The sequence below is a fragment of the Peromyscus leucopus genome, chromosome 8b, assembly GCF_004664715.2.
Source record: "Peromyscus leucopus breed LL Stock chromosome 8b, UCI_PerLeu_2.1, whole genome shotgun sequence".
Classification (NCBI taxonomy): Eukaryota; Metazoa; Chordata; class Mammalia; order Rodentia; family Cricetidae; genus Peromyscus; species Peromyscus leucopus.
The window spans coordinates 66,841,196-67,842,027 of record NC_051086.1 but is presented as its reverse complement, the minus strand read 5'-3'; the positions used below and the strand labels follow the sequence as shown (position 1 = coordinate 67,842,027).

The following is a 1,000,832-nucleotide window of genomic DNA, read 5'->3' as shown; positions in this document are numbered from 1 at the left end:
GAATCACTAAACCAGGCTACAATGCTACTTACAGATTACCTGGGCACCTTTACAACATAATTTTCTCTTGATCATTATAATTATATTTATAACCTGCATGAAGACAAATCTGTGCTTTTGAAAGTCTTTTTTCCTTCCTTCCTTCCCTCCCTTCCTCCCTCCCTCCCTCCCTCCCTCTCTTTCTTTCTCTTCCTTCCTTCCTTTTCTTTCTTCCTTCCTTTTCTTTCTTTCTTTCTTTCTTTCTTTCTTTCTTTCTTTCTTTCTTTCTTTCTTTCTTTCTTTCTTTCTTTCTTTTTCTTTCTTTCTCTTTCTTCCTTCCTTCCCTCCTTCCTTCCCTCCCTCGCACCCTTCTTCACTTCCTTTCTTTCTTCCTTTTTTTTTTTTTTGAAACAGGGTTTCTATTTAACCCTGGCTGTCCTGGAACTCACTCTATAGGCCAAGCTGACCTGAAACTCAGAGATCCTCCTGCCTCTGCCTTCTGACTGCTAGGATTAAAGGCATGTGCCACCACCACCTGGCTTTCTTTTCTTTTCTGTTATTTTGAGACAGCCTCCTTGCATCCCAGGTTGACCTCAGACTTGCTTTATAGCTGTGGAAGACCTTGGCATTCTGATCTTTCTACCTCCACCATGCTGGCTTATGCAGTTCTGGGGATCGAACCCAGGGATCTGTGCATACTAGGTAAGCACTCTACCAACTATTGTAGGCACGTTGAAAGTTATAGTTGGAGTTGCCTTGACTTTAGTGTGTTTGTTCCTTCCTTCCTTTTTGAGACAAGTTCTGACTATATAGCCAAACTAGCCTAGAACTCTTCCTGCCTCTGCCACCCCAGTGCTGGGATTATTGTTGTGTGTCACCATGCATGGCCCTTTGTCAATTTTTAACTGTCTTTCATGTCACCAGGCATAGTGGTGCATGCCTTTAATCTCAGCACTCTGGAGGCAGAGGCAGACAGATCTCTGAGTTTGAGGCTAGCATAGTCTACAGATCGAGTTCCGGGACAGCCAGGACTACACAGAGAAACCCTGTCTGGAAATGTCTTTCATGTCATATTGTATTGCTTGGTATTCTCAAATCTACCACTTTCTGCTGTGTCCCTCACCCCCAACAATTGAGTAAATTTACATCTCAAAAAATGCAATCTGCTTCTAGTTTGAGAAGAGTTCTTTCCAACCCCTTATCCTGTTTAACAGAAGCAAAAGCTTTACAGGTAGAAATGCTTTTCATATGGTCTTAGACTTCTGTATATGAAAATGTCACAAAAGTACTGCATACGCGTCAGCTATTGTGAGGCCTTAGACAGTGGCCTAAGACAGACATTCTAACTCAGAAATCCTCTATTGTTTTCAGTAAGACATAAAATATAACACCACTACATTAAAAAATCATAAACCAACTCTCCTTGTTTTAGTGTAGTCTGCTATAATGGGGAAAGCATGTACAGTCTCATTTAAGTTCTTACAGCAGCCTGGGAAGTAGATGCTGAGAACTCTGTAAAGATGAGGAAATCAGGTTGTGGGTAATAAAGTCACCTCACTAATTAGACGTAAAACCAGAAGCTGCTTTTCTTTTTTTTGTTTTTTTGAGACAGGGTTTCTCTGTGTAACTTTGCATCTTTCCTGGATCTCACTCTGTAGACCAAGCTAGCCTCGAACTCACAAAGATCCACCTGCCTCTCTCTGCCTCCCAAGTGCTGGGATTAAAGGCGTGCGCCACCACTGCCCGGCCCAGAAGCTGCTTTTCTTTATTCACTTCATTCAGTCTTTATTCTTGGCCACATTGTCCAATCACTGTGTGTATAGCTAGCTTTCTAAGCTGAAGGTTTTCCCTCCCTGTCCAAAGAAAGTCTGAGGAAATACACAGAAATAAGTGCCAAAGCTTAAATAAATGAAGACAGAAAGGAGAAACTTGGAGATGAATGTATTATTAAGATAGGTTTGGAGCACTCATGTTTTTAGAACTAGAGCTAGGACATGAGCTGATGTAGTCTGTCCTATAGGCAGGTCTTTCTTTCTTAGGTGGTAAATGAGTATATTTTTTCTTCTTTAGATTTATTTGTTTTATGTGTATGAGTGTTTTGCCTGCCTGCATTTGTGTATGTATGCATGTATGTATGCCACATGTGTGCCTGGTACCCCTAGAGGCCAGAAGAAGGAGTTGAATCCCCTAGAACTGGAGTTAAAGATAGTTGTGAGCTACCATGTGAATTTTGAGGATCAAACTCAGGTCTCTGCAAGAGCAACAAGTGCTCTAAACTGCTGAGGCATCTCTCCAGCCCCATGTTTTTTCTTATAAATATATATATTCATTATATGAAATTTGGAAAAATCTAAGCAAAATTAGGCAATAATTTTCTGATTCTAGCAGTTAAGAGCCAGGTGCTTTAAAGTTAGGCATGGTGGCTCAAACATGTAATTCTAGCCCTCAAGAGTTAAAGGCAGGAGGACCGTGTGTGTGTGTGTGTGTGTGTGTGTGTGTGTGTGTGTGTGTGTGTGTGTGTGTGTGTATGCGAGTGTGTGAAGTATTTTCAATATTTTGTTATGTGGTTTTATCTTTTCTAGATGTTTCTTCTTTTTGTATATAGTTAGAAAATAGGACCATATTCTAAATTGTTCTGTAATCTGACTTTTCTATGTAACAGAGATCATGACTTTTTCCATGCCATTAAAGGTTCTGCAACATTATTTCTAATGACAGCACAGAATTTCATCATATGGGTAGTAGTTTAACCAGTTCTTTATTGTTGGACATTTGGATTGTTTCCAGGTTTTCATTTTCCTAAATTATGAACAAACATCTTCATTACTGAATCTTACATCGAGGGTCATCTGGATACAGAAAATAAATCTAGGTGTAGAATCTGTGCATTTCCTAGGATAGTTAACACTTTAAGGCTTTTGATCCCTATCACCAAACTGCCCTCCAGAAAAGTTGTATCAATTTACATTCTTGCCTTATTTATATGAACATCAGTTTCCTATCCTTGTCAACACTGTGTATTGTAATTTTGTTTCATCTTTGCTGCTTTGATAGGTGGAAAATGGTGTGTTTATTTTAATTTACATTTCTTTTAATTTATATTTCACAGTATTAATGAGGACAAGAATTTTCTACCTTATAGTTATTGGCCCTTGTTATTTCTTTTGTGAATCAAATAGGAAGAAATTTAAACTGGTTCTAGGGATGGATGCTCTCCTTGTCAGTCAGTCTGAAAACTTCTTCTTACTCCTCCTAGTTATCCTTCTCTTCCCTCTCCTCTCCTCCCCTCCCCTCCACCCCTCTCTCCTTCCTCCCCTCCTCTCACCTCCCTTCCCTCCCCCCTCCCCTCCCCTCCCTCTGGGAGACAATCTCTCACTCTGAGGCCCAGGCTGACTTTGAATTCAGGACTCTCCCACATTGGCCCTCCCAAGGACTAAAACTGATAAGTGTACTACCACACAGGTTCCTAGTTTGACATTTGACTTTAAACTGTTTCTTCTTTTTGCTAGATTTTATTTATTTATTCATTCATTTATTTATTTTTAATTGATATAGAGAAGTAAATTTGCCTTAGAAGAAGACTCCACCCCACAAAAGACAGACAGACAGACAGACAGACAGACCGGCCTACGTTTTTTTGAGACAGGGTTTCTCTATGTAGCTCTAGCTGTGAACTCACTGTGTAGACCAGGCTAGCCTTGAACTTACAGAGATCTACCTATTCCTGTCTCCCAAGTGCTGGGATTAAAGTCTTGCACCACCACATCTGGCCTATTATTCTTTTATTTTAATTAAATTTTATTTTATGTGTATGAGAGTTTTGCTTCCACGTATGTCTGTGCATCACATGTGTGCCTGGTGCCCACAGAGGCCAGAAGAGGGTGTCGGATCCCCTAGAACTGAAGTCACAGACAATTGTGAACCACTGTGTAGGTGTTGGGAATTGGACTTAGATCTTCTGGAAGAACAGCCAGTGCTCTTGATCATTTAGCCATATTTTCAACCCTGTGTCTTTATATTCTTTGAGATGTTTGTTCGTTTGTTTTGAGTCTTGCTAACTTGGTACCTGTTATATAGCTTATGCTGGCCTCAAATTTGTGATTGCCCTAAAGCTTCTTGAGTTCTTGGATTGCAGGTATGCTCTGCTCTGCCAAATTTTTCTTCATTTGATCTTAATTGCCCTTTTAAAAAGTCAGAGGCTGCTGGGCGGTGGTGGTGCAGACCTTTAAACCCAGCACTCTGGAGGCAGAGCAGGTGAATCTCTGTGAGTTCAAGGCCAGCCTGGTTTACAGGGTAAGTTCCAGGACAGCCAGGACTCTTTTTGAAATAGTTTATTAATAACAATCATGTTGCCTGTAAATATTTAAATACATGACTCTAAAAATGAGGATTTTTATGCAGTCATCATCTCACCTAAGCAAGTTAATAGTCCCAGTAATTTTGTAACATGCCCATTCCATAGATTGCTTCATTTTTTTTTAATGGTTTATTTTATTTAAACCAAGCTCCAGTTATACTTACCTTTTTAAACAGTTGCACAAGAACTTTTCTGATTAAAGTAAAATTAATCTAAGCAGTTCCTTATAAATGGGCAACAAAGATATTTGTAGGTTTTTTTAAACCTATTATAAACAATGCTGAAAATACTTTTTGTATCTATCTCTTTGCTTTGAAATCTGTTTCTTTGTGATTAATTTCTAGCTGTGGAAGAAAACATACATGTAGGTAATTCTGATGCATTTTGCCTGACTGCTTTCTGGATGTGCAGAGCTAATTAAACTCTTTCTTATCTGTTGTGAATGGAGACCTTTCCTTAAATTCTTGAAATCATCAAGAAGTGTCAGAAAAATATTGTATTTTATTAATATATATGTATGTTTTTGCAGTATTAGGAATTTAACCCAGGGTCTTACACATTCTAGGCAGGTACTATACCTCTGAGCTTCATCTCCAAACCAAGAAATTGGTTAAAGGGAACAGGATGTTAGGTATCATTTATCACATAGCTTTAAATTTTTTATGTCTTGTAATAGGTTTTTTTTTTTTTTTTTTTTTTTGAAGTGTAAATTTAAGCATCTTAAATGTCTGTGTTTGGCCATTTGAATTTTTGAGACTTATTAATCCATTCTTTAACACTGTCTTTTCAGAATAGATGTGCTCCTTTATCTCCTCCTAGTGGGACTTGGTTTTTGTTAAGATTTGGGCTTCCTTTAATTTTCCTATATTATTTTTCAATTGTGGGAACCAAATTTGGGTATTTTTCTTATCGAATAGTAGAATTGAAAAGGAAGATTTTTACCATTTTTTAGTAATTGAAGAGAGAATTTGGCAGTTAGGAAGGTGGCTCAGTGTTTAAGAATGCTTTCCGTTTTTCCAGAGGACCCAAGTCGGGTTTACAGCACTGATGCTGACTTACAAATCGCCTGTCACTCCAACTCAAGGTTTGCTGATGCCCTCTTTTGGCCCCAGAGGGTACTCACACTCATGTGCAATTCCCCCACCTACACATAATTAAATTAATTTTAAAGTATTTTTGAAATTATTATTATTTTAAATTTTATTATAAAAATGCTGCTGAAAAGAAATCACACAATGAAATTAATTAGACCCAAAGACTTTTTAATTCAGCGAACTTCTGTGTAGCTAGGATAACTATTCAGAATGGAAGCTGTGGAACTTCACGTTGGATTTTATATTTTTATATAAAATGAAATACTAACCAACTTTAAAGAAGAATTTGCAGGGAAATGGATGGACTTAGAATGTCTAATATTAAGTGAAGTCACACAGTCTCAGAAAATAATTAAGATAATTGTTTATTTATTTAATCTGTGCTAGAGATTAAATTTGGGGCCTTGTGTATGTGAAGCAAGTGCTGTACAGCTGAGCCATGCCTCCAGCAATTTAGTAACTAAAAATTTGATTGCACTTGGTTCTCTATGTAGGTTTACTACATAATCCACAAGGATGCATTAATATAGAAAACGAAAACTACACTTTTTTTTTAAGCTCATAGTAATGTTTTCTTCATCTATAAAATGGAAATAGAATAGAGGATTACTGGGGAGATTTAAATGAGTTAGTCTTAGGATATACAGGCCTCTGGCCACAGTATTTGTTTCTTCTTGAAAAGACTATGTGAATAAATATTAGACTATATGTAAAGTTTTTTAAAGTCTTGAAATTAACATAAAATTATGTGTCAAGAAGATTAGGGAGCTGGGGTATGTGGTGCCTGCCTGTGATCACAGCACTTAGTTAGAAAGATCAGGAGTTCAAGATCGTTCTGGCTACATCCAGAATTTGAGGCCAACCTGGGCTACATGAAACCCTATGTCCAAACATAAAAAAAATTAAATAAAATAAAACATACATAAAACAAAAATAGATTAGAATGTCACTCAAATACACCTGTGTTTAAATGTATTCAGTAACACAAACTTCACCATTTACCTCTCCTAAGCACAGCAAGGGAGTATAGCCCTTGATTTCAAAGTGCTCATAGGAAAACATGGGTTTTAGTAACCTGCTTTAAATGCAGGAAACATTTATATGGTTTTATTATGAATACAACTTCTCAAAAGGATTCATTTTGACTTGGTTGTTTATACAATCTTTGGTCTTACTAGTAGTAAAAGAAACACAACTGAGACATTCTTTGAATGTTTAAGGCTCAGTTTAGTAAGCACTAGCAACTAAGTCTTCACAAGAATGTGCCTATTTTATGAATTTAAAATCCTAAGCCTGGAGCTGGGGATGTAGCCCAGTTGGTGCAGTGTTTGCCTAGCATGCCAAAAAGCCCTAGGCCAGTCCCCAAGCACAGTTTGGCTATGCTACTGCAGACTTGTAATCCCAGTACTCTGGGGGTTGAAACAGGAGGATCAGAAGTTCATGGTCATTCTCAAGAGTTCATCTTTTGTTTGCATCTAGATTTAGAGATAATGGTGTGGTCAGATATTTTGCCATTAACTTTCCAAAATGAAAACAATAATAGGAATTCATTCTGGTCAAGGTGATGTGTAAGATGCTGGAGTGACAGGATGAGTGGTGTCTCTGAAGCAGCTTGAATGTATTGAAATCAGATCATAAGCCTGGTATAGTGGCTCACACCTTGAATCTTAGCACTGGGGAGGCACAGGCATTTGGATCTCTGAGTTCAAGGCCAGCCTGACCTACAGAGTGAGTTCCAGGACAGCCAGAGCTATACAGAAAAACTCTGTCTAGGAGAACCAGGGCAGCAGAGCTGGCGAGGAGGGGGATAGAAAGAAAAAAGAATTTCCCATAAAGGAAATTTCATTTCCCCTTCTTTATATAGTAAGAGTAAATATTCAGAATATAAGGTACTTAAAATCCAAGTTTTAGTGCAATGTGGTGATTTTTACCAATGATAGGCTTGACCCTGAGAGAAGAGTGACTAATTCTGCATGAAATCCAGATATTTCAAAAAGGTACTTCCCAAATCCTCCTTTTCATTGGATTTATTTGTATACGCATAAGATTTTGAGAATTTAGTCAGGCTCAGTTTTATAATAGGAAAGAATCATCTCTTTTTTAGTAAAAGTCCCAGTGTCCACTAGGCTTGTGGACTTCTCAGACTGTTTTACATGAACCGAGAGAGGCTTGCTTAGGTTTGCTTCTAATTTTATTTTTAATAACTTTCCTTACTTCACAGTTTACTTTAAATTTTAATAAAATTTTAAATTATGAAAGTAATATATGCTTATAAAATATTCAAACAGTTCAAAAGTATATTCAGTACAAATGATAGTATCCCCCACTCTTCCTGGGTAACTGCTGCTAGGCAGTTTAAATAATCACTTGTAAATAAACTCGGATTTTAAGTACCTTGTATTCTGAATATTTACTCTTTCTATTTAAGGGGGACAGAATGAATTTTCCTTTTTGGGAAAGTACTAAAGAGCAGCGTAGGCTGTCTAGGACCTGTGCAGGAAGGTAACTGTTGCAGATTTCTGGAAGTACATTGATCAGTTAGATTGCTGTGTCCTATAGGGCTTTTTAAGGATTTATTGACACTTCATCAAGGTATTTGAGAGAGTATTCAGGGAAACCTAAGAAATTCTGCAGTTCCTTTCTCTTCCTTATAAATTCATGCCTGGCCAGAAATTACAGCTTGAGTGGGATGTCCCTCCACAGAACTCAAATGCACTCTATTTATCATGTTACTTAGTGTGGCAGTAATGTAAAATGTTGAGAATTTTTTTCTTTTTTGTTTCTTTCTGCACAGGGGCTTACCCAGCATATATTTCACCATGTCTCTTCATCTTTCCCTTATTTCAACTTCTACTCACTTCCCCAATTCCCCATATCATTCTCTTAAACAGAAAAAAAAAATAAGTTTTGTCCGCTGAGTCCTCTTTCTTATTATATTTAATATATCTTGAGTTGAATGCTTCTCACAAAAACACTTTGCATTCTGAATTAGCCCATCAAGTTGTTTTCTCCATAGACCCTTCCATAGGCTGCACGTCTTCTACAGCCATGTCCTCTGAGGTGTGAAAACCCAAGTCTGCTTATGGCTTAGCCTTCACGATTTTAGAATATAAGTCCCCATACTCTGCTTGGAAAAGTTATTCTTGTTGTTATTCTTATACCATTAAGAAAATTGTTCTTTGGGTCCACAGAAATAGCCAGCACTGGAGTGCCCATCTCCCTGCATTGTCCAGCTAGAGCCACAGCCCCTGCCACAGCAGCCCATTTTTGTCCAAGTCTATGCATGTAAGACTGCACACACCTGAATATCTGCATCCTTACATGGGGATACAAATCCTATTTGGATGGACATTGGAAGTGATAGCCATTCATCCAAATGGTGGTTGTTGAGGGATTGTAACCCGCAGCCCTCTTTCTTACTGGTAACGCCATTCTGCTTGGGGAATATAGAACAAGCCCAAACAGTAATACTGACAGAATTCAGAATTATGATACAGTGGAGCCTTCACGTAATTCTTTGTTGAAGAAGTTAGGGCCTAAATGTTAAGGCTTATTGTTATTCTGAGTTGATAATCTCTGCCTTGCTTTAATAATTTTTCCTCATGCCTGGGTAGCCCGCGAGTTGCACAATAATCACTCACACAGCTTTGTAATCAATGCCCAAAGTAATAGGATTCCTCTGGCCACCGGCAATTAATAAATTTGTGTCTTTTTTAAAACACTAGCAAGTCGGGCCTGAAATACGACTGACTGGCTCTCCTCATTTGCATATTTATTGCAGTGGAAAAATTCTTACCAGATGATTGATGCTGAGCCTGCCTCTTGAATTCCAAGCAGCACATTATTATGAAATGAAAAATGCTGGCCATACAGTTGATTAAAGTTGAAGACAGTGGAATCGGTGTTTTTTAAGATTGTGGGAGAATTAAAGGCATATTTTAATAGATGTTGACAAGAAGTGAACTAACAAAAGCAAAGCAAAGGATTTGCTTGAAAAGATTTAATCAAACGTCTTTCTTGGGGGATTAATTGCTGGGGATGACTAGTGCAAGTGGCAGGCTTGTGTGGATTTGAATGAAAAGTATTGTTCTCGGCCTGTCTTTCCTGTGTCATTTTGACCTGTACTTTAGCTCTAGTTCTGGAGTTACTTTTGATGGAGGGGGTGGAAAAAAAAGACACTCATAATCTGTAAATTCCAGTTCAGTGCATCTGCCTAGGGTGACGAGGGAGAGCTTGTGTGTATTTGTATGTAAATAATTGTTTGTTTGCATATTTTTTTACAATAACTGTACAGGCATTTTAAAAGTGGAAAGGTAAGCTTCATTTTACTTTACACATTCATACTGTTCTCGTTTCCTTCCTTCCACTGCCAGAAATGTACTTATTAGTTTATAATCTAATTAGCACACGTCCAAACTGATTCTATGTCTACAATTTTGTTAGTGTTGGACAATCTAGATGAATTGGGAAAAGTAAATTTGTTGGGTGAAGAGGATACTAGACTGGTGACATTTTATATTTAGAAATGCTTGCAGATGAGTAGCTTGTAAATGAATGTCAGGATCAGTGAATACTAGTCCAGGCAGCTCTGAAAAGATTTTGAGCATGTGGGAGATGATGGTTTCACTGTAACAGACCTTCTATTCTAAAGCTTTTAGAAAAATATCCAAAATATGTCAGTAGACAATAACACATTTATTGTTTTTACCTCATTTTTATAAGATCAACATGGAAAGAATTGCCTACATTTTATAGGTAAGAAAGTGAGGCTCAAAGAGATTAAATTGGTCCACTCAGTATAATATGACTAATTAGTAACAGAATTCAGACCCCAGACTCTCAGTAAAGTGCTCTTTCCCTTGTTTTCTACTCAGAATCATTTCTAACACTGGTAGACACATGCTTATATTGAGTCTTGCTAGTGCTGGGAAACAGTGTCTTTCTTAATCTCCTCTTAAGGGAAAGGCTTCTGGAAATGGACCATGTAGGGCAAACTAAACACAAATATCCTTGACAGTCTCCATCAGTTTTGTGGCCATATGCCAAGATGATTTGAGCATTGAGTCTTCACTGCTTCTCTTAACTTTTTAACTCTGTAATCATTGGCAGAAAAATTAGAGGTGAATTAGAAACTGTTGATTTCAGTCTATCTATTATTCATAGTGTTGGACAAATAGAATTCAGTCCTATATGAATAATAAAGAGAGTATTTGTTTTGCCTGGGAAGAATTTGAAGAATTCACTGTTGGATTTGAGTTTCCAGATTCTTTACTCTTGTCAACACTGGCTTTTGCTCCATTGTGTCTGTAGGTTTTACACACCATCTATTTATTTACAAGTAGGGGAGTATATTGGTCATTAGGCTCAGTAGTAAGTACTTTAATGGATGAGCCATCTTACCAACCCAGCTTTTGCATACCAGACAGAAGTGTGGCCTTTATATTTGTAAAGAAGTGAAAATTGAGTTCTGTCTTCTAAATCTGTTTATGGGAAGTTATCTGTGTAGTGGCCACTGTGATAATTGCTTTGATTAACTGTGAGGGGGCGGGTAGGAGGTTTAAAAATGTAATTATAGAGTTCATTTCTGACCAGTCTCTTGACACTTTGAATGGAACTTATACTTAAGAGCTACTTTCTGAGTGGGTGTAAAAAATGGGAACATGTGAGAATGTTAACAGAAAGGCGCTTCAAAAAAAAATACCAACTGGGCCGGGCGGTGGTGGCGCACGCCTTTAATCCCAGCACTCGGGAGGCAAAGCCAGGCGGATCTCTGTGAGTTCGAGGCCAGCCTGGGCTACCAAGTGAGCTCCAGGAAAGGCGCAAAGCTACACAGAGAAACCCTGTCTCGAAAAACCAAAAAAAAAAAAAAAAAAAAAAAAAAAATACCAACTGGAACAAAATAAAAAGTGCTTGAGAAGGCTGGAAAGATGGCTCAGTGGTTAAGAGCACTGACTGCTCTTCCAGAGGACCCAGGTTCAATTCCAAGCACCTACATGGCAGCTCACAACTGTCTGTAATTCTAGGATCCAACACCCTCACACAGATATACATGTGGGCAAAACACCAATGCACATAAAAATGAGTAATTTTTAAAAAGTGCTCGAGAGTGGCCCTTAAAAGTTGTAGAGTTTTGCTGGGCGATAGTGGTGCACCTCTTTAATCCCAACATTTGGGAGGCAAAGGGAGGCGGATCTCTGAGTTTGAAGACAGCCAAGGCTAAACAGAGAAACTCTGTCTTGAAAAAACAAAAAGAAAAAAAAAAGGATCCCTTCACAGTTCTTGGTTATGCCGAATGTTGGAGCTGGACTGTGACTTGCCAGTTGGCAAGCAACTATAGCATACTTGTCTTGTAGATTCTTTCTTTTAAAGAAAATTTTAAATTATTTTTAAAGATTTTTTTTAAAGATTTATTTATTTATTATATATACAGTGTTCTGTTTGTATGTCTGCACACCAGAAGAGGGCACCAGATCTCATTACAGATGGTTGTGAGCCACCATGTGGTTGCTGGGAATTGAACTCGGGACCTCTGGAAGAGCAGTCGGTGCTCTTAACCTCTGAGCCATCTCTCCAGCCCCCTTAAATTATTTTATATTAACTAACTTCTTATGCATACGAGTGTTTGACCTGCATGTATGCATGTGCACCACATATGTGCCTGGTGCCATTGAGATCAGAAAAAGGCATTGGATCTCTTGGAACTGGAATTATTGATAGTTATGAGCTATCATGTGTGTGCTGGGAACTGAACTCTGTAAGGGTAACGAGTGCTCTTAACTGCTGGGCCATCTCTCCAGCCCCAGTATCTTCTTCCTTCACTCATGTTTTAGGTCATGGCACATGTTACTTAGAGGAAGTGGGGAAGCTTCCTCTTTTTTTTTTTTCAACTTTCATTATGTTAAATAAAGAACATGCAACATAGCAGCAAATTTACCATTTTCCTCCATAAAGACAAGGCTGGCCTCAAATCCCTTGTACAACTGAGGATGGTCTTGACCTTCTGATCCTCCTGTGGCTACCTCCCAAGTGCAGGACTACAGGCATATGCCACCATGCCCAGTTGATGTGGTACCAGGTATCAAACATAGGGCTTCATGTGTGGTAGGTAAGCATGCTACCAACTGAGCTACATTCCACTCCTCTTCTTTTTCTATTTACTTACTTACTTACTTACTTTTTATTTGTTTATTTATAAGCCATTTTTAACCATGTATAGCATTTGATATAGTTCTCTAGAATTTTGATTGTGGTGGCCCATGCTAACTAATAATTCTAGCATTTGGGAGGCAGAGGCAGGAGGATCACACGTTTGGGGCCAGCCTGGGTTGCATAGTAATAAGCTGTCTCAATGCAAAACAACCAATCTCTAGAACTTTTTCATCTGTGCCCACTAAATAAGTCTTCATTTCCTCCTTCTACTGAAACTCCTGACAATAGCCATTCTCTTCTCGCTCAGTGATTTTATTTTTATTTACTTATTTTTTTGGGGGGTGGGTGAGACAGGATCTCTCTACATAGCACTGGATACCCTGGAACTCACCTTGTAGCCCAGACTGACCTCAAACTCACAGAGATCCACCTGTCCCTGCCTCTTGACTGCTAGGATTAGAGGTGTGTGCCACCACCATGCCCGGCTTTTCTCACTGATTTTTCTTTCTTTCCTTCTTTTCTTTTTTGGCTTTTCATATTTGTTTTTTGTTTTTTTTTTTTTTTTTGTTATGTTTTTGTTTTTGTTTTGTTTTTTTTTTTTTTTTTTTTTTTTTTTTTTTTTGAGACAGGGTTTCTCTGTGTAGCCCTGGCTGTCCGGGAACTTACTCTGTAGTCTAGACTGACCTCGAACTCAGAAATCTGCCTGCCTCTGCCTCCCGAGTGCTGGGATTAAAGGTGTGCACCACCACCACCACCACCACCACCACCACCACCACCACCACCACTACCACCACCACCACCACCACCACCACCACCACCTGGTGTCTCACTGATTTTAATGTTAAGTGGATCGTACTTTTTGTTTGTTTCTGATTGGGTCATCTGTGTTAAAACATCTGCCATACTTTGCTTCCTTTATAATTTTCCATTTTTCCTGATCTTTTTGAATAAACTGTTTGAAATATTATAACTGATTTTCCCTACAAAGATGAACTAGAATGATAAGATTATTTATGATACTTTGGTCTTGGGCTTTAAGTCATTGTTTTTTAGATTTTTTGTTTGGTTGGGTGGGTGGTTGGTTGTTTTGCATGGTGGTGCTAGTTTGAACCCAAGACTTTTTTTTATGCTAGATAACTATTCTTCTACTGAATTATATCGGTGTTTTTATTGTGGTGAACTATTTTTGACATAAACCTTTATTAAACCATTTTAAGTGTATAGTTCAGTGTCATTAAGTACATTTGCATTGTTGTACAAACCATTACCTACCACTGTCTGATTCCAGAACATATTCTCACCCCAATTGTACTATTAATTCTTCATTTCCTTCTCTATGAATTACAGTATTTGAGTTTCCTCATGTTAGTGGAGTTATGTTTCTTTTGTACAGCTGGCATTGCTACTTAACCTAATATTTTCAAGGTTTAGTCTAGTGATCTGTCCATCTGTCTTCATGACAACATCTGTGTAGCTGTTCTTAAACTGTGATCATCCTTCTTCAACCTCAGAAGTACTGTTATTACAAGCAGGCTCTACCACACCTGGCTTGTTTCTTCTTCAATTTTATTTTCTCAGTTGTAGATGTAACCAACCGTCTTATTAAATAAGAAACACAGAAACAATGTAAAAGAGAAAGCCGAGAGGTCAGAGCTCAGAGCTAAAATCTCACCCTGCCTCCTGCGGTCCCAGCTTCTCGAAAAAGAGAGCTATTTCCTGTCTGTAAGTCGCTTTTCCAGTCATTCTGCCTTCTCATTGGTTGTAAACCCAAACACGTGACTGCCTCATCACTGTCTGAATGTACAGCCCCCTAGGTCTTTAAGGCATATGTCTCCAATGCTGGCTGTATCCCTGAACACACAGAGATCTATAGGATTAAAGGCGTGTGCCACCGCCGCCACACTCTGTCTATGGCTCTAATAGCTCTGACCCCCGGGCAACTTTATTTATTAACATACAATCAAAATCACATTTCAGTACAATTAAAATACCACCACACTCAGTGCTGAGTTGGTCCCAGGAATTTTTTTCTTTAAGAACTACAACTACCAATTTACAATGTTATTACATCATTTCTCCCTTCCTTTTTCTCCCTCCAAACCCTCTCTTATACCTACCGCTCCTTGCTCTATTTCAAATTCATGACCTCTTTTTTCATTAATTGTTGTTACATGCATATATGTGTGTATATATGTATATATAACTAGATATTAGTTTCTCAGTCTGTATATTGTTACTTGTGTGTATGTATTTTTTCAGGGTTGGCCATTTGGGATTGGATAACCAATTGGTGTGATATTCCCTAGAGAAGACTTTCTTCTGCTCTCAGCATTCCATATTTGCCTGCAGTTCTTTGTATAGGGATGAGGCCTCATAGGCTTTCCCTGATCCTCTTTGACATATCTATCATTGAGCTTGTTCATCTCATGTTCAAGTAGCCATGTTGGTGAGACATTATGGGTGTAGTTTCTGACATTACTAGGAGACATAATCTCACAGCATACTCCCTGTTATTCTGACTCTTACAATCTTTCCACTCTCTCTCTTCCATAATGTTGATTCCTTGAGCCTTAGGTTTAGGAATTGTTTTGTAAATGCATCCTTTGAGACTGGGCTCCACAACTCTGCATTTTGATTGGTTGTGATTTTCTATAATGGTCTCTGTCTGTTGTAAAGAGACATTTCCTTGATGAGGGGTGAGGACTAAAGACAAGTATTTAGAATGTAGTAGGGGATTATGCTAGTTTGTAGGTTCTCCTCCAAGATCCACGACTTCACTGGCCATGGGTAGTTTTCTAGGTTTCCATTACCAGGCATGGTTTCCTTCATGTTGAACGGGTCTCAAGTCCACTTAGAGAGCTGTTGGTTACTGCTAAGGTATGCATGCCACTACTGCATCCTACGGTTATGTTCCATGCTGGGTAGTCCTGGACGTTGTAGCTGGGTAGGACTGTTGGTTGCTTTCCTTCTCTGGAAGCTTGTGTAGCACCTTTTGGTACCATGAAAGTTAGTCCCCAGGGAGGAGGCATTCAGGTTAGTTCCAGCTCTGGGGCCTTGAGTCCCCTGGGTCTGAAGTGCATGATGTCTTCAGCAGTAGGGACTTAACTTTCCACCTGGGGGTGGGGGGAGGTCAACCAAGGGCAGTAACAATAGCCTGTATGTTTTATGTTTTGGGTGTCTCCTGAACAATCCTGAGCAATTCAAAGGAAGGCTTCTCATGCCTGGTGTTTTTTAGGTGTTCTTTGGGTCTTGGAAGGGAGATTGGGAGCCCAGATGAGAAAATTTAATTCAAACTGTATATGTATGTTTATATTTGGATTTACGGATAATTAAAATTTTGGGGCTTTTTAAAGGTAAATAGTTAATAATAGGATTCCTTATGACTTTCTCAGACATCCTTACTATTATTTTGCCCTCTCCTTCCTTCCTTCTGTATTTATCTCCCTTCCCTCTCCTTTATTTGAGCCCCCTCTTTGTTCCCATTTCCCTGATTTGTACCCTGGTATTTTTCTTTCTATTGTTATCCCCCATCCCACCTGGCAATGGCCCCTTTTTACTTTCCTGACTTTGCAGTTACTCCAGGATGTGTACTCATATCTAAAGATTGGGAGCCTAAGAGTCTGATGAAAGAGAACATGCAGCTGTTGCACAGAACACCTGGAGCCAGATATTGGGGTAGATGCTGAAAGATCAGAGAGACAAAGGAACGAGCCTCTAGAGGAACTTCTCACTGCTACCAAATCCTCAGGCCAAATGGAAGGCAAGATCCTATCTCCACAATCCTCAGACTACAAGCCTCTGAGGCCTCAGCCAAAAAGGGGGTCCCTAGTTCCTGTCTCCTCACACCTTATATACCTTTCTCCACCCAGCCATTTCTCTTCCTTCCTAGTGCTGGGATTAATGGCCTGTGTGTTTCACAAATACTGGTAGCAAAGGCATGAGATCTCAAGTGCTGAGATTAAAAGTGTATAACTCCCAAGTACTGGGGTTAAAGGTGTGTGCCACCACTGCCTGGCTCTGTTTCTCTTCTAGACTGAATCAATCTCATGTAGTCCAGGGTGGCTTTGAACTCATAGAGATCCAGATGGATCTCTGCCTCCCAAGTGCTAGAATTAAAGGTGTGTGCTGCCACTGCCTCGCCTCTATGTTTAATCTAATGGTTTGTTCTGTCCTGTGATCCTCAGGCAAGCTTTATTTGATACACAATATATCACCACAAGCAACACTTGTCTTTCTAGGTCTGGCGTACCTCAATCAATATGATCTTTTCTAGTTCCACCTATTTACCTGCAAAATTCATGATTTCAACTGAATCAGTTTTTCAGAAACAAAATGGATTTGTGGTTTCACTTTGGAAAATAGGATTTCTCTCTTACAAACTAACTATTTGGGTTAAGGATGCAGCTCATTTGGTGGTATACTAGCCTAGCAGCATGTGAAGCCTTAGACTTAATCTTCAGCACAGGAAAAAACAAAACTAAACACACTTCCATGATTGCATGAGTGCTCACACATGTGCATTATCCTACAGAACAACAAAACCAAATACCTGTTTCTAGAAAATAAGGTAAAACAGTGACAAAGAGAGATAGATTTTCCCTGCCCCTCTCTGTTTTCATGGACTCCTTTCTGAGTATTTTCCTAGTAAGGTTTTTTTTGCCTTTAAAATTATTAATCCTTATCCTTTTTTTCATTCTACTGTTCATTTTGTCTCTATCCATTTCCCAAAAGCTGACTTGCAGAAAAAACGGCTCTGTCCATCTGCTTCTTTTTATGAACTAGCCTGCTGTGCTTGCAGGTCAGTCTTGACATGTGATCCCCCTGCCTCATCCTCCTGGGTTATCTGAGTATATGAGCTGTCATTTCTGGCTCCGATTTATTTTTGTTCTTCATCTTTATGGTGGAAAACTTTCATTTTTGTTTTATTTTGTTTCTAGAGATTGAGCATAACCAGTTTATAATCTTGGACCTAGGATACAAGACATTTGGGATTTTTTTTTTTTTTTAGGAAGTACTTAGGTATTTGTAAATCCTCTCAATTGGCATGAATATACACTGGTATGAAAGTATTATAGAATTTATAAAAGATATGAACATGAATCTCATTTAAATAAGGAAATTGTATTTATAAAGCTTCATATGCAGATAATTTAGAGGCATATAAAGTTGTTTTGGTCATGGAGTTTCTTCTGGGAAGACTTTGAGGTTGCTTGTCGTCTTAGCCTTATGTTAAAATAGAATGGCATGGCCGGAACTATTGTTTAACATGTGTTGGTGGTACCCCATTGATGAATTGGCTAGGATAGAGATTTTAAAAAGCTGCCCTTGCTGTGTGAGGAGAGGGGGACCAGAAAGAAACATAGAGTAAGACACCCCCCCCAAAAAAAAATCACTTAGTAAAAGTTTATGTATGTTGAAGTTAGTTTGGTGTAAATGCAAAGGTTGTTGGATGAAAAAATAGGAATGCTTGTGCAGTTGTAGCTTGAGAAAGAACAAAGAAGTGATTGAACTATGGCCAAAGATGAACAATTATTAGTGATAATATGAATGGGAAATATGAAAATTCATAGCCAGTTACATGTATAGAGTTATAGGCATCCAAATGTCAGTGATCTGTGAAAGCATTGTGTGGGGAAAAGTACAGTCAAAGGGGAAATAGTAGGTGGAAGAAAGTTCTGTTTTGAGATGGCAGATTTGAATTGTGATAGGGTATTAAGGCAGAGATTGTCTGGCAGTTAACTGAAGATGTGGGAATTTGATTATCAGAGAGAAATCTGAGTGTTCTCAACAAATAAACGTTGATTATTAGTCTCAACAAATGGTGTTGATTATTAGTTTTTGGTGAACTCTTTAGTAGGGTTATTCTAATGCAGAAGGCAAGAGTTCAGGTCTCAGTGGTCTGGAGTTGTTAGTTGAGACAGGATTTCTCTGTGTAGCTCTGACTATCCTGGGACTCACTGTGTAGATCAGGCTGACCTCAAACTCAAAGAGATTCACCTGCCTCTGCCTCCCAAATTCTGAGAATAAAGATGTCTGACACCAAGCCCAGCAAAGGTCCAGTTTTTAATGTTTTTTTGTTTTGTTTGAGACAAGGTCTTTAGCCCAGGCTCACTTCAAATTCCCTTTGTAGAGCAGGGGATGACTTTGAACTTCTGATCCTCCTGCTCCACCTCCTGAGTGCTGGGATTACGGATTTGCCATCATGCCTAGTTTATAATGGTGCTGAGTATCAAACCCAGGGCCTTTATGAATGCTAGGCAGTGAGTCTACCAATTGAGTCACATCCCCAGACTTTTTTTTTTAAAGTTCTTAGCCATAGATTGTATACCTAATCCTGACCAACTGTATTACAGATGCATCCTGTTAGATGTAAGAACCAAGAATATTGTCTGTATGAGTAAACACATTTTCCCGGCAGGATCTTTGCTCTATAGCTCGAAATGGCCTGGTGCCTGAGCCTCCCAAATTCTGTCCATGTATAAATTAATATACATCTTAATACTGCAAGTTGGAAATTATTAATTTGGGTTTTTTTGTTTGTTTGGTTGGTTGGTTTGGTTTTGGTTTTTGTCTGTGTGTGGTGTGCATTCATGTGTGTATACATGTTCTCATGTGTATGGGTGCACATGTATGCTTGTGCATGTGGAAACCAGAGGCCAACATCAGGTAGGTGTCTTCCTTGGTTGTTCTCCACCTTATTCATGAGAGTCACTCATTCAAGAAAGACTGGAGCTTGCTCTTTGGATAGTCTAGTTGGCCAGCTTGTCCTGGGGATGCCATCTCAGCTTTTCAAGAGCTAGGATTCCTAGTGGGCTACAATGCTTGCCTGGCATTTTCATAAGTCTGGAAATCTGAACCCTGGTCCTCATGCTTACAAAGCAAATGCTTTACCCACTGAGCCATGTCCCCAGCCCCCTAACTTGGCTTTTATATATGAACAGAGACTTGCAGCTCAGATCAGAGGCAGATGAGATCTGGTGGGGAGAGAGAGAACTAAATTGTATTCTTCAGGAGAAGATGACTTTTGGAAGGAATTGCTTGACAGAGGCATCACCCAGGAGATCTGTGGGTAGCCTCTAGGATATACCCAAGGAACTAAGTATTAAGGGAAAATTGTATTCGTTATGATAACAGGCAAGGAGTTTGTAAAACTTAATGACTTTAAAAAGTGGCCACTGGGCTGGAGAGATGGCTCAGTGGTTAAGAGCACTGGCTGTTCTTCCAGAGGACCTGAGTTCAATTCCAAGCACCTACATGGCAGCTCACAACTGTCTGTAACTCCAGTTCCAGGGGATCTGACACCTTCACACAATGTAAAATAAAATTAAAAAAAAAAAAAAAAAAGAACTGGACACTGAAGTCTTTCTATCTGCAGACACATTTCTAATCATCTTCCACATGGCTGTCTTGTTCCTTACTATCATGTGAGACAGGCACTGTGATGATTTCCATGGAGTTGATTTCAGAGAGTACTCACTGTCTCTTTACTCTGTCCCTGCATTCTCCCCAGTGAGAACAGCTCAGCAGACAGTGAATGACAGCCATCTGCAATTGTAGAGAGTTGTAAATGACTAATTATCCCCTTTCTGTGCTTTATTTCTATCCCAGGTCACAAAGCACTTAAAGCATTGTTAAGGTCATTGGTGGATCTTCAGGAAGAGCTGCTTTTCCAGTACCCGGACACTAGATATCTAGTAAATGGGATGAAACCCAAAACAGAGAGGTACGGAAGAAGCAGAACCGTCGGCTTGCTTACTTTCTTTTGGTCTGGACATATTCCTATCCTGTATGAAAAAGAAAGCCATGTCCTTCCCATACAGATACATATGAAATTTGATAATTAAAGCAGAGCTACTCTTGTATTTGACTGGTAGTCAGAACAGGATGATGGAGACTAAGCTGCTTGTTCTAACTTTTTGTACCTGCTTATCTTTGTGGCCTTAGGCAAAATACTTGCCTTCTCTTTTGTTCTATAATAATTAGACTAAAATCATATTTTGAATATTAATGCTTAATTAATGTTATGAAATATTTTGTGCTCATACTATGGACTCAGTCACAACCATCTCCTTGAGCACCAGCTGTGTGTTGGAACCAGTAGTCCAGTGAGTGCAGTTGGCAAAGTAGTTGGAGGCTATAGTATGTTTTCATAGTATTTTTCATCACGTGTGCAATTTTCCCTCTGTATCCAAGGGGAAATGGCTCAAACCTTTCATGGATACCCACATCTGCCCATGTTGAGTTTTGTGTGCATCCTTCTGTGAACTTTTTTATCATCCTTGAATTGCTTTTAATACCAATTACACAACATAACACTAGCTAGATAGTTGTTTGACAAGAGTGAAACCCTACACATGCTTGGAAGAGCTGTGAACTTCCTCTGCTGTTTTCTATCTGCTGTTTTCTATCTGCATTTCAGGTTAGTGCTAATTTTTTTTTTCACATTCAGCTTCTTTTCATTTGGTTCAATTAATATTATTCACCTCTTCTTAGCAGTTGATTATGGAAATATGTTTCTCTTATTGATTTTGGAATTTAAGGTCATAGAAATATGAGTATGTGTTTAATTTATAAAATTTTAAAGTTTCTCCTATAGCAGTATATGCCTGCTTCATATAAATTTCAAGTAATGTTTTTACAACCTCATTTCTTTTTATGGTGTGCTTACCATTAAAAAAAAATTTAAACCCAGGTGCTTTTGATACTTATTTGAAAATTTCCGTGAGACTTTGATTGTCCTTATGAACTATAAAAAAAATTTTAATCTTTATTTTTATTTTATGTGTATAGATGTTTTACCTGCATGTATGTCTGTGCACCATGTATAAGCAATGCCTGTGGAGGCTAGAAGAAGGTGTCAGATCCTCTGGGACTGGAATTACAGACAGTTGTGAGCCATTATGTGGGTGCTGGGACTCAAACTCAGGTTCTCTGGAAGGGCAACCAATGCTCTTAATCACTGAGCCATCTCTCTAGCACCGTGAACATTCTTTTCAAACATACAAAAAAGCTATCCTTATCTTTCTGATGTAATATAGTTATAATGGGTAGGGTCTAAATACTTGATGCGAACCTAATCTGTTACTTAAGTAATGTTTACATTGGATTTAATGTTCTTCCTGGTTTTCTAGTGAAGAGATTTCTAGTGAAGATGATGAACTTGTAAAAGAGAAGAAGAAGCAAAGAAAGGCCCCACCAAAGAGGAAGCTAGAGATGGAGAACTATCCCAGCTTCATGGCAAAGCGCTTTGCTGACTTTACAGTCTACAGGAACCGTACACTGCAGAAGTGGCATGATAAAACCAAGCTTGCTTCTGGAAAACTGGGCAAGGTGTATATGTGTGTGTGTGTGTGTGTGTGTGTGTGTGTGTGTGTGTGTGTGTGTGTGTGTGTGTGTGTGTGTGCGCGCGCGCCTGTGTGTCTGTCTTAGAGTTTCTATTGCTATGAACAGACACCATGACCACAGCAACTCTTACAAATGAAACATTTAATTGGGGCTGGCTTACAGTTTCAGAGATTCAGTCCTTTATCATCATGGTGAAAAGCATGGTGGCATGCAGGCAGACATGGTGCTGGATAAGAGCTGAGAGTTCGACATCTGGATCCACAGGCAGCAGAAGCAACTGTACCCACAGCGGGCATAGCTTGAGCATAGGAGACCTCAAAGCCCACCCCACCGTGACACACTTCCTCCAACAAGGCCACACCTCCTAATAGTGCCACTCCCTACGGGCCAAGCATTCAAACATAAGAATTTGTGGAGTCTATAACTATTCAAAGCACTCTAGTGTATGTCTTTGTGTGTGTCTGTGTCGTGTCTGTGTGTAAGATACATTGTGGTAACTGAAGCATTTGTAAGAAATGGGAAGTCTGATGTATTTACGTGGTGTAATAGTTAGCAATTATTTCTCAGATTCATTGAACTACTTCTACTCCTGAAGTTTGAACTGTTTGATTTTAACTTTATTAGAATGTTTTATTCTGGAAAGGAAGCCTGGTTCAGGTGCTGAAAGTATGAAATACTTTAAATAAGCAGATTTGAATACATTATTAAAGGAGCAGAAGAAAGTGATGACTGCGTAAGACTAAGATTTTTCTGCGAATAGTCATAGCTACTGACATAGCTTTTAACAGAAAACCCTCCTGAAAAGACAGTTTTCTTTCTCCTCTGACATAGGAAGAGAAGCCAGTGGAGCTGCTGCCTTTAGCACTGGCCTGCATTACCTGACACTGGTTAATGTTATTGCAGGGTTTCGGTGCCTTTGAACGCTCGATATTGACTCAGATTGATCACATTCTGATGGACAAAGAAAGATTGCTTCGAAGGACACAGACCAAGCGCTCTGTCTACAGAGTTCTTGGCAAACCTGAGCCAGTACCTGAGCCTGTAACAGAGAGTTTGCCAGGAGAACCGGTAAGAACTCTGGGACAATGAGCTTATGGGAACAGTCTCTGTCGGGCTAGTTACATGTGGAATCAACTCTTGTGAGAAGTTAGTGAGAAAGGAGACAGCACTGCTCTGCTGGATTATTAGCATGAGGCTTTGTAAATCTCCTGACTTTGCATTTGATGTAGGAGTTTGGCAGGAGAAATGTTTAAAATCCAATTTCTAAAATTTTTTGCTTTTTGGTAATTTTATTTTTTTCTAATTTTGTAATTTTAATTTCCTATAGCACCTTGGCAACGTTGAAAACAAATACAAATACAAAGATGTTCATTTTAACAGATTATGCATAAGTATGTGCCACACCATTTTTGGGAGGGGTGAGAGGATAGTTTTAACAGGGACAAGTCTAAGCTACGGACAAAACAGAAGCCAGATAACTGGTTCTGACACCTCACTCTCCCAACATTTAAGAGATGTCACTCAAGGGACACCTGAGTCAGCTGAAAAAACAAAAACAGAAGGTCAGTGTAGATGTCTCTTTACATTACTAATCAGTGTTCTGTGCTATAGAACTGAAAACAGAATGCTTGGCCCACAGCTCAAAAAACAACAACAACAAAACCCACAAGTATGTTCTTGTTTTTCTCCAAATACTGAGTATAGAAATTTTTTTTAAGCATATGATTTTTGATTTAATTTTCCTCAGTACTTCTAAATAGCTCCCATTTGATGGGGGTGTATGTGGGGTTGGGGTGTAATGAGAATGAATATGTAACATATATATATTCACAGTGTGAATTTGACAGTTACTTTATTGCAGCAGATTTAGGTTTTGTGTGTAAATGATTCCTGTGAGTTGTGTGGAACTGACTTTTGCCCATCATTACTATTCAAGCCAATTGGGTTGGTGTTCACTGTATTTCAGCTATTTATTGGTTCTTTAGATGGGGAAGTTTAAATATCAAAGTTTTCTCTTCACCCTATGACTTAATATTTCCTTGCATTGTGGAAGGCCAAAAGTAGACAAAAGTGATACTGAATGCATGCTACAATAGTACATTATGAACAGAGCAAAAGCCACACAGGTTCACACTTTGCGCTTCGGAGAGAAGGTAGGCAGAGGGGCATGGCAGAACCTTCTTGTCTTCTGTCTTGATAATATCAGATGTCTGTCTCTAATCTGAGGAATCTCAATTTTGCCAAATATAGTCAATGGCATTTAAAATAGAGATCCATCTAAATTTTTACCCCGCTGTATTTTGGAGACAGATGAGACCTTTCAATGATGAGGGGTTTGTTGTTGTCTTACCTGCATATTTATTATAATCTATGATATGCAGAATTTTAATTTATTTTTAGTTCCTAAAGTTAAGGTAGCTTCAATATTTCACACTCCTTTTTCTTTTTAAATAACCAGATTTGCTTTGCAAAGACCTAGGGTTGGAATTAAGTTAGTAGCTTTCCTTAGGATAAAGAGGACCAGAAAACCTTACTTAAGAGTTAGGAGCACTTTCTCTAGTTTTGTTAGTTATGTATGGCCTTAATAACCAGTCTCGTGGCTTACATGTTTGCTGGTTTTACTTTGACACAGTTGAACAGCACTGGGATTCAGTTCCTGATGTTTGTGTTGATAATATATATTAACCATATTTTTAAAAGTATCAATTCTGGCTTTTTATGGAAAAGATAAAAATCAAATAGTATATTCCTTTTGAGGGGTTTTTTAATATGTAAATATATATAAGTATAATATATGATGGATTTTTTTCTAATTTTTTTATATTTCCTTACAATTTGGTGGGTATTAATCTAACTTTAGACTCTTTGGCATATACTACGTAGCTAGTCTGGGCTTTCAAGATGCATGGACATTTCAGTTTTTATTAGCTGAATGAGGACATTTAGAATTCTCTTTTCACAGTTTTTAAAATTTAAGGGATTTGGTTGGTTGTGGTTGTGATCTGGTATCAACCTGGTCTACAGACCGAGATCCAGGATAGGCACCAAAACTACACAGAGAAACCCTGTCTCGAAAACAAAACCAAAACAAAACAAAAAAATTCTGCTGTTTAAAAAGGAAACATTCTGTTTTTTTGAGGGGGATATTTTTAAAATTTATTTATGTATTTTTTTAGGTATGAGTGCTGTGTCTGCATGTAAGCCAGAGAGGGCTTCAGATCCTATTATGGTTGTGAGCCACCATGTGGTTTCTGGGAATTGAACTCAGAACCTCTGGAAGAGCAGCCAGTCCTCATAATTGCTGAGCTATCTCTCCAGCCCCGTTGAGTGGACTATTTTTGAGATAGAATCTCTGTCCAGACTGTCCAGGAACTCACTATGTAGACCAGGCTGGCCTTCAACTCAAAAGAAATCTGCCTGCTTCTGTCTCCTTAATGCTGGGATTAAAGACATGCAGCACAACCCTTTTCTGTTTGTTTGTTTTTGTTTTGTTTTTATTTTACATGTACCTCCATGAATGTCTGTGTACACACTGTGAACATCCAGTGCCTGTGGAGGCCAGAAGAGGACATTGGAGTTCTTCTGGAATTAGAGTTAGCCAATGGCTGTTAGCCATTATATAGGTGTTAGGAATAGCAAGTGCTCCGAACTGCTGAGCCATTTCTTCAGCCCACCACATTTTAATTTTGTAGTTTATATTTTTATGTTTATGTTTATAGATCTCTTTAAAAATATTAGGGGGCTGGAGAGATGATTCAGCTGTTAAAAGAACTGGTTGCTCTTCCAGAGGACCCAGGTTCAATTCCCAGCACCTACATGGCAGCTCATAACTGCCTATAACTTCAGTTTCAGGGGATCCAACAACTTCATACAGACATACATACAGGTAAAACATGAACACATGAAATAAAAATTAAAATAAAAAATAAAAACACTAGAATTGCATTACTTTGCCCCTTCCAACCCTTCGCATACCCCCCCTTCTCAAATTGATAACCTCTTTTTCTTTGGTTATTATTTTTCCATGTATACACAGATATCTAAATACAACTTGCTGAGTCTTTTTTATTGTCTGTGTATATATGGTTTCAGGGCTGTCCACTTCATTCATATTGGATAACCAATAAGGGAGCTCATCCCTGGAGAGGCGAATTCTCCCTCTCCTTCCAGTCAATTGACTGAAATTTCTCCCCTTCCATGTTACACATTTTTATTTTTTAATTACAAAAAAATATACTCAATACTTTTTAATTTCATAAGAATTTAAAATGAAATGTAAAATTTTTCCTACTCTGAAAATTTTAACCATGATACTGTTTCTATAAGCTTTATGCATATGACATATATGTAACATATATAAATGTGATTTTAAAAATTTTTTAGTAGTATATGTGTGTGCATGTGGGTATGTGCATGTGAATTCAGATTAGAGGATCCTCTGGAACTGGAGTTATAGGTGGTTGTGAGCCACTTGATGTGGGTGCTGGGAATTGAACTCTAGTCCTCTGGAAGAGCAATACATGCACTTAACCACCATGCCATCTCTCTAGCCCCTCTTTTAAATCATTAGAAAAGTTTTTTTTTCATTGTTTCATCACACACACACACACACACACACACACACACACACACACACACGCGGTATGTACTTAAAGCATCTTCTCTCCCATTACCCCCTTCCCATTCCCACTAAATTCTTCCTTCCTAGTCTCCTCCTCCTTTCATTTTCTGTTTGTGTGTGGTTGACTGCTTTTAACTAGGAGTGCCTACATGAGAATGGGTGGAGGATTATTTACTTGGGCAAGGGCAACTTAGCAAATATGGCTCTCCTCCCCAGAACAGCCATTTACTGCCTATAACACCTCAGGGGTCCTTTTGTAAAATTAAGTCAAAGGTTATGTGTACGTTTAAACAAATAATCTAAAATGTCACTATATTTAAAAATACTATAATTTTAAAATATACTGTATTCTAGATACTTTATCATAGCATGAAAGTTTACCTTATATTTTTCTGTCTGTAAAGAATTCCATTGTATGCTGTGCTAGGAGGTGGTGGCTCCCACGGTTAGTCTGGTCTACAGAAGAATTTCAGGACAGCAGGGGTACACAGAGAAACCCTGTCCTGAGGTGGGGCAGGAATTCCGTTGTATGACTATAAGCTATAACTTTGTCAAACTTGATGTTTCTGTTGTCTCCAGTTTTAGAAACAACTATAGGAAACATTTCTAAATATTTCTGTTTGTTTGAATGTATGGATGAATTTTTAAAAGTGAAAATGTTAACGAAAATACATTAAATCCTGATAGATGTTGCCAAATTACCTCCCAAAAGGCTCCTATTAGTTCCAATCCCTCTAGCTGTTTTCCAAGTCCTGGGTATTGCCAGTCTGAAAGGTGAAAAATAGTATTTTCTTATTTGAATTTGTGTGGATTTCATTAGAATGAACGTAAACATTTTCATGATTATTTACACTTCTTTATTCTGTCAACTGCCTGTTAATCTCTTCTCCTCCTTTCCCACCCTTTTTTTTTTGAAACCTGGTCTTGCTATAGTGCTCAGGTTATTCTTGAACTTTTTTTTTTTTAATTAAAAAAAAAAACCATTTATTTATTTAAGAGTTTTTAGCGGGGCTTGGTGGCCCATACCTTTAATTACAGCACTCTCTGCATTCAAGTCCAACCTGGTCTACAGAAGGAGTCCCAGGACAGCCAGGACTACACTGAGAAACCTGTCTTAAAAAACTAAAAATAAATAAATAGATAGGAAGAGTTCTTATATCTTATAAAAACTTATATCTTAAGGAACATGTGCTTTGACCTTTAGACATAGTACTTTGAGTAGCTAGATTGATTTGACAGACTTCCTGGGATTCACACTCTCTTACTCCCTGTTCACATAGGAGATCCTTCCTCAAGTTCCTGCCAATGCTCACCTGAAGGACTTGGATGAAGAAATATTTGATGATGATGACTTTTACCACCAGGTATGAAGCTTACACATTCTTTTGTTAAAACAAGCCAGCTTTTGCGTTTTAAATCCACTGATAGCATTCTCCAGATAAAAGGTGCCTTATTTTGGAGTCAGCAAGGAGTTAGAACTCCTATATTCAGGATTGACATAAACAATGTCATTCTGGATTGTTAGTTTGCTTTGGTTTTGCATTTTCCTTTTGAGATGAAAAAAGTTGCAGCTATTTTGTGAACACTGCTCTGGTCTAAGTTATCTGTAAACAGATTAAGCTTCTTTGAGTCAATTATTAATTCTTTGGCTTCTGTTGGGTACTTTATGTTTATCTTTGTTTTCAATTTTTGAGACAGGGTCTCACTGTGAACCAGCCCAAGGCAGCCTCAGACTGGCAGCCCTGCCACACTGCTGTTCAGTCTGACCTTTCTTCTCCCACTCCAGGTACTAGCCATCAACCTGGGCCTTGGACATGCTAGGCAAGAACCGAGAGTCCAGAGTTCTTGAGTTGCATTTCTGGTTCTATAACCCAATTCAGTCTTTTTATTGTGATTCGTTATTTATTTATATTTATTTATTTATTTATTTATCTTTATTTTCCTTTTTGTATGTCTGTTTACCATGAATGTTTTTTGTGCCTGAGGAGGCCAGAAAGGAGAGTATCAGATCCCTTGGAACTGGAGTTATGAGCCTCTGTGTGGGTGCTGGGAATTTATCCCAGGTCCTTTGCAAGAACAGTGAATGCTGTTAACCACTGAGCCACCTCTCCAGCCCCTTCACTGTAATTTTTGTGTATATTTAAATCAGCTTCATGTGTATTAAAATGTAAGCTACTGTAGATTTTTTTCATTTGTCTATCTAATATTTTTAAAGAAATAATGGGTAAAAATTGACATTATAGTTCAGTTCTCAAGGTTTTATTTTCTTCTTGTTGTAATTGTTTATTTGTTTTGACTTTTGAGACAACATTTCACTGTGTTTGTAAGTGGAGGCTTTTCTGTCCTGCTCTGTCCTGTGGCCACTTGTAAACAATCATTCAGAGGCTTAATATTACTTATAAACACTTGGCCTATTGCTCAGACATATTAGTAACCAGCTCTTACAGTTTAAATTAACCCATTTCTATTAATCTATGTATTGCCCCGTGGCCGTGGTACTACCCTTCTGCTGGCATCTTGTTCCTTGGGCAGCTCGATGGTGTTTGCCCCTGACTCCACCCTTCTCCCTGTATCTCAGCTTGGATTTTCTGCCTGGCTCTATCTTGCCTTGCCATAGGCCAAAGCAACTTTATTAACCAATGGGAGCAACACATATTCACAGCATACAGAAAGACATCCCACAGCATGTTAGCTTTGAACTTGCAGTTCATCTGCTTCTGACTTCCATGGGCCGAGTAAGATACAGGGGTGTACCACCTATTCTCAGCCTAGTGCTTGTATCTTCAGGAGAGTTTCCTGAATTTTCCTGACGTTATTTGCTTTCATGCTACTCTTTTTTTAATAATCCTGGTGCTTGCTTAGATGAACTAAATGTTTAAGATACTCTAAAGGGCTCAGTAACTTTCTATATTTCTAAATCGCTTGATAAATTATATTATTAATGAATTGTGCTTTCTTGCCTAGTGGAAGGTTGAGGATGTTCCTCACCAGTGATGTCTGGTTTTTGTTGAGATGTTGCTTATCAAGATAAGACTTTACTCTATTGAATTTTTAGTTAGTTTTTGCCAGAGAATTTGCAACAGCATGTTGAAGGTTTAGTCATGATAGATTTACTTTGCATATGAATATGAAGTAAGAAACCTCTTAAGAAAATGACAGATAAAACAAGAAGAGGTGATCTGTATTGGGAATGCCTCTTACTTGGCATGTAAAAAGAGACTTATTTATTTATTTATTTATTTATTTATTTATTTATTTATTTATTTATTTATTTATTTTAAATGTTATTTGTGTATTTGTGCCCATGTCTGGAAAGAGGGTGTTGGATCCCATGGAACTAGAGTTACAGTTTTATTTATTTATTTATTTATTTATTTTAAATGTTATTTGTGTATTTGTGCCCATGTCTGGAAAGAGGGTGTTGGATCCCATGGAACTAGAGTTACAGGTGGTTGTGAGCTGCCTGATGTCGGTGTTAGGAAATGTGGTAATATTTGTAATCTAAGAAATAAAGCTTGCCTGAAGGTGGGAGGACAGAGCCAGTCAGAGAGTTAAACATAGAGGCCAAGCGGTGGTGGCACACACGTTTAATCCTAGCCCTCGGGAGGCAGAATCTCTGTGAGTTCAAGGCCACACACTGGACTACATGAGATTGATCCAGTCTAGGAGAGAAACAGAGCCAGGCAGTAGGGGCACACACCTTTAACCCCAGTACTTGGGAAGCACACACGCCATTAATCCCAGCACTAGGAAGGTTGAAATAGGAAGTGAAATGGCTGGGCGGAGAAAGGCATAAAAAGTGTGAGGAGACAGGAACTAGAGAGCCCTTTTGGTTGAGGACTTGCAGCATCAGTCTGAGGATTCGTGTAGTTGGTGAGGTAAGAAGTGGCTGTGGCTTGTTATTTTGTCTCTCTGATCTTTCAGTATTTACCCCAAATATCTGGCTCCGGGTTTTTATTAAGACCATTTAGGACACCTGCAACAAGGAATCAAACCCCAGTTTGCTGCAAAAGCAGCAGGTGCTTTTACCCTGCTGAGCCATCTCAGCCCCATAATTTTTAATATTTGATAAAATTATTGCCATAAGTGAGTGTGAAAAGAATATTGAGGATCGAGGAGAGTATTGGCCTCAGCTGCTCCAGTCAGGGGTCTTGATTCTTTTCCTTTTCTCCTCTTCTTAAACCCATTTGTCAGAAGGACAGGAAATGTTCTGGAGAGTCTAAAAATGGGCTTGATACAGGATATTAATGCTGTCTAATTGTGTGAGATCAGGAGAGACAGTCAGAAATGTTCTAGTCCTCATTAAAGTGTACATTGCTGAAATAAAGTGCATCGTGAGCTAAATAGCCTGAAGAAGGCAAACTGAAATTGCTGGGAAGAAGCCAATTCCACTGACAAAATCATGGAGTCTTGATTTTCCCCTGTATTTCTTTGTTTTCCCTTACATTTATTTACTTATTCATTCATCCATCTATTTATTTGTTTTAATTCTGAAGATCTGTTTAAGAAGTAACATTACTTGATTGGTCCTTCATCCTAATTAATAATTTTAACTTCAATAAATTCTGATTTCAGAGTTATGACTAGTCACATCTTAGCTTTTCCCCTTGCTGGTTAATTGGGGTGCTGAGGTTAATCTAAATTAAAACTTAAACTAATAGAGGTCAGTAAGGCAGCTGAAACACCTGAGTGAAACAAATGGGGCTGCCAGGCACAACTTTATCTTGGCTGTTTCCCAAGAGGGAAGTGGCAGCAAATTGGAGTTGTTTCAGCCTTCTGTAAAGGTGAATGATGGGTGACACTTGTTAATGTACAGAGTCTCCGGAAGCATTCCAGATTGCTTTGCTTCTGTTACCAACTGCTGCCATTCTTGCACACTCGGTAGGAACTGGTCCAGTTGCCAACATCTGGTGGCACAGCAAGGCACGGGTGCAAGTCTTGAAACCCCACAGATTCTAAATATGGTGCTTAGAACTGTGCGAGCTTTAATCACTTACCACTCTTTGGCAGCAGGCTACGACAGCTTATCCTAGCCTCGTACATCACATCCTGACATCTGCTGAGCTGCAAGGCAGCTGCACATTCATTTTCTTTTCTTGCCTTTTCTCATTTCTTCTTATTCCTCTTCTACTCACTGCCCCTTTACTCCCCCGATCTCCTCCCTTCAGTTTTCCTCCCCCTCCCCAATATGCTGCTTGGGAGAGATGATCTGTAAAGATTACTGCTTCATTGTGTGCAAGTAATTGTGGGGATGCCAGGCCCTTGACAGACACAGCGTAGCACCTGTTCTGCTGACCTGGTTAATTTCTTCTGTTGAGTGGGATTTGCCAGAGATTGGAACTGAAGCCAATTCAATGATAAGGCTAAAGAAAATGGCTGTATGTTTTCTGTCACCTCCCAATTAAATTGGCTTCATAAAGTGCTTTCCTTATTTGTCAGGGTAGTGAGCCTGAGCTAAGTGTTGCATTCAGAAGGGGGACAATGGGTTACAATAGGCCTGTGAGATTCTTTTATTTTTTTTCTCTCTTTTGTCTTTTTAAAATATGGTCATGTGGATGAGGTGGATGGTGAATATAACACATTTCTCACACATACACACACCCCTTTTTAACATACTTGAGGCTAAACTCTCTGGGTCCATGTTTTGTAAGGAAGAGATTATAGCCACATTGAATTTAAATGTTCCATTGTAAGGGTTTAAAGGCTTACTTGGTTAATTCAGGTATTATGAGGCTGTGTAAATGCCCTAACTACTGAGAATGACATATAGGTCAGCCCACCCACCCCCACCTGCTCACACATTCATTTTTACTCCCATTCTTTGTTTCTTAATGGTTCTTGAACTTTAAAAGCATGCCTACTATATTTAATAATAATGGTACAGGTATAAACACACACACACACTTATATACTCATGCGTATTTATATATACAAAAATGGGGTAATTAAAGGGAAGCATAAATCATTTATGTATTCATCTGTGTCTGTCTGTCTGTCCATCCATCCATCCATCCATCTGTCTGAGGCAGGGTCTTTTTATGTAGTCCTGGATGTCTTGAGCTCACTATGTAGGCCAGGCTGGCCTAGAACTCACAGAGATCCTCCTTTCTCTGCCTCCTGAGTTCTGGGATTGAAGGCATGCATCACCATGCCAGCTTAATTTTTATTTATTTTCCTTTTTAAAATGACTGGGTTTTTTTTTTTAATTATCATACTTACATTAATTATTTTTCTGTGTTGCTGTGATAGAACACTCTGACTGAAAGCAGCTTATAGAGGAAAATGTTTATTTGGGTTTCTGGTTCCAGAGGGGAAGTCCATTATGTAAAGGAGACATGTCAGCAGGCAGGTAGGTGGAGCAGGAAGCTGAGAGATCACATTCTTAATTTCAAGCATGGAGTAGAGCAAACTGAAAACACAGCAAGGCCATTGACTTTCAAAGACTACTCCCAGTGATGTACTTCCTCTAACAATACTATACCTCCTAAACCTCACCAAAGCAAGTGCTTACATTTCCAAGTCTATGGGGGAACTACCACAATACTTCTATTAGTGTATGTGTGTGCTTGTGCACTACAGCATGGATATGGACAACTTGCAGGAGGCAGTTAGTTCTCTCCACCTTGTGAGACCTGGGGCTAGAACCCAGGTAGTCAAGTTGGGCAGCAAGTGCCCTTACCTAACACTGAGCCATTTCACTGGCTCTAATTTTCTTTTCTTTTCTTTTCTTTTTCTTTTTTTTGAGACAGCCTCACTGTATAGCCAGCCCAGCCTGGAACTCTCAGTCCTCCTAGCTCAGCCTCACCAGTGTTTGGATTATAATTTAATCCCATCGTTTACATTTTATTGCAATTGTTCCTTATTTATTTTTTGTCTGCATGTGGGTATTATGTGAGTGTATATGCATGGTGTATATGTGGAGGTCAGAGGACAACTCACAGGAGTCAGTTTTTCTTCCTGCCATGTGGATCCCAGGAACCAAATTCAGATCATTAGATTTGACTTGGTGGCAAGTACCTTTACTTCCTGAGCCATCTTGCCAGCCTAATCCTACCATTTAAAAGATTCCTTTATTACATTTATTCATTTATTTATATGTATGTGTGAGTGAGTGTGCACATACATAGGTGTTTTGCCATGGGTTTGTACATGTGAACTCAGGTTGTTAGGCTTGGTAGCAAGCACCCTCACCACTCAACCATGTTGCCAGCTCCTAGTCTTAGCAGTTTTAGAGCTGAAAGACTTAAAAGAAATAGAATTTTAAAGTTAAGTAACCTTCTTTAAAAAAAAAAAAAAAGTCACACAGCAAATGGCAACATTAGCCTCACTCTCCAGGCTGCCTATACCAAATTTTGTTCTTTTGATGTACCTTTATTTCTTAAATATTTCATTCTTGTGCCATAAAAAAAATTATAGCTTTACGGTTTTCAGTTTGTAAATAAATAAGCTTCTTTTTTTTTTAGGCCTGGAAGAAATATTATGTTGTTAGAAAGTAATTTTTTTCTTTAGAAGGCAAATGATTTATTGAGCTTCTGTTACTTAATTCTAATGAAAAAATTAGCTTTATAGTTTTGATACTGGTTTGTGTGGAAGCTGGCTTACTGAAGGCTTGATGTAGCTGGCATGAGGGGTTTGTGAAAGGCTGAGTCCCTTCTGTAGGAAAACATTGTATATTTCATTTTGAATGAATTGGTCTCTTGTCAAAGCTCATCCTTTTTTTGTTTTGTTTTTTTGAGACAGGGTTTCTCCCTGTAGTTTTTGGTGCCAGGTCTGGATCTCGCTGTGTAGCCCAGGCTGGCCTCCAACTCACAGAGATCCGCCTGGCTCTGCCTCCCGAGTGCTGGGATTAAAGGCATGCGCCACCACTGCCTGGCGTGTCAAAGCTTATCCTTAAAGACAATTTCACAAAACATTAAGTGAGCATGAAAGGTGGTCATTCAGAAATGTTTTCATTACCTATTTTTCATTTTCATGATTCTGTCTGCTTGCTACTTTATGAAATTTTTTTTTCTTAAAGATGTGTTACCTGCATCATCACACCACTTAAGGTTTTTTCTTTTGTTTGCTTTTTTAAAAGCCTGGGTAGTTTTTTCTTGGTAAACCTGAATTCTTAATGATTTGGGAGCAAGTATTCTCTGAGCACTGTTTATGTGCCAGCCACCTGGTGTAGATGGGTGGTTGACATCTTTATTTAATCCTTGTAAGATTTGGTGTTGTGATGTGATTGCCCTAAACTATAGTAATATAAAGTGACTGCACTTTTCCTCTCCCAGACCTCAGACTAGTTTTTTGTCACCTCATCAGTTATTTTGTTCAGAAAGCCCTAATTGAACTTAGATGTTGACAGATCGAGATTTGGATTCCTAAGCGTTCATTAGGATTTTGTATGTTGCTTCCAGTTCTGTTTAGTTTTGATCTGGTTTGTCTTGTCACTTTGAATCTTGCCAGGAGTATCTAGAGAAAAGCATTATAGGCTTTGTGTTTTGGGTGGCCATTTTGGTGGGTTAAATTTTCCCTTTTATTTGCCATCAGGACATATCTAGATCTGACCTTGCTACATGCTAGACCTCTGTATCCAAGATATTTGATAATGCCATAAACAAGTAATTACTAATTTGGTGAACTATTAAAAGTTGATCGTGTTGAGAAGTAGAGAAGTGGCAGGCTGTCTGACAAGATGGTTTTCTTTAATTAACTCAGTGAGTGATTAATATGGACAGTTGATGTGGTGGCTTTAATTGTATGCATTTGAATGGAAGTGAGAGTAAGTGGCATCTCAAGCCATCGTTGAAGTTAATGGCAGTGCACTGTTCTCTGTTGGCATGTAACTTCACAGTGGCCCAGCTAATGGTTACTAACATGTTAGGAAGTCTGATATGAATCTCTTCTTGCTCTTGCTAATACATTACTGGAGAATAGATGCTTTTTACAAGAGCAGTCTTTCGTTTTTAATTTCATTTTTAAATGTTTGTATTTGGGATCTGGATAGTGTTTCTTTTTAAAAAATAATGTTTGTCTTTCTTTTTTTAATTCTATTTTCATTTTTATGTACATTGGTGTTTTGCCATGGGTTTTGGGTCCCCTGGCTCTGGAGTTACAGACGGTTGCAAGCTGCCATGTGGGTGCTGGGAATTGAACCTGGGTCCTTTGGAAGAGTAGTCAGTGCCCTTAACCACTGAACCATTTCTCCAGCCCTGGATAGTGTTTCTTAAAAGTCTAACAGATTTTATTGCACATTTACTTTAGTGATGATTTTAGAGAGAACATGCAAATAAATTTGAAAATTGACATTATGACTGAAGGTAGAGCAAGGAACTAACCATTTTGAGCTTGGGGGACATAGTAATAATGTTTAAAAAAACTAATTAGCAATGTCCAATTAACTACTAACGATCACAAGATTATTTTATGTCCCATGTGTAAGAATTTTATTTGCAATACATGGTAGCTTGTATACTGTCTCTTTAGGCACTTGACATTAATAATGTTGTCATTATTATTGTCATTATTGAGAGACAAGTATGGCCTCAGCACTAGCCTTTGGTCACTAGCTTGAGTTATGAAGCTGCTGGAGAACAGAAGGACATAAGGATAAAAGGCACTTTTTACTGACTTCAGTTTTGTTTCCTTAAGACCAAGTCTCATGTAGCCCAGGCTGGCCTTGAACAGGTGATCCTACTGCTTCTGCCTTCCAAGTTCAAGGATTATAGGCCTGCGGCACCATACCCAGCAAAGCCAGATTTTAAGTGCCAGGTCTAGAAGAGAAGGTCCATGGCAGAGCCTTGACCAGGGCTTTACTACATTGCCGTGGCGAGCCTGAATTCTCTATGTAGACCAGGCTGGTCTTGAGCTCATAGAGCTCCTTCTGCCTCAGCCTCCAAGGGCTGGAATTAAAGGAGTGTGCCACCATACCTAGCACCTTCATTTCTTTTGGTTCCTGTTTTCAAAAGATGCTGACTTACATTCCACTGCTTCACTCACTAAATGTAAAAACTGTAGACCAAACCTTTGAGCAATACAATTAATTGGACTAGGCAGGAAAGAAGGAGGATTAGCTTAGAACTATTGAAGAATCTTTCTTAAACATAATGGTACCATCAAAGTTTACTAGGCAAATGTGTGGCCAGAATTGCCTGATTTGTAGTAATAAGTTCAATATATTCTGGCTGAGTGTAAATTAAGCATAGGATCCCAGCAGTATTTTTGTAGCTGCAAGTGAAGAATTTGGTACTTCTCAAGGAATAAGAAACTACCTCTTCACTCAGATAGGCATATTGACTTGGTACTAAGTTCAATTTTATGTATTCTTCCTTCAAAGTAACTAACAAAGAAAAGGGTAAGTTAATAAGATCTTCCAAAACGTGTGTACATTATATATCTAAAATTGAACATAATTAACCCCAAGGAGTGACTAGGGGAGATCAGCCCTCACAGAATAAGAACATTGAAGTGCAATTGTTCTGAATTCCAGCTTGATTTTCTTCATAGTGCATTATGCCACCTTTTGATTAGATAAATTTGAAAATCCACTTGACCATTATGACAATTCACATATACCACTTTTATGCAATTATGACCATTCTATTGACATTTATTGTGCCAGATGATGGATTTATAGAGGCTAATCTGCTGAAATTCCCTTCTCGAGAATTTTCTAACAAGAGGGAATGTTCTCTAGTTTTGTGTAGTTGCATAGCTCCTCTTTAAAAATATGGCGGGAGCCAGGCCAGGTGGTAGTAGAAGTGGGTGGATCTGTAGGAGTTTGAGGGCAGCCTGGGGTACACAGTGAGACCCTGTCTAAAAAGAAAGTATGACCTGAAAATCGGTATACCTTTAATTTCACTGCTACTCAGGAGGCAGAGTCAGGCAGATCTATGACCTCAAGGCCAGCCTGCTTTACATAGCCAACTTCCAGGTTAGCCAGGGCGACATAGCAGGATTCTGTACTTAATTAATAACTAATTAATTCTTTATTTTCAAGAATGCAGTCATTGTTGGAAACCAGGTTATAAGAAAAGCCTTCAGGCCAGGCAGTAGTGGCGCACGCCTTTGATCCCAGCACTCGTGAGGCAGAGCCAGGAGGATCTCAGTGTGTTCAAGGCCAGCCTGGTCTACAGAGTGAGATCCAGGACAGGTACCAAAACTACACAGAGAAACCCTGTCTCGAAAAACAAAAAAACAAAAAACAAAAAACAAAAAACAACAACAACAACAAAAAAAAAAAACAGAAAGAAAAGAAAAGGAAAAAAAAAAAAGAAAAGCCTTCAGATTGATAATAGTTATTAGAGGCTCTGTTATGGTATTGTCTACCTTTCGGCTGTTTGGGGTTTTCTATAATTAACAAAAAAAAAAAAAAGAGAGAGAGGGAGAAGAAAACTTTACAAGCTTTGTATGGTGACATGTGCTTGTAATTTCAGCACTCTAGAGCTTAGGGTGGGGAAGATTGTGAGTCTGAGGCCAATCTGGACTGCCTGGCAAAGTCCTGTCTTTAAAAGAAAAAAAAATGCCTTCAAATTTCTTTTTCCCAGTCAGTCAGTCAGTCAGCCAGCCAGCCAGCCAGCCAGCCAGCCAGCCAGCCAGCAAGTATTTGAGTATGTGAATATTTATTGTATGTTTATTGAAAAATTTTTCTTTTAGCCTTTCTAGGCTGTTGTTCAATGTAGTAGCCATATCTTATGAAACTTAAGGGTTTTGTTGTTACTGTTTCAAAGCAATCTTACCATGTTGCCTAGGCTATCCTAGACTTTACTGTAGGTGGAGTTTTCCTGTCCTGCAGCTGATCTCAAATAATCACTCAAAGGCTTAATATTTATTACAAATGCTAGGCCAATAGCTCAGGTTTATTACTAACTAGGTCTTACATTTTAAGTTAACCCATATTCCTTATTTATGCTCTGACATGTGGTGGTGGTACCTTTATTAGCATGGCGTATTCATCTCCTGCTCCCTCTGTGTCTGGCTGGCAAACCCAGACTCCACCCTTCTTCCTCCTAGCATTCTCCTAGTCTGGCTCTCCTTCCTAACTGTATCCTGCTCAGCTATTGGCCAGTCAGCTTCTCTATTAAACCAATGAGAATAATACATATTCATAGTGTACAAAAAGCTTGTTCCACAGCAATTTACTGTGTAACCCTGACTGTTCTTGAACTCATGGTCTTCTTGCCTGAACCTTCTCAGTACTGGGATTGCAGACATATGCCACTATGCTCAGCATGTTTGTTTTGATTATTAAAATAAAACAAAATAAAAAATCCAGCTCCTCAGTCACACTAGCCACATTTCAAGGGTTGAGTAGTGGCCTGTGCTAGAGTCTACTGTGTTGGGTTCTGCAAATATGAACATTTCTATCCTCAGAACTTTTTCTCAGGGCTTTATTGGAGGCTAGAAGAAAACAAAGTTCCTGTTTTTATGATAGGACAAAGCAGGGAAACACTGATAAGCGCAGCAAGATGGACAGCCAGGTGGGAAATGGTGGTTGCTGCTTTTCTTGTGCATTCTAGGGGATAAGGTGGTGTCTGAGTGAAGCCATGCAGATGTCTGGATGAAGAGCATGGCAGGGAAAAGGGTGACAAGTGCAAAGGCTCTGGGCACAGAAGAAATTACCACAACATAGGAGCATCAAGGATACAGTAGACATGAAGAAGTGGAGCTAGGTCCTGCAGGCTCTTTAGACCACTTGTAGACCTTAGATGAGAGTGAGAGGGAAATCACAAGAGGAGCCTGAGATGAGTAGCATGGTAGACTGCTATTTTACAGGCTTACTCTGGGGGGCGTGCTGAAAATACGGACAGAAGTAGAAGGACGCAGGAGCAGTAGAGACTGTGTAGGAGCTGGTGACAATACACGCAAGAGACAGTTGTGTCTTGAGACTAGGAAGACTTTGTAGGGAAAGTATTTGGATTTTGGAGATAAGTTGAAGACTGAGCTGAGGATTTGCTGATGGAGTGATTTTATGTGGAATATGAAAGGATTAGTCAAAGGTGACTAAGATTTCTGGGCTTTGTGATTACAAGAATGTAGTGCTATTTGTTGAGATGGGAAAATAGTGGTGAGTTTGGAGAAGCAATCATACTTAGTTTGGGTTTTAAGAAGTCCACTCCTCCACTCTGTCTCCTCTTTCTGTAGACCTTTGTTCACATTTATTGTGTGTGTGTGTGTGTGTGTGTGTGTGTGTGTGTGTGTGTGTGTGAAAGATTTTATTTTATTTATTTATTGGTTTTTTAAGACAAGGTCTCTCTGTGTAGCAGTCCTAGTTGTCCTGGAACTCGCTCTGTAGACCAGGCTGGCCTTGAACTCACAGAGATCTGCCTGCCTCTGCCTCCCAAGTGCTGGGATTAAAGGTGTGTGCCATCACTGCCCAGCTAGATTTTATTATTTTTATTTTTGTGTATTTGTGTGTGGGTCTATACACATGGTACAGTTGCCATAAGAGGGCATTAGTTCCCTGGAGCTGGAATTACAGGTAGTTGTGAACTGGAATCTTCAGTCCTCTGTAAGAATAGTAGGTGCTCCTAACCACTAAGCAATCTCTCCAGCTCCTTGTTTTGATTTTTGAAATAAGATCTTCTATGTAGCTCTGGCTGACCTTGAACTCACTATATAGCTCCAGCTTGTCTTGATTACTAATTGATACAGAAAGACTCAGCCCAGTTTGGGTTGTACCATCCCTAGGCAAGTGGTTCTGAACTGTTTTAAAGTGATAGTTAAGCATGAGCTAGAGAGTGAGCCATCAAGCAGTGTTCCCTCATGGTTCCTGTGTTTAGTTCCTCTCTGACTTCCCTCAGTGATGAACTGTTAACTGGAAGTACAGGCCCCACAAACTCTTTCTTTTCTAACTTGATTTTGATCAGAGTGTTGATCACAGCAGCAGAGGAAACTAGAATACCACAAGAAGGTGGAAGGAGAGAACTGACTCCACATTGTCTTCTGACATCACCTGTGTGCCATGGCATGTGTGTGCATGAGTGCACATGCACACAAATTTAGGGCCAGTTAGATGTCTCCACAAGTAGAGGTGCTTGTTGCCAAGTCTGAAAACCTGGATTCAGTCCCTGGAACTCACGTGGTAGAAGGAGAGAACCAGTTCCTACATGTTTTCCTCTGACCTGCACCAGTGTATTGTGGCGTGCACGTGTCTCCCCTCCCACACACATGTGCAGACCTACACATAATAGGTAAAATGTCATAATTTTTTTCAAGTTAAAAGAGCCAATATTGATGCAGAAGACCTAGAGTTAGCGTCAGGGAGTTGGGGTGAACGAGTGCAGGGTACAGAGGCTTGTGTTTCTGACTGAGTTCAGACACTGGGATTTAATGTGGGTAGTGTTTTGCCAAGGAAATATAGACACAAGATCCCTTCTCTATAATTCTGGAATGAAAAAGTTCTCAATGGTTACTGTGTTTGTTTATATGGTAAGCTTGCTAGGGTGCAGCACCTTATCGGGATGGTTCTGAATTCATAATCTTACTTATCCCACTCCCTCATTCACTGTTGGTGATTGCAAATTGGTCCAGCCACTCTAGAAATCAGTATGGAGAATCTTCAGAAAATTAAAAATAAATCTACCTTACTGGGTGGTGGCAGCGGCGGCGGCAGCAGCGCACACCTTTAGTCCCAGTACTTAGGAGGCAGAGGCAACCAGATCTCTGAGTCAAGGCCAGCCTGGTCTACAAAAGGAGTTCCAGGACAGCCAGGAGAAACCCTGTCTAGGGGGCAGAGGGAAATCTACCATATGACCCAGCTATACCTCACTCCTTGGCGTCCTAGCCATGTCCATTGCTGCTCTCTTCACAATAGCCTAGGAAACAGAAACAACATAAATGTCTTTCAACTGATGAATGGATAATGAAAATGTGGTGCATGTATAGCCTGGAATACTATTCGGCTATAAAGAAAAATGAAATCATGAAAATTTCAGGTAAATGGAATTAGAAATCAGATTGAGTGCGGTAACTCAGACCTAGGAATGCACATGTGTTTGACTCTGGGGTGCTGCCCAGACTGCTGAGGTAGTTATGGTATATGCACTTTGCTTTGTTTCCTTCTAAAATTCTAAAACTTTTGGACTCCAAGATTGTATCCCTAATAAAAGGTTGTGGATCTGTATAACAAAGGCACAGCCTGTAGGAATGTAAAGGATGTATACCAGGAGAGGTTGTCCTGAGGAACCATGGGATCATTATCTGCCTGATAAAGAAGGTGAGCACTGGAGGAGAGGATGATGATGAGGGAGGCTGAAAAGATGGCAGAGTCAATAGAATATTGATTCTAGTGGAGCTGAAGAATTATTGGCATCTGAATGCTAGAGGGGGGCTGTGAAGAGAGTTTGTTTCTGCTAGGCTTTTAGTCCTTAGCGGATGTAATTACACAACACAAATTAGTTCTCTATCCAGATTCTTAACTGGGAATCCTCTAGCTTGGTGTGACTTCTCTATTCTTTCAACACAAATGATAGATTATATGATACTATTAAAAGAAATATTTCTAAAGTGCCCAGAAATAGTCAGCAATTGAGCTATAACCCAAAGGACACTCCCCCCGCTCCCCACACTCGACACACACACCTTTATAACAGATTTAAAAAAAATACTTACCAAAATATATGTCTGGGACCAAGAACCAGAATATTTGCAATGGAGCTTGTTATAAAACTTAACCAACAGCACCCTCACTCTGTTGTTACTTTTAGCAAAGATTCAAAAGAGTAGATTGATGCCATTGAATTGTTTTTATTTGTATAAGAAGAAGGAAAAGCAAATTGACAAGAAGTTTCCTAGCATTCAAATTACTGTATTCATATATCAGAGCCTGATGCTGATAGTGATTTTTTTACACTTGTAGTAAATTATTAGACATTAAGATACTATATATTATGTCTAAAGGAATTTCTGTTTTGACTAATAAATTTTAAGCCAAGTGGCCAAGCTTAGTGAAATATTATGGCCTTTGAAAACAGTGCCACTTCATTTGGTGTCTAAACTTGTCATCCTTCCCAATTCTAGTCCAGGTGCAACACAGCTGAGTCAAGAGTAGAAAAGGTAACTGAGTCCCTAAAGACCTAGACAGGGGGACTTGGGCGGACTCACCCCTGCCTCTAGCTATACATTCTCTGTCCTAGTAACGAAAGGTGAATCATTTTTAACTTCAGAAGTAAGATGTTTCTTAGAATTTATCCACTCATTTTGATTTCCTTCCATTCTATTCTTTATTAATTTTCTCCTAATGTATTTTTCCTATAAAAGCGAAATACTTTTTGTACTTGTTTCTAAGGTGACTACCTACTACTTGACTCAGGAAAATACATTGAATAATAATGTGTGGATGGTGTTCTTGCAGGGATATATGTAAGAATTTGAATAACTATATTCCCTGCCCTCTAGAAGCTGATGGCCAAGTAAAGAAGGGGAAGTAAACAACCGAAATGCTTGCTCTGAAGGCCTATTAAAGATCACAGGAGAGAGACTGAAGAAGGCTCTAGGAAGGAGATACCATTCCTTTTAGGAGGGTAGTGGAAGAGGAAACATTAGGCGGTAGAGTTCATTGAGGAGTAAGTGAACCCTGTGGCAAGAAGTTAGAGAAACATAAACCCTGTGGGAAGTGAATCATTTTATGTTGAACTTCCACTGCAGGTGCGTACAGAAATGCCTTCCCAAATATTTGAAGTTATAGTATATGCAAGTCTATTTTTTATGAGCCTCAAGATGTAAAAATCAAAGATGACAGGATCTGAGAGGCTCCAAGGGGAGACAAGGCGGCTTAGGAGGAGTCTGCAGACCCCACAGTATCTCTGGAATAACTAAACAGAGGTGGGTCTTATGGGAAGATGCTTTTGAAAAGTGGTCTCATGAAATTGGAAGGATGTCAGAAGAGAGAGGCATGGTGGGAACAGGTCAGTGATGGGAGCACAGCTACAGCAGACAGAGCCTGCTGTGGCAGAGCAGGGCCTGTTCTCAGCCCATGTGGCGGCGCAGGCCAGTAAGGCCTGCAGCAGGGAACCACCACTGCAGCCTCTGCTCCCCAGCCTGCTGGGGGAAGGAGAACCTGGGGCCGCACGGCTGCAAGCATAGTCGGTGTTGTTCAGAGAACCAGCGGGTCGGCCTGCACTGAGTTCAGAGAGGTGTGCAGCAGCCTGGAGCTCTCTTGGATCCTGCCCAGGGATGCACTGCTCAGCCACAAAATCACCCTGACTCTGGGCAACAACAGGATATGAGATGAGTCTCAGTAATAGGCCAGTATTGATGGTGCTTTGGAAACCAGAAACTTTGAACCAGACCAATGACGTGTTGTATGTAATAAGTATTTGCATGTAAAGCTGTTTGGGGGGGATACATACATACACACATATGTATATATATATACATACATACATACATACATACATACATACACACACTGTAATGAAGCTTGTAATGCAACTTTGAAAAAAATGTGTGATAGAGAGGTAGGAAAGATGTTGAAACAGAGCCTGGTAGAGAGAGGTGGCAGCGACAAGTATGGGAGCATGGCTGTGGTGACTGGAGAGTCTGTTGTTGCCAGGTAGGGCAGGGTGGTGGTGTGCAGCACCCTGAAGGTTGCACAGGTTCTGCCCCCAGAGCACTGCCCAGCCGCAGAATCGCCCTGGCTCTGAGCAATGGTAGGATGTCCGAGATGGAGAACAGTTGATTTTCTGGATTGGGCCTCCTTGAAAGACCTCCACAGTCCATGCTGTGACCACAGGCCCTGTTGATGTCTGTGGTCCATACTGTCACAGGAATCCATGTGAAAGTCCATGGTCCGTGCTCCTGCTGGCTGTTATGGGCAAGGAAACTTCATTTGAAGTATTCTGTGACAAACCTCCCCACCCCCCAAAAAAAGAAAGAAACAGTCTAGACAGGAAGCCATTGAAGAGAGTCCTTAAAAATTGTACTGAAGTGTAGCTCTTTACAGTTGATGGCTTCTGGCAGGGGCTGGGGAGTGGCAGTTGGAAAGGACTCAGTTATCTTTAAGGGGATGGCCCCTGGGAGTTTGACCATGCTCCAGTGAGTATATGGACAATACAAATTGGACTTGGTGTGTTTTTTTTTTGGGGGGGGGGCGGGGGGATACAAGGGTGGCAGGGTATGGACCTAGGAGGAATGGGAAGCAAGTGTGATTGAGATGCATTTTGTGAAAGTCCCAAATAACCAATAGAAATATTGTTGAAAAAAAATCTCATAGGTGGCTTCTTTTAGTGTTAATTAGATTTACTTGTTTGTTTGTCTGTTTTGAGACAGGGTCTCACTTTGTAGCCTTAGCTGTCCTGGAACTCCCTGTGTATATCCAAATTCAGAGAGATCCACCTGCCTCCATCTCCCAAGTGCTGGAACTAAAGGCATGCGCTGTTACCACACCTGGCTTTAGGGTTAATTTGAAAGACTAGGGAGCTAAAAGTAAAAATGGGGGTGGTAAAGTCGGAGACAGAGCAAGGAAAAGTTCTTGTGGGGAGGTGAACAAAAGGAAAGGTAAATGGACCCCCCCCTTTTTTTTTTTTTTGAGACAGGGTCTGTAGCTCAGGGTTCCCTTGAACTTGCTGTGTAAGGGAGGGTACCCTGAACTCTTCATTCTCCAGTTTTCACCTTACTGAATTACAGGCCGTGATTCTTCTTTTGTATCTCATTGGGGGAGGGTCTGAACACACAGAAATTAGGCTATGGCTATCTCTGTGTACTAAGGAGAGAGGTGTTAGGAATCCTACCCCTCAGATAGGCTAGCTGAGTTACAGAAAGGGTTGTCGTAACCTTTCCTTCTCCAGGGTCTGTGTGGACTTGAGAAGCCTGAGAAGGGGGCGTCAGTAACTCCCACAGTCACAGATGTAGAAAGCCTGGGAGTATGTGACCTTAAACCCCAATTCCTTAAAAAGTAGCTTGGCCTTTTGACAGATTGCCAAGACAGTTAAATGCAAAAGAAAAGCAAAGTCTTTTCAACAAGGGAAACAATTGGACATCTAGGTATGAAAGAATTAGGGTGGACCTTGACCTCTCCCTTTCTTCTACCACATACCATACACAGAGTTAACTCAGAATGGATCATATAAACTGGAGAACTCTTAGATTAACTTATAGGAGTAAATCTTCATGACCTTAAGCTACATGACAATTTCCTATATACAACATTAAAAGTACAAATAGCAGAGGAAAAATAGATTATATCAAATTTAACAACTTACCTGAGGCAAATGATACCATCAAGAAAGTAGAAAGACTCTTCCCCTTATAAGGGCCTGGTGCACAGAGTATAAGAACTCCTATGCCTTGAAAACAAAACGCAACCTGGCTTCCTTTATTTTAAGTAAGTGTGTGTGTGTGTGTGTGTGTGTGTGTGTGTGTGTGTGTGTGTGTGTGTGTTTTGCCCGCAGTTATGTCTGTGCACTGTGTGTGTACAGTGTCCTTGGAGGCCAAAAGAGAGCATTGGATTTCTCCGAGACTGGCGTTATAGATGGTTTTCAGCCACCAGTGGGTGCTGAGGACCAAACCTGGGTCCTCCTCAAGAGCAGTTAGTGCTCTTGACCACCAAACCATCTCTCCAGGTCCCCCAGGTCAACTTTAAAATGGATAAAGAATCTGAATAGACATTTTTTCCATGAAGATACACAGATAACCAGTAAATACAGGAAGAGGTCCCACATGGCTTGTCATCAGGGACATGCATATCCAGACAACAGGAAAATACAGCTTCTTACTCTTAGGGTGTCTGGAAGCTAGTGCTGCATTACCTTACTAAATAACTATCCATGGGTACTACGGTGATGACATTTCTTTATTTCTTCTGAAATTTTGGACCCAGTATGCTAGACAGACAGATGGATTGCATCTTCTCCATTAGGAGTGACAAAGAAGAGTTGTATGAAGCTCTTGAGTCATGAGGATGAATGAAGACCAGGATGTGTGTAGAACACAGAGTGCTTGAAGCAAACACAACACCAACTGGGTGCTTGAGTGGCGGCTCCTGCTGGTCCTCTGCATTGTATGGCTCCGGTTTCCAGCCTTGGTGGGTCATGTGGTGTTCCCTTCCAGGCGAGGCAGTGCCTGTTGTGCTGGAGCGGCCTTCCATGAGCACTTGTTCCCTAGTGGCCAAGACTGTCCAGGCTCAAGGGGTTAGGGGTGATTAAGAAAACCAGGAATGGTGGTTGTAATCTCTTGTGTGGCTGGAACAAGGTAAGGGCAGTAAAATGAAGTCATTTCATTCTTTTCTCTTCATTAAGAAAATTATTATTATTAACCTTTCCCCTCACCCATTCACCATCCTTGCTTCTCCCAGAACATTGACTAGGAAGCAGAGCCCATTTGCGCTGAGCCCTCGGGCAGCTGTTTACTCAGCAGCGGCGTTACACAGGTTTACCATGTCATGTGTCTGTGTAGCACTGGATTTGGATCTTGTACTTAGCTGCCAGAAGTGACTGTGATGAAGTAGTAGAGATAAACTGATAGATTGGCTGCCAGAAAGATGTTGGGAATCAATCAGATAAACGGGGTAGAGAAATAGCTTGCTGTTTTCTAGTGATAATAAACCAGTGGCCTCTGGTCCCAGCATTTTTAAACGTAATTGCTGTGGTAATAATGCCCAAAATAAGCAAATGAGAAAACTTCACAGGAGGATTTTTAATTGCGATTGAGATATCCTTTCCTTTGTGCGGTAAAGCTGCATCTTATGGAAGTGGATGCAGTTTTTATAAATTTTACTTCCTACTTACATGCACAAATGAAAATTAGAAAGTAAACTACTTTCATAGGAATTTATTTCTTTTCCATCCTAGCATAGGCTTCAGCTCTTTAATTTGGTGAATAATATCTGTATTACTACTATGCCTTACCTACAAAATACTTGCTTGTTTTTGTGAAGAAATGCATTTTAAAGCCAAACCTGTATTATTGATAGATGTTTAGCAGGAACTAGTTAATTTTAGATTTCTCTGAGATGTCTGGAAACTTAATTTCTGTTGTCATTTCTCTGCTTGTAGCACTTATATAGGAGAGGTGACACCAAATTTTATTATTGCAACTTAAAAATTTTCTCTTTTAATGTTTAAGTGCACTGAAGACTCAAGGTTCTATGCAGATTTCTAAGTGTGTGAAAGGTGTAGATTGAGATTTTTATTGGATGCAGTGGAGTACCAGGATTAAGAGGAGAATGGGAGAATAATGTTAGAACCCCAATGGAGTTAACCCGAGATGATGGAGACCCACTCTCTATTATACTTGAAATGAACACAAATGACTTCTTTTTGGTTCCTCAAAACTTTGGTGGCTGTTCAGATGTGTTTGTGTCATGTCTGGTTAAGTGAGTTGGTATCACCAGCTGGCATAGTACGATTGTATGAAGCAAGGGGATGAAGTCCACTCTCTTCATTATTGACAGTCAAGACTTTCACTCAGGGGAGACTTTCTGATTGCTGGGGCTATAGTTCTGAAGTTAACTTTGCACCATTATCTCACTGGTTGGAAACTGGTGCATTTCCCTTTCTGTCCACAGCCCTTCCCACCTAACCTTTTATCCCAGCACTCGGGAGGCAGAGCCAGGCGGATCTCTGTGAGTTCTAGGCCAGCCTGGACTACCAAGTGAGTTCCAGGAAAGGCGCAAAGTTACACAGAGAAATCCTGTCTCAAAAAACCAAAAAAAAAAAAAAAAAAAAAAATTACCCATTGTTGATCGGACAGGCACAACTGGTTTTAAAAGCAGTGAAAGGAATGTTGCACACTCATTGATTATTTTGAAACAAACTGTAGTACCATAAGTCATCCAAATGAACATCTGTTCTCAGCTATTGTGGTAGTTACCTTTGAAAACTATATAAATATAAAATGCTAACAGAAATTCGCCCTTACTGATTATAGCTTGAGAGTGGTCACTGTGCCTTTCAGAATTCCTTCTGTGCCAGTTGCTGTTGGGAGATGATAATAACTCAGTTGCTATCCTTTTTTCTTAGCTCCTTCGAGAACTCATAGAGCGGAAGACCAGCTCCTTGGATCCAAATGATCAGGTGGCCATGGGAAGGTAACTTAGATATGATTTTCTATTCATTCAAGCTGCCTGTGTAGTAGTTTCTCTCATTGAGTACTCTGTTTGTTTGTTTGTTTGTTTGTTTGTTTTTGTTTTTCGAGACAGGGTTTCTCCATGTAGCTTTGGTACCTGTCCTGGATCTCACTCTGTAGACCAGGCTAGCCTCGAACTCACAGATCTGGCTCTGCCTCCCAAGTGCTGGGATCAAAGGCGTGTGCCACCACTGCCCAGCCCATTGAGTACTCTTAATTCTGCCTAAGCCTGTGTTCTCAGCTGTCAGAATGGGTTACCGTGCACAGCAGGTTCCTTGCTCAGTTTAATTGGCTTTGTTAGTCTGTCCCAGTATGGACCTCCACCCCTTCGGTTGAAGCTTCAGCTCAGTTGGAAATGGAATGTGTCAGAATTACCCAGATGTCAGTGTAGAATGTAAAGTGGTGACGGAAGGCTCTTGTTCGTATACTTCATCCTGTGGTTTGAAAATAAGAAGAGCATTTAGAGTGCTGTGCATTTAAATAACCATGAGCCATAATTCACAAAAGCATGAAAAGAAACAAAAGCTGCAAATATCAGAATGAGATTCTGGGCAGAGCAGCATTTTGAGTAGGCAATGAAAAATTAGTGTTGATGGAGTAATTTTGAGTTGAATTTTATTTAAATTTTGGGATAGGGTATTGTTGATATTTCCTGTATCTTTGGAATGCTGTAGAGGTGTTCACCATATAGTTAATGTGATAGAGCAAATAGTATTTAAGTGGTGATTATATTGTACATTTATCTGACTTTACAATAAAATAGATTATGGTAATTAAGATTATATTAAGATTACAGTAATTGGATTTCCCTAGATTTCCCCCTCCCTCAGGTTGAATTTTCCGTGTGGAAGTCAGGTAAGATGACTAGCTGCTACTGCGATTTCCCGTTTGCATTTGTTTACAGGTACAATCTGTGGAGATTTTTCTAGCTTGTTTTCAAATCCCTTATTTGAAAAATTAAGTTCGCAAGGGACTCTTAAGATGACCACAGATAGGAAAGGCACAAAGCTACACAGAGAAACCCCATCTCTAAACCCCCCCCCAAAAAAAAATGACCACAGATGTGTGAATCCTCTGTGGACCCCGATCAACATTAAACCAGCTGTGAAACAGAAACAATCTAGGGAGCCTGAGACTGGTGAATATTTGAGAATAAATATTAGTTATTGTGTAAGGTTTCCTGGATTTTTTTTAAAGGTGTAGTAATGGTCTAAAATTACATTGAGGCCAGGTGGTGGCACACACCTTTAATCCCAGTACCCAGGAAACAGATGCATGTGGATTTTTGTGAGTTTGAGGTCAGCCTAGTCTGCCTGTCTTAAAAAGTAAAAATAAAAGAACTTATATTGAGGGAGGGGAAGAAGAGTCTTTACCTTTTATTAATACGTACTTAAATATTATAGATAGAATGTAAATATAATATATAATACAAATTAAACAACTATAAGCCTAGTGGATAATTATTAAAAGTTAGAGGGGGGGGCTAGTCAAGTGAATTAGCAGTTAAGAGCACTGGTAGTTCTTGCTTGTGAACAGGGTTTGATTCTCAGCACCCATGTAGTGGCTCACATCCATCTGTAACTGCAGTTCCAGGGACACCCTCTTCTGACCTCCATGGGCACAAGGTACACACATGGTCCACATACATACATACATACATACAGGCAAAACATTAATACATATAAAATAATTCTTTTTTTAAAAGATTTGTTTATTTACATATTTTATGCATATGAGTGTTCTATTTGCATGTATGTTTGCATGACAGTAGAGGGCATCAGATCCCATTGTAGATGGTTGTGAGCCACCATGTGTTTGCTGGGACTTGAACTCAGGACCTCTGGAAGAGCTGCCATTGCTCTTAACCACTGAGCCATCTCTCCAGCTCCATAAAATAATTCTTTAAAACATTAGGAGAATTGGTAAAATGACTCAGTAAGTAAAGGCACTTGCTGCCAAGTCTGATGATCAGAGTTACTGCTCTTGCAGATGACCTGGTTTGGTTCCCAGAATCCACAGAGTGGAAGGAGATGCCTATGAGTTCTCCTCTGACCTCTCTACACGTGTTCTAGTATGTGTGGGCATGCACAAATGAGTGCACACACACACCTAGATAAGTATGTGTAAATTTTTTAATTAGAAAGGAGAAGCAAAAGTACTGAGCATTACAAAAGGGAAATAAGAATTAGAGAATTGAGCCAAGCATGGTGGTGCCTGCCTTTAACCTCAGCAGTTGGAAGCTAGAGGCAAATTCGAGGAGAGCCAGGGCTGCATAGAGAGGCCCTATCTCACCCAAGAAACCAAGAGTGAGGAGGGTGATGAGAATATGAATAAGAATGAATTGATGCTTTCAGACCAAGCAACACTTGCAGTGTCAAGAGACTATGTACAAGCCAAAACATTAGAGGAAACCCAAACGGCTTATGCTCTATGGGCTTTCCTACAGACTGGCAGATTGAGTGCTTGTCAGAGCAACTCCAGATACTGAGGAGCATTGTTAGCCAGATTTGCTGTAGCATTTCCCAGTTGCCATTTGTTCTTACCATTGCACAAATCCTCTCTAATTGATTAGTCACTTTGGCCCAAGACTATCTTGAGGAATTTGATGTAGGTTGGTGATTTCTTTTTGCAGGGTTGTTAGTGAGAAAAATTCCAATTTGTCAATATTCATAACTGTTTCTGAGGGTGATGATGCATAACATGGCTTGTGAATTTCCTAGGCAGTGGCTTGCAATCCAGAAACTACGAAGCAAGATCCGAAAGAAGGTAGATAGAAAAGCCAGCAAAGGAAGGAAACTTCGGTAAGTTGGTGGGAAGCAAAAGAACAAAGTGTGCTCTGTGGCTTCTCTTTCATTTTGATTGTCCTGTCTTTCTTTCTCCTGACCATTTTAGTTCTAATTTTGTTTTTTTGAGACAGGTTGACCTTGAACTAAAAGTCCTCCTGCCTGAGCCTCTTGAGTGCTAATATTCTGGCATTTGCTGCCACACCCATTGCTCACAATTCTGTTCTCATGTATGATGAAAATAGCAAAATGGTGTGCAAATGTTTTTATGACCGTGTTTTTTCACTCTAAAAGGGAAATACAGTTTAGTGAATGTTTGTTCTATTGTTGTCAATGGATGTTTAAAATACAGTTAGTGTTTCCCTGAAAGAAATAATTAGAAAACAAAGGGAAGATGATTATTTTAGCTTTAAAAAGACAAAAGTGGAAGACTTCGGAAATGTTAGCAATGTACTTACATGAGATGAGGAATATGATTTTTATGGAAAACCAGAAGTATTTTTGATGTATTAGCTCTACTCTGAGCTAATAATGAGTCTAAGGAAGGTATAGACAGGGCTGGAGAGATGGTTCCGTGGTTAAGAGAACACACGGTTCTTGTTCAAGACAAGTTTGATTCCCAGCCCCATATCAGGCAGCTCCAGAGGATCTGATGCCCTCTAACCTCATATAGATGGACATAAATAAATAATACACAAATAAATAAATATATGGTTTTTTTGAGACAGGGTTTCTCTGTGTAGCTTTGGCACCTTTCCTGGAACTCACTCTGTAGCCCTGGCAGCCTTGAACTCACCGAGATTCACCTGCCTCTGCCTCCTAAGTGCTAGGATTAAAGGCGTGCGCCACCACTGCCGGGCCAGAAATATATTTTTAAAAAAGAAAGATACAGATAACAAACAGAGCAAGAGAGTAGGAACTGATATTAGTAGACTTTTAGGTTTGTATCCTGGGGCCAGAGTGGGGTAATGTCATCTGACAAAAACCTCAGTGTCAGAGAATCTGCCAAGAGTTCAGGTGCATACCAAAAGCATCTTTAGCTTGTTGTATTATATTATATATATTACATGTATATAATACATATATATATGGTTTTAGACAGATAGGTAATCCTACATCACTAGAGAGCCTCTCTTTTATTAGATTTTCTTTAGACAAATATGGATCTGTCTCACTTTTGAATGTCTTCAGACAATGCATGCCTGTAACCTCAGCACTCAGGAGGTGCAGTCAGGAGTATTGTAAGTTGGAAGCCAGCCTGGGCTACTAGCAAAACCCTGTTGAGACAGAGAGAAAACAAACTTCACAAAAGTTTATCTAATGGTGTTTCTCTTGGAAATAAATGTGTGTTCTTCCAAAGAATTGAGAGATGCCAGCTGTGATGATGTAACCTGTAAGCTCAGCACTGAGGAGGCTAAAGCAGAAAGACCAAAAGCTTGAGGCCAGCCTGGGCTACACATTGAGAGACTCTGCTTCCTAAAAAGTGAAAAAAGAGAGGGAGGAGAAAGGAAAAATTTCTATGATTTTGTATTACTGTGAGTTTTTAAATTGTTAGAGCCAAAAGCTGTATGTGCCCTTTGTGGTCAAGAGTGGTGTTCCTTGATCCTTTCAGATAGGTCCAACCTCACTACCAATTGTAGTGCCTTGTAGATAGTAGTCAGTCAGAAAATGTCTTGGTTAAAACAATGATAATACTACAATGTTTATGAAGAAATGAGGATTGGCTGTGACTGTAAACAAAGCATAGATTAAAAAATCTGGAGCTGGAAGTAGCGCTCACCAGTAGTGTGCTTGCTGAGAATTCATGGGCTCTTCTTTCAGGCCTTAGACCAAAAGGAAAAGTCAAGATTGATATTGGAAAGCAAGTACTCTTCTGTTGTAGTAACTGACTTAGAGCATGAGACTATTTATTGATCAGATCAAAAAATTTTGATCAGAATTTTTATTTATCAGGTTGAAAGCAAACCGTATTCTATTGTGCATGTGTATGAGCACATGTGTGTGGGGGCCCAAGGTTGACATTGGGTGTCTTCCTCAGTTGCTCTCTATCGTTTATATTGAGCCAGGGTTTCTCACCAGAGCTAGTCTAACTAACCAGTTTGCTATGGGAGCTTGCCTTTTTAACACAGGATTCTAGGCAGTAATCATCTATACCTGCTCAGCATTTACATGGGTAGTAAGTAGCCAAATTCTGTGTTTATGCTTCCTTGGGAAGCCATTTCCACAGATCAGGGGTTTGTTTTAATAAAAGTTCTTTTAGTAATTTATGAAATTAATTTCATTAAACTGTTAATTAGAGGTATGTGTCACTGCAGTCATATAACTTGGTGGTGGTTGAAATCCCCACCTGCCAAAATATTCAGAGACATTAAAATCCTATTCTGACAACACCCATTCTATAGACATGCTTGAAGCAAAACAAGACTAAATGCAAGTCCGGATAAGTAAGCAGACCTTGCAGAGCGTGGTACCTTGTTATTGGTGCTGCAGTATTTCATCTTGGCCCAGCATTGAGGCATACACTCTACACAGGAAGACTGCAAGATGTCACATCCACATGGAACCATGAGAGATTAGTTAGACCAGTTGAAAGAAAAAAAAAGTAATATTTGTACAAATATTTACCCGTTTGAGACAGTTGGGGGCCATCTTGGGAATTTCCGGCTTAAAGTGAACAATGAGTGGCAGGAGTGAGATTTGGTGTTTAGGTGAATGCTAGATCACGGCCACACTAGCAATTTGGGCTTTATTCTGTAGACTGCAGTAAGACATTTAAAGATTCCACGCAGAAGGCCGGGCGGTAGTGGCGCATGCCTTTAATCCCAGCACTTGGGAGGCAGAGGCAGGCGGATCTCTGTGAGTTCGAGGCCAGCCTGGACTACCAAGTGAGTTCCAGGAAAGGCGTAAAGCTACACAGAGAAACCCTGTCTCGGAAAAACCAAAAAAAAAAAAAAAAAAAAAAGATTCCACGCAGAGGAATATTGTCGTTACATTTGTGTTTTAGAAAGACAATTCTAGGGGTTTGTGAACTAGGAAATGGACTAGAAATGTCTGAGAGCAAGGGCTAGATGAAAGAGATGGTAGACTGAAACAGGAATTGAGGTGATGACTTAGTATTTCACAGTGACTTCATGGGAAGATTGTGAGGAGGATAGAATGGCTTCCAACACTCCAAAGAGAACAGGTAAGTATATGCTACAAGGAGAAAATCTATTTTGGTTTGGTTTTTGTTGTTGAGGGAGAAAATAGATTCTGTTTAGAATATGTTGAATTTAATACAACCTTGAAAGGTCTTTTTTTTATCAAGACAGTGGAGCTCTGGCTGTCCTGGAACTCACTCTAGACCAGGCTGACCACAAACTGAGAGATCCTCCTGCCTCTGCCTCCTGAAGGTAGTTCTAATTTTTTCAGAGACATTTTTAATTGGGAAGCATGTGGATATTTATTACTTGGTAGTTTAGAAGCAATTTAATTGCATTTCCCCAAAACTGTGTAATATGACAAGTCTTTAATGAGAAAAATAGAACCCCAAGAAATATCAGCATATATGAGGTTAACAGAGGGAGAGGAGTTCGTAAAGAATGCCAGGGAGGAGGAGAGACAAAGACAGCACAGTGGACACTGGGGTGTTGCCTGGGAAGCAGAAGGGCCTGGTGTGTCAGAAGTCACAGAGGTCTTCTCCCTTGTCGTCCCTTTCTCTACCCAAGGGTTGATCTGTCTTTCTCTCTGCCTCTCTCTCTCACTGGGTTTTTTCAAGACAGTTTCTCTGTATAGCCCTGACTGTACTGGAACTCACTCAGTAGACCAGGCTGACCTCGAACTCACAGAGATCCTCGTGTCTCTGCCTCCCGAGTGCTGAGATAAAAGGCATGCGCCACCACTACCTGGCTACTCAAGGATCTCTTGGCTTCTGTGTAAGACTAGAAGCAGAAGCCAAGGGGCTTTCAACACTAGAAAAGCTGTTTCTCCCTTTGTCGTTCCCCCCCCCCCACCTCCTTCCCCCTTCTTCCCTTTCTCTAGACAGGGTTTCACTATGTATCCCTGGCTGACCTGGACCTCTCAGTGTCCAGGCTGGCCTCAGACACAGAGATCCACCTGCCTCTGCCTCTGCCTCCTGAATGCAACTCTAACTGTCTGGGCTGTTTCATAAAAGCCTTTAGGATACCAGTTAATATGCTGTCCAAAGTCATGCATAATTCTGGGTAAAAGTAAATGTAGAGAGAATCAAAGAACACACAGCAAATATTTTATTTCAGATTTTTTAAAAAAATTATGTGTGTGTATTCATCTGTGGAGGCCAGCAGCTGACATCAGTTGCTTTCCCTGTTCTCTACAAACTTGAGTTTGCTGTCTTGACTAGGCTAGCTGGTCATCAGGCTTCCAGGATACTCTTCTTACCGCACTGCCCCAGCACTGTGGTTCCAGGTATATCATTGTACCTGGCTTTTAAGTGGGTTCTGGAGATCCCAACTCGGATCCTCTGTTTTTCACACCAAGCACTTTACCCCTTGTGCCGCCCCCCAGCTTCATATAGCAATGCATTTTTCAGTTCAGGCCCACAAATAGATATTGAACAAATGGACAGAAAAAATCTGAGCAGAGCCAGGATGGTCTCTGGGAGTTTGTCGGCCAACCTGGTCTACATAAGTGAGTTCCAGGCCAGTTAGAGCTACATAATGAGACCCTGTACCAAAAAGAAAAGAAAACCTCTGAGGGGAGACAAATATCCTCATGATCTCAAATTATTTTTAGTGTGTACAAGTCCCTGGACTCAATCCCAGCATCACTAAAACTCGGAAAGAAAAACAAAGCCCTTTTTGAGTCAGGTGTGGTGGTTCACACTTAAAATCCCAGCACCCTGGAAACCAGGACAAAAGGAATGTTTCAAGTTTGAGACTAGCTTGAGCTGCAATATGAATTCTGTCATAAACAAACAAAAACTTTTAATTGTATAAAATGTTTATAGAGGAAAGAAGCTGTATAGATGTCTTTTGGTATAACGTTAAATAAATTATATAGTCACAGGAGCACTCTGAAGGTGTGAAGACAATGCAGAATATTAAGTACAGTCATTTGTTGCTTACCTGTTAGGTGACCTACTTACACATTACACAAAGCTACACGTTATAGCCTATGACACAAAGGCTGTGTATTGTATGCCTTTGACTGTGTAGCCATCACTAACCAAAGCATGGTACATGGGGCATAACTGCAGTACAGTCTCATTTTTAAACTGCATTTTTGCATGCAGGTATGTATTTTTTCTGTTACTCTTGGATTGAAAGAAATGCTGTTATTTTTTTAAAACTCATTTGTTGGAAAAAGAATCAAATCTGGGAGGTTTAGATATGAGTGATTCAATAGGGAAATATTTGATATCTGTAAAATGTTCCTAAACCTGAAATAATTATGCATGAGAATATTCATTGGATTTTTTTTTTTTTTTTTTTTTTTTTGGTTTTTCGAGACAGGGTTTCTCTGTGTAGCTTTGCGCCTTTCCTGGAGCTCACTTGGTAGCCCAGGCTGGCCTCGAACTCACAGAGATCCGCCTGGCTCTGCCTCCCGAGTGCTGGGATTAAAGGCGTGTGCCACCACTGCCCGGCTAATATTCATTGGATTTTTATTTATAAATGTTTTGCTCAAATAGAAGTTTTATGTATATGTCTATGTTTTTGGTTATGTATAAAGTCATCCAAGCTTTTTCTAAAGAAAAAAAAAAAGGGTACATTGTGGAATTCTCTGGTGTAATTTGATTTGTATTAAGTGGTATATTTAGTTCATTTTACCTGGAAGTTTCAAAGGTCTGCACACAGAAATACCTTTTATATATTGGCAGGAAGTACAGGTGCAGTAGCTTAAATTTCATGTCATCTCAAACTAAAAATTGACCTCAGAGTTGTTCAGAACTTAGCTGTGCTCCCTCAGCTGAAGGTGAGACTGTGAAAGACCCAGCAGAGTTCCCGTGGAGATGGTAGAGTTGTGGGAGTCTTTCCTGGCTTGGGGACCCAGCACCAGTGAGTGATGGTGTTGGCACGGCCTGTTCTCTTGCCAGTCCTCTTGCTGGTAGGTGACTTTAAGGGCACTAAAAACTAAGATTGACACAGAAGAGGAAACTGAGGTAGTTGGGTCCTTGTTGGCGTTTATCTGGAATGATGTTTAAAGATTATGCATGCTCAAAGGCATAAATGTATCTTTTCCCTCACTTATTTGGCTGTGATCTAAATGTGTCTCTGTTGAACTGTCATTTTCACTATTCTATTACCAGATTGTTTCCTGTTGCATTCAGGGGAAAAGAGAGAATAGAGTTGCAAATGCCTGTGAACTTTCTCCTACTCTACCCTGAATCCAAGTCCATGGGATCATTCATGGGGTTCAACTGGTAGAATGTTTTCTTTGCTCAGTTAATGATTGCTAATGTTACTTCTGTTGTTTTCTTGCTTTATTTAGGTTTCATGTCCTTAGCAAACTCCTGAGTTTCATGGCACCTATTGACCACACTGCAATGAATGATGATGCCAGGTGAGCAGTAGATTACTTTTATGTCTCAAGTGGCTTCATGAGAGCTTGGTATTGACAGCCTGTTACCCTCCTGTTTCTTATCAGTCATTGGCATTGAAACAAAGTCCTTGTTACGTGTTTACTCCCATGATTACTATAAAGTCAAATCAAAATTTCTGTAAATCTCAACACTACCACTTAGAGTTTTTGTTTTTGTCTCAGCATTAGTCCACTTGCCTGGGTCATCTGAGCTCCTCTCCGTGGCAGAGTCATTGCTCTCTGTGTGCGCCTGGTGCGTGTGCTCTCCATGCAGCATTCATGAGGGGAGGTATAGCTTCTGTTGTGTTGGCTGAAGCTGCTGTTGGGATTGCAGGCTTTTTTTTTTTTTTTTTTAATAAAAGAAGTAGGTATTCATGAAGCTGTAGTGATAGGATACAGAGGGGAAGTGTGGATGCTCATTGTTATTCAGAGATAGCACTGTATTATTTGTTCTAAAGCAGGGTCTCACTATGTATCCCAGGCTGGCCTAGAACTCAGAGATCTGCCTGCCTCTGCTTCCCAAGTGCTGGGATTAAAAACATGTGCTGTAATGCCTTGCTTTACTTTATTTATTTATTTATTTATTTATTTATTTATTTATTTATTTATTTTGATTTCTTGAGATTCTTAGCTCAGGTCAGACTGGAATTCTGTGTAGTCTAGACTGGCTTGAAACTCAAGACAAACTCATCCTTCTGCCTTATTCACCCAAGTGAGGGGATTACAGGTCTTTGCCATCACACATAGCTAGGTTTTTTTGTTTGTTTGTTTGTTTGTTTGTTTTTTTAAGAATAATTTTTCTTCTGTGTATGATGGCATGCATCTTTACTCCTAGCATTTGGAAGGCAGAAGCAAGTGTATCTCTGTAAGTTCAAGGCTAGCCTGGTCTACATAGCAAGTTCTAGACCAGCCAGAGCTACATAATGAGTTCCTGTTGAAGAACGGGGAAGAAGAGGAGGATGAATTATCTCTTCTCTTTATTAATTTGCATTTTATTCTAATGAAGAGAGTCCCCTTCCTTGTATTTATTTACCATTGAGTGATTCATTTATAGCAACATGGACTCCTGCTTTCCTGTCTTACTCAATGAATCATTTATTTTGATATTAAAACTGTATAGGTTGGTGGAAGCTCCTCCATGCTGACGTGTATCTGTTTATTATGACCCCAACATTCTTTATTTCCTTATTCTTTGGCACTTTTTTGTTTGGTGGTTTGTTTTTAGGTAAGGGGTCTCACTACATATCCCTGGCTGGCTTTTAACTCTCTATAGACTGGCCTCCACCATGCTGGGCCTTTCATAGCTTTTCTAATACCTTCCTTGTACTTGCTCTGGAATTGTTTTTTCTTTTTTTGTTTGTTTTTGACTTTTGGTTTTTGTTTTGTTGTTGTTGTTGTTGTTTTTCAAGACAGGGTTTCTCTGTGTATCCCTGGCTATCCTGAACTTATTCTGTAGACGAGACTGGCCTCAAACTCATAGAGTTTGCCTGCCTCTGCCTCCCAAGTGCTGGGATTAAAGGCGTGCACCAGCACTGCCTGGCCTGTGAGCATTTTGTTGTCATTAAAATACTTTTTAAAATTCAAATGTCTATAATATTTTTATATCATTTAGCCATTGACTGACTAGTAGACACATTATTTTTATCACAAATAATGCTGCGGTAATCTTTTTAGTGTAAACATTTGCCAAATGAAGTCACTGGTTAACTGTAGGTTGACCTGGCTTTGCCAGATGTCTCTCAAGTCACATGTAGCCCTTAGACTTGCTACCAAACCTCATCAGATCATTTGCCTCTTGCCTGTGAAATCAGATCTATGGATATAGGCAAACATAGTTGCCTGTGGATAATCCTTGTGGATACACTTGTATCAGTTTTATGACCACATTTTCTCAAGTGCTTTAGAAGTGGCTGCCTAGTTATAGTTGCCTTTTTAGTGGTTTTTTGATCTAGTTATTTGAAAGTTCCAAAGTAAAAGCTGAGCGTTGTTATTCACACCTTTAATCCCAGCTCTTCAGAGGTAGTGGTGGAAGGATCAAGAATTCAGGGGGATGGGGAAACCAGTGAAGAGATGCTTAGTGGTTGGAAGTATGTACTGCTTTTCCAGAAGACTTGAGTTCAATTCCTGCTTGAAGGAGATCCAACTCGTCCAGCCTCTTCAGGCACCTGCATTCACATGCCCATACCTGCACACAAGACACACACACATACACATAATTTTAAAAAATGAAAGCAAGCCTAAAAAAAAAGAAAGAGAGAGAGAGAGAAAGAGAAAGGAAAGAAATGACTCAGTGCTTTAGAGGACCCAGTTAGATTCCCAGCACCCACATGGTGACTGACAACTGTTTGTTACTTCCAGGGATTTTGACACCCTCTTACTGCTTCTGTGAGCACAAGCACGTATGTGGTACACATACATATATGCAGACAAAACACTTGTACACGTAAAATCAAAATAATGGCTTAAAAAATTCATGGTGAGGTCTGAGTGATGACTCAGTGGTTCAGTATGTTTATTCTTCTTGCAGAGATCCTCAGCTTGGTCCCTAGCACCAGGTTGGATGGCTCTCCAACTGCCTGTAATTCTAGCTTCAGGGGATCCCGTGTTCTTTTCTGACCTCCATGGGCATCTATGTGCATAATACACACATGCACAAATAAAAATAGTAATTTTTTTTTTTAAAGGAGAGGGCTGGAGAGATGGCTCAGCAGGTAAGATCACATACTACTCTTGCAGGTGGTTCCTAGCACCTGCATCAGGTGGTTCACAACCATCCATAACGCTAACTCTAGCTCCAGTGGTTCTGATCCCTCTGGCCTTTAAGGGCATCTGCACTCAGATCTGTATATCCACGCACGCACGCACGCACAAAACTAAAATAACAAATCTTAAAAAAAAAAAAAACTATTCAAGGCCATTTTCAGCTACATAGTGAGTCAGCCTGAGTTACACGAGACCATGTCTCAAAAATTGAGAAGTAAATTGTGTTTTTGTTGTCCTGTCTGAATAACATGGAAAAATGTATTAATAAGAAAGCTAGGTGTTATTTTGGAATCAGGTTTCTTCTGAGTAGCCCAGACTAGCCATTAATTTAAAATTATCCTGCCTCTACCTCCTGAATACTAGGATTACAGGGATGTACCACTGTACCAGCTTGGGGTTATATTATTAACTCAGGCAGCAAATGAATAGTAATGAATTCTTTTGAATACATTACTGTGGAACCATTTAGAGTCCAGTTTTCCACTTCTTAGTTGGGAACTCTCTTTTCTTTCCCTCTCTCCTTCCTTTTGGAATTTCTCCCCCCTCCTTCTTCCATCCTCCCTCCTCTTTCCCTACCTGCCTGCCTGCTTGCCTCCCCTCCTTCCTCCTTGCTCTTCATTTCTTCCTTTTCCTTTCTTTTCTTTACAAGCTCTTATTCATCACACACTGACTTCAAACTTGCTATATGGCAGAGGATGACGTTGAACTTTAGATCCTCCTGCCTCCACTTCCTGAGTGCTGAGATTATAGGTATGCGCTACTGTGCATTTTTTGTTTGGTGCTGGAGATTGAACCCAAGGTTTCATGCGTGTTAGGTAACTACCATACCAACTGAACTGAATGTCTAGCTCTGGATCTTTTTTATATTATCTAGTACCCCAGAGGTTCTTTGTTTCTCAGAATCTTAGCTATACTTATCCTTTTTGATGATGTATTACATGCTACACTTACAAATTATTTGAAAAGCCAGGCATGGTGATACTTACCCATAATCCCAGCACTTGAAAAGCCGAGCCAAGAAGATCAAAAATTCAAGGCCAGTCCGTCCCATATAATGAGACCCTCATCTCAAACCAATTCCCACAAAAAAAGTGTTGAGAATAGTGCAACAGAATTACTTGATACTGGATGCCTAAGAAGCACAGGGACTGATTGCAGAACAAGTCAGTCTGGGTTCTTCCTGGAACCAGTGATGCTAGAGCGTCTTGGTCTCCCCCGATCCTTGTGATCCAAAGATGGATTCCAGCTTTAGTCACCAAACATCTACTTGAGACAGAAGGAGGAGGAAAGAATAGTGTCAACCATATCTGTAGGCTCTTGAGTAAAAGCTTCCCCAGAATCCCTTGCAGCAGCCTTTTCTTGTATTCCCTTGACCAGGTCTATGCTTCATTGCTACCTTAGATAGAGCAGCAAAGGAGAAGGGGGTTAGGATTATGTTGTTTGGGCAGCAGACCTGTAGCACTCTCTATTTATAGCAGGATAGAGCTGTGTAGGCAAAAGTTTCTGTTCCACCAACAACTCCCAAATACTTTCCTAATTACCACACAGAAGCTTATATTAATTATAACTTTTCGGCCATTAGCTCAGGCTTATTATTGACTAGCTCTTACACTTAAATTAACCCATAATTTTTATCTATGTTTAGCCTCGTGGCTTGGTACCTTTTCTCAGTTTGGCATTTTCATCTTCCTCTGCATCTGACTAGCGACTCCTGACTCTGCCCTTCCTCTTCTCAGCATTCTCCTAATCTGCTTGCCCCGCCTACACTTCCTGCCTGGCTACTGGCCAATCAGCATTTTATTAAACCAACTCGAGTGACAAATCTTTATTGCGTACAAGAGCATTCTCCCACAGCAAGGATGTTTTGTTGTTGTTGGATACTAATTAGCAGCATCCTTCTCCAGTTGATTAGCTTCATGATAAGGAAGTTGACAATGGTCTTGTGGCTGGCAAACTGAGCATTTGTGTTTTGCTGTTTTGTTATTTTTTGAGACAAGCTCTGTATTGTAGCCCAGCCTGTCCTGGAAAGGCTGCTGTGGGACTCACTATATAGACCAGGCTGGCCTTGAACTCAGCTCTGCCTGCTTCTGCCTCCTGAGTGCTGGGGTCAAAGGTCTTCACCATCATACCCCAAACTGAGCATGTGTGTTTTCTCACAGGGCAGTCATTCATATTGTGTTTCCTGAGGGTGAAGTGTTCATCCATCTCTCTGCTATGTCTTTGTCCTCTGAACGAACTAGATGAACTATGAGTGTTGTAAGTGGGTATTAGCCTTTTCTGCTTCTGGTATCAAAACTTCCAGGGCTGGTAGTTATTGGTACTTTATCTTAAGGAAGGAAAGAATAGTAACATGACCACATTTATGAGTTTTGTTTTGTTCATTTGAGACAGTGTTTTGCTATGTATCTCATGCTGGACTTGAACTCATACTCTTCCTCCATCAGCCTCCTGAGTGCTGGGATTGCAGGTGTATGCCACCATGATCGGCTCCTTTGTTTTTTTTCAGTGGGAAACTAAAGTGAAAGTAATATAGTACAGCCAGTACTCTGTCACCGTAGGTTTTGTATCTAGAGTCAGCCAACCCTCCATTGAAAAATATTTAGAAAGAGGGCACTGGGGAGATTATACAGAAAGCATGAGGACTTCAGTTGGAATCCCCAGAACCCAAGTAAATCCTGGTGCAGTAGTGTGCATCTTTGCATCCGTAGTCCAGTTCACTTTCAGTGAGTTAGGAGATGGGGACAACAGAATCCCTACAAGCGTAATGGGCCAGCTAGCCTGGAGTACACAGCAGTGAACAAGAGACCTTGTCTAATACAAGGTGGACAGAGCTAGCAAGATGGCTTAGTGGGTAAAGGCTCTTGCAACCAAGATTGATGATAGGAGTTTGACCCCTGGGTTCCACATGGTAGAAGAAGAGAATTGACTTCTGAACGTCTTCCTCTGACCTCACAAACATACCCACATACAATAAATAAGTATAAAAAGTTTGAAATAAAAATAGAACAAGGTGGAAGGCAAGGACTGACACACCCAAGGTTGTCCTCTGACTTCCACGTGGATGTTGTGGCATGCATGTGCCTGCACTCACAGACATGACTTTTGTGCTCACACATACACATACATGCACAAACATAAGAAAAGATTTAATGAAAGAAAAATTGTGTATGGGTTTGGAGATGTAGCTCAGCTGTGGAGCACTTGCCTAGTGTGCCTAAGTTTGTGGGTATGATCCCAGAACCACTGAAAAGGGATGGAAGGGGGCGGTGAGCGAGGGAGGACAGTTGTGTATGTATTGAACATGCTTTTCCATGGCATTACCTCTAAACGTTACAGTAAACGATGACTACATAGCTCATGTAATACATACTGAATTCCATAGTTGAGTAGAGATGCTTGAATCTAGTGGTTGGCAGGAGTTTATGCAAATGTTATACTGTTTGATACAGAACTGAAGCCTGTGCAGATGTTGGTATTGGTAGGGAGACAGTCGTCATTGTAATGCTGGGTTCTGGTGTCTTAGGGGAAGGGGAGGCATCTTGAAGCCAGTCTGCCATGTGTACTAAGGGGCCATGCAGTACTATGGCATTCATGCAGTAACATTCTGTGTCTCATTTTTATGCCACGATGGGAAATGTTCACGGTTGTTTAAATGCCACTGTCTCCTCAGACTGCCTTTCTTCAAGTGAACAGTTTGGGTTTTGCTAACTTACAGATAAATCATTCTTGCCATGAGTGTGAGAGAACAGAGATTTAAACAATGTTTTTGTTTGCTTGCTTGTTTGCTTGCTTGTTTGTTTCTGATTTTAAGTTAGAGAAGGACATTATAAGCATGATGCAGGGACCAAAATTCATATAGGTCCCACTGAGAAAGACATCAGAAACAAGGTTCATAGGCAGATGACAAACAGAAGAAGTCAGATATCCAGGGTATCTAACACTCTCACACAGACATACATACAGGCCAAACACCAGTGCACATAAATTAATTTTTTTTTTTTTTTTTTTTTTGGTTTTTCGAGACAGGGTTTCTCTGTGTAGCTTTGCGCCTTTCCTGGAGCTCATTTGGTAGCCCAGGCTGGCCTCGAACTCACAGAGATCCACCTGGCTCTGCCTCCCGAGTGCTGGGATTAAAGGCGTGCACCCCCAACGCCCGGCAATAAATTAATTTTTAAAAAGTGTGTGTGTGTGTGTGTGTGTAGCTTTTGATGAAATTATAAGCAATTATTGAGAAAGAAATGGAGTTGTATAACATAACACTCAGTGGGAAAGGCCTACAAAACACTTACCATATTATAATTCTATTTCTGAGTTAACAAGATAAACAAGTTGAGTCTCCATTATTCAAAATAATGAACCAGAAGATTCTGGTACTCAAAGTTTCAGATTTCAGGGGCTAGGATGCATCTTACTGGTACAGCCCTTGCCTAGCATCCCTGAAGGTTCAGTTCACAGCACTACGAAACCAGAACAAAGCAAAAGTTTAAGGCTTTCATATTGGTGGTGCCCAACATTTGTAAAGCAGCACCACCCACATGGTGGTTGATAACTATTTGAAACTCCATTTGCAGAATATCCAGTGCCTTCTTTTGAACTCCACCAGTGTTAGGCATGCAGTGTGAACTTTCACATAGTGTACATACATACATGCAGGCAAAACACACATAAAATAAAATGAAAAAATTAAAATGTAAAAGTTAAAAAGCACTAAGCAGGCATATGGTATCCTCCTGTGTCTGTATCTCAGTGTGTGAACGAATGGAGAGTGTCTCCGCAGTGATTAGCAGTGGGGAAGGGACAGGATGACAAGGAGTGAAGAGACCAGCAGTGCGGTAGTTCTCCTGCCTCTCGGCTATCCCTAACCTACTCCACAGAGAACTCATGCTGTCTCTTATTAGGAGGTGAGAAGCCTTTGATGTTTATCGATGGGGGCTGGAGGGGAATTAAGTGATACTTTTACTCTATTGTGTGTCTGTAGTATTTGAATTTTCTACAGCTTTGTATCAACAGCAAAAAAGCTATTTTCAATTTTGAAATTCCATATGTGAACTATGAAGGCAATAGGAAGGTTCTGATATTCCTCTGTTGGAGTATGCAAAGTGAAAGATAGTCTCTCCTTGGTGGTTTCTGCCCTAAACTGACTTTGTGGCACCTAGCTCCTTGTTTTCAAACTCCCTCCCTAACTGTGGTATAATGTAGGTAGGTAACACTGAACTCCCTGAGCTCTGGATGTTTTGTTCCTAGAAGCAGCTCCCCCACAGTTCTGAGTTGATCCAGGTCTGGGGGTTGCCTTCATCTCTCTGCAGGTGTTCCTTGGCTCCAGGTTATTGTTTGCAAATAAACCTAACTTGGATTCATACCCAGTGGATTTGGGGGCTCATCCTTGACTCCCATATCCCTGTCCAGTTTGAGCTCAATAAATTTGGATTGGATGGATTGGACTGAAATGGGAATGTAGTCGGTCATTAAGAGAAAGAGCTCTGGAACACAGGGAGGGCAGTGTGGCAGCCCCGTCTCCATCTTGTCTCCTGTGGAGTGTTCTTTAGTTAGTTAATTCTTGCTGATACAAATTCTTTTCTCATACTAGGGATTTTTGTCTTCAAGTGATCTATTTAAAAAAAGAAAAAAAAAAAACCTTTTTAAATGAAAAGTAGCCCAGCTGAGTTCTTGTGTCGCCCACCATACTTCCCTTTGGGCGAGGTTCCCTTTGGATCCTGGGTTAAGTGCTTTCAGGGCACTTTTGTGAGTGAAAGTCTCATGTGACCCTGATGCGGCCTACGTCCAGTAAATGTGCACTCCACCTCTGAGGGAGACACATGTGTCTGGCACACATTTCCAGAACTGAAAGAATTTTTGCATGTTTGCACAAGGGTTACCATGTGCCTGAAAACATTGGCTTTACCACACTCTGCACGGAGCAACTCTGGTTTGCCTGCCCAAGACAGGAAGTCCTGTGTGTCTGTAGAGATAAGCTAGCAGTGACCTGAGAACAGGCATGGGCTGCTAGTCTGCACAGTTCTCATTTTCCTTTCTGACTTATGGGCAGAGGTCTTTCTAAGCTGGTCAAGGATTTTGAGAAGCAGAGCTCTCACCTGGTCTGAGTACTGACCCAGGGAGTATATGGTGGTCAGTAAACTTCCATGACTTTCCTCTGCTGCTGCTGCTGCTGCTGCTGCTGCTGCTGCTGCTGCTGCTGCTGCTGCTGCTGCTGCTGGCAAGGCGATGGGAGATGGGGAGATCAGCTGCCTTTTGCTGTCTCTGTTGGCACTTGAGGCTGACTTGAAAGGTGTGAGGTCTTGTCATGTGTGGTACAGGTAGAAGTCAGTCCTGTGCCTTGGCAAGACCCTAAGACTTGCTGAGAAGGAGTCTGTGGCTGAGCTGCACTGACTGGTTTCTGCCTTTGGCAGGGACAGTGGGTCTCAGCATTACAGTCAGCTGGATACAGGCCAGAGAAAAGTGGTGTGACTGCATTTGTTGCCACTTTTAAGAGGGTTCTCCCGCCAGATTGATTCTAGCACTGACCCTTATAAATGAGGTGATAGCCTTGTTCTGTGTCACTTTCTTCCTCTTATTACAAACATAATGGCAACCTAAGCGTTGAGAATTGTTCCTTTGCAACAGAATAAACAAATAAACAAACAAAAAACAAGTTCTTAGTAGGAACCGCAGCCTCATCCTTTCCTCCTTAATAAAACATCACCTTTCTCACTTATATAAAGCTACTGGCCTTAAAAAGAACAAGGAGAGGAAGGACCCTTTAATGATAAGTACTGTGTACTGAACACATTATTGTTTTACATCCAGAGTTTAAGAAATGTACAAATGTAAGCCCCTCTTGTAAAGTGCTTTGTCAACATCATAGCCATGTTGCTCCTGAGGTGCCTTAGTATAATAGAATTCCTACAGGCAATTTGTCTTCAGCTTGCCGTTTTTGTGTATGGGTCTGCAGCCTACATGCAGGCATGTTCTACCACTCTCCTGTCTTGTCCCCAAGGCAGTCCTGTCCCCAGCCTGTACCAGCTTTCTTAAAGCTTCCCTGCCTGCTGTGCTGCTTGTATTCGCTAGAAGCGGGCACTGGTCTTGATGAGCTCGTGTGCTGTAGCTCGCATGGCATTGAGAGCTCATCTGCTCATGACCCCCAGGAAACACCTTACAGATTTTCTGTTGGGTAAGAATTTCAGGCAAGAATGGTTAAAATACAGATGTTTTCTCTGAGGCTGCTTATCTCCTAAGAAGACACAGGTTATTCTGACAGGTGAAGCAAGTCTGGGCAGATATGCAACACTGATCTAATCAGCAGAACAAGAGCCCTGCTCTAACTGGTGCTGCCTTTTCCCAGTGTCATTAAAGGCTCCCATTACTCTTTTATTAGTCGCTCCCTCTCTTCCTTATCAGATTGCAGAGCAAACATAACTCACGGCAGTGATTTGATCTCTGTTAAAGAGGATTACAGCTTTGCATTAACTCGGATTGACATAGTTTATAATTCACTTGTTGATACTCAGGGGGTGTTGCCACGTGCCTGACCTCCCTCAGCAGTGCTGGAGGGAAAGGACCCCCATATATCATCATTAAAGATGGCACCCAGCACAGACAGGAGATCCAGGCCTTCCTCCAGTAACAGCAGAAAGGACAAAAGGAACACTCAAGCTCAAGCCTGAGACTTGGTCCAGACTCTCAAAACTGGCTTGAAAAGAAAACATTACTGTTGGGCCTTTGCTTTTCCTGTTTGCTGCTGTTCAGCCTCCCACTCTAGAGAATTTGAACTGTCAAATTGAAGTTTGGTTCCAAGCAGGATAGAGAGTGATAAAAGTGCATCTTCTTAATCGCACTGTGGACACCAGCAGATAAATCCTTTGTTGCGGCAGTTCTTATTTCTGTAGCCACGTTTTCAGCATTTCCTCACAATTTTAAATTCCCTTTCCCCCCTCAGAGGGAATTGCATGTTCTTTAAAGTAGTTCTAGATGTTTTTCTTAAAGATTTGTTTTAAAATTATACGAGATTTTAAATGTAGTATCTTAACAGGTACTGCATTAACCATAGCTAGAGTGGCTTCCAGGTGTGTAGCTGAGTTTTCCACCTTTCTCTTGATTAGCTATTCATATATATTATTAATGTTTCTCACAGTGATCCCAGCTGACATCAGATTGCTAAGATGTGTAGACCATTTTTGTTTCTTTGTGATGTCCTTATTTGCTTTGGTTTTTCTACCCTGAGGGGTTACCCGGGTCTGATCAGCAGTGAATGGCAGTGAGGGACATCATCACATTCCACCCAGTTCTAATCAGCAGTGAATGGCAGTGAGGGACAGTGACATTCTACTCACTGAGCATCACTACTATGTCAGACCCTGAACCAGCCATCCCTCTACATTTCATTCAGCCCTTATCAGAAGGCAGTGGAATGGCTGACATTATCTACATTTTGTGATTAAAACATTAAAGCATAGAGTAATTAAATAACTTGCTCAAGTTAAAAGCAAGTTGTGAACTAGAGTGTCCCAGAGTACAGCTGCTACTGGAGAGTTTGTCTCTCACCCAAAGACAAAATTTTGACTTGCCTAGAGTAAATGTATTTGTTTTGTGTGTATTCATGCACACGCCTGGCACATATGGAGGTCAGAGGGCAACTTGTGGGAGTTGGTTCTTTCCTTTCAGCACCTGGATTCCAGGAACCAAACTCAGGTCATCAGGTCTGGAGCCTGGTGCCTTTACCAGCTGAACCACCTCAGCAGCTCCGCTTTCAGCTTTTACAAAGAATTACTTTTGTGTGTATTTTATTCAGATAAGTACATACATATCTGTATCTTTTTTCCACTTACTCTGTATTGTAAGCATTTGGTGGCCTTGTTTTTTAAAAGCGCACAGTAAGAAAATCCATTACAAGGCCTTTTTATTGTGGGGCATTATAGCTGCTTTTGCATATCTATAAGCGTACATACTATATTTGTGCTTGGCAGTCCTCCCTCCATCCCAGGAGCTGTCCTCACATCCTTTAGTTCCCTCTGACTTCTGTTAATGCACTTAGAGCTTTGTTTAATACAGAATGTTGCTCAGTGCTCTCTCCAGTTCTTGGCTCTCTGGCTTTTTTCAGTCCAAATGTCCCATCATGTAACTGTGACTGTCGGAGTGGTTACATCAGCTCTGCACAGCTCCACATTCAGCTTCTTTTATTCCCAGGAAGCAATATGTTCTTTACCTGTAGAATGAACCTAAGTTTGCCTTGTCTCCACTCCTGTGTCCTTGTCACGTATTGAAGTAGCATGCCCTCATGCCATCCTGTTTCAGGACTTTCTCTGTCCCCCTAGCCAGCTCCCAAATGACGACACCGAGACTTTTTAATTATGAAAGTTTGGCTGATAGCTTAGGCTTGTTTCTAACTAGCTCTTACAACTTAAATTAGCCCATTTCTATTAATCTCATGGGTGTTGCCTCCCCTACTGTATGTTTTGCTTGTTCTGGGTCTGGCTGGTGACTCCACTTTCTTCCCAGTTTCTCTCTGCCCTGAAAATCCTGCCCAGTGATTGGCCATTCAGCTTTTTATTAAACCAGCCCTAGTGACACATCTTCACAGTATACAAAAAGATTATCCCACAACATTCATTTCCCCCTTTTTGTCTAAATAAAAAGGAAAGGTTTTAACTCTATCATACTAAAACAATAAGAACAATTATCAGGTATTGTCTAAATAGAAAGGAAAGGTATTAACCTTAACAAATGAAACTATATACAGTAAGAATAATTATCAAGTAAGAATTATATTCACAATGTACAGTCTATTTGTATTTGGCAAATTCAGAGAAAATACTTCATTATTAATCATATCTTGGTGAGTCAAAGTTTTGTATCTAATTTATCTTCTATCATAACTAAGGAAAACAGTAACTATAACTATCTAGTCTTCAACTCCCTCGAAGACCCCAGAAGGATATAATATTAATATTGCCTGAGTAAACAGGAAGTGCAGTGCAAACCACTTCTAAAACTATAGAAATGACAGAGACATCTGGCTGCCTGAACAGTCACCCAAAGTTCCTCTGCAATGTTAGGGCATCCATCTTCAGCCTACAGGCCTAGAGTATCTGGCAGACCCTTCTGTGAAGCAGGAATTTTGAAGGACAGCCCCACCTTATCTTGGCAAAGTTCAACAGTCTTTTTCCTTTATGTCCTGTTTGTCCAGTTTGTCCAGCATAATGTCAGCAGTCAAGACAAGAACAGTTTCGTGCCCAAATGGCTAGTTGCCCATTGAAAACAAACTCCATAAAGAGTTTCTTCAATGCTCATCATCTTCTCTGAAGTAAATTGGTGCTGCCAGAAAGTATCTCCATTGTCATGAAAAGCCCTATGTTAACAAAACATTTTAAATGCCATATTGTGTGGGTCTTTGAAGTATTTGAAGACTATCTAAATATATCTGTTTAACCTTGAAAACATACTTAATATGACTACAAGTTTGGTTATTATAGATGACTACTAACCTGCATTTCTTAATTATACATTGCATTTTTAAATGAGCTGCATAAGTACAATACCCCAAACAAGAGTAGAAACATACATTCAGTATAACAAAAATAACTTTAAATTTGTATCAGCATACCAACATCCATACCAATGTTAAATATTTGAGGTTAATATTTATCTTTTTATCCTATATTCCTATATCTCGCCCCCCCCCAAATAATGACAAACATCCATAACCCATCCAATCACCAAAAACCACCCACCTTGTCTCTTGGGAATGTGGGCATTGTGTTCTGTAGACTGCTGCCTATTGTCCGAGGGGTGCTGTCATCTTTGAGGGACCCTGAGAAAATTAGGATAATGATCAAGTCCTGGCTAGAATAGTCTGTGAGGCTGGACCATCTCAGCTAGCTGTTCTGGATGCAGAACTCTGAGAAAACTGCAACAGAAGCACTCTGAGAGGCTGGGTCATTTGGGCACCTGCTTTCATTGGTGTCTGATCCCCTTGTTCTGAAAACACATAAACTTCCAAAGGTAACATACATATCTGCATTAACACAAGTATGGACTGTGCATTGTACACAAATCAGCCAAAGATGATTTTTGTGTTGATTTATCTTTGAGCAGGTAAAATATATGTCACCTGTCTTGTAGTTGTTTTAGGTTTATTTCTTTATGTCTGTAACCAAGATTTTCAGGAGGGGCAGTCTTCACTGATCAAATCTGATCTCTATCAACTTTGAACAAATCCATAGGCTTTCGTTTCCTGTGGAAACAAAAGCATAACCTTGTCCCCAAAGCAACACATTTTCTGAGTTCCATTTTAAAGTTAAGGCATTTTTAAAGTTTTTAGGCTGGTTTATTCCAGCAGTTCCTTTCACAATTCCCTGTCTCCCAGTAGCTGTTGTTTGCTTATCAGCAATCAAAAAAATTCAAAGACAACACAATAGCATACAGGATCCAGGCTCCTTGTGTATTTCCTATCTCTACGTGGTCTTATTCCTTTTTTACTACTTTACTATTTCTTTAAAGACTTTATTATTTTCAAACTATTTATTTATTCATGTGACTGTATATATCCTTTTTCTCAAGCCTGCATACATTGTTAAACATACTGTAACCTGTTTAGAGGGTTTTTTCTGTCTGAACCTGCTTTACTGCATATCTGTAATCTTTTCTGTCTACATGAGTGAAACCTTAGACTGCATAGCATGCCAGTGGCTCAAGCCTGCGGGCAGTGGCCAAGAGAGTGGCATGAGAGACTACAGAACTAAGAAGCCAAGGTTGGCTTTGTTTTTGTGTGTTTGGAACTTTTTTTTTTTTTTTTTTTTTTTTTTTTTTAAGATTTCTCAGGTCTTTGTGGAAATACATGCCCCCATGCTGGATGCCATTTGTAGCTGGTCTTTCTCTGTCCCCCAACCAGCTCTCAGATCATGACGTGGAGACATTTTTAATTATGAAAGCTTGGCTGGTGGCTTCCACTTGTTTCTAACTAGCTCTTATAACATATTTAACCCATTTCTATTAATCTATGTGCTACCACATGACTCATGACTGTTACCTCTCCTCCTGCATGTTTTGCTTGTTCTCCGTCTGACTGGAGACTCCGCTTTCTTCTTCCCAGCGTTCTCTCTGCCCTCAAAATCCTGCCTAGCTATTTGCCATTCACCTTTTTATTAAATCAATCTGAGTGACAAATCTTTGCAGTGTACAAAAAGATTATTTCACACAACCATCCAGTGTGGGACTGCATCCCAGAACACACTCCCACACTCTGCACTGTCCTTCCCTGTGGAAGTGTCCAGTTATCTGAGATCCAGGCTTTTGCCTTTCCTCTCTTACGGTATTTATTGCAGTTCGCAAAAGCACTTACTGGAGGGTTTTTCTTGCTAAAAACATTAACTCACAAGTACACAAGAGTGGCTGTTGTCAAGGTGTTAGCCCAGAATAGTATGTTTTAATCCTAATTGTATTCTGACTATTTAAAAGCATTTTTGTAGCACAGGTATTATGTGCAAGACAGTTTATTTAAGGCCTTCTGAGTTACTGTCAGCACTCTCAAAGCCAGAAGACTGACTGGAGGTGAGTATGTCCACTACAGTGCTCACGTGCGTTGTGGCCGAGATAGCTTCTCTGTGTGTCTTAGTGTTTTGTTAATGCACTCTTTATAGGTAATATTTAAACAAATGAAGTTTGTGTTTTCACACATTTGTGTGTGCCCTTGTCACTTTGCCTAGGCACAGACATTCCCATCTCTGTCTCAAATTAGCAGTGGCATGGGCTTCCTTTCCAGAATGCCTGTGAAGGCTGCTCTTAGAATTCTGTGCACAGGGGCCAGCAAGATCATTTTGAGAATAGTGCTGTAAGATGGACTCCATTATGGAAACCTCTCTGAACTGACTCCTCCTGTCCTACATGACTCTACAGGTCTGTATTCTGGATCCATTACCACCGTGTCTCCTTCTAGTTATGTCCATTCTAGAACATTGTCCTGCTGGTCCCCACCTGGTTACTTTAGTCATAGCTTACAGTCATGTTGGAAAAACCTCCTGAGATGAGAGGTCCAATATTGGGGATCTTTGACACTCAGCCTTTGTTTAGAGTGTGTTTGAGGTCATTTTTACTTGGGTCAACCTAGGGGAAAGATCCTCTAAAAATGCTCATTTTCCATCAAAAGTATTCTACTTTTTCTTGTGACTATTATGACTGGTGTTTATGCCAGGTTGGGTGTCTGGTGACCTACTACAAATTACTGGTTATTGTAGAAACATGGTGAGCTCCAGCAGGACTCTGGATGACTAGTGGAAGCTAGGCTGCTTTTAGAATTGTCCCATTTAAGAAGAAAACAGTAGTAGAACGGATTCCATTTGTGCATCAGGAAGGCATCATAAACCTCGTTACCTCCTGTTGGTATGAAAAGAAAGTCTTGCTGAGTGGTGGTGCATGCCTTTAATCCTAGCACTTGGGAGGCAGAAGCAGGCAAATCTCTGTGAGTTCAAGACCAGCCTGGTCTACAGATTGAGTTCCAGGACAGCCAAGGCTGTTACACAGAGAAACCCTGTCTCAAAAAAAAGAAGAAAAAGAAAAGAAAAGAAAGCAAGCCTAGAAAAATGGCTTCCACCGGGCAGTGGTGGCACACGCTTTTAATCCCAGCACTTGGGAGGCAGAGCCAGGTGGATCTCTGTGAGTTCGAGGCCATCCTGGGCTACAGAGTGAGTTCCAGGAAAGGCGCAAAGCTACACAGAGAAACTCTGTCTCAAACACACACACACACACACACACACAGAAAAAAAAAAGAAAAGAAAAAGGGCTTCTGAGTCCAGGCTGGTGTTGCTGACCACTCGTGGGGTGAGGTCTTTAAGGAGCAGCGGCCACACCTTGTATTCTGTTCACGCTCCCTCGGGAAGCAGTGCACTTTATAAACATTAACTCGTTTCACCCTCTGGGCACTTCTACTTAAAAGGTAAATAAGGCTGAAAGCTCTTTCTTCTCCAATACAGATGAGAAACACCAGTCAGGGAGGGAACTGGCTTGAGCAGAGGCTATGTTAGGTGGGGTTTAGATGGGGCTGTGGTGTTGTCCTGGGCAGTTCTCCTTGCTGCTTCTTAGGGCAGTGGGGGCTGGGCCTTTGTGTGGAGTGTGAAATGCTGCAAAGACGAGCAATTGTTCTTCAATGCTTTGTGCTCCTTTATAAGAAAGAAGAAATCAATACACATTTTCTCATACACACACATGGCAGCCCTCCACCTCTCCCGCAGCTCGATCCTGCAGGGGGAGGCCCAGCAATGCAAGCCAGCAGGATACACCAGCTTCCAGGGGAAGGCATGAAAACTCCTCATTCTGCACTTTGCAGTCAAGCTCCCCAAAGCCAGTCCTAACACTGGCTGAGGCCATCACTGCTGAGTGCAGGAGCTAGCTGGTCTAGCTGGAGGGAGACGATGCCATGCTTCGGGGGCTGAGGGTTCTTTGGGTGTGTTCTGACAAGAGGTGTACCTAGCACAGACTCTGTTCTGAACTCTCTCCTGGTTTATGGAGAAGTCCTTTGAAAGATACTGTTAGGAAATAAAAAGATAGAGGCAGCAATGTATCTTTTCAGTTATTGTACAGATAATCATAAAGCCGAGCACGGCAGCTCATGCCGTAATCCCCATAATGTAGAGGCTGAGACAGGTAGATCACTGTAAATTCAAGGCCAGCTTGGACTACACAGTGATGAGCCTATCTGAAGTTACAGTCTTCTTCCATTGTTATTTTAAAAGTCGACATTGATATCTGGAATTCAGTTACAGCTCCCTGCCGCCAGTAAACAGTTTACTGTAGGATATGAGTAACAGAATTTTTGCCACTGTAAACAGAGTGAGGGGTTCAGGTGACGGAATGGCCTTGCTGAGCAAGGGGGACGGACTGCAGTGGGCCCCATGCAGCTTAGCCGCTCTGGAGACTGTGAGTGTCCTTCACACAGAAGAGACCTGAGATTGAGAGCAGGTAAGTTGTCCCGATGCAGAGGAAGGTGAGAGTGGAGGCCGGAAGAGGGCTGAAAGACAAGCAGGGCACGGGGCTCAAGGAGCCTGGCCACGTGGGCCGGGTGTCCTGACGACAGGCAGCATGCTGGCTCTTCCCCAGGGAAGACAGTGTGCTGGCTGACATGACCTCCCTGGCCAGTCTCTGCATGTTCCCACTCCCGCGAGGCTGAGGTTCTGTGGAGTGATAACTGCGTCCTGTGCAGCTCCAGGCCCTGTATCCCTTGGGCCGCAGCCCTGGTGTGAATGACTGCCTCGGTACCAACTTCGCCTTCTCTGCCGCTGAGGAAGTAATTCGCATCTAAGCAGCCAACCATTCCCTGGCTTTTAACAGGAGCCATTGGAGGGGCTGCTGTGGGAACAGGGAGCTTCATCTTCCTGAAGCCAGCAGTCATGAAACCATAAACACACCAGCAGCCAACTCTATTGCCAGCACCGTGGTGGCCTGACGTTAATATTAAACATCTCCAGCAACGCAGAGTGCCCTGTGCTCCAGAATAAAAATAAATAAAAATAAGAGAAAACCTGGTTTAAAAAAAAAAAACAAAACAGTGAGGTGATTTGTCATCTTTCCTTTGTGAGGGCATTTGTCTTCTCTCACATCAAATCTGTTATAAAACAGTCAAACTGTGAAAGTAGAAATCATCCCAGGAATATGGAATAGTAATGTACAGGAGTAGCAAGGGGCAGGGCTCCTTTTGTCCAAACACGCCCCCCCCCCCACACACACACACAAGTCCAGTAAGGTAAGTTATTTTTCTCTAAAAGAACGTGAAAGACGTGAAGCTCCTGGGAGGAATGGTAGGAGTGTTGAGTAGTTCTCATCTTTGTTAATGTGCAGTGAATGTATAACTGATGTGAGGAGAACGCCTTTACAAATTCCCACCATTGTCCCTCTTCCCTCCTTCCTTCTCATCTTTTCAGGTCCTTTGTTTGGGGCCTGAACCTGTTTCTTTAAACATTTATAAATCTCGAGTCTGTCTGATCTCTAGGAGACAGGCCAGAGGCCACATGTCACCAGCTGTAATTTAGAGCTGTAGGACTAAAAGCATCTGACCTGACCGAAAGAGTGCATTGGAACAGCCTCCTCAAGTCCCCTCCAAGCTCAGGGAGGATGGTGATGAGAGCAGGCAGCCTGGGTAATTTATGGGCTCCTAGACGCCTGGGCTCCTGGTCCCCTCTGAACTGAGTCGTGTACTGCCACCTTGTGGTGGATTGGCACATATGCAGTTTGCTATCTGGAAAGCGGAACAGATTAAGAGATTACTTTGTATCCAGACTCTGGTGGTGAGTGACACTAGACAGATTCTCTGGGTTACTTACTACTTCGCTAGCTGTGATCCCATCGAATAGTTCCCAGGAAGATTTTTTTTTAAAGAAAAAAAAAAAAGACAGAAAAAAGTAGGTCTTCTGTGGGAAGTTGTGGCTTCCTTTTTCTGGTACTCGCTTCATTGTGTGGTGTGTTGTGTCTAGGGGTGCAGGGGGGTGAGTGTGTGGGAGTCTTGCTTCATTTCTGGTTTGGGCTGGGTTTTGGTGTGAACCCTGAGATCAGGAAAGAATCTGAGAGCCACCTTTGGTGGTGATAGGAGATTAAGGGAGTCTGCATTGACCTCCTTAGCTGTGCACAGGAGTCATAAGCTTTCTGCCCCATGACTTCATTGTGTTCCTGGAGCCAGCTGTGAGGTGTCAAGGCAGCCCGTCGCTGCTCACACGTGTGTGAAGGAGACACTGCTCTGTGCTCTAGAGTCTTTCTGCAGGAAGCTGCAGTTTACTCAGGCCGAGGTGAGGACCACCTATGACAGCAGGCTGCAGCCCTGGGCACCATTGCATCCTGTGCTGCAGGCCAGTGCTGTGCTCACTTTTCCTGTCTGGACTTTTAAGACCGCAAGCGGCCGTCCCTCGGTCTCATGTATCTCTGTAAAAAGCAGCAGCAGCAGCAATGCACAGCATTGCCCTCCGACCCACTCTTTCAGACAGTTAGAATGCAGACATTGCACTGGAAGAGGATCCTTTATTTGCTGCCATTGGCACAGGCCAAGGACTAATTGGAAGGCACCTTCCTGTAGGTGTTTAGAACACCTGAGCCTATTGGTTGACAGAGGAGAGGAGAGGAGAACTCTGAGGGCAGGGGATGGATGTGTTCAAAATGTGGGAGACTAGCCCAGGATGTGGCTCAGGGTTACAGCACTTGTCTGAGCTAGAGAAGGCCCTGGCTATGTTCCTAGTGTGCGTGCGCGCGCACGCACGCACGCACGCACGCACGCACGCACGCACGCGCATTGATGGAGTCCTGTTCCACTAACCTCTCTGGACTCCACCAGCAATGCTACGGTTGACACACTGCTGGGGTTGGCACAGAGGGTCTGAGAGCCTTACCTGGAAAGGCAAATTGGAGGCTTGGGGGGTTCAGACAGACTTCCAGGAGGATTTGCAGCGGCAGTGGAGAAAGCTGAGGGTCTGAAGCCGGGCAGCCTGCTGGGGGCACAGCCACCCACCTCGCTTTTGTCCTGGCTCTGGGGACAAGGGCCAGGTGCTTAGTCGTAAAATGGTAGAGTTTGATCTCCATGGTCCCTCTTAAGTGGAGTAGTTGCTGGGCGGGTGACTGGAATTGGCCACCTTTCTAATCTGACTTCTGCTGTTCCTTTGTGTCTTTTTGTTTATTTTGGTTTTTTGTTGTTGTTTTGTGGGGTTATTTCTTTTACATTTTAAAAAATGTGTTTGTATGTGTGTGAATCTGCATATTAGTGCAAGTGCCTACAGAGGTCAGAAGAGGGTTTCAGATCCCCTGAATCTGGATTTATAGGCAGTTGTGCACCACCCAAAGTGCTGGGAACCAAAGTTGGATCCTCTGCAAGAGCAATATGCACTCTTAACAGCTGAGCCATCCCTCTGGCCTCCTGTTGGGTCTTTGTGATCCTCCACAGTTAGTGAAGTTCAGGCTGGCATTCAGACATTTATTAATTTATCATACTATGTGTTAGATTTGAGGCCAAGGAATATGCATGTCTAGTATGTGCTTATAAGCTTCCAAAAGCACTAAGTAGCCGGGCGGTGGTGGTGCATGCCTTGGGTATAGGCCTGTGGATCTTGGGAGTTCAAGGCCAGCCTGGTCTACAGAAGGAGTTCCAGGACAGTCAGGGCTATACAGAGAAACCCTGTCTCAAACAAACAAAACAAAAATATGTGCAAAGTAAATTGTTGTCAGAGCACAAATATAAAAAAGTTCTGTCAGTCAGTGATCCTGTTTGGTCAGGGTACTGTAGGTACCAGTGCGCTTGTCTGTACAAATAGCTTCCACCTTGTCTATTGGAGCCTTCTTGCAAGGTTTTATTCTTGATCTGGACTTTGCTCAGCATGACACTGGTGGATTTACAGTCGTTAGTCTTATGCCTGTGTGTGCTAACACTGTCCCTGCTTCTCAGATGTATGTAGAGGGCCACGTTCAGGCCGCTGCCCTGTAGTGTGTAGTGTAGGCTCTGCAGTGCGCAGGGGAGGTAGAAAGCAGGAAGGGAAGGTTGTCCGGGGCTGTCTCTCATTGCCTGGCGCCTGAGAAGCAACAAATGAACAATTTCAAATGAATCAAAGACATGCAGATAGGTTTGGAGCTGTCTTTCTCTCTTTTTTTCCTCTCTCCTTCTGTCTCTCTCTCCCTCCCTCCTTCCCTCTCCATTTTAGACAGGTTCTTGTTATGTAGCCCAGGCCGGTCTTGAATTTGGGATCCGCTTGCCTGGGCCTCCCAAGGGCCGAGGTCACAGGCACATGCCACGATGCCTGGCTCAGATTATGCCCTTAATCAGAAAGGCAGGTGACTATGTTTCAGGGTGCGTTTGGAAGACATGACTCACTTAGAGACCATGATCTAGTTTAAAGGGTGGACAGGTTTTTCCAGGGAGCAGGGGTAGCTGCTTTCCTTGTGCTGCCCACAGGCAGCCAGGTACAGCATGGGAGGGGTGGGGTATCTTGGAGTTAGGGGTGCCCAGGCCAGAGTAGGAGGGGCATGGTCTTCCAGAAAGCAGAGAGTTCAGAGCCGGATGCTGCAAGCTACTGACCTAGCAAATTGAAAGCCCTGCACAGGCCATTTGCAGGTTTAATATGCTGCTTTCTACTGTTTGCCCAAATAGCATCATGAAAAACAGTAATCTGTGTTGAGACTGTGAGGAGTACACATGTAGAGCTGAGGGCTGTTGTGCACACACACTCATTTCACTAAGGGCCGTAAATCCTCACCCACCAGTGTTCTGCTTGCACTTCTCAGACGAAGCCAGACGCCACCACTCTCTTCCTTCAGAAGACACAGTAAGCCACGTCGTCGCTCACACATACACATACACTCTTTCTTTATGGAAAATGGCTGCTACCACATGATCATTTTTTTTCCAGAAACAGGTTTTATGATAATATAGTAAAAATATTAAATTAGAAAATGCCTCAGTAAGGGTTATAAAACCTTACTACACTAGAGATAGGTAATTATCCCCTCTGCAGCCTAAATGACAGTTTAAAAGAAATAAAAATGTTCATGCTCATTACTTGCTTTTGTAGGTTGTAATAAAGGGTGAGTTAAATTTTAATTCAAGGAAGAGCCCCTGCCATCGACCCTTCCACCCTGGGTCCAAGTCCCAGTAATTACTCTGTTGCCTGTTCTCCTGTGTAATTCCAGTGTTCGTGTGTGTTCCACAGTGGACATCGCCACCGGCCATCCAGAGCAGGGGTAGAGAGAAAGCAGGGAGGCGATCCCCATCAGAGAGTCTCCTCTTGACTCCTGGTGTGATCAGGAGCAGGCTGCTGGTTTTGAAACAATAGCTCACCAGGTACATTGTGCAGAGCTGACGGGGACCTCGGCGTCTGTTCCCCACGTACACTAGAAAACGAGAGGGAGACAGGGTTCATCTGGAGAGCTGATAGTGGATTTGTCTACGCAGACAGCTCTGGCTGGGGAGGACGCGGCAGGCAAGGCAGCAGAAGCTTCAGCGCCTCATTCTAGTGTTTTCCTGCGGTGGGTGAAAGATGTGGGTGTGTTGCCTCTTTTCAGGTATTTCTACCTCTCCCTCAGCTGACAGCAGGCTTCGCTGTCAGCGAGACTATTTGAATTTATGAGAAAACTTCACATAGGGTTGCCAAGGTGTCTCTTGGGGTATAGGCACTTGCTGCCAATCTTTAACAACCTGAATTCAATATTCTAAACCCACATGGTGGTGGGAGAGAACCAACTCCCACAAGTTGTCCTCTGAACTCCATGTGTGACCAGGCATGTGCACCCACACATCATACACACAAAAATAAAACAGAAATATCACCCACAAATATATTACATGGCAATTTAAAATGTGTGGTGGGATGTGCAAGGTCTTGTATTCTTTCTCCAGGGCTGGGCTCTGGCTTTGCCAGAGTCACTTACATGTTCAGAGTCCGGTATAACTGGAGCGGAGGTCGGGGGGGTGTCGAGGGAGAGTGTGGAAAGGGTAGGGCAGAGCCCAGCAGCTCTTGACCCTATGGTGCTCAGGGACTGCAGGGAGGCCTTGTACTGGGTGTCTAGTCTAGAGCTGGAGTGGGGGTGGGGTGGGAAGAGAGGGGGTTCAGCCTGTGTTCTCCGTAAGAGGTAGTTCCGGCTGAAGCCCCCAAGGGCAGGGTGAGGAAGATGCTGGGTTTGCTTGCAGATGTTGAGATTGGAATCATCCTTTCTTCACTCAGCCTGTTCCCCTCTACATATTTTTTAAGCTCAGGGGCCACTCAGTTTCCCAGGTTGCTTTGCCACAAGGAGCTGCACGTTGGTCAGTTTTGCGCACTGAGTGTGAAAAGATGTTCTCGTAAAACAGGTTCAACATCTCATGCTCTGCTCCTGACACAGGAGCCCTCGGTGGACAGTAACTGCTGCCTTTGGCCTGTGCACTGTGCTGCTGTTGTGGAGCAGTGGAAGCATGTGCTTAGGGGCAGTGACAGCTCTCAGTGTCGGCCACAGGGCGAGGCTGGGAGGGAGTAGAGTGGAGTAGCACTGCCTGGAAGTCAGTCCTTTGTGCCGTGAGCTCTCCTCCAGGTTCCGTTTGCTGGGCTGAAATGGCTAGAGAGCTTGTGTGTGCTGCAGATAGTCAGGCCACGGTGCAGGGGCTGAAGGGGGGCGGGCAGCTGGGCATCTGCAGGGCAGCACGCGGCTGCTCATTTGCATTTGGGGTGAGGCCTTCCACCTTTGTAGGGCTGGACTGGAGCTAGGGAACAGTGGGAATGTGTGGGGCTCAGGGCTGGTTGGAACTTTAGGATGAGGCTTCCAGCAAATTCTTGTGACTAAAATGCCGGTGATAAAGTTGGAGACCCTCTGTCACTTTCTGTCCACGGTTTCTCTGCCTGTGTAGTGGTCCCCTCGTGACAGGGCTGATCTATATCTGGCTCCTGCCATTCAGGGCTTTTCCCTCCCTCCCCTTTGATGTGGCCTTTCTGCTGGGGTTCCCCTGTAAGGTCTCTTGCTCCACAGCTACCACAGGATGAGAGCTGAAGAGCTGAGTTGGTGTCACACACAGACTGTAATCCCAGCACTGGGGGCAGAGAAGGGAGGCTACAAGTTAGAGCGCGTCAGGATCCTAGGACAAGACAATCCAGAACAGTGCAAAGATGGGGGTCCTCTCGCGTCAGGGTGGCTGCTGGGAGTTCTCGGGCAGCAAGAACACCTTCAGAAACTATTTTCATAACATGATGGCAGGCTGTTGAGAGCTAGATCTGAAGGTGTCAGTCTGGTGTGGCTTTCCCTAGGATGTGAACTCCCTGGCTCCTCAAGAGTCCTATCTTGTTCTATTTCTGGGCAGTCATAGTTCCTATGGACAGAAGTAGGTGTGGATCCTTGCCTGGGTCTCGGGGATTCACATCTTGTAGGTCTGGCCTGTTGGGGCTGTAAGCCTCCTCCTCCTTAGGGCAGCTCTGCTCACCATCCACAGAGGATGTGCTCCAGAGCCTGGTTCCCCTGGCAGGAAGGCTCCCCCGACCCATCTCATAGTCTTTACCATTTCCCAGGCTAATTCAGGTATGTTGCATATCACAGCAATGGAAGTTGTGGTCGTCATCTGCTCTAATTTTTTAAAAAGGTTTATTTTTAATTTACATGTATGTGAGATTGTGCATGTCTGAGGAGGGAATAGTTTGCCTGGAGCTAGAATTACAGATGATTGTGAACTGCCTGACGTGGGGGCAGGGAAACAAGCTGGTCTTTGAAGAGCAGCCAGTGCTCTTAACCCCTGAACCATCTCTTCAGTCCCTGTCACCGTATCTTTTATGTCCAAATTCAGCTTTAGAGTTCGACATAGTGGTGCATACCTGTAATGCCAGTATGCACAGGGCAGAGGCCGTAGGACCCAGAGTATGAATGGCGCCAGTGTCAAAAGTGTTGAGACCCTATCTCAAAACTAATGGGCTGGGGACGGCCCAGTTGATAAAGCACTTGCCATACAAATGAGGACCCAAGTTTGATCTCGGCACCCCCATAAAATCCAAGAAAGGGTGGTGCACACGTATAACCCCAGCACCAAGGAGGCAAAGACAGGAGGGTCCCTAGAGCTTATTGCCCAGACAGCCACAGGCCAGAGAAGCCCTGTCTTGGCACACAGCTGGACAGCTCCTAAGGAAAGTCCCCAACACACACACACACACACACACACACACACATGCACACACACAGGCAACTAGTTTTATTTTGTTGGTGTGTGTGTATCATATACTTGTTCACATGTATGTATTCAGGTCCCTACAGAGGTCACAGGAGGAGCCAGCCATCTTCCTCTTGCTGAACCTGGAGTGCAGTTTTTCTAGCTAGCCTGGCTGACCCGCAAGCATCAGTGACCTTCCTGTTTTCACTCTCGCCGCAAACACTGAGATTACTGAGTGCATGGCTCCGTGTAGCTTTTCACATGGGCGCTGGAGATCTGAACTCAGGCTTATACGGCAAGCATGACTTAGTGAGCCACCTCCTCAGCCCAATAATGTTAATTTTTAAAATCCAACTTTAAAAATAAACTAGCCAATTAAATTATTTCTTAGACTGAGATTAGAGAAAGGGGTATGGAAGGAAGGGAAGAACCCGGGTTCTGTTCTGGACCTCTGCACATATGATCATAATTGGAATCTTGTTGCTGGGTCATTTTCATTGTTTTTCAAGTACTGCCAAGTCCTAGAAAATGTATGAAAACTAAATTATATCCCCTACATCCCATGTCTGATTGAATCCTCTCGTTGCGTGCCAGTCTCATATATCCTATTAAAATATTCAATCTTGTTTTCTTACTTGAAGAGCCTGTCTGTAAAGGGCAAACTTATAGAAAACTCATTCCCTGGAGACAGGGTATCCAGCCACATTGGACTATTTACATATTTCACTATGCGACTGCCTGCTTCTGGGTTTCTTCTTCCCTTGTATTTGTGAATAAGTGCTCTGAGATGTGGTTCTTAATTACATGGCTCTGTTTTCAATTGAAGAAACAGATGAAGGTGTTTCCCAGCTTCTTGGTTTCTTTTTAACCTTGAAAAGTTAAGCAGCGTGTTAACCAGTTTGCTTTATTTCCTAGGACCGAGTTGTATCGATCTCTTTTCGGCCAGCTCAACCCTCCTGACATAGACCACGGAGACTGACTTCACCGTCCTCACCCCAGACTCCGACCGCCACACCAGGCCACCTGGCTGCTTCAAGGAAGACTTCACAGCACAGCACCGCCCCGGGGATCCTGGGGTGGCACTTCTCTGGGAGCAGGCACCTTATACACGGCAAAGCTCAGCCTGAGTCCTTCGACCATCACAGACACTGTCAGGGCTGGAGCCACGGCTCAGGGGTTAAGAGCACTTACTGCTCTTGCAGAGGACCCAAGTTCAGTTCCCAGAACCTACGTCCAGTGTCTCACAGCAGCCTCTAATTCCAGTTCAGGGGATGGGGACTCAGGGCCATCTTGTGGCCTCTAATCTCCAGCACTCAGATGTGTACACACCCCACACAGACATACAATTAAAATAAAGTCAATCTTTTTAAAGAAATCTGTTGTCACCATCATCACTGAGTTCTGGAGCCAGAGGGGTGGTTTAGAGTTCAATTGCACAATGACACACTTATTGGAAGGATCTGTATTCTAGTTAGATGGTCTGCTCATACACTATAAAACTCCCATTTCTTGCTGGGTGGTGGTGGTGCATGTTTTAATCAAAGGCAGGTGGATCTCTGTGAGTTTGAGGCTAGCTTGGTCTACAGAACTAGTTCCAGAACAGCCACGGCTACACAGTAAAACCCTGTCTCAAACAAAACAATAAAAATCTCCATTTCTTTCCATTCATCCCTGAATGGACACTCGGGTTGTTTCCACATCTGGACTGTTGTGAATGGTACTGATGTAACTGTTGGATCATCTGACCCTCACCCGCTGACCCTCACTGTGCTGACCCTCGCTGTGCTGACCCTCACCCGCTGACCCTCACCTGCTGGTTTCCATTCCCTTTGGTGCTTATGCAGAACAGACTGCTGAGGCAGATGGTGGTTCTGGTGTGTGTGTGTGTGTGTGTGTGTGTGTGTGCTCTGAGCATGTGTTCTGCTTCCAGCCCTTTTCAGTGTTTGGAGGAGCTTCCACCTGTGCCTCACTGTGGCCACTCTAACCCCCCCCCCCCGAAATAGTATTCAAAGACTGACTTCGCTGCTTTACCGACATTTGTCATGACTTATCTTTGGTGAAAGCCATTTTACCAGGTGGTACCTCGGTGTGGTTTTAGTGTGCACTTCCCTAATAGTCAGCTGTGCCCAGCACTCTCTAGTGAATCTCTTGGCCATTGGTTTATCTGCTTTTGAGAAGTCTAGTCTCAGTATGGATGTTTGTTCTCAATATGGATGGATGGAGAAAATGTGCACAGAGGAATTCTATTCAGCCTTAAGCCAAGAAGGGACTCTGTCCTCGGTGACAGTATGGATAAGCCTGGAGGGACAGAAAGACAAAGATCTCACCTGTAAGCAAAGTCTAAAACAGCTAACGCCCGGATGAAGAGGAGGATGGGGAGTTGTGTAGGCTGGAGGAGTGAGCTTTGAGAACCAGAATAACGTGGGGAATAAATTCCAGATGTCTCTCCACAGTGTAGCATTGGACCTGTTAAGGACTCAATTCGGCCACTTCATGCTGTGTACATCACAAATGTCACGCTTTAGACTATGGATATATAGTTAGGGTTTTTTCAACAAAAAATAACAATTGGGGGTAGAGGGTGCAGCTCATTGGTAGAGCACTTGCCCAGCATGCAGAGGTCCTCAGTTCCATCTGATTTATTTATTTTTTTGTGCATTGGTGTTTTGCCTGCATGTATGTCTGTGTGAAGACGCCAGATTCCCTGGAACTAGAGTTACAGACAGTTGTGAGCTGCCATGCAGGTGCTGGGGATTGAACCCAGGTCCTCTGGAAGAGCAACTAGTGCTCTTAACCACTGAACCATCTCTCCACCCAAAATGCTAATTATTAAATCCATAAAAGAAATACCTGTGCTGCTTTGGGCCGATGAGCACTGGCTTGGCAAGACCCTGAGAATATGGGCCCCGAAGCCCACAGCTGGCCCCTGAGGATTCCTACTTGACAGTTCACAGCTAGGGAGCCGGGAGCCGACCCTCACTTCTCTCGTTGCCTTTTCATCCCAGCACTTGGCAGGAAGAGGCAGGCAGATCTACAGAGCAAGTTCTAGGACAGCCAGGACTTTTTAGAGAGACCTCTCGAGAAAAAAGAAAAATTCCTCAGGCCTTCTCTCCCGTTCCTACATCACCATTGAGCTTAGCTGGTGTAATCCGGCAGGAGGAGGTGATTCACTTGGTTTCATTCACAGGTCAAAAGCTGCAAACTAAATCCTCATGAGGGGGATTTATTGGCCTACTGTGGTCAATATGCATCAGAGATTATCCTGCATGTGGAGTGTGGGCGTCTCAGGCCAGCACACACTGCTCCCTTGCCTCAGTTTTCTATTTGGAGCAATTGAATAAGAGAAGAGATAATGGCCACAGACCTGGGTGTGAGTTCAGTTAATAACCAGACATCTTGAAAGTCAGGTTTGGATAGCATAGCCCAATTCCAGTTTCTTGTACAGGAATCCCACGTGTGTTTTGGGACTGCTGCATGGTACTAATGGGGAAATGTGTGTACCACAGTTACTCTGTGGATGGGGATGCTGGAGGGTGGGGCTTTCCATCTCTCCCTCATTTTACCTCTGCACATTGATCCCAAGGTACCTTAGGCTTGACTGTCAAGGAAATGCATAAATTTAGGCTGTTCCCAGTCATTCAAAAGGTAAGTCAGCAGAAATCAGTGGGTCCCATGCACAGATGGTGGGTCCCAAATGGTCACTTTTTAAAATATGCAGTTATCACAGGCAGTCCCATCCTAGGACCACAGCCATTGCTCAAAGAGCTGTGGGGATGAGCTCGTGGGGGAACATCTGGAAGGCTGATAGAACCCAGAAAGACACAGGTCATTCCCTGATGAGGAAGAAGCCTTAAAACAGATAGATCAAAGTATCTGGAGCCCAGCAAGTTCAATAAAAATGAGTTACAGGCAGGAGAGATGCAAAAGGAAGGAAGAGAATTCTCACTAAAAGGGAGATGTGCATTTTAAAATGCAGAAGACCACCCTCCTTCCAGCCAGGAATAAATTGGAAACTATTTTAATTGACACGGATCCTGCAATTCAGCTGTTACTAGAAAGGCAGATTAGCTGATAGATTTGCATTTTAATAAAACTAATACTTTACATTTTGTAGCTAATGCCGATTTCCAAATGAGCTGGGGAGTTACTGAGAGTTCCTGTCGGAGCCCACTGCAGCGGTGACTGGAGTGTCCTTTTTGTGTGGGGTTTGTTGGTCTGGTTTGTGCCCAGCTTACTGTCTCACACATCACACTCATAAGCCATTGCCCCTCACTATCCATCAAGACCACCGGTGAGGCAGGAACTGCACACCAGAGCGGCTGCAGCATCTGCCGGCACAGGGCAGCCTGAGGATGGACAGAGTGGTAAGGCCGGCTTCTTGCTTCATTTTCCAGGTTTTTAAAAAAAAAGACTCATCTGTAATCCCAAAAGTAACAGCTCTAGCTTCTTAGGATGGCACAGGCCTGCGGCAGAAAAATTGCAAGTTTGAGGCTAGTCTGGTCTACACAGACTCAGTGATACTATTTGTTATTATAACTAAATAATGATTACTATTATTACATAAGTAAAGTGCTTGCCTAACCTTTCCATGGGTAGGTGCACACTCTTCCCCAACAGCCATGACCCTCAGTGGGAGTGATGCTAACGTGGAAGACTTGGACACCCCGCATCCCTCAGGACCGGGCTTGCTGGGCATGCATCCACCACGGAGCTGCTCCCTCTTGTCTAAGACTTGATTTTTCTTTTGGATTGTTTGAAATCTTTCAATTGCTATTTTAAAGACAATAAAAACCCAAATACTTGGGGTGGGGTACAGCTCACCAGTAGGGTGTGCTCAGCATGCCTGAGACTCATTCCCTAGCAATTAAAAAAAATCCATAAAAACAAAGCACCTATGTGGCTGTATGTACCACCTACACTACTCAACACCTCAAAACACACAGGTGCCCCAGTGAGAACCAGTGGGCACACATTCTCCCTTCCTGGAACACATTGAGGTGGACCTGCTCACGAGTGATTCCATTTAGAGCAGGTGTCAGCTTTAACCAGATCCTCCTTGGACACGTGTCTGGACGGCATGTGTCTACACTGAAGCAATGGAGTTGTGGCTTTATGTCTTGTCCCCAGGGAATCCTTGCGGTAGTCCTCCTCTGGGGATGGAATGGCTGCCTGTAAAGGACCTGGCCGTGGCAAGATGGTGAATAATCAGGAAGGTAGTTGTCCTCTCCCTGCTCAGCGCCTGCACTTCCAGATCCCCGGAATTGCTTCTGCGCCCACCTGACCTGCTCCAGCACTCTCGGCCCACAAGTCAGGTAGCTCTCACCTCACTGGTCCTCGGCCTGCTCTGCGCTTGGTCATGGTAGCAGGTGTTTCTTTAGAAGGTATCATCCAAGGCCCCCTCCTCAACACCACGTGCAAGCCAAGTGTCCGCAGACGCCACGGAGCCCGCCTGCTGACTGCATGCTGCCAGCTTAGGGAAACCCAGCTACCCTCCTCGTAGGACTCCGAGTGGGCAAGGGATCCGGAGACGAGACACCCGAGCGCAGGAAGACAAATGCAGCTATAGGGTGGGCACTTTGAGAGGTGGAGGCAGGAGGAGTAGAAGTTCAAGGCCAGCCTGGGCTGCAAGAGGCCCTGCCTCAAAAACCAAATAACAAACAACAAAGAGCTGGGCAGAGTGGTGCGCAGCACTCGAGAGGCAGAGGCAGGCCGATCTCTGTGAGTTCAAGGCCAGCCTGGTCTACAGAGTGAGTTCGGGACAGCCAGGGCTACATAGTGACACCCTGACTCAGACAAAAGTAACAAAATAGAAACTGTGCACCAAAGTAAACACTTTGCCGAGCAGGAAGTGACAGCACACGAAACAGGAAGATGCGCATCTGATGGGGGGATGATGATCAAAACGTACAAGGAACTCAACAGCGATAATAATTAACCAGGGAACTTTTAGTTTCCTCTCCCATCTGGGACCTGAGGCCAAACTGAGGTGGTCAGCCTAGGCAGCTGCTGTCCTAACCCACCGAGGCAACTCACCAGCCAGTGTGGAAGACGGGAAGCTCCCTTCTGTGACCCAACACTGGCGAGGCTGAAGCAGGGGAGGCGTGAGTTCCAGGCCATCCTGGGCTACATTAAGAGACTGTGTCTCACAGATGAATAAGTAGGGTCTGGAGAGATGGCTCAACAGTTAAGAGCACTGGCTGCTCTTCCAGAGGACTCAGGTTCGATTCCCAGCACCCACATGGAGGCTCGCTGTCTGTAACTCCAGTTCCAAAGAATCTTCTGGCCTCTTTGGAAAGCACCAGAAATGTATGTGGTGTGCAGATGTACATGGAGACAAAACACACAAAGTTTAAACAACAACAACAACAACAAAAAGAAAACATAGGGGACCAGAGGTTGGTTCCCAGCCTTCACATTGGGCAGCTCACAACTGCCTGTAACTCCAGAGGACCTGATGCCCCCTTCTTTTCTTTGTGGGCACCCATGTATATGTATACACACATACACACACACACACACACACACACACACACACACATACACACACACACACACACACACACACACACACGAATGCACGCATATACAATAAATAAAATCTAAAAAATAAAACATTACAAACAATAAATAATCAACAGGGCTGGTATATAACACAGTGGCAGGATTAGAGCTTAGCATGTCCAGGCCCTGGGTTCGAGTCCCAGTTCCAAGAAGGCATTATATCCTCTCATCCTGTGTGGACTGTCTATATCTAAGTACATTTCTCGAAAGAAGACACGTGAAAAATGTTCAATATGAATCACAAAGGACGTGCAAACCACAGCAAAAACTGTGGTCATGCATTTCTGTAATCCCAACACTCAGGAGGCAGAGGCAGGAGGATTACAGGGTGTTTGCAACCACCCTGGACTACACAGAAAGACTGTCCCAATCAATCAATCAAATCACATAACCAGAGATGGTGACTAAGGCCTAACCTCAGCGCAGAGGCAGAGGAGTCACCACAGATTGGAAGGTAGCTTGCTCTACAGAGTGAGTCCCAGGACAACCAGCAAGACCCTATCTTAAAAAATAAGAAAAGTAGCTGGGTGGTGGTGGCAACAGCACACACCTTTAAATCCAGCACTCGGGAGGCAGAGGCAGATCTCTGTGAGTTTGAGGCCAGCCTGGTCTACAGAATTCCAGGATAGCCAGGGCTACACAGAGAAACCCTATCTTAGGCAAGAAAAAAAAAGTGTTGGGAGATGCTCAGCAGTTGGAGGTGTGAGTTCAGGAACACACAGGAGATGGAACAGGAGAAGTTTCAGAAATTCCTGGGCCAGCTAGCCTGGCATAAATATACAGTGAGAAAATAACAGACACTCTTGTAGGCAGCGCATGAAGTTGTACCCGTCAGAGGCACACCATGTCATGCATGCACACCCATATTCACACACAGGAATGAGTGCAGTTACAAATATTAAAAATAAAAACAATAAAACCCACAAAACCAAAAGCCACGATGAGATACTGCCTGGCTCCGGTCAGAAGGTGCTATACGGAGGATGGAGGAAAGGGAATCCTCTGTTAGTGGGAATGGAGATGAGTTCGGCCGTCACGGGGAGCATAGCTGTTTCCCCAAGGTTTATCCAAAGATGAATCCATCAGCCAAAGAGGCATCTGCCCTCTATGTTACTGTAATACTATTCACAATTGCTAAGACAGAGTTCCATGTGATAGTGTGTGCCCGTAATCCCAGAACCTGGAAGACAGAGATAAATTCATCCTGCCACAAGTTTAAAGCCAGGGGTAGCAAGATCCACGCCCCCCCCCCAAAAAAAAAGAAAAGACTCAACCAAAGTGTTCATTAACTGATGAATAAAATGTGGTACATATGCCCGGTGGAATAGTATTCAACCATGAAAAGGCCAAGTCCTGTGTTTTGTGACTGTAGACAGTGATCACTAAGTCAGATGCAGAGCAGCCCACACCTGCAGAGTCAAAGGATGGTGACCTTACAGACGCTGATAGCGAAGCAGTGGTTACAGAGGCAGGAGAATTGCAGAGTTGGGGAGCAGGGATGGCGTTATTCGGATCTTAAATGGTCTTATAATAAAAAACCCTGGGCCAGATATTGGGGTAAAAGATGGAACATGAATTCTAAACAGCCTTTTAATAAGAAACTCAGACCAGAAATTTGGGGTAAATGCTGAAAGATCAGAGAGACAAAGGATCGAGCTGCCTCTTACCTCTAGGACTCCTCAGCCTGAAAACCTCAGCCGATAGGCCTCTAGCTGAATGAGCTTCCTCAGCCTAAAAAGCCTCTAGTTCCTGTCTCCTCAGGCCTTACATACCTTTCTCCTCCCTGCTGTCACTTCCTGGGATTAAAGGTGTGTGTGCTTCCCAGTACTGGGATTAGAGGGGTGTGTGTGCCACCACTGCCTGGCATCTATGTTTAATTTAGTGGCTTGTTATGTCCTCTGATCTTCAGGCAAGCTTCACATAATATACATCACCACAGGATGGGGAAAGGGTTCCGGTACACCCGGGAAGGAGACAGTGTGTGCTGGTGGTCTGCCATAGATGTTAAAGAAGTTAAAAGAGGACAGTGTTCTCAGCACAAAGCCACGCTAGATGTTGACCCTCTCTGTGCTCACCAACTTGAGTGCTCTACAGTATACACAGATATCAGACAAGGTGACGCCATACGCGTGCAATTTTCATGTGTTGATTTTTTCTGTTGTTGTTGTTGTTGTTGCATGGGAGTTTTCGAGATGGGATCTCTCTCTCTGTGTGTATCCCTGTCTGTCCTGGATCTCACTCCGTCGACCAGGCTGGCCTCAAACTCAGAGATCCACCTGCTTCTGCCTCCTGAGTGCTGGGATTAAAGGTGTGTGCCACCACTGCCCGGCTAAGTGTTTATTTAAAAAAAAAAAATTAATCACAATTGTTGGAAGTATGGAAGGAAGGAAAAGAAGAAAAGGAAGGAGGGAGGGAGGAGAGGGAGAGGGAGAGGGAGAGGGAGGGGAGGGGAGAGAGAGAGAGAGAGAGAGAGAGAGAGAGAGAGAGAGAGAGAGAGAAAGAGAGAGAGAGAGAGAAAGAGAGAGAGAGAGAGCCAGACAGCAATTTCATTTTAGACAGAGCAGTCACTCTGTGTGGAATGTGACTCGGATCTCCCCTGGGCCAGCCTCGGAGATGAGAGGACGCAAGGAGTGGGAAGGAGCCCCGGGCTGCGGGCTCTGCGGCTCATGTGCGGAGACACCGAGACGCCAGACGCCGCCTAGGCAGGGTCCCTGCGCTGCCTTTTCTGCTGTTTCTTAGTCCCGTCGGAAATCTGGCTGGCCGCACCCAGCGGCTGCTGTTCAGGTGGCCCCCGTGCCTGGGCTTTGGCGAGGGCCTGGGATCTGAGTGGCGCTTGCCTCCGTGAACAGGACCTTCTGTTTTTAAGTGTAGCAACCACATTTTCTCTTTTCTTCTTTTCTCCTTCATAACATAAAAAAACAAACAAACAAAAAAAAAAACCCTGCCTGTCATTTGGTAAGTTCATTAACTAATTCTCTTCAGTCAAGGGATCCATATCAGCCCGCGATTTGTGCATATTCAATTTGTCCGACAGCTCCATCGACGAAGCCCTCATTACCTGCGCGTTTTTGCAGGGACGCTCGGGTAAGCGGCCAGCTGCCTTATCTGACGCCTGTCTCCGTGTGTGGTTATAGATTTCCCGCTGCCCTGTGGGTCTCTGGAAGGGTCATTTTCGCAGCATTTACATTCCTGAGGAGTTCTGGCTTCATTTCCCCTGGTTCGGGGTGCTCGGAGTTCATTTGTTGAGGTCAAGGATGCTGACTTCCTTTCTTAAGAAGTCAGAATACGGAGAGGAAAGAAAAGCCAACCCACCATCACTCACAGGGTAGACTCCAGGAGACAGCCTGACTGTCACAGGGGCCCCCTGCCCACCCAGCTTCCCCTCCTTAGGGTGGCACAGAGAAGACCTTAGTCACCATGGTAGTCATCGCGCTTCTTCGCATCCAGCGGAGACCCGGGGTTATCAGGGCTTTAGACTTGGGGACACATATAGCACAACGCTGTGGGTGGAAACCAGACTCGGGGTCCCTGTCGGTGATGTGAGGGCGAACTGTAGTATGGGCTTCTCTGTGCTCTGGGTGGAGGACAGAGGGCTGGAGAGATGGCTCAGTGGTTAAGGGCATGTAGTGCTCTTGCAGAGGACCTGAGTTGGGTTCCCAGCACCTAGGTCAGGTTGACTCACAGCTGCCTGTCACTCCGGCTCCAGGGGACCTGAACCCCTCTCCTGGATGTCAAAGGCAGTCTCTCACACCTACAGACTCGCTACACACACACACACACCTCTCAAAAAACAAACAAACAAACAAAAACCTTGGAGCTGGAGATGGCTCAGTGCTTAAAAGCACTGGCTACTCTTCTAGAGACCCTGGGTTCAGTTCCCAGCCCCGACATGGGGACTCACACCCGTCTGTAACGCCACTCCTAGGGGATCAGATGCCTCTTCTGGCCTCTGTTGTCATCACATACACACGTGGTACGCAGACATATACGCAGGCCAAACACCTATACACATAAACAAAATTTAAAATAAAACATAAAGGTGGAGAAGAGAAGAAGACTAGGGTCCTTGCCAGTGGTGGGTCAGCCCACTCCATTTTTTAGGGTCTCTGGCGGGTGGTGGCTGCCTTAGGAACTTACAGGCTGGATTTAGGGGGCTGCTCCTGGCTCCACTCTCAGCTGATTACCTGCCTGCTGCGAGGCGGGCTCCAGCTGAGGCCTCGAGAGGTCTGTTTTGGCAGGTGGCCCCGCAAACCCATGGCATCCATGGAGTTGCCCCCGTCACACCTGCGCCTACTCCTGGAAGCCGGACTCTAAACCCACTCTCAGGTGTGGCCACTTTGCCAAGGATTTGGCTGTGGTGTTCTGGATGCTTCCTCCTGGGCCTTTCTGCCGCCGCCGCCGCCGCCGCCTGGCTCAGAGAGCCTGCTGGAGGGCCGGTGCATTAGCATGCAGGTGAGGGCTGGGAGCTCAGAGCAATTAACACAGTTCTGCAGTTTCTTTCCACAGAGAGCATCCAGGGCAGCTTCTGGCCAAGCTAGGGCAGCTCTTGGTGTGGGCCCCCTCTGTCCCATGGTGGTGTCCAGACCTGGGCCCCCCTCTGTCCCATGGTGGTGTCCAGACATGGGCCCTCCTCTGTCCCATGGTGGTGTCCAGACATGGACCCTCCTCTGTCCTGTGGTGGTGTCCAGACATGGACCCTGCTCTGTCCTGTGGCGGTGTCCAGACGTGGGCCCCCCTCTGTCCCGTGGTGGTGTCTAGACAAGGGCCTCCTCTGTCCCGTGGTGATGTCTGGGGAACCGAAGAAGAAGTGCTTCTTTCCGATCTAGGAGTGGTTTGAGGCACCCAGGCCCCAGCTGTCGGATGGAACTTTCTAGGCTGATGTTGATTCTGGTCCTGTCATCCTGTTGAAGTCACCAGTTGGGCGTAGCTTTTGAGCACTTACAGTGGGGCTGCCTAGGGTGAGGTGGACAGTCCAGCCCTGTATAACTGCTCCTCAACCTTGGGTGAGTCAACAAACCACCCAATTGGAAGTTGGATAAAGGGTCAATAGACGGGCAAGCCGGCGCGCCAGCTGGCCCAGGGCAGAAGGGCCTGCACTTGGGCAGGCAGAGCTTGCAGGCCTGGTGAGGCAGGCGGTGGGAGTGTGAGGTCTCTAGAGGTCTCAGCCCTGGGATCTGGGGTACGTGAAGGTGGAGAAGTGGGTGGTTTGACATCTAGTACCTGGAGTACTGGAGGGGGGGGGTGAGCCTCTCCCGAGGCGTCAGGCTGGGGACAGACTCCCCGATGCCACATACCGATCTTCCAGTTTGACTCCTGGGTCCTTTCGAGCTGCAGCGTGCTGCACTTGGCCTTAAGAGCCCGATGGAAGCCAAACGGGGAAGGCTTTCGAGTGTGATAACTCTGTTGTTGGAGACGGTAAGCGGAAGTGGGCAGGGGCGTCGGAATCCACTTACCGGTGCCCTAGCAGGCACAGGGGCCCTCTGCACCCCATCCACGAGCTGCAGTGTTCTCCTAGGATTCTGAATCGGAGGTTCCCGTGGGGTACCTGCTTTCCAAAGCTTTGCTTCCAGGGGGACCAGGCCAAGGGGTGTGTGTGTGTGTGTGTGTGTGTCCGTCCGTCCCCTGCAGGGTGGCTGCCCTGCGGTTGGCCCCTCCAGCCCCTGGAGCCCTGAGGGGACCATTTTAAGGTCACATCTCAATCCTGGAGGAGGAGGGTGAGAGGGGAAGGATGTAAGCCCTAGTTCCCGTTATATAATTAGACAGAACTCCTCCCGGACCAACAAAAAGAGGCCAAGGACAGCCTAAGCAAAGTTTTGAGATGGCTTCTCACAGTGGCCTGGGCAAGTAGGCCAGGGGAGATTTCTGCTGTGGCCATCAGGGCCTGCCTTGACTTGTGATGGTCCACAGGCCAGGAGGGTCTGTTCAGGGAGGAACAAGCCCTAGCTTCCATTCAGGGTCTTCTGTCACAAGCGGGAGCTCAGGGGTGTTAGCGCCACCGTGGGCTCTGTCACTGACGGCTACTGTGGTCCTGGTTGCCACAGCCCCTGTGGCCCCGGCTGTTGTGAGTACAATAAACGCTCGTGTCTCTTTATTTGCAAAGATGAGCGCCAGGCGGGCCCTTCTGAAGTTCATTAGGAAGTGATGGTGCAAAGGTGATGCTGTATTAGTCGCAGATAGGGCGGCTCAGTGGAACCTGGGCGTGCGTTCTGTGAACCTCTGTGTTCATCCGCTCCTTCCAGAGCCAGGACTTTCAGTCTCCCCTTCCTCTCCCCCATCCCCAGCAGAGAATTTCAACTTCAAGACAAACAACTTCATTTACAAGTGTGCCTCTAATTAGCTGCAGAATTAGGAAAGCTGAGTTTTCCCCCATAGATCGCCTAAACCCTCCAGGGAGACTGGTGGAATAGAGAGAATCGCATTTCCAATTATTTTGTTGAATTGCTAATTTAGTTATTGTGCCTGGTGTAATTGTGATGGGTATTGGGTGTGCAATTCAATTTGTTTTAAATATTTGTGGGAAGGCTGATCAGTAATGGAGCTGACCTATTTTATGGCCCAAATTGAGAAAAAAAGACTAAAACATAACAGCCACAAAGATATAGTTTGTTTCCATTTTTATTTGGATCTCTCTCATCCCTCTTAAGACCATCGATGCAACAAAAGGATCAAATTAAAAGATGACAGCATTTTGATCTTCTCCCTTTGAAGGCGGAACTGTCCCTGGCAGTTTAATATGCAGATGCTGTAGCGTTCAGTTGCTTTGACAGGGCTGAGAAGTCTCCTCCCCATTGCCTCTGTGCCTACAAGTGACCAGGGGAATAGACTTGGGAACAGCATAACCCTGGAAGGAGTGCTTGCTGTGGCGTCCACAGTCCTCATCGCAAAGGGGGATTCCTACTGGCAGATGTCCAGGGTGGAGCCTCTGAGCCTGCATGGAAGGAACCCTTGGTTCCCCATGCTTTGAGCACAGGGCTAGGCTAGGTGACCTGGGTCCCAGCCCAGGGGCTGTGCATGCGCTCATGTGGTTTGCGTCTGTGCGGTTGTGTTGAGGGCTATTGAGTGAGGTGTCTTCCCTTCCAACAGCAGTGACTTGCTGGAGCTCCTCGAGGCCAGTGTCTGCACAGTAGAGGTCACACCCTGAGGTGCTGCCGACCTTTCTGTTGGGTGTGGGGTCATAAGTCAGTCTGGGCCTGTGGGAAGGGCAAGGGTGGGACCTGGAAAGTCACAGAGAATGGCTGCTTACCTGGAGACCCCCACTGCTACGCTGAGCCAAACCCACAGTGGCCAGGCCTAGAAGATTTTGAGAAAGCAAACAGCAAAAATGGGTCATAGGGGCAGTTGTTGTATGCTTTGATCCTAAAAGCTTTCCTTTTTTAGTCCAGTTTGCTTATAAAAGAGCCAGGGCCTGGCGTTCCTCTTCTGGGTAGAGAGTAACAGTGCTGCAGCTGGGCCCCGCCCTCATCAAGCTTTTCTGGAGCGGTGCAGCCCCGATGCTGAGGAGGGGAGCCATGGGAGAGAAAAACAAACAAAACAAAACAGTGATTAGGGAGGGCAGCTGGGGCAGGTACACCAGGAGAGCCTGGGTGCTGGTCCATGGAGTCCCTTGTCACCTCTGCCCCTTCTAGTACACTTCATAGCTTTGTTACTGAGGTATTATTTATGCAGCTCAAAATCCACCTTTGGGGGGGGTAAGATTTTATCTTTTGTGTGAGGGGCTATTTTTGCTTTCTGTGTCTGGGTAGCAGGTGCATGCCTGGTGCCTGCGGAGGCAGAAGAGGGCATCACATCCCTGGGAACTGGAGTTACAGATGGCTGTGCGCCATCGTGTGAAGGCTGGGAATCGAGCCCTCGTCCTTGGGGAGAGCGGCTCTTAGCTGCTGAGCCATCTCTTCAGCCCCCAAATCCAACCGCTGCCAGCATGTAGTTCAGTGGTTCTCAGTAAGTCTGTACAGTTGTAATGCCAGCAAGGCTTCAGTTTTAGGGTGTTTTCGTCACCCTCTCCCCAGCTCCTCCACTCTGACTGGCAGTGATCTCTGGCCCTGGGTCCAGGAAGAGCTCTAACTTCCTGTAGCTGCAAGCGCCATTCCTGGATATTGTATATAAAAAGCTCAGACAAGAAGCAGCTTTAGTCAGGCTTCTTTTACTTAGCACAGAGACCATCTCTCATGCAGCGTGTATTGTAGCTCACTCTTTATTAGCTCAATGTCCCACACTGTATGGCTAATGCCGTGTTTTGTGTGTCCACTCAGTTCTGTAGAGATGGCGTATAAGGCTGATGAGCACAAGGCTTTGTGGGCCATGATTTCATTTCTCTCGGGGAGGCAGGGCATTCCCGGCTATGAAAGTTAGAGGTGACTTCATGGGTCACTTTTTACGAAGTGACTGAGCTTTTCCACAGCTGTATGTCTCTCCACAGCCAGCCAATGCTTCCTGGCAGTCTTCTGTCTGTGAGCATCCTAGTGAGGACTCTAAGCACGGCTTCCAAGCACTCTTCCCTAAGCCTGACGTGGGACCTATGCTCAGATCTTCACTAGCCATTCATCTACCCACCTATCTTCTGCAAAATGCCCAATCACGTCTTTTGCTCATTTTTAATGGATCCGTCTTCTTGTGTTGATTCCTTGTACATTTTGAATGTGAGTCTTTTAGTAGATAAAGGACTTGTCTTATTTATTCTTGGCTTGTCTTCCTTTTCTTAATATGGGATGTCTTTTGAAGCACAAAATTTTTGACAAACTCTGAGCTAGGTGTGTGGGGCAATCCTTTGACCCTAGACCTCAGGAGGCAGAGGCAGGGGGATCACTTGTTTGAAGCCAGCCAGGTCTACATAGTTCCAGGCAGCCAGGGCTACATAGTTTTGTTTTGTTTATCTGAATTCTTTTTTCTGTTTTGGTTTTGGTGTCGCATGTAAGAAGGCTTTCTCTAACCCAAAGTCACAAACATGTTGACTCTCAAGTCAGAGCTCTCACATTTATTATTTGTCCACCTGGTTTCTGAGACAGGGTCTTGCCATAGCTCAGACTGGCCATGAGCCCAGGATCCCTGTGCTTGAGTCCCCTGAGTGCCAGGCTAACCTGGCTAATTCTTCCCATGGATGTCTGCTCTCTGTCTTTGGTCCTAGTATGGAAGTCTGAGAATATCGTTTTTGTGTACAGTATTCAATCATCGCAGACTATCTGCTGCTATATTTTCTTGAGTCTGGCCATAAATGTAAGATTCATAGACTCTATGGCTGTTTTATACCATGTCTGTTTTTGAATCCTATAAATATCCATCAGAATTGTTTTGGCGGTCTGGTCCCTTGCATTTCCATAACATTTTAGGATAAATTTGTTAATTCTGTTTTGAGACGGGGTCTCTTACAGCCTAGGCTGACCTCAAACTCGTATGACTCCTGGTTTATGCTGGGGATCAAACCCAGGGCTTCATGCATACTAAGCAAATACTTGACCCACTGAGCTACATCCCCAAGCACCATTTCTACAAGGAAGCCTGCTGAGCTGGGCTTGGGTACACACACCTTTCTGGGGAGGTTGAGGCAGAAGACTGCTTGAGCCCCTGCATTGAAAATATAATGAAAACCAAATAAAATCCACTGCTGTTTTTTTTTGTTTGTTAGTTTGTTTTGGTTTTTCGAGACAGGGTTTCTCTGTGTAGCTTTGCGCCTTTCCTGGAACTCACTTGGTAGCCCAGGCTGGCCTCGAACTCACAGAGATCCACCTGGCTCTGCCTCCCGAGTGCTGGGATTAAAGGCGTGCGCCACCACCGCCCGGCTTCCACTGCTGTTTTATAGAAACTGAATTAGCCCTCCAGATCAGTCTGGGAGAACTGCCATCTTAACCCCAGGACTGGTTCACAAATGTAGATCCACTCTTGCTTCGTTTGTGTCTAGTTTCTACCAGCAGAGTTAGAACTGCTTGTGCACAAATCTCGGTCCTTTTGTGAAATTATTAAAATATCTGGTTTTGGTGCAGTCAATGAAACTTAATTTTATCCATTGGTTTCTCCTGGCTAGCATACAGAGACACAAGTAAGAATCTTACTTATTTTGTGATTGTTTGGTTTGAAACAAGGTCTCACTCACTATACAGCCCGACTGGTCTGGAAATAGGCAGTGTAGGCTGGTCCTGAACTCATGACTGTCCTCTAGTTTCAGCCTGCAAGTGCTGAGGTTATTGGTGTGAGCCAGCAAGCCTGGTACAACCTGAGTTTCTAAGTATTTTTCCTGATCTCTCAGCCTGTAATTTTTCTTTAGTCTCAAGCACCTTGATGTGGTAAGAGTGGGCACCCCAGCCTTGCTTCGTCTCTGGGAGCACTGTCAGGTCCTACCTCACAACTCACTTTCTCAGGATGAGGCCGTTCTCAGTTTGTCGAGAGTTGTGATGTGGATTGGTCTGGGTTTCCAAACACATCTGCTGACACTACTCTGTGACCAGTGGGTTCTTGCTCCCCTCTATTGATGCGTGTTACATTGGTTTTGGATGTTAAGCGCATCTTGTACTCCTGGGACCACTGACTATGGGGCACACCTTAAAACAATTAACATTACTGGACTTTTTGTTCATATTTGCCAAGATTTTTGTGCTGTTTGAGACTGGGTCTCACCATGTGGCCCTGGCTGGCCTGAAACGCACAGAGACTTGTCTGCCTCTGCCTCCTGAGTGCTAGGATGCGCCACCATGCCTGGACTGCCAACAATTTTGGCGTCAGTGTTCATGATGGATGGGTGCTTTCCTGTGCCTTTGGTATCAGGACACTGGCCTAATGGAATGAACCAGGAGTGCCCTCTTGTCCCTTGTCAAGGGAGGCAGATGCCTCTCTTTGGATCTGAACTCAGTGTGTGTTCCTAGAAAGCTGACTTACAATCCTTGCTGTGTGGACCCTGGGACCCTTCCTGCTCTCACTTTATTTATTTCTATATTATGTGTGTATGTGTGTGTGTGTGTGTGTGTGTGTGTGTTGTTTTGTTTTGTTTGCATGTCTGCACACCAGAGGAGGGTATTGGACTCATAGGACTACAGTTATACATAGCTGTGAGCTGCCATGTGGTTGCTGGGAATTGAACTCAGGACCTCTGGAAGAGCAGCCAGTGTTCTTAACTGCTGAACCATCTCTCCAGCCTCTCTAACTCTGGAAGTTTGTCTGGTGTGGCCATTTTAGAAAGCTGATTCTGGCTTTGCAGATTTGTCTGTATTTTCACCATTTTCTTCCATCCCCTTCTACTTTGCTCCTGCATTCCCTTTGCTTTGGGCTTTCTGTTATTTTTCCAGGGTTGGATGTCGGTCTTGAGCAGGAGTTTAAACTATTGCTCTAGGTCCAGACCTGCTGCTGTTAAATGACTTTCCCTTCCTCTTCTTCTTTTTTAAGTTACTTTTACTTTTTCTGTGTATGGATGTTTTGCCTGCATGTGTGTCTGTGTACCGTTGTGTGTGCAGTGCCCACAGGAGCCAGAAGAGGGCATCAGGTTGTTTGGGAACTGGAGTTACAGGCAGTTGTGAGCTACCTTGTGGGCACCGGGAATCAAGCCCTGGTCCTCTGAAAGAGCAACAAGTTCTCTTAATTGCTGAGCCATCTCTCCAGGCTGCCATTTCCTCTTTCACTTTTCTTTGAGACAGCATCTCACTTTGTAACAGCATCTCCGACTCTCTCCGTCCTTCCTCCCACCCCCCAGGTGCTTGGATTACAGGCATCTGCCCCCATGTCTCTTCCTGCACCACCTCTGTGTTGCTAGGAGTGATTACTATAGCTCCATGACAGACAGGTATGTTGATTATAAATATCTGTCTCTAGAGATAACTTTTTTATTTTTTGAGATGGAGTCTCTCTACATAGCCCTGGCTATCCTGGAACTCACTATGCAGACCAGGCTAGCCCTGAACTACACTGAGCTCCACCAGCCTCTGCCTCTGGAGTGCGGGGATTAAAGCCGTGTGTCATTATGCCTCTCCTAACGATATCTTTAATGGATACTTTTTCCAGCATTAATAGAAGTATACAACCCTTAAGACTTCTATTTGCATCCCCAGAATGTTTTCTGCACGTTTATTTCTAACCTGTCTTTGAATCTAGTTTTTCTTGTAGACAGCCATAGTTGGATTTTTTTTTTCCAGTCTATCTTTTGATTATAGTGTGGATTCCCTTGAAATTCAATATAACTTTTGTGGGAAGGAGGGCAATCTGGCTGAACACCATCACCCCACTGATTGCCAAGAGTCCATTTAGCTGATATGGTTGGCTAGGAGTATCCTTCTCCTTCCTCATGTTCCACGGGCATCCTTTCCAAAGCTGACAGGGGTCTGTTCTTTGCACAGTGAGGCTCCCATGCTAGGCCTTGTAATAAGGTCTCAAATTTGATATAACTTTTGTTGATTTGTTCGTTTCATACCTTATGTTGAATAGCATGCCATTTTTATAGCATGTATGTATATGTCCTATAGAGTGGTTAAATTATGAAATGTGATTCACTGAAGTATGATTTAAAAATGGTAAGTACATTTATGTTTCTATGTAACAGATCTTCAAACCTTTTCATCCCACCCCAGCCTTAGGCTGCTTCATTCCGTGTGTGTGTGTGTGTGTGTGTGTGTGTGTGTGTGTGTGTGTGTGTGTAACACTTTATCTGTTAACAGTCACCTGGGATGACTCCACTTCCTGCCTACCATGAAGAATGCTCCTGTGAACTCAGAGCACTGTCTCACTCTACTTTCAGTTCTTGGGGTGATGTATCTGGGAGTGGATCTCTGGATCATATGTAGTGCGGTTTAATGGGCTTTTTTTGTTTGTTTGTTTGTTTGTTTGTTTTTTGAGGGAAGGGGGAGGTGAAGAGATGGCTCAGTGGATAAGCATGCTTACTGCTCTTGCAGAGGACCAGAGTCTGTTCCCAGCACTCAAGTTGGACAGTTCACAACTGCTTGGGGCAGCAGCTTCAGGGGATCCAGTGCTCTTTTCTGGCCTCCACAGGCACCTGAATGTAAGTAGTATACATGTGGCAAGCACACACACATAAACGTAACAATGAGAAGGTTTTGTGGAACTCACCTAGCAGCAAACCGTTTCCACATCTTGGCACAGTGCGGGGAGTTCCATCTTCACATTCTTAGCGACACTCACCATCACTAAGTGACATCAGCCACCCTGGTGTGCTCAAGGTGGCCCCCCGCTGTGGCTCTCTCATTCCCTATCAGGGAGGCTGACCATCATCAGTATGCCTCTGGCCATCCGTGTGTCATCTTGGGAGAGGTGTCTAAGTACTTCGTTAATTTTAAAGTGGGCTTTGCTGCTGCTGAATTGGGCTCTTTGTATAGTTGATACCAACCCCTTCCCGGACATAAGATATGCATTTATGACTTGTGTTGTCATATCTGTGGTTGTCCTAAGGGAATCTAGCTGGCTAGAAACCAGCACAATCCTGGCAAGTCTGGAAGCCTGGTTCCAATGCAGTGGTCTACCTCTACCTCCTTCCTCTTCTGCGTGACTGTTGTGTATATGATGTTATAAGCTATACATTTAAAAAACCTGCTTTTACAGGTATAGGGTGGTAGTGGCATGTGCCAGTGTACACGTGTGATGGTCAGAAGAAACTCACTGGAATTGGTTCTTTCCGTCCCCCATGTGGGTTTTGGGGATCAAACTTGGGTTGTCAGACTTGGTGGTAAGTCAACTCGCTGAGCCATCTTTCTGGTCCACTCTTCGGTTTTTAGAGACAAGGTCTTATTGTGTAGCTCAGGTTGCTTTGCATTAATTTGGGATCTTCCTGGCCAAGCAACAACAACTGCACCTGGCCTAACTGTGGTTCCAGAAAAGAGAACACATATGATCTTTGTATGATCCATGGTCATTTCTCTTTCCTGGGGCCTCATCTCTTTGTAGATTTAACTGCTACTTGAAATCATCTTTTTACCTGAATGACTGACTGTAACAACTGAAGCTGCCCTGTACTTATTACCTTCTGTGGGGTATCTTTACTTTACCTTCACTTATTTTAGAGATAGTTTTGTTATCCTTATGGTCCTTTTTTCTTTTTCTTTTTTTCCACCAAGACAGGGTTTCTCTGTGTAGCCCTCGGTGTCCTGGAACTCACTCTGTCGACAAGACAGGCCTCAAACTCACAGAGATCTGCCTGCCTCCTCCTTCCAAGTGCTGGGATTAAATGTGTGTGCTACCACTGCCCAGCTTTTCTTCTTTAAAAATGATGTTTGTTATTTTAAAATTTTTATGTGTGTGTGCTACGTGTATGCACCAGGTGCCTGTGGAGGCCAGAAGAGTGTATCAGACCTCCTGGCCCTTGAATTACAGAGAGTTGTGAGCTGCCCAGTGTGGGTGCTGGGAAGTGAACTCGGGTCTTCTGGAAGACCAGCAAGTGCTCACAGCTGAGTCATCTCTCCAGTCCCGTCCTCAGGATTCTCAGTTGCTTTTTTTTTCTTTCTTTTTTCCATACAGTGTCAGTTCATTGCCTCCTGGTGACAGGGGGTGGGGCATGCTTTGCTGTCCCCTCTATGATTCTCTTATCCTTTAGTCATTTGACTGTGTTTACTCCTCTTGGTGTGGACGGAGCTTCCTGGCTATGGACGTTAATGTTTATCTGGTTGGGTAGTTTTCTTCAGCTCTCTTTCAGCCCCTTCCCTTCCTGTCTGGCTCTACTGGCAAGCTCAGGGTTGCTGCATTAGGACTTCAGGCTGTTTAGTCTTTTATTCTTGTTTTCCCAGTTTTTCACATTGGATGGTTCTACTGCTGTTTACAGTTTACACATCTGCTTTTCAGTGTCTGTCCACATTCTAGCACATTTTAGTCTTTTTGTTTGAAATAGGTTCTCTGTGAAGAGTCACAGAACAGTGATCCTCCTGACACTGCCTCCTGAGTGTTGGGACTGTAGGCATGTACCCAGCTATTAGGATGCCCTTTGAAAATAGAATTTGCTTCTTTATTGAGATTCTCCATTGGCTAACTCATTGCCACACACTTTAGGAGGTTTCCTTTCATTGATTCTGTGTGTGTGACCACGGACTGAACACAGCAGGGCCTTGAGTATGTTAAGCACACATTGAGCCATATTCTCAACCCTGATCACATTTGTAATAGATGACCTGAGGTCTCTAAGTTTATCATTTTTGGTTAAGACCAGTTCTTTTTATTATGTATACATCGTTCTCCCTGCATAGCAGAAGAGGGCACCAGATCTCGTTATAGATGGTTGTGAACCACCATATAGTTGCTGGGAATTGAACTCAGGACCTCTAGAAGAGCAGCCAGTGCTCTTAACTTCTGAGCCAGCTCTCCAGCCCTGAGGTCAGCTCTTACATAACTCAGGCTGGCCTTTAATTTCCTATGTAAGGAAGGTAGCCTTGAACTCCCGATCTTCCTGCTCCTACCTCCCAAGCTGTGTTTCTTTCTTAGCAGCTTGGCTTAATCTGTGGATTCTGTTTCCCATATGGCACAAAGGGAATGTTCCTAGCATCTTCCATTTTACAGAAAATTTGAAGCTGAGTTTCCTAAGTCACCTTGTGCCTAGCGGCCAGCCAATAATATGGGCAGATATTCCCCGAGCCAGGTCTTCCTCTGTTGTTTATTTGTGTGTTTCTATAAGGTGCATATTCAGTTTGCAAGTCAGGCCTGGCTTATACTTTTGGAGGAGTCCCCTTGCATTTCCTTATGTGCTCAATTAGTCTAGGCGGATGTATGGAGAGCAGAGCAAGATCTCCATGAGTGCCTCATTTCCCATTTTGACGATCTAGTTAGGCTGCTAGTCTGATGCCAGGATCATGATGCCAGGCTCGCTGGGCACTGGTCTTCCCCACACATTCACCAGTTACTACTGTTACTGCCAATGCCACTGGGCATGGAATGCTATTTAGACTTCAGCTTCTTCCAAGATCCCAGATCAGAATGTTTTTAGACTTTAATGAAATCACTGGGACCTCCTCGTTCCTTTTTCTTGCATCCCGAGGAAAGCAAGCCTTACTCCAGAAGGCCCTGAGCTCTTCTGTGAAGTAGCCAGGCTCAGTGGCCAGCCTTCTGGCCAGGCTGCATTGCTCCTCATTGCCACTTCTGCTTGGCATTCATGCCTACTTAATGCCCAGATGATCCCTGGACCAAAAGGGACAATTCCCTGACAATGTTCTGGGGGTTATAATGGGTCCTTAGTCTTCTAAGAAACGGACAGGTAGGGCTGGTAAGCTGGCTCAGTGGGTAAAAGTGCTTGCCACACAGCTCAATGACCTGTGTTTGGTCCCCCGAACCTACGCTGTCCTCTAACCTCCACACATGCACTATGGCACACTTGTGTCTCCACTCACACACAGCATAATAACTGAAACAATTGCCCTGAGAACCTGCTGGTGACACCCAGCAATGGAGTCATGACAACTGATGTGACTTCTCAGGAAGCTATTGTTATCCACACTGTGCAGGTGAGGTGTCGGGAGCTTTCCCACGGATGGGAATGAGAGCTCGACTCAGGCAGGGTCTTGCTATGGCCCTAGGCTGGCCTGGAACCTGCTGTGATCCTCTTGTTCCTGCCTCCAGAGTGCTGGGATTATAGGCATGCGCCACCGCGGCCAGCTCTATCTGCGCTCTGTGAAGTGCTATCAAAGGGCCTTGGTGGTACAGCAGAATACTCTACAGCCTCTTCCTCTATCCAAGCCTGAGTGGTGTCAATCTCTCCTCATCTCTAGCAACCTTCCTGCTTACTCTAGAATAATCACGTAATTCAGCCCCATTGACTATAGTCTAGCTCATCTCCTTTCGGTTCCCACCTGGTGGAGCCCACTCCGGTTTCATGTCCTCATACGGTACAAGTGCCATTACCCTCCTTTGTCACCATCTGCCGGCCACATACTTAGGGAGATGCTTACTAAAGTACTACATTTATGAAGCTGTCCTAATACCATTACTTGCTAACTGCCTACTAGGGTTTCCAGCCACAAGGCAGCCAGTTATGTCCAGGATTAGAGAGACTCCAGTAGACACAAAGACAACTCATGTCTGAGGCATTACTTGTCCAGGGTGACCCTGCAACTCATGGATAATACATACAACAAGGAGGTGAGCTTGGCTCCAGATTTCATGGCACCCAGGACAGGGCTCCTTCCCTTCAACCAGGCCCCAGTCTAAACGTTCCCACACACCGACCCGCACTCAGTTATGAGAGGCATCTAAGAGCAGGAGCACTGGCTTCATGACTGACACCTGCTCGCTTTGTCTACCATCCTCCAAATGACTACTTTGCTCCCATGCAGCACCCCAGTGGTGCTGAAAAACCCCAGACACCCACATTCCTTCTCTTTTCTGACAAGAGGCTTATTTGGGCCTCCCTGGGTAGATCAAGGGCAGCAGGAGCCTACCCCAGAAGCATCCGCCAGTGCTGGCTGAGAACAGGGACAGCTGAAAGCCCACACCCTGGCCCTGGCTCTTAGCTGCTGACTCAGGATTCCCCGATCACAGGTTACAGCTGCAGGCAGAGAAGTAGTTCTCACTGGATTCTGTCTCCTTCTCCTACTTCTTGTTTTGAGATAGTCTTATATGTAGATCAGGGTGGCGTAGATCTCAGTCACAGGTAACAATGCCCAGCTCTAGCCTCCCTTCTTGCTCCTCTTCCTAGAGGAAGATTTAGGGCAGTTCACGTTAGTACTATATCTTGATGTATCATTTCATAAAATATCACCCCCTGCTTTACAAACAAAACACCTCTCCCAACCCAGAATTGAGTTTGATAATCAGCTAACCCCCACCCCAAACCTTGCTTGCAATTCTTTCGGATGCTGCCTCCATTCCCCAGGGATACGGAGCGGAGCTCGTTCAGAGGAACTGGGTGGGGGAGGGTGTCAAGGGCACAATCATGTCTTTCCTGATCTTAGTGCTGGGAGTGCTCAGACTTCAGAACCCAGAAGGCCTAAACACTGGCCCCAAAATCTTCAAGGGTGGGGTGGTCCCAGAGCCCATGATGCCGAGGACACTGGAAATCCTGCATGCTGGCAGGGAGCTGAGTTTGGGATTTCAAGTATTTTCAGGCAGCTTTTTTTCTGGGCTGGGACTCTGGAGCCAGTACCCATTACCAGGTCAAGTCCCTTCTTCCTGATGTCTTTCTTGTCCCTGCCCTAAACCAATTCTCTTTCGGGGGAGTGCCTTACCAGGACTCCCATTCAGATCTCAGCAGTGAGAATTCTATAGTAGAACACTCTATGGGAAAATGCCATTAAAGAACTGGTATTTAGCTGGAGGGATCTGGAGTACTGGTAGTGTCCTAAGACAGGGCAGGCCAAGGCCAGCTTTGGACAGATAGCTCGTTCATTTTTAGCAACTTCAGGAGACAAAAGCTAGTTGGTACTGGAGAGCTGAGGAGGGGCTCATCCCTTCTCTCAGTCTCCGATGAAAGTGGGACAAGAAAGTGGGTGGCTGGGCAATGGATTGAAATGACAAACGGCGGCTCTTCTACAAATGTGGAGGTTTATTTCAACAAAATGTGGAAAGAGTGCATTGGACTGGAGCCCCCTGCTCGTTGGCGTGTGTGTCCATCGAATTCTCACTGACACGAGTGAAGGCTGCTTTGTGAAGGAAGTGAACAGATAATATGGCAATCTCAGTTCAAGCAAGTCTGGGTCAATCCATCATTCATGTCCTCCCTCAGTAACCTTGCATGTGTAATGGGCTGTGGGACCATCAGAGTGCTCATGTGTTGTGGCTCTGACTTCTCCATCTGAAAAGCCCCTGTCTTGGGAGAGGGGTTATAAGCACAGCCCATCGCACCTCTGAAGGCATGCCAGGACAGGCCTCCAGGAGGGTAAAAGCTTTCATACCACCAGTGGTGTGTGGGCCTGGGTGTGCTGTAGCAAAGTGGAGGCTGGAGACAAATCTCATCCTTACCTATCAGGTAAGCAAAGAAGCAGGGCCAGGGAAGCTTCCTTCTGGACTGAGGATGCGCTCCACCTGCTCCTGCCTGCCTATCCCTTCCACCAGGGCTTGTGCGGGTGGGATAGCTTGCATCTAGTCCCCTGGATGTCCACTTGCCATGTGGAGCTGATGAGAATGTCCTCTGGAATATCCGCACGAAGTGTTCCTGAAGAGGAGGCCAGCTCTTTTTGTGGAATCCAGGGTTAAGGCTCAGACTGAAGTATTCATGCCAATGGTTTCTGTGGCATCTTAGTGATTTCCTCCTTGATCTCCAGCAAAAGATGCATTAGCCATACTGTAGGAACTGGATGCTACAGTTCTGACCATCTCCATTCTTGCTTTAGGAACACCAAGGCTGCTTTCTTGGATAAATGGGTTGTTAAGCTCTTCGGGCTACCCCTGAGGAGGCCCTGTTGCTGGCCATGGAGAGCCCAGAAAGTATGGAAACACCAGCACCATGACTGAACTGTAAGGAATCTTAAGGGCAGGTGAATTCTTGTTCCCTGGAAGCCTCCTCACACCAGGAAGGCCAGTTTCTGGTGCTGAAAGCACAGCTGTCATCAAGGTGGGTGACCTGCCAGACTTCTTGCCAGGAATAGGGATGGGTAACTTTCTAGGCATGGCCCCACAGGACAACCTTTCCAGTCCTCAGAAGAGACTTCTCCTGTCGTGGACTGCTCTCCTTTTAGCTCACCACCTCAGGCTCCTACACTGCCTGCCTCCAGCCATCCACACACAGGCTAGGGCTCTTAAGCACTGGCCTTTAGCTCCTGGGTAGTCAACTAGCCATATAGTGAGGAGTAAGGTGGTGGCAGCTTGACCATCTCTCCGGGTGTACTGAGAAGCCACTCAAGGCTGAGAGTGTTTCACCAGCAATAATGGCTTGGTCTGTTTTTGAGCCCGCCTCTCAGATCATGGCTTTGCCCTCTTCTCTCATAAACAGGTATCTTGGTGTGGTTAGATGGGGACTGTTCCTCTCCTTGCCTGGTGTGTGCCAGGCTGCACATGGGGTAGTGATCGATGGACTTGAGTCTCCTTCCTCAGCCCTAGCCATCCCCTGCTGCCTGTGGCTGTGGCTCATGGGGCAGGGGCTGCAGACACTTGGACACTGTTCACACGGCCCTGTGCTGGGGCAGGCAGGACAGGAGGGTAGTCCTGCTTTAGTCTAGTAAGACCTCATGGTACAGCATGTACCCTTCATTGCCTTCTCAGTCCTGTGTATGGAAAGAGGACCGTCATCACAGCTGGGCTAATAAATACTGAACTGGGTATGTGTAACTGGGCTTTGTGATCCTAAGCCCAGGATGTCATGCAGAACCTGAAACACTCAAGGGGAAGCAAATGCCACTCTGACTCCAGTACCGGGCTTCTGATGCCTTCTCATTACAGTGGTTTCAGATGTAAGAGGCAGCCCTAGCTCTCTTCTCCAGAGACAGGGCAGGAATGGTTGGGAGGTTTCTCCTACGTGGAAGGGGAATCCATGGTAGAGAGGATCCGGACAACTTCTGCTCTCTGAGTGGGTGAGATGTGCTGGGTCATGTGGACGATGGAATCCATGGCAACTTCTGGATTGGCTTGTACCAAGCTGGAGAGGAGATTAGAGATGGTGAGGCCAAGACAGGGAAAGTGTCTCCACTGGGGTGCTTAGGAATTGCCTGACAGCGATGCTAACAAGGGCAGCTAAGCACACCGCACTCAGCACCTCATGAGTTTTCCTTTGCTCAAACGTCCCTAGCAGCTAAGGAGTAGTATAAAATGAACCAGAAAATATTTTGCTATGTTAGAGAATAAAGAGTAATTAAAAAATAAACCCCAGCCAGGCCTTTAATCCCAGTACTTGGGCAGCAGAGGCAGTTGGATCTCTGAGTATTTGAGGCCAGCCTGGTCTACACAGAGAAACCCTGTCTTGAAAAACCTAAATAAATAAACTCCCAAAGCAAAAACAATGGGGGCACATTGACAATGGCGCCTGAATGAAAGGCCCTTCCCAGACAGATATGTACTTATTTTGATACCAAATGTTCCAGAAATAAACTATAAAATAGCAGAAGTAGGAATTTCCTACTCTGCATCAATAATGTAGAAATGCACTGGGGAAGACAGGAACTCTTGCTTCCAGAGTTTAAGGGAGGACGTAATTGTGGAAGCAGAGTACAGATCACAGTCAAGACTTTTCAGGCAAGGGATCAGTGGATGTTCAGTCTAGACAGAAGTACTGATGGGGAGCAAGATAGTTCCCCTGGCCTGCACGTGTCTTCCCACAGACTGGTCAGTGAGTAGCAGGGCAGAGGGGCGATGACCAGTAATTATACAGTGGAGAAATCATCCAGGAACAGCTCAGCTAGGTGATAGAAATTAACATCCAGGGACAGATGAACTTCGGGTGACTTTCAGTGGGGTACTCTGTGATGGCCAGAATATCACATGTGTGATGATATGGTCATAATACAGAACTCAAATTGAACCACAAAGAAACATTAGACAACTTAAAAATGAGTGATGGTCTACCAATGGAAGACCGGGGCAAGGTGTGCTGGGAACACGAGAATGCTCTAGCACTGACCCACTCTCACAGGAAGAACTCTCCAGAGAAGCATTTAGTCAGGAACTTACTAAAGTTGATGGTTTTACTGTAACCACGTAACCACGTAGGAGAACTTCTGTCCTCAGAGCTGGCACACAGGTCAATAAGGCAAACATTTAAACGACAGGTGAATTACCAGCACCAGCTTCTACTCTGCAGCTTTTCCCTAAGTAGTCTATTTCCAAATAGTTCTATGGACGTCTCCCAAGGAGAGGTCAGCATTCCTTCCTTTCAGAATCATCCCCTTGCTCTAAATATCTGTACCTAGAGTATGAGTAAGAGTGTCCTGAGTCAGCGAGAGAGAGCTGGTGGTGGTCAACTACAGCAGTTCCAGACAGGAACCACAGGGGTCAGGGCAACATTATCTCATAGTTTCTTATAAACTTGTTATTGTAAAGAAATTAGCCTTCTAGCCTCACGGACCCTGCTGGTGGCCTTACCTGCGGATCTGCTTGAGGACGTAGTCCCTGCTGATGTATTTGATGTTCTCCTCGATCACCGAGCGGACACCATCTTCCTCGGTCAGTTGCTTCTCCAGCCACTCCACCAGGTCCTTATTATTGTCCCAAACGTAAGCCTGCAAACAATCAAGTCTTGGTCAAATGCCAGGGGCTAGCCGGGACACCTGATTGTACAGCATCTCAAAAGCTTTGGCATAAAAACATTGTTCACAATGTTCCTTTACTGTTCAGGGTGGAGGAGGAAGGGTTAGGTTCCCGGCCAGGAGCTGCCTTCCTCTCTCTCCCATCCTTTGATCTTCAGACACTCACCATGGGACTCTGTCCTATGAAGCTCTGGCATCTACTGTTCCACAACAGTAGGTCTTTGAGGAGCAGGGTATTTAAGAGTGTGACTGGGAGGGAAAGGTGTATGTGGCTGTTTCTTTTTGGAGGAGCTGAAACACTGATCCTGAAGTGCAATTCCAGTCCCAGCAAGATGTGGCAGACAAGGCTCTGCACTGTGCCTTGGCCCTCCAGCTGGGCAAGCCTCCTGTGGCTGGACCACTTCTTTTAAGAACACATGGGAGCAAGGCTTAGAGGACAACACACAATACAACATGGATACTGATATGAAGGATGTCTTGTTGCTACAGTATTACTACCAAGCCAGAAACCCACCCCACTTTATTAGTTATGAGAGCACTGCAGAGGGTCAAGAAGTCTGTAGCCCCGAGAGCCTCGACAGGCCACCTCTCGCCTCCTTTCTTTCAAGATCATTTAGCTGAGTATTTCTGAGGCAGCTGACTACATAATAATTCAGGAGTGTGTTAGAAGCCTAATAGCCTTCTCCTTGCTCTCTTCTCTCATTTCTTTACAAATCATTTAGGAATCGTTTTGTTAATGGTTTCCGGAAAACCAAGTACCACCATTAGGGCTCATTCATATTTATGTCATTTTGTTTGGGTAATTAAACACAAAGCTCGTCATTTAAAGGTGCGCTATCCTTTTCTGTTATCACTAACGAAGTCAAAGTCAGAATGACAATGAGTTTGGTGCTGTAATTTAATAGGTGGGCACTGTAGGGACTCTGAGGCTTGTGTTGTGGCTTCAGGAAATCCAGATACAAGCAATGGGACAAAAGCCACGGCTGTAACCTCAGGACCTGTGGAGTGAGTGTTCACCACAGCAGCATCCAGCATCCGGAGACCGGGCTGTCTGCTCACAGATTCCATGATTTTAAAAATACCATTTATTGCTAGGTGTGGTGGCTCCCACTTTTTATCCTAGCACCTGTAAGGCTGAGGCAGGAGGGTAGGGAATTCAAGGCCAGCCTGGGCTACACTAAGTTATGGACTAGGCAAGGGTACAGAGTGAGACCCTGTTTCACAAAAGCAACCAACCAAACCATGGTTCCCTCCCTCCTCCCTCCCTCCCTCCCTCCCTCCCTCCCTCCCTCCCTCCCTCCCTCCCTCCTCCCCTGACTTAGCTGGCTGGGCCTGGCTGTTTACTATGCTGGATCACAGGTTCCTAGGACTAAGGGTCAGCCGTCTGTGTACCTCCTTTCCTGGCTCCAGATTTGCCCACCTTGGGCATCTCTGAGAGAGATCAGCTCTCCCTCACGGAACAAGCTGGGAACTACCCACCTCCATGTTTCACTTGGGAGTAACTCCTCTCTGAGGGTCTGCAACAGAGAAGCGCTTTTGCTCCTTAGGAAAGCTGTAGTGGGCCCTGCTGACAATGAAGCGCCTAGTTCATGTGGTCCAGTTTATAGCTGGACCCCAGATGAATCAACACACCTGGACTCCAGCCACTGCCACCTTGATAAACTTGGCCATTTTCACTGTTGGTGATTAAGAGTTCTCTGTGGCTGGAGGACTTCACAGCTTCCCCAACTTAGGAGGATTTGGTGGAGAGAGGTGCAAAAATAAAACAATGGCAGCTTCTTGAGCTTCAGAAGGAAACCAAACAAAACCCAACCAGATTCACTCAGGAGTCCCAAAGCCTTTAGTTTAGGAGAATATTTAATACTCTTATTAATCATTTTTAATCCGTTTGCTTTTAATTAAGAAACAGCATGATGCTTTGCTATCAACATATGCCAGGGAGCAGATTAATTGTGGCTTAAGATAACTCTCCTTGATTGGTGTAATGTATTAGCTAACGAGATGCTGGCTTCTAACGATGCTCACACACTACACTGGAGAAAGGCAGCTACCCTCTAGAGTAAACACTCCTGCCTTCCCTCCTGCAGCCACAAACCACAGTAGGTGTTGAAACATTTAAAACAGTTCCCAGGCAGAATGACAGCAACACATCCCAAGTTTTTAGATGCTTAAAAACATGGACCCTGCATATGAAACATGCTGTTTATTCAGAACACAAATGGATGATGCCATCAAGCATGAAGCCCACAGTACATAAACACAGAGGACTCTTGAGTTCTAACCAACTAATTTTAGTAAAAAGAAACTTTTGTACACATAATGTTGTTTTCTCTCAATCTATCTGGGAGGGCTAACCATGCTCTGAGCTATTCTCTTCTACTTGGGAAAAGCAAGCTGCCTTCTAGAACAGCCATGAAACTCACCATTCCAGCCATGAAGAAGGGCATTCCAAGGGGAAAGCCATTATCACCTTCTTCCTTAGAATTATAAAAATGTAGCTATCTACCTTCCTAGGATTCCAGAGTGGATTTTAAACAAGTGTGGAATGCTGGGCTGCTAGTCCCATGACAGCCCTGGGCCCACGTCACCTGCCTGACATTCCAGCCAGAGCATCTTAATATCAATAAAATATCAACAATTAAACACCACAACACTGGCTTGTCTTATAATACACATTCACCAGACACACTCTCTTTCTGCATCAATGGATAAGTATCTCAGGCACCACTCAACCTCACTAATTATGTGTAATAATTAGTCTAGCTTACAAAATCTAAATGACCTGTTTGAAAGGTTCATTTCTAATGCACTGGACAGCTGTTAAGCTCTCCCTAAGCAATGGTAGTACAGGGCCAGGGAGTGACTAGGGCACAACCTGGTGGCTGTTAACCCCGACTACCACGCCTACAAATGACTTCACCTTGTGGGTTGCTTAGAGATGCTTAGGAGCCATCTGACCTGGTGTGTGTGGAGGGGTTCTAGGATGGTAAGGGTAGACATATACATCCTAGAAAGGAAGACTGCTTTCAATATATCTATGTTTCTAAGGTTATGACCTTCCAAAGCCTAAGATGCAATATGATTTCTTTCAGAGTCTTTGAAGCACAACACCAAAAGACCATGTGAACAGTGGCTTGCTACATTTCATGGCTGGGTCAGACAATTCTTGCCTATTTTCCCCTTACCTCATCCCTCCCTGATACACCCAGCCATCTGTGGGTAGCTTGAGGCAGTGGAGACCTCATCAACAGTGCTCCTTCTCTCTGATCCTCATTCCATTTGGAAATCCAGAACAAGGAGTGGGTAACTGGACAGTTAGGATGAATTAGGGCACCGAGCTCTGGGGACACTAGTGTGAGCCAGGCAGCCCATCCAGGATGAGTCAGCTCACCTGGTCTCTGACTTCAACTCTCTCACCTGTCCCCAGTGCCCCGTCCCCCTCCCGTCTCACCATTGTAGTGCTGGCTAACCTGCACTCATAGAGGTCACATCCTTGAGTTCTGGGATTAAAGCTATGCTCTACCATGCCTCGCTGCCATTTAACACATAACATGCTTTACCTTTGACATTTAAACCCACTGAAACCTGTGACACCATCAACACCCACATTTTATACATGAGGGAATGGAGGCTCAAATAATGTGTCCAAGCAAATGGATGCAAAGCTGGGAACTTCTTTTTGTGTGAGTTTGTGAGATCCCAAAAACCCACATTTTTTTTTCAGTGTTCCATATAAAGTCTTGTTTGTTTTTTGAAGCAGGGTTTCTCTGTGTAGCCCCGGTTGTCCTGGAACTCACTGCTCTGTAGACCAGGCTGGCCTCAAGTGCTGGGATTACAGGTGCATGGAACCACTGCTTGGCTCCACACAACGTCTTAATGTGATTTCTCCTGTCAGAGTCTGCAGGCAGAGAACCAATCAGCCTGTTGGGAAAACTGCATACTTCAAATTGTGGAGCTAGAGATCAAGATAAAAACCATCCCCATGAAAAGCAGGCATGTGCCATGTTTGCACAACCAAATTCAATCCACAGCTCTTGGAACTTTTTCTTCAGGGAGTTGTAGTGCTGCTGCTGCTTTTGCCCACAGTGAAACTCTGAGCCATAAGCCTACCTCCTTCCTACAACAGGACCGCCCAGTGGGGCTAAGTGCAATCCTAGAACTCACGGGATGGAGGCCTCTAAGGGGAACAGACAATTCGTATCGCTCAATTTTCCATCTTAAAATCTTTTTCCAGGATCAAGAAAGTGAAATCTCTGGGGACAAAACAATATAAAGCATGGCTAATAAATGCCTGTCACTACATGACTTCTTTACCAATAACTCAAGACGACTCTACTAGTCTTTGCATTTGAGAGAACCAGCACATTCTGAAATTTGTCACTATCTGTAGACTCCGCCGCCATACACAGAGTGTTTTCCACCGTTTCTTAACATCAGGCAGCTTCTCTAGCAGCCCTTCAGAGGCAACACTGCAGCGCTTTCTTGTCTCAAGGACGCTGCAGATTTTATCACCTATCCCACACTCGGGTCCTGCTGAGCCTGCAGAAAGAGGCAGGAGGTTTCAAAGCCACATGTCCTGACTTCACAGGATCACTTGTCCTTCCTTTCTCTTCTGCCCGTCCCCTGAGATGAGAGCTCATGGGAAAGGCAATCTTCTGTAAACACAGGCAAGGGAAATAGTATCAACTGTTAGAGATCACTGGTATTCAGTGTGCAGACAGCCTCTTCCTGAGCTGTGAGCCTCAAGTGTCTTCTGCACTCAATCCAGCCAGAAGCCTGTGCACATACAGCTCCCCACTGATGAGAGCTAGCAATGGCCTGTTTCTTTAGACACACTGCCCCCTGGGAGGATGCCACTAAGGAACAAGTGAGGGGACCTATCTATTCACTTCATGCTTGGAGGGAAGCTATTCCTTCTCCTCATCCTTGTGCTCACCGAGGCTGTTCACGTCCATTAGTGACTAATGTGGTAGGGAGACGTACGAGCCACACACACACACACACACACACACACACACACACACACACACACTCCATTTACCTAGCCGACCACTCTTAACTGAGAACAACCTCTTATTTTACACTTGCATGACTTTCAATGCCAACTTCCACTGGAAGCTGCCAGTAGCCACTGACAAAATTGTCTCACTCAATTATGATGCCACAGACTGACCTTAACCTGAACCAAATGTTGGAGAATGTCCACTTCCCTGCTGCACATCTGAAATATTTATCCAAGCAGCTTTCCAGTCATAAAGAAACAGGCAGACTTAACACAAAGGTGGATCTCAGAACACTCGGCATCACTGGCTTTAAAACTGATGTTGAGTCTTAAGCTCCTCGATGAGAAAAGTTGTTAGCAAAGACTCTAGGTAGCATTTTTGAGGAGACTGGAGTGACCCTCTGTAGGACAAGGCACTTCATGCCACTACCAACCAGCCACTCTGCATCAATATCCAACAATCAACAAAGATTTTGATCACAGGTGATATACTACAAAATATATTTGTTTACTATAGCCTGGTAAAATAGGACCAGCAAGATGGCTCAGCAGTTAAAAGCACTTGCTATCAAGTCTGAAGTCCTGAGTTTGATCCCAGGAACCCACTTGGTAGAAGAGAACCAATTCCTTCAAGTCGCCCTATGACTTTTACATGTGAACATGCCTGGGCTTACACACACAACAAATGTTTTTAAAAAATGTATATAGTAACTACTAAAAAAGACTAATCTTTCTCTTGGGGAACTAATTCAGGGGTGCACACATGCCATACAAGCGTTCTTTCCTAAGCTACCCACATCTGCCCCTAATTTTTCTTAGTGAAAAATGTATAGACACAAAGATTTTGGCTTTTCCTTTCCCTGTTTCCTGTAGACTGTTCTGTGAAATCCAGGGACGAATGCCGACCTCAGGCCTGCCCTGTCTGTAATTCCAAGGCAAGAGCACCAGGAACGCTGTCTTGATAGGGCCACTGCCGTAAGGCATGAGTCCCTTCCATGAGATCACCCTCAGACGATGCCAGGTGCATTCCCACACGCAGGCCAGGCATTTCCTTCCAGCTCAGATGTGAAACTAAAGTTATAGACTTAGCATCCCAAGCACACACATGCTTTGTGTGTGTGTGTGTGTGTGTGTGTAAACATCACATCTACTAGGCTTCCTGAGGAGTGTAACTCAGCTGCTTACAACCACTCAGTGTTTTTCAGACAGTGCAGACTCCTCTGCAGCGTATGCAGTTGGGTTTCTACCTGGGCACCCATTCTCTGAGCCATCCTGCTGTATTTATAGCTCTCTAGACATATGCTGCCTTTGCTAGCATACTTTGGAACAGACAGTTGCTTCAGCTTGGAGCATTCTTTCTACCCCTGCCCCACCAATCCAACTTTTTCTTCTGGTTTATTAAGTCTCTGTTGAGACATCCCTTCCTCTAGAAATCTCGCTCTTCCTTCCTCAAAATTGGGTGTCTACTCTGTGCAATATGACTCTGCTCTTTGTTGGGTTTAGTATCGGCCTTGCTGCTGTGTAGGAAAAAAAAAAAAAAACTCTCTGTGGGCAGGAATACTGTCTCTTACTGCTAAGCCCCCAGGGTCTAGCCCAGTGTCTGGCATGTTGTAAGTGTACAAAATGACTCTATGGGCTGCAGATAGGCCTTTCTAGCTTTTCTAACATGATATCATAGCATGTTATTTGGCTGTAATTTGACATAATAGGAGAGGGTTTGGGTTTTAGGTTCCTTGTACTCCTTGCCCCTAAAGGTCTGAAGACTCTTAACTGACAGCCCTTTGAACTCGCATGGGTGGCTGGACAGCATGAAGGTTTGTTGGGAGGTGCTTCACCTACCTTCACTGTGCCTTCCACTTCTACAAACCAGCGTCTCAACATGGCCTGGATCTGGCCGTCAGTCAGCTCAGGGTTGGCATTGTGGATTTTCTTCTTAACCAGGTCCTCCAGCAGGAGGCGCCTCAGCCGCCAGTAGAAGAAGGTACGGGATGTTTTCCAATCTAAGATGTCCTAGACTCACAGAAGAACATATAGGAATTAGTGTAGTCACTCCAGCACTAGCCCTCAGTCTGAAGGAACCCCACAGGCATAAAAAGCCACTCTCCAGAAAAGCCCCTTAGAGACCCCAAAGCTGGCCTAAACTCCCTGCACCTCCAATACGTCCCTACAAACCACAGAACACTGTACACAGCCAGCAGTCTGGCAAATGCTATCCCACACATGACCGTAGTTCTGAAGACGAGACTGAGTTCCCAGGTAACTAGAAAGGGAAGAATCTGTTCTGAGCAGACAGCTCAACTTTCATGCAGATCAAAGGTGAATTAGCTGTCACCATAACCCTGACATGGTTGTAATCCAGCCTGAGGAGCATCTGGATTGCTGTTCACCAACGAAGGCACACATGACTTAGTTTCCTACCAACAATACAGAGCTTGCCTAAGGATTTCATGGAAACCTGAATTATTTTGTTTTAGATGGCAGTGAATACAGAAAAGGGGAAAAATCTCTTAAATAAAAACTGGAAATTGTTTGATCTGCATAAGCTGTGCTGATCTGGCCCCAGCAGCTCCCTGCTTGTGGGCCTATGTTACTTGCAGGGCTCTGAGATGTATGTCAGAAATGGCAACTGTGGTACTTACATTAATAACACCCTTCTCCTGCATCCGGCCTGGGGTGTCATGCAAGTCAGCAAACTGCACAGCTACCTGATGGTAAATGGGAATTAGGAACTCCTCCCGTTCCTTCAACTTGTTCTCCAGCTCCTTCCGCTCAGTGGGGCTTAGCTCTGGGGTGCCTGCAATTACATAAACCTGCCTGTCACACCACAGGGATCAGGAATCTTGGCGTAGATGCAGCCACAGTCCTTCCCTTTAGGGCCTGGCTTTCCACTGTTGTCACTCTTGGCTACACAACAGCACTCGTGTCCTCCCTTCGTCACACACAGCCCACGTCTCTTCCCTGCAGAGGTCACAAGTATGAAAGCAAGGTGGCAATCCTGCTCTCCAGGTCTGTCTCAAACAGGTCAAGTGATGAAGGTCTGTACCTCTCTCATCAGGTCACTATCTAATAGCAAGGCTCCTCTATCTCCATGAGTCAAGACTGTGCATGGATACCATGCCCATCATTAGAGCAGCTAGACTAGCCCAAATTTAGGATTTTGTAGGAGAGCTTCCCTTGAGACCAGAGCACAGACTAGCAGCTCTGGTTTTTACCAAGTCCTCAACAGGTGCCTAGGAAACTGCTAAGCACTAGAATCACCCCTAAGTTTCAAGCTGCTGTATTCCTTAGCTTCCAATGCCAGATTTGGATATTCTTAAACTCAAAGTAGTACAATTCAGTCAGGTAGAGCCAGATCCATGTATCTCATATCAGTTTGATGGATTATCCCCTAGTCTCCCAATCCCTGACCAGGTGACAAAACTTCTAGGTCTTGGGATAAAAGAGAAGGAACAGGGAAAGAGAAAGCAGACTTTGGTGGATTGCTAAACACAGAACACACAGTACCTTCACCTAGTCAGAGATGATGCTCTTATAACAAGGGAGACCATGCCCAGCTACTGGGTTTTAGTAGAAGTGCTGCTATGTTGCGCTTCCCTTCCTCATTACTTTCAGAGTGGGGTCTGCAATCAATACTGAAAATTTATCTGCCTGCCCAGCAAGGACGAGTACATCTAACTGAAGGGACAATGGGTGACAGCCCTGGTGCTGGAGCTACCTGATGTGTTTTGTCTCCAATGCTGACAAATACATAAGCATAGGTGATAGGATGCAGCAGAGAAAGGTCTGTTTCAAGCATAGGCTTGTCTGGGACCAGGTCTTGTTTTTCATGCCACTACAAATCATATGCTATCAATGGCCTTGGGCTGCTGAGTGAGCCATAAGCATCATACATAAGCACATGTTAACTGAGCAGGGATGGGACGCTAGCACTTAGTTTCATTTTATGTGACTTTTGGATGCCCAGCTCCACCTCTCCGTTTTAAAACTGTGAGAAGTAGTCACTGACCTGTTGCCTCAGGCCCCATTTAGTCTCCACAATCTCCTGAGGCTGTATTCTTTTTAGCAAGAACTTTTTTTTACCAAGAACTTGTGTGACTCATCAAGGCCACAGAGCAAGAGAGTGACAGCCAGGACTCAGGGAAGCATTGTCCTGAAGCTTTTGGACAGTGTCACACTGCCTTTCTTACTTGCAGAAGACTGGCACTTCTGTAGTAGTGGACCGTTTCAGAAGGCTAAGACATATGGAAGTCATCTCAGTTCTATTGTGTAGCTAAGACCAGGACAATGTCTGCCATGTTCTCAGCAGTGCCAAGATTTAAAAGAGCTTCTCCTATTGCTGTGAGGTTGAGGATGTAAAAATGCTGGGGCCCAAGGCATGGCAGGACTTTTGTGAAGAGAGTTCAACAGGGAACTCCAAACCCTTCAAGATTCTTCTTTTAGGTAAACAGCTGACATTGTACTTGAACGCACGTGTGCATCTATGTGGGCCATATATAATACACCATTTATTGTGTGTCAAACACTGCACTGGAGTCTTTCAGGATCATATACCTCATAAGTCAACACACACACACACACACACACACACACACACACACACACACACACACACACGATTCAGACCTAGGGCTGGACAGCTGTTAACCCTGCTGCTAAGCTGAATACTTAGTGCTGCCAAGTGTTTTCCAGGTCGCTTCACATATATTATTTTTGATCCTTACACTCACCTTATGGACAAAGTATCCATTTTATAAACCAGAAAAAAAGAGGCTCTGAAATGTAAAGTGGCACTTAGCTGTTAAGAAACACAGTCAAGATTTACACCTGGGTCTGGCCACCCCCAAAGCCTGTGCTTGTCCTCATTAATGGTACTGAAAGCAGGCAGGTAGATCTCCTAACAGTAGCTGGAGTGTTGGTTCCTGGTGTTTGCAGAATTAAGAGCAGCTTTAACATTTGGATGCAGGAAGAGGAACTACAGGCCGAGGAGAGCCTTCAGGAGGAAAGGGGAGGTTGGGTCAAATGCTCTAGTCTAGAGTTTTGAAGGAATTAATGAAATAAATACGACTCTTGTCTTCTCGGGAGCTAGAAAATGAGGCAGTGTTCCCCAAAGGCCACCTCAGAAAAGAAACAGGGCAAGGAGAGGTGTTGACAAGTCTTAGGCATGTAAGAAGGCCCAGAGTCTGCGTGCTTTGTTTTGAGGAAAAGTGTCTCTAAATCTTTTATGTCTTAGGAGCAGAAGGCTGCTCTCAAGTGGGTGCTACCCTTGTGCTGTACACCGAGGGCCATGCTCCCCTGTACAGCACAGCAGCCAGCCCTGGTAATGATTTAGGGGAGATTAACAAATATGTCAATGTCTATTTTCTGCTTAATTTAAAAGTGGCGTCTATAAAGATTTTTGACTTCTGAACCCTGTTCTCCTGAAAGAAAGAAGGTAAGAATGAGGAGGGATAAGGAGTGATTATCCTATCATTGATCGTTTGTCAGGAGCATTTCTTATTCACTGGACTATTGTAAAAAGCTAAGCTCACGATCAATCCTGTAAGCTCCCTGTACAATTAAATATCTTGGAATGGTTTTCTTTCTTTTCTTGCCAGATTGCAGGGCCTCCGGGTTTTTAGGAAAGCAAGTGTGTGTGTGTGTGTGTGTGTGTGTGTGTGTGTGTGTGTGTGTGTGTGTTTAAAAATATGCTCTACAGAGGACAGCTACTCTTTTCTAGAGTCCTGTCTTAGGCAAAGGCTGAAATGAGAGAAAGGTATGTTGTTCCTGTCCCTTCACAAAATCAAAGTTCTCAAGAAATCCTAAAAAACCAAACCTTATCATTTAAGAATCAACATAGAAGAGTTAAACAGATGAGGCATCACTAGCCTAATAAAGTGTGAAGAGCTAATATCACTGAGATGCTATGATGCTTCCATTTCCTCTAACACATCAGAACTGAAAGGTCATGACCTCAAAGATAAGGAGACTAAGAGACAAGTGACTTGCCCAATGCTATAGAACCAGGAAACCAGATCTGGGGCTTGTGGCCTACAGAGTCTAGTCACAGTCCTGGATCTTATTCTCTTAGACTTATTTGTTTTATGTATATTAGTGTTTCATGTGTGCACCACATGTGGGCTTGGCACCTACAGAGGTCAGAGGTGACATCACATCCTCTAGAGCTGGAGTTATAGATGTTGTGAGCTGCCATGTGGGTGCGGGAATCCAACTCTGGTCCTCTGGAAGAGCAAGTGCTCCAACTGCTGCGCTCTCTCTCCAGTCACAAGTTCTGAGTCCCAAACAGCTTAAACTTCTCTACATGAGTCCCAGGCCAGCAGCCAGTCAGGCATACCCTGAAGCCAGGATAAACAGGACCACCAGAAGAGCAGCCGGCTTCCGGCTTCCAGCTTCCGCAGCAGTTGTTGAACACAGAAGGTGGCAGGAGAGGGCCAGCCCTACCCTAGGTTCTAGCAGACACAGCTCAGGGAGGAGGATTTGGGGGGCTGAGACTTTTAAAGTTGAGAATAATGATCCTCAGAAATTGCACCCCTCATCTAAGCTCAGCTTCTCCGTTACAATCCTAATCTGGGAAATGGGAATAGTTTTATTTTAAAAAGAAAGTAATATTAAAGTTTAAATTAAAAAAAAAAAAACACAATTTATATTTTATGTATGAGTGCTCTGCATGTATACCTGCAGGCCAGAAGAGGGCATTAGATCCTATTATAGACGGTTGTGAGCCACCACGTGGTTGCTGGGAATTGAACTTGGGACCTCCGGAAGAGTAGCCAGTGATCTTAACCTCTGAGCCACCTCTCCAGCCCAATATTAAAGTTTTTAAAAACAAAAACATTCTTAGCTTTTCTTATAAGGGAGCTATGTAAATTTAAACCTAACTTTTAACTTCTAATATTACTTTTTAATTTTAAATCTAAGCCTAATTTTAACTTTTATAGGCTTTTCTCCATTCTCTTAAAAAGCAATTTGCTTTGATTGGTTAAAATACAAAGTATACATGAGTTACGAGTTGGATTACCCTCCCTCCAACACCAGATATCAAACCTTGACACTGAGAAGTCACGACGACTGAACTCTTCTTTAGGTTCAAAGGTACCAACAAAAGTAGTAGTTAAAATAACTATACAATCATGTTTCCTATGTTGGGAAAAAAAATTCCTCAATGAATATAGTAAGAAAAATCACGTAAAGTATCTCTGTATTTCTATATCCATAACAGGAGTTTTTTAAAAAACAAAAACCCCAAAACCACAAAAAGCATTTTTGAGAACTGTAAATCAGATCTTGTTTTAAGTGCCCCAAGGGAGCTATTTAAAAGGAACTTTGCAGTGAGTCCTTTGATAAAGCAAATAATCCTTCCGAAATGGGAATAATTTCTCTCAATGCATCTAGGTTCCCCCGCCCACACTCCCATTTTTCATGTCTGCTTTTTTTTTTTTCAAAAGGGGCCACACCTACCTAAAAACAAATGCATTGTATACTGATTCTAAGTGCAGTCTTCTCAAGGAATGTCCTCGCAATAGTGTGAGTAATCTCTTGTTCACATTTAACTAATCATTACAGTTAACTCAGACTTCCAAATAAGAATAAAAATTGAACAATTCTCCCTTCAGCCCCTTTACCCCCCTACAGACATGGCCACATGAGAAAGTGAGGAAACAACACAAAATTTTCTGACTTCTGCTCTCCCTAAATCTGACGGGATCTGGACCAATTGAGAACAAGCCAGGAAAAGGGCCTTGGACATATTCTGACAATAGCCTTCAGGTAGAGAGAAGCCTGGGTTTAATTGAACAAAATCCCCACCAAGTCCTAATTGTGAATCTTATCTGAGGGAGGGGGAGCAAGGCAGGTGCTTCTTTAAATATAAGTGGATTGAGATCAAACAACCCCCCTCCCAATGTCATGGTCTCACTTAATTACATCAAGCCCAACAGGCTGTAAATTAAAGTGAGGAGGTTGGTTTTTAGCTACTACCACTTAAGAGCCTCACTTACCTCCACGATAGAAAACTGTTTCTTCTCAGCTTCTCACCACAAACACACTCCATGCATTACAGGTAAGACACCACTTTCAAGGCATATGTACTGGGACATCTTTATTTCCTTGTCTCAACTTCCTAGGCAGGTAACTCTGCCTCAGACAAGCAATACTGACTCTTTTTAGTTTATAACAGCTTGAAGAGATGGGAAAATGCACACTTTGATAGTAAACCCTGAATCTCCATCACCCAAGATAATCCTTTTTAGGTAATTCTTGCTGATAAAGAGGTAGCTTTTGAGAAAGGCATTCTAGAATTTTTTACATGCATATCTTCAACTGCCACAGATCTCCACAGGTACCTCAGGTCATCAGGCATGCTGGATGCTAGTTAGGCCTGAAAGATCAGGCGAGGGCCAGGAAGGTGCTGAACATGTGTCAGCCATCAGGGCAGTTCCGTATGCATAGAACTATGGAGCTACATGGCAGGATGCCCAGTCGTTTGGGAGCAGGACCATGATAGAGAACAAGGGTCCCCTACATGTCTCCTTTGCCCAGGTGCTTGTTGTATTGAGGGAGAGGGACAGTGGGGAACTAATAATTGCTTTGCGCTTGGGCTAGATAGTTCTTTCTCCGTCTAAATTGATTGTTATTTCTCTCTGCATGTAAAGAGTCTTCTATGGGAAGACCTCAGCTCATAGCACAGCAGCATTCCTGCTCCCCAGCCATTCTCCTGCTCTGGTTCTGAGAAGAAGCACAAGGATGATATTGAGACACAGAAAGGCCTTGGAGGGAAGGAATTTATTTCCTAAGCCCCAAATGGTGGGATGTAATCCTCCCTTGGACAACTCTACCAAGGCCTGCATTTGAGAACACAGGGTGAGAACTGGCTCAGCAATGGGACATTCTGCTATGTGAACTTAGTTCACTTATTTTTAAGGGCAATTATTTTGCTGTTATTACTGTAGATCTGCAAACTTCTTGTCCAAATCAGCCACAGAAAATGGTAAAAACTCATTTAAAAAAATGTAAACTCCTGATTTCAATCCTTAGCTCTCTTACTTCATGTATCTATCAAGTAAAGAGTTTGGAAGAGATGAAGTTAACTGTTTAGACAGTATTATTCATATCCTTAGGGAATGAACTGTAATTTTGTGCAGCCAATCAGTCTGTACTGGTTAGTCTAGGTGCTCTGTGAGTGTTCCCCAGTACAGAGGCTGACTTGGAAGGAGACTGGAAACACAAGATAACACCCACTCCCATAGGCTTTCTCCTAAATCACATTACCTCTGTGCAGTTGGTTTTAGCTCACAAAGGGAAAGAATCCCTGTTTGACTTAGACCAGGCTCAGTATTCAGCTTAGGGACTGAGAATTCTATTCTGTGCCCTCACATACGTTTATTGTATATCTTGGCAGACATGTTTAATCTTGATTTTTTGTTTCAATTTTCCAATCTGTAAAATGAGGTCACCGTTCACCTACTTTGTAAAAGGTATTTTCATAGTCTTTGGTTTTGGGGTTGTGAAAGAAGCCAGAAGCCAGTGTCAACTCTCCCCACATTGGGTTTATATTTTGTTGTAGTGCATCAAGCCAATCTGCTGTCATAACTATACTTGAGTAGTCTCTGAAAGGCTGCAAATACCTGTAAATAACATGTCTATGCTTAGGCAACTATTTCTAGTTTATACCTACTCATGTTCCCAAAGTGCCTGGAGTCAGAGCTTGCTTCATATTTAGCAGACTATAGATTCATCCATCCATCCATCCATCCATCCATCCATCCATCCATCCATCCATCCATCCATTTTTTCTTTTCTTTTTTTGGTTTTTCGAGACAGGGCTTCTCTGAGTGGCCCTGGCTGCCCTGGAACTCACTCTGGAGACCAGGCTGTCCTTGAACTCAGGGATCTGCCTGCCTCTGCCTCCTGAGTTCTGGGCATAGATTCTTCTTTGAGTGTCATTGTTTGGTCAAGGTTAAATAAATATGGTTTTCTTCAGCATGGATAGGAAATTGATAATGAGATGATTCGTAACAAATGATTAAATGGCCATCGCTTGGGAATCTCCTCCCTCTTTCCTACACATGCTTCTAAAGTTAAAGGTGCTAGAGATGGGAGCAACAACACTTTCTACGAGGAGAAGGAAGCTGTGGCCCCACACCCCTTACCACCCAGTCCTTCTGCAAACAGATGTGGAGAGGATCCTCTTACTACCATCCCGTTACTCACAGGGATGATAACAGCCATTGGGGGGTTAAAAAGAGGCAGTGAACCCCCAGTTAATGAGTAGGAATTCAGCAGGCAGTGCAAGATAAATGGGGCTCTCTCTGCTTCTGCTAGAGTCAGCATGAACTGCGGCCCCGCGGCTTGTTTGTGGCAAATGGAGTGCGCGAAATATCAAAGGGCAGTGATCCAGAAGAAGACCGACTTTGACAAATTTTAAATTGGCCAGAAAGAAAACCAGGGGGGGAAAAAAGGAAAAAAAAAAAAAAAAAAAGAGGAAAAAAATAAATGAAAGAAAATTAGGCAATTCTTTGTGTCCTACAATTGTGGCGTCGCTGCCTTTGTACAGAATTATTGGTAAAACAGCAGCGACGATCACTGGATGCTGGGAGCAATTATGAGCCACCTAAGTGAGATGCTTATCAGTGGCCGAAGCTTTTAGAGCTTCGCTGTGTACAGTTGTAAGTAACTCGCTCTTGGGCTGCAGTCACTTTAATTAAAGTGTATGGGGTTGGTCAGAAGTAATTATCTTGTTTGGAAAAGAAAGGAGAAAAAAAAGCACCTCCACAAATCTGGCGGCAGTAGATTTCAGAACAACTTCTGCCAGGCTCCTTTGTGTGTGCTTCCCCCAGAAAGGGTCAGGCTGCAGGGCGGCGGGGTTAGTGTTTGGTTGCTGTTACCTGACAGCAAACAATGGGGACACAAACGGATGATTGTAACTCAAGTCACCACTTTTGGCAAACAACCTGGGCCAGGCTTCAACTGCTTAGACACGCAGCCCCCATAGTATAGGCACTCAGGAGCTTTTCTGATCCTACATGGTAAAGATAATCGAATCCTCAAATAGTATTTCATTAAACTGTTCCTTGGAACATAAATGAGCCAGCGTCTTTCTGCCTTCCCATTTACTGGGCTGTACTACTTTTTAAACATAACCTCTCTATTCCTTTAGAGAAACAAAAACACAATAAAACAAATCAATCCTAAGCAATCTTTACTGACATAGTGGTTCAGTGAAAGAAAAACCAGTGTTATAAAAGTATCCACAAGTCATTATGGGGCTCCTACAGTCTTCTTCCAAGGCTCTGAAAACAAATGAGTGACAGAATACTGGCTGGATGCATGGTGTGCAAATGCTCTGAGGGCTATGACTGCTGAAGCCACTATTTGGAGGCCTATAGTGCACAATCTTTACTTCCATTTTCTGTAGCTCAGGTTGACCCCAGGACACTGTTTGGGTAGAGACTGGCTTTTCTATAATGTGACACTGACTCACAAGCCCCAGAAATAAAACAGCTGTCCAAAGAGACTACAGAAATAAGAAATATTTAAGTTGCAGATATTCTCCACCTGATTAGCTTGCCTCCCAAAGCAACCTCTAGCTAATGATACTCTACAAGAACATCCCATTAAGTGGGTTATCTGCACTTTAAGGAAATGTCCGAAGAAAAATCATGTGACTTTTCTTTTTCAATGCCCACCTTCCCTCCTATCACACTATTTCATTCTACCAGAGTTCTTACCATATAGAGGATAGTAAATAAAGATCATCATGAATTTGATCAAATGCTTCAGTGCCTCCTCCCCTGACCTATGAATGCACTCATTACAAATCAGCTGAATGGCTCATTGATTTGCCAGGAGGACAAGCAGACGTACCCAATCGCTCAGCCAAGTGGATGTAGACTGGGTCTACCCGACGCATGGTTTTCACCAGATCCTTTTTGCGGAATTTGATTTCTACTGTCCCTTCTGGTTCCAGAACAGATCCCCTGGATGAAAAAAAAAAAAGAAAAGAAAAGAAAAGAAAAGAAAACAGGACTTTAAAGGAAAGAAGACACAGAATGAAGCCAGTTATAATTTGTGGACCAGGAAATAGCTTCATTCCTGTTCTGGACACCCATGATTTCCAGAAGTTACCCTTGGGAAAAAAAAGCAGGTACCTAAGAAGTATCTAAGTGAGGTATGAGAAAGGCCTAGCATAAAGAAATTAAAATAATTCTCATTACCCCACCAGTAGATTTCCATCTCAAAGAGAGAACACAGATTCCACCACTGACAGCTGGTGAAGGTGGCAGGCATCACGTTTCTGTTTTTCAGAAAAGCAAACAAAACAAAAACCCAAAAGGGAGGCCCCTAGCAGAGGAACCACCTCCAGTTCTTGGGTTGTACTTGTGTGTCTAGGATGGGGGTTACTGTTGATGACTGTCCTGTACCACAGCGGTTAATCTGCTCCTGAAAGCAGACACACTAGGCCAGGCTGAGAGGCACTAGACATATATATATTTCTTAATGGACTTAAACTCTGAGGCCTTTATTTTGCTAACTTCCATAGCACCAGACAGGATGCTTTACCTATCTCTCTGATCTGGTATCAGGGGATAGCTTAGGACTTAAAAATAATAAATTTGGTGTAGAATGTCAGCCAAGGGATTCAACAGTGAAACTATTTTAGTTTCCTAACATTTGGGGAGAAAGAAAGTGAGTATTCCAATAAAATGATGGCATGTAGTAAAGTATATGGACAATGATGTTCATGGTCTCCGGAAAGGATCAGAAACATGTTATGAGAGGTGCTAGGCTTGATTTGTCTTATTTAGTTTCAAGAACTACCTTCTTACAGATATGGGCTTCTCTGCAGTTTTTTTTTTTTTTTTTTTTTTTTTTTTTTGGTGGTGGTGGGCGAGTTGCAAACATAGTTCTTTAGCATCTTAGAATACCAGAGTAAAGCTTTAGGCTCCAAGAGAAGGGAGCAGCTTTGGTCTGGAGTCACAGTGTGTGGGTTCTGTGATGCATATCAATGACAACTGAGCTCATTATCAGGAGACACAGTCCCAGAAGAGCAAAGGCCACTCCAAATTTATCTACAATTAGTGGGTTAAACATGGAACTGGGCTAGAGAGATGGCTCAGTGGTTAAGAGTACTTGCTGCTCTTCCAGAGGACCTGTATTTGATTCTTAGCATTCATGACGGCTTACAACTGTCTCATTCCAGCTCCAGGGATCTGACACCCTCTTCTGATCTTTATAGACAGCTCCCACACATGGTATATATTCATAGACACATGCACATACACGTAAATAAAAACAAATCTTTAACATACACAACATCAACCCCTAGAAAGTCCTGATTACATTTGAGTCTTTCCTTCCTTTAAGTTCCTTTTGCACCAAAAATAGATGTTAAGAGTCATATCCAAATAGCGAACAGGAAAAGAGAATCTTTCTGAGTTTGGAAGGGCATGGAAGAGAGAACTTTGTGGTAAAATGATGTAAATGTAGACTATGATGAAAAAAACAGATTCCAGCCTGGTTTCTTCCTCATGCCAGCAGACACTATTTAGATAGCCCATTTTTCTCATCTTGGAGTCCTTTGGTAATGGAAAGATTCAAATGAAGTTGTTTTGGCTATACTTTTCCCTGGGGGTAGGGAGACCAATAGCTAAAGGGTCCCCAGAGACCTTGAATGCAATAAAGAATGTACGATACCTGCTTTCTCGGTCAGCGTACATCTCCATGTGCCGAGGGTTGATGGTAGGGTCAATCACAACCCATGAACCACCCCGCAGCTCAGCCTGGGGAGGAATGTAAACCATAACAGGCTGGGAACATTCCCGCAAGCCATCCACAATGTAAGCGCCAAACTTGAGCACTTGGTCATACATATCTATGGAGAACAAGACAGATTAGAAACAATCAAATTTCTCCTCCTCAAAGCAGAGCTTTTTGTTATGAGATACACAGAACAGACTTTGATGGCCCACTGTTTCTCCATGTAAGAAGTGACAGGATTGGGAGTTCCAACCACCATGGGCCCTGTGCCATCCCAAAGGCTACCGAGATTGCTGCCTCCACCTGTACCCTACTCGAGACTTCAGAGGAGCTTCAAAAGCACAATACAGAAATGCAGTCATTCACAAGACACAGTATGCAAAGCCTACAATTAAATATCCATTTTATACCCTCCTTGCATTTCGGTATTCTGGTTTCACCACATTAATTCATACTTGCTCTACAAACGTTACGTATTTTTCATGTCAATATGTGATTGCTCTCACTACATTAAGTTTTCTGAAGGAAGAAACTATTCTAGCTTTTTTCAATTCCTTTCATGATCCTTAGTGTACAATGAGTTCTTAAAATATGCAGCTAATGGCAATGGGTATTAAAAAAAAGGTTCATCCCTATAAAGTGGAGCCAGGAGCCAGGAGTGTTAGGGCATACCTATAATCTCTGTACTTGGGAGGCCAAGGCAGGAGAATTGTGAGTTGTAAGGCCAGTCTGGACAACAGGGTTCCAGATCAGCTTGAGCAACTTAGTGAGACCTTGTTTCAAAAATAAGATAAAAACTGGACTTTTCATCAATGCATACACAAAAAGGCCTGCCAGTATCAAAACATAGTCAGTGCTTAAAGTTGGTACTGAATGAATGAATGAGCATATATACTTTTGAAAGAATATAAGAAAAATTATTTAATAATTGTAGTTTTATAGGATATCAGTGAGAAGAAAAATTATATATGCACACTCACATATGAAATCTCACATGGCCAATGAAGAGCCAACCTTTTCTTTCTGTTCAAGAATACTCTGCAGTTCCCCCAAAGGCCAGAACCAGCTTGCAAAGATCCTTGGGATCAGCCCTTTATTTCCCAGTGTTTTATGGCTGTTTCCCATTTCCCAGCTCCCTAAAGTTTAAACATTGCTAGTGTTAGAATTCTGATTCCAGACACTTAATGAGTGCTTCAGTGGAGCCACAAAGGATCCTTCCAAACAACAAATGACAGGTTCAATCAGGTTCCAAGTTTCCTATCCAGACAGGATCTCAATTCAGAATAAATTCTGAAAAATCCAAGGCAAAGAAGCATTTTTCAGGAAGTAAAGAGCAAACCAAATAGAAACTGCTTTCATTGTAGTTATGAGCAAATTAAACTGCCACCTTCTCCAGAGTGAAAATGGCTCTCTCTATATTCAGACCATCAGTGAGCACAGCTTACTTCGAGGCTCATGCCTTTGGCCATTGCTCTCCACAGATAAGCCAGGTTTAGGACTTCAGAAATTTCAGGTTGCCCCAGGATACATTTCCTAGTCTATGTGAAACGTGTATGGTCATATACTCTGTACATATGATCAGAGTGAAGACATTTATTTCTTTGGGTGGAAAGCAAAGACCAAAAAAAATTTACTGCTAATTGTACAACTGCTGTATGAAGAGCGGGAATAAAGGACTTTAAGCGCTTTACGCTAATTCCGTGCTTATGAAAATAATTGCTCAGTTCAAATTATTTTAACTAAATTAATTCTTTAGTGGATATTTCAACCAGTGCTACATAATAAAATAATTGTGTAATTAGCAGTACATTTTTCAGTACTGCCAAGAGAACAGTTTCAGAACAAGTAGCAGAAAGGAGCGGCCCTCTTGGTATGTGCACAAAGGATAAATGGAAAGTGTAGATAAAAGATGAAAATAAACAGAAGATAGAACAAAAGTCATTTGACTTGAAAAAAAAAAATGACGTTACAGGTAAACGAAGACAGTCTCCAGCCACTTTCTTCATTTTTGTTTAAAGTATACTTAGACACCACTTGACTTCACACTGTATGGAATTGGGATGAAGTTAAGTGAAGATTTTTCATTTTTATGAAAAGTACTTTGGCTTTTCCTTATCGTCTGGGTAGATTACTGTATACCAGGAGTCATGACTGCACACACACACACACACACACACACACACACACACACACACACACACACTCACTCATGTGCCCAGATATAGATACACAACATTAATAATCAGAATATTATCTTTTTCCTATACCCATGTTATAGCTAGTAAAAGGAAGTTTAGTTAAGCAAGAATAAGTGGCAGAGATGACATTCAAATGCAGTTTTTCTTCTCAGATAGGGTTTCACTCTGTAGCCAGGTTGGCCTTGAACTTATAATCCTCCTGTCTTTGCCTCCTGATTGCTGAGATTACAAGTATGCATTTCCATGCCCAGTTTCAAACTCCATCTTATGACTTTAAAGTTACCATTCCACTGCCTCACTTTACTCATCCTTACTGCTGGGAGAGTGAGGCTTTCGAGGAATCTCTAACATTTAATGGCTGACTACACTAAAACCAGAAGAGACTTGAGTGATTGAACCTATCTAAATGTGGCCTGGATTTCCTTTATGTTCAGAGATGTCAGGAACTGTATTGATGGTACTAGCAGTTATGTGATGGGCTTGGATCTGGCTGCCAAACAAATATCTTTAGGCACTAAAACTGATGTAGAAAAAGGATTTTAGGCTTCTTTAAAGCTGCCATGCTTAGAGCTAAAATAACACCTCCATCCTCCCCCAGAACACCAACAGACCCATAATGCAACTGTTAAAACACCCCCAAACAGACTATTCAAATATAAACACAAAGCAACTTCTACAATTAATATGCTAGTACTGAACTGCAAATTTCCCCAAACCAGGTATTGTGAAACAATGATCTCTGACATACAAATGTCTGAAATCCCTTCATATGTAAGAAATAGAGTAAAAACTTAGCAAAGGCTATCAGGGGTGGGGGGATCTCCAAGGGTTTATGCTGGATTCAGTTCAGGGACATTTAAAGCCATGCATGTGCTTGTCATTCCTGGTGCCTGAGAAAAGCAACTGGACTGGAAATAGAAATATTGATCCGTTCTTTACTGGAAAGGAAGGAGCTTTCTAGCATCCTGGGAAAATACATCTGCATGAATGGTGATCACACCCAGCACCCAGGTATCTTCTCTGCCTGGGGCTTTCATTGTTATACAACATGGATAAGCTGTGGCAGCCACATGCACAAAACAAGGGGTGGGGTGTGGAAGCATCTCCACAGTGCCCCACACCGGCAAACTGGAGGGGATCTTATTGGCTTAGGCAAGATTATGTTAGGCTCTGAGGTAAACATTAGGCATACACAAGCTGCATACGTGTAATGTCTCTAAGGAGTTCATTACGGCTGGCGGACATTGTATTTCAACATCCAAGTAATCAGAGACTTTAAAATAGACTTTCATTCCAGTTAAAGTTTTCAATAAATGTGGTTTTTTATTGTTATTTATAACCTGTCCTAGGAAAAAATAATAAGTATAACACGAAAAGCCAACTGAGAGTGACCCTGTAGCACCAGCAGTGAGGCGGCTTAATATCACTGGGATTTGCATCCTATCAAGCTATTCACGCTGAGGCTGGGACCCTGGTGCTAATTTCTAGTAAATTTCACGCTTGATGTCTCCCTGTTGTGGGTCATTGCCGGTTCGTCTAAATAAACTGCTTCCAAATGGCTCTTCCATCTAAATATTCAGCCAGTTTTTATAATTTAATTTTGCATTATGCTGAATAGCCTTCCGGCCAGATAGAACTCATTGGAAAAAAAGCACCAATACCATCTTGACAAGCTTTTATTTATTTATTTATATTTTTTACTGCTCGAATTAGACCTCCTAGGCCGACTAGTAAAGAGTTTTTTTTCCTCCTCCACTAATGTCAATTTTCAGCATAGCAAGAGCTGTCTCTAATCTTTTCCTACTCATTACACACAATTTTGGAGTCATTTTACCCACAGTGCAGTCGGCTCCTGGCTGTGTGTTTGTGTGCACTGAGGGATGGCATAATTGTTTATTTTCCCTCCCTGCATAATCCCCATCCAGTATTGAAACCAAAACTGCAAACATCTCCCCAAGGGATGTGAAGAATGACAAGAGGCTCTCAGTTTAGGTCCCTTTACATGAGATAATATGTGGGAGACAGCCTGACCTGTATGTACACAGGAGAGCCTGTTCTTCCCCTTCTTGCTTTCACACAGATCTCCACTTCCCCTGAAGTCTATTTGTATTACATGATGTGTAAATGGATGCATCACATCAAAATTCAGAAGAAAGAACTTTACTCTGGACTATATTGGGCCAATAACTCATTTCCAAACAGGGACAGGAAGGAGGGGGTAGCAGTTATTATTTAACGAGCAGGGTTTAGTTGAAAATGATAAAGTCTGGGATAGCAGTAATACTAGTTGTCAAAAAGCACTATGAAGGTAGCTACCAATAAATGCTACACTTAGAAATGGTTAAAATGGGGTTGGGCCTGGCTAGTGCTTGGATGGGAGAAATGGTTAAAATGAGGATCATGTGTATTTTACCACAATTAAGAAAATAACTTTTTTTGAGACAAGAAGTTACTATATAGAGCAAGCTAATTTTTAATTTGCTATTATGTTCAGAAAACAAACAAAAACCAAAAATCACTTGAGCTCTAGCTATTTCTTCCTGCAATAACCATGGACATTTCCAAAGGAGGGGAAATAAATAGACAAGTGATAACTTTCTCAGGATATCCAGGGATGCTCCAAGTTGACTGGTTCTGTTCCTGGACTCTGGTCAGCCGGAGGGGGAGAGAGAGAAGGGGGGAGGGGGAGAATGAGGAGAGGGAGAGAGAGAGGTCAGGCAGGATGGTTCAGTGGGTAAAGGCACTTGGTGAGCAAATCTGGCAACAGAGTTAGATCTTGAACTCATGCAAAGGACAGAATTGACTACATAAAAGCATTATGGTGTGCTTATATGCGTATGTACCCCATAACACACACATACACACATTTAAAAAAGAGAGATGGATCTACATTCTTCTATCAACTCTTGTCATTTTTTTAAAAAAGAGATTTACTTACTCCAAGCCTCAATTCATGTGAACTGCAAACAGCAGTTTGCTGCATCTCTTAGAGGTGCTTCCCGTGATTACAGAGGCCAACATGAAAGCAGTTAATACAGTTTCTAGTGCAAAGATTCATTAACCCTTCCACACCACACTGAGAACAGGGTCTTGCTATGTAGCCCAGGCTGGCCTCATGTCAATCCTCCTGCCTCAGCCTCCCAAGTGCCTTCAATGAATCTTAATTTTGTACTTAATGTTTCAGGGCTTAGCAACCAATAAGGGACCAATGCCCAAACAGGCAGCATAATTGAAGCTTTTAGTAGAGGTGGCAACTCTGACCTCTAGGTAAGATAGGATAGGCAGGGTGACTCCCTGTCAGTGTGTCAAGAAGAGTGCATTCTTAGTGTCCTGCAGTGAAGTCACTAAGGAACAAAAATCACTGAATTCTCAGGTGTCAGCATAAAATACACAGCCAAGGAAGTGGGAGCCAAGTGGAACTGACTGCTAACTGGATCTCACGTGTATGAACGAAAGAGTGTTAACACCCGCCTCGATTCCAGTGTCCATGTGGTATCCTCTCTTGAATTCCCTGGTATTTTGCTTATATATTACAGCCTTATCAGACTATTCAAAGAACGTCTTTCCTGACTTCTTGAGGCAATAACTGTTTGACATATCTTTGTTTCTTCAGAGGCGGCTAATAAAGTTGCATATAGGAATTCAATAAAAATGTGTAGGGGTGACACAATTAAACTATACACTCCTTTTCTCATGATGTTTTCATAGATGATTCACCTTTATAGTTAACAAAAAAAGTACATAAGGGGCTGGTAATATGATTCAGCAAGTAAAGGTGCTTTCCATCACACCTTAGTTGAATTGGAATTCCAGGACCCGTATGATGGAAGAAGAGAACCAATTCCTACAAGTTGTCCTCTGATACATCCTCCCCACAACCAAACATAATAAAAAAATTAAAGTACATACATGGGGCTGGAGGAATTGCTCAGTGGTTAGAGCATTTATTTCTCTTGCTTGAACATGGGTTTAGTTCCCAGAACCCACATGTTGGCTCATAAATATTTCCAACTCCAGTTTCAGGGGAATCTGAGTTCTTTTTCTGGCCTTTCCTGGGCTTTCCCCAGTACCAGGGGTACTTATGTTGTACATAAATACAAAATAGGCAAAACACCCAGACACATATAAACATGTTTTAAATATACATAAGCATTAAGCTGTATGTGTAGTCAAAGCCTTCTGTGGGAAAAGGGGCATCTCTCTAGTAAATATGGGCTTTTTGGTGAATGTAAAAACAGTAACAACAGCTCTTCATTTTCCCAATGAAGCCTGGCAAGTGTATGTCATTGGTAAAAATTGTAAGTACTTCTCACACATGGCTAGTAACCTACAAGGGGGAGCCCTCCCAGCCGGTTCCTCCCTCAGAAAGCAGAGGCACTCCTGCTGAAAGCTTTGTGTAGGCTCTCTATGGAGAACTCAGTACTTCTCATTTCTACACTCTCAACAACCTCAATCACTCTGGCATGTCAGCTCCATCCATTTCCTCAACCTATCTATTCCTTTAGAGTCCTGAGGTGAATGAGGAGCATGCCCACCCACATACCCTCACAGCCTGCAGAGGCTGGCCTTTGCACAGCTGTGGGTGCCTATCCTTCTAGGAGGTAATCCTTTTTGTCTCTCTGGACTGTCCACAGTGGCTCTGTTTATGGAGGATTTTTACTTCATGATGACACTGGCTGCCTAATCACTAAGAAATTCCCATAGCATGGACTAGAGCCTTTATACTAATGGTCTAATCTGCTGGAGCCACAGGCCTAGGGCTCTTGGTGGATAATAATAAAAGATATCACAAATTGCCACAAAGAACAGCCAGTCTCTGGTATAGAATTTCTTCATTTTCTTCCAGTTACTGCTCATTTCAGAATACATCTTGGTCACTGGAGAGTGTTAGAGAGTGATGTGAATAAGGAGCATGTGCAGAGAAGAGGGTGGGACCCTGTGAAATACCACTTCCCAGGACAACCAGAACAGTCTACCATCTACTGTGGAAGCCAAATCCTCAGCAGCAGCCCACCTACACAATAGCAGATTATTCTGTAATTTTTTTGTGAAATTAGAAGATATATCTCTTTTGGGGGATGGGGTGGGGGGATGTTTGAGACGGTTTCTCTGTGTAGTCCTAGCTGCCCTGGAACTCAATCTGTAGACCTGGTTGGCCTTGGAATTAAATATCCACCTGGGACTAAAGGCATGAACCATCATGCCCAGTTTAGAAGACATATCTTATTGTTCCAGTACCTCAGAGGGAACTGTCAGGTCACAGGTGATGAGCTCTTAGCACACTCACAGGATTTCTATTACTTACACAATGCCAACAACACCTCCCCACCCTGCCCCTGCCTAGTGATTACTGATTCCTTTTGATCAGGGCAGACCAGTCACTTTCTTCCCAGCCCACTAGTTACCTTTCATCCCACCAGAGAAGCCTCTCCAGTTGGCAAAGACCATTAGAGGTAGCCCTTCACGGTTGAAGTCCTTGATAGCCTGATAAGTCTTAAATGCAGAGTCTGGAAACCAAACCTGGCCAGCCTGCTGTATTATCTGTTGGGAAAAGTCAAGGAAGAGCTAGTTAACTGTAGCTGGAAGTTTTCCTGTATCCGGCCCAGTCCTACAGCCGTTTGGTCCCAAGTAAACACACAGAGGCTTAATTACAAACTCTATGGCCTATGGCTCAGGCTCAGGCTCATTATTAACTAGCTCTTATAACTTAATTCAACCCATTTCTATGTTTTGCCATGGCTTTGTGGAGTTATCTGTTCTCTCACATCTTGCTTCTCCTGGCAGTGGCTCACAGCATCTGCCCTGACCCCACCTTTCTCCTCTTTCTCTATCTCTTTTGGATTTCCTGCCTGGCTCCATTCTGCCCTGCCATAGGTCAATGCAGCTTTATTTATTAACCAATGGGAGCAATACATATTCACAGCATACAGAAAGACATCCTACAGCAAACAACAGTTTGAAGGAGAACCTCCCCCAGCTGATCAAGCTGTTATTTATTTAAAAAAAAAAAAAAGATCCTGGCTCTCTGACCTTGTTAAATACTCTTCTCTTGGGAGCCTGACTACACCATTATTCCTTAGACAAAAAGAGGACTTGAACTGCTTCTCTCAAGCAGTCATAGGAACTCTTTTCAAAGGCAACTCAATTACACTACTGTCTCTTTCTTTTTCTTTTGTGTATATATGTTCATGGGGGTGAACATGTGCGTGCCTAGTGTGCATGCATTCGAAGGCCAGGAATCAACAATGATGTCATTCTCATGTCCTATCTACTTTGCTTTTTTGAGACAGGGTCTCTCACTGGCCTAAACTTCACTTAAATAGGTGAGGCTGGCTGGTCAGTAAGCCCCAGAAATCCCATCTTTGCCTCCCCACTGTTGGGATTACAGACATGTACCACCACATATAATTTGTTTGTTTTTAAATGTGGGTTCTGGGGATCAAAGTGAGATCTTGTATACAAGCACTTTCCTGACTGAGCTCTCTCCCCAGCCCTACACTACTCTTTGAAGCATGCCAAATGCACAGTCTCCAAGTCCTTCCACCTTTCTAGTACTGTAACTTAGTTACCAGATACTCAGTGCGATACTGCTGAGGAGCCTTCTTATTGCTCTCCTTCACCCTTCCTTTTCTAAATAATGACGAAGCATGAAATGGAACCTGTCTTTAAGGAGAAAAAGTGGGGGTGGGCTCTGGAGACTATGTTATCATTCATAGGTGTGTAGCTCAGAGAATCTGGAACAGATGCGCATCAGTGCCTGTTGCCTCTCTGTTAGACTAGCTCCACAACAAAAGTAGACTTCGTTCTGGCATCACCGATACCACTGTAGAGGCCTATTTAATCCTTCACATAAAACCTGGCTTGCAGTGATCTAGAGGTATCTTGAAAGTGATCACAGTGTTCTGCAACCATTTAAGGTGGCTTCCACCCTTCCCTCTAAAATCTGGTGGCTTGCAATACTCCCAGTATATCTGTGGGCACTGTAGAAGGGAGACAAACTGCAGGCACAAAAGAACTCTAAGCACAGCACAAGGAGTACTTGATGTGACCAACCTTGGCTTCAGAATCCAGGTTTGCAGGATCAGCTGGGATACTGAGTTCCACAGTTCGAGTTTCTACAGCAACTACTCCCACAGGAATTCCCCCTAATCTGGGGCGGGGAAAAGAGGAGAGACAAGCCACATAGGAACATGATGCATGTGGATATTACAATTAGGCATTGATTTTCATTCACGTATAAACACTGAGGGAAAACTGGAAGCAAACAAACAGCAGGGAGACTCTGATGCTGCTAGGGGTTAAATGTGAGACTTCTGGGGTTTGGTATTCATTTCACAAATATGGAGGAAAGTCCCCTCACACCACTCATATTCTAAAAAGCCCAACAGGATAAATTCAAACTGAATGCCGCATTAGGGGAGCCTCAACAGCCTAGTGCACATGTCTACTTCTGTGGTTGCCAAATGAAACTTTCCAGTTTGCTGTCAATCAGCTCTTGATGGTGGAACACAGCCCGAAACCGCTGGCCTTATGGGGTAGAGCTGTGGTAGCTAAACAAGCCCCTGCCCTTCCTTCAGTGGAAAAGAACAAAGAGACAGAAATATTTTTTAGTAATAATCTTGATGAACTCTGTATCACAAGCAGATACTTAACTTTCAAACTATGTTAAGACTTAGATGTTTGAAGTTTCTGCCTATATATTGGGTAATAATCTCCCATATTGGTCCTCATTAAGATTTCCAAGAATGAATCTGAGCTGAAAGGAAGAAGGAAGAGAAACCAAGAGGGCGAAGTCAAGTGAAAGGTGAATCCTTTACTCTGGAAATAGGACCCCCCTTCATTCTGTCGGTTGCTTCCCTCTGGGCTGGGGCTGGGCTGGGTTATATTCTCATTCCCTATGACATGTCCATAACAAACTTTTCCATGAAGGATGGTCTTTAGCTGTTACATCAACTACTGGAAATGGATTCTTTTCATCACAAGAGACCTAACTGGAGCTGAGTGGAGACCACCCACCCACCACCCCCTTGTCACTTGCCTGCACTGAATCAGAATCAAAAGCCCTCTAGACAACCAGACAACGAGCAGGAGGTACACAGGAGGGTTCAGAAATATTTCTGTTCACAATGATTAACACTCCAACTGGAAACTTGTAATTGCAAAAGCCACCCTAAATCGGTAACTTATAACTTATATATTAGGGCCCATGTGACCTAATAAAGAACATCTTTATCCGAGTATTACAGTTATTTATTGAAGTTGAAAACAGCTCAGAACAACTTCTGTTTTCTATTATACTTCATATAAATTTTATCAGGCTAGCACATGAAGATGCTACATCTTGTTTTATAGTGTGTCCCTGGACAAGGTGCCATGGAATAATAAAAGACAATTTACAGCCAATAGCACACATATTCCAAACATACATACCAAAGATGAGTTTTGGCAGCACTTACAGTAACAATCCCAGAAGAATACATTTATATTTATTTCTTGAAATGCCACTGCCTTTGAAAGAAGCTAGCTCTATTTGTTTTATATACTTCTGAGCATGTGTATGTGTTTGGAGTAAGAAGCCCAGAACTCATCAGATGGAAAGAAAGGAAGAAATCAGAGTGAGTGTTGGAATAAATAATAGCTGAGCTAACCAAAGCCAAGCTTGACTGGTCTTGGTTGCAGAGTAATCCCTGTTCTAATGCTAAGGGTAAAATATTGTTCTCTCATATCTCACAGGAAGATCTTAAAGACTTTAGCAAAAGTTTGGCTTTGGAAAGCTTAAAGACTGTCCTGCATTTTATACACAGGAAAAGTAAAACAGAATAAACAATAACAAATCCTCAAAAATGTCGATTCTGATATAACATGAGACTCTGTAACTAGCTGTATGCCCCACTTCCACTTCCTCAGCAGGAATTTTACCAACACAAATAATTCTCACAGGGATGCTGTAGCTAGGGGTGAGGGAAAAGACCTGACACTTGAAAGAAAATGAGCAGCTAGTTTCTGAGTTCCTGTCTCAGATGACTCCTATTCAGTGTCACAGTGGAAGGCCCTGTCTGTGGGATTCACCATCTGATGGCTCCTTGTCACTGGCTGCATGAGGCATGCTGACCTGATGTACTGAGAGAACCACAAAGCCTAGAATTATTTTCAAGGCTAGCATCTAAATCTCAAGCCAATGTGGCATGTTGGAGAATCTTGAGCAGGTGCCTCTTTTCACCAAGATAAGAAAAACTGATTGCCCCCTGGAGGAAGGTGAGCCCTGATGCAGATCTCTCAGGCAGCGAGTCTGCAGCACAGGCCTAGATTAAGATCAGCCTTGGCAGGTGCTCGTTAGAGCAAGCACGACAGATTATTTTGCACAGAGCTTGCTGTTGAGTGAAGCACTTCTTAGAGTGGGTATTAAAATTTAATAGAAACTTCAATTTCCCACTTGAAAAATATGGGTATCCCAGCAACCTATGCCAGCTTATTTTACTCACTCCTGTTTCAGATTAAAAAAATTTTTTTTTTTCTCAACTCAAATCTGATTCTATTCCAATACAACGCAGTATTGTAAGTCACTTCAGTAGTCATGATGTCAGGAAGAGACTCCTCTTGGGGTACACAGAGAACCATGTGGTGCCTGCTCCTGAGAAAAAGTGGTCTTGTGGGGAGGGACCCGACTGGTGATAGCTATTGTAGTACAGCTTTGTGGTCCCCAAAGTTTTCTCTTGTGGAAGTATAAAAAGGAAATATTATCAAAATCAACCTTCAGATTAAGCATTACATTAGTACGACATACTGAACAGTTAGAGACCAGCAGGCTACCTTGGCTATGGCTACCATCTAATAGTCTTAGAAAACCCAGACAAAGCTTCACTGGTGAACGCTATGACCCTTCCTTCCCTATTTTTAGTTGGGAAGAAAAAGAGTTTCCAAAACAAAAGAGGTCTTACCTGGCTCTACCAACCACCACAGTCTGTGCCCAGGGCTGCATAATCTCTGAGAAAGATCCATAGTCAAAAAATCCACTCAACCACTGGCCTTTCTGGGCTGTGAAGGAAAAGGAAAAGGGGTGGGTGGAAAGGAAACGAAGAGCATATAAAGACAGTCCACCTGTTAACAACATATTGAGCTGATGAGTTTAAGGTGGGATTTGCGGACTGACTTTGAGGAGTTTGTGGTTTCTAACCGTATTATAATAGATGGAAGCATTAAACAACTGAGTGTTCATCTGCCTTCAGAAATCATCTCCTATTTCACTTGCTAGTCTGCATAGAATCATTTATCAGCAAAAGCATCATTTATTGTTAAACGATGGGGTTCAGCTAGCAGAGAGTTTGCATGCCTTTAAATAAATAGCTTGGCTTTTTCCAAGACACCACAAACATTTGTCAAGAGGCAGCCAAGTCATTAAAGATGTTTTTAAAATGTTTATTTCTATTTTAAAACTTGCCTGACAATTTTGTTTGATTCCACTGATTTTCTTTTAATGAGAAGATGAAAATGTAAGTATTAATGATAAGATGAAGACTCAAACTTGGAGGTAAGTAAGAGATTCAGTCTCTCTGCCAGAAATGCAACAATAGACTCACTTTACTTATGGCTGACAAAGTATAATCTTTCTATATGAAGGGCCATAACTACATGCCCTCGACAGAACAAAAACATAATGGTTAAGACATGTATACACACAAAAAGATGCACACAATAATACCACCTCCCTTCCTCATCCAGTTCATATACTGGCAAGGCATGTAACTTCCACCACCTTAGAAGACAAAACTTTTGTTTCATGGACATGAATGTTTGACCAAGTACCCATAAAAGCTTGTACAAACAACTGTTTCCTCGTTTGCCCTCTCAGCTCACAGTTTCTCAGTGATTCTTCTAATTTGAACATGGCCCTCCACCCCCTAAACCTCAAGTCCAAAACCAATTAAAAGTAGAGATCTGAGCAAGCTAACCTCTGCTGACTTAAACAGGACGGAGAGTGTTTTATCAAGACTAAACTTGTAATTACTGTGTTCTACATTCCTTGCCTCTATGGCCCTAGTGTAAAATGTGATCATCCATTTCAAAATTATCTCTCTATCGTGAGCCCAAAGCTGATCGTTTAGATTCTGGTCTCGTGTTGGGCGTCAGTTTGAAGAATATCGCGGCACTATCTCCTCTAATAAATGACTTTAACTTTTCACCTAGAAGATATCTGCTTTAACTTATCATAGGGAATCATCTGCTTTCTTTAACGCTTCCACTAAATTAAAATCTGAAGTCACTCGATTTGGGAGCCAGTGTTAGCTGCACCTAGACAGCAGGATGAATTACTAGAGAGTCAATGAAAAAATATTATCCAAAACACTAGAAAACTTAGTTTATCACAAATTTCATTTTATTCTGTAGGTCTTATTAATAATAACCTGGGTAATGCCCACCTACACATGTACTTCTGTTCACCCTATGAAACAAAGGTGTTTTGCTTTTTGAGACAATCTTACCCAGGCTAGATTTGAACTTGCAATCCTCCTGCCTTACCCTCTTAAGTGCTGAATTAAATGCATATACCACTGTGGTTTGCAAAGGGCCCAAATTCTGATGAAGGTTCTAAACCAAACTGGTTCTAGTTTCATCAAGATACTGAAATTTTAACTTTATATGCCTGGATCATTTTATGATAGTTACTTTGATAATAATGATTTGGAACTATAGAATTAATTTCAAAATCAGAATGTTTCCTTGTTTCAAAACCCTGGGGAGCTGGCTAGAAGTATAGCTAAAGGGGAGGATTCTTGCCTGGTATGCATAAGGCCCTGGGTTCAGTCTCCAGCACCCCACAACAAAATCGTCCTGCCTTACATGCTGACTAGGGAGGAAGGGGCCATTGGCTATGCTAGCTGGACTTGATGGTCCCACAAAGAAGGCCACTCTAGCTCAGATGTAGACTTGGATGCCACTGGGATGCATCCCTGTTTCTCCAGAAAACACTCAATGAGCTTTGTTCTGAATTTAGAGGAGACCCACTCAGTTCCCAGAAAAGTCCTGGGTTTTAAAGGCTAACCACTACGTCAGACTTATGGTTCTTAACATCATCATGTATAAAAATAAGGAGAAAAGATGACTATGGTGATTTTTCTGCCTATGTAAGAAAAATCAATTTTATTAAAGTTGGTAAGAAAAGACACAGGAAAAAAAAGGTATGGCTATAAATTAAAACTAACGGTTATAAATTAACACTAACAGAATTCTCTTGATTTTTCTGGAATATCTACAGTTAGAAATCAAGATGAAGCTCCAGCATCAAAGTAATAGCTGTGGGATCTTGCAAAAATAAGATATGTGTATAGAAGAGCTTTTACATCAGACTCTACCCTGAGCGGTTTCTATGAAGTCTTCTTTATGAATAAGGAATATTTCAGTAGAATCACAATAACCCTTAAATTTAACAAATTTTTAAACAGTTTTTAAAATTGCTTTATTTTATATGTATGGGTGTTTTACCTGAGTGTATATCTGTGCACCAGTGCATGCCTGGTACCCAGGGAGGTCAGAACAGGGAGTCTGATTCCCTTGGATTTGGAGTTACAGCCATTTGTAAGCCACCATGTGGGTGCTGGGGATTGAACCAGGGTCCTCTGGAAGAACAGCCAGTGCTCTTAACCACTGAATCATCTCTCCAACCCCTACAATTCATTTTTTATTTTAATATGTATAGTATTTTGATCACATGTGTGTCTGTATGCCAGGTGTGTATCTGGTACCCAGGGAGGCCAGAAGAGGACGCTGATTCCCCTGGAACTGGCTGGAGTTATAGATGGTTAGGGGCCACCATGTGGTTTCTGAGAATTGAACCCATCTAGAAAAGCAGTCAGTGATCTTAATTGTTGAACCATCTCTCCAGCCCCTGCAACCCATTTTTTTATGTATAGTATTTTATTAATGAATAGTAACAATAAACATGGGACAGAGAACAAACATTTCCTAACACCATTTGGAGAAAGTAAGGGTCAGGTGTGGTGAGTAGTTCATGCCTAAAATGACTGAAGCAAAAGAAGTTGAAAGTTAAAAGCCAACCTGGGCTACATAGCAAGTTAGAGGCTAACTGGGGCTATGACCTGAAACCCAATCTCAACAAAAACCAAAGTAAAACAGGCCACCTGGGACTTTACAAAAGGAGTTTTTCTGCAACTTCCAAGTAGATTAGCAAATAAAATTTAGATGCACAGTGCTATTCATTTTTTCTGCAGTGTGTGAGTGTGTGTGTGTGTATATATATATATATATATAGTGTATGTGGCATGTGAGGAAAGAGGACACCTTAGGTGTCATCATCACTCAGGTGCCATCTACTGGCCTGGAACTATAGTACACTATGCTGGATGGCCAGCAAGCCCCAGGACATCCTCCCCTCCCCCACATCCCCCCCATCCCCGTGCTGAGACTACAAGCACATGCTACCATGCCCAGCTTTTGAAAACAAGGTTCTAGGGATAGAACTCAGGACTTCTTAAAAGCATTTTACTATCAATACTGTTACCAGTATCAAAAGAAAACCGTGAGGGTGGTATTCAACAGTAGTCTGCTATGAAAGAGTGTAGCTGAATTCCACATTTAAGGTTTAGAGACATTTTCTCAAACTCTATTAATCTGTCTTCTCCCACCTTTTGTTTTGGAAACATGGTTTAGCTATGCATTTCAGGCTATTTGAATCACTATGTAGCCCAAGCTGGCTTTATACTGCTGGTGATCCTCACGCCTCAGCCTCCCCAGTGCTGAGACTGTAGGCATATACACCTATAGGTGGCTCAATGCTCTTTTTATAGACCCTAGTTGGCCAGAGTCTGATACTTGGCCATGGATGTAGCTCAGTGATAAAGTGCTTATCTACCATAAATGAGGCTCTGGGTTTGATGCCCCAGAATCCCCACCCCCACCCTAACAAAAAGGACTCTAATCCTGTAAGACCATGATTTTATAGCTCATATCAAATTGTTTAAAGCCTTTTAATCTACTAAGTTCCTTAGTAACAGAAGGAATGACTTAGTGGCTACACCAGTTATGACTAAATGAGTAATAAAGCTCACTTTTTTCCTGTTTGTTCACAAAGATTTTGGTGTTTTACATTTTCTTCATAGAGCTTCTTCTTACATCTTCCTTATTTCTAGGTATTTAGCTCTAATTTATTAATAATATGCTTTTGTGCTAGAGTTGGACAGTGACTAGATAGAGCTTGACAGCTAAAATACCACTGGGTCTTTAAACATACGTACTTGGGTGAGGCCGGCCGGCAAGCATCCACCGAGGATCATATGGGGCCTTTGTGGGAACAAATTCGATGATTCTATCTATAGGATCCTTGGAATTCAGGAGAGGAACTGAGCTTTGTACGCTCTAAAGAAAGATTGGGAGAGAAAGAGCACACCCATCAGTGATGTCAGTCTCATACCCCAGCTCAGCAGCGATAGCTACAGACAAAAGCAGCAAGGCCCACTACAGAACTACACCCTTTGGTCCCAACCATCAAGCAGAAGAAGCATTCCAGGTATGTGTCAAGGAACATAAGGAACACACACAGTTCCCAACTCTCATTTAGGAGTCTGACATATGGTGGTGCATTTTGACCTGATCCATTGTGCTCTTGCTCTTTGAGGAGCAAGCTCCTGGAGGACAAATGGTTACTACAGGGAGGAAACTCATGGAGATTTCTTAATATCTGGGGATGTGAGCATATATGCCATGAAAGCATCTGTGGCTAGAAAACAGTGGGGCTTAGTGAGACCCAAAGGTATTCTGCAGGTAGAAGGTAAAAGACAGCCTCAAGAAAAAGAAATCTATAGGTTGCAGAGAAATACTTCATGAAAAATTCTTCAAACAGTATACCTCAAACACAATAAACTGTGGCAGAGATGGTGGGTAGGAAGGGCTCACCTTAGGCATATATGACAGCCAGTGTAATACTGTGAAAACTCCCTCAAAGTCGTCACAAACAGTGCAATGGGTAACCCCGTTGTTGTGCATGATCTGGATGCCCCCAAGCTGATTGTTGGAGGTGTATACTTCCCGGCCAAGGACCTAGACAAATGAGCAAGTAAAAAGACATTTGTCTCTACAGATATAACAATGTATATCATTTCCTAATTCTCACTAACATTTTTTCCCCCTTTCCTCCATTAGACAAAGAGAATCCCATTTTCTGTGCCTTGTTCAGAGGAACTGCCAGGACTTTCTTAAAATTTAGAAAACAAAAAAAAAAGACCTTCAGCAGTTACATAGACTATTGCAGTTTTAAAACCATCAAGCTCCCCAATTTCTAGAAGCAACCACAGACATGTGCAAAGGACTTTAGCTCTGAGCTGAAATTGTGGTTGGTAGACTGGGACTCTGGGGCAGCAGCTACATTTTCAGATACACACAGAGTTTTATACACACACACACTCACTTACTCACTCACACATTAGTGATGAGTCTATATTGAAGACATACTATGGGGTTGGGTGCCTTATTTTTCTAAAGGATTAGCTTTTTCCTTGCTTTGATTTTTAAAGCTGGAACATCATCTCCCTCTCCCATTCCTAAACCAGGCAAAATCCTGAAGCATCTCATGACACACACAAAACCCCGTAGACTCCAGTCTCTTTGTGTGCTGGGTGTGAGGCTGTGATTCATTTCCCAAGTCCGTTTCCTGCTGAGGACTGGAAAGGATTCAGGCCTCACCCCAGTGTCTCTGGAGGACTACCTTGTCAGGTTGGGGGCACTTGAAAATGGAAACCACAAAGTTTCCTTTAAAGAAGAAAAAAGAAAGAAAAAATATTCTTGGACTTGGAAATTGTAGGGTTTCGTTTCTTCCTGAAGATTGGTTAATAATTTCTTCCAGGGAGGGAGGTTTTCTGACCCAGCAGATGGGAGTCAGGCAGCCTGATCACTGACTATTGCAAACTGCTGAGTGTGTAGTAATTGCTAGTCATCTAGGGTAGCCCTGGAGAGCGCTAAACAGTTGTGGAGTGCTCACTGCATGTTCTCTTTTCTGTTCCCTCTCCTCTCTTCTGAACAACAACATACAATTTTTTTTCTTACTAACTTTTATTCATTTTCAGCCTCTTGGGAGAACCTAAACAAATTAAAGGCCAACAAGCTCTGTCTATATATTTTCATTCGGCCCTTTCTTATTAAGGCTTGGAAAGGTTCCCCTGCATATTGGGTCAGCCCCCTACATCAAGACCTTCCAAAGACTGAGCAAGTTGGTGACCAAAGTAATAACCTCACTGTAATCCCGCTGGCCTTGGTTCCATTTAACTTCAGCTAGGAAAGGCATAGCGAGTTTTCTGAAAAGAATATGGAGAGCAAAATTGCTCTCCGATTACTGCTTTCCTTGATAAGGAAGCACAGAGAACAAGCCTTTCCAGGCAGCCCTAAGCCAAGCAACATGCTGGCAGCTCCTTTGAAGGAGCCGGTGAACAGGGGAGACCATATCTGACCAGTGGGCTGCCATCCTCTTCTCAGTCTGCTTTAATCTCAGCCCGGCGCTGAGGCTCTTTTCTCATTCTCCTGCTGTCTCTTTCCATTTGCCCTCTCTCTGACTGATACACTGATCTCTCGGTCACTCGGCTTTCTGCTCCACTGAGTCCATATTACTAATAACACCTCTGCCACGGCCAGTTTACCTCATGAAGGCAGGAGCACATCATTACAAAATAAACTCATAACTTTGACATTCTAGCAAATACATGCCGTTTGTTATTTTTATGGCTTTAGTCTTTCTAACAGGCAGAGGGCATTACATACCTGTTTCATTTATATCTTTAAGCGTGCGTCCACACACACTCTTGCACATGCACCAGGAAACAAAATAGAACAAAAAACCAAACCAATACAAATTTCTAAAGCAGTCAGTTGATGGGGGACTCTGGCAGAGGCAGAAGGTCCGTCATTCAGGGAGGCCACGCTCTGATCTGACTCTGGTTTTATGGCTGTCATAAACCTGATGGCCCACAACTGGTCCTTCTGGGACAGACTGCTTCTCTGCTAGAAGTCATTCAGTGTGATCAGCAGTATTTTTAATTATTAAAATAAAATTGGAAAGGAGAAATGAAATAAAAAGGAGTCACTGTGCTGACCCTGAATATCTGATATCCACAATTTATGTCAGGAGCCAGATACTCCCTGTTGCATAGGAAAGAGGTGTTTTCTGTTCAGAAACATTATTTTTGGTCCCACTTCTAATACTTGATGATGTTTAACCACGAGAACATCGAGCAGTTACAAAACCAGCAATGAACCAATGAAGGATCAAGCTCAGACAAAGAGACCTAAGACAACCAAGAACAGCTTAGGTATTTAACAGTTAAGTGTACCATCTTAAATGCTTCTTTTCAAAGATTTGAAAGGGGTATCCAGAACCAGGCAACTTCCACAGAGGTTTAGGTACTTTCCCATTCTCTTTCCCCTGTTATTTTGAACCCAGTGCACACTTCTTTGAACCCCAACTCTACATTTTCAAAGAAGGAGCAAGAGTCAGTCACTTAGCACTTCTTCTCACACAGGTTCTGATGCTTTGGACATGTTTGGGAAAGCAGCAGCATTTCTACATTTCTTTTCCTCTGAGTTCCAAAGAAACCCTAGGGCTCACTACAACTAAGAACATCCTATCTGTTCTAACAAATGCTTATCACCTGAGAAAACTCACTGAATTTATTAATGAAAGAGGAATCACAGGATACATTAGCAGAGCATCCAAAGAGCCCTTTCTGACCAACGTCAGCTTGGGAAATGGGGGTGGAGTAGAGATGGAAACACAGAAATGAAGCCCTTCCTTAACACAAACAAATAGCAACAACCACAGTTACTCAGCAATCAAGAGAAAACAGACCCTTGGTTATCTTCAGCTGCCTGGAGGTTTGGAGTATGCATCAGTGAGATGAGGGCTCTCACAATAGCTACTGATTTGTAGGAGTCATTGCTGACTCAAGTGGTTTTAATAATTTTAGAATACTTCACAATGAAAGTGCCAACCAAGGAAGCCAAATCTGGGCTAGGACAGATTTTATTCTGACCAACTCTGAAATGATTATGCAGAGATAGCCACACAAGTCCTAGCTGGCAACTCAAAGATAAAAAGCACCCACAAAGAATCCTGTTTTTCTCAATATATCTGCCTACCAACCCTTGAGAGAAAGCTGTGGGTCAACAGTCCTCCTTCTCATCATATTTTCATCAAGTAGGTGGGCTTCATTTGTCACCCATTTCAACTTTGACAGAGGCATTTCTGAATGAGTCAAATTCCTTGCAATGTTTTTGGTTCCTGAATCATTCCCCTCACATTTTCTACTACATGATACAAACTTCTCATTTATTTGCCTAACAAACATCTAACACCATTTAAACATAAGAGTCACTCAAAAGGGCACTTCTGAGGCCACCTTTGCCCTCTAGCTCTAAAAGTGGCCAAAGCAGCACTATGAGATAACAAGAAAAATATGATTCCAGGGTCCTTTGCTTAGGGGTGCCCAGGCCACAGAACTAAAGGGCTAAATCTGAGAGCAAAGAGAATCTTCATCCAGTCTTGCTATATACTTAAGCTTCATTGAACGCTCCACTTATTGTAGCTGGCAGACCTAAGAATTAAAGTATCTCATGAAAGCCAGTGATCAGTAGAGATGCAATTGTTAAAGGTTTCACCAAAGGTGCTATGGAGCCTGTGGAAATGCTGAGGTGCCTAAGAGCTATAAATGAATGCAGTCATACATTCTAAGGCCACTGTTGCTGCTGCTGTTGCTTATCCAGAGACACTGTAGACAGCTCAGGTTTACCACAGCTGACAGGCAATGAAAACAGTCTAATATACCGCCTGCTCTCACCCTTAAATCCCTTTTTGGAGATCAAGATAAACACATTCTGCCTTTCCCCAGTGCTCCAGACGTTTGACTGAAGTGGCAGAGCGCTGTGAGGGTTTGTGCAAATGAAATCACTATGTAATACTGAATGAGTACAGTATTTACTTGTCAGGATATTTGTCAGCGGAGGTATTGAGATTTCCAAGTTTCACAGATGCAACTTGTCTCAATTTTTAAAATATTGCTTTTATTCTGATACACATATTATTTTGGGGATCTTTAGAGTTATATGTAAATATCTGCAATCATGTGATAATATGGAAAATAATGATGGCGCATATAAATCATGAAATTAAAAAAAGGAAATCTGCATGTTTCTTCCCTTTCTAACAATTCTTGGAGTCAGGGCATTTACTATTTTAGAAAGCAGGGAGTACAAAATTCCTCCAAACCTGAGAATCAGGCTACACAAGCGGAGTCCTTGATGCAATCCTCTCATGGTATTTCCATTCTCCAGAAGGTAAATTTATTGAGCAATCATCATCACTGGATGTCATGCATGATTCTAGGTATTAAAGTCACTCTGGGATTCTATTGATAAAGGACTGGGGAGGGCAGAAAGACATGAGCAAAAGTAGATGGGAGTCAGAAAAAGTGGTAAAACAGGGACAAAAGAGGGATGAAAGAGAGGAAAGGGGCAGAGGAGAGAAAAAAAGAGGAAGAAAAAAAATGGTAACAGCACAGCTACTCAGTGCTGCAAGCATCCTCCTTGACCTGAGACAACTACATTTTTAAAAGCTGACAAGTAATTCAATCTCCAATTAACAATTCTTTTTTTTTGTTTTTTGTTTTGTTTTTTCGAGACAGGGTTTCTCTGTGTAGCTTTGCGCCTTTCCTGGAACTCACTTGGTAGCCCAGGCTGGCCTCGAACTCACAGAGATCCGCCTGGCTCTGCCTCCCGAGTGCTGGGATTAAAGGCGTGCGCCACCACCGCCCGGCTATCCAATTAACAATTCTAAGTGGTGCTGCACATTACTGTGTAAACGTTTCTCCAGAAATATATCCACAGGTGAATGGAATTAAATTTTTTGGGAGCCAGGGACGATACCTCTGTGACCAAAAATATTTGGATGTTACAAAATACATAGCTAAAGGGTTCTTCTCTTTCTACACCTTTGTGTCACTGCTAGCACTGGCAAACTGGAGAGCTAACTGGCAGCTGGTGGGTTAGGCTTGGGGGCAGAGAGGAAGCTCAATATACATACTGGTGGGTAGGGGGGCTGATTTGAGCCATAGTTTGAGGCAAGATAATTCCCTTGTAAGACTCAAAACTCTCTCAATAAGAAACAAATTCTGATGTGAGTTTGCTGAAGAGTTAACTTGGGCAAAGAGACTTGCTACCAGAGGCAGGAAAGACTTTGATTTTGTTTTAAATGTATTTTAAAACAAATGTCTTGTTATGTAGCTCAGGTTGGCCTCAAAGTGACCATCTTGTCCTGGCCTCCCTAGGGCAGGTGTGTGCTATCAATTCTCTGACGGGGAAGTATTTAGACACAAGGACACTGAGATACAGACCAGAAAAAGTACTGCAAGACCTCTGTTTATTGAGAACACATGCACAAATTCACCAGTGGGACAATAAGAATTTGAAGGTGGAGTGGGTAAGGGACAGAGATTTACTTATAATGAAAAGGGATAGAGAAGATCCATAGATAGTTTGCCTGTCAAATGTGAAAGGAAAGGCATAGGCTTCTAGATAGAAAGTTGACTGCCAAAAGAAATCACTCATTCCAGGAGTCCATCAACTAAGTACCCATTTAGCTAGAGACATGAGAATACTGACAATAAATCAATTCCAAATATGAAAATATCTAGTATTTTAAATAAAGTCTGGTTTAGAGCCAGGTGAGGTGACTCATGCCTGTGATCAAAGCACTTAGGAACTGGAAGCAGGAGAATCAGGAGTTCATGGCCAGTTTCAATACATTAGACCCTGTCTCAAAAGAAAACCAAGGGGGTAGGGAAAAGTCTGGCTAATCAAGGTATAATCACATGTAACAAAAATGTCCATTTATGGTATAGAATTCTATGACATTAACAAACACAAATATATAGTCACAACCAGTACCACAATAACATGGGATCACTTCTATCATCCTGCTCCCCAGTGCCCTCTGCCCACTCCTAATAAGCACTGACTTCATTTCTGCTCTGCCTGCTTTGCCATTTGTAAGGTGGCACCTAAATAGATTGAGAGTGTGCAGCATTCAGAACCTAACTTCTTTTGTTATCATAATGAATGCATCATATTCATTCGTACAGTCCAGTGTAGGTAGCTCCTTTTCACAGCTGGGGGCCACAACTCATTCATTCATTTGTCAGTTGGTAGACATCTAGGTTGTTGTCAGTTTGAGGAGATTATGAAGAAAGCTGCTATAAACATTTGGAGACAGGTAATTTCTGGATTGGACAGTAAGTGTGTAGCTAAGTTAATAAAAGAAACAAAACCCCAAAACAATTTCAAAGTAGCAATACCATTTTGCATTTCTTTCAATAGTGCACAGTTCTAGCTATCCCAATCCTCATCAGCATCTGGAATCTGTATATTTGGTTTTTTTTTTTTTTTTTTTTGGAGGGATGTAGTTCAGTGGTAGAACACTTACCAGGCTTAGGGTTTGATTCCTATCACCATAAACCAAAGAATGCTGATATCATTTATGGAAAAAAAATGCAATGCTGTGAAACTTGGTTTAATTTCCCGAATGAGTGGTGACAAACATAATTGCATGTACTTATTTTCCATCCTCAAACAACTTCTTTCAGGGAGAGTCTACTCAAATTTCTTGCCCATGTGTTTATTGGGCTGTTTTCTTATTGAGTTCTGAAAATTCTTTATGAATTCTGAATTATGTCTTTTATCAAATATATGTTTTCCATAGATTTTTGTTTTGTTTAATTTGAGACAGGGTGTCTCTATGTAGTTATGGCTGTCCTGGAACTAGCTCTGTAGACCAGACTAGCCTCGAACTCATAGAGATCCACCTGCCTCTGCCAGTGCTGGGTTTAAGGGCATGAGCCATCATGTCTGGCTACATGAATAGATTTTTTTAAAAATTTGTTCTTAGTCACTTCCTGACTTTTCTAAATATATGGGGACTTGAGGCAAATGGTGGAATGACCAAATGTCAGTGCCCATAGCAGCCAGATACCAGTTTGGTACTCAATAGAGCCTGGCTTCTTGGACAGTAACATTGACTCTTCCTCTACAGTTTTCTTTTGCATTTTCTTGTTTATATCTGGTGGGTAGCATTTTTACTTTTCTTAAATGCCTTACTAGCAAGCATGGAGCCCACAGGCTACACATATCCTGAGACAGGCATGAATGAGTCCCACATGTTTACAGATGATATTATGTTGCAATGTCAAAAGATTGGATATTTCTGCAAATGAGAAGTTTATTTTAAGTACTATGAAATCAGGAATCATGATATCTCCACAGAATAAGAGCAACGTTACAGAAAACAGAAATGCAATGAATGCATGTCACAATTCCAAGGATACTGTAGAAACTCAACACTGACATATTGAAACAAGTTGAGCTACTAGAAACAGAAGTCTTTTTTATTAGTGCTGTAATATGTAGTGTAAAAGGCAAACAAGTGATTCATTCCTTTTTGCTCTCCTTGGTGCAGATGCTAGGTGATGTTGTTTGTGAGTTGTTATTGGTTCCTACCATAACCCTTAACATTTATTTTTATTTATTTATTTATTTATTTATTTATTTTGTGTGTATGTATGAGTGCACATGGGCTTCTGCACTGTGGTGTACATATAAGTCAGAGGACAATATGTGGGAGTTGGTACTTTCCTTTCATCATGTGGGATCTGGGGATGGAAATCAGTTCCTTAGACTTGTGGTAAGCAAGTGCTCTTACCAGCTGAGTCATCCCTCTAGACCTCTTTAAAAAAAAAGATCTCTACTTGGGCTAGTATTAAATTAGTAACTCTAGTCATATGTTATCAGGGATGCTTTACTAAGTTATATAAACCTGCTTTATTGATTGAGAAAAGATATCTTATCAATGAGTCAGGCAGAAAATGAAGATATTCAAAAGTTGATTATCTGTTAAGATGGTCTAACTCATCATATTTGCATTTTTATGCTATTGATTAAACTGGAGTGAATTCTTTTCCTTAATAACACTGGTCTCTCACGTTTTCAGATATGCATGCTATTTTAAGGGACTTAAATCCTAGGCACTGAGACATTATTAAAATTAGGAATTGGTCAAGACTCAATCGTAAGAATGTGAAGCCCAGGCATGGTAATCTGGAGTTCAATCTAAAAAGCTCTTCAAGCTTCTCTCATGATTCAACACTCCTGTCTGTGTACATTAGCTGATTAGACTGTGTGGTGATGGCCACTCTGAAGGAGAGGGGACATAGATTTGGATTCATGCACAGGGGACATCTCCTAGAATGATGAACAGCTAGGAGTCAGATTTCTAAACAGTCTCGAGTCTCAAGTCTTTATCATAGTCACACAGCAGTCTGTGCACAGCAAGGGCTCAGGTCTGTCTTCCTCAGAAAAGACTGAAATCCTTGCATTTCTAATCTACCAACATGTGCAGTTCTTGCACTTTTAATTTATGGGTGTTGGGGGGCCCCTCTGACTTGGGAACATATTGGCTTGGTCTAATGCTTGGAGATTATTAAACTTGGAGCTGTGTTCCACTATCAGGTGTACAGATCTTTTATTTAGAAGATATGGTGCTCTAAATGCACAAAGAGCTCCCTGTCACCTTCACATTAAAGCCCCTAGTGCCTGGTAAATGGAATTATATAGCTGTCATCTCCTTTCCCCAAAGTTTTAAGAGTACAATGGGCTCATTTTTTCACACTCCATCCCAGCTTCAGAACTAAGAGACCTACTTTGTATTGATTTAAGGTCTCAGAAATAAATAAACCTGCTTCACCGCTGTGATTCACAACAAATTCATGATACACTATTGCATGATATATTTCAAGCTCTGGCTTCAGCTCTCTTTTTCCTCTGGTGAATGATGGGGGAGGTGGGAGGTAGCAGGGAGCTGCAAAGCTGACAGCCTGATGGTTATTGGAGATGGCTGAGGACTGCAAATCCAAGAGGAGACACTATTGGAGGAGTACAGGATTTTTAACTGGGAGGCAATGGTGAGGAGCTAATTTACTTGATTTCCAGGCTGGGGTTGGGGGAGAAGAAAGGTTGAAGAGAGGAGAGGGCTGACAGGGTAGTGAGCTTCAAGTGAAGAACAATCTGAAAAGGAGCTATGAACATGTATAGAAAGAGAAAAAGAAAACATATCAAACAATAGTGTAATGAATGGGTGACTAGAAAATGAAGGAGCTGAGGACAAGGTCTTGCCTAAGAGGACCATGTTCACAAACCTAAGTGGGCACTCAGCTTGAATTCAGAGGAAATGTTTTACTAGCAGCAGGAAGTGAAGAGATCCTTGTGAACCACATACTGTGTGGAGAAGTAGAGGCAAAAGATACCCCAGAATCTTGGAGGGTGAAATGGTTATTCTGGAGATAGGGTAGAGATACACCAAGGTCCGCATATATAAGGTGATCTAGAGACTGTAGTGGGATAATAGATTCTAGCAGGTTAACTTTTGTTTGTGTGCCTCACACTACGATGCCTTTACTGATTCTACTAAACCTTGAACTCAAAGATTTTAGCTATTACACCTGAAGGCCTATCCTCTAGCCTAAATGATGACCTTTGACAAGGCAGCCGATGACAAAGCAGAAGATAACTGGGCCCCAAAACTTCTGCATGACACCACAGGAGATCCCTAAGTCTCTGCAGCTCAATTAACTTTTAAATGTTCTCTCTCTCTCTCTCTCTCTCTCTCTGGTTTCACCATGTAGCTCTGGCTGTCCTGGAACTCACTATGTAGACCAAGATGGCCTCAAACTCAAGGAGATCCAGCTGCCTCTGCTGGGATTAAAGACACAAACCACTATGCCTTTCAAGATAATTTGAATTATGTAATTTCACAATTATATGCCATAATATATAATATCTTTTTAAAATCCCACCCTCATAACCCATTCTTTCTGTTTTAACCTAACATAGTTCCCTACTTTCAGACCAACACACATCTTAATAGCATCAGAATATTATGAATTAAAAGGCATTTAAGGGGTTGGGGATTTAGCTCAGTGGTAGAGCGCTGCAGCTCAAGGCCCTGGGTTTGGTCCTCAGCTCCGGGGGAACTTTTTTTTGATTTCCATTTTAAGGTAAACAATATATTATATGCTTCCCCTACCCCCTTCTTTTTGTTTGTTTGTAGCCCTGACTGTCCTGGAACTCAGAGATCCACCTGCCTTTGCCTCCCAAATACTGGGATTAAAGGTGTGCGCCACCACTGCCAGTTTATGCTTCTCATTTTACACAGAGGACTAGTCCAAAGCTGTTTGCAAGATGAGGACTGAGCAAAAACCTTTTTTGTTTGTTTTTGTTAAAGGTTCTGTGTGTTGGTTAGTTTTTGTCAACTTGACACAACTAGATTCTCCTGGGAAGAGATAACCTCAATTGAAGAACTGCCTCCATCAAATTGGCCTATGGGAATATATGTGTGTGTGTGTTGGGGGAAATTTTCTTTTTTTCTTTTTTCTGTTTTTTTAAAATTATTTATTTATTTTTATTTTATGTGCATTGGTGTTTTGCCTGTATGTATGTCTGTGTTAGGGTGTCAGATCCCCTAGAACTGGAGTTACAGTTAGGAGCTGCCACGTGGGGGCTAGAAATTGAACCTGGGTCCTCCAGAAGAGCGACTGCTAGTGCTCTTAACCGCTGAGCCATCTCTCTAGCCCAGGGATTTAATGATTGATGTGGGAGGGCCCAGCCAACTGTGGGCAGTGCCACCCCTGGACAGGTGGTACTACATTGTATAAGAGAGCAGACTGAACAACCCATGGAGAACAAGCCAGTCAGTAGCTTTCCTTCCATGGTTCTGCCTCTGCTTCAGCTGGAGTTCCTGCCTGACTTTCCTCAATGATGGACTGTGATTAGGATGCATAAGTCAATAAACCCTTTTCACCCCAAGTAGCATGGTGTTTCCCACAGAAACAGAAAACAAATGAGAACATTTCAGAACTCCAAAAACTTTTAGCACATTTCTTCTATGTTTGTCAGTGTGATCATTCCTGTATCTGTATTCAATGCCCCAAAGCAGAGACGAAGGCTTTTCCCTTATGTAGAAGCTCTGCACTTGAACTTGTCTGTTTTCCCAAGTCCTTAGTATTGAGGCCATTATGGACACACGTGGTGCTCTTAGACAGTTAGAGGCAACTTTTGTTAATAGAAATCTGAATGACAATTCTACTGTGTAATATCTCCAAGCCAGTACTCAGGGCTAGGCTGTTTATAGATCACTAAGGCTTGCTGACAGAGTCAGGAATATTTAGTATGGTTTTCCACAAATCCGAGGGGCATCAAAGGAAAACGGAAACAGCTTTCTAAAATGGGACCAGATTTACCAACATTTTGTCAGTGTGTAGAAGATGAGCTTGAGAATGAAGGAGATCTGGCCACTACAGTATTCTCTGAGAACTCACTCATAGTGCCAATGCAAATGCTTCCTTAGACAAGATGCTAAACAGCCTCTTCACAAAGGAGAGAGATTCCATTTGGAGCTATGAGAATATAAGGACTTTCTATTGCAAAAATAAGTAGTGAGGGACTTCTAAAAATGCTAATTGATGGACTGATGCTTTGAGTGATTAGGGCTATTGTATCAACAAGTCCTTGGGGACTTTTGGAGACAGATGACTGACACATATACTACCCTATCATGACCGAACATGGTGCCTCTCCTATTAATGGTGTTCCAAAGTGTGTTAATGGTCTTTAGATAACATCTACTGGGAATGTCAATATGTGAATGTACTACTACAGTGAGGAAAGCCATCTAACTTAAAAAAAAAAAAGAAAAAGAATTGTTGCCCTCAGAGAGCCAGAAAGTTTAAAGAATACTGTGTTTATATTTCTTTTCCAGGGTCTGGATAATGAACAGTGGTAAGTACAGACCTGGTATGCATTTTAGAGAGGACTACAACAGCACCAGGAGTTTTCCTGTATTAGCTCATCTAATCCCCACAAAAGCCTTGGTACATAGTATTATAATGGCCTCCTATTTTACAAATTAATAAAACTGAAACACATACTGGGGGATGGGGGTGTTAAGAAATTGCTCAAGGTGATAATTTGTATGTGGTAGAGCCAGAAATTAAACCTGAGGAGCCTGGCTCTAGAGTCTTATGTTGTTAGTCAATGTAACCTCTTTTTGTCAAAGTGACAATGCTGTCTACCCTACAGTGATAGCTAAGGAATATTTCCTTCCCTACTTGAATCTCCCTAGCTCTCTCACATTGTATGTGACAGCATCATGGGTGAGCATGAAAACTGTACAGTACAAGACCCTGGTCCCATAAACAAGTCTCCTTCATATAGCCCTAGTACTGTTCAAGAGTCAGATGTGACAACACACATTTCATAGTGCACACATTGCATAGTGCTACTTTTTTTGACTAAGTCTCAAAAGCAAGATTCGGACTAAAGAGATGGCTCAATGGATAAGAACACATACTGCTCTTCCAGAGGACCTGCGTTCAATTCCCAGTGTCCACACCAAGCACTACCTACCTATGACTCCAGCTATAGAGGAACCCAATGCCTCTGGTCTCCACAAGCACCTGCACTTACATGAGCATTCCCACCACACACATACACATAATTAAAAAATAAAAATGAATCTTAAAGAATAGTAAGATTAGCAGAAGTAGCCCCTACAGGACTTAAAGCTCTCAGCCACGTGTACTATACAATTACTTTTTTTCTTGGTAGAGTCAGTGGAAAGAGGGGCCTAACTTTACTAAAGGGAAAGAGATTATGGGATTTCTTTTCCCCTAAAAAAGTAGAAGCTTAAAAAAAATGTTTACCACAAGGGCGTCATATATAACCTTCAGAGTAATCTATCCCCCACACATCAGAGCCATTAGTAGAGGCCTTACCTCCACAGGCAACTGCTGTCCAGAGCATACCCATAAACCACAAATTCCAATTGCTGTCCAACGATCGGGCTTTCATCAAGTCTGGGGCTGAGAGATAGCAGGCTCTGGCCTCTATTAGTGTTCCCTTAAAACAGAGGTTCCTCTAGTCTGGCTGCCACTGGGCACTATGCTAACCATGTGAAACAGAAACTGAAAGGTGCTCAGGGAAGGGAAATATTTGTTACTGCAAATGTCCAAAAGGTACCCTAACTTGAGTTTTTTTTTTTTTAAATAATTTATTTATTTTTATTTTATGAGCATTGGTGTTTTGCCTGTATGTATGTCTGTGTGAGGGTGTTTGTGAGGGTGTCAGATCCCCTGGAACCAGAGACACAGATAGTTGAGAGCTGCCATGTGGGTGCTAGGAATCGAACCTGGGTCCTCTGTAAGAGCAAACTTAATTAAGAGTTTATAACTGCAAATCATCTCAGCTCCCCAAGGGTCTATGCTGCCAACACTTCAAGTACACAACTGCTGCCTTAGTCACACCAGCATGAATCCCTTCACACCAGGCAGTCAGTCACACCCAACAACAAGGAACTGGAAAGCAGTTCTTGATTTTGAGTTTCAAATGTCATTCGGGCTACTTCCAATCACCAGCTCACTGCCTTCAGTTTAAGTGTCAAATCTGTATCACAACAGTCAAATCCAGAAACCATCTCTCTCCTTGACTTGGCAATATTCTGAATACTTTACAATTAAGTGCAGGTAACAAAACAAGGCAGGTGTGGAAGGAACATAAATACTCTGATCATGAAGAGAAAAGGATAAAAATACAAATGTGGAAAGTATCTTCTCACTTTGAAACAAAATATACAGTGGCAGAAAACAGTGCTAAAGAATAAAATGGACAGAAAACTGGACAAAAATGGAAGAAGAAATAATACAGCGGCAATACTTTTCTTTATTAAGCAGGTTACTATGTAAGAAGAGGGAAGAAGAAGAAGAAGAGGAGGAGGAGGAGAAGGAGGAGGAGGAAAAGAAGAAATAATCTCTTAAGTAAGACTCTTTGGAAGTGAAAGGTAGGAAAGTGTACACCAAAACCAGGTCACCAACACCACGTGTGCAGAGATGGAATGTAGCCATAAAAGCCCAATGCACACACCAACGTAATAAGTTGGAAAATGTGTGTGCCACAGCTTATCTTTTCAAGGAACAAACAGTTTGCATGTTGCTGCACTATATGAGCAGGATACATGGCATGCCAACCCTTCCTCTCCCAATCTCCCATGTTAAGTTAAATTAGTGATGGGGCTAGAGGGGGTGGGAAGGGTTGGGGGAAAATCCAGGAGAAAGAAAGTTTTTTTTTTTTTTTTTTTTTTTTTTTTTTTTTAAATCTCTGTCTCAGCAAAAGTTTTCATTAAAATTTTAGACAAATGATCCCTGTGTCCTTCTCTCTTGCTGCCTGGGGCTCCATGCTATTTCTATGCAAATAACAACCTCGTGGTTTATATCTTATTATTTCCACCGGAGCTGCAGCGACATGACCTGAGACGTGTAAGAGGTGGGATGGGGGGAGGGTGGAAAGGAAAGAGAGAGAGAGAAAGGCAGAAAGGGAGAGAGAGATGGAGTGGGTGTTTGCTCAAGTGTGAAAAAATATTGTCAGGAGTGAGCGTCAAGAACAAAAAAAAATTGCAGGGATAACGTGTTTATTTCAGTCCCCCTACCCCCACCTCCACCCCCACCCCTTGCAAACCAGCACCTTTTAAAATTCATTGGGCATCAGGCGATCATGCACAATCCATCTGCTTTCACTTTATCATTTGCATTTCATGCCTCCTGGCTTTTGATGTGCTGATACTTTGATGCAGTCAGGAGACTCACATTATCATTATTTCAATTTTCAAAGGGGTCAACGGGATCAGCACTTGCACACACAAAATCTTTTTTCCCCTATAACCTCTGCACACCCCTTTCTTATTCTTCACCCCAATGTTTAACATAAAGGATAAAGACTCCAAAAGGTGAGTATCAGATGTTTACAGTCTAATACTGTATGTAAGCCTGCATATACTGCCTAGATTTCCACTCTATATACAGGTACATAAATACAGTGAGCAAATGGTCAAGGCTTAAAATGAAGCCGCACAGTACTTCAAAACAGACAAAGACTTTCTTCTCACACATGGACACTCAGAGAGAAGCACATTCAGAAAAAAAGAGGAATCTACAATCAAGACATAGAAACAAAGAGAGATCAACTCACATGAAAGACATACACCGAGTGACTAGCACAACCCTGGAGTAAGTGAGATCGAAAGAAATGTGCAGAGAGAATAGTGAGCAGAGACTAGAAAGAGTAAGGATATTAGAAGACAGTATTCAGGAGTGAGTCAGAGGCAGCAATCTGAGCGAGCGAGGGAGCTCTCTGATGCCTTCCCTTTTCATTCCTGATAAGCCAGGGGACCAAAAGGACATTCTTAATGAGTTTGCATGAAATTGGGTGTTTTCCAGCAACACAACTTTGTACTTAAGAGGTACAGACATGAAGATAGTGTACCAGGTGGAGTGGGATTAGGTAACCTCTACAAAGAACACTTCCTTCAACTAAAATGATCACCTTTTTTTTTTTTGGGGGGGGGGTTTCGAGACAGGGTTTCTCTGTGTAGCTTTGTACCTTTCCTGGATTACCTTCTTTTGGGAACGAGCATTGTTAAGCTACAACAGAATCTCCCCTCAGTAACCAGGCTTTTCTCTAACAAGCAGCTCTACAGGCTAGAGAAGAGGTGAATACTGAATATGATCAGAACAGAGTTTAAAGAAAGAAACCTCTAGTGTTTTCTTCTTGGCACAAATGGAACTAACTAACAAGATGTGCGCAACCCCCTCAAACAGAAAACCTTTGCTGTTCAACAGTCTCTCTGTAACATACTGGCGGGGGTGGGGGGGAGTACACTAATGTAAGCATATACACTTCAGAAATACACTCTGTCCACATATGAAAACATCACAGAAATACAGGGGTATGCATCATTTTAAAATTCTATCCTCATAGAAAATGGTGTCTAAAACTCTCTTCAATGTTCATCAAAATCTCATCCTTAGATAATATCCAAAGAGAAACTTAAAAAAAAATTAAGACTCTTAGCAATTTTTCTAAGTGTAATAATCTTCAGTAGTGGCAGTTCTTTACTTTCATTTCCAGACTGGTACTGTTTTGCCTTTCCTTAGAAAGAAAAGCAAATGCAAAGGACACAGTTCAGAGGAAGGCAGAACAAGCTCCCACATCAAACAATTCCTGTGATTTCTGATATCCCCTCAAGCTAATTAGACAATGAAATTACCAACTTTTTTTTAGAGTGGGAATGATAGGATTGGCCAGCTAGTCCCTATTCTTTCATTTAAAAGCCAAATCTTAAAAATAAATTAAAAAGCACTTCTGCTATACAAGTGTTCTTTTTCAGAGGTATATTTAGAGATTTCTCAAAACAGCAAAATTGCACATCCTCAACACTCTGACCAGCATTTAATCCATACTGTAAAAACAAGTGTCCTAAACACAGTTTCCAGTACAACTTGGCTTGTGTATAACTCTACAAGAGCAGTCACCAAGTCACATAAGGGAAATCTATGAAAACCTACACTTTGAGGTAGTTTCACTCTTATAAGCGGTAACCTCACCATCTTTGTTTCCCTTTTGAAGAGCCCTGTAAGCTTAGATGCATCACCATTCTCTGAAAGATAAGGTACATGGCCGAGTCATTCATTTCCCCAGCAATCCATCTCTGCACCCCAAATCATGTTACCACTCATTATTTGAGTACTTCCACTATAAAAGCATTCTTTTTCAGAGGTATATTTAGAAATTTCTCAAAACATTAAAATTGCACACCCTCAACACCTCGACCAGTGTTAGATCCATAGTGTAGAGTAAAATACCAGAAGCCAGTACACTTGGGACATGACAGCTCCCTATTTGAGACCAGATCTCTTCACATACCAAAGGCTGGGACAAAACAGGTGCACTCAATTCTCAGTCTTTCTAGAGAAAAACTAGAACATGACATCTTTGGAGCGGAGGTTATATAGTTTGTTCCCTAATATACATATAATATATATTATATATACACTACATATCACACACATATAATACATACATGTGTTAATATATGTATAATTATATATATTACACACACATATAATACACACAAGACTTAAAATCATGCCTGATCTACAAGTAGGTACTCAAAATATTTAATTGAATGAAATGAATGAATGAATGAATGAATGAATAAATGAGTGGGTAAGCAAGTCAATAAATGGGTAAACACTAGAGGAGAAGACGCACTGAGGAAGGCATGGGCTGAAGGCTGCCCTCTAGTTGGGATCTTGAATTAAAAAGTCACACTTTTTAATCATTAAACAATCTCATACACTTGTCCCAAACCCTGGCAACTTACTTTGTTGAGGGCACCAGCTCCTGTCAGAATTAAGTGAGAATTCTCAACCTGGATGGTTCTTTGTCCCAGCCGGACAAGGTAAGCTCCAATACCAATGGCCCGGCATGTAACCTTAAAAAAAATAAATTATGCATGTAACTTATTTGTGTCCTCTCTCAAGCTTGTAAAAACAAAGGCACAGACTAAATGTAAAAAATTCACGCGAACAAAAAAAATTGCTTTTTATGAAGTCTAATAACAATATAAAACCCCCCCATCCAATTTCCACGTCAAATAGGAGACAAAATTCATCGAATAATTTAAGTATTAGATGCTCCAGAAATCATGGTTCCTTTATTTGCCCATTTCACAGATGCCTGTCACCCTCATAACATGCACAAATAAGTAAAGTACTAAGAAATTCAAGCTGTTAAAAATCTGGTAGAATATTTAGAGAAATAAGAATGAAACTAAATGCTGAAATAAGCCTAGTTTTGTTTGGGAAATTCAGTAATTTATATCATCCCATGTTGCTGTTTATTGTGTATGATTATGATAAATTTGTAGATGTATCATTTTCAGGAAATAATGTCATTTAGGACTGAACAGCAGTGAGGAAGGGCAGTAATAAACCTAGTCATACACTCAGCTTTTCAATATATTTCATACCTTGTAGGGAATGGGGGATACAGATCAATGGTAGAGAGCACTTGTCTAGCTTATGTGAGGCCCTAGGTTCAATACCCAGCATTGAAGGGAAGCATTGTAGGAGTATTTACCAGGCTGATGGTGATGATCTCATCATAAGCCAATGAGGATTCTCCAGCAATCATTCCAGACCCCCGAAGGTTCTCTGCTCCAAGTCCTTCTTCTTTCCCAATAATATCTGTTATCTTGTACCTATTGGATACAACCATGCCAAATCACAAAGGTTAAACACAGTCATCATAACTCATAAACGAAACAACAACCATTACAAGATTATTTAATACAAATGCTTTAAGTCTATTTACATTCTTCCTACCTAAGCATCTCCATGTTAGCTTGGATAGTACTTACTTGAGAGTGACATTCTGTAAAGAAACAACAAACCCTGGAATTAGCAGTTAGGTTAAAGTTCATTGATACAAACAGTGGTATGGCTCAGGATAATTTCTGTAAAATGGGGATCATAGTATCTACTTCTAAGGTATGGAAGACACAACAGGTAAAGCAACAAGATGGCATCACACATCTCTGATTTTAAAAGCCTTTTCTTTCACCCTTGGACACATTTAAAAAAAGCAGGGCCAACATATGCCATAGCCACTAAATTATTTTGGACAACTTTATATAGGAATAAAAGTACAAATAGAGAAGAAATGGAAATTCTCATCTCTCTCCTTTTCAAAAATTAGAATAAAGAGGAAGGTCAAAACAATGTATTCCCCCCCTTACAAATAGCAAGTGTATTGGTAAGGAGTCCTGGCTATGGTTCTTTGAAGGGACTGGTGTGATGTATGCACACAAGTGAAATGCTGACCAATTTGCCCAGAAAACATCCAGTGGATCTAGTGGGAGTCACTCATCTACCTGTCTTCCCAGCAGGGGATTAGGAGGGGTAGCTGACAATGGTTAATGGAGATGGGGAACAGAGCTAATAAAAGGAAGGCTCCACCGCACCATACACACACATGGAAAGTACAAGGCCGGAAGCGGAGATGGACATGAATGATTTATTGTTCCTGGCACAGGGCAGGAATTATGTTCTATTTTAATTTTCATAAACTAAAATAATAAAATAACTGCTCCATAATGGCTCTTAAACTACCCATCCCTGTATTTTTATGCTCCTCTCTGTCCAGCCCTCCACTGATTCCATTTCTTTGTCTTAGCTGTGGTCTGTGACTGTATCTCTGCTTCTCAGATTGCACTAGCTTTCTATTTTTAGCCTCTCCCAATACCAAGTAATTCCCAATTCCTTTTCTTCTATACATCTGGACTTCAGATTCTAGAGTTATGTTACAAGAGACACGAAGAAGCTGGCAAAACTCCACTATGCCCGTACCATGTTCCAAGGCATCCCAAGGCACCACAGTGAACCCCTAGGGACATTGCAGTATATTTTTAGAAAAATACTATAACACGTGATATCTGTTAGACCCTGTGTGAATGATTAGCTTTAGGAAGTTCACAGCTTAACACAAGATAGAATATTGTCAAAAGAAATGCAGCACTATCTTTACAAAGCCAGGTGTTTGCAGTTTCTGTAGAACAAACACGAGCTTTGCACAAAAAACAAGGAATAATAAAAAATGAGGGTGGTTATATGCAAAGGTGACTTCAAGGTCTGAATAGTCTGCAAACAGTCATCACACTATTCCTAAGTTACTGTAATTACTTAAGAATTAGCTAGGTTCTAGTTTCAGAGGTATGAGAAATAGGAGTTCAAGACCATCCTAAGCTACATCGTGGGTTCAAGGCTAGTCTGGGGTACATGAAACCCTGTTTCAATACTCCCAAAGCCCCTACCCAGAAAAGCAAAACTCAGATATTTTTTTCCAATTCACATGCATTTCTTTATTGAAGTGATCATTAACCTCATAGGACAGAAACATTTAGATGCTGATTGCATTTAACTACTTAATTAAAAACAAAAATAACTATTAGGTCTCTGTTTAGTTCAGAGGTGCTGTGAAAAAAATTTAAAATACTAGAGGTACCATAAGCCGGGCAGTGGTGGTGCACGCCTTTAATCTCAGCATTCAGGAGGCAGAGGCAGGCAGATCTCTATGAGTTCGAGGCCAGCCTTGTCTACAGAAGAAGTTCCAGGACAGCTAAGGCTACAACAGAGAAACTCTTGTCTTGAAAAACATAACTAAAAACTAACCAACCAAACAAACCCAAAATATGCCATGAACTAAGGAAGTCTGAAAACCTATGGTATAATTCATACAAAGAAATACATAAACCATCAAAAAAATACACTTACATAAATAGAAAAACACACCATGTTTCTTTTTAGGGAAATTAAAGAGAAAGATGTCAGATCCTTATAAAAAATATATATATATATATGCACACACACACACACACACAAACAAATATAATCCAAATAAAAGTCATTATGGAAACTTTTTGGTGATCAAAACATGTGCTAGGCCATGGGTTTGTTCTGCAGCACCACAAAAACAAAAAACAAAAACCACACCAGCCAATTATAACTTGAAAAAAAGATGTGAGAAATATGTCATATAGCGATAGTTAAAAAAGTATGGGAATGACCCAAGAATGTATAAGAACTAGTCAATAAATAGTACAGTAATTAACATTCTAGAAAATACTTTCACAGAGATTATCAAAACGTTCATCCTCACTGGTAATAAAAAAATGCTGTTTTTAAAATAATACTCATTTTGTAATACAGTAATTATTGTTTTATTAACAATAAATAAAACACAGTAATGACAGAGCACAGTTAAAAGAAGTGCTATCCCATACTCACTGCTTGGGGATGCAGATCTTGGGAGGGCAATTTGAAAAATTTTAAAAACCTTTAAATATGCACTTTTGACCTGAAAACATTTAGAAAATAACCCAAAAGGTTCTATGACACCCTGTGCTTCAACATCTCCCACCCCTCCCTTGCAAAAGCCCTCAAGAATGAAAGTTCCTGCAATTCATCTGCTGCATTCTTTTATTCAAGTGATCAAGCTGTTAGGGCACAAACACTTAAAGCTGCTGCATTTAACTACTTAAACAGAAACACTAGTGTATGTTTTAGCACATGGATACAGTGGGAAAAATTTGGCATATTAAGGGTGCCATGAACAAAGAAAGCTTGAGAATCTAATTAGGAACAGTCCTAAAAGTATCTGTAAAGGAATATTCAGTTCAGAGATGTAATAATGAAAAGCTGGAAATGGCCTGCATGTTCAAAGAATTAATATTCATTATGATGAAATATTATGCAACTATTAAACTTCATGTTTATTTCTAAAGGAAGATTAGCTTTATTTGTAATGTAACTCTAATCTGAATAAGAAATTTCCCTAAAATAAATTTTAGTTCAAAGGATGAATTTAAAAGAAATTCTTATCTATTATAATCACAATTACACAGAAAGAAAAGATAACGAACATAGAAAAGACAGTAAGAACAGCATAAATTTATAATTGTGGCTTCAGGGAAGGCCTGTGGCTGGTGTTTTACTTTTTCTTTAGAATTATTTACACATTTCATTGTTTCTCAAATGAGTAAATAATATAAATATTACCTAAAAGCCTCCGTCAATAGCAGGATACTTCAGCTAATAAGTAGTAAAGCTAAGGCACAAATCGAAGATGTCTAGATTATGCAAGAGAACTTTTCAAGGTTGTAGGAGCACAAATGTAAGGAAATATTCTCTTTCCTTTAAGAATCATGGAAAAATCCATCTGAAATATAAATACCCACCTGGATTCTCCTTCATCCTCCACATGTTCACAGTGGACAGAATTGAGAGCACTGACTCTTTTATAATCCTGGGGTGTCAGATATAAATACTTGTATCCCTGTGAAGCACAAACAGTTTTTAATTCATTATCTGCCATTTTCACATTACCAAGACAGAGTCCAACATATAATGAAGCTTGTTCTAAACATAAAGCTAGTTTTAAAATGATAAATCTTTTGAGTTCTGTCTAACAGAACACTAGCATAAGCAGTTTGAAAAATGAAGTTCCTATATTTTAGTCACTGACTGTCTGCCCTTGAAACAAGATACCCTATAGTTACAATTTCAGTTATGAAAATGTTCCATTCATTTCATTTTTCACTAGGGTTAAAGGGTCATTTCTGGGTCTTTAGTGACACTTCTATTAAAGTTATCAACACGGGATTCAGGAATTGTATGAATTACTGCTCTTCACTCAAATTCATACCATCATCAAAATAGAGAGGGGTATGACTGAAAGGATCAAAAATCTGGGAAATTAATACTAAAACCAGAGGTCTAAGCAGTACAAACAGTCTGAGCACAGAATTTATATTTCTGCATTCTTCAATAAATAAGTTCTATTTATATTCAAAAACTGTATTAATATTTAATGGTTTATTTGCATGCATATACGTACAAACTTACAATTAAGGCAAAATACCATGTTATACATGTTTAACATGCTATATGTATTTACAAGCTAGTAAAAAAAAATTTTTTTTTTTTTGGTTTTTCGAGACAGGGTTTCTCTGTGTAGCTCTGTCCTGGAACTCATTCTGTAGACCAGGCTAGCCTCAAACTCACAGAGATCTGCCTTCCTTTGCCTCCCGAGTACTGGTATTAAAGGCGTGTGCCACCACCACCCAGGTAAATCAGCAAATTTTTGTACACTGAGATGTGGCACAACCATTATGACTAATTCTAGGTACTTATATTACCCAAAAGAAACACAAACTTGCTAGTAGTGATCATTACTGATTTCCATATACTTTACAGATGAAGTTTAATGAACTATAATTTATATTCACTAAAATCCATTGATTTTGTTATAAACTATATTTTTGAGGCATTGTCTGGCTATGATTCCCAGGCTGGCCTTAGCATCCAGAGGACTTAGGATCATAGATTTCAGCAACCATACATGGCTTTAATCATAATCTGATGAATTCTGATAAATGTGTATACTTGTGTAAGCAACACCACAATCAAAATAAGGAACATTTTTATTATACTTTGAAATAGTCTAAATATAAGGACCTGAAAGGTAGGAAAAGAAACTAAGAAAAAGGACCCATGAAGGTAGATAGAAAACCAAGAGAAGTGTTTTAAAAGATAAAGCAGGGAACAATGGTGTCAAATGCTGCTGAATCATCAAATAACTACTATGATAAGGACTGAGAATTCAATGTCGAATTTGCAACACACAATTTCTGGTGACCTTGACAAAAGCAACTCGATTATAATGGTTCAGGTGCAAGTTTCATAGAAAGGGGTTCAAAAAAATGAGAAGACAGCCTAGAGACAGCAAGGGCAGACAACTCTTTGAAGAAGTTTTGCTCTAAAGGAAAGAAGGATGGGAGTGAGTTACTCGAGGGATCTGTATCTGTATGTAAAGGGAGAAGATCCAGGGCATAAAGGGAGGGATGGGCTTTAGGAAGGGGTGGATATGGTTCAATTAAAGCTCAGGAGTGAGGTGGAGAGGAGTGGAGGCAGACGCAGAAGTGCTCATCTACACAACAAACTGGAGTGTTGTTTTTTTTGCTTCTTTTCATTGTCTTGCAGCATTGGGGATGAATCCAGGGTGGAAGCATCTTGGGAAGGACTGATACTGAGTAGGAAAGAAGGTAAGAGAAAAGGGTGGAGAGGTCCTGAGGAAAGAAATGTGAAACCATCATCCAAGAGTTTAGTAAGCTCAGATTTAAAAAGTAGGACCACTCAGAGAACATTTTCTCCATCTGTGTTCAGTTGCGCAGGTGCACATGTGGAAGAGGTGGACAAAGTTAGTTTTTAAAAAAGGTTTTTTTTCTAAAAGCATAGAGTAAACAGAATGAACAGAAACACAAAAACATGACAATTATAATGTTATTATGATGAACCTTGGAATTTAAAACAAGTTGAACGAACTGGGTACAGGCCTTTAATTCCAGCAAAGCCAGGCAGACCTCTGTAAATTCAAGGACAACTGCGTCTACACAGTGTGTCCCAAGCAAGCTAAAGCTACATACAGAGACCTGTCTCAAAACAAAACAAAACTAAGACAACAACAAACTGCTCCCCAAAACAACAACAGAAACAAACCAAACCAAACAATAAAAACCTACCAAACAATTTGAATGAAATGAGAGTGGGAAATGAAAAGAAAAAAAGTGGTAGAATCACAATATTTGTAGGCTTAAAGGATCGTTGGATTTTGAGTACTATAGAGAGACTGAGCATATGGAACCCATAGGATGACTTTCTGCCGTCCAGTCTTGCTCCACTGTCTGCTGCTATATAGGTGTGTAGGATACCCCTCTGATCTGGCAAGTTCAGAAGTGCTGAGGACAATAGGATGGAAGGGTAGCAAAGAAAGAGATGCTCGAAACATATTCTAGAGAAACTGAGTAAGGATGGGACCATTAGAGGAGAGAATCTTACCCAGTTATAGAAAGGATCATCTATGTGAACAGAGCATTCCCCAAGAATTATCACATGACTAAGCAGCACTGGAGAAAGTAACAATATATTAGAATTAAAAGATGCAAAGTGGGCAAGAGAGGTGTCCAGGGGTTAAAAGCACTTATTGTTACTGCTCTTGCAGAACCCAGGTTCAATTCCCACCATCTACACAGCAGCTCACAAGTGGCTGTGACTCCAGTTCCATTATTGTCTACAGGCGCATGTACATACATGGTATACATTCATATATACCACGTGCATATACATTTTATGTGTATGAAATAAATAAATTTGGGGACTGGGGAGGACTAGAGTTCAGTTCCCAAATCTATGTTGGGCAGCTCACAACTGCCTATAACTCCAGCTCCAACTCTAGGGGATCTGGCCTCCAAGGGTACCTGCACAGATGCACCCCCCCATCCCCACAGATACACACAATAAAAAAATAAAGTAAATTTTCCTTTTTTAAAGATGCAAAGAAAATGAGGCTATGATCGAAGGGTGGGGAATAAGAAGAAGTAGCATGATAACATGAGACTTTAAGATGGGATTTCCCCTACTGCACACCACCCCCCAAGGGAAAAAGGTCTGGAAGTGGCAATGAGAATTAAAAAATAGAGTGTTCCCCCTCCAGGCTAAATAGCACAAGGGAAGGAGAACACTGTCCCTACTTGGGAAGGAAACAAGGGAATTAGTGTTTCTAGAGACAGTTTCCAAGTAGAAAAGCAGGTTTGTGAAGAACTGATGATGTAAGAGATTTTGATGATGACTAGTAACTGCTCCTAAGTCCCAGAAGCCACAGTGGAATATTTTAAAGATAGATATTTTGGTTTACCATATGTCATGCTAAATGCATTGTTATTATTTCATCTACTGTTCAACCACAGAAACAGTCACCTGTGTAAAAGCTGGAGGAAAAAACCAGATGAACATACTGAAAACCTGTCTCTTAAATGCTGTCTTTAGTTTTGATGTTGTGTGTTTCTCAGTGTGAAGACTGAACTCAGAGCCTCAAGCATTTGAAGCAAGTGTTCTATCACTGGGCTATACTCGAGCTCTTAAGGAAAGTGTTTTTCTTGTTTTGTTTTAAATTACATTTATTTTGTGTATTATGTGTATGGGAGTGGGTGTGCACGTGGAGGTCAGAGAACTTATGATAATTGGCTCTTTCCTTCTACCATGTGGCTCCTAGGGACTGAACTCAGGTCTTCAGGGCTGGCAGCATGCACCTTACCTTCAGCCATCTCACTGGGCCCTAAGGAATTTTCTTAATAATTTTGTAAATGTGGCCTTTTAAACTTAAACCTCTTCCTTTCTTCCTTTCACACACATGAACACATCCCCATGCATAAACATACAGAGTCATGAAGTATTGTCTCCTTGTAGGCTGTACCTTGTAGGGATCCTCTGGATCTACCCAGGCCACGTGGAACATATGACGAATTTCTTCTGCTAGTCCAATTCTAGCTCCACTGTTGGCTGCCACATAGATGCGCGGGATGCCTTCTGCCCTGGCAAGCTCAGAAGCTCTGAGAAAGAGCAAATCCTCTTGAGGCCCAAAGGACCCAATCCGGTATGTAATGTCATTGCCAATGACAATGATATCTCGGCCATCAGGATATTCAGGGCTTTTAAGGCTCATTTTCCAAGCTACCATGCCAATCTACAAAGACAGAAACAAAATGAATACAGCTTCTTACATGCATTTGCTTTTCAGGTCCCTTGAAGGTAAGACCCTAGATTTAGCAACATCCTTCAGAAGGTATGCACTGTGAAAGGACCAAGCTCCTTCGTGGAAAACAGAAAAACATTCTAGGACACTACTTCACATTATTACAGTGTATTCCAAAGTTGTCTCGATTCTTCAATGGGTTTACTTAAAGAAAATGGAAAAACTCCACATCTAAATGCACTCAGTATTACATGTTGAAGAATGCTATGGCAGCAGACATAAGTCCAGAAGGTCCATTTTACCAAACTGCAAATTAAGACACTATTTTCAGCTTTAGTGAGATTTGTTTCAAGAATTTTTTAGTACATAAGAGATAGAAAGAGCATCACCTCTCACAGACAGTCTAACTTTTGTGATCTGGGGCCCTTTTATTTTCCTCTATGAAAGACAGAAAGATTCTTCCCTGGCTCAGTCCAGGTATTTTCCATTTCCGCAAGGATTTACTATCGCTCAGCACTGTATCTTTCAGAGCAACTCTTGCTGCTTTCTTCAGCTCTAGAAAACCAAAGGATGCACAGAGCTAATCTCTTGATGCATGATGATGTATGTAAATCTCTGTTCTCTGTTCAGTGGCATCTGACCAACCACACAAACAAATGATACAGACTTGAAAGACAGAGGTGACATGTCTCTTCTCAAACTCTCACAGCCCTCTCCTTTTTAATCCCCTTCTATATGAGAGCTAGTCAATCCTACTTGTTTATTTGCTAGTCCCATTTCTTTCCTATTCACTTACACCTCAGTTACAGCTGCAGTTTTTCATGTCTGCCTGTCTGTTTCCCATATACCTGGAGAAGTAATGCTTTCCATTCTTTTCCTCTCTTTTTTTCCTGTCTCCTGCTTCCCTCCCTACCCCCACCACTCATGCCCAAACACAAAGCCTACCAGATGAGCATTTCTGGTCCTGCCTAATGGAGCCCAGCCACATCTGCAGCCTTGGTCCCTCATCCCCAGGCTGCTGCATATCACCTCATTGGGGAACTGGCCATCAAGAAGGGCCATTAACAGATGTAAATAGCAGCATCCCTGGAAAGCCACATGCATCACCCAGATTCAACTCGGCCAGTGATCATAAGCTCTGAGTACACATTCCTCAATCCAATTGCACATCCACTGTAATCAGGCTGGTTGAAGCTTTCTACACAGCTATTTGTGATTCTCTGCATTAAGAAATATATATGAAACATCCACTGATAAATATAAGCTATTTAATATGTCATACCATTGGCCAAATACAAAATGGATGTAATATAGGAGAAAAATTCCAATCACTTTCTGAGATAAGGTATTACTCTCTCCGCTCACTAAAGACACATAAGGGAAAAGAAGCCTACCATCTGAATGCAGCACAGAAAAACCCCAAATATCAGGATAATTTTGGATTTAAAAACAAACAAAACAAAACAAACAAAAAACCAAGAAGGCTTTAATATAATGCATGTGTGGTGAGAAATATTTTTTTCTACATTGTCAAGTGTAGCTAAACCACTCATTTCTTTTTCAGAAAAGAAAAGCTATTCACTGTCTACTTTCTTGTAAGTGTATTTGTAGTTAGGAAGATTGGGTTTTACACCAAATTTTATGCTATATTAACCTTAGCCACCTAGGCCAGCTTATATACAAGCTCTGAAGAATCTAGTTCGGCATTTGTGTGTTAATGTAAACACTGTGACTGTGCGGCACTCGGCAGGCAGATAATACTCTTATCTTTCCTTATTATCTAGGGACTCCTGAGTCACTTGGGCAGTCAGTTCAGCAACTGGCCAGGTCATTATGCTTGCAAAATTGACTTCTAATTAGGTATCAACGCAACAGCACCAAGAATAGTTTTTTTTCCCCTCTTCAGTTTTTTAAGGCAGGTCAGCTTTGGATGACTTGGAACTTGTTATGGAGTCCAAGTTGGCCTGAACTCACAGTCCTCTCACCTTAGCCTCCTGTGTGTTGAGATTATAAACACATAACACTCAATCTGACTTTACATGTTACTCATTCTTTTATCAATGTCTTTCTTTCATTAATCAGTCCCCACTCCCTACCTCCTACATTAAATGTACCACAACAGAATGAAGAGTGTTAGGCCAGTCTCAGTACTGTAAGGGTCCTTACAAGAAAATATTCAGTTTGAGTTAGCACAATGAACACATGAGGAAGCATCTGTGGTTCAATTAACATTAAAATTTAGATTTCATTGCTAATCAAACAATAGGGCATATAAGGGTAAACATGGGCTTTGGAGTCAACCAAACTTAAGATCTAAATCGGGTATCTATCATTTATTAGCTTAGTGACCTTGGTATATATTTAACCTTATTGAACTTCAATGTCCCTACATGAAAGACAAAGAATACCCATGAGTTTGATGAACTACTGGAAGCAGGACTCTGTATCAAATCCAACATACAAAGCTTGCCCTTTTCTTTCCTTTCCCTCAATCTGAATCCTACCCATTTCAAAGTTTTATTCAAACTCCATTTCTTTATTATTAAAGCTTCTCCATCCTAAAGTATTCTCTGATCTCTTACAAAGATCTTCATGTAGAGAATTAATTTGGTAATAGATCAGATATCACCTATAACTAACTAATCTTTTTTTTTTTTCTTTTTTTGAGGTAGCATTTCACTTTGTAGCTCAGGGTTATCCTCAAACTCATGGTAATCCTCCCATCTCAGCCTCTTGAATGCTGAGATTGCAGACATGTGCCATCACCCACAGAACAGTCATTTCATTAAAACAAACAAACAAAACTAGTTGGAAATACTTGGTAAACAGTCAACACTGTGGGTTAAAACACTGGTCATGACCAATATTGAAAGATTACAGATTTACCATTAAGTGAACCTATAAGGTAAGAATAATAGCTTTTGTCAAATAATACCTATCACATGCTGCACTGCACTGTAAGTTGACAAACACTGACAGTGATTAAGAGATTAAGTGAATAAGTCAAGATGTCTTGGTCCAAACATCAGCTTCATACTAGTTGTAAAACCTTGTACACAACAACCTTTGACAGCCTCACTTTCCCCAACTATAAAATAGAACTTTTCTTAAGGGATTGTTGTGAAGAGCACATTAAAGTAGTATAGAGCCTCGTACATAAATGCTCTCAATGTAGCTGCTACCATAATACAAAGGTAGTTGTTACAAGGAAACTGGAGCACGAAGTAACTTTTTTGGGGGGGGCGATGTGCTGGGGAATCAACCCATAGCTCCACCCATACTAGGTACACACTCTACCACTGAGCTATATCCTCAGCCCAGTACCTTGTTTTTATAGCTAGTGTGAATTATTTATTTTTTAAGGTTCACAGAAAAAGAAATGCTGTTTATTTACTAGAGAAATTATAAAAGTATATTTCAGAATATTATTATTGTCTTTAGCTGAATAAATATGGATGATGAATATTAATTGCAGCACAAACATAAATGTCACTGACCCCTAACTGCAATGTGGCTTCTTGGATTAGATCCTAGAATAGAAAAAGGACATTATTAGAAAAAAAAATAGTGAAATTTACAACAAACCTGTTTACAATGATAATTTCTTCATTTTGATAGTTCTACTATGATTATATGATGTTAATACAAGGGGACGTAAAGACTATATAGTTCGGGGCTAAAGAGATGGCTCAGCAGTTAAGAGCACTGGCTCTTCTTCTAGAGTACCCAGGTTCAATTCCCAGCACCCACATGGCAGCTCACAACTGCCTGTAATTCTACCTCCAGGGGATCCAATAGACATACATGTAGGCAAAACACCAATGTACATAAAAAATAAATTTAAAAAAAGAATATATAGTTCAGTGGTAGAGTGCACATTACAGCACACACATGCATGCAAGTGTGTAGGGTAGCTGCATGAAAAAAAAGAACTCTCTACACTGTTTCTGTGACTTTTCTGAATCTACAATTATTTTAAAATAGTGTAAAGCTATAATTCTAGCATTCTAAGACAGAGGCAGGAGGATTACAAACTTGAAGTTCCACACTAACCTGGGCTTCTGCTATGCCTACTTCTCTCACTGTACTGTGCAGAATAACTGTTTTCTTACACACACACACACACACACACACACACCCTACCTTTTTTGAAGCAAAGTACATTGGATAGTTGGGCCACTGTTAGTATTCTGAATAGCATTACAATCATTAAACTGCTAAGTGCATGGTCCCGACAGTCCAAACATCTAAGATGTTCAAAGATGGAGCAAGAGGAGAATGGAGACAAAGTACAAAGAAGGACATGCTACTAGGATTTAGTGTGTGTAAGAATTATGGGTGAAGACGTGTCAAAAAGGGGAGAAATGTAGCGTCTCTGTCAGGGAAGAAATGTTTAGCCAATTTAAGAATTCTTGATTGTTTCTATATTTCAGCCTCAAAAACAAAGTGATGGCTTTGAAGATTATGTATAGCCTTTAAAACTATGATGTAGCACACAATTAGAAAAGAACACAAAAATCCATGCATATCATAACTGTAATAGGCAAAGCACCGTGGTAGTTATGTCAGATTCTTAGAAGCTGAGTGTGTTGGTATACGCCTGTAATCCCAGTACTTGGCAGGCAAGAAGACTGAGTTACACTGCAAGACACCTCCATAAGCCCAGCCTTTAGGAGGCAGAGGCAGGAGGATGGCTTAAGTTCCAGGCCAGTAAGGGTCATAAAGCAACAGCCTGTCTCAAGACAAACAGAAAGAACTATCTTAGGCTGTTGGGAATATCATTTTGTTTTTAAAAGAGACGTGCTCTCTGGTGCTGTGGTAGAATGTAAACATATGTATACACAGGTTTATACAATATTAATATCTCTACCTGAGAAGAAACTGCTTCTCAGTGTTTTTCTGGTCTGATGGTTAAATACATATTTATACTTTTAAAGTCAATATTTGTATAATAGACAAGAACAGTGCCTATCAGCTAAATACATATTTAGGACTGTACCACATGTATTACAAACATGTACTAAAATCGAAAGCTTATATTTATACAGAGCCTTTCATCTTGAAGGGGACTAAAGAGCTTACAAACATATGTACATAAAAGGGCGTTAGTACTGATAGGCAGGCAAGGTATCAGTTCCCCACTTCCCTATGTCTCTTAGCAGTCCTGGGTAGGAATATACACTGTGTCAACAGACCCAGGCCTGTAACAGCTGCGCAGACATTAACACAATAATCCAGTTGTGACACACAGGCACTGGGAGGATGGCAGCTGGAAAAGAGCAACTGCTTTCCTCTGTGCAGAAGCACCATGGCTATTTCCAGCTTTGTGTTTTTAAATTATTCGCTACCAAACTCAACTAATCACTTGACAAAATTGAATTTGATACCGAAAATGGTTTCTGAATGCAAAACACTTCGTCTGATGATTGAACACTAGGTTGAAAAACGCTTCCTCTTGCCCTTGATTTAAAGACGGGGGTGAGGGGCAGGGTTACAACAGTCAGGAGAAAAGACTCAACATATTCTAAGAATAGCTTTGTCTCAGAGGATTCAGAATTACATCAAAAGACAGTTATATCCTCCCTTCCCCATTTAATTAGGACACCATAAGTTTTTCAGTCCAGTTAATTTATATATGTGGGTACACATTATATACACAATGAAGATTGCATGTTAGTAACTGCAATTCTATAAGGACATACACAGCACGGCAATGTGATTAGGAATGTAGCACTCACTGACTTCACCTAAGCACAACCACCAGCCTTGTATATTAACAGAATAACCGCCAAGGGAAATTTCATCACCGAGTCTTCTTTTTCTCCAATTCTTTTTCCATCTCATATTTTAGGTAGATGAAGTCTGGTAAAAATGAAACTCCAGGACTGAAGCCTGAAGAGGACAGAAAGGCTGCAGAGGCAACCAAAGGGCAATGTGTGGCCTGTCTGCCTGAGAGGGCAGGCTTGTGTCTAATGAGTTTCTAAGTGGCTTCTCGGCACTGGCAGCACAAGCATTCTTTCCCTGGCCAAAGCCTGTTTACAGCACTGACTAACCAAGTAGTTCTATGTACTTACCACTTAAAAGTATGCTTCATTGATGTAGGTAGCCACAAGTCAAGTTTTAAGACTATATATATCTCCCCATAGCCAAACTTCCAATGAGCAGGTTTCTTAGGCTTAGGGTTATCAATTCAAGCTAATTATCTTAAGGTGAAAAGAGGAGGCGGACCAAAAGAACTACGATGAATCAGGTAAAGAGAAGCAGAAATAAGTGTTTATTTTCCTTATGCAAGTCCTGAGGAAGAAAAGAATTCTCTGGCCACATTCTGATTCTGGAATAAACATGCTCAAATGAGGGAGGAGGGACTAGGGAGGGGAAAGCAAGCAGAAGAGAACAGTCTTATTTAACTGTTTTTATGTGGGTAAAATGATTTGTGCCATGGTATTTCCATAAGAAGTGGAACCATTATTTTCCTGTAGAAACACATTTGGTTTGAAAAGTATCACTGGACAAGACGTGAAAATCAAACCAAATGAATTATTCACAACCTCCGATCAGAGGTGATCATTATTTCTGATGCTCCAAACAGTGATTAGGATTCTACCCTGAGATGTCATTTTCTCACTGAGTAACACCAGCAATAGAGAAAGGCATTATCTATCTACCCATATATGTATTTTTCCTCCGGGGAGGACCCTGGTTTAATGTTACTATAACAGATACTAAAAAAACATGATAATATTAACATTTATTCTGGTGGTACCCATAAACGCCATTAGTCTGACATACAGTGTCAACACTAATCACGACCCAAAATTAACACCAAAATTGACATCAACATTAATTGTACTATCAGTGTGACTAGAATGTACAAGTGCACAGAGGCATTTCCCAAAGCTGCTGTGTTGTCATAAAACTGTAACATTAAGTTCAACAGAAAAATGTGAAGGCAAAGCTAAGGGGCAAAACTTGACGGGGTTTTGCTTTTGAGGGTGTAAAGGGGCACCCATCAGCTCCTGCCAGGGTGTGGAAGCAGAAAGGGAAGCTTTGCCATAGTTGCCTTTCTTTTCTCCACACTTGAAGCTCAGCTATAGCAACACTTCCCACACAGATTCAGGCACAGGCTGGGGTGGCTGAGGTGGGTATGTTTTGTCATTTTCCATGTTGAAGTCTACAATAGCTACTGGTCTAACTCTGCTAATGCCAGGAAGACGACCGGCTGCAAGGCTCTAGAGTGGCAACACAAGAACCCTAGACTGTGACAGCTGAGATGAGTGGTGACACAGCATCACAAATGAGAAAAACAAGACCTAGAGAGAATGAACTTGAACCTGAACTTCTTTCGAGGTACTTATATCAAAATGTACCTTTTGTTCTTTTAAATATAGATATAGCAAATTAAAGCTATGCTTCAAGTTAGAAACTATCAAAAAGTACCATAATAAAAATAACAAAATACAGAAAATATTAAAAGATTTTAAAATATTTTTGTTTCTGGGTTTTTTTTTTTTTTTTTTTTTTTTTGAGACAGGATTTCTCTGTGTAGTTTTGGTGCCTGTCCTGGATCTCGCTCTGTAGACCAGAGTGCTGAGATTAAAGGCGTGCGCCACAAAACAATGTGGTATTTGACTTAATTTCTCCTGTTCGTGTAAACTATGCTGAAAATAGTTAATGCCTTTCCATGCTATGTGATCTACCAGATACAGCATGTTTCATTGCCTAATGTCATACAATCACATGAGCTCAAGACAACTTTCTTGACAGCTGAAAACTTAGTTTTTATGCTTAATTTAAAAATGTAAAGCTACCTCAATCCCTCTCATTAAAAGTTGACATGAGAGTAAGTATCATTGTTATAGGAAAAAAATTTCAACTATATGAAAATACAACTAAAGATTATAATAATAATCTTGCACTAGGGAATAATTTCTCCTTATGATATTTACAGACATGAAGCATAATAATTTTATCTATCTATACTCAGTATTTTAGTTTTGTTAAACATGCCATGAAATACACACACACCAATGGTTCTTGAGAAACAGGGCACAGGATTGACTGATACAGAAGTTAACCAAGTAGGCCACTGCAGTTCTAGAAGCATTGCCTGTTAACTGCATGATTCCCATCTACTGAAGATCTCAAGTACTTAAAGATGTTCTCCTGTCTTCAGGCATAGATCGGTGGCTGTGATTCCTCAGTAAGTTCAGAGTTCATGGTCTTCTACTTTTCTTATGTTTTTGTTTGTGAGACTGCCTGTAATGGCTGAGCCATATCTCCAGCCCTGGTCTTCTACTTGTCTAAGTGCTCTTCCAGAGCTCACCTGCAGTTCAGCACAATTCAAACAAGCTGCTTTTCTAACACACAACTAACAAGACAATACTGACTTTATTCAGGATTTAAAAAGGCAAGCTAATTTCAAAAGAATTAAACATAATACAATTTATCTAGATTAACTTCACCTTCTTGAAGCTATTTTGAGGTTGAGTTAAAAAACAATATATAAAAACATAGTGCCAAACCAAAAAAAAAAAAAAAAAAAAAAAAAAAAACAAAACTTGGGTCCGGTGTTCAGGAGAAATAAGCAATCATTTTTGTACTCAAGTCCACAAACATTCTCCAGGAAGTTTTTAGACAACAACGGGATCCATGAGAATGAGTTCATGATAAGCCAAGTTGTTTCGGTTACTTTTCTCATTATACTGACCAAATACTTAAGAGGAGTTTTTTTTTTTTTTTTTCAGCACAGGTTTAAGAGGGGATACACTAACTAGATAGGCATGGTGACAGAAAGATTTCTCTGAGAGAAAGCCCCTTGTCTGAAAAACAAAAACAAACAAAAAAAGAACAAAAAAGAAAGTTAACACTGTCTGTCTGTAGTCAGGAAGCAGATAGCACATCAATGGAAGTCCATATTCCATGGGAAATGGGTCACCACATTCAGGAAGGAATTCCCTCAGAAGATAAATCTCTCTGGAAACACCCCAAACATGTGTGAGTCTGAGACAGGGAGTGTCTCTTAGGTGATTCCAGCACCTGTTAGGCTGACAGTGAAGATTAATCGTCACATCCACCAACTCTTTGGTAAGGATGGAAAGGCCTGGGCCTGTCATCATCACCATCATCTTCTCCTTTTTCTTACTCTCTCTCCCTCTTCCTCTTGAGACAATCTCTCCACATAGTCCTAGCTGTCATAAACTCCTCACTATGTAGACCAAGGTGGGCTTGAACTCACAAGATATGCCTGCCTCTGCCTCCCAAATGCTGGGAAACAGTCTTTAATGCTCAAATTAAACTTTCTAAGAAGCTGGGTGGTGGTGGCGGTGGCGGCGGCGGTGGCGGCAGCGCACACCTTTAATCCCAGCACTAAGGAGGCAGAGGCAGGTGGGTCTCTGTGAGTTTGAGGCCAGCCTGGTCTACATAGTGAGTAAAGTGAGTTCCAGGACAGCCAGAACTGTTACACAAAGAAACCCTGTCTCAAAAAACCAAACCAACAACAAAAACTTTCAAAGAAATACAGCCTCAAATGGAGAAGCACAGTCACAATGGTAGGATCTTAGTGCTTGATATTTGATGTTTCCTCATATTTTTCTATATTGTTTAAAGAATTTTATTATTAAATTCAAGAAGGCTTGTCAAGAAGTTCAGTAGGTAAAGGCACTTGCTACTAAGATTGCTAACCTGAGTTTGAGACCTGGGACACACATGGTCAAAGGGAAGAAACAATTCCCACAGCTGTCGTCTGATATCCACCTGTGTGTCATCACACACACACACACACACACACACACACGCACGCACGCACGCACGCACGCACGCACGCACGCGCGCGCACACACACACACACACACACAAATTTAAATAAGTATAACAACGGATGATAGCACACTGTAAACAGTTAAATGATAATTAAATATGGAAATAGATATAGGTAGGCTAAGTAGTTTCAAAGCTGAATTCCTAAAATCCAGTATCCCCACCATTTCACCCCTGAGAATATAAAGCAGAAATGAAGATATCAGTCATGATGGCAGCTAGCCTCTAAATTTTAATTTATATTACTTTATTTCCTATTTGAGCATTCTCTTCTTTAAAAAAAAAAAGTGCCAGGTCATACTAATTCAACCAGAGTTAAAATGCCAACTGAATATTGCAGGAACATTAGGGAAAAATGTACTATACCAACAACAATAAAATAAATAAAAAAGGGGGGGGAGGGGAATGGAAACAAGTGGGTTGGCCTCACCAAACAGGGGAATTCAAAAAGCGTGTCTGAATGTTCAAAGTGCTGAAAGGAAAAACCCTGACACCTAGTGCCCATCTGGAACAACGAAGCCTCAGAGCCACTCAATTCCTTCCTGTGGCGGCTTACACAGAGGTGACTATTAAAACACATTAAATGTGGAATATACTTTTCTCCCGGAAAAAAAAAAAAAAAGAAAAACTGAAGAAAAAATTCTTACGCCACGATAGGATGGTAGTCTATCATTATCACTCCTGATTGGAGTGCCTCATTATTATAACTACTTCTAAACACAGTGTGTTTTCATCTCTAGTTATTCATGAAGTCAGGAGTGATGGGGAAGGAATGTTAAAAGCTCATGTTCTAGGAACTTGATCTTCATCACCAATAAAATTTCTAAAAGAGTTGCCTCTTTATCACATTTTCATCATTATAGATTCCTGATCGAGTTCAAATAACTGTAAAAAAGAAATAAAATAAAATGATAGTGGACTTACTTCAGAACAAATAAGGACATAACCACACAAAAGCCAGGCTTTTTTTTTCCTTTGTTCTACCAGGCAAAGTTAAGTTGTTCTCTGTCAAGTCCATTACAGCCTTTCTCTTGATCTTAGCCTGAGTTTTTTAATAACTGGGTTTAGTACAAAAAGCAGCTGTGCTGGATTGCAAAGTGTTAGTCAAAATGTTCCCACCTGCAATTACAGCTTGTACCAAATGATCGAAATAGGTTAGCAAACTGGCAAAAAAATGAAAACAATTCCTCCACACCAGAGAAGTAGTAAAGCAGACTGGATGGATAGCTGCATTTCTTCTGTAGCTCTGCAGCTTACATTCATCTAGCTATGTATTTACATACAGTGCTCATCACTGCGGCATCAGAGCAGCTAGAAAGGAAATCAGTTTAGTCTCTGTTGCAATCACATTTTCCTCAATTTTCATCTTTACTTGAAACTATTAAGAAAATCCCAGACAACTCATCTTTAGAGCTATTTGCAAGTAATGTAGTTCACAGATTTGCTCCACATCGTTCTTATTCCCATTCTAAATTCATATTAAATGCAATGCCATTCAAACCTGACAATGAGAAAAAAAGTGTCCTATACTTCTCACTAGGAATTAAGTAGCATTTCTTTAGTTACATCTTTCTTGATGGGGAAGGGACACTAGGAAAATAGGAAGAAGAATGTAAGCTAACACAGAACCAGCAAATCTTTCTTTTGCATGCTTTTAGCACAGGCACAAATGTTCAGAATGCAGGTCACATCTCTGCTGAAATAGCCAATATCTTCCTCAAATGGCAAACAGGTTACCTAAAACTAAATGGAACTGAATTGGTCCCAGTCCTGGTTCTATCACCATTTCACCTATTTGCCATCCCGGGAAAAAAGTAGAGAAGAAAGGTCGGCCAACAAGGTAACCAGTGGTCTGACGAGTGCACATCTTCTGCCTCTGTCTGTAAGGAGAAGTACCCCAATTCAGGGAAAAACTACACAGGAATCTCGTGTTTTACCCTCATTCCTAACATCCATGAGATAGCTTTTAAGCCCAGAAACTCCAATACTTAAAGATAATTCAGTGTCACCTACAATGACCACCTGGTAGTACCGTCACTCTGGAGAACACCACATTATGAGGATTTAGTGTCTATGGAGCATCAATGCATTTACATTGAGCCTGGGCTCTCAGAACACTAACAGGTCAATTTTTTATTCTTTTTTTAAATAAAACCATATCTCAAGGCTTTGTTCTGATGTCCATTCTCTTTGCCAAAGGAAGATTTGCTCCAAATCCCATCAGCATGAGCTCACTTTGTTCTCCTCACACCATTCTTCAGGAAATATGTAGAGTGCTGGGCTCATGACAAACTTGTCACTTTGGCCAAAGAAAATTAAATTGCAGTAGTGGAAAAACCAACGTGCCCTGATAAACCTGGTCTCAGGATGAGGAAATATATCCTACCGACACCTCGTCATCTCTTACGTAGAGCTGTCCCTCAGAGTCAAATGCTGATTCCATTCCTAGACTGGTGAGTCTCTCAATGGACACACTACATTGTATTTCCAAGCTATTGGTAGCAGAGCTTGATTCTAATACCATAACCTCATTCCTGTCATGCAGTATCCTATAATCTAGCTAAGGTCACTGACCTCACCAGTCATCCTGGGCTCAGTTATTGACTGTTCACAAAAGAACATCAGCCTCACTCTTCCTGAACTCTTAGGCTCAGACACAGCAAGCTAACATGCAGGCTCAATCCTAGTCAGTCATCTGAAGAAAAGGAAAAGAGAACAAAGAAAACATGTAACTTAGAAAGGGAAAGAGAGAATAATGTGAAAAGTGATACAAAGCAATGGCATTTCCATAAATGCTTTTAGCTTTCTAGTTTCACAACTATTAGGACATAGGGCAAATGAAAACTTGTGGTCACTACTGTATACTGTCACTCACTGTGGTAGCCACTCCTTTTATACTGAGGTTTGTTAGGTCTTAAAGGGGTTAAAAATAAAAAAAACCTTTAATTTTTTTGTTCGTGTGTGTGTGTGTGTGTGTGTGTGTGTGTGTGTGTGTGTGTGTGTGTGTGTGGTCTTTTGGTACAGAGTTCCGTATAATAAGACTATTTGTATTCATACTGGCAGAGTAAACACTACATGTTCATGCCCAGGCAGCTCTGTGCTTGTAATTTCAGCAAGAACAGAGCTTTGTCCCTCTGGGACTTCACTATTCCCCCAGTCTCCATTCGCTCAAACACAGAATGAGAACAGAGAGAAAGCAGGAGAAGAAAGATCGTGGCAAGAGGTTTCACACAGCATTGCAGCTAGCTTTCATGTGGCAAAAAAAAAACCAAACTCATTTTGTGTTTTAATTACACTAGTTAAAACCGTTTTACTCTCAACCTCATGTTCACAAGGCCGCTTTCTATTCCTCAACAGCTATTCAATGAATAAACATTGCAGACTAGCACAACGAAGCTTTTTTTTTCTGCTGAGGGGCGTGCAAGCAGAAGCCATACACACAGTAGGTACAGAGCTCTGCTTCAACTTTGTGTGTTGATGAATATGTGTTTATTCTCAGCAACACCTGCCACCTCCACCCCATTGTCTGGCCATTTGTTTAGGCACCAGATTGGAAGAACTACAACTCTAAGCCTCTTCATCTGGTCCAATGCTTGACTCCATCCTAATGCTAAATAACCTGCTCTTGAACCCTATACTGTGTTACTCAACAGTCATACATCTTGTACAACAGAACAAATATTTTTGAAAAGGATACTGGAGCTGGGCTTGGTGTCACATGCCTTTAGTTACAGAGGAGACAACAGAGTTCAAAGCCAGTGTGTTCATCATAGTGAGTTCTAGGACAGCCAGGGCTACAAAGAGAGACCCTATTTCCAAAGAACAAAAAAATAAGATACTCAACACAAGGGAAAAAATTCACATAGTATCTCCAGTGATCAGCCAGTTTGCTTATGTTAACACCCAAATAAAGATTATTATTTATTTATTTATTTTTGGTTTTTCAAGACAAAGTTTCTCTGTGTAACCTTGTCTATCCTGGAACTTTCTCTGTAGACCAGGCTGGCCTCAAACTCAGAGATCCACCAGCCTCTGCCTCCCAAATGCTGGGATTAAAGGCATGCACCACTATACCCTGGCTCAGATAAACATTATTTTAAGGAATGAGTTTAGCTAGGGCTTATACCTGAATCTGCAATAAAAACACCTCTGTATTTTTTTAGGTGTGTTAATATTTTTATCATTGCTATAATTGTACTTTAGAAGCATAGTCAAAATCTTAAGGATATGGAAAAGAATATGAGGGGACACAGGAGAATATGTCTTTATGTCATTATTAATATGGTACTACATGAGGAAGGTTATTAATCCCAGAAAATGCCTTCTGTTTGCTTTATTTCAAGATAGGGACACATGCTGCCCAGGTTAACCTTCAATTTTCCTGCCTCCGCTTCCAAATGTTGGCATGAGGCACAACACATGGCTAGCAAATGTGTTTATTTTTTTGAATTTTTTAAGTAGCTAATAATTTATTATTATATTCTTTTTTTTTTTTTTTTTTTTTTTTTTTTTTTTTTTTTTTTTTTTGGTTTTTCGAGACAGGATTTCTCTGTGTAGCTTTGCGCCTTTCCTGGAACTCACTTGGTAGCCCAGGCTGGCCTCGAACTCACAGAGATCCACCTGGCTCTGCCTCCTGAGTGCTGGGATTAAAGGCGTGCGCCACCACCGCCCGGCTATTATTATATTCTTTAAAACTATTTTTAAATTTAAATTATTTAGATCATACTCCCCTTCCCTAAGGATTTCATAATCTTTTTCCTGTCCCTCTCCACCCAAGTTTAAGTTTTTAATAAATATCAAAATGAAGCAGGTGTGGTGGCACACTTCTCTAATCCCAGCACTCAGAAGGCAGAGGCAGGAGGGTCTCTGTGAGTTTAAAGCCAGCCTTGTCTATGTAGTGAGTTCCAGGACACCCAGGCTTACGCAGTGACACCTATCTCAAAACAAACAAACAAATCAATGTTTTGTGTTTCTTTTTTTTAAACTGTTGGCTCTCAGCCCTTTAGAATGAATTTCTTTATCATATTCACAATATCACCAAATCCAATGAATCAAGGGTAAAAGAGGATACCTAAAAATCTCAAAATTCCATATCTATTCTCATGTATCTTCAATTATGAACTCACCAATCTTGCTCCACTTAAAATATGACCTTCATCTCTATTTTGAAGCAAATCCTAGACATTAGACCTTTGATCTGTAAAGACGTTGTATTAGTATGTCTGCCCATCAGAAAATAATACTCCTTTTCAAAAAGCAAAATTGTAATACCATTATTATACCTAAAAAATTCACAGTCATTTCTTGGTTTGGTCCACTGTCTCACTGAGGAAAGTGACCAAGAATGCTGTCCTGACTCTGCCGCTTGAGTCTTAGTTCCCACTGTGTAATGTCAGCTCTCGTGAAAGGCTGGTACTAGTGGACACGGAGACAGAAAGGGAGAAGGGCGTATCTACTTGCCTCATTTCCTCCTGGAAGCCTGTTCATATGGACCAGCTGCCCTTGATCATCCAACACCAGTTCAGTGTACGTCAGCATGTCAGAAGGCAGAGGGGGTGAGGGAAGGAATGCTTGAGTGGACATAGACTCCCAGAGTTTGATGAGCGACTAATGGAAGAAAGAAGTTTGACTCATCAGTGACAATTAACATTTCAACACGGATAAAAATCACAGTCAGATTCAGTCACTCTGACTCTGCTTTCTTTTCCAAGAGCTCTAGAGACTAATGCTCCAACCTTCACTCTCAGCAAACATACACTTGTAGCCATTTTTACAGCATTTTCAAGTATGTCAAAAGTCAGGTACTTCCCCAATACAGTCAAACTACTGAATGAGTCTGAAATAGCACTGGAGCATTAACACATACAAAAGCCCTAACACCATCCCAGCCAGAGTAAAATAAATAAAAAAAAAAAAACCTCAAACAGCATCAGCCAGGTGTGGTGGCTCATGTCTTTAATCTCTGCCTCAGCACTTGGGAGGCTAAGGCATGTTCATCTCTATGAGTTCTAGGCCAGCCAAGGCTACAGTGAGACCCTGTCTCAAACAAAACAAAACAAATAAAAACAAAACAAAACAAAACAAAACAAATAAAACCAAATAAATAACATCATCTCTTCTTAAAAGTATATTATCTGTGTGTTGGAGAGCAGGGATCCTAGGGAAACCTGGCAAAAGATTTTCAAAAAAAACAGATACGACATTCTGCTACTACAATCTAAGAGAGCCAGATTGGGTTTCTATTATAGGTTAAGGGAAGATCCCTTTACTACTTTTTACAGCAATAGCCCACACACGGGAATTAGTTAAGACGTGTATGACTGTTTATAAGTACAGATCAACTAAACTTCAAATTTGAGAATACAGATATACCTATCCAGTTACAAAAACATTCATAATTTCCATTTCTTACTTCTTATGTAAAAAAAACTTTTTATGAAGCTCTGTTCTTGCTTGTCTTAAACACCTAAAGCCCAAATGACTCACACACACTTATGTGCCTAGCTGTGTCCCTTGTCAATTACAATATGACTTAGAAGCACTGACACTGAGAATCAGAACCACACCGTTGTCAGGGTAATGACACCATAAAATGGAGGTAATGAGTGAACGTCAGTGTGTTCTGAGATAGGATGGTGCAAATAAATGATTACATAAAGGAAATTTGTCTTTGTGAATACTACAGAATCACAGACTACTAAACAAGTCCACAGATAAATATTACATTAAGATTCAAATGTGGTAATACTGATAGTACTGACTAAGAGACTTGAAAAATTCTACAACAAAGGTACTTTAAAAAAGAAATCCCGACTTTTTGATGCTCTATTCTTTATCTGTTGTATTCTCTGCTTGTGATATACTCCCCTACTTTGAAGGGAAAATCTGCAGCATAGAGAGGGACCATCATATGATCAAGGAGTTTATTTTCATATGGGGAAGAGCTTCATAATGCCATACTTTTCTCATGCTAGGTCTTTATTCAACTATAGTAAATCCACAAAAAAAAAGTTATACCTTAAACTAGATATAGTGATGATATCCATTTGTCTATGCTACCTATAATGACTCTCATCTTGGCGTAGGCTTAGGGACCATCCTGGAAAGTAGGGAAATGAAAACTCATTCCTCCTTTTTTCTATCTCTAATTTGAAGACTTAATACATGTATAACACTTCACACAGGTCCCTGAAAATATAACATGTGGTATGGATTTACTGTCTTCTACTTGAGACTCCTCACCATTCTTATGAAGCACCTGAGTTAGAAGACACTAAAGCCATCAATGAGACAGAAATCAGAATAGTGTCAAGACACCTCCTGGCCCTGTGAGTGCCCTTCTCTAGGGAAAGCTGCACCTGATGAAATTCAAGGAAACCTTGTTTCCGGAAAATTCCCACCCGTTAGCCACCTTTACCTGCCGAAACATCTCTGGGATGTCATAGATATACGTTGTTCCTAAGGACTGTGCCTGAAACCTCTTCGACTGAAGAAGGTCTTTGGTCACATATGGAGTATTGATTAACATTCCGTGCAGTGGTCCCTGCTTGTCTCCATATGCCTGAAACATGATCTGTGGGAAAAAACAGAATGCACAGACAGGTAAGAGACAGATAGGAAATGAAATAGCTGCCTATAGCACCGTTTTTCACAATGTCATTTCTTGAAAAACAGTTGGGGGGTTGCTTAATGGCAGAGACTTGTCTCTGGGTATTTGGTGTTGTCCCTTCTCTGTCGGTTAACCAACTCTAAAATAGTGATGTATAACCAGCCATATATACTAGGCTGTGCTTAGTGTGGGATTAGGTGAAATCAACAAGAAAGTCCAGTGTAAATTTTACATCTCAGAAAACACTTGCCTTCCAAAGTGACTAGAATCTCCGATACTAAAATATGAAGCATGTCAGCTAACTGGACAGAACAGTTCCAGTGTTTAAGTAAAGGAACAGTTATACACTATAGAGATAATTCTTATTCTTGGACCAGGCCAAGGTTCTATCACTTGATCATGCATTAGTCCCTTGACTATAAGGTGCTTTGTAATATTATTAGCCACACAAAAGCTTCAAATATTTTTACCAGAGTAAGTAAATTCCATCCACTCACCTAATTAATTCTTGTTACATCATAAGACACAATCTATAGTAAAAATCACTATATTTTATTAAATTACATATTCAACTATATATATTTCTCTCTAGTATACTGTCTATAACTAGTGAATTCCTGCAATTGCTGGATTGTCACATAATGAAAGCACCACACCAGTTTTTAATCATTTTTAACTCAAATATTTCTAGAAGAGCACTTCATACTCCATATATTTAGCTAGTTTTATTTGCTCATGAATATTTATAAGGGATGCCATTATTTCAATTCAATTAATATTTATTGAGTGCTCAGAGGTTGTATAACACCAAACTAGGCACTTTATCTATGAACACATAAAATATAGATTCCCAACACACTGAATACAAATGGAGATTGGAATGAATATATATATATATTCATTCACATATCTGTTTGGACCTAAAATATAAGCACAAGTGTACCATTAATGAAAAGATCCCTGGAATTGATATATATGCATAGAATGGAATTAAGTACTGTCCTAAACCTGAAGGTCATCCAGCTAAGTGAATCCTTATTATTTAGCTCAGAGGAATAAGAGTGTTCTGGTGACGTGTCAATTAGGTCTGATTCTGGGCAAAACATATCCTAGGCTGTTTAAAGGCCCCAGTGGAACCCCCAGCTCTCTTCTAAAGGACCAAGGGGGAAAGTTACTATGTGGGAGACAACAGCAGCAACACCTTGGGAGTAAAAGAACTAGTCATATTTTTAACAGATTTCAAGTGTTTTGACAAGGGTACAATATGAGAAAACTGTATTTGGGACAAAGACTGAATCAGAGTACGAAAAAGGAATAAAAGCAGGAGGTTCAAGACTCAGAGACAACTCAGCCAGTAAAGATACCTGCCACCAAGCCTGACAATCTGAGTTCAATGCCTGGGACTGAAAGACCTGATTCCTGCAAGCTGTCCTCATCTGATCTATATACGCGTGCACAGACACATAAAACTATAAAATTAAAAGCAGCAGGGTTTTGGAACGGTATTTCCTGCTAAGAGAGGCAAAAGCTGTGAGTACAGGGTTTGAAACTCAATTTTGCCAAGCTCTAGGATGAAGTCAGGTTAGCCATAGTAAAGCAATATAACTATGCAGTAAGGAAAGGAACTGAAGAAAGCTGCCTGGGTATTTACACTGCTGCTGGAATTTAAAATGGTAACCACTTAGTGGCTTGTCAGTTTCTTATGATGTTAAAAATAGTTATTATGAACCAGCAATTAGACTCCTATGTATTTACTTAGGAACAATAAAAAATTATCTATACAAAGATTTGCAAATAATAGCCAGGCATGGTGGCACATGCCTTTAATCCCAACACTTGGAAAGCAAATGCAGGAGAATCTTCCCTGAATTTAAGGCCAGCCTGGTCTATATAGTGAGACCAAGTCTCAAATAAAACAAAACAAAAAAGATCTGCAAATGAAGGCACATTACAGATTTATTCCAAACAACCCAAATTTGGAAATAAAACTCCAATAATTGAATGGATATAAACATTTTGGTAAATCTGCAAAATGGAATACTACTCGACAATGAAAAGGAACGTACTCATAGTCCTTGCAACATAGATGAACCCTCAAAACATTATGTTAAACAAAACAAGTAGAATATAGAATAGCATGAATTGTCTGATTTCATTTACATGCAACTATAGGACAGGCAAAACTATCTACAGTAACAGAAAGCAGATCAGTGGTTGCCTAAGTCTGCAATTGGTGCTCTGCCTTTCACTGAAAAGAATGAGAAACTTCGTGGGGTGACAAGAAGTTCTCTATCATGACTGTGATGACAGTGACATATACAATGGTCAGACTTCATCAAATCAAATACAACAAAGGAATCCATTTTGGTACATGCAAACTATAGAAACTATTTAAAAATGTAAACTCAAGCCAGTGGCAGTAGAGCACGCCTTTAATCCCAGCTCTTGGGAGGCAGAGCCAGGTGGACCTTTGTGAGTTTGAGGCCAGCCTGGTCTACAAAGCGAGATCTAGGACAGGCACCAAAACTACACACAGAAACCCTGTCTGGAAACCCCCACCCCCACCCCCAAAATTAAAATCAATAAAGGTGACTTTTAAAATGTTTACTTTCCTCACTGGAAGTGAATTCATTTAAATAATGGACTATCCAAACCTCTTCTCCCTACTCAGGACTGCCTGATGTGGTTCTTTACAGCCTATAGGACAAAGACTACACAAGAAACATGAAACTCAAGCCCATTAACTTTTTTTCTTATTGGCAATAAATAATGTCCTTGGGCAAGAGGCTGGTAGTAATGGATCCTAACTGGAACCCCAACTGACCGGTTGTTTAGCTCCATGTTCTCCTATGATGGACATAGTAATTAAAAGCTGGTAGAGGTCATGTTTTACAAGTTTGAAAACATGCACAGGTTTTTTGTTTTGTTTTGTTTTGTTTTTCCATTTCTCGAGACAGGGTTTCTCTGTGTAGCTTTGCGCTTTCATGGAACTCACTCTGTAGCCCAGGCTGGCCTCGAACTCGCAGAGATCTGCTTGCCTCTGCCTCCTGAGTGCACAGGTTTTATTATTATCTCCCACTGAAGGCTGCAGCAGGGCTTCTTTCAGAGAACTATCTCTGACCTACACAGTGGGTACCCTAGAGCCCTGGACATATTTTACTTTCTGATGTCTCTTATAGCATGGAAGCATCAATTACTCATCTGTCTTTTCCCACTGTGATATATACTTCTTAAAGAGGAACTGCTTTGTATCCATAGTCCCTGACACATTACTTGGTCAGAAAATAATAAATAAGCAAATGAACAGATGATAAACATGGTTTCGTATTATCTCAATTTCCTATGATTTACTAAGGAAAGAGGAAATGAAGTTCAGTGATAAGCACCAAGCAGGCACTGGTGCACAGGAACTGGCTGGAGGCTGCTTTGCGGTCAGTTCCCGCCTCTACCACTGCTTTTGACCTAGCTTCCATGCTGCAGCCAGGCTGGGCAACCTCCAGGGCTTTTCAAATATGCGGTCCCCTTCAGGTCGAGGGCAGCTTATTCACTCTCGCAGGCACCTATTAAGTGTTTATTTTGTGCCAGGCACAATACTAAATCTCTGCTGAAGGCACCTGTGCCTTTCATGGGCCTCTGTCACCACCAACCAGCATCAGAGAAATCTAAGAGCTATCTAATAAAAAGAAATGGAAAAAAAGAAGAAAGTTATGAAGAAAAAACATTTATCAAAAACATTAAAATCTCAAGTGGCCCTCTTCTTTTACAGAAGAATAGGCCTGCCTTGAAGCCATTGTAGGAGTTAATTAAAAGCATCCCGAACCATGGAAAGCCCTGACTGAAAATGTTCTTAAGGTTGTCCTGAAAAACATCACATAGAGCAAAAATTATTGAGCACTCTTTTTCTTGCTCACCCCTGTGCTCTGTGCATGCTGTTCTAACTGCTTGCTTCTTAAAGGATAGATTTCTTTGGTCATCTAACTGAGAATCAAAGAACAAAATGAAAGGTCAGTAAGAAAACTGCCTAAACTAGGACTTTTAAAAATTCATCTCCAAAACACAGACAGAAATATCTTTTCCTACTTGCATTCCTAGATTTAAGTGAACACATATAAAAGCAAGAGCCACATAATACTTCCCAGAGCCAAATGGATAAAACAGTCTAAACCCTTGTTTGTGTATTCTGGTACAAGTCTACCCTTTATCAGGTGTATACCTTTAAAGTACACACTGAGGCCCTAAAATAACATACTGTCCCTGAAGATGTGCCCATACCATTGAAAATGGTCTAATGTTTAGAAACTACGGTGGCAAGCCAATTAAAATAGAATGCTTTGTTATCATAGAATCAGCATGCTTATCCATTTTTCATTTCTGCATTCCTAAATTTTTTCCCTTGGAAAATGGGTTACAGTTTGTCACCTATTCATATATAGGCATTCCACACTCTGAACTCAGTGAAGGAAAGTGAGCCTGAGTGAATGGAATAAGCAATGTACACATATGAAGAAGACACTGCTTGGCCCTGCTCCTAATGTGATACTCTGGTAAGATTTCCCCTTTTTAAAGACAGAAGTTGGAGATATATTCCAGCAAGTCCTCTTTCCTCACCTGTCAGTGAAAGGCTGCACTGGGAACAGGAAAACAAATCAGACCAGGAAGTCTGGATTACTTAGCACAAGAGCCCCTAGAAGCAATAAACATCGGCACTGCACAATTACCTGTGGAGTTGTTTCACCTGGCCTGGTAGTGTTCCTCTATATTTGACAAAAGGTTAAGGTTTTGTAACATGCATGATCAAGAGGCACAAAGATGTTTCCAATGCAAAGGATAAACCAATAGGGTTTCTGGGTCATTTTATGTCTTGGACCAAATCAACCTTGGAGGAGTCTGCTTGACTACTGTACCTGTGCTGTCCTGGAGTCAGTCACTTCCTTATACAGGCTGATGTCCAAGTAATAGCCAGACTCATTTGTCAGGAAGAGGCGGATGGGAATTGCTTTTCCAGTTGTTGTCAGGCGAATGTTGATTTTCAGTTCTGCCTGGAGGACGCGCAATTTCCACAGCCGACTTCCATAGCGCATTACCATGCTCCGAACAGATTCTTCAATCTGACACAGATATAATACCAAGTGTAAAACCAAAATATTTTGTAACTAAAACTTGTTTTAAGTTTGTACATCTTTGCAAAAGAGCATTGGAAAAAGATGCTGGTTTATCTTTGTAAGCACATTTACAGCTTACAAAGAGAACTCATATGGTCTATTCTCCCAGTTCTAGTTAGTTTTTAGTCAATTTAACACAAACCAGAGTCATCTGGAAAGAAGGAAACCTCAATTGAAGGATTGTCTTGGTTAGACTGTCTTGATAGATTAAGAGGGCACAGGTTACTGTAGGCAGCACTTTCCCTAGATGGGTGGGTCAGGCTCTGTAATAAGAAAGCTGAGTATGAGACAGCGGGCAAGCCAGTAAGCAGCCTTCCTGCATGGTGTCTACTCTAGGTTCCTACCTTGAGTTCCTGTCCTGACTTTCTTCAATTATGAACTGTGATCTAGAAGTAGAAGCTGAAATAAACTCTTTAATTCCTTACATTGCTTTTGGCTGTAGTTTTATATATATATATATATATATATATATATATATATATATATATATATATATATATATATATATCACAGCAGCAGAAAGAAACTAAGACACTCTGCAACCTACTCTTGCTTGGAATAAGTTAGAAGCAATTTCATGCTGGGTTGGTATTTGAGTGGTTTTCTTTTACTCATAACCCCCAAATCTGTACAACTCCTTCCCATTTCCCAATTATATTCATAATCTATATCAAAGATCTGCAATATCTAAAATTAAAAGCCAGGGGATTTAAGAGAAAGCCCCCAAATAAGAATAAAATCCCTGGTTAAATAGCTATTAAGTAGCATTTCTATGCATGGTAACCATGTTTCATTGCACTTACAGGACCTTAAATCAACACAGCAATTACCACCATGAACTTTTTTTCCACAAAATTTTATTAAACTTGATAATGTATGTCTCTTAGTAAATTGCACAAATTAAAGAAAGGCAATTTGTAGGTTGTACCAGAACGTTCCCTCTTAACATTAACACTCTAAAGTTTGTTCACTGCCAAGTCCAACTGGGATTTACGGAGATAAGATATTCCTTTGCTTCCCTGAAGCTCTGTACTAAGACAGCTTGGTTTTCAGAGTTAGAAAACTTATTTTAACTGGATATCCCTAGAAGTGACTTTGTAGGTTGCCAAGGTATTTTAGTGGGTAGAGGCACTTGCCACCAAGCCTGAGAACTTAAAGATCCTTGGAACCCACATGGTATAAGGAGAGAACCAAGTCTCACCAAGTAAATAAATGCATAAATGGTTTTGTTACTAGCATGCATTAACTGTTCCCAATGGGGCTGCAAGTACCCAGAGCATTCTGAAGTGTCTTTCTAAAGTGATGTCTCAGCTTCTTAGAAAGCCTTAAGATTACTTTATATGCCCCAATTTATGGTTTTCCAGTAGTTGGTATGATCCTGCTTGCATTTTGTTTCTGTATCATGGAGTTTTAACTTAGAACAGGTTTCAAGTAGATAACTTCCCTGTTCCCACACTGTGCGTGCTAGCCAAGAAACATTTATTCATTCTTTTCTTGAGAGGATAAATGCTAACAATCTGTGTGTACAGGAAACAACAGTGATGTGTGACTAGCAAGGGAGAGTCTGAGTACTCATAGTAGGGACATAGAGGCTGATGTTTTAAATCAAATTATTCATAGAGAAAAAGTCAATCTAAAAACATACAGAGTCCTAGTCATGCTTTAAGACTTCTAGCTTTGTTGGTGCTAAAGGGAAATTTTGCTGTACAGATGATGCAAATTGAGACTCAAAGAACAGCTTTCCAAACAGACACAATTATCCCACCATTACCTTGGGGTTTTGAAGAAAAAAAAGTAGGAAACATTTTCAGATCTTGGGCACTAAGTTCAATGGGCAAAATCAGAACTGGGGATAGAGTTCAAATGGCAGAGTGATTGGGTAGTACGTACAAAGCCCTTTTTGATCCCTAGCACTGTATATAACCCAGCACTGTATGATCCAGTACTATATAACCCAGCACTACATAACCCAGCACTTGGAAGGTTGAGGGAGAAGGATCAGAAGCTCAAGATCATTCTCAGCTACACAGGAAGTTCGAGGCTAGCTTGAGGTACATGTGACAATGTCTTAAAAAAGAAGAAGCAAAAGCTCCTGTCTACAACTGATGTAGAGAAAGGCAGATATTGATTGACAGTCCTATCCAAACGCACAACACAGGAGAAAGGCAGAAAGATCAGGAACGAAGAGCCACTTGCCCTTATTCCACCATCATCTTAAATTGTACAGAACACAGTTTAGAATAGAGCCTCAGGGATGAAAACATACGTCACGTGAAATTCCATACAGTCAAATTCTCTCAGTATGAAGAAATAGGGTAGACATTTTCGGACAGTGTTGCACCTAACAAGGCCACTCATAAGTAGCATTTAATGCATAAAGGCAGTAATTTAGTCAAAATGTCTAATAATATCAAAATGAATTACTTGGGATGAGAAATCCTAGGGGATTATTTAAAATAGGACCACCACATGGAAAATTAGTAAAAATTGACAAGTTCTTTTGTTTGTTTGTTTGTTTTTGTTTTCTTTCGAGACAGGGTTTCTCTGTGTAGCTTTGGAGTTTGTCCTGGAACTTGCTCCATAGACCAGGCTGGTCTTGAACTTACAGAGATCTGGCTGCCTCTGCCTCCCAAGTGCTGGAATTAAAGGCGTGCGCCACCACCACCCGGCCAACAAATTCTTATTACAAGCAAATAAGTAACATATCACCCTCAGTTTTGAGAACTATTTTTAATGGTTAAATAAAACAATTTTGAGATTGTCCTATGAAAATCAGCCTTACAAGCAGCCTGTGACTTTAAAAAATTAAAAGGTCAACCTGCTGACATGAACACCTGTTTCCAAATCCACATGAGCCACATACAAATGAGTCTCTTTGTGGGGACTGGCAGAGAAACTGAGAAATTTACCTTTGATGGGTCCATGATGACTGTAGGCACAAAGTTGAGGAAGATGTGGTTACAGTCAGTGCGGACATTTGTATTATTAAAAGCAACTTCCAATTCATCCATGGCTTCCAGAAGCAGCCGCTCCCCTTCATTCTGAAGATATTCAAAAGAAGCTTCCTATATAGGAAGAAATCAACACCATTAGTGTGCTTTAGAAGCAATAGAGAGGGCTGGGAAAATGGTTTGGTGGGTACAGTGCTTGCTGGGAAAGCACAAGGACAAAGTTTGGATTTCCAGGGCTTGTGAAAAAGCTGGAGCAGTGCCCTGCATCTGTATCCTCAGCACCAGGGCAAAGTGGGGAATGGAATTAAGAGGGTTCACTGACCAGCCAGCTTAGCTGAAACTGTAAGCTCCAGGTTCAGTGAGAGATACTTTCTCAAAAACAAACAAACACAAACAAACAAACAAAAAAAGGTAGAGAGTAACAGAGGTGCACATGTAATAAAAAATAAAATGGACAGTAACAGAGGAAGATGTCTGCATGTCAACTTCTGGCCTCCACATGTGCTTGAATGGGTAAGTGTACATACAACCTACCCCCGCCCCAACGCAATAACTTAAGAAGCAATATGATAAAATAGTAAGGTTTCTGGTTATGCATTGTTTACCTTTCTCTAGGTTGTAAATCTATTGACTATAGGAGGCAAGGGCCGGCAAAGGCTAAATATAGAGTCTCTGTTAGCCCTTTCTCCAGCCTCTTAGGATCTAATTTCCTCTAAGAGGTAGAGATGCTAGGCATCTCTAGAGCTGAAACCCCAATATGATTATGTTTCACATATGCCAAACAGAGCTCTTTAGAAAGAAGACCCATTTAGAATGAAGAGCTAAAGGAAGAAGCTTATGGCAATAGGATGCAACCGTTAGCATTCGAGGAAGCCCACACGTTTAGACAGGTTTACAATGTGGTTACTGTAACTTTTTCCTTATTAGTTATCATTACTTAAGTCTTTGTGGTTTCTGTCTGCTAAGCATAGTTTTCTTTCTTCAAGTGAGTGTTCTCATGCTTCTGTTATCAAGAAAAATCAAATTAAAGAAAAATGAGCCTTTATTATTTGGAATATTGAAGAGTGACAAACAAAAGCTTTGATTCAAATAGTAAAGCTGAATTACTCTCTGCCCTTTCCCTCATGGGTAACTTCCCATTAAAATAAAGTACCCACCTTTGTGACCAGATCAGAATGCCTGATGATTGCACGAACAAAGAACCTGTAGTCAGTCACTTCTGTGCCCACTTCCACCTTAGCTGCCCCAAGATACAAGTGCATCTTGTGATTAGCGCATGGAATGGCAGTGAGGTCAAAATTTCTCATCCGGTTCAGCTCTAACTGGAAAGCCAGAGCAGGCTCCAGGTGGCGATAAATGCGGTCCTCCTCAAACTGAGCACAAGAGTCAGAAACAGACAGCTTACACGAGGCAGTTGCAAAATTATTTTTATGATTGTGTTGGTAAAACAGATTCTTAAGTGCTGGAGATGTTGAATCACATTTGTAATCCCAGCACCCAAGAGGCTGAGGCAGGAGGATTATCCAAAGTTTGAGGCTATCATGGGGATTTTGGATGTGGCTCAGAGGTAGAGTACTTGCCTAATGTGTGAACATGTGGGCTCAATCCCTAGCACCATAATAAATAACTAAAATAAAATAAAAATAAATCAAGGCTATGGGTTACATAGCGAGCTCGAGGATAGCTCAGGCTACAGAGTGAAACTCCATCTCAAAAAAAGGATGGGAGAGGTCTCAAAAATGGAAACATAAGCTATAATATGCTAACGAGTTACATACAGAACTACCACAATAGCTTACATAAGAATAGGCGCCCTAGCCCTGCAGCAGTGGCACACACCTTTAATCCCATCACTCGGGAGGCAGAGCCACATGGATCTCTGTGAGTTCCAGGCCAGCCTGGTCTACAGAGCGAGCTCCAGGACAGGCACCAAAACTACACAAAGAAACTCTGTCTCAAAAAACCAAAAAAAAAGAATAGGTGCCCTAGCTGAGCGATGGGGGCCCACATCTTTAATCCCAGCACTTGGGAGGCAGAGGCAGGTGGATCTCTGATTTGGAGGCCAGTCTGGTCCACAGAGTGAATTTCAGGACAGCCAGAGTTACACAGAGAACCCCCCCCTCTAAAAAAAGGTGCCCAAATATCTATCTGTTTCTCAAGTTTTCAACATTTCATGCTTCTACAAATGACAATGTTCATCAAAACAAACCAAAAAAAACAAAGACATAGGCAGGTGGATCTCTTTGAGTTTTAGGTCAGCCAGATCTACATAGAGTTCCAGGCCAGCTAGGGCTACATAGAAAAACTCTGTTCCCCCAACAAAATAACTAAATGAAAACAACACAAATAAAAACCTTTAATTCCCTCAGAATTTCTAAAGCATTTAATACTGTTACAATTTTTTAAAAACAACCAACTATACAGATTGCTTCACATTAATTAGTATCTATTTCACATACATGATAATGTTATGGGTTCACCCAAGTAGTATGAAATAATTGAGGGCAGGACTCATATCACTTAATAATAAATAAACAACATATTTTTGACAGTATTTGACTCTGGGGCATTCTATCTTGATAGTTATATCATCACTTATATATAAAAGGTTCTATTAATCCATTTTCTACATTGCTGATTATAAATTGTTTTACTAGAAAGCCTGTCAATTAAATCAATGGGAAAGATACCTAAAATATATGCTAGTAAGAGGGAGAAATCAACATGGTATGAAATGTTATACTTTAAAACTAAGAAACAAATGGACGGAAAGAAGAGCTGAATACAAATCAACTCTCTTGTAGGTGACAAGAGTGATCCTACTAAAAAACAGAGTAATCCTACTACATAAAGCATTCTTTTTTTTTTTTTTTTTTTTTTTTTTTTTTTTTTTTTTTTTTTGGCTTTTCGAGACAGGGTTTCTCTGTGTAGCTTTGCGCCTTTCCTGGAGCTCACTTGGTAGCCCAGGCTGGCCTCGAACTCACAGAGATCCGCCTGGCTCACAGAGATCCGCCTGGCTCTGCCTCCCGAGTGCTGGGATTAAAGGCGTGCGCCACCAACGCCCAGCTAAAGCATTCTTTAATAACACCTCAAAACTGTTCTGAAGGAAAGGGATGGTGTTGAAGTTATCGTCTTCTTTGGGTCAACACATTTGATCACTTCTTAAAGTAAACTCTTTCTGAAGAAGTGTGCTTTATAGAAAAGAGAATGGCAACAATGACCTACTCATAGCACAAAAAGGGGAGGGAAAGAGGGAAGGATGGGGCGGAGGAGAGAGAGAGAGGAAAGGGAAGAGGGAGGAGACAAGAAGGAGAAAGGGAGAGAAAAAGAGGCAATGGAGTGAATCAGCCTTACCTTATCCCTTGCTCGGAATGTGAAAAATTTGGGAAATTCTCTCTGTGTTAAAGAAGAAGGCAAAGTATGTTAGTCCTTCATGGAATGGCTCTTTGGGGACACAGCATACAGTATGGCCTCAGTCAAGTATCTAGAAGGTAGTTCCTAAAAAACACGCTCCTTATCTGAGCTTACTCCAGGCAAGAGGGACCCTCTGGATAATCATCGCTTTGATTCCTCTTGGAAATTACTACACTAGTAACCTACCTTTAGTGCCTATCATCTCCCAAGAAAAAGTTTTCAATTCATTTCTCAAATAGAAAAAAAGAGTCTTCCTGTGTGTTACTCTTGGCATAATCTGACAAATAAAATCAATATACCCTATATTACAACCACTGCAACAGGACTTACTAGACTGATTTCCCAAGCTTCTCCTTAAGAAAACTCTTCAAATGTAAACTAGCCAAGGCAAATTTCAGTCTGTGGTGTTTTGTCCCCGCCCCCACTCCAGCATTCATTCTGAAGCTGATCAAGGATTTAATAATAACATTTCAAGACAAAGGAAGTAGTGGATGCTACTTTGGTCACTACTGCTCTGCCTAGGAAAGAAAGGGGTGGGACCAGTGAACTTGAAATCATTAGGTCTTCCTGAACAGCATTACACAAGAAAGCAACCAATTTACTAGAACCCTATTAATTAACAAAGATGAATTCAATTAGCAGAGTTCATTAGTTTCTGAAATTTAACTTATTAACACCAAATACCCCTGTTTCTCGGATGGGAAGCTCTCCTGGCAGTGCTGCAATGAGTCATTACTATTTCCTCTCTAGGAGGTTCCATTAGGCACCTTCTTCATTAGGAGTGCAATATAATCAAGTGATAGTTGGCATAAAGCAGAGAGACCAGGACTAGCTAGCTACACATTCTTCAAGAGCCATGAAGGAAATGAGGACTCAAAATCTACTAGTTGGAGGGAATGATCACAGCCCCTGCTTTTACAGATGAGCAAGGCTTAGCTCAAGGGGAAAAATCAACCCAAGTCTCTCATAACAGAGCCTATGCCTTTTGCCACTAAAGCACAGGGCATTATCTTTTTATTCTTGTTATAATTAAAATTCGTTATTTAAATGTGTTTTTCTTTAGTGTGGAAAAAAAAGGGGAGGGGGAGAATTAAGACAAAGTAGGAAACAAGGCAAACTCATACTGCAACACTGTGGGTTTTTACTTTACAGAAAGTTTGTTTCTTTTCTTTCTTTTTCTGAGACAGAGTCTCATCATGCCATCCTGGCCTGGAGCTCAGGTTGGCTTTGACCTCCATCTGCCTCTGCCTCCCACTGCTGGGAAAGCAGAAATGCCTCACCATGACTGCCTGCCTACATTTTCATAGGATTTTAACTGTAAGATTTAACTTAACAGACTTCTAGGAGTTCATTTACCAATACCAGGAGAATCAAAAGGTCTTTAAAAGCCCTTCAAAAGTGAAAGTGGGTTTTACATATGACTGACATTTTACTAATAGGATTTTGTTCTCAACAATTCTCTGGCACACCTCCTTCCGGCAGGCCCAATGTCAGTGTAGCACGGGGGTAACTTCAAAATTAAGTAGGAAGTGGCAGCTGAACTGTCAGTAGATTCCATACTCTGAACTTTACATAGTCTAGTTCTGGTTTAATTCTCGAGAAATTTAGTTTCTAAATTATGACCTAAAAATAAAACATAACACAAAGAAAGAGAGACAAACCCTTCCATGGGGTTTTCTTGAAAGAAGACAGTAAAGTCTTAAGGTAACATGTAAGCACACACTTTTCTATCTGCCTGACCTGAGGAGGTACTGATAGGTCATTTCTGTGTACATATGTCCCATTTTTACTAAAAAACAAGACAGTAGTAACCAAAATTTTTTAACAGAAGCTTTCTTTCCACCAAATCAATTAATCAAAATTGTAGGCATGAAAAAAAAAATCAAACAGTTTGAATGGAAATATCTTCATTGCATAAAATGAAAGGGCTACCTTTTGGCAGAGGGCGAGTTAGTTGTAAGGTGACAAGACAGAGTTAAACTATCAATAAAAAAAAACAAAACAAAACACTTTCACTGTGGGTAGTAGCACACCTTTAATTCTAGGACTAAGGAATCAGAGGCAGGTGAATCTCTGTGAGTTCCAGGATAGTCAAGGCTACACAGTGAGAATAAAACAAAAACCAAAACAACAAGAAGCAGCAGCAGCTCCTCCCAAACAAGCAACAAATGCCCACTTTCATCACAGAGCTGAGAAGGTATCTGAGGTGATGGAAGTAAACTTCTTCCCCAACTTCTGAGGAGACTCTGATACACTGAAATTCAGAACATTTACAACAGGGGTTGACAAGAACTGTCTGCAATAGCAAGACAGGAATATCAATACATTCTTCAGGAGACCAGAAGTCTGCAGGCTTTCATAAATAGTCAACTTTTTGGCACTCATAAGATAAACAAATTACTCAAAAACATCAGGAAAACTAACAAACAAACAAAGCCAGGCATGGTGGTACAGGCCTTTAATCCCAGCACTTGGGAGGCAGAGGCAGGCAGATCTTTGTAAATTCAATCCAGCCTTGTCACAAAGCAACTTCCAGGACAGCTAGGGCTACAAAGAGAAACCTTGTCTCCAAAAAACATAAACAAAAAACAAAACAAAACAACCATTCTGATCCTATGGTTTTAGTAACTTCATGCATTTCCCCTCATCTTCATGCTGCCAATTTTTCCACTAACAGCATTCCTGCTTATTCCATCACTAATGTAATTGCTTTCCAGGCATGCTCTAGTGTTATGGGCAAATATCATAATTGAATGTACACAAAGAAAGCCCTCTTAGTGTTCTGATACCAAAAAAACAAAAGAATGCAACATTTCTCAGGAAGAAATTATACCCCTGCTGTGTTCTAATCAGCCAACCATCATCAAGACAATCAAAATAATTTGCCTAAATTAGCCAATCAAGACACCCTGCAAATCAGAGAATGTGAAAACCTGAAAGAGAAAGCATCATAGCTGATTATGATACTAATAATCGTGTTAAAAACCTAATGAGATGAAGAAATTGGGAGCTTGCTGGTGCAATTCTCTTTTACCTCAACATGCTGAGAACTAATTATATAGACTGTAATTAAAACAAAATCCTAACCAAACCTGGCTAGTTAGTCCACCAGTAAACAACTAACTACCTTGCAAAAAGAAAAGAAACAAATGCAAACTACTAAATATGAGCCATGATAACTGTTTATGATACCAAACTCCTCCCTCAAAGCCTAAATAATCCAAAATATTTCAACTTACTTGAGAGTCACTCACATGTAAATAATCATGAAAGGGCAACTAGCTCTTGGGAGATTTGTGACAATTTTTAAAATTCCATAAACCCTTGAACCAAAAAAAAAAAAAAAGGAAAGGAAAGGTTTAAATAAAATACAAACTATGTGACTTAGAATCCTGTCACAGCATTTGGACCTTAAGTTTTTATTTTAAAATACACATTTTAATATTCTTGAAAATATCTTTGCTAAAAAATAAAGAGAAATCAGAATTTAAAAAGTATAATATATACCAATTAGCTCTTTCTGATACAAGATCTAAAATATTAGTGTAACTAACCGCAACTTAACAAAGAAATTCAAGAAGCCAAAGCTGTAAGGTTGTGCAGAGTAATATGCCTATAGTTCCAGCACTTGGGAGGTTGAGACTCTGCCCCCTCTTACACACACACACACACACACACACACACACACACACACACACACACACACACACAAGAAAGAAAGAAAGAAAAACAAAACAACAACAATAAAAGACCCAAACAAAAAAAAAATGATTTAAGATAACTTTTCAGGGTTCTTTTCTTTTTAAAAAAATGCAGCAGACTTTTAAAAGGACAGGCTTGTTTTTCCTCTTACTTCCTATTATAGCATTAATTTCAAGCCATTCTTTGCTTCACATTAAGGAGACTTGACTTAATTAGATGGCTATGAAAACAGATTCCAAACCAGTGCTTTTACTGCTGGCGTAATAGCTGTCGCAGAGTGAGTCTGTGACTAGAGTTAAGCAAGCAGTCAAGGCAGCAGCAGACATCCCAGTGGCCAGCGTTCTGGGGACAATCATGACCGCACAATGGAGTACTGAGATGCTTATGGACTTCACTGGTATCAGAATAAACACCTGACAGTACACCTGTACTCTATGAATCCCTCTTTTTGTCTGGCCCTTATTTGTCTCATGGTTCTAGGGCAGTCCAAAAGATCCGTGACTTTGAAAGAGCAGTTTGTTTCACTCCACACCAACCAATGTTGTTCTTAACAAAACTTGGTTCCCTTTCTCCTCTCCTTGGTGCACATGAGCACATTCTCTGTTCATTCAGTAACACAGGGATTTGACAGTGTAGAACAGAGGGAGCTGCATACATCACTGTGGATTACCAAGAAGCCACAGAGATCAAGGGATTCACCGCTAACACTCCTGGAAAGCTTCCTCTTTTTCACACTACACTAACTAGGGGCCAAGCTCATATCAGACAACATGACAGAGGCTAAGGCTAAGCATTCCTCATGAATGGCAAGCTACCACTACCAGAAAAACTCAGATCAGCACCAGAACTGTAGTCCTAAACTTGTACAATTCCTGCCAAGGTTCCCTAGAGGTTCAGTAATAATTGCCCTTGTCCCTCCCAAACCCAATAATCATTTCTTTTTATCTTTCTTTCTTGCTTGATTGCTTGATTTTTTTTTTATTTGGTTTTTTTGAGGCAGGGTTTCTCTGTGTAGCTTTGGTGATCACACTATATGCATTATATGCACTCTTAGCAAAAAGTAAAATAATTTTACAAATTCATGTCAGTCTCTTTAATAATATGCTATTATTCCAATGTTGGTGATAAAAAGTGAGCTTAAACCAAATGTTTAGGACCCTATTCCAATTCTGATGCATATTCAGTGCCTGGCTTCTGGCATGTGTACCTTAGTTCTGAGTGCACCTACCAGCCACAGTGTTTATTCATGGGCACTCATATTCTATCCCCAAGTACCAATTTTATTCTCTAAGCTCCTGATTTTTCTTCCTAAAGCCCCAGGGTTCTCTCTAAGCTCCTCATACTTCTCCACTGACTCCAGTTTCCTGTCTGAAGTTATTGATTGATATATACCTGCACTCTGCTGGATTTCCTGACATCAATAACACAAGGGAGTTGTGTAGTCCACTACATTTCCTAAAGCATTTCAGAAAAACCTTAGCTGTTTAGCTTGCAGGGGAGGCTTCCTCGCTTCTCTATAGACTAGATAGATCAGCAAGGTGACTGCATGAGGGAGAACAAAATATCAAATGCCTTGAATTTAAAAAGCCCTTTCCAGAACCCAAATGGTACCTGCTAATTATTAAAAATGAGCAGTACTTGAATAATAGCTTAGTTGTTTAAATTGCTATAATAAACAAATAGCAACGATGAGAACAGTAAAAATTTCTTCAGGAAAACCAAGACTTCATAACACCCTTGGAATCTTGGCTACACAGAAGCAATGTGTGATGAAACATTTTGACTACAGTCATTTTGAGTGACATCATGAATACAGGCTATGTTTCTGGTCATACTGCTATCTCCACAGTGGTTACAATCCCAGTGTAAACTAAAGTTCAGATATCTACTATTAGCTTAACTTTCCTTCCAATAAAAACCTTAACCTCAAAAAATACCAATATTTAATTCAGTGAAATGGGAGAGCAAAGAGAATGCTTAATATTTATTCATTCCTGCTCTTGGAATTAACATAAAAAATTGCAACTTAAGCTCTAGAAAGACATTTTAAACTTATAATCACTGGCCTTCAGAATTGAGTTTTCTTGATATTAGAACTTATACTTAGTTTTAGTATAAACTAAGACCTCAAGTTCGACTGATACTGCTTTCTTACTGACTCACTGTGTGCACAGGGGAATTCCTACTTCTTATTCAACAGAGGCAATGAACACACTCATCCTTATTTATGGATTTATTTACACTGAGACTTCCAATGCAGAGGAGGAGAAGAAGAAAAGAAGAGGAAGAAGAAGGAAGAAGAAAGAAGAAGAAGAAGAAGAAGAAGAAGAAGAAGAAGAAGAAGAAGAAGAAGAAGAAGAGTCGTCATCTTATCTAGAATATTAGATAGACTTAAAAATTCATTCCCAAACTTTACTTACATGAAATCTCTGATCCACCTCACAGTTGACTTGTTTTCTGAAATCCTTTCAAATTAAAAAAAAAAAAAAATGGGACGAGAGTAAATGAGCAGAAACTGGAAATTAGTAAAAATACTAAAAACAAACTGAGTAACAGGTGATGAGTTCAGAAAATTCTTCCCAGGATCCCAAATATCATCAAAAGCCTTTTAAAAATTAAACTTATAGAGAAGTAGTTATTTCTTTACATAGAATCTTTAAACAACACAACATTGTAGCCCCATTTCTTATATTTAGAAATGTGGGGGCAGCAGCAAGGTGATGGCAGCACAGGCACTTGGGAGGCAACGGCAGGTTCAGAATGTGAAGCCAGCCTGGTCTACAGAGTGAGATCCAGGACAGCCAGGGTTGTCACACAGAGAAACCCTGTACGAATAACAAACAAAATAGAACCCCAAAGATATGGTGGCAACAGAAATACTAGACAGATATAATTCACATGTCAATACCTTTTGTGCAACCAGGAACGTAAGTCGCCGGATCCCATGCTCAACCAGAGTAGCTTTCTATGAACAAACATATAAAACGTAAGATAGATGACAACCAAATTTTACCTTACTTAAGTCTTCACAAGATTCTGACTGGAATAAGTACCCTTTCTGGAATACAGACCTCATCTCAGAACTTTGAAAATTAGAAACAAATTTGAACATTGCTCCTGGGATTATGTATTAAGGAACAGAGGTTCTATTGATCAGGAGAGAAGGGAGTGGAGAAGCAAGGGTTATATGAAGTCTTAGAGCTAGTTCACCTCCAGGTAAAACATACTGAGATGCTTAGTGTTAACTGTCTCTGTGACAATCTAGAATCATATAGAAAGAGAGTCTCAATGAGGGATTACCTAGATCAGGATGGTCTGTAGGCATGTCTGTTTGTTTTGGTTTACTTTTGGTTTTTCAAGACAGGGTTTCTCTGTGTAACAGCCTTGGCTGTCCTGGAACTCACTCTGTAGACCAGGCTGATCTCGAACTCAGAGATCCATCTACCTCTGCCTTCTGAGTGCTGGGATTAAAGGTGTGTACCACCACTGCCCTTGTGGGCACGTATGTACGAAGTAATTTTTAAAAAGTGTATTTTATTATTATTTTCTGTTTATGGGTGTTTTGCCTAAGTGTATATCTGTGAATCACATGTATGTAGTGCCCAAGGAGGCCAGAAAAGGGCATCAACTCTCCTAGAACTGGAGTTTAAAGATGGTTGTGAGCTGCCCTATGCATTCTGGGAATCAAATCTAAATCCTTTGGAAGAGCAGACAGTATTCTTAACTGGTGAGGCATCTCTCCAGCTCCTGTTTGGGTAATCTTGACTACATTAACTGAGGTGGGAAGACCTGTCTCTTGTGAGTCAGTTTTACTGATGTGAACCCTGGTAGCTTGAGTACACTTCTGGGCAGGCCTATTTCTAAGGCTAGTAGGAGGGCAATACAAACTGGACTTGATGAAGAAGAAAAAAAAAGAAAGAAAGAAAAAGAAAAGGAAAAAAAAGAAAACTCAAAGTTGAGTGGAAAGCAAGGGAAGGTTACAAATGAGATGAGTGTGTGTGTGGGGATGAATATGATCAAAACAGAGTGGTTGATATTCTCAAGGAATTAACATATTATGGCCAGGCGGTAGTGACGCATGCCTTTAATCCCAGCACTTGGGAGGCAGAGGCAGGCGGATCTCTGTGAGTTCAAGGCCAGCCTGGTCTCCAAAGTGAGTTCCAGGAAAGGCACAAAGCTACACAGAGAAACCCTGTCTCGAAAAACCAAAAAACAAACAAACAAACAAAAAAAACATATTATAGAGAAATGGCTCATCAGTTAAGATATATTTCTCTTCTAGAGAACTAAAGTTAAATTTCCAGGACCCACATCAGACATCTCACAACTATCTGTAAATTCAGCTTCAGGAGAATCCAACTCTACTTTTTATGGGCACCTTCACTTATGTGTGGTGGTATTGTGTATTCTAATAAATTTCTCTGGGGTCAGAGAACAGACAGCCACTAGATACAAAGGCTAGAAAATGGTGGCACTCACACCTTTAATCCTAGCATTCCAGAGATAGAAATCCCTCTGGATCTCTGTGAGTTCAAGGCCACATTGGAAATAGCCAAGCATGGTGACTCACGCCTTTAATCCCAGAAAGCCAGCCTTTAATCCCAGGGAGTGGTGGTAGAAAACAAAAAGATATATAAGGCATGAGGACCAGAAACTAGAGGCATTTGGGCTGGTTAAGCATGTGGCTGGTTAAGCATTCAGGCTTTTGAGCAGTAATTCAGCTGAAAGCCATTGGGATGAGGACTCAGAAGCCTCCAGTCTGAGGAGACAAGACCAGCTGAGGATCCGGTGAGGTGAGATAGCTGTGGCTTGTCCTGTCTCTCTGATCTACCAGCATGGACCCCAATAACTGACCTCGGGTTTGATTTTATTAATAAGAACTTTTAAGATTCCTGCTACACTTATGTGCATATCTCCACAGACAGAAAGACACACATACACACAATTTAAAAATATATATATATATATATATATATAATAAATAAAAAGCCACCAGGCTTGGTGGTACATGTCTGTAATCCCAGTACCCAGGAGGCTGTGGGAGAAGGATTATGACTTCAAAAACAATCTGGACTAAAGTAAGTTGCTGTCTTAAAAAAAAAAAAAAAAAAAAAAAAAAGGTGGATGTTAAAAACAATTTTTAAAAGACTTTTAATATTGGGATCTTTCATAGCTCCACTTGGTATAGGCAAACAAGATGCTAGAAGACAGCCTCTTATATGAGTCTTGAACTCCCAAACCTAAGCTTTCCTCAATTCTGTACTATTTGTTTACTTCAAAAGGTAAATAATAAGTTTTAAATGTCTTTAAAGATCCTTACAAAGGAGCTACATGGGTAATAAGCAGGAAAGCAATCCCACCCATTGAATGACTTGGGAGAATTCATGAATAATACAAAGAAAAAGATACCGAGACTTTTACAGCCCTCGGCAAGACTGCAGTTGGATTACATTCCCAGCTATAATACTTGAACTAACAGTTTATAAACAAATTCTTTTTTTTAACCATTCAAATTACATTTTGGGGGGTTAGAAAGAAGGGTCAGTGGTTAAAACCACTGGCTCTTCTTCCAGGTGGCATAGGTTTGATTCCCAGTGCCCACATAGCAGATCATAATCAGCTACAACTCTAGTCCTAGAAAATCCAATATTCTCATCTTGCTTCCATGGGCCCTAGATGTAGCATACAAACATACACATCAAATAAAACTGAAAATGACATTTATCTACTCGTGCGTTTGCGTCTACATGGATGTGGGTCCTGGGGACTGAAAGCAGGTCATCAGACCTGGTAGCAGGCTCTTTACCTATTGAGCCATCTTGCTGGCCTCCTATTCTTAACATTCAAGATAATATATAAGTTTTTTGTTGTTGTTTTATTTTTTGTTTTTTCAGGACAGGGTTTCTTTGTGTAGCCCCAACTGTCCTGAAACTTGATTTGTAGAACAGGCTGGCCTCAAACTCATAGAGATCCACCTGCCTGGGCCTCCTGAGTGCTGGGATTAAAGATGCGCACCATTATGCCTGGCAGGTTTTGTTTTGTTTTGTTTGTTTGTTTTTTAATTCAAAGTTTTTTTCTTATAAAGAAACATGTGTCTGGGCCATTTCCTCCTATTAAAAATTACATTTATGTACTCATGTGTTTGTGTCTATATGGGTGTGGGTCCTGGGGATTGAAAGCAGGTAATCAGGCTTGGTGCTATGATTCTTGGTGCTGGATTTCTGCTATGATATTACTGAATAATTAACATTGCTATTACTGATAATATAAGCAAAAATTAATAGGAAAAATATATTTTCTATAAACAAACTTCCACGATAAATTCCGAGGTCAAATAAAAGTAAACTTTAGTCTAACCACATTTAAAAATTATCCACACTGTCATCATACTCTTCAGTATAAGTAAACAAATACTGACATTACAATAAAAGTAAAATGTGCTACAAGAAAGGAGATGTGCAGATGCTCTCAGTATGCTGAGCAACAGAAACACTTCAGACACCAACAAAGAATTCCACTACAGCCGAGTCCTTCAAAGACAAGCATCAATAGCTATGTTCTGGCAAGGGAAGAAAATAACTTTAATAATGCCATGATTTAAAATCAAAATTGTTATTGCTTTTAAAATTCCACAAGTGGCTGACAATAACAGCAGAGCAACAGGATTCTGATTACATTGTAATAATGCGGGTCTCACAGCAAGTCCACAGCTATTACCCAGCGATTAGGCGTCATCACCTGGAGAAACTCCATTTACACAGACGGCTTCAATCTCCTCTACAAGTCATTTACAAATATATGATCCTAATTTCTATGAGAGAAAAAAAGACATGCTGGGACTAGAAGATTATTTGGACAATTTGGATCAACCTATTTGATAGTTTAATGTGTGCTTTAAAAAAAAACTTTTTCTAAACTGCTAGAAGTATGATTATGAAGTGAAAAACAAAATGAATTATTACTCTTTTTTTTTCAAAATTGTTTTTCCCTCCTCTTCTCACATCTATTTTAAAAATATGTAGATGAAAATAGCAAATATTCCAAGGTAAGCATCTTAACTGATGCTTTCTCTAGGCTCCTAGTGTTAGCATTTTGCCCTGACCCTTCTTAATGCCTTAGGCAAAGACAATGGATTTCCCTTTGCCTCAATGTGTGAAATGAAGGGACCTCTTTAGATCACTAAAAGAGTATGCAATCCTTAGGTCTTAGGAAAACAAAAAGCCTAAAGTTGTAAAAACACAATCAAATATAGGTTATTCGCACCTAAAGAATCTAGACAGAAACCTTCACTGACTTATTCTATAAAGCAGCTGCTGCCATGTACATCAGGACTCCTCCACTGAGGTAACCTTGGTCAGTGGCAGAAGGTTGATTTTAGGTAGTTACCGTGTACTTTTCTGGAAGAACAATCTCCTTGTGTTGGATGCTGAATCCCAACATCAGTTCACCTGCTCTGAGAGTGTCAGAGAAAATGCTGACTTGTGTTAACTACTACATCATTTTCTTCCTACCATTCGTATTACCTGACATGGATGCCAAGGGACTAACTTTTTAGAGTGCTGAATTAAGTTTTAAAATATCTACTGAGTTCTTTATAATAAGCACTAAGTGCTGTCCCTTCAAAAGTAACGCATGGGTATGACCATTAAAGGCAGTTTTAAGAGTACACTTTGGCATCTATCACCTATCAGGAGCACAACTCAATAGTAGAGCAATGCTTGGTACGCAGAGGCCAAGGATTTCTATCCCCAGTACCATCACCAGTATTCATTACTGTCTTAAACATGCCTATTCAGTTGCCCTAACTAGATTCTACGGGAATAAAAATGTATCATTTTCCAAATTTCCCAGATCTGACATGAAAGCCTTTGCTCCATTATCTTCCATTTGGCCATAAAACAGTATTAATTAACCTCTCAGAACATGAGCTTTTCCATGTGTACAACTAGAATAACTCCTCATTCATGTAAAACTTGTGTAATTATAGAAAAGTGCAAATAAATTGAGATAGAATTTCTTTATAAATAAACATTATTATTGTTGTTTAAAAAATGTTAGCTGCCACTTATCTCAAATACTTGGAAGGTAAAGGCAGGTATATGTCTTTGAGTTTGAAGCTAACCTGGTATACATAGTGAGTTCCAGGTAGTCAGGGCTACATAGTGACATCTTGTCTCAGAACAACAACAAAAGAACCCCACAACAACAAAAAGCCAAAAAAAAAAAAAAAAAAAAAACCAAAAAAAACAAAACTACCCAAACAAAGCAAAACTATACTTGGGCATGTGCACACACACACACACACTCAAGTATGCATGTATGTATATATGCATGTACGATGTATGTATGTATGCTGATCAAGTAGTAATTTAGAAGATGAAGTGAGGTTAGCGATTCAGTCCTATTAAGGAGGTGAAATTTGATATAATCCTACAGAACTGATCTCGGGAGAGAGGTGATGAAACAATGAGAATCTAAGTGTTGAGTATGGAGTTTGATAGCAATGTGATCACACTCAAGCAACACCAACAACAAAACCAAAAAGGAAGCTGGAAGTATTGCAAATATTTCAAGGGAGTGGGGGAGACAGAGCACAAAAAGAAGCTGCATGGAGTTGGGCACATATGGATCTTGTCACCAAAAGAATATATTCAGCAGTGACTTAAGACTGAACAATGAATGTACAAAACTGAAGCTCTAGGAGAGATTAGAAAACATATTCTCTTAAAACATTGGAATATCTAAGGTCTTGTCATAAAAAGATATTCATTATCGATAATTAAATTACTTTGGAATTTTCTTCCTGTAGTTAAAACATAGTCTTGAGAGTTATGATAAAAGAAAATCAATGAAAAGCCTTACAAAAGTAAGTCAGGTGTGGTGATGCACAACTTTAATCCTAGCACTTGGGAGGCAGAGGCAGGAGGATCTCTGTGAGTTTGAGGTCAGCCTGGTCTATAGAGTGAGTTCCAGGACAGCCAGGGCTACACAGAGAAACCCTGTATGGAAAAATCAAAACAAAGAAACAAAACAAAACAAAAACCTTACAAATAGAAACTGATGAAAGGAAGGCTATGATGCTAGCAGCAGGACAGAGCCACCACCAGCTTTTACCCAATCAGAGACTTACATTTTGCTGAGTGAACTCTCTGAACATAGCTGCAAGCCTGTCATCCTCAATATCACCATCAGTCTTGATAGCCACATTCAGAATGTGTATTGGTTCATCCCTGGGGACCTGTAACCCAAGAATACAACCCGAAGAAGATTATGAGGCTGCTACAGAAGCTGGAAGAAGTCACCTAGTAGAACAAAAACATATACCCATAGGATATTCTGGTTTGCTACTCAGTAGTAATAAACACACTCAAACTACTGCCCAGCTGTCACAGCAGAGCTAAATAAAGCATGTAAGACTTCAAAGGCAGTAGTTGGAGATGGCTTCAAATCTTGAAATAAACTTGAAGGTCACAGTGTCTCCAGCAAAATGAGAGTCAAACAATCTACATGAGAGAAAGAAAGCACTCTAACATAGACCTACTTACTATACTTTCTTACAGGTTATCAAATGATGGATTTATCAAACCATGGGAAAATAATAGAGGGAAAGAACAGAACATTCATTTACTGAGAAATTAGGAGGGGATTTAATAAAAGGACACCTTTAAAAACAAAATGTCAAAGTCCACCATTTCCTGAGGACTATAATAGTACCATATGAAAGATATAAGCTATCATTGCATGGGAACTCCAGAAACTAAAGAAATCTTTAAAGCAACATTAGGAGACCCAGAGGCAGCTCTAATGGATACACATATAATAGAACACATTCTCTACTACAGACTTCAAAGTTAATATAATATTTTATAAATGTAGAATTTATATCCATTTTTTATTTTAAAAAGTATTTTGAGGAAACATACAAAATCAAGTAATGTAGCACAGTATAAAAAGTACCATTCTGTAGACGAATTTCTAAACAGTCTTATTAAATAAGAAACACAGAGCCAAATACAAGGGTTCAAGCTGTAGAGATCAGAGTAATAGCCGCCAACTAACCTTAGCTCACCACGTTGCCATAGCTTCCCAAGATAGCCTCTTCCTGTCTAACCTGTGCCTTTATTGCCTTCCTGTTCTGCCTTCTCATTGGCTCTAAGCCCAGCCACTCTGAGCAGCTGTGGACCGTGCTGGACACAGGAAAAATTCAGCTACACAATCTCAAAGTCAGAAAGATATAGTATAGTACAAGTCCCATGTCTGGAGTTGGTGATGGTGCAAGCCTTTAATCCCAGCACTTAGGAAGCAGAGGTAGATGGATTTCCATGAATTCGAGGCTAGCCTGGTCTACAAAGTGAGTTCCAGGACAGCCAGGACTGTACAGAGAAACCTTGTCTTGAAAAACCAAAAAAAAAAAAAAAAAAAAAACCAAACAAACAAGTCCCATGTCTGAGAGAGCAAAGTAGTCTTCCAAAGGTAGTACCATACCTTGTCCTCATCATAGAGTGATGTATGACCAGATTCTGGGAATGTGGGGCTTTGGGGTGGGGAGTCACAGAAGCAGCCCATTATTTCATCAAAGATCCTAAAAAAAAACACCAGAGAAACATCCACAATAAAAACTCAAGTGACAGGAAACTAATGCTGCCATGGTAGCTCAGTCTAAAAGAATAATCTACCCTACAATGTGCTCAACAGTCAGCAGAATAGAAATACCAGTAGCTAGAGATGACATGCAAAATATCACCAAGTGGCAGAAATTAGGAGGATGGATTGTTTAAACTTTAATAAACCATATATATATTTTTCTTTTAAAAATGATGTAAAGCTTTTTTGGTTTTGTTTTGTTTTCATATGTAAGATATCTGCAGTGCTGTCATCATCGCTCTTAAAGTAACAGAAGGAGCCCGGGACTGGAGCAGTGACAGGCCAATGTAATTACCCCTCCCCCTAGGGTAATGCATCAGTATACATCAAGAGATAGATGCTGAATGCATTTAATCAAAAGATGTATCATCTCTAGTGGGGCTCACTCTAGTGTTGTGTTTAATTTCTCCTGACATTTCACTCATCACAGAGCAGACAGCTTCTTCTGTTAGCTCCCGAGGAAAAGATGATTTTGTTTGTTGCTTTTTTTTCCCTGACCAGGCTTTACACTGCAAGGAGAGGCTGAGAGAGTCTGAATGAGGAGTAGAAATCGAAAGATATCTATCTCTCTGAGGGCATATACAGTGAAGGCTGTATCTCTTTGGCTAGCTTGTGGCTCTTCAGGGGAAGCTTTATTTTTCAGAAAGGTGAGACCCTCCCCCAAACACTAGAGGTCCATGGTTTCCCTTGAACAGACACAGTTCGATAATGCCTTACCTGACAAAATCTTCAAAGGTCCGAAAAGAGACCATTCCGCCCATCCGCTGACAAGGTGGAGTGAAGGAGTTGTCCAGCAGAACATCACTGACACTAGCTACATGAGTCATGCCATAGTGGTTGAGGTTGGAGGCAAAGGACATTCTAAACAGTGATTCAATCATGTTCATTAGAAAAGGAGCAAGGACTGGGAGATTAACAAAAGGGAAAAGAAATGTGGAGAAAACTTTCATGTAGGGTCAGGTTGCAGAGCAGATGGTTTTTGTTATTGTTTATTTTTGTTTTTGTTTTTTTCCCCACCATGGGTAAGGCTGTAGCAAGATTTGTGTTTAATTTGAATTTTCAAGGACTATATTTTCATCACTTCAAAAGTTCTTCACATAGAAATCTAAGGACTACCAGGGCTTTCATGGTAGTTTTTAACACAATGATATATTGGGTGAATGAGCAGTACATAGGGGTTAAAAACCATCCTGCATCTTCCCCATCTCCTTTTCTCCTTTAAAAAAAAAAGCAGGCAAGCCAAATGAGTTGCAATTATTCAATATTTCAGACACTTTTTACTTAGGAATAGTAATAGGTTAAACATTCCCAGATATAGTCTTATAAATATCAAACAGTAATTCTAATTAAGAATGAAGTGGTATAGTAAATAATTATAGCGAGTTATTATTTATGGAACAGAGGTCCTCAAAAGTAACTTTATTGAGGTATTTACCCTTTCTATTGGTAGACTGACAGATATTTATTGATTATAGTTCTCCCTTTTTATAAAGAGTTTAAGCCCATATTGCAAAAATTCCTTTTTAAATTGAAACATTTTTGTACTAGAGCAAAAATATCTCCACTGAAAGCCTTATTAACTTCTAGCAAGATACAAAGGCAGAGCATTGGTCTCAAAGTATGTGTAAGCATGACAAGCAGTTGCTAAATGGAGATGCTTGAAGAGAACTGAATTGATTTGTTCAATCTAAGTCCATAATGAATATGAATATTCTTTGATGCATCTCAGCAGAATGTACTCATAAATAATATCATAAGGTATTAATGAATGACCAATCAGGACAGCCTGTTAGGAAGGACCAAGCTAAAGGATGCCTCCAAGATTTGTCTCACACATTACTGGCATATTGATCTGAAGTTCAGAGCGAGATGATGACACCTGCACTTTAGAAAACTATTTAAAAATCTCCCTGAAGAACACCACCTGCAATCTTGCAGGAGGAAGAGAGAGCAATGTGAGCTTGAGGTCTGGGCCCCACTGAAAATCATATTTATAAAAGGCAATGAGATACTTCATAGGATGGGGATGCTGCTCACACAGACTAAAGAGACTGACACTCCTGGTTTTTATTCTTTTGGTAAATGACGGCAATAGGAAAGGAACTTCATCTTTCAACAGTATTAAGAAATAGAAGGCAGACTGAAAGAGGAAACCCTTGATACCATGAGTGAAACAAACAAATGAAGTACATATCAAGCAAGTCTTACACATGGTGCTCACTAGAAACTGGGATTCTGAGCTGTATTAACTCAGAAATGCTAGTATCCTGATTTCTAGGATCACCAAGTACACTTATCAAAGGAGCAAGTTTGTGAGGCATCTTTTCTACTTGCCTATTATTAGACAGGAAAGAGACAAAGGGTTCCACATAACATTTAAAGGGAACCCCCTCTAAATAAGCTAACAGGCTGTGTTTGTGGCAAACATAGGGTTAAATATCTTTTTCACTTGATGGAACCCCATGGGAAAGAGATACACGATTCAGTTTCCTTCTACCACTGTGCCTATGGGCCAGAACAGCTAAGGTTGGCAGAACTGAACCAAGCTTTCTCTCTAAGGGAAGACCAAGGGCTTACAAAAGCACACTCTTTTTCACATTGAAATAGAGCTATAAGGCTATAATTTGTTTTAGTTACTTAGTATTTTAAAGGAAGAGAAAGAAATGTAAGATTATAAATATTTTCACATGTAGAATCTACAAAGAATTTGCCACCAACTTGTCACTACTGCTTTAGCATTTTGTGGATTTAATCCAATCAGAATTGCTATCCTCTCAAACTTGCATGTGATCTTGCTTGGCCGAGGAAGCCAGAGAAACGCAAAACACTAAAGTATCACTCAAATATATTGGCTTGGAAACTTCTTCACGTGGCTCAATGTAACAAAACTTAATATATTTTTCCAATGATAATCTTACAGGTATAAAATAAAATGACTTTTAAATCATAACACTTTCACACTTTAGAAAAATAGTTAACAAACTGATGAAACATGAGATCAGCTATTTCTGGATTTTCACTCCTCTAAAAAGAGAAGCAAATTAGAGAAACTAAAATTGAAAATACTGTGAACAATTTGCCAGGCTAGGAGTAACCTTAAGGGTTTCTCCTCTGAAAGTCTCAGCTGTAATGAGAACTCAGCAAGATGCTGCCAGCAATGCTGAACATCAGCCGACACACTCCCTCTCACACAGAGCTCAATGAGGTCTTTGCCTCACTGACACTTTTCAAGTACTTTTGGAACAGCTGAAGACATGTTTTCCGAACAGAAAGAGCAACTCAGTGTGTCCAAGGGGAAGGCAAGGATTCCCTAGCAGAAGATAACACATTAGCTTGTTGACTGTAGTATCATTTTTTTCCTTGTTTCACTATTTTAAGTTATTGGGGGGAGGGGCTTTTAATTGGAAAAGAAACTAAACATACGGTACCTGTTTAGCGTGGGGATGTTCCCTCTGTAATTAAACAACCACAGTTAGTTACTGATAGGTTAGTGAAAGCCATAATAAAAGAATTGTCAGAGTAGATACAGACCAGTCACCAGGAGCTCCAGTTTAGCAGCTCTGGCATCAGCAGACATAATTAAGTGCTCATTACCCTTCAACCCCCAGGGTGCCTCCAAAGAGACATCCTCCTGACCTACCTCACCACAGCAGCTGTTGAGGAAAGGGTCCAGATGTATTTACCATGGATTATTTTTTTTAATAACTCTCATTACAAAAAAAAAATGTGGAGTAGTGGTAAAACATGGACTGGTAAAAAAAAAAATCAAGCTATATTATATGGCACATTATCTTAAGCTGTAACATGAAATATGATCCCTGACAAAATTTCTAGACTATTCCATGCTCCTATTATAAAGGAGCAATAAGAAGTAGGTTCCATAGCTCCTCCTGCCTTGTTTTTCTGGAATATGTAATGGACCTATAGTTTCCTCTAAGGAAATAAATCTATTAATGCAGACACCCTGAAATTCAGCCACACCCTTCCTCTCTAAAAGCAGCAGTTATCTTAGGGCACAGGAGTTTACAAGTACTGAAAATCCTAAGGAATCTAAGTTATACTACTAGTGTGATATAACTTGCTAAAATTAATACTTTAATTAAATGAATATCAGATAATTATTTTTAATTGTTATTAGCTTGAAAACTCTAGGCCTTTCATAAATAAAACTGTACCTAACTTTGACTAGTTTTAACTTCCTTATTTATAAAAGATGTGCCAAACCCAAGAAAGAAAGACTGAGGCAGGCAGTGGTGGTACATGTCTCTAATCCCAGCACTAGAGGAAGCAGAGGCAGGAGGATTTCTGAGTTAGAGGCCAGCCTCTATAGAGTGAGTTCCAGGACAACCAGGGCTTTACAGAGAATCACTGTCTTCAAAAAAAAAAAAAAAAAAAAAAAAAAAACAGACTAAGCTACACAAAGGGAAATAAGACAAGACTCTTGAATTCTCTTTGGTATTTGAAAGTATTTCTCAGAATTTTGATGTCAGATATTTCCAAACAGAAAATGAATCAAATAAAAACTCTTACTTTCAATGTTAAATGGCAAGGGTTATCACCCATAATTTAGGGGTACTGTAAGGGGATTGACTGCTTGCTATCTTAACCTTCTTACATTCTTTTAACAGCACTGATTCCTTATTGGGGTTTTCTGGCACACAGAAATCTTAATGGGCAGAACATACCAGGTGCTGCTGCTGATGTATAGAGAGGAGGAAGGGGAAGGAAAATGATGCACTTTCCATGACAGTGAAAGGAACAGGATAGACTGAACTGGCCATATAAATAAAAGGCTGTGACATATCACCGCACACAAACTGTATACCTTGTGTGATTTGTGATCAGCGATGCTCTTTGCATCAAACCTGTTTCAGGGTGAGCTCATAAGACAACAAGAGCTACTCAGAGTGCAAAACTCGAGTGTCTGGATTCCTTGAGCTCTCACTTAGAGGAGAATGGGCTTTATTTATCAGAGTCTTAATTACAATGCACTTGGCCCACCCTCACTAATACACAAAATGCACAGATTCTACAGCAGAGCTGGGTGCAGCTGAACAGAAAACTTACTGCAGATGGTTAAACGAATACCAATGTGCTTTAACTCTTGTGATGTAGAAGACTCTAAACAATGAGGCCGCCTGCACAGTGGTTCTCTTAAGAGGAACCCAGTTCAAAGAGAAGAAACCTACAACCAAAGCAATCTCTGAATCCATTTATCTAAATTTGCAAAGTTTAAGAACCAGCACAATGTCAACTGTTAACCAATTTCTTTCTTTCTTTTTTTTTTTTTTTTTTTTTGGTTTTTCGAGACAGGGTTTCTCTGTGTAGCTTTTGCGCCTTTCCTGGAACTCACTTGGTAGCCCAGGCTGGCCTCGAACTCACAGAGATCCGCCTGGCTCTGCCTCCCGAGTGCTGGGATTAAAGGCATGCGCCACCACCGCCCGGCGAATTTCTTAAACTAACAAAATGGACTCACTTTTCTGTGGCTAACCTAGCCCCTCAGGACATCTTCATAGGATGAAGGTTAGTTTTCAGAAGGATAAGGTTTAAATTTAAAAAAAAAAAAAGAAAAGAAAAGGAAAAAAAAAGAAAGAAAGAAAAAAAGCACACCAACCAAAAGCTAATCTTTTCCACCAGCAATTATCAAGCTCTTATACGGAGCCCCCTGCTGCTCAGTCATAGGAATTACTTATTATATATACACAGTGGGGGTTAGGGAAAAAAAAAAAAGCAAAAACTCCCAATATCATCATTTAATTAAAAAGAACGGCTCCAAATCAATCGTGTGAGAGGTAGGTTTTGGCCAATTTATCCTCATTGGTAGAGTAAGAATTTGGTGGTCATAAATAAGAGGGAAGGCCAAACTGTCTTTTAACAGGCCAATGCTTAGCCATATCCTTAAGGATTATTTATACAGGAGCTATCATATCAGTTTAAAAATTTAATCAACACTCCCTACTACACAACATTTTAAGATACTAGATGTCTACATCTATGGCTTATGCAAAAATAAGAGATTGCCTATAGGTCAAATATTCCATTTCTTAGCTAAAAATAAAGTAAGATTTACCACATTCAACTGCATACACATCATCTCTGATAAGGCAATCAATGATATTACAGTTACATAAATGGGTTATTAATTAACTTCTAAAATCTGCTGTTTATACTATGCAAAGCATTTATTATGTTGAATTTCCATTTGTATGTTTTGGTAAGTACTGGACTCTCCCTTTAGTAATTTAAATTAGTTCCATTTTACAGATATGATAACTATGCAACAAGGTGGATCTTTTCCAAAGATACCGCTCTATATGGTGCCAAAAATAAGAATCTACATCTTGGGCTGGAGAGATGGCTCAGTGGTTAAGAGCACTGACTGCTCTTCTAGAGGTCCTGAGTTTAATTCCCAGCAACCACATGGTGGCTCACAACCACCTGTAATGAGATCTGGTGGCCTCTTCTGGCCTTCAGGGACACATACAAGCAGAATACTGTATACATAAAAAATCTTTAAAAAAAAAAAAGAATCTAGCCGGGCGTTGGTGGCGCACGCCTTTAATCCCAGCACTTGGGAGGCAGAGCCAGGTGAGGATCGCTGTGAGTTCGAGGCCAGCCTGGGCTACCAAGTGAGCTCCAGGAAAGGCGCAAAGCTACACAGAGAAACCCTGTCTCGAAAAACCAAAAAAAAAAAAAAAAAAAAAAAAAAAGAATCTACATCTTATATTTTCTCATCTCTGTACTTGAAGCTAGCACTCCACACTAATATAGACTTTAAAGGAGAAGAGAAGTCTTTCGACTCCTGAAGTTTCTGGCATTAAGTTCCCTCCAATTTTATTGACCCTCCAGCCCGGAATGGCTAGGGATCCTGTATGAATGCAAAGTCAGAGCTGTGCTGTACTAGCTGAGTCCTCTTTAATTTAACAAACACTGACTTCTCTGACAGTTTCAAGTTCTTTGAGCCATATACAACCCCTTACAGCTGAATTTCATTTTGCTTGATTTTAGATGGCCCTATATAGATTTTTTATCATATAAATATGTTCCTAGCTATTTTGCCTTCTAACTTAAGGAGAAAGAAAAAAGAGCCCTAATGAGAATGATGGGAATGCATGCCAACCAGCAGTGGTTACATCAAGCTGAGACTGAAAGCCAGTACAGGGCAAACCTTTTTAAATCAGGCAGCAAAGCAGAAGCAGAAGAGGTCGGCTGAGTAACCTACTAGCAGCCAGTAACAACAGTACCACAGGAGAAAGAGCAATTTGACTGGCTGTGACCAGTGGTGGTCTCCTTGTGTGACTGTATTTCAGCAGAAGAATCCAAATCAAGAGCTATAAAACATGTCTGAACCACAAATTTCCCTTGGTGTCCCTCCCCAATCTCCCCACAGTTCCAATACCCTGATTCCATTGCAAAGCTTGAATTTACAATAAAATGATCATTGCCTCATTCATTTGCAGCCTCTTCAAAGCCCCTTCTCTGCTCTGTTGGAAGATTGTGCTCTTCCTGAAACAGGAATGCCAACAGGGTTACAGTACATTACTGCTGCCTGCTGTATAATTAGCTACAACCCACAGCACAAAACTACAGGGATTTACAGGTGCCCTGGATTCTGCTTTTCCTTCCCCCGGGAATCAGCTAGTCTTCCCTGACAAGAAGAGACCTTGGGCTACCTTAATGATATATTGAGAGTTTTAAACTCAACTCTCCAATCTTACAAGTCCTGAGTGCCAAATAATACAGCGGAGGCTAGAAGCTGAGCCATGGACACAGGAAAGCACCTTGGTAAGCACTTAAACCTGCTGAGAATCTTCTCTTCTGCCAGATGCTTGCATCTTATCAGTAGACTACCCTGAATGAAGAAAGCAAGCACTGGAGGATTATATTTATTTATAATATATATATTATATATATTAAATATATATATATTATATATATTTATAGTTCATTCTGGCTTGCTAACTACAATCAAGTGTTCCCACCACTAAAAATGCTACAAGTTGGATGACTTTTGAGTGTCTCAGTACAATCCAAAACGGAGTTCTAATCTCTGGATATCAAAGATTGTCGGCATTCTCAAGAATGAAGGCAGGCTGATTAGTCACACGGAAAGCCTCTCATTTCTAATTTTCTTCACAAATAAAAAGAAGGTCTAGAGACCACTGACCAACAACTGAACACCTAAAGTGCCAAACCACTAAACCCAGCTATGAACAAAAACGTTATCAGGAAAGAAAACAGCCAACCTCTTCTGGACATAAGGCATGAGAAAAGCAAAGTACTTGAGCTAAAGCACTCTAACACAGAAGGGCAGATTTATAGGGAACAAACACCAAAAACTGTGCAGTGTAACCCAATTTAATTAAAGCATGGATTTCTATCTAAGAAATAGGGGGAAACACCAATAGGCCCCCACACATTATAAAATATGTATGGAAATACACAGCGAATATATATACCTTCATCTCCAGCATCAACTTTGATACTTATATGAATCATAAGTTTAAAAACTGCCTAAATTAACTACTATGTGTTACAAAGTTTGAGTTTTAAGTTTTGTACTCCCAGACTGTCAATAATATAGAACCATATGCAGTCACAGAATTTATAGCATAATGTGCATTAGAAAGATTTGTACAAAGTAGCTATATTTTAGAATTTTAACTACACAGAGTAACTGAAGAACTTGTTTCCACATTCTGAGACATTTAATATGTCCAAGGCTAATTGAAATCCTAATATCAAATAATCTAACAATCTGTCAAAAATAAAAGCATTAGGATAATGGTTCAGTATAATAAGGATTTGGCATTTTTAGCACCAGTGAACAATACCATGGTTTCAGAAATGGAAAGGGATGGAGAGGGGAGTGGGGAGGCAGAGGGGTGGGGGTAGGGGGAAGACAGATAGAAACACACCTCAGGCTCTAGACCCTAAGCTGCAAGAATGAGAAAAATGGCAAATGACACAGTCTCACTCTAGGATCAATCCATGTCAAAAACTAGTTGAACCCACTAAAGTGTTGGGCACATGGACTCTAAAAACTAAGAATTAGTTCCCTGAAGTAGACAAGCTGTCCCAACTATACCTGTATTAAGAAAATTAAACTGACACAAAGAAAATTATACACAATAGTAAATAAAATCTAAATTCTAAGATTTTTTGTTTTGTTTTGTTTTTTAAAGGAAACATACAAAAATAGACAGGTGTTACATACAGGCTTCTAAGTTTCCTTTAGTTACTGTTTAAGAGAAGGAAGTAAGAAGAAAAAGATAACTCCAGACCAGGGACATCTCTGAGTAAAGTTCTAACAACAGGATGCTCTAGTGAGAAACACAGAAGAAGCCAAGTAAGGTGAAACTACAGTTCCCAGAGAAAATCATGGAACTGTGACTAAGTTCAAGAAGAAAATGGCACACCGAATAAAGGATGCCTAGTAAGGATGAGGCAGGAAATCACAGGGATTAGCAAAGAACTAGCACTCTATTTAAAACAAAGAAAATCATCGAGGGAACCAGTGAGATGGCTCAGAGGTTGTTCCAGAAAAACTCAGCTTGATTCCCAGCATCCACATGGTGGCTCACAACCGTTCATAACTCCAGTTTCTGGGATCCAGTGACCTCTTCTGTTCTCTGAGGACACCAGGCATGGACATGATGCAGACATATATTCAGGCAAAAACCACACACACATAAAATAAAAATAAAGAGAATCTTAAAGAAAAAAGCCTTATGGAAACTTCCTAAGCTAATTAACCAAGTGTGCTAAAAAGGAATCTTTCCTTGTTTAGAGAGCTGCCCTATCATTTATAAATGTGCTTTTGCCTATGTTCCAACAATCTAAACAAGTCCTAACAAAATATAGACCTTCAATACAAAAGGCATCGGAAACATTTTCCTGAACAAACAACAACAAAATCTACTGCTGCTGTCAGGTTACAGAGATCCATGTTCTATTCCAACCTATGGGGGTCAAATCCACAGTCAGAAACTGAAGTGGGAATCCTAGCAGGTAACACCATGGCTCTGTTACCTATAACAGATTACAAAGACAATCCTAACAAAGTGCTGAACGGAAAGAAAATGCAAAAGTAACTGGTTAAATAAAATGTGCATTTTCAAGCCAGCATGCCTGTAACCCTTTCACTCAGGAAGTGAAGACAGGAGGATCTAGAGTTCAAAGTCATCCTTACATACACAGTAAGTTCCAGATCAGCCTAGGTTGTATTTTAAGGCCTTGTCTCAAAAAGATACCTGCCCCTCAAAAAAAGCATTTTCTTCCCAAATAATTTTTTATTTGTTAACCCCACTTGGGATAAAAGGTTATAATCTGCTTTGCATTGATATATGATTCTACATTCTCTATTTTAACAGAGTAATTACTGAAGCATGTGTAAAGTGTTATAATGTAAATCTGTATCTGGTATGGATAATTCATATAACTACTAAGAATAGCAACTTCAGAGGTGGTTCTGCTCCCCTCTCCTAGGAACAATACCATAAATGTAAAACAAAAGGAATCAATATTATTGTCCTAATTAAATTTTGGTCTAGATTTGAGCTGAGTAGTATGGCAGTAACTAGCTATGGATGGTCAGGGAGGCTAGACATGTAACTAGTCTGTATTGAAATATGCGATATTTAAAATTAAATATAAACTGTAAAATCAACTGAATTTCAAGGACTAAGTATGAATAAGAAAATAGAAAATATTACATTAATAATTTTTGTTATAGACTGAAAAGGCTTTTTATATATATATTGATTTTAATAACATATTATTACAATTGTTTCTTTTTGTACTTTCAAATGTAGCTAATGGGAAATTTAAAGTTACATATGTGACTTACATTAGATTCTACTACACTGTGTTGAAGTATTAGAGGAACTTTACAGTCACAACAGGACTCTAATCCAAAATCAATCAGGGATAGGATACCAATATGTGTTCTTTTAAAGGTACCCCTTAAATAATTTTGATAATCCTTAGAACATAATGGAAGAAAAAATAATGGAGTTAGAAAAATTAGCTAACCTTTTTTAAAAGGTGAACAGGTTTATTGTGAGTCTTCAGCCATTTTCTCAGTTCCCAGGAAAAAGACTCCAAATCCTTGGAGTTTCCCAAGCAATGAGAGTGTGTTTTGTTATTCATGCATCTCATGCATCCCATCTGAGCTTATGCTAAGCGGTGACATGACTCCAGATAGAAGCTAGAAACACCAACTACATGGTTAGAGGGTTAGGACTTTGTGCTAATTTGACCTCTGGGTAGGAAAGATTGAGTACATTCATGTGGCCTATGATTTGTTCCATCATGCCTATGAAATGAAACCCTGATAAGTCCCTGACACAAGCTTGTTGGAGTTTCCTGACTGGTGAGTACACTAATGTGCTGAGACGGGGAAGGTGCTGTGCCTTGATTTCGCAGAAAAAGAACAAAGACGCTGGCTGCACTTAAAGTCTTCCCAGACTTCCTCCATGTTCTTCATCTGCCTGGTCCCGACCTATATTCTTTATAATAAAACTAAAGTAAAGTACGAGGCACAACTATAACTCTTGCACTCAGGGGACTGAGGCAGGGGGACTGAATTGAGGGTGCAGCCTGGGTTACGTAGTAAGAGCTGTTTTAACAAACAAAACTTCAATAGAACTACAAATAAGATTGTGGTGCTTAAGTTCTGCAAAATTATTAAACTGAGGAGACTGTAGCGACTACCAACTTTGTAGTCCATTAGTCAGAAATGTAGGTGGCCTGGGGCTGCTCCATGGAAAGCCAAGTGCTTACTTGATAGCATTTGATCAAATTTGATATTGATAGAATCAAAACTGAATTGTAATACATCAATTGGTATCAGAATAAGGTTATAATTCTGAATATATTTAAAAGGAAATATAAAATCTTATCAAATATAAAATCAAATAGCAGATCTATAACTTTCTGAATAAGCTATTCTCTGAAACTGAATATATCATTCTGTGATCAAATGTAATCATTCGATCCTAAACTAACAAAAAGGCTTTAGAGATTAAAATAATTTACACATTTTATAGGGAGGCATGTGTGTGTGCGCGTACATGGTACATGCGCGCGCGCGCGCGCGCGCGTGTGTGTGTGTGTGTGTGTGTGTGTGTGTGTGTGTGACGCTCACGGGCATTCAGGTGTGAACACACACACATGCTTGCCTGTCTCTCTCTCCCCAGAATGGGGTTACAAATGCATGCCTTGTACCTGGTTTTTCTATGGGTGCTGGAGATCTAAACTTGGGTCCTCATCTTTGTGATAAGCGTTTTACTGACTAAGCTATCTCCTCAGCAGATATTTACAATTTTCACAAAGATTATTTATTTTTATTTTGCATTTATCTTCACTTGCACATCTACATAAATACTATTTCTACTAATAATGATAACATTCCAGCAGCTTTACATTTACACACATAATCAAAGAAAACTTTAGAACCTACAGATTATACTTCTTTTCAAACCTGGTTTTATCCATAGGGGTATATACATTATGGATGCTGGGAGGGACAAGACCATTTTAAAGCCATATCAGGACTAACCAAGATTTACTTCTGTAGCATAAATCTTAGAAGGTCTTATTAATAAAAACAAATCTGGAGCCAGGTATTGGGGTGAATGCTGGAAGATCAGTGAAGCAGAACAAGCCACAGCCACTTCACCTTACCAATTCCTCAGCTGATCCTGTTTCCTCAGACTGGAAGCCTCTGAATCCTTATCCAGAATGAATCTCAGCTGAACTGCTGCTAGAAGCCTAAAAGCTTAACCAACTATAGTTCCTCGTCCTCATGCCTTAAGTACCTTTCTGTCTCCTGCCATTACTTCCTGGGATTAAAGGCGTGAGTCATCATGCTTGGCTGTTTCCAGGGTGGCCTTGAACTCACAGAGATCCAGGTGGATCTCTGCCTCTGGAATACTAAGATTAAAGGCGTGTGCTACCACTGCCTAACCTCTATGTTTAATATTGTGGCTGTTCTGTTCTCTGACCCCAGATAAGTTTATTAGAGTGCACAATATTTTGGGGAACACAATACCACCACATACTTCCTTCATGTAGAAAGGTAAATAAGGCTTCTAACCAAAACAGTTCAGCATTACTTTCAATTTCTACTCAACTCTTTTTCACCTAACTGGACATATAGTCTCAAAATTTAAAAGACAGGGCCAATGTGATGACTCAGAGGGTAAAGGCATTTCCGACCTGATCTGAGTTCAATTCCCAGATCTAAGGTGGAAGGAGAGAACCAACTCCTGCAAGATGTCTTCACACAAATACACACACACACACACACACACACACACACACACACACACACACACACACACACGTAAAAAGAAAAGAGTAAGATAGGGCGAGAGCAATTTACAAAGACAAGGGAGCAATGTGGAAGGAAGTTAGAAGGAGCCCTGTAGGCTGACTACAAATCACTGCCCACAAGAAAGAGGCAAGAGAAAGCAGGAAGAAAGGGAGGTTGTCTTGAGAATTACAGAGCATTAAGTATAGCATGTAGTTCTCTACAATTATTCAAGGAATGCTGGAAAAGAAAGACCTAGTACTGAGCCCTATGTGCCACAAGTACTTCATTGCTCGATGAAGGACAACCATTTGTTTCTAGAAAATGAGATTCTGAAATCCATGGAGGCAAAAATGCACTGAGATGCTTGCTAAATCAAGTATATATGCTTTTCTCTGCCAGCCATAAGACATTTTTTGAGGTGGAAAAGTGAAAGGATCTTCTGAGACAAAGGAGAGACGTACTTTTCCTGAAGATGCCTCTGTTCATTGCCGACCTCTGCTGGATCAACAGTGGCATCCAGTGGCCAAAAGTCTCAGCACAGACTTCTTTGTCTCCAGAAAGGCTCTATTGCTTTGGGTGAAGTGGCAATTCAGAACAAAACCATTTCTGGTGTCTATAACTAAGGATCCCCAAAGACATAGTGGTTTGTAATACCAAGCGAAGAACCAAAGGCAATAAAGAAGAAATGGAGAGGAGCAGAGTACGATTGGCTGTGGTATTTATATTTCCTGTGGTGTTACTAAAAAGAATAAAAACACAGGAGGGAATGATCATATGTGTACTTGGAATTCTTAGAATTTCACTGCCACAGAACATTTTTTAATGGATATATAAATAAATTATTTTCATTTTAAACCCAAAGCAAAACAAATTTACATATGCACATTTTAAAGGACTTGGAAAGAGAAGACTAATGGAACTAGATGGCCAATTAAGTAACTAATCTATATTTAAGAAGTTTGGCTCTCAAGTGTGACTTAGGAAGAAAAAAAGCCCAACTGAATTACAACTGTTAAATTCAGGTGACAGTGTTAAGGGAGAAGGAAACTGGCTCAGGTGGATTAACCCAGAGTCAGCTCATGACAAAGCAGAACTTGTATACAGCGTTCTTATCTGTTTCAACTGCTGCCTTAATTTAGAGTATGTGTGTGGAGTGAGGGTGCAGGGTGGTCTGGCAAGTCAAATGCTCATGGGAGAAAGGAGAGAAGGAATCAAAAGGAGGGAAGAAAAAAAAAGGGGGAGAAGGGAGGAGAAAGGGTGTTCTTTAATTACATATATAAGCAAGAATGAACAGGATAACCCTAACCATCTATCTTAACTAGAACCAGGCTGCATCTCCCCAGATCAAGACACAAGCCCCAAGAAGCTCCTCTCTCTCAGTTCAAATCTGTTTATTTACATTTCTTGCTGCAAAGAACTGTCATTTAGTACCCCCCTTAACAGTGTCTTACTAGGCTACTGGTTAGCTCTGGTGTATGTACCAACTCAAACTCACCTGTTTGGATGAGATGTAGGCAGCATGAACTGAAATTCCACCACACAGGTATTGTCCTTAAGCTGGCGGTGTTGTACGCTGTTAAGTTCATAGGCAATATAAGCCCTTCGAACATACACCTGTTAAAAAAGTAATCCTCAGTAAATATATTTCAAAAACAGAAATGAAGAGGATGCCTGGACCAAGGAAAAGTCCTGAAGAGACACATCTGTTATAGAGATGGCAGTTTGCCATGAGAGGCCCAAGGCCTTGAACACAACACCTTGCTTTAATTGTTAAAGCTGGAGTTTTAATGCTTTTCCCATGATTGTAATATAGTGAAATAAAATGAGGCTGCTTCTGCTGGATACCCAGATACATGGTAAATCTTTCACACTAACCTAAACACTGGAGGTTTCCCCTTTTAGCAAAACAGAGCATACAGAACTATGACTACTAATTCATTAGTATAATAGAAGATAAATCATGCAGTGAGAAAAAATAAGAGATGATGATTCCAGGCTATTTTGGGGAATAACGAGGGAAAACAGAAAATCAAGGTCAAGTTCAACTTTTTAATCTATCTTGTACCACCACCACCACCACCACCACCACCACCACCACCAATCTTACTGCCCCAAATCAGTTCTGAAGGATTTCCATCCTGAACTACACAAAAAAGCAATGAGGCATAATGTAACATGTAATATCTCAAACCCACTAACTTGATTCAATAGTTAAAGAAACTGCAACAGAGTACATTTCAGCAAAACCCAGCAGTCTACATAGTCAATTTGCCATGCACAGAACATGCTACATGAGATTCTATCAGCATGTGAGGCATATAAGGAGGCACCTCATTTAAATGACATGAAAGCCTGGAAAAACACCAAGATATTTCAAATATTTGATATTTACTGAGTAGGAAACTTTATATTTTATCCACAGAATACAAATAAAAAATAACCCAAGAAAGCTTAACAGCAAACTGTGATGTGATGTTCTTTTACATGAATTCATTGAAAACACTTCTCGCTCCCATTTTCAAAATATGTTTACTTGGCAATGTTAAAGAAACATTCAGGGTCTGCAATTTTTGTGTTTAATGTGGTAGTGTGCTGTGGTGCAACACAAAAGTCTTTGGAGTCAGATTGCCCTGAGTTCAAACGCAAACTCCTCTGCTTAAATCTGTGTTTTCTGGTCAAGTCTCCTTACCTTGAAGTCTCATGTTTTTTAACTTTATGAAACTATAGGATCAGATGGAAAAGTAATGCACCTAAACCACAGTTCATTAGACATTATATAACTAAAATTTGGCTCAAGGTAAGGCAATATAAGTGGATCAACCAAATACTTTTCACTTATACTGTGAGTCTTAATTCATTATAAAATGTGAAAATTCAAAAATCTAGAAAGAAGAAACCATTGAAAAACCTGGCAGCTATTTCCCTGTTTTTAGACTGGAAGCAGGTGATTAATGCAGATAAAATGGCAGGTAAAGCACCCAACTAAGCATTTAGTGTTCCAGAAGAAAAGACCAAGGGGAAAGAAGGGACATGACATCAGACAGAAAACTCTGGCAAACCCATGGAGAAGGCTGTGTCACAGAACAGAACACTCACCTCCAGAGCTGCCATCCTCACCACCTGGTTGCTGTGGTAAAAAAAGTTTGGTAGGACATCAAAAATAGATGTTTCCGATAGGATGAGTTTCTGAAAGTCAAAAGGATATTGAAGTACTCAGTGAAACCTAAAACTTCTGTTGGCGAGTGCCATATATGAACGTAAAGTTCTGTTTCTTCTTCCTCAGCTACTGTGGAGAACATAGTAATACCTTGTCCCACAGGGTTGCCTTGAGGATTAGATGGGTTCAGACACATAAAATTCTCAGAATTGTTTATTAAAATGTATCAATAATATGCCAACACAAGTGCTTATTTATGACTATTATCATTTCAGACCTCTATTTGTACTTCCTCAATACGACCTAAAAATCCACTATGAGAAATCCCAGGTTTGAAAGCTAAGAGAAACCCTAGATTTCTACTATGAACCACATAATAAAAATCTACCTCTTTCTGCTTCTAGGTTCCCTAGGAGGAAATCCTACAGGAAGTATGAAGATTCCTTTGGCCAGTTTAACAACAATATGAAGAAAACACAAAGGCACCCCTGAGAAAATGATGTTATTTAAAAAATAGTTGAAGTCCTTCATTTGCAGCAAAATTATCCAATAATCTTATAAAATTGGCTTTTTATAAAGTGTAATAGTAAGCATTAAAATAAAATTAAAATTAAATGATATTTAAATAGCTTTGTCTCCAGAAGAGGAACAACCATCTATGTATGAATCTAATTCAAGCATCAGAAATCAAATAATGCTGCCAATTAATTCTGGTGTAGAATGCTTTCAAAAGACAGACTTCAATAAGACACTTCTATCAAAGAAGGTCCATTTGATTTTTAAAGCTAAGCTATAATCATGCAATATTTTTATGAAAAAAACATAAACATAAATCATTTTTAAAATTCAAGGAATAAAATTTCATTACATAGAAGTTAATTTCATTACATAGAAATTAATTTATGAAATCTTTAACTGAAATATGTTTATGGGAATGAAAGGAACAGGAATATGAAGTGGCAGGGAGGGGCTATTATAAATACCTGCAGGTTCTCAATGCAAAACTGGTGTCCATACATGTCAATGGCTGATAGGAAGATAGACTCTACTTGGTTATGGCGAAGCTCATATGATGGCAAATGGGAAGCAATAAGAACCTAGAGTGAAGGCAAAATAAGAGGCATAAGTTCCTGAGGGAGTGATTATTCTAGGCTCCTATTAGGCTGCCTGATACAAAAGCAATAAATATAAATCTGTAAGTGCAGGCATCAAAGATAAAACAGAGACCAAGTAAAACAACTTCTAGGTCCTGTAGCATAAAGTCAATGCCACCAAATACTGAATCTCAGTTACTTCTCACCATGATTTGCGTTGTGGACAATTTCCCACAGGGGTAGGGGGAAGGGAGAGCAAACAGCTTCAATCAAGTTCCATTAGTGCATGTGATTTACCTTTGCAAAGCTGCTAGTCTTGGGGACTGCATGACTAGCTGTTAATTGGGAATCAGGTCTGGCAGGGAGCAGCCGTGGGGAAGGTGAATGCAGTATAGCTAGCCTTTTGCAACTTTGCAGTAGAAAGAGAGGAAAAGCTGCTTTGACAGCCCCAGGTACTCAGCACCAAAGAGAAGGCATCAGGAGCTAACACCATGCATGTGAGGGGCACAATGTAAAAGCAGTGTCACAAACAAACAGAGAGTCAGTAGGACCTGAATATCCTCAGCAGGTCACTGAGAGGTTCAATAACTTTGAGGAGTTCAGTGACATGGATACAATTGTAGAGAAAGCAGAAGGTCACTGAGCAGCTTCAAATGCTGTGTCCTTGTCAATGCCCATGCAATGAAAACACAAAGGGAGTGCCAACTCTCAGCTTCCCTGCAGAAACCTTTTGGAATGGAAATGAGGACTACAGGGTGAAGCTAACTGGACTTCTCTGGGTTGTTCCGACTGCTAGTGCCTAAGATTCAAGTCATTATCTTTCTGCTTTCCACACTTGATTATTTTCTATATACTTATAACTTTTCATCTGTCTCTAAGCCCCCTCTGGGAAGTAAGAAAATACTGAGTTCATTTTCTTCTACCAGTTTACTTTTCTCCACCTGATCCTGGCTTACTACTACAGTGAGGTCTGGCAGAGAAGAGAGGAGACAATACCAGTATTTTATAATGTGAGAAACCCAACATTAATCATGTCCTTTGTCCATAAAAACATTGCAGGTGAAAACATTGCATTATCTTTGTAAAAGTGCACCGTGTCTAAAGCTGCCCAAATGATGAGAAATATCAGTCTTTCAAGCTAACCAATAACTGTTCTTACCTGACGGGCTCGCAGTGCCACTTTAGCATTGGTGGTCTTGCTGAGTTGAGTAAGCTCTGTGAGGATATTTAGCAGCTCATCAGTAAGTGTAGGGTCCCGTCCACACAACTGATCCTAGTGTTTATGTGGAAAGGAACACAGAAGCTTATATTACCAAAAAACCTCTGGTGGACAGAACCTAAAATAGGGAAAGGAAATACTTCTACTGCTGAGCTGTATAAGCACTGTTGCTGTTCTTCAGTCTCCTTCCCCCTCCTCTTGCCCATCAGCCGTTGCTGGAAGAATTTCTTTACCATACTTACCTTTTTTCATTTCAGGGATACTCTTTATCCCTGTTAGACCTTTATCACAGAAGTACAAGTGAAAGCATGGGACTGGAGCACGACTCAACACCTAAGTGCACTTTCTGCTCTTGCAGAGGACCCAGGTTTGGTTTCTAACAACCACATAGTGGCTCTCAACCATTTTAACTCTAGTTTCTAGGGATCTGACACCCTCTTCCAGACTCCAAAAATACCAGGCACGCATGCAGGCAAAAATATTCATAGAAAATAAAAATAAATCTAAAATACCTTAAAAAAGCATAGGACATTTGGCCTTTGGGATAAACATGCATTTCCCAAACACCTTTCCCAAAACCCATAATACTTTCCATGTCACAAGGTAAATACTTTTGGAATATTCAACACCATTATGCTAGGAAGAAGACATCTCAAACTTTCTTGACCTTCTAGTTAAAATTATATGAGAAAATGATTTCTAACACTAGATTCTCACTCCACAATCAATACGCAGTGGTTTATTCCCCACCTATCCTAGGCATAAGCAAAGAAGGGAAACTGAAAATCTCATCTTTTGAAGATAAGTAATAAGCAAAGCAGAACACATCAGGGGATATACACATCAGCTCAGACAAGACTATAAAATGATAAAAAGCAAAAAATAGTAAGAGCAGGTAGAGAGACCAAGGTAAGTTTCTCTATCCCAATCCTTCCTTTCCTAACACCCCTATAATGTTTAAACACATTGCTGTCTGAGTTATTTACTTCAATCATCAGAAGAGCCCACTAAAACATCTCAAATCATAGAAGCATTCTAGGTAAAATAATTTGCAAACTTTGCAAATGACTAGGCTAAAGTCCAACAACTGTAAAAGTTAATGTGATGAAATAAAGCCATTCACTTCTCCAACCTGAAGCATTTTTTTGGATAGGGAATAAGCCCTTTGAAAGCAACTGAGGCTTAACTTAGGTTGAAGAAAAATTAAGTCATCCTCTTGCTTAACTACAGACTGTGTTCCAAGTTAAAAACAAAACCAAGCAAAACACACAAACACCATTTTCTTTTCATGAGAGAAATGGAATGAGAAAGACAGTGGGGGAAAAAACAGCATCTGTTTAAAAACAGGAAGTAGGGTGGAAGAATATGGAAAGTTAGGGAAAAAACAAAATATGAAGTAATTTTTCATTCACAAATACAGGCTGACAATTTTCCTGGGCTCCCCATGACACAGTATAAAAACCATACCTCCTCTGAGGCCAAAATCAAATATAGCTTGATAGAACTCCATTTGTGTTAGTTTTTCTTAACTTAGAAGTTTTCCATTCAAGTATTTGTAATTATAGATGGTTGTGAGTTGACAAGTGGGTACTAGGAACTGAACCTAGGTCCTGTACAAGAGCAGCAAGTGCTCTTAACCACTGAGCATCCAGCCCCTGAAATATTATTTTCTCCACTATCATTGGGACTTCTTTTCAACACTCTTTTGGCCTTGATCCAGACATAGTGTTGAGATCCTGGAAGAAACAGTGTTCTTCAGAAGCACTCACGCTAAGTGACAACATTCAGCAGGATACTAATGGCCTGAGACATAGTCTCTCTAAGCTTCCTTTGGGCAACTGGACAACCCAAGATTACCACTCCATTCTGTCAAATTTTGTAACAATGCCCTCAGAGGGCAACCATGTCAACAGATGTGTTTCCAAAATAAAGCAGCACACAAAGAAACCCTAAAACCAACAACAAAGATGCTCATTTAAATAACCAGTTAACTTTAAGTCATTTGCTGAAATCTGCAGGACAAAGTGAAACTACTGACCATCTCTGGTCAAGACCATACGACACAGTTATTTCTTGCTTTTATTCTCCTCCTAGATGTTTGCTAAGAAATATTTTGGATTTCAGAAATACAATAAATATGCTTAAAGTAGCAATCCATGGCCAAAGTTACATAACTAATAAACAGAAAAGCCCAACAGAGTCAAATACAATCTTAGCATCTTAGGCATTAGGTGCCCCAAGAAAGGCAATTCAAAACAGAAGGAATAAGGCCTTAGATGTAATACCCTTGAAACATTAACTACTTACCATTTAGCTGAGTAAGGCTTCTTCCTGAGAAAATGCTATGAAATTTATCAATCAGTTGCTAATAATACCTTTTTTCAGTGTGATTGTTAGCTTAAAGTGTCAACTTTACACAACCTAGAATCACTTGGGAAGAGTGTTTCAATGAGGAGCTGTCCAAACAGGGTTTGCCTATGGGCATATCTATGAGGAGTTATCTGAATTCATGTGGGAAGAACCAGCCCATGATGGGTAGCATCATTCCCTAGGCAGGGTGTCCTGAACTGTGTAAAAGTGAAGAAATAAAGCTGAGCACAGGCAAGCAAGTAAACATGCGTGTATTTCTTTCTCTCTGCTCTCAACTATGGGTGTGATGTGACTAGCAAGTTCCTGCCTTGACTTCTCCACAAAAATGGAATTTAACCTGGACTTGAAAGCTAAAATAAACTCCTTTTACCCTAAGCTGCTTTTTGTTCAGGTATTTTATGGGAGCAACAGAAGTGAAACTGAACATTTATTAAATTTGAGATTTCTAAGATTTTTCTTTTAACCTATACAGCGGACCGATTACATGTTGTCATGATAAAAGAAAGAAGGAAAGGAACTACTTTGTATTTTATATGCTCTGTCTGAATCAAATTAGAGGTTTCCACACACAGCATGTCTCGTGAAAGCATGTTCATGTGAATGAAAGTACTGGAGAAGTCTATTCAACAGAAATTTGCTTAGCAGTCCTTGGGGCAAGTTACCACTATGCAACATATGGTAACAACTGCAGAGGAGCACAGCACCTCTCCATTGGTGCAACTTGATTTTCTTGATTCTTTCTTTTAGGTTCAAAGGCCCAGAAGTCATCATCTAGCTCAGCAAAGTACATTATCAACATTCCTACTTCTAGAAAGCAGAGATTGGAATGCTGGGCACATAACCATCAATCAGGAGACCAAAGTAAGCAAAGAAAGGTGACCAGAAGAGAACACAAGCTGGGGAAAGTGAAATTCTATCACATTCCAGTGACATCTGTAAAAGACAGTAAGACCTAGAGAAAGAGGAATCCCAACATCTAAAATGCCTCTTACAGGCTACTACCATGAATGCAGATGTGGGGGAGGGGAGCAGCTGGCCACTGTTAAAAATGAAAATATGCCTGGCATTCAGAAATATTGGAGTGGAAAGGGGCACCATCTGAGCCTTCCCCTTACCTATACATGTCACTGTTAACTGGCCGAGCTCAATCATAACAATTAACCCCTTGATTTCAAAATCTTTGTAAGGTAAAAATAATTAATATTTGAAAAGAAGTTAGTGATATGTAAGACTATAGCTTACTGAATCTTGCTTTGATTTTAGAGGAAAAAAAAGAAGTGAAGATGCTAACATATAGAAAGGGGTAAATCCAGCTGCCAGAGCTCAGCCTGCTATGAAGAAAGTTAGGGCACTATCCATGCAGGTAAGAAATAATCAGGATGACAAGGTGGGGGAAAACAGCAGCAAGTCAGGGTCCCCTTGGCTTCTGCCTGTCCTGACTGGGAAAAGCAGCAAGCAAAGCCTCAAACCGGTTCTCTGACAGGGCCCAACGCCTCTGCAGCACCCCCGTGTAATTACACACTTGAGTGACTGGACTCTGAAGAAAATTGAAGGCCTGAGCTCCGAACAGCTGCCATTTTCTCTCTCCATCACACCAGCGTGATTACTTGAGAAATGAACAGCCCCGGCTCAAAGCTACTCCAGAATTCTCAGAGGAAATATGGCTCCGTGTTCCAATAATGAGATTCTTAAGGCAAGCGTTACTTACAATCACTCCGCAAAAGGAGCGAGCCGAGCCCCTATATCTTACAAATTAGAATTTAAGAAACCCAGCGACAGTCCTGGACGATCATTACTCTTCTGCTGCTCCAAGGATTCTGAGCTTTGGTCTATTTTTAGTGCAGAAAACTGTTAAGTTCTTAAAAAGGTAATCATAATAAGATGAAAAATTTGCCATAATTAGCTCCCTATAAAGGCAAATTCCAGCCCCATTTTGGTCCACACTGACAGATCCTTCTACTTTCTAATCATTACCCTTTTCTTCCAGAAAGTCTTGACTTTCTCCAAGTGAGAATTAACAATCCTCGCATTAAAATTTGAAAAAGAAAGTAGGATTTCTTTTTCTTTTTTTTCTTTTTTTAAAGATTTATTTATTTATTATGTATACAGATCTCATTACAGATGGTTGTAAGCCACCATGTGGTTGCTGGGAATTGAACTCAGGACCTCTGGAAGAGCAGTCAGTGCTCTTAACCTCTGAGCCATCTCTCCAGCCCCAGAAAGTAGGATTTCTGAGGGAAAATAAACAGTAAGTTGCTATAGATCATAAACTTTTTGCAGAAAGCTATCTCATGGGAAAGTTAAAACAGTACTTAGTGCTAATATTTCCGCCCATCTCAAAGGCCTGGTTTCCTCACCAGGCAGCCATTCCAGGGTAACAGCAAAGGTAATGAACTCCCCCTATGACATGTTTTTTAAAGTGGCTACCTAAAAAATGCTGTATCTGATAGAACCAACCGGTGAGGCAGACAGCTGAGTGAGTGGCAATGCTGTCAACCAGTGACACGAGGAAGACCGTTTCCTGTCATTCTGAGGGATTACATCAAAAATGGCAGTGAAGATTTATAAGGGGTTTTCCCTTCCATGAAGAAATGATGGAATTAAAAGTATCAAGAATGTTCATCCCACAAAACGCCAGGAAAGGGAGCTCAGGGAGTGGACTGTACTTCAGTCCCTAGCAAGGCAAATGCAGCAGTGGGTCCCATCCTCACAGGCTGGCCGTGGAGAAGGGCCTCTCCACGCATCCCTATTGTTCTCAAACACTGCACACTAGCTCAGCCAGGAAGAACTAGGAGTGGGCAACTCGAAACCAACATAAAAACCCTGAGCTCTGCAAACTCCTCCAAGAGGCAAAGGCATCTCATCCCAACTCACAGTTGCCAGTTTGATTCCTCCTCCCATTTTCTACTAATTCTTGCATTAGTCAGATATGGGAACAAAAGAACTGAGTCGTTACAACCTAATACCCTGAGCACAGATTTTCATGCAAATCAAAGAAGAAAGACCAACAAAGATGCTGAATACATTTCATTGTTTTGTTGGAGGGGGAAGACCAGCACTACATTTCTCACATTTTATTAAGTTGCTGACTCGGGAACCAGTGCTTGTACTGCTGGACATAAACAAGAGTTAAAACGCAGCAGCACACTGGTTAGAGGAAACTGCATTAGAGAGCTGCCTCACGTTGACAAGAGAAACTGGAAAGGGCCAGGCATTCCTAAGTAGAGCTAAGAGAGCTCAGTTCCTGTACACATCCTATGCAGAACAGTCCCTTCCTAACTGTTACACACTACTTTCAGATCAAGCAACTGCTAACTTGCAGCCCAGGCTCTGATTACCATAATTAGAAAAGAAAGGAGCTTTTGTTCTGAGACAGACAGACAGACAGACAGACACACACACACACACACACACACACACACACTTTGTGTGTGCGCACACACACACACACACACACACACACACACACACACACTTTGCATAACATCAACCAACCTTACAAATTCTGGAAACAGCAAAAACAACAAACCTGATACTCACAATAAGCATTGTGACTAGAAGATTCTTTTTGGTGACCTGAGCATGGGAGAAGATGTAGTTCAGTACAGTGTTCATGTCACTTTTGTTCTCTTCCCGAAGAGCAAACACACATTTGTCGTAGTGGCCTGCAAGTGGTAAAGAAAACTGGTCCTCACCATGTATACATGAAGCTTCATCCTTACATGCTATTGATTGTTTCTTAATGCCTGTAATTTCTTTGATAAGCAGTGAGAAGAAACACCTTAAGGATTCTTTTGGATGGATTTAGACAGAGCTAGCATGTGGGCCTTAAAAGAAGCACTAGACCAAGAGTCATAAGAAACCAAGTATAAACCTGGGTTCAAGATCTAGCTCTACTACAATTCACTGTTCGAATCACTTGACCTCTCTGGGTCTTGATTTTATTTAAAAAATTAAAAGGGAAAGAGATATGTTTTTAAAATAAAGGTGGGAAGGGTGTGACTCAAATTCCACTTTTATCTCTTCATGATCTTATTTGTTTTCCTGGAATAATTTCCTTAAAAAAGAAGGTTCTGGTGCTTAAAAAATAAATGTCAAGGGTTGGGAAGATGCTCAACAGGTACAGTGCTTGCCTCACAAGCACCAGTTCCTGAGTATGAACCTAAGACCCAAATAAAAATGCCCAACATGGTGTTTGTATGTTTGTAACTCCAGAGCTAGAGAGGTGGACACAGAAAAAAAAAAATCTCTGGACTTGCTGGACAGCCAGTTTAATTTAATTGGTAAGCTCCAGGCCAACAAGAGACCTTGTAACAAAAGAAGTGAATGGCATTTCTGAACAGCAGGTGTCTTCACGTCTATATAGGTACACATACCCACACACAGGAACATGCATACATGTAGGTGCACATGCATATACAATGCATTAACAAAATAAATGTTGAAACCATTAATCCTAATGATCTTTGAAGTCGACTCCAGCTTGAGCTTCTGGCTTCACATCTGACTCACTGAGAATGTTTCACTAACTAATATTTCATCTAACTGCTAAGAACTGTTGTAGAAATAAAACTTAACAATATTCGTAAGTGTGTCTACTATATTGGGAATCAGTATTTCCACTGTAAGTCAAGGAAAAAAGCAAGCAATGTCCAGGAATTCCAAATCCAAACCACAGTGCACATGATGGGGAGCCTGACATGTGCCAAAAGGCTCTAGGGAGTACAGTTCTGCGTGCTTTGCTGGCCTTCTGTTAGGCACCACAAGCAGGGTAATGCTGGGCAGGAAAGCTGTGTTCTGCAACAGAAACAAGCCTCTGGCACATCTATGTATGCATCTATGATGGAGCATAAGTGAGTGATACATGTGTCTTGAGAAAATAGCTTAGCTCTAAATTAAATTTCCAAGTAAGAAAATGAAAGTTTGCATATTTGTGGGCCAGAATTTTATGAAATAAAAATAATATGAAAGGATCATCACCACATTTAGATTCTGTGTTAAACTACAACAGTGATGTTTAAAATGTATTACTGTGTTTTCCTAGAATAACATTTGATCAGGGAAACCCTAATTTATCTGTTTTAAATACCAGAAATTACTATAATTAGTATTTTTCAAAATGAAACTAGCATGTTGGAAAAAACTAGACTATACTAGCTAGAAGACAGCCAATCAAATAACAAATTCAATTTTGATAAAATGGAAAATGTTTAAAAATTGGTTGCCCTTAGGCTAGAGATGTAGTTAAATAGTAGAGCACTCATCTAGCATGTTCCATCTCCAGCACTGCCTTAAAAAAAAAACAAAAAACGGTTGTCCTGTATTTCCTCTACTGAGACACAGCTTTGCAGTGACAAAAGAAACACATCTGGGCAACAGCAATGATTAGAAGCAAGGGAAATAAAAAGAACATGTTTACCTGAGGTGAGGGGACACAGTAACAAAAACAAAACAATAACAAGTAATCACTTTAAAAATAACTCCTAGTTGTGATGGACAAAGGAAGCTGTAAGAAGATGCTTCAGTGGTTAAGAGCACTTACTGCTCTTGCAGAGGACCCTAGTTCAGTTCCCAGGACTCACATCTGGTGGCTAACAACCATCTATAATTCCAGCTCCCGGTGATCTAATACTCTCTTGTGGCTCCCATGGGGCACTACTCATGTGTACAACCTCCCCTCGCACATATACATATAATTAAAAATAAGTGCTTAAGAGAAAGAAGAGGAGGAGGAGTCCCAGTGAGGACCCAGTATCAGTCGTTTAGCAGAAGCCAGATGACTAACGACTCATTGCAATGAACACTTGCAAATGAAGTTGTATGGACTAAAGTGTACACTGTGTGACTCACTGTGTCGCACTACAGCATCCACGATGAGATTTTTTTTTTCTCTTTTAAATTTTATTTTATTTTGGGGAAGAGGTTGCAAGGGCAGAGGGTAGATATGAAGGAATGGGGAGATGAATGGGATTGGGATGCATGATGTGAAAGCAACAAAGAATCAATAAAATTTATCTTAAAAAAAAAAAAAAAAAAAAAAAGGAATACAGGAGTGAGAGATGGCTTGGTGGTTAAGCACACTGGCTACTACTCTTCCAAAGGTCTAAGGTTTGATTCCCAGCACCAACATGACAGGTCACAACCATGTGTAACTCCAGTTTCAGGGGGAATAGGATGCCCTCTTCTGGCCTCTTCAGGTATCAAGCATATATATGGTGCACAGATATACATTCAGACAAAACACCCATATACATAAAATAAAAAATCTTTTTAGAAAATTATTTTATTTTATGTGTAAGGGTGTTTTAACTACAAGTGTTTGTACACTACATGTATGCAGTGCCATCAGATTCCAGAAGAAGGAAATCATGTAAATACGGGGAATTGTACCCAGCATCTCTGGGAAAGCAGCCAGTGTGCTTAACCACTGGGTAGACTGTCTATATTGTATTCTTCCTTTTAAACAACTATTTTTTTATAAGTCATTCCTTCAGCCCAGAAAAACAAAACAAAACCCTCAGATATATAAAATATATACTAAAACTTGAAATGAATAAATACCCATGTACTATTTCAAATGAATAAATACCTACATGCTATTTCAATTTTGTTGTTGTTTTGTTTTGTTTTCAAGACAGGTTTCTCTGTATAGTCCTGGCTGTGTTGGAACTTGCTTTGTAGATGAGGCTAGCCTCAAACTCAGAGATTTTCCTGACTTTGCTTCCCAAGTGTTGGCATTAGAGGTGTGAGCCACCACTGCCCAGCTCTGAAATTTTTTTTTGTTTTTAAGCATATATTTAAAAAATTGAGCCTGTTTTGAAAAAAAAAAAAGTACTAACATTATTTTATGTGTATTTTACGTTTATTTTATTAACGTTTATTTCTTGTGTATATGTGTATCACATGTACACAAGAGCTCAGCATGGACAGAAGAGGTGTGGGATCCTCTGGAACTACACTTAGAGATGGTTATAAGTTCTGCAGTAAGTGCTCTTACTGATGAACCATCTCTCCAGCTGTAATGCCCTAACCCCACCACCCTTTTTTAATAGGTAAGTTCTCAGTATATGGTCCAATGTTGGCCTTGAGTTTGGCAATCTTCCTGCCTCAATTTCCCAAGTGCTGGAAGCACGAGACACTGTACTTACCTTCAAAGCTAACCATACATTTAGTACCTTTTAATACCTCTATCTGCTATGTGTTCTTCTGTGGTGATATTGTATCCTCCCAATATATCGTGCACCTTAATAAACTTATTTGGGGTCAGAGAACAGAACTGCAGTTAGACAGACAAAGAGGCCAGAAAATGGTGGCACACACACCTTTAATCCTAGCATTCTGGAGGCAGAGATCTACCTGGATCTCTGAGTTCAAAGCCACATTGGAAACAGTCAGGCATGCCTTTAATCCCAGGAAGTGATGGCAGGAAGCAGAAAGGTATATAAGGCATGGAAACCAGGAACTAGAGTCTGTTAAGCGTTTAGGCTTTTGAGCAGCAGTTCAGCTGAGATCCATTTAGATGAAGACATAGAGGCTTCCAGTTTGAGGAAACGAGATCAGCTGAGAAGTTGGTGAGGTGAGATTAGCTGTGACCTGTTCTTTTTCTCTGATCTTCCAGAGTTCACCCCAATACCTCTGGGTTTGTTTTTATTAACAAGACCTTCTAAAATTCGTGCTACGTTCTTCAAAAACAATTACTAAGCTGAATTTTATATTAATAATTCTTTTTCTTTCTTTACATTTGTCAACAATAAATCTAGCTTATTTTTTCCTGGTTTTGAACTTGATAATATAGAACCACACAATGTACTGATCATTTGTTTATACATATTCCTAGGAATCATCTATTTTCAGTGCTATAGAATACTGTACTATAGGAATATCCTAGAATTCAAAAAGCCATTCTATTTGTATATATGTAAAGGGTTTATTTTTATTTATTTATTTATTTATTGCTATTATGAATAGTGGTGACACAAAACAGTCCTTCTATCTTAGAGTAAGATTACTAGGCTAGAGAGCATAAATAAAAACTCAACTTTATGAAAAACTTCTTCGATATGGACATGCTGGCTGTTTTCGGAAACAATCATGCCATTTGCACTTCCACTCCCAAGGGCAGTATAAAATAACAATATGATTATAAAAATCTGTGATTTGGGCTCCTATTTCTGTAATTGGTAATCGGAGTGAGCATTTTCTTGAAGTTTATGGATTATTTGTGCTTCCTCTTCTGTGAAATATCTTTTTCTCTCTCTTGCCCATTTTTTCTGTTCGATTGCCTTTTACGTACTAATACTAATCCTGTCGTAGGTGTAAATTTTATGAATAGCTCCTCTCACTTTGCAACCTGTGTTCTTGATTTCTTAATAGTATATGGGATGAACAGAAGTTCTTGAGCAGACAGAATTAATCAGTTGTTTCCTTTATAGTATATACTGTTGGTAGTATGATAAACTCTTCTCTATCCGAGGTCATAAGGATATCCTAAAATTTCATAATTTTGCCTCTTTGATAGTGTTCAATCTTTAATTCACTTGAAATTGGTTTTGAGTGTATGAAATGAAGGTGGATGACTGGCTCATCATCTTGGTATTGTTGAATTGATGTTTTATCCTTTTCCTCATGATCACAATGCCTGCTCTATCAGGAAACGATCTACTTCTGGGTAATTATGTTTCTTTCATCTATAACTTTCACAAATGTCATAGCTGTTCAATTAATATAGCGTTATAGTAAATCTTGGTGTCTCATCCAGCAGATATTTTTTACCTTCTATTTCTTTAGAATTCATCTCTTTGTTTGAAACAGGGTCTCAACAGGTAACCCTAGAGCTTACTATGTAGACTGGGCTGGTCTGGAATGCACGGCAATCCTGCCTGTCTTCTGAGCACTGGTGTTACAGCTACACCTAATTTGAAAATACCTTGGCTGTTACCAGAAATTTTGTGTAAATTTTAGAATTAGCTTGACAAGTTTCACAAAGATATCTGGAAGGGTGCTTATTGGAATGTCAATAGATTGACAAAGTGAATTTCGGGAGAATCGATACCTTTGTAACAGTGTCATGATATTTACCTAGATATTCTTTACTATTGGTCCCTCATTAGAATTTCCTCCAGAAGAGGACTGTATGTTTTTATGCCTTTATATTTTATGGTTTTTAACTGCAATTTTAAATGGTATATTTTTCACAACTGTTTTTCTAAACAGTTGCTGTAAGGAGGTCTTTCCTGGCTGGGCCTGGTGGCGCATGCCTTGAATCCCAATTGGCACTTGGTAGACAGAGGCAGAGGGATCTCTATTAATTCAAGGCCAGCCTGGTCTACATAGCAAATGGCAGGCAGGCCAAGGCTACAGAATAAGACCGTGTCTCAAAAATAAATAATCAAAGTCTTTTCTGTAGTGTTGAGGACTGAACCCGGGATCTCATGCATGATAGTCAAGTGTTCTACTCTGGAGCTGCACCCCAGCTGCAACTGAATTTTATTTTTAAAATTTTTTTTACTCTTTTAGTTTTTCGAGACAGGGTTTCTCTGTGTAACAGCCCTAACTATCAAGTTATTTTTGTCCAATTTTTTTTCACAGTATCTTGAGATGATGACCCTGTTTATTCTTTCTTATTCTACTAGTACATGATAAACTACATCATTGACTGTCCCTGAATTCATCAAACTTGCTTTAATTGGCATAAAGCCAGCTTGCTTTAGCTTGATAATATCTACTTTGGGGATTTAACTGGTCATGAATGGTAGAGACATCTTTTAAATTATGCAAAAGTGAGCAGAGAAGAGGAAGAAATAATTTGGTGTTACACTGCCATCTTGTGGCAAGATGCCATAAACATCAGTATATAGCTTTAAAATCTTAATGGAGGTATTTCATTCTTAAAGACTATCCATCATTTAGTGAAGCTCTTCAGAGAAAGCTAGGGATAAATTCCACCTAAATGACACACTAAAAAGTAGTGGAGATTTTAAGCTCTTCCCATATGCCTGTGGTTCAACCCGTGGATTAGGGGCTGAGAGGCAAGCTCTTCAGACAGGGAATTTCAATTTCAGGCTGGTCATGACTCAACTGACTCTCAATACACAAGGTCAAGAAGATGTCAACAGGGAATGATAATCTCTCCAAGAACATCTCAACCCTTCCTCAGAAGCACCCCAGAACTCCGGTTTCACCAAGCTATGTTATGGCAGTGTTCTTTTTCATCCTGGAGAGGTATGGAGGTTTTAGTTTTGCAGGGAAGTAGTGAGAAGAAAAGTTTGTTAATGGGAAGTGTTAGTAACTGGGTGAACTGACTTAGATCTTACACAATACAGTCATCAGAACTGCAAACTTCCTGACAGAGTCCTCAGGATGAAGCTTACCATTCTGGAACTGTGTCTCTACACGCAGGTACTGTCGGAGCAGATCCATCACCACAGCCTTCATGTGGCCACGGATGCCACTTCGGTACCTATGAAGCAAGACAGACCAATACGGTATATTAAATAAACCCAGAGGCCAAATTTAATTTCTAGACTTTCCCCTGAACTGCTTTCCCTCTGAATATAGGACAGGCTTGTAGCTTATATTTTCAGGTTCAAAATTCAATCACCCTAACATATTAACTTAAATTCTAAGCTGAATTGTAACTTCAGTATATAAGAAAACTTTTATAAAGGAAAATAAAAAGCACCCCTCACCTCCCAGACTTCATATCCTTATCTAATGACACCCTGAATTAGCTTCTACAGCCAAGCAGAAGTCATCATCTAGCTTCAAATGGCTAAGGAACTTTGGAAAAGTTTAAGTATCTTAAAGTTGAAAATGCTCTGAATAGCTTTTTACTCCAATACCTGGATCCATAAGATACAAACAATAAACACATTGGCGTCTATACTAGAAGAAAAATTAGGATCTTCATCAAAACACAGCAAATGAAAAACAACAGAGCCAGGCGGCAGTGGTGCATGCCTTTAGTCCCAGTACTTGGGAGGCAGAGGCAGGCTGATCTCTGTGAGTTCAAGGCCAACCTGGGCTACAGAGTGAGTTCAAGGAAAGGTGCAAAGCTACAGAAAGAAACCCTGTCTCAAAAAGCCAAAAAGGGAAAAAAAAAAAAAAAAGGATTTGGAGGCCATAATAACTGAAAGAACATTATGAAAACAGCAGAAATATTGAATGAGTTAGGTCACAATTCTAAGACAGTAAAAAGACACAAGGCACTTTTTAAGAAATAAAGTTCTTTTTTCTCTCTTAAAGTCAGACTTGAAGCAAATCTTTATGCCCAAATGAAAGTAAAGAAGGCATGAGACTCTGGAGACCCACGTGACTACCTCTGCACCAGCTGGACAATGCTCTGGGTATTCATGAAGAAGACTTCCCGTTCAGATTTCCGGTTCAGTGTAGCTGCGTGACTATCTAGGATGTTGGCAATCTAAGGCAAAAGAAGTAAGAAAATGAAACTCCTCCTGCCAAAGGGACCCAACGCATGTTCCTCTGCATCATCACCACTACCAAAGAGTCTTCTTGATTATAACATGATAATCTCTGTCTTTGACATATTGTCAGCAGTGTAAAGTTACTAGAATAGAAATTTAGAAGCTTGCTAAATAAACAAGCAATTTCTAACTCTTTTCACCCTTTCCCAGATAGACTGATGACTACATCACAGAACTACACTTACCCAGAAATTGTGATGGGCAAAAGCTGTCTAAGGTTAAAATCTATACCTTACTCCTGATCTCCTGCTTGCCCAGCTTTACTCCTTATATAACCCTGCATTAGAGCAAAGAATAAGTAAGGATGCTGCTGAGGTAGTCAGAGAGTGTCAAACTGATTACCAATATCCTTCATGTCAGTCTTTCAGAAAACACCTCTAATTAGGGACTCTCCCAGAAAACAAAGTGATGGAGTACATAGCCAAAGCACACTTTCCTTACTGAGCATGAGATATTTCACATTTTACAGATAGTGCTTCCTTATTGGGCTCATATCCTGAGGCAGATTTGTGAAGGATTCAATGCTTACATTGGTAAAATCACAAACAGTAAGGAGAAGCCAAACAGAGAGACCTCCTAGAGCATGAATTCCAGTGGCGGTCAATGGAAAATAATGACAGTGTTGTCCCATAAATACCTGCTGGCTGGGAAACTGACAGAGGACTGATGTGATGTTGCTAGCATACTGAGCCATTTCCTTCTTAATAGACTTCTCCACATTGAGGGGGATACGACCAGAAACACTAGTCATGATATCCTGTAGCTCTAGAAGAGGCAGGGAGGGATCTCGGAGAGTCTTCATCAATCGCTCTACCCAGTCTTTTACCTAAGAAGAAAGAAATAATCAGATGGGATACAAGATCAACACAATTCCCCAAATAAAATGAGATATCTGAATCCACTGTACTACAGTGCTCATGCTTACTTTAGACTTATTTATATTGTGTGCATGAAAGTGCATCACATGAGTGCCTGGGAGTTACACATGGTTCTGAATCACCATGTGAATGCTGGGAATCCATCTTCTTCAAGAAGAACAAGTGCTGTTAACCCTGAGCCTTCTCTTCAGCCTCCAACTCTTACTTTAAAATGGCAGCATAAACATCAAACACTGTCCCAGTCTATAGTTAAAAAAGAAATAATCCCAAGCAAATGAAAAAATGAAGAAAGAAGGACTCAAACCTTCAAGTTCATTCAAGTATGGTGGTATATGCTTTTAATCCCAGCATTTGGGAGGCAGAAGCAGAGCAAGCAGATCTCTGTGAGTTCAAGTTTGAGCCTGGTCTACATAGTAGTGAATTCCAGGACAGCCAGGGCTACACAGACAAACCCTGTCTCAGAAAAAAAAAAAAAACAACTTCAAGTCCAATAACAAAAGGTAGGAAGGTTACAGGTCAAACAACTTTTCCTCCTAAAAAAATTTCTTCATGAGTTGAGGAAATACTTCAGAGGTACAGTGTTTGCATAGCATGCTTAAGGCCCTGGGTTTGATCCCCAGCACCAAAAAAAGAGGATGGGAGTGGGGGAAATGATCTTTAAAAAAAATCCTTCTGAGATGTTAAACTACTCTAGAGAATCAATACATTTCTGCATCCCTTCCCCAAGGGAGTGATTCATACCCTGCTGCTGAAGAAAGGATCTGGAAGGCAGTATCCACTCATCACATTGACCAGGTTATCCAAGACATAGTGGAACACTCGATGGAGCTTCTCACCTCTGAGAGCTGTGCTTTGGATCTGTGGCAGACTACCTGTGTGAAGCTCAGCCTGTGGAGCACAAGAGATCATCATTCATTATCTTCTACTCGGGGTACAAATAGCACTGCAATTCAGTCACCATCAAAGTGGAGACATCCTTTCATGGTACAGACCTATTTAGAGGGAAGTCAGTGGAAGAAAAACTATGAGAAAATGACAGAATCTCAGTTTTATACTGGCTAATGCAAACTCCAATTCCACCATACTACCGGCACAAATAAGAAGCACAAAATCAGGAGGAAAAAATGATTAAGAAAAATTGACAAGAAGTTAACTATGGTGGCATATACTTGTAATCCCAAAACTTGGGAGATAGAGGCAGGAAAGAACAGGAGTTCAAGATGAAAAGAAAGAGAGAACAGGGGCTCGAGAGATGGCTCAGTGGTAAGAGCACTTGCTGCACAAGCATTAGATAATGTGAGTTCAGATCCTCAGGACCTAAACAAAAAACCGGGTTTGGCCACCCACACCCAGCACTGTTGGGGGACAGAAACAGGACTGCTGGGGTTTACTGGCTGCCAACCTAGCTCAGGTTCCGTGATAAACCTCACCTCCAGGGAATGAGACAGAGAGCGATAAAGCAGGTTACCTAATGCTCTCCTCTGACACACATACATGTGGATAGCACATACACATTCTCACACACATGCAAAAAGGGAGGAGGAAGGAGGGAGGGAGAGAGAAAGAAAGGGAAGGAAGGTAAGGGAAAGGAAGGATGGGAGAGGAATGGGAACTGGTAAATCAAGCACCTCCAAGTTCCTGTCTTCCGCTCTTGAAGCGGTATCCTAGTGCCTTCCTCCTCACCTGTTGAACTTTACTGGGGTTGTCCAGCTGCATTTTGGCTATCACACAGCCGGGATCAAGAGCTGCTCCAGGTCGCTTGACATAATGAATGCAGCCAGATTCTACAGCTGTTAAAGTCATCACCATCTTCATTACCTATAACGAATATGTAATAGTTTAAAGGTCAGTTTTCCCCTTAACATCTAAGCTGGAATACACTTAATTTAACCTTCCAAAAATGGGAATCTATCAAAATCTCCAGTGAAGTATTAAGGCAGGCAACTGGTAAATTTCTCAGAACTATATCTGAGAGTTAGTAACAGAGACAAATGATTCCTGTTCTGCCTTTGGATTTTGGGGTTTGGGGCTGTTTTCATGGTTTGTTGAGGCCAAAGCTGTTGATGTAACTATGTCAGCTTGCTGTGTAGCTGAGGATGACCCTGAACTCCTGGTCCTTCTGTCTACCAAGTGCTGGTATGACACCACCACACTGGCATTTTTCTAACTTACATATATTTTGCTACTGTTTGTGAATTTACTTGTCTTATATTTAGAAGTGATGTACAATCTCTCCTTATCACAGCAGCATTTTCCCTATCTTTCTCCTTTACCTACCAGCCCAGTAAGTACAACTTCTAAATCTATCACAAACATGTTCTCTTGCAGTGTCTCTGTGCTAGGCCATCCCCATTTCAAGCATAGAATACTTTTCCCCCTTATTTACATGTTTGTTTGTTTGTTTGATTTGCACATTTGTCTGTGTGAGGGTGTCGGTTCCCCTGGAATTGGAGTTACTGACAGTTGTGGGCTGCCATGTGGGTGTTGGGAATTGAACTCAGGTCCTCTGGAAGAGCAGCCAGTGCTCTTAACCACTGAGCCATCTCTCCAGCTCCACTAGAGTACTTTTTTTAAAAAATCTACTATGAGATGTCTGTCCCTTCATGGCATTTACCTCTGAAATGGTCCACCCAAACCATCACTCTGGAGCCTAAATCTCATCATACCATTTTTCCACTTAAAATCCTTCAATGATTCCCTGTGGGCGTCAGGATAGTCACAGTCTCCTTCGTGACCTCAATTTCCTTCTAGAACATCTTTACCTGCCAATCTGCATCTAACCGTAATGTATTCTCAATCAATTCTACTATAACACACTGTCTTGTTTCTGTGTCTCAATGTCAAGCATTGTCTCCTGCCCAGCTTCTATCTTTTCAAAAGTAAAACTAGGCAATCATCTCTTCTTTTAGGATGTCTTTCCTTACCTAATACCCTATCTCAGTTAGGGTTAGGTGACCCTCTTGCTCTTAGAACTCATCATACTTCATTACTCATCTGCTTTGTGCTCCAACTCTACCTAGCATAGTCTTTGTGTAGCCAACAGTTAGCATAGCACCTATCACTTAGTATTGTTGCTACTATATTTTTAAAGCTCTAGCTTCTTCAACTATCAAAGAAAAATGGTGAGGATTTTGTTTTTAAATATTCAGGTTCACAATCCACACTAAATTAACTGATGTTCTTCTTTACTGTTCTTTTCAATCCTAGTCTATTTCTACCAACCTATGTTCCCTCCTATGATTCAATAGTCTATTCCCCACCCTGACCTCAATCTCAGCATAGCACTGGCCAGCAAACACATGGCCTCCGTCTTCCACGATATACTGGATTAACTTTCCAGCAGAAGGTGAACGCATTACAGATGGGTCATTTTCCTTCTCAAACACACAGGTTTTATTGCCAATTGTGATTCGATATCTAGGAGATAAATAGAACAGGGAAGTTAATAAAGCACTCAGGTTATAAAGCAAAATGAAAGAAAATGTGTCTTAAAAACAGTAACAAAGTAAAAAAACACAACAAAACAAACAAAAAAAAAAACCCACAGAAAATGTTATTATATACACAATGCAGACATACAAACAATGCATTCACCATATCTTCATTTATAATTTTTAAATTACATATATCTTTATTTAGTTGACATGTAATTGTACATGTGGGCATGTGCATTTATGGAGGTCAGAGGATAACTGGCAGGAGTGGGTTCTCTCCTTCTACCATGTGGGTCTCAGGAATAAACTTGGGTGTCAGGCTTGGCAGCAAGTGCCTTCATCTGTCTGTCTAGCTGTCTTCCTGGTCCTTATTACAATTTTAGTAATCTTCAGTTAAGAGTTGGATTGAATAAATTGTGAGATAGTCATATACAGGAATACAGCATGAACATTCAAAAAGAATAAATACTTACATAAAAATACAAAGATAGCCGGGCGGTGGTGGCGCACGCCTTTAATCCCAGCACTCGGGAGGCAGAGCCAGGTGGATCTCTGTGAGTTCGAGGCCAGCCTGGGCTACCAAGTGAGCTCCAGGAAAGGCGCAAAGCTACACAGAGAAACCCTGTCTCGAAAAACCAAAAAAAAAAAAAAAAAAAAAAAAAAAAAAAAAAATACAAAGATAATGATGATATAATAACTAATACCCCTTCCTTCCTCTTTCTCTCTCTCCTTCCTATTTCTTTCCCCCGAAAGGACCTCACAATGTAGCTGATTCTGGTCTCAGTCCTCTTCAGCTTCCTCAATGCTGGAGTTACAGGCACAAAATACCAAGCTCAGCTATAACTGACATTATGCAACAATAACTATGTTGTAGGCAATTTTTAAGCATTTCAAGTGGATTGATTCATTCAATTCTCACAACAATATGGCTGGTATGATATATTATCAAGAGAGAGAGAGAGAGAGAGACAGACAGACAGACAGACAGACAGACAGAGAGAGAATGTAGTTCAGTTGGTACAGTGCCTGCTCAATATGCATGAAGTTCTGGGTTCTATACCGATCACTACGTAGATCTGGTGTGGTGATGGATATTGCTAACCTCAGCTCTCAGGAGGTGGAAACAAAAAGATCATAAAGAAGTTCAAGATCATTCTCTACATAGCAAGACCTGAGCTATGAGGCTTGGGAGCGGGGGGGGGGGGGGGGGGGGGGGGGGGGGGGGGGGGGGGGGGGGGGGGGGGGGGGGGAGAACACTAGCTGTTCTTGCAAAGAATTGGAGATAAATTCCTATTCACATGGTGGTTGACAACTACCTGCAACTCCAGTTTCAGGAGACCCACCTCCCTCTTCTGACCTCTACTGGCTCCTGCACACACAGTACACATACATATACTCAGGTACATATAAACCACATAAAATAAATAAATATTTATTTAAAAAAGAAAGGAAAAGTGCAACTAGTATTTAACATATATTTATTTGTGGATATATTTAAAGGGAAATAGTATGTACTTTTAAGTAATTTTATATGTATTATATAATTTCTAATAAATATATAAGGAACTATCAACTATTATAGTTTATTTCAAGGGTAAATTACTTTCCATTGCCCACCACATTGGAGTGGTAGGGAAACATATTCTTTCATTAAGAGATAATATCTCACTAAGTTGCATATGCTTGCCTTAAACTCCTTCCCTCAATGAGGAAAGAACTCAGTCTCTTGAGTAGCTGAAACTATAAGTACAGAACACAACACCTAGCTTGAGACATGTTTACAATTATAAACACTTTTGCACTCATGGAAAAATCCCCAAGAGTTAATGAATAGTAAAAGGAAAAGTTAATACAATGGCAAGCAACTAGAACTCAGTCACTCACCTATCCACTTCCTCCTTCATGTAAGTGGTGTAACTGCTGCCATCATAGGATAAGAGCAGTCCACCATCACTCAGCCGATGGACGTCGACTTCCACACATGAGCCATTCATGATCACCACGTAGGAATTGGGAGACTGTCGAGTCACCTGCAGTAGACAAGAGCCAGAAAGACAAGCCAGTGATCCCTTCCGAGCACAGCCCGAGACACAACTGTAGCATTGCAAAGACACAGGGGAAGAAGTCTGTCAAGGAGAGTGCTGACCCTAGCGTGCTTACACCAGGGTCTCTGGCTGGTGACAGTCCTGCCACAAGCAAACAGGGGGACTTCAGCTGCTTTTCTCTGTTCCTGCTGTTCCCTGCCCTGTCATTATGAAAGATCTAGATTTTCACAGAATTGCCAAATACTGAGTCCTGCAACTGACACAAATAATGAATGCAATATTCCAATCTGTGAACAAAAGCAAACCTTCTCTGTCTCTCAACCTAAGAAAACTAGTATTATGAACAAAAGAGAAGACAGAAAATAAGGCGTAGACTTGGGTGGGGATTGCATACCTTAAGTACGTATTTGATTCCTTCATAGATAAGTTCAACATCTACTGTGTTCAGAAGTGTGTGAGCAGGAAGAACTTGACCCCTGAAAGAATGACAATATATGACACACTAACTTCTATAAAGTTCTAATAGGTTATAAAGAAATCTCAAAGATTATTGATTGTAATATTTCCTGAGACAGTACTAAGAGGAAAAAAACCTAAATGATTGTCTGTATAAGATTGATCACATACATTATGAAAAAAAAATAGTGAAATTTATTTACATTGAATTGTGTACATGTGTAATGATATACAAAACATAAAACTTACACCAGGCAGTGGTGGCAGACACCTTTGATCCCAGCACCCAGGAGGCAGAGGCAGGTGGGTCTCTGTGAGTTCGAGGCCAGCCTGGTCTACAGAGTGAGTTCCAGGACAGGCTCCAAAGCTACACAGAAAAACCCTGTCTCCAGAAAAAAAAAAAAAAAAAAAAAAAAAAAAATACTATCTATGAGGAATGGAGGAAGGCCCGAGTGAGTGATGTTCTGAGTGAATGGGTGCTGCTGACACGGACACAGGCATGCCAAGGACCCCAAAGCCTCAGACTCATGGAAAAGACCCCGGCAAAGCCTTCCCAGGACAAGGCTCAGAGAAATTGCAAAGCCTTCTCTTCTAGTCCTAGTGCAAATGTTGACAGTATATGCAGGTAATTTTCATCATAGCTCTCTTTCCCCAGACATTTATAGCCTGAAGACTGCTCCCTAAAGATACTGTGCCTACCAAGATTACCTAAGCCTGTATCTTTCCTTAATCCAGCTGCATACCATAAAGCCTGCTTCCCTGGTTATCTATGTGTAATAACCCTACCTCTTGGTTGAGCTGTATGCTATAATCCACCTCTTTGTTCACCTCTATATAATAAATATATAGATACACGGAGCTTCCTGGGTGCTGCAGTTTCATCATCAGAAAGCCCAGTCCACCCAATTCCAGCTTTACCTCTAACCATGTCTCTGTCTGCCTCCCAAGGGCTGGGATTAAAGGCACCACCACTCAGCCCCCTACTTCAGTTTCTTTTTTTTTTGTTTTTTATTTTGGTTTTTATTTGTTGAGACAGGGTTTTTCTGTGTAGCCCTGGCTGTCCTGAAACAAGCTCTGTAGACCAGGCTGGCCTTGAACTCAAGAGATCTGCCTGACTCTACCTCTCAAAAGGCTTGTGCTACCACCACCCAGCTTACTTCAGTTTTTTGTTTTGTTCTGTTCTGTTTTGTTTTGTTTTGTTTTCAAGACAGGGTTTCTCTGTGTAGCTTTGGCGCCTTTCCTGGAACTCTATAGCCCAGGCTGGCCCAAACTCACAGAGATCCGCCTGCCTCTGCTTCCCGAGTGCTGAGATTAAAGGCGTGCGCCACCACCGCCCGGCTTACTTCAGCTTCTTAAATGCTAAGATTATAGGTGTAAATGAACCACTACCTATCAATTTCATTTTAAAGGACAATTAATAGATGTTCTATAGTTCAAAAAGATGCATAGTGGAAAACAGCCTGATCTATACAGTGAGTTCCAAAATGACCAGAACTACACTGAGAAATCCTGTCTGGCAAAATGAAAAGTAAATAAGAAGCTGGAGTAGGATGACTGCTGTCACAAACAAACAAAATAAGTCATACTTTGAAAAAGTAATATTAAAAGGGGAGTACTAAAAAGAGGGTAGCTGAGTTACTGATAGCCAGTAGATATGGGTAAAGGGTAGGCACATTATCTGTACTGGTTACACAACTAATAAAAGGCAAGTTTTGGGGCAGGGTATGGTGGCATACACCTTTAGTCTTGGTGCTCTGGAGGCAGAAGCAGGCAGAGCTCTGTGAGCGCAAGGCTAGCCTGGCCTCCACAGTGAGTTCCAAGTCAACTAGGGCTACACAATGAGACCCTGTCTCAAAACATAAAAAAGTTTAAACCACATTATGCCATGTGTTGTGGCACATACCTGTAATCCAAGCACTTGGGAGGTACAGGCAGGAGGATTATGAGTTCAAGGCCAGCAACAGCTACATAGTGTGTTTGAGGCCAGCCTGGACAACTCCCCTCAAAAGGATTATTTCGAAATTCAAGTTTTTAAAATGAATTAAAAATAGAATGTTGGGGCTGGAGAGATGGCTTAACAGTTAAGAGTGAGTGCTTGCTGCTCTTCCAGAAGTCCTGGGTTCAGTTCCCAGAACTCACATGGAGTGGTTTACAACTGCCTTTTAACTCCAGCACCAGCTTCTGACCTCTACAGGTATCCACACATGTGTGCCATTTATGAACACATAAATTTTGTTTTGTTTTGTTTAAAGAACAGGCTCAACATGTTGATAGATCTATAATGCCACACTCTGGAGACTGAGGCAAGAGGACTGTGAATTAGAAGCCAGCCAAGGCTACTTAGGGATCAATGGCAACCTGTGATATACATACAATGAGACTGTCTCAAAACAACAAAACACAACAAACAAAAAGAACACTAAAAGATTTGTTAGTCAATTTTTACATGTGTAGGGAATCCATTTAACTAGGTTAGAAATGCATGCTGAGGAAGAAAAATAAGAAAGAATGGACTGGTGAGGGGGCCAAAGTGTTCAGGGAGTTAAAAGTCACACTGAGGGATTTAGTTTTGAGTCAGAAAGGAAATGCAAGCTGCTGAAGGCTTTAGTGTATGAGAATAACATAGTGAGATATTTATCACAGGGCTTGAAACCTCAGTTCAATTTTCAAAAATTTGTTTCTTTTCTTCCTTTCAGATACTTTGAAAGGGGGCCAATATAAGTCTAACAACACAGAAGGAAATAAAATGCCTGTACTTAAAGTGCTTGGATGTGATTAGTCCTTTGGACCAATCCCTTGGGACTTGGGCAGAGCTTAGTCTCTGGAATCAAGGTACAAAATTAGTTCAGCTTCACACATGTCTGACCCTCTGCTTTGAAGACTTGTGAGGGCATCTTGAATATCAGCCTCAATTATTAATTCCTGAAATGTGCTGTAGGTAATACAGGAAATATTTAGGGTTTGATGCTAGGGAGAAATGCTAGATTTTATCCCCAAGGTTTAAGTAGCTTTTCTCAGGAAACCATGTTTGCTGCAGGATTTCAGTGTTTAAAAAAAAAAAATAAATTAACCTTGGAGCTGGGGAGATGGTTCAGTGAGTAATGTTCCTGCCATAAAAGCGTGAGGATCTGAGTTCAGATTCCCAGTGTCTCTGGGAAACCAGAGCACAATGGCAAGTGTTTGTAACTCCAGCACTGTGGTGATGGTAGTGGGGGAGGCTGGAGTGGCGAAGATAGGCATTTCCCGGGAGTTCACTGGCCAGAAAAATTGCTGAAGTAGTAAGCTCCAGGTTCAGTGAAACACTATCTCTAAAAATGAGGTAGGACCAGACACAGTGCTGCACACCTTTAATCCCAGCACTCAGGAGGCAGAGGAAGGAGGATCTCTGTGAGTTTGAAGCCCATGTGGTCTATACAGTAAGTTCAAGGACATCCAGGGATACATAGACTCTGTCTCAAAAAAATAAAAAACAAAAACAGAAAACCAAATAAAACAAGAACAAGCCAAACAAACCAACCAAACAAAACCCATAAAAATAAAGTGCAATCAAAAAAGACACTTAATGTTAACCTTTGGCCTCCAATCACATGTTTACCCATGCAGGTACACATGTATATACCCATATGAACACATATTTAACACATACACACTTAAAACAAAGTGATCTGTTCTACTATGGCATGAACTAATTTCCAGTCATTCCCTCTCTCCCCCGCCACCAGTTCATGAATAACAACTAGCACTCATACGGTGCCAGGAAGTTGCACAAAAACAAGTGGGCCTTTGAGCTGTAGTCCTGTACTCGCAGACCATTGGTTGGCTGGCACACACTCAAAAACAAAGCCTACCTTTCTAAGGAGTGAAGGAAGTTAGAGATGCTATTCCTCAGGCTCACATCTGCCACATGGAGAGCCCCACACACAACTCCCAACATGGTGTCAGGACGTTCTGCCTAAAAAGAACAGAGGAAAAACCAAAAGCATGGTCACGTGACACCAAAGCAACTCAAATAAAATGAAAATCAAATTTGTTATGAAGAAATACCCTTATTTCCATACTGATTTTTGAGCCAAGAATGGTGGTATACACCTGTAATCCCACCACTTGGGTGATGGGAGGCAAGGAGAATCGGGGGCTCAAAGATCAGACTTGACTACACAGTCAGGTTGAAGCCAGCTAGGACTACAAGAGACCTTCCTTTTCTTTTTTTCGAGACAGGGTTTCTCTGTGTAGCTTTGCGCCTTTCCTGGGACTCACATGGTAGTCCAGGCTGGCCTCGAACTCACAGAGATCCACCTGGCTCTGCCTCCCGAGTGCTGGGATTAAAGGCATGCGCCACCACCACCCAGCCACGAGACCTTCCTTTTCATAAAAAAATTTATTTTTATTTTATGTATGTTGCTTGCCTGCATGTACGTAAGTGCACCATGCATGTGCCTGGTGCCTCTTTAGGTCAGAGGGCAGCATCAGGTCCCCTGGAACTGAAATTATAGGTAGCTGGCTCTGAGCCACCATGTGGATGCTGAGATCTAAACTAGGTTCATCTTTTTGGCCTCCAGGAGACCTTAAGAAACAATGAGGAAGGACTAATGCAGATGAGAGACAGAAGTTACTAAAGAGGACATAAAGCTAATTGTTATTCTAATTCTAACTCTTGTCATCGATCTTTCTTTTTTCTTTCTTTCCTTCTTTCTTGGTAGTAAACAAATGCATAAAAACATATGCATTAAAGAATAAAGCCCAATATGAAATCCCCACAACTTTAGAATGGCTATTCTAACTGTATAGAAGTTCATTGAGATGTAAAGACTTTGGGTCTGGTTAACTGTTGTCTGTCTGTGGTGATTTCTAGTTGCAAGTTTTTTAAAGATAAAGTTTATAAATATTTTTTAAATAAACAACAAAGAAGAAACAAACAAAAATCCCCATATTTACCTTTAGAATTTGAAAACAGATTTTAAAAAATAATTTGCCTTCTACTCTTTGTGAAATTTTCACTGAGCCAATCAAAGACTAGCTGAAAAACAGACAACTAGAGGCTATGTGTGCAAGAGGAGAATACACACCTGTACTTTTTCTGCAATCAGTCTGTCCAGCCAGCCAGTGTCGATTCTATTCAACTGAAAGCTTTCTGTCTCCAGCAGTTTGATCAAGTATTCAACTGTAGTTCGAAAGTCACCCCGAATAGACAGCTCCTTCAATGCCACCACCATATTTCTAGGGGAACAACAGAAAAAATTTGTTACAGCAACAAATATTTTAGTGTTTACCAATCATTTGAAAGAATTGTTTCATTGTTTTGTAGGCTTAACAGGAGGACAGACAGTCCCAAGAACAGATGAGGGTGTAGCTGTAAGCCTGGTCATTTTCATGTACTCCAGATAGGAGAGCTTCCAAGAAGTCAGTATACAGGAGTGTTGACTGATAGTACCAAAAAGCACCAGCAAATTGGAAACATTTCACCATAAAGAGTACAGCTAGAACCACTCTCAGCTTTTACTTTGGGATTTTCACCTTCTGGTCACTTACTGCTGACTAGTTAGAACTAGGGCACTAATTTTCCACATCCTTACATCTTATTTATATACTATCCTTACTGTACGTATCATTTCCACGCAACAAAACTACAAACTATAGTTTAGTAAATTTTGGCAAGGTTTCCCTACCAAAAAAAAAAGCAACAGACTGGAGTTGGCTGACATCTGTACACTGTGTAATGTCCTTCTATAATCCCAATGTCACCACACTATATTTTAATTGCTTGTCTTTCTTCCTGTGGATTATATAATAACATGAAGATACAGACTCTATTTAGTCTTTACTGTACTGTCAGGCCCAGCATGATGGTCACTGTTGAGTACAATGAATTTATGAATGACTGGAGAAAAGAAAGAACAAAATCAACAGGAGCAAGAAGCAAGCAGGTGCTGTGTTCAGCAAACAGTGTGGCTGAAACAGGGGCGTGAAGACAGTGACAGAGGCAAATCTACCATTTAGCAAACATTTCCTGAATGCTGATACAAAGGGAATATATAAACTATATGCTTATAGTTCAGGGGACATAGCAGTAACAATATAGGTATGTTTCTGTTTTCATGGTATTTACATTATGAGAAATGATATTGGATGTGTGGGCTAAGACTATCACAGAATAATATCTAAGGGCCAAGCAAAGAGCACAGATTAACTATAACAAAGAACGCAACACAGAAAGCTCTGAACTGAAAAAAGAAGTTTTGACACAGTATCAGAAAGCAAACACATTGCAGAGACTATTGCAATACGCTAACAGGTGACCTAGTCTGCTTTCTTCTGTAGAGAAATACACAGAGCAAAGCAGAAATAAGAAGTCAGACTTCTGACCAAGTCACTGGGCATTCCTGCAGAATAAACGCAGTGATCCGCTTAATCAAGACTGAAACAAAAATGCCAACAGAGACCAGTCTCGGGACATAAATGAGACAGGGAAAGTGAAGGGGGACTGTCTAAAATACTCAACTCGCGTCTCAGTTAAAAGAAGCAGTCACACAAAACTCCAACTACAGGCCAGCAAGCTAGCTTAACCTGCTGCCAAACCTGATTACCAAAGTTCAGTTCCCAGAACCCACACACTGGAAGAATTGACTGCTTCAGGTTGCCCTCCCCTACTGTTCTTTCCCACTCCCCTCAATCTTTTCTCCTCACCCCCCCACACAGACACCCACACAGACACACACCATCAGCTTACTGAAGCAGTATAAGGGAATGAAAGGCAACTTTATACATTTTTTTTCCAGTTGAACTGCTATAATTTTGAAATTTTTCACATACAGTTTTGAATGAATGTAACGAAGTACATTTTGTAAAGTACAAAAAAGAGAAGCAATGAGACTTCCTCACTTCTGAGACATTATTAAAAACTTAATAACTGGACTGGAGCTAAGCAGTTAAGAGCACTAGCTCCTTTTACAGAGTTACGGTTCATTTGTTAATACCTATATGGCAGCTCACAACAATCTGTAATTCCAGTTCCAGGGAATCTGACACTTCTGACCTCTGTAGACATCACCATGCATGTGGTTCACATACATACATGCAAGGAAAACACTCATACACCTAAAATTTAAAAAAAAAAAAAAAAATTGCTGGCGGTAGAGGCACACGCCTTTAATCCCAGCACTCTGGAGGCAGAGGCAGGCGGATCTCTGTGAGTTCAAGGCCAGCCTGGTCTACTGAAAGAGTTCCAGGACAGGCTACAAAGCTACACAGAGAAACCCTGTCTTGAAAAACAAACAAACAAAAAAAATCTAACAACAACAAACCTCTTAAGACTATTAACAAATACTAAGGGAATACCCACTCTGTGAACAGTTCAAAGGTTGAAAGGAATACTATTAAATCTGTGGCATAGGCAACACATTGTTAAAGCTTAAATTAAAAAAGAAAGAGAAGTTTAAAAGTAGCTCAGTGGCAGAACATGCATAAGGTCCTGGGTTCAATCTCGAGCACAACAAAGAAGAGAAGGAAGGTAGAGAGGCTGGGAGAGAGAAGAAGTGGCAAGAGAGATGGGGAGGGAAAGGGAAAGCAGGGAGGAAAGACAGAAAGAAGCAGATGAACTAATTTTTGATCTGGGACAGATATTTTAAAACTAAAAAAAAAAAAAAAAGAAGCTGACTGGCCAATAGCTGATCAGGATAAGGTTAGGCAGGAGGACCAAATTCAGAATGCTGGAGAAAGAAGGGCAGAGCTGGAGAGTCTCCAGAGATGCAGAGAAAAACTAGATGAACATGCCATACTGAGAAAAGATACCAAGCCACATGGCAAAGCATAGATAAGAAATATGGGTTAATTTAAACATAAGCGTTAGCTAGTAACAAGCCCGAGTTATTGGCCGAGCATTTATAATTAATGGTAAGAGTCTGTATGGTAATTTGGAAGTGGGCTGGTGGGACAGAAAAACTCCACCTACACTGTTGCATGCTTTATAATACAATGAAGTCTTACATGCAATTTTGATAATTATTTTATTCTCTTTTCATAAAAAAAACAAGCAAGATTTTAATATTTTAAATGTCAAGACATCAAGGTGATTGTGGCTAATAACACTGCACATCTGAAAATGCTAGTGTGGCATACTTTAAAGGATTATCACCAGAAAAAAAAAATGGTAAGAAAGTGAGGTGATGCAAATGCTAAAGAGCTTGATTCCACAAGGCATGCATATATCAAAACAGCATATGGTATACCAATGTATATAGACATACATATGCATATGTATGTATACATATATACATACATTTATGCACACACACACACACACACACAGTTTTACCTGTCAAATTAGAAAACTTAATGACTACGAGTTGTTCACAGCTATATTATGAGGCTCTGGTTGAAGTCATAGTACCTAATAAGCACTTTATTTCATTCTGATGACAGATACAGACCTTTATCTATAAATTATCTGATACCTAATTCATGGTCAAGAACCTACCTTTCCCCAGTAATACTATCATTACTGTAAAAACAAAAACAAAGCAAATGACTTCATGTGTTAAGAAAAAAAAAAACTTGTAAACACTCACAAGAAGCAGAGAAACATCTGCCAAGTACTACAGAATGTGACACAACATGCATTCAAGTACAAACTAAGATACATTTCTTCAAGTAAGCTCTCCACAGCAGCATTTTCACAGCAGATAAAGGAATGTCATACCTTCACCAAGGATTAGCCCAATTTTATTAAGCAAAATGCAATCAAATGCTATTATACTCACGAAATTGCTTCTTCTCTGTTTTCTCCCCAGGAAAAGCAGTGACCAAACTGAGAGTCAGCAAACTCATGAAGTCCCCCAGCAGCAGCAACACTGAAATAACCCCAGACGTTCTTATTGCTTCGAAAATTAAGTTCCTGAACTGTTCCCGAGCTGGGCTTAAACCCCTGTCAGAGAATGAAGAACATGAGAGACTACATTGTACTTCAAGGAAAAGAACATTGATATTCAGTGTTCAGACTCTGGGATTATCAAGCATAACTGACCCAAAAACCATGCAAGCTAAGGTCCAGTGCTATAGTCCCAGGGATGCTTCTTGAGAGACTTAATTGAAATTAAATGGTCAATGCAGCAACCATCATGTATCTGCTCCCAGAATCTTTTATAAATTTCCCTCTCAAAATGAAGTTCCAAGACATTTGAAAAGCATGACCTCAGACACTTGTCTTAACGCTAAGCCTTTTAAGTGAAAGGTTACCTCATCTGGGTTTTCACTGGTGATCCGCGCAGCAATTACATGGCCCCTTGGGCAAGGAACATGAGCAGAATTTTCAAAATCAATGGGAGCATCACCCCAAGGAGATACTCCATACATCATACGGATATCCTTGATCCTAAATAGAGGGATCCCCATGGCAATCTGAAAGGTAATAAAACACATGTTATTTTCTAGTCCCCTGTTCTTAATACATGGAAGCTATCAAAATACCTAAGACTCTTTGCATTTTTTTAAGTTACTACTAAAACATTCTACTTTTGTAATCTGTATTCTACAGTCAATCTAAATTACACAAAATTTAATACAGTGCTAAGAGTTCTTTGCTAGAATCATTCCCTTTCCTTCAATGTCCCCAAATTCCTAATGCAACAGACAGAGATTTTCTTTGGCTGTCATTTCTCAATGGATGGATGACAATAAATTATCCAAGACAATAGTCAGTGAACAAGTTCAGATAACTAAAAACCCTTAACATTACAGTTGTCTCTTGCGCATGCAAACTACTGAACAAAGTAAATGAACCTTTAGACCTTTACTTGGGAAGGGCCAGTGCCTATTCCAACAAAGAGAGGACAAGAAAAAGTAACTGGGGAGGGATATGATCAAAGTACACGATAAGTGTGTACAAAAATGTCATAATGAAACCTTTTTTGTTTGTTTTGAGGTAGGGTCTTACTATGTAGCCCTGGCTGGCCTAGAACTTGCTATGTAGCTGACCTCAAACTCACAGAGATCTGCCTGTCTCTGCTTCTGCCTCTCAAGTGCTAGGTTTAAAGGCATGTACCAGCACACCAAGAAAAATCTGTTATTCTGTAAAATTAATATACCCTAAGAGCCAGTGAGATAACTCAGTAAAGTAACTCACTGTCAAGGCCGATTATCTGAATTTAATACCCAAAACCCATTGTGGAAGAAGAGAACCAAGCTCCAACAGTTGTCCTCTATCTTCCAAATACTTGCTGTGGCACATGCACACCCATACACATAAAAAATGTTTAAAAAAAAATGTAAAGAAGCCCACAAAAACCCTTAAGTTTTTACAAGATGTTCTCAATATGAGCCAAAACTAGGTCATATGAGATTATCAGTTAGGTGCTTTGTCATGTACTCATAGCCCAAGCTGCTCCAGAGGCTGGGGAAAGAGGACTGCTTGGATTAGACGTGGATTGGTGTCCACACTAAGTGCAGCATCCTCCAGGGAGCAGAGACCACCAGGTTGCCTAAGAGGAGTGAACCAGCCCAAACTAGAAATGAAGCAGGTTAAAAATAAAACCTAATCTTATCATTTGCTTCTACTATTTACTATAGTATTTGTTTCCCAGGCTGAAATAAGACCATAGAATTAATAGCTATCACTTTAAATATTATTTTAAAAATATGTATTACTACAGTCTTTCAAGGAAAATATTGACCACCACCAAAGTTATGAGGTTTACTGTAATTAAATAATTAAACAAATCAGATTGTTTTTAAAAATATTATTAATTTTTTTAAATGTATGTGTATGGATGTTTTGCCTTCACATCTGTGTACCACATGCAGTGACTGCAGAAGCCAGAAGAGGGCATCAGACCCCCCTGAAACAGGAATTACAGACTGTTGGGCACCACCAACTGGGTATTGGGAATCAAATCTGGGTCTCTGGAAGAACCACCACCACTCTTAACCACGGAGTCATTTCTCCAGCCACAAAGCTGACTGACTTTAAAGCCTTTTTTAAGTCAGTCTTTCTTCTCAAAACAGTTCATTGGCTGTGTCTAGCTAGAAGATACAGTAGTATTTTTTATGTTTGAACAAATCACAAAACTAACCCATACTCACATAACCCATATTTATGAGAAATGAAGATAAGTGAGGCTACTACATCTTATTTATGCTTTTCTCTCATTAGTCTTTCAGGCATTTCTGAGATCCTAAATTCTCTAAGCTCTAACTTGAGTCCAAGTCAGGATGACTCACCTGGAGTTGTGCTGCAGGAAGATTAACATCAGCCACCATCTCTGTACAAGGATGTTCAACCTGTAGCCGAGGGTTCAGTTCCAAAAAGTAGAAGCTTCCATCCTGGCTGTATAAGTATTCCACAGTCCCAGCACTCACATAACCAACCATTTTGGCAAGTTTCACTGCACACTTAAAGGAAAATAAGAAACTGTAAGTCTCTCACTTTGTCCAGCCATTGTATCCCTAAAACTACGTATAGCGGTCAACTACCCAGTGCTTGTACAGGCCACCAAAGACTGTGAGCCACATTCAAGAAAATAATTCTGATTATTATACAATGCTCTGGGATATGCATGACAAAGTCAGTGAAAAAGTGGAAGAGAGAAGTGTTTTCAAATCAGATCACAAGCAACCTCCCATCAGACAAAAGGGCACAAAGGCAAAACAAAAAAAAAAGATAGTAGCAAACCCTTCATTATCTTCTAATTTCCAGTATTCCCAATATGCTCATTTTCTTAGAAACATTGCTGGGTTTTCTAATCTCTCATGTAGCCATTGACTACTCTCTTACAGGGACTGTGTTTTCACCAACAGGACTCAAGCATTGGTAAGTGGGATGCATAAACATACTTATCAGATTTCAACCATACAGTTAAGAATGGCAGATCAAAATATAAAGGACTTGAATCTCAAGATGGTCTCATGAAATTATAACTGTCCCAACAGCCCTGTAAAATTCACCTCAAACTATGATGATAAAGAAACTTTTATCATCTTAGGGTCACTGAATTTTTTTAGATCTTTATATTATAGCAACTTAACCTTTATTCTAACCAAAATGGTCACTAGGAAGTGCAGATGGAGTACTGCTATTTTAAAAATTAAAATATGTGATGCTAGTTTAGCAATTAGGTAGAAGTTAACAAGGAAACATACTACAGACTGGAAAGCTGGGAGATGAACTCCTCGCTACAGAATGACACACTTAGTACATTCTTTCCTACAAAAATAGAATGCTTGCTACATATCAACTAAGTCTAAAGAAAAAAGTTAAGGACTGGGGCTATAGCTTAGCGAATAGTGTTCTTGCCTAGCATGCACAAGGCTCTGGGTTTGATCCCTAGCACCTCATAAACAAGGTGTGGTGATACAGACCTTGAGAGGGGTGAAGGCAAGAGGATTTGATGTTCAAAATTATCATCAGCTATGTACAGAGTTTGAGGCGAGCCTCAGCTACACAAAACTGCACTGCCCCCAAGAAAGACAGAGAGAGACAAAGTTTAAGATTCAAGTGCATGCCCCTAATCCCAAACACTCAGAAAGCAAAGGCAGGGGAATCTCTGTGAGTCTAAGGTCAGCCTGGTTCTACTTGGTGAGTACCAGGCCAGGTAAAGGTACATGGTGAGACTCTGTCTCAAACAAACAAACAATTATGAAAGTTGAAAAAGCAAACTGCTTTTATAGTCCAAAGCCAAGAAATTAGATTCTTACACCAAAGCAACTCAATGTCAAACAGATTAAGGGAGCTGCTTTAGGTTCATCTAGCTTCAAAATAGTCAAGGAGAGGGAGGTAAGTTATGTGCAAAACCCAATAAGTAAGATAAGTTTTTACATCTAAAAGAATTCACTACATCTGATAATCCCAACTTGAAGCTGAGTATAAGTAAACAGCCTAGAAGGTTACTAAGTATTTGAGGGAATTACATTTCTGAACAGCCCACAAGCCTGGCCTTCAAAATATAGTGAGTAATGGGTGAAGAAGTGTTTGTACTTCTAATCCTGCACCAGTGGGAATCAGGCTATGAAATTTCCCCCCAAAGGAGGTACAGCCTGCAAAACCCATGTTACAGAAACTGAGTAAGGAAGAACTTCACACAGAGTCAATTCAGGTGTCTTACAGGACAATGGCAAAGGAGCTTACTTCCTAGGAGCAGAACCAGGGGCAGCCAGGTCTAACTGAGGAAGTACTCCACTATGTAACAGGGACAGCACAACTCCTGCACAGAAAGATTTGTTAGCTTCTGTGGGCCAATGATTGATGTATATATACTGTGCATGTTTCCAAACAGCAATTCTCTGGCTCCCATTCTACCACTGCATAATAGGTATATAGTGGGAAAAGATAAAAATCTTTTAGATCATTGGTCCTTGAACAGAAAGGAAAGTACCTCACTTAGAACTCTTCAATAACGTAAAGATTCTTGATCTGATATGCATATCTTATAGAGCTAAGTGACTGTGGTGATTTCAGTCTGTCTTCCTTAGAGAAAGAATACATGTATTCTAAGCCTGAACTAACAAATAGGAAATGGACAGACAGAACAGACAAAGGCACAGGTTACCCCAACAACTTTTCTTCATCTTTTTACAGAAGAATTTCTCAAATTTCAGCTGGCATGTGGTTATCTAGCTAGTGACTATGACTCCTAACAATGCTTGTGCTGGGTTGATGAAACTGTGTGCAGAGAAACATGAGAAGTGTCACGTGTGACCTGTGTATCATGTTATTATTTGCTTGCCCTCTAAGGGCCACTCAACCCTGGCTACAACTGGAATATAATCATGGAGTTTGCTTTATTATCAAAATTCTGACACCATACAAGAGCAAAGGTTAGCAAACCTTTTTGTTAAAGGACAAGATAGTAATTATTTTCAATTTTGTGGAACATAGACTCTGTCACAGCTAGTCAGTTCTCTCACTATAGCAATAAACAGTCAAATATATAAATCATTGAGCATAAAAAATTGAGCATAAAAACTAAAATTTTATTTATAAAAGCAAACAGCAGGTTGGATTTGGTTTGTGAGCTAAACTATAGTTTGCCATGCCCCATCTTAGGGAAGGGTAGAACAATAAACCTAGGTCTCTGGTAGAAGACCCATCTGAACTAGGATGGAAGAGATCACTAGGAAGTTATACCTCATTTAAATCACTGTATTTGAGGCATTCTTATCATAGAAGGTGAGAGAAAATAAGAAATAGGAAACAGACTTCTAAGACAAAATACAGTTCAATTTGTTTAGAACTCAGAATGATGGAAAATGAATCATTAATAACATCAAGAGTGGGCCATTCTTCCAGGGGAGGGAAAAAAAAACATGTTCACATCCCTAAGCTACAACTATTTCCAAGGGACACTTCATGACAAGGAAATCCTTCTTTATACAAAAGTATTAAATATGTAAGCTCACAGATACCTAGAGGATAATGAATTTGAATGAAATCATCTGAAGATACTTCTTTTTTAGATAAGGTCTCAGTATTTAGCACAGGGGAGCCTAGAACTCTCCAGCTTCCAACCTCAGCCTCCCAATGGCTGGAAACCTAAGTGTATCACCATATCTGACAGAAGATTTGGTACCAGTCAACCCAGTAAACTACACTTGCTCTTCATGAACTTGTTAAAAGTCCCAACTTGTTTCTTATTTATCTTATTCAAAATATCAGGGTTTTTTTTGTTTGTTTGTTTGTTTTTGTTTTGGGGTTGTTTTGTTTTGTTTTTTAGTATTAACTATTTTTAGACTTTGGTAATTTTCTTGACAATTTTTCTAGGAGAACAACATCAGAGTATGTTCCTTTAGGAAAAGGAAGAAATAGTATCCATTACTAGAATCATTGCTTACATTTCTTCCATTCCCATAATAGTGTATGAGCTGAGGGAGATATGTCTCTATATAGGAAAATAGCAATGAAAGTATTTAATATAGACACACCTGTTCCATGTGTTCAAATACTGCTGGGGTAGCAATAGCAGCAGGAGCTTCTTCAATGATCTTCTGATGCCTGCGCTGTACAGAGCAGTCACGGCCAAACAAAGAAATGGCATTGCCGTACTGATCTGCTAGAATCTGGACCTCCAAATGACGAGATTGCTTTGCTAGTCTCATTACAAATATAGGTGATCCAGGTACTTCAGCTTGAACCTGTGTTGGAAAAGGAAGCAACATTCTTAAGTAATACAGACTTTTTTCAATATTGAAAAGTTGATTTGCTTTCAATAAGCAGACGTCTAAAAGTTTCCAGGACTACATTAACAGTAGGCATACAGAACAGAAGAAATACAGTCCATGCCTTTGTCTATCTTTAACATGCTGCATTCTTAGTTATATCACCAGTATTAAGGAATGAATATGAAAACATAAAACATCCAATATGTTAAAAGGGCAAACAAAGTACTTGAAAATACACATATACACAAATCCCACAACAGGGCAAAAATATTGCCATCTACTCAAAAGACAGTCACATGTAGATTGTTCCTAAGTAGATGATTTCCTAATTTACACTATATCACATGATGGTGCTGAAGTCAAAAGTCTTCCACCTTGAGTTCTGAGAAACACTATCAGTGGGCACAAAAATCTTAAATTACCAATTAATTTTTGTCAGCACTTCAAAGATATCCCAATGTTTTCTGGTTTCTAGGATGTCTACTGAGATTTCAACTGTTGATCACCCTTCTTCTTCTTCTTCCTCCTCTTTTCTCCCCCTAGGATCTCACTATGTAGCCCTGGATGGTCTAAAATTCACAGAGATCCACCTGCTTCTGTGTCTCTAGCACTGGGATTAAAGCTGTGTGCCACCATGGCTGACTCAACTGTTAATCTTCTTAGCCTTTTTCAAGTAATCCTTTTGAGCCAACAGCTTTCAGATTGTGTATATGTCTTTTCTTCCTTCCTTTCTTTCTTTCTTCCTTCCTTCCTTTCTTTTCCTTTTGTGTGTGTTTGGGGTGGAGGCAGGTGGCAGATTTACTCATAAGCTTAGATGTGGTTTTCTTTGTATTCACCAATGTTTGAGACTCAGAGTTTTGTTATTTGTGCTTGGCAGCTTTTATTAGTTTGAGAAAATTCTTAGACATTATCTTTTCTGCTTTCTGCTCCATTTCTTCAACCATTGTTTTGCTTTATTCTCTTCCTCATATCTGAGTCTTAAAGTGCATAACACTAGAGAACTAGCTTTTCTACTTCAGTTTGCTAGCTGCAGAAGTTACTTCAAAACTCAGTGACCTGCTGAAAATGTCAACCATTTTCTTGCTCATGACGCTCAGCTGTACAGTTCTTCTGCTTCTTGCAATCATGTGAATATCATCTGGTGGCTCAAGTGGCCTCTTTCACAAATCTGCTGACCTGTGCTGATGGTTGGCTGTAAGTATAGACAGCTTCAACTGAATGTACTCGTTTCTGTTATATGTGGTCTCTCATCCTCCAATGGACTTCTCAGTACCATACACAGCACAGACCAAGCTTCTTCAGTATAATGTTCTTAGGGGGTGAGAGCAGAAGCTGCATGCCATCTTGAAGTCTAGGCTCCAATATATGTATGTCACTTTGGCCATCTAATATTTGTCTAAGCAAGCCACAAAAAATGGCTACAATTCAAGGACTGGGGAAAGATATACCACCTCTTCATGGGAAGAACAGCAAAAGTCACATTGCAAAGGGTATACATAAAGGAAAGGGAGGAGTTATTGTGGCCATCTCTGCAAACAATGTACTATGGCCCACCCTGTGGCCACAATAATTCACAGACCTGCCACATGCAAGGTAGACTCACCCCCTCCCAAGACCCCCAAAGTCTCATCCAATCATGTCATCAGGCTTGACCTTCATTGCTCTTATGACTCATGTCCAGAAACAAAAGAGTCCCCTTCAGTACAGCTCCTCAGTTACATTTTCTTCATCCAGAGACCTGAGAACTAAAAAGACAAGTTATCTGCTCTAAACCCCAACACTTAATGATGAGATTGGAGAAAGAACTACAAAGGATATTCTTGTTCAAATGGAAAGGATTGGAGATACTCAGTGGTCACTGGTTTCACAGCAGTCTTGATTTCCAAATGGGAATATATTGTTGGTTTCCCTTACTCAAACAGCAGAAACTTATTTATCTATTTATTTTTAGTGATTCTCTTTTATGTGAATGGATATTTTGCTTGCATTTGTGTCTATGGATCACACATGTGCCTGGGTCCCAAGTAGGCCAAATGACATCAGATACGCTGGGACTAGTTGTGAGCCACCATGGAAGTGCTGGGAATCAAACCTGGATCCTCTGAAAAAGCAGTCAGTGTTCTTAACCGCTGAGCCATTCTCCAGCCCCTTTTGCTTTTGAGACGGATCTCATGTTGCCAGGCTGGCTTCAAACTTGATATGTATCTAAGGATGACCTTGAAATTCTGATCCTCCTTCACTCCCCTTAGTGCTGAGATGGGAATCAAACCCAGGGCTTCATGCATACTAAACAAGCATGCTACCAATTGAAGTACACTCCCAACCCCTCATCTTTTACAGTAACTCAACATTAGTAGATACTTTCAGTATTTTACTTTGAGATCTTCTTAACCAGATTTATGATTTCATGAATTACATTATCTTTTTTAAGTTTTTTAATTATCATTATGTAATTATATGTATTTCTGTGTATGTCTGTGTGAGCGTATGTACACATGAGTCCAAGTGCCCTTAGAGGCCAAATGAAGGCATCAGATATCCTTGAGCTGGAATTACAGGCAGTTGTGAGTCACCTAATAGTGCTGGGAACTGAACAGCTAAGCCATCTATCTCTCCAGTGCTGAATAACATTGTCTTTTAAGTTATCTCAGATAATAATTTTTTGCCAAGCGTTCCACTATTTCAGAACATTGGTCATCTTTTTTCCAGATTCCACTAACAACTTTATTACTTTCTAGCTTCATTAACAGTTTGCTCACCATTCCTACAATGTCATTAATATCCTTCTCAGCATATTTAACCCATGAGCTAATCCTAAAGGTAGTGCCAAATGTTTTTCATGGTGGTAGCATATCTTTTGCTATCAATTTCTCTGTCAATGATGCATTGATAATAGTCTCCATTAATCATGTGTTTGTTTGTTTGGCAGTACTAGGGATTGAATCTAAGATGTAATGAATACTAGACAAGCATTCTACTACTGACCTACAGCTCTAGCTAACAAACTTAAAAATAACAAAGAGGAGGAAAAAACAACAACTAGTGACTTGAGACAGTATTTTGAGTTAGACTTAACTAGTAACTTGTCACTTGTGCACTGTTGCCATCTCAGAGTCAACTAGGGGTTGACAGTCTAACAAAGTCTCACTGACGTTCAAATGTGGTGTTACCAGTCACCTAGCAGGACTCAGAGGCCTCAGCTGGAAGGACTGTTTTCCACTTTGCTTCATACGGTCTCTCTTTTTCTAGTAGTGTAGAATGGGTTCTTCATGTGGCAGTTGAGGACTCATTCCAATAAGGAAAGGTATAAACTATACAATCACTTGAAACATAAACTTCAGAACTTGTACACCATTTCTACTACCTTCTGTTGGTCAAAAAAAGTCAAAAAGCCAGCTGGAATCCAAGAGTAAAAGAGAAGATTGCTCTACTTGATGGTAAGAGACACAATCTTACACTGTACAGTAAAAATATGCGAAGAGACAGGTGTTGTCATGGTCATCTTTGCAACTTAAATGTATTGCTCTTTTCTGTATTTTTTTAAAAAAAATTTTGTCTCTCTTTATGCATGAGTCTAAATTTTCTTCTATATTTCAATGATTGATTCTTCCTTCAATCTTTTTTTTTTTTTTTTTTTTTTTTTGGAGCTGAGGATTGAACCCAGGGCCTTGGGCTTGCTAGGCAAGCACTCTACCACCCAGCTAAATCCCCAATCCCTCTTCCTTCAATCTTAACATGTTATTTAATTCATATACTGATGTCTTCTTAATTTTAGTTATTGTATTTCCAGTTCTAGAATGTTTTTTGTTTATGATTTCTAATTCTCTGCCCAAATTCTCAGCCTTGCCTTTAGTACTAAACATAATTACTCCCAAACCCTTGTCTGATAGCTCTAGTATCTAAATAGTTGTTGGATCTGTTTTCACTGATGTTTGTTCTTGGTTTTGAATCATGCAATTTATATACCTACTTACTTTTAATTGGGTGTTTAATATACACATGGGGAAAATTAGTACTAACTTGAAGTTCTATATATAATCTTCTCTGGAGAGGATGGACATTTGCTTTACGGATGCAGATGGACAGGAGCATTGGCAATTGTAAACATAATATCTGAATCAACGTGAGTGCTTTGAATCTGAGATTTAGTTCTATCTATAAGGGTTGGTCTATTTCTGGTTTACTCTTTCTCCTGTGGTACAATCCTTCAGGATTCCAATATAAAATGTAAGAGTCCTTGAGGCCTCCAAAACTACTTGTTCAACCATCTCTAAAGTCTAAATTTTGTCTTCTTCGTCTTGTAAGACAAATGAAAATGCTGAACCAGTTTCATAGTTTTTTTCTTCTTCCTCCTTGAGGAAGGGGCTGGTTTTTTGTTTGTTTGTTTTTGTTTTTGTTTTTTGAGGCAGGTTCTTACCATGTAGACAAGGGGCTACCCTTAAATTTAATAAGCTTCACACTCCTGAGTGCTGGTGTTAGGTATGTGAGCTGCTGTGCCCAGTTAATTGTTTTACCTTAAACTAGAAGATATCTCTGTGAAGGAAGAAAAAAATAAAAAACAAAACAATGTCTTCAACTCCCAGGCTCACCTCTGAGTTTGTTTCTTTTAATTCTTTTTTGGTTTGTTTGTTTGTTTTTTGAGGAAAGGGTTTCTCTGTGCAGCTTTGGCTGTCCTGGAACTCCCTCTATAGACCAGGCTGGCCTCAAACTCACAGAGATCCATGCATCACCACCACCACTCAGCCTCTTATAATTCTTTACCATCTTGAAAAGCTTTCAATCTCTTAATAGGCTTTAAAGAAAAAAAAAAAATCTAACCCAGTTTTCCTTTTTTGTTCCCTACAATATATAGCTAAATTAAGAATGACCTTTATTTCTGATCCTCCTGCTCTCTATGGCCATACAATCCTGAGCATGTTTAATCTCATCTGCTTACACCTCCTATTTTTGTGTATACATATGTATGTATACATGATTGTATATGAGAACACAGGCATGCACCACCAAAATAGCTTATAACATCAGCTTAAAACTAAGGCATCCCGCATGGAAAAACAAGCATTCTACCAACTAAACTATGAAATCAGCACCATGACTCTGCATTTTTAGTTGCTTCTGAATGGAAAGATTAATTTAGCTATCCATTATTAGAAATTAAGGACTTTCACATTAAACAAATTCTTAGTGTTCTACAGTCTTCACATACTCAATTCCAAGCTAAGAAGTAGTTATGAAATATCTGTGTTATCTTTAATTAAAATGCTTTTACATTAGGAGAGCAAGCCTTTTTTCCCTTAACTCCATTAATCTACCTACAAAATTAAACTTTACAAAAGGAATATAATGAAAACAGGTGATATTAAACTTCTGGCGTTCAAAATAAAATGTAGTAAGACAATACTTTTATAATTTCATTTATCAAATTATAGCTTTTCCTCTTACCTCTTGACAACTAAGCAAGAAATTTGCCACTGAATGGTTTTTACAAAGGAAGTGGGGCATACACACAACAGGATGGTATAAGGTATAAGAAAAAGTGCTAGCAACATGACAAGGTAATACCTGTCTCTTAATTTTCTTTTTTCTGTCACCTCTTTTCTTGAGTTTTGGAAAAAAGAAAAGAGAAAAAAGTAACAAAGGAAACAAACATGTGAAGGGAACACTTAGGGTGGAACAAAAAAGAATTTTGTCTCCCTTTTACAACTTACCTAGAATATGGCCTCATCAAGCAAGGGTAAAGCCAAGAGAAACACTCCGAGGCACCCAGTCCACACATACTGAGGGCCTACCATGAGGGTCCCGTGCCAGGGTGTGATGGCCACACAGCACAGGCGAGGGTGTGGGCTACTGACAAACATGACAGACAATAGGAGAAACTCAAGGGCCTCAGCCAACTTCACATGAAGTAGGCAAAAGCCTATCTGAGAGCACAGCATTTGGCCAACATAAGGGCAAACAGATGCGTATCATCCCACTGTACCACACACTTACCTACAATGTCAAAACAAGAGCCAAGAATGTAGAATGACATTGTCTCTTACCATCATGAGATACTGTGAGCCACACACACACACACACACACCATGTGGAGAAGAGCTATCTTCTATATAATAGAAACTAGTGCTTGAAGTACATAATTGAATAGAATTTTCATTGAATTAGATAGTTCATTAATTCCCTCCACTTCTATGAATAATCAGATAAAGGCTATAGACAAAGCTTAGATTACATACACATAAAAATCAAAACTCAACATTTTCTGTATATCTAAATTACAGTGTAAGTTAAATCACTTATCTCTAATATACATGGTAAATCAAATAATAAAAACAAATTGTACTCTACCTGTCTGAATAGGTTAGGGAAGTCATCTGCATTGTTAACTTTTCTGATTCCCTTCCCTCCTCCTCCCTCCGATGCCTTGATCATTACTGGATAACCAACTTCCTCCGCTGCCTTCAAGAAAAAGGAGAAAAATGGAAGAGTCATGTTAATAGAGAAAGAGAATTGGTATTTTCTTCATTTAGGAATTCAGTCATTAAAGAGCTAGGCATAATGGTGCACGCCTTTAATCCCAGCACTCATGGGCAGAGGCAGGCGGATCTCTTTGAGTTCAAGGCTAGCCTGGTCTACACAGAGAATTCTGGGACAGCTAGGGCTACATAGAGAGACCTTGTCTCAAAACAAAACCAGAAAGAAAAAGAGAGAGGGAGGGAGGGGAGAGGGAAAGGAGAATATGGTCACTAGTCAGGCATGGTGGCAGATGCTTCTGATCCCAACACTCAGGGGGCAAAGCAAGACAGCCAGGGCTATGTAAAGAGACCCTGTCTCAAAAAAATAAAATATTTTTTAAAAAGGATATAGTCTTCAAAGATTAGAGAAATGGCTCAGTGATTAAGAGAGTTTGATGCTCTTCCAGAGGACCCAACTTCAGTTTCCTACACCCACACTAGGCAGCTCACAAGAGCCTGCAACTCCAGCTCCAGAAGATCTGACACCCTCTTCTGGCCTCCAAGGGTACCGGCACACATATACATGTAACTAAAGTTGTCTCCATGTATTATTGGAATCTTTAGCAGTAGTAGTCCTTGCCTCTACTTTATTTTAAAGAGGGTCTCTTCTCCACAGCTTCATACGCCACACTGGCTCACCCTCAAGGTTCTTCTGATAGTGTGCCCTGTCTCTGCATCTCCCTAGAGGGTGTGCTGCAACCACAGACGAATGTACTACTTCCTGGTTCAGGCTTTTACATGGGTTCTGGAAATTCTGGACTCAGGCTGTCAGGTGTTCATACCACTGAACCATCTTGACAGCCCCACTAACTTCTTGCTTTGTTTTGTTTTTCTAGGCAGAGTCTCTCTACAGAGCCCTGGTTGGCTTGTCCTGGAACTCTCTGTTCAGTTGGTCTCTAGCTCTTGAGTGCTGGGGTTAAAGGTATATGCCACCACCACCCAGCTCCCAATAACTTTTAAAGACTTAAGTACTTCACTTGATATAAGGTGACAGTTTTGGCATAGCTTCAAACCACACAGATGTAAGATTTGGTAAGTCAGAACTTCCAAGCATCCAGATTTTTTTTCTGACTCTGTCGTTTTTTTTTGTTTTTGTTTTTGTTTTGGGGGAGTGGGGGAACAGTTTGAGACAGGGTTTCTCTGTGTAGCTTTGGAGCCTTTCTTAGAACTCACTCTGTAGCCTGGGCTGGCTTCGAACTCAGAGATACACCTACCTTTGCCTCCCAAGTGCTGGGATTAAAGGTGTGCACCACCACTACCTGGTGATTAAGTTTTTAATTATTTTATGTGTATGATTATTTTTCCTGCTTGTACCTCTGTGTACCACATGCAAGGCTGGTGCCCAAGGAGGCAGTGAGCCCTCTATGTGGGTGTTGGTTATTGAACCCAGGTCCTTGGCAACAAGTGCTCTTAACCACTGAGCCAAATCTCCAGCCCTCTGATCCTATGATTTATAAAAAATAAAAGTAACAAAATCTCAAAATATTATCAAAATCAGTCAGACAACTAATTTTCAGCATGTGTTCCCAATGACTTCTCATAGTCTCAGCATTAAATAATGGCTAGGTGATGGTACTAAAGTTCTCATTACATTGGTTATAGACTCAAGTAGAGCCTTGGTTAAATCACAGGATGATTAACTTGAACTACAAACAACAGAGTGAACTCAACTGACTGTTCAACATCTTCCTGAATTAACAGTATTCAAGCCAGACTAAAATAGTGTATCTTCCTAAGATGCCTCTTGCTTCATCTACCAAGAGGCATAAATGAGGCTTCCAACTAGTTCACAAGTGAAAGAGAAACACAGGAGGGAACTGTGAGGCAATAAATGGCGATGATGGGGTCACATTTCTACAGAAATGAATAATAATTATGAGCGATCATACTATCAGCCTCTCTTGGCTCACTCCTTCACTCCTCCTCAAAGGGAAAAGTTAATTGACTGGCCAATTTGGAAAGAGAAACTGAGCATGCTTGTTCAACCTCTTCCTCTGAAATCAGCAAACAACACTGAACACATGTTCTTTGTGAGCTCTCAGCCATGTAATAAGCTGAATGATAAAAGCTGTCTCTATGGAGAAGTCTGGTTATTTAGCACTGCCAGTTAAGAGAATGAGGGAGGAGACTAGTTAATTCTCCATTCATCCCATAAAAATCTCCGGGCCACGAGTTTCATGCTTGGTTTTTACAACCGGAGAAGCAGGCACAGCCAGCTGAGAGCCGTGCATGAAGAGAATCCAGGTGTACCTTATCAGTTTAAAAGTTTGCTCGTGCAGTCAAAGAAGGCTAAAAGATACACAGTAAAAAATCCAGACGGAAAAACCTTTAAACAGGTTCCAGTGTGTTTTACAATGTACAGAGGCTTAAGAAAGAAAGAAAAAGGGGATGGACAGTTATAGAAAGAAATAGTTAAGAAATAATAATGTCTTTAAAGAGAATAAAAATAATATAAAAGAAAAAAGCCACATAAGATGGGAAATATACAGATCTTGTATATTATTGTGTTGATTTTGAATTTTTTGATTGTTGAAAAACAAAGGATAGCTGCAAAGAGATCTGGAGTTGAAAGAAGGACTGTTGAAATAAATCAGCCTATGTACTTTAGGAATGCCTTAACTTTTAAAAAGTCAAAAATATATTTGTCAAATGGAAATCAAAAATGCTTTAGAGTTTTGTTTCCACGGGAGATGAGAGGCTATGGATTTCTTCAGGGTTAATATGGATCAGGTTTGATCAAGCAAGACCTCTCAAACCTTGACAGGTGATAACTATCAGCAGTTTACTGCTGGTCTTCCCAGAACTTGGCCATTATCTCAAATTTTCTCTATGGGACACTAAAGGTACTTCTCCCACAGAGAGCAGACAGAAGCATAGAGAAACTATGTTCACATTCCCATGAATTTAGGAGTGTGGGTGGCTGTTGGTTATTTGGTGGGGTATGGATGTTTGCTATCATTAAGGGGAATATAGAATATTGATGCAAATTTAAAATGATTTTTGTTACACTGTATATAAGTTTCTACTCTTGTTTAGTTTGTTATCATTTGGGGGGATATAGAATGCTGATACAAATTTAAAGTTATTTTTGTTATACTGTATACATGTTTCTACTCTCATCTAAAGGATTTTGTATACTGATGCAAATTTAAGGTTGCTTTTGTTACCACATATTGTATATGTGTTTCTACTCTTTTTTAAAAAATTTATTTATTTATTATGTATACAGTATTCTGCTTGCATGTATACCTGCAAGTCAGAAGAGTGCATCAGATCTCATTATAGATAGTTGTGAGCCACCATGTGGTTGCTGGGAATTGAACTCAGGACCCCCATGTTTCTACTCTTGGTTAAGGTATTGTACCTATGCAGTTTATTTAAAAATGTAAGGTAAGGTTCTAAGTTTTTGAAAGCTATTATTATAATCTATATAGGACAATCAAGAAATATAGCTGGGCGGTGGTGGCACACGCCTTTAATCCCAGCACTCAGGAGGCAGAGCCAGGCGGATCTCTGTGAGTTCGAGGCCAGCCTGGGCTACCAAGTGAGTTCCAGGAAAAGGCGCAAAGCTACACAGAGAAACCCTGTCTCGAAAAACCAAAAAAAAAAAAAAAAAAGAAAGAAATATAGGTCAGTAGTTAGTCATTCATAACAATCCAATTTGTAGATATGTTAGGTATGTTTTCTAGGTTAAATAGATATATTTTAAACAGATAGATGGTCTTTAAAGCTTTCAAAGAAGTACAGAATATATTGCATTTAAAATGTTTTGTTGCCGCGCGGTGGTGGCACACGCCTTTAATCCCAGCACTCGGGACGCAGAGCCAGGAGGAACTCTGTGAGTTCGAGGCCAGCCTGGGCTACCAAGTGAGTCCCAGGAAAGGCGTAAAGCTACACAGAGAAACCCTGTCTTGAAAAACCAAAAAAAAAAAAAAATGTTTTGTTAACTTAGGCCTTTTCATGACAATGAGACACATCTGCTCCTGGCAGCATCAGTTTATTTCAGAGAAGATGATGGGCACTGAAGAAATTCCTTATGGAGTTTGGTTTCATTGTGGCAAGGTTAACCACTAGGCAAAGAAACTGTTCTTGCCTTTGACTGCCGACAATGTGCTATGCAGACTGGACATGCAGGACACACAAGGAAAAGAACTGTTGAACTTTGCCTAAACAAGGCAGGACAGTCTTCAAAATTTCTGCTTCACTTAAGAGTCTGCCAGACATTCTTCAGGACACAGAGGAAAATGACTGATGAACTTTGCCAAAACAAGGCAGGAAAGTCCAAAATTCCTACTCAATAAAAATGTCTGCCAGATACTCTAGGCCTGTAGGCTGAAGATAGAGGCCTCAATGTTGCAAAGGAACTTTGGGTGACTGTCCAGGGAGCCAAATGTCTTGTTTTTAGATAATATTACACCTTTCTGGGTCTTTGATGGTGTTAAAGACTAAATAGTTACAGTTGCAGTTTTCCTTAGTTATGATAGAAAATAAATTAGGTATAAAATTTTGGATTCACTAAGATAGGATAGATAATTCATTATTTTCCTTAAATATGCTAACTACAAATGGACTGAATATTGTAAATTAATTCTTACTTGATAACTGTTTTGGTTTTATGTAGTTATACTATGTTAAAGTTAAAACCTTTAGACAAAAAGGGGAACTGTATTAGAATATTTTAAGGTGTGTTATTTTTGTTTAACTCTGTGAAGCAGTGTTACTGTGCCTGTGTAAAACAACTGATTATAATAAAGAACTGGCCAATAGTGAGGCAGGAGAAAGGATAGGCAGGACTGGCAGGCAGAGAGTATAAATAGAAGGAGAAATCTGGGAAAAGAGATCTAAGATCTAGGAGTAAAAGAAGGAGGAGGAGACTCCAGGGGCCAGCCACCCAGCTACACAGCAAGCCACAGAGTAAAATTTACATAAGTTAGAGAATGGAAAAAGCCCAGAGGCAAAAGGTAGACAGGATAATTTAAGGTAAGGAAAACTGGCTAGAAACTAAGCCAAGCTAAGTAATAATAAGCCTCCATATGTGATTTATTTGGGAGCTGGGTGGCGCCCCCCCCAAAAAAAAGTAAAAAACAAACAACGGTATGTCATGAATCAGACTCCAAATCCCCATAGTTGTAACTAGAACTGACCACTCCTGGAGTCAGTAACTTACCTGCAGTCCATCATCCACATCCTTTACATAACCTTTCTCATACAGATCCTGTGGAACATTTAAGATGCGTTTCGAAAAATCATTTTCTTGCCAGTCCACACGAAGACCTAAAATAGATGATAATGACTCAAGATCATGAATGAGAGCTGGTGTCAATGTTCTGTCCACACTCAAAAACGATGGGCAGTCTACACGGGCCTGACACTTGACATGTACTGGAGATTGGTCTTGAACTTGCAATCCTTTCACCTTTGCATCCCAAGTGCAGGGATTACAAACATGTTCCACACACTTGGCTCTGTGATACCTTCTTTTAAAAGCTATTGTATTTACCAAAGACTGAAGGTAGATGGGAGGTGGAGGGATAGAAGAATACTGTAAAACTTTGATCAGTCATTGGAGATAATAGTATTCAGCTAGTACATGGGCTACCATTTGGGGTTGTTAGACCAGAAAAGTCAAGAGAGTGGGCAAAGAGCTAATTACAAAAACACAAGGATTGGGGGTGGGGTGGGAGGAGAGGAAAAGTGGAAAGGAGAGAGGGAAGGTAAGGGAGAAACATGGCAGATTCCTCACAGTAACACACAGGCAAAATACCTTCAATGTTTTCAGGCCTGCTCTGGGGCCAGAGGTCTGAGAAATAATTCAATCTTTATGAGCCTTTGGAAACGGAAATGGCGGTTTTATTGGTCTCAGCAGAGTCATGATTCCATGCTCCCTTAATGTCGCTGTATTCAGCTCCAAGGGGAACACTATAGCCTCTCCATTCAGACAGGAACAAATTCAACCTTTTAAACTATTTGACCCAGCAGGTCTGGAGAGGATATGGCAATCCCCCAGAGAGCCAGAGGAACAAGGGTTCAAATCTGTTCAGCCTTAGGACAATCATCATTCCTAGTTTTACAAGGTTTTAGTGTGTTTGTTCTCTGTGTGTGAGTGCATTAAAAAGGGAGGGGCAGTTATTATTATTTGTTTTAAAAAGTTCACATGACAATCTCAAGAATTGGCGAGGATAAATCAATTCTCAATTTTTATTTTTATTGCTCTGCATGTTTGGGAGAAAGGGGACTACTGACCTCATCTTCTGCATCTACAGAAAAAACAGCAGGCAGACATCTAAGGAAGTGAGGTCAAGGTTCTTCATAGCCATCCAGGTTACTCCCTAAGCACTGCTAATGTCTAATTTCACCTAATAAGCCTACCTCTGAGGATGCTCCCACCCTACCCTGAGATCTGAAACCTACCCCTACCCCTGCCAAATATGTGTCCCAGAGTTTCTCTAAATCAAGTCCCTGTATCATTCCAGATCTCAGTTTAGTATCTGTACCTAGTACTCAATATATATTGCTAAAATATGATAAAAATGACAAGGGTAAACAGAGAATGGTGAAGGAAGGCCTTTGACACTTGGGCCTCCACTCTGAACTCACACATATGCTCATATACATATGAAAACACTTATGTATCTACCCATACCACATACACATATAAAAATTTACAAAGCAACAAAAAACCAAGAAATAGTTTCTTACCACTGCCACTCCAGGGAAGAGTTGGGATGCCTGCAGTTTGAGCCACAATAGAAGATGCAATCTTATCCCCCAAAGCCCACATAGCCTGGCTTGGAGGGCCTAAAACAAAACAAGACAAGAAAGGAACCTGAGCAGCAGCACCTCTGCCTCTTTTCTGGTAGATGTATTTGGCCTTATAATTATTTTTGTATTAGTCTTGTCCCACTCATGACATATGTTTTGAATCATCTTTGCATTGTTTCTAGAATCCAATGTAGTAAACTTGTTGCATACAGCTCAAAATTCATAAATTTTATCATTAAATTTCTGAAAAAAAATCCAATTTTATAAATCATGATCTACATTAACCAAGTAACAAAGTCATTTCTCTAAATCTATATCCTAAAAAAAAGCTGGAAAAATTTTAAGGTTTACATCTGAAATATATAAACTATTTGATCTTAGGAAACCTAACACAGAGATTTTTTTTTTTTCCACCCTTAATAATGCTTACCAAGTATCATAAGAATTGTAGAGGGGCCATGTAGCCTCCATTTTTCCTTCTGCCATGATAAGAGTAGAAAAGCAAGAAGAAATAGCTCTCTCACGGGGAGAATATAAGTTATATACTCAAATACAAAGGTACTAATTCATATTTAAGGACACTGCTAGGGTATCCTAAGTAGCCAGTTACTTTTACTATCAAAAACCATGTCCTCCTTCTACATGTTTTCTTAAGGATAATGGCAAAACTTTTTAAACAGTCCATGTTTCAAAACCAGTTTGTTTTTTTTTGTTTTGTTTTGTTTTGTTTTTTATCTCAGATTAAAGGACTCAGGAGCAAAAAGCATCTTCAAGATGAAATGAAAGAACAACTTAAGAAATGAAGAAGTAAGCCAGGTACTGGTGACGCATGCCTTTAATCCTAGCACTCGGGAGGCAAGGGCAGGCGGATCTCTATGAGTTCGAGGCCAGCCTGGTCTACAAAGCGAGATCCAGGACAATACAGAGAAACCCGGTCTCAAAAAAAACAAAAAAACAAAAAACAAAACAAACAAACAAAAAAACAGAAAAGAAAGAAGTGAAAAAAAACATAAGAACTACAGGAACAGTGTACCTCACAAAGGCTTACCCATGAAAGCGATGCCATTTTTTAAGAGTAGCTCTGGAAGTTTGGGGTTCTCAGAGGCATGACCCCAGCCAGCCCACACTGCCTACAACAGAATAATGATATGAATCATTCTTAAAAGTCATACAAAGAAAACTACAGTATTACTGGATACAGTAAGTATCCAGGCTAGCCCTTCTAGGTGAGATAGAACATCTACAGCAGCCCAGTGGTTAATCTAACTTCTATGCTTGACTGCTGGCAAACCTTCCACAGAATAACAATAAGCAGCTGATTGTGGCAAAAGCCCTCAAGAGCATCAAACCAAGTGGAATCAGAAAGATTTACTCAGTCTTGCTCTTTAGGAAATGCAACTGACAGCACTTCAGGTAGGCTCTCTAGAGCTTTCTAAAGAAAGCCTGAAAGCGAGGCATGGCAGCGCATGCCTTTAATCCCAGCACTCAGGAGGCAGAGGCAGGTGATCTCAAGGTGGAGTTCAAGGACAGCCTGGTCTACAGAGTGAGTTCTGGACAGCCAGGGCTACACAGAGAAACCCTGTCTCAAAAAAAAAAAAAAAAAATGTAAGAAAGAAAAGGATGGAAAGGAAAGAGGGAGGTGGGAGGGAGGGTGGAAGGAAGGAAGGAAAAGAAATCTTTCACATTCTGGCCACCCAACACAGCCTTTGTATCTAGCGGTGACATGGTCACTTAAGTCTATCAGTGGTTCTCAACCTGTGGGTCATAACCCCTTTGGATCAAAAGACCCTTTCACAGGGGTCACCTAAGACCACTGGAAAACACTAATAAAATATTTACATTACAATTCATAACTGTAGCAAAATTAGAGTTATGAAGTAGCAACAAAAATAATTTTATGGTTGGGGATCACCATAACATGAGGGACTGTATTAAAGGGTCACAGCATTAAGAAGGTTGAGTACCACCGGTCTAGAGGATTTTTTTTTCTCCTCATTAGTTTTTAAGATATTCATTCACTAAAGGGGTTGGAGAGATGGCTCAGGGTTAAGAGTGCTGCCTGCTCTTCCAGAGGTCCTGAGTTCAATTCCTAGCTACCATGTCCATCTATAATAAGATTTGGTGCCCTCTTCTGGCATGCAGACATTCCTGCATACAGAACACTATATATGAGGTAAATGACAAGAAAGAGAAAGAAAGAAAGAGAGAGAGAGAGAGAGAGAAAGAAAGAAAGAGAGAGAGAGAGAGAGAGAGAGAGAGAGAAAGAAAGAAAGAAAGAAAGAAAGAAAGAAAGAAAGAAAGAAAGAAAGAAAGAAAAAGAAATTTACTATAAACTTCACAACACAATATGAAAGAAAGAAATAATCTAGAACAGCACCATATGAGTTAATATATTCTGCAGGAAATAGTCTCGTACTTACTTGGGATGGATTGGAAGTGAGATGCACAGAATAGGAAAAAAAAATCTCTGAAAGATCTTTCCAAACATTCTATTTTTATTATGTTTATTTTTAACTATGCCTTCCTTTCCATGTCTTCTTTTCTTATCTGTTTTAATTATTTCATATAAAGACATTTAAGAATTTTCAAGGGCTAGAGAGACGGCTCCCTAGTTAAACAGCACTGGCTGCTGTTCCAGAGGACCCGGGTTCAGTTCCCAGCACCCACATGACAGCTCACAACTGTCTGTAACTCCAGTTCCAGGAGACACAGACAAGCAAAACACCAGTGAAAATAAAATAAAAATATATCATTAAAAAAAAGGTTAAAAAAAAAAGAATTTTCCAAAAAGAGACTTTAAGTTCTCTGGGTATAAGTTCTACACTTTTGACTAAGTATAATGGGTGGATTTGTTCCTCAAAGACTCTTACTTGTACAGGGATCCTTTTAGCAATATCCAGAATTAATTCCACATTTGCATAATTGTTGTTGTTTGGTCCTCCAGGTACTGGAACATAGTGATCTGCCATTTTAATGTATTCTGAAAACAAACAAATTTATGAGGAAAACAATTTTTCTTCTAAATTTTTATAACATAACAAAACTACGGTAAAGACAGACGATCCTCAGTAACCACAGAATACATGGCATTAATGTGATCATTTCCACACCACTTCACTGGAGGTTCTGATTTTGAACCACATATTCAGGAATCACCTGAAGCAGTAGTTTTCACCATTTCACTATAAAGTTAGTTTTTGCTTGTTTTCTAAAGGAGGGAAGCATGGTACTTACAAAGAGTTAGACAACACGTTCAGGAAGTAATAACACTGTTTTTACAAAGTCGAGTGAGGGGGATATGGTGACACACAGCTGCAAGTCCAGCCTTCACAAAGTGGAGGAAAGGAAATGCCAAGTTCACCATCAGCCTGGGCTACAGAGTAAGACCTTGCCTCAAATGTTTAAACCGAGTCAAAATCATCCATTGTCCCTCTCAGAGATAACTAGCTCATGCTCTAGCACCTCTGTAACCTCATATAACAATAACCTGGTGGTCCTCAACCTTCCTAATGCTGTGACCCTCTAATATAGTTCCTCATGCTGTGGTGACCCCCAACCATAAAATTATTTCGTTATGCCGGGCGTTGGTGGCGCACGCCTTTAATCCCAGCACTCGGGAGGAAGAGCCAGGCGGATCTCTGTGAGTTCGAGGCCAGCCTGGGCTACCAAGTGAGCTCCAGGAAAGGCGCAAAGCTACACAGAGAAACCCTGTCTCGAAAAAAAAAAAAAAAAAAAAAAAAATTATTTCGTTGCTACTTCATAACTGTAATTTTGTTTTGTTTTGTTTTTTATTTTTTTTATTTTACAACACCATTCAGTTCAACATAATAGCCACAGATTCCCCTGTTCTCCTCCTCTCGCCCCCTCCCCCTCCCCCCAGCCCACCCCCCATTCCCACCTCCTCCAGATCAAGGTCTCCCCGAGGACCAGGATCGACCTGGTAGACTCAGTCCAGGCAGGTCCAGTCCCCCCCTCCCAGACCGAGCCAAGCGTCCCTGCATAAGTCCCAGGATTCAAACAGCCAACTCATGCAACGAGCCCAGGACCCGGCACCAACGCACAGCTGCCTCCCAAACAGATCAAGCCAAATGACTGTCTCACCCATTCAGGGGCCTGATCCAGTTGGGGGCCCCTCAGCCTTTGGTTCATAGATCCTGTGCTTCCATTCATTTGGTTATTTGTCCCTGTGCTTTATCCAACCTTGGTTTCAACAATTCTCGCTCATATAAACCCTCTTCTTTCTCACTAATTAGACTCCCAGTGCTCCACCAGGGGCCCAGCCGTGGATGTCTGCATCCAGATTCCTCAGTCCTTGGATGGGGTTTATGGCACAACTATCAGGGTGTCTGGCCATCCCATCACCAGAGTAGGTCAGCTCCTGCCGTCTCTCGACCATTGCCAGCAGTCTTTTGCGGGGGTATCTTTGTGGATCTCCGTGGGCCTCCCTAGCTCTCTGCTTCCTCCCCTTCTCATGTGGTCTTCATTTACCATGGTCTCCTATTCCTTGTTCTCCCTCTCTTTTCTTGATCCAGCTAGGATCTCCCACTCTCTTTCCCTCGACCGTCGCCCTTCATTGTTCCCACTCATGACCAGGCTGTTCATGTAGATCTCATCCATTTCTCCGTGTCTTTTTTGGGGTCCCGTTTTCCAGGTAGCCTCACTGGTGATGTGAGTAGCAGTCCAGTAATCCTTGTTCCACATCTAGCATCTTCCTATGAGTGAGTACATACCATATTTGTCTTTCTGAGTCTGGGTTACCTCACTCAGGATGATTTTTTCTAGATCCATCCATTTGCCTGCAAACCATATGATGTCATTGTTTTTCTCTGCTGAGTAGTGTATATGTGCCACAATTTATTTATCCATTCTTCAGTTGAAGGGCATCTAGGTTGTTTCCAGGTTTTGGCTATTACAAACACTGCTGATATGAATTGAACATAGCTGAGCAAGTGCTCTTGTGGTATGATTGAGCATTTCTTGGGTATATGCCCAGGAGTGGTATAGCTGGATCTTGGGGGAGATTGATTCCCAATTTTCTAAGAAAGCGCCATATTGATTTCCAAAGTGGTTGTACAAGCTTGCATTCCCACCAGCAGTGGAGGAGAATTCCCCTAGTTCCACATCCTCTCCAGCATAAAGTGTCTTCAGTGTTTTTCATCTTAGTCACTCTGACAGGCATAAGGTGGTATCTCAGAGTTGTTTTGATTTGCATTTCCCTGATGATTAGGGATGTTGAACAATTCCTTAAATGTCTTTCAGCCATTTGGGTTTCCTCTGTTGAGAATTCTCTGTTTAGTTCTAAAGCCCATTTCTCAATTGGACTGTTGGTCGTTTTGATGTCTAATTTCTTGAGTTCCTTATATATTCTGGATATCAGTCCTCTGTCACATGTGGGGTTGGTGAAGATCTTTTCCCATTCTGTAGGCTGTCGCTTTGCCTTGTTGACCGTATCCTTTGCTCTACAAAAGCTTCTCAGTTTCAAGAGGTCCCATTGATTGATTGTTTGTCTCAGTGTCTGCGCTACTGGTGTTATATTTAGGAAGTGATCTCCTATGCCGATGCGTTCAAGACTACTTCCTACTTTCTCTTCTAGCAGGTTCAGAGTAGCTGGATTTATGTTGAGGTCTTTGATCCACTTGGACTTAAGTTTTGTGCACGGTGACAGAAACCAACAAAAATAAAAAAACTAAACAAAACAAAACTCATTTTAACCTTATGACCTTTATTTTTCCATCAATTCCTACTACAACCAGTAGCACTATTCTAGAATATATTCTCTATTAATTAAGAAAACACTCATTGGGTGACAGTGGCTCATGCCTTTAACTCCAGCACTTGGGAGACAGAGGCAGGCAGATCTCTGAGTTCGAGGCCACCCTGGTCTACAGAGCGAGTTCCAGGACAGCCAGGGTCACAGAGAGGAACCCTGTCTGGAAAAAACAGAAAAAAGGAAGAAAAAGAAAATACTCCTCAAACTACAATAATTCTTAGCAGTTGGCCCATATATTAGACTAAACCAGTGACTAATTGTAAATACTGGGGAGGGGAGGGAACAAGACATTTGTTTCTGTATTATTTCTCCCCTAAGCAGCATGCATATAGATTGTTTACCCTGTATTAAGTACTAGAGATTTAAAGATACAGGAGGTTTGGATGTGGTGGCTCACCCTGTACTCTCAGCATTTGGAAGGGTAGGCCGGAGGAATGCTAAGAATTTGAAGTCAGCACACACACACACACACACACACACACACACACACACACACACACACACTTTACATTATGCAATGGACTAATTATTATCATCCTTCTTGACCTCTCAATATTGTCTGCTCCCCTACAGTCTTAGAGGATAAACCCCACTTTTCATGTTAATAACCAATGCTCCTATCTAAAATTTTTTTCACAATTGTTAATTTTTTAAAAATATTGTAAACTGAAATAATTATACTACTATGTAAATTCACTTAAAGTTACATAAGTGTAAACTTTAGAAAGGTGACTTTTATGTTAAATAAATTATACTGAATAAAACTACTAGACATAAATCAAAAGTAAAACTCACCCATAATACTAATTCATTAACTTGTATCATTGGTTTAGTAAGCCTTCCTATTGTTCTAGTTCTATCTGTGACCTGTTGCTTTCTAGAACAGCATACAGCACAGGTGATGAGATGTTCAAACCATCACAAGAATCAGGTAGTTGTTTGGGGGTGTCCATGTGACAAGGAATCAAAAGTAACCTCTGTTGAACAACCAGCCTTTTTGGTACTTATTCTGGGACATCACTGATTTTTTTCCCTCAGAACAAATACCAAGAATTAAGAATTTGGGGTCATAAGATATATGCACACTTTGACCATCTATGCTCCAGATGCCTGCCTCCTCCATCTCTGCACGTTCTCTAATGCACTTAAGGTTTCCCCTAGATTTAAAACCCTTTGACTCCTTCCCCTCAGACTGTTCACATTCCTAAAGTTGTTTCTTTCTGACAGCGTGATAAGTGTGGTGTTTCCTGGTAGTCACAGGAGGCTGAGGGAACAGAATTACTTGAGCTCAGGAGCTCAAAACCAACCCAGAAAACCACAAGACTGTCTCGTTTGAAAAAAATAGTTAAAGAATTAAAAATCCTCCTTCAAACTCTCTATAGCCACTGCTTTTTCTTCTTCCCTTGCCATAAAAGATTCTTAAATACTAGTCTACACTGGCTCCAAATCACTTCCCACACTCCTTAATACCTTATATTAATTTTCACACTCTTATATTATCCCACTGAAATTATTCTCCATAATTACCAATGGCCCAACAATTTCCTAATTGTTAGATGGGCTTCGGATCTTCCTGGTCTTGTGTATTTGTTAGACTGTTGACACACCTGATGTTTCCAGTTCTTTTTCTCATGGCACTAAAACTCAAATTCAAGGTCTCATGGATGCTACCAAGGCATAAACCTCATAGCCAAAATTTAACTTGTGTTAAATTTCCAGCTACTTACCTCAGACCACAGGGACTCTCTGGTCAGTACAGGCACTTTTGTGTGTCTAGTACTGATATATTTTATTATTTGTTTTTACTACTGACACCTTTTTAAAAGAGAAATCTTTGCATAGGATTTCACTGGCAATCTTGGGCTTGGGAATCTCCCTAAGGTAACATTCTCCTACTTACAGGCAGGTCTACTCAATGTTTTATACCTAAAGTGACATAAAGCTAGTAACTCACCTGCATTGGCTTTAAGGTCTTCAGGTGTAACCATGACAACAAATCGGATTGCACGTTCATTTCGAAACATTTCATAAGACCACCGACGGATAGATCTCATGCATTTCACTGCTGCAATACCATTATTGGCAATAAGAACCTGGGAGGAAGGGATATGATATGGGAAATGGAAGAAAAGGCAGCAAAAAAAGGCAGTGATAGAAAAACAAAGATTTTTACACATCTCCCTTTGTCTGAAAAAGAATTTCAAGCAAGAACTGTTGCTAGTCCAAGCTGCTAAGAAACAACTCTTACAAGATCAAGCAATTATTTTTAAATGTTTGCAAAGCAAATACTTCTACATGTACTAGCCAGAACTAATTCTTTTCTAACCTCATTTCTTGAAAAAAAAATTAAAAATCATAAATACTCATATTGCTTGTAAACTATTCTATCATATCTATTACTAAGAAACATGACATATATCCAATAAGGAATGAAGGAAGGTTACACTGTCTGGTGTTATACACTATTCTCTATTGTAATAAGACACTTGGTATCAATTGCTGTTCTCCCATATGCTGAATCCCAGTGCTTAAGAATGAAAGAAACTGGGGCTACAGAGATGGCTCAGGGGTTAAGAGCACTGGCTGCTCTTCCAGAGGTCCTGAGTTTAATTCCCAGCAACCACATAGTGGCTCACCACCATCTGTAATGAGATCTGGTGCCCTCATCTGGCCTGCAGGGATACATGCAGGCAGAACACTGTATATGTAATAAACAAATCTTTAAAAACAAAAAAAGACTGAAAGAAACTGGCTTCATGGTCACAAGATCAGAAGAATCAAATAATCCTGAGAAATTTCTGCATATAAGCCTTATATTTCCTTACATATAACTTGAAATCATAACCCTGAAAATAGATACATAATCTACCTTTATTGGGAGACAAATATAAGACACTGATAAAGCAATACTTTTACAAGAGGGAATACTGGTCCTTATTGTTTGATCTTTTAATTACTATAAATTTCAACCAAGATATCCTCCAAGCTCTGACAAGTTTTAGGTAACAATGACACAGGATTGAGTTGTGTCTTGAAACAAACAAACAAACAAACAAACCCACAAGATCTTTCAAAAAGAACATTAGAAGCAGAGTTCCAACTCCTTATCAACTATGACCAAATTGCCAGCATATAAACAGTGAAATTATGTGTTAATAGCATGCTAGGGAGACAGAAAAGACAACCTTGCATAAAAAGGCAAAGTCTGTAAAAACCTAACTACCATTCTGAACAAACCAAAACAACAAATCTAGGCATTAAACCTCACATACTTTAGGCAAAATTGTTTAGTAAGTTGCAACTTACCTTCTCAATCACTTTATTTCCCCCAAAACGAGTAACAAATTCTGCTGGAGAAGCCACAGTGAAATCTCTTTGTGAGTCTATTTTCTTTCTATCTCGACCTTGTTTTACTAGGTGCAAGCCAGACATGCTGGATCTATAAAAACAGAGAATACAAGAGAAACTTTACATACGATTTCCTCACAATACTCATATCTTCTGAAAACCTTCCTTCTCACTACCATGCCTCAACAGTACACCCCCAGGACCTTTGTGGAGTCTGCATGCTGGTAGATCACAGGAAAGGAAACAGTCCTCAGTGGATGTGATAGATCAAGCCTATCATCCCAGCATTGTGAGGCTGTGACAGGACTGCCTAGAGCTCCATGCTGATATGGGCTAAAGAGTGAGACTTTTGTCTCGAGAACATGAAAACAAGGGGCTGGAAAGGTGACTGATTACTCTAGCAGAGGACCTGAATTTAGTTCCCAGCACCTGCATGGTGGCTAAGGCAGTTCCAGGGGATTGGACACCTTCCTCTGACCTCGGTAGACACCAGACACACATGTGCTGCACAGACATGCATGCATTCATAACATTCATTTACATAAAATAAATAAACCTAAGGAGGGGGCAGAAATGCTGGAGATTTAGTTCAGTTGTAGACAGAACACTTGTCTAGAAAGCACAAGGCCCTGGGCTCAATCACTAGCATGAAAAGGGGTGGGAGATACTCTATAAAAAAAGAAAAAGGAAAAATTGGGGGGGGGGGGCAGTGGCGCAATACACACCTTTGGTCCCAGCACTCAGGAGGCAGAGCCAGGTGGATCTCTGTGAGTTCAAGGCCAGCCTGGTCTACAGAGGGAGATCCAGGACAGACACCAAAACTACACAGAGAAACCCTGTCTCTGGAAAAAAAGAAAAGAAAAAAAAGGAAAATAAATTAATCAATTTCCTAGGGTTAGCTGTCAGTAATTTACCATTTTTAGTGGAATATGTTGCCCAAATACAGCACCTAAAACTTACTTATTAATTACATAATGCCTCCTTTTTTGTCTGCAGAACCTTCCATATCAAAATGGCAAAGGATGGAAGATTTTTCTTCAGATTTTGGCCTTGTAAACATAAAACACAGTCCCCAAAGCCCAAGCTCCCTACAGCTGCTTCAAATCCAGGAAAGCAAGACAGATTATACCCTGTCTACTTATTTAGCTGCTTCTAGAATATTCCTGGTGGCTTCAAATTACAGGTGTTTTGTCTACTTTCATTGTTTCCCCACTCCATCTCTCTTCTTTTTTGCAATTTCTCCTTACATATGGTTCACACACAAATAAGTTGGTTTTCCAAAAAGACTCCGAGGAGAGAGAGAGAAATCTAAAGTATTATATAGTTAGAAACAAGCTCTCTCTGCTTTAGCTGCAGAAGATATGTTTCACCAACAGCCACTTTGTTCTGACAGTCACCAGAGAAAAGCTCTGATGGGGGAATGTCTTTCTGTGTGCTGTAAAAATATGTTGCTCTGATTGGTTGACAAATAAGGCCATTTGATCTATGGCAAGGCAGCTTAGAGGCAGGTGGAAAATCCAAACAGATAGAGAGAAAAAAAAAAAAAAAAAAAAAAAAAAGACAGAGCAGAGGAGACACTGCCAGCTGCTGCCATGAGAAGCAAGATGTAAAGATACCGATAAGCCACAAACCACATGGCAAAGTATGGATTTATAGAAATGGGTTAATTTAAGATGTAAGATCTAACTAATGAGAAGCCTGAGCCAGTAGGCCATTCAGTTCGTAATTAATATAAGCCTCTGTGTGTTCATTTGGGTCTGAGCAGCTGTGGGACCATAAGGCCGCAGGAGCCCTGTGAGCACAGAAAAACTTTCAGCTACAAATGGCAACAGATAAGGGGAAATGATGGATGATATCATACTGTGCACTGCAAATGTGTGTTGCTCTGATTAATTGATAAATAAAGCCGTTTGGCCTTTATGCTTAGAGGCAGATGGGAAATTCAAAGAGAGAGACAGGAAGAAGGCAGGTGGAGACACCAGTGAGCTGCCCAAAGAACAACATGTAATGGGACACAGGTAAAGCCATGGAACATGTGGAGATACATAGATTAATAGTTATGAGCTAATTTAAGATATAAGAGTTAGCTAGCAAAAGGCTTGAGCCATGGCCATATAGTTATAATTAATATAAGCCTCTGTGTGTTTAATTGGGGGACTCAAGTGGGAGAGATCTGTCCCAATTGCCCGTGACACAGGAAATCTTCTGGCTACAAAGCTCCATGGCCCTTCCTGGCTGCCAGGAACACCTGACAGGGAGGACCCTGGGTAAAAAGAAGCAAGGCTTACCACAACAACTAAGCCAAGAAAATAATGGGGCCGCAGAACACAGACAGACAGCACAACCAATCAAAACAAATTTAATACTGATTATTATTCTCCAAGAGGGGATATGTCAAGCAATGGGTAAGGGAAAATTCAAGCAGGAAGGAAATATGCCCTAACTAAGGAACTCTGAAAAAGTGAAAGGCATAATTCTAAATTTCAGGCCTAAATAGTAAAACCCAAAGACCATTCACCAAAATCTGATCATAAAGTATGGAGGTGGTACAAAAGAGACATAGAAAAGGCATGAGTAACTCTTAGAAGGAAAGAGGGCCCAGACAATATTCTGGACAAAGAGGTCCAACTCTTGTTAAGCAGAGAAGAAAAGCCAAGCCAAAAACCAAGTGGGATGCATATACACTTGAAAATTAAATTTGCCATAGAAATGTAAAGAAATAAGCAATAGTGTAATGTTGCACAGTAATAATTTCCTGATTTGGCTTTGATTAAGTAGATGTTCATGATATTGCACACTTGTGTGAGAGAAAAGGCAATCTATGAAACAACAGCCTCCTGAGACAAGTCCTCGGGATAGTCATAATACACTGAAGTCAGCCTGACTTAAATCCTGCACCACAGAAAAAGAAATTTCTTGCCAAAATGCTGAATAGTGACAGCCTAATAACCTTCCAGAGAACCCTCCAATTCAGAAGTATACAATGACCTGGAGCACATGAAGACACATGACCCATTCAGAAATATACAATGACTTGGAGCACACACAGAAGACACATGATCAGATACAAGGTAAGCAAATAAGACAAAGATACCTTAGTCTTTTTTGTTTTTTCAGACAGGGACTTTCTATGTAGTCCTAGCTGCCCAGGAGCTCCTCACATAGATCCATCTGCCTCTCTCTGCCCCATCAGTGCGGGGATTAAAAGTGTGCACATCTATGCCCAGCTTTCTTAATCTTAATATCCTGAGGTGACTATGGATGAAAAGCCTTCCAGGGCTACCTACCAGGACCACCAGCCATAATAAAAAATCCAAGTTCCAGGTTGTTCTCTATGTCATTGCATCATCCCTTCTCCACCACTTCAATGTTCAGTAAAGATGGTCAAGCATACCAATCCATTAGAGAATGAAACTGCCACAGAGAAGCCTGCTATCACAGTGCATCTTTGTGATCAAAGTGTCTCAGAGGCCGGGTGGTGGTGGCGCACGCCTTTAGTCCCAGCACTCGGAAGGCAGAGGCAGACAGATCTTTGTGAGTTCAAGGCCAGCCTGGTCTACAATGCCAGTTCCAGGACAGCCAGGGCTACACACAGAGAAACCCTGTCTTGAAAACCAAAAGTGTCTAAGAAAGGGTGTGGTGACAAGTCCCTTTAACTTCAGCAATCAGGAGTCAGGGACAGGCAGATTGTTGTATGAGGCTAGCCTGATCTATTAACAAGTTCTAAGCCAACCAGGGCTACAAAGTGAGAGCCTATCTAAAAAAAAAATAAGTGAAATGAAAGAACTCATGTGTTAAAGGCTTGTGACTCCACATTTAAGGTAAGGAGTGATTGGATCATTAAACTGTGCCTCAGTGAGTTTATCCTCTCATAGGTTCAAAGTTTTCTGGCATAATTGGAAGGTATAAAAACTTGGAGGTGAAGAGGAAATGAACTACTGGAAACACGTTCTTGAAGGCTGGATCTTATCCAAGGTCCCCACCCTTCCTTTGTCTCATTCTGTTTTACAGTTGCCATGAGTTGAGCAGCTCTGATCCATCAGCTCTCTGCCATGAAATCATTTGCCTCAGGCCTAAGTGACAACAAACTGAAACCCCTGTCAGTGTGAGCCACAACAAACCTCCCTCCACCCTCTCTTTTTGCTTTTTCAAGACAAGGTTTCAGGCTGGAGAGAGAACTCAGCAGTTAAGAACACCAACTGCTCTTCCAGAGGAGCCAGGTTCAATTCCCAGCACCCGCACAAAGCGCTTAACTATCTAATTCCAGGATCCAACATCTTCACACAGACAAACATATAGGCAGAACACCAATAAAATAAAAATTTAAAAAAAAAAAAAAGAGGGGGGGTTCTCCATGTAGCCCTGGCTGTCCAGGAATTCACTATGTAGAGCAGGCTGGCCTGAAATCACAGAGTGACTGCCTCTGCCTCCTGAGTGATGGGATTAAAGGTATGGGCCACCAATACCTAGCAATCTTTCTTCTCTTAAGCTGCTCTTCTCAAGTAGCTTGTCACAGCAATAAAAGGCCAACGTGTGTGTGTGTGTGTGTGTGTGTGTGTGTGTGTGTGTGTGTGTGTGTGAATGACACTGCCAAATAATTCACTATAAAGTAGTTTTATCAATTAATATTCCCACCAGTGGTATGACAATTTCCTGTGCTCTACATTTTTACTGACACTTAATACTGGTGTTTTAATTTTAGCCTTTGTGGTAGTATGAGTTTAACTCAGCTGGGCAGTGGTGGTGGTGCACACCTTTAATCCCAGCACTTAGTAGGCAGAGGCAGGTGGATCTCTATGAGTTCAAGGTCAGCCTGGTCTACAGAGTGACCAGCCAAGGCTACACAGGGAAACAAAAAACAAACAAGAGTTTAACTCAGTAGGGTGTGGTGGTACAGACCTTTTACCCAGCAAGGCAGGTAATTCTGAGTTTGAAGCTAGCCTGATCTACAGAAGGAGCTCCAGGACAGCCAGGGCTACACAGAGACCCTACCTCAGAAACCAAAAACCTAAAAAAATAATTAATTAATTAAAAGGCAGGTGTACCCGTCACATGCCTGTAACCCCAGTGCTGGTGGGGTGGGGGAGGACACATTGGGTCTTGCTGTTTGTCAGGTTCAAGAGACTTGTCTCAAAATAATAAGGCAGGGTAACAGAACGGGTTACTTCACATCTTCCTCTGGCTTCTACACATGCACAGAAAAATACATTATTACACAACCATGTACATATACCACAACCTTGTACTCATACACACACACAAATCACAATGAAAAAACTGAATAATAATAAAAAATATATTTTAGCCGGGCGGTGACGAGGCAGGTGGATCTCTGTAAGTTTGAGGCCAGCCTGGTCTACAAACCAAGTTCTAGGAAAGGTGCAAAGTTACACAGAGAAACCCTGTCTCAAAAAACAAACAAACAAACAATATATATACATTGGTATGTATATATCAAAACGAGGGATTTAAGAGGATCTAATGGCTGGATAGAGAAACAGATATATGATAAAACAAATATAGAAAAAAAATTAGTGGTAGAACCTAGGAACTGAGTATGTAAGTACTCTCTGAAGAATCCTCTCACTTTGCTGAGTGGCTTAATCTAATTAAATTTGCTAAATATGGCAATTCTAGAAATTCCTAACAAAGCTATGGAAAATTAGCATTAGGGGAAAGAAAATAAGTGAAAGATACCTAGGAATGCTATCTTTGTAACTTTTCTGTAAATACAAAATTTTTAAATGAAAGGACACTTAAAGTAAGGTTTTTTGTTTTGTTTTGTTTTGTTTTGTTTTTTTGAGACAGGGTTTCTCTGTGTAGCCCTGACTGTTCTGGAACTCACTCTGTAGGCCAGGCTGGCCTCGTAAAATTAAGTTTCAAAAATATTTTAATAACACAAGAAAGTGTTACATTATAAAAACTGAACTGTGTAATTACCAGGACATTATTTTTAATGAAATGTATTGTTAAGCAGTAAAAAACTGAAAGAAAACATTAAATAGTGATTATCACTGGATGAAATTATTTTAGATTTTTAGTTCCTTTTGATATTTGTCAGAATTCTAACTTTCCTACCATGAACATATTTTTTAATAATTGAAAAATAGAAAACAAGGGCTGGAGAGATGGCTCAGAAGTTAAGAGCACTGGCTACTCTTCCAGAGAATCTGGGTTCAATTCCCAGCACCCACATGGCAGCTCACAACTGTCTGAAACTCCAGTTCCAGGGGATCTGACAACCTCACACAGACATATATGCAGGCAAAACACCAATGAATAGAAAATAAAAATCAATTATTAATAAAACAAATTCAAACTTCACTTGAGAATTTATGCTAATAGAAAGAAGGCAGGGGAGAAACTCGTGAAATATAGGAGAAGTATAACATCGTGGAACAGAGCTTTACAACTGTATAGAATAGACTCCTGAGTCTGAAATACATACATGGTCACAGACAGCTCCTGTTTTCAGAAAGGAAAGGAGGAAAGGGTGTAAGCGACAGAGAAAGAGACTACTGCCCCCAGCAAGGGCACCAAGTTACAGATCTCATAATGACCTTCTCTGTCTACTCACTACTATGGTACCATGGCAACTGGGAACCACAGACTACTAAGGAAAGAGCACTGAAAGAAAATTTGGAAAGCTACTGGGGGAAGGAGGAAAACTTAGGCAAACCAAATGAGAAATGCTAAAAGAAACATAAAGCACCCTCACAGGCTGTCTATAAGTAAAGCCATGATAGGAACTGCAACAAGAGCCAGTTCCATACTTACCACATTAAAGCTTGACACAAACGAGCCAAGAGAGGGAAAGGGCATGTGACTTTAATAATGGTTATTCTCAATGTAAGAACTGTAACAATCATGGTACATGTTTTCTGTAACCAAGCCTTTCAACACTAAATATCTAAATTTTATGCAAAAGACTGAAGTTTCCCAGGCAAACCATTTTATCAAGCCAGGCACAGTGGCACAAACCTGTAAATCTAGCATTCAGGAGAGAAAGTCAGTATGATCTGGTGTTCAATGACAGCCTGGGCTACAAAGCAACTTCAAGGTTAGCCTGAGCTTCATGGTTTAAGACCCTGTTTCAAAACCAAAACAAGAAAATTACCTCGATTAAGGGTTACATGATAGTTGGAGGCTAAGGCAGGAGACTTTTGAGCTCAAGGCCAGCTTGGGCTACAAAACAAGGCCATGTCTCAAATTTTTAAGCAAACATTTAAACCACATTATATTGGGTGTGGCACATTTTATATTCCTTAAAGCTTTAGCAGCCATTATTTAATTTTATCTCTATCACCAGACTTTAATGAAGTCACTAAATTGATTAAAGCCATAAAACTCAAGAAGTTTAAGTGAAACTAAATAAAAATATTCCCATTTATATGCCAAACAAAAAGAGTTTAGCTATAAGTAAAAGCTCTATTCTTCATAGATTTTAACAAAAATGGCCATCTTCATCATGACTATGAAACTGACTACATTACTAGTGGTAAGTTAGTGCCGCCACTGCTCAACCACAGAGTGCAGATAGTAAGTCTGCCTTTCTTTTTCCTTGCACCAAATAATCACTAGCAATCATACACGCGTTTCCATGAATTATTAACTTCCTCTCAAACAAGTCTCTGGTCCCTATCACAAAAGGCAGGGGTGCAGGAGTGGGATGGTAATATAATTAAGAAATTTAAGAGGACCAGATGTGGTGGTGCATGCCTTAAATCCCAGCACTCAGGAGGGAGAGGCAGGAGGATCTCTGTGAGTTTGAGGCCAGCTGGGTCTAAACAGTGATTTCCAGGCCATCCAAAGCCAAAAAGAAAAAGAATCTTAAGTGAAGAAGGGCAGGGAGATGGCTCAGCAGGTAAAACCACTTACTGCCAAGCCAGATGAATCGAGTTTGACCCCAGAGCCCACACTGTGAAAGGAGAGTTGTCCCTCTGACCTCTGTATATGTAGCAGGACACCTTTGCCTACTCCCACATAATAAATCTAAAAAAAATTTCTTCAAAAGAAATTCAAGAGATGTAAAATATAATGTGTGGTGTTGCATATTTGTTTGATTGAATGTATTAGAATTTGGATGTATATTAAATGAGATGAAAAATTTAAGATTTATCTTTATTATTATTTTTTGTTGTTTTTTTGAGGCAGGGTTTCTCTGTGTAGCCTTGGCTGTCCTAGAACTCACTCTGTAGACCAGGCTGGCCTAAAACTCACAGAGATCCTCCTGCCTCTGCCTCCTGAGAGCTGGGAATAAAGCATGTGCTACCAACGCCTGGCTTATCTTTAACACTTTTAATTATTAGGGGCAGGGAGGTGTATATGCACCCTTAACCACTGAGCTATCTTTCAAGCCTGAAATTTTGAAATAGAAAGATGGAGAGTTGTGGCAGCTTAGGTCTGTAACATGTCAGGCCCGAGATTTCAATCTACAATAACCACACCACCAAAAAAGGCAGTTTATAAAAGTGTGCACAGTATAACCTCATTTCAGTAAAACGAAACGTATATGGGGTTAGAGAGGTGGCTCAGTGGTTAAGAGCACTGGCTGCTCTTCCAGAGGACCCAGACTCCATTCCCACACAACTGCCAACAGTCTAGTATAACTCCAGTTCCAAGACATCTGACACCCTGTTCTGCCTCTGCAGGCACTATGCAAGTGGTACTTAGCAAAACACCCAGACACATAAAATAGAAATTGTTAAAAAATTAAAACAAGAAGTGTGTGTGTAGTATGGCAAGATGGTCAAACACTTGGCAGGCAGAAGCAGGAGGACAGCAGAGAGCTCCAGGACAGAGAGGGATACATAAGAAGACCCTGTCTCAAAAAGAAAGAAGAAAAGAAAGATGAAGAGAAGGAAAAGAAACACACATGTGTAATATGGGTATATGCATAGAAGAAGGTTCAGAGGAGCTGAAGAAATGGCTCAGTGGTTAAAAGCACTTGCTGCTCTTTCAAGAGGACTTGAGTTTGGTTCCCAGCACCTACAGTAGTCAGGAAATTCATAACCACCTATCACTACAGTTCCATGGGATCTAATGCCCTTTTTGGATCTCTGAGAGTACTGCCCTTACGTAGCATACATATACCCAGACAGACACACATAGTAATAAATAAAAATTTAAGAAAAGAAAAGAATTCAGGAGACTGGAACTGGAGAGATGGCTCAGAGGTTAAGAGCACTGACTGCTCTTCCAGAGGTCCTGAGTTCAATCCCCAGCAACCACATGGTGGCTCACAACCATCTGTAATGAGATCTGGTGCCCTCTTCTGGCCTGTAGGCAGAACACTGTATCCCAAAAAAAAAAAAAAAGAAAAGAAAAAAGAAGACGACAACAACGACTAAGGAGAGTATTAACAGTAATCCCTGGTTGGTGGATATATAAGCCTTTATTAATTTTCTATACTGTTTCATTACTTTTCAAATATACTTTCCATCCCTTTGAAGTAAGGCTGACTGAATTAAAGACCTGCTCAAAGAAACCGTTAAGTCTGATAGAAGAGCTGACAGTTGGGACTCTGACTGGTTTCCACATTCAGTCATGTGACCTTACGCATGTTATGTCTTAGTTCCCCACTTATATACTCTGGGAATGACAACACCACACCTGCCTCACTGGCTGTGCTAAAGTGTGACACTACACACAAAACAGCAGTGTCTGGCTAAAGCATTGATGAATACTATCTATTATTAGTATTATTTTCTAATCAGTCACTGAGAAAACATGACTGAGTGTTATAAGGGACGGGCAGTACAGCTCAATAACAGAACTAAATAAACATGAAGCCCTGGGTTCAATCCCAAGCACTAATACATAAAAAAGTGAAAAACCGAATAGGCTGTATCAGCAAAAAATAGGCCCCATTACTCAAAGCCAATACCAGATTCTCTACAAACCTTACCTTAACATTATTATATCCTAGAGAGAAATATATGGACAGAACTCCGTGTGGTTTTTTAAAGTCTACAACAATGAAAAAAGTTATCTGGGATCCAATTCCAAACTTATTCATAAATAGTCTATTTGGTGTCACAGGAGAAACTACAAGTAATTTCTAATTACAAAAGAGCTTTGCTTGGGTCTGGAGGGATGGCTCAGAGGTTAAGAACACTGACTGCTCTTCCAGAGGTCCTCTGTTCAATTTCCAGCAACCACATGGTGGCTCACAACCATCTATAATGAGATCTGGTGCCCTCTTCTGGCCTGCAAGGACATATGCAGGCAGAACACTATATACATAATAAATAAATACATCTTTTAAGAAAAAAAAAAAAAAAGAGCTTTGCCGGGCAGTGGTGGGGCACATCTTAATTCCTAGCACTGGAGGCAGAAGTAGGCAGATCTCTGTGAGTTCCAGGCCAATCTAGTCTACAGAGCAAGTTCCAGGAAAGCTAGGGCTGTTATATAGAGGAAACCCTGTCTCGGAAAAAAAAAGAAAAAAGAAAAAACAAGCAAACAAACAAATAAGAGAGAGAGAGAGCTTCAAAATTCCCTAGGTTTTTCTGAAGAGTCCAACATCTTACAGGCAATCATATCTAAATTCTCAATTTTCAAAAGATGAATGGCAAGAACATAATTCACTTTCACAGAGCTCACTTTGACCTTGAACCCAGGCTATGGTACATCTTCCACCCAATTCATGTGCACTCAGATGATAACAATTAGAGATACTTCCACATAAAGTCCTGAACCTGACCAGTCAGTATTTTGACCATATTATTTCATGGTGTTTACGAGAAAACTGAGATGGAGTTTCAAATATAAACATGACGTAGGTTTAAGAATCACAGTGCCGGGGCTGGAGAGAGATGGCTTACAGGTTGAGAGCACTGACTGCTCTTCCAGAGGACCTGATTTCAATTCCCAGCACCCACATAGCAGCTTACAACTCTCTGTAACTCCAGTTTCAGGAGCACACAAGTGGTGTACAGATACACATGCAGGCAAAATGATCATATACATAAAGTAATATATATAATATAGTACTATATATATGTATATAATATATATAGTACATATAGTACGCGCGTGTGCGTGTGCGTGTGCGTGTGCGTGTGTGTGTGTGTGTGTGTGTGTGTGTGTGTAGTACCCGAAGAGGTTAAAGACCAAAATTTGGGGAATAATTTTGCTTCTACCTGGATTTTAACCAGGAATTCGGTATACCAGTCGGCAAAACTGTTTACATTCTTGTTTACATTCTTGTTTGACTGACAGCATGGGTTGAAATCATGCGGTGCATTTTAAGTATGCAGGACCATCTGACCTTAAGTAGCATCAAAGAAACTACCAAAACTAAAACAAATACGACAATTCTATTAGATGCCACCAAATCACATACTAGTTACCAAAATTAAGATGTATACATTTAGTCTTTTAACAGTCTTTCTTCTGAAATGTACAATTAATTAATGATTTTTCAGAGATATATCATCCTAACTATAGCTGATAAGCCCAGGTTGATCTTATCTAACAATTAAAAAGCCTTAGCAGTTTTTCAATGAGACTTACCTAACCCCACCAAGTTGTGACTATTTCCTAAGTCCTTATTTTCAAATACTTGGGTGATAAAGGAAGTAATTTAGCCAATCTTTCAGTGACTCTGGAAAAACATGATGCATGTCTTCTCCGTCCCTAGAAAAGTCTATTTTCTAATCCTGCTTATACATCAGACCACTAAAATGTTCACTTAGCACCCAACATGAAGATCACAGCAACTATTTCACTTTGTTTCAGATGGCCCTAGTTAACACTTGTGAGGAACAGGCCTGTCCCCTTAACCTCTATCACGCAGTGAAGGTCAGACTATTCATTCTAGGAGCTGCTAGTAAACTCAACCAGTTTAGACTCAGTATTCAAAGAGTGAAAGCAGTGCATGAATCATCATTATCTTCATTTTTCAGAGAGGAAATAAATTCAAGGAAAAATTATGGATTGCCAGTGGTCACATACAATTTAATTAGCTACAGATGTCATTAGAAGTATTCCTGTCAAAAGAAAGAATTTAAGTTACTCCCAAAGACATTGTTATGTCCACAGATGAATTAGATAAAGAAGTCTTGTTCTATTTGGAACATTAGCTGAGAAATCAGTGGAAACTGGCAACTGTCCTCTTCCCAGGCTGCTGATCACACTCCTACCCATGAGCAACAACCATGAGAGTTCTGGCAACAATGAGGCATCCAAGACATTGCAGCCACGCCACTGACCACACAGCCTCTGCCTGACAGCCACAGACCTTGGAAATGCTTGGCACCTACGTACTGCCTCAGAATATCATCAGCTGAGTTTCCTGTAATAGCACTTATTGCACCATTGCCAAACTCAATGTCCTAGTCCAACAACTAAATATTATATTTCACATAAAATTAAGTTAGATTTCTCAAAGCAGTGCAACTTCAAAGACTTAGCACTAATCAAGTCTTTCTCAATAGGGGAGGAATATGACATTTTGAGACAAATTCTTGTTGTGTGGGATGATATACTGCATTATAAAAGCAGTGATGGCAATGTTGAGAGAGGGTCTCTTTATATAGCGTTGGATGTCCTGGAACTCATTCTATAGACCAGGCTAGCCTCAAAGTCAGAGATCTGTCTGTCTCCGCCTCCTGAACACTGGGATTAAAGGCATGCGCCACCTCCTCCAGTCCTATTGCAAAAGTTTTAGTACCGCCAGTCCTCTGTCCTCAGCACTTCTCAACCCCACACACTTCCAAATGACTTTGAGGGGACAATACCACCAGTACTAACCTAAGGGTCAACCTAAGTGAACCATAAAGTAAACATGTTTGTATAAAGTCCTCTTTTCTAGTCCCTGATGCTAATTCTTCTTTCTGACCTGAAGTTAGGTGAATACTTTGTTACTAATGCCAGAAAATCAACTTTATCAGAAATACTTACAAAAATTGTAAAAAAAAAAAAAAAAAAGTTGTAAGGTCAGTAACCAGTAAAACAGTTACCAAAATGCACCCAGGACATTTGAGTTTGAACTCTCAACCTCAATCAAGTTATTTTCCCTCATCAGACCTTAGTTTTCTCATCTAGTAAAATAAAAGCATTCGGCTAGTCAGGCAAGGTAGTGTGTGCCTGTAATCAGAGCAATCAGGAGGCTAAGCCAGGACAAGCCCAAGTTTAAGGTTGGCCTAAGAAGTAAGAGATCCTGTCCTAGCCGGGCAGTGGTGGCCCATGCCTTTAATCCCAATACTTGGGAAGCAGAGGCAGGCAGATCTCAGTGAGTTCAAGGCCAGCCTGGTCTACAAAGTGAGATCCAGGACAGCTAGGACTGTTACACAGGGAAACCCTGTCTTGGGGAAAAACAAAACAAAACAAAAAACAACAAAAAGAGATCCTGTCTTGACAAATACATTTTTTAAAAAAGCACTAAAACTTATGTAAGTTATCTGTTGCATTACAAGTCCCAGGAATCATGAAGTAAACCATATCTAATTTGCTTTATCCTTCTGACCTCCATATTGCTTAAATGGGAGTGATTATTAATATACACTAACTGCTTCATCTTAGAGAAGCTAGGATTCCAAGCCCCATGGACAACAACAAAGAATTACCAGAACCAGTATAGAATTTTACTATAGAATCAATATCTTTTTTTGTCTTGTTTCATTTTTCTTTTTTTCTTCTTTCATTTTTCTTTATTAAGAAATTTTCGCCGGGCGGTGGTGGCACATGCCTTTAATTCCAGCACTCGGGAGGCAGAGGCAGGCGGATCTCTGTGAGTTCGAGGCCAGCCTGGTCTACAGAGCGAGATCCAGGAAAGGCGCAAAGCTACATACACAGAGAAACCCTGTCTCGAAAAACCAAAAAAAAAAAAAGAAATTTTCTACTCACTCCACATTGTTTTATTTTTCAAAACAGGGTTTCTCTGTGTAGTTTTGGTGGATGTCCTGGATCTCACTCTGTAGACCAGGCTGACCTCGAACTGAGATCTGCCTGGCTCTGCCTCCTGAATGATGAGATTAAAGGCATGCGCCACTACTGCCCGGCCTAGAATCAATATCTTGATATACAAAAAGGAGCCTAATTACTTTATGACCCATTAATAACAGACTATCAAGATAATAACAGTAGCAGCACCTACCCTAACTATGTTTATCTAGGTTAGAACTATAATATTTATTCTCAGTGTACATTAGAATCACCTGGATAGCATTTTGTTTGTTTGTTTGTTCTACTCTGTGTGTGTGTCTCTGTGTGTGTGTGTGTGTGTGTGTGTGTGTGTGTCTCTGTGTGTGTGTGTGTGAGAGAGAGAGAGAGAGAAGAGAAATTTCTAGGGATGAGGTTTATTTCCTAAGGTTTACTCACAAATAAATGATAAACACATGTGACCCAAACTCTTTAAACCTAAGAACTGAAAAGCAAATGACTAAACTAGTTATCTAATCAACCATCCGTCAAAGGGTATGGTCACTCATCCCAGTATCCCAGTACTCCAGTAACTCTAGCACTCTAAAGGCCAGGGCAGGAAAATTAGGAGGTTAATGTCTGCCTGGGCTACATAGTGAGTTTGAGGCCAGCCTGAGTTACATAAAGACCCTGTCCCAGAACAAAACAAAACAAAACAAAAAATGGTTACTTTAACATGAATGACCTGGCACACACCTGTAATACCTACACTTAGAAGCTGGAGTGACGAAGATCAAGAATTCAGGGCAATTTGGAGCTACATTAGACCTTGTTTCAAAAACACAAACAAAAAAGGCAAAATGTCCCTAGGCACTGTGTATGGTCCCAGCACACAGGAAGCAAAAGCAGGAAGCTCTCAACGAGCTCCAGGCCAGCACGCTCTGTATAAGAAGTTCCAGTCCAACCAAGGGTAATGGAACCCTATCTCAAAACACAATCAACAAAATCCACAAGGGCTAAGGATGTAGATCAGTGGTTGAGTGTTTGCCTACCATGTGTAAGGTCCTGGGTTTAATCTCTAGCACTGATGGAGTTGGGGGAGACTACAAATTTAGCCAAATCTGCAAAATTCCTATCAATCAATGAAAGTTACAACATTGTTAATCAAAGTACTACAGAAGCTGAAATTGCTCAACCTAACTTTCATTCACTGGGTCGTATTGAAGGACCTAGTATGTATAAAGAATGGTAAAAAGCTAGGAGGAATATATAGGAAAAGATAGTCCCCAAACCTGAAAAGTGCATAATTTCCTAGTCAGAAGATGGGCCCAGTGAATAGAGGTGACGTTAATATATTCTTCTTCCTTTCAGAACATGAGAGTGAAAATAACAAGAGAGTAAAGACATTACCCATGAAGCAACTCTTCTCACCTCATGTGAAAGGCCAAACCATCCTGTAAAGCAGAGATCCCCAAATCAGAGAGTGTATCTGAGCTGACAGAAGCTGGTGACAGGGAGCCCTCCTTCTCCTCTAGTAGATCCAGCTTGACCAGGTTACTGATCTCATCTTCCGAGTTGTCTTCGGACACAGACCCAATTATGAATCGGGAGTGCTGGTTCAGCTCCAGAGTTTTGGCCAATGGAGCTGGTTCATCCATTATTCTTTCAAAATAAGCTCTCAGTGCTATGGGAAAAAATGAAGAGAAAAGTAGGTTATAGGCAATAACGTACAGGTGAGGACACTCAAAAAGAGTAAGTCATAAACCATAAGCGGCCCTCGGAAATAAGACTGAGTCTGAGAACTGGTTTCCTTGGCTACTCTATTCCAGCACTTTTGTTTCCTCCAAGGGAGGAAAAGAAAGATCATGGTAACTATGCTTATAAAATAAAAGTTTTATTTTCCTCAGAAAATATTTCTCACAATCTATAAGCCATTCTCCATCTCTTACTCAGTGATACTGAATGGATAATTATGATCGATGGAAACCTTTCATTGTAAGCAAAAACTGTTATGAGACTGTATCTCCTCTGTAGCATTGCGGGTAGTGAGTGCTAAGAGTTTAGGGAGACTGGCTATTGCTTGAAACTCGGTGTTTACACTACATAATGATCTCCTGGTTCCAAACACCATGTAATGAAAAGTTATGAATTTTATTAAGCACACACATTTAAAGTAAAACAATAAACAAAAAAAACCTTGTGTTTCATGAGTTTATTTTTCTCAAACTGAATATTGTAAAAATCTACCCCAAATATTATTTTTGTTGTTCAATTATGTACACAGAATTGGTAGAGGAAGTGAATCTACCACCAAATTTTAAATCTGTATTCAAAGTAGTTTGTATCATCTCAAACACTATTTTTCTAGATATAGGACTTTACTAGTCAAGATTAGCTATTGTCAATAGCTAACAAACTTAACCAAAATAGTTATCAGTTCTTGGACCTATCTTAGACCAACTGTTTCAGAAGCTCTAGGCTGAGGTATAATAGTGTTTTAACAAAACCTAAAGCTGAGGAATCATTGTGCTGCAAGAGAAAGACAACAATAACAAATTGCCAGGAATACAAGAAAATATAATAGGGGAAATTAAGAAAAAAGAAAAAAGAAAATATCTGAACATTCTGGAAGGGAGCTGAATTACTTATTTTTGAAACTAGCATTAATAAATACAGAAGTGAGGCAATGAGGGAGGGGAGAAGAGGTATAAAGGAAGGGGCAGAGGAGAACAAGACAGGATACCATGGGGGAAGTAAGACAAAATACCACTTTTTATACTATGCAGAATCTAGATTTAAACGTATCTCTGTGTGTATATACATGCATATCTATGGCATGGAAATAGAAAATGAGTATTTGAGGTGAGAAAGGGAACCAGTAAGAGTGGAAAGAGGGACTGGAAAGGGCAGTGCAAGGGTGAACGTGAGTAATATACAATGATCTATATGTATGATAAATGTCTAAATGAAACCTATTGTTTGTACATTAAAATAACAAAACAAAAAACAAATACAAAAGTTCTAGGTCAGAGGAGTAACTCAGTGGTAAAGCACTTATCTAACATTTAGGAGGCCATTTCAAACCCCAGAAATGGGGGAAAAAATTGTCTGAATTTGCTATACAATTACATTGTAATATTATATTTCTATCTTTTTCTTTTTAAGTCTCCAAATTGTATGGAGTTCAGTCTAAAAGAAAACCAAATCATTAGAAGAAAAAAAGAGAGTTAGGGAATAACAGGCAAAGAAAAAGGGACATTCTAACATATTGACCACTTGGGAGAATATTAAGATACAGCAGTAGAAAATCAGTTTTTTGGGAGAGGGCAAGGAAGAGACAGCATCTCATAGTCTGGCTAACCCCAAACTTCTATAGCCTAGTTTGCCTTTCTTGCCTCTCCCTCCTAACAGCTGGGACTACAGGTGTACACCACCACATCTGGCTTACACCTGACTTTACAAAGGAACTAAGGCACAAAACATGAACACTCTAACTTATAATCTGACTGAAATGTGATGGTCACAAAAATAAACTTCAAAAGCTGGAAGAAGGCCATTGCTAATAAACTAGGGTCCCCAGGCCATTGAGTGAAGGGCTCAACACAGCCAGCTTCAAGCTGTCCTCTCCTTAGCTGCCAGTACCAGGCGGCCTTTCTAAGGCTGCATGGACTGGAAACAGCTCAGTGTTTACCAGCTCTGATGCCTGCCCAGCAGCCAGCACCTGTACTGCTCCCCAGCACAAGCATGCACACCACCAGAAAGGGAGGTCATGCCTGGAAAATCACTGAGTAGCCGCCCAGACACTCTAGAAGCCACCACAGCCTGTCCCATTTCCATTGATTCTAGTCCTAAATTAAGAGAGAAAGTAGTGGGTCATCACCATGGTCAGACTCCTCATTCACTTGCCAATATTCTTCATGAAAGACAACAGAAACCCCACAATTGAACATCTTGGCACATGAAAATTTGTATTACATTGTAAACATAAAAGAGTATTATTGAAACTGACCTCTTATAATTCTTATTGTCTCAGCAGATATCCACCTCCAAAAAGAACTAAACAAAGAGAAAAACAGAGATTTGAAGGTTGATTTTTCTGTTTAATACCAACTTTATGTCAACTCTAGTTTTATTCAGTGTAGTACAAAAATAGTAAAATTCAAAATATCATGTTTTCTTGTAAATATTACTTAACTTGAAGTATAATGTTCAGTAATTAATTATATAAAACAAAAGCATTTCATATTCAGAAACTTTTATTTCTAAGCATACTAAACAACAGTTCAAGCTTATTATTTCATAAAATAGCTTTTCTGAAAAAAAAACCTATATTCAAATGCATTACACTTATTACTTCTAATACTTCATTAAAAAATGAGGCAATAGGGAGAAAATAACTTGATTCTCTAAAACTCAGGTTGAGAATGTTTCCAAATGGTCATTAAGTATCCACAAAGACTAGAAACCAGGGAGAGAACATTCCCACCATACTAAATCCGGAAACTCTAAAAGACAAAAAGAGTCTCTACTTCCCAAATCCTAGGTTTACTTCTAAGCTAACAACATAAAAATATTCAGGAAAGAAACTCTCCATTTTAATTATGGATAAGAAACATCTAGAAGCTTTCAAAACTACTCATGTGCAGTCAAGACCTCTGGCCCATGCCTGCAATCCTAGCATTTGAAAGGTATTGGAAGGAGGATCAGGACTTCAGTTACCCTTGGCAACACAGAGAGATCTAGGCCCAGTCTGGGTTATAGGAAACCCTGAACCCTGTTGAAAAAAAAAAAAGAAAGAAAGAAAGAAAACAAAAAGAAACAAAACAAAACACAAAAAGAAATAAAAAATGAAAAACTTCTAAAATACCCATGTGAAATTCCACTCCAAATCTACTAAATCAGATCTGCAGTTGGAGGGGATCCAAGAATCTGAACTACCTTTATTTTTACTTTATGTATGTGGGTGTTTTGCCTGCATATACATACACCGCTTGCATGCCTGGTACCCATGGAGGCCGGAAAAGGGCATTGGATTCCTTGCAATTGGAGTTGCAAGACCGTTATGAGCCATCACATGGGTGCTAGAAATAGAACCAGGGTCCTCTGAAAGAGCAGCCATGCTCTTAATCACTGAGCCATTTCTCCAGCCCCAGGTTTTTTATTTTTCTTTTTTTTCTTTTTTCCGAGACAGGGTTTCTCTGTGTAGCTTTGCGCCTTTCCTGGGACTCACTTGGTAGCCCAGGCTGGCCTCGAACTCACAGAGATCCGCCTGGCTCTGCCTCCCGAGTGCTGGGATTAAAGGCGTATGCCACCACCGCCCAGCCAGGTTTTTTATTTTTAAAGATTTATTTATTACGTATGCAATGTTCTGCCTGCATGTATGCCTGCATGCCAGAAGAGAGTATCAGATCTCATTATAGATGGTTGTAAGCTTGCCTGGAACTAAACTGAAGTCCTCTGGAAGAGCAGCCAATGCTCTTAACCTCTGAGCCATCTCTCCAGCCTCCCAGGTTTTGTTTTAAAATTGGTTCATATGAGAGTTTCATACAACATGCTTTGATAATATTCACCCTACCCTTAATTTTATCTTAATTAATATCTTAATCTTAAATTCAGTAGATAATACTAGTGTCTGGAAGGCTGAGGTAGAAGAATGGTCCATTCCAGACCAGCCTGGGCTACACGAGACCTTTTCTAAAACATAAAAGGGATGGCTTAGCAAGTAAAAGCACTTGTACCAAGTCTGGCAATCTGAGTTCAATCCCAGAACCCACATAGCAAGTTGTCCTCTGACCTCCACAGGCATGCTATGGCTTGCACACACACACACTCTAACAATAAATTAATGTTTTAAAAAAAGGGGGGGGGGGGGGGGACAAGAGTTAGCTGTTGGTAGGAAGCTAACTAAATAGCTTAGTACAATGTACTTGCCAACAAGCCTGAAGACCCGAGTTTGATTCCTGGGACCCACGTAGTACAAGGACTCCTGAAAGTTTATTACCATACATGTGCTCACACACACACACACACACACACACACACACACACACACACACACAAACACTAACACACTAAATAAATACATATATAAAGAACTGCTGAATTTAGTTGTTAGTTAAGTGGCTATAGATACCCAGAAATTTTCTTGAAAAGCAAGAAAGTACTAAGTAACTAAATAAACCCACTAAACCAAAATCCTAACAGAATTTCAAAACATTTCACCTGTGCACACAAAAGAACTAAATAAAGAAAGAAGGACTGGTTGAGAGTCTGTCTCAGAATCTCCAGATTATTTGATTTCCCTGCAACTAGTTACCAGTCTGGTAAAAGGCTAATTTTCCAGAAAGGGTAAACAGTTTCTAGACTGGGGGATACCAACAAGAGTAAAAAGGTACTCTTACCGAACTGAAGCTGGTAAACATGTTAAGACCTCACAAGATGTTTTGCAGAGTCTGAAGAATTGGGGTGGGCTGGGGTGTTAGACAATTACTAGCAGAGACCTTACACCACTAACACTAGGGTACCTGGTTTCTCACCCAGATCATCCTGCAACGCAGCCAACAGTCAGTAGGGCCACTCACATTGTCCCAAGCTCTAATAACCTCTTCAATCACCTTATTAAATATATGCGGGTAATTAAGTTATTACCAGATGTCTGAGAAAGTACCCAAATGAAAGAACCAAGAACAAATTACTTGAAAAAAAAAAGTGACTAAAGATTATGAAAAAGAGAATAGAACTATAAGGAGGGAAGAATAAGGTAGAAGGGCTCAATTCCATTTCTGTTAGCCCTCCCATCCCCAGTCACATAACCCTAGTCTAACCCTGAGAAAATACTAGACAAATTTGAATTGAGGAAGAGTCTATAATATAAATACTGACCAGTCTTTGGAACTTGAAAGTCATTCGGAAAAGCAAAAAACCTACACAGATCAGAAGTTAAAGTACACTACCACCAAATGCAATGCAATGTCATGATCTAGTTACCTGACAAGAAGACGATATGGGAGCCGGGCAGAGGTGGTGCACGCCTTTAATCCCAGCACTCGGGAGGCAGAGGCAGGCGGATCTCTGTGAGTTCGAGGCCTGCCTGGACTACCAAGTGAGTTCCAGGAAAGGTGCAAAGCTACACAGAGAAACCCTGTCTCAAAAAAAAACCAAAAAAAAAAAAAGACGATATGGGAGTGGGGGGGTAAACTCTGGGAAATGTCTTCAACAAACAATACTTTAGGAACGGTAAGTTCTTCTGTTGTGTGTGTGTGTGTGTGTGTGTGTGTGTGTGTGTGTGTGTGTGTGTTGGGACTGAACAACCTAGGGCCCCCACATGCTGGGCAAGAGAGTTCTGGTCTATAATGTAAGTTCCAGGGCAGCGAAGGCTACCCAGAGAAACTCCGTCTCAAAAAGATTTTTAAAAAAGGATCAGAATGCTGCTGGGCCAGCTGTGGCAGACTTTTCATATCTGCTACTCAGGAGGCTGAGGCAAAACAAGTTTAAATTTAAGCCCTTCCCTGGACTACGGTGAGTTCAAAGCCTAAGAATAGTTAGACCCTATCTTACTTTTTAAAAAAGCTCAGGTGTAGAGGGGTCAGGGACATCCCATGAACACGGATCCACAGAACCAATTGATGGGGACTTATGGGGACTCACAGAGATCAGGGAGCCTGTAAGGGATGACCTCGGTCCTCTGTATTTTATGTTATGGCTGGTAGCTTGGTGTTCTTGTGGTATCCCTAAAAGTGGGAGGGGGCTGTCTCTGACTCTTTCGCTGGTTTATGAGACCCTTTTCCTCCTTCTGAGTTGCCTGTCCAGCCTTGATGTGATGGTATGTGCCTGGTCTTTTGTTGTTGTTATTTGTTTTGGTTTTGGTTTTTCCAGACAGGGTTTCTCTGTGTAGCTTTGCGCCTTCCTATAACTCACTTGGTAGCCCAGGCTGGCCTTGAACTCACAGAGATCTGCCTGGCTCTGCCTCCCAATGCTGGGATTAAAGGCGTGGGCCATCACCGCCCGGCTGCCTGGTCTTATTGCAACTTGTTATTCTGTGTTTGGTTTATGTCCCTGGGAGGCCTGCAGTCAGGGTGTCATATATGAGAGAATAACTTTATTAAGAAAAATTTTTATTCATTTTACATACCAATCACAGATCCCCCTCTTTCCTGAGAAGAATAATTTTAAAAAGCCCCTGCCTCTGCCTCCTGAGTGCTGGCACCTTTAATGCCAGCACTCAGGAGGCAGAGGCAGGCATGCATTTCTGTGAGTCTCATGCCAACTTAGTCTATAAAGTGAGTTTCAGGACAGCCAGGGCTTCACCGTGAGACACTGTCACAAAAAAAAAAAAAAAAAACCACAGCTATTACTAAGATGAGTAAGAAATCTTAAATGAGAATATGAATTACAATTTTTACAATGTTAAATGGGAGAGGGGGTATAATAAGTAATTAAAACAGAAAAATGTCCTAATTCTTAGAAGAAATAAGCAGAAGTATTTATGGGTTTTTCAGCTTAGTCTGAAATAACTCAGAAAAACACACAACAGAGAGCAGTAAAGCAGATGTGGCAAAATGTTAAAAATTGATGAATCTGGGCCAAGGGGACATTGGTGTCCATCGAACTGTCATTGGTAAGCTAAAAACTTTTAAGCAAAAAGTTAAAAAATATATACATCCCATGTGTTCTCTCTCATAATGACACGAAAAAATATTCTCGACCCAAATGAGGGAACAAACCAAGAGTGTGGAAGACGTGGGAGATGAATTCTCCAGCAGCAGAAGAGAGGGTAAAGAGAATCCCCAGGGTGATGAAGAGGAGGGAGTCCAGGATGGCCATTAAGTGCCAGATGCAAGAAGCAAACAACTTAGGCTGGAGCCAGCCTGAGAAGTCTGACAGAGATTTTATAGATGAAAATTTAATGGACTATCTGGCTCATATCAGTGTCCTGGAAGATTTAGAAAACTGGTCTAGTTAATATATGATAACTCACAGAAAGCTAACAACAGAAATAAAGACCATTATTACCTCAAAAGAAAAAGTTGTACAGGAAAGAAATCAGAGGATACAACTAAATCCTATACAACATTTACACATTCATAATATAAACTTCCTGATTAAAAATAAGGCTATAGCCGGGCGGTGGTGGCGCACGCCTTTAATCCCAGCACTCGGGAGGCAGAGGCAGGCGGATCTTTGTGAGTTCGAGGCCAGCCTGGGCTACCAAGTGAGTTCCAGGAAAGGCGCAAAGCTACACAGAGAAACCCTGTCTCGAAAAACCAAAAAAAATAAATAAATAAAATAAAAATAAAAATAAGGCTATAAAGTAACTCATCTGGGTGGTCAGCTGGTGGATATAGAAAAGATAAAGATGAATAGTGAGGATAAGGAGTAGATTGAAAGCCAAATCTTCAGTATCTATCGTAAGATATCAATAAACAATGTTTAACAGCTGCAACTAGACAAGTACGTTACTCACACACAAAAACACATAGCACAAATATATCTACCAAGAGAAACTGAAGTAGGAATGCTTAGGATTTTAATCAACTTTGTGGACCATGTAACTTTTTAAACTATAGGCAAGGAGTTAGAAATGTGGCAGAGCACAGGTCTAGGGTGTGTGATGCCCTGGATTCAATATAAGGGAGGGAGGGAGATAAGAAGTTGCCAGGTAAGGTGTGACCTATACCTCTAATTCCAGGACTTAGTGACCCCAGACCCCAACGATAATAAATTTCTGGACAAAAATAAGTTTCTGGACATTTAGAGATTCGTAACATTTACACAACTTTAATCCCATCACTTGCGAGGCAGAGGCTTGAGTTCTAGGCCAGCCAAAGCTACATAAAGAAACTTTATCTAAAGCAAACAAACAAACAAAAATTTATAACATTAAATGTAAATTATCTAACCAGGCATGGAGGTACAAACCTGTAACCTCACTACTTGGAGGAAGAGGCAGAAGGAGCAGATGTCACAGTCAGCCTTGGCTGTAATGGCTCCAATGTGAGTTGGAGTCCATCAGTAAACTGTGTAAAACCATGTCTGAAAACAAGCAAACAACCTGGGTGAAGTACCAGGAGCCTCTAATCCCAACACAAGAGCCAAGAGGATTGTTGAAATGAAGGTCAACCTGACCTACAAAGTGAATACTAGACCAGCTTGTAAGATGTCACAAAGGACAAATCCAGTAAAATATTTCATAACTAGTAAGAAATTAAAGGGGAGAGGGAACTGCACAACTTTAATATTAGCACTCAGAAGCCAGAGGTAGGCATATCTTTTTGAGTTCAAGGCCAGCATGATCTACAGAGTGAGCTCTATAGATCACAGAGAAACTCTGTCTCAGAAAAAAAAAAAAAAGGCAGGGGTGGGAGGGGGAAGAAATTAAAAACACTGTTTACTATTGGTGTGGGTAACAAGGTGGCTGTAAAGCAAAAAACAGGAGGGTAAATATTGTTTTACTCTTTTGTACTTTTTGAAATTAACTTGTATATGCATCATTAACTGAAGATTTTAAAATAAGCTTAGTAGCCAGCTTTCCTGTTAACCCAAGATGCTATGACCCCTTATCTTGAGCATTTAGACAACGAAAATATTATTCACATATTAGTACTGTATGTTTTGCTGTGGAATTGACTTTTTTTTCCTTTTGGAACTCGCTCTGTAGACCATACTGGCCTTGAACTCAGATCCTCTGCCTCTGCCTCCCAAGTGCTGGGATTAAATGCATAGGCCACCACTACCCGGCTAGGTCTATTTTCAAACTTAACAAGTTCATTCAAAAATTTCAAACTTTTGTTATCATGTAAAAAAAAAAATTATTCATACAGGCTAGTTATAAGATGACCTCTTCATAACTTGGACATACAGCCACGTGACTTCAATCCCCAGAGTTATAGAACAGTGACTATTTTTGCAGTTCCTCATGTAATGAAGAGTCAGAACAGAATGCTGAAAGGATGGAATGAAGTTGTCTTCTGGCATCATTTGAGGCCATCAACCTTTAGGTACAGTGATTAACATCCCTTTGGGGTTTCATTTTTTACTGTTTCTGAGAAAGCTTTCTTCTTAGGCAGGCCTTGGCTCACCTGGAACCTGCTATGTACACCACACTGGCCTCAAACTCATGGAAGTCCTCCCGTTTCTGCCTCCTAAATTCTGAGATTACAGACAAGGGCCACCACACCCAACAAAATCCCTAATTGTGAAACTACTTCTTACCTGTCTCCTTAGACGTCCCCAAGCCAGATGGCGTAATGGCAACTTGAATAACAAATTGGTAAGAGAACTCAATCATTAGGACACACTTAACGAAGATTAACTGGCTAACCTTGTAAGAGCTTATGCCAGATCAGATGCACTCTTCATGTAAGTGCAACATCCGTGTAAAACTACAACCAAGCTTTTTTTTTTTATTATTTAAATCCTGTCAAATGAACCACTACATTCAAGTAAAGCTGAGAATTCTCACTGAAGTTTCAGAAATTAAAAAACAAACAAACAGGAATAAACTACGTAAACAGGAATCTGTTAAAGTGGATGACCGATGAGGACTGCCTTCAAAGGGCAGTGAATAAGAATTTTCTTTCCAGCCAATGAGGCTTCAGTGTTTATTCACTTCTTCATAAGCCTATTGATTTAAATGTATAGAAAGGTACTTGATGTATAGCTTCTACAGTTACCAGTCTTTAGGAACAAGCTAATGGTGGTGAGATGGCTCAGCTAGCAGACAAGCTGAGAGCAAGCCTGGCCACTTGAGTTCAATCTTTGGTGATAAGAAGAGAGTGAGGGAACCAACTCCCCAAAACTGTCTTCTGACTTTGCTCCCTCCGGTGCCATATGCACATATAAATATTTTTTTAAGTTAGACAATGATGAAATAACTTTTTTCTAAAATGCTGAAAGAATAGCCAATATCTCCCAAGTAGAAACATTAAATTTAAGTGTATTATTATACAATTGTTTATTTTGTTTCCTCATCCAATAATTAAGGTATTAGCCAGCCTAGAAATGACAAAAACAAAAACAAATTTAAAAAAAGAATACCTAATTTTTTGATATTTCAAAATGATGTCATCTACAAATATCTTGGTCCTATTCATAGATACCCTGGGACTCATGTGACGGGGGGGGGGGGGGGGGGGGGGGGGGGGGGGGGGGGGGGGGCCGGGGGCGGCGCTGTAGGTTGGAAATGCCTTAATTTTAAAGAAAGGCGCAGTGGGGCTGAGGATGTTGAGCTGGTGAAGTGCCTACTTAGAATCCACAAAGCCCTGAGTTCAATCCCCAACACTGCATAAAAAAGGTGAGAAGGGCCAGGTGGTGGTGGTGCACATCTTCAATCCCAGCACTCGGGAGGCAGAGCCAGGAGGATCTCTTTGAGCTGGAGGCCAGCCTGGTTCCAGGACAGTCTCCAAAGCTACACAGAGAAACCCTGTCTCAAAACAAACAAACAAACAAAGGTGAGAAGGCCAAGGAGACAGCTCAACACATAAAGGTACTTGCCAGGAGCCCACATGGTAGAAGAGAACCAACTCTCGTAAATTGTCTTCTGACCACATATAAGTGCGAGCACACATGCACACGCACGATAAATGTAAAAAATAAAACAAGTATGGTGGTGCACACCTGTAATCCCTGGAGGTAGCTCAGCTGGTAAAGGGGATTGTTGTTGAGTTGGTGATCCGAGTTCAATCCCCAAGGCTCACAAGACACAGAAGGAGAAAACAGATTTCAGACTGTCTTATGATCTCCACATGACATGTTTATGCTCCCCACAAAGAATGAATAGATCCAAGTTATGGGGTTGTTTTTTAAAAGGGTAGGGAAAATGACTCTGCGGGCAAAAGCACTTGTGGAGCCTGACAACCTGAAGACCCACGCCTGACGGCTGTCCTCCCACCTCCACACACGGACCTCAGCACCTTCCTGACCACACGTGTGCACATACAAACACACAGGAAAACAAGCAGATCCAAAACAAGGAAGAAGAAAAATAAAGGAAAAGCCGAGTGTGGCTTTTAATCCCAGCACTTGAGAGGCAGAGGCAGGCAGATCTGAGTTTAAGGTCAGACGGGTCTACAAAATTCCAGGACAGCCAGGGCTACACACTACACAAAGAAATCCTACCTAAGGGGAGAGAGGGAGGGAAAAAGAGCAGAGAGAGGAGAGAAAAGAGCAGGGGGAAGAGGGAAGAGAAGAGGGATGAGAGAGAGAGAGAGAGAGAGAGAGAGAGAGAGAGAGAGAGAGAGAGAGAGAGAGAAAGAAAGAGGAAGAGAAGAAAAACACAGAGCAAAGTATGGTGGCACATGCCTAGTACTTGGGACACTGAGGAAGGAAGACTCCAAATTCAAGGCTGAACACATGGAGACCCTCCAAATAAAAACAAAACACTAGCTGCAGACCAGTTAAACCAGTCCGTGGGACAGGTAAAAATTTTCCTACTCACTAGCTGAAAAGTGCTCTACACATGAACCTGTTCACAGCACTTCAGAGTTCTCCAAGGCTAGCTTTCACAATGACACTTCTTGGATATTACCTAGTTATGGTCTGATGTATAAATTCATTAAGTGAAAGGCCCAGTATTTCCCAACTTTTCCTCCCATCTTAAAAACAATTTAATCTTACCTGTGACGTATTTCTATTCTACTTTGGTAAAAACATAAGCAAAACCTCTACAACAATAATAAACACAGGCAGCTTTAGAAATTAGTATTTTACTGTTGACGGCTTTCACAAACCCACAGGTTTTGTTAATTATTAATGGGGTCGCATCTATATTCCTGTTAAGGCTTAAGTAGTACTTAGAAATAAAGAAACGGAAGCCAAAGAAGTAGGAAGAGACTTGCTACTTTGCAGCAAGCAGGCATCTACTACCTACAATGCTAAAAGCGATCCTAGTTTTAAACAACACAATGCTTTCCCAACAAGTGCTTGTCAAGTGAGCACAGAAATCCCCAAGACAGACAGATGTCAAGGGCATCACCATTCATGAAGCAACAAATTAGGTATTCCTGTCCCCTAACAGAGAGGAAACTATGTAACCAAAGAAAGCATACTTCCCAGCCTGAATTGTATGATGAGAGAGGAAAATGAAACAGAAAAGTCAAAAGAAATCAACTTCTGAGAGTGAAGGCCAGGTCATTAGATTTATTCTGCACATTGGGAAGTTTCTGAAACACTTTATGTAGACATGGAATCAGGAAATCCTAGAGTCCTTTGATTTGTCTTAAATCTCCCAGCAAAACCATCTAAAATTATTTCCCCTGAGCAGTATGCATACTCCTGTATGCTTTTATAAAAACCCACAAGGCCTACATGAAGCCCCTGATCTTTAAATCTGATTGGAAGTGTCCACTTGCCGGATACTCAAATCCAAAAATAATACCGGCCCAGACGTGGGCAGAATCTCCACGCACATTTTCCTCTGAAATCTTTAGCTTCCCATCACGTTCTTAGGTCCTATTTTCAAGAGCTGCCCTAAACCATCAAGACTAACGCCAAAGGAGAGTTAAGAACTGGCGAGTACGCTTTTCCTACTTCCGTCCCTCATAGAAACCCTTAAATGCTCCGAGCAGGAACTGGCAGAGGGACAGCCCGCCTGGCCTGGGCTCTCCCCGCGATACAAAGGCACAGTGAGAGCCACAGCAGCCCGCGCCTCTGCGCCCCACACCTCTCTGGGCAAGAGAGGAACAAGACTTTCCATGCAACCAGACCCAGCCCTCAGCACCCGCCTCCCACGTGCTCGTCTCCTCTCGGAGCCCAGGGTCGGACGCAAAGATTCAGCCCGGCGAGTGGCAGCAAGCACCGGGCAGACACACCGGGTCCTCCCTAAGGGCCCTGGGCGGCACTCCTCCCAGGTTCCGGGGTTTCGGCCCGCGAGCCCGGGACCCCAGAGCCCTCCCCACGGAGCTCGGGGGAGGGGACCTGGAGGCCGCGGTGCTGAGGGGAGGACCCGGCTGCCCGGCCGGGGGGCTGCATGGGATGGAGCCCCACCGCGTGCGAGCGGGCGGGCGGAGGCTGTGAGGCCGCCCCCTGCCGGCTGCCCGGCCCCGGCCCGGGCCGCTCCGGGTTGGGCTGCGGCCCTTCCCTCACCTCAGGCTGGCGGCACGCACCGACCGGCGGTCGCGGAGCCCCTGCGCCGAGGCGTGCTGGACAGGAGGCGACGCGGACGGCTCCGCGACGGCTGACAGGCGCTCGGCAGGCCGGCTGGGCACCCGGGCCGAGGAGGGCGGGGCTTCGGCGGCCCGCCCCGCCCCCGGCCCGCCCCCGCCCGGCCGCCCACCTCAGTCACCCAGCCCCATGAGGTACGCGCGCGTCCGGGGTTACTCCAGGCCGTTCACCTCCGACCCCGCTCCGGGCAGCGGCGCGGACCGGGCGCCAGGGGGAGGGGGGCGAGGCGCGGGCTCGGGCCGGCGTCAGCCAATGGGCGCGCGGCGCGGGGCGGGGCGACGTGAGGCGATGCCGATGGTCCGAGCGCGGCTCTGCCATTCGGGGCCGAGCGGTGCGAGGGCGGGCGGGTCCGGGACGTGGTGGTTGTCCCTTCTGCCTGGGAGGGTTTGGGGCCAGCCCAACGGCTCCACCTCCCGGCGGAGTGGATGCAATGGTTCAGCTCGAAGCTCCCAGCCAGAACCTGCGGCGAGTAGCGCGGGAAAGGAACCCAGAACCCAGCGGTGTGGTGCGGTAGGCAATGTAGGGGCGCTGCCTGGATGGACCGTAGCATTCATTGCTAATGCTGACACTAATAAGGTCGGTATCGTGCCCATCCACTGCCTTCAGATTGATGCAGGCTAACCAATGCAACTAGTCCATCACCAGCCCCTTTGCTTAGCTCCCCAGCCTACCTCAAAGGAGCTGTTGATGATGGATTCTGGAGTACTGAAGAGAAGACTTAATAAAGAAAGTTTGGTGGGCAAGACCCGGTACAAAGGACAGCAGTCTCATGCCTGCCTAAAACAGTTAAGTGCCAGTGAGTCCTGACTTCTTAGGTTGCCTTCCATCCTGTACTGGGGGTTGCTCCAAGCCTATTGAGGGGAAGCCAACAAATTTCTCTAGTCTGCCACTTCACAGCAAGACTTTCATGGCAGTGTGTATTGTCGATTAATGGTGACTGGAAGAATTCCCAACACAACGCAGCCATTGGGCATAGGTGCAGTAACAATGAGAGGAGACCCATGTGAGTTCTAACCTATTGCAAAAATGCAGAGGAGTACCCAGAGTTCTTTTCCCAGTCCTTACACGAACCTGTGATGAAGGCCAGGAAAGGTGCAGAGAACACCATGGCCAGAAGAGTATTTCAATGCCAGAGGGCAAAAAGTGAAAAGGGTAGAAAGCCACACCCCAGGAAACAAATTCTTGGATGGAAGCTAAGACAGGAAGATACTAAGATTGGTCAACAGGAACAATGGGATCCCTCATTACCATTAGGTGGCAGCTTATCCAAGAATTTATCCACTCACTTTTGAAGTAATAAGGATTGGAAACAAATTGGAGAATTAGTGAATTTTACAAAACAGTGACCTATATTTTAACAGTAACTGTGTCATTGGGATAAATTTCAGCTGAACAAAGAAACTCAGAGCTTTAAAAAAGAAAAAAGATAATTGAGCAAGACTGTCTGGTTTAACAAGATGTTCGACTTACTAAGAATGATCTGGGAAGCTTTGCCTCTTCATAGGAGTACTCTCTGAAGCTGGCATGAAGAAGTGACCAAGGAAAAAAATTTTAAAAACCTTGGAGTTGCCTCTTGTTCTTTTACCTTTTATATGGTACAGTCTCTTTCTCTAGGATTCTTAATGGTGTTGCTGTTTGTCAGCTTTAGGGATACTGCAATAATGGTTTTACCCTCTAAACTTCAGGACAGTGGGATGTAACCATTCACCTCACACATGCAAGACCCTGGGGTCCATTCTCAAGTGAGGTATTCAAATAGTCCAGCTTTCGGGGAGTCCAGCCAGGGACATGGTTTAGCAGGTACAGGTGTTTACCATCCAGCCTGAGGATCTAAGTATTATCCTTAGAACCCACATGGTTGAAGAGGAAAACTGAACAAAGTTCACAAGTACACTGGGGCATGTACACACACACACACACAAAATGTCAAAAAAAAAATTTAATGAACTACTCAAGGAAAGGCCTAATGAAAGAGCTCTAAGAAAGAGTGCACTTAGGCAGAGGCAGGAGAATTGGGCCTTAGGAGACTGAAGAAAAACACAAAATAGCAAAAGGCTACAGGGAAGAAAATCAATAAGGATAGCCCAAGACCACTTCCAAAGAATCTGTTACCAAATGCTAGGACGCAGACAAGAACTGGCAAAGGACTATTTCTCTAAGACAGTGACTCCTGGAACCGGAACTAGTCCTGTGTGCTGTGCTGTGTGAGGCAAGCCAAGACCTGCCTATCCTACCCTAGGCTTTTTAGAGCTGGTCTCCACGAATCCTTGCCACACAAGCCGCATGTCTGTAAGAGGTGGAGGAAGAAAGCCAAAGGGTGGAGAAAACATACCATACAAGACTAACAGGTAGAAGAGAGGAAGTGAGTACACATTTTAGAAGCTGAAACTAGAGGTCTTTTTCTGGGCTGAAGTCCTAATCTACAGTACCTCAAGGTGTGTGTGTAGGTGGTGAGGGAGTTGGAGATAGGGTCTTTAAGGACCTTACTAAGTTAGAACAAGATCATTTAGGGTAGACCCTAGTAAAATAAGACTGGTACCATTAAACAAATGAATATTAAGATCCAGAGAAGATCCTTTGAAGACAGGGAGAAGACAATGATTGACAAGGCTAAAAGAAAATTTTCAGAAAAAAAAAAAAAAACAACACTGCCAACATTTTAATCATGGACTTTTAGCCTCCAAAAATGTGAAGAATTCTATATTGTTTCTGTGATGTGGTATTTTTGTTATAACCACCCTAAAAGACATAACACAAGGTCTCCACATTTTTTCAAGAAGTCGTATAGTGGCTGGAGAGATGGCTCAGCAGCATTGACCACTCTTCCAGAGGACCTGGGTTCAATTCCTAGTACCTATATGGGTGTCTCACAGTCTGTAACTATAGTTCCAGGGAATCTGACACCCTCTTTTGGCTTCCTCAAGCCCTAGACACACATATGGTACACAACAAACATCCAGGAAAAACACTCATACAATTAAAAAAAATTTTTTTAATTGTGTAACGAGGAAGTCAGATCTTCCTGTAAGTAGCCTGAGGTGACCTGTGAAAATGGTTCACTACTTTCTTGACCCAGAAAACCCTACAAAATCATGCAAATCAAGAGGTTCAAATCCTCATGTTCACTTTAAGAAAGCGATATTCCCCAGGCCATCAAGGCTATGCATATTCAAAAAGCCACCAAGTGTCTAAAACACGGCACTTTAAAGAAGCAATGTGTTCCCTTCTAGCAGTATAATGGTGGAGTCAGGTTGTCCAAGCCAAACAATGGCTCAGGATACAGGGTCTGTAGCTCCAAAAGAGTGCTGGGTTTTTGTGTCATGCTTAAAAATTCAGAGAGTATGAACTGAATGGTTGAGATGTGGGTTCTCTAGTCACTGAACATATCCAGGTGAACAAAGCACATAAGATGTGAAGACAGAGCTCATGGCTGAATTAGCCCATATATGTGCTCCTCTGCGACATCCAGATGATTGTCACTGAAATGAACACACTGTCCCAAAGCCAGAAGAGGAGGGTGCATAGAAGAAGGATACCCCAGAAGAAACTGAAGAGACAAAAACTTATAACACAGGAATAAATTCAGCATAAATAAATGCAAGTTTAAAAAATGAGGGGGGAACTGGGCAATGGTAGCACATACCTTTAATCCCATCACAAGGGAAGCAGATCTCTATAAGTTCGAGGCCAGCCTGGTCTAGAAAGCAAGTTCCAAGACAGCCAAGGCTACACAGAGAAACCTCCGTCTCGGAACACACACACAAATGAAGTTGTCTAGAGGTAACAGGAATTGATCATAAGCATCCCAGCTCCCCTCATTGATCTCTTTCCCTATTATGGGAAAAGTCTGAGAGATCCTTGTCTTTATAGTGATTACAAACTATTTGGGAAGACAAAACTAGCACTCTTAAACAGCACCTATATCTCATTCCTTAGATGATAGTCATGAAAATTTGTAAAAGGCATAGGTGAGAGATGATAAATTTTCAAAAGCAGATAAGCCCATATTTATCTAAATAGTATATTAGCATTTTCCATGTAGTTCCATTTGGCAGTCATTTCTGCTTTAGATAAGAGCAGTATTTCTCAAGGTATGTTGCACTGGCCACCTGTAATAGGAACACTGGAGTGCTTGTTTAAAATGTAGATTCCTGAGGCTGCAAGATGGCTCAACCTGTGATGGTATTTGGCACTAATCATGATGACCTAAGTTTGATCCCCAGGTCCCACATGTTGGAAAATAGAATTAGAACAGCCTCCTACAAATTACCTGACCTCCACAAGTCATGCTCATACCCACATGCGCCCCCCCCCACACACACAAAAACTGCAGATTCTCTCATACAACATATACTTGTATATATGAATATATGCAATCAATATATACAATACATTTTTAAAGAAAAGAGGAAAAGGGGCTGGCAAGATGACTCAATAAGACATTTGCCACTAAGCCTGATGACCTGAGTTCAATCCTGGAACCTACAAGATGGAAAATGAGAACAGATTCCCACTAATTGCCTCCTAATTTACACACACACACACACACACACACACACACACACACACACACACACGCATATATATTTATGTATCTATGTATGTATGTATGTATATGTAATTTTTAAAAGGGAAAATGTAGACTCTCTTAAAAAGGAAACCTAGTCATTGTCCACAATGAAGTTTGACAACACAAGTTTAGTATTTAGCATTATTGCCCCCCTGTTTGCTGCCAGAGTATCTTGTTGAATAGCAATGTCTCCAACATCTGTATTTCTAAGATAGCAATCTTCAGGTCAGACTTGAATTGAAATAGAGAAGGAAAGAGTATCTTTATAGTCCTGGAGCTGGAGCTCAGTGGTTGAGCATCTGCCTAGCATGCCTGAGGACCTAGGTTCAATGCCAATACCACAAAAGAGAGGGGGAGGAAATAAAGTGCCGTATAGAAATGGAGGCTGGGAGGTAAAATACCCAGATGTTAGCTGGGTGTGGTGACACAAACCGGTAATCCTCGTACTCAGAAGGCAGTAGCAGGAGGATCACCACAAGTTTGAAGGCAGGCTAGTCTGCATAAAGGGTTCTAGGTCAGCCAGGGCTACATAGTGAAACCCTCAATAAAACAAAATAAGACAAAATCAAGATGCCTTTGCCCAGTGACCCCCCAATATACATAGTCTGAACTGGCTTCTAGAACTTCCTATAATTGTTCTTAATTTTTATTATTTTTTACATGCATTGGTGTTTTGCTATGGATGTCAGGTCCCCTGAACTGGAATTACAGACAGTTGTGAGCTGTCCTGTGGGTGCTGGGAATTGAACCCGGTCCTCTGGAAGAGCAGCCAGTGCTCATAACCACTGAGCCATCTCTCCAGCCCCTCCAGAATTGTTTTCATACCTTTCCTTATGCTGTCAGACTTATCATTCCTGCTGTTTTTCTGAATCTTTTTAGTCCTTGAAAGTCTCATCTTCTCTTAGACACTAGCTCCTCCCTAGCTTCCACTCATCTCTCTCCTGTGCATCCCAGCAGCAGTATGGTTACCAGCACAAGATACAGTGTTTAAATCCCGCTGTAATTTTGTGTGCATGTTGAATACAGCATCCTACAGTTTAGCACCCCTCTTTGTAACTCTGAGAGTAAGGCCAGGGAAAGATATTAGTTAGTGTTTCATTGATTGAAATAAAGATTAGCACTGGGCAATGGTGGCACAAGCCTTTAATCCTAGCACTCAGAAGGCAGAGGCAGGTGGATCTGTGAGTTCAAGGCCAGCCTGATCTACAGACTGAGTTCTAGGACAGCCAAGACTATACAAAGAAACCTTGTCTCGAAAAAGAAAAAAGAAAAGAAAGATTAGCACTGTACCTGAGAGGCCACTGTGCTCCTGATCTCTGCTTATCAGTCTTCACCTTGCCTTTGGGAGGCAAAGCCTCCAGTAAGTTACTTAGCAGTTCTATTGATGATCAGAATTCAAGAGAGCCAGCCCCTTGCCAAAAAGCTGTGGCTCCAGTTGTAAGATAAAAGGCACAAAGGCCTTATCTGAACACCAGTCCCTTTGCTCTGGTCAACCATTCAGGTTTGTCCAGAGTTAAGAGCCTTACGGAACCTCACACCATAAGGTCAGAAAATCTCCTCATGGAGCCCTCTTTATAAGACTGGTCCTGGTGTCGAAAGGCAAGATTACATTGCATAATGAAGAACAGTGTTTATACTGGAGACTGCCCACGATATTTTCACATGGACACCAGGGTTTTCAGTGTACTTGGGTTTTCACATGTCATTTCAGCTCCCCCTCCCCCTTATGATCTAATCCCAAACACTTCCAGTCCCTACTACATTTTAGGAAGTCCCACACCTTAGTTTCTTCTTCCATGAGAACTACACACAGATGTGTGTGTGTGTGTGTGTGTGTGTTATAGTGTGTATACATATACGTGCATATACACCCATACCGCAAAACTAAACACCTGGAGAAATGTTAAAGACCTTTTTACTTAAAGGCAGAAAAACAGGATAATTTATTTACTTGTTGCTTAGTCCTGGGATTCTGACCTTGTGTTGTTCTGCTTTACAACCTACACACCTCATTCTCCTACAGCCATGAAAGACTCCTGGCTAATTATTTCCTTCCCCTGTCATTAACCTCTAAGTTTTTTCAGTATGTCCATTACGTCATATCAGACTTTAGTTTTTCCTGCTGCATGTTTAGGCATTTGTCTTCCTCAAAATACCCTCAACTTCCCCACTGCTGCTGTTATACATGAAGCACAATAAATACTAAAAATAACATAATATTTGCAGTCTTTACTATTAAGGAACACTGATCCATTAGTTAACTTCTTCTTATCCTTTCATTCCTATTTTCTTTTTCTTTTGAGACTCACAGCCTGAACTAGCCCAAATTCTTCCTGCTTCTCCCTTCAGGTTTGTGACAGCCACGCCTATCTCCCTTTATTGGATATTAAACCAGCTTTCACTGCTTCCGTCTTTAACAAGAAAAGTACTTCTGATAAATAACCTAGACATACAGGTAGGAAGCTATCGAACAAATCCTGTTCACCAGTGGACCTCCTGTTTTGATACAACTGATTTGCTTAATGAAAACAAAGGATGATGACAATGGAAAGGAAATGTAGCTTAAATCAACGAATGAAATGCCCATTATCTTTTGAATAGGAGTCAATACAAACTGAAAAGAATTGATTCTTGGTAATCTAAGGCAAAGATAAGGGAAGCGTCTTTTGTGCTATACACCATTTAAAAAACAAAACAAACAAACACAAAAAATCCACCCAACTTGAGCTGTTTAATCAGAGACCAGGCCTAAAATCCCAAACCTGTCACTAATTAGCTTTGTCACTAATTAGACTGTGAGCAAGTGGCTCCTTTTCTGTGTCTGTTTCCTTGACTATACAATTAACTCTATATGGTGATATTGTGGATGAAATATAACAAAAAAAAAACCTCTAATACAGAGCTGGAAACAAAGAAGTCACATAGAAAATATGACTTGCTCTTTTCTCTGTATGTCCCCTTCACTCATTTTCTATGAGTACTTAGAAAACATTCCTATGGATGTCCACTTGCTTCAGGAGTTCTATGGTATTAAATGCTATGTTATTAATTCAGGATAGCAGAGCATATACAAGGACTAAGCAGCATTTTACCCTTGCTTGCAGAGAGGGAGCAAATGTCCATGATCTTGGGTTTTGAGACCAACCAAAGGGATACACCTGGGTCTGCTCAGGCTCATTTCCTGTTATACTGGAACAGTTCTTTGGCCCCTCTGTCAAGAATATGGAACAGGGAGCTGGCTCAATGGTTTAGAGTACTTGCTGCTCTTGCAGAGGACCCAGGTTTGATTCCTAACACCCACGTGGTGTCTCACCATGATCCATAACTCTAGTTCCAGGAGATCTGATGCTCTCCTCTGACCTCTGAGGGCACCAAGCATGCATGTGGTGTATATACATACATGCAAGCAAAACACTTACATATAAATGAATAAGTATAATAAAAAATTTTAAAGAATATAGAACAAGTATATGTTACAAATGGAATTATTATTAAAAACATCTTCTTAGAAAGTAATTTACGGGGCTGGAAAGATGGCTCAGCGGTTAAGAACACTGCTTGTTCTTCCAAAGGTCCTGAGTTCAATTCCCAGCAACCACATGGTGGCTCACAACCATCTGTAATGAGATCTGGTGCCCTCTTCTGGCTTGCAAGGATATGTGCAGACAGAACACTGTATACATAATAAATAAATAAATCTTTAAAAAAAGAAAGAAAGAAAGAAAGAAAAGAAAAGAAAAGAAAAGAAAAGAAAAGAAAAGAAAAGAAAAGAAAAGAAAAGAAAAGAAAAGAAAAGAAAAGAAAAGAAAAGAAAAAGTAATTTACGTACCGGGTGGTGGTGGCACATGCCTTTAATCCCAGCACTCGGGAGGCAGAGGCAGGCAGATCTCTGTGAGTTCGAGGCCAGCCTGGGCCACCAAGTGAGTTTCAGGAAAGGCACAAAGCTACACAGAGAAACCCTGCCTCGAAAAACAAAAAAGAAAATAATTTACGGGACTGGAGAGATGGCTCAGAGGTTAAGAGCACTGGCTGCTCTTCCAGAAGTCCTGAGTTCAATTCCCAGCAGCCACATGGTAGCTCACAACTATCTCTAATGGAATCTGATACCCTCTTCTGGCATAAAGTCGCACATGCAGATAAAGCATTCATATACATAAAATAAATAAATATTTAAAGGAAAAAAATAATGTACTATAAATAGTCAAGCTGAACATAACTTACATATCCTCTAACCTAGCTTCAATTTATATTTATACCCTGGGAAACCTTCAAATAAGTTCCAAGAATATTGTAACAGTAGAGTATTAAATTGTGCTACATTCATAAAATGGGGTATTGTAAATCACTAAGTACAAACAAAAACTTGCTACATGAAACATTGTGAATCAATTTTAAAATTAGTACTGAGCAAAAAATTAAACAGAGCTGGGAGTAGTGATGCATGCCTTGCCTTTAATCCCAGCACTCAGGAGGCAGAAACAAGCAGATCTCTCTGAGTTCCAGCATAGTCAGAGCTGTGTAGAGAGACACTGTCTCAAAATAAATGAACAAACAAACAAACAAAAAAGAATATATAGGTTTCTAATTTTAAAAGACAAGGCAGTGGAGGGGGTGGTGGCACACACCTTTAATCCCAGCACTTGGGAGGCAGAGGCAGTCAGATCTCTGTGAGTTGGAGGCCAATCTGGTCTACATAGCGAGTTCCAGGACAGCCAGGGCTACACAGAGAAACCTTGTCTTGAGGGGGGAAAAAAAGACAAGGCCAGAGCGATGACATATCCCTTTAATTCCAGGACACAGAGGCAAGCAGACCTCTGTGAGCCTTGTCTGTATACCAAGTTGCAAGCCAGTCAGGACTACATAGGACCTTCTATAAATAAATAAATAAATAAATAAATAAATAAATAAATAAATAAATAAATAAATAAATAAATAAATGGCAAAGATCTGAATGAATGAGAACGAAGTATAATGATTCATATATATGAAGGTTGCCACAAAGGTTCCCATTGCTTTTTATTCCAGTCTAATTTTTTTTATCAATTATTTATCAATTCTTTGGGAATTTCACACCATGCACCCCAATCCCACTCACTTCCAAGTCCTTCCATATCAGCCCTCCACCCTTGTACCTCCCCCCAAAAGAATTTTTTTTAACCTATGAGTTGCTGGATCAAGTGAAGGGGAAGGCTCTCCAGGACTCAGGGCAACAGTAGGACACCAGAGGAGTCTCTGTGAGGGTCCGCTGTCAGTATCAATGGTGCAGCAGAAGCCGGAGGCTTTAACCAGGCCAACAACTCATTGCAACACTTGAAAGTAAATCTGTTTGGGCAAAAGGGTACACTTCATGAACAACCTAAAATTTTTAATAAGAAATTCTTTTTAAAAGAGGCAAAACTCACCAGGCAGTGGTGGCACATGCCTTTAATCCAGCATTCAGGAGGCAGAGGCAGGCGGAGCTCTGTGAATTTGAGGCCAACCTGATCTACAGATCAAGTTCTAGGACAGCCAGGGCTACACAGAGAAACCTTGTCTTGAAAAATGAAAAACAAACAAAAAATAAACAAAACAAAACAAAAAAAAACCCAAAACTCATTTGTAGTGATAAGAATTAGATAATAGTTATTCCTAAACTGGGCATGGTAAGTTTTCCCTATAATCCTAGCACTGGGCAGACTGAGGCAAGACTGTCACAAGTTTGAGTTTGACCCTGTCTCAAAACATTAATTAATTAAGAAGACTGGTGAGATGTCTCAGCAGGGCAAGGTGCTTACTGCTGAGCCTAGGAACCTCAGTTCAATTCCCAGAATCCACATGGTAGAGGGACTGAAATAATTAAGGGCCAAAGAGGTTAAGGAACTTCCTTAACAATTCAATCAGTGACGGGGCCTCAACTAGAACCTTAAAAGGCCTCCTGGCTTCTGGTCAAGGGTTCCTCTTCCAGACCCACTCTGACTGTTCCTTCCTTTTTTCCTACTCTCTTTCAGAGGTCACAACTGGACACAGCATCTCTACCACTAGATATTTTGTCTTAATTTTAGTTTTGTGTCTCTGCTCCACAGAGTGCAGATTTCAGCATTCCATTTGACTTTAGGGCAACCATGAGTAGGTTCAGTCCTTAGTATACAGAGAGAGAGAGAGAGAGAGAGAGAGAGAGAGAGAGAGAGAGAGAGAGGGAGGGAGGGAGGGAGGGAGGGAGGGAGGGAGGGAGGGAGGGAGGGAAAGAAAAGAAAACGTCTCTCAGAATTTATAAACGAGAATTGCAATATCATCTTTGGTCATGCATGAGATTGCTTTGGGAAAAATGAGATTTTCCTCTTCAATGACACAGGGTGAGAAGTGAGACTTCAGATCCATTCCTACCTTTGCTGCAAGGTGGCAGCACTGTCATGTGGCAGCGACTGAAAATTTTAAACAGAACAACAGAGAACCACAAGGGAGTAGAGAATCATGTGATCATAGGAAGGGAACAGTCAACAAAAATCATGAAACCCCAGGAAAGCGACGGAGCCCTTTAATCTGCTCTCCTGTGTTGAAAGAATCAAGCAACTGCAGCAGAGGAAGAGAAGCAGGCCTAGGGGAGATTTGCTGCTGGGCTGGATGCCCAGGGCTTCCTTTATCCCTTCCCCATTTTAGCCAGCAAACTGTCCTTCAGGGATCTCCCTTCCATTAATGTTTCCCACCAAGACTCTGATGCTTAGTTTGGCCAGATTTCAAGCTGTATAGAGGCGTCAGTAAACAGGGTGCTACTTAAATAGTAATTTGATTAAAATCGCACAAAGCCCCTATGTAAAGTCCTTTGAACCAACTCTTTATGTGATTATCAATCAAGAGTTTCGGCCTCCAGAATCTTCCCATGCATAGCTAAGCCCATGTGGGCTTCAAAGAAGCATATTTGCAGCAGGTAGGAAAGCTGTGGAGGCCCTGGACATCGACAAATATCTAATTAGATGTGTCCTTCTTTATGATCTCACCTAGCTATGCTATCAAGAAGTCTTTAGAGTCAGGCATAGTGGTACACAGCTGTAATCTCCGTTCTTGGGAGGCAAAAGCAAGAAGATCCTAGGTTCAAGGCCAGCCTAGACTACAGAATGAATTTCAAGAAAGTCTGGGCTATAAGGAAAGACCTCTTAGAAAAATCTTTAGAGCTTAATGCTGATTATATACTCTTTGCTAAAAGAAACAATTTTTTTTTTGGGGGGGGATGCAATAGCAGCGATTCCCAGCTGCAGACAGTATCACTCATGCACCATATACAGCTCTTTCTCACAACCTCTTGACCCAATTGCCGCAAGAAAGTTGTTTTAACTATTCTCATTCCATTATTCATAAGTGTGAAAAATACACAATTCCATAGATATTCCTATGCTCATATGAACTTTATGGTTATAACTGTAAATGAATTCCAAAGATCTTTTGGATGAGACTCAGTTTATACAAGGGAAAAACTGAGATCCTGAGTAGCCAAATAATTTCCCCAAGGTGGCCAAACAGACTTGAACTAGAACTTAGTTCTACTGATTCCTAAAGTCCAGTGTTCTCCCCAACATAAGGCACTGACTCATTCAGCCCTAGTTTCTTCCTCTCTCCTAGAAACTGTACCTCTAAATAGGCATCTCCGTATCGCTTAATGTTGGTGTGTATAGCTATGTGTCTCCATCAGAGAGCACGCCTGTGAATGAGTACGTGTCTATCTGCAAGTATTTATGGAGCATATCTTCGGGTGTTTATGCCCTTTCTGTTAGGGAAATCTCTAGATAATGACAGTTCTCAAGTTGGCAGCGGTGAAGCTGGGCCGGACCTTCAAAGTCAATCATTAATAAGTAGATTTGGATTTTTCTCCAATCAGCTATATTCCTGGGTCTTCAGGAAACAGGGCAAAATAGTCAGGGTAGAACCAGATAGTCAGTCAGAGTGCAACTTGGTTCCAGGACAGTAAAAGCAACACGAGGCAAGGCTATACGGGGCTATGACGGAGTAACAGTGGGCTATAGGCAGGAAGTGCTCATGAGCTCAGACTGGCATGGATACCATCTTAATCTTCAGTCTCATCGTTGCATCCTATGATTCCAACAAGAACGGTAAGTGCTCCTCTAGCCTAATATGCTAGAACATCCAAAAGGAAGCCCAGAGAGCTTTTGGAGCCTCTTCCATCAGACAGGAATATAGCCAATACCCAACAACTTGTACACTGCAGAAATTACCCCATACACCTGATTATTAAGCCCAAGGAGATATCTGTCTGTTTCATGAGAAGTCTTCAGGGAATGTGGTGCCTTCCTTTTTCTTGCTTACAGGGATAGCAATAAAAACAGGATAAGACAGCTTTCATTGTGAGATGGTGACACTGTTTTGTAAATAGCCTCACCTAGGGCTCTAAAGTTCATAACCCCTCATGAGATGTTGCCTTCATTTTTCAGGTAGTACACTCAAATAGTTGAAATAGAGATGTTAATGGGGAGGAGCTGAGGGAAAGTTGATATGGGGGCGGAATGGCACTGTTTGCTACGCTTTGGTAATGGTTGATTGATGAGGCTTTTTGTTTGTTTGGTGCTGAGGCTTGAACGCCAGCCTTAAGATGCTAGGCAAGTGCTCGACTAGTGAGCTCTGCCCCAGCTCTGGTAGTAAATGTTCATTTAAAATAGGGTTTTTTTTTCAGAGTTTCCTAAACATTTCTCTAAAATTAGCTGGCTGGAGGTTAAATCAAAATAGTATGGAAGGTGCAGCGGTAGTGTGCTTATGCCAATTAAGAAAAGTTACACCTGTGACCCAAGTACTTGAGAGATGGAGGCAGGAGGATTGCCATCAGAACAGAGCCAGCCTAGGCTACAGAGTGAGATACAACTTTCTTCTTCTTCCTCTTCCCCTTCTTCCTCTTCCTCCTCCTCTTCCTGCTCCTCTTCCTCCTCCTCTTCCTCCTCCTCCTCTTCTACTTCTTCTTCTTCCAAGCAGCTGAAGCTAGAAGTGGTTGGGAATGCCTTTTCAATTTTTTATTAGATTTATCCATTTTATTTTATGTGTGAATGTTTAGCCTGCATGGATGTCTGTGCATTGGTGCCAGTGGAGGGAGGGAGAGAGTGCCAGATCCCCTGGAAGTGGAGTTAGGAATAGTTGTGAACCACCATGTGGGAGCTGGGGATTAAACTCTTGTCCTCTGCAAGAGCAGCCAGTGCCCTTAACCACTGAGCCAGCCTCTAGCCACTGCAGCATGCTCTGAATCTCAGCACTTGAAGACAGAGGCAGGTAGCTCTCCAAATTCAAGGCCAGCCTAGTCCACAGAGCTAGTTCCAGGCCAGCCAGAGCTACATAGGGAGACCTTATCTCAAAAAGAAAATAAGAAAAGCTGAGGAAGAAAATTTCCACACCCTGTGAGTAATGTACCACAAAAGCAGAAATAGCTATGGTCTATAGCTCTGTGGAAATCTATAGGGAGCCTATATCCAAAGGAGTACATAATAAACCTTCAAGGTTCTCTCCTTAGTACAGGAAGCAGAAGCTGAACAGTGGTGTCACACAGATCTCTGAGTTCAAGGCTAGCCTGGTCTACAGAATGAGTTCCAGGACAGCTAGGACTACACAGAGAAACCCTGTGTTGATTTTAAAAAACATACAGCAGGCCGATAGAAGAGAAGACAAAGTAAACTGTTTGGGTGGGTTATTCTTTCATTAACTTAGTAATTACACCTCTCACTTTTATTTAAAAAAGAATACATTGGGGGCTGGAGAGATGGCTCAGAGGTTAAGAGCACTGCTTGCTCTTCCAAAGCTCCCGAGTTCAATTCCCAGCAACCACATGGTGGCTCACAACCATCTGTAATTAGATCTGGTGCCCTCTTCTGGCCTGCAGGCATATGTGCAGACAAAACAATGTATACATAATAAATAAATAAATCTTTAAAAAAAAAAAAAAGAATACATTGGTACTCAGTTTTCTTTATAATGGGGCAATTCCTACATAAATATATTTGGCCATGTGTTTGAAAATCACTTTTCGGGAGTATTTTGATCTCCCCAGTTCTAAGTTTTATAAGCAGGAACTTCATCTCTTCCCCTGTCTCGGAATTCTAAAAAGAGGGAGGACCCACTACATCCTGACCCCTTTTTTCCTTCCTAGATCCCAGAGAGAGCAGCTGCCAAATGGAACAGCTACCCAGCTTCTTCCCAAAGGATGTGAGAAGCCAAATGGATTTCGTAATAAGAGGTAGGGAATGGAGACCTTTCTGAAAAATACTTCTGCTATCCCAGGATTTTCTTTTTAACCTTAAAAAAAATGCCTTTTCAGGGCTGTAACAATGGCTAAGCAGTTAAGAGCATGCGCTGCTCCTCTAGGGGACCTGCGTTCGATTCCCAGCACCCACATGGTAGCTCACAACTGTCTGTAATTCCAGTTCCAGGGGATATGCATATGCATGCAGGCAAAATACCCATACACATAAAATAAAATAAAATAAACTTTAAAAATCCCTTTTCTCCACACTTCTTAGTCCAGATCTCAAATTTACTATTTTAGAGGTATATAGCTCCTCAGAAGAAGTGAATTGGTCTGGAAGTGAATTTCTATATTAACTTGGTTGCCTAGGTAGGACTGTATCCATCAGGTGGCGATGAAGAGGAGATGGCACTCAGCCCTCTCTGCATGTAAGAAAACAATCCATGGGCATTTCTCTGTGCTGAGTTACTGCAGTCTCGTATTGCAGGAAGAAAAGCAGACCCTGCACAGTTAGTACCATCAACGCGGACGGAGGGGGAGATAGATGAGCCAAAAGAGGGCAGAGTGTGGCTGGCAATGGAATTTAGCAGGAGTCGTGAATGAAAGTGGGTTGTCTACACACTGTGCAGTTAAGAACCAGCTTTGTTTTTCTGCTTAGTTCTTCCAGAAATTCACACAGATGTCAAAGGGGCCCCGTTCATCCAAAATCAGACTATAGCTACCCTGCAGTGCCTTGGCTTTGGGAAGAGAAAGAGAGTCCACCTTGTGTATTCAGAGGGAAGGCCAAAGGTCAAGTACACGCTGAAGAACCTGAGAGTCTACCATAGAAACAGCAAGGCCTCCCCAAGCTGTCACCTCATGCCCACTTCCCAGTTTCAGAATGGATCCCTTCTAACAGGTAAAGTGAGACCAAAGAGCCGAGAGAGGTAGGCTGGCACTAACTTACAGGTGACATCCTTGGTGGCCAGTGTTTATTAGCAGCCAAAGCCACAGTGAAACCTACCGTTCTCCCCTTGGGAAAAATCAGTGTCCTCTCTAATTTCTTTAACAATAATTTTAAATTATATTTATATGTTTACTTGTTTAGTGTGTGTGTGTGTGTGTGTGTGTGTGTGTGTGTGTGTGTGTGTGTGGACACCCCCGGGAGTCAGACCAAATAGGTTTTGTGGCAAATGCCCTTATCCACTGATCTACTTCACTGACCCCAGGCCCCACATTTCTAATTTCTAAGACTCCTTTTAGCCCTAGTGTCCTGTGGTATTTATAAGATCTAAAAAGTTTTTAGAAACATGTTCTTACTATATATCCCTGGCTGGCCTAGACTGCTTGTGTTGACCAGGCTAGCTTCAAGCTTACATCCATCTATTTGCTTCTGCCTCCTGAGTGCTGGAATTAAATGCCTAGCTGGTCTTCACTTCTGATGGGTGGGTCTTCTTTCTTCTGATTCTTCTTCTTCTTCTGATTCTTCTTCTGATTCTTCTTCTGATTCTGATTCTTTTTCTTCCTCCTCCTCCTCCTCCTTCTTATGTTTTTGTTTGCTTGTTTTTGAGACAGGGTTTCTCTGTGTAACAGCCCTGTCTGTCCTAGAATTCTATTTGTAGACCAGGCTAGCCTCAAACTCACAGAGATATGCCTGCCTCTGCCTCCCAAGTGCTGGATTAAAGGTCTGTGCCACCTTGCTGGTGGGTGTGTCTTCTTTTAAAAATAGTTGTGGGATAGGTGTGGAGCACATGTCTTTAATCCCAGCATTTGGGAGGCAGAGGCAGGAGGATGGATCTCTGTGAGTTTGAGGCCAGGCAGCTCTACATAGTGATTTCCAGGATAGCTAGAACTATAACTAAACAAAAATTTTAAAAACATCAATATTTTTGTGAAATGTGTTTATTTGTAGTGCACGCAGTGAAATATACAAACAGCACACATTTTATAGTGAAAAGTAATTCTCCCTCCTACTCCTGTCTCTCAGTCCTCCAGTTCTGTCTCTGAGGATAGAAGGAACCACTATTACCTCATGTATTTCCTTCTAAAGACCACACCAATAGGTGGGCATACATCCCCCCTTCAGACAAGGTCTCATAATGCTCAGGATGGGCTATAACTTGCTGTGTATCTAGGGCTAGCTTTGAACTCCTGAAACTCCTCCCTCTATTGGAATTATAGGCATGAGACACCAAACCCAGCTCATTTGCATATGTGAAAAGTATAGGTAGTACCACACTACGCACCCTCTTCTATACCTTGGCTTTCCTCATGCATGGGTTTGTCCCATGTCCATATCCATAAATTTGACTCCTGTATGGTTGGGTTGTGGAATATTGAATCCAAGGCCTTGAACATGCTAAGTACATGTCCTATTTCTGAGCATATTATGTCACCAGCCCTACCTCATTCTTTTTCATAGTATTCTACTAAATTGCAATTTATTTCCCTAGTTCTCCACTGGCGGAATTTTGGTTATTTCCATTCTTTTACTAATACAAACAATGACCTTGGACAGTCCTCTTATGTATCTGCTATCTATCAAGAAAATGAATTCCAAGAAGCAGAACTGCCACACTGGCAGCCAATAGCTGGTGCTCATTTAGCCCCCACATAGGTGGTTCCAATATCCATCCAGTCTCCACTGTGTGGAATGGCTTGTTCCCCAACAGCACCTCTTGACCCCCACTTCTGCCACCCTTTTCTTCTTTTTACATCTCTGTCAAGTAGTTTCTGATCAGTAGATGAGTATATGGCTCCCCCTTTGCAAAAGGCGGACATTTAGACTCTACTGCTATACTGTTGGGAAATAATACTCAGTGCTTAGAGAGACTGGGAAGTAGAAGGATCACAAGCAGAACAGTGTAGAAATAAACTTTGTCTGTTTGTTTGTTTTTCAAGACAAGTTTTCTGTATACAGCCCTGGCTGTCCTGGAACTCGCTCTGTAGACCAGGCTGGTGTCGAACTCAGAGAGAAGAAATAAACTTTTAAAACATACACTAGAAATGAAGAAATAAGGGGGCAGACATTTTCTTGGAATACTGCCCAAGAACAGTAAATTATTTATCCTTACATGACTTGAATGTTTCAGTTACTTTATTATAATTTACAAAATTCTACCACTAAAAGCCAGGCACACCTGTAATCCCATTATACAACATATTGATTTTGAAGCCAGCTTGGGCTCTATGAGGTCCTGGTGTGTGTGTGTGTGTGTGTGTGTGTGTGTGTGTGTGTGTGTGTGTGTGTGAGAGAGAGAGAGAGAGAGAGAGAGAGAGAGAGAGAGAGAGAGAGAGAGAGAGAGAGAAGGAAGAAAAATTAACTAGTTAATTAAACTCTACCACTGGGAGGGCCCTTAAAACCCCCAAACCACTCAATATCAATTCATTTGGACCTTGTCCTCTTACCGTGTGACACCCTTGAACTGACCACAGCACTGGCCTTCAGTCACTGTCCGTTCTGCCGTTCTCTGAGTGGCACTATACCATGCTATGCACTATGGGGCTGAGGTAATGAAGGGCATTAGCTGTTAAAAATGTGGAACCAGGAAAATTGAGGGGGTTAAACTGGTGAGAGGAAAGTTGCCAAAGATCAACCTGCCCTATTGAAACTGCTTGCCTTGGGTGACCTCTGGGCTTTGAGCTCTCTCCAAGACGAAGAGTCTTCCTCCTTCTCCTCGGTGCTTGCTCAAGGCAAGATCCAGAATCTGAGGCAGTACTCTATACAATGTGAGTCATGTAAAGAGACCAAATGGATATTTGTAGGTTAGTTTGGGTCCTCATCACCATTCACCATACATTCAACGTATATTTCTATGAAACCATGCTAACAAATCCCAAACAACCATCTTATAAATGGACTTTTGAAAGGAACTTTCTCTCACAGTCTGAAGATGCTTGTTCTGAATTTAAACCACACTAAATCACCAAGATGTGACAGATCTCAAATAGGTTAGAAATAAAAACTAGGAAAATGGTCAGACTTAGAAGGTCCCAGGAGAGATGCACTCTGAAGTTGCCACTCTGGCCGGTGTCAGTCTGCAGAGGAAGGGTCTAAAATACCATCAAATGACAATAATGAAAATACCCTCAAAGTAAGTAAGAATGTGGAATTGCAAGGACAAGAACTTTGCACAACACAGTTGGTCTTCACAAGATATGAACCAAACATAATATGTAGAAAAGAAACATAAAACAGTGGCTGAGGCTATAGCTCAGTTCATAGAGTGCATGCCTAAGTTGCTTTTCTCACAAAAACATAAAGGGAACCGGAGCAATCAGTTACAATACAGTCTCTGTTCCTATTGCTCAGATTTTATATTTAGAAGCTTTCCAGTTACCCATCAGGTTTCATAGAAACCTATCTGGCTTTTTGTTTGTTTGTTTGTTTGTTTGTTTGGTTTTTCAAGACAGGGTTTCCCTGTGTAGTTCTGGTGCCTGTCCTGGAGCTTGCTCTGTAGACCAGGCTGGCCTCAAACTCACAGAGATCTGCCTGACTCTGCCTCCCAAGTGCTGGGATTAAAGGCGTGTGCCGCCACCGCCCGGCTACAAAATAATTTTTAAATAACATTAAATATATTTAATTCATTTTCATATAAATTTAATATAAATTTTGGTTGGATTTTGAGATAGGATCTGGTTATGTAGCCCAAGTTAAACTTGAACTAGCTATGTATTATTATTATTATTACTATTATTATTATTATTATTATTATTTTACTGTTTCACTATGTAGCTAGACTGCCCTCAAGCTCCATGTCCTTCTGCCTTTGCTTCCCAAGTACTGGGATTGCAGACATATATCACCAAGTCTGGATAAATACATCATATTTAAAGAGAAGTGTCATTTCTTGGTCAACTTCTGTGAGTTTGAGGGCAGCCTGGTCTACATAGTGAGCTCCAGGACAGCCAAGGCTATGTAGTGAGATCCCATCTGAAACAAACAAAAAAATAATAAATAGAGGTGACTCTTAGAGATTATTGTACAATAACACTCACAGGTTGGAGGACCATTTGGGAGTCCTTACATGTTGCTGTTCAGTTTGTTCTCTACTGTCTAACCCTCTTATATCTGAAAACTAGACCGTATAGTCAGCCCTCCCAGTTGTAACTATAGGAGCTGAGCACTGGGGAAATACATGACTTGCCAAAGGTGATAGTTAACATCATAATAAACACCAGTTTGATGCCATTTATGACTTCCATAACCCACAGTTTCATATGAGGTAACCAGACCCTAGGAGTCAGTTAATACTAGTCAAATTATAAAGATCCTAATCCATCTACTAAAATGATACTTGAAAAAAAAGTCACACAGCCCATAATTGGTGGCGCACGCCTTTAATCCCAGCACTTGGGAGGCAGAGGCAGGCGAATCTCTATGAGTTCGAAGCCAGCCTGGTCTACAGAGCGAGTTCCAGGAAAGGCACAAAGCTACACAGAGAAACCCTGTCTCAAAAAACCAATATATATATATAAAAACTCATATAAACTATGAATTATTATTGTCTTAAAAAATTTCATAAAGTTGGATTTTTAAAAACAAAACTCCTTAAATTGGGGGTATTTCTATGCTAATAAAAAAAAAAACCAAAGTCTTACTATGCAGTCCTCACTTGCCTAGAATTCTGTATATAGGCCAGCAGAGTGGCCTTGAACTCATGATTCTCCTCTAGAACACTGAGATTAAAGGTGAGTACCACCATGCTCAGCAAACTGGGATGTTCTTGTGGGTTGTTTTTGAGGCAGGATCTCATTCTGTAACCCTAGGTAGCATGGAACTTCCAAGTAAACCAGGCTGCTCTCAACTTTCATTGACCTTCCTGCCTCTGCCTTCCTGATGCTGGAGTTAGAGGTATGTGCCAGCATGCCTGCCTTAAAATGGGGCATTCTTGTTCAAATAACTTTAGCTAGAGAAAAACTAATGGTGCAATTCAATCATCAATGGAAATAAAGTGATTTTTTTTTTCTTTTTTGAAGCAGGGTTGTTCTCTGTATAGCCCAGGCTGTCCTAGAACTCACTCTGTATTGCCTTGAATGCAGAGATTCGCCTGCCTCTGCCTCCCAAGTGCTGGGATTAAAGGTGTATAACACCACCACTCGGTGGAAATAAAATATATTTTCAAACCTGTTCTACCTTGATGCTCAGTTACTTCAGAGATAAGACCCGAAAGAGATGAGCTGCCAACAGAGATGGCCATTAACTCAGAGGACTGAAAGTACACTGTCAGATGAAGCCTATTCAGTAGACGCTGAAGTCACATTTCTCAGCAGGTGGAAATACAGGCCATATGTCTCTACGCCGTTATCTCTCTGGCTACCAGAGTTGTTCCGCTTAAGGAGACAATCTCTAGGCTTTCTCTTATCTTTCAATCCCAGTTCGCTCAGCTGCTTGCAAAGTGTTTTCACACCTGCTTTCTCATTTTTATTTGTTTCTGACCTTTACAGCACCTCTGAGAACTAGTTACAGCAATTATTTTTTATTATAACCATATTACAAACTGGGAAACCAAAACTCAGGAATCACGTAACTTGTCCAAAGTGAGTTTTGCTTATCTTCAAACGTGCATGTTACCACTTAAGAGAACTGACTGGGGCCAGGCTTGGGGGCCACCACTGTCTCCCAGTTAAAGTGCAGTCAGGGACCTCTAGTTCTCCTGTCATTTGCTGTATGACGACTGGTATTGAAAGCTGCCCAAGTCTGACTGTTGCCCTCCGTACAACTGCTAAAAGTGTCATTCGACTGTTTTACTTGCTGTGTTGTTCAATACCTCTGGTGATTAACAACAACAACACATGGCAATTCGAAAGGATTTAAGACGTGTAAGAGTAATGTGGAGCCAGGCAGTGGTGGTGCACATCTTTAATCCCAGCGCTTAGGAGGCAGAGGCAGGAGGATGTCTGTGAGTTCAAGAGATTCTCTGTGAGGCCAGCCTGGTCTACAGAGTGAGTTCCAGGACAGCCAGGGCTAGCTACAAAGAGAAACCTTGTCCTGAAAAACAAAACAAAAAGAGCACTTTAGAAAAGCTAAAGAAAAGTAATGATGGGGTTGGAGATTTAGCTCAGTGGTAGAATGCTTGCCTAGCAAGCGCAAGGCCCTGGGTTTGGTCCTCAGCTCTGGGAAAGAAAAGAAAAGAAAAGTAATGATAAGAAACCATGCATACTGGAACAGGGGCCCACAAGACGGCTCCCGGGGTGAAGATGCTTGCTGCCCAATGATCCAAGCCTGACTTCCTAAGTTTGAGCCCTAGCACCCAAATAAACATAGGAGAACCACCTTCACAAAGTTGTCCTCTGACCTCCACATGGAACCCTTGGCATGCACCACCTCCCAGTAAATAATACCACTGCAAATGGAATAGAAGACCAGGTTTGGTGGCACACCCATAACCTCAGTAGTTGGGAAGGCAGGAGTCTCACTTCATGCTTGAGGCCAGTCTGGCTATGAAGTGAAGTTGATGCTAGTATGGGCTACATAGTCATATCCTGTCTCTTAAGTAAAAAGGGGTGAGGGTTTGGAGAGGAAGAGCCACCACTGTCTGAATTGGGTTAGGCCCATTCTGTAAGCAGGTGGAATTGTGTGCAGACACAGCCAGAATTCAGCTGTTCTTCCTCACTTCTATCCCTAGCTGAATCCCGTCTTACCTGTTGTCTCCAAAATCTGCTACCGCCACCAGGTCATGCTGCCTCTACCCCTGCCCCACAAGGGTCCATTCCTGACACAGCAGTCCAGTGAGTAGTCAATTAAAATGAAGCTTAGCTGGCCATGGTGACTCACACTTGTAATCCTAGCACTTAAGAAGCTGAAGTAGTGGGGCGGTGGTGGTGCGCACCTTTAATCCCAGCACTCGGGAGGCCGAGGCAGGAGGATCTCTGTGAGTTCAAGAGCAGCTGGTCTACAGAGCTAGGTCTAAGACAGCTAGGGCTATTACACAGAGAAACCTGTCTAGAAAAACCGAAACAAACAAACAAATAGAAGAAGAAGAAGCTGAAGCAGGAATGCTGTGAGTTGGAGGCCAGGCTGGGCTACAGAATGAGACCCTGTCTCAAAAAACAAAAACAAGACAAAACAAACTAAAAAACCCCTCCCCACAAAAAAGGTCACTCTTGATCAAAACCTTGCAACAGATCCTTATTTCCAAAGCCCTGAACTTGGCACACAGAGCCTAGAACCCCTATATCCTCTCAACCCTCACCCCTCCCTTGCTCCTCCATGCTGGCTACTGGCTGCCTCACTGCTTCCCTGTATCTGTAACCTGTCAGGCACACTCTGCCTCGGGGCTCTATTCCCACTGTCCTCTCCACCTACATTACTTCCCTCAAGTCTTGGCTCAGTTCTACTCTCCGAGAGGCTTGGCCTACACTGCAGGCTGCCCAACTATTACCTATGAATACTACTCAAACTACTTTATCTTGCAGGGATTTTTTGTTTTTTGTTTGTTTGTTTGGTTTGCTGTTGTTGTTTGTTTGCTTTTGGTTTTTTGAGACAGGGTCTCTCTGTGTAACCTTGGCTGTCCTGGAACTCACTCTGTAGACCAGGCTGGCGTCAAACTCACAGAAATCTTCCTGCTTCTGCCTCCCCAGTGCTGGGATCAAAGGTGTGTGCCACCTGTTTGGTTTTTTTGAGACAGGGTTTCTCTGTGTAGCCATGGCTGTCCTGGAACTTGCTCTATAGACCAGGCTGGCCTCAAACTCAGAGATCTGCCTCTGTTGGGATTAAAGGCATACACCAACAACAACTGGCTGGTTTGGGCTTTTAAAGATTTATTTTTTAAATTATGTGTGTCTACCTACATGTATGTATGTGTATCACGTGTATATGGATGCCAACACAGGCTAGAAGAGAGCACTGGATCCCCTAGAACTGAAGTTATAGGCACTTGTGGGCGGCCTGATGCGGTGTTGGGAACCAAACCCAGGTCCTCTGCAAAAGCAGCAAGTGCTCTTAACCACCACGTCATCTCTCCCGTGCCTGATTTTGTAGCTCCGACTGGCTAGGAACTCACAAGGATGGCTTTTAATTCCTGGTAATGCTCCAACTCAGTCTTCACCAGTGCTGGGATTACAGGGATGAGCTACCATGACTGTCTTCTTGTTCTAGATAGATCGACTGATTGATGTTTTTGGGAGAGAGTCTCTCTGTGTGGCCCTGGCTGTTCTGGAACTTACTATGTAGACCAGGCTGACCTCTGCCTCCCAAGTGCTGGGATCAAAGACATGTGCCACTATGCCCAGCTCTAGTTTTAAGTTTTTAAGTAGCACTTATCCTAATATATAATAACAATTTTTTGTTTGTTTTTGAGGCAGGTCCTGCTATTTAACCGTGGCTGGCTTGGTACTCACTATGTAGCCCATGTGGGCCTTAAAACCAAGGTTATCCTCCTGCCTTAGTCTCCTGAGTGCTGGAACTGTAGGCAGGTGTCACTACACCCAGCCATAAAATATATGATAGTCATTGTTGTCTCTGCTTCCTCTGCCCTGACCCCTGACCTGTTTGTTTGTTCTCTTGTTGTTATGAATCCAACTGATAGAAAATACTGAAGCATTTCTGGCACATAGTAGACTCTGGTTTTTTAACATTAAATGAATGAAACTGAGGAGAATGTGAAGCTGGCTGCCGGTCCCTCTCCTAGCTGCTCTTGCTTTCCTCACTGACTTCTCAGAGTGGTTGACTGGACCCCACTAGCAGACCTGCCACAGTCATTCAGCAGATGCATTCCCTGTTCTTTCCTGGACTTTGGAACCACCTCTATTAATGAAGGAAACTCTCAACAGTGTTACACCCTCCACCTTTATTATTATGGTGACCTCGAGAATGATAGGCAAGCACGATATGGCTCATTCCTTCCCTCTGATTATAGTCAAAGGACTCCTGGGAATTTAATCCACATCTCTTCTTAGTACCTCTGGCCTCATTTATTCTTGGCATTATTCTGTGCCTACACCTAAAACCTATGAACATACAGGTCAATGGGGTCACAGGTAGAAATGTAGTATGAAGGGAGCAGAGCCCGAGTTTTGTGAGGTAAAACCAAAGCAGGATGATGCTGCCCTACAGGTGCCCATCTGCTGTTTCCATTTTGTTTTACAGCTTTCTTACCGGGGATCTATTGGTGCAAGGTCTACCCAGCAAAGGGTAGATCTGCTTCATCAGAGACGGTGCCCATCACTACCACCTCCACAGCTGCTAGAAGGAAAAGAGAGAAAACTACAAGCGCTGGGGACTTTTCCAGCCCTTTGTCACAAGGTACAAATCAAGTAGAGGTGGCAAAGCAAGACCAGGAAGAAAGGGAGACATTTTAGCTCCAATATTACTTAGGTCTCCTAGGACTTTCTTGGAGGTGGAGAAGTTATTTTATATTTAAAAATTTATATTAAAAATTATTCCATGTTTTAATAGGGGAAAAAAGGTTCTCCATAAGGAAGTTCCCAGAAACATCTGTAGTTTGGCATAGTCAATAATCCTTTTCTTTGAGAGATGGCTCGGTGGTTAAGCACCATCTTGCAGATACCTTGTAGAGGACCCAGCTTCAGATCTCAGCACCAACATCAGGTATCTTACACAACCACCTGTCATTCTAGTTTCAAAGGATCTGATGCTCGCTGGTCCCTGAGGGTACCCGCATGCACACAGTGCACTTCGAGTCACTCGGGCACAGACATAAATCAAATAGTAAGTCTTTTCTTTAAAATGGTAATCTCTTGCCTCCATGAAAGTAAATTCACTCTGTAGCCAGATTGGAAATGGACTAAATCCAACTGGTACATGATGCCAGCCACTTGCATGTATAGATATATATTTAAATACCAATCAATTATTAACAGAGATGACACCAACCAACCACATGTTTTCCTTTTCACTGTTTTTGAAAATAGCCCTTACTAAATTGGCCAAGACTCAAGTTCTATAAGAGTCGAGTTTGGGTTACATCCCAGGTTCATACCAGTGGAAAAGTAAATATGAGATCAGTAATAACGTAATAGGTATGAGCCTTCTGCCCTGGATTTGACTTACGATTCAAAAGCAAAGACAATTCACCTTTGTTCTTCCCATACTTTCCTAATACCAAAGAGGTAGTTTTTGTTTGTTTCTTTTTGAGACGTTATGTAGCCCTGGCTAGCCTGGAACTCATTAACTAGATCTGGCCTTGGGTTTAGAGACTTGCCTGCCTCTGCCTCCTGAGTGCTAGGATGACAGGTGTGTGCCACCAGATCTGAAATAAAGGTGATTGCTCTGTGCTTGTTTGTAGTTGGTTCGCTTTATTCGGTGCCAGAGATGGAAGGAGATAGGATTTTGGGTTTTAAGGTTGGGAACTTCAAGCGGACTGACTGGGAACAAAGGGTTAAGAACTCCTTATGCACCCAAGCCTTTTCCTCTCGAGAACAGTGCTAGAGTCAGCCTGCATGACTCTGGAGAACCCAAACTCTAGGAAGGTGGCTAATTCATAAGAGAGGCTAGTGAAAAGGCCATGCTGCCACCCGCCTGACTCTGAGCCCCAGGTGGAAAACCAGGCTCTGTCTCTGAGTCAGGTGTCCCTGGTTAGTCTGAGCAAGGAGAACTTGCAGTCAAGGTGAGCCTTGCTCATGCTCTCTTTTCTTCCCCTCCCTCCCTCTTTCCTTTCAGACATAGATGCGTCCTTAAAGGAGAGGCAGAAATGGAGTATTGTCACCAAAGCTCTGATTGCTGCTACTCTGCTGCTCAGTGGAGTCTTCATTATAGTGTTTGTAATCTTTGAAGTCCCATTTCCATGCCCAGTAAGTTTGCTGATGTATACTGATGAACTGGGTTCCGGGCTTGATCAATAAAGACTGCTTTCTGTTGGAAAGGCAGCAGAACATGAGGAAAGCAAACACTAGCTGAGTGGCTGGTGAAAAGTCACTTGACTTCTCCGTTCTACAGCTGCCATATCTGTAAACAGGACTCCTGATTATTGCCTTGCTCGCCAGCTGTGGAAGTTAACGGGGCTCCTGTTTGAAAGGCACCTGGTACATCGAAGGTGCTCTCTTCATGTGAGCTCCTTTCCCCCACCCTCTAGACAGTGGAGTTCTAGTGTCTTCCTTAGAGATGAGCATTTTTTCTAGCACTTGGAAGGTGGGGAGCCGACCAGGAATTCCAGGCTGGCCTCGCCTGTATTGCAAAATTGAGGCCAGCCAGGTTATATGAGAGAAGGAGGGTGAAAGGGGGGAGTGTAAGATAATAAAGTATTATTTCTTTTAAATGGCTTGGCATGAGGTTTGGAAGATAATCAAATGTGTATCAGCCACTGAGGATCAAGATCCACTTTGTTTTGTTTTGTTTTTCAGAGTCCCTGCCTCAGAGTCAGAAGACTGTGCCAATGGCAATGGTTATGGAGAAGGGAAAGGAAGGAAGACCAGCAACCTAGGACAACTGAGTCCCTGTTGGACTCTCAGCCTGAGAAGGGGAGTATTCTCTGCATCATTTATGCCATTTGTTTAGACAAAACAATGGTAGCCTCAAAGTGGTGAGATGTAGTTAACTGCTTCAGTTATAAGGTGCTATGAATTACTGTGCAGGGGGACCTCGAGAGTGTCCCGGATGTGCAGGGGGACCTCGGAGGGTATCCGGTGTGTGCAGGGAAACATGCTGGGCAGATGCATGCCATGTGGGCATGGCAGTGGCAGAAGCAGCCAGTAATTCACAACCCAGATGATGCATCCACGTGCAGAGTTTATTATAATAGAGAAATGAAGAGAAAGATGGGAAAGACAGAGCCAGAGAGAGAAAGAGGTAGAGGGCGCGCACCTCATGGAAAGAAAAGCAGAAGAGAGGAACAGGAGGAGTTTTGCCTTAGAATACGGCTTTTAGCTGTCCAGTGGTGGCATACGCCTTTAATCCCAACACTTGGGAGGCAGAGCCAGGCAGATATCTGTGAGTTCCAGGCCAGCCTGGTCTACAGAGTTAGTTCCAGGAAAGGTGCAAAGCTACACAGAAAAACCCTGTCTTGAAAAAACAAGAGAGAGAGAGAGAGAGAATGAATGATGAATGAATGAATGAATGAATGAATGAATGAATGAATGAATGAATAAAGCTTTTACATCAGGACGCAGGACGGTGCCAAGGGGTGGGATTTCAAGGGGCCCATCAGAATATTAACATAAAGCAAATGTGATAAATTATTCCGTGTCAAAAAACTGGCCAGATGTGGTGGCACACACCTTTAATCCCAACACTCAGGAAGCAGAGGCAGAGGCAGGCAGATCTCTATGAGTTCAGGCCAGCCTGGTATACATAGTGAATTCCAGGCTAGCCAAAAACCAAACAGGCAAACAAACAAAACAAAGCAAAAACCACATTGTTATTTGGCGGAGTTTGGTAGTCTACACCTACACTGCTAGCACGATGGAGGCAGAGGAGGAGTCAACAGTTGAAGGGCAGCCTCAGCTTCGGCTAGATAGGGTATCTGAGGCCACCCTGGGCTACAGGAGATACCATCTAAACAAAACCAAAAACAAGCAACTAAGAAGAAAGAGAGACAGAGACGTGGGGGTGGAGGAGGAACTTGTATTTCTGGGACCCAGATATACTGAATCAGAATGTCTAATGTCTAGAGCAGGACCAGAGATCTTTATTATCATTATTATTACTCAGATGGGTTCTTACTATGTTGCCCAGACTAGCTTTAATTTTTTTTTACCTCAAGTCATCCTTCTGTCTCAGCTTTCCAAGAAGCTTGGACTATATATAGGCTTATGTTAATACCATGCTCATCTTATTCTTAATTTTTTAAATAAGCTCCCTTAGGAGGCTGGAGAGATGGCTCAGAAGTTAAGCACCCACACAGGGTGCTCACAATTACATTGTAGCTTCAGTTCCATGGGTTACAATACCCTCTCTGGCCTCCTTGGTTACACATATGGTGTACACACAGACAAACAGCCACCTAAACGTAAAAATAAATTTAAAAACAAGCTTTATAAGCAGAGGTGGATTTATTGTGAAATTACTAATATTTCAGGTCCCATAGACCTTGACCAAGGTTTGTATCCAATGTTGTAAGGTTTATAGTTCTTGTTTTGTTGTTATTGTTTATTTTTGTTTTTGTTTTTTTCTGACAGGGTTTCTCTGTGTAGCCCTAGCTGTCCTGGAACTCACTTTGTAGACCAGACTGGCCTGGAACTCAGAGATCTACCTGCCTCTGCCTCCTGAGTGCTGGGATTAAAGGTGTGGGCTATCACCACCTGCCCTTTTTTTAGGAAGGTTCCTCCTAATTGTAAGATTTTTAGCATTATAACATGTGTTCACCCTGGTAACTCTCAGATACAGCAACCTTTAGGATCTGCTGCACTGGAACCCAGTTTAAAGACCTGGCAAAGCAACTTTCTTTTTCCTTACCTTTGCGTTTCCTGACAAGATTATAAATAGTGTCTTTTGGTGTCTGAGCCGTCACTACAGGGCTGATTCACCAGACTGCTTTTAATCTAGACTCCAAGCCAGGTTAGACTCTGCTTTGGGATAGTAGAAAGTGATACATGAGCACTTTCCCTTAGACATCCAGTCACTCACTAAGGTAAGCAGACAAGGTTTCCACTGGACCTAGTTCAAAGCCTCAGTCAGGCACCACAGTAAGATTGTCTCAAAAACAAACAAAAGAACCCATCAAACAAATAGCCACTCACCATGCACTAAACTAAATGAGGTGTCCATTTTTGTAGAATTATGGCATTGAGAATTGGTCTCAAAGATGATGTAGTAAATGGGTTTGATCCCCCAGTACCACCACCACCACCACCCCCCCACACACACAGAGTTTTACACAAGTACCTCTTTTCTGTTCCTCCCAAAGCTCTGGGAGAAAGACAGGACTGGACTCTACAAGTTACAGATGTTGAATTTGAAACTTGGAGAGGATGTGAGATTCTCCCAAGGTCATTCAGAGGAAGCAGAACTAGAATCTATATCTTTTACTTGCTACACTGACATTTTTATTTATTGATCATTTATCTATTCCATACAATTTTACTGAAAACCTATGTGCCAAGCCTTACTTTGGGAAGAAAAATCAAGCCTTCCCCCGAAAATACCTTGTAGAAGTAGGCATTCTGGCACATACCTGCAATCCTAGCACTTTGGATGTAGAAGCAGGAGGGTCAAGAATTGAAGGCCAGCCTGGGCTACAGGATGCCTTGAATTAAAAATAAATGAGGCAAAACAAAACAAAGGTTAGACATGGCGGTACCTGCCTGAAATCCAGCACTTGAAGGCTAAGGCTGGAGGCTGAGGCGGAAGGACTGACATACATTCAAGGCCAGCCTGGGCTATAAAGCAAATAGTAAGAAGCCAAGTTTCCATAGTGAAATCCCATCAAAAAGGGGTGGGATTGCCAGAGAGATGGCTCAGTGGTTAGGAGTGCTTGTTGCTCTTCCAAAGGAACTGGATTTCATACTTAGCGCCCATATGGTGGCCCACAACTGTAACTCCAGTTCCAAGGGTTCCAACACCCTCTTCTGGCCTCTTCAGACATCAGGCACACACATGGTGCACGTACACACGTGCAGGCAAAATACCTATAAACATATAAATTAAACAAAACTGTGTTATGTTCATAGTAGCTAGGCATTCAGAAAAGGAACACAAATTTTGATAGGAAATGAACTCAAACACAGTAAGGGTAGAACAGGGATATTTAAAATATTTAAGCCAAGTGTGTGCCACACTCTGCATGGCTTCAAGGATTGACCTAACTGGGTGATGAGGGAATGAAAAAAAGGACAGACACACAGACACATGTACAGAAAGACTGGGATCAGCTGGGCTCTGCTCACTCTGATGGAGAGCAGCAACTGCTGCCCAGAACCTCTGCTGAATTATTTTATACACCGGATGAAGGAGGCAGGTTCATTATATACAGTCAAATAAAGAGGTGGGTTCATGGTCAACAACTGAACAAGGAGGCAGGTTTAGCTCGTCTCAGTAGGAGGTCTCTGAGGGGAGCAGACCCAGGCTACAGTGATCCAGGAGGATGAAGCTGTGGTTTCTAGCTTTTGCACACACTGGGCAATCATTTGTAAACACTGGTACTTGGACCAGAGGAAGGCTTTGCCATTTCTCTAAGCCTCACCAAGGAAGGCTTCCCACTCCCATGGTTCTGAGGCACTGGGGTCCTCAACATGGCTGTGCCCGTTAACACTAAACATTCACTGGGGACTTCGTCCACTCCTACAGGTGCGGAGGCACACACCTAGATTCCCAGCACTTGGGCAATGGAGGCAGGAGGAGCAAGAGTTCAAGGCCTTCTCCACTACACAGTGAGGCAGCTTGATAGACAAGAGACCTTGTTTCAAAAATAAATATTCAGTCAGACCCTAAAATCTCTTTCTAAATCCCTGCCTCTTCAAAACATAATGAGATTCTTTTAGTTTGATTTCAAGGAATGAAGTGGAATTCCTGTGCATATGGGATCCAAAGTAGCGGCACACTCAGGGCCTTTTCCATTCCAGAAAACCTGGTCAAGACAAGGGCAATGGGCACTCGGATACAGGTTTATAGGTTCTTGGCTCCTGAGCATGGTGTTCATGAATCCTCAGAACAACTGTGAGGCAGCAAGGAGGCAAACTCAGGTGTACTTGATTTAACTGGGGCTTTCTCCTCGGCGACCCCTTGCTGATTCAGTTCACTGGCACACTTATTCACCTTTCACATGTCCTTTCCACCTCTAGGTTGGACAAGATGTTCCTAACTCTTCAGACGCAAAGAAAACTACAGGGATCACTATAATCCACCAGACATACTTCTGAGTTCTGCTTAGCCTCACTCTGAAAGCAAGTGCTGTATTCTACATCACTGTCTCCTTATTGCAAATCACTACAGGATGACTCTTGAAGCCCTTACACTCATATCTTCATGTGGACATTATAATCAAATGATATGCCACGACAGTGAAGGAAGATCCTGGGTTGACGGAGCCACACTCATGCCAGGGCAGCTGGCATAGACATAAGCCTCTGTGATTCACTTTGTACATCCACAAAAATGGGTTATCTTTCCATCTCAGCAAATGAAGATGAAGTCCCTGCCTCCGAGTGTTATGTATGGACCTCACTGCCTTCTCTGATGAAAGACAAAACACTGCCTCCAAAGACATGGACCGGACTGCGTGGCCCACATTCCAACTCCTCTGTTGCTCTCCCAGCTTTCTCATGCTCACTGGCTGTCAACTAGCTTACAGGGAGCATCTATTCTCCCAGGCTTATGACTTAATGATTTAGCCTCTGTCACTACACATAGTTATCAACAACCTGGCAAAGGGAACCCAGCCTTAAGCATCCCCAAAGCCCTTCTAATAAGTCATTCCTGAAGGGTTTCAAGACAGAATATATTCAGCAGAAATAGCATTGAAATGAAATTGAAAAATTCAGAATTCCTAAAGGAGATCTGGTATCATGCTTTTTTTTTCTTTTCTGATCCTGTGATTCGGACCAAAGTCCTCACACTGCAAGTGCTGTGTCACTGAGATATATACTAATCCCTTTCTGTAACTTTTATTTTGAGGTAGATTCTCACCAGGTTATCCAGAACCTGGAACTCCTTGCGTGGCCTTGAACTTTGAACTCTCTTGCTTCAACCTCCAAAAGGAGCTGGCAATACAAGTGTGAACCACCAGGCCTGGCTATGCCTTATTTAATTTTCAATTTTTTTTAAGATAGGTTTTTATGTATGTAGCCCAGGCTGTCCTACAACTTGTTGTGTAGCTGTGACTCACCTTGACCTTCCTTCCTCTACCTCCTGGCTAGGCATTATTTTATCAATGAGCTGCCTATGGTTTTTATTAGGACTCCAGAACAAAATGATTGTGATAATGATCCCACTCACAGGGGCACAGCTGTGAGCAGAGTCTGACCTGCTTAAATAAGATTTCAGTGAGAAAGAAGAACTAGGCATGGGAGCATCTGACATAGAGAATGGTGTTGTCCTGCTTTTTCCAAGAGTGTGAAGCCATTCCAACTGCCGAATGTTCCACATTCCTCGTGTACATATTATTCCAGATGTAAATATATATTACATTAAGCCCAGGCTAGTGTTGACTTCATACATATCCCAGGATGACCTTCAGCTCATGATCCTCCTGTCTCCCACTTCCCATGCACTGGAATCACAGGTGTGGGTCACCAGGCCTGGGAAGTAATTCAGTTTTCTTAGTTCTCTAGAAAAAACCATACACAAAGTCTAACCTTCCTCCTTTCACGTCAAGTACTGTTCCCACCAGGATTCTTGAAAGTGTGCTAACTAAGCAGGGGACGAGCTGAGCCAGGAGGAAAGGACAGACACAAAACAATGTGATTCAAAGTTTCCAGGAAGAGCTGAAGAACATCTCAAGTTCCACAGAACACACTTTCAGCACACAGCAGACAGGGGACAAAGAACTATGTGTGGTGTTAGATGTGAGAGTGGAACATCTGCACCCTACTAGTGACTCAAAGCATCACCTCAAGTTTATCCATACACCTGTTACTTTGCTTGACCATATACTTGAGCAAAACAACAACAACAACAACAACAACAACAAAAAAAAACTGTTCTTTCCCAGGTCTAGTAGGGGAGGTTATTAAAAAGATTCTATTTGATTCTAGGATTAATGCCAGCATCCATCGCTGCCTTCATCCACAACAGAATGTCCCATAACCCGGAAACAGATTTCCTAGAAGATGAAAGCCATGGCTGAGTCTGTGATCATCAGTTCTGCTCATCTTCAAAAGTGAAATTGGGGTAACATCTGTACTGGCTTTCTTCACGGAAACTGACATAGTCAGAATTATGCATTTTGTCTAGAGACAGTTGTTTCCCTGGCAAAAGTACGAATTTTCTATTTCCCCACTCCCTAATCAGTCCACAGCCTCGAATGTGGACTTCAGTGGACTTCAGTCTCGGCAGATTGCTCCAGAGTCAGACACAAATGCTCAGGTTATCGCTCTGGATGACACTCTTATTATAAAACACTTCAATGCAACTGCCAATGAGTCTTCCGCCAAGTGCCAAGTTTCTGCTGCAAATTCTTTCTCATTAAAGTATCATATTTGGTTTTCCTGATTACTAAAGTGTGTTTTCATTTTCATTATCAAAATTTATATCAAACAATGGAAAAGATAAAGGAATATAAGAATAAAAGTTATATTTAATCCCCCACAGGTAATGAATAACACTGAAACTTCTTTTATAGTCATAATAAATATATGTGCATGTGATAAGAGATATATATTTCATAGCATAACACTGTCCATACTCATTTTAACATGCTCTTTTTTTCCACTACTACATTACTGTCATATTTCCTATTGGCACATTAATTTCCTTGTGTTTACTTTCAGTTTTAAAGGGAACTAGAACTCTTTCTTTTTGAAGGATCTGTATGACCCTGCTACCTTTTGTTTTGCTGGACAAGGTCTCATGGAGCCCAGCTAGCCCTGAGTTCACAATGTAGCTAAGGATGATCTGAGCTCCTGACTTTTCTCTCTCTAGCTCCTAAGATGAGGATTATAAGTATGCACCACCCTACCTGGCTAATATTCCAATACAGTACTTTTTTGTCCTCTCTTTCACTCTGTAGCCCAGGCTGGTCTGAACTTACTATGTAACAGGCTAGACTGTCATGCTCCTCTTGCCTCAGTTTCCCAAGGGCTGAGATGGCAGGCGTGGGCCACCTGCTCAGCTTCCCAGTACTTTTGGAGAGGTCCAAAGATTAAGGCAGATAGCTGCTTGGTGCAAACAAGACAAGTTCACAAAAACCTCCACTTTGAACTTTTGAAGCTATTGCTTAATGACTGAGTAAACAGCGATATTTGTGGGGTGTTAAAAGGATTACTTGGAAGCCAGGCACAATGGGTCATACTATAATCCTAGCACTCAGACCGCTAAGGCAGGAAGACTGCCATGAATTCCTCTAGGCCAGGATGGACTACATAGTGAGTTCTCTATCAGCCTTGGCCACAGAGTGAGACCCTGTCTCAAAAAAAAAAAAATTACTTTAAGAGAGAGTAATGGAATATAAATAACCAAAAGCAGAAATGGGGACTACTTTGAAGAAGAGAGAGGTCAGTGGGGTAAAAGAAGATTCAAGTATGATGCCTACATATGAAAATGTCATAATGAAACCCATTTTTTGTATGCTAAGAAAAACAATAGAAAATAAAAAAGGCTACTAGGAAAGTTTCCCCCTAAAAACGCATTATTTATTAAATAATATAAATATAAACATATGAAGGGCTAGGGAGATTGCTACTCTTCCAGATGAACTGAGTTTGGGTCCTAGCACCCATGCCATCTGGAACTCTAGTTCCAAGGGACCTAACTCCCTCTTCCGGCTTCCACAGGTATACACACACATGTGGCATTTACTCACAAAGACCCCTGCCCCATGCAAATACACATAAATTAACAAAAATAAATATAAGAAATATTAATACTTAAAATATACATCAATTACACACACACACATATATATACATTTTGCCATTTCTCCAATTTTAGAGTTATTTAATGTGCACATGTCTTCAAGTATGCATATGCACCATGTGTATACCTAGTGCCTGTGGTGGTGAGCTGACATGGGGAACTGGGAACTGAACTCTGTAAGAGCAACAAGTGCTCTTTGCCACTGAGCATCTTGCCAGTCCCCACTTATTTATTTATTTGTTTGTTTATTTTAGCTATAACTGTGACCAAATCAGAACTGACCAAGCTGGTTGTGGTGGCACATGCTTGTAATCCCCTTACTTAGGCAACTGAAGTAGGAGACTTGCCACGAGTTTGAAGCCAATCTGGGCCACATAATGAGCTCAAGAATAGCCTGTGCTACAAAGAGAGAAAAAACAAAATATCAAACTGACATGGGACTCTCCATATCTGAAACTTCTGAGCAAGCATTAACATTCTTCCTTTCCTACACCCTGAAGCTATCTATGCAAGGGTGGGCTTAGGAGCAACAGCAGCCCTAACTGCTCTCTACCCCCACTTCTGACTTTGGATGCTCTTTAAACACTACCCAACAGATTCTGATCTAAAGTGTTTCCCCAGCGTTTATATTCAGCTATTTTCCAAGAAGAGTCACTTATGACAAGGAGCCACAAACCCTTTATATATTGACATAATTTGCCTAGGACAGGTTAAGAGTCTATGCTCCCCTTCTCTTCCCACTCTCAGTATTTCATTCCTGGGTTCACACAATGGCCCTTATAATGTCTTGAGGACTTGCTATTTCTCCTATCAAGTGTACTTCCTGGTTCTTGTCCTTGAAGTCTGTAATCCCCGTATGAATTTGTGTATTTTTTTTTTTTTTGAGACAGGGTTTCTCTGTGTACTGGAACTCTGCTGTCCTGGAACTCTCTTCGTAGACCAGGGTGTCCTTGAACTCAGAGATCCACTTGCCTCTGCTTCCCAAGTGCTGAGATTAAAGGCATGCACCACTCCCACACCCCTAGAATTGTGTATTTTTTTCTAATGGTTTTTCAAGACATTTTCTGTATAGCCCCGGATGTTTTGGAACTTGCTCTGTAGACCAGGCTGGCCTTGAACTCACAGAGGCCTGCCTGCCTCTGCCTTCCAAGTGCTGAGATTAAAAGCATAAACTAACACCATTGTGTATCTTGTATCTATTTATTGTATTAATAAAGCTCTATTTATTGTATTAATAAAGCATCACATTTGTAGTAAACACTCAAATTATGTGTTGATGTCTCATCACTGAACAGATGGTTACTGGAGGTAAAACTCAGTGTTTGTTTTTGTTTTTTTCCCAGTAAAAGAGATGGCTCCCAGGGCCTTGTATGGACCACACAAGTGCTATATTCCACTGCTCCACACCTTCACCCTTTTTGTTTTTACTTTCTGAGACACTGTCTAAATTGCCCAGGCTGGCTCTGAACTTGTGACCTTCCCGCCTCTTGTACCTGAGTACCTGTGGCACCAAGCCTGGATGCATGACTCCTTTTGTACAAAAGAATCAGGTAATCTTTATTTTCACATAACAGCTGCTATTGGATATTTTTATTTAAGATTTATTTTTTTTTCATTTTTAATTGTGTGTGAGCCCATGTGGGTACAGTGCCCAAAGAAGACAGGAGTATCCAGTGCTTCTGAAGCTGTAGTTACAGGTTTTAACCTGCCTGACATGGATGCTGGGAACCAAACTCAAGTCCTCTGCAGGAGCAGTACCCCCTGAAGCGTTGAGCTGTCTCCAGCCCCAACCTGCTATTGGTTTTCAGACAACATGAATCAAAGAGGACCCATAGTGTAATTGTTGGTGAAGCCTGAACTCATCTCTCTCTGTTTTATATTATTATTACTACTACTACTTTGAGACTGTGAGACAGGGTCTCACTATGTAGCTATGACTGGCCTAGAACAGGTTATCATTATGTAGATCAGGCTGGCCTCAAGTTCAAAGAGATCCACTTGCCTCTGCTTCCAAGTGCTGGGAATACATGCATGTGCCACCACACCCAGTAAATGCATCTCTCAGTTCATATTCATCTGTTGTTACTATTTAATGTCTGTGTGCACATGCATGTGTGTGCCTGTGTGTGGAGATGGGGGGAACCTGGGTATCATCATTGGAAAGGCTGTCCATCTCCTTTGAGACATGAGATTCCCATCAGCCTGAAACTTACTACTTGGGCCAAGCTTTCTGGCTGGAGAGCCTCAGGGATAGTCCTGGCTCTACCTCCCCAGCACTGTGATTACAAGCTTACACTACCACACCCACTTTTTACATGAGTACTGGGGATCAAGCTCATTCTCATGATCGCAACGTACTTTATGGACTAAGTCATCCCTCTCCCAAGATCTTACTTGTGGTTTTGAAAGACGGGATCTCCCTATGTTGCCCAGGCTGGCATGCAGTGGCTATTCACACTACTAATCAGCACAGGAGTTCTGACCTCCGTTTCTAACCTGGGCCAGTTCACACCTCCATAGACAACCTGGTGGTTCCCTGCTCCTGGGAGGTCACCATATTGATGCTGATCTTAGTGTGGGCACCCAATCGACATAGTCCCATGTAGTTGAGGCTGACCTTGAACTTCCCATCTTCTTGCCTCTACCTCCTGAGTGCTGACATCATAGATGTGGACTCTCACACCCAGTTTACACAGTGCTGAAGATGAAGTAGAGTTCTGCAATCACTCTATCAACTAAGCTTCAATCTAGTTTTGGATAGTTTTTGCTTTTCTACTGGTCTGTTTGTTTGTTTTTAGGATGTATGTGCCAAGCCTGGCCTAGAAGTCATAATTGGTATTCCTGCTTCAGGCTCCAAAGTGCTGTGATTATAGACAAGAGTTACCACACTTAGCTCATTTTACATTTTTCCTCTCAGATTCCTATATCTCTTGTTCCTTCTCTTCTTCCAATATGTATTTTTCTACTTTCTTTTTATTTATTATGTCTTTTATACCATGTATCTCAATCCCATTCATTTCCCCATCACTTTGTATCTGCCCTCTGGCCTTGCAACATCCCCTGAAAAATAGAATAAGATAAAATTTAAGTGGAAAAATGGGGGGAAATCACATAAAAGAAGCTGGAAGCTATAGTGTGACACAGTGAATCACGTAGCAAACCCTTTTATTCATATATCTTTACTTGCAAGTGTTCATTGCAAAGAGTCATGGGTCCGGCTCAAGTCCTCTGGTTTCTGCTACACTAATGATACTGGGCCCTCACTGCACTCCTCTTGGATATCCTGTGTTCTGTGTCGTGGAGATCCTGCAGCCTTGGATCTGCTGGTCCAGCCCCTTCACATGCTTCAGTAGATCATATACATGGGACAGATGTTGGGGTGGGCCAACTCATGGCTCTGGTTCTGGCCTGGGTAGTTGCAGGGTTGCTCAGCCCGCCAGCTCTGCCCTGACCTCACCACCAGGGTGAGCTCTCCAGCACTGCCCTGGCTAGTTCACCTCTTGTAGCAATGAGCAAAGGGCAGGGCCAGCACTTGCCTTCATGCCCTCAGGGTCAGCTCACCCACACCTACACCACGAGGGCCAGGTCCACTGTGTTGCCAAGGTGAGGTGCAGGGGCCACTCTTCTGACTGCTGCAGCTGGTGAAGGGCAGGGACAGCTCTCCCTCTCCTATCAAGGCATCTTCCCCTACCATCACCTTATCACAGACGAGAGGCGGGGCCAGATCTCCCACAATCACTTTCTCCAGCCAGTTCACCTGCATCCCATCAACAGGGTCAGCTCTACTGTGCTGCCCAGGCCAGGTGCAGGGCCCCCTTTCCCATGTGCTGCAGATAGTAAGGGGGAGGGGCAGCTGTGTCTCCCACCGCAGGTGGCAGGAGCAAGGGGAAGAGCAATATGTATTTGTTACAGATTTATTTGTGTCACTTTTTATTTGTGTGTATGTGTGTGTGTGTGTGTGTGTGTGTGTGTGTGTGTGTGTGACAGTATATTCATTTGTAATAGTCTCACGCTGTAGGCTCATGCTGGCATGGAACTTATTATGCAGATCATCAGGCTGGCCTGGAATTTGTGGCAATCCTCCTGCATCAGTTTCCCAAATGCTGGAAATTCCAACACTTTTTCATCTCTTTTTCTTTTCCTTATTCACTAATCTGACCTGGATTCCAGGAAATGTAGCCTCATGTGTACACTGGAATATGAGTTAAATAAATCTGTTCTCCCCCAACCTTCCTTCATTTGGTGCCACTTAACAACAAGTGCTCTTTGGGATGTAAGTTAGGGACTATCACTGGACTCCTGTGACTTTGTGCCACCCAGTGGCTAGAACTAATCACTGCATCCTGAAAAGCACAGGGCATTCATGAATAAATGCAACACAGGTAGGTAAGTCACAACAAAGGCCAAGTCTATATTACTGCCCAGTGGGAAAATAATTCCTAACAGGCAGACAGTTCCACTGTAAATCTCATTTTCTAAATGACTTTAATAGAAGGGGTGAGGGTATATTACATAGTAAGCCACGGAGTAAGAAAGAGTAAGATTTACAGAATTAAGAGAACAGGAAAAGCCCAGAGGCAAAGGTAGATAGGATAAGTTAAGTTAAGGAAAGCTGGCAAGAAATAAGCCAAGCCAAGGCTGGATGTTTATAAGTAAGAATAAACCTCTGTGTGTGATTTATTTCAGAGCTGGGTGGTGGGCCCCCAAAAAGAACAAAAAAGACCAAAAAACAAACAAAAACAGACTATGCTTTGATGAATGACATAGTAAGGTGGTCAGGTTTTCAGCATATTCCAACCCATATTTGCTTTGGGTGATTTTTGTGTGTTTTCAGCATATTCCAATCCATATTTGCTTTGTTTGGGTGATTTTTGTGTGTTGATGTTTTGTTTTGCTGTTTTTTGCCATCATTGTTGGGGTTTTTGTGTTTTGTTTTGTTTCGTTTTTTTGAGGGGGGGGGTCCCGTGTAGCCCAGGATAGCCTCAAACTCATTATGTAGCTAAGCCTGGCCTTGAAATCCTATTTACTTTTACCTCCTAAGTGCTAGAATTGCAGTTGTGTACCACCACATTTGAACCTGTTTAATTTTTTAAATTATATCTATTTTTATTTATTTGCATGTGTGTTCAAATACCCATGTGTGTGCCATGGCATACACCGAGGCCAGAGAACAAGTTGGAGGAGTCAATGTTCTCCTTATACCATGCAGGTCTCAGGAATCAAATTCAATCATCAGGCTTGACTGTAAGCTCCTTTACCCACTGAGCAATCTGGCTGGCCCTATTCATTCTTTATATTAAAATGAGAGGGGAAAAAAATCAAACCAAGTCGTCAATTTCTAGGACCTGTTATGGTCTTATTGTAAAATGAAACCAGTTAGGTAAAACCCAGGTTCAATTTCAGAATGATTTGGGTAGATACTATTCTTCTAGATGTCTATGAAGATACCACTGTGTTGAAAAAAAAAATGCAAAAGCACATGCCTTTAATCCCAGTCCACAGGAGGCAGAGGCAATCCAATAACTGTGTGTTCTAAGTCAGCTTGATCTACAGAGTGAGTTCCAATACAGTCAAGGCTACACAGAGAAACTCTGTCTCAAACAAACAAACAAACAAACAAACAAAACCCCACAAAATACAGCAAATTCTACATCTCGGGGATTATGTCTATTTAAAAAGCAAAGGGGCACAAGTCTTTATAATTCAAGCTCTGTGGTAGACAAAGGCATGGTGATCATGTGGACCCGAGTTCCAGGCCACCAGGGAACACCACAGTGAGATCTGTCTGAAAACACCACAAGCACCAACCACACCAGGGCATGCCAGAAAGCACCTTTGCCCAAATGTTTTTGTCTGAGTATACTGAAGATGAACTTTGGCAAAACCACTACCTACTGTGCCCCAGCGATGGCAGAGCAGAGAGTCTGTCTGGAAGCCTCTCCTTGCTACACTATTACTTTCCTCCCCCAGCACCTCTCTCCCCATCTACAGAGAATGAATCTGATTTCATCTATGCTTCAGGGAAATCCTTCCACTCCAATGGGTCCCCTCTTCCTGCTGGGTTAACTTTAACCTTTTATCTCTGCAGAAAGTGCCTAACATTTGATGCATACTCTGTAAGAACAAAGGGCTCTGCCTTCCTCTGAGGTAATGACAGGAAAACAAGCAGGTGGATGTGACCTGCAACAGCCTCTGCATTTGTCACCCACTACCTGCTGTTGCCTTTTCTACAAAGTTCTTGATGTCACAGACACAGTGAGCTTTTCAAAGTGCAAACTGTACAGCATCGCTTTCTAGCAGAGAGCTACTCAGTGGCTGTCTCTCACACACTGGCTCGACACTTTCCTCTAACATAAATTAGTCAGCTGTGGTGGACGACACCTGTCACCCCAGTACTTGAAAGTTCAAGGCCAGCCTGGACCATGTGAGAAGGTCTTTAAAAATGCCCCACACCTCACCAGGTTTCCCTATTATTCATGTTGGTTATTGCTGTTTTGCTGGGATTAGTTGTGGGAACCACCTTTTTTTCTTTTTAGAAGAATAAATATTTATTTGTAACAAAGGAGTTTGTGTACAGTGTTGAAAATCTGTAACTTTTTATTAAATTCCCATTTGCACTTCACCTTTTTAAACAAACTTTTATAGTCATTATTTTATATAGATATAGATAGGTAAATACAATATCGAGTTCAGTGGTCCTTCAGCATTTTCCACTTAAACGTTTTTGGGTTTTTTTAAACATAAAAACAGGTTATAATTCCAAATTCCAGAGTTTTTTGAACCTGGAAAATATTTTCTCTGTAGAAAATAGTAAAAATTATAACATTTCCCAATGAGCCCTTTTAAGCCAAATAATAGCTGAATTATACATATAAATACTGATTAGATTCTGGGATACAGAAGAAACCTATCTTCATCTGGTCAAAGAGCTATGTTTTATTTAAGTTGTGTAAGTGAAACTCCTATTCATCTTCCCCTTCACTGTTTGATTTACGTCTTAAAAGATTTTAGGCCAGGCGGTGGTGAGGCACGCCTTTAATCCCAGCAATCGGGAGGCAGAGCCAGGCGGATCTCTGTGAGTTCAAGGCCAGCCTGGGCTACAGAGTGAGTTCCAGGAAAGGTGCAAAGCTATACAGAGAAACTCTATCTTGAAAAAACAACAACAACAAAAAGATTTTAGCCTCCCCTCCTGAAAGTACAGCTAGCATATCTTTTCATCAGCTTGATACGGTACAAATTCTTATCCTAGTAGTGAAATGTTTCACTAAAGCATGCCCAGTGATTGGGCAAAACCAAGACTTATTATAAGCCACAGTCATCCTAGGGTTCTCCCTGCTAGGTAGCCTCCCTGGATCTGTGGGTTGCAGTCTGATTGTCCTTTGCTTTATATCTAGAATCCACTTATGAGTGAGTACATACCATGTTTGTCCTTCTGAGTGTGGGTTACCTCACTCAGGATGATATTTTCTAGTTCCACCCATTTGCCTGCAAGTCTCATGATGTCATTTTTTTTTTTTTTTTTTTTTTTTTTTTTGGCACAGAGTTTCTCTGTGTATAACCCTGGCTGTCCTAGAACTCACCTTGTAGATCTGGCTGGACTCAAACTCACAGAGATCTGCCTGCCTCTGCCTCCTGAGTGCTAGGATTAAAGGTGTGTGCCACTATGCTAGGCTCACAATTACTTCTTCCTTTGGTGGGGGTCAGTTTGAGACAGGATCTCATATGTAGCCCTGGATGTCCTGCAACTCATTATATAGACCAGGCTAAACTCAACTCACAGAGTTGCCTACCTCTGCCTCCCATGTGCTGGGACAGCCAGGGCTACACAGAGGAATATCCTCTCCCCCTCTCCCCACCATATCTCTCTTTGGATATGCTTTAAATATAGACTGGATTTCTCAGAGCCATTCTACTTTCTAAATGAATGTTTACCACCTCTGCTTGTTATACAAAGCATCTGGCCAAGAAGCTTGCCTCTCCACTATGCTGCTGGCTTACATTCTCCATGGGTCAGCCTCTGCATCACTGACATGGGAGTAATACCACCTCCTTGAAGGGATTTCCTAGGACCAAAATGGAAAAAAAAAAACCATATACAGAGAGCCTCAAACAATAGTTATTTGGTACTTTGCTATGTCATTTTGAAGACTGCATTTGTGAGTACTTGATTAAATAGTAGAAGTTGCAGAGAAAAACGTTCTTGCTGTGATTATAGATTCTAGAAAATTAATAAAATGAGCAGAGACACACTGGAAAAATGTGTTGGCTGTGTAAAAATACCCAATTAGAGTCATTTACATAAGCCACTTAACATTTAAGGCCTAATTATCATGTAGCACCATAACAATTACACATATCATTAAATATGCATCGGGTTAACCTTTTCTGGGCTCCTTCCATTTGCTTACAGTTGGAAAGTAATACTGCCCCCAAAAAACAGTCTTCAGCTAATTACTCCTAATACACACGTCTGTTCACTCCTTACATTCATGAACTGGGACAGATTCTCAACTCATCTCCACTTGACACTGCTGTACTCATCCTAGTGGGACTACATTTGTCCCATGACCTGGAGACCTGACTCTCCACTTTTTTAAGCAGTGACAAAGAAACTCTGTTTACATGCCCCTTGTTCTAGAAACCTATCGGTTTCAGGAAATAGAGTCACTGATTCAAATAATAGAAATATCCTAGTGCCCAGCACTAGAAAACCAAACCTAGAAAACTTTTGTTTTGTTTGTTGTGTATATCTCTGGCCATCCTGGAACTCATTCTGTAGAACAGGCTGGCCTCAAACTCAGAGATCTGCCTGCCTCTGCCTCTCGAGTGCTGGGATTAAGGGTGTGCACCACTACCATCCCCTAGAACCACTTTTTTTTTTTTTTTGGTTTTTCGAGACAGGGTTTCTCTGTGTAGCTTTGCGCCTTTTCCTGGAACTCACTTGGTAGCCCAGGCTGGCCTCAAACTCACAGAGATCCGCCTGGCTCTTCCTCCCGAGTGCTGGGATTAAAGGCGTGCACCACCACCACCACCACCACCACCACCACCACCACCACCACCACCACCACCACCACCACCACCACCGCCCAGCCTTCGTAGAACCACGTTTTAAAGGTTTATTTTTTTAATATTTTAAATTATGTGTATGAGTGCTTCTGAGTGTGTGCATATGCACTTGCAGCCTGCATGTGAGTGCAGTGCCTGCAGAGGCCAGAAGAGGGCACAGGAGTCCCTGGACCTGGACAGGGGTTGTGTACTGCCAGATAGATGCTAGGAACCAACCCCGGGACTCTGGAAGATGAGGCAGTGTTCTTTTTTGGGGGTGGGGGGTTTCTAGACAGGATTTCTCTGTGTAGTTTTGGTGCCTGTCCTGGATCTCGCTCTGTAGACCAGGCTGGCCTCAAACTCACAGAGATTCACCTAGCTCTGCCTCTTAAGTGCTGGGATTAAAGGCGTGCGCCGCCACCACCGCCTGCTGAGGCAGGGTTCTTAACCACTGAATTCTCTCTCCAGCCCCAGACTCCTGGTCTTATTCAATGCCAGGATAGAATTAAGAGCTTTGTATGCACTAGGCAAACATTCTATGATTGAGCTACATTCCCGCTTTAAGACTGTCTGAATTAGATATTATCATTTTTTATATAAGAAAAAGGTCATAGAAAGGTAATAACTTACTGAAATTCTTCTTCTTTTGCTTGTTGTTTTGAGACAGGTTCTCACTATTGCCTGGGCTCACTTAGCACTGGAAACACTCCTCCTGCTTCAGCTTCTAGGGGCTGCGATTGTCACTTTCAGCCACCATGCCCAGCTTTATCTTGGCTAAATTATTTTTTAAGTTATTTTGTAATTTTACATTTATTTATTAGTGTGTGTCTGTGAGGTGTGTGTGTGTGTGTGTGCATGTGGAAGTCAGAGGACAGCTTGAAGGGACCGGTTCTCCTTGCATCCTGTGAGTTCCAGAGCAGCAAGCACTTTTGTCTGCTCAACCATCTTGCTGGCCTGACTTACCTTTGTTGTTGTCATGTATGTGGGCATGCATGTGTCCTAGAACATGTGTGGAGGGTCGGAAGACTTTTAGGAGCTGATTCTCTTCTTCCACCATGGGATTTGGAGATCAAATTCAGATGTCAGGATTCCATGGCAAGTGATTTACCATGGAGTTACCCCACCAGCTCTTTTGAACTCAGCCCAACTCATAAAAGTGGTAAAGGGTAGAGAGATAGGATTCAAATTCAGGACTCCCCTGTCAAAGTCTGTTCTCTCAGAATTATATTAAACCAGGCCAACATCCTTACAGATATTTCAAACATTCACTGTGCATTCATTCACTGGTTGCAAAAGAGTACAGACTATTTGTCATCAGATGATGACAAATATTTGGGGAGCCTGTTCTGACAGTCAAGAGGTGGAGGGCCTGTTTATCAGGCTAAAAGGTATGCAGCCAAGCTGCTGAGTAGGCATATTTATTTTTTTCTGAATATCAGGTTCTAGAACACTTCCCACTTGACCCAACCTTTTAAATTCTATGCAAAGCCTAGTTGAGTCATGAAGCAGATATCCTGTACTTTGTGAGGAAGAGTAAGAAGTCAGTCGGGTAGAGAAGAGGCAAGAGTTAAGCACTCTACCAATTGAGCTACAGCCCTGTCCCCATAATTTTGGTGGATTTTTTTTATTGTTGTTGTTGTTGCTTGAGATGGGGGGGGGGGTCTCATGTAGCCCAGGATACCCTCAACTCACAATCTTCCTACCTCTGTGTCCCAGTTGTTACAGGTATATGCCACCATGTCTGATTACAGATCTGGTTTTACTTTTGGCTGTTACCTGAATGACTTGGGAACAAGCGAACCTTGTTTTCCCTTATTGTAAAGTGGGATACAGCATTTTAGTAGCATTTTCTTCTCCCTTCTTCACCCTTATTATCTTTGGGACTGATCTTCCCTACGGTGTAGACACGGATGTACAAGGGTGACTCAACCCTGCTCTGCAGGCTCGGTGCCGTAGGGGAGGACCAAATCATACAAGATCTCTAGGAACCTTCTGTGAGGAAAAGGGTTAATTCCCTAACCCTTCTTCTTCAATTTCCATTCTTTATTGCCTTAGGGCCCAAGCATGGCAGCACTTGGTCAGTGAAGAGAGGCACGCCATTGAAAACAATGCATCACAGTGCGGTCCCAGACACGGTATTTAAGAATGGAAGGGACAGTCTATGGATGACAGCATGACACCTGCTCCAGGTCTCTAACCCTTTGCAAGAAGGTAGCCTCACAGAGAAGACCATGGAGATGGGGAGAGAGGAGGAAGACAATGTTCTGAGTGTAAGAGACCAGTGGGCTCCTGAAGCCAGGACTTCTGTGAAAAACACCCTGATGCAGATGCCTCTAACGTTGTCCTACTTGAGGCTCGGGTCCTTTGTGAGCCAAGCCGCTCTTCCTCTCATGGATTCTATCACCGGAGGGCACGTTGAGGAGCCCCAGTGATTGGAAAAGTGGTCTAATGCAGGACCTACCCCATGCTTATCTCTACTGATGGGGTATTTCTCAGAGAATAGAAGGGAAGAAGGCAGAGCTGGACTTTGAGAGTTGCTTTAAAAAAACAACATTCATTTTTATTTTATGTGCATTGGTGTTTTGTCTGAGTGTATGACTGCATGAGCTATCTCTTGGAACTGAAGTTACAGACAGTTGTGAGCTGCCATGTGAGTGCTGGGAATTGAACCTGGGTCCTCTGGGAGAGCAACCAGCGCTCTTAACCACTAAGCCATCTCTCCAGTTCCAACACTTGCTTTTTAAAAATATACTTGCATGGTCATTAACGACAGACATCTCAGTCAGGTGGGAAATATGGAAAATTGCAGGAGAGTCAGTTTATGGGGTCGTTCGATACTTAAGATAACGAAAGTAAGTAAGAGAGACAAGCAGGGTGGCACATGGCTACAAGCTCAGGCTCGGGCAGAAAAGGTCACCAGACCGAGGATAGCCTAAGCTACACAGTGAGTTCCAGCTCATGTAACAACTCTGTCTCACTAGAAAAAAAGGAAAAGTAAGCAGACACAAGAGTATTATTTTCACAGGCAGGAGGCTCAGAACATGCACTTTCGACTCTAAACACAGCAGCTCCATGGATGAGGAGGAACTGAGGATTTTATTCTCAACCAATGCAGTCACGTTACAGAGCCTGACATCAGGAAACAATTTTCTTTGTTAGACTTTTGGTTCAAAACTAGACTCTTTGCTTAGTCGAGAATGAAGGCCTTAGAGAATGTGCTCTGCCTGTCTTGAAGGTCAAGGTTTAAAAACAGAGGTCAGCAAATTTGTAAAATTACTGTGTGTCTGTTTTGTTTCCAGATTTCTCTGTAGAGATGGTGAGAGGGGGAACAAGGCGTATCTTTGTTCTGAAGTTAAACACAGGGTATGCTGGGAACTCAGAGTGTTGAAGGGTCAGGAGAAGAGTTCTGGAGAAGTGACAGCCAAGCTGAAGTGAAGCTCTCCCTTGGCAAAGGAAGCCAGGCAGTAAGAGGGCAGATGAGAACGGGAGGTCCTTCCATGGCGCTTGGGAACTGACTACAAGACGATGAGCAAAGACATTTGTCACAGGTTAAGCGGAGCTTAGGGGCACAGTGCTTGCCTTGGTTTTGATCCCTGGCACCCAAACAGAACACCAAAAGAAAGAGAAAATGAGATAGATTTGGAAGGGCCTTCTACAAAGAACGATGTATAGATTTGTCGTACAAAGCAAGGCACATCTTAGTGAGTCAAGGCAATATTAATAACTAGGTAACAACAACAGGAATAAACCAGGAATCGCCTGATCAATTCAGGAATTATGGTCACTCTGCTTGTAAGTCATGTTCAGCTGCTTGAACATCCAGTATAAGTATAGAGTACTTTTCTTTTTCATTTTATTTTTTAAAACAGTTTTTAGATTTATTTTATGTGTGTAAGTGTTTTGCCCTTCATGTATGTATATCACTTGCATACCTGGTATCCATGGAGACCAAAGGCCTTGGTCCCTTAAAACTGGAGTCACATGTAGCTGTGAGCCAATCCTCTTAACCACTGAGCCTGAATCACTCCAGCCCCAGGTCTTCTTTGTAAATCTCACACATTTTATCTGAGTAACTTTATCTGTGCCTTTTGCCTTTTTTGTTTTGGTTTTTAAGACAGGCATTCCCTATGTAACCCTCGACTGGCCTGGAAGCTGTGATACGGACCAACCTGGCCTCAACTTGTAGCAATCCTCCTATGCTTGACTCCGAGTGCCCAGATTCAAGGTGTATTCCAGTATCTCTGGCCATACCTTTGTCTTTATTCATTTCACCAGTATCAGCTGGTCCTACCTTTCTGGGTGCCGAGGTTACAAAGAGAAAAGACAGTCTGTTCTCAAGTGGAGGAGAACACAAAGAAACAATTCTCCTTGGTACACAATTGGAGCCCTGAGCTGAGCCCTGAGCTCTCCACTGAGCAGCAGACTTCTACTGTCATTTCCAGTTAGGATGCCAAACACAGACCCCAAACAAAACTTCAGTTTCTCCTCCTAGTCAGTCTTCCTTCTATTAGACTCCCCCTTCTCTTCTGATGGTCTTGCAATGCCACTAACACTAAGCTGCTTAAGGAAGAAATCAAGGAGAACACTGCTTCCATCAGTGTTACAGTGTTATCCTTCCTTTCACTGGAAATTGTATTTTGGCAGCGAGGTTGGGAGGGGTGTTGGAGAGTTGGCGTGCGCAGGTGTGTGTGTGTGTGTGTGTGTGTGTGTGTGCGCGCGCGCGCGCGATCTGCCCATATGTGCCTCTACACATGAAGGCCAGAGGCTGGGTGTCTTCCTCAATTGCTCTCCACCTTATTTTTTGTTTTAAAATTTTTGTTTGTTTGTTTTTCTAGACAGGGCTTCTCTGTGTAGTTTTGGTGCCTGTCCCAGATCTCACTCTGTAGACCAGGCTGGCCTCGAACTCAGAGATCCGCCTGCCTCTGCCTCCCGAGTGCTGGGATTAAAGGCGTGCGCCACTGCCACCCGGCTCCATCTTAGTTTTTGAGGCAGGGTCTCTCCTGAAACTCATCAATTTGGCAAGGCTGGCTGGCCAATGAGCTCCAGGAATGTACCCGTCTCAACTGTCCCCAGTGCTGGGGTGACTAGTGAGTGGAGCACTGGTGATCTGAACTTAGGTCCACGTGTTTGTGCAGCAGGTGCTTCGTTGACTGAGCCGTCTCCCCAGCCCCTTCATTCTATTTTTTGAGAGTATGTCTCAATGAACCTGAAGTTCACTGATTTACCTAGACTGTCTGATCCTCCTGTCTCCTTCCCAGTGCTGGGGCTGCAGGCACGCATCACTTCATCTAGGGGTTTATATGGGTACTGAGGATCAAACTCAAACAGACTGAGCCATCCCACCAGTCCCTGAATACTTTAATTCTTTTTTTTAAAGATTTATTTATTTATTTTATGTATGAGTGCTCTATGTTCCTGTACGCCTTTATATGCCAGAAGGGGGCATCAGATTCCACTAGAGATGATTGTGAGCCACCATGTGGTTGCTGGGACTTGAACTCAGGATCTCTGAAAGAACAGCCAGTGCTCTTAACCTCTGAGCCATCTCTTCAAACTCGAACATTTTCATTCTTATTGCATTAATTCCCACTCCCCCCTCCTAACCCCCCAGACAGGATTTCTCTGTGTAGTTTTTGGTGCCAGGATCTTGCTCCATGGACCAGGCTGGCCTTGAACTCACAGAGATCTTCCTGGCTCTGCCTCCTGAGTGCTGGGATTAAAGACGTGCACCACCACTGCCCGGCTTTATTGCATTAATTTTTAAGTTAGCCTACACATAATGGGTTTCATTATGTCAATTTCTCACATACATGTCATCAATCTTTGTTGTATACCCTTGGACACATTTTAATTTATAATTTAATTTTCATCCCCCTTGGACATTTTAATTTATCCATTTTTTTTTTTTTTTTGAGCCAGGGTCTTATACACCAGACTGGACTGGAATTTTATATGTTGCCCAGGTTGGCCTCCTGTATGGTGCGGTTACAGGCATGAATCACTATGCTTTTCTTAGGAATATTGATCCCAACCCTTCATATAATTCTATCACATCCCAGTGAAATCCAAAATCCATCCAAAGTTTACCAAATGACACATGATCTGGGTCCTGGCCATGTTTCCATCATATTTCTTTAATCAGCTCTGTTCCAGCCAGTCTGGCCTCCCTGCTTCTTTTCCATGCCAATCAAATCTACATACCAGGGCCACTGTACTTGTCTCTCACCCACGGTTCTTTCTAGAAATCCACTTAGCTTCCGTTTCTCATTAAATAATCGGATGTCTGCTTGTGTGCCGTGTCTGCTAAGAGGCCTTTCTTCCCTATCCTGACTAAAAGAAAATCTCTGTATCACTGTTATCCCTTGATCTCAATTCATTTCCCATAAAACCACATTATGAGGCACCTTTTAATATTTATTATATATAATATATGTATCTTTTGTTATTTACATATATATAATACATGAACTTTATGAGCAGGAGAATATGTTTTGCTCACTATAAGTTCTCAGCACCTAGCACAGTGACTGCTCATTGTGTATTTGCCAAATGAATGAATAGATTTGAGGAATTCAGTAAATGTAAACATTGATACAATGCTCTAACACTGATACAATAAGTAGGAAAGTGTATGGAAGGGAATATATATAAAAAAATTAACTGTTTATTTAGCATGGTGGGGTGATTTTCACATGTGAATTTTAATTCATTCTCTCTCTGTCTCTCTCTCTCAGACAGCTCTCTCACTCTGTAGCCCACCCAGACTGACCTCAAACTCATGGCAATTGTCCCACACTCTCTCAAGTGTTGTGATCACAGATGTATGCCACTAACTACACCCAGCTGAGTTTTGTTGTTGTTGTTTTAACAATGGACTCATATTACTTGTGTACCAAAAAACGAATGAAGATGCCACATAGGCAGTGTAGAAATGAATTCCAACAGAAGTTGGGTAAATCTATGAGACAGATTATTAAATAGATATACAGCATTATAGTTCAGATCAACCAGGGGTGGAATCCCTTCCCCAACACTTGGCAGCAATGCGATCCTAAGTTATAGTATATATTCCAGTGCCTAAATTTCCTCAGCTGGACCTTGGGGGACAGCAACAGTGCCTTCCTCAGAAAGTTGTTTTAAGCGGGCCGGTATGTATAATCCGCTCTGTACAATGCCTGGCATGCAGTATGGAAGGACTCCACAAATGGAAGCTCTTATAACAATCTCTACTAGTAGTAATAAGAGATGTTGGGACATACCTAGCCCTCAAGATTGACATCAGAGTGGACCACCACATCATCACTGCACTTCCATGTGGGCATCTGAAGCCCAGGGAGGGGATGGGTCTTTCCAGAGAAGGCAATTTCGACGTCCCAGAAGCATCAGAATGAAAAGGACCCTCTTCACCCCTCCAGGCATTCAGTCTGGGTAATCCATAAGTGGCATGGCGGGGCGCGGGCTCGCCGTCCTCCGGCCCAGTGCCTGGGCAGCCTCAGTTTCCTCGCTTGCAACAGGACTGGAGTGGGATTGTTAGGAGCAAATCCAGACTGAGCCAGCCGAGGCACGGCACCGGGACGCCTGTGGCGACGGGAAAAGTGAGAGCAGGTGACACTCCAGAGCCTGTGGGCGAGCGGGTAGAACCAACCACTCTCCCCATCCCCGGGCAGCGCCACCGGGACCCGCCCGCGGCCCGGGTGGAGGCGGGGCAAGACGCGGCGTGCTCGCGACGGCGTGGTCCGGGGCCGCGCACGTGATTCGGGGCCGCGCACGCAGGCCCGGGGGCGCGCACGCAAGGACCTGGGAGGCTCTTGGGCGCGGAGGTGCGAGAAACTGGCGAGGTGAGGAGCGGGCCGGGCGGGGAGAGCGAGGGCACGCGGGGTCACGAGGGGCGGGCTGCCGCGGCGGGGCCACGCGGCGGGGGAGGCGGGTGCGGTCCGACCGGTCCCGAGCCCCGCTCCCCTGAGCGGCGGGCCGGGCGGCACCTCAGTGTTCCCGGCTGGGCGGTGGAGCGCCGCCCCGGCCCACCTGACCCGCTGGACCCCCACGTGGGTCTCCGCGAGCCTGTGGTTAGCATTTGCGAGCCGAGGCCCCGGTGCAGTGACTCGCCCAAGGCCATGCAGCTGTAAGGATGCTGTCTGCACAGCTGCTAAGCTCGCACCTCCCGGGGCCTGCCCCTCGGTTCCTTCCCTGCCCCCTTTAGTAATTAATTTGAATGTAGCCCGGCTCTCAAGGATGTTAGTGTCACCGAGTGGGCTTTTAAGAAAGGGAAGGAAGAAAGACTTTTGCTTTCTGCAGCATTGTTGCTTTGTGACGTGTTTGTCAGAGCGTATTCTAGCATCCTTTACCGTGTAAGCGTCTCTTGATAGGGCCCTGTTGTTCACCAGCCTGTAAAAGCATTGTGCAAATGCCCCAATCTTTAGCGCTTCCCTTTCCTTGGGGAAAAAAAAAACAGCCTGTTCCAGGAGATTGTTGGGATTCCAGGACATAGTCCATATAGTGATACTATTCAGATATTGGTTTATTATTTTATTCCTGGGTGTATACTATTCCTTTGTTAAATTCATTTTTCTACTGGGTGGTGGTAGTGCACGCCTTTAATACCCAGTACTCGGGAGGCAGAGGCAAGTGGATCTATGAGTTCAAGGCCAGCCTGATCTAGACAGGACAACCAGAGCTACACAGAGAAAACCTGTCTCAAAAAATTATATTATTATTATTATTATTATGTTTCTTTTTTCAAGACAGGGTTTCTCTGTGTAACAGCCCTGGCTGTCCTGGAACTGTTTTTGTAGACCAGGCTGGACTCCAACTCAGAGATCTTCCTGCCTCTGCCTCCCAAGTGCTGGGATTAAAGGCGTGCCCCACCACTGCCTGGCTTGGGTAGGATTTCTTGGTCTCCAGTAATACTCAGATTAGAATTTTTTTTTTTTTGAGACAGGGTCTCACTATGTAACACTGGTTGTCCTGGAACTCAATGTGTAGACCAGGCTGGCCTTGAACTTGAACTCACAGAGACCTGTTTTCTTCTGCCTCCTGGGTGCTGGGATGTATATAAAGATGTATACCGCCACACCAGCAAGTTCTAGATTTTGTAAGGAGGACAGATGTACTTTAAATTCTGTGGACATGGAGGTCTGAGCGTTGTGATTGGCCACCTCACCATTGTCGTGTCCGTTTACCAAAGTAAATCTGGCCAGAGAGAGTGGATACTTGGCAGAGAAAGCCAAAGGTTGGTTTTTAGAAATTGATAGCATTTGCTGATTGTGGTGGAGCACGCCTGTGATCCTTGACTCGGGGAGCTAAGGAAGTAGGAGCTCCAGGTGGATTCCAGCCTGGACTACCATAGTGAGTGCTTCAAAAGCAAAAACCAAAAGAGATAAGTAGACCCGTGTGCCAGGCTACACTGTATGGATATTTGAGTGGACATTTAATGGTTGCTACTTTGAAGAGCGGCCATTTGTTGCATCCTAGCCCTTTTACAGAGGAGAATCAGGTTCGTAGAGGAAGAGCAGGTCCCCCAGCATCACAAACCCCTGGTGTTGTGACAGGGTTCAAGGTGCTGCTTGTAATAGGCCTTTGAATGGTTTTCTGATCCGTGTGGCTCTTCTCTTTGTTCATAGGCGATCATTTGTTCCTTTTTGGCCGCTTCTGAAGTCTTAAAGAAGCTCCATATCAAGCAAGATCAAACAGCAGTCACTGTCAGCTACAGCATGGACCGTTTGGGTTCCTTGAGCAGTAAGTACCACGGGACAAGTCTCAGTGAAGATGGATAGCCAGCTAAAATAGAAGGTGATCGTGGGAGCAACACTTTCAAAGTTGAATGATAATGCCTGAAGAAAGTATGAATATCTCCTTAAAGGCAGATCAGCCAGTACCTATTGGTTGCCTACTGAACAGGACACAAATGTATCTATCACTCCAAGTCTTAGAATAAAGCCAAGCTGAGTGGACCAGCCACCATGTGATTGATCTGTAATTAAACATCTGTATTTCTGAGCTCAGGGTTTCATGTAGCTTAGACTGGGTGGGAACTGGCTTTGTAGCTAAGGAGGACCTTGAACTACTTATTTACCCAAGTGCTGAGAGTTCAGACATGCACTGTAATTGGATTTTGAAGAAATAAAAATCACAAAATTAGGCGATGCAAAGTAGATGTTCGTTAGTGTCCCGGTAAGAACCAGAAATGTATTCTTTGTTTCTTTGTCATTTTCTTAAAGGCATTCTGCATTTTCCCTACGTTTATTTAGAAAAGTAGACTCTGGACACATCTAGTTCTACATTTTCAGTTTAACAGTGCTCCAAGTATAGACTGAAACTACTCCCACCTTTTGGATTTATTTATTTATTGATTGATTGCTTTTTTGAGATGGAGTTTCTCTGTGTAACCTTGTTGGCTGTCTTGGAACTCACAGAGATCCTCCTGCCTCTGCCTTCCGAGTGCTGGGATTAAAGGCGTGTGCTACCACTGCCCGGCTACTTCCATCTTTGAAAACACAATTGTTAGAGTGTGTTGTAATGACACAGAGCAAGCTGCAGGACAGCCAGGGCTACACACAGAGAAACCCTGTCTCAAAAAAAAAAAAAAGAATTTCAGGTGCTGGAGAGATGGCTCCATAGTTAAGGTCATTGACTGGTCTTCCAGAACACCTGAGTTTGATCACCAGCAGCCACATGAGGGCTCACAACTGTCTGTAACTCCAGTCCCAGGGGATCTGACAGCTTCTGGCCTCTACAAGCACTACATCTACATGGTATACAGATGTTAATGCAGCTAAAACACCCATACACATAAAATAAAGGTTAAAAAAAAAAAGAATTTCAGACTTTTTCTCTCGTGAGTGTGCAAATACTTTCAGTTTACTTGCTTTTTCAACTCTGTTTATAGTTTTTGTTTTGTGTGTCTATGTGTTCACCTCTGTGAGTCTATGTGCACTATGTGTTTACAGGAGCCCATGAAAGCCAGAAAAGGGTTTGGGATCACTTGGAACTGGAATTACAGATGTGTGGGTACTGGGTACATAAACTAAATCTTCTGCAAGAGCAGTAAACACTCTTAAGCACCGAACCTTATATCTAGCTTTGTTTATATTTTTTTTAGACTTGTTTTTATTTTTATTTTATGTATATGGGTGTTTTGCCTGCATGTATGTCTGTGTACCACATGCATGCCTGATACCTCCAGAGGCCAAAAGAGGGAGTTACAGGTGGTTGTGAGTTGCCATATGGATGCTGGGAATTGACCCCTGGTCCTCTGGAATAGCAGCCAGTGCTATTAACTGCTGAGCCATTTCTCCAGCACAAAGATTTATTTAATGTTTAATTATGTGTGTGTATAGGAGTATATATATGTATATGTGAATGCAGGTACCCGAGGAGGCCAGAAGAAGGTGTCAAGATCCCCTGGCATTGATGTGACAGGCTGTTGTGAGCCATCCAGTGTGGGTAGTGGGAACCAAACCTCAGTCCTCTACAAGAGCGTGGTATGCTCTGAACTACAGAGCCTTCTCTTCAGCGCATTTACAGTGTTTTTGTTAATTTGGTCACATTGTAAAACTATTTCCTCAAAATTTTTTTATTTATTTTTTTTGTTTTTAATTATGTGTGTATTGGTATGTACACATGAGTGTGGGTATCCATGGAGGCCTGGCAGAGGAATTACAGGTGGTTGTGGATTATGTAACATAAATGTGCTCGTGTTATATAATTCATTCTTGCCCACACACATACACACAAAGTGGATAAATAAATGTAATAAAAATAAATAGACCTTCAAAATCTGGATCTATCTTCTGTGCACTCAATAATTTTAGAAAAATACATAGAGAGGGAGAAATGTGAAATGTTATACATATCAGAGATACTGATAAAGTAAAAAACTGGCCGGGCGGTGGTGGCGCATGCCTTTAATCCCAGCACTCGGGAGGCAGAGGCAGGCGGATCTCTGTGAGTTCGAGGCCAGCCTGGGCTACCAAGTGAGCTCCAGGAAAGGCGCAAAGCTACACAGAGAAACCCTGTCTCGAAAAACCAAAAAAAAAAAAAAAAAACAAAAAAAACTGTAAATGTTATCATTGCATACATGGCCACTATTCGGCCACTGGTTAGATTAGTTCTCAACCTTTTAGACCCAATTATTTCTTTTTATATTTCTCAAGTCTCTTATTAATTGAAAATGGAATACGTAGATACACATGTTTTCAAAAATGAAAATAATTCCATAGTAAAAGGAGTAATTTTTAATAAAATAATATAATTTATAGTAAAATAGCAAGTCTATCAGTATATTTTTAAGACATGATTACAGCCAGATGTGATGGCACATGTTTGTAATCCCAGCACTTGGGATGCTGAAGCAGGAGGATTATCTCTAGTTTAGAGAACAGCCTGAGTTACAGAGTACAACCTTGTCTCAAAAAAAGTGGGGGTGGAAAGAGGTGGGGGCAAGGACATAAAAGCAGCAAGAGACATGATGACTTCAGCAGTCAGCTGCTTAGACCCATAGGTTGAATCACTGCATCTTACCATTAGAAATGCGGGATGATTCAGACTGCTAGTGACGAAGAAATGCTACAAGTCTTAGTAATTCCTAGTCAAGTTCTGAACAAAACAGAATACAGCCTCCTCTTGAATTGTGTATACTTGTCATACTATAGTATTCAGATGTATTTAAACTGTCAAAATTTTTTCTTTGAGCCAGGCACTCACTAAGTAGCTCTAGCTGGTGTGGATCTCATAAAGATCTGCCTGCTTGTCTCCTGAATGCTGGGATTAAAGGCATGCACCACCACCACACCTAGCTGTCAAAAAATATTTCAGTTAGGGCTAGGACTAGCTCAGTGGTTCCTGCTGCACACCTGCTTAGCTAGCATGTACAAGGTCCTGGGTCAGATCCCCAACACGCTACCAAAAATATATAAATATTTTTTTACATGTGATATAGTAATTGGGAGGTATATTTTTCTATCTGCTTGAATTTTCAATGAGATAATCAAAAGTTGCTAAGGACTTGTTTCCCTGTATAGGAAGGAGTATCTTGAGTACTTCAGAATGTCTAGAATCCCAGTTGTTGTCTGCAAAACGTTACTAGTGCATCCTAGTCATTGTAGCAGCAAAAACCTGCCTTTTTTTTTTTTTTCAAGATGTCTTCCTAGGAGGTGGTGGAGAACCATCAGGTTAGTTAATTGATGCAGTGAACTGTTAAAAAGGATAGGAAAGAGTCAGCAGGATGGCTCAAGCCTGAGCACCTGAGTTCAATCTCTGGTTAACACATGGTGGAAGAAGAGAACTGACTCCCCAAAGTTTCCTCTGATCTGTGTATGCTGCTGCACACGTGCATGCACACAGATAATAAATAATAAAATGCAAGACAAAAAAATTAGAGCGGATCTCTGGCGATGACTTGGCCCTAGCAATCCAGGAACAGCCTTGACAATGGAGAGCCTGTCTCTTAAAAATCGAAACAAAGCCAGAGTTCAGGACATAGTGATTTGGTAAAGATTGGCCCTGGGGCTGGAGAGATGGCTGGTCACTTAAGGTGTTTTGTACTTGTAGGAGGCTGGAGTTTAGTTTCCAGCATGCACATCAGGTGGGCCACAGCTGCCTGTAACTCCAGCTCCGGGACCTGACACCTGGCCTACACGGGCACCTGCACTCACACGCACACATCACACATACATACAAACTCATGTAATTTATTTATTAATTAATTTATTTATTTTGGTTTTTCAAGACAGGGTTTCTCTGTGTAGCTTTGTGCCTTTCCTGGAACTCACTTGGCAGCCCAGGCTGGCCTCGTACTCACAGAGATCCACCTGCCTCTGCCTCCCGAGTGCTGGGATTAAAGGCGTGTGCCACCACCGCCTGGCCTCGTAATTTTTTTTTTAAGAATGACATCTAGCATCTTTTATTTTTTCACCAGAAGTGGTAGATGGTGAATGCTTGTAATCCCTCCACTTTGGAGGCAGAAGCAGGAAGATCAGCAGTTGAAGGTCATCAAAGTTGGAGACCAGCCTGGGCTACATGAGACCCTGTCTCAAAAGCATAACAAAAGGAAAAAGCTTCTGGAAATACTTTTTGTTTGTTTTTGATTTTTTGAGACAGGGTTTCTCTGTGTATCTCTGCCTGTCCTGGAACTCACTATGTCAACCAGGCTGACCTCAAACTCAATAGATCTGCCTGCCTCTACCTCCCAAGTGCTGGGATTAAAGGTGTGCGCCATCACGCCCGGCAGGAAAATACATTTCTTTATTCTGTCATTTTTCCTCTGTGTCTACATTTCAAAGCAAATCGCTGTTAGAGGAAGGAATGGTGCCTTGAAGGGTGTTTTTTAGCTTTAGGGAGGAAAATGCTGTTAGATAATATGAGAGCTTCTGCCCCAAACTAAACAAAGTAGGTTCCTCCATCTCCCTTCCAGGACCTTTGTCCCACATCCCTGTGGGTAAGCACAGAGAGTGGTCGGTGGCCCTGACTTCAGGGAGACTGGATTTGGGGCAACCTGGACCATACATACCTACAGTTTTAGAGCACTGGGAGGTTTATATTGTACCCTTTGCCTTCATAATTCAGAGGCCTGCTGTTTTTACCAGAACAAGAGCAGGTCTGCAATGTTTGTGTTTCCCTGGGGGAGAAGTCTCAACCTGGACACAAAGCTTAAGTCCCAAATCGGGATTCCCCCGACTTGAGGAAAATTCAAACTTGCAGAGAAGTTGGAAGAACAGGACAGGGACTGCTTGTGCGCTGGGGCAGTTGTTAGCATTTGGTCTGGTTTGCCTTGTATGTGTGGGCTGTGTAGGGCATGCGCCCGTTTTCCTTTTCCTTGTGGCAAAGTGGGCTTTGCAAAACCTTAGAAGTTCTGTTAAGTTTTCTGCAGGCGCCTTCTGCCCCCATCCATGTTTGGAGCAGTGGTGCCCTGGAGGAAGGCACGTTGTCGTGGAATAGAAAGGAGAGTGCTCTTGTGTGTGTGTAGAGTAAGCTTGTCCCACCCGCGTGTGTGCGTCAGCAGTCACCGTCTTCAGCCATTTGCAGAGCGTCACCTTTTGCACGTAGTGGTGTGCAGGAGTTTTCAACTTGTTTGTCTGCTCTGTTCTAGATGATCCATCTGATAAGCCCCCTTGCAGAGGCTGCTCCTCCTACCTCATGGAACCTTACATTAAGTGTGCGGAGTGTGGGCCTCCTCCTTTCTTCCTGTGTTTGCAGGTAACTCCCGAGGAGAGGGTGTCTCTCCTGGTCTGTTTTGTGGATGCAGTAACTTGAGGTAGCCTAGGACGACACTGCATGAACTCTCTCCTGCAAGTGGTCCTCCCTCTTACACTTTCCCAGGACGTTCGGAAGCAGCAGATGAATGAGACAGACAGTGTGAACTGTTCCACAGAGCATCTCAACTTCACGCTTACCACTTTTCCCAGTAAATTTAAAGTATTTAGATTACAGGAATCAGAACTGACAGGTTGTTCCTTTTGATCTCAGTTTATTAGCTTGTTAGAGTGGTCTTTGTAGAGATGACAAGGGAACAAACTATTTTGTGGGTTATATTAGGAGTAATACTGGTTATAAGTGTGCCAGGTAGTATTTGAATACTTCACTTGAATCATCCCCTAAGTCATCACTACCATGCTATGGAGTGAATAAATAAATATCTGCATTTTACGGATGAAACTCAGCCAAAGAAAGCCTAAATGGTTTGCTTGTTGGGAATATCAGGTCTTACCCAATCTAAGACACTTGGTTATAAGAAGTATTCGAGGATTGGCAGAGAAGGCTCAGCGGGTACAGTGTTTGCTGTGCTGTGCAAGCCTGAGGACCTGAGTTTGAATCCCTAGCATCCACCTAAAACCTGGGCATGGTAGCATTTGCCTGTGACCCCATACTGGGGAGGGAGTGGAGACAGGGGGAGCCTGGGGGCTTGTTAACCAGCCAGACTCGCTGAAATGACAAACTCTAGGTTCAGTGAGAGACCCTGTCTCGAAAAACAAAAGGGAGAGCAATAGAGGGAGACTCCCAGTGATGGCCTCCATAAGGACATGCATTGGCGAGTGACCTACAAACCCACGAGCGCACACATCCAGCATTTCCAGTTTTAGACGTGTTAAAATGTGAAAAGTGGCTGATGAAAGTTGTGATACACCTTGAGTTATAAGATTATATACTGGGCATGGGGTGCCTTTTGGGAGGATGAATAGCAGGAAGGAAGATGAAGACAGCCTGGGATACATAGCAAAATTCTTTTTGGAATACCCAAAACAAGAGACAACCCCAGCAACCTACAGCTCATAACACTAGAGCACCCTAGGCTGGGAGTGGTAGTGAATGCCTATAATTTCAGAACTTTAGAAGTGGGGAGACAGGAAGATCAAGAGTTCGAGGCCAGCCTGGACTACATAGGGAGATTAAGACTAACCTGAACTACATGAGACCCTGCCTCAAATTAAAAGGAAGGAAGGAAGGAGAGAGAGAGAGAGAGAGAGAGAGAGAGAGAGAGAGAGAGAGAGAGAAAGAGAAAGAAAGAGTAGAGCACCCTCAACCCCTCTTTGGTCTTGTTTTTTATTTCAGTTGATTATTTTTGGTATTTTGAGACAGGGTATCTCTACATAGCCTCAGTTCTCCTGCAACTAAGTAGACCAAACTGGCCTCGAACTTGCAGAGATTCACCTGCCTCTGCCTCATAAGTGCTGGGATCAAAGTTGTGCACCACCAAGCCTGGCTTTTATTTTGTTTTTTAAAGATGTGATCTCATGTAACCTAGCTTGCCTTGAACTGGCTGTGTAGCTGAGTGAGGATGACTCTTGATCCTCCTAGTTCCACCCCCCAGATGCTGGGGTTGAGTCCCCTGCTTTGTGTATGTGTGGCAAGCACTCTACCAACTGAGCCTCATCCCAAGCCCTAAGGGAAAAAAAATTTTTTTTTAATGTAGCTTTTGGTAATTTTAACTTTTTTTCTTCACAGTGTTTCACAAGAGGATTTGAGTACAAGAAACATCAGAGTGATCATACTTATGAAATAATGGTAATGATAACGTTGATAGAAACTTTCATTCCTTTTTCAAGTATTTAGACTGAGAACTAATTTTCTTTATTTCCATGTGTTTCTATCCTTTTTCTCTTCTGAATTTGATAATTATCTAGTAGGCTTTTTAGTTCTTTGTAACCTATTAAGATATTTAAATATAAAAATAGCTTAGCATGTGGGGCGGCGGTGGCGCTTGCCTTTAATCTCAGCACTTGGGAGGCAGAGCCAGGTGGGTCTCTGTGAGTTCGAAGCCAGCCTGGTCTGCACAGTGAGACCCAGGACAGGCACCAAAACTACATGGAGAAACCCTGTCTCAAAAAACAAAACAAAAATAGCTTAACATGTATATACATATGTGGTAGTTTGAATGTAATTAGTCCCCTAATCTCATAGGGAAGTGGCACTATTAGGCGTGGCTTTGTTGGAATGGGTATGGCCTTGTTAGAGGAAGTGTGTCACTGTGGGGGTGGGCTTTGAGGTTTCCTATGTTCAGGATACCACTGAGTGTCTCAGTTGACTTCCTGTTGCCTGCAAGATGCAGCTACAGCTCCACTTCTGCCTGCACACTGCCATAATGATGATGTTAATGGACTGAACCTCTGTAAGCAAGCCGCCCCTCAACTAGATGTTTCCTTTACAAGTGTTGCCATGGTGTCTCTTCACAGCAGTAGAAAGCCTAAGACACAAATACTGTGAAAATGACAACAGTGTGGTGGTTCATGCCTGTAATCCCACTTAGACAGGAGGGTTGCTGTGACTTGATGTAGTGTGAGACCCTGTGTGGTGGTTTACATGAGAATGGTCCTAGTCTCAGGCATTTGAATACTTCATCCCCATTCGGTGGCTGTTTGGGAAGTAACTTTACTTTTCTATTGCTGTGATGAAACACTATGACCAAGGCAACTTATACAAGGAAGGGTTTATTTGAGGCTTATAGTTCCAGAAGGATAGGAGTCCATCCATCATGGAGGGAACATAGCTGTAGGCAGGCAGGCATGGCACAGAGGTAGCAGCTGAGAGCTCACATCCTGATCCACAAACAGGAAACAGAGGTTAGGGTGACAGGAAGTGTCACACCTCTCCCAATAAAGACCATACCTCCTAGTCCTTCCCAAACAACCACCAAATGGGGACCAAGTATTCAGATATCTGAGACTTGCGGGGCCCATTTTCATTCAAACAACTATATCCTGTTTCAGAAAACAAACAATAGGGCTGGAAAGATGGCCTATCAACTGTTCTTGCAGAGGACTGGAATTCAGTTCCCAGCACTGATCTTGGGCAATGCACAACTCCCTATATCTGCAGCTCCGAGGAAACCGATGCCTTCTTCTGCACTCCATAGATACCTCTGTAGATAGACTTGCTTTTCCTACGCCAACCACAGATAACGACATGGAAACTTATTATTAATTATGAAAGCTAGGCCTTAGCTTAGGCTTGTCCCATTATCTCTTATAATTACATTAGTCTACGTTTTGCCTCATGTCTTTTTACCTTCCTTTTATCTTGCACCTATTTCTTCTCTGTCTGGCTAGCCACTCTGCCCCTTCTCTCTCTGCCTGGAAGTCCCACCTATACCTCCTGCCTAGCTGTTGGCCGTTTAGCTTTTTATTACACCAGTCACAGCAATACATTTCACACAGTGCACAAATATCCCACAACATACCTCACTCATATATGCACAGTCACACCCACACCCCATAATTAAAAATAAAATAAATATTTTTTTAAAAAAGACCAAACAAGATAAAGAGAATTTGAAGAGACAAACTAGTTAATAGGCCAGAAAAGATTTGGCTCTGATTTGAGTGATGGCATTACGACCTTTAAAGAGAAAGTGCGTCACTCTCCCAGCCGGGCCCGGAGTTCAGTAAGCCAATGTGAATAATCAGGTCTTTTGACAGGCATATGTATGTACCTTGTTAAAACAGTTTTGTCTGGAGGCTGGGGTTCTAGCTCAGTGGCAGAGGCCCCCCCACCCCCCAGTGTGTACCAAGCTTTGGATTTGATCCCTAGCACTTTGGGGGGGGAAGTTTTGTCTGTTTTCATAGTACTTAAAGCAAGTTTTCAACGGTTAGTACAGTTTTTCTTACAGTAATAATTCCACAGTGTAGATTAATCTTTTGGCACTGTATTAGTTTTCTACAGTTGCTATTACAAATGATCAAGAATTAAGTGGCTTAAGACAACACAGTTCAACGAGTCAGATCAGTGGGCTTCCTGGTTTATGGCAGGTCTTGAGAGGCTGACGTGGAGGTGTTTGACCAGCCGGAGCTTTTATCTTGACACCCTGGGGGAGAATCTGTTTCTGGGTTCATGCAGGTTATTGGCAGAATTGGCTGCCTGGAGATTGAAGGACTGGGTGCCTCTGTTTCCTGGCCGGCTGTTGGCTAGAGTTTGTTCTTTGCTTCTAGAGGCTGCCTTGGCTCCCGGCCACTTTTTGCCATCTCCAAAGCCAGTGACACTGGGAGTCCTTGAGGACAAGCTGATGAAAGTGCTTGAGCCTCTGACCTACTGCTTTGTCCTGCTTAGGCAGTTTCTCTCCTTCTGCCTTCCTCTAATACCCAACAGAGGTTTTTTTTTGTTTTTTAATTTATTTTATGTGTGTTTTGGCTGCATATATGTTTGTGTACCACGTGATGCCTGGTGCTCCCAGAAGAGGGTGTCAAATCCCCTGGACAGTTGTGAGCCACCCATATGGATTCTGGGATTTGAACCCAGGTCCTCTGGAAGATAATCAATCTCTTAACCACTAAACCATCTCTATAGCTCCCCTCTAATACTTTAAAGGACTTAATTGTATGACTTCATTGTACCCACCTGGATAAACCAGGCCTTTCCCCTACTTTGCTAGTTGTTAGTAATTTTAATTCTATCTGCAGAGTGTTTAATTTTAATTCTATCTGCAGTACTTAGTGCTTGATGGAATAGTAGACAGGAATCTTGGGAGAAATGTGGAATATGTTTAGAATTCTGCCAATCGTGTAATTCACAGCACATTTATGTGTGTTTCATAAAAGATTAGAAAGAAAGTGGGCCTGTTGGTGTATGCCTTTAATCCCAGCACTCAGGAGGCTGAGGCAGGTGGATCTGTGTGAGTTTGAGGCCATCATGGTCTACATATTGAGCTCCAACTCAGAAAAGGCTATATAGCCGGGTGTTGGTGGCGTACGCCTTTAATCCCAGCACTCGGGAGGCAGAGCCAGGTGGATCTCTGTGAGTTCGAGGTCAGCCTGGGCTACCAAGTGAGCCCCACGAAAGGCGCAAAGCTACACAGAGAAACCCTGTCTCGAAAAACCAAAAAAAAAAAAAAAAAGAAAAAAAAGAAAAGAAAAGACTATATAGTGAGATCCTGTATCAAAAAAAAAAAAAAAAGACTTCCAAGCTAGGGGTGTAATTCAGCTGGCAGAGTATTTGCCTAGCATACGTAGACCCTGCATTCTCTCCTCAGTTCCACATAAAACCCGGCACAGTGGCACAGGTAAATCTCTGGGAGTACTTGGGAAATGAAGCGGCAAAGGTCTTTCTCATTTTCTACATGGTAAGTGGGTAAGTTGGAGGCTACCCAGGGATACATAAGACCTTATTTCAAAAACAAAATAAAAACAAAAGCATTCAGAAAGAGTGAGTCAACATGAATTTGATCATTTATTGATTCCTGTTAGTATTCCTGCACCTATAATACTGGGAGTCATGTTCTAGACTACAATGAATTAGTCAAAGAAAAGCAATTTAATAAGAGCTGTGGGAGAATAACCAGCTGCCTTTCCTTATAGTTTTCAGTCTCTCCTTTAAAAAATAGTTATTATTTTTGTTTTATTTTGAGACAGGGTTTTTCTGTGTAGCCTTGGCTGCCCTGGAACACTCTTCTCAAAGGCCTCAAACTCACAGAAATCAGCCTGTCTTTGCCTCCCCAGAGCTGGGTTTAAAGATGTGTGTCACCATTGCTCAACTTTTTTGTTTGTTTTTAATTATGTGCCGATGTGTGTGCTTGCGTATGGATAGGTACATGTGAGTTCAGGTGTCAACTGAGGCCAGAGGCATCCAATCATTCAGAGCTGGAGTTACAGACAGTTTTAAGGTACTTGACATGGGTTCTGGTAACCAAACTCAGGTCTTCTAGGAGAGTAGCAACTGCTCTTAATCCCTGAGTCATTTCTCCAGCCTGCAGTCTCTTTTTTAATTTGAAGGTTTTTGGGTCTTTTGGGTTTTCTTTTTCTTTTTTTGAGTTTTTTGAGACAGAGTCTCCTGTAGCTCAGGCTGGCCTCAAATTTGCTTTGTAGCTAAGGATGGAAGTCTCATATTCACTAATTGGAACAATAACCAAAACATTCCCCCTTTTGCCAGTTGCAAGTGTTATACATGAGTCATGAGTCCCCCAAAGACCATCAGGGTTCCAAGTTCGTATGCAAAGCAAAGGGCCTTTATTGCAAGCTCGAGCTTGGGCTTCCTATCCATGCCTACACAGCTGTTGGATCAGGGAGAGCATCGAGCTCAGTTATGGCTGGGTTTTTAAGGAGTAAAGGATGTGGGGTAGGGGAATTCTGGATTCAGATGGGGGTTGAACTCCTGATTGAGCAGGAGTGGGGTAACGGAAGTCTTGTCAAACAGTGATTGGTACTGGCATTGATGCAAGGAAATTCCTAACCTATAGACGAGTTATGTAAGCTCTCCTTAATGTTCTGGAGCATCTAGTACTTGTTTTTCTCAATTTTGACTGGTCCCCTGAGGGGTACAGTTTGTGGGTTTTCCTGGTTATTGTAATGGTAAGGCCTAGTCCCGGTATTGTTAGTCTGTAGGCTGTCGAGGCTGCACTAAAGTTAGGCCTCTTCACGTGTTGAATGAAGGTTTGGAAAGTAGGGTCAGAACAGCTTTGTGTCTGAGTTCATTTCACCAAAGTTACTATATCTTCAGAAAATGGATTCACTTCTTCCAAAGCCACATAAGACTGTCTAGACTCAGATTTTGTAATTTGTCTTATTTTAATTATTTTTGTGGTGCAGGAGATTGGATCACATGCTGTATCCCCAGTATCCAAATTTATACATTTGAGATGGTAAAATAACCCTTACGAGATCATTATGTAGCTTGGGTAGTTTGTAGTCATGCTTAGCCACTGCAGGAAGGCTGACTGTGAGTCTTTGTAGCTATTCTGAGCACCACTTCGTCTTCTATATAATGCTAAAAAGTTTCACTTCATCCAGGTCCACTTAATTCTTACTACATCATCCTCTCTCACATGTTCCCCTCACATACCTTTCAGGGATATGAACTCAAGGGAGCCTCTGGGGGCCTGCTCATACTCTCCACCTTCTATTAGCCGAGTCCAGCAATTCTTTCCTTCTATAGACGTGATGACCAGCTTTTGGCTGGTCTACACCCCAAGCCTCTAAAATCTTGGGGTTTTTTTTTTTAAGCACGAAGCATCTGATAACTTTAAATGGTTTCAGTACTTTTCTCGTCTCGCAGTGCTGTATTTTGGGGAGTTACTCATGCTGTGGTGGGTGGTGCATTAATAGAGATTTCTGAATTCTGTAGCTATTTTTGTCTTGTGATTCTTAGGACCTTGAGCAAGAGAAGGCAGCTCCTCTACCACACCCTTTATGACATTAATTCTTAGACTTTATATTACCTGGAGCTTCTTAGAACTATAGATTTCTAGGTCCCACTGTTAGAAATTCTAACCCAAGTTTGGGTCAAGGATTGAATAACATTGAATTTCAAGAAGAAAGGGGGAGGGGCTTTTTTTCTTCTTGAAGTTCAATGTTATTTCATGAACCCTTGTGTTGTTCTTATGCAGTGCAGAAAGTTTAGGGTTTTCTCTGTGTAGCTTTGGGGCCTGTCTTGGAACTTGCTCTGTGGACCAGGCTGGCCTCGAACTCACAGAGATCCTCCTGCCTCTGCCTCCCAAGTGGCATGTGCTACCGCCGCCCGGCTGTAGGAAGTTTTTATTATAAATTGGTGAGGGATAATAATCACTATTCTGAAACAGTTTTAGAAATAACAGACCTGTTGTCTTAGTTTAGGTTTTTGTTGCTGTGAAGAGACACCTGTAGCAGGAATCTTCAAAGTTCTTATTAATAAAATCAAACCCGAGGCGAGTTATTGGGGTCCATGCTGGTAGATCAGAGAGACAGAACAAGCCACAGCTATCTCACCTCGACGGATCCTCAGCTGGTCTTGTCTCCTCAGACTGGAGGCCTCTGAGTCCTCATCCGGAATGGATCTCAGCTGAATTACTGCTCAAAAGCCTGAATGCTTAACCAGCCAAAATCTTAACCAGCCAAATGCCTAACCAGCCAAAAGCTTCTAGTTTCTGGTCCTCACGCCTTATATATCTTTTTGCTTTCTACCACCACTCCCTGGGATTAAAGGCTGGCTTTCTGGGATTAAAGGCGTGTCACCATGCTTGACTATTTCCAATGTGGCCTTGAACTCACAGAGATCCAGAGGGATTTCTATCTCTGGAATGCTAGGATTAAAGGTGTGAGTGCCACCATTTTCTAGCCTTTGTATCTAGTGGCTGTCTGTTCTCTGACCCCAGATAAATTTATTAGAGTACACAATATTTTGGGGAACACAATACCACCACAGACACCCTGGCCATGGCAACTCTTATAAAGAAAACATTTAATTGGGGTGGCTTACAGTTTCAGAGGTTCAGTCCATTATCATCATACAGGGAGCATGGTGTCCTGCAGGCCGATGAGGTGCTGGCTACATCTTGACCAGAAGGCAGCAGAAAGTCAACTAAAAGTCACACTGAGGGAAGTTTGAGCAAAAGAGACCTCAAAGCCCACCCCCACAGTAACACACTTCCTCCAACAAGGCTACACCTCCTAATAGTGCCACTCCCTTTGGGGGCCATTTTCTTTCAAACCTGTCAACCAATGTGTGACTTCATATTTGCATATCTTTATTGTGCTTGCCAGGTTAAATGTGATTGGTATGAGTTTAATATATGCATGGACTCTGAAATTTCACTCTCACCTCATAATAAGTTCATATGGTAGGCTTAGATCAAAATGTGTTGCCTGTTAGTACAGTGATTTTGCTAATAAGACAGATTCCCCCCCAGCTGAGGACCAAACCCAGGTCCTTGCACTTGCTAGGCAAGCGCTCTACCACTGAGCTAAATCCCCAACCCCAAGACAGACTTTTTTTAAGTCACCAACAAAAGCTATAAGAAGTTGTAAATGCCTGTGGAATCTGAAAAGCTTGTATTATTTTCTTGTTTTACTTTTATCATAGAAAATTTCAGACAAACGTGGAAGCAAATAGTGTTTAGCTCTTTATTTCATAGTTGCAGTTTGAAGTAGAGACTGCTTTATTACCTCCCACAGTTGCTGTGGCTTAGGAATTCCGATGAGACCCAGAGCAGTCGGTCCTCGGCACTCCATCCTGGGGCTCTGAATCCCAAGTGGCACCTCAGGAGGTTGAGGAGGTTTTCCTTTGACTCTTTCTAGCTGTCACTTCCCCAAGGGACTTGATTGTTCTGCATTGTCTCCAGGCCTCTCCCCTTCACAGAGTCTCTCCACACAGTCTTTACAGCTTGTTTACTTGGTGGCTTAATACAAACATAGACACTACCAAGCTTAAGTCACAGGTCCAGCCCATGATTCTGAGTTTGTCAGGAGGGACCATGGAAACCAGCTACCTCATAAACTAATTTCCATTATGCCATCACAAGTTTTTTTTCCCCCCTAATATTTATTTATATCTTATGTGTATGGGTATTTTGCCTGCATGTATGTCTGCGTACCACATATGTTCATTGCTCACAGAGGCCAGAAGAGGTCGTCTTAGAACTGAGTTACAGGTGGTTGTGAACTGCCATGTGCATGCTGGAAATCAAGCCTGGGTTCTGCAAGAGCAGCAGTCTCTCACTAAATCTCTCATTGAGATTACACTGTCATGTTTTGCCTAGTCTTTTTAAACCGTGTACCACAATTGGGGTTCCTGCATGTCATTCCTACCCCTTTTCTTAACCAAATCATTTTTTCCCTTAGACCTCGGACTTTCCTGTTCTTGACCCCAGCTGGACTGCTCAAGAAGAAATGGCCCTTTTAGAAGCTGTAATGGACTGTGGCTTTGGAAATTGGTAAGAGTTTAATATTGATTGCTCTGTCCTCATGGGTTCAGAAGAGAAGCCACCGTTGAACCATAACAGCAGAGAGCCTCAGAAAGTGTAAAGCTGTGCTGCTTTCCTGATGACCAGGGACTCGGAGACAGTTTCTTGTCCATGTACACATCTTCTAGGCCTGAAATACCTTGGAATGCTTAGTGGTTCATGCCTGAGCAGTTCTCAGAGGTTACATTATTACATTTCTTTGGATACAGCAACACCAAGATTGTTCTTCCTGAGTTGTGGAAAAGTATAGGTTACTAATTATTTCTCCCTTCTGGTTTTACAGATTTCTGGGCACACAATGCTAATTTAAAAATGTGTGTGCCTATGTAGGGGGTTATGTGTGTTGGGGGTGTGGCTGGCTGAAGATTCACACACACACACACACACACACACACACACACACATACACACACACACACACACACACACACACACACACACACACCCGCGAGTGCATGCATGCCTGTGTGTGTGGTGGCTGGAGATTATTATCAAATGTCTTCCTGTCTTTTACTTTCCATATTATTTTTGAGACAAAGTCTCTCAATCTGGAGGTTGTAGTTTCAGCTACTGTGGGCTGGCCAATTAGCCCCCAGGATCTGTCTATCTCTGCCTCTGAAGTGCTAGAGTTACAGATGCAAGGAACAGAGGGTATGAACTCAGGTCTCTTGTGCCTGCACAGAGAGCACTTTATCCACTAAACCATCTCTCCAGCTCCCCAGTGTTACATTTTAGGAACACTCATTCTGATAATTTTGTTTTGTGAACTAGACAACAGATATGTTATTAAACATATTTTGTTCATGAAGCATCTGAAGTGTAGAGAGTTAAACTCTTTCTCATTTTTCATAACTTCTTAGTGAAGGAACCTCCTGCATCTTCCCTAATTGCTAGTGCTCATAGTCAGTCCTTCCTTGTGTTATTAGGTGTGCTACCCTCTCTATGTCCAGGGTCCAGAGGGGGACCAGAGCTCAGCCCACATTTTGTTTCCATTCATTCATTTAGCACCTACGCATCATGAAATCTTGTGTGTTCTAGTGAATACCAAAGATGTAACAAATGGATCACTTGTGGGCAGCTTACTAGTCATCTTTGCCCGAGGCTTTATTCTTTTTCTCTAGTAGGCCAGTCCTCCTCATCTTCCTTCCCTCTTAGCACAGACTAGGAAAAAATCTGTTACTGTATGGTGGAGATAGCTCCGTGTGAGAGCTTTTGCTCAGCATATGTGAGGTGTTTAGGTTCAATCCCCATCACTACCCAGAAGATTCTAGCTGCTTCTATATCCAGTGTGGATAAGGGACTATGGTTGGTGGTAAGAGCACAAGAGTTTAGGTTCCTGCCTTCCTCTAGGCTCTCTGCCCAGTAAGAGAATCAAGCTGTCTACAGTTGACTGAAGTACACAGCAGCAGGTGATGTCCTGGGGAAGGGCTCTGAGAGTGAGCTTGAGGAGTGAGGAGGGGAACTAAGAGTTCACCTCCATCTGCATCACCTGAGCAGACTCAGCAGTCTCAGAAATTCTGGCTTTGTCTCTTGAGCAAGTATATTATTTCTTTGGGTATCTTTTTATTATTATTATTATTCTGTGAAATAGAAATAACAATACACTACAAGGCTAATACTAAGGTGATCTTAGATTAATGTCTGGGTGTATATAGCTCACTGCCTTGCCATATCCATGGGAATTCTAGTGAAGAAATATCTGTTTATGACATGTGTTTTGTATACTATAAAACATGCAAAAATAAAACTAGACTTAGGTATTTTTTTAGACAGGGTCTCACCAGGTAGCATTGGCTGGCCTGGAATTCTGTGTAAACCAGCTAGCCTTAAATTTACAGAAATCCACCTGCCTTTACCTTTCAAGTGCTAGGACTTAAGGTGTGTGCCACCATGCCTGGCACTTTTGTACATTTTGCACATTCCAAAATGATTTCTGTTGTTATTGATGATCTTTTAAGTTTTTTTAAGGGCTTATTTATTTTTTAAATTTATGTGCATGTGCGTGCGTGCGTGCGTGCGTGCGTGCGTGCGTGCGTTTGTGTATCTATGTGATTGTTGTCACTCACGTTCACATGCCAAGGAGGCCAGAAAGGGAGTGGAGTTACAGGCACTTGTTGAGCACTGAAGAAAATACTTTTAACTTCTGAGCCAGCTCTCAGCCCCCTTAAAAATTTTCAGTCACATTTATTATGGTGTATGTGTTTGGGCACACACATGTGATGGTCATTTAGTCACATTTATTATGGTGTATGTGTATGGGCACACACGTGTGACGGTCATTTAATCACATTTATTAGGGTGTATGTGTACGGGCACACACGTGTGACGGTCATTTAGTCACATTTATTAGGGTGTATGTGTATGGGCACACATGTGTGACGACCAAAGGACAACTGGCAAGAATTGCTTCTCTCCCTCCACCTTTTGGAGAAGGGGCTGTTTGTTTTCTTTTTTGTTTTGTTTATCAGACAGCGTTCTCTCTATGTGGTCCTGGCTGTCCTAGAACTTAGTATACAAGCTTGGCTGGCCTCAAACTCACAGAGATTCTCCAGCTTCTACCTCTCAAGTTCTAATATTAAAAACATAAGCAACCACACCTGGCTTTTTATAAGACATTGTCTCACCCGATAGCTCTGGCTAACCTAGAACATGAAGAAACTCACAGGGTACCTGCCTCTACCTTCCCAGTGTTGATATTATAGGCATTGCCACCATGCCTGGCTCCAAGGTGACTTCTTACTTATAACAATTCTTTCTCTGACCTACCTTGGGGAAATTTCTAGATGATGGTGATGATGATATTTGAAACAAGGTTTCATGTATCTATCTCAGACTGGTCTTTGAACACAATATGTAGCCAAAGATGACCTTGAATTCCTGACCCTTCTGCCTCTGCCTCTTTTGTATTATGATTACAGATGTGTACTGACTGCCATGTCTGGGCTTCATGCATTCTTGGTGAAAACACTTGACCAAACCGAGCCTCATACCCAACCTGAAAATTTATGGGTCAAAAAATAGTCATCTTTCCTAATGGGAAGGAAAGATCCCTTTATTGTTTCTATCTTGAAGTAGCAGGATTTGGATCACATGTCACAAATATCAGTAGTGTATCTGTCTCACTGTTTTGCTGACATCTACTTGAAGGTATCAGATTATTGGCTTTTTTTGTTTTTTTTTTTTTTTTTTTTTGGTTTTTCAAGACAGGGTTTCTCTCTGTAGCTTTGTGCCTTTCCTGGAACTCACTCTGTAGCCCAGGCTGGCCTCGAACTCACAGAGATCTGCCTGGCTCTGCCTCCCAAGTGCTGTGATTAAAGGCGAGCACCACCGCCACCACCCGGCCAGATTATTGATTTTATGTTGACTGCAATGTGCAATTTTTATTTGACTGCAAATATGGAATGAACTAACCAAGCTTTCAATGGTCTATATCAGTAAGAAAACTACTCTTCACTCTTTTTCCACATTTTTCTAGGCAGGATGTAGCTAATCAGATGTGCACCAAAACCAAGGAGGAATGTGAGAAGCACTACATGAAGCATTTTATCAATAACCCTCTGTTCGCATCCACCCTGCTAAACCTGAAGCAAGCTGAGGCAGCCAGAACTGCTGACACAGCCATTCCATTTCACTGTAAGTGCCTTCTTATTTGGGGAAGAGGTACTCAGTCCATGCTTGGGCTGTTTCCATAGCAGGTAAACCATGATATGATGACTTGGACAGATAAGAACTTCTGGAAGATAAGAGGAGTTTGGTATGATAGCTCTTGAGTCAGGGCCATGATACAGCAAGGAGGGAACACATCCCAGAGGTCAGAGTTGTAGCCTCCCACTCTGGATCTATTTGAATATATTAGTTAACTTAATGATTGCTTCTGTAAAATGTAATGTTCAAAAGGGCCCAAGCTCTCTATGCTGTCATTTGTTACAAGTCTTATCATCCCTTTGGATTGTTTATAATTCAGTAGGAGTTGCTTACCAGGATCCAGTATTGCCTCAGTGTTAAGTCCAAGGGGTAATTTGTTCTTTTTATTCATTTGGTTATGGCAGTGAAGGCAGTCTTTTTTAAAAATCTTACATGCCTGTGGGGATCAGTGAGTCTTTCACTATAGTATAACCAAAAGCTGAGGAATTACAAACAAGCATCTTCTGTGAATGGCCCCAGAGTACCAGTGATGTATGAATGCTCTCCCAGTGGCCTCCCTTTCCTCACTTCTGGAAGCAGCTTTGTGGCTGACTGCCTCCGAGGTTGCTGATGCCACCTGTTTGAATAGTACTTCGGATGTTAGCGCTTCCCTCAAGTCCATTAGGCCTGTTTGTTCCTAACAGCAACCCAGTGAAATCAATGGAACGGATGCTTTTGTGTTATACACAAGGAAACAGATTTTTTTAAAAGCTGAACAATTTGTACAGAGTTGTAGAACTGTTGTAGGCTAGCGCTGGGACTCAGCTGGATGAACTTCAAAATCCAGGATGTTTTGCTTCTGAGTTGGCTGAGATCTGTAAGTTGATAGTGGTCCTGCTACTCAAAGGACCGGGCGGACACTGACAGGATACTTGAGTCCTATAACAACAGTGGAGGAAAATGTCTTTGGTTTGTTTCCTTTTGTTTTTCATTCATTTTGGGAAAAATCAGAGGGCAAGGCTACAGGATGGCTCAGCAGGCGAAGGTACCTGCCACCAAGTCTGACTTAAATTCGGCCCCTGGGACCCATATGGTAGAGAGAGAACTGACTTCTGCAAGTTGTCCTCTGACCTGCACGTGCATGCCTGCACAAATACATGCAAATCAGAGAATGTTTCCTTCATCAGGAAATCAGTCTGGAATTTGGTGGGCATGGTGGCACATGACTGTGACCCCATAGTTGCCGCTTGGGAAGCTGAGGCAGGAGGATTGTGAGTTTGGGAGTAGTGTAAGATATATAATAATCTGTCTCAGCACAAAATAAAAACAACAACACTAGTACTTGGGAGGCAGAGGCAGATAGATCTCTGAGTTCAAAGCCAGCCTGGTCCATATAGCAAGTTCCATGGCAGCCAGTACATAGAGAGAAGACCCTATCTCCAAGAAAGAAAAAAGAATGAAGTTATGGTTTTCATAATTACCTTTTCACTCTTTATAAAACCTTTGAATTTATTCTCTTAGATCTTTTTTCTCAAAGAAATTTGTTTCAGAGTGGGATGTGGTACCTCACACCTGTAACCCAGCATTCAGCAGGCTGAGGCAAGAGAGTTAGAGTTTGAGCCTACCCTCAGCTACATAGTGATACCTTGCCTTCATATATTTTGGCCTTGAACTCATTGTGTAGCTGAGTGTGACCTTGATCTGACCCTCCTGCTTCTGCCTCTCAGGTGCTAGGATTGCAGGCGTGTACCATCATACCGTCCGCCGCCAGCTCACAAGTAACGACACAGAAACATCTTATTAATTATGGAAGCTTGGCCTTTAGCTTAGGCTTGTCTCAACTCACTGTTATAACTTAAATTAACCCATTTCTATTATCTGTTCTGCCACTTGGTGTTACCTCTCTTCCATTTGGCACCTCTTGCTTCCTCCCAGTGTGTGGCTGGCGACTCTGCCTTTCTTCTTCACGAAGTCCTATCTGTCCCCAGAACTCCTGCCTAACCTCTTCATGCCTAGGTATTGGCCATTCAGCTCTTTGCTAAACCAATCAGAAGGCACCTTGGCAAAGACACATCTTCACAGTGTAAACAAATATTCGGCAACACTTAGTTTTATTGTTTTTGAGTCCAGACTATAAATAAAGACATTTATTTGACGTTTCCATGTCAGTGTTTAATTGATTAAGAAAACCCATTGTTCGTTCCAGCTGCGGATGACCCTCCCCGGCCTGCCTTTGACTCATTGCTGTCTCGGGACATGGCAGGATACATGCCAGCTCGGGCAGATTTCATTGAGGTAACAAAATCCGTTTGTAGCATACAGTAAGGAAAAACTTACCTTGTTTCTGGTGAGGTTACTATCTCTGACTAAAGGGAGATTTTCAGACCCTTGGAGTCACAGTTTGCTCACTCCTTTCCCATTGTGAGCACCTGTGGAGCAGTGAGAGTTCTGAGGGGGACCCGGCCTCCCAGGGTGCAACACTGTGGGTGTGAAATTTCTGCAGTTGTCATTCCATAGCAAGGGGTTTTCAAGGCTGTGCTGTATCAGGGCCAGGTTACATTTAAGTTTCCTAGACTATTAAGTTTCTGTCACAACCAGACTTCGCTGTTATTGTGCAGAAATAGCATAGAAGCATTTTGAGTTTTAGATGAGCCTGGGTTGTGTAGTGAGAGCCTGTCTAAAAAAGGAAAAGGAGCATAGATAATATAAAAACAAATGGATATATCTATGTTCCAATAGAAGTTTATCTCCCAAGTAAGCAGTGGGCTGAGTAGTGGTTGCTGAGTCCTGCATTGTATGTATACATATGTCCATTAAAACTGTTTTCCTCGAGGGCTGGAGAGATGGCTCAGTGGCCAAGAGCACTGACTGCTCTTCCAGAGGACCTGGGTTCAATTCCAGCACCCACATGGCATCTCATAACTGTCTCTAACTCCAAGATCTGACACCCTCACACAGACATACATGGAGGCAAAACGCTGACACACATAAAATAAAAAATAAATAATTTTAAAAAAAAACACCTATCTTCCTCATTTAGCTACAGAATTTAAAAAAATATATAAATGTGGAAGTAGTCTTAAGAATTTAATTTGCAGTCAGGTAGTGGTGGCACACACCTTTGATCCCGCCACTCAGGAGGCAGAGGCAGGTGGATCTCAGTGAGTTCAAGACCAGCCTGGTCTATATGGAGTGAGTTCCTGGATAGCCAGGGCTACACATTGCAACTCTGTCTCAAAAAAAAAAAAAAAAAAAAAAAAAAAATCAAATTTGCTATCTGATGTCATCTGCAGTGCTCGTGGAGATAGGGGTGTTGAACTAGACCCCAGCTTGCCATAGTACCCAGTTAGGCATTTTGTTCATGGCAGGTGGCAGTGCAGAGCTACCCCATAGTCACCCTCTTCCCTGAACTGTCCTTGAATAGACTGTTCTAATCTTAGTGAATAAGCAGCATTAGAACTAAACAGATCCCAAAAAGGTGATAAAAAGAAAATGAATTAATGCAGGCAACTTTCTTGCCAGAATACTTAGAGACCTAATCAAAGATTCTCTTTGGAATGAGCAGGCTATTAAACATTTTTAAACAGTAGGCTTGGCTTTGTTTCTAATATTGTGCTGTCCCAGCTCTCTTTGTTTTCATGACTGCCTGAAAGTCTCTCAGATTTTTCCTATAATTTTTCCCTTAGAGCAGTTTCTTTGCCTTTTATTCAGTTTAGTGCTTAGCAAATATTGGCGCAAGAATTTTCTCTTTGCCTCTGAAGCATGGATTTTGTAAAGGCATTACTCAAAACTGATGGGTTTGGGTTTTTGGTTTTTTTTTTTTTTTTTCCCTCTAACAGGAGTTTGACAATTATGCAGAATGGGACTTAAGAGACATTGATTTTGTTGAAGACGACTCAGACATCTTACACGGTAATGTTTATCAGATGCTTCCTGAGTACAAGTATTGATAACACTGTTCCAGATGCTGGAGTATAAGGATTAATAAAATGTGTCCTCTGCCCTTAGTGACATGGCTCAGTGGTAGAGTGTGCCCTAGGCCCTGGGTTTGATTCAGACACTACAAAAAAGCCAAAATCTAGTAGCTTTGTTGCTGAACTTCCCCTCTTGTTAAGTTTTGGCCCGTTTGAATGACTTGTGATGATAGTAACAATATTGGTCACCTAATAGTCCTTGGGACTGTCCCGTCCCTTGGGCTGAGGAAAGCCCATGTTGAGGTAGTTGATGAAGTGGCCCTTGCTTCCTTAGATGGTAGGAAAATAGTTTACAGATCTTGGATTTCAGTTACAATTACAGATGCTGAATGTTCATCATTTGTTAACATGTAGTTAGGAAATGGTCATTCTTTTCTTCCTTTTTTAAATTTTTTTTTTTTTTTTTTTTTTTTTTAAAAAAAAAAAAAACAGAGTTTTTCTGTGTAGCCCTGGCTGTCCGGGAACTCACTCTGTAGACCAGGCTGGCCTCGAACTCAGATATCCCCCTGCCTCTGCCTCCGGAGTGCTGGGATTAAAGGAGTGAGCCATCAGGAGGAAATGGCCATTCTTCACGGGTGTACTTTAGATCAAAATTAGCAGCTCTCGTTTCTCAGAACTGTTGATTTTACAATTTATTATTATCGTTATTACTCAGATATACACTTGTATTTGTGTGTGTCTGTCTGTCTCTATATATTACGTATACCTGTACACACATACCTGGAGATCAGAGGGCAACTTCAGGTGTCATTCTTCAGGTGCTGTCTTTTTTTTGAGACAGTCTCTCACAGTAGCCAGAATCCGCCAGGTAGACTAGACTAGATAGCCAGCGGGCCCTGGGGATACGTTTGTCTTCATCCCCCAGGAGTATGTGCTCCCTAGCCCAGCTTTTTTTAAATGTAGGTTCAGATTAAGAGCTTTACCGCTGGACAGTGGTGGCACACACCTTTAATTCCAGCACTTGGGAGGCAGAGGCAGGTGGATCTCTGTGAGTTTGAGACCAGCCTGGTCTACAGAGCTAGTTCAGGACAGGCTCCAAAGCTACAGAGAAACCCTGTCTCGAAAAACCAAAAAAAAAAAAAAAAGGAGCTTTACCAACTGAACTATTTCCCCGGCTTCCCCTTCCCCTTTTAAAAATGGAGATGTATCTAATATAGTCTAGGCTCTCAAACTTGCCTTATAGCCAAAATGATCTTGATTCTTGTATGTCCACCTCCTGAGTGTTGCAGTCACTAGGTGCGCCCTTTCCCCCACACTGGAGATGGAGTGTTGTGAACTGTGTGGTAGGTACACTGTGGTTCTTCTTCCTCAGGATCATTGGTGCATTGATTCACGAGGGTGGAGAGAGCAGTAGCAGGGAACAGGGTTCAGATGGCTGTGAGAACGACGGATACAGCCCTCCAGGAGATGACTTCAGTGAATCAGCTCAGCTTTATTCCAGAGTATAGGAGATATATAGGACTGGGGAGCCTGGGGACAAACCCTAATTTGCATTAAGTGGCCCGGCCCTGACATAAGGCTTCATATGTGGCAACAGGGTCCTATGGCAAAGCTCCTAACACAAGGCTTAGTTACCATATGTGCAGCAAGGGAGGCTTCTAGCAGGGAACATGCCAGAGGTCAAGCTAAAGATAAATCAGGCAACTAGGCTTAGAGAGCTTTCAGAAAAGGTCAGTCCTCCTGGTCCAGGGACATTCTCCAGATAAAGGTGGGGTTAAATCAGGATGTCTCACTGGGGAGGGAGTTCCCATGTCAAGCTTTGGAAAAAGCTGCCAGGCGACAATAGAGTGTGACTTCTGGCCAACAAGCCCTTCCAACAATATACAAATAGGTGCTTTTTAGGAGAATATTCCAGAAGCACTGGAGATCAATGGGGGTGCCTTCTTGGCAGCACCATAAAGGTGACTTGTTTATGGCTCTGAGCTCTTAGAGTAGCTTCTCTGGCAGCATGACCTTGGCTGGCTCTTAGAACACTGAGTGAAGGGTTCTAGGAGTCCAAGAAGTCTCTGGAAGGAACAAGAAGGAGCTTTTAAGCATACCTGGCACACAGAGGGGCACGGATTGGTGAGAACTGGGACATTGATTCAAGCTTGGGCCTGCTTCTGAGTCACTGGAATCTTGGGCAAGTCCTTGGAGTCCTGCTCACTGTTTCTGTGTCTCCATTAGTAAAGAGTGAGTGACACTACTGAGTCAGGTGTGCATGTTTCCAGTTAACAATGGTATGCAATGCAGATGGATGGTGTTGTTCCATACCACTGGACTCCTAATATGACATATGGGCATTAGCAACATTCCTCTAGGCTCCCTCACTCATAACTACTGGAAGGAATGTGGGCTTATGCCAATAAGCTCTTCGTGTTACCCAGAGATTTGCATTGATTCATGGAATTTATACAATAAAATTGGCTTTGTGGTCCATTACAGAGGCATGGGATACAACAAGAGGGATAGTTAATTGCATTCCAAGTATACCAGAAAGTTCCCTGCATGGGCCCAGGAAAGGCATGTCCTGTGAAACAATGTCTGAGGAAAATAAGGAAGTTGTGCGGTCTCATCAGTGGTACCGTCTCCTCCTTTGTTGAATAAGCTATTACTGATTCAGAAAGAAGCACAGAAGACTCATAACCTCGGCACTCTGGTCTTGTGACGCTGTGAGATTTCCGGGCAGATGCTTAGTGAGCCCACTTGGCTCACCTCCATTCATCTGTGAAAATCTCTCTACATATGTGGACAACCTTTTCCCTAAGTGTCCCAGGGTCCAAAACTTATGGATGGGTCAGCTTTCTTGTTACTGTTCCATAACCCAGGCAGGTTAGAGGCATTTGGGCACTATGTGCTGAGATGGTATTTGTGATGCTTCTCAGGGCTACATGTTAGTACCATTTGTGTTCCCTCTGGCTGGTTGGTTTCAGACAGGGTCTAACTCTGTAGCCGTGGCTGGCTTAGAACTTGCTGTATAGACAAAGCAGTCTTGGGATCCTGTTGTGTCTGTCTGCTTTTCAAGTGCTGATACTTTATTTATGTGCCACCATGCCAAACTTTCATGCCTCCTCTGTGTAGAAAACTAATTTCATCAAGGTTTCTCTGCCAGCAATGGACCCTTTTTTTAAATTTTTTTCAGTGTATGTCTTTGGTTATATTTTCCAGCTTTCAGACCCTTAACTGTATACCAGAGGTCCAGTTGGTCGCTGCATTCACTTGTTACTGTTCTTTGTTTTATAGAGATCCAGCTGTTTATGTATAGGGCAGTTTAGATATAAATACTATAATAATTAATATAAACACATATTTCATTTACTGTTTGCCAGGTACCATTTTAAGCCCTTCACATGTATGAAGTCTTTTTTTTTTTTTTTTTTCTTTTGGGACGGTCTTGCTTTGTAACCCAGGCTAGTCTCCAACTCTTCATCTTTCTGCTTTAGCTCCTGAGTGCTGGGCTTACAGGTGTGCACCACTTCCCCAGCTCTGTGAGATCATCTCATACTTACAGAACCCTGTGTGTTGAAAGTTCCCATTATTTCTTCTCTACAGATGAAGGAATTGGAGCATGGAAAGGTTAAGTATTCACCTGCTATATATAGGCAGCAAATAGCAGAGCCATCCCCACGGTGTGTTCTTAGCATTGCATAATACTATCTAGTTTTTGTTGGTTTGGGTTTTATTTTTTGGTGGGAATTCATACTTATTTACTTACGTGTGTATGTATATGTGTGCATGCCATGACACTAATATGGAGGTCAGAGGACAGCTTGCAGGGGTTAGTTCTCTTTTTCCACCATGTAAGTTTCAGGGATCAAACTCAGATTGTTAGATTTGGTGCTGTGTGTCTGTATTCACTGTACCTTCTCATTGGCCCTTTTTTTTATTGTATTTATTTTTAAAGTAATTTATTTAACTTTATTTTATGTGCATTGGTATCAGATCCCCTGGAATTGGAGTTACAGACAATGTGAGCTGCCAGTGGATGTTGGGAATCGAAAACAGGTCCTCTGGAAGAGCATCCAGTGCTCCTAACCATTGAGCCATCTCTCCAGCCCTATTTTTTCTTTTTTTAAATTTTTTAAATTATTTTTATTTTTTTTTTATTAGGATATTACATTGTAGCCTAAGCTGGCCTCAAATTTATGGCCATCCTCCCAAGTTGGCCTTCCAAGTGCCAGGATTACAGGCAAGAGTCACCACACCTACCACATTCAGTCTTCACACCCTTAATATGTTTGTGGTCGTTTCTTTTCTGTGGTTCACATTTGTAGTCTTGTGTAGCTGCACCACACTTAGAGGTAGGAATAGATAACGTTCCCTTTTTACATTCAAATAAATATGCAAAGTTAAGTAATTTGCCTCTGGCTTCCTACTAACTGACTAAAGCTATTAGGTCAGTAGTCTTCCATTTGTGCATGTTGGCTAAAAGCTTGCAAGGACAGGATGACTGTTTGACTGTTTTTTTGTTTGTTTGTTTGTTTGTTTGTTTGGTTGGTTGGTTGGTTTTAGTTTTTCGAGACAGAATTTCTTTGTGTAGCCTTGTCTGTCCTGGAACTCACTCTGTAAACCAGGCTAGCCTCAAACTCAGAGCTCTGCCTGCCTCTGTCTCCCAAGTGCTGGGATTAAAGGTGTGCACCACCACACCTGGACCTATTTTATTATGTTTTTGAAGGAACAACACTTTGTGTGTGTGTGTGTGTGTGTGTGTGTGTGTGTGTGTGTGTGTGTGTGTATGTGTACATCAGTATATGTGGTGCACATACCCATGTGTGTTCATGAGGAGGCCAGAGGAAGATGTCAGGTGTCTTCCTCAGTCACTCTCCACCTTACTTTGTGTCTCTCATTGAACCTGAAACTCCCCATTTTAGCTAGGCTGGCTGGTCACCAAGCTCCCAGGGTCTGTCCTCTGCTCTTAGAGACACAAGCAGCCATGCCCAGCTTTTACATAAATTCTGTAGATTTGATCTCGGGTCCTTTTGCTTTCATAACAGTCACTCTTACCCATGGAGTCTTCTTCCTAGTCTGGTTTTGGTTTGGGTGGTTTTTTGTTTTTCTTTCTTTCTTTCTTTTTTTTTTTTTTTTTTTGAGACACGTTTCTCTGTGTAGCTTTGTGCCTTTCCAGGAACTTACTCTGTAGCCCAGGCTGGCCTCGAACTCACAGAGATGAGTCTACCTCTGCCTCCCGAGTGCTGGGATTAAAGGCGAGCGACACTACACCTGGCTGAGTTACAAGCCATTTTGAGCTACCAGACATGGGTGCTAGGAACTGAGCTGTAGTCCTCTGTAAGAGCTCTTGACCTCTGAGCCATCAGCCTCACCCCTTACTGTTTTGAGGCAGAGTCTCATGTAGCACAAGCTGACCTCAGACTCATACGGAGAATGACCTTGAACCTATTCTTCCTGCCTCAACCTCCCATGTCCTGGGATTACAGGTGTGATTTAGAGAGCTTTGCTTCTGGGATTACCTGAGTCACAGGTCTGTGAGGGCTTTGGTTGGTCTCTCTGCAGTTCAGTCTTCAGTTGATTTTCTTGCCAAGCAAGCAGTAAGTGCCTTCTGTCAAGAAAACAGAAACATGTTGCTAGCTATTTTGAACAATGTTAGAAATACATTGCAGTGGGAAGGAGCTGCCTCTGTCTTCTGCCCACTTCTTGAAATATTTTAAGGCCAGCCATTTGGAAACTATCAGTCCCCAGTGTAATCACAGGGCGACTATTCTTCCCCCAGAGCTGGGGTTTCAGGGCCTCGTGTCAGTGGGTAGGTTCTGGGTGGTTCTATTTAGTGGTCTCTGGCCAGTTTGTCTGGCAAACTCGTACTTGGAGCTCTGAATTTTCGGAGAGGGATGTGAACTAATGATTCTCAGTCTCCATGTGCCTGCCTTCTTATTTCCTCCCTGCTCTGTGCCTCCCTGGGTTGTTGGTGCTGTTAGGATCTTGCGGTCTTTGCTGCTGAGGGGTAGTTTCAGATGCTCATTTTCCTCTTGAAGAACCCCAGTTCTCCTCCACTGCTGCTGCTTCTTCCCTTGGCGCCTGGAGCCAGGGACACCAGAATGGTCGAGCAGTAGACGCGGTGGTCCGCAGGATCTATTTATAGATTATTTTTGTAGTACAGTCTCAAGGCCTTTTCCCTTTCAGTCATTCCTACACAAGTCCTGGGAAACAACATGGTAAAGTTAGTGTTTTACAAAATTACAAAAATATTTTCATCAAAACATCTCCAATTTGCACTGATCTCCAAGCTACTTCTTTTCTATAGAATTTATCTAAATGGATAGATAAGTGAAAGATGTAAAGAACTTAAATGTGAGTTCTCTGAGTATTCCACTATTAATAATTTCTTTCCTTTCCGTTTGGAATTGTTACTTCTCAACCTTCCGTTCTCATTAAAAAACAACTCCATTGTAAACTTTGTATGTGTTCATACTGCACCTTAGAGACACTTCCTCCCTCCTTTTTCGTATCCCTTTCTCCCTTCCACAGCCTGCCCACCGTCTGTCTGTTAAACAGAGGCAGGGTATGGATTGTCCTGTGGTTGCAGGACTGTTAACGTGGAACAAGCCCCAAATCAAGGAAGATTTCCTTCTTAAAAGTGTGTGCTGCTGAGTGTGGTGGCACACACTTTTATTCCCAGCACTGGGGAGACAGAAACAGGCAGATTCTGTGAATTTGAGGGCAGCCAGGGCCTGGTGAGTTCCAGGACAGCCAGGGCTACATAGTGAGAGTGTCGAGAGAGAGAGAGAGAGAGAGAGAGAGAGAGAGAGAGAGAGAGAGAGAGAGAGAGAGAGAGAGAGAGAGAGAGAGAGAGAGAGAGAGAGAGAGGAGAGAGAGATACTTTTTGAGACAGGTTTTCATACAGCATTGGCTGGACTGGAACACTAATACTTTTGTCGCCATCTTCCAAGTGTTAGGACGGTTACATGTATGTTCTACCAGGTCCAGCTAAAATTTATTATCTTGCCCCCAGCCTGCCAGGATTGTACATAGTTTGAGACTTTTGTCTGCCTTCATACAGTAAAAGAAATTGCCTTTTTTTTTTTTTCTGGAGTTGAAGACCGAACCCAGGGCCTTGCTCTTGCTAGGCAAACGCTCTACCACTGAGCTAAATCCCCAAACCCCTAGAAATTGCCAATTCTTATGAGTCTCCTCTTCTTCTTCTTCTTCTTCTTCTTCTTCTTCTTCTTCTTCTTCTTCTTCTTCTCCTTCTCCTTCTCCTTCTCCTTCTCCTTCTCCTTCTCCTTCTCCTTCGTCTTCGTCTTCTCTCTCTCTCTCTCTCTCTCTCTCTCTCTCTCTCTCGCTCTCTCGCTCTCTCTCTCTCTCTCTCCCCCCTCTCCCCCCCTCCTTCTACCATGTAGTCTGGTTTGAGTAGAAATGTGGGCTTCAAGCTGTCTCTGTGGAGGAACTTCAGGGACTGACTGCTACTGGGATGGGTAGCTGGACCTTGAGTAGGAGATTCAGCCAGATGAGATCTGACTTACTGTGCCTAATAAGATTTTTTGTGAAAAAACTAATAGAACATGGCTCATTGCTATCCTTGGCTAATCTTGAACTTGGACCTCTGTACCAGGGGTGAAGATGAGTTTGCATTGCTTTTGAATTAGCAGCATTCCAGGGGCTCTTGGGCTCTAATTTGGAATGAAGCTTACTTGTTGTAAGATAAATGTATATTCCCATACATAGTCAAATTCATTGCTAGGAAAGCTGGTGTGTTTTTAAAGATTATATTTCCTGACACTTGGATTATGCACTTTGGCTTTTCAAAAGACACATGGCAGGTTGTTTTGCAATGCTGGCCCTTCTTCCTCCCATGAATGTATTCAGTAATGAAAAAACCCGAACACACACTACATCACACAAAGCTTAAGGAGGTAACACGTTCTTAAGATAGTTCCAGAATGTACTGAAGCCAGTTAAATTAAGGTTCTTTGGGACTCTTAACAGAAGGGTGGTTGTTAAGCAGTGTAGTGCTGTTATATCTTACTCGTGATTTCTTCTAGAATTGCTAATAATTAGTCTTCATTTTGTAACCCTAGAGGTCTTCTAATTATAAACTGCCTGTGGGTTTTGTTTAAACTTTAAATTTTTATTAGTATGCTACTAATAAGCCAGATTTAGGATAGGCGCAACAGAGAAAGTAAAGCCACTAACAAATAGCCAACATGTGGAAGGTTATCTTGTTTTTCTGAGATGTAGTTTCTCTGTGTAGCCTGGTGGTTCTGGAACTCACTCTGTAGACCAGGCTGGCCTCAAATTCAGAGATCCAATTGCCTCTGCCTCCCAAATACAGAGAATTAAAGGCATGTGCCATCATGCCTGACTTCATTGTTTTTCTTACAGCTCTAGATGCAGGTCACCTGCATTTAGATCCCTGATCTGTTCTTAGTACTTGTGTGATCTGGGGCTGGTTGTTTTCTGACTGTGGTATAGAGTGCCTACGAGGAAATGGTAGGAAACAAGGCAGTGGAAGGCCGTGCATACTGTGTAGAGCTTGAGCTCCTCTAAGTGGTGGAGTGAACTGAAGAATTAGAAGCAGAGGAACTGTACCATCAAATTGTGCTGTGAAATAATACTCTCAGTCCCATTTGGAGGGAGGGAGTTGAAGAAGGCAGGGACCATAGTCAGTAAGTATGATAATGTTCTTCCATAAGGTGGCATCAGGATGGCAAGATGCCTGAGTTGAGTGATGGGATTAGACAGAAAGTGATGGTTTAGGAAACATTAGATGTTTAGATAAGACTCTAGCTGGCTACATAGGAAGAGGCGAAAGAGGTTCCAGGTTGGTTTCTGTCTTAGACTACTCGCTTTACTGTAACGCTGTTAAACAAAGATGGGGAACAGCAGAATATGTAAGTTTGCAGTGGAAGCCATGCAAATAGGGATATCCAACAGGATGTGATATTTACAATAGTTGTAGAGTTTTAGATAGTACAGTCTGACGGAACTTAGAACCCTGGAAGCCAGGCTTGTAGGAATGAGGTGAGGAATGAAAAGAGAGAGAAACAGAGTCCTTAAGAACTTGGAAGATGAAGAAGGAGCAGTACTGTGGTACTGATTCCAGCTCGCCCTCTTCATGTTTACCCTGAGACTAAAACTAGAAAGGATTAGGACAAGAGCGGGCAAGCAAGTCATGGCTTTTACTGTGGTTAAGCTGCTTAATGCACCTTTTCATCACAGAATGCAGAACTCAGCACTGTAAACAGTCATTGTTGCCCAGCTGAAAATGTTACTATAAGAACACACAGCACTGTCCATCAATGCTGGCCTGTCATTGGCTCTTGAGATTAATCCTGTGCAGTTACAGCAACACTCATTTTTGAACTGGAGGTGTAGCTCAGTGGGACAGAACTTGTCTGGTCTAGTTTGGTTGCCAGTGCTACCAAAATAATGATAACAATTATTGTTAGTTACTAATAGAGAAATTTAGTGTGCTAGGATATTTTTCATAGAATAGTTAAGGTTTGGGTAAGCCAGGCATGGTGGTGCATGCTTATAATCCCGGCTCTCAGGAGGCAGAGGCAAGAGGAGAGCTATAAGCTGTGAGTTCAAAACCAGCCCATATAGCAAAACTCTGTGTCAGCACCCTCCCTTAAAAATAATTGTTTGGGTTTTTTTTTGTCTTGACTTTTTCTGTTTTGTTCATTTGTTTGTTTGTTTTCCCATTGGTTTTTCAAGACAGGGTTTCTCTGTGTAGCCCTAGCTATCCTGGAATTCACCCTGTAGACCAGGCTGGCCTCAAACTCACAGAGATCCACCTGCCTCTGCCTCCCGAGTGCTGGGATTAAAGGTGCGCACCACCACCACCCAGCTTGACTTTTATTTTTATGTTTATATGTGTATTTGTATTTATAGCTCTGAAGATGGCTGTGGTGGATATCTATCATTCCAGGTTAAAAGAGAGGCAGAGACGAAAAAAGTAAGTATAGAAAGTCATCCTGTTGTCTCTGACCTTTGGACTGGTTGGTTGCCTGTTGTCTATAAGAACATTCCATTTGTGGCTTACCATGTGACCTTTCAGAACCCGGTTGTTGAGAGTTGCTGTTAAATCTTTTATTTTATAATGGTCTCCCATTTAAACATGGTCAATCTATATTTATTTCAAATGGCTTCAAAGTAGGTAAACGTATGGTTGTAAATACTTAATGTTGTAAATGATCATGGCTAGTAGTTTCCCTTAAATGACTGTCCTTAATTATCATTTCTACAAATTGTGTAGGTTAGTCTCATGATATGGACAGATTTCCTTCTCAACCATCTTGACAAACACATGTTTTTTCAGCATTTGTCACTGGTAACTAAGTCATCTGTGAGAGTCCCCTATGCCTCAAGAAGGACAGTGTGTGGGTCTCCATTAGAAGCTAATTCAGAAGTTTGTGGAGACTTGATTTCTCTGGACCCTGATATTCCACCTCTTAATATTTAGGATGTGTAATAAAAACTATAGCATATAGAAGACACCAAATAAGAAACTTACTTTTAATACATAGATTATTGTGGTTTTTCATTCTAGAATTATAAGAGATCATGGATTAGTCAACCTTAGAAAGTTTCGATGTGAGTATGAACTGATTTTTTTATTCTAAATTCTTCTAACACTGTTGAGAAGTTTCAGGTCATTGTAGGAGTGTTCATAGTCCACATTGCATGCTAGTTTACCTAGGAAGATTTGAAAATTCCAGGTGCAGGACTTGGGAGTAGGTAGCTCAGTAGTAGAGGGTTTATCTAGCACGTTTGGAGTGATGTTGATCCCTTGCACAGAAACCAAAACAAAACGAAACCAAAAGTGTTCAAGGCAGCTCTGATCCATAGTGACAGTGAAGAGCTAGCTATTCATTGATAGTCAACAACATTGCCTAAGAATTAATTGTTATAGTAATTACAGCATGAATATTAATAGGTCATTTTCTAGACAGTCATGTTTTGAAATTACATGTTAAATATAACCTTAGTCTCAGGTTATAAAAACATTTTTGTAGGGCTACAGAGATGGCTCAGTAGTTAAGAGCACTTGCTGCTCTTGCAGAGGGCCAGGGTTTGGGTCCCAGCACCCACATGTTGGCTCACAACTGTAACTAGAGTTTTCCTGCCTAGCCCACCGTCAGGACAAATCTCTGTCACCCGCCAGTCCCACAGCTGCTCAGACCCAACCAAGTAAACACAGAGACTTACATTGCTTACAAACTGTATGGCCGTGGCAGGCTTCTTGCTAACTGTTCTTATAGCTTAAATTAATGAATTTCCATAAATCTATACCTTGCCATGTGGCTCGTGGCTTACCGGCATCTTCACATGCTTCTTGTCATGGCGGCTGGCAGTCTCCCTCTGCCTTCCTGTTCTTTCTTTTCCCCTCTCTGTTAGTCCCGCCTATACTTCCTGCCTAGCCACTGGCCAATCAGTGTTTTATTTATTGACCAATCAGAGTAATTTGACATACAGACCATCCCACAGCACACAACCATCTATTTATTATCCAGTTCCAAGGGATTTGACACCCTCATTTTACCTCTATGGGCACACATGTGATGCACATACATATATGCAGGGAGAGCACTCGTGCATATTTAAAACTTTTTTTTTTTTTTTTTTTTTTTTTTTTTTTTTGTGGAAGAATCAGAGGAGTTGGGGATGTCTCACAGTTGGAAGAATGCCTTCCAGGGTGCTGCATAATCAGCTTGTCTGTCACACAGGGTATTCCAGATGAGATCTGCACATAGTTTTTCCAGGTTAATTGACCTTTTCTGGGTGTTCTTTGTTGTTTGTTTTTGGTTTTATTTTGTTTTGTTTTTATTTGGCTGACTTGGAAGTCGATATTCTGTAGAAGGGCTGGCCTCCAGCTTGTGATGGTCCTCCTGTCTGTACCTCAAGTACTGGGACTGTAGGCTCATGCTTCAAAGCCAGCCAGAAGATTTCTTATGTCTTTGCTTTCCTTGTTTTCCTGCAGTAATCTGTACCAGAAATTTTGCCAGAGTTGTGTCTGATAATTAAAGGTTTTTCCTTTAATTCCCTCTTCTCTTGTGACAGCAGTGCCTAGTCCACTGCCTTGTCCCGTGCAGATGAAAAGACATGAGCAGGGGCATCAGTAGTACTTAGTAGTAGAGATGGTCTCAGTGATAGCGGCATCCCTTTGTGAGGTGCTGGGATGCTGTAATTATGATTAGTGATTTGCATTCTCAGCTGCCTGTTTGCCTGCTGTCATGGGTGAGTTAGTCATGTGAGGTTAGGAAAATGTCCCTGCATTTCACTTGTTTTAAAAAATAATACCAGAGAGCTGGAGAGATGGCTCAGCAGTTAAGAACACTGGCTGTTCTTCCAGAGGTCCTGAGTTCAATTCCCAGCAACCACATGGTGGCTCACAACCATCTGTAATGAGATCTTGTGCCCTCTTCTGGCCTATAGCCATATGTGCAGGCAGAATACTGTATACATAATTAATAAATAAATAAATAAATAAATAAAACCAGAAACTTTGAAGTCCTTGTATTCTCTGTGACATATTGTGTTTCACTTTTTCTAGTAATGGAACGGCGGTATCCCAAGGAGGTCCAAGACCTTTATGAAACAATGAGGCGATTTGCAAGGATTGTGGGACCAGTGGAACATGACAAGTTTATTGAAAGCCATGCATGTAGGTGTTTTTTTTGAACTCTGTGTGTGTGTGTGTGTGTGTGTGTGTGTGTGTGTGTGTGTGTGTGAGAGAGAGAGGGCGGGGGGTCGGGGGAGAGGAGATTTAAAAGCTTAGTGAGGGGCAGGGGAACGGCTCAGTGGGTAAGCATGCTTGCTGCATAAACCTGAGGACCTAAGGTTAGATCCCAACACTTATATGAAAAGCTGGGTTGTCAACGCTAGTGCTTATAGGAGGTAGAAACGGGTGTTGATGGGGTTTGCTGGCCAGCACCTAGATCTAGGCTCAGTAAAACTATCTCAAAGGAATAAGGTAGAAAATGATGCAACAGGACATCCATGTCCTCCTCTGGCCTCTGTATGCATGCGTATACCACACACATGCACAACCTTACGTACTAAGGAAGGAAAAAAACTTAGTAACTTCCAAGTTAGTGGAGGGCTTTTGTTCATTTTTTGGGGGGATTTTTTTGTTGTTGTGTTCTATTTTTATTAGTTTTTTTGGTCTCTTTTGTTTGTTTTTATCTTTGTTTTAAGACAGGGTCTTGCTATGTATGTAGGCCAGGCTGCCCTGGAACTTTCTGAGCAGTCCATGCGGAACTCAGACTTGCAGCTTCCTGCCTTTGTCTTCCAGGAATTGAATTACAGATGTGTGCCGTGTGTAGCCTTTTTTACATCTTACAGGACTTGTCAAGCATATTGAGAAACAGAGAAAGGACACGATGAATCCCTGTGTCTGTGTGGCCAGCCTCAGCAGTTTTCAGTACAGTACCCATCCAGCTTCGTCTGAAGGGGAGTGGGAACTCCCCTTCCCTTTTGTCCATAATAAGCTGGTTATTTTGAAGCCAAAACCAAACATCATAGTTTTGCTTATAAATATTTAATGTTCAAACTAGTTTCAGTCATGAGAACAGGGTTGTTGGCTCATGGAAACAATACTTCCATCTTCCTCTGGTGTTCCTAAGAGCATTCATCCCAATTATAATTGGATTTTCCACTATAAAAAATTGAAGTTGTTAAGCAGGAAGGCCTGAGACTTTGAGGCAGCTTTCACTGGGGGCTTACTTCTAAACTCTCATGAGACCTATATGTTTATTTGGCTCCTCAGTTTAGTTCTGGAAAGTTTTTTGTTGTGTTGTTGTGACTTTCTAGAAAAGTGCTTTACCACTGCTCTCCTGTGCAGATATTTCTTAGGGAGAATCATAGGCATTTATCTGAACCAGGTAAATTGTCCCCAGGAAACACCTTGTTTGGTTGTCATTCTTTGTGTGGTTGGTATCGGGTGACTTATCCTTTACTTCCTGTCCTAGTTTATATCATTCCTGGCTTATGTGTCACTACAGAGAACTACACCCTGTGGATGGCTTTCCTTCATCACGTGTTTGAAAAGCACCCAGGTTGGACTGTTCTGTAGAATAACCCAACAGTGCAGTCTGAGCTGTGTGCTCAGCAGCCGTTTTTGGTTCACGGAAAATGCAGTGCTCCTTGGTCCCTATAGGAAAAAGCTAAAAAGAGACCAGGGCTCGAGCAAAGCTTTGTCCTTCCCCTGCAGCAGGGCCTCATTCAGAGTCGGACTACATCAAAGAATGTGATTGTGTCGGTACAAGTGCTAACACAGAGGTGGAGCAGGAACACTTACATTAAAAAAAAGTTTTTAACTTTTTTGGTTTTTCGAGACAGGGTTTCTCTGTGTAGTCTTGGTTGTCCTGGAACTCACTCTGTAGACAAGACTGGCCTCAAACTCCCAATCCACCCATCTCTGCCTCCCAAATGCTGGGCTTAAAGGCGTCTGCCGCCGCCGCCGCCGCCACCACCACCACCACCTGGATAAAAAGTATCCTAAGATGAAGTCACCCAGCCTGTTACATATGACAGAATCACCGAAACACACCCAACAGCTCTCTGACATTGACTTGTTTTTCCAATTTTTCTCCTTTGTTCTTCCAATTTTTCTCCTTTGTTCTCCTGGGGAAACAGTGGAATTTGAACTCCGGAGGGAAATCAAGAGGCTCCAGGAATATAGGACAGCAGGCATTACCAATTTTTGTAGTAAGTATGCTTCCCTACCTACAGTATCAAAGTGCCAGTGATTTGCAGATACAAAAGGGAACCTCTGAGGTCTTGAAAACTTTTAAAAAAAAAAAAAAAAAAAAAAAAAAAAAAAAAACCTCTTCAGATGAGTTTTCAGACTTCCTACTAAAGTTTCATCTGTTCAGTTCCTATAAATATCATTCGTTTATCACGACAAAATAAAAGTTACGGCACACAGCGAAAAGAAACACTGCTTTAGAATTGGGGGTCTGCTGTGGCTCTTTAAAAAAGTCTTAGCCAGGCATGGTAGCTCACATTTTTAGTCCCAGCACTGGGGAGGCAGAGGCAGGCAGATCACTGTGAGTTTGGGGCCAGCCTGGTCTGTATAATATACTCTAGGCCAGCCTGGACTACAGAGTGAGACCCTTTCTACACGTACACATACGTGGGAGTGAGGTGGGGTGGGATATGATTCTTATGTTTCAGGTTTTAACCTCAGCTCAGCCTTTTATTTAACAAAGAAATCACGAGCCAGTTTAGAGAGATTAAAGAACCAGTCGGTGGTGGCTCATGCCTTTAATTCCAGCACACAGGAGGCAGACAGTTATCTGAGTTCAAGGGCAGCCAGGGCTACACAGAGAAACCATGGTGGGGAGAGGGATGAGAAAAAAGAGATTAAAGAGCTAGTTAATAGAAGAGCCAGGTCGTAAGGAAAGGCTCTGACTAGGCAGCATAGGCCTGGGGGTGTCCTTCAGCATTAGAATCAGTGAAAGCCACTGGCGTGGTAGTCTAAAGTCTGTGTGCCTTTACTGATGTATAGAAGACACTAGGTAACTCTTCTGTTGCACAAGATGCATTGTGTGCACTTTGATAACTCAGTCTGGTTGCCTTGTATTGCTCTCTGTGCCTCCATAAAAGAGAGGAAAGCTGTAGTACAAAGAGGGCTTTTCTGTTTTTGGAATTGGTTTTGATGGAAGAATATATGTCCTCATATGTCTTCAGGTACCATATAGCTGATGTAGAGGTAGTAAGTAGTACAGCACTATCTTAGGATGTTCAGAGTCCTGGGTCAACTCCACACACAAATGAAAAAAGTAGAACAGGAACCAGATAGGACCTATTTCAGACTCCGACATACACTTGACTCCTGAGGAAAGAGATATGAGAGCAGTTTTGCAAAGAAAACCTGAAGTGGCCAATGTTGGCTGAGCTCAGTTAGCAGGCCCTCTGGCTCTGCTGTGTCGTCTTTGAAGTCAGGTGTCTTCTACCCCTCCAGGTGCCAGGACATACGATCACCTGAAGAAGACTAGAGAGGAGGAGCGCCTTAAACGCACCATGCTCTCAGAAGTTCTCCAGTACATCCAGGACAGCAGTGCGTGCCAGCAGTGGCTCCGCCGGCAGGCTGACATGTGCGCAGTTAGGGTGGGCCAAAGGAAGCACTCCTGGGATACTTGGGCCTTCACATGTATTTTTGGACACTTTTGTGGGTACTCTGGGTGTGTTAGAATAGTAAGGATTCTTACCAGTCCATCTAGAAACAATATAGAACTGGCAGACTTAAGAAACATAATTGGGCAGGTGGTGGCGCACGCCTTTAATCCCAGCACTCAGGAGTCAGAGGCAGGAGGATCTCTGTGAGTTCGAGGCCAGCCTGGTCTCCAAAGCGAGTTCCAGGACAGGCTCTAAAGTTACAGAGAAACCTTGTCTTAAACAAACAAACCCTTAGCAAAGCAGAGGGAAGTTTTTCTCTTTTCTTTCCTGTACAGTGAGGTGTCCTGTAAAATGTCATGCAGTCTCACTAAAGCTCTTCTTGGGTGACCTTCCTGATAAATGCCCCCAGTCCTATGAGGAGTTTTAGAAATTGCCTTCTTTGATCTGACCTAAGTTTAAATTCCTTTTCTTTGTTTTAGTGATTCTGGGCTGAGTCCTTCTGTTCTGATGGCTTCAAACTCAGGTAATGATTTCTCAGGCTATCGCCACGGGTTTAGTGGGTTTTTTGTCTTGGTTTTTTCGTTTTCAGCACTGGAGAGTGAAGCCAAGGCCTCTCATAGATACTGGACATGTGTATCCTCAGCACTGAGCTATTCCCCAGCCCAGAGCAAGTGTGGACTGTGACACTTACATCTCAAGGGGTGGTGGAGACACAGCGACCCTCCTTTTGTGGAGCATAGTTTTTGGTGGAGTGGCGGTAATCAGCTGTTGGATGGGTTGTGGACACCAGCATGCTTTCGGACTTGATGGTCAGATAGAGAAGGCCCATGTCTTGAGCCGGACTCAGAAGGATGCTCTTTGACTGATGTTTACAGTCAGGACTGGAGTTGTATTTAGGGCAGAGGTGCAGTGTGCTTTGGAGGTGCTGCATGAAGAGCTTTGACAAGAGCAGCAGGTCACCTGCCAAAAACTTGAGGATTTCTTGTAATTAGAGACTTAAGGAATCTCTGCTTCTGAGCTTTACTTCTTTGGAGTGTCCTGTTTTGAGATTAATTGACAGAAAAAGACTAAGCCGATGTGTCTGATGATTCTTGGTGACTGTTGTTTGTGACTAAGTACTTGGGGAGATAATAGTATGAAGTTCCTGAGCCAAAATTGTGGTGTTCTTTGCCAGTCGTCCTCATCACCATTCACCCCTGCCTCATACGACAGTGTTTCTCCTAATGTGAACATCCAGACCACTCACCATAAGGAGCATAGTGGTCTAATGTGACCAAGTTGCCAGTTTACCATTCTTTGTAACAACAAACCTTTGAAATTCTCTCAGTAACACTAGCTATGATGGCACACACCTGTAATCCCAGTACTGGGGAAGATGAGTCAGGAGGATAGAAAGTTCGGGTCCAACCTGGGCTACATAGTGAGACTTTGTCTCGAACAAAACGAAAGTCTCCATATATTCAGGATCTAATAGTGCTCAGATACGGGCACTTAGTGGATAATTGTTTTCCTTTGTTTCAAGTAATTCTTTTTTATTTAAAGATTTATTTTGGGACTGGAGAGATGGCTCAGAGGTTAAGAGCACTGGCTGCTCTTCAGAGGTCCTGAGTTCAATTCCCAGCAACCACATGGTAGCTCACAACCATCTATAATAATATCTGGTGCCCCTCTTCTGGCATACAGACATACATGCAGGCAGAACACTGTACATAATAAATAAATCTTTTAAAAAATATTTTTTTAATGTCTATGCGCCTGAGTTATATGTGTTTGTGCATCACATGCCAGAAGAGGGCATCAGATCCTCTGGAACTGGAGCTATAGACAGTTGTGAGCTGCCTAATTAAGTGCTAGAAGCTGAACCTGGATTCTTTGCAAAAGCAGCAAGTGTTTTTAACCACTGAGCTGTGTCTCCAGCCCCTCAAGTAAGTATTTGATGCCTGAGAGAAGAGAGAGCCTTTTAAAAAGGAGTCACCAAGACAGTGGCATCCAGATTTATTTTGTAAGCTGCTTATTCCAAACCTCCCCCCTTGTTAAACACAGAAATTAAAAAACTTAATACTGGCTATTTAAAACGAGTGTGCAGCTCACCATTTCCTCCCAGACTGGTGTTAGCCTTCCTTCTTTCTCTTTGTGTTAATGTTGAGATTCCTGGCTCCCCTCGATGCTCTTAACTTGCTCTTCAGGCAGTAAAAGATTGGGAGCCCAGCATCTGTGGTTGTAGCCTAGCCTTGGGAGACTTGTGAGGTCGCACATGATTTTATCTCCATTTCTTTCTTTCTTTTTTTTTTTTTTTAATTTATATTTTATGTATGAGTGCTCTGCTTTCTAGCAGAGTGCATCAGATCCTATTATGGATGGTTGTGAGCCACCATGTGGGTGCTGGAAATTGAACTCAGGACCTCTGGAAGAACAGTCAGTGCTCTTAACTGGTGAGCCATCTCTCCAGCCCCTTATCTCCATTTCTAAGCCTTCATTTCTTAGCCCTTTTCATGTCCCCAAGAATCAGGTTTTCCAGAACCACTTGAGTGGTCCCCTCTTCCTTCTGCCTCATTCCAGTGGCTATCCTCACAAAACTTAACCCAGTCTGTCCATCCCCAGCTGAGCACTCTTCCCCAGCATCTGTTCAGAATAAAACCAGGAGCAAGTGAGATGGTCCAGCAGATAAAGGTACTTGCTATGCAAGGCTGGCAACCTGGGTTCTATCCCTGGATCCCTGGAAAAGCTAGGTCAGGAGGGCACTGACACCACCCAGCTGTCATCTGACCTTCACATCTGGCCTGTGCACCACACACTTACATCATCATCATCCACTAAAGGAAAAAGCTCTTGTGCATTAGTCTTTATACACTGGTCTGGCCTGGCAAGTCCGGTGCTGCCTCCTGTTTGGGTTTCTTTCTCAGATAGGAAGTTGACACTGGTCCCTGCTTTGCCATAAAGCAAATATGGCATTTGGCTTGTTATTCCAGTGTGGGTCTTTCAGTTAAATGTCACTTCTTTTCAAAGCAAAATAAACAAACAAACAGAGCTTTGGTGGCCTGACTGCCTTTGATCTAAAGGTACATAGTACTTGGTTAATTACCATGTTTGCCTTGTCCTGCTGGAGAGTAGTGACAAGAGAGAATCTCTCTCCTGCAGGATTCCTGTTTCTATTCGTCAGCTGTCCAGGCACATAGAATATAACTTTTCTAAACTGTATGAACATCTAGGCTCCAGAGATTAGAGTCTCCTGTGTGGGAGGAACAGATAGGTTCCTCCACTGTGCTGAGTGGTCATTGATATAAAGGTGTGTATGATCATATTTGTATTTCAACAGAGCAAAGAGCACACAGATTGTTATTTTTATTTTCAAATGAATATTGGAATGACTATATTACTTACTTATCTATTGCTATAATAAGACACCTGGACCAAGGCAGCTTCTACAAAAAAGCATTTAACAGGGCAGAGAGTTAGAGTTCATGATCCAGAGCAAAGGCATGGCAATAGGAACAGCGGAGGGCTGTCATCTTGATCTGCCATCAGGGATTAGAGAGCACGCTGGTCATGGTGGGAGGCTCTTGAAACCTCAAAAGTCCATGCCCCGCCCCTATCTCTGTCAAGGCCACACCTCCTGATCCTTCCCAAATAATCCCACCAATTGGGGACCAAGCATTTAAATATCAGCCAAGCGGGCTGTTCTCAATCAAACCACCACAGTGACCAAGCTGCTAGCTAAACCAGCCTAAGGGAGTGGGCTAGGCTTTCTGTTTTACACTTGAGCAGTTACACCTCTGTGAAACTCTTGTTCTTTTGTGTCTGTGTCCATAGGAAGACGAAGTGCACCACCCTTGAACCTCACCGGCCTCCCTGGTACAGAGAAACTCAATGAAAAAGAGAAGGAGGTAATGAAAGGGAGGGACCTCAGGCAGGAGGGCTGATTAATTCATGGAGTTGTTATTACAGTCCATTGCAACATCAAACCTATTTTACCGCACTTGTCTGACATGCAGAGCTCTTGTCTGAGAAGTCTAGAAGCTAAAGAGCTAACTTTGGCGAGCACCAGAAAATTCCTTTTATCTCGAAGCTACCTTTCCCCTTTTAGAGAGAAGTGCATGCAACCGTGTCAATTAAATAATAGCAGTGGCTGTCATTTGTGGAGCATTTATGTGGCACACTCCACTTGATGCTTTATGTAAGTGAGACTTTCTGTAGGCCTAAAGTAGCTCTGACATGAAAATAGAAGTCTCCTGTAAGGGAAGTTCTGCACTCACCCCAGCAATGGAACCGTCACTTAAAATGGTTTGTGATTGTCTCCACAGCCTGTTGATCAGCATAAGGAACATAATTCAATGTCATACACAGTTGCACATTTTTTTTTATTTTTGAGACAGGGTCTCACTATGTAACACTGACTGGCCTGGAACTAAATCCCTGTGTAGTGCTACTTGCTTCAGACTGCCTCTCAGGTGCGCGCGTGCGCGCGCGCACACACACACACACACACACACACACACGCACACACACACACACAAACACACGATTGTAAAAAGGACTGTGACCTTCTTTACATTGTAACCACTGGACTGTCTGTTGCTTTTGTCTGTTTCTAACATCTCAATCTGCACATCTAGTTAGGTGGGGTAGAGACCTAATTCTAGCACTTGAGAGCCTGAGATGGGCGAGACTGTGAGATCGGCCTAGGCCACACAGTGAAGAGGCTATCTCAGAACAAATGAAAGTCTACTTGGGTGGTACTCCATGTAATCCCAATTCTTGGGAGGTGGAGGCAGGAGGATCAGGAGTTCAGGCACAGCCGCAGCTGTCAGCTATCTAGGGAGTTCAGAGGCAGCCTGGGTGAGCTACAAGAGACCCTGTCTCAAAAAACCAAATCAATCAAAACAACCAAGTGTAACAAAAGAGCTCATCGTGTTCTTTTGCAGTTCCCAGTGTCTGTCTCTCCCGTCTGTTGGTCCATAGCATCAGTTCACATCAGACAGTAAGAAGTCACAGTGCAGGGACCTGTATTAGCCTTTTATCCATCAGAAAAAAATAACATTTCTTTTAGGGTGTGTGTTGGAAGTGTGTGTTGAAGAAAGTCACAGACCAGTTTCTCAGTGTTGTGTGTTGAATGGTGTGGAATTCCAAACATTTTTTATTGCTTACCCATATGATGAGGACTCAGACTGCTCCTTGCTGATAATGGCAGGTGAGCTGAACTGAATCTACTTTCTGCATTAGCAGTAAAGGCAGCCTCCTCCCCATAGGAGGAGTTGAAAAAAGCAGAGGCTACTCTCTTCTGCCAGTACCAACACTGTGATCTACACTTGGGAATCCAGGCACCTGCAATGCCACCTCCCCTCAATGCCCAGATGTGCTCTGTGTCATTTCCCTGGCTAGTGTCAGAATGGCGCTGGGCATCAACCCCAGGTATTTAGCACTCAATTCCTGGGCAAGCATGGCAGCTCCTGGGGACAGGTATTTGTTCCCTAACTGAAGTAGACCCTTGAGCCAGCCTTCACTTGCTGAAGGCTCTCCTTGCTGATACCACACCTGCCTTTTTCTTCCTGAGTGTCTGTTTCCAGAGAGGAAGTGGAATGTGGTCCAGCCACTCAACAGCTTCCATAAATAGTTGGAGGTTGATGTCACTTTTTAAAAAAAATACACTTTATTTTGGGTATGTGGGCGAGGGGGGTGGGGGGCACGTGTATGCCACAGTATGATGTGGAGGTCAGAAGACAATTTCAAGAAGTTAGTTTTCTCTTTTAACCATGTGGGTCCCAGGGACCAAACTTGGCTTGTCAAGTCTTGGTGGCAAATGCCTTTACCTGCTGAACCATCTCTCCAGCCCCCCTTTTTTTCTTTGGGGTTGCTATACCTTCAGGATTAAACTGTGAGCATGACAGATGCTAATGCTCATTGAATTTGTTGTGTCTTCCAGCTCTGTCAGGTGGTGCGGTTGGTACCTGGAGCCTATTTAGAGTATAAGTCCGCTCTGTTGAATGAGTGTAACAAGCAAGGAGGCTTGAGACTGGCGCAGGCGAGAGCACTCATCAAGATAGACGTGAACAAGACCCGGAAGATCTATGACTTCCTCATCCGAGAAGGGTACATCACTAAAGCCTGAGGCTGCAGGCAGTGCAGACCACAAGTGTGGAACCTGGTGGGTCAGAGGACAGTGTCCACACTCTGGAGACTTGGGTTTGAGGTGGAGTCTTACTGTGAAAAGAAGGAAAGACACAGGGACTCTTGAGTGCATCGATTCCTTTCTTCTCTGCCTGCTGCAAAGTGCTCCTGTTGTGGGAATAGTGATGCAGAGTGTGTGCTCGCCAAGTTATTATTAAACATGAGTGGGCATTCATTCCTAGCACCTCTTGTAACTCAAACAAGAACCATAGTACCTCACATCATGGCTTTGATGAAAATAGAACCAAACTAAGCCACAGCATTTCATCCCAGGAGTCCAGCTCGGATCCCTGCACTTGAGAGTGAAGCTCGCTGACTCTCTCTCTGCCTTCCCATCTTGCAGACAGATTTTAAATGAAGAGGTGGGTTTTTAAAGCACAGGAAAGCCTTTTCTTTCAAGGGTTTTTTTTTTTTTTAAGCTGACATCTTAGTTTGTGAGATGAAGAGGTGGAAATCTCCCCCATGATGGTCTGTCTCAAGCTGCATTTTTAACTTTAATGTCTGGGTTTGTACTTTGCAGTCTGGCTGTCTGATCTGCAGTAGACTCTTGAGGAGGTGGCACCGGATATAAAATGTCTCTGTTATTTTTAGAATTAATGGATTAAAATGTTTTGCTATTTAATTTGTGGGTGTGTCAGATATTCTGGTAACTAAAGCACACTTGGGTTGTTGGATGCTCGCCTCAACACGCTGTACTGTCGCTGCTTACACGTGTGTCCTGCCTGTGTCCTGGTCTCACCTTGTCACCCTGGGTTTCCCAGAATACCAAGCCCATGAGGATGGAGATGATGCACCTAACCCAGCTTTGCTTCAATACAGACCTGAACCTAATCTCTCAGTGGTGAAAGGCTGGCCTGCTATAAAAGCTGCTTTTCAAACACAAGTAAAGCCGCTTCATATGGACTCACTGGCTGTGAGGATGAGTAGTTCCACCACATCTGAAACATGATCCTCAAGTCTTCAGCAAAATCAAAAGCCACACTCACAGTCATGGTTATCTCATGTCTGTGGTAAGCAGAGTTGCAGGTAGGAATAACTTTTAGAATCTGCACAAATCACCTCCAATAGCTAATTCTTTCATTCCTTTAACATTCAAGCACCCGGTTAGGATGTGCTTTGTTGGAACTACATATTCAGACTTGTAACTGACAGAAATGTGTTTGCAACGTGCTAATGGGTATGCAGAGAATGAGAAAATAATACAGTTTTTAAAATCCACACAGGCAGGGCAGGTAGCATGACTGTCACGTGTGCATGTGGGGTCAGAGGACCACTCTCTGGTGTCAGTCCTTTCCTTCCACCATGGGTTCTGAGGATCAAGCAGGTCATCAGGATGATGCATTGAGCACTTCTGGCTGAGCATCCTGCTGGACGAAAAAGAACACTGGGTCTGGGGTAGTCCAACAATGTCCCTGCTTCAAAAAGGACAACCTTTTGTCTTACTGGGCTTTTTGTTTGTTCTTTACTTTTTTTTTTTTTTTTTTTTTTTTTGAAGGAGGAAGAAAGAGAACATGAAATTGGGTAGGTAGGGAGGTAGACAGGATCTGGGGGTGTTTGGAGGAGGAGAAATAATGGTCAAAATATTTGAAAAATTTTTTGATTTTAAAAAGGGGGGCAACTTGTAGAAATGGTTTCCTTTCTTTAGTAGGCATTCTTAGAAAATGCATTTTTTTTTTTTTATCACCAACAACAACACTGGTTGGTCATAAACAGATTCCATCCCACCGTGAAAGGTAATCGCTGTTCTGAGACCGGTAGACTTCAGTGTTTGGTAGTATTTGTGGTGGTGTGAAGGGTTTTAATCTTGATTAAGGAAAGCTTCCTGGGGAGAAGAGGGCTTTTGAGGCAGAGATGAAAATCAAAAGGAGGTGGGGAAATGGCAGATGGAAGTGGGAACTGTTCTAGACAGGGAGGGTGGAGGATGCTGTGTGGGTAGCAGTGGGTGTAAGGAAAACGGCCAAGAGATCTGGCTAGGACACAAGGGGCAGCTGTGGCCGGCCCAGACTGGAGGATGGTAGGACAGACTGAGCTGGGAAGCAACCGAAGGCTGGAAAGCAATTGAGGATCAGTAGACATGGTGGGAAATAGTGAGGGGAAGAGAAAGCTATCGTGGCCCATCCCTAGACTTTAGGAAGTAGGGTTACTGTTGCTTTGATGAATCCGGCTTTGTCCAATTTTCAAAGGTCTAGCCTTATTTTGAGCAAGGAATTGTTTGCTTGCTTGCTTTGGAGGGGGTGGGATGGGGAGTTTGTTTTTGTTTTTTATCTTGAGACATGGTCTTACTATGTAGCCCAGGCTGGTCTCAAACCTGTAATCCTTTTGCGTCCTTTGCCTGGGTACTGGGATTACAGGTGTCTGCCTCCATGCCCATGTCGATGACTTTTTCCCCAGGGAACTGTAGTGGAACAGGCCATGCTCTTGCCTGGCAAGTGCTGCAACCCTGTCCAGGAGTCCGTTGAGAGGAGTCACTGCAGCATCTTTTTCATTTATTTTAGAACAGCACTTACCGAATTTGATATGGCTGTCTTTATTTCCATCTATATTCTTAACACCTAGACCAAGGCTACCTAGTACCAGCAAGAGGCTTTTCATGTACAATGCATGCTTCTCTGCAGCCACATAGGGTTGGCTGAAAGCCAGCTACACTGGTACAGAAAAGAGTTGACTCTCCCAAATTCCAACCCCCCTGCTTCTGCCACCCAAATACTGGGATCACAGTTGTGATCCACTGTGCCTGCTCATCCATCTGTTTTAAAGGACGCCATTGAAGAAAATACCTTCAAGATACATACTATGTTCACAAAATACACAAAAACCAGTTATACAACTTGTGATATGCATGGCTTTTTAGGTTTGAATTGCTAATCTGTATGTGTTGTTTTCCTGATGTTGTACTTAGCCACAGGTAGATAGCCTCTATCAGATCACCCCAAAAAGAACCATTTCTGGTATAACAGTACACTGTCATGTCTGTGGCCTAGCTAAGATAAAAGGTTTTTTGTTTTTTTTTTTTAACTGGGACATCAGCCCTTTGAAATGTTAAGGAAATTGAGCAGGATCTTAGTAAAGTAGGATCAGAGCAGCCTGGATAATCAGTCATTGGAACATAGAACTTAGTTGGGGAATGCCATACAAAAGTGAAGAGTAGCTGGGTGGTGGTGCACGACTTTAGTCCCAACACTCTGGAGGCAGAGGCAGGCAGATCTCTGAGTTCCAGGCCAGCCTGATCTACAGAGCGAATTCCAGAATAGCCAGAGCTACACAGAAAAACCCTGTCTTGAAAGACAAAATGAGAGAGACAGAGAGAGAGAGTGTAGTAATACCTATAATCCAGCACCCAGGAGACAGAGGCAGGAGGATTGCTGCAACTTTGAGGCCAACTTGGTTTTCATAGTTTCCCTGTGTAATGGCAGGGAAGTTCTTGTCTGTTGTCTCAGCTTCCAGTGTTAGATGTTCTGCGGTGGAAGTGTACTAACTGACTATTGATTTCATTGACCAAGCATCCCACTCAGTGACAGAGATATTTGCAGGAAAGATGAATGTTTTGCATCAGACATTAAAACATTAAAATTCCTTCCTTGAGTTTCTTGTTACACAAGCATCGTGTTTCTAGGCCCCTTTCCCTTTTGAGAATAGGAATGAACAATATACAGCTAAGAATACAGTGATTCCTAAAAGCTTTAAAATCCAATACAAAAACAAAAACAATCCAACAGATGTAGCCTTGAAAGTCACTGAACTGGGCTTGTATTTGATAACCCTGTGGTTTGCCAGCCCACACTTGTCCTGTGTCCTTTAGGGTCAGCTAATTGAGTCCAATGCACTTGATTTTCTACTTCAGAATACAGGTGGTAGATGTCTTTGGCATCAGACTCAGGTGTTCGGTTGAATTAATCTTGCATGCTTTACCAGACAAACCTTTTCAGTTTGTATTATTCAGGACCTTCCATGGTCTGAGGTCTTGGCTCACTGATATGCCTTGGTCCACAGTTAAAATCGGCATCTTAGGAAGTGTGAGAAGAAGATGCCGTGGGGCTGGAGATGGAGCTTAGTTGGTGGAATGTTTGCCTGGCACGCATCAGTCCGCTGAGTTCAGTTCCCAGCATAACTGGAGGAGTGGTGCACATGTGTAATTTTCAAGATTCAGGAGGTAGAGGTAGCATCAGAAGTTCAAGGTCAATCTTTCTTTTTTGTTTTGTTTTTCAAGACAGGGTTTCTCTGTGTAGCTTTGGAGCTTGTCCTGGAACACACTCTGTAGACAGGCTGGCCTAGAACACAGAGATTCGCCTGTTTCTGCCTCTGCCTCCCAAGTGCCGAGATTAAAGGCATATGCCACCACTGCCCGGCTTCAAGGTCAATCTTGAGCTACATATGCAGTTAAAGGCCAGCCTGAGCTACATAAAACCCCATCTCCAAAAAAAGAAAAACCAGCACATGAAGACTGGGGAGATGACTGATTTGGTAAAGTGCTTGCATGGATAAGGACCTGAATTTGGATCTCCAGCATCCACATAAAACGATAGGTGCAGCCACGTGAGCCTGTAATCTCGGTGTTGGGAAAGCAGAGGAGGATCCAGGGAGGCTTGCTGGCCAATGGATTTAGCCAGGTGGGTGAGCTCCAGCTTCATTGAGAGACTCTCAGAAATAGGGTAGGGAGCAAAAAACAAGGTGAAGGCACTCTGGTCTCTGCATGCTCCTGTGCACACATGTACACACATTTAAACCAATCCTTCCTTAAAACACTGGAACACCGTCATCTTTGGCAGGCTGACAGCCAAGTTCCAGCTCATGACTCGTCTAATGTTTCTCCTTGGAGGGTTGTGCTGAGTACGTTCCCCTCCCGTTTCTGAGTAATCAGTTTTCTCACTGAACAACAGAAAACTATTGATTTGCTTCCTGTTACCACCCTGTGTTTAGGAAATTCCTTTAAAACAAAAACAACAAAAAGTACTTTAAGAAGAAAAGCCGTGATGAATTGTAGGCAGTGGAAGTTAGTGTGTGCAATCATTATCACCTGTGTGTCAACTGACTGACCTGCTCGGAAGTCTGTTTTTGTGGTAGTCTTTTGTAATAATCTTAGAGAGTTGTCAGAGTGAAATGGGCAGTTTCCAGCCACAACCCTAAAAGCCGGGCGGTGGTGGCGCACGCCTTTGATCCCAGCACTCAGGAGGCAGAGGCAGGTGGATCTCTGTGAGTTCCAGGCCAGCCTGGGCTACAGAGTGAGTTCCAGGAAAGGCACAAAGGTACACAGAGAAACCCTGTCTTGAAAAACAAACAAACAAACAAACAAACACACACACACACACACACACAAAAAAAAAACCTATCAAAAGCAATTGAATTGAAACATTCAGAAAGGCCTTGATAAGCCCAGCTCCAGGGAACGAAGAGCCTTGGCAATGGACTAAGTTTCAACAACAAGATGGGATAGACAGCAAGATAATCATGAGGATCTGCTGCTTGTCCTGGAGAGGTGAGCATTAGCTTCTCCACCTGTTTCTACTTTTATCCCCGTTACAAGCCTTCTCTTCACCAAGGCAAGCTGCAGCAAATAAAGCCAGCCAGGCTGCCAGACCCAGTAGTCACTCATCTACCATCCAGCCACAGATAGCTAAGCAATGTCAGCTTCAGCTGGCTTCTCACCCCAACAAGAACATCTTTGCCAGGTTCTGGTCATGCAGAGCTTCAGATTGAGGATGCCTGCCAGCTCTAAGTCAAGGTATGGGTTTTAACTTCATGAACCAAAGCAAAAACAGCTTTTCAAAGTCTCCCAGGAGCGCCTCCGCCCCCAACAACTGCAGAAAGAAGGCGTTTGTGGGAGAGGAGGAGAGCTATAGACGTCATTGCATCATCCAGATCCCAGCTGTGACCTGGCTCAGAGTTTTCCAGTTAAAAATAACTATGGCTTAGACTTGGGAAGAAAAAAGTAAACTGTTGCATCTCCATGGAAACCGGTGGGGGGGGTGAAGCACTGGATTTCCTGCGCATGTAACAAGATGGGGTGGATGAAGAGGCCGGAAGCCCAGAGGCCCTGTGATGAAAGGTGATACCCCTAATTAGCATCCAGGGTGTAGTCAGACACATCCTCAGGGCTTTGCACGAAGGATCTGTTTACAAGGAAGTATGCATCTTGGGCCTGTTGAAGAAGTGCGTACTGGAGTCTTCCAGCCTTCCTGTAACAGATTTGCTAGTGTTTAGCAAAGCAAAGAGCAGATGAGCAGCACAGTAGGTGTGGTGGAACCATCCCAAAACCTCTGCTGCCCTGCCACTCACGTCCTTCATTTACATATTCAGCAGCTTGAGAGGATACAGATTGTATTTCATAACCGAAGGGGAGTCTCCAGAGCTGACGTGTGCATCTGCTTCTCTTGAGCAGAACCGGGTTTTTCCTCTTCTGGTGTTTTAGGAAATTGTGTAAAGCACCATTAATTATCTTAGATGTCTTTAAAAGGGTGTCTCTTGTGGGGCGTGGTGGTGCACACCTTTTCTCCCCAGTACTAGGGAGGCAGAGGTAGGCAGAAGGCCAGCCTGGTCTACATGACAAGTTCCAAGGTAGCCAGGAGTGCATAGTGAGACCTTCACCCCTCCCCCAGCCAAAAAAAAGAAGAAAAGGAAAACTGTCTCGTACCATTTCTGGTATTCTTACCATTGTAGGTAACTGTTCTTTGGGGCAATCATCTTAGTTTTTCATTCCCCTTTTTTAAAAAAATAATTAAAAATTTTAGATTTATCTATTTTATTATTTTTTGTGTATGATTGTTTTGCCTACATGTATGTATGTATGTGTGCACTTCATGCCTGGTACCAGTGGAATCAGAAGAGGATGTCAGATCTGGAACCGGTGTTATGGATGGTTCTGGGTGTGCTGGGAATTGAACCGGAGTCCTCTGCAAGAACATGTGCTCTTAACCACTCATCCATCTCTCCAGCCCCAACAGTGGTCTTTAAATAAAGAGTTTATACAGTAAATAACAGGAGGAGGGGAATACTGTATACTACTGGCCTTTGGTGAATGTTTTCTTCTTTATCTGGTGTATTGGAAAGATCTGAGCAATAATCTTTGCTTGCTATTGTTTCTTTTTGAGGTACATTCTTTGAGCCTCAAACTTGTTATACTGAAGCTGGCCTTGAACTCCTACCTCTATCTCTCAAGTTCTAGGTGTTAGTTAGGCTGGGATAGCTCAGGACAGAAAAGATTCCTGCTCTTGCTCGCTCGCTCGCTCACTACAGCCCTGCCCACATTGTAAAGCCCTCATTACCCGAATGGCACCAAAAATGCGTTCTGGGAAGAACCAGCTCCCCTCCTGAACTCAAACCAGGACCCTTCCTCTTGCCTGAGACTCTAAGAACCATCCATCTTGGGACACACACCAGACTTCTCTGGCCTGGAGCCCTGGGACTGGTGAACCTCTCCTAAGAGCTGCACCAATAAACCTGAGCTTGTTTGTTGCCAATCTGGTCTGATCTGGTCACTTGGAGTTGTACCTGAGCCTCTCACTAGGATTGCCAACCATTGCTACCATCCATCCCCAGATCCCTTGTTCACTGTCCAGTAATAATATAACCTGAGACCAGATTCTTCACTCTTCAAGTCTGAAGTGTGGCAGGTTTCACAAAGATTAAGTGGGAAAAAGCATATAAGACCACAGGTGAATTCCCTTCCCTTGGAACCTTCGATAGTTTAGCTGCAGTCAAGCAAGAACCGGGATATGATACACTTGTATGGCATAATTCAGATCATGTTAAAATCACTCAGGGTCACACAGGGCACACTGAGGTCTGAAAGATGGAGATACTGAAGCAAATGTGATGTTTTTTCAAGGATGCTGTTTATTTTGGAATCTTGCATTATCACTACAGCCCTAGCATTGGATTGAGGCCAGAGAGTCGGGACAGATTTTTAAATTACCTAGTTTTTCTAGGTAAGTTGTAACGTCCCTCATACTGCCCACAAGAAGCTTGAAAGTTATACAATGGTGTATAGCAGGATTGTAACTGTAAAATAACAGAAAAATCTTAAATAGGAAAAGGCAGAGTGAGCCAGTGGCCTAATGGATAAGGCCTGTGGAGCTGAGGATCCTGGGTTCAAGTCCCAGATTCACAGAGAGATTAGTTTGCTGAGTGTGATGAGGCATGCATTTAAACCCAGCACTTGGGAGACAGAGGCAGGAGAATCTCTGTGAGTTCCAGGACAGCCTGGGCTACATAGTGAGATCTGTCTCAAGAAAAACCAAAAAAGAAAGAAAAAAAAGATAAAGACATACACATATTAATCCTTGTGTTGTTAACTAATGATGGTTGATAATACTCCTTCTTATTTTCCTTTTTATCTTCAGTAATGTAATGTACCTTTATTACTAGAAAAGTGGATTTTGGAGACAATAAAACTCAAAGCCCTTTTATATGTAATAAAACCTATTTAATCTCTATGATAGGTGTGTACAGCTGCTGTCTTACATCTTATGGTATACCACAAGCCTTGGGCAAGCTTCTGTCTACAGGAAATGTGTCTTGAGACTTTGGCCCTGGTAATTCTCGTTTTTTCTACATTCACTAGACGTCTTTCCCAGATACCTGGTCATCACTGTCCTTTTGAAACTTGCCAAAGGCCATGGCTTAGCAAAGGGGATCTGCATCTTTTCAGTAATCAGTGCCATATAATCTGTGATCATAGTTGCCAACAAGCAGCCTTTGAGACACCTGTGAGGCAGGCAACCTCCTGGCACCCTCAAATCAAACTTTGTAGACTGAGAGCCCTGATCATTGCTGTCTCTGTCTCACAGATGACATCAAAGCTGTGCCAATTTGTCAACCAGAGGCAAGGCCATAGAAGATGCAAGCATTCTTTTTTAATTAAAAAATTAGTGTGCGTGTGCTTGAGCACGTGGGTGTTTAGGTGCTTGAGACATTCGGAAGAAGGCACTGAAATAGGGCGTTGACTCCCATGCAGCTGGAATTGCAGGCAGTTGTAAGCCACCCAACGTAGATACTAGGATCAAAGTAGGATTCTTTGGGAGAACAGTATGTATTCCTTTTTTGGGGGGGTGAGGGTGGGGTTCGAGACAGGGTTTCTCTGTGTAGTTTTGGTGCCTTTCCTGGAACTCACACTGTAGACCAGGCTGTCCTCAAACTCACAGAGATCTGCCTGGCTCTGCCTCCCGAGTGCTGGGATTAAAGGTGTGCGCCACCGCTGCTTGGCCATTTCTCCAGCCCGGCAAACATTCTTTTTAAGAGACACATAGAAATCAATCTAAAGAGAAGCCACTGCCCAAGCAACTAAGAATGATTTGGGGAGGGAAGACCTTGGCGTGGAATCAGAGTCAAGTTGTCAGCCTCTGCTCTGTGTCTAGCCAGGTCTCACTCTGAAGACACTGCACTGCTCCAAAGTACCACTTAAGTGGCTGTGGCCAGGAGGACCCAAACCATGGTTGGGCACCTACAACCTGTACTTTTGTAGCAGATGGCTCCTAAAGTAATTGACATCAATAAACACATATTTATAGTCTAGGAAGTGCCAATCCATTTGCTACAGGTAACTATTTAAATTTGAAGTGACCCAGGCTTTATGGCATAGGCCGTAAATCTTACGGGAAGGCAGAGGCAGGTGGATCTGTTCTTTGGGGGCTGGAGAGAAGGCAGCTAAGAGCACTCTTTCTCAAGAGGACCTGGGTTCAACATCCAGCACTCATATGGTGCCTCACAAACATCTGTAACTCCGGCTCTAGGGAATCAACTGCCCTTGTCTAGGTCCCCTGCAGGCACCAGGCCCATGTGGGGCACAGACGAACATGTAGGCAAAACAATCATACAAATTAAATAAGCAGGAAGTTACCAGGCTGGGAGAGAAAGTTCATCTGGTACAGTGCTTGCCTGCCATGCACAAGGACCTTAGGTCCAATCATCAGTGCTCTAAATAAATAAATTTACACTGATTTAAAGGGACTAACATTGAACCAGGCAGTAGTGGGGCACACCTCAGAGGCAGGAGGATCTCTGTGAGTTTGAGGCCAGCTTGGTCTACAGAGTGAGTTCCAGGACAGTCAGGACTGTTTCACAGAGAAATCCTGTCTGAACCCCCCCTCCCCAAAAAAAGAGTTCCTTGGTCACACAGGCTGTCTATCAAGGGTTCCTTGGTCACACAGACTGTCTATCAAGGGTTCCTTGGTCACACAGACTGTCTATCAAGGGTTCCTTGGTCACACAGACTGTCTATCAAGGGTTTAGTAGCCACTAGAAGATCTTGGGGCTTCTGTTCTACTGAGATGATGTTACAGCAATTCTTTCTAAACTCTAGATGACACCACACACTCAGTACACAAAGAAGGTTCTCTATTCACAGGTGCTTGCCTCGCTCCTCTTGGGTTAGGGCATGACTTTTCCTGGAAGGCTTATATCCCATTTCCACAGAAAATGTCCTGCTCCCTGTCACCACCTAGAGCTTACTCACACACGCGCGAATAATTACGACAGCAAAAACAAACCCAACAAACAAAACTGGCTGGAACTTAAAGAGGAATGTGTCTGCTGCTGAGTCATGAATTGACTGGAGGGCTGTGGAGCGGAGCATCTCAACCCGTGGCTCATGGCCCTCGGGAGGGGGTCGAATGACCTTTCACAGGGGTCACAGTTCAGATATTCTGCATATCAGATATTTACATTACAATTCATAACAGTAGCAAAATTACAGTTATGAAGTACCAACGAAAATAATTTTATGGTTGGGGGGTCACCACAACATGAAGATCTGTATTCAAGGGTCGCAGCGTTAGCAAGGTTGAGAAGCATTGCTGTGGGAGGGACAGGCACAAGTGAAAGCAGCATACAATCATTTCTGTGAGAGATTTTGCTATTTTTACACTGACATGTCAAAAAAAAGAGTCATTAGGCAAACTGCTGGAATATAGTGCCAGAAAGATCCCCAAGCATAGTTTGAACTCAGTGCATTAGCCTAATCTTAGTCTACTTTTGTTCTTATATGAAGAGGTAAATTTTGCCTAATTTTAAAGCGCTGATGCCTTTTTTTTTTTCCTGGCTTTCTCGAGACAGGGTTTCTCTGTGTAGCTTTGTGCCTTTCCTGGAACTCACTTTGGAGACCAGGCTGGCCTTGAACTCACAAAGATCTGCCTGACTCTGCCTCCCGAGTGCTGGGATTAAAGGCGTGCGCCACCACCGCCCGGCGCGCTGATGCTTTTTATGGCATCAAATTTCTTCAGTGAGGCTGTTTCAGCTCTCCCTGGATTATCACTAAAATGCCTTTGGTGTTATAGTTTCGTCTGGGAAGCAGACAAAACTTCTAGATATTCTAGTACCCACAAAATGACTCTGAATCCAATTGGCCAATGGTGATTAGGTATCTCATTAAAATAAAAGAAAACGAAAGAAAAAAAAAAAAAAAAAACAACTCCCAAGCTTTTCCTTGAGGATGTCATAAGCTGTAAACTCCAAGTGTAGTGTGCTCCTCCTCTGCCCCCTTCCCCCATATCCATGACTACTAGTTTGACTTCTGCAGTTCTGATGCCAACTATTTGCTACAATGAGGACATGGCTCAGGACCAGGCACCAAGTCAGGACTCTTGGAGTCTGACTCACTGCAGAGGCTGGAGGAAGTCTTTCCTACCTCCCCTGTGTCCCTGTTCAGTTCCACTGGCGGAGGGTAGAGCAGGGAGCACTAAAGAAAGTCAGTTTGCATTTACTCATTACAGGTGGGAAGACCTAAAAGAAAGGAAAAAAAAAAAAAAAAAAAAAAGAACCCTCCAGAATAAGCAAATAAATCTCAAGGGATCCATGACAGTACTTAGGAGCATGGGTAGGCACTGTCAGTGTGTCGGTGTGGTGTCTGTGGTTTGGGGGGGTCTCTACCTCCTTTGGAGTTTCCCAGTTACTGCAAACTGCCCGCACCTGTCCATCAAAATTCACCCAGCAGTTGACCCAAGAGTTAGTTAGAGGCATGCTGGCGCGGGCCTTTAATTTCAGCACTTGGGAGGTAGAAGCAATGGCAGAGGCAGGAGGATCTTTGTGAGTTCGAGGCCAGCCTAGTCTACATAGTGAGACCGGGTCTCAACAAACAACAAAGAGTGAGTTTGCCCTCACCCTTGGGTCCGCACCCGGGGCTGGCTGGCTCGCGCAGGGGAGGAGGCGGGGGTGGCTGAGAGGTGGTGATTAGTCACTGACGGAGACGCTCACACCTTTTACCCGGTGTTTTTTTCCTGCAGTTACCTCTCTGCATCTGGACAGAACCCTCGAACGCCAAGCCCAGAAGCCGGGCTGGAGGACAAAGCCGCGGCGGGGTCTGCGAGCGCGTCCAGGTAAGCAGGCACCCGGGCCGGGACGCCCCGCCCGCGACGCAGCGCGCACGCGCAGCGCCCGGAGCCCACGCGCGTCTCCGCCGCGGGCCCGCGCTCGGGAGAGGGCGGCGGCGCGCAGGGAGCGGGAGGCGCGCGAGGCGGGCGGCCAGAAGCCGCGAGCCGCGTAGCAGGACGGACCCGAGAGTGGCCACCGCAGCCGGGACGCTTGGTACGGGGTGTGGGGGACGCCAGAGGGAGCCGCGTCCGCGCGACCCTCGGTTCTGCAAACTTTGTGCGGATGCCCGGCGGCCTCGGGGCTCAGGGTGGGGAGAGGCTGGGGCTCCCGGACCTCAGCTGGCGGGGGGCAGCATGCACCCGCGACCAGCGCCGCCTGCCCCTGGAAACACTTGGCTTTCTGCGATGCCAAGTACTCAACTTGAGCGTCTCTCCGCGGTGGTAGATTGGTGTGCAGTGCTCACGTATGGCTCTTATTTCTCCTAAGTCTCCTTGCTCCGGAGCGAAGTTGAACTGTGCTGAGCTTGGGATTAGGGGAGGGAGCCGAGTGGTGTAGCTGCCTGACGTGGATTGTATAACTACCTTGTGTTGAAGTGGATGTTGCCAGTGGCACCGGCTAATGTTGTGGTAACTGGGCATCTTGGAGGCTAAGGGAAGGCGGGGTGGTTTACCAGTAGCCTCACTGTCTAGGGACACTTAAAAACAACACCTTGTACTTTCCACTCAGGAGAGCCCTACGGCGTTTGACTTATATTCGCTGGTTAGTTTTCTGTGGGGTTTATAAGAGGTAGGTGGCAGAGCTGTGCTTTTCCCCTTTTGCAGATGTAAAAACAGAGGCAAAGATTCTGATTCTTAACTGACTTTAATGAAATGGGGTCCAAGAGTTTTAACTCAGTTTCCTGCAATTCTTGCTCCTAAATAGCCACTTCGGAGTTTAATGGGATACCGGAACATCCTCCCTGAGGTCAATGAAAGGTCAGAGAGGCCAGGGTCAGTGGTCTGCAGCTGCAGGCTTACGCCACAAATCTAAGTGTCCCTTGGAGAAGATGCAACTTTTTTTTTTCTAATTGCTTGCTCTTTAAAAACGGGGGAACAAAGCTGCTGTATGTATTCTTTGCGAAGTTGCATGTGTTTAGGGCTGCAATTTTGCTATTGTCTTTTGTGGACTCATAAAGGGCACTTAGTCTCAGTTGCTTTGAGGAACGGAGGAATGAGGCTCCCCCGAATGAGTAACCACGTCAGAGACACCTTAAGAATTCACATCAGGTCAGATGAGGGCCGAGAATTCCCAGGAGGAGGGAGGAAGGAGCCCCGCACAGGCGGCTTGACACATGGGCCCCACTCCTGCCTCCAGCTCTGACTCACCTTCTGACGCTGGGGGAGGAGAAAAGCTGCTTGGTATTTTTGGCTTTCCCCCATAAAACGGGAGACAGTTGGCTTCATTCGAGTCTTCTCAGCATCCCTGTCGAGCGTGGCTGAGCCGAGTTCTCCTCGGAAATCTTTGCTACTGGCTGACTGCAGGTATGCATTCTGCGAGATCCCTTAATCGAATAGCATACAGACTGACTCCTATCCTAAGAAATGGCTAGAGGCTCTAAGTCTGGGAAAACCTTCAAGACTTTGGGATTAAAATCATCGTTAAGGGAGAACTCTTAGCCTTGGCATGTGGGGTTTTGTTTTAAAACAAGATGGATTCAAAATATTTTCTCAGCGTCACAGGAAAAGGCTTTGCTCATTCTGTATGAAAAGTTAAAAACTTTACAGATGAGGACCTTGTCTTCCTGTAATCACCCTCAAAAGAACAGCTGGGTGTCTTTCTGTTGATTTGTATCTTGTAGACTCTTCCCAGCATTTTCATAGATGTGAATTTGCATAAGTGATTTGTTAACAAAATTATTTTAAAGTTGACTGGTCCCGTTTGTAGGGATTTGATTTCTGGAACAGGTAGCATGCTTTTTAAGTACAATTAATTGTGAAATGATGTCAGCTCTGATAGCCCCTTAGTCTTCTCCCAACGACAGGCAAATGAGCCCTTCACAAACAACGTGAAAGTAATGGAATCTTTATGATGCCTGGCTTTACTCTCAGGTGCAAAATGGAAACTTTCCTATTAAAACCCAAACATGCACGACCGACCGACAGCCTCGGATTGTCTTTGCTGAGAGAAGACACAAGAGGGAGCGGAAGGCTGGGAGAGTTGCTAAAGCAACCAAGGCGGCCTGGGTATAAACTTACAGAGCTGGCATTTAAGGTGGTAGCTTCATTATTTATGATAGCTTCACCAGGGCGACACAATAGAGAAGAAGACGTTAATGGGGGTCACTGTCAAACCCGCAGCGGCAGGAAAAGGGTTCACGTTACACAATTCATGTCAGCAGTGCATGGGTTGACATAGCAAACATTTTATTGAGTAGTTTTGCTGTTCCAGAGGCACTGGGCTGAGTACTGAGGTAGAGGGCAGATGAGGGCTCTGACCTTAGACGCTGAGTAACAGTGACATTCAGAGAGGACGTGTTCTTTCCCTGGACTAGCCAGAGTGGAGAATGTCTGGTAGTCAATGATGTATTTACTTAACCTTTTAAATGTGACTTACAAAGATAAAGGAATGCGCTGAAAAGGTAACTTGATGAGTTATTTCAGAGAAAATGTAAGTGTAACTAATCTCGTAGGCTAAGAAGCAGACTCCATCTATTCCCCCCACCCCCCACCCTCACCCACCCACCCCCACCCACCACCACTACTTTTTCAGGACAGCCAATTACTATACCAGCTTTAATAGAAATAATCTCCTTTTTCTATGGCTTTAAACCTCCTAGGTACAAACCTCTGAACAGCTCAGCTGTTCATTCCTCTTTTACCTTTATTTATGCTTTATGCAACATTCTTGTAGGTCATCTTGTTTGTCTGTCTGTCTGTTTGTTTGTTTGAGACAGGGTTTCTCTAGGTAGTCCTAGCTATCCTGGAAAACTCACTCTGTAGACCAGGCTGGCTTTGAACTCACAGAGATTTGCCTGCCTCTGCCTTCCAGTGCTGGGATTATAGGCATGTGCCACAACACCAAGCTTAGATCTGTCTTTTGGTTGGTACTATATATGTGTGTGTGTGTGTGTATGTATATATATATAAATATGTATATATGTGTGTATATATCATATACACACATACACATCATATATACACACACAGTACTATATATACAGACACGGACATGTAAATTCACGTACTATAGTGTTTAAATTTTTATTTGTATATTTTTATGCATGTGGGTGTTTCAGTGACATGTTTGTCTATGTACTGTATGTGTGCCTGGTGCCCAGGGAGGTCAGAAGAGGGTGTCAGATCCCTAAGACTGAAGGTAAACAGTTGTGAGCTGTCTTGTGGGGGCTGGGAATTGAACCTGGGTCCTCTGTCATAGCAGCCAAGTGCTCTTATCCATTGAGCCATCTATGATTTTTAAAGCTTCATCAATATTGTTTGAGATTGTAGTTGATTCGTTTCGGGGTGAACATACCTCAAACTGTCAGTGTTGATGAACATCTGGATTGTTTGTGGCCTTGGGCAATTATGAATAGTGCTGGGTCAGATGTGATGCTCCTTTCCCAATTTACATTCCTCCAGTGCCATCCACCTTGAAGTCATCGGTCGCTGTGTTTGCTGTTAACCACAGTCGGCTTGGCTGTTTAAGTGAATAAGTGACATGGGGTGGTTCCTGCTGTGTCATACACCAGTGTGTTTATGTGCATGGTGGTTTACCTGCATATACACCGCATGCCTTCAGAGGCCAGAAGGCATTGGAACCTCTGGAACAGAAGTTAGAGACAGTTGTGAGCCACCAGGTGGGTGCCAGGAATTGAACCAGGGTCCTCTGGAAGAGCAGCGAGTGTTCTTTTTGTTTGTTTGTTTTGTTTTGTTTCTAGACAGGGTTTCTCTGTGTAGTTTTGGTGCCTGTCCTGGATCTCACAGAGATCCGCCTGTCTCTGCCTCCCGAGTGCTGGGATTAAAGGCGTGGGCCACCACCGCTCGGCATAGCAACTAGTGTTCTTAACCACTCAGCCATCTCTCCAGCCCCACTAATGTGTTTCTATTTATCCATGTTAAGTTCTATGGTTTTATCCATGTTAAATTCTATGGTTTTAGTCTGGCAGTGGTGCTGCACACCTTTAATCCCAGCATTTTGGAGGCGGAGAGGTAGGTGAATCTCTGAGTTCAAGGCCAGCCTGGTCTACAGAATGAGTTCCAGGACAGCCAGGGCTGCACAGAGAAACTCTGTCCCGAAAAATAAAAACAAAAAGTTCTGTTTTGGGTTGACATATCATTTAAACACAAAAGACAGTTTTTCCACTGTACTTAGTTGAAAAATACTCAACAGAATCTTTCTACTGATTTTATTTGACAGTTTATAGTTACAAAAAAATTACCTATGCAAAATGAGGTACTAAAAATAGAAGTCTTTTTTTAAATTTATTTTTATTTTTCATGCATTGGTGTTTTCCTTGCATGTATGTCTGTGTGAGGATGTCAGGTCCCCTAGAAATGGAGTTACAGATGGTTGTGAGCTGCCATGTGGGTGCTGGGAATCACCCAGGTCTTCTGGAAGAGCAGTCAGTGCTCTTAACCACTGAGCCATCTCTCCAGCTCCAAAATAGAAGTCTTTAAAGGTCTTAAGGGACTCCTACTCCTGGTGAATGCTTGCTTTGTGCCCAGCTCTAAAGGTGGAGTTCAAAGTGTGTGAAGTGGGCATGAACTCAGACCCATCCTTGGTCAGGGACCCTGAGGACAAGGACAGATACACTTGTGTGCGTGCATGTCACTAAGAGGCACAGAACACAGCGCCCGCAAGAATCAGTGGTACACACGGTTGTCAAAGTTTTTCTCTCACTCTTCCTTAGTATGTAAAAGCAACTTAGAATACACTGGCCACAGAGATGTCGGGCTTTCGGAGCACACTTCGGCCAGGCTTTGGTTTGCCTGTGTTTGGGTTTGCTGGCGGGAGATAAAGTTAGGGATGCGTGGGAGGAAGGAGCGAAATGAAGTCATCACAAGACATGTACTAAATTCTGGTCTGTACTGAGTGCCTGTTACAGCTCCTCTGTCCTGAGAGCACAGGTCCCGTGCCCTACCAGCTGGCCCAGGAGACTCCTTCTCACAGCCTGAGGGATGATGCAAGAATGAGTTCAGCGGTCCTTTCTAGATCTTCTGTAAGGCACCTTAAAAAAGAGGCTCTCTTACGGGTGCTTTCGGTTTTTATTTACATATGCCACAAAGACTTTTTTTTTTTTTTTGCTTATTAAAGTTTTCTTTTTTCAGACCTGGCTTTCAAGAAAAGATGGGTGGGAGGAAGGGAAACCCCCTTGGTGCGCTTTGATAACCTTTGGCCCTGCAGCTGCTGCCAGTGACTTGCCAGTGACTTGCCAGCGAGGCTGGCTCAGCCCTGTAGTGGTGACAATGCCATCCCATAGTCTCTGGAGGAAAGGGCCCTTTTGAAATCCATGCCCAGTCAGGTCCCAGACTGATGGCCTGTGGCAGGCTTTTTTTTTTTTTTTTTTTTTTTTTTTAAGATTATTTTCTTACTTATTTTTGATTTTGAGGTTTATTGTGAGATTATATCATTTTCCCTCTCCTTTTCCTCCCTTCAAGCCCTCCCGTATACCCCTCCCTGCTTTCCCTCAAATTAATGACCTTTTCATTGTTACATGTGTATATATGGATATGTATACACATATATGTTCCTAAGTATATTCTGCTCAGTCTGTACACCATTACTTGCATGTGTGATTTCAGGGCTGACCACTGGGCACTGGATAACCAGTTGGTGTGCTCTTCCCTTGGAAAGACGGTATCGCAGGCTTTTCTGACTCCTTGGTCTTGGAGTTTGTAGCTGTGCAGTGAGACAACTTTAACTAGAACATTCACTTGCATGGCAGAGAGGGCATGTGAAGCTCCAGCCTTCCTCTCCTTGGGGGCAGGGGCGGGGGTGTGTGTGTGTGGAGAAGGAGGTGGTGAGTGTGAGTTTGCCACAGGTGATTAGGACACACTGCACACTGATGAAAATAAGATTGGAGACGACACTGTCCTCATACAAATTACGTATAAACTTGAAGGGTTTTTTTGTTTTGTTTTTTCCAATGAAGAATTCAGCCAGGTGTGGTGTCCTATTTTTATAAATTGCTGGCACTTGGGTGGCGGAAGGCTGGAGGATCAGAAGTTCAAGATCATCCCCTGATAGCAAGTTTGAGGCTAGCCTGGGCTCAGGAGACCCTGTCTCAGAAAACAAAAGGCACTATCAAGTCGAAGCCCTCTTGGGCCCCTTCTCTTCCTCCTCCTTCACTGAAGCTGTGTCCGCTATGAATTCCATAGTTTCCATCCACCCTGTTTATTTTCTTATTCATGATACTGTGTGTGTGTGGCTCACAACAGTCTGTAACTCCAGGTAATCTGATAACCTCTTCTGGCCTCTTCACATCCCTGATGCACACACATGATCCACAAAGGCATGTAGGCAAAACACCCCTACACATAAAACAGTTTTTTTTTTTGTTTTTTTTTTAAGATTTATCTATTTATTATGTACACAGAAGAGGGCGCCAGGTCTCATTACAGATGGTTGTGAGCCACCATGTGGGTGCTGGGAATTGAACTCAGGACCTCTGGAAGAGCAGTCAGTGCTCTTAACCTCTGAGCCATCTCTCCAGCCCCCAGTTTTTAAAAATTAAGAAGGAAAAATGGAAATTAACTTGTCAGTACTCTTTTAATTTGGTATAAACTCCACACACACACACACACACACACACACACACACACACACACATTGGGTCAGGTATATGATAAATCCATTCAGGGAGAAGGGTGAAGCTTGCTGCTGGAGTTTTTAGGACTCTGATCTGGTCCAGTTGCACATCAAAGGGTAAGCTGGCCAAGGATGGTCACTAACTCTGAAGGGCTTTCTTCCTGAGTACTTAGTTCTAATTTCAGAACCCTTTTGTTTCCTTAAAGTGATAGTGTGAACTTTTAGGGACTGAGATATCGGGAGGACATCTTCATTTTCTGATCCTGCTTCTCAGGGACAGTCCCAACTTTGTCAGCTTTGAGGACTTCTGGCTTTTTCTCTTTTTAAAGTACCTCAGCTTTATGGGCTATTATTTAATCATGTTTACATTTCACCAGGCATCTGTGGTTCACTTTTTTTTTTTTTTTGTTATATCTATAAGGTCCTAAGGTATTATTTACATAAGCTGTTGCATAGGTTATTTCAAGTTGTCAACAAGCAGGCGTGGATGTCTTCGTGGGCTCTCGTCAGCACCTCAGTGGTTCAGTTTGTATGTCTTTTCACAAGGAAAAGACAGTTCTGGCAGTTTAGGACTTTGAGATGTTAAAATCTCGAGCTTCGAGGACATGAACACACCCTGACCTTATATTCCTTAATTCTTTCTCACTGGACCTTTTGGACATCTTTAGAATGGCTGGTCTGCTGTGGTAGGGGTTGAGTAGCAGTGCCCAGCTGGTGGCAGGAGGTCCTGGTCCCAGAGGGGTCACTGGTGTTCTCTGTAGAGGCTGGGAAAGCCTCTTCACCCTCCTGTTCCCCGCTGGCCCCTCATCTGGGAAGCACAGGAGAGTGGTAGCATCCTGCTGCTGCTCTGCTGGGGGACAGGAGCTCTTGTTTGGCTGGGCAGGAGAGTGAGCAGCACCTCCCGCCCTGGAATGTGGTTGTAGATCACCTTGTGACCTGCAGAATTTGATCTGTAGTTGTTGGGATATTGGCTGAAAGTCTGCATTTCTGTCAAGTGTGTGGAGAGGCAGTGCTGCTGGCGTTGGGAGTAGTTGGGAGTACACACAGGGAGTAGCGAGGGGCAGTAACAAAGGGCCTGTGGTCTGCATCTAGAATCTGGAAACAAGGGTCTTGAAAGGCAATAAGTGGGAGGGGGGGGCTGGTAAGATGGGTCCGCAGATAAAGGTGCTTGCTGCCAAGGTTGACGACCTGTGTTTCCACATGGTGGAAAGAGAACCACCTCTTGACCTCCACACATGTGCCATGGCATGTGTATACCCAGACACATGTAAAGTACACAAAATAAAATATAATTTTAAAAAGAGTAAGGCAATAATGACAATATACCCTTAATGGATTGGAGAAAGAAGCATGTTAGTCTAGCCTATGAGACTCCATCTGCCAAGATCTGGATGTGCTCCTGCGAGGCCCTTGTGCTGGAGGCTTGGTTTTCAGTGTGGCCATGTTGGGAGGGTGGAGCTTTGAAGATGTGGGGCCTACCACAAGGTAATTAGGTCACTGGGGCAGCACCCTCAGATTAGGGATTGGTGCTATTTTAGAGTAGGCTCTCTTGAGGGTGAGTTGTCCTGGGGAGTCAGTCTGGCCCCTTCCTGGTCTCTGGCTTTGTTGCATCATTCCATGTCTCCCACCTGATGCTACCACGTTGTGACGCAGCTAGAGGCAGTATGGATGAAGCCGGCCCCACATGTGAGCCACATAAACCCTGTTGAGGGGATTACTGAGAGGAAACCCAGGGCTTCGTGTCTATCAAGCATGTATTTCTACCCCTGAGGTGTATAGCCAGCTCTTGACACAGCACCCAGCCTCTGGCATTTTGTCATAGCAGTAGAAGACATACTGCTGTAGCTCCCTCAGGAACGACTGGGTCTTTGGCATTGCTGGTTGATTTGACTTGGCTTTAATCATGGGTTCCTCCTTCGCGTTGCTACAGGATCTGTTGTTTGCATCTGCCATCTGAGTCACTTAGTGTTTGTCTCTTCCCATTATTCAGTTGTTTTTAGAAGGGTGTCATGTCTTTCGTCATGGTGATAAGACTTTTGACAGCCCCCCCTTTTTTTTTTTTTAATTTTGGGACAGGGTCTAATGTAGCCCAGGCTGTCCTTAAACACACCATGTAGTCTAGGCCTTCAACTGCTGGCCCTCCTACTCACCTCCCAGATGCTGTGATTGTTCGTATGGCCACCACACTCTGCTTTCCAGCACCTAGGCCATGGACCTTGAATGATCTATTCACAGATTCCTATAGCCCAAGAACCTGGACCTTGTACAGTGGGGATAACTTGTATTTGTTTCATAATGGCTAGGTCCTCAGTGGGCAATTAAAGTCAGGAGTGACATGGGGCCTGGGGCTAGGCCCGTGCTCAGGTGTCTGACATATCTAGTCACTGATCAGCTGGGACCTCCCCTGGGCTGTTGGTTGGAACACCTACTTATAGCCTGTCACATGGTAGCTGTTGGACTAGTTTGGGCTTCCTCACAGCATAGCACCTGAGTTCTAAGAGCAAATCCTGGTTAGAACCTCACTTTGGAAGCCGCATGTCTGTTCTGTTGTTTTGGTTTTTTTGGTTGAGGCCTTCACAAACCTCTGGGTTTCTAGGGACATGAGCCCCACCCTGGGAGAAATGTCAACATTATACTTTTGGTAAATAACTCAGTAAACATTACCCTATGAATGAATGACAGTGAGGTAAGCACCGAGCTGGGTGAGAGTCACTGTTGTACAATGTTAAGTTGTGTTACTTTTGTTTATGTTGCATTTGTTTAACTCTGTGAAGCTGTGATACTGTGCCTGTCTAAAACACCTGATGGTTTAATAAAGAGCTGAACAGCCAATGGCAAGGCAGGAGAAAGAATAGGTGGGGCTGGCAGGCAGAGAGGATAAATAGAAGGAGAAATCTGGGAGGAAAAAAGTAGCCAGAGAAGGAGGAGGATTTCAGGGGCCAGTCACCCAGCTACCCAGCAAGTCATGGAGTAAGAAACAAAGAAAAGTGTACAGGAATAGAGAAAGGTAAAAGTTCAGAAGCAAAAGGTAAATGGGATAATTCAAAGTTAAAAGCTGGCAAGAAACAAGCCAAGCTAAGGCCGGACATTCATAATTCAGAATAAGCCTCCATGTGTGATTTATTTGGGAGCTAGGTGGCGGACCCACAAAAGAGTAAAAACAACCAACAACAAGTCACACTTGAAACCTCAGTTCCAGGTTAGGCTTGGTGGCGCCCATCTGTAATTTCAGCACCTGGGAGGGGGAGGCAAGATCAGGGGCTCAAGGCCAGTGTAGGCTACATGAGATCTTGTCTCAAAGTTAGAAAGATAAAAAAAAGATTCTGGCTGGGTCTGGTGATTTAGGTCTGTAATCCTGGCAACTGGGGAAACTGAGGCAGAATTGCCATTTCAAGGATTGTCTTGACTGCAAAGTGCATTCTAGGTCAGCTTGAAGAACTTAGACTCTGTCTGTCTCAGATAAACAAAGGGCTGGGAAATTAACTCAGTGGTAGAGTGCTTGTATGTATGATGTTTGGTTCCCTGTACTACAAGAAAAAAAAAATCCAGGTTACCCTACGCTCCTGCTGAATACAGCCCTCATCTCACATAGTTGCCTGAAGTTTTTCATTGTATCCCAGCTTGGATAGCCGTTGGATTTACCATACAGAACCAAAACCAGTTTTTGCTTTTTGAATCAGTCTCACACTCTAGCTCGTGCTGGCCTGGAACTCACAGCAGTCTTTCTGGCTCAGACTCCTGAGTCCTAGGATTACAGGAATGGGAGAGTATGCCTGGCCTAGAACCAGACGTCTTCGGATTTGTAGATCCTATCACTATTCTGGATTTTTGTCTCCCTGCTCCCATCAAATGCGGAGCCCATCTCCTGCTCTGGGCTGTGATGTGTTGTTCTGCAGTTGCATTTAGCTAGTATCATGCAGTGGGTTTCGCACCTGTGTCCACACAAGGTCAAGGAGATGCTCCGCTGGTCTCACCACACAGGCAGCTGCTGTCTCACACTTGGGGACCGTTGGTGGCTGAGCCGGGTGGAGCTGTCTAAAGTGTTCTGTTGGTTTTGATTTGGATTTTCTGAGATGGCATCTCACACTAGAGTCTGGTTCCTTGGTGCTCACTGTAGCCTAAGCTGGCCTCAAACCCACCGCGATCCTCCTGCCTCAGCTTCCCAAGTTCTGGGATTAAAGATGTCTTTAGTTTAGTTCCTATGTACTGTGTGCATTTGTCCTCATCCGAGAACACTGTTGTATCACTTCAGCAGTATGGAGGAAAGAACAAAATAGCCTTACCTCCTACCGTACATAGACTGTCAAGGTACCCCACTCAATCAGCTCACTTTTTACCGTTAAAAGCAACTTGTGGGTATTTTTATTTCATTTTACTTCAACATGAATATCACACCATAGTTATGAGAATTGTACTAATGTTCTGTCAAGCGTTTCCTTAGTGAAAGACTGTCAATCATGTTATGACTTTTAGGCTCAGTGTGGTGGCCCACGCCTGTAATCCAAGCCTTTGAGAGGTGGGGGTAAGATGATCCGGAGTTCCAGGTCAGCGTCAGCTACATAGTGAGGTCAGGGCTAGCCTGGACTACCCGAGACCCTGTCTCAAAAACAAAGTGACTCAACTTTTCCTTCAGTGGTGCACATTTGTGGTTTAATAGTGAAAATAAGTGAGAAAAGCTTACTTTTATCACTCTTACCACTGTGTTGGCTAAAATGCTTCTGTTTTAAAAGGAGTGACCTTAAGGTTTCATCATTTGTTTTTTACAGAACTAGATAGATGCTTAATAGGAGGATAAGATGTGACTGCACAGCTTTTTGAGTATAAAGTAACAGTGTTCTCGGGGCTGGAGAGATGGCTTAGGGCTCAGCATGCCTTTTGCTCTTGCAGAGAGAGGACCACCCTGCAGTTCCCAACCCCCACCCCTCTCTAGCTCCAAGGGCATCTAATGCTGTCTTCTGGCCTCTGTGGTCACTTGCATACACCTACACAGACAAATCTTGTGTGTGTGTGTGTGTGTGTGTGTGTGTGTGTGTGTGTGTGTGTATCCTTTTAATTTCTATAACATACATACATATAACACATCTATATATGTGTGTGTGTGTCCATATATATCCTCTTCCCACCCCGTATGTACTGACCCTCTGACATTCCTAAAGCTAGTAATTTTATTACTTTCTTCATTTAAATTTTAAATTAAAATATAATTACATCACTTCTCCCTTCTCTTTCCCTCCTCCAACCTCTCCTATGTCCCATCCCTACTCTCAAATTGATAGCCTCTTTTTCTTTTAATATATATATGAACGACTATATAAATACAACCTGCTGAGACTGCTTTTCTTTTGTGTGTGTATAGTTTCAGGGCTGACCACTTTGTACTGGATTACCAGTTATGGTGCTCATCCCTGGAAGAGATTATCCCCCTCTCTCAGCAGTCAGTCATTAGTTGCCTATAGGTCTTGGTCTAGGGGTGCGACCCTGTAAAAATTGCCCCCTCCTCATTAGCATACCTATTTAGTCATGGTTCACGTCTTGTTTATGCAGCCATTTTTTTTTTAAATGGTTTTTCAAGACAGTGTTTCTCTCTGTAGTTTTGGAGCCTGTCCTGGGTTCTCCCTCTGTATACCAGGCTGGCCTTGAACTCACAGAGATCTTCTTGAGTGCTGAGACTAAAAGTGTGCACCAACACTGCCCAGCTCTACAGCCATTTCTAAGAGAGGCAGTCACACAGCAGACCTCCTGGGCCTCTGGCTCTTAGAATTTTCCTGCCCTCTCTTCTTCAATGTTCTCAGAGCCATAGATGCAGGAGCTGTGGTACAGATGCATCCACTGGGGCCGGGCTCCCCACAATCCACTGATCTCTGCATCATGTCCAGTTGTGGTTTTCTGTCACGGTCTCCGTTTGCTGTAGAGAAGCGTCCTTGATGGAAGGTGGTAGTTACATTCATCTGGGGGTATAAGGATGAGATTTAGGATGTAGTAAGGAATTAAACTGGTCTTGCAAAGTGGTGGTAGAAGATTCTTTTCTAAGGTCCATGACTTCACCCGCCCTGGGCAGCTGGCTAGGTTTCCAGTGCCAGGCATGACTTGCTCCTGTCGAGTGGACCTTAAGTCCAACTAGACAGCTGTTGGTCGCCACCCACGTGTGAGTGAGCTCCACTTCCTGCACCTTTGTGGCTGTCTTGTCATGCTGGTCATTGTGTGGTTCACTGGTGTCACAGCTGGGTAGGACTGTTCACTGTTTCCCTCCCCGGGCAGCTTGCATAGGACTTTCTGGCATTATGGAAGCCAGGCTGCAGAAAGGAGGCTTCCGGGGCAGATCCAGCCCTGTAGTCTGAGTGCTGTGTTCGAAACGTGTGTTATCTTCGGCAACAGGGGCTTAACTTCAACCTCTGAGAGGCATCCAAAGGCAACAGCAGGAGTCTGTATTAGTTTCGGAGTCATTTGGACCCTGACCAATAACTTAAAAGATTTCTTGTGATTGGTACCCATTTTGTAGAATATGGTTCTTGTGGGGAGCATTGTCAGCCTAAGTGACAGAACTTCATATATAGTATAGTATATAATATATATGTATATGTACACACATATAACCTGTATATAATGTATATAACATGTATAGTATACACACGTATATGTGTACACACACACACACACATACCCCGACTCACCCCATGGTCCCAGCTAGGAGTATTTGAAACCATTTGGCAGGTCTCTAGCTCTCCTGCACCAGGGTGGTCACTTTTTTCAACATGAGGGAAAACAAACAGAGCCTAGGATCTTTACTCCTTTAACTGCTGAGTCTAGTGGCTGTCAGCATTAAGAAGGAAAGGCATGCTGGGCGGTGGTGGCGCATGCCTTTAATCCCAGCACTCGGGAGGCAGACCCAGGCAGATCTCTGTGAGTTCGAGGCCAGCCTGGGCTACCAAGTGAGTCCCAGGAAAGGCGCAAAGCTACACAGAGAAACCCTGTCTCGGAAAAAAAAAAAAAAAAAAAAAAAAAAAAAGAAGGAAAGGCAGCGTTGGTGACACTCGTGTGGATGCTGTGAACGGGCCGGGACTCCCAGCTGCTCTCAGCCACATTGGCACTGATCCGGGTGTGGATTACCAGTGTATAACCACAGGACAATTCTACATGCCCAGAGCTCTGTGTGCCAGGAGCAAGGGCAGCTGTTACTAGCTGGTGTGTTACTAAGATTACAGACAGGCCCCTGCGAGACGCTGACACTGAACTTGGTTGGTTCCTAGCGCTTGGTGCTTGTTATTCTGAGGCCAGGGCGTCAGTAGGTTGCCCTGGCTGTTTCTGAACTTGCTGCTGACCTTCTGTGGCTCCTCCTGAGTGCTGCATTATCGGCATGCACTGTGCCTGGCATCCCAGACACCTTTACACCTGATTTTTCTGTTTTGTTTTGAGATAGTATTCAGATGGCTGATCTGAACTTGCTACATAGACCAGGCTGGCCTTGAACTCAGAGACCTGTCTGCTCTGCTTCCAAGTGCTGGAATTGAAAGCCTGAGTCAAAGACACACCTTCTGTGTTCGTTTTTGGGACAGCTCTGCTTTCGCGCCTTTGGTGTGCTGTTACCGTTACCTTGGTCAGGAACCATTTTACCCTCTAAGAAGAAAATGCAGCTGCACCGCAGCTTGGGAAGGCTGAGGTGGATACCACAGTCAGCATCGTGGAGGCTCTCATAGGCCAGTGTACCACAGTGGAGGGTCCTGCTCACTCGGCCCTGGGGCGGTCTTCGATCCCGCACACACGGGCCAGACTTCCCGTCTGTCTCTCCCAGCACACGTCTGCTAAGTTGACTTTATGTGCCTAAGATGTAATACCTGTGGGCTTTTATATTCCTTATGGTTAGGTTCTGCCATTCTTAGAACTGGGTCAAAAGAGGCTGCTTATGCCCACCCAGGGACAGCTCCTTGTGTCCCTATGCCGTGAGGAGGGTTCTGTGCCCCGGGGGGTGTGCAGGCTGTGGCAGTCCTCTGTTCTGGACACTAGGTGACAAGCAGGAGGAGCTTAGCCCGTCTGGGCTCAGGCTTGTCTGTCAGTGTTTAAAGGGGTCCTCCCTGGCTGCTGCCGTCAGGACACTGTGACATGGGTGACGAGGACATAGCATCCCACACAGTCCCACAGAGTGGCAGTGTGTGGTGCAGAGCTCGAGGTTGCTTTTTTTTTATTTTTATTTATTTATTTATTTTTTTGAGCTTTCCTGGCTTTGCCTTCTCCAAGTCGCAATCACCCCGCCCGACACAAACTTATGTTTTCCAGCCTGTGAGGGGCAAGGGGACTTGTCAGAGACGTGTACCTGCCTTCTGAGCACTCCCTGGCAGAAGGTGTTTTTCTAAACCTTGTAGCCAGCTTTGGCGTTTTGGAGCAGGTTTGCTGGCACTGGCAGCGGCGGCGGCAGCAGCAGGAACAGAGCATCGTGTCTGCCTTGCTTGGATTCAGCCTGGAGGACGCACAATCTGTCCTCCCAGTCCACGCTGAGCGCGTGAGCAGTAACAGGTGAGGTTGGGCCTCCAGCCTGCCTCTGCACAGCCCGGGACCCCGGAAGACCATCCTACGGAAAAGGCCTCCAGCCTGGGCTCCCAGCTCAGGAGGGCCGGTAGCCTCCCGGATGGCAGGATTATTAGGGAGAACACAGGCTGCGTCCCTCCTAACTAGGCAATGAGACAGCTATGTGGAAATTTGGGTAGAGAGTCCTCAGTGCTTTGAGTTTGGCATTTTTTTTTTTTTTTTTTTTTTTTGCCACAGTGACTTTTGTTCTTTAGAATTCTGCTGGGGGGAAGACCTCACACGCTGCTGGCTTACACACCTTTTACACCCAACAGATACCTCTCCTTACTTCATCACTTCCCCTGCCTCCGCAGGATGCACTTGTACCTGTAGTCCTCTGCAGACCCCTGTGGCATGGGCCAGCTCTTGGTGTGGAGCTCCAAGGAGGGGCAGCACTCTGAGCACCTCAGCCTTCACGGGGTGTCCTGGGTGTAGTACCACGTGGCCCCCACTGCTTCAGCGGTTCTCAGACTGCCCGACCCACAGCAGCAGCACCTGGGAAATTCAAGTTCTCCAGTCCTACTCAGAACCACAGAAACTGGGGCCCAGTGGTCTGAGTCCTAACAAACCTCCCAGGGGATTCTGATAAGAAAGTCACTGCACTGTGACAAAACCGAACCTGGCTTTGGGATAGTAGAAGGTCTCATGGAACCTAGGCTGGCCCCTGGGTTGCTACAAAGCTGAGGATGATCTTGAACTCCTGGTCTTCCTGCCTCCACTTCCAAGTGCTGTGATTACAGGCATGAGACACTTACGTGTATGATTATCTGTACGATTGCCTGCCTGGATGGATAAATGTATGTACGTACATATGTATGAATACACTGTGTGTGTGCAGGCCTGGTTTCCACAGTGGTCAGAAGAGGGCATCAGATCCCTCTTAGAACTGGAGTCAGGTTTGTGAGCTGCCTTGTGGGTACTGGAACTGCACCCTAATCCCTTCTAAGAGCAGGGCGTGGAGCTCTTAACTGCTGAACCTTCTATCTAGTTTCCTGTGGTGTTTTTATGTTGTTAACTAACACCACAGCTCATGTGTGGAGGTCAGAGGACAACGACCTACCATGCGGGTTCTCGGGAAGGAACTCAGGTCCTCCGGCTCAGTAGAAAGCACCTTTACCTGCTAAGCCACCTTGCCAGCCACAGTACTAATTTTTAAAATAATTTATTTATTTTTATTTTATGTGCATTGGTGTTCTGCCTGCATGGATGTCTGTGTGAGGGTGTCAGATCTTGGAGTTATAGACATGTAGCTGCTACATGGTTGCTGGGAATTGAACCTGGATCCTCTAGAAGAGCAGTCAGTGCTCTTAACTGCTAAGACATCTCTCCAGCCCCTCAGAACTACTTTTTTTTTTTAATTGTTTTTTTCTTTTGCTGGGGTGGATCTGAGTACTCACACATGCCAAGCCATAGACCTAAATCCCAGCCCCTAATTTTTCTTTTAAATTACTTTATTATATTCTCTTTTCTTTTGTTGTTTGCCATAGAGACAAGGTCTCCCTCTGTAGCTCAGGCTGTCCTTGAATTTGTGATCCTTCTGCCCCAGCTTCCTAGTGCTGGGATTATGGGTTTGCCTCACCATGCCCAGCTTTCAAAACTGTCTGAAAGTGTTGAACCTCCATATCATGAAATAGTCTTCACTCCTAGGTACTTAACTAAGGGAGGGCACTTGTGCACACCGAGGTCTGGCCCTGAACCTTTGTAGTGCTTTACTCACAACAGCCTTAAGCTAGAAACAATCCAGTATTCATCAGTAGGTGAGCAGATAAAGAAGCCACATGGTGTATTTGCCCTGCAGAGTACCGCTCAGCAATAAAAATGGAGTTATGCCCAGCATTGCTGATGAATCTATGCTCAGAGAAGCCAGACACCCCCAAACTTACAGGATTCTTATAAACAACTTCAAAGGTAAGTGTGGTGGCACATGCATGTAATCTCAGTACTCAAGAGACCGAGGCAGAAGGATTGAGAGTTTGAGACCAGCCTAGGCTACATAGGTGGTTCAAGGCTAGGCTAGTAGTTTAGCTAAGGTTGCCTAGTAAGATATTCTCTCTCTCTCTCTCTCTCTCTCTCTCTCTCTCTCTCTCTCTCTCTCTCTCTCTCTGTCACACACATACCCACACTCAAAACCCAAAGAGGAATGGATTATAAAGGAGCATGAGGTGTTGAGTAGGATGAGTGGTATTTGGGCATTTATTATTTTGAAGGTCCGACGTCTGGAGTGTTCGTGTCAAAACTGTCAAGTGGCACATTAGGTGGTTATGTCAGTTTACGCATGATGTACATGTGAGCCAAGCCGTAACTGAGCATGTAAGTGTGACATTTATCTGGGTGAGGCGGGGGATCTGCGTGGGAGGGAAGTCCTTTCTGGAGACGGGCATGGTGCTTGTCAGGCTGCAGAATGGACAAAGGCTCGAATCGGGAAGAGGATGAACTTTCCAGCTTGCTCCCCTGGACAGCGGGGCCAGCTGTTGGTGCTGCTGGCCGTGGCCTTGCTGTGACGCTGTCCTGGACCCACGTATGAAGACAACGCTCACTCCACCCCACCCCACCTTGCACTTCTGTGCCCCGCGTCATAGCTTATCTTGCCACCTGTTCTTGCCTCTCTGTTCTTCCTGCTGTGACTTCAGGTCCTCATGCTCCTGGGGTGACAGCAGGTGACGAGAGGCTGTGGCTCCGTCTTACAGAGTCCAGGAGAGCACTCTGTGACGCCTTCAGTGGTATCGTGTGATGTGGTCCCCGAATTGCCTTTGTCCCTGTCATGGCCAAAACTGTAGCTAGTGCTTGCAGACTACGGGCTTATGTCTCTGAGACTTAGCTGGTATATTCCTTCAGTCACACCAGAAATGTTCAGCAGACCCCTGCTTTCAAGATTCACCCCAAATTTGATTTTAGCAGCAAGAACCCAGGAGGAATCGCAGGGAACATCCTGACTCGCTACATCCTTGCCTCTTTGTCTTCCTACAGATCTGATTTGTAGACGCTGTAACCACTGTTTACCTAAGACCATCTGGATCCAGACCAAGGGCTCCGGCTCTCTGGGCTCCTCAGCACGTGAGTACCATGGTGCTGCCACTACACAGGCTGGAATGTTTGTCTGGCTGAGCACCCGGTTTCCCATGGCACCAGGTTTCCCATGGCACCAGGCTGCTGTTACACACTTGTCAGGATGCACCAACTATGAGACATGTTGGTTTGGCAGTGAGAGAGTAGTATGTCTGCAATCTCAGGAAACCAAATTACAATAATTCTCTTTTCCTTCTTGAGACAGGTCTCCCTGAGTAGCACAGGCTGGCCTGGGACTCGCAGTCCCCTGCCTGGCATATGCTACCATGCCCAGCTCAATAATTTCTTCTTCTGTTGTTACAAATATACACCGATATTTTATACTAAACACTTTACTAATGAGAAAATACAGACTTCAGATACTGAACTAAATTTAATGTTAATTCCAGCACATCCCTGGACCCAGTAAAATTCACCTGGGAGCTTAGAATTGGCAGAGGAAGATAAGGTTATTATTTACATTATTCAGGGTCAGCTCAGATAAATTCCCATTTAGCTGATTGACAGTAATAAAATTTGAAGACCATGCATGACCTTTAAAGCTGAGGGTTCAACTCTCTTGGTACTTATTAGCATGTTTGAGGCAGGCCCTGGTTCTCTCCAGCACTGTACACATACAAACACACACACACACAATGACTGTGCCTTCAAATTGCCTGGGATTATTTTCATGGGAAGGCCACAGTAGTTTACCCAAATTTAATTGGACTTCCAGAGTATTCATGTATTATAAAAATTCTAAGAAACAGACGTCTTGGGGCTGGTGAGATGGCTTGGCAGGTAAAGGAGCTAGTTGCCAAGCCTGATAAACCTGAGTTCGATCCCTGAAGCCCCTGTGGTGGAAGGAGAGAACCAACCCCCCACAAGTTGTCCTCTGACCTCCTCATGGCCCCTCGTCTATACACACAGACACCCCACACAAGAAGTAAATATAAAACAAGGATTTTTAAACAGTAAAGAAGGTGGCTTTTTTGTTCTATTGTTTTGTTTGTTGTTTTTTATTGTTGCTAGTTTTGTTGTTCCACGAAGGCAGAATTGTAATTAATTATTGTAATCTACCTTGTCTGATGTGACATCTCTTTCCTACACCTTCTTCACAAGGTCTCCATGTCTAGAATGGTTTAGGAAAACATGGGGTGAGGAGCACACGATGCTGGGGCTCTGGAGTACCACATTTCCGATTTTTGGACAGGGACGGCAACTTAGTGATGAGGCGCTTGCCTCTAGCCAGCTTGAATCTGGGTTTGATCCCAACACTGAGAAATCAAGGAATGCCCCCTCCTTCAGCGGGATTCTGCCAGATGGCTCTTCAGGAACCAGTTAGGCATGTTTTCTGTCTTTAACTTTCCTAAAAATAGGGCGACTATTTAGGGCTTAAAAAAAAAAAAGCAGCTTAGTTTTATATTGATTTTTACATATTGGCATCGCAGGCTACATTTCCTAATAGTCAATAGAAAATGATTTATATATACTTCCTACAAAGAATGCACTCTGCCTTAGAAAATAACTTCCCCTTCCCCCAAGCACTGGAGGCAGCTGTGGTAAACGAATACCATGTAAAGTTCTGACAGAGACCTGTATCTTGCAGGAAGGAGGCTGCGGTCTTGAATTCTCTGGTGGAGGACGGACTCCACCATTCTCTGGTCTTGCCCCCTGATGACGAAAGTGTGACTACCGGCATCTTCATGAGCTCCAGAGGTCACAGCACGCTCCCACGGACTCTCATGGCTCCTCGGATGATTTCCGAGGGAGACATAGGAGGCATTGCTCAGATCACCTCCTCTCTCTTCTTGGGCAGAGGCAGTGTGGCCTCCAACAGGCACCTCCTCCAGGCCCGGGGCATCACCTGCATCGTTAATGCTACCATCGAGATCCCCAACTTCAACTGGCCCCAGTTTGAATATGTTAAAGTGCCTCTGGCTGACATTCCTCATGCCCCCATTAGGCTGTACTTTGACACCGTGGCTGACAAGATCCACAGCGTCAGCAAGAAGCATGGGGCTACCTTGGTGCACTGTGCTGCAGGGGTGAGCCGCTCGGCCACTCTATGTATTGCGTACCTGATGAAATTCCACAACGTGTGCCTGTTGGAGGCATACAACTGGGTGAAAGCCCGGAGGCCTGTCATCAGGCCCAACGTGGGCTTCTGGAGGCAGCTGATAGACTACGAGAGCCAGCTCTTCGGGAAGTCGACGGTTAAGATGGTACAGACACCCTATGGCGTCATTCCAGACGTTTATGAGAAGGAGTCCCGACACCTGATGCCTTACTGGGGGATTTAGTGCCGCCACAGCCGGCATCCACAGCCCCTCAGCAGTACCAGCATCTGCCCCAGTCTTCTCCCCTCTTCCTCTCTCTGGTTCTCCCGCGAGTGTTTCGACACTGGGTGTTCGGGGTTTTAAGAGACGCGGAGGGGAAAAAATACACGTTGCTAGTGACATTTTTTAAAACTAGCATTTTGAAATAGCAAACATGAACATCTTGAACTGGCCTTTAGTCCTTTATAACAGCTGGAACAGTATAGGATACTGTTCCGGCTTTCCTTCTGGCTCCCAAGCCTTCTGGAGCCTTGGCAGGTGCAGGAGGAGTCCATTGCAAAGATCACTTTGGGCCCCGATTAACCCTCTAGAGACCAGCTTTGCCCATGGCTGCCAGCTGGACAGATGTTTAGGGGATATCAAGGCCATCTCAGTCTCTACTGGATTAGCCTGGTCCTTTCTTTTCCTGTTATTTAGTGATTCTATAAGTTAAGTTAACCATTGTTATTTAGTTGATAAGTGATTATGATGAAAACCGTTGCAAAGACCCTCTTGAAATCAGTGTGCCCCGGGATTATATTAGCATTATTTTTAATAAACCTATCTGCTTAACATAAGCCCTTCACTAATTATTTCAGGTGTGTGTGTGCATGTGCGTCAATGGAAGAAATTCTCCAGACTGTTCAACTGTGGCCATTAGGACGGTCACAGTCAGTACTTAAATTAGAAACCCCAGCGGAATCACGTCAGCATTTCACACCCTTGCAGATGAGCAGAAATCAGTATCATCCGCATGTGGGAACCGTGTAGAGTAGGTGCATCCAACCTACAGCTCGTGAGCAGTAAGATCCCAGAATAGCTGTGAATGCGGTCCTGTCAAAAGGTCAGGCACCCCTGGTGGGAAGCACACATATGGATAAAAGGTGTTGGGTTCCATTTTGCTTGGTAAATCAAAGTGTACCCAAGTGTCAAGTCCACCATCAGAGAAACAGAAGACATGCCTCTGCTCACCTAAGAACATAAAACTGTCTACAGCTAACCTCAGCATAAGCAAAGAGCAATGGCTTCCCTGAGCTTTGTAACTGTTCACTGTTCACATAAACCTGCTGGCACAGCCCACCAGGGAAGCAGCAGAAGTTTAACAAGCTTTCCTAGGTGGCTGCTGGGAGGCCAGGCAGCCTCTGTTGGAGGGGGGAGCCGGTCAGTGCTTTTGCATTTGATTTGCCAGGTCGTGTGTTCAGGGGATGGTTTTTCTGGCTTTCTAATCTGTGTTAACAAAATACAGACATAGAATTCATCTATATATGTCACTGGCTATCTTACAAATTTTACCTGGTTAAGGGCAATGTTTTTCCATCAAAGTTTTACCTTTTCTTGTTTTATACTATTTATCCACCCTTATATGTACACATTATCTAAACAGGAAGTTTTAAAACAGTTTCTCTGGGAAAGCGGAGGTGCATACATGCAACATTAACACATGACCAAAAATAATTCAGGGAGACTGACTGGCTTTTTCAGCATGAAGCCAAGCTTTATGTCAGACGGTCTCTGTCTGAATAGGAGCCCCGAGCCCCATAATAATCATTGTACTGTAGAAGGAAAATACATGCTGACATTCTTTGTAATTAAGGAAAACTTTGCTGTGAAAACCCTGGCAAGGGCTGGGGAGATGGCTCAGTAAAATACTTGCTGGGCAAGCGTAAGGACCTGAGTTCATTCCCAGAACCCACATTAAAAAAATGGTAGGTATGCACTCCAGCCCCTCAGCTCCTCCAAACCCAATCTCCTAGTCTCATCCCTTCCCCCAACTCCAGTGGATCACACAGATCTTCCCCTCCTGGCCCCCTCCCCCTACTCAGTGCTTTATCCCACCTTCCCAGCGGGCACTCCCTGGGAACCCATATGCTACTCTAATGGAAGCAAGTAGTAGCTCAGGGCAGAGCTTCATCTCCCCCTCCATTCTTGCAAATCCAATCCCCCAATCTCATTCCCAGCTCTGTAGCAGACCTGTTGTGGCTTCTCCTCATTCTCTGTTGTAACACAAATTCTGAACAGTCTTTTAATAAAGATCGAAGAGCCTGATATTGGAGCGAATGCTGAAAGATCAGAGAGACAAAGGAACAAGCCAACTCTTACCTCGAGGACTCCTCAGCCTGAAAAGTTTTCCTCAGCTGAAAGACTGTCTCCTCATGCCTTATATACCTTTCTCTGCCCAGCCATGCCATTTCCTGTCTCAGTCTTCCTAGTGCTGGGATTAAAGACATGTGACTCTCAAGTACTGGGATTAAAGGTGTCTGCCACCACTGTCTAGCTGTTTCTCTCCTAGACTTGAGTCAATCTCATGTAGTCCAGGGTGGCTTTGAACTCACAGAGATCCGGATGGATCTCTGCCTCCCGAGTGCTAGGATTAAAGGTGTGTGCCACCACTGTCTGGCTTCTATGTTTAATCTAGTGGCTTGTTTTGTCGCTCTGATCTTCAGGTAAATTTTATTAGGGTATACAATATTATCACCACACTCTGTCCCCATTCCCAGGAGTCTAAATAGACCTTGGTGGGACACCCTGCTTTCCTCCCTGCTGTGGACTCCCTCACCCCACCCCGCCCCACCCCCATCTCCATTCCTAAGTGTCAGCTTCCAACACCCATAAACACATTTTACCTGGAACCACCAGTGGCCACACCTAATCAGGACCTGAGAAGAGGCCAACACTCTCCTAAGAACTAGAGAGGGCAACAGAAACCAAGAACAAATACCCACCCAAAGACAAGACCAGATATCAGCACCTAGAATGATAACCTTTCCAATCCCAAATGTCTAGACATCTGTGTAAAAACATAGTAACAGCCAGGACACATTTCCACGAGAGCCCAGCAACCCTACCACAGCAAGCCCTGAGTATTTCAACACAGCTGAAGCACAAGAAAAAGACCTTAAAATAGCTTCTGTGAATATGATAGAGGTCCTTGAAGAGGAAATTAATAAATCCCTAAATCTATGAAAATACAAACAATGGAAGAAAATGAGAAAACAAACAAAAATAGTTCAAGACCAGAAAATGGAAAAATAATAAATAAAGAAAACCCAAACTGAGGGAAATATGGCAATGAAAATTTTAGGAATTTGAACAGGAATCTCAGAGGCAAACCTTGCCAACAAAATACAAGAGTGGAAGAGAGAATCTCAGGTATTGAAGACATGACAGAAGACGTGAATACCTCAGTGAAAGAAAATGTTAAATCTAAAACAATCCTGATACAAAACATCCAGGAAATCTAGAAAATTATGAAAAGATCAAATCTACAAATAATAGGAATAGAGGAAGGAGAAGAAACCCATGTCACACAGACACATTTTTCAACAAAATCATAGAAGAAAATTTCCTTAACCTAAAGAAGGAGGTGCCTATCAAGATACAAGAAGCTTACAGAACACCAAATAGACTGGACCAGAAAAGAAAATCCCCTTGGCATATACTAATCAAAACACTAAGTACACAGAGAAGAGAATATTAAAAACTGCAAGAGAAAAAGACCAAATAACATATAAAGTACAACAGAGGACCACAGACAGTATACCCAGCAAAATTTTCCATCACAGTAGATGAAGAAAGCCATAAAACCAAGTTTAAGCAATTTTTCTGTCTATAAACCCAACCCTACAGAAGGCCCTAGCAGGAAAACTGCAACCCTAAGAGGTTAACTTTGCCAGGTGGTGATGACATACGTTTTTAATCCCAGCACTGTGGAGGCAGAGGCAGGCAGATCTCTGAGCTTGAGGCCATCTTGGTCTACAGAGTAAGTTCCAAGACAGCCAGGGCTACACAGAGAAATGCTGTAAATTGATTAATGTAATCCACCATGTAAACAAACTGAAAGACAAAAAACACATGATCATCTCACAGAAAAGGCCAGCACTCCTTCATGATAAAAGTCCTAGAGAGATTATGGATATAAGGGACACACCTCAACATAATAAGGGCAGTGTACAGCAAGCCCATAGCCAACATTAAATAAGTGGAGAGAAACTCAAAGCAGTTCCACTAAATCAGGAACAAAACAAGGTGGTCCATTCTCTCCATACCTATTCAACATGGTACTCCAAGATTTAACTAGAGCAATAAGACAAGTGAAGGAGATCAAGGGGAGACAAACTGGAAAGGAGGAAGTCAAAGTATCTTTATTTGAAGATGATATGATAGTGACCTTGAAAATTCCATTGGGGCCTGGTGGTGGTGGTGGTGGTGGTGGCGGCGGCGGCGGTGGCGGTGGCGGCGTATGCGTATGTCTTTAATCCTCCCAGCACTCAGGAGGCAGAACCAGGAGGATCTCTGTGAGTTCGAGGCTAGCCGGGTTTACAGAGAGAGATCTAGGACAGGCACTAAAACTACAACAAAAACAAAAACAAAAAAAACAAAAACAAAAATAAAACAAAACAAAATTTCCACTGGGAAACTCATAGCTGATAATTTTTTTTTTTTTTTTTAGCAAAGTAGCTTGATACAAAATTAACTCACAAAAATCAGCAGCTTTCCCATATACAATGACAAAGAGGCTGAGAAAGAAACCAAGGAAACAACATCTTTCACAATAGCTTCAAATGATATTACCAAGCAAGTGAAAAAAACTTGTATTCTGTGAGTTTGAGGCCAGCCTGATCTACAGAGCGAGTTCCATGACAGCCTACAAAGCTAAACAGAGAAACCCTGTTTCAAAAAACTGAAAACAAAACAAAACAAAACTTTAAGACACTGGAGAAAGGAAATGAAAATATCAGAAGATGAAATCCTATGTACATGAATCGATAAAGATTAATATGTAAAAATGGCCATCCTACCAAAAGTAATCTACTGATTCAATGCAATCCCCATCAAAATTCCAACACAATTCTTCACAGATCTTGAAAGGGCAATTTTCAGCTTCATGTGGAAACACAACTAAAACAATCCTGAATACTAAGAAAGCTGCAGGAAGTATCAACACCCTCAATTTCAAGTTATACTATAGAGCTATAGTAATAAAAACAGCATGGTATTGATACAAACACAGACATGTTTATCAATGGAATCAAACTGAAGGTCCAGACATAAACCCATATGGCTATGGACACCTGTGTTAGGGTCCACGAGAAGTCCCATAAAAGACCACCAGACATGACGCAATCAGCAAGAGCGTTTACTATCTTGAGAATAAAGGTACCAGCATGCTATGGCCGCACACATCCAACACAAACGCAAAGACCCCCAAGGAACGCTTGCAGGCTCTTTTATAGACAACTAAAGGAATTCTAAAAGCAGTGTGATCATTCTACCTAGAATTGGCTTATGCAAGTGCCAATCATATTAGTACACTTCTAATTGGTTAGGGCTAGCAGGGGTGGGCTAAGGCTATAGCTTTTCCATTCTTGGGCAAGTCTGGACAAGTCCCAGGCCTTGTTCTTATTTGGTTATTGCCTTGAGGTACCTGGGGAGGGGGAAAAGGAGTTGGCCCAGGCATATAAGCAATTCTCCTCGTCCACTGTCAGGGACATTGGAGTTGAGTTTTGTGCAAGGTGATAAGATAATGGATCTATTTGCATTCTTCTACATGCAGCCATTCAGTTTGACCAGCATCATTTGTTGAAGATGCTGTCTTTTATCTAGTGGTCCCGGCTTCTTTATAAAATATTGGGTTGAGAGAGCCAGGCAAGTATCACAACAGGCCCCTAATAACTCAGTTAAGAATGAGGCCTCAGTTCATAAGCAAAGGGGAATCAATCACCAATGTCCCAAGAATGGACAGCAGGGAGGACGGCAGCAGGCAACCATGGTACTGGAGAAATAGCTAAGAGCTACATCCTGATCTGTAGGCCAAGAGAGAGGGAGAAGCGAAGATCTACTGGGCCTGGCTTGGGTTTGTGAAATCTCAAAGCTCACCCTCAGTGACACACTTCCTCCAACAAGGCCACACCTCCTAATCCTTCCAATCCTGTCAAATAGTGGCATTTCCTGGCAACTAAGCATTCAAATATATGAGTCCATGTGGGTCTTCTTATTCAAACCACCACAACAGAGAAGTCCCAAGAGAGGAAACTTGAAAAAGGCTGAGAAACATGTAAAGAAATGTTCAACATCCTTAGCCATCAAGGAAATGAAAATCAAAACCACTTTGAGATTTTTATCTTACACCTGTCAGAATGGCTAAGATCAATAAAACAAGTGACAGCTCATGCTGGGGAGGATGTAGAGTAAAGGGAACGCTTATCTCTTGCTGGTGGGGGTGCAAAATTGTACAGCCACTATGGAAATCAGTGTGGTGGTTTCTCAGGAAGATGGGAATCATTCTACTCCAAGATCCGGCTCTTGGGTATATATATATACCCAGAAGACTCGTCAACCTACCACTGAACCATTTGTTCACCCATGTTCACTGCTGTTCTACTCATAACAGCCAGAAACTGGAAACAACCTAGATGACCTCAACAGAAGACTGGATAAAGAAAATGTGGTACATTTGCACAATGGAGTATTACTCAGTCATTAAAAAAAAAAATGGCCAGGCAGTGGTGGCACAGGCCTTTAATGCCAGCACTTGGGAGACAGAGGCAGGTGAAGCTCTGTGAGATTGAGGCCAGACAGGTCTACAAAGCGAGTTCCAGCACAGCTAGAGCTGTTATACAGAGAAACCTTGTCTCAGGGAAAAAAAGAAAAAGAAAAAGAAAAAAAAAAAGAAATTCACAGGTAATGGATGGAACTAGAAAAAGATCATCCTTAGTGAGGTAACCCAGACCCAGAAAGACAAATATGGTAAGTATTCATTTATATGTGGATATTAGTTGTTAAGTCAATGATAATCAAGCTACAGTCGATAGAACCAGAGGCTAGGTATAGAGTAAGGGACTAGTGGGTACAAACAGATCTAGTTAAGAAAGGGAAATACAATAGTTATGGATGGATGGGAGGGCTAGAACAGGAGAATCAAGTAGGGCAGGGGAATAGAGGGAGGAGATATGGGGAGAGACAGCTAAAATTAAGGGCCATTTGAGGGGTAGTATGGAAACCTAATACAGTAGAAACTTCCTAAAATAGACACATACATAAAAGCGATCTAAATGAAATCATCAAAAAAAAAGCGGGGGAGAAGAAGCCCCAACTGGACAGCTCTCGTCACCAGATCAAGTTTCCAGTACCAGGACTGGGTTAAATTTCATTGCTTGTTGACCGAAGAGTCCCATGGGAATCCCCAAACTACCCAGGCTGTTGCCAAGACTCTAAGTTGCTCTTCACAAACTGAAAGCAAGGCCCCATTGCTGAAGACACCACCTACACCACTCACTCAACGTGGAGAAGTCAGTTGTTGCCTATGTAGAGCCTTCATCCTTACGTTCTAGCATCTTCGGTACAGGAAGGCACCTGGTACATTATCAAAAGAAAAGTATAACACCAAGCCAGCCACAAACCCTTTGATCTACAATGGTGTCCTGCCTGCACGATATGCTAGGGCGATGGTAGCTCAAAGTTCATGGGAGTCACCAATATTGAATTAAGGCCCGCTGCACAAGATGGAACACATACCCAACACTATTTGGGTGACCAAGAAACTAGATAGCCCAGGGACCTAGGGAGGGCTCAGGGAACCCCATGGAAGAGGAGACAGAAAGAGTGTAAGAGCCAGAGGGGATGGAGGACACCAAGAAAACAAAGCCCTCTACATCAACATGAGCAAAGCTCATACGAACTCACAGAGAATGAGGCAGCATGCACAGCCTGCATATGTCTGCACCAGGTCCTCTGCATACATATTATGGTTTCCTGTTTAGTGTTTTTATGGATTCCTGAGTGTGCGAATGAGTGGGTCTCTGATTCTTGTGTCTTCTCTCGGGCTCTTTTCCTTCTGTTTGTCTTGTCCAACTCTGATGTGTTAGTTTTGCTTTATCTCATTATATTTTATTATTTTCCCTTAGAAACGTGTTTGTTTTTTAATGAGAGATAGAAAAGAAGTGGATCTGGATGGGGTGGGGGATGGGGAGGAACTGGGAGGAGTAGAGGGAGGGAAAACCATAATCAGGATATATTATGTAAGAGAAAAATTTTAATTTCAATAAAAGGGAAAAAAATAAAGAAGAAATAAGCCGGGCGGTGGTGGCGCACGCCTTTAATCCTAGCACTCAGGAGGCAGAGGCAGGCGGATCTCTGTGAGTTCGAGGCCAGACTGGGCTACCAAGTGAGTTCCAGGAAAGGCGCAAAGCTACACAGAGAAACCCTGTCTCGAAAAACCAAAAAATAAATAAATAAATAAATAAATAAATAAATAAATAAATAAATGAATGAATGAATGAATGAATGAATGAAAGAAAGAAAGAAAGAAAGAAAGAAAGGAAGGAAGGAAGGAAGAAAGAAAGAAAGAAAGAAAGGAAGGAAGGAAGAAAGAAAGAAAGAAAGAAAAGAAAGAAGAAATGCCCCCAGGGGTGGCGGCACACACTTGTAACCTCAGTGCTGGGGAGGGGACGCGGCAGGATCCCTGGAGCCTTCTAACCAGCCAGCCAGGCCTGCTTAAGTTCCAGGCCATCTCTCCCTCCCCACCTGCTACCCCTTTCCTAAAGTCTCTCCCTCTCCTCCTCGCTCTGCTCCTGGCTCCCTCCCCACCTGAGGAATGACACTCCAGGCCATCCTTCGGCAGGAACACACAGACACAGGAACACACTCCCCCCTCCCCCAAAGACATCCAGGTAAACATTAGCACTGGGATGTAACCAAGGTGTCCTGAGCACCTGGGAGTCTAGCGCCTCCCAGAGTGCTGTGTTCTGTGTTCGTTCTAGTGACCTCATCTATGGACTCTTAACCCAGCAAAGAGAAGGACCACAGTCTGGGCATTTCCTGTTAGAGAGGGGGCAGCTTCAGAACGAGCCTGAGTAGATTTAGACACCCAGTTCTACAGTGCATAAACACAGCAGTTAGAGTAGTTGTTTATTAAAATGTAGACAGAGGGAAAGGCTGCACACCGTCCTTTAACATACAGGACCACATTCCACATCACACACAAGACAGCTGTTTCATGGGCTTGCGACATTCATCAGGTTAGCTCAGCCACAGCTATAACATGAGAGGTCACAAGGGAATGCTCTTTAAGTCACTTACACTATATTCAATACAGAAAGAATGAAACTAAGTACAATTTTTCTAATGATACTTTGTTAGAAAGGTATTTGTAAAGTGGCTTTTAAAAAGCAAACAATGAGCTGTTTCACTTAAGCCCTGTTTCCCGGGCTTGACTTTGGGAAGAGGGAGCTTTTCAATATTATTTGGTGAATTATAAATAAATAAAACCGCAGGCTACATACATCTCGCCCGGCATTCTGGCATCTGCTAGAATGTCTACAGCAGGCTCCAGTGGCCCCTTGTTTATGACAAATGTCCGGAAATGTCACAGTCCATTCGTTAACTGTTAACAAAAGGTGTTTGACTTCGAAGGTACTTTAGGAGAATTCTCAGAGCACCCCTGGTGCAAAGCAAGCATTTCCAATTTCTTTTTTTTTTTTTTTTTTTTTTTTTTTTTTTTTTGGTTTTTTCGAGACAGGGTTTCTCTGCGTAGCTTTGCGCCTTTCCTGGAGCTCACTTGGTAGCCCAGGCTGGCCTCGAACTCACAGAGATCCGCCTGGCTCTGCCTCCCGAGTGCTGGGATTAAAGGCGTGCGCCACCACTGTCCGGCGCATTTCCAATTTCTGTTTTCAAGAAATCTTTTTGATGACACATAAATAGATAAACAGGCCGGGCGGCGGTGGTGCACGCCTTTAATCCCAGCACTCAGGAGGCAGAGCCAGGAGGATCTCTGTGAGTTCGAGGCCAGCCTGGTCTACAGAGTGAGATCCAGGACAGGCACCAAAACTACAGAGAAACCCTGTCTCGAAAAAACAAAAACAAAAACAAAACAACCCAGAAAAACAGGAAATATGACCAAAAATAAAAACAAGCAAAACTCAAACACTCAAAATATGTACACAGCAACACAAACTGTTAATTTAAAAATGTGTACCCCAGATGGAATGCTAACTAGCAGAGACAGAAAAGGAAGGCAGAGAGAATATCCGAGCATGTCTTGAGCCTCTTCTGTCTCCAACGTGTCCAGACACAGGTCACACACCAACCCACAGGAGCAGGAAGGCAAAGCACAGCTCCCAAACCGAGCAGTGCTTATTAACGGCCATTCAAGTGGTGGGAGAAGCCGCCTGACACAATGCACCGCATGGAGATAAGTAACCTTGGTTACTGTTTCCAAGGACACTGGGCTCTTGGCTAACAAGAGAAGAGCTGAGGTGAAGCTGAATGCAACGTGAGTCATTTTCACACATGCATGCGAGGCAAATCAGCGGGCTAATATTCTACACTCCCCCAAATCCCCGGTGGAGGCATCTAACTAAACAGCTGAAGTATTAAACAGCCAATACTTTTCACGGTCAAGGCTTTTTGACCATGTCTACTGAATTTTCCCCTGGCACTTCCTAAGGAGTAACGAACCCTAGGGTAAGGAATTGGTTTGTTTGGTTTTTATCAAGACAAGGTTTCACTGTGTGGCCCTGGCTGTCCTCAAACTCACAGAGATCCACCTGCCTCTGCTTCCCAAATGCTGGGATTAAAGGCGTGCGCCACCACTGCCCGGCTACAGTAAGGACTTTTAACTGAGGCATTCTTGAATAAATCTATGGGTGGAGACAATCTAGCTAAGATGTCATGGATACAGGCTACTGTGAAGACAATACCTCACATAGCATTTCCAAAAAATGTAGCAGTGTAAATGTAGCTAAACTGGGAACATTCTTTGGCTAAGGTCAATCCTGGTTTAATGAGGGAATAATCTAGAATACAGCCTGGAGAGCCTCATTGCTCCTCTGGGCCATGGTGAGATACCAGTGGGACCATCGTTGGGAAAGCCTGCTGAACACCAGCCCACCTGCGTGTGCGGAGCCTCTGCACTCCACCAACCCCCGGGAGGGGAAGGCCGTGTGGTCACAATGCAGAGGGCTGTCTGGATGTTCAGTAGTCAGATGATATCATCTGGAACTGATGAGTAAACGGGTTCATCAGCTCTTCTCCCCACACTCTGAGCTCCAGCAAGGCCAAGGAGAAGCCACAGCAACAGTTGAAAACGATCCACCTCTTGGAGAAAATATACAAGGTACAAGACGGAACAACACAGAATCCCAAGCTTTGTCCTGGAAGGGGGAATGGTGAATTATGTGGAAGCAGCAGCGAGATAGACTAAAGCCAGCATTTTAGATCTCCAAATGAAAACTAAATAAGGTCCGCAAAGCATGTAAGCCCTGAAGTCCTTCCCAATGCACAAAACCAGTGGAGAGGCGCTGACCCAGACTGCTTGGCTTTTCCTGGGAGTAACACCTTTTAACCACTGAAGCTTCAGGTCTCTTAGTTTTATGCATTTTTTTTTTAAAATATGGAACGCTTCACGAATTTGCGTGTCATCCTGGCGCAGGGGCCATGCTAATCTTCTCTGTATCGTTCCAGTTTTAGTCTATGTGCTGCCGAAGCGAGCACAGTTTTATGCATTTTTGTTTACATGACAAATTCCTACAGCAGAGTGAGGTTTTTCATTTGAAAATTGAGCGCTGTTGCTAACCGCTTTCCTCTGCTACATCTGAGGTACGTTTCTCTAACCCATGCACACACACGTGCATACACACACACCTTACTGTTCCTCTCACTAGGCCAGTGGTTCTCAACTGGTGGGTCACAACCCCCCCCCCCGGGGGGGGGGGGTGTTATCAAATGACACTTTCACGGGGGTCACATATCAGATATTTACATTATGTATGGCTGGGGGGTCACCACAGCATGAGGAGCTGTGTTAAAGGTCGGACCAAGCATTAGGAAGGTTGAGAACCGCTGCACTAGGCCTAGAACTCCACTCTCACCCTGGTTCATTCTCAGGTCTCTCCTGAAGTCCTGCAAAGTCCACACTGCTGGCCCCAATGCAGTCATCTTTGGGAATGTGGAGAGAGGTCACTATGAAGAGATTCCATTCCATGGCTGTTACAGATTTTGTCTGGAGGAAAAACACCATGCTTTGTGCCAGTCTTGATATAGAGGCAAAATGGCAGGATCTCGGTCAAGGCTCCAAGGAGAAGGCTCTGCATTGGACACAGGCTCTGGGCCCTGTCCAAGTGGGGAGGGTCTCTTGAGAGCTGAGTTTCAAGGAAGGGGAAGGGGAGGAGGGTGGGCCTGACATGAGTGGGGAGCTGTGCCCTCCCTCCCTGCCACTGTCCAGTGGAGACAGTACAGAGTGTCAGTTTAATCATAACCCCCTTTTATTCATTTCAAGTATTTACAAGCTAAATGCAGAGAACTGTGTCCTGCTTCATGGGACCCTCGTGTTGGAGACAGAAACGATCGTTGGCTGGAGACAAACTTGCAGATCCCAGTCCTAGGATAACTTTTTTTCCTTCTGTTGTTAATTTTTCACATTTCAGCAGCAGATTACTCTTTACAGAAAACTGTGGTCTACATTTTAAATTATCTTAAGAGAATAAGAGAAATAGGGTACGGGGGCACATGCCTGTGATCCAGCACTTGGGAGGCAGAGACAGGAGGATTGCTACAAATTCAAGGTCAGCTAGGGGCATGCATCAAGATCCTATCCTTAAAATCAAACCAACACCACCATCAACAAAAGCCAGAGGAGAGGAGCAAACAAGCGTCCGGTGCCGTGCGCAGTTTCGGTCCAGCAGTTTACCTCAAGTCTCAAAGGGCTGGGGAAGCGGTGGTCGAAGGCTGTCTGATGGGAACCTCCGACAGTTTTTCCACCCCACCTCTTGGGGAATGCTTCAAAGAGACGGATGGAAGGGACCTTTGCAGTTCCTGCATTCTGTTTATTGGTCCCAGTCACCCCACGGTATGCGACAGGAACAACCAGAACTCAGCTGGAGCTTCACTGAGCAGCTTCTCAGAGCAGATCCGGCAGGAGGAGGCCGGGAGGCTTGGGCTCAACACAGTTGATCCAGAAGTTGGCACAGCTGGCGTGGTACTGGTGTCCTCCATAGGCCAGCTTGAAACTGTCTGTTTCCGAGTTGAATGCCTGCCAGAAATAGATATGGGTCAAGTCAGGTTCTCCCTGCATCGAAGAGCTTGTCAGCAGCCACCACAGGCCATCCCCAGGTGTCCCAGAGGCTGAGGCCCGAAGGGCACACACAGACAAAAGCTGAGCAGGTGGCTATAGGATTCAAGTAGGAAAGTCTTATTTATTTTTTTTTTTTACTGCCAATTAAAGGTATAAAATCAGTACCATTCAACCTAGTTTCAGCAAAGGGCCCAATCTTCACAGAAAAGGCAGACAGAGGTTACAGGAGAGAGGAATGAGCAGGACACGGGAACTAAAATAGCCAAGGGCTGTGGGTAATTGGGTCCCTCACTGTAAGGGCCACCCTCCCTGGAGGCTGCCATTACTGTAACATGTGAACCCTTAGAGTTCCATGGCTGACTACGGTCCTATCAGGACTGAAAACATTGAAAAGAGCTAGAAATCAACGGACAGCAACTCTTACGGTCTAACGCCATGGTTCTCACCCTGCGGGCCATGACCCACTCTAGGGTCACATATCAAATATTTACGTTACGATTCATAACATTAGAAAAATTAGAGTTATGAAGTAGCAACAAAATAATTGTATGGTTGGGGATCACCACAACATGAGTAGCTGTATTAAAGGGTCACAGCATTAGGAAGGTTGAGAACACTGAGTTCTAATGCCACTGGGAGCTGACACCGGAGTGGACGTACAACAGCCCCCTCCTCTGCAGCTCCGGTTACCCACAGCAGGTGACATTCTGCAGCTGGTTGTCTTAAACACCACAGACAAAATCCTAAGACCCGAATGATCGGTTTTTGTCTGTCATCCTCTAAACCCGGTGTCTTCCAGAAGGTGCTGGTGCCTGGCAGAGAAGGATAATGACAGCACCGGAAGCCGGTTGGCAGCGACAGGCATGCAAACAGGACAGCGGCAGCTCCACACAGACACGTTAGTTGATTTGATCAAACGTTATGGGGACAAAAATGAGGCAGTGGAGGATTCACGATTGGCACAGTCCAGGACGACCAAAGAATTGCCTGTTGACCTCTCAACACACAAGACTGAGATGGAGACGCTAAGGTAACCTGTAACTGGCCCATACTTTTTTAGGCTGTTCTTCTGCGGGCTTCTCTTCTTTCTGAAATAATGTTGAAACCATAAGGTCAAAAAAAAAAAAAAAGTCCCTGGAACAGGCCTCTTGCCTCCCGGTAAAGCCACGTGGCTTGCCATTTTCTCCCCACCCCCCCTGTTCATGGAGTGCTGGGGAGACCCTGTGAACTGCATGCCCAAGAGGGAGGGAAGGACTCTGTCCACTCCCTCAGCACCTTCTCCACTGTCCTGTAGAAAAAACACATCTGCTTCTTCGGAACTTTCTAGACTTCAAAATCCCTACCTCTGGCCACAGAGCTTGTTGGAAAGTGGGCTCATATGGCTGTCCCCCAGGTCACGTTAGGGAGGAACCTTACCCTTGAAGGGGGAAGGCGAGGACTTACCCGGCTCCTGGAGTCCACATTTAAGAGACACACCCCACAAGCCAGCTCCTGAGCGTTTTTAATCCCAGGCCGTAACATACAGGAGGAAAAATCCAGGGAGTTTTCATCTGGCTGAGGATGAATGGGTAAAGATGGGTAAGAACATAGCAATTTCAAACGCTGTGTAGGTCAACTGTAAAATTAAGTCAGCTAATAACACAAGTGCTTAGTTTCCTGAATCTGCCAAGTAGCTGCTATGTTCTAGGTGCTAGCGATGCCAGGGGGAAGAAAAACCACCTCCTAGCCTCGGGGACCTCGTGGTCTAGGGTGGAGCCGGGGGTATCAAGTAATGCAAGGGCATTAGTGCTACAGTACTTACTTTGGGATAAGCACTGAGTGTCCAGAAACTCAGCAGGGGCACTTAGCCAGGAGAATGCTTCCTGGAGCTCAGATCATCCCGCCTGGGTATTGACGAGACTATTGAAGGTGATGGGTCATGGGGTGATGGGGTGGTGGGTCGGGAGTGGCAGGGGAGAGGAAGGATATCTCACAGACAAGCAGCACAAGGCAAAGACATCTAAGCAAATTCCAGCTAAGAGAAGAAATCGAGGGTGGGAGCCAAGCCAAGGAGAGGGGGAGGAGATGAGGCTAGAACACCCAAGAACCAGAAAGGAACGGAAGGAGTGAGGCAGGAGGGGAAGGGCTGAGAAGGGGGGAGAAGCTACAGGCACGAGCATGTGCAGGATGTAAAGGAGGGAGGCTTGGGCAGCTGAGAAGATTCACTTTAACCTCTCAACGACAGAAGAGAGCATAGCTTGGTTCAGGCTGAGTGGCAGCTGCCAAGGCCAGAAGTGCAGGTGTGTGGGGGGTCGTATAGCCCAGCTAATGCTAAGAGTGAGACCTGAAAGTCAGCAGCAAGAGCCAGGCTTATGCTGGTGCTAAGTGATATGCTTATATTATGATATGTTATAATATGAAAATTTTATATTATTATATGAAAATATATGTCAACAAATCTTGTTCCAAAAAAAGCATTCATAGCAACTGTATCCATATTAGCCAAGTCTGGCACCAACAATGTGTCTAGTAATAAGAAGATGGATAAACAAGTTGTGATGTATTAATACAACAGACGACTACTCAGCCAGGGAGCAAGGTGACATTTGATCACTATGACTGCATTTCAGTATTATGCTACTAAGCAAACCAGACACAAGAATGCTAACAGCTGATATCACTTCATGTTTATAAAGTATTAAAACAGAGGAATCTCTGGCTAGGGAAATCAGGTTGGTTCCTTTTGGAATCAGATCAGGGATTGACTCTGAAAGAGCTTCAGTGAACTTTAGGCAGGGACGAAAATATTCTGAATATTTTCCAGGCCTTAAAGTCCTTGTGGCACAGGGACCTTAATTACAGTATTCGGAGGGGCAGAGGCAGGCAGGTCTCAGAGACCTGGAGGCCAGCCTGGCTTATATAGTAAGTTCCAGGCAAGCCAGAGCTACATAGTGAGAACCTGTCTTAAAGAACCAAAACCAGGAGGTGAAGAGCTGGGTCAGTGGTTAAGAGCACTGACTGCTCTTCCAGTAGACCTGGGTTCAATTCCCAGCACCCACATGGCAGCTCACAACTCTCTGTAGCGCTAGTTTCAGAGGATCTGACACCCTTACACAGACATACATTCAGGCAAAACACACATGCACATAAAATAAACTAAAAAAACCAAACCAAACAACAAACAAAACTCCTTAAAAGCCAAAAACAGCAGCAGACATGTTCACCTCACTGTCAATTTCAAACTGCCAAACGATTTTCACAGAACATATTTTTTTCATTTTTGCCCATCCTTTGGATTCATAGTCAACTTTTGTTTTCACAAAAAAGTATAATACTGGCATGAATGTTGATGATTTAAATTTTTAATAATTTTTATGTGCATGGGTGTTTTGTTTGCCTGTATTTCTGTGCACCACATGCAGGCAGAGTCCATGGACACCAGAAGAGGGTATCAGATCCCCTGGAACTGGAGTTACAGATGGTTGTGAGTGGCCATGTGGGTGCTGGGAATTGAACCTGGGTCCTCTGCAAGAGCAGTCCATGCTCTTAAACACTGCGCCATCCCCCAGGTCCTGATCAGACTCATCACTAAACTGGAAACAACAAGAACATTCTGAAAACTTCACTGGTCGAAGACTTGAGTGACTGCGGGCCACAGGCTCATTTCCTCGGCTTTGGTGCTGCTCCCAGGCCACAGCTTGACACATCTGAGGTCGGCACCCTCAGCATCTTCTCAGGCCCTTGTAAACAGCCAGTAAAACAACAAGCCAAGCTCCGGGGGAACATTTGCTGAATTCCATATTATAAACACCCCATCCTGGCTGACTCTCAAGCTTGCTGTGTGACAGCACTGAACATGGAGCTGGGAAGAGCTGCCCAGCAGCAGAAGCAGAACTATCTGGTGATTATACCATCCAGAACCACTACTCTAGGCTGACCAAGACTAGGTTGACCAACCACCCTCTTGGCTGCATTTATCCAAGATTGTTCTGGCTTTAGCACCAAATAACTCCTTCAGTTCTGAGGAAAAAGGACAGTTTGACATCTTGTTACCACATCAGGGACTAATGGAGAAATAACAAGAAAATGAGAAAACTATGAGGCCTGAATTAATAAAAGCCCGTCAATATCTGTTTATGTGGCACACAGGAAAGCAAATGAAAAGGGTACACTGTAATCTGCCAGAACCGTAGGCTTTGCATAAACTAACCTGTGATTAAGTCAATCTTCCAAATGATAAAATTAGCTCTCCCAGGCAGGCAATGGTGGTACACACCTTTAATCCCAGCACTCAGGAGGTAGAGGCAGGTGGATCGCTGAGTTCAAGGCTAGCCTGGTCTACAGAGCAAGTTCCAGAACAGCTAGGGATTCACAGAGAAACGCTGTCTTTTTGGTTGTTGTTTTTTGAGACAGGGTTTCTCTGTGTAGCTTTGCGCCTTTCCTGGATCTCACTCTATAGACCAGGCTGGCCTCAAACTCGCAGAGATCCGCCTGGCTCTGTCTCCCAGAGTGCTGGGATTAAAGGCATGAGCCACCGCTGCCCTGCCCACCTCTGAAGTTCTAATTGCCATATAAGGTAAACTAGGTCCTAGGGTCACCTGGCATGTTTGAGAGTGCCATTTGTCAGCTGAGGACACGGCAAAGACGCTGTCTCTAAAGTATGGTGCTTACAGGATGGGCAGGGGCGGGGAGAGGCAGGCTATCAGCGAAGCACACTGTTCTCTTGATATTCTGCAGCATTAAGGAAGTAAGCACTCTGAAAGTCACCACGCTGGGAGGAATTACCAAGGGACAATGGAATCAAATGGCATGCGTGTATGGCTTCTAGTTGGCCACAAAGCTGGAGAAAAAGTCCTTTTTCCTTTATTAGGTTTTATATGCCAAAATTTTGTTCCCGGGGCTGAATTGTTCCTTTGATCCAACAGATCCACAAGATAAAAGTTTGGTTGACCTTCACTCAGGGCCATCAGAGCATCCACAAGTCACTGAAGTAGACGGCTTTTCCTGCTAGAGAAACACCTGCTTCTACCACAAGAGGGAGTTTCAGTCCACAGTCACCCAGAGCATTAAAGGTTTTGCTACGTAACATCCAGCTTTAAAAAAAAAAAAAAAATTACTTATTTATTAATTTTATGTGTATTGGTATTTTGCCTGCATGTATGCCTGTGGGAGGGTGTTAGACCCTCTGGAACTGGAGTTACAGACAGTTGTGAGCTGCCATGTGGGTGCTGGGATCTGAACCTGGGTCCTCTCTGAAAGAGCAGTCAGAGCTCTTAACCACTGAGCCATCTCTCCAGCCCTGTAATATTCAGCTTAATAAAATATTAAGTCCCATTTTAGAGTGGAGACTGTGCTTTGCCCAGGCACGCCCACTGTGATGTATACTACACACGGGGCATCTTTAGGTGGAAAGACAGAGCTGGCGGTTTATTGTTTGTTTGTGGAGAGCTGGGGAATATATCTAACCAAGGCTGCAAGCACACTAAGCACTCTCTCAAAAACAGAACAAGACACAAGAACAAACACACTGTCTACCACTGAGTGACCCCTGGCTCCAGTGCAGCCGGGTCTACTGAAAGTTAGAAATTACAAGACTCTAAAATGATGATATAGATTCAAAATCTAGATTTTTATAGTTTCAGTTAAATTTTGATGTGTCTCAGCCCTGATTTCTTCCCCCTATTATGGGCCAATGAGAAGGCTCCTCAGGTGCAAGTGTTCATTTTATGTAATGACTACTTGCATTTAACCCCTGGAACCCACGATGTAGTGGAGAGCGCCTTATTCCCAGCACTCCTGTAGTGAGGTGAGAGGCAGAGTCAGGAGACACTACTAGAAGCTTGCTGGCCAGCTGGCCTGGAGTGCAGTAGTAGAATAAGAGACCCTGCCTCAGCAAGGGAGAGGATGAAAACCGACACCTAAAACCGTCCCTGACTTCCATGTGCACACCATGGCATGCATGTCCCCCACACTCACACATCCATCCATCCACACATACATCCACACATACATACATACATACATACATACATACATACATACATATATACAGATATTTTTAAAAGAAATGGAGATGATACTGACCTCATATGGTTATTACCAGGACTAAGTGAGAATGAATGTGAAGAATGTGGAATAATGTGAAGCAGGTCTGTCTTAGTTAATGTTCTATTGCTGTGAAGAGACACCAGGACCATGGCAACTCTTATAAAGGAAACATTTAATGGGGCTGGCTTACAGGTTCAGAGGTTTAGTCCATTGTCACAGTGGGAAATATGGCAGCACACTGGCAGACTTGGTGCTGGAGAGGGAGCTCAGAGTTCTGTATTAGGATCAGCAGACAACAGCAAGAGAGAGACACAGCCTGGCTTGAGCATTTAAAATCTCAAAACCCAATCCCCAGTGACACATTTTCTCCAACAAGGCCACTCCTCCTAATAGTGCCACTCCCTATGAGCCTATGAGGCCATCTCCATTCAGACCACCATAGTGTCCTAGCTGCAAACATGAATGGTGGCCATCAGTATTGATAGTCATATTAACAACAATGAGCCTCTGAATGGTGATGTGGTCCCTTAAGGAGCTCATTTACTCCAAATCAAAGAGAGGTGCTAAGAGTTTAAGGCTTCAGTATCACCTCACGCCTGCCTCTCCCTGGCTCTGAGCATCTCATCCAGGGTCACCTAGTGTTCAGAGTTGTTACAGCTGGACTCAAGTATTCAGATGTTAGGTTTTATGTCATTGACATTATATGACTTTGTCAGTTCTGTTACAGGAAAGACTCATTCATGACAATTCCCATCTTACATTTCTGTGAGATATATGCTATTCCTCATGCAATGGGTAATTCAAGTTAAGGTTTATAAACTGAGTTTATAAACTCTCAAGAGGAAATGGTATGGTGTAACCTAGAAAAGTATCTGAACAGAGAACCATCATTGCTCTGTCACAGCTACCCTGGCAAAGAAAAGCAATTATAACTGAAGAACATGGCTAATTTGTAAGTGAAGACGCAGTATTCATCATGTACACTCTGCATGTATCCTAGCACGGCGGAGGTGAGATAAGAATCTCTGTGCCGCTTAGATGCAAGATTGTAAAATATCAGTAGCGAACTTCTGCCCTCCGGGGTTCTCCCATTGTGCAGTAAGCCTGTATTAAAGACCTCCTCCCTCCTTCAATAAACGGCATTCGGCATTAAAAAAAAAAAAAAAAAAAAAAAGAATCTCTGTGCCATTGTGTGTGCCTGAAAAGCCAGGCCAGTTACCCTCGTAAGTCTAGATATGGCTACTGGAAGAAGGCATGAATGTGAAGCCCCTTCTCCATTTACCTAACATCATGGCCCTGCTAAGTAAGTTAGAGCAGAACATTCTAGGTAAATAGGTGACGAACTTCCTTCAAAGTTACAAAACCAAATCCCATGGCTTCTTTGAAAAGGTCTGGACAAAAGCAATGCTTGGTGTGAAAACCTGCAGCGAGGCAGGGACTGGGAAGGTGCATAAGGAAGCTGTCTGGGAGGGTGAAATAGTCCACAGTTTACAGGGCACACGTGATACAGATGGGGAAAGTCACAAAATGCACTGAGGTTTTGGCATTTTGTTGTGTGTGAACTCAAAAGTGGCCTGGAGTGACAGACAGAGCTTAGAAGGCAAGTCCTTTTCATGAACAGTGGCAGAGCCCAGGAGCCTGGGAGCTGGGGCAGATGTACCCGAAGGAAAATGGCTTCTGCTGCCCCCAGTGACAGCTGCTACTTCACACAGTGACCACAGGTCAGCAACCGGGCCGGGCACGTCCTGGCTGTGCTTCACCCTAGTTGGACAAATACCTGACGAGCTTGGCCGATGTACCTGGGCTTCAGTGGCGTTTTCTAAGAGCTCAGGGCAAGGAAAGACGCTTTCTAGCCCTAATCCACTTTCTCCAGCAGCACCAGAAGAGGAGGACGGGACGCCGACTGGAGGAAAGCTGGAGATCTAGTTTTCAAAGCGTTCAGCACAGTGAGAACTGACTGCCACCAAAACAAGGGACCTTCAGATCTAAACACAAAGTGGGAGGCCTGTAATTGCTCTACCGTCCTGGGTGTAAACCGAGGGGGAAGTCAGAGAAAGTGACTTGACTTCAGGTTGACAGTCCGCCAGGACAAGCTCCTGTTGCTCTTCTCATTAACCTTAGGCTCTGCCAATCTACTCCCTAGCAACGGCCTTTGTACACCTTTGGTTTCCCCTAACTCACTTTCTCAGGGTAGAATGGAGCACAGAGCATGCCGGAAGATGCCTCTGGTCCTTGCCTGCTTCAGGACAGGACAGCGGCAGAGTGAAGCTGTCCAGTCGCTGTGTAGATTTAATGCAGCTAAAGACCCTACTACACAGTTCAGCCACCGGATAACCCATCAGAACGACTGAGACGTGGCCATGACACCAAAAAGGTTTTTGGGAAAGGGTTCAAGTGTGTGAAGGCAATGAGAATTCTCTACCAGAGGGAAAATGTATTTCCCATTACAAATGCAATAAATATTCATTAAAGATAGTTGAGAAGGGCAGTGGTGGTGGTGCATGCCTTTAATCCCAGCACTCAGGAGGCAGAGTCAGGCGGATCTCTGTGAGTTTGAGGCCAGCCTGGTCTACAGAGCGAGATCCAGGACAAGCACCAAAACTACACAGAGAAACCCTGTCTCAACCCCCCCCCCAAAAAAAAAATATAGTCAAGAAAGGCAGAGAATACTTATAGACACGGGATTTTATCACTACGCACAACCCAATCACCATGTTGGCAGCCTCCTCCCAGCCGTGTGGAGACGGTCCTGTTATCTGGAGAGTGCTCCCTGATAAAATGCCCACACCATCTCGAAAGAAGGCCACCACAGGTTACTTCACTCACTCTCTAGATTAGGGCTTTTAGGTGGTTTCCCATTTTTCTTTTTAAGGAACAATGCTCTGCACTTGCTGGCTTCCTTCTGTGGCTGTACATTTAGAACAACGGGAGAAGTTGGCTTAGAGGCAGCATCAGCAGAACAGTGGTTCTGAACGTGTGAGCCCTCTGATGCACTCGCTTTTACAGGGCTACACCTGAAGTGCTGGGCTTACAGGGAGCCCAGAAGGTGAACAGAAGCAATCCTTTCCGGTATTCTTGCTAGCAAACTCCTCCTGACTATCAAGTTTATTATGCTCTCAACACAGTGAACCATGGAACTCAGCTGGAACACAAGAGAGAGAAAAGGAGAGGACCAGTCTCCACAGATCACCATTTCATTCCCTGTCTACAGACACAATGAGATCAGCTGTCTGGAGCTCCCACAATAGCTAGAGGAGCTCACACCACAACGCCTTCTCTGCCAGGATGGCCGGCTCTGGGAACTGGCTGCCAAAGAAACCCTTCTTCAAGTTGTTTCAGTGAGGTATTTTGTTATAACAAGAAAAGTAACTAGTGAGGTAAGCACTGTGGGACGTGAGAGAGAAACGGGCTAAAGACACTCACGTGGGAAGGGACTCTGATTCACACTAATCAAGTGCGTTGGGAAGCCTTCTGGGGAAAACTATGCAGAACTCAGAAAGCAGCCTAGTTCAGTAACAGGAAAGCTCTACACTGAGCTAAAAAGTTTGGCTGAGGTCCTGAAGACCATGGAGACCCTCTCCAGTAACACACACACACACACACACACACACACACACACACACACACACACACACACTTGTTTTTTGTTTGTTTGTTTTTCGAGACAGGGTTTCACTGTGTAGTCCTGGCTGTTCTGGAACTCACTCTGTAGACCAGGCTGGCCTCGTACTCACAGAGATCCACCTGCCTCTGCCTCCCAAGTGCTGTCTAAAGGCGTACGCCACCATACCCAGCCCACTGAAGGATTTTAAATGGGATTTAAATGACACCGCCAGCTTTACAGTTTACAGAGAACAGCTTGGTGTAGTGGCACAAAGAACAGATTGATAAGGGCTTTTGAAAGAAAGAAAAGGAAAGAACTAGGTAGGGTGTATGGCTCAGTAGCAGGTAACTTGTCTGGAATTCATGAGTCTTAAGGTCCAGCCCTAGCACCACCAAAGAAAAAACAAAAACCAAACCAAACAAATGAGCATGCGGCTCTCAGAAGCCATCCCTCCGGCCCCTTATTTAAACCTTAAGAACTTAATAAAGGGGCTAGAGAGATGGCTCCAAGGTTAAGAACACTGGCTGTTCTTCCAGAGGTCCTGAGTTTAATTCCCAGCAACCTCATGATGGCTCACAGCCATCTATAATGAAATCTGGTGCCCTCTCCTGGTCTGCAGGCATACATGGAGGCAAAATGTTGAATACATAATAAATAAATAAATCTCTTTAAAAAAAAAAAAGAACTTAATAAAGTAAAACCAGAAGCAACGGAACAACAGTGAGACCTGCTGTTTAGGACGCAATGGGACAGTTGGCTGTCACCGGTGGCTGGCGGCTGAGAGCATTAAGAAGTCCTCCCTCCTGCAGAGCTGCTGCCCTGGTCAGAGGGTCACAGGTTAACCGGAGGGTCGCAGATTAACCGGAGGGTCACAGGTTAACTGGAGGAGAGGCAGCATGTATCCAGTCCCGACTGCTGTGAATACAGGACTCCATCAGGGACTGACGGACTGGGTTTGAACAGTTAAACATAAAGGTCCTGCCCAGTGAAGTGTGAGAAGAGAGAGAATAATAACAGCAGGAAACAAACTGGTACACTTACTAGGATACATATTATGACTAGAAACATGTCAACAGCTGTATTCCACCGAGAGAATACTGAAATGGTCCAAAGAAGTGATTAGCTTATAGAAGATGGAAACAGGACCAGTAAGCTATCATTTTAGAGTACAGCAAGGCCTTAAGTACTACCTGGGAAGTGTTGCAGCAGCCATGCAGGTTGCATGCATGTGTGCTTTCTGGCCTTCCTTCTTCATACACTCTGAGAGATTGTAAAACCCAGAGGGGAGCTAGTCATCTGCTTATTCACAGTAGAGCTATTCATAACATGGAAAAAATGAATCCAATAAAAGTAATAACAGTGGTGAATGGACTGTAGGGCAGCAACATGATGGTCTACCACACAACCTGCTTTGTTTGTTTGTTTGTTTCGAGACAGGGTTTCTCTGTGTAGCTTTGCAACCTGTCCTGAACTTGCTCTCTAGACTAGGATGTCCTCAAACTCACAGAGATCCGTCTGCTTTCCAAGTGCTGGGACCAAAGGTGTGCACTACCACAATCTGCACCACACAGCTTTCTAAAGGACACTAGGGAGCATAAATAAGTCAAGTGCAAAGGGATGAACTCAAATCATTACTTTTTGGTAAAACTTGCACTGTAAGAATTAACAGTGGCTGGTGCTGGGAGACAGTTCTGCTGTGGGATGGTCTGTATGTCAAATTGCTCTGATTGGTCAATAAATAAAACACTGATTGGCCAGTGGCCAGGCAGGAAGTAGGTGGGACAAGGAGAGAGGAGAATTCTGGGAAGCAGAAAGCTGAGGCAGAGAGACACTGCCAGCCACAGCCATGACCAGCAGCCTGTGAAGATGCCAGTAAGCCACCAGCCACATGGCAAGGTATAGATTTATAGAAATGGATTAATTTAAGCTATAAGAACAGTTAGCAAGAAGCCTGCCATGGCCATACAGTTTGTAAGCAATATAAGTCTCTGTGTTTACTTGGTTGGGTCTGACCGGCTGTGGGACTGGCAGGTGACAAAGATTTGTCCTGACTGTGGGCAAGGCAGGAAAACTCTAGCTACACAGTTCAGTGGGCAAAGTGTTTGCTGTGCAAGCGTGGGGACATAAAGTCAACTTCCCAGAACCTCTATAAAGCCAGGGGTGGGAAAGAAGCCACGTGTCTATACTCTTAGTGCTATGAAGGCAGAGAGACCCTCCAGAAGCTTGTGGCTCATCCAATCTAGTGGGCAGAGGCTGACAACAGAGACCCTGTCTCACACAAGACAGAAAGTGAGAACAGACATCCATGGTTGTCCTCTGACCTTCACACACACATTGTGGCATGTGCACACCCAGACACATACCCACACTCTCTCACATACATATATACTGACACACACACACAAATACACAAATTAAGAACTACAGATAAAGACTTTTTGGTATACTTCTATTTTGCCAAGTTCCAGCGGGCCCTGGAACCCCTAGGCCAGTCTGAGACTGCTATCTCAGACCTCCATCAGCACAAGGCAGTCCAGCTGGCACGCTCGTCCTCTAACAAGTGCATCGTAAGAATATATTCTCTGCTTCCAAACAGGTTTCTGGAAAGAGAAGCAGCAGGCTTACTGTGAGCGTGGCAAGTGACATGAAGCCAATCAGGTTGTTCCACACTTTATCGATGTCCTTCAGCAACTGCTGGAGTTTCTCACTGCACACAGCAGTGGCTTTTATCCCCAGCTCCACACGCCTGGTGACTCGGTACACTTCCACGACGCCTGGTGGGGAGAGGAGAGAGTGAGGCGTTGGAGAAGCAGGCGGGACAAAGCAGTGCTTGCTGATGACTGATTAGGAGGGGCACGACCGCACAGAGACAGGGCTGTGAGTGCAGACATGTGCTGGTTGCCTTCCTGTTGCCTCGATAAAACACCACGACCAAGGCAACTTAGGGAAAAGGGCTTCATTGGGCTTACGGATCTACACTCCACAATTGCAGTGTGAAGGCATGGCGGTGGGAACAGCCGAGAGCTCACCTCTCATACTGCAAGCTGGAGGCAGAGAAGACCAATGGGAACAGCAGGAGGCTTCTGAAGCCCAAAAGCACCCCCCTCCCCACCACCACCTCTTACATTAAGGCCACACCTCCTAATCCTTTCCAAACAGTTCCACAAACTGGGGACCAAGTATTCAAACCTATGGTGAGTCTATGGGGGTCATTCTCATTCACACCGCCACAAGGTGTGAGCCTCCCCAATCAGACAGTTCTGCTCCTGTGGTCTTCAATCAGGCCGAACCCTCCCAACAAGAAGGGGTGCTGAGCACCTCCTCGTCTAAGATGGTCACAAGACACATCACCAGGCCTTCACTGTAGCCATCACCAGACCACTGTGCTACCCAATGCTGCTGGAGTCTTTTAAGTAGAAACACAGATTCCAGAGCTATACACTATGAGCCCAGATCCCTGCTCCATCTCTTACCAGCCTTGTATGCTGGGGCAAGTTATGAAGCTCCCTGTGCCTCGAGTTAAGACAGTAGCAGCAGCTCTTCAAAGGACCAGGGAGAGGATGGCACATGTGAGCGCTGCACAAGGCTCATAACAGGGGTTTTTGAGCAGCAGACACTGTGTGAGCTACTGGGCTGTTTAGCTCAGATTTCTTTATGAGGTTCTGGCTGAGTCAGGGAAATCCCATTAACTGACTGAAAATGGACATAGAACTTTAAAGAATCTAAATGCTAATGTCATCACAGAGTAATCCATGCTGAATCCTTTAAAAAAAAAACACATTGTTAGGCTTCTATGTGCCATAAATTTCAATTTTTAAAATTACATTTATTGCCAGGTCTGGTGGCTCACACCTTTATTCCCAGCTCTTAGGAGGAGGCAGAGACAGGTAGATCTCAGTTTGAGGCCAGCCTGGTCTACATAGCAAGTTCCAGGATAGCCCAGGCTACCCAGAGAAAACCTGTCTTGAAAAATCAAATCAAATAAAACAAAATTACATGTATGTATTTGTACATGGGGGAGTGGCATGAGTGCCACTCCAGAGGTCAGAGGGCAAGCTGCATGCATTGGTCCTCTCCTTCCACCACGTCGATCTTGGTGATTAAACAGATCATCAGGCTTGGGAGCAAGTGCCTTTGCCCACTGAGCCATCTCTGGCATTGATTTTGGGTTTTAGCTTTGTTTGTTTGCAGCCCAAGATGGTCTGGAATTCACTATGTAACCTACTGGCCTTCAACTAGTAGCCATCTTCCTGCCTTAGCATCCTTAGTGAGCCTGGCCAGGACTGTTCTTTCCCTGTGGTCTCTGATGAGGTTGAATTCTTTTTCTCTGCATAGGCCCTGGCTGTCCTGGAACTCACTCTATAGACCAGGCTGGCCTTAAACTCACAGAGATCCACCTGCCTCTGCCTCCCAAGTGCTGGGATTAAAGGTGTGTGCCACCATGCCTGGAGAGGCTGAGTTCTTTTTTTGTTGTTTTTTGTTTTTATGTATGTGTATTGGTGTTTTGTTTGCATGAAGGTGTCTGGTACCCTGGAACTGGAGTTACAGATGTCAGTGAGCCACCATGTGGGTGCTGGGAATTGAACCCAGGTCCTCTGGAAGGACAGCTAGTGCTCTTAGTTGCTGAGCCATCTCTCTAGCCCCCAGAGGCTGAAATCTTAAGCAAGGAGGAGAGGCACCAAATTCCTCCTCATCCTAACGGTAGCCAACAGGCACATGCTCCAGACTCAGCTAGAGAACACTGGAGAAATCCAGGCCCCCATCACCTTGCACACCACCATGGCTTTTCCTCCTCTTCTCCAGATGAAGGGCAGGAATGGCTGTCCACCCTAACAAGTAAGGTCTGTTCCAATAGAACCTTCCATGGATATACTAGGAACGCTCTTAGAAGGGAAGGCACCATTTCCTGGCGGGCAGTGGGTATCAGCTAATGAGAGAACTATGGCTGTGTGAGCAAGAGACTGGTACAGAATCAAGGTGACCGACCGGCGCTCCATCACCAGCAGCTCCTCAGCCGATACACAGTGTGCTCTCTGTGCCAGGAACTGGGATGGGGTTCGGAGGGGTGGGGATAAACAAAACAAGCCCTGATTCTTGCCATCTCTGAGGGTCACCCTAGTGAAGGGAGGCAGTGCAGATGGTAAGAAGTGTAAGATACTCAAGGTGACAGGGCTGAGGAGTAGAGATGGGATTCTTGACAAGGGGACGGGAAGGAAGGTCTGAAAGACGTCAGGCTCCTGTGCTTGTGGCCCAGGCCACCGGGCAGCCCGAGCTGTGGAGGGAGGAGCACTAGGTCAGACTGGAGCTCAGATTCGATGTTAACAGCTGAAGACAGCAGGAAGGTAAGTCACTAGGGACAAAGAGGAAGAACGCAGAGAGAACAGGGAGGACTGACCCATAAAGTGATGCCACTGAGATGTCTTACTAGTTAAGACTCGATGATAAAAATAAATGAGCTATATATATCTGTTACTGGTTTAAGGTATTAATTCTTTCTCAGGAGTATGTGTACAAACCTGTGTGAATGTATGCCATGTATGTACAGGGTCTGGTGGAGGCCAGAAAAGTGCATTGGATTCCCTGGGGCGGGATTTACAGGCAGCTGTGAGACAAGCAGCCAGGGTGTGGGGAACTGAACTCTGGTCCTCTGCAAAAGCAGCAGGCACCCTTAACCACCGAGCCATCTCTGCAGCCCCCACAGATACAAAACAAAGACTTGAACACTTCACTATGGAGACCTTAAGTACAATGGTTGCTGCCTGTGACGTCAGTGTTCTACCTCTGAATGCCGCAGCTAGTGAGTCTGTATACAGTGGAGCGCAGACCCAAACTACTCAGAGTGAGCGAGCACAGGTCCTGATGCAGCAACAGGCCGCGGCCTGACCATGCGGGATACGGAGGAACACACCTAGAAGGTACTCCATGCCCTGGGCTGACTGGATGACTTCTGTGCAGACAGCACTGCTGCTGATGCCGTTTAAGGTGTCGTTTGCCTTCTTAATGACCTGCAAGAAGTGAAATCACATTACCTGATACAACCAGGAAAGGCCACTGCAAATCCATTTCCCATGAGCGGAAAACCCAACCGGTGTGAGAAGCTGTGCCCAACCCGTGTGCAAGTGCCTATGCAGAGACAAATCTAAGAACTTAATTTTAACTTTGAACAAAGAGACCATCCTTCACTTCTGTGGGAGGAAGAGAGGTGCGGGGAGAGGGAGGGGTTCTTGTTTAAATACTATTTTCATGTAGGTCAGAGGTAATGATACACCACTTTGCCACTTCTTAAATACAGTGACAGATAAGGGAGGACAGCTGACAAATGGGCCAGTGTCTACTACTGTACACTTGAAGGATGCCTGGCTTTCCTTTCTTTTTTAAAATGTATTATCTATTTTTAATCTTATGTGCATTGGTGTTTTGCCTGCATGTATGTATGTCTGTGTGAAGGTGTCGGATTCCCTGGAACTGGAGTCACAGACAGTGGTGAGCTGCCATGCAGATGCTGGGAATTGAACCAGGGTCCTTTGGAAGAGCAGCCAGTGCTCTCAACTGAGCCATCTCTCCGAGATCTCTGCATGGTGATGGAAGTAAGGCATCCTTTGTGCTTGCCTGCATTCATTCGAAAGAACCAAGGAGGAGACAGAACAGTACAAGGGAGTGTGCTCGGATGCACACAGGTGACATACTCACATCCAGGGCGCTCCCCAGGCACCTCTGCCACTCATACGCGTATCTCTCATTTTCCTGTGGGTTTTAGAAAAGGAACTGGGTTCAGCAGGCAGGCTTGGGGTCCTCTGTTTATCACTTCTCTCAATACAAAGAGCTTGGGAGACGCCTTCCTATTGAACGTATGCTTGCAAAAGACAGTTATCATTTAAGAGTAGGAACTTGAGCCGGGCAGTGGTGGCGCACGCCTTTAATCCCAGCACTCGGGAGGCAGAGCCAGGCGGATCTCTGTGAGTTCGAGGCCAGCCTGGGCTACCAAGTGAGTTCCAGGAAAGGCGCAAAGCTACACAGAGAAACCCTGTCTCGAAAAACCAAAAAAAAAAAAAAAAAAAAAAAAGAGTAGGAACTTGAAAGACCTATTTTATATCGGCCTCTCTGTGTAAATGCTGCTTCCTTTGTCCCAGTCAGTAACAGTGTAAGTGTCCCAGTCAGTAACAGTATAAGTGTCTCTCCAGTTACTCACCATGGGCATACCTAGTATATGAGCTAGTGCCATACTACAGCTTTAGTTAGGCGTGGTGACATACCACCGAAATCCTAGCACTTGTGGGGCAAAAGTAGGATCGCTGAGTTTAAGGCCAGCCTGGTCAACATAGAGAGTTCTAGGCCAACCAGGGCTACATGGGACTGTCTCAAAACAACAACAGAAACTCCACAGAATACAGCTTTCCATTCCATAGTTCACTACTGTGCATGCATGTGCATGTGTGTGTATACTTGTATGTGTCACAAGGAACAGGGATGGAATTAAGTTACCACAAACAGAAACAGAAGATCCAAAACATTTTTTCCTCTCCTCTATGTTGATGTTTTAGAATTCAGTAGAAGGATAAAGTCTAAGTTTGGGGAAAGATCTTAAATGTTTCTCTCCTTGCAAAGTCCCATGGACAATTTCAACTTTAGCCATGACTTTCGGTGGCTGTCACACATAGGGAGCATTTTCATCCTGGCTAATCCTACCAGCCTCTACCTCTAATGATCTATTTGCCATGTGGTGTCCAGTGTCTCCTCCTCATCCCTCCCCTCCCGCTCCCCTGGGAGAGCAGAAAAGCATTCTTTCTTGGGGTGCTCTCCCAGGCAGTTGCCCAGCTTACCTCCACCTCTCCAGTCAGGTCTTTGTACTTGTCTCGGATGACAGGCAGCGCTGTCTTCTCACTCAGGGTGTTGGAACGGTCTCTGAAAGGCTGCTCCAGGGCCGGAGAAGGAGAGGAACGGCTTATTTCTTTATCCCCAAGGCTTAAGCTCCTCTTGTGTGATCCTGGGTGGAGGGGACAGTAGGCACAAAGGTTCTGTTACTCGACCTGGCTCGAGCAGGGGCCTGTTTGCTGATGAGACCCATCTTTTACAGGCGTCATGTCAGTAGGCATTCTGAGACCCAGTCTTCACTCACTCTGTCCGGGAAGTTCTTTGAATCTCGGTCTCTTCTGCTTGGGGCCTTCCGCTGGTTTCCTCCATTACTCTTGTCTGATCTGTCTCTACACTACATAATCTAAGTATGAATCACAGGTGTCTAGATGCAAAGTGCCTTTCTTTCTAAATATGGGCGCCTCGGAGCCATGAGTCAGTCCTTCCTGTCATTGCTTGTCGGCCTGTGCCTCCCTGGCTCCCTGCTTGAAGGCTGTGTTCTCCTGCAGATGTAGAGCTGCAGAGACAGGGAGTAAGGCAGCGACGAGGCAGAAGATGTGGAGAAAGATGGCAGAGACGCTGGCTAACCGGGAGGGGCCCCTCCACCTCTGCCGTGTGCTGCTGTTCAGTTCCGGCTGACTGTTAAGAACTGGGAATGCAGGTCTTGCACTGCCAGACATTACAACTTTGCAGGAAAAACCAAAAATCCAGATTGAGAAATAGAATTTTAAAATGTTTGCTATTACTTCAGGTTTTATGGGTCAATTAAAACAGATACCTTTTTAAAAGGTGATTTTTATGAATTTTAATTATGTATGTGTGCTATATGTTTGGATATGTGTTTATGAGTGCAGGTGCCCACTCATAAACTTGACGCCAAAGATATCAGATTTTTCTGGAGCTAGAGTTCTAGTTAGTTGTGAGCTGCCAGAAGTGGGTGCTGGGAACCAAACTCAAGTCCCCTGCAAAAGCACTACATGTTCTTTTTGTTTGTTTGTTTTGAGGCAGGGTCCCACTATGTAACTGACTGTCCTGGAACTCACTTTGTAGACCAGGCTGGCCTGAAACCCAGAGAGATCCGCCTGCCTCTGCCTCCCAAGTGCTGGGACTAAAGAAGTGTGCCACCATGACTGACACAGGGCATGTTCTTAACCACTGACTCATCTCTTGAGCACAGATAGCTTTTAAAAAATATTTAGGGGTTGGAGAGATGGCTCAGAGGTTAAGAGTACCGACTGTTCTTCCAGAGGTCCTGAGTTCAATTCCCAGCAACCACATGGTGGCTCACAACCATCTGTAATGAGATCTGGTGCCCTCTTTTGTATACATAATAAATAAATAAATAAATAAATAAATAAATAAATAAATAAATAAATAAATCAAAACAAAACAAAAGCTACGTGAAGAAACCCTGTCTTGAAAAAAAAATAAAACAAAACAAAAAATATTTAGTTTGGGCTGAAGAGACGGCTCAGCAGTTAAGAGTACTGGCTGCTCTTCCAGAGGTCCTGAGTTCAATTCCCAGCAACCACATGGTGGCTCACAACCATCTCTAGTGGGATCTGATGCCCTCTTCTGGCATAGAGGCATACATGCAGAGACAGCATTCATATACATAAACAAACAAATAAACAAATCTTTTAAAATATTTAATTTATTAAAATGTTTTTATTAGATTTATTCATTTTATTTTATGTATGAGTGTTTTGCCTGTGTGTATGTATGTGTACTCCATTCGTGCTGGGTGCCCCCCAAAATCCAGGCATTGATATCCTGAAACTGGAACTATGAATGGTTGTGAACCAGCATGCTAGAGACCAAGAATCAAGCCCAGGTCCTCCTCAAGAACAAACACTCTAACTACTGAGACACTGCTCCACCAGCCCACTTGTTTTATCTTTAAATAAACTGTGTGTGTGCACATGTGCACACAGAAGCTAGAGGTGAGGGATCCTCCTAGAGTTACAGGCAGTTGTGCCTGACGTGGGTGCTAGGAACTGAACTCGGGGTCCTTTGCTGTACCCTCTTAACCACTGAGCCACCTCTTTAGGCCCCAAAGAGAGCATTACAAATGCATTCATGGGCACAATGGCTCAGCAGGTAAGGACTCTTGCTGCCAAACCTAACAACTCAGGTTGGATGTCCAGGACTCACATGATGGAAGGAGAAAACAGACTTCCAAAAGTTGTTCTCTGACTTCCATATGCGTGCCCTGGCATGTGTACCCACACACATACATAAATAAATATACATTCGGTTCCAGGCATGGTGGTGCATACTAGCACTTAGGAGTACTTGGGAGGTTGAGGCAGGAGGATCAGATGCTCAACAGATCATTCTCTGTAACACAAAGGGTTTGGGGCCAGCCTGGGCTACATGAGACCCTCTGTCAAAAAAAAAAAAAATAACAAATAAACCCCCCAGATCTGTAGGCTGAATAAAGATTCATAGCCATACTGAATTTGGGGAACAAGAGCAGAGCTAGCCTGCCCCCAAATGATCAAATCCACTTCTTTGGCACACTTCTTTTTGTTTTTTGTTTTTTGGTTTTTTTTTTTTTTGGTTTTGTTTTGTTTTGATACAGGGTCTCTATAATCCTGGAACCGGCTATGTAGACCAGGCTGACCTTGAATTCACATAGATACTCCTGTCTCTGTCTCTCGAATGCTGGGATTAAAGCATCTGCCACCATGCCTGGCCTACAGCACACTTCCAAGCCAACTAGAGTGTGAAGAAAAGCCACACTCTCTACTTGTTCTTCTTCAGTAAGCAGTGATGAGGGACAGACACTCCACCTGAGCTCCAGGGAAACCCCAGTCTTAGAAGCTGGAACATCTATGTCCTGCTAAACAAGGAATCTTTTTTTTTTTTTTTTTAATTATTTTTTAGTGTTTGAGACAGCGCTCATCATGTAGCCTAGGCTGGCCTGAAGCTTGCTATATAACCTAGCTGACCTCAATCAAACTCATGATCCTCCTGCCTCAGCCTCTTGAATGCTACGGTTACAGACAGGCATCACTATGCCTGGATTTAAGAATCACCATTTTATTCTCAGGCAAGGATGTGGAGCAAGCTCACAGGAAAAAAAGTCTTACCTTGAACAGATAGGTCAAAGGTTGCCAGCTCACTTTTGATCATTTCTTCACTGGACTTCATTTTGCTTTGTGAATTGGCTACTAAAAAGTCAAATTTGCTGATTTTGGGCTTTTCACTTTGAAATTCTCCAAAGTCGTCGACATACTCCTTGGGGGTTTCGTGAGAGGCGACACTGGAAGCCGGGCTTGGACACGTGGTCTCTTGGCTCCGGTCCACCGTGGGCAGGTCCTGCCTGGTGAAATCCTGGTAGTCCCCACTTTCATACTCTTTCTGCTCAATGGTCTGAGGCATCATGTCTTTAAAGCTGGCAAAGGCTGGGAAGGGAGTCTCTGGAAGAGCATCCTCGATTGCCAAGGCCATCCCTTTGAAGAGAGATGACATGGTGATGTTTTCAGAACTGCCAAATGAGGTCCCTTTCTTTGGAAGGTTTGAGGTAGGTGAGAAAGACCCACTTCCTGCTGAGGGGACAAATGGAGAGAGTTTTCTGCCCTGAGATCTCAACCCTGTCTGGCCAGTCACAGCTCCCAAGTGTGCTCGCTGCAAAATGGCTACTGTAGCTTGCGAAAGCATCGCAGTTTAAGCCCTCTGCATCTGAAGGGGACGGTCCCACAGTTAGAGGCATGCTCCTAAGTTAGGCAAAATGCCTAGAACATTTCATCAGTCCCATACCATGCTGCAGAAACTACAGTCAAAGCCTGCACTAAAATTAAAGAAGTTGGGCTATAACACTGGATCTTTAAGAAACCATATTCATTTTCAGCTAGCATTTATATTTGATTTTAAAGAATCCTTTTAGCTGGGCATGGTGTTACACACCTTTAATCTTAGCATTTGGGAGGCACATTTCTGAGTTCGAGGCCAGCCTGGTCTACACAGAGTTCCAGGATAGCCAGGTCTACAAAGAGACCCTGTCTCAGAAAAACAAAAACAAACAGTAAATCCTTTCTGTTATATGTAAAAAATTACTACAAAGACAGGTTACATAGTCATGTCCACAGTTTGATAGAAGATTCAGATCATTTAATGAATTATTCCTTTTGGAGCTTGAAGACATTCTTACATATTCCATACTCAAAACACATCTCCTTTTCTCTAGACTGTGTTAGACAGTGTTCCTCTTAGAGTGAAAAACATAAAATGTGACAAACCAAAAGTCCAGTTTCTCAAAACAAAAAGTAAAAGCATTCTCATCTAACTTTTAATAGATTACTTGAAATTTCTGTGTCAGGCAAAGACACATAGAGGATTTTAATTAAGCAGTCACTTACCTCATTTTTTATTTTGGTCAGTTTGGATATCCTATTGCTGAGATAGAATGTGAGAAAAACAAAAATCAACCTGAATTACTTTAGTCCTTAAGAAAAAAAACAAAACCAGAATGGAGTGCCCGGGTGTGGTGGCACACGCTTTGAATCCCAGGAGGCAGAGGCAGGTGGATCTCTTTGAGTCCCAGGCCAGCAAAGGAAAAGTCTGAGGTCCTTCTGGGCTGTTTCTGCCTCAGTAACGCATCTTCCTCCCCACACTCACTGGAAAATGGAAGAAGTGAAAGAAAGACGAGCTGGGCTAGAAGACCCGCTATCTTCTTCGTCTACATTTAAGTGAGTAAGCTGGATGAGGTGCACACACCTTTGAGCCCAGCACTCAGGAGGCAGAGGCAGGCTGATCTCCAAGGCCAGCCTGGTCTATGAATGAATGAATGAATGAATGAATGAATGATTAACGAGATAGCAGAGACAGCAGAAAGAATACAGCTTTTCAGTCTGGAAAGATCGGAGTTTGACTCTGCCACCTACTTTGTTAGCATGGCCATTAGCTTTATAGTTCAGTGTGGCCTTGAATCCTGGCCACCCTCCCACCTCAGCCTCCAAAGTGAGCTTTTCTGAGCCCTGGTATGCTCATCTATGAAGTGGAGATGAGTCTACATGTATATGAAGGATTGTGAGGATAATCAGTTGTGATGACGTGTGTGGAAGATTCTTCAGTGCCCGGAGGGCAACACATGGAACTGCTTGAATCCTTTCAGAGTCAAAACAAAAAAGAAACTCCCCATCTTAGTGATTTATCAGGAAAAGCTGGTCTGCTCATTTTCTTCTCCTCTCTACCCTTCTGTCACACAGGGCTTTGGGCATACCAGGCAAGTGCCTGGCCACTGACCCACATCTCCAGCTCTCTGTTTTTAACTCTGCTGTGACAGGCTCTTACTAACTTGCCTAGGCTGGCCTTGAACTCAAAATCCTCCTGCCTCAGCCTCTTGAGTAGTTAGATTACAGGCCTGGCTTTCCAGCTAGTTTTCAAAAAGCAAAATTAGAGAAGGCTGCCTATGGCAGGGTGAGGAGACTCCTCTCCACAGGGCACTGGGGCAGGGTGAAGAGACTCCTCTCCACAGGGCACTGGAGCAGGCTAGAGTCGCCTATTTCACTTAATGTAGCCGAGACAAGAAGGCCAACCACCCTGACAACCACACACACACACACACACACACACACACACACACACACACACACACACCTCACAAAGAATCCAGAGTTCTGTGACCGGATTTTCACAATTAAGCCAATGGGCGGAACAACACTGGTCATTTTCCCTCCTTCACAGCAATAACACATAGTTTAGAATAGGTATGAGGTTCCAGATACTTCCACAGCTCTCCCACCAGCACTCCACACATCTCCCTATGCTCTGATAAGAGCATTCAATTAATAATAAAAATGCTACATAGTCAACCAGTAAAAAGCCAATCTCGCCGGGCGGTGGTGGCGCACGCCTTTAATCCCAGCACTCGGGAGGCAGAGGCAGGCGGATCTCTGTGAGTTCGAGGCCAGCCTGGACTACCAAGTGAGTCCCAGGAAAGGCACAAAGCTACACAGAGAAACCCTGTCTCGAAAAACCAAAAAAAAAAAAAAAAAAAGCCAATCTCTTCTGCTAAATGATGGAGTACTTTAAAATTCTGCAGTGCAAACTGTACCCCTTCACATGTGGCCTGCTTAATAAGAAGGAAAAATGATTTGGGCAACAAATTTATCATTTAAAATAAATGAAGCAAGCCGTTAGACAAGACACTTTCTTAGTCTCTCACTGTAGTGGTTCCTCTATGTGGAGGATCTACCTAGATCTAGGTGTGCAGGCTCAAAGGAGGTGCCATTCAGTCAGGAGGCAGATGTGGTTAAACTCAAGACCAGTTTGTCAGGGGTACATTCAGCAGAATGCTTCACCACAAAGATACATTTATTATTAGACTCTTCCAGTAGACTCCTTGGGGAAACCATATCAGAAACTGCTTCTAGTATCTTATCTATTAAAAAGCAGTGATTCTGTTTTTCAGACCAGAGACAAATTTATGAAATGAAGCTCTGGTTCAAATACTGCAACCAAGTTGCTATGGTAATAAAAAGACCTTTTTGTGCAATTATGCAACAAGAAAGCAAGCCTTTTTTTTTTTTAATCAAGAATGACTCATATTATCAGGTAAAAGGCATTGTAAGCAATAAGGATTACCTTAGCTGAAGAGCTCTTATGATTTTCTAACTATGAAGGTTTCCAATGAAATCATATAACATTTTACCTCTGGAGCCACTCACTGAGGTGAGCCAAAGACTAAATGAAAAACCAAACGAAAGACTTACAAAGAAATGTTTGAGATATGTGTGTGTGTGTGTGTGTGTGTGTTGTGTGTGTATAAAATTAACTGAAGGGTAGACATGTTATGAGTCACTAAGTGCAAGCTTTGAAACTGAATGTTTTTATTTTTGCTTACTTACTGGCTACTAGTGGGTGAAAAAGCAATTTACTAAAGAGTAATTAATTTGAACACATAAGCACTAAACTGGCATTATATAAGAACCAAAAAGCAAACAATTACATAATATCCTTCCCTAAGCCTTAGCATCTACACACAGTATAAATGCAGAGTGTGGTTTTTTTTTTTTTTTTTTTTTTGGTATAGTGAATACTAGTAAGCCATTTTTTAAGAAAAATTTGGCATGTAAGTTGATTGAAGGTAAAGAACAAACATGAAAACTACCCATTTTCCCATGTTAGCAGCTCTCTATTTGCTTAGCAACCCAGTTCTATGTATTATCGTATAAAGATCTTAAAAATACTAAAGAACAAGGCCTCCAGCATGAAGGACAGGAGCCCTGTCTGGGAAAAATGATACAGGATGCTATAAGCACCAAAATGACTAGTGATGGTTTTGCAATTTCCTAGCTGAATTTTGAAGATTACAAGAGAAAAGAAAAAAGAAAATGGAGAATCACCACAATCAAAGAAGAGTATTATATCTCCAATTCTTTGGGCTCCTGGGCGGTGCTAATCAGAGCTGCAACCGGGCACAGGTAACAAGTCAAATTGGGTGCTTTCACTCATGGATTTGTTTGCAACCAGGAATTCACTATGACAAAGGGCAAAAGAATAAACAGTATGACCGGCTTCCCATCATGGAACAAATCAAGACATGGCTCTCTCTCCTACAGGCAGCTAACCCTATCAGGCTCTTCCATAACCTCTATTCAAATCCACTCTGAACGCATGTTGTACATGAAAACAGGGTATCCCCAGGCATGCAAGCCACCACCACAGGACACAGAAGATGAGACCCACTGTGGATGTTTTATAAAGCTGGGGACATATGCCCAAGAGATTAAGAGTTACTAGCTTTTAAAGAAGGAGTTTAGAGGAAGGGGGGAAAGAGAATTACATGCACAATTCCACTATTCTGGAGTGCTCTGCATAGCAGTAGCAACGTTGGGTGGCTCAAAGAGAACAACTTCTAACGTCTAATGCTGCGTTAACCCAGCCTTCATTTACCAACACAAACCACAAAATATTTGTGTATTTTCATTTCTCCCCATTTTGGGCCCAATTCTTCCTTAGAGAATACTCTCCACTAACCGTAAAGCCCAGTCTGACTATGTCCTGCTAAGTCTCAAGCATCCTGATAGGCATTGCTGTAGAGAACAGGAAAAGTGTCCTCACCGAGCAACAGGCTACACAAGACTGCTGCCTGATCGCCTTCCTGTGTTCTAATCTGTATAGAAACTCCCCGTTCTCCATGTTTGCACTGACTCCCATGACGCTATGGTCCACATTGTGTCCACACTAAGTGTTTTCAGGTTTCTAGGTCAATGCTTTAAGTTCAATAAAGAAAAGCAGCAAGCACGAGAATACTAAACTCAGAGGAGGCCAGAAGGCAAGAGATAGTAAGACTGTCCAAGGTCAGTCAGGGAAAGCCCAGGCTGGAGACGGGGCTCAGAGGTTAAGAGCATGGACCGCTCTACCAGAGGACCCAGCAGCCATGCCGGGCACCTCACAACTGCCTGTAACTCCAGCTCTACCTTCTGTGGCACCTGCACGCCAAGTGCACACCCCCACACACATTTAAAAACAGTAAAAATAATAGAAACCTCACGAAAGTGATACCAAATGAGCACAAAATATGGTAATTACAATGAAGGCTTTCTGGCTACCAAAAGGGAGAGAGCAGCTTTAGGGGACAGAGCCTCCAGGGTATATGCCCTCTTAAGTTCTCACTTAGCGGACATTTCCCAAACAACTTATCAAAAGTCTTCAAATGATAGAACCAAGTAGAAGCTACTCATAGGAAAAACAATGAAGTGATTTTGGCTGAGAGTATACCTCAGCGGTAGAGCGCTTGTTTAGCATTCAATAAATAAATATACATAAGTAAAAATAGCTGGGCATGATGACATGTACCTGAAATCCTAGCTATTCTGGAAGTTGAGGCAGGGGGATAACTTAAACTCAGGAGTTCAAGATCAGCACAGACAGCAGAATGAGACCTTGACTTAACAATAGTAGTATAAACAAAAATCATCACCAGGTGATGGTGGTGCACACCTTTAATCCCAGCACACAGGAGGTGGAGGCAGGTGGATCTCTGCGAGTTCAAGGCCAGCCTAGGCTACAGAGTGAGTTCCAGGACAGCCAGGGTCACATAGAGGAACCCTGTCTCAAACAACAATAGCAAAGAATAACAATCCAAATCCTTCAATTATTTTAGAAGGTAGCACAGCTTGTATGACATTGCCAGTGTTCTCTGTTCTCACCTGTTCCCTCTGGTAATCAGCATGGATTCTAACAGGAACAACACAGTGACTGCAGAACACCAGACATTTGTGAGATGTCTCATGCACTGACAGAGACAAGCATTGGCCAACCGTATCTTACCTGGCATCAGGATAAACACCACAGTGTTATTTGTTTGGACCTACAGCACAGAATGCAAGTCTTTATCACAAAAAAGGGAAGTTGTGTTATACTATTAAAACTCCCTCCCTAAAAATAATATGCTATCTAGACACAATGAGTTGTTCAGTGAATGACAGTTACACACAGGGACAGTCACTTCTGCTCACAAGAGTTAATGCAATTCCCGTAGACTGCTCTGGCTCTGGAGAATCTACTGACACAGCCCCATGAGGTGGCTCTCACAGCGGAGAGTGCAGCTGCTGGAATCACCAGCTGGAGGCTTTCCTCCCAAGTCTGTTAGCAGCACACAGAGTTAAAATGCAGAGCATCTCGTACAAGGTTTTAACAGTGACTTCTCGGCTTTCAACACATTATCCATCTCAAGTGAAGGCTTGGCTTTTCTGTGAGTGAATTTCAACCCTGACACCCAACTTTTTTCTTTCTCGGGTGGCATATGAAAGTGATCTCTGGAATCCTACTCAAAATTCCCATTTTCAAGAGTTTAATATCCTTTCTTCTACAAATTCTAAAAATGATCAAAAACTTAAAACCTTCAAATCATGCGTGAAAAGTGAAAACATTAGTTGGCGGTGGTGGTGCACGCCTTTAATCCCAGCACTCGGGAGGCAGAGGCAGGCAGATCTCTGTGAGTTCAAGGCCAGCCTGGGCTACAGAGAGAGTGCCAGGACAGCCAAGGCTTCACAAAGAAACCCTGTCTAAAAAAAAAAAAAAAAAAAAAAAAAAAAAGGTGAAAACATTGAAATGATTCTTTTCCCCAAAATCTTTATGCAGCTTGTGTTTGAGACTTGAAAAAGAATTCTATGTCAAGGTTCCCCATTCTTATCCTATTCCAAAATAGAGCAAATAGCTTCCAAGTCTGGGTACTCATTGCTAACTTTCACTGGTCTTTGAGATTTTGATAATTAATTTATTGATTGATTTATTGCAATTCTGGGATCAAATCCAGTGCCTTGCAAACACTCTACTACTGAGCCAGGCCAGAAACGGTTTTCTTAAAAATGAAAATAGTTTAAAGCTTGGTTCTTTTGCTTTGTGGGTTGTTTTAGTTTCCAATGTTTATTACTATTGTGTGTATGGCACTGTCTATGTCTGAGCACAAGTGTGCCATGCGTGAGTGCCCAGGTCATCTCCTTCCACTCGTTCATGGTTTTTTATTTTATTTATTTTTTTACTTTGTCTAGTGAGACACAGTAGTATACTCAGGCTGTCCTTGAACTCACAATTCTGTCTCAGCCTCACAAGTGCCAAGATCACTGGTGTGTGTCTCACACCCAGCTGAGTGTTATTTTTGCATTGCTGAGGGTAATATATGAATATTAATATATTCCTACATATATTGATTTATCTGGTGCTGAGGATTAAACAAGTACTTTGCGGATGCCACCGTCTGAGCTAAGAGCCTAAAGCTACACGTCAGTTCGATGCCACGTTAAGGACTTCTGTCAATGGGCTTACAAGAAGCAAAGGCTAAACCATACTCCTGTTTCTCAGGAGGAAAAAAGAAAGCCCAGTCTCAAGGGACATGACTTCAATTTTATACCAGTCAGTTATCTTTTTAGTCTAATTCTGAAAACCACAAATTACACACATCCCCACACTTTCAAAATATGCCAAAGAATCGTTTATTAACACAGGACTTACAGATCGCAAAAGAGAATAGTACAGAAGAGCTGGGAAGGAGCCATCAGAGTAAGCATGCAGGCCAGTGTTCGCAGAGAAAGAGAATAAAGCAAGTTCCAAAGGGCACATTCACACACAAGTGTCTATGTTGAAAAAAGACATCAGAAAAGCAGCCGAAAAATAAATAAATAAATAAAAAAATAAGGTGCTGATTAAAATACAAAGATTTTCCATGTCAAAAGGAGCTACTACACAGGTAGGTAGCCGCAGAGGTCTTGCTGACTCTTTGATAAAGTCACAAATCAAAGTAAGCTCTTGCTGCGGAGAAACAAAGGGTCTTAAAGACTGACCATCAAGACACTGCTGTACCAGAGAGAGTAAATTAGGGGGATGGGAAAGCAGCCTCATTGAAATTATACGCAGCAAGGGCTAAAGGGTAAATGTAATGATGTGCAGAGAGAAACCAGGCAATGTTATTAGTATATCTACCTTCCATACAAAGAGTTAACAGCACGGGTTAGAGACAGTATCCCCTTCAGAGTTAAGTTAGGGTTTCCAACCAGGACCACGGTCCATAGACAGTAAACATCCAAGTCTTTGTGCTCCATCAGCCCACTTCTTATTTCTCCAGAATATCCTTTTAACCCTCAGACTAAGAGAGCAAGAGATACATGATGAGCAGAAGGGCCAAATAAAGTCCCGGTGCATTGAAGCAATGCGTGCCACTTTCCCTCGCTAGTATATTTATTTATGCAGCAATCTTGCTCAACGACACATAGGCATAACTCCTGGGTCAGCCATCAACCCTCTTAACAACCGCTCTGAAGGGTTACTGCTCCTTTCCCACTGGAGGTTTACAGAGCAACAGAAGGCAACAGTCTGCTTTTCAGGTCTCCTCCCTCCGAAGACAGCTGGCTTGAACATGACAGGTTCCATTCTGGGAATGTTCCAGACATACAGAGAGAGCACGGGCATAGATTATTTAACAGGTCCATTGGAATGAGCTCCGTCAAAAGCCAACCTCCCCTTCCCGAATAAAAGGTGGGGAAAAAAGACATCCCCAAACCTGGATTTACTCATTTCACAAAGATATATGGTTTGGCACTGTGAAAGAATATAGATTCATCTTTCAGAAAAATAGCCTCTAATTAATAATTCCAAGTCTAAATGGCTAGTATACATGTTGTGAAATTGTTTTTTAAATAAAAGTCAAATGCTGTTGTTTAAAAAAAAACAATGCCCCTTGCAACCGAGTGTTGTGGCTCCCACAGCTCGTACAAAAAAGAAGAATAAAATCACCCATCAAAGGAACAGCAGCAGAGGAAAAACAGAACACAAATGAGGAAATAACAGCGAAGGGCAGAAGAGGCTCAGACAGTCCGCTGCCCCAGGAAAGCCCTTGGCGGGCAGCAGGTGAAACACACGCATCTCTGCTAACTTGCTTCCCATTCCAAACCCAGCATAAGAAACGCATTTCAGTAGCAAAGGACAGACACTATCTGCCAGTTTGAAATCTGCGGACTCTACAGCACTTCACAATGTCTGCTGAGCCTGTAAACTTGGAAGTGTCTTACCTGCCCCTCTCAGGTAAAGAAACAAACCCTGCATGTACACACTACATTTTCTAGAATAATACAGTAATGCCGAGAGAGTTCTCATTATTAAAGGCCACAAAATAGGTTTATCTTTCTATATACATATTAAAAAAACAAAACAAAATAAAAACTAGGACACTTGGGAATCTAGTTCTTGTGACAAGAAGTTGGACCAGAGAATAAACTGCTACACGTAAGTCCACACAGGGTTTAAAGAGGGCTCCCTCGTGAAAGGTTTGCACACATCCTATCAGAAGTTAGTAGTTACCCTACCCTAGCATCTACAGGGTTATTACAACTTAATACTCGCAGTAACACTGCAAAACAGTAATACTGAAAACAGGCCTGCTCCCCACCAGGTCCTCACACAGGGAGCATCCCTAAGTGACCTCTTTCCCTCTTCTCAAGGAAGCTGGCAAATTGCATTACAAGTGGGAAGAGTTTTTCAGTCTCTTGGCCTAGGAAGATCAGTTTCTGTAAACCAAACAAACACTGTCTTAGCAACTCTAAATATGCTCAAGAGAAGACAAAAGGGGAGCGGGAGCACTGATCCGCTCCCAGGGGTGAAGAAACACTGTGCACACTGCAAAGTCTTTATAAAATTCCTGCCTGTGTGGGGTTCATGGAGGAGTGGGTTTCTATGGGCCTCTGACACTAAGTGAGCATTGGGTTTCAAAAATAAAACTATTTCGGCTCTCCAATCTAAGCTTCGGAGCAGTCAGAGTACCCGTAGAGTCATGTTCCATGCCATCATGTTAACGCTGCTTCAAACAGACAGACGACAGGAGGCCAATTAATTACTAGATATGCGCCACGGACGGGCCAGAGCCTCAGTCTGTCTGTCAGTACCCACAGAATCATCTTTGAAATCTACAGCACCATCACCAGAGCAATCTCACCAATTCCTCACCTGCGGCAGGAGGATGCTGGCCACTAACTGTTGGTAAATCCAAAGAGCTATCAGACATGACATGCTTAAGATCTCCTCCCACATCAGCCAATTTCATGTCAAACTGAACAGAAAGCGCATCTTCAGAGTCCTCCTTGCCAACGCTGCTGCCACCGATGGAGGGGAGATCTAAAGACTTCACCGAGGCAGAGTCTTCTTTGGCGTGTCTGAAAGCCACTGCTTTCTCTCCCAGGGATTTGTCCGAGCTTGTGGATGAAAATTTACTGGAATGGAAGTCAGCAAAGTCCTCATCACTCTTTGCAGAAGGAGTGTTCTCTTTGAACTCCTCCATGGCCAGTCCAGCTCCCTCGAGGGAAAGCTGTTTGAAGACATCATACTTGGAAGATGCAGCAGGTGGGTTCTGGGCACTCTCCACTGTGCTGCTGGCTAAGGAGCTGGGACTCACTTCCTCTCTGAGGACGTCATATTTGTCATCTACTTTTGGCTCAGATGAAATAGAACTGTTACCGAAAGCCATGAAATCTGCAAAGTCGTCCTGCTCCCCAACAGATGCAGGATTCGAATATTCCCCGAAGAGGTTGAACTCTCCAAAATCATCTACCAAACTAGAAGTTTTAGTGGATGCCAGTGCTGCCGAGGCTGCCGCAGAGCCGGCTGCCGGAGGTCTCGTGGAAACTGACTTGGACGTGCTAAATGCAGCTGAAAAGGGCACCGGTTTCTCACCGCCGCAATTCACTGAGGAGAACATATCTAGATCTGCTAAGTTCAGAGGGGTTTTCACTTGTGTCTGTTTCTGCTGTGCAGCTCCAGAGGGAAAGGCTGCTGGAAAAGCGTCTTTTGGTGGTGGTTCTAGGGGTGACACACTATCGGCGGTCTTGAAGTCGGTGAAGCCGTCATCGGTTCCGGTGGATCTGAACTCAGCAAAGCTCTCTCCTGAAAGAAAAAGTGCAGGAGGTGAAGCCGCAGAGCTGAAGACCGCATATACAATGCATATTGAACTGAAGTGTAATTTTGTAGGTTTCTCCTTGGCTTGACAGTAACCATAGTCCACACTCTTATCAGACAGCATGTTTCTTCACTAACAGTGAAGAAACAGTCAAGTACCACCCTCAAGACTCCTCCCCTGGCCAGAACTGAAAGAGAAGCTGGAGGCTCCAGAGAGGCACACTGTAATAGCAACCCTTTAAAGATGAAACATGTTATATAGTTTTAAACAAAATCAAAAGTATCAATGAAGTACTGAGAAAAAGTCTGCCTCTGATATTCAGAATGCACTTTCAGAAGATTTAGAAGCTGGGTGTTGTGGCACACACCTTCCCAGAACTTGGGAAGCTGAGGCAGAAGGATCACAAGTTGAGGTCAACTTGGGCTACATAACAAGACCAGGTCTCAAATATACCAATCAACTAACCAAACAACCAATGAACTAACCACCACCAAAAGCAAAACAACCCAATTACTAGAGGCTAGCACTGTAGCTCAATGCTCAATGGTAAAGCGCATGCATGATACAATCATGACCTAGTTTCAATGCAGAGCACACATGCACATATACATACATGCACACACACACAGGAACACAAATTATTAGACAGAATGTAATGAGGTCTTGCTTAAGTACATGGACATATTAATTCGAAGATATTATGGCAAAACAACTCTTTGAAAAAACAACTACTTATTTGGAAAGCAAGTTCAGTGCCCTAGATATATAGGAGCACTGTAAAAACATAAAACCCTGATTGCTGTTGTTTTGTGCATGAGTATGATGCGCACATGTGGAAGTCAGAGGAGAGCTCTGAGGTGCTGACTCTCTCCTTTCTCCTCCTTCCTATGGAATCTGAGGGCTGCACTCAGGACATTGGGTGTCTGCGGCAGACATTTTTATTCCGAGCCGCTTTCTCCAGCTCCTGAGGACCAATTATTAAAGCTCTGGAGCCATGGCTCCTCCTAAGGTTTCCATTCTTCCTCAGTATCTCATCAGTCACAACTACAGTGCCAGGATGCAGATGACCTCAGGTCCCTTACAGTGTCTGAAGGTCTACAGTGAGGCCCATGAGGATATGTCATTTAATGAAATCCAGAGAATACCAAACATGAATATTGCTATACCAACCAACATCACATAATTTAAAAATACGACTATCACTTCTAGAGATTTAAAAATAAAAAAACCCTGAATTTCTTTATGACTCCACACACTTTTTTTTTTTTTAAGACAGTCTACCTTTGTAGTTCTGGCTGGCCTAGAATTCACTACATAGAGCAAGCTGGCCTTGAACTTGTGGCAGTCTTCTGTCTCTACCTCCTGAATGCTGGTATTTTAGGCATGCACTTATATGTCCAGCTTCTCACTCATTTTTTAAAAAAATTGTTCCTAAAAAAATAGCCAAACGAATTAAACACATGAACTATGAACCAAAGGCTGAGGGGCCCCCAGCTGGATCAGGCCCTCTGAATAGGTGAGACAGTTGATTGGCTTGATCAGTTTGGGAGGCAACTAGGCAGTGGGACCAAGTCCTGTGCTCATTGCATGAGTTGGCTGTTTGAAACCTGGGGCTTATGCAGGGACACTTGGCTCAGTCTGGAAGGAAGGGACTGGACCTGCCTGGACTGAGTCTACCAGGTTGATCACAGTCCTCGGGGGAGGATTTGCCCTGGAGGAGGTGGGAATGGAGGGTAGGCTGGGGGTAAGGGAAGGGGGTGGGAGGGGGGAGAATAGGGGAACCCGTGGCTGATATGTAGAACTGAATGGTATTGTAAAATAAAATAAAAAAAATGAAACAGATACATATGAACCATAAAAATGTACTTAAAACCAAAACCATAAAGTCAGTTTCTAAAACTGACACCAAGGAAGATAGACTTTAAACCTATTATGCCTGCACATTGATTTTCCAGATGGAAAAAACACTGGAAACAGGGTGATTTTTCTTCTTAATCTGATACTGAACCTATTTACCAACAAAAGTCATCAATACAAATCCATTCACAATACCAGAGAAACCTGAGAAAAAGGAGCAGCCTTCAAATTTCCTATAATTTTTGTTTTCAAGATATAACATTAAAAGTCATTAACATAATAAAAAAAGTCAATTTCACAAACTGACAGGAAATACAAATGTGAACATTACACTAGGACTTTAGGGACACACCATGTTGCTTGTGTTATTTCTGTAAATGAAAAGGTAATTAGTAGTAAACTTCTTCTTGCTGTTGTTGTCGCCACCATTTTGGTTTTTTGAGGCAGGGTCTCATCCATCTCACATGGTAGCTCAAGTTGACCTTTAACTCATGGCAATTCTCCTGTCTCAGCCTCATGAATGCTATAATTAGAGGCGTGAGATACGATGTCCAAATCATGTCCTAAATAGACTTTTGATGTACTCCTTTGAAATATCTGTGAAATTGACAGGTTTTGATTTTTAAACACAAATCACACAGCAAACTAAACTTACTGATGATGAATTGTAAATTTTTCCATCAGAAATGTAAACTGGGGTTAAAAGGAAATGAAAACGGGGGTTTATAACTTCAAAACCAAAGCACATTCCAGCAGCGAAGCTAGCTGGGAGTGAACCTTTGTTCCACGCAGGTTTTTAGTTCACTGTGGACTCCTGCAAGCTCCTCCTTTGATTTTTGTAACTTTTCAGGCCCTGGGAAAATTTCAAGTGAAAATTGGCTAAAGCTCCAATAAGTGTCCTTTCTTTATGGAGAACATTTCTCAGAACTTACTCGGAACTTCTGGCTTAACCTGTGAGCATGTATTAAACCGTGACTCAGCAATGCGAGAATCTCAGCTCTGAACTGCCATCCTGCAGTCTCTAAGGCTTGGCATTAAGCATTCCCGTTCCCCAACTTTTTGGCTCAAATTTGCTGTGTAGCCGAGGATGACCTGTGCTCCTCGTCCTTGTCCTCCTGCCTCTACTTTCCAGGTGCTTGGAGAAAAGGTCTGTACCACAAACGGCTCAGACCAAGGAAACTTTTTTAAAGTTTAGGAGAATAAAACATTCAACATAACTGATCAAAGTCAGTAACTCAGAAGGCTTTAAACTGAGAGAAGCAGAGAAATGAAAACAAGCAAATCAAAATGACAATAACTGGGTCTCAGTTCAGGATGAGAAAGCAGGACTAAGGCGCCACTTACATTTTGGGCACCACTACCTTTTCCCATTGTCTCTAATAAGAATAATGTTTATGGGGCTAGAGAAATGGCCCAGCAGTTAAACACACTGACTATTCTTTCAGAGAACCTGGGTTCAGTTCCCAGCACTCACATGGCAGCTCATATAGCTCTCTTCTGGGCTCTGTTGGGCACTAGGTTCCCATATGGTACACAGACATACATGCAGGCAAAAACACATACATAAAATTAAATTTATTTATTTATTTATTTATTTATTTATTTATTTATTTATTTATGTTTTTTCGAGACAGGGTTTCTCTGTGTAGTTTTGGTGCCTGTCCTGGATCTTACTCTGTAGACCAGGCTGGCCTCGAACTCACAGAGATCTGCCTGTCTCTGCCTCCCAGTGTTGGGATTAAAGGTGTGTACCACCGTCACCCGGCAAAATAAAAAAATTTTAAAGTAACATTTATATCATGATCATTAACACCATATCACACAAAGAATCCTAACATAAAATCAGCTTCTACTCAAAACTTGCCTAAGACAAAATGAAGTCAGGATTCCTCTAAGGTTCACATTGGAATGTCTAGTGCCTAACAGAAGTATAGAGGAAGAAATAGCTTTCCCATCTTAAAGGCTTGGATGAAACACAAGGAAATATTGCTGGAACTTAAGATCTAGGAGAGACTGACTTCTAAGAGGTGGCCCTTCCTGTGTAGAGGTATCTACTACACCTCCCTTACTCTTACATCATCTTTCACACCCCAAGCAAAAGTGGAGAAGTCAGCTTTGAGCACTGAGTACATAAAGGCAGAATGTGATTGTACTCTCAGGAGGAATCCTCATTAGAGTAGACACATTTCACAAGATGCAGAATGAAGGTTTAGGTGGATTACTATGCCATGTTTAACCACACACACTAACTTCTATCTCACACACACATGCACACATGCTAAATATTCACTCTACACTGAGCTACATCTCAGCCCGGAAGCTTTGGAAGGCCACTTGGTATCTGCTTTGTGCCATATAGCACTCCCTGTGCCAACAAGGTAGATTTGGTAAAATGCTAATTAGGCCAAGTCTTGCTTGCCTGTACTTTGTCATTTTGTACAAATACAATACTTTGTTTTTCTTAATGATCCTTAGTTCTTGAAGAGTATTAAGTAGACAGGACTGTGTCACTAATGAGGAGAAATCCTCAGAAAAAAACCGTCTACTTCTTTATTAGTGGTGCTGCACCACACTTAGGCTCTCTTTGGGAACAACAGATCAACTCTCACATGATTCATGCCCTCTAAGCTGTGGCCAGTGACTCTCCTGCTGTCAGGCAGAGCCACACCCCACCTTGTGAGTGTGAAATGCCTCATTCCTGCCTTATGATACATTCTGCTTTGTCACAGATGTTTCCTGCTGCTTCCCAGGTTGGCTTTGAACTTGCTATGTATCAAGGACAAACCTGAGCTCCTGCTGTTCCTACTTTGGCAGGGCCGTGCTGAGGTTTACAGGCTCTACTCACCTAGCCCATCAGAGTGGCTTTCTCCTTTTTAATTAAAAAAAAAAATTAGGTTTACTTATGTATTTTTTCTGTGCTTGCACCCATCCATACACACACAAGGAGGCCTAAGTACAAGAATGCTACCACATGCCGATGTGTCAAGTTCACAGGTGACCTGCATACTCTGGGGACAGAACTCGGGCTGTCAAGCTTGGCAGCAAGTGTCCTTATCCACTGAGCCATCTCCCCAGCCCCAGAGCTGTTTTGAATTAGGTTATTCTACAATGTTTTTCTTTCCAAATGATGGATGAGAAACCAAGAAAACAATAATAATGCCAAGTGCCATACCAGGAACTGATTTCAAGTCTTGATTAAGACTGGTGGCTACTTCTGCACCGAGCGCAGGAGCGCTGTGAGCAGCCCCTTGGCATGTCTGGATAGAGCAGTTACAGTTATCTCTGATACAGGACCTAAGCTGCCTGGCAGATGCCAGTGAAAGGCAACGTACTGTTTTCAGAGGAAACTGTACTGATTTGACATTTACCTAAAATTTTAAAAGTGCCTTCCAAAAAAATGAGCCACATTGCCTCACTGTAATTTCAAGGCTCCCCAAAATTAGCCCTATCCCACAAGATAGTGCTCTACTCAGCCCATCACAATACTTACTAAGCATTACAACAACCATTAAGGGCTTCTGAATTTAAACACTGCCATCTAAGTATGTATCACAACAATTATTACTATGCCATAAAATAATATGTCAGGTTTTTTTCAAGCTGGGCATGGTGGTACATGTACCTTTAATCCCAGCATTTGAAGGGCAGAGGCAAGTGGATCTCTGTGAGTTCCCAGCCAGTTGGGCATACCAAGTGACTGACAGGCTCTCACTAGGTAGCCCAGGCTGGCTTGGAATCTATGTGACCCAGATTTGCCCCAAACTTGTGATCCTCCTGTCTATACCCCCAAAGGTGCTACAATTACAGGTGTGTGCTATAACATCTGATTTGCCATTCTTTAAAATATTTTTTTTGTTTTTGTTTTTCTTTTAAAACACATATAACAATAAAATAAATGAATGTTTATGGATGTCACCAAGAACAAAAACACAAGAAATTCTTACAGAGTTGGAGGATGTAGCTCAGTGGTAAGATACTTGTCTAGCACACACAAGGCACTGGGTTTTTCCCTCTGAGCAGCAAAAGGAAAAAAGGAGAAGTGGAATCCAAACTTACCTAAAGGCTTACTCTCTGTTGTTTGCTCAAGTTCCCTGAATGCACTGTATTTATCACCAGATTCTACGAGAGAGACAGAAACTCATTACAGTGAGGAACCCGGAGACCACAGCCAGAGAAGCCTGGCAGACTGGGCTGAGCAAACATATTTAACTGTGGAACAGCACCTGATACATTCAATAACAAGCCTGCCACTTCAAGATTTATACAACTTCATTAAAAGTTACGGCCACAGATTTATCAACTGATGAACAACTGCCTTTACCTCCAAATGCAGCAGGGTTTTCAGAGGGCTTGTCAGCAGAAATTCCTTTAAACACTGAGTATTTGTCTGTGGAGGCTTTGGTTCCAGAAAGTGGCGTCAGCAGTGATGGAGCACTGTAAGGGAGGAGGAAATTATTGATTAGACCAATGAATCCTCCCTCCTCACCACATGGGGCTGAGGACACAGCCAGAGGCCACGGTTCTCTGCCCTTCCTTTCTTTTCTTTTCTTTTCTTTTTTTTTTTTTTCAAGACAGGGTTTCTCTGTGTACCCCTGGCTATCCTGGAACTCACTCTGTAGACCAGGCTGGCCTTAAACTAGGAGATCCACCTGCCTCTGCTTCTCAAGTCCGAGATTAAAGCCATGAGCCACCACCTGGGTCTCTTTCTTTTAAAAAAAAGTTTAAAAATTACTTATGCATGTCAGGCATATCTCTGTGATTTCAAGGCCAGCTTGGTCTACATGGTGAGTTCCAGGACATCCAGAGCTACACAGTGAGACCTGTCTCACAAACAAACAAAATGTGCATGTCTGTGTGTATGTCACGTGTGTTCAGGTACACCTAGAGGCCAGAAGAGGGCACAGGACCCCAGGAGCTGTTGTTGTTTCAAGCAGATATGAGCTGCCTGACATGGTGCTGGGAGTGGAACTTATCCTGGTGTGAGCTGTATTCATTCTGTGAGGCAGACAGACTACCTGGGAAAGACCACAGACAGAAACACAGAGGGAGCTAAGGAAAACAGCAAACAAACTCCAAAATGCTTTACTGAAGCAGGCTGACATCTATGGGGATGGGAGGGAAACAGAGCTAAGCACCCTAGGGGTGGGGGCTCAGGGCTAGGCACCTTCTAAGACCCTCAGTCCTTCCGTTTTCTCACCCTTTCACCCACAAGTCTGTGCCTGGGCAGGCCTCTCCTTCCCTGCTGCCCTTCCTGTGAGAAAGGAAGTGTTCTCCCAACTCTCCCTTACTGTGGAAGAGCAGCTAGCGCTCTCAACCGTAACCACCCGAGTCATCTCTCCAGCCCTTGCTACCATTAAAGAACAAACCAACACCCCCAAACAGCTGGTGATAGTTCAGTGGATAAAGGTTCCATGCTGGGATCTATGTGGTGGAAGGAGAGAAGTGACCCCCAAAAGTAGTCCTTTGACCTCCATATGCATTCTGTGGCACTTAAACACCACCTGCCACCTCACAAAAACTAAAGAATGCCATTTTTTTTTAAAGGAGAGAGACAGTGTCTCATGTATCCTTCATGTAGTTGAGGAAGACATTGAACTCCTGACCCTCTGGCTTCTACCTCCTGAATGCTGGGACTGCAGTAGTGTGATCTGGATTGAATCCGGGGCTTGTGCATGTAGGCTGCCGACTGGGCTGTGTCCTCAGCCCTGTGGCTCTCTGCTCCAAAAGTTGGGAACTCCACAAATGACTAAAAGCATTGGCCCTTTTCTTGAAAATGAACACTGACACTCAAGTACTAATTGTTCTGACTGAGGGGGCAACATCAACACCAATGGTCTAAGTGTCTGTTTAAATCATAAAGACACTGAAAATAGATCATCAAAAACCAATAACCCTGGGGCTGGAGAGATGGCTCAGAGTTAAGAGCACTGGCTGTTTTTCCAGAGCACCCGGGTTCAATTCCCAGCACACACATGGCAGTTCACAACTGTCTTAACTCCAGTCCCAGGGGATCCGATCCAACACCCTCAAATAGACACACATGCAGGCAAAACACTAGTCAATGCTCATTAAAGAAAAAGAACAACCACCTGTGGGGGTATTGTGTCCCCCAAAATATTGTGTATTCTAATAAAAATATCTGGGGTCAGAGAACAGACAGCCACTAGATACAAAGGCTAGAAAATGGTGGCACTCACACCTTTAATCCTAGCATCCCAGAGATAGAAATCCCTCTGGATCTCTGTGAGTTCAAGGCCACATTGGAAATAGCCAAGCATGGTGACACGCCTTTAATCCCAGAAAGCCAGCCTTTAATCCCAGGGAGTGGTGGTAGAAAGCAGGAAGATATATAAGGCGTGAGGACGAGAAACTAGAAGCATTTTGGCTGGTGGCTGGTTAAGCATTCAGGCTTCTAGCAGCAGTTCAGCTGAGAGCCATTGGGATGAAGACATAGAAGCTTCCAGTCTGAGGAAACAGGACCAGCTGAGGAACTGGCAAGGTGAGATAGCTGTGGCTCGTTTTGTCTCTCTGATCTACCAGCATTGACCCCAATAACTCGCCTCGGGATTGATTTTATTGATAAGAACTTTTAAGATTCCTGCAACAACCACCTGCTGCCATTTTAATTTACAGTTTGCAATAATTTAATAGTGAATTCCACCAAATATTTATGTTTAATAATGAAAGATAAATTATAACCTAAGACTTCGCTAAAATGGGTTCAGGTTGTAAAAATCTATTTGTAAAATGTTGTTTAAGCCAAGACGTAAATTCTGCTTTTGATAATTTCGAGGAAGCACAGACATCTGATAAGCAACCACAGAGGTAAGAGAATGAACATTTTTTACAAGGATCACACCAGTGGTCCCAGAGAGCTATCTTTGTAGCAAAACAACAATCACTTCAAAATTAGATGAAGATAGTTTTATCTGTGGACATTTTTTTTTTTTTTTGCTGGATGGAAAAATAGTATAACGAGCAGCATCTGTGTGGGCAGTTCTTGGAAAGCTTCAACACACTATAGAAGCATTGCTTTGTTTCTCTTATCAGACTCAGGCAGTTCCCTGGAAGAACAACCTTTACATATGAATGACTGCATTCCACCAGCAGCTAGTGTCATTCAATACCACAGCACAAGATATAGAGAAATGGATTTCTATTGAGGTCTCTGCCCAGGAGCAAAAGCCTTTCCACAGTTGTTTAAATCTTCTTATCAGTGGCCTACAACCAAGGCAAAAGCCAGGCTGTCCTACATGCATGGTAATGGGGTCCATGGTGTTTCAAGACTTACGGGCATTGAATATTGAAATTTCACTTCATTGCCACACAGCTGCTACTATATGATCTTAACAAATGTAATAGCTTATCATCTATACATGTAGGTGGCTGCTTTTACAGTTCCATAAATAATTAAACACTAGCTCATTGACCAGAGTGTTACATAGGAGCACAGGTAATTGGTGTTTAAGGACAAGAGCCCAGGAAGCTGGATGACCTGCCTGCTTTTCATAACCCTCCAATTTTAGCTATGTTTTTTTTTAAAGCTCAGTGGCAAAATCTTTCTACTAAATGTGGCATTAATTGAATGTAATTAATTTTAAAATTATATTCACAGGATTGGACAAAAAGAGACTCTGCAGGGTAATGAAATAGCACTGATGAAAATCAACGGAATTCAGTTCCTTCCAGAAAGTTGACACACACTAATTACATGCACACCACAAATCAGTGTTTCATTCCAGTCCCTTCTCTGGAGCTATTATTTTTTAAAAGAAGGCTGTAATCACCATTAGAGTGTTTATGCCAGTTATATATAGCAGTTATTATCTGTTTTATACATGAAAACAGTCATTTCTGTTCTTGAAGGGAGGTACTCAAGCGAGAGGACCACATTGTTTTAAAATGTAAGAATCTGCATTCCATTGAAAGGTAAGACTGGGAACTCGGTCATCAAAGCACACATTTTGTTTCCCCCAGAGAATCTACTTCCACATGGCTGTGGCAGATGGTAGAAAGAAGAGACCACCATTCCAACTGAAGTGTCTGGACAAGGTCAACTTCACTCCCCATCATGAGGATGTGCTCTGAAGAGCAAACACACAGGCTGGAAGTGCATCTGGTTTTTATTCTAACGTGCATGGTGACTGTATCTCTTCCTCAATGGTTGGGGTCTGACTGCACAGTCTTAATTTAATTGGCTAGTCTGTAAAGAATTGGAGCTAGCAAAGAAATGAAGGAAAGGGAGACGGGTCACTGCTCTAGGCATTCAAATTCCTGGACCAGAGCAGTGGATCTTTGCATAAACAAACGTTTGACTGGCTGGTGATGGTGGTGGTAGGGATTAAAATATTTTGCATCTAAGTTTTACAAAGGGGTAAAAAGAGTTGAATTCCTTGTCCCAAACACAAATGTTATACTATGTGATAGAAAGGACTCCTTGTAGTAAAATGTTATTTTAAAAATGTGTTACTTTTATTTATGTTGCATTTGTTTAACTTTGTGAAGCCCAGTTACTGTGCCTGTGTAAAACACCTGATGGTTTCATAAAGAACTGAACAGCCAATAGCAAAGCAGGAGAAAGGATAGGCGGGCTGGCAGACAGAGAGAATATATAGGAGGAGAAAACTGGGAGGAGAGAGCTAAGATCTAGGAACCAGAGAAGGAGGAGAACTCCACAGGCCAGCCACCCAGCTACACTGCAAGCCAGGGAGAAAGAGTAAGATTTACAGAAGAGGACAGGAAAAAGCCCAGAGGCAAAAAGACAGAGGGCACAATTTAAGTTGAGCTGGCAAGAAACAAAGCCAAGCTAAGGCCAGGCATTCATAACTAAGAATAAGCCTCTAGGTGTGATTTATTTGGTAGCTGGGTGGTGCCCTCCCACCTCCCCAGCAAAAACCTCCAATCACTCCTATTCACTATTTCTTCCACAGACAGCTTTGCTCACTCTGCCAAATATAAAAGTTTATAAGAAGTGCTTAGAGTACAGTGTGGTGGTGCACACCTTTAATCCCAACACTTGAGAGGCAGAGGCAGGCAGATCTCTGCAAGTTTGAGGCCAGTCTGGTCTATTTAGTGAATTTCAGGACAGGGAGGGCTATGTAATATAGAAACCCTGTTTCAACAAACAACCAACAGTAAACAAAAACAAAGAAAGGCTTAGTTCTCAGCAAAATGAAACAAAGAACCAGCCCCCCCCCCCCCCCCCCCCCCCCCCCCCCCGCAAGTCCTGGTGCTTCAACTTTGTAACAACTTTCTGCTTCAGAGCCCCATCTGCCCGAATGGCTCCCCTGGTCACCCTTCCCCGAGTGTCTTCTGAACACTGGATGTCGGTGCTTTCATGCTTGGGGATGCTCTCTCTTTTTTCACATCAGGACTGAGTTGGACCAGGGTGTGAGGAACACAGTACTTCCCTGCTATCGCTCTCTGGGCTTGCAGCAGTAAGATTGCCTAATATTCTTTTACACACCAAGCACCTATTTCCTCAGCTATTCCTAACAACAGGCCCCCCAAAGGGGAAATTTCAGTCCCCTCTGCCTCTCCCTTTCTGCCCCATAACTGCTCTAGCCTGTAAGTGGCGGCAGACTCTCTAGTTTCTGTTGTTCGTTTTTTGTTTTCAAGACAGGGTTTCTCTATATAGCTTTGGAACCTGTCCTGGATCTCGCTCTGTAGACCAGGCTGGACTTGAACTCACAAAGATTCGCCTGGCTCTGCCTCCGTGCTGGGTGGGATTAAAGGTGTGCACCACCACCACCTGGCCTCTCTGGTTTCTTGGACTAGAGAGGTTCCCTCCATAGGTCTCTTCCCGAATAAAGTTGGTGTCGTGGTAGTCATTTGTTCCCTTGTCTGTCTGTCCTTCTCTGACCTTACACTCTCCACCCATCTACCTCTAAACCCTTGTCTTGTCATCTTTTCTGACAAATAATGCCCATTTTCTGCTTGTAGACACTGACCAAGGGAGGTTCTCTAGGCTTAGTTATTCATATTATGACTGCTTTTCAAATAAATTCACAATACAGAATATGGATTATCATATTCTAGAGAATTCCCATACAGATATTTCCAGTATGATCAGTGTAGTATTTGCATGTAATCCCCTCAAATTCTCTGAACACCTGAAATCAGTCTCCTGAGTTACAGTACCTAACATTGTAAAGGCTGTGCACATAGTCAGTGAGAGTATTGTCTAGAGATAAAGACACCAAACTTTGTGCATTTTCAGTAGACACATGATTTTTTCCTAAATATTTTCCAGTTTCAGCTGTCTGAATCTGAGGATTCAGCAGACATGTAATTCACACTGAGTCGTGAGCGCTTTAAAGGACAAGCACCCAGATCAAACTGAGCTTTGATGCAGCAGCAACTGGGAACTGTGGTCTGTATTTCCTGTGTTTCACCCCAGCATCTGGTATAAAGTAGCTGCTAAGTAAACACATGCTGAATGAATATCTGAGCACAAGTACAGACTTTTAGACAAGAGAAAGCTATTTCATTGAAGGAAAGCATGGAAGTGGTGAATCAATCTGTAAACGGCACATTGGCAGCTGTGTGTGAGGGGAAATGACGTGAAGATCAGGCTGCAAACAGTGCCAGCAGCAGCTGGACAGGGTGCTCCTTCACACTTAGGGAGGCAGAGGCAGGAGAAGAGTTTTGAGTTCAAGTCTGGGCTGGTTTACCCAGCGAGTTCCAGGCCAGCCAGGACTATATAGCAAAAATCCTTTCTCAAACAAACAAACAAACAAACAAACACCAAAACAGATTATTTATTTGTTACGAGCACTTCCTGCTTTTCCAGAGGACCCAACTGTCAGGCAGCTCACAACCACCTGTGGTTCAGTGCCAGGGAACTGAACCTGGCCTCTAATGCTCTCTTCTGGCCTCCTTGGGTACCTGCATACATGACATACATTCATACACACACACACACACACACACACACACACACACACACACATACACACACACACACACACTTAAAAAAAAGAAAAGAAAAGAAAAACAGCAACAACACACCGAGCAAGTAGCCAATCAACAAAGAAAATCCCCAAAATAAAAATAAAAACTTGTCAAAAGCTCATACATCTCAGGTCTGGCTATCATCTTAAAACTTTTACCCACAAATTTTGACTTAATATACTGAAAGACCTTTCCCCCAGGGAATGAACTACCCACTTGATGGACTCAGTTTATAGTCCATATACAATAATATAATCATTTAACAATTATATATGGACTAAGCACTCCTGGGGTGAAACATGAGAAATACAGGCCGATACAAATAGTAGGAAAGGACGGATGCTAACTCATCTCAGAGGCATGGGCTGCTGGAGGAGTTAGAAAATCATTTTTAATTTTTTAAAGACAAGGTTTCTCTGTGTTGCCCAGGCTGTCCTGGAACTCACTATATAGACCAGGCTGACCTTGCACCTGGAGATCCACCTGCCTCTGCCTCTCAAGTGCTGGGATTAAAGGCGTGCTCCCCTGCCAGCTGGCTTGAAATAACTTTTGAATTAACTCTAGAGAGACCAACAAGGTAAGATTTTCCAGGCTGAGGGATGGAGAAAGTACAAATGCTGGAAAGCTTACAAGGGATTAGAGAGAAGCAAGTCTCTCTGGCAGACTGGAGTGTGGGCTGCATGACAATGGGGGAGCAAGATCACCACACCAGGCAAAGCTGGTGAGAAAGAGAGAGAGAGAGGACACATACTGGTGTCTGGGTGTGGTGATATCATGGGCCAAGGAAGATTAGTAATGGTGATGTAACAAATATTTGTCTGTCAGTAAGAAATTAATTTAATTTTATGCAGTAAATTTGAGATGTCTTGCCTGAGTCATTCAGATAGGAACACCCAGATTGTATGTGTAAATTTTGTTTGAAGGAAGAGATCTGGATAGACATGTGATGTAATGCTTTGTCTAGGAGATGTATGATACACATGCTGGCATCATAGTACTAAACACTACTTGATGCTTACATATGTTTGGTGTATGTTTTTGTTGTTTTTGTAGACAGGGCCTCACATCATAGCCCAGACTGCCTTCTTACTCATGGCATATCTCCTCCTCAGCTTCCTAAACTGGGATTATAGGTGTGAGCTACTATGTCCAATTGTGTATGATATATTCTTTTTTCCCCCTTTTTTGGTTTTTTGAGGCAGGGTTTCTCTGTGCAGACCAGGCTGTCCTGGAACTCACAGAGATCCACCTGCCTTGCCTCCTGAGTGTCAGGATTAAAGGTGTATGTCACCACTGCCTAACTTGTATGATACATTCTTATACTCAGAAGAATAATTTCTGTTCCCGATCTGAAAAATCCTCTATCCTGCCTATCTTTAGTTACAGTGTTATGTAGGGAGGGCTGACTGGTTAAAATGGGAGTGGTGGTACCAACTATGAAAACAGGAACATACGAGAAACACAGATGTGTTCTGTCCCACAGAATTCTGCCTGATCTCCCAATCTCTGGAAGAATTACCTAAACATAGAGAAAGCATGGGAGGAAAGGACAAATACTCACTGAATCGATGACCATTTCTAAAGCAATGGTTCTCAACCTGTGGGTGGCAATCCCTTTGGGGGTTAGCAACCCTCTCACAGGGGCCACCTAAGACCATTGGAAAACAAATATTTACATTACAATTCATAACAGTAGCAAAACTAGAGTCATGAAGTATCAACAAACATAATTTTACCGTTGGGAGTCACCACAACTGTGTTAAAGGGTCACAGCATTAGGAAGGTTGAGAACCACTGCTCTAGAGGAAAACCTAAGTGAAATGTTTGTGTATCTGTATGCAGACAAATCTGTAGGTCAAAAGCCATTGATTGAAAAAAAAAAAATGACACATGAATAATTATAATCCAGAGCCCTGAATTATGACTTTCACTGAAAATCAGGAGTACATCACACTACTAAAAAGTACAAAATTACATGTTCCTGCTTCAAACTCTTTTCAACAACTGAAGACTGGATCTAATGAAAGAACTCAAAGTCACTGGGGCACAAGCACTAAGCAGTCACAGTCAGAGTCCATCTGTCCATCCATCCTTCCTCCCTCCCTTTCTCTCTCCCTCCTACCGTCCCTCCCTCCCCTGCCTTCCCTGCTTCTTTCTTACCTCCTTTTTAGATACTGTTTCTCTATGTAGCCATGGCTGTCCTGAAACTCACTAAGCAGAACAGGCTGGCCTTGAACTCACAATGATCCACCTGCCTCTACCTCCCTTAAAGGGGTACATCACCACATCCAGCCCCAATAGCTAGTGTAGTGGGTAGCCATTCCAGCTTGGATCTGGAAGTTCCAACCCCCATTGAGACTCTGGCAACTGTCACGCCTATGAGGTGGGGCGAGGGGAGGCGCCTGGAGACCCGAGAGCTGGATGGGCCAGTGCTCTCTCTGTGCGCTCTCTCTGTGCGCTCTCTCTGTGCCGGGACGCTGAACTGTGCAGCGCTCTGGAGAACACCGCTGGACTGCGATACACCTTCCCCAGACCCTGCGATCTACCTTTCACTTAATTTGTGAGTTACGCCATTAAATAAATATCCTTTTAACTACATGGAGTGGCCAAAATAATTTCTCCAATAAGCTAGGCAGGATTTCCAGGATTTCAGGAGGCAGAGGCAGGCAGATCTCTGTGAGTTCGAGGCCAGCCTGGTCTACAAAGTGAGTTCCAGGAAAGGCACAAAACTATACAGAGAAACCCTGTCTCGAAAAACCAAAAAAAAAAAAAAAAAAAAAAAAAAAAAAAGTCTCTGTGTCATGATTTGGGAACTGGCTGGTGGGACAGAGAAAGATTGGATACATCAAAATTCAAGGTGGCACAGAGCACAGCAGCAGAGAATAACAATATGAAGGCAGAGGATGGCCAGGGACATGAGAGAAATCAGGCCGGGCTGTGGTGGTGCACGCCTTTAATTCCAGCACTCGGGAGGCAGAGCCAGGCGGATCTCTGTGAGTTCCAGGCCAGCCTGGGCTACCAAGTGAGTTCCAGGAAAGGTGTAAAGCTACACAGAGAAACCCTGTCTCGAGAAAAAAAAAAAGAAAGAAAGAGAGAGAGAGAAACCAGTACATAACTGTTCTTTGGACAGGACATTTGTTGTTTTCAGGCTGCTGCTGCTGCTTCTTCTTCTTCTTCTTCTTCTTCTTCTTCTTCTTCTTCTTCTTCTTCTTCTTCTTCTTCTTCTTCTTCTTCTTTGTTTTTGTTTTTTGTTTTTCAAAACAGGGTTTCTCTGTGCAGGTTTTGGTGCCTGTTCTGGATCTCACTATGTAGACCAGGCTGGCCTTGAACTCACAGAGATCTGCCTGGCTCTGCCTCCCAAGTGCTGGGATTAAACACGTGTGCCACCGCTGCCCAGCTGTTTTCAGGCTTCTTATATCATTTCCCTAATGATAAAATGCAATGTTAAATATATTCAACTCATTTCTACCTGTTTCCATGCTGGGAATTACTTGTTTTTGAGGAAGCAGACACCTCTTGGAAGTCAGTGAAAGAATCATCAAGGGATCCTGACTTGGAAGCATCTTGAAAATCCTGGAAGTCATCTTCTTCTGTCTTTCCCACCTAGATTTAGAAGGTATCTTAGAGTTAGGGTTACTACTGCTGTGATGAAACACCATGATCAAATCAACTTAGGGAGAAAAGGGTTTATTTGGCTTATACTTTCATAACATTGCTTATTATCAAAGGAAATCAGGACAGGAACTCAAACAGGGCAGGATCCTGGAGGCAGGAGCTGATGCAGACCATGGAGGGGTGCTGCTTATTGGCTTGCTCCTCATGGCTTGCTCAGACTGCTATCTTATAGAACCCAGGACCACCAGCCCAGGCATGGCACCACCCACAATGGGCTGAGCCCTCCCCTATCAATCACTAATGTCCTATAACCAGATCTTATGGAGGCATTTTCTCAATTGAGGTTCCTTCTTTCAAGTAACTCTAGTCTGTGTCAAGTTGACATAAACCTAGCCAACACAGTTGACCCCTTGTTACCTTGACACACAAACACATCACTGTTAAGCCAAAACCTTTCCTTTCTTGTTTTCCCCCAAGATCACACATTACTATCAATGTTACAATATAAAATTCTAAATTTTAAAAGTCCCAGTCTTTAAAAATGTAGTCTCTTTAAAACAGTCTGTCTCTTTTAAAATCTAACAGACTTTTTTAAAATTCAAAGTCTGTCAACTGTGAGCTCCTGTAAAATGAAAAATAAATGAATTTTTGTTTGTTTGTTTGTTTGTTTTTTTCAAGACAGGGTTTCTCTGTGTAGTTTTGGTGCCTGTCCTGGATCTCACTCTGTAGACCCGGCTGGCCTCGAACTCACAGAGATCCACCTGGCTCTGCCTCCCGAGTGCTGGGATTAAAGTCGTGTGCCACCCCCGCCTGGCATGAAATACTTTCTTACTTCAAGAGAGAAGAACCAGGGCACAGTCACAATCTGAACCAAGGAAAACTGAACTTCAACAGTGTAAATAATTCAATGTCCAATTATCTGGGATTTACTCTAAGGGGCGTGGGTCACTTCTCTGGTTCTGCCCTCTGCAGCTCACAAAGCTTGTCTTCTACTTTCAGGCTAGCTCCAGTCCACTGCTGCTGCTGTTCTTGGTGGTTATTCCATGCACACTGGCATCTCCAAAACTGCTGAGGTACTTTGCTGCAACTGGGCTGCACTTTCACCATAGTGCCAAGCCTCAGCTGCTTTCCATAACCCCTTCACACATTCAAAACCAGCACCACCTGGGTGACTCTTACATTTACAAAATCAGCTGCCAGCACAAGGTACAACCTTGGCCATGACTAGAACAGTGTGTGCTGCCTCTCTGGAAACACTTTCCAGAGGACTTCATCTCAATGATGCTTTTGTTTTGTTTTGTTTTGTTTTTCAAGACAAGGCTTCTGTGTAGCTCTGGCTGCCTTGGAACTCGCTCTGTAGACCAGGCTGGCTTTAATCTCACAGAGATCCGCCTGCCTCTGCCTCCCGAGTGCTGGAATTAAAGGCGTGCGCCACCAGCACCTGGCTTCAATGATGTTTCTTAATCACAGCAGATCCTTCAGCTCCAGCCGACCATTCACTAGCAGATTCTTCACACAAAAGGCCCAGTAGTCTTTGCTTCCTCTGAAAATTCACAAGCCAGGCCTCCACCAGCTGCACTACTCTTAACATTCTTATCTCCCAGGCTCCCACACAACAGCTCACTGAGCTCTCAGTCGTCAGTGGCTTTTCTAGTCCAAAGTTCCAAAGTCATCTACAATCCTCCCCAAAACAACAAGACCAGGTCTGTCATAGCAATACCCCAAGACCCTGGTACCAACTTGTCTTAGGGTTACTATTGCTGTGATGAAACACCCTGAGCAAAGTAACTTGGAAAGGAAAGGGTTTATTCAGCTTACACTTCCATATCACTGTTCATCACTGAAGGAAGTCAGGACAAGAACTCAACAGGGCAGGAACCTGGAGGCAGGAGCTGACACAGAGGCAATGGAATGGGTGCTGCTCACTGGGTTGCTCCTCATGGCTTGCTCAGTCTGCTTTCTTATAGAACCCAAGTCCACCAGCCCACGGATGGCACCACCTACAATGGGCTGAGCCCTCCCATATCAATCACTAATTAAGGAAATGTCCTATAGCCAGATCTAATGGAGGCATTTTCTCAATTGGGGCCTTTCAGATAACTCTAGTTTGTGTCAAAATGACATAAAACTAGCCAGTACAGAAAGGATATTTACATAGGGAACATGAGATTGTCAAAGCAAATAACTCCTCTCTAAGCAGCAATCTCAGAGATTATCATTTAATTGCTCAATTTTGTTACAACTACCTAATTTCATAATGAAGTGTGTGTATGTGTATGCACATATGCTGTGCTTGAAGTGAATACAGGGTCTGTGCACATTAGGCAAGTGCTCTACCACTGAGCATCTAGCTCCAGGCAAGAACATAATTGAGATATAACGATGGAAGTACTTAAGGCAAGAATTCTGTTTCATATTTTAAAGTATTCTCTGGCATAAAGAGATTGGCCTAAATAGCTAACCTCTGAATTTTTTTTTTTTTTTTTTTTTTTGATTTTTCGAGACAGGGTTTCTCTGTGTAGCTTTGCGCCTTTCCTGGAACTCACTTGGTAGCCCAGGCTGGCCTCGAACTCACAGAGATCCGCCTGCCTCTGCCTCCCGAGTGCTGGGATTACCTCTGAATTTTTTAAAGCAGCTGGATTACATTTGTTGGGTTGCTGACAGCAAAATGATGCTAACAGCAATGTTTGTGAACAGACACGCCATGAGCCCCTCGTAAGCAGTCATACACATGCATAAAGCAAACCCTGGCTCCTAGGCCAACACTCAGAGCAGCAGCAGACCGTTCATGGTCCATTTACTTTATGGAACAAGCTCACACTACACTGTTCAGTACTTAAAAAATGTAATTACACAACAGGGTCATCTTTCCATGCCATAAATGCAGATCTATTTTGATAATTTTGATGATTACTTCCCACTCTATGGAGCAACTGGAATCCATTGGACATTTTCTTCACGATGAGCAGTACATTTTATTCTAACAAGCAGTGGTACTGTTGACATCCTGTGCATCTCTGCTAATTTCAGTTAGCATCTCTGAAGACATGGACATGTTTTCAGTTATGCCAACAGACCTACAGGATTAGTCACTCTTCCCTACATGTTCATTGACATTAAATATCTGTGCATTAAAAATATTGGTTTGCTAATTCGAGAAGTGAAATTTTTACATCTCTCTCTCTTTTTTTTGGAGACAGGATCTCACCATGTATGTATACTGGCTGGTTTTGTGTGTCAACTTGACACAAGGTAGAGTCATCAGAGAGGAAGGAATGTCAGTTGAGGAAATGCCTCCATGAGGAGGCATCCATCCAGCTGTAATGCATTTTCTCAACTGGTAATCAGTGGGGGAGGGCTCAGGTCATTGTGGGTGCTGCCATCCCTGGGCTGGTGGTCTTAAATTTTATAAGAAAGCAGGCTGAGCAAGCCACGTGGAGCAAATCAGTAAGCAGCACCCCTCCATCCATGGTCTCTGAATCAGTTCTTGCCTCCAGAATCTTGCCCTATTTGAGTCCTGATCTGGCTTCCTTCAATAGTGAATAGCAATATGGAAATGTAAACCAAATAAACTCTTTTCCCCCCAACTTGCTTTTTTTTTTTTTTTTTTTTTTTTTTTTGAGACAGGGTTTCTCTGTGCAGTTTTGGAGCCTGTCCTGGAACTCACTCTGTAGACCAGGCTGGCCTTGAACTCACAGAGATCCACCTGCCTCTCTGTCTTCTGAGTGCTGAGATTAAAGGCGTGCGCCACCACTGCCCGGCCCCAGCTTGCTTTTTGATCATAGTGTTTTGTCACAGCAATAGAAACCCTAAGACACCATGTAGTCCTGGCCTGAAACTTTCTATGTAAACCCGAAGACCTCAAACTCAGAGATCCTCTGCCTCATGAGCTGAAATCAAAGGTGTGGACTACCACATCTGACCTTAAATCTCTGTCTCTCAGTCCTCTGTGTGTGTGTGTGTGTATGTGTGTATGTGTGTATGTGTGTGTACACATGTGCAGAAGACCAGAGATTGGTATCATGTGTTCCTTAACTGCCTTCCATTGAAGCAAATACCTTAATTCTCAACAAATATTTTGTGTATTTAAAGAATAATTAAAAATAAACAATTAAATTTTGTATTATTTTTACTTAAAAATTACTTTATTTCTTGCAGAGCTGGGGTCAAATTTAGGACCTTGAGCATCCTAGGTGAGAGCTCATTGATGAACCACATCTCTGTCTCCACACCACTTAATTTTCACATCAAGTGCCCACTATAATACAGCAGACTAACTCTCTGGAAGCCAAGCTGCCCACATTCACTTCTAGGAATGATCTAGCACACACATGGCTTCTCCACTTACCTGGTTTGAGGGGTAGGCTGGCATGAAGCCACTAGAAGTTGGTGCTGCAGCTCCACCCACTGGTCCAACAAGGTTAATGCCCATGATGGGCTGTCCAAGGCTGAGGGGCATGGAGCCTGCAGGGACAGCGGGCATCGTAGTCGGCTGGCTCCCTGGGGTAGGTAGAGCCATAGGAAAGCCGCTTAAGGTAGGAATAGGAGCCGCTGGGAACTGGTTCAAAGCATCAGGGCTCATGGCAGGAACACCCCTCTAAGGAACACCAGGAAACGGAAACATTTTAGCTGACTGCAGACCATACTCCAAATCTGTGCAAGAGAGACCTACACATAGCTTTCTTGTTGTTTCTCTGTCTGATTCCTCAAATACATGAATCTGATACCCAGAGAAAAGTAAAAAGGACAATACTGCAGGTTCCACTACTACCCTATACTTGTAAGGATGTAATTATACAAGGCCATCCTTGTGGACCTATTTATTTCATCCAAACTATCCTCACTTAAAAATCCAATGCTAATACTCAGATATGCCAGCACATATCAGCTGTGACATTTTCTGTCTGATAAGTTTGGCTAATTTGCTAAAATCAAGTAACTTTAGCTAATTCCAAAATATAAGAAACGTTGTTACCAAGCTAAGTATACTTTAAGGAATTCTAAACAATGGCAGAAATTGATTTCATCAGTTACTTTCATTTTCAAACAAAGGAATAACTTACTAGGATGTACATTATATGGACTATACATTTTTGAAACTTTATCACATATGAGCAAATTTTAATGTACAAGGAGATCTACAAGGCAGTAGTGAAAGGAGGTTCACACTCTTTCAATCTGTAGTAACAACACACTTGTTCTAACACAAGACACGTAGTCTACCTGTGTTACTGCTACCATGGCGAGAACAGTATAAAGCTCTTCCTTAGTAAGTTTGCCAGGTGTAGTCCGATTGGCTAGAGCCCATATCTGTCCGAGAGTTTCCCTGGGAAGTCCAGATGACATCAGAATGGGATAAAGTTTAGCAGTATCTATTCCAGTTGGAGTCATTGTGGTTTCTAAAATTTTCTTATAGGCATCTATTAAAAGAAAGACCAGATGACAAATGCAAACACGTTGCAGGTGACTGACTCTGTTGTTGCCATTGTTGGTATAAAGGAATAATCTTAAGTCAAATTGCTTCAATTTAGTTGGCATCTGGCTCAGTGGGGAAAGGCACCTGCTGCCAAACCTGATGACCTGAGTTCAATCCTTGGGGACCCACAAGGCGGAAGGAGAGGACTGACTCCCACAGGCTGTCCTCTGAGTTCCGAAGACTTGACTAGGAGAGGACGTGTGCATGTGTATGGAGGAGGATGAAGGGAAAGATAAACTATCAGAAAAAGGACAGGACTACAAATACACTAAGATCTCATTTCTGTAGGGTTGAAGAAAGGAAAGGGGAGAGATTCAAAATGGTCTGGGAGAATATCTAGCCTTTGATTTATGGTTGTATGATTACAATAAAAAGCAGACATTACCAATTTCTCCAAGAAAGAAATTCTTCTGTAGAGATCTTGCATCAAGGTTGATTTACTCAAGTGTAGAACAACTTTTGTCTGTACTGACCTTGAACGCTGATGAGCTAGTGGACATTACCTCCAGCTTGCAAGGCGCTGAGCAGCAAACCAAGCAGCCATGACATACTAACCCCAGCATCTGCTGCTGAAATTGTATCTGTGTCTATTGATCGTGGCTTAAATATACCATCGTCTGGTATCTACCAAGGACTACCACACAATCCATTTTAGTCATTTCCTCAACTCAGCAATAATACTACACATAAAAACAAACACCACTTTCCAATTTAGAAAATGATGCTACCTAATCTTTCATTTCATAGTTTCATAGGACAATCAGAAAAAATTTTTTAAATATAATTCTTATGAATTGAGAAAGTATTACACATACTAGAGTGATTCTTTTAAAAAGCTATTTTTAAAACTTTTATGTGTATGGGTGTTTTGCCTGCATGAAAATCTGCACTACATGTGTGCCTGGTACCTGCCGAGGCCAGGAGAGGGTGTCTGATGCCCTGGAACTGGAATGTAGTGAATCATTATGTGGGTGCTGGGACTTGAACCCAGGTCTTCTGGAAGAGCAGCGTGCTCTTAACCACTGAGCCATCTCTTCAGCCCCAATACCATGATTCTTGATAGGTTATTAATAATCTTTGAAACAAGTATCTGATAATATCATCATTTAAAACACAACATTCCTAACTGCTGGCCTTTGCACCACGAACCATCTTGCCACTCTCAATAAAGCAGTCTTTTTTTTTTTTTTTTTTTTGAGACAGGCTCTCACTGTGTAGCCCTGGCTGTCGTAGAACGCACAGAGAACCCCTCTGCCTACTAAGTGCTGAGAGTAAAGGCATGCATCACCATGCCCAGCCCATAAAGCAGTCTTAAACATGAGGTTTATTTAGTTTGCTATCTGCCTGCAGAAAAATACTATAAGTAACAACTCCTTCTGCATATTTTATAACCATGACAGTAAATATTTAATCCCTCTATAATATTTAAAGTAAAATATCCAGAGAAAAATGTTGGGCAAAGCAGCTTTACTTTACCTGGAACCAAACTCTCATTGTAAATCCAAGGAGGCATTCTGGGCTGAACAGGATCCTGAGAGGGAAACACACCCACACCTAGAAGGTAAGGATGGTTAATGTACACATGACCTGGAGAAGAGAAAAGCCACTGCTCTTCACAAAGAGGAGCACTGGCTGGAGTCACTAGAAAAAAGTCACCAATATAATAAAAATAATAAAGTAATATAAAAGTTTCCAACAACTCTTATACAGTAACTATGTATTAAAATGTAGAGCACAAGGTACCAAATCAATCATCTGGGACACAGGAGTCAAGCACCATTAAATGTGTTTGACAAGTTTAGGAAAAACACAATAGTTTAATGGCTTAGAATTACATGTATAAAATATCCTCCTGGGGTTTGTCTCCAGGGTTGCCCACAACCTGATTCATCTCCACAGTTAAAATTTGGATTCAGCTTTTGTGTTTTGGGCACGGGACCCAGGGCCATGTGGGTGCTGAGTGCACGTTCCGCTGCAGCCCGAAGACCTGTGCTGTGGGCTCAAGCCCGGGGCCTTGAGTGTGTGAATCTGGATCTTTCAGGCAGCAGCACATACAATTTAGTTCAGAGAGGAAAACCGCATTTTCATTGGTGACTTTTTCAGTTACAGCTAAACTTTTTAACTTTTACGGAAAACCAGAAAGCATGAGGGGAATCAAAAGGGAACTGTTGTAAAATGAGAGGAAATTTTAGACCAGGAGTGATTCTGATTAAGAAACAGGGTTATCAAAATCATTTGAAAAGGAGTAATACAGTGTGTTTAAAGAATTCAGAGCAAAATCTTAGGGGTTAATTGGAGAAACGATTACATAAATGTTTTTTTAAGCAAAATTTGAATTAGCACAATCAAGCAGCATCCATTTTAAGATTAATGCTGAAAGTGTTAGCTTCTGAGCGGCAGTTGGTTAAACAAAGTTTGTGCTGAATGTGCAAGGAGCTCACCACTCTCTCCGTTTGACAGGTTTTGGTCTGAAGTCTTTTCTGCCTGGGCAGTGGTGGGACCACTTACACATCCATCTACAGCACCCCCGTTACAGGCCACTAAACCGGGACAGTCCTTACTGGAACCTGGGACTACGGCTTTGTGCCCAGCTTCAGGAGTGTTTAATTTAATTTGTTCCTGCCCAGATGTACTTATATCACAAGATACTAGGAGCTTCTCTTCCAAGGAAGGGCCTAAACAAACAGCATGAAGGATTACTTGTACGTTACTTGCATATTCCAATCTTTTCATCATCCCTTCCCACCCTCATATTCTCAGGGGAAGAACTCCCACAGAACATGGATTTCATAATAATTCAATTGTTACCCATTAGTGTAGGACTTGAGAGACTTCAGAGGTTTGGGGGGCTTAAAATAATTACCCTGCTCTGGTTCTCAGGGATTCCATGCCACAGTGGGTAGAATCACGTAGTGGGGAGGAGGAGCACTGCTGTGGAAATTCGGTAAGCCACCAGACACAGACACTCCTCCTAACTAGTGGGAGAGCCTTGTCTGACCTGTTTCCACATCTGTCAATGACAGTCTTAGAGACCAAGCACAGGTCTCCCAAGACCCTTCCCAGCACACCCTGTCTTTAGATAGACTGTGCCTGCCCCATAATTTCACAAATATAAAAATGGAAGTACAGAAATGTTTCAAGACTTGTCCAAGGACAAAATATGTCACTGCAGCAAGCTGGCCTCAAACCTGAGCAGGTCCTGCCCCTCTGTCCGCCTAGTGCTGGGATTCCAGACATGGTCACCATGTCCATCTTAGATGCAGTCCTTTTTTTCTTCTCTCTCCTTTCTTTCTTTTTAAAACAGGGTCTCATGTAGCTCAGAGGCTGCCTTGAACTATGTAGCAAAGGATGACCTTGAACTCCTCCTGATTCTTCTGCCTCCATGTCTCAAGGAATGGAGTACAGATGTGTGTGTACCATAGCTGGCTAGAGAGATCACACTTTAAGAGGATTGCTTTACATTTATTTCCTTCTGTGTGTGTGTTGCTGCATATGTGAAACTGAGAGGACAGCTTGTAGACATCACTTCTCTGCTTCCTTCCAGAAGGTGAGTTCTGGGGAGAAACGCAGGTCATCAGGCTCAGTGGCAAGCACTTACTGCCGAGTCGTCTCACTGGCCCTGAAACATTGCTTTTTAACGGTGTTCTCCCTAGTGCGTTATTATAACATGATATCAGTGATTTTTTTTTCCCCAAGCAAAAGGGAATCTGAGGAGGTCAGTTTGCTTTTAAAGTTTTTCGGTGGTTTCACTTGTTTCTAACACAGTGGCAAAAGGTTCTAAATCACTTTTCTGGCAAATGAAGATGCAAAAACTTAATCTAGTCTCGCAAAAACTTAATCTTAATCTAGGTGGCTGTTGAAGGTTCTCATAACTCATTTGCGTTTCTTTGCCAATAGCACTGTATGATTCTACGTAAGTCAGAGAATTCCATTACCCTAGATTGTCTTCACCCTTGGAGGACGACACTAGTTACCTGCTTTCTGCACACTGTGTGATTCTACGTAAGTCAGAGAAATCCATTACCCTAGACTGTCTTCACCCTTAGAGGATGACACTAGTTACCTGCTTTCTGCACACCGTGTGAAGTTGGAGCGGCAGAGAAACAAGGAGCTTGCCCAGGGCCACCGTGTAAGGCAAAAGACACTGGCACCTGACCTGCAGGGAGAGGCTGTGCTCCAGCCTTCTGTGTGTGCACCTGGCCCAGTGGGGCGGTGGGGAGGAAGGACTGAAAGGGCCGGGCCGTGGAAGAGGGCCCACAAGCGGGGACCTCAATAGGCCCCTGCATAAAGTCACTGAATTCGTCTTCGTCAAGAAAGGCAGGTGATGGGGAGACAGTTTTGGTAGAATGAGATGATGTGGGACAATCTGCAAAATGGAAAATGGCAATGAAACACACAGGAATGAAAACCAAAGAGAGAGACAGAGAGATCCAGATGTAACACAACCCTCAGAACATCCTGAAATAACAACAGTGAGGTGAGCGAGACCCAACAGTCAAGCGGGACCAGAGTGCTCAGGGAACACTTTGATGTCTGTTTCGTTCTAAAAATAACTACTTTATATCTGGTTAAAAAACAGACAGAGGGGACTGGAGAGATGGCTCAGAGGTTAAGAGCACTGACTGCTCTTCCAGAGGTCCTGAGTTCAATTCCCAGCAACCACATGGTGGCTTACAGCCATCTGTAATGAGATCTGGTGCCCTCTTCTGGCCTTCAGGGATGCGTGTAGGCATGTATACATAATAAATAAATAAATCTTTAAAAAAAAAAAACAGACAGAATGAACTCGAATTTCATTCTTTCATTTTATTAGGTAGTACTAAATGTGTATCAAAGTGATAATTATTTCTGGAATCCAAGTGGTCTGTCTGATACTATTTCTTTTGTTTGTCTATTTGTTTGTTTTTTGAGATAGAGTCTCTCTACTAAGTCCTGGCTGTCCTGGAACTCACTCTATAGACCAGGCTGGCATCAAACTCTCAGAGATCTGCCTGCCTCTGCCTCCTGAGTGCTGGGATTAAAGGCGTGCACCATTACACTTGGCCTAGACAATCTTACTAAACAAGCAAACATATATGAACAGCATCTGAACAACACAACACAAATGATTACTTAACATATTTCCCTTGCTGCTAACTGCTGACCACAAGTCTGTGCTGACAAGGGAACTCAGTGTGAACACAACGTCAGACCTAACAACGGCCGCTGCTCTCTGCGTTTCTAAGTTCGGTGCCAGGTTCAGTTTTAGTCTTAACTTTCAATGTTTGTAAGCTGACAGGCTCAGCTATGTAGCTCGGGTTGGCCTAGAACTTGCTATGTAAGTACTCTAGGCTAGCCTCAAACTCACAACTCCCCTACCTTAGCCTCTGGGTGCTGAGATGTGCCACCACACTGCCTGAATCACTTCATCACTAGCTTATATAGCTTATAATTTTCAGTTTTAGATATACTTTTCCTTATCTCAAAATGACTGATAGTATCTATTCACCTTCCAATTTTAGTGTCTACTTTACTTTGGGCATGATTTTGGTAATAGGAATCAAGGTATATAATTGAATCAGTGAAATTAACAGGACAGAGTCAAAGCTGAGCTAGAAAATCAAGAATTACTAACAGGCTGGAGAGATGGCTCAGTGGTTAAGAGCACTTATCACTCTTTCAGAGGACCTGGGTGTGGTTCCTAGCACCCATATCAGTTTCACAATAGCCTGTAATTCCAGGTCAGAGGATCTGATGGCTTTGATGGACACCAATACACATACACACATAAATAAAAATAAATACTTTAAAAAATTAATAACAGTGTCAATATTGTTTTCTCCTGATATTAACTTATAAGAGATACTAAAACACAAGGATTTAAGATAAAATTTTTTGATATAATATTTTCCAGCAGAATATAGTACTTTTTGATTTGATGAATGATTTATAAAAATGGTTTATTAATGGTATATTATTATTGAAAATAGCTGATAACAAAATGTCAAAATATTTAATTTCAAAGAGATGAGAAAACATTTTGCCGACAATTTCAACTGCTAAGTGTTTAAGTGATAACAAAACAACAAAAAAATCTCTTTACCCTGCTTCTCTAAAAGGCAATTTTATTTAAAACTACAAAGAAATTTACTGAAGAAACTGAACTTTCCTGAGAAGTATTATAGCCATGACTATTTAAAAATGGGGCATTTTGAGAATTTCTAAATTTTTTCACATGAACAATGAAATCTGATCTAGCTTATAGAAGTATACATTTCATAATAATGAAGATGGACTAGTAAACTCACTACATTTCTTTGAGTCAACAGACTTTCTTTTTTCTTTTTTTAAATCAGGGTCTCTCCCGACAGACCAGGCTGGCCTGAAACTCAGAGATTCTCCTAGTTCTGCCTATGAATGTTGGGATTAAAGGTGTGCACCATCATGCCTAGCACAAAAGACTTCCTTTTCTTTCTCCTCGCCCCCCCCCTTTGTTTTTCAAGAAAGGGTTTCTCTGTATAGCTCTGGCTGTCCTGGAACTCACTCTGTAGACCAAGCTGTCCTAGAACTCACAGAGATCCGCCTGTCTCTGCGCCACCACTGCCCAGCATAAAAGACATTCTTAACATCAGTACACTCACTATATATAGTTCCCAGGAAGTTATTAAAGTGCCATCTAAACAGAGGACTCAGCATTTTAACCTTCAGCTTAGCTGTTAACTGGGTCAGATCCCTTACATTTTAAAATGTTCAAATCTGAATTTAGCTTAAAGGAAAAATTCAACACTGACCTTCACACACAGAGGCCAATTGAACATGGGGAGACAATCAACCAATGTCCAAGGAAAGAACATTTTTGTGTTTCTTAAAATGAAAACTACCTGGTTTCTTGGGGTGTGATGCTGGAGTAGGGTGCATCTTAGCATCTCTGGAAAATCCATCTAAGTTTCCTTTTATGGCTTCCAAAGCGTCGTCTCTGTTCTTCTCTCCTGTCTGCAAGACAGCAAACCTGTGTTTAGTTCTTCCCTTGTCTGCCATGGTCTTCCATTCTCAAACTAACACACAGAGACCTGTTTCTGACATCCATTTCCCCTTTTTTGTTTTTGAGACAAGGTTTTAGAGTTCATTGTGTAGCCCAGACTGGCCTCAAACCCATGGCCATCCTCCTGGAACAGGAACGGCTTTAGTTCCAATATTCTAACTACGTACTTCTGATAATTTTTCAAGTCAGAAAGATATCATTAAGTATATAAAATAAAGTCATAAAAAGACATTCTAGAGAATATAAAAACTTTAAAAAGTTCACTCTCAAATACTATTAAGACAGGGCTATGAGATATTAAACGTTCTGTGAGAAACCTGACAAATCCATTTCCTACCATCCTATTTATCATCAATGCTTCCCAAGAAAAAGATGAGCAACATTGTCATGGTGGCTAAGAGAGAGAGAGAGAGAGAGAGAGAGAGCTGAGAAGACAATGGCTAATATCTGTTTTCCCCAACAACAACAGCACATCTATCTGTATAGAAAAAGAAAAACCCTTCCCTTTAGGACTTAAGTAAACCATGATAGAAAGAAATCCATTGCAGCCTCAGCTGGTGCCTGAGTGAGAGGAGGAGGCATGTGCATGGCATACATGCCTGCTGGTGCGGGGAGGGGGCAGCATGTATACATCACCTTGGGTTTCACGCTACTCAAAAGTCTGAGCTTTTGTTTCTGCTCCTCAAACTGACGTCTTTTCCTTTCTTCCTCTAAGAGCTTTTGTTGCTGTTCAAATCGTTTTCTAAAGGGAGAACAATCACATCAACATTCAGCTTCAAGTAGTAATAGTTACATTCAGGTTTTTACTATCAGCTTCAGCAATACCAACTTGTATTTCTAGAATTATAATCTTCACTCTTAATTATATGTACTTCTCTTATGACAGTCTGTTTCTTCTGTATACTAGCTCTAAAATATTTTTAAATGAATCTACAGAATGATTCACTTAATTTACATGTATGCTTTTATTTCTTACCTAATTTGCAAGGCAAAGAAAGTATCTTTTTTTTTTTTTTGGTGGTGGTGGTGGGTAGTGGTGGTGGAGTTGAGTATTAAACCCAGGGCCTATGCATGCCAGACAGCACCCTACAGTTGAGATAGTTCCAAGAGTAAAGAGGGAAATCCACCTCTAGGTGGAGACATGCCCTTGTCTCCTCCCTTAAGGATTAACTCAATGGGGCCCGGACAAGGACCTGGCTAGGAGACCACCCCAGGAAGGCAGGTTCACCCTAGGCAAGAGCCCTCAGTTGGTTATCTAACCCCAAATGGACAGCCCTGAAATTATATACAAACAAGTAAAAGTATATGGGCTGAGGAGGTTGTACTTAAGAGGCCACAGATTTGAGAGGGGGCAGGGGAGGGGTACATGGGAGGACTTGAAGGGAGGAGAGAAAGGGGAGGGGGTATTTAATTTTAAACGATTTTTCAAATTATCAATTAAAAAAAGATAACATGCCTTTCCTTCCCGGAATTCCCTCCCCCTGGTGCAGTCCCTGTGAGGGGTCCACCTTTCTGAGACCTGACTCAGAAAAGTGAAATTGTTTCTTTTTCTTCTTTTCTGTTTTGTTTCTTCTGGATGCTGGCCAGAGCCTAAGTGTGCTCTTCAACTCCTACTGCTTTGGGCTTCCTCACCCTGTTTCTAAGGTTCCCTATCCTGCCACATGCTGACCTCCATATCATCTTATCCTCTCCATCCTCAGCCTCAGGCAGCTGTGAGAGTTACAGCTTGCCTGCCCTGCAGTTTTCCCCTCAAACTCTAATAAACTGTCTTTGTCCATAAGCTTCTGTCTGAGTCTGTTCTTTGTCCTTGAAATTCCCTTTGTGTCCATTCTTAAACTGCATTATCAATGAGACTAATAACCCCAAGAGGGGAGCCCGATTCTCAAGGTAGCTCTGTTGGGACTCCATAGATCTCCAGTATTGTTTCCTTCCTGCTTTTAATTCTTTAATCGGCGGAGAACATGAACCCCTTTCCCCACCCCTGGACTTCCAGCAGCAGAGGAAACAGTCTTGATGCACTGAGCAGTCACCAATACCAGGGAGGCAGATGATCATAAAAGAACACTTTGTTCTGCATATAAGAAAATAAAATGCAGGCTGGAGGCAGCTCTGTGGTTCAGCACTTGCCTAGCAGCTAGTGCTGTACCATCAAACAGAAACAGCAGCAGCAGCAGCAGCAGCAGCAGCACCTCCAGCCAATTCAGGAAGCTGAGTGTAGAAGCAAAAACCTATAATCCCAGCATTTGGGAGGCCTGGGCACAAAGACTGAAAATTCAAGACCACCCTGGGCCTTTGTTGTTACTCTGACTCCAGAAATCAAAACAACAAAAAAGACAAAAGCCAACTAAAAATGTAGGGAATCTCCTCGGGGAGGAAGGCAGTGTCTCCAGGAGCAAGAGCCCTGCTCTGAGGAGGGGGTGTGAGGGTGGGGCTGCCAGACAACCAAGTTTGTTGGTAACTTTGTGCTGACAGACCACTTCATTTCAGTTCCTTCTTGGAACTGAAAGCATTTTATTCTGTGTTTTTGTTTGTTTTGTCTGAGATACTCTTGCTATATTGCCATCCTGGTAAATTCACACTTCTCCCACCTCAGCTTCCCAAGAGTTGGGCTTACAGGTAAGTGCCACACCACTCAGCTGGCTCTAAATTTCTTACTTTTAAAAGTATTTGAAGGGCCCTGGTCTCAAAATCAACAAACAACCGGTTTTTAAATCATCCTAAAGACCATGTATCTCTTTCAGCTTCAAACTAAAGAACATTTAATAATCTGTTGAATAGCTGCAACTGTGTAACCCTGTTTATCCCTGGATCCTGGGCCTGTGTAACCCTGTTATCCCTGGATCCTGGGCCTGTGTAACCCTGTTTATCCCTGGATCCTGGGCCTGTGTAACCCTGCTATCCCTGGATCCTGGGCCTGTGTAACCCTGTTTATCCCTGGATCCTGGGCCTGTGTAACCCTGCTATCCCTGGATCCTGGGCCTGTGTAACCCTGTTATCCCTGGATCCTGGGCCTGTGTAACCCTGTTTATCCCTGGATCCTGGGCCTGTGTAACCCTGCTATCCCTGGATCCTGGGCCTGTGTAACCCCGTTATCCCTGGATCCTGGGCCTGTGTAACCCCGTTATCCCTGGATCCTGGGCCTGTGTAACCCTGTTTATCCCTGGATCCTGGGCCTGTGTAACCCTGTTATCCCTGGATCCTGGACTTGTGTAACCCTGTTATCCCTGGATCCTGGGCCTGTGTAACCCTGTTATCCCTGGATCCTGGGCCTGTGTAACCCTGCTATCCCTGGATCCTGGGCCTGTGTAACCCTGCTATCCCTGGATCCTGGGCCTGTGTAACCCTGTTATCCCTGGATCCTGGGCCTGTGTAACCCTGTTTATCCCTGGATCCTGGGCCTGTGTAACCCTGCTATCCCTGGATCCTGGGCCTGTGTAACCCCGTTATCCCTGGATCCTGGGCCTGTGTAACCCTGTTATCCCTGGATCCTGGGCCTGTGTAACCCTGCTATCCCTGGATCCTGGGCGGCTCTTACTGTTGCTCTTCAGCAAACTGCTTCTGCATGTCTGGAGTGTACTGTGGGCCTGGAGGACGCATGCCCAGGAATGGTGGCTGCCCCAGGAAAGGCATGCCCGCTGCTGGCATTGGTCCCATCGGTATTCCTGCCTAGAAGAAACAACAGGCAACAGATTAAATAATATATATGGGTATTCTTTTTCATTTTTAAAAACCTTGCAAAATTATTTCATAGTATTTTTACTAGTAAGATATAAGATACATTCTAGTGGAAAATTTAAAAAGCATAGGCTGAGCTGAGCAGTGGTGGCGCACGCCTTTAATCCCAGCACTCGGGGGCAGAGGCAGGTGGATCTCTGTGAGTCTGAGGCCAGCCTGGTCTACAGAGTGAGTTCCGGGGCAGTCAGGGGCTGTTACACAGAGAAACCCTGTCTTGAACCCCGCCCCCCCAAAAGGTAATAAAAATTTGGAGGTGATGAGAAGGTTCAGTGGTTATAAGCACTTGTTACTCTTACAGAGGACGGGGGTTTGATTTCCAACACCCACATGGTCTCTTGAACCACCTGTAACTCCATTCTAGGGAATTGAATGTATTCTTCTGACCTTGACTGGCTCCAGGTGCACACATGGTACATACATATAAAGGCAGGCAAAGCATTCATAAACATAAAATAAAATACATAAAATCTAACAAAAGATAAATAATTTGATATTCATATCAAGCTGTAATAACCTAAACTTTTACAAAAAAAAATAACATTGATTTAATCAATAGTAAATTATACACCAATACAATAATACACACTTAGCTGAAGAATCCAGAAATAAGAATCCCTCAGGGCAATACCCATTCACAAACTAACATTAAACAGCAATTTTCCCTGAGTAGAAGTTTCTCCCGACAGCTTCCCTTCTGACCATGGATGCTCCTGAAGCCCACTGGAGACCACTGCTTCTACTATCTTGGAAGTGGGGAGCACCTGTCCCTTTAAAACATTAGCTCTTTTCTAAAAAACCTGAATAGTTTCCTGGTTTGGGTAACAAACTCCCCATTCACTACTGCACCTTGTTCACATGGTCTACCAACCCTTAACTTCCTCTTTTCTGTTTCTTTATTGAGACAGGGGTCTTGCTTTGCTGTCCAGGGTAGACTCAGGATGCTTAAACTGAGGATCTCTCCTCTCCCTCTTCTCCTCCCCTTCCACAGGCCTTTAATTTTCAACTGAAGAGTTCAAATTCATTTTTTGCCCATTCTACCCATAAAGCATTGGTAAAGTCTTTTTTTTTTTTTTTTTTTTTTTTTTTGCCAAGACAGGGTTTCTCTGCGTAGCTTTGCGCCTTTCCTGGAACTCACTCTGTAGCCCAGGCTGGCCTCGAACTCACAGAGATCCGCTTGGCTCTGCCTCCCAAGTGCTGAGATTAAAGGCGTGCACCACCACTGCCCGGTGTAGCATTGGTAAAGTCAACAGTCCCACAAATGACTTATCCAATGCTGTGCCTTTCAAGTCTGATCTTTGACTTCCTCACCACAGCACCACAACCATACCCAACCTCCCAGTTCCATTTTCCCATTCTGTTGTCACATCATTAGTCCATCAACAAAAACAAGCCTGCCTTCTTAAACTTTAAGCATCCCGACACTTGCTACTAACTCCCACCCTTTCAGTTCATCTAAACCCGTCACTTTCTTCTTAGTAACCCCCAATTCTGTCAATTTCATTGCTTTCCTACTGCCCACCACCTTCATCAAGGCCTCTCTTCTCCCACTTCTCTTCCTCCTCAGATTAGATTCCAAAGATCAACATTAAGATGGTCTTACAGAAGTCTCAATTCTCTTGTCAATTTCTTTTTAAATTTTATTTTATTATTCCTTCAATCTCTCTCTCTCTCTCTCTCTCTCTCTCTCTCTCTGTGTGTGTGTGTGTGTGTGTGTGTGTGTGTGTGTGTGTATGTGTGTGCGCGCTCTTGCACCTGGATGAGCATACATGTGGAGGCCACAGGTTGATGCCCAGAATAATCCGCAATTGCTCTTCCACTTTATTTATTGAGGCATGGTCTCTCATTCAAAGTCAGTACTCACTGATATAGCTAGTTTTGCTAGCCGGCTTGCTCTGGGGATCCTCTGTCTCCACCACCTAGGCCCAGATTTATATGTAGGGCACCATGCCCACCAGACATTTAAATGAGCTTCTGAGGTCCAAATGCCACCCTCATTCTTGCCATCAAGCACTTTCATTGCTAAGCCAGCTCCCCAGCTCCTCTCACATTTCTCTTTTTATTTTGTCTTCATCCTAAATAGTTTCTTCAGATCTCTCCAGTTCACTGATTCTTTAGCCATTTCTAATCTCCTGTTAAACTAACCATAGAATTATTCTTTTGGTTAGTATATTTTTCTGTTCTGAAATTGTTACTACTGTGTCACTTTTTATAATTTTGAGTTCCCAGTTCCAGAAAGAAATGAAGAACATATAGCTCCATTGTCTATTTTACTAATTATAATAACTAATAATTATTCTGAACAGTTACTATGGTGGTTTGAATGAGAATGGCCCCCATAGACTCATATATTTGAATGCTTAGTCCCCAGTTGGTGGAACTATTTGGGAAGGATTAGGAGGCATGGTGTGTCATAGGGACAGGCTTTGATTCTTCAAGACCCAGCACTGTTTCCAGTTAGCTTTTTCTTTGCCCCTCATTTGTGGATAAGGACGTGGCCTGTAGCTACTGCTCCAGTGCCACACCTGCCTGCCTGCCTGCTGCCATGCTCCCCACCATGCTGGTCATGGATTTACCCTCTGAAGCTGTAAGCCCCTAATAAACTCTTTCTTTTATAAGTTGCCTTCATCGTGGTATTTTAACACAGCAATAGAAAAGTAACTGAGACAGTCAGTCACCTGCATTTGTGAGTCTTTGAGTTTGAACTGCACTGTGGCATATACCTACAATTTCACTTACTTGGGAGTCCAGGGCAAAGGGGATCTCCTAAACCCAGATATAATAAAACTCCATAATGCCAGGCAGTGGTGGCACACAACTTTAATTCTAGCACTTGGGAGGCAGAGGCCGGTAGATCTCTGTGAGTTCAAGGCCAGCCTGGTCTACAGAGTAAGTTACAGGATAGCCAGGGATACATAGACACATACCCTGTCTTGAAAAAAATAGATAGATAGATAGATAAAACCAAATTCAAGCTACTTCTAAATATAACATCGAGCTCTTAAAGCCATAGCTCTTGACATGCAGATGCCCAACAATAAACAAGAACTTTATAAACAGTCAACTAAAAAGCAAGTACCTGCATTGCAATGGGTCCTTGGGACATTTGAGAGCTGTAATTCATTCCCATCATGCCTTGCATACTGGGCTGCATGACAGAGACCATAGGAAATCCTTGCTGCTGTACTGGCATCAGGGCTGCTGGAAGACACCAAGGCTTTATTAGAGTCAACATGTTCTCGAGTTGATTTCCTTGAAACCATGACACCCAGAGGACTGGCTAATTGAAAAGCTGCATAGTACAATGGAAAATGCACAAGATCCTGATGAGACAGGCTTGAATGAGAACTCCACCTCACTCAGCTATGTGATCTTGGACAAACTATAGAATTTCATCTCTCGAGTCAGTGGCTCTCAATCTGTGGGTCATGACCCCTTCAGGGAATTGGAACTACCCTTTCACACGAGTTACCTAAGACCACTGGAAAACACAGATATTTACATTACGATTCATAACAGTAGCAAAACTACAGTTATGAAGTAGTAGTGAAAATAATTTTATGGTTGGGTAACCACGACATGAGGAACTGTATGAAAGGGTCTGTATTAAGTGAAAGTAGTAGCACTGGTTCGGCAGAACTTGAATGTGGATATAAAATGAGGGACTTGGCCTGAATACTCAGTCTTCACCATGGGTCCCAGGGATTCCTGGCCCCTGGTATTAATAAGCTTGCATCACTTCTTCCCATGTTGAACTCTACAGCTAACAGGATTCTGGGGTGATGACAACATGTAACTCCCCAGCCTAGGTCTTTGTGAGACAAGATCTGATATGACTGAAGGGCTAGCCTGATCCTCCTGCCTTCATCTCCCAAAGCTTAATCACAGGTGTGTGCCACCACACGTTGGCTTCCTTCTTGCTGTTTTGGAGGACTTGCTTTAGGGACGCGACGCCACTGCTGCATCACAGGAACTCTGGAGCTGTCCTTTGGGGAGTGCATGTGGTGATCTGGGGCCGCCTCCACAGGAGCAGCATGAGTCTGCCACCTCGAATGAGCCATCTTGGAAGCTGATCTTTCCGCTCCATAAAACCTTCAGATGGCTGCAGTTCTGCCTGACAGATTTACTACAGCTCACAAGATGCTCGGAGCCAGGACTACCCAGTGAAGCCGCTCTCAGATTCCTGACTCATAGGCACATTGCAAAATAACAAAATGCTTATTGTTTGTTTGTTTTTTGTTTCTGAGACAGGGTCTCTCTGTGTAGTTTTGGTGTCTGTCCTGGATCTCGCTTTGTAGACCAGGCTGGCATTGAACTCACAGAGATCTACCTGCTTCTGCCTCCCAAGTGCTAGGATTAAAGGCATGTGCCACCACCGCCCTGCTCAAAATGCTTATTTTGTAAGGTTTTGGGGTCATCTGTTATATAACAGTGGATAGCCAGGCAGTGGTGGCCCTCACCTTTAATCCCAGCATTTGGGAGGCAGAGCCAGGTGGATCTCTGTGAGTTCGAGGCCAGCCTGGTCTACAGAACGAGATCCAGGACAGGCACCAAAACTACAGAGAAACCTTGTTTTGATAAACAAACAAACAAACAAAACCCAGAAACTCCAATTAATATTATTTGGGCAGATGAGATGGCTCAGAGGTTAAGAGCACTGGCTGCTCTTCCACAGGTCCTGAGTTCAATTCCCAGCAACCACATGGTGGCTCACAACCATCTATAATGAGATCTGGTGCCCCCTTCTGGTCTTCAGGCATACATGCAGGCAGAACACTGTATACATAATAAACAAATCTTAAAAAAAATAAAACAGTGGATAATAACAGATCATGAGGGGCTGGAGAGATAGCTCAGTGGTTAAGAGCACTGACTGCTCTTCCAAAGAACCTGGGTTCAATTCCCAACATCCACATGGCAGCTCACAACTGTCTGTAACTCCAGTTCCAGGGGACCCTCACACAGATATACAGGCAGGCAAAACACCAATGCACATAAAATAAAAAAATAAATTATTAAAAAAAGATCATGAACTCTGGAAGCCAAATGAATGGGCTACATACTACTCATGGTACCTTGAGTATTTGCTCACTCCACTCTGTCTGTCTGTCTGTTTGTATGTCTGTCTCTGGGACTGTTTCTCTAGAACTCACTGTAGAGCGAGGCTGGCCTCTAACTGTATGTCTGTATGTCTGTGTGTCTGTCTCTAGAACTCACTGTATAGCCAGGCTGGCCTCTAACTGTATGTTTTTTATGTCTGTATGTCTGTGTGTCTGTCTCTAGAACTCACTGTATAGCCAGGCTGGCCTCTAACTGTATGTCTGTATGTCTGTCTCTGGGACTGTTTCTCTAGAACTCACTGTAGAGTCAGGCTGGCCTCTAACTGTATGTCTGTATGTTTGTATGTCTGTCTCTAGAACTCACTGTAGAGCCAGGCTGGCCTCTAACTGTATGTCTGTATGTCTGTCTCTAGAACTCACTGTAGAGCCAGGCTGGCCTCTAACTGTATGTTTGTGTGTCTGTCTCTAGAACTCACTGTAGAGCCAGGCTGGCCTCTAACTGTATGTCTGTATGTCTGTCTCTAGAACTCACTGTAGAGCCAGGCTGGCCTCTAACTTCTTGAGTGCTGGAATTGCAGCACTCCTAGTTTTTCTTAACTTTGTTCCAAAACTTCACTTCTCATCGGCAAAACCATTTAATGCTTAGTATGTCAAAGAAATGCTATTCTTCCCTTTCCTCACAAGAACACTGACACGAACAGTCATTGCTGTGTGACACATACATGACTCAAGCACAGGAAAGCCATGGGAAAAGTTTCATGCACACTAGTGTCTCCCAAACTTCCCCAGTGAAACATTCCCAAGAGCAGAGCAGAACAAATGCAGAGTCCTCTGGGGTTGAGTAAACAGTAAATGTCTACCATACATAAGGAATGTAAGTGAATAAAAACATGGCTTGGGCACACATTACACTCTAACTGCATTTTACCATACCTTGCAATCTCATTGATTCTAGCAGCGTGTCCAACCTGAGGGTTGCATGCCCCTGATCTGAGGATAGTCATAAATGCAGCCCAATACAAAATCACTAGCTTACTTAACACCACAGGAGCAATGTAAAAACCTGATTGTGTGGTTCTCTAGTGTGGACAATAAGGCAATGTTGCAGATGCCTACAAGCTTTGCTTCCGGGTTTGTTTTTGAGACAGAGTCTCACTGTATAGATTAGACTGGTCTCAAATTCACAAAGATCTGCCTGTCTCTATCTGAGTGCTGGGATGAAGAGTATGTGCCATCATGCCCATCCCATTTTTCTTCTTTATTTCAAAACAAACAACAACACAACAAAAACCAACCAAATATTCAACTTAAAGGACAGAAGCGGTCATAGTGGAAAACACCTGTAATCCAGCACTGGGTAGGGTAGGGCAGGAGGATTACAAGTTAAGAGACCAGAATTTATAGTCAGAAGCTATTTCAAAAAATAAATGTATACTAAACAGCAAAGGAAAAGACCGGTATACCATATCTATCTTGTTTTATCACTTGCTTTCCACCTTTCTTGCCGCCTACTTTCAGGAGCACATTTACATCTGCAGGCTAACAGCTAGCAGAGGCACGCTCCTCATTTAGTCATTTGTTCAGAGACTCAAGGGTCTACTCCATGGTAGGCATCATCCTAAGAACATAGCAATGAATAAAACCAGAGCTCCCCCCTATGGAGATCATGCTGTAATTGGAGACAACAATGATAAAAACAAAACACTACAAGTCAGATCATGGTAAGAGCTGGGGCAAGTGGTGCACGCCTTTAATCCCAGCTCTCGAGAGGCAGAGCCAGGTGGATCTCTGTGAGTTCAAGGCCAGCCTGGGCTACAGAGTGAGTTCCAGGAAAGGCACAAAGCTACACAGAGAAACCCTGTCTCGGAAAAAAAAAAGAAAGAAAGAAAGAAAGAAAGAGCTAGGGCAAGAAATAAAGCCTAGTAATGGGAAGACAAGAGTCAGAAAATGCAGTGGTTGCTCCTCTGTGGCATGAGCACAAGGACCTGAAGGAAGGAAGGTAGCCAAGCATCACAGACAGCTGAAAAAGGGACTCTCAAGGGATACCAAAGGCAATGAGCAGAATCCTTGATGACCAGAACAGGCCCGACACAGCCACAGTTTTCCCTCTTGCCTTTAGGTCCTAACGTTCACTTCAGTTTTGAATGAGTGACTTAGGGATTGGTATAACATGTAAGGATAAAAGTATACACCGTGAAAATTACATTTTCTCTCCTTGTCTCTTGATCAAGTACACATGTTATTGTGGGCAATGTTGTTGTTGGTTTCTTGTGTATGTTTTTAGAAATGATCTGTGCTTCAAGTCTTCAAAGGATCAAAAGTCCTCTCTAAAGTACTTTAAAAAAAAAAACCAAAACCCTCATGCCAGACAAGGCAGTACATGCCTGTGATTCCAGCACATGGGAAGTGGAAGCAGAAGGATCAGGAGTTCAAGGTCATCCTCAACTACATAGTGAGTTCCAGACCAGCCTAGGCCACATGAAATGCTGTCTCAGAAACAAAACAAGAGCTGGTGAGGTGGCTCAGTGGGTAAAGGTGCTTGCTGCCAAACCCGACAACCTAAGTTCGATAACCGGAACTTCATGGTGGAGGAAGATAACCGACTCCCACCGGCTAGCCTGTTACCCTCACACCTCAACTCCCTGTGGCTCTCAAACAGACACATGCTACATGAGATTTTTTTAAATGATCAAAACAACAACAAAACACCCCTCCAAAACAACTCCAAATTTCAGGGAATGGAGGGGATGGCTCAGTGGTTAAGAGCACTTGCTGCTCTTGACAGAGGACTTGGGTTCAATTCCGAGCACCCACATGGTGGCACACAACCACCTGTAACTCCAGTTCCAGGGAATATGACTATTCTTCTGAGCTTCATGAGGTCCAACACACATGTGGTATACAAATACACACACAATAAATGTTAAAAAAAAATCTCAATTCTAGAATTAAAATCTATCAGGCAATCCTTGGGTTCTTTTCCTTGTTTGGTTTCTTTGGTCCATATGTGGATTTTTACCTCAAGAGTAAAAAAAATGGAAAGAACGAACCACACATGACAGTAAACCCAACTCTGTAGGCACAGAATACCGTAACCCAGTTGATGTACATCTGGGACACCTGAGCAGAGCTCGCTTAGGAAACACATACACATGTGCACAATGAAAAGAATACAACTGACCCTTGGGAAGCTGGCCTGCAACTCGACCTCTCCCCCTGATGGAGACAAAGTCAGAGGGAGCTAATTCCCACTACTCTGATCGCCCTTTATCTTCCATCTCTCCCCGTGACCTAGGAGTTTGTTTCCCCAGTGGGTCTACCACAGCAACCAGCACTGGCTTTGTGAGAAGGGCCACTTTTCAAAAGCAGCTGGGGGCTGAGAGGAGTGGAGGGGAAGACGGTGGAGCTGAAGAAGGGAAGAGAAAGAAGCAAGACAAGTGTAAATAAATTCTTCCCTCAATTTTCGTCTATAGCAGAATGGGTCAAATTTTATCCCCAACTCTAGTTGCCTTTAACGCATGGCTAGAATTGATAACCAATGGGCTCCAGTTCTATAACCAAGAGATGGGGTGTACTAAATAGAGACATTTCCAGGGATAAAACTGAGACTCAAATCTTTTCATTTTTTATTGAGATAGGGTCTTGCTATAAAGTCCAGTCTAACTCAAACTCAGAACCTTGCCTCAGCCTCCCAAATGCTAGAATTATAGACTTGTCTTTCTTGAGACAGGGTTTCACTATGTAGCCCTGGCTGGCCTGGAACTCAATTTGCAGACTAGCCTCAAATTTAAGAGATTGGCTTACCTCTACTTCCCAAATCGTGGGATTAAAGGTGTATATTACCACTAGCTTGAGACTTAAAGACTTTTAAATCAGAATATCAGAACTCTTTCACATGCATCGTTATAATAAGACCGTGACATACAGGAAAAGCATGCACCAGATACTAAAGAGGTTTGTTTATTCATTCAACAAACAGCACGTGGAATCTACCATACATGTAGGCAGGGTGCTGGAGACACGGGGGAGCACAAGATAACAGCTCCTGCCTCTGGCACAAACAAGGTGGAAGACGACCAAACAGGAAGACAAAAGAATTACAGTGTCATCATTTGCTCTTAATATTCTTGCCCTGAAAAGTTTCCTTCATCTCTGAGGTTAAATAATAATCTACTGATATAACGGGCGAGTAAGTTTGGGAAACATGAAGAGTGATCCTTTCACTCCCCAAATTAAACATTTGTTTTTTGTTTCTTGTTGTTTTGTTTTTCGAGACAGGGTTTCTGTGTAGCTTTGCGCCTTTTCCTGGCACTCACTTGGTAGCCCAGGCTGGCCTCGAACTCACAGAGACCCGCCTGCCTCTGCCTCCCGAGTGCTGGGATTAAAGGCGTGCGCCACCACCGCCCGGCTAAAAGAAATTTTAAGAGAAGGTGTCATATAGAGTTAAGACTATAGGATAATTTGACTTCATTGTTCAGAAACAGAAAAACTGCCTAGGTTTTGGGGCTGAGGATGTGGCTTAGGGACAGAGTGCTTGCCTAGAGTGTGTGAGACGCCAGGTTCCATCCCAGTACTGACAGAAATAAAAGCTCTCACATACCTTGAGGAGGTCTCATTCCACCTGCTACAGGAAACATGAAGCTGAAACAAGAACACAAATATATCAGTTATCTTCATCTGTATAAAATTTCAAACAAAGCCTGATTCTCACTGAATGGAGAATCAGACAGAGCCTGATGTCAGGTCAATGCTGACTTATATTTATACATTTTTACATGTGTGTTTTGCCTGTGTGCTTGCCTTTGCATTGCACGCGTGCCTGGTGCCCACAGAGGCCAGAAGAGGGTGGTGAATCACCTAGAACTGGAGTTTCAAAAAGTTGTGAGCTGCCATGTGGGAGCTGGGAACTAAATCCAGGTCCTTTGCAAGAGCAGCCAATGTTCTTAATTGCTGAGCCATCTTTCTAGGCCCAGAATTATTAATATAAATAAAGACTAAATTTCTTTATGATACAAGGTATCAGCTTGCTAATGTGGAGGGAATTTTGTGTGTGTGGGTGAGACAGAAAACAGAAGGCTCTGACACTATTCTTGGCTCTGTCACCTTGGACCTCCCTGGAGTCAAAGTTCTCCATGGGAAGGGTGGGTTTATGTCCATTCAGTGAACATTTAATGAGCATCTACTATATGAAAGGACTGAAACAGCTTGCAATCTTGAATACACAGGTGCAGACAAACAAATACTTACACAGCAAGGTAAGTGTGCTATTTTAAGCAAGGTCCAAGCACTAAGAGGTCAGAAGAACAAGGTTAATTTTTAGGTTATACCTTGGGAGGCTTTTAAGCTTGTTAAGGGGAAAGAAGAGTTGTACGATATACAGTTTTGGCAAAAGTTCTGAGGTTGGAGATATAGGACATCAATCAAGATGATCTGTAGGGGCTGGAGAGATGACTCAGATGTTAAGAGCACTGATTGCTCTTTCAGAGGACCCAGGTTCAATTCCCAGCACACACAAGGCAGCTAACAACTGTCTGTAACTCCAAGATCTGACATCCTCACACAGACATACATGCAGACAAAACACCAATGCACATAAAATAAAAATAAATAAATTATTTAGAAAAAAAGATGACCTGTGGCTAAATATATGATTTAAAAACAGTCAGACTGCCAGGGTGCAGCTCAGTTGTGGAACACTAGCACAGCCTGTGCAAAGCCTGGGGCTCAGTCCCCAGTAGAGGAAGGAAGGACAGACAGACAGATCTTAAGCCTGGTGGTGCACACCTTTACTCCCAGCAGTTGAGAGGCAGGGAAGGTGGGTCTCTGTGAGTTCAAGGCCAGCCAAGGCTACACAGTGAGATCTCATCTCAGAAAAAAAAAAATTTAAAAAGGAAAGAGAGAAAGGAAGGAAGGAAGGAAGGAAGGAAGGAAGGAAGGAAGGAAGGAAGGAAGGAAGGAAGGGAGAAGATTATACAGTCTATTCATTCTTTAAATAGGATAGGGTCTCATGTGTCTCATGTTATAGTGCAGGCTAGCCTAGAACTCTGTAGTCCAGGTTGGCCTTGAACTCACAACAATCTTCCTGCCTCCATTTCCTCAGAGCTAGAACTACAAGCATGAGTCACTATACCCAGCCATAGGTCTTTAAAATGTTTATTTTTTTATTTTGAATATTCTATGTCAGAAGCTGGTATGTATATATAATACACATTATGTGTATATATTATTTATGTATGTGTATATTTATATCACAAAGTGTTACCATTTGAATACTTTCAAGTACAAAGCTCAGTGATAATGAGGACATTCACAATGCTGAAACCATTACCACCACTCACTATGCATGCCCAGAACTTTTCCTTCAGCACAAACAGAAACTCTGGTGCCATTGACGATGAACCACCACACCCCAGCCCCACTATTCTACTTTTTGTCGTTTATGAATTTGTCTATTCCAAGACTAAATATTAAGTAGAACCAGGAAGTATCTGAATTATTTCCCTTAGGCAAACTTGTTTCAGGTTCATCCACACTATAGCATGCATTAACATCTCAGTCCCTTCAACAACTCTGATCCAAATCCATGTGCACAGCATGCTGCTTATCGTCCCATCTCTACACGGGCACTTGGGTTCCTTCTGCCTTTTGACTGATGTGAACAAGAGTGCCATGGACACTGCTGTGTGAGTGCCTGAGTCCTCCTTCCATTCTTTGTGGTATGTACCTATGAGTGAAACTGCTAGGTCATACGATAATTCTATGTGTACTTGAGAAACTGCCAAACTGTTTTCCATAATGGCAGCACCGGTCCACATTCCTACCAGCAATGCACAGGACTGTTTTCACATCCCACACAACACCCCCCCTCCCCTGTAGTATATAGGTCTCTTGCCTTCAAGTATGTCTGTGTACTATATCCACACCTAGTACCTGCAAAGGCAAGAGGAGGGAGTTTGATCCTCTGACAAACTAGAGTTACAGATGGTTGTGAGCTACCACGTGTGCCTGGGAATCAGACCTGGGACCTTTGGAAGTGCTGCTGGTGCTCTTAACCACAGAGCCACCTGTCAGTCCCATATATACATACACACATACAGATATATAGACACACACACACACACACACACACACACACACACACACACACATTATGTAAAGACAGCTACTCGAAAGGGCATGAAGTGGTATGTATGCCACTGTGGTTTGGATGTGACATCTCTGCCATCAGACATTTTGAGAGGAAGAACAACATGTCACAAAGTGTACTTTGGGAGGTAACTTTAATGACAGCATAGGGAAAGACTTGAAGTAAAAAGAACTGGCCAAGAAACTACCTCAAGGTTCCTAATGGGTGATTTAAAAAGAGTGATAAAAAAGGCAGGAGGGATGGAAAAGTGGGCAAAAGCTAGGAAGAAGGAAGACTCAAGAGAAGCAGGTAGCTGCCAGGGTGAGGAGCAGCAGTAGGAAAGCAGAGAATGCCGAGGGGGTGCTGAGCTGGGACAGCTGCAGGGATATGAGCGCCTAGAGTACAGGCCTGGGGAGTAAGACGCTGGGGAAGAGACCACGAGGAGCAACCCATTAAGCAATTAGAAACCTTCTCAAACTGGACGTAGTGGCACACACCTTTAATCCCAGCACTCAGGAGGCAGAGGCAGACTCAGAAAGATCCAAGAACTCTGTGAGATCTTGAGGCCAGCCTGGTCAACAGAGTGAGTTCCAGGACAGCCAGGGCTACACAGAAAACCCTGTCTCAGAGAAAGACCTGGAAAAATCCAGTGATCCAGATAAATCTTTTAAATAAAGATTTAAAAAAAAAAAAAAAGCTCAGAATGCAGAAGACAAGCAAGGAAGTGGGCACATGCAGCGAGACCACACCACGGGCAACCCTGGAGTCTTACACTGGAAACCGAGCAGAGAGTGGCCACTGAGAGGTAAGGGAGCGGCTCAGAACTAAGGACCAAGTTCACGACAGCAGCTCCAGTGTCCACTGCTGCAGAGAAGCTTGTCCTGATGGAGATTGAGAAGAAAGCCACTGCCTTGAGAAGGATGGTCTTCCGGTGAGAGGAGCACCGGCAGGAGAACGGTCCAGGGGATACACACGGTATCCTTACTGCCTGGAAAACAAGGTTTCCGAAGGACAGGGGCTAACAAGCAAGCGGGATCTGCTTTGAGGAACTAGTCCATTCTCTGAGGCTGGGAAGAGGACGAGTCAAGAAAGGCTTTTTTTTTTTTTTTTAATTAAAAGACATTACTTTATGTGTAGGGGTGCACATATGACTTTTTTTTGGCTGCATGCGTATCTACACACAAGCAAGCAATGCCCACAAAGGCCAGAAGAGGGCGTCAGATCTTGTACACTCCCTTACAAATGCTTACAAGCCAACACGTGGGGTGCCGGGAATCAAACTGGAGTCTTCTGCAAGTGCAGCCAGTGCTCTTAGCCACTGAGCCAACTCTCCAGATCAAGAAAGGACAGTCTCTCAATTTCTGAGTCAAAGACTTGAGAGTTCCTGTGTAGCTTAGTGAGCACCAGGAACTGTATGTCAAATTCAGGAGCTCTTGCATTTTTTAAATTTACTACACTGGTCCTCCTACTTCCAGGAAAAAGTCTGAAACTCAACTTTAGAGTCCATGATTTTAAAGCAGTTTAGTGTTTTGTTTTATTTCCTTTTAACTGCAAGGTGGATTAGCATTCTAGTTGGACATCCATTTGGCTGTATGTTACTTATTTATGGCTTTTGTAGAGGGGCTGGGGTCACTGAGAATCTTGCTGCTGACAAGCAGACCCCAAGAGTAAGCAAGCCCTCTTTGTTAATGGCATACAAGAGGCAATAACAGCTGAGCTGTGTGTGAACCGGTTTATGTCTGTCCACTTGTTAAGATGGAACTCTAGGCTCAAACAATCCCCCTGCCTCATCTCCTGCGTAGATAGGACTATCGATGTGTGCCGCCACGCCAGGCTCTGTGCACTGGAGAACACGGCTGAGCTGAAGGAGTGCTCTGGTTGTCCTCTGTCTTAGAAAGCATCACTCACTCACCAAGGTGGATAAACTCAGTGGAAGGAATGCAGGTAAGTAGTCACCCGTCAACTTTGCCAAACCAGCTATAAAAATTCAAATAACCAGTATGGTGGAGCAGCTCAGTAAAAACTTGGAGTGGGGCTGGAGAGATGGCTCAATGGTTGCTCTTCCAGATTTCCTGAGTTCAATTTCCAGCAACCACATGGTGGCAGTTCAGAACCATCTAAAATGAGATCTGATGACCTCTTCTGTCATGAAGATGTACAGGCAGACAGAACACTCACACACATAAATAAATCAATCTTTAAAAAAAAAAAAAAAACTTGGAGTAAGCTGTATTCTTTTTATCCAGTTTCAGTCCCCTTATCACCCTACCTGTCACAGAACCCAGCATTTGTGAAGGTCCCAACTAAGGCAACCACAGAGACAAGATAGAAGATGTATCACAGGGTGGGAGAGATTGTTAGTGAGCTGCTCTTGTGCAGGACGTGGGTTCAGTTCCCAGCATCCACATGGTGGCTTGAAGTCATCTGTAGCTACATTTCCAGGGGATCTGTCACCCTCTTCTGACCTTTGAAGGTACCAGGTATATGTGCGGTGCACACATGTAGGCAAGAACCCATACACATTAATAAATTTTTTAAAAATGATTTTAAAAGAATACATATTATAAATAAATAAAAGCTACTTGAAAAATTAGACACACATAACAATGTAACTGTATTGATGACTTCTTCTAGTAAAAATCTAACAATCTAAAGTTGCTTAGTGACCCCAGTATTTTTATGAATGAAATATTTAGATAACTAGAATAACATTTTTTTCTTTTCGTGTGTTTCTGCGTGTGGATACCTGAGGAGGCCAGAAGAAGGCATCAGATCCCTGGAGCTGGAGTTACAGGCAGTTACGAGCCTCCTCCCCCATGTGAGAGCTGGGAATAGGACTCGGGACTTCTGGAGGAGCAGCAAGTGCTCATAACATAGCCATCTCTCCAGCCCCTAACATTCTTTTTTTGTTACATTTATTTATTGTGTGGGGGGGGACGGGTGGGCAGGTGTTCATGTGGAGATCAGAGGACAACTTGGGGGCGTCAGTTCTCGGATCCTTGTATCATGTGACTCCCTAGGATTGAACTGAGGTCATGAGGCTTGGGACTTGCTGCCACCCAGCCAGGCCCTGACAACTAATTCTAGGACTGGCTGGACAAGCAGTCTTTGACCTGGAGCTCTTGCTTGTCACAAGCCTTTGCTACTAACCTTCATCTGCTACCAGCTTTTGTGTCTCAGACCTGGCCTCCTAAATACAGTCTTCTCAGCCTCAGGCTCTGGTTTCTAATACATCGAATACAGCACTGGTGAGAGGCATCTCCCTAATGGGCTATTCAGTAAAGATCCCGTCAGAAGATGTACACCTGGGCTTAAAAGGGTGTGATTCCTCTGGCATCCAGCGTTTACCTTAGTTCATCCTCATGGTCTTCTCTGACTGGGCATACCTTTCCTTTCCTTTTTATCTCATCAAACTCTTCTTTGCATCCAATAGCAGCCTATCCGGCACAGCAGATGTGTTTGTTGCTTCCATAATGCTTGCTTACCCCCACGACAATCTCAACTCCTTCCCCCCCACCCCCCATCCCACTTGGTGCAGCTGAAAATCAACTTTACTATTGTCCATTTTGGTGGGATCCACAAATATTTACATTAAAGAATATTCTAGCCAGGCGGTGGTGGCACACGCCTTTAATCCCAGCACTTGGGAGGCAGAGGTAGGCGGATCTCTGTGAGTTCGAGGCCTAGCCTGGGCTACAGAGTGAGCTCCAGGAAAGGTGCAAAGCTACACAGAGAAACCCCATCTTGAAAAACAAAACAAACAAACAAACAATTCTAGAAACTGCAGAAGATGGAGAGACAAAGGCCTGGCAGAGCTCATAAGAGCGCAGGGAGACAGGGAGTGCTAAGGTTTTTTGTGCACACTCCAAGCACTGGGACATGGCTCTAGTCTTTTGAACCCATTAGAGCATCAAGAATAACGCTCAGCTGAATGTGGTATCGCCCACAATCCCAGCACTAGTGAGATGGAGGCAGACAGATCACAAGTTTGAGGCTACCCTGGGCTATATGTTGAGTTCAAGACCAGCCTGAGCTAAATTAATAAGACAGTGTCTCAAAGAACATTTTCAAAACAGTACTTTACACATACAGGCATTTAATGACCACACGCAGGGTCACTAAAGATTTTTTTTTCAACTCTGTGGCTTTACTTGGTTACAGGCAAATTCTGTCATTTGTAGTCTCAACTATTTACTCTAGGATAGTCCATTCAGTGTATTGGTCAAAAGCCTCTGTTTGTATATGGCTGCCTTTGACTGGCCTTTAGAAAACTAAGTAGCTCAAAGAAAGTACTCAAGAAGTAGTATCTAAGGCAGAAGAAAGGCTACAAAGTCAGCTGTAGTTTGTAATTTTTTTCCACTGAAGGCTTAGAGAGAGTGTGCTGGTTTTTGTTTTTCTTCAAGTATACTATACTACTATGTTAGTTTTCTTATCAGATAACTTTAGCCCTCAGTATTGCTTTCCCAAAACCAAAATATTCCTGGCTGAATATACAGTTTTTCAGCCTAAGAAAGTATCTAATAAACATAACAACACAAGCCTTTCAAAGGACCATTGTAACCACTTTTCTGTCCTCTGTATATTTGGTTGGAGTGCACACACTGTCCTTGTTCTTTTCCTAAGACAGGATCTCAGGGTGCCCAGGCTGACCTCAAATTCTCCAGATAGCTGAGGATGTCTCTGGACTCCTGATCCTCTTGCCTGCATCTCCTTACAGCTGGTATTATAGGCGTGCATCAGCACACCTGGTTGGACCAGTGACGTTAAAATACTATAAACCAAACCAAGGGATGCACTTAACTAACTGAAGGATGCACTTAACTTCCTGTACCTGTGGTTCTTCCTTTTAAAAATAAAGAAAACATTTGTGCCTAAAATATAAATTTCTTTCAAAATTCTTATAACTGGTCCCATTATTAATCATACATTTGATTAGACTAATGCCATTTAGGAACATTTTAGGAACTGTCATATGTATATATTTATATTCTGCAGGCAAACATGATTTATAATGACCACTAATGAAAAACCCTAATGAAACAGTAACAAAAAACAAAGGAGGAACCAAAACATTTTAAATTAAAGTCAAAGATGTACAGAGGAAGTGAAAAACCCAGTCACACACAGTTGGTTTATTCAAGTGACTGCTTTTTTCCTAGTGCGCATGTGTGTGTATATATATATCACATATATGCACCTGTAAGAGGTGGTAACTTTAAAATCCTTTACACATTTAGAGTGTAAGTGATTCTAAAATTAAACTAAACGTGACAAAAAAAAAAACCCCAAACATTTCACTTTCCAAAGATATCTTAGGATATTTAAAAATGAAAAGCTGATTTTACCTCAGAATGTGTGTGCTGTATATGTTAGCTAATTAAACAAACTCAGACCGAGTCATGATAGAAATGGGGTGCAGACTTTCTGGAAGCAAACATTTCGTTAAATGATAATGAACTTAAGTTACAAATGCCCCTTTACCATTCTGGATACAGGAAGCACAGGCTAATAATTATCTCAAATATAACAAAGGGCACATTTTTTTTAAGAGCTCAATAAAGTCTGGAAGCTTTTGTTGTAACAAGAACATAACCGCTTTTGCTCAGTGAATTCTTTGTTTCAAAATGTCTTTTTAAAAAGGAGACAGACAAGTGTTGAGTTAATCTACAAGACAAGCTCTATCAAGACAGTTACTAAATTCGAAGATCTTCAGATTTTCCTATTTGTACGTGAAGAAAAGAGAAAGGACAGGACAGGACGCTCTATAAGAGGAAAGACAATACTCTACAGACTCTCTCTAAGCGGTTCCTCCAGCCTTGTGACCAGACTGTCACAGCCTTCGCTCCAAGAGTAGCTCAAGCTCAGAAAGCCTGGAGGGGAAACGCGAGCGCCCGAGGCCCCGCGACAGGTGCGGCGGTGCCAGCACAGGAGCGCGCTCCCCGCGGGTCCCCAGGACGCCCGCGCCCCGCAACCGCCGCCCCAGAGCCCGGCCCCACCCGCCCAGCCCGCCGACCCACCTGCGGGGCCCGCCGGGCCCGCGCCCGCCCCGCCCCGCCGACCCACCTGCCTGCCCCGCCGGGCCCCGCGCCCGCCCCCGCCGCGCCGCTGGCTCCGGCTCCCGGCCGCAGCGCCATCTTGCTCGGGCCGCCGCCGTGCCAGCAGCTGTCAGCCGAAGACAGGCACTTCCGGGGCAGACACCGCCCCACCAAGCCGGGGCCGACGACGGGGCGGGGCCGCGCGCCCACGTGACTCCAGAGCCCTCGGGCACGAGCGGCGCGCCCCCGCGGCAAGCTGCGGGATTCAAGCACTGTGGGCTTCAACAGCACTGCGGTCGGACACAGTCCCTTTGCGAACGCGGGTCTGCATCAGCAGAGTTAAGTACTGATTTCTGGACTGGATGACGGAACACAGGTGCCCTTCTGCTGATCCTTTACACAACAGACGCCTTCTGGTGGCTTTACAGCCGTTTTCCCTGGCATTCTTTTCAGTATCCATCACACAGTATTTAAATTTTACCTTAGTAAACCAACCGAGAGCACACGAACCCAATACACTCCGACATGCGCTACTCCTGTTTGATGCTGCCATCGTGTCAGGTAGTTTTTCCTTCTCTGGCAAGGCGCAACAAGCACAATTGTGCTGAACCTATGCAGGATATATATTTTTTCACTTTGACACCTTAGGCCCTAATCAAGTTACCTGGAAGTAAAATGTATTCAGAGTAAACTTTGTCGAGCTCTTAGATAACGGACTAATTACTATCTGTCCCCGCCACGGCTTGCCTTACTGCTTTCACTGGCAAATTTCTAATATGTTATTAGTTACTAGACATAAAGCACCAGACAGGAATTTTTTATGCATTTAAGTCTGGTGCCCCTATGAGTAATTGCTATTTTAGAAATCAGAAAAATCACTCTTGAAAGAAGTTTATGTAATATGCCTAGATCTTAGAGCTACAAGCAGTAAGACCAGGATTCAAATCCAGGCCAGTCTGACTCCAAAGTCCTTGCTCCTTTACCTAGCACCATGCCAAATACTTGTGGGATCTTTTTTCTTCTTGTTTGGTTTTGACTCTTCACTATTTTCAGTCTTCCTCCTCCTTGGACAAAGCTAACATTTATGTAGCAGAGCCCTCACTGATAGACAGGAACAGTTCAAAGTCATCACTGACCCTTTGACCATCTAAGCTGATACATGTTTTGTAGCTACAGCATGGATTAGGTGGTTGCTCAGCAGAGAATAAAGAGAAAATAAGGAAGTAGATTAGGGATTGTCAAGGGGATCGTTAGCATCCCTATGTGCAGCCTTCCATGACATCCCCCATCTGAGTTAGTACTGCTCAGACACTTCAAGATCATGGCCTCACACCACACACTTTAGTCCTGTACTTCATCTCTGCCGTTTAATTGCCAAGAGTGGCGCTGTTAGCAAGCCCCATGTCCCTAAAAATAACCATAATGAACGTACTGTCTGTTGAAGGGCTGTCTGTTGTGAGTTTACAAAGCTTCGGACACAGGAACTGAAGCTCTAAGAAACTGGAGGACACAGCAGGCGAACAGTCCCAACAGTTTACCCACTTCCAGGAGACACAATAACCGAGAGATCTGCAAGAATAAAAACCTATGGACTTTTATTTTTTACTCCCTGGAGCAGTCTATTTAAATAAATTTTGATGAGAAAAAAAAATCTTTGTCTCCCTCATGTCTGTATTCTCAGTCGTAAAGGGGTTGAAACAGGAGGATTGCTGTGAGTTCCAGGCCAGTCTGGGCTACAGAGAGTCCTTCTCAAACAAATCCACATTGAAATGGTCTCCCGTGCTGATTTTAGAATGAAGCATCGACTGCTAAGAGTACAGGAAACGGGTTTAATTCAGATGCTGGCAGTCATCTGCACTGCAGTCCTGTGGCAGCACAGATCCCAGGCAACTCTAGGTCCCAGCTCTAAGTACTGCAGCTTGTACCAAGTCTCTTTGAATGCCACTGTACAAAACCTGCACATCGTGCATTGCCGTGCTCCAAATATGATCGCACTTCTTTGGCAGAGGGTGGATGAAGGCTATCAAGCCTCAGCAAAGATAAGCATCTGAGAAAATGAACCCAGGTGTATCATGTAACAGGACCGTTCTTCCTTATCAGGATAAAACACTGTTATCAGCTTTCATCTTGAATGGAAAGAGACAGGAAAAGAACATGATTAAATGATGGAGAATGAAGTCAGAAAGGGAGAGGCTGATCAGACTGAAGTTTCCAATCCTCAGGAACTTGGATAACCATAGATAAAGTACCTCCTGATTGTGGCTCATACCACAAAGGCCATTAACAAATAAACACTAAAGGGAGTGCTAGGCTTCTTCCTAGTGGATGGCCTGTGATGCTCTTATCTGCATCCCACACACAACATTCTCCATGCACACAAGTGTGGATGGTGCATTCAAGCTCAAGATTTTATTTTAAAATTCTGTTCCAGATGCCTCTCCACAGCATGCATCACACTTGAAGGGCAAAATCCTTAAGAGTTCACCACATTTGGGTGTTATTTTAACATCAACTCTTGTTCTTCTATAAGAAGTATCTCTCCGGGTTCAGGCAGCAATGTCAATGCATGTTATTTCCATTGTATAAATTTCACCTACAAGATGAAGCTTGCCCTGATGCATCGGTAAATTAGGACCATTTTCTTTTCTCACGTCCTTGTTGATTTAGTACGTTCGGTAAAGATGGTTGTTAAGTATCCATGAGAATTCACTCTGAGCTCATAAATTACACTGCAGGGATAGTCTTCTAAGGTGTCTGTTTTTAACTTTTCTCTTCAAGAGTTTCTTTCTTCTTGCTATTTTGGCCAGCAACCTTTCTCCTGTAAAAAGGAAGACACGTCAAGTCAGCAATTCTATATACATGACTTTTATAACCAAGGGTGTAAATAAACATGTGCTGAAAGTTAGTGTACAGCAAAGCAAATGAGGCACCGGAACAAAGATGTTAACGAGTTCTCTGTGCAAGCATAAAAATCACTGTCCATACAAAAAACATCACAATCAACTACACTGTTACACAGCACAAAGGACTTGACTTGACTTGGTCTTGACTTGATGGTTCAGTGTTAAGTACAGACACTGCTGTTAAGTGTTATTTGTACATGCATTAACTCAAAGGATCTTCCTAACAACCTACTACTCTCATTTTACAAATGAAGTCAATGAGGCAGAATGGATAAAAACTTGCTGGTCATCACACATTAGTAATAAATGTTAGGCAGGAACACTGACAGTCTGATTCTACAGCCCAGAGAATGGTGAATGCATTAACTAGTGTTGCTATAGAAAAAGGAAGAACAATAAACAATACTTGCACGCTACAGTAAGAAGTTCTTTGGAATGTTCACTCATGTAATTCTTGAAGCAACTAACACTGAGAACAGAGTCTGTACTTTGAGAGACAAGCAACTTGCCCAAAGTCACCCAAGAAATTTCCTATTACAATTGATTTTTAGGCTTCAAATCCAAATCTGCCCCTCATTCACACCAGGTTGGGTCTGTAGGGACTGAAGTGAGGCCCTCTAGACAACAGAGAATCAGGTTCCAAGTTTAATGTGGAAGCTGAGCTGAAGACATGAACTTCTATGCCCCAAAGCAACCCATATCTGTAATGGAGAAGGAGCAGGAACTAGATCATGATGAATCTTGTTCTTATGCTAAGGACAGTCTTTAAATTAGAAAAAAACAAAGAAATCCAAAGCATCCTAACTGTGTGGCTGGTACCACAAGAATGACACCAGTACCCCAAAGTCCTCTTATAGCTAAGTTAATTAGCCCAGAAGAATGCTACAAACACAAAACATTTAAAGTACAGTTACTCAAAACGTTGTTTTAGCTAAATAAAAATGCCGCATCCTATTAAAATTCAACAGCCTCCATCTTCTGCCCCAGCTGATTTTCTCGCCTCTAGAAAACCTCCACCAGCTTCTATACAGTGCCAGAGACAGCACGTTATCTTAGCTCTCAGATCTCCCACGGAGTAAGACTCTAACACGCCTAATAGTCCTCATGACACTCTAGACAAAGTCTGTGCACCACAAAAACTGTACACACACACATACACACACACGTCCTACAAAATTATATTAAGAATTCACAAAATTGAGAAAGTACCAATGGAATTTAAACTATTAAGCTTCCAACTCTTTATAAGTTTGTGATGTTTATTCCTCCTTGTTAAATCTTGAGACTATACCCAAATTCTGGAACACTGTGCACTGTCAACACTTGGAATGAACATCACTTCTGCAGTACTATTATGCTGTGCAAGACTCCTGTTCTGCTTACAAGGGTGGTGCACATAGCTTCATAACTTTGCATACCTTGTTCTTTCTAAAGACCTCCATCTCATCTGTTCACAGACACATCTACCTCCTTGAAGCTTCCTGTAACTGGACCAGCCCTTTGTTTAAGATACTCTGATGTTCTCATGTGGCCTGTTTTATAGTCTATCATACTGGCATCAAGTGATCTGTAGTGAATGGTTCTGGTCTACGGAACAGTTTGCCTAATGGCTTTCCCCACCTGGTTTAAGGTAATGGGAAGAAGCATTAGCTTAGTTCACCACAGCATCCTGGGACACTAACGGCACCCTCAGGAACACACACATAAAAGATCACTAGAACTGAGCAATTCTGTTAGAGCAATTCTATTAGTTACTCTAGTACTGAGAAATTTGTGAAAAGTACTATTTTCTTTAACTAGGGTAACGGAACTCAGAATATTCTGGCAAACTCCTACCAAAACATGTAGCTTCCTAGTATTAATAGACAAAACATACCTGTATGTATCCTACAAGACCCATGTTAACACCTCCTACTCCCCCCAAAAAAACCCCTTAAGCTAAGCAGTACTTTTTAAGTGTTGCAGTGCACCCCAGTGTAAGCAGAGGATTATATGAAACCCTGCCCAGAAGATGGAAGAAGCTTCAAGAAACACTCAATGAATGTTACTGATCCTAACTACTGGCTTCAGTAGCATGGCCTGATGCAGATAGTTCGAGAGTGTGTAGTACAATTCTAATTCACAGCAAACAGTAATCTATTTTTAAACATGGGGGGAACCCAGATGATTAACATATAGATACAGAAAAAAACTCAATAATGAAATATGCAAATTCCCAAATCAGAGGCAATTTGAAATAAATTTCTTCCATCTCCTATAATGGATCATCTATCTATTCATCTTACTTCTAAAACTGTATCTAAGGAAAAACAATGTCCACCCTGATTATGCAGTACTTTCTTACCATATATATACTTACTGTTTAGCTTGCTCTAAGAAATACTTTGGAGTTGTACTAATGCTCTCCCTTTCCAAGGGTTTCTTAATCATCTTTTTCTTTTGTTTGCTGGAAGTTAGGAAGTGAGAGAGGAAATTAATTAAACACAAGTTCATTTAGAGGCTAAAGCTAGGTGAGGTCATTTCAATGGACCAGATTAGCTGATAGCACTTACAACTATTTCATAAGGACACCGGAAATCAACCTTTAAAAACACACTGGCTGTGATTAAAAAACACTCTGGGACAACCTCATATCCTATGTCCACAGACATTAACAGTCTGACTCCAGAAAATTAACCATTACTAGTAAGTCTAAGCATATTTCACTCACTGAATAGTTTTTTAAGAAATCTGAATTTCAAAGATGAAAAAGATGACAAGGAAATAATATATTCTAAAGCAAAATGTTTAACAGCATCACTCACATGGATGCAACCTAAATGATAGACAGACAGATGGGCAAGGCAAAATGTAGTCTGCGCTTTGAGGGAGGAAATTCTGACTAAAAGACATTGTGCAAAGTGAAATAAGTCCACCACAAAAAGACAAATACTGGAGCCAGGTGTGGTGGCACACACCTTTAATCCCAGCACTGGGAAGTAGAGGCAGGAGGATCTCTGTGAGTTCCAGGAAAGGCGCAAAGAAGCTACACAGAGAAACCCTGTCTCAAAAAACAAAAACAAAACAAACAAACAAAAAGACAAATACTGTGTGGTTCCACTTATTTTTTTGTTTGTTTGTTGTTTTTTGAGACAGGGTTTCTCTGTGTAGCTTTGTGCCTTTTCTGGAACTCACTCTGTAGCCCAGGCTGGCCTTGAACTCACAGAGATCCACCTGGCTCTGCCTCCAGAGTGCTGGGATTAAAGGCGTGACCACCGCCAGCCTGGCCAATGGGTGCTATTTAATGGGTACAGAGGTGCAGGTTCTGTAAGAGGAAGAGTCCTGGAGACAGGTGGCGAGTAGACGGGGCTGTGGATGCAATGTGTGCCACTCAGCACACACAAGGGAAATGGAACGGGCAAGAACAGAGTTCAGCAGCACATCCAGTTGATGCTGTTACAGAAGCCACGCTACAGAAATGAGGGTGACAGATAATCTAGCATTGTGTGGTGATCTACGACTGTAATCTCAGTAGTTAGGACAGTCAAGGCAGGAGGATTGCTCTGAGTTTCAGGCAAGCCTGAGTACAGAGTGAGACTCTGTCTCAAAAAACCGAACAAAATTACATGAACCCTGAAACCCTACAGTACACTGGGTTACTACATTCAGATGTTTGGTATATTAAATGCATTTAATCCATTTCCTACTTATAATACCTTCAATTTACAATGGGCTTAGTGGACCTTAACCCTGTTTAAGTCAAGGACCATCTGTATGTAAAGTTAAAAACATGTAAAATTTGTCAGGCATAGTGGCGTACATTCCAGCATCAGGAAGCAGAGGCAAGCAGATTTTGCCTGGCTGGTCTACAGAGTGAATTCCAGGACAGCCAGAGCTACACAGTGAAACCATGTCTCCAAAAAAAAAAAAAAAAAACACCAAAAACAAACAAACAAAAAACTATGTAAAAGGCAACAATGCACCATTCTGGGATATACATACTTAAAACTACAAACTAAATAAAGGCAAGAGGTGTAGCAGAATATTATTTTAAGGTGTCTTACTCTTGTTTGCATTGCATTTATTTAACTCTGTGAAGCTGTGTTACTGTGACTGTCTAGAACACCTGATGGTCTAATAAAGAGCTGAATGGCCAATAGCAAGGCAGGAGAAAAGATTAGCGAGGCAGGCAGAGAAAATAAATAGAAGGAGATATCTGGGAGAAGGAGAGCTAGAAGTGAGAGAAGGAGGAGGAGGAGGACTCCAGGGGTCAGCCACCGGACTACACAGCAAGCCAAGGAGTAAGAAACAAAGAAAGGTATACAGGAATAAAAAAGGAAAAGCCCAGAGGCAAAAGATAGATGGGATAATTTAGAGTTAAGAAATGCTCACAAGAAACTAAGCCAAGCTAAGGCCAGGCATTCATAAGTAATAATAATCCTCCGTGTGTGAATTTATTTGGGAGCTGGGTGGTGGGCCCCCCAAATAGCAGAAAAAAACAACAACATAGAGGGAAGAAATAAGCAAAAAGCAAGAATGCATATGTAAAAACCCAAAGAGAAGGCTTCAAGGAAGTTTAAATGCATACCTTAGCAGTTTCTGGAAACCTTTTATGTATTCAGGTACAGGACAACCAGCCTGCTGGATAACATTGGCAACACTGAAAAAGGAACCCATAAACAGGAATGTGTCTTGTTAAACAAATGTACAAAATTAGTTATGCTCAAAGCCTTCTGTACAACATAAGAGGAACCAAAACTACACAAAAGTATTCTGGCACAGTCTTCTCAGCGAATACCAATTACTGCCAAATGAACCACACTGGATTCCTGAGAGAAGCATTCATGGGACTGAAATCAATATACCGATATACTGATAGCAACTTTAGGTAGCAGCTATTTCAAGTCCTAAGTGAAAGTAGAGGTAAGCCCGAAGTCATTAAGTGACAGTGCTTACTAAAGGACTGTCACCTCAAGGTTTCTCTACATAACAACCTAGGCAGTCATCGCAATACTTTATGTGAAAGTCTACCATCCAGTCTCACAAGTGGGGAACTAAAGGTCACAGTTACACTGATGCTGGGGTTATCTATTAGTCACATCCTTGTGGTTGTGAAGACCTTAGACCCATCGAGGCTCTTGGAACACACTCCTACCTATGGACATGGGAAAGACAAAGGGGGACAGAGCGGAGGCTTTGAAGGTACACATCACACTCATCAGAACTCACAAAGAGACCAGAGTACAACCCCTCTGCCCTAACTGCATTTCAACTGTCAGAAATGTGAGGTGCTATCAGTTATCCTTCAACCAGAAATTACCGAAAATGCAGAGAACCTGTACCTTTACAGCTGGGAGTGTGACACAAGCCCGTAATACTAGCACTTAGGAGGCTGAGGCAGGTAGACTTCACAGTTTCAGACCAGCCTAGGCTATATAGTGAAACCCCACCTCCAAAAATAGAAATCTGCATAAAAAATCTATAATGACAGGCTAAATTAAGACCCGAGAGTCTAAAAGTGTATCATACCCAGACTTCAAAGGGCTACAACTGACTAAAAATAAAATGTGTCACTAAAATACTTTTTCCTCTATGGCAAGTGATTCTGGGACTAAATATAAAACTCCATCTGGCCCCAAAGTACGAGAAAAGATGCATCATGGTAAAAGACAGTGTTGATTGGACCGAAAAGACATGTATAGTATTTGATAACTCAAAATCTTACTAATGAAGCCAAGTGTGGTGGGACATGCCTGTAATCCCAGGATTTGGGAGGCTCAGGCTCTAAGTCTGAGGCTAGCCCATGCTACTCAGAGACTAAAGCCTAGGGGACACAGTAAGACCCTGATACACACACGCATGCATGCATACACACACACACACACACACACACACACACACACACTCATTCTCTCTCATCCCTTAATATCCTGCAGTAAGAAGCACTGTTCAACTGCTGCTCTCCAATGAGTTCTGTTATTCTGAAACCTAAAACTAACTATTCCACTGTCAACACTCCCAAGTTCTAATAGAGGAAGGGCAAAAATACAGCCCCTGGATCTCTCTCTTGATTCTTGGGACAGAGTTTCACTATAGAGCCTCTTACAAAATTTGGGACACAGTCGTTCTGTACTGTCTAGTAATAAAATACACATACAAAAATAATGAAGCAATTTTGTCAACTGCAACTAAAATACTAAGTTATGTTCCATAACATACATGCTTCTTAAGTTTGGGGGAGGGGAGGGTGGTAGGAGTGATGCTAGAATCAAAACATGCCAGACCAGAGCTCTACACTGAGCTGCATCCCAGCCCCTAATTTACCTTCTTAGTAACGGTTTATCATCTTCAGTGAAAAATGTAACAGCCTTTCCTCTATTTCCTGCTCTTCCAGTTCGACCTAGGAGAAAGCAGACCACAAGTTCCTGATTTTTGTTTTTTACCGGAAGGAAACTCTCAAGGTTCACATCATGGTCACTGAGGGTTGAAGAGATGGCTCAGTGGATGTATCATGTGAAGACAGGAGTTCAAACCCCCAGAATCCATGGCAAAGTCAGAAGCCCTAAGATGTGCCTACAATCCCTATGTTCCTATGTTAAGATGGACAGTAGAGAGCAGGGAATCAATCCATGGAAATTCACAGGCAGCTACGCCATGCATACAATACGGACAAGGAAGTCCCTGCCTCAATCATAACGGAAAGTTGAGGACCAATACCTGATGTTTTCTTCCAACTCCCACACCATGAGCATGTTCACACACATCATTATTAGGAAAATGTACACACACACACACACACACACACACACACACACACACACACACCACTGAATTTTCATAGAACCAAAACCCAGATAGTGAGTATGTCTTAAGGGAACAGCAGAGGTGCTGAGAAGGCTGAGTGAGCAACAGGGCATGAAACTGAAAAGCTCACCTATCCTATGGATGTATTCCACTGAGCTGGTTGGAAAATCGTAATTGATGACCAGGTTTACTCCTTTAAAGTCAATCCCTCTTGCGAGCAAGGCTGTACAAATAAGAACCCAGATTTTACCTGCTCTGAAGCTGTGGACTGTGTTATCTCGCTGGTGAAAGAAGACACGTTAAATGCTTTAGTACCATTCTAGAATGGAAAACAAGCAGTGCATGATGTTTGTAGTACAGTTGACTTTCTACCTGCTGCTGTGTTCTTTCTGCATGAATGACGTCCACATTAATACCTTCATATATGAGCTCATGAAAAAGTTCTTTAGCCCTTTCAATGGACTGAACAAAAACAAGAACAGGTGGATTGAAACCCTAGAAGAAGCAAAAATACATACATATAACTTGTAAGAAAGAAAGAATACAATCAGCATCTTACAATATGTCTTCAGTTCACAAATAACCCATTCAAATTCACTGTCCTGGAAAGTTTTATGTCAACCTGACATAAAATCTGAGTCATCTGGGAAGAGGGACTATCACCTGAAAAAACCACCTCCGTAAGATTTGCCTGTAGGCAAATGTGTAGTGCATTTTCTTAACTAATGATTGATAGGCCAACCCACTGTGGGTGGTGCCATCTCTAGGCAGGTGATCCCAGAGGGCTATAAGTAGGCTGAACAAGCTAGTGGGTAGCAAGCTATTAAGCAGCACCCTTCTATCACCTCTACATCCGTTCCTGCCTCCAGGTGCCTGTTCTGACTTTCCTCAATGATGGATTCTGATGTGGAACTATAAGCTGAAATAAACCCTTTCTCCGTTGCTTTATTTTTGGTCACAGAGGTTTTTTTTTTGGGGGGGGGGTTCAAGACAAGGTTCCTCTGTGAAGTTTTGGTGCTTGTCCTGGTGCTCTGTAGACCAGGCTGGCCTCGAACTCACAGAGATCTGCCTGGCTCTGCCTCCCGAGTGCTGGGATTAAAGGTGTGCGCCACTGCCACCTGGCTGGTCACAGTGTTTTATCACAGCAATAGAAATTCTGAGACATGCACTTTCATTGCCAGTGTCTAAATCTGCCTCCATCCCCCTCATCATCTACCCTCTACAATGGGTTCTTCTCACTGTCCTTGGACTATATTCTTTTTTTTTTTTTAAGATTTATTTATTTATTATGCATACAGCATGTATGACTGCAGGCCAGAAGAGGGCACCAGATCTTATTACAGATGGTTGTGAGCCACCATGTGGTTGTTAGGAATTGAACTCAGGACCTCTGGAAGAGCAGTCAGTGCTCTTAATCTCTGAGCCATCTCTCCAGTCCTGGACTATATTCTTTATCTTACTCATTCCAATAAACCTGCCTTCCTACAACAATGTATACCTGTAGCATGAATCTTAAAAGTTCTTATTAATAAAATGAAACCCGAGGCCAGTTATTGGGGTCAATGCTGGTAGATCAGAGATACAGAACAAGCCACAGCTACCTCACCCCGCCAGATCCTCAGCTGGTCTTTTTTCCTCAGACTGGAGGCCTCTGAGTCCTCATCCAGAATGGGTCTCAGCTGAACTGCTGCTCGAAAGCCTGAAGCTTAACCAGCTAAAAGCTTAACCAGCCAAATGCTTCTAGTTTCTGGTCCTCATGCCTTATATATCTTTCTGCCTTCTACCATCACTCCCTGGGATTAAAGGCGTGAGTCACCATGCTTGGCTGTATCCTTGAACAGATGGATTTCTGCCTCTGGAATGCTAGGATTAAAGGCGTATGCTACCACTGCCTATCCTTTATGTTTAATATTGTGGCTGTTCTGTCTGTGACCCCAGATAAGTTTATTAGCGTGCACAATATTTGGGGGACACAATACCACATTACCCATGTGAAAACCACCAGCTCTTAGCCCCAGAACTTTGATTCTACACATAATGTAAAAATCATGTCTTTAATTCAGAGCTTATCCTAACTTTAGAATTTCCCTTTATCTTAATCTTTAGTTCTAGTTGTGTCAGTGTAAATAAATAAAATTGCCAATTCCCAACAGAATCAAGTAATACCTGAGCATGAACTACCAGCTCCCAGCACACTATTTTTACATTTGCTGTCATCAAACACTGCCCTTACCCCACCTCATGTTTCCAAATGTCCCTGTCAGGGATTCTTCCTTTTTGCTTTTGTTTATTCTGGGATCCAATAAAAGAACGAAATGTTTTTTTTGTTTGTTTGTTTTTTTTTTTTTTTTTTTTTTTTTTCTGGAGCTGAGGACTGAACCCAGGGCCTTGTGATTGCTAGGCAAGCACTCTACCACTGAGCTAAATCCCCAACCCCAGAACGAAATGTTTTAACTGCAAATACTTACTTACAAAAACTTTTACGAATCATTTCATGGAGTTCAAGACTTTCCAGAGATCATATATGGCTAAAAATCTTTGATCTAATTTCACCATATGAATACCTGCAAAACCCTTAAATTTCCTAGAGGTAAAAGGACATCCTTAAGAATATCAATAAAGGTTTAGAGAGATGATTCAGAGGTTAAGAGCACTGGCTGCTGCTCTTCTAGAGATCCTGAGTTCAATTCCCAGCAGCTACATGCTGGCTCATAACCATCTGTAATGAGATCTGGTGCCCTCTTCTGGTGTGCAGACATACATGCAGGCAGAACACTGTATACAGTAAATAAATAAATAAATCTTCGGAAAAAAAATCAATAAAATGAGGGTGTAGATGGTAGTACACACCTATAACCCAGAACTCAGGAGGCTGAGGCAGGAGGATTCTGTTATCAAGGTCAGCCTGAGCTTTAGAGTGAGATCCTAACTCAATAAAATAAAAATAATCCTAAACAGGAGTAAATATGCACAGGCAAACAATATTATAAGTACTGTGTGTAACACATTAAATATTAGAATAGCTCTTTGAAAGAGATATTACAATATTTTACCAAAGTGAAAACTGCAGAGTTGGGGGGTATAGGAGGTGAGCTGTCCAAAGATAGAACGGTACAGTACAGGTAGAATCCCCGGGTCGCTCAGTTCAGAAGCCCATGTCCTAGCCCCTAAGGCATGCCTCTTGCACAGCCCCCAGTGACACACAAATGCCTTTCTTTCCATCTTCTAACCATCCTAACTGCTCCTACTAAGGCAGTTGCCATATTGTGTTCACCTGTAAGAATAGATTCCAAAAAGCAGGCTTACAATTTATATTTCTTTTTTGCTCCTTTCCCTGAACCCATTAATAGTTGATTTATTTTTAAATTTTGAAGATTTATTTGATGTGAATCAGTTTTTTGCCTACATAGATGTATGTGACCATGTGTGTGCCTAGTGCCCACAGAGGTCAGGAGAGAGTGTCAGATGCCCTGGAACTCAAGTTAGTTGTAAGGCACCATATGGGTGCTGGAAATTGAACCCAGGTTCTCTGCAAGAGCATAATAAGGGTCTTAAACCCTAGGCAACTATCTTTTAAACTTTCTAACCAAGGCTTCTACTCACTACTTACTTTAGGATAAAAAAGAAAACCAGACTCAAGGCATTATTCATTACTAAGTGCCCCAGATCATCTCAAGCAAACCAGCAAAGATGAGGGAACAAAGGGGACGTGGACAGACAGATGGAGAATCAAGGCATCACCAGGTAGGTCTTCTACTCAAGCAAGGAACAGAAGACTCACCACCAATGGATCACTATGAATGAACCAACACTAAATATAATGCTGGATGAAGATAGAACATAAATGCCCTTTACCAAAAGTCAAGAATATAGTCCAATATACCTTTTTAACAAGTTCTCTCATGGCTAGAAGTTTTCCAGTCTCAGAACCAACAAAGAGAAGTTCTTGTTCAACAGTCTCAACTGCAGAATTCCTGAGAAGAAAATGTACCTTTTAAGAATCAACTTTTAGCTAGGCATGCTGTGAGGACCTGCAATCCCAGCACCTGGAGGCTGGCCCAGGCATCTGTGAGTATAAAGCTGATCTGCTGGGACATGGAGTAAAGCTTTGTTTCAAAAAAACCAAATAGGCCAGGGGATGGCACAGAGGGTAAGGGGGCTGCTATGTAAACTGTCAGCCTGAGACTGATTCAATTCCTGACAGTGTCTTCTGAGCACCATGTATGCACCTGTGTGACACATCACCGACTTTCCCGAGGCTTTCCTTCCATACACGGGTGCTGGGATCTACCTCCAGTTGGCAGGCTTGGTGGAAAGCACCTTACTGTTGAGCCATCTTGCCAACCCATGATTTTCCTTGGACATTTTTAAAAACTGTGATTGTGTATTTATTTAGCATGAAATGCCTATCTACCTCAAACCCTTTTTTTAGCGCTGAAGAATGGAACAGAGATCTCATGCTAAGTAACTGCTCTTTCCATCACTGAGCTATACCTGGTACTTAACAGAATCATGTTTTGTACCAGAATTACTTATCAAGTGGTAACTAACACCAGCTTTTTCCATGTGGTCCTACTTAAACAAACAATCAAAGAAACTAAGTAGGAGTGGCCATAGAGCTTATGACATGTTTTGTGAATGAAATAAAGCTATGATGATGGGAAGAATAACATGCAAACATGAGAATCTTTCATTGTGCAATTCTGAAAATAAATCCTTAATTTTGACTTTAAAAAACACATTTCTATCAGTAAAACTTTTCTTGCTCGTTGGTGTCATGCCAAACAAACCCCTCATTAAGTCAAAACAAACCTACAAAAAAAACCCTTACTTTAAGACAAGTGCGGGGATAATGTGAAAGAACAATTATTTACCTTGCTCCAATGGATACGGTGACGACATTGTCCAGGTTGAGTTTGCACCACTGTTCAACATCATATGCAAAAGTTGCGCTGAACATTGCTCTTTTGACCTTGTGGGATGTGCAGGCCAGGAAAATGGAAGCCAGCTGGTCTCTAAACCCAGTTTTGCCATCTTCAAACAGTTTGTCTGACTCATCTACTACCAGCCATTCCACACTAAGAAAGAGCAAAACAACCTATGGTTACTGAACTTGAAGATCTGGGACACTTCACCAAACTGTCAGGATACATGGGAAAAAAGTCCCATAATGATGCTGTTTTGATTCACTTTATCAAATGATAAAAAATGTACAAGAAAAATAGCACAAAAACAGTATAAATGTAGCTCAGTCACCTATTTTAAATCCTCAAAGACAAGCTGTATTAGCCATGACAGAGATTCCATTGCTTTTGCTGAAAGACGTGAAAAGGTCTGGGGGTCATGTACTGTTTATCAAGTGTGTCATTTTCTTCCTGATCAGTTTTTTTTTTTTTATTAGTTAATTCAAGCTATCACATTCTCAGCACCTCATCGACACAAGCTGGTAGACAGTATGCGCCAAAGGACAATAACAAAAGCAACTGAGAACAAAACAGAACTGTGAGGGATGATACTGACTGTCAACCCGACAGGATCCAGAATCACCAGAGACAAGCCTCTGGGCTCGTTTGTGAGGATTATCTAGACCAGGTTAACTGAGGTTGGAAGACCCACTGTACAAACCACACCCTTGGATGAGGTCCAGCACTGAATAAAAAGGAGAAAGCAAGCTAGAAGCCATCAGCCATCATTTTCTACTTCCTAACTGTGGCTGTGAGGAGACCTGGTACCTCACCTTCTGCCCTAATGAATGAACTATATCCCTTCCTCTTTAAATCAGTTTGTCATATGTTTAGTCACAGTAAAGAGAAAACTAATAAGATAAGCAGGTAAACGAAAGATACAAAATGCTGTACCTTGTCAGGTCTATCCCTGGTGGATCCTGCTTTAACAAGTAGATCAGTCGATTTGGAGTAGTCACAAGAATATCTACAGGAAAAACAAATGGTAGAAACTGCAAAAATAAAAGTCATTCCTTTGACACAGAATTAAGCCTTCAGAATTTCAGATAACAACCTTAAGTGGGAAGGGAAGAGCAGTTAAATAAAAAAAAATTCTTGCTTGTTAGTAAGCCAGTGCACATTTTTTCCTCCAGCACAGCATGAGACTCTATTTCTACTCTATTGTACTTGAGCAGCTCCCCAATCTTTTCACTGCCTGAGACAGTCTTGCTGTGTAGTTCAGACTCCCTCAAACTCATGACCATCTGATCCCTGCCTAGTCCGCTGATTGCTGCGCTCCTCCCCACCCCAGACCAAAAGCCAAGGCCTTCTATTCCACATGTCAGGCCACTGGACCACACTGCTGCCATTTCAACTTGCAACAGCCAACACTGTGTCATCCTAAGCCCAGGCTGCCCTAAAAACTCCTCTGATCCTCCTGCCTCAGTGCTAGGACTGCAGGTGTGTGCCACCATGCTTGGCTTGAAAAATTTTAAATGAAATCTATCTCAGAGCTCAAGTTAAAAGCAAATTCTCTGGTGCAAAGAAGGGGAGACGTGTAATCCATTCTTACCTGCCATGACATTTCCATGGCAGAGTAAAAATCAAGGGCATGAGGTGGGATTTCCCAAGCCTAGCACTGCTGACATGTTGAGGCACACAACTTTCTGTAGACAGCTGTCTAGGGCATTGTAGGGTCTTCATAGTATTTCTAGCCTCTATCCACAATGGGCTATTGGTTCCCCAGCTGCAACAACTACAAATACCCACATACAGCCAAATGTCACTGTGGTGACTGGTGGGGAGAGTCATCTGGGATGCAGGCACAGATCTTCTGGGTGAAATGGGGAGGAAAATCTATGTTCAGCTTCTTCAAAAATAACTAATTAGCCAGGTGGTGGCGGCAAATGCCTTTAATCCCAGCACTGGGAGGCAGAGGCAGGTAGATCTCTGTGAGCTCAAGGCTACTTTGGTCTACAGAGCTAGTTCTAGGGCATAGAGATCTGTTACACAGAGAAACCTTGTTTAAAACAACAACAAAACAAAAACAAACTAATTAAAGCCAGGCATGGTAGCCCACTCCTTTAATCATAGCACTCAGGAGTTTGAGGCCACCTTGGTCTACAGAATAAGTTCCCAGACTGCAAGGAATACACAGATAAACCCTGTACAATAAAATAAAATGACTAATTAGGAGCTTAGAGATGTGCCTGAGTTGGTATAGTATTTGCCTACCACACACAAAGATCCCAGCACCACATAAATTAGGTGTGGCGGTATACATCTGTGATCCCAGGACTCGGAAGCAAGAGGGTCAGAAGTTCAAGGTCATTCTCAACTAGATTTGAAGACAGCATGAATACATGAGACCCTGACTTTAAAAAAAATTACACACACACACACACACACACACACTCACATGACTTGCACTGTAACAACTCTTATATAACAATTAGGACCTTTATTATTTCCAAATCCCTTAGACACACTAAGCAGGAGGTTCTTACCAAACTTCTTAGATGATTTTGGTCCAAATTTCTTAGCTGCTATTGCAGCTTTGTGGATCATGTGTATTCTGAATCCTGTACCCTCAGATATTTTAATTAATTCTCTGTGAATCTAAAACAAAAAAGTGAGAAAACCAAAGTCGTTAAGATACTAGGCCAGGATGCACAGCTTCCCTTATGCCTCTAACACATTTATTATCAACCCACAGTGCTGTGCAGGCCGACACGTAATGCTGAAGACTCGACAGTTTCCTCAAGATCCTAAGCTAGTTCCATGAAACAAAAGCAAATTCCTTTCATCTGCTGAAGTTCTCAGAGTGCAGTGTGAGACGTCCTACTGCACAGCATGTGCTTACTCTACACATGGGATGGTGGAACTCATCAATGGAGAGGTCTACTTTCTCAGAAAAATGAGGACGTTTCTTTCATTATCTTCTTTTCTTCAGACAAGGTCTCATTATGCAGCTCTGGCTGGTCTAAAGCTCAGCAGTCATCTGCCTCTGCTTCCAGAATGCTGAGACTAAAGACATGTGCCGTCCGCCACACTCAGCTGTTTTCTGAGACAGGGTCTTGTGGAACTAAGCTGAAGATGACTCTGAAATACTGATCCTTTCTTCCACCTCTCAGTGATGGAATCACAGGCACGTCACCATGCCCAGCAATCTCTCACTTCTCTAAATGAGAAAAACATATCTCGGCAATGACTATATCTCTGTACCCTTTCAACCTCAGAGATCTTGGAGCTTGCACAAAAGAAGGATAATTGTAAAAATCATGTTATAGAAAATTACAGACATTCCAAAGAACAGTCCATATGCTGTACTATACAGAATACTCTCTACAGGACACCGGGCCATGATAGAAGACATTCTGAGAGCTTTACCCTGAAGCAAGAAAAATATCAAAGCAAACATGAACGCATTCTCTCAAAATTCTAAGTCAGCCGGGCAATGGTGGCACACTCCTTTAATCCCAGCATTTGGGAGGCAGGCAGAGGCAGGCAGATCTCTGTGAGTTCAAGGCCCACCTGGGCTGCAGAGTGAGTTCCAGAACAGGTACCAAAACTACACAGAGAAACCCTGTCTTGAAACCCCCCAAAATAAAATAAAATAAAATAAAATAAAAATAAAAAAAACCAAAACCAAGCAACCAAACAAAAAACCCAAAATACTCTAAGTCATACCTGGCTGGCAAGTTCTCGAGTTGGGGATATAACCAGGGCTCGAAAGCCTTTATTTTCGGGTTGTCTCAGCTGCATTAAAATGGGAATGCTAAAAGCCAGAGTCTTCCCAGATCCAGTAGGAGCAGAAGCCAGAAGTTCCCGACCCTAACAACAGAACACTGTAAGTACAGGACAAGTTCATCAAGTTTTCAGAGCCTGGTTAAACAATGTGAGCAGCCATGGAAACAACAAATAAACTGAATGAAATAAATCCAACTGTTCACACCCTACCCACCTCTCTCACTTCCTCTTCTGTTGTCTAACACCTCAGCCTTGCCACTGCGGCCCCAACAGTGTTTCTGAGCACTGCCACTAATGTCTATTTGGATGGTAAGCAACACAGACAACTAAAACCCAAGGAGAATCCGAACTACTGTTTCAAGTTTTCTTTCCCATTCAGCTGTTACCAAAGCACATACACCATTGACCTTTTATCCCAGTATCTGTACTGCTCAATCCCTTTGGGAAGATTTTGTTAAATAACACAAAGAGTGAGAATTAAAAACTGGTAATGACCTAGGTGCCAAGAGTATTTACAGGTGACAATCTTCAAAGGGATCACTGTAATTCTTAAAGCTTTAAGCTGAAATAATTGTAGAAATAACCTAAGAGGAAATAAAGTGCAAGTTCAATAAATATGAGTCAATAATATCATTCAAATATGAGTATATTCTCATTTCAATACACAAAGCAAAGAACCAATATAATAGGTGAAAAGATAACTCATATCTCTCACCTACCTGAACTGAAGGTCAAGTTGATTATTTTGTAAATGGGGTGAGGGAAGAAGGGAGAGGGGAAAAAAAAACGGAAGGAAGAAAAGGAGGGATAAGAAAAAGGGAGGGAAGGAAAGAGGGAAGTAGGGGATTTTTCCCCATCTATTATTTGTTTGTTTACTTGGTTAGTTGGTTGGCTTTTCGAGACAGTCTTTCTGTGTTGCTTTGGCTGTCATGGAACTCAATCTGTAGACCAGGCTGGGCTTGAACTCAGAGATCCTCCTGCCTCTGCCTCCAAGTGCTGGGATTAAAAGTGTGTGTCACCACTGCCCAGCTGTATCATTGTTATTTTTTAAAAGTCCTCAGAAATTTTTAGTTTCAAAAAATCTCAGCTAATTTACAGATCTATTAATAAGTGATTTGATAAATATATTGTTAATATGTTCATACAATGAAATGCTATTTAGTAACAGATGTGTTGTAAGTTTCAAAAACGTTATGTAAAAGAAGTCAAGATTAGTGACAACTCTACCTGAAATCCTAGAAGTAAAACATAATATGGTAATCAAAATACTGTTGTTGTTTTTCTGGGCAGGGTAGGGTAAGGAATGAATAGCAGGGCACAACAGAATTTTCTGAGGTGTATAGAAATGTATGCCTCCATTGGAGAACAATTACATTACATAGATTACACACTGTTCAGACTCACTAAACTATGCTTAAAGCCAGTGTGCTTTATTGTATGTAAGGGATATTTCAATAATAAAGGGTACTGAGGGAAAACTAAGTTGGATTATGTATAAGAACTTTAAAAAACTAAGAATGAAAAGACAAACATAATGTCCATGCTCAGAGGGTTTAAATGCTTCTTGAAAAAGAATACTTGAGTATCAGACACAGTGGCACATACCCTAAGACCCAGCACTCAAGAGGTAAAGGCAGCAGGACTATGGATTCAAGGCTATGTCTACACACACGAGGTACTGATAAAGGAAATCTTCTTGTGGTGAGCAGGTTTTATGGGCACAAGCACTTGAGACAGACTTTCAAAGCAAATGAAGGATTTAATGGGACCAAAGGTGGAAAGGATTTCAGGGGACAGAGAAGAGAATGAGGACACAAGGGAATGTCACAGGCATCCTAGATCTTTGCACTCACATGCAGCATAACTGGAATGGCTTGCATCTGAATTGGTGTGGGCACTTGGAAACCTGCGTCTAGAATGTTCTGGAGCAATCGAGAACTGATTTTATATTCTTGGTCAAGTTGCTGAAATGTAGCAATTGGGTCAGGAAGATCAGTTCCTTGTACATGTATCTTGTGTTTGTTCCGGAAGAAGTTGATCTGTAAATTGAGACACAGGAGCCACCATGGATTAGGCCAAACAACAACAACATCAACCTTAGAGGTTCTAAAACAGCAGAAACAGTTCTGGGATAAGCTATGATGACACATGAAACTTTCTGTTTAAATTCAAGTGCCCAGTCAGCACAGACACTAAGTACATTTTGTGGTATTCACAGCTGGAAGACCCTCACAGATGATGGGACCCACCTGTCTGTGCTTTCAAATCGAAGTTAAGAGATGTATCATGCACTGTAATGTGTTTCTGTCACACTTGTAACTTACATGGCTTTCCAGAAACTTTTAGAAGGCAAGCACTGAAATTATGTTTTCAATCTTAGCATACAAATGCCAGTGCTCTTTAATATTTAAAAACAAAAACAAGCCAACCAGCCCTTGTGTTTCCTAAAACTGAGGGACAAGGGTAGAGTTTAGTGATATTGACTGGGCAACTTCTTCATCCTCCAGTCCACAGAGAGCCACATTTTGGCTTCTGGGTTCCTGAAGCACAGCACCATAGCCCCTGAAGAAACACTACAATCTCCACCAGCAAAGTGGAAGGGCACAGGAAGTGATGATGCTAGTCACTGTTTTCTCATGACCTAGACCCTTATCACAAAGTGCCCTCCTTAAGAATTTTAACCCTCCACAGGTACAGTGGCACACACCTGTAATCCTGACAGTTGGGAGGTAGAGGCAGGAGAATCTGGAGATCCATGTAGGCCACATGAGATCCTATCTCAAACAAACAAACAAACAAACAAACAAAAGGAATTCTAACCCTTCTAACCCTGAAATCCCTGCAGGAGAAACTACTTTTTTTTTTTTTTTTTTTTTTTTCTTCGAGACAGGGTTTCTCTGTGTAGCTTTGCGCCTTTCCTGGGACTCACTTGGTAGTCCAGGCTGGCCTCGAACTCACAGAGATACGCCTGGCTCTGCCTCCCAAAAGAGTGCTGGGATTAAAGGCGTGTGCCACCACCACCCGGCGTGAGAAACTACTTTTAAACCAGTAAGTTTAACACCAAAGAGAAAGGGAGCCAGATTTCATGTTTATCAAAAGGAGTTTAAATATTTGAATTAAAAAATTAATTTATCTTATGTATATGAATGTTTTTGCCTATATGTGTGTATGAGCACTGTGTGCCTGATGCCTACAGAGAAGCCTGCAGAGGCCAGAACAGAATCAGATCTCCTGGAGCTGGAGTTACAGATGGTTGTGAGCTGCCATGTAGGGCCTGGGAACTGAACCTGGGTCCTCTGAAATAGTCAGTATTCTTAACCATTGAGCCATCTCTCCAGCCCAAGAAACTTCCAAGTTTTAATTCTAAGCACACTATTACTCTTGAAACATGAGGAGGTCAAGAACTATGTACACACACTATGTACCTATGACCAACTAGAATTAAACTCTTTCCACCTGATCTACTTATGATCATAAGCAAACACTTCCAGCACCGCACCAATGGCTACAGAAAGACTTCACTACAGTAAAACCTAAACAAATGTAATTAGTCTTCCATCTTAATAAATTCACAAAATGAAGTCCAGGGAAAACTCTACGTATTCTTTTGGGAGGTCAAAATATTTTCGAACCTTTTCCTTCCTGAGATGTTCCAACTTTTCTGAAGTTAGCTTCTTTTCTCCTTTGGCTTTGTTCTCTTCTTGAATCTTCGCTTCCACAGAGGATGTCCACTGTATAGTAGTGTCAAAGTCTTCTGGAGCAGCAATCTCTACATTTTTAAAATCAAAAGTTACCAAGGGCAACAGTGTTAGGTGTGCCACACTGGCTACACGGCACACTAGAGCAGAAAACGCATCAGCAGATCCCACTGGGGAAGAAAGGTTAATAGTGTACACAAGGCTAGAAATGGCGAGCCGTACTGGTGGTGCGGTCAGGGCACGGAAGCCCGCTCTCTTCCTTTTGTTGGTTGTTTCGGCTGTCTTCAAATAGGAGATGAACTGAAAATTACAGAAGTAATACAGCAGCTTCTGTTTACCAAAACACAAGCTAGAGAGAATTATGATGACAGGAAGATTTCATGTGCAACAGCAATAAAACCATACTGCGCAGGGCTATCCAAATTATAAAGACAGCGATTCTCGCTGTATCTATAAAGAACACTGGCTCAATTAAAAGCAGTCACAATTGTCTTAGAGATCAGATTAGCTATGTTTGCATGGTAAACAAATACGTGAGAATAATCTAAAAAAAAATTCTATGTGTAGTGAGCAAAGATCTTTACTGAATATTTTATGTTTTTAACAGTCTTATTTAGCCCAGCCTGGCCTTAAACTTGCTATGTAGGTAAGACTCACCTTCAACTTCTCAACTTCATACCTCTACCTAAGTGATGAAATTATAGGCAAGTACCACTATGCCTGGGTTTCTAATTGATATATATTTTTTAAATGTGTGTGGCTGTTTTGTCTGTGTACCATGTATATGCCATGTATCTAGGGAATCCAAAAGAGGGCATCAGATCCCCTGGAACTGGAGTTATAGGCAGTGTAAGGTGCCATGTGGGTGCTAGGAATTAAACCTGGATCCTCTAAAAGAGCAGTCAGTGCTTTTAACTGCTAAGCCATCTCTTTAGCTCCTCTATGGAATTTTAAAAATACAATTATTGAATGTGAGACATAACTCACACTCAATACAAATGCATACATTTTAAGGTATAGAAGGGGGATTGGGGATCAATGTATATGTATATGAGATGTAGCTCAGCAGCAGAGTGCTTATCTAGCTTGTATGTGGTCCTAGGTGGTCTCCAGCACACTACATATGTGTGTGTGATAATATGCCCTGCCAGTCTGTCTGCTGTTCTGCTTTTTGTTTTGTTTTCAGATATAATGTCACAACAATTCAAACAAGTGATTCTTGTATAACACAGGAATATAAATCAATCGAATAGAACAGAGTCCACAGACAGTCTTGAAAAAAAAGTGGGAAATAAGTTTACAATAAAAGTTATATTTGAGCTGTGTCTGACTGGGCATGCCTATAATCCCAGGATAAGGGAGGGAGAGACAGGATCTACTAGGCCGAAAAAACTAACACAAAGCTATGGAAAAAGACTTTAGTTCCCTGTTCACTCTTTTTTCTTTTCTTTCTTTTTTTAAAGACAGGGTCTCACTATGTAAGCCCTGGTTGACCCAGAACTTGATATATAGACCAGGCTGGCCACGAACTCAGAGATCTGCCTGCCTCTGCCTACTGGGATTAAAGGCGTGTGCCACCACACCCATCCCATTCACTCTTTATAACAAATAAACCAACAGAATTGAAGATTAAAATGTTACAAAATGAAGCAACAGGTAGAAAAATATAAGAGGATCTTTTACTCTGAGCTAACTTTCATAATATATGAAGTTTATTAAACTATGAAGAAATGGATGAATAACCTACTGCAAAAGGAATGTGAAATATGAAGAGACAAATTTACAGAAAGAGAAAACTCCCTGTATTTCCAGTAGGTATCTCAGGGAAGAATTACTAGAGAGAGAGAAAGAGAGAAAGAGAGAAAGAGAGAAAGAGAGAGAGAGAGAGAGAGAGAGAGAGAGAGAGAGAGAGAGAACAGTGACAAAAGGATTGCCTTAAGTTTAAGGCCATCTCTGTTTACATATCCACTTCCATACCAGCCAGGACCATGCAAGGCCTCCTCAAAACATGGGAGGAAGTAGGAGTAGAGAGGAGGGGAAAGATCATAACAGAAAGTATATAGAGAATTTACAAAGTATATAAGCATATGAAAATAACATACCCAGGTTTTTTGAAGAAAGATATAAGGGAATATGAATACAGTACCTCTAGAAAAATATAATAGAACTAGGGAACAAGAGATAAATATTGGAAAAGAAATTTACTTGGCATCATTGTATAATTTAGGTATTTATTTTATAAAAAAGGTAAATGGCTAGGAAACTTAATAGACATAACACATAAATGCTCCTATAAAGTATTTTCTATACAGGGGAAAAAAGAAATATAGAAAAACTATGGGAAGGAAGAAATAATTCACAAAAGCTGAAATGAAGCATCCATAAAGCATATAAAAAGATGTTCAAAGCTGGGCGGCGGACGCCTTTAATCCCAGCACTCCGGAGGCAGAGCCAGGTGAGTCTCTGTGAGTTCAAGGCTGGCCTGGTCTACAGAGGGCGATCCAGGACAGACACCAAGACTACACAGAGAAACCGTGTCTCAAAAAAACAAAACAAAACAAAATGTTCAAAGCCAGATAAAGTAGTTCTTCAATCTTAGCACTCAGTAGGCAGATCAGGCAGATCTCTGAATTTGAGGGCAGCCTAGTCTACACAGTGAGTTCCAAGACAGTTAGAGCTACAGAGCAACCCTGCCTCAAAACAATAGATGTTCAACCTCAATTGTCAAGAAAATATAGAATAAAAGGGGGAGGGCCACAGCTCATCGAGCAGAGAGCAGAGTACTTGTTTAGTGTGCATGAAGCCTAGGTTCAATCGCCAGCACAGCATAAAACCAGGTAATGGCGCATATCTAAAAAAATGACAGCACTTGGGAGGTGGAGGCAAAATGAGCAAGTGTTCATGGTCACTCTTAACTATAAGACAAAGTTAGGGCAGCTGAGGGTACAGACTTGTCTCAAAATAATAATAATTATAATAATAATAATTATAATAATAATAATAGTAAGATCTAAATTAATCAAAAGTTTCATTAAGTAGATTGGCAAAAAAAGAAAAATTAAGACCAATAATAGTACTAGGTCAGATGTGATAGCTCATGTCTGTAATCCCAGCATCTGGTTAACCCCAGCCCTTGGTTTAATGAAATGTATTATTATTGGGGGTGGGGGTGGGGAGACCGTGCCACAGCATGTGTGTAGAGGTCAGAGGAAAACATCGTGGAGTCAGTTCTATCCTTCCACCTTTATGTGGGTTCTGGGGATCAAACTCAGGTCCCCAGGCTTCTGTGGCAAAACCTTTATCTGCTATCCCACCTCACTGGCCTCCAATCCCAGCCCTTGGGAATCCTTGTCTCACATCAAAAACCCAGTACTGACAAAGGTGTGGGAAATCATTTTGTGGTACCTATTTAAAGCAATTGTGCCACACCCTTTCACAGAGTGCCTCCACTTTGGGACATTATTCTACAGAAACAGCAACCCCTGTACAAAAGGCTATGTGTGAGTATTTACGGCAGCAATTAATAGCCAGTACCTAAATGTAATCCAAATGTCATCAACAGAGGAATGGGTATGTGTTGTCTGATTTACCAGCTTGCACTTGCAACTGAAAAAAAAAAAAAAAATTAAACAGAAATCCAGCACTAACCTGGAATCATCTTCTTTCTCTTTTTCTTCTTGGGCTCCTTACTCCTTCCCAACAGGCCCTCTTCCGTTTGCTCCTCATTTTGGTGTGTTGGTAATGCTCCAGACTCATCTGAGACAGACTTCTTGTTTCTGAAGAAGTCTAGTCCTTGCAGCACCTCCGAAGAATCGCGTTCGTATTTCCTTTTTCCTACCTAAAACACCCCAAATTTAAATGAGATCTCCTGCCAGAACGGTGTTGTTTTAATCCAACTATGACTATCAGTATGAAGGACATGGGTTCAGTAATTCATCATTTTAACCGAAAAGGTTAAAACCAAGAATCTGTTGTGTAGTGTATTTAGGCAAATGGAATACAAAAAACAAACAAAACACCACACCCCTCTTTGGCCTCCTTACAGTAACAGCAATGACAGCAATGAATAATGAATACTTACATACACTTACTACATGTCAAGCAAGTTTATTAGATATTAAAATTACTTTATCCTCACACCAATTTAACCACAGCACTGCAGTCAGGACGAAGAAACACAGACATCTCCCTTCACAAAGGCTCTGTTCTTTTACAGTAAGGTTTATGTCCAAAATGTTCCACAAGTGAGCCCCGACTGGCTTCCCTTCGTTCTCACTACTTCTCTAAGACTCCCCTCCCCGCATCTCAACATCACTCTTCTGATTGTTTACTTAGAACGCTGAAAAGAACCATGTCCAATACATGACAGCTATCTGCACACTAAGTCGAACCTGGGTAGGCTTCCGTCAAAGACTGTTTTCGAAATTCCTTTCCTAGTTTCTGAGGAGCTTTGAAAAGATTCTAACTTTATAAGTAAAGTAAGAAGCCAGGAAACAAAGAGTCCGTGCCAGGCTCATCTGAGTCTACCAGGGCTCAGCAAACAGTCATCGAGCAGTCTGGAGTAGGTCTGAAGTCAAGCTGAACCCTAAAGAAGGGAAAAGCCCGGGGTGGTCGGAGCCAGGCCTCCGGGCATCCAGCGCGCCCGCTACCCCGCTGGCAGCGGTCTCATTATACGGACCCCGCCCCTTCCCGGGTGCTCGGCTCCCCGGGTACAGTAAGCACCTGGAATCGAGCAGCGTCTGCCGAGAACCGCTTCACGTCGAACTTGGCGCCGGCTCCGAGCCGCCGAAACAGATCATAAGCATCCATCTTTACCCAGAATGCCCCGCAGCCTCACAGCGCCTGTGTACACGACTTCCTCTCCGCGACTGCTTCCGGAGAGGCCGTAGGCGGAAGTAGCTCCAGGAGGCGGAGCCTGGCTGTGGCAGGCGTGGTGGAAGTTTGAGTTGTAAATTCGTTCACCACAAAAGAGACCCGTCTTGTGTGCGGCAGTGTTCTAGACTTTTAGGGATAGTTCGGTGAGCAACACGCTCACCTTCTGCACTTAAGGTTATAGTCTAGTTCCTGTAACTTAGGAAAATGAAAAGTGCTGTGAAGCAAATTAAAAGGTTTGGTGGATAGAGAAGGGGTGGAGGCTACTTAGAGTTAGATTGGTCAAGTTTAATCAAGTGTTTGAACTGAGAAGGAGCCACTTTTCCAGGACATAGGAACAGCAGTCCCAATAAGAGGAAACCCATCTGAAGAAGGGAAAAGGTCTGAGACATTATTAGAACAGAAGCCAGGATCCAAGTTGCTCTCCGGTACCACAGAAAGAAGGAAAGACAAAATGAAGAAAAGGAGAGGGGAGGAAGGAAGAAAGAAAAGTTTGCTGGAGCTGAGCTTTACAGATAAGCTTGAAGGGGCAAACAAACCAGATCTCAAAGCATTGTAACAGGGCATGGTGAAGTATTTGGATTTTAATGTAAACATGCTACAAAATCAAAAGTATTTATGGAAGGGGCAACTATTTTAGTTTATCACATTTGATTTTTAGTTTCATCCTCACTGTGTGTGAACTACATGCCCCCCCCCTTTTAAACCTTTGTATTGTTTCTCTCCTGGAATGTAAGTCTATGAACCTGAAGATCTACTTTGCTTTACTGTTGTATCCCTGGTTCTTTATGCTCTCAATAAATGTTTGATGAAAGAATGTGTGAAAGTGTCATACATGATTACTCTAGTTATTTGAAGAATGGCATAGAATGATACGAGTGGAAATGCAGAGTGAGTAGAAATGGTGTTGCCTTTGGGTTGATATCTATGCAAGTGTGGATAGATTTGGGATATAGTTTGGAGGTGAGTTTAATGTCTCTGAGGGATTTTGTGCTGGGGTGAGGAAAAATAATCAAAGATAATTAAGTACTAGGGCTTGGGCTGGGTTGATGGCATGCCATTTACTGAACTAAGAAAAAGGAAAAACGGCTTTTTTGGTGGGAGACATAAAACATGGAATTGTTATGTTTTATACTTACGAAGATTTCTAGTTGACTAAGTGAAGCCATCAAAGTAGGAACTTAGACCTAAGAATCAATGAAGGTGAAGGTTGAAGAAACAAAATTGGGAGCCATCAACATATAAATAGTACAGGGCATATACTCAAAGTTCACATATCTATATCATATATAGAGATAAACACTATATATATATATATGTATGTATATATATCACATATATAACATATATGACAGGACAGTGAAAAGTAAGCTCTGGTGACACTTTCACACTCAAGTAGAGCAGGTATGGAGTGAGCATGAGATGAGACGGAGATTTCTTCTCTTATTCCTTCTTATAGCTTACAGTGGGGATATCTTGCTGTTTTAAGTATATTACTCCCCAAATAAATAGGGCCTTTGAGGGGACTGAGGAGATGATTGAACAAGTAAAGACACTAACTCCGTGAACTTGATCCTACTTTGGTCCTGGGAAACCATGCAAAAGACCACATAAAGCATCGAAGAAGTTTGTAGCCTTTGGCTAAGCCAGAGCCAAAGTTTATCCAGGTAAATACAGTGGAGGTTACTGTGGCTCCCCCTCCAGTTATAGCCATGTGGCATTGATGTTCACTAGAGAGAACCTCCCAGGAGCTGAGAAGGCAGAGGAAAGTCCTGTGGATGGCCTTGATTTCCAGGAAATGTTCAACATTATACCAATGACCCAGCTCGTGTCCCTCCTTCAGAGAATAGAGTTGTTTTGCTCGTTGAATTTGTGCTCTATATCCATTACTTGAAAAGTATGGGCTTGGAATTCAGTCTGAATCTCACAGAGATCCATGTGCCTCTGCCTCCCAAGTGCTGGGGTCAAAGGCATGCACCACCACATCTGTCCGATGTGCCTCTAAATTTTAGTTCTTTTCTTACTGCACTGCACTTATAACTCCACATTTGTCCACAGTCTTTGCAGTTTCTGAGGCTGAGGTCATATGTCATGCCTCTTCTTAATATATTTGCTGACTGTGTAGTCTGCTCCGCATTAAGTGATCAATAAAGTTTGTGTGTGTGTGTGTGTGTGTGTGTGTGTGTGTGTGTGTGTGTGTTGTAGTTTGTCTGTTTGGTCTATGTCCAGGCTTGTGTGGGTGTGTGCACGCATGTATGCATGTGCACACAAATGTATGTGGCCAGAGACAGACATCAGGTGTGTCTCCTCAGTTGCACTTCACCTTGATTTACCTTTATTTATTTATTACTTTTTTATTAGATTAATTTTGTGTGTATATGCATGTGCTACAGCACATGTGTGGTGGTCACAAGACAACTTGCAGGAGCTGGTTCCTTCTTTCCACCTTGTAGTCCAGAGGTTGAACTCAGGACCTTAGTCTTGGCAGCAAGCACCTTTATTTGCTGAGTCATCTTTCTGACCCTCCACATTCTTTTTTAGATTTATTTATTTTATTTTCTTGTTTGAGTGTCTTGCTAGCAAGTATGTATGGGCACCATATATGTGTCTGGTTTCCCCAAGGTCAGAAGAAGGCACTGAATCCCCTGTAATTGGAGTTATAAGTGGTTGTGAGCTACTGTGTGGATGCTGGGAACTGAACCTGGGTCCTCTGTAAGAGTAATAAATCCTCGTAACCATTGAGCCATTTTTCCAGCACCCACATTTATTTTTTTAAAAAGGTCTCTTACTAAACCTGAAGTTCATCCAATTGGCTAGGTTTACTGGCCGATGAGCTTCAGGAATCTGTCTCCAAAGCCATCTCTCACCCCCTCGGTGCTAGGGCTATGGGCACATGCTGCTGTACCTGGCTTTGTATGTGGGTCCTCTGGTTCTAAACTCAGGTCCTCATGCTTGCATGGTGAGCCACTTGCCAACTGAGCCACCGTCCCAGCCCAGTGAGTCTCACTGAGCTAATGAAATGGGATGAAACACACAAAGATCTTTGTGAACTTAGCAGTGGACCTATTTCATTAGGCTGGTGCTTTGTTTTAATAGATTTTTGGCAGACTAAAGAATGAAATCAAATGGAAGCAGACAAATACCGTTGCTTGCCTCAACAATATCCAGCTGACTCATTAAGAGAACACTTCCCCTTGGGGAAAAACAAAACAAAACTATTTGGAAGTATCGTCAATAAAAGTGGAGAGGAAATTGAATCATGGCTCTGTACAACTGGAATTTCTCCAAAAACTAGTATGGTGTGATTGTTGGACACACATGGTTTCTCAACTGTAGCCAGCGAACACAAAGTCTGTGCAACACCAAGGTGGCAGCTGCTTGGGACAGCTTGTTGTTATGAACAGAGTGACCACTCCATGGCCCGAAGGTGTGTTTTGGAATATTTTTTTCTCTTATACTCCCTGCTTATCATTCAACCAGCTTCAGTGTGAGTGTTGTTTGTACAGCGTTCACCTTGGACCATGGCCTAGGCATGCAGAGATGAATTAGACCATCTTTGTTCTCAAGGAGTAGAGTCTTCTAGGGACCTAGAGCTCAAACAGAGTAAGAAAATGTTCTAGGACCAGCAGTAGAGGATATAGGGAGTGAAGGAGTTGTCATTGGGGCTTGGGGGTAATGGCATGGGCATAGTAGAACATTAGGGTAGGTTTTGTAGAGAAGATGAAGTTGGCACAGCAGGGACATAGCTCAGTTGGTAGAGTGGTTGCCTAGGGTTCATAAAACCCTAGGTTCAGTCTCCATTAACTAATAAACTAGGCATGGTGGCACATGCCTATAATCCCAGAACATGGGAAGTAGAGGCAGAAGGGTCAGAAGCTCAAGGTCATCGAGCTGGTGAGATGGTTCAGCATGTAAAGACACTTGCTGCCAAACCTGGTGATCTCAGTTCATTCCTGAGAACCCACATGGTGGAAGAAGAGAACAGATTCCCACAAGTTGACCTCTGACCTCCAGCCACATGCATGCTGTGGCACATACACATTCTCAATAAATACATTTCTAAAAATAAATTCAAGGTCATCTTTAGCTATATAGCCAGTTTAAGGCTAGCCTGAACACTCCATGAGATGCTGTATTAAAAAATGTTCTCCAAAAGATGTGGTGGATGAAGGTATTGAAATAGAGCAAACAGCTGCAATGAATGTACAGAGTCATGAAAACAGTCTGGTGTGTTTGAGGCTCTCCTAACAGTTCCAGAAAGCTGTAAGCAAGGATGCAACAAGACTTGGAGCTGGACAGGGAGGTGGGTGCTTCCTAGTGAAGAGCCTTACGCACGCTTGGAGGTACTGAGATCCATTCAAGGGTGTGAAGCCAATGATAGAAACACTTTGGAAATTTAAGATCACAGCAGTGCAAAAGAGAGGCAGGTCAAGAATCAAGGAAACCAAAGATAGTCCTCAAGGAAAGCAGTGGATTCAGAGCACATTAAATACCAAGCGTGGCAGCTCATGCCTGTAATCCCAGCACCCAGGATGCCAAGGCCCGAAGATTGCTGTGAGTTCAAGGCCAGCTTAAGCTACAGTGAGAGACCACAGAACTCGTATGGAAGTCAGAGGACAATTTTGGTGTCAATCTTTGCCTTCCGCCCTGTTTGACATGGGGTCTCTTGGCTGGTCTGGGAGCTGCCGGACTCTCTCCTGTCTCCACTTCCTAGCTCACTAGAGATGCACTGGGATTGCAGGTCCACACTATCACACCTGGCTTTATGTGGGTTCTGGGGGTTCAATGAAGGACGTCATGCTTGCATGGTAAGCACTTTATTTACTAGGTCAACTCCCCAGTCCTGAGTGGAGTTTCTAATGGTCATTTGGAGAAAGGAATTGTTACGTATCTCCAAGGACAATAGAGACAGAGACACCTGGACTATAGCTCTGGGGTCTCAATTACAACCTAGTTTATGCAGCAGAGGATGGCGGGCTATAGATAACAAACCCAGCAGCATTAGCACAGTGACTTAGCCGCTCCTCAGTTTCTTTGAAGCTAAGGCCTTAATTCCTAATTATCAAGATACACCAAGACTGCGAATACAGATAAAGTGTTTGCTTATTCCTATTTTTTTTCTTTTCTTTGCCATGAGAGTCAACAGAAATCACTCTGCCGGTTTTACTGTAAACAAGGCGCAATGGAGAGTTGACTGCTCAAGGATTCCTGTCCTTAGGAAAGAATTCAAAGAAATAGCACCTGCACCAAAGCTGACCTCACGGTGGCACTCCAGTCTTGGAGTACAGGCTCTAGACTCCTCTTCCTAAGTGGACTGTCCACAGTGAAGAGCTGACATGAACTCTGGGTCCATAGACCCCCCCCAGCCTAATATCCTGGGGTGAAATTACATGCACAGCTTATGCTGCTTTCAGACCAGCTTTGACCTACGACTGGACAAACAACACAGTGTGTAGCATGGCAGAAAGTGTCTGTCTGGAAGAGAAATTATGTCAGAGTTCAAAACTAATTAAAACAAATCTCTTCGTAACTACTGACGGCTATCGCTTACTGAACATCTCCCATTTGCTGCAGTTCTGGGTACTTTTCAGGTTATATGAGCTCTCTGAATTGTTATAACAGCTCTAACCCTGTCCCCCCATCCCCACGCCCCACCCCCCAGCAAAGAAATCAGGGCTCAGAACTATGAAGTAGCCTGCCTCTCATTCCTGTGCATTGCAAGTAGCCACACTGGATATCGAACCCCATTTGTGTGGTTTCGGGGCTGGAGCTCCTGGAACACAGCTGGTGAGTAATGTCACAATGGCAACAATAATTAATAAAACATGGCAGGAGTTGGCAGGAGTTCATTGGCATAGAATAGTGTTTAAGGGGTCTTGTGAGGCTCCTGTTGTTATCTCTTCATGAAACTTTGTCTCATATGAGAAGGGAAACATTTACACAGTCACAGAGAATATCCCCTGGGGTATTTGTTACTTACAGAGAGAAAAAGAAGGGAGTTTACAGCGGAGAAGCCTGGTAGCAACCATGTGAAGGAAATTATTGAAGTATAAAGTGGCTAAGCAGATATAGCAAAGTTGTACCATAGCAAGATTTTTTTTTTCATTTACAGTGGGAAAAACAAAGGAGGATTTTTTTTCTTTTTTGCCATTGTTGGTCAGCAATAGAAGAGATGAGTGAGTGATTCCTATCTTTGCTCTCCAGCTGTGAACGTCCCAAATTCCAGAGATTTCCAAATGGAATCTGTCTCCTTCAGGATAGACGTTCCGCAGAGCATCTCCACCCTGCATAAGGGAATCCATCCCAAAGGAAGACACAAATAACAAAACTCAGAATAATATCGCTGAACTGAGCATAGTCATGTTAAGATATAGCTGTCCTTACTCCTCGGATGCCCAATCAAGAGTGTTCAATACCTTGGAGGCAATTATAATTATAAAGCATTTTTCAATACCTTATCAACTTGAAAATCATGGTAATATCAACCTAAGATAATTATCAATCTATGTGTGTATACATAAGTACGTACATACATACATATATGTGTATATATATATGTTCTTTTTCTTTCTTTCTTTTTTTAATGTTTTCTCTTTTTATTTAACACATTTTGGGGTGTTGTGAGATGGGTCAGGTGGTCATGTGCTTGCCGAATGAGCATGAGGAACTGAGTTCAGATCCCAGCTCCATGAAAAGACACTGGGCATGCCAAGGAGCCTCTGTAGTCATAACCCTGAGGAGAAGACTAGCTGGCCAGCTATTGGCTGAGTCTGTGAACTCGGCTCCATGAGAGACTGTCTCATAAACGCAGTCAAGAGTGTATATATGTTCTTATAGTGAGAAATGAGATGTATAGGGAAGCTTTTTGCTCCACATATTGGTGTGTTGCATGATTTACAGTACAACTTGCCAGCTCTGCCGCGCCCTCCCATCAGCTCCTTCACTATTCATCACAAGACTCCAGGTCTGTGCAGATGAAATACCTTCTCCTTGGAGATGCAGAGATATCCTGACTCAGCTCATTCCCACAGGCAGACACACCTGTCCTTACCTACCACTGTTTCTCTGATCTAAGGGATCCTACCCCCAGTATTTTTATGCAGTATTATTCTTGGAGTTAAACTAAATGAATACATGTGAGTCTAAATCTGCTTAGGAAAGGGTTGTCAGTCAATCATCATCAGAACGTCTTTGTTAAGGTGTATCTGTGTTGAGTGAAAGACATAAAGTGCCTGGGTGTGGTGGTGAACCTTCTACAGCCAGTGCTCAGGGGGCTGGGCCAGTGAATCACAACTTCTGGAGTAGCTTGGGCTATATAATGAGTTCCAGGCTAACCTGGGTAATGTAGTTAAGCCCTTTCAAAACAAAACATGTTATACAAAGTCCAGTGACTCAAAATCTAAAACAAAAAGTGCCCATCTGAACAAATATATAATAATCATGATTATAAAACTACTTTATATCTATTAAAAGTCTCATTGTATATATAAACATACTTGAAAAATATTGACTTTCAAGACAGTAATCCTTCTAAGAACTTACCTTGAATAATTGCCTCCAACAATGTGAAAATACACATGCACAAGGTTATTTTGTTGCAGTACTTGTATTTATAGTTGGAAAATAATAAAGCCAGCCTAAATAGACATGTGAAGGTGTGTATAAGAAGGGTAGTTGACTAAATCATAGTATAAGCATATCCTATACATTTGTAGAAAAGAATCAGGAAGAAACATATATGCCAATAGGGAATGATTTCTAGGATATATGATCTAGTGAAAAAAAAAAACAACACACCAAAATGTAAAAGAGTATTTCTAGTATGCTTCTATTGGGGCAAAACAGACAAAAAAAAAACAAAAAACAAAAAAAAAAAACAAGGTGAGAAAATATGCATGTGTCTGCTTTTGTAACCAAAAATGAAAATCTGGGAGGATGAACCAGAAACAAATAAGACTAATCACCTGTAAGAAGTGAGTGGGAAGAAAATAAAAAGAACAAGGGGCTGGAGTGAGTAGAGGGATGAGCATGACATTCCTCTCTTCTTCCCTCCCCTTACCCCTTCCTTCCTCCCCTAACCCAGATAGGTCTCAATAGAGTCTTGCTATGTTGCCCAATTCTCTCTGCCAATGTAACCCTTCTGCCTCAGCCTCATGAATAGTTGGTACTATAGGTATGGGTTGCTGTTCCTGGCTTATGAGTATTTCTTTTTGTGTAGTTCGGAGTTTTAGAACTCTGTTCATATGATACCAAAAAAAAAATTACTAAAATGAAACAGAAGTGGATAAGATAATAATCACATGGAAAAGCAGCTTTGTGTGTAGTGAGGACCCACCCAGCCCAAGGAACTTTATATACAATGTTGTTTCACTAAATACTCTTAGAATAAATAAAAAGGAAACTATAAATTAATATTAAACTCTAATGTGTTTTCTTGCAGCAGTGGGCCTCTTATTTTTGCCAGGGATTCATTCTGGGTATTCTGGGATTAGGTAAATAAGTAATATGCTATAAATAATGAGGTTCAGTTTCCTAACAGAGAGAAAAGAAAGTCACTAATCTGGAAAGGGAGTGTAATAGAATTCTATAATGGTAGTTTGGATTGAGCAAGGCAGTTTAACTCATGGATTAAAAGGTGTGTGTGTGTGTGTGTGTGTGTGTGTGTGTGTGTGTGTGTGTATTGTGTGTATTGGTATGCGTGTGTATGTATGTGCATATGTGTGTGTGTGTGTATGTTTGTGTATGTGTGTGCCTTAGTAAGGGTTTCAGTTGCTGTGAAGAGACACCATGACCACAGCAACTCTTATAAAGGAAAACATTCAATTGAGGTGGCAGCTTACAGTTTCAGAGATTAAGTCCATTCTCATCATGGCAGCACACACATGGTACTGGAAGAGTAGCTGAGATTCTTACATCTTGCAGGCAACAGGAAGTCAACTGAGATGCGAGGAAGTATCCTGAGCACAGGAAACTTCAAAGCCCACCCCCACAGTGACACACTTCCTCCAACAAGGCCATACCCACTCCAACAAAGCTACATCTCCTAATAGTGTCACTCCCTATGAGATTATGGTGGCCAATTATATTCAAACCATCACTGTGTGTGTGTGTGTGTGTGTGTGTGTGTATGTGTGTGTGTCTGTGTGTGTATGTGGCAGAGCATGTGGCCGTTAAGGGGTGAAGTCAGGTCTCTTTCTCTATCACTCTTCACTCTGTTCTTTTGAGACAAGGTCTCTTTCTGAGGACCTACTTGTCACTACCCCAGCCCCAATGCCAGCACCAAGATTACAGGCTCATGTCACTAGTCATGTTGGTGCTGGGAATTTGAATGCAGGTCCTCAAACTTATACAGCAGGCACTTTACCAATTTAGCCCTTTTCCCAGCCTATAAAATCATGGGTTTTAGTATAAAGCCATGTGTGTGTGTGTGTGTGTGTGTGTGTGTGTGTGTGTGTGTGTGTGTGTGTGTTTCCTTGCTCTTAGAAACAATACTCAAACCTTCCACCCACATCTTGGCTTCTAAATTCCTCTTGCTACTGAAAGGAATCATAGTTCCCTGGCAAATTGGCTATAGCTTGGAAAGTAAAATGTGTTTTTTAAACAATTGATTAAGCCAGTAAGTTAGGAATCACTCAGGAAAAAAAAATCAAGATGACCAAGAGAGTCATCCTGAAGAGATTCTGATTAGCCAAAGCTAGGGTAATTAGTATAAAAGTAGTGGTAATAATGAATCACAATCCACTGAGTAAGATATGTAGCTATACACGCAATCAAGTAAATAAATGTGGGAGAGGGCAAGTCGGCCTTGTTAGATTGTCGAGGGGAGTGGGTGATGGGTGAAGGGGCTTGCCGCCAAGCTGGATGACCTGAGCTTGATCCTAGGGGATCCACATGGTGGAAGTAGAGAAACAACTCTGGTAAATTGTCCTCAGACAGACAAACAGACACACACACACAATGTAACAGTAATAAAGAATATTAATTAGTTAATGTGGAATAAACTGGGTATAATAGCACATATCTGTAATCCCAGCACTCACAAGATTGAGGCAGGAGGATCATGAATGAGTTCTAGGTCAGCATGGGATATATAGCAAGACCCTGTCTCCACAGAACAGCCAATATATAAAATGTAGGAAAAAATTGTGAAATTAGAATTGGAAAATAATCTTCTGACACTCATCAGTAATAATATAATTGTCTGTGTATGGGAAAACTGGTGGGTGAGATTCAAATGAAAAACAGGATACTCCCATCATCACAAAGTCTGTCCCTACAAGATTTTTATTCATTACAAAAAGGAAAATTATGCTTAGAGTAGAGTTAGCCGTCAGACACCATGTCAATGAAATGATCGAAGTACAGATGTGAAAATATAGTACCAATATCTTAAAACTCTGGGGGAGGAGTACACAGGGTTGGGGTACTATTTTCACACAAGTTTGAAGTTGTATTGAAATAGGAGGCATCCCAGAAGATGTTGCTAAGGGACAGCAAGACAAAGGTTGTACTATAGGAAGTTACTTCTGCCCGCGTCCTCCACCCAGCAGCTATGGAAGCCACAGCTGGACTTTGGCGTTGGAAGAAGAGGAAAAGATCTATGTCTCTTTGAATACAATCTAAAAACACATCTTGACTTTCAAATGATGTAAACTTGTTGCAACACAGTTTTTAACAGATAGCCTTAAGACCTCTGCTGTGTACCAGAGATGAATTCTATGTGCCTGATTGTGGAAAAGTAGTTGAAGATTTCAGTCTTAAGATCTGAGAGTTAAAGTGATAAGAAAGAAATGGAATAAGAAGTAAAAGATAGTAAAATTAACTCCAAATGTCTGATAGTAACAGTAGCTATAAAGTTTTATTGTTATTCACGCAGAATACTCCAAAGTCTTTGCAGTATCACACAGAAATGAGAGTAGGATTACTGGAGTAATGAAGTAATGAAACAGTAATGCCCAGCTTGCTGATGCCATTCTGAAGACTCTATGTTAATTCACTCAACATCACAGCCAACACATGCTTCTCATTCTCAGACCCAGCTTACAGTAGAGAAATCAAAGTTGACAAACATCTGTGTTTGTACTAGCTTAGTCAGTTTTTTTTTTTTTTTTACAGCAATTCAGGCTAAAAGAAATATCATTAAAATTCCATATATTGGGCCAGCGAGATGGCTTAGCAAGTAGAAGTCAAGCCTGATGACCTAAATTCAATCCCTGAGGTCCACATAGTAGGAAGAGAGAACTGACCTGCAAGTTGGCCTATAATCTCTACATGTGTTCCCTGGGAAGCACACATTTGCGTGCATATGTGTACACCCTCCCCCAATAAATGAAAAAAAAATGAATGAATACATAAATGAAAAATTTAAATTCCATATATTAAATTATTAGATCCAAATATCTCAACATAGGTTTATGATTTCATAACTTAGTAGCCATTTGAAGATATAACACATAATTACAAAGAAAACTTATCTTGATTTTATTTTAAAATATGCTTACTTACTTGCTAGTAAGATGCACCAGTGTCTTGGCTATTGCACAGCCACTTGGATAGTGCCATACTTCTTCTCATTCCATGTGATAATCCACACAGTTCTTTGTTCTTCATTGCATAACTGCAGTAAACATTCGCAAAGATCCGAACACATTAAATGGAGAGCAGTCGCCGGGCAGCGGTGGCGGCGGCACACGCCTTCAATGGCAGCACTCAGGAGGCAGAGGCAGGATGTCTGTGAGGCCAGTCCATCGACATCATGAGTTCCAAGACAGCCAGGACTACATAGAGAGATCCTGTCTCAAAACAAAACAAATCAATGAATAAATTTTTAAAAATGGAGAGCAGCCAACTACTGAAACATGATCTGTTTTCTCAACTCGTGATTTATATCATTCCTAGTTGGCTTTTACTGTGGCATCATTGACAGATTTAAATAGCCTTTGTTGCCACAGTGGACTTTTATTGCCATGCCTCCCCAGGGTGTTTGGGGACCATGATTGTACAATTACTGGGGACAAAATTCTGAGGAAAAAAAAATCCAAATCAGATTGTCATATTTGATATCACATAATAATTAGTGTTAACAAATGACTCAATACTTGCAAAGTCTTTTACATGCATGTCCTTTGTTCCATCTAATTATTTTTGGATAGTCTTCTATTTTGCTACACCAAAATAGAAATAGAAACATTTGGAAGGAACAATAAAATATTAGCATCCTGTAGGTCAAGGGTAAATGCCTGGCCGGGTGGCAGTGGCACATGCCTTTAATCCCAGCACTCGGGAGGCAGAGGCAGGCGAATCTCTGTCAGTTCGAGGCCAGCCTGGTCTACAGATCAAGATCCAGGACAGGCACCAAAACTACACAGAGAAACCCGGTCTAGAAAAAAAAAAAAAAAAAAAAAAAAAAAAAAAAAAAAAAAAAAAAAAAAGGAAAAAAAAAAAAAAGGCAAATGCCTGCATGTAAGGAGTATCTAATGTTTTGAACTCATTGTTTCACAAAACATCTCTTTTTAAGAGTTATGTTACTGGCTCAGTCAGTAAAACGCTTACTAAGCTTGAATTTTCAGCATCCATGTAAAAAGTGGTCCCTGACAGCACCAGTCTATAACCCTAAAGTGAGGTGGAGACAGGCAGATCCTTGGAGCTCAACTGGCCAGCCAGCCTAAGCTGTGATGAGCTCCAGGGTCAGTTAGATACCCTGTCTCAGAAAATAAGGTAGAAAGTGATGAGGAAGACACTTAACATTGACCACTGGCATCCACATGTGCACAGATACACACATGCACACACACGTGCATGCACAGCCATATACACATGTGCAAAGCCATGTGCACATACATACACACACACACACCTGAACATACACAGGAACATCTCTTTGCTGGGTGTGGTAGTGCACCTGTGAGGCTGAGGCAGGAAGATTACAGGTTCAAGACCAATTTAGTCTACATTGATGAGTTTGAGGACCCACCCATGCAAATATAAAGAGACCCAGTCCAAGGAAGAGGAGGAGGAGGAGAAAGAGGAGGAGGAACAAGAAGAAGAAGAAGAAGAAGAAGAAGAAGAAGAAGAAGAAGAAGAAGAAGAAGAAGAAGAAGAAGAAGAAGAAGAAGGAGAAGAAGAAGAAGAAGAAGAAGAAGAAGAAGAAGAAGAAGAAGAAGAAGAAGAAGAAGAAGAAGAAGAAGAAGAAGAAGAAGAAGAAGCCTTGTTTGCTGCTCTATGTTGCATTTTGAGTTTTCTGTCTTTTAGAATCAGAAGCAAACCTTCCCTCTGTATGTGTATGAAAGGAAAATAAGGTTGGAGAGAAACAGTGAGTTCACTCAGCATCATGCAGTAGGAAACAAGGATGTATCATCTACTTACCTGGATTACGAAAATTCAGGTAATTAATATCTAACAACTATAGACCTCTTTGCAATAAGGTGATGACATTCAGTAATCAATAAACAAAGTCAAAGTGCCTGTTTTGACATGCTCTTATATTAGCATTCAGTAGAGGTGACTTTTACCTGAGAATTTAAGTCAGCATGGACGTTAACTCTACAGTCAAGATAATGGCAACAGACACAGCAGTGCAAGGAAGCTAAGGAGAAGGCTCCGTGGTTAAGAGCCTTCCTGTGCAAAAGCCTGAAGCCCTGAGTTTGGCTCCCTGACCCACATACAAGCTGGGCACGTGCCAGGCGGGGGTGGTACACACCTTTAATCCCAGCAATTGGGAGGCGGAGGCAAGGGAATTTCTGTGAGTTCGAGGCTAGCCTGGTCTACAGAACGAGTTCCAGGACAGGCTCCAAAGCTACAAAGAAAAACCCTGTCTTGAAAAACAAACAAACAAACAAAAAAGGCTGGACACAGTAATCCCTGGGCTCCTATGGGGAGATTCAAGGCCAAGACAGGAGACTGCCCAGAAGCCGGGACAGACAATTTGTAGAACACAGTGAAACAGCAACAAACAGCTCATTCTGAAATAGGTGGGAGGCAAGGACTGATACCTGAGGTGGTTTGTCTGACCTCCATACCCGACCATGTTCACACACAGAGATGTAGATTACACACACACACACACACACACACACACACACACACACACACACACACACACACTAAAAAATGATGGAAGGAAATGCTTATTTCTGTTCTACTCATATAGCCATGACAAAAGGTATTTGGATCAGTTTAATATCCATTTACATAAGAGAAGGAAGTCTCAAAATGTTTCACTTTGGGTTGGGAGGTGGGTTGTAACTCAGCGGAAGAGTGCTTGCTTTACGTGCAGGAGGCTCTGAATTTTACCTCTAGAACTGAAAATAAAATTGACCCAACAGACCTGGAGTTCCCGGAGCACTGATTAAAAAATACCCCTGGGATTTCTTTGCAAAGTGGTTTCATAGCCTCACTGAAACCACAGGACTGTATCGTTCTGTGCAGCGCATTCCACTGTTGTAATTACCAGGCAGCCGGAGACCTCAGCTTCCATGCCCATTAGCTGCATGCTAGCTACTCTTTCTCTTTTCATTGCTCTGGCTGTGCACTGGGTCTTGGAAAAACAGAGAAGTTTAAGACAACCCCAACAGAGAGGTGGTCTTTTTCTCTTTTAGACCTGAATACCAGGAGTGGTGTGGACAATTGTTCTCAGGACTGCGAACCACAGCACACCATCCGAAGTTGTGTTGAAATAGCATGATGAATTGGCTGCAGAATGGATGGGAAGGAATATGAAAAGATTTGTATAACAAAGCACCATAAATCATCGCTGGTACAGTGGGGCCCCCATCGCTCAGCCTGTGGGCTTGTCAGAGGAGCTGCAGGGAAGAAGAGAGAGATGAGGGGGAAGAAAGGGGTGTTCAAGCCTCAGGTTGCAGCATCTCCTAAGCCAGCGAGGCCACCAATCAAATCCTTCTCAAGGTACCCTTCACTTGTTCAGTCTGGAAATACCTATCAAGAGTCTTGTTCGTGGGTGGCTCTATTCTGGAGCTATTGGGATGAGATGGATAGAGGAAAGGATAGATCACGGTAAAGCAGACGCAGTTCCTGCCCTACTGTGCTTAGGCATGGTTAAGACAGGACCCAGCTTAACATCAACACAGAGACATGGCAGGATGTCCTTAACTTCAAGGAACAGATGCTTTGCTAAGCCCTTCTGGCATGAAGGTGAATTTCCATTAATTTCTTTATTAAGCTGTCCTTGCTACCCTCGGTGGGAATTTATCTCCTTTGCCCCTCTGTTCCTGTTACCCTGTGTGTATGTGCTATATTTTCCACAGGCCTTTTATTTTTTTTTTTTTTATTTTTTTTTTTTTTTTTGGTTTTTCGAGACAGGGTTTCTCTGTATAGCTTTGCGCCTTTCCTGGAACTCGCTTTGGAGACCAGGCTGGCCTCGAACTCACAGAGATCCGCCTGCCTCTGCCTCCCGAGTGCTGGGATTAAAGGCGTGCGCCACCACCACCCGGCTACCACAGGCCTTTTAAAGACAATTTTCATGGTGTAGGATTGGAAGAAACAAAGGATTTGGGGTGGGGCGTCCAACAGATTCAGATTAGAATCTCAGTTCTTCTACTCAGTAGCTATGTGTGGCCTGTGTCAGTTTCTTTTAAGGTTTTAATTTTAATTATGTGTATACATACACCTGTCTTTGTGTGGGTTTTTGCATGTAAGTGCAGTGCCCATGGAGGCCAGAAGAGGGTACAGATTGTTGCATGCAGTTTGTGAACAGCCAGGTGTGGGCTCTGCAGACAGAACTCAGGTCCTCTGCAAGAACAGAGGAGCACTTCAGGCTGAGCCTCTCTCCACCCACCGGGGTTAGTTTCTTAACCTATCTGTCTTAGTTTCCTGCTTAGTGAATTGGGGAATCAAAGTTCCTATGTATGGGAAGTCGTGAAGGTTAACTGTAATAAGGTTTGTCAGTTGCTTTGTTAGTCTTTCTTATCTGGTGCTGTACCAGGTGATTATTTTAAAGGGAAGAAAACAGCATTCGTCAGGGTTAAATACCTTAAGTACTTTGTAAATTGGAGGAAGCATCGCACTAGACTCCAGAATTCTGGAGTCATGCCTGCCTCATCCATGTTCCTTTAACTGCTTACACAGTCTTGAGCCAGGGAGCTGGAGAGATGGCTCAGTGGTTAGGAGCACTGCCTGCTCTTCCACAGAACATGAGTTCACTCCCAGCTACACACCGGGCAGCTCACAACCACCTGGCATTCCAGCTTCAGGGATCTGACACCCTCTTCTAGCATCATAGGCTCATCTATGTATACACATACGTACACATAAATAAAAATAAATCTTAAAAATAAAATTCTGAAGCAGTGATTTAATTTTTCTCCACCTTTGTTCCTTGTGAGAGGGGATGATCACTAATCCTGACACTAATCACCTCACTGTTTATTATGATGGGCAGAGATGAGGCGGTGTGTGGGAAGTGCTCTGCATGGAACACACTCTGAGCATATGGGCAGTCACTCGAGTAGCCAGGAACAGGATTTGGATCTTAAGTGCCAAAGCACTTGTTAGGATGGCATTATCAGCATCGTTTTATACCAAGCCAGAAATCTGAGGGTCGGTAGACGCTGTGAACACTTGAAAGGTTTTATCAAGAGTCATAATGTGAGTTGACTTTCTTGTTTTGATGTCTGCTTTATGCTTATTCACAAACTATGTGCGTATAGGTATAACCTTGAACTTTTTAATAACAGACTATTATACATATAAGAACAGCATATATAAATAAATACACCCAAGCTTCATAGAAGGCTAGCCAGGATTGCAAAGGAGCAATATTACTGACTTCACCCAGATAGATACCTCAGAACATCTGTTTTTCAAAGAAATCATCACCCCAGGGACAGCATCACAGCATTGCAAGGAACAGAATCAAAACTGGTTTGTGGAAAGAAATCCAAGGAACAAGGAAAAGCAAGAGCTGGCTCTCATCCTCCCAGCAAGCCCTCCTTGGGATGCAGCCTCTCCTCAACGCCAGGAGGGGCGAGCATAGGGTCAAGGAGTGGTGACCAGGTTAGCAACAAGGACAACAGAGGGAGGGGACAAAAGAGCAGAGAGTAGATGCTGAGGGCCCAATGCCTGAGCATGTTTCTTTGCTGCAAGAGAATGGCCGGACAACGGCTCAAACTGTGAGAGAGGAGGGTGGAAAGGGAAGGGGACAGCTAATGGATGAGGTGGCCCAGCAGGGGTCAGAGGTCATGAGGGCACACCACAGTGAACTAATTGGCCACTCTGCATATTCACTTTCTGCATCTAGCCTACAGCTGGGTCCTGAGAGAAAGGCCCGGGAAGAGGCTGGCTTTATTATTTATGCTCCAGATGTGAGGCCAACTCAACTGGTGCCGAGCAACCCTGATGGAAAAGGGAGGCAGGAAGCCTTTCCTCCTCTCAGCTCATGCTCTTCTGAGAGGGAGATGCTAACATCCCACTTCCTTCATCCATTCATCCATCATCATCATCATCACCACCTCCATAGGCCAGTTGGATGCCCCGAGAAACGTGGTAGTAGTACAAACCAGACAGGGGTATCGATCTTTTTGACTTGGAAGCTAGATTACCAGAGGTAAAACATACTGGTTTCGAAAACTTGTGCAGGCTGGTGTGGTCAGACTCTAGCTGAGAGAGCCTGAGCTAGAATTTCAGCTGTTAGCTCTGTAGCCTCAGAATAGTGCTTTGATTTTAATTTTTTAAATACCAGTTTTTTCTACTGTTTAAAAAAACAGGATTGTTTTGTGCATTAAGTGAGGTAAATATGCATAAAGTTAGACACACTTCAATACGTGCTATCTCTTGCTGTTGCTTTAGAGCCCAATGAGATAAACCTTGGCAAAGGGAATATCAATTGTCTTGCCTTATATTGTCTGTGAACTGCCTGTCCCAAGGCAAAATCTCCATTCCTATTTCACAAGATTCCTGAGACTAGGAGAGAAACCTCAGAGTCCTTTCTAGGGTTTTGTGTAAACTTCATATAGACCAAACCACTTGGAACAGACCTTTTTACGAGGAATTGCTACAAGCCAAGAACTTAAAACTGGGCTAGATGCATAGGTAGCAATGAGGACCGGTGAGACGCCCTTTGCTATTGTAGGGACTCAGGCATAAGGTCAGCTTACACTTAGTTAGGGATGGTGAGTGATCATAGGTCAGATAGAGGTTAGACAAGATGAGGTCTGAGTCTGAGAACTTTCTAGCTGCTGCTTGACTTAATAAAACCGACTACCCATCTCTTCACAGAGACTACAAGCAATTGTCACTCAAGAACCACTGCCCACCAACTCTGAATACAGAGAGACAGAAATACAGAGACGTGTCAGCATGGCCATGAACATGGATCTCTATGGACCTCCCACCCGTTATCCTCTATCACAGACATCGTAGGTTCACAGAGTGGAAACCCTGAGTTCCTACCTAACATTTAATTTGGAAGTTGCTTTTTGTCACAAGTTCTTCCCACTTCCCTTTGTTTACTTAATCATTCACTCATCATTCATTTATTTATTCTTGTCATCTACTTTCTTTTTACTTTTAAAAATGCCTGTCTATCTGTCTGTCTGTCTGTCTGTCTATGTGTATGAGTGTTTTGTCTGCATGTATTTGCTGGGGCCCATAGAGACCAGAAAAAGGTGCTGGGTCCCTTGGAACTGGAGTTATAGACAGCTGTGGACCACCATGTGAGTGCTGGGTCCTCTGCAAGAGCAGAAAGTCCTCTTAATTATGGAGTCATCTCTCCGGCCTTCTTTTTATTTAAAAAAAATATATATATATAATAGAGTCCAATTTATGCTGTCCCTGTACTCGTGCTTACAGGGCCATACACTGGAGCGTGGCTGACCTTTTCTTTATGGGCTACACCCTTAAAGAAAATGGATTCCACATCCTCCAGAAGTCGTCAACTGTCACTAGTTCCTCAGGAGTAGGGACTGGCAAGCCCCTCCTCCTTCCATACTAGGACATTGACTGTGTGTGTGTGTGTGTGTGTGTGTGTGCATACCTACATGTATGTTTGTACCATAGTCCACATGTGGGGGTCAATTCTTTTGAGCTGGTTCTCTCTGACACCTTGTAGGGTCCAGGGATTGAGCTCAGGTCATCAGGCAAGAGCAGCTAAGTGCTCTTAACCACTGAACCATCTCTTCAGGCCCTATATTTTAGGTAATACTACTTTTATCGTGCTCTCTCTCTCTCTCTCTCTCTCTCTCTCTCTCTCTCTCTCTCTCTCTCTCTCTCTCTCCACCCCTCTTAGAGATTTATTATGTATATGAGTTTATGTGTACCATATGAGCTCAGGGACTAGAGTCATAGGCAGGTGTGAGCTGCCTTACATGGGTGCTGGCAATTGAACCCAGGTGTCCTCTGGAAGAGCAGTGAGTGTCCTTAACCACTGAGCCATCTCTCCAGGATCTGTACTGTTCTGCCACACCTTTCTCTGGCCTTTGCTTTTAGATCAAGCACCCATATTTGCTTTCAGAATAGAGGAGCACAATGTTGGCTTCTGGGATGACCGGAATATGCAGGTTCTCATGCATGCTCACTTGTAGAACTCACAGACACCTGGCACACACATTGTCATGTCCTGGGGAGTCCCCGCAAACAAGTGCATGCTGTAGTCACCATGTCTGGGTGTACTGGCAAGACCAGTCACACGTTGCTTTGGAGGTAGGAGCTGCCTGTTCTCTCTGTCCCGAGCCCTGACTAGAGCAGCCTTCAATAAGGTGTGGAGTCACATTTCCCATCAGGCCTGTCTCACACATTCCCCTGTCCTTGGATCAGCAGTGCAGGCTGCGGGGAATGCCTACCTCAGAGCAGGATTCCATGCTCAGGTCTGGCCTCCTGGCCAGCAGTCCTCCAGCAATGATGCCGGGGATGCTTTCTCAGGTCAAAAGGGAAAGCATTGTTGCTGCGCTGTGGCCAGGCAAACACATTGTTGGCTTTGAAGTCTCAGGGGGGATTTGCTCAGGCTGGAGTTGGGAATCTGAAGGAGAGGCCTTGCTGTGTTTGTTAACTCCAACAACACGTGAGGCCTAGTGTGTTTGATGTCTCCGAAGAGCAGGAGGAGGGAGGTACGCCCTGGGAGTCCTCTTAGAGGACTCCTTCCCTTGTGCTGAGCCTGCAGTCCCACCTAGGAGTGGGACACGGAGGAGGCCCCAGTCCAGAAGGGTTAATGGCGGACCTTTACTAGAAGGAATAATGGTTCCCTTCCTTCAAGCTGGTCTGTCGGAGTATGGCTCAGGGTGAATGGCTGCTTTCCTTGGGCTCTGGAGGCATGAAGTGAGGAGAAGGACTAAGGGAAGACCTGAAATCAGGGAGGCCTCAGGCGGCAGCTGGGGCCATCAGGGGACAGACAGGGATCCGCTTTGCTTGGAGGTCCCCACTTTGCAGTCCTCCTCTCTTTTCCCACCCCCTCCCCCTAGCCTCTCTGACTGTGGTGTCCCTCCCTCTCTGCCACCACCGTGGCAGCCTGAGTGGGGAGTTCACCCTTTTCCAGGACCTATCTTCAGTTTTCCTGCCCTGCAAGTGCTAGGTAATGACCGGAAGCACTGCCAACAGCATTTAAATCAACAATAAGTAGGAGCCGGGCCAGGACAATGCCCCCACCCCAACCCCCACCCCCCGGTCGGCTCTCTGGGCTGGTCCTAGGATGTCACCAGGTGCCAAAGCATGTTTACCGCCTTTGCTTGTGGGAATGGGGCGAGAAGGAAAGCGTTGTTATGAACGAGTTCAATGTCCCATACAGCAATTTAGCCAGGAATATCTCCACCCCCCTCCACCTCTCCCACCTGTACATCCTGACCGTACACATTGCTACCAGATTCTCCCTCCTGCCCCCCCCCCATTCCAGGCCGCGCCTACCTGCCTACCCCTTTACCCAGACGCTGCAATTGAGAAAGGCTTGTTTACGATAAGGCCTTGAGATCAGGAGTTATAAATCCTGTCCAGGACAGCTGCCCTATCTCTGTACTAAGTCGTGCCGAAAGGAGGGCTCACCTGCTTGTGACCCATTCCCTGTTAACCGTGGCGCCCCCCCCCCCAGCTCCCTGTAGCTCCTCAGCAAACACAGGACAATGGGCAAATGGGAGTTAACCTGTCTCAACAGGTGTCATCTGGACCTCACTTTCCTACAGGGTGATGGGAGGGTCATCCTCAGCCCACCCACTGTGGGCATTCCTGTGATTGTGAAGCTCTATCTTCGAGCATGGCCTCTCCTCCTCCTGATATCTTTAGCCACGGGAGACTGAGTCCACCTCGGTAGATTTAAGGGTCCTCGCTTTGGCTGCCAAATCCGAGTGGGCAGACACTTCTGTTTGTTACAGAAGCGACTGTACTGTGGCACTTTTGCCATGGGCACGGGGTAGTGCCCACTGTCGTGCATGTTTTCTGCATTAGCCTTCCCTACTAAGCTACAAGTTGCCTGAAGACACAAAGTCCAGTGTGTGTGTGTGTGTGTGTGTGTGTGTGTGTGTGTGTTGCTGAGGTCAAACCCAGGGTCTTGAGCATGTTAAGCAAGTGTTCCACCACTGAGCCATATCCCCCCCAGCCATAGACTATTTCTTATTCATGACTGAGTCCCTCTGCCCAGTGGACTGCATAGATATAATTATATAAATGCTTATGACCAGGTGAATGCTGCTGTCTCGTTACCTGCAAATGTTTGCCGAAGGCCTCTTCTGTGTAGGGACTCCACTAAACAGCAGGGGCACACAGGTTAATGAGATACTGTTTTCATCCTCAAGGAGACCCGGTGGTACTTTATCTGCCTCAAGAGGAGGGAGCGGCCTGGGCCTGGGGGACCCAGGGAATCTGCTTTGATGGTCAGAAGCCTGGAGACTTGAGATACACTTTTGCCTTTGAGTGAACTAACTTAGAGAAGATGCCCCCGAGTCAGAGACCTGTCTACTCATCCCCAACCTCAGAACATTCCAGAGTAGAGTTGATTTCAAGATCATCTTCTCAAGAGTGTGCATAAAAGTCATTTCTGGGGATCGGAAGATGGCTCAGTGGTAAGAGCACTTTCTCTGCAAGCATGAGGACCTGAGTTTGAATCCCCAGCGCCCATGTAAAACCTGGGGCGTGGCTGTGTGTGTCGGTTTTCTCTGCACGGGAGAGCAGAGACTCACAGATCCTAGAGCTCCCCCTAGCTTGCCTGGATGAACCCCAGGTATAGTGAGAGATGAATTTCAAGGGAATACAATGGAGGATGACAGAGGAAGACATTCAACACCCTCCTCTGGCCTCTACGCACGCACGCACGCACGCACGCACTGCAGCCCCCCCCCCCCCCCCGCCCCGAGTCATTTCTAATGTCTCTACTTGGGAAGAAATTGTCCAGTCTTTCCATCCAGGGAGCAAAATAAGCGACAGCCAGGCCTATACAGTAAGACTCTGTCTCAAACATCAGCAGCAACAACAGAAACAACCCTCTTCGAACACACACACACAGAGAAGAAACTTATTAAATAAATAAAATTTGCTCCCCTAGAGAAGAAACTAAATAAATAAAATTTGCTCCCCTGGGCTCTGGTTGCCACTGTCCCTGTCATCTGTGCCCATGTTGCCTTGTTGGAGTGAGCTTCCTGTTACTCGGAGGCCTTGGGAAGAAGGAAGAGGGAGGTGTCTGTCTGGAGCTCAGGCCATCCCAAGGCACGCTTACCTAGCGTCTCATCAATGTGGAGAGTTGCTGTGGCCACTGAGAACAGGGTGTACGTGACATTCCACCTGAGAACCCTGGAGGAAGAGGAAAGCAACAGTGCCCCCAGATGATGGAGAGCTGTCGCTGTACCAACGTCATCATTGCCCTGGGGGGATCTTGACAGTGTGAGGTGAAGCCTAGTGGTAGATCACATTTTCTGTGTGGCTCCTGAGGGAATGCCTATTTCTCAATGGGCCAAGACTCTAGGCCCCACAGCCTTGGAAAACTGTAAGCAAAATTTCTTTGTCTTAAAGTGAATTTAAACTTTGGGTCTTCTATCATAATCATAATCTATCAGCTTGCTTTTACTTAAAAATACAGTTAATGACGGCTTCGCTCTGGATCAAATGGGTGTTAGAGGAAGGAAAGCTGCTTTTCCTGTGACTTCTGTTTGTTTTGTTTTGGAGACAGGGTTTCTCTCTGTAGCCCTGATTGTCCTGGAACTCGCTCTGTAGACCAGGCTGGCCGCAAACTCAGAGATCCACCTGCCTCTGCCTCCTGAGTGCTGGGATCAATTCCTGTGGCTCCTTGGAGCCCTTGGCTCACTGCCCTGTACCCTAGCTTGAGAATCTTGCCATTAGTGACATCAGGGCCAAGTCACATGTGCGACATGTAGGAGTGGTACCCTCACATGGGCCTCTAACACCTTGTGTGGTCCACACCTTTGCTCTCAAACCACTCTGCGGCTTGGCCTGTGTCATCGTGGCCACACACTCCTCCAGCTGAAAACTACAGGATTGTCCCTCTACCCGTGGGCTTATCCTGGTACGTTTAGCAGGGTATAGGAATCGCGTGGCCGGGAACTCCATTCTCCAAAGGCCTGAGACAGTGGCTCTAATCATGTTGGCTGGCTGGGTATGGTGGGACACGCCTGTAACCCCACCTACCCAGGAACCTGAGACAGGAGGATTCCTTGAGTCCAAGAGTTCAACAACAGCTTAGGTAGCCTTATGAGGCCTGCCTCAGTACATAATGAGTGAATGAATGAACCTTTTTGGGGTCCTTTACAAGGAATGAGTAGGGCAGGTCAACAGCAAGTATGAGATCCAGAGGAGAGTTGAAACAGCTAGAGTGGATTCTGAATGGGATAATTTTCAAAAGGGTCTTGGGCTAGGGATTGTCCCTATAGCTATCTTGGTGGGCTTCTTTTTGTTGTTGCTGCTGTTTTGTGTTGTTTTGATTTTTGAGAGAGAGTTTGTCTGTGCAGCCTCTGCCTCTCCAGTGCTGGAATTAAAGGCATTTGCCACCATGCCTGGATCCTCAGTAGGCTTCCTAATGCACCACTTTGTTTTTCCTGACATGACAGCTTTATCTAGAGAAGGAAACTAGGAATCAGAACAGCATGCTTGTTTGGTGCTGAGGAAGTTTGCTATGGATTTAGTATTAATATATTTTTTGAAATATTAAATATTCATATGTGCATGCAACCCATTCATTTATTCATTGACGCACTAATGCATATGCCTATCCCCTCAACAAATCTCCACAGAGAACCTACTACGAAGCGGGCACCATGAGGTTGGAGAGGTAGTAAAAATGCCATGCTGTGGGGCTGGCTGAGATGGCTCAGCGGTTAGAGCACTTGTTCCTCTTGCAGAGAACCTAGGTTCAATTCCCAGCACCCACATGATGGCTCACAACTACCCCTAATTCCATTTCCAGGGGATCCAATGCCTTTTTCTGACTTCAGTAGATATCAGGCACACATGTGGTACATATACATTATCTGCAGGCAAAACACTCATACACATGAAATAAAAATAAGTAAAATGGTATGGTTTGTATTCCCTTAAAACTTTTAAGGGAGAGGCAGAATGAAATGGTGGTCTCCAGGGAAATAGACGAAACTTCAGTTGGGATCAGCTCAAGGCCTTCTTCAGGCAACTGCTCCTGCCCCTGGCTATTCTGCTCAATAGCATGAGTGTGCAGTGTGTAGGTCCCAGACTAAGTCAGGGGGAGTGATAGGTGGTCCATGATTAACTGTACAAAGGTTAAAAAAAAAAAAAAAGGTAAAGTTTCCCCCGAAGTTCCTCTGCCACTCCAGAGACCCTCAGCGTGTCTACACCCTTACAAACGAGGCTTGTCTTTCCATTTTATTCTCTGTCAGAGCTAGGAAGCACCACAGTGCCCTCCACATCATACATACAGAGTGCGGAGCCAGAGAGACTTGAGGATAGAGATGGAGTCTGAAAACAAGGGTGAGGACGTGAGTCTTGATTCTACAGAAGGGCGCTGGGCTTCAGGCTGCCAGACAGACCCCCGTGGTTCTGGAGACTCCGGCCACCATCTCTTATCTCTCCTCCCTGTAGCGTGTGCAGATTGGACATCTTCAGGTGGTGAAACCTCTGGACTCTGGAACTCAGCTATTGACTTGCAAGACCGATGGAACAATGGAAGCAGAGGCTTTGGAACGTTTCCAAACGATCCACACCCCTGTCCCCTTTTCCCCGAAACTACCAAGCTGACCAATGACTTCCAAACCAGGGACTGGCATTGTTTGCATCGGCCTGAGAAAGGATTGCCCACTCTGGCACACTTTGCTTTCATCTAAGCCCTACTGTATTAAAGGAAATGCAACTGAATTTGGACTGAGTTTGGTTACCTGGCTACTTATGTGGAGAGTCACCTTCCTATGACATTAAGGCCTCCAGGAGGGCCACTGCAGTCCGTGCGGTCTGCTAATTCTACTGCAAGAAGGAATGTGTTTATTCTTCCAAGAGGCAAAGATTCCCCCACTCAAAATGACGCGGCCGCATTGTGCAACCAGGAACATTGGCTGTTGCTGATGTAAACAAGTGACCAGGGCAGGCTCACCCAGGGTCGGGTTCTACTTTTCCCAGAGGTGTTTCTTATGAATGGCTGTGCCCAGTGAAGCAATTTCCTGCCTTGTAAACTTCTGCCCACCAAACCACATCTCCTATCTATCACTGCCTGGCTCAGGGTCATAAAACAATTCCCCTCAAACCAATCAGAGCTTGATCGAGAGTCCTTGAATAGCAGGAAAATTACCTCTCCATCTGCACATGTAATGACACTTTGCAAGCGAGTGCTCTGCAGTTTCTGAATGTAAACATCATGCCCCTTACACCAGGCCCTGCCTCTGCTCATTTGAGATGTGGGGCCCATGATTCTCAGCCCTCGCTCGGGTTCACTCCACCAAGGCACCGGCTGGCTAGTGACCTATTCATTACCTTGACCTGAGGACCCCACAGCTGGGACAACACATTTCACTGTGTCAGATCATGATTTACAAGAGAAGTTCATGTAGGGGTGCCAGGTCCATGGGGGTGGCTGTCAATATGGACATAAGAAAACAGGTCAAAACAATTTCAGGAGTCCTTTGGTTTGGACACGCACTTTGTAGCCTGTGATTCCTCAACCTGGAATGTCTCCACCATCCCTTGTCTTCCTGATGGACTGTCACTCACTCTTCATGACACAGTCCATAATTTACCAAGGAACATTTTCTGCTTCCACCTAGGCAGGACTTCCTCCAGTATGCCGCCACTGTACTTTCTGAAGTCTATACCTCGCTCACTTGCCAGCTTCTCCAGCCAGCCTGGGATCTCCTTCAGAACATCTTGGAATCATCTGCTTCTACTGTAGTGCCTACTGGCTCAGAGTGAGTGGGCACAGCAGGGTCACAGAACGAGTGTGTGAATGAGCACCTAGGTATTTTGCATATTGAAAAGGTATAGAGAATATGCTGTAGTCAGGGAATTAAGACCTGGGTTAGGCTTGTAAACAAGGCATGACAGGCTCTCTTTCTTTAAGAGGTCTGAGATCTAGGGGCTGAAGAAATGGTTCAGTAGTTAAGAGTACTTGTTGCTCTTCCAGAGGACCTGGGTTTGGTTCCCAGCACCCACGTGGTGGCTCACCTTCTGCACATTTAAGCACGCAGGCAAAACAATCATATATAGATGAAATAAAATAAATATCTTCAAAAAAAAAAACATTTTAAAAAGAAATCTGAGACCTAATCATCTTTTTGGAAATGGTAGCAATATTGGAAGGTGGAATTCAGAGAGAGGATCTGAGTAGGTGGAATCCTCCTTCTTCCCCTCCTCCCCCTCTTCTCCCTTCTCCCCCTCCTCCCCCTCCTCCTCTTCCTCCTCTGAATTGCCTGAACCTCAGGTTTAGAAGCTGATATGGATCTGAAAGAGGCCCATTTTTCTCTTTAGTTCTCTCCCTGGTTTTGACTTTCACTTTTGGAAGGTTTTAAGTAAATCACGGTTATTACTTGTCACAACTACAGTCGCCATCAAGTACCACCTAGTGCCGCCATTTTCCTTTTTCCTGACTCCTCATCCCCATCTACAGAGCTAACCAGTGACCGGCTCCTTGCTTTGACTCTCAGAAGCCCCTAGAGATTAGGGGGTGATGATGTGCATTTGAGTCAAACTTCACGACACACTTACAGGAACACATTCAAAAGACCACTACCGCGTGCTGCTTACCATGTCCCAGGTGCCAGATGCTGGTGACAAAATGAACGAAACAGCACGTCTCTGCCTCACCGAGCTTGGATTCTAGCAGGGAAAGATACTGTGTGTGTGTGTGTGTGTGTGTGTGTGTGTGTGTGCGCGCGCGCGCGCGTGTGTGCGCGTGTGCCTAGCCATCACGATACCTCCCTTGGTCCTTCAAGTGCAACGGGATGCAAGAGCATAGTCCAGGGCGCTTTCCTGTGAGCCTGGAAATGAGTTTTATGCACTTGTATCTCATTTAATCTGCAGCCAACTCCTTTTTCAACTGCCGCCCAATGATCCCCTGGCTAATAAGAAGTGGTAGGGCCACGACTGAGTAACTCCCTAGCCTGAGATTATATATTTATATCTTTGGAACTGTTAGAGGTCAGATCCAGGGCCTAGTGCCCATTAGGCCAGCACTAACCACTGGGCTTCTCCAGAACAAGACTCGGCTCTAGTATAGCTAGGCGGCACGCTTTTAATCCCAGCACACGGGAGGCAGAGGCAGGTGGATCTCTGTGAGTTCAAGGCTAGCCTGGTCTACAGAGTGAGATCCAGGAAAGGCTCCAAAGGTACACAGAGAAACACTGTCTCGAAAAACCAAAAAAAAAAAAAAAAAAAAAGCCTCAGCTCTCCGTGGCAGCAGTAAATGTTTCCTAGAGGAACAGATGAGATGAATGGTTAACCCTAACCACTGCGACCGCCTGTGGTTCTGTCTCCACGATACAAACATGAGCGACATCCTTGAGTTTTTCATTTACTTACTGATTTGAACCACTCTCAAGTATTTTTGGCTCCTGAAAGATTTTTATAAAGATTAGGACACAAGCATTTTTCTTGTTATCAACCACATTTTCTGAGCAAAAAAAAAAAAAAAAAAAGTGAATCGTAAAACGTTTTACAAAAGAAATGAGCACCTTAGATTCTATTTCTGAGTTTGGAATTAAAATCTTTGAATGAGACTGACCCCCAAAAGCAGCGGCTTATAAACCTTTGGACCTTTTTGAGTGCTAAGAAGAAAAAGGGTCTTTGCAAATGTGGTTAAGAAAGCTTAGCTCAGATAATATTATGAACCCCAAATATACTCAGATCTGTATATTTAAAATATGGAAGGAGGGAGATTGGACACAGAGGAGAAAGCAAGGTAATCACCGTGGGAGACTGGAGTTATGTGACCACAAGCCAAGGAATGCCAACAAGCCACGAGGCCCTGGAAGAGCATGGAATGGTGGCTGGCTTTGAGGGCCTCTGGGGAGGGAGGATGCCAGCCCAGCAGCACTGATGTTAGACTTCCTGCCTCCATGTGGCTCACTCCCTGAGAGATGTGGACACACGGTAATCCCAGCTGCTCAGGAGCTAGAGGCAGTCAGATCACGAATTCGGCCCATTTTAGGTGACACAGTGAGACTTCATCTCAACAACAAACAACAATAACGAAACCCCCAAACTCGGGGAATATAATTCAGTGCAGAGTGCTTGCCTCGAGTGTACAAGGTCCTAGGCTGGAGTCCCAGCAGAGCACCTTTTCCACCTAAAATGGTCTCTGCCCCCCACCCCATGTGAGAGCAAACTTTCTTTTTTTCAAGCCACCATTTCACTTTTTTTCTTTTTTCCTTCCAGACAGGGTTTCTCTGTGTAGCTTTGCGCCTGTCCTGGAACTCACTCTGTAGGCCAGGCTGGCCTCGAACTCATGGAGATCCGCCTGGCTCTACCTCCCGAGTGCTGGGATTAAAGGCGTGCGCCACCACCACCCAGCCATTTTACCTTTTTTTGAAGCCATTGTTCTAATCCCTTGGAGGAGAAAGGGGCAGGGGACACATCTTCAGCTGTTCCTTCAGGTGATCCTTTAGTATTATTTAATTTGTTTATCTATTGCATGGGTGTGCATAACGGTCAGAGGAAAACTTTCAAGAGTTGGTCCTCTCCTTCAACCAGGTGGGGTTCAGGGGATTGAACTCAGGTCACCAGGCTTGGCGGCACGCACCCTTTCTGCCTGGGCCGGCTCACCAGCTATGCACGTGATTCTGAAGCACACACACAGAGATCTCGCCCTGGTTGGATGGCCGGTGACGCCTATGTTGGAAGACAAAAGGTAAAGGAAGTCCCACTCAGAAATGGATTGCTCTCCTTTCTTCCTCAGCCCCCTTTCTTCTTTCACATTGTATGACCACCTGGCATGCTCACTTATTTCATATGTATTTATTATGTGGATTATTCAGTTATTGTTGGCTCCATCCCAGTCAAATGGAAGCTCCAGGGAGAAGTGGCCTTTGAGTGTGTTTGCGTGGACACACGTGCAAGTGTCAGAGGTTGACACTCAATTTTCTCCACTTTTTTTTTTCTTTTTCTTTTTTTTTTAAGACAGGGTCTCTTTTATAGTCTTGCCTGTCCTGGAACTCACTATGTAGACCAGGGTGGCTTCACATTCAGAGATCTACCTATCTCAGCCTCCCACATGCTTGCATGCTTGGATTAAAGGTGTGCACCACCACACTGGGCTCCATTTTTTTTTTAAAGATTATTTTTGTTTTATGAATATGTTTTGCCTACCTATATGTCTGTGCCCTATGTATGTGCCATGCCATGAGGGGCCAGAGAGGGCATCGGATCCCCTGGAGCTGGAGCTACAGATGGTTGTGAGCTGCCATGTGGGCGCTGGGAATTGAACTTGGGTCCTCTGGAAGAACAGCCAGTGCTCTTAACTGCTGGGCCATCTCTTTAGCTCCCATTTTATGAATTTGGAATAACTTGTATTATTTTATTACAGATGTGAGGACAATAGGACACAGGACAGAAATCTTCCTTTGGGAATTTAACAGTACATATAATGTGAGAAAAGAAAATACAAAAGAAACACCTTTGACTTTCTTCTGCGGTGTGTTGGCATAAAAATACACACGAAAGCCTTGGGAGCCCGGCTTGGGTGACTCTGCTTTTGACATGGTCCCCTCTGTGTTTGCTCTGCTTGCTCTCCCTTAGAAAGTGTTTTTTCTCTCTACACCCAGGAAAAATAGTTCATCCAGGTGTGTGTGTGAAGTCCTGCACACGCCAAGGATTCAGTTATAAAACAGTCATGTTGCAAGTCTCAGTAGACACCAGTATTTGCACAGTGGAATGACCCCGGCACGCAGGAGGTAGAGGAAGGGAAGAGAGAAGCAGAGACAGAAAGGGGGAGGGAGGAGACGGAGAGGCGGTTAGTTCAGCTGATTGCTGTTTGTTACCAATAGCAGCCCTGTGGCGGGTTGGGAGAAACTGTGTCGCTCTGCTCTTGACAATTGCTCATTTTCCAGAGTAGCTTTTGATGCCTTTAATCCCCGATTCAAAGGGCGCTATCAGCCAGCTTTACCTCTAGCACAGCTGGCTCCTGCCTCCTCCTGACTTTGCCCCTTCCTGGCATTCAGAGTCTTCCTGGGACCCCTGTTCCCTGCCCCCACCCCATTTAAGGAATCAGGACAAGTTCCAGCCTCCTGGGGCTCTCTGTAGCCTCCCCTGTCTCCCATTTTATCTTCTTTCCCTGTGGGAGACGAAGACTCCCTGGTCAAGCCCTCTCTCCTTAGATTTGCTCTTCCTAAGCCTCACTTTACCACTTCTTTTGCCTTATGCCATAGAAACAAAAGCATTTGACCAAATACCCAGCACCACACAGGTGATTAGGAAATCTTGATTGACATCTGGAAGCATCAGCCCAGCCCAGGAAACTACAGGAAGAAAGAATGCATACCAATGCATACCAGTACAGTACGCACAGGTTTCAGAGTCCCAAGACATTGACATTAGCCCTGTCACTCCTCAAAGGACCTTAAAAATCCGGCATGATTATTACTATTGCCGTTTTACATATGTCCATGGTGCTGATCCTAATCAAGGTATCTGGACTCCAAGAAGTATATCAAAGGCCTCCCCCCAACTGTGAGTGGAAGGCTCAGGCTCTCAGCTGCATTGTATTCTTATCCACCTGAATTCCGCAGCAAACAGGACAAGCTATCTGTACTTTGGGGGCGGGAAGGGGGGGAAAGGGGGAAGGGAGAGACGCGGCAACCACTGGGCTCAGAACAGTTCAGTCGACTTCAAAGCAGGTTTAAGTCAGAATTAAGGATTTCATTTTCTACCTATGGATGTTAAAATGAAGAGGGTCTAACTCAGGTTGCTCCCTAGTCCATGAGCGGGTCCTGGGAGAAAAAGAACCACCTGTGCTTGGTGGGTAAAGACAGCGCTTAGAGAATGCTCGTGTGTAAGGGAGGGATGTATGAGGCTTCTGCAAATCTTCAGGGTGGGCAGCTTCCACCTGGACCCCCATACAGTGGGTACCTTTCTCCCTCTTTCAGCTGGTGAAGGCGTGTTGGGAAGGGCCCTCTAGTGTTCCGGGGACTGTCAGTTGCCTGGGTGTCCCTTCTATATAGCTTGGCTCGAATAGGGTTTGGTTAAGAAAAGCTAAGACTGTACCTAACTACACTCCCTCTCTCTCCTTGTACAGCCGACCTCCTGGATCCATGTTCCCCCAACAGTGGGATCTGCCTACAGGGCTCCAGCCAGGGTTGAGACTTCATGCTTTTACTCCTTCATGCTCTTTCTGGAACTGGACATGCCCTCTAAAAACTTTTTTAAAAAGGTTTTATTTATGCGCGTGTACCTGCTTGTCTGTACGTGCACGCAGTGCCCCTGAGGTAAGAAGAGGGTGTTGAATCCCCTGGAGTTGTAGTTACAGGTGGTTGTGAGCAGCTTGATGCGGGCGATAAGAACTAAAGCCAGGCCCTCTGCATGAGCGGCAAGGGCTCTTAACAGCTGAGCCAGACCCTGGACATGTCCTTTTAGCTCACCACGAGTAGTGCAAGGGAATCTTTGCTATCTGTGTGTGTGCCCTGGCTCCATCTCAACCTAACTATAAACTTCCTCTTAACTACTTCAACCCCAATACAGTCCTGGCAACCCAGGAACCAGTAGGGACCAGTATTTTATATCTACCTGCCTTTGCTTCGAACACACAGTAAGTCCTCAGCAAATTTCCCCAGCTCTCTGAGAATGGCCATCTGCCACTATATTGGGATATATGGAAAACCTGCCACCCAGGGACTGTCACCACAGTTTTTTTTTTTTTTTTTTTTTTGCCTATACTTTCTCTGGGAAATACTTTGCTGGAAAGTAGAAAAAGCACAGGCCAGCAGGAATTGCTATAGAAGAGGAGGCAGAACTGAGGCCAGGGCAGGGTCCTTCCTCCCAAGTCAGCATTGAATTCATTAGTATCCTCAACAGAGAAAGGACCAAGGAAGTGGGAGCATCCACAAGAGCCCCTTCTCCTGGGCCCAGATGGTCCTATGGGAGGGCAGGAAGGTAGCGAGAAGCCTGGAATTAATGCTTAAAATGAGAATTTAGAAGTTCATCACTACATTTTTCTCCCTTACACTTTTTGTCTTTCTGACCACAAGTGACCCAGAATTGGCTCGATGGCCTTGTCCCTGTGATGTCTTCATGGCACAATGACTGTTTCCCACACGAAGCATGAGAAAGCTAACATGAGCCCTCGAAGAAGACACACGTGCAGGCCAAACCCAGCAGATACACACTGTGTCTCTAGTGGACTCACTGGAAAATCTGAGAGACCAGGCCAGGGGTTCTTGATGAAACCATAGCAGGGGAGGAGGTATGAAAAATGCGAGACTCTGCACAGTGACAAAATAAATTGCTTTAATGGGAGGCTTCCTGAGAGGGCTGCCAGCCAGCTAGTGCCCTGCCCTCAGATTTCTTGGAGGATCCGCTGGCTGAGGCCCAGACCCACAGGAAGCTAGGGCATCATGCTGCCGACATGTCCCACCCCTCTAGAGATCCAGAGGTGTGTCTTGACATCAGGAGAGTAGAGCTAGCTGGCAGTCTGTCCAAAGTATGCCATCCCTGTGGCCGGAGGGGTGGTGAAGAGATTCATTTCCCACTGTGGGCGGTTTCCCACGGTGGGGGTGGGTGGGTGGGGGGACAAGTTACTCTTGGAATTTCAACTCTGACCTTTACAAAGAAAAGTGATAGAACACTTTAGTATTATATACAGGGTGGGGGTAGATACCTGGAAGGGAAATTGCACTTAATTACAATAGTTTATAGTTTACACCCATTGGACAAATTTACTTCTTTAGAAGAAATCTTGAGATCATCTGGGACGGGAGAGGGGTTCTGTCAGTATTTACAGGGTCTGGCTCAGTTCAATAGCACACATCCTCCTCGGTCCTCCTCGTCTCATCTCAGTAACAGATTCAAGTTTTTTTTTGCATCAGTTTGTTCGATGAAGGGTCGCAGCGGGGACGCCACCGTTTTCTCACGTCCTGTTGCACCATTTTGCACCAGCCACCTCTGGGAGAGACGAGAGTACTTGGCATCTCGCGAGAGGCCTCGTGACAATACTGCAGAGAAGGGAAGCTAGGCTTCGGGCAGGCCGCACCGCTAGAGAGCAGGTTGTTCAAGGTGCCTGCAGGGTGTCGGGTAAGCAGGGCCCTCTCCTGGGCTCCCTGGTGCTCGGCAGGTCACTGGGTCTTTCTTTCTATGACAGCTGCCCAGGGAGACTTGATGGTGTGGAAAATGGGGTCCTTGTTGCTGCACACAAAGTGAGTTGGTTATGTAGGCATCACCAGGCTTGTAGTGGACACTGCAGAGGAAGAGAGAGAGAGGGGAGAAAGAAAGAGCTTAGCTGTGTGCATGCAGGCCATCAGTTTAGCTTCTCCAAGGTGGCGGACACCCAACTCAGTTAGCAAAGTGCCTGGAGGTTGGGGGGCTGGAATGGGGTGCATCGTGGTTGCTGAAGCATGGTCCCCTGAGGAAAGCTGTCCTGGGCACTTCTGAGGAAAGAAGCGGATGGCTGGAGACCCTGACATTGTCCCGATCTGCCGACCTTCCCTCTGAAGTGGGGTTTTGTGAGAACGACATTTGTACAGTGCTCAGGGAGATCACAAAGCAGCAGGGTGGTGAGCTCTAGGCCTCTTGTGGAAGTCTCTTCCTAAAACCTCTAAGAGCATGGTGCCCTAGACCACTACTTCCCAAACTTGGATGAACAACCAGGACAAGGATGCTGCTAAAGCATAGATCCATTTCTGGTTCTTAGGCCTGGGTTAGGCCTAGGACTTTGCATTCGCAGTTTAAAAATTATTGGCCTTTATTTATCTGTGTGTGCATGCACTCCCCGTGCACGTGTGGAGGTCAGAGGACAACCTGCACCAGTCAGTTCTCCCCTTCCACTGTGTGAGTTCCATGATCAAACTCAGGCTGATGGGCTTGGCGGCAAGCTCCTTCACCGGCTGAGCCGCCCTACCTGCCCCAGGAGTGCGCATTTCTAAGAACTCCTCGGGCTCTGTTGACACTGCTGATCTCCCAGAAGCAGCAGGGCCATAAAGCAAGTGAGGAAATTTCCACCAGGGCGAGGGCTTTGGAAAGCCTAAGAACTTTCAAGGGGGCCAGGCGGTGGTGGCGCACGCCTTTAATCCCAGCACTCGGGAGACAGAGCCAGGCGGATCTCTGTGAGTTCGAGGCCAGCCTGGGCTACCAAGTGAGTTCCAGGAAAGGCGCAAAGCTACACAGAGAAACCCTGTCTCGAAAAACAAAACAAAACAAAAAAAGAACTTTCAAGGGTTGTTCCCATTAGGAAACGACACCAGAGGCCTGCAAAAAGAAGTCACGGGCTGACCGGTGTTTGCTGCCACACATCTGGGTGGGCCAGGGAAGGCGGCCCCAGAGTGTCTGGAGCCACCCTCTGGGAGGAGCCACAGGACCCACGTGAGGCAGCCTCCCCTTCCGGAGCTCAGGGCTTCCCTGGGATGATTTCAGGAAAGCACGGAACTCCTTCCAGAGTCCCGCTTGCTCTCCTTCTCACCCCTTCGCTTTTGTTAGCACCGAAGGTTTTCCTTTCAGCCTGGTGGACCGTTCTCTCAGGATGCTCCCTTCAAACAGACATGCATCACACTCCGTGAACTCGTGGAAACACAGGCCTATCACCCCATTCTTTTCTTACTAATCAGTGCTCTCAACGATCACCCCCATGAGGTCATCGCAACATCATGACAGATTTTTTTTTTTTTTTTTTTTTTAAAGCAAGGTTCAGAGTGAGCTGGGATGGTCCAATGGTTCAGAACCAGGAAGCCTGGAGCCAGCACCTCGGGTTGCTTTTGGGTGACCTCCAGCATGTGTCAGGGGCTGAGAGCATTCTTCCTACTTAGCCTTTGTTCTCAGTCAAACAGCTCTTGGAGCTTCAGTTTCTTCCTCCACAGAAGGGAAGCTATGGCGGGCTTGGCCACACGAGTGCAGGTGAAGCTGCCTCAGAGGTGTCTGCATGGTCGTTATTAATAATGTCCAGCGCCGGCCCCTTCCCTCGCTTCACGCTGCTCTTGAGGGCTCGTAAGAGTGGGCCTGAGCTATGCATTTGTGTGCGGAGCTGGTTTTCTGGTCCTCCTACATTCTTGAGGCCTTGGTCAGGATCTTCTGATACCCTTTGCCTCCTCCTCTTGCCTCTGGCCAACCCCCACTCTCAGGCCCTCCCCTTTTCCTTCCAATTTTCAGATTTCAGGTGGAAGAGAGAGAAAATGGCTTGTGACCTCGCAGGTTTCAATAGAAGAGCAAACAAGAGGGGGAGATAAGGAGACGCCAGTGAGATTCTATGACCTGTCATTAGGGATGGGCTTCCCAGCTATCAGATGTTTGCTCACATAATAAAATGGTGGCAGAGCCCTAAATGTTGTCAAGGGAACTGGAATTATTTGCTCCCCTCAAAGTCTAAACATAAACATCTGATAAGGGGTACACTGGGGTCCTAGCACACCCAGTCCCATGGGGGGCCTGGCCCAGAGGACCATTCTGTGACCCTCTGTCGGAAAGGTGTGGTAGCCAAGGCCTTCACCCTCAGACGATTTGTTACATAATGGTGGTAGCTAATGCATACTAAAGTCCCATTGTGTGCCGACACTATATTTAGGGCTTTGCACACACAACCTTCTATCATCGATTTTTTTAAACATTTATTTATTGCAAGCGTGCAGACATTCACAAGCCACAGCTTGTGTGTGGAGGTCCAAGGACACCTTGCAAAGGTCAATTCTCCCTTTCTGCCATGTGGGTGCTGGGGATCTACTCAGGTCACTGGTCTCTGCCTACTGAGCCATCTTGATGGCCTCCAACTACCCTTCGAGGTAGGTGGCTGTTATTTATTCATTTAACCCATTACTGAGTGCCTGCTATGTGTCCGGGGCACGCAGCTGTGAGCAGCACTGGCCTGTAATTTCACACAGTTTACATTCTAGTGAGTTTGAACAATATGCCACTAAACATCACATTATATCCTAAGTCACCACCTTGTAGGTGGAGATAAATACTCTTAGAAAACAAGCCTGGTAAGTTAGGCTGACTTGAGGGAAAGGGGGAAATCATTTAGAGAGGTAGTGACATCTGAATTGAATTAAATGTAGGAACAGCATGTAAAGCCCCACAAATTGTGTTCCAGGCAGAAGAGGCCAAATGCACAATACTGAGTGTGGTCACTTGCTGGCTGTTGTGAGTCCCTGGTTCCACTAAAGCCCAGTGAGCAAAGGAGGAGCAGAAGATCAGCGCCTTGTTGCCACAGAAAGCTACTGGGGAGTTTTGACAGGGGAAGGACATGCTGGCTTTGTCTCTTGAAGAGATCCTCTGGCTGCTGCAATGAGACCACAGTGTCGTGTCCAAGAGTAGAGGCAGGAGTCAAGGGCCATTGAAAGAAATCAGCTGGAGACGACAAGAGACGCCTGAGCTTGGGCTAAGATGGTGCCCACGGGAGTGGTGAGGAGTGTCAGATTTAGGATTTGTTCTAAAGGACTCCTAGTAGAACGCAACTGATGGGCAGGATGTGGAGTATGGAGAAAAGAATTAAGGTCTCTCGTAAGAAAGGAGGGCAGGGGGTTTAGAAAGGGAACTGCAAAACAAAGAAGTAATCCAGGTAAGGAGAAGTGGGGGCAAATGAAGAGTTCCTACTTTAGGTGGCCTCAATTTGAGAGGTGTGCTGCACATATTAGGCATGCATGCATCTCACTAAAGATAACACTGTCACCACACCTTCAGTGGGCAGGACTGCCTTGGAGAGAGATCACAGGTGCCATCAGTATATGCACTTGGCCCAAAGTCATGGCGTTGGTGGTGTGAGCATTGATAAGAGGCCAAAGAGTGATGACCCCCCCCCTCCCAGTGCTCCAATGTTGAGAAGATAAGATACCAGCTAAGGGCAGAAGTACTGAGTGCTGCAGGATGAGATGGTACCCAAAACCCAAGGGGCAAAGGAGGGAGTGATGGGCTGTATAAGATATGGTACATGAAAGCAGCCACTGGATCCACAACATGGAGGGGGTAGTGATCTGGACATACTGGAGTATGAGGCTAGAAGCCATCCTCCACTGGTCTCAAGACTGATTTGGAAGTAAGGGAAGAGAGAAGATTGGTGATAACAAACAGCCCACTTCTATTGTTAATTTCCGTCAGGTTAATGTAGCTCTATTCAGGGAAAATATTCATTACATTTACAGTTTTAGAGATGTGGGAACTACAGTCTACTTTGACGATAAGTAAAATGCACAAGGACTTACAATCACAAAGCTTGCACACTTAATCGTGAGGAAAGATCATCGCCTCGGGGCTAGAGAGATAGCTCAGAGGTTAACTGCAATTGCTGCTCTCACAAAGGACTAGAGTTCAGTTCCCAGTACCCGTATGGCACTCATAACCATCTATAACTCCAGTCACAGGGAGATTAGCACCTCTTTCTGGTCTCCGTGGGCACTACCTGTGCATGGTGCAGAGACACACAGGCAAAACCCTAATACACATAAAACAAAAATAGATGCACCTTTATAAAAAAAAATCTGGGTGAGACTATAGGGGGAAATAAATGTTCTTGATCATTTATAAACCTCTTTCTCATACTCAGGAGACATCCAGGGTCACTAGCAGGAGAAACCAGATGTGACCCCGCTTCCATGGACTGGTGGCTCCCTTGGGTCAAACACAGAGGGACACATTCTACTGGGGTCTTCTTGCAGTCAGTCCTCATGATGATCCCACAAGAGATTTCACTGTATATAGAAGGAAACTGAGGCTTGGCATACTCCCTGAGGGCATATGGGTAGAAGGCAGTAGAATCTTGAGTCTGGATCTGGCCAACTCCCAGGCTTAGCACCCCTAGCCACCAGACCACTTTGCCTCCCTCACCCCAAAATGGAGAGGGTTTGACGAGAAGGGACAGCTGTAGAGAACTCCCAAGGAAGCAGCCCACCTTCCCTTGCCAGCACCTCTGGGGGCTTCTCTTGACCTCTCCATGAACTAGGAAGTCAAGGAGCGGGTAGAGAGAGCTATGGGAGCAGGAGTCCGCTCACAGCCTGCACACCCTGGATGTGACGGGAGCCGTCACTTGTGTAGTCTCTGCTACATAGGAGCTCAGACACAAACCCTCTCAGAACAGAATTCACAACGCTCAGGAGGTGAAGAGGAAGAGACAGACCCTCGGGAAAGGGCAGGTGGCAGAAGCTGGCAGGAGCTAGAGAAGGAAGGACTCTTGGCAGCCAAGGATTCCTGAAACTCCGTCCTGGAGGACCCCAGGGCAGGTCTGTAGTAGCAACAGTAAGTATTAGAATGAGACAGCTACAAGCTCACAGTCTAGATTTAACCTTATACATGCACAACCCTGCATGGTTATTACGGTGCTTAAGCATGCACAGCTATCAGAAGCCAAGTATGGTGGCACGTGCCTGTACACAGCACTTGGGGAGCAGAGGAAGGAAGATGGCTATAAAATTCATGCCAGACTTGTCAGTACAGCAACTTCCAAGGCAGCCAAAGATCCTTCCTCTTGGATCTAGGTTCCTCATCACGCTTCCCTTTCTGCGAACACATACGCATGCTCTCTCCCATCTTCCAGGAGAACAGCAATTAGTTCAGAGACCACCCAAAGCACTGGAACCATCATCTCAAAATAAATAAATAAATAAATAAATAAACTAATTAATTAATTAATTAATTAAAAAAGAAAGAAAGAGATCTTGGGGGTAAGTGCTGTAGAGTTATAATTGTGTGAAATTATTCATCTCCTTCTTCCTCTTTGACCCTTAGTTTTCTACATAAAAACATCTACCTTGCAGAAGGAGTAGGCGGGCTGGCTAGACAATACATGGTAGAACAGCAGCTTGAATGTTTGTTGGAAATTGGAGGTACTAAAAAGTACCAGTTCTGCATCCATTCACTCTTTTATCTACCCATCCATCCATCCATCTGTCTATCCATCCACTCACTGAACATTCACCATGGCCCAAGCATTTGGCAAAACACAAAAGGCTTGGGTACTCCTGAACCACTTGCTTTTTTTGCTAGAAGGTGGGAGAGAGAAAGTACCCATCTGTTAGCAGCGAGGGAAACGGTGATCTAGAGTCTGCACCCAGGATGATGAACCTTCGGCAGAGATGGCCATAGTCTAGAGATATGTTGCTGCCAGGGCCTCCTATGACCACATATCGACCAGACACTGAGGTGGATGCTGGAAAAGGCATAAGGGGAGACAATGGCCTCATGAGGGAGCACAGACAGAAGAAGAAATATAGAGGGAGCTTCCCTCTGCACCTGACTATGCCCCTGACACCCTGTTAGGCACTTGTGAGACAGGGTAGGGCTTCCCCATTTATACAACAAGCAAAAGTCTTAGTGGGAAAACACTGCCCAAGCCTGCACAGCAGGAGCCGGTAGAGTCAAAATTAACTCAGGTGTCCTGGCTTTTCCTACCACTATACAATACCTGTAGGACAGCACTGTCCAGGGTATATCTCCATGACCCAGGCATGGCATGCCCTAGTTGCTGGTTCCACACACACATCAGCACATGGACTGTTCTGAGAAGCCTTCCCAGCAGGCTCTGTTTAACCTAGCAGTTCTTGTAACATGCTTGACCAAGGACCCATCCTCTCCCACATATCTCACATGCCCTAACCCCTAGCAATGGTTCTGAAACCATCTCTCTCCTTCTATATTCCTTCTTCTGCCAGTGCTCCTTTACAGGACCACTGTCTCCTCATGAAGAACAACACTTTAACACGAAGAAGGAAGAAAAGCCGCCCAAGTCCCTGGTGCTTCAGGAACAGGGAAGGTGCAGACCATCGTCCCTTCAGTCTGTCCTTTTCCTTCCTTCCTTCCTTCCTTCCTTCCTTCCTTCCTTCCTTCCTTCCTTCCTTCCTTCCTTCTGCTTTGGCTTGAAGGAAGTTTTCTGTTTGGAATGAAGCACACATGTTTAATTTCTACTCTGGTTCCTAACCACTTACAACAACAAAAGCATTGATGATGACTATGGGCATTTTCAAGAGAGAGGGGTTTAAACAGAAACAGGATTTGGAGTCAAAGACTGAAGTCTGAGGGCTAAGTTCATCTGCATGACCTTGGGTAGGTCACTTTCCATTCTGGGTTTCAGTTGATGTCTCTGAACTTAGAAGATGACAACTGGTTGAAAATGATGAGATAATGTTCACCATAGAGAGGTATAAACCATAAAGCCATTACATTTTTCTTTTGAGACAATGCTCCTCCTGTCTCAGCCTGCTGTGTCCTGCTATTACAAGCATGGTACCATCATGCCCACCTGAGTATTTTTTAAAAATTCTTATTAGTATAATAAACATCTTCAACGTTGCAGAGATGAGGGTCTGGTCACTAATGGGATGTCCTGGAATATAGAGACAACTTCATAATAGGTCAAGGAAGCTGCTCATGCAACTTCAAGGTTGACTAGCCACTCTGCCCAGTGGAGGGCAGAAGCCACGTGGGGGCCGATGGCAGCATCTCTGGGAGCTTCTTGAAGCAGGTTAAAAGACTATTTCCTGGATCCAGAGGACTCGTTTCAACAAGCAAGCATCAAAGTCAATGTGGGAAAGACAGGGATAATTAATCACTGCCCTGTCTAGGGCTGCCCAAGCGGTAGATGGATTGATAAACCTTTAAAAGAGGAAGGTATTCCCAAGGAGGGCTGCTGCGCCTGGCTGCCCCCTGACTGAGATTGGTGAGCACAGATAAATGTTTTCCCTGATGGCTACAAGGAGTGGGAAATGGCACGGGAGTCAGGAGTCGAAGGGCAGGGCAACGGAAGGTTGTCTTTTAATCTTCTATTGGATGAGAGAAGAGTGGCAGAGAGGGTCCCACACACCTCTCCTACTTCCAATTCTGGAGCCCAGTGACCCAAGCTATGTGTTTAGCGTCCGAGATATGCCAGGCACTCAATACACAGGACCTCGCCACATCCTTGAAACAAGCAGAAGGTACCACTGTCGTTTTCAAGATGAAGAAATGAAAGCTCAAAGGAACCAGTAGAACGTGCCCTACTTCACTCTAGGGCAGTGGTTCCCAACCTTCCTAATGCTGCGGCGACCCTTGACTACAGTTCATGTTGTGGTAACCCCGAACCATAAAATCATTTCATTACTACCTCGTAACTGCGCTTTTGCTACTGTTATGAATGGTGATATAAATATCTGAGACACAGGATATCTGATATGCGATCCCATTGAAAGGGTCATTCAACTCCCAAAGAGGTCGTGACCCACAGGTTGAGAACCACTGCTCTAGGGCCAGATGAAGATGAGGCAAGGAAAGAGTCAAGACTCCTGAGCCCATAAAAGAACGCAATCAGACGCTTATAACAGTGGGTGAGGTGTGACTTACAGGGCTCAGGGGTGGGGTGGGGGGAGACGATCAACAAGATTAAACCTTGATGAGTGCTTCTGACATGAAGTTCAAGGTTGTCGCCTCCTTATCTAGCAATCGATGGAGGCCAAACAGTTCCCACAGTACACAGATCCTGGCTGCTGAAAGGTCTTATTGTGTTACTCTGGAATCCGCAACTGTGTTCAGACATCTTGTCCTGTTTACTAGTTTTTGGTGTCCCATCCAGCTGTCTGAGCTACAGCCCTCCCTATTGGCTGATTATCTTTATTACTCCATCACCTCTTTGGGAGGTGGGAATTACTCATCCTCTGGGGTGATGACTAAGCTGCCGGATCTCCCCTCTTTCTGTGCACCAGGAAGTTGAATTTAAGCTTCTAAATAAGTCATCAAATGGGCACAGACCTCTGAAAGAGTCACACTGTCTACTGGGGAGCCCCCAAAGGGTTAGCACAATTAGATTAGTCCTTGGGCTTCCAGTGTCTGGGGGTGGTACGGGCCCTAGACCAAGAGAATCAGTCCCAAGACCCCCAATTCACTTTTCTCTTTGCAAAGCTGGCCACTCAATAGACATCCTGACCTTCCCATCCCATCCTGGAAAAACCCTTTCCATGGATCATCAACCATCCCAGTCAGGAATGCTCAATTCCTGTGTCTAACAGCGCTATGTCAGCCAGACTCCAGTGACCCATCCAACTTCAGACTTCACTTAGTGCTCTTGTTGGGGAGCAATAAGTCCTTTTGGCCCGTGGCCCATCTGCTTTGCCCTCTGACCTCAGGGATTCTCTTTAGCAGGTAACTGAAGAAGAATCTCCTGGGAATGAAACCACGGCTGAGTATATACTCACTCCTTTGGTACCTTGACAGTCTGAGTCATCACATGCACACACACACACACACACACACACACACACACACACACACACACACCCTGGCCCCATCCTGTTGGCATTACCTGTTTACTGGAAGACATGCTGGTGAGGGTATTGATGCTACCGGTATCTGTGACCACCATCGCAGATGGAAACCGGGAGGTGTGGGAATACTGAGGGGGTTCCTGTTTATGTGCATACACTGGAGAGACAAAGAGAAGACAAACTCAGTATACACACACAGCCACAATACCGCCATAAGCCACACTGTCACTCCCATGTCTCCTATGGAGAAATCCTGGTTCTTTAATCAAGGTATATAATCTTGGCTTGGTCTCCTCTCTTGTAAAATAAGGGTGATATCTATTGTAGGAAAATAATCATATTTAGACTGCTTTGAACTAAATATATAGCCTTGTGCACACTTCTGTTTCCCTGACTTTGGGTGAAATGCTAAGAGCCTAAGCATTAACAAGTGACCTTGTGCATATGGAGTACACCGGCTGGCCAACACGAAGCATCTGCCCAGGGTGTGCTTACTGTTTCTGCCACAATTCAAACTCCAGGTTTCCTCTCAGAGTGGTAGACTGATGAACAAGAGTAATTAGATGCAAGTGTAATTAACTGTATAATTCTGGGCTATGCCAGTTCCACTACAATGATACCAAAGCCTTATGATGTCACAGAAATAAGAAGGATAAACAAAAGGAGACTTGACTCAATAAGACCTCCAGGAGCACATGACTTGATATTTAGTTGTTTTAGTACTTGCCCACCACATCTGGAACCTTGTGACTCATGTTGGTTATCTTTAAGAATCATGTGGATCCTAGGTCACCCGACTAATGAAAACATGTGGATGCTTGGCCACGAGGGAGGGACCAGCATGTTCCCAAAACACGGACCCTACCAAGCAGGCCTCCCGTATGAAATGGAGGTGAAGGTCACTGGCTGCTGGTTATTTCCTGGTCTAGCCCCCTGGACTCTCACTTCATGGCGAGTCAGGTCTTCTGGGTCTGAACAACCCCATGGGTCATGGTGAGCACCGTGATACTGTCCCACCCAGGCCTTGAGGTGAGGAGGGAGCATACTGCCAGACTCTAGAGGAAGAAGAGGGAGGCACATGTGGGTCCCAGACTCGGCTGCAGGCTGTGGCAGAGTTTTAAAAGCCAAAGAGATGTGATAGGAATGCGAGGTGCTGTTTAGAAACCAGCCCTGCAGGCCTGAGTCAGGCTTGAGTCCCTAGGAAAGAAGGCTCAACTTCAGACCTGTCGCTCGTCAGCGGCAGCTGGAGGAACGGCTCAGATCCCCTTTGCCCTCCTTGCCTCTTAAGAGTGACTTAGTAAACACACTTGCGTTTCTGCAAGGCTTTATGCTTGTGAAAGGCAGGTCACCCTGATTTTTACTTCATGTTCATAATTACCCCATAAGCACACTATTCCTGTTTTATGCATGAAGAAAATGAGATTCGGAGTAGCCAGTGGCTACATAGTTGTTTAAGACTAGTCTAGACTGGATACTTCCTGAAGCAGGCAAGATGTCCACTTCCACTTCCATAATGTCTTCCTTAACTTGAAAATTGGGGCTATAGCCAGGCTTGGCCAGAATAGTGGATGCCTGAGATCAGGATGGAAGGTGGGGTTATGTAAATGTAGGGAGGCATAAAAGCCGAATGTGGGGACCCTCTGTGCAAAGGGCAGAGGCTCTGGGCTCCTTGACTTGGTAGAGGACAGGTAATACTTTCCATGTCAGTTGATGGCTTTAGTTTGTTGGGTTTTTATGTTGTGTATATGCTCACGTATGTGTGGGTGTACATGTATATATGGGGGGGGGTGCCTGCCTGCATGCATGTGTATATAGGCCAGAGGGTGATCTTAGTTATTGCTCCCCTGGTATGATTCATGTTGTTTCTTTGTGACAGAATCTTTCACTGGCCCGAACTCACCAAGTATGCTCAGCTATTGTCTAGTGAGCCCCAGGGATCTACCTGTCCCCACTCCCCAGAGCTGGGATTGTAGGCACATGTCACTATACACAGACTTTTCACTTGGGTTATGGAGATCCAAGCTCAGGTTCTCATGCTTGTTCAGCAAGCGCTTTGCTGACTGAGCGATCTCTCTAGCCCTTGTCTGTTTTGTCCCCAATGCCAGGGATTGAACTCAGGGCCTCATGCCAGGTAGGTGAGTGCTCTAGCACCGAGCTATTATCTCCACCCCAAGCTTCATGGTTTTCGATTAGAGATTTCCGGAGTGTGTAGGCTATGGGCACTTCAGACTCCAGAGAATCCATCTGTTTCAGACAGGCAAATAAGACCACAAGCTGTATGCCAACTCTGACCATCTGGGGGCTGGCTGCAAAGGTGATGCTTAGGGAACCCACTGTGGCTGACTGGTGAGATTTTTCAAGGGGCTGGGATGAGAAACCGCTCTGTGTGCTCCATGTGCTTCGCCAACTTCGATGGTAGGCTTACATTTTCCTCTGCAAACTTCCCCCTTGGAGTCTTGTGGCCAGGGAAGAGGACCAAAAAGTAAGAACACCACCCTAAGACCTGAGCTTGAGAAATTGCCTTTCATTGCTGATAGACAAGGAAATCCAAGCTCGGCATGCTTGTGTCCTTACTGTGGGAGTTCTGTAGCTGAGTCACCGCGGCCATGAAGGGCTGCTGGGCCATGTGGCTGCCTGGGCTCTGCTGCATGAGGGGCTGCTGGTGAGGACTGTGCAGCTGTTGGGAGAACTGGACAGGCTGGAGGGCCGCCAGGCTGCTGGCCACACTGTTGATGACCGGGACACTCTGGGCTTGGGAGGTGTTGAGGCCTGTAGGAGCGAGAGAGAGAGAAAAGTCAAGAGTGGTACCAGGGATGAAGAGATGTGACTGGGCAGCACCAGCCACAGATGGAGCCCTGCTCAGGGTGTATGTCACTGGGCTGAGCCTGTCAGAGAAGAGACTGTACGGAAAATGACTCTACAGACAAGGGTTCTGAAACCTGGAGGAAGAAAACTTTCTGAGGCCTGAGAGGCTCTCCAAATCATCCTATGACCTCCCAAATTTGGCTCCTTTGAGGCCACCAGAGCCCTGGGAAAGCTGACTTGGTTGGCCGGCTCCACCCATGCTGGACTATGAGAGGCCTGCCCTGGGGTCCTCTGGCACAGTTAAGGAGGTCCCCATTAGGGTGTGGCTCATTACCCAGACCTGTCTTTCCAGTAGAGGGCAGCAGTATGCAGCAGCCCCCTCTGGCCTGCACATCCTGCTCACCACCCCCTTCCTCCACCCCCACCACCTCAAGTCAAAGGAAACCAAACCTTCTTCACAGTCCTGGAAGGAAGGGGTCTAGGATACACACTAGAGCCTGCAAGGCCTCTGGAAGAGATTGGACCGACTCTGTCGACAGCAGAGAGGGGAAGAAAACACCAGAACTCAGCCTGTCTGCGAAGTGGACATGTGCTAGGGCTTTGGGTACCTGAAGAACTAGGTTGGAGGAGGAGGAAGCAGTAAGTTAAAATGCGACGGTAGGCCGGGTGGCGGCGGCGCACGCCTTTAATCCAGCACTCAGGAAGCAGAGCCAGGAGGATCTCTGTGAGCTCGAAGCCAGCCTGGTCTACAGAGCAAGATCCAGGACAGGCACCAAAACTACACAGAGAAATACTGTCTCAAAAAACCAAAAAAAAAAAAAAAAAAAAAAGTGACAGTAGATCTGGCCTTCCTCTGTTCTAGGGGAATGAGAACCTCTGTGATTTGGTATCAGGCCTATATCCTGAGACCTCTTTTGAACCCCAGCCACTACTGCAAGGCCTGGGTCTCCTCGTCGACACACTCTAGTTAGTTGCTCCCTGGCACGACTCTGGGGAAGACAAGACAGGATCAGAGTGGACACCAGAGGTGGAGGAGAGAAGATCCCTGAGTCTCTGCCAATATTCCTTAGTTCTTGTTTTCTGGGAAGTCAGGGGTGGAGGGATGTGATGAAGAGGGGGATCCAGAAAAGGGCCTGTTGTAGGCAAGTGCAGAGGGGAGGTCTCGAGAGCCTTCCTGTTAGGGAGAACACTTTGAAAGCTTAAGCAAGATTGTGGGAAGTCCTCCAGGGAGACAGCACAGTCTTCAACAATTGCCCACTTGGAGCTCTAGCAGATATTGTTATCAGAAAGTTAAAAGGTGAGACCCTTGAGCAGAAAGGAAGAACAGATAACCCTCTTCCTGGCTCCCTGGGTGGGACTTGACGTGGCGGGGGAATCTTCTGACCACCCTCAGAGTATCACTAGACTACTTCCTTGGAGGACTCAGCTTCTCCTTAAGTGTGCATATCACCTGAAACCCTGATACTCTATTTCAATTTCCCTCCTTTTACTGATGGCCTCTGGCTCCCAGGAAACTCTATGAATTTTCTGTTTATCCAGGAGCCCATGCCTGCTCCACTTGTAGGGAAATCTCTGCCCAGAAAAGAATATTAACCCATCTAGACTGGATGACATTGGAGGGCACAGTTCAGAAACATGCCTGAGCTGTAGACCCAGGAGACCTCTTTAAGAAATATACATTCTTGAGCCCCGCCCAAGACTCAAATGAGTCAAAACCCGCAGAGGTGGGGCCCAAGAATCTCATTTTCAACGGTCTGAGATCCCAGTGTGCCTCTGTTCCAGGTCCGAGGACCTCTGAGGTCATCCTAGCTCCCCCAGTGTGTGTGACTCGTGGCCTTTTTATCCGGAAGAAGCGAAGATAATGAGGATTTGGCAGTGACAAGTGACTTGTCCAGAGTCCCGCAGTGCTGAGGGAGGGGGCCTGTCCACACAAGAAAACAAGAAACCTCTCTCTAACTGGCTCTCCTATAGAGGAGGGCACTGGGACTCGGCCAAACGTCCTGGCAATCCCCACCCTGCTTTATGCTCTGTCTACCCCAGTGTATATGCGCACATGTGCCTGAGGTCAGTGTGAACCCTGTCCACATGCTGCAGGAGGCACTGTGAGGAAACTGAGATGCATGGGTGCACATGATGGGAAGGACCAACGTGGAAAATACAGAATGGCCCTAGGGAACGCTTTAGTTCAGACAGCACCTGAACTAATACAGTTGAGTGTGTGTGGTAGTCAAAGCTCGGCATGGGAAGAAAGAAAGTGGGGCAATTATGTATTACTCTGCTTGAAGAAATAAGGGAATAGATTGCTTACCCATTAGGACTTTTTCTTTTCATGGTGTGTGTGTGTGTGTGTGTGTGTGTGTGTGTGTACACGCCCATGCGCAGGCATGTACATGTATAGGTCAGAGGACAACTTGCAGGAGTCAGTTCTCTCTGCCTTTACGTGGGTTCTGGGGATTAAACTCAGGTCATCAGACTTGGTGGCACACGAGCACTTTTATCTGCTGAGCCATCTCCCCCCACCCCATGAACTCTTTAGGGAGGTAAGCAAGCTGGTTTTAGGCATCTCACTCTTTATCCAAGTCCTGGTGTTAGTTTGGTTGCCATAGTCTATGTACCAGAAGGGCCCGTGAAATGGAAGTGAAGTAATTTTTAACTTTGGAAATCTCCCATTTCCCTTCTGCAAAAGTAAATGCAGAGTGTGCTTCCATCCCAGCAGCTAGGGACAGGGTGAGAGCTGCACACAAGTCATTCAATAAATCCCCGTGCTTTCAAAGGTCCCTGCCCTGCTCTGCCCTCCAAGGAGGCGTAAGTCAGTCTCTTACGTGAGTCCAGCTCTTAGACAGAAGGGGAGGGAAGCAAAATGCAGAAACAAGACGAGGACGGAATCAGCATGGGGCCCTAAACACTGGGATGCCAAGAGGACCAGAGGGCAGTGCAAAGTTGAAAAATTATGGCCGACATGCCACCTGCAGGTATCTCTGGATCCATCTGAGGAAGATCTCCTCAGGTCACAAAGATGATTCTGAGAAACAATGACTTTGCGGGAGTGGTCCCAGTGAAGTGGAAAATGTCTAAACCCTCGGATATTCAGCAACAGTGAAGCTGAAGGGTTCAAATCCTCTGTTTCACAGCCTGCCTTCCCACCTCTGATGGGGCAAGGCATGGCTGGCTGCAGAACAAGAGCCTCCTTGAGCTAGAAGACCCGCCCCCCACCCCATCTTCAGGCATGTGTTCAACAATCCACTTCTCTTTAAAATTCTGAAAGCTCAGAGATACTAGGTCAGTGGCCCTCTCTGGGTCCTCTGTATTTTTACAGGACTTGTCTATGACGTGAAAGGTCTTCAGAAACCCATCAAAGCCTTGCTCCATCCTCACCAACCCCAAGAGTTTCCTAGACAATACTCAGGGATAGGAATGAACAGGAAACACACGTAGAAGCCACAGTTATGAGAGGCCTTGCTTTCTAGATTTACAAGCATGTCTATATTCCTTATCACTGGATAATGTTAACAGCTCATTTTATAGAGGAGGAAATCCAACCCCAGAAAGGTTTAGCAATTTGAACCGGCTGCACAACTAGTAAAACGTGACCTGGATTCAAAGCCATTGGAAAAATAGCTCTTGTGGGATAAACGTGGGATAGACAGCGTAGAGGACAGAGAAAGAGCCACAGAAGTCAAATCAAATCTACAAGGGTGCTGAGCACAACCGAGCACGTCTGTGACCCCAGCCATGAGGGAAAGCGAGGACAATGGCTGCAGGTTCAAGGCCAGCTTGATAGTGATGCCCTGTCTTAGCCACCGGACCCTGAAAATCCTCTAAGGGGTGGAGGGGGGTGTCTCATAGGGGCCCTTGGGGCCTGTTCCTGTCGTGCTGATTTGTTTTTTCATTTTTCTCCCTGCTCCCAGGTCTACTGGCCAAGAGTGGAACTTACTCTGTGCAATGGCCATGACTCCAGACAAGGGCGTCATGATGAGGTTCTGAGATTGCTGGGGGTTGTGGTGGGAGAGGCTGTGGATATTCGTCAAGGTGCTGACAGGAGGCAGTCCTCCTCCCGAGACAGTGATCTGCTGGAGAGGGAAGAAGAAGATCATCATGAGTGGGGTTAAACCATGAAGGGCCGTTTCCGGAATGCATAACAACAAAAGTTAAGCAGCGGGGCAGACTGTTCTAGAAGCTGAGGGCAGAGCTCAGTCAGGGCAGTCAGGGCTCTGTCCTCATGGCAACTGTGTGCTGTCCATTCTTTGAGTTGCCAGCTTGCTTCAGGAATTCTTCTGTTCAAGTGTTCCAGGACTGTTACCTGCTCACAATTCGGGTGCCCTCCGTCCTGGTTTCCCACCTTTTATGTCGTTGACACTAGAGATGGGTGACTGATAAAAATAAAGCTGAGGCAATGCGCTAGGACTCCCCAGTGAGGGGGTAGACTAGGAACCAGGAAGGAGCACAGAGCGCTCCCTCTGAACCCTGGTCATGCATCAGCTCACTACAGTCCCAGGGGTTCTGACATGCCCATTTCCCAGATGAAAAACTGAGACCAAGACTAGATATGCATCCTGCCTGAGATCCTGAAGCTAGGAAATGGTACACCTGTTCTTCAAGTCAGGATCAGTCTGACCTAGGATCCATTTTTTAAACTATTTTATAGGAGAATCTTCTTCTTTCTCTCCCCACACTAATTAATTACTAAGAGTATGGGGAGTTAAGATTTTTACTCCCCCCCCAAATCTTCACCATACTTTAAAATTGTTCTCCCCCTTCCTCCTCTTCCTCCATCTCCAGTCAAAGGGCCGATACCACTAACGGCAAGACAACCAAACCGCTCTCCAATGTCTTTCACCCTTACATTTTAATGACAGATTCAGAGGCGAAAGTGACCAATTCTTGCATATGTTTTGTACATGACTGCTGTTTTTAATTATTCTATTTGTCCCTACCAATATCTTCTCCTACTTTTCATCTTTCCAGGGGAATCACTGTATAACAAGCATCAAATCCTACCAGGGACTTGTCGTTGCTTTAACAAATGTGTCTTGAACTTTCTCAATAGTACTAAATAAAAATCACTGTAAAAATGTGTTTTGCAGGGTGGTGGTGGTGGTGGTGGTGGTGGTGGCGGCGGCGGCACACACCTTTAATGCCAGCACTCGGGAGGCAGAGGCAGTGAGTTCAAGGCCAGCCTGGTCTACAAAGTGAGTTTCAGGACAGCCAGGACTGTTACACAGAGAAACCCTGCCTCGAAAAACCAAAAAGTGTTGTTTTGATCCCAATATTAATCAGAACTATTTCTAATGTCCTCTTACTAGTTATAATCATATATAAAAATCAGTTTTACATACATACTTTTTCATAATAGTTTGCCATTCACAGTTTTGAAATAATTTCTAATTTTTGTTTTTTGAGAGATAAGGTTTTTCTACATAGCCCTGGTTGTCCTCAAACTCAGAGATCTGCCTGCCTCTGCCTCTCAAGTGCTAGAATTAAAGGCATGAGCCACGGCTGTCCAGCTTTAATTTTTTGCTTAAGAAAAGATCATCTCTCAAGCCGGGCGTGGTGGCGCACGCCTTTAATCCTAGCACTCGGGAGGCAGAGGCAGGCGGATCTCTGTGAGTTCGAGGCCAGCCTGGGCTACCAAGTGAGCTCCAGGAAAGGCGCAAAGCTACACAGAGAAACCCTGTCTCGAAAAATCAAAAAAAAAAAAAAAAAAAAAAAAAAAAAAAAAGATCATCTCTCCTCCTGAGCAGACCCAGGTATTGCTGAGAGCACTGGGAAACTTGAAGAAGGTCCATCACACACTCAGCTCCCTTACTTACATCTTTCTGTTTCCTAGAGTCCTTCCGATTCTAGGTCTCACACTAGTACCTGGACAGACGACAGCTCCTGCCCTGTCCTTCTGGTCAGCCCTACACTTTCCAAGGTTAACTTGAAAAAGGAAGGAAGCAGGGTGAGTGGGATCTTGAATAGGTTTGTTTGTGTTTTTAAAATTAACATCAAGAAATAAGTTAGAGGTCACATGACCAACAAGGAATTTTGACCACATCAAACAAGAGAGAACCAGCCTGTTTGCTGGACTTGTTTTTCAAAATGTCAGAGTCGTTAAAAAAAAAAAAAAAAAAAAATCTGTGACCTGCCCTCAGACCAAATCCCTTGGGTAATACGGATTTTTGGAGAAAGTCATGGAGCACAGATCATCTCTGCTGCTGCACTTCAGTTTGATGGTGCCACACAAATGTGGGTGTCAGTGACAAGAAATGATTATGTGTATAGCTTTACTATTTGTGAGCCAGTTTCCCAGAAGTCCTCAGTCCATAATGTCACCAACAGGGCAAGCATTATGATTTCTGTCCCGGGGTTACGTATTAAGAAACTGGCCCTCAGAAGAGACATACAGATGAGCTGTATGTGACTGGACAGTGGGCAAGGGAGCCGAGTTCAGTTACGTCTGGCTGGATTTTTAATCTCATCCACTTACTGTGCTTGGCAGTCTTAGTCAAGTGACTTCCCACTCTAAGAAGCAGCCATTACTTTCCACTTGCTTCCAGGATGGATGGAAGCCCGAGAGTTGCCAAAGATACCATGATGACCCTTGACACAACAATATGGAGAGCCTGGATTGTATAATACCTTTGGATATGGTAATTTCTTTATGTGCCTGTAACATGTGAGGTTAGGTCTATCAGCACTATCTTGCAGAGGAAGAAGGTGAAATTTAGAGTTTAAGAAATGTCTCTAAACTTTTTTTTTTTTTTTAATAAAAAGAAACACCATAGCTGAACACAGGTGATCTGCTTCCAAGGTCTGACTTAATACTGCCAAAGTATTATATGAGTTAAAAATTAAAAAAAAAAAAAATCAGCATATACAAATTGTAGCCTTGACTAGCTAGGCTGTTTTGGCCCGGGGCAGGGCTTACTCCCAAACAGAGCTGTAAGCAATCTTTACACCAAGTCTGTCACACGGTATTATTTCTCCCATTTTGCAAGTGAAGACACTGGAGCTAAGCAATTCTTTGACTCTACTGTTGGTACATGTCAGAGCCAAGACTGCACATGTGGAGTCCCTTGACCATGCTCCTGTTTTATTCTCTCTCACACAAAAATATCCTGTATTTGTGTGTGTGTGTGTGTGTGTGTGTGTGTGTGTGTGTGTGTGTGTATGTATGTGTGGTGCCACTTGGGTGACTTCAAGCACACACTCCACAATGCAATTAACGTGTGTGGTCAGAGGACAACTTCAGACATTGGTGCTTGCCTTCTTCTGCCTTATTGGAGACAGGGCCTCCTGATGTTTGCCATTCTAACGCCAGGCTAGCTAGTTAGGCTGGCCTGCAAGCTTCCAGGGACTCTCTCGTCCCCTCACCCCATCTCCCTCCTGTCCTACTGCGTCCAGTGTTATGTGGGTCCTGGGGACCCACGCTCGGGCCTTGATGCTTCTTCAGCAAGTGTGTCCCCCTCTGGGCCATCTCTCCAGTCCCATCACGTCCTTTTCAGACCATATTCCACTCTCGCATTGGTGGAACATGATCTGGGATGCACTCGTTATACATTAACAGAGAACAGGCTCTTGAATTTGGGCACCCAGAGACAGTGACATAACATCTGAGCCAGGGTGTCGGAGACAAGTGAGAAACCAGTCCCTGCAAACAAACTTGCAGATATTTGTTAACACTGAGGTGTGCTGTCTTGGTCAATCATCAATCTGATAGCACATTGCCCAGTGAGGCTAACACGGAAAAAAAGCACAAGAACGTGTCTGCAGGCTGTATACGGAGCAGCCTGGACCTGGGCAGTATAGCTTTGCCTTAAGGAAGAGCAAGAGAGCTCAAAGAGAGACTCCAAAGACCTTTAAGCAGTACAAGATAAGACTTGGAATTGTATTTTATTTCACTTTCTCAGTGCTAGGGACCTCATTCCTCTAGACAAAGCACCTCTACCACTGAGACATCCCCAACCCAGAACGTGGGAGTTTATTATTATTATTATTATTATTATTATTTTATTCTCTGTATAAGAATATTTTGCCTGTATGTCTGTCTGTTCATCACATGAGTGCCTAGTGCCCATGGAGACCAGAAGATGGCATCAAATCCCATAGAACTGGGGTTACAGACAGTTGTGAGCCATTGTGTGGATGCTAGGACTTGAACTCTGGTACTCCAAAGAACAGCCAGTTCTCTTAACCACTGAGTCACCTGTCCAGCCCCACCTAGGAGCTCTTCGTCCACTGAGAGTAAAGACCTCTTCTGCAAACCTCTTCTTGCAGGGAAGCCTGTGTAATGCTTTAACCCTAACTTGTTTGTGTTTTTACAGGACTGTTAAGAAATCATGAAGACTGAGGGCTGGAGAGATGGCTCAGGGGTTAAGAGCACTGGCTGCTCTTCCAGGAGACCTAGGTTCAATTCCCAGCACCCACATGGCAGCTCACAACTGTCTGTAACTCCAGTCCTGGGGATTCAATACATACATGGGTAGTCATTCACATAAAATAAAAATAAGGATTAAAAACATCAAAAGAGGGGTGGCCGTGGTGCAATCCTTTAATCCCAGCACTCAGGAGGCAGAGCCAGGTGGATCTCTGGTGGGTTCAAGGCCAGCCTGGTCTACAGAGCGAGATCCAGGACAGGCACCAAAAACTACACAGAGAAACTCTGTCTTGAAAAACCAAAAAAAAAAAAAAAAAAAAAAAAACCCACAAACAAACAAACAAACAAAAACAAATCGAAACAAAAACTCACCACCACCACCACCACCTCCAACAACAACAACAAAACATCAAAAGAGAAAAGAAACCATAAAGACTTATATATATATATGGCTCTTACAAGCTAGCAGACACAAACTGTTGGGAAGGAGGGAGGGAGGGAGGGAGGGAGGGTCTCTCTTAGTGGGTGGGGAAGAGCACAGGAGGGCTGAGAAGTGCTTCCCATCAGGTTGCCTCATCATTTTTGTTGACAAAGACTCCCACTAGAGGCCAGCTCAGGTCTCCTGAAACTGGAGTTGTCCAGACCCGGGGCCCCCCTTCAAGACCTTCATGTTGTTTTTCTTCCAAGGAACGGGAGACTTGGTCAGCTGTGACTCACTCCTCCTGTGTTGCCTACACAGCGCGCGCACACGCCAAGGACTAAAATGGCAAAGTGCTCCCTGCCACCCGCCAGCCCCCACCGGCCGCGGGCCATGCGAGGTGGGGGTGGGGCAGACACCTTGCGGGAATGTGTGCAGCTCCGCCTTCAGTGTGGAAGTCAGGGGCCCTAGCTCCTCCCTCCCATGAAACAGAGCATGACCCAGAGAATAAAGTTTTCCATTTCCTACCCCCACAGTTGGTGTTGTAATATTCCTGTTGTCTCAAAAGCCCTCTTCCATGTCTTGTGTTGCCAAAGACATGAATTGGGGGGGGAATGGGTCTAGGAAGGTGGGGGGGATATAAAGAGGGGTTCAGAGAAGATGGGGAGTGACAGGAATCAGAATATACTCTATGAATACATTTATGAAGTTGTCAAAGAACAAATTCATTAAAAGTTAAATTTATTTAAAAAAAATTAGCATCTTGGAAATTCAAGTGAACCCTACTGAGCAGGAACAGGTTCATCTGGGGGTGGGGCTGTGGCTAGAGCACAGAAAACTTCAATGAAAAATGGTGTTCACACTGAAGGAACAGCACTACCATTCATGAAATATTTACGATGCTGAGTGTTTTCCTACGCGTTATCACACTTCCTCCACAACACTATTGCTGTTACCCCCATTTTATAGATGAGGAAAAGTGAACCAAAGCAGCTCTGTAGTTTGCCCAAGGCTACACCACTATGAAGTGCCCGAGCTGAGATTTGAGAGGAGGTAATTGTACCTTCGGAGTCACTGGTTCTTATTCCAGGCACCACCCACAGCACCTGCACCATTAGATCTTCCTCTCCCTTCAGGAAACTTCTCCCATCTCCTGCTATCTACTACAACCTGATACGGTCCTCGTCAGGACCAAAGGAGTTGGGAAAGGAGTCTGGGGGCTTGTTTCAAAGTGAGGTGCTTTCTGGGTTACCAAAAAAAAAAAAAAGATCTGGTTCTGGAGGCCTTGGAGGGAAGGATGAATGAACATTTTATCAACACGAATGTCATTTGGCAGCCCCAAAACAAACAGTGTCCCACCCGGCTCGCTCCTTTATGAGGCATTCAATCAATAAAATGAGAGCAGAGCTCTGTCAGATTTATTGGCTGGGTTCAAACTGAACACCTCTTCTACCCGCCAAAGGCTGGGTCACCAGTCTACCTTTCCGTTCCTGCTCTGGACAGCCCCCATTTTTCCCCCGTGGGGCTACAATGGTTCATTGTTTGAGGCAGGCCTTGTGAGAAGTTGTATTTGTTTTGCCTCTTATCTTATCGGCTCCAGCGCTACAATGGCCCAGGTGTACTTACCATTTTACCATCAGGTGAGAGGAGACTGTGGCCTGGGTCCAGGCTGCCTGGGGAGACTTGCTGTAAAACCGACTGGCTGGTCACCATGGCACTGTTGCCATGGTGACTGATGGTTGAAGAGGAAGTGACCTCATTGTTCCCCTGCTGGCTGTAGCGCACTCCTGCAAAACAACATGAACCCAATAGGAAACATTAGTGTCACCAGGGCCCCTGGACACTAAATCAGTGCCTCTTGTTTTCAGTGGTGGGTGACAAGAAAACAAAACTGTCTTCTCCTCCCCATCCACTCACAAGAACTCTCAGCTACCTTCCTCCGGGGTAAGGGTGGTGTGGCCTCTACTGTAACCGTAGAATATAAAATCTCTGAAGGGAGGATGTTTTATCTTTTTGGTTATGAGCCTTAGCCTGTAACGGTTGAGCTATCTCTCCAGCCCAGGGTAGGACACGTTGATTTATTTTGTTTTGTTCTTTGTTCAATTCCAGTGTTTTAGCAATGGATAGTCATTCAGTCAACTTCTGTTGGAGCATGGAGGGATAGAAAGGATGGATGGGTGGATGGAATGCAGGAGAAAGAGGGCTGACCCTCTGAAGGCAGAGGCAGAGCAGCCAAGGGTGGAACAGATTCCCTATTAATACAAGAAAGTTTTCTAGCAAGAAGGGGCAGACTTTAGAAACAACACATGAGGGTTCAAATCCTGTCTGGGCTTTGCCCCTCCACCTCCTCTCATGAAATAGAGAGAATGCTTCCACTCCAGGGCTATTAGAGGATCGAAGACAACCTCTCTCCACCTCCCAGCATAATGCCAAACACCCGCGGACTGAGGTCGAAGATGCTTGGCAGGGTGAGGGGGTAGTAAGATAGATCTCAAGACATGGGTAAGATGATTCTTGAATTCTAAGACTCCTAAGGTCTGACTCTAAGCACTGATGGAATGTTCTGGTAGAGAGCAGCTTCTAGAGGCTCTTGCTTTGGCAGACTGATTGATGTATCGCCCAGGAAGCAACTTGGCAGGAGGCCTGGCTGTCGCTCTGCTGCTCTTTCCTTCTGAAGCATCTGGACTTCACTCCTATTCCACCTGCATGTTTTGACTACCCGACCAGCTATTTACCTCCCCAAGATGCCCTGCTCCCGAGAGAGTGGTGATAACGCTGGGAGTCAGGTGTGTGCTCACCTCCCAGCCTGTCCTCATCATCGATTGGGTCTCAAGTCAAACAGTCCCTGGACTTAGCCTATTTAATTTGGCTGAAGGAAAAGGGCCAGCCCTCTGATGATCAAATATGGGTCACAGGGAGGCTTCTCTCCTACTACAGGCCACACGATTATTTATTTAAAAATAATTAACCAAGGATATCCATGGGAAACAAAAGCCTTCACAAGGGGTACCATAAGAGCCCAGAGCTTCCCCTCAGAGGCTAGGCAGCACAGCCCAAGGTGGTGGCAGCTCACAGGCTTTAATTTTCCCCAAAGAACTTTGTTGTGTTGTAGCAGCTGTGCTAAATAAGCACAGATGGGTCTCAGCACTTCCCCTTTAAGATCTCTAGCTCTCCAAACTTCCTCTTTAAGACCTCTGGCTGGGAGTTAGAGGATCCCTGTTTTGATCACAGCTTTACCATCTCTCTCCTGGGCGAGCTCCAGCTTCCTTATCTAGAAGCTGGAGGATGATGTGCTACCCCCCAGGAGGGGACTGTCATCAGTGCAGGATGGAGGGAATTAGGGGAGAGGCTTGGTCAGCTCTGGGTCCATCTGTATCCTTTGCCCACTGATGCTCCTCTCATAGACATGACAGTCCCTGGAGTTATCTTCCAGGGGAAGGGGCAGGGATGGACAAGTACCATGCAATTGTCCACAGGTCACACACCAGGAATAGATGGCTCTTATTAGAGAGAGAGAAAAAAAAAGAGCCCTCGTCTTTGTATATTTCATGAATTTGGAAGAACATTTGAAATGGCAACGAAGGAGGAATGCAAAGTGTACAGGTTCTGGAGCTAGGTGACCTAGGCTTAAATCTTGGTTCCACCATGCCATAGCCATGGGGAGGTGATGTGCTCTCCCTGGACTTCAGTTTCCATACAGTTGACAATATCCACCCCACCCCCATTAGGTCCCGGGCAAAGAACACAATGACTTAGTGGATGTGCAAGTCCTCCGGTCATGCTGGGCATAAAACGGTTGCTCCAAGTATCTCGCTCTCTACATTCGGACTGTCTTCATCCAAATATCTGTGGGATGGCTGAGGTTACACAACTTTACTGAGCACCTATTCATCACTTAAACACTGTGCTGGGAAATTTCATTAAGAGGTGAATGATCTTTCCTTCTTCAGTCCCCATCCCTAGCTCTGGACATGGAGAGAGACGACAAGGCCTCCGAGTTAACCCTGATTTACTGAAGACACCAGATGAAGTGTCACAAAAGACCCAGACGAGAAATGGCTCCGGCAGACCATGGCCACACGCCCTTCACCCACTACCTGGCCCAAGTCCCTAATTAGTCCTGTCCTCATCATGGACCCTATGAACCACGGGAAGTAGGTCCAACAGCCAAGGTATCCATGCAAGGCATCAGGGTCCTGGATGCCACTGTTCCCTGGGCATCATGGGTTATTGCTGAATTCCCAACAGCCTGCAAAACAGGCAGCTCCCCTGGTTTCGACTCAGCAAGGCTGGAAGTGTCAAAAGCACGGAGGATATATACAGCTCTTCACCCAGCTATACCCCAGGATTTTTTTTTTCATGTGCGCATACGTGTACAAGTGGAAGCCAGAGGACAACCTTGAGTGACCTTGAGTATTTGTCCTCAGGCACCAACCGATCTTTTTTTTTTTGAGGTCTTTCACTAACCTGGATCGCACCAGGCCTGCTGGGTTAGCCAGCCAGCCAGCCCCGGGAAGCTGCCCACCTCTGCTTCCCAGCACTGGGATTACATGCCTGTATCACCATGCTCAGTTTTTGTGTGGGGTCAGGGGAGGTAACTGAGGATAAAACTCAGGTCCTCATACTTGCAAGGCAAGTACTTCATGGACCACGTTACCTCCCTAGCCTCTCTGCTCAAATAACCCCTTGCTGGTTTCTGAAGGAGCCCTAATACCTGTGACTGGCGTAATGGTCTTGTGTCTGCACTCTGCCTTATTTGGAATACATCCTCCCTCACCACACTCCATGCAGTCACCTCAGATCAGACGGCTCTGCACCGCCTCTGTGCCTTGTCTGTGCTGTTCCCTCTGTTTGGACAGTTGTTTTTTTTTTTTTTTTTTTTTTTCTGTAGCATCCCTGGGACAATGTTCTTCCTTCACCCGATTACTTAGTCCCAACCTCTGTGCTTCCAAGGCTCTTGGGAAGCGGTTCTCAGCCTTCCTATTGCTTCGACCCTTTAATACAGTTCCTTAATGTTGTGGTGACCCCCAGACATAAAATAATTTTTGTTGCTACTTCATAACTGCAATTTTGCTACTGTTATGAATCGTAATGATATGCAGGATATCTGATACTCGATCCCCGTGAAAGGGTCATTCAGCCCCCAGAGGGGTCATGACCCAGAACTGATGCTCTGGAGATTCGACATCAGGAGCCGGCCTCGCTGTACTCTGATGTGTTTACTTTTCTCTCCCTCTCAAAGGAAGAGATGCCATACTCATTGTTGCTCTCTCGGGCTAGCAGAGCACTCGGCAATGTGCCTATTTACAGAATGAAGGAACGAAACCTCAGCTACTTTGAGGATCCATGCCCCAGATCAAGGAACAAGCAGAAAGAGAAAGTCAGGTCAGTTCTGTATTGATAGTGTAATTCTGTCCCAGGTCTATTACTAAGGGATCGCTGGAAAGCCACACAAATTTCACAATTGAGAAGCACCAGATGAATTCAGAAATTTGCAGAAGGCTGAATGGGACCACACAGAATATAATAAACAGCCCCATGCATGCACACACGCCCCTTAAATATCCGCCTTGGTCACTCGAGAGCTGTCAACCACATCCATGCCCATCGGGAGTCATAGTTCCCCCGACTGCAGACAATCTTCTGTCCACCACTTCAGGATAATGACCTGCGACTCTTCCGACAGCCACTTCCTTAGGCAAACGTCAGGACCCTTTCCAAGCTCAAGTGCCACATTTATTGTTGGACAGCATCCGCGATCCTTTAACCGTCCAGCGGCTATAAAACTGCTAATGTTTCAATGGGAGGCTTATCGTTTTCAAATGTGTCACTGACGGTGTGACTTTTCCCACCAGCCCTGTCATGGTTCTTGTGCAACCTAGCGTGTGGTGTTTTTAGATGTCTGTGTTGGTTTACACAGGGCCGGCTGTGCTTTGTGTGTTCAGAGCCAACCCTGACTCGCCTTACAGGAGACTCCACAGAAGAGCTGTTCAGGGTGTCCCTGACTACATAGGTATGTCAGAAATTTATTTCAGGGCTTATAGATCCTTATAGATCCTTGACTATGTAGCCCACCTCTCTAAGACCCTCAAAAAACAGCAAAGACTTCATTATGATTTTGCATCAATCAACTTTTTAGGCTTTGATCTTTTTTTTTTTTTTACACTTTCCCCCCCCTGTAAAATGGACATAAAGATTTCCTCCCTCTGGTGACAGATAGTGGATTAATAAAATAATGTAAAAGAAGCACTGGGCTTGGCTTTGCTGGGAGAACAAAATGAACAGAAGAGTAATGCCAACCAGGAAATCATGTCTGGAATTTCTCTTGTATTAGGAGAGAGAGGAGAGAGGAGAGTAGAGACTTGGGTGATATGGGCTCAGCTTGTCTCTTGCATGGCCTTTGGCACTGAAGCCTGGGGGCTTCCTTTCCTGGGATCTGTAAGCTGTACCCAGCACCTGGTGGGATGCCTTCACCCTTGACATTTCATTCTGAAGCCAGCTCCTATTTGTGATAATGCAGGAATGTTCCTCCAGTTGGTGGACCTAGGCCAGCTCGAGTGAGCGCCCCAGCCACCAACAGAGTAAACATTACTCAACTGGCCAGGGCTCTGTCACACACATTTTTTCCTCTGTGTTCCTAACCTCATGCAGAGCACAGCCCAAAACCATCGGGTTTGAAAACTAGATATCTGAACCAAGGTAGGAGGGAGCATGTGAAGGAGAGAGTTCTTCCAAAATGAAGCCATTATGTCCATAAATCATGAGCAGACAGAACTCTGTTTCTTACGAAGCCCCAACCTTGTACTGGGAAGGGGGAAGGGGGATGTTAAGCTAGTCCTAGTGGTCCAGCCCTGTGTCCTCATACCCACCCCCACCTAAGCACCATTCACTTTTCCTGAGGACAGAGGCAGAGAGATGGGCAGTCTGGTGAATTCCTCAGACACTCGTTTGCCAGTAAAAGAATGTGAACAAATTCCTGGGCTTAAAGTCAGGGACCCCAGAAACCAAAGCTTCCAAATGAATTAGCACTGCTGCCCCTGTTTCTCCATGGGCAGCAGCTGCCTCAGTTTCTCCGTGGGCAGCACAGGACTTTTACCGTTCTGAGCACTATCCCCTAAGGATAAAGACCTGGGTTTGCACAGAGTTTAGGAGACTGAAATTCTGAAAGCCTACGAAGAGGAAACGGATGGAAAAGGCAAGCAATTTAAACACTAGGGCGGTCTCAGTTCTGGATCCTAAAGGCCTCAGGTAGGAGCCTCATTCATGGCATGAGAAACACAGACAGGCCTGTGAGGACGGCAAACATTCTTGACTCAAGGGGTAAAATGTTGAGTGACACTTCAGGGAAGCCCACAAACTGGTTTTCTTATTAAAAAAAAAAAAAATCAAAGTAAATGCAAGCGGCGGGGAAAGAAAGAAAAAAGAAAAGAAAGCAGCCAAGAGCGGGTGCTCATGTGCATGGTGTCTTCAGACATAACCTACAGGTAAGGAGGGAAGAGGAACGGACACCCAAGTCCTTCCTTCCACGGGGCTGGCCTGAGGAGGTACGTCCCCATGTCCTTGCCAGAGAGCTGGTTTCTACAAGCAAACACCAGGTGCTTTGCAAGATCACTTCAGCCTGGAGTCCAAGGCCACAGCCAAAAGAGCCTCCCTGGCACTGGAGCATTGCCTCAGGCCTCATCCAGGAGAGTGTTTTATACCGAGCTTCTCAGTGGGCCGCGGATGCCCATGTGACACAGAGGACAGCCGTTCTGAGGTGGTCACCTAGCTAGTCTCACAGTCTGAAGCTGACCCCCTTTCCTCTTCCTTATAATTCCCAAATGGATTCCTGATATGTTAAGTCACTTTATCACAACCCACGGGTAGTTTGAAACAATTTTATGGGTTGGCAGCCTTGTTTCTTGGCTGCATCTCTCATGAGAATGCATGTACCCAGAGGGCAGGCTCTCGGCGAGGTGCCTGGCCTGTACCAGGTACCCAAGGGTTTGCAGAAGTCAGTGAAAAACAATGACCCGACAGAGGGCTCAGTGAGAAACTACTGCAGTATATATATATATATATATATATATATATATATATATATATATATATATATATATATATATATACATATCCTCCAAGTCTCCTCCTTTTTTTCTGTAGTAAAGAGAGACATATTGTTTAAGAACAGCAAAGGACAGGGAAGAAAAAAATTAAAACACAACCCAAATAGAGGAAACATGACTGAGAGATATGAGCAATTTCACGTCAGAAGACATCAGAGAGGAGTGGAGAGGTGTGTGGGATGCAGCAGGCTGCCTCTGCACCTGAGATCTCACCCTGGGCTTTATTTTGTGCTGAAATGGATGGTGTGTGTGTGTGTGTGTGTGTGTGTGTGTGTGTGTGTGTGTGTTGGGGGGGGGCCACTCCCTAGTCTTGCAGCCCAAGCATAACATCTGTTCTAAGGGGACGAGAGAAAGTGCTTTCACAATATAGCTTGACTGTTTCTAAAGTGAGGCTTAAAAGTGGTAACACTTGCCCCAGGTCATCTTACTGCTTAGCAAGGAAGATTCGTGGGCCCTGTAGAGCTGTGAGATGACTATGTATACACTTACCAAGTTAGAAATCCATCTCTGGTCCACTGGGTTGGTTTTTGAGGTAAGGAAAAGGATCGGTTAATGGGCACTTACTGCGGCAACGTGAGTAATTTAAACACCCTTTTTAAAAAAGAAACTAAGGCAAAAAACCTAAGAAGGGTTAATGATGGCCATCGTTAGTCTAATGCCTGGCGGGGGGGGGGGGGGGGGGCAGACAGTGTCCTGCTGCAGTCTGGCTCCTGGGGTCACTGTTTTTTTCTGAGAGGCTGCCTTTGCAGGCAGGGGTAATATGGCTGCAACAAAGGCTCCCAGGTTTGGCTGGCAGGGAGGATGCTGATGCTCCTGGTGGGCTGGGCAATGTGAGGAAGGCTATAAAGCCATCAGAAGACTGAGCCGCTGGGTGTCCGCACAAAGTAAGGACCTATAAACAGACATCTGTACTGTGACTGAAGGGCTAATAAAGTTGCCTTAGAAAAGAGAGGTTTTTCCACTGTGACCTATTCATAAGCAATTCCCCCCACTAGGAGGGAATACTCGGGGACAAGATCCTTTGAGGTCTGACAAGTGTTAGAGCTGCCTCCTTAGTGGGGGTTTGCCTGGTCAGGCCCCAGCATCTTCATCATTATCATTGGGAAAGCTCCATCATCATCATCATCATCATCATCATCACCACCACCATCATCATCATCACTATTATCATCAGCATCATCATGACAGATCAATGATGCTGATCACCCAGTAAGCTTATGAGTGGATACTAGATCCAGGGAGCACCAGGTATCAGACACTGAGACTTTGGCAGGTGGATGATGACTGGCTTCTAGCCTGCTCGGACAAGAGGAGCACCAGGTGAGCACTTGGGGAACCATCAGAGAATGGACAGCTGCTCAGGGCCTGGCAGATTCTCTTCTCTCTCTTCAGGCAGCTCGGGTGGACAGAGTCTAGGTCTCAGGTCACTCAGTGGAAACTCAGAAAGACCCAGTCTCACACTTTTCTTGTCCAAGGAATATTGGAGATGATAAAGGATCTAAAGCAGTAGACCATGAAACTAACTAGTACAACTAAACTAAGTGAGTGGTCTAAATCAGTAGAAACCAAGCTAGGAGAATATGAAGGAGAAAGCCAGGCTGTGTTCTTCGAGAAGTTTCTGGGAGCATTTAATGTTGGCACTATTTTGTGAACTATAAATCTGAGATAAGAGATGGAGCATCAGGACATTGTTTTCAGAAAAGGGAAGCCGGGCTTTAAATAATATTTACAGATGCCATAGGAAAACGAATGTTATGCTCAGTTTAACCACAATGTGGAATAACAAACTCACAAGGCAGAACATTTATGCATTAAGCATTTGGTCAGGAACCTCTCTATAACAGATTCATTCGCTGCACAAGTAAGTAGAATGGTTTTCACGGAGACAGTGAAGAATTCAGTAGGGGCTTAGGTTGGACTCAGCTCGGGGAGGGTTGGTTCCACCACTCAGGCCTCCCTTCCTATGGGAACAAGGCAGAGCCTCTTGTGTTTTTCTGTGACAGGAAGGGATGCGAGTTCTAGAGTAGAATTCTACACAACAAAGAGGATAAGCTGCTCATTTCTGTTCCCATCTGTAAAATCCCCAGAGCTCAAAGACGCACTTCCTTTGGCCCACTATGCACACTGCAGGCGTTGTCTGGAGAGTTCCTGTCCTGGCTGCACAAGTGCTCACCCAGGCTTCATGGCCAGCAGAGTCCAACAGTGTTGACCAAGAAGAGGATCCTGCCACGGACAAGGTTCCAAGGCACGGGCCCACAGACTGCCACTCAAAGGCCCCGGAAGCGTTAACCTCTGGCAGTTATAGGTGTCTTGTTTATACCCAGTATAAATCTGTTTATTGTGACTGGCCCCACCCAATCTGCTGATGTTGTAAAGCCCTAATGGTCCCTAATAAAGGTGGAAGGCTTCTAACAGCACAGAGTTCCTGAAACAGGGATGGAGTGAGGGAGAGAGAAAAAAAGAGGGAGGGAGACAGATGATGAGCCTAACAATAAAGCACCACAGTGGCAAAGCTGTACTTCAAACAGCAGAGTCTGCGGCCTCAAGACTGGAAGCAACACACAGTCTCCAAGTCATGACAGGTCAGAATCCTCAATACATGTAATGATTTTCTTTGCAGCATTACTCCTGTTTGTTATCGGTTCTGGTTTCCTGCACCCAGGGCTTCTGCCCCCAGCTGCCTCTTCTCCTCCAGTTGAGCAATGAACCACTGGATCACTGTCAACCCTTCAGAATGCTTGTGTTCTGTCTAGCCCAATGACAGCCAGCCCCTGGCTGTGCACCCAAGTGTTTTGGGCTACATGTCACAATGCTCTACACCCAAGTAGCACAGTACCTCAGTAATTTTGATTCTACAGGTTGTGCGTGGAGCTACCATGTCTATGTTTAATGAGCTCCCCAGATTACTCGGATGGACTCTAGGAAGGAGATTTGAGAACCCCAGATTTTGCCTGTGTTTCAGTTTCATGGTTTTGGGTGTCCAAAATGAAGACCAAAGTTCATAAAAACTGCAAAGCCACACCTTATCAAGAACCCAAGGAGATCTAGAGTTCTCCCTTGGTCAGCTCAGGAGCTCTACAAGGGCTCTCAATCTTCCTTGCCAAGCAGTAAGATGACCTGGGGTATGTACTATCACTTTGAAGGCTCACAACGGCCCTGTGTAGGTATTAGGATCCCTATTGGGCCAAAGAAGCTAAGGAGCTTATTTGAGAACACACTGCCAGGGAATGACAGTCAGTTCACATGAACTCTGTTGAGAGCTACACCTGGCTTCTAGGTCCATCCATCTCAGTGTGGTCCTAAGGAGGGGCTGTCTGCAAGCAGACAACCTCACGGCACCCCACATTACACAGACTCCTCTTGGAAAAGCCATTAAGGGCCTGAACCCATCTCCAAGATGCGCCTCCAACATGCAGAGTATGCTACCCAAGAAACCTTGCTCTTGACATCTGTCCACAAAGTACTAGAAGGATAAAGTTCTCCCGGCTGAGGACTCTGTAGCAACCAAAACTACTCACTGTGCTACCTGTGGGGGCTGCTGAGTCAGAGCCCAGGATAAGAGTGAGCTGGTGCTCAAGGTGAGCAAAGTGAGGCTTCCTGTGCTCACTGTGGGCTGGTGTCCACCCTCCCTTTCCTGCACTGCCTCTGCCTGAAGTTGGAGTCAGCTCCCCTTCTGGGAACAGAGGGCAGCAAGCTTCTCAGACACAGCCTCCCCCAGGAAAGCACCATCCCCTCCCTCAGGCTAGCAGCTTCCATAGCCTAATTACACACAAGCAATGCACACAAGTAGGGTACTCACATCTGCTTTCGTTAAAAGAGAAAGACGCCCTACTAGGTACAGGAAACTTACGGTCATCTGCTGCCCCTGACCTCCTAATGCACGGTCCTGAGCCCTTGTCCCACCACCATCTGTCCATGCACATCACAACCTCTTCTCGTTGATGCTAAATGCCCATGAAGCTGAATACATCTTATAGATGTCACCAAACAGTCCTAGGGGAGATGAGACATTGTCTCACACCCACTATGTGACAAGAAGCCAGCCTGAGTCTATTACAGACACCAAGAAGATGAGCATCTAGTTTGGAAATACCCAAATTCTCTAAAAATCAAGATTGAACAAGATCCTCACTAGAGACAGGGAAATAAGAGGATCCCTCCCAAATAACAACAAACAAATCTTCTTTCAGGTAACAGATAGCACAAGCCAGCCTCTGTAGGGAATAACAATAGCCAGCATTGATGAGAACCTGCTATGTCCGGGTGTTTTGCCTATATACACATGCATCATACCGTTCCTCCTCCAGCTTTTGTAGGTGGGTGTGCCCACTGTACACTGAGAAACTGAGGCTCAGATTCCAGAAGCTTGCCTAGGGTCACACAGAAATAAGTGACTAAGGTAAGGTTGGAATTTGGGTCTTCTCTGTGACGCATGGTTCTGTCCTTGGGCCCACTGAATTTAGAAGAACTTGTAAAGACGTGTTAAACAGGATGGGTGGTAGTGGTCAGTCAAAAGGAGGTTGGGAGACAGAGGGAGATGAGCTGCTAATGGAGTAGCTCCAAGATGCTCATTACAGGCAGTGAGGCCCCTGAGCCATCCCCTCTGCCAGCATCAAAACACAGAAACTTACCCACCCCACCCCACCCCGCCACTTCCACCACCTGAGCCCCATTTGGAATATGCATTTAGACACATTCCAGGTAATAAACATGCACTTTAATATGGAGATGCTTTAGGGTTGGTTCTCAACTCTTGGTGGCACACTGGGCTCACCTGGAAGGTTCTAGTAACTACAGAAGCCTGGCCTAGTTCCCTAGAGAATCTGACATAATGGTGGCATTTGAGAGTTTGGCTGACCCAAGCAGGCTGTGTTCATATGAAGTGTGAACCAAGAATGATATGTATATATGTGTGTATGTATGTGTACTTCTACATATATGTGTGTATATATTTACAAATACACACTCACATTTTTTTAATTATGCGTGTGAGTTTGTGAACCTGCCCACAGAGACCAGAAGTGTTGGATGCCCCTGGAGCTGGGGTTACAAGTGGCCGTAAGCTGACTAACATGAGTCCTGGGAGCTTAACTCAGGTCCTCTGGAAGAGTAGTACTCACTCTTAACCACTGAGCCATCTCTCCAGCCCTGGTTTTTTTTATATTTTTAAATAGTTGGGGAAAAAATCCAAAGGAGACTATGCCATGATATGTGAAAATAACATGAATTCAAACTTCAGATCCCATAAGGCTGTGTCGGGAGACAGCCACACACTCACTCATGCATAGCCGATGGGTGCTTTTGTGCTACACAGGCAGGGCTGAGTGGCTGTGACTGAGGCCACATGGCTTAAGAAGCCCAAACTATTCACTATGGGGTCTTTACTGAAAAAGTTGCCTGACTATTCGAGAGGACCTGGGAACAGCCCAGGATCATTAGGAGTGAATGCTTCATTTGACTTTATTTTATTTATTATATTAATATATAATATAAACATTACATGTAAAATGTACACATATATGCTCACATATATATGCACATTATGATACATGTACACACACACACACACACACATATACACACACACACACACCGCTTCCACATTTGTGTTTCACTTCCTGTTGAAAAGTGGACAGAAGTATAAGGCCAGCTCTTGTGCCTTCTACTAAGCAGGTGCCTTCAAAGGCCCTTGCCCAGACCTCTGGCTCTCTCTCCCCTCCAGTGCTTCGTTCTCTCCAAGTTTCTGTTACTTCCCATCAAACATTTTACAAACAGATTCCAAGAGCACTTCTCCCATAAGCTGCAGGCTGGACTCCATGCTTCCTGGCAGCTTCCTTCCTCTTCAGAGGGGATGGGAGTAGAAGGGGTGTGTGTGAGTGTGGGTGTGGGTGTGTGTGTGGGGGTGAGGTAGCAAGGAGTCCTCAAATCCTCTGAGGATCCTTCAGAGGGATTAGACTTAGCCAGTGGGCTGCCTCAGTGGGTGTAGGAACTCATCATCAGCTGGGGGTCCCTTTGTGCTGAGGCCAGAGCCCACCAGTGCCTTGCCCTGGGTCTTTGTATGCAGACCAGGACTGGCCCTCTAGGGGGCTGACAGCAGAATGCCTTTAAGACTAGGCCTCTTAATCTCATTAATATCCTAATTGTCTTCCCCAATCTAGTGGGAGTTGATGGGGTGGTACCCACAAGATAAAATGACCTTCAAATTCAGGAGATAAAATGACAGTTAGGGATTAAGTCCCTAAGAAGCAGAATGTTGGAGCCCTGTCCACCTCTGAACCACTGGAGCAAGCCAGGATTCCAGGCAATTCTCTCTCTGACTCAGGGACAATAGGGTTGCTTCATTCACTCTGGGAACCTTTGCTGCTGAGATGAATATTTTTTACAGCTGCCCTCATAAACCCCCCCTTGTCTCCCCCCCCCTCTTGTCTGCTGCCCAGGGAGGGGGTGGAGCTCCCAGAGGTGAGCTGAGGTGCCTACCCTGTCTCACAGGCCCCATTAAGTTGTTAAAGCTTTTAGTGCCCCAGACAGGGCCGAATGCAAGGGCAGTTCAAATCCCCACACAGATAGAGATGGGCTTGGGAAAGAGAGGCCAGCATTTCTTTCCACAGAATTCACCTTGTTCAGGGGCAGCAGCTGGAGAAGAAACAGTGAACTAGCTTGACTCTCAGTCTTCGCCTTACCTCACCTCGGTCATTCAGATGGGAATAGCAGATGTATAGAAGAAGGGTGTGTGTGTGTGTGTGTGTGTGTGTGTGTGTGTGTGTGTGTGTGTGTGTGTGTGTGTTAGTTCTCATGTTTAAAAGTTTTTAGTGTCTGCATAGAACAAATAAAGACAGATGGGCAGTGAGCTACAGGTCAAAACCTGTCCCTGTCCCCTGCTGACTAACTCTATGAACTTGGGGGCAAATTACTCACATTCTAAATATTTTCGCTTCCCTAAGTTGACAAATGGGGATATCAAACCAGGCAGCACCCATCCTCCTACATTTTGGGGAAAGTTAAATGGGACAAAGCACTCAGGTGCCAGCCCAGGGCCTGGGACCAAGGAAGTGCTGAATCCACAGAGAACGAGATTTCTCATCTTCAGTCTGTCTTCTCTTGGGTATGGCTGAGGTCTCCTTGGGTAGGGCATATTTTTGTGCCATGGAGAAGTGCAGCTATCCAGGCCATTTTTACCTTGACCAGGAATGAATCTGTTTTGCCTAAGCCATGGGGTTAGAGTCCTACAGCCACTGGGGGATGCTGCAATGGGGGACTAAGAGAGAGACCGGAGGGCGGACTCTGTGTTTCCAAGTTCTGACACATGTCACGGAAGTCTGGTCTGCTGGGCTGGGAAAGGAAGGAATAGAGTTCAAAGGCAGGAGAAAACAGCAGCCATGGAAACAGTATGTCCTTTCAGGCTGTGGCCCAGAGGCCCAAAACTTATCCTAGGGAGGTGTCTTCTCCCTTCTGTGACTCACTGACTTTGTTGAAGAACAAGTACTCATTTCCTCCTGAAAAGATCATTTAGGAGAGAGGACATGTGTGGGAGAGCAAAGGCTGATGGGGACCGTGTGTCCCTCCCTTGCCTCCTTGCGGAGGTAGCCAGGTGACTTAAGACTGAACAAAGCCACCCAGATCAGGCTACAGATACCAGTCTTGGGCCAAGGCTAGCCCAGGTCCCATCCCACAACCACTTCCTCCTCCTCTGAGCCAATCAATACAAGTACCAGTCTCCAACCAGCTCCTTTTTCTTGCCACAGCCCTGCCCTCTGACCTTTTAGGGGCCTTTTCCTTGATTCAGTGCCAGAATGGAGGTAGAGGCCATCACTCCGGGTCTGCTCAATGGCCCCAGAATGGGTTGTCACAGGATCCTATAACCAGGGACAGCTCCTGCTGGCCAGAGCTGGAATGGGGAGGGCGACAGATAAAGGCCTTCCAGTCTGAAGATAAATGGCTGCCCGCAGCCTGCTACAGTAACTTTAGGCCCCCAAGAAGAAGAGACAAAGGTTGCCCCTGTGACACTCCCTGGAAAGACGAAGGCCCGGCAGCAGCAGCCAGGCTGGTTCAAAGCCCAGCTTAATTGTCAATTAAGCATGCATAAGGGAGACAAAGCCCTGACAACCCCTGGCTGCATGCTGGTGTGTGATTGTAAAGGCCAAGAGGGGCAAGGCTGGAAACAGCTGATTCTGCTGACTGTGTTTGCAGGGTACCTTGTAAGCAACCGGCCGCTGACAGAGGCAAAGTGCCCCTCCTGCCATCCCTATTGTGTGGGACATTCCAGGACCAGGGTCACACTGTGGTCACCGTGGGCAAGTGGGGCACATGCAGTAAGCATGGCTGGGAGGGAAAGGGCTTGCTTAGGAAGAGGGGGCTCAGCTCTCCAGGAAGAGGATTCTGGGGGAAGGTTCCTCCTCTCTCTGGTGCTGCCAGACCTCCTCCTGGCTCAGGTGTTGGGGTTCTGAGAAGACCTTGAGGTCTGGTCCTTCCCCAGCTCAGCCTTGGAGGCGGCCAGTGTCAGGGGCTGGGGAGATGGCCCAGGGGTAAAAATAAAGACCAGAGTTCGGGGCTCCAGCACCCATGTGAATGCTGGGCGGGTATAGGGTTTGTCTATCATTCTGCACATTGAGAGAAGGATACAGGGGTTCCTCAGAGTAAGAAAGCTACCTAGGGCAAATCTAGTGTAATCTCACCAGTAAATCTAGTGAGCTCCATGTTCAAGTAAGAGACCCTGCCTTACTACATACGGTAGAGAGCCATCAAGAAAGACACAGGTCGGCCGGGCGGTGGTGGCGCACGCCTTTAATCCCAGCACTCGGGAGGCAGAGGCAGGCGGATCTCTGTGAGTTCGAGGCCAGCCTGGTCTCCAAAGCGAGTTCCAGGAAAGGCGCAAAGCTACACAGAGAAACCCTGTCTCGAAAAAACCAAAAAAAAAAAAAAAGAAAGACACAGGTCATCAACCTCCTACTTCTCTCTTAGCCTCCTTTGCACTGCATCTCCAGTGCCTCACGAGAATGTCTAACCCCATGGTGCACACAGAGTGTTTATGCCCATACATATGTGAGTACGCATACACATATGTATACACACACCATACACATACATGCACATGAGCATGTGAGCAAGAGAATAAGACATAGATAGATAGATAGATAGATAGATAGATAGATAGATAGATAGATAGATAGACAGACAACCGATGCTGATACTGGGTATTGGTTCCAGACAGACAGATGAACAGATAACCAGTGCTGATACTGGGTATTGGTTCCAAGTTTTAGGTTCCAAGTCAGCTACGATGTTGGTGTGAGCAGGGGCTGGGGAGGCCCCACGGTGGGGAGGGTACAGTGAGGATCTGCAGCCCAAGTTTGAGCACTGCTGTTTGACCAGCCCTGGGGGGGAAGTCCCAAGAGCCATTCCGACAGCCTCAGAAGGCCATGCAGGCTTCTGACTCCACCATCATAGAGCACTGATCACTTCTGTGCCAGTCCCAGGGTGAGAACGCATCTCACTACCTCTTAGGATTAATGCCCATGTGCGTGAAATGAAAAAGAAACCAGGTTCTTTTTGCCTGCCCTTGTTCCACTGCCTCATTTATTCTCCGCAATACTGAGATGACAGGAATGCTCTCACTGTGGTTTGCTGGGAAAGGTGGTTACTTACAGGTCCACCCATCTAATCCTCGCATGCACCCAGCATCCATTTGACGCACAGGAAACTCAGGACTTATGTGAATTAGTCACAGGCATCACCTGTCTACTTAGAACTGAGGTTCAAAATGACACCCAGAGAATCCAGTACCTGGGCAGTCAAGGACCACCATGATGGACCTTGAGTGAAAATGAAGGCCTAAACAGCCACTGAAAATATCGAATGTCCTGTAAGAACACTGCACCCACCCCACATGACAGATGTAGGGTCTTTCTCTCCCTAGAAAAGACCCCCATGTCCCCAGAGATAACCTTGAATTCAAGCTGATACTGGAGACTCCATGTTGGTGAGAGGTCCTCCCTACAGGGTATAAATTCTAAGGATGCAGGGCCCTGTGTCCCCAGTATTTTCCTTTCCCTCCCCATTTAAACATACTGGCTAGGCACATACTCCATCAGGGAGCTACGTCCCCAATTTATATTGCCAGGACCTGGTTAGCACTTAATGCATATTTATGTTGCAAGAACCAACAGGCTAGATGTCTATCTCTTTCTGGGTCTCAGTTTCTTTCTTTAAAGTTCTTCTGGGTTCTATCCTTCTCATAATTTTCACAAAGGTCCAGACTTTCGGGGCAGCCCAGAGACTCCATTTTCAGTGGACCATACCCTTCGCAGATGCCCATCTGAGGCTGTCTCCTGCCCTTGTCCCCACCTCTGCTCTGTTTCTAATGCCTGGGCATGCTGCCCTAGCTCTCTGGCTCTCGAGCCAGGGCACAGAGAGCCTAAGCTCCCGACCCTGTGGTGACCTCGGCACAACCCCAGCTTGTCAGAAAGCTGCTGGGCCTTTGTTTGGTTTGCGGGCTCCCTGACTTTGGTGTGGAGATCACAGGTCCCAGTACAATTGCCATTGTCTTCTCAACAATGATCCTTGCCCCCGACCACGCCCCCCACAGCTTCCAGATTTAGCTCCGCGGATCACCATGGTGGGCGAATGCTCCAGCCCTGCTCAGTACCGGCCATAAGCCATCCACTACCTACCCGCTGAACCTTGCTGCATTGCTATAAAGGGGTTAAGTGACTCCGTGGTCAGACCAACCCTTGTTCCCCTCCCTGCCCCTAGTTTCTTTGCTTCTCATGAATAAGCCAGTTTTCTTTTGGGGGTATCTGAGCCCTTCCTTACGCTCAGAGCAGGGCCTAGAGAAACTCCAGCAAGGTCCCAGGTTCACGCTGGTCAATTTCAGGTCTCAAACTGAAACAAATTTCAGGTCTCAAACATTGAAAACAAATGTCTGCATATCACCCAATTGGTACTCAGACCCTGACCTGATGATTTGGATTACCCAACACATGGGTCAGCTCCCAATCCTTGGGCCTTTCCCATCAAAAAGGTTAACTAGCAAGAGAGGGGAGGAAGGGACTTCAGAGGACAGTAGAGTGTGACAATGGCTGGCTTTCCTTTCTCAAGCCTTTCCCCAGATCAGAAAGCAGCATTGTTTGGTATGCATGGGTCCCAAACAATTGTCTGTAGGCACCTCCTCGTTTCTGGTTAAGATGACTTTCGTGGGAGAATTAAGGCCCAGGGGGAGAAGGCATTGGCTGACACTGCTTGGCAGATAGGAGTCCTTTCCCACGTGAGGATATAGGCTTCTAACTCAACACCTTCAAACCCCACAGCAGAGACATTCTGATCTGGGCCAACACGGCACAACCTCTTTAGCCAGTCATCACAGAAGACCTCGAGTGACAGACCCATCTTACTCCTGACTCAGCACAACAGAGACGGCCACCTAAGTGGCCTTCCCCTACCAACCACTAGACTCCTCCTGTTGAAACTAGGGTGCCAGATAGGATATGGCCTGGCACGGCAGAGGATGGCCAGAATGCCGTTCTCCGTCATACCGACCAGCGATATGGCACTTATGATCTCCCTGCTTGCAGCTTGGACCTGGCACCCCCAAAAGGCAGCCTCTTCTGGGGACAATCTGTGTGGCTGAGTCAGCAGCCACCCAGGGAGAATGAAGACAGAGACGGAAAGGTCAAAGGGCTCTTTGAGGGCCGAGCAGCTGAGCAAGGAATGGGAGGAAACCTGACCAGAGGCACGCACTTCTCTCTCATGAGAATGTTCTAGCAATGGGAGGAAAGTGGGTCTGCCCCATCTCAAAGTTATCGGCTCCTCTGAAACACCAGGAACAGAGTGAGGTGGGCGAGGACAGCAACAGTTGGTTCGGAGGCAGCGAGAGGCACTGTTCTCCACTTACCTGACAGCTTGTTGGGAGGAGAGGAGCTGGGCTGGTGGTGAGGGGAGCCATGGGTGAGCAGGGGGTTCAGGTTATGCGTCTGGTTGGAGCTGTAGGCATCCATGGCCAGCTTCTGCCGGAATGCTTCCTCCTTCCGGCGGTTGGCAAACCAGTTGTAGACACGGACCTCTGTGACCAAGTTGGAGCCTAGGCCGTGGGCTTTGGAGGGGGAGACCCCTCGCTGCAAACATTCTGCCCTGCAAAGAACAGAAGGGAGGGACGGTGAGTGAGGGTGGCTGGGGGGATTGCATGTGCTGGACCCCAAACACACAGTCATAGCAGAGGCTGGGAGAAGCCTGTTCAGAGAAAGGCCATCCTCACAGTATCTGAGAGGGCTGGAGGGAAGCTTTAGTGCAGGCTCTGAGCAAGCTATGCTACCTAGAAGTCTGAGCATAGGCCCCCTGTGTGTGGACGGGGCAGGCCAAGGATCAGTAATTTCAAGAGAAGGCCCAGGGATCGGCATCCTGACACCTTTACAGTCTCAGGACAGGAAGAGTCCTTCACTGACTCTGAGTCTCTTCCAGGCACTGTGAGAGACATCTGGGCTTTGGGGGTTTGGATAACCCCAGAAGGGTGCAGAGAACCTGATTCCACATTCATATTCTGGGGCAAAGAGCTAGCGGAGAGGGGCGGGGTCATTAAGGAGGCAGCCAGAGAGGTCAGGTCTCCGATTAGGAGGGCCAATGAAACCCCCCAGCACACTGTGAGCTCCTAGACACCACTTGATGGAAGATCTTGTGTCAACCCAGGCTGCTTCCACACTGGGCTTCCCTGGCTCTATCTTTTCACTGCCAAAGCTACTCAGCAGAGAGGCAGAGCAAAGGCCCCACAGGCTTCTGCCAGAGCAAGGAGTGCACGTTCTAGAGAGTCAAAATTGGAATGAAAGAGAATAGAGAAAGAATGAAACCAAAAGGATTCTCCAAGAACTTCCGGTGCTTGCTTTAAAAAAAAAAAATCATACATCGTTGAGAAACAGAAAGGAGTCTGTTTTGTCTGTGTAGATGGAGCCGGCCAAAGAGATCCAACCAAACTCTTACTCTCCCCCTAAATTTCCTTAATTGTGTGATTGAGACAGGGTCTCATTCTGAAGCCCGGATGGGCCTCAAACTCTCCATCTTCCTCCCTTTGCTTCCAGAGTGCTGGGATTACAGGTGTGTGCCACTATGCCAATGAATCTCACAAAACCCGTGTCAGGTCCCAGTTTCTTTCCAGTCGCATGGGGATACAGTTAGTAGAGGCCAGAGCTAAGTGGCAATTTGGTATTGACTGTATGGAGTGGAAATATCTCTCTCCAGCATCATCATATTTCACGTCAGAGCTTTTAGAATATCTTCCCCAAAATAATCACTCGTGGGAATAATGATTTAGTATTTCACAGAGGTGAGACTCCATGATTGACAAGCAACAATGCTATACAGGCCCCTTAAATGCTGGGCGTCTTGGATCTTTCTCTTTCTTCTTTTAAACATTCATTTGTGTGTGTGTGTGTGTGTGTGTGTGTGTGTGTGTGTGTGTACGCACACACTCACACCACAGGACATATGCCGAATTTAGAGGACATTTTGCAAGATTTGGTTCTCTCTCCCTCATGTGGAGTCTGGGGATCAAACTCAGGCAGTCAGGTTTGGCAGCAAATGCCTTTAACCCTCTGAGCCATCTTGCCAGTCCTCGGGGCTTTTGATATACTAAAATAAGCTGTGACTCCCGTGATGTGTCTCAAGCCTACTTATTAATAAGCTGAATTCGGGGTTCTGGAGAACACACCCTGGGAGACCTTGATCTAGCCACACTTGGCTGGAACACCGATATCTCAGCGGCATAGACTGAGGGGAGGAGCCTTCCCCGACGGCTCCCGTGGGCTCCTTCCATTACCTGTTACACTCCTCCACTAAGGCCTCCCTCTCCTCCTTGCTGGGATTCTTTTGCCGGTCGTAGGCCTGGTACAAAATTTGCTGGGATGCGGGCCCCCATTTGAAGCGGTTACGGCGCATCTTCTTGTTGGCGGGCTCAGAGCAGGCATCCTCGGACTGCCCAGGCCCCTGGTTCTGTTGACTGAACTCTGGAAAGAGAAACAGCAGCTGATCCTGACTGCTTTTGTCTGTCATATTTCCAGAGCTCTGGACTGTCTGGTTGAACTCTGAAATGAGAAAGGAGTAGATTTGATAGAGCCTGCAGCCTTCACTCCATAGTCGGACAGACAGACAGACAGACAGACGGACACAGACAGATGGACCAAGGGACAAAGACCCCTTGATTCCTCTCCCTTAAGCTTCACAATCTGCTCTAATTTTATGTGGGAATAGAGAGGGGACACTTATGGCAGGCTCCTCCCTGCTCATCTTGTGTGTGTCCCCAGCAAATCCACCCTTTCCTTTTTTGGACAGAGTTTAGATATAGTCAAGACAGTGCTTTGACTCATTGACCTCCTGACATTAAGTGACACTCTGAGTCCTGAATGCTTGTATGTTTATTATGTATGTATGTATGTATGTATGTATGTATGTATGTATGTATGTATTTATTTAGAGAGAGGGTTTCTCTATGCATCCCTGGCTGTTCTGGATCTCACTCTGTAGACCAGGCTGGCCTCAAACTCAGAGATCCTGCTGCCTCTACTTCCCGAGTGCTGGGATTAAAGGCGTGTGCCACCACAGCCCAGCTCTGAATGCTTGTATTTTGATGACAAGGGAATGAGCTCGGTCAAGTCTCAGGCCCAGGGGCAGATTGTTCAAAGGTGTAATTTACACTTACCTACCATATTTAGAGACAGTGTGTAGCCCTCCTGCTCTTTACTCTTATCTATCCTGGGCACCTTATTCTAACAGTAGGTTCTTTAAAAACCATGAAACCCCAAACCTTTAAAAATCACGCTTGGAAATAAATAGGGAGCTTTGTAACTGCAAAAGATGTTCCTTAGACTTCTAGTATGATTGCAAAGGCAATAATGTGTGTGTGTGTGTGTGTGTGTGTGTGTGTGTGTGTGTGTGTGTGTGTGTGTTGGGTGGTGTATGTGATACGTGTGTGTCGTGTCTATGTGATATGAGTGTCCTGTGTGTGTGGTGTATGCGTGTCCCAGGGAACCTTTAATGAGGGAGATGGCTTGAGATCTGTCCACATAACAGAGGCCCTTTCTAGGAATGACACTGAAGGGGCTGGAGAAAGGCGGAAGGAAACACCAGGTTGTTACTTTCCAGGCCTGGACAGAGTAACCTTCAATCCATCTTCATCGAATGAGTGAAAGGTGGAGACAGCCTGGCCCGGGGCAACATGTTGGCTGATATGGTTGGGATGAGGTTTGATATCTGCTTTATAAGAAGGGAACTATGTTGTCCTCTACCTTCTATCTGCATGGAGCAGTGTCCACAGAGGCGCAGGACATATAACAAATTCATTTTCTAGCCCCTACTCCCCATCTTCTGGACCTTGATGCTTTCCTTTCTCAGTTCCCAGGGTCCCTTGGAGTTCTCAGAGTGTCCAGCTACAACCTCCGGAGCCCTACAGTAACACCTCTGGGTGCACCATAATTTCAGACAACTGAACCACAGATCCACATTACTACACTTCTTAGAACACACCCCCAGCCCCATACACACATACATACAAACCTAGCATCTCCCTGTGTACCTGGGATTTTATGGCCGTGGGCTTCACTTCTATTTTGGCCCACCCCAAGGAAGTGGTGGGCATCTAACCAGCCTGGATTTAGGATCCCAGCTGCAGATGGGGCTGCCTTTGCTTAGCCCATGGCCAAAGGCCAATTCAGAAGCAGCCTCCTAGGTAGGTGGGTGGATGGCTTCTGTCACTGGAGCCTTTTGATTTGAGATGGTCCTGGAGCCACCTTAGGGCTCTGTTTGCACTGATGCCCACTGTGTTTTCAGAAACCAGAAGCAGCCTCTGCTAAATGTAGAAGCAGAAGATCACCAGCTTCCCTTGGGATGATGTGGGAAGATGGTAGCCCCTCCCACGGTCAGATGCTTCCAGGGGTTTGCAGCCCTTACATCACTCATTCTTCACAGCAGCTCTCTATGTGCTGCTACTTACAGGTGGAGACAGAAGTCCCCTGTGCAGTGGGGGAGGGGGACTAGTTAATGTCTCCCCTGCTCCCCGTGGGCCCTGCACCACCTCTGTAGAGTACCCTGTGAGTAATGGGCAAAGCCAGTGAGGACGACCCCAAGTGTCTGGGATCTGTTTGAGATTTTTTTCATTAGAAACGTTCACAGGGAGTGGGCCACCCCCTCAACGCAACACTCTCTACCTGTAGCCCTCCACCTAACTCCTGCAGCCTTTCTAAGGGAGAGAGTGTCATTGCTTCCAACAGCAGATAAAGAAACTGGAGTTCGGAGTGGTTAGTGATGGGTCCAAAGCCGCTCGAGCCTAGGATGCGCTAAGGTTCCTAGCCACTAGTCTACGAATCCCCCACACAGCAATGCTCCCCAGATCTGACTTAGGTGGAGGAGGCTTTTGCTACACACATCTGCCAGTATGAGGCTGATCTTTGGGGAGAGGGCAGCGGGCACGAGGTCTGCACCCAGAGCATTTGTGGGCCAGTCGGGGCCTACAGGCCTCAGGGGCCTGTCCTAGCCATAGCAGTGTTGGAAGACCGAGACCCTGCAGGCCCTCCAGCTACCGACAACTCCCCTCCTCTTTCTTTCGAAGTGAATGGAATAGAAAAGGTCTGGTACCCATTAAAATGACATCGGAATGCTTGCTCCAGCAGACTCATCCTAGGCTTGGGAGCTAGTCCAGAAAGTTCTATAGGTATAGACAAGCCCTCAAATGGTGCCATTTATTAGTTTAGTTTTTCATGAAACTTTTGTGTACCATCTTATTTCCTCCTCCTCTTTCTCTTTCCATTCAACTCACTCATTTGATCTTCCTTTTATGTATCTCCCCAAGTTTTGTCCTATGCTGGTGTGTCTTTTCTTTATCCTTTCAGACTTGATAAAAAAAAAAGCTACCTCCTCCAGTAAGTCCTCCAGGATTTACCTCTCCAGGTGATATTGCAATCGCTCTGCTGCCCAGTGCATGCCTTTTAAAGAGCGCTTGGAAAGCAGTTGTCATTAATTACTCAAGCTTCTCAACTCCTTCAGGGGGGTTTAAGTCCACAGAGGCAAGACCTGTGTGCCTTACAGCCTACCATAGTGCCTGGGACATGACATGCATGATAATTATAGGAGGAGGAATATATCCTTAGGTTCTGTCTCCTGTAACTTCAAGGCAAAAACAACAATAACACGGAACAAAAATGTCCCTTGCAGGCTGCCATCCACTTAGTCAATGGCCCCTTCCTGAGTGTCCCGAAACTCTTTCTGGGACTTCCGTCTTATTAGATGGTCCTGTGTCTTCTGTGTCACCCTGTCTGTCCTGGGGAAGCTGAATGAATACCACCCTGACTGCTGAACCATCCCAGGGCTGTCTGGCCTTTGGAGACTGTGGCTCCTGGGAATGTTCTGGGGCCATGCAGGAACTGAAGAGCTGCTTCATGTCAGGAGGTCAATTCCTTAAATATCACCACCACCGTGTGTGTGTGTGTGTGTGTGTGTGTGTGTGTGTGTGTGTGTGTGTGTGTGTGAACCCATACTTTAAAGGATTGACTCCTCTATGCTGCAAACAGACTCCCCGTGGCTTCTACTCTGTCCACACAATGTTCCACCTCGAGAGTCAACCTCAGCCGGAGACAAGAGCCCCCAAACCTTCCCTTCCACAGACGGCCTTTCTGCCCACAGACACTGGCACAATAAACACAGACATGATCATTTGGGAGCAGTGTGGGGAAAACACAAATCCAAGAGCAATTTGAGAAGCAGCTGTCTAGCAAGAGGGAAGACATCCCTACCCAGAAAATGATGGAAATGAACATGTTGGCAAAGTCACAGAGGCTCATAGCCTGGGGAGGGGGAGTGGGGTGGGGAAGAGTGAGTTGGGGGGTAGCAGCAGCAGCTGAAATTGTTCTACAGAACGGGCTGGGTCCAAATAGTTCAAGTGTCTTGGCCAAGTATGATCTCTCCAAATAAAAACAGCTCAAGGTTCAAACTCCCCTCAGCTTAAACACCCAAGCTCCTCAGCATTCTTGGGTGGAAAGAATTTTGGGACAGAAAGGAGATCTTGTTAAGAATTAAATTAAACCTGGCATAGTGGTGCACACCTTTGATCTCAGCACTGGGAAGCAAAGGCAGGTGGGATTTCTGAGTTCCAGGCCAGCCTGGTCTACAGAGTGAGTTCCAGGACAGCCAGGACTACATGAAAAACCCTGTCTCAAAAAACAAACAAACAAACAAAAAAACTAAAACAAAATCCCAAACAAACAAAAACCCTGAAGCGATGAGAATTGGATCAGCAAACCACCATGTGACACTCTGCACTAAGAGAGTCCTCTACAAACATTATTACTGGGATAGTTGATGACATTTGAACAAAATCTGAGGTTTAGATGGCAGTAGTGCTTCACAGGTAATCTGGCAAATTTGGTAGATGCATGAAGCATGTATGGGTTGGGTAATCCGTTGGTTCAACACACAAAATAAAGGGGGGCAGATTATGTAGGCAACTCGCTGCAAAGTGAGACTCTCTTCCTATTTTCCTTTAATAATCCACTCCAAACTTAAAACAATTAAAAGCCAGTCTGTAAAACAAACCAACCAACTGATGGGTGGGTCAGAGTTCCAAGTGCAGACAACTATAACTGCATCCTGCCTCAGGGCGTCCTCCCTAGATGAAATCACTCCCAGCTGAGCCCAGATTCTGATTGTGGTAAATGTGAGTAAGCACTTTAAACCGTTTCGGGACTTAGCCCTCACTCCCTCCACCCCTGCCACCACTTCCAAAAATCAGGGTCAGGTTCGGGTTGTCTATACAGACACCTTAGCCGTTTATACTTTTTCCAGAGGGGAGGAAAATAACAGTAATGGTCGTTGATATTGTTGACCCCTGTCAATGTCATCTTTGGTAACTCAGACCTGTGGTCATATGTCAACCAGAGGCAAAGAAAGGGATGTTGGAAAGAAGGACTAAAAACACTCAGGGCACCCTGCCTGCACTGAAGGGTCTACAGAGCAACTAGCTGTGTAGCCAGGGGCTGTGTGAGAGAGAAATGATAGGAGATAATCCACTGTGCAGCATCTGTAAGGCCACCATCTACCTGCCAGCTTCTTACACTGGCCAACTACTTTAAAAGGCTTTCCTGATGGAGGGGAAACCGAGGCAGCCCATGGGGGTCAGAGTGAGGGCAAAAGTCACTGGGTTGAAGCAGAGGCAGGTTTAAAACACTTACGTCGGAGGATCTCCCGCTGCTTTCTGACATACCAGGTGTACAGGGCGGCTCGCTTCTGGGTCTTCATGGGGGTGCCCTTGTTGAGGTGCTGGGAGAGGTGGGATTGGTTTAGGCCTGTGACGTCAACCACCTCCCTCTGGGGGATGTTGTGCTGCTGCATGTAGCCCTTGATCATTTTGGCGGCTCTCCAAGGGTCCTCACTAGACAGATAAGCAGACGGTCAGGGTGCTGGTGGGAAACGCCCAGGGAAAAATAGTCACCTACTAGGTACAAAACTCACCCTAACATCTCTCTCCACCTGTCCAAACTGCAACCTGGAACGAGGTGTACGGCTAAAAGAAGACAAAACGGGAGAGGCGTAGATGCCTCCCCCACCGTGTGCTCAGGACATAGCTTGTCCTTCTGAGATAGGCACAGGAGAATGCTCACCCCTACCCCTACACTCCCCATCCCCTCATGCCCTGGAAGAAAAAACTCTTGCTTTATTCTGCTTTCCTTGGATTTCAAGAGACTAAAAAGCAAGAGTCTTACCAGAAAACGGAGGTGCCTAGGGTCTGATTCTACACCTAGCCAAATCAGTTTTTCAATCCACCCTGTTTCAGCCTAAACCTCCCCAGCGTTTCTTCTCCTTCTGAAAAGGAGGCCCCAGTCTGTTAAAAGAGGGGTGGGCCGGTGTGACCACCTCCTGGGACACAAGGAGTCTTCCAAAGAATGCCTGGATGTTTTTTTTTTTTTTTTTTTTTTTTTTTTTTTTTTTTTTTTTTTTTTAAAAGTATTTTTGTTTGGTGTGTTTAGAAACCTCCTGCAAACCTCAAACTGAGATATTTCATAAATGTCTGTATAGCTGTGATTCCTTTTGTATTCAAATATTACATTGTTCTTGGAATTTTAGGAAAGTGTTCTCAGCTACAATGGCAACACTCCCCCAGGTTGAAGAGTCAGGGCACTTGCAAAGCAGGTAAAGTTTTTTTTCTGCTGTTGTTCTTTGTTGTTATATTTTTTTAATTATCCACAGCCCCACCTCCCAAATAAATCCTACTGAGGAAGAGTAATTTCAGTTTTGGGAGTAAGACACGAAAGATCCCAAATGCTCCGTTCGCCTGTGCGATTGCATCTCTCTGCCATAGCAAGGCTACCAGGGAGGGAGGGGGCAGTTCTGTAGATTTCAAGTTTGGACTGAGAATGTAGTCAGGCTTCTGGGTCTCACAGGCACAGGCACAGCTTGTCATTATAAACAAGGCACAGGGATGTCTTCAGGGCTTTTTTTTTTTTTTTTAACAATGTTTCCAACTTCCGTTGTTACTTTTTCTTGCTTGTTAAATGGAATACTTAGAATGAGAATTGCCATTTAAATTAAGAGACTAAGAAAGTAAAACAAAGTACAGATCAAAAGTTTTAAAGGAACAATACAAGTATGCGTACAATTTATTTAATGCAGTTACAGAAACAATCCTCCACTACATGTTAATATATATAAGCATCTGTGTGTATGTGTATATACATATATATATATATATATATGTATATATATATATATGCTTAATAGAACCTGAAAATTGGGTTCAGTTGAAATAATAAAAATTGGTGTTAAAGTGGGGACCAAATTAGACACCATGGTAAAACAATTATTTTTCAATGGTGCCTGTAAAAATCAATTAATTTGCTTAATGTATTAAAAATCTCCAGCAATCGAGGGAGATATTTTATAGGCATTCAAATTGTGATATTTCAGCAAGCTTTGACTATTGGATTCGTGGGAAGCCAGGTTTTAAAAGAGATGTTCTTGAGAAATGTAAACTTTCACATTAATTATACCTAAGTTAACAAATTTCTCAAGCATTTATAAAGGCACATAAAGTAAAACAACATAATGAAGTAATAAGAACAAAGGCAGAGGAAACGCGTTCCAGTGTCATACCTGGAGAATTCACCGTGAGCGAGAGGAAAACACAAAACACGGCAATCAACATTTTAGACATAACCACGTAAATACCAGCGGTTGTCTAAAGGCTCGTTGCTGGCTAACATTTCCAAAGATATTTTTAAGGTGGAAAAACATTTCTAACAGGTATGAACAATAGCTTCAAAAGCTAGAGAGAACTGTATTTGAGTTTTAAAAGTTAATACTGTATCGCTTTAACAGATCATTTGGACATTTTCCCTTTGTTTAACTGCTTTCCCTGTTACTCTGCCTGCCTAAGAAACCTAGCGAAATAGTGTTGTGGTCTAAGTGTGAATGGTTCTGTGAAAAGCGGGCATTAACTCAACAATGAGACGATTAAGAAAGAAAGAAAAACAAAACAAAACAAAACAAAACAAAACAAAACCCGCACAAAAACCGTTGAGGAAAAAAAAAATCCTTCAGGCCCGGGATGAAAAGATTTGAATTGGGGGTAAGATGGCGTAGTTATACCTTTTTTTTTTTTTTTTTAAATCTCTCAGACCCCTTAATGTCTGTCTCGAGTGTTCCCTGGGGAGAGCTCTGAGGTCCCGGTAAGGAGTTATTGGGAAATACAGTTTCCTCACCAGGATAAACTCGGGATCGCGAGTTGAGGTTGGCTTTCTTAGAGCCAGCGCAGGTGTCAAATGCCAGCCGAGGTGGCCACATTGTCCTCCTGGCCGTCTCCTTCCTCAACAATGACTTTGCTGTCCCGGAGCAGAGAAGCCCTGGGCCCCAGCCGCGCGGGCCAGGGACCTCGTGGGGCCCAGGGGCCTCGGTTCCTACTTTCTAGGTGGCGGCTGGCTCTCCTAAGCGCACTAGCTTCTGGGCCAGCAGCCGGGGACTCTGCAGTTTGCAACCTTTCTCTCTGGCTAAGCTCGTCCAGCCAGGGTGAAGGCGTCCAGGCGCACCACCCAGTGACTTCCTCCCCCACACACCTTTCTTTTCTTTCTGACTTACAGGGGAACAAGAAGGATGGGGGGGGGGAGTGGGCAAAAGAGAGCGCCTGGTACTCTGCAACCGGCTGTGCAGTGACCTGGGAGCCGCTAGCAATTTCTTGAAAAATTACTTTAATAAAGTCGGAAGCTCCAGGAGGCCCAGGGGAGGGAAGGCGGCACCAGCTTGTGAAATGGACAAAAACCTCAGGGTGTGTCCTGGGTCCTCACCCCTGCTAGAGTCTGGACTCCCCTCCTTTTCCTCCCCACCAGCTCAGGGGAGCGAAGAAGACCCAGGCCCTAAGACCTCCGACCCTGTCAGACAGACTCTGTGCCTGCGGGGCCCTGCGGGTATTGGCTTCCCGGAGCGGCAGAGGGACCTGGGGGGCGCGCCCTGCGGCGCAGTGCGTGTGCCGTGCCAGCGCCCCGCGAGCACCCCCTCCTGCGTTTTGATTTCCTTTCCTTTCTAAGCCGAGTTTACAACTTCACCAATGAATAACCCGCCTCTCTTTTCAACCTAATCACGCTCTTTGTGTACTTTCTGTTGATGATTTATAGGAATAAATTAATAACACCCCAACTCCACGTGCTGCAGTTTATGTTACACCTCCTCTGTCCATCATAGCGTGGGGACCACACTAGAGAGGCGCACTAGGCCTCCAAGGCTTCCCTAGGTCGGCTCCGAGGCAAACTAGACGGCGTGGCCCAGGGCAGTCGGGAGTAAGGGCCTAGGCCCCAGGGGGGTGAGGATGGGATACTTGGGTAGCTGAGCCAGGCTCAGGACAACCTCCCGGCCACCCTACCGCCCCAGATGCTCGGAGGGGCTCGGTGGTTCCCTAGTCTGTACCGTCTACACCTGATACCACCTAGGCCCCTAAACCCGACTGGAGAGAAATCACCGCCACATGGACAAACAGCAAGGGAAGAAACCCAAGCTTGTGAATTAAAGCAAAACAAATAAATAAAATCAGGGAATTAAAAAAATAAAACAAAACAAAATCCTCCAGATTGCCTTGGCTAGAGGGCAAGCAGCCGGGTCCTCAAAGCGCAAATTCAAATGCAAGGTCATATCCCACCTCAACCCTGCGCTGCGGGAGAGGGAGCCGAGGTGGGGAGGCCCGGCATTCACTCCGGACTCTGAAACTTTGAAGCCGCAGGGCTTGAGAGTCAGAGGCCACGCGCGAGGGGCTCCTTCCAGAAGCCAAGTGGCTCCGGAGCGACGTGTGGTTTAAGAGAATCACTTGGCTCCTTGGATAATTAGTAACTAGCTGTCAAAGTGTAGGCCAGGGAGAGAGGACCCGCAAGTGATCCCAGCCACCGGATAGACCGCCGGCCCGTCCCCGGGTTCCCCCAGGATCGTCGGGGTGTCTCTAGTGAGATGCGTACACGCCCACCTTTCCACATTGGGACCAGGTGCTCTACAAAGTGGGGCAGGGGTGTCTTAGAAGCACGTACTCCACCTAGTCTCTCTTCCTTTCATTCCTGGTTTCTTTTGCCCGGCACGGGTCCATCGTGACCCTACAGCAAACTTTCCGCTTTACAAATCAGAAACCAGGACCCAAAGAACTTGTCTCCCAGGCCTCAGCCACCATTGCTGCCAGACCCTCTCTGCAAAGAGCTGCAGGCCTCTGGAAGAAATGGCGTGGTTTGAGGTTTTGGAAGTGGTTGAGGGAGCAAGTCTGAGGTCCTAGGAGAATCAGTTGTTTCCCTGCATCCACCTGCACCCCTGTGATCTAAGGATCCGCACCCTCAGTTCTCGCGCCTGGGTATCACAACAAGGTCCTTGAGTCCAGGGCGCCTGCCTAGGTGGAGGCAGATGAAGCCTCGGTTTCCAGGTTACCCGGTTGAGGGACTGGTTCAATTGTTAACAGGGAAGCGGAGCGCCCCGGGGGCATTTTTCCCTTAGGAAAGGGGCTTGCGGGAAAACAGTCTGCACCACAATCATCCAGCGCGGGGCCAGGGACTGACTCCAGGAACCTGCGGGGTTGGGGGTGGTCCAGGGAGTATCCAGCACCTTTTTGTAGCCTACCTGAGCATCCGGTCCACCTCGGCCCGCTGCTCCGCGGCCTCTTCGGTGTTGAGTGCCTGTAGCTCCTTGAGGATGGGAGGGGTGTCATAGTCGTCTCCGTCCTCCGAACCCTCGTCCCCAGACAAGCGACCCTTGGCGTGGCCATTGGTGAGAGTATGGAAAACCGGCTTGGTGTCGAGATCCGTCCCGCTCCCTGGGGACAGGGGCAGCGTCTCCAGTTTCACCCCAAAGTTCGGGGACGGCAGTAACTCCTCTAAGGCCTGGATCAGCACTTCCTTGGTGACTCCAGAGCTCAGCAGGGCGCTCAGGAGTTCTTGCTGGAGCGAAGTGAGCTTGGACACCATTTTCCAAGTACGAAAAAGAAGGGGGTGAGGGGATGGGTAGGTGTGAGAGAGGAGGGTGGAGGGGAGTTTTACAAGAGAACCCCAAGTCCTGGAACCCCTCCACCCTTTAGACTCCAGACACCTGTTACTCCCCCGGGTCCCGGAGTCTCCTCCGAGAGGAGTCAGAAAACTTCTAACTTGCCATGATCGCCACCATTAGGCCATATAAGATATGCAAATGAGTGGGAAGGGCTCGGCTTTCGGCAAGATGCAAATGGTGGTGGGGAGGGGGGAAAACCGAAAGAGTGGGAGAGCCGAAGGGACAGTCCAACGGAGCCGGAGACTCGGGCCGGGATCGGGACTTGCCAGAGCCCATTGTACTCACCCTTGGGGGGGCTCCAAATCTTCTCTACCGAGTCTGTTTATCAGCCAAACTTTAGCTGACCTTTGGACTTGTTAAGCAAGTGGCTTGCAGCCTAGGCTGGGTGGGGGTGGGGGTGGGCTTTTCCACTGGCGGCCGGTTCAACTTTAGTCCAGAAAGAAGAAACTGCGCTTCGGGGGTTCAGGTGAGAGAGCTGGAGAAAGATGGGGTGCCGGGGAAGAGGGAAGTTGGGGGGGGGCGAGGGGGAGGATGAGGAGAGCAGAGAGTCTCCAAGGTGTCCGCAGGTAGCAAACCTGGAAATGCAGCAGGGGGGTGGAGAGTCCGATCCTTTGGGAATGAGCGCCAGGAAGAAGACAGTAGCTCTAGGCACGGTTAGAACGAATTGGAGTGACTCTGTTCATTTTTACCTCGGTTACTGCTCTCCAGGCCCTTCTCAGCCAGGCCGCGGGTAGCTTGGATTTGCAGACCGCGTAGTTAGGGTGCTAGAGGCGTTTAGGACCCTTGAAAGGAGGCGCCCGGAGGCAGTAGCGAAAGTGGAGCTTCGCTGCTTCAGGGCGGCACTAGCCCCTCCAAGCCAGAGGGGAGCAGGACACCTGGGGCGCTCTCTCCAGACTAAACCGGGAACATAAATGCGCCTGGGCTTTGCAGGCCAAACTAGGGCTGCAGGGACCCTGCTGAAGGCTTAGCTTGGCCTGTGGCTGGAGCGGCTGTTGCTGCTCCAGGTTACCCACTTTTTCTGGTTCTTAGATCTAGAACGTCTGCGGTAGCATCGGTGCCGGGGAGTTAGAGACGCGCTCTAGTAAACTCAAGTTAACTGTGGCGGTGGTCTTGCGTGCCACCTAAAGCAGGCACCCCCAAAGCCATTGAAGAAACTTTTTTTTTTTCCTCACCCAGGTCTGGCCCGGAAGGAAGCCATGAGCCTTTCGGCACGGCAGGAGTTTCTGCCACATCTCCCCCGGGACCCGGGGAGGAAGGAAGGAGGCGCAGGCCGCACCCAGACCTCCAGGCTGGGACCTGGCCCGTTGGGGAAGAGACTGCTCAGATCCACACACAGTGGTAGCTCCCGGGGCAGAGGCCATTTTGAACCTCGGTTCCCTCATTTGTGAAATATACTCCTTAATAGCCAGGATGCAGGGAAGGTGTAAACATTGAGGAGGACCACCTGTGCAAAGCTGGCTAACACTTGTGTTCTTTTCCGTCCGTGAAGATGGGAGGCCAGTTCCCAGTGGTAAAATCTAGCCCCGTGGAAGCTTAGGTTTCTCAGAACCAGGGACAGTGAGTTTGAAAGAACTGGACAAAGAAGGACAAAAAAAAAAAAAAAAAATCAGGAGAGCAAAGGAACTTCTAAGCACATTCTCTTAACTGCTTGCACTTTCAAACACAACAGATTAGGAGGAAATCGCGGTTGGGTCAGAGGTACAGATGAATAGTCACAAGGGAGGCCCGCAGCCCTCATCTGCTACGCACAGGGTCAGACCTCCTGGTGAGCGGACTCCTGGTGATTCTGAGTCAGGCTGCAAGGGTGAAGTTTCTGTGAAAGGCAGAGCCGCGGCCGGTACCGGATCACCTGTGCTCAGAGTCTGGGAGAAGGAAGGGGTGGGTGCATGCATGGGATCCCACCCAAGGATAAACACCTATCACTGTTTATCTGAGAAAGGGGTTATAAGTTCACAGAAGGGGGGGGGTATTCATTTCACCTTCTTGCTTTCTCATTTGTTGTGACATGTGACAGATCCTTGCCTCTTGTGATTCTGCCCAGTATAACTCGCTCTGCCTTCCAGCTCCACTCGGGCAGAATAATGAAGTGTTCAGAGTAAATGTCTCTCTGACTGAAAGCCTTGTTTCCCCTGTCGTTTTCTCGATATCATAAGTATAATGGGCGTCAGTTTCTGTCTTAAGCCAGGAAAACCCATTAAAAAGGCCACCATCGCCATCACTGTCCACTAATCAACACAGCTTTGATTTGCAGTTCTAGGTGGTGTGTGCCACCAGACTCCCAAACCTCCCTCCCTCAAAAATCAGGGGTTAACACGTTCTTACCACCACCCTGCCTCACACACACACACACACACACACACACACACACACACACACACACACACACACTAGCTACCCATGTGAATATGCAGAAAGCTATACCTAGAGTGCAGGGAACAGTTCCCGTGTGTGCAGGTAGGTCTCTTAGGTAACCTGGCTATTCATACCCTGAAATTATCCTACCCAGAACTACAGTTTACTTACTACTCCAGGCAATCAATAGAGGTGAATATCAAGTATTTGCAATTACAGATGTGTGAGCAGATTTTATAGCCATGAACATGTATTGATTATTTTATTTTTATGTGAAGGAGTGTTTTGCTTGCATGTATGTGTGTATGTGCACCATGTATGGGTCTGATGTGTTGGATCCCCTGGAACTGGAATTACAGACAGTTCTGAGCTGACATGTTGAACCCAGATCCTCTGTAAGGGTAACAAGTGCCCTTAACCACTGAGCCACCTCTCCAGCCCTGTCGTGGAAATTTAAAAAGAAAAATATAAGTAGAACCGCATGACTAAATAAGCCATCTCATGAAAGTTTTGCTCTACAGTAAAACTTCTCCCTAAGAGAGAGAAGGAGAAGGCTCTCTAGCCTTCGTTGCTTTCAGAGATGACAAGGTGAAGCGAGGGTAGGGGGTGGGGTCCTACAGGAGGGAGGTGGAGGATCTCCATAGGGATGGAGGACAGGCTTTGGAGTCACAGACTGTGAGTACATCGTGATGAAGATGCAGCATTGGGATTTATTTGTGAGTCCTATGATATGAGATTTCCTTAGAGGCCTTACGTTCCTGAGACGTCCACTTCCAGATCTTTAGGCAGGTGGTCAAAGATCCGAGGCCAGTCCTCTGTATAGTGGGAGACATGGGATTTTTCAGTGGCCCATGAGAAGCTGCATCACAGAGAATTAGCTGCAGAGGGACAGGGCCTTCTGGCCTCTTCCTCACCATAGTCTGGAGAGCTGCTGAGATTCACAGTTGCTCAGTAAGATATCTGTGGAGAGAATAAACGAGGGCACCTCTGAAGGTACCATGAAGAATGATTGTGGCCAATTGTCAAATTTTCCAGGCCATCAGCAATGAAATTGTGGACTAAAAATAATAACATTCTTAGGCACAGACAGATATGTGCTATACGGTCCATTTGTATTCTATTAACTAGGAAAGCAAACCCATAGTGGTGTAGGTTACTGGTGTAATAGGGAGGCTTTATGTTTGTTTGTTTTATGTTTGCTTATTATTTTAAATGATAATTCATTTTTATTAACTTATTATTTTATGTCTATGATTGTTTTTGCTTGCATGTATGTCTGTGTACCATATGTGTGCCTGGTACCCATGGAGGCCAGAACAGGCATCAATCCCCTGGATCTGGAGTTACAAATGAATGTGAGCTGTCCTGTGACTGCTGGGAATAGAGCCGGGAACCTGGGTCCTCTGGAAGAACAGCCAGTGCTTTTAACCACTGAGCCATCTCTCCGTGTTTATTTATTTTTAATGTGTATGGGTGTGCCTGAATGTCTGTGCACCATGTGCATGCAGAGTCTAAGGAGGCCAGAAGAGGGCATCTGTTATCGGAGCTGAAGTTACAGGTGGTTGTGAACTCCCATGTGGGTGCCAGAACTGAATCCAGGTCCTCTGCGAGAGCAGCGGGTGCTCTTAAAAACTAAACCATCTCTCCAGTTCCCAATTTAAAAAAAAGGCTTATTTTTATTTTATTTTATGTGTAAAAGTGTTTTAATGGCATGTATGTCTGTGCACCATGTGTGTCCTTGGTACCTATAGAGCCAGAAGTGGGCAGCGGATCCAGGAGTTAACAAACAGTTGTGAGTCACCGTAAGTGTGTTCAGAGTCAAGCTGGGTCTCCTGCAAGAGCAACAAGTGCTTTTAACTGCTGAGGCATCTCTTGAGCCCCCGAAGAGTCTACATCTCTGTTTTTGGCCTGGAACTCACTGTAAAGGCCAGGCTGGCCTTGAACTCCTACGGATCCACCTGACTCTGTTTCCCTCATGCTGCCATTAAAGGTGGTCCTATGTTGTGATGGACTCGGGGTGCATCTCTAGGACCTGTGCACATTACTCTGTGTATTTGTGCACATTCCTGGACATAAGTTATAACTTAATTAGAAAAATAAAATCTATTCCAAAGTTGTGTGTGGTGGCACTTCAGAGGCAGAAGCAGGAGCATCAGGAGTTCAAGGCCAGTTTGGGAGAGTTCAAGGGTTGCCTGAGCTATATGATTCCCTGTCTCAAACAACAACATAAAAACAATTCCACAAAAACCAAAAAAAAAAAAAAAAAAAAAAAAAAAGAGCCGGGCGGCGATGGCGCACGCCTTTAATCCCAGCACTCGGGAGGCAGAGGCAGGCAGATCTCTGCGAGTTCGAGGCCAGCCTGGTCTACAGAGTGAGTTCCAGGAAAGGCACAAAGCTACACAGAGAAACTCTGTCTTGAAAAACAAAACAAAACAAAAAAACAAAAAAAAAAATCCAATGTATAAAATGTAAATAGTGGTGGTCATTAACTTACCCACCAATTGTTTACAGTTGGTATGTGGTCTTCTAGAATATTCTTCCTTCCTTCCTTCCTTCCTTCCTTCCTTCCTTCCTTCCTTCCTTCCTTCCTTCCTTCCTTTTCTTCTTCTTCTTCTTCTTCTTCTTCTTCTTCTTCTTCTTCTTCTTCTTCTTCTTCTTCTTCTCCTTCCTCCTCCTCCTCCTCCTCCTCCTCCTCCTTTGCTGGGATTAAAGGTGTGAGCCACTACACCCAATTTAGAATCTTTTCTAGTTACCACATATATCGTTCATTATCATTAAAATCTATAGGCTGGCAAGATGGGGTGACACATGCCTCTAATCTCAGCAGGCTAAGCAGGAGTTCCAGGCCAGTCTGAAATACACAGCAAGACCTTGTCTTAAAAAACAGAACCAAGCCCAACAAAACCCTAGACGTTAGTAAGTCTTACTAGTAACAATCCTTTTCCATAACGGGCAAGATAGTAAACATTTTAGGGTCTGTGGGCAGTCAAATCTCTCCACAGCTACTCAGTTGTGTGGCATACAATGCAAAAATGAATACCTGTGGCTGTCCCATGGGAACTTTCTTTATTAAAGAAGAACTGACTGACAATGTATTTGGTCCATGGGCCACTCCATCAATCCCTGGTTAAAACATTTCTGCAGGCAAGAACCTGTAGATACATAGTGACCTTAGAAGTGGTCTTATGGGCTGTGCCATGGTGGCACATGCCTTTAATCCCAGCACTCAGAGGCAGGAGGCCAGCCTGGTCTATAAAGCAAGTTCCAGGATAGCTAGGACTGTTACACAGAGAAACCCTGTCTCAGAGGGAAAAAAATAAAGTGGTCTTATGTCCTTTGTGCCCTCCTGGGGAAAGAAGCAGATGTCTTATTTGGAAGAAGAAATGACTTTCCCAAGAAACATAACCCAGGACATCAGGAAGTCAGTTTTGGAGTCAAGGGGAGCAAGGGCTTTCTGGGAATGTCTAGTTTGACTTTGGACAAGTTACTTCATTTCTTCTAGTTTTTATATCGTGAGCATGTGTAAATGTTGATCAGCAGTGGAATCGATGCCTCCTTACATTGTTGGAAGAGTTAAATGACATAACTCAGAAAAATATCTTGAATGGGTCAGCACAAGCAGGACTCAAATCAAGTGCTTGCTCAGTCATAACACGTGGCTCAGGAGCGCCTTCCCTCCCTCCCTCCTTCTCTCCCTCTCTCCTTCCCTTCCTCCAATTCTCTCCCTCTTTTCTAACTACCCAGCATACAGTAGTTATGTATACTCTAAGTATCCAGTGTGTGAAGCCATTGGAAGGAATCACCAAATCCAAGCCCTCGCCTCTCTAGAAATCACTTCCAGCTCCAAGTCTTTATTTATTCCCCAAGTCCGCTGCTATGAGATCACTTAGCCAGGGAAACTCCTAAGGGCAGATAGTCCTTGTCTTTTGATTCAACAACCCACATCCTCCGCTGGGTCATTTTTAGAAATAGGGTGTTTCCAGCAGCTCGTAAAAGATTAAATTAAAAACCGGCAGCCTAGTGTGATATTAAACTAATAAATACTACACCTAGATTGAGGACCTTCATTGTAGAACAATAGCCCACACTGCTTCCTTCCTCTGCGACACCCGTGAGAAGTGAGGTGGCTGGTGGGCACAGGACACAGGGGACAGTCCTCGGATGTTCACAGAATATATCGCGGGCGCTCTATACAGTAGGTATGGCGTGAATGTTTATGGGTAAATGATAGGAGATAGACCAAAGTGTACAGAAAAAAACAACCCTGTAACTTCTATTAACATTTCTTGGAATGTGTCCTCAGATTCATATTAAAATACGTTCTGAGAGCCTGCTTGGAGGTTCTAGCAGGCGAATGCCCCTACTCTTATACCCTTGCCCCACAACTTGTTCCCTAGTAGGGGAAGGTTGTCCTCTTCCAGCCTGGATGCAGGGAGGCCCATGGAGTGGTGAGAGAGGAAGGGGACAGCCGCCTAGCCAGCCAGATCAGCCACTCAAACCTGGTGATCAGTGAGTGGGGTGACAGATGTCACAGGCAGATGGCCCTCACACACCCAAATGGGATATGATTTTGTGTATGTGTTTTCATTTGAAAGTTGTTTTTGTTTGTTTGTTTTTCGAGACAGAGTTTCTCTGTGTAGTTTTTGGTACCTGTTCTGGATCTCACTCTGTAGACCAGGCTGGCCTCGAACTCACAGAGATCCACCTGGCTCTGCCTCCTGAGTGCTGGGATTAAAGGCGTGTGCCGCCGCTGCCTGGCTCATTTGAAAGTTTTTAATATTAAAGTTTATCAAAATGCATATTAGCTGAATCACATAGCGAATAAAGTAAGTTCTGGGCTGGTGAGATGGCTCAGGGGGTAAAGGCACCTGCCACAGAGCCTGACGACGTAAGTGTGACCCACAGAGTGAAAGAAGAAAGCTGCTTCCTGCAGGTTGTCCTGTGACCTCCACACTCAGGCTGTGGCACGTGTATGTCCCAACATACACACATTACACACACACACACACACACACACACACACACACACACACACACACGCACACACGCACACACACAAAATAAAACATTTAATAAAAAAGTGCTAATGAGATGGATTGTTATGCCACCCCACGCCTTTTCTTCTCATAAACTTACAAAGTTGGACGTACCATTCTCACTTTAATAGGGAGGAAATAGAAGCCCCAAGAGGGTAAGATTTGACCCTAGAACCCAGACGTGGCTAAGGACTGGAACCTACAATTTGAACTGAGGACCATCAGCGACCCCCCTTAAGTATTTTTTTCCCCCTAACAACAGTCTATATGACAGGTTGAGCATAAGGCACAGCCTAGGCGTAGGAACAAGTTCTCAGAATAAGACCCAAAAATGCCCATTTCACTCCTGATGCCATGCTCTAGAAAGAGAATAGCTCTTTTTATTTCTTCTGCAAAAATATGCCAGGAAAGGGTCCATTCTACGAGCCAGGAATCTCCACACCCATTCAGCACTACCCTATGTCTCCCTCCGTGAAGTCTCTTCCCTTCCTTCTAACCTGGAGTTCTTAGTCCTGAGCAGTGGGCGCTGCCTCTATACCCTGCCTACAGGGCCCTTTGAGGGCTCTGGCCACGATGTGTCCCCCGCAAACAAGTGTGGCCACTCAGCCTTGCGCTAAGGGATGACCAAGGTACCCTTTTGTGTCCTCGTGACCAGATGCAGACTCAGCTCCCAGGCCTGGGGGTAAAGAGCTTCTGGGGATGCTGAGTCAGCGAAGCAAGCATTTCCTAAGCATGAGTCACATGCTGGGCAGAGCGTTAGGGGTCTGGCATTATTGGGACAAATTAGATTCAATTCCTGCTGTAATGAGTTGGAATGAGAGATCCAGACATGTGTGTATCTTTCTCTACTGCTAGATAGGAGCAGGCAGGCTTTACAGTGTGCATCAGACATCCATTTATTCTTAGGGCAGTATTATTATTCCTTTTTCTAGTTTTTTTTGTTTTGTTTTCTTTCTTTCTTTCTTTCTTTTTTTTTTGTTTGTTTTATTGAGACAGGATTTCTCTGTGTAGGTTGGGCTGGCCTCGAACTCAGAACTCAGACACCTGTCTGCCTTTGCCTTCTGAGTGCTGGGATTAAAGGTGTGTGTCACCACCCCCTGGTGTTTCTCTCTCTCTCTCTCTCTCTCTCTCTCTCTCTCTCTCTCTCTCTCTCTCTCTCTCTCTCCCCATTAAAAAATTTTGTTTGTGAGTTTTTTTTGAGACAAGGTTTCTCTGTTGTAGCCTTGGCTATCCTGGAACTCACTAGACCAGGCTGGATTCGAACTCATAGAGATCACCTGCCTCTGCCTCCTCAAGTGCTGGGATTAAAGGTGCGTGCCACCACCGCCCGGGCAGTTTTCTTAACTGATGCTCAGAGAGCTTGAGTTACAGGGAACTTCTCATACTGAGTTGAGATTCAAAAGCAGTTCCTCCTGGCTTCAGTTTCCACACCAGCCAAGAGGCAGGTGCCTGTCTTTGCTGCCTCCTAGACGGGCCGCTGAGAAGCTTGCCACTCTGAACCTTGGTTTCTTCATCTATAAAATGGACACTATAGAAATCAGCAGGGCACATGTTGTATGCAAATCACCTGGCACAATCGGTAAACAGAAGGAAATCTTAATAAAATTAGGGGGAGCAGGACCTGGGCTGCTCAGTCAGCAAGGCTCTCCCTATGCCAGCATCAGGACCTGAATCCAAGCTCCAGCTGGAGTTGTTGTCTGTAATTCTGATGCTGAGGAGGTGGAGACAGGAAGTCACTGGGGCTGGCTGAGCAGCCTGTCTTGTCTAATGGGTGAGCCCTACATTCAATGAGAGGTTCTATTTCAAAAATAATTTAAAAATACTCTTTATTGTAGAGAATAGAGGAAGACACTCCACATCAGCCTCTGTTCTCCACACATAGGTGAGTGCACCTGAACACACACAAATACACACACAGGCATGTGTACACACATGTACCATGGGTACACATGTACACACACACACACACACACACACACACACACACACACACCACATGCACACATGTGATAGAGCTCCTACTGACTGACACTGGCTGCTAGGCTGTGGTTTCCTCATTGGAGCTGGGCACGGCAGCACACACCTGTAATTCCAGTACCTGGGAGATGGAGGCTGGCAGATCAGGAGTTCAGGGCCAGCTTTGGCTACAGAGAGTTTGAGGTTAGCCTGGGTTACAAGTCCCTTATAACGTCAGTAACTGTCGAACTGACTGTCCCATGCCTCCATCACTCCATTGTCTTAAGCGAGCCTTACGATGACCTGTGATCCCCCCTACAACATCAGGATGACAGAACAGGGAAATGATGTCTGGTCCAGAGTCAGAAATATCAGGATTCAGACTTCAGATTCACTAACGTCCTATGGGAACTCTACTTAACTTCTCTGGGCCTCAGTGTTTCCGTTTTTAAAATGGGGGTGTAGCGATGGCTCTGCCAGTAAAGTGGACTAGCCTAAGGGCCTGAGTTCTGATCCCCAGCACCCATGTAAAAATCTGGATATGAAGGTGGGCATGTCATCACAGCACCGGGGAGCTCCCTGGCCAGCCAGCCTAGCCAATCCCTCAACTCCAGGGCCAACGAGATACTCTGTCTCAAAACCGGAGAGTGCTAGAGGAAGTCACCTGACACCAAGCTCTAACCCCACATGCATGACCCCCCCTACACACACACAAGCACACGGGTGTATATACATGCCACACACACACACACACACACACACACACACACACACACACACAAAGTCCTAACAAAAACTTAAAAATTGACCAGGCTGTCCAAGGAGGCAGGGTACATCTTCAGGCAGAGGGACCCAGGGACTTCTTAGATGGAGAGTATCCAGGGGCCTTCTGCCCTTCCTCAGTCAGGAGGTGGCGAAGGTCTCTTGGTAGAGTGGGTGCAGCCAGACAGGAGAAAGCATCTGGACACCCTTCCCTGGTGTCGCTACTAATTAACCCATGTCACATGCCGCTGCACCCAGCTTTTATGTATAAAACTAACAGAAAAATAAAGGCGTTGTCAAACATGAAGGAGGTAAGAGTTCCTCCCGTCTCTTCTGGACAGCATCTTGCACATTCCAACTTGGGGGTCCCTATTCTCATGCACAAAATTGGCGAAGTTTAGTGTTATTGATACTCACTTTTCTTTCAGGTTAGCATACAAAGCAATGGGCTTCCCTGTGGCTTTTTCATACACAGGTGTCAGCACGTTTTGCCAAATTTTCTTTTACTTTCAAAGATTTTTATTTTATTTTATGTGCATGCGTGTTTGTTTGCATGTATATGTATCACCTGACTGCCTGGTACCCCCCAGGAGGTCGGAAAAGGACATCGGATCCCCTGGAACTGGAGTTACAGACAGTTGTGAGCCACCGTGCTCGTTCTGAGAACTGAACCTGAGTCCTCTAAAAGAGCAACCAGTGCTCTTAACCACTGAGCCATCTCTCCAGTCCCCTTGTTTTACTTTGAGATAAACAGAAACCCAGATAGACCTTATCAGATAGCTGCTTCTCAAGAATCTTGTAAGATTTGAAGGGGAAAAAAAAGTGTGTGTGTGTGGAATTGCTTAACAATATGGGGTAAGAGAAGCAGGGAGAGGGAGGAAGACACAGAGAAAGAGATAAAAGTGGGAGATTAGGGAGGAAAGAGAAAGGATTAACAGAAAGGAAGAGAGGAGAAAGATAGGGAGAGGGGAAGAGAGGGAGAAAGTAGGAGAGAGAATGAAGAGAGGAAAGGGGAGAGGAGAGCAGAGGAGGAGGGGAGAGGGGAGGGGAGGGAAGGAAGGGGAGAGGAGAGGAGAGGAGGAGAGGAGAGGAGGAGGAAGAGGAGAGGAGAGGAGAGGAGAGGAGAGGAGAGAAAAGGAGAGGAGAGGAGAGGAGAGGAGAGGAGCCCCTAGGTGTCACTGTTTAGAGACAGCTGTCCCTTTAGGGGCCAGCCTTTGCTCCCAGCCCTCATCTGTGCAGGAATGTGGGTCACAGTCTATAGGCTGGACCTTGGCCTCTTTCCACATGCTCAGAACCACCCGTTAATGAAATGGACACTGCTTTCTGGTCCGCATCTCTTCTCTTATAGCCTGTCTTGGCGGTTGTGTCAGCAGCGATGGAGAACTTGACCTTTCCCATCCTCGTCCCACACACCTCATTAATTTCTCCATGCACCTGGAGCTGACCACAATGGAGCAGAGAAGCTGCCGGGTCTGCAGAGAGAGGGGCAGCGACCAGGTTCCCAGGAGCTTGACCTGAGACTTCCCTGGAGTTACAGAGTCGTGTGCTCCAGGCTCCTAGGACCTTTGAAATTAGATCTTTGTTTAGAAAAACAGTAAAAGAAGTTCCGTCGATGCAGAATGACCGACTCTACAAATAGAAAAGAAAATAATGCAAAAAAAAAAAAAACCTGCTACATAAAATAATGACAAGAAAACACACTCGGTGCTCATTGGATGAAATTTTCTTACTTTGGATTTCATGAACTATGGGGACTGAATTCACCAAAAGGTGAAATTTTACAATAATATCGTGACATATGATGTAGGCAGTGTCACTAGGCCTGGTGGCTTAGGCCTATAATCCCAGCTACTTGGGAGGCTGAGGCAGGAGGATCATCATGAGTTCAATGCCTGCCTCGGCTTCAGAGTGCGTTGAGGTTAGGCTGGGGCAATTTACTGAAACTGTCCCAGATACCATCAACCAACAGCTGGGCATGTCGCCTAATGGCAGAGAGCTTGTCTGGCATGCGCAAGGCTCCGGGCGGACAGTGTCTCTGAGGAAGTGGGGAGACTGAGGCCATGGGGCTCTAGAATTTACCGTGGTCACGCAGTGGGTATGCGGTGCCAGCCCGTCCTCTGCTGTCACCACTGCCCTGCTTCTATGTGTCCCTTTTGTTTCGCCTGGGAAGCTCTGTCACTAGCCTACGTGTTCTTGTGAAGTTCCTCCTTTTAGACCACGGAGTCCAGTGCCTGCTCATGAAGGACCCACGGGAAGACAGGCATGCGGCTGGGCACGGGGCAGACCCCTGTCCTCTGCACACTTGCAATCTAGCAAGCCTGCCCCGAGCTCCCAATCTGTCACCGTCACCACTGATCTCTTGTCTCACCACAGAATGCTTCTCTAGTCTTGTGAGCCCTCATGTAAGAAACCAACAACAAAAACAAACAAACAAAAACTTCAAAAATTACAAATGTGGGTCTAGAGACAGCTAAGTGGTTAGAGCTCTTTCTGTTCTTCAGGGTTTGGATCCCAGCATTCATGTCAGAGAGCTCACAGCTATCTATCCAGCTCCAGCGGATTTGACAACCCTGGCCTTCACACACACACACACACACACACACACACACACACACACACACACACACACGACATCCACAAAGAGAGTCACACACATACACATAAGTAAAACTCAATGTAAATATTAAAAAATCACAAATGTAATAAAGCATAGAGGAGATATTCGCTCACCCATGGTTCATAGCTGCCTTATTCATACAGGGCTGAAATGTGGAAGTATGCCAATGACGCATCTTCAGACAAAGGGACAGACAAAATGAAGCATATGTCTGTGATCAATCAGCCTCAGAGGGGAGTGGTATTCACACACACACACACACACACACCACACACACACACCTGACTTAAGCCACAACAAAAATCCACCATGTTTTTGAGGTTTGTTTTTGGTTTTTGGTTTTTTTTTTTTTGTTTTTTTTTGTTTTTTTTTCTTTGAAAGACTGCTTTGAGGAAGAAGTCAGCTTGAGTTTGTCTTTTCTCTCTGATCCCTGCTGACTAACCAAGGACTTCAGGCTGTTTACACGTGAGAGCTTTAGATATGGTTATTTGTGTGGCATTGTATCAGGGCCTTCAAATATTTGCCGGGAGGTTTGGTGGAAAATGTCTAGACCAGTGCAAACACTGCAGGCCCCAGAGAAATCCCAGAAGCTCGAGGGGGCCATTCAAGACCCCTGCTCTATCCGACTGTCCTCACAAGGAAGCTCTTAGATTCCTGTCAGATACAGTGAGCTATCAAAGGGTCCAAGTCCACTCCACCCCCCCTTCCCCACCCCCAGAAATCTTGATTGCCGGCTAACCAGCTCATTCATTCCTTAACCCCGTGAGGGTACACTGGCGAGCCATGCCCCAAGAGTCAGGAGCACTAAATACTAACTCTCGATTGCCTCCCACCCACTGGGTCACTAGGGCATGCAAATGGCCCTCTCTGAGTTCTGGTGTTCTTGGCTTTAATGAAGGCAGTTGAGAAAAATGACCTCTAAGGCCCCTTTCTTTGATCCAGTCTATCCATCTATCTATCCCTTAAGCACCCCTCAGACAGGGTAAAGAAAACAGGCTCTCTGTGGAAGATTAAAACAATGGGACAAGATGGAGTCCCTTGTCTGAAGAAAGCTTGATTTGTTGTTTAAACTTTTCATTGTGTTCCTCTTTGAGCAACTTCAGTGTGCAAAACCTACAGAGTGGCCAGGCGGTGGCGCTTGCCTTTAATCCCAGCACTCGAGAGGCAGAGCCAGGCGGATCTCTGTGAGTTCAAGGTCAGCCTGGTCTACAGCACGAGATCCAGGACGCGTACCAAAACTACACAGAGAAACCCTGTCTTAACAAACAAACACAACAACAACAACAACAACAACAACAACAAACCTACAGAGGTGGGTGTGTAATAAATCACTTATTGATGTCATATTCATTGCCAGGTAGAAATCTGTCACTTATGTCTCCAGGCTTGTTGGCCACCTGAATTCCTGTACAGGTGCTCACATACATGAAATAAACATATCATAGCAAACCAGGCACTATATGTGTAATAAGCACTGTATGTAATGATCTCGTCTGGTGGACCCACGCTTGAGCCGACAGTCTGGTGAGGCAGGAGGTTTTTACCAGACACCATGAAGCTAACAAGAGATTCCAGCCCAGCCTGTGCTTCTGTCCTGGGATCTGAGGTCTGTCTGCTGCGCCTCCGCTTCTGGGTGTTGCATCTTTCAAAGCCCAGAACTGCAGAGTTTGAAGTTGAGTAGGTGGAAGCCCAGAACCCAGAGATTATATGCCCCAAATCCCTTGGTGAGAGCGAGCAAGCAGAATGTGAGACTGGAAGCCAGGTGTTCTCAGTCAAAAAATTAGGAACTCCCCGCACTGCACCCCTGCCCCCTTACCGCCTTGCGTGGGCAGCATGCGGGGGCTGACTCCTTTGTTGTTAGTTTATTTATTTTTGTGCTGGGATGGAACCCGAGCCTCCCTATGCCGCCTCTCATGCTAAGTGGATCCTACCACTGAGCTACTCCACCCCGCCTCCGCCAGCATGTATTTGTATGTAACAGTTTTGAAATCCTGAGTGGGGCAGACCTATCAACATGTGTCTCTTGCCCCCTTGCTTGACCATAGCCTTCTATTTCTTTCCTCACACACCCGTTTCTCATGTAGCCTTTGCTGGCCCCATTAACAATTCCATCTTACTAGATGCTCATCGTCCCCAACTAGGAGTCCATTCTCATGCCTGAAGCGAACCCTTACAAAATTTTTAATTAAATTTATTTTTTATTTTGTGTTTTTGGGGCGTGGCGCGGCGGCTCATGCCACAGCACACTTGTGGAGATGAGAGAACAACTTTCAGGAGTTGGTTCTCTCCTTCTATCAGATGGATCCCAGGGAGCGAACTCAGGTCATCAGGCTTGGCAGCAAGCACCTTTACCCACTGAACCATCTTGTCGGGCCCCTGCAGCAAATCCTATTGGCTCTTTCTTGGGTATAAGCTGAAGGTCTGGCTATTCTTCAGCACCTCATCCTCCCAGTCACGCCAGTTATATCCACAATCATCTGTTACCACATCCGGTCCTTCTTCTTCCCTTTCCACCTGCAAGGCACAGGAGTCTGAGGGATTGGGTTAAATCAACGTTGGATCATGCATGGCTGATAAATATTCTAATGGCTTCCCAAGTCACGCAGAGCAAAAGCCCTGTGCGATGTGTGGACTCTGGCCTCACGGCCTCCTTGCTATCCTTGGAACACGCCAGACACATGTCTGCCCCAGGGCCTTTGCCCCTGCCATTTCTCTGACCTCGGGCACTATCCCTAGTAGCCCAAATGGCCCCTCTTCAACTCTTACAAATTTGTCATCACCTCCGTGAGGAATTTCCTTCCTACCCTTTTCAAAATTTCAGCTTATCGACTCAATGTTTTAGTTTCATGCTTCATTCTTCATCTTGAAAGAATTTATCATCACCAGCCAAAATACGAATTGAACCAGCTAATCTTGCTTGTGGTCTGTTCCCCTGACTATAGCACCTAAGCACCACCTAGACAGGGACTGTTTTTTTTTTTTTTTTTTTTTTTTTTTTTTTGGTTTTTTTTCGAGACAGGGTTTCTCTGTGTAGCTTTGCGCCTTTCCTGGAGCTCACTTGGTAGCCCAGGCTGGCCTCGAACTCACAGCGATCCGCCTGGCTCTGCCTCCCGAGTGCTGGGATTAAAGGCGTGCGCCACCAACGCCCGGCTGACAGGGACTGTTTTAAGGGGCAAGTGTTGTGGCTTCCGAGTTGCTGTAACTCCACCTCTAGAATAGTGGCGCCTTTTTGTAGGGGTCAGCAAATGCGTGCTGACTGATTATTGAATGAAACTCCTCTGGCTTGGCGTGTATCTGAGTTTTGGCCTCTCTTCCAGGTCTGCGAACAGATGTTTCCATCTCAGCCCCACAGCCACTCCCCTGAGGCTGAGGCCACTCGCTCTGCACCGGAGCCACCTCCTCCCATAGGCACTCTCCAGAGAAACACGGGCGAGCAGCCTCAGAAGGTGACTCCCAACCGCCCTGCACTCTGGGATCCCTCCAGGACCTCCACACAGGCATCACCCCCCGCTCCTGGAGAGCAGTCCCTACCTTCCCAGACCTCACTCTCAGTTTCAGGAGACCACCGACTGTTAAAGGCCAACCATTCAGTGTACTGAATATTAGTTATTCAAATTGCATCTCCTTGTGTGAGAAGCACCCAGTCTCCAAGAGATGAAAATGAATCATGGTGAGACAGAAAGACCAGCAACCCCCCCCCCTCTTCCTCCCGATACAGCCACACACGCCCTCTGATGATCCCCTGGGATTCTGGGGGCAAAGAGAGGACTGGGGTTAGCTTTGTAATTTGCAAAGAAGAGTTATTTATTCAAGCTTCTGCCTGAGACATCTAACAAGTCTCATTATTTTATTTGTTTGTTTGTTTGTTTTGTGTGTGTGTTTGCACACACGTACTGTGGCACGTGTTTGTAGAGATCAGGGGACATTTTGAAGGGGTCAGTTTTCCTCTTCTCCTATGTGGCAGCCTTGGTAGCGGTTGCCTTTCCCCACCAAGTCATCTCCCTAGCTGTGCTTGAGACATTTAATTACAGAGTTAGATGAGACTGCTCTGGGGCCGAGGGTAATACTGCTGATAAGAACCAACATGTCCTCCTCTTTTTTTTTTTTTTTTTTTTTTTTTTTTTTTGTCATGGAGGACACAACCACACGGAAAGACAGTGATTGTCCAAGGAGAACAATCCCAGTGGATTCTTTCCTTCGTGTAAGGAAGTCATGTTCACTTTCATCCACCTGAATTTCCTGGTCACCTCTGCAGGACCGTGTCATCGTGAAAGTTCCCACAGTTGAGGGAACGAGAGAGAGAGAGAGAGAGAGAGAGAGAGAGAGAGAGAGAGAGAGAACCGAAACTCAGCAGCTCTCCACCCCAAACAATGTTGAGTCAGGATGGGAGTACTTTAGAAGTGGCATGGGTGTCCCAGATGAACAATCCTCGGAGGTTATCTGGAGCAGCCTTCGAGGCCATCTTCACGCAGAGACACTGAGCCACAGTCAGGATGCATGACTCTGGGGTCACCACCCATGAGGAACCAGAACGCTCACTGCGAGCCTCTGTCAGGTGCTGTGCCCAGGGTCCTTGGAAGACCTGGGTGACCGCTGCCCTGTCACCCTCACGTTTCACATGAGCGACAACAGAAGAATGCAATGGCTGGAAGGCAGTGAGGCCAATCTACAACTTGTCCATGCGCTCTTTTTTTAAATTTTTTTTTTTTTTTTTTTTTTTTTTTTGTCATGGAGGACACAACCACACGGAAAGACAGTGATTGTCCAAGGAGAACAATGCCCCAGTGGATTCTCTCCTTCGTGTAAGGGACAGTCATGTTCACCTTCATCCACCTGAATTTCCTGGTCACCTCTGCAGGACCGTGTCATCGTGAAAGTTCCCACAGTTGAGGAACGAGAGAGAGAGAGAGAGAGAGAGAGAGAGAGAGAGAGAGAGAGAACCGAAACTCAGCAGCCTCTCCACCCCCAAACAATGTTGAGTCAGGATGGGAGTACTTTAGAAGTGGCATGGGTGTCCCAGATGAACAATCCTCGGAGGTTATCTGGAGCAGCCTTCGAGGCCATCTTCACGCAGAGACACTGAGCCACAGTCAGGATGCATGACTCTGGGGTCACCACCCATGAGGAACCAGAACGCTCACTGCGAGCCTCTGTCAGGTGCTGTGCCCAGGGTCCTTGGAAGACCTGGGTGACCCGCTGCCCTGTCACCCTCACGTTTCACATGAGCGAACAGAGATGCATCGGGCTGGAAGGGCAGTGAGGCCAAGGTGGACTTCGGAGGCCAGAGAATCCACTTCAAACAGACCTTTGCCCTCTGCCTCCCTTGCGTCGGATTGAGTGGGCTTCCAGTTCTCTCTCTCCGTCTTCCCTCAGTGTCAAGAGTCACTTATACATCAGTTTCATCCTGTCCCTCGGGAAATGGTCTTGTGAACTTGAAAAAACAAAACCCACATGGCCCGAGAGCACTCAACCACGTTAATTTCTTGTACTGGCCCTTCTGTTCCATGCCAGTGTTTCTGTCCAGGGCTAGGGTCAGTTTGGTCAGAGTCAACATATTCTCCCAGAGCTGGGGGTTAGACTCAGAGCAGAGGGCCACCCAGGGCAGCCTCTCCAAAGCCACCTGCGGCGAACGCTCTGCGAATGGGAGCCAGGTGGCTTTGTCACACACCGTGCTGGGAGACGGGTAGGCTATCGGTGTCACCGCAGACCCGCGGTCAGGCGTCTTGACCCAGCCACTGTTGGGGTACAGTTATAGCTGGAATTGTGCACACGTCAGAACACGTGTTTGTGTCCTCCAGGCTTTGTCCTGAGGGCCTTGGAACTTCATCTGGAAGCCAGTGCTGTCGCCCACGGCACACACTGAACAACATACGGGACTCTAACCTCCATGGAGCCAAAGCAATGGCAAACCCTCTTCATTATCATGGGAATTCGACAAGGGGGGCAGCCACACGTGTCTCTCTGTGAGCAGTTACCATGGTTATTACCGGCAATGCACTAGGACCTTCACAGCTACTGTCTTGTCCAAGTCCTCCGGTCAGCACTAACAGTAGTCCTTGCCCAAGGTCACATGGCTAGAGGGGTAGCAGTGGAGTGTGAAGCCATCCCACCCTACCCCCCAGGCCCACTCCAAAGTCACAAGCTTTCACTCTTGTCGCCCACAGCTCAGCCTTCTGCCCCACGGTAATCCTGTGTCCACAGTTTCCCAAAACACGACTCTACCTTTTAAACCGTTCCTTCTCATCCTCTGGTCAGCAGGTTTGGGGCCGGGGCCATGGCTCTCAATGACTGTTGTCACCTCCCATATAATAGAGGGCGGAGACGAATGACAGATAAAGTGGACCTTCTCATGACCTGTCACCCGTTTGCCTTCCACCCCAGCTGTCCCAGCATCTTAAGTTGGGTGGAAAGGGATCGAGACATTGCCTGTGGCTCCCTACCCACGTGCATACGCTCTTTCTGAGGCTAATCTTGCTTTCCTGAGTCCTCCTTGAATGCTAGGAATGAATCCCCTCAAAAGATCTGGTAGCCAGCCAGCTCTTCCTCACAGATCAAGGAGGAGTTCCCTGTTTCCTTGGGGCTCTTCCCACTTCCTAACCTAGCCATTTTCCCCCGGAGGAGGGTTCAGGTACCATGAGCTCTAAAGCCCTGTCCCACCTTGTGGTGGTGTCTGGGAATTGCAGCCACCGTGTTCATGGGACCAAGTTGGGTAAGTCCTCTCTGAGGATTTGAATCCAGGCCCTAATCCCATTCCAACCCCCAGAATAGAGTCATGTTAAACTGCAAAGATTAGAGAGTACCATCACCCGGGTACTACTACAAGTCCCTCTCCTGATGCTGCAGCTACAGAAGTCTCACTGTGTGCTTGGCTTGTAGCATCATGACCTCAAAGTTAGAAAGATCATTATGTCTGTTTTACAGATGAGACGGTGAAGACTCGGAGAACCCCATGAATTGTCAGAGTTCCCCCTGCTGGTAAGAAGTGGACTGAGAGGTGAATTCAAAGTGACAATGACTTTGGGTGATGAGGTTAGCATCTCCATTGATCTAGGTAATCAAGTTCAGTTTTGGAGGTTTCTACTTGCACATCTAGGTTCTTCTGAGTATTAAACGACGATGATGTCTACAAAACACCCAACAGAAAGGCTTCGGTATTCTCATCCTTATTCCTACAGAGCCACACCACTTTTTTTTTCTTTTTTCTTCTGTGTGTTTGTTTGGGCATGTTTCTGTGTGTGCATAGGTGTGGAGGTCAGGGGTCAATGTCAGATGTCTCCCTTCATCACTTTCCACCTTTTTTTTTTTTTTTGAGACAGGGTCTCTCACTGAACCTGGAGCTCACCAGCAAGTCCCTGGGATTCTTCTGGTTCTACCTCCCCAGTCATGGGGTTACAGGTGTGAACCCCCCCTTTTTGTTTGGGTTCTGGGCATTAAGCTCAGGTCCTCATGCTCGCACAGCAAGCCCTTCGCTGACGGAGGCATCTGCCCAGCCTCAAGCTTCCAGGCAGTGTGGCTTAGCACCCACCTCCTCCTCTGTAAGGCTGAGCCTCTTTCCACTCAGGCCTCATAAGCTGCTGCCTAACCATTTACTCATTCACTCACTAATTACAATCAAGATTTGTTTATTTTAGGTGTAGGTGTTTGGTCCGCATGTATGGAAGTGCATTGTGTGTGTGCCTGGTGCCCATGGAGGGCAGAAGAGGGCACAGGGTCCCCTGTAAATGGAGTTATGAACTGTTGTAAGTCGCCATGTGGGTTCTGGGAACCAAACCCAGCTCCTCTGCAAGAGCAGTAAGTGCTCGGAACCATCGGGCCGTCTCTCCTGCCCTTCATTCACTCATTAAAAATTATTTATTTTCAAGATTTGTGTATATATGTGTGTGTGTGTGTGTGTGTGTGTGTGTGTGTGTGAGAGAGAGAGAGAGAGAGAGAGAGAGAGAGAGAGAGAGAGAGAGAGAGAGAGAGAGAGAGAAAGAATTCAGATGCCCTCAGAGTCCAGAAGAGAGTCAGGTCCCCTGAAGCTGGGGACCTCTAACTGAGGGAGCTGTGAGCTGTAGGTGCTGGGAACCAAACTCAGGTCCTCTTCAGGAGCAGCCAGCACCCCTAACCACGGAGTTACCATTCCTCCATTCACTCATTTATTGAACACCCTACCGTAGGTCAAAGGTACTGAATGGGCCTTTGGAACTCAAGCAATTAAGGCTTATGTCAGTTTGTTCTGGAGAAAAGAAGGGAAGGAAAGTGGAGCGGCCTTGTGGAGTGTAGAAAATCCTCCTGGCATTTTCTTGTCCCTAGATACAAGGGAAAGTGTGGAGAGTCTAAGCACACCACATTGTGTGCACTAGGAAAGGAACACAAAACCAGGACATCAAAGGCAGGTTACAATGAGGCTTTAGATAAATGTCTTTAGATTCAGGTGGTCAGAAGACAGAGAATGCCCTCCCTTCAAAGTAAAGTGAAATCTCATTGGTGAATGGGTCAGACAAAGGCTGGCAGCAATATGAAGGGGAAGGAAGTGGCCAAGGGTAGTGGCCTGGAGGCGCATCCTGGTACCCAGTGCCTGTTGTCATGAGGTTGCTAAACTGCTCAGTCTTACTTTGCTGCTCGCAGACCCTTCATAGACCTCAGAGGTTCTTCTACAAGTGTAACTAAGTGCAAAAGCTCTTCTTAGAGTCAAGCACTGTGTTAGATCCCAGTTTTCACCCTTGACAGTGGGTCCCCATTTTCCTGATGAGAATATTGAGGCCAAGGCTATCCATGACTCAGTTAAAACATGACTCCTAAATACAGAAATCAGAATGCAAGCCTGGCTAGCTTAACCTCCAAGGGACACATTCTTTCTATCACAGGTCATGGTACCTTTTTTGCCCACTAACAAAGGTCGTGAGGGAGGGCTGACTGGGGATGGGGAGGTGTAACAATGCTTGGTGTTTAAATATGATGATCTGATTTGAATCCCCAACACCCTTGTAGAGCATGGCTCCATGTGTCTGTCTGTCACCCCAGATTTTGGAGGCAAAGACAGGCAGATACCCCAATAGCTCGCTTGCCATCCAGCCTAGCCATAAGGTCAGCTTCAAGGTCAGTGAGAGACCCTGTCTCAAAGCCACAGGTGGAAAGTAGAGAGCAATGGAGGAATGGTATGTCCTACTCCGGCCTCTGTACATATGTCCAAGAGTGTGTACGCTCACACACACACATGCAGTCACCATATGTACACCACACAAGCACACACACACACACACACACACACACACACACACACACACACACAATCTATCTGTCTGCCTTTCTATGTATCTATGTATCTATCTATCCATCCATGCATCCATCCATCAATCCATCCATCCATTTAAAAAAGGCAAAAGGCTTAGTGAGCCTTGAATCCCCTATCTCCTACCTACCTACCTACCTGCCTATCTATCTGTCTATCTATCTATCTATCTATCTATCTATCTATCTATCTATCTATCTATCTATCATCATCATCATCATCATCATCATCATCTGTCTATCCATTTCAAAAGGCAGAAGGCCTAGTGAGCTTTCCTTCACATCTAGGCACACCGGTGATGGGCTTCATCTTCCACATCAAGAAGACAGCCCTAATTGTCACACATGGTACTGAGAGGAGCAGTTAGGCCTTTGGGGAATTTGACGTCATGAGAGGCTGCAGACCTGAGCTTGAATCTGTGACTGGCAAGTGTTTAATATCTTTTCAATTCTCAATTTGCTCATCTGCAAGCCAATAAATAGTATCTAGTATCTACCAGGATTATCCATAAGAATTGAGTTAGCAGATACAGGAGTTCCACACAGTACAGGTATACAGTAAGCACTCAATGCATAATAGTATCAGCATATCAGCACTTTTTTTTTTTTTTTTGAGAAAGTTCCTTTTGTCTAGAGGCTGACAAAGTCCTGACCTTGGTACCCCTAACCTATAGGGCCAAGTGTGTGTTTGTGAGCTTATGAATTTTTATGAGGTTCTATTTTTACAATTTCAGGTAATGCTCCAGTGCCAGTGGACACGTCAGCACCTGACCTTTCACCTAGCCAGGCACTTCCCCAACATGGAGCCCCACGGCCATGGGTTTTCTCCTGGCTGGTGAGGTCCCCCCCCCTCATTTGCATTGTGTCTACTGAGAATGACCTGGCTGTGATTCCCTCCTAGGCACTCAGCAATCCCCAGTCGGGGAGTTGTGGTTTCACCAAGGTGCAGGCATCACGAAACCGAGAGAGAAGTGGCGGAGCAGAGAAGTTACTCAAAGGTAGGAGAGAGAAAAACCACACATGTGCTTTAGTGAGTGCAGACCGCATCAGCCTTCTCCCTCTGCTTTTAAAAAAGCCTTGCTGTCGAGACTTCGCTACAACCACATTTAAGGAAATAAAAGCACAATAAAGCCCCTACCCTTCCCCTGCCTTCCAAAATGCTTGCCCAGCAATTTCCCTTTGTGAGTACTTTCAGTTTTTAAAGGTACTTTCATGAAAATGACAAACAACTGCCCCCAAACACTTAGATACTGCCATGTCTCCTCTATGCTTGCCACTGCAGCGTCTGTGGAGACCACAGTCTCCAACCAATCCCAGGGGCCGGGGGAGATGGAACCATCAGAGACATCGAAGGTCACTAAGCCGTGGGTTCAAGCCCTGTGTCCGCCGCCATTTGCTGTTCACGCGACATTGATACAGTAACTGCCTTCCTGTTTGCAGCCTCAGTTTCCCAACTGTGAAGCAGAGATGCGGCAGACATGAGACCACAGTTGAGAGGGTTGGAAGTTGACCCTGTATACACTGGCTGGGCATGTCAGTGACTCACAGCTGCTATTGGAGATGAGCTGTCTCTAAGAATGCCACCATGGGCACCTTCTACAACATTTTTTCACCTTTGGCATTCTTGTTGGGAGAAGAGGCCTGGGAGTGGCATTATTGAGCTCAGAGGCATAGACATTTTTGTGGGTTTTTTTTGTTTGTTTGTTTTTTAGGGTGCATTGCCTCTGCCATCTAAAAATTCAGATAGTCATTGACAGTGTATGGAGTATTTGATCCAAAGTTAGCAGACTTGAGAGGAGGCCCATTATCATACAGACTTTGTGAAGATAAGCAGGATCTTCAGAATCAAGGATGCAGCAGCAGATGGAAGCAGGGATTTGAGGGCATCAGGGAAGTAATAGATGCTGGGTGTGTGTGAATCCATACACACCATCTGGTGTGTCTTTATGTGTCTGATACTAAGACACAGCTATTCCCAAGTTGATCTCTGCTATTAGTCCATGATGGAATTTGCCCAAGTCTTGAGTTTACAGCAAAATCTCTCCCTTCATTTCTTTCTTTCTTTTCTTGAGGAATTTGGTAACCTATAAAACCAAGTTTGCAGTCAGATGTAGTGTGGCCCAGGCCTGTGACCTCAGCACTTGGGAAGTTGAGGCAGGAGGATCATGAATTCAAAGCTGTTATGGGCTACAGAGTGACCCTGTCTCAAACAAAGAAAGGTTTGGGATGTGATGCTGTAGGAGAGCACTTGTCCTAAATCTAGAACACTCTGGGTTCAATCCCAACCCTAAAAACAACAAATCCTCCAAACATCTCATCTCGATTCTTTGTTTGTTTTCTGAGACAGGGTCACGCTACTCAGCCCTTGGCTGTCCTGGAACTCACTCTGTAGACAAGGCTAGCCTTGAACTCACAGAGATCCGCCTGCCTCTGCCTCCTGAGTGCACCACTGTTCTAATTTTCATTCTAATAATACAATGAAGCTTGACTTCTCCAGTCTACCAGTGTGCTTGTTTTTATGTGTTACTTAGTCACTCAGTAAGTCTTGGTGCACAACTCCCATGTTCCGCTTTGGGGCGTGGAGTGGGGACTATATTGTTTTCACGTATGTGTTGGTATTCAAGGTGCATCTCGGCAGGTGGGTAGAGAAGCACAGGGCGGAGACTTGAGTGATCTGGGTTCAGGGCTGGATCTTTCATCACTTCACGCATAGCAAAGGATGATCTACTATTTTGCAGATTCTGAGTCCTCTGAGTGGGGACCCCATACTGGGTGGCCACGTTCCTAGTGACAGATGGTTTATGGCTTTTGAGCTCTTATGAATCAGTTCTTAAGTTCTTGTAATATATACCAGACAGATTTTAATAAAATAATCCATCTTTCAATAGATGCATTTATGGGTCAGAGAGATGGTTCACTGGATAAAGGCATCTGCCACCAAGCCTGAGGACCTGAGTTGGATCCCCAGAACCCACATGATTCTTCAATCACGTGAGAACTGACTCCCACAAGTTGTCCTCTGATCCAAACACACACTGTAAAAATAAATAAATAAATGTACTTAGAGCCCTCTAAGGGTATCTGCAAGGAAGGCACGCTTCCCCTCCCTCTGCCCCCATGCTAATGTCAAGGGTGCTATAGCTCTGCCATGCTGACCACCGTTTTCCTTCTGACCTTGTATTTGGGATCTGTGGATTAGATCTCCACTTAGCTTAGCTTTTTATCCCATCCACCTTCCAGAAAGGAGAGATTAAATACATAGAACCCTATAAGCTAACAAAGTTTGGCTGGACAGCCCTCTGGAGAAATTCCTTCTCATTTTTGTTCTCTTTCTTAGACCAACTTCCAGGAGCTATTTGGGGATCTCGTGGGTAGACTGGGTGTGCCCACCCCACCAGGGACCCATGTAGGTTCTGCACAGCTCTGAGCTCTCAAGGGACCTAATCAGGAAGTGACTGCAAGCTTCAGACAGAATCTGAAGACCACATTTATTGATAGTGAAAGAAAAATCCCTAGGGCAATCTAGTCAAATACAGACGAAACTATTGTAAACCATTTTTTAACTCTTTAAGATTAAAAACAAACTGGTTCATGGTGTCACCGTAGCACATGGAGAGAGGCCTTCGCTGGGACACTACGGCTTTCAGGCATGACAACTCACAAAGACTCAGCTTTCCCAGCTAGATCCTCGTAATTCCTCTCCGTTTCAACACCATCCCAAGAGTTCAGGCACTGACAGATTTTATAGAATGGCTTTTCAAGCAAGGGAGCTTGGAGGGCCCAAGCTCCTTTTCAATGGCTCCCCCAGGAAAAACGACCTGCTCTTCCTTTTGGGGGCTGTTTAGGATACTATATATGGACAAGGGGTCTCTGTTATTGCCATACCTGTGTTCAGCCTGCATTCTCCTGAAGCCTCTTGAATTCTAAGCTTTGAGAGTCTGGATCGTTCTAAATTTGGCTGCTCTTCTCTACCTATCACTCCCAACTCCCACTGTCTCGGCACCTACCACAGTTTGGCTTGCATTGGACCACAGCCGGTCTGGGTATGGTCTGTGGTCATGGCACCAGCATCATCTGGGAGCTTGTTAGACTGCACATGCAGATCACCAGGCCCTACCTAGAACCCAGGCGGGGTCAGTGTTTCACCAAGCTCTCCAGGGGAGTGGGTAGCTGGTTAAAAGTGTGAGAAGCACTGAATTAGGGAACTGATATGTGAGGAGTGTGAAAGGACAGCTGGACAAGAGGCATGGTTCATCCAGCAGCTACCACCCTCTATCCACAAGACTGAGCAAGCCACTGAATGACATTAGGCCTTGCATTTTTCCATGTTGACATGAGGTATGTGGACTACACCAAATGATACAAAGTAATTTTTGAGCCTGTATAAAAGATGAACCAGCATGAGCCCTGCCTTCAAAGAGCTTACAGTCTGGGGGGTGGAAGTAAGGGAGATATACAGGCAATGATAATACAAGGTGAGAAACGGAAGTGGCCCAGGAGCAGAGCCACAGTGGTGCTCCAGGACTTGGGAAGGGAAGAGGCCCTGTCAGCTCATCCTGAAGTCCTGCTCAGAAAAACAGATTCCTGTGGAACATGCGCTCGGGACCTCTAACTGCTGACCAGGATGAATGTCTAAGGGCCACAGAAATTGTAGTGGGACTGATCGAAGGGCATTGTTTAGGTTCATGTCACAGATTCTAACGGGGTGAGTAACTGGAACTACAAAGAGAAATGAAAGCTCATAAAAGCTTTCACTTTCTACCCATGTTTGATAACATCCAACCTGCAGGTACTGTGAGGGCAGAGGCCTCCTCCTCCCTGCTCATCTCCATGACCCCAGGGTGTGGCACAGGACAGGAAGATCCAGTAATACTGACCTCAAGTCAGTGTGTGCAGAATGGAACCAAACTGGGAAGGGAATGTAGCTCTTTGGTGGTAGGGTGCTTGCCCGGCATGTGGGAGACCTGGATTCAATCTCTAGTGCCATAAACAACAACAACAAATCTCCCCAAAGAATGGACCCCAACAGATGGTTTTCATGGGCAAGCCTGTGTACTTAGGGAACATGGGATCTTGAGCAATTTCAAGACGGTGTGAACAAAATCCTACAGTGTAGCAAATGGTTATCTTGTCTTCAGCTTAGGAAGCACATCTTTAGTCTCTCAAGCATGGGTTTGAGTTTTCTGAGGACCATCTTTCAGCCCTCTCCAGTGGCCTAGCACATTTCTAAAGCCCATAAAGACTTGCAGGGGGTGGAGGGGATGATGTTGGACTGCTAGCATTGTTGAAGAAAAATCATAAGGCACAAAACCTTCATGTGGAAAGTTCTTTTAAAAAGCTTCTCCTTGGCACAGCCTATGTCCATTGCCCCCAAAATACAGTTGGAGAGGAGCTTGGTCTGTGGTGTTTATAACACTGCCCTCCAGTCATGAGAGTTCACCAGAGTCACTGGACCATCCAAGTTTCCCCAGGAAGAGCAATGTGGAAAGCCAGGCACCTTTGGGATTTCTGTTTCTGACGTTAAGCTGCTTTTTCGCACACCAGAAAAATCAGACTGCAGAACTAGAAAGAAACTCGTATGTTAGCAAATATCTGGAGACTTCTGTGCTTCCTTGTGTTATAAAAATCTGGATTAAGGAAAACAACACAAGATTTTCTTTTTCAAGCACATTAAATGGGAAGGAAGGTGGGTCACAGATACAGTGATAGGTCATGGGAGTTAAACCTTTAAAAATTATTTTTTAGGGGTTGGGGATTTAGCTCAGTGGTAGAGCGCTTGCCTAGCAAGCGCAAGGTCCTGGGTTCGGTCCTTAGCTCCAGAAAAAAAGAAAAAAAATTTTAAAATGTGTGTGTGTGTGTGTGTGTGTGTGTGTGTGTGTGTGTGTGTTGGTGTTGGTGTCAGTGTGTGGGATGTGTCTATGGAAGCCAAAGGAGTCGGGTTCCCCTTGGGGCTGGGGTTACGGGTGACTGTGAGCTGACAGACATGGGTGCTGGGAACTGAACTCGGTTCCTCTGCAAAATCAGTACACACCGCTCGGTACACGACCTGCTGAGTTATCTTTCCAGCCCTAGAAGTTTAGTTCTAAATACTCAATAGGGGCACAGAAGACAAACCCTGAGGACAGAGAGAAGGGGAGATGAGATTACAAGGTTGGGACTGGAAAACTGCTCCAGCATCGGGAACATACAAGAAACCTTGATGCTCGGGACTCAAGTAGAAAAACACACTGAGCAAAAAAAGCCTACCTTGACTCATCTAATTCTAAGACATGACATTTGAATCACAATTGCCAGGTGGGGTAGTAAAGCAACTGGTTCATCTGTCTAAACTCCCCAGGGCCCACGAATCGGTGGAACAGCACTGACCATGCCTGCTGAAGAAGAACCCACAGAAAATCACAAACTGAGCTGAGCTGGAAGGGTAGCTCAGGGGTAGAGCATGTTCTCTCTCTCTCTCTCTCTCTCTCTCTCTCTCTCTCTCTCTCTCTCTGTCCTTTCTCTCTCGTTACAAAATACAGCAGGAACAAGCGCTCTTGACAGCGGGGAGTCAGCAGAGCGTCAGCGTCGACAGAACTGCAGAAACAGAGTATTCCGAAAGGGATTATGAAAGGTACGTGTTTAAAATATTTAAAACACGCCAAGAACAGAATAGCAAAAGAGAACAAACATGGAAAGGGGGAACATTTTAAAGTGAAAATACAGCTATTGAAACTCCAGATGTAATAGAGGAGCAAGATGATGAATAGCTACACATGAAGAAAGAGTTGGTGAGACTGAGGAGGCTGAGACTGGAGGGTTTCAAACACTGGACTTCTGTGTGAAGTAACTTTCCCTAGGGAGATGCAACACAGGGGCTCCAGATAGGGAGCCCATGCCAGACCAAAGTATGGATACTACCAAAGTCCAATTTGGTAAACCATGAGTTTTATTTGGGTTTACTTACAGGAATAGGGTGTAGGGTTATTTACAGGAGCAGAAATAACTTAAAGACAGCTACATCACCAAGGCCCACCCCAGCACAGGTGATAGCTCACAAAGCTGGGACTCTGGAGCACACTGCACAGCCTGCAGGCAGCTCAACGGGTTGGAGAGAATCCTTTCTAAGTGACTCTGGTCTAAACCTCCTCCTGGCAGCTCGGCTGGCTTCTGCTCCCTCCAGGCAGCTGCTCTGATCTCAGTCCCTGCAGCATGGCTCCTCTGGGAGTCTTCTTTGCAGTTTGGCTCCCCTGAGGGTCTTGCTGGAGGCTCTCTCCCCCAAGTCTCTAAGGGATTCTAAACTTTTCTTGCTGACTGGGACAGGGAGCAGCCTAGGAATTCTGGTCTGTTTCAGGGACTTCCTGAAGCTATTTTGAGTTGTTTACCTTCTGGTCTAAGGGGCTACCCTGCAGGAAAGAATGTTTCAGTCTCAAAGGAAACTGTTACACAACACAGGCCAACCTAGGCTACAAGGCACTATCTCAAAACGCAAAAATAACACAAGATGAAACAATTTTTTGTTTTGTTTTGTTTTTTCAAGACAGGGTTTCTTTGTGTAGTCTTGGTTGGCCTGTAACTAGCTCTATAGACCAGGTTGGCCTAGAACTCAGAGATTTGCCTGCCTCTGTCACCAAGTGCTGGGGTTAAAGGCGTGTGTCAGCACTGCCTGGCAACAACAACAAAAAATTTTTAAAGTGTGTCTGGTGGTGAAGGTCTGTAATGCCAACACCTGAAGAGGCTAAGGCGGAAGGATTGAAAGTTCAAGGCCTGCCTGAGCTACAGAATGAGCTCAAGAGTGGCCCAGGCAACTTGATGAGATCCTGCCTCAAAACAACAGCTGGGCCTAAAGGATGGCTCAGTGGTTAAGATGGTGTACCGATTTTGCGGACCTGAGTTCTATCCATGTCTGAGTGGCTTATAATTTCTTCCGCCTCCATCTGATGCCCCCTTCTGGCCTCCTTTGGCATCTGCACTCACGTGCACAGATACACACATGGTCACACATGCATACACACATTTTTTTTAACCTAAGAAAAAGTATAAAACACCATTGCAAGAATTGGTGATATAAAGTATGAACCTGAAGAAGTCATCTCACATGAAACATGGATGATTAAAGAGGAGGACCTCAGGAAAAGGAGGTTAGGAGATAGGAAGGACAGAGTGAGAAGGTCCAGCATGCTTCTGATAGATGTTCCAAGAGACAACATAGAGAAAACGTACAGATGACAATATTAAAGAAACTCTGGCATCCACACTTAAAAAAAAATGAAAAATGATGTGAGAGAGTCAGGTAAAGAAATGTACTGAGTCTCATGTAGGAAAAATAAAAACAACTTTATAGCTGGACACAGCACAATAAAGCAGCAAAAACAGAGACAAAACAAAAACCCTAAAAACTGATGGTTCATGTTTATAATCCTAGCACCTAAGAGGCTGAGGTAGGAGGGTTGGTTGCCTTGCACTCAAGACCAGCTTGTGCTATGTAGAGAATATATATATTCAAGACAGGGTTTCTCTGTGTAGCCCTGGCTGTTCTGGAACTCACTCTGTAGACCAGGCTGGCCTTGAACTCAGACATCTGCCTGCCTCTGCCTCCCAAGTGCTGATTAAAGGCATGTGCTATCACCATCCAGCTAGAATTTCAACATATATATATATATATATATATATATATATATATATATATTTTTTTTTTTTTTTTTGAGGTAGGCTCTCACTGAGTAGCCTTGGCTGACCTGGAACTCTCTCTATAGGCCAGGCTGGCCTTAAATCACAGAGATCCACTTGCCTGTTTCCTGAGTGCTAGGATAAAAGGTGTACCCACCACACTCAGTCTTTAAACACATTTTGCATACAGCAATGTCAGACTGACAGCAGATTTATCAACTATCAAAGATGCTAGAAGCCAGTGGGAGTGATCTTTAAAATACACAAGAAGAATAGTCATTAATTACAAATTCATGCCTAACTAAGATATTAGTCAAGAGTGAGGACATAGAATGACATTTTTCAGATAAAGAAGAGATTATCTGTCATAATCCCTCAATGAGAGGATTACTAAAGGGCATGCTTCAAGACATCAACTGAACCTATAAGGAGTGGCCCTGTAAGAAGCAACACAAGCAAAAATAAAATGAATATATAATCATACATTTATATTCAAATAATATTGACTATAAAATGATTCCACACAATAATTGGATATAAAAATATGATGAAACTGAAGAACCAAGACAAGGTACAGACTTGGGAATGACTACAGTATTCTCAGGTTTTTATGTTTTGGGGGAAGGAGTTGGAGATATCAACTTTAGACTCGTTAAGCGTTTATGTTAATATTTCAAGGGTTCCTACCTTGGGAAATAAAAACAAGAAATAGAATGTAGAGTTTCCAAACCAAAGGGAAATAAAGGAAATAGGATTCATTTGCTAAAGTGGAAAGAGAGACGTAGACCAAAGGGGTGAAGACGACAAAAGATGAACAGAGACTGGAGCGACGGCTCAGGGGTTAAGAGTGACGGCTGCTCTTCCAGAGGACAAAGTTGGATTCCCAGCACCCACCAGGTGCCTCACAAAGGTCTTTAACTCCAGCCACACCCTCTTCTGGCCTCCTTGGGACCTAGGCACGAATACGGTGCACAGACATACATGCAGGCAAAGCAAGGCACTCCTACACGTAAGATAAATAAAATGGACACCACTAATGGAGACGATTCTAATCGGATGAAACCTGACATTTCTGAGCGCACGTTCAATGTCAGACCCTGTGCTGGAACAGAAGAGGTAAACAACTTCTTCCGTCTCTGTCTAGCTATCGACAATTAGAAGTGATTTAGGCTAGGTCATGAAAAGGGAAAGCGTGCCCTGAGGCTGAGGGGCGGGGCGTAGGGAGAGGGCCAAGGATGGCTTTCTGACGATGGTGACCCCTTCGCTGAGGTGACCCCTGGAGGATGAGTGAGAAAACAGGAGAAACAGAACATACCAGGCCAGGGTGGCAGTTCAGCTTGTGCAGAGGCACAGAGCAGGGCCCAATCTGCTCACAGTCTTCTTTGTTACGGATGAGGAGCTCGAAGCCCCACAAAGGTAAGGAGAATGCCCCCACGGTCACCCAGCTAATTAGTAGCAGAATTGGAATCTGTCCTAAGAGCCCGTTCTTCACACACACGCCCTCAGTTGGGCCCCAGCACCTCAGGTTTGCTCCAGAAGGGCCAGAGATGGCATGTCTCTGAGGTTCCAGACGACTTTGAGAAGGTACTGCCTGTGGGTGTGGGAGCTGGATCTGTCTCTGGCCTGCGCCAGGATGGAGCTGAGCCAGGAACCCCAGGCAGTTTCCAAGACAGAGCTGCCTGGCTCACCCCGAGGAAGCTTCAGCCTCCAGCCACAGCACCAACGCTGGGTTTAATCATTAACTCCGGGTTCACAGGACTGGAGTGCACAGGATCTGGGGAGCAGTCTGAGTCTCTAGGGAGCCAGGAGAAAGATGGTTCTGGAGGTGAAGGGGGCAAAGTTTAGAATGGGCTTGCTCATCCCTGAATGGACGCACCCTGAGCACAGGGACGAGGGTTCTGGCTGAGACTGTTTTGCTGGAGTTTATACAATGTGTTGTTAGCTTGATTGCAGGATGTCCTTTCAATGTTCATAGTAGGCTGTACTTTTGTCTGCTACAGCTCTCATCCAATAGGATAAGGATTTACCTAAGCAGTTGCCCCATTCAGTGTAGCCCATGGAGGGCATGTCTCAATCTTTCTTTCCCAGCAGCCTCAGTGCCTGGCACAACCGGGAATATAATTAGTGCTGATTAACTATTTGCTGATTGAATGAAGCTCCAACTCTGCCTAAAAATATTTTTTAAATGTCCCCTTTTTAAAAAGAAATGGAAACTAATTAATTTTTGTATTATTATTGAGATAAAGCCTGACTCTGTAACCCAGGCTGGCATGGAATTCAAAGCAAATCCACCTGCTTCAGCCTTCCAAGCACTGAGATTACAGATGTGAAGCATCACCCCAGCTTTGTTTTATTTTTATTTTTAATTTTGAGGCAGAGTGTCACTATGTAGCCCAGGCTACATTCAAACCTGCTATTCTCCTGCCTCAGTCTCTTGAGTGCTGGGATTCCATGTTTGCGCCACCAAGCCAAACAGCTGATTTTATTTAAAAATTCCAATAGAGCAAGACATGGTGGAGCATTCTGTTCATCCTAGCGCCCAGGCAAAGGCAGGTGGATCTCTAGGAGTTCAAGGCCAGTCTAGTCTACATCGAAAGTTCCAGGCCAGGCAGGGGGCACAGTGAGGCCCTGTCTTAAACAAAACAGGACAAAACCCAGCAGCAAGAATAAAAATTCCAACACAAGTGTGCAAATATCTCTTGTACAGTAGCAGAACCTGGGTGAAGTCCCCTGGTCTCAAATAGATGTCAGTCTTCTCCGGTGTCCCTGACTTCTGAGCAAAGACAGCATATGTCTGAAGTTGCTTTGGCATTTCCCAGACACGGGTGCCATTCAAGCACGGGGCCACAGTTGATTGAGGAAACAAAAGCGCCGTGGGAATAGTAGAGGTGACTGTCCCCCCATAGTTTCTGCGATCTTGCAATAGGAGGAACTGGTGGCGGTGGTGTTGCTACATCCTGTGGATGCAATCCTTTGAAAAGGTATTTCTGTATCCTGCGAAAAGACAAGTGCAAAAGCAGACAGACAGACACCCTCTTCCGCCTGGGCAGTCAGATGCAGGTGGTAGCAAGACTGCTATCTCCTGCTGATTAACCCACTTCCTGGTGGGTAGAGATAGTCATGTCTTCTTCACAAGGTATTCGTGAGGAGTTAAGGACCGGATGGCATGGGGAAGTCCTCGGCAGCTAGAAGATGCTCACACACGGTGCGAATACCTCTATTTCTTAAAAGTAAGACTCCTTCCCATCCTAGAGCCTGATGTGGTGATACAGCCTGCGCCTAGAGGCCACGTGAGCTGTGGGCATCGGTTCAGAGCCCAGGTGCCAGGGAAAGGCTCACTCCGATGATATTGGCTTCAAGTGTAAACATCGGTTGGTAGTGTGGCTATAGGGGATACTGGGAGAAGAAATTCCCTTTTCAGGAATAGTCACTGTCCTGGAAGAGCCAGCTTGCCTTTTTGGAGCTGGGCCAAGAAGGCTGACTGTCCTCCCTAGCAAAACCTGCATCAGACCCAGGTCCCAGACAGTGGGGTCAACTGGCCAATGTCGGGGAGCCTCCATTTGTACCACCTCTGGGTGTTTTACATTTGCAGGGTGGTGGCAATGCGCAGTACAACTGATTTGCCTTTACCTCATTCTTTGACTGGTCCTTCCCCAGAGTTCTGAAAGTCTTTTAAGGTTCTAGCCCTCCATGGTAGTCGCATCAGGAGGTGAATCTGCTCAGAAAGGACCCCAGCATCCTGCTTGCCCTCCTCTGAGCACCTCGTCTCAGTCTTTAAGTCTCACCCACTTTCCCCAGAATCTGAGATGAAATGAAAAGTAAATTGCCAAGGGAGGTCCTCTCCTGGGGCAGAGTTCCTGTCTTTGCTTATGAGCGCGGAGACCCTGAGTGGGGAGGCCAGTGGCAGGGCACTCTCCCAGAACCAGCCCTGGGGTGACAGGTGTATTAGCGATCAACCCCTTCAATGGTGGGGGAGGAGGAATTAAAAAAAAAAAAGAGGAGGAGGAAGAAAGATCCTAAGGGCAGCCCCTGTTTTTCTCTGTGCCACCCAACTCGAAACTGCCTCCAGAAGGAGAGAGAGAGAGAGAGAGAGAGAGAGAGAGAGAGAGAGAGAGAGAGAGAGGTGGGAGTGGGGGTAGGAGAAAGAGACAGGGAGGGGGAAATCAAAGAAAATTGCAAAAGTCAATGGCCTGGAACCAAAGACAGCCTCAGCAACTGCAGTGTGACTTTGATTCTCCTATCATAACCCTGAATTAAAAATTCAGGCAATTATCTGCATGGCTTCCTTCTGATTAGAATGAGCCAGAGCCTCATTAATGCATCGGCACAGAGGAAAACCATTAGGGTCTGTGAAATGGAATGTTTCTCTGAGAACAGGTTCCGCTTGATGTGAAATGCCCAGCAAAAAGAAATTTCACACATTTTTGAGCTCAGAGTCACAGGACGGCACCCTGCTTCAGGGCTACAGACCATGCCCCAGCCATCCCCGCTCAGCGGGCTCTGGGTGAAAGCCACCTTTGTCTCCCGGCCTTTCTCTGGTGCCTCCACGAATGCCGTTGTGTGCAGGCAGGTGAGGGTCCTGAGACACCGACTCAGCCTGGATCCCCGAGTCTCAAGGACCTTGAACCGTGACGAGTGCCTGAACTGTCTGGGAACTTAGTGTCCTTTGCAGAAGAACGGAGAAGGCTGCCCAGGACAGTGAAGGTTCTAGACTCCAGAAAAGATCAAAATGTCAGCATAGCCCCAACCATGTCGGTGTTTTCTTGATCCTTGCGGTGACCTGGGCATCCCAAAGTAACCCCTGCAGGATCTGGTGAAGCTGAGCTGGCCTTGGAGGCTGGTTGATTGAGACAGGGTGAAGGGTTGGAGGTAAGGAAGGCATCCTTGTTCATCTCTCAGGCTGTAAGGACCGGACATTTGGATACGCACAATTCTACTGCCTGGTGCCCTGTGGGTAGTTATCTTTTAGTCTTTAGAATGGAAAACAAACAAACAAACAAAAAACTTAAAAAAAAAAAGATATGGTCTAGTGTATGCCAGGTTGGCTTGAACTCACTTAATAGCCAAGGATAATCCTGAACTTCTAATAACCTCTGTCTCCACCTCCTGAGTGCTGAGATTCTAGGCAAGCATTACTATATCTGGTTTATGAAATGCTGAGGATCAACCTCTACACTCTCCCCCAAACAACCCATTTGTTCGAAGCACTTCTGTGCATTTCTAGGGGCAGCTTTCTTCCCCCGGATTATAGGTGAACCCAAGAGCACTTTTCTCAATGTTTTCCTTTGCAGCCCTCCTGGGGTCATTTGGAAGGGGTGGATTTGATCCTACTGTGTCTAGACTGTCTTCAGGCTAGTGAGTGGGACTTGCAGTTCCCTCACTCCAGATAGGCCAACATTCCAACCTGAGGATTCTTAGGACAGCAAACATTTGTCCTTGAGACAAATAACAGATAACTTCTTCAGGAGCCAGGCCAATCCTGTGGCAAAGTTCAAAATAATAATGAGACAATTTTGTAGAAAGAGAACTAGCACCAGGAAAGAGGATGCCAACCAGGAAAAGATCACTCTCCAGACTGAGAGAGCCACATTCTTCCGGCACAACTGCTCATTACTTAGTAGAATCGGGACTTGCCCGCTATAAACAGTCTGCAGTCTCTGTAATGGAGTCAACTGGTAACTGATATACTTTGTATCAACAGCGCCCCCTACCGCCCACCCGCGCAATGAGACAAGCGCTGATCATTTGTGGGTTTGTTTTTTTTTGTTTTTTTTTTGTTTTTTTTTTTTTTTTTTAAAGCATTTTCAGCCAGCTCCCATCTTAGAGGGGTACATTCCTGGTCACCGGGGAGTTTTTTTTTTTTTTTTTTTTTTTTTTTTTTTTTAATGAAGTGTGTTTTCAATGCTGCAGACAGTTTTATGGGTGAAGGCTCCCATAGTTTATCTCACTATCCAACACAAATAAGAGACTTGGTGATTTAATCATATCCCCCCCCCCCCGCAAGCTCTGAGCCACACATTTGTCTAACATTTTTCTGGACCAATACGCAACACAACTGGATGCACCTGAGAGCTCCCGGTGACTTCTGATGATCCCCATGTCAAGGGCCAACTTCCAGGCACCTGAAGTCTAGAGTGAGTGGGGGTTTGTCTCTTTGGGCTCACCAGTTGGAATGAAAATGAAAGGAGCCAGCCAATGGTCAGGAATGTGGGCCTTCCAGACAAGGCAGTCCCTCCCCAGCTCCGTAGAGCAGGCTCGCTCCAGAAACCCTGTCCGTCCACCGTGTCTCTCACAGCTAGACACGGTCCCTGTTCCATTCGGATCGTTCTTTGCTTCTCTGGAGGGCTTACCTTCTACTGAGGGACAAATGTATCAGGCATTGTGCTGTGAGCAAGCGCAGCCGGGAAAGGAGCCCAGAGTGAAGATGGAGGCTGCCTTACGAAGGCGCTTGGGGAAGACCTCTCTGGAAAAACCTCTCATACACTCCAGCAACTCACCTTTCTTTCTCAACTTCCAAGCATGGATTGCATCTTTGACTAAAAGCGCTTCAATTACCTCTCATCCCTGCCTTGACTTACCCTTTAGCTAGCTTATCTCTTCCCACCCTCCATCTTGTACTCATTCACAGTCATAGCTTTGATGATAATTTTGAGGACAAGGAGCCTGTCTTTATTATGTGACACTGGGATGCTAGGAAGGGAAACAGGCGTGCTACAAGTATGAGCCCATCAGTTCCTTGAATCCCCACAAAACTCCTGCAGACTCAGTATTATTGTCCTGCTTCATGAAGGAAAGTAAGGCTTTGTTTATCCATACAACGCCGAGGGGTGGGACTGGGTCTGGTCCTTTGGGCATCATCTACTCTTTCCATATGACAGGGAGTGTGCGTTAAGGTCCATCAGTGAGTCAGGAGTACGAGGAAGGGATGAGCTCAAGAACAGCCACACAAAAGAAGTGACTAAACATCCCCCTCGCCCCGATTTTAAGTCCTCCTTCTGCCTCAAATCAGTGACCACTAACCCTTCATCTCTTTGCTGGGCTCATGATCCTTCTCTGTAAGCCGAGGTTAGATGGGATGATTTTCCAGGAGGTTTCTAGCTTTCTAAGGAATGTATCTCATGTGAGCTAGACGTTGAGCAGGTTCTGCAAGCCAGGCCCCTGAGCAGTAATGGCTGGAGGGTTGTGCCTGAAGTAGAACGAAGTTTGTTCTCTGGGAGCTTTCGGGGTGACAGCGTGCCGCTGTGGGTCTGAGAACAGGCGGCAGGGGGTGGGAGGGACGCCTCAGCCCAGAAGTTTCCCTCTAGCATAACACAGCAGCCAGAGAAATGAACACACATCTTTCTAGGAGATGTGGAACAAACGCACAGTTATTAGACCTTAGGACGGGAACAGGAGAAAACATAGCCCGGGGGGACCTGGTGCCTGGAACCAGGAAATGGGGAGCATTCATGGTTGCTGTAAGCAGGAAGTGACTGGAATTAGCCAAACCAAAGCTCTTTAGGGGACTTCTGCTTCCTTCACTGCTCTGTCCTGTCCACCTAGGTCAGGACACAGCAATCAGTCAACAGTAGGTGCCTGAATGATACTTGGTGGCAGCTCTGGCCTTGAGTCTTTGATTTTCAGACCTCACTGTGCCTTTTCCTAACTCTGCAAACCTCTACTTTCTCTTTGCCTCATCTGTAAAATGGGGGATAAAAATGGTGCTAACTTCTTACTGAGATAGATGTATGTGACCCACTTCATGCTCTAGCCATCCATGCCGCTGCCCCCACCCTGACCCAGCACCTCCTCTACGCAATTCAGATTTAGATGTCACCTTTGAAGAAAAAAAAAATGGGGCTTCCACTATAGCACAATAGGGACCTGATCGATTTTAAGCTGAGGTCTTTAAAACACTGTGTGTGTGTGTGTGTGTGTGTGTGTGTGTGTGTGTGTGTGTGTGTATGTGTGTGTGTTGGTGTATATTTGTGTGTGGGTATAGAATCCAAAAGCCAATCTCAGGTATCAGGAGCTGTCCATCTTGTTTTTGAGACAGAGTCTCTCAGTGGGACCTGGTCCTCACTGATTAGGGTAGGCTGGTTGTCCAGTGAGCTCCTAGGGAGCCACAAGGCTCCACCTGCCCAAGGCTGAGATCACAAGACTTTTTTTTTTTTTTTAACAAGGGTTTTGGGAATTGAGCCCAAGAGCTCATGCTTGTGAGATGTGATAGTGTTAATTACCAACTTGAGTGAGTGCAGACTCACCTGGGAGGTGGGCCTCTGGGCAGACCTGTAGGTGAGGGGTTATCTCTGTGTTAATAGATGTGGAAAGACCCACTCCCTGGGCAGGGGATCCTGGACTGTATGAAATGGAGAAAGCAAACTGGACTCTTGACATGTGTCATTACTTCCGATTTCCCATCTGGGATTCAACGTGACCAGTTGTTCCAGGTCCCTGCAGCCTTGACTTCCTTGGACCCTGAGCCAGAATTAACTCTCTTCCCCTTAAGTTGCTTTTGTCAGGGAATTTTATCATAGCAACAGGAAAACAAACTAAGACATGGTCAGTGCTTTCCCTACGGAGCTGTTTCTCCTAATCCTTTGAAACAAAACGTTTACTCGATTTTGCACAATCGATTTTGTGTGATATTCATATCCTGCAAGATAAACCAGGTATCCCCTGGGGAGCCTTGCTAACGTTTAAAATTAAGCATCCTTCGTTCTCCCTACCAGGCATGTTTACATACAGGACAATGTACCTGTCACCTGCTCAATTTTCTAGAAAGCCAAGTCCTCGGGTGAGCTGTCCCTTGCAAGCCTGTTTACAAAGAGTTGAGCCCACAGGCAGGGAGGCAAAGGTAAAGAAATCCACCTTTTCCATGCTCCCCGAGGTGAGTTCAGTGTAGAATTGTATTTCTTGTTAACATGGGATTTCCTGGAGGCGAGTGGTGATATTTAGATTTTTTTTCCCATTAGCTTTTTATTTGAAAATATCAATCTGCATTTACCTTGATTCACTGTGATCTAAATACCATTAGGGTAGACAGTCTCCTATTTGCCTGGCGTTGTCCTTGTCTGAGCATGGAAAATCCCACTTCCTGGGAAACCCCAATCAAAGTTTCCTGGGTAAACTAAGATGCCTCAACTGTCCTGGATCACTCTTATCTGTCATTCAGGGGGACCTGGAAGTCCCAGGGGTGCTGGGAGAGGGGCACTCCTTGGAAATCAGAAGAGCACACTGTCTAGGGTGGGAAGACAAATTATATCAATCTTCCCCATGCTTTCCCCATCTTCCAGGTTTGGCAGGCCTGGCCCCGAGGAGTCCAAACTCAGGGTATCTCTGTAGGGAACACTTTAGTCCTTAATGAAGAAATGGGAGGCAGGTGAGAAGAGGATTACCTCAAACAGGATCACATGAACAGCCTGCCACACCCATCACAGCCTTCCCAGAGAAGTCCTTTGCTTTGATTGAGTCAGGCTCCGAGTCTCACATCAAACCCCAGCCACTTCCCTGAATCTGTCTGCCTGGGTAGGGACCCTGAGATTTGTCTCCGGGCAAACACACAGACCTTCACATAGAGGTTCCTCTCTGCACACTCACAGTGTCCTTCTAAACCTGTGTACCTACTTCCTCAGGACCTAAGGGTCCTGCACATGCGTGATGTCCTCAGACCTCTCCTGTGGGTGTGCTGCGTGAGAAGTTTCTGGTCACAGAGAATGCAGCCCAGGCTGATCTGCTTCGTGGCCACATGAGAGCCCCAGCCATCTGGGCAGTGTGAAATCTGAGGTTGGATTCGTAAGGCTGTGGGGTTGTTCCCACAGGCCAAGCCTGGGCAGCCAGCTTCTCTTCTGGCTGGGATGGAGCCTTGGCTGCTTGCTGCAACCTTGAGCATCACCCAGACACAGCAGAGAGGAAAGTCCTACCCTTCCTTTCCTGGAAACCACAGGGGAGACTCCATTCACAACTCACAGGTTAAAAGAAACAAACCTCGATACCGTTAGGAACTTGTTCTCCATAGGTGAAATGAGCAGGCTTGACTGCATAGCATGTGAGGCTGAGTCCAAGAGGAAAAAGCCAGGGCTAAGTGTGACTCAGTTTGCTATGCAAGCCTGGTGGCTTGGGTTCTATCCAAGAAAACCAGGTGACAAGCTGGACCCAGTAGAGCACACCTGTAATCCCAGCAGTCCTGAGGGAGAAAGCGAGCCGTGGACTGGAGAATGGGCAGGAAGCCTGAGGACCAGCTAGCCTGGAGTACATAGCACATCAGCACAAACGACAAGAGACCCTGCCTCAAAACAAGGCGGAAGGCGAGAGCTGGTTACTGAAAAGTTGTCCTCTAAGCCACACATGCACCGTGTGCGATCACATGTACACACACACACACACACACACACACACACACACACACACACACGCACCCTTTCCTGACTGTTCTCGTTCAGACACAGGAAACTGGCCAGACAGGGGGAATGTGCAGCTACTCACGCTTCTGCTGAAACAGGGAGGCTGTGAATTTGAGGCTAGCCTGAGCTACATAGTGACAACTTGTCTCAAAAAGAAAAATAATATATTTTAAGCCAACAAATACCACAAACATCATGAAATCCGGAGAAATTGCAATTTAAAATATTAGCCAATTGTACATATCTTTGAAATACATCCTTATATAAACTTCGATAGCCTTTGGGAGACTGGGCCTTATACAACCCAGGCTGGCCCCACTCTCTATCCAATTGCTTGTACCTCCCGAGTGCTGGGATTTCAGGAGTGTTGCCACCACACCACCATGTCCAGCTTTCACCCATAATTTCTCATCACTGTCCAAAATAACATTGATTCGTATTATTTTCTATTCTTGGACAAGAAAGATCATCCCATTTTAATTAGCATAGTTGATCAAAATTTGGTGTCCACTGGGGGCTTATCTCTCAGTACCACGGGTCATTACCCACCATGTCACACACACTTTTAAGGTTGTTGTCAAATTTGGGTACCCCTTCCCTGGAAGTGCGGTGGGGGACCTGGCATGGGGGGGGGGAGTCTCAGGAAATGGGAGTCACTCAGAGACAGCCCTCATCTTCCTGCTCCATTACTTCCTTAGATCTGTCACACTCTAGGGTGAGTTTCTTCCTTCTCCAGGAGCCCCCCTTTGGCCCCGAGAATACGGATTAAAAATGAGCCGTTGCTATGGATGCAGAGAAGAGCTCTGGACTCAGCGGTGTGACTTTGGGCAAATGACACCCTCTCTCTGTGTCATTCTCTCTGTGCTGGGTGTGTGGTTTTAGGGATGATTGGCCGGATCCAACAGAAGGGCTTTGAGAATTGCCAAGCAATTTTACTAATATGAAGAATTTTTATCTGGCTACTGGGCAATCAGATTGGACAGATTCCAGTGTCTGTGAGCATCTCCCGCTCTTTGTTCTCAGAGGCCTGAAGGAATTGCAAATTCAAAGTCTGGACTTGAATCAAGTTTGGCCTAAAGACCCAGACAGCAAAGTAAGTCAGCTATTGCCACAAAAAAAAAAAAAAAAAAAAAAAAAAAAATAGGTACAGAGCCTTAGCTATTGGCTATAATTTGTAGTCAGGGATAGAGAGGGAGCAGTCTTGACCTTTGAGGGTGGGGGTGGCTTTGGCGAAACCCCAGATTGGCGTTTTGGAGTGTGGCTTCAGCTTCCTCTCCGCTAACTTTACAAACTGGTCACCACTGAGCCGCAGTGGCCCCGCTGACTGTGAAAGGCTCGTGCAGACAAGCGGAATTGAGCTCTGCAAATCCTGGAGACTCTGCGGACAGGTATCTGATTAGACAGGAGAGGGCCCAGGAAGCCCCCTGCTGAGACCAAGGGGGGCAAACTTTGAAGTGTCTTCCTGGATAGGGAGGCTGTCCCTCTTGTAGGTACCATCACTTACAATTTACTCCTCCATTCGGGCTTTGGAGGCTTTGGTCGTAAATACAGCCCCCCCCCCCCAGCCCTGCCCTGTGTAAGGGAAGGCTGACAGCGGCTGGAGCCACAGGGGAGGACTCGCTGAATTAAGAAGGTCGCTGGGAGCGAGTGGCCTAATGACATGACCGAGACTCCCAAGTTTCTCTCCTTGGAGCATAAATATTTCCAGCTAAGATCACAGACTCCCTCTCCACAAAAATCAATGAAACCGCGAGGACAGTGATCTCCCGCATGACTGCCCCACAGATATCTCAGACAGTCCTCACCCTCCCGCAGACGCAACTGGGCTGGGTGGGACTCAGGATTTGAAACCCAGGCACTGTGGAGAGAGTCTGAAGCTGTGAGGACATCAGGTGGGTTAGTCCACGTCGATCTCATTTTACTTGCAGAACTGAGAGCAGAAGCCACATTTTGTGAGGGATGGGTATAGACTCCTTTGCTGCGACACTTGCTGGGCATTAGAGACCTGAGCTTGCAGAGCATGGTGGCCCACACCTTTAATCCTAGCCCTCAGGAGGCAGAGGCAGGTGGATTTCTGTGAGTTCAAGGCCAGCCTGGTCTACAGAGTGAGTTCCAGGACAGCTGGGGCTGTTACGGAGAGAAACCCCGTCTCAAAATAAATAAATAAATAAAAATTTAAAAATAAATAAATAAAAACAAACCAACCAAAACACGAAGAGACCTGGGCTTAGGTTTAACTCCCTCAGTGATTACTGACTTAGTGTTTAGGGCAAACTAGACTTTTTCCAAGGTAAATTTCATGTACACAAAGAAGACAGTTATGTAAATCCTATCCATCTTATTAAAGAGGCAACGAGACCAAAGGACATCTGTCTATGCATGTGTCTTATAAAACTCTTGATTCATAGCAGGTTTTATTAAAAAAAAAAACATTGCTAAAAGATAAAAAAAAAAAATACTTAGAGTGCTCATGTTCCTCCTACAACTCCTTATGCTGGGTCTGGAATTTGAGGCCAGCATGGCCTTCAGCAAGGAGAACTTTTGACTTAACTCATAAGAAGAGCGAGTTGGGACACTCAGGTGAGACTATGGTCAAGCAATGTCCCCATGGTCTTCTCGCCACCCCCTCGCTCTACCTGCTGTGGTAGCACCCTCTGGCTTCACCCATGTCCTTAGGGTCACAAATACCTATAGTGACTGCAAGTCTCACCTCCTCATGGGATGCCACTCAGGGGAAGAGAGGTCTTCTCTCTCCCTAATAATTTCCTCATAGGAGAGAAACTTCCTTCCCAGACTTAGCTTCTGTTTCAGATTTCAGCAGTTCTGTTTACTAGCAGGGAGGAGGCTAGACTCTCAAAGCCGGGTCCTGGATCTGCAGGCAGGATAGGGATGCCAGCCTAGATACATTTAGAGGTACTTCATCAGAAGGATGATGCTGGGTTGCAAAATCCACGTGTATCCCGTACAGTCCACCCATTTTAGCTGGTCCAGATCCATGCCAGAAACATCCCTTCAAAAATGTCCACCTTCTGTAGTCAGCCTATTTCCCCAGAAATAGGGTATAATTCGTCTGATGGTGACTCTCTGGGGGACATGCGTCCTCACAAGTGGAGCATGTCTTGGTCCTGGGAGACTAAATGGTTAAATCTAATCACCACCAATGCACTGGGTTAGTAGTAGTGGAGGAGACACAAGGAAATTGTGGTTAAAAACTCTCCAGGGTACTGGGGGATGGCTCCATTGATGACATAGGAGGACCTGAGTTCAGATCTCTAGCACCCATGTAAACACCGGTCTGGTGCAGTGGCCCCACCCATAATCCCCCTGCAGTCAGGAGGCCGAGACAGGGGAATGCCAGAGCCAGCTAGCTAGTTAGACTAGTTGAATCAGAGACCCTGGGTTCGAGTGAGAGACTGTCTCAAAAAATAAGGTGGGGCGTGATCAAGGATGACACCCAAAGTCATCCTCGGCCTCTACGTGCATGTAACACACCAACATACTTGTGTGCCTACATACATGCAACCCATACACCGCACAAATGCCCCCAAACCCCGACCTCATTTGAGAAATGAAACCGTTCACTGTGGTCACTGGCTTGCTGCCTACTGTGTTCTGCCAGAAACCACGCAGATGTCATGCTCTGGGCGTGAGGACATACATGGCTTCCTTGGAGTCTTCCCCGTAAAAGGCTCCCTTTCCCTGTGGCCCCAGCTTTTCTCTCTAGGAAAATCTCTCCTGTGGGTTGTCTTTTATGGGACCCAACAGCGTGCACACCTGGGAGCAAGTCCCCTTTGAATATCATACTATTCTGTTAGGTCTCTCCCTGGGAATGTGAGTTGGGGGTCTGAAATCATTATCACAGACCGTTTGTGCCCCAGGCTGGAGGTTCCTTTGGCCAAATGACATTCTTAAAACTTTCATGAGATTCTGGCTTTTGGGGCTTCTGGCCAACACTGTAAATAGTCCTTGGAGTCAGAGATCTTATCACATCCCAGCTTTGAAAGAAGAACCTCCCTGGCCCTGTCTCTCTGCTGGTCGGCCCAGGTGCCCTGGCATTCCCTAACTGTCCCTCCAGCACAGTGTTTCTGTCTTGGCTTCTAGTCAAAAATATGCAAAACCATAGGCTGGGGGGTGGGGTAGTGAAGAGTTCACAAATTCATCCATTTTTCACAATAACCACAAGAATACTGAGGGTGGCATTACCGATCACTCCATGTTGGCTTTCCTTCTCTCAAGCCTCATGACAGCCCCGTGAGGTAGGAAACTGGTGGCGTCTCAGTTTGGGAAAATAAGTCACAAAGCAATAAAAAAAAATCAGAAAACAGAGCTTGCATGCCAGGGCCCCTTGTTCCTGCTTCCCTCTGCTCATTTTCACCTGAAGGTAGAGAACGCGGCTTTCCCCTCACTCCCAGACAAGTGTAGGCCCTTGGCAAACAGGCAGCTCTCGGCTGGCTCCCTTGTGTCTTCCTCTCACGCTTTCAAGGCAGCCTGTTTCTGCCTGCTCTTCCCCTTCTCTTTCTGTAGAGCAACTCTAAAATTCAAAACTTTCCCTATCGCATCCTTCATGGTCACAGCCCCAGGAAGTCAGGAAAGGCTTCAATAGATGATTCATTTGTCCACTGCAATGTGACAGAAAATGGCTAAATTCTCATGGACCAACTCTTGTCCTTCTTCTCAAATGCCAGAGCTTGGCCTTGTAACACCCTCCTTCTGATACTAGATCTTGTGTTAACCAGGAGTCTTTGGATTGCCACTCAAACGAACTTGAGCAGAAAAGTTTATTAGACAGGCATGGTGGAGTAGCTACTCAGATGGCCGAGGAAGGAGGCTTACTTGAGTACAGGAATTTGAGGCCAGCTTGGGCAATATAAGGAGAGGGGAGAGGGGGGGAAGAAAAGAGAAAAGGAGGCCAGAGACTCATAGGGAGTGGCACTATTTGGAAGGGTTGGGAGGTGTGGCCTTGTTGGATTTCTGTGGCCTTATTGGAAGAAGTAGGTCACTGGGGTTAGACTTTGAGGTTTCAAATGCTCAAGCCAGGCCTAGTCTCTCTCTCTCTCTCTCTCTCTCTCTCTCTCTCTCTCTCTCTCTCTCTCTCTCTTCCTGTTGTCTTCAGATCCAGATGTAGACCTCTCAGATATGTCTCCAACACCGAGTCTGCCTATGTGCCACCATGCTTCCCACCATGGCAATAATGGACTAAACCTCTGAACCTGTAAGCAAGTCCCAATTAAATGTTTTCTTTTATAAGAGTTGCCATGGTCATGGTGTCTCTTCACAGCAATAGAAACCCTAAGACAGACATGGAGAGAGGATGAGTGAATGAATGAATGAATGAATGAATGAATGAATGGAGAGGATGAATGAATGTATTTCATGGCAGGCTACCAGGGGCTTAAAACATTAGCAGGAAGCTAGAGGATGAGGCTGGGAAGTCTTACCATGGACCCAAGGAGGGGTTTCGCCTTTCAGTGCTTGTCAGAGTGCCACAGCCAATCCCTGCTTATTTGCCCTTTGCTCAAATCCGAGCCCAAGAAAGGAACATCAGATTCATCAGTCACCTCCCCAGTTGCTCAGTTAAAGATCAGAAGGACCCACCAGACCATGCCTGGTGCAGAAGAGGAAAATCCAGTAAAGGTGACAGAGGAGAGGATGGGGAGAAGACTGGGTCAGTGATGCGCAGACAGGAAGACCTGAGATCAAATTTCCAACACCCACGTGAAAAACAGATGTGGTAGTCCACATCTGTAATGCCGGCACTAGGAAGGCAGAGACAGAAAGATTTCTGGGGTTGCCGGACGACTAGTCTAGCCAGTCTGAGAGTGAGAGGACTCTGTCTCAAAAACTAAGGCCCAGGGGCTGGAGTGATAGTTCAGTGGTGACGGCTCACCTCACACACAGGACCCAGGTTCGGTTCCCAACACCCACATGCATGCTCATAACTGTCTGTAACTCCAGTTCCAAAAGGATCCAACACCTTTCTCTGGCTTCTGTGGGTATCAGGCCTGCATGAGGTACACATATGTATTTGTAGTCAAAACACTCATACACATAAAATGAAAATGAAAAAAAAATTGAGTTCAATTAAAAGACAAAAAGAAGGTGCAGGTAAGTTGAAGAAGACACTGACCTTGACCTCTGGCCTTCATACCCACATGCACACACATGCATACACACCTATACACTCGTGCAAACACACTCAGTAGAATTAAAAATAAACAAGGATGTCATTAGATGGCAAGGGGACACAGCACAGCCAGTCTAAATGTAGCGAAGTTCTCTTATGCCTGGTACTACTGGTCTTCTGGCAGCATGGCTACTATTCCACATCAGCCATGGGGTGGGGGGAGTTGCACAGAAGCTTGTTGGACGTCAAATAGACTTAGGTTCTTGGCGGGGTTCAGTGCCATAGAGCAGCATTTATCTTGCGCTGTCTTTTGCTAGGTATTTGTATCTAGGGGAATATGGTGCGTTTAGTTCCCAGTGTGGTGTCAGGTTTTCCACTCACTCACTCCGTGGCTGGAATAAGCAGTCATTTAAGAGCTGAGAGTTTTCTAAGTCCCAGGACCTGGCTAGGTGCTGAGGAGACACAACTGTGCATAATATAATGGGTCCTCAGGGGGCAGTGGGTGACAGCAGCAGTAGAAATACTTCAGTCTACTAGCGCGAAGGGCTTTGAAGTCAGACATAGAAAAGTGCAGGGTTGGGTTCAAATCCTGGCCATGTGACCTTGAACAAGTTGCCCAGTCTCTCCAAACCTCATTTTTGCCCTTTCTGTATGAGGGATGGCTCCATATGCAAAGCATTATGTTCTCAAATTGATGGATAGAATGACTATGATTCCAACTGAAATATCAGCTTAAAAGCAGTGTGTGTGTATGTGTTTGTGTTTGCACATGGTGTGTGCACACGTGTGTATGTGGGTACATGTGCTTTGACCCACGTAGAGACCAGAGGATGCCAGGTCTCTTGCTCTGTTACTCTCTGCCTTATTCCTTTGAGACAGGGACTCTGACTGAACCCTGAGTTAGTTGTTTTTTCCATAGGGTGGCATCCAGCTAACCCGTGACCCTCCCCTTTCTGCTGTCCTCCCACCCCCCAAATGCTGGGATTACAGGAGCATGTGGCCACTCCCAATTTTGTATGTGGGTGCTGGGGATTTGAATTCAAGAGTTCTTACCTGCTGAGCCATCTCTCCAGCTCCCTGAACATCCTTTTAATAAATATATTTTGGTGAACACATGCACACATGTGATATTTACTCAAGAGCAGAATTGCTTTTTAAAAAATATTTATTTATTTATTTATTTATTTATTTATTTATTTATTTATTTATTTATTTATTATGTACGCAGTGTTCTGCTTGCATGTATGCCTACAGGCTGGAATAGGGCACCAGATCTCATTATAGATGATTGTGAGCCACCATGTGGTTGCTGGGAATTGAACTCTGGACCTCTGGAAGAGCAACCAGTGCTCTTAACCTCTGAGCCATCTCTCCAGCCCAAAGGCAGACTTGCGAAGTCATAGAATATGTGTATGTTCTACTATAATGTCTACTTCCAAAGGGACTGATAAATACGCATTCTACCATCACTTAGAGGAATCCTAGAACCGCCCTCCCTCCTTTTGCAATACCAGAGATTGAACCCAGGGCTTTGAACACGCTAGGCAAGTGCTCCACCACAGAGACACCTCCCCAGCTCTTGAGCACAGCTTTCACGTGGATAGCTTCTCTTGTGCGGTGTCTGCTCAAGTCTCTGGCTGGCATTTCTACTGGGAAGTCTTCGTTGTCGGCCTTTTTCTTATTAATTGTGAAAAATGCTCTGTGTATTTTAAAGACGAGCATCTGTGTCACATGTTACATGATTTGGCATCTTCCTCCTTTTACTCATCTAATGTCTTTAAATCAACATGAAATGTTAATTTAATCTAGTCTGGCTCATTAAGTTTTGTCTTAGTGGTTTATATTTTTTGTGTCTCGATTAAGATTCAGCCATCCTACATGGTCATGAAGACTACTTATATTTTATTCTAGAATATTTAGAATAGTTTCTTTTACATTTAGAATGATAAGGCATTTGGATTCATTTTCAGGAATAGTGTGAGGTAGGAATTTGAAATTTTATGTTGTTAGATTTTTTTTTTTTGTTTACATGAATAGAGAAAAAAAGTGAGACTGTGAATTTGGTTTCCTTTTTTAAAAGGACCAGTTTCCTCTTAAATCATTCTCAGAAAATCCTAATCAGATTTAACTTTAGTTTAAATTAGTTTTAAAATTCACACCTTTTATTTGTTAATTTATATCAGTTGGTATATTAGTGACTTTTTTTTTTTTTTTGTCATTGTGACAATATACCTGATGCAGCAACCTAAGGGAGGAAGGAATTATTTTTCCTCACAGTTTGAAGGGACACAGTCCAGGGACAGAGCAGCCGCAGCAGTAGGAGCCGCTCAGTCCGTGTTGGTCGGGGTGAGTGGCAGAGCGGCTGTGTATATCTTGGCTGACCAGGAAGCAGAGCTGGGATGTCACCTTGAAGGATTGCCTCCAATCACCTTCATCCACCTAAGATTCCACAGCCTCCTCTGGCAGTCCCAGCAGCTGAGATGAGGGCTCAGCCCATGAGCATGGGAACTTTTTCAGGTTTAAGACACACCACTCTGCCTATGTGGCACCCATAGGCTCATGGCCGTCTCATAACACAAGATGCATTCAGTCCTCCTTAAGGAGTCTCCACAGATGTGACCGTCCCAGAACTGGCCCAAAGTCCAAAGCTCGACGCTCTTCTGAAAGACTCAAAACTCTTAGCTGTGAGTCTCTCTAAAATTAAAAACAAACAAACAACAAGCAGAAACACCTCACCAAGATATTTATTTCTAATAAATATATAAATAAGCACAATGGCACAGAGAGAGCGATTCTCGTCCAAACAGGAAGACTGGGAACTAAAGCCCTGACTAACGCAAGACCGAAAGAACCCAGCAGGGCAAACAGCCTGTAGCTTCATGTCTGTCATCTGTGGCACACGATAGCCGGATGAAAGCCCCACCTCTGCATCTCTGCCACCTCAGCAATGCCTGGCCTCTCTCTCGGGCCAGGTCCGCTGGCGCCTGCAGCTGGCCCTGCTCCTGGGATTTCCAACACCTCCAAGGTTCCACTACAACTTGGGTCTCACCTTCAGGGTTTTACACGCAGGGCCCTCTGGGTCTGCGGCCACATCCTGCGGCACATCACCTAAGGGCAGGGTCTGGCTGTACTGGTGCGTGTCTGTAAATCCCAGTAGGCAGGGGGTGGAGGCAGGAGTTCCTGATTGAGGCTAACCTAGGCTACACTGGGAGACCTTGCTTCAGAAAGAACAAAAAGCGCCTGAGGACTAATTAAAGACAGTTCAAGAATTCAGAGATTTTACCTATAAAGCAGAAGATGGGAGCTAATGCAGGGGGACAGTAAAGCCAGATGCCACCATACACCAGCTCCTAGCCCTGGAGAACCGCTGGAGGGGGCTGGGAGCACAGCTGGAGCAGGTGTGGGAGATGTTTTTGAATATTATCATTTCTGTTTCCATGGCCTCCATTCCACCTCCAATCCATTTCTCACAATGTGGCTCCGATGAACGGAGGTCACATTTTAGAAGACCTCCCTTGTCCTCTTCGTCTATAACCTCTAAGTGGCTCCTTGTGGGCTTCAAAATAAAATCTAATCTTCGGTGTGTATAAAAGGCCCTTTGTTGCTGCCTCCTCTCATCTCCCGCCTCTGGTGGAGCCTCCTTGGCCTGTCTGTATTACTCATCTCTACTGCAGATACAGCTTCCCTTAATTATCGACTCCTTTATCTGTTCTCGCTAGATTAGTCAGGATCTCCTTGAAAAAAGAGTCTGAATTGGAATTGTCATGGAAGCCAGCCCGCTGAGGTTAAAGTCCCACTGCCTCTCCAGGCTGTCTTCCCACTAGCAAAACAGTCTGGTGTTTTTATCTGTGGCGCGTGGCACAGAATAGGTGCTCCACAGTGTGTGCAGAGGGAGTCTGTGCTGATCGATCGGCAGAGTTCCCAGGACAGGAAGGGACTTCGCAGAGGGGAGTGTGGACAGGCTGCTCCAGTCTGTCTTGATGGTCACGCCACTTCCCTGAGCAGGGGTGCTCTCTGTCTGCCGGGACTGTGAGCCTTGAGAGTTGTGAGGAAGCTCTGGAAACCGTTGGCCCTGTTCCCTCTCATGTTTACCCATGTGTTCCTATGAGGAATACAGACATTTGTTTCTCTCTCTCTCTCTCTCTCTCTCTCTCTCTCTCTCTCTCTCTCTCTCTCTCTCTCTCTCTGTGTGTGTGTGTGTGTGTGTGTGTGTGTGTGTGTGTGTGTGTGTGTTGGGGGTGGAGGGGCACGGGCATGTCACAGAGTGTCTGTGAAGGTCAGAGGACAACTTGCAGGAGTCAGTCCTCTCCTTCCACCCTGTGGGTCCTGGGGACTGAACTCAGGTCATCAGGCATGGCAGCAAGTGCCTTTACTCACAAAACCATCTTGCTGGTTCCCTCAAAGATCATTCTCATGAGGCAGTCAAACAGAGTATTTGTTTTTCTCTAAATGAGAGTATACCAATTAACAGTCCCTGAGAGGGGGTGGGGTTGTAGTTTATAGTAGAGCACTTGTTGAGCATGTGAAAGGCCCTGGGTTTGGGTCCCAGCTCTACAAAAAAAAAAAAGAAGAAGAAGAAAGAAAGAAAGAAAGAAAGAAAGAAAGAAAGAAAGAAAGAAAGAAAGAAAGAGGAAGGAAGGAAGGAAGGAAGGAAGGAAGGAAGGAAGGAAGGAAGGAAGGAAGGAAGCAGGCTAGGGGAGCACAGGGACGTGTACCCATTCTGCAGGTTGGAAACCTCGTGATCCTCTCTAAATTCCCCCAGAACCTGAAAACGTACACAGCTTGTCAGGAGTCTACGAACAGGTCCCTGCACCCCCTCCCCTTGTCAAACGGACGTTGTCTTTCTTTTTGTCCTGATAGTGCAGCGGCATCCTCTGGGGGCTGTCCTACTTTGGACGAATTTCAGGACAAGTGAGTGGGTTCCTCTCAACGCGTCAGCAGACGTGTGGGGGAAGGGATGGGCGCTCCACCATGCATCCCGCAGGAAGGCAGGGGTAGTGGCTTGAGGCTGAGATCTCTGACCCTCAGGCCTTCCTCCTCCTCAGAGGAGAGGAGTCCTGCAGCAGAGTGGGTGTGGCTGGGTGACCTCCAAGGCCAGTTTCTCAACTCCCTCACACAGGTAGAGTCACAGACCACAGCTGGTGTCACGGCCACGGCATGGTTGTGGGGGCAATATAGTGAGTGTGCCACTGATTCGGGGGGTGGCGCTGCGAATTTGAGGCTGTGTTGCAGCTTTGGTCTTTTCTAAAGACCCTGTGGGGATCCTATGGCCAAGCAGGGAGAGAGGCTAACGCCTGTGGAGAGAGAGCCCCGGATTCAGGTCACTTTCCTGCTTTCCTCTCCCCCCCCCACCCCAAAAAAATGTTAAACTCGAGGCTGCCCAGGAGACGTCAGCTAAGGCAGGGGTGGGACAGAAAGATTTACATCGTGTGCCATTTACACTTTGATCACCACATAACCCTTTTCGTACACATGGCCTACACATGCTGTCCTGTCAAAATGAATGCTGAGGTTCCGGGAATCACACTAGTGCGGGAGGCGGGAGGCAAATCACACCCAGCCATTGCCAAAGACAGCAAAGGAGGTCAGTGGAGCGTTCCAGACCTTTGTCTTGATTATACAAGAGATGTGGTCAGGGCAGGGGCATGGTGACAGGAGGCAGGCCAGGGTGTGGAGGGGTAGGGTATGCTAAGGCTCTGGGCCACTCTAAATGTCACACAATAGTTGTGGCTGCGTTGTCATAATTGCTGGCTGACTCGTGTCACTCTGACTGTTTTTCAGCCATGCCATACCCAAATCCCAGGGCTGGAGAAAGCTAACAGCTATTTACACCCATAAGTCACCAGCTGAATTCGAATGGCAATGACCATTGAGTCATTTTTTTTTAAAGTACACATAAGTTCTGCATTACATTTTGCTTAATTATAATTTAAATGGGAGTCGTATATTTTCATTTGCTAAATCTGGTGCACAGTACCCCCCCCCATTGACTTCTAGTATTGAAAAGTGACCAAAGGAGTCCCACAAAGGGCTAGCTTTTGGAACGTGCACCCCCTAGTGGCTACAGGATCAAGGAGGTGAGCAAGCGACCCCAAACCAACAATAAACAGCAACAGAAAAGTTAAGAAGAAACAAATACTCTTTAATTAAAAACAAATTTTTCACATTTTTATTTACTTCCTTCTTTGGATAAATATTTTTCTTTCTTTCTTATAGTTTTATTTATTCATTTATTTTTAAGACAAGGTCTCACTCTGTAGCCCTGGCTGGTCTAGAATTTTCTATGTGAACCAGGCAGGCCTCGAACTCACAGAGGTCCACTGACCTCTGCCTCCTGAGAGAGCTGAGATCAAAGGCGTGCACCACCTTATCTGGTTTTAGATGATGAGGTCAACCACTTGGATTGAGCAGTGAATATGTAAATCCCTTATGGGCCAAGCGTTTGAACAGCCAAAGGTCTTGGGCTCTTCTATCAGCACATAAAGGCTGGCACACAGCCTTGCTCTTGTTCTACCAGGGTCCCTGGAGTTCTGAGTGATTATCTTGTAAGAAGTATATGCCATGTCTGCTGCAGCTGCACATACAGTGCCAGGCAGGTGTGATGTTATTAAACCCATGGAGGAGCCCGGCAGGGACAAGAAGAAGCAAGTATTTCCAGTTTACTATCTTGCTGGGCTGGCATGGAGTTCAGTGGCAAAGGTCTTGTCTCTGGCTCATAATTATTATCACCAAGGCTGGGGAAATAAAGGCTGGGAATTACCCCGGAGACAGTGATGTCATTGATTTTCACATTTAGAGTGTCAAAATCTTCCTTCCTTCCTTCTTTTTTGTTTGTTTGTTTTGATTTGGGTAGTGTCTCTCTGTGTAGCCCTGGTTGTCCTGAAATTCAATATATAGACCAGGCTGGTCTTGAACTCACAGAAATCTGCCTGCCTTGGAGTGCTGGGATTAAACGCATGCATCACCACGCTGGCTCTCTTTCTTTTTAAAAAGGCTTCCCAGAAATGAAGCTAGGGTTGAATGATTCTACTAGTGAAGTGTCACTGTATGAAAAAGAGGTGTGATCTTTGAACAAGTTACTCACCCCCCTGAGTCGCCATTTTCTCATTTCACTCACCTGCCAAGGTCTTTGGTGGTCGCTGTGCTCAATAGTTAGCCTGGGAGCACAGGGCAGACTCTCAGAAAATGTGGCTGTGCTCTTCACACTGGAGGTGAAGGGGTAGATTCCTCCAGGAAGCCAGCCCTGCTGAGGCAGAAGTGAGAACTGCCTTCTGAAGCCAGGAGGGGGAACTGGGACGTGACTGAGGATCGGAAGTATCGGGAAACTGAAGTTTGGCTGCGAACAGCCTGCTAAGGAATCCAGTCCCAGTCATCAGAGGCTTTTCAGCAGCATGTCACGGATGGCATAGAAATTCTGCAAACATGGGAGGGTGATTTAGAAACAACCACCACCAACTGTCTATTTCCTGAGTTAACCGCAAGGTTTGGGGAGTGCGTTCGGCAAAGCCAAAGCATGATGGGTGGTCTCTACAGACCAAGGGGAGAGAGGGTTTGATCCTTAAGGATGGGTCAGATCCAGAAGGCAGGCAGAAGACAACTTTAAACATCTGGGTATTTGTGGAGAAGTACATGCTAATTGGTAGATTCGGGTACTACCAACCTGGCCAACCTGGCTTCTGGAATTCTGCCTGTGACACATCATCCTCGATTTTCTGGAAACATCCAATATTATCTAGATGTTTTTCGCAAGGGATGTCCAGGGCTTGCCCTCACGGCTGCTTCCTCTTTCTCTGCTTTCTCTTCCTGTTTAAACCATGAGCATTTCCACATATTTATGGTGTTGCTTCATGCAATGTTGAAGACATAAGAAATGAACATTGAGGAGCTGGAGAGATAGCCCAGTGGTTAAGAGCACTGGCTGTTCTTCCAGAGGACCTGGGTTTGATTCCCAGCACTCATGTGGCAGCTCACATCTGTCTGTAACTCCAGTTCCAGGGGATCTGACACCCTCACACAGACATACATGTAGGCAAAACACCAATGCACATAAAAATAAAAATAAATTGGCTGGGTGGTGGTGGCACATGCCTTTAATCCCAGCACTCGGGAGGCAGAACCAGGTGGATCTCTGTGAGTTCAAGGCCAGCCTGGTCTACAGAGCGAGATCCAGGACAGGCACCAAAACTACACAGAGAAACTCTGTCTCAAAAACATGCCCCCCAAATGAATAAATCATTTAAAAACTATAGAAAAAGAAATGAACATTGAAATCAGATTTTTGTTTTGAAACTTTAAGTATTTGTGTGTCAAAAATCTCTCACTCCCACCATATCCACTAAGATGAGCAGTATCTGTTTCGTTTGCTTATTTATTTGATTTTTGAGACAGTCTCTTGTAGCTCTGGAAATAGCTATGTAGCCAAAGATGACCTTGATCCTCTGATCCTCCTGCACCTACCTCCCTGGGGTTATAGTGTCTACCTCACTTACACAGTGGTGGGAGCCAGGCCAGGCCTTCGTGAATGCTCGACAAACCCTCCCTACCGAACTACACTTTTGGCCTCATTTTGTTTTATAGACAAGGGTAAAAGGCAGAATGGTTTTGGTACCTAAAATTCAGCCCTGTTAGTTTTGGGCTTTTCTTATAATTTACTCAGTACAAAACATTCCAGAAACTCCATTTGCCATTTAGTCCAGGATTTAAAAAAAAAAAAAAAAATCTCAATTTTTTTCCTGAGTAGGTTTTGTAGAGTAAATTAGAGAGGGCTTAAATTTTTTTATTATGTTTTCATTTAGTTTGTGTGTATATGTGAGGCACGGTGCTGGTGTGGAGGCCAGAGGACAACCTCCTCCTGCCCTGTGGACCCTCGTGATTGAACTCACGCTGTCAGGCTTGGCAGCAAGTGCCCTTGCCCACTGAGCCATCTCGCCGGCCCCAGGGAGGGTTTTCTTTGACAGAGTTTTATTTTTAGTTTGGATTTGTGTTTTGAGACAGGATTTTGCTACATGGCTGAGACTGACCTAGAACTCTCTATTGCAGCCCAGGTTGGTCTTGAATTCATGATTCTCCTGTAGGAGTAGACCACCACGCCTAGCATGGAAATTTATTTTTAAATGATCCAAACTTGGCGATAATGATGAGAAATATGCCCAGAGGATACTGAGTCTCTTACTTGGCCAGCACTGGTTATACTCTCTCTCTCTCTCTCTCTCTCTCTCTCTCTCTCTCTCTCTCTCTCTCTCTCTCTCTCAGGCAGGGTCCTTTCTATGTAGCCGTCCATGGCTGTGCCCAAGATGAATACATGAGTCTTTAATTGACAGATACGTGTAACTTGACACTCATTCTGGTTCCCCTCATTGTTTCTTTGGGGTGATGCTGGGCTGCTCCAGCCCTCCCTCTTGGTCTCTGTAGAATTGGGAGGTTGGCTCCAGTCATGGTTAGGCCTATTCTCCTTTCCACTCTCAGCTTATGCACTACAAAACGATCCCAGCTCCCCTTCCTGTCCAGTGACTGCCACAGCCTGGGGTCCCTTTTCTCCCGTATCAGTCCAGGCTGTCGTATTTACGTGAGACACTCTCTACCCCCATCTCATTTCACAAGGGAAACAAGCCCCAGGATGTCACAACGTGGCTCCAGGGACCCGGTGAGCATCCCAGGGTGGCAGCACCCAAGATTAGGACCCTTGTCTTGGCTGTCTCCACACCCCTGCTGACACAGCACAAAGGCCAGAGTGAGGAGGGTCACAGACAGATCCACATGCGCACGCAGTGCACCGCAGTGGAGACTCTTTCACCCCAAGGGACTGTTTTGGTTCAGCAGCTCCTGTGGCTTGCCTAAGTTAATCACTGATGACAAGGGATTAATTTATAACTGGACAGCAGACAAGATAGTTGAGGTCTCAGCGGGCGGCATTGAACTGTGGCGGGCCATGGCTCAGAAGACACCTGGGTGTGCAGCCCGGTGCCGGCCGAGGCTGGGAGCTCCCAGATCTTCACTGTTTCCTCACAGGCACCTGTTGAGGCCTCTCCCTTCCTCTCTCCCCAGTGTGGCTGTTTGTCTTAGAAACCCTGTCCAGGCAATAGTCAAGCCTGCTAGGTTGGCATGCTAGCCCCGCCAGGCTTGGAGGCCACTTGTGTGGGACTGAATGTGGGGTGTGGGGGAAGAAAGGAGGTGGTTAGAAGATGTGGAGGGAGGACTGGGAGGCAGAGAGCTTGTAGAATCCCCAGGGAAGCGGGTTTTTGAGGACTTGCACCCCCATCCTGCAGGCCTCCCTCTGTTGCTCTCTGCCTCAGCTGCCTTAGTCTGGCTTCCCCAAAGACAGAAGTGAGACTACATGTGCAGGTCCATCTGTGGCCTGCTCTCATATCGAATAAAATGACTCTTCCTGCTACACAGGAGCTGTGTGGCTGTGGGTGTCAGGGATGGCGACCCTGCCAGCGGCAGCCACTATACAGGCCGGGCTGACCTCAAACTCACAGAGATCCGCCTGCCTCTGTCTCCTGAGTGCTGGGAGTAAAGGTGTGCGCCACCACACCTGGTGGGTTGGGGATTTTTAAATCAGGCTTAAACCTGCAATGAGGGCCCCAGGTCAGGCTGGGCCAGGGGGCCAGACTGAGCCTTGAGTGGGAGGGAGCTCTTTTGGCATCTACATGGGAGGCATGGGGGGAAGAGTGAATCCCTTGAGGCAACCAAGACCATTTTTCAAACATGCATCTCCTGGTATCCCCTCTCCCCCCCCCCCCCCCCCAGCCTGTGCTTCCTCATTCCCGCTCTCTGCTCTGGTTCAAGCCTTTGGGAAACAGGATGCATGTAAGTAAGCAAAGACCCATTGCCCCTTGCCGGCGCAGCCTGCTAGCACACTGATGAGCTCCACCTGGACCTCCATCTGAATGGACGGAATGAGGCGCGGGTCTTGGCCAGTGGATTCTAGTTCCCACTTGTGTTCACCAACCTGCTCCCCCGAGCCAGGCACCCCTGTGTAGTGGACAATGCAGACACCACCTCTGTGGTGCCTCTGGTGAGACCCCTCTTAAGCAGAGTGGGTTGTCTCTTGGCCCTCCCCCAACTGCCGGAGAGTTCCTTTATCCTAAAATGACATTACATCTTCTATGGTCATAAATCGGTTTGGCTATTGAGAGAGGCGTTTGTGTGTATTTTCCCCGAAGAACTAGTTGTTTTTCTTAACTCTGTTGAAGTGATGATTCTTTTAAATAGGGTCCAACTAAGTTCTTTCATATGGTAATTCATACACACGCGGGCTGATAAGCCTTAGACTTGGCATAAGGTTCAAAGCAGAAACTGAGTTCAGATGAGGAAGGGGGATTCTTTCAGCCACTGGCATCGGGACCAATCTGGTCTCTGTGGTAGGTGCAGGGTTGGGGGATGGAAAACCTGGTAAAGGCAGATCTTGTGAAAGAGAAGTCCCAACACAGTACATAGAAAGCATAGAGGAGGCGTTGCTGTTTGGGAGCGTGGAAAGGGAAACATGATTGTCTGGAGAAAGAGGACATTCTTCATGGGGGTCACCAAATTTGAGGCTTCACTAGAGTGGCCCTCAAGAGACCCCTCTTCCAGACCCATCCATCTAACGGCGGAGAAACTGGGGCCCAGCGAGAAAGGACTTGGCTTAGGTCACAGGGTGGGGGGAGAACTGGGCAGGGGCTTGCTTCTACATCTGAACTTCGTGCTGGCGGCTTCTTCAGAAAGAGGCCATGGTGCCCATCACAAGGGTGGTGGGAGCTAAGGGAGTGATGGCTTATCAGTCTCAGGGTGGCATCAGGGACAGAGTGGCCACTGGGAGGGAGGGAGGGAGGGAGGGAGGGAGGGATGGAGGGAAAGACAGAGGCTGTGCTCACAGAGCATCTGGGAGTTATATGCTACAAACCATCCCCATTTCCCAAGAGACTGAGATAGTTGACTTTGGGCTGTCGGAGGGTGGGGGAATCAAGATGAAAGCCATCCTTGGGTACTATTCATTTCTCTTTTGGACACCCGGAGAAGCAGCTTCAGTGATGTGTGAGCACCTGGCACCTAGGGGTGCTTGGTAAACAGTAGCCTCTCTCCAGAGACCCTGTTAAGGCAAGGGACAGAGGAGGGGAGTTGATATAATCATCCTCTCAATGGTCCTTTAAAAAGTAATATTTCCCAAATCTCACAGGGGAGTGGACAGGACAAAGCCTCTGTCTAAAGTCAGCCTGCCTCCCCCGGTGCCATGCCATTTCTCTAGGGCCAGACCAGTGTCTTTTAGACTCAACTTCTGATTGCCACTCCCAGGGGATCTACACACATTTGAATAAAAGAGTGGGTCAGGGAGACAGTTGCCCAGGTGGCTCCGGTATTTAAGAATCCTGGACATGGGAGCTCCCTTCTTAAAGCTTTGGGGCCCAGGAACATTGTAGGGCAGCATCCAGCCATGCATTTAGTTTACAACAAGACCATCCTGCTTTCCTAGGCCTGCGCCTCATTGGTGAACCAGGACCCTTTCTGGGTCGTGCTTTGAAGTCAGTGTAGGGATTGAGGGAGTGGCTCGGGGGTAGAGTTCTTGTCTACACTGGCCAGGGCCCTGGGTCCAATGTCCAAAACCGCACACAACAACCTCCAAGTCAGCATAGTCTTCTCCGAGGCTGCTTCCTGTTGGTAAATGACACTGTCCTTTGTAACTGGCCTCCCCCTTCCCTTGTCTCCTGGTCACTGTTACGTCCCAGGGAGGGGCAGTTTCAATGGAAGGCCACTGAAATTTCTCCAGAAAGCTGTCTGATAGAAGAGACAAGGCCATTTCACCAGTTAGCCCTAAAGCCCGACACGCAACCTTTCCAGTCTGGTTAAGTGTGCACGTGGGCATGGGCAGACCAGTGCAGAGGTCTAACTCCGAAGAAGGACACAGGCAGGAGCACCGCTGCCTAGGAGGGAAGAGACTGGCATGGTGGGCTTGATTCAGCTAATTGTTTATAACTTCTCGGGGCTCAACGCCTGCTAAGGATCCTGCTTGTACAAATACAAACACTGACAGAATCTTTTCCATAATCCAGTTCCTTTGTGGTACCACGTTTGAGAATTCCCTATTCATTTTTGTTTGTTTGTTTTCGGGCAGGGTCTCACTATGTTCCCTGTATGCCCTGGAACTCCCTTTGTAGACCAGACTAGCCTTGAGCTCCATTTGCCTCTGCTTCCCTCATGCTGGCCTTGGGTTCTTCTTCTTCTTCTTCTTCTTCTTCTTCTTCTTCTTCTTCTTCTTCTTCTTCTTCTTCTCTCCTCCTCCTCCTCCTCCTCCTCCTCCTCCTCCTCCTCCTCCTCCTCCTCTTTCTTCTTCTTCTTCTTGGTTTTTCGAGACAGGGTTTCTCTGTGTAGCCCTTGCGCCTTTCCTGGAACTCACTCTGCAGCCCAGGTTGGCCTCGAACTCACAGAGATCCACCTGCCTCTGCCTCTCTAGTGCTGGGATCAAAGGTGTGCGCCACCGCCGCCCTGCAAGATCTTCTTTGGATTGGAATAAAGCATATAAATCAATGACTTCTTCCTAACCATGGCCCTGAGCCTGAGGGAGGCTGATGGACTGCAAAGTCACAAGCATTTTACACTGTAAAAGAACCTCCCTTTTGATTCAGGTCAAATTTGCAGATGCAGAGAGGCAGGACCTCTGAACCGGAGAGCCGACCCATGTCACCAGATGCTCCATCACCTCACCAGAGGCTCAGAGTTAAGGAAAGGGGCCCTCAAAATCCAGGGCCGTGTGAGACAGACCTGAAGTCAACCCCTGCCATGTCCCATGCCTCCTGACTGTGATTGCTTCTCTGCATAAACAAAATGTGGCTGGAGGGACAAAGGATGGCAGAAACACAGCCCAGCCAGAGGCCCCAAGAGTTTGATTTGCATTTTCAGTTTAACACACGTCTTCGAATACCGCTCTGGACACTTGATTTGCATTTCCTGAAACCACCAGGTGAGCAACTGTGAAACGGATTCAAAAAGAAGCGTCAAGGCTGAACGCACACGGCGGTTTCCGTGCGCCTCACTCAGCAGGTTCAGGTATGACCCCTACGGAGCATGGACTCTGGACAGTAAGCACTGGCATTCTCTGCGCTCAGTGACCATTCTGCACAACGAATTCATCTGTGCAATTGTGCTTGGCTGTCCCAGGATTAACTCTATGTTTGCAATGAAGATCAAAATGCTTACTTTTTAAGTTTGGCTGTCTTCAGTGTCTGTCTTATCTGGGAAGGCATTCCTGCCTGGAATTTCCTGGGCCTTTTTTTTTTTTTTTAATCTCTTGGAAGGATGGAGAATGTGAGGGCAGGGATGTAGGGGAGGGTTGCTTTCACTCTTATTGTTCTGGGTTTTTGTTTGTTTGTTTGTTTCCCCAAAACAACACTTGTCGATGATTTTTCACTCTCTTGGTGTTCTCTGGACAGTTGGGATCTTACAATGGTCACAGCTCTCTTGCTTGCCCTAACCCAACTCCTGCCTTGCTTAGACTATGGCCTTGATTCTGCCTTTATGTTTTTCTTTTAAATTACGATTTGCACACATAAAAAGTTCATCCACACAGCATTCGTGTGGAGGTCAGAAGACAACTTGTGGGGGGTCAGTTCTTGCCTTCCAGCACGTGGATCCTGAAGCTCGAACTCAGGCCCTATGGTTCGGTAGCAAGTGTCTTTACTCAGTGAGCCACGGCACTGGCCCATTATGCATATATTACTGCTTCAGTTGTATCTTCAAGTTCATAGCTACCCAGTCTGGGCTTTTCCAAGGGTAGGCACGGGCTAGGGAGGAGGTAGACATTCCACAGGACATGGCTGTAGCATGACGCCAATCTGAAGGGCTTACTGTCTACTGTCACCTCACCTGTAGGGAAAACGCCGGCAGGTGCGTGGTACCTGGGTTCTCGGCAGTGCTCTGTAGGGAACCGTGAGCTATTGAATGGGCTGGAGGGTTTCTACTTAATCATTACACTGCTGACATCAATGAAAAGCAAGGAATGCGAGTCCCCAGCACAGGACCCACGATGAGTGGAAAGAAGGACAGATTCTGAGTAAGTGGGGGGGAGGGGGTGCGGGCAGAGGCTGGAGAAGCAGTGTGGCGTGAACCACAGCCTTACCTGCAATCGTCTGTCATGGTTAAAGGTTGCCAGTGGCCCTGGCTATTTCAAAACCCCAGCAGGAGAGCGGAGGTGTGCTTCCCACCGTCCTAGAGGGTGAGCAGGACTCAAGGCAGCCTTGAGAGCAAACACATCTTTCCTCCAACTAGGAAGCCAGCTATTTACTTATGCTTACAGAATGCTATAAAAGGGCTGTATAAGTGGAGTCATGGCTCCTGAGCTTTGGACTGACCTCTAGATATGTCTCCAGAGGAAGGAAGGAGAATGCTGGGCTCTTGGGTTGAGTGCTGGCCCAACTAGTTAAGCGGAAGCGGCCCAGTAAATACCACGAAGACAGCTTTCTTACGGGGGTGATAAGTACATTTGGGGGTCTGGAAAACTTCAAAATTACCAGTCTGAAGCAGCCCAGGCAAAGTAGAGGCTACTATAATCTAGCTTCAAATTTCATTTTTTTTTTTTTTTTTTTTTTTTTTGGAGACAAGGTTTCTTCTCTGTGTAGCTTTGCGCCTTTCCTGGAACTCACTTGGTAGCCCAGGCTGGCCTCGAACTCACAGAGATCCACCTGGCTCTGCCTCCCAAGTGCTGGGATCAAAGGCGTGTGCCACCACTGCCCGGCCAAATTTCATTTTGTGACATGTTAAAGCCCGGACAATGGGGCTGGAGAGATGGCTCAGTGGTGACGAGCACGGGTTGCTCTTCTAGAGAGTCAGGGTCAATTCCCAGCACCCACACGGTGGCTCATAATGGTCTATAACTCCAGTTCCAGGAAATCCAGTGCCCTCTTCTGGCCTCTGAGGGCACCAACATGCACTTGGTGCACAGACATACATGCAGGCAAAACATTATGAAAAAAAAAGCTGGGCAGTAGCACCCAGGAGGCAGAGGTAGGTGGATTTCTGTGAGTTCAAGGCCAGTCTGGTCTACAAATCCAGTTCCAGGACAGTCAGGGCAGTTAAACACATAAACCCTGTATCGGGAAACAAAACAGGGTGGTGGTGGGGTGGTGGTGGGTGATGGTGGAGTGGTGGTGGGTGATGGTGGGGTGGTGGGTGGTGGTGGTGGGTGGTGGTGGGGTGGTGGTGGGTGGTGGTGGTGGGTGGTGGTGGGGTGGTGGTGAGGTGGTGGTGGGGTGATAGTGGGGTGGTGGTGGGGTGGTGGTGGGTGGTGGTGGTGGGTGGTGGTGGGGTGGTGGTGGGTGGTGGTGGTGGGTGGTGGTGGGGTGGTGGTGGTGGGTGGTGGTGGGTGGTGGTGGGTGGTGGTGGTGGGTGGTGGTGGGGTGGTGGTGGGTGGTGGTGGGGTGATAGTGGGGTGGTGGTGGGTGGTGGTGGGGTGATAGTGGGGTGGTGGTGGGGTGGTGGGGGTGGTGGTGGGTGATGGTGGTGTGGTGAGATGGTGGTGAGGTGGTGGTGGGGTGGTGGTGGGTGGTGGTGGGGTGGTGGTGGGTGGTGGTGGGTGATGGTGAGGTGGTGGTGGGTGGTGGTGAGGTGGTGGGGTGGTGGTGATGAGGTGGTGATGGTGTGGTGGTGGTGAGGTGTGGTGGGGTGGTGGTGATGAGGTGGTGGTGGGTGATGGTGGGTGGTGGTGAGGTGTGGTGGGGGGGTGGGGTGGTAAGGGGAGGAAAGCAGGAGCAGCCAAGATGGCTCAGTGGGTAAAGGCACTTGTTGCCAAGCCTGACAACTTGAGTTCAATCCCTGGGCCCTACGTGGTGGAAGGAGAGAATGACTCCTCCAGGTTGTCATTGGACTTATACCTGCCCCTCCCCAAAGAACACTACATAAATAATAAATAACATAGGATCTAAAAAAACTTAACAAGCAGAACACTAGCATGGGCAGGATCCTCAATATAAAACTATTTATTCAGCCGGACAGTGGTGCACACCTGTAATCTCAGCACTAGGGAGACAGAGGCAGGCAGATCTCTGTGAGTTCAAGGCCAGCCTGGTCTATGTAGTGAGTTCCAGGACAGCCAGAGCTGTCACACAAAGAAACCCTGTCTCAAAAACCAAACCAACCAAAACAACAACAAAAACTGAAAACTATTTAGTCAGCCAACAACACTGAGTGGGACATGGCAATGTGAGGTGCCTAGGGATGTGCAGTGTGCTGGCATAAGGCCCACAGTGGAGACTTTAAAGTGACAGCAGCCAGCACAGATCTTGTTTAGCAACACGGGTGAGGTGTGAGGGGAGAGTAAGGCTTAACCAGGATCGTGCACTGTGCTGAAGGAAAAGGCTAGAGGGTTGAAACCTGACACCCAAAAGACATGAAGATGTGATCTGACCTCCACATGTGTCAAATATCACACATAGGAAGGAAGGAAGGAAGGAAGGAAGGAAGGAAGGAAGGGAGGGAGGGAGGGAGGGAGGGAGGGAGGAAGGAAGGAAGGAAGGAAAGATGGAAGGAAGGAAAGAAGGAAGGAAGGAAGGAAGGAAGGAAGGGTGATTATGGTGTTTAAAAGTAACCTTTATCCTTTTTTAATTTTAAAAGTCACATTTGTGTGTGTGTGTGTGTGTGTGTGTGGTGCCCTCGTGTCCTCATGTCACAAGTTTTGTGTGTGGAGGTCAGAGGACAATTTACAGGAATCATTTCTCTCCTACTGGGTCATCAGGCTGGGCAGCAAGTGCCTTTACCCGCTGAGCCATCTGGTCAACCCCAACCTTTTTTTCTTTTTAAATGAGCCTTACATTCTGGTCCTTGCATGGCTGCTTCTCAGTCAGAAGAGAGGCCAGTCCTGCTTCCTCTTGGTCCTCCAATCCTCTCTTTAAGATGAAGGGCCTGGAACACAGGGAAAGAGATGGTCTGTGTGGATCTGTCCAGATGAGTGCTACAGGGTCCCCCCCTCTGCTGAAGTCCATGTGTCTGCGATTCTTCTTGGGGTCCCCACAGCTGGGTGGACATGTCCCTGAAGTGTCAAGAACCTGAAGAGAAACACTCCCAGGACATCTGGTCTTTGCTGTGTGTGCCTCAGATCACAGGTTTTTTTTTGGTTTTTCGAGACAGGGTTTCTCTGTGTAGCTTTGCGCCTTTCCTGGGCTCACTTGGTAGCCCAGGCTGGCCTCGAACTCACAAAGATCCGCCTGCCTCTGCCTCCCGAGTGCTGGGATTAAAGGCGTGCGCCACCACCGCCCAGCCTCAGATCACAGTTTTTGATCTTGTAGGTCGAAAGGTGTAAAAAGGACTCCTCAGCTGGCTAAGGAGGAAGGAAGATATCAGACCGGGAATTAGACCCGGGTTCTAACCCAACCAGGGTCACCAATCTTCCCTTTCTGTTGTCAATTTCCTCATCTGTGTGCAGTGTGGATGCAAACTCACTCAACTGGAAAAACAATATTTATTTTATGTGTATGTGAGCATGGGCCTGAATGTGTGTATGTGACTCGAATATGTGCAAGAGTCTACAGATGTCAGAAGAAGCATTGGATCCCTGAAATTGGGGATAAAGATGGTTGAGTCACCATGTCAGTGTTGGGCACCAAACGTGTGTTCTCTGTAACATCAGTAAGTACTCTTAGCCACTGCACAACTCTCTAGCCTCTCAACTTTTTTTTTTATAACCATTAAAAATGTACTTATGTAAACTGTATGTATATGTGGGGGAGGGCATGCCATGGCATGTGTGTGGATGGCTAAGAACAACTTGCACAAGTTCTGTCTTTCCCCCATGTGGGTACCAGGGATCGAACTCAGGTCATCAGGCTTGACTGCAAACACCTTTACCTGCTGAGCCATTTTGCTGGCCCTCCACTTTGATCTGGCTTCCATTATTTCCCTGAACTGGTGGCCGCCTTTTGTCCTCTTTAACTTGCCCAGCCTGTTTGAGACTCAGGACTGGCACAGGCCTGACAACTTTATGGGTTTACAGACCCCGAAATGTAAACACACGGTGAAGACACTGAATGATCGCAGACAAACACCTAGTTCTTGGACAAGGAGGCCCTTTGGGGCTGTAAGAGGAATGGAAAAGTGCTGACAGTAGAAACATCTGTCCCCACGTTTGAAACCAGGTGGGCAAGTGATCACAGACAGTGAAAGCCACAGGTGCTAGGAAAATTGAACCGCGCTCTCCAGGATGCCGGCTTTGCACAGCAGGTGGGCAAATCACTAAAAAATAACCCCGAATCTCCAGTGAGGAGCTCAGGCTTTCTGAGCCCTTTGGCGTTTGTTGCTGGGATGAAACTTTTTAGTGGCTCTTACATCCTTACTCATTGGTCTCTTCCTCTCCACAAACACAGGCATGCCTTCTGTGGAGGGAGGAAACAGGAGTGTCTGCGTAGAAGCCTTACCACTCTACCGTTTAATAATATCACTTTGTGTTATTGAGTTTGTTTTTGTGGTTACTTCTAATTAATGGCAAGAAATATCATCTTTTTATTCCATTTAGAATAGTTTAAAAGTCCTTTTGAATACACATTCAAGTTAAAAAAAAAAACAAAACAACAAAGTCCTGCTGGGTGGTGGTGGTGGTGGTGGTGCACACCTTTAATCCCTGCACTTGGGAGGCAGAGGCAGGAGGATCTCTGAGTTGGAGGCCAGCCTGGTCTACAGAGCAAGTTCCAGGACAGCCAAGGCTGTTACACAGAGAATAACGAACAAACAGACAAACAAAAACAAAGTCTCTCTATAAAAATATTAATAATGTAGGTTCTTCACAGATATGACAACATCCAGCAAATGCTTCCTGGAGTTGGGAAGACGGCAGTGGCGGCACTCCCTAGCATGGGTAGACCAGTTAGCTCCACTGGGTCCTGACACTTCCCAGTAACTCAGCTCTTGATCTTTTAAGATAATTTCCTTATCACTTAGGAATACAGAAAAACACTAGCATACGGAGAAAATTTGGAAAAATATGTAGATGAGAAAGACAAAGACGGGCTGGGCAGTTGGCTCAGTGGTTAAAAGCACTAAATTAAATCGGGCATAGTGCTGCACACCTTTTATCCCAGCACTTGAGAGGGAAGTACAGGTGGATCTCTGTGAGCCAATCTGGTCTACACAATGAGTTCCAGGCCAGCCAAGGCTACATAATGAGATCCTGTTTCAAAAAAAAAAAAAAAAAAAAAGAGCATTGGCTGCTCTCGCAGAGAACCCAGCATCCACCTGGTGGCTTATGACCACCTGTAGCTCCAGTCCCAGGGCCTCTGATGATGTCTTCTGGACTTCATGGACTTGCACACAGTGTACATATACACACATAGGCAAACACCCATACACATAACATTTTTAAAAGAAAGACAAAAATCACCCATTGTCTCAGCTCTCAGAAATAACCACTTCTATTATGTTGGGGAAAATCTCTTTGTGTCAGAGTTGTTACTATATGCATGTGAATGTGTGCGTGTGTGTTCTATTTCCTTAACACTACAGTCCAAGCATATTCCACATTATTTTCTTAATTTTGTTTGTTTGTTTGTTTATTTTATTTAGAGACAGGGTCTATGTAGCCCTGTCTGTCCTGGAATCCACTATGTAGCCCAGGCTGGCCTGTAATTCACCATGTAACCCATGCTGCTACTGGATTCAGAGATCCTGCCTGCCTCTGCCTCCAGAGTGCTGGGATTTAAGGCATGCACTACCATGCCTGGCAATTTACAAGTTTTTTTTTTTCTAAATAGTTCTAATGTATTTAAAGGAGAGAAACCTCATAAGGAGTTTAACCTCAGCTGTTGGACTGTCTTTGATTTCAACCATTTAAATGTCATGAAGTGTGTGTTCACACAAACATCTCGGTCTTCATTTCTGGAAGATGCTGGAAGAAGTGTTTCTGGGTGAGAAGATGTATTTTTTTAAGCATTGGGATGCATGCTGGCAGGCTTTTCTCAGAAGTATGGGACCTGAGGTTCCTCAGCCCTGAAGGCCGTGGTAGGACACATTCTGTGTGCAGGTAGGGCTGGTGCTGAACAGGCTCAGACCCTGTAGTTTTGGCCTGTCCATCACCTTCACCATCTCCTGCTGGTGCAACACCAACCTCCCCTCTCTCAGAAGTCCTGGAGTGAGTGTGCTCACTGCTCATGTGCCTGGGTTTCCTGTTCACAGCTGGAAAGAGCATAAGCCACCCGCCACACTCCGGGAAACTTTCCCTTTGTGTAAAGGGGTCCAAAGGATCTTCTGGAAAAGAACCTGCCATGGCCCAAGATGCTTCGGTGTCAGCTGATGGTGGGAGGTGGGGAAGGTTTGGAAAAGCCTCCCGTTTGAGGGGAAAGGTTCACAAAGAGCTCACACTAGCTGATGCTCGCTGGGCAAGTATCAGGGGCCGGGGCTGGGCCAACTGCACTCTACTTAGTGGCCCAGCAGTGTCCAAGTGGCTCCCCTGCCCTGTGTTACAGAGATAATGATTACCCAGGACACGAATTAGACATCTCAGAGAGACAGAGGCGAAACAGAGACACACATGGAAAGAGACGGGGCAAGAGAGAGATAGAGACAGAGAGACAGAGGCAAAACAGAGATACACACAGAGAGAAACAGACAGACACAGTCAGACAGACAAACAGACAATGAGAGAGTTGCTTGGAAAAGATTGTGGGTATGATCCCTTGGATTCATATGGCAGAAGGAGAGAGCCATCTCCTATACGTTGTCCTCCGACCTGTGCAGGCATGCTGTGCCACCCCCCCTCCCCGCATAGCCAAGTAAAATTGATATTGACAAGCCTTATGATTTAAGAAACAGTCCCACTGTCTAATTTACTCCTCATCCAAGCTCCATCCAAGCAGCCGGGGCATTTGCTCCATTTCCCAGTCCCACTTCCACCTGCACTGCCCTCAATGCTAAGCACAAACCACACTTGGAACTTCAAGGAGCGAGCAGCAGGCCTCGGCATTAAGGAGCATGCGTCCCGGACAGTGATCTGAGAATGTTTCCCAATCTGTGAGGCGTGGAACAGGAAGGAGATATTTGCCCTCCCTGTTAAAATTTGTTTTCAGATGATACCCTGTTAGTGAGACTGCCTCACATATAGAAGATAGTCACAAAACGCCCCAATAATCCATGAGCACCCCTCCCAGGTGACCGGGGCTCACTCTCCTGCCTCCCCCTCCCTTACCTATGCTGTTGTCTTTCTATGCTTGTGAGGTGGGGCCGAAAGCACAAGCAATTCTTCTGGTACCTTCTCCAGCACCTTATGCACAGCCCTTGTTCAAAGAATTAAGCTTGACCAAGCCTATGGGCATTGCTCCTTTTCTTCTGAGACACTCATCCCAGGGTATGGAGATTGCTGAACTCGGCCTCACTGCTCGAGAGACACCCTGACCTAATGGTATCGTGGCCACCTCAAATCCTGCCTTTCAGAACCAGAGCTCCCTGGGCCTATGCCCCCCATAACCTAGAGGAATGGTTCTCCACTGTGGGTGTCTTAGCCCTCCAGAGGACATTTGGGGAGGTATGAGACTCTTTGGGTTGTCACAGCCGGGGGCAGGGGTTCTCACGTGCATCTGGTAGGTAAGAGGTCTGAGATGTTGCCAAGTCTCCCACAATGCATCACAAGAAGCCAACCTGCCCTAGGTGTCACTAGTGCCACAGCTGAAATCCTAGACTTAGAGGGCCTTCCATAAGGAGGGGTCTGGTCACAGCAAACTCTACTCACAGCCCCATGGTTCCCATGTTCCTCCTCTTCATGGTGGGGGACAAGTCCAGTAGGGTCCCATACCCCAGCTGCCATGTCCGCCCTCTCCTTGGCCCTCCTCCCCATCTGTACCTCTGCTCTTCTGCCTGCTGTCCCTGCAACATGGCCCATGTGCCCTACGTGCCACCTGCATGTACCACTCTTCTGTGGTCACCCCCAAGTTCACTTCCTGCCCATCTCTGCTCAAAGATCGTCTTCCCAGGGAGGCCTTCCCTGACACCTCAACCTGCTACAATCTGCCCAGAGCTTTCCACCCTCCCTTGATCTGTTTTTCCATGGCTCTGATCCTCTGACACCCCAGTTCACGGATGGTGTTATTTTATTGTCTTGCTGAAGTGTGAGATCTGCAGGGAGGGATTTTTTTGAGGAGAAGTCTTGTTTTCTGATATTTTCTCCTGCCTGGTTCTCACGATATATTTGCTAAATTCTTCTGGTTTCTTCTCCAATGAATGAATGAATGAATGAATGAATGAAAATCACACCGTTCCCCAGCTGCTCCTTTGACCATATAGTTTCTTTATGAAATCATGGTTGTTTGACACCTAAGCATCATGTGAGTACAGTTGCCCTCAGAGTCCAGAAGAGGGCCCTGGATCCCCTGGAGCTGACGTGACAGGACAGGTGGCTTTGAGCCACTGTACATGGGTGCTGGGAACCCAATTCAGGTACTTCCCCCTTTCATCCCCAACACCTGTTTCGCCTAGGCTCAGGCAACCGCTTATCTGTTTCTGCCTGTGGGGTTTGCCAATTCTGAACTTCTCATGTAAATGAAAACCTACAATATATGTGACGGACTTCTTTGACTTAGCATAGCATTTCAGGGCCCACCCATGATGTGGAGTATATTAGTATTTCACCTTTTCTATAGTCTAATAATATTCCATTGAGTAGACATGCAACACGCCATTCTCCAGTCATCAGCTGGCCAGCTGTTTCTAGTTTGGGGCTAGCCTACATGATGCTGCTATGGGCATCTACACTTGTTCACATCCTCATTTCTTGGGGTGCCATCTGGAGTTGCTAAGCTGCATGGTGACTGTGTGGAAACTTCAGGGGCCACTGCCAGCTGCACTTTCCTCCTGGCTTCATGAATCCACATCCAGCCCAAGGGCTGGGCTTCTTTGGTCCATGTTGCCTTTGGCTCTACTTAATCTCTCTTCTGCATTTCCCGTCTGGGAGGCTCCTGTGCCTTTTGAGGGGATCCCTCTATGGCCAACACCTCGGTCACAAGGGAGGGAGTTTGGATACCCCAGGGCTCAGCCATACCTGCAGCAGGTGATAGCCACTTCCTTCAGGTGGGACTGGGCGCAGGAACTTCCTCACACCTTGAGTGATTTTTGTAACCTCAGCTGGGAACCCTCCTCTCCTCCCTTCGGTCCACGCTCCACCTGCTACTTGGGTGTTTCCTAAAGCAAATCTGCCCAGGGTACTTCTAGAAAGCCTCCCCAACACCGCCATGACCTCTACCCTCTCACCATGCCGAGCACCTCACACTAACCTAGCCCATCTGCTAGGCCACACCTTCCTGCCTTGGGATAGGCCACTCCCTCCTCCTTCCCTTGCACCCTCAGGCAGGAAGAACCGCCTGACTGGCTCTCCTCCTTGGTCCTGTGCTGGCCTCTGTCCAGCCCCAACTGCCCTCATCTGGGAGTGCCTCTTGCCTTGAACTGGCTTAACATTCACCTTTGAATCTGCAAAAACCTGCATCTGTCTGGTTTTCAGTAGGTGGCTCTTGCTGTGCATTAGTGGGGAACGACCCATGAAGGGATGAGGGAGAGGAGTGTCTACTGCTGCTTAGGTAGGAGAGGGGCCATCGAGGCAATCCTGCCAGCCGCCCCGAGTCCCGATGATGATGCCAGGGCGGGGCCAGCACTCCCTTGACTCCTTGACCGTGAGTCCCACATATTTCCGTGCCACAGGGACACCTGCCTGCATTTTCCCGGGCTCAGGTGTGTGTCCGGTGTGTGTCACCTCTCCAGCCACGAGTACGAGTGCAAGCAATGCAGGGTCAGGGTGGGACAGTTCTTGAAGTTCAGGGCTAAAGCCCCAACCTGAAGACACAGGCTGCAAATCTACATCCAAAGGGCTGGAATTGGGGTTGGGGGTTTAGCACAGTGGTAGAGTGCTTGCCTAGCAAGCGCAAGGCCCTGGGTTTGGTCCTCAGCTCTGGGAGCAAAAAAAAGGGCTGAAGTTGAGGGGAAGGCTCCTTGTTCCTCCTTCGCCGTCAATCTCTAGGATTGGAAAGGTGATGCCCTCCTCTTGACGAAGGAGAGATGGCTCAGCAGTTAAGGGCACTGGCTGCTCTTCCAAAGGGCCTAGGTTGGATTCCCAGCAACCACATGGCAGTACACAACCGCCTGTAACTCAAGTTCCAGGAGATCCAATGGCCTTTTCTGGCCTCTGTGTGTACTGCATACATGTGGCACACAGTCCCACAGCAGGCAAAACACCCATACACATAAAATAAAGTGTGTGTGTGTTTGTGTGTGTGTGTGTGTGTGTCCCCGTGTCCCTGCGTCCCTCTCAAGGTTTGCTTTGTGGTGACAGGAGGCTGGAGAGACTGGGATGACCCAGGAGGCTGAACTCAACTTCACTGGCTTTATTTCAGCACTAACCTTTGTGGGACAGTTTTAATTTCAGGTCCCAAGTGCTCTGAAGAGCCGTGTTTGGGAAGACCATAGTCAGATGTGGTAAAAACAAAAATAAAACCCCAAGCTTGGAAATGGTGTTCTTTATATGTTGAATTCCCTCATATCTGAGATTCACACATGTGGCATCAGAGCTGTGTAGGAGACAGTACTAAATGAAGGAACCCCTGAGATCCAGATTCCATTCCTGCTGTCCCCTTGTGAACCCAGTCACGGGGGCCACCATGTCCACCCCCTCTGAGGCCTCGGTGCTCATCTGTACAAGGGAATATTTGACACCTTTCCAGTTCACTCAACAGACTCTTCCCAGAGCCTGTTCGCTGCCTGGCTGGGCTGGCCAGGCAAGACAAGCCATCAAGACATGAAGTGACATATATCCAGCAGGGAGACAGCAGATGACTAAACACCCCAGGTGGTAAAGGATGTTCTTAAAGATGGGAACTGGGGGTAGCGAGGAGAGTAAGTTTTCCCCTCGGTTGGGAAGAGCGACTTTGCAAGCCAATACTGAATGCTCAGTGACAACTACCTCAGTGGATGCTCCCAAGCAGGACAGGCTCCGGGGAAGTAAGGATGTGATCTGGAGCAAGGGGCGGTCTGCTAGACCAGCGGTACAGGGACAATCAGTGAAGTGCTTAGAAACTCGGTTACATTTCTACCTCAGACCAGTGTATTGAAAGATCCAAATGCCTACTGAAGAGTTATGTAGCTGGGTGTGCAGCCGGTGACCCCAGTACAGGGGAGGCTAAGGCAGGAGGATCATGAACTTAAATGTAGCCTGTGCACACAATGACACCCCATCTCAAAACCAAAAACAACCCCCCCAAAAAACCCCAAAGCAGGGGGCTGGAGAGGTGGCTCAGTAGTTCAGAGCACTTGCTGTTCTTGCAGAGGACCTGGGTTTGGTTCCCAGCACCCAAATCAGATGGCTCCCAATGCCTGTAATTTCAATTCCAGGGGCTCCAACACCCTCTTCTGGCTTCCTCAGGTATGTGCACATACAAGCAGGTACACACACACGTAAAATAAACAGGAAAGTAAATGTTTTTAGATGATGGTTTAAAAAAGAAACAAATAACAAATTAAACAACACTACCAAAAATTCTCCCCACAAACAACAACAAACCAGAGTTACGTGTAAATCACCCCGAGGTTGGAAAATAGCATCCCACCAGAAGAATCTGGTTAAATGACTGTGTCTCGGAGCAGAGGACTTCAGGCTAGTCCTTAAAGTCATGTTTCAGAAGGACCACCAATGCTCACTGCCTGGTAAGAAAAACATCCCACTGTAAACGATATATTGTGAGGCCCCAGTTGTGGACATTAGCCATCCACAGTGTATACAGGATCACGTGCACGTGCACACACACACACACACACACACACACACACACACACACACACATCCTCAAAAGAGCCTGTAATGAAGGGTATCAAAACGAGAGGAGTGATGGCCTCAGCATGGTGACGTCATTTTTACCTCCATCCTTCTGATTTTGTCTTTTCCACGCGAAGATCTGTTACTTTTGAAGTGTGGGAGGTAATAGATGTTATGTAGAAATTAAGTTATAATGGCTGTAATATAAAAATAACGCACACACTTTTGTACAAGGAAGTGAAGAAAAGCCTTGGGGAGCAGAGCCCAGGAAGACTGCGAGTTCACTGGGCTGAGCTATCTGGCTTCCCCTAATGCCCCATCACGGGGCGACAGACAAGGCACCACAGAGGAAAGCTTGTGGCACTTGGCTGGCACAAGGTGGTCCAGGGTCGCCAGACTGCTCATACCTCCATTTCCAGGGGAAAAATAAAGCTGCTAATTTTTTTCTTGTTTCTTTCTTTCTTTCTTTCTTCCTTCCTTCCTTCCTTCCTTCCTTCCTTCCTTCCTTCCTTCCTTCCTTCCTTCCTTCCTTTCCTTCCTTCCTTCCTTCCTTCCTTCCTTCCTTCCTTCCTTCCTTCCTTCCTTTCCTTCCTTCCTTCCTTCCTTCCTTCCTTCCTTCCTTCCTTCCTTCCTTCCTTCCTTCCTCCCTCCCTCCCTCCCTCCTTCCTTCCTTCCTTCCTTCCTTCTCTCTCTCTCTCTCTCCCTCTCTCTCTCTCCCTCCCTCCCTCCCTTCCTTCCTTTCTTTTGAGATAGGGTTTCTCTGTGTAGCTTTGCGCCTTTCCTGGATCTCACTCTGTAGCCCAGGCTGGCCTCGAACTCACAGAGATCCACCTGGCTCTGCCTCCTGAGTGCTGGGATTAAAGGCGTGCGCCACCACCATCTGGTCTAACTTTTCTTAATCAGAAATTTCCCATATGATGTTGTTGGGGGCTGGGGAGACAGCTCAGTGATAGATTTCCCCAGCACGTGTGAGAGCCTGGCTTCCATCCTCAGCAGCACAGGGAAAAATTTATTGGGAAATATCATAGGACTCCCATGGTCACTATCCATAGAGGAAGCTCATGTGAGAATGAGATTAGTACAAGCTACATTTTTCTCTCTTTAATTTTTTTTGTTAATGAAATTCTTATTTATTTATTTATTATTAATTAATTAATTAGTTAATTAATTAATACACAGGGTCTCACTATGTAACCCTGGCTAGCCTGGAACTTGTTATGGAGAACGGACTGACCTTGAATTCAGAGATCCGGCTGCCTCTGCCTTCTGAGTCATGGACCCAGGCTGATGTTGTTGTTAACTCAGGTTTACTGTATCATCATTTTAGAATACACTGATTTTTGAGAACAAAGACTACAACCGTCAGGGTTTCAAAGGACATCCTGAAGATAATGCAATGCGCCAACTTGAGACCCGTCATTGTTGCATGTTCTGAAGTCTTAGACTTTGCTGGAAGTAGAGACAATAATACAGCCGGTACAAAAGCTCCCAAAGGCAGCGTCTTGTATACCTCAGACCACTGAACTCAGAATCTGTGGACTGTCATGGTATTAAAGTTGTCCCAGGTGATTTCAATGTAAAGTCGGGCCACGCCATTGTTTCTAAGGAGAGCAACCTGATACCCACCCCCACCCCATCCCTACATTGGGGGGGAGGGGGCGCCCCATCTAAATGACTTTGTGTTCTCTGTCTCCATCTGCTGGCCATTATTCCAAACTGCAGACGTTCAAATGTGCACTTTGTATACATTTCATGTATAATTTTCTATGGACTTCTTTAAAAAAGTTACTATCGAGACAGGGTTCTCTATGTAGCCCTGACTATCTGTCCCGGAACTCAATTTGTAGACCAGGCTGGCCTGGAACTCAGAGATCTTCCTACCTTGCCTCCTGAGTGCTGGGATTAAGGCATGTGCCACTACCTCCGGCTGCTATTTGTACTTTTAAAAAAGTTTGCTGAATGGGTAAAAAAACAAAACAACAACAAAAAACAGAGTCAAAAATCTTAAGTAATAAAAATGTGTACAAATTATATCCTTTCCTATAATGAGGTTCTCTAAGTTTTTAAATACATTAGTCTGGGGAGTATTTGGAAAATAAAAAGCAGCCAGTAAATGTCACTTAACTGCCATTTTAATTTGGTATAAGTTATGTTTTAATGCATTCAAAGTATATTTAGTCCTATTTTGCCTGATATATTGTTGGTCATGGGTACTTAGTGGTAAGGGGTGGTGGTAAATTCAGGTCTTGGGGCTGTAGAGATGGCTCAGTGGTTAAAAGCACTTGTTGCTCTTGCAGAGGACCCAGATTTGGTTCCCGGCCTCCACACAGCAGCTCACCACATCTTGTAACTTCTGTTCTAGGGGCAAATCTGATGCCCTCTTCTGGCTGCTGCAGGTACTGCAATACTATGCACAGGCGTACAAGCCGGTAAAATATCCCCACACAAATACAAAACAAAATGGGGAAAAAAATCTAATTTGGGTGGCTAGGGAGATGGCTCAGTGAGTAAGAGCACTTGCTATGCAAGCTTGAGGATCTGAATTCAGATCCCCAGCACCCAGGGTCAAGTGATGTAACCGCAGTGCTGTGAGGAGTGGAAACCGGAGGAGGAGGGTCACTGCGGGTTGCTGGCTGCCAGCGTAGCTCCAGGTTCAGCAAGAGGCTCAGTTTCAGAGGAATAATGCAGAGTGAGTGGAGAACACCAGACGCCTTTCTCTGACCAACATCTATGGGTGCACGCCCCCCACACCTACCACACATACACACCCACAGACACACCTACCACACACAACTACCAATACACACATCCAGACACACCTACCACACCCAGACACATCTACCACACACATACACAACCATCACCCCCACACCTACCAATAACACAGAGACCCACAGATACACCTACCACACACATACACAACCACACACACCTACCAACACACACACCCACAGACACACCTACCACACACCAACACATCTACCACACACACACAGAAACACCTACCACATACACATCCATGGACATCCACAGACACACCTACCACACACACACATACACAACCACACACACACAGACACACCTACCACAGACACATACACAAATACCTACAGACACACCTACCACACACAGACACACCTACCACAGACAAACAAATACCTATAGACACACCTACCACACACATATACAATCACCACACACACATACCTACCACACACACACACAGACACACCTACCACACATGCCTACCACATATACACAACCACTACACACACCTGATACACACACCACCACCACATACACAGACACACAGACACAGACACATACACACAGACACACAACAAAGATATGCACACACAAAATCTAATTTTGATCCTGATAAAAATATAAATTTATAGATTTTTTTATACTATTGAGTTCTTCAGCCTGGGAACATGATATATTTTCTCTTGTGTCTTCTTTTATGACCTTCAGGAACATTTTTTATTTCCATCATAAAATATGTACAAAGACTTTCATTGTATTATTTCTCGGTACTTTATTACTCATGTTACCGCTGTGAATGTTAACCTAAAAAATCAGATTGATTATTGCTGATATATAGAAAGGCTACAGATTTTGGCATATTTACTTTTTAGCCAGCTGCCTTATGAGCCCTTATATATTTTATTATTTTTCTGAGTTCATTTTCTTGGGTTTCTGCATATGTTGTATCTCAGACTGGCTTTATATAAGAAATGATTATTTAGAATCTTTTGTAAAATGTTTTTTAGATGTTATTTTGTTTTAATCACATTGGCCATTAATTCTTTTTTGTTTTTAGACAGGGTTCTGTGTAGTTTTGGTGCCTGTCCTAGATATCACTCTGTAGACCAGGCTGTCCTGGAACTTGTTCTGTAGATCAGGCTAGCCTCGAACTCACAGAGATCCACCTGGCTCTGCTTCCTGAGTGCTGAGATTAAAGGTGTGTGCCACCACTGCCCAGCCAACCTTTTGTTTTTTGTAGACAGGGTCTCACAATATAGTCCTGGCTGTCCTGGAACTCACTCTGTAGACCATGCTGGCCTCAAACTCAAAAGAGATCTGCCTGCCTCTGCCTTCCAAGTGCTAGAATTAAAAGCATGCACCTCCACACCCAGCTAATGGACTACCTTTTAATTCTTACTGTTTTTACATATATTAAAAATAGATTCCAACTAAAAATTTAAATTACATGTATACGTGTGTGTGTGTGTGTGTGTGTGTGTGTGTGTGTGTATTTGTGTGCAAGAGTGAGTGCCCACGGAGCCAGAAGAGAGTACTGAATTCACCTCCTGGAGCTGGAGTTATAGGAGGCTGTGAACTGTCAGATTGGGTGCTGGGAACCAAACTCATGTTATCTACAAGAACATAGAGTATTCCACCCCCAAGCCACTCTCCAGTGCCTCCTCTCTAGTTTTGAAGAGGAGTTCTGAGTGGAAAAAGAATCTGCATTTTACTGTTTTATCACCCACAAAGAGACTGGGAGGACTGGAGGACTGGGAGGACTGGGAGGACTGGGAGGACTAGAGGACTGGAGGACTACAGGACTAGAGGACTAGAGAACTGAGAAGACTGGGAGGACTGGAGGACTGGGAGGACTGGGAGGACTGGGAGGACTAGAGGACTGGAGGACTGAGAAGACTGGGAGAACTGAAGGACTGTGAGGATTGGGAGGACTGGAGAACTGGGAGGACTAGAGGACTGGAGGACTGATGGACTGGGAGGACTGAAGGAGTGTAAGGACTGTGAGGACTGGAGGACTAGAGGATTGAAGGACTGGAGGACTGAAGGACTGGAGGACCGGAGGACTGGAAGCCTGGAGGACTGGGAGGACTGGGAGGACTGGGAGGACCGGAGGACTGGAGGACTGGAGGACTGGGAGGACCGGAGGACTGGAGGACTGGAAGGACTGAGAGGACTGGGAGGACTGGGAGGACTGGAGGACTGGGAGGACTGGAGGACTGGGAGGACTGGGAGGATTTGGAGGACTAGGAGGACTGGAGGCCTGGAGGACTGGAGGACTGTGAGGACTGGAGGACTGGGAGAACTGGAGGACTGGGAAGGACTGGAGGACTAGGAGGACTGTGTGGATTAGAGGACTGGGAGGATTACAGGACTGGAGGACAGTGAAAACTGGAGGACTAGAGGACTAGGAGGACTGGAGGATTGGAGGACTGTGAGGACCAGAGGACTGGAGGACTGTGAGGACTGGAGGACCGGAGGACTGTAGGACTGTAGGACTGTAGGACTGGGAGGACTGGAGGACTAGGGGCAGATAGACTTTCTTCTCCAGGATCTGGTACCCAGGACCGAGGATATTCAGGTGCAAGGAGGAAGCCAAAGAAAACAGGGCCAAGGCACCATTGATTCCCGAGTGCTGCTCTCTGTCAGGCTGTCCCATGACCTGCTCCTCAACACCTCCGCAAAGCTTCCCCAAATGTCCCAACTTCACATCTAAGTGGACAAGTAAGTCCCCTGAGGACACAGTAGTTGTGTAGCAGAGCTGTCCTTTAGAGGCCTGGTGACTTCTGGAATTTAGAGCTGGAGCTGTGGTTTCCGAGGCCTGGCATGTGGGATGGGTCCAGAACTAGATCTGGAAATTATGCTGGCTCTTCTGTTTCAAGTTCCTTCCTTCCTTTCGAGGGACCTGGAGCAGGCCAGAGTCTGTCCTGTGGTGGCATCTCTCTCCACTGCTGGATCCAGGTTCCGGGCAGTCTAGCCAACAGTCCTGTGAGATCACACTGAGGGGAACCTGGCATCTGCCAGCACAGAGGCCCACGGCGTGTTGACTGTTTCTGTCCAGTGCTCTGTAAGGGCAAGGACGTAGGTATGGCATAAGTCAGGGGCTATTCTAAAGGGCTTCCCTAGTACTGACTAATCACCATGGCAACCCCTTATGAGGTCAGTGCCTATTTCCCGTTCTACAGATGGAGGAATGAGAGAGATGACATTAGTTGGCAGCTTGAAATCACAGAGCCAAGACTTCTGCTCACTGAACTGTACTGACGATCTGTAATACTCATCAAGCTTACACTGGGGAGATGGGAAGGTGTGGCTGCCCAAACCATCAAAATCCAGGAACTCTTTCCTCAGATTTCCACCCACTGGATCACCACAGGGCACCTCTTTTCCCATTCACTAATACTGCTCAGGTGACAAGTGGGTGCCTTTGGGGGGTTCTGTAAGTGGGCAGTTGGCAGGTTCCCTGGACAAAGGAAAGGGTGAGAAGCGACGTCACACTGCTGTTAGTCTAATGAATGAAGGCCATTGCACCTCTTTTATTTTTAAAAAAGATTTATTTTTATTTTATGTGTTTGTGTGTGCCTGGTGCTTGCAGAGGCCAGAGGAAAGCCTTGGGTTCCCTGGGACTGGAGTTTACAAATGGTTGTGAGCTGCTGTGTGGGTCCTGGGAATCAAACCGGGGTACTCTGGAAGGGCAACAAATGCCCTAAACTGTTGAGCTGTCCCTCTATAAGAGCTGGTCTCTAACTATTAAATACCTAAAAGTCTAGAGGCTTTGTTGTATTAGGTGGTGTTCTCTAGAGCCAAAGAATATATATGCCATAAAAAACATACTAGAATGGCTTCTGCAGTAGGGACCAATGGCCATCTTCATAGTGGAGAGGCTGAGAACTCGGTCCCTGCTCACTCCATGAAGCTGAACGCCAGAGTCTCAATCTGGTGCTGAAGGCTAGAAGATCCTGGAGAGCTGTGGTCTTCAGTCCATGTTGGGAGGCTGGAGAAGCTGGAGGCTGACACCAGCAAGGGGTGGCAGGAGCCAGGAGGGGGTGGTGGGGGGAGAGGGGAGACAGACAAGCCAGACACCAAGCAGGCAGGCAGGCGAGCAGTGGTAATTTCCCTTGGCTCTCAGTACCTGGGTTCTCCTGGAAAGTGCTGCCCTCTGGCGGGGGGTGTGGTGTGGTGTGGTGGGCTGGGGAGGGGGCTGAGTTAATTCTCCCCTCACAGACCTGCTCCAAGTGGCAAGGTGACAAGATTACCTATGTCTTATGTGGTACTGGGGATCAATTCCAGGGCCTCACAGAGGGGAGGTAAGCACTGATCCACACCGGAGTCTGGAGTTATAGTGCTATTCCAAATCCGCCACCTTTCTGCTGTCTTGGTATTAGAGCAAATTCTATTGCTGCAGGCTGGGTGGCCGAGTGTTGTACCCGCTGCTCCTGTACCAGGTGGCCTGGGAAAAGCATTTCCTTATGCTACAGGCCCAGAATGCCGGAGAGAGAATCTGTCCCCTGAAGACAGAAGTGGGGACCCGGACACCTGAAACATCTTAGAGGTACTTTTACATTTTCCCTTTAGGGGGACACTGACATCCATTCCATAGACCCAGAAACCAAAGGGTTACAAAGAAATGTGAAATTTTATTCAAGATAAGCCAAGGACAGGAGCAGATCATCAAACGAACCCATTAGATCCTGTTTCACAAATATTTTCACCAAGAAACACAGGGGCAAACACTCAAAGAACCCGAGGATACATCACATTCTCACTCTTATGAAAACGTGTTAAAGAAGCCGTAGCTGAGACTGCATGGAGGAGAAGGAAGTCCCAAGGATGTGGAAGAGTCACGCAGGGCCAGGGCAGGTTCAGCTCGACCCCTGGAGCCCTCTGCAGCCATCCATTTCAGAATCACCTCTGCGGGAATGCAAGTTCACAGAGGGTTCTATGTGGGAACCTCACGCGAGGGTGGCCTCTTTGGAGAGGCTAGCCCTCTACCAATGGAACATGAAGACTTTCATCAGTGTGAGTCCTATGGTCCCCAACCACTGTCTACACAGTAGTTGATGGGCCACAGTGATAGAAGAGAGGGGAAAAAAAAGCATGCCCTTAAATATGTATTTTAAGCTAAGTAACAATTTTGGTTTCTGTCTTATTTCTTGTGCATATATGTGTGTGTGTGTGCGCATGTGTGAGCACCTGAGGTGGATGTCAGGATTCTTCCCCGATAGGTCTCCACCATAATCACTGAGGCAGGATCTTTCAATTGAACTCAGAGCTTGCTTTGGGGATCTCTGCTAACATCATGCCCACCTGGCTTTCTGGTGGTTTCTAGGGATTCAAATTCTAGTTCTCACGCTTGCACAAGTGCTTTTCCCGGGGAGCCTGTCTCTTCCGTCTCTGTTGGGTATTTTTGTTTGTTTATTTATTGAGACAGGCTCTCCTGCCTTAGCATCCTCAAGTGCAGGGATTTAAGGTGTGGACCACCTCATCTAGCATCACTTCAGTTCTCTGGGGCAGTCTTGCTACATATAGCCCAGGCTGGCCTCAAGCTCAGAGTGCTGGAATTAAAGAATTGTGCAACCACGCCTAGATTAAGTCTCAATAATTAAACAAGTTTCACCAGAACTAAATCTCTACATTTTTTAATGTATCCCATATCATATATGTGTGGTTTGTTTTTATATAACCCTACATTCCCCCCCAACCCCAAGACAGAGTTTCTCTGTGTAACAGCCTTGGCTGTCCTGGAACTCATTCTGTAGACCAGGCTGGCCTCGAACTCACAGAGATCTGCCTGGCTCTGCCTCCCGAGTGCTGGGATCAAAGGCGTGCGCCACTGCTGCCCGGCTAACCCTACATTTCTGATGGAAATAATTTTACTAAATTGTTGGTGGTCAAGAGACAAGTGCAAAATCTAAATGTAAACAATTATTCAGCAAGAAATTAACAGATGCTTCATATTAATAGATATAATTAAAAAAATCTTTGAAAACATCTAAATCACACAAATAACCTTTTTTGAAGATACAAATTAGAAGGTGGCTGGTCAAACAGCCATATTTAGCGTATAGGACCATGTTATTCTGAAGGTCAGTTGTGAATTCAGACAAAAGTTGGTACTGAGGGCCAGGCTCCTGGACCACGGGGAGGAGGAAGGAGCCTCGGATGCATGCCGATGCTGGGTGGGCAGCTGCACACTCATCAAGGGGCACTGGAAGGAGTTCTGCAGCTGCTGCAGCTGCACAGGGACCTCTTCCACTTGCTGCTACTTTTGGTTTTGTTTTGAATCAGTTTATTATTAAAACCAGTTTTGAAAACACAATTCTAATACGATTCTAGTTTCTACACATCTTTCTTTCTGAGACTAAACACTTCAAGACCTCCTGTAGGCAGAAGTTTCTGTCCTGTCAGCAGCTCCCAAATAAACACACTGAGGCTTAGATTAATTACAAATGCTAGGCCGATAGATCAGGCTTATTACTAACTAGCTCTTACAACTTAAATTAACCCATTTCTATTAATCTGTGTACTGCCATGTAGCTTGTGGCTTTACCTGTCCTCCAGCAAGTCTTGCTCCCTCTGACTCCACCCTTCTTCCTCCCAGCATTCTCAGTTTGGCTGTCCTGCCTATACTTCCTGCCTGGTGACTTTATTCTTTATTAACCTGTCAGTTCTTTATTAACCAATGAGAGTAATATATATTCACAGTGTACAGAATGAGTATTCCACAGCAACCTCCAACTGTCTGGGCCCACACTACATATACCCTGACTCCTCATATCTTGGTTGTCTGGGTTAGAATGGCCAGTAATGGAACCACACCCCAAAGTGACTGAGCCCTTTGAGAAAAAGTTAAATAGCCACTAATCCATTCTAAATAAACGCTGACAGGATGTTCCTGCCCTAGAATTAAACTCCATGTATCAAATGCACAAGCTTGGTCTCTGACTCCCATTTATTACACGTGAAGGTCACTGATCTGGAGTGCCACTTGTCCTGAGGAGTCACAGTGAACAGCCAGGATGTCCTCTAAGAAGGCCACGATGGCCCCCTTGGCTGTGTCTCCAGGCAGAGTCTGCACTCTGCGTATGTACTTCAGGGCCACTCTGACCATCTGGTCTCTTTCCTGTGGGGTGTGGACTGCTCCGGGATCGTCTCCCCCTGTTCCTGATTTTAGGAACTGTAGGATGTAGGACCGGATCATCTCCCCATTCAGCTCAAGAGTTTCCAGAATGCAGGGGAGGTCAGAGGCACTGGCGAGGCTCAAGAGGTGAACCAGTGCCTGGCAGATGTGGGTCCGTAGGCTGGCACAGTACTTGAACTCCAGGAAGTCTGTGGTGTCCTCACTCTTCTGCAAGGCAGTGACCAGTGCATTCCAGATCTGAGCGAACTGTTCTAGAGACCCGTACTGTGCTCTCTGGCTTGGAATGGAAAGGGCTGCGGCAGATCTGATGCGCACTTTGAAGTTCTTGCAAGACATCACAACCGATGTCAGGGCCTTGTAGGCCTGGGAGGTCCATGGGGCTGACCCTGGGAAGAATTCAGACACTGAAACTAGTGAAGGCTTAGAGATAGGCAGGGGGGGCAGGAGACGGGTGGAGGAAGCATGCATTTTGTGTTTACCCCACTCTCATAACCCCACTGGCTATTTCAGTAGTAATATTTCAATACTTAGTCATCAGGGAGTGGCACTATTTGAGAAGGATTAGGAGGTGTGGCCTTGTTGGACAAAGTGTGTCACTCGGGATGGGCTTTGAGGTTTCAAAAGCCCATGTCAGGCCTAACTTTTCTCTCTGCTTGTGGATCAGGATGTAACTCTCAGCTCCATGAGTGCCACCACAATCCTGCCGTGATGGTAATGGACTAAACCTCTGAAACTGTAAGCAAGGCCCCAGTTTAATACTTTCCTTTTATAAGAGTTGCTTTGGTCATGGTGTCTCTTCATGGCAATAGAACAGAGACTCAGACTCCTCATAAGAGCAGGGCAGTGAAAGCCAACCTGTGGGATCCCAGGGAAGGGACTGAATACTGACCTCTGACTTCCCTCTTTCCCTAGACAAGCCTGCAACATGATCAAAGCCTCTGCTATCCAAATAGGATTTTATCTGTCCAAAGGGGCAAAGCCTGGTGGGAGATGCATGGATGGCACTGTACCCAAACTGCTCCTGGCAGTCAGTGCATGGCTGCACACGGCATCAACAGCCCCATTCCTGCTAGCAAAGAGAGTACTCCCTTCCCAGACAGCACTAGGCACCGACTTACCACAGCACATTGTGCATTTTCTTGTTAAGACATAAGATCACTTCTAATGTCAAGACTAAGATGCTTACACGGTCTTTTTCCCATTTCTGTGCTTCCCCCCCGCCAAATTAGCATGTTTTCCACCCCCTCAGAGGTGCTGCTCGCCACTCTGGCTTATGTGTCTCACTCCTCAAGACGGATGGCAATTCTCTCAGCCTGTTTCCTTCTTTGCTGCCCCAGAAAAACAGACTCTTTCCATTCTGTGAACACTAGTGCCATTTACAAGGGCCTCAGCTCTCACTGTCCAGCCTGTTCCCGCTCCATTCTTACATGCTTCCCCACAGCCCTGCAGCCCCCAGGCAACGTCTCCACTGTCTCCAAGGGTCTGCTCTGCCTGGACATCCTGGGAGGTAAGGATACTGGGCCACCTTCCCTTCACACGGTGCCGGCTCTGCGGGCCCATGTGGTTTTCCCCTCTCGGGGACACACCCTTAGCTCTCCAATCCTGTCAGAGGCAGAGATGTAGGGCCAGTGCTGGCATTCCCAGTGGCTAGGGTCTGTGCACAGAAGAAATTACTAGCCCAAGATGACATGCCAACCAAGGCTTATGGTATTTAGGACAGTATGATGGAGACAGAAGCCCATAGCATCTATTTATGATCCCAGAACTTGTGAGATTTGAACTTGCGCCCTCTCTGCCAGAGGTAACATTGTAGATTTGGCCAATTTCCTTCCCATCTTTTCTCCTAAGTATTTAATGAGATGACATTGTAGAAACAACTTAATATCCTGTTTTAGTTTGCTTAACATATGAAGTATTTTCTCAGATTATGAAAATGATCTTTGTAAATATACTTTTAAAATGGCAATAAAACACCTCATCAAACACAATGACTTATTTCATCTTTCCACTAAACTGGATTCCTGCCGTTTTCTAGTCCTGGGACAAAAACCATTGTCACAAACGTTTTTAACAACAGCACAGACTGGCATATGCCTTCCCAAGAGGGAAAGAGAGGGAACACAGCTTACCGAGTGGAAGGGCAGGGTTTTTAAAAACATTCCCCATCGCGTAGCAAGCATTCCACCGGACTTTCATGGCGGCCTCATTTACAACAGTAGAAATCAGAGTCTGGATAGACTCCTCGATGATCTCAGCAAACCCGGGTCTCTCTATGTGAGAGGGCTGTAGAAAATGAAGCAAATTCCCAAGGGCCCGGACTGCATTGCTTTTGACCTAGCATAAAACATAAAAGGCCTCAGAGTTATTGTGCTGGAGATGTTTCAGAAAGTAGAAATTCCACTTTAAAAAAGACCCCCCATGTCTTAAAGCAAGGGAATAAATGAGACCTGGAACTGTGCATGCTCAGCTGACCCAGTGTCTGAGCCCACGCTTTCTAAATGCACCACGTAACAGCCACATGCAAGCTCTTTATCTTTCTCATTTATCAATTCCATTTAAGGATCTACTTTCTCTTTCTTTCTCTTTAAATAACAGACGTGCAGTATGACGATGAGGGAATGCTGGTACTTTCCGTGGGACAGGAGGCACTAGAATAAACTGTGCAAGTCCGGAGTGGGCGGCATACTGAGTGCCTGCGAACACTGCTGGGCGGTTGAGGACCGTCAGACCACCCTGCTGGAGCAGCGCGGCTACAAGTGCGCACCCTCCACATCTGGCGCGTACCTTGTCTTTGTCCGTGGAGGCTTGTATCGCAGACTGCAACATTTTCAAGAGCAGGAGCCCAGAGAACTCATCCTGAAAACTGGGGTCTGGCGAGTCCCTGTTCCACCCATGGCACACGGTGGAGTAAAAAGAAAACATCACTTAAATGTGTTCACACAAAGATACAGTCATCAAGTATACGAGGATAAAAACTTCAGGAAAACAGCTTGACAGATCTTTTTAGATTATACTGAGAAGTTACACATCTTATTGTTTGTCTGTTTTTGAGACAGGGCCTCATTATAGAGCTTAGGCTGGCCTGGAACTTAGTATGGTGATCCTCCTGCTTCAGCTTCCTGAGTGCTGGGATTGCAGGCAATGTGTACCACATCTAGGTTTCAATCAGACAGTTCCCCATTTAAGAATGTAACCACAGGGGATATCTCAAGATAAACATTTCACGCCTGAAAGTATTCACTGCATATAGATGCCCAGAAGCCCAAGCAGAACAACCATTCAAGAAGAGGATGGAAAAGGATGTGTCCCTCGGTGCGCTCTGTGGAACATGTGTTTACTAAACATTCGGTGCAGAGGATGTCTCTGTGTGCAACACACATCTCTTGTGCAGAATTAGGTGACAGAAAGTACACCAGCAGCCACCCTAGGGATGTGACGGTGTTATAGGAAGGAGGTGGATTTTACACTACATACCCCTTTGTACTGTTCCAATTCTTTTGACCAGTGAATGTATTCCTTAAATAATATAACCCGCTTTCTCCAGTGGACTGTCACTGGGTACATCAACTGCACTCCAGGGCAGGCTTCATCCACGCTCAGGAGCAGCTGATAACACAATATGGACTCCATGGGGTTTTTGTGGGTAATTTTTGTCTTACTGGTTTTTTGTTTGTCTTGGTTTTTGTTTTTTGTTTGTTTGTGAAAAAGAGAGAGAGAGAGACAGAGAGAGAGAGAGAGAGAGAGAGAACAAACATGAAGTTGGGTGGATAGGGAGGTGAGGGAGATCTAGGAGGAGTTGAGTTAAAGGAAAACATGATTAAAATATATTGTATGTAAACATATTTAATAACAAACAAACAAAAAACCTCTGGATCCTAAGAGCAGGGCAACTGCTACTAAGGTTTCAGATTTTTACTGTGCTACTTTCTACAGTGTGGGCATACAGTTATGTCAGCACATGGTGTTTCTGAATATATATACTGTTATAGAATAATATGTATTTTAATACATAGTAAGACCCTACTAGGTTTATTGCTTAAAGGAATATCAAAACAAAGTAAAACTGTGCATACTATGGGGGAATTCTTGCTAATTCTTTCATAGTGAGGATGAAAGACACCTTTTAGGAATTCTGAAGCAGATGCCACCCAGGGAAAGCAAGCCGAGCCACTTACATGTTGATGATTAGAGTGTCTGTCAGGTTGCCCAGGGACCAGGCTGCTTTGGCCCGCACGTTTAGTGACTTATCTCGAAGTGACATCAACACAGCATTCGCTGTGTCTGCAACAAATATGACATCCTGTGCAACGACAAACCGGGCTCTGTTACTCGGGGTCACAGTGCTGCCTCTGAGCTTTACAGCTTACTTTCAGAAGGCTATCAGCCTTTACGATAATTTTAATTTAGAAACTAAAAATCTATGGACTCAACATGAGCCTGTGACCATTACCTGTGTGTTCTGTGCTTGGGTTCATTTCCACCTCCTGCATCATTATTCTGACAGGGAAAGTATTTTCCAAACACACTCTTTGTACTACACACCCTTTTTAGAGATGATCATCACACGTGAGAATAAAGGAAAACTTCGCTGCTGTCTTAGACAACTGGGTATTAGCTTTCTCAGTCATTACTTCCACATGGTAATGTCCTCTTTTTCATCTTTAGTTAATCACCCATTAATTAAACATTTGCTACACACCACAGTCCCAGGCAGTGTGTCAAATAACTAACAAATGAAGCACAGGTACTGCACATTGTAGTAGCAATTAAGGAAATCCGATTATACGGCAGGTTCATTTCCTTCGCTGTTCAATGCGGAAGCTACATGCTCACAAATCCACTATGGTAAAGGATCTAAGGGGACAGCGGAGGGCAAGCGGCTTACTCTCACCTGCCTGAGACAGGGGAAGAGCACATAGACGCCAAGGGCCCTGGAGGTCGCAGCTTTCACTAAATGGTTCTTGCTGTCGTTCAGGCCGAGCAACATTGTAATGCACAAAATCTGCTTGTCATTCTGCAGCGAGAAGGTTCACAAAAGGAGAAGTCAGAAATGCAATCACTGTGAGCCGAAGTCTTCCACAAGCAACTGAACACTGTCATCTTCGGCTGACTAAAGGGCAGGTGCCTGGACATGGGGGTTGGGGTTGTGGGGTGGTGTATCTGAGGCATGATCTTGGGTAAGGCACACACAGCATCTCATCACGCTGTACCTTTTAACTGTGTAACAAGGCCATTTTTATCCTTTGCTTCATTAGCGCCACCTCCTTTAGAAAAAGCTAATTTACATAGCTAAGAATAGACCAATAAAGAACAGGAGCAGAATGAATATGCTTGTGTACCCCAAATCAGACTCGGAATCCTCACCCAAAGCAACAGGATGAAGAGGCGGCAGGCTAAGGCTAAGTGAATACCCCATGTGGAGACCTTACACCTAGGTGTTTTCATACTCTGCTATTTCTCATGTGACTCCTCTGCTAAGTGGATACTACACAGCTTTAAAGAAATCCAAGGAGTCCAAGAGCTGGGGTGGAATGGCGAGGATGCAGACTCAAGACTTCCAACTCTGGACACAAAGGATTTCGGAGCTCTGTCTGTCTTCAGAGCTGTGCCGTTCACAGTTCACACCCACACCTGCTGTCTAAGGTCCAGGAAGCAAGGCTCGCCTTGGGGAGTAGACGTCACTGCCCTCACTGCCAACTCAACAGAAAGAGTTCTAGAGCAGAGGCTGAAAGATTTCAAAACAGAGTCACACTGAAGCCCTGCTGCCCGGGACACGGTCCAAGAGTGAGGACATGTGGATACGTTACCGGCAGACTGCTGAAGGCCTCTGGCAAGATGGAGGAGAGGGCGTCACAGGCGCTCGCCTGGAGAGTTGGGTGCTCTGAATTCTGCAAGGCTCGGGGCAAAGGACCATTCAACATCGCAGTCCAGAACTTCACCACCTGGAATGGAGGCACAGTTAGAACCACAGCACAAAACCCACAGTCGAACCCATTAGAGCCATGCCCATCAGATGGCGGTGCCTTGGAGATGAGATGGTTTGCTGAAGTAGTAGCTTTCCGTAAGTGTTTTCACTGGTCACCTTCCACAGTGATGGAAACAACTTCCAAAAAAACCAGCCAGACCCAGTAGGAGTACAGTGTAATGGAGTTGATAGCAACAGTGATGATGATGGTGGAGATGATGATGGTGACATGGTGGTGATGGTGATGGTGGAGATGATGATGGTGATGGTGGTGATATGGTGATGGTGGTGATGGTGATGGTGGAGATGATGATGGTGATGGTGGTGATATGGTGAGGGTGGTGATGGTGATGGTGGAGATGATGATGGCAATATGGTGACAGTGGCAACAACAGCAGAAGCAGCTGCTTTTTGGAGGCCTTGTCCCAGGCCAGGCATTGTTCTAAGTGACTGTCATACATCAACCCATTTTAATCCTCAGCACAACTAAATGAAGTCTACACCACTATCGGGATTTCTACCAAGAAAACAGAGGCCCAAAATATATTATAAGCATGCTCGTCAGCAGCAAGGGTCACTGAGAATCCGGCTCTTTCACTGTGACCCCATTTGAGCAGGGAGGCTGTGTACACCAGTCAACGGATCAGAGGGAGAGCTGGAGCTGTTTCCTGTCCCTCCTGTCTGTGGCATTGCCTGTGACTTAATCTGTGTAAGCTTGGGCTCCTCTGCAACCACATGGGGCAGAGACATCTCCCTGAAAGTCTATACTAAGACATGACACTGTGAGCTGAGTCCCAGCACTAGGTCACGATAGCCCTTAGCTGGAGAAGCAGGCTCTGTTGCAGGCACCTGAAGACTCTTCTCATCCTGAACCCCTCAGGCAGGTGTCTATGGTGTCCTTCTTATCCTTTATAAAATCCCTGGGATTTCCAACTCATTTCAGAATTTGTCTGTTTTTCTAGTTTTTGTCCTATAGACTTGGTCCCTGTGCACTGTCTTTGTCCAAGCCCTACCTCAGCTCCTGGAAACCCAGTCTGGACCCTCCCTACCTCAGAATGTGTCAATAGGATGGCTGCACCCTCCTGGGTGGCCAGTTACTCTTACTTTCAGATATTTACACGTGTGGAGTCCCAGCCTACTTTGAATGGGGCCGATCTATGTAATCAATAAGATACTGTGAAGATGACAGTGTGAAACTCTGGAAGCTAGGCCACAAAACATCTATCTTCTGGCTTCTCTTTCTCTCAGATCTTGATGTGGGAAAGATGGATGCCATGTTAGCAGGCCACCCAAGAGCCCCATTGAGACGTTCTCCAAGGAGAAAATGAGTGAACCTTTTACCAACAACCTGTTTAACCTGCTAGGTACATGGGTGAGCCACCTGGTCCTCCAACTCCAGGCAAGGCCACAATGGACTCTTTACACAATCCTAGATTGTTTATTAAGCTTTCTGCAAGCAAACACTGGGTTTACCATTGCTGGTTGGTTGTGTAAATAATCCAGCTACATACTGACTTGTAAAGAAAACCTATTCTGGTTAGTTTCATGTCATGCTAGGTTACATACTAGCTCCTTTTAAAGAACATTAGCATGCACATGTCTACTGAACTATACCTCACAACTGCCAATGCATATAAACAACCGATAAGATTTAAAAAAAAAATGTGGTACATATATACAATCACATGCAATTCAGCCTCAGAAAAGAATGAAATCCTGTCATCGACTGCACCATGAATGGAGGTAATCATATTAAGTGAAATAAGCCAGGCATGGAAATGTAAGTATCACACAGCATCTTTCATTCCTGGAGCCTATACAAGTTAATCTCACAGGAATTGAGAACGGAGAGTGGGTACTAGGGTTCATCAACAGGGAGGTTACCTGTTGAGTAGACAAGGAATAAGAAGTCCTAGGGCTGGTGGGATGGCTCAGTGGGTAAGGGCACTTGCTGGGCAAGCCTGGTGACCTGAGTTCAAACTCTGGAACCCACAGAAAGGTGGAAGCAGAGAACCAACTCCACAAATTATCTTCTAACCTCCACATGTGGCCCTGGCACACATGCCATACCCAGTAATAACAAGTAAAAATTCAATAAAAAAAATTAAAATAAGTTCTGTTGTGCTATCCCACAACAGGAACACCACGGACTTGTTCTGAATTTCATTTATTATTATTATTAGTGTGCACACATATGACGTATGTAGACACAGCTGTCACAATGCACATGGGGACACCAGAGGAAAACTTTGTGGAGCTGGTTCTTTAAGTGGGTTCCAGGGATCACACTCGGGTTGTCAGGTTCGCGTCCTTGGGTGGCAAGCACCTCTACCCACAGCGCCATTTTGTTGGCACACCATGGTTTTCGACACTGGAAGAAATGATATTATCTGTTCCACCTTATTACTGAGTCTCCAAATAAAAAGCACACTAGAGCACTCCGGAGAGAACACGGGAATGGTGGTGTGCTTACCACGTAGACCGGTACCCTCTGCTCGGGAGCCACGTTGGAATCTGGCTTGTACTGCTGTATCAAGCCTGTACTCAGTTCTTCCAGAAGCTGCCAAGATACAAGAAATGAGCTGTCAGAGCAGAGCATCAGCACTCTGGAGGCCACAAACACCATGCCTTCAGTCTGGAGATCCCTCAAATCAACAGGAAAAGTTGTTTCTCTTTCTTTCCTTTTTGGTTTGGTTTTTTTGAAACAGGGCCTCATTATGAGGCCCTGGCTGGCCTCAAACTTAGAGATCCACCTGCTTCTGCCTCCCTCGTGCTGTGGCTAAAGGCATGCACACAATTTAGGAAAAGTAATTTCTAACTAGTTTTTCTCTTCTCAGCAACTATGAGAGAGATTCTTTGAAGGAGTAAAACAGACATCTATGGTGTTAGCCGACCCCACACGTAAGAACCAGGAGAGGAACGCATCCCCTCCTCGCCTGAAACCTGAGAAACCACAGAAGGAACCGTGTCACTCGTAATGAAATTACCTTCACACCATGGAGCTGAATGGATGGGTTTGCTTCGCCCATGCACTTGCAGATCACCTCGCCAAGCTCCATCAGGTACAGCTGAGCCATTGAAAAATAGCCCCTTGCCAGGTGAGCCAAAACCTGCACCGAGAACAGGCGATTAGCGCATCTGAAAGCAGGCAGGGCTGCACAATCCACGAGTGGTCAACAGTTTGGCAGCTGCTCACACCTAACACGGACCGCAAGTCCGGCAGTGGGAGAAGAAGCGAGAAGCAGCCATAATCTACCTACTGCTGGCATCAATCCCATGATGCTTTGCTGGTTCGAGAACTCTCGCTCAAGTCTCAGGGTGAGCCTCTGATGTAGGCTTTATGGGATTGATAGTGAAAGGACCAAGGCCGAAGGGTAAAAGGTCGTGCTCAGTGTCCTCAGACAAACAGTAGAACTGAGCTGGGATGGCTGTTCCTGGCTGTCACCTCGACACATCTGGAGTTAACTAAAACCCAAGTGGCTGGGCACAACTGTGAGGGATTTTTTTCTTAATCAAATCATTTGAAGTGGGGACACCCACTTTTAATATGGACACCCCCCACCCCCCTCAGACAGGGTTTCTCTGTGTACTTTTGGTGCCTGTCCTGGATCTCACTCACTCTAGGCTGGCCTCGACCTCACAGAGATCCGCCTGGTTCTGCCTCCTGAGTGCTGGGACTAAAGGCGTGCACTACTACTACCCGGCTTAATCCGGATCTTCTGAAGTGGGCAGATCCACCTTTAAGATGGGCCACACCTTCTGCTGGCAGCCTATATAAAGGACATGGAAGAAGGAAGCATTTGCTCTTTACCAGCTGGCTCCGACTTCCACTAGCAAGTCCATTCCCTCACTGGCATTAGAGCCTACTTCTTTGGGATTCTGGTGTATGCCATGGACCAGCTAAGACATCCAACCTCGTGGACTGAACACTATTAAATTCTTGGCCCTTCTGTTGGTAGACAGCCACTGTTGGGCTAGCTGGACCACAGCTTGTAAGCCATTCTAATAAATCCTACATATGCATGAAATGGAGATATATGTTCACTCTATCAGCTCTGTTCCTCTCAAGCAGTGGTTCTCAGTCTTCCTAATGCTGTGACCCTTTAATCTAGTTCCTCATGTTATGGCGACCCCCAACCACAAAATTACTTTGTTGTTACTGCATAACTGTAATTTTGCTACTGTTACAAATTGTAATGTAAATATCTGACATGCAAGATATCTGATATATGACCCCCAAAAGGGTCACAACCCACAGGTTGAGAAACTCTGCTCTAGACAACCCTAACTATACACAAGCCTGCGTCTTAGACTACATCTGAGTACAGGGGTAATTTCTTTTCTTTTAAAATTTTTATTTGTTTATTTATTTTATTTTGTGATGAGTTCTTACTATGTAAACCTGGGTGGTCTGGAACTTGTTATGGCCTTGAACTTGCAGAGATGCAGAACCTGCCTCTGCTTCCCAAGTGTTGGAATTAAATACACAGGCCAACATGCCCTGAAAGGGGTATTTTCTTCCTTTCAAGGAGCAATCATTTTTGTTTCAATAAATAGATACAAGAGGACAACAAAGAATCTTAGGGAATTAACTTGAAGTTGCTGAAGTCAAACTTAACCATTATATCCACCTCTCATACAATACTTGCAGTGACTACAACAGTCTGTAACAAGAGAACAGAAAGGAACGCACTCTACAGTTTACAAGGACTGCCCCAAACAAGACAAGAAAGGAAAAGCCACACCTAAAGGTGAGGCCACTTCATGCACCTGCCCCTCAGTCACCCTCCTGAGAAGGAACAGTCCCTTCCATGCAGACAGGAACACGGTGCTTCCTACCTGCAGAGCCTCCAGGCGCATGGGGGATGGTTCGTAGGTGCTGCCCGGGGCAGAGCCGGCGTCGCTACCCGAGCAGGAATCCTCCCTGGGCAGCACCACGGTGGAGATGCAGAGTCGGATGAGCCAGCAGGGCTCCGAAGATGCCCTGGGCGAGCTGACCGACGACGCTTCCTCCAGAGAGGGTCCTGCGGGGGCTTTCTTCCAGCAGTCAGGAGTGCTGAGGTGAGGAGTTGCTGCGTTGCTGCTGCTGAGCGCAGAGGAGCAGGGCTGCTGCAGGAGCAGCTGGACTTCCGGCAAAGGCGCGTGAGTGGACACTATAGCTCCCAAGAGCGTGAGACTCGACACTCGAACGTTAACATCTGTCCAAAGAAAGTCAGCGTATCACCACGGAACCACTGTCATAAGGGCTGTAGTCGCCCCTGCCGGCAATTAAGAACTGCTAGATTCTTCTTTAATTAGGTATAAGGAACTCCTAATTTCAGTTCACAGAAAATATGGGACAATATCATGAAGAAACAATATGAGAAATCAAGAACCTTATCTAGAAGACGACTGACTAGGCGTAACCAAAGTGAATACTAGGAGGAAAAAAAAATCAAAATGGGTGGTGAGGTTTCTTGATTTAAAAAGACCACAGAACCCAGGCATGGAGCTGTGTACTTGAAATCCGGGCACATGGGGGCGGGAGAGATGGCTCAGTTGGTGAGAGCACGTGCTGCTCTCGCAGAGGCCGAGAGGTTGGCTCCCAGCACTCACACAGCGCAGCTCACAAATGCCTGTAACTCCAGTTCCTGGGGATTCTGTGCCCTACTCTGGCCTCCAAGGTACCCACATACACATGCACATACTTACCCACAGTCACAAAAATAAAAACCATGTATCTTTACAATCCTAGCTCTGTGGAAGCTGAGGTGGGAGGACATTTGAGGCCAACCTGGGCTACATAGGGAGACCTCATTTCAAAAACAAAACAAATAGAAACACTATAGTGGTACACTTAGTAATAAAATGTAATTAATCCATGAACTTGAATGATCCCAGGATTTAAAAGAAAAAAGCTATTAGAAACACAAACCAGGGTTGGGGGTATCTCAGTGATTGACGCAATCGCCCATAAGCCGGAGGACTGGAGTTCAGGTCCCAAGAACCCACATAAATGCTGAGTGGGTATGGCAGCCCACACATACTTCCAGCGCTCAGAAGACAAGTGACGGGATCCCAGGAGCAAAGTGTCTAGCCAGAGATCTGGGTACAACTGAGAAACACTGCTCAGTGAACGATGTGGAGAGGCTGCAGAACGTGCCTGATGTCAACCCTGGGCCTTCCCAGGTTGCCCCCCCCCCCACAAAAGCCCATACACACATGCAATCACACCACACATACATAACAAAGGAGAAAAAGGAAAAGCTAAAAGGCCTGCCTTCCGGTTTAGTTTTTTGCATGTGGCTGTCTAGCAGCCCCAGTGCTGCGGGCCGCAGGAATATATCATAAGAACTCAGCTGGTTATGGCAAAGTCACCATCTGGAGGGATCAAGGAATTCCTCCAGAGGAAGCCAAATTCCCAGGAGCTTTTGGTGTTACTTGGCTTGTTATATATCAGCTGTCTTCTGTTATGAAAATCATGTGTGCCTTCATAGTTTTCCCAATTGACTTTTCCCTAAGAAGGGCTAACAGTGTGGACTGATCACTCTCTGGACATACACATTCCAGGTATTTGGAGAACAGCCTCAGGAAAGGCTTCCTCTGGAATCAGATATCTCCCTTGGCCACTTTCAAAGACTAGCAGTAATAACAGTCCACATGCAAGTCTCCTGATTTAAGGTAAATTCCACAAGGAGACACTGCCTAGGTCAGGTGGACGTCAAGTAATAGCTTTACACAATTTAACTTGGACCCTCCTTTCTTACATCCTTACTAACTTTATAGACCTCTAACTCCTTACCTAACCACTTCTAGGAATATTTAGATAACCTTCTGCACTGACAACTATGCTCAGCCCGAACCCCAGTTCAAGCCTCCCTGTAATTATCATCATTGGCAGCATCCGGTCAGGTCCATCTTCAGATGGAGGAAATTACCTTATTAGAGATCTCTGTACTCTCTAAGAACAGACTTAAGCATCCAGGCTACCAGTTTGAGAAGGCCTGACGGATGTGCCAATTAAAATTAACTTCCTCTTTTGCCAAATCTTACCTCCAGTTCCAGATCTCCCTTTAACTATCACCAGAGGCATCTACCTGTACACAGGTTGCCTAGCAACCGAGCACACTTTCCCCCACCCTGCAGAAAAACGGCAGGCAGATAGCTTGGACAGATAGGAGCCACAGGAAAAAAAAAGGCAGTTTTATTTTCTCCCATTGGCCTAGCAACTTATAGATTCTTAAATTTTCTACTAATCATGTTTAAGACTATAGTTGAGTATATAAGATCCCTCTTCTTAGATATTACCTAAATTTAGCCTTTAGTTAATTCATTTCCCCACTGGTCACTTCCCTTTGGGGTTGCAAATGATAATTAATGGTTATTGCCTCTCTATGTGATTCTTATCACCCCTCCGTTTGACCCTGGAAGCCTGGCTTTGCACTGCTAAGGAAATACTGCTTGTGTATATATACCGGGACTCCCAGGGCACTGGAGGACGGAGAAAAGAGAATGGAAGAACTAGATGGGTAAGAACTTGAGAGGAACAAACTGAGATGGGGAAGAACTAGATTGAAGGGCTAGAAGAGAGTACTAGAGGAACAAGATGGAAGATGAAGAGCCAGATGGGGAAGAACAAGATGAGAGAGAACGAGATGGGAGATGAGGAAGAGCCAAATGGAAAAGAACAAGATGAGGAAGAGCCGGGTGAGAGAGAAGGACATGGGAGAGGAGCTGATATGGGAAAGAACTAGATGGATGAGAACCTAGAAGGGACAGAACTAGATGAAGGAATTAAGATAGAACCTAGAGGGGATAACAGATAAATGTAAAGAGAAATTGGGCAAGAAAGGAGCTAAAAATGAGAGCAGAGTATAAGCTTGTAGAGAGAGAATTGACAGAGTAATGAAGTGTATGGACTAAGGAATTTCATGTACACAGATTCATTTCTTTTCATCAAAGATTAATCATCAGCTGGTTGTAGATTCTTCCCGGGCCCTGGGAGGAACTATGCAGGGCTGGACCCCCGAAGTCCTCGATCTCCAGCACCATTAGTTGTAGTTTTCTTGGCTCTTCTGCTGTGATCAGCTGGCGATGATGAATTCGGGTATGTGTCCAGACTCGACTCTCGTCTACTGATCTATATTTTACACTGTCTTTACTGTAGTTTTATAGGAGGTTTGAGGCGTTGACACTCTCAGATCTTTTTTTTTTCCCTCCCAGAAAATGCTGGAGCTTGAATCTGGGGCCTTGCACATTCTAGGCAGGTGCTCCACCCCTGAGCTAGACCTCCACCCTAACTTCTTCTTCTCTATCAGGACTGTTTCCTAGTCCAGGTCTTTTGCCTGATAAACATAAGAACCTATTTGCTGATGTTATACAAAATGACCTGCTGGGCTTTGGATTGGGATTACACTAAACTTTAGATCAAGTCTGGAAGAACTGATACAGAGCCCTATCCACGAACAAGGACTCTTCCATTTCATCCCGCACTTTCTAGTGTTCATATGAACCTTCGATACATTTTGTTAGATTCACTCCTGGGCATTTTAGAGTCTGAACATTTTAACAACGAAAACATTCAAGTACAAAGTCAAACGTTTGAAAGGAACTGTTGAGATGTGTCCATTCCCCTGGGGCTGAAGATGCAACTAAAGAGAAGCAGGTCCAGTTAGATGAGCAGCCGCCTGTACCAGGGGCCTGGGGCTCTAAAGTGTACTCACCCACCACTCAGGACAGGCTCATCTGTGTCCTGATTTACTGACTGCTATAAGGAGTGGGCTGAACTCGGATTCGAGCCTCATGAAAACCTTACAGAACAGGTGCAAGTCTTCATGTTATGGGGAAATCGGGGTTCTAGATGGGTCAGGGCGGTAAGGGCAGAAGAAGTGGGAGTGGGCTATAGATCCTCAGACTGACTCCAGGGCCAGTGCCCCCCCCCCCCCCCGCCCCATAATGTTCCAGAAACTGCTGCACCTTCCAGAAAAACTCTGACTGAAAATCCAGATGTAAGAGGGAGCCTGATCTGATATCTTGTGAACAAACAAAAAGGAACGTTCTAAAGGCAGGAGCTTATAGCCCATACATATGTGTGGGAAAAGTCAAGACACACAAGCAGGAAGTCTGCAGATGAGATGAGAATCAACTTCAAAGGACTTTACGTGATCACAGATCATGTTACAGAAGTCAAGTTTTTGGGTTATAGTTTTTCTCCCCAATGCATGATATCATCCACCCACCTATCCATCCATCCATCCATCCATCCATCCATCCATCCATCCATCCATCCATCCCTCCATCCATCCATCCATCCATCCATCCATCCATCCATCCATCCATCCATCCATCCATCCATCCATCCATCATTTCCCTCCCTCCCTCCCTCCCTCCCTCCCTCCCTCTTACTAAAGATGCAGTTTGTTCACTGTCCTCAGAAGTCAAAGCAGCACTCAGTCAGTTCTCCAGTTCATTCCCTTCCCCAAAAGGGCCGTCGAATAATAGTTGATACCCTTGACAAGCTGAGACTAAGCAAAGATCGTAGAGCTGGAGAAATGCTCTGAATACTTCTCTCTCTCTCTCTCTCTCTCCCTCTCTTTTAAAAAAACAAAACAAACAACAAACAAACAAAAAAACCCGACAGTCTACATTTGACAGACAGAAAGAAGCAGTTAGCACTACCAACCTTTGTGGCGGATGTAAGGCTTTATGTGGTTCCAGACTTTGGTCAGCAAGCTGAGTTTCAGGCGGTTGTAGGGGGCGTTGGATACTAGGTTTGCAAGGCACTGCAACAGAACAGAAATGTCTGTTCACACACACAAATATTTTTTTCTATTGATTTTGGTGAGTGTGTATGTGGAGGTCAGAGGGCAATTGTGGGATTCTGTTCTCTCCTTCTACCACATGGATTCTGGGGATCAAACTTGGCTTGGTGGCGAGAGCCTTTACCCATGGAGCCATCCCACCAGCCCCCTCACCCAATTTTAAAGGGCTATTTACTAAAAGAAAAGCAGTCTTTTTAATGTCTATAGCTAGATTAGCTAAATAGGACAGACCTCCAGACAGGTGTCTTTAATATAATTATTACTTATACTCTTAGGTCAATTACCTTTAGGTGATGTGAAACATGCAAACTGAGGCCTCTCTGAAGCTGGAGGTAACTTGGGACTTACCTTAATTATCTGAGTGAGGGTCTGGGACGAGGACTCCGCCACCAGAGCTAACAAAAGACATCTGTGCAGCTCTCTAATGCTGGACGCAATCGTTACAGAGAAGGGCGTGAAAGCCATTTTGTGATCAGTGGTGTCTTCAGCGACAGAAAGAAACTGCTTTGAGCCTTCCAAGATGGCAGACAAAACTTGCAAGGCACAGGCACGTGTCTGGAATTTCAAGATGATTCACAGCAATCAGTTAGAAGTCGGGATCCAGGCTCCCTTCTTTCTATACAGACTCAATTCTCCAAGTATCCAGAGCCATCTTCTTAGAAGAATGAAGGCAAGGGAGGATGTGTCATGTACTGAGGGCAGCTACAAGGTGGGCCGCTTGCACCACACCTAAAGGAATCCTCCACCACACTGCCACGGGGCAGCACTGAGACAGAACTCAGTTCTACCACAACACACGGATCTGAAGTCCTAAGCGTGGAACTGATTAGAGACTAGAGACCTAGAGACCTATGCACAAGGCCAATGAGAAGAGAACCCAACAGCTCCGGAGGTATCCACTTACTTTCTACTCTGAAGCATCTGAGTGTGTGTTTGTGTATACTAACAACGGCAATTCAACACTTAGAAACACCTGGGTGTAGGAAGTAACACTGTTTGCAGTGGGATATCTGATAAAGAATGTGAGTTGTATATGTATTTGTACATGTGTGTGCACATGTATGTGCTCAGTTGCTCTCCACTTTTATATTTTGAGACAGACCAGGTCTTCCACTGAACCTGGAGCTCACTGAGTTGGCTCGGCTGGCTGGCCGGCAAGCCTGAGGGATCCACCTGCCTCCACCACCCAGCTTCTGTATGGGAGCTGGGGATCTGAACGCGTACCCACAGCGAGCATTTTATAACACGGACCTGAATACCATCTTATAGATGGAAAGGGAAAAAGATGCACCTTAGTTAAGGGCTGCTGTTTCTTTAAGGAAGAGTCAGTTACAGATGATTGTGAGCTGACATGTAGGTTCTGGAAATCGACCCTGGTCCTCTGGAAGAACAGTTAGTGCTCTTAACCAGAGCCATCTCTCCAGACCCCATCTTATATTGTAACTAGCTACTCAAATGATTATGGAGTATTCCAATCTACTGTGGATTATACTTTCCTTTTAGAAAGAAACCTTAAAAATAGGTAAAATATGCAATGGGGCTAATTAAAATACTCACTTTCAGTGGGTATGTGGGCCGCCTAAGGAAAGCCAGGTGCTCCTCAGCAGGACTTTTTAATACTCACTGCTGTAAGACTGAGAACAGACTCCTTTCCTTCCTTGATTAAGAGCAAGTTTCCAGAGAGGAATGGACATATCTAAACACTGCACTGAGTCAGCCTGCACATGCACGCATGTATGTAAACACTGTACTGAGTCAGCCTGCACATGCACGCATGTATGTAAACACTGCACTGAGTCAGCCTGCACACGCATGTATGTAAACACTGCACTGAGTCAGCCTGCACACGCATGTATGTAAACACTGTACTGAGTCAGCCTGCACACGCATGTATGTAAACACTGCACTGAGTCAGCCTGCACATGCATGTATGTAAACACTATACTGAGTCAGCCTGCACACGCATGTATGTAAACACTGCACTGAGTCAGCCTGCACACGCATGTATGTATGTAAACACTGTACTGAGTCAACCTGCACACACATGCATGTACGTAAACACTGTACTGAGTCAGCCTGCACATGCATGCACACTACACTGCACTGAGTTCAGCCACTCCTGAGCTGTTCCTAACACCACAGCTTCAGTGGGGCTCACGGGAGACAGTGGAGTTATAGCTCAGTGTGCTCTGACTTCAAGCAAAGCCCTGGGGTAAGACAGAATCTTAGCACGCGGTCCACAGAGGCCTGTCCCCTCTTCATTTCCTGCCTGTTAAGGTTCTCAAGTCAGGACCTGGGATGGTACGAGCGAGAGCAGTGTTCCGAGAAGATCAGACAGGGCGAAGGGAGAAAAGGACATAAAAATGCGCCTTACCTTTGGAGATGGGTCCTTTAATGTGAGCGTCATTAAGGACAGAGACTGGGGGCTTCCAAGCTCGGGTGTGTCAGGAACAAAGGCCGACCAGTAGCCATAGAGAACTCTTTTTTCTATCGATTTGACAGTAGAAAGAAAGCAAGCTAATGCCCCTTGGCGAACCTTGGCTTGGTATGATCTTTGATAATGAAAAGAAAGTTTTAATACGTTTTTAAAAATGCAAACGGAAAGGCTATTTATTCCAACCAGTTCAAATGATTTGAGAAATTAAGCATCCTGAGTATCCCTAAGGATGTTACCATCTCTTTCAAAGTATGATCAAAACATGTAATTTTGCTACAAGCTATTAATAATAAGGGTGATTAAAAACCAAGCAGAGAATAAACCAAGTAACATCTTGGTTAGGAAACCAGAGTTAGACAAGAAACAGTGCAGAGTATCCATGCATCTATTCAATGGACCCCCCCCCCCGCCCGCCCCCCGCCCCAATGACCTTACGTGGGCCCCAGCGCTTGAGGTGGCCGCACACACACACAGCCCTTGCCCTTGACAGGCTTTTTAGTGCAAGTGACAGATGGTTCAGGAAGGAACTGTACCACACTTTCCATGACACCAGGGCAAAGGTAAATAACAGGGTCATGTAACAGAGAGCCTAAGTCAGAATGGAGGTGTTGGAAACGGTTCCCAGGAAACATGACTTGTGAGCTCATTGTGAAGAGGTCTAGTGGTTAGCAAGATGAAAAGGCCAGAGGGAAGCGAAGAGTCAGAGAAGCAGATCCTGCAAGTAGTCATGCGTCAAAGGATGCAAAGACCCCATGTGAAGGGGACCTTCAAGGTCAACACCACACAGCAGACAGGTTCTTAAGTCACATGCAACTGCAAATACCAGGTAGAATATTATAACAAAATACTACTACCTCATTTTACCCTGCATGCCTCCTTCCGAGTCGGAATAGTCTGACTCACTGCTGCTGACTCTTTTCCAGCTGGAGGAGGCGAAGGGCCAGGAGACCTGCTCTCTTCCTGCAGCTCTGCCCCCATCCACAGGCAAACTCTGGGAGCCCCGGGGGGAGGAGCACCAAGCATTCTCGCCACACGTGTTTACCCTGCCCGTGCTGAGGCCTGGGGCCGCTTCCACTTCACCGCTGGATTCTTCCTCCTCCTCCTCCTCTTTCTCTCCTTGCTGGGTTTTCTTTGGTTTTACTTTGTGTTTTTTCTTTTTGTTCTGATTTTAGAAGCAAAGACATAATACATACATATATACATACACACACACATACATACACATATATACATACTTAAATATACTTATACATACACATAAAAATACATATTATGATAGTCATTCCAAAACTACTTTTTAACTGAAATCATTGGTACTTTTTCATTTGAAAGTGACTGGAGATGTTCCCGAAATGCAGTTTGGAGAAGGGAAAAAAACAAGGACGGAAGCAAAGTGTGGCAGGATGTGCCAGGCATGATGCACGATGTACAGTACTGAACAACTAGAAACAAGGAATGAGGTTCGTGGACACAGCAACCGTGTAGCCTGGGCTTTCCCCAAGTGACTCTGGAATCACTTCTCTGGGCGTCACCTCCCTTACCTGCAAGCACCAGGCAGAGCTGTAGAAAAACAGGCCTTCTCCAGAGCTCCTGCCAGAGCTCCAAAGCCTGGGAAACATGAGCACAGCACCTGTCACCCCGGGGCAGCAAGTGTCCCTCTAGACAGAAGCATGGGAGGTGGCAGGCGTTGCACACGATGCCTGTTCTAGGCCCTTGGGTTATGCAGTAAAGATACTAGGTAAAGACACTTTCTTTCTGTTCTACTTCTTTCTATCTGGCATCCAAGTATCCTTGGGATCTGTACCTTCCCCTCATCTACTACTTAAAGTGGTCCTGACCTACCCTTTCTAGTTGTAAAACTATGTGGTTTTTCTCAGTCACAAATCTGACCACGTCATTTTTCTATATGACTTTTCCATCACCTACAGGATAAATCCCAGACTGTAGCATCCTGTGTAAGACTCCTCCACACACCTGCAATGCGGCTCTGCCGGCGACATGCACCACACACGCTCTTACTCCATGTGTCCATGTGGCTCTGCTTCCCTTCATCCCCATCCTGTTACTCATTCTGGAGCCTCCATTTAGCCATCACATCTCAAGCAAACCTCTTTCTTCTCCATTTGGACTGTGTGCTCTGGATGTGTCACCCTTGGAGTACTTTGTGGGTGTTTTGGTGAAGGAAATTACAGGCCTGTAATGGTCTATCCATCTTTATCCAAAACTCCTAAGGATAGGCAGAATCTGTGTGTGTGTGTGTGTGTGTGTGTGTGTGTGTGTGTGTGTGTGTGTGTGTGTGTGTTCAACATGTATACACCCATGCATGGGTGTATGGAGGCCAGAGTCTACCTTGTGTATCTCTGTTTAACCCTCTCCACCTCATTTTTTGAGACAGGTTCTCTCAGTGAACCTGGAACTCACTGAACAGCCACACTGGGTGGCCAGTGAGTCCTCGGGATCCACTTGTCTCCACACTTGCAGTGCTGGGGTTACAGAAGTGTGACAGCAGGTTGGTCTGTCTGTCTGTTTGATACAGGTGGCAGGGACAGGGACTCAGATCCTTGTGTTTGTGCAGGTGGTCCTTTACCCACCGAGCCTCTAGTGCCTCCATTCTTCATGCTTTCCCCACTGTCTTAGTACAGCACATGTTTAATAAACAAACAGATGAAGGCGTTTCCAACTGAAGCATTCTTTGTTTGCTGTCACATTTCTAGATAGAAATCTTGGCCACACATCTGTATGCTCCAGAGTCTCCAAGGGAACTGAGTGAGAAAAACAGCTGTCTACAAAGGCTGGGAAATGTGACAGTAACATCATGGAGACAGTGACCTGACAGGCAGGTGGGCTTCTGTGGCTCTAGAGAAGAACTGCTACGTTATAGCCCAAAGCCTGCTTCTATAATTAAGCTTTACTGGAATTGCAGCTCATCTGCTTCCACAGAGAATCCCTGGTTGCTTTTGCATTATGGTACCATGATAGCCAGCCCTTTATAAAAGAAGTGTATTGATTCTTCTTGGTTTTGAGAGGCTAGGAATGAGTCTTCACAGCATTGGATGTAAAGCAAATGCTCGTTTGTAGCGGTTATACTGCCTAGACCTCTCAGAAGTACAAAACGCTCTACCTGGTATTCTCAGCAATCTGATCAATTTAACATTTCTATATTAACTACACTAACTTGAAAACAAACTCGCAGTGGCCTTTTGAGGCAGCCGAGAAGCAAATCATAGAAAGCACACACAGCAAGCACTCAGGTGATCCACAGCTGAATCTCAATGGACAGAAACGTACCGCAGACGGTCGAGCAGCACTGGGTTCCTGTTGCTGTGGTCTAACAGGCGATCGCCCATCATACTGAGGGAGCGGAGTTGGGTACAGCACCGCGGGCATCTCTATGTTTAATCCAGGGAGTCCGTGAAACATGGCTTTCTAACAGTGAGAAGCGAGGAAGAACAAACGCCACATGAATCATAAACAGAATCAAAATGTTTAAAAACTACTACAGAATGAAAGAGACAAAGGAGATACCTAAGGCCAGTGCTCAAAGAAGTGCTTAGTCTCATCTGAGTCGATGCCCCCCTGAATGTTCCTGATCTCATCTGATTTCGGAAGCCTGCAGGGTTGGGCGTGGCAAGTACTGGAATGGATGAGGGAGGAGCTTAATCTTGTCTACATACAGCTGGATCTGCAAAGGCCATGCCAGATTAGGCTTGGTTTTAGTGCATCTATAATTTTTGTTTATCAAATCACTTTTATCCCGTTATTTTATTGATCACAAACTGTTTAAACTAATTCATTTTTTAAAATACCAGTCCTTTATTATTTTTATTTTTAGATTTATTTGTGTGCATGAGTATTTTGCTTGCATGTATGTGTGTGTACCATGTATGTACCAAGTGCCTGTGGAGGTCAGAAGAGGGGTCGGATCCCCTGAAACTGGAATTGTGAATGATTATGACTGACCAAGTATGTGCTGGGTCCTCTGTGAAAGGAACAAGTACTCTTAACCACTGAGCTATCTCTCCAGTCCCTAATTTATCGTTTTTATTTATTCATCTATATCCCTATCTGTTTGTCCCTATTTAGGGATTAAGAGAAAATAATTAAAATATTGGTCACAAAGCTAGACTGTCACAGATGACTTTGACCTGAGGTGAACACTGAGCTTCTGACTCTTCCTGGCTGAACTGAGGATCACTGGTCTCACAGGGTGACCTGACTTTCCCGTCGTGTGCAGGCTCAGAAGCCAGTAATGGCAGCCTGCTGCTGCCTCAGTACAAAAAGCTGAAGGCGGGTTCAAGAAAATCTGTAATTAAATTATCTACAGATCATATCTCACCACTGATTCCGTTCCTAGAACTCACTCTGTAGACCAGCCTGGCCTTGAACTCACAGAGATCCGCCTGCCTCTGCCTCCCAAGTGCTGGGATTAAAGGCGTGCGCCACCACCGCCCGGCGCCAAAGGAATTCTTAAAACTTTGATCTATTGATTGTGTTTTTTCTCTGCTCTTAATTTTAACTGAGCATGCTTGAATATGAACATTTTATTGTGCTCTTATTATCCGTGTATGAACTTCTAATACCTTACAGCTAGCCAGAGAGGTGAGAGGATATAGGACAGCCCCCACACTTGGGGTGTGTGTCCCTCACACTTGGGGTGTGAAACTGTGAAGACATGCCTCACCTTTAGCACAGCGAGGAGTGCTCCCAGGTGCTCAGTCTGTGTCATCCTCATCTTCCCACCGTTAAGAAGTGACTGTATACCTTTCAGTGCATTCTGTAACAACTGAGGGCGGGGAGGCAGAGACGCAAGTTAGAAGGCAGAATGAGACCTGGTTCCGCAGGGACCAACTCTGTAGCAGTTAGAAGGGAAGAGAAAAAAGTCTTCTAGATGAGGGAAAACTTCATGAGGCATCCAGAGCAGAGATGGGGATCCAGAGAACAGAGCTGAGGAGTACTCTGGGCAGCCTTCCAGAAGAGCTCTCTTATTGTACACACTTAGGAACCAGCAAGCGTAAGTGATGAGCAAGAAAGGGGGTAAGTGAGACAGTAGAGATGGTACAGAGGGCCTGTGAGATGGCTCAGCAGGTACAGCCACCTGCCGCCAAGCCTGACAACCTGAGTTCAGTTCCCAGGACCCACTCGGTGAGAGGGGAGAACCAACTTCTTCAGCACGTCCACACAAGTGCTATGGCATGCCCACATGCTCACATACATATAACATAAGGTGCCACTTAAAAAATTTTTAGCTGGGCAGTGGTGGTGCATGCTCTTAATCCCAGCACTTGGGAGGCAGAGGCAGGCAGATCTCTGAGTTCGAGGCCAGCCTGGTCTACAGAGTGAGTTCAAGTACAGCCAGAATCATTTACACAGAGAAACCCTGGCTCAAAAAGAAAAAAAAAAATTTTTTTTAAAAGAAGTGGAGAGAATCGAGGAGCTCTGTAATAAACTGAATCTCAGACAGGTACCAAAAATAACTTTTACTACCTTGGATCTATAATTTTTAAAAAATATACTTCTGAATTTAAAGCATGTATCACATTTGTCTTTAAGAAAAGATTATTGAACAGGTTTTCTTCTGTCTTACCTTAAAATCAGTCGTAATTACTATATTGTTTTTAGATTCAGGAGGAGAAAGAATATGGGCTTTTAAAAGTTGTCAAAACAAAACTCAAAGCAAATCAAATGGTTCCTTATCATTTGAATCCAAAGATGTGGCTTCAGCCCTGACTTATAGACACCATTTACACATACATGTAGCTCTATCTTTCCAGAACAAACTAATACATCAGTCAATCCTCTAGCCTTTGTTCTATGCCTACAATGTTCGGATGTTAATAGCAGTCCCACCTACCATGCAAAATGTTATATCATCCATATCAGATGATTTTGGAGACTGTAAAATGGTCAAGAAAGCTTGGAAACAGACGTTCTGGTAGGACTCCTCCAGGTATGGCTGTCCTGGCACACTAAAACACATGTAGAGAAATATAAATGGAGATGGAGCTTTTCTGTCTCATCTACCTGTTCCCAAATACCAGGCAGCCGCTTCCCAAATTACCGGAGACTTCTATTAATTATAAATGCTTGGCCATTAGCTCAGCCTTATTACTAACTAGCTCTTACAATGTAACCCATTTCTATTATTCCATGTACTGCCCTGAGGCTCATAGTCTTTACCTCTATTCTCTGTCTGGCTCATGACTCTTCCTCTCCTTAGTTTGGTTTTTCCACCAAACCTTATCCTGCCTGGTTATTGGCCAAAACAGATTTATTATTAACCAATAAGAGCAACACACATTCACAGTGTATAGAAGGATCATCCCACAGCAGAGAAAACAATTCAAATAGTCTCCTTTGAAACAGTGCTTATCGATAAATAAGTATTAACAACAGCAATGCAGACTGCTAAGTCTGGAACACATCTCTGAATACTCCTGTGCTCCAGAAATGGCATCTTGGCGATTAGTTACTGTTGGACTAGCACAGGTCTAAACACATATGAAGGGGAAAGAGAAATTTCTATAGAAAAATGTCAGAGAAGTGTAGTGGAGGAGGTGTGTAGAGGAAACAATCTTTTTTTTTTTTTTTTTGGTTCTGCCATTCAGTCACAGGAGGGAAATACTGCAGACAGATCCTGCAGAGTGAGACCATGATAAGTCTGCTTTCCCAGGCACTGGACAACACAGTGCTATCCAGAGACGGGGTCAAGTTTGTGCTGTCCATTTGCTACTGCATACTACAGAACGGCTCCATCTTCTTAAAGAAGAAACTGGACTTAAAAACTTTCACAAGAGTCTAAATTCACATGAATATTCTTTCCAAAAGAATGATGATTAAAACTTACACTAATAGAAAATAAACTGACATACTGCACACCTCTCACTTCTAGTGTGCTTTTCTCCCTTCATTTCTTGATAGGTTTTCTTTAATTAAAAACAAACAATATAAGATAACCTTGTTAAATGGCATGGAAAAGGTTCTTTCTCTTTTTGTTTATTGAGACACAGTCTCACAGCTTTTGCCCAAGCTGTTCTGGAACTTACTATGTAGGATAGCCTGAAGCTAAGGATCTTTTTGCCTCAGCCTCCTGAGTACTGGGATCAAAGGCACGCATCACTAGGCATACCTTAAGCTAGGTTATTTTCTAAGTTGGTTCTGGCTTCAGGCAGACAGAACAATCTACGAAGGGCCCAGGAGAGGTCCTACCTTCTACTGTTGGGAAGCCTGGTTGCATCCACATACCTGAGACATAAATTTGCCATACAGTGCACTGCAGCTCTCCGGACTTCAGGATCAGAGTGGGTTGAGTCACTTAACTTCATCAAGAGGCCGTTCTTGCCTAGCAAGTCTGGGAGATACTGAAACAAATATCAACAGTGTGGGTATAAGAACAGCTTCTAGGAAGACTGTACTTATTAGACAATATTTTCTTAACTAAAGGACAGTTAAATATCAAAAAAATTAGCTATTAGGTAAATCCATCAATGGCTATCCAAACATATGTCAGGAATCAGTAGTAAGAATCATTAGGTAATTGCTGGGGCTCTTTAGTCTTGGATACATGGATGAAGGATGATGATAATGATGATAACAATAGTCAACAGTTATAGAGTGACAAGCACTGTTTCACTTCATCCTCAGAGCGACATCTTACACATGAATAAGTAAGGCTCCAAGGGACTCAGTAAGTAAGGCTATACATGCGATTAGTGGCAGGATGGATGCTTGGAAACAGGTATCTTGACTCTCCAGTTTGTGCTACTAGCCTTTCAAAGGAAAGACATAATAGTTTAAATTACCTGTCACAGTTAGCTTCAGTAATCAACCTGACAAAGCTAGAGTCACCTGGGAAGAGGGGACCTCAACTGAGGAATTGTCTCCATCAGACTGGAAATATTTGTGGGGCACTTTCTTAATTGCTAACTGATGTAGAAGGTTCCAGCCCACTGTGGGTGGCACCATCTCTAGGCAGTTGGGCCTGCGCTGTATAAAAAAAGATAGCTGAGCAAGCCAGAGGAAGCAAGCTAGTCAGCACCATCTCTGTGGCTGCTGCTACAGTTCCTGCCCCGGCTGCTCTGGATGACAGGCTAGAAGCTGTAAAATGAAATAAACCCTTCCTTCCTCTAGTTGCTTTTGGTTGTGGTGTTTATCACAGCAACGGAACACAACCCAAGACACCACCTTTTGACATTTTGAACCATTGCAGTAAACCAGAGCTGCTAGGGCTTGAAGAATTTCCATGTGTGTCCAAGAGCTACACTGCTGAATAGCTGAGATCGTATAGGTCAACAGGAAATCCAAGTTCTGCTCATCCACAACCACCTAACAAGAAAGGAAAAAATACAGGTGATATAACATAAGAGAGTACACGTTCATCTTCTTTGTACCGAAGCATTAGCTCTATGTTTGATCAAGATGGGGGAGACCTTCTCCCTTGCTAGAGTCTCTATCCCCTTTGATATCTCCAAAGTAGATCCTGGTAGTCCTGGAACTTTGCCTGGAACTAATCAGTAACTGACAACTATAAATACAGATACAAGATTCAATACACTGAAACATCTTAATTCAATTAAATTGATTTAATCCATAGAAATTGTTCAACGAACACACAGCAAATAAACATATCTGTTAACTATGTATCTGTCACAATGTAAGAGGAATACAACAAGAAGATATGACACATCCCTGTTCCTAAGAGTTTATAATCTTGAGAAAGAATGTTCTAATCAAAAACCAATTTATGGACATTCAAGTTCATATTTAGTGTCATCAAATGCTAGAAAGCTGGTTATGGGCTGTAGATGCCACAGGTGACATGAAGTTATCCAACTGCCAGTGACAAAGAGATGAAGCACATGACAACAGTGAAAATTCAGAAGCCACTCCACATCTGTCTGTGACATTCTGAACTTGGAAGCAACCTCATCTCATCTAACACGCACAGCTGCTTACACACCAGCATCTAACACACACAGCGGTTACACACCAGCATCTAACACACACACAGCAGTTATACACCAGCATCTAACACACATAGCGGTTACACACCAGCATCTAACACACACAGAGGTTACACACCAGCATCTAACACAACACACACAGTGGTTACACACCAGCATCTAACACACACAGCGGTTACACACCAGCATCCAACACACACACAGCGGTTACACACCAGCATCTAACACACACACAGCAGTTACACACCAGCATCTAACACACACAGAGGTTACACACCAGCATCTAACACAACACACACAGTGGTTACACACCAGCATCTAACACACACAGCGGTTACACACCAGCATCCAACACACACAGCGGTTACACACCAGCATCTAACACACACACAGCGGTTACACACCAGCATCTAACACACACAGAGGTTACACACCAGCATCTAACACAACACACACAGCAGTTACACACCAGCATCTAACACACACAGCGGTTACACACCAGCATCCAACACACACAGAGCGGTTACACACCAGCATCTAACACACACAGCGGTTACACACCAGCATCTAACACACACAGAGCAGTTACACACCAGCATCTAATACACACAGAGGTTACACACCAGCATCTAACACACACACAGCGGTTTCACACCAGCATCCGTCCTCTTGCCCGGCAGGAGGGTTCTGGTTTCACTTGAATGCTCTCCTCTCCTGCAGTTTGAAGGATTCTGGTTGACACAATGCCAAACGATAGGCGTACATTCATCTACTCAAGGATTTACTTAGTTTTACAGATGGAGAACTGCAGAACAGACCTTGATAGAAATAACTGTGGACTTTTTATCCTGGGGCTCTCTGTTTCCAAGATACTTGTGGGGTTTTATGTAAATCACAAAAATAATAGTCTTAGGAAAAAGGAAAAATATTTGTAGGAAAGAAATAGGGAATCATGTAATTGTGTTCTGGGATATATCTTGGTCATTCTATTTTCCATGAAAAAAAAAATCTAAGATATACTCTTAGTAAGCGTTGCTTTTTTTGGTGGTACTGTTCCTGTGATTGAACCCATGGCCTCATGGGTGCCAGGCCTTGCAAGGCTCCATCACTGAGTTACATTCTCAGCTCAGGGCATTTTGCTTTTCCAAGCTTTTCAAAAGATAGGATAACTGACCTGGGCATGGTAGCAAGCATCTGTAATCTCAACACTTTAAACATGAACAAAAAGATCAGAAGGTCAAGGTCTTTCTCAGGCCAACCTGACAGAAGATCCTGTCTCCAAACAAAACAAAAAGACGAGCCTACCATATGTGCATTCACAATCTGAGTCCTAAAGTTGCATACATGATTACCTGTAATCTGTTAAGTAGAAGATGTATCAGCTGAGACACTTTGCTGACAAGGTGATTCTGATTAAGAGGCACCAACTGACAAGCCCGCACAAGAAGAGCACTGACATCCTATTGAAAAAAAAAAAAAAAAAGATAAATGCACTGGTCAGGCAAGTGAACACCCCAAAGCACAGTCAAATAATGGGAAAAGTATAGTGAATGTTCCACGCTCAGTGAGGAAAAATATCTGAGTGAAAGTAGAGGCAGAAAATAAGGGTTAGGGGAATTAGGATATAACAAGAATTAGGAAGTACTAAAAAGAAGGAAAAGAACTTTTACCATACAGTACAATTACATAACAAAAGGGCTTCCAGCATAGAAAAGCACACACACTACGGCTAAAAATACCAAGTGAGCCAGACATTCAATGCTATTGAGCAAATCAGAAACAACCCTTACATGACTCTTATATGAAATCAGAAAAATTACAAAAAAAAAAAAGAAAGAAAGAAAGAAAGGAAAAGGAAAAAGAAGAAGACGCTATCCACAAATTACACCAGCTACTGTTGATTGCTAAACAAAAATGCTCTGAGCCAGGTTAAAGGCTAGCTTTTTTGACTCCAAAGGTGAAACAAACATTTCCCTGAACCACAAAGAATTTACAATCTAGCAAGGGAGACAGAAAACACAAATAATGACAATAAATTAAGAACAGAAAGAATTCTGTATAAACTCGGTAGGAAGGACTCCTGAAGATGAATTTTAAGCAGAATCTGGAATGGTTTGAAGAATGAACAGACAAGTAATCAAAAAGCAAATGATGGGAATGGAGTATGGGAATCCTTGGAGATATGAAAAGTCCCCAGGTGCTTGAACAGCAGCAAGCTGCAAAAGACTGCACCCAGAGTCCAAGTGGAGAAAGGGGAGAGAAAAGTAGGAAGGCACACCTGTTGCTGTTGCACAAAATATCAAAGCATATAAATCAAAGTTCCCTTAACTTCACTCTTTTTGTTTGTTTGTTTGTTTTTCGAGACAGGGTTTCTTTGTGTAGCTTTGTGCCTTTCCTGGAACTCACTTGGTAGCCCAGGCTGGCCTCGAACTCACATAGATCCGCCTGGCTCTGCCTCCCGAGTGCTGGGATTAATTCTACTTTGCTCCCTTTTCCGTGGTGAGCTCTTCTGGATTTTTCCCCCCTTCATATGTAAATGTACACTTATTTTTAAAATTCTCCTCTCTCCTTGAGCCCCACACTTGTCTCTTACTCTATAGACTGTTTTGTTTTATTTTATTTATTTATTTATTTATTTTTGAGCTGAAGATCGAACCCAGGGCCTTGTGCTTGCTAGGCAAGCGCTCTACCACTGCGCTAAATCCCCAACCCTAGAATGTTTTATTAAGCAGCTTGCTTCTGCCATTTGCCAATATACATTGAAAATCTTTAATGAGGTTTACACTTTTATAGGTTTGTTTGTTTTGTTTCATTCTTTTTAACCAAAGAGTAGATTTTGGCAAAGAATAGTCTGGAAAGGGGCTAGACGGGAGGAAGATCAGTGAGAGACCAGGGGAATAGTCTAGGCAAGAATTGTTTTGCCTAAAGCACAGACAATGGGAATAAAAAAGAGAGAGCGAACTGAGATACATGTTTGAGACAGACTCTGAAGAAATTTAATCCGACAGGCTCCAGGATAAAGGGGAGAAGCAGCGTGTGCGCCTTGTGGGTCTCTGGGGCGGGGCGGGGTAGAATGAATTGGGGACCGGAGTGTGGGAGACAGAGTATTCACCGTTGAGAGCTATCAAGTTGGAGGTGTGAGTGGGCCATGGGGGACAGGCTCAAGGACTCGGGGAATTAGTGATTTACAAGGTCTGGTGTGGATGAGTAAGACGACTCTGGCAGTAGAAGCGAGGCAAACGAGGAGGAGCCAGGACGGAAACAAAACAGAAAAGACAGGCACTAAGGCAAACTTAGGCTCCAATTCTAGCTCTGCCATTTGCCAAAACCGTGACGCTGGACCTCTGTGAGTTTCAGTGTGTTCATCAATGAAACCAACTAAACATTATCCTCGACATTGCTGCAACCGCTCACTAGGGTTGGCAGCTGAGGGCGTTAGAGCAGAAGCCTTTGGAAGACGCTAGCTTGCACACTTTCCGATGGAGGGCAGAGACTGTGGCACCGGCAGAGGGAGAAACCCAGTCGGGAACTAAGTCATCCGGCGGACCGGTGACACCCGGAGGGGCCGGAGAAGGGAACCGGCCGTAGTCCCGGAAGGGTGCGGCGCGCCGCCTACCTCGGGGGCCACGCCGCCTCCCTCGCCGTAGTTCTCGGAGATGAGCTGGTCCAAGAGCAGGTGGATCTCCATGCGGGACGCGGTGCTGTCATCCGGCTGCAGCGCGCGGAGCCGGGCAGACAAGCGGCGGAACCCATCGTCCCGCCCGGGCGACAGCTCCCGCCGGGCCTCTCGCGGCTGCCCACAAGGAAGCGAGGAGGCGACCTGCACCGCCGCCATTTTTCCTACGTGAGCTGGCTGGGAAACACTTCCGGCGCACCGCTAGGGGCAGGGCCTCGCGGTGTGCTCTAGTTCCGGAAAGCTCTGTTGAGCTATAGGTCTGCAAGCGGCGGTGTTATTGGGGTATCCTTCTTTCAGCCTGGTGTCTTGTAAAAGGTGGCAGAAAGAAGGCTTGGAAACCCCGTCATCCACACCTCCTTATCCTCTCACAAAGTTTGCTCCTGGGCAGGGCTGGCATAGCTAGAGTTTCGAGATTCGGGCTGGAGTTGGGAAGCACTCCTGTAGATAGAAATGCTAACTATGGGACATCGTCCACTCTTACATCGTATCAGAATCCTTGATCCCCTTTACTCCCAGGCACAAAAGTACCCCCACCCAGTGAGATAAACTGGTGGTTATAGCAGTGGTTCTCTTTGCTTGACACCAAGAATCTGAAGCAGTGTTTAAGACATGGTTAAAACATCGCACGGAGCTGAAAGGATGTAGAGCCTCGTTTTTTTTACCACAGTAGCGGTATGAAGAGACTGTGCGAACAGTCTGGGGTTAGCAACATGGATGACCCACATAAAGTATTATTCCAGACTGAATGACCCGGTATTATAGAATATACTGCTGCTCAGCTGTGAGTTTCCAGTCTCAGGGTAGGAGGCTGGTGTGTAGGGGCTGCTACCACGTAACTCAAGCCAATGCAAGAAGTCTTCAAAGGCCTCTCTGGGAACTCTGTATTTTTTTATTCCCTTCAGTTGGTGATGACCACAGAATAGGTATGTTCATTTTCTTGGTGGACTCACATTGCCCCCTACAAGGATAGATGCTATCAGAACTCAACATACTGGCTTTTCCACTGTTAGGATTAGATACCTGAGAGGAACGGTTTAAAGGAAGGAGGATTTATTTTGGCTCACTGTTTCAGAGGTTTAGGGTTGTGCTTGGCTGGATCTCCTGCATTGCTCTATAGTAAAGCAGAATTTATCATAACAACAGGTGTGTTTGGTTGAGGCTGTCCGCCTAAAGCAACCAGGAAGTGGCAAGAAAAAAGGTGGGCCCAGGGCAAGATGCCCCAGTGACCTACCTCCTCCAGTAATGCCCCTGCTTCCTAAACAGTGCCCTCAACTATGGACCAGTTGCCCTCAACGTATGAGTCTGTGGGAGACATGTCATATTCAAACCATAACAACCTCCAACCAAATAATTCAAGTAGCATGGAGACTCTTACAATGATGATTTATTAAAAGAAACACCTCCTGGTCCCTCCCCACTGTGCTCCTTGTAATCTTCATCCATGGCCTCCATTTTCAACTGCTTTCTTGGGCACGGAGCTCCAGACAGGCATATTTTCCCCAGGTAGAAGCTATAGAAAGAGAGGAGCAATTATGAGAGAAGATGGCCCTTGAGACCATTCTTAGTTGGAGAAATAGATATAGAAATTATACTTAAGACCTGCTGTTTGGGGGTACCTGGCTACCCAGGATGCAATGAGAAACAGTAGTTCTTGATTCTGGAAATCCAAAGCAGTGTCAAGAAGCCAGCAAGCACTACAGGTGGGCGGGACAAATACAGTGTCCTGAACATGAACAGTTTGGGTTTGTTTTAATTTATTAGTATTTGTGTGCATGTTTATGTTTGTGTATGTGCAGTTATGTGCTTGTTATGGCATACGTGTGAGAGGACAGATTTTGGGAGCCAGTTCTCTTCTTCCACCATGTGGATTCTAGGGATCAACTCAGATCGACAGTCTTGGCAGCAGGAGCCTCTACCCACTGATCAGTCTGTTGGCCCAAACAGTTTGGTGTTTAGAGTACATTCTAAATCTGCTAATACCATTTAACCATATTAATACAACTTAATCACAGTAGTGCTTTATTATTCTTTTTTCAGTTAATAGGTACTGAAAGTTAAAAAGGGAAATTTATACAATAATATGAATCCCATCAAATTTTAAATAGAGAAAGCATGTGCTTAGGTCATTATGGCAATGTGAATCAAGGGCCTCATGTGAGAATATTCTTTGGTCATTGATTATGTATGTCAGGTTGTATCCCAAAGGAATTAATAAGGGTGTGCACATTTTAATAGTCATTATGGTCATGTTAATATTATAAGACAAAAATCTTAAATGTACATCTACAGAGATTGCTGGTAAAAGAGTCTATACAAAGGACTACAGAGAAGGCAAAGATGGGCTGGGACTGAGGATAAGTACTGATATTAAAATTGTTGATTCATTATTTTGAAATTAAATAGTTAAGGAATCAAAAGGCTACAAGATTCTTGTTTTTAAATATTTTTTTTATATTTGTGCATAGTTAAAAATAATGGGTGATTTTTTTATCTTCTTGCTCAAATATTGTCTGATTTTTCTCCTCCTGGGTAGCCTGGGTTGGGAAATTATTCTAAAGGTTTGGAAAGCAACCATCCTGTGGTAGGTGCATCTTCTTCATAGAGAAAAAAAAAGGGGGGAGAAGCTATAGGGAGACACATAGGATCCTATCCTACCAATTTCTGGAAAGTCCCATGGGGGTCAAATGTATAACCTGCCTGGTCTAGGCAAGATTTCAGGTAACAGTAAGGGCCAGATGTTTTTTACCTGTTCTTAATTTGTAGCACAGATGCTACTGCATCCGCTGCTGATACATTTCTCCCCTGGCCCACAGTCCCAGTCACCTCTGCAGAGCTCAGCGCAGGTGCCTAAGTCAGAAAAAAATCATTTGAAAGCCAGGCAGGTGGGATAAACCTGTAATTCCAGCACTCGTAGGCCGAGGCAGGCCGATCATCAGCTAAAGGCCAACCTGAACTACATGATGAATTTACCCTCTCACAGACAGACAAAGAGACAAATTTCACTAGTTTCTTTTAGCTCAATACATAGTCTAATTTGTAAACTGTTACTGTTTATTTCTGCTAAAAACAAGGCACACACATAATCTTATTAAAGCAAGCCTACTTTAGAGGTATGGACAGAGGGACTGTATTTTGGAAAAGAAGGCTGAACATTGCTTATATGAAATCTTTTCCCCACAGCACAGGACATGGAGAAGAGAAGGGGAGATTCTGACCTGCTGGTTGTCTTGCAGCCACTCTGTGAGGTTAGTCTCCCTGGCTCTGTTTTGTAACACCACCCCCAAGTGTTTCCAGTGCTATTGTTGCTCTGGGATGAGAAAGTTGAAGACCCCCCATCCCTATTCACAGTAGCCTAGTCAATCATTAAGTGTTTATGTGCTGAGCTTTTGCTATATATAAAGCACTCAAAAAGTATAAGGCTCCCTGAGCTTTCCAATGCAAGTAAGACTTATATTTAAGGTCCTGCAAACAAAGCAGTGTTTCACAAGTGTCCTGCAAGGTAGATCCAGAGGACTCCAAGGGCTCAGAGGAGATAGACATTTCTTTTTCATCATAACAAGTAAGCCTTGAAGTGCAGAAATATTCTCAAGGAAGAGTAGTAGAGGAAAGCAGATAGAGTGCTATGAGGAAAGATGCAAAACTTCACCAGGCAGAAATGTAATAGGGCAGGGTTTCTGAGAGGCCCGTGTGTTTCCTAGGACACAGGACCTACAGATGCACTCCCACAACTCTAGACTGACTCTTCAAGTCTTGTCCCTTAGACATAGCATTTGCCTCTCTGTGTCCCCTGGAATATGGGGAGCCAGGAGGAATGGCGAGGAGAGGGCTGAGCAAGTTTGGGAGTGGCTAGAAGTAAAGCAGGAGAAGCAGACCCTGCCGAGGGCAGGCGGGTGGCCAGGACCTGTGGATTTGGGATTCCATTTGACAGGCCGAGAGAATGAGGTGACTGCTGTCACTTGGGAAGATTATCTGCTGTGAAAGCATAGGCAGAGAAAATTCAACTAGACCACATTGAAGAAGGAAGCGAGGGGCAGGGAGAGCTTTGGGGGAAGCTATTGCAATGGCAGGGTCGTGGAGTAATCAGGGCTGGACACAGTGAGGCCACGGGAGGGCCAAGGACGGGAGAGATGCAATGTTTCAAAACCAGGAAGTTGATGGAGCAGGGAAGAGAGTAAAGGAGAGAGTCCTAAGCTGGATCTGAAGACGGTTCACAGCAAGAGCAGGCTGCAGGATCAGTGGAGACACAGACAGTGTCAGGGCTGCAAAGGTGAGACATTACTACTGAGAAGAGTCAGGAGTCTCCTCCAAAGAACCCAAGAGGAATGCATCAGGGGTTTAATGGGGCAGGACTTGAGGAGGTGTCACCAAAGGGTTAAGGAAGAATGGTCAGAGAATTAAGAATACTCCTCGCTTGTATCCAGCATAGAAGGAAGAGGCAGGAAGATTGCCATGGGTTTGAGGTCAGCCTGGGCTGCATAGTAAGTTCCTGGCCAGCTTTGGCTGTAGTCTGAGATTATCTCAAAACAGACAGACAAACAAACAACAACAAAAACCCTATGGCAACAAAACCCTTTTTGAGAATATTGTTGGTAAAGAAGATTGAGACTGACCGGTGTTTAACATCGAGAGAGATTTTCAATAGACAGTTGGAGGAAGGAGCTGGTAGAGAGGGAGATGCGGGGAGATGGAGATGACCGCGGAGCAAGCAGGAGCGGGGAGTCCAGGTAGGTGACGAGGCAAATGGAGAGAGAAGGAAAAGGCAGAAGAGGGATTCTGTTCTAGGGAGCTAAGAGGTGACCATCAAGGAGGATCCTCAAGAATCTTTTCTCCCTTTCCACCCCACTTCCTGCGCGCATGCGCACTGGTTCTGGAAGGCCTAACTTCTGATACCTTCATTCAAGGCAGAACAATGCTACTTTTTGCCCGGGCTTACCTAAAAGTTGCAGTGGTCTCACTGCAGCCTGAAGCTCCTGTACCTCCAGGCTGAGGGTGACGAGGGACACCAAGAGGAGGAAGGCTCCCAGCTTCATGCCGCTGGTGGAGGATTTTAACCAACACGCAGCAGAGCTGAGAGCTGCTAGAATTTAAACCTTCCCACCCACTGAGCTAGAATGCAAAGTCAGGGGCGGGTCTGCACACCGTGGAAGCCAAAGCCCCGCCCGGAAACTAGCATTGCTAGAAATACACACAATGTGCGTTCTGGGTAGTGCCATGTTACCCAAGCCAGGCTCTGTGCCAAGAACACCCTCCTCTGCCCCACAAATAGGACTTCTGAAGCTGGAAAGCTGGGGTGGCTGAGGGGGCTCTCGTTCATTTTCAGTGAAGTATTAGAGGCCGACTCTGGGCCAGGACCGTGCTGGGATAAGCAATGTGTCCTCGGGGAATTACATTCGGGGAGCTGGGTGTCGGTCGGAAGGACCACATCTGCTTTTCCACTCCCCCCCTCCTTGCGCTGTGATAATTGTTCTTGTAACTGAGGACAGGGGGAGGCAGCGGGAAAACTATGGGGTGCAGCCACCTGTTGATGAGACAGTAAGCCACTGTGGTTTTCCTCCTCTTGGATGTGATTATCTCTGCTGCTTGGAACCTGCGTTTCCGGGAACCCTAGCTGGTAATATCCATGTTAAACTCTCCCAGAATGCCTCTCAGGCTGCGCCACTGCTGTGGGACTTGGAATGGGGTAATAGTGACAACCAGCCTAGGTGTGAACTTTCATTTCCTCCCTCCTTGTAGACATGCCTACCAATCTAATTTGGGTGTCAGGGGATATACCCTCTTTTTTCCCTTGTGGTGGGGGAGGGGCATGCATAATGTTTCGCCAGGAACACTGTGTCTCATAAAATACCTTAACACGAAATGAGGTGGAAGTGTGTGTGTGTGTGTGGGGGGGGAGTAAGGAGTAGCAGGGGTCAGTTTGTTGTCCCTTGGTAGGTCCCTGGGAAGATGGCTAATTTCAGTTTAGAGAGTCAAGTACTTGGGCTGGGATGATAGCTTAATGGTAGAGGGCATGAGGCCCTAAGTTCGATTACTAGGAACATACACACCTACACACACACACCACACACACACACACACACACACACGAACAAGAGGGGAGAGAGGGAGGAAGAAAGAACTTGATGTTTTGCAAGGACCCTGTTTCCTAATTCTGGGGCTCCAGGCAGAGCCTCTTCTTTTCATTTGTCACAGTTCTTAAATGCCACAAGTTGGAGGTCCTTCCGATAAACAACTGACTCCATACACTGCTAGCTCCCCCACGGGGGTTAAAAGGTAGAGTTATGTGCCATGCAGAAAGTATTTTTGCAAGCTGCTTTAACCCCACTCTGCCTAGCCCAAAGGGAGGCCCGTTGGTGTACAATTTCTGCAATAGGGTCTAAAGCCTGGCACACCACTGACTTCTCGTCACTGTGAAAAATACCTGGCTAATGTAACTGGAAGGAGGATTTACTCCAGTTCACTGTTCACTGAGGGTACTGTTATCATTGTGGAGAAGGTATGGCAGAGTATGCAGCTGAGATTTCTCACAGCTTTGCAGGAGAGAGAGGGGGGGAGGGAGGGAGGGAGGGAGAGAGAGAGAGAAATGTTTTTCTGTATGCCATGAAAATATGTTGCTCTTATTGGTTGATAAATAAAGCTGTTTGGCCTATGGCAAGGCAGCTTAGAGGCAGGTGGAAAATCCAAACAGACAGGCAGGAAGAGAAAGGAGAGGCAAAGCAGATTCCAGCCACCACCGAAGGAACAACATGTCAGCAGACTGGCAAGCCATGGCCACGTGGCAACTTATAGATGAATAGAAATGGGTTAATTTAAGACATAAGAGCTAGCTAGCAAGAAGCTTGAGCCATAGGCCATGGCCATGCAATCTGTAATTGATATAAGCCTCTGTGTGTTTACTTGGGTCTGAGTGGTTGCAGGACCAGGTGGGACACAGGAATTTTATAAATGGCTGTGGGACCTTGGTGCCGAGTGAGACCAGGAAAACTTCCAACTATAAGACAGACGGACAGACATAGACACAGAGATCAAGTCATAATTCCTACGTCCAGTACCCTACCTCCCCCAGCCAAATTTAGCTTCTCAAGTTTCTGAATCCTCCCCAGGCAGCACCACCAGTTTGGGAATCAAGAGGTCCAAACACCTAACCCATAGTGCAGACATTTCATGTTCAACCCATAACACCCAGGAAAGAGTTAAGAGATCTTAAACACTGAGGAGATTACACAGCTCATTTCCATGTGATTCCATATTTTTTTTAACAATATCAAGGCCTGAAATAAAAATATATTTTCTGAAATTGCACAAAAGTCAAAGGTATATTGAATCATTCTCATTTCTTTTCATATAGCCTTATTTTGACTTTATTTTTGGTTCTCTAAGCATGTGCTAATTGGGTCCCTAGGGATACTCAGAGCTGAGTGGGGACTTCTGAGTTTGGTGAGTTCCATCCTGCCCCTTCATCTCATCTCTCGGGCCCCACTTGTCTCTGCCACCCAGGCAGTCCTGGTTGCTCTACTCCATGCACATTGGTGAGTAGGGTAGCTTTTAACTTCCCCAGCTCGGCTGTGCCTGGAATGTGGAATTCCTTTCCCTTTCTTCTCTGAATGTGGGCATTCTTGTTTGTCAAAAGTCGAGTCCTTATCTATCAATCATCCTAGCTCAAATGTCACCTCCAGAACTTTCCTAAGCCCAACCCCTAGGAGCGTAACTTGGTCTTCAGACTCGTCATAGTTCTTATTGAACTCTGTTAATAAATAATACTTAATTACTACTGTCACTGCCTTACGTTCTCTCCTGGGAGGATCTTGACAGCTGGGAGGGGTTTGTCATCAGTGATGCATGACAGGTGTTTATTGTCCTTAGTGATTATTGGGTGTGGTTACTTTCTTTTTTCTAACAAAATGATGAAGTTAGAGAGACGAATAAGAATGGGAGAATGGTAAAGTTTTGGGGGAGGACAGGAAGGGGGGGGGCTACCTAGGACCCGTACTGGGATCTTGAATTTGCCAAACTGGGTATTCCATGGGCATACACTCTAAAGTGACAGCACTGGAGCTCAGTAAACCCCCATTGGAATCCCACCATGTTGCCACTAAAAGTGTGAGTGTAGATAAGAATTCATGTCAGCAAAAAGGAGCTATATTAGTTCTGAACCCTGCTTGTGAGTCTGCTCCCGAGCAACACAGCTCGTGATCAGTGCAGGGGTGATAGAGGCCACAGGCATGGGACTTGTTCTCAAGGAAGCTCCCACTTTAAAGGAGGGAGCAGGAGACAAGCAAATAGCCTGTGATGAAAGCAAATTTATAGAAACCCTGCTGGCTGGGAACAGAGACAGTGTCAGCTTGACACAGGCTTGAGTCATTTTAGAAGAGGGGACCTCAAGTGAGAAAAACCGCAGGTGAGAATGTGTCAGAGCCATGTCTGCTCCACTGTTACTTCAGCTGTCTTTCACCTTCTTCATCTGCCTCGAACCATGTGAAGGGGAGTGATCCCCAGGATACTGAAGGTGAGGATTTGATCAGTGTAGGTTTAGTCAGACATCTTTCCAAGTAATAGTACAGGTAAAGTCGCTGAACCTCAGTGGTCTCATCTGTGAAGTGGGGATGAAGCAGGATGGAAAGAGGGGAAAGGTGAAAGGGTCATAGGAAGGGAAAGGAGCCCCTCCCCCTGGGAGCTAGTTTGCACCTCCTGTTATCAAGGATGTTTAAAAGAACAAATTCTGCTTATTCGAGGCCAGAGTGTTTGTGGCCCTCCTTTTTCATCTCTAAATCTAAACAACACACCTCACAAACCATCTTATAATTTCATTTACACAGAGTTTTACTTTAATGTTGGGAGCTGGAGAGATGGTTCAGAGGACCTGGGTTCGAGTCCCAGCCCCCATATGGTGGCTCACAGCTGTCTGTCACTCTAGTTTCCAAGAAATCTAATGTCCCCTGCTGGCCTCTGTGGATACTAGGCACCCACATGGCACACAGACGTATGTACAAGCCAAACATCCATATATATAAAATACTTTTTAAAAAATTTACTTGATTTAAAACACATTACTTAGTCTCTCAACCTTTTGATAAATGACACTCTTTGAATAATGTAATTTAGAAATCACAAAACCACTTAGAAAGATGTTGCCAAGACACATAAGCATGACTCTCGCCTTGAGAAGCCCACACTCAGGTCTATGGCCTGTACCGTCCTTTCCCTGTCCATCTTCCTGTCTAAATACTTAAACTCACTAATCTTGCCCTCTTCTGGCTTATCCCGAAGTTCTTTTCTGTAGTGGAGTCAGAGATCTGGCTATAGTTGGGTAGAAGTCTCTAAGTGGGAGGGGAACTCCTCAGGTTGCTGATGGCATTTCCGGGTTGCTTCCCCTGCTACCACTGACAGAGGTCATCCTTTATTGGGTATATGAGATGAGAAAAAAAAATATATAGTATGTGTGTGTTCACACTTTGGTACAACATCCTTTAAACTGTCAGCTCTTGGTACTATGAACATCTACAAAAGGGATTGCTGTTTTGTCTTTCTGGTCTCTGGAACAGGCCACTTATGGACAACTTGTGCAAAAGTGTGTGAGGTACTAAGGAAATACTACAAAGTAAATAAATAAAAAGGAGTCAGGACCTGTGCAAGTTTTTCCACTGGACATTATAATTAAGCCATGAAGAGACTCCATGGCTTAATCTAGCATTGCTGTTGGCTCTGTGATCACACATGGATTCATGGTTCCTATATAGAAATGTAGTTAAGAAGTGTAGCATGTGAACAATTTCTGATAAAGAGTCATTCGTTGGGACAAGATCAAAAGAAAAGTTACAGGCAATTAAGAACACCACATTGTCTAGAGGAGACTGTCACCACCCAAAGCGCCTCCATAAGAATGCTTGCAAGACAAAGGAGTTGTTGCCAACATTGATTAGTGAGAACTGAACTGTTCCAAATACCAGCTCTCATGCCCCTTAAGCTCTGAAACTAGAGCGTGAGACCTGGCATAGACCATAGTGAGAGGTCCGCACCCCAGGAGAACGAGAAGCACGTGTCCTCCCACTGCACCTTCCCATCATAACCAGATCTAGATAGTGTAGCTGCTGAGAGTCTGCTGGGCTTCAGAGCCAGACCGGACGTCTTCACTTGACCCTGATGCCAGCCTATCAGACACCTGTGCAACTGAGGGCACGTTCTTTAACTCCAGCATCGTGTTGCTGAGTGAAGTCTCCTTTGATACAGCATCGATGCTCCAAGACGGAGAGAGGATGACACATTCCCTCCCACTGAACCAGACTGGCACCTGCAACCTGGGTCAAGATAGGCATTTGAAGCCTAACCCTGATAGGTATCTGATATTTCTGAATGAAAGATCTTTCTTAGTGTTGAGTAATGACATACTTTCATACCAGCATGCCAAGGGGAAGAAAATAGCCCCTCTGCCTCATCATTGAGACTACTAAAGAATGGAGGCCACTTTGAGTGACAAAGAGAAATGGGGTGGGGAGAAAGGGAATTGGCACACACTGGACACTTGTACATGCTTCATTTCACACACACACACGTACCAGCTCTATCCCTGTTATTAAGTTATTATGTTACTAATATTAATAATGTTATTATTATCCCTGTTATTAAAAATTCTCAAGGGCTAGCTCCATGTCACACATGGCCATACTTAGTCCAATTTTACACAGCGGCTGCATCTTCCTTTTCCTCCTCCTCTTTTTCATGTTTGTTGGCTGTATGTGTGTTGGTGTATGCATGTGTGTATTTGCATATACACACACCTATGTGCTCATGGAAACAGGCAAAAAAGAGGGCATCTGATGTCCCACTCTATCACTCTCGGCCTTATTCCCTTGAGACAGGGTCTCTCACTGAAGTAGAGCTATGCTGGCAGACAATAAACTGCCATGATCCTCCTGTCTCCACCCCATAGAGTGTCCTATATTTATAGGCACATGGATGGCCACACCTGCCTTTTAGTGTAGATGAGGGATTTGAACTCACACCATCATATTTGTGCAACAAGAGCTTTTATCCAGAGTCATTTCCTTAGCTACGGTTCAGCTTCTTGATTACCTGTCTTCCTGTCTCCAAGCTCTCTCCTCCACACCTTCCCTCTGTGAATTTGCATATCCACCCCTTACCTCTGTAACTTGAATAGCTCCCCCTTGTGTTCACCTGGCATTAGATCCAAATCTCAGTAAGGTGGTGCACAGAGCCTAGCCTAGGAATAGGGACTGGCGTTCTCTTTGTTTCAATGTCCAATATGCCTAGAATTCCTCACTTGGTTAAACTACATGGGATGCTAACAGTGCCTCACACTGAACTCCTAGGGGGAACAGGTGGTTTAGAGATTTCATTTCCAAGTAACAGTGGCGGGTGGAGCAGCTCCTGAGGAACACCGCATTCTTATTACGTTTAAATAGCACCGACCTATACTGTAATTCTGTTGTAACGCTGTGCCTGCCTGTTAGATCATTTTCTGTGATTGTGATGGCACATATCTAAGGTAAACAATTTACAAAGAGGCAAAGTTTATTCTGGTTCGTGGTTTCGTAAGTTTCCATCCATAGTTAGTTAGCTCCATTGCTTTGTGGGGCCTGGAGCAAAGCTGCACCTCACAATTGGACCACGTGGCAGAGGAAACTACCTACCTCAGGGCAGGCAATAGGTAGAAAGGGAGCAGCAATCAGTGGTCCTGACACCTGCTTCAAGTTCATGCCTCCAATGCTCTAACTTCCTCCAATGGTATGGCACCTCCAAAGGACTCCACCATCTCTGAATAGTGCCAGGGGCTAAGGGCCATGCCTTTATCACATGGGTCTTTGGGTGGACATTTGTCAAAAACCATAGTACTTTCAGGCTAGTGAGGCAGGGGTGGGTGGATGGGGAATGGGGGTTATGCTACTATAATTATTTTGTCACACAAGAGGGGGAATGTTTGTGACCCTCCAGGATTTCAGCACAAGAATGAGACTGTGACGTTCAGAGAGGAGGGTGGGGTTGACAAACACTTTGTAGTTAGCCTACAATCGGAGCAGACTCATGGGCCACCACTATCGGTCCATTGTACAGATGCCTCGGAAGAAATGAAGATTCTTAGCTTCCACATCAGACCTACTGAAGCAGGAATTCTGGGTTTGGGGTGCAGGCTAGAGTTTAATAAGACTCCCCTCAGAAATGATTCTCATGCATGCCCTTGCTACGCAGCAACCCTTTAAAAGCCATCTTACTCTGACAAGTGTGGAAGATGCATGCCGGATACTACACTCACATAATTAAGTGAATACACTGCGGGGATCTAGTTGGTGCTTCGAGATACCTCTTCATCAGCAGGATTCCCTTGAACAGTCCTTGTCACCCACATATCTAGGCTTGGCCCGTAAGCCCGAGATAATGTGTGTTTGCAAGCTGTTCTTGGATTACTCATTCAATCTCTGCTCCTGTGATTTTAGTTCTCAGGTTATTTTGACACACCTTCTAGATTTACAGTGGCAACAATCAGTCCTAGGCTTTCAGTAAAGAAAGCGAGGAGTGGAGTGGCGCAGTGACACAGCCCCATCCACCAGGTGGCAGTATGAACGGCGGCATGTTGGAATGAATGAAAGGCCGGCAGGCAAGGTTTGGGCTAACTTCCTTCCAAGCCTGTTCTTTCCAGCACTTGTTGAGAATAAGTTGACATCCTAATGCTATTTAAACATGTTTTTTTTTTTAACTGAGAATATTCCCAGCTTATTAAAGGCTTCTAAGCAAGATATTGTCCATCTGTGTCTTCATGGTCTTCTGACCATGGAGAAATGATATGTTTCCTAATTCTCAGATGCTGTAGCTGCCTTCTTTCTCTTTGCATCTAGTGTCCAGGCAGGGCTTACCACTATGATGTTGGTTTTGAGGTCAGCAGGTAGGGCTGTGTCCAGCCATGGGCACATAGTATAGGGTGTGTGTGTGTGTGTGTGTGTGTGTGTGTGTGTGTGTGTGTGTATGTAAAAGCTTTCATATAGGATGCCAATGTGCCTTTCTATGTGAGAAGACTATGGATAATACCTTTTCTGAATTTTCCACAGGGAACACATATGTCTTGTACAACAGGATAAAAGCAGGGCTTAGTGCATCTACCTGATTTCCTGGCTGGAGAACAGACAGGACCATGTCCCTTCTTGATATAATGATTCCACAGCCCCAGGTCCCATAGCAGCAGCCTTCATAGATTCCTCAAGACAGAAAAGCCTCCATGAACACAGATAAACCTCAGAGACATGTCTCTGGATGCATGGTAGCAATTAGGCAATGGGCCTACATCTAGACATTACTTATTATATATTGTAATGGAATATGAGATAGGATGTATATGAAGGTACATAATTACTGCTGTACTATAGAAGAAATGGGAATAATGTCTACCAAACTATAAATGGTGATTATTTCAAAGAGATGAACTTATAGACATATGTAGTCTTTTGATTTGCATTTCTTTAATTCTTTAACTTTTGAATGAAATTTAAGTTATAGATTAACATGTATCATGTATACATGTTTATGAGTACTGTGTGATAGTTCAGTTTACATATACAACATGTAGTGATTGAATAGGATAATCATCATTCCTGTCACCTCAAACTGATCAATCTGTGTTTTGGGAGCCTTCAATCTTTTCTAGTTCTTTAAAATAGATAAGAAATTGATGTAGACTGCAGAGTGAGCTAGTGTGCTATGGAACCAAGGACTCATTTCCTCCACTGTCTTTTGGTACCCATTATCCAAACTCTTTCTCCTGTATAATTTTCCTAGATAGCCTCTGATAATCACTGTTCTACTCTCTACTTCCATGACATCAACATTTTCCTTTCTATAAATGAGTGAGAACGCACAGTATCTGTCTTTTTAAGCCTGGCTTACTTCACTTAACAGAGTGTCTTTTGGTTTCATCCATGCTGTTGCAAATAACAGCACCTCATTCTTTTCATGACTAAATACTATTCTACCACCCTTATGTGTGCCATTTCATTTATCTGTTCATCCATCCGTGGACACCTTGGTTGATTCCATATCTTGGTCGTTGTGGATAATGCTGTAACAGGGAATGTAGGTATGTCTTTGATATAATGATTTCTTTTCCTCTGTGTATATACCCAGTGGTGGGATTGCTGAATCAGATGGCAGTCTTGTTTCATGTATTTGAGGAACTCTGGTGCTGTTTTCTGTAATAGCTGTACTAATATACATTTCTGCTGAGAGTTCCCGATGGGAGTTCCCCTTTTTCTACAGTCTCACTAGTCTTTGCTATTTTGGGATTTTGTGTAATAGTTATTCTAACTGGGGTGAGATGATGTCTCTCATGGTTTTGGTTTGCATTTCTGTGATGACTGCTGACATTGAACATTGCTTTTTCTTGTACCTTTACAAAGGCAAAAGCTGCTTTGTGTCACTACAGCAGTAAACCTGAGGCAGGCAAAAACACTTAAGTCAGGGGGTCAAGGCCTTTGTCCCCATGTCATCTCAATCAGAGTGCCTGATTCTCTTCTTGACAGTGGGGCCAAGGGCTGCACTTGAGAAACTGGGACAGGGGACTGAGTAGTGGCCCTTGTGCCACACATGTGTCCTCTCAAAGAAACGGCTTTCCTTGCTTTAGTATTTGGCTGATTCTGTTACTTATACTTAAAGGGTCAAATGTCAGGACCAAGCCTTTCATTACCCACCTAGATAGTCAGTGGAGGCCCTCCCCCACAAAAAAGCCAGGAGGTGGTTGCTACTCCTTTAATCCCAGCACTTGCGGGGCAGAGGCAGGTGGACCTCTGAGTTCAAGGCCAGCCTGGTCTACAGAGTGAGTTCCAGGACAGCCAGGGCTACACAGAGGGACCCTGTCTCAAAAACAAAACACAAAACAAAGCAAACAAACCACAAAAAAAAACAAAGCTAAAGACTTTGTCATCAATTTAGATATGAAGAAATTACATAGGGCAGGAAAAAAATCTGAGGAATAGCCTGTGAGTGACAACAGAGTGACAGTCTGGGGCTATAGCTTATAAGATGTCCCGAGAATGCAGGGGAAAAGTTGCTAGGGAGATGGAAGCAGGTCAGAGAAAGCCAAATTAAAGGATGGTACAACCAGTCTTTTTGGGGTACAGAGTAGGACAATGCTTTCATGCCCCAGCTTCAGAGGACAAGCACAAGAAATATTCCTCTGTGGGGACTTTGTCTATCAGACACGAGACTGGCATCCTCATGGTGTTGGGAAACCAGGCCAGAGTGCACACAGGTCCCCCATACCACCCAGTGGCCTGGCTATGAGGCTCCTGTGTCTAAAGGGATGAGACCCAAGTGTTCTGAATTCAGGCCTGTGGCTAAATGATGGCTTCACCCTGCACACACTTATTCTCTAGACTGACAAGATGCTCAGGGACAGACTTGTCATCTACGATTCTGACCAGGGAGACCACGGAGCTCTCCTGACCATGGAGAAGGAGAGACAGTATGAAGCAGAAGAGAAGCGCTCTCTGCTGTGGTTCCACAGTGCTTGGGTGCTGCCTTCCTAGAGTATCTGTGATTTTCCAGTTTCTTAGCTGGAAATGGGAAGCCCTTTACACAATTTAAGAGACGTGGGAGTAGAAGCCAGAGCATATCATCATGCCAGGGCTAAGAGTCTTACCTGCTTTCCAATTTCAGGTTCATCTCCTCCTTCTAGGTGACAGGAATATGACTGAAGAGAAGGAGTGTGTGTGTGTGTGTGTGTGTGTGTGTGTGTGTGTGTGTGTGGTGATGGACCACGGCTTTCCTTGCATCCCAGCTCCTATGGGGCCAGCTGCTATTTTAGAGGGATAGAGGTCACCTGATGTGGGGTCATGAGAGCTTGATGACACATGCTGGAAGCTCCGATTACTTCCTAACTACTAAGCATCTTTCCCCCACTCTGATATCAGCCATTTGGAAACTCTATCTTCAGGAAGATGAGATCTCTCACCTGTCTCTATCCTTGGCTATCTCCTCATTTCTCTTTTGTAAATCCCTTCATTTCAGAGTTTGTGTATTGGGAGCAAAGCGAGCCTAGTTTGGTAGCACATTCACAGTGCACCTGACACACCGGGGGGAATATCCTGAGGTTTAAGTCCAGTGGGTTTTTTGCTCTTATTCTTCCATACTTCTAGTTGTCCTGGGGCTCCCCTACTCAATGGAGCTGCTAAGGGGGTGCCATAGCCTGGAATAAAGGGGCCAGGGCTCAGTAGGGAATTTCAGGTTAGCCTTGGTTGAATCAGACATCAGTAGGCCTAATTGAGAAAGAAAGGGCTTTTAAAACTGGGGAAGCACAAGAGTTAGCTGAGTCAATGCATGGAAGGATGCAGGATGTGATTGAGCTTTTATCCCAGGGAAAGCGGAAATGCTTCCAGCTAGCAAGGAAGAGGGCAGAGGTCCTGGAACAATGCTATCTGAATGGTTCATTTATAAATCCTCTGACACCCCTGCAGTGGCAGGCCTGAATGGCTGCAAAGGAAACCTATGGCTTACACAACTTAACGTCCCAACTCTCTGACTCTTCATGGAAACATTCATAGTCTGGGTGTAAACAAAGAGAAAATATTAGAAAAACTTAAACGTTCAATGGTGGAGAGTAAAACACATCAATATAACTGTGTGTGTGTGTGTGTGTGTGTGTGTGTGTGCACCTACATTTACAAATATATTGTAATGTCAATGTATGTTGCAGGTCTGAGAAAATGGTTCAATATGTACTAGTAAAAAAAAAAAACCTAGGAAAATCACAACTTGTAACCACATGTGATTATTCTGTGCAATAGGAAAGAACATAAGAAGAACATGGCCCAACAAGTTAAGGATGGCTCTTTTGATGTGGCATTATAGCTTTTTTTTTCTGTAGATTCTGATGCATCTCTAATGAGTATGAATAAATATGTATTTACTGAGAAATTAAAATTTTAACCACCCCAAAGTTTCTTATATTTGAAAAAGATGATTCTGAGACAGATTTTCCCTTGAGAAGGGCAGGAGGATTCACAGGGATTCAGCTAGATTACTGTTGCATTTTTAGTAACCACATGATAGGGGAACCACAGTCTTGGCCAACCCCCAGCTAGTAGTTCTGTAATGTTTAAATGGAACATAGTTTGTTTATAATATCTAATGTATGTAGCTTAATAGAAATCTAGTCTACATTATAATGTCTTTGTTCTAGAGAAAACTTACACAATGTTATAATTATACTTTATAGTATACATTTACTGTATTATAATTAAATTATTCTTCTGGGAAAAATAAAAGGTGTAAGAAGGAGGCAGTTGTCTACAGGGTACAATAATCAGAATCTTTCCTTAAGTCCTGAATTTAGATATATTGTTCTAAATAGATGCTATAAGTAGATGTGGCATGTGGCAGTCACATGGGAGGTTGAAGCAGGAGGATCAAAAGTTCACAGTCATCCGCAGCTACATAGTAAGGTTTATAGGTTTGAGGCCAGCTTGGGCTGCATAAAACTATGCCTCACCCTCCCCAACCTCCCAAAAGAGGCAAAATGATATCCTTAATAAATTATTTTGTGGGCATCAGAAATAAAGTGAGTGACCTGTAACCACAACATTCAACAAATGAAGCCTTTCTCTGTTGAAAGGCTTAATTTGACACTCCCCTTCCTCAAAGAAACGTTTATCTATGAGAGTTAAATTATTCTGGAGCACACTCAAAGGAGTGTCCCTGTTTCCCACAGGCAGGCATCTGACCTGCTCTCACACTACAGGAGACATATGTACTCGTGCCCAAAGTACTATTGGAAAGCTCTACTCTTTATGTATCAGAGTATTATCAACATGGATGGAAACACATGATTTTTCTACATTAAAGACATTAAAGGCCAAAGAAATAAACTTTAAAAAGCACTTAGACCAGTACCTGGAAAATAAGTCTTTCCTTTATAAAAGTATAAAAGTTTTTACTCATTAAATACAATGACTGGAAACCATCTGTGACCTAAACATTTGTTTCCTGCTTTGATAATATTTATGAAATGATTATTTATAATTTTTATCCTTACGATTTCATTGCTAGGAGTTTACAGGAATCATCTTCCCAGACATACAAAATATTAGTGTTACACCATGTTCACTACAGCAATCAGCACAATAGGACAATGCCAAGCAAATGAAATGGTCATAGAAGGTCATTAGTTAAGTGAATTACAGTAGATCCACTCACTAAATTCATATAATCCCCAAAGAATAAGATTTATTCATAGGCTGGCTATGGTGGTGCACTTTTTTATTTCCAGCACTTGGGAGGCAGAGGCAGGCTGATCCCTGAGTTTGAGGCCAGCATGATATATAGAGTGAGTTTCAGGACAGCCAGGGCTACACAGAAAAACCCTGTCTCAAAAGAACATTTTTTAATGTTGGCACAGAAATACTCTTGGCAATAATTTTAAATGGAAACAATATAAAGTGTTACTGATGATAGGATATGTCAGATTGTAAAGTACACATTAGTTGATGCGAGTGGAGACAACAGTGGAGGGCTTGTCTTTCTTATTCATTATCTATTGCCTCTGTTTCTTCACTTGTAAAATAATGGCATTAGTGTAGGGCGATGGTGGTGGCACACACCTTTAATGCCAGCACCCAGGAGGCAGAAGCAGGAAGATTTCTGTGAGTTTGAGCCAGTGTGGTCTACAAAGCAAGTTCCAGAACAGCCAAGGCTGTTTCATAGAGACACCGGTCTTGAAAAACAAAAGAAAAAAAAACCCACCTAAAACCCAAAACAAGCAAAAAATAAACAAACAAAAATAAAAACAAACAAACAAACAAATGCTTTGGAGGCATTGTAGGGAAACTCTGAGATTTAAAAGCAATAAACAGAAATGGCCTAGCAGAAGTAGAATTTTTGAACAGGCAACATGCCCCTGAGAAAGAAACAATGATTTTTTCCTTCTTTTCTCCACCCCTGGTGCTTGGGGTTGAACCCAGAGCCCTATGTGTAGTAGATATGTGCACTACCAGCAAGCCATGTGCTATTTGTTAAGAGGTTTGAACTTTGGGCAATACATTCAACTTGATGGGGATATCCAAGATCAAAATGCCAGAGGCTCATCTTACCTGTGTAATCACCTAATCCATGTAATAGCCCACGGGGCCTTGACTGCCAATCAACTGTCTCACGAAAAGTTTTTTTAGATTTACAGAAAAGTCATTTGGAGACAGTACAAAGAGGGCTGGCTCTTATATTCTTCCTTCCCCAAGTCCATTCACAGATTTTAGACAAAGTCAAGTCTGTACAGAGTGACTCAGGTAATTTTGATTGTATATGTAATTTATAATCAATCAAAAGTCCCAGCTGAGCATCCATGACTTCCAGTTGTATGTGTTGATGCTTGTGTTGGGAGCAGTAGCCGCCAGGAGTTTGCAGGGTTCTGGGCAGAGAATTTAGTGGCAGCTTGCGTTCCAGCTTTCCATATTTCACAGTGTTGATAGAAAACTCATTTTCAGTTTGTGTGTTTTTCTTTTTATTCCATGGCCTTACAAACTTAACCCATGGAGGCCTGGGATAAACCAAGAGTGCAGACTCCCCACGTGATCTGTCTCCTCCCTCCCCCTTGGCAGCAAAGTGTCATTGCTGGGCTCTGCTCATCGTTGAGACTTTCTTTTTCCTTTCAGGGAGAGTCTGGTCTCTGTTGCTCTGGACTCATTCAAGTCCAAACAGTGGGTAGCAGAGTCACCTGACTGGCAGATTTGCATGAATTGGGTGAGGCTGTCAGGGAGGAGTCAGATGTGCCCAGATTAGAGACAGACAAAAGAGATTGAGGAAGCAATTCACTATGTTCTCTAGCCCAATGCCTCCCAGGGCTTCTGAACTCTATGGAGACAGTGATATTGTTTCTCTTATGCCCTTTCTTCTCAGAATAGAAATAGAGAGAGACTTGATAAGAACAAGTCCATAGTGATCCTTGGAGAGTCTCCCATGTTTGAGAGCAATAGGCTCAAGCTAATAATGGCCTGGCAGTGAGCAGATCCCCCCCGAGAGGCCACCCTGGAATGACATGAGCTGGCCTTGTTCTTAGACCATCATTAGAGATGTTCAAAATATGCATGGGGTGGACTCCAGTGTGAGGTGCTGAGTACTAACAGCAAAAGAAAGTATGGGCAGATAGAATACAATCCATTTTTAAGGAGTACCACTATTTCCTATGCAATTAAGAAGAAGAAACCATGCACATTAAACTGTGACCTGCTATCTATTGCAAGATTTATCTGGATTTTTAAAGATATTTAAATTTGAAGGAATATGTATGGGTAGTAGATGAAATGCAGTAATTTCCAAAATGTCTGTAGTCACAACCCCATCACACTTCCACACTGTGATTATCTGTCAAGCAAATGTAGACAAGGATCCTCCTGTCCTAAATGGGGAAAACAAGATCCCCCTGGAGCCCTGTGTGTCTCTATAAAACTCCCTTCTTTACCAGACTCTTAATCTCCCATTGATAATATCTAAACACTGAATTATAAGGTCAGCCGATGTTTTAAGCATGGTTTGAAGATGATTGATTTTGGCTAAAGAGCAGTGAGATGTTCAGAGCAAGTGAGACATGGGGGAAGGTCTGTGCTTTCTTTCTTATGATCCTGGAATCCTGCCACCAACATCCAAACCCATGTGACTCAGGCATCCTGACAGTCCAGCCAGTCAGGCCCAAGGGAAGTACATGAGGTCCCCTTTGATCTCCAATTTGCCATCCAGAAAGCCAGGTGTGTGCAGATGCCACTAAAATGGGCCCAACTAGACTGCCCAACCAACCTACAGAAGTTTGAGCTAATAAATGGTTGATTTTTTGTTGTTTTTAAATCCTCAAGGTTTGGGGTAGTTTGTTATGCTCAAGTGCACTCGATCCTAAACAGGTACTGGAAGGACTGTACCGTCACAGTACAGTCCAAGACATTTGGCAGGCAGATGGAATCTGCTCAATCTGTGGTGTTCTACCACAGAATCCTGAATGGACCAAGGCAGAAAGAGATGACAGAAGAAAGATCTGGTCCATTTTCAAGCAAAATACAATATAGCCAGGCTCTCACAACAAAGGAAAGTACGACAGTGGACGATACTCACTTTGAAGACAGGAGGTTTGCAGACATGACCACACCCATCGCTGCAGCACTTCATTTCACCAGAGCATGAGTCATCTCCTGTGCATCTCTCATGACAAGTTCCACCAGTATTTGGGGTCAGAAGGGGACAAGCTCCAGGTTTTTGTAATCCTGAAATACACAGTGGTGTTTATGGAGCCTGAAGCAGTCAGAAGACAAGGCTGAGAATTGATGCTAGAGATCTGAAAGCCTGGTCAATAGCTTATTCTTTATTCTCCTTTGCACCTGGGGCTCTTCCCTCAGCTTCACCAGGTCCAGTCTCTCTCTTAGGCCTGAGTGTTCCCTGGCCATTGGTGGAGTGTGCTCCCTCCCCAAGCCTGTACAGTCTCAGTAGAAAGAACCATCCACTGTCACTGCCCCTTCTTTACATCTGAGAAGATGCTATAACCCTCCAATGACAGCCAGACCTCTCTCATCCCACCATACCCCAGGTTCATCTCTGAGCAATAGCTCCAGTGACCCCCTACATTCAAGGCACATCTACAAACAGATAACCTGTCCTGATCTTCATGCCATCTTATGTCAGACGAAACTCTCTCTTTTAAAAAAGATAAGAAATGCAGAGTGATCACTCTTTTAGTCTAAAGGAAGTGATTTGATCCAAGCAGTGGCCACATGGCTCCCCCCTGTTTTCTGAGCCCCAGGCCCTAGTGTGCTATGATCCCTCTCTGCTTTCAGCTTGGATCCCCTTAATACACTTACTTCTGGGAGAAGACAGAGCCCAGGCCATGTCCATTACTATGGAGATCAAAGTCATCAGAACCAAGGCTGTGGCTGTCTTCATGCTGGCACTGCTGAGCTGAAAGCACAAATCAGTTTATAGCCTCAGTAACACTAGAAGCATGGGTGTGACAGGATGCTGTCAATTGGTAAGTATAGAAAAGAGAGCTTTCTAGAAAGTGCCTGCTGATAGCCTGGATCCTTCTATTTCTTAACTGGCTTCTCTCTAAATACAATTAGAGTATTGTTTCTTGGTAGTTAGGATAGGGAACCAAGAAAAACTCAAGTACATTACAACACTGTGTTCCTCCTTATAACACAGCTTAGCCCTTTATGAATGGTAAGCAAAAAATAAATTGTTTCTGTGTAGCTTAGCAGCTCAGATTGAGAGTTGACACAGAGATGGCCACATTGGAGTACAGGACCATCTCTGGCTCCCTAGACATTCAGTTGTGTAAGGATGTGGCATGCTCTGGGAGAGATGGTGGCTATGTCCGTTGTAACTCTATGGATGAGATTCCCTAAAAAAACATGTGTGGAATCTGGATTCCTCTTAGTCTCTCCTGGAAGAGAAGGAAACTTGCAGATTTCAAAGTGGCTACATTCAGTTGAAAGTAAGGAGGCAGGCTTCCCTAGCATGGTTGTTTGTCTTAGACCAATGCTTAAGACAGGTTTTTAGAAAGAAGGCGGCATAGATGAGCAGAGAAGGGATGGGAAACCACAGGAGAACATGCAGTGTCCTAGTCCCCGAGTAGAGGGCCTGCCTCTCTTGCTGTCCCAATTGTAGACCCTCAGAGAAAGAGCTGTAGTGGTAAAACACCAGCAGCTGTGGGACACCCTGTCATCCTGTGACTGGCTTTGGTGTTATCTTATCTTTGCAGGGTTGCTTCTCAGGGATTGAGGGGTGTGTGTGTGTGTGTGCCACAAGCCTTGCTCCATGTGTTTCCAGTCCATCCTCCAGATGAAGAGACATTCCTGGGTGCCTGTAACTCTCTCTGTATGCATGTTGTGTCAGAAACATAGGCAAATTTTTGTGTGCTTTTATAATGTCATAATTTATGGAATAACCAAAAATTCACAAGGTATAGCAGTAGTTATTTGTTTGTTGTTGTTTGTTTGTTTGTTTCTGTTTTTGTGACAAGGTTTATCTGTGTAACTCTGGCTGTCCTGGAACTTGCTCTGTAGACCAGACTGGTATGGAACTCAGAGATCCTCCAGGATCTGAAACTGAATCCTGAGTGCTGGAATTGAAAGTATGCATCACCAGCACTTGGCTTAATACACACCAGTTTTAATGGAAGCATCTGCCCAGGCAGTTCTGTTTTCTTGGTAACCCTGGAAAATGCAAACACAGAATTTTTTTATTCCATACTTAATCACTAATATCAACTCTTAAATCACATAATATACAACACACAATAAATCCATCTCTCTATCTCTATACACATACATACATATATACAATTGTTACAGAAATGGCTGTAAGAGTTAATAGGCCACAGCAGAATTCAAGAGGTTTCAGAAGTCTTGAGGAATAGAGAAACAGAGGAATGTAAGTAGAATCTAGATTGATAAGATAATGAACCAGGGTGGAGGGGAAAAGCTGAAGAAACTATGGTGACTGTAAGTCTGGCCACTTTAGGTCATGCACTTGAAAGCAAAACTATAGAGTTACGTTTAGCCACAGAAGCAAAGAGCAGGACCAGGCTTAGATGGAGTACAGAAGGAAGGCAGGTCTGGGTAGGTGACCAAGAAGATAGACCAATGACAGTAGAGCCGATCCCCTTCAGGACAAATTCGAGAAAGCAGAGCTGAGGCCCAGGTGAGTGATCACTTCTTGTTGCTTACATTGTCCTGGTTCCTGACATTTTATGAAGGTTTGTAAATGTCTGAATGCACTCCTAAGAGTGACAGCTGTCATTCTCTGGAAGGGAGTTGGACTTGTTGGGGGGAAGGAGGTGTGGGAACACTTACTTTTGTTTGGATATATTTAATTCCTTTAAATTTTATATAATGTCCATTCTTTCCAAACCCATTTTTCAAGATTTATGGAGAAGTAAAGACATTTTGAGACAAATACAAATTAAGGCAATCTGTAACAGCTACCCCAGCACTGTAAAACCTTCCTAGTGGGATGCTTTCCAGGGAGGAAGAAAGATCGCCCTTCTTCATGCAAATACATCAAAATGTCCATTCTATCAGAACTACAAACAAACACACTAGACCTTGAAAAGAAATAGCCATGCCCAATACAAGAACTCAGCAAACCCTCAAAATTAACACAGGAGAAAGGAATAGAAACAGCAATAAGCCAACAAAACAAAATCATCACTTACCACAGTTCTATGAAACAGGAAACTCCTTTCTCTAAATAACAGTACATGCCCTCAACCTATCACAAAAGGTACAGTCTAATGGCATGTCTGAAAATTCAAGGACCAACTATGTGTCGTCTCTAAGAAACATGTTCATAAAAGCAAAGAGCTACCAAAAATTAATGATCAAAGGATGGAAAATAAACTACCAAGCAAATGGAAAACAAAATTCAGGCATAGTTAGACTCATATCAAAGAAAACTTCAAAACTAATTAAAAGATATAAAAAGACAATACACATTAATAAAAAGGAGAATTCATCAAGAAGGCATAACATTTGTAAGATCTATGCACCAAATATTGGGGTCTTAGATTTCTTTTTAAATCAATCAATCAAATAATTTTACTATTATCAGCTTTATACAGTGTAAATTCTTGCCCTAATAGTGAAATGTTTGATTGAGGCTTGCCCAGTAATTGAGTAAAACCAAAACTTATTATAAGCCACAGTCATCCTAGGGTCTCCCCTGCTATGTAGCCTCCCTGGTTCTGTGGGTTGCAGTCTGATTTTTTTCTGTTTTATATCTAGAATCCACTTATGAGTGAGTACATACCATGTTTGTTCTAATGGGTTTGGGTTACCTCACTCAGGATGATTTTTTCTAGTTCCATCCATTTGCTTGCAACTTTCATGCTATCATTGTTTTTCTCTGCTGAGTAGTACTCCATTGTGTATATGTACCACATTTTCTTAATCCAGTCTTCATTTGACTGGCATCTAGGTTTTTTCCAGGTTCTGGCTATTACAAATAGTGCAGCTATGAACATAGTGAGCTTGTATCTTTGTGGTATGATTGAGCATTCCTTGGGTATATGCCCAAGAGTGGTATGGCTGGGTCTTGAGGTAGATCGATTCCCAATTTTCTGAGAAACTGCCATGCTGATTTCCACAGTGGTTGCACAAGTTTGCATTCCCACTAACAGTGGAAGAGTGTTCCCTTTGCTCCATATCCTCTCTAACATTGACTGTCATTAGTGTTTTTGATCTTAGCCATTCTGACAGGTGTAAGGTGGTATCTCAGAGTCGTTTTATTTTGCATTTCTCTGATGATTAAGGATGTTGAGCATTTCTTTAAATGTCTTTCAGCCATTTGCGATTCTTCTTTTGAGAATTCTCTGTTTAGCTCTTTAGCCCATTTTTTAATTGGACTGTTCAGTATTTTGATGTCTAGTTTCTTGAGTTCTTTATATACTTTGGAGACCTTGGATTTCATAAAACATAGAGGCACATAAGTCCTAACAGAGTAATGGTGAGGGCTTCAGTATTCCAGTATTATACTTAAATAGATCTTCTAAATTAAAAAAAGAAACTTCAGAGCTAAAATATACTATGAGTGAACTGGACTAACATTTATCTTATATATATTTGCTCCCAACAGAGATGGAATCGGATTTTTCTTAGCAGCACATGAAACGTTTTCTAACATCAACTACATTATAAGAGAGAAACTAAGACTCAACAAATACAAAAAATCGAGGTAAATCTTTGTTTCTGATCAGACCATAATGCAATAAAACTAGAAATCAACAATATGAGGAATTACAAAAACCATAAAAATTCTTTAGACTAAACAATGCATTATGAACAAACAGTGGGTGATCTAGGACATCAGAGAAGAAATAAAAAAAAACTCCTAGAGACAAATGGAGATTAAAACACATTCTATTAGAACCTCTAGGATGCAGCCAAGGTCATCCTAAGAGGAAAGATTATTGTAGATAGTTCCTCTATAAAAACCTGAGAGATATAAAATATATAACCTAACAATACATCCCAAGACTCTTGAAATCAATAGTCAGTCCAAACCACACTAGACTTCAAGAAATAATAAAGATTAATGAAGAAGTTAATGAAGCAGAGATAAAATGACAATAAACAATGCCAATTAAATAAAGAGTTGGGTCTTTGAAAGGTTAATCATATTGAAAGCCCTTAGCTAGTCTGACACAAAGGAGAGGGAGAAGATGCAAATCAGTAAAAGTAGAGATCAAAGGCTGTCACTGCAAGTGACTTCAGTGAAATTCAGAATATTATTAGAAATTATTATGAAAACTTGCACTCTGAAAAGCTGGATAGTCCAGAAGAAATACAAGAATTTCTTTTCTTTCATATTACATGAAACTTGTTTATTTTAATACATATACTTCTGCTTAGTGAACATTATAGCACGTCAGTAGAGGGAATCCTTACAAATACTCATTACACAAAAATCTAGGGAAGACTCTTCAATAGACATACAAATCTCCATAAAAATAATCATTCCATAGTATATTATGATGCAGTTTCACATCACAGTGTCCACGTCATAAAGTATTGTCATATTATGGCGCCTGTCTGCATGGTGCCACAAGGTGCCCAGTAGGGGTCTGCTTTCTAGTACCCACCCATGGCAAGCTGCCCCACACAGGCATGTGGGTCTCATTCTCCTGTCCGGTCCTAATGGCTGAAGTAGAAGAATTTCTAAATATATATCATATACCAAAATTAAGCCCTGAAGATATAAATAACTTAAACAGAACCATTATAAGAAATGAGATTGAAGCTGTTATTAAAAATGTCCATTTAAAGAAAGGCTGTAGTATCAGACAGATTCATGATGAATTCTAGCAAACTTTCACAGAAGGTCTCACACAAATTCTCCTTAATTTTTCCACTAGATATTAGTGAAGGAACACCACCAAATTCATTCTGCAGAGCCAATATGATCCTGATACTCAAATTAGGTCAAGATACTACCAAAATGTACAAACCAATTTCTTTCATGAACATATAAGTAAAGTCAAGTACACAATTATTTTGATGGACTTGAAAAGGCATTTGGCAAAGTTGAACATGCCTTCATGATAATATTCCAGAGACTTTAGGAATAGATTAAAGACACCTTAGAAGAATAATGCTATATACTAGGAACCTATAGCCAACATTATATTAAGGGGAGGTCAACTGAGAGCGTGTCCTCTGAAACCAAGAACAAGACAAGGATACCAACTCTCCTCTCTCTTATTCAATATATCTCTTAAGTCTTCCCAAAGCACTTAGAAAAATACTCAAAAAGATAGTAAGTAGGAAGGAAAGAAGTCAACTGTCCCTGTTTGCAGATGTACTGAGTCTAGAAAACTCCTGGATGTGAAAAACACAATAAAGTTGCAGTATATACATGTGTGAGTGTTGTGTGTGTGTGTGTGTGTGTGTGTGTGTGTGTGTGTGTGTGTATGTGTTTGTGCATATACACTCCTCTCACCACAGAATGTGGATAGAAAGGAATCCTTATTAACTGTTGGTAGGGTTGTAAATTAATACAGATATTGTAGAAATCAATATGAAATTTATCAAAAAGAAAAAAGAAAAATAAAACCACTAGTGACCAAGCTATTTTGCCCCTAGGCGTATACCCAGAGCATTATATACCATGTCATAGGGACACCTGCCCCCTCCATGCTTATTGGAAATAGAGTGTGGGAGGAAGGCCCTAAGGGAGGAGAGCAGTACACACTAGCATGTAGACATTGCTGTAGAAGCCACAGGTCCTGTTCCTTGCTCTGCCTCCTCTCTTCAGGCTCTACTGCACACTCAGAGACCTGGAGAAAGTCCATATGTAAAACCAAACCAGCATGTAAGATATCTCATAGTAGACTGGAAAAGGAGGTCACTGGCCAAGAGGAGCAGGGAGAGACTAAAGTTTTACACGATACAGCAGGTGGAGTCCCACATTGCCCCATCCTTTATTGTTCCTGGGTGAAGCCTTTCCTCATAGATCTGCCCCAGAAATTCTGGGATCCCGCCTCTGTGGAACTGACTTCCTCCCTCCCTGTTTGCCCCGGGTGTGGCCATATGGGAACAAGAACTAATTATGAAGGAGGAGATCCTGATCCTGGTCCTAACCCTGCTCTCTCAGCAGTAATGCCAACACCAATAGGCCATGACTCTACTCTAGGCCTCATCTGCAAGTGAGAGGATGGATTCATCTCCAGCTAAGAGTTCAAGATGCCCAACATGCCACGGAAACCTTAGGAGATGTTCTCTCTGAGGGTCAGGAACCTTTGGGGGAGAATCAGGCCTCATCGACACCTGTTGAAACAGAGCCTTATTTCACTGCAGTCCAACTCTTTGGAGTATATCTACCTCACCTTGTAGTACTCTTTAGGGATGTTTGGCTTATTTTCTAGAATGTTCCATCTCTTCTGCACCTGCAGGGACACCACATCAGTGAGTGACTCTTCAGCTGTCAATTGTACCAGTTTCTTACTACTGCTATGACAAGTCATAGTAATCTTGATGTTTTAAAACAAAGCACATTTAATTCCTTAAACTTTGGGGGAGTCAGAAGTTCAAAATTAGTTTCACCATACTGGGGGAGAAACCATTTCATTACCCTTTTCAGCTTCTAGATCTACATTTTTCATTTTAAGATTAAAAAATTATGTGTTTGCCTGCATGTGTGTATATGCACCATACAAGTGCCTGCTACCTGTGGAAGCCTGAAGAGAAGCAGGTGTTGGATTTCCCCCAAAACAGGAGTCAGAGATGACTGTGAGCTATCATGTGGGTGCTGGGAATAAAGTCAGGTCCCCTGCAAGAGCAGCAAACCCTCTTCACCTCGGGGCCATCTCTACAAACATTTGCCCATGGCCTCCATGGCCCTCTGCAGAGGCAGCAGCATGGCATCTTCTTCAGTTGTCACATGGCTGTCTAGTCCCCTCCTTCCAACTTCCTTCTGCCTCCATTAGCGGGGTGCATGTCTACATTGGGAGCCTAATTGGGTATTTGCCCCAGCATCCTTAACATAATGTTATCTGCAGAATCCCATCTTCTGTCTGTGGTAACAATGACAGATTCTAGGGCTTTGGATGTGGTCCTATTGGGAAGCCACTGTTCAGTCTTCTACAGCGATCAGTACCTTGTCACAGATCTAAGGACAATCCATTCTTTCTGCTGTCCCATCCACTCAGAATGGAATTGTATATCTCTGAGTCTATCTATAACTTTCTAGGCTACCCTGACTTCCCTGACCACCACTCCTTTTTAGGTCAGGATTGCTGGGATGGTGCCATGCAACGGAGCTTTCTGTAATGACTGGTGGTTCTGGGCAGATTCTACACTAGTCCTTTCTAACATGGTAGCCACCAGTGCTTGTGAATAGTGTGACTGAGAAGCAGAATTCAATTTTATTCTAGTTGAATTTCATTGAAATTTAAGTAGGCACTCTGGCCAGTGCTAACATATTGGACACCTCAGCTCAAATCTAGAGAAAGGAAACCAGAAGCCAACAGTTCTTAGTCCCCATCTCTCAGACCTGCTCTAGGTCCCTTGCTATGGAGCAGCCTGGATGCCAAGAGTGGCTGACTGTGGCACAAGGAAGGAAATGTGCTTGTTGGCCCAGAGAAGAGGATCCGGTTACACGTTTATGCACTAGGCAACGATGAAATGTCTTTCAAGGCTGTCTTCTCCTTGTCTATGTTACTCATGGTGTCATCCCTTTGGGGACCTCAGAAGTGTGTCACTAGGAAAGATACCCAGTACAGGGTACTGACCTGGGGGTTGACATCAGCTGCACTGTCGTTCTGCCACACACTAAGTGACCTTTCTTAAGCTATTTCTCAGTCTTTAACCTCACTTTCCACAAAATGAGAGTTAGACTGGATGGCCTAAGGGGTCCTTTCCCAGCACCAACACACTGCCAGTCTATGAAATATTGATCAGAACTACTGTTCATTCAATTCTACACTTCTCTCTGTCATAGATGAAGTAAGTGTGGCTGAGAATTGTTAAGTAGTCATGGCTTGGGTCCACGATGTTTTACAGCCAAACCAGACACTTAGGCTCTGTAATCCCATTTGCTTTGTGGTTTAGATTGCTGACTCATGAGCTAATATGAACTCCAGAAATCCTTGTTTCCCTGGGACACAAGCTGGAGTTCAAGAGGGAGATAAATCTTCTGGGGTTCTTTATACATTCCAATACAGTGGGCCCTATTACCCCATTTACAGGTCAGAAAACTTGAGTTATAGTAAGGTAAAATGACTCTTCTAATGTCACAGTGATAATAAGACAACGAAGTCCCCTTATGACTGAACCACATCCCCTTCCCTCTGTGTTGTGTTGTTCTCCCAGACAGAGTTTCCCTCTGGAATGTCAATCTAATGACCCTTAGGATCAACATTGTCCATCTGGGTCATGCATTCAGGATTATTCCCAAACAAATCTACAAGCCTCAGAAAACCCCTGTGTCTATTTTTTAATTTGTAAATCTGTAGGCCCTGGTTCCCCACTCCCATATAGGTGTTTCCATTTTCATTAGAAGCTTTGAGAGGATGTATTGAGTCCATGTAACCAAGCGGACATGTTAAGGTCTCAGTATTTATTCATTGTCCCTGCTTTTACAAACTGTAGTTTATCCATAATAGCACCAGGCAGTTTCAACCCAAATGAAGATCAATTTAAAATCACAAACTATATTTTAAAGAAAGATTTATTATGAAAATGCCTCAAATCAATTGCATGGTCATATTCACAATAGCAGAGAAATGGTGGACCATCCTCAAGGAGACACATGTCCTTTAACTAAATATAAGTAGTAGAAATAACACTGAATAAAATCACAAAGTCTATATAAAGACTTGATTAAGAAGGGGGAGAGGAATTCTGAATGGAAGGAGCAAGGCACTTCTCAATGAAGAGTGTCAGGGCTCAGGAGACCTTCCCTGAAGTGGTTCCTCCTGCAGCTCAGTTCAGCTCCAAGTCATTCACATACTCATTGACCCAGGGCAGGCTGGGGTCAGCACAGACTTGCCTGCCTCTTCTAGTGAGGAATCTGTAGAAGAAGGAGAGGACAGATGAGAATCCCATGGTACCTTAGAGGACATCTAGCACTGTCCTTTGCGGGTGGTAGGCATCTCATTCTGTTGAGCATTGCTTCTATGGGCAACCATGGTAGATGGGATCTTTCCTGGAAAACCCCGACACTAGACTTCCTGGAACTCTGACCTCTGGGTGTGTAGCTACGACCCCTGGGGTTCCCTATATTAGGAAATGGTGGGTTTTATGATCAATATGATCCCAATTTTTCATTGCTCCTTGAAATGGTCTTTCTATGTAGAGTGTGCATCATTTTGACTGTTTCTGGTTTCATGGCTGCTGGATATCTTCATCTCCAAGAGCCACCACCCATTTTAATGACCATCCAGTTACTATCAGAACTCAAAAGGTGACCTCATGACCTCACTATTCTTTGGCAGAGCTTCCCCTTAGAAATGAATCCTTCTGTTAGTCTTTTCACATGAACTTGGCCCTTTAGAGTCTTACCCTCACCACATGTGTACTTACACCACTGCTGGCTTGGAGCAAAGGCTGCTGGTCTCATAGTAATCGGTCACAAAGTTTCGAGGAAGCTTCCAAGCAATGTAAGAAAAGCAGCAGAAAATTGGATGGTCAGAGTCCACTGGAAGAAAAAGCTAGGGTAAGTTCAAGCCTGCTATTTATTCCAGATCTTCCCTATGGACTACTAGAACCCTAAACATGGTCCCTTGAATGCATGGTCCTCCACCCAGAATGAGACTTTTACTCTAGAAAGACAGTCCTCGAAGAAGGGGAAAAATTCTCCAAGATTGAAACCGGATTGAGTCAGAACACCTCTCCATTCCTTCATGTTTCAGGTGGGGGAAATCAAGGCACAGGGACAGACAAGCTTAAACCAGAGAGAAAGCCAATTCAATATCTGGCTTCCAGCCCACCATTTCCCTCTATTGGCGGGTAATTCTTAAGCAAACAGGAGCTTCACTATTAGTGACTGTCTGGTAGTCTCTACTGTTAACAGCAGAGTCGGGGTTCTTCCAGCTCCCTTTTCTCCTCTGACCAAATCCCACTGTTGGTCTGGCCCCAGCTGGAAAACTGAACCCACTGGGTCTCCAAGGGAGCATCCATAGCAGAGTTCAGTTACCTGGTGCTGAAAGTGCTGGAGCCCAGAAGGCAGCCATGACCAGCAGGAGAGAGAGAGCAGATACACACAGCTTCATGGTGTTGCTGGGGGAGAGGATGGAACAGAGCTGAGACTGCAGAGACCAGAAGCTGCAGAAGCTGGCTGAGTGTTGTGCTGATCTGAGCTGGGAACCCCTCTTTATAGGGACTCTGGGGCCTGGGAAAGATGTGGGGGTGCTGGGGAAAAAATGGAATATCCTGAGTAGACATGATGTCATGGCATGAGTAAGGAAACTGAAGTTGTCCGCAAGTGAAGAGTTCCTCACAGACTGTCTTTCCCAGCAGTGACATCACGGAAGAGAAAGGAAGGAGTTGGAGGCGAGAGGTGGGGTGCATGCTAGAGGGGGAAGTGGTACACCAAACATAATGACTGAGATGAGGTGCTTGTGTTTGTGAACCTGAGAGGAATGATGCAGTGTTTACACCTGCTAGCACGGGCTGTGGATAGGAATTCACTGCACTTGGCACCTCAGACAGTGGAGCCTCCATGTCAGTCTTTCCAGATTGTCTGGAATCTGTGGAACAAACATGGGGTGTGAGCACAGACAGAAGACACTGGCCACTCCAGACTCTTCCACACACAAACATACCATCCGATCAGCAGCATTCAGAAGGGTTGGTTTAGCTTATGTAGAACAAGGGAGAGGGAGAGAGACAGAGAGAGAGAGAGAGAGAGAGAGAGAGAGAGAGAGAGAGAGAGAGAGAGAGAGAGAGAGAGACTGAAAAAGAAACCAAGTTTGGGAGACCCACACAAAGAATGTTCTAGTATACAAATAAGCATTGATACCTAGTGATAATGAGTATGTGCTGCAGACAGAACATGTAGCCTACATAAGCAGATGCATGTTTTCTAGTAGTCCCTAGGAAATGCCTCATGTTCCTAGCCTCTGGGGACCTGTGTAGGAGATGCAGCCTACCAAGGCTGTAGTCAGACTAAAAGTAGTGCAAGTGAGGGAAACTGGATGATGGACCCAGTCTCACTCACAAGGTCGACTTGCCTCAGACCTCACACTGCAGCATCCACACCCACTGACAGAAAACAAAGGAATGAAGAGGAAGCCAGTCCTCTTCAGTGCTTCCAAGTGAAAAGCTGGGAGGGGCAGGGCAGCATCCTGGGGTACTTTTGGTCATTTCACAAAGTACAAGTTTGTCCCTATTCTTCCTCTTCTCCCAAAGCCCAGACCACACTCCCTCATCTCTGCTGCTCTTTCTGCCCTCAGCCTGGTCACCTAGCTCTCCAGGTCTTGTGTTCTGGGTTCACTGACAGCACACAAGCTAGTCTTTCTCGTGACCTTCTAGGGTTGATGCAGCTAATATACCTAATATGACTACAAGTTTGATTGTAATAGGTGACCAAATACTAACTTGCATTTCTCTATATCCTAGTTAGTTGGTAATAACTTTCAAGGACTAGAAAATTGCATTACATTGTTAAATGAGTTGTATAGGTACAATACCTTGAACCTGATTAGAAACATATGTACCATATTTTTCTAACAATTAATAATCTTTTTTCCAGAGTAGATTCAAAAATCTACCCTTTTATCCTATCATTTCTATATTTTTTTCAGAGTAGTTTCAATAATCTACCTTTTATCTTATCATATCTCTATATATCTGTATTTCTCTCTCTCTCTATATATATATGTATATATATACATATATATATATATATATATAATATATATATTCTTTTTTCCCTTTTTTTTCAAATAAGAACCCTGGATCTAGTCTCCTTTGTTTTAGTTTTTTTCTGACTATTAACAATTAACAACTTGTAAACAACCATCCTCAATAATGACAATTATCCATAACCCATGAAAGGCTAAAAACTACCCACCCTGCCTGTTGAGAATGTGGACGTTGTGTTCTTAAAATTGCTTCCTGCTGTGGTGGTCGTGGGGATGTGGGCAAGGCATCTTTAGGGGATCTTGAAAAGAAAAACTTGGGGTTAATTGTCAAGTCCTGGGAGAGGTAGCTGTATCATTTATTGTTCAGTCTCTGCAAAATGCGAAAGTATAGGGCTTGTCTCAAGTCCTGGCTATAGTAATTTGTTAGCCATCTGGATATTGTCCTGAGCAATTTGTAGTCCAAAGCCAATCTTTGGTTGGTTTTTGTCACCTTGGTGGCATTATCATAGTCCTGATGGACTGTTGTTTTGGGGTCCCATGATCTTAGTAGAGACTTCAAAGTCACTGTTAGACATGGTTATTGTTCACTGCAGAAAACAGAGAGATTCAAACCTGAAATCATGTACAGAAAACTAGATGAAGCCTTTTTTCTAGAATTAGTTAGTACTCTATATGACCATTAATATCATGACAAAAGTTTAAATTTATATATCACCACACCTTATTAAGAATGAAAGGGTTTTTAAAACTTCAGAAGAACAAGAGTTACCTGAGTCAAGGCGCAGAGAGGATGCAGGATGTGTTCAGGCTTTCATCCCAGGGAAAGTGGAAGTGCTTCCTGCTAGAAAGGAAGAGGGGCAGAGGTCCTGGAACAATGCCATCTGAGTGGTTCATTTATAAATCCTCTGACACCCCTGCAGTGGCAGGCCTGAATGGCTGCAAAGGAAACCTATGGCTTACACCACTTAACGTCCCAACCCTCTGACTCTTCATGAAAACATTCATAGTCTGGGTGTAAACAAAAAGAAAATATTAGAAAAACTTAAACGTTCAATGGTGGAGAGTAAAACACATCAATATAACTCTGTGTGTGTGTGTTTGTGTGTGTGTGTGTGTGTGTGTGTGTGTGTGTGTGTGTGTGTGCCTACATTTACAAATATATTGTTTGGAAATAATGACAATGTATGTTGCAGGTCTGAGAAAATTGTTCAATATATACTAGTTAAAAAAATCTAGGAAAATCACAACCTGCAACCACATGTGATTATTCTGTGAGATAGGAATAGAAGCACAACAAGATAAGGATGGCTCTCTTTTGATATGGCATTATAGCCTTCCCCCCCTAGATTCTGACTTATTTCTAATGGGTATGAATAAATATGTATTCACTGAGAAATTAAAATGTTAACCACCCCCAAATGTTCTCATATTTAAAAACGATGACTCTGAGACAGATTTTTTTCCTTTGAGAAGGGAAGGGTGATTCACTCGAATTCAGCTAGATTTCTGCTGTATTTTTAGTAATCACATGATAGGGGAACCACAGTCTTGTGTTTCACTGCCAACTCCCAGCTAGTAGTTCTGTAGTGTTTAAATGGGACATAGTTTGTTTACTATATTCAATGTATGTAGCTTAATAGAAATCTAGTCTACATTATAATGTCTTTGTTCTAGAGAAAACTTACATAATGTTATAATTATACTTTATAGTGTACACTTACTGAACTATAATTAAATTATTCTTGTGGGAAAAAATAAAAGGTCTAAGAAGAAGGAAGTTGTCTACAGGTACAGTAATCAGAATCCTTCCTCAAGTCCTGAATTTAGATACATTGTTCTAAATAGATGCTATAAGTAGATGTGCCATGTGGCAGTCACATGGGAGGTTGAAGCAGGAGGATCAAAAGTTCACAGTCATCCGCAGCTACATAGTAAGGTTTATAGGTTTGAGGTCAGCTTGGGCTGCATAAAACTATGCCTCGCCCTCCCCAACCTCCCAAAAGAGGTAAAATGATATCCTTAATAAATTATTTTGTGGGCATGAGAAAAAAAGTGAGTGGCCTGTAACCACAACATTCAACTGATGAAATAGTTCTCTGTTGAAAGGCTTCATTTGACACTCCCCTCCCTCAAAGAAATGTTTATCTATGAGGGTTACAATAATTCTGGAGCACACTCAAAGGAGTGTCCCTGTTCCCCACAGGATTCTGACCTGCTCTCACACTACAGGAGACATATGTACTCATGCCCAAAGTACTATGGGAAAGTTCTACTCTTTATGTAGCAGAGTATTATCAACATCAATAGAAACACATGTTTTTTTCTACATTAAAGGCCAAAGAAATAAACTTTAAAAAGCACTTAGACCAGTACCTGGAAAATAAGTCTTTCCTTTATAAAAATATAAAAGTTTTTACTCATTAAATACAATGACTGGAAACCATCTGTGACCTAAACATTTGCTTCCTGGTTTAATAATATTTATGACATGAATATTTATAATCTTTAGCCTTATGATTTCATTGCTAGGAGTTTACAGGAATCATCTTCCCAGACGTACAAAATATTAGTGTTACACCATGTTCACTACAGCAATCAGCACAAGAGGAAAATGCCAAGCAAATGAAATGGTCATAGAAGGCCATTAGTTAAGTGAATTACAGTAGATCCACTCACTAAATTCATATAATCCCCAAAGAATAAGATTTATTCATAGGCTGGATATGGTGGTACTTTCCTTTAATCCCAGCACTTGGGAGGCAGAGGCAGAATCATCTCTGAGTTAGAGGCAAGCCTGGTCTATAGAGTGAGTTTCAGGACAGCCAGGGCTACACAGAAAAACCATGTCTCAAAAGAACATTTTTTAATGTTGACACAGAAATGCTCTTGGCAATAATTTTAAATGGAAACAATATGAAGTGTTACAGATGATAGGATGTGTCAGATTGTAGAGTACACATTAGTTGATGCGAGTGGAGACAACAGTGGAGGGCTTGTCTTTCTTACTCATTATCTATTGCCTCTGTTTCTTCACTTGTAAAATAATGGCATTAGTGTAGGGTGGTGGTGGTGGCACACACCTTTAATGCCAGCACTCAGGAGGCAGAAGCAGGCAGATTTCTATGAGTTTGAGGCCAGTGTGGTCTACAAAGCAAGTTCCAGAACAACCAAGGCTGTTACATAGAGAGACCCTGTCTTGAAATCAAAAGAAAAGAAAACAAACAAATAAACAAAAAACAACAAAAACCCCAAACAAAGCAAAAATATAAACAAAAATAAAAAATTAAACAAACAAATAAATGCACTGGAAGCATTGCAGGGAAAGTCTGAGATTTCAAAGCAATAATCAGAAATGGCCTAGCAGAAGTGTAATTTTTGAACTCAATGGTGAGCCAAGTGTGGTGGCTCATGCCAATAATCTCAGCACCTGGGAGGTAGGGGAAGGATTGTTTCAACTTTGAGACAAGCTTGGGCTTGTTAGTGTATTCTGGGCCTTCCTGAGCTACAGAATGAGACCCTGTCTCAAACAAACAAATAAACAATCTTGCTGAGTCCTATGATGACCCCTGTCTTTTAGCAAAAGTAGTTTATTGCATCAGGTTGTGTATCCCTCATAAATACCAAATAGGGCAGAACAACTTCACACTACAGTTTCTCAAACCTGTTGCAGACAGTAAAATTATTTGCCTTTGAACAATATCACTGGGTCATTGGGATAGTGTACTGTGTGGGTTCCCTAACATTTCTTACATTATAAAAGGTCCTGTGAGGCAGTTTTAGAAGGTCTTAAAACTCACAAATGTTTACAGGGTCATTGTGTGGTGGGTTTGCATGGAGGATTGTCAATGAGCCTTGTATTAGTCTGTTTTCTGTTGCTATAGCAAAACACCAGAAGCTAGGAGTCTCTTTTTTTTAAAGGTTTGTTTGGCTTATAGTTTTAGAAGCAAAAGGTCTAAGATCAGGTGTGGCCTTGTCCAATCAGCTACTGGTGAGTACCTTCTCAGTACATCAAAACAGTGGATGGCATCCTGGTGGCATGTAGAAGGGAGAGATCACATGGTGACTCAGGTAGGGAGAGCTCAGGAAAACCCAGGCACATACATTTATAAGAACCCATTCTAGATGATTCTAACCCACCCCTGCAAAATTCAACCCACCCATGAGACAGGCATTATGAGGGCCGTCCTCCAAGGACCTAGCTAAAGTCACATGAGTTCCCTTTCCAGTGCCAACACCATCACACTGGGAACCAAGGAAGAAGCACATGAGTCTTTGTGGGTACAGATGCTATCCAAACTTGTAGCAAGAGGAGAGGGCTGTGGGCCTGCTGGGATTCCATTAGAGATTTACAGCACACTAAACATGGTGGGTTCTCTTCACATGTGAGTAATACTCCCTCTTGATGAAGGATGTCTGCACAGACAGCAACTCTCACTTCCCTCTTCCTGTGGGGTTTCCCTACCATTTTCCAAAAACATTGTTGTGCCATTTCCAGATAAATGGTTCACATTGAGGTTCATCCACTTATCATGAGATCTCTATGAAATGAGTACCCTTTGAAAAAAAGATTTATTGTTGTGGATTATGTGGGCCTCTTTAGTACCTTGTTTCTTCCTTTTCTCATGTGGTCTTCATTTACCATGGTCTACTATTCCTTGTTCTCCCTCTCTGTTCTTGATCCAGCTGGGATCTCCCGCTCTCTTTCCCTCGACCCTCGCCCTTCATTGCTCCCACTCATGGATACCCCCACAAAAGACTGGTGGCAATGGTCGAGAGACAGCCGGGACTGACCTACTCTGGTGATGGGATGGCCAAACACCCTAATGGTTGTGCCAGAAACCCCATCCAAGGACTGAGGAATCTGGATACAGACATCCACTGCTAGGCCCCAGGTGGAGCACCGGGAGTCTAATTAGCATGAAAGGGGAGGGTTCATATGAGTGAGAATTCTTGGAACCAAGGTTGGATAAGGAAAGAGACAAATAGCCAAACGAATGGAAACACATGAACTATGAACCAAAGGCTGATGGGCCCCCAACTGGATCAGGCCCTCTGAATAGGTGAGACAGTTGATTGGCTTGATCAGTTTGGGAGGCATCTAGGCAGTGGTACCGAGTCCTGTGCTCATTGCATGAGTTAGCTGTTTGAAACCTGGGACTTATACAGGGACGCTTGGCTCAATCTGGGAGGAGGGGACTGGACCTGCCTGGACTGAGTCTACCAGGTCGATCTCAGTCCTCGGTGGAGGCTTTGCCCTGAAAGAGGTGGGAATAGGGGGTGAAATGGGGGGAAGGGGAGGGGGCAGGAAGGGGAAGAACAAGGGAATCTGTGGCTATTATGTAGAACTGAATGGTATTGTAAAATAAAATAAAAGGGAAAAATATTGATTGTTTTTTAAAATTTTAAATTGTGCGTGTGTGTCTGTGTGTGGGTATGTGCATGTGAGTACAGGTACTCACAGAGACCAGTAGGGGGCATCAGATCCCCTGGACCTGGAGTTACAGGTGATTATGAACTGCCCTAGGTGGGTTCTGGGAACTGAATTCGGGTTCCCTGAAAGTTCAATTCCTGTTTTGGAAAAAAGGTTCCTTAATTCGTAATCCAAAACTAGGCTCTGAGAGCATAAACAACTTACATGAAAGCAAAGAGCTAAGAAAGAATGGGCAGAGCTTTCAAACTAAAACTTCAAAGGGAGATTTAAGAAGAAACCTCCTCACACCTGCCAAGCCTGTGGTGCTAGTGGTCATGTTTGCTCACAAACCAGAACAATGACCAGGCATAGATGTCCCCACTGCCCAAGCCAGGAGGCTCATGGATATAGTAACTTTGGTGTCCTGATTAGGGAAAGGGGAGGGGGCTGCAGAGAAAGCCCAACCATCAAGAAAGATGATACACTGAGAAGAAGTTCTCTGCCCTAACTAGCCTTTGCTCAGAGCTGAGGAAGGTGAATGTGAGCAGAAGAAACTGTCCTGAGTGCAGAGCTTTGCTGTGAGGGAGTCAGTAGGGACAGCCAATGCCACTCACATTTGTGGTCACAGCTCTGAGATGCTGGGTGCTTTTACTCTGTTCTATGCAGCTTAGAGGAAAGTGTAGAAAGAGGAAGACCCTGACCTCCCATGGGTACTGCATTTGGGGAGGTACATGATTTGCAGGAATGTGTTTTGGTTTTGGAAGCAAAGACATCAGCTAGGCCATCCACAAGCTTTTTGATTTAGGACACATGTGCCATATCTCTGAGGCCCAATGTCTCTGTGATTGAAATATGGATAGTGGCTGGGCAGTGGTGGTGCTCGCCTTGAATTCCAGCACTCAGGAGGCAGAGTCAGGCACATCTCTGTGAGTTTCCAGGGCGAGATCCAGGACAAGCATCAAAACTACACAGAGAAGCCCTGTCTGGAAAAAACCAACCCCATCCAAAGAAACACTGATAGTATTTATTTAGAAAAGATGTGAAGATTAACAGAAGAAAGGTGAGGTTTACAGGTATTTCCTCCTTCTGCACTGTACAGTAACAGCCAGCAGATGGCACAATCCACCACATCACCTCCTCCTCCTCCACCACCACCACCACCACCACCACCACCACCACCTCCACCACCACCACCACCATTCCTACCTTCACTCCTGACCCAATTGCCAGACTCTGCTTCCTTTGGAGGAGGGGCCATGACACTAATCTTCAGTGCAAGTTGGGAGACACAGGCACCAATGGGTGCAATTTGGATGAAGCCATTAATTTGGATCAAGCTCTGTACTAAGCCTATTGGAAACTGCAGCTACAGATGTGTGGTTTACCTTCAGTACTTGCAGGAGGCTCTGTAACCAATTAACCATTTAAGTTGTAACTAGTTGTGCTGTTTCTTTCTGGCCCTTCTGCTTCTTATAAATACTGCCATATATTGTTATTGGCTGGTGTTCTCCAGCCTGCTTTGGTGGAGGAGATTGGTTAGTTGCTTTCCTTTTTCGTTGTTTTGTTCAGTTTATAATTGCTCAGACTCTGAATGAATCGGTTTAAGATTGTTTTTGTACTGACAATGTCCTCAGGTGTCTATGTTTACAGTGTTGTCTAGGCGACTCCAGGAAGCACTTAGAGAGCAACACAACCAGGTAAGTGTAGGAAAAGACTTTTGGTCCTTTCTGGTTTCCCACCTGAAAACTGGGGTGTTATGAATATCTACCTCGTAAGAAGTATTCAAGATGAAACAAAATAACGTGTTTGAAAAGATCTAGTGCAAAGAGGCTGCCAAACCTGTTCTTCTTATTTTTCTTCTTGGAGGTGGCTCCTTGCTGTGAAGAATAATTTTTGAAACATTCTGAAATGGAAGTGCTTATTTCATAAGCGCAGCAGAAGCATTAAAAAGCATGCCACTTAAAACAGTAAGTATATATGAAATTACCATTATTGCCAAGTATTGATAAATTAAGCAATATCCTACATTTGAGGGTTCATCAAAATTTTTGACATAAAAATACATCCTCATAAAGGTATTTGGTAATTTATTTCTGGGTTTATAAGCACACACATTTGAACAAAAAGCACTACAAGGAACTAATCATGCGTCCATGGAAACATTTAGTTTGTGAGGATAATTTGGGGGTTAAATATCAGAGAAGTTCAAGTGTCCATTGGTCTGGAATAATAAGGAAAATGGGTATAGCACTGATGACAATGTTTCGAGGTCTTTGGGGAAGGAATGAAACTATGGGAATATATCCATGGCTATGGAAGGCTGACCATGGTGGATGGGAGGCCATAGTTCATCCCGAGGGATCCTTTTCCTTCTGACATCCCTGTGTTCTCTGCACTGCTTCATCAGATGCCTGGAAGGAGGAAAGGGATTCAGTTAAAAGTGTCTACACCTTATAACCCATAAAATTAAAAATTAAACATGCTTAATCTGTCATTAAAACACATTAATTACTTAGGAATAAACCTAACAAACTGCGTGCTGAAAATTGCATATTACAGTAAAATTAAGTGGAGGATGGAGAGATGGCTCAGTAATTAAGAGCACTGACTTTTCTTCTAGAGGACCAGAGTTAAAATCCCAGCACCCACAAGGCAGCTTGCAACTGTAACTACTGTTCCAGGGGATCTGACACCCTTACACAGATATACATGTGGGCAAAACACCAATGTACATACAGAAAATACAAATAAATAAATTATTTAAAAAATTAAGTAATTTAAAAAATGGAGGCATACACCATGTTCATGGATTCAAAGAGTTATCATATTTATTTATTTATTATCATTATTATTTTTATGAAACAAAGTTTATCTGTATAGCTCTGTCTCTTCTGGAACTCACTCTGTAAACTAGGCTGGTCTTGAACTCACAGAGATCTGCTTGCTTTTGCCTCCCAGGTGCTGAGATTAAAGGTGTGCACCACCATGTTCAGATGACTTATCATTTATTATGAGAAAATAACTTTCCCTAAATTGAACTATTAATTTAATACATTCTTAGTTAAAATATTACAAAGGCTTTTAAAATAAAAATTTATTGCTGTGGGATGATTTGTATGTCCTGTGGGAGCCCTTCTTGGGTTCTTTGTGGCGTTACCCAGCAGGTCCGTATAGAGGATGATTAGGACCATGGGCCTGAGTGCAGGTGTTTGAGATGGTCTGCACTTGGCTGTGCTGGGGGATGGTCTGTATGTCAAGTTGCTCTGATTGGTTAATAAATAAAACCTGATCGGCCATGGCTAGGCAGGAAAGATAGGCGGGACTAGCAGAGAGGAGAAATAAAAGGACAGAAAGGCAGAAGGAGACGCTGCAGCCGCCGCCATGACCAGCAGCATGTGAAGACGCCGATAAGCCACCAGCTATGTGGCGAGGTATAGATTTGTAGAAATGGATTACTTTAAGATATAGATTTATGGAAATGAATTAATTTAAGATATAAGAATAGTTAATAAGAAGCCTGCCACGGCCATACAGTTTGAAAGCAATATAAGTCTCTGTGTTTACTTGGTTGGGTCTGAGCGGCTGTGGGACTGGCGGGTGACAGAGATTTGTCCTGACTGTGGGCAAGGCAGGAAAACTCAAGCTACAATTTATTGTAAAATTTACATGAAAAACCTAAAAGCAATAATAATCAAGATAATTCTAGACAAAGTCATAGGATTTAAGGTATCTGCTATAAAGACTTATAATGCCACAGTAAATGGATGCACAATAGCAAACTGGTCAATGTGAGAAAAGCATATATCTCACATTATAATAAGGAAGCCAACGGAGTTTAAACAAATATTAAAAGAATGATCTTTTGAATAGCTTTATTACTTGAATCATTCACATAAACCAAAAGGAAACATGACTCTTACTTCATGCCATCCTCAAAATCTATTCCAAATAGATCACAGGCCTAAATTTGACAGATAAAACAAACGTTTAGGAGATACTGTGGGGGAATATTTTATAACATATGCAGCTATTTATGACAGTAATTCAACCAGATTGCATTAAAATTACGGGGTTTTCTTCATTCAGTGACACAAGAGAGTGGAAAGAGAAGGTGTGCCAGGTGAAATGATTACAGTCTCCAACAAACTACTCATGTCCAGAATCCCTTACAAATCAACAGGACATGCATGAAAATGAGCAAAAGTATTGACTGCTCAGACGCTTCACAAAGGTGAATAATTCAACTTGATGTTTGGCAAGGTGGTTTTAGCTGTGTAGCATTGACATAATGTTTGACTCTTCTTCAAAAATTTTGCCATGAAAACACAGGCCAATTCAAATAACAATGTTCAAAACATATAGATAATAAAATGAGAAACAAGGCATCTCCCCCAGTTCCAAAATATAAATGGGCAGGGTTGCTATAGTCCCATCACCCCCAGACACCAGAGTTCTCTAAATCAGCTGAGAAACCAGGAAAGCAGTGAGGCAATCTTGAAATCAGGCCGAGGTTTCCTCCAAGAACTTCCCGTGGGATCTGCTGCAGTCAGCATCATCTGACCAAACTGACAGCGAGGATCTCCAGGGGACCAGCGAGGACACTAAATGTATAATTGCTGTGGAAATAATCCCAGACAATCATTTAAGCAAACAGTGTACACACTGACTGTGTGCTCTGATAATCTAACCCCAATAGACCAGTCAAACGTTGTGGGGAGCTCATTGTCTTATTGGCAAACTAATCAGCAAAGAAAATGCAAGAAAACAAATCATATGAGCAATTTTAAAATATAGGCCAATGTACACAAGCAGTTTCATATAATACAGACTTCCTCAATAATCATGTTGCCAATTTGATGTTCCTTCATCAAAGTGGTCCACAAGATCACAAGCTATGGTAGTAGTAAGAATTTAGTAGGAATTAATTGAACACTGGAGTATGTCTAAGGCTCTTTAGACATTCTAGAAAAGCTAGATAGAGACACCTGAAGCTGGAAGGCTACTCCAAACACAGCATCAGGTCAAAGCTTAGTTTTTTCCAAATACATTTTCATTTTCTGTACTATCTAGGACTTAGTAAGGCTTTGAGTTACAGAGTTCATCTACTTGTTCTGTGTCAAGTCAGCTATAAAACCTGAACTTGAGCTGTCTAACATGGCAATGTGGTAAACTGAGCCACATCGAAACCAGACAGAACCTTCCAGTCCAGAGTAATGGAAAGAGCCTCTGAGAGGGCGGTGAGCTGGATGGCTCCCCCAGAATGACTAAATAGAAACAAAATATGGTTATTTCAAATCATCTCTTCAGGGACAGAAGTGGGAAAGAAGGGAAGGAAGAGACTAGCCTTAGTTTCTTTTATTAATCTTACTCATATTAAAACACAAGAAATGAACACAGTTCCATGTTGGGCACTTTCCTGTCCTGGGTACTACCTTATTTCCAATCCCCACCATTGGAAAAGAAATAGCAAGAGAGAGGGGTTAAATACACAGAATAGATACATAACCTAGGCACAGTGGCATATACCTACGTCTCTGCCCTCAGGAGACTGAGGAAGAGGGTCACAAGTTCAAGGACAACCTGGGCTACATAGACAGTGTCACAGAAGTGTGGGTAAATATACACTGGAAGGTGGTTGGTGATGTTTCTCTGGGCAACAAGATTGTTCATCCAGTTTTAGATGTTTTTGTTGTGGTCTTGCTTCTCAACCATATATATGTATTTTGGGGAGATGAAAACATGAAAGGTTTTTAAAAAGAAGTTCCCATGCTGACAAGAGTCAAGAATAATTAAATGTAGTAGAAATATTGATAAAGGAAGAAAAAGGATTTTGATGATAAGACAATCTTATGTTGTTTAAGTGTTATGATTTAAAGTACTGTTTATGATGGAGCAAGGTGAGGTAGTGCCAGCCTGGACCCTCAACACTTGGGAGAACCGCGCACAAGTTCGAAGCTGGTTAACCTGAACTTCTGTGAGTTCTGCTGAGGGAGACCCTGCCTTTAAAAAAGGAAGAAAAGCGTTCATTGCTGCGCTGGGTGTGGTGGCATGCATCTGTAATCCTAGCACTCTTTGGAGACTGAGGCAGGAAGAATGAGAGTTTAGAGCTAGCCTGGTCTAGCAAGACTGTGTCTTAGAAAAATTAAAAGAAAAAGATGCCGCAAAGTGATTCCAGTTTGTCCTAGTTTGAGCTATTGTGCTCCCCCAACTGCTCCCCAGCCCTGCCCTCAGCCCCAACCCCAGCCCTCCAAGCACATCCTGTCCAGCAGAACATTCTCATGAAGCTGCACCTGTGGCTTTGGGAGGTCCATTGTTTACAACATAAAACAAGTTGTTTTAATCAACTGAACTGAAAATTTAGAAATATCTGCCCCCTGGCCTGCCTCCAGTATGAGGTCCCTGTGGGTCTTGGCTTCATGAGCCCTACCCTCCCTTGGAAGTTCTTTCTGGCAGTAGCCTGCTCTGGACTGCTGGTAAATAAAGCCCCTCGAGGTGTGGCATTCTCTTATGTGTCCCATGGGTACATCAATTACTATTGAGTACATGCTTTTGAATGGGTGAGCAAGACCAAGCATATTATTTTACTGGGATGGGGAAATCATTCAAAAGATTCAGGTTAAAAGGTCCAGTTCAGCAAATACAGCTTCTGAAAATGATCTGGCATAATGACACAGTCTACATTGTGATTCAGCACTTTGTCCTTTAAACATGATCTGCACACATAACAAGGATGCCAGGATCAGTCCAAGGGGGAAGTGGGCTCTCAGTAAATGGTGCTGGAAAATTCCTTGGACTTCTACATGAGAAGAAGTGAATTTGGGACATGCGGTGGTGACACATGCCTTTAATCCCAGCACTCGGGAGGTAGAGCCAGGCAGATCTCTATAAGTTCGAGCCAGCCTGGGCTACCAAGTGAGTTCCAGGAAAGGCGCAAAGCTACACAGAGAAACCCTGTCTTGGAACAACAACAACAACAACCAAGACTGAATTTGGATCCCTACTCTCACATATGAAAACTTCACGCGTGGGCCAGTGAGGTGGCTCAGGGAGTAATTTGCTTGCTCTGTACCTGACAATCTGAGTTCAACCCCCAGGACCCAAGGGGGAAGAAAGAACCAACTCCTGAAAGTCATCTTCTGACCTCTGTGTGTGCGTGGCCTCTGTTCATGTGCACAGCCACACTACATCATCAAATATAAACAACAAAACTCACTCAAAATAGAGACTCTTAAAAGGACATACACATGTGGATCTTGTGCTGTGGATATTGCTCTGTATAAATAAAATGCTGATTGGCCAGTAGCCAAGCATGAAGTATAGGCAGGACAAGCAGAAAAGGAATTCTGGGAAATGGAAGGCTGAGGAGGGAGAAGCTGCCAGCCGCCATGATGAGAAACAACATGTTAAGGTATTGGTAAGCCACGAGCCACATGGGAACTTATAGATTAATAGAAATGGGTTAATTTAAGATATAAAAACAGTTAGCAAGAAGCCTGCCACAGCCATACAGTTTGTAAGCAGTATAAGTCTGAGCGTGTTTACTTGGTTGGGTCTGAGCGGCTGTGGGACCGGCAGTTGAGAGAGATTTTTCCTGACTGTTGGCAGAGAGGAAACTCAAACTACAATCTTGGATTAAATAATCATTTAAAAAATGTGGTGTAAAAACCAGATAGAATACAAAAATAAATAAATAAAACTGGATTTCATCAAATAAGACTTTCATGCATCAAAGGGCACTAACAAAGTGAGAGGTTGCTCAAGGAATGGGAGAAAATCTTTAGAAATCATATGTTTAAAACATGACTATGTTGGGTGTGGTGGCCCACAGCTTTAATCCCAGCACCTGGGAGGCAGAGGCATGCAGCTCTCTGGGAGGATCACCTGGTCTACATAGTGAGTTCCAGGACAGCCAAGGCTGTGTAGAGAGAACCTGACTTAAAAACCAAAAGGTCTAGATTCAGAGTAGGTAAAGAATTCCTGTGACTCAAGAACAAAAGAAAACAACTTTTCAAAGAGAAAAGGGGTGTGAAAAATGTTTCTCCAGAGAAGATATTTAAATGGCTAATAATCACATAATCACACGAAAAAATACTGAATTTTGCCAGGTATGTGGTACGTACCTATGATCCCAGCACTTCGGGAGGCTGAGGCAAGAGTGGAAGTTCAAGACTAGCCTGGGCAATTGAGTGAGATTTGTCTCCAAATAAAAAGTAAAACAAAAAAGCCTGAGGCTGGGGCTACAGCTCAGTGGTAGAGTGGTTGACTAGCTTGCATTAGGTCTCGGGGTCAGGTACCAGGGTTTTGAGATGGCTTGATGGGTAAAGGCGTTTGTCCCTAAACCTGACAACCTGAGTTTCATCCCTGGCTCCCAAAAGATGTCTTCTGACCCCCACTTATGCATCACCCAGTTAAGTCATCAAATAGTCACTTAGTCAATTAAAAAACAAAGCTAGGTAACCAACACATATTAATTAAAACTGTGGAGAATCTAGATCCCTTAACCACTGCTGGTGGGAAGGTAAGGAAGAAGATTCTGTAAATTAATTTGGAAATTCTTCAGAAAGTCAGATGGAGTTGTCAGATAATGGAGTGATAGAATAAAAAACACATTCAGTGGAAATTTGCTACTTGAATGTGGTAAGAGCATCTTGTAAAATTCACAAGATGGAAACCCTCCAAGTGCCCACTAACTGTGGAAGGTACTTGAATGTTGATGAGAGCATCTTGTAAAATTCACAGGATGGAAACCCTCCAAGTGCCCACTAACTGAGGAAGCACAGATGCCGTGTATGGCTCCAGCATACCATGGACTGTTGTTCATCCCTTACAAAGAACCTAGTTGTGCTGGCTGTGGTGACACAGTTGAACTGTGAAAACACCAGGAGGCTCCAGACTTAAAAGACTAGATAGTGTTTGATTTCACTTCTGTGAAATGTCCAGAGTAGGAAAATGCTTCAAGATGGAAATTGGGTTCATGGGCAGGGGTGAAGGAAGGAAAAAGTAGAGGATGTCTCCCTAAACAGTTAGGGAGTTGTGGAGCTGTTCTGGATTAGATAGTGCTGCTGGCCGCCCAAATTGGGAATGCACACAAACATGTGTACTTTGTAAGTGTGTGCATTTTATTCCCTTAAGCATATCACACAGCTGGAGGCATCCAGAGAACCTGATTTAATGGATGTGACTCAAGGGCACTGGTATGGTATTTAAACACTTCCAGGTGATTCTAGAGAACAGGCAGAGAACCCTTCCTGCTGAGAATGGAGTCTGTTAGGGTGAGCTTCGCAGGCTGGTAATACTCCATGGACATCACCACACCTTTCCACTGGCAGAAGCAAAAGCTGCCCTTGGGACTCTGCTGGGCAGGGACAACTAGGTTCTCTGTGCCTGCAGCCTTCCTGCCCTTTGCCTAGCTACTTCTTCTCTTTGCCAGTTTTTATGTGTAGTTGGTTGCAGTTCAAAATAAAACCATGAGCATGGATGTAGTGACTTTTCTGAGCTCTGTGAATTCTCCTAGCAATTTGTCCCATGTGAGCATGATCGTGGGGATCTCCCAGGTTTCACAAACTGGATAAAGGGAGAACCGAGAATGAACTCACTCATGGTCAAAATCGTGCTAATGTAACAGGAGCCTGCACAGAGTACGTTCTTATTCACATTTTGTGAGTTGACATAGCACAAATATCTGAAACTTGAAAGGCTGATGGTAGATTTACAACAGATGGTTCTTCCCCACAAAGGGCTGTTTTTCTCTCTCACGTTTTTAAAATGTTGAATTCAGAGATGCTGCATTTGATTAAGTTGAGCAAATCATTTTTAAAGATTGTGTCTTTTATTTATGTGTATATGACTGTGTGCATATATGTCACGTGTGTGTCGGTGCTTCTAGAAATCAGAACAGGTATTAGATACCCTAGAGCTGGAGTCACAGGTGGTTGTGAGGCAAGTGTGTATGGATGTGGGTGTCTCAGAGTGTGCATGTGGAGGTTGAGGACACCTTGAGGAGTTAGTTTTCTCATTTCATCATGTGTATTTCAGGGATTGAATTCAGGTCATCATGATTGATGCCAAGCATCTTTACCTGTTGAACTGTCTCACTGGCCCCAGATTTTCAATTATGGTATAAGAACACATCGAACTTCAATTATCAAACATAATGTCTGCATTTAATATCAGAAAAATATTTTTTGCAGTATTAGATAATGTTTTTTTTCTAGGATCAACAAGATCCTTCTTTTTTATTTTTTATTTTTAAATTTATTTATTTATTATGTATACAGTGTTCTGCCTGCATGTGTCTCTGCAGGCTAGAAGAGGGCACCAGATCTCATTAAGGATGGTTGTGATCCACCATGTGGTTGCGGGGAATTGAACTCAGGTCACCTGGAAGAGCAGCCAGTGCACTTAACCTTTGAGCCATTTCTCCAGCCCCGTTTTGGTTGTTTTAATTGTGTTATTTCATTGTCCTTATTGGATAATTTATTTGGCCTTTATGCTTCTGTAGAAACCTACCAGCACCTGGACAACCTCATCTGCGGTTTCTTGACCAGATTTGCAATGCAAGACGGGAGTTCCCTCCTGTAGTGTGAGCCTCAAATCCAAACAGAGAGCTGTTGGTTGTCACCATAACAGTCACGCTACTGTTGTACTGATGGGCACACTCACCAGACAGGTCACTACTGCACCCCTAGGGGACCACAGCTGGATAGGACTGTTGGTGACTTTTCTTTCCTGACACCTTGCACAGGGCTCCCAGTCCTATAAAAGCTAGTGGGCAGAAGAAAGGGCACCTGTAGCTGAGATTCAGCCTGATTTCTCAGCGTCTTACAAACCAGATGTTATCTACAGGATCTTATTTTGTGATAGACCTGGTAAGATTCAACATTCTTAGTATTTTACATTTAACAGGCAACATGCTCCTGAGAAAGAAACAATGATTTTTTTCCCCTTCTTTTCTCCACCCCTGGTGCTTGGGGTTGAACCCAGAGCCCTATGTGTAGTAGGTAAGTGCGCTACCAGCAAGCCATGTGCTATTTGTTAAGAGGTTTGAACTTTGGGCAATACATTCAACTTGATGGGGATATCCAAGATCAAAATGCCAGAGGCAAGAGTCAGTTCTTACCTGTGTAACCATCTAATCCATGTAATAGCCCATGGGACTTGACTTTATTATCATGGAGGAGTACCCCTGGGAAATACCTACCCCTCATAGCTCTCTGTGTGAAAAGTTTTGACTTGGATGGGTTTTTTAGATTTACAGAAAAGTCATTTGGAGACAGTACAAAGAGGGCTCTTATATTCTTCCTTCCCCAAGTCCATTCATAGATTTTAGACAAAGTCAAGTCTGTACAGAGTGACTCAGGTAATTTTGATTATATAAAAATTTATAATCAATCAGAACTCCCAGCTGAGCATCCATGACTTCCAGTTGTATGTGTTGATGCTTGTGTTGGGAGCAGTAGCCGCCAGGAGTTTGCAGGGTTCTGGGCAGAGAATTTAGTGGCAGCTTGCGTTCCAGCTTTCCATATTTCACAGTGTTGATAGAAAACTCATTTTCAGTTTGTGTGTTTTTCTTTTTATTCCATGGCCTTACAAACTTAACCCATGGAGGCCAGGGATAAACCAAGAGTGCAGACTCCACACGTGATCTGTCTCCTCCCTCCCCCTTGGCAGCAAAGTGTCATTGCTGGGCTCTGCTCATCTTTGAGACTTTCTTTTTCCTTTCAGGGAGAGTCTGGTCTCTGTTGCTCTGGACTCATTCAAGTCCAAACAGTGGGTGGCAGAGTCACCTGACTGGAAGATTTGCATGAATTGGGTGAGGCTGTCAGGGAGGAGTCAGATGTGCCCAGATTAGAGACAGACAAAAGAGATTGAGGAAGCAGTTCACTATGTTCTCTAGTCCAATGCCTCCCAGGGCTTCTGAACTCTATGGAGACAGTGATATTTCTCTTATGCCCTTTCTTCCCAGAATAGAAATAGAGAGAGGCTTGATAAGAACAAGTCCATAGTGATCCTTGGAGAGTCTCCCATGTTTGCAAGCAATAGGCTCAATCCACAAATGGCCTGGCAGTGAGCAGATCCCCCCGAGAGGCCACCCTGGAATGACATGAGCTGGCCTTGTTCTTACACCATCATTAGAGATGTTCAAAATATGCATGGGGTGGACTCCAGTGTGAGGTGCTGAGTACTAACAGCAAAAGAAAGTATGGGCAGATAGAAAGAACCCATTTTTAAGAAGTACCACTATTTCCTATGCAATTAAGAAGAAGAAACCATGCACATTAAACTGTGACCTGCTATCTATTGCAAGATTTATCTGGATTTTTAGAGATGTTTAAATTTGAAGAAATATGTTTGGGTAGTAGATGAAATGCAGTAATTTCTAAAATGTCTGTAGTCACAACCTCATCACACTTCCACACTGTGATTATCTGTCAAGCAAATGTAGACAAGGATCCTCCTGTCCTAAATGGGGAAAACAAGATCCCTCTGGAACCCTGTGTGTCTCTATAAAACTCACTTCTTTACCAGACTCTTAATCTCCCTTTGATATCATCTAAAGACTGAATTATAAGGTCAGACGATGTTTTAAGTATGGTTTGAAGATGATTGATTTTTGCTAATGAGCAGTGAGATGTTCAGAGCAAGTGAGACATGGGGGAAGGTCTGTGCTTTCTTTCTTATGATCCTGGAATCCTGCCACCAACATCCAAACCCATGTGACCCAGGCATCCTGACAGTCCAGTCTGTCAGGCCCAAGGCATGTAAATGAGGTCCACTTTGATCTTCCATTTGCCGTCAAGAAAGCCAGGTGCATGCAAATGCCACTGAGATGGGCCCAACTAGACTGCCCAACCAACCTACAGAAGTTTGAGCTAATAAATGGTTGATTATTTTGTTGTTTTTGTTTTGTTTTTAAATCCTCAAGGTTTGGGGTAGTTTGTTATGCTCAAGTGCACTCGAACCTAAACAGGTACTTGGAAGGACTGTACCATCACAGTACAGTCCAAGATATTTGGCAGGCAGATGGAATCTGCTCAATCTGTGGTGTTCTACCACAGAGTCCTGAATGAATCAAGGCAGAAAGAGATGACAGAAGAAAGATCTGGTCCATTTTCAAGCAAAATGCAATATAGAAATGTAAGGAATTTCTGAATCATAACAGAAAAACTTTCTCATTTATAATGTCTTATAGCAATAAAAGACTCAAAGCAACAAGTAAGTTCAGGGTAAATATATAATAATAATAATAAAATAATAATAATAATAATAATAATAATAATAATAATAATAATAAAGAGCCACTGTGTTAGGACCTCCTGGACTTTAGAGAGTCAGCAGTCAGGGCTGGTATATGACTCAGAAAGTCATCAAGAAAACACTGCCAGTCCCCCCCTCCCCCCCCCCCCCCCCCGCCCCAGTGATGTGAGTTTTATCTTCTTTGGGTATGTCTGAAATATTTTTGCAATGAACAGAAAGACTGTGAAACCCTTGAGGAGAAACTCTGGTGTTTTGTGTTGGCAAGGGGTCAGTATTCAGCATGGTACAGAAAGGGATGGGGACCACAGAGAGAAGCTAGACTGGAGGAAGGCCTGTGTGTTACTTTCTGCTCTCTCCTGCGCCACCTTGTTCCAGGAAGATTGTTGCTGGAAGGAAGATTCCAACAAAATCAGTCCTGTGTGGGGTCAGAATGACAAAATATTATAGTTGGAGAGACATAGAGGAGAGACACGCAGTAGATGGAGGCTGATCTCCCATCTTCAAGAAGTTTTTCCTTCCACTTCCCATCTCCCTATTCCCTAACACTGAAGTTTAGGTAATATAGCACCAAGGGAGACAGCTATTAAAGAAGGGATGCCCTCAGTCAGGGGCACTGTGGTGGTCAATTCTGTGTGCCAACTCAGTCATGTTACAGTCTAGCATTCAAATGCTTATCTAGATGTGGCTGGAACCATATCTCATAACAGCCGTTCAATCAAAATCAATAACCTTAAGAGAAATCAGCATAGACATGCTGCGATGGAGAGACTTGAGTCCGTGGAGATCCTTTTGGAGCAGAGCCGAGGCTCCCATGGTGAGGGTGTTCTAGCCAAGGGATTCTGAACTATCCTGAAGGCTGTCTGTCCAGGTTTGCAGCTGGCAAGGGAAGCCCCCAAAAGTGCAACCATGCCATCCTTTCTTAATGTTTATGCTACTTATTTATCTGGTTAACGCTAACTGAAAGATGTTGAGAGAGCTTCCTAACACAGAGTCACCTACTGGACAAAATGTGGTTGACAAATTGGGTTCAAAAGAGCCCAGATGATAATATCCCTCTCTTTGACAAGACACCCTACTCTGTTGGGTGGGAAGTTCCACCAACCCCATCAGATGTCACTAGGAAGGCACAAGTGAGGAGCTGGCGTTTAGCATAGGAGCAGGCACGGGAGGGGAGTTCTCAGGGCAAAATGTGGACTCTGGGAGGGTGAAAACTATTCACCTAGCAACCAGAACTGACATGAAAGAGAGGTGCACATTTAAAAAGGCCTGTAGAGGAAACAGACTGAGTGAACCGGAGAGAATATAAAGAACCCACATTCTAGAGGGAACTACACAGCAGGAGACATAGACATCAAGTTCTAAGGTAAGCCATGTGAGGTGCAGGAACAGCGCTGTGATAGAGATGGACGTGGGACACCAAATGTGGGAGACAAAGTTGGGGGGTTTGGGAAGGTACCAGAGGCTAAATGTTTCCTGGTGAGATTCTCCCCTGAAAAGGAAGGGTTTACTTTTTCTTTACTGATCCTTTATAAACCCCAACAATGCTGAAGGAACCAAGCAATCACACTTGGACATGGCTTGTATACCATGAAGCTCAGGCCAGGGGAGGAGCAGAAGCACTTCCCAGACACCAGTGCTGAGCTTGAAGTGTAAAGATGGGCCCCAGATTCCTAGAGGTATTACAATTAAGTTCTAACTCCTCATGTAGTCAGGAACTGGTACTTCTAACTCAGGCTTCTTAATGATTTAAAAATTATTATAAATTGTGTGTATTATGTGTGTGTATATGTACGAGGTACATGCACACATGAGGGCAGGTGTCTGAGGACGTCAAAGGTGTCAGATGCCCCTAAAGCAGGAGTTATAGGAAGTCGTGAGCCATGTGTATGCATGCCAAGAACTGACCTCAGGTTCTCTGGAAGAGCAGCATGTGCTATTAACCACTGAACCAGCTCTCCAGCCTCTTAACTCACGCTAAGCAGAACCCACACCCCAGAGGTCATGGTGGTAGAGATCCAGTCCTGCAGGATGTTGTGTTGTCTTAAATGGAGAGTTCCTGAGCCCTTCCTGCTCTTCCTGAAATCTGTCCCAGTAAATGCAGCTCCAGCAGGCCTGCTCTGTGGGACATGCTCAGGTTCATTGTTTGCTTGGCCAGACTAATGGTCACAGAATGCATCCAGAAAATATTCTTATGTCTTCTGCCTTGTTTGGAGGTACAGTGATGGCATGGAAAGAAGGGTTATTGAGAAGCAACTCTTTCCCTATTTGCCGGGGTCATTAGAGTTCTGTGTTCATGACTCTCTGGAGGCTACAGGGATGGCTCTGCTAATCAGAATAGTCAATATGATGCACAAATGGGAAAAACTCTTCAGTAAGAGAATGCTAAGGATCGTTTATTTTAGACACAGAGACACTAGGAAGCCATCACCACATTATAGATTTTCATCTTCCAAGGATGCAATTCTAGGGTTAGGGAGTAGTCAAGCTTGGGCTCCGTAGATTCAGAAGAAATCCTCTGGGACTGCTCATCAGTCATGCTTATAAGTATCGGATCCATCTTTCACAGGGCTGTCAGCTGTCTACAATACAAATTTGATCATGATTTCCCTCTGTTTAGAAAGGTCTAGCTGTTCAGCCCTCACTCTAAGCTGGGCAGCTCATTGCTGTTTGGATCTTTGGCCTTGTAGTATTTCCAATCTCCAACCACAGCCCAGATACCACAGCTATCCAGGGAAATCATTTCCCCATCTCCCAAGGAGGGCCAGCATATCTCCCACCATCAAAATTTGCTTTCCTTGTCTGGTGGGCTTTGTGTATCCCACCTTAAGCTTTCTCCTCATTGATCTCCACTCTGACATCTGTCAGCTTCCCCCAGGCAATGCTAGTCACCATTGTTAGAACTTAGCAGAAGCTGGTGCAGAGCTCATGCTGACACAGCCCTGCTTCTCTGGTCTAGCTATGTTTTCCTTTTACCCTCCATTCTAACACTTGCCTGCCTGATGCATAAGGTGTTCAAATGAATGAATGCTCCCGCTCACTTCATTATCTCTCTCCCTCCCTGGAACACCTGCTCTCCTGGGAGAGTCAGAGCTCTGAGGCTGGGGAGATGAAGAAGAGTGAGATATCCCAGTTTATGACCATGTGGACCTCAGTCATGGTGACTTGTGTCACTTTAGTCTCAGTGGGACTGCTTTGCAGAGGAGAGGGCCACAGATCCTGTAACCCAGGGTTCTGCTGCCCTGTACTTCCAGTTCTTTCTCCTGGACACATCGAGACTCTTGTGTGCAGTCAGTGGACAAAGCCACATGAGACTGTCCCAGCAAAGTCTCCTGGAAACTCACTCACTCCCTTGGACATACCTTGAAAAGGTATGTGGTGGTTTGAATGATAATGTCCCTCATGGGCTTATATATTTGAATTTGGTCCCTAGCTGTTGGAGCATTTGGGGGAAGGATTAGGAGGTGTGGCCTTGTTTGGTGAGATCTATCACTGTGGACAGACTTGGAGGTTGCAAATGCCCACATAATTCCCAGTTAGACTGTTCTCTGCTTCATTATTGTGTGTCAAGATGTAAGCCTTCAGCTATTGCTCTAGTTCCATACCTGTCTGACTGCTGTCATGATCCCTACCATAATGGTCATGGACTCACTTTCTGAAACTGTAAGATCCTAATAAACTCTTTCTTCTGTAGCTGCCTTGGTCAAGCTGTCATGACAATAGGAAAGTACGACAGTGGACTATACTCACTGTGAAGACGGCAGGTTTGCAGACATGACCACACCCATTGCTGCAGCACTTCATTTCTCCAGAGCATGAGTCATCTCCTGTGCATCTCTCATCACAAGTTCCAAAGGTATTTGGCGGCAGAACGGGACAAGCTCCAGGTTTCTGTAATTCTGAAAAAAAAAAAATGTTGTTTATGGAGCCTGAAGCAGTCAGAAAGACAAGGCTGAGGACTGATGCTAGAGGTCTGGAAGCCTGGTCACCTGCAAGAAACTAGCTTATTCTGTATCCCCCTTTGCATCCGGGGCTCTTCCCTCAGCTTCACCAGGTGCAGTCTCTTTCTCTCCTAGGCCTGAGTGTTCCCTGGCCATTGGGGGAAGCGTGCTCCCTCTCCAAGTCTATAATTTCAGTAGAAAGAAACTTCCACTGCCACAGCCCCTTCTTTATATCTGAGAAGATGCTGTAAACCCTCTAATGATAGCCAGACCTCTCTCATCCCACCATACCCCAGGTTCATCTGGAGCAACAGTTTCAGTGACCCCCACATCAAGGCCCATCTCCACACTGGATAATCTGTCCTGATCTCTACCTCAGCTTCTGTCAGATGCAGCTCTCTCCCTTAAGAAAGATAAGAAATGCAGAGTGACCACTCTTAGAGACCAAAGGAAGTGAGTTCAATCCAAGCAGTGGACACATGAATTTCTCTTGTGGCATCTGAGCCTCAAGCCCTAGTGGCCTTTGAGCCTTCTCTGCTCTCAGCTTGGATCCCCTTAGCACACTTACCTCTGGGAGAAGACAGAGCACAGGCCATGTCCATCATTATGGCAAAGAAAGCGACCAGAACCAAGACTGTGGCTGTCTTCATGTTGGCTCTGGCTGGGCTGAATGCAAAAATCAGTTTATCTACTCAGTAACACTAGAAGCACAGGAGTGACAGAGGACAGACAGTTGGCAAGTATAGAAAAGAGTCTTTTCCAGATAATGCCTGCCCATAACCTGGCTTCTTTTTCTGTTTCATAACTGGCTTCTTTCTGAACACAATTGGAGGACTGTTCATTGGTAGGTAAGATATAGAACCAGGAAGAGTCAAGAACTGGTTTTAGCACTGTGTTCCTGCTTACAGCACACTGAGCCCTTTATGAACGGTGAGCAAAGGATGTTAATTGTTTCCGTGTAGCTCAGCATGTCAGAGTGAGAGCTGACATCGAGACGGCCACTGTGGAGTGTCAGGGCCATCTGGGGCTTCGTGGACATCCAGTTGTGTAAGGTTGTGGCCTGCTTCTGGGACAGGTGGTGGTTGTGTCCTTTGTAGCTCTAAGGATTCCCTAAACAGATGTGGAATCTGGGCCCCTCTTCCCTGCAGAAATAGGCAATGAAATCTCTCCTGGAAGGGAAGGATACTCAAAGATTTCAAAGAGGCTGGCCTAGTTGAAAGTAAAGAGATAAGCTCCACTATGAAGGTTGATTGTCTTTGACCAGTGCTTTTCTGTAAGTCAGGTCTATAAAGAAAGCCGCACAGGTCAGCAGAGAAGGGATGGGAGCCCTAGGAGAACAAGCAGTGTCTCTAGTTCCTGACTAGATCAAGCCCTATTTGATGCCCCAATTACAGACTCTCAGAGAAGGAGCGGTAAAACACCAACACCATGGGATGCCCCAGTCATCCTGTGGCTGGCTTTGGAGATATCTCATTTTGTACAGTTACTTCTCAGGGATTGAGAGTGGTTTCTTTGGTCACATGCTCTGCTCCATGTGTTTCCAGTCCTTCCTTCAGATTGAGGAGACATGCCTGTGTGCCTGTAACTCTCTCTTCTCTGTTGTATGCATGCTGTGTCAGAAACATAGGCAAATTCATTTGTGTTTGTTTATAATGCCATAATTTATGGAATAATCATAATTCACAAGACACAGCATTGTTGTGGGTTTGTTTTCCCCGACACCCCCCAACATAGTTTATCTTTGTAGCCCTAGTTTTCCTAGAACTTGTTGTGTAGAACAGGCTGGCTCAAACTTAGAGATCCTCCAGGCTCTGAATCCCAAACACTGGGATTGAAAGCACATGCCACTACCATTTGGCTTAAGACAGTAGTTTTAATGGAAGCAACTGCCCAGGCAGTTCTACTTTCCTTGGTAACCCTGGCCAAGACAAGCACAGGGGTTTTTTTCCAACCTTAATCACTAATAATAGCTCTCAAATCACATTATATACAACACACAGTAAATTCACCTCTGTCTATAAACACACACACACACACACACACACACACACACACACACACACACCAGAAATGGCTGTAAAGGGTTAATAGGCCACAGCAGAATTCAAGAGGTTTCAGAAGTCCAGCAGAGCAGAAACACAGAGGAGTGTAAGTAGAATCTACATTGATAAGATAATGAACCAGGGTTTAGGGAGAAGCTGGAGAAGTTGAGGTGACTGTAAATCAGACCACTTCAGGTCACCTGCTTGAAAGCAAAGCTGTAGAGTTGAGTTTAGCTGCAGAAGCACAGAGCAGGACCAGGCTGGGATGAAGGATGGAGGACAGAAGGATGGCAGGTCCAGGTGGGGGAACAAGAAGATAAATCAATGACAGTAGAGTCATCTATATCAACAGCAGAGAAGGAGCCATCCTGAAACCCTGGGACAGTCCTGAGGTCTCTGCCTCTTGATCCTTGACATACAAACCAAGAGCTCAGATAACAGGTTGGTGGGGATTTCACAGTGCTATATGTCCCCTTTTTATGGTCTCCAATGAGGAGTTACACTTTTTCATTGGTCTAATGTGTCCATTAAGTTCTTGGGCTGGACATTCTGATATGGTGTACTTCTATGTGCCCCATAGAGTCTCAATTAAATATATAAATTTATAAAGTGTCACCATTTCTATTCCTAAAGACAAGTTATTTGTTCTCCTGTGTGGCATGGGTGGTGCCAGACAGGTGGCACGATTCATGTGCCTATATAGGTGCACAGTCATTCTTCATTCTCAAAATAGAGTCAAAAGCCAGTTGTTTTTTTTTTTTTTTTTTTTTTTTTTTTTTTTTTTTTTTTTTTTTAGAAAAAATGGAGTCTCTCAGGGCAGTGCACAGTCTGAAAAACAATTGTTTTACACAGTGTGGAGAATTTAGGATAGGTTACAGCTGAACTCAACATCTTCTGTGGAGTCAGTTTCTAGGTAGCCCTCCAGAGTCCTTGATCTTATTACTATTATAGCTCTTGCTTATTTCTTCTCATCACTGATGGTGGCTTATTTAGTCCTTTCCTTGTCCCTAGTTGTCATAGCTAGGACCATGCTTGTTCAGAGGGGATTGAGTGGGACAAGAGGGACAGAGCAGCAACATGACCTCAGAGGACATGTAAAGTAACCGACAGATCAGCAGGGCTGATCCAGTGTCCCAAAGTGCTGAGAGGCATCTCATCAGATGCCAGCAGAGTCCAGGCTTGTGTGGGAGGAGTAGGAGAAGGAAAGAAAGACAGGCAACAGATTGTTCACAATAGGAGAAAAACACCAGGAAGCAACCGTGTTTATCTTGTCAGTCAGATGGAATATTTATCTTGTCAGCCAGATGAAATTTCCTACCACCCAACGAAATGGAGATGGGGAGCTGGATTCAACTGTGGAAAGAATAAAGTTAGATTTTTATATATCAAAGTTGGTGAGTACAAAATGCATGAGCCTATCATGAAGGAAGGCAGTCTTGTGAAATTTACCAAGGATGCCTCTTACTTAGTGAATTGAATAAAGGAAAGAAATAGTAACATGTTAAAGCTTATGTCTTAATTAAATTTTATCACAGGGGGCTATGGGGAGAAGGCTGATCAGGGCAAATTCAAGAAAGCAGAGCTAAGGCCCAGGTGAGTGGTCCCTTCTTGTTGCTGACATTTTATAAAGGATGGCAAATGTCTGAAGGCACTCCTAAGAGTGACAGCTGTCATTCTAAGAAGTATATTGGATGTGTGGGGGATGGAGGTATGGGGAACACTTACCTTTGTTTGGATATATTTTAATTCCTTTTTAATTTTATATAAGGTCCATTATTACAGGTTCTTTCCAAAGCTATCTTTCAAGATTTATGGAGAAGTAAAGACATTTTGATACAAATACAAATTAATGCAATCCATAATAAATACCCCAGCAGTGTAGAATGTTCCTAGTGGGATACTTTCCAGGGAAGAAGAAAGCCGGCCCTTCTTCATGGGAACATATCAAAATGTCCACTCCCTCAGAACTGCAGACAAACAGACTGGACCTTGAAAAGAGACAACCATGCCCAATATAGGAACTCAGCAAACCCTGAAAATTAACACAGTAGAAGGAACAGAAACAGCAAAAAGCCAACAAAACAAAAAAAAATCACCCAACACAGTTTTAGAAAACAGGAAACCCTTCTCTGTAAATAACAGTAAATGCCCTGAACTTACTACAAAAGATACAGGCTAATGGCTGCATGAAAAGCCAAGACCATGTGTGGTCTCTAAGAAACACACTTATAAAAAGAAGTAGATACAAAATCTTATTGTCAAAGGATGGAAAACTAACTACCAAGCAAATGGAAAACATGAAAAGCAGGCAACAGCTAGCTTTATATCAAAGAAAACTTCAAAACTAATTAGAAGAGATAAAAATGGACAGTACACATTAATTAAAAGGATAATTCATCAAGAAGGTATAACATTTGTAATTTCTATGCACCAAATATTGGGGTCTTGGATTTCATAAAACACACGGTAACAGACACAAGAGGCACATAAGTCCTGACAGAATATTTGCGGGGGGCTTCAGTATTCCAATCTTATACTTACACAGATCTTCCAAACTAAAAACAAAGAGAGTTCAGAGCTAAAATATACTATGAGTGAACTAGAGTTAGCATTTATCTTATATATATTTGTCCCCAACAGGGAGGGAAAAGGATTTTTCCTAGCAGCACATGAAACTTTTTTCTCACATTGACTACATCACAAGACAGAAATTAAATCTCACAAATACAAAAAAAATTTAAGATAAATCTTTGCCTCTGATCAGAACGTAATGCAATACAACTAGAAATCAACAATAAGAGGAACTACAAGAGCCATAAAAATATTTAGAGACTAAACAATACATTTTGATCAAATAGGAAATAGTGGGCTATCCAAGACATCAGAGAAGAAATAAAAAAAAAATGCCTTGAGACAAATGGAGACAAAAACATATTCTATTAGAACCTCTGGCATGCAGTCAAGGTTGTCCTAAAAGAAAAGGTCAGAGTAGGAAGTGCCTGTACTTAAAAATCTGGGAAACATCAAATAAAAACCCTAACAATACATCCCAAGCCACTTGAAATCAATAAATATTCAGTCCAAACCACACTAGACATCAAGAGATAATAAGGATTAATAGAGAAATAAATGAAGCAGAAATTAAAAGAATAATACACTACATCAATTAAATAGAGTTGATTCTTTGAAAAGGTAAATAAAATTGATAAGACCTTAGCTAATCTGACAAAAAGAAAGAGGGAGACTGTTGCTATTTTTTGTTTTTACTCATTACTCTTTAATCTTTGGGGCCCCACCACCCAGGTCCCAAATAAATCACACATGGATATAAAGTACCCCTTAGGGATGTTTGGCTTAATCCTAGAATGTTCCATTCTCTTCTGCACCTGTGGGGTCACCACTGTCAGTGAGTGAATCTTTATCTGTCAATCATACCCATTTCCTACTACTGCTATGACAAGTCATGGTAATCTTGGTGTCTTGAAACTAAACACATTTAATTCCTTGCACTTCTGGGAATTAGAAATCCAAAATTAGTTTCACCTGCCTGGGGGAGAAAATATTGCCTTAGCTTTTCCATCTTCTAGATCTACATTTTTTTAAGATTAAAAATATTCTTTGTTTGCCTGCATGTATGTATATGCACCCTATATAACTGCCTGCTCCCTGTGGAGGCCTGAAGAGAAGGAGGCACTGGATTCCCCAAAAACAGAAGTCAGAGATGACTGTGAGCTGTCATGTGAGTGCTGGGAATAAAATCAGGTCTTCTGCAAGAGCAGCAAGCCCTCTTCACCTCGGGGCCATCTCTCCAACCTTTGTCCCATGGCCTCCATTGCCCTCTGCAGAGGCAGCAGCATGGCATCTGCCTCAGTTGTCACATGGCTGTCTAGTTTCCTTCTTCCACTTTCCTTCTTTCTCCCTTAGCAGGGGGCATGGGTACATTGGGGACCTGACTGGGTATGTGACCCAGAATTCTTACTTAATCCTATCTGCAGAATCCCCTCTTCTGTGTGTTAATGATGATAGGTTCTAGGGTTTAGAATGTGGCCATAGTGGGAAGGCATTGTTCTGTCCTGTACAGTGATATGTTCCTTTTCTCAGTTCTGAGGACCATCCATTCTCTCTCTTGTCTCATCTACTCAGAATGGAACTGTGTATCTCTCAACCTATACTATAACGTTCTAGGCTGCCATAACTCTCCTGACCATCACTCCTTTAGGCCAGGATGGTTAGGAAGGTGGGATGGAACAGAGCTTTCTGTGGGTGCTGGGGATGTTGTGAATGTGTTGTTCTGATTGATTGATAAATAAAATGCTGATTGGCCAGTAGCCAGTCAGGAAGTATAGTGTAGACAGGGTAAGGAGAGAGGAAAATTTTGGGAGGTGGAAGGTTGAGTCAGGATCGCTGCCAGCCTCTGCCATCATGAGAAGCAAGATGTAAGGTACCAGTAAGCCACAAACCACGTGGCAACTTATAGATTAATTGAAAGGGGTTAATTTAAGATATAAAAGCTAGACAGCAAGAAGCTGGAGCCATTAGGCCAAACAGAGTAAGTCATATAAGTGTCTGTGTTTTTATTTGGGTCTGAGAGGCAGCGGGTCTGAGTGGGACTGGAGAAAACTCCAGCTACAAGTGGGCTGTGGGTAGGTTCTACACCTGTCCTTTCTAAGAGGGTAGCCATCAGCACTTGTGAATGGTGTGACTGAGAGGCTGAATTCAATTTTATTTTAGTTGTATTTCATTGAAATTTAAGTAGGCACTCTGGCCAGTGCTAACATATTGGACACCTCAGCTCAAATCTAGAGAAAGGAAACTAGAATCCAACAGTTCTTAGTCCCCATTCTCTCAGACCTGCTCTAGGTCCCTTTCTATAGAATAGTCTGGATGCCAGGAGTCTCTGAGAGTGGGACAAGGAAGGGATTGTGCTTGTTGGCTCAGAGAAGAGGGTCCGATTACACTTTTATGCAGAAGGCAATGCAGAAAAGACTTTCAAGGCTGTCTTCTTGTCTATGTTATGCAGAGGGTCATCCCTTTGGGGACCACAGAAGTGTGTCACTAGGAAAGATACCTGGTACAGGGTACTGACCTGGGTGTTAAGATCAGCTGCAGTGCTGCTCTGCCACACACCGAGTGGCCTTTCCTAAGTTATTCTTCAGTCTTTAACCTTGGTTTCCACAAAATGAGAGTTAGACTGGATGGCCTAAGGGGTCTTTCCCAGCACCAACACACTGCCAGTCTATGAACTATTGATCAGAACTACTGTTCTTTCCATTCTACATTTTGCTCTGTCCTAGGTGAAGTAATTGTGGCTGAGAATTATTAAGTAGTCATGGCTTGGGTCCATGATGTTTTACAGCCAAAACAGACACTTAGGCTCTATCATCCCATTTGTTGTATGGTTTAGGTTGCTGACTCAGGAGCTAATATGAACTTTCAGAAATCCTTGTTTCCCACAAGGACACAAGCTGGGGTTCAGAGAGGGAGATAAACCTTCTGGGGTGCTGTATACATTGCAATACAGTGGGCACTATTACCCCACTTTACAGTTCAGAACATTTAGCAATAGTAAGGTAAAGTGATCTTTTAATGTCACAGTGATAATAAGACAATAAAGTCCCCTTATAACTGAACCACATCCCCCTTCCTCTGTCTTGGGTTGTCCCATTCATGGTTTCCCTCTGGAATGTCAATCTAATGACCCTTAGGATCAACATTGTCCCTCTGGATCATGCTTTTATGATGCTTCCTAAGCAAATCTACAAGCCTCAGAGAACCCCTTCTCATTGTATTTCTGTTTCTTAATTTGTCCCCACCTTCTTATCGGTGTTAGAATTCTCATTTGAAGCATTGAGTGGATGTGTTGAGTCCATATAGCTAAAAGGACAGGTTAAGGTCTCAGTATTTACTCATTGCTCACTGCTTTTACAAACTGTAGTTTATCCATAATAGCACCAGGCAGTTTCAACCCAAATGAAGATCAATTGACATTCACAAACTATATTTTATAGGAAGATTATTATGAATATGCATGAAATCAATTTCATGATCATATCCACAATAGCTGAGGAACCCTAATGGTGGACCATCCCCATAGGAGACACATATTCTTTAACCAAATATAAGTAGTAGAAATAGAATCCAATAAAATAACAAAGTCTATATAAAGACTTGATTAAGAAGGGAGAGAGGAATTCTGAATGGAAGGAGCAAGGCACTTCTCAATGCGGAACGACAGGCCTCAGGAGGCATTCCCTGAAGTGGTTCCTCCTGCAGCTCAGTTCAGCTCCAACTCATTCACATACTCATTGAGCCAGGGCAGGCTGTGGTCAGCATACACTTGCTTGCCTTTTCTCGTGAGGAAACTGTAGAAGAAGGAGAGGACAGAATAGAATCCCATGGTACCTTAGAGGACATTTAGCACTGTCCTTGGCTTGTGGTAGGCATCTCACTCTGTTGAGCATTGCTTATATGGGCAACCATGGTAGATGGGATCCTTCCTGGAAAACCCTGACACTAGACTTCCTGGAACTCTGTTCCTTTGGTGTGTAACTGTGACCCAGGGGTTTCCTACATTAAGAAACAGTGGGTTTCACCATCAATATGATGATATCTCCCAATTTTTCATTGCTCCTTGAAATGGCCTTTCTATGTAGAGTATACATAATTTTGACTCTTTGTGATTTCATGGCCTCTAGACATCTTCATCTCCAAGAGCCACCACCCATTAAAATGATTATCCAGTCACTATCAGAACTCAAAAAGTGACCTCATGTCCTCACTGTTCTTTGAAGCAGTTTTGAACCTTTGAAATGAATTGCTTCTGTGAGTCTTTTTACATCAAACTGTGTGTGTTTGTGAACCTGAGAGGAAGGATGAAGTGTTCACACCTGCTAGCAAGGTCTGTGGATAGGAAATTACTGTACCTTGTGGTGGACAACTACAGACAGAGGTTCTTTCACGTCAGTCTTTCTGGGTTGTCTGGAATCTCTGGAACAATCATGGGATATGACCACAGACAGAAGACACTGGCCACTGCAGACTCTTTCACACACTAAATACCATCCAGTCAGCAGCATTCAGGAGAGTTGGTTTAGCCTATATAGAACAAGGAAGGGAGAGGGAGAGAGAGAGAGAGAGAGAGAGAGAGAGAGAGAGAGAGAGAGAGAGAGAGAGAGAGACTGAGACTGGTCTCAGAATATTTTATTGGAATAATAAGAGAGGCAGAGAAAGAAACCAAGTTTGGGAGATCCAGACACAGATTGTACTAGCACACAAATAAGGATTGATACCTAGTGATGAGTATGTGCTCCAGACAGAATGTGTATCCCACCTAAGTATATGGGTGTTTTCTAGCCAGTCCCTAGGAAATGCCTCATGTTCCTAGCCTCTGGGGATCTATGTAGGAGATTCAGCTTACTAAGACTATGGGTACAGTTAGACTCAAAGTAGGGAAAATAAGGGAAACTGGATGATAGACCCAGTCTTGCTCACCTTTACCCCAGTTACCCTGCCTCACAAGGTCGGCTGTCCTAGATCTCACACTGTAGCATTCTCTTGTCAGAGACAGAAAATAAATGAGTGAAGAGGGAGCCAGGCCTCTTCAGTGTTTCCAAGTGAAAATCTAGGAGGGGCAGGGCAGCATTCTGGGGTCTTTCATGGTCATTTCACAAAGTCCAATTTGTCCTTCCTCATTTTTCCTCTTCTCCCAAAGCCCAGACAACACTCCCTCATCTCTGCTGCTCTTTCTGCCCTCAGCCTCATCACCTAGCTCCCAGGGTCTTGTGTTCTGTGTTCACTGACAGCACACAAGCTAGTCTTTCTCATGACTTTTCAGGGTGATGCAGCTTCATGGTCACACCTCAAGGGCCTGTGTCTTGTCTCTTGGTCCACATGGACCTCATTTTCCATTGCATTTCAATTCAGCCGACTTCCTATTCATCTGCTGTTTCTCAGGGCCGAGATAGTGGAGTAAAGTCTCCTCCTTCCCTCAAGGAGATCTTAGCCTCTTGATGCAGGGCCAGTGATGGAAACAACTGTCCCATGAAGTGGAATGAGGTGGCACATGAAAGATAGTAAGGTGGCATCCGGGAGTCTGAGGATGAAGGCTGTCCCTCATGTGTAGGTAGAAAAATCTGAGGAAGGTTGAAACCCACTGTGCTAAGAAGGAGCCTCTGCTACATCAGCCAGTGTGATCATCTCCATTTGAGTGAGGAATGCAGAGCCACCTGCTGTGGGGCACAGGGGGCAGGGATAGCAGATATAAATGAGTGATTGGTCTGTGAGGTAGAGTCTTAATGTGAGCAGAGTATGCTCAGAGAAGGTGAAGACTATTCTAGAAGAGTAGAATTAGTCTCAGACTACATCACATTGCCTTCATGTTGCAGATAGAAAAATTGGAGTATGCAGAGGATTCTCTTAAACCAGTAGTGTGGGGCTGAGCCTGTCAGCAGTCTGACTTCATGCTGGGCTTTTCTTCCAGCGGTTGTCAACTCTTGGAAAGTGGGATCTTGAGTATTATGACTGTCGTCTATAGGGTACCAGAGGGCAGTAGACTCTTGGGAGAGATTAAAGATCCATGGAGGAAACAGAAGATATGTTCATGTGGATAGCCTGGCCTCTCCTGCAGACAGTGGGAGGGTTAGAACTGTTAGGGTGACCACTACGTGTTGGGGGTCAAGAGTGGGAGCCTGTTTGAAACTAGGGTGTTAGTAGAGGGCAAATGCCGAGATGGGAGAGGTGAGCTGGGACACAGAGCCATTTTCCAAAGACAATACACCTAGAAGAAACATTGCCAGTGTGGTATGTAAGTCACTTTGGGAAAATGGGAGCAGACATTGATTTGAGGTTGGAAGAGACAACTGGATGGATATGCAGAGTGCAGTTTCAGAATGGTGTCTGTAGCAGAGGGCACCAGCTGATAGAGCCCATCAGCAACCTCCAGACCCTGGCCACCAGTCCTTAGTCACCAGCACAGGCTGCTCCTCTGCTGTCAGGCTGTCTGGGGTGGAGGGCAGTGACTTCAGAAGGTGTTACATTTCTGAGAGAAGCTCCAGTCTTACCAGTATTTGGTGGATTCAGGAAACTTTCTGTATTTCTTAGGAAGTCTCTCCCTTTGGTGCTTGTACATGTGAGTCTGCCCTCTTCCCGTTTATCTGAGACAAGACATTGATCCGGTAAAGCTTTACTGAGCTCCTTCAATGTGACAGGTGCTGTGTCAGTGTTGGAGATTCCTATTTTAACTGGTGGCTGCAAAGTGTTGAGAGAGGCTCCCAAAAATGTGAGGCCCGAGAAGAAGGACAGCAAGAGTGCACCAGCCAGGGGGAGGAATGTGGTGCACGATGTCTTGGCTCTTGTGCTCGTGAACTCACTGCAATTATGGCTGCCTCCACCAGATCTGCTTAGGGTCAAGCCAACAAAGCAGTCAGAACGTTGTCAGGTAGGCACTCATGGACTCAGTGGGTTACCAGAGGGAGGGAGAGGAGGTGGGGGAAGAAGGAGAAAGGAGTTGGTAGGGAAGAGGGGAGGGGAGGGGATAGATATGACAAGGTTGGGGCATTCTGAGGGATTGTCACAGGAGTAGGGGGGATTATGTGTGGATAGGATCCATGTATCCAATTGGACATGTGTCAAATTGTCAAAGAATAAATAAAAGATAAGAATGTGAAATGTAAAATCTTTTAAAAATGTTATTTATTTATTATGTATACAATGTTCAGATTGCACGTATGCTTGCTGGCCAGAAGAGGGCACCAGATCTCATTATACATAGTTGTGAGCCACCATGTTGCTGGGAATTGGACTTCTGGAAGAGCAGGCAATGCTCTTAATCTCTGAGCCATCTCTCCAGCTCCAAGTGTGAATATTTAATAGAAAATTACATTAGGTTGTTTTTATTTTACCAAAGTATGTGTGGTTGCTCTAAAAAGTTTAGAAACGATAGGAAGACATGAATCTTAAAAATTCTTAAGATTTAAGACTTAAGACATAAAATTCCTAGTAGGAGGGATGAAAGGAGGATCTGTGGTTGGTATGTGAAATGAATAAATAAATTCTTAATAAAATAAATAAATAAAAGGACTTAAAATTCTCTGTCATCATGTACCTAGTTGTTAGTATTTAATATTCTTTTTTTAAATTTTATTTTACAATACAATTCAGTTCTACATATCAGCCACAGATTCCCTTGTTCTCCCCGTCTCCTGCCCCCTAGCACACCCCTCATCCCCACCTCCTCTAGGGCAAAGCCTCCCCCGAGGACTGAGATCAACCTGGTAGACTCAGTCCAGGCAGGTCCAGTCCCCTCCTCCCAGATTGAGCCAAGCGTCCCTGCATAAGCCCCAGTTTTCAAACAGCCAACTCATGCAGTGAGCACAGGACTCAGTCCCACTGCCTGGATGCCTCCCAAACCGATCAAGCCAATCAACTGTCTCACCCATTCAGAGGGCCTGATCCAGTTGGGGGGCCCTCAGTCATTGTTTCATAGTTCATGTGTTTCCATTCGTTTGGCTATTTGTCCCTGTGCTTTATCCAACCTTGGTTTCAACAATTCTTGATCATATAAACCCTCCTCTTTCTCACTAATTAGATTCCCGGAGCTCCACCTGGGGCCTAGCCGTGGATCTCTGCATTCAGATCCCTCAGTCGTTGGATGGGGTTTCTAGCATGACAACTAGGGTGTTTGGCCATTCCATCACCAGAGTAGGTCAGTTCGGGCTGTCTCTCGACTATTGCCAGCAGTCTATTGTGGGGGTATCTTTGTGGATTTCTGTGGGCCTCTCTAGCACTTTGCTTCATGTGGTACATATACACAATGGAATACTACTCAGCAGAGAAAAACAATGACATCATGAGGTTTTCAGGCAAATGGATGGATCTAGAAAAAAATCATCCTGAGTGAGGTAACCCAGACTCGGAAAGAGAAATATGGTATGTACTCACTCATAGGAGGATACTAGATGTGGAACAAGGAGGACTGGACTGCTACTCACATCACCAGGGAGGCTACCTGGAAAACAGGACCCCAAGAAAGACACGAGGATCACCCAATGACGGAGAAATGGATGAGATCTACATGAACAGCCTGGACATGAGTGGGGGTAATGAAGGGCGAGGGTTGAGGGAAAGAAAGCTTGGGGGAGTGGGAGATCCCAGCTGGATCAAGAACAGAGAGGGAGAACAAGGAATAGGAGACCATGGTAAATGAAGACCACATGAGACTAGGAAGTATTTAATATTCTTTCTCACATCAACATGTCTGCATTTTGTAGTTAATATTCACCAGAGTTATTATAAACTTAGTCATTATTGAAATACAGCATTGATGAATACATGGCATTCCATCTCCTGGAAATACATTTGTATTTAACATGTCTAGTACTTAGGTAGCTGCATCCATTCGATGGTTTTGAACTTTCCTCTAAATTGAGCTGAGAACTGAAGGGTAATTAGGTTGTCAAATAATGAATGTTGGTTATTTAGGAAAAATACACTCTTTAATTGAGATGTATTTACTATTTCCTGTTTCACAGTAGGGCAAGTAAAGAAATTAGCAATGTACTGTGTATTTCAACAGAGTTAGGAAAAGATTGTGATTGTTTTTACCACCAAGAAATTACCTGATAGATATGCAGGTCCTGATTTCAACATCACACAGTTATACACATTAAAGTTTTACATATAAACATGTAAAGTCTGCGTTTCAATATAAAATTATTTTTAATTAAAAAACTGGGGATTTACAAAAACATGTAAATGATAGGAATTGTGTTTAGCACTTAACACCGCACTTACCATGAGCCAGTACTAGCCTAAGTACTAATCTGTTTAATTCTCCTAGTGGTCCTTTGAAGTGGGTGTCATTTTTAGTTCCTGTTACACATGTAGGCACTGAGCACAGAGAGGTAAGTAATCTACAGAAAAACACACAGCTGATTCACAACAGATTTGGCAATGAAACCAAGGAAGTCTGGCTCTAAGATAAGTAAGTCTGAAAAGGAAACTCGCTTCATTATAAATTTCTGTAGAAGCTTAATGGCAATGCCCTGTCAGTGTGCTGCAGTCTCTCAGGACACATGATTTTGAGCAGTAGAATCCATCAATCTCTCTCTCTCTCTCTCTCTCTCTCTCTCTCTCTCTCTCTCTCTCTCTCTCTCTCTCTAATCTCAGAAGTTTGGTAATTTTAATAGTAGTTTTCAAGGAGATGTGGGTGGGCAGCACATGAACACATGTGATGTGAAAGCAGAAGGGGGCACTGTAGATGTAACCAACCATCTTATTAAATAAGAAACACAGAACCAATGCAAAGAAGAAAGCCAAGAGGTCAGAGCTAAGAGCTAAAACCTTACCCTTCCTCCTGCGGTGGTCCTACCTCTCCGAACCAGAGCTACTTCCTGTGTTAATATATATAAGTCTTTATATAGAGTTTCTGTTCTGCTTTCTCACTGGTTGTAAACCCAACCACATGACTGCCTCATCACGGCCTGTCTGTATAGACCTCCAGGTCTTCTATGATTGGTATTGAGATTAAAGGCGCATGTATCCAATGGTGGCTGTATCCCTGAACACACAGAGACTTACCTAGCTCTGCCTACCAAATACTGGGATTACAAGCATATGCCACCACTGCCCTGCTTTCCTATGGCTTGCTAATAGCTCTGACCCCTGGGCAACTTTATTTATTAACATACAAATAACATTTTAATACAAATAAAATATCACCATAGGGCACCATGGAAGGATGGGGGCAGCAGGAATGGGAGAGGAGCAAACTAATTTACATTTAAGGAATGAAGATACCATATGCCCTTCTGTAACAAATATTTAGCCAAAGTTTAATCTTTATATAAAAATGACAAAATTATGCAATTTTCATATTTAATAACTAGTGAATTTACGGCACTGGAGAGTTAAGAGCACTGACTGCTCCTCTAGAGGTTAAGGGATCAATTCCCAAAACCCACATGGTGGCTCACAACTGTCTATAATTGTATGGGATCAAGGTCCCTCTTCTGTTATTCACACAGACATGCAGATAGAACACCCATATGCACAAAATAAATAAATCATTTTTAAGTAGTAAAATTATATGTATACTAAAAAATAGAAGTTTTCTTTATTGGCCTAAATATGGATCCTCATGACTCCCATTGGATGAACTTGTGCCCATATGTTTCATTCTGCCCTGTGCTTTGCAGAAAAAGAATACTCTGCCTTACCAAGTTGGTACTCAACAAAGACAGCCCCTGGCAATTCCCAGAGGCATGGTCTTGGTGTTCAGGAAGTCTGAAGAAGGGCTTGAAAGCTAGTATAGGATGTCATAATCTTTTATGAGTTATAGGTAAATGTAGTCATTCTAGAGACCCTCTTTGCCATAAATAAGCAGGGGAGTATATTAGTAGATAGAATAATCAGTCTCTATGGTTTGTTTGTTGTGTTTATATGAAAGAGTCTTTTCGAATTAAATTCCTCCTCCAATAGAGTCAATGATGCTTTAGGCTCAGGTGTTATATATTTGTGGTGAATCTTGAATTAGAGTCACCTTGAAGAATGTCAAATAGAGGTTTAAGTACAACTGTGGGTATGTTCAAATAGTTCCATACCCAGGTGATATACCCAGGTGATATCACCAAGCAGTTTTCAAAAATCATTTAAAGTTTTTAAACAGTCCATTCTTAACTGAAAAGGTTGGGGAGAAACAAAATCCATGTGAATAACACATCCCAAATATGAAAAAGGAGGTTGAATTTGGATTTTCTCACGGGCCACTTGAAGCTCATATAAAGTCAATTGTTAGACTAGGAATTGTAATGCTTCTTGTAAACAGGCTCTGTCAGCATGAGAAATCAATAAATCATCCATATCATGAACAAGATAAACATCAGAATACATCTTAAGAACTTGTGAAAGTGCTGTATCCACAAAATTTTGATACAAGATTGGGCTAGTTTTGCTTCCTTGGGGTAAGATTTTTCATGATATCTCTGATAGTGTCTGTGAAAATTGGAAAGGACAAGCTAAAAGCAAAACACTGACAATCTTTAGAGTGTAGAGGTATGCTAAAGAAGCAATCTTGCAAATCTATGACAATTATGTTACGATTTCTAGGGATGGCCTTAGGAGATGACAAGTCAAGCTATGAAGTTCTCATTGGCTCCATGATTTCATTTAATTTTCTAAGATCCTGCAAAAAGCCTCTATTTACCTGCTATTTTCTTAATAACAAGTGTTGGGGGTGTTCCAAGGCCTGGTGGGTAGCTCTAAATGCCCTTTGTTAAATTGCTCCTCTACCGGATATATAGCAGTTTCATTTTTTTCAGCACTCAAGGGTCACTGTTCAGCCCAGATAGGAGCATCAGATTTCCATGGAATGGGGTCAGCAGTGATTTGAACAGTGGCCCCTAGGGTAAATTTTGACACCCTAAGCCATGTCTGTCATTTTTAATTTCTGGAATAATGGGCTCAATTCTGCCCCAGGCTTGCTTACCCAAGCCCTTTTCAGGGTTTTATAAAACCCATCTACAACATTTGAGCTCAAGTGAGTTCCTTAGCAGAGATCAATAATATATCCATCTGTTGTAGCACATCTCTTTCCCACAACGTGATAGGTATGGAGGGGACTACATAAGGACAGAATGTGCCATGATTTTCCATTAGACCACCTTAATATTCCTGAGCTTCTGGCTACATTATTAGCTTGACCTAGTCCCACTAGAGAGGAAGGAGTAATAGCCATCTCCCAAGTACTCGGCCAATCTTTTCCTGGAATGCAAGAAATGTCCATGCCAGTGTGCAACAAGCCATTTATTCTCTTTCCCTCTACTTTAAGAGTTTTAGTTGGTCTGTGTGAGATGACTCAGCCCTAACAGGCCTGAGGGCCAGCCAGCCCAAACCAGTAATAAGATACATTCTGAGTGCCAACCTGGGTCTGCCCAAGGGCCTTAGCAACAGCAGCTGAGACATGATCTGGAGATGATCTGGACCAATGAGAGGCATCCATGTCACACCAGCAGATGCATATTCATCATTCCTTCCTCCAGGGAGGGATGTAAGGTATATAAGGCCAGCCTCTTCCTGAATATACTGAGCTTGTTGTTTCCACGTTCTCCCAGAGTCTGTGTCATTGATTCTGTGCCTACTTGGCCCTCTCCCCCAAAGGGAACAGCAGCACAGGACCCTCCCACAGGTCTGGAATTCTTAATTTTCTGAATCCAAAAAGCCATGTCACTAGACCCTAAACCAGTGTCTCCCCTTGCAGCTGCTGAGACTGCACTTCCTATAACCTAATATGGGAGCAGGAACCACATGCTGCCCTGTATGAATCTGAATTGTTTTTGTAGAAGGTTGTACAATAATCTTAATCTCTCCAGTAAAGTCAGGATCAATCATTCCTGGGAAAACCTTAATATCTTGTATAGCAGAGTTGCTATGTCCTATGATTAGCCCCAGTGTCCCTTCTCGGGGAGGTCCATAGACTCTGGTTAATGCATACTGCATTAACTGTTGGGGGGTCAGTTGTTAGTATTGTGAAGGAGGTGGAACATAAGTACATTCCTAAAGCTAATGTATCTCAGACCTCAATAAAAACTTGTTCGTATTCAAACCTTTATGAGTTATTCTGTAACTTTACCCAACTTAGGCATGCATTCTCAGCGTATCTAGGTTATTTACTCAGAATCATGCTATCATTCAAAACATATCTAGACGTTTATATGTTATATTTTCCTATCCCAATAACTTGCATTTCATATATCATAAGTTACTTTTCAACTTTTCTAAACATTTCATATATCTACGTCTTCATATACTTATAAAAACTTTACATCTTAAAACATCTATGTAATTAAATCATCAGGAGACATAGGTCATTGATTATTGAGAGCAGCCAACATAGAATAAATTCCTTCTGAAAAAGGAACAGTAAAAGGTTATTTTGAAATCTGTTTGGTGAGCTATCTTTCATTTGAAATTGGATAGTAAGGCAAATAATATTTAGACCTGGTAAATGGAAATACAATCCAAATGATCCCAAAGTGTGCTTTGGACAAAATTCTGCCAATAAGTAAGAGGTATGGTATAATTTTGTCTATAGTGAGAGGCTTAAACATTTTAAATACCATGGGGCTAAGTAAGGAATTGATAATATTAGTATTTAGCATACTTAGCATGTATATAAATAAAGTTTTGTATACATTAGAGAATTTGGTCATTTATAAGATGATCAAGCTTTAACTTGTATTCTAATAATTCTTTTTAATATCTTATAATTTAAGTAAAACTTATCCTTAATAGTTTGTAGTGCAAGTTGCCTAATAAATCAATATGTTGTATTTTTTAGTTACCTTTAAAAGTTTATAATTAAAGTAAACTCATTCTTAACAATTTATCAGTCAGTTGTCCTTATAAACTTAGAACTTTAAGTTTTATCCTTGTTATGTTTAACTTTAGAAATAATGTTTGAATTGAAGTTATTTTAATATAGAAACAAAAGCTCTTAATCAGAAATATAGTACATAAGGAGAGTGACAGTTTAATAAATCCTTTATGGTGTATCACGAAATAAGAGAAGCACAGTAAAAGGCCTAAAAATCATTTCATAAGTTAAAAGTGAGAAGGATTTATATTTAAGCTATATCAGCCTGTCTGTGGAAGGCCAGCCAGCTGTCAGGAATGGCAAGGTGAGAGGGAGGGGTGAAGACTCAGGCTGAACTAAAAGCTGAGCCACAGACAGCAGAGAAGTAACCAGATGGATTACAGGCAGGCAGTTAGGCTCAGAGTGAAAAAAAGAAAATGTTCAGAAAAAGAGGTAAGCATTTATTTTGGCAGGATTTTTCGGGGTCTCTGGGGTCAAACAACAAAAACAAAAACAAAACAAAACAACCATATAGAATTCCAGGTCGTGGGAAGAGCAGCCTCCTCCTAGGAGGAGGCTCTGAATGAGTTAACTGGAAGTTCTTGGACTTGGCCAAGATTTTTGTAAATAACTAAGAACTTCGTAGTAACAGTCAACCCACAAAGAGAAGGGGAGAGAAAAAAGACAGTTTTTTAATGCAGCTATAGGAGGAGAGCTGAAGGAATAATTTATGAACGTTGGGGAATTGCCTTAAGTTTTAAAAACTGCCTCTGGTTGGGCTGTGAAGGTTACATTGTTATTTAAATGAGGTTTGCAGGAGCAGCTTGGGGCTCTAGTTGAAGTTTTAAGGTGAAAGTTAACTCTTTAGTTTCCAGTGATAATATTGTTTTACCTCTATGTCAGACCCTGAATGAAACAGCAGCAACTTTCTTCTCCCTAGGAGGGAGAGAGTGGAGTCTCTGCCACCTATCCTTGTTTGCTTATGAAACTGTCCCATAAGGTTGGTGTCTCTCAGGGGTCCCCTTAATCTTTCTTTATGTTTCTCTGGGAGCCATTTGGTATAAAGATAGTCTGTTGCTCCCTCATCTAAGACTGTAAACTGACTGGAGCTGACTGAAACGCCTCTCATCTCAAGCCTGTGTCTTGTAATTTCTACCAAAACCTGTTTCTCTTTAGACTCCTTCTGACTCATGGTGCTAGATATATTCTTATGGAAAGGGATGCCAAGGGGAAAAGGGTATTCACTACTCCCTGCTCCACAGGAAGGTACTGAATTCCTGAGGTCTGCAGCATCCTCCAGTGAGGTCCAACTTGCAGCTGAAGGCTTCAGAGATCACCTTTCCGACCTCCCAGGAAGCAAGTCTCTCTGTGGACAGCTTCCACCAAGTGACATCTCTTTCCCTGGCTGTACTTGGATGGTTTCTATTCTGATTCCATGGTTACCCAAGGGTGCTAGGTACCGAATTCTCCACAGTTGCCTGCCCGGAGGAGATTTCTACCAGGGTCCAGAATGGAAGCTCCAAGGGGCTAAGGATTCTAATCTGAGGGAAATCAGACGAATCTAAGCACACTGAGTTCTTTAGTCCATTTATTTTATTCTTCTAAGTAAAATTCTATCTACACAGTTCCCTTTCTGTTCTCATACTTAGCTCCTCTCAGTTCCTCCTGCTGTTCTCTCATCTCTATCTAGTTCTTTCCGTCTTTGTCCTTATCTTTGTTCTTCTAAATGAATTCGAGTGCTGTGGGGGAACCAATATGTATACACAGGCAGTAATTCTTAGGCAAAGCAATGCAAGGTTTGAAGTTTGCAGGGTCTCAGAGAGAGGTGATAAGGATCCACACATAAAGCAATAATTGTCAGCTTCCAATTACAACCCAAACAGGGGAGTGACTAAAGGGGAGTTCTCTGGTAGGGTCAACTACAGGCTAAGATCACTTAGGGAATTCCAAATAGCGATTTATGTGCTCAAACTATATTAGAAGTGGCTAGGGAGAATGTGAGGTGTCAAGAAGTCACTAGAAAAGCAAAACTGTCTTTAGTGCCACTTTCCCCCACTGGTCAAGGCTGCAGCTGCTTTCTGGTAGGCAGGGGGACCTATGCTCGGTTGCTAGGCAACCTGCATCTTAGCATGTAGGCTTTGGTTAGTGAAAGCACTTTTGATCTGTGTAATTGTCAAGGAAATCTTGGAATAGTACCTGGCTGAGATAAAAAGGGGAGAGATAAAAAATCTTAATTTGCACAAGAATCTAAGCTTAGTACCTATCACCTGCCTGGCCTTGTAGAAAATCTTAAGCCTGTGGGAAATAACTACCTTAACTCAGTAACTAGCAAGTGGCTAAAACATCATCCCAGGAATGTGAGCAGAGTAAATCTCTTAAGCTAGGGTCTTGTGTAAATAACTCAGGGTGAAGGTAAGGAGTTGAGGATTTAATTGCTAGTGGTGGTTTTCTCTATCTGTGAGTGAGATGAGCTAATGTTTATTTCTCTGCATTTGTCTTTACCAAAAAAACCAACCAACCAAACCAAACCAACCAAACAAACAAAAACCCATACCTTAGCTGAAATACTTTTGTCCTGAGAATGACTCTGGCCAAATTTATGTTAATGAAAAAATAAACACAGCTGGGGACTGTTGTCCAATTACCCCAAATGTATAGGTAAAGTTGTGCCCAAGATTGAGATGCAATCATGAGATTACATGTACACATAAAATGGAAATGCAAGGTAAATGTGGAGAATCATAGCTGTTATTGCCCAAGAAGTTTACAACAGGAAACAGCCAATTAATTCAAAAGGCAGTAATTCCATAGTGCCTTGAGTGATAGTATCCTCTAGCAGAACCCTTAGTTCTGGTAGGTTAAACTTCTGAACTCTAGTTGTCACTGGCTGTGTACTCCCATGGTCTTTTGGTACCAGCAGCTCTAAATAGGGTGGTCTAGGAAAGATAACAGAGACTAGATGTTTCCAGATTAGATTCTACTCCCCAAAGGACTGGTTTTCCTTTTCATCACTGATCCTTTATAAACCGAAACAGTGCTGAGGGAACCAGACAATTACACCTGGACATGGCTTGTAGGCCATCCAGCTCAGGCCAGGGGAGGAGCAGAAGCACTTCCCAGACACCCGTGCTGAGCCTGATGTATAAGGATAGCCCCAGATTCTTAGAGATATTTCAATTGAGTTCTAACTCCTAATGCAGTCAGGAACTGGTGCTTCTCACCCATGCTTCTTAATGATTTAAAAATTATTTACAGTTATGTATATTGTAGTTGGTGTGGGTGTGGGATATAGGTGACCTGAGGTCAGGTGTCTGATGGGGTCAGAGGTGTCAGATGCCCCTTCAGCTGGAGTTTTAGGAAGTTGTGAGACACCTGTTACAGATGCTGAGAAATGACCTTTGATCTTCTGAAAGAGCAGAATATGCTGTTAACCTCTGAACTAAGTCCCCAGTCTCTTAACTCATGCTGAGCAGAAGCCACAACCCAGTGTAGCTGAAGTTTTCCTGTGCTTGCCAGGCAGGCACCAAGGTCACACAACCACTTATAAAATTCCTGTGTCCTGCCTGGTCCTGTAACTCTCAGACCCAAGTGAACACACAGAGGCTTCTATTAATTAAAATTGCTTGGCCATTAGCTCAGGCCTACCATTGACTAACTCCTACACTTAAACTCAGCCCATTTCTGTTAATCTATAAATCTCCACGTTTTCCATGGCTTTACCTATATGCCATTACGTGCTGCTCCCTGGACGGTGGGCTGGCATCTCCATACTTCCTGTCTGGCTACTGACCAATCAGCCTTTTATTAAACCAGTGTACAAAAGCATTATCCCACAGCACCCCAGAGGTCCTGATTGTGCTCCTGGAGGTAGAGATCCAGTCCTGCAGTATTGTCTTAAATGGGGAATTCCTGAGCCCTTCTTGCTCCTCCTGAAATCTGTTCCAGTAAATGCAGCTATAGCAGGCCTGCTCTGTGGGACATGCCCAGGTGTTTTTGTTTTCTTGGACAGATTGATGGTCACAAAATGCACCCAGAAAATATTCTTATATCCTCTGCCTTGTTTGGAGGTACAGTGATGGCATGGGAAGAGGGCTTATTGAGGAGCAACTTTTCCCCCAACCTGTCAGGATCCTGGTGGTTTGGTGTCCATGGGACGTTCTAGAGGCTACAGGGATGGCTCTGCTAGTCAGAACAGTCAATAGGATGCACAAATGGGAAGAACTCTTCAGCAAGAGAATGCTAAGAATCATTTATTTTGGACACAGACACTAGGAAGCAGTCACCACATCATGGATCTTCATTTTCTACGGATGTAGTTCTAGGGCTGGGGAGTCAGCAAGCATGGGCCGGATTCGGAAGAAATCTTCTGGGACTGGTCATCAGTCATGCTTACAAGTACTGAATCCATTATTCACAGGACTGTCAGCCGTCTACAGTACAAATTTGATCATGATTTTCATCTGCTTAGAAACCTCCAGCTTTTCAGCCCTCACTGGATGTCTGGCAGTTCATTGCTGTTTGATTGTGGCCTTGTTGTAGTGTTCTATCTCCCCCTGACCCCTGCCGCAACTGATACCACAGCTATCCAGAGCAATCATTTCCCCATTTCCTAAGGAGGGCAGTCATATCTCCCACCATCTGAACTGGCCTTCCTGTCTGGTGGGCTTTGTGTATCCTAACTTAAGCTTTCTCCTCATTGATCTCCACTCTGACATCTCTCAGCTTCCCCCAGGCAATGCTAGTCACCATTGTTAGAACTTAGCAGAAGCTGGTGCAGGGCTCATGCTGACACAGGCCTGCTTCTCTGGTCTAGCTAGGTTTTCCTTTAATCTCCATTCTAACACTTGCCTGCCCAATGTATGAAGTATTCAAAGGAATGAATGCTCCCACTCACTTCATTATCTCTCTCCCTCCCCGGAACACCTGCTCTCCTGGGAGAGTCAGTCAGACCTCTGAGGCTGGGGAGGGGAAGAAGAGTGAGATATCCCAGTTTATGACCATGTGGACCTCAGTCCTGGTGACTTGTGTCACTTTAGTCTCAGTGGGACTGCTTTGCAGAGGAGAGGGCCACAGATCCTGTAACCCAGGGTTCTGCTGCCCTGTGCTTCCAGTTCTTTCTCCTGGACACATCCAGACTCTTGTGTGCAGTCAGTGGACAAAGCCACATGAGACTGTCCCAGCAAAGTCCCTGGAAACTCACTTACTCCCTTGGACATACCTTGAAAGGATGTGGTGATGTGAATGATAATGGCCCCCACAGGCTTATATATTTGAATGTTGGTTACTAGTTGTTGGAGCATTTGGGGAAGGATCAGGAAGTGTGGCATTGTAAGAGGAGATGTATCACTGGGGACAGGCTAACTAGTTTCAAAGGTCCACACTGTTCCCTAATAGACTGTTCTCTGCTTCATGATCATGTGTCAAGATGGGGGCCTTCAGCTACTGCTCCAGTGCCTTGGCAGTCAGCCTGCTACCAAGCTCCCTACTATGAATGTCATGGACTGACTGTCTGCAACTGTAAGTCCCCAATAAACTCTTTCTTCTATAAGTTGCCTTGGTTAAGCTGTCACGACAATAGGAAAGTAAGACACAGGACTATACCCACTTTAAAGACAGGCCTCATGCAGACATGACCACACCCTTTCCTGCAGCACTTCATTTTATCAGGGCATGATTCATCTCCTGAGCATCTCTCATTGCAAGTTCCAACATCATGTAGGGGTGCCTTGGGACAAGCTCCAGGTTTTTGTAATTCTGAAAAAAAAAATGTTGTTTATGGAGCCTGAAGCAGTCAGAAAGACTAGGTTGAGAATTGATGTTAGAGGTCTGAAAGCCTGGTCACCTGCAGGAAACTAGCTTATTCTGTATCCTCCTTTGCACCCAGGGCTCTTCCCTCAGCTTCACCAGCTCCAGTCTCTCTCTTAGGCCTGAGTGTTCCCAGGCCATTGGGGAAATGTGCTCCCTCCCCAAGGCTGTAAGTCTCATTAGAAAGAACCTTGTACTGTCACAGTCTCTTCTTTAAATCAGAGAAGACGTTATAAACCTCTAATAACAGCCAGACCTTTCTCATCCCACCATACCCCAGGTTCATCTCTAAGCAGCAACTCCACTGAACCCCACATTCTAGGCACATCTCCAAACCAGATGAGCTGTCCTGATCTTTCCAGGCTTCTGTGAAAAGCAACACACACACTCTCTCTTAAGTAAGATAAGAAATGCAGGGATCACTGTTACAGACCAAAGGAAGTGATTTCAATCTAAGCAGTGGACACAGGGCTTTCCTGTGTTGTTTATGAGCCTCAGGTCCTAGTGTGCTATGATCCCTCTCTGTTTTCTGCTTGGATCCCCTTAATACACTTACCTCCGTGAGAAGACAGAGCGCAGGCCTTGTCCATCTCCATGGCAATCAAAGTCACCAGAACCAAGACTGTGGTTGTCTTCATGTTGGCTCTGGCTGGGCCGAATGCACAAATCAATTTATATCCTCTATAATGCTAAACTCATGGGTGTCAGTGGAGACAGTTAATGGGAAGTCTATAATAACAAGCGCATTCCAGAAGCTGCCTGCCAATAGCCTGGCTTCGTTTACTATGACATAACTGGTTTCTCTCCAACTTTTCTTTGGTAGATGCAAATGATAACCAGAAAAAGTCAAAAAACACTTTTACTACTGTGTTCCTCCATACAGCACAGCTTAACCCTTTATGATTGGTGAGAAAAGTATGTAATTATTTCTGTGTAGCTCAGCAGCTCAGAGTGAGAGCTGATGCTGAGACAGCCACTGTGGAGTGTCTGGGCCATCTGGGGCTTCCTGGACATTCAGTTATGTAAGGATGTGGCATGCTTCTGGGACAAATAGTGGCTCTGTCCTTTGTAGCTCTAAGGATGAGATTCCCTAAACAGGTGTGGAATCTGGACCCCTCTTCTCTGCAGAAGTAGGCAATGAAATCTCTCCTGGAGGAGATGGATACTCAAAGATTTCAAAGTGGCCAGGTCTAGATGAAGGTAAAGAGACAAGCTCCACTATGATGGTCATCTTTGACCAAAACTTTCTGTAAGAAGATTGTATAGAGGAGCAGAGAAGGGGTAAGAGTCATAGGAGAAAGTGCAGTATTCTAGTCTTTGAGTAGAGTGCCTGCCTCTTTTGCTGTCCCAATTAGAGACTCTCAGAGAAAGAGCTGTAGGGGTAAAACACCAGCAGCTGTGGGAATGTCCCGTCATCCTGTGGCTGGCTTTAAAGTCATCTTAGGTTTATAGAACTACCTCTGGGGGATTGAGGAGGGTTTGTTGAGTCACATACTTTGCTCCATGTGTTTCCAGTCCTTCCTTCAGATTGAGGAGACACGCCTTTGACCTGTAACTCTCCCCCCTCTGTTGTACGCATGCTGTGTCAGAAACATAGGCAAATTTATTTGTGTTTGTTTATAATGTCATCATTCATGGAATAATCACAAATTAACATGATACAGCAATGGATTTTTGTTGTTGTTGTTGTGTTTTGCTTGTTTCTTTAGTTTGGTTTCTTGTTTTTGATTTTTCTTTATGTGACAGGATTTATCTCTCTAACACTGGCTGTCATGGAACTTGCTCTGCAGATCAGACTGGCCACACAGTCAGTGATACACCATTCTCAGTGCTGGGATTAAAGGCATGTGCCACCAGCACTTAGCTTAAGACACACCAGTTTTAATGGAAGCAAGTGGCCAGGCGGTTTTGCTTCACACGCTAACCCTGGCCAAGGCAAACACAAGTTTTTTCCCAACCTTAAATAATGATATTAATTCTAATATCACTTATCAAACAATACACAGTAAACCTATCTCTTTATCTCTATACACATACATACTTACTTACCTGTGTTACAGAAATGACTGTCAGAGTTAATAGGCCACAGCAGAGTTCAAGAAGTTTCAGAAGTCCTGAGGAGCAGAGAAACAGAGGAATGTAAGGGGAATCTAGATTGATAAGACAATGAACCAGGGTGTGGGGAGAAGTTGCAGAAACTATGGTGACTGTACCTCAGGCTACTTCTGGTCACCTGCTTGAAAGCAAAGCTGTGGAGTTTAGTTTGACTGCAGAAGCCATAGCAGGACCAGGCTTAGATGCAGGAACTGAAGGACAGATGGACGGCAGGTCCAGTTAGGTGAACATGAGGATAGACAGAGGAGGAACTACATAGAAGGAGACAGAAGCCATCAAGTTATTAGGCAAACAGTGTGAGGTGCAGAAGCAGAGATTTGATAGAGACATACAGGAGACTCCAAACTTGGGAGACAAAGTTGGATGTTCTAGGAAAGATAACAGAGACTTAATTTTTACCTAATAGCTTCTACTCCTCAAAGGAAGGGTTTTCCTTTTCAACACTGATCCTTTATAAACCCCAACAATGCTGAGGGAACCAGACAATCAAACCTGGACATGGCTTGTAGGCCATCCAGCTCAGGCCAAGGGAGGAGCAGAAGCACTTCCCAGACACCAGTGCTGAGCCTGAAGGATGTGGATAGCTCCAGATTCCTGGAGGTATTTCAATTCAGTTCTGACTCCTAATGCAGACAGGAACTGGCACTTCTGATCTATGCTTCTTAATGATTTAAAAATTATTTTCAATTATGTGTATTGTATTGGTGTGAGGGTGGGATATAGGTGACCTGAGATCAGATGTCTGAGGGGGTCAGAGGTGTCAAATACCCCGTGAGTAGGAGTTTTAGGAAGTTGTGAGCCACCTGTTACAGATGCTGAGAACTTCCTCAGGTCCTCTGGAAGAGCAGCATGTGCTGTTAACCACTGAACCAGCTCCCTGGCCTCTTAACTCATGTTAAACAGAACCCACACCCCAGAGGTCATGGTTGTGCTCCTGGAGGTAGAGATCCAGTCCTGCAGGATGTTGTACTGTCTTAAATGGGGAGTTCCTGAGCCTTTCCTGCTCTTCCTAAAATCTGTCCCAGTAAATGTAGCTCCAGCAGGCCTGCTCTGTGGGACATGCTCAGGTCATTTTGTTTGCTTGGCCACATTTATGGTCACAGAGTGCACCCAAAAAAATTCTTATGTCCTCTGCCTTGTTTGCAGGCACAGTGATGGCATGTGAAGAGAAACAATTCAGAAACAAGTTGTCCTTCATCTGTGGGGATCCTGAGCTTTTGGTGTCCATGGAACTTTCTGGAGGCTACAGGGATGGCTCTGCTAATCTGAACAGTCAATAGGATGCACAAAGGAGAAGAACTCTTCAACAACAGAGTTCTAAGGATCATTTATTTTGGTCACCGAGACAATAGGAAGCAATGACTACATTATAGATTTTCATCTTCTAAGGATGTAATTCTAGGCAAGCATGGGTTCCGGGGATTCAGAAGAAATCTCCTGGGGCTGGTCATCTGCCATACTTAAAAGTATCGAATCCATCTTCCACTCGGCTCTCAACCATCTATTATACAAATTTGATCATGATTTTCATCTCTTTAGAAAAGTCTAGCTGTTCAAGCCCTCACTGTATGTCTGGCAGCTCTTTGCTGTTTGGATCTTTGGCCTTGTTGTAATATTTCCTGACCCGCATCCCAGATACCACAGCTACCCAGGGTCATCATTTTACCCACTTCTAAGGGGTGGCATGGATATCTCCCACCATTTGAATATGCTTTCCTTGTCTGGTGGGCTTTGTGTTTCCCAACTAAAGCTTTCTCCTCATTGACCTCCACTCTGACATCTCTCTGCCTTTCCCCATGCAAAACTAGTCACTATTATTAGAACTTAGTAGAAGTTGGTGCAGAGCTCATGCTGACACAGGCCTGTTTCTCTGGTCTAGCTACATTTACCTTTTACTCTCCATTCTAACACTTGCCTGCCTGATGCATAAGGTGTTCAATGAATGAATGCTCCCACTCACTTCATTATTCAGGGAGAGTCAGACCTCTGAGGCTGGTGAGGGGAAGAAGAGTGAGATATCCCAGTCTATGACCATGTGGACCTCAGTCCTGGTGACTTGTGTCACTTTAGTCTCAGTGGGACTGCTTTGCAGAGGAGAGGGCCACAGATCCTGTAACCCAGTGTCCTGATGCCATGTACTTCCAGTTCTTTCTCTTGGACACATCCAGACTCTTGTGTGCAGTCAGTGGACAAAGCCACATGAGACTGTCCCAGCAAAGTCCCTGGAAACTCACTCACTCCCTTGGACATACCTTGAAAGGATGTGGTGGTTTGAATGATAAAGGCTTCCATGGTCTTATATATTTGAATATTTGGTCCCTGCTTTTGGAGTTTTGGGGGAAGGATTAGGAGGTACGACTTGTTGGTGAGATGTATCACTGGGACAGGCTTGGAGATTTCACAGGTCCACACTGTTACCTGTTATTCTCTTTTGTGCTTCAAGATCATGTGTCAAGATGTAAGCCTTAGGCTACTGCTCCAGCCCCATGCCTGTCTGCCTGCTGCTATGATCCCTACCATGATGGTCATGGACTTAGGGAAACTGTAAGTCCCTAATAAACTCTTTCTTCTGTAGTTGCCTTGATGAAGCTGTCACAACAAAGGCAAGTAAGACACAGAACTATAGTCACTTTGAAGATGGCAGGTTGGCAGACAAACCACACCCGTTGCTGCGGCACTTCATTTTACCAGGGCATGATTCATCTCCTGAGCATCTCTCATCACAAGTTCCGCCAGTATTTGGGGGCACCTTGGGACAAGATCCAGGTTTTTGTAATCCTGAAACACACAATGTTGTTTATGGAGCCTGAAGCAGTCAGAAAGACAAGGCTGAAAATTGATGCTAGAGGTCTGAAAGCCTGGTCACCTGCAAGAAACTAGCTTATTCTATTACCAGCTTTGTACCAGGGTCTCTTCCCTCAGCTTCAGCAGCTCTAGTCTGTCTCTTAGGCCTGAGAGTTACTTGGCTTTTGCGGGAGTGTGCTCCCTTCTCAAGCTTATACAGACTCAGTAGAAAGAACCTTCCACCATCAAGGCCTCTTCTTTACATCTGAGAAGATACTATAAACCCTCTAATGACAGCCAGACCTACTTCATCCCACAGTACCCCAGGTTCACCTATGAGCATTAGCTCCATGATGGCCGTATGCAAGGCACATCTACAAACCAGGTAACCTGCTCTGATCTATACCATAGCTTCTGTCAATGCAACTCTCTCTCTCTTAAGAAAGATAAGAAATGCAGAGTGATCACTCTTATAGACTAAAGGAAGTGAATTCGATCCAAGCAGCGGGCACATGGCTTTCCCCTGTTGCAAGCCAGCCCCAGTCCCTCGTGTGCTATGATCCCTCTCTGCTTTCAGCTTGGATCCCCATAACACACTTACTTCCATGAGAAGACAGAGCACAGGCCTTGTCCATCTCCACAGCGATCAAAGCCACCAGAACCAAGAGTATGAATGCCTTCATGTTGGCTTGGCCGGGTTGAATGAACAAATCAATTTATAAGCCTCTTTAATGGTGGAAACACAGGTGTGACAGGTGTCAGTCAGTGAGGAAGTCTATAATAACAAGAGCTTTCCAAAACCTGCCTGTCAAAAGCCTGGCTCTCTTTTCTATTACATAACTGGTTTCTCTCCATTTTTTTTTCTTGTAGATGCAAGTGATTACCAGAAAAAGTCAAGAATACATTATGGCACCATGTTCCTCCTTATGGCACAGCTTAACCCTTTATGAATGGTGACCAAAGGATGTTATTATTTCTGTGTAGATCAGCAGTTCAAAGTGAGAGCTGATGCTGAGACAGCCACTGTGGAGTGCAAGAGCCATCTGGGGCTTTCTGGACATCCAGTTGTGTAAGGATGTGGCCTGCTTCTGGGACAGTTGGTGGCTGTGTCCTTTGTAGCTCTAAGGATGAGATTCCCTAAACAGGTGTGGCATCTAGACCCCTCTTCCCTGCAGAAGTAGGCAATGAAATCTCTCCTGGATGAGATGGATACTCAAAGATTTCAAAGCAGCTAGGGCCATTTTAAAGTAAAGAGACAAGTTCCACTGTGAAGGTTGATTGTCTTTGACCAATGCTTTTCTGTAAGTCAGGTCTATAAAGAAAGCTGCACAGGTCAGCAGAGAAGGGATGGGAGCCCTAGGAGAACACGCAGTGTGTCTAGTTCCTGACTAGATCAAGCCCTGTTTGATGCCCCAATTGTAGACTCTCAGAGAAGGAGCTGTAGTAGTAAAACTCCAACAGCTGTGGGATGCCCCAGTGATCCTGTGGGTGACTTTGGAGTTATTTTACTTTGTACGGTTACTACTCAGGGACTGAAAGTGGTTTTTTTGGTCACATGCTTTGCTCCATGTGTTTCCAGTCCTTCCTTCAGATTGAGGAAGTCATGCCTGCATGCCTATAATTCTCCCCCTCTGTTTAATGCATGATGTGTCAGAAACATAGACAAATTCATTTGTGTTTGTGTATAATGTCATCATTTATGGATTAACCATAATTCACAAGACACAGCATTATTTTGGGTTTGCTTCCCCCCTCCCTCCCCGCCCTCCGCCCAACATGGTTTATCTTTGTAGCCCTGGTTTTCCTAGAACTTGCTGTGTAGAACAGGCTGGCCTCAAACTCAGAGATCCTCCAGCTTCTGAATCTCAAACACTGGGATTGAAAGCATGTACCACCAGCACTTGGCTCGGGACACACCAGCATTGATGGAAACAACTGCCAAGCAGTTCTGCTCTCCTTGGTAATCCTGGCAAAGGCAAAATCATTTTTTTTTATTCCAAACTCAATCACTCATTTTAGCTATCAAATCACAAAATATACAAAGCACAGTAAATACATCTCTATCTATATACACATATATACATGTGTTACCAAAAGATATAGGTAGTGGGCTGCATGAAAAGCGAAGACCATGTGGTCTTCAAAAAACACATTTATAAAAAAGAAGTAGATACAAAAACTTATTATCAAAGGATGGAAAACAAACTGCCAAGCAAATGGAAAACATAAAAAGCAGGCAACAGCTAGTCTTATATAAAATAAATTTCAAAACTAATTAGAAGAGATAAAAATATGAACTTCTGATCAGTACACATTAATTAAAAGGATAATTCATCAAGAAGATATAACCTTTGTCACTTCTATGCACCAAACATTGGGGTCTTGAATTTCATAAAGCACACAGAAACAGACACAAGAGGCAACTAAGTCCTGCCAGAATAATGGCGGGGGCTTCAGTATTCCAATCTTATACTTACATAGGTCTTCTAGACTAAAAACAAAGAAAGTTCATAGCTAAAATATACTATGAGTGAACTGGAGTTAACATTTATCTTATACATATTTGCCGCCAACAGAGAGAGAATAACATTTTTCTTAATAGCACATGAAATTTTTTTCTCACATTGACTACATCCCAAGACAGAAATTAAGTCTCACAAATACAAAAAAATTTAAGATAAATCTTGTCTCTGATCAGACCGTAATGCAATATAACTAGAAATCAACAATAAGAGGAACTACAAGAGCCATAAAAATACTTGGAGACTAAACAATATATTTTGACCAAATAGTAAATAGTGGGCTATCCAAGACATCAGAGAAGAAATGAAAAAAATGTCTTGAGACAAATGGAGACAAAAACATATTCTATTAGAACCTCTGGCATGCAGCCAAGGTTGTCCTAAAAGAAAAGGTTAGAGTAGGAAGTGCCTGTACTTAAAAATCTGGGAAACATCAAATAAAAACCCTAACAATACATTCCAAGACACTTGAAATCAATAAATATTCAGTCCAAACCACACTATACATCAAGAGATAATAAGTATTAATAAAGAAATAAATGAAGCAGAGATGAAAAGAACAATATACAGCATCAATTAAATAAAGTTGATTTTTTGAAGAGGTAAATAAAATTGACAAGTCCTTAGCTAATCTGACAAAAAGAAAGAGGGAGAATGTTGTTGGTTTTTTGTTTTTACTCTTTACTCTTTAAATTTTGGGGGCCTACCACCCAGGTCCCAAATAAATCACACATGGATATAAAGTACCCCTTAGGGATGTTTGGCTTAATCCTAGAATGTTCCATTCTCTTCTGCACCTGTGGGGTCACCACTGTCAGTGAGTGAATCTTTATCTGTCAATCATACCCATTTCCTACTACTACTATGAGAAGTCATGGTAATCTTGGTGTCTTGAAACTAAACACATTTAATTCCTTGCACTTCTGGGGATTAGAAATCCAAAATTAGTTTCACCTGCCTGGGGGAGAAAATATTTCCTTACCCTTTCCATCTTCTAGATCTACATTTTTTTAAGATTAAAAATATTCTGTGTTTGCCTGCATGTATGTATATGCACCCTATATAATTGCCTGCTCCCTGTGGAGGCCTGAAGAGAAGGAGGCACTGGATTCCCCAAAAACAGGAGTCAGAGATGACTGTGAGCTGTCATGTGAGTGCTGGGAATAAAATCAGGTCCTCTGCAAGAGCAGCAAACCCTCTTCACCTCGGGGCCATCTCTCCAACCTTTGTCCCATGGCCTCCATTGCCCTCTGCAGAGGCAGCAGCATGGCATCTGCTTCAGTTGTCACATGGCTATCTAGTCCCCTTCTTCCACTTTCCTTCTGCCTCCCTTAGCAGGGGGCATGGGTACATTGGGGACCTGACTGGGTATGTGCCCCAGAATTCTTACTTAATCCTATCTGCAGAATCCCCTCTTCTGTGTGTTAATGATGATAGGTTCTAGGGTTTAGAATGTGGCCATAGTGGGAAGGCATTGTTCTGTCCTGTACAGTGATATGTTCCTTTTCTCAGTTCTGAGGACCATCCATTCTCTCTCCTGTCTCATCTACTCAGAAGTGAATTGTGTATCTGTCAATCTGTACTATAACATTCTAGGATGCCATGGCTCTCCTGACCATCACTCCTTTAGGCCAGGATGGTTAGGAAGGTGGGATGGAACAGAGCTTTCTGTGGGTGCTGGGGATGTTGTGAATGCTTTGTTCTGATTGATTGATAAATAAAATGCTGATTGGCCAGTAGCCAGTCAGGAAGTATAGTGTAGACAGGATAAGGAGAGAGGAGAATTCTGGGAGGTGGAAGGCTGAGTCAGGAGTCGCTGTCAGCCGCTGCCATGATGAGAAGCAAGATGTAAGGTACCAGTAAGCCACAAGCCATGTGGCAACTTATAAATTAATAGAAATGGGTTAATTTTAGATATAAGAGCTAGATAGCAAGAAGCCTGAGCCATTAGCCCAATCATATAAGCGTCTGTTTGTTTACTTGGGTCTGAGTGGCTGCGGATCTGAGTGGGACTAGAGAAAACTCCAGCTACAAGTGGGCTGTGGGTAGGTTCTACACCTGTCCTTTCTAACAGGGTAGCCATCAGCACTTGTGGATGGTGTGACTGAGAGGCTGAATTCATTTTTATTTTAGTTGCACTTTATTGAAATTTAAGTAGGCACTCTGGCCAGTGCTAACATATTGGCCACCTCAGCTCAAATCTAGAGAAAGGAAACCAGAATCCTACAGTTCTTAGTCCCCACCCTCTCAGTCCTGCTCTAGGTCCCTTTCTATAGAATAGTCTGGATGCTTGGAGTCTCTGAGAGTGGGACAGGGAAGGTATTCTGCTTGTTGGCTCAGAGAAGAGGGACTGATTACACTTTTATGCAGAAGGCAATGCAGAAAAGACTTTCAAGGCTGTCTTCTTGTCTATGTTATTCAGAGGGTCATCCATATGGGGTCCACAGAAATGTGTCAGTAGGAAATATACCTGGTACAGGGTATTGACCTGTGTGTTGACATCAGTTACAGTGCCATTCTACCACACACCAAGTGGCCTTTGGCAAGTTATTTCTCAGTCTTTAACCTCAGTTTCCACAAAATGAGAGTTATACTGGATGGCCTAAGGGGTCCTTTTCCAGCTCCAACACACTACTAGTCTGTGAACCATTGATCAGAACTACTGTTCTTTCCATTCTACATTTTGCTCTGTCCTAGGTGAAGTAATTGTGGCTGAGAATTGTTAAGTAGTCATGGCTTGGGTCCACGATGTTTTACAGCCAAACCAGACACTTAGGCTCTATCATCCCCTTTGTTGTATGGAATAGGTTGCTGACTCAGGAGCTAATGTGTACTTCAGAAATCCTTGTTTCCCACAAGGACACAAGCTGGGGTTCAGAGAGGGAGATAAACTTCTGGGGTGCTGTATACATTGCAATACAGTGGGCACTATTACCCCACTTTACAGTTCAGAACATTTAGCAATAGTAAGGTAAAGTGATCTTCTAATGTCACAGTGATAATAAGACAATAAAGTCCCCTTATGACTGAACCACATCATCTTCCCTCTCTCTTGTGTTGTCCCACTCACAGTTTCCCTCTGGAATGTCCATCTAATGACCCTTGGGATCAACATTGTCCCTTTGGATCATGCTTTCACTAGGCTTCCTATGCAAATCTACAAGCCTCAGAGAAGCCCTTCTCATTGTATCTCTGTTCCTTAATTTGTAAAAGTGTAGGCATTGGTCCCCACCTTTATATAGGTGTTAGCATTCTCATTACAGGCATTGAGAGGATGTGTTGAGTCCATACAGCTAAGAGGACAGGTTAAGGTCTCTGTATTTACTCATGCTCACTACTTCTACAAACTGTAGTTTATCCATAATAGCACCAGGCAGTTTCAACTCAAATGAAAATCAATTTAATATCACAAACTATATTTTACAGCAAGATTATTATGAAAATGCATGAAATCCATTTCATGATCATATCCACAATAACCGAGGAACCGTAATGGTGGGCCATCCCCATAGGAGACGCATATTCTTTAACTAAATATTAATAGTAGAAATAGTATCCAAAAAAATAACAAAGTCTATATAAAGACTTGATTGAGAAGGGAGAGAGGAATTCTGAATGGAAGGAGCAAGGCACTTCTCAATGAGGAGGGACAGGGCTCAGGAGGCCTTCCTGAAGTGGTTCCTCCTGTAGCTCAGTTCAACTCCAGGTCATTCACATACTCATTGACCCAGGGCAGGCTGGGGTCAGCACAGACTTGCTTGCCTTTTCTGGTGAGGAATCTGTAGAAGAAGGAGAGGACAGATGAGAATTCCATGGTACCTTAGAGGACATTTAGCACTGTCCTTGGCCTGTGGTAGGCATCTCACTCTGTTGAACATTGCTTCTATGGGCAACCATGGTAGATGGGATCCTTCCTGCATTACCCTGACACTAGACTTCCTGGAACTCTGTTCCCTGGGTGTGTAGCTGTGATCCAGGGGTTCCCTACATTAGGAACCTTTGGGTTTTTTGATCAATATGATGATATCTCCCAATTTTTCATTGCTCCTTGAAATGGCCTTTCTATGTAGAGTATACATCATTTTGACTCTTTCTGATTTCATGGCCTCTAGACATCTTTTTCTCCAAGAGCCACCACCCATTATAATGACCATCCAGTCACTATCAGAATTCAAAAAGTGACCTAATGGCCTCACTGTTCTTTGAAACAATTTCGAACCTTAGAAATGAATTGCTTCTCTGAGTCTTTTCAGCTGAACCTGTGTGTGTTTGTGAAACTGAGAGGAAGGATGAAGTGTTCATCCCGCTAGCAAGGTCTGTGGATAGGAAATCAGTATACCTTGTCGTGGACAGCTACAGACAGAGGATCCTTCACGTCAATCTTTCCAGGTTGTCTGGAATCTCTGGAACAAATATGGGATGTGACCACAGACAGAAGACACAGGCCACTGCAGACTCTTCCACACACTAAATACCATCCAGTCAGCAGCATTCAGGAGAGTTGGTTTAGTCTATGTAGAACAAAGAAATGAGAGAGAGAGAGAGAGAGAGAGAGAGAGAGAGAGAGAGAGAGAGAGAGAGAGAGAGATTGAAGGATTGATTATATTGATTTCAGGATTTTTATTGGAATAATAAGGGAGGCAGAGAAAGAAACCAAGTTTGGGAGACTCAGAATAGAATGTTCTAGTACACAAATAAGGATTGATACCTAATGATGAGTAGGTGCTCCAGACACAATGTGTATCCCACCTAAGTATATGGGTGTTTTCTAGCAAGTCCCTAGGAAATGCCTCATGTTCCTAGCCTCTGGGGACCTATGTAGGAGATTAATTCTACCAAGGCCGTGGGTACAGTTAGACTCAAAGTAGGGCAAATGAGGTAAACTGGATGATGGACCCAGTCTTGCTCACCTTTACCTCAATTACTCTACTTCACAAGCTCGACTTCACAGACCTCACACTGCAGCATGCTCTTCTCACTGACAGAAAACAAAGGAGTGAAGAGGGAGCCAGGCCTCTTTAGTGCTTCCAAGTGAAAAGCTGGGAGGGGAAGGGCAGCATCCTGTGGTCCTCCATGCTCATTTCTCAAAGTACAAATTTGTGCCACCCTATTCTTCCTCTTCTTCCAAAGCCCAGACCACACTCCCTCATCTCTGCTACTCTTTCTGCCCTCAGCCTGGTCACCTAGCTCCCAGGGTCTTGTTTTCTGTGTCCACTGACAGCACACAAGCTAGTCTGTCTCATGACCTCTCAGGGTTGATACAGCTTCATGGTCACACCTCAAGGGCCTGTATCTTGTCTCTTGGTCCACATGGATTCATTTTCCATGGCATTTCGATTCAGCCAGCTTGCTATTCATCTGCTGTTTGTCAGGGCAGAGATGGTGGAATAAAGCCTCCTCCTTCCCTCAAGGAGATCTTAGCCTCTTGATTCAGGGACAGTGATGGAAACAACCATCCCTTGGGTGGAATAAGGTGGCACATGAGAGACAGTAACGGGGCATCAGGGAATCTGAGGATGAAGGCTGTCCCTCATGTGTAGGTAGAAAAATCCAAGGAAGGTTTAAACTCACTGTGCCAAAGAGCAGCTTCTGCTACACCAGCCAGTGTGATCATCTCCATCTGACTGAGGAATGCAGAGCCATCTGTTCTGGAGCATGTGAGGATGGCAGATGTGGAGGGATGGTTGGTCTGTGAGGTTGAGTTTTACTGGAAGCATGGCATCCTCAGAGAAGGTGAAGACTATTCTAGAAGGATAGAATTGGAGCGAGTCTCAGACTACATCACATTGACTTCATGTTATAGATAGAAATATTGGGGCATGCAGAGGACTCTCTTAAACCAGTGGTGTGGGGCAGAGCCTGTCAGCAGTCTGACTTCATGCTTGTTCTTCCTCCCAGTGGCTGTCAACAGTGGAAGCCATAGGAGAAAGTGCAGTGTCCTAGTCCCCAAGTGGAGGACCTGCCTCTTCTGCTGTCCCAATTAGAGACTCTCAGAGAAAGAGCTGTAGTGGTAAAACACCAGCAGCTCTGGGAATGTCCCGTCATCCTGTGGCTGGCTTTGGAGTTATCTTTGTAGGGTTACATGTGGGGGATTGAGGGCGGTTTGTTTGGTCACACACTTTGCTCCATGTGTTTTTAGTCCTTCCTTCACATTGAGGAGACATGTCTGCGAGCCTGAAACTCTCCCTCCCCCTCTGCTGTATACTAATTCATTTGTGTTTGTTTATAATGTCATCATATATGGAATAACCATAAATGGACAAGAAACAGCAGTGGTTTTTGTTGTGTTTTGCTTGTTTCTTTAGTTTGGTTTCTTGTTTTTGTTTTTCCTTATGTGACAGGATTTATCTCTCTAACACTGGCTGTCCTGGAACTTGCTCAGCAGATCAGGCTGGTCACATAATCAGTGATACACCTGCCTTTGCATTATCAGTGCTGGGATTAAGGACAGGTGCCACCACCACTTGGTATAAGACACACCAGTTATAATGGAAGCAATAGGCAGGCAGTTCTGCTTTACATGGTAACCCTGGCCAAGGCAAAGACAAGGTTTTTTTCCACCCTTAAATAATGATATTAATTCTAATATCACTTGTCACACAACACACAGTAAACCCATCTATCTCTATACACATACATACTTATATACATGTGTTACAGAAATGACTGTCAGAGTTAATAGGCCACAGCAGAATTCAAGAGGTTTCAGAAGTCTTGAGGAGCAGAGAAACAGAGGAATGTAAGGAGAATCTAGATTGATAAGACAATGAACCAGGGTAGATGGGAGAAGTTGCAAAAACTATGGGGACTGTAAGTCAGGACACTTCCAATCACCTGCTTGAAAGCAAAGCTGTGGCATTTAGTTTGGCTGCAGAAGCCACAGCAGGACCAGGCTTAGATGCAGGAACTGAAGGACAGATGGACAGCAGGTCCAGTTAGGTGAACATGAGGATAGACAGAGGAGGAACTACATAGAAGAAGACAGAGGCCATCAAGTTATTAGGCAAACCATGTGAGGTGCAGAAGCAGAGATTTGATAGAGACATACAGGAGACTCCAAACTTGGGAGACAAAGTTGGATGTTCTAGGAAAGATAACAGAGACGAAATATTTACTGAATAGCTTCCACTCCCAAAAGGAAGGGTTTACTTTTCATCACTGATCCTTTATAAACCCCAACAATGCTCTGGGAACCAGACAATCAAACCTGGCTGTGAATTAGAGGCTATCCAGCTCCAGCCAGGGGATACGCAGAAGCACCTCCCAGAAACCAGTGCTGAGCCTGAAGTATAAGGATAGCCCCAGATTCCTAGAGGTATTTCAATTGAGTTCTGACTCTTCATGCAGACAGGAACTGGTGCTTCTCATCCATGCTTCTCAATGATTTAAAAATTATTTTCAATTATGTGTATTGTGTTGGTGTGAAGGTGGGATATAGGTGACCCGAGGTCAGATGTCTGAGAGGGTCAGAGCTGTCAGATACCCCTTTAGCTGGAGTTTTAGGAAGCTGTGAGGCACCTGTTACAGATGCTGAGAACTGACCTGAGGTTCCCTGGAAGAGCAGCATGTGCTGTTAACCACTGAACCAGGTCCCCAGCCTCTTAACACATGCTAAGCAGAACCCACACCCCTGAGGTCAAGGTTGTGCTCCTGGAGGTAGACATCAACCTGCAGGATGTTGTATTGCCTTAAATGAGGAGTTCCTGAGCCTTTCAGGCTCTTCCTGAAATCTGATCCAGTAAATGCAGCTCCAGCAGGCCTGCTCTGTGGGACATGCTCAGGTCATTTTGTTTCCTTGACCACACTTATGGTCACAGAATGCACCCAGAAAGTAGTCTTTTGTTCTCTTGTTTGGAGGCACAGTGATGGCATGGGAAGAGGACCTATTCAGAAACAACTTGTCCTTGATCTGAGGGGATCCTGGGGGTTTGGTGTCCATGGGACTTTCTAGAGGCTACAGGGATATCTCTGCTAGTCAGAATAGTCAATAGGATGCACAAATGGGAAGAACTCTTCAACAAGAGAATGCTAAGGATCGTTTATTTTGGACACAGACACTAGGAAGCAGTCACCACATCATAGATTTTCATCTTCTAAGGATGCAATTCTAGGGTTAGGGAGTAGGCAAGCATGGGCTTCGTGGGTTCAGAAGAAATCTTCTGGGACTGGTCATCTGCCATACTTATAAGTATCGAATCCATCTTCCACTCGGCTGTCAACCATCTACAATACAAATTTGGTCATGATTTTCATCTCTTTAGAAAAGTCTAGCTGTTCAGCCCTCACTGGATGTCTGGCAGCTCTTTGCCATTTGGATATTTGGCCTTATTTTTGTATTTCCTGACCCGCATCCCAGATACCACAGCTATCCAGGGAAATCATTTCCCCATCTCCTAAGGAGGGCCAGCATATCTCCCACCATCTGAACTGGCCTTCCTGTCTGGTGGGCTTTGTGTTTCCCAGCTAAAGCTTTCTCCTCATTGACCTCCACTCTGACATGTCTCAGCTTCCCCCAGGCAATGCTAGTCACCATTGTTAGAACTTAGCAGAAGCTGGTGCAGAGCTCATGCTGACACAGGCCTGCTTCTCTGGTCTAGTTATGTTTTCCTTTTACTCTCCATTCTAACACTTGCCTGCCTGATGCATAAGGTGTTCAAATGAATGAATGCTCCCAATCACTTCATTATCTCTCTCCCTCCCCGGAACACCTGCTCTCCTGGGAGAGTCAGAGCTCTGAGGCTGGGGAGGGGAAGAAGAGTGAGATATCCCAGTCTATGACCATGTGGACCTCAGTCCTGGTGACTTGTGTCACTTTAGTCTCAGTGGGACTGCTTTGCAGAGGAGAGGGCCACAGATCCTGTAACCCAGGGTTCTGCTGCCCTGTACTTCCAGTTCTTTCTCTTGGACACATCCAGACTCTTGTGTGAAGTCAGTGGACAAAGTCACATGAGACTGTCACAGGAAATTCCACTGGAAACTCACTCACTCCCTTGGACATACCTTGAAAGGATGTGGTGGTTTGAATGATAATGGCCTCCACAGTCTTATATATTTGAGTATTTGGTCCCTAGTTTGGAGATTTTGGAGAAGGATCAGGAGGTATGTCTTGTTGGGTGAGATGTATCACTGGGACAGGCTTGGAGATGTCAAAGATTCACACTATTCCCTGTTAGTTCTCCTCTGATTCATGCTCATGTGTCAAGATGTAAACCTTAGGCTACTGCATCAGCCCCATGCCTGTCAGCTTGCTGCCATGCTCCTACCATGAAGGATCATGGACTTACTGTTTGAAACTGTAAGCTCCTAATAAACTCCTTCTATGAGTTGCCTTAATGAAGCTGTCACAACAATAGGAAAATACACTGGACTATACTCACTTTAAAGACAGGCCTCAAGCAGGCATGACCACATCCAAGGCTGCAGCACTTCATTTTACCAGGGCATGATTCATCTCCTGAGCATCTCTCATGACAACTTCCACCAGTATTTTGCTGCGCCTTGGGACAAGCTCCCGGTTTTTGTAATTCTGGAAAAAAAAAAAAAGGTGTTTGTGGTGCCTGAAGCAGTCAGAAAGACATGGCTGAGAATTGATGCTAGAGAGCAGAAAGCCTGATCACCTGCAGGAAACTAGCCTATTCTATATCCACCTTTGCACCTGGGTCTCTTCCCTCAGCCTCACCAGCTCCAGTCTCTCGCTTAGGCCTGAGAGTTACTTGGCTATTGCGGGAGTGTGCTCCCTTCTCAAGCTTATACAGACTCAGTAGAAAGAACCTTCCACCATCAAGGCCTCTTCTTTACATCTGAGAAGATGCTATAACCCTCCAATGACAGCCAGACCTACTTCATCCCACAGTACCCCAGGTTCACCTATGAGCATTAGCTCCATGATGGCCGTATGCAAGGCACATCTACAAACCAGATAACCTGCTCTGATCTATACCATAGCTTCTGTCAATGCATCTCTCTCTCTCTCTTAAGAAAGATAAGAAATGCAGTGATCTCTCCTATAGACCAAAGGAAGTGAATTCAATCAAAGCAGTGGGCACATGGCTTTCCCCTATTGCAAGCCAGCCCCAGTCCCTCGTGTGCTATGATCCCTCTCTGCTTTCAGCTTGGATCCCCATAACACACTTACTTCCATGAGAAGACAGAGCACAGGCCTTGTCCATCTCCATGGCGATCAAAGCCACCAGAACCAAGAGTATGCCTGCCTTCATGTTGGCTCTGGCTGGGCTGAATGCACAAATCAATTTATAGCCTCTGTAATGTTGGAAACCTGGGTGTGACAGGTGTCATGCAATGGGGAAGTCTATAGTAACAGGAGCTTTCCAGAAACTGCCTGCCAATAGTCTGGCTCCTTTTTCTATTACATAACTGGTTTCTCTCCATTTTTTTCTGGTAGATGCAAATGATTACCAGAAAAATTCAAGAATACATTATAGCACCATGTTCCTCCTTACTGCACAGCTTAATCCTTTGCGAATGGTGAGCAAAGTATGTAATTATTTCCATGTAGCTTAGCAGCTCAGAGTGAGAGCTGATGCTGAGACAGCCACTGTGGAGTGTCAGGGCCATCGGGTACTTCCTGGACATCCAGTTGTGTAAGGATGTGGCCTGCTTCTGGGACAAATGGTGGCTGTGTCCTTTGTAGCTCTAAGGATGAGATTCCCTAAACAGGTGTGGCATCTAGACCCCTCTTCCCTGCAGAAGGAGGCAATGAAATCTCTCCTGGATGAGATGGATATTCAAAGATTTCAAAACGGCTAAGGCCATTTTAAAGTAAAGAGATAAGCTCCACTATGAAGGTTGATTGTCTTTGACCAATGCTTTTCTGTAAGTCAGGTCTATAAAGAAAGCTGCACAGGTCAGCAGAGAAGGGATGGGAGCCCTAGGAGAACACGCAGTGTGTCTAGTTCCTGACTAGATCAAGCCCTATTTGATGCCCCAATTGTAGACTCTCAGAGAAGGAGCTGTAGTGGTAAAACTCCAACAGCTGCGGGATGCCCCAGTGATCCTGTGGGTGACTTTGGAGTTATCTCACTTTGTACGGTTACTACTCAGGGATTGAAAGTGGTTTCTTTGGTCACATCCTCTGCTCCATGTGTTTCCAGTGCTTCCTTGAGGTTGAGGAGACATGCCTGTGTGCCTGTAACTCTCTCCCCTCTGTTGTATGCATGCTGTGTCAGAAACATAGGCAAATTAATTTGTTTTTGTTTATAATGTCATAATTTAAGGAATAACCATAATTCACAAGATAGAGCATTATCTATCTATCTATCTATCTATCTATCTATCTATCTATCTATCTATGTATTTTGCCTAGATATACTTTATCCTTGTATCCCTGGCTGTCCTACAACTTGTTCTGTAGTCCAGGTTAGCAACAAACTCAGATCCTCAGCCTCTGAATTCCAAACATTGGGATTGAAAGCATATGCCACTAGCACTTGACTTAGGTCGCACCAGTGTTAATGGAAGCATTTGCGCAGGCAGTTCTGCTCTTTTTTTGGTAACCCTGACCAGGAAAACACAGGTGTTTTTTTTTTTTTTATTCCAACCTAATTACAATTATTAACTCCCAAATCACATAATATAAAACACACAGTAAATCCATCTCTCTATCTATACACACATACATACATATATGCATGTGTTACAGAAATGGTTGGAAACAGTAAATAGGCCACAGAAGAATTCAAGATGTTTCTTAAGTCCTGAGGAGCAGAGAAACAGGAATGTAAGTAGAGTCTACATTGATAAGATAATGAACCAGGGTGTAGGGAGAAGCTGGAGAAGCTGAGGTTACTGTAAGTCAGGCCACTTCAGGTCAACTGCTTGAAATCAAAGCTGCAGAGTTGAGTTTCACTGCAGAAGCACAGAGCAGGACCAGGCTGGGATGAAGGATAGAGGACAGATGGATGGCAGGTCCAGGTGGGGGAACAAGAAGATAAATCAATGACGGTAGAGTCAGCTATATCAACAGCAGAGAAGGAGCCATCCTGAAACCCGCGGACAGTCCTGAGTTCTCTGCCTCTTGATCCTTAACACACAAACCAAGAGCTCAGATAACAGGTTGGTAGGGATTTCACAGTGCTATATGCCCTCCCCCCTTTACGATTTGCAATGAGGAGTTACACTCTTTCATTGGTCTAATGTGTCCTGTAAGTTCTTGGGCTTGGCTTTTCTGATATGGTGTACTTCTATGTGCCCCATAGTCTCAGTTAAATTGATAAATTTAGAGTGTCACCATTTCTACTCTTAAAAATAAATTATTTTTCCTCCTGTGTGGTGGGGGTGGTGACAGACAGGTGGCAACATTCATGTGCCCAACCAGGTGCACAGTCATTCTTCATTCTCAAAATAGTCAAAAACCACTTTTCCTAATAACGGAGTCTCTCAGGGCAGTGCAAAGTATTAAAAAACTATTGTTTTACACAGTATGGAAAATTTAGGATAGATTACAGTCTGACCTCAACCTCTTCTGTGGAGTGAGTTTCCAGGTAGCCCTCCAGAGTCCTCGATCTTATTATTATTGTAGCCCTTGCTTATTACTTCTCATCACTGATGGTGGCTTGTTTAGCCCATTACTTGTCCCTAGTTGTCATAGCTAGGACCACACTTGTTCAGAGGGGCTTGAGACAAGAGGGACAGAGCAGCACCATGACTTCAGAGGACATGTAAAGTAACTGACAGAGCAGCAGGGCTGATCCAGTGTCCCAGAGTGCTGAGAGGCTACTCATCAGATGCTGGCAGAGTCCAGGCTTGTGTGGGAGGAATTGGAGAAGGAAAGAAAGACAGGCAAGGGATCGTTCTTAATGGGGAAAAGAACCAGGAAGCAACCATGTTTATCTTGTCAGCCAAATGAAATTGTCTGCCACCCGAAGAAATGGAAATGGGGAGCTGAATTCAACTGAGGAAAGAATAAATTTAGATTTTTATGTATCAAAGTTGGTGAGTACAAAATGCATGAGCCTATCATGAAGTAAGTCAGTCTTGTGAAATTTACCAAGGATGTTTCTAGTAACTCTTATTTAGTGAATTGAATAAAGGAAAGAAAAGGTATCATTTTCAAAGCTTATGACTTAATTAAATTTTATCACAGATGACTGTGAGAAGAAGGCCGATCCACTTCAGGACAGATTCAAGAGAGCAAAGCTAAGGTCTGAGTGAATGATTAGTTCTTGTTGCTTACATTGTCCTTGTTCCTGACATTTTGTGAGGGTTTGCAAATGTCTGAATGTACTCCTAACAGTGACAGCTGTCAATCTACAGAAGTGTATTGGACACATGGGGGTTGGAGCTGAGGGAACACTTACTTTTGGTTGGATATGTTTTAATTCCTTTTAAATTTTATATAATGTTCATTATTATTGGTTTTTCCTCAATCTATCTTTCAAGTTTTATGAAGAAGTAAAGACATTTTGAGACAAATACAAATTAAGGCAATCCATAACAACTACTCCAGCAGTGTAGAACTTTCCTAGTGGGATGCTTTCCAGGGAGGAAGAGAGATGGCCCTTCTTCATGGAAACACATCAAAATGTTCACTCCATCAGAACTACAAACAGATTAGATCTTGAAAAGAAACAAAACCAAGGTGTAGCAGGAATTTAAAAAAGTTCTTATTAATAAAATCAAACCTAAAGCCACCTAATAAGGGTGAATGTTGGAAGATCAGAGAAGCAGAACAAGCCACAGCTACCTCACCTTGCCAATACCTCAGCTGATCCTGTTTCCTCAGACTGGAAGCCTCTGTGTCCTCATCCGAATAGGTCTCAGCTGAACTGCTACTCAAAAGCCTGAAAGCTTAATGAGCTAAAAGCTTCTAGTTTCTGGTCCTCATGCCTTATATACCTTTCTGCCTTCTGCCATCACTCCCTGGGATTAAAGGCTCCCTTTCTGGGACTAAAGGCGTGAGTCACCATGTATGGCTGTATCTTTGAACATACAGAGATCCAGGTAGATCTCTGCCTCTGGAATGCTAGGATTAAAGGCGAGTGCTACCACTGCCTATCCTCTATGTTTAATATTGTGGCTGTTCTGTTCTCTGACCCCAGATAAGTTTAATAGGGTGCACAATATTTTGGGGAACACAGTACTACCACAAGGACTTGGCAAGCCCTCAAAATTAAAACATGAGGAATAGAAATTGCAATAAGCTAAGAAACACAGCAATATCACCTACCACATTTCCAGTAAACAGGGAACCCCTTTCTGTAAATAACAGTAAATGACTCCAACTTACCACGAAAGGTACAGAATAATGGGTTGCCTGAAAAACCCAGAACCGACTATATGTGGGCTCCAAGAAGCACATTCACAAAAATAAAGAAGATACCAAAAACTTATTATTAAAGGATGGAAAACAAACTGCCAGGCCAAGGAAAAACATAATAAGCATGCATAACTATCCTTATATCAAAGTAAACTTCAAACCAAACTATGATTAGAAGAGATAAAAAAGGGACAATAAATATTAATAAAAGAAAAATTCATCAAGAAGGTATAACATTTGTAACTTCTATGCACCAAATATTGGGGTCTTGGATTTCATAAAACACACAGTAAAAGACACAAAGAGGCACATAAGTCCTGACAGAATAACGGTGGGTGCTTCAGTATTTCAGTTTTATACTTACATAGGTCTTCTAAACTAAAAACAAAGAAACTTCAGAATTAAAATATACTATGAGTGAACTAGACTAATCATTTATCTTATATATTTGCCCCCAGTAGAGAGGGAATAGTATTTTTCTTAGCAGCACATGAAACCTTTTCTAATATTGACTACATCACAAGACAGAAATTACGTCTCACAAATACAAAAGAGCTGAGGTAAATCTTTTTTCTGGTCAGATCATATTGCAATACAACTAGAAATCAATAAAAAGAGGAACTCCAAAAGCCATAAAAATGCTTAGAGACTAAATAATACATTTTGAACTAACAGTGGGTGATCTAAGACATCAGAGAAGAAATAAAAAACTTCCTAGAGACAACTGGAGATGAAAATATATTCTATAAGAACCTCTGGGATGGAGCCAACCTTTCCTAAGAGGAAAGGTTATACACATTAGTGGTGGGAGATTTCATAGCGCATTCTCACCAATGGACAAGTCTGCCACACAAACTTAACAGAGAAACAGGGGAACTAACAAATGTTAAGACTCAAATGGACTTAATATATATCTACAGAACATTCCACCCTCACACAAAAGAATATACCTTCTTCTCAGGACTGCATGGAACCTTCTCTAAAATCGACCACATACTCTGTCACACAGTAAATCTCAACAGATACAAAGAAATTGGAATAACCTCCTGTGTTTTATCAGACCACCATGGCTTAAAGTTAAATTTCAACAACAACAACAACAAAATATAGAAAGCCTACAGTCTCATGGAAACTGAATAATATTCAACTGAATCACCACTGGGTCAAGGAAGAAATAAAGGAAGACATTAAAGACTTCCTAGAATTCAATGAAAAGGAATGTACAATATACCCAAACTTTCAGGACACTATGAAAGCAATGCTAAGAGGAAAATTCATGTACTAATGCCCACATGAAGAAATTGGAGAAATCCCACACTATCGACTTAACAGCACACCTGAAAGCTCTAGAACCAAAAGAAGCAAACTCTCTCAGGAGGAATAGATGCCAGGAAATAACCAAATTGAGGGCTGAAATCAATAAAATAGAAACAAAGAGAACAATACAAAGAGTCAATAAAAAAGTTGGTTCTTGAGAAAACTTACAAAACAGACAAGCCCTTATTCAAACTAACCAAAAGGCAGAGAAACACACACACACACACACACACACACACACACACACACACACACACACAGAGAGAGAGAGAGAGAGAGAGAGAGAGAGAGAGAGAGAGAGAGAGAATCCAAATTAACAAAATCAGAAACAAAAAGGGAGAAATAACAACAGACAATGAAGGAATTTAGAGAATAATCACTACTTCACAAAATTGGAAAATCTAAAAGAAATGAACAATTTTCTGGATAGGTACCACATAACAAAGTTAAGTCAAGACCAGATAAACAATTTAAATAGATCAATAGCCCTGGAGGAAATAAAAACAGTCATTAAAATCTCCCAATCAAAAAAAAAAAAATTCCAGGACCAAATAAATGGCTTCAGCATGGAATTCTCCCAGAATTTCAAAGAAGAGCTCATACTAATACTCTTTATGTTGTTCCACACAATAGAAATAGAAGGAACATAACGAAACTCTTTTCATGAGGCTTCAGTTACCATGATACCCAAACCACACAAAGATGCAACAAAGAAAGAGAATTACAGACCAGTCTCCCTCATGAACATCAATGCAAAAATACTCAATAAAATACTGGCAAATTGAATCCAAGAACAATTAAAAAACATATCTACCATGACCAAGTAGGGTTCATTCCAATGATGCAAAGATGGTTCAACATATGAAAATCTGTCACTGTAATACACCTTGTAAACAAACTGAAAGAAAAAAAAACATATGATTATCTCATTTGATGCTGAAAAAGCCTTTGACAAAAATCCAACACCCATTCATGATAAAGATTTAGAAGAGATCCGAAATACAAGGAACATACCTAAATAAAATAAAGGCAATTTACAGCAAACCGACAGCCAACATCAAATTAAATGGAGAGAAATTCAAAGTGATTCCACTAAAATGAGTAACAAGACAAGGCTTTCCACTCTTCCATTATCTATTCAACATAGTACTTGAAGTTCTAGCTAGAGCAATAAAACAACAAAAGGAGATCAAGGGGATACAAATCAGAAAGGAAGAAGTCAAACTTTCCCTATTTGCAGACCATATGATAGTATATGTAAGTGACCCCAAAATAATACCAGGGAACTCCTACCACTGATAAACACCTTCAGTAATGTGTTCGGGTTAATAAACAATTTACCCAAATAAATCAATGGCCCTCATATATACAAATGATAAATGGGATGAGAAAGAAAACAGAGAAACATCGCCCTTTACTATAGCCACAAATAATATATAATACCTTGGGGTAACTCTAACTAAGCAGGTGAAAGACCAGTATGACAAGAACTTTATGTCTCTGAGAAAGAAATTGAGGAAGATATCACAAAAAGGAAAGATATCCCATGCTCCTGGATAGGTAGGACTAACGTAGTAAAAATGGCAATTATACCAAAAGCAATCTACAGACTCAGTGCAATCCCCATCAAAATGTAAACACAGTTCTTCACAGATCTGGAAAAAACTGTACTTAACTTTATATGGAAAAAGTAAAAAACCCAGAATAACTAAAACAATCTTGTACAATAAAGCCACCTCTCTAGGCGTCACCACCTCTGACCTTAAGCTCTACTATAAAGTTATAGTAATAAAAAAAACAGATTGGTATTTGCATAAAAACCGACAAGTGGACCAATAGAATCAACACACCTACGAACACCTGATTTTTGACAAAGAAGCCAAAACTGTACAATGGAAAAGGAAAGCATCTTTAACAAATAATAACTGGATGTCAACATGTAGAAGACTGCAAATAGATCCATATCTATCATCATGCATAAAACTCAAGTCTAAGTGGATCAAAGACCTCAACATAAATCCAGTTACACTGAACCTATAGAACAGAAAGTAGGAAGTACTCTTGAATGCATTGGCACAGGAAACCACTTCCTAAATATAACACTAGTAGCACAGACACTGAGAGCAACATTTGCTAAATGGGACCTCCTGAAACTGAGAAGCTTTTGCAAGGCAAAGAACACAGTCAATAAGACAAAAGGACAGCCTACAGAATGGGAAAAGATCTTCATCAACCCCACATCTGACAGAGGGCTGATCTCCAAAATATATGAAGAATTCAAGAAACTAGACATTCAAATACTGAACAATCCAATTAAAAAAGGGGTTACAGAGCTAAAGAGAATTCTCAGAAGAAGAATCTCATATGGCTGGAAGACATTTAAGGAATTGCTCAACATCCTTAGTCATCTGGGAAAAGCTACTGAGATAACATCTTACACCTGTCAGAATGGCTATGATCAAAAACACTGATAACAATTGTTTTTGGAGAGAATGTGGAGCAATGTGAACACTCCTCCACTCTTGGTGGGAGTGCAAACTTGTACAGCCACTTTTGATATCAATATGGTGGTTTCTCAGAAAATTGGTAATCAATCTACTTCAAGACCCAGCAATACCACTCTTGGGCATATACAAAAGGAACGCTCAATTATACCACAAGGACACAAGCTCAACTATGTTCATAGCAGCATTATTCGTAATAGCTAGAACCTGGAAACAAACTAGATGCCCCTCAACCAAAGTATGAATAAATAAAATGTGGCACATATACACAATGGAATACTGTTCAGCAGAAAAAAACAAAATGACATCATGAAATTTGCAGACAAACTGATGGAACTAGAAAATTTCATCCTGAGTGTGGTAAACCAGATATGTACTCACTCATAAGTGGATACTAGATGTAAAGCAAAGGATACCCAGATGACAATCCACAGCTCAAGAGAAGCTGGCTAACAAGGAGAACCCTAAGAGGGACACATGGATTGCAGTGGGAAGGGGAAATAGATGAGATCTCCATGAGTAAATTGGGGGTGAGGAGGGACAATGGAGGGTAGGGGATGGGAGATGAAATCATACGGGAACTCGATGGTCAAGCTGGACCAGGGACTGAGTGGGAGAGCAATGAAAAAGAAACCACCATGATAGAGGGAGACATCAATGGGGACAGGGAGAAATTGGGAGCTAGAGAAGTTCTCAGGAATACACAAGAATTACCCCCACTTTAGATACTAGCAATAGTGGAGAGGGTGTTTGAACTAGCCTACCCTGGTAATCAGATTAGTGAATACCCTGTTATCACACAGCCTCCATCCAGTAACTGATGGAAGCAGATGCAGAGATCTACAGCCTAGCACCACACTGAGCTCCAGGAGTCCAGTCAAAGAGAGTGAAGAGGGATTCTATGAGCAAGGGATATCAAGATTATGATGGAGAAACTTACAGAAACAACCAAACCAAACTAGTGGGAACTCATGAATTGTGGACCATTAGTTGTGGAGCCTCCGTGGGACTGGACTGGACTAGACACTCTGCATAGGCAAAATAGTTGTGTAGCTTGATCTGCTTAAGGGCCCCCCTGACAGTGGGATCAGGATCCATCCCTGGTGCATGAGAGGGCTTTTTGGAGACCAGTGCCTGAGGTGGGACACTTTACACAGTTTTGGTGTAGGGGGAGGGGCTTGGGTCTGCCTCAGCTGAGTGTATCAGGCTCTGCTGACTCCATATGGGACAACTTGCCTTAGAGGAAGTGAAAATGGGTAGGGGATTGGGGGCAGAAGGCTGGGGGATGGGAGGAAGAAGGGGAGGGTGATCTGTGGTTGGTATATAAAATGAACAGAAAATTCTTAATATTAAAAAATATAAATTTGAAAAAAAACTTTAAAGAGACAACAATAGGAGCAGAAGAAATCAAGTGCCCCTATTTGTAGATGTATTGAGTCTAGAAAACTCATGGAGCTGAAAAACACAGTAAAGTTGGAATATATGAATGTGTATGTATATATATGTATATATGTATGTATGTGTGTATACATATATACACACATATATACACATGAGAGAGAGAGAGAGAGAGAGAGAGAGAGAGAGAGAGAGAGAGAGAGTATAGAGAGGATATGGAGAGAAAGGAACCATAATACATTGATAGTAGGATTGTAAATTAATACAGATTTGTAAAATCAATTTGAAATTTCTCAAAAATAAAAAGCAAACTAGATCTACTATGTGACTAAGCTATTTTGCCCCAAGCATATACCCAGAGAATTCCATGCATATCATGGGGAAACCTGCACACCCCGTGCTTATTGGAAAGAGAGTGTGGGAGGAAGGCCCTAAGGGAGGAGAGCTATACACACTAGCAAGTGGACATTGTGTAGAAGCCACAGGTCCCTTCCCTTACTCTGCCTCCTCTCTTCAGGCTCTACTGCAGACCCAGAGACCTGGAGAAAGTCCATATATAAAACCAAGCAAGCACGTAAGATAGCTCATAGTAGACTGAAAAAGGAGGTCACTGGCCAAGAGGAGAAGGTGGAGACCAAAGTTTTACACGATACAGCAGGTGGAGTCCCACGTTGCCTCATCTTTTGTTGTTCCTGGGCGAAGCGTTTCTTCATAGATCTGCCCCAGAATTTCTGGGATCCCGCCTCTGTGGAACTGACTTCCTCTTCCCCTGTTTGCCCTGGGTGTGGCCATATGGGAACAAGAACTAATTATGAAGGAGGAGATCCTGATCCTGGTCCTAACCCTGCTCTCTCAGCAGTAATGCCAACACAATTAGGCCATGACTCTACTCTAGGCCTCATCTGCAAGTGAGAGGATGGATTCATGTCCAGCTAAGAATTCAAGATTCCCGTCATGCCACGGGAACCTTAAGAGATATTCCCTCTGAGGGTCAGGAACCTTTGGGGAAGAATCAGCCCTCATTGACAACTGTTGAATCAGGGCCTTGTCTCACTGCAGTCCAGCTCTTTGGAGTATGTCTACCTCACCTTGCAGTACCCTTTAGGGATGTTTGGCTTATTTTCTAGAATGCTCCATTCTCTTCTGCACCTGTGGGGTCACCACTGTGAGTGAGTGACTCTTCAGCTGTCAATTGTACCAGTTTCCTATTACTGCTATAACATGCCATGGTAATCTTGATGTCTTAAAACAAAACACATTTAATCCCTTAAACTTCAGGAATTAGAAGTCCAAAATTAGTTTCATCAGCCTGGGGGAAGAAACCATTTCGTTACCCTTTCCAGCTTCTAGATCTACATTTTTTTTAATATTAAAAAATATTCTGTGTTTGCCTGCATATATGTCTAGGCACCATATAATCACCTGCTACCTGTGGAGGTCTGAAGAGAAGAAGGCATTGGATTGCCCCAAAAAAGAAGTCAGAGATGACTGTGAGCTATCATGTGAGTGCTGGGAATAAAATCAGGTCCTCTGCAAGAGCAGCAAGCCCTCTTCACCTCGGGGCCATCTCTCCAACCTTTGTCCCATGGCCTCCATTGCCCTCTGCAGAGGCAGCAGCATGGCATCTGCTTCAGTTGTCACATGGCTGTCTAGTACCCTTCTTCCACTTTCCTTCTGCCTCCCTTAGCAGGGAGCATGGCTACACAGGGAACCTGACTGGGTATGTGACCCAGGATTCTTACTTAATCCTATCTGCAGAATCCCATCTTCTGTGTGTGGTGGTGATGACAGGTTCTGGGGCTTAGGATGTGATCCCATTGGGAAGTCATTGTTCAGTCTGCTATGGTGATCTGTACCTTGTCTCAGTTCTCTCTGCTGTCCTGTCCACTCAGAATGGAAGTTGTCTACCTCTGAATCTATTTATATAACCTTCTAGGCTGCCCGGATATTCCTGACAACCACTCAACTTTAAGCCAGGATTGGTGGAAAGGTACTGTGGAACAAGGCTTTCTGTAATGACTGGCAGTTCTGGGCAGGTTCTACACTAGTCCTTTCTAACATGGAATGGTGTGACTGAGAAGCTGAATTCAATTTATTCTAGTTGTGTTTCATTGCAATGTAAGTAGGCACTATGGCCAGTGCCAAGAATTTGGACAGCTCAAATCTAGACAAAGGAATCCAGAAGCTAACGATTCTAAGTCCCCATCCTCCCAGACCTGCTCTAGGTCCCTTGCTATGGAGCAGCCTGGATGCTAAGAGTGGCTGAGGGTGGGACAAGGAAGGAAATGTGCTTGTTGGCTCAGAGAAGAGGATGCCGTTACACTTTTATGCAGTAGGCAATGATGAAATGTCTTTCAAGGCCATCTTCAACTTGTCTATGTTACTCAGAGAATAATCCCTAAGGGGACTACAGAAGTGTGTCACTAGAAAAGATACCCAGTACAGGGTACAGACCTGGGGGTTGGCATCAGCTGCAATACCACTCTGCCACACACTGAGTGGCCTTTCTTAAGTTATTTCTCAGTCTTTAACCTCAGTTTCCACAAAATGGGAGTTATACTGGATGGTCTAAGGGGTCTTTTTCCAGTTCCAACACACTGCCAGTCTATGAACTATTCATCAGAACTACTGTTCATTCAATTCTCTCTGTCCTAGGTGGAGTAAATGTGGCTGAGAATTGTTAAGTAGTCATTGCTTGGGTCCACGATGTTTTATAGCCAAACCAGAAACTTAAACTTTGTCATCCCATTAGCTATGTGGTTTAGGTTCCTGACTCATGAGCTAATAGGAATTTCAAAAATCCTTGTTTCCCACAAGGACACAAGCTGGAGTTCAGAGAGGGAAATAAACCAACTGAGGTGCTTTATACATTCCAAAACAGTGGGCACTATTACCCCATTTACAGGTCAGAAAACTTGAGCTCTAGTAAGATAAAGTGACTCTTCTAATGTCACAGTGATAGTAAAACAATGAAGTCCCCTTATCGCTGAACCACATCCCTTCCCTCTGACTTGTGTTGTTGTCCCAGTCACGGTTTCCCTCTGGAATGTCAATCTAATGACCCTTAGGTTCAACATTGTTCTTCTGGATCATGCTTTCCTGATGCTTCCCAAGCAAATCTACAAGCCTCAGAGAATCCTTCTCCCTGTGTCTGATTCTTAATCTGTAAAACTGTAGGCACCGGTCCCCACCCTCATACAGCTGTTCCCATTCTCATTAGAAGCAAAGAGGAGATGTTTTGAGTCCATGTAGACAAGAAGACACATTAAGATCTCAGTATTTACTCATTCTCACTGCTTTTACAAACTGTATTTTATCCATGATAGCACCAGGCAGTTTCAACACAAATGAAGATCAATTTAAAATCACAAACTATATTTTAAAGTAAGATTTATTATGAAAGTATATGAAATCAACTACATGGTCATATCCACAATAGCAGACAAACAGTAATGGTGGACCATCCCCATGGGAGACACATGTCCTTTAACTAAATATAAATAGTAGAAATAACACCAAATAAAATAACAAAGTCTATATAAATACTTGATTAAGAAGGGGGAGAGAAATTCTGAATGGAAGGAGCAAGGCACTTCTCAATGAGGAGTGTCAGGGCTGAGGAGGCCTTCCCTGAAGTGGTTCCTCCTGCAGTTTAGTTCAGCTCCAAGTCATTCACATACTCTTTGACCCAGGGCAGGCTGGGGTCAGCACAGACTTGCTTCCCTTTTCTGGTGAGGAATCTATAGAAGAAGAAGAGAACAGATGAGAATCCCATGGGACCTCAGAGGACATTTAACACTGTTATTGGCCTGTGGTAGGCATCTCATTCTGCTTGAGCATTGCTTCTATGGGCAACCATGGTAGATAAGATCCTTCCTGGATAACCCTGACACTAGACTTCCTGGAACTCTGTCCCTGAGTGGGTAGCGGTGGGCCCAGGGGTTTTCCATATTAGGAAATGGTGGGTTTTATGATCAATATATATGATGATGTCTCTTAATTTTTCATGGCTCCGTGAAATGGTCTTTCTACGTAAGTATGCATCATTTTGCCATTTTCTGATTTCATGGCCTCTGGATATCTTCCTCTCCAAGAGCTACCACCCATTTTAGTGACCGGATCAGAACTCAGAAGGTTACCTCATGACCTCACTATTCTTTGACACAGCTTCAACACTTATAACTGGATCCCTTCTGTTAGCCTTTTCACCTGAACCTGGCCCTTTCTGAGTCTTGACCTCCCCCCAGTGTGTACTTACACCACTGCTGGCTTGGAGCAAAGGCTGCTGGTCTCATAGTAATCCGTCACAAAGTTTCGAGGAAGCTTCCAAGCAGTGTAAGAAAAGCAGCAGGAAGTGGGAGGGTCAGAACCCACTGGAAGAAAAAGCCAGGATAAGGTCAAAGCTGCTATTCATTCTAGATCTTCCCTATGGACTGCTAGAACCCAAAACATGGTCCCTTGAATGCATGGTCTTCCACCCAGAATGAGACTTTAACTCTAGAAAGACAGCCCTCGAAGAAGGAAAAAAATCCTAGAAGACTGAAACTGGATGGAGTCTCAGAACACCTCTCACTTCCTTCATGTTTCAGGTGGGGAAATCAAGGCAGAGAGACAGATAAGCTTAAACCACAGAGAAAGCCAATTCAATATCTGTCTTCCAGCCCACCATTTCCCTGTATTGGCTGTTAATTCTTAAGGAAACAGGAGCTTCACTATTAGTGACTGTCTGGTAGTCTCTACTGCTCACAGCAGAGTGGGGAATCTTCCAGCTCCCTTTTGTCCCCTGATCAAACCCCACTGTTGGTCTGGCCACAGCTGGAAAACTGAACCCACTGGGTCTCCAAGGGAGCAGCCATGGCAGAGTCCACTTACCTGGTCAGTTTGCTGGGAATGTGCCATGCAACGAAGCTTTCTGTAATGACTGGTGGATTCTGGACAGGTTCTACACTAGTCCTTTCTAACATGGTAGCCACCAATGCTTGTGAATAGTGTGACTGAGAGGCAGAACTCAATTTTATTCTAGTTGAATGTCATTGAAATTCAAGTAGGCACTCTGGCCAGTGCTAGCATTTTGGACAGCTCAAATCTAGAGATAGAAAACTAGAAGCCAACAGTTCTTAGTCCCCATCTCTCAGACCTACTCTAGGTCCCTTGCTATGGAGTAGACTGGATGCCAGGAGTGGCTGACAGTGGCACAAGGGAGGAATTCTGCTTGTTGGCCCAGAGAAGAGGATCCGGTTACACTTTCATGCAGTAGGCAATGATGAAATGTCTTTCAAGGCCGTCTTCTCCTTGTCTATGATACTCAGGAAATATCTGTATGGGGACTACAGAAGTGTGTCACTAGGACTGGGGTGACATCAGCTGCAGTGTCGCTCTGCCTCACACTAAGTGGCCTTTGGCAAGTTATTTCTGTCTTTAACCTCAGTTTCCACAAAATGAGAGTTAGACTGGATGGCCTAAGGGGTCTTTCCCAGCTCAAACAAACTGCCAGTCTATGAACCATTGAGAAGAACTACTGTTCATTCAATTCTACATTTTTCTCTGTCCTAGGTGGAGTAAGTGTGACTGAGAATTTTTAAGTAGTCATGGCTTGGGTCCACGATGTTTTACAGCCAAACCAGACTCTTAGGCTCTATAATCCCATTTGCTTTATGGTTTAGGTCACTGACACATGAGCTAATATGAACTCCAGAAATCCTTGTTTCCCAGGGACACAAGCTGGTGTTCAAGAGAGAGATAAACCTTCTGGGGTTCTTTATACATTCCAATACAGTGGGCACTATTACCCCATTTACAGGTCAGATAACGAGCTCTAATAAGGTAAAGTGATCTTCTAAAGTCACAGTGATAATAAGACAATGAAGTCCCCTTATCACTGAACCACATCCCTTCCCTCTGTCTTGTGTTGTTGTCCCAGTCACGGTTTCCCTCTGGAATGTCAATCTAATGACCCTTAGGATCAACATTGTCCCTCTGGATCATGCTCTCCTGATGCTTCCCAAGCAAATCTACAAGCCTCAGAGAATCCTTCTCCCTGTGTCTGTTTCTTAATCTGAAAAACTGTAGGCCCTGGTCCCCATCCTCATACAGTTGTTAGCATTCTCATTAGAAGCATTGCGAGGATGTCCTGAGTCCATGTAGACAAGAGGACATGTTAAGATCTCCATATTTACTCATGACCATTGCTTTTGCAAACTGTAGCTTATCCATAATAGCACCAGGCATTTTTAAACCAAATGAAGATCAATTTTAAATCACCAACTACATTTTAAAAAAGAGTTTATTATGAAAATGCATGAGATCAACTACATGATCAGATCCAGAATAGCTGAGGAACCCTAATGGTGGACCATCCCCATGGGAGACACATGTCCTTTAATTAAATATAAATAGTAGAAATAACACCAAATAAAATAACAAAGTCTATATAAAGACTTGATTAAGAAGGGAGAGAGGAATTCTGAATGGAAGAAGCAAGGCACTTCTCAATGAGGAGTGTCAGACCCCAGGAGGCACTCCCTGAAGTGGTTCCTCCTGCAGCTCAGTTCAGCTCCAAGTCATTCACATACTCCTTGACCCAGGGCAGGCTGGGGTCAGCACAGACTTGCTTCCCTTTTCTGGTCAGTAACCTATAGAAGAAGGAGAGGTCAGGTGAGATCCCATGGTACCTTAGAGGACATTTAGCACTGTCCTTTGCCTGTGGTAGGCATCTCTCTCTGCTTGAGCATTGCTTCTATGGGCAACCATGGTCGTGGGGATCCTCCCTGCATTACCCTGACACTAGACTTCCTGGAACTCTGTTCCCTGGGTAAGTAGCTGTGATCCAGGGGTTCCCTATATTAGGAAATGGAGTTTCATGATCAATATGATGATGTCTCCCAAGTTTTCATTGCTCTTTGAAATGGTCTTTCTATGTAAGTAGAACATTTTGACTGTTTTTGATTTCATGCACTTTGTATACCTTTATCTCCAAGAGCCACCACCCATTTTAGTGACCATTCAGTCACTATCAGAACTCAAAAAGTGACCTCATGACCTCAGAACTGGATCCCTTCCGTTAGCATTTTCACCTGAACCTGACGCTTTCTGAGTCTTGACCTCACCCAGTGTGTACTTACACCACTGCTGGCTTGGAGCAAAGGCTGCTGGTCTCATAGTAATCGGTCACAAAGTTTCGAGGAAGCTTCCGAGCAGTGTAAGAAAAGCAGCAGGAAGTGGGAGGGTCAGAGCCCACTGGAAGAAAAAGCCAGGATAAGGTCAAAGCTGCTATTCATTCTAGATCTTCCCTATGGACTACTAGAACCCTAAACAATGCCCTTGGATGCATGGTCCTCCAACCAGAATGAGACTTTTACTCTAGAAAGATAGTCCTTGAAGAAGGAAAAAATCTGCAAGATTGAAACTGGATTGAGTCAGAACACCTCTTCATTCCTTCATGTTTCAGGTAGGGAAATCAAGTCATAGAGACAGACAAGCTTTAACCACAGAGAAAGCCTCAGAATATCTGTCTTCCAGCCCACCATTTCCCTCTATTGGCTGATAATTCTTAAGGAAACAGGAGCTTCACTATTAGTGACTGTCTGGTAGTCTCTACTGTTAACAGCAGAGTGGAGAATCTTCCAGCTCCCTTTTGTCCCCTGATCAAACCCCACTGTTGGTCTGGCCCCAGCTGGAAAACTGAACCCACTGGGTCTCCAAGGGAGCAGCCATGGCAGAGCCCACTTACTTGGTGCTGAGAGCGCTGGAGCCCAGAAGGCAGCCACGACCAGCAGGAGAGAGAGAGCAGACACACACAGCTTCATGGTGTTGCTGGGGGAGAGGATGGAACAGAGCTGAGACTGCAGAGACCAGAAGCTGCAGAAGCTGGCTGAGTGTTGTGCTGATCTGAGCTGGGAACTTCTCTTTATAGGGACTCTGGGACCTGGGACAGAGGTGGGGTGCTGGGAGGAAAACAGAATATCCTAAGTAAGATGATGTCATGGTATCAAGAAGGAAACTGAAGTTGGCAAAAGTGAGGAGTTCCTCACAGATTGTTTTTCCCCACAGTGACATCACGGAAGAGAAAGGAGGGAGTTGGAGGGGAGAAATGGGGTGTATGCTGGAGGGGTAAGTGGTACACCAAACATAATGACTGAGATGGGCTGTGTGTGTTTGTGAACCCCAGAGGACGGATGCAGTGTTCACACCTCCTAGCAAGGTCTGTGGATAGGAACTCACGGCACTTGGTGGTGGGCACCTCAGACAGTGGAGCCTCCATGTCAGTCTTTCCAGATTGTCTGGAATCTGAGGAACAAACATGGGGTGTGAACACAGACAGAAGACGCTGGCTACTCCAGACTCTTCCACACACAAAAATAGCATCTGATCAGTAGAATTCATAGAATTCAGAAGGTTTGGTTTAGGCTATGTAGAACAAGGAAGGGATAGGGAGAGAGAGAGGGAGAGAGGGAGGAAGAGAGAGAGAGAGAGAGAGAGAGAGAGAGAGAGAGAGAGAGAGAGAGAGAGAGAGAGAGAGAGAGAGAAAGAGAGATTTTTATTGGAATGATAAGAGAGGCAGAAAATGAAACCAAGTTTGGGAGACCCAAAGAATGTTCTAGTACACAAATAAGGATTGATACCTAATGATGAGTATGTGCTGCAGACACAATGTGTAGCCCTCCTAAGCAGATACATGTTTTCTAATCAGTCCCTAGGAAATGCCTCATGTTTCTAGCCTCTGGGGAGCTGTGTAGGAGATGCAGCATACCAAGGCCGTGGGTGCAGTCAGACTCAAGGTAGTGCAAGTAAGGGAAACTGGATGATGGACCCAGTCTTGCTCACCTTTACCTCAATTACTCTACTTCACAAGCTCGACTTCACAGACCTCACACTGCAGCATGCTCTTGTTGGAGAAAGAAAACAAAGGAGTGAAGAGGGAGCCAGGCCTCTTCAGTGCTTCCAAGTGAAAAGCTGGGAGGGGCAGGGCAGCATCCTGTGGTCCTCCATGTTCATTTCTCAAAGTACAAATTTGTCCCACCCTATTCTTCCTCTTCTCCCAAAGCCCAGACCACACTCCCTCATCTCTGCTGCTCTTTCTGCCCTCAGCCTCGTCGCTCACCTCCCCAGATCTTGTGTTTTGGGTTCACTGACAGCCCACAAGCTAGTCTGTCTCATGCCCTTTCAGGGTGATGCAGCTTCATGGTCACACATCAAGGGCTTGTGTCTTGTCTCTTGGTCCACATGGACCTCATTTTCCATGGCATTTCAATTCGGCCGACTTCCTATTCATTTCCTCTTTGTCAGGGCAGAGACGGTGGAATAAAGCCTCCTCCTTCCCTGAAGAAGAAGCCCTCTTGATGCAGGAACAGTGATGGAAACAACTGTCCCATGAGGTGGAACAAGGTGGCACATGAGAGAGAGTAACGGGGCTTCAGGGTCTGAGGATGAAGGCTGTCCCTCAGGTGCAGGTAGAGAGTTCTGAGGAAGGTTGAAACTCACTGGCTAAGGAGAAGCCTCTGCCTACATCAGCCAGAGTGATCATCTCCATTTGATTGAGGTAATCAGAGCCGCCTGCTCTGGGGCACAAGCAGATGGCAGATGTGAATGAATGATTGGTCTGTGAGGTAGAGACTTAATGTGAGCAGAGCATCCTCAGAGAAGGTGAAGACTATTCTAGAAGATTAGAATTGGAGCGAGTCTCACACTACATCACATTGCCTTCATGTTACAGACAGAAAAACTGGGGTATGCAGAGGACTCTCTTAAACCAGTGGCATGGGGCAGAGACTTCATACTGGTCCTTTCTTCCAGCAGTTGTCAACTCTTGGAAAGTGGGAACTTGAGTCTTATGACTGTCTACAGGGTACCAGAGGGCAGTAGACTCTTGGGAGAGATTAAAGATTCCTGGAGGAAGCAGAAGATATGTCCATGTGGGTAGGCTGGCCTCTCCTGCAGGCAGCCTGAGCATTAAGACCGTAAGGGAGACTGATGAGGATTGTGGGTCCAGAGTGGGAGCATGCTTGGAACTAGGGTGTTACTGAAACAGGAGAGCCAAGGTGAGCTGGGACACAGAGCCATTTTGCAACAACAATACACTAAGAAGCGATATTGTCAGTGTGGTATCTAAGTCACTTTGGGGAAATGGGAGCAGACGTTGGATTGTGAATGGAAGAGACAAGTGGACAGATATGCAGAGTGCAGGTTCAGAATGGTATCTGTAGCAGAGTGCACCAGCTGAAGGAGCTCATCAGCAGTCTCCAGACCCTGGCCACCAGTCCTTAGTCACCAGCACAGGCTGCTCCTCTGCTGTCAGGCTGTCTGGGGTGGAGGGCAGTGACTTCAGAAGGTGTTACCTTCCTGAGGGAAGCTCCAGTCTCACCAGTATTTGGTGGATTCAGGAAACTTTCTGCATTTCTTAGGAAGTCTCTCCCTTTGATCTTGTACATGTGAGTCTGCCCTCTTCCCATTCCCCTGAGACAAGACAACAATCCAGTACAGCTTTACTGAGCACCTACTATGTGACAGGCAGTGTGTCAGTGTTGGAGGTTCTGTAAGCTTTACTGAGCACCTACTATGTGACAGGTGCTGTATCAGTGTTGGAGATCCTGTAAAGGTTTACTGAGCACCTACTATGTGACAGGCAGTGTGTCAGTGTTGGAGGTTCCTATTATAAATGGTGGCTGCAAAGTGTTGATAGAGGCTCCCAAAAACATGAGTCCTGAGAAGAGGGACAGCAAGAGTGCACCAGCCAGAGGGTGGGAGGAATGTGGTGCACGATGTCTTGGCTCTTGTACTCGTGAACTCATTGCAATTATGGCTGCCTCCACCAGATCGGCTTAGGGTCAAGCCAACAAAGCAGTCAGAACGTTGTCAGGTAGGAACTCATAGACTCAGTGGGTTACCAGAGGGAGGGAGAAGAGGTGTGGGAAGAGAGTAGAGAGGTTTTGGGAGGGTTGGGGAAGGGGGTGAACATAGGGGAGAGGTGGGGAGAGGCATGACAGGGTTGGGGAAGGTGCATGTTGAGCGATTATCACTGGGGTAAGGGGAATTAGTGGTGGATAGGATCCATGTATACACATGTCAAAGCATCAAAGAATAAATAAAAGATAAAAATGTGAAATGATTTTTTTCAAAAAATTTCATTAGGTTGTTTTTCTTTTACCAAAAATATGCATGGTTGCTATAAAAATTTTACGAATATAGGAAAACTTGAATCTTAAAATTCTCAAGATTTAATACTTAAGACTAAAAATTTTCAATCATAGGTACCTAGCTGTTAGTACTTAATAGTACTTTCTCACATCAACATGTCTTCACATTGTTAGTTAATATTCACCAGAGTTGCTAAAGACTTAGTCTTTACTGAAATACAGCACTGATGAATACTTGGCATCCCACGGCCTGGAAGTACTAACATTTGTATTTAATGAGTCTAGTTCTTAGGTAGGTTCATCCATTTGATTGCTTGAACTTTTCTCTAAACTGAGCTGAGAACTGAAGGGTGATTATCTAGTCAGAGAGTAGGTGTTGGTTATCCAGGAAAAATGTGCTCTTCTAAGTGAGATGTATTTATTATGCCTTTTTCACAGTAGGGCAGATAAAGACAATGGAAATGAACTGTATGTTTCAACAGAGTAAGAAGAAAGGATTGTGAATGTTTTCACCACCATGGAATTGCCTGATAGAGATGCAGACCCTGATTTGGACATCATACAGTTATACAGATTAAAATATTACATATGCCTGTCAACATGTAAAGTCTGCATTTCAATATAAAATTATTTTTGATTAAAAAATGGGAGATTAAAAAGAACTGGGGATTTACAAAAACATGTAAATGATAGGAACTGTGGTTAACACTTAACATAGCACTTACCATGAGCCAGTACTATCCTAAGTACTAATCTGTTTAATTCTCCTAGTGGTCCTTTGAAGTGGGTGTCATTTTTTGTTTCTGTTACACAAATAGGCACTGAGCACAGAGGGGTAGGTAATCTACAGAAAAAGAAAAAAAAAACAGCTGATACACCACAGATTTGGAAATGAAACCAAGGAAGTCTGGCTCTAAGAGAAGTAAGTCTGAAAAGGAAACTTGCTTCATTACAAATTTCTGTTAAAAATTTAATACCATGTCCTGTCAGTATGCCACAGTCTCTAGGGTCACATGATTTTGACTAATATAATCCATCAACTTTCTCTCTCTCTCTCTCTCTCTCTCTCTCTCTCTCTCTCTCTCTCTCTCTCTCTAATCTTAGAAGTTTGGTAATTTTAATAGTAGTCTTCAAGGAGATGGATGGGGGTGGTGCAGCACACAGACACATGTGATGTAAGAGCAGAGAGGCACCAGGGAAGGATGGGGTGCAGCAGGAATGGGAGAGGAGCAACTGATTTACATTTAAGGAATGGAGGTATTGGGGGCTGAACAGATGGCTCAGTGGTTAAGAGCACTGACTGCTCTACCAGAGGACCCAGGTTCAATTCTCAGCACCCACATGGCAGCTCACAACTGTCTGTAACTGTATGGGGTCTAGTTCTCTCTTCTGGTGTTCAGACAGACATGCAGACAAAACACCCATATATACATAAAATAAATAAATCTTTTTTAAGTGTGAAATTATATGTAATTTTCTTTATTGACTTAAATAAGGATCCCCATGGCTACCATGGGATGGACTTGTGCCCTAGGTGTTTCACTCTGCCCTGGGCTTTGCAGAAAAAGTATACTCTGCCTTGTCAAGTTGGCCCTCATCACAGACAGCCCTGGGCAGTTCCCAGGGGCATGGTCTTGGTGTTCAGGAAGTCTGAAAACAGTTTGAAAGCCAGGTAGGCAGGCTTGGGCCAGGTCACAGGGAAGTTTCCATGTCAGTGGAAGCAACAACAAATGGACTTGAGGAATGTCACCGGAAGAGCAAACAGTCTGGGGTTTAGCAAGAGCACTTTGGCAAAGCTGGGAGGAAATCCTGCTTCTAGTTTGTTGATTGTGGCCCTGCTGAGTAACTCAGAGGGCTGACCTCAGCAGTGGGCATGTGAGCAATATGGCGCCTCAGCTTCTTCTTCTTTTTCTCCTCCTCCTCCTCCTCTTCCTCCTCCTCCTCTTCCTACTCCTTGTTCTCCTCCTCCTCTTCCTCCTCCTCCTCTTCTTCCTCCTCCTCCTTCTGCCCCTCCTCTTTCTGTTTCTTCCTTTTAAAGATTAATAATAACAAGGAGGGCTCAATCGTGTGTGTGTGTGTGTGTGTGTGTGTGTGTGTGTGTGTGTGTGTGTGTGAATCTCCCAGGAGGAAGGAAATAGAATAAATAATGGGGATAAGAGATAGATACAGGAACAGGTTGGGGAGGATGGAGGGAGACAGTACTGGGAGAGGACAACTAGAATTGGGGAAGGGCTTCTCAGAGAGGAGCTAGAAAACTAGTGCAATGGAAACTCCCAGGAATGTTCAAGGGTGACCCTAGCTAGGACTACTAGCAATGGAGGATATGGGGACTGAACTAGACATCTCCTGTAACAAGGCAAGTCTTCAGTGGAGGGACTGGGACACCAATCCAGCTACAAAACCTTTGACTTACAATATGTCCTGCCTACAAGATGTGCTAGGTGGCTTTAAACATGTAAACATGGCATTCAAATAGTGGTAGTGGCCAACCCCTGACTGGTCTAGCTTAAGAACCACGTCATGAGATGGAGCCTATGCCTGACACTGCCTGGAGGGCCAAACCCAGAGGCTGGATAGGCCACAGACCTAGGATAGAACCAAACATGACTGGAAACAAAGTCAATGAAATGATTGCTATACTTATAGACTGGTGCTAAGCCCAATAGCAATCAGAGAGGCTTCACCCTTCAACTGATGGAGCAGATTCAGGGACTCACAGCCAAACATTAGGTGGAGCTCAGGGAATCCTACAAAGGAAGAGGAGGAAGGAATATAGGAGTCAGATGGGACAGCACAAGCAAACACACAGAACCCACTAGCCTGGGCTAATAGGGACGCACAGAGACAGAACCAATATCCAAGGAGCCTGCATAGGACTGATCTATGTTATTGTTGTGTAGGTTGGGCAGCTGATTGTTGTTTGGATGTGGGCTTCTAATAGTGTCCCCAACCCCCAGATCATGTAACCCAGTTTCCTGATGCCATTTACTTCCAGTTCTTTCTTTTGGACACATCCAGTCTCTTGTGTCCAGTCAGCGGACAAAGCAACATGAGACTGTCCCCGCAAAGTTCCCTGGAAACTCACTCACTCCCTTGGACATACCTTGAAGGATGTGGGCGTTTGGATGATAAGGGTCCCAATGGGCTTATACATTTGAATACTTGGTTCCTAGTTGTTGGGGCTTTTGTAGAATGATTAGGAGGTGTGGCCTTGTTGGAGGAGATGTATAACTGGGCACATGCTTGGAGTTTTCAAAGGACCACACTATTCCCAGTTAGCCTGTTCTCTCCTTCATGATTGTGTGTCAAGATGTAAGCCTTCAGCTGCTGCTCCAGCGTCATGCCTGTCAGCCTGCTGCCAAGCTCCCCACCATGATGGTCATGGACTCACTGTCTGAAACTCTTTCTTCAATAGGTTGCCTTGGTCATTTTTAATCAATGCTTTTCTGTAAGTCAAGTCTTTAAAGAAGGTTGCATGAGAGAGCAGAGAAGGGATGGGAGCCACAGGAGAAAATGCAGTGTCCCTAGTCCCCAAGTAGAGTGCCTGACTGTTGCTGTCCCAGTTAGAGACTCTCAGAGAAGGAGCTGTAGTAGTAAAACACCAACAGCTGCAGGAATGCCCCAGTCATCCTGTGGCTGGCTTTGAAGTCATTTCATTCTGTGTGGTTACTTCTCAGGGATTGGGGGGGGGGTGGTTTGTTTGGTCACATGCTTTGCTCCATGTGTTTCCAGTCCTTCCTTCAGATTGAAGAGACACTCCTGTGAGCCTGTAACTCACTCTCCCCCTCTGTTGTATGCATACAAATTTATAGTGTCACTATTTCTACTCTTAAAAGTAAATCAGTTTGCTCCTGTGTGGGGTGGGTGGTGCCAGACAGGTGGCACCATTCATGTGCCTACTCAGGTTCACAGTCATTCTTCATTCTCAAAATAGAGTCACAACCCACTTTTATAAAAATGGAGTCTCCCAAGGCAGTACACAATCTGAAAGACAATTGTTTTACACAGTATGGAGTATTTAGGATTGATTACAGCCTGATCCCAACACCTTCTAAAGAGTGAGTTTCCCAGGAGCCCTCCAGTGTCCTCGATCTTATGATTATTATAGCCCTTGCTTATTACTTCTCATCACTGATGATGACTTGTTTAGCCCGTTCCTTGTTCCTAGTTGTCATAGCTAGGACCATGCTTGTTCAGAGGGGCTTGAGTGGGACAAGAGGGACAGCAGCACCATGACCTCAGAGGACATGTAAAGTAACCGACAGATCAGCAGGGCTGATCCAGTGTCCCAAAGTGCTGAGAGGCTTCTCATCAGATGCCAGCGGAATCCAGGCTTGTGTGGGAGGAGTAGGAGAAGGGAAGAAAGACAGGCAAGAGATTGTTCTCAATAGGGAAAAGCACTAGGAAGCAGCCATGTTTATCTTGTCAGCCAGATGAAATTGTCTACCACCCGACAAAATGGAGATGGGGAGTTGGATTCAATTATGAAAAAAATAAAGTGAGATTTTTGTATATTAAAGTTGTTGAGTATAAAATGCAAGAGAATCTCATGAAGTAAGACGGTCTTGTGAAATTTACCAAGAATGTTTCTAGTAACTCTTATTTAATGAGCTGAATAAAAGGAAGAAATAGTAACATTTTAAAGCTTAGGTCTAAATTAAATTTTATCACAGAGGGCTCTAGGGAGAAGGCTGAACCACTTTTGAACAAATTTGAGAAAGCAAAGCTAAGGCCCAGGTGAGTGGTCCCTTCTTGTTTCTTACATTGTCCTGGTTCCTGACATTTTGTGAAGGTTTGCAAATGTCTGAATGCACTCCTAAGAGTGACAGCTGTCATTCTCTGGAAGGGGGATGCATAGGGGATGGAGCTGGGGGAACACATTCTTTTGTTTGGATATACTTTAATTAATAAAAACTGACACATGGACCAATGGAATCAAACTGAAGATCCTCCCATTAACCCATATACCTATGAACTCCTGATTTTTGACAAAGAATCCAAAACTGTACAGTGGAAAAAAGAAAGCATCTTTAACAAATGGTGCTGGTATAACTGGATGTCAACATGTGGAACATCTATCTCCATGCACAAAACTCAAGTCCAAGTGAATCAAAGACCTCAACATACATCCAGTTACACTGACTCTGACAAAGAGAAAGTAGAAAGTAGTCTTGAATGCATTGGCACAGGAGACCACTTCCTAAATATAACACCAGTAGCACAGACACTGAGAGCAACAGTTAATAAATGGGACCTCCTGAAACTGAGAAGCTTTTGTAAGGCAAAAGACATGGTAAATAAGACAAAACAGCTTACAGAATAGGAAAAGATCTTCATCAACCCCACATCTGATAGAGGGTTGATTTCTAAAATAAATAAAAACTCAAGAAACTAGACATCCAGATACTGAACAATCCAATTAAAAAATGGGCTACAGAGCTAAACAGAGAATTCTCAACAGAAGAATCTCAAATGGCTGAAAGACATTTAAGGAATTGCTCAACATCCTTAGTCATCAGGGAAATGCAAATCAAAACAACACTAAGATATTATCTTTCACCTGTCAGAATGGCTATGATCAAAAACACTGATAACAGTTTTTTGTTGGAGAGGATGTCCAGCAAGGGGAACACTCCTCCACTGTTGGTGGGAGTGCAAACTTGTACATACACTTTCAAAATTGGTATGGTGGTTTCTTAGAAAATTGGCAATCGATCTACCTCAAGACCCAGCAATACCACTCTTGGGCATATACACAAGGACTGCTTGATCATACCACAAGGACACATGCTCAAGTATGTTCATAGAAGCATTTTTCATAGTAGTCAGATCCTGGAAACACCTAGATGCCCCTCAACCAAAGAATGGATAAAGAAAATGTGGCACATATACACAATGGAATACTACTCAGCAGTAAAATACAAAGGCATCATGAAATTTGCAGGCAAACAGATGGAACTAGAAAATTTCATCCTGAGTGAGGTCACCCAGACTCATGAGGACAAACATGGTATGTACTCACTCATAAGTGGATACTAGATGTAAAGTAAAGGATAACCAGATGACAACCCACAGCTCCAGAGAAGCTAGCTAACAAGGAGAGCCCTAAGAGGGATGCATGCATTGCAGTGGGAAGGGGAAATAGATGATATTTCCATGAGAAAACTGGGGGTGAGGAGAGGCAATGAAGGGTAGGGGATAGGGGATGAGGACATAAGGGAATGGGGTAGTCGAGCTGGAACAGGGACTGAGTGGGAGAGAAATGAAAAAGAAACCATGATAGAGGGAGACATCATGGGGATAGAGAGAAACTGAGAGCTAGGGAAGTTTACAGGAATTCACAAGGATGATTCTGTTGACAAATTTCTAAATGGTCTTAATAAATAAAAAACTTGGAGACAGAAATTTGTGTTAAAGCCCCAGAGAAAGATTAGAGGAATAGGACAAACTATGAGCTAAGCTCACCTCACCAACTCCACACCTTCCAAAGAGAGCTTCTTCCTGTATACTCATGTTTATATGCCTTTTCTTTTCTGTTCTCTCATTGGCTCTCTTAGTCTAGCTACATCACTTCCTCTTCCTACACATCTCTGTCACTTTCTGTCTGTACAGACCTCCAGACCTCAATGGTTGGTACTGGGATTATAGGCATGTGTCACCATGCTTGGCTCTGTTCCCTGGTGTGGCCTTGAACACACAGAGATCCTGCCTGCTAAGTGATAGGATTAAGGGTGTGTGCTACCACTGCCTGACTTCTTTGTTTACTTACAATGGCTGGCTTTTCCCCTCTGATCTCCAGTAAAGCTTTATTCATTAAAACACAAATAAAATATCACCACACGACCCCACCTTAGACTACAACAAGGGTGGAGAGGGTAACTGTACTAGCCTTCCCTGGTAATCAGATTGGTGAATACCCTAAATGTCATCATAGAGCCTTCATCCAGTAACTGATAGAAGCAGATGCAGAGATCCACAGCCAAGTACAAGGCCAAACTCCAGGAGTCTAGTCAAAGAGAGAGAGAAGAAGGATTCCATGATTAAGGGCATGAAGATCATAATGGGGAATTGCACAAAGACAACCAACCAAACTAGTGGGAACTCATGAACTATGGACCAATAGCTGTGAAGCCTCCATGGGACTGGACTAGACACTCTGCATAGGCAAGACAGTTGTATAGCTTGATCAGTTTAAGAGGCCCCTGACAGTGGGATCAGGATCCATCCCTGGTGCCTAAGAGGGCTTTTTGGAGCACATTGCCTATGGTGGGACACCTTGCACGGCCTTGGTTCAGGGGGAGGGGCTTGGACCTGCCTCAACTGAATGTATCAGGCTCTGCTGACTCCATATGGGAGGCCTTGCATTGGAGGAGGTAGGAATGGGGGTGGGTTGGGAGCAGATGGCTGGGAGGGAGGGGAGAGGGATCTGTTGTTGGTATGTATAATGAACAGGAAGTTTCTTAATAATAAAAAAAATTAAAAAAAGAAAAATACTTCAAAGAGACAACAATAGGAAGGCTAAACATCAACTGTCCCTAGTTGCAGATGTACTGACTCTAGAAAACTCCAGGATCTGAAAAACACAATAAAAGTTGGAATGTGTGTGTGTGTGTGTGTGTGTGTGTGTGTGTGTGTGTATGTGTGTGTGTGTGTGTGTGTAGAAAGGATGTGAAGAGAAAGGAACCTTTATACATTGTTGGTAGGGTGTGGGAGCCCACAGTGACTCAGTTTCCCACAGTGACTCAGCTTGAGGCTAAAGTCTATTCTGACCCAAAAGACTTCAAATCTTGCTTAATCTAGTCTCTTCAAAAGCTGAGAGAAGCTCTGATAAGGCTCCTAGAAAAAGTACAGGAGCTGTGAGAAAGTCTGATTCTCTTGTGGGAAAGAACTAATTATTTAGCAAATGTCCCGTTCTAGGCAGGCTGCTAATGGTAGCCGGTGCCACATGTTTGAGATGACGAAACTGCCTGTTCCTTGAATCGAGGACAGGCTAGACCTCCTGTGCTGTGCTTTGTTCCACTTTAGCCTTTCAGTTTTTATATAAGCTGGCTGGGAAATAAACCCAGGGCTTGCTTGGTATTGACCAGAAGCCCTCCCAGCACTGGTTTTTCTGTCTCCATCTATTCTTCCGTCTCTGTTTTTCCTCAGCCTCACACCGACAAAGGTACCCTAGTCGACTCCTTGGCTGGTTCCTACGGTAGGCTTGTAAATTCATGTAGATATTGTAAAAATCAATTTGAAATTTCTCAAAACTAAAAAGCAAACTGGAACAACTCTGTGACCAAGCTATTTTGCCCCAAGCATATACCCAGAGAATTCCATGCCATATCATAGGGATACCTGCACACTCCATGCTTATTGGAAAGAGAGTGCGGGAGGAAGGCCCTAAGGGAGGAGAGCTGTACACACTAGCAAGTGGACATTGTGTAGAAGCCACAGGTCCCTTCCCTTGCTCTGCCTCCTCTCTTCAGGCTCTACTGCAGACCTAGAGACCTGGAGAAAGTCCATATGTAAAACCAAACCAGCATTTTAAGGATCAGCTGCTGCCGCTGCCAAGCCCGTGCCCCCTCTTTTTTGCTGTCCCCGGCCCGGCCCGGCCCGGCTGTGCCCCCTCTTCTTGCCGTTTCCCTCCTCCGCCATCCCTGCGTGTTTTGTGTGGTCGCCAGGCACCAGGGCTGTGGTGACAAGCCCGCGGGCGGCCGGGCGGGCGGGGCGGGCGGCAGACAGCGTCCTGAGTGAGCTGTAGTTGTGGGTTTGTGTGCTTTGTAGCCTGTTATACGGAAAGCAGCAGACAATCGAAGATTCCAGGAGTGCTAACAGCTGCGAGTCACGTGGGAGTGTAACGTGGAAGATTGCCTGAGGGTTTCTGTTTCTGTTTTACTTTTCATTAAGACTGGAATCAATCTTAATGTAAACTGTAGGTAATTTAAGTTTCCTTTTGTCATTCAGTGTAAAACTGTCTAATTTGAAAAAAAAATGTAGGTTATGAAAAATAAAAGGTTTAGGCCCTGTTCAAAAAAAAAAACACAAAACCAAACCAGCACGTAAGATATCTCATAGCAGACTGGAAAAGGAGGTCACTGGCCAAGAGGAGCAGGGAGAAACCAAAGTTTTACACGATACAGCAGGTGGAGTCCCACATTGCCCCATCCTTTATTGTTCCTGGGTAAAACCTTTCTTCATAGAACTGCCCCAGAAATTCTGGGATCCCGCCTCTGTGGAGCTGACTTCCTCCTTCCCTGTTTGCCCAGGGTGGGGCCATATGGGAACAAGAACTAATTATGAAGGAGGAGATCCTGATCCTGGTCCTAACCCTGCTCTCTCAGCAATAATGTCAACACAAATAGGCCATGACTCTACTCTAGGCCTCATCTGCAAGTGAGAGGATGGATTCATGTCCAGCTAAGAATTCAAGATTCCCACTATGCCAAGGAAACCTTAAGAGATATTCCCTCTGAGGGTCAGGAACCTTTGGGGAAGAATCACCCCTCATCGACACCTGTTGAAACAGAGCCTTATTTCACTGCAGTCCAACTCTTTGGAGTATGTCTACCTTATCTTGTAGTACTCTTTAGGGATGTTTGGCTTATTTTCTAGAATGTTCCATTCTCTTCTGCACCTGTGGGGTTGCCACTGTCAGTGAATGACTCTTCAGCTATCAATTGTACCAGTTTCCAATTACTGCTATCACACGCCATGGTAATCTTGGTGTCATAAAACAAAACACATTAAATCCCTTAAACTTCAGGGGGCAGGGATCAGAAGTCCAAAATTAGTTTCATCAGCCTGGGGGAAGAAACCATTTTGTTACCCTTTCCAGCTTCTACATCTACATTGTTTATAAGATTAAGAAACATGACTCGGGGGTCATCCCTTCTGCGGACCTCAGAAGTGTGTCACTAGGAAAGATACCAGTACAAGGTCCTGACCTGGGGGTTGACATCAGCTGCAATGCCGCTGTGTCACACACTGAGTGGCCTTTGGCAGGTTATTTCTCAGTCTTTAACCTCAGTTTCCACACAACGAGTTAGACTGGATGGCCTACCAACACGCTACCAGTCTATGAACAATTGATCAGAACTACTGTTCATTCAATTCTACATTTCTCTCTGTCCTAGGTGAAGTAATTTGTGGCTGAGAATTATTTTGTTATATTTTCTATTTAATATTATATTTTACAGCCAAACCAGACACTTAAGCTTTTTCATACCATTTGTTATGTGGTTTAGGTTGCTGACCCATGACCTAATATGAACTTCAGAAATCCTTGTTTCCCAGGGACACAAACTGGGGTTCAGAGAGGGAGATAAACCATCTGGGGTGCTGTATACATTTCAATACAGTGGGCACTATTACCCTACTTTACAGGTCAGAAAACATGAGCTCTAGTAAGGTACAGTGATTTTCTAATGTCACAGTGATAAGACAATGAAGTCCCCTTATCACTGAACCAAATCCCTTCCCTCTGTCTTGTGTTGTTGTCCCAGTCATGGTTTCCCTCTGGAATGTCAATCTAATGACCCCTATGATCAACATTGTTCCTCTGGATCCTTCTTTCCTGATGCTTCCCAAGCAAATCTACAAGCACCGGTCCTGACCCTCATACAGGTGTTCCCATTCTCATTAGAAGCATTGAGGAAATGTCTTGAGTTCATGTAGCCAAGAAGACACATGAAGGTCTCACTCAGTATTTACTCAATCTCACTGTTTCTGCAAACTGTAGTTTATCCATAATAGCATCAGGCAGATTCAACCCAAATGAAGATCAATTTATAATCACGAACTATATTTTTAAGTAAGATTTATTATGAAAGTATATGAAATCAACTGCATGGTCATATCCACAATAGCAGAGAAACAGTAATGGTGGACCATCCCCATAGGAGACACATGTCCTTTAACTAAATATAAATAGTAGAAATAACACCAAATAAAATAACACAGTGTATATAAAGACTTGAAGGGGGAGAGGAATTCTGAATGGAAGGAGCAAGGCACTTCTCAGTGAGGAGTGGCAGGGCTCAGGAGGCCTTCCCTGAAGTGGTTCCTCCTGCAGCTCAGTTCAGCTCCAGGTCATTCACATACTCATTGACCCAGGGCTGGCTGGGATCCGCACAGACTTGCTTCCCTTTTCTGGTGAGGAATCTATAGAAGAAGGAGAGGACAGATGAGAATCCCATAGTACCTTAGAGGACATCTAGCATTGTCCTTCCTGGGTGGTAGGCATCTCACTCTGTTGATCATTGTTTCTATGGGCACCCATGGTAGATGGGATACTTCCTGCATTACCCTGACACTAGACTTCCTGGAACTCTGACCCCTGGGTGGGTAGCTATGGCCCCTGGGGTTCCCTATGTTAGGAAACGGTGGACTTTGTGATCAATATGATGATATCTCCCAGTTTTTCATTGTTCTTTTAAATGGTTTTTCTATGTAAGTATGCATCGTTTTGACTGTTTCTGATTTCATAGCCTGTACCTATCTTCTTCTGCCATTTTAATGACTATTCAGCCTCTATAAGAACTCAAAAAGTTACCTCATGACCTCACTGTTCTTTGACACAGCTTCAACACTTATAACTGGATCCCTTCTGTTAGCCTTTTCACCTGAACCTGGCGCTTTCTGACTCTTGCCCTCCCCCCAGTGTGTACTTACACCACTGCTGGCTTGGAGCAAAGGCTGCTGGTCTCATAGTAATCGGTCACAAAGTTTCGAGGAAGCTTCCGAGCAGTGTAAGAAAAGCAGCAGGAAGTGGGAGGGTCAGAACCCACTGGAAGAAAAAGCCAGGATAAGGTCAAAGCTGCTATTCATTCTAGATCTTCCCTATGGACTGCTAGAACCCAAAACATGGCCCCTTGAATGCATGGTCCTCCACCCAGAATGAGACTTTTACTCTAAAAAGACAGTCCTTGAAAAGGAGAAAAAAATCTAGATTGAAACTGGATTTAGTCTCAAAACACTTCTCCATTCCTTCATGTTTCAGGTAGGGAAATCAAGTCATAGAGACAGACAAGCTTAAACCACAGAGAAAGCCAATTCAATATCTGGCTTCCAGCCCACCATTTCCCTCTATTGGCTGTTAATTCTTAAGGAAACAGGAGCTTCAGTATTAGTGACTGTCTGGTAGTCTCTACTGTTAGCAGCAGAGTGGGGAATCTTCCAGCTCCCTTTTGTTCCCTGATCAAACCCCACTGTTAGTCTGGCCCCAGCTGGAAAACTGAACCCACTGGGTCTCCAAGGGAGCAGCCATGGCAGAGTCCACTTACCTGGTGCTGAAAGCGCTGGAGCCCAGAAGGCAGCCATGACCAGCAGGAGAGAGAGAGCAGACACACACAGCTTCATGGTGTTGCTGGGGGAGAGGATGGAACAGAGCTGAGACTGCAGAGCCCAGAAGCTGCAGAAGCTGGCTGAGTGTTGTGCTGATCTGAGTTGGGAACCCCTCTTTATAGGGCCTCTGGGCCTGGGACAGAGGTGGGGTGCTGGGAGGAAAATGGAATATCTTGAGTAAAGTAAAGATGATGTCATGGTATCAAGAAGGAAACTAAAATTGGCTGAGGGTGAGGAGTTCCTCACAGACTGTCTTCCCCCAGCAGTGACATCACGGAAGAGAAAGGAGGGAGTTGGAGGGGAGAAGTGGGGTGCATGCTGGAGGGGGAAGTGGTACACCAAACATAATGACTGAGATGGGGTGTGTGTGATTGTGAACCCCAGAGGAAGGATGCAGTGTTCACACCTGCGAGCACGGGCTGTGGATAGGAACTCAATGCACTTGGTGGTGGGCACCTCAGACAGTGGAGCCTCCATGTCAGACTTTCCAGATTGTCTGGAATCTGTGGAACAAACATGGGGTTTGAGCACAGACAGAAGATACTGACCACTGCAGACTCTTCCACACATAAACATACCATCCGATCAGCAGAATTCAGAAGGGTTGGTTTAGCCTGTGTAGAACAAGGAAGGGATAGAGAAAGAGAGATGGAGGGAGAGAGACTGACAGACAGACAAAGGTGAGAGAGAGAGAGAGAGAGAGAGAGAGAGAGAGAGAGAGAGAGAGAGAGAGAGAGAGAGAGATTTTACTGGAATGATAAGAGAGGCAGAAAATGAAACCAAGTTTGGGAGACCCAGACATAGAATGTTCTAGTAAACAAATAAGGCTTGATACCTAGTGATGAGTATGTGCAGCAGGCAGAATGTGTAGCCCACATAATCAGCTGTGTGTTTTCTAGTAGTCACTTGGAAATGCCTCATGTTCCAAGCCTCTGGGGCCCTGTGTAGAGATGCAGCCTACCAAGGCTGTGTGTGCATCTGCTGTTTGTCAGGACAGAGATGGTCGAATAAAACCTCCTTCTTCCATCAAGGAGATCTTAGCCTCTTGATGCAGGGAAAGTGATGGAAACAACTGTTCCATGAGGTGGAATAGGGTGGCACATGAGAGACAGTAACTGAGCATCAGAGTCTGAGGATGAAAGCTGTCCCTCAGGTGTAAGTAGAGAGTTCTGAGGAAGGTTGCAGCTCACTGGGCTAAGGAGGAGCCTCTGCCTACATCAGCCAGTGTGATCATCTCCATTTGACTGAGGGAATGCAGAGCCACGTTCTCTGGGGCACAGGAAGATAGTAGATATGAATGGATGTTTGGTCTTCGAGGTGGAGTCTTACTCTAAGCAAGTCATGCTTAGAGAAAGTGAAGGCTATTCTAGAAGGAAAGAATTGGAGTGAGTCTCAGACTATATCACTTTGTCTTCATGTTACAGACAGAAAAACCAGGATATGCAGAGGACACTTAAACCAGTGGTGTGTGGCAGAGTGAGTCAGCAGTCTGACATCATGGTGGTCCTTAACCCTTTATGAATGGTGAGCAAATGATGTAATTATTTCTGTGTAGCTCAGCAACTCAGAGTGAGAGCTGATGGCAAGCCAGCCACTGTGGAGTGTCAGGGCCATCTGGGGCTTCCTGGACATCCAGTTGTGTAAGGATGTGGCATGCTTCTGGGACAAATGGTGACTCTGTCCTTTGTAGCTCTAAGGATGAGATTCCCTACACAGGTGTGGAATCTGGACCCCTCTTCCCTGCAGAAGTAGGCAATATAATCTCTCCTGGAAGAGATGGATACTCAAAGATTTCAAAGTGGCGAGGTTCAGTTGAAAGTCAAGAGACAAGCTCCACTATGACGGTTGGTCATCTTTGACTGTTGCTTGTCTGTACGTCGGGTCTTTAAAGAAGGCTGCCTGGGTGAGCAGAGAAGGGGTGGGAGCCATAGGACAAAGTGCAGTGTCCCTAGTCTCAGAGTAATGTGCCTGACTCTTTTGCTGTCCCAATTATAGACTCTCAGAAAAGAAGCTGTGGTGGTAAAATTCTAACAGCTCTGGGAACGCCCCAGTCATCTGGTGGCTGGCTTTGGAGTTAAACCATTTTTGCAGGGTTATTTCTGAGGGATAGAGAGGGGTTAGTTTGATCACGTGCCTTGCTCCATGTGTTTCTAGCCCTTCCTTCAAACTGAGGAAACATTCCTGGGTGTCTGTAACTTCCCCCTGTATTGTACACAAGCTACGTGAGAAAGACAGGCAGATATATTTGTGTTTATTTTGCCATCATTTATGGAATAACCGTAAATTAACATGATAAAGCAGTGGTTTTGTTGTGTTTTGCTTGTTTGTTTAGTTGGGTTTCCTGTTTTCATTTTTCCTTTTTGTAACAGTATTTATCTCTCTAACACTCGCTATCCTCGTACTTGCTCTCCAGATCAGGCTGACCACAAAATCAGTGATACAATGGCCTTTGCATTCTCAGTGCTGGGGTTAAAGCATGTACCACCACCACTTGGCTTTAGATACACCAGTTTTTGTTTTTTTTTTGGGGGGGGGTTGGTTTTTTTTTTTTTTTTGGTTTTTCAAGGCAGGGTTTCTCTGTGTAGCTTTGCGCCTTTCCTGGACCTCACTTGGTAGCCCAGGCTGGCATTGAACTCACAGAGATTGGCCTGGCTCTGCCTCCCGAGAGCTGGGATTAAAGGCCTGCGTCACCTCCGCCCGACTAGATACAAACGTTTTAATGGAAGCAATAGGCAGGCAGTTCTGCTTTCCATGGTAACCCTGGCCAAGACAAACACAAGGTTTTTTCAAACCTTAACTGATGATATTAACTCTAATATCACTTGTCACACAACACACAGTAAACCCATCTCTCTGTCTCTAAACACACACATACTTACTTACCTGTGTTACAGAAATGACTGTCAGAGTTAATAGACCAGAGCAGAATTCAAGAGGTTTCAGAAGTCCTGAGGAGCAGAGAAACAGAGGAATGTAAGGAGAATCAAGATTGATAAGACAATGAACCAGGGTGTGGGGAGAAGTTGCAGAAACTATGGGGACTGTAAGTCAGGACACTTCCGGTCCTCTGCTTGAAAGCAAAGCTGTGGAGTTTCACTGCAGAAGCCACAGCAGGACCAGGCTTAGATGCAGGAACTGAAGGACAGATGGACGGCAGGTCCAGTTAGGTGAACATGAGGATAGACAGAGGAGGAACTACATAGAAGAAGACAGAGGCCATCAAGTTTTAAGGTCAGCTCTGTGACATAGAGGACTAGTACTGTGATATTGGCAGACATGGGACACTAAACTATGGTGATAAAGTTGTTTCTGGATTAAATTCTACTCCCAAAAGGATGTATTTACTTTTCATTGCTGATCCATTAAAAAAACCAACCATGCTGAGACAATCTAACTTGGACATGGCTTGTAGGCCATCCAGCTCAGGCCAGGGAAGGAGCAGAAGCACTTCCCAGACACCAGTGCTGAGCTTGAAGGATGTGGATATCTCCAGATTCCTAGAGGTATTTCAATTCAGTTCTAACTCCTCATGCAGACAGGAACTGGTGCTTCTCATCCATGTTCCTTAATTATTTAAAAATTATTTTCAATTATGTGTATTGTATTGGTGTGAGGGTGGGATATAGGTGACCTGAGGTCAGATGTCTGAGGGGGTCAGAAGTGTCAAATACCCCTTGAGCAGGAGTTTTAGGAAGTTGTGAGCCACCTGTTACAGATGCTGAGAACTTCCTCAGGTCCTCTGGAAGAGCAGCATGTGCTGTTAACCACTGAACCAGCTACCTGGCCTCTTAACACATACTAAACAGAACCCACATCCCAGAGGTCATGGTTGTGCTCCTGGAGGTAGAGATCCAGTCCTGCAGGATGTTGTATTGTCTTAAATGGGGAGTTCCAGAGCCCTTCCTACTCTTCCTGAAATCTGACCCAGTAAATGCAACTCCAGCAGGCCTGCTCAGGTTCATTGTTTGCTTGGCCAGACTGCTGGTCACAGAATGCACCCAGAAAATATACTTGTGTTCACTGCCTTGTTTGGATGTACTGTGATGGCATGGGACAAGGGAATTTTTTTTTTTTAGGAACAACTTGTCCTTGATCTGCTGGAATACTGGTGGTTCAGTGTTAGGGGACTCTCTGGAGGTAAAAGGGGTGGCTCTGCTAATCAGAATAGTTAATAGGATGTGCAAAGAATTCTTCAGCAAGAGAATGCTAAGGATCATTTACTTTGGACACAGACACTAGGAAGCAGTCACCACATCATAGATTTTCATCTTCTAAGGATGTAATTCTAGGGCTAGGGAGTAGGCAAGCATGGGCTTTGTGGACTCAGAAGAAATCTTCAGGGACTAGTCATCAGTCATGCTTCTTAATATCGAATCCTTGTTTCCAGGGCTGCCAGTCTTCTACAATACAAATTTGATCATGATTTTCATCTCTTTAGAAAGGTCTAGCTGTTGAGCCCTCACTCTATGTCTCGTAACTCATTGCTGTTTGGATCTCTGGCCTTGTAGTAGTATATCTCCACCCCGACCCATACCCCAGAAATCAAAACTACCCAGGGCAATCATATTCCCATCTCCCAAGGAGGGACAGCATATCTTTCACCTTCTGAACTTGCCTTCCTCGTCTGGTGGGCTTTGTGTATCCTACCTTAAGCTTTCTCCTCACTGATCTACACTCTGACATCTCTCAGCTTCCCCCAGGCAATGCTAGTCACCATTGTTAGAACTTAGCAGAAGCTGGTGCAGAGCTCATGCTGACACAGGCCTGCTTCTCTGGTCTAGCTATGTTTTCCTTTACTCTCCATTCTAACACTTGCCTGTCTGATGCATAAGGTGTTCAAATGAATGAATGCTCCCACTCACTTCTTTATCTCTCTCCCTCCCCGGAACACCTGCTCTCCTGAAAGAGACAGACCTCTGAGTCTGGGGGAGTGGAGGAAGAGTGAGATATCCCAGTTTATGACCATGTGGACCTCAGTCCTGGTGACTTGTGTCACTTTAGTCTCAGTGGGACTGCTTAGCAGAGGAGAGGGCCACAGATCCTGTAACCCAGTGTCCTGCTGCCAAGTACTTCCAGTTCTTTCTCTTGGACACATCGAGACACTTGTGTGCAGTCAGTGGACAAAGCCACATGAGACTGTCCCAGCAAAGTCTCCTGGAAACTCACTCACTCCCTTGCACATACCTTGAAAGGATGTGGTGATGTGAATGATAATGGCCCCCACAGGCTTATATATTTGAATACTTGGTCCCTAGCTGTTGGAGCATTTGCAGAAAGAGCAGGAACTGTGGCCTTATTTGGTGTGATCTATCACAGGGGACGGGCTTGGAGTTTTAAAGTCCCACACTGTTCCCAGTTATCCTGTTCTCTGTTCATGATTATGTGTCAAGATGGAAGCCTTCAGTTACTCCTCCAGCACCATGCCTGTCTGCCTCCTGACATGATCCCCATCATGATGGTCATGGACTCAATGTTTGCAACTGCAAGCCCCCAATAAACTCTTTCTTCTGTAGCTGCCTTGGTCAGGCTGTCACGACAAAGGAAAGTAAGACAGTGGACTATACCCACTTTGAAGACAGGCCACATGCAGACATGACCACACCCATTGCTGCAGCACTTCATTTTACGAGGGCATGATTCATCTCCTGAGCACCTCTTATTGCAAGTTCCACAAGTACTTGGGGGCAGCTTGGGACAAGCTCCAGGTTTTTGTAATTCTGAAAAAAAAAATGTTTTTTTTTTTTTTTTTTTTTTTTTTTTTTTTTTTTTTTTTTTTTATGGATCATGAAGCAGAAAGACAAGGCTCAGAATTGATGGTAGAGGTCTGAAAGCCTGGTCATCTGCAGGAAACTAGCTTATTCTACATCCACCTTTGTATCCTGGGCTCTTCCCTCTGCTTCACCAGGTCCAGTTTCTCTCTTAGGCCTTAGTGTTCCCTGGCCATTGGGGGAGTGTGCTCCCTCCCCAAGTCTATACAGTCTCGGTAGAAAGAACTTTGTACTGTCACGGCCTCTTATTTACATCTGAGAAGACGCTCTAAACCCTCCAATGACAACCAGACGTCTCATTCCCACCATACCCCAGTTCATCTCTGAGCAATAGCTCCAGTGATCCCTACATTCAAGGCACATCTCCAAACCAGATGAGCTGCCCTGATCTATCCAGGTTTCTGTGAAAAGCAACTCTCTTTCTCTCTCTCTCTCCCTTACTCCCTCCCTCTCTCTCTCAGAAATGCAGGGATCACTATTACAGACCAAAGGAAGTGAATTCGATCCAAGCAGTGGGCACATGGCTTTCCTCTGTTGCAAGCCAGCCCCAGTCCCTAGTGTGCTATGATCCCTCTCTGCTTTCAGCTTGGATCCTCTTAATACACTTACCTCCATGAGAAGACAGAGCACAGGCCTTGTCCATCTCCATGGTGGTCAAAGCCACCAGAACCAAGATTGTGGCTGTTTTCATGTTGGCTCTGGCTGGGCTGAATGCACAAATCAATTTATAGCCTCCATAATACTAGATGCATGGGTGTCAGTGGAGACAGTCAATGGGAAGTCTATAATAACAAGAGTGTCCCAGAAGCTGCCTGCCATTAGCCTGGCTCCATTTACTATTACATAACTAGTTTCTCTCCAATTATTTTTTGGTAGATGCAAATGATAAACAGAAAATGTCAAGACACATTACAGCACCTTGTTCCTCCTTACATCACAGCTTGACCCTTTATGAATGGTGAGCAAAGGATGTAATTATTTCTGTGTAGCTCAGCAGCTCAGAGTAAGAGCTGATGCTGAGACAGCCACTGTGGAGTGTCTGGGCCATCTGGGGCTTCCTGGATATCCAGTTGTATAAGGTTGTGGCCTGCTTCTGGGACAAATAGTGGCTCTGTCCTTTGTAGCTCTAAGGATTCCCTAAAGAGATGTGGAATCTGGACCCCTCTTACCTATAGAAATAGGCAATGAAGTCTGTCCTGGAAGAAATGGATACCCAAAGATTTCAAAGTGGTGACATTCAGTGAAAATAAAGAGACAAGTGCCACTATTAAGTTTGGTCATCTTTAACCAAGGCTTTCCTGTAAGACAGGTCTTTAGAAAGAAGGCTGCACAGGTGAATAGAGAAGGAACGGGAGCCATATAGAAGAACATGCAGTGTCCTAGTCCCTGAGTAGAGTACCAGATTCCTTTTTCCAGTTCACTTTTTTACTAAGAAATTTTCTATTCATTTTACATACCAATCACAGATTGTCCTCTTTCCTCCTCCCACCCCTCCAGCCTCCCTCCTCACCCTACCCTCCATTTCCTCCTACAAATATATAAGGCCTCCCATCGAGAGTCAGCAGAGCCTGGTATCTTCAGTAGAGGCAGGTCTGATCCTCCTTCTCCTACCTCAAGGCTGTGCAAGGTGTCCCACCATAGATAGTGAGCTCCAAAAACCCTGCTCATGCACCAGGGATGGATCCATATCCTACTGCCAGGGGTCCCCTTAAACAGATCAGGATACATGACTGTCTTTCTGATGCAGAGGGCCTAGCCCAGTCCCATGCAGGCTCCACTGGTATTGATCTAAATTTCATGAGGTCCAACTAGTTTGGTTTGGTTGTCTCTGCAGGTTTCTCCATCATGATCTTGATGCTCCTTGCTCATAGAATCCCTCTTCTCTCTCTTTGACAGGACTCTTGGAGCTCGGCCAGGTGTTTGGCTGTGGATCTCTGCATCTGCTTGTATCAGTTACTGGAGAAAGACTCTATGATGACAGGGTATTTACTGATCTGATTACAATGGTAAGCCAGTTCAGGCACCCTCTCCACTATTGCTAGTAGTCTAAGCTGGGTTCATTCTTGTGGATTCCTGGGAACTTCCCCAGCATCTGGTTTCTCATTATCCCCATGGTGTCTACCTCTATTTCGGTATCTCTTTCATTGTTCTCCCACTCCATCTCTGTTCCAGCTTGACCATCCTGTTCCCTTATGTTCTCATCTCCCATCCCCTACCCTCCATTGCAACCCCCTCCCCAGTTTGCTCATGGAGATCTCATCTATTTCACCTTCCCAGGGCAATACATGAATCCTTCTTTGGATTTTCCTTCTTAAGCTAGCTTTTCTGGAGCTGTGGGTTGTAGTCTGGTTATCCTTTGCTTTACATTTAGTATCCACTTAGGAGTGAGTACATACCATGTTTGTCCTTCTGAGTCTCGAGTACCTCACTCAGATGATATTTTCTAGTTCCATCCATTTGCCTGCAAATTTCGTGATGTTATTGTTTTTCACTGTTGAGTAGTACTCCACTGTGTATATGTATCACATTTTCTTTATCCATTCTTTGGTTGAGGGGCATCTAGATTGTTTCCAGGATCTAGCTATTACAAATAATGCTGCTATGAACATAGTTGAGCATATGTCATTGTGGTATGATTGAGCATTCCTTGGGTATATGCCCAAGAGTGGTATTGCGTTGACTTAAGGTAGATGGATTCCCAATTTTCTGAGAAACTGCCATACTGATTTCAAAAGTGGTTGTACAAGTTTGCACTCCCACCAACAGTAGAGGAGTGTTCCCATTGCTCCACATCCTCTCCAACATAAACTGTCATGAGTGTTCTTGATTTTAGCTATTTGACAGGTTTAAGATGATATCTCAGAGTCATTTTGATTTACATTTCCCTGATGACTAAGGATGTTGAACAATTCCTTAAATGTCTTTCGACCATTTGTGATTCTTCTGTTGAGAATTCTCTATTTAGCTTGATAGCTCATATTTTGATTTTATATTTTATATTTTTAAATATAACTGTAGATGAAAAACAATAATGGTGAGCATGGATTACAATGCATCAAACATGTAAGAATACATAAATTCATAGTAGACTCGAACAAATATACTCATTAGCTGTCGTTGGAGTGCATAGTTCCAATTCACCATTATTTTAGTTTACATTTCTTTTTTTTATTCTGTGTATGTGTGTATGTGTATGTGTGTGTGTGTGTGAAAGAGAGAGAGAGAGAGAGACAGAGAGAGAGAGAGAGACAGAGAGAGACAGAGAGAGAGAGAGAGAGCGCACCGTAGTGGACTGGAGTACCAGTGGAGGTCTGAGGACATCTGTGGTTTTCTTTTCCACCCTGCAGGTTTCAGGGGTCAAAGCATCCCTGCCAGGCCTGCAGAAGCACTTGCACAACGTTCTCTGTGGAAATTAGACCCTGACCCTTAAGCGGCCTTTGATGTTTGTCTACCTCCCTTACGTCATCCGTGGTTGTAGAACACAGGTGTGTGGGGCTGACTTTCTTTCCATATTTTCTGTGTATTTACTAAGTGCCTGTCTTCTGTAGGTTACGTCTCCCGTGCATGCTTTAGCTCTCCCAATGAACACTTGATGAGGAAATGGGACTGGCTTCATTTTTTCCCATTTCACTTCATCTTAGGAAGGTTGAACTTGGGCCTGTAGCTCATTTTTTTATTGGATTGTTCGGTATTTTGATGTCTAGTTTCTTGAATTCTTTATATACTTTGGAGATCAGCCCTCTGTCAGATGTGGGGTTGGTGAAGATCTTTTTCCCATTCTGTGGGCTGTCATTTTGTCTTATTGACCGTGTCCTTTGCCTTACAGAAGCTTTTCAGTCTCAGGAGGTCCCATTTTTTAATTGTTGCTCTCAGTGTCTGTGCTACTGGGGGTGTTACATTTAGGAAGTGGTCTCCTGTGAGTGCCTGCCTCTTGCTGTTCCAATTAGAGACTCGCAGAGAACAAGCTATAGTGGTAAAGCACCAGCAGCTGCGGGAATGCCCCAGTCCTCCTGTGGCTGACTTTGAAGTTATTTCACTTTGTACGGTTACTTCTCAGAGATTGATGGGGGTTTCTTTGGTTACATGCATTGCTCCATGTGTTTCCAGTCCTTCCTTCAGATTGAGGAGACATTCCTGGGTGCCTGTAACTTTCTCCCCTCTGAGGTATGCATGCTGTGTCAGAAATATAGGCAAATTCATTTGTGTTTGTTTATAATGTCACAATTTATGGAATAACCATAATTCACAAGACACAGCATTGTTTTGGGTTTGTTTCCTAGGTATGTTTTATCTTTGTAGCCCTGGTTATCCTAGAACTTGCTCTGTAGAACAGGCTAGCTTCAAACTCAGAGATCCTCCAGCCTCTGAATCACAAATGATGGGATTGAAAGCATGTGCCACCAGCACTTGCCTCAAGACACACCAGTTTTAATGGAAGCAACTGTCCAGGCCGTTCTGCTTTCCTTTGTAACCCTGGTCAAGGCAAACACAGGTTTTTTTAATTCAACATTAATTACTAATATTCACTCTCAAATAACAGAATATACAAAACACAGTAAATCCATCTCTCTATCTATAAACACATACATACATATATACATGTGTTACAGAAATGGCTGTAAAGTGTTAATAGGCCACAGCAGAATTCAAGAGGTTTCTGAAGTCCTGAGGATCAGAGAAACAGAGGAATGTAAGTAGAATCTACATTGATAAGATAATAAACCAGAGTGTAGAGAGAAGCTGGAGAAACTGAGGTAACTATAAATCAGGCCACTTCAGGTCAACTGCTTGAAATCAAAGCTGCAGAGTTGAGTTTAGCTGCAGAAGCACAGAGCAGGACCAGGCTGGGATGAAGGATGGAGGACAGATGATGGATGGCAGATCCAGGTGGGGGAACAAGAAGATAAACCAATGACAGTAGAGTCAGCTATATCAACAGCAGAGAGGGAGCCATCCTGAAACCCTGGGACAGTCCTGAGTTCTCTGCTTGTTGATATTTAACACACAAACCAAGAGCTCAGATAACAGGTTGGTGGGGATTTCACAGTGCTATATGTCCCCTCCCTTTTACGATTTGCAATGAGGAATTACACTCTTTCATTGGTCTAATGTGTCCTGTAAGTTCTTGGGCTTGGCATTCAAATATGGTATACTTCATGTGCCCCATAGAGTCACAATTAAACTGATAAATTTATAGCATGTCACCATTTATACTCTTAAAAGTAAATCATTTTTTTCACCTGTGTGGGGTGGGTGGAGCCAGACAGGTGGCACCATTCATGTGCCTATCCAGGTGCACAGTCATTCTTCATTCTCAAAATAGAGTCAAAAGCCACTTTTCCTGGAAATGGAATCTCTCAGGACAGTGCAAATTCTGAAAAACAATTGTTTTACACAATATGGAAAATTTAGGATAGATTACAGTCTGATCTCAACCTCTTCTGTGGAGTGATTTTCCAGGTAGCCCTCCAGAGTCCTCGATCTTATCATTATTATAGCCCATATTTATTACTTCTCATCACTGATGGTGGCTTGTTTAGCCCGTTCCTTGTCCCTAGTTGTCATAGCTGGGACCATGCTTGTTCAGAGGGGCTTGTGTGGTAGTAATCTAATTGTACTGAAATGTGATTTTCATTGTATGTTAATAAATAAAGTTGCCCGGGGGTCAGAGCTATTAGAGCCATAGCAAGAGTGTGGCGGTGGTGGCACACGCGTATAATCCCATAGATCTCTGTGTGTTCAGGGATACAGCCAGCATTGGAGACATATGCATTTAAGACCTAGGGGGCTGTACATTCAGACAGTGAGGAGGCAGTCACGTGTTTGGGTTTACAACCAATGAGAAGGCAGAACAAAATACTATAAAAAGACGAACAGACAGGATATAGCTCTCTTTCGGGAAGCTGGGACACTGCAGGAGGAAGGGTGAGATTTTAGCTCTGAGCTCTGACCTCTCAGCTTTCTCTTTTACATTGTTTCTGTGTTTCTTATTTAATAAGACTGTTGGTTACATCTACAGGCTTGAGTGGGACAAGAGGGACAGAGCAGCACCATGACCTCAGAGGACATGTAAAGTAACTGACAGATCAGCAGGGCTAAGATCCAGTGTCCCAAAGTGCTGAAAGGCTTCTCATCAGAGCCTGGCGGAATCCAGGCTTGTGTGGGAGGAGTAGGAGAAGGGAAGAAAGACAGGCAAGAGATCATTCTCAATAGGGAAAAGCACTAGGAAGCAGCCATGTTTATCTTGTCAGCCAGATGAAATTGTCTACCACCCGAAGAAATGGAGATGGGGAGCTGTATTCAACTGTGGAAAGAATAAATTTAGAATTTTTTATATCAAAGTGGGTGAATACAAAATGAATGAGCATCTCCTGAAGTAAGACAGTCTTGTGAAATTTACCAAGGATGTTTCTAGTAACTCTTATTTAGTGAACTGAATAAAGGGAAGAAAAGGTAACATTTTCAAAGCTTATGTCTGAATTAAATTTTATCACAGAGGTCTGTGGGTGAAAGATGATCCACTTCAGGACAAATTCGAGAAAGCAAAGCTAAGACCCAGGTGACTGGTCACTTCTTGTTGCTTACATTGTCCTAGTTGCTGACATTTTGTGAAGGTTTGCAAATGTCTGAATGCCCTCCTAAGAGTGACAGCTGTCATTCTTTGGAAGGGAGTCAGATGTGTGGGGGATGCAGCTAGGGGGAACACTTATTTTGGTTGAATATATTTTAATTCCTTTTAAATTTTATATAAGGTCCATTATTTAAATTTTATATAAGGTCCATTATTTCACAAGCTGTCTATCAAGATTTCTGGAAAAGTAAATACATTTTGAGACAAATATAAATTAAGGCAATCTGTAACAGCTACCCCAGCAGTATAGAATGTTTCTAGTAGGATACTTTCCAGGGAGGAAGAAAGATGGTCCTTCTTCATGAAAATACATCAAAATGTACACTTCATCAGAACTTCATCAAACAAATAGATTGAACCTTTCAAAGAAACAACATTGTCCAACACATGAACTCAGCAAACCCTCAATATTAATACAAGGAAATGAATAGAAACACTAATAAGCCAACAAAACAAAACAAAAGAATCACCTAACTCAGTTCTAGGAAACAGGAACCCCCTCTCTGTAAATAATAGTAAATGCTGTTAACTTACCACAAAAGATACAGGCTAATGGGATGCATGAAAAACCAAGAACCATGTGTGGTCTCCAAGATACACATTCATAAAAAAGAAGATACCAGAAATGTATTATCAAAGGATAGAAAACAAACTACCAAGCAAATGGAAAACTTAAAAAGCAGGCATAGCTAGCCTTATATTAAATAAACTTCAAAACTAAAAGAGATTAAAAAGAGACAGTACACATTAATAAAAAGGATAATTCATCAAGAAGGTATAACATTTGTAATATCTATGCACCAAATGTTGGGTCTTGAATTTCATAAAACACACAATAACAGACACAAAGAGGCACATAAATCCTGACAGAATAATGGTGCGGGCTTTAGCATTTCAGTTTTATACTTACATGGGTCTTCTAAACTAAAAACAAAGAAAGTTCAGAGCTAAAATATACTATGAGAGTGACTGGACACATTTATCTTGTATATATTTGCATCCCAAGAGAGGGAATAGGATTTTTCTTAGTAGCACATGAAACCTTTTCTAATATCGACTACATCACAAGACAGAAATTAAGTTTCAACAAATACAAAAAAAACTGAGATAAATCTTTGTTTCTGGTCAGACCATAATGCAATAAAACTAGAAATCAACAATAAGAGGAAGTACAGAAACCATAAAAATATTGGAGACTAAACAATACATTTTGAACAAACAGTGGGTGATCTAAGACATCAGTGAAAAAATAAAAAATCCCTACAAACAACTGGAGATGAAACATATTCTATTAGAACCTCTGGGATGCAGCCAAGGTCATTCTAATAGGAAAGGTTATAGTGCTGGGCGGTGGTGGCTCACGCCATCAATCCCAGCAATCGGGGGGCAGAGTCAGGTGGATCTCTGTGAGTTTGAGGCTAGCCTGGTCTACAGAGCAAGATCAAGATCTAGGCACCAAAACTACACACGCGTGCGCACGCGCAAGCACACACACACACACACACACACACACACACACACACACACACACGCACACACACTGTCTGGAAAAATCAATAAACAAACAAACAAACAAATAAACAAACAAACAAATAAGTAAATATATAGATAAACAAACACATAATTAAATAAATAGATGAAAAGTTATAGTAGGAAGTGCCTGTACTTAAAAAGCTGAGAGGTAGCAAATAAATAACTGAACAATACATCCAAAACTCTTGAAATAAAAAAACAGTCAGTCCAAACCACACTAGAAGTCAAGAAATAATCAGGATTTAAGGAGAAATTAATGAAGCAGGCATTGAAAGAACAATATACAACACAAATTAAATAAAGATTTGGTTCTTTGAAAAGGTTAATAAGATTGATAAGCCCTTAGCTAAATTGACAAAAGAAAGAGGAAGGATGTAATGGGTCTTTTGTTTATTCTTTTACTCTTTACTCTTTGGGGGCCCACCACCCAGCTCCCAAATAAATCACACACAGATATAACAAGCCTTTCTTATAAAGTACGGTATAGGGATGTTGGGTTACTTTCTAATATTCCATTCCCTTCTTCACCTGTGACTCTTGAGCTGTCAATTGTACCACTTCCTGTTACTGGTATCACAAATCATGGCAATCTTGGTGTCTTGAAACTAAACACATTTAATTTGCTGAACTTCCGGGAAGTCAGAAGTCCAAAATTAGTTTCATCAGCCTGGGGAAGAAAAAGTTTCCTTACCCTTTCCAGCTTCTAGATCTACATTTTTTTAAATATTAAAAAACAATCCATTTGCCTGCATGTATGTATATGCATCGTATATAATGTATATGCTACCTGTGGAGGCCTGAAGAGAAGAAGTCATTGGATCCCCCAAAAAAGAAGTCAGAGATGACTGTGAGCTGTCATGTGGATGCTGGGAATGAACCCACATCTTCTCCTTGTCTATGATACTCAGGGGGTCATCACTTTGGGGACCACAGAAGTGTGTCACTAGGAAAGATACCATCACAGGGTACTGACCTGGGGGTTGATATCAGCGGCAATGTCACTCTGTCACACACTGAGTGACCTTTGGCAAGTTATTTCTCAGTCTTTAACCTCAGTTTGTACAAAATGAGAGTTAGACTGGATGACCTAAGGTGTCCTTTCCCAGCTCCAACACACTGCCAGTCTATGAACCATTGACCAGAACTACTACTGTTCATTCAATTCTATGTTTCTCTCTGTCCTAGGTGGAGTAAGTGTGACTGCTTAATTTGTCTGTATGTCAAATTACTCTGATTGGTCAATAAATAAAACACTGATTGGCCAGTGGCTAGGCAGGAAGTATAGGCAGGACTAACAGAGAGGAGAAAAGAAAGAACAGGAAAGTGGAAGGAGTCACTGCCAGCTGCCGCCATGACAAACAGCATGTGAAGATGCCAGTAAGCCATAAGCCACATGGCAAAGTATAGATTTATAGAAATGGATTAATTTAAACTATAAGAACAGTTAGCAAGAAGCCTGCCACGGCCATACAGCTTGTAAGCAATATAAGTCTCTGTGTTTACTTGGTTGGGTCTGAGCAGCTGTGGGACTGGCAGGTGACAAAGATTTGTTCTGACTGTGGGCAAGGCAGGTAACTTCTAGCTACATGTGACTGAGAATTATTAAGTAGTCATGGATTAGGTCCACGATGTTTTACAGCCAAAACACACACTTGGATTCTGTCATCCCATTTACTCTGTGGTTTAGGTCACTGACTCATGAGCTAATATGAAATCCTTCAGAAATCCTTGTTTCCCTGAAATGCAAACTTGTGTTCAGAGAGGGAGATAAACCTTCTGGGGTGCTGCATACATTCCAATACAGTGGGCACTATTACCACATTTTCAGGTCAGATAATTTGAGCTCTAGTAAGGTAAAGTGATCTTCTAATGTCACGGTGATAATAAGACAATGAAGTCCCCCCACTATGACTGAACCACATCCCTTCTCTCTGTCTTGTGTTGTTGTCCCAGTCACAGTTTCCCTCTGGAATGTCAATCTATTGACCCTTAGGATCAACATTGTCCCTCTGGATCATGCTTTCCTGATGTTTCCCAAGCCTCAGAGAACCCTTCTCACTGTGTCTGTTTCTTAATCTGAAAAACTGTAGGCACCGGTCCCCACCCTCATACAGCTGTTCCCATTCTCATTAGAAGCAATGAGGAGATGTTTTGCGTCCATATAGACAAGAAGACACATTAAGATCTCAGTATTTACTCATTCTCACTGCTTTTACAAACTGTATTTTATCCATGATAGCACCAGGCAGTTTCAACACAAATGAAGATCAATTTAAAATCACAGACTATATTTTAAAGTAAGATTTATTATGAAAGTATATGAAATCAACTACATGGTCATATCCACAATAGCAGACAAACAGTAATGGTGGACCATCCCCATGGGAGATACATGTCCTTTAACTAAATATAAATAGTAGAAATAACACCAAATAAAATAACATAGTATATATAAAGACTTGAAGGGGGAGAGGAATTCTGAATGGAAGGAGCAAGGCACTTCTCAATGAGGAGTGGCAGGGCTCAGGAGGCCTTCCCTGAAGTGGTTCCTCCGGCAGCTCAGTTCAGCTCCAAGTCATTCACATACTCATTGACCCAGGGCAGGCTGGGGTCAGCACAGACTTGCTTCCCTTTTCTGGTAATGAATCTATAGAAGAAGGAGAGGACAGATGAGAATCCCATGGTACCTTAGAGGACATCTAGCACTGTCCTTTGCCTGTGGTAGGCATCTGACTCTGTTGATCATTGCTTCTATGGGCAACCATGGTAGAGGGCATCCTCCCTTGAAAACCCTGACACTAGACTTCCTGGTACTCCATCCCCTGAGTGGGTAGCTGTGCCCCGGGGGTTCCCTATATTAGGAAATGGTGGGTTTTATGATCAATATGATGTCTTCCAATTTTTCAATGCTCCTTGAATTGGCCTCTCTATGTAGAGTATACATCATTTTGACTGTTTCTGGTTTCATGATCTGGATATCTTCCTCTCCAAGACCCCCCCTCCAATTTTAATGACCATCCAGTCACTATCAGAACTCAAAAAGTGATCTCATGACATCACTCTTCTTTGAAACAACTTTGACCTTTAGAAATGAATCCTTCTCTTAGCCTGTTGAAGTGAACCTGGCCCTTTCTGAGTCTTGCCCTCCCCCCAGTGTGTACTTACACCACTGCTGGCTTGGAGCAAAGGCTGCTGGTCTCATAGTAATCGGTCACAAAGTCTTGAGGAAGCTTCCGAGCAGTGTAAGAAAAGCAGCAGGAAGTGGGAGGGTCAGAACCCACTGGAAGAAAAAGCCAGGATAGGGTCAAACCTGGTATACATTTGAGATGTATACATCTTCTCTATGGACTACTAGAACCCAAAACATGGTCCCTTGAATCCATGGTCCTCAACCCAGAATGACACTTTTACTCTAAAAGGATAGTCCACAAAGAAGAAAAAAATTCCTGAAGATTGAAACTGGATTGAGTCTCAGAATACCTCTCAATTCTTTCATGTTTCAGGTGGGGAAATCAAGTCATAGACACAGACAAGCTTAAACCACAGAGAAAGCCAATTCATTATCTGGCTTCCAGTCCACCATTTCCCTCTATTGGCTGTTAATTCTTAAGGAAACAGGAGCTTCAGTATTAGTGACTGTCTGGTAGTCTCTACTGTTAACAGCAGAGTGGAGAATCTTCCAGCTCCCTTTTGTCCCCTGACCAAACCCCACTGTTAGTCTGGCCCCAGCTGGAAAACTGAACCCACTGGGTCTCCAAGGGAGCAGCCATGGCAGAGCCCACTTACTTGGTGCTGAGAGCGCTGGAGCCCAGAAGGCAGCCATGACCAGCAGGAGAGAGAGAGCAGACACACACAGCTTCATGGTGTTGCTGGGGGAGAGGATGGAACAGAGCTGAGACTGCAGAGACCAGAAGCTGCAGAAGCTGGCTGAGTGTTGTGCTGATCTGAGCTGGGAACCCCTCTTTATAGGGACTCTGGGGCCTGGGAAAGATGTGGGGGTGCTGGTGAAAAACGGAATATCCTGAGTAAAGGTGATGTCATGGTATCAGGGAGGAAACTGAAATTGGCTGAAGTGAGGAGTTCCTCACAGACTGTCTTCCCCCAGCAGTGACATCACGGAAGAGAAAGGAGGGAGTTGGGAGGGAGAAGTGGGGTGCATGCTGGAGGGGGAAGTGGTACACCAAACATAATGACTGAGATGGGGTGTGTGTTTGTGAACCTGAGAGGAAGGATGCAGTGTTCATAGCTGCGAGCACGGCTGTAAATACGAACTCGATGCACTTTGCACCTCAGACAGTGGAGCCTCCATGACAGACTTTCCAGGTTGTCTGGAATCGATGGAACAAACATGGGGTGTGAACACAGACAGAAGACACTGGCTACTCCAGACTCTTCCACACACAAAATACCATCTGATCAGCAGCATTCAGAAGGGTTGGTTTAGCCTATCTAGAACAAGGAAGGGATAGAAAAGAGAGACAGAGAATGAGCGTGTGAGAGGGGGTTCACGATATTTTATTGGAATGATAAGAGAAGCAGAAAATGAAACCAAGTTTGGGAAACCTAGACAAAGAATGTTGGAGTACACAAATAAGGATTGATACCTAGTGATGAGTATGTGCTGCAGACAGAATGTGTAGCTCTCCTAAGTATATGGGTGTTTTCCAGCACGTCCCTAGGAAATAGCTCATGTTCCTAGGCTCTGGGGAGCTGTGTAGGAGATGCAGCCTACTAAGACTGCAGTCAGACTCAAGGTAGTGCAAGTGAGGGAAACCTGATGATGGACCCAGTCTTGCTCAACTTCAGCTCAATTACCCTGACTCACAAGGTGGGCTTGCTCCAGACCTCACACTGCAGCATCCTCTTCTCTTACAGAAAACAAAGGAGTGAAGAGGGAGCCAGGCCTCTTCAGTGCTTCCAAGTGAAAAGCTGGGAGGGGCAGGGCAGCATCCTGTGGTCCTACATGCTCATTTCACAAAGTACAAATTTGTCCCACCCTATTCTTTCTCTTCTCCCAAAGCCCAGACCACACACCCTCATCTCTGCTGCTCTTTCTGCCCTCAGCCTCGTCGCTCACCTCCGCAGGTCTTGTGTTCTGTGTTCACTGACAGCACACAAGCTAGTCTTTCTCATGACTTTTCAGGGTGATGCAGCTTCATGGTCACACATCAATGGCTTGTGTCTTGGTCCCTTGGTCCACATGGACCTCATTTTTCGTGGCATTTCAATTCAGCCGACTTCCTATTCATCTGCTGTTTTTCAGGGCCAAGATAGTGGAGTAAAGTCTCCTCCTTCCCTCAAGGAGATCTTAGCCTCTTGATGCAGGGCCAGTGATGGAAACAACTGTCCCTTGAGGTGGAATATGGTGGCACATGAGAGATAGTAACGGGGCATCTGGGAGTCTGAGGATGAAGGCTGTCCCTCATGTGTAGGTAGAAAAATCTGAGGAAGGTTGAAACCCACTGTGCTAAGGAACAGCTTCTGCTACATCAGCCAGTGTGATCATCTCCATTTGACTGAGGAATGCAGAGCCACCTGCTCTGGGACACAGAGGGCAGGGATAGCAGATATGAATGAGTGATTGGTCTGTGAGGTAGAGTCTTAATGTGAGCAGAGTATGCTCAGGGGAGGTGAAGACTATTCTAGAAGGTTAGAATTAGTCTCAGACTACATCACATTGCCTTCATGTTGCAGATAGAAAAATTGGAGTATGCAGAGGATTCTCTTAAACCAGTAGTGTGGGGCTGAGCCTGTCAGCAGTCTGACTTCATGCTGGGCTTTTCTTCCAGTGGTTGTCAACTCTTGGAAAGTGGGATCTTGAGTATTATGACTGTCTATAGGGTACCAGAGGGCAGTAGACTCTTGGGAGAGATTAAAGATCCATGGAGGAAACAGAAGATATGTTCATGTGGATAGCCTGGCCTCTCCTGCAGACAGTGGGAGGGTTAGAACTGTTAGGGTGACCACTACGTGTTGGGGGTCAACAGTGGGAGCCTGTTTGATTCTAGGGTGTTAGTAGAGGGCAAATGCCAAGATGGGAGAGGTGAGCTGGGACACAGCCATTTTGGAAGACTTTTTGTGAAGCGATATTGTCGGTGTGGTATCTAATCCCTTTGGGAAAAAGGGAGCAGACATTGAATTGTGAATGGAAGAAACAAGTGGGTGGATATGCAGAGTGCAGGTTCAGAATGGTGTCTGTAGCAGAGGGCACCAGCTGAAGGAGCTCATCAGCAGTCTCCAGACCCTGGCCACCAGTCCTTAGTCACCAGCACAGGCTGCTCCTCTGCTGTCAGGCTGTCTAGGGTGGAGGGCAGTGACTTCAGAAGGTGTTACATTTCTGAGAGAAGCTCCAGTCTTACCAGTATTTGGTGGATTCAGGAAACTTTCTGCATTTCTTAGGAAGTCTCTCCCTTTGGTGCTTGTACATGTGAGTCTGCCCTCTTCCCGTTTATCTGAGACAAGACATGGATCCAGTAAAGCTTTACTGAGCTCCTTCAATGTGACAGGCGCTGTGTCAGTGTTGGAGGTTCCTATTTTAACTGGTGGCTGCAAAGTGTTGAGAGAGGCTCCCAAAAATGTGAGGCCTGAGAAGAGGGACAGCAAGAGTGCACCAGCCAGAGGGTGGGAGGAATGTGGTGCACGATGTCTTGGCTCTTGTGCTCGTGAACTCACTGCAATTATGGCTGCCTCCACCAGATTGGCTTAGGGTCAAGCCACCAAAGCAGTCAGAACGTTGTCAGGTAGGCACTCATGGACTCAGAAGGAGGGAGAGGAGGTGTGTGAAGAGTAGAAAGGTTTGGGGAGGGTTGGGGAAGGGGGTGAAGGTAGGGGAGAGGGGTGGAGAGACATGACAGGGTTGGGGAAGGGGCATGTGAGGGATTATCACTGGGGTAGGGGGAATTAGTGGTGGACAGGATCCATGTATACACATGTCAAAGCATCAAAGAATAAATAAAAGATAAAAATGTGAAATATGATTTTTTTCAAAAAATTACATTAGGTTGTTTTTCTTTTACCAAAAATATGTGTGGTTGCTGTAAAAATTTTACAAGGAAGACTTGAATCTTAAAATTCTCAAGATTTAATACTTAAGACTAAAAATTTTCAATCATAGGTACCTAGCTGTTAGTACTTAATAGTACTTTCTCACATCAACATGTCTTCACATTGTTAGTTAATATTCACCAGAGTTGCTAAATACTTAGTCTTTACTGAAATACAGCACTGATGAATACTTGGCATTCCACGGCCTGGAAGTACTAACATTTGTATTTAATGAGTCTAGTACTTAGGTAGGTTCATCCATTTGATTGCTTGAACTTTTCTCTAAACTGAGCTGAGAACTGAAGGGTGATTATCTAGTCAGAGAGTAGGTGTTAGTTATCCAGGAAAAATGTGCTCTTCTAAGTGAGATGTATTTATTATGCCTTTTTCACAGTAGGGCAGGTAAAGACAATGGTAATGAACTGTATATTTCAACAGAGTAAGAAGAAAGGATCGTGAATGTTTTCACTACCATGAAATTGCCTTATAGAGATGCAGACCCTGATTTGGACATCATACAGTTATACAGATTAAAATATTACATGTGCCTGTCAACATGTAAAGTCTGCATTTCAATATAAAATTATTTTTAATTAAAAAACTGGGGATTTACAAAAACATGTAAATGATAGGAATTGTGGTTAACACTTAACACAGCACTTACCACAAGCCAGTACTAGCCTAAGTACAAATCTGTTTAATTCTCCTACTGGTCCTTTGAAGTGGGTGTCATTTTTAGTTCCTGTTACATATGAAGGTACTGAGCACAGAGAGGTAAGTAATCTACAGAAAAACACACAGCTGATACACCACAGATTTGGAAATGAAACCAAGGAAGTCTGGCTCTAAGATAAGTAAGTCTGAAAAGGAAACTTACTTCATTACAAATTTCTGTTAAAAATTTAATGCCACGTCCTGTCAGTATGCTGCAGTCTCTCAGGTCACACGATTATGAGCTTTAGAATCCACCAACATCTCTGTCTCTGTCTCTGTAATCTCAAAAGTTTGGGATTTTAATAGCAGTCTTCAAGGAGATGGGGGGGGCAGCACATGGACACTTGTGATGGGAAAGCAGAGGGGCACCAGGGAAGGATGGGGGAAGCAGGAATGGGAGAGGAGCAAACTGATTTACATTTAAGGAATGAAGGTATTGGGGGCTGAACAGATGGCTCAGTGGTTAAGAGCACTGACTGCTCTACCAGAGGACCCAGGTTCAATTCTCAGCACCCACATGGCAGCTCACAACTGTCTGTAACTGTATGGGGTCTAGTTCCCTCTTCTGGTGTTCAGACAGACACGCAGACAAAACACCCCCATATATAAAATAAATAAATCTTTTTAAGTAGTAAAATTATATGTGAACTAAAAATAGAAATTTTCTTTATTGACATAAATATGGATTCCCATGCCTCCATGGGATGGACTTGTGCCCATGATGTTTTACTCTGCCCTGTGTTTTGCAGAAAAAGAATACTCTCCATTGCCAAGTTGCCACTCATCAAAGACAGCCCCGGTAGTTCCCAGAAGCATGGTCTTGGCATTCAGGAAGTCTGAAGAAACAACAACTGAATGGATTTGAGGAATGTCACCGGAAGAGCAAGCAGTCTGGGGTTTAGCAAGAGCACTTTGGCAAAGCTGGGAGGAAATCCTGCTTCTAGTTTGCTGCTTGTGACCCTGCTGTGTAACTCAGAAGGCTGACCTCAGCAGTGGGCATGTGAGCAATGTGGAGACTTTGCTGCTGCTGCTGCTGCTTTTTTTTTTTTTTTTTTAAGATAAATTATAACAAGGAGGGTTCAATGGGAGATGCATGAATCTCCCTGGGAAGGGAAAAAGAATAGATATCGTGGGTGGATGGTGTTGGGGGCAGATGGAGAGCATGGAGGGCGGGCATGGGAAAAGGAGGGATCAGGTTGAGGTGAAGGGAGGGAGAGAGTATTGGACAGAGCAACTGGAATTGGAGTAGGGGCATCTCAGAGAGGAGCTAGAGACCTAGTGCAATGGAAATTCCCAGGAATCTATGAGGATGACCCTAGCTAAGACTCCTAGCGATGGAGGATATGGAGCTGAACTGGCCTCCTGTAACCAGGTAAGACTTCCAATGGACGGACTGGGACACCAACCCAGCCACAAAACCTTCGACCTACAATTTGTCCTACTTACAAGATGTGCTGGGGTAAAGGTGGCTCAGAAATTGTGGGAGTGGCCAACCCATGACTGGTCTAGCTTGAGACCCATGCCATGAGAAGGATCCCATGCCTGACACTGCCTGCAAGGCCAGAACCCAGAGGCTGGATAGTCCAGAGACCTATGATAGAACCAAACATGACTAGGAAAAAAAAAGTCAGTGAATGATTGCATGATTGCTATACTCATAGATTGGTGCCAAGCCCAATAGTCACAGAGAGGCTTTCCTCCAGCGACTGATGGGAGCAGATGCAGAGACCCACAGCCAAACATTAGGCAGAGTTCAGGGAATCCAGCAAAAGAGATGGAGAAAGGAGTTATAGGAGCCAGGGGGTTCAAGGGCACCACAAGAAAACCCACAGAATCAACTAACCTGAACTCATAGGGACTCACGGAGACTGAACTGACTGCCAGGGAGCCTGCATGGGGCTGACCTAGGACCTCTGCATATATGTTACTGTTGTTTAGTTTGATCTTCTGTGGGACTCCTAACCATGGATGCAGGGGCTGGCTCTGACTCTTTTGCCTGCTTTTGGGACCCCTTTCCTCATGCTGGGCTGCCTTGTCCAGTCTTACTATAAGGGAGGTACTTAGTCTTATTGCAACTTGATAAGCCACGTTTGGTTGATATCCATGGGAGGCCTGTCCTTTTCTGAAAAGAAATGGAGAAGGAGTGGATGTGGAGAGGGCTGGGAGGAGAGGAGAGAGGAGAAACTGTGGTCAGGATGAATATATGAGAGAAGAATAAATAAAAATAAAAAAAGAAATTATTTGAGGTGCTTTCATTTCATTTTCTTTTCTTTTTTTTTACTACTTCGGTGTCCCAAAATAAGGTTTATTCTTTGGCACTTCAGCCTTTTCAAAGGTTCATCTCAATTCATACAATGATTCAATTAGATCAAGATCACAGAAATGTCACTGAGATCATCTTTGATTCCGTGAACAAAAGGGACCTGAAGGGGTTAGAGAGATACAGTAGAGGGAGGGAGGGTTACAGGGGGTTAACCAGCCAATGAGTACATGTCATTTTCCTTTATTCAAGTGATTCTCAGGCTATTCAAATATCCTATAGTTGATAATAACATTTTTCATTCTGTGGTAGGTGTTTTAATTTTTGTTACTGTTTTGAGACATTCTTCTTCAACGAATAATTTTTAGTTGTCTACTTTTAAAGGTACTGTGCAATTTTTAAATAATTTTTCAAAGTCAGGCTGATACTTCCAGTTCATTCTGGCCAGACTTTGCTGTATCATGTATAGAAGACAGCTGTTCTGCCTAGAACCTGTCTCAGAAATTGACCTATATATCCTGTGCCCCATAGCATCCACTTCCTTAAAGATGTAGCCAGGGGGCTCCGTATATGATGCTGGGCATCTGCCCATTTCCTTGGGAGTAAAGCTAATAGAGTAAGTAGTCAGACCCTCCACAGGGATGTTTTGAGGGCCAACCCAGGCGGGCTTGTAGTTTTTAGTGGTGACAGGTGGGTGGGGCACATAGCAGGTCTTAGTGGTCGTCTGACAGTCCAAAGGTTCAACAGGCAGGCTCAGATGGTGAGTGGGTTTGACTGGCTTTGGCTGCACCGCTGCCCACTGCTTGTAGTCATCTTTGGTGGTGGTGGAGCTTTCAAAATGGCCCCTATTCTTAATGGAAGGTACAGGTCGGCAAGTTTGAGCTGGGAAACCCTTAAGGTATCTGTAATGGGTCTGTGTAGTTGTCAAAAGATCCATCTTCTCCTCAGGAGGGACATAGGAAACAGGAGCTTTGGTGAATATCTGGGGTGTTTCCCAAGCTTGGAACTTATCTTGAAACTCGGTGCTGTTCGAGAAAGGTATATCTTGTGGAGGCAACTTGGCTGGAGGTTTGGAGCTCTTGCAGGCTCCCTAGGAGGCCTCGGTAGGACTCTTTGTGCGTGGTCAGGTTCTCAAAAGGGATGTCACAGGGTCTAAATTTCTCAGGCTCTCTTACAAAGCGCTTCTCCACAGGGTGGGGCACATAGCTCATCTTGTAGTTAGTTAGATCCTCCAAGGGGATGTTATAGAGCTTTGGTTTGGCCGGAGGCTTACAGCTCACAGTAGTCACAAGGCCTTTTATGGTATAGTCATCCTGGTGTGTGGTCCTGTTTTCAAACCAGGTAGACTCTGGTCGGTACTTGTGTGATGGACGAATAAGATCTCGTTTTGGTTGGTTCCAAGGTAAATAATCAGCTTTGTACGTAGGCAGGTACTGTATCTTGTCACCATTCGGAAATTTACTGTCCCGAGGTTTGATGGGGCCAACTTGACAGACAGGGAGGTAGTTAAAGTCGTGTTTGTATGTTGTGAGTAAATCCATAGTCTCTTGGCTTGGAATGTATGGGTCATGCTGATGGAATTTCACTGGTACCATTTTGTGAAGCCCAAAATCTCTCCTGGATGTGGTCAGGCCTTCCATGGGTATGGATCCTTTCTTGTATACCCCCTTGGGCTTAAAGGAATCTCTGGGCAGGTAAGACTCATAGAAAGGATAATTCTGAGTGTATTCGGTGAGAAGACATGGTTTCTCTGTTTTATCATAAATCTTCGTAGGGAGATGTGGACAGTGATGCCGCTTTTACTCTTACTCCATGGCTGGCTGGGTGGCTGCAAGACCGGGTGGCCAGCGGGCTGGCTGGCTGGCCCCAAGCGTCCTCCTCTCCTCTTCTTGCTCTTTCCTCTCATTTCATTTTCTTTTTTGGTTTGTTTTTTAAAGATTTATTTTACTTTTAATTGTGTGTGTGTGTGTGTGTGTGTGTGTGTGTGTGTGTGTGTGTGTGTGTCTATTTGTGGGTATGTGTACCTGAGAGTGGGTGCTCATGAAAGCCAGCAGCATCTGATGCCCTGGAGTTGAAGTATAGGTAGTTGTGAGCTGCCCAACATGGGTGCTGGGAACTGAACTCAGGTCTTCTGCGAGAGTCCTTTCTTAACTTCTGAGTCATCTCTCCAGCACACCTCCACACCCCAGTTTTAATTTCCAACGTAGACTAGGGTAGGTAACTAGTAGTTGTAGGAAGTTTGAAGTTGTGGGAGCAGAGAGAGGAGTCAAAGTGACTGTCACTTCCTGGTCTCTGGTTTGATAAGATAAGATGGGGACAGATGATACAGTATTCCAGGGTGGATGGAGTCCAGTATCAAGAAATACAACCTTATCTACTGTGGTTGAACACGTACACATACCAGAGGAAATGGCAAGAACTCAGGCAGGAAGTGAAGGGCTCACTGCAAAAGGAAGAGATGGCATCATTGAGTCCTTCCTTTTCTCTCCTGGATGTGAGAAAGGGGCCCTGACTCTAGGATGCTGTTTCTGCCTTGATGAGTGATGGGGCCTTGTCTACTGCACCTACGGACAGCCAGAGGTGGACCTAACCAGGGAGTTATTACCAGTTAGCCCACCCGTGGGGCCACTGCTGCCAAACAAGAGCTGAGACTGATACCCAGGGAAGTGGGACCATGACAGGGAAACTAGAAGGAAACCAATTGGCAGAGCTGGATCATGGGAAGTGTGGGAAGTGAGAAAGGGGAACAGAATAGTTGGAGGCAATGACAAAGATGAATTTCCCCACCAGAACTCCCTGGACTCATGTGTGGGATACTCTACTGGACTGTGGTGGGGCCTTGAGAAGGCTGGAGTGAACTGGAAATCTAGGACACCAATTAAGCCCCTCCACACCAAGGGGGGGTCCATTGTCTTGACTACTGGCTACTTTCTGTCCCAGCCATCTAATCAATCTTGGTGTTTCCCCTAAAGATGAAGATCTTGCCACTATGGTCTTTTTTTTTTTTTTTTTTTTTATCCTTCTCTTCCTATTAGTATTTCAACTCTATGATGAGTTTTAAAGCATAATACATCTTATCCAATCTGCAATTTATTCATTTTCCAAATATTTATTAAGCCTCATTACATGTCAGAAGTTGTGGCTTTGTTGCAGATGCAGTAGAAATAATGCCCACGATGAAGTGTATTGTTGAGCAGTTCTATGTGTGACCCCAAGCAAGCCATTTTTCCTGGAAACATCAATCTGCCACCTAGAGCATTTCTAAGACTCCTCTAACTCAACCCTTCCATGACTCATCCAATGTGTGTGTGTTAAGCACATACTACACATACAAGCATTTTCCAATCCAACTGAAAGGCTATTTCCTGGCTTGGGGATTGATATAAAAACTCTTACAACTCTATAGACACTAAGGATTATATATTCCATCAATTGCCTTCATTTCAAAGAATGAAATTCTAAGAATTAGAGACTAGGTCAGGAGACCCACCATGTTACATTCATCATGTGCTAGGATTTATTACCTAGACTCCACCAGGAAGACATGGTCTGAATTTGCTTAAAACCAACAGGGCATCATTCAAATTTTAAAAGGAAACTTTACATAGATGACTGAGGACCCATTGCTGGAAGTGCCGTAATGCTGGAAGTAGAAAGTGTTCATTGCCGAAAAGTGACTGACTTGGCAGTTTTCATTTCCTCTTCTAGCTCCCTCCGCTCTTAGAATCCAGCTCTCAGAAACTGAATCATAGGTATGAAGGTGGCTTCCTAAGAAGTGAGAGAGTGATGGGGGCGGGGGCGGTGTGGATGACTGATGGTTGGGAGACAGAAACAGTAGACAGACAAAGAAACATGGTCTGTTCAGAAGGTCCTGATGAGATTGGGCACATTCAAGGTGGTATGGGATGACTGTGCGTTGTTTTGAGAGACAGGGTCGCACATACCCAAGGCTAGCCTCAAACTAATTATGTAGCTGAGGATGATCTTGAACCTCTGATTCTCCTGCCTCCAGCTTGAGAGTACTGGAATTACAGGCATGTCTAACCACTCCTGGTTTTCCTGGGATGTAGTTTCCAATGAAACAAGTGATTATGACACTTTTCTTTAGAACTGATAGCAAGTGGGAAGGAAGTTGGATGCCCTGTCCCCGGTGAAACTGCCATTGCCCTTGATCTTGTCTTTGCTTTACGCCTCTTGCTACCAGTATTAGCAGTCATCAGCAGGAATGGAAACAGAGCCTGTGTGCTTTAAAGACTAAAAGAGCCAGAGGACCGACTAGAACACATGCTTCCAGAAGCACCAGTCCACAACCCAATGTGAATGGGGGAGATTTCACAAAGCCCCGCCTGCTAGATGAAAAACTACAGGCAAGCTGTTGAGAGAGGGACAATCAGTTTTCTCCAGGGATGATTCCCCAATGGGTTATCCAAATCCAAGTGATCAGCCCCAAACACACATACCTAAGAGCAATGCTAAATGGGCCCAGCAGGTTGTATATAGTATATATATATATATATATATATATATATATATATATATATATATATCAGTAATAATTATAGAAGAAGAGGTCAGAGGGAGTTGGGGGCCATGGGAGAAGTTGGGAAGGGGGAGGAGTGGAAATGATGTACCACAGTGTGTGGGGACCAGTGGAGTGTCAGTCCGAAGGAGGTCGGAAGGAAACCCAGTTCAACAGTACTCAAAAGCCTCTGTTGGTTCAAACTTATAGAGTCTGACACTGGGCACTTTATGTTAGGCACATTTAAGTATAGTACAGTTTCGGGGTGGAAAGTTTCCTGGTATAACAATCCCCTGTGCACAAGGAAGCATAATTACATTGAAACTCTTCTCAAAATACATGTCACTTCTTCCATGAAGATGGGTTCTAGAGAGAGGATACATGTGTTATCTTAAGGGCCCAGGGGAGAATCTGGTATGGTCTTGGTCACAGGAATAGTACAGAGGTCATTTGGGCTATTAGCCACTTCCTGTCATGGTTGTGAGATCTTGGGGGAGCCCTTAGACATACAGATTATACAAAGGTCACCTGTCTATTAAGTATCTCCAGTGGTAGTTGTGGGGGAGTTGGGAGAGCCCCTGGCCATACAAATAATCGAAGCTCACCTACGCCATTCTACCTCTGGTCTTGCTTGTGGGACCTTGGTATGGCCTGGCCCTACAGATAGCACAGATCACCAAGTTATTAACCACCTCCATTCCCAGCCTTCTGGGTGGAAAACAGTTATACATCTCTCCCATTGAAGAGATAACCCTGTGTGTTTAACATTCCTGGTTTCCCAGAGCTTGCCTGTGAGCACAGGACATCTGTGCTCCCAACAACAGGACTAATGTTCTCAAAAAATTAAGTTAAAAAATGCTATATGGCAACAATAAGAAATGTTTAAGGACATAGGAGTGAAGCACATTTTAAACCATGAAATTTAGCCTCTAGTCACTAGTAATTTATTTCCATTCCCTCTTAGATGAGAATTCTTTTTTAAACTTTATTAATTTTTATTGTATGCATATGAGCATTTTGCCTGCATGTATGTATATACACCATGTGACTGCCTTATGCCCGAGAAAGTCAGAAGAGGGCATTGGATCCCTGGTAACTACAGTTACAGGTCGTTGTGAGCTGTCATGTGGGTGCTGGACACTGAACTCAGGTCCTTTGCAAGGGCATCCAGTGCTCTTAACTTCTGAGGCATCTCTCATGTCCCTGATATGAGAATTCCTATTATGAAATCTTAGAATCAGGAAAGTTCAGTCTTAGGAAGCCTTTGATGTTACAAGCAGCACATCATATTTTTGTTCTGGTGGTGTTTCATTTCAGGGGACAGGTAGTGAAATGTACCTCATTTCAAAATGCCTTAGAGGGCTGGCAAGATTTCTTAGCAGGCGACATCATTTGCCTCCTTTGCTTGACTGTCTGAGTTCCCTGAAATGAGGAAGATGATGAATGAATCCTGTCCTCTGACCTCCACATACATGCTTCGGCACATGGCACATGGCTTACACATAAACACACATGCAATATAGTGATAATAACGGCAATAGAATGAAAAATGAAAAACAAATGTAACTCTATGGACACTTGGGAAGGACAGAGTTCCTAAGGTGTGTCCTTGTTTCACTTATGCCTGAAGTCCTCCACCATTTTCTTGTATCTAATCTATGAACTCCAGTTCTTCTGGGGGAGATTTTGAAGCCTCCTTGGTTCAGCTCACCTCAATTTAGTTTCACCATCCTGCTCCCCCAAAATGGCCTGTCATTCCACTGAACCCACAAAGTCACACCTTCCCACTCCGTGTACATTCAGATCTTGTGTGATTTTTTAAATGTCTTGATGTTATAATATAATTATATAAATTCCCTGTTCCTTTTATTCCCCCACACACTCCACTTACCCCCTTGTGCTCTCTCTCTCTCTCTCTCTCTCTCTCTCTCTCTCTCTCTCTCTCTCAAATTCATGACCTCTCTTTCTTTAATTGTCCTTACATACGTGTGTGTGTGTGTGTGTGTGTGTGTGTGTTTAAATACATAAATACAACCTGCTCAGTCTATGTGTTACTTGTACGCATGTTTTCAGGGATGACCAGTTAGTATTAGATAACCAGTTGGTGTGCTCTCCCCTGAGGAAGACTCTTTCTCCCCCCTCTTAGCTGCCTGTAGTTCTCTGTCTAGTGCTGAGGCCTCCTACACTTTCCTCCTTCCAATGGCTTGTCTGTTGGTGTCGTCCCTGTTTAGGTCATGGTCAGGCAGACATGTTGGTGGGACTTCATTGTAGCTTCTCTGATATTTCTAGGAGACACAATCTCACTGCAGACTTCTTGTTCCTCTGGCCCTTACAGTTTTTCTGCCCCCTCTGCTGTAATAATCCCTGAGTACAGGAGCCGTGTGACTCTACAGTTCTGCATTTTGATGAGGTGTAATTTTTCTATAATGGTCTTTGTTGAAAAGAGAAGTTTCTTTACCTGTGTGTTTTTAAAACCTATCAAAGTTGCAGCCCTTCTATGAAGACCCCCTGCATCCCTCTGCAGAAGGTCGCACATTAGCACTTCCTGCTCAGTGCTGTGGTCCCTGTTCACCTACTTCCTCTGTCCCAGCTAGATTGTGGGATCTGAAGATAAAGGCCACTAAAAAAAAAAAAAAAAAAAAAAAAAAAAAAAAAAAAAAAACACCTCAATAATTTGTCACAATAAAGTATCAGGACTGCAGCTGGATAAAAACTTTAGTATATCTACCAAAAACTTCTTCCAAGGGCTAGAGAGATAGTTCAGTGGTTAAAGTATGACCAGAATCCGGATCCCCAGTACCCACGTAAATGTCTGTGAGCATGGTGGCCTGCTGCGGTGGATTAAACACATTAGTAATTAGCTCCGTGTCACCAATAAGGCATTGGTATTGAATTAAGGAAAGAAATAAAAGCCCTTCTCCTTGGAGTCCTTTTAACCAAGAGTGAATCCAGACTTGAATTCTCTACTTCATGCTCTCCATGTCTTCTATCCTCTGTCTGTCTGTTACAGGAGCCTGAATCTGTGCCTGGCTGAAGGTTGTCTTGTGAGTCTGCCCCCATGTCTGTATCTGTGTGTGACTGTGTCTGTCTGTCCAGGTGTGTCTGTCTAGGTCTGTGTGCCTCTGTTGTGTGTCTGTGTCATTTGTATGACTGTCCCTAACATGGGCTTTGCTCTGTGTTTATTGAATAGCACAGGAAGCATCACATGAGGAAGAAAAGAGATACATTTTAGAAATCCTTAACAGAGTGTTTTGAGGATTAAGTCACTGGCTCCAACTGATCCCAACTGACCTGAACAACAAGCAGCACTACAAACATCATTGTTTATCAACCAATATCCACCATTTTTTTTTTTTCCGAGGCAGGGTTTCTCTGTGTAGTTTTGGTGCCTTTCCTGGAACTCACTCTGTAGCCCAGGCCGGCCTCAAACTCACAGAGATCCGCCTGCCTCTGCTTCCCAAGTGCTGGAATTAAAGGTGTGCGCCACTTTTGCCCAGCCTGATGGGTATTCATTTTAGAAAGTTGCTTTCAACCTCTGTATTTGCTGCTTTCAGCAAATGATATACATGCATTGTTCTGGATCGGGGACATGAAAGAGTACATAATTTAATATTAAAGCCGTGCATCCTATTAGGTTGTAAATGTTGATTCCATGGGAAATCCAAGGCAAATAACATTGTTCTCTTAAAGGCAGGTTAAACAAGCAGGTTGAGTACACAGTAAGACAGCAGTCTGAAGTGTTAAGTGATCTCGAGGTACATTATTAACTCTGGGTGTGAGCTCCAGTAAAAGTTCTAGTCTCTGGGAATGTATGAGGCTTTTTTTGTTGTTGTTTTTTCGAGATAGGGTTTCTCTGTGTAGCTTTGCACATTTCCTGGAACTCACTTGGTAACCCAGGCTAGCCTTGAACTCGCAGAGATCCACCTGGCTCTGCCTCCCAAGTGCTGGGATTAAAGGCGTGCGCCACCACCGCCCAGCTTTTTCTTTTTCTTTTTCTTTTTTTTTTTTTTTTTTTTTTTGGATGAGAGGCATTTTTATGATATTGCATCACCACAGCCTGCCTGATAATTCTAGTCCCAGAAGGCAGAGATGGGGATCCCCAGAGCAAGCTGGTTAGCAAGACCAGCCATGTTAGTGAGCTCTGGATTTGATTAAGAGACCCTGCCTCAAGGAATAATATGGAAGACTGATGGTGTTATAATTCCTGACATTAATCTTGGGCTCCCACATGCATGTGCATACACATACACTCACACACAGGCAGACCACACACACACACACACACACACACACACACACACACACACACACACACACACTTGCTTTCAGGCATGGTGCCACATGCCTGCCATCCTAGCACTCTTGAGCCTGAGGCAGAGGATCATAATTTTGACTACCTAGTGAGACCTTGCCTCCAAAAAACTGAAATTAAAAGCATTTAAAATTAAAACATTTGATAACAGCTTACTTTTAAACTGGTGATATTGAAAAATGCTTTAAACTCTTAAAAAATGCTTTAAATGAGTTCATTAGTATATAACTAACCTGGAAGGTAATAATCTCACTAAATAAAATAAGAAAATCTCAAAACATAAGAAAATTAATCACCCACAGGCCCATCACACAAAGTATTATTAATTCTTTAAAGCTTTTATTTCTAATGATTTTTATTTCCGTATTACTTATGTATAATGCATGGGTTTGACATGGAAATCTGTGTATATTTCTAGATATTTGTAGAATTCTTCACTTTGTAAAAGTTGTACAATTTTTCTTGATATTTTTAGCACAGATGTTATGACTGTATTTATGTCATTTTATTCATTTTAAGAGCTCCATGAATAAGCAATCCAATGTACACACTATAATTTGATTTATAAATCTTTCATAGTGAAAGTTCAGTCTCCTTAGTTCAGAGTTATAATGACACCTGGCCAGCTGTCTCTGTGTTTAAAGATGCCTTCATATTTGGGTTGTTTCCACACCTTTCCTAGAAAGGCTTTTTCTAGATTAATGGGCATAAATATTTTTAGGCTCCTCACATATTGACACCCACACCTGAAGTATCATTATGACCCACAACTACTGTTTAACCCAGTGGCCTAGTCACTCTGTGACTGATGATTGGACAAATATCTGAAATGTGGCCTCATGGTCCCCATCGCTCTAGCTGGGGATGCTTTAACTCCATCCCTCACGGGGGGGGGAGGGGGGGGGGGGGGGGGCTGCTGTGCCACCATCTACAGCTATTCCATCCGTGTGGTTAGAGAAGCTGAGAAATGACAGAGTTTCCGTTCTATGGTAAGGAACCGGGCTGGAGCGCTCATTCACAAAGTGGTTTTTATGAGAAGGCATCAGCTAAGAATGGCCCTGGGTTGACAGTGTCCTAAGCTCCTCCTGTTCATAAGAGAAACTATTTCCTCACAAGAAGTAAGAATAGGTCACGAGTTGAGAGCTGAGGCCATATCTCAGTGATGCTATTCTTGGATATCCTGAGCCCCTGTGGTCACTGGGGACCCTGGGTTGTGCAATATTCAACATGACACCATTGCTGTGTTTAAAATTTTCCCTCCACATCCCCGGATTCCATTTCCCCATCTGCCAGGGCTAACTATAAAGAGAAGGGGTACATGGCTTCAGACACCAGAAGAACACAAGTGGCAGTGAGGACCAGTCTCTGCCGACGAGCCCACACTCCATCACCTGCTCTGCATCATGAAGGTCCCTACGGCTGCCCTTGCTGTCCTCCTCTGCACCATGGCTCTCTGGAGTGAAGTCTTCTCAGCACCATGTGAGTCCACGCCACTACAGCAGGTGTCCACACCACTACAGCGGGTGTCCCCCACTCTCTGGTCTTGGGCAGACCACAGCAGTTTTTTTTTCCTGTGGCTTCAGAGTCTACAAGAGAAAAATAAATTGACCTTTCTCTTTAAGATTTTTATGTTCCTCTCTGTGGGGAGGAGATGTCTAACCTTTTGTAGGTACCCAGGACTTGGAGTCACAGTGAGTGAGAGCAGTTGGTAGCATGCGCTTACCAGCCAGCCCTAGGATGCCTAAGGAGCTCTGTCTCGGGATGCCTTAAGCCATGCCCCAGGTGTCCTTTTTGCTAAATTCTTGTATCAGAGAAAGCTGTGGAAGGGACATGGGGTAACCCACAGAGAAAGAGAAAGCCACAGTGAAGAGAGAGAGAGAGAGAGACAGAGAGACAGAGACAGAGACAGAGACAGAGAGACAGAAGACACAGGGATTTCTGGTTCCAAATGCTGTCAGGGCCCTAGCCTTCCTCACCCTGTCAAGAAGTTGTGTTGGCTGACTTTTCCTGCTCGATGAGGACTTGAACTCATTCTGGCCTTCTCCACTGCAGATGGTGTTAACACCCCCGTCTCCTGCTGCTTCTCCTATGGCCGGCAGATTCCCCGCAAATTTGTCGCTGACTATTTTGAGACCAGCAGCCATTGCTCTAAGCCAGGTGTCATGTAAGTTCTGTTCTCCTGCCTTCTCTGATATGGTGGGGTGTGGAACAGGGTGAGGGAGGGTTTCTCAGCCACAGGGAGAAAAAAAAATACAAAGGGAAGCCCAGGATCCTCTAAAGGGGGCCAGTGAGAAAGGCTGTCCAGAGCGTCACTGTGAGGACAAGTGGGATGGAGAAGGACGTCAGACTCTCCCATAGGATGTTCCAGTTCTTGACCCTCATCTCTCTCCACAGTTTCCTAACCAAGAGAAACCGGCAGGTCTGCGCTAACCCCAATGAAACCTGGGTCCAAGAATACATCACTGACTTGGAGCTGAATGCCTGAGAGACGTGGAGACAGTGAGGAACCCAGAAACCTCCATGGGCCTTGTGGGGAGCCGGGACCTAAGCCTCAGGAACATCCCTGTCGCCTCCACAGCTCCATCTCCTGCAAGCTGTTTGCTGCCAAGTAGCCACACTCAGGGACTCTTAACTTGAATTTTAATTTAATTTAATACTATTTAATTTTGTAATTTATTTTATTGTCACACTTGTGTGTGTGACTCTTTGTTCTGATAGGGCACTTCCCAACACCCATTCCCCACCCCACCCCCCTTTGCTCGGACTGTGTTTTGTGACAGCAAAGTGGCTGTCATCAGCCTATTCTGTCTAGCTAGGCATGGTGACAAGGTCACAAGCTGACAAATAAACAATGGATGCTTTGTCTATACCAGAGAAATAATAAATACGCTCCTTTAAAAGTGACTGGCATTGAGTTTTATTTTATTTTTTCTTTTTCTGGAAAGAAATTACTGGCGAAGGGGAATAACAGTAAATAATAAAAAGATGTGAGATAGAGGTTGGGGGTGTTGGCAAGGTTGGGAAAGGTGAAGATGGGTGGGCTTCCATGGAAGCATTCACTTTGTACTGGACGTATGTTCTGGAACACTGAAATGGTGACTATTTTGTGAATCAACTCATAATGAACCTACTCTAGAAAAAGTCCATCTTTAAATAAATATCATCAAAGGGAGTATTAGTTATGCATACCATTAAATCAAGCTTTCTTAAGAACAGTTTTGAGGATTACTCAAAACTCCGTGCTTTTTTATACATTGTCAATTTAATCTTGCCTTTTGTTTTTGTTTTGAGACAGAGTCTCACTCTGTAGCCCTGTCTGGCCTGAAACTCAGGAGGCATGCCTTTGCCTCCTGAGTGCTGAGATTAAAGGCACCACCAGGCCACACATCCCTCCCCCTAAAGCTTATATACCAAAGGATTGGTTCCCAGTACAGCGGTGTTCAGGGGTGACTGGTTCATGAGGGCTCTGACCTCCTGAACTGTATTGAAGTCAGACTTTACCAGGTTTAGGGAGTTGGGTGTGACTTCTGTGACAGAAGCAAGACCTCTTTCTTGGTTGCTTTTCTTCACATTTCTGCCATGATGAGGCCTCACCATTTGGCTGACAATACCCTGGCCAGCTTCAGAAACCACAAGCAGAAATAAACCTTTCTTCCTTTGAGCTGAGTTTCTAGGGTATTTTGTCACAGTGGTGGAGAGCAGATTAAAACACCCGCCAGAGCAGTAGGACACCTTAGGCTGCACGATTAGTCATCTCCACCTGACAGAAAGGAAAAGCGGGGCTCGGAAAGCTTAAGTGACTTGGCCAAGATCAGAGCATAAATGATACGAGCGAGTTGCCAAACTCCACTTTCACTTACAGACTATTCTCTTAACAATTGACCTGCAGCAACCGCCCATCAAGCAACTAACTACCCCAGACCAAGCAGAGCCAGAGGTCCAATAGAGAACCATGACTGGGGCTGGCAAGATGGTCTGTGGGTAAAGGTACCTGCCACCAAGCCTCGTGACCTGAATTTAGCCCCAGGACCTATGTGGTAGAAGAGAACCAACATCTTCAAATTTTACCTCCACATGCACACAAAACAAACAACAAACAAGTAAAAGTATTTTTAAAAAAGGACAGGGTACCATTACTGTAGCCTCCTTGTCCCCAAGTTGGCAGGGTTGTAAATGACATTGTTGCTATCCTGAAGTTCCACCAGCAACAGAGGCAATTACTTAAGTCTCTTACTTTACCTGCAAAGTATGGAGCTGTCAGTCAACCAGCCATTTCTGTTCTAATCAGGGAAGCTGACATGAACGCTTGAGCTTCTTTAAATATCTCATGGCTGTCCAGGGAGGCTCCAATCCAGCTGCCCAAACTGCAGGAGACTTCAGTCTACCTGCAGAAACTGGCACAGCCGTCATGGCCACTGTGGAAACTCCTGCATAAGGGACATCATGTGGGTGTCTCTGTTTCAGTCCCCATCATTCCAGATACTCTGAGATCGCTCAAAAAGATATCAGTTTGCCTCTTGCAGCCCAACAGCTTCAGACATTGTCTATCGATGCTCTGGATGCCTCTATCCATCTTTAAGATGTCTTTAGGACAGAGGGAAGAAGCACGTGTTCATGACAGCTAGAGTGGACGAGCCCGGGACAATTGTACAGACTGGAGGCAATAGGCAGAAGGTGTGTGGTTAGCAGGCAGGAGGCTACCCATCTGCATGGCTGGTCAAACTGTAAACAGCCCTCCTCACACTTTAGATCAGTCTTAGATACCCTAAAATGTCCTGCTGTTAAGGCCCAATAAAGTCTCATCCAAGTGGTTATATTGGTGTCTTGCGGTCTTTGTCTTTTATCCCTGATAAAGTGGGTTCAGCTGGCAACACAAAGCACAGACAAATGTAGGGCTACCTGCTCTAGGCTCCCCCAGCAGCTAGCGGAGAGTCAGAGGGCTTCAGTGTGTGTCTGGAAGCGGTACCTTTGAGCTGTGTCTTCAAACAACAGCGCAAGTTCAGAGGTGAGAGACCGCAGAGAACGGAGAAAGGCCGCAGAAAACCAAGAGGCTGCGGAATACCAAGAGGCCTCAGAAAACCAAGAGGCCTCAGAAAACCAAGAGGCCGTGGAAAGCAAGAGCTGCGGTGGCTGGGGGCTGCGAAAGAACAGCCACCAAAGGTGACTGACAAAGCCGTAAACGCCAGTTCTAACCGGGTTGGGGGGGTGGGCAGGCTTGCTGACACTGAGGGGCTCCCCTTGACTCTCTGTGATTTCCATCTGAAGAGAACCAAAGAGTCCAAAGCAGATTGCTGAAACAATGATGGTTCTCCAAAGGTGGTGCCTCACAGCTGAGCATCACCTAGGAACTAGAAACAGAAACTCCAAGGCTTTCCCAACCTTTAGGCAGTGGGGCCATCAAGCTGTGTTTTCATGAGCCTCTGGGGCATGCTGTCGCACACTAGAGTTTAAAAACCACTTAATGGCCCTTTTCTATTCAGACCGTTCCATACTTCAGCCAGGACCATATTTCTATATGGTGGAGTGCTCTGCCTTTCTCAGGGTGCTTGTTATCTGTTTTAAAGAGGAAGCCAATCCAACCTAAGTTGAAGAGGCCTGAGCTAATGAACCTTGACTGTCAGCTACAAAGCGAGCTGTGGCCCCTGGCAACCTGGATGCCGCTGCCTGTTGGAATCGCCTCTCCCTTAGATGGGTTTCCAGGAAGATAATCAGAACCTGCCAGAGTTACATGAATCCTTTTTTTGGTTTGTGCTCAGGGAAGAGTGTGTTACAAAACCAAACAAAACTTTAGATTCTTTTCAATTTCACTTCCTAACCAATTACTGGTGATGGGTTTTGCTGTTTGCTTAGGTTAATCAAGGTACAGATATCTACATAACTTCATATCAATTAAAGTTGGAGAAATACAAGGAAGGGTGTCTTCCCAAAGGAAATACAGGCCTCTGTTTTGGAGACAGAGATAGAATAGATTGAGGTGTGGGCTACTGTTTATTTTCTTTGTTGGCATATGAAGAGCATTCACATTTTGTAGGTGATGTATATATTTCTTCTCTTTTGTTCTGTAGATTAGAAAAGTTCAGTCATTGGGGGCCTTTGCTCTTGGAGGTGTTGAGTTGTGTACTTCCTGTTGCCCAATGAAAGACTATTGTCCAAATCTGAGGCTAAAGGGACATTGCTACTCTTTATGGTGTCATGGTAACCACCAGAAAATGATGCTACACACCCACTCCGGAACGCACACAGAGGGGCAGAGCTGGGCTGTCACCAGCACCACCCACTTCCACTGGCAGATGTGGAGGATGGGGGAAGTGAGTGAACTTCAAACAATGAATCACTGGTGGAGACTGCCCATATTGAGGAACACAGGGGAGTCCTATAGTAGTGAGCGCACAGAAGGGACCTACCTGTAGCTTCTAGTCCCCCTTTTTTTCTGGGAACAACATCTACAAAAAGAGATTGTGCAAGATTCATCAGATTGCTCGATCCTGGGTGGATGAATCATGCTTAAAATGAGCTACAATTTGCATCTTGAGTTTTTCAAGTGTTTTATCATCATGTAGACATTTCTCATGACATCATACCATGTATAAAGGCTACCTCACAGACACCAGAATTTTTCTTAGCCATTTCTATATTGCTGATGATTTAAAGTATATCCAGTTTTAAATTGATGTAAATGTACTGAAAATTAAACATGTGTGTGCATATGACCCCTCCCTCAGGGTAGGATTTTTCTAGGTAGGAAATAAATTCTCAAGTGCAGACTTCCTTGGTCAAAGGCTAAGAACATGAACTCTCATATCTGACAGGCCTTAATGCCATTTGGTTAGTGTACTTTGTGTGGGAGACAGGGGTGGGGGTGGAGAATGGGGAGTGTTCCTGAGGAGTCTCTCTAGAAGGAGCAGCCAGCTGAAAGACTGGCTGTACTCTCGTTGCTTGCCAGCTCAGCACTTGGCTGGCACTGCTCTAACCAGGTCGGGGTGGAATCATATTGTATTCTCCAAGAGTTGTGACATCTTTGCTTATTCAAATCTGTGTGGTTAGTGTAGACAGAACTTTCTGCTCTCTAGGGGAAACTATGATTGCAGAACTCTAGTGAGAAGGAGCCCTCAAAGTGTGACTCTGGGATGACACTGACATTTCGCCTCCTCGTACTGTGGAAACCACTTCCCTGTAAACAGCCCAAGCTGGGTGAGCACCTAACCTGTGCTTGTAGAAATTATGAGCCCCGTGGTTACCCAAGACCCCTCTTGCATGTATAAGTCAACAGGACCCAGCTGTGCTAAAACACTTCCTTTCCATCACCCCCCAGCTTCTACCTCCCCATAGCCCAGGGTTTCCCTATTAAGAGAGTAGGATGCAAGCTGGCCCCAAGAAGGACCATGGCGAGTGAGTGCCCAGGCTGCATCTTGTTCTGCCCACACTCTGAGGCCCTTGCTATTCTCCTCACTTGCCCGCATCTCCGTTCCTGGGCCTCCTCAGGCAAATCTACCTTCAGCTGTGGTTCTTGTCTCTAGCTCGGGTCAGACCACATCGCCAAAATACTTAGGCAAAAGTAACCATGGGAAACAAGTTCACAGGGGATTTTCAAAATGCCTTAGGCTGTACGTATGGGAGGTTTTCTTTCTGAAATACTTTAGCTTTCTATTTTCTATATCTCAGAAGAAAGGTTGAGGTCTTGTCCTATTTGGGACACTTGCTTCCCAGTGGCCATCTGCAGATCTGTCAGGGGTGATCTGCAGGGTCGGTCTCTTCTTAGACTGGAATTCCTCAATAGAGCTGGAACAAGAGACAGATTATTCACTTAGCGGCATTTCCTGCAGGGGGAGGTAGTGACCAACTGTAAAGCAGAGGAAGAACTAAGAGGGGCCAGATGATTAAAGAGCAATCTCCAATTGCCTTCCAGTTCCCCCCAGTCCTTATCCTTGAGCTGCGTTGTTCCCTCAACTTCCTTCTGATTTTATCATTGGCAAATAAATAAATAAATAAATAAATAAATAAATAAATAAATAAATAAATAAATTAGAAGTGATTCATTTGTTTCAATGAAAACTGTCTTGGGCTCAGCCTGTGTCTTCCCTCGGAGTTGGCCCAGACCCTCAAGCATCTGTGATGTTTTCTGTGACCACACACCATCCCCCAGCTGGCCCCTAACAAATCCATAGGTGACTGTTGTGAATGTAATAGGCAAGGTCAGGTAAAAATGGGTCTTCCTGCCCATCTCTGGAAGAGGAAGGAAATGAAAAGTCACTGGGAATGAGGGTAGGAGAGTCTGAAAAGGCCCACAGGGTGGCTGTGGGTGGTCTTAGGGAATCTTGACCTTTGAGGATGCAGAGAAAGGCCAGGAGGGGACTTCCAGCCTGGCCTGGGAGCAGCAGGGAGTCAGGGAGGAGCTGTCTCAGGCAGAGGAAGAAGAGGCCGGCTTATGAGACTGTCACCACCCCAGTCACTATGGAAAGGTCTAGGACAGGTTGAGGAGACAGTCCTGAGAAATTGGAATGACCCTAATCTTAGCTTCCCAAGCCAGAGGAGGTGAAGAGAAGGGTGGAACCAGAAACTTCCTTGCCTATTCCTCAGTCTTCACAGCTTCTGAGTCAAACACTGATAGTTCTACACCAACTCTACCAGGCACTGGTGTCAATCAAGTACACACAGAACTGAATTCCTATGAGTCCTGGAAACAACAAAAATACCAGTTACATCTACAGACAGATTATGGAACAGAGATTCGAGGATGGGCTGGTTGCCAAGAAACTATACTCTGGATACCTAATGAATAATGATTTGTTTAGCCAAATTAATCAAAAATTTATGAGTGCATATTAATTGTACAAAACTATGGACTTCATTGGGACATTTTCATCTATGTGTGTAACATATTTTGAACATATGCATTCCCCTATCACCTTCTCTTCCCTGATAGTACCCCATCTACTTTCTTTCCATCTTTCCCCCCCCCCACTGTGTTATATATATAAGAGAAAACAGGAGACACTTCTTCTCCTGAGGCTGGCTCTTTTCATTTAGCATAATGATCTCCAGTTTCATTTTTCCTGCAAATGGCATGACCTTGTTCTTTATGGAAGGATAATATTCTAATATATATGTATGTGTGTATGTATATATATATATATATATATATATATAACATTTTCTTTCTTTCTCTCTTATTTATTTATTTATTTATTTATTTTTCTTTTTCTAAGACAAGGTTTCTCTGTGTAGCCCGGGCTGTCCTGGAACTCACTCTGTAGGCCGGATTGGCCTTTAACTCAAAGATATGCCTGCCTCTGCCTCCTGAGTTGGGATTAAAGGTGTGTGCCACCACACCTGACTAACATTTTCTTTATTCATTAGCTTGTTGATGGGCACATAAGCTGATTCCAAAACTTGGCTTTTGTGAATAGTGTCGTGAAAAACCGGGTTTTCAGGTGCCTCCGCTGTATGCTGACTTAGATACCTTTGAGCATATACCGCAGGCAGTATAGCTGAATCATGTGACTGATCCTTTTGTTTTTGAAGAATCCCTATATCGATTTCTGTCTCTGCTATACTCTACAATTCTGCCAACACTGTACAAGGGTTCCTCAGCCTCCACCTCCTCACCCGAATTTGTTGTTTTCCCCATTCTGGTGGGGCTGAGACAGAGTCTCAATGTCATGTTGTGTTGCAGTTCACTGACAGCTAAAGACTGAACATCTTTCCATAGGTTTATTTGCCACTGGTATTTGTTTTAAGAAGTGTCTGTCCAGTTTATTTGCCCATTTATTGACTGAATTACTTGAGGTTTTGTGTGTGTGTGTGTGTTAACTAGTCTTACTTCCTTATTTATCCTGGATACTAATCCTCTGTTATATGAAGAGCCAGCAGAGATTTTTATCCCATTCTATACAGCCTAGTTATTGTTACTGTTAATTTTGTTGTTGTTGTTGTTGTCTTGAGGCAAATGTTTTGTGAGATCCGAAGAATGGTCTGTGACATCTGTGCTTTCCATTCTGAATGAGTTTATTAAGTATATAACAAGCAAAGTGAAAGAATGCATGGCAAGTAGGCAGATAGAAACAACAGAGAGCAAAATACTCACTACATCCAGCCAGCTGTCTCCACAGCTGAAGTAGTCCAATGGAGAAGGCACACAAAAGGTAGCATCATCAGCATTGTTGAGCAGAAACAACTCGGGAACCCTTAGAAGCAGTCTTCCTGAAGTTCCCAATCCAGAGTTTTGGGTCCGGGATGAGCCTCTGCCTTCTCTTTCCCTCAGTAGGTACTTTTATATTATGGGTTATACAATAGTCATGTTGGTTAGAAATAGTTTACTTTTTAGCTGCTCTCAATGACATAACATTTTTAATCTGGGACTGCTTTGTTGTTTTCTCCCCTCCCCACACCCTGTTAGAGCAGGAGGTGGGGGCCATCCCAACCTCAGACCCTTGCACTTGACACACACACTCTTGGCTGTGACAGAGGAGGGGTCAACCCTCCTTCCAGGCCAGCTTCTCAATGAGCTTAAACAATATACAACAATTTGCCAATGTAAAGTACATTACAAAGGGGTTCGTGTAGTCTGGACCTGTGGTTCTCAACCTTCCTAATGCTGCAGCCCTTTAATAGAGTTCCTCATGCTGTGGTGACCCCCAACCATAAAATTATTCTCGTTGCTACTTCATAACTGTAATTTTTCTACTGTAATGAATCATAATGTAAATATCTGTGTTTTCTGATGGTCTTAGGTGACCTCTTTGAAAGGATCATTCAACCCCCCAAGGGGTCAAGACCCACAGGTTGCAAAACACTGGTCTAGATGAAACTCAAACTTACTATATAGTTTAGATCAGCCTTGAACTCCCAATCTTCCTGTCTCCTCTCCCTAGGTACACCACAGATCCCCACACCTGGTTTAGTCTAAGATCTTTGTAAAGCATTTCTGTGTGTTCTAGCCACTTGCTGAAGAGATTCCTGTAACTGTTTACACCACCCTCCTCTAGTCCTTCCACCAACAGAGTGGTTGACACCTACTCTGCACGTAGTTGAGTAATTGTTTGGCTTTTGCTGTAAGACCTTATTCCAAAGCCACCAACCAAAACATATTTACAGCTTGTCAGTTGCCATTTCCGAACTCAGATGTGTGAAATAATGACTTGTTTTTTGCATGTCTCACGCCTAAAATGGATGATTCTATTGTCCTTGTCCTGCAAAGTCAGCATCACTGGTAGGAAAAATGGCTGGGGGTGGGGGGAAGGGCAGTGAATGGGAAATGAGGAGTCGGTGACGAGAAATGGCCATAGTGCCTCTAGCTTCAGACTCCTGAAACAAACAAATTATTATTTTATGAGACAATGATTATCCCACAAAATACTGCATACCTAGTCTAAGACGTTTCTGTGCTAGATAAAGTCAATCTTCAAAAAATTTTTAATTTTACATGTTTTGCCTACATGTATGTGTAGTGCCCTATGTTGGCACATGCTTGGTGCCTGTGTGTAGTGGGTAGCCTGTGGAGGCCAGAAAAATCAAACCCAGGCCTTCAAAATCCAAGAGCCAGTGTTCTTAACCACAAAACATCACAGCCCATCACAGCAGGAAAGACATGGTGCATCACACAAAGCTAAAAATATTTTCAGGAAAAATTTGAGGATGCATGGCCTATATTATGTTTTGAAGTACAATTAGACAGAACCAAGATCCCTCTGGTAAAATGCAAAAAGGGCCGAGTCAAGAATGTTTCACGAAGTACCCATGAGCAACAAGAATACTAAACTGACATCCTATAATAATCAGGGGGAAAGAGAAACAGCAGAAAACGATTCTACTAACATGTGAGTTCACATTGGTAAAACTTTTTAACTAGTAAATAGAAGAGGCTGCTCAGGAGGCTGGTGCAAGACTGTTGAGTGATTTCCCAGGGAGACGGAAACCTAACATCTGTTTCCAAAACAGGATCTCACGGAAAGACCCAAGAATAACTCCTCATGCTGTATCAGTGACTTTTCTCATTGCTGGGACAAGATGTCTGATGAGAAGCAAGATGAGGGAGCAAGGACGTATCTTGGCTGAGGGTTTGAGGAGACACAGCCCATCACAGCAGGAAAGACATGGTGGCAGGAGCTGGAGGTGAGTGATCATGTGCCAGCTGCAGTCTGGAAGCCAAGACTGATGGTGCTGTTCAGGGTCCCAAACCATGGAATGGTGCCACCCACATGTAGGGTGGATCTTCCTGCCTCCACTAACCTAAAGCAGATAATTCCTCACAGAAATGCCCAGAGCCTTGTCTCTTGAGTGATTCTAGATCCTATCAAGCTGGCAATCAGTGTTAACCATCATATAAATTCCTCCTGATAGGTAAAATGAGTTTGTTAGGGGCTCCTTACAGAGCAGTGGAAAACTCCAAATGGCAGTATTTTCCTGACGTCCCCAACTGTCCTACCTACCGAGCTCTTAGTTCAGATGCTGTGACTTTGCAGCAGGGTTGGTGCAAACCGAGGTTCAGAGGTTTTAGCTGGTGTTAAAGCTGCAGAGGTGACAGCAGGCTTAGACAGCACCAGGCCCAGGCAAAGCCAGACTCCAGTCACGTGCCTCAGCGTGCTCTGTGCTTGCCCTTACAGGGGACTTTGCTGCTCTCGGCAAACACTGTCTGACTGTGGGAGGCTTGTTCTGCTTCATTCTAGCATGTAGGACAGTGGCATGGTAGCTTGTTGAAGATGGAGCTTACTCTGGCTAATGAACTCCGGGGGTTCATCTTACTACCAGGAAGCTCGTGTCTAACTGTGGCCAACCAGTGAATTGGAAGCCTACGTGGAATGTGTCACTTCTGGACCAACACAGTTAAGTCAGTATGCCCTTCAAGCCTTTCCCCTCACAGAGTCTACAGGTAAAGACAGAGCATCGTGAAGGCCCAAGTCACCACTTGGAGGAGAGCTGCTGTGAGATGGGCATCACACCAAGGGTAGTTCTTGGTTCCACTGTAGCAGCATCGCCTGAGTGCTCACGAGAAAGGCAGGAGTTTGAGCCATATCCCCATCCTGTAGATTCAGGGTCTCCTGGGAGAATTCTGGGACTCTATGGAAACAAACTCTAGGGAGAATTTTGATGCGGCTGAAGTTTGGAAACCAATTACCTATGCCACATAGATCATGTGTGAACAGGAAACTTGCACATATAACAAAATCCTGCTGACTCTTGAAGAGTAGAATGTGGGGTGCTTAACTTTCTCCAATCTTTGACTCCTCCTAAGCATCTCAGCATAGTCATCACTTTCTGGCCACACCCAGTCATAAAATTTCTTTCCAATTAACATTCCAATCTTATTTACCTTTACTACTACTACTACTATTACTACTACTACTGCTACTACTATCATCATCATCATCATCATTGTGTGTGGTACACGTGTATGGTCATGCACATGCCAAGGTACATGTGTGGAGGTGAGAGGACAACTTTGTGGAGTTAGTTCTTCTACCTTTCTGTGGATTCTGGGAATTGAATTCAGGTTGCCCTCTGGTTCAGATACCAATCTCCTTTAGAAATACCTCCCAGACACACCCCAAAATAATGTTTTAGCTAAGTAATACTTAGCCCAGTAACGTTGACAGCATAGAATTAACTGTCATAATGAACAATTATGGTCTTTGTGAAGGTGCAGCTGGTGAACTACATACAGTCAGGGAGCAACCACATCGCCCGCCCTGCCTGTGACATTGTTCCACCAGCAGGGGGAAACGTGGGGACAGAAATTAATGCAAAGGAGACCCTAGAGGGTAACTAGGTCTCAGGAGGCTCCAAACCTGCTGGAGACATACACTGTGCGTGGAGATCTGTGCCTCCCGTTAGCCATGCAACAGAGCTAACAAAACCCACAGATCGAAGGCACCAAAACTCAGAAGAGACTGCCCTGACTCAATCCAGCCCATATTTAACTCGATGGTGGTTCTCAGTCTTAACTCACTTTAATATTACTGAGTAGGTTTTAAAGTTACTAAATCCAGGTACAAATTAAGTTTGTAACTTTGGGAGTAAGAGCCAACATTGGAGTTGGGGAAAGGTCCTGGCTGACACTAATGTGAACTTAACTCTGGAATTACCTCTCTGCAGTTAAGCCAACCCTTAGGCAGGTATCTTTATCAGGAAATAGATGGCTTGAATAAAAGGTATTCACTCCAAAGAGGGTGGCCAGGTAAAGTACAGAAAGACCCAGTAAAATTCAAGTTCTGAATAAAAACCAATTTCTGTATGTTCTAAATATACATGAGGAATACTTATCCTTAGAGATAAGTATTCTCAAAGATAAATATAATTCTGTATTTTCATTTGCCACCTAAACCTCACCACAGAGATGGCCATGGAAAACATTCTCCTAGAAAACAGAAAAGTGGACAGCAGAGGATATATCCAAGCCTCTGGGGCAGCCAGCAGGGAGCCCCTGCTTCTGCAGGCAGGCTTGCTAGACTGGCACTAATATTAGCAAGCATTGAACACAGAACCCAGCACCTCACAAGCTCTCAACAAATGTCAGCTATTGCGTATTTGTGAAATACATACATGCACACGCAGAATACACTATTCTGGTATTCATTCCAGGGGAGCAATTTCCTAGACCAGGTTCTCAACCTTCCTAATGATGTGACCCTTTAAAACAGTCCTCCATGCTGTGGTGACCCCCCAACCATAAAATTATTTCATTGCTGCTTCATAACTGTAATTTTGCTACTGTTAGGAATCGTAATGTGAATATCTGTGTTTTCCAGTGGTCTTAGGTGACCCCTGTTGAAAGGGTCGTTTGACCCCCACCAAAGAAGTCACGACCCACAGGTTGAGAACTGCTGCCCTAGACCATATCAACTATGATCTGCTTTAGAAAATGCTGGTGTCCTTTTCAATTCCCCAGGAAAGCGTCCTCTGGGAAACATCTGGTGTACTGTTGTGAGCTGCCCATCCCTGTGGCTTCTGCCTCTTCTTGTATTTCCACATCCTCTTGCAGTACCCCTGCCAATCTGTGATTCTGTTTGTGAGGAAAACAAAATCAAGAATCATCACAATGAAGAATCTTGCTGACATTTTATTAAAACGCCTTTAGTGTGTTAAACGTGGCACCAAGTCAAGCTGTTCAATAAGCATGTGTTGCTTCGTACGTGTGGTTCGATATCTCCCCCAGAAAACCAATCACACTCATTGATTCGCAGGGGGTATCTGAGAAGAGCTGAAGGGAACGGGAAAGGATGAAGAGGAAGTCATGAGATATCCACAAAGAACTCATTGCATAACACCATTTAAAAATGAAAACAGTGCAAAGGCGAAATGAGACACATATGTAAGATTAAAGTCAAGGAGGGACGCAGAGTGTGGGTAAGCTACAGGGTGGGACCACAGAGGAGGTGACCTTCAGAACTGCAGAATTGAGCATCTCCTCCTCATTTGGCTCACAGATGTTACACCTCCTTGCTCCCTCCAGACCCTTCCAGAGTTTAGTTCCAGGTCAGTGATGTATTCCTGGGCCCAGTACTGGTTGGGATCAGCACAGATCTGCCAGCCTCTCTTGACCTGGGAACTGCAGAGAAGGGTGGAACCTTAAGGCCATCCACAGGAGATCCCTAGTGACCCTGCATCCCTCTTTTCTGGTACATCTCAGGGCCTGACTTCATGTTCCCCAAATATCCCCAGTCTTGGGGCCCATGGATCTACTCTGTGTTGTACCCAGAGTTCCCCAAAGACCACCAAGAGACCAAACCCAATGTAAAAGCAAAGAGTCTTTGTATTACGAGTTAACTTGGGACTTTCCAAATAGCCATGGGGCAGGGTCTTTAAAGCAAGGGGGCTTGGGGTCTACAGACTACATAGGCACAGACTCAGGATTGGTTTATTTGAGTGGCAATCGTGTTATTAACTTTTAATTAGCTAGGGTTAGTTGGGGGTTACAGTTACCACTTTTGGGCAGGCCTGGACAAGTCCCAGGCTTTTTCCTTGAGCTGCCATGGAGGCTGGCTGGCCTAGCATGTACTGACTGTTGAGGCTGACTCAGTGGCCCAGGCTCTGTCCTTGACTCATGCGTGTAGCTCTAAGTTGGTGAGGGGTCCCAGACAGTAAATAATTGGCTGAACCTTGAGCGTTCAGAGTACATGCAGAAAGGGAGCTACTGCAAGGACTATGTCTTTTGTTCATGGCCCTCCCAGAAAGTGCTTGTTCAATTCTCAGGAAACTGAAATTGAGGCCTGATCTCTGAGAGAAGACTGACAGCCTGTTATGGCGGCTGCTGGGTCCTTTCACTCTGAGCATCTACACGGTCTTTGGAAATCCAGCTTCCTTCTGGCACTCCCTGTCTTCACAGTGCCCAGGGACTATGCAGGCCCTAGATCCGGTCTGAGCACCCAGGAGCCTTCCTGATGAGTCACAGAGAACCAAGTACTTCCTGGTCACATGACAGCCATTCACAGTCTCTGTGGGATCTTCCATGAGATCATCAAGAAGCAGCAGGTGGGCCAGTTAGGGATGTTCTCTGTGAGAGACAGAAGAGAAAAACCTAAGGAGCTGTGCAGAAGAAAAGGCCAGCTAGCCACTCTGTGCCCTTGCCCCGAGGAATAGGCAGAAGTATGTGCAGACAGCACTCATGGTGAGGACAAAGGAAATTGGCATCTTTTCTCTGACATTTTGATTAGATTTGTATGTTTTCCTTTCTTTGGGTGTTTCTTGTTTTTAGTTTGAGATTCTACATCTCTCCACAGGGAATTTAGTTTTTTGATCAAAATTATTTCTGCTTCTCATTGAGAAATGCTACCTGTAGCTCGCAGGAAAGTCGAGGATCTGCCACAAAGCTAGGAGCTAGTTGGACCCAATGTTCTACTTCTTATCAAAATCTGCTAGGCCTCCGTTTCCCATCCAGAAACGAGGACTCTCACTCCCTGTGCCTCCCAGACAGAAGAGAATTGCTAAAACCTTTCTCAAAGGAGAATCCTCTGGGAAGTGATCTAGAAGTCCCTGGGGTTCCCTACTTAGAGGTGTCAAGCACATACTGTGGCATTGTGGTCCCAGGCACAGCCAGACACAGACATGGAGGATAGGGTGACAGATGGCAGAGGAATTGAAAAAGAAGGGGGTTCCAGTGAAGAGCATGCCTCCTGGGTCTAAGACATCATCTCTCTTTATAAACACCCCAGGGCTTTGGAAGCTGAAACACTGGGGAGACCAAGAGGGACTCTTAACCATGTCGCTGGCACCTACACTGCATGGACCAGGAGAGCCTTGGGTCACCACAAAGTTTCAGGCAGTTCTCAAGAATGGTTCAGCTGCTTACTCACCGGGGAAATGGTTTCCACAGTGAGAGGAGGTGTGATGTTGTCTTGCTGGGTAGCTGGCGACTTCTCGCCAGAGCAGATCTGCAGAGCAAGCTCTTCCCTCAGAGCTGAGCCTCCCGGCAGCCTCTCCAGTTATCCCGACCTTGGCGTGTGCCACAGAGGCTGATGCCACAGAGTCTTGACAAACACGGCTCAAGCTGAGACCGTACCTTGTGTGGAGATGGTGGAACTAGGGAAGCCATAGCTGCAGGAGGAGCAAGGTTGAGGGTGGCAATGGGTGTGGTGTGTCGTGTCTCTAATCCTAGCACTTGAGAGGCTGAAGCAGGAGGACCGCATGAGATCATGGCCAGCCTGTGCTACCTAGTGAGTTCCAGGCCAGTCTGGTGTATGTATGTGTATATACGTATACAGAGAGATCTTTCCCCCCAAAATATTTGTGTCCCATATCTAATGCAGATTCATAATTATAAGCCAGAGTCAAAACCCACAGCAGCTTATGATAAGCAACTGACTGCTTTCATGAATTAAACAATTACTTAAAGGCTGAGCTCATTGCTCTTTTTCTTGTTTTGAGACAGTCTTGCTCTGTATCCCAGGCTGGCCTCAAACTTGCTCAAACATGTGGTCCTCCTGTCTCTGCCTCTGGAATGCGGGGGTTATAGTCTGAGTTCATCATTTTGGTGTCTTTAGCTTGGACTCCTTACTGATTAACTTTTTTTTTTCTTAGAAGCATTCAAGCTACATGATGTCACAATCCTTCACACCCAGGATGTGGTGGAAATGTTACTTATACTGCCGAGGTCATGATGCTATCCTCATGCACATCACCCTCTGTGGTCAGAGAAGTGTTTGCCCAGCACAGGTCAGAGTTTGGTTCTGTGGGAGGAAACATTCAATCTGTAGATCTCCTGTGAACCTACTGCCATCACCAGCATCCCACCTCCCCTCGCTGTGGCCATCATTTCCACACAGTCAGCCTCAACAAGTGAGCAAATGAACTATTCTTGTACGTCCTGAATCCGTGGTCCTCACCATACCCTAGAATGTGCAGCGCCAAGCAATTCCTCTGGTTGTTCCTAGCTCTCAACCTCCCCCTAGTCCACAGCTGACTAGGGTACATGGCTGGAGCCCCAGGAGGGTGCGGTCAGCATTGAGCACCCTACCTTGGCTTTACCCACAATCCTCTGCTGGCTGGACTTCACATAAGTCTCCACAGCTGTTTCCACTGACAACCTCCTCACTGCAGCCCTCAGCTTAGTTCAGTGGTTCTCAACCTTCCTAATGCTGTGACCCTTAAACACAGTTCTTCATGCTGTGGTGACCCCCAGCCATAAAATTATCTTGTTGCTACTTCATAACTTTAATTTTGCTACTGTTCGGAATCGTAATGTAAATATCTGATATTTGACCCCCGTGGGGTCTCAACCCACAGATGGAGAACCACTGGCTTAGTTCCAGGGAGTCCTTGAAGCTCCCTTAAGCTTGGTCTTCATTTTAAAGTTGTTTCCCTTGCTCTGGCCAGACATTTGAACCACATATATTCCTGTGGCTTCAGATTATCTAAGGAAAAAAAAAAAAAAAAGAACTTCACTTCAGGTGACCAACTGTTTGGGGCTGGTCTCCTAGGACTCTTATTTGTCATGGTCTCTGGGTCTGAAAAGCAAGGGGAGGCTTGGGTCAATTTTTAATTGGGAAAATTGAGGCCTTGAGTTTATCATAGTGGCACGCACCTGTAATTCTGAGACTTAGAAGGTGGAGGCAGGAGAAGAGGAAGTTCAGGGTTATCAAAACAGGGGTGTGTGTGTGTGTGTGTGTGTGTGTGTGTGTGTGTGTGTGAGAGAGAGAGAGAGAGAGAGAGAGAGAGAGAGAGAGAGAGAGAGAGAGAGAGAGAGAGAGAGAATGTTATTGGCAAAGTGAAGGAGGGGAGGGAGGGAGAAAGATGTAAGCGGGAGGGGGGTGGGGAGTGTGGGGAAAACCGGGGTGGAAAGGAGAACTAACACAAAAGGAGAGTGTATGGAAATGCACACAGAAGCCTACTATCCCACAACCCAACTAAAAAACTAATTAGGGAAATAGTAGAACGTGTGTGAAATGAAAGAAGGGGGTGGGATTCTGGGATGGCTTTTAAAGGACTAAGTGATGATAAGGCAAGGGGGTGGTAGTGCATGGGTTAACCACACAACTAAAAATGTATGAAAAAGCCTTTGGAAACCCACCAATTAGTACCCAATGGACTTGGCATCTTTTATTTGATGCTATCTTTTATTGTACTAGTCAGGGATCTTCAAGGAGCCACCCTGAGAAAGCTAATATAAAATTGAGGAGCTGTCTCATGTAATCATGAAGACTGATGAACCCCAACGTTTTGGGGTAAGTTGGCAAGCTGAGAATTAATAGTGTTGTCCTAGAGAATAGTTGTTCAGCCCGGAGAAACAAGAACAACCAACTCCCCTCAGAGACTGGGGAGTCACCCTATTTCTTCTAACCCAACCATCAACTGATGGACCGAGGCCCATCCAGTTAAGAATGGCAATCTGCTCTACTTGGCTTACTGATGTAGATCTTAATCTCATCTGAAAATGCCCTCACAGAAATGCTGACTCTTTCATTGGGGAATTTTCTGGCCTAGTCAATTTGATGCTTAAATTCAATCATCGTAAGTGTCACGTCCCATCTCTCTGTAGTTCCTTAGATATATCTGTGTGTGGCCTGTTACTGGATTCTGCATCCTGTCCCATTAGTTTATCTTGTGCCAATAGCATATTGTATTAATCGGTACAGGCCAGTTAAAATCTTGACGCCTAGAGAGCACAGCCTTCTGCTTCATTCTTCTGTGCCAGCATGTTGGATTTCCATAGCTTTGCTGTTCTAGGAACAGAATTTACCCAACCTTCCCTGTTTCACAATGAGACACCCTGGCTCTAGCTAACCAGATCATTCCCCTGGGATACACTCCTCTACCTCCATGAACACCAGGCACATACATGGTACACATATATACACACAGGCAAAAACACTTATACATATAAAATGAAAATAAATCTTCTCCAAAAAAGAGCCTCACTAGGGCTCAGACCCAATGCTCTGTAGTGAGGGGAAAGTTCTGCTCTCACCCATAGAACATTTGAAGCCAGGAGAAACTGAGCCAATCTAAAACTGCACCAAAGCCCACATCCCACTTCAGGTCACATTGGACCATGTCACACTCCAGCAGCCTGAAAGGAGAGGCAATCCATTCTGGGTGTGTTACTAATTTCAGTCCCCGTTGGTGTTTGATTTTTAGAAAGCCCAGTATACAATAACAAATTATGATACATGTGAAGAAGCAAGAAAATATCTCCTTAAGAATTAAAAAAAAAAAAAACTAAGATATATACGGAAGTAGAGTATAAAGTAGTGTCGTGTATATGAACTTGGACTCTGAGAGAGAGAGATGTAAAAATAAAGAAGAAAAAGGGAAACAAATGATTGATGAAAGACAGGAATCTCACACGATTTATAAAGTGACAGTGAGGCCCAATGTATTGACAAAAAATGAAAGGACAAATCTTTAGAGCATGAATACTAAGCAGTTAGAAAAAACTGCACTTTTAATTAATTTTAATAAAAATATCATTATCCTTGTTTTCTTTGGAACTTAGGTTTAATTTTCTGTTCTCATTTTTATACTGTGATAAACTTTGAATGTTTTCCCTTTTATTTGCTATCATACCAGTTTATTGTGTGGTGAAATAGTAAAGGATATAAAAAATTAAATATGAAAAAAGATTAATCCCAGTGAAACATCAATATAAATATAAATCTGTGTGCCATGTGTGTACCTGGTGACCACCGACCAGAAGACATCAAGATATATACGGATCCCTGGAAGTGGAATTACAGACGATTGTGAGCCCCCATGTCCACCCTGGCAATGGAAGAGAAGTAAGTGTTCTTGACCACTAAACCATCTTTCCAATTTTTTGATGTAAAAAAAAAATTAAGGAGTTATTAAGGCAAAAGGGAAGAAATATTGGACAGAATGCTGGACCTGCAGAAGGGTAATGAAGAGAAACAATTACAATAAATATTTGGAAAAATAGAAAAAAGTCTTAATTTCTTCTTCCTCCTCCTCCTCCTCCTCCTCCTCCTCCTCCTCCTCCTCCTCCTTCTCCTCCTCCTCCTATTTCCCCATTGAGACACAGCTTCATGTGACCAGGCTGATTTAAAGTCCATGTACAGCCAAGGAAGACCTTGAACCTCTGACCCTCCATCCTCTATCTCCAGTGTGAAGGGATTACAGGTCTGCAAATCCATGCCAAGTTTTATACTGTCCTGGGAATTGAACGTGGGGCTTCCTATATTCTAGGCAGCACTTTGCCAATTCAACTGCATCCCAGCCCTTTTAATACTGTTAGATAATATACTTTATAATAATATCAATCACTTAAGCAAAAATAAATGTGTTGTGAGATAAATAGCATTTAAAGAAGGGGAACTTTAGACCATAAATGTGTAAACACAGCCTGGGAAAACAGTTGGAGAGTGTGTTCAGATGCTCACACCATCTATACAGTAGTGTAAACTTGTGAAGTAGGAAAAAAGGGGGTACCAAAAGATATATGGTTAACCAAAAAAAAAAAAAGGAGGAAAGAAGAATAAAAACAGAAAAAACTATTTTAAGACATTAAATATTTATGGTTCTCAAAATAATCAAGATAAACATAAGAAATAAGACTAGAAAAAAATATATCCTACATGATGTCAGTTACATACCCGTATAATTATCAGATCTAATAAAATCAGTGGAAAATTAGGCACCACAATGTTAATAGTCATAGCAGTGGTCTTCCTCTTCCTCCTCCTCCTCCTCCTCCCCCTCTTCCTTAGTAATTCTCTGAAAAGACTGGATATGACTCACATAGAATGCTTGCCCAGGAAATGGCTCAGTGGCCTTAAGACCTGAGTTCAGATCCCGAGCACCAACTTTAAAAGCTGGACAAGGTGTGCATGCCTCTAATCCTAGTTTTGGGGAATGGAAATCAGGGCAGAGATGGGGGCAGGAACGCAGATGAGGGCTGGAAACAGGCAGACCCTGGGAGCAAGCTGTCCCTAAGCAACCAGCCTGACTGAAAAGGTGAGCTTGGCTCAGTGAAGGCAATAAGGCTGAAAGCGGTAGAAGACACCCAAGGTGCACACGTGAGTCACATCCCCACAATCACGTGTATAGAACACACACACACACACACACACACACACACACACACACACACACACGATAAATAATTTTAAAGTTACACACAAAAATGAAATGAAATTGTTCATAAAACATCAAAACAGGGGCTTTAAGACTTTTGTATTATAACCCCATCCAGAGAGAAAGCATGCAGAGAGAAAACAATTTCTATTGCTCCCTTTTGATAAACATTTTCTAAGTTCCTGATAGCTGCGTTTAAATTAATGAATGACAGTCAAAGCACTTATTTTGTACTGCTTAGCTCAGAATACCAATGCTTCTTATTTATGACTGAATTGCCAGTGACCTCAGAGTGCAATCAATACATACTGTGGCTTTGGGTTCCATGTATGAGAATTCAATCAGCACAGATTGAAGTTACTTTTGATTGCATCTTTATTTAACATGTACAAACTTTTTTCTTGTCATTGGCCCCTAAACAATATTACCAATATTGTCGGTCTACAATTTATATGGTATTTGGTATGATAAATAATATAGGTCTTATTCAAAGCACATGGGAGGGAAGCTGGGTATAGTGGTTCACACAGTAATTCTAGAACTTAGGAAGCTGAGCTGGGGGATTGTGAGTTCAAGGCCAGCCTGAGCTACATTGTAAGACTCTGCTCAAAAAGCCAAAAAATAAAAATTACAATTTTTTAAGTATCCATGGGGATATCACTGTGTCATTTTGTATAAGGAAGTTGTGTTTCCTAAGACTCAAGTGTCCATTAGGGTCCTAGGACAGGTCCCAAACATACTCTGATGTCTAAACTGTATGTAAGAAATAAGTGAATCAATAAATGAGTGAAGTGTAGTCATCGACAGGTGAATGAGATCAGAAAGAACATTTGGTCTCCACTTTTTATGTGTTCTTTCTGGGCACACATAGACTTTAAAGGGCATAAAACTCAGATAAGAACTCAAGTGCTACCAAGGTGGTGCCTCAGCCCCTGGTGTGGATGAAGCCTTTCTTAGCAGATGAGGCAAGGCACAGTAAATACTGACAAAACCTGTGCATTCTGGGAAGGTAGACAGTTTGTGTAATATCAAAGGCAATAACAGCAGGCGGGAGTCGGCTTTCCAACGGGCAGCGAGTGGGAAGCAGAGGAGCACAGTGGAGATGGATGCTATGACCTCCAGACCCTGATGGTTTTAGGCAAGCTCCTGTACCTAGATCATTCCTTCTGAAAAACTCCTTTTGTGCCTTGGACAAAATCCAACATCCCCTTCATGATAAAAGTCCTGGAGACACTAGGCTTACAAGGAACCTTTCTCAACATAAGAAAGGTGATTTACAGCAAGCCCACAGCCAACTTCAACTTAAACAGAGAGGAATTCAAAGCATTTCCACTAAAATCAGGAATAAGACAAGGATTCCACTTCTCCCTGCCTATTCAAAATAGTACTTGAAGTAAAAACCCTGCTACAAATCCTTCCACCTACAATGGTGACCTGCTTGCCTGACATGCTGGTACAATAGAGGCACAAATGTTGTGGGAGTAACCAACCACTATCTGAGTGGATTTAAGGACCACTCTCTGAGATGGAACCCATCCACAACACTATTTGGGTGGCCAAGAATCTAAGGCTAAATAGGCTATGGACTTAGGGGAAAACCAAATACTATTGTTCTGCCATAGGAACATAGCAATAAAATGATAATGGCATTCTGTTGTACTTATAGATTAGTGTCTTGCTCAGTCATCATCAGAGAAGCTTCCTCCTGCAGTAGATGGAAACAGAGAGGTCCACAACTGGACAAAGTGCTGAGAATGAGAGACTTTGGAATAGTTGGATGTCACCCTATAATCCTTCCCCTCAGGGTTCAAGGAATCATACAGAAGAGGAGGTGGAAAGAGTGTAAGAGCCAGAGGAGATGGATGATACCAAGGGTACAGTGTCTTCCAGACACAACAGGACTGACATACGTATGAACTCACAGAGAGACAACATTTTATAAGTAGATCATGGTTACCCACTCCAAACTCAACAGCATCTCACAAAAAGGAAAAAAGGCCCTGGGTACTTTGAAAGATCATCATCATCATTATAATTTATCAAGAGCTCTGTATTTTTTTCTGCTGGTACCAACTATGTACTAGGAACTCATGTTGATCCTCTATTAAATATTGTCTCTGCTCATCAGAAGAACTCAGTAAGGTGGATATTATTTGGTTCATTTCACAAGTATGAAGAACAAGACTAAGGAAAGATAATATATTTACCCAGGCTTACACAGTCGTGGGTATTCAAAGTGTAAACACAGTGGAGCAGAACATAGTGGTTCCCACTTCACCGTTGCTGTGGACTCTGTGACCCCCCAATAACCTTGAGAGTCCATACATATAACACCATATCTTGGTTTGTTTTGTGGGTTAAGTGAATTGATGCTTAGCAACTCTTTAGAACAAAGAAAAAAATCTTGTCTTCATTTCTCCTTCATGTAGGAAGAATGCTTAGGTGGGAGCAAGTCTGTGTGCTATTCTTCAGGATTAGCAAGAAGAATCTCTTGTTGCCATATTAATATTTGTTATAGCTTGGGTATTATTAATATCTTAAATATTGCTATCAGAGACATCTCATTCAGTTGATAACAGTGGAAGAAGTTAGTAGTCAACCCCTATATCCTTCATTCTCAACAGGTAATTCTCAAGTTCTCAAGTTACTTATTTATGAAACATCTTGTATCTCAAATTCACCATCAGCTTTATCCCTGAGGTCTCTAGCGCAGCCAGTGTTACCTCTCATCTGCATCCAGCCAGAGCTTCCAAATACAGGAGGCTCTTTCTCTGGAGATAATTCTGGTTTAAAACACTTCAGGTGCATGCCTTTGCGTTTAGGACAGAAACAAAGTATTTACTCTGCTCTCTGATGTCTAGTGAGTGCAACCTTTGCCTTTCTTGCCTTCCGCTCTGCCCCATCCTCTCCAATTCTCCAACCAGCCCAAATTTAGTTTCCAAATTCACCAGCTGCTTCTTCTGATCCTCCCAGTGAGCTGTTTCCTGGTAAAGGGTAACGGTTTCTACCAGTTAAAATAGCGACTCTCATATGGACATATTAAAAAAGTATCAATATTGCTTTTAAATTATTTACAAGGTAAACAGTAAGCTGGTGCGATTAGTTGAGTGAGGAATCCAGGCACAGCCTTATCCATAGAAAATCCACAGGGATCCACTAAAAATTACTATTACTAATAAATAGATTCAGCAAGGTTGCAGGATTCTAGATTGATATGTAAAAATCAAATGTATTTCTATGTAATATCGATCAACACTCCAATGTGAAATTGAGTTTCATTCACAATAACATCAAAAAGAATAAAATACACATAAAAAAACTCAACAAAGGAAATGCAGGAAGGAGAACAAAGAGGGTGACGGAGACACGTGGCATGAAAGCAGAAGCGAGACCTCCTTGAGGGGTGGAAGGGAGCCAGCCAGAGGGGAAGCAGGGGACACAGGAAAGGATGGCAGGAGAGGGGAACAATGCTGAACACATTCTAGTGATCTATATGTGTAAAGATGTGATAACGAAGTCCACTACTTTGTATGCTAATCCTGAAATTAATTTTAAAATGACGTATACTGAAAACTGAAAAAACTTGAAAGAAATTAAGGAAAAGCTACGTAAATATAACAATATCCCATATTCATGGACTTGAAGACAATGTTATTAAAATAGCAGCGTTCCCCTAATCATGCTACAGAAGCCATTCAATTACTATCAAAATCCCAGGTTTTTTTTTTTTTTTTTTTTCAGAAATTGACAGACTCGGCATAAAATTTGTGGGGAGCCAAATAGACCCAAAACTTTCTCAGAAGCCCTGATGAAAAAGGACAAAGGGAACTTTAGTTCTGTGTCCTTGTCTAGGAACAGACTCAGCAAGGCTGGCCTGACGCTGGAGCCAGTGCCTCAGAGGAGTCAAGGTTATGGTTTCTGGGGACCAGACTCCCCCAGGCCCCGGCTGCAGTTGTCAGTCCTTAGGCAGCTGTGTCTGAGGTGCCCCTTGATGCCTTTGCCAATGTTGTCTGGCTTAGCTCTTTGCTGACCTTGGCTGGTTTTACCCCTGCAAATAGTGTATAAGATGCTGAACTTCCTAATAAAGCTGTTTGGCCTAAATCATCAGCTTATGCAAGACCCAGCTATTGCTTTTGTCTTCTTTATTTCTCATTTTCTCTATTTCTCATCCTGGTCCTCCCATTCAACACCTCACCATTCAGGACCCTTATTCCTGCCGGTTCAGAACAAAATTCATACAGAAACTCAGGGAACCAAGAATAAAAACAACAAAATATTATTTTTTTTTAAAAAAAAAAAAAAGAAGAAGAAGAAGAACAAAGCCAGAGTACTCACCCTTCCTGATTTTGCAACTTACCACAAAGCTACAGTAATCAAGATTATGTGGTGGGGCCATACGGACCAAGATTTTGACCAATGGAATAGAATTAAGAGTCTAGAAACCCTTATATTTATAGCACATTTTTCCTCTCTATATAGCACATATATTTTAAACAAGGATGCAAGTCAAGGCAGAGATGTGAGGGATGAGAAGAGTCCCTTGAGCAAGTGTTGCTGGAACATTTGGATATTCATATGCAAAAGAAAAATGATTCAATGGAAATCCATATACATGCTTTTACTAGTAATCAAGAAAGCTGAAATAAATTGACAGACTGATACAGATTTGTTCCCTCCAGACAAAACTCACAGGCCTTTCTACCTCACTGTGAGTTTCTACAATGTACAGTTTCCTAAAATAATTCTAAGACAATGAAAGGGACGTGTCTTCGTAGAACAAGAAAAGCCAAAGAGAAATCCAAGGACACACGTTGATCTTCTGTTTGAAGGGTGGGGCTCACTTCAAAGTCTTTCACATTTTTTTTCCAACTCTCCTTTTGGAGGGCTCTCCCCTACTCTGTCTCTAGCTTATTTCAACTCTGTGGCTCTTAGCTTAAAAGGTGGATCCTAGGAGAGGCATTCCCTGCCCCAGAAATCCACTTTAAGATTTTCTGTGATCCTCTTGCAAAGCACCCTGGGCTTTCCCTTCCGGCCACCCATCACAGTTTGTGATATGAGCGGTTCACATAACCATTTCTGTACCATCTAACTGTCATGAGAATGCAGATCCCTTTCATCCACCACTAGATTCCAATTTTCTTGTTCTGGTCTCAAAAACTGTGAGCCAGTTTTAATCAACCATTCAATCCATTCACTAATCAATAAAGCAATAGAAAATGAATACTATCTCAATGTTTTATTCTGGATTATGATTTGGAAGAAAAAAATGAGTTTTCTGTTTGGATTTCACTTTTAAATTTTGTCTTGTTTAAAGTTTAGTATCCAAGCGGTAACTTGTATACTTTTCTTAAAGACTTCGCATTTGATGTTTTATTTAATTGTTAGAGAAGAAGGGAATTAGATTTTTCTGGTGTTTTCTGGTGAGCAGCTCTTTTTCTGTAGGGTTTAGGTCTAGTTCTGTGTATCAGGAAATAAGCAGCCACTAAAGCTAATAATATTTTTTAAATTCTACATACAAATATCCATAGAAGCTTCATTTGCCAATAACCCCAAACCGAAAATAATATAATGTCTTTCAATGAGTTAATGTGTGCACTATGGTATTTATAAACAGGGGCATATGAAAATCAACAGAAAAATTAGTGGTGGAAAGCAAGGAAGCATGAATCAGTGCAGCCAACTGGAAAGACAAGAGACCAGGCATCCCAGAACTTAACACTTACGTAGAGGAAGACTTGGGGTAAGGGGTAAGAGCCATGCCTAAGTCAGCAGTCTTGGTGAACAGAAGTGGTTCAGAAGACGTCACTGCCGCTGTAACTCTAGGAGGCAGCTCTGTGCCCATGAATGATCACTCCTGTTTGGACAGACAGCCCCAGTTACTATCACGTGGCTGTTGCACCACTGGGTGGGAGGACAGTCTTATCATGTGCTGTCCTGTCTGGGCTCACTGTTCCTGGAATCCAGGATGACTTTGGGTTTCAGGCGGTGCCTGCTTTCCAGGGATCTAGCGCCGGATGTTGTAAAAGTGAACAATGAAATACTTCAGTCACGCTGATCTTGATGTCTTCAGTCTTGAGGCAGGTTGAGGAAGGCTAGTCAGTTTGGAGCCAAACAACCTTATATCACTGGTGTTTAGACAGACATTCCCTAAATGACTAACACACCACCATTCAAGTCAAGCAGGAATCTAATCCAACATTCTAGGACAGTGGAGACAGATGCAAAGTGAGGGCAGAGATTCCAAGATTTATCTTTTTCATTACCCATCAGGTATCTGCAGGCCCAAGTGGAGACTCCAAGTCCTTCCCAGAAGAGCACCCATTGACTCCTAATAAGCACTTAATAAAAATGTTTGCAATATAGAGTAGTACACTTAGTGATTATATTATTTCTAAGTGTCACATTGTCCTACCAGAGAGAGAGAATCAATTACCTTTTCATAAGTGTGGAAACTAATTAGGAAAGGTTTATGGCCTTTATAGACAAATGAACCTTTGATGTTAATTCAGGGAGTTAACTTTGGGACCTCAGAATTGACACACCATCTTTAACTCCCAGCTGTTTCATAGCCAAGCCACTGACAAGTTCCTTAACCCACATGACCATACTAGAGTTTGAGGGAGCATTAAACACCATGTTGGAAATATCTAAGAAATGTAGGGGAAAACAAAACTCTACCTCCCTCTTAGGGTCTCAGCTGATGGGAAAAGTGAGAGTGTTTATTGAATGCATGTGCTGGGTGGGACAGGGCGTCATAAAAAGAAGACCTGAAGAGGCCGTTACAATCAGTAACTTACAGGCTGAACTAGGCAAAGAATAGAAGTCATGAATGATAAAGTAGAGGGCTTGGGATAGGTAAGTAATTTGGAATTAAATAGTGACCCCTAAGATAAAGAGTAAGATAACAAAGTTTACACAGAAGAGAACATTTTCCACATGGAAATGTACCTTACTCTCAAGAACCGAAATGAAGGTCAGAGTAACCTGCACCCATGGTTTCTCTAAGTGCTTCTAATTCAAAATAGTCTATATGCCAGGGCAGTGTATTTTCAAGTGGCATATCCTCAACTCCTTCACATCTTACAAAGCTTATTGACTGCCCTCTACAAAAAAGGGTGCTGTGTTTGGTTAGATACGAGTGAAGGACGAAGAAGCTTACACAGAGCAAAGGGTCAGATTCTGGCAGCTGCGAGTCAGTTCTGGTGTTGTTGCTGTTTTGGCTTAGTGTTTTATTTGTTTGTTTGGTGTTTGGTTTAGACCCATTCTAATCTGAGAACAAGTCACCTCCAGCCATTTTGGGGAAACAGAGTAGCAGGTCTGAGTCCCCTGGGGAATGGCTTCGCCTGGCTCTGCCTGCTTCCTCCTAGCTATAAAAAAGGACAGTAGCAACTGCTGCTGTGTCTCCTGGAGGATTCCAGAAGGTTCCAAAAGGCTCCAGATAGCTGATACATTATTTTCTGTCAGATCTGTAAAGTGTGGTTCCAGGCCACCCTTCTGTGAGCCACATTCCATCACCATCAGTGGGATGAAGACTGTTGGACAGGTCAGCAGGGGCCTGCCAAGAGTGCAGACATGGGGTGGGGCAGGGATGCAGAAGACCACCGTTGTAGAGGGGGCTTCAGGCTTGGGCTTGGAGCCTGTCATGTAGAGGTAGACCTACCTAATAATAAAGTTGGCATCGGAAGGAAGGAGAAGGCTGAGGGGAGGCTGGAAGACGGTGGAGTGGATGAGCAACTGAGCCAGCAAATAAAGATTTTGAAAAACAGTATTTGAAGTTCCACACTTCAAAATGGGCAAACAACAAACAAACAACAGTACAGAACTAGTTCAGACACCCTTGTGGTTGTCTTTCAGTTTGCTCTGTTGTTTGGGACCACTGACCGAAACATGTCAGAACATTTGCAAGACTCTGGTCTGGCTCATCTTCGGGCTCACTCCATCCCTCTTTTAAAAAAAAGAAGGCAGAAATATCCAGGATGACTGGGGTCAGGAAGAGGGGTGCTGCACTGTCCTCAATTTTATATGCCTCACTAAATCACCCTTGAGTCTTTATCCCACAGTCTAGAGACCAGGAAACTTCTTCCACTTGGTTGGGATTGGAGCAGTCTTCATACCAGAGTCAACAGGATGAGCCATGATGTCTAGCTCACGGGGCAGGGAGGGCCTGGACAGGGTCACACTGTTTGGAAGCCATCCTTCCTGAGATGGATGAATCCCCACTTCCCCCAATGGTCTGCAGTGTGCTGAATTCCATTCTGTCCTGAAGCTTTTCTCAGATGTTCTGTCTCCCAGTCCTGTGATGTTTGAGGGTCTGGGAGCCTTTGACTGTAACATTAGACTTTAATCTATGGACATCTTATCTGAACGCTGGAGAAAGCAAAGGGGGTGCTATGGGAAAGCCATGTTGGACCCAACCAGGTTACCAGATGCCAGCAATTCAGATTGAAGCAGAGAGAACTGAAGCCTGAAGCCAGAAGCAGCAAAGGTCTTATGAAGACGGTACAAGTAACCCACACTGTGGCCATGAAATAAAACACAGCGTGTTAGGTGGTCATCACTGTTCTTTGTAGAAGCCCAAGCCTGAGCCCTGGTTTCTTACTTCTCTGTATTTACTTCTTGGGGTTCCTGTCTGCTCCACCATTCCCAGTTTCACACTCTCTGTGTGGTTTTCAAGGTGTCTTTCAAACCCTGTCCTTCTCTGAAATCCCACCATCCGTCCCACCCACCTCAGCCTCCCAGGATACCTCATTCCATATTTACTTGGTCCTGCTCTCGTGTCTGCAAGTGTTGTGTCTACACAGGTACGGTTTCCACACTCACAGAACTTCCCTCTTCCTGGGAAGGGAGGGGGTCAGCTCTCAAGTTTACAGATAATCAAGGTGATCACAGATGGCAGCTGGGACCTTGAAGAACCTTGACTAGCCATGCTGTTCAGGCTCATAGCAATGAATGGACAGAGAGCCTGGGTAAGAATGTCACAGTTTTCCTGAAACCTAAAAAGTGAAGAAAGTCTTCCAAAAATGAAGCCAAGGAAAGAAAGCACCCCAGGCGGAGACTCCAGGAAAGGTCCTGTTGTTGACATGATCTCGGGGTGCTCCTCAAATGACAAGGAGGCCAAGGAGGCTGGGAAGTTGGAGTGCTGTCAGTGAAGGGTTGTTGGCCAACTGGAGTGGGTCTGACTAAGGGCCCAGAAAGATCACTCTTGCTTCAGGATGGAGAACGGATTTGAGAGGAGTAAGAATAAAAGTAGGGAGACTAAGTTAAGTGGGGGACCATTCCAGCAGTCTAAGTGAAAGAAAAACGGGGGTAAGACAATGGCAATGAAAACACAGAGGAGATAACTAGCTACAGGGGTGTGTGTGTGTGTGTGTGTGTGTGTGTGTGTGTATTCCCAGACATGGTTTCTCTGTGTAGCCCTGGCTGTCCCAGAACTCTGTGTAGACCAGGCTGGCCTCAAACTTACAGAAATCCACCTGCCTCTGCCTCCCAAGTTGGGATTAAAGGTGTGTGCCACCACCGTCCAGTTCAGATACATTCTTTATTAAAGGACCAACTAATTGATGGGTACAGGGGTGCCAGGGAATGGAGGATGCTGCTCACTTGACATTTGTCTCTCGCTGCCTGATATGACATCTTGTAAATCCCAACCCCAGATGAAGTTAAACCAGACCCAGGACTGCATAATGTTCCTCTCTGTGCACCCGGCTCCCCAGGAATAAGGAGATTCTATAGCAGGGACCTTGTCCTTCGAATCCTGCCTGGCTGCCAAGGGGAACGTATAAATCATAAAATTCAGTCTCCAAACTGCATTTAGAGTTGGTGAGGCTTTTACTCTATGCCCTTTAGGAAATCATAGTTATGTCTTTTTAACAGAAGCAGTTTATTTCTTTTAAACTGGAAGGGCGCTGCTGCCAAGGGGTCAGAGAATTCTAATGCCAGAGCAAGGACGGGTCGGGTGAATCAGGGACTCTGCTCTGTTCCTCTTTGGACTTCCGGAGGCCCAAATCCAGGAAGCACGTTGCAAATTTTGGGGCAACAGAAGGACAGGAAAGAAAAGATTGGTAGAAAGTTAACAGGAGATACACACACACACACACACACACACACACACACACACACACGGCCCAATTTATTAAGGGGTGCGATTGGGAAACAAACTCACTAGTACAAAGCAAGGTAGACATGCTGCAGATCCACGGCTGACCCAGCTTCCGTTTTCCTAAGGCGGATGGGGACCACTTTTCGCTTTCTGCCACCTAACCCAGTCTCCTCACCCCAAGAGAGAGCGCTGGCTGGCATATCTCCTGGCCCCTCCCTTCTTCATATCAGTGTACTCAGTTTGATTATCCTGCCTAACTTTATCCTGCCTTGCTATGGACTGATCAGCTTCTCTATTAACCAATGAGAGCAATGCATATTCGAAATGTATAGAAGGATTATTCCACAGCAAAAATGGATGAATATTCCTACAGGAATTGGTGTTTCCTTTTGCCTCAAGTTCTTGTACGGCTCAGAATAGCACTGCTAGTGATTCACCCTTATTTAAAACTTTGTTTTAAATTATTTAAATTATTTATTTTTATTATTTAAATAATTTAAAAGTTCATTATTTGCCGGGCAGTGGTGGTGCACACCTTTAATCCCAGCACTCAGGAAGCAGAGCCAGGAGGATCTCTGTGAGTTCGAGGCCAGCCTGGTCTACAGAGTGAGATCCAGGATAGGCACCAAAACTACACAGAGAAACCCTGTCTCGAAAAACAAACAAACAAAAAAGTTCGTTATTTAACAAAATATTAAATTATTTAAATATTTTGTTCACCATGAATTTGTAGCAATGATTTTGATACTTTTAAAATGTTGCATTTAATTATCACTTTGCAATAAACTATTGCTTATCTGGATTACCAAGTGGATTTTGTTTTATTTTTGTTTTGTTTTTTTGGTGTCTAACACTACTGATTCACACCACACCCTGGTTCCGACCTTTGCAGAGTGAGAACTTAATAAATGGCACTATCACTAAAATAACTGCTGTATCAAGAACAAGATACGATATCAGGACAATGAGAGTCTTTAGAGAGAGGCTAACTCGGCTTTGCAAGCTGTCCTCAGGGACCGATAAGGGACTGATAATAGGATCTGGGGACATCAGGGAGTGCTGGGTACTTTCCAGGGGGTGTACAGACTTCTGAACACCTGTCAGGCATGGACAAAGTGAGAGTCAGGGCAGCTTTCAGCTTGGGCAAAGCCTGCATGGAGAAGAAGGACCTGGAACCATGGCGAGGAAGGATGATGGAAAGAGAAAATGATACTGAGTTGGGTGTGTCTAGGTCCTGGGGAGCAGGGAACAGCCCTCTCAAAAGAGACCCAGCCCAGGCAGTAAATTTCCAGGACCCCAACCCTGGTGGAGTTCAACTGATCTTCTCTCACTCCCCAGCTTCATCACCCAAGGCCTCCTCCATGGTGCTTGTATCCATGACTACACATTGATTTGAAACAGGACCTGGTGGAAAATGAAAGCGTGGAGCCCCCTTTCAAATACTATTAAGAATTTCAAGACAGTGGTGAACCATGCTCTGAAGCCGAGAGCAGCTGAACAGCTCACATGCACATAAGTGCAACTCAAATTCCAGTAGCTACATCGCAGCTAGAACCTCAGCTTAGGATGCAGCAAGAGAGGGAAACTGAGTCTCCTATCCCTGCTCCTCACCTCTGTTGGACCTTGGGGATTGCCCTGCCCTGAATTCTACCCTACACATCTTCCCTCTCTGCTCTTACCCATGCTCCTGGATTCTGTTCTCTTCTGAGCTCTGCTCTGACTTCCAACTGTCCATCAAGGAGGCCATGGGGCTCCAGGCCTCAGCATAGACTCAATATCAGTCTCAGAACTAACGGAAGCATCAGAACCCTGAGCAGGGACCAAGAATGGGAAATGGGAGCTCCTTGAGTTTTAATTTCATACCCCATAAAGCACCCTCAAAATGCACTAATGGAAAAATAGTTTATGGGTTCATACTCTCAGAATGACAGGGGTGGCGTGGGGGTAGGAAGCTCAAGGCAAGCTCTCCACAGAACTCTGGGGTCAGTTTCGTTTGTGCATCTGTAGGTTGACCAGAACACCATCGTTATCACCAAACCTTCACTGCCTGAGGCAATGCAGCTCTCCCTTTATGACAATCTGAAAAAAATGCCCCCAAAGCATCCCCTACCATCCAGCTTGGGAAGTGGGTCCATGCCACAGCAAAGAAGCAGGCATTGTGACTGGCTGGAGTGGGGATGGGGCTTTGGAAAATAATTACTGCATGGGCAGTTTTCCTCAGGAAAGGGAACCACATCTCTTCAGAGTAAAGAGGGTACCGGAAGAAACAAACACACGCCCGCCACTTCACACAGCTCTTAAAGAGTTGTGATCGTGTCAAGTGTTAATTGCCTTCTAAACATTTATCCCAGAGAAATGGAGGCTTACACTTAGACACACATACACACACACACACACACACACACACACACACACACACACACGAACGGACACACACACACACACAAAGGTCATTGAACACAAAGGCTCCCCAGTTCTGAGTGCAGAGACATCCTCCTTCCTCTCCATCTCCACCTGAACTAGAATAAAGCACCTTTGCTAACATTTCTGTGGTTCCCCCTCTCCCCCCTGTAGCAAGCCCTGGCTTCATTTAAAGGAGGAAGTGACTTCATGAATGAGAAACCATCATTTTTGCCAACCTACAGATAAGACAAATCCATCTTCCACAGCCACCAAAGATTGATCAGTTTGCTGTGGATAAACAATACATCACCTTGAAGTCTGGTGGCTTAAAGGTGATGAACATCTATTCTCCTCACAGTTCTGAGGATTAGGTGGCTAGCTTTCCTCATCTAGGTCAGCTCAGCCAGTGTGGGCCTTTGTCAGGAGACTCTGCTTGCATTTGTTTGTTTGTTTGTTGTTTGGTTTGTTTTGGTTTTAGTTTTTTGAGGCAGGGTTGGTTTCTCTGTGTAGCCCTGGCTGTCCTGGAACTCCTTCTGTAGATCAGGCTGGCCTAGAACTCACAGATCTGCTTGCCTCTGCCTCCCAAGTGCTGGGATTAAAAGCTGGCACCACCACACCCTGCTTGGATTTATTTTGCTTCTCTCTAAGGAAGGCCTGAGCCCAGACTTGCAGATAGCAAGAGAAACAAGAAGATGGCTTGCTTAGCTCCATGGTTCCCCTTACTACTGAAGAAAGCTTTCCTTAGGCAACGGTCAGGTCACTTAAGATCACAGCCAAGGAAGAAATGGTACCTGATGACTTCTAACCACTAGGGTTTGTGGTAAGGACAGATGGGAAGTGGTGTGGCCCAAGGATTCTCCTCACCAGCCACCCTAGCTTTATAGGTCCTGGCCAGGCCTGTTTCCATCTCTACATGGTCCAGGGCAAGAATCCAAAAGGAGGCTCCCAGGTTAAATGAAGCTAATGCACAATTTAAGAGCAAAAAGGATTGCTTAATATTGTGACTACTGCATGTACATTCCTGATCTGTGAGTTTTGCTGCATAGATCGGAACACGGGAAGAAAATAATTGAGCAGAGAGCACCCCAAGGGAACAAGCCTCCAGTGTGCAAGGAGAGACTGCCCACCTGCCTTTTGGAAGGTGAGACTTTGGCAGCTTCCTTGACAACCTTCCCACCCCAGGTTTACAGCTCCTCCCTACAGCCCCACATGTAGCCACGCATCGCCACCACCCAGAAACTCTCCCACCACCCATCAGTCATTTCCACTGATGGTCAAGGTGCTAGCATTTCCTTGTTTATCCCAGGAGAGGATGAGTGGACAATGAGCCACGCTGTGACAGACCTGAGTGCTGGGTCCTTTGTTCTCCCTGACACATTTGTTACGCATGGGCTATGCGGAGTCCCCCCAAAAGCTCATGTGATGAAAGCTTGGTCTACAGCAAGTCATGCTATTAAAATTATTGGATCATGAGGGCACTAACCTCATCAGTCATTAAAGAATTCATAGATTAATGGGCAGTTAGGAGGTAGGGCTTCACTGGAGGGAGTCACTGGGGTGTCTTTGAAGAGTATAGTTTGTCCTCAGGCCACTCCTCACAACCTCTCCACCTCCTGTACACCATGAGGTGAGCAGCATCCTCTGGGAAATGCTTCAGCTGCCATGATGGCCTGCTTCACCGCAGACTCACAGCCATGGAACCAGCTGAGCATGGCTGAAGCCTATGAGACTGTGAGCCCAGGAATCCTCGCTCCTTTAAGTTGCTTTGTTCAGATACTTTGTTACAATATCTGGCAGTATGTTTGTGGCAGGAGGAGTTCCCTAAGGCCTGGGGCCCAGCACAGGCGGGAACTGCAGTCTCAGGATGTCTACCACTGCAGAATGTATAGCTGTTGGGACTGTCAAGAAAAACATTGCTTCTGCAGGCCCTGGACAGAACAGCCCTTCACTCACACAAAGAGGGACAGGAGGATCAACTCCAGTAGCGAAGTTTGGTGACCCATGGCTAGTGGACCCATCTGAAAGAATAGAAGGCGACGCTCCATTCTTCCTCATCAGTACTAGACACGGTCACGGGGTTGGCCCGGTGTCGAATGACACAGGTATGTAGAAAGAACAAAGGACTAATCCTTCAGTCTGTGAGGGTTCTTCACCTGTTGGTAAGGAAGGGTTTTTAAACCAAGACCCTTATGTGTCCTGTACAGGGTTCCAAAGCCTGCATGCTTATGGCTCCTTTCCCATAGAGTGTGACAATGGCTCATGGCCAGAGAGAGAGAGAGAAGAGAGAGAGAGAGAGAGAGAGAGAGAGAGAGAGAGAGAGAGAGACAGAGAGACAGAGAGAGACAGACAGACAGACAGACACAGAGAGACAGACACAGAGAGAGAGACAGACAGAGAGAGAGAAAGAGAGAGAGAGAGAGAGAGAGAGAGAGAGAGAGAGAGAGAGAGAGAGAGAGAGAGAGAGAGAGACGCTTGTCTTGTCTTGGGCAACATTCTGAGCTCAAAGGAACTTTTCTCACCAGCATTTTTGACTTCACAGCTGGAAGAATTATTTGGGCTACAGTGTCACTATTTAATACAGGTAATGCCTAGTAGGAAGAGTTCTTGCTACGTCATCTCAAAGATCTGGCTTGACTCCCATCCTACTCTACCTTTCACGGGCCTCTTTGGCGGCCTCTGTATAATTCCTGATTCCTCCAATGAGCTCAGGCACCTGAGGTAGCTCTACTGGAAACTCGAGGAACAGAAGCTTGTACAGGGAAGATCCAGTGCCAGCCAGTCCCTTTCCTTTGCAGGGAGCTGTACTTGTGACAGGCATTCTGGGTCTCGGTGACAAATCAGAGACACAGACACGTAGTGTTTGAACCAGTAAGAAAGGAATGAGAGATGAAATTGAAAATAATAATAGAAAGGGCTAATGAGGAGGCTCAGCAGTTAAGAGCACTTGTTGCTCTTGCAAGAGATCAAGGTTCAGTTCCCAGCTCCCACACAGTGACTCACAACCATCTGTAACTCCATTTCTAGGGGTTTTAAGGTCTTCTTCTGATCTCCACAGGCATCACACACACACATGGTTCACATACATACACACAAGCAAAACACTCACACACATAAATAAATCTTTTTTAGAAGAAAAATTCTAGATTAACAGCAGGTCTGACAGTAGGCTACCCAAGGAGGGGACATTTTGATTCACATACTCTGACCCTTGCCCTGTACTCCCATGCAATGTTATAAGATCACTTTCTGTGCAGGATCACGTCATGGGATGTTGTAAGGGCTATGTTGACAGGATATTTGGTATTTCTGTAAAGGCAGAAGTTGTGGGGTGTGCTAGGCAACGTTATGAAACAAGTACAGTAAACAACTCGTACTGGGATGTCTAGAAGGCCTGCAGCATAGATTCTAAGGTCCCAATGACAAGCCAAAGTACAATTCCACCAGAGTTTACCCTGTGGAACCAATGAGTTTATTGGGCTTACTCAGAAAGCAGGGGTGAGGGGTTACTGGCAGGAGTGTGGGTGACCCCAAAGCAGCCACACTGGGAAGTCTTCACTCAGCATGGATGATGGCTTCCCCACATCCTCATGGATGGATCTCCCTTCCCTTAGTCTGAAGAATTGCATACAAATGGCTAAGATGGATACTTGGGCTAAATGGATACTTGGGCGGGGGTCCAATGACCCTCCCTGGCTGCTCCTTCTAGGAAGGAATGTTAACAGTCCACAGGCTCTATCATGATGAAGTCTTGAAAGTAGGCACAGCTGATCTCATAAGGATGGTGGCAGTTTGGCTGGGAGGGTAGTACCTTGCAACACAGTGTTGGTAACTTAGCTAATAATATAAGTTTCAGAATGGGAGTGTATAGTTTAGGGTGCAGTACATGCTCCAAAGAAAGGCTGGCAAATGGTATTATATCTCTGATTGTTAGCACACATAGGAAGTAAGAGTGACATGGAATTAGCCCTTCTCTTTCCAGTGATTGATTTGCAGTTTTTTTTCCTCATGGCATTAGATCCTACTGGATTAGAGTTCTTGGGCTGGGTAGAGGGCAGTGGACAGGCAAGTCCAGTATTTGGGTCCCCCCGAAACATGGTAGAACTAATGTATCCAACCTGACGAAGGCTTAGGGAAAGATGGGACATAATAAAGATGGTAACCTATCAAAGGGAAGCAGGGTAGGTTGCAATCATGAATACCTCCCATTGATACCACAGCCAATGCCTCAGTCATCCATAGTCTTAGACTCAGATGACCCTCCTAGAGATGCCTTGCCTCAGCCAGTGATTCCTAACTCTTCCTTCCTGTCCCAGGGATTCTCTGATGCTGAGATATGAAACCTTCAGAAACATGCCCAACATCCATGTGTGAACAAACCAGAAGTGTGGAGAACTTAAGGTGGGGGACCCACTATCTTTCTCCACGGAACAAGTCACCCAGAGGGCAGTGGTGCCGAGCAACACCTGCTTCATTATGCTCATGCTCATCCATTCAGTGGGAAAGAAGTTCCCACGGGGCACAGCGGGATGGACCTTGTCTCTGCTTGGTGATTATCGGGTCCCAACTTAAGGCACAAGTAGCAAGAAATGACTCAAATGACTGGCAACTGGAACTATCTAGACCAGTGCTGCCCAGTAAAACTTTAAGGCAAATTACACGAGTAATTGTTGTAGGTTCTTTGTGTGTGTGTGTGTGTGTGTGAGAGAGAGAGAGAGAGAGAGAGAGAGAGAGAGAGACAGACAGACAGACAGACAGACAGACAGACAGACAGAGACAGAGAGAGAGACAGAGAGAGAAAGGTCTCATGAGTCCTGGGTTGGGCTGGAACTTGTTATATAGCTAGCCTTGAACTTTTGATCTTCCTAACTCTACCTCCTGAGTGCCGGCACTACAGCCATGGACTACCATGTCAGTTTTACCTGATGCTGGTGTCAAGCCTGCACATCCCACCAACTGGGCCACATACTCAGACTTCCTGCAGCTGTAGTTTAAAAAGTAAAAAGAAACCAATGAAATTCGTTTTTAATAATATTGTATTTAGTGTAGCGTATTCAATACATCGCCACTTCAGTATATGATCAGTGTGCCGAATTATTGAGATAGCTTACATTCTATGTGAGGTACTGAGTCTTTGACACCCAGTGTGTATGTAGGTCACACTTTCGGTGGAATCTGATCTGGGCCACGCCATTCAAGTGCTCAGCAGCCGCCTTAGGCCCCTCATCAAAACGTTGGACCTGTAGATCTAGAGTCTTCCCCACTCCCAGTTTTAGAAGATCGATTGAGATGACTTGAAGGCCACGTTCATTTAGAACTACCTTCTACAAAGCATGTGGCTTCTCCAAGCTAGGCAGCCTCCTCACCTAGTAAGTGAATGCATCAAGATTGAGTATTCCAGTGACAGAGGCTGATGTTCCAGGGCTTTCTATGAATGAGCCTCAGAGGCCATGTGACATACTCTGATGATTAAACAGGTCATAAGTCTTCTCGATTTCAAGGGGAAAGACACAAGCTCTATTGCTCAATACAAGGTGTGTCTAAGAATTTGTGGTCATGCTTTATAATTTTTAAAGTATGTTATTTATTTATTTATTTATTTATTTATTTATTTATTTATTTAGTGTGTGTGTGTGTGTGTGTGTGTGTGTGTGTGTGTGTGTGTGTGTGTGTGTACAAGAATGCAGTGCCCATGGAGACCAGGGACATCAGATTCCCTGGAGCTGGAGTCACAGGCAGTTATGAACCAGCCAACATGGATGCTGGGAATCAAACTAGGCACCCCTGCAAGGCAGTATGCTCTCTTACCCATGGAGCCATCCCTCTAGCCCCTGGAGCTATGTTTTTAAAGTACCACATGGGTAAACAAACAAACAAACAAACAAAAAGGTGCTAAATGTGTTTTTTTTCACTCTCCCAGGTGAAACTTCACAGTCCTCTTTCTAAAAACCCAGCTAGGCGTGGTGGCCCCTGAGGATAGTCCCAGCACTTGGATGGCTGGTATCAGGAGGATATCAGTTCAAGGACAGCCTGGCACAAATCCCCCAAACTGGTCCAGTCCTCCATCCCTGCTCCCTGAAATATTTCCCACATCAACAAAGTGCACCTAATGTTTATTGTGTTCTGCTTTCAGGGATACCCAGGGTACAGAGAACCAGGGGAACCGCAGAGAGCCATGCAGGAGAGGCAGCCATTAGAAGCTTCAGAAGTAAAATGTGTAGCACATTAGATAGTATTAAATATATAGGGAAATTTGGTAGCTAGGCAGGGGAGCTGATAGTTAGATGGCTTGGTTAAGTAATGACTAACTAAAATAATGGTGAGACGAGCAAGTAAGCAGGCATGCCTGAGAGTATTTGAGAAAGAACCAAGCAATATAGCCAGGGAAAATGGAAAGTCACAGACTAGAGCAGCCTGCATGATCAGGACCCTCTGAAGGCAGGGAAGGGTGCCAAGTTGTGAAAACAGACCAAACAGGGATGGCTAGGGATGTTAAGCTTATCATAAAGACTGGGCTGCACAATGATGGGTGTTTTTTGTTTTTATTTTTGTTTTTTAAGTCCATTGCAGGATTTCACACAGGATTCATTTGATCTTGACTCTAACAGGATCGCTGTGGCCGCAATGCTGATAAGAGAGAAAGAAGAAGAGGTGGAGACAAGTTGGAAGACTTTTGCAATAATTCTGGTGACAGACAAGGGTGGCTCATGCCAAGGGGAGGAAGAGGCAGTGCTGAGGAGTGTGACATTCTGATGCAATAAGAAATTCATATTTGGGGATTTTTTAGGGTGTTAATCTACTATCTTCTCAGATTGTCTGAATAAGGCACTGTTTTAAAAATATTTTTTTAAATTTATGTGTGTGTATGTATGGAGGGGTGGGGTGCCACATGTATGCAGTACCCATGGAGGCCAGAAAAGGGAGTCAGATCCCCTGGAGCTAGAGTTATAGGCAGTTGTGAGCCACCGAATGTGGGTTATGAGAACAAACTCCAGTCCTCAGCAAAAGCAGCAGGTACTCTTAGCAGCCGAGTCAACTCTTGAGCCCCATAAAGCACAGTTTTAAAGATTAGGTTCTAGTCTCTATTGATTGGAATCTGCAAGTGACAAGTAGTGATGTGCTCTGGCACTCCAGTTATAGAAGAAACAGCTTTTCTTTCGAGGAGAAATAAAATTTTAGGTATGTTTTTGAGGGCCAAGTCAAAATTTGTTTATGAATCAGATGTGGAATATAGACAAAAGGAGAAACAGAATATAATCTACAGACAGTGTGAGAAGAACCACAAGGCCAGGTCTACAAATAAGGGAGTCCCTGTGGTGGCCTCCCTAGGCGTTCTGGCTACTGGGAACGTCAAACCTTAAAGAAGTGAAAAGAACTACTCAGGCTAAATGAACCTCTGAGAAGGGAATCCTCCTTAAAATATTTCCTCTGCCTGTACCCATTAGGACAGTTGAGGAACTCCAAACAGACCGTCAAGACATCTTCATACAAGCCGTGGGAGTGGGAGCCAGGGACACAAGCCTGAGTCTTCAGATGCTGAGTCAGTGCGGAGGAGCGGTTATTGATATTTGTTTGTTTTGTTTTTTGTGTGTTCCTTTTCTTTTTGTTTTTTTTTTTAAATTTTGTTTCTTGTTTGTTTTGAAAGAGATAGAAATAAAACATAAAGTTGGATGGGTAGGAAGGTGGAGAGGGCCTGGGAGGAATTGGGGGAGGGGGATAACATGGTCAAAATATATTGTATAGATTTATTTTTAAAAATGTATGGAGAAAAAAAAAGAAGTTTAACATCAATTTAAGCCTGGTTGTTAATGGGAAGATGAACATGTAGGAGAAGGACAGTGCACTCTCGTGTGGGCAGACACTTCTCCAGTGAATCAGGCTTGCGTGGCTCAGAGTAGTAGTGAGATGCCTATCTGTGGTAGCTTCTGAGGTTACCCATCAAAGCGTTGCTAAGGAACACCTTCTCTGCTGAATGAGATCATTGGTCACTTCCTGGGGAAAACTGGGTAGGATTTCAGTAGATCAGGTAAAGCTGTGGGTCACAGGGTCTGTAAGACACGTTTTTATTTGAAGTATCTCTATATACAGGCAATATTGCCTTTGTGTAGGCAGTCTTCACGACAACTTTCAGTGGTGCTGGAATTCTTGCCTCTCGGCTGGCAAAAGTCTCAACCAGACTCCACAGTGAGGTTCTCTTTTCCTTTTCTAATTCTCCTTAAATTACCTTGTCTATCCTGTCTCAGTTTCCCCTGTGAGACTTTGAGCTTTCAATCTTAAGAGTTGATGACAAAGAACCATTTTCCTAGCTTCTACATTGCTGAACAGGGACGTAGAACCTGCCTATTAAGAGTTCAAAAGTCTCAACCAGGGAACTGGAGAGATGGCTTGGCAGTTAAGAATGCTTGCTGCTCTTCCAAAGGATGGAAGCTAGGTTCTTGGCACTCACATGAGGTGGTTCATAATCACCTGTATCTCCAGCTCCAGGAGACACAATGACCTCTGTGGGCATCATCATGTTCATACACACACACACACACACACACACACACACACACACACACACATCTTTTTTTTTTTTTTTAAGTCTTAGCCTGTGTGGTATAAAGTGGAAGGGAATACAGGAAGGACCTGGGCTTGCAGATTTGGATTGTCCTTCCATGGGAATCTGGAAGAGAGGGTAGTAGCTGGATACCAAGCCATATAAACAATAAGTGATTGTTATGCCTGATCCCAAAATTAGCACCAAGAACAGCAGGGCCTTTAATTTGGGTGTGTGAATCTCAGAAGACTGAGGACCTACTACCCCCCATTATCCTGTGTTCACTATATACTGAGACAATTACAAGAAGGAATCCCAGGGCGGGGTTGATCAAAGGGGAAAATTGTGTAAGACTGCAATCACCAAGTGTGCACTGAGTGCCTAAGAGAAAAACATCCACGTGAGTCCAAGCAAGGCACAGTGAGGCTGCCGGAACAAATAGGGCTCCCTTTGCATTTAATAGGTTAAGGCGTCTTTTTCTCTTGCTTGAGAAGAATTTTTAAGTTTCTTTGAACAGTTTTCAAGTATAAGTAGCTTTATCTTCAAGACACATTTGAGACTGTGGAGACTCAATGAATTGGATTCCTTGCTAGCCTTTCAGCTCCTCACGGCCTGTATCCAGCCTGGAAAAGCACCAGCCTCCATCAGACGATATCATACCCTTGACAGGGGAGTATCTAAGTGAAATCTGCTAGTCAACCTTTTCCTTGGAATGTTCCTGTCCTCTGTCCTAGGCTGTGTAAAGGTGGTAATTTTGCTTAAGCTCTTGGGTTATTAAAGAGAAGGAAAACATAGGCCCATATGGCATTTTTGGACTGTGGAATTTTGGGTTTTTTCCTCAAAGGCACAAATGAGTAGGACGGTTAATGACTGTCTATTGAGGTGCTATGAGTCATGAAGTCTCTCAATAGTTGTTTAGCAAGATCCTCTTGCTCCCTTGAGTGGACCCACAAGCCATTCATAGTGAGTGGATCTTTGTGGAGTGGCCTGTTTCCTGTTTCTGTGTTTAATGTTTATGGATGAGAGGTCTCAAGAACCCATGTGTGGTGCAGTTGTCACAGTTTGTAAGCATTCCAGCTACCATACAGTTTATTTGGAATTTTAAATTTATTATTATTACCACTATTATTATTATTATTATTATTATTATTATTATTATTATTATTATGCATGTGTGTGTGCATTCCATGGCACATTATGTGGAGGTCAGCGGAAAACTCTGTAAAATGGGTTTCCTCCTTCCAGCTTTACATGCGATCTGGGAGTCACACTCGGGTCATCAGGCTGGAGTGGCAAGGGCCTCTGCCTGCTAAGCCACCTTTGCTGGCTCTGTGTGGGACTCTTAGGAGTCATGTTTTAGGGCAATCCCAAGGCCAGGACTGACACTAATGACACCTTTGACTTTGACGTATGTCCCCGACACTAGTTACTCCACCTGCTTCCTCGGGGTCCTGAGTAACAGTGTAGGGACACAACAGCGGCCAGGATTGAAAAGAAAATTCACAGTTTAATTCCATGCGGGTCGAGAGGTAAGGGCAGGTGCCCCGGACTCCAGAAGAGGGTGTCCAGTCTCTTGAAACTGTGCCAGGTGGTTGGAGGGAACCGGATTCAGGTCCACCACTGAGCTGCCTCTCCAACTCCAGAAAATTAATATTTTTGTCTGCCGTATCAGGAGTCACCTGAGGCCCCTCGGTGTTCGCCTGCAGGGGCTTGAAGAGGAATTCACTTTGGACACTTTCAGAAGGTCCATCCTCCCTTTGGGGAGAGGGACAGCCTCCTCCCTTACCACAGTTGCCTGCTTAGTAGAGGAGGTAATGCCCTGGGATTCTTAGACCCTTGCAGTGCCCAGGCTAACAACGGCTGTGGCCCCCATGGGTCCATTAGAATCCTCTTGGCCTGGAGCTTCTCTGAGGGGGCAGGTTCTTATCTGCCTGGGAAGTGTAGTATTCTCCAGGGCTAAAGCCGTCAGCTGGTGTGACTACAATTGCTTCCCCTGGGCATTCACACTGCAAATAAAATTTTCTCTGTGGTTGAAAACTTCAAAAGACAAATTTAAAAGTTGATTTGGGGTCCCATTGTCTGCCTGCAGAGCAAATGACAAAATAGATTTTTTAAAAAGATCCTTTCATTACACTTACTTAAACTTACTTCTGCAGTGTGCTTACACTTTCTGGTTTTTGTCCACACTCCTTTCCACTTCATTTTGGAACAATCCTTTTATTTTAGGTCAAAGTTACTACCTAAAATCCTCATTTATCTAAAGCATTTCCTTTTTTTAAGGTTTCTTTACCCAACATACATTTCTAAACCTACAGCCTTCCATCTCTCTCTTTCATGCTTGATAATTCTACTTTTTTTCTTTTCTTTTTACAAAGTTTAGAAAATATTTCTTTCTTAATAACTTTATTTTTGTGAAAACCCATGAAGCCATATCTGTAACATAGGCAGAACATGTTAATCGCTTAAAGACATTATGTTTTTCCTTCTAACAAATGTAAGTTAATGGATTTGCCAGGGATTTTAATGCTACTGCCTGCCGCAGGCACTTAGGAACTGCCTTTATCAAAAGGCATCAGCTTTATTTGGACCCAGAAGGCAGCCCGCAGCAGGACAAAGCCTTCCCTTTGTGTACCTGTCCCCCTTTCCCTCTGTGACCTACTTATCTCACAGGTGAGCACATTAACCAGGAAGACTGAAAGTACAAAGAGGAATTATTGTTCAAAGCCTCGGATTCCAGGAAGAATAAAACCCAACAGGCCCAGCTCCAGATGAGAGCAACCATCTGTGAAAGTGGGGCCACACCCTGGAGCACGAGCGATCACCCCCTGAAAGCCAGCTGTCCCTCCAAGCAATAAGGAATTATTTTAACCACACTGTAGGACCAGGACAGGGGAAAACCAACAAGATCACAGCTTGACGGGGACTGCCGAGTTACACAAGCCTTTTTGTCTGTTGTTTTAATCCCTTCTCTATTTAAATCTAAAGTTCACGTCAGTCCCCAGATGAACCCCGAGACACTGACCCTCTGTATTAGTCCCCCCCTCCCCTTTCTGACTTTCACCATAACTCATCTCTTTAACTGGCAAATGAGAAACAGTAGCCAAGCTAAGCCTGCCGGGGCTGCCAAGGCCAGGACTTGTGTTCTGAAACTCCTGTCAGACTACGAGCTAAAAAGAGTTTGACCTAATTGAACACTTCTGTTTACAGACAATTTGGGGCCATGTAAATAATATATAAGCACAGCACACGTGCAGATGGCACACATGATTAGCTGTACATAAAAATAGACCAAAGATTCCGTAGCTTTCATGGACGTTTATCATCTGTGAGGTCTGATTATTTCCTCCACGGCACTAAACAATCCTTAGTCTAAAGTCTGTGCCTCCACACGTACAACCCTTAATAAGAAAAGCTAGCAAGAATGCGTCTCAATGGCATAGAGCTTAAGCTAATTATCGACAGGGCAGGGGTAGACAGCCAGTGGAAGCTAAAATGTGACACCTGTGTGGAACGTAATACTTTTTTCCTGTTCTAAATGCTGAGCTACAGAGGGAGAGGTGACGCCTTTAAAGAGTAAAATTTACTGAATATTATTTTAAGCCACAGTTCCCCACTTTTTAACTTACTCCGAGACTAAACTATGTTCCTGTGCTAAAGGAAACCAACCTGGACTGGACAATCTAACAACCTGTCTCAGGGTTGTGAACAGACTAAAGCGCAGGTGAAGAATTTCTGCCCGGGCTTCCCTGGAGACCTTCTCCGAATTGCGTCTCTTTGCAGTTACACTGAACAGATGGGGTTTTAACCTTCTCAGGAAAGGAGGACTTCGGAGTCTAAAACTGCCTGTTAGGGCACTGATAGGTTCTGGAAGCCCCAAAGCATCCTCTGGTGAGACTCTGGAATTAAAACGGGATCAGGATCTTCAGCAGAAGAACATTTTGGCTGTAAAGCACTGGTGAGGAGATTGCCCAGTTCCCTATGCCTGAGGTGACTAGGCTCACAGAAAACAGACACAATAGCAACAGCTGAGAGGACTTAATAGGAAGATTTCGGGATCCAAAAGAGAGGGGCTAGAGCACGTCACACACAGAAACAGCCTTTCCTGGTGTGTTTCCGTTTAACTGTTTAACGAGGTTTGGATCTCTGGGTGTCACACCATGGTCAGTTCACACCAACAGGGTCTCCAATGGCTCTCCCAGAGGCCAAACAGTGGTGCAAGTTACTGGTAGAACAGTCCTTAGGGTGGCGTCCTTTGGAACCTCCCTGATTGTTCCATCTGACCAGGAGAGCAGTACGGATGGTTCCCAGCAGATTCTTGTCTTCAAGGCCAGTGTTACTCATCAAACACTGTGTGAGTCTCTGGCCAGAAACAGAGAGAAAGAAATGAGAGCGATGTGTAAGCCGAAAGGGTAGAGCAGAGGAGCTAAGTGGTTGTCAAGGAAATAAACCACCACTGCTTCAGACGTGGTCCCTTTGCAATCACCAGGAAAGATGTCAGTAGCAGTAGGTAGCAGGGAATGAATTGGACACACAGCTCCCTGCTGCTACCTGTACCAGCCTGGGGAGTTTTTTGGCTCTTTTGTTTTTTGTTTTTGGTTTGGTTTTTTGAAACAGAGTTTCTCGATGTAACATCCCTTGACTGTCCTGGAACTCGCTCTGTAGACCAGGCTGGCCTCAAACTCAGAGACCCACCTGCCTCTGCCCACCCACCAGTGCTGGGATTAAAGGTGTGTGCCACCACCCAGCTGTCTGGAGAGTTCTTTTTGGAGACCTTAGCACAGGAGAAGCAGGATGCTTCACTGCATCTCATAAAAGAATTTCAGAGGCAAGCAGTATGAAGCAGAGTTGGAGGTTTGTTTTCATTTTTTTAAAGATTTATTTACTATTATTAATCATGTATCTATATTGTGTCTTGTGTGGGTGAGGTGCATGCATGTGCAAGTGTCCACAGGGGCCAGAGGCATTAGTCAAGTCCTTCTGGAGCTGGAGTTATAGGCAGTTGTAAATTCCCCATTGTGGGTGACGAGAACTGAACTCCGGTCCTCTGCAACAGCAGCTTATGCTCTTAACAATTACGCCATCTCTCCGGCCCTAGGATTGGAGTTTGTTAAGAAGAGAATTTTTTAAGCATAAACTTAAATATGAGTATGAACAGAGACACTTAGGAAATGGACAGTACACACTCAGGTGTAGCCTGGGCTTCCTAAGAGAGTCACCATTAAGTTAGAGTTAAGTTGTTACAACAGCCACACATAATTTTGGCGGCCTCTGAAGTTACATCCCAAAGGGCTGCTAAGAGTTTTATTTTCTCTTTTTCAGTAAATGAGATCACAGAGAGGCTCTTGGGGTACACTGGGTAGGATTACAGCTGGTACGGTAATGCCCGAGATCGTGAGGATCCGACAAGGAAGTTAAGATACATTTTCACTGTAATGAAGTTTATAGTCTTATTTCTAAGAGTCTCAGAAAAATTCCACATTCACATCTGGAAAGGGAATTAGGCCATACCTAAACGTCAAATATTATTGAACATAGTTCATTGCTATCTAATAAGTATATAAGCACCATAATCCATTGCTATGGTAACATTCTTATTTAAAATATCTCTGTATACAAGGAGTGTTGTCTCTATAGGCAACTTTTTTGTTGCTATTTATGCTGGAATTCTTGACTCTCAGCTTCTGCATGCTTCACATGTTCTGGGTGGAGCTTGCAAAAACCAGAAAGATCCCAAATGATCATGTTTTTCCATACTCACTTCCAGGCCAGCTCCTACCCTAATTCCACCACTTACTAGCTGTGGTCACCAGCAGGTCTCAATCTTCAAGAAGACTTCTGAGTAAAAAGTCCCACATCCCTTTCTTTTCCCTGGCTTTCTAGCCCACCATAACCTTTGCACCCACTTCCTGTTGCATTCTTGGTCTTCTACTTCCTGTTGCAATTTCAGTCTTGTTCCCTCTTTTAGAACTAGCATGTTGAGTATTATATAGGCAGGAACAGCATTCTCAGTTCTACCCTGGGACTTCCTGATCCTCCTAGCATATAAATACCAGGGCAGGCCAGTGCATCAGGGAGCAGTGAGCAGAAATCCTCAGAACAGCTGGGCCTGCCTTCCAGGAGGATGAGGAACTCGGCGACTGCCATTTCATTCTTTATACTTGTGGCTGTCATTGGATCCCAGGCTGGGATCATACATGGTGAGTCCATTGAGCCTTCTCACCCATTGGGCAAGTCTGTGGGAACTTCAGAACTGGAGAGGGGACAGAGAAGGAGACCACTGCCCTGGAAATACACTCCATCCTTGATGTGGTGATGGGATTTACTTAGAAACAGCATCAGGTTACAGACCTGCCTCTGTCTGCAGCCTTTAGACCCTGGAGGAAACTAGGCACAGAAGTTGGGTCTCATTTGGGGAAGCAATTATGTTTGATACATTTCGTTAGCTGACTGTGCTAACTCCAAAGAACTGGAGTAAAATTCTAAGTCTGAGGAAAGCAGACTTACAAAATAAAGTATCAGATACCACCTCCAATAACTCTATCATTTTGGAGAAGTGGGATGGGCAGGTAATCAACTCTACCCCAAATCGTTTAACCATGCTATTCTTTTATTTGACAAATGCATATCCAGCATTTCTTGTGTGTTGGACAGCTACCGTTCTGTTTGTCTTACGGCTGTTAGCACCTTGATTCCTCCTAACAAGCCTGTGGGATTAAACAATGGAAATTTGCCTTTTTCATAGGAGAAAACAGCAGACCATTGGTGATTTTATATATTTTCCTCTATTACTGTGACTGCTGTCATTTTATAAATGAGAAAACTGAATCATAGAAGTCATAGCCTTAAGATGAAGGCTGGTAGGTGGTGGAACTGGAGTAGGAGCTATCCTAGAATGGGTTATAAAAAGACGTGGTCAGTCATTTAGGATCTTTCCTGGGTTTTGCAAGCTCTACCTTTTCGGCTAGGATAACATAACTTCAAGTTAGCAAAGAGAGGAGTGAAGGAGGGAGAAAGGAAAGAAGGAGAGAAGGAGGGAGAAGACGGGAATGAGGGGGGCGGAAAGGAGGGAGAAGAAGGCAGAAAGGAAGGAAGGGCTGATTGAGGTGCATCTGCCTAATAAGGCAGGTTTAGAATACTCAATCTGGAATCTCTGGGGCTACACGAGCTTTGCAATGCAGAAGTAGAGTTTTAATAAGTTAATATAACACAACCATTTTACTTCTGGGTATTGACCAAAAAATTTGGAAAAATTTCCGAGTAGATACATGGAAAAATTTTGATACACTCATGTTCATAGTGGAATTATTTGCACCACACAGAAAGAAGAGCCATTCTATATACCCATCAGCAGATGAGTGGATAAGTAAAGAGTGAGTGGCATGCTTCTGCAGGGGAATATTACTCAGTGTTGAGAGGGAAGGGCATTCTGGTGTGTGCAACAAAATGGATGGACACTGAGAAATTGGTATGGTGAGTGGAATATGCCAGTCAGGAAGGGCAGGTGCCCTTAAAGAAGTTGATTCGTAAAGACAAAAGAGGTGCGGTGGTGCCCGCCTGTAATTCCAGCTGCTGGGAAGCTGAGGTGGGAGGGTTGAGTTAGAGGTCAGTCTGAGCGACACAGCAACACCTGGTCTTTAAAAAAGAAATCGCACAGAGTGAGTAAAGTCATGCTTGCTAAGCTGAGAGGGGGGGAGATGGGAGATGATATTTAATGGGTTCTGAATTTCAGTTTTGTAGGTTGGAGAAGTTACGAGTGGGTGGGGTGGTAGTTACACACTGGTTTGAGTTACTTGATACCACTAAACTGGACACTTAAAAATTATTTAAATGGTTGAAGAGAAACAGAGGAGGAGTGGGTTGTGGGGGAGAGGGTAGATGGGGAAGGTGTGGGGGAGAGGAGGGAGGGGAAACTTCAGTTGGGATATAAAAACAAGAAAATGCATAAACAAAAATATTTTAAAATTAAAAATATATATTTACATGGGGCTGGGATGATGGTTCAGTAGTAAAGAAAGCTTGGTGACCTGAGTTAGACCCCAGAATCTACATAAAGGTGGAAGAAGAGAACTAATCCACGAAATTAAGTTGTCTTCTGACCTCTACATGCACACCCACATATCTCTCTCTCTCTCTCTCTCTCTCTCTCTCTCTCTCTCTCTCTCTCTCTCTCTCTCTCTCTCTCTCACACACACACACACACACACACACACACACACACACACACACACACACACCTGGCTGTTTCTTATCCTAGATCTGATCTAGGAAGCATACTGTAATCAAACAAAGTAACCTTCCTCTAACATATGTGTATCTTTGTACTAATGGAACAAAGTAAAAAAAAAAAAAAAAACTTCCCTGCACTGTAAAGGACATCATACCACCAAATGGGTTGCTAGAAAATTGGTTTCTAGAGTCCCATAGATTCCAGATGTGTAGACACATGTGACCTATCACACAATGCACTTTCAGTTAACTTACCTGTGTTAGATTTGCAGCTGGTTTTTAGGATTTCAGAATCTGTAGAATGTTTTTATTTCTCAAATATTTTTGAAGAATCATAGGGCAGGGGAAAATCTCATAGCAAAAAGACACACTAGTCTGGGGCAGACCTTCAGCCCAGATAGGTTAGCAGAGATCCAGCAACAGAGCCTGCCTGCCATCAGATGGGAGAAGGGAGTAGGGCATGTTGGTGCACACAGTACTCTTAGCACTCAAAAGGCCGAGTCTGTATAATTGAGGGTTCAAAGCCACCCTGAGCAGAATGGCAAGATCATTCCTCATTCACCAAAACCTGAGGATGGGATATGTTGTGAATGGAGGGGCTAATATAACGCTACCAACCACGAATTTCTTTCCCCCACCTTGTCTGTTTCTTCCAGAAACAATACTAGGAGAGAGGAGTGAAATTGGTCGCTTTGAACCTCCAGTATTTCATCAAGGTAAATGGCCAGATATGACCTATTTTAAAGGACTGGGTGGATAGTGTACTATAGCTTCACCTTCCCTACTGACAGAACAGGATGGAAGGGCCCTGAGGATGGCAAGCATCTCTGGAAAGAGCCGCATAGCCATGGGGACTCACTCCAGTGACGCCCTCTCTCCATATGACCTGGGTGCCCTGAGTCCAGCTGCTTAGAGCAGAAGCATGTCCTGAGTCCTGGGCCTTCTCACCCTCCACGAGACCTCCACAGGACTCTCGAGAGCAACAACTTGGCTCCTGAGTGGCCCTTTGTCTTCCTACAGGCGTTCATGGCTCTTCAGACTGCTGCTTCTCCTATGTCTCACGGATCCTGTGTTCAAGATTTGTGTCCTATTTTCCAACCAGTGGTGGATGCATCGAGCCAGGCATCATGTAAGTGTCAAACACACTCATTGTGTGCGAGGGAGAGGGGGAGCCTCCGGGATCCTAGATGACCTAGTGGATAGGCTTCCAGAAAAGACCTGTCCTTGGATCTCACCAGGTAAGCAGAGGGATACTTCAGGGTGCAGAGAAGGAGACTGCCTGAGTCACTCCATCAGGGAATCTCACAGGCCTAGAGAAGACCCTAGAGAGGAGGTGGTCTGAGTCATCTCCTGGAAAGAACAGATTGTTGAGTGGAGTCTTGGAGGGTCCAGAGGATGGGGTCCCCTTCCCTATTTACTAGAGACCTCTGTTTGTAATCTCTCTTCCCCTTTTTCTCCAGCTTTGTCGGCAGGAAGAGGAACCAGGTCTGTGCCAACCCCAGTGATCCAAGAGTTCAGGAGTGCATAAAACGCCTGAGGCTAACCATAAGACCTGGGGACCAAGCCATTGCTTGAGAAGGAGGGCATGTATTGCCAGCCACTTTCTTCTGCCTTCCCCAGTGACCACCTAGGAGGCTCTAAGCATTAATTTTTATAGATATTTAAAGGATGTATCCTGCTGTTCTGGTTAAAATGGCTCATGTAGTCAACAGTATTTATAGTGACTCAGCTTGACATGGCTACAGCCATCTTGAGTTGTAACCATCATGATTGTCTTTGAGTAACTATTGAGTTTTTCCTGCATAGTTTCTCAGCAGATTATAAATGGATAAACTACTAGAGCACTCTTTGGGGGCTTTGGAATGTGTCTGGTTCTAATACTAACTTAAGCCAGGTACATCGAGCCAAGATGAAGTCAATTTTGCCCTAGCCCATACATATGGCCAACTTTGTGGGGACCCAGCTGTTCTTCCTACCACCCTAGAGCAGTAAGCACCACCAAAAAATAAAGTGCATCTGTGTAGTCATAGGTCTGTCAGTCTTTTTCTTCAGATTCACAGAACCACCGAGCTGTCTGAAATTGGACTATTGGGGAGAAATTATCGCACTCACTCACCTTGAATTTCCAGGGCAAGTCATATAACTTTGAATATTTTCTTCAAAACCAAAGATATCATGGTATAATTTTTAAATTCTAAGAACACAACTTATTCCAATATAGACTTCATATCAAAGAGGTATTTTACCCACTATGGAGGGAACCATTAAATTGGCTAAAATGTCTTTGGGTTTTGTCTCTGTTTGGTGGGGTTAAGGAATGATAGGGGCCTCTGAGAGACTGAGGAACAAAGGCAACATCAGCCATGAACTCAAGCCTTCCCTTTACCTGCCCTGATATTCTTTGTATTGCTACAATATTATGCTCTTATGAAATACACATTTGGGGGTAAAAATGGCTGACTAGAGGCTACCTCTGAATAAGCAAGTCAAGTGGAAGATCAAAATAAGAAAAAAAATACACTTTATTCCAGAAAGAAAGCTAAGAGAAGCTTCAGAACCCTGGAAGGGAGTGAAAGGAACCCGGGGGGGGGGGGGCAGAAAATAACCCCTCCCCCATGCAGGGAAGTAACTGATGAATGCAGCCTACCCCACGTTGTTTCCCAGGAGGCAGAGGGGACAGCTTCCAGTCACAGGGCAAGCCTGCACGTCCCATGAGGCTCAAATCCAGTCATAGGTTTTGCTGCGGCAGTAATTCCTCATTTGGATGGGTCAGTGGTGGAGAGAAATGCCTTTTGTTCACACAACAGTCAGGCACCATCCCGAGATAAAATCCATTATTCAAAACTGAGTTATGAGTTATTCAAAACTGGTAGATGTTCCTGAGGCCAGGGAATCTCTACCAGTTGGGGAGCCATAACTTGGCTTGCCACAATCTCTAGGTGAGGGAAGTTGATGAGCTGTGGAGAGCTGGAGGGCTGGACACTGATGAGCTGAAGGTTCAAGTCACAGGAGGTTAGCTCAGGCTCAGACGTGCGTAAGAGAGCTAGCCCCGCCCTCGACGACAGGGAACAGATCCCATCAACTGAGAATAACCCTGGATTTGATAGTTCGAGCCTGCAGCCGGCAGATGGATCAAATCCCAGAGCCAGATGTTGTTCACTGTCGTAGGGCCCAAGGCCTCTGAAGTTCCAAGAGTGTACAAGATACCTACGTACTGACAAAAAGCAACATGAGGAGGGAAATGATCTAGTTTAGCTTACAACCCAAGTCACAGGCCATCGCAGCAGGGAAGTCACTGTGGCAGGAGTTTGCACAGCCACAGTCAAGGACGGAGAGAAATAAACACACGCGTGTTCCTTCCTCGCTTGCTTAGTTCTCAGCCAATTTTTTTCTACTCTTACACAGTCCAGGGCTCAGCACCTGAAACGGTGCCACCCACATTCAGGATAGGTCTTCCCACTTTAATTAACAACCAAGACAATCCCCCATACACATGCCCGCAGGTCAACCCTATCTAGCTAATTCCTCCTTAAGATTCTCTTCCCCAGTGATTCTAAGCTATGGCACATTGCCGGTTAAAGTAACCAACACGATACCCACAGTGGCATTCCCCCAGCAGGGTGAGTCATACTCAAGAGGTCTTGAAAATATGAAGACAGGTCCTCTGCTCAAATCAACCTCGGTGCTGCGGTTTCTTCCCACATTCCCAACACACTTGGGAAACACCCTCCAGATAAAACATAAAGCACCCCAATCTGGCAAGTCTTAGGAGGATGAAAGAATCTACCCAGACCACAGAAGGAAACCTATGGGACCCACGGAACCTCTGCTCTGCAAAGAATGGGAACTGTAAAAGCAAAAGACTGTGCAGATGGACGTCACACACCTGTCCAGTACAGACTTGATACCAGCACAAACTATAGGAAATACAAGAGTCTACAGCTCAACTGGTCCTCTCCCATCTCTGTGCATAAAAGGAGAATCCCAAGAGAATACAAACAAACATCTGAATTAAATAAGGATAATTAAATAAATTAAATATCATGATACATGATATGAAAGTGGAATTCAATAAGGGTATAGAAACACTAAAGAAAAACCATCGTGAGCTACTGGAGATCCAAAATATAGTGAGTCAAAAAATTAAAAGTTCTACAGAAAGCCTCACCAGTAGAATCAGCCAATGGAAGGACAGCCTATCTGAGCCTGAAGGTAAGGTATAGGGACTGGAACATGACAAGGACAAAGATGAATTCATGGAAAGGTATGAGTTGGACTTTTGAGCTATTTGGGACACTGGGAGAAGGTAAAATCTAAGAATCACAGGAGTAAAAGAGGGTAAAGAACTCCTTTCCAAATGCATAGAAAACATCTCCAATGAAATCATAGCAGAAATTTCCCCCACACCAGGCCAAAAAAAAAAAAAAATCTGTTCAAACAGAGGAGGCATTTAGAACAGCAAATACACAAGAGCTGAACTTCCTCTTATCATATATAATTAAACCACTAAATATTCATAACAAAAAAAGACGTGTGGAAAGCAGCAAGAGATAAACACCAAGTCACACATCAGGACAAGCCCATGAGAGTAACAGTTTTCAGCAGAAGATTTAAAGAACAGAAGAGCTTGGTATGGTGTACTTCAAGTTTTGGAAGACATCAACCTCCAGTCCAGACCACTATCCCCTGCAAAGTGCTCAGTCATAATTGAAGACGAATGGAAGAACTTCCCATGATAGGAATAGGCTTACGAACCTCAAAGGGCCAAACCTAGGTCCCCTACAAAAGCAAAAAGCACTCTCAACCCATGAGCTTCCTTTCTAGGCTTTCCTGCCTATTTTATTTGACCACATCGGCATAAAACTACAAATAAACAACAAACATTTACTAACTTGCGGAGTTTAAGTAACTCACTCTGTAGACCAGGCTGGTCTACTCAAACTCACAGAGACCTGCCTCTGGCTCCCAAGTGCTGGAATTAAAGGTGAGCACCACCACATCCAGCCTTAGATGTTTCTCCTGATAGACATTCTAAAGAGATTTTTCGTCTTGAGTTAAAGGATATTAAAAAAAATATCTAAGGGGGCTGAGGAGGTAGGCTCAGTGGTTAAGAGCACTTGCTGCTACTTCAGAAAACCCAGTTTCAGTTTCCAGCACCCACGTGGTGGCTCACAAACATCTGAAACTCCAGTTCCAGGGGATCTAAGGCCATCTTCTGACCTCCATGGACACTGCAGGTATGTAGTACACACACATACCTGCAGGCAAAACACTCATAAATGTAAAACAAAATAAATCTCTAAAAAATAAAGAAAAATAATGAAAAGGGACCCGACATCAATTTTATATGTCTCTAGTAAGACATATAAGTTTGCATTTATAATCTATATGTCTCGGTCCACTGAAAATGAGCATAAGTAAGTATCCTCCAAGTTAACCCCTCATCAGAGGTCTGGAAGGACACCCCCCCCCCACTCCCACCCTGTGG

At 43.6% G+C, this 1,000,832-nt stretch overlaps 23 protein-coding genes, 2 long non-coding RNA genes and 1 other non-coding gene across 44 annotated transcripts in view; 8 read left to right on the top strand and 18 right to left on the bottom strand.

Moving 5' to 3' along the window:
• Aatf (apoptosis antagonizing transcription factor) overlaps nucleotides 1-84,659 on the top strand; it is a 118,002-nt gene extending 33,343 nt beyond the window's left edge. The window contains exons 5-12 of the mRNA XM_028890511.2: nucleotides 20,188-20,302; nucleotides 21,711-21,909; nucleotides 22,828-22,992; nucleotides 27,826-27,909; nucleotides 48,487-48,554; nucleotides 51,313-51,393; nucleotides 57,823-57,894; nucleotides 84,200-84,659. Of these exons, the coding sequence (XP_028746344.1) occupies nucleotides 20,188-20,302; nucleotides 21,711-21,909; nucleotides 22,828-22,992; nucleotides 27,826-27,909; nucleotides 48,487-48,554; nucleotides 51,313-51,393; nucleotides 57,823-57,894; nucleotides 84,200-84,263 (848 nt within the window). The 3' untranslated portion in view covers nucleotides 84,264-84,659. The remainder of the gene's footprint in view (nucleotides 1-20,187; nucleotides 20,303-21,710; nucleotides 21,910-22,827; nucleotides 22,993-27,825; nucleotides 27,910-48,486; nucleotides 48,555-51,312; nucleotides 51,394-57,822; nucleotides 57,895-84,199) is intronic.
• A 23,608-nt stretch (nucleotides 84,660-108,267) lies between these two features.
• Nucleotides 108,268-375,168, bottom strand: Acaca (acetyl-CoA carboxylase alpha). 4 transcript variants are annotated; one of them, XM_028890514.2, is made up of 56 exons: nucleotides 374,724-375,168; nucleotides 312,104-312,150; nucleotides 309,526-309,778; nucleotides 294,190-294,322; nucleotides 292,838-292,976; nucleotides 287,984-288,093; nucleotides 286,162-286,243; nucleotides 285,051-285,149; nucleotides 283,519-283,625; nucleotides 278,185-278,295; nucleotides 271,603-271,812; nucleotides 267,907-268,077; nucleotides 265,927-266,088; nucleotides 265,452-265,615; nucleotides 261,762-261,912; nucleotides 260,544-260,647; nucleotides 256,634-256,715; nucleotides 256,079-256,224; nucleotides 254,027-254,177; nucleotides 252,444-252,578; nucleotides 251,502-251,648; nucleotides 250,520-250,708; nucleotides 249,718-249,818; nucleotides 248,770-248,858; nucleotides 241,940-242,064; nucleotides 235,970-236,083; nucleotides 234,700-234,813; nucleotides 233,656-233,745; nucleotides 232,055-232,173; nucleotides 220,670-220,693; nucleotides 217,959-218,102; nucleotides 217,083-217,179; nucleotides 215,728-215,835; nucleotides 209,506-209,562; nucleotides 209,018-209,062; nucleotides 202,836-202,877; nucleotides 200,639-200,854; nucleotides 199,440-199,595; nucleotides 196,273-196,476; nucleotides 191,177-191,332; nucleotides 189,220-189,366; nucleotides 173,665-173,934; nucleotides 169,592-169,689; nucleotides 165,937-166,057; nucleotides 165,179-165,289; nucleotides 147,778-147,921; nucleotides 147,120-147,240; nucleotides 142,809-142,905; nucleotides 139,924-140,020; nucleotides 138,276-138,411; nucleotides 130,610-130,787; nucleotides 128,780-128,892; nucleotides 119,560-119,714; nucleotides 118,760-118,930; nucleotides 111,755-111,891; nucleotides 108,268-110,315 (listed from the first exon to the last, which is right to left on the bottom strand). In XM_028890514.2, exons 1-56 carry the CDS (start codon nucleotides 374,762-374,764, stop codon nucleotides 110,192-110,194), a joined length of 7,155 nt encoding a protein of 2,384 aa, XP_028746347.1. In that variant the 5' UTR covers nucleotides 374,765-375,168; the 3' UTR covers nucleotides 108,268-110,191. The 4 variants fall into 4 exon arrangements, with proteins under 4 accessions (XP_028746347.1, XP_037057444.1, XP_028746349.1 ...); XM_037201549.1 differs by lacking the exon at nucleotides 374,724-375,168 and adding an exon at nucleotides 329,114-329,210; XM_028890516.2 differs by lacking the exon at nucleotides 374,724-375,168 and adding an exon at nucleotides 323,176-323,311.
• C8BH17orf78 (chromosome 8b C17orf78 homolog) lies at nucleotides 334,058-357,057 on the top strand. Of its 2 annotated transcripts, XM_028890517.2 has the most exons (7): nucleotides 334,059-335,904; nucleotides 337,938-338,024; nucleotides 338,692-338,931; nucleotides 348,103-348,258; nucleotides 349,636-349,766; nucleotides 350,316-350,432; nucleotides 354,690-357,057. In XM_028890517.2, the coding sequence occupies exons 1-7, from the start codon at nucleotides 335,847-335,849 to the stop codon at nucleotides 354,765-354,767; spliced, it is 867 nt and encodes a 288-aa protein (XP_028746350.1). In that variant the 5' UTR covers nucleotides 334,059-335,846; the 3' UTR covers nucleotides 354,768-357,057. The 2 variants fall into 2 exon arrangements, with proteins under 2 accessions (XP_037057445.1, XP_028746350.1); XM_037201550.1 differs by lacking the exon at nucleotides 338,692-338,931 and having other exon boundaries at nucleotides 334,058-335,904.
• A 59-nt stretch (nucleotides 375,169-375,227) lies between the features above and the next one.
• Tada2a (transcriptional adaptor 2A) lies at nucleotides 375,228-423,040 on the top strand. Of its 3 annotated transcripts, XM_028890512.2 has the most exons (16): nucleotides 375,234-375,302; nucleotides 377,085-377,199; nucleotides 382,550-382,656; nucleotides 384,403-384,462; nucleotides 392,478-392,569; nucleotides 396,075-396,232; nucleotides 398,430-398,518; nucleotides 400,063-400,135; nucleotides 410,023-410,086; nucleotides 410,681-410,724; nucleotides 412,685-412,795; nucleotides 414,769-414,840; nucleotides 416,099-416,231; nucleotides 416,733-416,776; nucleotides 420,064-420,137; nucleotides 422,174-423,040. In XM_028890512.2, the coding sequence occupies exons 2-16, from the start codon at nucleotides 377,175-377,177 to the stop codon at nucleotides 422,357-422,359; spliced, it is 1,332 nt and encodes a 443-aa protein (XP_028746345.1). In that variant the 5' UTR covers nucleotides 375,234-375,302; nucleotides 377,085-377,174; the 3' UTR covers nucleotides 422,360-423,040. The 3 variants fall into 3 exon arrangements, with proteins under 3 accessions (XP_028746346.1, XP_028746345.1, XP_037057432.1); XM_028890513.2 differs by lacking the exons at nucleotides 382,550-382,656; nucleotides 384,403-384,462 and having other exon boundaries at nucleotides 375,228-375,302; XM_037201537.1 differs by lacking the exons at nucleotides 398,430-398,518; nucleotides 400,063-400,135.
• An 11,596-nt stretch (nucleotides 423,041-434,636) lies between these two features.
• Nucleotides 434,637-456,004, top strand: Dusp14 (dual specificity phosphatase 14). Of its 3 annotated transcripts, none has more exons than XM_028890530.2 (3): nucleotides 434,637-434,723; nucleotides 453,031-453,117; nucleotides 454,718-456,004. In XM_028890530.2, the coding sequence occupies exon 3, from the start codon at nucleotides 454,815-454,817 to the stop codon at nucleotides 455,409-455,411; it is 597 nt and encodes a 198-aa protein (XP_028746363.1). In that variant the 5' UTR covers nucleotides 434,637-434,723; nucleotides 453,031-453,117; nucleotides 454,718-454,814; the 3' UTR covers nucleotides 455,412-456,004. The 3 variants fall into 3 exon arrangements, with proteins under 3 accessions (XP_028746363.1, XP_028746361.1, XP_028746362.1); XM_028890528.2 differs by lacking the exon at nucleotides 434,637-434,723 and adding an exon at nucleotides 434,824-434,931; XM_028890529.2 differs by lacking the exon at nucleotides 434,637-434,723 and adding an exon at nucleotides 435,067-436,238.
• Nucleotides 456,005-465,306: 9,302 nt separating this feature from the next.
• LOC119086953 lies at nucleotides 465,307-473,562 on the top strand. Its single transcript, XR_005090367.1, has 3 exons — nucleotides 465,307-466,539; nucleotides 469,295-469,525; nucleotides 473,400-473,562. It is a non-coding gene; the product is annotated as an uncharacterized LOC119086953 (long non-coding RNA).
• LOC114707757 lies at nucleotides 466,810-466,916 on the bottom strand. The gene has a single exon (XR_003736703.1). It is a non-coding gene; the product is annotated as a U6 spliceosomal RNA (small nuclear RNA).
• Nucleotides 467,665-551,569, bottom strand: Synrg (synergin gamma). 7 transcript variants are annotated; one of them, XM_028890565.2, is made up of 23 exons: nucleotides 551,276-551,569; nucleotides 542,687-542,727; nucleotides 536,106-536,224; nucleotides 532,830-532,960; nucleotides 529,931-530,036; nucleotides 529,134-529,245; nucleotides 526,337-526,639; nucleotides 524,715-524,948; nucleotides 523,750-523,827; nucleotides 522,021-522,217; nucleotides 521,146-521,394; nucleotides 516,652-516,785; nucleotides 506,551-506,663; nucleotides 506,286-506,348; nucleotides 499,427-500,359; nucleotides 489,073-489,435; nucleotides 485,947-486,110; nucleotides 484,817-484,870; nucleotides 484,035-484,131; nucleotides 480,752-480,900; nucleotides 469,939-470,049; nucleotides 469,548-469,583; nucleotides 467,665-468,453 (listed from the first exon to the last, which is right to left on the bottom strand). In XM_028890565.2, exons 1-23 carry the CDS (start codon nucleotides 551,344-551,346, stop codon nucleotides 468,322-468,324), a joined length of 3,990 nt encoding a protein of 1,329 aa, XP_028746398.1. In that variant the 5' UTR covers nucleotides 551,347-551,569; the 3' UTR covers nucleotides 467,665-468,321. The 7 variants fall into 7 exon arrangements, with proteins under 7 accessions (XP_028746398.1, XP_028746400.1, XP_028746402.1 ...); XM_028890567.2 differs by lacking the exon at nucleotides 526,337-526,639 and having other exon boundaries at nucleotides 536,106-536,227; XM_028890569.2 differs by lacking the exons at nucleotides 524,715-524,948; nucleotides 526,337-526,639 and having other exon boundaries at nucleotides 536,106-536,227.
• A 1,248-nt stretch (nucleotides 551,570-552,817) lies between these two features.
• Nucleotides 552,818-578,180, bottom strand: Ddx52 (DExD-box helicase 52). The gene is made up of 15 exons (XM_028890573.2): nucleotides 578,047-578,180; nucleotides 576,973-577,162; nucleotides 573,259-573,395; nucleotides 571,480-571,665; nucleotides 569,567-569,710; nucleotides 568,384-568,495; nucleotides 566,792-566,864; nucleotides 565,808-566,011; nucleotides 564,817-564,907; nucleotides 561,306-561,428; nucleotides 561,064-561,214; nucleotides 560,454-560,529; nucleotides 558,718-558,789; nucleotides 556,510-556,596; nucleotides 552,818-554,065 (listed from the first exon to the last, which is right to left on the bottom strand). The coding sequence occupies exons 1-15, from the start codon at nucleotides 578,131-578,133 to the stop codon at nucleotides 554,008-554,010; spliced, it is 1,791 nt and encodes a 596-aa protein (XP_028746406.1). The 5' UTR covers nucleotides 578,134-578,180; the 3' UTR covers nucleotides 552,818-554,007.
• Nucleotides 578,181-611,006: 32,826 nt separating this feature from the next.
• On the bottom strand, nucleotides 611,007-665,380 carry Hnf1b (HNF1 homeobox B). 4 transcript variants are annotated; one of them, XM_028890575.2, is made up of 9 exons: nucleotides 664,729-665,380; nucleotides 659,826-660,025; nucleotides 654,428-654,692; nucleotides 652,517-652,752; nucleotides 634,151-634,311; nucleotides 627,682-627,814; nucleotides 623,517-623,711; nucleotides 620,981-621,099; nucleotides 611,007-611,974 (listed from the first exon to the last, which is right to left on the bottom strand). In XM_028890575.2, exons 1-9 carry the CDS (start codon nucleotides 665,070-665,072, stop codon nucleotides 611,954-611,956), a joined length of 1,674 nt encoding a protein of 557 aa, XP_028746408.1. In that variant the 5' UTR covers nucleotides 665,073-665,380; the 3' UTR covers nucleotides 611,007-611,953. The 4 variants fall into 4 exon arrangements, with proteins under 4 accessions (XP_028746408.1, XP_037056914.1, XP_028746407.1 ...); XM_037201019.1 differs by having other exon boundaries at nucleotides 654,428-654,614; XM_028890574.2 differs by having other exon boundaries at nucleotides 627,682-627,817; nucleotides 664,729-665,087.
• Nucleotides 665,381-665,435: 55 nt separating this feature from the next.
• On the top strand, nucleotides 665,436-667,268 carry LOC119086949. The gene is made up of 2 exons (XR_005090362.1): nucleotides 665,436-665,617; nucleotides 666,328-667,268. It is a non-coding gene; the product is annotated as an uncharacterized LOC119086949 (long non-coding RNA).
• An 81,464-nt stretch (nucleotides 667,269-748,732) lies between these two features.
• Heatr6 (HEAT repeat containing 6) lies at nucleotides 748,733-779,962 on the bottom strand. The gene is made up of 20 exons (XM_028890523.2): nucleotides 779,719-779,962; nucleotides 777,455-777,562; nucleotides 775,324-775,464; nucleotides 774,385-774,500; nucleotides 772,994-773,108; nucleotides 771,824-771,925; nucleotides 770,431-770,568; nucleotides 767,997-768,304; nucleotides 767,080-767,257; nucleotides 765,054-765,260; nucleotides 764,567-764,666; nucleotides 759,745-760,103; nucleotides 757,893-758,015; nucleotides 757,379-757,465; nucleotides 754,748-754,882; nucleotides 753,832-753,954; nucleotides 753,116-753,240; nucleotides 751,725-751,821; nucleotides 751,070-751,274; nucleotides 748,733-749,326 (listed from the first exon to the last, which is right to left on the bottom strand). The coding sequence occupies exons 1-20, from the start codon at nucleotides 779,935-779,937 to the stop codon at nucleotides 748,755-748,757; spliced, it is 3,558 nt and encodes a 1,185-aa protein (XP_028746356.1). The 5' UTR covers nucleotides 779,938-779,962; the 3' UTR covers nucleotides 748,733-748,754.
• A 1,182-nt stretch (nucleotides 779,963-781,144) lies between these two features.
• LOC114707706 (protein Wfdc21) lies at nucleotides 781,145-784,890 on the bottom strand. The gene is made up of 3 exons (XM_028890521.2): nucleotides 784,712-784,890; nucleotides 782,525-782,625; nucleotides 781,145-781,288 (listed from the first exon to the last, which is right to left on the bottom strand). Exons 1-2 carry the CDS (start codon nucleotides 784,806-784,808, stop codon nucleotides 782,531-782,533), a joined length of 192 nt encoding a protein of 63 aa, XP_028746354.1. The 5' UTR covers nucleotides 784,809-784,890; the 3' UTR covers nucleotides 781,145-781,288; nucleotides 782,525-782,530.
• Nucleotides 784,891-795,110: 10,220 nt separating this feature from the next.
• On the bottom strand, nucleotides 795,111-801,811 carry LOC119086982 (WAP four-disulfide core domain protein 18-like). The gene is made up of 3 exons (XM_037201180.1): nucleotides 801,606-801,811; nucleotides 800,866-801,014; nucleotides 795,111-795,215 (listed from the first exon to the last, which is right to left on the bottom strand). Exons 1-3 carry the CDS (start codon nucleotides 801,685-801,687, stop codon nucleotides 795,111-795,113), a joined length of 336 nt encoding a protein of 111 aa, XP_037057075.1. The 5' UTR covers nucleotides 801,688-801,811.
• An 8,641-nt stretch (nucleotides 801,812-810,452) lies between these two features.
• Nucleotides 810,453-812,197, bottom strand: LOC114707719 (C-C motif chemokine 4-like). Its single transcript, XM_028890540.2, has 3 exons — nucleotides 811,936-812,197; nucleotides 811,323-811,437; nucleotides 810,453-810,810 (listed from the first exon to the last, which is right to left on the bottom strand). The coding sequence occupies exons 1-3, from the start codon at nucleotides 812,189-812,191 to the stop codon at nucleotides 810,723-810,725; spliced, it is 459 nt and encodes a 152-aa protein (XP_028746373.1). The 5' UTR covers nucleotides 812,192-812,197; the 3' UTR covers nucleotides 810,453-810,722.
• Nucleotides 812,198-834,643: 22,446 nt separating this feature from the next.
• On the bottom strand, nucleotides 834,644-838,991 carry LOC114707743 (WAP four-disulfide core domain protein 18-like). The gene is made up of 3 exons (XM_028890576.2): nucleotides 836,778-838,991; nucleotides 836,019-836,167; nucleotides 834,644-834,850 (listed from the first exon to the last, which is right to left on the bottom strand). The coding sequence occupies exons 1-3, from the start codon at nucleotides 836,857-836,859 to the stop codon at nucleotides 834,800-834,802; spliced, it is 282 nt and encodes a 93-aa protein (XP_028746409.1). The 5' UTR covers nucleotides 836,860-838,991; the 3' UTR covers nucleotides 834,644-834,799.
• A 19,832-nt stretch (nucleotides 838,992-858,823) lies between these two features.
• On the bottom strand, nucleotides 858,824-861,144 carry LOC119086951 (WAP four-disulfide core domain protein 18-like). Its single transcript, XM_037201031.1, has 3 exons — nucleotides 860,961-861,144; nucleotides 860,205-860,353; nucleotides 858,824-859,029 (listed from the first exon to the last, which is right to left on the bottom strand). Exons 1-3 carry the CDS (start codon nucleotides 861,040-861,042, stop codon nucleotides 858,979-858,981), a joined length of 282 nt encoding a protein of 93 aa, XP_037056926.1. The 5' UTR covers nucleotides 861,043-861,144; the 3' UTR covers nucleotides 858,824-858,978.
• A 3,913-nt stretch (nucleotides 861,145-865,057) lies between these two features.
• On the bottom strand, nucleotides 865,058-865,986 carry LOC114707751 (WAP four-disulfide core domain protein 18-like). The gene is made up of 2 exons (XM_037201179.1): nucleotides 865,905-865,986; nucleotides 865,058-865,297 (listed from the first exon to the last, which is right to left on the bottom strand). Exons 1-2 carry the CDS (start codon nucleotides 865,984-865,986, stop codon nucleotides 865,146-865,148), a joined length of 234 nt encoding a protein of 77 aa, XP_037057074.1. The 3' UTR covers nucleotides 865,058-865,145.
• A 9,861-nt stretch (nucleotides 865,987-875,847) lies between these two features.
• LOC119086999 (WAP four-disulfide core domain protein 18-like) lies at nucleotides 875,848-878,066 on the bottom strand. The gene is made up of 3 exons (XM_037201252.1): nucleotides 877,961-878,066; nucleotides 877,203-877,351; nucleotides 875,848-876,048 (listed from the first exon to the last, which is right to left on the bottom strand). Exons 1-3 carry the CDS (start codon nucleotides 878,040-878,042, stop codon nucleotides 875,995-875,997), a joined length of 285 nt encoding a protein of 94 aa, XP_037057147.1. The 5' UTR covers nucleotides 878,043-878,066; the 3' UTR covers nucleotides 875,848-875,994.
• Nucleotides 878,067-890,692: 12,626 nt separating this feature from the next.
• Nucleotides 890,693-895,338, bottom strand: LOC114707726 (C-C motif chemokine 4-like). 2 transcript variants are annotated; one of them, XM_028890547.2, is made up of 3 exons: nucleotides 895,049-895,338; nucleotides 891,578-891,692; nucleotides 890,693-891,059 (listed from the first exon to the last, which is right to left on the bottom strand). In XM_028890547.2, exons 1-3 carry the CDS (start codon nucleotides 895,122-895,124, stop codon nucleotides 890,972-890,974), a joined length of 279 nt encoding a protein of 92 aa, XP_028746380.1. In that variant the 5' UTR covers nucleotides 895,125-895,338; the 3' UTR covers nucleotides 890,693-890,971. The 2 variants fall into 2 exon arrangements, with proteins under 2 accessions (XP_028746380.1, XP_028746379.1); XM_028890546.2 differs by lacking the exons at nucleotides 890,693-891,059; nucleotides 891,578-891,692 and adding exons at nucleotides 893,585-893,951; nucleotides 894,441-894,555.
• A 13,931-nt stretch (nucleotides 895,339-909,269) lies between these two features.
• On the bottom strand, nucleotides 909,270-911,349 carry LOC114707728 (C-C motif chemokine 4-like). The gene is made up of 4 exons (XM_028890549.2): nucleotides 911,185-911,349; nucleotides 910,718-910,930; nucleotides 910,107-910,221; nucleotides 909,270-909,596 (listed from the first exon to the last, which is right to left on the bottom strand). Exons 1-4 carry the CDS (start codon nucleotides 911,294-911,296, stop codon nucleotides 909,509-909,511), a joined length of 528 nt encoding a protein of 175 aa, XP_028746382.2. The 5' UTR covers nucleotides 911,297-911,349; the 3' UTR covers nucleotides 909,270-909,508.
• Nucleotides 911,350-914,990: 3,641 nt separating this feature from the next.
• On the bottom strand, nucleotides 914,991-917,237 carry LOC114707750 (WAP four-disulfide core domain protein 18-like). Its single transcript, XM_037201253.1, has 3 exons — nucleotides 917,156-917,237; nucleotides 916,347-916,495; nucleotides 914,991-915,178 (listed from the first exon to the last, which is right to left on the bottom strand). The coding sequence occupies exons 1-3, from the start codon at nucleotides 917,235-917,237 to the stop codon at nucleotides 915,122-915,124; spliced, it is 288 nt and encodes a 95-aa protein (XP_037057148.1). The 3' UTR covers nucleotides 914,991-915,121.
• A 9,759-nt stretch (nucleotides 917,238-926,996) lies between these two features.
• LOC114707727 (C-C motif chemokine 4-like) lies at nucleotides 926,997-928,799 on the bottom strand. Its single transcript, XM_028890548.2, has 3 exons — nucleotides 928,497-928,799; nucleotides 927,876-927,990; nucleotides 926,997-927,357 (listed from the first exon to the last, which is right to left on the bottom strand). Exons 1-3 carry the CDS (start codon nucleotides 928,570-928,572, stop codon nucleotides 927,270-927,272), a joined length of 279 nt encoding a protein of 92 aa, XP_028746381.1. The 5' UTR covers nucleotides 928,573-928,799; the 3' UTR covers nucleotides 926,997-927,269.
• Nucleotides 928,800-934,955: 6,156 nt separating this feature from the next.
• LOC114707705 (stabilizer of axonemal microtubules 1-like) lies at nucleotides 934,956-936,453 on the bottom strand. Its single transcript, XM_028890520.2, is given in 3 exon segments — nucleotides 934,956-935,203; nucleotides 935,206-935,813; nucleotides 935,815-936,453. Coding segments are annotated over 3 exon segments (1,221 nt in total). The 5' UTR covers nucleotides 936,369-936,453; the 3' UTR covers nucleotides 934,956-935,144.
• Nucleotides 936,454-944,823: 8,370 nt separating this feature from the next.
• Nucleotides 944,824-946,463, top strand: LOC114707732 (C-C motif chemokine 3). Its single transcript, XM_028890551.2, has 3 exons — nucleotides 944,824-945,038; nucleotides 945,612-945,723; nucleotides 945,954-946,463. The coding sequence occupies exons 1-3, from the start codon at nucleotides 944,963-944,965 to the stop codon at nucleotides 946,042-946,044; spliced, it is 279 nt and encodes a 92-aa protein (XP_028746384.1). The 5' UTR covers nucleotides 944,824-944,962; the 3' UTR covers nucleotides 946,045-946,463.
• A 46,674-nt stretch (nucleotides 946,464-993,137) lies between these two features.
• LOC114707745 (C-C motif chemokine 6-like) lies at nucleotides 993,138-997,373 on the top strand. The gene is made up of 4 exons (XM_028890578.2): nucleotides 993,138-993,315; nucleotides 996,001-996,060; nucleotides 996,365-996,473; nucleotides 996,805-997,373. The coding sequence occupies exons 1-4, from the start codon at nucleotides 993,240-993,242 to the stop codon at nucleotides 996,917-996,919; spliced, it is 360 nt and encodes a 119-aa protein (XP_028746411.1). The 5' UTR covers nucleotides 993,138-993,239; the 3' UTR covers nucleotides 996,920-997,373.
• The last annotated feature ends 3,459 nt before the right edge of the window (nucleotides 997,374-1,000,832 follow it).

Bases quoted from the DNA above. Each gene is read 5' to 3' on its own strand.
- LOC114707743 (XM_028890576.2), bottom strand. From the start codon at position 836,859: ATGAAGACAGCCACAGTCTTGGTTCTGGTCGCTTTCTTTGCCATAATG. The intron at 836,168-836,777 runs GTAAGTGTGCTA...TTTTTTTTTCAG, and splicing joins TGCTCTGTCTTCTCCCAGAG to AATTACAGAAACCTGGAGCT. The intron at 834,851-836,018 runs GTGAGTATAGTC...TTTGTATTGTAG, and splicing joins GCAAACCTGCCGTCTTCACA to ACAGCTGACAGCCCTGTGAA.
- LOC114707750 (XM_037201253.1), bottom strand. From the start codon at position 917,237: ATGAAAACAGCCACAATCTTGGTTCTGGTGGCTTTGACCACCATGGAG. The intron at 916,496-917,155 runs GTAAGTGTATTA...TTTTTTTTTCAG, and splicing joins TGCTCTGTCTTCTCATGGAG to AATTACAAAAACCTGGAGCT. The intron at 915,179-916,346 runs GTGGGTATAGTC...TTTGTATTGTAG, and splicing joins GCATGTGGCCTGTCTTCAAA to AAGACTGGCAGCCCTGGAAA.
- Acaca (XM_028890514.2), bottom strand. From the start codon at position 374,764: ATGATGTGGTGGTCCACTCTGATGTCAATCTTGAGGGCTAG. The intron at 252,579-254,026 runs GTCAGGGTGGGG...TATTCGTTATAG, and splicing joins AGTGCTATGCTGAGATTGAG to GTAATGAAGATGGTGATGAC. The intron at 118,931-119,559 runs GTAAGTACCACA...CTGTGAGTCTAG, and splicing joins AGGAGAAGGGTGTTATTAAT to GACATCTTAGATTGGAAAAC.
- Ddx52 (XM_028890573.2), bottom strand. From the start codon at position 578,133: ATGGATGCTTATGATCTGTTTCGGCGGCTCGGAGCCGGCGCCAAGTTC. The intron at 569,711-571,479 runs GTGAGTGCAAAG...TTCTGTTGTTAG, and splicing joins CCATTCCAGTTATGCTGCAT to GGTCGGGAACTTCTGGCTTC. The intron at 564,908-565,807 runs GTAAATAATTGT...TTTTCTTCTCAG, and splicing joins ACCGTATCCATTGGAGCAAG to GAATTCTGCAGTTGAGACTG.
- LOC119086999 (XM_037201252.1), bottom strand. From the start codon at position 878,042: ATGAAGGCAGGCATACTCTTGGTTCTGGTGGCTTTGATCGCCATGGAG. The intron at 877,352-877,960 runs GTAAGTGTGTTA...TTTTTTTTCCAG, and splicing joins TGCTCTGTCTTCTCATGGAA to AATTACAAAAACCGGGAGCT. The intron at 876,049-877,202 runs GTGAGTATAGTC...TTTGTATTGTAG, and splicing joins GCTTGAGGCCTGTCTTTAAA to ATGGTTGACAGCCGAGTGGA.
- Heatr6 (XM_028890523.2), bottom strand. From the start codon at position 779,937: ATGGCGGCGGTGCAGGTCGCCTCCTCGCTTCCTTGTGGGCAGCCGCGA. The intron at 775,465-777,454 runs GTAATCATGTAT...CTTTCTTGTTAG, and splicing joins TTCTACTTAACAGATTACAG to GTGGTTGTGGATGAGCAGAA. The intron at 760,104-764,566 runs GTTGGTAGTGCT...TTCTTTGGACAG, and splicing joins GCCTTACATCCGCCACAAAG to ATGTTAACGTTCGAGTGTCG.
- LOC114707728 (XM_028890549.2), bottom strand. From the start codon at position 911,296: ATGTTTGTTCCACAGATTCCAGACAATCTGGAAAGTCTGACATGGAGG. The intron at 910,931-911,184 runs GTGTGAACACTG...TTTTCCTCCCAG, and splicing joins TCCACAGCCCGTGCTCGCAG to CACCCCACCTCTGTCCCAGG. The intron at 910,222-910,717 runs GTAAGTGGACTC...TTTTTCTTCCAG, and splicing joins TCCAGCGCTTTCAGCACCAG to TGGGTTCTGACCCTCCCACT.
- LOC114707745 (XM_028890578.2), top strand. From the start codon at position 993,240: ATGAGGAACTCGGCGACTGCCATTTCATTCTTTATACTTGTGGCTGTC. The intron at 993,316-996,000 runs GTGAGTCCATTG...TGTTTCTTCCAG, and splicing joins CCAGGCTGGGATCATACATG to AAACAATACTAGGAGAGAGG. The intron at 996,061-996,364 runs GTAAATGGCCAG...GTCTTCCTACAG, and splicing joins ACCTCCAGTATTTCATCAAG to GCGTTCATGGCTCTTCAGAC.
- LOC119086982 (XM_037201180.1), bottom strand. From the start codon at position 801,687: ATGAAGACAGCCACAGCCTTGGTTCTGATGACTTTGATCTCCATAGTA. The intron at 801,015-801,605 runs GTAAGTGTATTA...TGTGTATTTCAG, and splicing joins GGCTCTGTCTTCTCCCAGAA to GATTACAAAAACCTGGAGCT. The intron at 795,216-800,865 runs GTGAGTATCGTC...CTCCATGGTCAG, and splicing joins GCAAACCTCCTGTCTTCAAA to GAGAGCTCCGTGGTCTCCCT.
- C8BH17orf78 (XM_028890517.2), top strand. From the start codon at position 335,847: ATGGATACCATCTTAATCTTCAGTCTCATCGTTGCATCCTATGATTCC. The intron at 338,932-348,102 runs GTAAAGTGAGAC...TTTGTTTTACAG, and splicing joins GAATGGATCCCTTCTAACAG to CTTTCTTACCGGGGATCTAT. The intron at 348,259-349,635 runs GTACAAATCAAG...CTTTCCTTTCAG, and splicing joins TTCCAGCCCTTTGTCACAAG to ACATAGATGCGTCCTTAAAG.
- Synrg (XM_028890565.2), bottom strand. From the start codon at position 551,346: ATGGCGCTGCGGCCGGGAGCCGGAGCCAGCGGCGCGGCGGGGGCGGGC. The intron at 524,949-526,336 runs GTAACTAGTGTC...CTGTTTGTTTAG, and splicing joins ACACGGTGTGCAGAAAGCAG to GCCCTTCCTTGGAAGAGAAG. The intron at 516,786-521,145 runs GTAAGTGGAGAA...TTCTAAATCTAG, and splicing joins CAGCCTACCCCTCAAACCAG to GTGGGAAAGACAGAAGAAGA.
- LOC114707706 (XM_028890521.2), bottom strand. From the start codon at position 784,808: ATGAAGCTGGGAGCCTTCCTCCTCTTGGTGTCCCTCGTCACCCTCAGC. The intron at 782,626-784,711 runs GTAAGCCCGGGC...TTTCTGACTTAG, and splicing joins GAGACCACTGCAACTTTTAG to GCACCTGCGCTGAGCTCTGC.
- LOC114707719 (XM_028890540.2), bottom strand. From the start codon at position 812,191: ATGACATCATGTCTACTCAGGATATTCCATTTTTTCCCCAGCACCCCC. The intron at 811,438-811,935 runs GTAACTGAACTC...TTTTTCTTCCAG, and splicing joins TCCAGCACTTTCAGCACCAG to TGGACTCTGACCATCCAATT. The intron at 810,811-811,322 runs GTAAGTACACAT...CTTCTTCTACAG, and splicing joins TGCTCCAAGCCAGCAGTGGT to ATTCCTCACTAGAAGAGGCA.
- Tada2a (XM_028890512.2), top strand. From the start codon at position 377,175: ATGGACCGTTTGGGTTCCTTGAGCA. The intron at 412,796-414,768 runs GTAGGTGTTTTT...CTGGGGAAACAG, and splicing joins GTTTATTGAAAGCCATGCAT to TGGAATTTGAACTCCGGAGG. The intron at 416,777-420,063 runs GTAATGATTTCT...CTGTGTCCATAG, and splicing joins TCTGATGGCTTCAAACTCAG to GAAGACGAAGTGCACCACCC.
- LOC114707726 (XM_028890547.2), bottom strand. From the start codon at position 895,124: ATGAAGCTGTGTGTGTCTGCTCTCTCTCTCCTGCTGGTCGTGGCTGCC. The intron at 891,693-895,048 runs GTAAGTGGGCTC...TTTTTCTTCCAG, and splicing joins TCCAGCGCTCTCAGCACCAA to TGGGTTCTGACCCTCCCACT. The intron at 891,060-891,577 runs GTAAGTACACAC...CTTCTTCTATAG, and splicing joins TGCTCCAAGCCAGCAGTGGT to ATTCCTCACCAGAAAAGGGA.
- LOC114707727 (XM_028890548.2), bottom strand. From the start codon at position 928,572: ATGAAGCTGTGTGTGTCTGCTCTCTCTCTCCTGCTGGTCATGGCTGCC. The intron at 927,991-928,496 runs GTAAGTGGGCTC...TTTTTCTTCCAG, and splicing joins TCCAGCGCTCTCAGCACCAA to TGGGTTCTGACCCTCCCACT. The intron at 927,358-927,875 runs GTAAGTACACAC...CTTCTTCTATAG, and splicing joins TGCTCCAAGCCAGCAGTGGT to ATTCATTACCAGAAAAGGGA.
- LOC114707732 (XM_028890551.2), top strand. From the start codon at position 944,963: ATGAAGGTCCCTACGGCTGCCCTTGCTGTCCTCCTCTGCACCATGGCT. The intron at 945,039-945,611 runs GTGAGTCCACGC...TCTCCACTGCAG, and splicing joins TGAAGTCTTCTCAGCACCAT to ATGGTGTTAACACCCCCGTC. The intron at 945,724-945,953 runs GTAAGTTCTGTT...CTCTCTCCACAG, and splicing joins TGCTCTAAGCCAGGTGTCAT to TTTCCTAACCAAGAGAAACC.
- Hnf1b (XM_028890574.2), bottom strand. From the start codon at position 665,072: ATGGTGTCCAAGCTCACTTCGCTCCAGCAAGAACTCCTGAGCGCCCTG. The intron at 621,100-623,516 runs GTAAGGACACAA...TTGTCTCTCCAG, and splicing joins TCAGCTACAGAACTCCCACA to TGTATGCACATAAACAGGAA. The intron at 611,975-620,980 runs GTAATGCCAACA...CTTCCTCTGCAG, and splicing joins GCATGTCTTCCAGTAAACAG to TGTCCACTACAAGCCTGGTG.
- LOC119086951 (XM_037201031.1), bottom strand. From the start codon at position 861,042: ATGAAGACAACCACAGTCTTGGTTCTGGTGACTTTGATTGCCATGGAG. The intron at 860,354-860,960 runs GTAAGTGTATTA...TTTTTTTTTCAG, and splicing joins CGCTCTGTCTTCTCACGGAG to AATTACAAAAACCTGGAGCT. The intron at 859,030-860,204 runs GTGGGTATAGTC...TTTGTACTGTAG, and splicing joins GCATGAGGCCTGTCTTTAAA to ACGGCTGACAGTCCTGTGAA.
- Dusp14 (XM_028890530.2), top strand. From the start codon at position 454,815: ATGAGCTCCAGAGGTCACAGCACGCTCCCACGGACTCTCATGGCTCCT.
- LOC114707751 (XM_037201179.1), bottom strand. From the start codon at position 865,986: ATGAAGGCATTCATACTCTTGGTTCTGGTGGCTTTGATCGCTGTGGAG. The intron at 865,298-865,904 runs GTAAGTGTGTTA...TGTGTGTTTCAG, and splicing joins TGCTCTGTCTTCTCATGGAA to GATTACAAAAACCTGGATCT.